This window comes from Chiloscyllium punctatum, chromosome 8, assembly GCF_047496795.1.
Source record: "Chiloscyllium punctatum isolate Juve2018m chromosome 8, sChiPun1.3, whole genome shotgun sequence".
In the NCBI taxonomy this organism is placed as follows: domain Eukaryota; kingdom Metazoa; phylum Chordata; class Chondrichthyes; order Orectolobiformes; family Hemiscylliidae; genus Chiloscyllium; species Chiloscyllium punctatum.
In genome coordinates, this window is record NC_092746.1 from 67,148,736 (window position 1) to 68,302,168 (window position 1,153,433).

At 40.5% G+C, this 1,153,433-nt stretch overlaps 2 protein-coding genes and 1 long non-coding RNA gene across 12 annotated transcripts; 2 read left to right on the forward strand and 1 right to left on the reverse strand.

Annotated features, from left to right (window-relative positions):
- Positions 1-112,131: 112,131 nt before the first annotated feature.
- Positions 112,132-390,579, forward strand: plcl2 (phospholipase C like 2). The gene is made up of 6 exons (XM_072575710.1): positions 112,132-112,935; positions 260,481-262,967; positions 313,510-313,710; positions 363,773-363,848; positions 377,519-377,628; positions 385,064-390,579. Exons 1-6 carry the CDS (start codon positions 112,687-112,689, stop codon positions 385,304-385,306), a joined length of 3,366 nt encoding a protein of 1,121 aa, XP_072431811.1. The 5' UTR covers positions 112,132-112,686; the 3' UTR covers positions 385,307-390,579.
- Positions 390,580-422,786: 32,207 nt separating this feature from the next.
- Positions 422,787-934,611, reverse strand: tbc1d5 (TBC1 domain family, member 5). 10 transcript variants are annotated; one of them, XM_072575714.1, is made up of 24 exons: positions 934,471-934,567; positions 893,284-893,356; positions 819,098-819,175; positions 729,158-729,305; positions 684,752-684,821; positions 643,999-644,107; positions 639,808-639,897; positions 639,640-639,714; positions 638,821-638,888; positions 626,663-626,765; positions 625,603-625,691; positions 624,573-624,623; positions 624,418-624,487; positions 615,793-615,965; positions 571,804-571,946; positions 569,559-569,665; positions 525,903-525,988; positions 521,666-521,913; positions 513,909-513,974; positions 500,345-500,511; positions 479,956-480,055; positions 463,734-463,813; positions 445,271-445,456; positions 422,787-425,388 (listed from the first exon to the last, which is right to left on the reverse strand). In XM_072575714.1, the coding sequence occupies exons 4-24, from the start codon at positions 729,270-729,272 to the stop codon at positions 425,065-425,067; spliced, it is 2,520 nt and encodes an 839-aa protein (XP_072431815.1). In that variant the 5' UTR covers positions 729,273-729,305; positions 819,098-819,175; positions 893,284-893,356; positions 934,471-934,567; the 3' UTR covers positions 422,787-425,064. The 10 variants fall into 10 exon arrangements, with proteins under 10 accessions (XP_072431815.1, XP_072431813.1, XP_072431814.1 ...); XM_072575712.1 differs by lacking the exon at positions 893,284-893,356 and adding an exon at positions 857,591-857,658 and having other exon boundaries at positions 934,471-934,562; XM_072575713.1 differs by lacking the exons at positions 893,284-893,356; positions 934,471-934,567 and adding exons at positions 857,591-857,658; positions 934,317-934,462.
- Positions 934,612-934,854: 243 nt separating this feature from the next.
- LOC140480249 (uncharacterized) lies at positions 934,855-939,278 on the forward strand. The gene is made up of 3 exons (XR_011961230.1): positions 934,855-935,091; positions 937,300-937,415; positions 938,817-939,278. It is a non-coding gene; the product is annotated as an uncharacterized lncRNA (long non-coding RNA).
- Positions 939,279-1,153,433: the final 214,155 nt, after the last annotated feature.

Genomic DNA, 1,153,433 nt, shown 5'->3' on the forward strand with positions numbered 1-1,153,433 from the left:
CATGGACCTGCTTCTTTGGGTCCAACAGCTTCACAACTGACTGACTGCTTTCAGTAACCAGCCAGACTGCTAAAACCTAATCAAACCCACCCAGAGTAAAGCTGAGCTGGGAGAACTGGCCATTGCCCTCTCATTGTACAAATGGTTTTTTAAAAAACTTGAATGTCTTTTGCCTGAGGCAGTATCTGTTGGCTATAATCAAACTGGCTCTAAAACCCTTCAAACCTAAACTTTTCAGAATAGCTGCTTTTGCAACAACTCTGAAAAAAGGGTCAAGGACAACATAATCTAGTTAAAGGGACAGCATCATGACACCTCCTCTCTTAAAAAAAAGAACTATCAATATCCAAAGATGGCTTCATTCTAAAATCCTTTAATCTTAAATTGTTAGTACACAACAGCACACATATACATTACATTGACTCTAATCATGCAAACATGCACAACTACATTTTGTTCCAGTCTGTTTTAAACCTGCCACTGAACGCTTCTGTTTCTCATTCAAGTCTCAACAATGCATCGGCAATCACGTTTTCTCATCCTGCCACATGCACAATGTTCAAATTGAATGGCTATAAAAGCAAGCTCCATCTAAACAGTCTGGAATTATTGTCCTTGAATTACTTCACAGACTTCAATGGGTTATGATCAATATATGTGATTGTCTCAGATACATTACTGGTAATATAAACATTGAAATGTTGTAATGCCAACACCAAGTTCAACGTCTTCTTCTCAACTGTCAAATATTTTTGCTAATGAATGTGTTCAATTTCCTGGAGAAATTCTCGATAGGTAATTTTATCTTCTCATCATCTTCCTGTAAGAGTACAGTACTGACAAACACATCACTTGCATCGATAGCCACCTTGAGTGGCTTTGGGTAATTAGGTGTGGCCAATATTAGGCAGCGGTCAACACAGCTTTCAGGCTGTTAAATACCTTTTGATAGTTTGCTGTCCACTGAAACTTCTTGCCTTTCTTTAACAATTCAGCGAATTGTGAAAATTTGGTGTGAACTTTTGATAAAATCCACTCAATCCCAGGAACCATAGAACTGCTCCTTTTGTTGACGATATAGGAAACTCCCCTGTGGGGCCATTTATCCCTGTCCAATAACATGGCCCAGGAAAGTGAGTTGGGCTTTGGTAAATTCTCTTTTAGCCAGGTTTATCACCAAGTCTGCCTTCCAAAGTTGATCGAGCCATTCTGATAAATGTTGCAATGTTTTTCCATGTGTGCCTAAAAATCACCAGGTCATCAATATATACAACACAAATGGGTAATCCAGCAATGACCTTATTGGTTAGTCTCTGAAATGTGGCTGGCGCATTTTTCATACCAAACAGCATTATTTTAAACTGATACAGTTCGTTTGGCATTAGGAAAGTCGAAATCGTCTACATTCTTTCAGACAAAGGTACCTGCCGGTATCCTTTGAGCAGGTCCAACTTAGAAATATAACTTGCTTCTCCCATCTTTTCAACAGAGTCTTCCAAATACGGAGTCGGATATATCAATCTTTGTAACATCATTGGTTTTGCGATAGTCCGCACATAACCATTGGATACCATCTGGTTTTGGCACCATTACTGTGGGTGAGCTCTATTCACTGTAACTTAGTTTGATTATGTCATCATGGAGCATGTGTTCAATCTCCTTTTGAACCTGTGCCAACTATGCCTATAAAGATGTTGCTCCCAGTTTATTTCCACATATCTCCCCATGTGATAGTAATAACTCTTTCAGGTCATTTCGATTTTTCTCTGGAAGGTAAGTCAAGATTTTATCTCAATTTTCGACAATTTCCAAATTGTCCAATTTAATTTGAGGAATGTCTAGTTCAGTATCCTCTGAACTTGGTTCTTCACTCTGCGTTGTAACCAATAACACAGTCTCCTTTGGTTTTCCTTCCCTGTCAAAATATCTTTTGAGCGTATTCACATGACACACTCTGTGAGATTTCTTTCTGATCAGTTACTAATCTTGCCATTTTAACTGTTTGCTCTTCCACGTGAGTTTGCATTACTTCAGGAAGTGAATTTCAAATTTGAGTGATTTGAGTGATTCAGACAGTGAGGATAAGCAAACCCAAGGTAGCCAAAGGCCCAGTGAGAAACTGTTTAAGTATAGTCAAAATAATTGTCTCTCTAAGAGCATCATAGGTTCATTCTATTTTTAATGCCCTTATCCACCTATCAAAATTACTTTGTTTGATCCTTTCAATGTAGATTTGACTAGGGTTCCTCCTGAGATTCCTGAAACATCTGTAGGCTTCTGGCTCAAGCTCATATGCACCTAAAATGGCTTTCTTCACCTCCTCATATGCCAAAGATACCTTCTCTGATGGTGATGCGAATACCTCACTAGTTCTGCTTAAACGTATTGTTTCAATCAACAAAACCCACTTGGTCACTAGCCACTGAATTTGTTTAGCCACCTTTTCAAATGAGATGAAAAAGTATTCCATATTCTTCACATCAAATTTAGGCAATGCTTGACTATACTTAAACAGTTTCTCACTGGGCCTTTGGCTACCTTGGGTTTGCTTATCCTCACTGTCTGAATCACTCAGCTTACCTTCAGCCTTCATCTCCATCCTTTTAAGCTGACTTTCATGTCTAAGCACCAGCTTCTGAATTTAAACTCACTCTCTTTCTTCCTTTTCCTTTCCTCTCTCTTTCTCTCTCTTCACTCTCTCTTTCCTCTGCATTTAATCATAATTCAAACAGTTTCATGTCCACTTCTTTTTCCTAGTTTTTGCTTGTAACTCAAGCTGCTTCATTTTCAAAGTTTGTGAGAAGATTTGTAGCTTGGATGCTCGTTGTTGTGGTTCTGTTCACCGAGCTGGGAATTTGTCTTGCAAACGTTTCGTCCCCTGTCTAGGTGACATCCTCAGTGCTTGGGAGCCTCTTGTGAAGCACTTCTGTGATCTTTCCTCCGGCATTTATAGTGGTTTGAATCTGCCGCTTCCGGTTGTCAGTTCCAGCTGTCCGCTGCAATGGCCGGTATATGGGGTCCAGGTTGATGTGCTTATTGATTGAATCTTTGGATTCCTAGAGGCATGGTATTCATCCACAGATTCAATCAACAAACACATCGACCTGGACCCAATATACCGACCACTGCAACGAACAGCTGGAACTGACAACCGGAAGCGGCAGATTCAAACCACTACAAATGCCGGAGGAAAGATCACAGAAGTGCTTCACAAGAGGCTCCCAAGCACTGAGGATGTCACCTAGACAGGGGATGAAACATCTGCAACACAAATTCCCTGCTTCATTTTCATTTGAATTTTAGACATCTGTGAAGATTCTGATGGCGTTTCCAGCAAATTTAAATGCCAACCTATCGCTGTAATTATCTCTCCTTTCCTCAGGGAAGCAGGCAGCTCCAACTCCAGCTTGATTGGTAGTTCCAGCAGTTTAGCCTTATTCGCCTTTTGCAACACCCCCAAAGACACCTCTTCCACCCCCAGAAAACTCTTGGTGACTGAAAGAGCCGTTGCTATCCCAAGCACTGTTTAAACCAACTGAATGCAACACCCAAAACAAAGACACTAACACCTGCCACTCGCAGACTTTGAATTCACAAACCTAACCCCAATTTGGGACTATAGAACAGATCCCCCAAAGTGCCCCCAATCTATCATGGACTAGGCCGGACTCCCTCAAATCATTTCAAGGAAGTAGCCCAAACCCTAACTTTCATTGCTGTTTTAAGCAGGTATAAAGTGGAAATTCCAGGAGTGATGCAGCTTGTCCAACCACATAATTTTAAACAAAACAGTATTTATTTGCAAGATTACTGAATGAAACACTAACAAAAGAGAACAGAATACCGAATAATTTAACCTATCCAAAAATCCAACAGATGATCTCAACTTAAAGATGCTGTTCCAACTAGTTGTAACAATTCCTATAAACACATCTTGGCAAAAAAAAGGAAAAATCCAACACAGTTTCTTACAGGAGAGAATGTTAGAGAGAGGGATGATCAGCATGGATCTGCTTCTTTGGGTCCAACATCTTCCCAACTAACTGACTGCTTTCAGTAACCAATCAGACTGCTAATACCAAACCAAACCAAATTAGAGAAAAGCTGAACTGGGAGAACTGGCCACTCCACTTTCATTGTACAAGTGATTTTTTTTAAGCTTGAAAGCCTTTTGCCTTTTGCAGTATCTGTTAGCTATAATCAAACTGGCCCTAAAACCCTTCAAACCTAGACCTTTCGGAATTGCTGCTTTTACGATGTCTCTGAAAACAAAGCCAAGGACAGCACAGCCGTGTTAAAGGACTGGCATCATACACACTATCAACAACACCACCAATTCTTATCTCATCTGCAAATGCTCCAATTATATCTACTGCATTCATTTCCAGAAATTTCTGGAAAAGGTCCACAGGTCTGGCAGCATTTGTGGAGAGAAATCAGAGTGAACATTTTGGGTTGAGTGACCCTTGCTCAGAACTCAGTGAGGTGCTGCAAGGAACTGTGTTATGCCTGCAGCTGTTCACAATCGACAGAAATGATTTGGATGAGGGGCATTTCTAAATTTACTGATGACACTAACTGCAAATGTGAGGAGGAGGATGCAAGGAGGCTTCAAGAGGACTTGGGCATGCTAACTGAATAGGCTACAGAATGATAAATAGAACATAATGCAAATAAGTGTGAAATTACTCACTTTGTAGACAAAAAACAGAAAGGCAAATATTTCTTAAAGTTGAGGATGTTGGTGTTGAAAGGGACTTGATTCCTTGTCATTAAACATTAATGTGCTGCTGATGGAAGCAATTAGGAAAGCAAATTGGTAAGTTAGCTTTCATTGCAAGGGAATTTGAGTTCAGCAGTAAAGATGGCAGGCTGTAGTCATGTACAGCTTTGGTGAGATTTCATAGTTTTATTCTTCTTATCTATGGAAGGACACACATGTTAAAAAGGGAGTTTATTCCTGATGAAGGGCTTTTGCCCGAAACATCGATTTCGAAGCTACTTGGATGCTGCCTGAACTGCTGAGCACTTCCAGCACCACTAATCCAGAATCTGGTTTCCAGCATCTGCAGTCATTGTTTTTACCTGGAGGTTCACCAGATTAATCCCGGGGATGGTGGTGTTGTTTTATGAGTACTGATTGAGGAGACTAGACCTGTATCCCCTAAGGCTCCCAAGATTGGAGTGAGATCTTTCCCCTGGCTAGTGAGTCTAAAATCAGGGAACATAATCTCTGGATAAGTATTAAGCCATTGAAGAGATGAAGGTGAATTTCTTCAGTGAGAAGATATTGGATCATTGGAATTCTCTGCCCCAGAGGGTTGAGGAATATGGAAGCTCAACCATTGAGCATGGTCAAATCAAAAATGGATGGATTTCTAAATACTAATATTAGGAAGGAATGTGAAGATAGTGCAGAAAGTGGGATTGAGGTAGATCATCAGCAATGGAAAAGGTGAATAGTATATTAGGCTGAATGGCCTATTTCTATTCCTATAGTCGTTCTCTGCATAGCATTTTCTGTTGGAATAACTTGTAATCTTATTATTTTTAGCTAACTTGGCGCAGGCAGCAGCATTCACTGCATTAATGAAGGATCATTTTATCTCGGTAAAGGTGGATAAATCCCCAGGACCTGATCAGGTGTACCTGAGAACTCTGTGGGAAGCTACAGAAGTGATTGCTGGGCCTCTTGCTGAGATATTTGTATCATTAATAGTCACAGGTGAGGTGCCGGAAGACTGGAGGTTGGCTAAAGTGGTGCCACTGTTTAAGAAGGGTGGTAAGGACAAGCCAAGGAACTATAGACCGGTGGTGGTGGGCAAGTTGTTGGAGGAAATCCTGAGGGACAGGATGCATACGTATTTGGAAAGGCAAGGACTGATTAGGCATAGTCAACATGGCTTTGTGCGTGGGAAATCATGTCTCACAAACTTCATTGCATTTTTTTAGGAAGTAACAAAGAGGATTGATGAGGGCAGAGCAATAGGTGTGATCTACATGGACTTCAGTAAGGCGTTCGACAAGGTTCCCCATGGGAGATTGATTAGCATGGTTAGATCTCACGGAATACTGGGAGAACTAGCCATTTGGATACAGAATTGGCTCAAAAGTAGAAGACAGAGGGTGGTGGTGGAGGGTTGTTTTTCAGACTGAAGGCCTGTGACCATTGGAGTGCCACAAGGTCCTCTACTTTTTGTTATTTACATAAATGATTTGGATGCGAGCATAAGAGGTACAGTTAGTACGTTTGCAGATGACACCAAAATTGGAGGTGTAGTGGACAGCGAAGAGGGTTACCTCAGATTACAACAGCATCTGGACCAGATGGGCCAATAGGCTGAGAAGTGGCAGATGGAGTTTAATTCAGATAAATGCGAGGTGCTGCATTTTGGGAAAGCAAATCTTAGCAGAACTTATACACTTAATGGTAAAGTCCTAGGGAGTGTTGTTGAGCCAAGAGACCTTGGGGTGCAGGTTCATAGCTCCTTGAAAGTGGAATCGCAGGTAGATAGGATAGTGAAGAAGGCATTTAGTATGCTTTCCTTTATTGGTCAGAGTACTGCGTACAGGAGTTGGGAGGTCATGTTGCGGCTGTCAGGACATTGGTTAGACCACTGTTGGAATATTGCGTGCAATTCTGGTCTCCTTTCTATCGGAAAGATGTTGTGAAACTTGAAAGAGTTCAGAAAAGATGTGTGAGGATGTTGCCAGGATTGGAGGATTTGAGCTATAGGGAGAGGCTGAACAGGATGGGACTGTTTTCCTTGGAGCGTCGGAGGCTGAGGGGTGACCTTATAGAGGTTTACAAAATTATGAGGGGCATGGATTGGGTAAATGGGCAAAGTCTTTTTGCTGGGGTCGGAGAGTCCAGAACTAGAGGGCATAGGTTTAGGGTGAGAGGGGAAAGATATAAAAGAGACCTAAGGGGCAACTTTTTCACACAGAGGGTGGTATGTGTATGGAATGACCTGCCAGAGGAAGTGGTGGAGGCTGGTACAATTGCAACATTTAAGAGGTATTTGGATGGGTATATAAATAGGAAGGGTTTGGAGTGATATGGGCTGGGTGCTGGCAGGTGGGACTAGATTGGGTTGGGATATCTGGTCGGCATGGACGGGTTGGACCAAAGGGTCTGTTTCCATGCTGTACATCTCTATGACAATGACTCTATAAAAGATATTGATAGATTTTGGAATTTTGTCGATGTTCAGATGAATCAATATTTGAGCTTGAAACAATATTAGTTTGAAACAATATTAGTCATTTGGATGTCACACTACACATTCTATAATCAGAAAGAAAGTACTTTGGTGGTGCCTCTTTTCCTACTTGGAGGGCAAAAAAATGAATACCTAGAGGAATAGTTATATGGAAAAGAATATTCCCACAAGCGATTGATATTTTACAGAATTACTAAGGAGACATAAAAAGCGATATCAGTAAGATGACCACCACTCTTAAGAAACTGACTCTTTTGTGCCAATATAATCATGTACTATATCCCAATGTTCACTCTGAACCATAGTGGGGTCCACCAGCTCCCACATCATGCAGTTAAAACACATCACCTGGCCTGGTGTCTCTATTTTAATTGCTTAGTCCTTAATTTGATTTTTAAAAATTTTGTATTATCTTATAGTTTGTAGCCTGCAAGTATTTATCTTATTTACATTTAATCTGAAAGGAAACTAGAAATTAGTAGCTATCATCAACCAATGAACTTACAGTTTACCTGTGATGCACTTTTGTGCTGTGTCCCTGATCCTGGGCTTCAATTTTTCCTGTTAAAAACCTTATAAATGATGAGCCAAAGGACAGCAAACAAAAAATATCTCTTCTGTTCTGCACTGAATTCCCACATTGCCTTGAAATTTCCCTTGAAACTATATACTATCATGGCGTGTGCCTCACTCTATATGTGATCTCTCCTTCCTGACCGCGTGACACAATTCACAATATGATTTCGTTGCAGCTTCACACACCTTATCAATCTGGTTCTACCTTCACAGTATAAACCTTTGCTGCGTTCAAATCCTATGGATCCATGCTTCAATTCATTTACTATCACGTTGGAAATATTTCCTCTACCTCCCCAGCCCCACCCCATTTACTTAAATATTCTATCAAATTTCCCTTGTCACCTAAATGTCATTTAAATATGCATCATATTAATATGTAATTAGTATTGTCTCCAGTCTAGGTAATTACACATCTGTTCAGTCACTTAATAATGTAGAGTTGCAGATCTTCAAACCACCTCAGTTGCAAGATAACTATGAAAGCCAATCTTAGTTTCTCTGGTCTGAAAGCTGCTGATCACATCACAATTGGTTACTAGATGGTTCCAGGGTGTTTGGCTCTACGATTTTATCTGGAAGTCTGATTGATACACATCCAAAAACGGATGTGATTTTGCAGGTTTCTTTGCAGAGTATTTTACCTGATGCAACAAGCTTATGTTATCTGAAGTAACATAAGCTGGGCATATTGAAGAATTCAACAGATGTTCATTACAGCTAACTTACAGACAAATGTAGCAGCACTGAGCAGCACTGAGCAGCATGCTTCCAGTATCACAGATGTGTAAGGGTGCAGAAGGAGGCTATTTGGCCCATTGTATCTGCATTGGCTCATTAAATGAGCTTCATTTCCGACTGCCAATCTCTTGCTTTCTTCTCATACCTGTGCATATTATTTCTATTTAAATAACGATCTAATGCCATTTTGAATGCCTCAGTTGCACCTACCTCAATACAATGCATTCCAACCTTGGACCACTGCTTTGTGTGAAAAGTTATCTCGTATCACATTTGTTCCTTTAGCAAATCATTGTAAATCTGTGCATTTTATATCTTGATTCTTTGTCAAACAGAAAAAAGTTTCTCCCTGTTTGCTCTGTCAAGCCTTTTTGTGATTTTGAAAAGCTCTTCTAAGTATCCTCTTAGCCTTTTCTTTCTGAGGAAAACATTCCCAATTTCTTCAATCTATGCTGTCTCCACCTGTCCTGCCACCTTCAGTGTTCAGGGCACATATGCGCCCAGGTCTCTCTGTTCCTATACCCTCCCCCCTCCGCGCCCCCCCCCCCCACCACCACCACCCCTTAGAGTTGTATCCCCAATTTTAATGCCCTTTAATATTCTTCCTAACAAAATACACCAACTCACACTTCTCTGCATTGAACTTCAGTACAATGACAGACTTCACATGATCTGGAATAAAATGGAGTATGAGACATTTATACCCATTGTATGATATGCTAAAAATATTTTGAGAATGTGTGTTAAAGGTCTACTGACACACTGACTGTAGGACATTATACAATAAAAGCACTTTTACTAATTAAGCCTCTAGGAAAACTTTTTCTGTTTAATTTAATATTCCAGATTTACTTCCATTACATTTTCAACCAACATGTACACTTCCATAGAATTTACTCTCAGATATATTCCTTTCTGAGAAGACAAGTTCAATTTTACCTCTTAATTCAGACACTTGAGACCAGAGATCAGCCTATCTCTTTCCATAATTTCCACAGCTTGAATGGCTCCGTAATTTATCCATAATCAACTGAGGACATGATAGACTTCAAGGTGTTTTCACTGAAATATTTAAATACAGGGTGTACACTTGCATTGCATTCACTAGGAAAGAACAATGAGATCCTGGGGACAACTGATAATGCTACATGGTAAGTGTTGGGTGATGTTCATTGACATACAGTACAGAATCGGCCCTTTGACCAATCAGTATCAACAATAATTTGTTTTGAATTGATTTTGTGAGGCAGAAATGACCCAGGGCATATTTTACTTGGAAATTAGATATTGGTGAGTGAAAACCATGAGAATCATCATATTTATTTGCAACATGACTGAATGAGACAGGCTCATTGGGCCAGCTGATCTTTTCTTTTTTATCTTAACAGAATCAGGCAGCATTAACTTTCTGAATGCACGTTGTTTCCTGTTAAGCAGAATGTTGTTCTAGAGATGACCTGCAAGTTTGCTCCTAATAACCAGTTCCATTATTTTACACAGAAATGAAGTAAATCTGATGAGTTTTTCGTTGGCCACATCTGTTTTAATTACAGAAACTACCATTTTCCCCTCCACTGGTACCTCTCTAAAGGTAGTGATAGTCTTCGAAATATTACCTGGGCCTTGTCATCTTCCTTTTTAGTCATTCATAGCACTTCAGATTAAATACATCTTCCACTGAGGATTTCATTGTTCTGAGATCATTTAGGCTGTCGAGGCACACATCTAATTTATGATTAAGTTAATGATTTTACTTGACCTCTTGTGAAAGGTTACTCATATCTAGGTTTCAAATCTGTCATTTTTGTAAATGGTATTCCCCTCTTTTTGGACTCTCCTCCTGTTTTTGTGGTACTGGAATATTTATTTTATTGTCATGCTTAGGTTCAACTGCTATCTTTTTTCCAAGTTTATTTTGCTGTTATGTTTAGCTTCCTGTCAGCTACTGGACTCATATCTCAGTTTTAATCTGTTTGCGTTTTATCAACAGTGTTCTCATTTTGGACTGTCCTCATGCTGTTGTAACACTGGAGTTTATTTTACTATTATGCCTCGCTTCAACTGTTTTTTTTTCCAATTCTGTTTCCCCTTTCCAATTTGTTCATTTGTGCTTTTTTTTATTTGTTCAAGTGAGTTGCTTCTTTTAATTTTACAAGGTTGCTCAGGCTATTTATCTCATTTTGAATTTGTTTCATGTAGAATTTGTGAAGCTGGAACTTGTTCATTTTGATTTCAATGGAAAAGGAAATTGGCAAAATGAAGAACAGGCTGCCAGTTCACTGTTGGCACGTTTGCAGACACTGTAATTATAATCTGATCTATATGTCTGTTCATGAACTAGCCAATGTGTGAGATATAGTCTGAAAAAAATACTAAAGAACACAGCAAATGTTATGTTTAGTATAACTTATTTTCTTTGCAGTTAATTGTAGGCCATTTTGGATCTTTCTGTATCTTTACCAAGATGTTTGTGTATTTTTAATTTCTAATTCATCAGAACATTTACCTTGAGGTTCTGTAACATTCTTAACAAGACAAATAGGCAAAAGTGAGGACTGCAGATGCTGGAGATCAGATTCGAGATTAGAGTGGTGTTGGAAAAACACAGCAGATCAGGCAGCATCCGAGGAACAGGAAAATCGACATTTTGGGCAAAAGCCCTTCATCAGGAATGAGGCTGGGAGCCTCCAGGATGGAGAGATAAATGGGGGTGGGATGGGGCTGGGGAGTGCAATAGTCAGATGGAGGTGGGGATGAAGGTGATAGGTCGGAGAGGAGAGTGGAGTGGATAGGTGGGAAGGAAGATTGGCAGGTAGGACAGGTCATGAGGATGGTGCTGCGTTGGCAGGTTGGAACTGGGGTAAGGTGGGGAGAGGGGAAATAAGGAAACTGGTGAAATCCACGTTGATGCCCTGGGGTTGAAGTGTTCCGAGGTGGAAGTTGAGGTGTTCTGCCTCCAGGGGTCGGGTGGTAATGGAGTGATGGTGAAGGAGGCCCAGGACCTGCATGTCCTTGGCAGAATGGGAGGGGGAGTTGAAATGTTCAGCCACAGGGCGGTGGGGTTGATTGGTGCAGGTGTGCCAGAGATGTTCCCTAAAGCACTCTGTGAGAAAGCGTCCAGTCTCCCCAATGTAAAGGAGACCGCGTCGGGAGCAACGGATACAATAAATGACAGTTGTGGATGCGCAAATGAAACTTTGATGGATATGAAAGGCTCAAGTTTCCTCATTTCCCCTCCCCCACCTTATCCCAGTTCCAATCTGCCAGTTCAGCACCATCCTGATGACCGGTCCTACCTGCCAATCTTCCTTCCCACCTATCCGCTCCACCCTTCTCTCCAACCTATCACCTTTATCCCCACCTCCATCCACCTATTGCACTCTTAGCTAACTTCTCCCCACCCCCACCCCCTCCCATTTAGCTCTCCACCCTGGAGGCTCCCAACCTCATTCCTGATGAAGGACTTTTGCCAAAAATGTCAATTTTCCTGCTCCTTGGATGCTACCTGACCTGCTCTGCCTTTCCAGCACCGTTCTAATCTCAATTTAAGAAGACAAATACCTGTTCTTCTGCAGTGCTTTCTTCATGAAAGTCCTATTGATTATATTGAACAGAATCAATGTGAACATAATGGCTTGTTCAGACTTGGTAATACATTTTAAAACGGTGACTTAATTTATTGGCAACCAGACTCATTGTTGTAAAGCTTACTTTGGAATAATAGAATCCCTACAGTATGGAAGCAGGCCATGTGGCCCATTGAGTCCACACCAACACTCTGAACATCATCCCTCACAGACCCACCCTCCTACGCTAACCCTGTAGCCCTATACTTCCCTTGGCTAATCCACCTAGTCTGTATATTCTTGGACACTATGGGCAATTTACCATGGGCAATCCATCTAACCTGCATACCTTTGGACTGTGGGAGGAAACTGGAGCATCCAGAGGAAACACACTCAGAAATGGGAGGATGTGTAAACTCCAAGGCTGGAATCGAACCCAGTCCCTGATGCCGTGAGGCAACAGTTTTAAGCACTGTGCCACCACGAAAGTTGACAAGTTGAATTTCAGAATTTTTGTGAAATTGTGGAGAATTCATTACAGATTTTTCTAGTTGCTTTCAGAATTAATTGTGCAAAAAAAATTAATGTAACTTGCAATAAATTAGACATGGAAAATTTAACTGATCAGACTTCATGACATTTGTGCTGAAGTACAAAATTGCTCCTTGAGGGGAAACAAACTACCTTAATTTAAATATGTTTTTAAAGGTTTGTCAGGTTGGTGCAACAGCGGATTGTGTGGTTCTAGGCTTCTATTGTAGCAGTTGAGGATAATTTAGGCCAATGTTTCATACCATGCTTTTGTTTCAGATTTCCAGCATCCATAGTTTTTTTGGTGTTTTGTTCAGAAAAAAATACAGTTTGTTAAATGCCTTGACATTGGCCTGACTGCCTCATTAATATTCAGCCTCCCATCTTACCAAACACGCTAAACAAGCTAGACATCGAGGAATTTTGACTTGGAGGTTTGAGCAGGTATCTGGCGCCTTTTTCATTGCTTGATCCAAAGGACTTTTGTGTTGGACACCAGGCTCCAAAATCTCAGGACAGACTCCATTAGCACAGGCCACATACACCTTACATCCACTCTGGCATTTGACATGTGCCAGCCTCTAAAAACCCTCATGGCATATTTCTGATCCAGTTACAAGAATCTCCTGCACTTCAATGCAGCACTTTGGGTAGCATCGGCAACTATCATTGCAATGTTACAGCTTGTACATTGTGCACTCAGGGACACACATGCGGCTCATGGAGTGGACCACAGCACACACACAACACACCAAGGCTGTCTGGATACTCACAGCATCCCTGCATTGCATTGCCTAACCTTTTTGTGCATTGGCCCCTCAGACCAAGCTCATATTACTTCTGTCTTGCCTTGTTGTGTAATGCAGACACAAAGCCATGAACAAAAACAGAAGTTGCTAGAAAAGCTCAGCAGACCTAGTAGCACCTGTTCTGAAGAAGTACCTTTACATACAGATGAGGAAGGACACCACTTCAACTGGGACAACATATCCATCCTAGGACAAGCCAAACAGAGACAAGCGCAAGAATCCCTAGAAGCATGGCACTCCAACCGGAATTCTATCAACAAACACGTTGACTTGAATCCCATTTACCAACCCCTTTTACCAACAGGAAATTACATCACCACAGGAAATGACATCACCACATGAAATTGCATCACCAACCCAAGGAAACCTAAACACATAAATAAAAAGTGGGCCATACCACCTGTGCTTCACAGGAGTCACTGATGATGTTACCAAGTATGGTGATGAAATGTCTGAAAATGAACCTTCCAGCTCAGCGAGCAAATTACATCCAGGTCTGGCAGCATCTGTGAGAAGAAATCACAGCAAGAAGCTTGTCATGCTTGTCAGTAGTGATCAGTTAGCGATTTTTGAGAAAATTTGTAGCTGAGGTCGAGGTTCAGGTGGTAAGTTTGCTCACTGAACTGGAAGGTTTGTTCTCAGACATTTTGTCACGATGCTAGGTAACATCATCAGTGAGCCTCTGGTGAAGCACTGGTGTTCTGTTCCACTTTTTACTTATGTGTCTTGGTTCTGTTACAGTGAGTGTCATCATTTCCAGTTCTTTTTCTCAGTGGTTAGTAAATGGGGTCCAAATCGATGTGTTTATTGATCAACTTCCGGTTTGAATGCCAGGCCTCTAGGAATTTCCATGTGTGTCTCTTTTTAGCCTGTCTTAGGATTACATCAGACAGACAGGCAGGAAACTAGCCACCAAATCATGAACACCATCTAGCCACCAAAAGACATGACCAGCTATCACCAGTATCCTGACACACTGATGAAGACACCCCTATGGCTGCTACAACATATCCATCCTGGTACAGGCTAAACAGAGACATGCACAGGAATTCCTAGCCATCAGACATGCAAATTGGAACTCCATCAATAAGTCTATCGATCTGGACCCAATTTGTCAACCTCTGAGACAAAGAACCTGAAATGATATCACCAACCTTGACAGACCAAGACACATATATCGAAATCCTTACAGAACACCAGCACGTCAACAGAGGCTCACTGATGACGTTACCTGGTATGGTGATGAAACATCTGAGAACATACCATCCAGCTCAGTGAACAAACTTACAACCTAAGTGATCAGTTAAGTCAAGGGGGGGGTGGGGTAACCTTTGCTCAGCAGCACCCAGAACAGTCAGTCAAATGTAGCCTCTGATACCAGTCCAGGGACTTGGGCATTGTCAGTCTGTTGTTGTGGCGATCAGGTCAGACATTTCCAATCATGAGGAGAGAGGAGCTGAATGTCAGATAACCCACCACACATCTCGATTCTCTCTGACCTGTTGAGGGCTTTTTTCCTCCTGGAGTGAGAGAGATAGTTGTTAAGGAAGAATAAAGTGGGTGGCTGTTAGAACATAGAACATAGAACATAGAACAATACAGCACAGAACAGGCCCTTCGGCCCACGATGTTGTGCCGAACTTCTATCCTAGATTAAGCACCCATCCATGTACCTATCCAAATGCCGCTTAAAGGTCGCCAATGATTCTGACTCTACCACTCCCATGGGCAGCGCATTCCATGCCCCCACCACTCTCTGGGTAAAGAACCCACCCCTGACATCTCCCCTATACCTTCCACCCTTCACCTTAAATTTATGTCCCCTTGTAACACTCTGTTGTACCCGGGGGAAAAGTTTCTGACTGTCTACTCTATCTATTCCTCTGATCATCTTATAAACCTCTATCAAGTCACCCCTCATCCTTCGCCGTTCCAACGAGAAAAGGCTGAGAACTCTCAACCTATCCTCGTACGACCTACTCTCCATTCCAGGCAACATCCTGGTAAATCTTCTCTGCACCCTCTCCAAAGCTTCCACATCTTTCCTAAAGTGAGGCGACCAGAACTGCACACAGTACTCCAACTGTGGCCTAACCAAAGTCCTGTACAGCTGCAACATCACTTCACGACTCTTGAATTCAATCCCTCTGCTAATGAACGATAATACTCCATAGGCCTTCTTACAAACTCTATCCACCTGAGTGGCAACCTTCAAAGATCTATGTACATAGACCCCAAGATCCCTTTGTTCCTCCACCTGACTAAGAACCCTACCATTAACCCTGTATTCCACATTCTTATTTGTTCTTCCAAAATGGACAACCTCACACTTGGCAGGGTTGAACTCCATCTGCCACTCCTCAGCCCAGCTCTGCATCATATCTAAGTCCCTCTGCAGCCGACAACAGCCCTCCTCACTGTCCACAACTCCACCTATCTTCGTATCATCTGCAAATTTACTGACCCACCCTTCGACTCCCTCATCTAAGTCATTAATAAAAATTACAAACAGCAGAGGACCCAGAACTGATCCCTGCGGAACTCCACTTGTAACTGGGCTCCAGGCTGAATATTTACCATCTACCACCACTCTCTGCCTTCAACCGGTTAGCCAGTTTTCTATCCAATTGGCCAAATTTCCCTCTATCCCATGCCTCCTGACTTTCCGCATAAGCCTACCATGGGGAACCTTATCAAATGCCTTACTAAAATCCATGTACACTACATCCACTGCTCTACCCTCATCCACATGCTTGGTCACCTCCTCGAAAAATTCAATAAGACTTGTAAGGCAAGACCTACCCTTCACAAATCCGTGCTGGCTGTCCCTAATCAAGCAGTGTCTTTCCAGATACTCGTAAATCCTATCCCTCAGTACCCTTTCCATTACTTTGCCTACCACAGAAGTAAGACTAACTGGCCTGTAATTCCCGGGGTTATCCCTATTCTCTTTTTTGAACAGGGGCACAACATTCGCTACTCTCCAGTCCCCTGGTACCACCCCCGTTGCCAGTGAAGACGAGAAGATCATCGCCAACGGTACTGCAATTTCCTCTCTTGCTTCCCACATAATCCTAGGATATATCCTGTCATGCCCGGGGGACTTGTCTATCCTCAAGTTGTTCAAAATGTCCAACACATCTTCCTTCCTAACAGGTATCTCTTCTAGCTTATCAGTCCATTTCACACTCTCCTCTTCAACAATACGGTCCCTCTCGTTCGTAAATACTGAAGAGAAGTACTTGTTCAAGACCTCTCCTATCTCTTCCGACTCAATACACAGTCTCCCACTACTGTCCTTGATCGGACCTACCCTCGTTCTCGTCATTCTCAGGTTTCTCACATACGCATAGAATGCCTTGGGGTTATCCTTGATCCTATCCGCCAAGGATTTTTCATGCCCTCTCTTAGCTCTCCTAATCCCTTTCTTCAGGTCCCTTCTGGCTATCCTGTATCCCTCCACTGCTCTGTCTGAACCCTGTTTCCTCAACCTTATGTAAGCCTCCTTCTTCCTCTTTACTAGACATTCAACCTCCCTCGTCAACCAAGGCTCCCTCACACGACCATTTCTTTCCTGCCTGACCGGTACATACATATCAAGGACACGTCGTATCTGCTCCTTGAAAAAGTTCCACATTTCCACCACATCCTTCCCTGACAGCCTATGCTCCCAACGTATGCTCCTCAAATCCTGTCTTACAGCATCGTATTTTCCCTTCCCACAATTGTAAAATCTACCTTGTTGTGCGCACCTATCTCTCTCCATAACCAAGGTGAAAGTCACAGAATTGTGGTCACCATCACCAAAATGTTCACCCACTAACAAGCCCACCACTTGTCCCGGTTCATTACCGAGTACCAAATCCAATATGGCCTCCCCTCTGGTTGGACACTCTACATACTGCGTTAGAAAAGCTTCCTGGACACACTGCACAAACACCGCCCCATCCAATCTACTTGATCTAAAGAGCTTCCAATCAATATTTGGGAAGTTGAAGTCGCCCATGACTACGACCCTGTGGCTTCTGCACCTTTCCAAAATCTGTTTCCCAATCTGTTTCTCCACATCTCTGCTGCTATTGGGGGGCCTATAATAAACACCCAACAAGGTGACTGCACCTTTCCTATTTCTGACTTCAGCCCATACTACCTCCAGAGGCAGATCCCCCTCAAACTTCCTTTCTGCAGGTTACTTTTATTGCAGGTGGGAGGTGTCCTGAGTAAGTGACTAGGTAGTACTGAGGTCATGCAGGGTTGGTGGTGCCGGATGTTGGAGTGGGTGAGATCAAGGATGGAGAGATATAGCAGGCAATCATGAGAGTGGTAGAGCATGATGAGAGATGGGTTCAGAAGCAGAGACAGAGAGTCGGAGGTAACAGAGAGAAGATGGTGGCACTTATCCTGGCAGAGTGTATAATGACATTGACCTTCTTCCTCCATTGCTGGACATTCTTCCAGATGACTGAAACTGCTCTGGTCTGGATGACAAACTTGGACCACTGCTGGTCCTGGTGAAGGAGGAAGACCTGCACCTGCACCACCCAATCCAGCTCCAGGTGCCACACAGCGTGGCACTGATTTCCCCCATACACCATGCCCTTTGCAAATATCAGGAATCATGCATGGCAGCTCCAGACCAACAGACTTTGCCAAGTGCACAACAGGCTTTCAAAGATGGCATGGGGGCAAGGGCTGCTGGGTTTTCAATCAATATTTGATGAATAGCAAGTTGTCTGGGAATGTATGTGACAAAGTGGGGTTAGAATCAGACACAAGGGATGCTATTATAGATGAATAGGTAGTTGCTGAACTTGTTAAGAAACGACAAAAAAATTTTGCTGAGCCTCTCAGTGAAATCCCTCCTAATAACCCAATGTAACTTTGAAACAAAACATTGTAAGATTTTATTTTGCCATGTTGCTTTTCCTTTTTGCTCCTTTCCTGTTTTTTTCCCCCTTTTCAGAAGTTAATTGTTTTTCCTTCAACTGCTTACAAGTTACTTTTGAAGCTATCCTTACCTGGTCTGACTTACATGTGTCTCCAGATCCCGAATTGCTTCAGTCTGCATCAAAAATTGCAAGGTCACTTTTAAAAGGAAGAGATTGCATATTCAAGACAGAAATGATGAGAACTTTTTTGAACCCTCTTCCTCCAAAAGTGGTGGAAGTAGAATCTTTGCATATTTTTAAGGCAGAGGTGGGTCATTTTCCAATAAGCCAGTGGGCTGAAGATTATCAAGGTTATGAGGAATATGGAGTAATCAGAACAGCCATGAACTTAATGAGAGGTGGAAGAGGCTCAGAAGGCCAAATGACCTAATTCTGTTCCTAATTCGTATATTTCCATGTTCCATTTATTCTGGATGCAACACCATCTTAACAGGATTTGAACCAAAGACCCCAGGACATTAGCTGGGTATCTGGATTGACAGTCCAGCAGTAATACCACTAGGCCATCACCTCCAGTTCATTTAATTTCTTACCATTGTTTAAGGTCATTCGACAAATATTTCTTACAAGCTGCTCCGATCGTTCATTTGATGTATGGCAAAATATTATTTTCTCTTGACTGTAAAAGGTAGCTGTGTTGAAACCAAAAAAACACCAATTAATTTAATATGTTGTGGAAATATATTCGATCTGATTTAAGGAAGTTTACAAACCTGAATCTAACCTTTCCAGCCTTGCTCCAGCCAAGTGAAGTGGGCTGGTGTGACGACTCAGTTGCATAAATTCCCAAATAAGTTATTCAGCACATATCGACTTATTAAATAGAATCTGCTTTTCAATATTGCTCAATGTGTGCAATGGCACCTTTTGTTTTTTGGACTGGAAATTTATTAGTTCTTTATTTTCTTACGCAAATATGTTCTCGATCCCTGAACATTAATCAAGCTTAGGTAATGAGGTTAAAATATGCTTGACTAATGCAAAAATAATAGAAATTTAGCATAATGTTATAAATGACTAGTCTGTTCACTCAGAGTATACCACAAATCCCAATGATTCAGCTCAGAATTAGAGTTTCCTCAAATTTAATTAATTAATAAAAGATGTGAGTTAATTGCCCATAAAATCATGAGAATGAATAATATTTACTTTTATTACCACTAAATGTTGGCCTATGCCCTTGGATTCATGGATTAGTAGTTCTGACTAAGTTAACATAATTTCATACAAAAAGAATTGTAAGCTATGTCGAGAGACTCTTGAACTTATAAAAGCAAGGATAATTAGCCTAAATTAAGCGTAGAAAACAGGAAACCAGATGGGATTCATCTAATTCCAACTGCTACAAAGAAGTCAGTCCTAAGCATGAGAAAGTAATTTGACCAATCAGGTGAATGATTTTGCATTTGTGGGGGATGGGTGCAGAGTGCAGATGAGGTGGGGCTGGTGTGTGTATGGTTTGGTAGCTCGCATGCACAGATTGTGGGCTGTATAAAGCAGTTTTGCAAGCGATTAAGGGCCTGCAGACAGGGACCCAACCTTTTTTAAGAGCCAGGCAGCTAACTGGGAAGGATTATTTTAATGACATATGCTTTAAAAAATTCAGGCTAGCCGCAAACATAGGCATCAAAGGAAGACCAAAAATGCTGGCTTCAATGGGAGGTGTTCCAAGTGACATTTTATGCATGTTTAATGGCAACCACAGATTGTACACATAGGCCCTTACAACAAATATACAGGTCACATGACTATGACATGCCAAATAGTGCACCAATGATACAATTGTATTTCTCCAAACATCCACCTTTGACCAAAACACGTATATTTTTATTTGCAGTTATAAGTTACATGAGTATCCAATATGCAGGGTCAGTTTAATAACTTGGGAAATTCAACTAGAAAGTTTATTGTTGAACATCAAAACAGAGCCACTACTCGTAACGTACATAGTCTAATCCTAACCTGGGACAAACAGTTCTACAGACCTATCCCTGGGTCTGCTTTATGTACTTTCTAACCAATTTGTTCAGAGATGTTATTACACAGGTGGTACTTGAACCAAGGTCTCTGAGGTAGGGACACTGCTACTGTGCCACTAGACTTCTTATACAGTTGAGCTACAGATCAGTTATAATGTCATAAGTAACTTCTATTCAACCTGTGCAAAGATGTAATTAAACACTTCCAGAACTGGTTTTGCTTGTTTCAGTGGTATATGCTATGTATAGAAAACCACAAAGCACATCAAAGTCCATGCTTTTGAGTATGGATGTGTAGTCAACTCCATTAGCACAATAATGATTTCACTGTGATTCAGCATCATTGTTGTTTCAGGTTTCATTGCAGCATAAGCAGGAACCATGCATCAACTGGGTGCTGCAATGGAAAGTCAGACTGAAGTCATACTAGAGTCAAGATTAGAGTGGTGCTGGAAATGCACAGCACGTCAGGCAGCATCCAAGGACCAGGAGAATCAACATTTTGGGCAGGAGCCCTTCATCAGGAATGAGGCTGGAAGCCTGGGAGTGGCGAGGTAAATGGGAGGGGGTGGGGGTGGGGAGAAGGTAGCTGGGAGTGCAATAGGTGGGGGTAAAGGTGATATCGGAGAGGAGTGTGGAACGGATAGGTGGGAAGGAAGCTTGACAGGTGAGACAGTTCATGAACATGGTGCTGAACTGGGGTAAAGTGGGGGGAAGGGAAATGAGGAAACTGGTGAAGGCCACGTTGATGCCCTGGGGTTGAAGGGTTCTGAGGTGGAAGGTAAGGTTGCACTCTCAGCTACCTTGTCCCCAGCCCCACCCCTCCCATTTATCTCGCCACCCCCGAGGCTTCCAGCCTTATTCCTGATGAAGGGCTCTTGCCTGAAACGTCGATTTTCCCACTCCTCGGATGCTGCCTGACCTGCTGTGCTTTTCCAGCACTACTCTAATCTTGACTGTAATCTCTGGCATCTGCAGTCCTCACTTTCGTCTGAAGTCATACTCAGTCAGTCTGCTGCAATGCAAACTCAAACTGCTGATAACATGCCTGTGGATTATTACAGTACAGAAAGGGACTTGCAGTATATATCAGCAGGCCAATAATCTCTCAACAACAGATCATTAGGACTGCCGAGACTCGACCATGAGTGGGAGTGGGAATGACTTCACGAGAGCATTCATCGTGCCACCATATCTCTCCTCCTGTCACCTCACTGACTCCTGACTGCCAGGATTTGGGTGGAGCAAAGAATCAGCAACACAAACACTGATAGGAGTTATTTATTCAACCTTCAGGAATTGCTTAAGGAGAAGAAGCTGGTTATTTAGTGACTATCTGATAAATGATTAAAGTTTGTACGATTCCTAAGATTTCAACATAGTATAGAAACTGGTACTAATGTTGGTATATAAAACAAATTAAATTAGTAATTGAACACAATAATTAAGTTGTTGATTAGAACACATGTCGGATGGCAGGATAGGTGAAATATCGTAGCTCCAGCACGTGGGAGGCCTTGGTAGAGAACAAACAGTTCTGCAACAAGGGTTTGAAGTTTGAGTAGCTTCAGCTCAGTGTTTATGAGTTGGAGACTGAGCTACAGACACTATGACATATTGGGAAGCGTGAAAGTTACCTGGACCCTCTTAGGATTGGGTTGTTTGATTGGTTCTGTGATCAGGGACAGAACAGCATAACTGCAAGTGAAACAAGTAAGTCATCTGAGAAGGAGGAGAGCAGGAGCTTCAGCTGTTAGAATTGTTCAACAAGTTTGATCTTTCGGTTTGTTTGGATGAGATTGAGGGAGAGTTGGCTGGATGGCACTGTGCTACAGGAAGCCATTCAAACTGGAGAGTAAGGGAAAAATAGTGGTCGTAGGGGACAGTACAGTCAAAGGGATTACAGTTTTCTTTGTAGAAGAGCTCATGTCCAGCTGCATTGCTGCCTAATGCCAGTTTTTGGGACATTGCTTATTCTTAATAAAAACCGAAAGAATTGCGTATGCAGAAATTCTTTCAGAAAAATAAACAGAAATTGCTGGAAAAGCTCTGAAGGTCTGCTCTCATCTGTGAGGAGAAATCAGAGTTAATGTTTCAGGCCCAGTGATCCTTCCTCAGAACTTCCCTTTGTCATTCCTTTGTCAAATCTCCCCTCGAATAATGGATTTCAAAGATGTCTTGGAATTCTGCATTTTGTATATGTTTGTTTTGGTGGAAACATCTTGAATGCCTTGGGTTATTTCACTGCCATCAGTCCATGTTGATATCAATCAAAACTGGCACCATGCAAGCAAGGATATCTGCACAAACTCTTTTGAAGAAGATAGATTCGATCCTGATGAACAATAAATAGGTTAATTTTATGTTATCTAATACATCGAATTACATCTCAGATGAATGATAGACTTTTGTGAGGCAATTAAGCTTATCATAAGATTAAGTACACATTACTACCTTACCTACATGCTATTAACACTATGAACAATTACTGAAACACTATACATCCTCTGGTGAAAATATTCGGAACCTGCAGGACACACAGAACTCTGGTTAGCTCCTCCCAGGAGCAATTATTTATGTCCTAACACATGAAGCTTAACCTGTCATGACAGTTAATGTTTTCAGGTACCAATTGCCCAGTAAAACATTGCACACTGGATGTTCCTAGCCAGAATTCTTGGTACAGTTCAGAAGCTCAGACTGGTGCTGTATTAATTTTAAGGAATTAATGGTTCCAGGAATCAAACAATTCAGTTGTGATGAGCCGCTTTGCAAATCTTCCTCTTTGCTGTTTCTCTCTGAAGCTAGAATTCTCACAATCCGTCGTCTTTTTGAAAATACATAGGATTTCAAGAGTCTTTACATGCCTGGGTACTTATCTCTGCAATCCACTTGGAGCTTATAGATTTATAGTCAAGGAATGTATAGCTTTTTAAAAGTATCTTGTGTTTAGTTCAAGTCAGTTTTTCTTTAAAAATTCTGTAAGGTCATCTTGTTCATGTATGTTTATATGGAGCAAAGGAAAGAGAGAGAGAGAACTAATGATTCAAACATTTCCCAGAGGAATATTACTGTTTACATTCCTTCAATCCAATAAACATAAACCACTTTCTGCTTTCTGTAACTACCTTTTCTTTGATAAAATACTCCTTTATTTTATCAAAAGGTCTCTTGTGATTGAAAATCTATTATGAACAATAAATACTGTTATGTTTTCAACAATATCTATTAAATTTGTCAAATTTTGACAAGGAAGTAAAAGCTCTTGTGGGAAATTCATGTTTCAATTCTTTCAGCACTCTTAAAAAATGACTTCAAGTACCATGCGATGAATGTTCTGATTACATAAGAAGCATGAGTAACAGATTCAAACTTAATATTAGCATTTCCTCATTATCTGCTGTTCCCCTACTTTACACTCCCCAGCACTACCAATTGCTAACTTTACCTGGTTATTTTTAAAAATAATCTTCATTGTTTTCCTTTCCTTTGTATTTTCCATTTATTTACAGTGAGATTCACATCAACGGTAAACCATAAATATTATTGCACTGGTAACCACAGCATTACTAATGTCTTGAAAACATCCAAAATAACAAAAGCAAATTTAGAAGTAGTGAGAGCTGTCCATAAATTAATCAAAAATATCATATGAGCATGCATGATATTTCTAGTGCTAACCATATGGAGTTGCTATTTCTTTAGAGAAATTGGCATAAAACTCATAATTTAATTACAAACCTTGTAATCTTCCTCACTCAATGGTAAAATGAATCATAACAGCTTTATCGTTTGGCAGAATTCAACTGATTAAGGTTGAACTATATGAAGAAATATAATGTAAATAGCACTATTCATAACCATGTAACAAATTCAGGAAGGTGTTACATGAGATTGTTTCCTGTACTAGTTTATACTGTAGATGTACTTTCAATTAGGAAGCATTTAAATATAATAAGAAAATGTTCTTTAAATCAGCATTGTGTGATGTGTTAAGGCCTCTACATGTGGGAGTTCTGTGATATCAATTTGTTCCAGGACACAAACATTTCCAATGTGCGTTTGAAGTTCAAGCCTCTTTGACTCAGAGTTTATTAGATGGAGGCTGAACTTTGAGGCATCAGAGAGAGTAAACGGTGTCTGGATTCTTTATACTTGGAGGCAGTCACACCACTTGTTTGGTCAAGGGCAATAGATCAGAAGGTGAGACTGGGAGTGAGGTAGGTAAGGTGACCAGAGGGCAAGAGTACAAAGGCATCAGCCTGTGCAATTATTCCATATTTTTGAGATTTGCTCAGCTTGATTGAATATGATTAAGGCTGCAGGGTAGTACTGTCCAAAGTCCATCCCATTTAGCATGCTGATATTGCTGCACAACACTAAGGAGGGTATCCTTAATGTGAAGGTGGGACCTCACCTCCAAAACGTCTGTACAGTTGTCACTCTTACTGATACTGCCATGGGCAGATGCATCTGTGGCAGACAGATTGGTGAGGATGAGGTCAGGCATGTTTTTCCATCTTGTTGCTTCCCTGATTACCTGCCACAGACACAATCTAACAACTTGGCCATCTAGGTCAGTAGGAGCAACCAAGTCTCTCTTGATGATGGACATTGGAGTTTCCCACACAGAGTACATTCTGTACCATTGCCATCCTTAATAGTATGCAGGTTCAGTTTCTATTCAGGAAGGTTTTGGACCAAAGAGGAACCTATAGACTCTCAACATTAACTCTGTTTCAATCTCACCAGAAACTGCTGAGTTTATCTAGCATTTTCTGATTTTATTTCAGTATTCCAGCATCTGCGGTGTTTTATTTTCATTTGAGTTGTTAGGTTCTTGTTACGTAGATGAGTCAAGGATTGTCAGGAGTAGACATAAAGTGGGAATGTGCATTTCAAAACACAACCAAAGAAGCATAATCTTGTTGAGTGGTAGACTAGGCTCAAAGCTGCACATTGACCACTTCTACTTTGTATGTATGTCTGCATGGAAGTAAATATAAAATGTTGCACCATAAGTTAAAAGGACTAATTCTTAAATTAGGTAAAAACAATAACTGCAGATGCTGAAAACCAAATACTGGATTAGTGGTGCTGGAAGAGCACAGCAGTTCAGGCACCATCCAGTGGAAGCTGCCTGAACTGCTGTGCTCTTCCAGCACCACTAATCCAGTAATTCTTAAATTACTCAACTAAATCTTTTGGTTTTTGTTCAAATCAAAGTTCTTCACAACCACAGAAAAGATATCAGCCTTAGCTATCATTCAAAGGATTCTGTACTGATGCTGATTTCCTGCTATTATCACATCGTAATAGGTCATGTGGAATAATGGCAGAAAATGGAGTAGAGATATATCGTGCTGGGTCAGTTACTCATTCGGAAATAACATGTTGCAGGCAATCACAGTCATCGAAAGCTCCTGTCTGTAAATAATATACAATGGCCAGAGATCATGCAAAATCACTTCCTACTAATTTCCCAGTTACAACAATACACACAGTTGTTATTGGGAAATTCACTATAATTTTGAATGGTTCTTCAGAAACTCTCATACAATGATATACAGTATGTGGTAGTGCGTGATACACAGCATGCAGTCAAATGATCAGCTAGTAAGACAGAACTGGTAACATTGTCAGGAAGCTCCCAGCTGGAATGTAGAAAGAAGAGAGGGGAACCTTGTGAAATTACAATCACCAGAGAAGCAATATGAAACAAACTGATGGAACTGCAGACTAACAAATTTCCCAGTTTAGGAGAATTTCGTCCTTGGGTTTTAAATGAGTTTGCTAAAGAGCTAGTAGATATATTGCTGTTAATTTTCCAAATCTCCCTAGATTCAGGGAAATTTCCATCTGATTAAAAATTAGCAAATATGACTGTTCTATTCAAACAAGTGAGGGATAAGGAAACAGGAAACTATAATAGAGTTATCCTGACATCTTCATCAAGGGGAATATGTTAGAATCAATTGTAAAGTAGTTGTAGCTATGCACTGAGAAAATCTTGAAGTGATTGGGAAGAGTCAATATGGTTTTGTGAAGGAGAAATCATATTTAACAAATTTATTGAAGGGGTAACATATACCGTGAATAAAGGGAAGACAGTAGACATATTATAGTTGGGTTTCCTGAAGGCATTTGATAAGATAATATGTCAAAGATTATTGGGTAACATAATGCATAGAAAATTGACTAGCTGACTGAAAACAAAGTGTGCTTAAGTGTGTCTTTGGATTAGTGGTGCTGGAAGAGCACAGCAGTTCAGGCAGCATCCAACGAGCAGCGAAATCGACGTTTTGGGCAAAAGCCCATCATGAAGGGCTTTTGCCCGAAACGTCGATTTCGCTGCTCATTGGATGCTGCCTGAACTGCTGTGCTCTTCCAGCACCACTAATCCAGTATTTGGTTTTCAGCATCTGCAGTCATTGTTTTTACCTTAAGTGTGTCTTTGTCTATTGGCAAGATGGGGTGAATGTAACTCTGCAGGGGTCAGTGCTGGGACCTCAACTTTTTACAATGAACACAAATGACTTTGAGCAAAGGAACAGTAGCTAAATTTGTAGATGCCACAAACTTAAGTAGGAGATTATAAAGCAAAGAAGGTAGAGAGTTTACACACGGGTAGACTGGGTGGCCAAAGTTCTAACACATGGAATATAACTTGGGAACCTGTGAAGTTGTTTATTTTCACAGGAAGAAAGAGAAAGCAGACTATTATTTAAAGGGAGAAAACATGTGAAAACTTGAGATGCAGAGCGATCTAGGTGTTCTAGTGCATGTATCACAAAAAGAGTATGCAGTACAGCATGTATTCAAGTAGGTTAATAGGATGCTATCTTTTATTGTGCAATGCACTAAACATATAGTTTAAAATTTTATGCTTCAGTTATACAGAGCATTGATGGGACCACAATTTGAATACTGTGTGCAGTTTTGGTCTCGTTATTTAAGGAAGGGCATTACTGTTTTGATGGTGATTCAGCAGAACTTTACTAGTTTGATACCTGGAATGAATAGATTGCCTTAAGAGGATAAATTGAATAGGCTGGTTGCCACTGAAATTTAGCAGAATGAGGGATGAATTGCATGAAATATATAAGATCCTGAATGGTCTTGACAAAGTTAGAAATATCAGAACAGAAACATAGAAACTAGGAGCAGGAGTAGGCCGCTCAGTCCAATGTGTCAGCTCTGCCATTCGATCGTGGCTGATAACGTTTCTCAACCTCATTCTCCTGCCTTCTCCCCGTAACTCTTGATCCCTTACTAATATAAAATTTAACTATCTGTCTTAGAAACACTAAATGAGTTAGCCTCCACAGTCTTCTGCAGCAATGAGTTCCACAGATTCACCACCCGCTGGCTCAAGAAATTTCTCCTCATCTCAGTTCTAAAGGGTTATGCCTTCTCCCTGCAGCTAGACTTTTGATCCTAATCTCTTCTACAAGTGGAACCATTTTCCCCATGCCCATTCTGTCCAGACCTCTCAGTATTCTGTACGTTTAAATAAGATTCCTCCCTCATCCTCCTAAACTTCCTCAACAGCTCCTTGTATAACAAGCCCTTCACTTCTAGTATCATTCTTGTAAAACTCCTTGGGACCCATCCACTACCAATATATTAGATTAGATTCCCTACAATATGGAAACAGGCCCTTCGGCCCAACAAGTCCACACCAACTCTCCAAAGAGTAACCCACCCAAACCCATTCCCATCCATTTACCCCTGTCTAATGTACCTAACACTATGGCAATTTAGTATGGCCAAATTACCTGACCTACACATCTTTGGATTGTGGGACGAATATGGAGCACCCAGAGGAAACCCACACAGACACAGGGAGAATGTGCAAACTCCACACAGACAGTGACCTAAGGCTGGGATCGAGCCCAGGTCCCTGGCGCTGTGAGGCAGCAGTGTTAACCACTGAGCCACCATGCCACCCCCATCTTTCCTTAAATACAGAACCCAAAACTGCTCATAATATTCCAAACACAGTCAGACCAGAACCTTATACAACCTCAGCAATACATCTCTGCTCTTATATTCTACCCCTCTTGAATGAATGCTAATATCACATTTATCTTCCTAATTGCCAACTGAACCTATACGTTAAGCTAAAGAGAATCCTGAACTAGGACTCTCAAGTTCCTTTGTTTTTCAGATTTTCAAAGCCTTTCTCTATTTAGAAAATAGTCTCCCCCTCTATTCTCCTTATCAAAGTGCATAACTTCACATTTTCCCACATTGCACTCCACCTGCCATTTCTTTGCCCATTCTCCTATCCTGTCCAAGTTCTTCTGTAGCTTTCTCACTTCTTCAAAATGACCTGTCCTTCTATCTATCTTTGTCTTATCAGGCATGTCACCATTCAGACTAGTTAAAGGCCTATTGGCTTGAGTATCTATTGCCAGAACTATGAAAACCTTGAGGCTGACTTGGCCAACTGCTAAAAGCCTTTTTAAATTTTATTTGGAATTCCTAGAAATAGCCAAGACATGGTGTAATTCAATCACTGGTGCTTTCCTTGGCATTTTGCCAGTGTTATGGAAGACAGTAGAGCCCCATAGAAATTTCAGCCCCATGGTGCTGAGAAGAAAGTAGATGAATTAAGTAAGAACAGACCAAGTAGCTCAAAATGAATTGCAGGGAAGGTATATGGGAGTATTCAGAACGAACGTATAATAAACCAGGCTGAGACTCATTGATTTATAAAAAGAAACCAGCACAGCTTTATAGGAGGGAAATGTTGTCTGATGGATCTCAAAGAAATCTAAGGGAATAACAAGCCCTGGGGACAGAGAGAACAGAAAATATTGTTTACTTCAAAATCAGGTCCATTTTCAACACTGCATCACGGATAACATGTTTTTACAATGTGTATAAATTTTTTGGATTACAGGTCAAAATTTGATAATTCATAAATCTTCAGATGACATAATCAGACTTAACTCTATGTCTGTGAGCGCTACTAATGTTACAGAAGAAGTTGGTAACTTGGGATTACAGGAGATATCATCTTAGAATTCAATTAAAATCAAGTCCAGAAAAAATGTCAAAAAAAAAGATGCACTGAAGTGTAGAAGGGGAGATAAGTACTTTTGTAAGGCTAGAGAAAGGAACTTGAATGGAAAACATAGAGCTAACGTAAAAGTAAGCATTTAATTTTAAATCATAAGACAAAGGATCACTTGTTCTGAGGTTTCTTCAAGTCCATCATGTAATAAAAAATTAAGATGAGGACAGCCTGTTTCCCAGGTCCTGGAGTTTGTTCTTTATTTTGTCATTCACCACATCAGTAATTTTGCAGGATTATTTCAATAACCTGACCAGATGGGATGCATTTTAGGATATTAGAGGAAGTACTACAGAGATAATGAATGCGCTGATAGTCACCTGCTAAGAAAGCTTAGTTCCAGAGGACTGAAAAACTGCTAATGTAACAACTTTATTTAAAAAGGGAAAAAGGCAAACAAAACACAGTCTATAGGCCAGTAAGCTTAACTTCTGATATTGGGAAGACATTAGAGTCTGTTATTAAGGATGCAATAGCAGAGCATTTAGAAATATATATTTATGATCAAGCAGAGTCACCAAGGCTTTATGAAGAGGAAATTGTTCCTGACAAATTTACTAAAATTGTTTGAGGAGTTAACAAGCAGGGTAGAACAAGAAGAATCAGTAGAACTAATAAATTTGTACTGTCAGAAGAGTACCACACATTAGGCTACCTTACTAAAATAGTAGGACCATAGTATTGGAGGTTGTATATTAGCATGGAGCGATGATTGTGTTATGTATGTAGTTGGGGATGTGTTGTCCTATAAAGGGCAGTCAGGTGACCCAAAGGTAGAAGCTAAAGAGCAATCTAGGACTAAGTGTGGAGCTAAGAGGATGCCACAATAAAGGATTACCTGTTCCAGTTTGCCCTCTATCCAACTCGTGTTCTATTTCTGACCACAAACATAACAATTTGTGATGAAGGTTTTAATTTTATTGTTGGGGGTAAGACATCACCCGGATTCTAAAAGCAACATCGAGGGAAGTGCCTGCGAGGGGGCTTGGACTGTAAGCAACACCAAGGAAGAGTCGTGCGCTGACACAGTCAGTGAGTGAGCAGTCGGAGAAGACAGCATTTGTTAAGGGGATGTCTGGTATGAACAGCTACTAGACTAAAGTGGCAGGAAAATTTCCACCGGCTGGGAAACAAAATGGCAGGCCAATTTGGAGTGATGGGGCAATTTGATATAGAAATTGAAAGTTAGACTCTGTACCTGAATGTTTTGTTGTTTATTTAAAGGTGAATAAGGTGACTGAAGACATAATGGAATGGAGTTTAAAAATAGAGAGGTTTTGCTAAAACTGTATAAGGCACTAGTAAGACCAAAGCTGGAATACTGTGAATAGTTTTGAGCCCCTTATCTAAGAAAGATATACTGGCATTAGAGGCAGTCCAGCGAAGGGTAATTATGCTGATCATAGGTGTGGAGGAACTGTCTATGAAAAGAAGTTGAGTAGTTTTACCCTGTACTAATTGGAGTTTAGAATTATAGAATACCTACATCCGGCCCATCAGTGTCCACACCAACCTTCCAGACAGCATTCGCCCAGACTCATTCTCCCTCTCCTGCTAACCCTGTATTTCCCATGGCTAATCCACCTAACCCGCACACTATGGGCAGTTTAGCATGTGCTAAATGTGGGAAGAAACTGAAGCACCCAGTAGAAATCCACACAGAAAGAATGTTCAAACTTCAGACAGCCCATCGCCCAAGACTGGAATTGAATCCATGTCCCTGGAACTATGAGGCAGCGGTGCTAACTATGTGCCACCAATACAGACAAGTTATTTCCTCTCTATCGTGAAAGACATTAAGTGCACACAGCCAGATATGATCTATCCCAAAATATTGGAGTAGGCAAGGGAAGATACTGGGGCCTTGACAGATATCTTTGTATTCTTTTAAACCACAAGGTCCCAGAAGACTGGAGGAGAACCAATGTCGTTCCTTTGTTTAAGATGGATAATAGGGATAATCCAGGAAATCATATGTCAGTGAGTCTTACACTACTGGTAGGGAAATTATTGGAGAAGATACTTAAGAACAGGTTTTACTTGCATTAGGAAAAGAATGAACTTATTATGGAAAGTCAATGTGGCTTTATTTGGAATGAGGTCTTGTCTCTCAAATTTGATTGAGGTTTTTAAGGAAGTGATGAAGGTGATTGATGAGGGCACAGAAGTGGATGTAGTCTACATGAACTTTACTAAAGCAAGGTCCCTCATGGTAGGTTAAACCAGGCTGAGACTCATTGATTTATAAAAAGAAACCAGCACAGCTTTATAGGAGGGAAATGTTGTCTGATGGATCTCAAAGAAATCTAAGGGAATAACAAGCCCTGGGGACAGAGAGAACAGAAAATATTGTTTACTTCAAAATCAGGTCCATTTTCAACACTGCATCACGGATAACATGTTTTTACAATGTGTATAAATTTTTTGGATTACAGGTCAAAATTTGATAATTCATAAATCTTCAGATGACATAATCAGACTTAACTCTATGTCTGTGAGCGCTACTAATGTTACAGAAGAAGTTGGTAACTTGGGATTACAGGAGATATCATCTTAGAATTCAATTAAAATCAAGTCCAGAAAAAATGTCAAAAAAAAAGATGCACTGAAGTGTAGAAGGGGAGATAAGTACTTTTGTAAGGCTAGAGAAAGGAACTTGAATGGAAAACATAGAGCTAACGTAAAAGTAAGCATTTAATTTTAAATCATAAGACAAAGGATCACTTGTTCTGAGGTTTCTTCAAGTCCATCATGTAATAAAAAATTAAGATGAGGACAGCCTGTTTCCCAGGTCCTGGAGTTTGTTCTTTATTTTGTCATTCACCACATCAGTAATTTTGCAGGATTATTTCAATAACCTGACCAGATGGGATGCATTTTAGGATATTAGAGGAAGTACTACAGAGATAATGAATGCGCTGATAGTCACCTGCTAAGAAAGCTTAGTTCCAGAGGACTGAAAAACTGCTAATGTAACAACTTTATTTAAAAAGGGAAAAAGGCAAACAAAACACAGTCTATAGGCCAGTAAGCTTAACTTCTGATATTGGGAAGACATTAGAGTCTGTTATTAAGGATGCAATAGCAGAGCATTTAGAAATATATATTTATGATCAAGCAGAGTCACCAAGGCTTTATGAAGAGGAAATTGTTCCTGACAAATTTACTAAAATTGTTTGAGGAGTTAACAAGCAGGGTAGAACAAGAAGAATCAGTAGAACTAATAAATTTGTACTGTCAGAAGAGTACCACACATTAGGCTACCTTACTAAAATAGTAGGACCATAGTATTGGAGGTTGTATATTAGCATGGAGCGATGATTGTGTTATGTATGTAGTTGGGGATGTGTTGTCCTATAAAGGGCAGTCAGGTGACCCAAAGGTAGAAGCTAAAGAGCAATCTAGGACTAAGTGTGGAGCTAAGAGGATGCCACAATAAAGGATTACCTGTTCCAGTTTGCCCTCTATCCAACTCGTGTTCTATTTCTGACCACAAACATAACAATTTGTGATGAAGGTTTTAATTTTATTGTTGGGGGTAAGACATCACCCGGATTCTAAAAGCAACATCGAGGGAAGTGCCTGCGAGGGGGCTTGGACTGTAAGCAACACCAAGGAAGAGTCGTGCGCTGACACAGTCAGTGAGCGAGCAGTCGGAGAAGACAGCATTTGTTAAGGGGATGTCTGGTATGAACAGCTACTAGACTAAAGTGGCAGGAAAATTTCCACCGGCTGGGAAACAAAATGGCAGGCCAATTTGGAGTGATGGGGCAATTTGATATAGAAATTGAAAGTTAGACTCTGTACCTGAATGTTTTGTTGTTTATTTAAAGGTGAATAAGGTGACTGAAGACATAATGGAATGGAGTTTAAAAATAGAGAGGTTTTGCTAAAACTGTATAAGGCACTAGTAAGACCAAAGCTGGAATACTGTGAATAGTTTTGAGCCCCTTATCTAAGAAAGATATACTGGCATTAGAGGCAGTCCAGCGAAGGGTAATTATGCTGATCATAGGTGTGGAGGAACTGTCTATGAAAAGAAGTTGAGTAGTTTTACCCTGTACTAATTGGAGTTTAGAATTATAGAATACCTACATCCGGCCCATCAGTGTCCACACCAACCTTCCAGACAGCATTCGCCCAGACTCATTCTCCCTCTCCTGCTAACCCTGTATTTCCCATGGCTAATCCACCTAACCCGCACACTATGGGCAGTTTAGCATGTGCTAAATGTGGGAAGAAACTGAAGCACCCAGTAGAAATCCACACAGAAAGAATGTTCAAACTTCAGACAGCCCATTGCCCAAGACTGGAATTGAATCCATGTCCCTGGAACTATGAGGCAGCGGTGCTAACTATGTGCCACCAATACAGACAAGTTATTTCCTCTCTATCGTGAAAGACATTAAGTGCACACAGCCAGATATGATCTATCCCAAAATATTGGAGTAGGCAAGGGAAGATACTGGGGCCTTGACAGATATCTTTGTATTCTTTTAAACCACAAGGTCCCAGAAGACTGGAGGAGAACCAATGTCGTTCCTTTGTTTAAGATGGATAATAGGGATAATCCAGGAAATCATATGTCAGTGAGTCTTACACTACTGGTAGGGAAATTATTGGAGAAGATACTTAAGAACAGGTTTTACTTGCATTAGGAAAAGAATGAACTTATTATGGAAAGTCAATGTGGCTTTATTTGGAATGAGGTCTTGTCTCTCAAATTTGATTGAGGTTTTTAAGGAAGTGATGAAGGTGATTGATGAGGGCACAGAAGTGGATGTAGTCTACATGAACTTTACTAAAGCAAGGTCCCTCATGGTAGGTTAAACCAGGCTGAGACTCATTGATTTATAAAAAGAAACCAGCACAGCTTTATAGGAGGGAAATGTTGTCTGATGGATCTCAAAGAAATCTAAGGGAATAACAAGCCCTGGGGACAGAGAGAACAGAAAATATTGTTTACTTCAAAATCAGGTCCATTTTCAACACTGCATCACGGATAACATGTTTTTACAATGTGTATAAATTTTTTGGATTACAGGTCAAAATTTGATAATTCATAAATCTTCAGATGACATAATCAGACTTAACTCTATGTCTGTGAGCGCTACTAATGTTACAGAAGAAGTTGGTAACTTGGGATTACAGGAGATATCATCTTAGAATTCAATTAAAATCAAGTCCAGAAAAAATGTCAAAAAAAAAGATGCACTGAAGTGTAGAAGGGGAGATAAGTACTTTTGTAAGGCTAGAGAAAGGAACTTGAATGGAAAACATAGAGCTAACGTAAAAGTAAGCATTTAATTTTAAATCATAAGACAAAGGATCACTTGTTCTGAGGTTTCTTCAAGTCCATCATGTAATAAAAAATTAAGATGAGGACAGCCTGTTTCCCAGGTCCTGGAGTTTGTTCTTTATTTTGTCATTCACCACATCAGTAATTTTGCAGGATTATTTCAATAACCTGACCAGATGGGATGCATTTTAGGATATTAGAGGAAGTACTACAGAGATAATGAATGCGCTGATAGTCACCTGCTAAGAAAGCTTAGTTCCAGAGGACTGAAAAACTGCTAATGTAACAACTTTATTTAAAAAGGGAAAAAGGCAAACAAAACACAGTCTATAGGCCAGTAAGCTTAACTTCTGATATTGGGAAGACATTAGAGTCTGTTATTAAGGATGCAATAGCAGAGCATTTAGAAATATATATTTATGATCAAGCAGAGTCACCAAGGCTTTATGAAGAGGAAATTGTTCCTGACAAATTTACTAAAATTGTTTGAGGAGTTAACAAGCAGGGTAGAACAAGAAGAATCAGTAGAACTAATAAATTTGTACTGTCAGAAGAGTACCACACATTAGGCTACCTTACTAAAATAGTAGGACCATAGTATTGGAGGTTGTATATTAGCATGGAGCGATGATTGTGTTATGTATGTAGTTGGGGATGTGTTGTCCTATAAAGGGCAGTCAGGTGACCCAAAGGTAGAAGCTAAAGAGCAATCTAGGACTAAGTGTGGAGCTAAGAGGATGCCACAATAAAGGATTACCTGTTCCAGTTTGCCCTCTATCCAACTCGTGTTCTATTTCTGACCACAAACATAACAATTTGTGATGAAGGTTTTAATTTTATTGTTGGGGGTAAGACATCACCCGGATTCTAAAAGCAACATCGAGGGAAGTGCCTGCGAGGGGGCTTGGACTGTAAGCAACACCAAGGAAGAGTCGTGCGCTGACACAGTCAGTGAGCGAGCAGTCGGAGAAGACAGCATTTGTTAAGGGGATGTCTGGTATGAACAGCTACTAGACTAAAGTGGCAGGAAAATTTCCACCGGCTGGGAAACAAAATGGCAGGCCAATTTGGAGTGATGGGGCAATTTGATATAGAAATTGAAAGTTAGACTCTGTACCTGAATGTTTTGTTGTTTATTTAAAGGTGAATAAGGTGACTGAAGACATAATGGAATGGAGTTTAAAAATAGAGAGGTTTTGCTAAAACTGTATAAGGCACTAGTAAGACCAAAGCTGGAATACTGTGAATAGTTTTGAGCCCCTTATCTAAGAAAGATATACTGGCATTAGAGGCAGTCCAGCGAAGGGTAATTATGCTGATCATAGGTGTGGAGGAACTGTCTATGAAAAGAAGTTGAGTAGTTTTACCCTGTACTAATTGGAGTTTAGAATTATAGAATACCTACATCCGGCCCATCAGTGTCCACACCAACCTTCCAGACAGCATTCGCCCAGACTCATTCTCCCTCTCCTGCTAACCCTGTATTTCCCATGGCTAATCCACCTAACCCGCACACTATGGGCAGTTTAGCATGTGCTAAATGTGGGAAGAAACTGAAGCACCCAGTAGAAATCCACACAGAAAGAATGTTCAAACTTCAGACAGCCCATTGCCCAAGACTGGAATTGAATCCATGTCCCTGGAACTATGAGGCAGCGGTGCTAACTATGTGCCACCAATACAGACAAGTTATTTCCTCTCTATCGTGAAAGACATTAAGTGCACACAGCCAGATATGATCTATCCCAAAATATTGGAGTAGGCAAGGGAAGATACTGGGGCCTTGACAGATATCTTTGTATTCTTTTAAACCACAAGGTCCCAGAAGACTGGAGGAGAACCAATGTCGTTCCTTTGTTTAAGATGGATAATAGGGATAATCCAGGAAATCATATGTCAGTGAGTCTTACACTACTGGTAGGGAAATTATTGGAGAAGATACTTAAGAACAGGTTTTACTTGCATTAGGAAAAGAATGAACTTATTATGGAAAGTCAATGTGGCTTTATTTGGAATGAGGTCTTGTCTCTCAAATTTGATTGAGGTTTTTAAGGAAGTGATGAAGGTGATTGATGAGGGCACAGAAGTGGATGTAGTCTACATGAACTTTACTAAAGCAAGGTCCCTCATGGTAGGTTGGTCCAGAAGATTAAGTTGCACAGTGATTGGTAGGTTAGAAACAAAATCAGCTTGGTCATAGCAGACAGGGGGTACTTATAGAGGTGTGTTTTCCTGACTGGAGGTCTGTGACCAGTGATGTTCCTCAAGGACCTGTGCTGGAACCTCTGTTACGTGTAATGTATGTAAATGTTTTGAATAAAAATGTGGATGGTCCAATGAGTTTGTAGACGATGTGAAAATTGAAGGAGTTATGGATAGTGAAAGATTGTCAAAGGTTACAGAAAATATTGATCAAGTAGAAAGTTGACGGAGAAATGGCAATAGAGTTTATCCAGAAATGAATAAGGCAGTAAAGAAGGCAAGCTTGCCTTCATTGGTTGGGACATTGAGTATAAAAGTTGGCACGTCGTGTTGTAGCTGTACAAAGTTTTAGTTAGGTGACATTTGAAATATTGTATGCAGTTCTGGTTGCCACATTAGAGAAAGAATGTGGAGGCTTTGGAAAGTGTGCAAAAGAGGTTTACCAGAATGTAGTCTGGAATGCAGAATATTAGCTACAAGGAGAGGTTGGACAAACTTGGAGTATTTTTGCTAAAGCTTTGGAGGCTGAGGGGTGACCTGATATAAGTATAGAAAATTATGAGAGGCAATAGATACAGTGGATGGTTGAGGTCTTTTTCCCAGGGTGGAAACGTCAAATACTAGAGAGCTTAGGTTTAACATGAGATGGAAAGTTTAAAGGAGATGTGCCTGGAACATGCAGCCAGGGAAGATGATAGAAGCAGATATGATAGCAAGGTTTAAGAATTTAGACAAACAAATAAACAGACAGGGAATAGAAGGTCATGTATAGTCAGATAGGACTAGTTTAGAATGGCAGACATGGTGGGCCGAAGGCCTGTTGCTCTGCTGTATTGTTCTCGGTTCTATGTGGCGAGAGTGTTAGGCAGTGAAGGGTCTGTTTCTGTGCTGTACATCTCTATGACTCTATGACCAGAGGGCATAATCTTAGAGTAAGGGGTCACCTATTTATGACAGAAATGAGGAGAAATGTCTTCTCTCAGAAGGTAGTGAATTCTCTTCTGCAGAGGGTCGTTGAATCTGGGTTGTTAAATATATTCAAGGCTGAGATGGACAGAATTTGATCTATTAGGGAATCAAAAGTAAGGGGAAAGGCAGAAAATTTGAGGATTATTAGATCAACCATGGTTTGACTAAATGGCAGAAGAGACTCAATATGCTAAGCGACCTACTTCTATTTCTATATCTTATGGTCTCCTGTTCAACAAAATAACTGATCAATTATTGTTCGATTAAGCATAGAAATATGAAACAGATATAGTTAATCGTAATTCTACAAAACAATCCAGTTTCTTTTTGCCTTTGTGCCTCATAAATCCCCTTGTTAATGACTTGCTGTCTGCATGGTTGAACTGTGCTAATGAGGGTGAATCAGGCTAAGTAACCGCCATTCACTGACTCAGGCTTTTATAAACAGGTCTGGTATTAAGGGATATAAATATTCTCACAGCATTTACATCACAGTGTATTTGAATAATTCTCAACATGGCTTGACTCATGCCCTCAATAATCACCATACACATAAATCCATGCAAATCCAGGTGGACAGAGGTTAAAACTGGATTTCAGCACAATGTTGCTCTTAAGATAGATTTCTCTTTCTTTGCTGCTGAATACATTCTGCATTTCCAATACAAAAATGCCTGACGACTACCAGATGCAATCAAATGTTTTTGAATGCACCTTTCAACTACAGCGGAAAGGTTCTTTGGACTTGGTTTCAAATCAGCAGCATGACCCACTGCTCACCCACTGAATAATCTCACTCATTGACAGAAAGAATGAAATTCAACTCATTTATATGGAAATCAATGGAAAAATGTGAATTTGTTCATTTTAGAAGAGAGAACAAAAGAACAGAGTTCTATTTAAATGGGACATACTGCAGAAGGTTGCAACACAGAGGGTAAAGAGAGGATTGCAGATCAGAGTCGAAAAGTAGGGTGCTGGAAAAGCACAGCAGGTCAGGCAGTATCCAAGGAGCAGGAGAATCAGCTCTTCATCAGGAAAGTGGGGTGTGTGGGGAAGGAGACTTAGAGATAAATAGGAGGGTGAAGGTGGGGCTCGAGGTTCGGGAGCTGGGAAGGCGAAAGGTAGATACAGGTGGAAGGTGATGGTGATAGGTCAGTGGAGAGGATGGCGTGGATTGGTGGAAAGGAAGATGGACAGGTAGGACAGGTCAAGAGGCTGGTGCCGAATTGGAGGGTTGGATGTGGGATGAGGTGGGGAGAAGGGAGATGAGGAAACTGGTAAAGTTGATGTTGATGCCGTGTGGTTGGAGGGTCCCAAGGTGGAAGATGAGGCGTTCTTCCTCCAGGCATTGGGTGGCTTGGACTTGATAGTGGAACCCAGGACTTGCATGTCCTCGGCAGAGTGGGGGGTGGAGTTGAAGTGGTCGGCCACAGGGCAGTAGGCTTGTTTGGTGCGTGTGTTCTGGAGGTATTCCTGAAATGTTCCATGAGTTGGCATCCTGACTCTCCAATGTAGAGGAGACCACATTGAGAGCAATGGACACAGTAGATAAGGTGTTTGGATTGCAGGAAAATCTCCGCTGGATATGGAAGGATCCTTTAGGGACTTGGATTGAGGTGAGGGGGAAGTGTGGGCACAAGTGTAACACCTCTTGCAGCAGCAAGGGAAGGTGCCAGGAATGGACGGTGGGTTGATGGGATCATGGACCTCACGAGGGAGTCATGGAGGGAATAGTCTCTGTGAAATGCTGAAAGGGGTGGGGAGGAAAATTTATCTCTGGTGGTGGGGTCTGATTGTAGGTAGTGGAAGTGGCAGAAGATGATGCATTGTATCCTGAGATTAGTGGGGTGGAAGGTGAGGACCATGCCGGTTCTATCCTTGAGTTTGAGGGAGTGGGGTTCAAGGGTGGAGGTGCGGGAAGTGGAGGAGATGCACTGGAGGGCATTGTTGACCATGTGGATGGGGAAATTGCAGTCCTTGAAATAGGAGGCCATCTGGGATGTCTTAGACTGGAATTGCTCCTTCAGGGAGCAGATATGGAGGAGGCGGAGGAATTGGGAGTAAGGATGGTCAGTGGGTTTGACATAGATGTCTGTGTTGAGTCAGTCACCAGAGATGGAGATGGGAAGGTTCAGGAAGGGGAAGGAGGTATCTGAGATGGTTCAGGTGAACTTGAGCACAAGGTGGAAGGTGTTCATGAAGTTGATGAACTGTTCAACCACCTTGTGGGAGCACGAGATGGTGTCAATAGTCATCAATGTAGCAGAGTTTGAAAAAGTGGGGAATGGTGCTGGTATAGCTGTAGAAGATGGATTGCTCCATGTACTCAATGAAGAGACAGGCATAGCTGGGGCCCATGCGGGTGCCCATGGCTACCCATTTGGATACGAAGGAGAAGTTGTTATGGGTGAGGACCAGTTCAGCCAATCGAATGAGTGTGTCGATAGAGGGGAACTGGTTGGGTTAGCAGGAGAGGAAGAATCAGAGGGCTTGGAGGCCTTCCTCCTGGCGGATGGATAATTATAGGGACTGGATATCCATGATGAAGATGAGATGTTGGGAGCCAGGGAAACAAAGGTCATGGAGGAGGTGAAGGGCATGGCTGGTGTCCCGAATGAATGTGGGAAGTTTGTGGATCAAGGGGGACAGGACAGTGTCAAGATATGCGGAGATAAGTTCAGTGGGGCAAGAGCAGGCGGTGACAATGGATCAACTGGGTCAGGTGTGTGAATTTTAGGTGAGAGGTAGAATTGGGCAGTTTCCTCCCTTTCCCCACTTCATCCTAGATCCAACCTTCCAACCCTGCCCCACCCTCATGACCTGTCCTACCTGTCCATCTTCCTTCCCACCTATCCACTCCACCTTTCCCTCTGTCCTATCACCATCATACCCCCTACCTGCATCTACCTATTGCCTTCGCAGCTACCTTTCCCCTAGTCTCACCCCCACCCGCCTATTTATCTGTCAGCTCCCTTCCCTCTACCCCCTACTCCCACATTCCTGATGAAGGGCATATGACCAAAACGTAGATTCTCCTGCTCCTTGGATGCTGCCTGACCTGCTGTGCTTTTCCAGCACCACCCTTTTTGACTGCAACACAACAGGACTTGGGGGTATTTGTGCATGAAACACAGAAGGCTAGTTTTAAGGTGCAGCAGATAATCAGGAAGGCTGCTGGAATGTTTGCCCTTATTTCAAGACGATTGGAATATAAAAGTAGGGAAGTTTTACTACAACTGTACAAGATGCTGGTGAGATCACATCTGGAGTACTATGAGCAGTTTTGATCCACTTATTTAAGGGAAGGTATTATTTCATTGGAGGCAATTCAGAGAAGGTTCACTAGGATAATCCCCATTATGGTTGAATTGTCTTCTGAACAAAGGCTAAGCAGGTTTAGTCACTGGGGTTTGGAAGAATGACGAATGATCTCATTGAAACATATAGGATTCTTAAGGGATTTGACAGGATAAATGTTTAGGGTTTGCTCGCTGAGCTGTAGCTTTGATATCCAGATGTTTCATTACCTGGCTAGGTAACATCATCAGTGGCAACCTCCAAGTGAAGCGAATCTGTTGTCTCCTGCTTTCTATTTATATTTTTCTCCTGGATGGGGTTCCGGGGTTTTGTGGTGATGTCATTTCCTGTTCGTTTTCTGAGGAGTTGATAGATGGCATCTAGATCTATGTGTTAGTTTATGGCTTTGTGGTTGGAGTGCCAGGCCTCTAGGAATTCTCTGGCATGTCTTTGCTTAGCCTGTCCCAGGATAGATGTGTTGTCCCAGTCGAAATGGTGTTTTTTTTCATCCGTGTGTAGGGCTACGAGGGAGAGAGGGTCGTGTCTTTTTGTGGCTACCTGGTGTTTGTGTATCCTGGTGGCTAACTTTCTTCCTGTTTGTCCTACGTAGTGTTTGTGGCAGTCCTTGCATGGGATTTTGTAGATGTTGGTTTTGTTCATGGGTTGTACTGGGTCTTTTAAGTTTGTTAGTTTTTGCTTGAGAGTGTTGGTGGGTTTGTGTGCTATTAGGATTCCAAGGGGTCTTAGTAGTCTGGCTGTCATTTCTGAAACTTCTTTGATGTTTGGTAAGGTGGTTAGGGTTTCTGGCTGTGTTTGGTCTGCTTGTCGTGGTTTATTCAGAAAACCGACAAACACTGACCAAATACTTAACTACATCAGCAACCATCCCAACACACACAAACGAAGCTATATCAGAACACTATTCCAATGAGCCACCACAAACTGCAGCACAGACGAACTTCGGAAAACAGAGGAGAACCACCTATACAACGTATTCAAGAGGAACGGATACTCAAAAAATACAGTGCACAGATTCCTCAAGAACAAACCACAACAAGCAGACCAAACACAGCCAGAAACCCTAACCTCCTTATCATACATCAAAGAAGTTTCAGAAATGACAGCCAGACTACTAAGACCCCTCGGAATCCTAGTAGCACACAAACCCACCAACACTCTCAAACAAAAACTAACAAACTTAGGCGCCTCAGGCGACTGACTGTGTGGAGTTTGCACGTTCTCCCTGTGTCTGTGTGGGTTTCCTCCGGGTGCTCCGGTTTCCTCCCACAGTCCAAAGATGTGCAGGTCAGGTGAATTGGCCATGCTAAATTGCCCGTAGTGTTAGGTAAGGGGTAAATGTAGGGGTATGGGTGGGTTGCACTTCGGCGGGGCGGTGTGGACTTGTTGGGCCGAAGGGCCTGTTTCCACACTGTAAGTAATCTAATCTAACCTAATCTAATCTAAAACTTAAAAGACCCAGTACAACCCATGGACAAAACCAATGTCATCTACAAAATTCCATGCAAGGACTGCCACAAACAGGAAGAAAGTTAGCCACCAGGATACACGAACACCAGCTAGCCACAAAAAGACACGACCCTCTCTCCCTTGTAACCCTACACACGGATGAAAAAAAACACCATTTCGACTGGGACAACACATCTATCCTGGGACAGGCTAAGCAAAGACATGCCAGAGAATTCCTAGAGGCCTGGCACTCCAACCACAATGCCATAAACAAACACATAGATCTAGATACCATCTATCAACCCCTCAGAAAATGAACAGGAAATGACATCACCACAAAACCCCGGAACCCCATCCAGGAGAAAAATATAAATAGAAAGCAGGAGACAACAGCTTCGCTTCACTTGGAGGTCGCCACTGATGATGTTACCTAGCCAGGTAATGAAACGTCTGGATATCAAACCTACAGCTCAGTGAGCAAACCTACACCCTAAACCTCAACCTGAGCTACAAACCTTCACAAACCTTGCAGAATAAATGCTGAAAGGAGAGTGTAGGAGTGTTGAAAAATGTGGTGCTGGAAAAACACAGCAGGCTGGCAGCATCCGAGGAGCAGGAGAATCGACGTTTCGGGCATGAGCCCTTCTTCAGGAGCATGTAGGTCCAGAGCACATAGTCTCAGAATAAAGGGGCACCAATTTAAGACTGAGATAAAGAGGAGTTTCTTCTCTGAGGGCTGTGAATCTTTGGAGCTGCTTGCCACAAAGAGATGTGAGTGGTGCCCTTGTGTATATTTAAGGCTAAGATAGAAATATTATTGATCAGCAGGGGAATCAAGAGTTATAGAGAAATGGTAGGAAAGTGGAGATGAGGAATGTTGGATCAGCAATGCTCCTATTATATACAGCAGGCTCAAGGGGCCAAATGGCCTGATCCAGTTCCTATTTCCTGCGGGCTTAAATCTAATTTTAGTTTGGCCATTTTGTGTCAGAAGTATTGTGATTAAAATAAAAATGATGAAATGTTCAAAAAAAGGAATGACAACATACAGAGCAATTTAAAATTAAGCAAACTTCACCTTGAAAATCCCATTGTGGGGTTCCACTATGAAAGCTGCTGTAACATAGAATTACGAAACATGGTACAACAATGGGGACACCTGTCTATCCTCCTGGATATCAAGGAGCGATTACCAAACTTCTGATTTATAAGTGGCTGAGATGTAAGAGGGATGTTTCTTCTGTATAGTACCATTCCATGTCACATAGACATTTGAAATCTGTCCATTTGAAGGGCAGTTGTCATTATTAATAAGCAAAACAGACCACTAATTTACACACAGCAATGTACAATGAGATGAATAATTATTTTGATGAATAAACTCTTCTTCGATCTGAGTTGTGGAAGTGTTGCTTTCATTTAAGTATATACAACAGACCTTACTTTAACATTTCACCCCCAAGCCAGCAGCATGAGATAGGATCCTGAGCCTGCAATCAAAACAATGTCAATTATGACCTAGATTTTACACCGAGATTATTAGTGAGTCTATTAGGTGTTGTTACTGAACTCGTAATCTGGAGCTCCTGATTTATATTCTGGAGATATGGCTGTGAACATACCATAGCAAATGCTGAAACTTGAATTCAATAAAATCTGGAATTAAGAGCTAGGCTAATGGAGATTATGTAACTATTGACAATATAATTAAAAAACTCATCTGGTTCACAAGTCTGCTTTATTTCCTTTAGGGAAGGAAATCTGCTGTACGTACCTCATCTGGCCCTACAAGTGACTCAAGACCACAGTAATGTGGTTAATTTTTAATTGCTCTTAGAAATGATTTAGTAAACTAGGTTCAGGGAAATTAGGGTGTGGACAACATCCACACCAACATAAAAATATTCAAAAATATTGACACATTACTATAATGGAGTATACCAGACAACAAATCCCAGAATACACACATTTACAAATGACTGCAGAAATCAGGGTTCCCTGTGTCTCCACAAATTGTGCTACAATAGACTGTTTCAGACTCTACATTGAAATGAATGTAAACTTGAGGTGTGCTTTCTTCTTTTTTTTTAGGGGGTTAGCACATCCTGAATTGATCTTGAGAAGGAGGGACCTTCTTGAAGCATTGATTTCCATGTGGTGTAGGTACACCCTCAGTGTTGTGAAGAATGGAATTTTAAGATTTTAACCCTGGTCAGTCAGGGAAAAGCAATATAGTTCAAAGCAGAAATTGCTGGAAAATCTTAGCAAGACTGGCAGCATGTGTGACCGAAGGCACAGTTAATATTTCAGGTTAGTGATCCCTCTTCAGAACCTTGTGAAGAAAGGTCACTGGACCCAAAATGTTAACTCTGCCTTCTCTCCACAGATGCTGCCAGAACCACCAAGGCTTTCTAGCAATTTTGGTTTTTGTTTCTGATTTCCACACCTGCAGTTCTTAGGGATTTTTTTGTTCAAGCCAGAATAGTTGCCGTTTTCAGGCATTAGGGTGCCCATACATCTGCTGCCTATGTTCATCCAGGCGGTAGAGAATGCAGCTTTGGGAGGAGCTTGCGAAGGAACCTTGGGAAGTTGCTGCCATGTATCTTGTGGTGGTAGACACTGCTGCGACTGCACATTGGTGTAAAGGGAGTTAATGTTTAAGGCAGAAACGAAAACAGAAATTTCTAGGAAAGCTCAGCAGGTTTGGCAGCATCTGTGAAGAAAAATCAAAGTTAATGTTTTGGGTCAAGTGACCCTTCCTCAGAACAGGCAGTGGATTGGTATGTTAAACAAGTGGGCCACATCCTGGAGGATGTTGAACTTTGGAAGAGTCATTGCAGCTGCATCCAGGCAACCATCTATTATTACTGCATTGATCCACTATCTCGGGGTTATTATTGACCAGAAACTAAACTGGGCAGCCATATTAACATAATGGCACCCAGAGCAGGCCAGAGGTTGGCAATTCTGAAGCTGATAATTCCTCAAAGTCTGTTCACAATTTACAATTTGCAGATGTAATGGAATATTCTCCAGTTGTTTGGATGAGTGTAGATCCAACAATACTTAAGAAGGTTGATGCCATCAAGGACACAGCAGCTCAATTGATTGGTATCCCATTTATTACCTTCAATCTTCATTGCTTCACCATTGACATACAGTGGCAGCAATGTGTCCCACTACAAGATGCATAACAGCAACTGACCAAGGTTCCTTTAACAGCACCTTCCACATTAGTGGCCTGTACCAGCTAAAAGGACAATGACAGCAGATGCAAGGAATTCTCCTGCCAGCCACACATTACCCTGACATGGAACTGTATTGCTGTTTCTTCACTGTTGCTGGGTCAAGATCCTGAAATCCCTTTCTAATGGTAACATGGGTGTCAGTACATGGACAACAATGACTGAGGAAGGCAGCTCCTTACAACCTTCTCAATTCCAGTTACCAATGGACAATAAATACTAGCCTCACCAGCAATGTTCTACATCCTGTAAAAGAATAAAAATATTTTTAAAAAATTCTTCTGAATTGTGCTTTGGAGATGATGGGATGGTTTTGGAAGTAGGAGGTTGAATTATTCACCACATTCCTAGCTCTCGTAGCCAGAATATTTACATAACTGGTCCAGACCCAACTTCTGGGATCATTGGCAATTTACAGGATTTTGTAAAAATGCCTTTGAATGTCAAAGGGATGTCGCTGGATTCACTCTTGTTAAAGTTTGTCATTTTCTGGCATTTGTGAGCCACAAATATTATTTGCTAGCCTGAATGTTGGCAACATCTTGCTGCATTTGGTATTCGAGAAGATGTAAATGATGCTGAACAATATGCAATCACCAGCGAAAGTTCTTGTTTATAACCTTATGATGGAGGGAAGGTCATTGATGAATCAACTGTTAATGGTTGGACCTAAACACTACAAAGAATATCTACAGCAATCTGCAGGACTGAGAAGGTTAACTTCCAACAACCAAATAGAGATACACGGATAGATTTTTTTTGCCAGTAGAGACATGGCTGTTGGTAGCCAGGACTGGAAAATTAATATTCAAGGATATTCAATATTTAGGAAGAACAGGCGGGAGAGAAAAAGGATGTTGAGTTGCACTAATAATAAGGGATAGTTTCATCGAATTTTACAGGACAGAAGGGGGCCATTTGGCCCATCATGTTTGTACCAGTTCCTGAAACAGTGACACAACTAATTTCCAGCGCTATCTCCATTGTCCTCTACTTCATCCCTTTCAAATATATATCCAGCTTTCTTTTGAAACCTCCTATTGAATCGGCTTTCACTACTCTCCCAGGCAGCACATTCCAAATCCTAACAACTTTCTGAGTAAAGATGTTTCTCCTCATCTCATTCCTAGTTCTCTTGCTGACAATCTTGTAGTTATGACCCCTAGTTACTGACATACTAACAAGTCGAAATTGAATATCCTTGTTTACTCTGTCAAAATAATCCAACTTCATCCTCCTCCTCCACACATTTCCACTGTCATACAAATAGATGGCATTGTTCTCATAGGAGTTCATTCGCTATCTATCCAATTGGAGCCAGAATGTCAACTGCAATGGCTGTTCATAGCCCGTCTGCAACATTACTTCTCGAGATCCCCAGCAACCTATCTTTGGTCCCTCCTGAGACTCACTTTGAGTCATTTTTGTGGACAGAGCGTAGGTATTCTGCATAGCAGTCACCCTGAGCTTCCTGTTGCCTGCCATTTCAACATACCACCATGTTCCCAGACCACATCTTGCAGTGCTCCAGCAAAGCTCTGTGAAAGCTGGAAGAACAGCATTTCATTTCAACTTGGGGGTTCTGCAGCCTTTAGGACTCAATATCAAGTTAAATCATTTTAGGGCTCCAGCACCTTCTCCATGTCCTTATCCGTACCCCCACACACCAGGCCTTGCCATCACACGGGCTGCTACCAGAACCAACCCATTGTCAGCCATAAATGATCACCATTAGCAGCTACTGATTCTCCCAAGCTGACCTTTACCCATTCCTTTGTCGACCCAACTGTTGTTCTCTCTCCCTGCGCTTCATCCCACCTATCATTTACTCTTCCCACTCCCCTCCCTCCCCTCCATCTTCAGCGTATACACCAACCTTTTCCGAGATCCTATCAGTTATGAAGTGTCACTGGACCCGAAACATCAGCTGTGCTTCTCTTCCCACAGATGATGCCAGACCTGCTGAGTATTTTCAGCAATTTCTGGTTTTGTACTAATTGGTGATTCTTTTCCTTGACAAATTCTCTTCCTACAAGCAGAGGTTCTGTTTTCACCAGTAGTCTACTTGGTGATTAAACCAAAAGCAGTTCGTTTCTTCTGACTGGCATAACAGCATGTGTTATGGATCTTCCTCCCCAAAGTTCCATGTCTGGTTGTCTCTGAGACAACATGTCTGTAAAAATCAAGTGCAGCTGCCTTCTCCTTTGTGACCAGGTCTCCAAGCTCCGACCTTAATTTTAACAGACCCTGACATGGATGCCCAGTTGTTATGGCAACTTGGCTTGCATCTGTCACTAGCCAGAGATCAGTACAACTTCACACCATCATTCTACCCATGTCTGCATGGGTCTCCTTTGGGTGCTCTGAGTTTCCTCCCACAATCCAAAGATGTGCAGATTAGGTGAATTGACTATGCTAAAATGCCCATATTGTTTAAGGATGTGTAGTTTAGGTGCATTAATCAGGGATAAATGTAGAGTAATAGAGTAGGGGAATGGGTCTGGGAAGGTTACTCTTCTGATGGTCAATGTGGACTGTTTCCACACTGTAGGGATTCTATTTCTATGTTTATTATCCACTCCATAACTTTTTTTAATATTCATTCATGGGATTTGGTCTCTCTGGCCTGACCAGTAATTGTAGCCTATCCCTAATTGGACTTGAGACATTGATGTGCCATCATAGTGAACCATTCTAATCCACATGCTGTAGCCACATCCACACCGGTGTTTGGAAGGGAGATCAGCAATTTGCGCAGCAACAGTGCAAGAACAGAGACATATTTTATGTCAGGATACGATGCATCCCTGAAGGGATACTGCAAGATATTTGTTGTTTTCATGAATCTGTTACCCTTTTCTTCCAGGTGGTGCAGATCACAAATTTCAGAAGATACTGTTGAAGGAGGCTTGGTAAGTTCTTGTAAATGGTACACGCTGCTGTGATGGTGTGCCAGTGATAGAACAAGTGAATTTTACTTTAAGTTAAAAGAGACAGTTTAATTTATAAAATATAATGGTAATAACATAGGTATGAGTCCTGAATGCCATTCAGTGCTATTGGACGAGCAATGGGAGTGTGTTCCATTGGGCGGGGCTGTTGTTTTGGTGGTATGAGAAACAATATGACGATGCATTTACTGATGGTGACCTCAGATATGAAGCCATTTCTGCCAGATTCTCACAGCCACATTCTGGTACTTACCTTATGTGACAGCCTCTGATTGCTTTTCAAGCCTGTGATAGGAAGGCCTCCTAAACCCCACAGAAACACAGCTTCCCCCTTTCACAGTTCTCTTTCAACCCTATTATTTTCAATGCAATGTCCAGAAATATTGGAGCACTCTCCCTTATCTAAATGTTTGACTTACCTTTGTTTTACTCCAATCTCAATTATTACTGCTTCAGTTTACCAGTGCAGCATCCCTTTAAGAAAGACAAGTTGCCTTTAATAGCTGAAGGGTTGTGAGAGGAAATGTGGTCACCTTGCACAAAATTTGGGCCCCTGTTGTGTGTGTCGCCTTGGGTCATGCTGGGCTGCATGTCACAATCATTTAAATAATGAAGCAGCATAAATTTACATGCTCCTTACCTCCACAGAGTCTGGTGTAGGCAGGCCACAAATCGAGTACCCCTGTCGGAGTAGCAGTCCAATCTGTTTGTATCCCAGAGTCGTTTGTGGGGATCGGTCATGTATTCTTTTCTCAGTCCGATAGAATATGCCTTTTTTAAAAGAATTGTCCACCCTGAAATTTGAATTTACAAACTTCGATTTTCTGTTTTTTTTTGTTTAAGTTGCTCAAAGGTTGCATTTCTTTTCATTCAACTCAAAATTCCAGAGTTATATCTATAACTGTTTTCATTTTATTGATGGCAGTGGGTTCAGAGATTCGGGCACCCAGTCACAGGGAGATGGAAAGAAATACTCACCAGATGACCACTGCTCAGTGTTACATAGTAGATCTCTTGAACACTTGGTCAGATAAAGGCGTGTGTATGGGGTAGATGGGTGAAAAGGAAATTAGAGGAAAAAATAAATAAAATGGAAGAATAATATTGAAACATTAAAATATATTAATTTTGAGAATCATTTGGTGTAATGCTAAAATTAAGGTAAAACATTGGGCCAAATTTTATTCTGTAAGGGCATCTAATAGAATCTGCAGTTAGGTAGAATAGCTGCCAGACTTTTCATTTAAATTGCATTTTCCAACAAAGTTGTTAAAAGGGTAAGGTCTTTACTGCTGAGTGAGAGCAAGTTAACATCTGGGACCTGACTGACGACTAACAGAATATTTTTTAAAGCAGTCAGATCGAAGAGTTGGAAAATAAACTGTGCAAGTGTTGAGAAGGCGGTTGATTTAAGAGGAGTGATTTCAACTCAATTCAAATCAAGTTCTGAGAAATAAAGGGTAAAGTCAGCATTGTCTTACCAGACTGTAGGGTTGCTCTCTCATTAGAGAGAAATGACTGGTGGTGGTCGAACCTAAGGGTCACTGTGCCTCAGGCAAAGGGAGAAGTTGAAAAGGAGAATCATTCATGTAAGCCTCAGCCACTGCAGGAAATGAATCCATGCTGTTGGCATCTCACTGCATCCAGCCAATTGTGCTAACCAATTATGGCTGCTGCCTGGATATCATCATGGGATAAGGAGAGGAGATATGTCCAAGAACTATCTCAGCTAGTCCAGTGATTGAACTTGTGCTGTTATTTTGTAGCTAACCATACAAAGTAGTTGAATTATTATTTGCTTGTCTGAAATACCTGCTGCAGGTTCACTTCATATCTATCAGGCAATAAATGTTGATCTTGCCACCGATACACACATCCTGTACACATTTTTTTTAAATACAGTAACATCTGGGCATTCAATGCACGTTTAGTGAGGCAGATTTTTTTTTACAGAGCTCACAGTGGAGTGGCACAATTTGAATTGCAACTTTCAGGTCTTCACATTTAACAGTGCATCTACTGATGTCCTGAAGTTGCTATGTATTAATGCCAATGATGCATAAATAGTTATGCATAAATAATGATAAACATCATTCATCTCTCCATTACTTTGACAGCATCTTTTGACTCAATATGAAATTTGGTTCGCAACCATTAAAATCAAACTTAAGGAAATGAGTAAATGTCTGAACCATCCAGACAGATTGGCATTATTGTAGACATTACACGAGTTTGAACATTTTGTATTTCTCAAACCTGAAATCCTTTCCATTGGTCAAACATTTACTCATAAAATGAAATAAGACATTTTTCCAAAAAGGTAAACGTAGTCTTGAGGTTCACAGATGATGCAATATAGATTCAGAAGTGCCAAAGCTTATCACTGGAATAACAAACTCCATAGATTTCAGATCAACACGTTAAAAGATTTCCCAGTCATGTTACCATTTTGATTAACTATGAATCCTTGGCAAATTTACCACCTCAAATGAATGATAGCTGCAAACTATTTGTGACAAATCTGACAAGTCTGTACTTGAGTAGACATGTGTCAGTTCAGCAATCAGTGAACCAAGTCCATACTGCCTGCTACTGAAAACTAAAAAGGAATGAGAATTAGTTTGTCAGTTTTAACCGGAAGCTTCCTCAGAATTGAAACTTGAGAAATGTTTTCATCTATTTTGACACATCAGTATTTCAGCTGTTTAGAAAAAGTCAAATTTCAGACATAAATGCGAAGAGTGCAAATGCTGGCTAAATTTTGGACACATGCAAACAATTTGGTCATAGTTGAAATGAATGGTCCGTTTACAGGCCTGTCTAACATAAGAAATGTAATCTCATACTTGGAGCAAGTGGAAGGAAGACTCAAAATTGGTCAGCATCAATTTGAAGATGACTCAGGTGACCTCTGATGCTCAGATGGGCCACCAAAGAAGTGAATCTGAGTATTCCCCAACAGTAAACCTTGGATGGATCAGGAAATCCACTCCCTCCTGAAGACTGGACAGGTGAGATGACCCAGACCAATACAGGAAATCCAATATGACTTCTGCAAAGCTATCAGCGATGTCAAGAGGCAATACCAGACCAAGTTAGAGGCCCAACCCTAACAAACAGGCTCCTGCCGCCTATGGAAAGTCCTAAACAACTTTACCAGATGCAAAATGAAGCAGAGCAAGATAGCAGACAAAGACACATCCCTCCCTGATGCACTCAATGCTCTCTATGCTCGGTTTCAGCAGAATACCAGCGGCGCTGTGATGTCTGCCCAACAACTGCGGACACACTTGTTCCCTTGGTCTTCCTGGGAGTCAACCCAAGAAAAGCGACAGGCCCAGATGGCGTCCCACGTCGAGCACTCAGATCTTGTGTGGACCAACTGGTGGAGGCATTCACCAACAACTTCAACTTCTCCCTCCTACAAGCTACAGTCCCCACCTGCTTTAACAAGACCACCGTCATCCCTGTACCTAAAAAAGCACATGTGGTGTACCTTAATGGCTACCGCCTAGTGGCTCTGACCTCAATAATCATGAAGTGCTTTGAGAGGCTGCTCATGGCCCACATCAACTCCAATCTCCCAGCCTGCCTCAATCCCCTGCAATTTGCCTAATGATGTAACAGGTCCACAGCAGATGCAAGCAGAGGGCAATATTATTCATGTACAGGGAGGTTTTCACCAGCAGGCCTCTGCTGCCTGCTTCCTGGGATGAACACCTCTTTTATCCACAGGGACACCAAGTAAAAAGCCCTGGATGTGTAGGTGGGGTGGGGGAGGTGAGGTGGTTTGCACTAGAATGTAAGACAACAAAGAACTGCGATGCTGGAAATCAGAAACAAAAATTGAAATTGCTGGAGAACCTCAGCAGGTCTGGCAGCATTTATGAGGAGAAAACAGAGTTAACATTTTGGGTTCAGTGACCCGTCTGGGAATTTTTTGTTTTACTCATTCACAGGATGAGAGCTAAGCCAGCATTTATTGCCCAGAGGGGAGTTAAGTGTCAACTACATTGCTGGGGACTGGAATCACATGTAGGCCAGACCAGGTAAGGACAGCAGTTTCCTTCCCTAAAGGACATTAATGGATCAGATAGATTAATTGACAATGGATTCATGGTCCTCAATAAACTCTTAATGCCAGATATTTTCTTCATTATTATTGAATTCAAATTCCAGTATCTGTCATTTGCAGGATTTGAACGCAGGTCCCCAGAACATTATTTAAGTTTCTGGAATAACAGTCCAGCAGTAATATCACTGGGCCATCACCTCCCTCTTCAAGGAATGTACCTAAAGTCACTCTAATTCTGATGTGTATAGCTGAATTAGGCTGTGTGTGGTCCCTCAATATGCAAACACCCATTGTCATTACTTGCTGAGGTTCCAGCTGTTCCAACTGTCGCAAATAATGTACCTGGTCACAATGCCATGGAATGCTCCAAGTAGTTGTACCATATAGAAAACTGTGTACAATTAGTAAGTTGGCAGATGACATGAAAACTGGCGATGTTGTTAAGAATGAAAAGGATGGTCTCAGGTTATAGTTTGATATCAATCAGTTGGTAAATTAGGCAGAGCACCGAAGATGGAATTTATTCCCAATAAGTGTGAGGTCATGCATTTTCAGAGATCTAATAAGGGAAGGATTAACACAACGAATAGTAGGTCCCTCTGGAATATTGCGAAACAAAAGGACTTTTGCATACAAATCCATAGATCCCTGAAGGTATCAATACAGGGAGATAGTGTGTTGAAGAAGACATATGGATGCTTGACTTCATTAGCCGGGGCATAGAATATAGGAGCAGGGAAATCTTATTGCAACTTTACAGTGTATTGGTTAGGCCACAGATGGAATATTGTGTGCAATTCTAGCCAACACATTATCGAAAGACCATTATTGTACTGGAGAAAGTGCAGAGGAAATTCACCAGAATGTTGCCTGGAATGGAAAGTCTAAGTTCGGAGGAGAGGCTGGATAAGTTGGGCTTTTCCCTGGAGCAGAGAAGCCTGAGAGGGGGATCGGATTGAGGTACATAACATTTTGAGAGACATAGATCAGGTATTTTGTGAGAATCTTTTCCATATAACAGACATGTCTAAGGCAAGAGGACATAAGTTTAAGGTGAGGTGTAAATGCTTTAGAGGGGATCTGAAGATTTTTTTTACCTGGAGGTGATAGACATATGGAACATGCTGCCTGAGAGGCTAGTGGAGGTAGGTACACCTGCAATATTTAGGAAGTATCTGGACAAGCTCTTAAAATGTCATAGTATAGTAGGCTTTGGATGCAATACAGGTAAATGGAATTAGTGTAGTTTGACTTCTGTTGGTTGGCATAGGCATAGTAGGGTAAATGACCCATTTCTATGTTGTTTGATTCTAAAACACCACAAGTTCATCAGACAGTGGTCAGCAATTAATGTATTTGAAGCCCTTTGAGAAAAGGACATGCTTCATCCTGTTATAGTCTGTCTTCAAAATGCTTGTCAGTCTTTCACCCTTAGTTGGGGTTAACAAGCTCTACTGGGAAGCAAATAATTAGTTAATTTTAACCAGTGAAGTTTCTGTCGGTTGTGAGTGGGGAGTGAAGGGCTTGTCGGAAGTGTTTTATTTTCTATTTTTAGCCTACTTTCCTCATCTTATAGTATATGGTTACTACTGCTATATAGTGGAGACAACTGATTGGTGAGTAACTGGCAAACTATTCCACTTAGAATAAATTATCAGTAAAGTTAAAGTATGGCAGGACAGCTCAGCTGACTGAAAGGTACAGACTGTGGCATGTGGGAAGTCATGGACCTACTTTATATCTTAGACGACATGTCTGCAGGAAGAATCACTAATTATACAAACTTGATTTTAGGGCTTCAAGATTTGAGGGGCAGTCGGAGTCACTGTGGTGTATCCACAGTGCAGAAAATTATGAAGATAGTATGTTTAGGGAGGTGGTCACACCACAGATTAGGAGTATGAAGGCATATAAGAAATGGGTGACTATTGATATTATGAATCTATATTTCAGGCCTATGCGAAGGAAGTTGGAAGATGTAGAATTAATTGGATATTTTCTAAAATCTCTTAAAATTAGTTTTAGCAAAATGTGGACTGTGTCCCATCTGCTCATTTTTAAAGTCAAAAGTTTGATGTGTATATAATACACTGATATTTTTTCTGGAAATCAAGTGACATTGTAAAAGCAGCTGTAACAAAGCAAGGGAAATGGGAGGTATTACTTTAATTACTGGAAAAAAACTTGGCTGTGAAAGAGCTAGAACTGTGCTAATGATGACCCAATAACCCTCTCTGGACTACAAGTTCTGTTTTTCAGAGCCAGGGCTCACTGAGTAGAAAAGACACCATGAAGCTGCAGTACTTTATGAAGTCCTGTTGCTTAGAAGCTGTCCTGAGAAGTTAAAATATGTTCTAAATACCAGCATTTCTACCTACCTTATGAATCTTTAAGTCATGAAGTATGACACAATTGTCAGCAACTTGAATCCTGACTAATTTGAATCAGAATTGAATATTTATCATCAACCTGCAGTTGTCAGCAATTTAGCTTCTTCAACAGGAAATTCAGCGGAAATGAAAAGTTATCACATTTCATCCTTTGTTTCCAGACTGTGACCCGCCAGAGTTGTTTTTTTCCCTTTTTAAAAACACATCATCTCCACAGAGATGTGGCTTTTTGCATTATGTTTGTGAGTATGTTGGATTGTTGAGTTTAGCGATATGGTTTTATCATAGCGTAGGTATTAATCAGTACTTGTGATTCACTTTAAGAATAAGTTTAGTTTATAATTAAGAGATTGTTTTGAGTTCACTGAAGAAGCCTAAAGGATGTTTGTTTTATTCTTAGTAAAAGTACAAATAAGTGGACGTGCTCACTTTGATAATTAAATCCACGTTTACACCAATGTGTGAATGGTGGAGACATGAGACTTTATTATAAATGCAATCCTCTTGTCACAGAGAAAACAATGATCACCATGTAACCTAAAGGAAAGCAGGAGTGTCATGAGACAATCTTGTTCTTTAATCAATTTTCCATTTTGAATCTGCTGAAGGTAGTGGTTCCTTGGAGGAGTACAGTCAGACCCAAGTAAGTAGCTGTTTGGCTGTGCAGGATGGGAGGAAGAAAAGTAGAAGAGCAGTAGAGGTATGGGTTCTTTAGTTAGGGAAATAGCCAGGAATTTCTACAGTGGATGACATGACTCGAGGATTGATTGTTGTTTCTCTGATGCCAGTATCAATAGTGTCATGCAGCAACAGCTGCTTTGGGAGAGGAAAAACATTCAGAGTTTGTGGTTTACCTTTGTGCCAACAACATATTAAAAAGAGAGATGAAGTCGTGAAAGCAGATTTTAGAGAGCTAGTAAGTAGATTACAAAGCAGGACTTTGAAAGCAGTGACCTCAGGATTACTTCCGGTTCCATGTGCTGGTAGGCATAGAAATATACCGTCAAAAAGTATGGCACTGGACAAGCATAGCAGGTCGGATAGCATCTGAGGAGCAGGAGAGTCGATGTTTCGGGCACAAGCCCAATATAGGGATCAAACATGTGGCATACATTGAAGAGCATCATATTTCTGAGGCGTTGAGACAGGTTCTAGCTCAGGTGGAGGAGAAAGTAAGGACTGCAGATGCTGGAGATCAGAGCTGAAAATGTGTTGCTGGAAAAGCGCAGCAGGTCAGGCAACATCCAAGGAGCAGGAGAATCGACGTTTCGGGCATGAGCCCTTCTTCAGGAATGATTCCTGAAGAAAGGCTTATGCCCGAAACGTCGATTCTCCTGTTCCTTGGATGCTGCCTGACCTGCTGCGCTTTTCCAGCAACACATATGCAGCTCTAGCTCAGATGGATAGGTTGAATCTTAGCATTCATTCCTGATGAAGGGCTTTTGCCTGAAACGTCGATTTTCCTACTCCTCGGATGCTGCCTGACCTTCTGTGCTTTTCCAGCACCACTCTAATCTAAACTCTGGTTTCCAGCACCTGCAGTCCTCACTTTTGCCTTGTATCTTAGCATGACCAGGCTTAACATTCTTGCAGGGAGATTTGCTATTGGCGAATGTTTAAACTTCATTGGAAATGGGAATGAGATCCTGAGTGGGAGCTCAAATTGGAGGGAAGTAAATCTAGTAACAGGAAGAAGCAAGATCATGTGCAAAATAGAAACAGGCAAAGCAGGCATCAAATCCTGATGGTGTCTGCAAGATCAAAGAGAGAGGAAATATGGTAAGAAGTGGTGTGCAGTGAAAGAGACTCACAGCAAGATTAATGTGACAGTTGTAGTGGAATGGTATTTACTTGGTGGGACATGGATGCTTCAGCATCCCCTGCAGGAACTCTTCTCATGTGAAGACCAGAATTCTCTTCTCATCTCAGACGAGAACACAAATATTGCAGCAATCCCACCCCCATACAGACTTGCTTAGACCTCTTATGGGTTATCTTCTCCTTTCATGAGAGAAAGTGGGGTGATTGAATGAAACGGAGGTGGGTGGCATAGTTGTTAGTATTGATGCAGGTTGTAGAATGTTAGAGCAATGTTCAGAGGGAGTGAGGAGACAGGTAGGGTTAGGGGTGTGCGCATTGGAACATGATTTTGAGATCAAATGAGGGAAGCTGTTGCAGGTAATGCTGAGAGTGTCGGAGCATGAGCCTTGGTGGGAGGTGAGCGCAGTAGCAGAGACAGAGTCAGTGTGAGGTATCAGACACAAAAGTGTAACCCATACCCTGGTGCAGCAGAGAGGGCCACTGACCTTCTTATGGCTATTGCTGATTATATTGTATATTCACTTTTTGCAGGATATATTCTTCTCCAGTACTTAACTGCAGGTTTGTCAATAGAATTAACTATCGACTGCAAAGTAAAACAAGATTTGTTTCACTTGGCTGTTGTTCAAGTTTAACTTGTTCCAATAACTAATTTTCTCTGCATTATACCAGTTAATGTGGTCAGAAAAATTTCTTTCTTCACTGTATTTCTGCAGTCATTTTAAATACTGACTGCAATAAAATAATAGATCATGAAACTAACAAAAATATTCTCAACAGCAAGCTATGAGGGAAAATTCCTCTTTGTGTAAAGTAAGACCTGCTGGTTGGATACCAGCATGTAGCTTTATAGTACTCTGATGAACAGGAAACCTGAGCTCAGAAACCAGATTTTCACAGAGTAGAGCTGACTCCAAAGGCCTTTAAAAATAGTGACAGGACCCAAATCCTGGATTCCTGCCCTTATTAATAGAATGCAGGAAAATGGTACAAGTAGTGATAAATATTTTTAACATTTCAGACTCCCTGCAATTTTCATGGAATCAAGCCAGCTCCTCAAGGAGATGTGGTCACAGTCACTCAGGGAGTCCTGAGCCATAGTTCAGCTGTGGGAACCTTTTGAAAGATAACTTTAAAAAGCCTTACTCACACACATTCCATGCACTCTATGCCCCTGTATATCCCTTCCATTAACCCATACTCCCTTCCAGAGTACCCCTGAAACTTCCTTGCCCACTCACCGATTAGGCACTACAGAATCAATAAGACACAGAACAGCAGGAAGTCTTGAATATAATCTAATAAAACACCCATTCAAAAATCTACGTCAAAACGCTTGTCAGTCTTACCACCCTATTTGACAACCAATCAGTGCTATTATAGAATCAATAATATTACAATGACATGTACAAGATTATTCATTTTAAGGCTGTCTCATTAATTTTGGGTAAAATGAGGAATGAAAAGGATCTATTTGCTTCTCCTGGTATGAAGTTTTGAGTTACTGACAAACCTGACCACATAAAGAGGACTTGTTACAAAATCAGCCCTAGATGCAATTGTTGGTTATAAATCAGGAGAAGAATTGGGTTTCCTTGTACACCAACAGACATTCAAGAGAAACAAAGGATCACTATGTTATAGTAATATAATTACTCATGTTTATTAGTCTCAAAAAGATGAACTTATGCTGTTGAGAATCAAGCTCAGGGTTCAGATACTTCCAGTATATTCATTATGTCCCAACAGCTGTGAAAAACAAAGGCAAATCAAGACAAGTGGCGAAATATTGCTTCTCATGTAAAGTATGATGATGAAACACAGACCCAAATTGTCTTTTTCTATCAGTTAAATTTATGTAAAGAACTGATTTGATATTCAGACACTCCAGCTGCATTGTATTAGTACAATAATTGCAATGTCAAATTGATTAATAGCGGATAAAAAGAAGGAACTACTTTGTTAAATGCATGATTGGTTTGGTAATGAATGTTTAGCACTATTTAAATTGAATTGTTTATTGCTTCAGTACAGTATTACAGAAAATTTAAACCAATTGTTCTTATAGTTTAGAAGTATTAGCAGCTGAATGTTTACAGTAACTCTGTGCCTTCTGTCTCACTTTCTCCAAATGGAAGTTTGGCATTAGTAACTATCCTTTTTCAATCAAGTTGCTGAACAAAACATCACAGGACATTAGTTGAACTATCAACATTACTGATTGGTTCTTATTGCCTTTTGTGCTGAAGTAGTTGTCAATGTTTTGGATTTCCAAGAAAAAACCCCAAAAGAACCAAGTACAGCTTACAAATTTATCCATATTTTAGCTGCAGCCATTTTTCAGAAATATTTATCAACATTTGGTTGTTACTGCAAGTCTGTTTGTATTAACCAAAAGAGATGCTGATTACTGCTGTTGACCTTAGCCATTTAATCTCTAATTTATGACACTTAACAACTAGTAAACCACTTCAACCATTTAAATACTATTTCAGTTCCGTTTTTTTTCAGAAGGTATCCTGGTCAGTGGCTTTCTGGGAATTCTCCTATGCCTGGGGAAGCACCTTCTGATGTCAAAACCTTTATCTCTTCTAATACATGGAGAACTTTACTGTTTCATGGGACAAATAAATGTATGTACAGGAGGCAAGACAGGTTGCTAGAAGTAGCATTCCATATATATTACAATCAATCTCAATCTGAAACAAAATAAGACCCTATGATCAGATGAAAGCTTTGATTCTAGGAAATCAGTCTTCTATGTGTTAGCTATAAAAGTGTTGGACCACTGCAACACTCTGCATGATCTCTATTTTGAAGAATTTTGTGCTGTTAATGTCCAATATGATGCTGAGTTTGTTTATTAATGTTGCATATTATGACAATTGTTAGCATATTCAGTTACAAGCTGCAAAATTGAAAGCTTGAGTGGAAATTTTCTAGAATGTTAATATTTCAGAAAAGAGATTAAAAATATTCAGGCATATGTTTAATAGGTGTTCATTATGACATACAATTTCTAGTTAAACTTAAATTTCTAATAACTTTTATCCTATCCTATACCCTATATGTTATATAAAATTTGTACTAATCTTCAATATTACAAAAAAAAACTTTTCTCTTCTATCATTTCATACTAAAGTACAAACTAAAGTGGTGAAAGATCATCTTCATCAGTTGCTTCATCGATGATGTGTCCTCCATTATTATGGCAGCAGTGCGGATGTTCACTGATAATTGCATAATGTTCGGTACCATTCACTACACTTCAGACGTTCAAGCAATTCATGCACAAATGTAATAAAACCCAGATGGTATCCAAGCTTGGGATGACAACTATCAAGTAATGTCACCCCTTGACATTCAATAGTATCATGAATTCCCCACTATTAATATCCTGAGCATTACTAATGATGAGAAAATGAACTGGATTGGACATATATAATAAGGCTAAAAGAGCAGGTCAGAGATTAGAAATTCTACAATGACTAACTCACCTCCTGATCCCTAAAGTCTGTCCACCATCTCCAAGATCCAAGTCAAGAGTGTGATGGAATATCTTCTACTTCTCAAGTTGAGTGCTCATCTGTCTCAGTAGCACAAGAAGCTCACACAGTGTTCAGCGCAACCATGATCTCTGCACAAGTTTGTGGTAGGCACATGGGGGTCCATAGAGGTCTCTCAAAGTTCTTTCCTCTTTTGATTCCACTCTCCTCTAGCCTGTCTACTCCCCACCTTTCATCGCCAATCAACACCTCAGCAGGGCCTGCCAACCTGGCAGAGTCAGTCCAAAGTTGTTCCATTCTTCAGCACATTAAATTTCAGAAGGTTATTGAACAGTCTGTTTGCAGTTTCTGTTGTCTTTCTGATGCCTGACTTGTTCCATGGATTGGGATTAACACAAGGTTAAGTGTGCTGGTATACCTGTTTATGCTAGTCCATAAATGTAGATGATGTAGAATATATAAATGACTTGGATGTATGGTTAGTATGTTTACAGATGACAGCAAAATTGGCATTATAGTGAACAGCAAAGAAAGGTTCAAGGAGATCTGATCAGGTGGGCCAATGGGCTGAGGAGTGGCAGATGAAATTTAATTTAGATAAATGTGAGATGTTGAATTTTGGAAAAGCAAATCTGGGCAGGACTTATACACTTAATGGTACTGTCCTGGGGAGTGTTGCCGAACAAAGAAACCTTGGAGAGCAGGTATATAGTTCCTTGAAAGTGGACTCACAGGTAGTTAGGATAGTGAAGAAGGTGTTTGGTATGCTTGTCATTATTGGTCAGTGCATTGAGTAGGGGAGTTGGGAGGTAATGTTGTGGCTGTGTAGGATGTTGGCAGGCCACATTTAGAAAACTGTGTGCAATTCTGGTCTCCCTGCTATTGGAAAAATGTTGTGAAACTTGAAAGGGTTCAGAAAAGACTTTCAAGAATGTTGCCAGGGTGGGAGGATTTGAGCTATAGGAAGAGGCTGAATAGGCTGGGGCTGTTTTTCCTGGAGAGTCAGAGGTTTGGGATGACCTTATAGAGGTTTATAAAATCATCGAGGGCATGGATAGGGTAAATACACAACAGCTTTTCCCCAGGGTGTGGGATCCAAAACTAGAGGGCATGGGTTTAATGTGAGAGGGGAAAGATTTAAAAGGGACGTAAGGGGCAACGTTTTCACACAGAAGGTAGTGCATCTATTGAATGAGCTGCCAGAGGAAGTGATGGAGGCTGGTACAATTACAGCATTTAAAAGATACCTGGATGGGTATATGCATAGAAAAGGTTTAGAGGGATATGGGCCAAATGCTGGCAAATGGGACTAAACTTATCTAGGATATGTGGTCGGCAAGGACAAGTTGGATCAAAGGGTCTGTTTCCATGCTGTACATCTCTATGACTCTGATGTACCTGCAACATCCAGACAGAATTATTGTACTGGCACTCCAGTACTGTTGATTCTGTACGTGGATGTGGTGAACCAGTATATACTGGAAGTTTTACTTTCACAGGATTTGTTATATCTTCCCATGTCTGTGGGTAAATGTTTTAAGAATTTTCCATACAGTGTATTTCCACTTGCTCATGTCAAACTTGTTCAATAGTGAACATTCACCAGCTTTTTGATGATAGGTTATTTGAGTTTTTGCAAAAACTTTAGGCAGTCTGATGCCATTGATATTTCACAGATTCCCTACAGTGCAGAAAGAGGCCATAAATGTAGAAGGCCATACCTTATACATGTCTTGGAATTTTGATTGATTGTGTTCATCATCAAGTATACACTTAGGGCCTGTGAACTTTGTTAAACTGTCAGGATCACTAAATACCTACAAACTTACATTTATCCCTCTTCTACACTCTAAGTCCTCAGATTGTCAAGTTAATCTTTCTGAAAGTTTTCTATTGTAGTAGATGCAATCATTAACTCAACAGTTTTGATGGCTAGCTCCAGATCTTAAATATCAGAGAAGGAGTCCTTTTCTCTGCATCTATTCATGAAATGATCTTTGGATTCCGTTGGCTTCTGTCCTTACCTAATAACCACCTGATGAAGGAGAGGTGCTCCGAAAGCTAGTGCTTCCAATTAAAACTATTGGACTATAGCCTGATGTTGTGTGATTTTTAACGTCAATTAATACGGCAGTTTAATCTGTGTCTGAATTAGCCTCCTATTATGATCCATAACTTTGGGGATATTTTAACTCTTTGGCAATTTATCTTCCTCCCAATTGTCATCAAATTTTAATCACTTGTTTTTCTGCACCTGTCACTCCTTGAAACTTTGTTTGAATCACTTTAAAAATCATTTTATCGAGTTTAAGGGAGGGTTTATCTCCACAAGACTGAGTGAGCTTTATTCATACTATTGTTCTGAGCTCTCCTCATTAACCATGCACCACATCCCAATACTACCCCACTCATCTGATGTGAGTCCAATTCTCCTACTCATTGTAGGCAGAAGTAGTCACTACTGCTATATTCTGGCAAATCTGGTGCTGGTGCAACATCTGAAAGGCCATTGTGCACCTTAGAAAGGGTTGCCAATCTGGAGATATCCTGCATGGTTCCAAATATTTGCCTTGGACAGGGTAGAACATGGAGGAAATGGCATGTCACTTTGTAGCCAGGGATGTGGTGGTTCTAGTGGATGGGGTAGTGCAACTTAGCACTGTTGTTTGTCTCAGAACTGGCAGATGAGACCATAATACTGGATAATTCCAGGCTGCTTCAATGTTTCCACCCATGTCAATGCAGTATCAGCCAACCAGATGAATGCCCAGCAATTTCATAAGAAAATCAATGATATTCTCTCCTCAACCAGGGTTATTGGCACTTTATTTCCTCATCTACCTCAAACTCACAATCTCTACTACTGCACCCACCTCCCACCAAGCCTCAAGCTCCACCACTCTCACTGTTGTATGCAACATCTTCCCTCGCTCAATCCCATGTTAACCCCTCACACTGCTAGTTCTTTATGGCCTCTGTGCTGCCTCATCACTCACTCAGGACACCTCACCATTTTTCCAAACCATAACAGCACCAACAGTTATAAAATCAACTTACATCTCACTCAATCCAAAGATGTGCAGGTCAGGTGAATTGGCCATGCTAAATTGCCCATAGTGTTAGGTAAGGGGTAGATGTAGGGGTATGGGTGGGTTGCGCTTCGGCGGGGCGGTGTGGACTTGTTGGGCCGAAGGGCCTGTTTCCACACTGTAAGTAATCTAATCTAATCTAATCAATCCCTTCTTTCACATAGTAGGGCTGAAAGAGCCAGGGTGGGTAGTGTGGCAAAAACAATAACTGCAGATGCTGGAAACCACATACTGGATTAGTGGTGCTGGAAGAGCACAGCAGTTCAGGCAGCATCCAACGAGCAGCGAAATTGACGTTTCAGGCAAAAGCCCTTCACTGTGGTGCCCGACATTCAGATTCTCATTCCCTATAAGAAGAGGATTTTGGTCCTCATTTAGGAGAATCAAGCCTGGTCCTGTGGAGATGCAGAAATATTCATATCTTGGTGAAAATGTTAGAAACATCATCTACTGCTGTCCTACCTCTCCCATTGCATCATTGTGAATGTATTATTAACATTCTCAACTTCTACCTATTGTTCATGATGTACATTGTAACACCAGCTGAAGAGGATACAATGATCTCTGTCGAAGTCCCAGCAATCTCCTCCCTTGCCTCCCTCAGTATCCTGGGATAGATTACAGGCCCTGGGGACTTATCAACCTTAATGTTTTTCAAGACACTCAATACCTCCTCCTTCTTAATCTTGACATGCCCCAGAGTATTAACATTATCCTCCCTATTATCACTGTCATCCATGTCCTTCTCCTTGTGAATACTGATGCAAAGTACTTGTTAAGAAATTGACTCACTTCCTATAGTTCCATCCATAAATTCCCTCCATTGATCTTGAGTGAACCTACCCTTCCCTTTATTACCCTCTTGTTCCTATATAAAATGGCTTGTTTGATTTCAGTTTCTTAAATCTCACATATACTTTCTTTTTCTTTTTGACTAAACCCTCAACATCTCTTGTCATCCAAGATTCCCAAATCTTGCTCTCTCTTCTTTTATTTTTGCGTTGTTGTTTAACAGTATTAAATAAATGGATATGTTGCTACATAAGGGTGAACTTTCCAATATCAATGCTCCTGTAACAAGGTATGTAAGTAATCAATTAACTGGCTACTCTCATCAAAACACACAGCAGCACAATTAAATCAAGCACATGCCCATAGATTACACTGTACTCAGACAGCTAGAGGCAGAATTTATTTGCTTTAACTGCTGTAGACACTTAGCACCCACAAAAGCCAGTTAAAGGGAAGCAAGGGTTTTAAAAATGTTCATACATAAAATAATAGCTGTAGTGAGTGGAAGAAAGGTTGCCCCACTGAACTATGTCCCTTGACAAGGAGGCTGCAATCAGAGGAAATGCCATCAGCACTATTCAGAAAAGATGAGTGAATGATGACATTTACAGTCTCAAAAGACTTTCAAATTACAAATACCCAATATTTCCCTTTAAAACAAAATTGGCAAAGTATTCTTACAACATGGTGGTTCCTCATAAACAAATGCATATTAATTGATGAACTTGCATTTAACCTATAAGGTTATCTCAAAGCACTTGAGTATCCTTACACGTTTGTCTCTACCATCCATTGTCACATTACAGTTGAGAGTGTGGTGCTGTAAAAGTACAGCAGGTCAGGCAGCATCCGAGGAGCAGGAGAATCGACTTTTCAGATGTAAGCACTTCATCAGGAAGGTTTCCTGATGAAGGGCTTATGCCCAAAACGTCAATTCTCCTGCTCCTTGGATGCTGCCTGATCTCCTGTACTTTTACAGCACCACACTCTCAACTTTGATCTCCAGCATCTGCAGTCCTCACTTTCTCCTAATTGTCAGATTACAGTAAGTGACATATTATTAAATTCTGCCCATTGCTCTCATCATTGATTTCTTTTTTGTGCTCTGTTTTCTGCACTAGAAGTTCAATCTAAGTTGGAAGAACAACACTGTATCTTTTGAATACACTTCCAGACACACCACAACTTTCTCCAGGGCAACAGAAATAGCCAATAAATGCTGGTCTAGCCAGTGATGTCTATATCCCATAAACAAAGAAAAACTGAGACTGACTGGCTGGAGTGTCAACAGCCTGCTACAAGCTTCACATGAATATTATTGCAGCTGCTCTTATGCTACTGTGGTTGGACATCATTTTTTGCTAGAACAGTGTTCCTGACAGCCTTTTGGCTCTAATGTGTAATCTGCAACATACCAAATGCATATTTTACTGGCTGGAAAAATGCTTATTTTCCTAATGAAAATCCTTTTGATGTATGTTCCTTTTCCATTTTTGAATTTGTTTCGCACTAAGCAAAAGTACACAAACATCAGTACGTGGTGAATCGCTGCATGGGAAGACTTTGGCTGAAAACATTGCCACTTGGAGCAGCAAAACTCATGCACCCTTGAAGCAAGATGCCTAGTTTTGCTCGAATCTTCCGGTAGTGATTGCAACGAGGGTTCGGTGGATCTCATTGACTATGAGATCCTTGACTGGGGTTGTTAACCTGCAGTGAGATTCAGGGAGACTCCTCATTCTAGGAACTGACTCTGAGCTAGCTGGTCAGAGCCCACGTACTGGGCACATGCAAATGAGGGATGACTTGGTGATGGACACCAGCTTCTGTGAGATTATTTCACTTCCCTTTCTGCCCTGTCATAAGTATTTCCAGTAGTTCCTTTTTTAAATTTTGTGTAGACCTTTATTTTAGACAGGAACAATTTTATTTACAGAGAGAAATAGAAGGAATCACTGGTAAACCAGCTTTGATCTGAGAATCTCTTTCAGACCCTGTACTCTCTTAATGCATCAGCTGAAATAGTTCAGTTGGGAGGCCATTAGACTGAAGATCTAAATGTCCCCGTTTCAATCCTGGGTTTCAGCAAAATAAGCAGTAATGTGCCTGTTGTTATTGTAAAATGTTTGTCGATGACCATGTTTGATCGATTCACAATTTCAGTGATGTCAGTTCCTCTTTTATGCAACCCAGGTGCATTGCTGTAGTTCTATATCTGTTTGGAAAATGAAGTATCACAGGGACAGGAAAGTTGAATCCCTTTGAGTTCTGGACTGGATGTCATTTGTTATTTCTGTGTGACCTTCCTCAATCTCTCAAAGGCAGACTGAGAAAACCCTTCGAGAGACAAAGCCTGATATAAATCATTAGGCAATTTTCTTTTTCTGTTAAGATGAACAATGGGTATGACTGGACTCACTCAATTCAAAATATAAAATCATTCTCTGTCCAATTATAGAAAATAAAGAACACTAACCCTAACTTTCCAACATCAGTCAGTTATCTTATTTGCTTTAAACAAGATGATTTCCAATTGTTCTTTCGTATTTGTAACTTCTTAGACTCAGCAAAAACACCAGTAGCTTTCTCTGTAAAGTTTGACTCATGGCACAATCACCTCTTTGCTGGCTTGTGTCTCATTTTCTAACTTTTTATTTCCTGTTATTTTATATCCCAGGGTAAAAAAAGTCTGATAAGTGCATCTTCTGGATTAGTGGTGCTGGAAGAGCACAGCAGTTCAGGCAGCATCCAAGTAGCTTTGAAATCGACGTTTCGGGCAAAAGCCCTTCATCAGGAATAAAGGCAGTGAGCCTGAAGCGTGGAGAGATAAGCTAGAGGAGGGTGGGGGTGGGGAGAAAGTAGCATAGAGTACAATGGGTGAGTGGGGGAGGGGATGAAGGTGATAGGTCAAGGAGGAGAGGGTGGAGTGGATAGGTGGAAAAGAAGATAGGCAAGTAGGACAAGTCCGGACAAGTTATTGGGACAGTTACTGAGCTGGAAGTTTAGAACGAGGGTGAGGTGGGGGAAGGGGAAATGAGGAAACTGTTCAAGTCCACATTGATGCCCTGGGGTTGAAGTGTTCCGAGGCGGAAGATGAGGCGTTCTTCCTCCAGGCGTCTGGTGGTGAGGGAGCGGTGGTGAAGGAGGCCCAGGATCTCCATGTCCTCGGCAGAGTGGGAGGGGGAGTTGAAATGTTGGGCCACGGGACGGTTTGGTTGATTGGTGCGGGTGTCTCGGAGATGTTCCCTAAAGCGCTCTGCTTGGAGGCGCCCATTAGAGGAGACTGCATCGGGAGCAACGGATACAATAAATGATATTAGTGGATGTGCAAGTAAAACTTTGATGGATGTGGAAGGCTCCTTTAGGGCCTTGGATAGAGGTGAGGGAGGAGGTGTGGGCGCAGGTTTTACAGTTCCTGCGGTGGCAGGGGAAAGTGCCAGGATTGGAGGGTGGGTTGTTTGGGGGCATGGACCTGACCAGGTGTTGCAGAGGGAACGGTCTTTGCGGAAGGCGGAAAGGGGTGGGGAGGGAAATATATCCCTGGTGGTAGGGTGTGTTTGGAGGTGGCGGAAATGTCGGTGGATGATTTGGTGGGGCTGGGGGAATGTAGCAATAGGTGGGTAGAGGTGGGGGTAATGGTGATAGGTCAGAGGGGAGGGTGCAGTGGATAGGTATGAAGGAAGATGGACAGGTAGGACAGATCATGAGGATGGTGTTGAGCTGGAAGGTTGGAAGCAGGATAAGGTGGGGGGAGGGGAAATGAGGAAACTGGTGAAATCCACATTGATGCCATGGGTTGGAGGGTTCCAAGGCGGAAGATGAGGCTTTCTTTCTGTAGGCCTCGGGTGGTAAGGGAATGGCAATGGAGTAGGCCCAGAACCTGCATGTCCTTGATGGAGAGGGAGGGGAAGTCGAAGTGTTCGGCCATGGGGCGGTGGGGTTGGTTAGTGCGGTGTTCCTGAGATGTTCTCTGAAGCTTCAGGCTGGAAATATTTTTAAAATTATTGATCAATTGCTGCTCTTTTAGAAAGCTAGCAGCCTAATGGTACGGTTTACACAGCTGTTCATTCAAGCAGTAGTCGATCATTTATAGATGAGTGGGAGCCAAGACTGTGAACAAATGGAGATCCAGCTGACAATATGTTCGTTTGTGAACAGGTAACCAGTTGTCAATGACAAAGGCATTCTGTCTGCCGACAACAATGCGATTGGTTCCCAGTCACTGAACAGCTTGTGGCTGTGAACAAGATAGGGAGAAGCTACCAGATCTCCAATGGCTGAGAAGCTCCCTCTATTCTTTGCAATAAAAAAATTCTAAACCTGAAGAAATCCAGCTTATTTTTCCTTCACAGTTGCTGTAAGCTGTAACTCTTAATTCATAAGTCAGAGACCTTTTAAAAGTGTGAACCAGTCACCCAGTGCTTCCTGCAAACAAGTGAAACATCCGGAGAAAGAAGGTTGAGAAACAATTTTCTGATTAGCACAAGTCAAATCTCAGCAACCCTGTGAACAGGGACCACTGAACTGTTTTCCATTCTTTTCCTTCCAGCCATAACATCTTTGTTTGTTTTCTTATCTGTATCTACCCATATATGTATGGTATAGGTTATAAGGAAGTTCAAATTTTAACCAGGAGTATTATATGTGAATTATTTATCATTTTTGCTTGTAGCTGGAGTCTATTTCTTTGTAATAAATTGTCATTCTTGCTGAGTACAGAAATCTGGTCTGTGTTTTCTGTCAATCTGAGGTAAATTGGAGGATGCTGTGTACTTTTTAAAATCTTCAATTTTTTGATAACTCTGGGAATAGTAGTTTCCAGTATGCTACCTTAGTGAGGCATAACACTTGCCTAAAATGCCTATTAGCAAAGCCACACGATCAAACAGCTTGCCTTGATGCTCAGCAATCCTTAGTCAAGGGGCAGACATTTTGCTGTATGACCCTATGCTATGTCAACCTTATAGCTGCATCATGTGCAAGCAGTTTATATGACAAAGACACTGCACAGGCAGCAAGTAAGCAGCCAAGTCTCCAAATCCAATGAGAGTAGCATTCACTGAAGTCCATAGAGACACCCTTCAGATGATCAGACGGTCCTGACCCAGCAAGTCAAGGGCAGCCTCACATACTAATCCAGGGGACTGACCAATGTCAAGTGTCTGGTTGGGGTCTATCTGCAGTCTGGGGAATGGGTCATGGTCAGCTCTGTGGATCCAAAATGGTCATTTCATGAGGTAGAGCTAATGCAGTCAGAGAGCTGTGCAGACATCAGTCAGGGGTCTGACCTCCTCCTCTTGGACTTTATAGTTGTGTTGCTCAAGGGGATGAATCATGGTAAGTCCATCAGGTTTGTCCTGAGAAAGAAAAGAAAAAAGAGAATGGGGGAAAGGGGGCAGCTATTGCAGAAAGGAGACTCAGTAACATATTGTTCAGGATTGGGGCTCCAGGCTCAGGTACAGGGGTGGGGTGGGGTTGACAATTGTGAACAGGGTAACTGTATTCATAAAGGGCGCCACATTAAATCTTAGATGGTAATGGGGTCATGTGGGAAAGGATTTCATCCATGTTCTGAAACACTGGCTTCAAGGATGGCAGTGTATAACTAAACCTGGTATGATCACTGCATAGGGGGGAATCATGGGCAGTATAGGCTCATCTGGACTAGTTGGTTAGGGACATGGGGAGATACAAAGCCCATAGGGTTTTAGGATGGGCTATCAGAAAAGGAGTATAGATGTTCAGGACCTCACCAACATGTAGTGGAAAATTAGTGCTCAAGTACAATGGGCTATCGCCTTCTTTTGAGCTGGAAATCAAAACTGCACACTAGGAATGAAAATGGATGTGATCACAACCGGCGTGGGTCGGGTAAGTGTCTCAGCTGGTGAGAGCAGGGAGCTGTAAGGCAACCAATATGAGGGACTTTACAGGGCAACACTATTATACATAGACCAATACACTGTGTAGACACAGACCTGAAGGCCTCCTAAACCCTTGCAGTCCTAATGCAATGCCCCTGTGTATTGGATTGCATCCTACTCCAAGGTTTCCCAGTAACAAAGCAAAATAATTAATTAATTCCTGTGGATCAGACCAGCATTTGTTGCACTTCCCTAACTGCCCTTGAATAAGTGATTGTGAGCTGCCTTCTCACACTGCTGTAATCCATATAGTGTTAGCTAAGGAGTATCAGGATCATCTAGTCATATTGCAGGAATGGTGATATCATTCCAAGTCAGGAATGTGTATGATTCTGAGGGAAACATGCGGTGGTGGTGTTCTCATCTGTTTCCTGTTTTTATTCTTCCAGATACCAGAAGTTGTAGATTACCGAACTCCATTATAACTGTCTGGATTAAATTAACATCAAGGTGTGTTTTTCTTTACAAACATTTCAAAACAACTTTATTTTAAGGTTCAACACTGCTCAATTTGATCAACTTGTCTGGTATTAGGTGTAGACAGGCTGAAATACACTAATTTATTTGGGTAGGCTCCTATTTAGTAAGTAGTTCAAAATTCTCAGAATTCTGAAGGCTTATTAAGAAATCAACATTCTCATTTAATTTAAAGATCCTTCTTGATTTGCAACCTGAGGAGTGATTTACATTGGTAGTTCTTTCTGATGAAGGTATACGTTAGAAGAGCAGGGTGAATGGTTATGTTGCAGTCTCTTTAATGAACTTTTCTGTATCCTGGAACTGTTATTTGTAGGTTTCTATTTCTTGGCTACTCATCAGTCAAGAAATGTAAAATGAACTGGGTGACTGAGCTGCGGAGTAGAATTTCACTCAGTAAAAAGTGTACAAACCAATTTGGATTTTATCCTGCATCACGCAGAGGGTTGGAAGTCCAGGCTGTTGTACTAATCAGCTCATTCAAAGAGAAATTGGTCCTAGTTATGTATATTTTACAAGCCATAAATGAAAGTAAATAAGATGAGTAAAGCAGTTTTTGTTCTGCATCCAGAGGACATTATAAATGCATTTGTGCAATATTAGCATCAGACAATATTGAAACATTTTTAAGCAGGATTTTTTCAGTTATTGAAGTGAGGTTACCTTTAAAGCTGAGAGATGCAGCAGCAAGTTCATTGTAACTGTTGAGAAGGCTCTAGGCTAAGTTTCAGGTGTGCCTTGTTCTCCTGCAACGTCTGATGTATGATCTGCAGATCACCTATCAACACGTTTAAACCAATTTCAGTCCTATCTTGTGCTAAAACCCCCAAAATATAAGGGGCAAGTAAGTGTGTTCCTTATTTTTGCATAGATTTATTGTGAGTCTCATTAAGCCTGGCACCAATGTCAGTTAGGAACATCATACCCTTGGGAACAATCACATAAAGCTCTTAAAATGAGCATTGCCTGTGAACGCTAAGGGAATCAAAGGATATGGGGATAGGGCTGGAAAATGAAGTTGAGGTTAAAAATCAGTTATGGTCTTGTTAAATGGTAGTGAAATTTCAAAGGGATATATCCTCTATTCCTGGTCTTACTTATACTTCGAAGTTTCCCAGCAGCCTTTCAACCATTGTTTTGCCTCCATCAAATATTACAGACTTCACAAATGAAGGTGTTATAGCTGCTTCCTGAATAATAATCATTGATATCATCTTTCTGTGGTCAGTTTTGAGATGAAAATTCTCAGAGGTGAATTGTTTCAGTTCACTTCATCCAGGAAACCTAACACCTGGTGCTGGTACTCTTTGAAAAGTCCTGTGCCTTCTTTTCCAGCATAAAATAATAGAGATGTTGCCTTTTTCAAGTCAGCAACATTTAAAATTTGCATGACTTTTAAATTTGCATGATTAATGTAATGCAACAGATCAGCTGATCTGATAGATGTATCTTCAGTGACTTGTAATTATCCAGTAGCTTGAATGCCACATACTGTGGTAACCTTCACATTGACAGGAAAGATTATCCCTGATCTAAATTTTCTCTGCAGGTCACTTGCAAAAGGAGATATCACTGCGTGATAGCCTCACTTGTAAAACGAAGAACCTGAAGATGGATCCTGCCTGACATGTTCAAATAAAAATGGATAGCTGCTCACAATGTGACAATGTGACCTCCTCTACATTGAGGAGACAAAACATGGATTGGGAGACCACTGTGCAAAACACCTATGTTCTGTCCTTTTAATGATCCTGAGCTTCCCATCGCTGGCCATTTCACCGCACACAGTGTTCCCTGGCCAGTATCTCTGTCTCAGGCTTGCTGCAGCGATCCAGTGGGGCTCAGTGCATGCTGGAAGAACAGCACCTCACCTTCAGTTTGGGAACATTACAGCATTAGGATTCAATATTAAGCTTTTAAGCACAGCTAATCCATTTTTACCCACTCGTAATCCCTATTTAGCTTTTGTTCTTCCCTGGTTAACTACCTACAAATCACTTTGTCTGCCTAACTTTTTTTTTCTCTCTCTCTCTAGGCTCTGTCTCCATCTATTCACTCACTCCTTCATTCTACTCCCTATCATCAGCCTAAATACCATATTTTCTGAGCTACTGTCGGTTCTGAAAAAGGGTCATTGGACTCAAAATATTAACTCGGTTGTCTCCCCACAGATGCTATCAGATCTGCATAATTTCTCCAGCATTTTCTGTTTGTTTTTGCTCCAGATCTCCAACATCCGCATTTTTTGTTTTTAAAATGGATAGATATTTGACAGCAGTTTTCAGAAGTTAAAAATGCTTTGATTTCTTCATTACCTATAGTGTGATTTAAACGTAAGTATTATCTCAGCATTTACAACTATTAGGGACTTAATTTTAACTAGGTAAAAACAAGGACTGTAGATGCTGGAAACCAGATTCCAGATTAGAGTGGTGCTGGAAAAGCACAGCAGTTCAGGCAGCATCTGAGGATTCTGCCTCAACTGCTGTGCTTTTCCAGCACCACTCTAATCTGGAACTTAGTTTTAACTGCAAACACTCCCACAATAGAAGAGGTCAGTAGCATGTTGCAACCAAGAAGATTCAATCACATGATTTGTCAGTGTTAAATTTTATATCCAGTTACTGCGTTTTCATTTGACTTCAGGGTTTGCCAACCACTTAAATAGAGAGGCATATATATGGAGGAGAAAGTGAGAACTGCAGGTGTTGGAGATCAGAGTCGAGAGTCTGTTGCTGGAAAAGCACAGCAGGTTAGGCAGCATCCGAGGAGCAGGAGAATCGACGTTTCAGGCATAAGCCCTTCTTCAGGGATGAGGCTTGTGGGCCGGAGGGCTGAGAGATAAATGGGAGGGTGTGTGGTTGGGGGTAAGGTAGCTGAGAATGTGATAGATGGATGAAGGTGGGGGATGATAGGTCAGAGAGGAGGGTGGAGCAGATAGATGGGAAAGATGATGGACAGGTCAAGAAGGTGGTGCTGAATTGGAGGCTTGGGACTGGGATAAGGTGGGGGGGGAGGGGAAATGAGGGAACTGCTGAAGTCCACATTAATACAGGGTCCCAAGGCGGAAGATGAGGCATTCCTCCTCCATGTGTCTGGTGGTAAGGGTTTGGCGATAGAGGAAGCCTAGGACCTGCATGTCCTTGGCAGAGTGGGAGGGAGAGTTGAAATGTTCAGCCACAAGCTGTTGGGGTAATCTGGAATTCCATTGGAATTTCTGGGGCTGCTCACTTGCACTCTTAGTGTGAGGTTACTTCGTGTCAACATGGATCCTCGTAGCATCTCTTACTACCCTTACTACCCAATGCCTGGAAGAAGAACACCTCCTATTCCACCTTGGGAACCTGCAACCACATGAGATCAATTTGGAATTCCTAGAGGCATGGCACTCATCCACAGACTCTATCAACAAACACATCGACCTGGACCCAATATACCGGCCACTACAGTGGACAGCTCGAACTGACAACCGGAAGCGGCAGAGACAGGCCACTATAAATGCCGGAGGAAACAGCAGGAGGCTCCCAAGCACTGACGACGTCACCTAGACAGGGGACGAAACGTTTGCAAGACAAATTCCCAGCTCGGTGAACAGAACCACAACAACGAGCACCCGAGCTATAAATCAATTTGGATTTCACCAGTTTCCTCATTTCCCCTCCCCTCACATTATCTCAGTACCAAGCCTCCATCCTGGCACCGCCGTCCTGACCTTTCCCATCTATCCGCTCCACCCTCCTGTCTGACCTATCACCTTCTCCCCAACCTTCATCTACCTATCACCTTCTCAGCTACCTTCCCCCCAATTACACCCCTCTCAATTTATCTCTCAACCATCCGGCCCACAAGCCTCCTTCTTGATGAAGGGCTTTTACCCAAAACCTCGATTCTCCCATTCCTCGGATGAGGCATAAATATGACGTGTATATTTCAGCTCCAATATTCAAAGAGATCCTGTAAGGGTCAGAATTGAAGCATTGTTGGTAGTTTTGACAGAGCCATAAACTGCACAGATTTAGGCTCAAGGTGGCAAAGCAGCAATGTACTTCAGCAGTGTGTCTATGGGTATGATGCTACAGGCTGAAGAGGCCAGCAGTGAGACCCTGGTTTCTGTGAATGGGAGAAAGTAAACAGCCTGAGAAGACAAGTAGGATTGACTGGTACTGGCAGAGGAAGACAACAACATGGTGTCTCACAGCCATCACAAGAGCTTTAATGACTTGATCAGGGCATGAAAGGTGAATGGCATGAAACATTCAATTATAAGTTCCCTCACTGTCACTTCCTCAGCTTTTCATGTCCATTAGTCCTCCAACAAAACTTGTAAAGAACCTGACAATAAGACTAAAGTACTGCAGAACTAGACACATAGAGAGTGAAACAGTAGCAGAATGGCTGATTCACACGCATCTGCCAAACAATGTGGAAAATTGTCCAGTATGTCCTGTGCCCAGGCCAAGTGCAATCTGATAATTACCACACTATCAGTCTACTCTCTATCGTCAATAAAGTAATAGAAGATTTACAGCGTAATGAAGTGACACTTACTCAGCAATAACCTGCTCACTGATTATTACAGACACATTGTGAGTTTCAAAAGGAATCTCTCTCCCCATTCTGACCACCTCTGCATAAGCAGGGTTGTGATTTATTTTTTCATTTATGATAGCAGTATATCTTCCTCACTCCCTCTGTTGGTGGACTGACTGTATATGGACTTCATCAACATTGTGGGAAAGTTAAGTCAGAGTTAGGGTTTATCTCAAACACTCTTTGGGGAGATGATGGCCTCGTGGTATTATCACTGGACTGTTAATCCAGAGACCCAGGTAATGTTCTGGAGACTCAGGTTTGTAATGCCACCATAGCAGATGAAGGAACTTGAATTCAATAAATATCTGAAGTTAAGAGTTGAGAGAGTATGTTAGAAAAACACAGCAGGTCAGGCAGCATCAGGGTTTTGGATGAAGAGCTCTTGCCCGAGACATCAATTCTCCTGCTCTTCGGATGCTACCTGACCTGCTGTGGTTTTCCAGCACCACTCTCTTGACTCTGATCTCCAGCACCTGCAGTTCTCACTTTCTCCTATCTGACATTAAAAGTCTAATGATGACCATGAATCCATTATCGATTATCAGGAAAAACTTGTCTGGTTCACTAATCTCCTTTAGGGAAGGAAACTGCCATCCTTACCTGGCCTGGCCTGGCCTACACGTGACTCCAGACCCATATCAATATGGTTGACTCTTAACTACCCTCTGGGATAGGCAATAAATGCTGGCCTGGCCAGTGATGCCCTCACCCCATGAATGAACTTAAAAAACTCTTGGATGTGGGAGAATACTCCACAACACAGGCACACTTACAAACATACACAGAGATATAAAGCAGGCAAGAAATAAAAGGTCATTCAATTATTAACAACTTAAGGACATAGTAACCACAGGATATTAGTCTGTCCTTTTTAACAGCTGGAATCAATAGTCTGAAATTCCATTGGAATTTCTGGGGCTGCTCACTTGCACTCTTAGTGTGAGGTTACTTCGTGTCAATCTAGATCCTTGCAGCATCTCTGCCTTGCACTGCATTGCCATGCATGCTGTTCCATGCCATGCTGTACTTGTTCGTGCTTTAGTTCTTAAGTCAGAGGCAAAGGCTGTCAGATTTGTCGTATTGACATGCTCTTTTGCACACGCGTAAAAGGCTGGTTGTCAGTACGGACCTCCCCTGTCCAATGGGGGAACCATTTTGCTGTGTGGTATAGATTAGATTAGGTTCGATACCCTACAGTGTGGAAACAGGCCCTTCAGCCCAACAAGTCCACACCGACCCTCTGAAGAGTAACCCACCCAGACACATTTCCCTCTGCCTAATGCACCTAACACTATGGGCAATTTAGCATGGTCAATTCACCTAACCTGCACATGGACTGTGGGAGGAAACCTACACAGACTCGGGGAGAATGTGCAAACTCTGCATAGACAGTAACCCGAAACTGGAATTGAACCTGGGACTCTGGTGCTGTGAGGCAGCAGTGCTAACCACTGAGCCACCGTGCCACCCGCAAACAATTTATGTCAAGATAAAAATCTTACACCTACAACACGTGCGAGCTGCCTGTTCAGCAAACACACTGCATGCTCATTCAACCAAATGACCGCATCAGAAAATAGAAGGGGATAGTCCAGTCAAGGAGTATGAGATATAAGTGAAGAGGTATTGGAGGTTAGATTTAAAAGTGGACAAATTCCCAGGTTGGGATGAGTTATTTTTTGGGCTGCTGTGGGAGATGACTGAGGAAGTTACAGGAGCCCTGATTCAAATTTTTAAAATGTCTCTGGCCACAAGGCAGGTGCCAAAGGACTAGAGGAAATTTAATGTGGTTCCACTTTATATGAAGGATGGTTGAGACAGACCAGGGAACCAAATATTACTGCATTTCACATCAGTGGTAGGGAAACCACTGTGGAAAATAATGAGGCAGAAACTTACTCTCCATTAGACAGCCAAGGTTTGACCATGGGTAGTTAGCATGGCTTTGTCAGAGGGAGGTTACGCACAACTAACTTGGTGGAGTTTTTTTGAGGAGGTGACCAAGAATTTGTATGAGGGTAGGGCTATTGATCTTGTTTATATGGATTTCAGAAAGAGCTTTGACAAGTCCCTATATTGGAGACTGAAAAAGAAAGTAAAAACACATGGGATCGAGTGTAACTTGGCAAATTAGATCCATAATTGGCACAGAGGTGAAGGCTGGTTGTAGAATCCTGTTTGCATGACTGGAGTCTGATGGCATATCACAGGCACTGGTGTTGGGCCCTTATTGTTTGTGATATATATTAACGAAAAAGAAGAAAATGTGGGGAGACAACAAGTAAGTTTGCTTCATAAAGGGTGACCGGGTGGTTGACAGTTAAGAGGAAGGTTTTAAGTAACAGGAAGATTTGAACAGATTGGTCAGATCAATGGCAGGTGAAATTTAACCCTGATAAATGTGATTTGATGCACTTTGAAAGAAGGAACAAGGTAAGGGAATATTCAATGAAAGACAGTAGACTAGGAAGCTACGCGGAAGCTTGTTCACAGATCCCTGATATTGGCAGGACAGATTGATAGGGAAGTTAAGAAACCAGGCAAGACACTTTCGAGGGGAAGTCGCATTTTGTTTTTATTTGTTTAAATCTAGTTTATTGTATCCACCACTAGAGTCACTAGAAGCCTACAGCACAGAAAATGTGAAATGTGCTAAAATATCATTGGAATGCTGTTTCTGACTCTAATACCATTACTGTTATTTTTTCAAAGGCTCTCAAATGGATTGAGTAAGACAGTTAAGTCGATTCACCATGCCCCAAGAAGCACTGTACATCATTTATGCACGTTAGTGCTGGAAATTCACTGATGGCTCTAGTCTTCCTTCGAACCACTATAATGCTTTATTCTACACAATATATTCTAGAAATGTAATCGTTGCTCTAGTGTGCTGGTTTTGTTTCATTTAGTATAAGGCCTGCATTCTGTGGTGCCTGTAGCACATGCTTTTGGAAAGTCTCTGATGCATAAGTGATCCCAAATGGTAGACTGATCCCAAATGGTAGGATACTGATTGGGAATGATCAGCCATGATCATATTGAATGGCGGTGCAGGCTCGAAGGGCTGAATGGCCTACTCCTGCATCTATTGTCTCTTGTCTATTGTCTATTGTCTAAAAAGGCCATTTGGCCCTTTGAGTCTGTGCCAGACAGAGACAACCATCCCAGAGAAAATGAGGATTGCAGATGCTGGAGATCAGAATTGAGAGTGTGATGCTGGAAAAGCACAGCAGGTCTGGCAGCATCCGAGGAGTAAGAGAATTGATGTTTCGGGCATAAGCCCTTCACCAGAAACAACCACTAACTATTCTAAAGTAAACACAGGAATTGCTGGATAAGCTCAGCTGGTCTGACAGCATCTGTGAAGAGAAATCCGAGTTAACCTTTCAGGTCCAGTGACGCTTCCTCAGAACTGAATTTTCCATCATTTGGCATACTGTTTCGCATGCCTTGACATTGAAAGTGTACATTTAAATACTTCTTAAACATTATAAATGTTTCTGCCTCAACACCCCTACAGGCGGTGAGTTCCTGATTCCCACCACCGTCTGGGTGAAAAAAGACATTTTCTCACATCCCCTTTAATCTATGTCCCCTGGTCATTGATCCCTCCAACAAGGGCCAAATGTTTCTTCCAGTCTACCCTGTCTATGCCCTCTTAGTTGGCAAGATCAAACATAGACTAAGCAGTCACTTTGAGGAACATCTATGCTCTGCTATGTCCATAGGAATGACACCTTGGTTTCATGATAACATTCCATATTGGGCTTGCTACAGTATTTCCATGCAACCATTTTCTCCTTTACACATCTTCATTTACATGTATTTTCATTTTCATCTTGCCTTGAACACTGTAAGCACTCACTTTGTCTTTTGCTCTGATATCAATTCTATTTGATCCTCCTTCCCCTCTATCAATAACATAAAAACCACTAGTTTCCTGTTCTGCCCAATTCTGAAGAAAATATTGGACTCAAAATGTTAACTCTATTTCTATCTCCAAGGAAGCTGCCAGAACTGCTGAGTTTCTTCAGCAATTTCTGTTTTATTTCCAGATTTCCAGCATCTGCCGTAGCTTATTTTTATTTATGGAATGAATGTCTTGATGCACAACAAAAACTCAGAGCTAGGCAAAAAAGAGGACTGCAGATGCTGGAGATCAGAGTCAAAGAGTGTGGCACTGGAAAAACACAGCCGGTCAGGCAGAATCCGAGGAGCAGGAGAGTCGATGTTTCGGGCAAAAGCCCATCCACCTGTGAATAACTCAGAGCTGTCAGGTTTCACATTTTTATATTATTCAGGGACTGAGTTAAGAAGCTGAACTTTTAATGAAACTCCAGTGAATTGGTAAACTGATGTGGATTTTTCAAGAAAGGATGTTCATGTTACCTCAACGCCTATAGAAGGTTCCTTTAGAAAGCACATATACGCCTACCTTTTTGTTATTTTCAGTTGATGAATTCCATCAGAAGCATTGATCTATAACTCCTGAAATAGTTCAATGGGAAAATGCATCATGTGGTAAAGTTTTGAGCCATAGAAATCAATAGAAAGCTATCAGATCACACATTCTAGGATTGATTTTAAGTCTGTGCGACAGAGCACAGAACAAAAACTTTCATCTGCTTCAGATCAGCTGAAAACATTGATACGCTGTTACAGTCTACATAAGATAACAAAGGAAGCTGCAAATATCATCTCAAGAATTGAGAACCTCTAATATGATGATGTGTCTACCAAAGCATTGGAGAAGAGGGCCCAGTGCTTTAATTAATTTCGTTAGAGACTTTTTACTGTCAGATACTTTAAAAATGTCCTGTAACTAATGAGGAGAGAAGGGAATCCAAAATAGCTAAATATCAATTTTATCAAAACATCTTGTACAGTGATAGACTGATGTTTCCATAACCCAATGATATGATTCTACATTTTATTTCATTACATCTAGCAAAATGAATGAGCAAAAGTTTAGTAAACACCATTTCAGGGTGTGCCTTCAAACTCCTTTGGAAACATTCTGGGTAAGAAGTGCATTATGTTGGTTATTGTACTCTACCTCAGTAACTGCTGGATATCTATATTCTTTACTGCAGGCATTAGCCCAACTGCTGAGTTTCTCCAGAGTTTCTTAAATGTCAGTCTAGTATAAATAGCATAGTCCTGTACAGACTTCAGCTACTTTCACTCAAAAGCTAACAATAACTCATTTGTTGAAATACGTCATAATCACAGTTTGATATAACATTTGGTATCTTAACATTTTTATTTTGTCCAAACTTGTGCATAAAGTTATGATCTTTGATAAATTTGATACATGATACTTTTTTAAAATTACCAATCACCATTTAATAATACATCGTGTTTAACAATAGCTTTTCATTTCTGCAGGACTATTTTATTTCATATCAATATACATTAAATTGACTTCTTGTAAGAAATTATGCAGTACATTGTTCAAGAAACATAATGCATTGTATGGATAAGCATTCTCAAAAGATTTTCTCTGAATAGAAATAAAATAGTGATGAGACAATAGTAAAGAGCTAAGAAATTAACTGAAGAAACTCCAGTAAAGAGAACTTTAGTTAATGATCTGTATGTCCTTGCATACTATGATCTGTCTGTACCACTCACAAACAAAGCTACTCACCGTACTTAGGTAGACGTGACACAATATATCAGATCAATCAATCATGGAGGGGATCTTTCTGTGGAACCTAGTGAGTTTTATCATGCTGCTAACCTTATTAAATATGCTCCATTCTACCACGGCACCACTCTCACATTATCTTGTGCTTACCAGTGTTGAAAGTGATTACTGCTATTTTCTTTCCAGTTTCCAGGTTTCCCACCACTGCTACCATAATTAAACCCCAACTGTGTACTAGTTCAAACACTACAAGTCAGAAATAACTCTTTACAATTACTGTGAGTGAAGAATTGCCTAGGAGATGGCCAGAAGAGGCAGTATAATACCCCACTTTGCTGACTGGGACATTGAGAAGTTGCTGAACAGGGAGGATACCAGTCCTCTTCCCTCAGGATTGCCAGAGGAAACCATGGCCCCAGATCCTGCCAGACTAGACTGATGTTGCCATCGGGTCAGAGCAGTATCCACTATCTGGAGGAATGCTCAGCAAGATGTTTAATGATCTTCTGTATTCCACAACAGTAAGTCCTTCTTCTCTCGTTATCTCATACTCGCTCTAGGTGCTACTGCACACACTTCCCACCAAGGCTCATGGTTCACCACTTCCATTGTTTCATGCAGCATCTTCCCTCAGTCGCTCTCAGCCACTCCATCCTGCCAAACTACGAGCCTTCTGCTTCCTACTCACTCAGGCAGGACACCTCACCACCTCTCCATCACCTCCACTAACATGCACCAGTAATTTTATCTCACTCAATCCCTCCCTTCATCTAAGAGCAAGAAAACAAACTGCCCACATGTGGAAAAAGAAAAACAACATAGGAAGTGGGGTGCCCAACATTCAACTGATCATTCCTTATTAGGAGAGAATCCCTTCTCAGTTAGAGAGCAACATGATAGCCCATGTGATGATGTTGAAATCTCCATATCCGGCCAACCCAGTAAGATTCATTGTCAAGTGCTGCACTGCTCCCTCACTATAACCACTGTGGATACGTTTTTAACATGCCTACTCTCCCAGTTGTATTGCACAAATCATTCCTCCTTTTGTCCTCTGCAGGCATCAGCAGTATCTACACAGCCTCTGATAGATCATTCAGACATGATCTCCTTTTTCACCTCTGAAGGAGAAGCAAGAGACCATTCAGGAGAAGCATTGTCAAGGCTGTCTTTTTCACTCTCCACCAGCTCAGATACTGATGCCTCAGATGATTAGTTGTCAGGAGCACTTTCTGGTGATCACATGACTGCCATCTCTCCACAGAAAATGGAGGAAGGAATGTCCCAGGTCACAGGCACACAAGGAACTACCAGAAAGCAGGCCCCTGCTCAGCCCTAGCAGGGAAGACCCCATGGTGCTGACCATTAAAAACTTCATTAAAATGCGGAGACAGACTCAGGAGCAGAAAGCAGGCTAGTTGCAGATATTCATGAACTGGATTGAAAGTTGGAGGAATCTGCCAGTACTATTTGCACCATGCTAGCTCTGGCATGTGTGCTTATGGCTATCTCCATGGACATGTTCGCAGCTGCCAGAGAAAGCCAACTCCAGCAGAAAGCTCATTGGCTGCTGGAAGTGCACACAAACCTTCTCTCAATTGCTTTAGTCATTAGTGGTCAACACCAATGGGCAGGTGGAAGTTCAAGTCGAGGAGAGGGAGCCTGCATTGTGTTGTGTTTCCACTATGTCTGGCTTCTCTAGCCACAAACAACCCGAGGCCAAAATTCCAAGGCTAACAGGTTCCACTATAGGATAGTGTCAGTCCACTCCAGCTGCAAACATGTGGGCTGCACTCAGGTGTACTGGGAGGGCAAGGAAAATGAAAGCTTTCTGAGGGTACATATGTAGGACGAGTAATGCCTAATTGCACTTGGAATATCACATTTGTGTAAGTATTGGCATTTTAAACCATTACCTGTCAGATTGACCGTCATTTTAATGGCAGGTACAAGAATGAAGCTACAGAAGCTATCTTTCATTAATGCCATCTAATGCTAGAACTGTATCTGAAGGATTACAATTCTTTACCTAATGCCTATCATAACAAAATGTTGTGTCATTTTTCAATATGGAAGCATCTGATGTTGTAAAGCGTTCAACCAGTTTTTAATGTTAACTTCTATTAAAGAGCTGGAAATGTAAAGAGAAAAACAAAGAAAAATGTTGCATTTCCTCTTGGCACTAGCCAGGGTTTGCTTGCTTTTTGAGCAGCAATAAATTTACAGTCAATGAATACTGTCTTCACCCAACTCAGATCACATGTGAACCAATTATTAATTCTCTCCTGTATCATTTATTGCACACAACACTGCAGTGCAGTATTGCGGTAAACATCGCATTTCTTCTTTGTAAAAATATATATTGAGATTATGAATTACTTATAAGTACATTACAGTACAGTTCAAGTCAGAAAATGCAATTTTTAAAAATCACATTTTTCATCTGTGCATTGCTCTCTTGGGTACCTTCATACAAATGTGAAATTGGAACATTTACCAAATATGATGAGAAACTACACATTCCAGTACAAACTCTAAAGGTATAATAAAGTAATAACCTCTTGAGACATTATAAGAGAAAGGCCTTACATGTGAAGGTGATGCTCTTGCACAAAGTCAACAGTCTTCAATTGACATGTGGCTCCAGTAGATATGAGCAAGGTGCAATGATCACTCATTGACTATAAATTTGTTGTTGATCAAAAGAAAGGCAGTCCCTGTCTGTTCCCAAAGGTAAATGCAACTTCTATTTGTTTGTCAGTCACTCTGGCCGTCGCTGAATAAAAGTAAATGTTTTGAATCATTTGAAGACTTTCCCGTATGTAATCATCCCACACTGAACACTGAGATGTTTAGCTACACTGGCCATAGGGGAAGAGTAACATCTTAAAAAAAAGTCTGAAGATGGGATGGTAGGTAAATTATGTAGCTTGGTTCTTAAGTGACAATAGATTTTCAAATGTGTGCTTGTATTTACAATGGAATGCCAGCCACAGTGCATATATGTACTGAAGATCATTGTTTTTGGTTCCCCTTTCACTACATGCAGGGTGAACAGTAGCATCTGACTGATGTGGTGCTTTAAAACTGGCCCTGGTGTCAGGAATTACAGGCGTTCCTGGTAGTGATGAATATTTTGCCTTTGGAAAGAAAAAAGGTATGGACAAGCAGGCGCCATAAAGACATGGTGCACAACAAATGAGGTAAGTTTCAAAAGATAGCATGAGAAACCTTGTAAGGGTCACAGAACACATCCCGGCATTGACACAGCCAATTTCTGATAAAGTTCAGTCCATAGGAACAGGAGTAGATCATTTGGTTCTTTGAGTTTGTTCTGTGTTCAGTAAGATAATAGTTGATTTGCAAACTATCTCTATACATTCACCATTGCCCCATATACCTTAATATCCTTGAAAAATTTCAATTGCTCTTTTGCAGAAGACAGTACCAAATTTCTCCAACCTTTTGTGCATAACAGTGTTTCCTAATTTCACTCCTGAAGGTATAGCTCCAATTTTGGACTGGGCTTGCTGGTTCTACACTCTTTATCCAGCAGAAGTATTTACTCTCTATCTTCCTTATCTATTCCTTTTAATGCGCAATAAAATTGCTATATTCTCCAGGCAACATTCTCGACTATTTGCATGTTACTGAACTTTCTGTGATTTTTTTAAAACTCATGCATTGGGAGGAGGAAAGCCCTGAGTCTGCTCCAGGTGGAATGGGGATCAAATGCTGTACAGCTGACATTAACCTAAGCCACATGTTGGCTATCTTGCAAAGTGAGCTAGCCTACCCCAAATCAGCCTTAGCTTTCTCTATTCTTGGAAAAATCACCCTAGTCTCTGTAATCTCTCTTTGTAAATTAACTTTGGAAATCCAGGTATCCTTCTGGTAAAACTGTTCTGCACTCCTTCCAAGGATCATATATCCTTCTTTAGAAAAGATGCCTAACTATACACAGTGCTTCAGATGTGGTCTTCTAACAAGGCCATTGCATAACTGGTATGACTATTCCCTGACTGGATTCTAGTCCTTAAAGTATACAGGCTGCCAATTTATTAACATTTCTAATAATCTTCTATAACAAATTGTGAGATCCTAATGATCTATATACCAGAACTCTCAAATCTATTCGCTGTTTCTAGTTTTCATTATTTAGTAAACACCATGTTCTATTCTTTTTAGATGCAAAGTGGACAATCTCATATTTGCCTATGCTGAAAATAGATTTATGTCTTTGCATTTGCTCAATCTATCAAATATGCTTTGCAATTTTATACTTTCACCAACACTGTTCACAGTGTGTCATTGTGTCATTAATTCATAGAGTTCTACAGCACTGAAACAGACCCTTCGGTACAACTCATCCATGCAACCAGATATTCTCAACTGATCAAGTCCCATTTGCCAGCATTTGGCCTATATCCTTCTAAACCCTTTCTATTCATGTACCCATCCAGATGCCTTTTAAATGTTGTAGTTGTTTCAGCCTCCGCCACTTCCTCTTGCAGTCAGTCCATACGTGCACCACACTTGCTTAAAATATTGCTCCTCAGTTCCCTTTTAACTCTTTCCCCCTCACCTTAAACTTATGCCCTCTAGTTTTGGAGTCCTCTACCATTGGAAAAAGGCTATTCACCCTATCCATGCCCCTCATGATTTTATAAATCTGTATAAGGTCACCCCTCAGCCTCCAAAGCTCCAGGAAAAACAGCCTCTCCCTACAGCTCAAATCCTCTAACCCTGGCAACATCCTTGTCACTCTTTTCTGAACACTTTCAAGTTTAACAGCATCTTTCCTAAAGCAGGGAGATCAGATTTAAAAGCAGTATTCCAAAAGTGGCATTACCTTTGTCCTGTAGAGGTGCAACATGACATCCCAACTCCTTTACTCTGACCAATGAATGCAAGCATGCCAAACACCTTTATCACCATCCTGTCTATCTGCGACTCTACTATGGAACTATGCACCAGTACCCCTAGTTCTCTTTCTTTAAAAACACTCCCCAGAGCCCTACCATTAAGTATATAAGTTGAAAAGGGTGGCGCTGGAAAATCACAGGAGGTCAGGCAGAATCCGAGGGGCAGGAGAGCTGATGTTTCTGGCATAAACCCTTCAACAGGAATGTGGGGTGTTGGCTGGGAGAGGGGGCTGGGAAGGCAATAGATAGATGCAGGTGGGGGTTGATAGTGAAATGTTGGAGGGAGGGTGGAGCAGATAGGTGGGAAGGAAGATGGACAGGTTGGACAGTTCAAGAGGGTGGTGCCATGTTGGAGGGTTGGACCTAGATGAGGTGGGGGGAGGGGAGATGTTGATGTCATGTGATTGAAGGGATCCCAAGGCGGAAAATGAGGTATTCTTCCTCAAGCATCAGGTAGCTTGGATTTGGGGGTGGAAGAGGCCTAGGACTTGCATGTCCTTGATGGAGTGGGAGGGGGAATTGAAGTGGTTGGCCACAAGGCAGTGGGATTTTTTGGTGTGTGTGTCCCAGATCCCTCCACCTATATCTACCTATCGCCTTCCCAGCTACCTCACCCCAACCCTACCCTCCTATTTATCTCCCAGCCCCCTTTCCCTGCCCCCCCCACCCCACATTCCTGATGAAGGGTTATTGCCTGAAATGTCGACTCTCCTGCTCCTCAGATGCTGCCTGACCTGCTGTGCTTTTTCAGAACCACACTCTCGACTCTGATCTCCAGCATCTGCAGTCCTCACTTTCATTAAGTGTGAAGGTCCTGCCCTAATTTGCCTTACTAAACTGCAACACCTCATATTTATCTAAACTGAACTCCATCTGCAACTCCTCAATCCATTGATCCACCTGATCAAGGTCACATTGTACTCTGGGATAATCTTCTTCAATGTCTACTATACCATCAATTTTGGTGTCATCTTCAAACTTACTAACCATATCTCCTATATTCACATCAAAATCATTTATATAAATGACAAAATGCCATGAACAAATCTGAATCTGTGGCTCACTATCTCATCATCTAAATCATTAATAAGTATGATGAATGGTTAAGCTTCACAGACCGTTGCAGGATTTATTCGACCAATTAAAGAACCTATACATTAGTCCTCGTCTCTGGACTGGACTTTGCAATCTTCTCCTGGCATGTTGAAAGTGGTGTGGGGTGAAGAGTGGTTTGTAAAATGCAGTCAATGGCCTGTTGCCCCAGCCTGTTTTCCATTTTACTTAGGCTAATGGAGGCTTTGCTTATTTGTTCTTAATCCTACTGAGGTCCTTAAGTGACCAATTTATTGTCATTTAAGTGCCACATCCTGCCTCGACCAGTGTTTAAGCCATGGTTGTGGGGGAAGACCCAGGTCTCCTTTTGCAGTTTCCCTGTGTCCAATGGAGTCACACCCCAAACCCTCGGCCATACATTCCCATTTTTAATCCACCCTTAGTGGCCAGTCAAACACAACCTCCCATCTTCCTCACCATCCCATTGCTGGCCTCTGACAGCCCCAAGCTCCACTGATACAACTGAAGCAACTTGTTGCACTTCCATCATCTCCTCTTCTTTGAGACCTGGCTGCTGTCTCAGCAGTGGCCATCACTCAAACCTGGCACTGCCAAGGTGGTAAAAACAATGACTGCAGATGCTGGTAACCAGATTCTGAATTAGTGATGCTGGAAGAGCACAGCAGTTCAGGCAGCATCCAAGGAGCTTCGAAAGACATTTCGAGCAAAAGCCCTTCACCAAGTCTACAGAGTTGCCAGACAACTGGATTGATTAGGCAAATTAGGCAGGGATTTGGAGCAGGGAGTTACATCCTGTATTGAGCCTATTCATGCCACTGCAAGAATAAAGTGGCCGTGAAGCCCAAGGTTTTTAGGGGAGGGGTCCTGACAATACTTTTAGATTGTGGGGGTAAAGTGTGAGGACGTGTATGGGAAATACATTATACCAAGCCCTCTATCTCCTAATGTTCAGTTAATTTCTTAACTAAGTCAATTATTTGCCTTTAATTTTTTTATTATTCATTCACAGATGAGAGTGCCACTTTTTATTGCCCATCCCTAATTGACCAGAGGGCAATTAAGAGTCACTAACATTGCTGTGGGTCTGGAGTCACAAAGTAGGCCAGACCAGGTAAGGATGACAGTTTCCCTTGGTGAACTATTTGAGTTTTTCCCAACAATTGACAATTGAATCATGGTCATCATTAGACTCTTAATCCCAGATTTTTATTGAATTCAAATTCCATCATCTGCCATGGTGGGATTCGAACCCGGGACCTGCAGCAGTACCTGGGTCTCTGGTGATAATACCACTGGTACATCAACTTCCCTTTTCTACAGCCTTCAATTTTAGCTAACAATTTATTCTGAGGTATTTTATCACATGATTTCTAGAAGTTCATATAAATTACATTTTTTAGATTAGATTCCCGACAGTGTGAAAACAGGCCATTCGGCCCAACTAGTCCACACCAACCCTCCGAAGAGTAACCCACCCAATCCCATTTCTCTCTGACTAATGAACATAACACTATGGACAATTTAGCATGGCCAATTCACCTGACCTGCACATCTTTGAACTGCAGGAGGAAACCAGTGCACCCGGAGGAAACCCACGCAGATACGGGTAGAATGTGCAAATTCCACACAGACAGTCACCCGGGGCTGGAATTGAACCTGGGACCTTGGTGCTGTGAGGCAGCAGTGTTAACCACTGAGGCACTGTGCCGCCCAATTGGACAATTTTTCTAAATATTCAAGTGGATTTGTCAGGCATGATCTACTCAAAACAAATCCATGCTAGTTTCCTTTGATTAACTGGACATTTTCAAGGTGTTTAGTCACAGATGTTTACTAGATGTTAGGTCAGTTGGTTTACAATTCATGGTTTTCCCCTCATCTTTTTTGAATAACAAAATAATATGTATGATTTTCCAAACTGAAGGGATAGTGCTAGATTGAGATCACTTTCAAAGTTTATACTTAGGATATTTGTGATGGCCTCACCAATTCCTTAAAGCCCTGAAATGGAAATCACTGAATTCACTTAGTTTATTGTGTATAGTTGTGCCATTGTTTTCCTTAATGATATCATTTTTCTTGTGATAATTTTGATAAGATATTGTTCCTGACTCAGCATTTTGTTTAGTAACTCATTTCCTCTATCCTACTATGCAAATTCAAGTGCTTCAGTCACTGTAAGTTTGTTTTTGTTAGCCTCTTCAAAGAAAAAATGGCAAAGTTTCTATTCTGTGTTACCAGACAGTGGAAATACTTTAGAGGTGACCTCAAAGCCTGAAGAGGTCAAACATGTTTGTTGATTCGTTGGTGATCCAGGTGTGACAAATGAAAATGGATAAAGACACCAAACACCTTGATAAACACCCATCATGAATGCAGAGGCAAATTTGAGGCATTGAAGGGAGCACCCAAAACTCCAAATGAACCATCCACCCAATAATTCAAGCATCTCTGTCTCTCAGACACAGAATTGACAAATCATGCATTGAAAATAAGAGTTGTTTTTTAATTGATCAAAACAGCGAGGAAGCAAGTCATTCTTGGAACTGAGAGATAGCCTTGGAGAAGAAGAAAAGGTCTCAATAGCATTTCATATGAATTTATTTTGCTCAACCATCAATGACCTTATCCCTTTCTTAATTTTGTATTTCATTATATACCAGAGAAAACTTTAATACTTACCTTTATATTATTTGATATTTTCATTTCTTATTTCCTCTTTACTCATTTATTCACCATTTTACCTCATTGCTAAAATCATCATATTTCCTTTATTAATCCTCTTATTTATGATATGCTTTGAATATGTTTTTATCTTCAGACTCAATTTTGTACCGAACTCTATACATGATGTTTCAGTTTTGGATAGTTATTGCAAAATACTTCCAAGCTCTATCAATCATTTGTCTAAATATTACCCGTAGTTTGGTTATTTTTTAGTTTTCTCAGATTCAATTATCTTATCCGGTCCATTCATTTATTATTTTGTAGTTCGGCAAACGTACTCCCTTGTTGGATTCTTACAGTTTAAGTCGACATGTCTTGCAAACTTTGTATGTTTTAAAACTTCCTCTCCCTTTTCCTTTTCACTCTTTCTCTTATTAAATTATTTGGGGAAGTTGAAATCTTACTTGATTATGATCTTTCTTTCATTTCAGAGCCTTTTCACTTTTCCTCTAATTCCTTCTGCTATTCAGTCATCTTCAGCATAGCCGTAAGTATGATAAATCCTTTACATTAGAGTAGATAAGATTACATTACAGTGTGGAAACAGGCCCTTCAGTCCAACAAGTCCACACTGACCTGCCGAAGCGCAACCCACCCATACCCCTAACCTAACACTATGGGCAATTTAGCATGGCCAATTCACCTGACCTGCACATCTTTGGACTGTGGGAGGAAACCGTAGCACCCGAAGGAAACCCACGCAGACACGGGGAGAGTGTGCAAACTCCACACAGTTAGTCGCCTGAGGCGGGAATTGAACCTGGGTCTCTGGCGCTGTGAAGCAGCAGTGCTAACCACTGTGTCACCGTGCCGCCCAAAAGGAGAAGCAGTGTCAGGAGTGTATCTATGTCCAGTTGGATTCTTTTTTTATCTGTCTGTTAATCAACCTGGTTATTGCCATTATGTTATTTGCACTAACATATCTCTGCTGCCAAATACATGAAAGGTGGCAGTACTGAATTGTCTAATTTTGTTTCATCCTCACTTTAAAGTCTGCTCCCTGCTTCCTAGTTTTGTTATGATGTCTCATTTGTTATACAAGTAGCTTAATAGGATCTTATTGTTCATTACACCAGCATTTAAAAAAGAAGTCTTATATCAATACTTCATAGAATGTTACCAGATAGTTAATGTTACTTTTATGTATGTTCTTGTAATCAGATCTTTACTCTTGTCTCTTCTTTTTCTTATCTCTAGATCATTATTATTATCATTTTCACATCTCCCCTCCCACTGGTGCCAGGCTTAACGATCAGAATGCTCAAAATAAAAACTATTCAACGTAGTTGAATTAAGACAGAAATCAGAAGGGAAATGGTATAATTAGGAATATGAATTACAGGCTACTAGATAGTATCGAGGGAGAGTTTCAATGGGATATTATTCTCAGATAGGCAGACAATTGGCAATACATTTAAGACTACAGTTGGTTCTGCTATAACTCGTATTTTTTTCAATGTGAATTGGCTTTAACACGATTGAAGAATTTAGACTGTTATTTGTGGAACATGAACTTTCCTTACCTGTATTGGCTATAACATAATTCCAGCTCCATTAGTTTAAATGGAGTGGCTATTGTGCAATTTTATTATAACACGAGATCGCACGAGAACAGAACTATCATGTTATGTTAGAACCGACTGCACTTCTAAACTTGATGGGTTGGAAATTCTTTTAGATCAGTTATAGATCAGCAAAGGGGTACAGATAATGTCCCTGTACACGCCCCCCCCCCCCCCCCCCCCAACCAAAGAAAACATTGAAAGATTACCTGAAATTATCTACAAGTCTGTTTTACACGATCAGAGCCAATACCATTTGGAACTCCATAAGCAACAGCCCAGATGGAAGACTTAAATTTCAGGTCACCTGCCTCACTGACTCCCTATTATACACAGAGAAGCCAAATTTGGCAAAGGATCATTTAAGAGACATTTTTCTCTAAATTGACAGATGTAAAGGGACATAATGCCTGTTTTAATAACTGACAAATGAGGAAAATTAAAAATCAGAAAAATTTTGCATTGAACCAAATGTCTATGCAACCACAGTGGAGGTTGGTCCACCACTAAACTGGACAATCTTGAATTCATTCAAATTACCTCAGTGTGCAGAACGTTATGAGGATCTGAGCAAAGTGAGCTTTGGCAAGATGTTTGGCAGAATCAGACGAGATTGAGGCCATCGCAATGTGAACTTATCTCCATATTTTATACTTTTCACAAGCAATGTGGCAAGATTCATACCAGGCATTATGAAGCTGCTAATTGATGGAGATCATCTCTTGTTCAGCATCTTGTTATTGGCCCAACTCACCTCATTAATGTTCATGTTCCAAATTTACTGAATGAGTCCAATAAACCAGGCTTTTAATCCCCTGCACCCACCTTCCCCCCCCCCCCCAACCCAAAGTCCTTGGGAAAACCCAACAAGGAAATCAGCGTGGGTTCCTGGGTTCCTGACAGATTCAGCTTGCTATAACAATCTCCATCTTCGTAACTGGGCACTGCCATTTCAGGGCATGCTCCACGGATATGAGCAAGAGGCATCCTATGTCCATATACATTGGCACCTGTTAGCTTCAGCCTATAAGAACATACATGGCACTCATCTCCTATCCGTGCACAGAATGTTTCTACATTCAAAGTTGTACCTTAGGCTGCACTAGCAACTATGACTGCAATGCTGCTTCAAGAGTCCTGTCAGCTCAGGGACATGCCCCATCTCATGGACTTGACCAGGCAGTATCTCCAGGATCTTCACTCACTGTTAAAGTGCTCAGACCCACTGAGCATACCTGTATGCTCACAGCATCCCTGCTTTACATTTTTGCACATTGCTTCTTCAGCTGGAGCGACCAGTCTCATATTACTAATGTCTTGCCATGCCTTTTAGCGCAGACACAAAGCAAGGAAGCTTGTTGTATTTGTCAATCAAGTCAAGAGGGAACAGCCTTCACTCAAGTGACTCTGGCACAGTGAGTCAAGGACAGCTTCCAAGACTAATCCAAGTGCTGCTTGGGCCATTCAAATTTATAATGTACTCCTCATAAATGGTGAGAAACAGAATGATAGACTGCACATCATCCTTCTTGACATTTTCTGTCCTATTGTGAGCTTTTTTCCTCCTGGAATGAGAGAGAAAGACAGGTACTATGGGAGATGAAAGAGGTGGCACAGTTCTTACTGATGGTGCAGGTGGGGAAGTGTCTCAAGCGAGTAAGTGGGCAGCCAAAGGGCATGCCAGGTGAGTGGTGTCGCGGGTTGGTGAGTGAGAGTGAATGGGAAACTGTTACAGGAATTAGTGAAAGATACATGAATTGGAAAGTTTGGAGGGATATGAGCAAGGAGCAGGCAGGTGGATTAATTTAGTGTGGCATGGACCGGTTGAACCGAAGGCTCTGTTTCCATGCTGTATGACTCTATATGAATGTATGAGCCTTGGTAAGAAGTAATACTCCATGTATCCAAGTTTTTAGAGATGGCGCAGGCATAATGAATGCTGGTGAATTTCGGAATAACTGTTGAGTGTCAATTTGTGCTGGGAAGCACATGTGGTAAGATGGGAAGGAAATCAGATGTAAGAGACAAAATAGGGATATGATAGATAATTAATGAACATTTTGATAAGGTTTGGCAAGAAATCTCACTTGGCCTTCAGTGAGATTCATTTCACGCAACTTAACGAATTTTGCACTTAGCCAAATAAAGTAAGATTCAGCCCACATATTAAATTGTTTCTAATTTAACAAGGAAGAAAGCATAGCTTGTTTTAATGCTGGAAAATAAATTGGGACAAATAACTGATGCATGGGTTAGAAAATAACTTGTAAAATATTGACAAATAAATTCAGTGTGAAAGTAAATAAGATTACTTAAGGTTTCTAGAGAATGCTTAAATGGGAAAAAGGCAAAGTTCAGAGAGATAAGAAGAGACTAATTTGTTTGTATCCTCCTGTAATCTAAGATCTTCTTTCTTATTGTCAACCACTTTGCCAATCATTGTGTCATCCGCAAACTTACTTATCATCCCACCCGACATGCTCATCTACAGTGCTTATATAAATGTCAAACAATATGAGACCTAGCACTGAGCACTGTGGGATGCCAGTGGGCACAAGCCTCGAGTCACACAAACAACCTTCCACCGCCATCCTCTGTGTCCTTCCGTTAAGCCAATTTTAGATCCAACTTGGCAAGTTATCCTAGATCCCATGACAACTTTCTCATCAGTTTTCCATGTGGGATCTTGTCAAAGATCCCATATAAACTATGTCAACTGACCTATCCTCATCTACACCCCCAAAAAATTTATTCAAATTCATTAGACATGATGTTAAAAATCACACAACACCAAGTTATAGTCCGAAGGGTTTATTTGGAAGCACTAGCTTTAGGAGTGCTGCTCCTTCATCAGGTGGTTATGGAGTATAAGGTCATAAGGCACAGTATTTACAGCAAATGTTTGTACTGTGATGCAACTGAAATGATATATTGAAAAAAAACTGGGTTGTTTGTTAAGTCTCTCATCTTTTAGAATGACCAGGCTGATTTCAATTCTTTCATATGTAAATCCAAGAACTTTTTTAAAGTTACATTCTCAAGCAAACTTTAACAATAAGTGCCATGTCAGCTCAGATAATGCATTGAAGGTGTATGGTTAAAGTCTGTCTGTGTCCCAATGTTCAGACTGATCCTATTTCTAAAAAAGGGATTTACAGAATCTTATATGGATTCATACAGTTTTTGAGCTAAATAAAATATAATTCTGCAAGTAAAAGATAGGTTAGAGGAAAGACTTGTAAATAGCTGTTAGTTAATTATTCTGTTATACTTTAAGAAGTAAAGTTGTTAATTTTTACTTTAAATAGTGCTTGGTCTGTCAAATTTTATCAGATGACTGCATGGGATAAATCTTTTCTGTGTTGCTGTTTTACATTAAGCAGGAGCATTTACCCCATGTCATTACGGTTTTGGGGCTCGTCCAGGATACTTCTCCTGTGTTTACTCCAGCTACAGAGTAGTGCCTCAGAAGATTCTGATCATGATACGCAGTCAGACCTGTGCTAACTGTGTTGAATATCATTACAAACACAGCGACTCTCCAGCTCCAACGCCAGCCATAACGAACAAAGCCCCGGACTCTGGCATCTTGTGCTGACCTCACAGCCTCCACGCGATGTTTATACACCTCAGCTTGATTCTGCTCGATGTAATGGATTTTAGCATGCCTTGCAGCAGGAATACCGCTGTACAACATCCCGACACATGCAGCTATGATGTCACAGGTACAGTACACCCACATCTTCATAACAGAAATCATGAGTGGGAATTGATAGGGCGAATAGCCACGGTCTTCTTCCCAGAATAGTGGAGTCCAAAAATAGAGGGCATAGATTTAAGGTGACTGGGGCAAGCTTTAAAAGAGACCTGGAGGGCAATTTTTTCATGTAAAGGATGTGGGTGTATGGAACGAACTGCCAAAGGAGGTGGTGGGGGTGGGTACAATTACAATATTTAAAAGGCATCTGGGTGGGTGCATTAATAGAAAAGTTTTAGAGTGATATGGGCCAAATGCTGGCAAATGGGACTAAATCAGTTTAGGATATCGGCAGCATGGACAAGTTGGACCAAAGGGTCTGTTTCTGTGCTGTATGACTCTAAGACTCTATAAACCTGCTCAAACTCCCTGAGCAGCAAAGTTAGCAAATTAGGACAGTGGAACAATAATGAAGAATTCTGAAATATGAGATGGATGGAACATAGATTTCAATATAAGGCAATAAGCAAGTTTATCAAGGGATATAATTCTGTGGACCAGTAAGTAAATTGGACCTCAAATGCAAACACAAATTGGAAGGAATGTAAAATGCGTAGTCAAGAAGAGAAATGCAAAAGTAAAATATGAAGTGGGGCAGCAGATAATGGAAATCAAATTAGTAATGATGTCTATTAACATCCTAAAACTAAAAGAATAAATAAAGTAGACCAAATTGTTCAGCAATAAAGTGAATATTGTGGAGGATGGAGATAATAGTTTGTTCATTTACCTAAGTAATAGTGAAAGTGAGAATATGGGTGAACTACTTCAAGATGGGAAAACAAGGTTAAGATTACAAACAATTAGCACAAAAAATGTGAGTTACCTCTTTAAGAATACAACTGGTTTAAACAGAGAGCAACATTCAATCAGCACTGACAGCAAATTACTCAGTGTAGACTGAAAACGTTGCAGCTTCTTTAAAGCTTAAAACAGCCAGTATCACAGAAAAAAACATACTGGAAGGTTAGTGAGGACTAGAAAGAGTCTCAATGAAAATACAAAGGAGTAGTTCTGAGTCATAAACTGGAAAGAAGTAGCCAATGTTAGATTGTAGAGAAAGTTGAGTATTGTGCAGTTCTGGGCTGGGAAGCTTTAAAGCGAGACAAAGACTGTTACCTCTATTAAAAGGAATGTACTTTTCAGTGTGAAAAATTGTTGATGCAGGTTGTAGAAAATGTCTTCATAAATTGGATTATTATATTAAAAAAGCTTCAAACCAGTAGCATTTTTTGAGAGATTAGATCCTATATGTTGAACAGAGAAAATGTCATTAAAATAAGCAATTTTCAAACAAAGATATGTTGTTATTATAGAACCAGAACTATTTAAACGGTGTTAAAAAAATGTTAGTCACAATTTTGAGAGGCTAAAAGTCTTAAAACATTTGGAGAGGATGCAGAAACAACAAAAAAAAATTCCATGTGACTGAAAAGGGAAGAAACATGCCAAAACAATGGTGTAAATCACCATCATAATGTTCTTATATCAGGAAGATAACATTTCATTTAGTAGAAGGTTGATAATGCCGCAAATGTTTCAAAATTAATTTAAAGGTTTACTGAACAAATTACAACATTGAGAAAAAAAAAGGATTTGAAGTAAGAAACTCCAGAAAAGTAGAAAACAACAGCCAATTACAATTTATAGCTTTATTAGAAGCTCTAATCTTGCTTTTATTATAATTTCAGAAAAGATGTCTTCAAGCTGGAAATTCTCCGACAAGCTTTACAGCAATTGAATTTAAGCCACAGTTCAAATTTAATGAAGAAAAGCTAATGATACCGCAGAATTTATATAATTTTAAACAGTTTTCTGAATTTGAAGTCAGCAATTTAATTTAAACAAAGGCATAGATAAAGTTATTAAAATACCAAGTAGACTCAATATTACAGATTCTTCAGTTCGAGAATTAAGTTGATCAGCATGGAAGAAACAATTAATAAATTACAGAAAAATCAAAGAACTGCAGATAATGGAAATCAGAAATAAAAACAGAAATTGCTGGAAAACCTCATCAGGTCTCATAACATTTGTAGAGAGAAAGCAGAGTTAATGTTTTGAGTCCAGTCACCCTTTGTCAGAACGCAGTTGACCTGCTGAATTTTTTTCCAGCAATTACTTTTTAGTTGTTGAGTTCTGAACTTGCTTACACCAAATCACAAGCAGAATAAGTCAGCACTGCTTGATTCAGTTAGATCATTAGCAGACCATGTTATTAATAGACAAAAAAGTTAAGGAAAATATGGATACTTTTAATATCTTAATAGCTTTTGATAACTCATCAATGAGTTTTATAGGTTGTCTGAGTCATGTTAATATGGTGCTTTGTAATCTGAATTAATTAGAGACATAATTTATGATTCATTTCTTGTAGAAGTTTTTTTTACAATCAAAGGAATATCTCAAACTGTAAAGAGTTATCACAGTTGTATTAAAAGCTGAGGTTTGGAAAAAAATGAAAAAGTTCTGACAACAGAAAGACAAATTTACTTCAGAAGATGATCAGTATCTCTGATCTTCATAAGGTCCAAACACTCCAAATAATCATCCAACAAACTAGTGCAAAGAATGTTCAAATCTTTTGATACCAGGAAATGAAGTCTTCTGATGCTAGGTGATGTACGAATATTCTGTGGACTGATGATCTTTATGTTTAAAACAAAACTTCTAACACTTCTTTAATCTTTGAGTGTGATAGTAGGTTGAAACTTTCTGCTTTTTACCCAAGGAGTTCTGCTGAATAATCCAGAACCACCCACTTCTGTATCAAGTTTGAATTGATTGGATGTCCATTAAAAAAATGAGCTCTGTGGAAATCTTGTTCAAGGAGAAGTCATGCCTGACAAATCTGTTAGAATGTTTGAGGAGATAATGAGTAAGTTAGACAAAGGATAGCCAGTGGATGTGATCTATTTGATTTACAGAAGGCCTTTGGCAAAGTGCTGCATAGAATCTGCTAAACAAGACAACAGTCCATGGCGTTAGGGGCAAGGTATTGTCATTGATAGAGGTTTGGCTTACTGACAGAAAGCAGAGACCAGGAATAAAGGTTTTTTTTTCAGGATGGCAATTGGTTACTAGTGGGGCTCTGCAGGAGTCAAATACCGCAAGTATTTAAATTATGCAACGATGATCTGGACAAAGGAACTAAGGACATTTTTGCTAAGTGTGTAATGCCACAAAGAAAGGTGGAGGGGCAGCTAGTGTTGAGGAAGCAGGTAGGCTGAAGATGGATTTGGACAGGCAAGAGAGTGGTAAGAACTGGCAGATGGAATACAATGTGGGAATATATGATGTTAAACACTTTGGTAGGAAGAATAGAGACATAGACTGTTTTCTAAATGGCAAAAAGTTTTAGAAATTTGAAACACAAAAGGACTAAAGAGTCCTAGTTCAGGATTCTCTTAAGGTTAATATAGAGTCATAGAGTCACAGAGATGTACAGAATGGAAACAGACCCTTCAGTCCAACTCATCCATGCTGACCAGATATTCTAATGTAATCCAGTCCAATTTGCCAACACTTGGCCCATATCCCTCTAAATCCTTCCTATTCATATGCTCATCCAGATGCCTTTTAAATGCTGCAATTGGACCAGCCTCCACCACTTCCTCTGGCAGATCATTTCATACACACAACACCCTCTGAGTGAAAAAGTTGCCCCTTAGGTCTCTTTTATATCTTTCCCCCCTCACCCTAAACCTATGCCCTCTAGTTCTGGACTCCCTCACCCCAGGGAACAGACTTTGTCAATGTATCCTAGCCATGCTCCCCATGATTTTATAGGCCTCTATAAGGTCAACCCTGAGCCTCCAACGCTCCAGGGAAAACAACCCCAGCCTATTCAGCCTCACCCTATAACTCAAATCCTGAAACCCTGGCAACAGCCTTGTTTATCTTATCTGAACCCTTTCAAGATTGACAACATCCTTCCGAAAGGAAGGAGACCAGAATTGCATGCAATGTTCCAAAAGTGGCCTCACCAATGTTCTGTACAGCCACAACATGACCTCTCAACTCCTATGCTCAGTGCTCTGACCTATGAAGGAAAGCATACCAAATGCCATCTTTACTATCCTATCTACCTGTGACTCCACTTTCAAGGAACTGTGAACCTGCCCTCCAAGGTCTCTTTGTTCAATAACACTCTCTAGAACCATACCATTAAGTGTATAAGTCCTGCTCTGATTTGCTTTTCCAAAATGTAGCACCTTGCGGTTATCTAAGTTAGATTCCATCTGCCACTCCTGAGCCCATTGGCCCATCTGATCAAGATCCCCTTTACTCTGAGGTAATCTTCTTCGCTGTCCAATACACCTCCAATTTTGGTGTCATCTACAAACTTACCAATCGTACCTTCTATGTTCATATCCAAATCACTGAATGTGCTGGTTCAGTTGGCAGTTTGGAAGGCAAATGCAATGTTAGCATTCATTTCCAGAGGACTACAGTAGGATTTCTGAAGAAGGGCTCATGCCCGAAATGTTGATTCTCCTGCTCCTTGGTTGCTGCCTGACCTGCTGCGCTTTTCCAGCAACACATTTTCAGCTCTGATCTCCAGCATCTGCAGTCCTCACTTTCTCCTAGACTACAATATAAAAGCAGGAATGTACTGCTGAGGGTCTGGTTAGTCCACATTCAAGAGAATAGTTCATTACTGATAACAAAGATATGTTCCAGTGAGAAAGAATGGTTCTAGAAAGGAAATAATCCAACCATGGTTAATCAAGAAGGTTAAAGGATAATATCAAATTCAAAGAAAATAAAAACATTTATGTAGTAAAGGTTAGTATTAAACCACAGGATTGAAAAAGGGTTAAAAGTCAACAGATGATGACCAGAACATAACAAAAGGGGAGACTTTGAGGGTAAACTTTGAGGGTAAACTAGCAAGTAATTAAAAATGGACAATAAGAGCTTATTCAAATATATAAAAAGGAAGAGGGAACCTAAAATGAACGTAGACCTCTTAGAGAATGAGGCTGGGAAAATAATAATGGGGAACGAGGAAATGGCAGAAAAGTTGAATAAATAATTTATACGTCTTCACGACAGAGGACATTAATAGCATTTCAAAAGCATTACATAATCAAGGAGCAAAAGGAAGAAAGGAAATAAATACAATATCCATCACTAGTTGATAAGGGTTAGATAAACCAATGGGCTAAATGCTTCCTAACCTGGTAGAGAATATTCTGTCTGAGAATAATAAAGGAAATAACTACAGAGATAATGCAAGCACTGCAAAGAACCTTAGATTCTGGTAAAGTCCCATAGGATTGCAAAACTGTTGCTGTGACACCATTAATCAAAAGCAGAGTCGATGAGTGTGGCTGGAAAAGCACAGCCGGTCAGGCAGCATTCAAGGAGCGGGGGAAATCGACGTTTTAGGCATAAGTCCTGCATCAGGAATGTGGTTTTGCCAGGGGAGGGGGAGGGGGTGGAAATAAGTGGGGGGAGGGAGGGAGCGGAACAGCTGAAAGATAAATACAAGTGGAGTGCTAAGGGAACCTCATCCCAGATCCAACCCTCCAACTTTGGCACCACCTTCTTGAACTGTCCCATCTGCCCATCTTCCTTCCCACCTATCTGCTCCACCCTCTGCTCTGACATATCAACATTATCCCCACCTGCATTTACCTATCGCCTACTCCGCTACCTTCCCCCAGCCCCATCCCCCATTTATTGCTCAGCCCCCTCCCCCCATCACATTCCTGATGAATGGCTTACACCTTAAATGTTCATTCTCCTGCTCCTCAGATGCTGCCTGACCTGCTGTGCTTTTCCAGCGCCACACTTTTCGAATCTGATCTCCAGCTTCTGCAGTCCTCACTTTCTCCCAAAAAACAGGCAACTATAGGCCAGTTTGCATAATGTGTTATAATATGTTATTAGGGAAATGTTAGAGTTTATTATAAACTGTATTAGCAGATGATTTAGAAGTAAATAATATGATCAAGCAGAGTCAGCTTCCTGATGGGGAAATTACAACTGATAAGTTTGTTGGAATTCTTTGAGGACATAACAAGCAGAATAGACAAAACTAGAGGACAGGAAAAATTTCTGGCAGTAACAGCTGCTCCGTCTTTGAGGTATTTTAGGTGCTAGAGGAGATTTCCTTGAATTCCAGGAGCAGCAATTACTGTTTTATATGCTGTTGCATTGTTTTGGAACTTTGGAAAAAAAAGTCAAAACAACAGCAGTTTTAAAAGGGAGAAGAACAGACAACGGAAGCACATGGTGAGGTCAGTGCAGGAGAGAGAGAGAGATAGAGACAGAAACTGACACTGCCCTTGCTGTTTGACTTCATGAATCGCTGGACATCGGAGTGTGTCTGAGAAAATTAACAAACAGTGAAATCAGATAAGTGAATTGTTGTTTAATTGTGGCCTACACAAAGTCTGCAGTAGTGAGTAGAATGGGTTCTTCCTGGATTATATGTTTTTGGAGATATGTCTCTTGATTAAACTTAAGATATAAGCCATAACTATTAATTTAGCCTGGGGTAGTGTTTGTAGAGGAACAAGACGATGTTATTTTCTGGGTCTGTAGATTGTGAAGGAGCAAAAATGGCCTTTAGTAGAGTGATATGTGCTTCTTGTCAGAGTTTAAGGGTTACTGCTGATTATATCTGCCATAAATGCTGTTGGTTGCGAATCTTATCAGATCGAATGGATCAGTTGGAGGGACAGTTAGAAGCGATGAGGAATTTGCAACAGCAACAATATGTGATGGATGGCAGTTATAGGAAAGGGGGAAGTCTCAGATATAGTCACATAGATGGGTTAACTCCAGGAAAGGTAAGAGAGGTAGGCAGTTAGTACAAGAGACCTTTGTGGTTAAACCCATTTCAAACAGGTATGCTGTTTTGGAAAATGTAGGGAGTGATGAATTCTCAGGGGAACATAGCACAAACATTCTGGTATTGAGACTGGCTCTAATGCAACGAGGGGGACGTTGGGTTCCAAGAGATCAATTGTGTTAGGGGATTCTCTAGTCCAAGGTACTGACAGATGTTTCTGTGGCCAGCAGTGAAAGATCAGAATGTTGTGTTGCTTCCCTGGTGCCAGGATCAAGGATGTCTCAGAGAGGATGCAGAGTGTTCTCACGGGGGAGAAGGGCCAGCAAGAGGTCATTGTATACATTGGAACGACATAGGAAGGGAAAAGGTTGAGATTCTAAAAGGAGACTACAGAGAGTTAGGCAGGAATTTAAAAAGGAGGTCCTCAAGAGTAGTAATATCTGGATTACTCCCGGTGCTACGAGCTAGTGAGGGCAGGAGTAGGAGGATAGAGCAGATGAATGCATGGCTGAGGAGCTGGTGTATGGGAGAAGGATTCACATTTTTGGATCATTGGAATCTCTTTTGGGGTAGAAGTGACCTGTACAAGAAGGACGGATCGCACCTAAATTGGAAGGGGACTAATATACTGGCAGGGATATTTGCTCAAGCTGCTCAGGAGGATTTAAACTAGTAAGGTGAGGGAGGTGGGACCCAGGGAGATAGTGAGGAATGAGGTCATTCTGAGACTGGTACAGTTGAGAACAGAAGCGAGTCAAACAGTCAGGGCAGGCAGGGACAAGGTAGGACTAATAAATTAAACTGCATTTATTTCAATGCAAGGGGCCGAACAGGGAAGGCAGGTGAGCTAAGGGCATGGTTAGGAACATGGGACTGGGATATCATAGCAATTGCAGAAACACGGCTGAGGGATGGGCAGGACTGACAGTTTAATGTTCCAGGATACAAATGCTACAGGAAGGATAGAAAGGGAGGCAAGAGAGCACGGGGAGTGGCATTTTTGATAAGGATAGCATTACAGCTGTGCTGAGGGAGGATATTCCCAGAAACACATCCAGGGAAATTGTTTGGCTGGAACTGAGAAATAAGAAAGGGATGATCCCTTTATTGTGGCTGTATTATAGATCTCCTAATAGTCAGAGGGAAATTGAGAAACAAATTTGTAAGGCGATCTCAGCTATATGTAAGAATAATAGGGTGGTTATGGTAGGAGATTTTAACTTTCCAAACTGGGACTGCCATTGTGTTAAGGGTTTAGATGGAGAGGAATTTCTTAAGTGTGTACAAGACAATTTTCTGATTCAGTATGTGGATGTATCTACTAGAGAAGGTGCAAAACTTGACCTACTCTTGGGAAATAAGGCAGGGCAGGTGACTGAGGTGTCAGTGGGGGAGCACTTTGGGGCCAGCGACCATAATTCTATTAGATTTAAAATAATGATGGAAAAGGATAGACCAGATCTAAAAGTTGAAGTTCTAAATTGGAGAAAGGCCAATTTTGACGGTCTTAGGCAAGAACTTTCGAAAGCTGATTGGAGGCAGATGTTCACAGGTAAAGCGACGGCTGGAAAATGGGAAGCCTTCAGAAATGAGATAACAAGAATCCAGAGAAAGTATATTCCTGTTAGAGTGAAAGGAAAGGCTGGTCGGTATAGGGAATGCTGGATGACTAAAGAAATTGAGGGTTTGGTTAAGAAAAAGAAGGAAGCATATATAAGGTATAGACAGGATAGATCGAGTAAATCCTTCGAAAAGTATAAAGTAGGAATATACTTAAGAGGGAAAACAGGAGGGCAAAAAGGGGACATGAGATAGAATTTGGCAAATAGAATTAAGTAGAATCCAAAGGGTATTTATCAATACATTAAGGACAAAAGGGTAACTAGGGAGAGAATAGGGCCCCTCAAAGATCAGCAAGGTGGCCTTTGTGTGGAGCCGCAGAAGATGGGGGAGATAATAAATGAGTATTTGGCATCAGTATTTGCTGTGGGAAAGGATATGGAAGATAAAGACTGTAGGGAAATAGATGGTGACATCTTGCAAAATGTCCATATTACAGAGGAGGACATGCTGGATGTCTTGAAACGCATAAAGTTGGATAAATCCCCAGGAGCTGATCAGGTGTACCCCAGAACTCTGTGGGAAGCTAGAGAAGTGATTTCTGGGCCTCTTGCTGAGGTATTGGTACCATCGATAGTCACAGGTGAGGTGCCGGAAGACTGGAGGTTGGCAAACATGGTGCCACTGTTTAAGAAGAATGGTAAGGACAAGCCAGGGAACTATAGACCAGTGAGCCTGATCTCGGTGGTGGGCAAGTTGTTGGAGGGAATCCTGAGGGACATTATATACACGTATTTGGAAAGGCAAGGACTGATTAGGGATAGTCAACATGGCTTTGTGCATGGGAAATTATGTCTCACAAATTTGATGGAGTTTTTTTGAAGAAGTATCAAAGAGGTTTGATGAGGGCAGAGCGGTAGATGTGATCTATATGGAGGTAAAAACAATGACTGCAGATGCTGAAAACCAAATACTGGATTAGTGGTGCTGGAAGAGCACAGCAGTTCAGGCAGCATCCAACGAGCAGCGAAATCGACATTTCGGGCAAAAGCCCTTCATCAGGAATAAAGACAGTGAGCCTGAAGCATGGAGAGATAAGCTAGAGGAGGGTGGGGATGGGGAGAGAGTAGTATAGAGTACAATGGGTGAGTGGGGGAGGAGATGAAGGTGATAGGTCAAGGAGGAGAGGGTGGAGTGGATAGGTGGAAAAGAAGATAGGCAGGTCGGACAAGTCAAGGAGACAGTTACTGAGCTGGAAGTTTGAAACTAGGATGAGGTGGGGGAAGGGGAAATGAGGAAGCTGTTGAAGTCCACATTGATGCCCTGGGGTTGAAGTGTTCCGAGGCGGAAGATGAGGCGTTCTTCCTCCAGGCGTCTGGTGGTGAGGGAGCGGCGGTGAAGGAGGTCCAGGACCTCCATGTCCTCGTCAGAGTGGGAGGGGGAGTTGAAATGTTGGGCCATGGGGTGGTTTGGTTGATTGGTGCGGGTGTCTCGGAAATGTTCCCTAAAGCGCTCTGCTAGGAGGCGCCCAGTCTCCCCAATGTAGAGGAGACCACATCGGGAGCAACGGATACAACAAAATAATATTGGTGGATGTGCAGGTGAAACTTTGATGGATGTGGAAGGCTCCTTTAGATCCTTGGATAGAGGTGAGGGAGGAGGTGTGGGCACAGGTTTTACAGTTCCTGCGGTGGCAGGGGAAAGTGCCAGAATGGGACGGTGGGTCGTAGGGGGGTGTGGACCTGACCAGGAGGGAACGGTTTTTGCGGAAGGCGGAAAGGGGTGGGGAGGGAAATATATCCCTGGTGGTGGGGTCTTTTTGGAGGTGGCAGAAATGTCGGTGGATGATTTCGTTGATGCGAAGGTTTGTAGAGTGGAAGGTGAGCACCAGGGGCGTTCTGTCCTTGTTACGGTTGGAGGGGTGGGGTCTGAGGGCGGAGGTGCGGGATGTGGACGAGATGCGTTGGAAGGCATCTTTAACCACGTGGGAAGGGAAATTGCGGTCTCTAAAGAAGGAGGCCATCTGGTGTGTCCTATGGTGGAACTGGTCCTCCTGGGAGCAGATACGGCGGAGGCATAGAAATTGGGAATACGGGATGGCATTTTTGCAAGAGATAGGGTGGGAAGAGGTGTAATCCAGGTAGCTATGGGAGTCAGTGGGTTTGTAAAAAATGTCAGTGTCAAGTCGGTCGTCAATAATGGAGATGGAGAGGTCCAGGAAGGGGAGCGAGGAGTCAGAGATAGTCCAGGTAAATTTAAGGTCAGGGTGGAATGTGTTGGTGAAGTTGATGAATTGCTCAACCTCCTCACGGGAGCACGAGGTGGCGCCAATGCAGTCATCAATGTAACGAAGGAAGAGGTGGGGAGTGGTGCCGGTGTAATTACAGAAGATCAACTGTTCTACGTAGCCAACAAAGAGACAGGCATAGCTGGGGCCCATACGTGTGCCCATGGCTACGCCTTTGGTCTGGAGGAAGTGGGAGGATTCAGAGGAGAAATTGTTAAGGGTGAGGACCAGTTCGGCCAAATGAATGAGAGTGTCAGTGGAAGGGGACTGTTGGGGACGTCTGGAGAGGAAAAAACGGCCACATATCCAATCCCTCTACACCTCCATTCGCCATGACCAGGGCCTCCAACCCCTCAGTTTTTTCCTCTCCAGACGTCCCCAACAGTACCTTTCCATTGACACTCTCAATCGTTTGGCCGAACTGGTCCTCACCCTTAACAATTTCTCCTTTGAATCCTCCCACATCCTCCAGACCAAAGGCGTAGCCATGGGCACACGTATGGGCCCCAGCTATGCCTGTCTCTTTGTTGGCTGCGTAGAACAGTTGATCTTCCGTAATTACACCGGCACCACTCCCCACCTCTTCCTCCGCTACATTGATGACTGCATTGGCGCCACCTCGTGCTCCCGTGAGGAGGTTGAGCAATTCATCAACTTCACCAACACATTCCACCCTGACCTTAAATTTACCTGGACTATCTCTGACACCTCGCTCCCCTTCCTGGACCTCTCCATCTCCATTAGTGACGACCGACTTGACACTGACATTTTTTACAAACCCACCGACTCCGATAGCTACCTGGATTACACCTCTTCCCACCCTAACTCTTGCAAAAATGCCATCCCGTATTCCCAATTTCTCCGCCTCCACCATATCTGCTCCCAGGAGGACCAGTCCCACCATAGGACACACCAGATGGCCTCCTTCTTTAGAGACCGCAATTTCCCTTCCCACGTGGTTAAAGATGCCGTCCAACGCATCTCGTCCACATCCCGCACCTCCGCCCTCAGACCCCACCCCTCCAACCGTAACAAGGACAAAACGCCCCTGGTGCTCACCTTCCACCCTACAAACCTTCGCATCAACCAAATCATCCACCGACATTTCCGCCACCTCCAAAAAGACCCCACCACTAGGGATATATTTCCCTCCCCACCCCTTTCTGCCTTCCGCAAAGACCGTTCCCTCTGTGACTACCTGGTCAGGTCCACACCCCCCTACGACCCACCGTCCCATTCTGGCACTTTCCCCTGCCACCGCAGGAACTGTAAAACCTGTGCCCACACCTCCTCCCTCACCTCTATCCAAGGCCCTAAAGGAGCCTTCCACATCCATCAAAGTTTCACCTGCACATCCACCAATATTATTTTATTGTATCCGTTGCTCCCAATGTGGTCTCCTCTACATTGGGGAGACTGGGCGCCTCCTAGCAGAGTGCTTTAGGGAACATCTCCGAGATACCCGCACCAATCAACCAAACCGCCCCGTGGCCCAACACTTCAACTCCCCCTCCCACTCTGACGAGGACATGGAGGTCCTGGACCTCCTTCACCGCCGCTCCCTCACCACCAGACGCCTGGAGGAAGAACGCCTCATCTTCCGCCTCGGAACACTTCAACCCCAGGGCATCAATGTGGACTTCAACAGCTTCCTCATTTCCCCTTCCCCCACCTCATCCTAGTTTCAAACTTCCAGCTCAGTAACTGTCTCCTTGACTTGTCCGACCTGCCTATCTTCTTTTCCACCTATCCACTCCACCCTCTCCTCCTTGACCTATCACCTTCATCTCCTCCCCCACTCACCCATTGTACTCTATACTACTCTCTCCCCATCCCCACCCTCCTCTAGCTTATCTCTCCATGCTTCAGGCTCACTGCCTTTATTCCTGATGAAGGGCTTTTGCCCGAAACGTCGATTTCGCTGCTCATTGGATGCTGCCTGAACTGCTGTGCTCTTCCAGCACCACTAATCCAGTGATCTATATGGACTTCAGTAAGGTGTTCAACAACGTTCCCCATGGGAGACTGATTAGCAAGGTTAGATCTCATGGAATACAGGGAAAACTAGCCATTTGGATACAGAACTGGCTCAAAGGTAGAAGACAGAGGGTGGTGGTGGAGGGTTGTTTTTCAGACTGGAGGCCTGTGACCAGTGGAGTGCCACAAGGATCGGTGCTGGGTTCTCTACCTTTTGTCATTTACATAAATGATTTGGATGCGAGCATAAGAGGTACAGTTAGTAAGTTTGCAGATGACACCAAAATTGGAGGTGTAGTGGACAGCGAAGAGGGATACCTCAGATTACAACAGGATCTTGACCAGCTGGGCCAATGGGCTGAGAAGTGGCAGATGGAGTTTAATTCAGATAAATGCGAGGTGCTGCATTTTGGGAAAGCAAATCTTAGCAGAATTTATACACTTAATGGTAAGGTCCTAGGGAGTGTTGCTGAACAAAGAGACCTTGGAGTGCAGGTTCATAGCTCTTTGACAGTGGAGTCGCAGGTCAATAGGATAGTGAAGAAGGTGTTTAGTATGCTTTCCTTGATTGGTCAGAGTATTGAGTACAGGAGTTGGAAGGTCATGTTGCGGGTGTACAGAACATTGGTTCGGCCACTGTTGGAATATTGTGTGCAATTCTGGTCTCCTTCCTATTGGAAAGATGTTGTGAAACTTGAAAGGGTTCAAAAAAAACTTACAAGGATGTTGCCAGTGTTGGAGGATCTGAGCTACAGGGAGAGGCTGAACAGGCTGGGGCTGTTTTCCCTGGAGCGTCGGAGGCTGAGTGGTGACCTTGTAGAGGTTTACAAAATTATGAGGGGCATGGATAGGATAAATTAACAAGGTCTTTGCCCTGGGGTGGGGGAGTCCAGAAATAGAGGGCATAGGTTTAGGGTGAGAGGGGAAAGATATAAAAGGGACATAAGGGGCAACATTTTCACACAGAGGGTGACGCATGTGTGGAATGAGCTGCCAGAGGAAGTGGTGGAGGCTGGTACAATTGCAACATTTAAGAGGCATTTGGACGGGTATATGAATAGGAAGGGTTAGGAGGGATATGGGCCGGGTGCTGGCAGGTGGGACTAGATTGGGTTGGGATATCTGGTCGGCATTGACGGGTTGAACCGAAGGGTCTGTTTCCATGCTGTACATCTCTATGACTCTATGATATTTTTATATTTCCAAAGTGGGTTCAGTAAGATACTGTACATATGTGTATTTAATAAGGTTAAAAACTTATGATGTTGGAAGTAGTATATACGCCTAGATAGAGGATTAACAGGTAAGTAACAGAAGACAGAGAATTGGGATAAGGGGAAGAATTTTCAGCATGGCTGAAATTGTAACTAATGAAGTGCCACTTGGATCAGTGCTTGGGCCACAATCATTAACTGTACTGACAAGTTAACCATTTGGATGAGGAAAGTGAATGTCCTACCCCACGTTTGAGAATGACACTAAAGTAGGTGAGAAGGCATGTGGTCAGGATCAGACAAGGAGTTTACAGAGGGATATAATAAGGCAGGATAAGTGGTCGCACAGAAACCTGGCAGATGGAATATAATAAGGCTATGCCCTTTGGCAGGAAAAGGGTCTGCATATTATTTGAATGGAGAAAGACTGCAGAGAGCTACAACGCAGAGGGATTTGTGGGATCTTGTGCACAAATCACAAAAATCTAATATCTACGTTCAGTGAATAACAGCAAAGTCAAATGGACTGTTGCTTTGTATTTCAAAGGGAATACCATATATAAATAGAGATTTGTTGCTAAAACTATGCAAGGCACGATGCAAGCTGTCAGACCACAGCTAGAATACTGTGAACAGTTTGGATATATTGATATTGGAGGAGGTCCAGAGAAGGTTCACTAAGTTGATTCTATGTCTGAAGAGATTTTTGTATGAGGAGAGATTGAATAGATTGGGCCAGTATCCGTTGGAATTTAGAAGCATGAGAGGTGACCTTATAAACTTCTTAGGGGACTTGACAGGTTAGATGATGATAGGTTGTTTCCCCTTGTGAGTGAATCTAAAACTATAGGTTATAATCTCAGGAAAAGAAGTCATTTAGTTCAGACAGAAATAGGATGAAATTTCTTCTCTCAAAGAGTAGTGAACCTGTGAAAGACTTAACTGTAGATGGCTATTGATATTGAGCCATGAAGAATGTTCCAAGTTGAGATAGAAGATTTCTAAATTTTTTATTTGATTTGATTTATTACTGTTTTTTACAGAGATATAGTGAAGAGTATTGTTGTGCATGCTGACCAGATGAATCATACTTTACTTAAGAACATTAGAGTAATAGAACAGAATGCAGAATATAGAGTTACAGCTACACAGAAGGTGCAGAGAAAGATCAAGTCTAATATATGTGAGGTCCGTTCATAAGTCTGATAACAGCAGGGAACAAACTGATCTAAAATCTGTTGGTACATGTTTTCAAACTTTTGTATCTTCTGCCCAATGGAAGACAGTGGAAGAGAGTATAAAGAGTGTGGAAGGGGTCATTAATTATGTTGCCTGCTTTCCCAAGACAGCAGGAAGTGTGAATGGAATCAATGAATGGAAGGCTTGTTGTTGTGATGGTCTAGGTTGCATTCACATCTTTATTGTGTAGTTTATTGTGGTCTTGGGCAGTGCAGCTGCCATGCCAAGCTATGATGCATCCAGGTAGGGTGTGTTCTATAGTGCATTAATAAAATTGGTAAGCATCATTGTGGACATGCTGAATTTCCTTAGCCTTCTGAGGAAGTAGAGGCATTGGTGTGCTTTCTTGACTAAAACGTTAATATGGATGGATCAGGACAGATGATGATCTTTACTCCCAAGAACATGAAGCTGTTGACCACCTTCACCTTGGCACCATTGATACAGACAGGGGTGTGTTCTCCACTCTGCTTCCTGAAGTCAATGACCATCTCCTTCATTTTGCTGACATTAAAGGAGGTTGTTGTCTTTACACCATAGCACTAAGCTGTCTTTCTCTTTCCTGTACGCTTGTCTCATTGTTGTTTAAAATCTGACCCATTATGGTGGTGTTATTAACAAATTTGAGGATGGAGTTAGAGCTGAATCTAGCTGAATGTCTAAGGAGCATAATAAGGGGATGAGTAAGGGATTATCTTGAAGGAGATCCTGTGTTTATCCTTATTGATTACGGTCTGCGGTCAGGAAATCGAGGATCTAATTGCAGAGGGTGGAACAGAATTCTAGGCTTGAGTTTGGAGATGAATTTGGTTGGAATTATGGTATTGAAGGTGGGACTAAAATTAATAAAAAGAAGTCTGACATATCTGTCTGTGTATCCGTATGCTCCAGAAATGAGTGTAGGACCAGGGAGATGGTGTCTGCTGTGGACCTATTGTAAATCTTGAGTACCTCAAACCTGTTGACCATCTTCTCACCTACAAAGAAAAGAAGCATTGCTCCCGTTTGTTTTACCATTTTTACTCAGTCGTTTCAGCACATATCCCCAAGACTTTCAGGTAATCTAAATAAAAGCTGAAAGAACTGCAGATGCTATATAACAGAAACAAAAACAGAAATTGCTGGCAAAGGTCAGTAGGTCTGGCAGCACCTGTGCACAGAAATCAGAGTTAACATTTTGGGTCAAGTTGCCTTCAGGTAATCTAACTTGGCAAAGAAGGGGACAAATGATCATTTGGCTCAGTTCCCAAAGAACATGGTCTCGCACTTCCCTCTAGTTCAAGTGCTTTTCGTCTTGACCTTTGCCCACGTTAATCATTCTGACTGAAACTGGGCATTTAGGGCAGATGTGATTCCCTTTGTTAAACTTTCATTGCAAGTTATTGTTGGCAGGAACTTGACACCGGATGTTGAACTTCAGAATTAATTGCACAACTGGACTTTGCTTCTGGAGGGAGGTACATTTTGAAATTCTCAGTTCCCCTATCAGTGTGCAATGAAACTTTGACTACTCAATGGGAGTTACTGCCGCTGCACTGCGATTCTCTTCCGACATTGGGTCAACGGGCCAATCACCGGCGAGCGACCCCTTGGAACGTCCGCGATTGTGACACAGCGGCCAATCAGCGTCATTGTCCGGGCGCGGGGTCCGCTGGGTGGGCGGGGACAAGGCGGTGGAGCGCGCACAGCGGGCACGGGCCCGGGGGGAGGGGACGAGTTTCGACCGATTGTTCCCATCAGGTGTTTCCTTGCTGCCAGGAGTCACCGCCTGGCAGGATGATTGACAGGTGTTAGCCCCGCCCCCCCCACCTCGCCCCACCCCGACTCTCAGCTCGCAAGGGAAGCGGCGGCCCCTGGATTTGTCAATCAGGCGGAGGGGGGAGCGCGAGCCTGTCACCGGGGAGACGGGCAGCGGGAGCTGTCAGCGCTGCCCCGGACTCTGCAGCGCTGCTGCTGCTGCTGCTTTCAATGTTCCATGTCTGCAACTCAGACATATCCCTGTCATGGATTGGTGGAGATAAGATCAGAGGCGCTGAAATGTAAATGCTGCGGCTTTTTTTTGGTACATGTTGTTTTCTGGTGTTGGCGAGCTGAGAAGGGTTTCGGTTGGTGGCAGCAGTTCCGTACACAGGAGGGACTGTCACTTACTATTGTAGCGGGAGGTTTGCAACACATTTTGGATCTTGGGTTTTTTTTTAAAAAAAACAATATTATGCCATGCACAATACAGGCAATCGGGGTTTAAAAAGAGTTGAAAGTATACCTTTTTTAAGAGGGTTTTTTTAAATTTGTTTTTTTTGTGTAAGTTGTTTTAATTTTTTTTATATACATATATAATAAGAAAGAGAAAGCCATGGCGGAAGGAAAGGCGGAACGTGGTGTCCCGTCTCTGGTGCCTTCATGTTCTGCTTCGCCCTCCTCGGCCAAAAAGGAGGGAGTTGAGGCAGTCTCAAACGGGGACTGTGTGGGTGAGGAGCCGGTTGTTGCAGCGGGGGGAGTCCTGCCATCCAGTCCCGGAGCTGAGACGTTCACACCTTCACCAGCAACAGCCTCATCCCAAGATGGAAAAGCTGGCATCCCTCGGAGGAGCAGCATCATCAAGGTAAACTGGAAAATCGCGGCACAAAATGCAGATAATTTCTCAATATTCTGGTCCCAGCCCTCAGATTTTATACAGGGTTTTGTTTTAAATTCCGTGAACCAGACCAAACAGAAGACTGCTGTTGAACTATTGTTAAAGGATCAGTGGAGGGACGTGTTTATTGTCCGGCAGTCATGCCCCGTATATTTAAATAAGCCCTGCTGAAATTCAATTGTAGGATTTTGAAGAAAACGTTCAAGCAAAACCGATAAAAAGTAATATAATTGCTAAAATATATTGCAAACCAATCGAAAACGGTATGAAAAATTGCCATTATAAAGAAAGTTTTGTTTTCAAATACTTGTCACGAGCATTCATACATTGAGCTTTATACATCTGATATTATATTTCAAATGGTAAACAGCACGCTATTGTTTTATCCCTAATCCCAATTCTTTACATTGCCTGCTTGTCAAATGTGATTACTCGACATGAGGGAGCGATCATTTCTCTTTTCAGTAACGATAAAAGGTTGTATTTATTCTGCAGATATGTGCATTAAATTTCGCTGGAATTTTCCAGAGATTTGACATTTTACATTTGACTTCACTATATTTGCGTTTATGTGGCTGATATTGTTATGATAATTGAATCTGACCAGTATTTTTTATTATTTCTTGTATGAGTGAAATTAATGGGTGACAATTGTTTCAAGTGTGATGATCAAATTGAGAATAGCTAAATTGTATAGTCTTGTAGTACACACTATTTTGAATCATTTACGCAGCTCAGTTATTGTAACTATTTTGAGATTGTGTTTGGATGTTTTTGGCAAGGCTGCTGTAGCCTGATTAGTAAAAAAAGCATTTTAGGGTAAATAAAGGTTTTATAATAACTAGTTCTAAAGAATAGTTTACAACCCTGTGGCATTAATATTTACCTTTTTACAGCAACAACCTTATTAAGATAAGGATCTGTATAATGCAATTTCCACATATCCTGGTACTGCTCTTTTGACTCTCTTCACCCTTTGCTACCAAACAACTTGGATCAAACACAATCTGATTTTGAGCTCCCTATTGTATTGTTCTGCAAATAATTACTTAAAGATAAAGAAGGGTAGCAGAGACTGAATTATCTTTGAATTCATTTTTAAGCTATTATTCAGTTTGAGAACACCCCCCCCCCATACTTTCTTTTCATTATTTGTCAAAACACAAAACATCACATGACCATAATGCTTTCTATACTATGCAATTTTGATACGCTGATGTTGCAGAAGTCAGAAAAATGCAGAAAAATCTCAGCATGTAATGGAGAGAAGTCACCTAGTTCTATAGAGTCTTCAAAATTGCTGCAGACATCAAAGGAGCTTTATTTTAAAAAAAAGGCAGTATACATGCCTTATGTAAGTGCAACATGACTGTGTTGGCAATGGAATAAATGGATGGTGTTCCCTGATCCTTCAGAGTGACTGTACTTCTAATGCTTGTCTGATGTTAAATGGATTGATTTGGCTCTATTAAATTAAAATGGTGCTAATTTCAAGGACTATAGAGAAAATGTTGGTACGGAGTAGTTGTGTCACAGAATTGATGCAAGGCAAGAGAAAGAACAGTTCACAGTGAGAAAATTGTTAGATGGTATAATGTAATTTTTATTATGTGACACAGCCAGTGGGGTTCCTAATAACATTTTTAAGAGGAAAAAGTGATACTTGCAACAAAATCATTAATGTGGAACACTAATTTACTTTATTTCATTATTTTTTATATACAAACCTGAGCAAACAACTTGTGGATATGTAATGTTTGGTGCATTCGTAGTTCATTAAGCTACTACTCATGCAGACTTGAAACAATGGGTAATGATCACAGTAACATTCATTTGAATGGATGAAGTTGGGGTTTGTTAAAATAGAAGAATCTGTAATAGTACAAATTTACATGTGAATTGTAACGTGCCTAAATCCAGGAAGAGGTGAGTGCTGCAAAAAATAAATATTTGGTTTGACTGAAGAGGTCGGATAATGTTCCTAACATTCAGGTTCAGGATCGTAACTGTGAGGGCTTAATAAACAAAAATCTGAGATTACGTTGAATTTTCTGTGCCTTTGGACTTATAGTATTAGGCTATTTGTGCACCGATCAAGAAGAATCAATTGATCAAGTTGGTACATTCACAAATGATTCATTTTTGGCTTTTGCTAAAGAAAACTGTTTAACACTTTCAGACAATCTTTGTAACATTGCTGCCTTTAATTCAGTATAATTAGTGTCAGATTTTGAGCAATATTTTTTGAATAATCATACAGTATTAATTACTATCTAAAATGGTTACTTTTGGACTTGGCTGAAGGTCACCTTCAACACGAAACTCTGAGTTCATTGGGCCATTATTTGCTAACTTGAAATGTGGTGAAAGAGACGTGTGATCATGATTATTTGGTGTGAATAACTTTTGGTGTTTACAATTCATGCATTTGACATGAGGGCTCTTTTTTTAACCTAAGATCTTGGGCTGTTGAATGTATTGTTTACTGAAATTATCATTTTTTTCATAATGGATACAGTGTTGGGCATCACAACTTGAAAATGAGTGGCAGAGGCTAACAAAGCAATGTAAGATCAAGATTAATTCTCCAGACAAGTGAAATGTGACCACAATGCATTGATGTTATTGTGTATTACTCATAGATCAAAGTAACAAAAAATAAAAGTTGTGCTGGATGGCTTCATTTGGCTTGATTGCGTTCCGAGCACAAGTTGTGAGGTTCTGTGCAGTTACCATATTAAATTCAGAGTTGCATGACTTGCACCTAATAAACAGGAAGTGATTCTATTTTGTCTTCTACAACAGTTGATGTCAAGCATGAAATAAGTTTAGATCTTGGTAGGACAGTGGATGGGAAATATGATAGAAGAATTCTGTGTGCTTTTCAGATATGAAGGTAGGCTGTTGTTTGAGAGATCATGGTACATGATCTGCTTTGCTGAATTGGACAAACCTTAACTTGTATGAAGGCTATGAGATAACATTGTTCTGTTATTATACAGTTATAAAGGTCTATAGCATACAAAAGACTCTTTGACCTATTGAGTCTGAGCCAGTTAAAAAACTACTGTAATCCCATTTTCCAGCACTTGGTCTCTAGCCTCGAATGCCTTAAGTTTTTAATTTTTAAATTAAACCTTAAATATCTCTGCATCCTCTCCAGTGTATTAACATCCCTCTTATACTGTGGGTTTCAGAGTTGCACACAATACTTTTACTGTGGAAAAAACAACTTTTTATACAGTTCTAACATAACCTCCTTGCTCTTAAACCCTTAGCTAATGAAGGCAAGTATCCCATATGTTATAGGTTTCATTGTTTGTTGAGCTCTCTTCAAATGCTTTTTGGTTAACTTATCTGATTTGGTTAGTTTCTCTCTGAAACTCCAAGCATGGTATGGAGGCTTAGTCTCAATTTTCCTTTACTTTGATATTCTTCTCACCCCATGAGCATATATTTGTTCAAAAGGATTGAATCCATGGACCCATTAGGAGCACACCAACTTCAGACAGTAAGAAAGGAATTTCTTTATCCCAATCATCAAGATGTTCTTGACAATAAGCTCTAATGATAGTTTCCAAAGTTTGATGACATATTTCCAATGTACCTTGAGATTACGTGTGTTAAGCAGAAGATGTAAATTGTTTTATTCTCAAACAAGTCATTTTGTTTAAATACTTGTGACATAAAATTAGAACTCTGATCTGATGATTTTTTTGGGGTTATCATATCTTATAAAAATTGAACTAGAATCAGAATTGTACAATATGGAAGAGTCTTTTGGCCCATCGAGTTTGCACTCACACAAACACTATTCAAGTTCAACCTTGCTGACAATCCAACAGTCCCTTTCTTCCTTCAGTCATTCTCTCCCTTACTGGTCCTCATATTTTCTCCCTCTAACTCTAAACTTGTTTCACTTTCCAGCACTTGGCGCATAACTTTTGAATCTCATTATTGCTATACTGCCATTCTGAAACATTTAGTTCAACATTTACATTTATTAAGTGGAACATTCTTCTATGAAAATTATGCTGTTGAGCTGCTCTGCCACTCTAAGCCCCTAATTTATTGTTACATCTCAGAAAAGGATAGAGTATGTACAAAACTTTGTGCATATTAGTGGCTGTATTTTATTTTAATAACTGTCAAAGTTAATATAATTGAAGTACATATTAGCAATTGTACATTTTACGGAGCAAAAGCCTTTCTGCTGAATTGTTGTAATGTTTTTATTTGTTTAATACTGTTACTAGACCAATAGTAAAATAAGACTTAGGCATTTTAAAATAATTTTCAGTAACTAGGAACAAATACAGCTCACGAAAATGTATCCCTGATTTATTAATTTTAGAGGAGCTGGATGTATTGCAAGACTCCACTTTCCTCATCTGAACTGCATGTAGTTCTGCAACTAATTGTATCATAATGCGCAAGTTCAGTTATTCAGTGCCAGATTTTTGTGTGCTATCTGGTACTATCTTCCATCTTGGTAAGCAGGAAGCATATGTATACTTTCACCAGGGATGGCTCTCTTTACATTGAAAGAAAATGGTTTGTATCCTTATGGCTATCAATTATAGAACTTCATCCTTCTGTGACTTATCTCTCACTAACTTAGTTACTGGTTACACGAAGCTACCAGCCAGCCAATGTACACTCCAGAGTCTGGCCAACAATCAGTCCCTACCCCAGTCCCAAGGCAACAATTGCCAAAAGTCAATGATCACTAGCAAGATAAATTGACAAGGTAGCAGGTGTATGTATTTATAATGCATGGCAGGCAATGATTTACCCTTTCAGCGATGTACCCATTCCATGGACAAGAAAAGAAAAGCCCCAGAGATTTTGTTTTCCTTTTCAAGAATATTTTCTAAGATACATAGGTCTGCTGGGGAATTCACTCTTGAAACTACCCCCCAAAAAGTCTGTGGAAAATTACTGAACCTGTGCTCCAGAGCAATGGCGTGATAGTGAGAGACTATGAAGACCAGTGAAAGGGAGATGGACATACAGAAAGAGGAAGAGACTGCTGGGTTCAGTTGAGGTGGAGAGAGAGATTGGCGGAGTCATTAGAGGAGTGTGAATGATCTGGGGGGAGAGTGAGACTGTAGGGGTAAGTAGGGTGAAAGAAACTGTCAGGGAGAGTGCAGGAGCGAGTGACTGCGGGGTTGAGAATTGTTGCTTCTGAGTGAGTTGGCTGATGATACTGGGAAGGAATGTTAGGAGGTGGGGTAGCTTATGTCGTTACTCTGCTCCTGATGAATACGTGTTTTAGGCTCTTGCCTCTTTTAGAAGCTGGTGTTATGTAATGCTGGCACTTTGTGACTTAAATGTTCAAATTAGTTCTTAACCACTTTTTTCTGACTTGTTCAATAGTTTCATAGCTTCTTGAATTAACAGTATTCTTGATGTTAACCTATTTTTTAAAATAATGGATCACTTAGCTCTCTATCAAAAAAATTGACATGTTTGAGGAATCCTTTTGTGTATCCTCTTTGTTTTAGCACTGTTAAAAAAGAAGTGTTGCAACCACCTGGTTAAATGGTTCTAGCTTTGTGCTTTTGTGACAAAAACACTTAATCTGGGGCCTCAACACTAAGTCTGTTTCTTTGCAAGTTCAAATATCCCTTATGTCACCTCTCTGTCTATAGTAACGCTCAGGAGACCATCTCACTCTGCCATGTATACGTTTGCATAAACTGAGCCAAATATCTTACCCATAGTTGGAAGTCACACGACATTAGATTATAGTCCAACAGGTTTATTTGAAATCACAAACTTTCGGAGCCCTGCCCCTTTGTCAGATGGAGGGCCTTTGATTTGAAGATGGAATTTGTTTTTGAAATCAAAAGTGTTTTTTTTAATCTATATGTTAAAAAAAACCTGGATTATAGTTTAATCTGATCTATCAAGCTGTGGAAATACATTAAAGTTATTTCAGACATCCAGTGTACCTCTGTTTGTTTTTATATTAGTGTGTAGACTTCAATGTCCAGTGTAAAAAGTATGACATGAAGGGATATAGTTAGTGAGTTAGCAACCTTTATGTCATGCCTCTGTATGGAAGAGAGTTCCAATATATGTCTCATTAATGCACAGATGATCATGTGAGGAGGTGCATTAGCTTGGAAACAAATGACAGAAATGTGAACTGTATGTGAATTAATTTGTTATCTAGTGGTTAGTTTAGTGCTGTAGAATTTACATCTGGGTCTACTCCTTCTTGCACAGTTGGAAATTTTGTAAGCCAGTAGCCTGACATTGTCAACACTCAATTTATACAGAAGTGTTAAGGAGGAAGAAACTTGAAATTTGCCAAATAATTCCAAAGAATACTCTAATGTGAATCACTTGTAAATAATGTTGACACGGGTGCAGATCTGAGATTCATTCTCAATAAGTTACCTCGTTCTGATTGTTAGTATTTTCCTTTTGGAAATGGAGTATGTGAGGTTTGTTTACAGTAGGTGGGGGGAGGGAGGGTAGGGTGCATCAAGCCTAGAAGGTAGGGGATTTAGAGGTCAGGTTATGGTAGGGGATATGGTTCTTATCAAGGGGCAGCTTGAGGGAAAAATCGGGTGTTGTGGATTGTCAGGGGTGTAATTGGGGATTGAGTAAGTGGGACATTGGGTGGGGGTAGTTGAGTGTTAGTTTTATAGTTATCCAGGAATTACAGCAAGTTTAATTCCTCTAACATTTTCTGGCTAATTATTCAAATGAGTAAGTTGAAATACTCCGAAGCCTCTGACTCAGAATTCGTGACTTCTTTGAAGATGCCAGTTAGTTCATTGGAAATTTCAGCTTCTCAGGCAATTCCTGTGGAATCAGCTGTGTCAGGACTTTCACATTATTCTTATGTACTGCTCTAATCATGCATAATCAACAATTCATATATCTTCCTATCAAAAGAGCCAGGCCCTTATTTGTTCATTTTAAGTTAAAAAGGCAATAACAACAATATTTGTCCTACATTTTCTAAAAAAACAGAAACTCTGATTTTAAAAAAAAAGCAACCTAAACACAGGAAAAAAAGCAACCTAAACAACATCAAAAAAAGGGAATTAGTGTGAATGTGAAAGGAGCCCCTGGAAACCAAGAAAAAAAGCCCTGAGTAACATAAACTAACCCTTCAGAGAATCTCAGGAAGCGCCTCCAGAAAAACAAATAACTATTTTAACCTTGTGTTTTCTTGATGCCACCTTGGTCTGGGTTCGTTTTTATTTTATTTATCATCTTGGGAAAATAAAAGCTTGGATTTATATATTGCCTTTCAAAACCTCAGTCAGGACGTCCCAAGGCATTTTATAGCCAACTAATTTGCTTTCATTTTGTTTTTTGCAGAACATGTCAATTACTAGACAAGTGATAAATAACTAGGTAGTCAGTTTTAGGACACATTGAGAGCTAATTATTTGCCAAACGGAGTCCATTTATTCTTCTTGGAATGCTTAGGTGAAAGTAAAATATTCAGTTTAGAAAAGCAAGCTCTTAAGTTAATGCGTAATTTGAAACACAGCATTCTAAGGAGGTGAATTAGAAATGTCCACCTAGATCATGTTCTGGGGTAGATCTTAAATCCATAGCCTTCTAACCTTAGACTCCATTACTATCTCTGACCCAAATTGACACATAGTTGGAAAGGTTCTAAATAATCTATTGGATCACAGAATAGCTTCACTCATTCCAAATAAAATAACTAAAGGCAGTTTAAAACAATCAGGATCGATATTACTTATGGTCACTGTGGTGAACAGAAAGGTCATGTCACAGCTGTGAAAATGACTATCTTGCTTGCCAAAAGAACATCATTTTTGCAATAATGGTTTCAAGTAACCGATTAGTTACTGTGCAAAATCATGGTGATAGATCATTTTTTGCTGACGAATCTTTGGGGATTCATTAGAAATTATGGTGCATTGCACAGGTCTTAAGTTTAGTATAATGGTATGTGCATTTGAGTGAGCCTTCATTGATTGCCCTCAATATCTACAAATGTCAGCTCTGTAAAACATTATTGTCTGTGACCAAATGTGTAATTGTTGATTAGCCTCAAGACTGCAGAATTTCAGAAGAAGTTGTCTGAAAAATAAGCATCTTTGATTGTCTCCATAGCATTGGCAACATCCAATTTGGAAGGCAGGAAGGCTGGAAAGGTGCTGACAGAAGACATTGAGAGGGGAGTCCAGTGTTTTGCTAACATTGTAACCTATTGCCAGAGGTGGGAACGTCAGCAGTGTAGTCACCTACTGAGTGGCTAATTATACAAATTAAGAAGCAACTCTTAGCTCCAGATGGTTTTCTCAGTGGGTTCCAGGGAAGGGGAGAGGTGCTGTCTATAGCTGCTCCATGCTGCATGACATGAGCTTGCCCCTCGTTGGCATTCTGCTAGAGGGTACCTGCACTCAATCAATTGAGCTTGCCTCCTTGTTGCATTTTTTTAAATCTATGTAAAGTACCACTGTCCGTCAGGGTGCCTGATCAGGTGGACATCGTCTCCTTTGTTCTGCAACAGCAGCAGTGACCATCAGCAACTGTGGTGTTACTGGGTTACTAGGCTTTGGATTGGGCAAGTAGACCTCAACTGCACACTTTTAACTCGCTCTGGATTAGTGGTGCTGAAAGAGCACAGCAGTTCAGGCAGCGTCCAAGGAGCAGCGAAATTGACGTTTCGGGCAAAAGCCCTTCAGGAATAAAGGCAGTGAGCCTGAAGCTTGGAGAGATAAACTAGAGGAGGGTGGGGGTGGGGAGAAAGTAGCATAGAGTACAGTAGGTGAGTAGGAGAGGGGATGAAGGTGATAGGTCAGGGAGGAGAGGGTGGAGTGGAGAGGTGGAAAAGGAGGTAGGCAGGTAGGACAAGTCCGGACAAGTCATGGGGACAGTGCTGAGCTGGAAGTTTGGAACTAGGGTGAGGTGGGGGAAGGGGAAATGAGGAAACTGTTCAAGTCCACATTGATGCCCTGGGGTTGAAGTGTTCCGAGGCGGAAGATGAGGCGTTCTTCCTCCAGGCGTCTGGTGGTGAGGGAGTGGCGGTGAAGGAGGCCCAGGACCTCCATGTCCTCGGCAGAATGGGAGGGGGAGTTGAAATGTTGGGCCATGGGACGGTGTGGTTGATTGGTGCGGGTGTCCCTGAGATGTTCCCTAAAGCACTCTGCTAGGAGACGTCCAGTCTCCCCAATGTAGAGGAGACAGCATCGGGAGCAACGGATTCAATAAATGATATTAGTGGATGTGCAAGTAAAACTTTGATGGATGTGGAATGCTCCTTTAGGGCCTTGGATAGAGGTGAGGAAGGAGGTGTGGCGCAGGTTTTACAGTTCCTGCGGTGGCAGGGGAAAGTGCCAGAATGGGAGGGTGGGTTGTAGGGGACCGTGAACCTGACCAGGTAGTCACAGAGGGAACAGTTTTTGTGGTAGGCGAAAAGGGGTGGGGAGGGAAATATATCCCTGGTGGTGGGGTCTGTTTGGAGGTGGCAGAAATGTCGGCAGATGATTTGGTTTATGCAAAGGTTGGTAGGGTGGAAGGTGAGCACCAGGGGCGCTCTGTCCTTGTTACGGTTGGAGGGGTGGGGTCTGAGGGCGGAGGTGCGGGATGTGGACGAGATGCGTTGGAGGGCATCTTTAACCAGGTGGGAAGGGAAATTGCGGACTCTAAAGAAGGAGGCCATCTGGTGTGTTCTGTAGTGGAACTGGTCCTCCTGGGAGCAGATACGGCAGAGGCGGAGGAATTGGGAATACGGGATGGCATTTTTGCAAGAGGTAGGGTGGGAAGAGGTGTAATCTAGGTAGCTGTGGGAGTCGGTGGGTTTGTAAAAAATGTCAGTGTCAAGTCGGTCGTCATTAATGGAGATGGAGAGGTCCAGGAAGGGGAGGGAGGTGTCAGAGATGCCTGTTTCAGGAAAACCTACCTCATTCTTTTTGGACTAAAGATAAGTTCAATATCAATTTAGTTGCAGTTTCTGATGTAAAAGCATGCTTTTAGAATTTACGGTAACAATATGCAGAAGTTACCATAAAAAGGAAACTGTGTAGTCTTCCTATTGCACAAGTTAAGAAAGTTTCTCAAGGATTAGTTAGTTTGAAATGTTATTTGCATTTGATTATCTCATCCGTCAGGACCATGCTGCAAACTTGGTATGATTTTTAAAAAAAAATAGTTTATGAAAATGAATTAGTTGGATACTTTTATATTAATTTTACCCAAAGTGAAGTAATTACAAAATGACACCATTCACTTGTGAGATTAGAAGTTCACCATCAGACCCAACTGTAATTGTGGTCCAATTCCATTCAGGCTGCACTGGGACCTTGCTGGGCGAGCATTTTATTTGAGGTTAGCTGTCCAATAGAGCTTACCAGAGCTGCCAGTCTAATCTGAAGGCTAGTAGTTTCGCAGTCTTGGCAGTGGTACCACAGAGGTAGTTGTTGCTTATGTGACAGGAAGTAGGGAGTATCTCTGAGATGCTCTCAGCTAAGTTGGTTTGTGACGAAGGGGCTGGGGCCGGGTGTGGGAGGCCCCAGTGATTATAGGGTGCACTGTTCAGTGGTGATGTTTTAGCAGCCAGCATGGCCATTGTTTCCAGAGGTCTCATGGTATATCATTGACCAGCCATTAAAGGAAGTGTGTGTCTGTGTGACACACACACACACCAACCAAAGAGGAATCTGCTTGAAAGCTCTCACAGATCATTTGCCAGTCTCCCCTTATGATAATGGTCCCTTCAGACACTGGTAAGATGGCAGTGAGGGCAGGTGACCTCCATTGAGCATTTAACTGCTACAGTTGGCTACTCAACAGCCAGCTGAGTTGCTAAGGTGGCAGAAAATATCCATCTCTTTTCCTGATTCTTTCCTCTAGCATTTTACCTCCAGTCTCCCATACCTTTGTATAATGATGGTAAAATTCAGCTCATGGTCCTTTTGATTGTAAGACTGGGCGCATTCATATGCATTTGAGAAATTGAGCTGTTTTGTCTTTGAAAAGAGAAACATTGAAAAAGAATTGATGCAAACACTAAAGCTTCAAAACCATCAACAAATTCCTGTTAATTAAGTGAATTTTAAATCCAACCTTAACTTGACCAGACAGTTGAGCAAGGGTATCAACGGGACTATTACATTTCATTCCTTATGGCATTTAACTTTAGCTCTTGGCAAGTTAAGAGAGTTGTCAGGCTGATCTTGTCTAACTCTCTATTTTGCATTCCTTTCAAGCATGGGACTTCACTAGAAGTCAGTCTTATCTTGCAAATCTTATCCTCTTCGAGCTGTTATTCGTAATGAATGAATTTGTTTTGTCTGTACATGGGATATAGGTGTCACTAGCTAGGCCAGCATTCTACCTCTCATTGTGCAGATGATAGTTAAGGATCAGTCCCATTGTTTTGTGTCTGGAGTTTTGTTGGCCAAATTAAAGAAGGTCAACAGGTTTTCTTCTGTAAAGGACATTAATGAACCAGATCAGTGTATGAATTTATTATTTAACCAATGGTCAAAGAAATCCTGAGGACTTTGAAGAGGGTCCATGCTGGGGCTGTCGACAAACAATCCCTGTGACAAGGTGCAGGTTGCAATGCAATGTTACCGAAGAGATGTGCACAGTACTTCTCATATAGTTTGTTGACACCTCCAATCACAGTGCCACCTGTAACATACTGTCTTTCACTGTCTGCATAGTTCTTCAGTACTCTGCAAGCCACCTTTATTTTAAAAGAAAATATAATGAATGAGATTTGCAGACCCAAGCACATTCACTAGTGGCATGGTAGGGTGACAAAGATGTAAAATAGAAGTATATATACTTTGGCTGATACTGCTTCATCTATTCCCTTTATGCCAACACATTTGTATGACATTAGTCTACAGAATTTGCAGAACTTCCTTCTCCTAACAGGCAAAATCATAGAGGTTGAGGATCTGCTATTTGTCACAGACTTTTCACTCCCTGGTTGTGGACTTGAATGTCTTTGAGCAAAAAGGAAATTTGAAAAAATTACCTTTTGATTGATATTAAAATAGTGATGGAAAAGGATAGACCAGATCTAAAAGTTGAAGTTCTAAATTGGAGAAAGGCCAATTTTGACGGTATTAGGCAAGAATCTTCGAAAGCTGATTGGATACAGATGTTCACAGGTAAAGGGACGGCTGGAAAATGGGAAGCCTTCAGAAATGAGATAACAAGAATCCAGAGAAAATATATTCCTGTCAGGGTGAAAGGGAAGGCTGGTAGGTATAGGGAATGCTGGATGATCAAGAAGTTGAGGGTTTGGTTAAGAAAAAGAAGGAAGCATATGTCAGGTATAGACAGGATAGATTGAGTGAATCCTTAGAGTACAAAGGAAGTAGGAGTATACTTAAGGGGGAAATCAGGCGGGCGAAACGGGGACATGAGATAGCTTTGGCAAATAGCATTAAGGAGAATCCAAAGGGTTTTTACAAATATATTAAGGACAAAAGGGTAACTAGGGAGAGAATAGGGCCCTTCAAAGATCAGCAAGGCGGCCTTTGTGTGGAGCCACAGAAAATGGGGGGGGGGGGGATAATAAACGAGTATTTTGCATCAGTATTTACTGTGGAAAAGGGTATGGAAGATATAGACGGTAGGGAAATAAATGGTGACATTTTGCAAAATGTCCAGATTACAAAGGAGAAAGTGCTGGATGTCTTGAAACGGCTAAAGGTGGATAAATCCCCAGGACCTGATCAGATGTACCCAAGAACTCTGTGGGAAGCTAGAGAAGTGATTGCTGGGCCTCTTGCTGATGATATTTGTATCATCAATAGTCACAGGTGAGGTGCCGGAAGAGTAGAGGTTGGCAAATGTGGTGCCACTGTTTAAGAAGAGCTGTAAAGATAAGCTAGGGAACTATAGACCAGTGAGCCTGACCTCAGTGATGGGCAAACTTTTGGAGGGAATCCTGAGGGACAGGATGTACATGTATTTGGAAAGGCAAGGACTGATTAGGGATCGTCATCATGGCTTTGTGTGTGGGAAAATATGTCTCACAAACTTGATTGAGTTTTTTGAAGAAGTAACAAAGAAGACTGATGAGGGCAGAGCAGTAGATGTGATCTATATGGACTTCAGTAAGGTGTTCGACAAGGTTCCCCTTGGGAGACTGATTAGCAAGGTTAGATCTCATGGAATACAGGGAGAACTAGCCATTTGGATACAGAACTGGCTCAAAGGTAGAAGACGGAGGGTGATGGTAGAGGGTTGTTTTTCAGACTGGAGGCCTGTGACCAGTGGAGTGCCACAAGGATCGGTGCTGGGTTCTCTACCTTTTGTTATTTACATAAATAATTTAGATGCGAGCATAAGAGATGCTGTTAGTAAGTTTGCAGATGACACCAAAATTGGAGGTGTAGTGGACAGCGAAGAGGGATACCTCAGATTACAACAGGATTTTGACCAGATGGGCCAATGGGCTGAGAATTGGCAGATGGAGTTTAATTCAGATAAATGCGAGGTGCTGCATTTTGGGAAAGCAAATCTTAGCAGGACTTGTACACTTAATGGTAAGGTCCTCGGGAGTGTTGCTGAACAAAGAGACCTTGGAGTGCAGGTTCATAGCTCCTTGACAGTGGAGTCACAGGTCGATAGGATAGTGAAGAAGGTGTTTGGTATGCTTTCTTTTATTGGTCAGAGTATTGAGTACAGGAGTTGGGAGGTCATGTTGCGGGTGTACAAGACGTTGGTTCGGCCACTGTTGGAATATTGTGTGCAATTCTGGTCTCCTTCCTATCGGATGGATGTTGTGAAACTTGCCCTTTGTCAAGGGCAGGTCATGTCTCACAAACCTCATTGAGTTTTTTGAGAAGGTGACCAAGCATGTAGATGAGGGGAGGGCAATTGACGTGGTATACTTAGACTTCAGTAAAGCCTTTGATAAGGTTCCACATGGTAGGCTAGGCATGGAATTGAGGGTGATTTAGCAGTTTGGATTAGAAACTGGCTTTTTGGAAGAGGGCAGCGAGTGGTGTAAAATATACAATTGGGTGTCCAGTTACTAGTGGTGTTCCACAAAGATCTGTTTTGGGATTTTTATAAATGACTTAGACGCAGGCATAGGTGGATGGATTAGTAAATTTGCAGATGACACTAAAGTCGGTGGAGTTGTGAACCGTTTGGAAGAATGTTACAGGTTGCAGGGGGATTTGGATAAACTGCAGAAGTGGGCTGAGAAGTGGCAAATGGAGTTCAATGCAGCTAAATGTGAGGTGATGCACTTTGGGAAGAATAACAGGAAGGCAGAGTACTGGGTCAATGGAAAGATTTTTGGAAATGTGGATGTGCAGAGGGATCTTGGAGTCCATGTACATAGATCCCTGAAAGTTGCCACCCAGGTTGATAGTGCTGTTAAGAAGGCATATGGTGTGTTAGGTTTCATTGGTAGAGGGATTGAATTCTGGAGCTGCAATATCATGCTGCAAGTATACAAAACGCTGGTGCGGCCACACTTGGAAGATCCTGGTCGCCCCATTACAAAAAGGGATCTGGAAGCATTGGAACAGGTGCAGAGGAGATTTACCAGGATGTTGCCTGGCCTGGAGGGAAGGTCTTATGAGAAAAGGCTGAGAGACTCGGGTCTGTTCTCATTGGAAAGAAGAAGGCTAAGAGGGGATTTGATAGGGACATACAAGATGGTCAGAGGATTAGATAGGGTAGACAGTGAAAGTCTTTTTCCTAGGATGATGATGTCAGCTTGTTCGAGAGGGCATAACTACAAATTGAGGGTGATAGATTTAAGACTGATGTCAGACGCAAGTTCTTTACACAGAGTGGTAAGGGCGTGGAATGCCCTACCTGCTAAGGTAGTCAACTCAGCCACATTAGGGAGATTTTAAATAATCCTTATATAAGCTCATGGATGATTTTGGGATGGTGTAGGGGGAATATAATTAGAGATGAAAATGTGTTGCTGGAAAAGCGCAGCAGATCAGGCAGCATCCAAGGAACAGGAGAATCGACGTTTCGGGCATAAGCCCTTCTTCATTGTAGAGGGAGGAAGAGAGCTTCTTCAAGGAAGGCACCCTTGTAAGAGGATTCACAGTAGGTTAAAATCTTCGAGGAGAAAGTGAGGACTGCAGATGTGTAGAGGGAGATCTCCAGCATCTGCAGTCCTCACTTTCTCCTCGAAGATTTTAACCTACTGTGAATCCTCTTACAAGGGTGCCTTTCTTGAAGAAGCTCTCTTCCTCCCTCTACAATGAAGAAGGGCTTATGCCCGAAACGTCGATTCCCCTGTTCCTTGGATGCTGCCTGATCTGCTGCGCTTTTCCAGCAACACATTTTCAGCTCTGAACTCCAGCATCTGCAGTCCTCACTTTCTCCTTATAATTAGAGATATCCATTACTCTTCTATTATGACATTGTAAGGATCAAGATTGTCTAGATTTTTGGTAAATGGATTGGTGCAACATTTAACTTTTTCCACGTGAGTTCAAGGTCTACCTTAGGAGGACATAATGTAGGTTGACACCACTGTCTTAATATATATTGGCTGTGAGGTCTTTAGTGAAGATATGAAACTGAGGCCCAGCCTGGAAATGTAGATGGATGTAAAATTCCAATATCGCTATTTTAATAAATGCATGGAGTTATCCCGATCTTGTCAACATTCCTGTTTCAAGCAGCAGCAGCCAAAATTTACTAACCAGCTGTAACCTTTGTTTGCTGGTCTGTGAGTCTTTGCTGTAAGTACTTTAACTGCATCTTTCTAAGATTGGCTTTTTCTTTTCAACCATTGTAACGTTGCTCTGTTGTATCCTGCCTCAAGGTAAAAACAATGACTGCAGATGCTGGAAACCAGATTCTGGATTAGTGGTGCTGGAAGAGCACAGCAGTTCAGGCAGCATCCAAGTAGCTTCGAAATCGATGTTTCGGGCAAAAGCCCTGCCTCAGTCCAAACTTGTATCAAATTCTGTTCATACATCACTCCAGTGTTTGCTCAGTAAAATTTGTGCTGGCTGTGCCTTCATCTGCCAATGCTCTAAATTCTGAAATTCCTTTTCTAAATCTCTCTAGCCCTTTATCTGTCTTTTCTCATTTAAGGACCCCTTTGACCAACCTTTTGGCTGTCTGACTTGAAGTCTCTATGTGATTTGGTACCAGATGATTTTTAGCAACCTTGTGAAATGTCGTGGGATGTTTTACTGTGTTAAAATGTGCTATGTAAATGCAATTGTTCTTACTGTACTTGTTTATACTGGGACCCAACTAAACAGTTATACTTTGTTGTGTACAATGCATTGAGTTATTGTTGAAATATTTGCTTGGTTGTTGTTAAAATCATCAGTTCCCGAGGGTTTCTTCAGTTTCCTGTTTAGAACTTGCTTTGCAGATGAGTTCCGTAGCAAGAGTTGATAGCTATCAGTATCTACATACCGGACCGGAAACTAGTGGACTGGCCTTACACTTGAAGCTATGACCTTTAAGACTGTAGACAGTTATGATCCCAAGTACATATGTTTTTCTAAAATATGTGAAGTAAATGTAAATTTAATTTTGTTGCAGCAAGTTTAATTACTATTGATTAATTTGCACTCTTGAAATAAATAACATGGTACAAAAGTTTAAGTTTTTTCTTGAAATAAAAATTGGATCCGATTGGATCAGCCAATAATTTGAAGTTGTCTGTCAAAAACCTGTTTGCAACCCTGGATAAATTCTGGCTCTTTTGAAGAGGATGTGGTTGTTCGCTGTAGCAACTTCTCTTTGGCTTGAATATTACCTGTTTAGATTTTTTTTTGTGTAGCATGATACCAAAGCCAAAGGAAGTACGTTAGGGTTAGCAAACAAGCTCATAGTACTATGCATGGCTTTCAGTACCCTGTATGGTTGCAGCAAACTAATTATGACAGTGAATAAGTATTCTGTTTTTGATTTGCATTCTATAGGGTGCCTGCCTGTATATTGTGCTTTCTTTATTTGGGTTGTGAATCATCATCTTAATTGCAACCCAATATGATCATTCAGTGTGGATGTATGTCTGAACTGGCAGACATTGTTCTGGGAAAGTGCATTTCAGTAACTGATGACAAAATAACTTAGATTCCAAAAAAGCATATCCTGTAGTTCAAATTAGATATTATTGCTATTCCTTTCTGATTAAACCAATGCAGTGTTAACTTTTCCAACTTTTGAGTATGACAAATAGTTCAGTTGATGTACTGACAAAAAAAAGTTTAATTTTACAAAAACTAACCTGACAGTTTCTCAGATGTGTCTTTTGATGGACTAAATTCAAAGCAACTTTCATGCTGTATAACTTTAAAAGGATGGATCTCTATGCCCACAGAAAGGAGTCCAATAACCTTGAATAGCCCATTTCCCACAGTCACGTATTGTCATACCCATTTGGGAAAGTACAGTAATAACCGAGCCCCACTAATCCTGGGTGTCTTAAAGGTTAAAGATTTAATTACATTACTCAAAGTCCCCAATTTACCTGTCCAATGGACTCAGGTTAGCAGAAACCGCAGTTCTGTACACTCAACACTAACTACTATTCATTACAGATCTAATCATAGACAAATTGTCAACATATAACTCTGCTAGCTGATACTTCAACCCTCACCCTAAACCCCTACACACAAGTTTAAAAAAAGTACAGATGCATATAGATGCTATCTATGGATGGAGAAGAAATTACTGGTGAAGCACAGTTTGATAGTATAAGTCCACAGGATTTAATATGGTGTACTTTTTGCTTCTTCCAAGTCCTTTTGATTTCCAAATCCCTTATTTCCAAATTCTTTCATTCTTTACTGAAGACATGGGATGGTTGGCACATTAATTGTTCAATTATTCAGTCACTGTTAGAGTGAACAGCTTACAGAAAATGGCAGAGGAAAGTATCTATCTTTCAGTTTTTGATTTCTTCATTGCAGAGAGACAAAGACAGAGAGGGAGATAGAATCTTGTCTCTTCTGCAGGCTGGAGATTTCTGCTGCTGTTACTACTTACACACAAACTATCCTCCCACGAAGCATCCAATCTAAGAGTTGTTGTGATGCTGATGATTTCTGGTCTCCACAATGAATCATGATTGCTCAAACCAATCAGCAAGCTGTCTCTCACTGTTAGATAGTGAGGGACTGTAGATGCTGGCGATCAGAGTTGAGTGTGTCGTGCTGGCAAAGCACAGCAGGTCAGGCAACATCCGAGGAGCAGGACAATGATGATTCCTGATGAAGGGCTTTTGTCTGAAACATTGATTCTCCTCCTCCTTGGATGCTACCTGACCTGCTGTGCTTTTCTAGCACCACACTCTTGTCTCTGACTGATGCTCACATATTGTGTACAGTATGCTTCAGCAAGCCAAGTTTAGCAAGTGATCTACCGACTACAACCTGGATAGACTACACAGTTTTTCACAATGTAAAGAAATAAAATAAACTTGTATTTGCATAGTATATTTCATGATTTCCTGGTGACTCTGAAGACTCTCAAATGACCATTTAATTCATCTGGTGGCTTTGTTGGAACAATAAATGTTGACCAGTTCATGAGAAGAAATACCCTGCTCTTTTTGAATGGGATAAATTACGTTCCTATGAAGATGAAGACAAGGGCTCCGTTTAATGTCTTGTGCAAAAGATGGTGCCTGTGGTAATATTCCTTTTGTACTGAACTGTTTTAAGAATTCTTGGGACTTGAACATCAAGAATATTTGTGTTTGCTCCATAACTGCTTTGATTCCACCCATTTCCATTAGGGCACGAAATGCATGAAAAACATCTTTGGATTGTGTATATGTTGCTGATGAAGCTCCATGTCAATTCATTTGCTGCTTATGCTCTCCATACCACTGTTACTTATAGACCCAACTATTCAAACCCACTGAGGCTTGCCTCCAACGTTCTACCCTCTGTAAACTTGAGTTCATTCTGAAAACTGTTGGCCATATCTTACCTCTTAGCAAGTCACATTCCTCTCTCATCTAATTATCTGTTAACTTATATTGGTTCCTGTCTTGACTTTTAAAATTCTTACCAGTTTTCACAAATCTCTCCTTGGCTTTGGCCCTCATTTTGGTAATGTTCTCTGGCCACACAATGTATCGAGATATCTGCACTCTTTTAACTCTGGCCTCTTGTCTAATCCAGTTATAATTGCTCCACCATTATCATCCTGCTCCTCGGATGCTGCCTGACCTGTGCTTTTTCCAGTACCACATTTTGCGATTCTGCCTCTCCTGCATCTGCAGTCCTCACTCTCTCCTTGTATACATGTTGCGCCAATAGTGAATCCTATCGGAATATACCGTGTTTAGATTAAATGGATTTAGTGAATGCAGTTTTTTTCTGCATTTGGTGAGTTTTATAGTGTTGGGGCTGAAGCTCCTAAGCGTTCCAGTATACTGTGTGTTAACAGCGAGTTGCTAATTAAAAATGCACAATAGATGTGAGGGATTGAAGGGCCTCCTGTGCTGTAAGCTTCCATGGTTCAGATTCTTGTGTTGGGCTGTGAACTCATGGCCTCCAGCCTTAGAGAGTGAGCTAAGGATACAAATCTTTGTTGTATCATTAGTCCGTATTGGTGTAAAATATTGAAGTGCACTTGGAACAGCTTTGGATTCCAATGTGAACATGGAGAGCATGTGTATCATGGAAAATAATTCCTAATTTGGCACTGGGGCATAAAACAAGTGTTGCAGATCATCTGCCTGCAATAAAAAACAGTTGAGTTTTGAAACAGTTGAGTCTGGTGAAATTAATGTAAATAAAAGTCAGGTGATTTCTGTAATGGGCAGTCAGTCAGAAATTGAGCACTTTCCTTGACACAGCACAACATCACCCTTGGATCTTGGTGTAAAATTGCAATGCGGACTGACTGCCCATTACAGAAATCACCTGATTTTTATTTACATATATATTATATATTCATGTGATTAAAACAGGAAAAGGTTAATATCTTTTTGAGTCACGATTTTAGAGTTGAACAGTATAGCAGCTATCAAGAAAAACCTATTGTGGGTTTTGTCAGATTAATCAGGTATGGCTTATGTTTGTTTTCCACAACTGTAAAAGCAATAGATTTTGAAGGTTAGGGTAACAAGCCATATATTGATTGCCATACTGAGTTACCTCAAAAGAATTTGGTTGTTGATTTGAATTAACAGCTGTAAAATCTTGGTGTATTGCCAGACTAATGTTGATTCTTGTAACAATTGCCATTGATAATCGTTAATTTGAGAGTAGATGATTAATGGCTGTTATGGTTCTCACTACTTGACATTTTCTAGATAATTTTAAATGAGACAATATTTATGGTAGGCATATCAACTGTTATAAACGCTATTGCCTTGTTGACCAAAACCTAATGAATCTTTATATATTGAATAATTTGTCTTTTATCAAACACATTGCAGAGTACAAATATTGTCTTTGTACTGTCTTACTGTCTTGGTGTACAATACTGGCAAATGAATAAAATATTTTTTATGTATGGAAAAGTAAGTGTTATCTTGCTTTGTTTGTCACAAGTGAAAGAAAGGCTTGTATTTGTACAGATCGTTTCAATACCAGAGGGAATCTCAAAGCACGATAGTCCATTGCATGTGTTTATGTAATCACTATCAAGTAGGAAAGAGACAGCCAATTTACATGGATGAGTTCCAACAAGTAACAATGTGATAATGACCAGATAAGGTTTTTTTGCATGATGTTGATTGGGAAATAAATACTGGCTAGAATTCTGAGATAACTTCCATGATCATCATCAAATCAATACCATGGGATCTTTTATGTCAGATCTGAGAACGTAGACTGGAGTTTGGTTTAACTTTTCATCTGAAAAATCATATCTCTGACTAAGCAACATTCTTTTCGGATTACACTGGAGTGTCAAGATGTTTGATCCCCTGTCAATGATATTTTAACTATCAACTGAGTTGGCTCTCAAACGTGCTCACTTTGGGCGATGTCCCACTTGGAAACTACTTGTATAAAAGAAGAGGGTTTCAACTTAATGGATAGGTTTAACAGGTGAGTGCACTGCTCACCTCATCAACATAAAAGTTGGTCCTGAACTGACTGACTTTGCTCCAAGTTGTTCCATAGAAGGCACAATGGGCAGCTTTAATGGCACCTCAGTTGAAGGAAAACCCACCCTTCAGAGCTTCTGACCAATCAACACCAGGTTATAGACCAACAGGTTTACTTAAAATCACAAGCTTTCGGTGCACTGCTCCTTTGTCAGGCTCCTTCATCTGATGAAGCAGGAGTGCTCGGAAAGTTTGTGATTCTAAATAAACCTGTTGGGCTATAACCCAGTGTCATGTGACTTCTGACTTTGTCCACCCCAGTGCAATACTGGCACCTCTACATCTTAGCAATCTGATTTGGTGATGGCAGTAGCAATCCCAGCAGTTCTAGAACTCAGGAATGGATACTGCTGGGACTACAAAGAGGCCCACAAAGCAAATAACGTGGCTCCTGGAGGGCATTTTAAGGGGAGGGTACAAGGACCCTAGAGAAGATGGGAGAGGTGAATGGAGGTGCGCTTTGGAGGCCAAGGGTTGAGGAACAAAAAGAGGGGTAATATCTTGGAAAGAAGTTCCTCAAGACCTTGCCATTTATTCAACAAAGTGGCAAATAAAAAGCCCTTTCTGCTTCTCTGTTGTACATTTCTATGGCTTTATGGCTTTCTCCTGCCTACCATTAGAGAACATTTTAGAACGATGGAGGTGGATTTCCTCACTTTCAACATTCTGGAGGTTACCATTAACCAGAAACTGAACTGGGTTAGCTCTATAAATAGTGACCATGAGAGAAGATTAGAAGCTAGGAATCCTGCAGCAAATAACATGACACCTGAATTTTCAAAGTCTCTACACCATCTACAAAGAACAAGTCAGGAAGGTGATGGGTGAGTGCAGCCAAAACAACACTAGGGAATTTGGCACCATTCAGCATGAAGTTTGATTGACACCACATCCACAAATGTTCATTCCCTCCATTACTGATGCTCAGTGGCAACCGTTGTATTATGTACAAAGTGAACTATGGAAAATCACCATGACTCCTTAAACAGGACCTTTTTAAACACACTGCTAATGCTTAGAATCTTATCATCGTTTTCCTTCTATGATAATGACAACAAATACATTGGAACATTCATCTGCAAGTTCCCCTCCAAACTACCAATCATCCTGACTTAGAAATTTATCACTCTTTCTTCAAAGTTGCTGGGTCAAAATTCTGGCAGTGCCTCCCTAATGGCATTGTGGAGCTACCTATAGCACATGGATTGCAATGGTTCAAGAAGGCAGCTCACCATGAAATTGTCAAGGGCATTCAGCAATGAGCAATAGATACCCCAGCCATTAATGCCCACGTCCTGTGAATAAATAAAGAAAATTTTCAGACTTGCGATAGTGAATCCCCATCTCAGTGACAGATACCCACTGACAACCTATTCCACAAACCAGGGCCCAACTCCAGGAAGTAACATGGGACTTTAATAGGGTTAAAACACATATGAAGCTTCACTCTAGTATGTCACTGCCCTGCTAACAAGATACAAGTTTAGATCTCTCTACTTTGTAAGCAACAGCTTACATTTTATGTAGAACCCTCAATGTATTAAAGCACACAATGCATTGCTGGAGTATTATCAAATAAAAATTGATGCAAAGCAAAAAATATTTGGAACAATTTAAAAAAGCTTGATTAAAGAGTTATGTTTAAAGAGGTTTCTCCGTGGGGTGGGGAAATAAATAAAGAGGCCGAAAGGTTTAGGGAGGAAATTCAATAGTTTGGAATCTGAAAGCGCATCCGCAGATGGTGAAGTAGTTGAACTAGGGGATGTGCAAGAGGTTAGAATTGGATGTGCATAAAATTCTGAGGCAGTTGTGGAGATGGATGTCATTACTGAGTTTCGGGGAAATGAGAAGATTGAATATTTAAAATAAGGGTGAGGCTTTGCTTGACAGGGAACCAATGTAGTTTAGTGAACTCGGGTGGCAGATAAACAAAGACGTGTTATGAGTTGTGATATGGTTATCGAGTTTGGAAGGACCTCAAGTTTTTTTGAGAATGGAAGCTTGGCAGCCAGCCCATTAGAGCATTAGAATAGTTAAGCCCAGATTTAACAAAGGTGAGCACCAGAGTTTCAGCAGTGAAGCAGAATGATGTTATGAAGGATGAGGGAAGCCAATTTATTGATGGTGTGGACTGTCAGAAGCTCATTTGACCATCACATTCAACAAAGGATGATTTGGTGAACTAAAACTATGTTATACCACATGTTTAATATTTAATTTCATTATAGTGATAAGGTGTTACAGAAGTTGACAGTGTGAAATCAAGTATGTTAAGGACTAGAATGTGCTATTATTAATGTGCTTAATTTTATCAAGCTTAGCACTTCGATGCAGTACAACATTAAATTCTTCACATATTTTCATATAGGAGTATTTCTACAACTATTTTGTTCAGAAACTATTTAACACAACATTGTTGGAAGATGTAGTGATTTTTATTTCAAAACATCTTTAGTCTTTTTACCCAAACTGCTTAGTTTTTTTGGTGCAATCTATGTTTCTACACAATCATCAATATTAGAGGAATAAAAGTGACCATATCTACAATAAAAACAGAAAATGCTGGAGTTACTCAACAATTTAGGTAGAATCTGTGGAGAGACGCAGCGTTAAAGTTAGAGCATGAGTTGAGACTGTGTGCCTGCCTGATGCCAGGATTCACAACAGCTGGTAAATAGACGAAAGGATTTTAATGTTTATTGGTCAACATAGACATGGTAGGCTGAAAGGTACGTTTTATGCTGTAGGACTCTGTGTCTCTGTGGTGTAGACCTCATAGCAAAGGCATATACTAAGAACATGTATACTGAGAACATGAATGTTGGCTTCAATGATTTTCCATTCATTGAAATGAGTAGTTTTTTTACATAAATGCAAAATATTCTGGATGGTGAAAATCTAAAACAAATGGAAAATATTGGAGAACCTCAACAGGTCTGACAGCATCTGTGGGGGGAAAAAAGAAGTTAACATTTCCACTCCAGTATGAGTCATCTTTAGAATGCTTCAGTGTGTTGAGCTAAAAGCTAAGAACGATTACCAGTGATGAATTTTAGCTTCTGGGTGGCCATCATTTGGCCAGATGTCAGGTATCTGTGGTGAATTAATTTTGAGAATGAGACCTCTTCAGTATAATTTGTTGAGCTGCTTACTGAAATTGTGTGGTTTGCATCGTTCGCTAGTCCTGGATTCATGCTGTCTTAGGTAGCATGGGTTTTTACATTCCACCTCGTCCTTGTCTCAGAAAATAATTATAGCATCCACCTTCTTGGACTTCTTAACTACCAGTTTTTGCTGAGTACAGTACCATGCATATGCTGTGCAATTGGATGATTAAAACTGGTGGTCTCATTTACTTCATAGGACTCAGATATGCATGAATCCTTATTTCTCAGACTGTTGACACAGGGATCATTCTCCGAATGGAAGATCTGTTCATGGAACAAGGCACTTTAAGAATACCAGTGATTACACATTGTGGTAGATTTCAAGATTTATTTTGCTGAAATTGATAAACGGCAGATTCTTACATAGTAGAGTTAAAGGTAAAAAACAATCCCATATCCACTTGGCACAACCACACTTGATGAACTATACATTTGCTCATCAAGATTTCTCTGCTCTTTTGATCCCTTTAGTATCTTGCTATTTTCCAAACATATTTCATGACATTTTTCGACATGAATCTACATCTGCTAACCAGCTGTCTGTTATGCTGTGCTGTGACCTCTTGTAAGTTTTCATAGTCTTCATCATAATTTGCAATACACTCCCATTTGCAGGTCTCAGTAAATTTCAACACTGACCCTCCTTTTCTAAGTCTGGATCATTTATCTGAATGGTTTAAAAAGAGCAATCCAACAGAAGACTTTAAAATACTACATTCTGCCATTTTGAAAAACAAAGGCAGTTTGAGAAGATAAGACCTTCATGGTAACATATTTCATAGTGGGAATTGAACCCATGCTGTTGGCATCATTCTGCATCATGAGCAAGCCATCTATCCAACTGAGCTAACCAAAAATAAGAGATCACTGTATTGAGAGTAATATAATAGCATGGATTGAGAATTGGTTAACAGAAGACAGAGGGCCGGGATTAATGGGTTTTTTTCAGGTTGGAATGACATAACTAGTAGAGAAGCACGAAGATCAGTTATAAGGCCTAATTATTTACTATCTCGATTAATGACTTGGGTGGAGGGGATGGAGTTTTATGTATCTAAATTTGTTATTGATATAAAAATAGGTGGCAGGGCATGACAAGGATATAAGGAAGCTATAAAGGAATATGGATTAATTAAGCGAATGGGCAAAGAAAAATAGCAGATGGAGTTTAATGTAGTGAAGTGAGGTTATGCATTTTGTTAAGAAGAATAAAAAGGCAAATGGAGAGAGACTTCCAAAAATAATGAAGAATCAGAGTGTTGTTGTGCATTGAAACACAAGACGTTAGCATGCAGGTGTAGCAAGCAACTGAGAAAGCAAATGGAATTTTGGCTTTTACTTCCAAGTGTCTAAAAATAGGGAAATCTTGTAACAGCTAGCTATACAGGGTGTTAGGTCAAACGTGGAGTAGTATGTAGTGTTTTGAATTTGAATTTGAATTGACTTGAATTAGATTTATTGTCACGTACTCACATGAGTACTGTGAAAAGTTTGCAAGTCACCATTTACGGCAACATCTTAGATATAACGATACAGAGGTACAGAATCTTGGTACAAGTTTAGGTCCTACTTTTAAAAAAGGATGCACAGACATTGGAGGCAGCTCAAAAGTGACTTACTAGGCTGATTTCTGGGATTAAAGGGTTGACTTATCAAGAATGATTAAACAGTTTAGGCCTTAATTCATTAGAGTTTAGAAGAATGAGTGCTGATGTTATAAAAGATCTTAGGAGGCTTGATAGGTTAGATGTTGAGAGAGTGTTTCCACTTGTAGCAGAATCTTGAATTATAGGACATGGCTACAGAATAAGTGAAGAAAGTGAGGACTGCAGATGCTGGAGATCTACAGAATAAGTGAACAAAGATGGAAAGGAATTTTTTCTCTCAGGCTAGCAAATGTCAGGTATTCACTGTGCCAGAGAGTAGTGGTGGCGAGATCACTGGAAGTACTTAAAGAGGAGGTAGATAGTCCTCGACTCACTCTTTGAAAAATCTAGGGTGGCATGGTGGCTCAGTGGTTACCACTGCTGCCTCACGATACAAGGTACCTAGGTTCAATTCCAACCTTCGGTGACTGTCAGCGTGGAGTTTGCACATTTCTTCCTTTATCTGCGTGGGTCTCCGCCAGATGCTCCAGTTTCTTCCCACCGTCCAAAGACCTGCTGGTTAGGTGGGCAATTTAGCATAGCCAATCCATAGTGTCCAGTGAGATGCAGGGTAAGTGGATTAGCCATGGGAAATGCAGGGTTACAGGTGTGGGTGGGATGTCCTTCAGAGGGTTGGTGTGGATTTGATGGGCAGAATGGCCTACTTACATACTGTACGGATTTTATGAGGACCTGGCATTAAAGATTTTTGAGACTTGGGCCAGATCACCCATGACCTTATAGAATGTTGTGCAGGCTAAGGGATTGATTGGTTTCTTCTTGCTTCCATTTATTATGTTCTTGTAATCTCATGCTTTACAGTTCAGCTAAATCCAAATATGTTGTTGAGTGAATCAAGCAACATTCCCATAGAAAGCATAAACAACTGAGGACATGATAACATTTTCTGTAATTTTATCTTGTCATGGTATCTTTATTAAAAAGCTCTTTTATGAAGCTGAACCCAATCAGAATATTAGTTTCCATTTGCCAAAGATGTCTTTGTGGGAAAAAGAAAAGCGAAGTAGGAAATTACCGTAATGGGGAGAAAAAACTGTTGAGTAAAAATTTCCAAAAACCTGATAATTCAACATTGTTATTCTGCCAATAATCCACAGAAACAAAGACCACAACTTTGTGTGGCTTTTGACAACAGGCTCAGAGGCAGATGACTGGAAAAATGGTGAGGAAAGGAAATGCATGACGTGCACTGTCTTTTCCCACTGCCAGGGCAGTAAAGGATATAGATGGCTTACCCACCCAGCAACAATTGAGCCACCCAAGTGGCTGATTAAGAGACGCTCCCTCTTTATTTTCACTTCATTGACTGCGGGTGCGGTTGCCCCCTCCAATGTGTGTGGAGGTCTCCAGATAAACTCTACGTACTCTGGGGGCACATGGCTCTCATTTTTGTCATTTCTTGGCTATCAACCGGGCTCCACACCAGGAATGGCCAGCCCCATTGTCTTTGAGCCACCCTGTCCACAGTAACAGTGCCTTGCAGTAGCAGTGTCACGTTGCTAGCTATCTGATTCTGTTGGAGGCTCTCGGGGGGAGTTCACTCTCCTTAATCAGATGACAGCATGGCAGCAGTCACTTAATCAATTGCATACTGGAGGTGTAACTAGCATGTCTCCTGTAATTTTTAGAGATGTACTTACATCACTATAACATGAATAAATATAAAATGGCCTGCTCCTCCTCCTAAATCTTGTAAGCATAAGCAGCCGAGGCATTAATGTACAAGAACGTAAGTAGGTGGATGAACCTGCAGTGATGTTTCAATGGTTTCTGATGCAGAATGTGATATAGGTAAGTCTTTTGGATGGTCTTGCATTGGTTTAGGGTGGGACGCCAGTCAGGAGAGCAGTTTGAAAAGTTGGAGTTGAAGGTGACAGGATCTTTAATAAAAGTTTCAGCAGCTGAGAGACTGAGGTAGACCATGGGTTGTATGGTCATAGGGTTGTCATTAGCTCTTGTGATGGAAAGAATGTGGGGTTAGAGGCTCGACTCAGGGTCATGTAGAATGTCAACATGACAAATAGTTTTGTCCAACTGGAAAAACGGACTGTGCAGGTTATGCTAGTGGCTATGGTATGAAGTTCATGGTGGAAGCTGAAGATACTAGTTCATTCTTTAACTAGAGAAAATGTTGGCTTCTCTGTGACTGGATGTTGAACAAGATGACTGATAATGTTGAGGTAATGGAGTGAAGAATTGAGGGTTGTATTGCCAGCATAAATGTGGAAACTGATACCAGTCAGTATTCTTTGAATGTTATTATTTATTGGCAGCAGGTCATTGAGGATGAGGTATATGTTAATTGTGTAAGGAACAAGGAGAAGCCATTGCTGCAAGTGTTCTCTGTGCAACTGGATAGGTAGGTCTGCACTCCCCCACCTAAGCAAGGGAAGTCATATTAAGCTGGACAACATAGAGAGCTTTTAAAAAAGGATGATGTGCTATGTAATTTCAGAGGAAAGTGCACCTACTGACAGCTGTGGAACATGCACCTTGTAAGTCTGGATGTGGATCATGGGTATGCTAGCTAATTTTGTTTTCCATGATGCCAAATATATATATTATTTATATACACACACACACCAATAACATGGCTGATCTGATGACACATGAGTTGCACTGACAAATAATGCACACAAGGTTGGGGAAGTGCCCAAACAGATAATCAATCTGTAGAAATTGAACTAAACAGCTACAAATTGAGAATGCACTGTCCTTAAAAACATCCTGTGTTGGCAGCTGACATTGATTCTGTATATGTAGGCTGCAGTAGATAATGGGAGGTTTACTAACCATCCAATTGATTTGATTTGTTCTAAAATTAATTGTGAGCCAAGCTATCCTTGAAGTTACTGGATGATAAAGAGCATATTGCACTTGGTTGGGCAGCTCTAAGTGGAAGCACTTAAATGTTGAGGACATTTACAGTCCAAATCAAAGCAATATTAAAATCTACTCATGAACCATTATAACATTAATGTTCTTTCAGAAATGTTAGGGTAATGAATATTGAGCTATTTTGTTCCTGCAGCTGTGACAAAATTTACTGTTTTTCAATTTCAAGTATTCTATGGAATTAAAGATTTATTATCAAATAGGAATGAAAATGTGTAATGAAAAGTAGAAAGGAAAGTAAACCAATACATACTGGTGACAACTGTAGTCTTGTGACTGTGTCTACTGAGGGTCACATTATCGGTACTCTTAAAAGTAAATGAATCTCAAAATTTCTTGATGATCCTACACTCATTCCTGGAGACAGATTATCGATTTCCAATTGATCAAAGCAATTTAATTGGCTTAAGAATGGATCATGCTGGAAAATGGGCATGTTGGTCGTGTTCTGGGAAGGTACAGTGTTTGTGGCATGGGTTGGTGATAATGGCTTTTGTCTTCTTAATGTTCAACGTGAAAATTGTGGCTCATCCAGGACTCTATGTCAGATGTAGGATGAAAGCATGAAGATAGTGCAGATATTGAGAGAAGTGGTAAAAAAGTGGAGTTTAATACCACCAGGATACAAATGGAATCTGATGCTCTATCTTTGATTAATGCTGCCGAAGGATGGCATGTAAGTGAGGGACAGGAATAAGATGCTTGGGAGACTCCAGAAGAAAAAAAGAAGAAGCCATTGTAGGAGATTTTATGGTTACAATTAGATAAGTAAGAGTGGAACCTGCTAAGGAAGGTTGTTCATGGAGGAGAGGCATTAGAGGGTGACCATGTAGTTGATCATGCCAAAGATTCCAGAAAGATCAGGAAAACTGGGGACTCATTTGCAAATTAGTTGGGCTCTTTTCAGTACTGTAATGGTGTAGAAACCTCTTTGGAGAGCTTTTAACATGGGGATTGGGGACAGGCCATTTTTGGTAAACAACAATAAATTTAAATACTTAAAATACAAAAGAGAAATTAAAGATGGTAGTGGTTTTCAATAACCCCAAGGGCTTTAGGCTTTTTTGATAATTTTGAAAGTAGGAGGGCTCAGTAACTAAGGAGAGGGAACTATGTACAATGTCAATTATTCTGTTACCAGCTAGTTATTTTGGGTGGTCAACATATCGATGGGAATATGGTAATGGGAACAGGGAGTACAATTTAAGGACAAGATGAGCTCTGAATGCGAGGGGATATAGAGGCCTCGGAGCAGGTTTCTAGCTTTCCCATGTTTCAAATGTTACCTTATGTTTATATTTTGTATGCCTGTTTTTATTTCTCATGTGCTATGTGCTTTTAAGTTTCTGTATCTGTATCCATAGGTGTACATTGTTTCGGAGAACAGATTTATATGACATTTCAGAAAAGCATGCTTGAAGTCAAAATTGAGAAAGGAAATTCATATTGAACCCATATGCTGGAATAGTTAATGGACATAATAGACTTCAGAGATAAAAGAATAATAAAACATGTTATTCTTGGTAATGGAAAAATATATGGTGCGAGGAAAAAAATGAGTCAAAAGGGCTCAAAAATAAGATTCTGAGATTGTAGTTAGATTGCAGTTTGTTTTTTCAAATCTTTCTGGTTTATTATCGCTGGAAATATTAAAAATGTGATTTTTCTTAACATTGTTTGTTGATTGGGTTTCTCGGAGATGTAGGTTAATATGTGTACCCTGTGGATATTTGGATTCCCTTCAAGCTGTCTTTAGCTGATTTATCTTAAATGGACTTTACAGCTTATTAGTGGCAACGAAGATGATATATAGATAAATAACTGTAGTTGTAGTTATTGTAAAAGGACTAATAAAATGCTGTCCCTGTAATAAGGAGAGCATAAGAAAATAAATGCTTAAGAAATAAAGCTGGAGTAGACCACATGGCTTAAAGACCCCCCTCTGTTATTCAGTTTAATCATTTTGATTTTGGGCATTAACTCTGCATTCCTGCCTGCTATCTATATTATAAATTCCCTTAGAGACCAAAAATGTGTCTGTCTCAGCATAAACATATTCAGTGATGGCACATCCACAAATCTCCTAGGTAGAGAGTTATAAAGCCTTACAATTTGGAGTGAAGAAATTTCACTGAATCTCAGTTTTAAATGACTGAATGCTTATCAGAGACTCTGTGCCTTTGTTCTAGATAACCTAGCCAGTGTGAATGCCTTTCAATATCTACATTCTTAAAGCTCTTTATAATACTGAATGTCTCAATGAGAGCACTTCTAAACTCCATAGAGTGCATAGACCTAATTTACTCAGCCACTCACCACAGAACAACCCTCTCAGCCCAGGTACCAAGCTAGTGAACCCGTGTTTTCTTGTCTGTAATGCAAGCATATGTATTTATTTTTAAGTAACCTGCTCAGATGTCATATAACACACCTCCTATGCAGGTGGGACTTGAACCCAGACCTGCTGGCTTAGAAGTAGGGACAGTACAGCAATACTGTAAGATCCTCTCCAACGCAAATTTATCCATCTGTTTATATGGAGACCAAAATTGCACACAGCAATACGGGTGTGGATTCATCAAAACACCACACAATTGTAGCAAGACTAGTTTTATTCCTGTACAATAGTCTTCCTGCATTAAGGCCTCTCCAAAATGCTTGCAGTACTTGGATGGTAATATCCTGTATTCCTTGCACACACAAGTTCTCTTGCACATTTGCAGGTTTCGTGACTTAAAAAAATGCTCTGCTTTTCTGTTCTTGCAACCAAAATAACCTCTCACTTCCCCACATTATACTCCATCTGTCACCTTAGTGCCTACTCTCTTAACTGACTGATATTTCTTTGCAGTGTCTCTAAATCTAGCTCACAGCTTGCATTCTCATGTAACTATGTATTACTAGAAAACTTAGATACATTATTCTATGTCTTCCTTCAGAGTCATTAATATTGACTGTAAAAGCTGATGCCCCAGAATTGAGTCTTCTGGCTCTCCATTAGTCATAGACATATAGAATCACAGAGATGTAAAGCACAGAAACAAACCCTTCAGTCCAACTTGTCTTTGCCAACTAGATATCCAAAGTTAATGTAGTCGCCTTTGCCAGTAGTTTGCCCATATTCCTTTAAACTGTTCCTATTCATGTACTCAACCAGGTGCCTTTTAAATGTTGTAATTCTACTAGCCTACACCAGTTCCTCTGGTAGATCATTCCACACACGCACCACACTCAGCATGAAAATGTTGCCCCTTAGGTCCATTTTAAATCTTTCCCCTCTCACCTTAAACTTATGCTCTCTTGTTTTGGACTCCCCTACCCTAGGAAAAGACTTGGCTGTACACCCTATCCATGCCTCATGATTTTATTAACTTCTTTAAGATCACCCCTCAGCCACACTCTAGGGAAAACAGCCCCAGCCAATTCAGCCTCTCCTCATAACTCAAACCATCCAACTGTGGAAAAATCTTTGTATATCTCTTCTCAGCCTGCTACCTTGAAAATGCCCCATTTATCCATACTCTCTGCTTCCAGTCATTTAACGCGTCATTGATGCATGATAATACATTATCGCCAAATATTTGAGTCCTTCCATTTTGTGTTTTGTGTGGCACCTCATCAAATGCCTTATGGAAATCCAAGTATATGCCGGTCCCCCTTTATCTACCTTACTAATTGCATTCTCAAGATAAAAGACCTCTGATACGTTTGTCAAACAGCCTATAACTTTTGCAAAACACAGTTGAGCTTATTGTAATTATTCCAAGAGCCTTGTAGAAATTTCCTTAAAATATATTTGTGCATGCTCAATGCATTCAATTGAAGTACCTTCTGTTTGATTTTTCATAATTACACTATTCACTTCATGGACATTGCTCTCTGAAACACTATTGCTCTTAAATTCTGTGTCTTCCATTCTGTCTCAGTTTGTACTTGTCTATATCATTATTCTTTTCCATTAGCAATTTTTGAGAAGATTTGTAACTCAGGTGGTTGAATAGTATGTAAGTTACTTCGCTGAGCTTGAAGGTTTGTTTTTAGACGTTTTTTCACCATACTAGGTAACATCGTCGGTGAGAGTCTGTGATGAAGTTCTGGTGGTATGCCCCGCCTCTCTTTATAGGTCTTGGTTTCTTAAGGTGGATGATGTCATTTGTGGGTTTTTTTTCCCCAGGGAAGGTAGATAGGATCTAAATCAATGTGTTTATAGATGGAGTTCTGGTTAGAATGCCATGCCTCTAAGAATTATTGTGTGTGTCTTTGTTTCGCTTGTTCTAAGATGTGTGTGTTGTCCCAGTCAAAGTAGTGTCCCTTATCATTAGTGTCTGTACATAGAGACAATGGGTCATATCTTTTGGTGGCCAGTTGGTGTTCATATATCCTGGTGCCAAGCTTCCTGCTAGTTTGTCTGATTTGGTGTTTTTTTTTACAGTTCTTGCATGGTATCTTGTAAATAATGTTAGTTTTGCTGGTGGTATCTAATGGATCCTTTAGGTTAATTAGTTGCTGTTTAAGTGTATTGGTAGGTTTGTGGGCTACTACAAACTAGCAGGAATCTTGCCACCAGGATACAGGAACACCAACTGGCTGCCAAACGATCCGATCCACTATCACTAGTTTCTAAACATGCAGACATAGGAGGACACCACCTTGACTGAGACAACACACACATCCTGGAACAGGCAAAATAAAGACACGCACAAGAATTCCAAGAGGCATGGCATTCTAATCAGAACTCCATCAATAAACACATCAATTTAGATCTTATCTACCTTCCCCTGAACCGGAAATGATATCACCCACCTTAAGAAACTGAGACCTATAAATAGAGAGGCAGGACATACCACCAGCGCTTCACCTAAGACTCTCACTGATTATGTTACCTAGTATAGTGATGAAATGTCTGAAAATAAACCTTCAAGCTCAGTGAGCTAACTTACAAACTTACACTTTTCTATTGCCGCAAGTTTTATCTTGGGATTTCTAATTTTCCCTTCACTTGATTTGTTGACTTCACACTGTTAATTAAGTACAATTATTTCCAGATTCTGAACTCATTTATGGATGCAGTCTTCTACTTAAATGATCTGTCCCTTTCTGTCACCCCCTGGTTACTATTTTCCTGTTTCCTACCACTGTTGCCTTACTCTTTCTCTTTAACTTAAAAAATCTCCTCTCATGTGACCCCTCCACCCATTATTAAATTCACAGCTCTTTTCTATAACTCTAGTTATATGATTCACCAATGTCTGAGGGATTTTGGTGAAGGTTGTGCCGACAATACAGCACCTCCTTTCCCTGCTTCTGTTGTCAACATCAACTGAGCTGAAACACGTTTCTCTCACACTGGTTAGAGGTTTAATGAAAATGGGCCAAGGGAGCAGGCAGAGTGTCTCACTAACAAAAGGAGCTCACTCAGGTGTTACAGGAAGTGCGTATTTAGAATTTTCCTCACTGTGGTAACAAGGTCACAAAGCCACAGGTTGAAACAGGAGGAGAATTTGAAGAGTAAAGGTAAAGGAGTTGAAGTTCAATTATCAGAAATTGTAGTTTTTCCATGTTTTTTCCCAAGTTTGTCCAATACATTTAAACAATGACTAGTGGGGTACCATAGGAACCAGTACTTGGACCCCAGCTACTTGCAATGTATTTTAATTTTTAGATGAGAGAACCAAATACAATATCTCCAAGTTTGCAGACAGCACAAACTTGGGTGGGAGCGTGAGCTGTGAGGAGGATTCAAAGATTCTTCACTTTGATTTGAACAAGCTGAGTGAATCGGTAAATGAATGGCAAGTGAAGAAACTGTGGATAAATGTCAGATTACTCATTTTGGTAGCAAAAACAGGCAGGCAGATTATAATCTGAATGGTGATAATTGGGAAAGGGTGAGGTACAACAAGAGAACAGGAGTGGGGATGTCTTGCTGCAATTGTACAGGACCAAGTCAAACTGCACATGAACTATTTTGTGCAGTTTTGGTCTCCTTATCTGAGAAGGTTATTCTGGCTAAAGAGAATACCACAAATGTTTACCAGACTGATTCCTGCAATGACACGACTGATATATGAAGAGAGACTGAATCAGTTAGGATTAAATGCTTTGCCATTTGATTCACTGACCATGTAATCACTGCCTTTGTTTCTCTTCCTCCTTTTTTAAAGTGCCATTGTTTTCATTTTTTTCCCAAAGTTCCAAAGCAATACAACTGCTCTTGGAATTTGAAGAAATCAGCTCCAACACCTAAAATAACTCAAAAAAGCAGCAGCTTTCACAGCCACAATTTTTTCCTGTCCTCTATCTTGTATTATCTTAGAGGTTTATAAAATCATGAGGGCATGGATAGGGTAAATGGTCAAGGTCTTTTCCCTGGGGTGGGGGAGTCCAGAACTAGAGGGCATAGGTTTATGGTGAGAGGGGAAAGATTTAAAAGGCAACATTTTTACAGAGGGTGGTGTGTGTATGGACTGAGCTGTCAGAGGAAGTGGTGGAGGCTGATACAATTACAACGTTTAAAATGGGTATATGAATAGGAAGGGGTTGGAGGGATCTGGGCCGGGTGCTAGCATATGGGACTAGACTAATTTAAGATGTCTGGTCGGCATGTACGAGTTGGAGTGAAGGTCTGTTTCCATGCTGTATATCTCCATGACTCTATGTTCACTGGAGTTTAGAAGATGAGGGGGGGAATGTCCTGGAAACCTATAAAATTCTAATATGACTAGATAGGGTAAATGCAAGGAGAATGTTTAATTGCTGAATAATTTTTACTGTTGCGTGATTAGAAGTGTGTTTGGTGACTTCTGAGATAATGGTGAGGCTGTAGAATTCTCTGCCACAGAACTTGGTGATGTCAAAACAGTGAATGTTTTCAAGAAGGGATTAGATATTGTTTTTAAGGCGAAGTGATCAAAGTGTATGGAGAGAAAGTGGGAGCAGGGTACTGAGTTGTATGATCTGCCATGATCATACTGAATGGCAAAGTAGGCTGAAAGGGCTGAATGGCCTATTCCTGCTCTTATTCTCTATGTGTAACTGAAGTCCCTCTTCCTTAGTAAGGTCCCTTATTGAAGAAACACTCATCTGCATCATATGTAAATCTGAGTCTTTATGAAGCCAAGGATTAACTGGGAGATGGTGCAGATGTCTCCAACTTCAGGCTGGAAGGAAGTAAATGCATAACACTTCAGTGACCTCAGTATTTCGGCAACACTGACAATTCTCTCCTTATTCTGCTCTGAATCTGCAATTATGACAGCAAATGATGGCATATTCCATGAGGAGCTCCTTAATTAAATGAAGATACCTGATAGACTGTTGTTCTGAGATTTAGGTAGTTTAATTGGTCCCTGAACATCTTGAATGAATGTCTGCTGTTCAGGGCCTGCATTATCTTCCTCTTTCTCTCTTTCCCGGAAACTTGCTCCACTCTTTGTTGCTTTTGCTAATCCATCCGTCCAAAGGGAATGCAAATTTATGCACCTATGTCTGATGGTTTTTTTTTGGCAAAAGCCTTGAAGTCAGGCAAGTTCTTCACAGGCAACTCCACTCCCTGTGCATTTCAACAACTTCAAACAATTCTGAAAGTCACCAAACTCACAATCATTGCAACCATAGAAATTATTCAGCAACTAACCTTGAAAGTAGTTGTTAAACTCCTTATACAGATACACCCCCCATATTCGCAGGTGATATGTTCCAAGACCTCCTGCGGATGCCCAAAACCACAGATAATAGAGAATGCTTTCCATTTAAATGGGAAGCTTACCTCCCCAGCAGCCCTAAAATTATTTCTGGAATGTACCATGTGATATTTTCAGGCCGCGCTAAACCTTGGAAATCGAATCCACGGATATGGGGGTTCTCCTGTATGTTATTGGTGTCTGTGTCCTTCCTGCTGCTGAATTCATTCTCAGCTGTGTGAGGTTAAGCAAGAGTGTTGACTAGGTAAAAACAATGACTGCAGATGCTGAAAACCAAATACTGGATTAGTGGTGCTGGAAGAGCACAGCAGTTCAGGCAGCATCCAACGAGCAGCGAAATCAACGTTTCGGGCAAAAGCCCTTCATCAGGAATGTTGAGCTCAAAATGGCAGTGCTGGTGACAGGTAAGCATTGTATGCTGATTGGTTTTATGATCTACTGCATGCTTCTGGCAGATGCTGTCTGTTTGAGTACTCATGCTATTACAAAAATGCCATGGGCAATATTTTACAGGCAAAGTGGCATCCATAGCTGTGGTTTTGCAGAGTCAAATTTCAGAGTCTAACGAAAAGCTGAGCAATTGTGTTGGCCTTTAATAAAGCCTTCTCGCTTTGACCTGCCTACTTAAAACATCAGTGTACTTAAAATACCAGTTTTTCCTGCTCCTATGCTCCCTTTAAAATGGTAGCATTTGGTTTATATTGCTTCCCTTTCTTTCTTAATACTACCAACATACATCACTTCATACTTCTCTGCATTAAATTTAATCAGTTATACATTTCTTTCTTCAGTGGTCTGTCTGTATGTTCCTGCAGTCTGTTAATTTCTTCAATATGCATTTTCAAGCTTTGTATGATCCACAAACTTGGCATTTTACCTCCTCTGCCCAAGATCTTCAGTAAGTATCAAAAGGAACCATAGCCATGATGTTGACCCTTAAGGGATATTACTATATATTTCCCTCCAGCTTGATAAAGAACTGAACATTTTGTTTTTAATTCATTCATTGGATATGGGTATTGCTGGCTGAGCTAGCATTTCTAACCCATCTCTTGTTGCCTTTGAGAAGCTGCTTTCTTGTCCATGTGCTGTAGGTAGACCCACAATACCACTAGGTAGAGAATTCCAAGATGAAGTTAGAAACTCTCTGTAGTTATTCACCAGATTTACACCTAGAGATTAAATTAGGCCGTGGAGTGATCAGTGGGATACATAATTTGAGAGAATCAAGTCTAATTTTATCTGTTCTAACTTAAACTTCACTGGTAGTATCCAGATTGGAATCTTGTCACAGTTTTATTTACCCACACCTTTCACCAGAACTTCTCAAAACTAATTATCCCAATCCTTGGGGCATTTAGATCAGTTAACGCAGCCCAGACCAATAAGAGAACCAGTTGTTCCTGTTCTTCTCAGCTGAATAAAACATAATGCAATGCATTTGCAAATTGAGCTATAGAGATCTCAAACAGCAGAGCTTTGAATTATTTTGAGACCTAAAATGAAAAGAATCATTTTGGAACATAGAATAGAAATGTGAGACATGAAGAGCTGATCTGCTGTGAGACGTAAAGAAAAAAATGTATAGATTTGTATCTTGTTAGAAATGAGCTAAAAATATAGCTGGTCCAGTTCTTGAAAAGATGTTTAATTTTCACTGTCGATGCAGAATGCTGGCAATTGAGTGACTTGGAAGCTAAAACAAAGAGAGAGGCAATTCAGGAAACAAGCAGATGTTATTACAAACTCATCTTGGAACAGTTGTAGATGTATTGTTACTGCATGTAGGAGGAATAAATTATATATTTATATGGAAGAAGTGAATTTTCTCCTATTCTGAGGAAATTTTCATTTAACAGTGTATTTTTTCAATCCATTAATGGTGAGGAAGAGAATCATAAATCTCATTATCGATGCATTGATGGATGTTTCTGGCAGCAAGTTGCAATTAATAGAGTTTTTAAGAAGTGAGACCCAGGCTTCTATGAAAATCGAGACTAAGTAGCCTTTTTTAAGAAAATGAGTTGTAATCAGGCAAATCCAATGTTTATTGTCTGTACAAATGTATAGACATCCAATTTATCCCTTATCTGTATAGCAGGACAAAAGAAACAAAAGTACTTCATAGATCATGGCAAATTGAAAAAAAATATAAATGGTGCTGTAAAAATCACAAACACAGGATCTATTTTACAAATTGACTTGCTGCATACCCACCACATCCCTGGAAATTCTGATATTTTTGGGGTGCAATTTCTAGATCTTGGAATCAACCTTCTTCTACCTAATGAAGTCCAAATCTAATATAGCTTGGATGAGTTACAGGTATTTAATTTGAAAATGAAGTCATTGTTACAAATTATGACTGACTGACTGAAGTGGTGACCTTTTGGTGGGAATTTCCACTCATCCATTATACCTTTGCTGCAACAATTGTAGAAACTAAATTAATGCAATTTTCCAGCTTTTCTGCCATTGTGCTGAGATTCTTGCAGCTGTTCTTGGTGACAGGCAGCAGATTCCCCAGGGTCCTTGATTCCCATAGACTTTTCTCTTTTACTGCACAATGACTTTGATCAGCCTTCTAAATGCCGATTTTATTTTAGGCTAGAATTCCATCATTTGCTGTAATGGGATTTGAACCTGGGTCTCCAGACCATAAAATCATTGTTGATCGTCATGAAAACCTATCTGGTTCACTAATAACCTTTCAGAAGAAAACTGCTGACCTTACCTAGTCTGGCCTACAGGTGACTAGTTTCTTTAGGTTAGTCCAGTGATAATACATGACACCATCACCTCCCTTGTTGATTTGGCGTAACCTCTCCCACCTCTCCCTGAACATTGATTCAGGTTTGGTTTTCCAGTTGGAAATTATTAATTTCTTGATGCTCATTGTCCTTTGGAATAAGTTATTTGATATTACATTTCCCTGTTCTATCCCTTTGGAATAAGTCCCTCTTTCTTATGCCGAAAGTTAGCCAGACTTTTCCTCCATTCTGTTACCCATGTGAAGCACTCCTGAACTAAGTGCTAAATGCTGTCTACTTTGTCCTTGGCAGCAGCCTTCCTGCCAGTTTATATTGTAATATTGTAATATTGTAATTTTTAATGAGCATTCCTTCTGCTGAGGGCAGCACGATAGTTTAGTGGTTAGCACTGCTGCCTCAGTGTCAGGGAGCCAGGTTTGATTCCAGCCTTGGGCAGTGTGGTGTTTTCACGGTCTCCATGTGCCTGTGTGATATTCCTCCGGGAGCTCTTGTTTTTCTCCTGCAGTCCAAAGCTGGGCAGGTTAGGTGAATTGGCCATGCTACATTACCCATAGTGTCCAGGGATGTGCAGACTAGGTGAATTAGCCATGGGAAATAGGTTTACAGGGATAGGATAGGGAGGTGAGTGGTTGGGATGCTGTTTGGAAGGGTGGAAGGGACATGATGGGCCGAATGGTCTGCTTCCATACTCTAGAGTTTTTATGATTTCTGTGTTTCCTGACTGTTCGTGCCAGTGACTTCTGGATGCTAAAGCTGGTGAAAATGGCATGAAGCAGCAAACTCCCATCTGCATGTATTGATGGCCAACTGCCCTTTGAAATGCATATTCTAAAGGACGCTTAGCCCAATGTGAAACTGGACACACATCAGGCATGGAACAGTAGGACATTCCTGCAATCCAGTCTTCAAAGGCTCCTGGCTCCAATCTTATTAATGTAAAATTGACAGGCAGCTGTTGAGATTTGCCCTGGTAAATCTGCTATAGTTGCAGAAGTACATGCACAGAAATCGTTTTACTAAATTGCGATCTCAGGACAGCACAGGAAGCTTATTTTTCCCTAAAATGTTGGCAAACAAAAAGCAGTGTTTGTGTGAAATATGGACTGTTGGCTTATGTGCTGAGATTTGTGTTTTTGAAGAAGTTCTACTGATGTTGTGGTTTCGGCAGCTGCAAAGAGTTACATCATAGGACTTCACTGCTGGCCATTCCCCACTCAGAGTGGAATTTAATTGGATCTTTTTCACATGAGATGTACAGCTGACGCTAACAAAGTGAACAACTTGTTTGCTTGCTGTCTTGACCAAGCAATGGTATGGGCTGTAACAAACCAGGACTAGAGGCAGTTGTAAAATAGATTGAACCTCAGTTTTGAAAGCTGTTATAAATACATCCATCAGTTATGCTGATTCACTTCACGAGACACTATAAACATTGGAACATCTTTCCATAATTTTTTTTCCAGCTTTACCTTTCTTGCAACAGTTAGGATATTTTTGTTCAGTGGCTGTGGGCCCGAAAATAATTGTTAGGTTCGTTCAGATAGAAAGATAAAACTATGCTAGTTTGTCTGGCATAGTTAATTGAAACCTGAATATTCTCTTATATTACTGATTGATAGAGAAGTTAAGTAACAATAGGAATCCAGACCTCCATAAATCAAAAATCTGTTCTAAGCCAATTGCATGTGATCAAATATCTTCTTAGAAACTAGTTGTAAAAATGCCGTAATAATGAACATAGTAATGTATCTAATGTATTCATTACTAATGCAACTGTGATATTCATCTGTTAATACAGTCATTACTAACATTGTGCTTCTTGATTTTAACTTTTTCTTTCCCAGTGTATAACTTATGGAGGTATACAGCTTGTTTGATTTAGATAAAATGAAGATGATTTTAACACAGATAATATGTATCTTTAGCTCTCCATACCATTATTTGGTAAAATGGTTAAAAACATAACATTTTATAAATTAACAATATGGAATCATTGTGTAATATGTATTTGGATAAAATTGTATAATATGTATATGGGTAAAGGTTTTGTTCCACGGCATTTTCAATAAATTATGCAAGTATAGACTTAGATATTCCTTCCTCCAGGCATCTATAAAAGCAAGGCAGTTGAGTGAACCTGCTTCTACTTAACCTTAGACTAGCTCTGTTAGCATAATGGCTTTGCTACAAGTTGGAATTTGTGTGCAGTTTGGCAATTGATTGGTCATCTATAAAGTTTGAAGATGATTTGAGCTGATATGACAATAGATATGAACTGTTATACTTGCAAAGAATTTAAATATTCTTGTCATTTGTTTTTTATCCAGCTTAGTATTTCAGCTGACAACATTCATCTATATTTTGTACATGATCTCATGGATGCCAATTCTTTCTTTAGTTACTTTACAGAATAATACATTTTTATGGTAGTAGATGGGAAGTTGGTTTATTTGTTTTCAACTTATACAATTTTGTTTTTCATTCATGGGATCTGGGCACTGCTAGTTGAGATTTAATGCCCATCCCTAATTGCCATTGTGGAGGTGTGGTAATGAGCTGGCTTCTTGAAATGCTGGAGTCCATTTGGTGTAGGCATACCTACGACGATGCTATGAAGGATCTTGACTAGTGACTGAGCAAACAGTGATCTATTTTCAAGTCAGAATGATGAGTGGTTTAAAGGGGAAATTACAGGTGGTGATGTGTCAACTTATCTGTTGTTTTTCAGATGGTACACCCTGTTCTGACTGAGCATCAGTGGTGGAGAGAAAATGAAGGTTTATGGATGTGGTGCCAAACAATCAGGCTGCTTTGTCCTGAATGGGTTGAGCTGCTTGAGTGTTGTTGGTAATGTAGTCATCCAGGCAAGTGTAGAGTAATCTTTTACACTCTTGGCTTGTGCCTTGTGGATAGGATTTGGGAATTCAGGAGGTGACACACCACAGGGTTCATTGACCACAAAAACAGGTTACACACAGGATTTACATATTTTGTCCAATCAGTTTCTGGTTAATGATAATCTCCAGGATGTTGGTAATGGGGGACTGAGCAATGATAATGCTATTAAAAGTTAAGGGTTGATGATTAGATTCTATCCTGTTGGTGATGATCATTGTTAGGCATTTGCATAGCGTGAATGTTTCTTGCCATTTGTCAACCTAAGTCATAATATTGCCCAGGTGTTGCATCACTTTAAACAGGGACTGCTACAGCATCTGAGGAGTTGTGAATGGTGCTGAATACTGTGCAATTACCAGCAAACATCCCCACTTTATAGTGGTTATTAATACAATTCACAATTTGTGATAGTAAGTTGCTTTACTAGAGTAAAAGTATTATTAACACCTTTTATAACAGTTAATGTAGTGCAAAGATATGCTAAAATCAGAAAAACAAATGGATTTTTTGTGTCCTTAGCTCTTGCAGTTTCATTATAGTAGCAAACAAAGAGGTTTTGTTCCTGCCAAATACAACCCCAGTTGAAAATTTACACCCATTAGTACTATGACTGTAGTTTCATTTATTTCTTTCGTTTCACATATTCACTGTTTGTTTTCTGTTGGTTCTGATATCACCATTATATAAAGATTGCATACTGATTGATGTTTTGAAAATGCTGTAAAATGGGGATAACGCAGAGAAGTTCATGAGGATTCGACAAATACAATTACAATCCCTGAAGCATTTTGTTCACACCCCATTAAAACAGAGTCTTGTCTCGATGTACGTCGGAGGAGAACCTCTGCCTCCTCTGTTTCACAATACAGGATGTACAGAAAATGGCATTATAGAGATTTGTGTGCAACAAGCACCTATATATCTTTCCACAGAAGTTAAAGTTACAATGACAAAGAGCTTTCAAGATTATTTTTCCCAATGGTTCAGTTGGATTTACATCTGCCATATGATGCAGTCTGTCATTTATTTAAGGAAGTTACAACCTCATCATTTTTCCTGTAGAAAGAAGGTGTCAGTGGGACAGGTCATAGAGATGTACAGCATGGAAACAGACCCTTTGGTCCAACCCGTCCATGCCAACCAGATATCCCAACCCAATCTCATCCCACCTGCCAGCACCCCGCTCATATCCCTCCAAACCCTTCCTATTCATATACCCATCCAAATGCCTCTTAAATGTTGCAATTGTACCAGCCTCCACCACATCCTCTGGCAGCTCATTTCATACATGTACCACCCCTTAGGTCTCTTTTATATCTTTCCCCTCTCACCCTTAACCTATGCCCTCTAGTTCTGGACTCCCCGACCCCAGGAAAAGACTTTGCCTATTTACCCTATTCATGCCCCTCATAATTTTATAAACCTCAATAAGGTCACCCCTCAGCCTCTGACGTGCCAGGGAAAACAGCCCCAGCCTGTTCAGCCTCTCCCTGTAGCTCAAATCCTCCAACCCTGGCCACATCCTTGTAAATCTTATAGCTTACACCAAATAACAGATTCTCTTCATTCATGCTTAGCTGTAGTTGTACTGCATTGATTCTCAGATACTATCTGACCACAGCACTTATAATGATTGTTATTCATGGAAAAAGCTCTGATTTTATATGGCATTAACAATACCTGCATTACGGGTGAGTTTAGTTCTTAGAAAATCAGAGTCCTCTTTTGCATTCAGGGATGTTGCTACATTGAGGAAGTCACTTTTCTGCAACAAATTTTAATGAATAGCTTGGACACTCTTATCTAGACTTGCTGATTGGAGTGCCTTTCTGATAGGTTTCTGCTATCAAGCTGTCTTCCTGTACTTTGCTGTCTTTCTTGCCCTATAGTCATTAGTGTCCTGGAGGTGAGGCCCCATAATCTTCAACTGAGGAGTTGCACCAAATGGGATTTAGAAACTAGTTGCGATTGACTTTGAAGATCTGATACAGTGTGAGGTGGGGGAGCACACATGACTTCGACTTAAGAGTAAGGGTCATGATTGAGGTTTGCAACTGATATGAAAATTGGCAATGTTGTTGGTATTGAATTTATAAAAGAAGTTCAACTTCTCCAGTTTCTGATAACCAACTGGATAGATTTTTCCATAAAGTAGCACAAGACTGACCGTCATAAAAGGTATGAAGTGGAAAGTAGATGCTCTTGTGAATTTGGAATAAAGATATATGGTCTGCAGCAGAAGAAAGTGAACTCTGTTCTCAATCTGGCATTGTGGGACCTAACGTCTGTAGAAATCAAAAATATAAAACATTCTGTCGCACTGACATCAAAATTCTCTGTTTTCTATCTCCAAAGGAAAATGCAGCTATTAAATTTGATTGAATCCTAAAAATCCTTCTGTTTAGTCCATGGCTTTTGAAGGCATCACACCTGAAAATGAGGTCTTGAACATAATACCTCAAAGTCCTAGAATTGAGGTATGACTTTTGGTCAGATATTAGTGATTTCTTGCAATAATCTAAAATTGCAATTCACCTATCTTATTAATTGAATGAAAAGTAAAATGTAATTAATTCAATCTGTAAGTGGCAGTGGAGAAGGACAAAGAAAATGCCACAGAGTCTCCGAAACACTCCATGAGCATTTACACTAATGACTGCGAGAGGCTTTTCATAAATTGTTTGAAATGGTAACAACTTGTCCACAAAACTCTTATCATGCTTTGAGTCCAAATGCCTTAATAATGAAGCAGAATTGGCAGCAGAAGAAGAAAAATAAGGAAGCCAGTCCTGTATTCTGGGTCCCACAACCACATGGGATGACCAGCTGAAAAGATCTGTAATCAAAAAGCAGCCTGTTCAGTCACATTAAGGCCCAAAGCACAAATTTGGAACCCTGAATCATGGTATCGGGCTACAGCTGATAACAATTGAGGACTAATGAGGAAAACTGAGTATTCAAGTGAAAAGATGATATATTTTTATTGCCTTTATTTTTGGACTAAAAATATTATTGCTTTGCACAGTTTCTTTGGTTTAGAGCAGCAGTGTTAAAACTCATGTTTACTTGAGCATAATGTGAATTGCACACAATGTGTTGCATTCTTCTGGAACAATGAGAGCAAACGCAGGCACCATGGAGCTGATGTATTCTGTACAAAGGAAAAGCTGTTCAATGACAGCATTCTGATTGGCTCCTGACTAGGTGACCATGACTTGTGTCGGGCCAATGCGACAGAGAAGCATCTAGCCTGCAAGGAAGAAGCAAAGAGAAAATGTCTTCCCTTGCCTTGATGGATGTACTGGATTGTCTCCAATAACAGTTAGCTGGCTTCTACTTACTTTTCTCTGCAAATCCCCTATTGAAGGAGGAATGAAACACCTTTAAAGTCAGCTAAAGGACAAGTTTTCTACCCGTGAATGAAAGAGAGTATTGGTGTGGTAACAACCTTATGACAACAGCAAAGAACTTAAAAGGAAATTGAAAGGAAAAGAAAGAAAGCAAGTCATCAAATCGTTTGTTCAAACTGAAGCTATCGAACTGTGCTTCCACGGTTTATTTTTCTTTTATCATCCTCAATCTATCTCGATTGTCTTTGTGTATCTATTTGTGAAGGGGGAGTTTAAGAAGGAATTGACTTTGTTAATAGGTAATAACTCAGCGATTCCCAATTGTCATTGGTCAAAGACAATTTGTTCATAATAATGTTATGTACTTGTTAAATACAGAAACCTGGTGAGCGTTCTCTTTTATCCTGAGTTTCAGTTAGGGAAATTGGGGACTTTGGCTAAATTTTAGGTTAGATTAGATTGCTTACAGTGTGGAAACAGGCCCTTCGGCCCAGCAAGTCCACATCGACCCTCCGAAGAGCAACCCACCCAGACCCATTCCCCTACACCTAACACCACGGGCAATTTAGCATTACCAGTTCACCTGACCTGCACATTTTTGGACTGTGGGAGGAAACCGGAGCACCCGGAGGAAACCCACGCAGACACAGGGAGAATGTGCAAACTCCACACTGACAGTTGCCTGAGGCGGGAATTGAACCCGGGTCTCTTGCACTGTGAGGCAGCAGTGCTAACCAGTGTGCCACCATGCCGCCCATCTTTTCACGTTTGTGACAAATTCAGTGATAGCGGGGTTATATTTCCAAAGTGCAATCCTGTGACACAAGTCAATTCTTGTTAATCTTGCAAATTCTGATATCATGGGCAGTGGAAAAGGGCTATGCCTAGCATCTAGCCTGGCAGGTTTGATGCTGCAGCCTGATGGTTAGTTAAAGGAGATGTTTGATGGCTCACAGAATAGCCATCCTTTCCCTTCTATATCCTCCTCCATCCTCACTGTATACAATGTTGTCTCCCAGTTTCCCCAGCAGCGGACTCAGCCAGCCTGTTTTCCTGATATCTCAGACCTGATTGTCGATCTGGGTTCTTTGCTGAATATGGCCTTAGTTTCCTTTTGTACAGTGCTGACAGTAGAAACTCTGTGAGATGGGACTAATCCAGAAGGGCCAAAGTCTTATCTCCAACCTGCTGGTCCTTATAGGATTTGGAGCAGCAAGTGTTCCCCTTGGTGGTTACTCACACAAATGTCTTGTGCTAGGATGGCACAATGGTGGTAGGGAATTGGACAACAATATAATTCAGTTCAATATATCCCTTGGCTTACAATGAATGCAATGGGAAATCCTCGCATTTTTACAATGGTCAACATCTCAGATGAGTTTTTCTGTGGGATGATGGCTATTAAACAGAGAATGAGAAATGTTAAGAGGTTATTGATCTTTAACCTTCTTTTCAGCACTTCTGATTTTGAGCCTGAATATGTTTTCTGATGTACAATAAAATTAATATATGTAATTGTTATCATAGAATCTGATTTTATTAATTTAAACCTAGGTCAACGGGGCACACTGATCCTGAGTAATAGGTCAAATGTTATAAACGTTGATCACATTCATTTTATTTTTGCTTGCTGGTTTTGGAAGAAAATAACAAGGAGGCCAACTGCATATTAGTGACTGCCTAATAGCTCAGACCTGCAATTTAACTGATGTGTTCACTGCAGGGCTCATCCAATTACTAGCTTGACTTCATTGATAAATTCCCCAAGGTAGAAAAAAAATGTTTTTCTGAAGCAAAACCTTTGTAAAATATTAGGTTGTTTTGGCTGAGAACAACTATTGTGTTGAATATTGTAACTTGAATCTCAGTGGGATCATATACTGATGGTACATTTTATTGTGACCTAACGTATAGTGAAAAGATTAAAACATATAGTTTTTTTTCCTAAGTGCAATAAATAAAAGGAACCTTTGAAGACTATATTTATATTTTTGAAATGGGCCGAATTTGTGATTTTTGTATTAGTCGGCTGTGGTGGAGTCCTCTGGAGAGCATGTTACAGATGTGTTGGAATTTTGAGAGAACAAAAATATTATTTCCAGTTACCTCAGAATTCAGTAGAGCTGTGACATCTAAAATGAAATTAACAATCAGGCACATTATTGATAAACAGTCATGCAAAACAATACAGTCACATATGAACCATAGAATTCTATTTCAGTAGATAGAATCCCTCTAGTGCAGATAGAGGCCATTTAGGCTCATCAAATCTGCATCCAAACAACATCCCACCCTCAGCTTTGACAAAGGGTCAGTTAGACTCGAAACATCAGCTCTTTTCTCTCCTTACAGATGCTGCCAGACCTGCTGAGATTTTCCAGCATTTTCTCTTTTGGTTTCAGATTCCAGCATCCGCAGTAATTTGCTTTTATGCTAACATCCCACCCTTTCTGTTTTGCCCCTTTGGGCGGGGGGTCATTATCCCGTGGCTAAACCACCTAACCTCCAAATCCCTGAGCACTACAGAGCAATTTACTAAGCCCGGTCCATCTAACCTGCACATCTTTGGACTGTGAAAGAAAGCCTACATACACAGGAAGAATGTGCAAACTCAAAACAGACAGACCCCCAAGATTAGTGTTGAACTTGGGCCCTTGGCACTGTGAGGCAGCAATGCTAAGCATTGTGCAGATAAAATAAATGTTGTGCTTTCTTGTCTTGGCACTCTTCCCTAACATCACTCGAGGATTTGAGTACATGATTTGAGCTGGTTGGTGAGAGATTGAGGGAATATTACAAAAGTGCTATCCTGTTTGATGAGACTAAAGAAGAGGTCTGCTCTCTCAGGTGCATGTAAAAGACTGTAGTTCTGCTCTGAGAAGAGCAGGGAAATAGTTCCATTTACATCACCAATAATTTTCTCAAAATCAACTGTCATTTATGTCACTGTTTGAGAGATCCTTCTGTCAGCAGATTGTTGCCATGTTTGCTACAATACAGCACTTCAAAAGTAATTTAAAAACAAAATGCAGATAGTGAAAATCTGAAATAAGAACATAACTGGAAATACTCAGCAGGTCTAATGAGGAGTCATCATGCCCTTAAAATGTTAACTCTGTTTCTCTCTCTACAGATGCTACTACAGTCTGCTAAGTATTTCTAGCACTTACGTTATGTTGTATTTAACATATCCTGAAGAAGTGAAAGTTTCTAAATGAATGCAAATCTTTTTTTTTCCTAAATCATGTGCATTCAGCTTCATTATGGAAATTGTAATTCACAATCCAATTTACCAGAGCTCCACACTGGAACGAGTGTCCACAAAATTACTTGTTTCTTTTGAAGTAAAATTTTAGCCAGGACAAAATAACCAAATTTAATCTGTTTTAAACTGCTAGCTGCAATGTGTTGTTTCTGCCGTTATTTTATATGTCTGAATACAGAACACTCCACCAGATATTAAATTGCAATCAGAATTTGTCTGATTGCTTTTGTAATTGTTGTCTTTGTTCATCAAATTGTGAACACGTTTTTATGAATGAGTGAATGGGTTGATTCGTTACCTCCATTCAGACAGGTATAGCAACTCAGAACTGATCTATTTATAACACTTTCCATTTGGTGGAAGATGCAAAGTCAAACCAGGTATTGGAGCTGGTTAATATGGATTATTGAGTTGTTGCTTCTCAGGTTGAAAGTCCGTTCTTCAGCCCTCTGTAAAGTTAAATACTGATGTATCTGCAATCATATTAGTACCTGCTGACGGTTTGGAAGTAGGTAAGCCATTACGTGTAAATGACATATAACTGGTGCAATCAGGCTAAAATGATGGTTGCAGTTTTTCTTTGTCCTGAAATTATGTGAATTGTTTGAAGCAGATATCTGAGAAGCCAGCCTTAGAACTATGAAAGTGAACCTATTTGATAACTCTATAGCTATTTGAATTTGGAATTGAGTTCATTCATATCGCATCTATTTATGGATCATTTGTGGTAAGAAAGATTGCAAACTCAGCTACTTGTATGTAAAGTAAAACTGTAAATGATTATTATTTTGTTCCAGAAGTAACATTGCTATCTAGTTTACTAATTTGTTATTTCTTCAATGTAATTTGGACTTCTTCTCACAATTAATTTGACTTGGTAGTTTAGCCTGAGGTACGCCAACTATCAGCATAGTATTTTTCCACTGCTTCAGAAATACCAAGTGTAATGACTCATGGGTAGTGCACTGGAAAATAAGCCTACTATTCCTGGAGTTGTCACAAATGTGAACATTTGATAAAACTGCTGTGAAGTCCAATTCTGCCTAACTGTCTAATTCAGGCCAAAAGAATAGGCATACTGGTTTTGCTCAGTAACAACAAAATCACTATTTATTGTTATCAAACTGATTTTAATCAATGCTGAAAATGTGTTGCTGGAAAAGTGCAGCAGGTCAGGCAGCATCCAAGGAGCAGGAGAATCGACATTTTGGGCATGAGCCCTTTTTCAGGACTCATGCCCGAAACGTCGATTCTCCTGCTCCTTGGATGCTGCCTGACCTGCAGCAGCAGCGCTTTTCCAGCAATACATTTTCAGCTGATCTTCAGCATCTGCAGTCCTCGCTTTCTCCTAGATGATTTTAACCAATGGCAAGAAGGGACTATGAATTGTTAACTAATGACTCTACAACTTGAATTCTACCCTTGTTTTAAGGTCGTACAAACAGACACACAGAGATAACTTGAGACATAAATAGTATGGGTGGTGAAGAGAAAAATGTCAGAGGTACACCTGAGGGTTTCTTTACGCTTTCTATCAAGTCTTTCGGATTCCTTGTTAATTACTTAAATTAGTGGATAAATTCTCAGACTTCTGTTCACTGCTTGAGGAATTGCCTTTCAGTTTTCTTAAAGTTTTTTTTACCCTTTTCCTTTTCAGCAGCGAATTTGCAGAGGTTGCAGTTTACAGGAAAATAGTGAGTGAGTATAATTACCAAGAGAGATTCTATCTCCAAATATGAGCAGGGCAGAAAGAGAGATTAAGAGGCTTTTTCCTTTGCAGGTTAGAAGCTGTGTAACTAGAATGCTCACAAGCAGTGGCATTCTGTCTAGAATTCCCCCTCACTACTTGAAAAAAGGCAGTATTGTAGACCAAAATGGGAATGTGTTTCAGTAAATTGTTTTTAAAACTGCAAACCTTTTTCTTCCATGGTTTCTTTGGTTTAAAGCAGTATTCTTTCCCACTTTTAGTCTGCATCCAGAAACACGTTGTTTTTACGTAGGAACATATTGGACCACAGAATATTAGAATTAGGACATGCAATAATATTTCTGTTGAGCTCAATGACACAAGGGTTCTTTGTATTATGAACATAGCTGATGTAAATACTGGACAGGACAAATCCTAGAGTGAAACCTGTTAAGAATAATATAAATTATATCATGTGAAACTAAAGAAAATTTTGGAAAGGTTTCACAACAAACATCAGAAAAGGATTCAAATTCACACTATTTCTTTTATCCCAACACTATCCTTGCAAACAGTAAAACCTGAATGAAGAGTTAACAGTAACAAAGGCTTCATGTTCAGATTCAGGTTCATACAGCTGCCACCGATTTCTTTTTGATGAATTCCTTTAGTCAGTAGATGCTTTTTTCTTCATTTGATTTCTGTCACTGAGACTCTTAGAATAAACTGAAACTAAACTTTCTTTCAATAAACTTACATTAATTCCAGAGAAATTCCATGAATTCCCTAAACCCAGTATCCATTGTGGTGGATGCCACTGCCCTTTGCTCTCTGGCATACACTACGGGGAGGGGGGGAATAGTCTTTCTTTGTCATTAGTTCCTTGGCATATTATTTGGTCCTTTTTGTATTGCACTGAACTGTTCACCTCAAAGGTTTAAAACCTTGATAAAATCCATTAAACCACAGGAATACTCAAAAATGAAACTAAACTATGAAGCCATCTCAATGAACAAATATATGAAATATAAATTTAACTGGAAGTTATACATTATTTTTAAATGTTTGATCGACCGATAAACTTATTTTGGAGATGTTTTGTAGTTAATCATGGAATTCCCTCTTCCACAGCATTGTGTATCTACCTACAGCAAATGGGCTGCAGCGATTCAAGAAGGCAACTCACCACCACCTTCTCAAAGGCAGCCAGAAATGGGCAAGAAATATTGGCCCAGCCAATGACATTCTCATCCTATAAATACATTATCGCATTTGTAAATATATATCATCTGCCGTGTGAACACATGTTATTATAGCTATAACTATAGGAGAGAAAATGAAGAGACTAGTCATCTTAGCAACACATGATGTTCTAACCTTGTGTGAGTGATAACTATCCTACCTATAATGTCCATTATGGCATAAAATTGTCAAGACTGAATGAGGGATGTTGTTAAGGTTTCCATGTGTTTGAAACTTTGCATCTACAAAATGACATGAACTGCTTAGGAGGCTCAAAGCATTGAGCTGCATTTGCACTTGCAGTTCAGAAGAAGGGTCACTGGATTCAAGATATTAATTCTGCTTTCTCCATACTTCCTGAGTTTCTCCAGCAACCTTGTTTTTGTTTCTGATCTGCAGCATCCATAATTATATGTTATATTGAACAGGGAATTCTGGTCGGAGTAATATTTTCAGTCCAATGGAAGAGGATATTTCACAAATATCCCATCCTTAATGATGGGGGAGCCCAGAACATCAGAGTGAAAGATGACTCTGAAGCATTCACATCAATCTTCAGCCAGAAGTGCCAATTGAATGAACCATCTTGGCCTTCTCCAGTAGTCCTCAGCATCACATAAGATATTCTTAAACCAATTTGATTCACTCAAGAAACGGGCACTGGATGCTGCAAAAGCTGACAACTTTGCAGCAATGGTTTTGAAAACTTATGCTTCAGAATTTGCTGCACCCCTAGCCAAGCAATTTCAGTTTAGCTACAACACTACCATCAACATGACAATGTGGATAATTGCCCAGGTATGTTGCCTTGCTTAGACAAAAAGGACAAAACAAAACTCGCCAACTTCTGCACCATTAGTCTACTTTCTATCATCAGTAAAGTGATGGAAGTTGTTATCAGTGCTATCAAACAGTATTTGCGCGCCAATAACCTGTTCACTGTTGCCCAGTTTGGGTTCTGCCAGGGACACTTTGCTCTTGACTTCAATACAATCTTAGTTCAAAAGTGGACAAAAGAGTTGAATTCCAGAGATGTGGTGTGACGTGCAGCCCTTGACATTGAGGCTATATTTGACGAAGTGTGTCATCAAGGAGTCCTGGCAAAACTGGAGTCAATGCAAATTGGAGGAAACTCTCCTCTGGTTGGAGTCATACAAAGGAAGATGGTTGTGTTTGTTGGAGGTAAATCATCTCAGTATCTGGACGCCTCTGTGGTTTATTAGGGTGGTGTCCTGGGAGCAAAATTTTCAGTTGCTTTGTCAATGACCTGCAATCCATTATAAGGTCAAAAGTGGGAATGTTTGTCAATGATTGTGCAATGTTCACTATTCGTGATTCCTCAGATACTGAAGCAGTCCATGTCCAAATGCAGCAATACCTGGACAGTATGCAGGCTTGAGCTGAGTTGTGGCAAGTAATGTTCGTGCCACACAAATGGCAGGCAGTGATGACCTCCAATAAGAGATAATTTTAACTGTTGCCCCATGACATTCAATGCAATTACCATCACTGAATCCCACACTGTCAAAATCCTTGGGGTTACTATTGACCAGAAACTCAGTTGGACTCGCATATGAATACAATGGCTACAAGCACAAGTCACAGCAACAAGTCACTAACATCCTGACTTCCCAGAGCCTGTTTACCATCTACATGCCACAAGTCAGGAATGTCATAGAATATTCACCACTTGTCTGGATGGGTACAGCTCTAACAATGATCAAGAAGCTAGACATTATATCAGGACAAAACAGCTCACTTGATTGTACTACATCGCATAAGCATTCCACTACTGAGGCTCAGTAGCAACAATCTTTTACCATCTACAAGATGCACTGCAGAAATTTGCCACAGATCCTTAAATAACACTTTGCAATCCCATGACTACTTCTATCTCAAAGAACAAGGGCAGCAGATACATGGGAATGCCACCACCTGCAAGTTTCCTTCCAAGTCGGTCACCATGTGATATCATCATTCCTTCAGGGTTGTGGAGTCATACAGCACAGACTGTTGGGTCAAAATCCTGGAGCTCCTTGCCTAACTAAATTGTGGGTCTATCTATAGTAAAGAGGCAGCAGTGGTTCAAGAAGGCAGCTCCTCACCACCTTCTCAATGGTAGCTAAGAATACGTAGTAAGTGCTGGCCCAGCCAGCAATGCTCACATCCCATGAGAGAATTAAGAAAGAAAACATCTGTGAAAGCTGGCTTCGTGCAGCTCAATTTTATTGAACGAGATTTGCCAAGAAATCCAGCCTGCATTGCTGTAGCCAATGCTGTTACACTGTCAGATGCCAAAATTGCTGTTTTATTTGAAGAACATCCTCTTATTCTTAATTGGCACAATATGTACCTCTCTTAGATCCCATTACCCATCCCATAGCCTCTGTGCATTTGTCTGCAGTGGAAATTCTGAGGATCAATCATTCTGAGTTTGAACTGTATTTGTGCAGAGCCTCAGACACAACCTGATGTGGAAGGCCAATCCTTCCAGTGCGAGACATTATTGCATTCCAGATACATGGACAGCATGAGAGCATTCTGATAGCCACCTCTGCACAGAGTATCGTGCCAGTGCCCTTCTCTCATCTGCATGGCATTCCATGGAAGTCAAACGACTGGTTCTTCTGCATTTTCATTGCAGCACGAGGACATCTATGGCTGCAAGCTCCACAGTAAGGAGTGGCTCCAGATTCACTGGAGGTTGATGCTGGTGCTGGGCTTCAAGATATATGTTTGTAGCAGCCCTTCCTGCAGCTGCCACAGGATTTCTACAGCTTCCATGTCTGAATCCACTGGGACAGTTCCAATGAGCCTGTGTGGGCAGTATCAGAAACAAAGCAGCTCTTCAGTAATGTGATCATTCAGCAGTCACAGGGCACACAAAAATTTAAACAGCATCCTCCAAACATGGGGACATGAAGGCCCCTGACAAAAGGTCAATAAGATGCCTCCACATGAATTTTATACATCATTGCCCTGATTCAGATATCTGTTGCATAACCCATTTGGTGCATGTAGAGAAACCAAAATGTATGTGTAGCTGCAATGATGAGAACTCCTCCCCCTACCCTAATCCTTATCTACTATGAATGGATAGGTTGTGTGTTTGTGTGCAATAGACATTTTTTTTTGTGGTGTCCTTCTGGACCTTTCTGATGTGGAGTGTGATGCACCAAAATTATCGTCATGATCTCCTGAGTCGATTAGGCTAATTAAATTTCAGTTACCATAATCCTCCAAATAAAGAGGCAGTAAAAATTGTTTTGGTGGAGGAATACAGGGCTTTACTGGGGTTTTCCAAAGGACAGTGTGATAAACCAAACTGATCACCATTTGTTCCTATATTGATTAGACCAATGAAAAGTTAGCTACTATAACCACCCAGTCAAAATGAATTCAGTTTGCATCAATTTTTTAGTTCTACATTTCTGTCCTATTACAGAATTGTGCGAAGTGCAGCAATAGTTTAGGGAAGCAAAAGTCCAACTGAGAGCTAATTCCTGCTGCAATAGCCTGATTTTCTGCAATGGATCACTTGGCATTTCTTAAATTGGCCTAAACTTTGCTTTGGCTATCAGGAGAGCAACTTTCAATGGAGCATCACTGGATGCTGATCCCAGTAAGTAATCCCTGACACCCATCTGACCAACAACGCTAATAGCTCTCATTTAATATAAAAAATCAACTCCAAAACTTTTGTCCAAAGGAACAAATCCAATCGTGTATGCAAGAAAGGCAGTATTGCAAATAGGATAATGGTGTGGGAGGTTTTGGTCGAGTTGTGAAGTGAGGACCTCTTGTAAACTGATTTGCTACTTTGGCAACGAAGGTGAATCTTTCCACCAACAAGACATTGCTTGTGCCTCACAGTCATTGGTAGGATTGATTTGTAATGTTGAAAGATGTGATCACGAATTACTTTGGCCAGGAATTTTAATCAGTACAGGAGGTCAATGAGTGAGGTCCACACTCAACATTTTCATTATATATCTGGCTCTCTTTGAAATCCTTTTGAAATCTGCCTACACGTTTTCCAAGGCAGTTCATTCCAAATCCTAACAGCTATTAGAGCAAAGATGTTTATCCTCATCTCACACCTAGCTGTCTTGCTGACAATCTTGAAATTGCAAGATTTATGTTTGCAATTCAACTACCATAGTTGTTAATCACTGAACATATCTATCTGAGGCTGCAAGTATTCTTTAATAAAAGAACACAAGTTTCTTATAAAATCGATTAAATAAAGCTTTGTGCTATGATGGTTAAGGAAGATCTTAAAAAAAATCAACTATTTTCTCTGTAATAAATTTTCCAGTAACTGAATTCCAGTAAAGTATCAATTCTGTATTTTAACTTGATTGCTTTTTTTACTCAGTTGACTCTGTCTGATTATCTGTCTGGGACTGCCGAAATAGCTTTAAGACTTCTTTCCAGTTTTCAAGGCCAAGAAACCTATTTCCAGTTCTGACGGTAAGAAGACTTCTCCTCCAAATTCTTGCAAACTGGAAATTCCACAAAATAACAAATTACCTGCCTGCAGGGATGAAATTGTTCTTTGAACTGAAACCTCATTCTTCTGTATTGGAGCTACTATTAGTGGACCTGACATAAAACTCAGCATTCTAAAAACTTTAACACTTAGAGCTGTAGGTGTCATGCTCAGCATTTAACTTAAAGCACATCTTTTCTTGGAATTGAAGGTTTTAGTTTACTCTTCCAAATGATTTTTTGACTTCCAAAAAAAAATTGCCTGCATAGAACTGAAACCAAAAACCTATTTATCTATAAATTAAAACCCAAATTCATAAATGATAATTATATAATATACAGCTTTATTGCAGGAGTTAAACAAGGAGTCGAGAGACATGGAGAGATTATGAAAGTGAACTCAGTCATGATCATACTGAATAGTAAAGTAGGCCTGACTGGTCATATGGTCTTCTCCTGCTCCTGTTCTTGTTTCTTATATCTGTGTTAGTCTTGTTTTGCATTCAGTACAATTCCTACATTCTTGATTAGAGAGACAATGCACCTTTTTCTCAGTCTTTACCAATGATGTTTCTGGAAATAATACTGGTATTATTGTAGTAGTGCTCCATTAGTTTTTTTTAAAAATAGTTGATTAAAATTCTTGTACTGTTGTTATTGTAACATGATCGTGCAGATTTTATTGGTTAGAGTGAGAAAGCAATCAAAAGACTGTGTCTTAGTTCAGTACCTGCGTGGCTGGCCATTCTATGGTTTCAGTTTGAGTAGTAAGACATCCAAACCTCAGGAGTTCTTGATAGCTTTATACTGGGAGATCAAATAACTTCTTATGTGATTTAGGTGCCATTTGGACAGATTGTTAGATAATAAACTGTTCAGTTTTAACTTTCTAAGAATGCATGTAGTTAGAAAAATTGGTTTGAAACTTCCAAAATATAATTTAGAATTGGATTTCCAGAAATTTAGAAGAAATAACTGCAATATAGAAAACTTGCCAAGGCTAGGCTGTGTATTTATAATTATGATACTTTCATTGTGATTCAATTGAAGTCAAGTGAAAAGATCTTAATGGTAAATGCATCTTTTATAATTCGTGACTGTTACTGATTTGGATATTTGCTTTTTGTTAAGTAAGTTCGCTGAATGAATTTAAATGTAAACTGATGTGAGATGCAGACGTATTGAAGACATGTGAAACACTATCAGATATGTCCTCAATCTAGCAGCAATTAATATTAGTCATTTTCCATTTTCAGAAATTAATAAAATATTTGTATGTTGCATTATCCCTGACTGTAAATGGAATTTTAATTATATCTAGCGCTTCAATATTTGTGGGGAGAAGGTGAGAGAGCAAGTATATCTGTCAACAGTCAGTACCCCTTGTAACATGACCTCATCAAAATTGAATTACAATTTTCCTGTCTGGCATCTGCAATGGCCCATGGCAATCAAAATGTTTGGCAGTCATGGTAAGGGAGAGCTCGAAATGTGGTGATGATGATGGAAGGAGATTACTTTCTGGCATTAGGAAGTTACAGGGAAGGAGATGGATCCTGGGAGGCTTGTTTGAAGAAGATGAAGAATCATTCGAACTTCTCTTGGAATACAAGCTGTTTGGGAGAAGATGTTTACCTGATGCAGCTGCAACTCCCTTTAGTTGCCAGAAAGCCTAAACCTAAAGTGTTAATTGCAAATCAGTAACAAGTTCTGAGGTGCAGAACCCTATTTGAATAGCATGATTGCTGATCCATCTCTAGGTTGGTCAGTTGTTCCCAAGCACATGGCAGTGAAACCAGAAGTAGGCACACCTGTGGAAGGTTTGGGTCAAGTATAAACCCTAACACCTTACTGCCAACACCCTTTCACTCCTCTCCTTACAATGCCCATCCTGTGAAACAGCGCTCCCTTTTGTGGGAATCCAGTGAGTGTCCTCCTTGCATGCTTTCACAGGTTCCTTGTGGTGCTGATGAGCATAACAGCTGCTAGCCTCTGACTGGCTGTGTAAGCCTCGGGGTCGAGATTGTCCTTGATGGTCTCACCACTGCCTGAATTACATGTGGTTTACTGGCCCTTTCTGAAAAAAGGCAGCATTGGTCATTCATTGGCATGCCAGCTGGCAAGCAGGATCCCCTAAACCTCAACAAATTCCACCCTTGGAATTACAGTAATCTGGTTTAGTGGTGCCCTAATCTGGTTTCCTTTCTTTGATAACTTTTTTTCCCAGTCAGATAATCATTTTTCTTGTCACTGCAACTGAGACTTTACCATTGGGATTGTATCATACTGCACTGTCATATAGTGTATTAATCATTTAAGTAATTAGCTGTACAAGTTTTGATCATTAAACTTCAATAAAAAAATCAATTTATATTTTTAATTAAGACTTACCAGATTCATGTTGGTTGAGAATAAAATGTGGAGCCCCTGGCAATGAAATTACGAGGTGTCAATCTGAGTAGCTCTCAACTGACAAGTTCTTTTGAAAACTGAGGTTAATGGTGTTTTCTGAAGCATTGTTTCTCTTCAAGATGTTGCACTGGTGTGATTTGATAAAAGTCATTTTATGATAAAAATTATTTTACTTTCAAAGTTAAAGTGGTGTAAATATATGAATGCTTTCTTGGGGAGTTTTGTAAATAAAAAAGGTTCATCATTTTGACAGCAACTGTTGTGGAACGTTTACCTTTTCTATTCTCGGAAGACTTACTGAATCATGTACATGTTAACCACAGTTTCCTGTTGTTTTAAACGTCTTTGTATTGACAGACAGCAAATTGCATTTTTCAATTAAGCACTGGCTATAGGGTACATTGTTCTTTAATAGATTGTTAGAAATTGTCTTCACATCTTTTGTTGTGTGAATCAACAGAAAATAATTAAAAAGGAAACAAGATTCCTTTTTGGTGATGTCTCCTAAATAAGCAGCATTAAGTCAAGTCACCATAGTTTTGCCAGGCCATAGAGAGCTGCTGCTCTCATTGGAGGGTGACGACTAGTGGTGATTTAACCTGAAGGCCACCACACTTCAGGCAAGGGGAGGGTTTGAGAAGACGAGTCCTTCACAGAGCCTCAGCCGATGCGCGAATTGAACCCATGCTGTCGGCACACACAGCTTTGCAAACTAAGCTTCTAGCCAATAAGCAGCATATAAGCAACGTCACCACCTGTATTACTCATTGATGATATTCTCTGATAGGCTAAAGCTGGAAATCCACTTGTAACCTAATTTATACAGGTTCAGGTTGATTGGTAAATAGATTATGACTTAGTAATTAATTGCTATCAGGATTCTGCTGATCAAAATATATTGTCAATTACGCAGCATTTTGCATTTAAAAATTTTGATCTGGTTGCTGAACAACAACATAACTTTTAATGTTACAGAGGCAGAAAACGAGATAAGATCTTCCATCGGGAGTTAAGGGAGGTAGGTAGGAATGTGAAAATCAGTACCTCCAAGGATGTAATCTCTGGATTACTTCCTATGTTACATGCCAGTGAGGCTAGGAATTGAAAGACAGTACAATAAAATATGTAGCTAACAAGCTGCTGGAGGACTTTAGGTATGTGGATCATTAGGATGTCTTCCAGGGCATGTGGGACCTGTACAAGAAGAACAGGTTGCATCTAAGTCAGAAAAGCACCAATATCCTGGCAGGGAGGTTTGCTAGTGCAAGGGTGGGAAGGGTTTAAATTGGTATGGCAGAAGTTGGGCGTGGGAACTAGAGGAGTGAATCAGCAGGTAAAATGATGGAGGAGGAGTCAGAGATTAAGAACAGTAAGACTGAGAGAAAGAACTGACAAGGAGAGGTGACTGAACATGGCAGGACTGGCAGTCTAAAGTGTATTTGTTTTAATGTGAGGAGTATGACAAGTAAGGCAGATAAATTTAGAGCTTAATTTAATATAGATAACTATGATGTTGTAGCTATTATAGAAACTTGATTGAGAGGGGGCCAACATTGGCAGCTGAACATTCCAGGATTTAGATGTTTCAAGTGAGATAGAGGGGGCTGGGGAGTTGGTCAACTCTGGAGAATATCACAGCTGCACTGTGGCTGGACACCTTGGAGAGATCATTCAGTGAGGCCAGGAATAAGAAGAGTGCAATTACTTTGATTAGATTTTACAACCGGATGTAGACGAAATGCGTTGGAGTTATAAGGAGAAATGTTGCTGGTGTTTTTGAATCTGTAGTGAATCTGTAGTCTACATCCCGCACCACCGCCCTCAGACCCCACCCCTCCAACCGTAACAAGGACAGAACGCCCCTGGTGCTCACCTTCCACCCTACCAACCTTCGCATAAACCAAATCATCCGCTGACATTTCCGCCACCTCCAAACAGACCCCACCACCAGGAATATATTTCCCTCCCCACCCCTTTTCCGCCATCCGCAAAGACCGTTCCCTCCGTGACTACCTGGTCAGGTTCACGGCCCCCTACAACCCACCCTCCCATCCTGGCACTTTCCCCTGCCACTGCAGGAACTGTAAAACCTGTGCCCACACCTCCTCCCTCCCCTCTATCCAAGGCCCTAAAGGAGCCTTCCACATCCATCAAAGTTTTACTTGCACGTCCACTAATATCATTTATTGTATCCGTTGCTCCCGATGCGGTCTCCCCTACATTGGGGAGACTGGGCGCCTTCTAGCAGAGCGCTTTAGGGAACATCTCCGGGACACGCACACCAATCAACCACACTGCCCCGTGGCCCAACATTTCAACTCCCCCTCCCACTCTGCCGAGGACATGGAGGTCCTGGGCCTCCTTCACCGCCGCTCCCTCACCACCAGACGCCTAGAGGAAGAACGCCTCATCTTCCGCCTCGGAACACTTCAACCCCAGGGCATCAATGTGGACTTGAACAGTTTCCTCATTTCCCCTTCCCCCACCTCACCCTAGTTCTAAACTTCCAGCTCAGCACTGTCCCCATGACTTGTCCGGACTTGTCCTACCTGCATATTTCCTTTTCCACCTATCCACTCCACCCTCTCCTCCCTGACCTATCACCTTCATCCCCTCCCCCACTCACCTATTGTACTCTACGCTACTTTCTCCCCACCCCCACCCTCCTCTAGCTTATCTCTCCACGCTTCAGGCTCACTGCCTTTATTCCTGATGAAGGGCTTTTGCCCGAAATGTCGATTTCGCTGCTCCTTGGATGCTGCCTGAACTGCTGTGCTCTTCCAGCACCACTAATCCAGAATATGTAATACGCAATCCAATTTAGTATTATTTCAACCTCAAGCTTTATTCTGCAGCTCACCATTTGTTGCGAATCAAACCCTCCATTTTGCTTTTACAGTGACAAAAACAGAAGTTGCTGGAAAAGCTCAGCAGGTATGGCAGCATCTGGATACTGCCAGACCTGCTGAGCTTTTCCAGTAACCTCTGTTTCTGATTTACAGCATCCGCAGTTTTTGTTTGGTTTACCTTGTAAAGTGTCTGCTTTTGCTGGTGTAGGAGGAAACTTATTCCAGCAACTTCACACGGTTTCATGACTTTTCAATGGGCAGTTCAAATGTGGTAATGTAAGTTGGCAATAAATATTGGCAGAACTCAAGGTTTGTGTAAAGATTTGTAGTCATAGATGTGGAAATGTTTGCCAAGCCGTGAAATTGATTTGCAGATGTCTTGTCGCTGTCTAGATGTCTAGCTAACCAACAGAATAAACAACAGATACATAATCTACTTAAAACTTTACTTGAAACTTGAGTTGCAAATAACCAGTTATCTGCTCAGATATGTTTTGTGAGCTGGACCTTACCTGAAGTAGTTTGGTCAATCACTTTTAAGGAGGATTGTCTGTTGTGTTCCATGGGAGAGGATAATGTAATAAGGCAGAACTGTTGTGAGCATCAAACTGTTCTTAGATCACTAACCTGATGTCATAGGTCTGGGCTTCAGTTTGGAAATAGCAAGTTTAACTCTTGGACTCGAGAAAAGATGGAAACAGAAAGAAGGAAATTGTAGGTTAATTAGTTTGTAATCTATCATGGGGAAAATGTTGAAATCTAGTATTAAGGTGGTTGTAGCAGGGAGCTTTGAAAGTTTCAATGCAATCCATGGAGTCAGCGTGGTTTTGCGAAAGGCATATCACATTTAACTAATTTGTTGGAGTTCTTTGTAGAAGTGGTGGGGGACCTAGGTAAAGAAGAACCAATTGATGTGCTGGTGCTTAGATTTTCAGAAGGCATTTGACAAGGTACAGCATTAAAGATTACTGCACAAAAGAAGATTTCATGGTGCAGAGGGAATCCTCTTAGCATGGATAAAGGTTGGTTTGCTAGGAGGGAACAGAGAGTAGATATAAATAGGTCATTTTCCGGTTGGCAAGGTGTTACAAGTGCCATGCAAGATTGGCCTGTGCAAATTATTTTTAAATTTTCTGCTGATGTAAAGGTATGTTAGAAGGTCATAGAGTCATTATAGATGTATAGCATGGAAACAGACTCCTTCGGTCCAACTCATCCATGCCAACCAGATATCCTACATTAACCAAGTCCCATTTGCCAGCATTTGGTCCATATCCCTCTAAACCCTTTCTATTCATGTACCCATCCAGTTGCCTTTTAAATGTTGTAGTTTTAGCAGCCTCTACCAGTTCCTCTGGCAGCTCCATACATGCATCACAATGTGTGTGAAGAAGTTGCCCCTTAGGATCCTTTTAAATCTTTCCCCCCTCACTTTAAACCAATCCCCACTAGTTTTGGACTCCCCTATCCTTATCTATTTACCCTGTTCATGCTCCTTTATTATTTTATAGACTTATATAAAGTTATCCCTGAGCCTGAAGCTCCAGGGAAAACAGCCCTGGCCTAATCAGCCTCTCCCTATAGCTCAAATCCTCCAATCCCAACAATGTCCTTGTAATTCTTTTCTGAACCCTTTCAAATTCAGCAAAATCTTACCTGTAGCAAGGAGACCAAAATTGAATACAATGTTCCAAACGTAGCCTAACCAATGTCCTCTCCAGCTGCAACGTGACCTCCCAACTCCTATACTCAGTGATCTGATCAGTAAAGTCAAGCATACCAAATGCCTTCTTTGCTATCTTATCTACCTGCTACTTCCACTTGCAAGGAGCTATGAACCTTCATTCCTGGTAAGTTGTGAATAGGACAAAAGGAATCCATAAACTGATATTGATAGGTTACATGGGTGGAAAAATATTTGGCAGGTAGAGTATTATGTGGTTAGACGTAAATTTGTTGTCTTCGGCAGCAAGAATAGAAAAGCAGCAGATTGTTTCAAGAGAAAGAGATTGTAGAACTCAGAGGAACAGTGATGTCCTGGCAAAAATCACGAGCTAATGTGCAGGACCAACAAGTGATTAAGAAGGCACATGAAATGTTGTTTATTGCAAGGTCAGTGGAATATAAAAGGAGAGATACTTCGCTACAGTTGTACAAATCATTTGTGAGACCACATCTGGAGTACTGTACACTGTTTTGGTTTTCTTATTTAATAAGGGATATTAATGCATGAGAAGCAATTGAGTGAAGGTTCACTTGACAGATACTTGGGATAGAGGAGTTATTATAAGAGGCTAGATTGCACAGGCCAGGCCAGGCCTGGTCTATGTCCATTTGCAAGAATTGGGATCTTCTCAAAGCGTGTAAGATCCTGAGGGAAATTGAGCTGATGTAGGATGAAAAGATGTTTTCCCTTGAAGCAGAGGCTAGAACTGGGACACATTTTAAACATAACTAGGTCTTCCATTTAAGTTAGGAATTAGTGTAAATGTTTTCCTCTTGGAGGATGGTGAGTCTTTGGGACTCTCTTACCTAGAGAACAGTGGAGGCAGGATCAGTGGCTATTTTTTAAGGCAGAGGTATTTGCTTCTTGACAAATGTGGAATCCAAGAGCAGGAAGGGTGGGGTTTGGAATATGGACTTAAGATCACAATCCTATCAGCCATAATCTTATTGAATGATGGAATGGGCTGGAAGGGCTAAAGGTTTACTCCTACTCCTAATTCACATGCTTTTATGTTTTTCTAAAACTGTGGGTCATTAACCCATAGTGCAGCTGCAAAATGAGGTCTTTGGGTTGCAGCTCCAAGGTGATAAAAGCTGGCATGGACCTCTGACCAAGTTTTAACAGCCTTGCAACCCTCTTAAAAACCCCTCACTTTTTTTTAATGTGGTGTATGAGACCTAATTTCTGCTACAAAAAGCTAGTGTAAAGTCAGTTTCTTACCCCTTCTGCCCACAATTGTCACTGTGTGGTCATAACAATTATACCAATTGTCAAGCCTTGAGTATAGGGTGAGGCAATGGCTCAGTTGTATTGCTCGATTGTTAATCCAGAGACTCCAGTAATGGACTAGGGACTTGGGTTTCAATCCCATCATGGCAGACAGTGGGATTTGAATTCAATAGAAATCTGGAATTAAGAGTCTAATGATGACCGTGAATCCATTGTCAGGGAAAAAAAAAGTCTGGTTCACTAATATCCTTTAGGGAAGGAAACCACCATCTTTACCTCTTATGGCCTACATGTGACTCTGTGTCCATAGCAATGTGGTTGACTCTTAACGGAAAGGTTCTGACCTGAAATGTCGACTCCCCTATTCCTCTGATGCTGCTTGAACTTCTGTGTTTTTTCCAGCTCCACACTTTATCGACTCCACCTCCTAGCTGTCCTCTGGCCAATTAGGCATTGGCAAGAATACTATGCTTGCCAATGATGCTCTCGTCCTATGAATGAATAAAATTAATTGGGATCAAGTGGGAAAATGTTTGGAAGGTATTGCTACTGTTGTAGGACAGTGGTACTGGTCTGGACTAGAGATTATCTGGAATAGAATTGAATAAAGTGACCTGATAAAAATAATTCCTGCACATTTAGAACCAACAGTTCTTGGCAAAGTTGCATGTGTTGTTGCTATATTTTGAAATAAGAAGGGACAGAATGGCGATGTTCAGATAGACTGTAGATCTTATTGATGCAAATTGGAATTGTGGAAACAGCAGCTCTGGTATAAAAATTGATACTTCCCACCTAGGTATTGTAATAAAGAGATACTGTATTAACGTGGAATGGTGTAATCAGACCAGGAATGTAGGAGCATTGAGAGTTTATTCAATTTATATATTTTTTCTCAGCAACTTTTTCAGGGATGTTGTTATACACTTCTGGAGCAGGTGGGACTTGAATCCAGGGCTCCTAGCTTAAATGCAGAGACCTTACCACTGTGCCACAATAGCCCTTTTCTATTCACTTTTTATGCTCATTATTGACAGAAGTTTAGTAGGTTGCAAATGTTTTTAAAGGCTGTAAGGAAACTACTTGTTCAGCACAACAGTCAAAGTTTCCCACTCATGTGTTAGATTTTATGATTCATCTGTCAGGGATGAATATATACTTGTTTGGAGCTCACATCTGAGATTTTTGGAGCAGGCAGCTGTTTGTCATAAATTGCAAGAGAGATTGTTACTTTTATTTCTATACCTTTTGGGTTTTAAATCGCACTGTGAGAGCATGTTGCTAAGTCTGTTTTCATGTAATTTGATCAGCATATGCGGTACAGAATGAGTTTTAGTCGGAGAATATACAGAATAGTGTGAATTTAAGATTTTACCTGGCAGTTTCTTTTTTTGCAAATTTATTTTGGAAGTATCAACATTATGGTCATTGGCAGATGTTGGTACCTTTTTCTTTCAGTCAATGGGAGAAAGAAAAATACTTAAAGATTGTGGTGTCCACAGCAGTGTCAAGTGAGAAAGACAAAAGCAACATACTGCAGATACAATGGAGAAGAGCTCTTACACTAATGTTTAAGCCACATGTTCCAAATATCTTGTCTCTTTTTGTATCATAATATAAAATTGAAAATCTGAATTGTCAAAATAACAGATTTTTTCTTCATTTGCGGGATGTGGGTATCATTGGCTGGCCAGCATTTATTGCCCATCCGTAGTTAATCTTGAGAGTGTGGTGGTGAGCTACCACCTTGAACAGTTGCAGTCCACCTGCTGTGGTGACCTACAATGCCATTAAGGAGGAAATTCCAGTGTGAGTGTGGAAATTTGCTATTGATTAAAATCTACATTTCATCTTGGAGAAAGTTTGCAAATGTCTATACCAATGACTTTTGATCTGGGTAGTGGAACAATTGTAATTTTAAGGTAATATTTTAGCTGCCTCTACTGAGAAATGATAAAACCCTTCTCAATTAAAGGCTGCAGATTTAATTGATTGGAGTCCAGCAACCTCAGATGATTGAAGTCCACTGGCATCCATATAGATAGATAGATAGATTTCTTAAAACCATGTCTTTGAAGAAAAATATTTTATAGTCCTTAACGCAGTTAGGTTTTGTATGTTGGTGTTGAAAATTTGTCTCTTTCTTTCATGATTCCTTTCTTGACAGAATGGGGCACATTTTCCAAGTATATGTCCCCAATCTTGCAATACGAGTTAGCAGCAAATAAAAAATCATTCCCATTGCATCTTCAGAAAGGTTAAGCGAATGTCTATATTTAGTTGTTTTGTTTATCCTTATTACCAAAGCCTTATAAGAGATATATCATTTAGACTTTTATACAGTGCAGTGTGCATACATTAAATCCCAACTGTTTATTTTCTCCAAAGGAATGTTTCAGCAAGCTTGTAGTTCCCTATAGTGAGTTGAATAATTGCTAGTAATTATGCTTACCTGCAGCTTTTGTGTTGTTAATAAAGCTGTACAGTTTATTGTTTTTTTTCTAAATACATAATATTACCAATCTGCAATGCCATCAAAACATATCTCGGGCTTCAGAAATGTTATTAATTTTAAAACCACATACATTATTTGTGGGATATTATAAACTATGTTCCATTGAGATTGTTAATGATTCTGTTACAGACGTTTGTTTTATTAAGGGCGGCAAGGTGGCTTAGTAGTTAGTATTGGTGCTTCACAGCACCAGGGTCCCAGGTTCAATTCCAGCCTTAGGAATTGTTCCAAGTTCAATTCCAGTCTTTGTGGAGTTTGCACATTCTCCTCGTGTCTGTGTGGGTTTCCTCCGGGTGCTCTGGTTTCCTCCCACAGTCCAGATGTGCAGGCCAGGTGATTTGGCTATGCTAAATTGCCCATAGTGTCAGGTGCATTAGTCAGAGGGAAATGGGTCCGGGTGGGTTACTTTTCGGAGGGTCGGTGTGGACTGGTTGGGCTGAAGGGCCTGTTTCCACACCGTAGGGAATCTAATCTAATCTAATATCACAGGTCATTCTACTGTAAGTTAAATTGCCTTATGTAAGTTGTTTACTACAGCTTGTTTGCAACACATACAAACAGTGAAAAATAAAGTTATGGAACAATAACTGAAGCCACAGAGTGGCTTATCTAGTCAAATGGGTTTGTGCATTCCTGTGGCAAGTATGGCTTGCACTGAATTTTGAGTATTTCCTCTAGTTTTGCCAAGCAACTTGCACATTAGATAAATCTTGCTCAGAGAGTTTGACCTAAAGGTAGTAAAAGTTTCACAAAACGGCAGCTCTTAATTTGATGCAGCTTAACATTAAAGAAATTGTTGCAGTAGAGTCTGAATACTGCACTAAATATTGACCGTAGCGCAGTGAAAATTTGGACAATACTGCTTCTTTTGTGACTCAATAGTTAGTAACTTCAGGAAGTACACAAAGGGAGGGTCCCCTCTTTGAGGCTGAGCACTATGCTTCATTGAAAAGCGCAAGCTGTCACAAATAAGGAAGAGGTTTAAGGGCTTGGTAGCAATAAGGGAAGTATCAGCAGGAGGTGGAAAGCAAGTATGCTCCTCTATCAAGCCCTAACAAAATTAGGTTAGGAGCTGCTGCAACCATGTGGAAGGAACATCTAGAATACTGTACAGAACCTTTTCACATGTAGTTCATTTAATGTTTTTCAAGACACCCAACAGCTCCTCCTTCTCAATATCAACATGTCTTAGAGTATTAACAAACACCTCTCTAAACCTACCATCATCCATTACTTTCTCCTCGATGAATACCAATGCAAAATACTCACTAAGGCCCTCACCCATTTTCTCTGGCTCCAGACATAAATTTCTATCTTTGTCCTTGGGTGGACCTCCCTTTCCATAGTTACTGTCTTACTCCTGATTTATGTATAAAACGCCTAAGGATACTCCTTAATCCTACTTTCTAAAGACATCTCGTGGTCCCGTCTCACCTCCTAATTTTTTTTTAAGTTCTTGTCTGCTTTCATCAAGGGTCTTATTTGATTTCAATTTCCTTATATATGCTTCCTTTCTTTTCAACTGAACTTACAAAATTGCTTATCATCCACAGTTCCCAAATCTTGTAGTCCTGATCTTTCATCCTCACAGAAAATGCTGGTCCTGAATTCTGTTTAGCTGGCTTTCAAGACACTCCCACATGTCAGATGTGGATTTATCTTCAAACGGCTGGTTCAAATCCTATTTTTCCAGTTCCTGCCTAAAACTGTTATAATTAGCCTTCACCAATTTAGCACTTTCACCCGAGGACTAGTCTCATCCTTTTCTATAACTATCTGAAAACAATTTATTTGACTTGATCCCTTTAATTCTTTCTATTTTACTGTTTTGATTTGTTTGGTTTTGGGGTTTTAGGTAGAAACCTTGTGGGCAATTAACATAATCCAATGACCAAAAGAGAAAATGCTGGAAAATCTCAGCAGGTCTGGCAGTATCTGTAAGGAGAGAAAAGAGCTGACGTTTCGAGTCTAACTGACCCTTTGTCAAAGGGATTTAAAACCTCCTGAGTATTACATTCAAGACATCTTAATATTTACCATATGCTTGGCCTCCACTTGCATGACTTGTAGACCCAGTTGCTTTCCATACCTTTCCTTCCAATCCTTACCGCTGTAGATTCTGTTGGGTCAGCTTTTATAATCGATTTCAGGCTGCATTGCTAATCAGAAAATTATCTTTTACATGTGTGTTTCCATTCCATTATCAACCCTTTGACTCTTGAATAGCCTCATGAACATATCCATTATAAGCACTAAAGAAAATCCTGTTCTTTTTACCTTGGCCCATACTTTCCTGTCATCAATTAATTTTATTGATAAAATGTAAAGTTTCACATTGGCAGATAATGTTAAACACATCATTTAGAGCTAAATGTTTAGATTTGTGCAACATCATGGAGTTTTGCTGATGGGACCCTGAAATCTGAACACGTTTGGCACATGATGTTTTGATCATCCTCTTTTTGTCCTATTCTTTGTGATTTCTTTAAAATTTTAATATTCCATTTCTTAAAATCTTGGACTGTGGCCCAACCACCATATATTTACTATCCACTGCCTTCAACATCATAGTTGCCCAGCCTTGAATATTCTGTTTTACCTCCTTACCAAAGTCTATAAATGGCACTGCTTTGGTGGACTCATCATTTCGGTCTGTTCCATGGAACTGATTTCTTCCTTTCCTTGCTTTTTATTTTCTGTCCTCATCCATACTCTTTCTAGTCAAATCTATGACACTTCAATTGTTCTCCCACACTCTTAGCAGTTTTGAATTTCCAGACCTAATCATCTCCTATTCCCTTCATATGTTCTCCTGCACTTCTAACATTCACTTGGACTGTTTTGAGTTTCTTTGTTAAGCAAAGGCCTAAAACATCCTGATCTAACACCATCCTCTTCTGTCACTCAGTGTCCTCCAGATAAAAGTTATGGCTAAGTAGATCCTAGCTCTGCCTACCACTTTATGGGGGATTTGAAATATACTTGATTGCAGTTCCACTTGGGCTCCGTCCCTTATCTCTTTTCTAGTGTTTTGATGACTGTATAGATGCAATTTCCTGCTCTTTTCCTGAATAAGAAATTCTCCTAAAACTGAGGAATGCACCTGGAAATGGTCGGTTGAAATTACTATTTAAAGACAAATGTACAGGAACCCTTTGGAAGTTGGGAGCAATTGTGAATTGTTTGCTACAAGGGTTGTAATTACACGGAGAGTGTGATGGTTAAGTATTTAAAGGAAATACCCCTTTCAGCAATTAAAGCATAAGTTGCCAAAAAATAAGTTGTATTGAGTCATTGATGTTTTGAATTATTTGTTGAAAAACATGAAGCCTTGCCCTGTAATTCTTTTGAGCTACCAATTGTAAGTTGGAATTTATTTTAAAATGATGTTGGCTCTCGACATAACTTGTAACAGAAAACCAAATGGTGATTGGGACCACTCTGTAAAAGTTACTCTTTTCTCCACAAGCCTGTTCCTAACTTTTGGATCACCTGTAATTTCATTCTTTACCATGCTTGCATTCTGACCTTTTCTAACCTTGGCCTTCTCAGTGTTCTAGTGAAGTGCAACATGAGCTTGAGAAACAGGAGTTTACATTTTGATTGGCATTTTACAGTTTCTAGATTCAACAATGCATTCAACAATTTCATACCATCACCTATGCCACCATTTTGTGTCCTCTTTCTTTGTTGGCTTTGGTTTTACTTCCCTATTTTCCTCTTTTCTTTTACATTCCCTTGTTTTCACAGAACAACTTATCATACTGATGTTTCATATCTGCTCTAGAGACGTACTTTCTTTCTTTATTTGGGCCTATACTAAGAAGCTTTACATCATGTAATCGTTCCTGCCCTCCATTCTATCAGTCTTTTTTTTTGTTCTTTTCCCCATCTTGCACTATTTTGTTTGTTTAGAATATATTGCATTTTAAACTTTTCCCGTTATAGGTTACCAATCTGAAATGTTAACTCTATTCTTCACTCCATACATATGGCCTGGGCTGTTCAGCATTTCCAGCATTTTTTACTTTATTTACTGTATTTCCTCTTGGAGGTTTTTTTACTCTCATCTGTAATACTTGCTCGCAATTTTGTTTTGGCTTCTTTAACATGCTTTTCACTTCCCCAATTTTTGTGAGTAGTTCTATTGAGGTATTGAACGAATAAGCTCTTCTGGTTTGGGAGAACACTAGAAATTGGCGATTTTTTTTTTCAGTGATCTGTAATTTTTAAAAATCTTTTATTTCTCATTTATCCGAGCGTGCTCACTCACCAACTTTGAGATTCTTTTGGATGTAGGCAAGGCTGTATTTATTGCCTCGACTAGACTTCCTAAGAATGCGGTGGATACTTCCCCTGAGTTGTTACAGTCATGTATGTGCAGTTCATCTGCAAGCAATTCCAAAATTCTTACACAGTCATAATTAAGGAATAGTGGTTTATATCCATGTCAGGGCGGTTTATGACTGAGGATACCTTGTAAGTTATGGTGTTCTGAGACAATTTGTGTTCCTGTTCTTAGTGGCATTGATTTTAGGGGAGGAGAGGTATTGTGAGAACAATCCTGATCGGATCTGAATTGCATCTAGCAAATCATACATACCATAGTTTCTGTGCACTATTGGTGGATTTTGTGCCCTTTGGCTGGGGCACCATTCAGGTGAATTGCTCTCTCGGATGCTTTTAAACTTCTTCAGTGTCATTGTGGTCTATGAAGGGGTGAACATTCTGTCACACTTTTGGCTGAAACCTTGCAGATGGTGGAAAGGCTTTGTGGAGTCAGGAAGTGAGCCACAAAAGGAGTACTTAGATTCTAGCATGGCGCTGATATGACAAGAGTGATTTTAAACAAAAAAACTTCACTACTGTCTAAAGGTTTTGCTTCGCTTCCCTCCTACTGCTAAATGTTCAACATTAAATTTTAAAAACTTGTTTAAATAAATATTAATTTGGTTTTGAGTTACACTTTAGAAATTTGGGTATCAACAAAAAAACCTGTTGGGTCTATTGGCATATCCATTTACCTAATAAAAATTAAATGTAATTGCTACATTGTGTTCTGGATGTAGGCTTGTTCACTGAGCTGGAAGGTTCATTTTCAGATGTTTTGTCACCATCATCAATGAGCCTTCGGGCGAAGCCGGAGTGTGTTAATTGTTGAAAAAAAAAGTTAATATGATTCCAGGCATGTGGGTACATAAGATTATTAAGAAGTCAGAGCTGTTGTAGACCAATTAACCCATTGAGCTTGCTGTGCCATTCAGTAAAATTTGTGGTTGATCTGATTTATGCCTTTAACTCAATTTTTGTGCCTACCCCCATCAACTTTGACTTGTTAATCAAAAATCTGTCTAACTATATATTCAATACTTTGCCTTCATAGCTCACTGGAGGAGATTGTTTGTTTGTTTCAAAATAATTTCGAAGACTTTTCCCCTCAGCTTAGTCTTTATTTGGAGACGCTTCTCTTCAAACTGTGCCCCATGGTTCTAAATGCTTCCTTGAGCCAAAGCATTCTCTCAGCATTCACCCTGCCAAGTCCCCTCAATCATATGTTTCAATAAGAACATCTCTTATTTTCCTAAACTCCAGTGGGTTTGGCAAAGCATGCCTAATGTTTCCTCATAAAACAATGCTTTCATCCCAGGAATCAGGCTGATGAACTTGCTCTGAACTGCTTCCAAAGTGAGTACATCCTTAAGTAAAGAGATCAAAGCTATACATAAGAGTCCAGGTGCAGTCTCAACAATTGTTAGTACAGTTATAACAAGACTTTCCTACTTTTATGTACCTTCCACCTTACAATAAAGGCTAATATTCTATTTGCCTTCTTAATAATTTGTTGCATGTTAAACTTACCATACATCACATAAAAGGAAACCGAAATCATCTGTACCACAACATTTGCAGACTTTCTCAATTTAAATTTATCTTCTGATTTTCCATTCTTTCTGACAAAGTGGACAACCTCGCATAAAGCTCCATCTGCAAATTTTTTATCCATCCACCTATCTATATCCCCCTGCAGATGTGTTGTATCTTCCTCAAACTTGCTTTTTTACCTCTTTGTATCATCGGCAGATTTGGCTACAACACAATAGGTCCCTTAATCCAAGTCATTTGTATACATTGTAAGTGATTGTCGCCCAGCACTGATCCCTAGGGTACTTAACTAATGAAAGACTGTCAACCTGAAAATATCTTGACTGTTTTTCAGTACAACGTGGTGCTTCACTTGGAGCTGATCATTGCCTTTGTTCCCTCTGAATTGCTGTACTTGGCCAGATCCTCTAGCAGCAGCAGGCACATGGCAGTCTGGGTCTTCCAGGAGCTAGTAGTGCTGTGCGTTTTGTAATGAGCTAGACAGGAAGCCTGCTCCACAATGCACTCAAAAATATCGTTGACGAGCAAGTTCATGATGCTCACGACCTTTGAGGAGATGCTGGTGTTGAGATGAACCAGCTTCATCACTTTGTAGATATAGATGGCATAACTTTCTTTCTTGGAATTTCTCCTCCTCTTGGCGGTCATTGTTGATTGCCTCTTCACTGCTTTCCTAAAGCCCTTCTTTACAATTTGTCCTCTCTTTTCTTCAGCTTCAGATTATTAGATAGTTAATCCTGTGTCCAAATTAATATGTCACTCCCCACCAGTGAGAGTTCTTAATTGCAATATTGAACTTCTACCTAATAAACTGTAGAAATTTTTATTTTTGCATGTATTAAAATTTGGAATTGTCATTGTTCCTTTTAGCTTCAGTTAGACATGCCAGTTGGTTCACAAAAACAAATATTTTGGAGCTAAGTAAATGTGTGGTTAGCTGTGCAGCTGTCTTAATTCTATTTTGCAGCTGGCAGTTATACAAAACAACTTCAAGGACAGCACAGTCAGGGAACTTCCTGCACTTCACTGTTACTACAGAGGTTCAATTTGATGGTTGCACTGTAGAAATTGTAATCTTTATGATCATTATAGACTAGCAGCCACTCCTAACAGTCAGAAATATGGTTGTTCTTCTTTTGTACCTCCTTCATGATAGCTGCAGTCAGGGAGCAGATTGCATTTATTTTCAAGCTTCAATTGTCTTCTTGTCGCAGATGCATATATGTGGTATCTATTTTAGCTTTCTCCTAAAAGTAATTTCTAAGATTCAGAAGTTAAATAAAAATCCCAAATAAAACCACTATTTAAGATTTATGCTGCTTTTAGTATTTTTCTTTGAGCAACTATCCACGTGCATGTGTCACTGCATTTCAGCTCTAATAACTATTCTGGTTCCGTGGTTGTGGCCACCATCGCACTATCTTTTCTTGCCTGGGTGGATATGGGAGTTGTGTGGGTGTGAATGATAAGAATTTTAAAAGTTAATCTGTGTCGATGGGTAACTGCATGCAAGTGAAATTGTATGCTTGTGTCGCTTGTGTATACTTTTCTCTTGCTCTTTTCATGCATGATGGTTTATGTTTGGCTTCTTCCAACATGTTCTCCATGCGATTTAATACAATTGTGACAAATTTATATACATTAGATTACATTACATTACATTACAGTGTGGAAACAGGCCCTTCGGCCCAACAAGTCCACACCGACCCGCTGAAGCGCAACCCACCCATACCCCTACATTTACCCCTTACCTAACACTACGGGCAATTTAGCATGGCCAATTCACCTGGCCTGCACATTTTTGGACTGTGGGAGGAAACCGGAGCACCCGGAGGAAACCCACGCAGACACGGGGAGAATGTGCAAACTCCACACAGTCAGTCGACTGAGGCGGGAATTGAACCCAGGTCTCTGGCGCTGTGCCACCGTGCTGCCCTTCTAATGCAGTAACGTAAAGTAGCTGTAATAGCTGAAAATTATATTTGCTTATTGTACCAACTATGGGGATGGTGAGGAAAAGATTCTATTGTGTTGGTGTGTAATATTGTTGAGTTGTATTGAAAGTATACATTTTATCAACATGTATTTGATTGGAATGAGAGTAAGATGCACTTTTGCTGGAAATACTATTCCAAAAAGGATTTGAAGAGTATGCTGCTGGAAAAGCACAGCTGGTCAGGCAGCATCCGAGGAGCAGGAGAATCGATTGTTTCGGACATAAGGAATCTGGATTCCTGACTGGCTGTGCTTTCCAGCACCACATTCTTCGACTCTGATCTCCAGCATCTGCAGTCCTCACTTTTTCCAACCAAAAAAGATTGTCCACTTCCAAAGCCAGCTACAATACCTCAACCTGGTTACACTGATGAGGCCTCTTAGTTTGGACATGGTCTTTAATGGGTCAAAGTAACTTAGTGATACAGTACAATACAACATCTAGTTAAGATTTGCAATTACAGGACTACTGGCAAAAACTCTGCAATTCTCACTGACCTGGCCAAGTCTCAACGGCAGTGCTGCTCCACTATTAGTTCTGTTTCAAACCCTGAGAACTTACACAACCTCCTTTGTCTTGCTCAGTTCCACTTTTGGTCACAGCACATGTGGTAATGTTGTCCATGCAGTCTGCTCTTACTTATCTTCTTTATTGTGCTCCATGCTTCTCAAAGCTTAGCACTTTGTCAATGCTTTCAGTCTTGACCAATACTTTTAACATAGTTTGATTGTTCTGTTCTCACTTTTGTGATATGTGTTGGGATTTTTGTTCGCATTCACTCTTATCCCAGAGATCAAACAAAGTTGTGTTATTCCTTCTTATTTAGCTTAATCTCTCCATTGTGTTTGTCACAATTACATACTCTGTTTCCCTACATTATTTTACTTTGCAGAACACTTCTGTGGATCCAATTTCCTTGATTTCATGGTGTACATTCCAGTGCATCTCCCACAGACATTCCCCACTCCCATCTGTTATCCTGGATCTGTTTCAAGACTTATCTTTGGTCTCCTCCTTACCAAGGTGACATTGGCCACAGACATGAGGTCAGATTTCATAAATTTCAACCCTTTATCACAGTCCTTGATTCTGCTGATACCCACAAGTAACAGTTTCTTCAACTCAACAACATAATTGAAACCATGCATTTAATGTCTGGCAAAAAAAAACTTTGCTCTTCTGGCAGAATTTGTCATTGCTCGATATTAGTGCCCTGTACGACTTTCTGCTTTGCTACCTATCCAGGATTCTTGCTGAACGTTTATTGTCTTGCCCTATTCTGGTCATTTGGTATTTGATTCTGTCCTCCGCATACTTTGAAACTTTCTGCAGTGCTACATCTGTTTGCCCCTTGAAACCTAGCATTTTTACCATCCTGTCAGTATTGACGATTAGCGTCATAGTCAGACAGAACAGAAACAGACCCTTCAGCCCAACTCATCCATGCCAACCAAGTTTCCTAAACTGAACTAGTCTCATTTGCCTAATGATACAGCTCATACTCCATTCTTATTTTTGTGACATACTTCATCTTGTTTTGTTCGAGTACAGAAATATCTTGCTCCACAATGTATGATTGTTACTCTAAAATCACTGACAAGCAACATATGCAGTTTTTTATTCTGGCCCCAAATTATTCACAGAAAACACTTAGAATGCTTACGACCATCTGAAATAAAAAATGTTTATCACAATATAATTGACTTGGATTAGAGACCATTTGTAAGAATAAAGGATTAATCCACTGCATGTTACAGCTCTCAGTAACATAGCTGAAAAGCAGAAACCACTGTGGTTTAAATGCAGTCTTCAGTTGTAGTATAATTTTGGGTCAGATCATTGCTTCATAATAAATGTGAGCTCTCCAGCAGTGTTCAGCCTGCACCATTTGGTTTTGATACATCAGATTAGTAGCTGCATAATGAAGCATTGATAAAGTGGCATTTAACATTATTTCCTTTTAATGAAAGCTTACCAAAGCAATGTAAAATGTAAGCAAAACAACATTTCAGTTGTGATAGTTTTCAGCAGTTTATTTTTATTACTTCATTTTAAAGTATTTTGCAGTTGTTGCTGCACATAATAAGTGTATAATTAAAAATTTTAAATGACTAATACATAAAAGAAACATTGACTGCAAAGTTCCTTAGCACTTGTTCCAACAATGTTGCAAATGCTTATTTACTTTCAAGGTGAGATGATGATGTGGGTGTACATTTCTGGTGGTAGCTGCATCATTTGGCTAAAGGTGTTAGCACACACCTAGGGCACATCCACCAGAAAAGTAGGTTGATCATAAGGTAACTGAATGTTATCTACAAAGATATTGGTCCCTGTGTGATGTGTCAAGGTGATCAATGCTATGGTTAGAATTAACTGGATGATAAATCAATGAAATAAAGCAGTAGCTCAGACATTTTCAGGGGCTATCAGGTTTAGCCTTCAGTTAAACTAGTGGAGGTCTCGGGTTATAGTGACTGCAATCATTTGAAAGGCAAAGGTTATTTTTCAATTTATCTCCAATTAATTCTTTATACAGTGTGAGATAACTGGATTATTCAGTATATTTAGCCCCTGTCCTGAATAGGATATTTCCTGCAAGTTTAATTTGTAGAGACCAATGTACCATTTTTATTGTATTGCTTCATTTTATAGTATTTTCACAATTATCACAGTTACACATTACAGTTGTATAGTATATTGCAGGTGATTTACAATCAAGGGATGTAGGTAGCTGCACTTTCAACATAAAATACTCAATTTTCAGAAATGTTTACATTAAGAGTGTAAAGTTTACCTACATATCTGGAGACTTGTTCCAAATTTGTTTTGTTGATTTTCAGCCCTTGTATGCACAATTTGTAATATATGTACTTTGGTAACTTAAAACAGGTGTTCAAGCATATGCAGTCTTCTGAAACATATGTTTCAGGAATATGTGCTCTTTTAAAAAAAAAAGTGTTGAGCCCTGAAATGCACAAGCCATTTTTGAATACCCCTTCCTTTCAGATCTCTTTTGCTTTATAAAGGTAAATAGTCGTAATGGCCTAATCTAAAGGATGATGTTTATTTTCTTTCCAGGTAGTGACTCCCCTTTAAAGAAATTAAAGTCTGTGCAGAAGGAGGTTTTTAATTTCTTTGAGTTTGGGAAATATTTAGATTACAAAGTTGAGATAGCGGGACAGGAGACAGCAGTTTATCGGATCGGTCCAAATCTGTGGCACAGAGCCTCATTATTTAGTAATACAAATGACAACACAAGTTAATTTTAATGAGTCGAAAGTGGTGCAAGGTATGATAACCATTAATATGGTAATAAGTAGGGGTTTTACTGGGACAAGGGCATCAAATATAGAAAATCAAGAACCTGGTTGAGTGTATCAGTAACTACAAAGGTTTCATGGAAAATGCTGGGCTAATAACTGGAGTTTTATTAATTTTTCATGTAACTTAAGGACTTAGCAAGATATTATAGGTTGCATGGAACCCACGGTATTCCCAGTTTCTATATATAAACTGAATGGGTTCTGGAATCCGTTTCACATTAGATATAGAGTCATAGAGATGTACAGCATGGAAACAGACCCTTCAGTCCAACCCGTCCATGCTGACCAGATATCCCAACCCAATGTAGTCCCACCTGCCAGCACCCAGCCCATATCCTTCCAAACCCTTCCTATTCATATACCCATCCAAATGCCTCCTAAATGTTGCAATTGTACCAGCCTCCACCACATCCTCTGGCAGCTCATTCCATACACATACCATCCTCTGCGTGAAAAAGTTGCCCCTTAGGTCTCTTTTATATCTTTCCCCTCTCACCCTAAACCTATGCCCTCTAGTTCTGGACTCCCCCACCCCAGGGAAAAGACTTTGTCAATTTATCCTAGCCGCCATGCCGCCCCAATAAGTACATATGACGTTTGAATGGAACTCATTTTAAGGTAGCTGCACTAAGGCAAGGATAATTGTGCAACATATATAGTATGTGCCATGTTTCAAGTACTTTAGTCTATGATGCCAGTAGGATTACGTGATACTTTCATAAATATTTCGTCATTAATGAGATATAAATTGTAAGACCTACTGCTATATAATCTGTCGGATTGCAAGAATTTAGTAATATTTGGTCAGCGAACATCACGTCAGTTTGCAGAAATGTCATTTTTCTCTAGATTATGTTATGCAAATAAGAAAACCTTTGACAACACAAAGTGGAAATTTGAAGAATTCATTTTGTCGTAAAACCGTGTGACTTGCTGTTGACGCATGATTTTTTTTTGCTTAAGGATTTACATATTTCTTAAGGTTTATTTTTGTGTCATACATGAGAATTGGAAGAAAGATGGTTTTGTTCAGATATGTTTTTAATATGTTATGTTTTTATTATGTCTGAGGAAACGTAAAATGTTTTTACAAATTTTATTCGATTTACATTGTCCGTTTCTGACAAAACAATACTTTGCATTTTTCTTTCTTGCTTTTTCACTTCTTGCCTGTAATTATGATTTTGTTTTTCAAGTGAATGCTTCATTTGGCTTAAATGAAGGGACCAGTTGAGCCGTAATGAAGAAGAAAGTGCCAGGTGATCAAGATCTGTGCTCAGTTTGCTTGTCACAGTTGGAGAGATTGCAGTTGGGTTTAGTGCCCACCAATAAGAAGAGGAAAAATATTTTTGCAAGTGCATATGTGGCGCTGTGATCATGAGTTAGGATCAGGCGATGTCATGATACCCATGTTCTGAGTTTCCTACCAAAACTTTCGGTTTGAGGTTACACATTTGACTAAGATGCTGACTGTTTCTGAAGACATAAGTGATGAAAGAGTAACATTGTTATAGCGTATTATTCATACTATTGGTCATTTTATTTAAGGGAGGATATAAATGTATGGACACTGGAAATCTGGAAGAAACACAGAGAAAGCTGAAGAACTCAGCAGATCTCACAGCAGCTGTGGAGAGAGAAACAGCGTTAATGTTTTGAGTCCAATATAGCACCTCTTCAGAGCACCTGTAACGAACAGGCTAGACTTGTACCTTCTACAGTTTACAAGAGTAGGAGGTAACTTCATTGAGATCAAAAAGATCTTAAGGAGCTTTAACAGAGTAAATGTCAGTAGGAGGAGGAAAAAACAGGGGTAACTTTGAAAATCTGGGATTGCACATTTAAAATGGAGATTTGGTGAATTTCTTTCTCTGAGGGTCTTGAGTTTTTGGACTTTCTTGAACTTTGCTCATGAGAAGGTGGTGGAAGCACAGACCATGAATACTTTTAAGACAGAGGTAGATTTGTTCTTAAAAAGGGAGGCAGGAATGTGGATTTGAAGTTACAGTCAGTTCAGCCATGATCTTATTGAATTACAGAGCAGGATTGAGGGGCTGAATAGCCTTCTCCTGATCCATATCTTCACATTTGCAGGGGAGCAGTCGGAAAATAAGGAATTAGTAATAAGACCATAAAACATAGGAGTGGAAGTAAGGCCATTCGGCCCATCGAGTCCACTCCGCCATTTAATCATGGCTGATGGGCATTTCAACTCCACTTACCCGCATTCTCCCCGTAGCCCTTAATTCCTTGTGACATCAAGAATTTATCAATCTCTGCCTTGAAGACACTTAGGGTCCCAGCCTCCACTGCACTCCACGGCAATGAATTCCACAGGCCCACTACTCTCTGGCTGAAGAAATGTCTCCGCATTTCTGTTCTGAATTGACCCCCTCTAATTCTAAGGCTGTGCCCATGGGTCCTAGTCTCCTCGCTAACGGAAACAATTTCTTAGCGTCCACCCTTTCCAAGCTATGTATTATCTTGTAAGTTTCTATTAGATCTCCCCTTAACCTTCTAAACTCCAATGAGTACAATCCCAGGATCCTCAGCCGTTCCTCATATGTTAGACCTACCATTCCAGGGATCATCCGTGTGAATCTCCGCTGGACAGGTTCCAGTGCCAGTATGTCCTTCCTGAGGTGTGGGGACCAAAACTGGACACAGTACTCCAAATGGGGCCTAACCAGAGCTTTATAAAGTCTCAGTAGCACATCGCTGCTTTTATATTCCAACCCTCTTGAGATAAATGATAACATTGCATTCGCTTTCTTAATCACGGATTCAACCTGCATGTTTAACTTTAGAGAATCCTCGACTAGCACTCTCAGATCCCTTTGTACTTTGGTTTTATAAATTTTCTCAACGTTTAGAAAGTAGTCCATGCTTGAATTCTTTTTTCCAAAGTGCAAGACCTCACATTTGCTCACATTGAACTTCATCAGCCATTTCCTGGACCACTCTCCCAAACTGTCTAGATCCTTATGCAGCCTCCCCACCTCCTCAGTACTACCTGCCTGTCCACCTAACTTCGTATCATCAGCAAACTTCGCTAGAATGGCCCCAGTCCCTTCATCCAGATCATTAATATATAACGTGAACAGCTGCAGCCCCAACACTGAACCCTGTGGGACACCGCTTGTCACTGGCTGCCGTTCTGAAAAAGAACCTCTTATCCCAACATCATCATAACGGTAAATTGCATCCCACCTTTGTGGAGCATACCACTACAAAGAGACCAATCGATTAATCGACTGGGAAAACTGTGGCAAATGTAGTTTAAGACAGTTAAGTTTGAGATCATCCATTTTGGACCATAAAGGATTGATCTGAGTAATTTTTAAATGACGAAAAACAGGTGGCGTTCCAATAAAATTTAGTGGTTGCCTAATAAAATGTAGGGCTTCATGTACACGCAGTTCACTAAAATATCAAGGTGTTCAAAATAATTTAAAAGTCTAATAGGAAGTTAGTGGCTCACCAACTACTTATTTCCTGTCTAATGATGTTATTCAAATATCACAAAATTGATTACTTAACCACTTATTTTAAGAAAAGTTCAATTTTTACAAAATTTCCCAATAGCTTTGATTACTCTCAAAATTTCTGAAAAAGGCAAACAAGGCAGCAGTCAATCAACTCACTTTTCAAGGGACTACAAAGACTTTCAAGTCTAATATGATTCTTCTTCAGTTCTGTGTTTCTTTCTGATTTCAAGCATCCACAGTATTTTTCTTTTACTATACAGAGCTCTGGTTTTGCCAGTATCTGAAGTACAGTGTACAATTCTGAACACTACATTTTAAAGAAAATGTATTGACCTTGATAGGGTGTAGCACAGAGTTGTCATAATGTTTCATGAGCTTCAAGTGTTAGATCATGAGGAGAGTGCGTAAACTGGGCTTGTATTCTCTGGATTGCAAGGGTTAAGAGCTGATTTAATTGAGATTTGTGGAGATTTGCAAAGAATTAATAAAGTCAGTGAATATTACTTTTGCTTTGGATATTGGACAAGGACGTGGGTATATGAATATAAAATGAGAGGCTAGTCAATCAGGAGAGACATTTCTTCATGAAAAGGGTGGCAGGAGTATGGAGTCCTATCTGCAGAAGGCAATCTATGCTGTTGTAACTAACCATTTCAAATCTGAGATCATTAGCTTTTTGGGAGCCCAAGGATATAAAATGATGGGAACCAATCCAGGCCAATAAAATTGAAATACAGATTAGTTGTGATCTTATTGAGTGGCAAAACAGGCTTAAGCATTTGTATATTTATTTTCCTAGATTGCTTTATTGATATCACAGTTAAAAGAAGAGAAGAGAATACAGAGAATTGTTAAAGATTTCTCCAGACATTCAAATTTGAGAAAGATGCTCCAAATAAAAGTCATTATCCTTACTAGTGGATTCAACTCAAACTCAATATTTGTGCAATTTGGAGTCAAGCAAGGCTGTGTCACTGCACTGACACTCTCTTCTCCATTTTCCACAATGTAACACCACTCTCAGTCCTTGAAACTTCTCATTGGCGTGATCTTTTCTATCGTATGAATGGGAAACCGTTTGCCCTGAGTGATCTCCAGTCCAGAACTAAGGCCACCTCACCCTCTGTGAATGAACTGCAGTATGCAGATGACACTTCTCTATGCATGCACTCAAGACACACCCCAAACTGATTTTGATGTATTTATGGAGGGCCATGAGACAATGGGGGCCTTTGGTTAAATATCTGGACAACAAAGACCCTTTCTCACAGCCTCCTCCATTTTGCACTATACTGTTGCTAGCTATCAAGATCCACAACGAGACACTGGACAATATGGTTCAGTTTATATAACTTGGGACCTTCCCTTCATTGAGGGTAGACATTATCATGAAATTCAACATTTCCTCCAATGTGTCAGTTTAGCCACTGCTCTAAGTTTCATCACAGTAAGCTGTTACCAGAAGGGTAGAGGAAATGCTTCAAGGATGTCCTTAAATATCCCCACTGATTCATGGGAATCTCTTAGCCAATACCACCCAAATGTTAAGAAACATTCTTGAAGGTGCCAACCATTCTTGAGCATCTCTAGCAATTCTAGGTGGAAACAGATGGAGCATGCATAAACTCAAGCTTTCCAATCACTCACCTCCTAAAACACCACTTGCCCCATCTATGGTAGGATGTGCGGATTCAGTATTGGATTGTTTAATCACCACAAGGCCCACAGCACCAGAGAGCAAGATGGTGATCCTTGGTCTTGAGAGACTGCCTGAGAAGAAGATCTGTTTCACAATGTAACAGCAGATTTTAGATTTTACTATTTACCTTTGATTACTAAACTATAAACTCAGTTTATCATTGGATTTCCAAATGCAGTGCTGCAGTTTATGTCAGCTGTGAACTGCTTTCTCCTTTTTATTTATCTTCAGATATTCTATACTCATGATTAAATTGAGAATGGCATAATATTCTTGGAGGCCTTCTTTGAACTAATCACCAAGACAGAGGCCCTCAAGAAAACATTATCTTAGATTTATTTTTATCAGTGCACGATATAATGAGCTGACAAGCCTTTTCAAAATAATGTGGAGGATTGTACATCAGATTTGAAATGCATATGTGATTATAAGAGAAAAAGTGCAGAGGTTGAGCTTGACAAATCTACAGCGATTATTTGCTAAGTCCTAATTGTTTTATGAGATCAAATAATGTTGATTATTTCACTGCGGCCACTTTTTTTTATATACATTTATGCCTCTGGTTCATCAGATGCTTCTGACTCTTCATTTGAAGCTTAAATTATAAGTTGCAATTTCCATCCCATAATACAATTACAGCTTTATCTCCAGCCCTTGTGAGAATACATTTTTGTTCCTGTGAAGTTCCTAAGCATATTTTATTATGTTAAATATTCAAAATAGATGTGAGTCATTGTCACATCCATAAAACTGAATTAAGACATTCCTGTTTGTTGGACATGGTGAAAATTTTGGCTGGAGGGCAGATTATTCTGGCTGTCAATATTTTCATAAACTAGACCAATTACGCAGTAGGTGAAATAATTGACAGTAATAATTTGTTAAAATCAACATTTAAGACTGGTAACTGTAACTTTAAAAAATATTTGAATATCCTGGATTTGAATTGACTAAAAGGATCACCTGACAAGATTTTAGGTTGTAAGACTTTTAATATACTAGAGAGACTAATAGCAACATTGTCACATTCAATGTGTACTGTCAAGCACAAAATATCTTCCATTTAATCTTTTTACTTTTACACTGCCCTTGATGTGAATACTTCGTTCTGCAGGAGCCAGTCCAAAATTATTCCCAACTCCTCATAGCCTGTTTCCTCCTTTTTTTTCTCCAGATGTATAATTTCTAATCCCTAAACTCCCTTTTGTGATGCGGGTTATGCAGCATTTCCTCTCTCTAGCCAAAGCTAGGCGAATCTTGCGAAATTCACTTAAATCATCACAAATTTGTTCTTTTCAATCGAAGCATGAGGTCTTGCTTCCATTTCTTTTGGGAACAATTGAAACTTCTGTCTCTACCTCTCTGCTCTTTGTGTTTTAGATTATTGCAGACTGACATATTTCTGTCAGGATCAATGATACCTCAGAAATTTCTGTTAGCCAATTCCACATTAGCTTCTTTGTCTCCTCTCAGAAAGCCCATCTCCATGCAATGTCAATCACAAATGCCTTGTATGCAGGTAGAAAATTCTATTAGCTATTCCTTAATTTTTAACCTCCATCCTTTCTTGGAATTAAATAGACAAGTTTAAGTATAACTAGTGTACCAAATCTGATGTTCCTAAAACATCTTTGAGATTTGGAGATTAAGTGCTGGAATTTTGTGACTGAAGTGGGTACTTTCTAAAATCCTGTAACTGTTTAGATGGTCACGAAAGTGAGAGGTGTTGAGGTGGGCTAGTTAATTGGCCTACCTCAGTTGAGACTTTGTGGTTTCAGGAACTGTTAGGTATTTTACTCCTCAACCATCACACACCTCACATCACTACCCACAATTTAGTCTGCCTTGGCCTTTAATACCATCAATATTAACTCATGCACCTACCTAATTCTCTCTGTGCCATTGCTATAACTACAAATCCAATTCCCAGAACCATCTAAAGATGAAAGAAATGTCTAATAATGTAATACTTTTTCACTCTTACACACTTGACAATGAAAACAAACCCTCCCACTCATAGTTTATTTAAAACTTTGAATTCATTCTATGAACTCCGAGACATTGGATGAGTATCATTATAGCTTTTGAAATCATCCAAGCATTCATAATGACATCATAAGAGCTCATTGGCAAATATCAGTGATGAACTTGTTTGAAATTGCACAAAAAAAACACATTTGAAAAATAAAGGCAAATGCCAAAGCAGCTGAGTAGAGTTTTTTAAAACATTTTCAATAACAGATGCTTCCTTTACAAAGCGGGATTTTTTAAAAAGTGCAAATCATAACATTCATGCAGACTTTATCTGCCATTCGAAAGTATTTACAACTACTCCTTCAATTTGTGACTCCTAAACTTTGGATAAAGGCCTCTGCAGCAGTCAAAATGGGTTCTGCATTGAATGTAGATATCCCTCCTTGCATGCGTCATACCCTGCCATCATACCCTGCTGGCAGAAATGGCAGTGAGACTGCACCCACACCCTGCGTGCCATTTTTAAAGGTCTGCAAAATAAAAAGACTTTACCAATATCTGACTCAAGAGTATATCCATAGCCATTACAGATGCTCTTGCAGTTGTCTACTCTGAGCATATTAGAAATGGCGAATAAGAACAAAAATAGGTCATTTGGCGGATCAGGCCTGCTTTTCCATTAAATATGCAATACGCTGTTCTTGCTTTCTGGCTGCATCAACCGCATTCTGTGAGAGCTCCACAGACTTACCATTCTCTGGATGAAGAAATGTTTCCTTACCTCGGTCCTAAATAGACTACCCATTAAACCGTGACCCCTTAGTATGGACCCCCTTGTTTTTGGGCACGTCCTTCCTGTGTTTACCCTGTCTTGTCCTAGCAGAATAATCTAGGCCTCCGTTTAGCCTGTTAACAACAAAACCACCCTGGCAGAATTTCGAACAGGTTACAAGACCCTATGTTCGTTCATTCATTTTACTGTAGTTAAAGAAACATTTTGCGAAACCAAATAATATTCATATGTGTAATAAATTACTCGAAAGCTCTAATACCTTAGGGAGGTGGAAAAGTTGACAGTATTGTTTGAAGACACTGCCTAATTTAAAAGTTTGTTTTATTTTTCATTAGCCAATGGGTTTTGGCTGAGAATTCTGACTTTCTAACTCAATTATGTTGAAATTCTTCACTGTCACTGTGTTAAACTCTTGGAACTCCCTTTTCAACAGCACTGTAGATGTACTTGCACCATGTGGACAGTAGCAATTGAAGAAAGTAGCTTATCACCACCTTTTGAAAGGACTATCAATGATGGACAACAAATACTGTCCTAGCAAGCAATCTGTGAAAATAAGGTTTTTAAAAAAGTCCATGTTCATTTTGTCCAACAAAAAAATGATGGTGCTTGTAGCAAAATGCATTGTTACTCAATACACTTATAACTGGCCCCATGTGACAAATTGGCTACAGACTTGGCAAACTGATGCTCTTGATCATAGGATCAGTCTTAATCAGATGGACATTCAGACCTCTGGCAGCCCACTCAACTGTGGAAATGGTTCCAGCTTCTGTCTGATACATCTGACGTGGGCATGGATGGTAAGTAGAAAATCCGGCAGGAAAGCAATACTTAACATTATGAAACTGTAGTTTAGTCCGTTAGGGCATGTGTAAAGAGGCCTTCTCGCAGGAAGTGAAAGCATATTGAAATAGTTGCTACACCATATCTGGATGCTGTATTGTGATTCGCTGCTGCCAATAAAATTGTTCTTTGACTGAGCTACTATCAGAAAGCAGAGCATGTTTGCACATTTTTATATTCAAACTCAGCTCTAGCAGATTGCTTTGAAAACCCTGTGTCCTTTGCATATAAATTCTCTCTCTCTCTCTGGTGACCAAGTTGTCATAGGTCTGGTGAACATCAGCTTTTATAGATAAGTGGTCTGAATTTTAATGTTAACCTTACATTCAACTTCTAAAATAGCATTGTATATAACTGAAATCTATGCCAGCGAGACATGGAAGAACAGAGAAAAAGCTTGATGTAAACTGGACCTCTTCCACCAACATTTTCAATGATAGATCCTGGGCATCATCGAAAGGTAACATCATCAATGAAAAAGTTCTCAATAGGACTGGTCAGAGGTGCCCACGTGACATTGTAATAGAGAGATTAAAGAGACTGGCAGGACATGTACTTCTCTCCCAAATATACACAGAGAGATAATAGAAGGACAGCACCAGATGGGAAAGGAAAATGGAGCTGGCCAAAACAAACCAGGGAAAGTGGATTTAATGACGACCTTCAGGACATTTTTCTGTCACAGGACTGAGAGTCTTTGAAATTCCTTTCCTCTAAAGGCAGTGGATGCAGAATCTTTAAGGTTGAGGTAGACAGATTCTTGGTTATCAAGGAACTACAAATGGGGATGTACAGGAATGTAAATTTGAGGCTAAAATCAGATCAACCATGATGTTATTCAATGTCGGAACTGGACTGGAGTGAAAGAGTTTGTGATGGACTGGGGCCAGTATTGAAGTTTTGCTGCCCATTTTTCTGCATGGGACTAGAGAATTTAAGTAATAAATAAAGTTTTTTGGGCCTAGTTAGTTAGTTAGTTAGTTGGTCTACCTCAGTTGAGGCTTTACGTCAGGAACTGTTAGGCCGTCTATTCCTCAACCAGCGCACACTTCACATCATTACCCACTATTTAGTCTCCCTTGGCCTTTAATACCATCAATGTTAACTCACTCACGTACCTAATTCTCTCTGTGCCCAACTTCGGAACCATCTAGAGATGAAGAAAATGTCTAATAATATAATAGTTCTTCACTCTTACACACTTGACAATGAAAACAAATGCTCCCACATACAGATATCTCAGCTGGCATTGACCAGCATATGTTTGATCCTGATACGATCAAATAAGGGTCCTCAGGCCATGAGCAGGTAGCAATACTGTAGTGGCATTTTTACTAACATATAGGCCACCACTAGGTCCTAATTTGCTTTCTGAAATATTGTTAAAATCAAAGTCACCATCAAGGTGGCCACTGGTGAATACTGCAAGGTCATAATTTAAAACTAAGTGTCATTTAAGACAGAGATGAGGAAACATTTTTTTCTGTCACAGGATTGAGGGTCTTTGAAATTCCCTTTCTTTAAAGGCAGTGGATACAGAATCTTTAAGGCAGAGGTAGATAGATTCTTGGTTATCAAGGAAATAACAGTGGGGATGTACAGGAATGTAAATTTGAGGCCAAAAATCAGATCAGCCATGATCTTATTCAATGTCGGAGCCAGTTTGAAAGGCTGAGTGGCTTCCTCTAATGCGAATAGGAGAGCAACTCCATGTTGAAGTGGGAACTATTAGAGGTTTGTAGACATGTGGACACTGAGGTATGCCCTGGTGATCAAAATGGTGAACCCTGCACTGGTGGTGGCAAGGTCCCACAGATATTCATTGCCAACCTTTGAGATTACATGGCTTATAGAATGGAAGGCCCACACCTTTCCTGATGAAGGGCTCCGGCCCAAAGCATCATTTTTTCTGCTCCTTGGATGCTGCCTGACCTGGTGTGTTTTTCCAGCAACACACTCTCAACAGGCCCACACTCTTGCAGAGGCTGCTGTGAGACCACCTCAATGTACTTGAGGAGACACCCAATGTGGTTAGGGGTTGGTCTGAATGAGGTAAGATGTACAGAATCATACAATTTCCTTTGGTAAAATGTGGGGTGGTGAGTACACATTGAGCTTCCCTCCTAATGCTTTCTGCCACTATTTTACCAACCTTCTGTCTTTAGTGGTCTAGAAAAGTTTTGGCTGTAATCCCAATAAGATAAATGAACTGCAGATGTTATTAGTTATTTAAGTTATTTTGTGATTGATTTCTTAAGTTATTTCAACTGTTAACAAGCTGTTCATAATGACTATTATTAAGTCCTTTAAGACAGTAGGATTGACGTGACATTGCTCACCCATAGGCACAACTATTTGCTGATATTTAAACAAAAATGAAAAGTTGATCTAATTATAGATTATGATGTCGGCAGCAAATAAATAAAACAACCCAAATATGCAGTGATGGATGCTCATTAAATCTGACAGCCATATGTTTAGTTTACCATCTCTCACTTTACCATCTCCCACTTTACCATCTGGAACATTAAGTCAGGTTAAATTACAACATTGGCCAGCTATGCCACTGTGTTCTTGTGTCTAAAAGGCAGTTGAGGTCACCCCTCACAAGCCTACGATATACCAGGTGATCTGATTGCAACTGATGTTGTGAATTATTTAGTAATTTTCAGTGGGAAATGGCCAGAGTTTGGATCAAAACCAGAACCGTGGTTGAATTAATGTCTCATACTTGCTTTGCAAACTATTTAAAATCAATTATGGTCAGTTTATGAGCAGCCCCATTTTTAAAGCTCACCAGCACTATACTAATAAACCCAAAAAAGCATTTCCTGCAGTCTTGCCTCCAGCTTCTTCAGGCACCTGCAGGCTGGTTGGCATCTGGATTGTGTCCCACATTTTGTGCAATCCAATTTCTAGACAAGTATTTCTATTAGGGTACATTACAGATGTGTAAACCTATGAGTACCTCATGGTTGACTTAGATGGTGAGTGTTAGCTTAGAAATATGAAGTTGAACTCAATAGTGTTCTCATCTGATGTGTACTTTTCTGCAGCAATCACTGTGCTCTCCTGTTTTTGATCCTTTTTATGAGTTTCACCCTTTCTACTCTATCAAGCTTGCTAATGATTTTGATAACCTCTATCAAATCTCTTCTGAGCATCCTTAAAGGAAAACGGCCCCAACTTTTTCATTGACTACAGTTCATCCTTCAATACTATTATCCCCTCGAGACTGATTACTAAACTTAGTGATCTCGGACTGAGCCCCACTCTCTGCAACTGGATCCTCAGTTTCATGACCCACAGGCCACAATCAGTGAAGATTGGGGACAATATTTCATCCGCACTAACACTCAACACTGGACCCCCCCAGGGGTGTGTACTCAACCCCCTACTGTACTCACTATATACCCATGACTGCGTTGCCAAATACCAGACTAATGTCATTTACAAGTTCGCTGATGACACCACCGTAATCAGTCGAATCTCAGATGGTGATGAAACAGACTACAGACGGGATGTGGAAGACCCAGAAGAATGGTGCACTGAGAACATAATGGCTCTCAATGCCAGCAAAATCAAAGAACTCATTATTGACTTTTGGCTGGTTGTTACTCATGCCCCCCTACACATTAACAGCACAGAGGTGGAATGAGTGGAGACTGTCAAGCTCCTGGGAGTGGTCATCAACAACAAGCTTTCTTGGACTCTTCATTTGGACACACTGGTTACAAAGGCCCAACAACGTCGTCTTCCTCAGGCAGCTGAGGAAATTTGGCATGACGGTGAATACCCTTGCCAACTTTTATAAGTGCGCCATCGAGAGCATTCTGTCTGGATGTATCACTACCTGGTATGGCAACTGTACCATTCAATATTGGACACGGTTACAGAGAATGGTGAACTCAGCCTGGACAATCACAAAGGCCCACCTCCCATCTATAGAATCCACCTACCAGGCCCGCTGTCAAGGAAAGACCACCAGCATTCTCAAAGATCCATCCCACCCTGGCAATACTTTTCTACAACCTCTACCATCAGAGAGAAGGTTCAGAAGCCTGAAGACATGCACCAACCGGTTTCGAAACAGTTACTACCCTGCTGTTGTTAGAATACTGAGTGGACTTGCAAACTCTTAGCGTTCGCCTGTACCTGTGTTTTTGTTTTGCTGCTGTTTATCTATTATTTACTTATCTATGCGTTTTAACTGTGATCTGCCTGTATTGCTCACAAAACAAAGCTTTCACTGTGCATCGGTACACCTGACAATAAATTCAATTCAATTCAATCTATCCTTATAATTGAAATTTCTTATCACTGGAACCATTCTTGTGTATCGCATTTGCTCTCATGTGCTGCCTAGAACTTTCAAATTATACCTTCTAAATTATAAATTCATAACCTTAAACATCTCAGCATTAAATGCCATTTGTCACTTGTCCACCCACTCCACCAACATATCTATGTCCTTCAAATGTTCGACACTATCCTCCTCTCAGTTTACAATTCTTCCCGGTTTCAGGTCACAGCAAACTTTGAATATGTCTCCTGCACACCAGGATCTACATTACTAATATAGGTCAGGAAAAGCAAAGATCCCAACATAAAGCCCTTGGGAAACTCTACTACAAAGTTATTGTATTATAATCTAAACTTTCCTCCAGTCTTATAAACATCCATCAACCACCGCTCCCCTTCCTATCACTCAGCCAATTTTATATTCACAATGCTACTGTCCCTTATCGTCTATGACTGATAACTTTACTCATAAGTCTGTTGTGTGGCATTGTATCAAACTCCTTCTGGAGGTCCATGTACAACAGATCAGCAAACTTGCCCACAGTCAACCATTCTTTTGCCTCTTCAAAAAACTCCAGCAAGTTAATTAAACCTGATTTCCCCTTTAGACATGATTTAGAAATACTAAAGAAATCCATGTCCAAATAAACATGATTCAGGTATGGGTTGCCAAGTAAGAAGTGCTTAGCAATGGATGGTGTCATCCACAGTGCTATCAAGTGCACTTAGTCAGCAATAACCTTCTCACTGATGTTCATTTTAAGTTCTGCTAAGACCATTCAGCTCATAATCTTTTATAGTCATGGTCTAAACATGGACAAAAGGAAAACACTACATTGGTTGGCATCATACATGGCACAAAGAATGCTGGTATTTTTGGAGGACATTTGCTTCAGTCCCAGGACATTGTTGCAGGAGTTCCTCAGGGTAGTGTCCTAGGCTCAACCATCTTCATGAATTATCCCACAAATGTAGGGTCAGATGTGGGGTGGTCACTGTTTATTGTATTATGTTCATCGTCATTTGTGACTTCTCAGACAGTTTTGAAATACTCTATGCCTATATAGAGCAAAATCTGGAAAACATTGTGGCTTGGGCTGACAATTGGCAAGTAAACTTTGTGCTACACAATTGCCAGACAATGACCATCTCCAATAAGGTGGAATGTTACAACCTTCTTTCCATTCAGCAACATTCCCATTGATGTAGCCACCACTAATACTATCCTGGTGTTTCCATTGACCAGTACTTGAATTGGACCAGCCATAAAAATACTGTGGTTACAAGAATTAATTAGTGACCAACCCCCTGATGCCCCAAAGACTGTTCACCATCTACAAGGCACAAGTCAGGTGTATGGTGGAATGCTGTTCACTTGGCTGGATGGGTACAGCTCCATTAACACTCAGGTAGCTTGACACAATCCAGGATAAAGCAACTAGTTTGATATGCACCACATTCACTTCTTTAAACATTCATTCCCCACCACCAATGCATAGATAGAAACAATTCATTACATCTACAAGTTGCAAATCATGTGGTAGTTTTGACAGCATCTTGTAAATTCTCAGCCACTACCACCTGCAAGGATAAGGGCAACAGAATCATGATGGTTAACAACCATTACTTGTTAAGTACTCCTCCAAGATGTACATGGTCCTGACTCCGAATTGTATTGGCATTCCTATGTTAAAATTCTGGAACTCCCTTCCTTCCTATGGTATGAGTACACCTGCATTAGTTTAAGAAGTTGGTTCACCAACACTTTTCCATGGCAGCTGGGGATCAGTAATAAATGCTGGCTTAGCCAAAAACATCAACATCCTATGAAAGAATAAAAGAAATTTGTTTTTGTATGGGAAGAGAATCCAACGATTTGAGGAGGTTGGATTGGGATAGAAGATTAGCTAAGATCTGCAAGGGTCCAGTGATGTACTTCACCTGTTTCTTATGATGAGGAGATTGAAGGATGGGTTAGCAAGTTTGCAGACAACACAAAGGTTGGAGGTGTTGTTGACAGTATAGAGGACTGTTGTAGGCTGCATATGACATTGACAGGATGCAGAGATGGGCTGAGAGGTAGCAGATGGACTTCAACTTGGATAAATGCGAAGTGATGCATTTTGGAAGGTTGAACTTGAAAGTTGAGTACAGGATTAAAGTCAGGATTCTTGGCAGTGTGGAGGAACAGTGGGATCTTGGTGTGCAGGTACATAGATCCCTTAAAATTGCCACACAGGTGGACAGGGTTGTTAAGAAAGCATATGGTGTTTTGGCTTTCATTAACAGGGGGATTGAGTTTAAGACTCGTGAGATCTTGTTGCAGCTCTATAAAACTTTGGTTAGACCGCACTTGGAATACTGTGTCCAATTCTGGTCGCCCTTTTTTAGGAAAGATGTGGATGCTTTGGAGAGGGTTCAGAGGAGGTTTACCAGGATGCTGCCTGGAATGGAGGGCTTATCTTACAAAGAGAGGTTGACTGACCTTGGACTTTTTTCATTGGAAAACAGAAGGAAGAGAGGGGACCTAATTGAGGTGTACAAGATAATGAGAGGCTTAGATAGAGTTGATAGCCAGAGACTTTTTCCCAGGGCAGAAATTGTTAACACGAGGGGTCATAGTTTTAAGCTGTTTGGCGGAAAGGATAGAGGGGATGTCAGAGGCGGGTTCTTTACGCAGAGAGTTGTGAGAACATGGTATGCGTTGCCAGCAGCAGTTGTGGAAGTGAGGTCATTGGGGATATTTAAGAGACTGCTGGACATGCATATGGTCACAGAAATCTGAGGGTTTGTACACTCGGTTTACCTTACATGAGGATCAATTGGTCGGCATAACATCGTGGGCTGAAGGGCCTGTTCTGTGCTGTACTGTTCTATGTTGCAATTTGCATTTGCAGAACATCTTAAGTATAGGGAAAAAAACATTTTAACCTGCTCTACAGATGTGTAAGCAGATAAAAATGTAAGTTGAATCAGGAAAGCAATCTATTAAAATCATGATTAATGAGTTTGATTTAAATGAGATTCCAAAAGGAGGAAAGGGAGATGAGGAGAAGGAGAGGTTGAAAGAGAGAATTCCAGAGTGTATGCCCTACACTACTGAAGACATGGTTGCCAATGATGAGCAAAGAGAGGGGAAGACCTGAAGTGTGGCATAATTGGGAGAAGACTTTTGAGATGCATGGAATAGTAAGGTTGTAAATTGTTAAAAAGATGGGAAAGACAAATTAAAGAAGAAATTTAAGCACTGGATGAATGTTTTTAATTTGCTGTTGGACAACCGAGGGCAGTGTAGATCAATAAAGGCAGAGTCATGGGTAAGTGTGATGTGGTGCAGCATTAAATGAAGACGTCAGACATTTGTACTACTTCATGTTTTCAGAGCATATGGGATGGAAGGCAACCTAGGAAATCATTAGAATTGCTGAATGGGGAGAGTTTCGACCTCAGATAGGCTGATGTCTAGATGATGATACAGGATGGAAGCAGATCAAATTTAAAATGAAGAGAATGCTGAGCTTTTGCTTAGTTTGTGGTGAAATAAATGTTATTTTGCAGACAGTCTGGTTTGAAGTGAGACAGTGTTTGAGATGAAATGGAATCAATGGCAAAGATTTGTCTCCTTGATGTTCGTAGAAGACTGAATGCCAGACAAACATTCTAATGTCAGAAAGATAATGAACAGATGGAAGAAAGATTAAGCTGGTTGTTGTCAGTGTATATGTCTTTAGATATTAAATCGGCATAAGGGAGTTGATAGAAAAGAAAGGACCAAAGGTAAATTCATGAGAGTTGTAGACTCTGGCTGTAATTGAAAGGGAAGAACGAGCTATCCCATTGTGCTGAATAATAGAAGAAAAGCATTACTGGTCAACAATTAGCACAAGTTTTATATAGATCTGTAGTTCCATTGTCAGTTAATACAACTCGCCACAAAAGCAACTTAGATAGAGAACTCTTTTTGTGAAAAATTCTAACAGATAGTGAAGTGCAATGGAGACAGCATCTGAGCCTGAGATTTTCTAGTTGGCATTGAGTACAGATATACAGCATGTATATACTTATTGCAAGAGTGCCGCAAATCAATTAGAATAATTTTAGATTTTTGGACGATTCAATACTGAAATACAGATCACATTTCAAATAACTTTCTAAAAACACTAGGGGAATCTGACCTCACTCCTTACTATCAACTTCCAGGTTGTTACCTTGCGGCTTGTGAAATTCAAATACTTTATAACAGTAAATAACTTGCTCAGTGTTCTTACTTCTGTTCATGGTGTTAAAAAAAGTCTATGATGCAGTCCTCTGTTTTACATTAAAAAAAACCCGAACTTTGTGAAATATTGCCATAAATTAAATGTAAGAATCATCTCTCAAAAGCAATAAATATTTTGTGTAAAATGTACTAGATATAAGATCTGATGAACAACTTTTACAATATTCTTTTGGCCTAGACTTGTATTGAGAATAGCAATAAGGCTAATAGCATCAATGTTATATTGAAATAAACTGGGTAGTAACTGCCAGAGTTAGTAAATGCACAAGTAAATGTGGAAATCCTGAAACTGCTGTCTGCTTTCCGCTGCTCCATCATAAACTGTGCTGCATTAGAATCTGTTAGGAGGCTTGGCATTAAAATTCATGTAAAGTCATGAATTGATTTGTACTCGCTTATTAGGTAACCCTGAAAGAAGCTGGCAAAGGTTAGGGCTCTTGGCTTTGCTTTGCTGATAATTAATAGTGGACTGGCCAGATTGACTTTGACTTTGTCTTCTTTCTTATGGATATAATATTCCGAGTAATTTTCCATATTGTTAGTCATTGTCAGTGTTGTAACTTTACTGGTACAGCTTGACAAGTCTTCCGTGCAATTGCCATTCGTTTGTCAGGGACCATAGACTTCATTGTATTCAATGCTTTCAGCTGTTTCTTCATCTCAAATGGAGTGAATTGAATTTATAAAGTCTGGAATGTTTGCTGGTGCCATGATGAGGCCAAAATGGATCATCCACTTAATATATCTGACTGACACTTTGTAAATGCTTCCCCTGACCCAAGAGAAGTGCTTCCCTGGTTTGACCTCATCTTATTGCAGCTGCTGATCTCCCAAAGCCTGAGATGTAACCGGTCATAGATAAACCCGTAGCTAAATGTCATATTGCTTTAACAACATGGAAGGAGGTCACTCGGCCCGTCATGACCATGCCAGTCATGCAGACTCCCATCTATTCTGAATCATTTTCCACGTTTGGACTGTAACCTTGTATACTATGGTATTTCAAGTGTTCATCTGAATACTTCTTAAATGTGAGGATTTCTGCCTCTACCATCCTTTTAGGCAGTAAGCTTCAGAGACCCACACTCCCTCTGGGTAAAATAAAATTCTCAAATACCTGCTAAACCTCTTGGTCCTAGCTTCAAAACTGTGCTTCCTGGTTATTGACCACTTTACTAAAGGGAGAAGGTTCTCCCTATCTCCATTATCGTTGCCCATTTATAACTTGCTATAGCTCAATCAGGTTGTCCCTCAGCCTACCCTGCTTTAAGGCAAACAACACCACAGCTTATTTAGTTTCAGAACTGAATCAGTCCAGCCCAGGCAGCATCCTAGTAAATCTTCTCTGCATCCTTTCTCATGTAATCACATCCTTTCAATAGTGTGGCACACCTTATTCCAGCTATGGCACAACCAACATTAGATACAGCTTGATCGTAACTTCCTTATTCTCGCTTTCAGTGCCTTGACTAATAAAGGCACATATCCCATATGCCGCCTTAATCACCTTTTGTGTCGGTCCTGCTGCCTTCAAGGATCTGTGGACATCTGCACCTCTGATCCTCTATACTTCCTAGGATCCTACCATTCAATGTGTATTTCCATCAAGATGGCGGTGCTGGAAAAGCACAGCAGGTCAGGCAGCATTCGAGGAGCAGGAGAGTTGATGTTTTGGTCATAAGCCCTTCATCCTGATGAAGGGCTTATGTCCAAAATGTCGATCTCTTGCTCCTCAGATACTGCCTGACCTGCTGTGCTTTTCCAGCACCACACTCTCAACTCTGATCTCCAGCATTTGCAGTCCTCACTTTTTGCAATGTGTATTTACATCCCTTGTCCATCTTTCCAATGTGTATCACCCCACATTCTTCAGGATTAAATTTCATTTATCACTGTTCAGCCATCTGACCAACTTGTCTATATTGTCCTGCAGTCTAAGGATTCCCTCATTGCCATTTACCACACCACCAACTTCTGTGCCATCTGTGAATTTACTGATTTTATCTCCATTCATGCCTAGAATATTAATGTTCACAATAAACAGCAAGCAATTCAGCACTGAACACTGGAGTATGCCACTGGACGTAGACTGCCAGACACAAAAACACTCTTCAACCATCACTCAGTTTCCTGTCACTAAGCCAATTTTGGATCCGGTTTGCCAAATTGCCTGGATCCCAAGAGCTCTTAGCTTTTTTTAAATATAGAATCCTACAGTGTGGAAACAAGCCATTTGGCCCAACAAGTCCACACCGACTCTCCAAAGACCATCCCACCCAAACTTATCCCCATACCCTATCCCTGTAACCCTTCATTTCCCATGGCCAATCCATCTAACCTGCACATCTTTGGACAGTGGAAGGAAACTTAGAGCACCAGGAGAAAACCCATGCAGACATGGGGAGAATGTGTAAACCCCACAGAAACAGTTGCAGGAGGTAGTGGAGTTGAACCCGGATCCTTAAGGCAGCAATGCTAACCACAGAGCCACCATGCCACCTCTAGGTAACTAGTCTGTTATGCAAGAACTTGTCAGAGCCTTACTGAAGTCCATTTAGACGACATCAATTGCACTACCCTCATCTACACATTGAGCCACCTTGTTGAAAAATTCAATCAAATTTGATCAACACGATCTTCCCCTAACAAAGCTAAATGGAAATGAATTCTGTCTCTCAGAATTTTCTCCAGTAGTTTCCTACCACTTCTTCATCTTATTAATTATGCTAATCCATCTGTTAGGAGTGTGTTGCTGAGCCCTTGTAACATATAAGTGAATGCCTAAGTTGGCTTTTGAGTCTGAATTTGTGAAGATAGTTTTAAGAAGAATGTTGCTGCTTGCACTGTTTACAAATAGTACAGATCCTGTTAGAAATGCAACATTGGAGATGATGTCTAGCAGCCTCAGGTTGTTGCTCAAAAGTCTGCAAGAACGCTTAGCAGCTGTTAATGCAATGAAAGAAAGGCACTGTTCCATGGCTGCTAATTGCACCATTCAGGCTACTAATGTCATTTCTATGTCTGTAATGAAAGCTAGTATTTTATTTCTCCCTTTCACAGATCCAAACAATGTAGAGGATTTCATAGGTTTGTGCACTATAGACACCTCTTTGTCCTAATATTTGTTTCTGTAGAACTTGAGAGTACTCAGTTTCTGGGCAATATGTAGAAGATACAGATGCCAGGACGAGAACTTCTCCACATTAACAGGCTGAGCATGTGTCTACATCAGACCAATGACTGGATGAGTTATAAGGATATATTGCCAGACCTGCTATTTCAGAGAGGCTGAAGAAGCTCCGATTTTAAAAAAAGCCCCATAATTCCTCTCAAATTCAATGGTGCAAGGCATGAGACCAACATGTAAAGAGAAGTCTTAATCTACTATTAGATATCTCGAAGAATATTTTGATTGGTGGCCTTCCTGCCTGATGTTGCAGAATACCACTATAAAGACTACTAGGATAATTTTCTTCCAAAAGTAATAAAGATCCAAGGCACTAATGAGAACGAGGAACTAAAAGAAGTTGGTGTTAGTAAATAAGTAGTACTGCACAAATTAATCGCACAGAAATTTGGCAAAGCCCTTATGATTTTCATCCCAGAGTTTGAAAGAGGCAGCTGTAGAGATAGTAGATGCATTGGTGACCATCTTTCAAAATTCTATCGATTCTGGAATAGAGCCTGCAGATTGGATGGTTGCGAATGTAACCCCATTACGTATTTAAGAAAAGCAACAATTTACCTGCACTTTACTCAGTCTAGTCTGCTATATTTGCTGCTCACAATGTGGTCTTCTCTACACTGGGGAGACAAAGCAACCTTCTGGACTTAATGTTGAGTTCAACAATTTCAGAGCTTGTGCACCTGCTCCTGTATCTTTACCCCAACCTCCACCTGCCAGGCCTTGTATTCACATGGACTGCTACCACAAACAACCCACTGTCAGCCACTAATTGTCCCTTTTAGCATGACCTTTACCCATTCCATTGTCTACACAATTGTTTTTCTCTTTCTTTGGGCTCCATCTCCATCTATCATTTACTCCTTCTCTCTAACCCCAACCCCTATCTCTTGCCTATATTCCACCCTTGCCTGAGCTGCAATCAGTCCTGAAGAAGGCATTGGACCTGAAATGTTGACTCCACTTTCTCTCCACAGATGTTGCCAGACCTGCTGAGATTTTCCAGCAATTTTTGGTTTCGTTTCTGATTTCCAGCACCCACAGTTCTTTGGCTTTTTTGCTACTTGCTTTAGATAGTTGTCTAAGACACCTAAAAAGATGACTGTACCACGCGTTTTAACTGTGCAGTCAACAGCTGTCAAGAATGTACGCAGGCCACCTCCCTGCTAGAGTGGTAGGCTTTTTGTTTTATGTCCGAAAACAAGTGCATACCAATTTCTCCCCCACATACTCTTGATTACTAGCTGAATCACATAACTATTACTCCAGGATGCTTACATTTATGTAGCTTGACAATCCCATCTGGCCCTACACGAAAATAAATTGAGCTTTTTAAAAAACATACTTGTTTGGGCTTGTTCTTCTTCTTCCTCAGTTCTGAGAAAGAGTCATTCGACCTGAAACATTAACCCTGATTTCTCTGCACAGATGCTGCCAGACCTGCTGAGCTTTTCCAGCCATTTCTGTTTCTGTCTCTTGTTTGGGCCATCTCTCTCTGGTCCCCATTTCTTTCCTGCAAACTTCACTTTGTAGGAAATCTACAACAGATTCTCTGCTCTAACTGAGTTTTAATTGCAGGAAGAACTTTAACAGCTTTAGGCATATAACCTTACTGCTGTCAATACAGCGAGTTAAAATTTAAAGTTTTGATAGGTTAGTTTTTGGTCTGCCTGGGTTAAATTTACTTACCTTTTTTTAGCCAGATATCCCTGCTAAAAACAATGATGTGCTCTGAGAGCTTTAATTATAGCTTCCCTGACAGGGAGAAAGTAAGGACTGCAGATGCTAGGGATCGGAGCTTAAAAATGTGTTGCTGGAAAAGCGCAGCAGGTCAGGCAGCATCAAAGGAACAGGAGAATCGACGTTTCAGGCATAAGCCCTTCTTCAGGAATGAGGAAGGTGTGCCAAGCAGGCTAAGATAAAAGGTAGAGAGGAGGGACTTGGGGGAGGGGCGTTGGGAATGCGATAGGTGAAAGGAGGTTAAGGTGAGGGTGATAGGCCAGAGAGGGGGTGGGGGCGGAGAGGTCGGGAAGAAGATTGCAGGTGAAGAAGGCGGTGCTGAGTCTGAGGGTTGGGACTGAGACAAGGTAGGGGGAGGGGAAATGAGGAAGCGGGAGAAATCTGTATTCATCCCTTGTGGTTGGAGGGTTCCTAGGCGGAAGATGAGGTGCTCTTCCTCCAGGCGTCGTGTTGCCATGGTCTGGCGATGGAGGAGGCCAAGGACCTGCATGTCCTTGGCGGAGTGGGAGGGGGAATTAAAGTGTTCAGCCATGGGGTGGTTGGGTTGGTTGGTGCGGGTGTCCCAGAGGTGTTCTCTGAAACGTTCCGCAAGTAGGCGGCCTGTCTCCCCAATGTATAGGAGGCCACATCGGGTGCAGCGGATGCAGTAAATGATGTGTGTGGAGGTGCAGGTGAATTTCTGATGGATATTGAAGGATCCCTTGGGGCCTTGGAGGGAAGTGAGGGGGGAGGTGTGGGTGCAAGTTTTGCATTTTTTGCGGTTGCAGGAGAAGGTGCCGGGAGTGGAGGTTGGGTTGGTGGGGGGTATGGATCTGACGAGGGAGTTGGGGAGGGAGTGGTCTTTCCGGAACACTGATAGGGGTGGGGAGGGAAATATATCTTTGGTGGTGGGGTCCGTTTGGAAGTGGCGGAAATGACGAAGGATGATCCGATGTATCTGGAGGTTGGTGGGGTCGTAGGTGAGGACCAGCGGGGTTCTGTCCTGATGGCAATTGGAGGGGCAGGGTTCAAGGGCGGAGGAGCGGGAAGTGGAGGAGATGCAGTGTAGAGTATCGTCAACCACGTCTGAGGGGAAATTGTGGTCTTTGAAGAAGGAGGCCAACTGCGTTGTTCGGTATTGGAATTGGTCCTCCTGGGAGCTGATGCGGCAGAGGTGAAGTAATTGGGAATATGGGATGGCGTTTTTACAGGGGACAGGGTTGGAAGAGGTGTAATCTAGGTAGCTGTGGGAGTCAGGCGGTTTATAGTATGCGTCCGTGTTGAGTCGGTCGTCCGAGATAGAGATGGAGAGGTCTAGGAAGGGGAGGGAGGAGTCTGAGACGGTCCAGGTAAATTTGAGGTCGGGGTGGAAGGTGTTAGTAAAGTGGATGAACTGTTCAACCTGACAGGACAAGCAATCAGAAATAATTAACTCGCACTTTTACTTGCAGGCAGGTAATCGATATTGAGTGTTTTTTGCCACACATAAACTTGGCAAATAAGCAATCTATCGAGATGGAATTGACTTACTTGCCCTTTAAGTGACATTAACATATGAGGCTGAGTAAACGTTCAGTACGTGCATTGTTAGTCTGTTTTCAGCAAAACGTAAACAAGACCAAGACCAAATTTCCAGCAAGAAATGTAGAAAAGCTTTGACGACCAGAAATTACATACAGAATCCCTGCAATTATTCTGGTGAACTCTTGACACTCATTTCACTAGTAACTGAGGAGTCCATGGGAAGGCACTGAATTTGAATGTGAGTGATGGGCTCTTGTGCCACTTGGGGCAAAACTGAGGCATCAGCCTTGTCTCGGAAGCAAAATGTTCTAATACTACTCGTCAGTGATGGAGAGGGCAACAACTTCCCTTTCCGCACCACCACTGGAAGTATGTTCTATAAAGATACAGCAATTAAATCAGAAAAAATGTTTCTTCAGTTTTCAGAGTCCAAGTAAGATATATTTCGGTTGGTCAGGGTGCGTGATATGACCACATCGCAAATCATCTTGAGGATCTGGAACACAGAATTGGTTTGAACCTTAGTTAAAATAGGTGTCAGGTTTTGGCTGTGAAGTGATATATGGTTAGAAACAAGATAGATTTCCTATGATTTAAAATTTCTTCCTGTTAAACATAACAATCATTTTAGTGGATTATGTTCTGATTACTTAACTGGTATCTTTTGTAATAATTGTTTTATTATTTGGTTGGCCAAACTATTGATGGATTGTCCAAAGGTATCCTACCATGCTCCATATGTTCCTTTTGCCAACCATACAGGAACTTCATAGACCACTGTTACCATCTCTGTAGTTCTAATACACCAAGTGCACAGAAATAACCCACAGCTATTGGCCTGGTTAGCTGTCCACCATCGTGCTTTAAGACTTCATCCATTCATGTGACCTACTGTTTTAAGACTTACGTGTCTTCCACAGTTCTGTGTTTATTTTTGAAGTTGAGGTATTATTTGTAAAGTCCCTTAAACTTCTCTCTCGAGAAAAAGGACAGTAATTCTGGTCCTGAAATTCCACGTGCTTCAATTAATTTATTACCACAATGCCAATGGGAGACCAACAGAGTCGCTCTTTTGATGATCTGTCTTTGTCCTGAAGTCAGTTTTTAAAACATTGCATGCTAATGGAATATTTTGTGTTGTTTTACTGCATTAAATGAACTGTTAAATACAGTTTCTTTTTGTTGGCGGTATAGTTGAGCACCAGTAAATTTGAACACCCGTATCTCTTTTTTTCCATTTGGCATAAAGAGCACGTTGCTCTAATCCGTAAGTAAAAGAGTGATAACTTGCATCAAGATTATTTTACCAGGTTTCAAAAGAGATTAATTCAAATAAATGTGAGGTGCTTCATTTTGGGAAAGTAAATCTTAGCAGGACTTGTACACTTAATGGTAAGGTCCTAGGGAGTGTTGCTGAACAAGGAGACCTTGGAGTGCAGGTTCATAGCTCCTTGAAAGTGGAGTCGCAGGTAGATAGGATAGTGAAGAAGGTGTTTGATATGGTTTCCTTTATTGATCAGAGTATTGAGTACAGGAGTTGGGAGGTCATGTTGCGGCTGTACAGGACATTGGTTAGGCCACTGTTGGAACATTGTGTGCAATTCTGGTCTCCTTCCAGAAAGATGTTGTGAAACTTGAAAGGGTTCAGAAAAGATTTACAAGGATGTTGCCAGGGTTGGAGGATTTGAGCTATAGGGAGAGGTTGAACAGGCTGGGGCTTTTTTCTCTGGAGCTTCGGAGGCTGAGGGGTGACCTTAGAGGTTTACAAAATTATGAGGGGCATGGATAGGATAAATAGACAAAGTCTTTTCCCTGGGGTGGGGGAGTCCAGAACTAGAGAGCATAGGTTTAGGGTGAGAGGGGAAAGATATAAAAGAGACCTAAGGGACAACTTTTTCACGCAGAGGGTGGTACGTGTATGGAATGAGCTGCCAGAGGAAATGGTGGAGGCTTGTACAATTGCAACATTTAAAAGGCATTTAGATGGGTATATGAATAGAAAGGGTTTGGAGGGATATGGGCTGGGTGCTGGCAGGTGTGACTACATTGGGTTGGGATACCTGGTTGGTATGGACAGGTTGGACCAAAGGGTCTGTTTCCATGCTGTACATCTCTATGACTGAAACGCCAGAAACAGGAGGAGCAGTGGGTGATTCACTGCCTCAAGCCTACACCTAACTATTCAGGTAGGAGAAAGTGAGGACTGCAGATTCTAGAGATCAGAGTTGAGAGTGTGATGCTGGAAAAGCGCCACAGGTCAGGCAGCATCCGAGGAGCAGGAGAATCGATGTTTTGGGCTTAAACCCTTCATTAGGGGTTGTTGACGATTCCTGATGAAGGGCTTCTGCCCAAAACATCGATTCTCCTGCTCCCAGGATGCTGTCTGACCTGCGGCACTTTTCCAGTACCATACTTTCGACTCCTACTTATTCAAGATTGAGTTAAATAGTCTTTAATTAACGAATAGTCTATTTCAACCTCACACCCCCTATCCATCCCCTTTGTTATATGCCAATAAACCTTGCTACCTTCAGTGTCCAAAAAATCTTTTAATGTCTGTCTTGAATATACAGCTGTCAAGGGTTGAGAACTCCATTGATATCCAATCCTTTCAGTGAAGAAGGTTCTCTCAATCTCAGTCTTAAATAGCAGGTGCCTTTTCTTGAGACTGTGGGCTCTATTTCTAAATGCTGCAGATAAAGGAAAGCTGATGGACCTCCTCATTTGTTTATTTTAACTGTTTTTGTTTTTGGACACTAGGAAGAGAACTTTCCCAAGCTAGTATAAAGATATCTTGTACATCTGCACAGGTGAAAACTTAGCAAAGCCTGAAAAAACAGTAACGAATGTGGCTTCCAAGCTGATGCACCCTGAATGCTGTGACAAAAGATTGGTGTGAATATTCTTTGAACTCTACATTTCCTATCTGTGTTTATTAAAATAGTTATTATGATTTGGATGGTAAAGTCTGCAGGATTTAAAAAGAAAGAAAATATGTAAGAACACTTAATTTGGTGGTAAATCTATTTTTGACAGACAGCAGTTCAGATATTTTAACTGCGGGTCAATTTGAAGAGTGTAGGATGGGTGAATCACAATGTGTGAGTGAGCAGCAGGGAATGATTGAAGCAGAACTGGTGCCAGGAAGAAGTGACTGAGGAAGATTCTGGGCGAAGTTGATGCAGTCACCACAACTATAAAGGGGATTGTGGAGTACCTGGTACTCAACAGGGTGAAGTGGGCACCAGTGAGGAGTGACCAAGGAGAATTCTGGGAGAAGTTGGTGCAGTCATCATGGAAAGCAGTTGTACCTTGATCCATTACACAGGTAGGGAGTATCATGAGAACTGCACTTAATCAGAAGATCAAGGGCTTGGAAAGTAGTGGTCAGGTGAGTCTTTTCTTTTTACATTTAATTTCTATCAGCCTTTACATTCCCATAAGTTTTAGAGTGGTGGGATTTAATGATAGTTTAGTATGCAATGGATGATAAAGTAGTACCTAGACTGTTGTTTGCAGAATTTAAAAAAAAATGAGAATCTAACACCGGGTGCCATCTAATTAGCTGTAATTTGATTGAATAGAAATTTGCTTTTAATTAAATAATTCCTACAGGGTAAAAATGGTAGTTAGCGATGTAAAATGCTTCCCTTGCAGAATGTGGGAAATCAGAAACAGTTTGAACATCCCTATATCTGCATCTCAATTGCAGCTTCTGTCAGACCACATGTAGGTGGGCACACTTAGGATTGGGCAGGAGACGGAGAGCATCATAGACGGGAACTTTAAATGTGATCATACCCAAGGTTCAGGCAGATAGATGGCTGATCACGAAGAGGGTCAGGCAGACAGGGCAGGAGCACCCTGTGGCTATCCCTCTCTCAACCAAGTAACCCGCTTTAGATACTGTTGGTGTGGGGGGTGGGGAGTGGCTATCAGGAAATGGTGACAGCAACTGTCAGAGCTGTGGTACAGCAAGGAGGGTCAAAGTGCTATAAAGCAGTAGTAATAGGGGACTTTATAGTCAGGGGTGATTCTGTGGTCACAGAAGAGACTCCAGAATGGTGTGATGCCTGCATGGCACCAGGGTCAAGGATATCTCTGAGTGGGCTCAGAGTTTTCTCAAAGGGAGGGTGAGCAGGCAGAGGTCATGTGATACACATTGGTACTCACGACATCAACAGGAAGAATAAGGTCCTGCAAAGGGAGTTCAAGGAGTTAGGTAGTATTTTGCACGCAAGACCTTGAGGGTTGTAATGTTGGGATTACTCCCTGTACCATGTGCCAGTGAGCCCAGGGGAATAGGAAGATAGTAAGTTTAATATATGGCTCGAGCTGGTGTAGGATGGAAGGGTTCAGATATGTGGATCATTGGAATGTCCTCCAGGACAGAGAGAAGCTGTGCACGAATGAGAGCATCTAAACTGGAAAGTCAGCAATATCTTGGCAAGGAGGTTTGCTCGTGTCTGTCAGGAAAGTTTAAACTAGTGTGGCAGGGGGATGGGAACCAGAGCAGTAGATCAGCAAGTGAAATGACAATTACAACATTTACAAAGCGTCTGGATGGTATATGAATAGAAAAACGTTTAGAGGAATATGGGCCAAATGCTGGCAAATGGGAGTAGGTCAGATGAGTAGGGCTGAAAGGTCTGTTTCCATGCTGTACGATTCTATGACTCTGTGACTCTAACTGAGGAAGAGATGGAGGCTAAGGTCAGCAAGGTTAAGAAGACGAACAGGTTACCGAACACAGTAGGACTGGCGCTCTGTAGTGCATTTGTTTTAATGCAAGGAGTATGACAGGTAAGGCAGATGAATTAGGAGTTTGGATTAATACATATAACAATTATGTTGTAGCTATTACAGAGATTTGATTGACAGAGGGGCAGGATTGACAGCTTATTATTCCAGGATTTAGAACTTTCTGGCAAGTTAGAGAGGGATATAAAAGGGGTGGAGGAATTGCGTTACTGACAGGAAAATATCACAGCTGTACTGTGGGAGTAGGACACCTTGAAGTGCTCATCCAGCAAAGCCATACTGATAGAACTCAGGAATAGGAAGGGTGCAGTCACTTTGGGATTGCATTACAGTCCTCAACAGTCAACCGGTGATAGATGAACAAATATGTGGATAGATTATGAAAAAAATGTAAAAACAACAGAGTTATTGTGGTGATTTTAATTTCCCCTTTGTTGACTGGGATTTCTTTAGTGTTGGAGTCTTCAACTGGGGGCGAGTTTGTTCAGTGTGTTAAGGTTTCTTGGAGCAATATGTAAATAGTCCAACAAGGGAAGGGGCCATACTAGACCTGGTATTGGGGAATAAGCTCAGCCAGGTGCTTGATGTATTAGTGGGGGATCATTTTGGGAAGAGAGACCATTATTCCATTAGTTTTAAGTTACTTCTGGGTAAGAGTAGTCCTTGCATGAAAGTACTAAATTGGGGAATGGTTACCTGTAATATTAGGCTGGAACTGGGTACTATAGATTGAGGGCGACTGTTTGTGGGTAAATCCACATCTGTTATGTATGAATCTTTTAATGGCCAGTTGATCAGAGTTCAGGATGAGCATGTTCCTGTGAAAATTAAGGATAAGAATGGCAAGAATTGGAACCTTGGATGACAAGAGAAATTGTGAACTTGGTCAAAAAGAAAAAGGAGGCATGCATAAGGTTTAGAAAACTGAAGACAGACAAATCTCTCAAATAATTTCAAGAAAACAGGAAAGCATTTAAATAAGGAGTTATCAGGGCTTAAAGGGGCCAGGAAATGTCCTTGGCAAACAGAGTCAGAAGTCAAATGACACCTTGGTCAAATGAAGGAGCAGCGCTCTGAAAACTGTGATTTCAAATAAACCTGTTGGACTATAATCTGGTATTGTGTGACTTCTTACTTTGTCAGGGTTAGTGGTGCTGGAAGAGCACAGCAGTTCAGGCAGCATCCAACGAGCAGCGAAATCGATGTTTCGGGCAAAAGCCCTTCATCAGGAATAAAGGCAGTGAGCCTGAAGCGTGGAGAGATAAGCTAGAGGAGGGTGGGGGTGGGGAGAGAGTAGCATAGAGTACAATGGGTGAGTGGGGGAGGGGATGAAGGTGATAGGTCAAGGAGGAGAGGGTGGAGTGGATAGGTGGAAAAGAAGATAGGCAGGTCGGACAAGTCCGGACAAGTCAAGGAGACAGTGCTGAGCTGGAAGTTTGATCCTTTTTACCTTCTTACTTTGTCACCCCATCCAACATCGGCACCTCCACATCTGAGCAAACAGGTTTAAGGAAAATCCCAAAGATTTTCTACATGTTTAATGAGCAAGAGGGCAGTTAGGGAAAGGTCCACTTAAGGACAAAGGAGGGAATTTTTGCATAGAACTGGAGGGTGAGGTCCTCAATGAATATTTTGCATTATTATTCACAAAGGAGAAGGAATGGTGTACAGTAAGTCTAGAGAGGGATATGTTAATATCCTAAGGCATGTTAATATAAAAACTATGGGTGTTTTGAAAAGCATTAAGGGAGACAAATCTCCAGGACCTAATAGGATCTATCCCAGATTACTGAGGAAGGCAAGGGAGGAAATTGCTGGGGTCTTGCATGAAATCTTTGTATTCTCATTAGTCACAGGAGAGTTCCCAGAAGACTGGAGAATGCTGATCCATTCTTTAAAAAGGGCAAAAGGGATAATCTGGGACATTAGAGGCCAGTGAGCCTTACGTCAATGTTAGGGAAGTTTTGGGAGAAGATTGTTAGGGTGTATTCACATTTGCTTAAAGGCAGCATGGCTTTGTGCAGGGGATGATATGTCTCACAAACTTGCTTGGGTGTATTGAAGAAATTACAAAGATGATTGATGAAGGCAAGGCTGTGGATGTTGTCTTACATGGATTTTAGCAAGACTGTCATGGCAGGCTGATACAGAAGGTGAAATCACATGGGGTCTGAGTTGATGGAGTAGTGGTGGAGGTGTGTTTTTCTGACTGGAGATCCGTGGCCAATGAATTCTGCTGTTGTTTGTAATTTATGTAAATGACTTAGAGTAGAATGTAGGTGGTGTGAATGTCACACATAGTGCTGCAGATAATGAGGAGGATTGCAGGATATAGATAGGCTGGAGACTTTGATGAAGAAATGGCAGATGGAATTTAATTTAATCTGGACAAATGTGAAGTGATGTATTTTGGAAGATCTAACGCATGAGGGAAGCGCACTGTAAATAATAGCATAAGAACTAGGAACAGGAGTATGCCATCTGACCCTTAGAACCTGCTCCCCCATTCAATAAGATCATGGTTGATCTTTTCATGGACTCAGCTCCACTTAGCCACGTAAATGGGAGAACCCTTAAGTAGTATCAACATGTAGGTGTATAGGTCTACAGTTCCCTGAAGTGGCAACACAAGTAGCTAAAGTGGTCAAGAAGGCATATGGCCTTCATTAGTTGGGTATAGTGTATAAGAATTGGCAAGTCATGTAGAAGCTGTATAAAATTTTTGAGAGGCCACATCTGAAATATTGTGTATAGTTCTGATCACCACACTACCACAAGAATACAGAGTCTTCGGAGAGGGTACAGAGAAGTTTATCAGGAGTGTTACCTGATTTTGGAAGGTTTAGCTGTGAGGAGAGGTTGGACAAATTTGGTTTGTTTTCATTTGAATGTCAGAGGCTGATGCGGCAACCTGATAGAACTAGACTATAAAATGGAGAGGTATGGATTGTTGGAGTCTTTCTTTCAGGGTAAAAATGTCAATTAGTAGAGGGCATACATTTAAGATAAAAGAGGCATGTTTTTTACACAGAGGGTGGAAAGTGCCTGGAATATGCTTTCAGAGGTAGTGATGGAAACAGATTCAGTAGCAATGTTTAAGAACCATCTTGATAGATACATGAATAGGCAGGGAATGGAGGGATACAGGCTGTACAGGCTCTGTTTTCTTCAGAGAAGAAGCAGGCACCCATAGTCTGAAGGACCATTGTGTAGACTTGCTTTGTCTTTGAGATCAAATCCTTTACCATTAGTATTTACAAGAAAATTAGTGTCTAAACAATGTATTATTCTTTCATGAAATATGTAGCAAGATATGCTGTGTCTGTGCAGTTCTGTATTGACATTTGTACAGTCCTCATATAGCACACGGCAATTCCATGGTTATCTACAGCAGTGCTTCCAAAGATAGAAGCCCCTCAAGTCTTTGAATACTGCTATGAAATATTTTCATTCCATCTCCAAGAGGTGCTGTCTCCAGTTTCTAAGTGTTGAGTCATTAAAAAAAAATGTTTATATGCAGGGTTTCATCTGCTTGCTTGATGCCCAGAGTCCTGTTTCCACAAGGAACAGTGGACCTATAGAATGCCCTTCTGGTAACCTAGAATGAGATGTTCAATGTTGGAGAGACAGTAACAGCCACAAGCCCACAGTGAAATAATACTGGTGTTTCTATAGCAAGGTACAACATGTTGTCTTCCTTGTGAAATACCTACACTAGACATAAAATTGTGGCTAAGAGTTAGAGCAGGTACATTGATGCAGTCCAACCAGTTTTATATCATATCTTTCAATCTTCAGATAACACAGGATAACAATAACTCCTGTGGGAACAGTTGCAGCTAAAAATGTAGCAGACAAAACTCTTGGCTAAAAATAACTTAGAACTAAAAATGATCTTTTAACAGTAATCTTCCTCATATTATTTTCAGAATACAATTTAGCTTGTTTTAAATTGGGCATTTGAGTCAGTATAATGCTTGCTTATGGGATGGGGGAGAGGTGCTTGTGGCACAGTGGTAGTGTCCCTAACTCAGGGCCAGAAAGTTAGGTTTCAAATCTCAATTGTCCTAGTTGGCAATAACATATCAAATAGATTGATTTAAAAATAATTGGAACTTGCTTGTTCTCATTATCTATCTCACCATGGTACACCACAGATTCCAGCAAGAAGATTGTTTGTTTACATGCTAATATGCCTCTAATTATAGTAAAATGACACTGTTGCCTCTTTTTAGCAAGAACTTTGTGGGCCTACCTTAAAGGTGAAGAGGAAGATTGTAAAATCATAATGGCACAAGAAACATTGGGTAATGTGGTTCTCAGTTCAATTTTCTAGTGCATGTCTCAATCCAGCACAATAGTAATTGACCATTTTGCATAGTAGCGCTTAATCGGGTGCATTAGTTAGCTTTGTAAAACTTTATAAAAGATCTGAAAGTAAGGGAACCCTTTGGAAGCAGCGATCATAATATGGTAGAGTTCAGTCTGGAGTTTGAAAGAGAGAAGGCAAAATTGGATGTAATGGTGTTACAGTTAAATAAAGGTAATTATGAGGGCATGAGAGAGGAACTGACAAAAATAGACTGGAAGCAGAGGCTCACGGGGAAGACAGTAGAGCAAAAATGGCAGGAGTTTGTGGGTATAATTGAGGACACTGTACAGAGGTTCATCCCCAAGAAAAGAAAGATTATCCGGGGAGGGATTAGACAGGCATGGCTGACAAAGGAAGTCTGGAAATGTATGAAAGAAAAAGAGAGATCCTATAAAGTGGCCAAGAGCAGTGGGAAATCAGAAGATTGGGAAGGCTACAAAAACAAACAGAGGATAACAAAGAGAGTAATAAGAAGGAGAGGATCAAATATGAAGGTAGGCTAGCCAGTAATATTAGAAACGATAGTAAAAGTTTCTTTCAATACATAAGAAACAAACGACAGACAAAAGTAGACATTGGGCCACTTCAAACTGATGCTGGAAGCATAGTGATGGGAGATAAGGAAATAGCAGGAGAACTTAACAAGTACTTTGCGTCAGTTTTGACAGTGGAAGACATGAGTAATGTTCCAACAATTAAAGGGAGTCAGGGGGCTGAGTTGAGTATGGTTGCCATTACAAAAGAGATAGTGCTAGAAAAGCTAAAAAGTCTTAAAATTGATAAACCTCCTGGCCCCGATGGGATACATCCTAGAGTTCTGAGAGAGGTGGCTGAGGAAATAGCGGAGGCATTGGTTGAGATCTTTCGAGAGTCACTGGAGTCAGAGAAAGTCCCGGATGTTTGGAAGATCGCTGTTGTAACCCCATTGTTAAAGAAAGGATCAAGACAAAAGATGGAAAATTATAGGCCAATTAGCCTAACCTCGGTTGTTGGTAAAATTCTAGAATCCATCATTAAGGATGAGGTTTCTAAATTCTTAGAAGAGCAGAGTCTGATTAGAACAAGTCAACATGGATTTAGTAAGGGGAGGTCATGCCTGACAAACCTGTTGGTATTCTTTGAAGAGGTGATAAGTAGGTTAGACCAGGGAAACCCAGTGGATGTGGTCTATCTAGAATTCCAAAAGGCCTTTGATAAGGTGCCACATGGGAGGCTGCTGAGCAAGGTGAGGGCCCATGGTGTTCGAGGTGAGCTACTGGGATGGATTGAGGATTGGCTGTCTGACAGAAGGCAGAGAGTTAGGATAAAAGGTTCTTTTTCAGAATGGCAGCCGGTGACAAGCGGTGTCCCGCAGGGTTCAGTGTTGGGGCCACAGCTGTTTGCATTATATATTAATGATCTGGATGAAGGGACTGGGTGCATTCTAGCGAAGTTTGCCGATGATACACAGTTAGGTGGACAGGCAGGTAGCACTGAGGAAGTGGGGAGGATGCAGAAGGATCGAGACAGTTTGGGAGAGTGGTCCAGGAAATGGCTGATGGAATTCAATGTGAACAAATGAGAGGTCTTGCACTTTGGCAAAAAGAATAAAAGCACAGACTACTTTCTAAACGGTGAGAAAATTCATAAAGCCAAAGTACAAAGGGATCTGGGAGTGCTAGTCGAGGATTCTCTAAAGGTAAACATGCAGGTTGAGTCTGTGATCAAGAAAGCGAATGCAATGCTGTCACTTATCTCAAGAGGGTTGAAATATAAAAGCACCGTTGTGCTACTGAGACTTTATAAAGCTCTGGTTAGACCCCATTTGGAGTACTGTGTCCAGTTTTGGTCCCCACACCTCAGCAAGGACATACTGGCACTGGAGCGTGTCCAGCGGAGATTCACACGGATGATCCCTGGAATGGTAGGTCTAACATATGAGGAACGGCTGAGGATCCTGGGATTGTATTCATTGGAGTTTAGAAGATTAAGGGGAGACTTAATAGAGACGTACAAGATAATACATGGCTTGGAAAGGGTGGACGCTAGGAAATTGTTTCCGTTAGGTGAGGAGACTAGGACCCGTGGACACAGCCTTAGAATTAGAGGGGGTAAATTCAGAACAGAAATGCAGAGACATTTCTTCAGCCAGAGAGTGGTGGGCCTGTGGAATTCATTGCCGCAGAGTGCAGTGGAGGCCGGGACTCCAAGGCAGAGAGATTGATAGATTCTTGTTGTCTCGAGGAATTAAGGGCTACGGGGAGAATGCGGGTAAGTGGAGTTGAAATGCCCATCAGCCATGATTGAATGGCGGAGTGGACTCGATGGGCCGAATGGCCTTACTTCCACTCCTATGTCTTATGGTCTTTGTGTCTAGCTACACTCCATTGCCTTAGCATGCTGATTCTTAGATAATGCGTGGTTTGAAGAGATTGTTTGTGAATGGGTCCATTAAATTTTCTGAAAAAACTGGAGGTCAATTGAGTAGGTTCCAGGACAGTACTGTGCGCTGACCCACCCAATTTTCTAATGCTTACTGTTCAGGAAATCTAATATGCCCAGACAGAGAGCTAACATAATCTCTAATAAGGTAAAAACAATGACTGCAGATGCTGGAAACCACATTCTGGATTAGTGGTACTGGAAGAGCACAGCAGTTCAGGCAGCATCAAGTAGAATAAATTTATTCCTGATGAAGGGCTTTTGCCCGAAACATCGATTTCGAAGCTACTTGGATGCTACAATCTCTAATAATCTAGGTGTCCTGTCTTGATGCAGATTTAGCATAAAAGCCTATTCGCAAATTTTTGTTTGCTTCCACTTTGAAACAAATTACCCTGTTTCCCTTTCTTAGAACATGAATGTGTTTGAATTGACAGCTTTGAACTCTGGATGTAGTAATATTTATTTAATTTCATTTTTCACCATTCGTATGATTCATTCTTTATTTTCTTGTCCCTCTTAATTGTTTCCTCAACCTGTTCTCTACATTGGGTCAAAATTAACATGCTTGTTTATCCTTGTGATTTGTATAGTTTGATCAGGCTTCTTAAAATTGTTCCTTCTCAAATGCATAAACTTGACAGCCTCCATTAACAACGAAAACAGAAATGGCTGGAGAGATTCAGTAGGTATGGCAGCATCTGTGGAGAGAGAAAGCAGAGTTAGCATTTTAGTTCCAGAGACCCGTGGTAAGAATTTCTCATCTAGAAGCTTAACAGTTTGGAGTAACCTGTCTGGAACAAGAATGCTTTGGGGAACCTCACCATGTGCCCAGCTGTAACTCTATCAATTTACTAATATGAGAAGTTACCTAGATTTAAAGAGCATGAAATTAAATTTGTGAAAGTAGCCCCATGCCGGCCCTCACTAACCTGACAAGTAGATCAGATTTTACTATCGCAGTCCTATCTTTGATCTCAAATGACATCTACTGAGTGATAACCCTCATTGACTTTATTTACACTTAACCATGAATTACTGTAGTATGTGAACTACTTGGGTCACTTGCATAATAAAGTTGTTTTCTAACCAGATGTGTCATTTGCACACGTCTGGAGCAGGTGAGAGTTACATTTCTATAATATGCTGGAGCAGATACTTCTAAGTTACTCCCCAACACACTACAAACGCAAATTGCAAGAACTGTTTTAACTATTGCAGGTCATGTTAAGTATTTACAATGGAGGATTAGACCATTCAGGGCCATGGGTTTGCCCTGTCATTCAATAAGAACAAGACCAAAAACTATCCAGCTTTCTTCATTTTATGTCCCTTTAAGCTTTGGGTTGGTAACAGAGTTAAAATTATTAATTGAGTTAACATTTGATGCTTTTTGCATGAAGCTTCCACACTTGCCAAACTTTCCAAGAAGTAACATTGCTTAGCCTGTCCTCAACAGCCTGTCTCTCATTTTAAGGTTATATCCCCTAGTTTAGACTCCACTATTCTATAAATTAATTTGAAAATCCTAAAAGTATTATCTAGTAAAGCAGCTTTACTATCAATTGGGATTTTACCAATTTTGTACCTAACCATTTATGTTAAGTCATTCAATGAAGACTTGCAACTTGTTTTTTTCACATAAATCAATGCATTCCCCTTGTAAGGAACTAAATACTACCTCACTTGAGGAGTAGCATTTCTCTTAATCAAAATCAGATTAATTAGTCCTCTACTTGGCACTATGTTGCACATTGCTAACTACAGGAAACATTCCTTGCGTGCAAACATCCTTGCCCTTTCCATTTTCCTCAGAGAGACTATCCCCTTCTACAGTTCTGATAGAGGAATAGCCACCAAAGACTTTTGAACTACCATCTTACCTTTCCTGACAGTCACTCATCTATTTGAATGATCCTGCTGTGTAATAACTTTTCTAAATCTACTAGCCATCTTGCTTTGTATTTCATGTACACCCTCAATAATACAAAGCCTAAAAAAAAGGATGTTTAAATAACACTTTGTACATAAAATAAACAACCTTTAATTGCCTACAGAAAATAATGTTATAGTGGAAAAAAAATTAAAAATATCAAACATACAAAATTTAAATAAAATCAACCACTCAGCTGATTAGTTGAATAAAAAAAGGAGTCCTCTTCAATAAATTCCTCGAAGAAAAAAAGTCGTCTTCAGAGCTGACTATTTGTAGGACACTCCGGGACAAAAACACAACTCCTTATTTTAGAAAAAATTGATTGGTTTTTCAAAGTCAAAAAAACCTTTGCAATGTAAAAGAAACTTCTAAAACACATATAGACTTCAACTTCTGAATTTAGAATACATTCCTGGCACCAGTACTGGGAAGGAGGGAGCTGTTCCGATGAGGTGGGCTCCGCCTGAATCACGCTGGGACTACAGTCCTGGTGAATCACAGAACCACAGATGTAGGGTAGGGCTTTAAACTAAATAGTGGGTGGGGGATATTCAGTTGATTGAAAATTATGGAAAAAGTTAAAGGGAGTGAGGGCTTGGCACAGGTTATTAAAGATTCCAGAATAAGTAATAGGACAAAGATAGAGGGAGAGAGGGACAGGTAGTGTTGAGGAAGCAGGGAGGCTGCAAAAGGATTTGGACGGGTTGGAAGAGTGGGTAAAGAAGTGATAGATGGAATTCAAATGGGAAATTTTGAGGTTACGTAATTTGTTAGGAAAAATAAAGGCGTCGACTATTTTCTGGACAGGGAAAGGTTTTGGAAATCTGAAGCATAAAGGGACTTAAGTCCTTGTTCAGGACTCTCTTAACATGCTGGTTCTGTTGACAGTTAGGAAGGCAAATACAATGTTAGCATTCATTTTCAGAGGGTTAGAATACACAGACACTGGGAGAATGTGCAAACTCCACATAGACAGCCACCCGAGGCTGGAATTGAACCTGGGACCCTGGTGCTGTGAGGCAGCAGTGCCATCCACTGAGCCACCATGCCACCCCTGTGGTAGCAAATGGAAATTTAGGATGGTTTGTTGCTTTCCTGGTGCTAGAATTAAGGACATCTCTAAATGTTTCAACCATGCTGTTAAAGGTGAGATTGAGAAGCCAGTAATTATTGTACACATTGGTAGGAATGATATTTTTAGGGAAAAGATTGAAGCAGTGCAGAGTAAATTTAAGAGGTTATGTAGAAGTTTTCAAAATAGAACCTTAAGAGTGATAATTCCTGGTTTGTTTCCAATGCCAAACTCAAATGAGGCAAGGAACAAAGTGTTAAAAGAGATTAATCAATGGCTGAAGAGCTGGTGTATTGTTCAGGGATTCAGGTTATTGGACAATTGGAATGTCTTTTAACTTGTTCAAAAAGGATGGGTCTAACTTAAACTGGAAAGGCACCAATATCTGAGTGGAAAAATTTGCTCATTCCATTAAAGGAGACTTTATGCTGATAGAGAGTGAGAGTGGAGGGATGTGAAGTAGCCATGTAAACAGAAGGATTGATGGTGAAGGTTCTGAATGTGAGGTGAACATGTCAATTAGCAAAGAAAGATGAGAGAGTCAGAGTACGTAGTAACTCTGAAGAACTAAATTGTAATTATTTCAACGCAATGGATCTTACAGGTAAGGCTGCTGAACTCAAAGCATGTTTAAGAACATGGGATTGGGACATCATAGATATTACAGAAACCTAGCTGAGTGGTGGACAGGACCGACAGCTCAACGTTCTGGGTTTTGGGTGCTATAGGAAGGGTAGAAAAGTAGGCAAAAAAGGAGGTGGTGGGGGTGGATGGGGGGTGGGGGGAGGGGCATTTTGATTAAGGAATACATTACTGCTGTAACTTCTGAAAAATTGTCCAGTGAAAATATATGGGTAAAAATTACAAATAAGGAAGGAAAGATCACTGATGGGATTATACGATAGGCTCCCCAAAGGTAGGAGGGAAATTGAAAAACAAGTTTGTAGGGAGAGCTAAGATACACGTAAGCATAATAAGGTTGTAATAATGAATTATTTTAATTCCCCAAACATTGATTGGGACTACCATAATGTTAAAGGTTTGGATAGTGAAGAATTTGTTAAAATGGTTATAGAAAGGGATAAGCCTTCCATAAAAGAAAGTTTTTAACTGGAGTCAGGCAAATTTTAATGGTATGAGACAAAAACTTTCAAGAGTTGATTATAGTAGACTGTTTGCTGGTAAAAGAATGTCTGACAAGTGAGAGGCGTTCAAGAAAGAGATGATGAGAGTTCAGAGGCATTATGTTCCTGTTAGAGTGAAAGGTAACGTTGATGAGATTAAGGAACAATGGATGAATAAAGATATTGAAGCTCTAATCAAAAATAAAAGAGAATCTTATTTTAGATATAGACAACTAGGTTTGCTTGAATCCCTTAATCAATACAAAGAGTGCAGGGGCATTCTTAGGGGAGAAATCAGGAAATCAAAGAGGGGATATGAGGTAGCTTTGGAAGATAGGTTAAGGATAATTCAAAGAGATTCTATAAATACATTAAGAGCAAGAGGGTAAGTAGAGAGTGGGAAGGGCCTCAAAGATCAAGGAGGTTGTCTTTCTGTTGAACCCTAGGAGATGGGAGAGAAACTAAATGAATATTTCGTGTCAGTTTTTTTTATTGTGGAGAAAGAATTGGAGTATAGTGTACAGAGAAATATACCTTAATGTTTTAAAACCAGTTCATGTTAAGAAGAGGACTGCTCGGGAGTTCTTATAGAATATAAAGATGCATAAATCTCCGGGATCTGATCTAGTGTATCACAGAGCATTGTTGGAAGTAAGAGAGGAAATTATGAGAGCCCTTATAGAAATATTTGCATCATCTATAATTACAGGTGAGGTGCCTGATGACTGTGGCTAATGTTGTGCCTTTGTTTAAGAAAGGTTGTGTGGAGAAACCAGGGAACTATACACACATGAGTCTGATTTCAGTTGTGGGTAAATTGTTGAAGGTGAATATAAAAGATAGGATTTTTGGTACTTACAGAGGGAAAAATTTATTAGGGGTAATCAGCATGATTTTGTGTGAAGAAAATCGTATCTCTCAAACTCGATAGAGTTTTTTGAGGAAGTTACCAAAAAGATTGATGGCAGAATAGTAGCTATTGTTTATTTGGATTTTAGTAAAGCCTTTGACAAGATTCCACATGGTAGACTAATTAGTTAGGTCTCATGGAATTCAGGGTAAGCTTGCCAATTGAATACATAATTGGCTTAATGGCAGGAGACAGGGTAATGGTGGAGAGTAGCTTTTAAGACCAGAGGCCTGTGAGCAGCGGTGTTCCACAGGGATTGGTTTTGGGTCCTCTTTTGTTTGTCATTTAGATAAATGATTTGGATGAGAATATAGAAGAATGATTAGTATGTTTGCGAACAACACCAATATTGGTGGCATTGTAGACCGTGAAGAAAGTTTTCTAAGATTACAAAGGGATCTTGTAATGGGTCGACGGAGCTGAAAAATGGCAGATGGGGTTCAATCTTGAAAAGTGTGAGTTAATGATAGGGTCTTGGGTAGTGTTGTGGAACAGAAGAGCCAAGGGGTGTAGTACATAATTATTTGAAGCTTGCATCACATATAGACAGGCTGGTTTAAAAAAAAACATTTGGTACGCTTGCCTTCATTGCTCAGTCCTTTCAGTAAAGGAGTTGGGAAGTCATATTGAGGTTGTACAGGACGTTGATGAGACCTGTTCTGGAATACTGTGTCCAGTCCTGCTCAGACAGTTATAGAAGGATATTATCAACCTGGAGAGGGTTTGGAAGAGATTTACCAAGATGTTGCTGGGCATGGAAGGTTTGAGTTATAGAGAAAGGCTGGACAGTCTGGGACTTATTTTTCACTGGAGCTTAAGAGATTTTCCTGAGGATGAGGGTTTTCAAAAACAGGTCACACATTTTTTAAGATGAGAGGAGAGAGATTTAAAAAAAGACAGAAAGAGGCAAAGTTTTTACACAGGGAGTGGTTCGTGTATGGAATGAATTTCCTGAGAAAGTGGTGGCTGGGGGTACAATTACAATATTTAAAGACATTTGGATGGATATATGAATAGGAAAGGTTTGGAGGGATATGGGCCAAGATCAGGCAGGTGGGACTAGTTTAGTTTGGGATTATGTTCAGCATGGACTGTTTGGACCAAAGGATCTGTTTCTGTGAAGTATGACTCTGTGTTGATCCTGTGCCACTTAGCCTCTGGCTCAGTTAATAATCCAGAGAGTATTATCTGTTTAGTTCTACTTTTTAATTTAGCCCCTACTTACTAAGAATTGTGTTCTACTGAAAGAGCATTGCAGAATAATTTGACATGCAAGACCTGCTGGCAAATATTTGATTGAAAAATATAATCAAAAGGTAGAATATTGCAAATGCTGCAAATATGAAATAGAAACAAAATCAACAGGTCAGGCAGCATCTGCGGAGATAGAAACAAGAGTTAATGTTTCAGGTCACAGACTTTTCATTTAGACAGTTTGCTTGACTATTTTTTTAAATGTGGCTTGTTTGTTTAACACTCTGCCCATAATTACCTTGCATGTCTGTTCTTGCTAATTGTTAATTATTCCTGTAAAATATGGGGAAGCACAGGCATTAATGTGACAGGAATTTGTAATCTGAACTATATGTGATAGTACTGGGCAACATTTAGGCGCTAAACCCTTATTCCCTCTCTCAGCTTCTCTGCTCTAGCACCTCTCTCTCATTTAAGTCACAGTTTAAAATGTTTGTTCATCCTAATAGCTCCTCCTTTGGCTCAGTGTCAACTTTTGTCTGATTATGCACGTGAAGTACGATGGAATTTTTGACTCTGTTGAAAGCACTGTACAGTTGTGAGTTGTTATTCGTTTGACTTACGTTTTGAGGAAAAATGCCAAGTTCGAGGAATTTTATAATGATTGATTAACATGCAGTTTTTAATTCTACCCTGTTAAAATGCGGTCTGCTTCCATTCATAAGTTTTGTGAGGTTCCTGAAATTGGTTTCTCATGGTTAGATTTGCGTGATTTGCATAATATTATGCCTAATTTGCATAATCCCACAGTTTTATTGTACGCCAATTTATTTATTTATATAGAACCTTTTGAGGTGCTATAACATGTCGAGTTGCTTTACAGAAATGTAACATTTGACACTAAGTGCCAGATTTCTACATGGTAGAGAGACTGTGCAGTCTTTTGAAAAGAAATAGCACCGGGATCTGGAAGTCCTGCCCACATTCCGACAGATTACATTTTTGCCAGTAGGGAGATGGAACAGAGCATGATGCTCAAAGGAATGAAACCTGAATTATATTTCAGGGCCATTATATTTCTGCACTGAGCTTAAACACATCTCATTTTGGCATTTCCAAGAGTATCCCACAACCATCAATCTGAGGTGGTGTGGATTTGGCATCCAGAATACAACCAAGGTTCAAACCTGCCTCGGGGTCAGGCCTTATGATGCTGGCCTAAGGCACACATCTTAGGTGCATGCTGAAAATGCCTTCCGCGTTCTTTTTCCTTTTTGTTTAATTAAGAATTCACCACCTAGAAGAAAAAGTGCATAATTTAAGCTAATTTGATGTTTTTCTTGCAATACAGTAACAATAAGCAGTTCAACTATTTGCTAAGCATTTTCCACTAAATGCTAAACCCATTCCACTAAACCTTCTATTGTAAATGACCAAACAAAGGATATTTGTGAAAGCCTTTGGAAATAATTTTAAATCCGATAGCATAACATTGTCAATATACATTGTATAAGACTGTGTTTATTTTGAGAAAATAACACACTCTTCACAAACCGTTTTTGTACCACTAAGTAAGTGTAAATCACTCTGTCCCTTGGTCTGAAATTTGTTTTTACACTTGAAAGCATCCTGTTAATCATCTGCTGCCTGCGGTGCTTATGAATTACTGGACATTTCAGAAAAGTAGCATATTGTAAAGTATATACGATGATGATATTTTCTCTTCTTCTTCTTCTGTGCCTGAAGCCATATGACGCAACCCAGCTGTTCCACTGCTTTACATTAGCAGTTCATGCTCCTGCTTTTTCTCATGAAATCCTTTTAACAAATGTTCCAGTCATTAGTCTTCCTTCGAGTTCTCAACTGAGAGAATCACCTGAGTGGGGTTGTCACTAGTCTGTTCTGCTCTCATCAAATACAAACACCTTACTAGAGAGCAGTAGAGTATTTTGAGCTGGGGTTCTGTCCTCCTACATGCCAAAATGTGCAAGGGTTGTAGAAGTGAGTACATCTCACATCAGGTGCTAGTATTCTCATGGGGTTAACACAATATTCAGAGATTTGGGGGCTGAGTTTTCATCTCTGATGGATGCAGGAATGAGGTTAGACAAATAAATAAAAACTTGTATTCTTGATGATAAATGCTGATATGCATGACCTTGGTGTTTTTTGTGTGGACTGTTAATAGGTTGAGAAGTTCTTGAGTATAACTCTCATATGCAGTTCTTTTGAGTTTGGATTTGTAGGACCATGGGAAATTTGAACTCCCTTCCGTGTGCTAATTTTGGGTGCTCGTCATGGTTTTGAATGCTTTCCAAGAAACCCAGATTTGAGATTTCTGACCAGTGGAGAAAATCTGCTCTGAAGTTTGCAGGTAAGTGTTAAGTACACATACCCCTCAGAGCTCAGGTTCACTGGGTCAGTAATGTAGTTTGAATGGAGGATTCCAACATCGCAAAGGCAGCACTCTACAATAAGCTGACAGTGGGAGTCCTGATTACTAAGCACCCCAGACATCGCAAACTTTCATACAAAAATACTGTGAAAACCAACCTCAGAGCTTGCAAGCTGGATTGCAGCATATGAGGAAGAAACAAACTTGGACATATCCACATGGAGAAGTCTCTGTAATAGTGTTTTCAATATTAGAGGAGAACAGAGCCAAGTGCCTTCAGGACAAGTAGCACAGCTAAAAACAAATACCTTAATCAGTCCCTCCAACACCTGACTTTATGTGCAAAATTTGCAATCGGTTATGCAAATTGAGACTTAACCTAATGTTACACATGAGACAACATTGATGGCCTTTGTAAATTATTTGCTGAACATTCATCTATCAAATGTGGGGTATTCATTTTCAAAGACCCACTGTATGGTAGTGGCTGAAGCATGCACCATGGTTATTGAATTATCAGATGGATTTTGATTCTAAAACTGTTGATGTTTGGACAAAGATTCTGTTTATTTAAATACATTTACTTCTGAACCACAGCAGATGTCTGTACTAAACTTTGTACGTCTGTGACTGCAAAAGTAAACATAGCCTAGATCTCCGATCAGTGTCAGAAATCTTATTCGTGATTCAGGTTGAACAGAAAGAGACACGTGACTCTAGGGGTGGCACTACATTTGAACCTCCCCAGCTGAAGCAGTCTAGACCAGGCCAAGAATTCATGCAGCCAACAACAGGGCAGACTAGTGTTAAAATCACACTTTTTTGAACACTGACTGCTATTTTCCAAGAATTAAAGGTATTGCAGCTTTGTTGATAGCTGCTGAGATAAGATAAGTTGGAAAGAGTTTAAAGTGCCACCTGAATGAGAGCACAAGATTATACATGGGTGAAAGGTAGGGTGCCAAGCATGTGAATAAATATGGATACCAACTGTGTGGGGTTAGATTAGCAAGTGAGTGAGTGAGTGCTTAGGTTGGGATAGTTGGAGGTTGAACAGGTCTAGTCCATCAGGATGGCGCAGGCTTAGGTTTAAGGATCAGTGGGTTGGAAATTGTGTCAGGTCAATACAGGTTGAGAGGTGTTGGGTCCATGGGGATCTAGGCAAAGAGAGAAGAAGGAGCTTAAGTCTGAGGTGGCGGGGGGAGGGATTCAGTGTACATTATCTTTCAGTTTATACGAATTCAATTTTCCCCACCAGTAGCTAACATTCTTCATTCATAAATAAAACCTTCACAAAGATCTACAGAATTTGTAACTTGAGTTCAATTTTATTTTCTTCTGCTACTGATATTATTTGTAGTATGAATAGTGTTGCAATTAGAAGAAATTGCTAAGCTGAGAGAAAAAGGAGCTACCACATACAGTGGAAATTTGGGAAGTAATATTCAGTGGAATTGAAATCTTACTGTCTTTATAGCTTTTCCTATTAAAATTAGCTTCTTGTAAATATTTATTGGGAGCTGTTTAAAAAATTCCAAACAAATGCATGCAAAATAAGAATTTCCTAAATAAAACTGAAGTAATTAGGTTTTTATTTTAGTATTTACGTCTATTTAGTCAGTTAGAATATCAATAAGCAGGCAGATAAGTTATAAAACATATTCGCTCTCTTCTCTCCCCTGCACTCCCTGTCCTGCACTATCCTTCACTCCACTACTGGACAGGAAGTGCACATTTGAATTCAAGGCTAAATGCACTTCAGTTATTAAAATCTTCATGATCACTGATTGCATATCACTGTCCACTTCTAGATTCTCAGCTGCATATTGACTGTTAATTGGGATCTTCTGTCAACTGATCAGGATCAACAGGCAAGAGTCCTAATTCCTTGCAGTCAACATGGTGATTGCTTGTCTTCCAGTTTAAAGCCTGTCCCTTGAATCCATGATGGCCCTTTTGCCTGGTTTTATTGGCATCACAAATACCTGGATGCCCTTCCAGTCCTAACCCAGGGAAAATGAGGCAAGAGTTTAGAAGCTGTGCTTTCCAAATCATTTTTCTACAGCTGTGATGGGCTTGCACTTAACTTAGACATAGACTGAGCTTTCTTGTGACATACTTTTTAGTTAAAAATATCTGTCCTAATATTTACATAAGTTATACTGAGAACTGAATGGGCAAAGGAATGCAAGAAGAATGTAATGTACAAAAAAAATTTGTATAACTGGAATGGCAATGTGTACACAGTAATTGATTCTGAAGAGAGGCTACATTTTGAAAATATTGTTTATAATATTGATTGTTTTAGCTTCAAAATAATGCAGTTTTATAAAATCATGAGGAGCCTGGATAGTGTAAATAGACAAGGTCTTTTCCCTGGGATGGGGGAGTCCAGAACTAGAGGGCATAGGTTTAAGGTCAGAGGGGAAAGATTTAAAAGGGACCTAAGGGGCAACCTTTTCACACAGAGGGTGGTGCATGTATAGAATGAGCTGCCAGAGGAAGTGGTAGAGACTGGTATAATTACAACATGTAAAAGGCATCTGAATAGGAAGGGTTTCGAGGGATATGGGTCAAGTGCTGGCAGATGGGACTAGATTGAGTTGGGATAATGGTTGGCATGGACAGGTTGGACCGAAAGGTCTGCTTCCATGCTGTATATCTCCATGATTCTATGACTCTATGTCAAGATGTACTGGAGGCTCAGAGTAGATTGACAAGTATCTGTCCATAATATAAAGTTTTGATGGGAATTTGAAAAATTAGACCATATTAATTAAGTGGAATTGAAAGATGGAATGATCCAGTGTATAAGGTATATTAATTGTCAAAGCATAGCTGGAGCATAGGCTCTAAAATTAGGAAGCCTTAAACCGAATTTGGCATTAGAAATAAAATCATTTCTTTCCATTCAGCACCGCCAACCTGCCACTACATTTCCTCATAGTATATAATGGGGGGTGGGGGTGGGGGTGGGGGTGGGGGTGGGGAGGGGGTGAGGGTGGGGGTGGGGAGGGGGTGAGGAGGGAGGTGGTGAAATAGACACCAGGCTAAACATTGAAAATATAAACAAAAGTGGACTATTTGGCCTTTTGAGCCTGCTCCATTCAATATGATTACAGCTAATCATCCAGCTCAGTACTCTGTTCCTGCTTTCGCTTGATACTCTTTAGCCCTAAGGACTATATCTAACTTCTCTTTAAAAACATGTTCTGGTTACAATCACTTCTTGTGGCAGAGAATTGCATAGGTTCATTGCTGTCTGGGTGAAGAAATTTATCCTCATCTCAGTCCTTAGACTACGATCCCTGGTTCGGGACTTTCAGGTCATCAGGAATGTACTTCCTGTGTTATATGTTAATATGTTTACTAGTTTAATAGTTAATGTGTCAATTTATAGCTTTGAAATGTATTAGAAAGAAGGATTTTTCACATTTGTTATCCTAAAACATTTTGTAAGAAATGAGTTACTTTTGAAATGTGATGTGCAGAAAGGCCGCAATCATTTTTCACCTTGCAGGGATTTAATGAGCAGTAACCTTTTTTGGTACCGTTCGTTGGGGAATAAATTATGAGCAAGGATTCTGGGAGAACTCGACAATGTTTCTTTAAGCAGGAGTATTTGATTTCTCCCTTAGGGACAAATAGACACACTTTGTTTAATATCTTTAGTCAGGTTGCTGCCTCTGTATTGCTCGAAACAATCAGATCAGCTTGTATGTTGGAGCCTTGGAATGGAGCTTGAATATACTGATGTCTGTCTCAGGAGTGAGGGTGCTCCTTTTGAACTGTTTTGGATTGTTTGTCTGGGTCTGAAGTTAAGGATTATTGAATGCTGTGTGGAATAACAATGACTACTGGTTTGCTGAAGATCTCAAGCCATTGGATACCAAGGGAGATAACTGATTTAGGATGTGTTGTGTAGAATGATCAGTAAAATCTGAATTTTTACATAACGTTTAGAAAGTATCAGGGAGAAATCCTTACGTCAAGTATCTTTTGATATAACCTATTGGTTCATATGTGATTTTATATGAATCATCTGAACAGAGAAGTTGAGATGAATGAGTGAACACATTTATATGATTATACAGAATTTCTTTCCATCAAAATTAGTAATTGAATTATCTGACTGGATCAAAGTCCTTACTTTTGATTTAGAAAGAAACCTTCAAAGAAAGAAAACTGACATTTTATTAGCACCTTATCAGCTCCTCAGGACATAACAAAGTGTTTCAGGCCAAATAATTAATTTTGAGTTCAGTCACTTTTACACAGTTGAAATTTGGCTTTCTTTTATTGTTTGAAAATATAGGTACAATCCATAAAATGTCCACTATGTTTTAAGGGAAGGAAGTCAGATTCAAGAATAGATTTGTTGTCTGAGGATGTAAATGCTTTCATGGAGACATTAATGAATTCACCAAAATGTTAATTTACTCTTGGCAGTTGACTTTAGGTCCCAATTAGCATTTCTGAACTGGGCTTGAACCACATTGCTGTACTGCAGCTGTCTCTAGCCTCTATGACAGGGGAGGACAACTGGTGATTTTCAAGCCAAACATTATACTTCTGTGTCGAGTTTGTTTAGCTGGCCTGCCCACACAGTCCTGATTTGAGCAATATAGAATAACAGGGCCCTGTCAGCCACAGCAAAACACCCACCTTTTCTCCCATCTTGTTTTGACTGACCTAAATGTTTTGAACATACTAATATACATGAACTATTTAATGTTACATTTAATGCTGAAGTACGTTTCTTAACTCTATTTCGTAATAGTAACAGAAACACTTGAATATTTGGATTTCACTTTCCCAAAAGGTAGAACTGTTCTGAATGTCAACACATATATTTTGAAACTAGATTTTATATAAACTATTTGATTACCCCCAGAAATGGCTGTGAAATCATTATATACCTGCTGGTTCCAATGAGGTCAGCATATAAACTTTATGCTGTAGGCTATTTTAAATAATTTTAATGTGCAGCTGGAGTTTAGTGCTCAGTTGAGTGGCTGGGCACTTTAACAGAGGATAGAAAATCATGAGTTAACATTGGCCATCACTACTTAAAGCATTGCTGCAACTCTTGAAGAGGAGGTGCATTCCAACTGGAACGATTGCTGTATGTCATTTCACAATATATTTTGAACTGGAAAGTTCAGGAGCAAAAATTTAAAGATTATCTGATATGGCACTGGGGAGCACCATACAGAAGGAGAAAATGTGGCAGTTTTTAAAAGCATGCAGAAAATTTTCAGACAAATTGTAGGACTAGGTAACTCTGCTGGTCCACACTAGGACTCTAGCCTTGAAGATATGGGTATAGTGCAGCAAAGTGTACAGAAAATTCAAGGTTTCACTTTCGTGGTCAAGATCAGTGAGTGCACAATTAATTGTAATGTCCTATCAACCGCCCCACTTGTTTGTGTGTTGCTCATTATATCATTGTCCCATTGCTTACCTGTCAGCAATCTCTATCATTTATGACTCTTGGCCAATATTCATAGCTTGACTTCACACCCGCACACTTAATGCAGCTGACTGCTTCACACTCAGAACCATCTTACACCCTCCCACTCTCAACACCCCTTGAAGTTTAGGACAACTGATCTTAACACCCCAGAAGATGCTTCCTTCATGGTTTGCTCACTAATGTTTGTTTCTTTCTTACTTACCCTGCTTGTAGTTTCACCAGCCTCAAGCTGTTTCTCTCTGTTTCATTCTGATTCTATTAGCAGTAAATGCAATGTGACAATGTAAAGCAGATTGAAGAATCTGCCACCTGAATAAAGATTGGAATCCATCCTCTCCATTTCTTATCAGGATACCGAGCATGGTGCTTAAGGATCTGCTATGTATAGTCATGCACAAGCTGGAGGCTGAGGGAGAGGAATCCCTTTTGAGTGCAGTGCACCACCAAATTGATACATGGCAGCCATAAGATGATATCCTGCATGGTGGGAAGTCTGCTATTCTAATGGACTAGAGTACTTACTCCATCAACTTCTTTCTGGCGAAAGAGAATTAAATGTATTCACACTTCTTGGAAAACTAGAGCCTCAGTGATCTTCCTTATTTCACTGAAATGTTGCACATTCCCCTGTTGCAACATCTTAAAAGAGTCCAGCAGATAAAATTTCATGGTCACGGTCATATTCAGAGCCACTGCTGATGTCCTACTGCTCTGAAACTGCACATCTGGCTGCAGCATGTGACTGATTTCCTTGAGGGTACCCATACTGAAATATTAAACAATTTAGTAAACAATTTAATTTAACAATTAAACAATTTGGTTGCTCAATTTAGTAAGTAGAAGTGTGGGCAGAAATGATTTCCTGCTGAGATCCTTTTCCCCCATCTCCTCCCTTTTTTCTTAACAGTCTGTACAGCTCTGAGAGGTCTCGGTTTTACTTCCTCTAATTCTCTATCCCTAGGGTGATACAAGCTGCAGCAACCATATCCAGTAATTTGTTCAGAATTCTTGAAGTCCAGGCAAAGTTGTACAGCACATACCATTACCACTTCCTGTGGATGTTATCAACATTAAGCAAATATAGAAACCACAACTGCTTTTACAATTGCAGTAAGAGTCAGTAGAAATCAACCAACAACCAACCTGATAGGAGTTGATGATCCATCACAGTAGCACTGGTTGAGGTTCCTTTTTGCTGCTGATTGGATTTTGAGTTGTATGTTTTTGAGATGGCTTTAACTGGAGTTTTGAATTCCAAAATGAAAATACTGTCATCAAATCAATGTTATACACATTTAAGCATCACAATCAGCCTACATTTGCAAGCATCTACTGGGTACTTTCTATGCATGTGCTAATGTCCTCACCAGATTAGCATCTTAGTGTGAGGTATGTGGGGTTTTGATGAAGGGTCACTTGCCTGAAATCTGAACTCTGCTCCTTTCTCAACAGGTGCCGACTGACCTTTTTGAGTGTTTCCAGTATTTTGTATGTTTAATTTAAAATTACTAACACCCATTATTTTGTTTTTTTCTCAGTATGTGAAAGAGTCCAGGTAGTCTGGATTTCAGCTACAGTACATTTTAAACGGTTAATTTGTTATAAAAGTTGTAAACTTGAAAAAAAAATGGAAGATTGGAGTATGTTTAAGTACAATTGGAACTGCATTATAATGCTGTAAATTAAATTGTTTGAACATTAATGGTATTCATTTCCAGTATAACAAAATAAATATCACTTTTCACAAAGCTTTACTACAACAAAATGGAGTTTGGTTTGAGAATGATTTTGTTTTTAAAAAAACGTCATTCATGGGATAGAGGCATCGGTGACTGGCTAGCATTCATTGCCAATCTCTTGAGAACGTGGTGGAAAGTGGCCTTTGTGGATTGGTACATCCCATTTAGTGTAAGTACAACTAAAAGGCTAATTGAAAGTGGATTACAGGATTTTAACCTTGCAACACTACAGGAATAGTAACAGATTTCCAAATCAGGATGAGTAGCCTAGAGGGGGATTTGCAGATGGTGGTGTTCCAATATGTCTGCTGTTCTTGTCCTTCTGTGTAGTAGCGGTTTGCAGATTTGGAAGGTTAGAGGATCCTAGGTGAGTTGACGCAATGCATCTTGTAGATGGTACATACGTCTGCGACTGAATGTCAGCTGTGGAGAGTGTGGGTGTTTGTGGATGTTGTGCTAACCAATGGGTGATGCCAAGCTTCCTTAATATTGTTGGAGCTGTACTCAATGGGAAGCATTCCATCATGCATCTGACTTGTGCCTTGGACGGGCGTTGGAGAGTCAGGATGTGAGTTACTGTAGGAATCCCAGCTGTGACCTATTTTTGTAGCCATGACATTTGTATGGCTAGTTCATTTCAATGATGGATGGTATACTCAACCAAAGAAAAGGACATTAATAGTGAGGAATTAGATGATGATAACGCCATTGAATGTCAAGAGGCACTGGTTAGACTCTCTTGTTTAGAGATGTTCACTGCTAGTTACTTGTGTGGCATGAATGTTTTGATTAGATTAGATTCCCTACAGTATGGAAACAGGCCCTTCGGCCCAACAAGTCCACGCCGACCCTCTGAAGAGGTAACCAACCCAGACCCATTGCATTACCCTATATTTACCTCTGACTTGGTAACTTAACATGGCTAATTCACCTGACCGGCACATCTTTTGAAACCCACGCAGACACTGGGAGAATGTGCAAACTCCACACAGGCAGTCGCCCCACATGGGAATTGAACCCAGGTGCCTGGCGCTGTGAGGCAGCAGTGCTAGGAATTGAGCCACTGTACTGCCCAATGTCCCCTCACTTGCCCTTTGGAGTTCAAATCTTTGTCCATGTTTGGACCAAGGATGTAATGAGGTCAGAAGCTGAGTGGTTCTGGTAGAACCCAAACTGAGCATCAATGACCAAACTATTACTAAGTAAATGGTACTTGATAGTACTGTTGATCATCCATTCTATTGTTTTACTGATGATCGAGAGTAGACTGATGGTGCAGTAATGGCTGAGTTGAATTTGTTCTACTTTTTGTATGTAAGATGTACCCGGGCAATTTTTCAATTTTTCACATGGTCAGGTAGATACTAGTGTTGTTGTTGTACTGGAGCAGCTAAGCTCTGAGTCTTCAAGTGCTGAGCATATGTCTTCAGTTCTGTTGCCAGATTGTTATCAAGCCGCATAACCATTGCAGTATCCATTGTCTTCAGCCATTTCTTTGATACTCTGTGAAATGAACTGAATTGGCTAGAGACTGATGTTTGTGATATTGGGGATCTCCAGATATTTAAGGAACATTACATGCAAGTTTTAATTCTAGTTCAAGTGAATAATTTTCCAGATTTGAAAGTTAATCAGATTTCAAGTTGGCGAAAGTGAGGATTGCAGATGATGGAGATTAGAGTTGAGAGCGTGGTGCTGGAAAATCACAGCAAGTCAGGCCAGATCAGAGTATCAGGAGAATTGACAATTCGGGCAAAAGCCCTTCATCAGGAATCGTCATTCCTGATGATGAAGGGCTTTTGCCCGAAACGTCGGTTCTCCTGCTCCTTGGATGCTGCCTGACCTGTTGTGCTTTTCCAACCCACACTCTCGACTCAGGTTTCAAGTTCTGTATTTATATAGTTTACTACATATATCATTCAGGGTTTATGTTTATTTTGACATTCAGGATGGTATAGTATTTATTAATAATGTATTTTGAAGTCTACAGAACATGAAATAATAGTGTTATGAAACTGGCAGCAACAGCTGTGCATCATCTAGAATAAACAAATTGGCATCACATGAATATGTGATGTTAATAAAGATATTGGCATAATTCACTTTTGAATTATAGATTATATTATTTGGACTGTTGTAGCAAATGCACGTGCTTCGTGGAATGACACTGCCTTTTTCATTTGATTTTCTTTTTTCTCTTTAAACAAACACTATCTCAAGCAAAGAAATCAAAATCATTCACACAAATATCAGTTTGGCTCATTTGATAGCTTTCTTGCTTCTGAATGAGAAGGCTATTAAATTCTACTCCAGAACTACAAGACATGAGATTACCATCGGTTCTGTTATAACACAAAAGTTCCATTCTTGTGCATTCTCGTGTTATAATCACACAATAGCAGCACCATTTAAACTAACGAGACTGAAATTGCATCATAAACAATACAGGCTTTTAAAGTTCATGCTTTAGAAAGAGTCCACAATTCGTCAATCACGTTATAGCAATTTGGCGTTAACGAAACACGTGTTTTGCAGAACAACCTCTAGTTTATTCCCTAATACAGTACTGAATAAATATTGGATTGCCATTCTTAGATTGGTTGTTGTGAATAAAACTTCCAGCTGGCACCAATTCATTGTGATTAGGAATGGGAACTAGCTGATTTTCTGATCCTATTCTTGGAACCCGAAGGACAACTGTGTGGCTTCAAATATTGATCAAACTAAGTTCAGCTGAAAACAAAGGAAGATTCAAGTTTGCAGTAATATTATGGATAATTGTTTTAGTAAAGCTGCCCACAGTTTCATTACTTTATAATTAACGTTGGTATATTGTCTACTACACCAAAATTTCTGGAAACTGGTAATGTGAAAGTATCGAAACTACATGGTTGTGAGGTCATATTGTAGGAATTTAATAAATTGAGATTGATATATCTAGTAACTTAGGAGCTGGCTGGCGATTCCATTATCATTCCAAATTTAGCCCGGGACAAAAATGCTTGCGACTTTCCCATCAAAACATCAATTAAGGACCTTAAGTGACAACTAATTCTCCCTTAAGGGCCTAATCTTAACAATGGCAAACAGGGAACTCATCATGTGGGGAGGCTGTTAGGCATACTTTGCTGGAGATTCCAATCTTTTGGGACTCTAGGAAATCAGATTTGCGGGTAGGTTAGGTCTCCCATCAGATTTGCTGGTGCCAGAATTCAGGATTCCACCATCCTCATTAAATTCCTCACAATGACTCTGAAACAGTCAAACAAGCCGCTCACATACTTTTTTCAATTTTTAAATACAACAAGTACAGCAGTAATGGAGTAAGATCTCGACTTCTGTGACCAATTTGCAATAGTTGATTAATGTCGCCATGTAGAATTATCAACACCCTGATGTTGAACTTTTGAAAACATCCCAGTGACATGCTGAGCCATTGGGAAATTCCAAATTTTTAATGTTTTCTTGTAGTTTTAGTTTTTCTGTCTATTCAAGTTCATTTCAACTTTATTTTTGCAGGAGAACAATCTTTCTCTTGGCTACCCAGTATTTGATTTGAAATTTGTAACAAATTTAGAAAACTAGGTTTTCATTTTGAAAGTTCAAACTTGAAACAGATACTGAGATTAAGCCACTCCATCCCCAGAGTCTCTAATACTATACAATTGGATTTGATTTTTACCTTAACCTTATTTACTTGTGTTTTTTTTAAATCCATGTCCTTTGATTTTGTCATCCTTCACATGACAAGGATCCATTAATCTTAGACTTCAAACTCTGAACTGATTTATTACATACGATGTTTATGGGAGTGAATTTGAGATTTTCACTAACTTTTACATATGTAATAGTTTTCTTGACTTTAATCCTAAATGGCTTAGCACTAACTTTATGGTCATGGCTTCTTTATAAAGATTCCCTAGCTCCTGAACAAAGAGGGCAATGGCAGGTCAGTTAGTAACCTCGATGAGGGAAATAAAATCTGACTTTTGCACCTAAGTTTTGAAAGGCAAAATAAGAATCTTGTGAGTGAGTGGCGAGATATCCAGTTGCATGCATTAACATTTCACCATGTTTACATGCAGTTGTAATTTCCCCACGAGGTAGAAACTACATGGCAACAATTGGTGATATGAAAGTTAGAGTGGGTACCTTGCGGCTCCAGCTTACTGCATCTTCCTCCAGGCTCCTTATTGGCCATCAGTCACCAACGTTCCAGTGGATGCTCCATGGTTGGCAAGTACCTACACCCCATTTACGGAGATTGCACTTGGACATGCACCAGCTTTACCGCAGCATCATTGCACTTCTCAGACTCACACGGAACCGAGTTATCCTCTCAGTGCTACACTTTGTATTGTGCTGCAACTTTGTATTACAATACGACTGCCAGGCTTTTTGCATGCAGAGACAGGCACTATCTCTTAGTTTGCAGCAGAGTGCATCATGGATCCTCACTTTCACTCTCAGCACTCACTTATTCTGTGTCTGCTTGGATGGTCACAACATATACCCCTTGTCTTGTCAATTTGTCCATCATGTCATCATTCAGAACTTACAGGCTCACCATACCTGTATCTTGTTTTCCTCTTGGAAGAAGGGCTGGGAAGAAGTCCTGAAGAAGGGCTTATGCCTGAAACATCGATTCTCCTGCTCCTTGGATGCTGCCTGACCTGCTGCGCTTTTCCAACAACACATTTTTCAGCTCTGATCTCCAGCATCGGCAGTCCTCACTTTTTCCTCTTGGTGTGAGCAAAGAGCCAGGCAGCAATCAGTCAAGGGGATAGACATGCTGCTTAATGGCACCATGCTACATCAATTGCACAGCAAATGTATCGTATGTGATTTAACCAAATAGTTATGTCTGAAAGTCTAAGGGAAGTAGTCCTCAGTCAAGTCAATGGAGATTGCCTCGAAGACCATAAGATATAGGAGCACAGTTGGCTCATTGAGTCTGCTCCACCTTCGATATGTTTGTCAACTCCATTTTCTTGCCTTCTCCCCTAACCCCTGATCCACATACTCATCAGGAGCCTTAAGTACTCTCAATGACTTCGTTTCCACAGCCTCCTGCAGCAATGCATTCCACAAATTAACCACCGAAAGAAATGCCTCTTTATCTCCGTTCTAGAAGGTTGCCCCTTCAGACTGAGGCTGTGCCCTTGGTCCCAGTCTCTCCTACTAATGGAAACATTTTCCCTATATCCACTCTGTCCAAGTCTCTCAGTATTCTGTAAGTTTCCATGAGGTTTCCCCTTCATCCTTTTAGATACCACTGAGTACAGGCCCAGAGTCTTCAAGGTGACAAGCCCTTGTTCCCAGGATCATTCTTATGGAAGTTCTCTAGACCACCTCAGAGGCCAGCATATCCTTCCTAAGATACAAGGCCCAAAGCTCTCATAATATTCCACATGCAGTTTGACCAGACCCTTATACAGCCTCTGTAGTGCATCTCTGCTCTGGTAGATATTCCAAAAAATCCTTTTCTTGGAATCTGATACCAATCTGGTTTTCCAAATATACAGTCCATTTGTATATTGAAGTCCGCAATGTTTATTCGAATAGTGCGTTTTTATATGCCTTTTCTATCTCCCGAATTATTTTCTTACCCACATCCTGATGACTGATAGGGGACCTGTATACCTCTCCCATCAGGATATTTTGTCCTTTGTGGTTCCTCAACTCTACCCGCACAAACTGTGCACCTTGTGACTCTATATCACTTCTTGCTGTTGATTTAATTTCGTTTCTTAAGTAAGAAGGCAACCCTGCCTCCTCTGTCAACCTACTTATCCTTTCAAAGGACATGTATCCATGAATATTTAGTTCCCAGCCCTGAACCACTTACAGCTATGTTTCTCTGATCCCCACACATTGTACCTGCCAAATTAAATCTTTGCTACAAGCACATTTATCATATATTGCGCTCATTTAAGTACAACACCCTTAGTCCTGCATTGAATGCCCTCAAAAGTACTGACACTGTAAATTAAGGGCACCACGTGATATCAGTCCAGGTGCTCGGACACGGTCAGTTGGGCATTTGGGGCAGTCAGCGTCAGGGGTCCTTCACATTACAATATGTGGAATAGACCATGATCAGTCCTGCAAGTCTAGTGCAACTAGGCAGGGGATTAATGGTAAGTCCAACGGGAACTGCACATAAATCTTTCAGGGACCTGGTTGCTTATCCATCATAGCTGTCCTTCTAAATTGGTCAGGAGTTGGGCCATAGCCAGCCCTGAACATTGACTAACTATTATGCAACACTGTATGTTGGGAAAAAGTGGCATTCGCTACAAAAGGTTCTAAGATGCTATGATACTTTACAATGGGTAGCCTGTGAATTTTGATATTGCAGTGGCAGTTACCATGATAGTTGATCAGAGAGGTAATGATGAAAGCTGGCAATAAACTTACAAATGTAAGCTTGCATTTCCAATGAAGTGTCACTTGGGCCACCTTTGTGCTTTCAGAAGCATTTTTTTTGTTTCCCTGTTGCCATCTGCACTGTAAACAGCAATTTGTGACCTGCAGAGATTGACCTGGAGCGCTGCTGGAAAAGCACAGCAGGTCAGGCAGCATCCAAAGAGCAGAAAAATCGATGTTTCGGGCAATAGCCCTTCATCAGGAATATATGGGATAAGGTGTCAGCAATGGAAATCCCAAAGAGTCCCACCAGTGGTGAGTACTTTCGCTGCTGACAAGCACACAGTAGTGTGAGAATGATTCCATAGAGGTGTGGTGCATATTTCAGGTAAGCAGTACAGAATTGCGTGAGATAACTCTCTAGAGCTTAGTTAAACCCTCCACAAAACTCTTATAAATTGACATTTACCTGATCTTTGATAAAATTCAGCCTCATGTTTCTTCCTTAACAAATTCCATTAAAAAATTTTTTCCCCCTCAGATCACTTTTCAACTTCAGAAACAAGAATTATAACTCACATTTCTGTGTAATTTAACACTTTAATCCCTGTTGTAATTGTAATGATGATACCAGTACATCTTTCTCAAGACGCAGTGACCAAACTGAACTCCCTTCTCCAGATGGGACTTGATCAAGACTTTGTACGTCTTAAACATAACTTCTTTTCTTTTATATTTCAGTCACCTTGAGGTAAAGGTGTTGTCAATGTTGATAGACCTTTAAGCATTGAATAAAATAAGCAAATTTAGTACAGTGCTTGAAGGAATAAATTTGCATTTCTTTTCCTTTTGTGAAGTGCTTAATTTGAATTGTAATACATCTTGTTCAATAAGCAAATGACTCCAGGTGCCTTGCGACAACAGAAGTATACGAATAGGTCATGCTCCAATTTTCATTGACTCTTGTGTGCTTTCCTAGCTGATACTCTGTGAACAGACTACATTGAAAGTCACATAGCAGCACAGCATAGTTCAACATGACATCAATATGTTGAGTTAGTCAGCCTAGTCCTGGACTTTAATTTTCGAGTGAATCATGAGCTTGTTTTAAAAAAAACACAAAATATCCCTTTTAATTCTGGAAATGCGTTACTTCCATTCTTTGCTGTAATGATTAGTTTTCACTGCATTCATCAGGTGGATTTTACAGTGACTAGTGTTACTACTCACCATCTGTTACTAACATTTATTCACACAAACCACACTATAAACAGCAGGTTACTTTCTTTCACAAATCAAGCTTTCACCAAGTCTTATTTAACACATTTGAATATTATATTAATAAAGTTACTTACACACACACACTAATTGCATTGATTATTACACAACTTACACAGTATTTAACCTCATAGATACCCTTCCTTTAGAATTATTCTCAATCATGTTAATATTATAGGCAGTTTTTGTTGATGTAAAAGTCTGTTTTTATTTGGAGTTAATGTTTCATTGTTTTTGCATCAAAATGGGAAAAAATTTATTGTCCAAAAAAGAATTACTTCAGAGAAAAATAAAATGGAAATAAATTGTAAAATAGTATTCTTTGTGAAGCAATGCCTTTGAATTATTCTGAAACTGCAAGTGGTTCCCCAAATCCAACATCAGATTTGAATGTATATTAAAATGCTGCATTAAGTGCATGGGTGTGCTTAGATACTGTATTTATGAGTTTTCTTTATCATAAACGTATTTTAGCAGTAAAGTATATCAATAATGGTTGTCATGGACTCTATGCTGCAAAGTGTTGACTGTTAAACTGATAATCTAAAGTAGTTCATTACCAAGGTCTTGTGGAGCACACCTATTTAAATCTTGCTGAAGTAGAGGATATTTGAAACAATAGTTTAATTTTGAGGCACTTAATGAATTGTATTTTGTGGTCATTATATGTTCATTGACCATCCTGACGATAATATGGCTGTTATTATCATAAAGGGCTTTCAGATAAGTTGCATCTTGTACATTTTGTGACAGGGCCTTTTATTATTTACAGTGTGAAACGTCTTAAAACATATACGTTCTGATACCCATTTTTATTATTTGGCACTTACAAGACACTTAAGTCAGAATATATTTTATCAAATATCTATTAAATTTTGTCACAGTGTCTCTTTGGATTGTAACAATGGGCTGAATTTTCTCATATTTTGATTAAATTTTGGAGAGCTTCACTAAGAATTACCCTCCATGAACCCTTGTGATTGTTCTCTCAAACTTCTCTGCTGTTTGTCTCATTAATTATGCATTCCACCTCCTTAGTGCTACTTTTAAGCAGTCTTGCAGTCATCAGAAGCAAAAGTTCTTGCTTGAGTCAGGACCTTGTGGCATTAATGCCATGGACAACACATTTAATTCCCAGCCACTCACCATTAAACCCATGCTGCAAGCCAAAAACTGCTCTTTGTGTATTGTACAATTCAAAATGACATAACTAAGAGAGACAGGCTAGCACCCCACTCCTCAGACAAGAGATCCTAGCGGATGGGTGGTGTAAAGGAGGATTGTCTTCTTCGTAGTCAGTATCCACTGACCCTGCCAGCCATGTCAGTGTGGTGCTGACGATCTCGAAGAACATGTAGCAATGCCACAAGAAAGTTAAGTATCAGCAACTCCTCTGGTTGCCTCATGCTCTAACTCCATTGTTGCAACCGACTCCTACCAGCACTCATGATTTATCACACTCAATATTGCATCCAGCACCTTCCATCAGTGGCTTTCATCCACCCAACCCTCAAGACTACTCACCCTTCCTGTCTTCCACTCATTTACTAGGGAGATTGCATTTTTTATTCCCTGATCATAGTTTTCATTGTCTAAGGTCAACTCCCCTTCGATATTCAACATGTTGTTTGATTGAAGGATAAGCATGTTTGCCATGTCAGTTGCTAGCACATGCTGTCGATGTGAATTATAGAGACATAGAGATGTACGCACAGAAACAGATTGTTCAGTCAAACTCGTCCATGCTGACCAGCTATCCTAAATTAATCTAGTCCCGTTTGCCAGCACTTGGCCCATATCCCCCTCACCCTTCTGATTCATATACTCATCCAAATGCCTTTTAAATGTTCGTAATTTTACCAGCCTCCATCACTTCCTCTGGAAGCTCATTCCATACACGTGCTACTCTTTGTGTGAAAAGGTTGCCCCTTAGGTCCCTTTTTAAATCTTTCCCCTCTCACCTTAAACCTATGTCCTCTTGTTTTGGACTCCCCCACCCCAGAGAAAAGACTTTGTCTATTTACCCTATCCATGCACCTCATAATTTTATAAACCTCTCTAAGGTCACCCCTCAACCTCTGATGCACCAGGGAAAACAGCCTTGGCCTATTCAGCCTGTTGTACACCAACACTATCTGCCCCCATGCTGGTTCAGTGGTGTCAAGCATGACAAGCTGCCTGGCTTTCTGTTTGGGCTAAATGACAAGACACAGCAAGGATGGTGTGAGCATTCAAACAAGGGTAAAGCATTCAAACAAAGGGCAATAAGAGAGCAAGCTAACAGCCATGAGATGTACCTTGTTCGTATGTTGAAATGTTGAAAAAGCCTGTTGCTGCATACAAAGTGGTCTAGTTTCAGTAAAGAGCAGCATTAAATGTTGAACTGTAGTGTAAATTTATCCGAGATGTGGCTATGATGATTTGCTGAGGCTAATGGTTTGTCGATATGACTTCCATGGATGGAATGTGCAGGCAGTCAATGCCCATAGAATGTGTCCTGAGGTTTTGGGGAATGCCAGCCAACATGGAGATGTGGGACAGATGCTAGCAAGCTGCAACCACCAGGTAACCACTCTGACTTGCACATTGGGAATTGATGTTGTCTAGTTTCTCACCTATACCTGGGATAATAGCAATCTGTATATAAATGAAGTGAGATTAAGTAAAAATGAAACATTAATTTTCGCAAGTGGGGCCCTTGTTGCTTACTCGTGAGATTGCCCCCTCCTGTTTTTGAGTTTAGCTGTTATGACTGTCTCAGAATATAGCATTGGAAATCATCAATTCAAAATTAATCTTGAAACAAAATAGAGCACATTATGAAAGTAAATAATGCAATTTAGATAAACTTGACTTAAAAGAGCAAATGTAAAAGATTTTTCACTGAACTTCAAAGTTTAGTTTCAGCATTTAGATTTGAATGAGATGGTTTACTTGCTTCCTGAAGCGGTATCCTATCACCAGTCAAGCAATTATTACACAAGCCCTTTGTCCTGATCTCCAAATGGATTTTCAACTTCTTAATAAGGAATTGCAACCATATCAGGCCTCCACTAGCTTCTGATATCTGTTTACTACCTCACCCAACAAGGGAGGGGCAGTGTAAGTGCATATGGAGCAATGTTGTTGAATGATATCAATATTAGTTGAATAACTAGTAATGTGTACAAGATATTACATTTGAGCTTGAGGCTTGCAACAGTGTTAAGTGTGTGAAGGTGAGGTAAACTTATGAATGTAAAGTATGAGTTGTGTTTAATGAAGATCTTTGTGGTGTAGTGAAATGTGTAATATGTGAGGCTGGTGTTTCAGTTGTAGGCATGTGCCACTTAAAGATGAGTTCACTGCTCGTCAAAATTTGAACTTCTTGCGACACAATTCCTTGGAATTACATTGCTTACATTGACAGTGTTGACTGTCCACTCCCTTGTCTTCTGAGAGTTTAGCTGGACAGCCTCCTGATGCTCTGAAGATGGAGGACCTGTCTCACACTGTTTCCCTCATGCATCAAGGCCTTCAGTGTTGTGATGGGAAATCTTAGAACAAAGGTATTGCCCTTGAATCATTATTGTAAGTTCTTTCTATGTGGAGTCTCTGGCCCAACCACTTGCAGGACCTTATGCAGCTTGAATTCACCTCCTTTTTAATAGGTGCAAGCAAGCATTTAGTGTTTCTGGTGTGGCATGAGCTTGGGCTCATTGCGGAGACGTGCATTCACTCAAAATCATGTCTAATACTGGGAAATATGCTACTTTCATTTATATTGGCAAGCAATATAAAGTTCCTGAGCTTTACAATCTCAGCATCTTTTTGGGGGATTTTAGAATTTAAGCGCCCTTTACTCTAGACTTAAATTGAGCCTTCACTCAAGATATTTTTTAAAGCTAGTGCACCCAAATTAAACAAAAAAGGAAAAACAAATGAAAAAAGAAAAGATGTGCATATATTCATAAAATCTCAAAATCATTCATAGACTATATGTTTTGTCATATGATGGCTGTTTTGAAGACAAACACATTAGCTAAGGTTTCATAGAAGTAGTGAGATAAGTGGCCACTTAATCTATTCCAGTGACGCTGGCCTGGACTTCAGGAATATTCCCTTGCTCTTGTTCAAAAAGTCCACATGACCTGTTTTATATATAGAGGTTGTGGTGCTGGAAAAGCGCAGCAGGTCAGGCACCATCTGAGAAGCGGAAGAATTGATGTTTCGGGCAAACTGTCAAATCTTCTGCTTCTCGGATGCTACCTGACCTGCTGTGCTTTTCCAGCACCACACTTTACGATTCTGATCTCCAGCATCTCCAGTCCTCACTTTCTCCTATTTTATATATAGGCACACAGGCCCTAGGATTAACATCTAATCCAAACATTATTATGGCTAACAGGGCAGCACTCCCACAGTACTGAACTGAAGCATCGTACCAGTTTATTAGCTCAACTGGTGTGTTAGGATTTGACCATTGCAACGACTGGCATTAGAAGTGAAATGCTAAGTTAAGATACTGAGTTAAGATTGCACTAAGTCTAGGTTAAAATGGGATATGGTAAAAGAAATATACTGGTGTGGTGGAAGATGTTCCTTGAGATTGAGACTAAAGTGGAAGGTACTGACAAATTAAATAGAGCACTGCTTTGTAGCTGGCAGTGTTGATACGAGAGCACATGTTACTACCACCCAATTGTATCTTCATCTTGGAGAATACGTAGTTCACTTTCAAGTTAAGGGGAAACAAGTACTGAACTGATCTAAACAAAATACCCTTCAGAAAGGGTGGATATTATAAGTAAAAAGAATAACTTTTCTGTGTCTGCCACACTTGAGTTCCTCTGTTCACCTTCAGCCTTAGAGTAATAAAATCTGTGTTCCATAGTTTACTGTTGCATAATTGCCCTTCTCTGGTATAGAATTAAAGCTGCACTAATTGGAACTACTCCCAAAACAAACCTATTTCAGTGTTGGCTCTCAAATCTATTCAGTTTTGCTGTTGTTTCTCTTTTGTCATGAAACCGTATGATGTTGAAGGACAAGCACTTACATTGAAAGTCCTCACATTATTGTCTTTCTACACATTTTTGTATGTTGTATATTATATAAAGCACCCACTCTGTACCCTTTGCAGGAACCAGTCATTGCCAAAAGGCTGTGCACAAACTGCACTCGTATATAGTTTACACAGAGATTGTATATTTTAGGTTTTCATAGCTGTGTGAGTTCTTTTAGTTTGTAAATTAAATGACTGATTTTTCTAAAACAAAATCCAAAGAACTGCAGGTGCTGGAAATCAGCTAGAGAGTGGTGAATCTATGGAATTCATAGCCTCAGAAGGCCAAGTCATTGAGTATATTTAAGACTGAGATAGATAGGTTATTTAGTACCAAGAGTTACGGGGAGGAAGCGGGAAAATGGAATTGAGAAACTTACCAGCCATGATTGAATGGCTGAGCAGACTCGAGGAGCTAAATGGCCTAACTTCTGCTCCTATGTTTTATGGTCATGGTCTTATCAGAAACATAGACAGAACAATTGCTGGAATAACTCACCAGGTCTGGCAATAACTGTGGCAAGAAAGCAGAGTTTACATTTTGGGATCAGTGACCCTCTTTCAGAACTGATTATCAACTTCTTCCCAGTTACATATTTGTTAAAAATAGGGTGGAGGCAGGGGTGAGGAATAAGCAATAGGTGGAGGAGGAGGTGGAGCCCAGAGAGGCAGACAGACAAAGGAATTAATCATGATCAGCCAGGGAGCATCAATAGCTGCTAATGGGGACCAATTGATGGTAGCCCATGTGATGACAGAGTCTGGTTGTGGGGTGTAGGAGAAGATACTCAGGCCCTTTAAATTATTGAGCCCTGAAGGGTGCAGGGTATTCCCGCCTATTCCTTCCCTTCCAGTTATGCCTGTCTCTTTGTGGGGCACGTGGAGCATTCCTTGTTCCAGTCCTACTCTGATTCCTTCCCACAACACACTTTCTCCAGTATATTGATGACATTATCAGTACAGTATCCCCCTCTCATCTGGAATTGGAATTATCAATTCCACGTCCAATTTCCACCTTGCTCTCACCTTCACCTGGTCCATTTCTGATTCTTCCTCTCCCTTCCTTGACATCTGTTTCCATTTCTGGGTTGCTGGCCATTAATATCCAATTCAAGCCCACCAACTCCCACCGTTACTTTGACTATACATCCACACACCCGGCTTTCTGTAAGGACTCTATTCCATTCTCCCAACTTCTTTGTATCTAATCCAATGATGCCACCTTCTACAATGGGGCCTCTGAAAAATCCAACTTGTTCCTCAACTGAGGATTCCCCACCATTGTGACATTTTAGCCCTCACTCCTTCTCTCAGCAATAGGGTCTTCACTTACCACCCCACCAACATGGGGATAGTGAGGACTGCAGATGCTGGAGAAATCAGAGTAGATAAAGTGTGGTGCTGGAAAAGGCACAGCAGGTCAGGCAACATCTGAGGAGCAAGAGAGTTGATGTTTCTGCCTTTCATCAGGACTGGGGATGGGGAAGGGGGCTGAGAAGTAAATAGGGGAGGAGGGTAGTGCTGGGGAAAAACTAGTTGGGACAGTGATAGATGGACGAAGGTAGGAGGTGATTGTGAAAGGTCAGTGGGAAATGTGGAGCAGATAGATGGGAAGGTAGATGGACAGGTAAATCAGGTCAAGAGGATGGAGCTGAGTCGGAAGGTTGGATCTGGGACGGGGTGGGTGATTTGGAAACTGGTGAATTAAATGTTGAGGCCGTGTGGTTGTTGGCTCCTGAGGTGGAAGATCCTCGAGGTGTTCCTCCCCCAGTTTGTGGGTGGTCTTGTTTAGGTGGTGGAGGATGCCCCATGGGGAGAGTGGAAGGGGGAGTTGAAATGGATGGCCACAGGAAGCTGGAGTTGGTTGGTGCGTACGGATCAGACATATTCCCTAAACCTTTTCAAGTTTGCGCTCAGTCTCTCCGATGTAGAGGAGACCACAGCGAGAGCAACAGATACAGTAAATGAAGATCGAGAATATGCAAGTAAACCTCTGCCAGATTTGGAATTATCCTTTTGGGCCTTGAACAGACGTGAGGGGGAGGTGTGGGCACAAGTCTTGAGTCAAGAGAAATAAACATATTTAAATCAAGAATTTATTCTCTGGCACAATGCCTGCACTTCTCAGTTAAATGTGGATCCACTTTTGAGCATAAACCACTTACTCATTCTTGTCTGTTGAGCTTTATAACATTAATTGAATGGTGTCTATGGAGTTCTGTAGAATGTACAAGGACATAAACTGTTCACTGCATGGGAAATGACTTCTATTTATTTTGTGACTTGTGTGAGTACTGTACTACAGAACTCACTGTCAAGATATTCTATTCTGTTGCTATTTAATGGTAAAAAATAAAAGCAGCTGTTTGTTATATTTTTGTTCTGGCCGATATTTTACATGTCTAATACAATATGAACAAAAATAGTATTCTTTGTCTGAGTGGGTAGTGCACTGGTGGTAATGTTTGTTCTCAATGTGTAACTCTAGATATACACAGTGCGTGCTGCTGGTGTGGGTTGCTGAATGCAGTGTCATAAGGAGTCCAGATCATATTAATACCCAGTCTTTAGGTTGTCCTCAAAATATTTGTTCAACTATTAGAAAGTTGAGGAGCTCTTTTTCTGATCATACAGTGCTCTTTCTATTGAAATGAAAGGGAAAAATAACCACAAGTTCCTTTGTAATTGGGATGTTTATGAAATAAAGGTACTTCTTCTGAAAAACCAGCTGTCTCCAGCTGTGTTGGATTTTATTGGATTTCTGAAAACCAATATCAGGCAATGTTTATTCAAATCCGAACTCTTGAATCCAATGAAAATGGACATGGGTAATTCAACTGAAAGATTGCAAAGCACTTTAGGTTTACCCTCATACCACCCTGATATTAATTCACTTCTCACATATTGGATTCAATGCTCTAATGTGCCTCACCCAAATTTTCTAAATCAGTGCAAACTGTTTAAAATCAAAACATCAGTCAACAAATGTCCACTTTCAGGCAACACCAACTTTTGGGTAACCAGATTTGAGAGAGTATACCTATATTTAAGATTCTTCAATATTATTCACTTGAAATATTGTATTGGGCCACCAACCTTGATTGATTGTTTTTTTTATTTAAAGAAGTAATTACCTGTATTTGAGATTGTGCAACCTCCAATTTTGAATGCTAAGTTTTTTTTATGAAAATGATGGTCAGCATGGCTTCGTGAAGGGAAAATCGTGCCTGATAAATTGAATAAATTTCATTCTGAGGAGGTAACAAACAGACTAGATAAAGGGAACCAGTAGGTGTAACATATTTCCGTTTCCAAAAGGCATTTAATGAGCTACTATAGGTAAGACTACTTAATTAGTTAAGAGTCCACACTGATAGGTGTAGTATATTAGCATAGATAGAGGATTAGCTTGCTCGTAGAAGGCAGAAAGCTAGGATAAAGGGAGCAGTTTCACTAAAGCAACCTGTAAGAATGGAGTACCACAGGGATTAATGCTGGGGCCACAATAATTTACAATGTATAATTAATGACTTGGATGACAAAAATGAGTATACTATCTCCACGTTAGCAGATGGTTTGCAGAAGGATAGTGTCAGGTTAAGTGAGTGGGCAAAAATGTGGCAGATGGAGTATAATGTGCGAATATGTGACGTTATCCATGTTGGCAGGAAGAATTGAAGAGCTGAATACTCTTAAGTGGGGAGACACGGCACAGTGGCTCAGTGACTAGCACTGCTGCCTCACAGTGCCAGGGACCTGGGTTCAATTCTACCCTCTGGCGACTGTGTGGAGTTTGCACATTCTTCCTGCGTCAGCATAGGTTTTCTCCCACAATCCAAAAGATGTGCAGCTTAGGGGGACTACCCATGGTAACTGTGAGGTTAGGGGATAAGGTGGTTCTAGGTGGATTAGCCATGGGGTTACAGGAATAAGGTGGGTCTGGGCGGGGTGCTCTTCACAGGGTCAGTGTGGATTCAATGGGCTGAACAGCTTGCTTGGGGCGGCATGGTGGCTCAGTGGCTAGCACTGCTGTCTCACAGCACTAGGGACCCGGGTTCAATTCCCACCTCGGGCGACTATCTGTGTGGAGTTTGCACATTCACCCTGTGTCTGCGTGGGTTTCCTCCCACAATCCAACGATGTGCAGGTTAGGTGAACTAGCCATGCTAAATTGCCCATGGTACTAGGTACATTAGTCAGGGGTAAATGTAGGGGAATAGGTGTGGGTGGGTTGCTCTTCAGAGGGTCGGCGTGGACTTGTTGTGCCGAAGGACCTTTTCCATACTGTAGGTAATCTAATCTAATCTAATCTAATCTAATCTATTTTATCTAAATCTGCCACACAGAGGGATGGGGCATGCTTGTGTATGAATCGGAAGCAGCCAGCATCTAAATTCTGCGGGTCATAGAGAAGGCAAATGGATTACTGGCCTTGATTTCAAAGGGAATGGAGTATAAAAATACAGAGGCCTTGCTGAAAACATAAAGCTATTAGTCAGACTACCCCAGCAAAACTGTGAACAGTTTTGATTGTCTTATCTAAGGAGAGATATACTCATATTGGGTCAGTTCAGAGAACATACATTCGGTTGATCTGGAAATGGAAGGATTTTCTTTGTGAGGAGAGGTTGAGTAGATTGGGCTTTTCATCATTGGAGTTTAGAAGAGTGATTATTAAAATATACAAGATTCTTAGGGGACTTGACATGCAGAATGGTTGTTTCCTCTGGAGGCACAATCTGAGAATAAGGGGTTAGGACAGTTAGGACAGAGATAAGAAATAATTCTTTATCACAGAGGGCTGTCAGGGCTGGGCCATTGAGTATATTCAATGCTAAGACTGACAAACTTTTAATCAGTTAGGGAATCAAGGGTTATGGGGAAAAGGCTGTGAAGTGGAGTTGAGGATTATCAGGTCAGCCATGTTATCATTGAATGGCAGAGCATGTTCCATGGGCTGAATGGCTTATTTCTGTTTCTTATGACATTATGGTAATGTTTCCTTCATTTGATTTTCTATGTGGCCTTTTGGATTTTCCTTTAGGGAAGGAGATCAAGCAACTACTACCAGACTTTCACTTATGCTGCTCTGACTGTTTCCTGCTAAATCTCCTAGTGATTGGCATTTCTGCCTTTTCCTCAATGTTGCAAATTACCCATCTTCCACTTTACAATGCCCACAGTGATCCTATTGAGATCACAGATCGAATGGAGGCAAATGAGAGTTAGCCTACACCTCATCATTCTCAACGTGCAGAGTTACTTCGTTAAACTGATCATACTTGACATACTGTGGAGAAAAACAAGTTGCTTATCTTTGTTGTTTATAATATCAGTTATCCTGTCAGTATCTTGTAGTCTCAAAGTGCAACAGTTCCACGTGTTTGCTCCTTCCATCCATTCTCCAAACAAAGGGAACAGAAGTTTACATGTGTTATCTAAGATCTTGCACGTAAACATTTTTATTTATAGAACTTTTTCCTCTTTGCAGGATGGCACCAGGCAACGAAAGGAGAGAAAGAAAACAGTCTCCTTCAGCAGCATGCCAACCGAAAAGAAGATCAGCAGTGCCAGTGATTGTATTAATTCAATGATTGAAGGCTCTGAACTTAAAAAAATTCGCTCCAATTCCAGAGTCTATCATCGCTATTTTCTTTTGGATGCAGACATGCAATCCCTTCGATGGGATCCTTCGAAGAAAGAATCAGATAAAGCAAAAATCGACATAACTTCAATCAAAGAAGTTCGAACGGGAAAAAATACAGAAATGTTTCGCACCAATGCTATTTATGATCATATTTCAGAAGACTGTGCATTTTCAATAATTTATGGAGAAAACTATGAGTCATTAGACCTTGTAGCTAATTCTGCAGATGTCGCAAATATTTGGGTTACAGGCCTACGGTATCTGATCTCCTATGGGAAACACACATTAGACATGATAGAGAGCAGTCACAATAACATGCGGACATCATGGCTTTCAAGTGTTTTTGCTGCAGCTGATACAAAAGGTGTAGGACATATACCATTTAACAAAGCTGTACAGCTTGTTAAGAATCTGAACTCGGGATTGAAAAATGCCAAAATCGAACTGAAGTTCAAAGAATTGCACAAAGCAAAAGAAAAAGTAGGAACTGATGTTATCAAAGAGGAACTTATTGAAGTTTATCATGAGCTTTGCACGAGACCAGAAATATATTTTTTGTTAGTCCAGTTTTCAAGCAATAAAGAATTTTTAGATTCCAAGGACCTGATGATGTTTTTGGAAGCTGAGCAGGGAATGCCACATGTTACGGAACAAGTGAGCATGAATATTATTCAGAAATATGAGCCATCAAGAGAAGGACAGGAAAGAGGTTGGCTTTCCTTGGATGGTTTTACCAAGTACCTCATCTCACCTGAATGCCATATATTTGATCCAGAGCACAAGAAGGTTTGTCAGGACATGACACAACCTGTGTCTCATTATTACATAAATGCATCACACAACACCTACTTGATTGAGGATCAGTTCCAAGGTCCCTCAGATATCACAGGATATATTCGTGCTCTGAAAATGGGGTGTCGAAGTATTGAGGTGGATGCATGGGATGGTCCTGACAATGAACCAGTCATCTATACAGGTCATACTAGGACATCACAGATAGTCTTCCACCAGGTTATTGACATAATTAACAAATATGCTTTTGTTGCATCGGAATATCCTTTGATTTTGTGTTTAGAAAATCACTGTTCATTAAAACAGCAGAAGGTGATGATCCAACATATGAAACAAACGTTTGGAGACAAACTGTACACAAAACCTCCCTCTGTTGATGACAGTTATCTACCCTCCCCTGAAGTCCTTAAGAAGAAAATTCTGCTAAAGGCAAAAAAGCTGCCAGCAAATTTCACAGGCTCTGCAGGTGATATTACAGATGAAGATGAAGGCGCAGCAATGGCAAAAAAGGTGTCGGATGAGAATACAGACCAACAGAATGTAGTCTCAAACAGAAAATTTAAGCTCTGCAAAGAACTCTCAGACATGGTGAGTCTTTGTAAATCTGTAATGTTTAAAGACTTTACAGACTCACTTCAAAATCAGAAATTTTGGGAATTCTGCTCTTTCAATGAAGTAACTGCCACTAAACTTGCGAATGAATACCCAAAGGACTTTGTAAATTATAATAAGCGTTTCCTGGCCAGAATATTTCCAAATCCAATGAGAATAGATTCAAGCAACATGAATCCTCAGGACTTTTGGAAATGTGGCTGCCAAGTAGTAGCAATGAATTACCAGACACCTGGTCTAATGATGGACCTTAACATTGGTTGGTTCCGTCAGAATGGGAATTGTGGATACGTGCTTCGTCCTGCCATCATGAGAGAAGAAGTTTCTTATTTCAGTGCCAATACTAAAGATTCAGTGCCAGGTGTTTCTCCTCAACTCCTCCACATCAAAATCATTAGTGGCCAAAATTTTCCAAAGCCAAAAGGCTCGGGTTCTAAAGGTGATGTCGTAGATCCTTATGTGTATGTTGAGATCCATGGAATCCCTGCAGACTGTGCTGAACAAAGAACTAAAACAGTTAACCAAAATGGAGAGAATCCAATTTTTGATGAGAGTTTTGAATTCCAGATTAACCTCCCTGAGTTGGCAATGGTGCGATTCGTGGTTCTAGATGATGACTACATTGGAGATGAATTTATTGCTCAGTATACGATTCCTTTTGAATGCTTACAACCAGGATACAGACATGTGACGCTTCAGTCACTGACAGGTGAAACTTTACCATATGCCTCATTATTCGTACATGTGGCAATCACTAACAGGAGAGGTGGAGGGAAACCTCACAAACGTGGCCTTTCTGTGAGAAAAGCTAAAAGGTCCAGAGAGTATGCTAGCATGAGAACAATCTTGATAAAATCTATAGATGAAATATTCAAGACTGTTGTTCAACAATTAAAGGAAGCAACTGATCTTCGAGAAAATGTGCAGGTACAGTTGTGCAAACTATGGTTTGTTTAGTCTACTATAATGTAATAGCAATTAGGATGAATTGCTTTTAGTTGGTTTTAAGCTATGATAGAAATATGATATTAACAAGAACAACTTTTATTTATACAATGTTTTTAACATAATGCTTCTTTAGGATTATCCATTATCAGGCAAAATTTGACACTGAGCCACATAAGGAGATAAATAAGACCGATAATCGAAAGCTTTGTTAATAAGGTTTTAAAGAGTACCTTAAATAAGGGATGGGGCAGAGAGGTTTTTGAATGAAATTCCAGAGCTTTGGGCCTTGGCAAATGAAGACACAGACACCAATGGTGGAATATTAAAAGTCTGGAATGCTCAAATGCATTGAATGAATTTGGATATATTGAAGGCTGTAAGGATGGAGGAAATTAGAATCAGGCAGGTCTAAGGCCTTTTGCAGTGTGGGCATTAAAACAAGGATGAGAACTTTAAATGTGATGAGTCGCAAAACTGGGAACCAAAGCAGACCAAAAATAGGTCAATGGGAGTTGGTTAAAGTGAAAACATAAGAGTAGAACATGGAAAACCATTCAGGAATGTATCAGAATAGATAAGTGCTGTAAGGGACATAGATGAAGGTTTCAACAGAAACTGAGCTGAGATAGGGGCAGAGTCAGATGGTGTTCCTGAGCAGATGTAGTTATTTTGTTCATTAGTTTGAGAAAATTATTGCTCATCAAGAACTGCATGTTGTATGAGCAGTCTGACAAATCAATGACATAGAGACACCAGGAGATGCTGGAACTCGGCATCATCAGCACACAGGTAGAAACTGATGCTATGCTTTTTGATGACAGGGCAAATTTTACCCTGGGAGAATATATCGCTCCTCACCTATCTCGCACCATGAAAAGGATTGGTCAACAACACACTGAAAGTGCACGAGGGCCAGCCTTACTAAGATGACACTATAACTCTCCCTTTTTGGCACAGGAAGCCTGAACCAACAAGATGCTGGACAATCTGATTGGCCAGCAGCTGAGTAGTCCCATCAGTGCCAGGGCGCAGTACTGGTCACTGCTGGGACTGCAACAAATTCTAAAAAGACCACAGCACGTTAGTATAAAAGACATAGCTAAAGCATTCCCATCCATCTTCAGCCAGAAGTGCTAAGAGGGTGATCCACCCTCCTGAGGTCCCCAGCATCACAGATGTCAACCTGCATCCAATTTAATTCATTTTTCTAGATTCAGGGAAGGTTCCAACAGACTGGAAAGTAGCAAGTATAACCTTTCTGCTCACAAGGAAAGGGAGGCTAATACATTTTCAGATGACACAAAATAGGTAGCAAATTATTTTGTGAAGAGTTTGCAGATGGATGTAGACAGGTTGAGTGAGTGGGTAAAAATTTGAAAAATCTGGGGAAATGTGAAATTCTTCACTTGAGAAGGAAAAATGAAAAAGCAGAGTATGGCTTAAATAGAGAATTCCAACCTGCAGAGGGATCTAGGTGTTCTACTGCAGTTGTCACAAAACGTTAGTATGGAGTTTTAGCACATAGTTCAGAAGTTTAATAGGATGCTTTCCTTTATTAGGAGAGGAATTGAGTAAAATAATTGAGGATGTTATACTTCAGTTGTACTGGGTTTTGTTGAGAGCATCTCTCGAATACTTTGAACAATCTTCGTCGTCTTATTTAAGAAAGGATGTTAATGCATTGGAGAAGATTGAATAAGCTGATACCTTAAATGAGTGGATTGTCGTATGAGGGTAGGTTGGACATGCACGGCTTTGGTTTCCACTGGAATTTACAAGGCTGTGAGTTGATGATCTGGGGTACATAAGATCCCAAAAGGTGGATGTTGAAAGAATGTTTCCTCTTTTAGGATGAATCCAGAATTATGGGGTATGGTTTCAAATTTAGGGGTTACCCTTGTAGGACATAACCAAGGAGAATTTTTTTCTTTTAGCAACTTTGGAGTTTTCTGCTTCACAAGGCAATGGAGACAAGATCATTGAAAACTTTTAAAGCAGTAGAAGATAGATTCTTGTTCGGCAAGAAAATCAAATAATTTGGAATTTGAAACATAAACAAATTTTACATATGTTCTTGAGTGACAGCAAGCTCAATGTGTCAAACAACCTACTTTTGTTCCTCTTTCATACCTTTGTATGTTTCCTTTGATATCAAGACATTGATGATTGGGCACAAGGTACACCAAGGCCAATGGGCTTTGACAACATTCTGGCACTAGTACTGAGCACGTGCTCTATAACTATCCCCTAGCCAAGATGTTCTGGCATTGCTATAGTACTGACATCTATTCAGAAATGTGGAAAATTTCCTAGGTATGTCCTGTTCACAAAAAAAACTTGACAAATTCAACTCAGCCAATTACTGCCCTATCAGCCTATTCTTGAATATCAGCAAAGTGATGAAAGAAATCAACATTGGTTCTATTAAGTATCTTATGCTGCACAACAAACTGCTCACTGATGCTTAATTTGGGTTCTGCCAGGACCACTCAGACCCTGGGATCATTACAGCCTTGGTCCAAACATTGACAAAAGGGAAACTCCAGGAATGAAGTGAAAGTGAATGCCCTTAAAATCAAGGCAGCATTTGACCGAGGAGAGCATCAAGGAATCCTAGCGAAACAAGAGTCATTGGGAATCAGAGGATAAAAATCTAAGCTTGTTGTAGTCAGATCTAGCTCAAAGCCAGAGGCAACTCATCAATGATGTTTCCTCCATCAAAAAGTCAGAAGTGGGGGTGTTCACTGATTCTTAAACAATGTTCAGCACCAGATGCTGAACTATCCATTGTCCATATGCAGCAATATTGAGACAACATCCAGGTTTGGGCTGATAAGTGGCAAGTAATGTTTGCACTGGTTAAGTTCTGGTTAATGACCATCTCTAACAAGAGAATCTAACCATCTTTCTTGACATTCAGTGATATTATCATTGCTGACGCCCTCATTGTCAATATCCTGGGCATTACTATTAACTAGAAAGTGAACTGAACCAGCCACACAAAAACTGTGGCTAGAATGCAGATCAGAGGCTAGGAAGTCTGTGGTGGGTTGCTCACTTCTTGACTTCCTAAGGCCTGTCTACCATCTACAAAGCACAATCATGAGTCTGGTGGAATACTCTCCAGATGAAAGTGTTCATTTGATTGTCACCCTGTCCAGCACCTCCACCATTCATTCCTGTTAACACTGATGCACGACATGGTTGAGTCTGGATTAGTGGTGCTGGAAGAGCACAGCAGTTCAGGCAGCATCCAAGTAGCTTCGAAATCGACGTTTCGGAGAAAAGCCCTTCATCAGGAATAAAGGCAGTGAGCCTGAAGCGTGGAGAGATAAGCTAGAGGAGGGTGGGGGTGGGGAGAAAGTAGCATAGAGGACAATGGGTGAGTGGGGGGAGGGGATGAAGGTGATAGGTCAAGGAGGAGAGGGTGGAGTGGAGAGGTGGAAAAGAAGAAAGGCAGGTAGGACAAGTCCTGACAAGTCATGGGGACAGTTACTGAGCTGGAAGTTTAGAACTAGGGTGAGGTGGGGGAAGGGGAAATGAGGAAACTGTTGAAGTCCACATTGATGCCCTGGGGTTGAAGTGTTCCGAGGCGGAAGATGAGGCGTTCTTCCTCAAGGCGTCTGGTGGTGAGGGAGCAGCGGTGAAGGAGGCCCAGGACCTCCATGTCCTCGGCAGAGTGGGAAGGGGAGTTGAAATGTTGGGCCACGGGGCGGTGTGGTTGATTGGTGTGGGTGTCCCGGAGATGTTCCCTAAAACGCTCTGCTAGGAGGCGCCCAGTCTCCCCAATGTAGAGGAGACCACATCGGGAGCAACGGATACAATAAATGATATTAGTGGATGTGCAAGTAAAACTTTGATGGATGTGGAAGGCTCCTTTAGGGCCTTGGATAGAGGGGAGGGAGGAGGTGTGGGCGCAGGTTTTACAGTTCCTGCGGTGGCAGGGGAAAGTGCCAGGATTGTAGGGTGGGTTGTTTGGGGGCGTGGACCTGACCAGGTAGTCGCGGAGGGAACAGTCTTTGCGGAAGGTGGAAAGGGGTGGGGAGGGAAATATATCCCTGGTGGTGGGGTCTGTTTGGAGGTGGCGGAAATGTAGTCGGATGATTTGGTTTATGCGAAAGTTGGTAGGGTGGAAGGTGAGCACCAGGGACGTTCTGTCCTTGTTATGGTTGGAGGGGTGGGGTCTGAGGGCAGAGGTGCGGGATGTAGATGAGATGTGTTGGAGGGCATCTTTAACCACGTGGGAAGGGAAATTGCAGTCTCTAAAGAAGGAGGCCATCTGATGTGTTCTGTGGTGGAACTGGTCCTCCTGGGAGCAGATCCGGTGGAGGCAGAGGAATTGGGAATACGGGATGGCAGTTTTGCAAGAGGTAGGGTGGGAAGAGGTGTAATCCAGATAGCTGTGCGAGTCGGTGGGTTTGTAAAAAATGTCAGTGTCAAGTCGGTTGTCATTAATGGAGATGGAGAGGTCCAGGAAGGGGAGAGAGGTGTCAGAGATGGTCCAGGTAAATTTAATGTCAAGGTGGAATGTGTTGGTGAAGTTGATGAATTGCTCAACCTCCTCGCGGGAGCACGAGGTGGTGCCAATGCAGTCATCAGTGTAGCGGAGGAAGAGGTGGGGAGTGGTGCCGGTGTAATTACGGAAGATCAACTGCTCTACGTAGCCAGCAAAGAGACAGGCATAGCTGGGGCCCATACGTGTGCCCATGGCTACCCCTTTGGTCTGGAGGAAATGGGAGGATTCAGTGTTCGTTGCAGGGACTTAGAAAAACAGTAGCTTCCAAAACTATGGTACTACCATCTGGAAGGAGAAGGACAGCAGACACATGGAAAACCCACCATTTGCAGTCCCCTCCATACCATATATCATCTTGATTAGAATAGTTTTGCTGTTTCTTCACTATCACTGAGTCAAATCCTGGAACTTCCTTTCTGCCAAGACTGTGAGTGTTCCTACATCTTGGGACTGGAGTGGTTTAAGTGTGCAGCTCACCACCACATACTCCAAGCTAATCATGAATAGGCAATAAATGCTGGTCTTGACAGTAGTGTCAACAGTCTAAGACTGTTTTTAAAATCCATGGATACTGCATTAGTGCAGGACGTTTGGTTGAGAGAGATTGGGATTTCAGTGAGAGGAATGATGTATGATTGGATGCGCTTGATGGGCACAGAGGACCTTCAAAGGGTAATTACTCCTATCCTTACCCGCCTTTTACCCTGAGTTGGACAAATCGCCTTCTGGCCACTTTCCTTCCACCTTTGCCTGCTCACTGTTAATGTGGCAATAGTGGAAATATGCATTTAAATTTTCCTTACTTAACAACTACAGGGCCTCTATTTTATGACTTTTGGTAAACTTTGTTTTATATGCCTGAATATCCTCCATTCCCCGCCCACCCTCATATATTGCAGCAGGGGATCATAAGATTAACCTCAATATCTCTAATGAGCACCATATAGATGAGAAGTCGGAGGGGGTAAGGATAAATCTTTGGGAGGATACTTTTGACAGTGGAGTGAGAAGAGACATTATTGCAGGTGATGCGAATGGACACAGATGGTGTGCAATCTCACCCAGCTGGATGAGTCTGGAGGAGGATACTGTGCTTAAGTGTGTCTAAAGTTACAGACGTTGAGAAAATGGATGAAGGTTAGTTTGACTTAGTCACTGTCGGAGGATGTCATTTGTTACTTTGACATGAGCTGTTTTAGTGCTGTGGCCAAGTTAGCATTCTGATTTCGTGGAATTCAAATATGGACATAGAGGAAAGATGAGCACAGGTGGAAGGCAATATTGTGTTCAAAATGTTGAAGGAGAAAGAGGGTTTGGGGATGGGGTGGTAACTTGCAACGATGTTAGAATCAAGATGAATGTATATGAAGAGGGTGAACTATTAACAGTATGAATCTAGAGCCAATGTGAAGGACTTATTTAACAGACAGAGAAGAATTAAAAATATTTCTTGAGCTATTTCCTATCACATACAAACTCCTTGCATAAAGCTGCACAATGTCAAGTTCAGTGCTCCTGGTACATCTGGAAAATGGATTGTCCTGTTTGTGGGTACTACATCCTTCAGACTGGTCATTCTTTAAACACTCTATAGAGTGCTGATTCCAGATAAAGTTCAGTTCATATGTTCTTTTATTACATAATCAAATCTTCTCCTGAAAGTATCAGCTATTGCAGAACCCTGTCACATAAATTCTAGTAAATATTCTCATTGTTTTAAGTGTAAGTTTAAAAATGTTAAGAGTGTTGCAGTTTGGATTCCATGATCAAAATTGTTTGCATAATATAATAATAATTTTATTGCCATTAATGATCTGATACTGAAATATATTTTTAACATCCACATTATTTAAAAATTACTTGTAATGACTGCTACTCAACTATGAACCTACAACATATTTCTCTAAAACTGAAAGCATAAAGTAATGGTTATGCATTGTTGTGATGTTATATTGAAACATAATTTTAAAAGGGAAGCTTTAATAGAAATAGGAGAGGGGATGTGTGGAATTTGTAAATATGAGGGAAAAATAACTATATAAATACTGGAATAAGAATCACAAGGTCAGCTGAAAAGGCAAAGCACAAACCTTTTTCTGTTTCAGAAGATAGTACTACAGAAATCTGGTTCTCTGAAACTTCCAGTAGGCAATTTATTTCTTTAGTTATGTACCAGAGCAAGTTAAAACCATTACTTTCTCACTTTAGTTGCCTCACAGTCTCTGAAAGTGTTTGGCGGGAAACTATCATCTACTATATTAAATGGGCAGGAAATTTGTGAAACTGGGTGATGATGTCTTTTCATTGCTCAGTCCCAACAGGGAAGCAGCCAGGTTCTGCTTGACTTCTCACTTAACAATCAATCTTTTACTCAATTAACTAGTTTTTAAAAATTCATCCATGGGATGAGGGCACCACTGGCTAGGCCAGCATTTATTGTCCATCTCTAATCACCCAAAGGGTGGTTAAGAGTCAATCACATTGCTGTCTAGAATCACATGAAGGCTGGACTATGTAAGGATGGCAGATTCCTTTCCTGAAGGATTTAAGTGAACCAGATTATTTTTCAACAATCAGCAATGGATTCATGATCATTCCGTCTGCCATGGTGGAATTCAAGCTGCAGAGCCTTACCTGGGTCTCTAGATTAACAGCCACAAGGCCATCAGCTCCCCCATACATGCCACTTCCTGGTTGATTGAAATCAGCACCATTCTTAGACAATTAATGTAAGATTAAATGGTATTGAGCTATTTATTTTGCACAGATCATGCTTTTTATTTACCTGTGCATCTTAGAAAATATAGTGTACATTTTGAGAAGCCATTTATCAGCGTTCCTTCCAAGTTTCCTTTGAAAAGGATCTTATAGATAATGAGATTTATTTATATTTTTCAGCTCATTACTTACAAATGGGCAATGTTGGCAAGGATAATTCACCATCTGATTACTTGCACTGACATATTTGAAGGATTGACAACAGAGAAATGCAGGCAATTCTTCTGATAACCTCATTTTGGCTAACTGAGAAACTTTTAGGTTAATGTCTGCATTACCTCTGTTCCTACGTCTTATGGTCTTATATTCAGCAGAGTTAAAGGTTGAAGCAACTTAGCACAATGACAATGAAAGCAATCCTTAACTGTACTGATCGAGTGCTAGAACCCATAATCGGTGTATGTTATCTGCAGCTCTGCCTTTTTACTTTTGCTTGGCCAGTGTTAGTTGCTGATCCTTAACTGACTTTGAAATAAATGGCTTGCAGCATATCAGATTTCCTTCCTTAAATAACAGTCGTGAACCAGATAGGTTCTTACGATGTCAAAAGTTTCATTGCTGAGAATAGTTTTCAATTGCAACTTTATTCATTGAATTTAATTTCCACCAGCTGCTGTGGTGGGATCTCAACAGTATCCCCAAACTATCAGTTGTGACCTCTTGTCTTTCAATTCCAATAATGTTCCTACAAAACTATTGTCTCCCCTTAATTTCAACTCAATGGCCAATGTTAAGAAAGTATTAACATAAAGCATAGAATTTAAAATTAAATCTGGTCATATTGTACCTCTTTATGGATAAGTAGGTTATTGATTTATGTCTGTTCCTTTGCTGGATATATCAAGCATCCAATTGATGCTTCAAATTATCATCTGCTCTGTTACCTGATCAGGAAATTTGTAAAATTGGGTCGTGATCTGGATAAAGAGAAATTTCTTCATCCAGGGAGTGATGAACCTGTGGACGTTTGTGCCAAAGAAAGGAGTTTAGGCCAAAATGACTGTTTACAAGAAGAAATTAGATATAGTTCTTAGAACTAAAGGGACCAAAGGGCATGGGGCAAAAGCAGGAACAGGATGTTGAGTAGGATAATCAATCAGGATCAAAATTGAATGGCACAGCAGATACAAAAGACCGAATGGCCTACTTCTGTTCCTATTTTCCATGTTTCTAGTTCCACGTATTGTGGATAGTGCTTTCGGCTATCTTAGCCTGAGATTCAAAAATGCAATGCTCTATTACTAAAATTTATACAGCTGTGGCTTTCCTGAACTAATCATTAACCTGCAGGGCATACATTTTTTGCAGTCAAAAATTAACTCAGAGTTGAAAAAAGGGATTTGTTTTCTGATTCTGACTCTTTGGTTAGATCTGCTGATGTATCTTAAATAGGAGAGTATTTGTTATTGGATATTGAAATAAGATCTGTGCTAAAAAATGCTAAGTTGTTTTGGTCTATTCAGTAAAGACTGAGACATTGGATTTTGGTTATTGTTCCTCGAGACAGAAAAAAGAATTTACAGTTTCTTGAAAGTGCCCTAAAGTTTCATCCATAATAAATTACTTTGAAATACAGTTACATTTTTTAATGTGAGCAATCACATCAAATATCTAGTGTATAGCAAGGTCCCATAAACAGTACTAAAATTAATGATTTAAAAAATGATAATTAGGACATTAGGAGCATTACTTTTCATAAACGTGCATGATATTTTTGATATTTGATCAGATGAACATTAGTTCAACATTCTACAGCATTGAGACTTTCCTAACAAAGACCTCTACAAATCAACAAAAATTTAGTGTATAGAGAAGTCATCTGCACCACACTGCTGTACTGGAACATTGGCTGTATACTGGCATGAAATGAGAACAATAGAGGGGTTCCATTAACAATGCTTTAATTGTATCCTGTGGATTCAGTAAAGGGACTGGCGAGCCAAAGCAGATGTCCTTCTTGAAGCCTGCTCCACAAGCAGTCAGGCAAAACCTCTGAAACTGTACACAATGTCCAAATGGCTGAAAATCTCCCCCTTTACCAGGTACTGGTTCCTCAAATCTCAAATGGCCAGTGCTTCAGTGGAGGACCAAGGAAATGCTTTGAAGGCTCTTTGAGTTCTCTTTGAAGTGCAACATTGACATCAATGACTGAGAGGAACTTGTTCCAATCTATCAGAATGACAGCAACTTGTCAATCAACCTGCATGAAAGTTTTAGTCACAACATCTTAATTACGAGGTAGAACAGTGCTAGAAAGGGCAAGTAGAGGTGTCAAATCTTGTGCTCTTGATCCACATTCTGAGAGGGACAGCCTGAAACAGGTGGCCAAAAGAATGTAGGTCAAGAGTTAGCCAATTGAAGAAACTGAGACCCATGGCAGAAACTTACAAATCTTAGTAAACATCAACCTGAAGTTTGAGGGTCAGCCTTTTTAAAATTTATCAGGACAATCTAAATAACTCTTTCAAAAGTTGATATCTCGAACAATGCAGTCCTCCATTAGTAGCCCTTATGGGCTTCAGAGTTTGCCTGGATAATTGTGACTGATTTCCATGAGATCTGCAAGACAAAAGAAGAGGACATCAAGCTTAAGAACATAAGAAATAAGAATATAAGAGCAGGAGAGGCCATTTGGCCCCTTAAGTCTACTGTTACATTCAAGTCCACATTCCTATCTGTCTCCCATAATCCCTCACTCCCTTGTCAATCAATGAATCTGTCTACTTCAGTCTTGAATATATTTAGTGACTCAGTCTCCACTACTATGTGGGGTAAAGCATTTCAAAGACTAATAGTACTCTGAAGAAACTGTTCCTCAGCTCAGTCCTGGCAGGAGATGTCTTTATTCGAAACTATGTCCCTTAGTTTGAGATTTCCTCAGGAGAGGAAGCATACTCTCAGCATTGAATTAGGTTTTGGGTAGCAGCCCAAGTGAATAGTTTTGAGTTTGTCTTTTTTTTAACTAAATACAAGCTTTCTTACTCAAATAACAATAAGTAGAAATAAGACCGATTTGATCTCACATGAATAAACACAATTTTTTATATTATTTTCTAATGAAAGCCTCCTCATGGTAAGTGATGCAGATGTGAGAAGACTGCAGCACCTTTTGGTGTTATTGAGCAAAAAATAGCCAAGTTGGGATCCATCATTACCTCTGGCTAATGAATCATTAACACGTAGACATGTGAGGTGGTAATATTGCTCCTCAAACATCTCAGTCACTTGTTAACAAAAAGCAAAATAAATATTTTAGCTTAGATTAGATTACTTAATCTAACAGGTCCACACCGACCCGCCACCCACCCAGACTCATTCCCCTACATTTTACCGCTTCACCTAACACTACGGGTAATTTAGCATGGCCAATTCACCTAACCTGCACATTTTTGGATTGTGGGAGGAAACTGGAGCACCCAGAGGAAACCCACGCAGACACTGGGAGGATGTGCAAACTCCACACAGTCAGTTGCGTGAGGTGGGAATTGAACCCGGGTCTCTGGCACTGAGAGGCAGCAGTGTATTACACACCTCTAGAACAGTTGAACTTGAACTTGGGACTCCTAATCCAGAGCTAGAAAGAGCTTTCAGGTAAGGATGAACACTCATATCTCCTAAAAATTCAGAGTTTCTCACCTTAATATCTTATAGCTTCCCAATTAATGTGAGAAAACATTATTTGTTTAAATATTCATGTTATAATTAATATGAAGCTTTTTAGCTTACCTTAGTTAATCAGATCAATGGTTCCCTTTTAACAAGACATTCAAAGTACCATATATCTTAGCACATGTATAGGTCAACTTTTTGAAGCTTCAGAGAGTCCTTCCAGGAATGGGAATCGAATTGTATAGTGATTGGAAGGAAGGCCAGATGGATCTTATTGACTATGTTATCCTTGAATGGGGTTGTTAACTTAACCCAATTAGGGAGCCCTGGTTGACAGTGGTTAGCACTGCTGCCTCACAGCGCCAGAGACCCGGGTTCAATTCCCGCCTTAGGCGACTCTCTGTGTGGAGCTTGCACATTCTCCCCGTGTCTACGTGGGTTTCCTCCGGGTGCTCCGGTTTCCTTCCACAATCCAAAAATGTGCAGCTTAGGTGAATTGGCCATGCTAAATTGCCCGTAGTGTTAGGTGAAGGGGTAAATGTAGGAGTATGGGTCTGGGTGGTATATGCTTCGGCGGGTCGATGTGGACTTGTTGGGCCGAAGGGCCTGTTTCCACACTGTAAGTAATCTAATCTAATCTAATATATACAGGGGTTTCAGAGAATCTCCTGTTTGTAGGTACTGGCTCTGAACTGGCTGGTCAGAGACCATGTACTAGTCATATGTAAAGGGTGACTTGGTGACAGAATACCAGCCTCTGTGCAATTATTTCAACTTGTATGTGGAATGCAATGTATGAAGTACCGATGTTGGCACAAGTTGCCCTAATTTTGCTCATGTGCATTTTCTTGGCAATGCAGCCCAAAATACCTGCTTGATTCCCATTTGTCAACTTATGAGATTAATGTAACCCTAAACACGTATCTCTGAGCTGACAAATTGAGATCAATTCCAATTATGAATTAGCCCCAAACATGTTGAAAAATGAAGGGTTAACAGTTATGCCAAGTATGGGCCTAAATGTCGATTTTGGAACCAAAAAATGAAAATTGACATGCATGTCTCATTGGCTTATACATTGTGATATGAGAGAGTCCTTAGGAAATGCACTCCTTCTATCCTGTAAACATCTGTGATTCTACAGGAGAGACAAGGTAAGTTGAATTAGGTTTGGATTTCTTCAGGAAAGAGATTCAACAAGCTGTGAGCTGAATTACCTCCTCCTGTGCTATGGATGCTTATAATTCTATGGTACTTTACATACATTATAGCTTTATGCAGAAACTAGATCTTGTCCTCATCTTAAATCTATAATTGCTACCAGGTACATTCTGATACTGATCCCAAGCTGATTGATTTTGATACTGATCCCAAGCTGATTGATTTTCTTTTTATCCTTTGTAGTCCTGGGGAAGTGATGAAGCGACCTTCCTGCTGTTCTAACTGAAACAGGTTCCTTGGGTTTCCCTTATTTATGATGTACTTGCTGGCTAACACATTGGGAATCAATATCTTTTAAGTTAATGTAATATTTTAGAGTTAATTTTATTTCATGCTACCTTTGAGAGATCTTTCTTATTTTTCATTCTATTCAACATCTTGCATGAGTAAACTTCAAACTTAGCTTAAGTATAAGAGCAAAGTACGACAGATTCTGGAATGGATAACAGGAAATGCAGGAATTGCTCAGCAGGTTTAGCAGCATCTGAACAAAAAGAAACAGTTGAAGTTTCAAGTTGATGGCCTTTCATCAGAAACTAGTCAGAAACATTTTGTGAGCTGCTTGCACTGTTCATGAATTAGTCATATTTCTATGAAACTTGAATATTGTGCCATTGTATCTTAAAGAGCACTTTTTGGTTTTGTTTTATTAATATATTTTCAGAGTTTGTCCATACATTGTTTAGGAACCAACACATTTTAATCAATTCATCAACTTATTATCTTAGAGCTAAGGACCTTCTCACTGGATTTCATTGTGTATATCCTAATGGTGGGGATTTACAATGTGTTTCTGGATCTACTTACATTAACTGGAGTAATGCTTTGCTGCATTTTATAAGGTTTTACACCAGGTCTTACCACAGGTTAAGCAAGGCAAAGATTATATCAATCATTTTTATTACACCTGCAATTATTATTTGAAAACAAAGCATTAATAGTAGGTATTCAGCTGTTTGTACACTTGTTCTTTTTTTTTTGTCATTCACTAAGATCATGGTTAATCTGGTTGTGGTTTCAATTTAATTTTCCTGTCTGGCTCCCATAACCCTGGATTTCCTTGTCAATCAAAATCGAGCTAAGTCAGCCCTGAATAAATTCAGTGACCCAGACTCTACTAAACTCTGGAGCAGAGAATTTTACAGACCATCTGAGAGAAAATAATTCCTTCTCATCTTCATCTTAAAACTGAGACTTCTTATTCTTAAACTGTGTCACAAGTTCTAGTCTCTCCCACAGGAGAAACCATTCTCCCAGTATCAATGCCATCAATTCCCTTCAAAATCTTGCGTGTTTCAATAAGATCATCTCCCACTTTTTTTTTAAAACACCAATAAATATAAGCCGAACCTGTTCAATCTTTCTTTGTAGGATAAGCCTTTCATTCAAGAATCAGTTGAGTGAACCCCCTCTAAACTGCTTGTAATGCAATTAAATCCATTTAACCAAAACTGTACACTGTGCTCCACATGGAATGTAATGTGCTGTACAGTTCTGTGATGTTTGTTATCTCGCCAGGGTTTTGTATGGCTGCAGTAAAGTTTCCATGTTACGTATTCCATTTCTATTGCAGCAAATTCTCTTCTTTTTATCTTCCAAATCACTTGCTGTACATGCACACCAAATTTTTATGATTCTCGTACCAGGCCACTAGATCCCTCTGCACTACCGTGTTCTGCAGTCTCTACATTTAAATATTATGCTGTTTTTCTATTCCACCTGCTAAAGAGATCTGATTCACATTTTCCCACATTTGCTATATCTGTCTTATTTTTTGCACTCTTACTTATCAAACAATATCCCTTTTAAGAGAAAGTGAGGACTGCAGATGCTGGAGATCAGAGCTGAAAATGTGTTGCTGGAAAAGCGCAGCAGGTCAGGCAGCATCCAAGGAGCAGGAGAATCGACGTTTCGGGCATGAGCCCTTCTTCAGGAAACATTTTCAGCTCCAATATCCCTTTTAACCCTTGCTTGGCCACTTAATATCCTGCTTATCTTAATGTCATTAGCAAATTTAACCACCAGACATTCATCCTTTCATCCAAACCATTCATACGTAAATTGTAAATATCGAGTCCCAGCATTATCCTTGTGGCATACCACTAGTAAAAGTTTGTTAACCTGAAAATGGCCCATTTAGCACTCCAGTCTGTTTCCAGTTTGCTAATTAGCCCCTTATTCATTCTAATATTACTTCCATACCATAATTTCATAATTAGAGGTTATCGTGAGGACTTAGTTTATGTAACAACCTTTAATGTTTCACCTTATCAAAACCTGTTGAAAATCCATGTGCACTACATCTCATAGGTTTCCCTTTATCCATTTTGCTTATTGCTTCATCAAAAGGCTCAAACACTGTTTCTCCTTCACAAAAACGTCTTGGCTTTGCCTGATCGCATAATGATTTAAAGTATCCTGCTATATCCTTTTAAAATGGCAGTTTCGCTTTATAATATATATTAGGCTAACTGGCCTAAAATTTCCTCCTCTCTGTCTCCCACCTGTCTTGAATAAATGAGTTATATTAGCTATTCTCCATTCCACAGGGATTCTTCCAGACTCTGAGGACCTTTGGAAAATTATAACCAAATGTTTATAATGTCTCTGTAGCCATTTCCTTTAAGACACTAATATGCAGGCCATCAGGTCCCTGGCATTGGTCTGTCATTAGGTCTAATAGTTTTCCCAGTGACTTTCTGGTGATGGTGATTATTTTAAGTTACTCCCTTCATTTTAGTTATTTGTTTCTCAAGTAGCTGGGAACAGGAGAAAGTAAGAAGTGGAAGAGTGACATATTGCTGAAAGTTTTGATTTTTTCCTCATGAGGATAAATGCACAAATGCTAACTTTCATATAATTGCAACATTTTTACTACAGGCAGAAAGGGCTGCTGAAGGATTTGCAATTTGACTTTAATTTGCCAAGGTACTGCCATGGGGAAAGCAATAGGGAACAAGGCTCCTCATATTTCGTGTCATTCAAAAACGGCACAAGGTTTCTTTCAGAGCCAGCAATGTTTGTTCACAAGTAGAATCTCACTCTCTACAACTAAAGAAGTTTGCAGCCTTTTTTGAATTATCTGGAAGCAGGTGGAGCATACAGTTCATTTTATTTTCTCTATGGCAACGCCTCAACCAATCTAAATCAACTTGCTGACCAAACAATACCTCCATCCACAACATAAATTTTTGTGTTAGTTTGAAATTTGGTATCCTTATGTTTGTACTGATGATTGCAGGATGGAAAACTTCAGCAGTTTGTGTCTCTTTACAACAATATTCAAGACCTGTGTGACCAAATGACTGAATGCTAAAAGTGTATTCTTACGTCATTTGCATCTTGTAAGTCAAAGGTGATGAGGGTTGAGGGAGAAGTAGGATTAAGGAGGGAGGATTAGATACGCAGAGGCCTTAATCATCATTTAGTTTAATATGTCTGCTTGTAGCCTCAGTTTTGCCACTTCCTATAATGGAGTCAAAATGTGTGGTGCTGGGAAAGCACAGCTGGTCAGGCAGCATCCGAGGAGCAGGAGAGTCGACATTTTGAGCACAAGCCCTTCATCAGGAATGGGGCTTGTGACCCAAGGGGGCTGAGAGATAAATGGGAGGGGGATGGGGCTGGGGAGGAAGGTAGCTGAGAATGCGATAGTTAGATGAAGCTAGGGGTGAAAGTGAGGTCGGAAGCGAGGGTAGAGTGGATATGTGGGAAGGAAGATGGACAGGTAGGACAATTCAAGGGGGCAGCGCTGAATTGAAAGGTCGAAGCTAGGGTAAATATGGACTCCGGACTTACCTGTGTTCTTGGAGTAACATTGACTTTCACAGCTACTTACTCCCACTGCCTCCTTAACACATATCTGGATACCTTTCTGATCCCCTGCAGATGCAGCAGTTCTTTCTATCTTCCACCAATGTCTCAAGTCTATTCTTTGAAAACTTTAGTGCACTTTGAAAATGCTGCCTTTAAGTAGCGCTAATGTATCAGGGTATCGGGATCTCTGCTAATGAAGGCAGCCATAAATAATGCTGGAAACACAGACAGAATGACAAAGGGAACACTAATTTAGTACGGTGCTTACAATACAATGCTGTAATTGTCTGTCTCAGTTTTCTCCACTTAAGTACTTAAGTCCTAAACCTTTTTACCTTAATGCTATCCAGTTGGAATATTTGATATCATCTATACTTACTTATCTTTAGCACACAATCTCTTCAACCATGCAGTTCATCCTTTTCTCATGATATCAGTATCTTTGAAGGGGACAGACAGGATTTGCAAGAACACAATCTAAATCACTTCTGTCTTCAATTGTTTAATTTGATCTTTCTTAGGATAATTTAAATACATATTCTCAGATGGAAATTCAAGACCTGCTAGTATTTTGCTACCTATTCGATTTAATAGATGAAAACTACATGCTGAAGAGCATAGGGACAAAAATTGCAGTCTAAAATATTTATTTTATTAATCATGATGGCAATTGTTGATGAGTGTTCTTTTCAAAAATATATTTAAAAATGCAACTATCATCAGTAGTTATCAAACCTGAGAGTTAGATGATGAGCAATATATGTATTTTTGAAAGGATTTTGATTTATCAGCTCGACATCCAAATTACTTCTTTTAAAAAAATCAAATAAGAATTGCAATTCAAGGCAATTTTCCAATTAAGTATCTGCACTAAAAGAGAGCATGAATTTATATATGAGAAATTGTGTTGTGAATTGATTATTTTAATTTGTCAGTTGGCCCCATTAATAACTGAGTGAGTCAGACAGATACATGGTCTGGTTTAAAATTAAAGTGATGTTGCTGAACTCCTTTATAACTGTGATCCACGATATAAGTAATTATTAGTTCCCAGGTGCTAAATTGGGATTCTTTATTCATTTCAATATTGGTTTTCTTTGTAGGGTGAGTATTTTTTAGACCCTCTCCATTGCTGACTGCTGATGTGACAACGCCGCCTCAATTTCTCCACACCCCCTCACCCACTCCAATGTCACATCCTCCGAAGCGCAGCGCTCCAGTCTCTCTGCACCAATCTCCAATTCACCATCAAACCTGCTAACAAAGGTGGACCAGTGGTAATCTGGAGAATAGACCTCTATATTGCCAATTCTCCGAACCACGTCCTACCTCATCCTTGACCACAACCCCAACGTGATGCCTCAGGCCAAAACCACTTGTTGCCTCATTGCGTCTGGTGATCTCCCCTCCACTGCCTCCAATCTCATAGTCCCCCAGTCGCTCACTGCCCGGTTCTATCTGCTCCCCAAGAGCCAAAAGCCCAATTGCCCCAGCCAACCCATAGTCTCTGCATGATCCTGCTCTACCAAACTCATCTTGTCCTATCTCAATTCCATCCGCTGCCCCTTGGTTCAGGCACTTCCTACCTACATCCACGACACTAACCAAGCCCTCCATCTCTTCAGTAACTTCCAGTTCTCCGGCCCCCAGCGCTTTATCTTCAATATGGACATGCAATCCTTATAGATATCCATACTCAACAAGGATGGCCTTCAGGCCCTCAGCTTCTTCATCTCAAACAGATCCATCCAGTCCCCATCCACCAATACCTTCCTCCGCCTTGCTGGAACTAGTTCTCACCCTTAATATCTCTTCCTTTAACTCTTCCCATTTCCTCTAAAACCAGAGGGTGGCCATGGACACTTGGATGGGCCTCAGCTACGCCTGCATCTTTGTCAGTCATGTTGAACAGTCCTTCCTCAGTACCTACGTAGGCACTGTGCCCCAATTCGTCTACCATTATATCAGTGACTGCATCAGTGCAGCTTCCTGCACCCAGGCTGAACTGGAGCAGTTCATCGACTTCACCCACAACTTCTACCCCACTCTCAGACTCACTTGGTCCATCTTGGATGTCTCCCTCCCTTTTCTTGAACTCTCCTTTTCCATCTCCGGTGACAATCTCCAGACGGACATTTATAATAAGCCCACAGACTGTCACAATTACCTGGATTATACCTCCTCCCACCCGGTATCCTGCAAGAACTCCATCCCATTCTTTCAATTCCTCCGCCTCCGCTTCATTTGCTGAGACAAGGAGGCATTCCACTCTCAAGCATCCCTAATGTCCATGTATTTTGAACAATGTGCTTTCCCCCACCTCTGTCATCCAGCCAGCTCTTCACCACACCACCTCTATTTCCCGTTCCACTGCTGTTAATCTCCACCCCTCTAAACGCAATAAAAACAGGGTCCCCCTTGTCCTCACCTACTACTCCACCAGTCCCGCATAAACGCTTTCACCAACTCCAAATAGACCCACCCCTATCTGCCTTCTGCAAGGACCATTCCCTTCGACAGTCCTTGGTTTGTGCCACTTTCCCCACCAACCCCCTCCCCCCACCCCAAATTGCAGAACTTGCTGGCATACCACACCTCCCTCACCTCCATCAGGGCTCCAAACAGTCCTTCCAGGTGAGACAGAAGTTCACTGCTTCTCCTCCAATGTAGCTTACTGCATCAGATGCTCCCAATGTGGTCTTCTCTACATCAGAGAGACCAATGTAAACTTAGGGAGCGGTTCACTGAGCATCTCAGCTGGGGTTCGCAGGGGCTGACTGGACCTTCCAGTTAATGTCTACTTTAATCCTCCTTCCCATTCTTTCTCTGACATGACCATCCTTGGCCTCCTCCATTGCCACGACTAATCAAACGACAAATTGGAGGAACAACATCTCATCTTTTACTAGGGAAGCCTACAGCCCAGAGGACTCAACATTGAGTTCTCCAATTTCAAATAACCTCCCTTCCCATCCTCTGACTCTCTTCCCAGAGCCGCCTCCTCCCTTCCACTCCTCCTTGCCACCCACTGAATTCACCCCTCCCATCGATCAACCAGTTCGTACCCTCTATCTGACTCCACCTATCCCTATCTCACAACCCTGCCCTCTCATCACTTTTATCTGCAGCTACCCTTACACCCACCCCCAGTCCTGAAGAAGGGTTACACCTGAAACATCAACTTCTCCTTCTCCTGATGCTGCCTGGCTTGTTGTGTTCTTCCAGCATCCTGCTTGTCTACCCTGAGTATTTATTACATCTGCCATGTTGTGTTGTCTCAAAGAAAATGTATTTTGTTCGTTCATTTGGCCCTTAACTCTGCTGTACCTTTGTTTAGAATTCTTTTAGTGTAATAGAAACATTGTACTGTCATAATTCTGTTTTTATTGTCCTATTCATATTTAATATTTTTCTACCTGCCCTTTTTCACGGTGATCCTAAATGTCAAAGTCGTTAATCACACTGCTCCCTGACAGTTGCTTCATAGCTTTCTATGAAGTATATAAGGACAACCCAGGGTGACCTACGCTCAGAATTTCCACAGCTTTTCTAGGAACATACCTAATATTCGCTTGGAATCTGTTTTCATGACTTGGCTGAAATTAATAATGAATAAGTATGTATTTTTCACTTGGTTTTATTCAATACTGCTGGAAAACCTACACTAGTTTGTGAGGTACCATTGACAATGATGTGAACCCTGCTGTTGTAAAGCCTCAGCTGGTGCAGGTAACCTTTACCTACTGCCATATGACCCAGGTTATTGAAGTTAATTGAATTGATTGCCTTTGTTCATTAAAAGCCTTGAAAATATTTGATTGGTTTTAATAAATTTATCTCCCGACACAAGTTTTACACTAATAATCAATGTTCCGTCTAAGCTATATTGCTGCTATTCATCAATCATGTTCATTGGCTTTCAGTTCCAGAAGCCATGGCTGCACATGGATTTTGGAGGTTTGAGCAGTGGCAGGAAAACCTAGAGGGAGTGTTATTAAATATAGTTCCTATTATCTGGCTGCTGTCCAGCTTAATACAAATTCAGCTAATGCAACCTCAGGATAATCCTCTAGAAATATATTACACTTGAGCCACTTCATGCATGCTATTAATTATATATCAGTTGTATTTAATTATATGCAGGTGGAGGGTATTAATGGGATCTCACTTGAATGAATATTGGGACTCACTGAACAAAATTATGGTGTGGATGAGTCAGGAAGTTTCTGCTTATAATTCTTCACTCGGTAAATAAATGTAAAACTAACTAAAGATTGATGCCAGCACTACCTATGACCAATTTATTTTCTGGATTAGAACATGGTAGCAGATAATGATTGCATAAAGGAGATCGTTAGAATTGTTGTACTTGGATCTGAAAGGGTTAATACTGCCATATGTGCCACTGTGATGGTGTCATATAGATTGAACAAATAAATACACTTGGAAGCACTGTTGGGAGTATATCAAATTATGTTGTAGCAATGGGTATAAATGGGTAAAAGAAGCAACAGGTAACTTTGAAGAGATACTGAATGTCTTTGATAATTACTATAACCTCAGAACGAAGACCTATCATGAAAGAGCAGGACTTAAGAGAAGCGCTCCACCACACAAGGGAATCCTTTGATTATTTCATGAGCTATCTCTGCAGATTAATGAAGATATGCACCTATGGTGACTTAAGGTCAGTGTTCATAAGAGGCAGAATTGTTGTAGGATTTGTTATGTGTCCTTGGAAGATTTATTTTGGTCCAAAAAAGACCTGATTCTAGAGAAAGCTATTCAGAAAGTGAATGGAGTGGGAGTTTGGAAGCAACACAGATCAATACTAAGACTTTGAGACAAGATATCAGCAGAGTCCATTCAATTCTTAAGGTTCAAAACCACAACAATGTACGTGATAAACCAGTACAGAAAATAAGACAGGCATTGGACATTAAAAATCCTTCTCATCACTGTGGAGCAAAGAAACCCCAAGTACAAATGGTCCCCAGTTAGTAAAAGTGAATGTTTTCTCTATCATACAATAGGCCACTTTCAGATAGTTCCATATTGTCAGATAGTAAACCATCGTTAAGAAAATACTGCCTGACAACAATGCAACTGTATCATTCAAGAAGCTAAGTACAAACGTTAAAGCAACTCTCTACAACAGGGGTAGCAAACTGTGGAAAGCCTATGTATAGTACATAATCAAGAGCACTGACTCTAGACGAGGAAGCTATGTCTTGACCTCCGATTTATTCAAAGGGTGAAAGAGATTAAACTGAGGAGCTCCTTTGAATAGAAATATCATAAATTATTTAAATGGTTAAGGAAGAGAAAAACTGAATACAGCATTTCAATGAAGAAAGCATGCTAAAACCTTTATGCCTGTATGCACCTAGGAAAATTCTGTATCACTTAATAAAACAAGTTAAGAAGCATCTTGCAAAAATAACAAGAATAGACATTGTTATAGCCATAGAATCAACTGATCAGTCATCGTTATTGTAACTAAACCTAACAATACTATTCAAATTTGTTGACTTAATGTATCCCAACAAGGCGATGTTGAAGAAAACCCACTGTGTGTCTGCAGTTGATGAAGGTTTAACTAAAAGTATCCAAAAGTAGAATTTTAAGATCCTCAGAAGTCTAATGCCATTATGGGGTTCTTCACTCTAAAGTCAGTCTGATATTTCCAAAGATTCTCAGGGATAATAAATTAGTTGGTGAAATTATGGTCTCAGCAACTGCTGCAGAATCTTGAGACACTCTCCAAGAACAAACAAGGATGATGTGGGAACCTGAATCAGGAGAATTCTTTTCAAGGGGTCAGGGACATGTCGATGTACGGAGCTGTGTTAACAGACTGTAATGATGTCATGTGGACCCATGGACAAAACAGCTTAGGATCTCAAAGACGTGAGATCTAATATCTGTTCCTCCTCGAAGTCTTTTTGTAATAATGCCCATTCTATTAATGTAATCTGTAACTAGTTGCTAACACACAATAAGTTATTTTTTAGCTGCAAGATGTTGTTCTAGTTAGTTTAGGAAGTGTTTCTCCTCTGCCACAGTAGACAATGCAGACCTTGTGGCTTCCTACTCATAAAAAGGATTGTAGTAACAACCTTCATCACTTGCTTCAGATGATAAAGTCAATGTGGCCTTGAACCATTTCACCCTCCACAGATGCTGCTAGATCTGCTGGTTTGTCCAGCATTTTCTGTTCTTATTTCTGATTTCTAGTGTTCGCAGTATCTTGCATTTAATATTATGGTCATGAATATTGCAACTGCATGGTCTGTGTGAAAGGCATCATGTGGTGATCAGTGAAATGTGCAAAACATTTTACCTGATTAAACAGATTGCAAGTTGACCAATATGAATTATTCATGCAAAGAGTTGGAGAGTCTAGTCTTAATCAGTTGATTTAACAGTGAAATCACAAATTGCCTGATGTGCTGTGCAATGGTTCTTCTTGTTGCATTGTTATATCTAGAGGTCTAACAATTAGTTCCATTGTTGTTGACATTTTGATGTTTTACATGCAGTAAGATGAGATTTCATGAAAGCTGAGGTCTCGAGAGAAAATTCAAGAGTTCTGAAGCATGGTATAAGACCAACTGAGACAGAATTGAATTCAGGAGATTTGGAATTTATTAATAGAAATATTCATAAAGTATGAAAACCCTTAGTAAAATGATGGCTCACGACGGCAAAACAGTACTTTCAAAACATGGCAATCAATCTGGTACGATTCATTCTACATGACTAATTAGGATCAATTGCAGAACCCCAGATTATAAGTGTTGTTAGAAGTAGAGCAGATATCTAGTATCTCAAATGCTCTTGTGTTTTGTGATTAAGATCCTAAGAAATAGAACATAGAACATAGAAAAATACAGCGCATTACAGGCCCTTTGGCCCTCGATGTTGCGCCGATCCAAGCCCACCTAACCTACACCAGCCCACTATCCTCCATATACCTATCCAATGCCCGGTTAAATGCCCATAAAGAGGGAGAGTCCACCACTGCTACTGGCAGGGCATTCCATGAACTCACGACTTGCTGAGTAAAGAATAGAATATTCAGGTCCCACCTGTATGTAAGTACATCTCAGAATAGTCTGATTAGAAAATAGCCATAAAGAATCAAGGAATGGATAATATTAATGTGAGTCATTGTGATGCACAGGTATTAGCTACTGCTGCATTCAGTGGTGTTTTCCTTAATACAGCTTTATCACTCATTGAATTTGTGAGTAATGTGGTTCAGATTACTTGAAAATCTCAAGCAGATTTACTTAATTGACAAGGTACAAACAAAGAATTTGCATTTACAAAGCAATTCATATACACCATTAGCCTACTGTGCCGCTTCTTGGAATCCTATGGGTGCTGAACACGTTTTCATCCTGGTCCTTACTCTTAAAACAATAACAAGGCAGATATGACATCCAAGCACCAATGACCCTGGGGTTGGTACATGGATAATGCACATACTCTGTGAGAGTCTCATGAATGAAAGATTGCAAAAATACTGGAACGTACAGGGAAGACAACTGGGAAGTTTAAATATTTGTTGAAAGTTTGAGATGATAGCTGTGAAGCGAGACCCCTATCTGAAAAAATGGGGTAAAAGAGTTGAGAGTAGGAAAGAGCAGTTAAAGTTCTCATATTGGATCTGGAAGTGACTCTTGCATCAGAAAATGATTACATAATCGAGAGAGATACTCTAATAGTATGAAAAGGAGATCTCATGGCATTAGTTTCAATAGACCTAAAATTCCAAACACAGATTGTAGTTTGAATAGATCATACAAAGGAATGAAGGCTAACAAACAGCCTTGGAGCAGATCTAGATGCAGAAGACCTCATGACCATGAAGTTTAGGTTGTTGCTAATAAACGATAATAAACTAATGAGTACCAAATCAAAAGGAATATATATAGTTAGAAAGAATTTGCATTTTTTTCTAAATGACAAATTAAGGGCAAACAGCCTTGTCACACGGATGGAACTGAACTGGAAAATTCTTTGAGATAGGCCTTATAAGTCTAAAGTCAGGCCAATTAGAGTCATAGAGATGCACAGCATGGAAACAGAACCTTCGGTCCAATAAGTCCATGCCAACCAAAAATCCAAAATTTGTCTAGTCCTATTTGCCAGCATTTGGCCTATATCCCTCTAAACCCTTCCTGCTCATACACCCATCTAGATACCTTTTAAATATTGCAGCCTCATTCTTCTCTGACGGTTCATTCCATACATGTACCACTGTCTGACTGAAAAAGTTGATCCTTGGGTCCCTTTTAAAACTTTCCCCTCTCACCTTAAACCTGTGCCCACTAGTTTTAAACTCCCCTATCCTGGGGGAAGAAAAGTCTTGACTAGTCGACCTATCCATGCCCTCAAGATTTAGACAGGCATTTCCCACAACTGGAAAATCTTTTCAACTCCATTGGTCATATATTCATTAATGTAGATCAATCAGCCCAAAAGCTACATTTCTGTGGTTTGATACTTTTCAGAGAAAGATGATTCTGAAACTGGCAAAGATGCAACAGTTGCAAATGGGGAAATAAGCAAACTAAACAATTTTTGTGCATGACCTGAATGGTGATACTTCCAAGATATTCTGTTTTTTGTGAGATTGTTTTCCAGAAAATGTGTTGTGCCTTAACTGAAAACAATTCCCACAATGTTTTAGAGGTATGCATAAAAGGAATCTCTCAGGCACCTTAATGATTCATGCTAATGATTTTGAAACTGTGAAATTTGAGAAATATGTTGTTAATAAGTTTAGAGTAAACTTTAAAGTTAGGAGCCAGGTTTCGGCTGCTTTTCAATATATTAATTTAGATATAAATTTTACTGCCCTAATCTGGTACTCATTGGTCTGGCGACCTCTGGTCCACCATCCACAGTACTTCCGGTTTTACCAAGAACCCACGTTGCTCTGTGCCTATCTCCCTGAAGGGGTTTTCTTGCTGCAGCAGTGTAAATCTCTCAATGAGCATATTTGGGTCAATTTCTAAGTGACATTCATCTTCTACAAGCATATTGGTCCATGTAAAGTCATTGTTTAAGTCACGAGGCCTTGATGTGTACATGGTAAAAAGAATAAGTGCAGATGCTGGAAACCAAATACTGGATTAGTGGTGCTGGAAGAGCACAGCAGTTCAGGCAGCATCCAAGGAGCAGCGAAATCGACGTTTCGGGCAAAAGCCCTTCATCAGGAATAAAGGCAGTGAGCTTGAAGCGTGGAGAGATAATCTAGAGGAGGGTGAGGGTGGGGAGAGAGTAGCATAGAGTACAATGGGTGAGTGGGGGAGGAGATGAAGGTGATAGGTCAGGGAGGGGAGGGTGGAGTGGATAGGTGGAAAAGGAGCTAGGCAGGTCGGACAAGTCCGGACAAATCAAGGGGACAGTGCTGAACTAGAAGTTTGAAACTAGGATGAGGTGGGGGAAGGGGAAATGAGGAAGCTGTTGAAGTCCACATTGATGCCCTGGGGTTGAAGTGTTCCGAGGCGGAAGATGAGGCGTTCTTCCTCCAGGCGTCTGGTGGTGAGGGAGTGGCAGTGGAGGAGGCCCAGGACCTCCATGTCCTCGGCAGAGTGGGAGGGGGAGTTGAAGTGTTGGGCCACGGGGCGGTTTGGTTGATTGGTGCGGGTGTCTCGGAGATATTCCCTAAAGCGCTCTGCTAGGAGGCGCCCAGTCTCCCCAATGTAGAGGAGACCGCATCAGGAACAACGGATACAATAAATGATATTAGTGGATGTGCAAGTAAAACTTTGATGGATGTGGAAGGCTCCTTTAGGGCCTTGGATAGAGGTGAGGGAGGAGGTGTGGGCACAGGTTTTACAGTTCCTGCGGTGACAGGGGAAAGTGCCAGAATGCGACACCGCAGAAGCCAAACGCCAACTCGAGAATACCTCTTCCTACTGCCCCCTCGACCATGACCCCACCCCCCCATCACCAAACCATCATCTCCCAGACCATACAGAACCTCATCACCTCAGGAGATCTCCCACTCACAGCTTCCAACCTCATAGTCCGGGAACCCCGCACTGCCCGGTTCTACCTCCTTCCCAAGATCCACAAGCCTGACCACCCTGACCGACCCATTGTCTCAGCATGCTCCTGCCCCACTGAACTCTTCTCTACCTACTTCGACACTGTCCTATCCCCCCAGTCCAGAAACTCCCCACATACGTTCGAGACACCACCCACGCCCTCCACTTCCTCCAAGACTTCCGTTTCCCGGGCCCCCAACGCCTCATCTTCACCATGGATATCCAATCCCTCTACACCTCCATCCGCCATGACCAGGGCCTCCAAGCCCTCCGTTATTTCCTCTTCAGACGTCCCCAACAGTACCCTTCCACTGACACTCTCATTCGTTTGGCCGAACTGGTCCTCACCCTTAACAATTTCCCCTTTGAATCCTCCCACTTCCTCCAGACCAAAGGGTTAGCAAATGGGCACACGTATGGGCCCCAGCTATGCCTGTCTCTTTGTTGGCTATGTAGAACAGTTGATCTTCCGTAATTACACCGGCACCACTCCCCACCTCTTCCTCCGCTACACTGATGACTGCATTGGCGCCACCTCGTGCTCCCGCGAGGAGGTTGAGCAGTTCATCAACTTCACCAACACATTCCACCCTGACCTTAAATTTACTTGGACTATCTCTGACACCTCCCTCCCCTTCCTGGACCTCTCCATCTCCATTAATGACGACCGACTTGACACTGACATTTTTTACAAACCCACCGACTCGCACTGCTACCTGGATTACATCTCTTCCCACCCTATCTCTTGCAAAAATTCCATCCTGTATTCCCAATTCCTCCGCCTCCGCTGTATCTGCTCCCAGGAGGACCAGTTCCACTACAGAACACACCAGATGGCCTCCTTCTTTAGAGACCGCAATTTCCCTTCCCACGTGGTTAAAGATGCCTTCCAACGCATCTCGTCCACATCCCGCACCTCCGCCCTCAGACCCCACCCCTCCAACCGTAACAAGGACAGAACGCCCCAGGTGCTCACCTTCCACCCTAAAAACCTTCGCATCAACCAAATCATCCGCCGACATTTCCGCCACCTCCAAAAAGACCCCACCACCAGGGATATATTTCCCTCTCCACCCCTTTCCGCCTTCCGCAAAGACCGTTCCCTCCGTGACTAACTGGTCAGGTCCACACCCCCCTACGACCCACCCTCCCATTCTGGCACTTTCCCCTGTCACCGCAGGAACTGTAAAACCTGTGCCCACACCTCCTCCCTCCCCTATATCCAAGGCCCTAAAGGAGCCTTCCACATCCATCAAAGTTTCACTTGCACATCCACTAATATCATTTATTGTATCCATTGCTCCCGATGTGGTCTCCTCTACATTGGGGAGACTGGGCGCCTCCTAGCAGAGCGCTTTAGGGAACATCTCCGAGACACCCACACCAATCGACCACACCGCCCCGTGGCCCAACATTTCAACTCCCCCTCCCACTCTGCCGAGGACATGGAGGTCCTGGGCCTCCTTCACCGCCGCTCCCTCACCACCAGACGCCTGGAGGAAGAACGCCTCATCTTCCACCTCGGAACACTTCAACCCCAGGGCATCAATGTGGACTTCAACAGCTTCCTCATTTCCCCTTCCCCCACCTCATCCTAGTTTCAAACTTCCAGCTCAGTAACTGTCTCCTTGACTTGTCCGGACTTGTCCGACCTGCCTAGCTCCTTTTCCACCTATCCACTCCACCCTCCCCTCCCTGACCTATCACCTTCATCCCCTCCCCCACTCACCCATTGTACTCTATGCTACTCTCTCCCCACCCCCACCCTCCTCTAGCTTATCTCTCCACGCTTCAGGCTCACTGCCTTTATTCCTGATGAAGGGCTTTTGCCCGAAACGTCGATTTCGCTGCTCCTTGGATGCTGCCTGAACTGCTGTGTTCTTCCAGCACCACTAATCTAGAACTTGATGTGTACATTCACAGTCTGCAGGAGAATCATGAGCAGTGTGCAGACTGCATCATTGGCAAAGCAAAGCTCTACTAATTGGTAAAGATTATTTATATTCTCCAAAATAATTGCTTTCCATTTAATTTTATATTGCATAGAGCTTTTTACATATGTTTAAAAATTTTAGTGCTCACCCTCACTTATGACCTGTAATGGTCTGTGAAATTTTCTGGTCTGACAAAGGCCCAGTCTGGACACTATTGTGTTTCAGAGGCTCAATATGTATTAAGCAGACTAGATTTGGAATAATCTTTAAATTAACAATCCATACTACAGAGTATTACTCCCTTCCTGTTTCATTGAGTTAGATCATCACAAAAATAACATTGTGCATAGATCTGTGTACTGTAAGTGATGCAGACCTGCGGGAATCCCTATTCTGTGGCCATCCTAATGCATGGCTCCACTTCTGTGCATTTTACCTCCCTGCCATAGACATTGTTGAACAGCTACGTTGTGGGCAAAGGGGCCAGAAAAGAATAAGGATGTCGCACAAGGTGGGCTGAAGATGGCAGCATGACCCATTGCCATGTATTTCATTGTTTGTTTGTTTGTTTGTTTTGCTTCCACATGCTATCTGTCATTCCTGTTGTCACTGTAGATGAAGTCCCTGATGGCGATATCACAGAGTCCTCTCCTGCTTGGAGTTTGGTCACCGCAAGTCCTCTGAGTACCAGCAGCGGATTTGTCAAAATGCTCTCTCCAGATTGTGCTCCCACAATCTCTAAGGCTTACGTTCCCATCAAGATGTCAGTATCTGAGCTAGTGCAATCCTCAGAGGTCTAAGAGGATACAGTTTCTCTGCATGGGCTATGGTGATGCTGGCTGTATCACTGGGACACAAGAGAAAAGTTTCACAGCAGTTACAATTGGTGTGGATAGAATGAGACTGACAGTTGGGTTATTGTAACATTTGCAGTGGAATGAAGAGTAGTACTTAGTTGTGAGGACAGTCTTATTATGTATTACTAGGAAAGTAAGGGAACAATTCTTTCTGCTAGGTAAAAACAATGACTGCAGCTGCTGGAAACCAGATTCTGGATTAGAGGTGCTGGAAGAGCACAGCAGTTCAGGCAGCATCCGAGGAGCAGTAAAAGCACCACTAATCCAGCAATTCTTGCCACCAGGTGAAATAAATAGAATAGACAAATCAGAAACAGAAACTTGAATGGAGATTTAAATCACCAGATCCCCACCCAAGTTACTCAACAATTAATTTTCTGGTCTTTTAAACAAATATAAGAGTTCTCTAAAATGTCTTTGAGATAATTTCATTTTAAATTAAAAGTTATAACTATTCAATGACCTTACATCTGGTTCAATTCCTTTTCTCAATGTGAACGTGAAGTGTACTTATTTTGTCAGGATGAAATAGGTGATGAACATTGGGCCTCCTTGTTAAAACCTGAACGGTAGTATTCATGATTAGAATTTTCATAGGTTGATTTTTTTTCATTGTTCATTGTTGATGGGCTCTGAGCATCTAGAATATTGCTAATGCGTGCATTGCAGTGCTTTAGCCTGCTTTGAATGGTGGTGATAATGATCTGTCTACATGAATGACGTGCAGGCTTCTTATGACGTTCACAAAACAGATCTTCACCTTCCAACCTCTCATTCTTATTTATTGCATGTGTCATGATAGTGTGCTCTACCTGTGAGTAGAGGAAGTATAACATGAAATGGATGCTACTGATGCTAGGCTTTGTCAGTTAATTGTTTATGAGGTATTCTAATGTGAATGTCTATGCAGCAAATGTCCAGGTTTCAACTCCGGTTGGAAGGTTTGGCTTTCTGGCCTATTAGTATGCTCATTGTAGTAGTGCATCCAGGCTTCTCAGAATATGGTGTCTTGCTTCATGTCGGCACAAATCTGTCTATTTAGCCAGCAGAACATTCAGTTTACCTTTGATTCCTGTGGGAGGTGCAACTCTGCCAGATATTCTGCGAAACAAATAGGCAGCATCAGGAGGTGGAGCAGTCGACGTTTCAGGTTGAGACCCTTCATCAGGATTGGGGAGTGGGCAAGGAGATATTCTTCTGTCTCCCAATTCCAACAACACCAACACAAACCCCTGCCCTACCCCATTGATGAAGCTTCCAATGGCTGGAGGATCATCCATTCGGAATATTATAAAGTTACAGATATGAAATGAGGCGCTGCATATCAACAAATTCCCACACTAGGATAGCAGCATCATTGTTTTTCCATAACCCTAATATTAGAGACAGTGCAACATAAATTTACCAGAATGATTATTGGACTGTAAGGGTTAAATTACAAGGACTGATTACATGAGTTGTGGTTGTGTACCCTGGAATTTAAAAATTTTAAAAGGATTTGATTGAGGTTTTCTTGATTTTAGAGGGACAGTTACGATTGATGAGAATAGATTATTTCTGCTGATTGAGGTGTCTATGAATGAGGACATTGTCTAAAAATTAGAGCTACCTTTCAGGGGTGAAACTGGGAAATGCTTTTATATGTGGCAGATGTTTGGAACTATCTTCTGTAAATAGTAATTAATGTATAATTCTTATTTAGTTTTAAATTTGAGATTGATATCTTTCTGTCATCCAAAGAAATCTAGGAATATTAGACAAAGGTGCATTTGCAGAATTAGATTTCAGATCAGCTGCTGGATAATGGAACATTCTCAAATAACTAGATGGCCTACTCCTGTTCTGATGCCTTATGATTCATGGATAATTACTTCTGCCCTCCATCAATCTCCCATCCTCAATGTTAATATCTAATCAGTGATAACTCTTACATAGTTTGAAATCATGTTGCCTATTTCCTTCCAGTCTGTTAAACTGGAATAAACTATTAATCAGGACCCTATACGATCATGTAAGTGTTTACAGACTCTAGACAGAACTCTCTCAGCCTATTCAGTTCTAAAGTAGCTAAGTCAAGGTTTTTGCACCCATCTCAGTCATTAAAGTTCTTTATGTTAGGCATTAGTCTCTCAGTTTCCTTGGAACTTTTTTCTAAGGCTACTATATTTCCTACTAACTGGGCATGCTACTCCAAGTACACTCTGGCCAGTTGCCTGTACAGGATCAAAACAGATGCTGAACGATTGCATGAATACAACCTAATACCTTTTATGTTTTGGCTGTAGTTTTCACGTAAGATGATAAAGTCTCACACAAACTTACACAATAACATGAGTATATTTTGCTGTGTCTAGTTCATGTCCTGTGTTGATCATAATCAGGCGTGCCCAATAATGTCAGGATCAGCTGTCCATAAAATGTGGAAGCATGGAGTCCCAGTGCATCTTATAGTGCAAGTCCAGAACTGGAAAAAACATTCCAAGAATTTTAAGAATTATGAAAAAATGACTTTATTTGGCCATTATTTTTGCCTCAGTCCTTAGTCTCCCAATTAAAACACTTCGAATTGTCTCTTGAACTATGCTCCCTAAATCATGTGAACTGGCTGTCAAAAGCTAATCTAATTTGTTCATTTTTCAAAAGGCTTCTTTCCTTCCTTGTTGTGTTTAATGTTCTCCTCTAATAACAAAGTTGAGGACCTTAGCTAAGTGAGGGTATTGAGATGGGGCTTATGAGCGGATTCAAGAGGAAGTGGTATTGTGCCACAATATAAAATAGCATACCAGCAGTTAATATTAAAAAAAATTAAAGCTGAAACCAAAACAGAAGCACACATAAAACAAATCTGCATGACATAATAACTCCTGTCTCTGCTGTTGCACAAAACTCTGCTAAAACAATAAACTCAACCCCATCCCCTGGTGTTTTTTCATCTCAACAGAAAACACTTCCAATGAATAAACTTCTCTTCAAGCAGTAACGTGGTCCTCTGTTTAACACCTTCATATAAACAAAGGAAAATATATCTTTTGAATGGATTTACAGGTATAATAGAAATTTATCTTTAGCAAACACACAGTGGAATTTCCCCCTCCTGTCTAGCATGGCGAGAAAGATGAAAAAATATAGATGACAGTTTTAAAAATATTTAGATCTTGATGTTGAGAAACATTTCCTGATTTTTCCCTCAAGCCTTAAAGGACAATAAAAGAATCTCACCTTTAAGTGGCTGTTGTCTTAGTTCCATTTATCTGCATATTTTAAAATTGCCAACTTTCCTCCTTTGTACTCTACTTTCAATACTGCTGTCATTCACAAAGAAACTAGCCTGCTCCAATTCCCAGAATAGCTGAAGCTTACCGAGTGGTTGTCTTGGTGATCTTCTATTGCTTCTTCAATACCCTTCCTTCTCCATAGTCACTAGCCTCTTTAACCTTTCATCCATGCATGTCAGAGTGGGCAAACCACCAGCCTCATCACATCACCATTTCCATGCTTGGACACACCAGTTTGGACATTCATCACTTTGAAGCTCAAGGACACCTATGACTTACATTCTTCCACTAGGTCTCTGTGCACAGGGACATACATGCAGCTCATGCATCTATACAGGATGCTGTTTGTGCTCACATGGATGCATGCATCTATGGCTCTTAGAACAAACAAATTCTATGAAAATAAGCTGTCACTTATTTGGAGATGGGCTGCGTTTTTGCACATCACATTGGGTAGTGCACATTCATCAATTTCAGTTACAGACTGCCAGGACCTGTGTAGCTCACACTGCTTTGAGGTTTGCATTTTTATTAGTGCAGAAGGCATGCAGCTTGGGGAACACTGAACATTAATGAGATGAAGAGTGGAAGATTGCATGAGTAAAGTTGCTATGAGCCTTGGCAGGATGGCTGCCATAAATCTCACTTGACAAAATACAAACTGAAAATGTGATGTTCTTTAGTATCTTTGATGCCAACCCCCTTTCATCTCAAAGATAAATGGACAGTTTGCAGCACCACAGTATCTATGATATCTTTCTGCAACTTCTGAAGATTCAGGGTCTCCTGATTGTATATCAGAGACGATGGTCACTGCCCCCTTCAAACCTTCTGAACAAAACAATCTAACCCATCCTTTGATCTCTAATAATCAAATCACCTAGGTTTATTGACTGTTAGACTCCAGAATAGGTCACATAATCCCTTTAGTTACCCTAAATTTAAAGCTGTAGTCCCTAAGTAATATAATCTCATGAACCAAAAGGTGGGTTTATAATATTATAACAATGTGCTTACAGTTCTGCATATTAGAGCTTAATTAAATACTCAGGATCCAGAGGAATATTCAAGCTATGCCAAATGATTCTTCAAAATTATACACCTAACATTTTAACACCTATACTGGCTAAAAGGCTTATTAGTTGTTGAAAAGCAGTAAAGTGTCATTAATACCAATGCATCAAAATTAGTGGTTGTTCTTTCACAGGCATAAACAAAATGCATTTTTGAGAATCCGCATTTGAAAATCTATTTCTACAGCTTTATTAATTGATATAAATTGTGAATTTTCTCAAATAAGATGCAGAACCTATATACTTCTAAATAAATTTATTTCATAGCTTCCATATCTAGTGAAACATTTCAGAGTTCATCAAAAAATCAAAACTAACTTTCTGATTAGAATGTTGAAGTCTTGCAATATTAATCAGAAGTTGTGTTGTCATTCTTGTATATTTTGATCCAATCATAGTTAAGATACTTAAAATGATTGTTCATATATTAATTTTCTTTTACTTTTGAGCTACCGTAATACTAAAATTAGCTACCACTCTTTCTCTTGTACTGTGAAATGAAGTTGTTGCACTCCCCAATTACAGGCATTAGCCACAAAATCTGACAGGCTTTTCCTTTTAATCAGCACATTTTCACTTAAACAGTAAAAAATACAAATGTTTCTGCTCTGCTAATTATCCACTTTCCTGCCTACAGCAGATGCACTGAGGCCCCAAGGCATGGTGTGTTCATTTGTTTCCAAGTAATTCTTAATGTCGCTTAGCTACTAATAAAAACATTTTTCTTGGGACACCCACCTGGACAAATTACTCAAAATTTATTCAGAGTTGCAAGTTTTAGAATGTCTATGAATTGCAAATTGAATTTATTACTAGACAGGACCATTTCATTATTTTTGTAAATTTTAATAATAATGAGCAGAGTTAATTAACAAAGCAACAGGATAGACAGCAACATCTTCCCAGGTCTCCAGTCATGTTGCTTCATAGCACATTTGTGAAAGTGGGCTAAATCAAAGCCTGCTTGTTGTTAATTAGTTTTTGCTTGTTCTTTGTTGATGCATCTGTTCTAGTCCTTTCCTCTAATAGGGCATGACCAAAGTCTGAACAGGAAGAAGCAGCCAGCAATGCATGTCACAACGTGCTGAAATTACAATTATAGAAGTTACTAATCAGGTGGGCAGAAACCAAAACACACCTACCATTTTTGCATAGCTTCAGCATTGTAAAATGAATCTCTTTGACCTGACTGTGAAATCGAGTAAACTTATTTAAGGCAATGCATTTCAATTTCTATTCATTATTGAGATGTGAACATTGTTAACTAGGCCAGCATTTACTGGCCATTCATAATAGCCCATAGAACAGTTAAGAGTCAAGTACATGGCTGTGTGTCTGGAGTTACACACAGACCAAATGAGGCAAGAATGACAAATTTCCCTCCTTTAAAGGACATTGATGAAGCAGATGGATTTTTATATCAACTGACAGTGGTTACATGTTGCTATAAGGCTAGTTTTTTTAATGCCAAATTTTTGTATTGAATACAAATTTCTCCATTGTGATGGTGTTATTTGAACACCAGTCCCCACAATATTAGAGTTCAGGATTACAAATCAAGTGACAGTATCTTCTTCAAATGAGAAAGAAATGGAGTGAGGAAGATCAACTACTGTCAGTCTCATTAAATAAAAAGAAGAGACAAGCAAAAGGCAAAATGTAACAGATGCTGAAATATTTGGAATAAAACAGTAAATGCCAAAAATATTTAAGAGGTCAGAGAGCATCTGTGGAGAGAGCAACAGTTAGCCTTTCAGGGCAATGACCTTTCATCTAGAAACTAGAAAAAGATAAAGAAAAAGCAGCTTTGAAACAATTTGAGGCAATAAAAGAGGTAGAAGAAAAGAAGAAAAAGAAGTCTGTGATCAGCTGGAACACAGGATATTAAATGACGAAATAGATGATGCTGAAAGGTCAGAAAAAGAACATTGAACACTACAGCATAGAATAGGCCCTTCAGCCCAAGATGTTGTGCCGACCATCGATCCTCATGTATGCACCCTCAAATTTCTGTGACCATATGCATGTCCAGCAGTCTCTTAAATGTCCCCAATGACCTTGCTTCCACAACTGCTGCTGGCAATGCATTCCATGCTCTCACAACTCTCTATGTAAAGAACCCGCCTCTGACATCCCCTCTACTTTCCTCCAACCAGCTTAAAACTATGACCCCTCATGTTAGCCATTTCTGCCTTAGGAAATAGTCTCTGGCTATCGACTCTATCTATGCCTCTCATTACCTTGTATACCTCAATTAGGTCCCCTCTCCTCCTCCTTTTCTCCAATGAAAAACGTCCGAGCTCAGTCAACCTCTCTTCGTAAGATAAGCCCTCCAGTCCAGGCAGCATCCTGGTAAACCTCCTCTGAACCCTCTCCAAAGCATCCACATCTTTTCTATAATAGGGTGACCAGAACTGGATGCAGTATTCCAAGTGTGGTCTAACCAAAGTTTTATAGAGTTGCAACAAGATCTCACGACTCTTAAACTCAATCCCCCTGTTAATGAAAGCCAAAACACCATATGCTTTCTTAACAACCATGTCCACTTGGGTGGCAATTTTAAGGGATCTATACCTGCACACCAAGATCCCTCTGTTCCTCCACACTGCCAAGAATCCTATCCTTAATCCTATACTCAGCTTTCAAATTCGACCTTCCAAAATGCATCACCTCGCATTTATCCAGGTTGAAGTCCATCTGCCACCTCTCAGCCCATCTCTGCATCCTGTCAAAGTCCCGCTGCAGCCTACAACAGCCCTCTCTATACTGTCAACGACACCTCCAACCTTTGTGTTGTCTGCAAACTTGCTGACCCATCCTTCAATCCCCTCATCCAAATCATTAATAAAAATTACAAACTGTAGAGGTCCAAAGACAGAGCCCTGTGGAACACCACTCACCACTGACTTCCAGGCAGAATATTGTCCTTCTACTACCACTCACTGTCTTCTGTTGGCCAGCCAATTCTGTATCCAGACAGCTAAGTTCCCCCCTCAATCTCCTTTTTTCTAATGAAAATAAACCTAACCTACTCAACCTCTCTTCATAGATAGCACCTTCCATACCAGGCAACATCCTCGTAAACCTTCTCTGCACTCTCTCCAAACATCCACATCCTTTTGGTAATGTACCGACCAGAACTGTACACAGTATTCTAAATGTGGCTGAACCAATGTCTTGTACAATGTTAACATAACTTGCCAGCTCTTATACTCAATACACCGTCCAATGAAGGCAAGCATACTATATGCCGCCTTTACTACTCTATCCACCTGTGCAGCAACCTTCAGGGTACAATGGACCTGCACTCCCAGATCTCTCTGACCATCAACTTTTCCCAAGGCTCTTCCGTCCATTGTATAATTCGCTCTAGAATTAGTCTTACCTAAATGCATCACCTCACATTTGCCTGGATTGAAATCCATCTGCCACTTTTCCGCTCAACTCTCCAGTCTATCTATATTCTTTGATGTCCCTTATGCTTTCTGCTACTCCACCAATCTTCGTGTCATCTGCAAACTTGCTGATCATACCAACAGTTCCCTCTTCCAGATCATTTATGTATATTACAACCAACAGTGGCCCCAACACTGATCCCTGTGGAACACCACTGGTCACCTTTCTCCATTTCAAGAAACTCCCTTCAACTCCTACTCTCTCTCTCCTGTCACTCAACCAGTTCTTTACCAGCCTAGCTAGAACACCCAGCACACCATGTGACTTCACTTTCTCCATTAGTCTACCATGGAGAACCTTATCAAATGCCTTACTAAAGTCCCATGTATATGACATCAACAGCCCTTCCTTCATCTATCAACTTGGTCACTTCCTCGAATAACTCTATTAAGTTGTTAAGGCACGATCTCCCCCACACAAATCCATGTTGCCTATCATTGATAAGCCCATTCTTTTCTAAATATAAATACTGACATTCTGAATCAGTGTCAGACCACAGTTTGAATAAAGTTTAGGAAGGATGATGCAGGATAAAATGAAATGAAAGATCAAGAAATACAACTTGCAAAGATTTTGAAGAGTTGAGGTTGTTTTCTTTTGTTTAAAAGAGAATACAGTGCAATTCCAAATATAGTCAATTCAAAACAGTTCTGAAGGATGAGCATGGACTCAAAACATTAAATCTACACGTGCTCCCCACAGATGCTGCCAGATTTGCTGCATTTTTCCTGCTATTTCTCTTTTTGTTTCTGGTTTTCAGCATCCGCAGTTCTTTTTTTGTATTCTGTGCTCAGAAACTGTTTATACTGAAAACGTTCTATGGATTCCTCGTCAAGGTATTTCTGGCCATCTCATTTTTCCAGTCTATATGTAGATTAAGATCCTCTGTGATTATTGTTGTATATTTCTGACAAGTTCCCAACTTTTCATCCTTCATGCTCTGCTCTACCATGTGCTTACAGTTACCTGACCTATATGTTACTGCCACAAGTAACTTTTTGCCTTTATCATCATTTCTCAGTTCTACCCAAATTTTTTCCACATGTTGCTTCTGATCTTGAGCTATTGTGTTAATGCCATCATGAATTAACAGAATTTCCTGTTCTTCCTAATGCCATCTTTGAGTACTTAGATCCCAATCATTCCTGCAGCCTTCTCTGTAATGTGTGTGTGTGTGTGTGTGTGTGTGTGTGTGTGTGTGTATTACCAAATTCAAACCTTCTCTCAGAAGGTTGTATCACATGATTTCTCTTCATGTTGGTGGTATATTCTAAAGAATATGGAGGACTAGCTCATGATTTGCTTAGCTTCCCTTAGTTATTGTATAAGGGCCAAGATGTCCCAGACTTTCAGAGATTAATGATCCATCCTCCATTTTGATAAGATAGGAAGGAACTTTTACCCCTATGAGTACAGTTGGCAAAGTTAAGCTCTCTGTAGATTTTGTGCTTCTATAGAATGGAATGTGAATTCACTGATGCAAATTTGCAGATAATTCAATTTGGTGCTCTTTATTTAAAAGAAGTGTATTTTTTTAAATTCGATATATGACCAGCTGAAGAAATTCCAAATTAATATTCCATTTCTCAGATCTTTCCAAGTTTGAACACTTCAGTTTTTCAGGCTCCTTATTTGCTTGCTAAAATCATTGCTGCTGTATGCCAAAACCTTCCCTTTACTTGGTACCAGATATCATCTGGAAAGGTGAAAATAATGATACAGAATTCACCGTATCTTTGGAGGCAGTTTTTCCCCAGGTCAGCAGTAAGTGCTGTTTCTTTGGTGCTGACCACATCATACAGAACATATAAGTCATTATAAAAGGTTTATAGCCAAGAAGATTTTTACAATGATTTTAAGATTGTTAATGCCATTGTGAATTAACAGAAGAAGAGATAATGGTTTGAGATTTGCCCATATCCCTTGTGTGAATCAAGTTTTAAGATGGCAACGCGTACAAATAGATTAAATAAGTGATTTAGGGAAAGGGTGATGGGAGCCTGAGTTTAGAATTATTTGCATGGAGGATAAACAACTAATGAATTTAGGTACTGATTATATCTAATTTTGTGATTAGTATATCATATGTTTTCAATTGTATTAACTGTCAGATGTACTCAATAATCTCTTCTGATTCTATATATTTATCATATTTTCATATCAAGATTATAATGTAAATGTGTATAAATAATGCTAGGAATTAAAAATAATTTAATTCCATACAGTTATTAATAAATTCTAATATTTGTTAATTCAGACATATTCTTTTCCATAAAATTGCTGACAGTGATTCATTTTGTGCATAAGAGGTAATTGTCTTAGGATAAGGGATAGCAAATTTAAAATAGAGTTGGGAGAAACTACTTCCCCAAAAGGTTGTGGAATTTGCTACCCCAAAGTGTGATAGATGCTGAGACAGTGAGTAAATTTAAGCAGGAGTAAAACGATTTTTAATTGGTGACGGGTTGGAGGGTAATGGGGAGAAGGCAGGAAAATGGGGGTGACGAGCATATCAACCATGATCAAATGGCAGAGCAGACTCAATGGGACAAATGGCCTAATTCTGCTCTTATATCTTATGAACTTATGAACTTAGAAAGGTATGTAGAGTTAAGCTAATAATTTTTGTATCTCTGAAAGATTATAATAATTAAACAACCTTTCCATGGAAGTAAATGATACTCCTGTATAATGAGCATTTTTAAATTGTCATTTGACTGGCGTCAATTGGCAGCTCCATAATTAATTTAAAACAGGGATTGTGCCAAGATCCAGAAACAGTGTCTCACCAGTGACGTTGTTTCAGGTGTTTTCTCACTGCCATAAATAACTCTCATTTAGTTATGTCAGTGGAGTAGATGAGTTATACAATTTCCAAGCTCACCAATGTTTGCCAAGAAGTATTAGCAATGTGACTGCTTTGGTTTTACACAATAACAAGTTTTCTGTATTGTAACCAGTTACAAAAGTGGCTGCGATGTAAAAGATTTTTATTGTAAATTTAGGAAACGTAATGTCCTAATAAACTTCACAAACGATTAATTACTAAGTACAATTAGTGCTGTTTTGAAGGTAAATGTGTCGGTCTATTTCCATGCAGCAAATACTAAAAAGTAAATTAGCTAATTGGTTGAGTTTAGCGAAGGCCTTTAGTGGAATAAATGTTATCCAGGACATCTAGAGAACTCCATGCTCTTGAATATTGCACTTACCTGAGAGAATAAAATATGTAGATAAGCGTCAACTCAAGATCTCAGCCTACACTGGAATGTGGCTATAATTTAAATATTATCGATGACTGTTGACTAAATGTATTAGAGAAATGGCTTCTTTTAATATTTTATACCTTTTGCATATTTGGATGAAGTATGGTTTAATGTCATCCACATACTTAAAACTGTTAGTTGATCATTTTTGTACTCTATTGCCAAGTGTAGCTAAAACATAGTCACACTCAAATTACATTGTCAAATATCAAAATGGAAAATGCTGGAAATAAAGAAATGATCATTCCGACAAGATAGCCTTGTCTGGCCACTGCATGGTGATCAGGTGACTTCACATCTTTTGTTGGCTAATTAAACATGAACAATTTTGTCTGACATTGGTTTCTGTTTATAATAACACTCTTGTAATGTACTGCTTATTTTAGTGCTATTTAATTAATAAATCTGTTTGTACATGTTGTTATTTTAAAACACAAAGGCTAATTTGGTTTGCTGCCAGAATAGGTGCGGGGGCTGTAAATCTTAACAAACTAGTATCCTTTCAACAAAATGTGGGCACTATGTCAATTCATGTTTCCTGCTTATTTGAATGATTGCTGCATACAGTCAATGCTATTATTTGGTTACTCACATTGACAGGGGATCAAATATAACTTGATAATACAAGTTAAAGCTAGCCAGCCTTCTTTGCTGAAAGCAAGTCTGTAATTTTTTTAAGTGCAGAGACACTGTGGCTGGAGTTGTCACTGTCAGCCATGTAGGAAGAGTATCAGAGCTGGGAGATGTTGAAGGATGGCATAATTCCTTCCTAACAGCACCTGACCTCAAAGATGTTTCAAATTTCTTTCATGAAATGTTGTCATCATTGGCTAAGCCAACGCTTATGCCAATCACTAATTGTTCTTGAGAACATGGTGGTGAACTGCCTTCCTGAATTGCTGCAGTCCATGGGATTTAGGGACACACAGTGCTGCTAAGGAGGGAGTTCCAGGATTTTGACCAGGCTGCAGTGAAGGAACAGTGATACAGTTTCATTGAGGTTGGAATGTGGTTTGAAGCAGGTTGGTGGTGCACGTTTGCATATTTTATTGAATGGCAGAGAAGGCTTGAGGGCTGAATGACCTACTCCTGTTACTATGTTCCTATCTGTTGCCCTCTGCTTCTAGGTGGTGGAGGCCACAGGTTTGGAAGATGCTGTCATAGAAACCTTGATGAGTTATTGCAGGCTTCAAGAAGGCAGTCACCACCAACTTCTTGAAGAAAATTAAGGGTGGAAAATAAGTGCCAGCCAGCAATGCCCAACTTTTGTGAGTGAATAAATAAGAGTGCTCCTATGCCATTCCTATGCCTAACACCTACCTAAGTGGTATCCAACATGGACCAGTACTGATTCACCACCCGAAGGCGGGCAGCAGGTGATGATCAGTGGGAAGTTTTCCATGCTAACCTAATGCCATGAGACTTCATGAGGTCTGGAGTCAAACTTGGGGGCAATTCTCTCCCAACTCATTATCACTATGTTTCCACTTCTATTTGTGTCTGTCCTTTAATTGGAATAAGACATACTCAGGATGTAAAGAGAAAGGGACATGGACTGTCGGGTGTTATTTGGTGAGTATGATTATAGCGGGCTATTTCTTGGTTGGTCTATGTGACAGGTCTACTTTTAGCACAAGCTCCCAGATGTTTGAAATTTGACAGGGTAGGCTGTGTCGTTGTCATTTTCGATATGTAGTTAACATCAGGTATTTATCCAATATCATTCTATTTTTACTTTTCTGTAGCAGTTTGACACAACTGTGTAGCTTGTTAGGCTATCTTAAAGGGCACAGAATCTGACAGATTGTTGTTGCTAAGGATGTTAGTGTACCAGATTCATTTTCACCACAAACCAGTCATTTCATGCTTATTGTGAATGAATTGAATGGAATTGAATTGAATTTATTGTCACATGAATCAAGGCACAGTGAAAAGCTTTGTCTTCCGAGCAGTACAGGCAAATCACATATAGCTATGTAAATAATAGGTTAACAGTGGCAAAAACCAAGGTACAGCTACAGGTAAATGCATTCAGTATTCTAAAACAGTAGGGTAGAAACTGTTTCGAAACTGGCTTGTGTGTCTTTTTTTTCAGGCTTCGGTACTTGCTCCCCGATAGTAGAGGTTGTAGAAAAGTATTGCCAGGGTGGGATGGATCTTTGAGAATGCTGGTGGCCTTTCCTTGACAGCGGGCCTGGTAGATGGATTCTATAGATGGGAGGTGGGCCTTTGTGATTGTCTGGGCTGAGTTCACCACTTTCTGTAACCGTCTCCGATCTTAAATGATACAGTTGCCATACCAGATAGTGATACATCCAGACAGAATGCTCTTGATGGCACACCTATAAAAGTTGGCAAGGGTATTCGCTGTCATGCCAAATTTTCTCAGCTGCCTGAGGAAGAAGAGACATTGTTGGGCCTTTGTAACCAGTGAGTCCACATGAAGAGTCCAAGAAAGCTTGTTATTGATGACAGAATGTAGGGAAATAGATGGTGACACCTTGCAAAATGTCCATATTACAGAGGAGGAAGTGCTGGATGTCTTGAAATGCATAAAGGTGGATAAATCCCCAGGAACTGATCAGGTATACCCTAGAACTCTGCAGGAAGCTAGAGAAGTGATTGCTGGGCCTCTTGCTGAGAAATTTGTATCATCGATAGTCACAGGTGAGGTGCCAGAAGACTGGAGGTTGGCTAACGTGGTGCCACTGTTTAAGAAGGGTAGTAAGGACAAGCCAGGGAACTATGGACCAGTGAGCCTGACGTCGGTGGTGGATAAGTTGTTTGAGGGAATCCTGAGGGACAGGATTTACATGTATTTGGAAAGGCAACGACTGATTAGGGATAGTCAACATGGCTTTGTGCATGGGAAATCATTTCTCACAAACTTGATAGAGTTTTTTGAAGAAGTAACAAAGAGGATTAATGAGGGCAGAGTGGTAGATGTGATCTATGGACTTCAGTAAGGCATTCGACAAGGTTCCCATGGAAGACTGATTAGCAATGTTGGATCTCATGGAATACAGGGAGGACTAGCCATTTGGTTTCAGAACTGGCTCAAAGGTAGAAGACAGAGGGTGGTGGTGGAGGGTTGTTTTTCAGACTGGAGGCCTGTGACCAGTGGAGTGCCACAAGGATCGGTGCTGGGTCCACTACTTTTGGTCATTTACATAAGTGATTTGGATGTGAGCATAAGAGGTACAGTTAGTAAATTTGCAGATGACACCAAAATTGGAGGTGTAGTGGACAGCGAAGAAGGTTACCTCAGATTAAACAGGATCTTGACCAGTTGGGCCAATGGGCTGAGAAGTGGCAGATGGAGTTTAATTCAGATAAATGTGAGGTGCTGCATTTTGGGAAAGCAAATCTTAGCAGGACTTATACACTTAATGGTAAGGTCCAAGGGAGTGTTGCTGAACAGAGAGACCTTGGAGTGCAGGTTCATAGCTACTTGAAAGTGGAGTTGCCGGTAGATAGGATAATGAAGAAGGCGTTTGGTATGCTTTATTTTATTGGTCAGAGTATTAAGTACAGGAGTTGGGAGGTCATGTTGCGGCTGTACAAGACATTGGTTAGGCCACTGTTGGAATATTGCGTGCAACTCTGGTCTCCTTCCTATTGGAAAGCTGTTGTAAAACATGAAAGGGTTCAAAAAAGATTTACAAGCATGTTACCAGGGTTGGAGGATTTGAACTATAGGGGGAGGCTGAGAGGTGACCTTATAGAGGTGACCTGAGAGGCATGGATAGGATAAATAGGCAAAGTCCTTTCCCTGTGGTCGGGAAGTCTAGAACTAGAGGTCATAGGTTTAGGGTGAGAGGGGAAAGATATAAAAGAGACCTAAGGGGCAACTGTTTCACGCAGATGGTGGTATGTGTATGGAATAAGCTGCCAGAGGAAGTGGTGGAGGCTGGTACAATTGCAACATTTAAGAGGCATTAGTATGAGTTTATAAATAGGAAGGGTTTGAAGGGTTATGGGCTGGGTGCTGGCAGGTGGGACTAGATTGGGTTGGGATATCTGGTTGGCGTGGATGGGTTGGACCGAAGGGTCTGTTTCTATGCTGTACATCTCTATGACTCTATGACCACTCCCAGGAGCTTGACACACTCCACTCATTCCACCTCTGTGCTGTTAATGTGTAGGGGGGCATGAGTAACATCCTGCCGAAAGTTAATAATGTGTTCCTTGGTTTTTCTGGCATTGAGAGCTAGGTTGTTCTCAGTGCACCATTTTTCCAGGTCTTCCACCTCCCATCAAATCTGTTTTGTCGCCATCTGAGATTCGACCGGCTATGGTGGTGTCATCAGCGAACTTGTAAATGGCATTAGTCTGGTATATGGCAATGCAGTCATGGGTATACAATGAGTAGAGTGTACACTCCTGGGGGGCTGAGTGTACACTCCTGGGGTGCTCCAGTGTTGAATGTTAGTGAGGATGAAACATTGTCCCCAATCTTCACTGATTGTGGCCTGTCAGTCAAGAAACAGGGGATCCAGTTGCAGAGAGTGGGGCATAGTCCAAGCTTACTAAGTTTGAATTTAATTCAGTCATGCGGTTTGAACTGGTGTCTGCAGGGCATTAAGCAGGATATCTGAAAGATCAGTCCAATAACAGTATGATCGCACCATGAGTTTGGTCCACCATTATTTGATTTTACACTTGCAATTACCAAATGAGATACTGCTCCTGTGAATATGTGGTAGGAGAGGTGAGAGGCTAGAAATACATGTGGTGAAACACCAGACAGCCAGAGTGGGGATCAAGATATGGCATGCCCCTCTGGAGGACAGTGTTGCATGCATTTCTCTGTAGGGACCTCAAGTCCTTAAAGGAGGCATTCTACAAAATAATGCTATTCAGAATGAAATGAATGGTTAAATAAACCTGTCAGAAGTCAGTCAATATTTAAAAGCACAGACAAATTTTGCACCAACTTGGGATAAGGCTTGAGTCTCCCCTTGATCAAAATGGTGGCTAATTATGTTAGGTTGTCAGATGTGGCACCATGTACGCAATGTCAAATCTTCCATGACTGCACATTAGACAGGTATTAGTTGCCCCATTATCTGAGTGCTACAGTACACATTCAGCTTTCTGTCACACAAATGCACTTTGTACAATCATTGCTGTGGCTTACAGTGTGCAAAGAAGTTTACAGAGGTCACACCAATCCAAAAATTCATCCTCCAACAAATTAGTAAGATTGCTGACATCCATGTTGGGGAAATCATTGTAGGGATTCTATGTGGAAACAGGCCCTTTGGCCCAACAAGTCCACACCCACCCAGACCCATTCTCCTACCCCATTACTCTACATTTTCCCTGATTAATGCACCTAACCTACACATCCCGAAACACTACGGGCAACTTAGCATGGCCAGTTCACCGAACCTGCACATCTTTGGACTGTGGGAGAAAACCGGAACACCCAGAGGAAACCCACTCAGACACTGAGAGAACGTGCAAACTCCACACAAACAGTTACCTGAGGCTGGAACAGAAGCAGAGTTTCTGGCACCATGAGACAGCAGTGCGAACCACTGAGCCACCATGTTGCTGGTGGGTTGTGTCAAAATAAAACTGAACCTGCTGTCCATTCACCCTCTCATGCCTGCTATTCCAGCAGTGCGCTTGAGTAGCTGCCACACCATTCCTGTAGATGTTGGCAAATTTGATCAAATATGAAAAGCTCTAAACACTTGTCAAATAATTACCGATAGCCACAGTAAATATCAACCAGCAACTAATCTATAAGTATTTGTTGGTGCATTTAATTAGCATTTAGTTCTTTAATTTGGAGGTATGGAACAAATATTGTATTTCCAAATTTGTGGATGAGACGCTAAGTGGGAATGTATGTTTTGAGGAATATACAAAGTGGCTGCAGGAAAATTAGTGAATAGGCAAGAACATGGCAAATGGAATATAATGTGAAAAAATGTGAGGTTAGTAGGAGGAACAGGTGTATAGAGTATTTCCTAAATGGTAAGAAATGTAAAAGTGTAGATGTACAAAGGGATCTCGGTGTTCTTGCTGATTAGTCACTGAAGACTAATATGGAGGTACAGCAAACTATTAGGAAGGCTAATGGAATGTTAGCCTTTATTGCAAGAGAATTTGAGTCAAGGAGTAGTGAAGTCTTGCTTCAGTTGTATAGGAACCTAGTTAACTGCATGTGGAGTAGTGTGTACAGTATTGGCCTCCTTATCTCAGGAAAGGTATTATTGCCATAGAGGGAGTGCAACGAATGTTCACCAGATTTGTTCCAAGGATGGCAGAATTGTCCTATGAAGATGGATTGGGATAACTGGACTTGCATTCTCTCGATTTTCAGAGAATGAGAGGCAGTGTCAAAACTTACAAAATATTTAAAGGGACAGATCAGGTAGATGCAGGTTAGATGTTTCCCCTGGTTGGAGTAACTCGAATCAAGGAGCACAATTTAAAAATAAGGAGGATGCCACTTAGGTCCAAGATGAGTTTTATTCAGACAGTTGGGTAACCTTTGGAAATCTCTGCCACAGGCAGCTGTGGAGGCAAAGCCTGGTGATATTTAAAGTAAAATATACCTGTGGTATAGGGTTATAGAGATGGGATGAGTAAAAGGCATTGAAATGTTTGATCAGCAATGATCTTATTGAATGGCAGGATGGACTTGATAGACTGAGCAGTTTATTCCTTTTCTTCTGTTCCATGATCAATATGACAAATGGCACAACATTTCCACACTGAGAATAGTTATTTTGAAAGTGAAGTTTGTATAATCATGTAGTGTAGAGAAAAACATTCAACCTTTTGTGCCTGCTCTGGCTTTTTGAGAGAGCTGTGCTGTTAGTCCCACTCCTCTGCACTTACCCTTTTGTTTTCTTTTTAAAGTATTCATCCGCTTCCCTTTTGAAAATTATTTTTGAATCTTCACCCACCATCCTTTCAGGCATTGGACTCCAGATGAACAGTGAAATTCTTTTTGGAAAAAAAAGTCAAATTACAAATGCAATTTCAACGCACTAATGGTACAGCAGTCTTTAATGGATCCCTTGTGCTACAGGGCAATAATTTCTCTATCAAGTTATTGATTTTTCCATAAAGTAGGAACACATAGTGTTGTTCCAAAGACTGTTTTACTGCTGCTAGGGAACTTCTGCACATTGCAGATGCCAGTGGGACTGGCTGAATTTGAGATTGTGTTGTAATAATTAATTTTGCAATTGTAGGTTAATTCTAGAGGGCATTTAATTTGCCTTTATTCTGTACGTTCAAGGTACATGCATATTGAACAGACTTCCGGCTACACTGAAGCATTGGCTAATTTTCTGTGCAACATTCTGAGCAAATGTTAAACTGCTAGAGTTACTATATAATAGAACAGAAATAGAAGTTTTTTTCTGTTATTTTATTTAATATATTCAGATTTTAAATATTTATAGTATAAAGTAGCAGTATTTTAAAAGATTAGTTTTAGTCACCTTTTCTCTTTCAACCTTAAATATAGTATTTTCATATGCCCAACTATACGTTTTATTGGGAATGTAGAACAAATTTTCCTGCAGGCTGATCCCTCTTCTAACTCTTGCTGAGAGTGTGTAATAGCGAGAACTGCAGATGCTAAAGGTCTGAAAGTATGGTGCTGGAAAAGCACAGCAGGTCAGGCAGGAGAATCAACATTTTGGGCAAAAGCCCTTCATCAGGAATGTGGAGGGGGAAGGGGGCCATAGGGGTGGGGCAAGGGAAGGTAGCTGGGAAGGCGATAGGTAGATGCAGGTTGGGGGTGATGGTGATAGGTCGGAGGGGAGGGTAGAGCAGATAGGTGGGAAGGAAAATGCATAGGTAGGACACAGCAAGAGGACAGTGCCGAGTTGGAGGGTTGGGTCTAAAATGAGATGGGGGAGAGGAGATAAGGTAGCAGGTGAGGTCGACATTGATGCCATGTGGTTGGAGTGTTTCAAAGCGGAAAATGAACCGTCTTCCTCCAGCCGTCAGATGGCTTAGATTTGATGATGGAGGAGGCCCAGGACTTCCACCTCCTTGGTGGAGTGGGAGGGGGAGTTGAAGTGGTCGGCCACAGGGCAGTGGGGTTATTTGGTGCGTGTCCCCCAGAGATGTTCCCTGATACATTCCATGAATTGGTGTCCTGTCTCCCCGATGTAGAGGAGATCACATCGAGAGCAAATAGGAGATGAGGTGTTTGGATGTGCAGGAAAATCTCTGTTAGATTGGAAGGATCGTTTGGGGCCTTCGGTGGAGGTGAGGGGGGAGGTGTGGGCGCAGGTATTACACCTCTTGCGACAGCAAGGTAAAGTGCCAGAAGTGGAGAGTAGGTTGGTGGGGGGTGTGGACCAAACAAGGGAATTGCGGAGGCAATGGTCCCTGCGGAATGCTGATAGGGTTGGGGAGGGAAATATATCTCTGGTGGTAGGGTCTGAATATAGGTGGCAGAAATGGCGGAGAATGATGTGCTGTATCCGGAGATTGGTGGAGGTGGAAGGTGGGGTTCAAGGGCGAAGGTGCGGGAAGTGGTGGAGATATGCTGGAACATATAATAGGCCATCTAATTATCAAGCCAGCTGGGAAAAAGTGATGTTTGTATGAAAATTTCAACCTGATCTGAGGCCAGTGTTTGTTGTATTTTGTTATTGATTTTTAACATTTTTTCAACATTCACTCCATTCACAACCAACACAGACATAGCACTATGTATCATCTACAAGATGCACTTCAGCAACTCACTAAGGTTCCTTTGATAGCACCTTCCAAACCTGTGACCTCAGCCATCTTAAAAGACAAAGGCAACAAATGCCTGGGAACATCATCACATGCAAGTTCTCCTTCAAGCAATACACCATTCTGGCTTGGAATAGATCACCATTCCTTCACTATCACTGGGTCAAAACCTAGAACTCCCTCCCGTAAAGCATTGTGGATGTACTAATGCTTTGGGGACTGCAATATTTAAGAAGGTTGCAACCTACCAATGCCATTTCAAAGGAAATTAGGGATGGGCAATAAATGTTGGTGTAGCCAGCAATGCCCACATCATGAGAATGAATACATTTCTGGTATATTTGCCATGGCAACACTTCTATCAATCTATGTACACTTACCAATCAATCAGTAATCACTCTTCATACAATCTAAATGTTGTTTTACTTTGGTATTTCATGTTAATTGACATGATGTGAGTACAAGATAAAAACTTGAACAAAATTTAGCTTGCTTTGGCAAAACTCAAGAATAAGTTTCATTGTCTGGTTGCTTCAGATCTCCTCTTAGCTTTCTCTTCAAGGAAAACATCCTCACCTTCTCCATTCTATCTTCAGAACTGAAATTCCTCATCCCCGGAACTATTCTCATCAACCTCTTCTGCACTTTTTCCGATTGTCAGATCCTTCTGAACGCACGGTGTCCAACTGAGTCTGAAATAGTGTCTTAAGCAGGTTCATCATAATCGGTTTATAATGCCTTTGTACTGCATACCTCTTTTAATGAAGCCCAGGGTAATGTAGGCTTTATTGACTCAGCTCTCATCCTGACCAGCCACCTTTGATGACTTAAACACCTGTATATCTAGATTCCTGTGCTCCTGCACCCGATTTACAAGTTTATCCTTCATTTTATATTGTTTTTCTGTGTACTTTCTACAAAACTGTATCACCCACACTTACTATTGAACTTAATAAAGGCAACGGCAGAGTGGTATTATCACTGGACTGTTAATCCAGAGACACCGGTAATGTTCCACGGATCTGGGTTCGAATCACATAATGGCAGATAGTGGAATTTGAATTCAATAGATATCTGGAATTAAGAATCTAATGACTACTATAAATCCATTGCCAGTTGGCAGAAAAAAAAACCTCATTTGGTTCAGGAATGTCCTTTGGGGAAGGAAGTCTGCCATCCTTACCTGGTCTGGCCTACATGTGACTCCAGACCCACAGCAAAGTGGTTGACTCACAACTGCCCTCTGGACAATTAGGGATGGGCAATAAATGCTGCCTAGCCAGCGACACCCTCATCCTGTTACAGAATTCTTAAAAAACTTAATCTGCCACCATTCCGCCTATTTGTCGACATCTTTCTGAAGTTCTACACTAACCTTCTCTCACTTTTATAATGGTTCCAGGTTTAGTATCATATGCATTTTAAGTTTCACAGCTACCAAATGGGATTTGGACTCCGTTTTCATCATTTCCCAATTCTCTGGATTTCACATCTTGTAACCTTACCACTTAGCTACTATATTGAAGATTAAAGATTTGAATGCATGAATGACTGTGGGCTTTTGAATCCAGTAGTGTTGCTATTACATGATCATCTCCCCCTCTTAATTAATAAATAATAATAATTAATTAAATAATGGCAATCAATTTCCTTCAAGGTCTAACTGTATAATAGTAATGTTATGATTATTCTGTACTGAATTGTCTGCAACTAGAGGAAGATATGTTTGACTGTTTTGGTTTATGGCAACCTGGGCTCCAGAAATACAGTACATGGGAATTGTCCTGATCAGATTTTTAGAATTTTATGAAATTATTATTCCAATTGACATCTGGCTGTATATTCTTTGCTGTATGATTTGGATGTAAAATGATATTTTAAAAGTTATTTACAATTTCAAATTGTTGATTTTACTTTATTTTCCTTTTTCAGAATGCAATAGTTTCTTTCAAAGAAATATGTGGCCTGTCCCCAGTTTCTAATCTAATACAGTGCTTTATGGCATTGTCGACATTTCTGAACAATGATAATATACCTATTGTCGTATTGAACCTAAAAGATGATTACCCTACAATGGAGCCACAAGGAGTAATTCCAGAAGTCCTGAAGAAAGTCGTTACTGCATATGATGTTGTAAGTAGCCAACCAAACCTACACCCACTTCTACATTAAAGCAGGCGATGTTGCGTGTCTTAGGCATTCGGGCACAAAACCTCCACATACGTTTAGGGTGCAGCATTGACTTTATGTAATGTAATCACATTATTTCCTGCTATCTGTGCAGCACTGTTGAATTATATATAACATTTGATAATTATTTTCACACTTACTGTAAAACATATCTATTCACTGCAGGTGTCAAAAATAAATACTTTATTGTTGTGAGTTAATGAAGCGACGTGCTTGACCTTTAATTGCCCCTGGAATGGGCAGCAAGCAACTCTGGTTGTATCAAAACCTCCATAAAGCCAAAAGAAAAGGAAACAGTCAGACAGACCATATACATTGATCTCAGCATCAGAAATGACATTAGCAAACCCAGTCCTGTCAACTGTGCACAGTCCTCCTAACATCTGGGGGCATGCACCAAAATTGGAGAGCTATCCCACAGCATGAAGTGGCTGTATTTACAGAATTATACCTTGCAATGTCCTGGACGTGACCATCAGATTCCCAGGCTATGTTCTGTTCCACTGGCAGGGCAGACTCACCAGAGATGATAGGACAATGGTATGTCAGGAAGGAGTTACTCTAGGATTCCTCAATATTGACTCCACAAAATCTCATGGCATTAAATCAAACATGGATGAAGAAATGTACTGTTCATTACCACTATCGCCATCCATTAGCTGCTGAATTAGTATTCTCTCATGTTGAACTCTGCTTTGTAAACACTGAGGATAGCTAGGGCACAGAATGTATAGAATAATTGGGGGATTTCACTGTCTATCCTCGAGTGGACATCACCTATCGCATTCTTAAAGGCATAGCTGCTCAATTGCATTTTCAGCAGATGGTGAAGCAACCAACAGGAGAGAAAAAAATCACTTTGTCACTGATGCTAGTGATAATGTTGGGAGGAATGACCACTACGTAGTCTTTGTAGATCCATCTTCTGATTGAGGATACCATCCATTGTATTTTGTGAAATTACCATTGTGCTGGTGGGATAGACTTTGAACAAATCTAGCAATTCCATGAGACCATCCATGAGATGCTGTACATCAGCAGCAGAATTTTATTCAACTACAATGTGTAATCTCATGGCGCAGTATATCCCTCGCCCTTCCATAACCATCAAATCAGGAGATCAGTGCTGTTTCAAAGAAGAAAGCAAGATGGCATGCCAAGAGCAATAACAAGCATACGTGAAACCGTGGTGTCAACTTGGTGATGCTACAACACAGGACTAGTTGCATGACTGTTATGGGGTAAATCCCTCTGCTCATTTAAACCTGACACACACACAAGCTACCCTAGTGCTGTACTCTGTTAAATTTCGAGAGGCAAAGAACTATTCCAGATTTCACTATTTGGAGTAAAAGTTAACAATTTTATTCTTTAAGTCCAACAGAGAACATTAAAACCACAACTATTTTCAACTCCTTTCTCTTAATCTCCTTTATCTTCTACCTCCCACTCTACTATACTAGTCTGATTTTTAGAAAAAAAATCCTGATTAAGATTTAAGAAAAATAATCATGTTTCAAAACCAGCGAGTTTTGTCGATTCTCCTTTGTAGATTTTCCTCTGTATTTTCCTGCGTTGTATTTTCTTCAGTCTTCTGCTGCAAAACTTTTCATATGGACAGGTACATTTCAGAGAACTGTTCGGCTAGCAGTCTGATTTTGTTGGTGCTCTTTACAGTTTTCCCTCTAACTGTTCAAAATGTCTCATTTTATACACCAAAACATTGGATCATTTCATTGGTTTGTTGTCATCCCAAGCAGTAAAATTAAAATTTGATTGGATTTTGGTCTCTGAGGCATAATTTAAACTGGCCGAATTTGAATTTGGTTTTGTACCATGGAAACACATCACCAGCTATTTATGCCGACTAAATGTTGTATTTTCAAATTATTCAGCACACTCTGTGCTTTTAGTCCTTGCCAGCTTCCTCTCTCTCTTAAAGGTGCAGTACACACCTACACCTTCATAACAATGACAACCAGTGAAAGTAGCATGCAACAGACAAACCTGGAGCCAGTAGATGAGCTTTAAGGTCTGCAGTCCTGCCACATCCAGTCATGAATGGTGGTGGACAACTAATGAGCTAACAGGAGGAAAAGGATCCACAAATATTCTCATATTTATCCTCAGTGATCAGCACATTAGTGCAAAGGACAAGGGTGAACTATTTGCATCCATCTTTTCTGTCTCATCCTGCAATTATCAACCAATGTGATTCCGTCCATATGATATCAAGAAATAGCTAAAGGCACAGGATATTACAAAGTCTACAGGCTCTGACAACATTTTGGCAGCCATACTGAAGGCTTATGCTTCAGATTTTGCTGCATCACTAGCTAAACTGTTCAGTACAGCTACAACATTGGCGTCTTCCTGACAGTGTGGAAAATTGCCCAGATGTATCCTGTATGCAAAAAGCAGAATAAATCCAATGCAGCCAATTTACTACCGTCAATCTATTCTCGTCATCAGAAAATTGAAGGAATGCTATCAAGCAGAAGTTGCAAAAGAATAACCTGCTCACTGATGTTCAGGCCACTCAGCTCCTGACATCATGAAAACCATGGACAAACGAGCTGAACCAGAGATGATATTAAGGCCACATTTGACCAATTGTGTTATCAAGGAGCCCTAGCAGAATTGGAGTCGTTGGGAATTGAGGGAGAATTTTCTGCAGGTTTAAGCTAAATTTAGAACAAAGGAAGATTGTCACAGTTGTTGAAAGGCATTCATCTCAGCTCCAGGACATCTCCACTCAAGGTAGTGCCTTGGGTCCAACAATCTTCAGCTGCTTCAATTCCTCCTTTCCATCATAAGGTCAGAAATCGGGATGTTCACCAATGCTTGCGCAATGTTAGCATCATTCACGATTCCTCAGATACAGAAGTAGTCCATGTCCATAAGCAGCAATTGTTAAGTGGCAAGTAAAACAGCCATAGAAGTGCCAAGCAATGACCATCTCCAACAAGAGAAAATCTAACCACAGCCCTTTAAAATTCGAAAGTATTATCAATGCTAAATTTCTTACCGTCATCATCCTTGAGTTACCAGTGACCAGAAACTAAACTGTGCCATATAACTGTGCTCTTATACTGTGGCTATAAGAGCAGGTCAAAGCTAACCACCTATCTCCACACTGTCCACCATCTACAAAGCCTAAGTCAGGAATATGCAGAGGAACCTTGATTATCGGAAGAACACAGGCAGGGAGCATTTTGTTTAGTTAATTGAATGCCGGATAACATAGTTTAACCAAGCATCAGGACCTTGTGATCTTGCCAGATAATCTGATATTTGGATAATCGAATACTGGATAATCGAGGTTCCTCTGTAATTGAATCCTCTCATCTTACCTTGATGAGTTCAACTTCAACAACACTCAAGAATTTAAACAGCATTCAGCAGAATGCTGCCTGCATGATTGGCAGCCTGTCCACCATCTAGAATGTGTTCACTCTGTTCTTCCCCAATACAGTGGCAGTAGTATGTCCTGTTTACAAAATGTACAGCAATAATCGATCAAGGCGCATTCAAAAGCACCATCCAAACAGCAAATTCTATTATCTAAAAGAAAAGGGTAACAAATGAATATGAACACCTGTTGCCCTCCAAACTATAACCATCCTGTCTTGGAACTATTTTGCCATTTCATTATTGTCACTTGTCAAAATCCTGGAACGACCATCGTGATAACACCATAGGTGTCCTTCACCCCAACAATTGCAGTGGTTTAAGAAAGCAACTCCCCATCACATTCTCCAGAACAATTGAGTACAGGCAATAACTGGTGGCCTAGGCAACATCCCAGAAATAAATGAAAAAAAATAACAATTGCATACCCGAATAAACCTGGCCCAAATATGAAAATGTGACTGGTTTCCAGGGTGATGTGCCCATTGGATTAGAGTTGGCTTTGATTAGCCTCAATCTAGGGTAATGTGGGAAAAGAAATGCGTGGCTAGGGGGTAGTCGCTGCACCCACCTGCACACTTCCCTCTGACTTTCTGACCCTTTCCCATGTTTGCCACCACATGAGGCCCAACCAAAAAGCACTTGTTTTCTTGCCATGTAGACGACTGAAATCTGGGCATCCAGCTGTGATCTCCAGGATCCAGAAGTTGCTGTTCTTTGATTTCAGTATTGTCGTACAGGATTTCACATTCAAAGGCTTGTGATTTAATGGAAAGATTTTAAGTGGTCTATTTGAACATGATCTAGTGAGCTTTCTTATTGTGGGTGTGTGGAGCCTGTCATCTGAAGATTTCCACCCCCATACTTAGTGCGTGGTAAATTTCAGCCAAAGTTTCTATGCACTTAACTGCAGTTGAGTGCTCCATTAAATACTATATCACACTGACTTTGAGACACTATTTGCAGACTACATCTTACTGCAGGTTGGGTGATGGGCAGAGATATCAGTGTTCGATTTAAATTAAACTGAGTTCCAAGTACTGGATTAGTGGTGCTGGAAGAGCACAGCAGTTCAGGCAGCATCCAACGAGCAGCGAAATCAACGTTTCGGGCAAAAGCCCTTCATCAGGAAACAGTACCCCTATTTGCATATGTTAATGAGACTTGTGAATAATTATAATTGTTTTCATGGTCACTGCACTAAGTTTGTACGTTTTCTCATGAACAACTTTAGCCTCCATCAATATTTGTCTACTCATCCTGCAGTATAATTAGAAACATCAAGCAACTAAGCTAAAATCAAGAACTGTGAATAAACATTTGAAACAAGAACAAAAATTGCTGAAGAAGCTCAGCAGGTCTGGCAGCATCTGTGGAGAGAGAAAAGAAATGACATTTTGAGTCCGGTGACCCTTCTTCAGAACTGATAGTGTATGCTATATATGCAGGTGACAGGGAGTGTTTGTTGTTGTGGGGGGGGGGGGGTGGGGGGATGTTTGGGAAAGGAGTGAGCAGACAGGAGAGGTTGGAGCCCAGAGAGAGAAAATTAGGCAGGCAACAGTGTGATTGATATTAAGCCAGGGAAGAAGAAAACCTGATAACTGGGACCATTAGAGGGTGAAAATGGGTTGGCTGTTCTGAGTGCAGCCCATCTCATGACAGGGCCTGGGGTGTGTGGGTGGACAAAAGCCATGGAATTAGGTGTTCAGTTTCTAAATTATTGAATTCTACATTGAGCCCCGAAGTCTGCAGGCCTCTCTTGGAAGCTGAAATGCTGCTCTTCAAGCTTGCACTGCAGCAGGCCCAAGTCAGAAATGTTGACCAGGAATTATGGTGGTGTGTTAAGAGTCAGGCAACTGGAGACATGGGGTGGTTTTTTCAGACAGAATGAAGGTCTTCCATAAAACAGTCTCCCAGTCTGCACTTCACCTCAAAAATGTAAGAGAGACCATTTTGTGAGCAGTGAATACAATAGACTAGATTATGTAAAGTGCAGGCAGATCACTGCTTCACTTGGTATGTATGGCCTGAACACTGGTATGTGAAGAGAGAGGAGGTAAATGGATAAGTGTTACACCTTCTGTGATTGAATGGGAAGGTGTCCTGAGGCTGTAGAGAGGTGTTGGGAGTGGAGAAGGAGTGACCAGGGTGTCTTGGAGAGAATGGTCCCTGTGGAAGGCTGACAAGGGAGGGAAGGGAATTAGATGTCTGGTGGTGGTATCCAGTTGGAGGTGGAGGAAATGATGTCTTACGATCTTTTGGATGCGGAGGCTTGTGGGTGGAAAGTGAAAACCGTGGGACCCTATCAGTGTTGGTGGGAGGAAAGAGAAGTGGTGAGGGCAGAAGTGTGGGAATTGGGTCGGACACAGCTAAGAACCCTATCAAACACTGGTGAAGAATCCTTGGTTGAGGATAAAGGTTGCCATTTCTGAATTCTCCTGTGGAAGGTGGCATCATCAGAACCGGTGTAACGGAGCAAGAGAAACTGGGTAATCGAGTAGAGTCTTTACGGGTTGTGTGCTTTCTACTCCAGGTAACTATGGGAGTCTTTAGGTCTATAGTAAATATTGGTGGCCAGCCTATCTCCAGAAATGGGAACAGAGATGTCAAGGAAGGGAAGGGAGGAGTCAGAGATGGACTAGGTGAAGGTGAGAGCCAGGTGGAAATTGGAAGCAAAATTGATATAACTTTTACAATTCCAAACAGGAGAGGGAAGCAGTACTGATGATGTAAAAGAGTTCTGGGGAAGGATCCAAGTAGGATTTCATCAAAGAATCTTCCTCATACCCCATAAAGAGACAGGCATAACTGAGGCCCTTGTGAGTACCCATGGCCACACCTTTGACCTGAAGAAAGTGAGAGGATTTAAAGGAGAAGTTATTCAAAGTGAGGACAAGCTCAACCAGGCAGAGGATGGTAGTGGTGGATAGGAATGGTTCAGGCCTTCTTTCTGAGGAGAAGAGGGGAGCCCTGAGACCATCCTGATGGAAGGATAGACGTTTAGAGGGGTTACATGTCCAATGTGAGGAGGTGGCAGATGGTGCCTGCTAATTGGGAATTTTGAAACTGACATTAAGAAGCAAATTGCATTTCTTACAATCTCATCACTCCTTCCTTGCCACCACCACCCCTCCACCCCTGTCATTAGCATAAAAAACATATTTTCTTCGCTAATATCAGTTCTGAAGATGGGTCACTGGACTTGAAACGTTAACTCTGAATTCTCTCCGCAGGTGCTGCCTGAACTGCTAACTGTTTTTTAAATTCACTGTTGGGATGTAGGCGTTGCTGGATGGCCTTTCGAAGGTGGTGATGAGCTGCTTTCTTGAACTTTTGCAGTCCACCCATTATAGATTGACCCACAATGCCCATGATTTTGACACAGTGACACTGAAGGAACGGTAATATGTTTCCAAGTCAGATGGTGAGTGGCTTGGAGGAGAACTTGCAAGTGATGTTGTTTCTCAAGCATCTTCTATTTTTGCATCAAACAACTATTCTATCTCACACAGATTTCCTGTGCTATGCCACTTTAAGAAATCCATGTCTGGTTTCAGTTTTAAATTGCTTTTTGAATTACTGCTATGCAGCAGTATGAATAAAGGAAGTGTTCAATATACTGTTTGTCTCTTGATAGATATTGCATTCAATATGATTGTTTTGATGAAGTAGCAAGTAATGAGTAAAAGGTGGATGATTTTGGAGATGATTTCCTTCCAAATAAACTTGTTGGACTATAACCTGGGTTGTTTGATTTTTAACTTCGCCCATCTCAATCCAACAGCAGTACCTCTACATCTTACCTTTATTTGAAAGACCTAGTACAGAGCTTTGGAGAGTCAATCTAAATGTTACTTGCCCTGATTTGTTGTGCACATTCCAGGAACAGATATGTTTTCACAAATTTCATTGTATTTATTAAGTTTGTCAGAACAAGTACAAAGTAAATTATACTTAATCGCAGAGTGTTTTTCAGTCACTCCACTATGGGACACCATCTTGCATTTCTGATTGACTGACTGGGGACATATCTCTTATTCTCTGCTTTTGTGTAAAGTTCTCCTGTTTTCCTATCTTATGATCCAAACCGCCAAGAATCATTACTTATTAACCCTTACTATCCACTACTCGCTGTAAATGATCAGAGACATTCTGAGCTCTAATTGGCTCATCACTGCATGGACAACATATTATTAATCTCAGATTGGCAGTATATGCCAAATTCCTAAGGTTTTTGTGACACAGTGAGAGTCTCACCTACTCCAGTGATTAATTATATCTCTGAACAGCCTGATTAAAATGTGTCTATACCCAATTCCTAACTTAAAAATCACACAACACCAGGTAACAGTCCAACAGGTTTAATTGGAAGCACTAGGTTTCGGATTGCTGCTCCTTCATCAGGTAGTTGCCCTGACGAAGGAGCAGCATTCCAAAAGCTAGTGCTTCCAATTAAACCTGTTGGACTATAACTTGGTATTGTGTGATTTTTAACTTTGTATACCCCAGTCCAACACCGGCATCTCCACAGTATGACAATTCCTAACTGGTTTCCTTAAAAGTAATGGTGAACTTAGTGCCATCACTTCCTACTGTTTCCTGATGCATTCTTCTACCATCAAAGCATTTTGTAAAATCACTCCTTTTATATCAGCTTGTTTGTATCAACCTGCCATTTAATAATCAGCAATGTGGCATCAATGTAGCCAATTAGGTGTCTTGTGACAAAGCTCACCTTTAACAAGGGTTATGCTGTCCTTGGCTTTTTTTTTTCGGACAAATTGTAAACTACACAGACTCCAAAAAGTCTAGGGTTGAAGGATTTTAGGGCTAATTTGATAATAGCTAACAGATACTGCCTCAGGCAGAAGTCCTTCACGTTTTTAAAAAAAGAACACTCCTTCCTTCAATGAGAGTGGCCAGTTCTCCCAGCTTAGCCTTTCTTTGGTTTGGTTTTAACAGTAATGTGGAAAAAGGGTGCAGGACCCACAGAAGCAGGTCCTGGCTGGTTCACTCTCTCTGTGACTTCTATCCTGTAAGAACCTGTGTTTGGTTTTACCTTTTGTGGCAAGGGGTGTTTATGGGGATTGTTGCAAGTATTTGGAACAGCATCATTAAGTTGGGATGATCTGTTGGATTTTAATAGAGGTTAAGTTTTGTGTTATTCTGTTTTCTGTTGTTTGTGTTTTATTCAGTAATCTTGTAAATGAAGTCTGTTTTGTATAAGACAAAGTGGTTTGACCAGCATAATTTCTCCTGAAATATCCATTTTACACCTGCTTAAAACAACTTGCAAAGTGAGGGTCTGGGCTGTCTTCTTGAAATGTTTCTAGGGGGCTGGCCTGGTCTATAGCAGTCTATCTAGGAATATGTAGTATCGCCTTCAAGTGAATTAATACTATCCCAAATATCCTAATGCATGAAATGATTCTCCAAAGCCTATCAATAACAAGAGCAATGTGTGATTCCACAACTGTTGATGCCTAAGCAAAATTAAATTTAAAATGATCATACAAGCTAATGTACATAGACCAGTTACATAAAGTTACAAAACTAAATAATTCAAAAGCATAACATGTTCACATCTGTTGGCCTAAGTTTACATTAGCCTCAGCCATAAAAACAACCATAAAAACATGATCTTATTTTTGAACTGGGTCATAGGGCTATTTTCTCTTACAGAGAATGTTTTACGATTAACCACAATTAAACAATATAGTTTATTTTCTCATTTGCTTAAGTCAAATTCTTTGAAAGATAACTCAATCTGACAGCATGAAATGTGCATTGTGTAACCTTTGAAATAACTCCTCAGAGGGCAGTATCTCATCGCCAAGTTACCTATTATTTACACATGCATGGTACTTACACTGGTCCAGCTTCCTCAGTGTGAACAGAATCTCTAACCTTCTGTTTATATATGTCAGCCAGGGCTCCCTGATTGGGGCTGTTAACTTTGTCCAATCAGGGAACTCGTGTTATGAGGTCCATCTGGATGATCTCGTTACAATCGCTCCAACCTTCATAACAGCTACTTAAAATCTGCTGTCTTCTTTAGGGCATGTATCCATGTTTGATTAATAGACTAAAAGTGGAAAGCTGTTTATCTTTTGTGCTATTTCATCTATTTTCCATTCTGTCATCCCTTCTGTTCCATATGTATAAGTCTTCCTTACTTGCGCTTCTTGAATTAATAGGACTACTGATGTATTCTCGATAGGAGTGAGAGAGGCAGGGTAGTTGTCATGGGGGACTTCAACTATCCAAATATTGACTGGGATCACTACAGTATGAGTACTATAGATGGGTCAGTTTTTGTCCAGTGTGTGCAGGAGGACTTTCTGACACAGTATGTAGACAGGCCTACAAGGGGCGAAGCCACATTAGATTTAGTACTGGGTAACGAGCCTGGCCAGGTGTTAGGTTTGGAAGTAGGTGAGCACTTTGGAGACTGCGATCACAATTCTGTCAGGTTTACTTTAGTGATGGAAAGGGATAGGTGTACTCCACCGAGCAAGAGTTACAGCTGGGAGAAGGGAAATTACGATGCAATTAGGAAAGATTTAGGAAGCAGAGAATGGGGAAGGAAACTGCAGGGAATGAGCACATTAAAAAATGTGGAGCTTATTCAAAGAAAAGGTCCGGTATGTCCTCGATAACTATGTACCTATCAGGCAGGGAGGAAGATATAGAACGCGTGAGCTGTGGTTCACTAAGGAAGTGGAATCCCTGGTCAAGAAGAAGAAGAAGGCTTATGTTAGGACTCAGGGTGCTTGAGGGTTATAAAGAAGTCAGGAAAGACCTAAAAGGAGAGCTCAGAAGAGCTAGGAGGAGACATGAGAAGTTGTTGGCGGATAGGATCAGGGTTAACCCAAAGGCTTTCCATAGGTATGTCAGGAATAAGAAAATGATGAGAGTTAAATTAGGGCCAATCAAGGATAATAGTGGGAAGTTGTGTCTGGAGTCAGAGGAGATAGGGGAAGCACTAAATAAATATCTTTCGACAGTGTTCACTATAGAAAATGAAAATGTTGGCGAGTAAGATACAGAGATACTTGCATCTAGACTAGAAGAGATTGAGGTTCACAAGGAAGAGCTATTAGAAATACTGCAGAGTGTGAAAATAGACAAGTCCCCTGGGCCGGATGGGATCTATCCTAGGATCCTCTGGGAATCAAGGGAAGAGATTGCCGAGCCTTTGGCATTGATCTTCAAATCATCATTGTCTACAGGAATAGTACCTGAGGACTGGAGTATAGCAAATGTGGTTCCCTTGTTCAAAAAGGGTAGTCGAGACAACCCTGGTAATTACAGACCAGTGAGTCTTGCTTCAGTTGTTGGTAAAGTGTTGGAAAAGGTTATAAGAGATAGGATTTATAACCAACTAGAAAAGAATAATCTGATCAGGGACAGTCAGCACGGTTTTGTGAAGGGTAGGTTGTGCCTAATGAATCTTATTGACTTTTTTGACAAAGTGACCAAACAGGTAAATGAAAGTAAATCAGTTGATGTGGTTTATATGGATTTCAGCAAGGCGTTCGATAAGGTTCCCCACAATAGGCTATTATACAAAATGAGGAGGAATGGGATTGTGGGAGACATAGCAGTTTGGATGTGTAATTGGCTTGCTGAAAGAAAACAAAGGGTTGTAGTTGATGGAACATGTTCATCTTGGTGTCCAGTTACTAGCGGCGTACCGCAAGGGTCGGTGTTGGACCCATTGCTGTTCATCATTTTTATAAATGACCTGGATGAGAGTTTGGAAGGGTGGGTTAGTAAATTTGCGGATGACACTAAGGTCGGTGGAGTTGTGGATAGTGACGAAGGATGTAGTAGGTTGCAGAGAGACATAGATAGGATGCAGAGCTGAGCTGAGAGGTGGCAAATGGAGTTTAATGTGGACAAGTGTGAGGTGATACACTTTGGATGGAGCAATCGGCTAATGGTAAGATTCTTGGGAGTGCAGATGAGCAGAGAGATCTCGGTGTCCATGTACACAGATCCCTGAAAGTTGCCACCCAGGTTGACAGGGTTGTTAAGAAGGCATACAGTGTTTTGGCCTTTATTAATAGAGGGATTGAGTTCCGGAACCAGGAGGTTATGCTGCAGCTGTACAAAGCTCTGGTACGGCCACACTTGGAGTATTGTGTACACTTCTGGTCACTGCATTATACGAAGGATGTGGAAGCTTTGGAAAGGGTGCAGTGGAGATTTACTCAGATGTTGCCTGGTATGGAAGGAATGTCTTACGAGGAAAGGCTGAGGGCCTTGAGGCTGTTCTCATTAGAGAGAAGAAGGTTGAGAGGTGACTTAATAGAGACATACAAGATAATCAGAGGGTTAGATAGGTTCTCCCTGTCCACCCTTTTTCCAAGTATGGGAACAGCAAACACGAGGGGACACAACTTTAAAGTGAGGGGAGATAGGTTTAAGACAAATGTCAGAGGTAGTTTCTTTACTCAGAGAGTAGTAAGGGTATGGAATGCTTTGCCTGCAACAGTAGTAGATTCGCCAAGTTTAAGTGCATTTAAGTCGTCATTGGACAGGCATATGGACGTACATGGAATAGTGTAGGTGGGATGGGCTTCAGATTAGTATGACAGGGCAGCGCAATATCGAGGGCCGAAGGGCCTGTACTGCGCTGCGCTATGTTCTATGTATTGTTCAAACCATTGTGACCCCAGATGTTGTTTCTGGACAAGTCAGATTCCAGACTGAAACCTGGCTCAATATACTGGCTTTTTTTCTTACTTTAGCGAGTTCCTATTATTTAAATGGAGATTGACTGCAGAAAATTACAAACCAAAATGACTTTGGGAGTCATCTTCTATGAATCACAAAAAAATTTCATCCAACCTCAATGGATAATATGGAAGACAAATGGAATGTTGGCGTTTATTTCAATGGGATTGGAATATAAAAGTTGGGAGGTACAGTAGCGTCTCGACTTATGAACTTAATCTGTTCCGGGACCCGGTTCGCAAACCGAAAAGTTCACAAACTGAATCAATTTTGCCCATTGTTCGGATAGCGTAAGAATGCATGGACGTAGCAACGAACGCTGTTCACAGTGCACGTGCCAAAGACGAACTGAATGAGATCACGCGGGGCCCGAGAGCTTTTGCGTTCAACAAGCGTGTAGCAAAGCAGAACAATGAAGCCACGTGGTCGCACATGGGCTTTTTGCGTTCATACCTTCGTTCATACCTTGAATTTCGTACGTACATGGAAGCAAAGTTTTATGTACAATCCTGTTTGTAAACCAATTTGTTCATGAACGGGGTCGTTCATATGTCGAGGCGCTACTGTATTTCTAAAAGTGGGCAAGGCACTAGTTGGACCACAGCTGAAATACAGTGAACAGTGTTGGGCCTGTTACCTCAAGGAAGGTACACATGAATTGGAGACGTTCCAAAAAAGGTTCACTAGTATGCTACAGATGCGGAGGGACTATCTAATGAGGAGAGGTTGAGTAGATTGGACCAGCAGTTGTTTGAATATAGAAGAATGAGAGGCAACCTCACTGAAACATGTTGGATTCTTAGAGGATTTGCATGAGTAGAAGCAGAAAAGCTATTTCCCCTTATGGGAGAGTCTATGACCAGAGGATATAATCTCAGAATAAAGAGTCACACATTTAAGACAGGACTTTCTTCTCTTAGAGGTTTCTGATTCCGTGGAGGGATGTTGAGGCTGGGTTATTAAGTATATTAAAGACTGAGACAGACAGATTTTTAGTCAGTATTCAAGCGTTTCAGGGTAAAGGCAAGGAAATGGATTTGGGGATTAATAGATCCGCCAAGATCTCATTGAATGGCAGAGCAGACTAGGGCTGAATAGCCTACTTTTGTTTTTTATAGACTTTCACTGAAACACTAACACATAATGCAACAGACCCAGTTCTAATAGTAAAGCAGAATTTATTATGCAAAGAAAATGATAAAATAGAATAACTAAAGTATTTACATACAGCATGCATTAAAGGATTTCAAAATATATGGCAAAATACCAGTTCCAACTGCCTCCCATTATAGTACTCAAAAACCAAAAGAACTTTCTTCCCTGTCCCATAGCATTTAACTTAGTTGTAGTTTCAATTCACAGTTATGAAAATCTCTTCCTTGATTCATCATGATGTGAAGGTGCTGGTGATGGATGAGGGTGGACAAAGTCATATGCCACCAGGTTTTAGTCCAACAGGTTTATTTGAAATGACAGGTGATGAAGGAGCACTAATCTGAAAGCTTTGATTTCAAATAAACCTGTTGGACTATAACCTGGTGTTGTGGTACTTCTGACTTTGATTCATCATGTAATGGAGCTTAAATTTTCTTAGTTTCACAAAGCCACTTTGGGTTTTAACCAAACATTTCTGATCTGGAGCTTTTAAACTGAACTCCTTAGAGTGAAGTAACCTCTTTCTTAACAGGCATAAAATATATCCTTTTCTCAGGAGCAATTGTTTTACACATCTAGCTTCAGCCAAGACATTTGCAAAATGTCAAAATAAAAATAAAAAGGCTTCTATAAGCAATTGGTGTTTCCTCCAACCAAGGGAAAAATAAAATCAATTTCTGACATCCCGAATTGAAAATTTAATACATATCTATTTACTTCGTTTGCTCTTAAAATTCCACAAATGTAAACAAATTCCTATTAAGCTTTCAAACTATCTCTCAGACTATTGAAACAGAAGATCACCATAGCAACAGAAATGTCTTCAAGTTAATCATTTTGACCCACAGAAAACACACATACCACTAATTCAAAATTCAAATGTCCAAAATATACCATTAAAATATACATAAATCTCACACTTTGTATCACTGAGTAGTTCAGAAGTCGCAGACGTCATTATCTTATGGGTTAAATAGCTAATGAAGCTATTTAAAAACCTGCAAAATAAAATGACCACTTTCGGAGACACTGGCACAATTACGTCTAACTTCTGAAAAAAAAGAATAACAGGGTTAAAGACAAAACCATGGTCTTGAAAACTGTCAGCAATGCAAATTTAACATAATTACAGCAATTTTCAGGATTAAATCTAACAGTGTTAAAACCTGGATACAGTGGGGCCCCTATTTATGGATGTCCATTTTACGAAAAAGCGTACTTATGAAAACAATCTTATACAATGGTGTATTAACAAAAATTTTAAAGATCTGACACATGACTGTCTATTTGATGTTATTCTCCATTATGTTCCAACTTTCATACAAATCAACTTGCGAATGTACTCAAGAGTGGAACCCATTCACAATTTTGGGGTTTATTATAATTGAAGTAATTAATAGTGAGAATATCTTGGTAATGCAATTAAGAATTAGTACACTCATTGATGAGCTTTTAAGCTCATAAAGTGCAAAGATTAGCAGATGCACTTGGAAAACTTGCAATGTGAACCAATTCTACAAAAATTTCTTTTGTATGTTAATCAATAGATTAAGAGATGAACAGCTGTGTGCTGACATTAAGAAAGGTGCTTCTCACAATTACAATTAGATTTGATAGGCTGAAAATTTTGAAAACTTTGGTGAGTTGAGTCATGGGAGAATAAAAGAATGAGAGAATTTAATCAAAAGAATCAGCTGTCAAGTAGTTTTAATGGTTGCGCCATGAATTGGGGTAGCCTTAGTTTTTGAAGGGTCAAATGCATTTCCATGATCAAAGAAGGAACATTAAGTTTGGAATCAAGTGCAGATGTGAGAGGCAATGCTGTATTGGTATTGTTGCTGGACCAATAATCTACAGACAATAACGTACAGGAGACTTGGGTTGAAATAGCAATCTGTTGGCAGTGTCCATATGGGATTGCCAAGTTTAGAGCCCTATGGGTGCTGAGCAGGTAGGTCAACAAGTGAAACAGAGACAACGGAGTCATTAGGTCTTTCACACAACACCAGGAGAGGTACAGAGCATAACTATGGCCTTTGTAAAAATAAGCTTGGTATGGCTAAGAGATTAGGAAGTTTGAACAGTACTGAAAACTCCTTTAAACCCAAGAAATGCAGACACCCTTCAAACGTCATGCCAAGCAAATATTCCTGAAAACTCATGGCCTAGTTTATTTTTCCTTCATGCTGAACCTCCAAACAATCTACTCCTTCAATGGACAATCTCTATTTAATGCTGCTGAAATAACTTAATTATTGTCCTCTAGTTAATTGATGATTATTGCATGCATCAGTGACCTTTCCAAATGCATAAAGCTGATACTTTATTTACTGAAACAGAAGGGTTTATTTTAATCATGCCCTCCTAGCAGAAAATATAAGTTGGCAGTTCAAATGGTACCTGATTGCCTACATTGCCTTGAGCCATCTGTGATTTATACAAAACTGATTAGATATTTTTGCTGTCTAAGTTACTCATTTTACAATACTTACAGTGGATATTGCATAAAATTGGCTATGGCATGTTTTGTTTCCTTCTGTTAATTTTCACATGCATTGCAAATTATTTTAAATTATGTGCTTTTTGTAATTTATTTAACATGTTGCTATCCTTGTATTTGACATCACTATTCAGGGGTTCAAGATCTGTTCTATATTACATTGGATAATCTTTCCCTCACTCTTCATTTCACACCAGACAATGAATAGCACTGACATTCCTTGGTCATAAGCCAAGTACGAACTGTGGGTTATTTTCTTATTCATTTTTCTTGGCTTTTTATAAGTTTCCAAATGCGTGTTCGTGGCACAGAACCTTGCCTACCGTAGCATATACTAGGGAATCTGGGTCAGAGGTCACATGACACCAGGTTATAGCCCAACAAGCTTATTCAAAATCATATGCTTTCAGGGCACTGCTCCTTCATCAGATGAAGAGAAGCTCATAGAGATATGACAAGCAGAGAGATCAAAAGTTCATACACACCATGTGAGTGGAGTGTCGACAGGCTAAATAATAAGATTTTAATGATACCGAACAATATGGTGGGGTTACATGTAGGGCGACATGAACCCAAGATCATGGCTGAGGCTGTCTTCATGGGTATAGAAGTTGGCTATCAGTTTCTGCTCGGTGATTCTGCGTTGTTGTAAATCTCAAAGGTCACCTTAGAGGACACTTACCTGAAGATCGGAGGTTGAATGTCCTTGACCACTAAAGTGTTCCCTTACTGGGAGGGAACATTCCTGTTTGGCGATTGTTGTGCAGTGTGCATTCATCCGTTGTTATAGCACCTGCATGGTCTCACCAATATACCATTCCTTGGGGCAACCTTGCCTACAGCATATGAGGTAGACAACATTGCCCAAGTGATGTCTTAATCTCTCTGCCTATAAATTCTGTACCGTGTGCTTTACTTCACCTGATGGAAGAGTAGTGCTCCGAAAGGTTGAGACCCAGGTAATGTTCTGGGAGCCCAGACTCAAATACCGCCACATCAATTTGAATTTGAATTCAATAAAAATTTGGCATTGAGAGTCTGATGATGACCGTGAACTCATTGTCAATTGTTGGAAAACCCATCTGGTTCACTAATAAGGAGGGAAACTGCCATCCTTACCTGGTCTGAACTACGTATGAGTCCAGATGCATAGCAATGTAGTTGACTCTTAACTGCTCTGGGATCTAGCCAGTGACCCATGAATGATTTTTTTTTAATGGCATTGAGATAAATGATCAGCTATGGTCATATTAAATGATCTGGCAGGCTTGAAAGACCAAATAGCCTGTTCCTGCTCCTAGATTTTATGAAACATGTAAGATTAAAATTCACTACTCACTAATTACCTACACAAAACAGCCAAACTAAGGGTCATTATATAGACTGCTACTATGGTTTTGAAGAGATTAGAAAGGCATATAATGATAAAAAAAAGTACTTTCAGAGGAGACTTCAGTAAACAAATAGAAGCTGGGAAATTCAAATTGTTTAATACTTAAATCAGTAGATGGAATATCTCACTGCATTTTGACTCAGTGCATTAAGGTGGCGATTAGAGGCAATGCTCATCTTAATCTATGATTTGAAATGACCTAGAAAATTAACAGGAAATGATTCTGATAGCAGTACTGTGGAACAGCAACCACAGTATAATAAAGTTTGCTATAATCTAGAAGTCAGAAACACCAGAAGTCGGTGCAACATTTTTAACAGGATGAAAATCAATGAAATTAAAAAACTAAAGCAAATAATCTTGGAAAAGTAATTCCAAGTACTTTGATAGAAGATAAATGGAGCAAAGATACAATGTTGAAGATGGAGAACAAATAATTGCTCACAACTAAGAAGTTTGAGATTAAATAAATGTGTCCCTCTTCTGAAGGCATTACCTCCTTTTTTTTTCTTACTGAGTTATGTGTCTGATTACATGCTCCCTTCAGGTAATATTTACATTGAGTGTTGGTAAACCACTTTACTTCTATCCTCTCTTAAGATCTGCATCATGTATGACCAGCCTGGTTTAGCTGCTTGAAGTCAGCTCTCAAGCCTAACCAATGGTCTTGCGACCTTTTGCATCTTCCCTACCTTCCCGGTGGAGATGAGCAAAAATAACACAAATAGCATTTCGTGTCAATTTTACATGATCTGAGTATTTCCAGTGTTTTCTCTTTTTGTATTTAAGATTTTTAGCTGCATTGTTTTGGTTTATTAACACAGATTTTTCTTTTTGGCTTGGCTGCTCACCGGAAGCATTTATTTGAACCATGTGAGAAAATTATTGGTGTGATTAAATGCTTGTAGCTCACAAATACGAGAGACCTAGCCATAGATCTCCACCCATTGTGAAGTGTAATGCAATTTATTTATCATGAGAAATTAAAGATGACAATTGAAACCAATCTGGTAATTCTGAGAAGTGTCAAGTCAGTAAATAATAATTAGGGACTCCACTCTTGGGAAATAAGGCAGGGCAGGTGACTGAGGTGTCTAGTGGAGGAGCACTTTGGGGCCAGCGACCATAATTCTATTAGATTTAAAATAGCGATGGAAAAGGATACACCAGATCTAAAAGTTGAAGTTCTAAATTGGAGAAAGGCCAATTTTGATGGTATTAGGCAAGAGCTTTTGAAAGCTGATTGGAGGCAGATGTTCGCAGGACGGCTAGAAAATGGGAAGCCTTCAGAAATGAGATAACAAGAATTCAGAGACAGTATATTCCTGTCAGGGTGAAAGGGAAGGCTGGTAGGTATAGGGAATGCTGGATGACTAAAGAAATTGAGGGTTTGGTTAAGAAAAAGAAGGAAGCATATGTCAGGTACAGACAGGATAGATCGAGTGAATACTTTGAAGAGTATAAAGAAAGTAGGAGTATACTTAAGAGGGAAATCAGGAGGGCAAAACGGGGACATGAGATAGCTTTGGCAAATAGAATTAAGGAGAATCCAAAGGGTATTTACAAATATATTAAGGACAAAAGGGTAACTAGGGAGAGAATAGGGCCCCTCAAAGATCAGCAAGGCGGTCATTGTATGGAGCCACAGAAAATGGGGGAGATACTGAATGAATATTTTGCATCAGTATTTACTTTGGAAAAGGATATGGAAGATATAGACTATAGGGAAATAGATGGTGACATCTTGCAAAATGTCCATATTACAGAGGAGGACATGCTGGTTGCCTTGAAACGGTTAAAGGTGGATAAATCCCCAGGATCTGATCAGGTGTACTCGAGAACTCTGTGGGAAGCTAGAGAAGTGATTGCTGGGCCTCTTACGGAGATACTGGTATCATCGATAGTCACAGATGAGGTGCCAGAAGACTGGAGGTTAGCAAATGTGGTGCCACTGTTTAAGAAGGGTGATAAGGACAAGCCAGGGAACTATAGACTAGTGAGCCTGACGGTGGTGGGCAAGTTGTTGGAGAGAATCCTGAGGGTCAGGATGTACATGTATTTGGAAAGGCAAGGACTGATTAGGGATAATCAACATGGCTTTGTGTGTGGGAATCATGTCTCACAAACTTGATTGAGTTTTTTGAAGAAGTAACAAAGAGAATTGATAAGGGCAGAGTGGTAGATGAGATCTATGTGGACTTCAGTAAGGCCTTCGACAAGCTTCCCGATGTGAGACTGATTAGCAAGGTTAGATCTCATGGAATACAGGGAGAACTAGACATTTGGATACAGAACTGGCTCAAAGATAGAAGACAGAGGGTGGTGTTTTTCACACTGGAGGCCTGTGACCAGTGGAGTGCCACAAGGATCGGTGCTGGATCCTTTACTTTTTGTCATTTACATAAATGATTTGGATGTCAGCATAAGAGGTACAGTTAGTAAGTTTGCAGATGACACCAAAATTGGAGGTGTAGTGGACAGCGAAGAGGATTACCTCAGATTACAACAGGATCTGGACCAGGTGGGCCAATGGGCGGAGAAGTGGCAGATGGAGTTTAATTCAGATAATTGTGAGGTGCTGCATTTTGGGAAAGCAAATCTTAGCAGGACTTAATGGTAAGGTCCTCGGGAATGTTGCTGAACAAAGGGACTTTGGAGTGCAGGTTCATTGAAAGTGGAGTCACAGGTAGATAGGATAGTGAAGAAGGCGTTTGGTATGCTTTCTTTTTTTGGTCAGAGTATTAAGTACAGAAGTTGGGAGGTCATGTTGCTGCTGTACAGGACATTGGTTAGGCCACTGTTGGAATATTGCATGCAATTCTGGTCTTCTTCCTATTGGAAAGATGTGAGACTTGAAGGAGTTCAGAAAAGATTTACAAGGATGTTGCCAGGGTTGGAGGATCTGAGCTATAGCGAGAGGCTTTCCCTGGAGCATCGGAGGTTGAGGGGTGACCTTATAAAGGTTTATAAAATTATGAGGGGCACGGATAGGGTAAATAGGCAAATAGGTAAATAGGGAGTCCATAACTAGAGGGCATAGATTTAGCGTGAGAGGGGAAAGATATAAAAGAGACACAGAGGGTGGTATGGTTATGGAATGAGCTGCCAGAGGAACTGGTGCAGGCTGGTGCAATTGCAACATTTAAGAGGCATTTGGATGGGTATATGAATAGGAGAGGGTTTGGAGGGATATGGGCCAGGTGCTGGCAGGTGGGACTAGATTGGGTTGGGATATCTGGTCGGCATGGATGGGTTAGACCGAAGGATCTGTTTCTGGATTTGTGGTGCTGGAAAAGCACAGCAGTTCAGGCAGCATCCGAGGAGCAAGAAAATCGACGTTTCGGGCAAAAGCCCTGATGAAGTGCTTTTGCCCGAAATGTCGATTTTCTTGCTCCTCGGATGCTGCCTGAACTGCTGTGCTTTTCCAGCACCACTGATTCAGAATCTGGTTTCCAGCATCTGCAGTCATTGTTTTTACCCCGAAGGGTCTGTTTCCATGCTGAACATCTCTATGACTCTCTGACTCTTAAGTACAGGATAAACGATTTTACTTTATTCATTTAAATCTAAACTCTTCCAAAAAAAAGTAGTGTTTTGATGTTAACCCTCATCAGGTTTCAACTCCTGGTGCTGCACCAAAATAACACAAATCACAGTCACAAATGACTTTGTAACTGTGAACATGGTGAATCATTCCTCTTCCTCATTTTGTAGCCCTTGACACGGTAGTTGACCACACTACTTACCTCCATTGTGCTGCTCAATGGACTGCACTAATTTAGTTCCAAACATATGTAACCAATTAGGTTAGATTCCCTACAGTGTGGGAACAGGCCCTTCAGCCCAACAAGTTTACACCGACTCTCCAAAGAGTAACCCACCCAGACCCATTTTCCTCTGACTAATGCACCAAACACTACGGGCAGTCTAGTATGGCCAATTTACCTGACCTGCACATCTTTGGACTTTGGGAGGAAACTGGAGCACCTGGAGGGAACCCACACAGACACAGGGAGAATGTGCAAACTCCACACAGACAGTTACCCAAGGCTGGAACCGAACTTGGGTCCCTGGTCCGATGAGATAACAGTGCTAACCACTGAACCACCATGCTGCACCAATTTGGGCAGATAATCTCCAACAGTAGCTACACTTTTCATTCCTGGACAATTAATTCTATAATCCTTACCAAAACAATTCTTGGCCCCTCTCCATCCTCTATGCTACTTTATAAAAAGTAAGGAAGACTAGCATTTATATTGCACTTTCTATGACTGAGGGGCAATCCCAAAGCCTCTTAATTTACATCCTCAGCCATTTTTGGTTGGTGGCTGAATCAGCACATTTTGGAATTACAAGTTACAAATGTTCAGGGTTTTGACGTATAGTCATGACGAATATCAAGAGCCAACTGTTAGATTCTCTTTTGTTTGATATGGTTCATTGCCTGGCATGAATGTTGCTTGCCAATTATCAGTCCTAGCTGGATCAGGTCTTACTGCTAAAGAACACAAGGTGTTCCAATGTCTGAGGAGGTGCTAATGGTGCTAAACTTAGTGCACTTGCCAGAAAGCATCCCCACCTGTGACCTTATGGAAAGTCATTGATGAAGTAACTGAAGATAATAGAACTTTTAATACAGACACAACTTTGACGAGCTCCTGCAATGATGTCCTGGGACTGAGATGATTCAGCTCCAATAACCAGAGTCATCTTCCTTTATAGATATGACTCCAACTAGCAAAGAATTTTCCCTATGATTCCCATTAAATCTTGTTTTGCTCCTTCAGGCCACACTCTGTCAAATCATTTTCATTTTGCCTCTGGAGTTCAGCTCTTCTGTCTATGAATGGACAGCAGCAGCTGGATGGGCCTGGCCAAAGATAAACTGAGCATTGGTGAGCAGGGTTTTATTAAGCAACTGCTGCTTGAATACGATTTTAATGAGATTGTCCTTTGAAAATAGACAGAGTGGTAATTTACCAGGATAGATTTATCCTGCAAGGCAGACCTGAGGAATTTTTAATATTGCCAGATAGATGACAGTGTTGTAGCTGCACTGGAGTAACAATTTCTGGAGCACAGATCTTCAGTACCATTGTTGGAATATTTCAAGGCTCGTAGCCTTTGTGGTATCCAGTGTCTGAAATTGTTTCTTGGTATCACATTGGAGTGAATTGACTGATAATTGCTGTCTATGATTCTGTAGCTCTCTGGAGAAGGTGAGTCACCCACTGGGAACTTCAGGCTAAAGATTGTTGCAACTGCTTTTGCCTTATCTTTTGCACTGATACACTGGGCTCTTCCATCATTGAGAACTGGATAATTGCTAGGTGCACAGCTATTTCTGGAGCACAGGGTTTCACTACTATTACTGGAATGTTGTCAGGGCCCATAGTCTCTGCAGTATCCATTGTCTTTAGTCTTTGCTCATGATTCAGTATTAGGTTTTTGGAAGTCCACAATGTGAACCTCTACTTCTGTTGTAAATGTTGTTGCAAGATAATTATCAATATGCTCATCATTTTCTTATTTTCATTGACAATATTGCCATTAATAAATTTTGAAGGTGTCTGCATTGTTCTTGTCAACCCTCTTTTCCTAATAGATTTTTAAAATTAATTGTTAATCTTGATATCCCTTTCAAGTTTCTTTTCATATTCCAACCCTGCAGCTGTTCCTATCTTCTTTGCTACCTTTAATGTTGTTTATAACTCTCCCAGTTGCCAGGAGGATGTTTCCTTTTACATGCATGTGTTTTCTTTTAATGATATGTTAAGTGTCGCCTTTTTAGACATTTGCGACTTGCTTTTGTCTCTTAGAGTTCTTGTGACTTCTGGTTATACGCTGACTCTATATCACATTAATTTTTTTTTTTTTAATTCTTCCCACTGTTCTTCTGTCATTTTAGGCATTAACTAATTTTATTTCAGTTTACTGTGGAGAGCTCTGTCCCATTGCATTCACAGTAAGTCCATAAGATATAGAAGCAGAAGTGTCCCATTCAGTCCATTGAGTCTGCCCTGCCATTCAGTGAGATCGTAGATTAGATTACTTGCAGTGTAGAAACAGGCCCTTCAGCCCAACAAGTCCACACCGACCCTCCGAAGAGCAACCCACCCATCCCCTACATTTACCCCTTCACCTAACACTATGGGCAATTTAGCATGGCCAATTAACCTAGCCTGCATATTTTTGGACTGTAGGAGGAAACCGGAGCATGCTGAGGAAACCCACGCAGACGCTGCCTGAGGCGGAAATTGAACCCAGGTCTCTGGCGTTGTGGGACAGCAATGCTAACTACTGTGCCACTGTGCTGCCCATAGCTGATCTGACCATCTTAAACTCCACTTTCCTGCCTTGCCACCATTATCCTTGATTCCCTTACTGATTTAAAAATCTATCTTAGCCTTGGATATATTTAATGACCCAGCTTCTACACAGGAAAAATATTCCACAGGTTCACAACCCTCAGAGACAATAAAATCCTCCTCACTTCAGTCTTTTTTGGCAACCCCTTATTCTGAGATTATGCCTGCGAGTTCTAAACACCAGTACAATAGTAAACAACATCTCAACCTACCCTGTCAAGCTCCCTAAGAATCTTGCATGTTACAAAAGGTCTCCTCTCATTCTTCTAAATTCCAAGTACATGCCCAACCTACTCGATCTCTCCTCGTAAGAATATCCCTCCATAGCTGTAATCAACCTGGGATCTTTCTCAGGACTGTGTCCAATTCTGTCTTCTCTCTGATAAAGAAACCAGATCTATTCACCATATGCTAGGTGTGGCCTTGTATGGTTCTCGTGAAACTTTCCTTTCTTATACTCCATTCCCTTTGAAATGAAGAGCAGTAATACATTTGTTTTCCCTATTATCTGTTGAATGTTAATCACTTTTTGTGATTCATACAAGAGGACCCCCACATATCCCCATGCCATCCTTACCTAAATCTAGATAATAGTAGCTGAACATGTCCTACTAACTTAAATTCGGGCATCTTTATTGTAATTTCTTCCTGGTCCATCTCAGATCCACCTGGTGAGCTCTTGCATTGACTTGCATTGTCTCTCCGCATCCATAAACAAACTTTTCTCTCCAGGAAGATCACTGACTCTCTCATGTTGTCTGTATTAATATTCTTCTGGAGCAGTGGAAATGCCAAACCGCATCAACAATCATGTGTATCTCAAGTGCATCAAGAATGTAGTTAGAAAGCTGTTGCTTTCATCTAGCTTCATTTGTCAGGAACCATTCTTCGCATCTAGAGTGGTAACGATTTTTGTCTTTGCAATTTCCTTCCACAGTTGCCATGGGATAGTGATATCTCTTCAGGATTTAATTTAGATTCTTTGAGTCAATGCATACACTCAGCTTTCCATGTTAATTGACGATTACCATGCTGCTAATCCATTGAATAGGCATTTGTCTTGCTGTCATGCCCACAATGCGTAGAAAAAAGTATAGTGCAGTGCTTTATTTAAGAATTACGTTAGCAGGCCATAAGCTTTTAATACTTTTTTTCATGTGTGCAGAGGAGAATCATCAATATTCCTAAGCCTTGTCAGCATTGCTGTGACTCTGCTTCTGCCTGTTTTATTAACACTGCCCTGCTTTTGCTGGGGCTTGCCTCAGGTCTCCAAATTGGCCAGCAACTCTTCTGGCAGTCACCTTGGCAGTTAATTGCCAGCTGTTGGTAAGATGCAGCTGTAGATCCCTCTGACCACTGAAGAAGAATTGCCTCATCTTTCAGACCCAATGGCCCTTTACTGCCTATCTTGCTTATCAATAATATATCAACTATCTCCTTAAAAAATATTTAGAGACTCTGCATCTGCCAACTTTGAAGCAAGAAATTCCCAAAACTCTCAATCCTCTGAGAGAAAAATATTTCCTTATTCCTCTTTTAATTGGGCAATCCCTTAAGTTTAAACAGTGGCTCCTGGTTCAAGATTCCTCCATTAGAGAAATCCTTTCCACGTCCACCCTGTCAGTTTTCTTAGGATATTGTGTGTTTCAGTCAAGTTGCATCTTCTAAACTCCAGCAGATACAAGCCTTGCCTGTCCAAACTTTACTCATGAGACAGCTATTTTGTTCCAAGAATTAGTTTACCAAACCTATTGTCAATTGCCTCTGATGCATTTACATCTTTTTTTACATAGGGAGGCCAATACTGTGCACAGTATTTCAGATGGGGTCTCACTAAAGCCCTGTATAATTGAAGCATAAATTCCTACTTTTACATCAGAATGTTGCAGTCACCATAATCCCAAAGGATCATAGGGCTTCCCTCTCATTAGAGAGAGATAACTGGTGGTGGTTTAACCTGAGGGTCACCATGCCTCAGGTGAGAGCCAAGATTGCGAAGGTGGAACCTTGATGGTAATCTCAGCCAATGTGGACATTGAACCCTCACTGTTGGCATCAGACTGCATTGCAAACTAGCCATCCAACCAACTGAACTAACCGATCCTCAATATCATGCATACCATTGCATTCAATTATCCTCCCAGTAAACGATAACATTCTCTTTGCTTTTGAAAATATTTGCTGTACCTGCATGCTAATTGTTTATGATTCTTGCAGCTTGACATCCAGATCCCACCACATCTCTCAGCTCTGCTGTTTCTCACCATGAGATATGCTGTTTTTTTATTCTTCCCAACAAAATAGACAATACAAGTTTCCCACATAATACTCCATTTTCCAGATCTTTGCCCACTTACCAAACTTATTTTACCCTCTTCTAGCCTCCTTGATCTTCACAACTTATTTCCTATCTGTCTGTGTCATCAGCACATCGAGCTACTTTGGGTCTCTTCATCCAAATAATTTATATAAATTATAGATTAACAGAAGTTTTACAAAATAGGTAGGTTTAACAATGCTGGATAAAAACAATGACTGCAGATGCTGAAAATCAAATACTGGATTAGTGGTGCTGGAAGAGCACAGCAGTTCAGGCAGCATCCAACGAGCAGCGAAATCAACGTTTCGGGCAAAAGCCCTTCATCAGGAATAAAGGCAGTGAGCCTGCAGCATGGAGAGATAAGCTAGAGGAGGGTGGGGGTGGGGAGAGAGTAGCATAGAGTACAATGGGTGAGTGGGGGAGGAGATGAAGGTGATAGGTCAAAGAGAAGAGGGTGGAGTGGATAGGTGGAAAAGAAGATAGGCAGGTCGGACAAGTCAAGGAGACAGTAAGTGAGCTGGAAGTTTGAAACTAGGATGAGGTGGGGGAAGGGGAAATGAGGAAGCTGTTGAAGTCCACATTGATGCCCTGGGGTTGAAGTGTTCCGAGGCGGAAGATGAGGCGTTCTTCCTCCAGGCGTCTGGTGGTGAGGGAGCGGCAGTGAAGGAGGCCCAGGACCTCCATGTCCTCGGCAGAGTGGGAGGGGGAGTTGAAATGTTGGGCCACGGGGTGGTTTGGTTGATTGGTGCGGGTGTCTCGGAGATGTTCCCTAAAGCTCTCTGCTAGGAGGCGCCCAGTCTCCCCAATGTAGAGGAGACCAGGGCCTCCAAGCCCTCCGTTTTTTCCTCTCCAAACGTCCCCAACAGTACCCTTCCACTGACACACTCATTCGTTTGGCCGAACTGGTCCTCACCCTTAACAATTTCTCCTTTGAATCCTCCCACTTCCTCCAGACCAAAGGCGTAGCCATGGGCACACGTATGGGCCCCAGCTATGCCTGTCTCTTTGTTGGATATGTAGAACAGTTGATCTTCCGTAATTACACCGGCACCACTCCCCACCTCTTCCTCCGCTACATTGATGACTGCATTGGCGCCACCTCGTGCTCCCGCGAGGAGGTTGAGCAATTCATCAACTTCACCAACACATTCCACCCTGACCTTAAATTTACCTGGACTATCTCTGACACCTCGCTCCCCTTCCTGGACCTCTCCATCTCCATTAGTGACGACCGACTTGACACTGACATTTTTTACAAACCCACTGACTCCCATAGCTACCTGGATTACACCTCTTCCCACCCTATCTCTTGCAAAAATGCCATCCCGTATTCCCAATTTCTCCGCCTCCGCCGTATCTGCTCCCAGGAGGACCAGTTCCACCATAGGACACACCAGATGGCCTCCTTCTTTAGAGACCGCAATTTCCCTTCCCATGTGGTTAAAGATGCCCTCCAACGCATCTCGTCCACATCCCGCACCTCCGCCCTCAGACCCCACCCCTCCAACCGTAACAAGGACAGAACGCCCCTGGTGCTCACCTTCCACCCTACAAACCTTCGCATCAACCAAATCATCCACCGACATTTCCGCCACCTCCAAAAAGACCCCACCACCAGGGATATATTTCCCTCCCCACCCCTTTCCGCCTTCCGCAAAGACCGTTCCCTCCGTGACTACCTGGTCAGGTCCACACCCCCCTACGACCCACCCTCCCATTCTGGCACTTTCCCCTGCCACCGCAGGAACTGTAAAACCTGTGCCCACACCTCCTCCCTCACCTCTATCCAAGGCCCTAAAAGAGCCTTCCACATCCATCAAAGTTTCACCTGCACATCCACCAATATCATTTATTGTATCCGTTGCTCCCGATGTGGTCTCCTCTACATTGGGGAGACTGGGCGCCTCCTAGCAGAGTGCTTTAGGGAACATCTCCGAGACACCCGCACCAATCAACCAAACCGCCCCGTGGCCCAACATTTCAACTCCCCCTCCCACTCTGCCGAGGACATGGAGGTCCTGGGCCTCCTTCACCGCCGCTCCCTCGCCACCAGACGCCTGGAGGAAGAACGCCTCATCTTCCGCCTCGGAACACTTCAACCCCAGGGCATCAATGTGGACTTCAACAGCTTCCTCATTTCCCCTTCCCCCACCTCATCCTAGTTTCAAACTTCCAGCTCACTTACTGTCTCCTTGACTTGTCCGACCTGCCTATCTTCTTTTCCACCTATCCACTCCGCCCTCTTCTCTTTGACCTATCACCTTCATCTCCTCCCCCACTCACCCATTGTACTCTATGCTACTCTCTCCCCACCCCCACCATCCTCTAGTTTATCTCTCCATGCTGCAGGCTCACTGCCTTTATTCCTGATGAAGGGCTTTTGCCCGAAACGTTGATTTCGCTGCTCGTTGGATGCTGCCTGAACTGCTGTGCTCTTCCAGCACCACTAATCCAGGTTTAACAATGCTGTCAATGCTGGTGCAATTAAAATCCGGGATGTGCAATAAGCTAGAATTGCAGGAGTGCAGGTATTTTGATCATTGGGCTTAATTATGCAGAGTTTTGACCTAGATTTGTAGGGCACTGTCTAATTATTTACACTTTCATGTGTAGCAATAGCGGGTGTCTCTGAGGCCCAAATGCTTTATTATACCTACAAACACCTCCCACCCACAGTTTTCAAGCTTCATAAAAAGACCTTTATTTTATATTTCCACATGGAGGTGGTAACCTAGTAATTCTATTATGCAGAAAAGAGTGTAGATAACAACTTTAAAATTTAAGTATTTCCATATGTCGTCATAACTTGGTTTAGAAATGTTTAGCTTCAAAATTTGATCAAGGACAAGCTCTCAGCACCATAACAATTGAAAACCAAAGTTCTCTCTGTTGCTGCATAAACAGGAAGTACCCAATTCTCTCTGTGGGTCGCATCTTACAACAAAAATAACAATTCTTAGAATAGAATCCCTACAATGTGGATACAGGCCATTTGGCCCAACAAGTCCACACCGACCATTCAAAGTGTAATCCTCCCAGACCCATTCCCCTACCCTATTACCCCATACTTGCCCCTGACTCATGGGCAATTTAGCATGGCCAATCCACTTAACCTGCACTTCTTTGGATTGTGGGAGGAAACCGGAGCACCCAGAGGAAACCCACATCGCCACAGGGAGAACATGCGAACTCCACACAGACCGTCACCCGAGGCTGAAGTTGAACCCAGGTCCCTGATGCTGTGAGACAGCAGTCCTAACCACTGAGCCACTGTGCTGCCCACACAATCTCAGTTCTTGAAATTGATGAAGGCCCAAGGGTCATTCTTATAAATTACACAAAGAAGGAAAAGGAATTTTAATTATTTCCTAAATGTTGGTATAAGCTTCACTAGCAGTACAAATGCACCCACTGTAACACACTCAATAAGATGACATTCAACGGACACCATGCTGGAGATGTTTGAGCGTGGAGCAGGTGCCAATTTGGTTTCAAAACATCACCTACAGTTGAATACTGTAAGCTGAATTTCATTTTTCTGTGCTGCAAATGTTGCTTAGATCAGGCTTGGGTTAATTGTGTATCACAATTCCCTGACCTGTTTTTGTGGTCTGTCAAATTTATAACCCATATTTCTGATTTTGAAAATGCATTTGCACAGTATTACTGATTCCAGATGGCCATATCATTGGGCTCTATAATTGAACTTCATGCACAGCATGCTATATCTGCAAGGGCAGAAAGGATTGTTGTATCTTAAGTAACTATTGTTACACATATGTTTTTTACATGGAAACTGCAGGAAAGCTTCGACCAAATATTTCAAATTATTACTTGAAGTAATTTGCAGTCACATTGTGAAAATGAAAGTACAGCTTGCTGTGTTTCAATTTTGAGTTAATTAAATTACCTTCAGGCAAAGCTATAGAGTAGAACACTTTAAATACAGCGTTAAAATAATTTAAAATCAATTTCATTGACACCAGTAATTCTACTGTACTTCTCAGGTGTCAGCAATTAAATGGAATGCCCCCATGAGTCCTTTAATGCTTCTATTGCAAACAGAGGGATGTAGAAATTCAAGCTAATTATACGAAGAAGCATGGCTATGGGAGTTTTTTTGAGCCCCCAAAAATTATGAAATAAAATATGGTTTTCTGGAGTCAGGTGACCCTGGAGCTATGCTGACTCCAGCATAAAACTTTCCTCCCATGTGTTTCCAACTAAGCCAATCAAAGATGTTCTTCAGAAGTTTCTTCACCAGCACTGGCCTGTGGTTAGAGATAAAGGGTCTAAAATTGTGCTTCAACTGGTGTTCCATTGGACTGAGTTACACGAAATGCAGGATTTTTTGGGGAGGGAAGCCACTGAGTGGAGAACCAGCTGTCGCATACCCATGTAAAGGCTGATTTCAGACTCTTGAAGGGGACGTCCCAACCTCAAATAGCTGCTGAACAGTGAAAGGCTAGCAGCTCTTCAGCACGTTGAGTATTAGATCAGTATTTAGATATGTATTTGGAATATCGCTAGATGCCGAACCAGCAAGCTCTGATGGAAGGGTCATGTGATTTTAACAAGTTCCATGATTGGAGCTGTTAATCTGGTACAATCATGGAGCCCTGTCTGACAGATATAAACAGGCATGTCAGAGGTTCTGTTCTTTCTGAGATCTGGCTCTGAGGAAGCTGGACCAGTGTCAAGTTACGTAGGTAAAAACAATGACTGCAGATGCTGGAAACTAGATTTTGGATTAGTGGTGCTGGAAGAGCACAGCAGTTCAGGCAGCATCTGAGGAGCAGTAAAATCAACGTTTCGGGCAAAAGCCCTTCATCAGGAATAAAGGCAGAGACCCTGAAGCGTGGAGAGATAAGTTAGAGGAGGATGGGGGTGGGGAGAAAGTAGCATAAAATACAATAGATGAGTGGGGGAGGGGATGAAGGTGATAGGTCGGAGGCAGGGGGGGTGGAGTGGATAGGTGAGAAAGAAGATAGGCCGGTAGGACAGATCATGGGGACAGTACTGAGCTGGAAGTTTGGAACTAGGGTGAGGTGGGGGAAGGGGAAATGAGGAAACTGTTGAAGTCCACATTGATGCCCTGGGGTTGAAGTGTTCCGAGGCGGAAGATGAGGCGTTCTTCCTCCAGGCGTCTGGTGGTGAGGGAGCAGTGGTGAAGGAGGCTCAGGACCTCCATGCCCTCGGCAGAATGGGAGGGGGAGTTGAAATGTTGGGCCACAGGGCGGTGTGTTTGATTGGTGCGGGTGTCCCAGAGATGTTCCCTAAAGCGCTCTGCTAGGAGGCGTCCAGTCTCCCCAATGTAGAGGAGACCGCATCGGGAGCAACGGACACAATAAGTGATATTAGTGGATGTGCAGGTAAAACTTTGGATGTGGAAGGCTCCTTTAGGGCCTTGGATGGAGGTGAGGGAGGAGGTGTGAGTGTAGGTTTTGCAGTTCCTGCGGTGGCAGGGGAAGGTACCAGGATGGGAGGGTGGGTTGTAGCGGGGGGCGCGTGGACCTGACAAGGTAGTCACTGAGGGAACGGTCTTTGCGGAAGGTGGAAATGGGGGGGGAAGAAAATATATCCCTGGTGGTGGGGTCTTTTTGGAGGTGGCGGAAATGTCGGCGGATGATTTGGTTTATGCGAAGGTTGGTAGGGTAAAAGGTGAGCACCAGGGGCGTTCTGTCCTTGTTATGGTTGGAGGGGTGGGGTCTGAGGACGGAGGTGTGGGATGTGGACGAGATGCGTTAGAGGGCATCTTTAACCACGTGGGAAGGGAAATTGCGGTCTCTAAAGAAGGAGGCCATCTGATGTGTTCTGTGGTGGAACTGGTCCCCGCATCTGCAGTTATTGTTTTTACCTGGTCCTCCTGGGAGCAGATACGGCAGAGGCGGAGGAATTGGGAATACGGGATGGCATTTTTGCAAGAGGTAGGATGGGAAGAGGTGTAATCCAGGTAGCTGTGGGAGTCGGTGGGTTTGTAAAAAATGTCAGTGTCAAGTCGGTCGTCATTAATGGAGATGGAGAGGTCCAGGAAGGAGAGGGAGGTGTCAGAGATGGTCCAGGTAAATTTAAGGTCAGGGTGGAATGTGTTGGTGAAGTTGATGAATTGCTCAACCTCCTCGCGGGAGCATGAGGTGGTGCCAATGCAGTCATCAATGTAGCGGAGGAAGAGGTGGGGAGTGGCGCCGGTGTAATTACGGAAGATCAACTGCTCCAAGTAGCCAACAAAGAGACAGGCATAGCTGGGGCCCATACGTGTGCCCATGGCTACCCCTTTGGTCTGGAGGAAGTGGGAGGATTCAAAGGAGAAATTGTTAAGGGTGAGGACCAGTTCGGCCAAACGAATGAGTGTTAGTGGAACAGTACTGTTGGGGACGTCGGGAGAGGAAAACCGGAGGGCTTGGAGGCCCTGGTCATGGTGGATGGAGGTGTAGAGGGATTGGATATCCATGGTGAAGATGAGGCGTTGGGGGCCGGGGAAACGGAAGTCTTGGAGGAGGTGGAGGGTGTGGGTAGTGTCTCGAACGTATGTGGGGAGTTCCTCGACTCAGGGGGATAGGACAGTGTCGAGGTAGGTAGAAATTAGTTCAGTGGGGCAGGAGCATACTGAGACAATGTGCTGGCCAGGGTGGTCAGGCTTGTGGATCTTGGGAAGGAGGTAGAACCGGGCAGTGCGGGGTTCCCGGACTATGAGGTTGGAAGCTGTGGGTGGGTGGTCTCCTGAGGTAATGAGGTTCTGTATGGTCTGGGAGATGATGGTTTGGTGATGGGGGGTGGGGTCATGGTCGAGGGGGTGGTAGGAAGAGGTGTTCTCAAGTTGGCATTTGGCTTCAGCGGTTTAGAGGTCAGTGCGCCAGACTACCACTGCGTCCCCTTTATCTACTGGCTTGATGTTGAGGTTGGGATTGGAGCAGAGGGAGTGGAGGGCTGCGCATTGTGAGGGTGAGAGGTTGGAGTGGGGAAGAGGGGTAGACAGGTTGAGGCGGTTAATGTCCCGGCAGCAGTTGGAAATGAAGAGGTCGAAGGCAGGTAATAGGCCAGCACGGGGTGTCCAGGTGGATACAGTGTGTTGGAGGTGGGTGAAGGAGTCCTTGGAAGGTGGGCGGGAGTCCTGATTGTGAAAGTAAGCTTGGAGGCGGAGGCGGCGGAAGAAGTGTTCGACATCACGGCATGTATTAAATTCATTGATGTGTGGACAGAGGGGGATGAAAGTGAGTCCTTTGCTGAGGACTGATCGTTCATCCTCAGTGAGGGGAAGGTCTGGAGGGATGGTGAAAACTCGGCAGGGCTGGGAGCTGGGATCTAGTGTGGGTGTGGAGCTGGGAGTGGGGGCGGAGCCAGTAACTGGAGTGGGTGTGATGGTGGGGGTAATGGGGGTGGAGTCATGAGCAGGGGTAGTGTTCCCCTCGGGGTTCTGGGAGCTGGGAATGGTGACAGTGGGATCTGTGGGGGGCATGTCAGCAGAATGCAGGTGAGTGGCGTTGGTGGGGGCGGAAGTGGTGGCAGACATGGCAGTAGGGGTGGCGGAAGTCACTGAGTGTGTGACATCAGTGATGATGTGAGGGGCGGAAGTGATGTCACGTGTGATGCATGCGGAATTGTGAGCGGTGGAAGTGGTTGTGGGATTGCCTGCGATGGGGGCTGAAGTGACATTATCAATCAGCATGGGGGTGGCAGCTGCACCAGCCGTATGGCTAATGGCGACCGAGCAGTTCCAGAGGCTGGGGTAATCTTCTGGAATGTTTGAGGAGCACTGGTTATGGAGGTGGGTAGATAAAAGTTTGTTGTACTTACGGTTTTTGATTTTTGAGATGGAGTTGAAATACTGTTTGTTGAGAGAATGAATTCTCCTGAGGATGTAGTACAGAGTGGGTCCTTTGCAATTCTGAGAGAGTGTGGCCCTCAGCTGAGGCAGGGCTGACTGTAGAGAGGTTAGGTGCCAGTGCATTGCTGCAAGTGTGGAGCGGAGGATCTTGAAGGAGAACTGTTGCTGGTGTTTTTGAATCTGTAGTCTGTACTGTTTGTCCTGTTTGGGTCCGAACTCTGCTGGTTCAAAGGTGGTCCGGAGTCCGTGTGGGATGAGTTGGTTACGGAGGTCGGCACTGAGGAAGCAGATGTGGCTGTGGTAGCGAGTTTGTTTCAGGACATGGTTAAAGAGCTTCAGGGCAGAGGAAATGACCTGGGAGTTGCAGTGGGAGAGGGACTCCCTGAGTGTCAAGTTACACCATGTGTAAATAAAGGGTGACTTGGTGATAAGATACCAGCCCTTGTGAAGTGATTTCAAGCTTGTGCTTGAGAGGCGATAGGGGCAGTAAAATCCAGGAAGGAATATCACCTTGGGGAATCTACCTGATGGTCATGGAGGAGCAATTAAGATGACACATCATCCCCACTACGACCTGAACAGGAAAACCTGTCAGGCTGCGTATTTGATGTAGCCATTAATTGCCCATGTGAGGATCTCAATCTCCTGCTGGTGGATGGGCCACCTACACTACTACCTCTGCTGATATAATTGCAGTCACCATAAGACTGCTCTCTCACTTAGCCTGAGGGTCATGAATCGGGGCAGGAGCAGGCACCTGCTGGATTTTTAGAGCCCCAGATTGTCAGTGGGGGTTTAAAATCCAGTCTACTATAATTCTCGGAAGCGACCATTAGGACCCTTGGGAAAATACTGGAGTTAGGATTGTGCATCATTTAGGATTCCTGCATCGTTTCCAGGAATTTCCAGCTTACTTTGCCTTGGTAAGAACTCTAGGGCTCCACTCTAATGGATTTGTCTCAAAAATTGTTACTTATAGAAAAAAGACAGTTTTGAGTTGCTAGCAAATCATAGACTAACAAGTAGATAAAAAAGCAGTTGACCCATTATATCAATGCTGGGTTTTTGAAAGATTAGTTCCATTTTCCTGCTCTTACAGTATTTCTGCTTCAAGTATATAATCTCTGAATTTGCTCATTGTGAATTCTTTGATAATGAAACTCATACTGTCATCAAAGTGTGACAGAAAGTGACTCACAGAATGTAAATATAATGCTTTTAGGGAGTGGTCGCTAATCATCAGAATACTAAATTCAACAGGTGTAGTGACAAAAAGACAAATAGGAGCAGGAATAGACTATGTGGCCCTTCAAGCCTGCTCCACCATTTAATATGATCACAGCTTGTTCTTGAGCTTTACCTCCATCTTCCTGCCTGTTCCCTACATCCCTTGATACTCTGCGAGATCAAAAATTTAACCATCCCAGAACAATATGCATTCAATAATGGAGCATTCACAGCCCTCTGGAGTAAGGAATTCAGCAGATTCACAATCTTTTGAATGAAATAAATTTTCCTCATCTCAGCCCTAATTAATCGGTCCTTTGTCCTAAGAGTGTCCCTGTGTTTTAGATTCATTGACTAATGTCTACCTAATCAAGCCCCTTCCCGAATCTTGTATATTTCAATGAGATTGCCTCTCATTCTTCTAATATTCTGAAGGGGTATGTTTGGGAAGACACTAGTCAGGGAATCTAAAACACAGGGAAACAGTCTTAGGATAAAGGGCTGATTAGTTTGGGCTGAGATGAGGAAAATTGACTTCCTAATTGCTGTAAGTTTGCAGAATTCCTTATTCCAGTTTCAATGAGATGGCCTCACATTCTTCTAACTGCGAGAGTGCAAAGGCCCATTCTACTCAAACCTCATCAATGAGGACAATGTTCTCATCCCCAGAACCAATTCTGTGAACATTCACTGTACTGTGTCCTTTGGAAGTATCTCCTTTTAAATGGAGACCCAAAACCACACACCTACTCTAGATGTGGACAGTAGTAAAGAAACCCTGGCTGATTTCTGAACAAGGACCTTGAGCAAAGGGAGCTCATCTGACTGTTCAATTTCAAAGGTGTGTTTGAGTGCAAGATGAGACTGATTAAAGTGTGTAAAAAATGTTTACAAGCAGCTGTTCAAATAATATATGCCAAAGCTCAGCAGATTGCATCAAACAATGTATCCCTACAACTGTTCACAACAACCAAGGTATTGACTGTACCCAACGAGCCTGCACTTGCAAATCTTACAACATAGTGCCCAATAAAGGATATAATATCACAGTTAACAACATTTGCTTGATAATTCTGTGACAATGCTGCTCCTTTAACAAGGTCCTTGAGGTTTTTTTTCAGAGGGATCGTAAAGACAGAAGTTACATTTTGTCTATATTTATCTACTTGAAGAAGCTTTTAAGTTTAAACAAAACACTTGTACAATGAAAGGGGAGTGGCCAGTTCTCCCAGCTCAGCTTTTACTCTGGTCTGGTTTTGTTTGGTTTCATTTTTTGAGCCTGCTGGTCAAAGAAACAGCTACATGAAAGAAGGTGCTCCATACTGAATCTCTCTGCTGTCTCTCTTTCCCTGTGAGACCCTGTGTTTGATTTTATCCTTTATGCCAAGAAGTGTTTATGGGGATTGTTGCAGGACTTTGGAACAGCATCATTGAGATGGGATAGTCTGTTGGGTTTTCAGATAGGATAAGTTATTCTGTATTCTGTTCTCTTTTGTGTTTCATTTGGTACTCTGTAAATAAATTTTGTTTTGTTTAAAAGCAAGGGGTTTTGACCAGATGCATAATTTTTGGAATATACACTTTACACCTACTCAAAACAATTAGAAAAGTTAGGGTCTGGGCTACCTTTTTGAAATGTTTTGAGGGTGTCTGGCCTGGTCCTTAACAATACAGTGCGGGTAAAAATGATACTGACAACCACTTTTGGATCTTCAGTCAAGCTTATAATGTGGTGAACAGTTGTCTCTTGTCTAATCTATGTACTGGAAGCTGCATCTATTAAGACACACAATCCTATTCCTTGCAAAAAAAAACATGTACAAACATTGTACCTGATTGAATGCAATAGAATTGATGACAGCCATTTGATTTCACTTCCCAGGACAATGAGTTGACCAAGTAATCTTCCTCATTTAAAATTGTTTTAAAAAAGTTAACTGTCTATCACCAACACCTGAGGCATTCTCCATGGATGTGCCTGAACCAATCAGATTCTACTTGCTGATTAATCCACACTCCTGCCGTACAGCTTCAATATTTTCCCTGAAATTGGAATGTTTACTAATTGTCCTGCTGAATTCAAGATGGAAAGCTTTGACAAAATGTTATTTTTTTTCTCATCCACACTCAAGTTCTGCATTACCAAACAACTACTTAGATGCCATCTGCTGGAAGTTTTTACTTTTCAGGCTTCATAATTGTGGGTGATGATTTAATCTCCAATGTGTGAAGTTATCATGCTGATGCAAATTGGATATGAAATGGGTAAATAGACTTTTCACTCCTCCTGGGGGATAAAACAGTTAATTTCAATTCAGCTGTCTCTTGTCTAATCTGTGTTGGTTCCATGAAACCTTGCCACTTGTGTGGTCAGCAGTTCAGGCAGCATCCAAGGAGCAGCGAAATTGACGTTTCGGGCAAAAGCCCTTCATCAGGAATAAAGGCAGAGAACCTGAAGCGTGGAGAGATAAGCTAGAGGAGGGTGGGGGTGGGGAGAAAGTAGCATAGAGTACAATAGGTGAGTGGGGGAGGAGCTGAAGGTGATAGGTCATGGAGGAGAGGCTGGAGTGGATAGGTGGAAAAGGAGATAGGCAGATAGGACAAGTCCGGACAAGTCACGGGGACAGTGCTGAGCTGGAAGTTTGGAACTAGGGTGAGGTGGGGGTAGGGGAAATGAGGAAACTGTTGAAGTCCACATTGATGCCCTGGGGTTGAAGTGTTCCGAGGCAGAAGATGAGGTGTTCTTCCTTCAGGTGTCTGGTGGTGAGAGAGCGGCGGTGAAGGAGGCCCAGGACCTCCATGTCCTCGGCAGAGTGGGAGGGGGAGTTGAAATGTTGGGCCACAGGGCGGTGTGGTTGATTGGTGCGGATGTCCCGGAGATGTTCCCGAAAGCGCTCTGCTAGGAGGTGGCCAGTATCCCCAATGTAGAGGAGACCGCATCGGGAGCAACGGATACAATAAATGATATTAGTGGATGTGCAGGTAAAACTTTGATGGATGTGGAAGGCTCCTTTAGGGCCTTGGATAGAGGTGTGGGAGGAGCTGTGGGCACCGGTTTTACAGTTCCTGCAGTGGCAGGGGAAGGTGCCAGGATGGGAGGCTGGGTTGTAGGGGGGCGTGGACCTGACCAGGTAGTCACAGAGGGAACGGTCTTTGTGGAAGGTGGAAAGAGGTGGGGAGGGAAATATATCCCCTGGTGGTGGGGTCGTTTTGGAGGTGGCGGAAATGTCGGCGGATGATTTGGTTTATGCGAAGGTTGGTAGGGTGGAAGGTGAGCACCAGGGGTATTCTGCCCTTGTTACGGTTGGAGGGGTGGGGTCTGAGGGTGGAGGTGCGGGATGTGGATGAGATGCGTTGGAGGGCATCTTTAACCACGTGGGACCTCCAAAAAGAACTGCTGTGCTCTTCCAGCACCACCAATCCAGAATCTGGTTTCCAGCTTCTGCAGTCATTGTTTTTACCCACTTGTGTGGTCAGGTTATGCTTGTATCCATTTTAAGTCCTTTTCTTCTTCCCTTTTTAAAACCATTTCAATTCTAAATTTTAAATCCGATAATGGAATTTGAAACTCAATATAGCGTATTTTACATATCCTCCAATATTCCTGGCTATTTTCCTTGCTTCTGTTTCTTCGCCTTCACATTTAGGTTTTCCTGATTCCCAAAGCCACTCCCAGCCCTCAGAATTGCTATTGTCTTTAGCAACACTGTGAGCTTCTCCTTTTATTCTAATATTGACTTTATCTTCCTGGGTTTTATCTTGCTTAGTTTTTGTTTCTCAATGGAATGTATTTTTGTTGTATTTTTATCTTTCTCTTTATAAGTTTTATATTGTTCAATTACGAGCATATCTTTTAGTCTATTTACCCCATTAACCTTAGCCAGTTCTTCCCTCACACCTATGTACTTGGTTTTACTTAAAGATAAACTAAGCTAAGCTTAAGATACTCAGATGTGGCGTATGTCATTTTTAAACTTAGCATAAAGTTCAACACTGTTATGATCACTATTTACCAGTAGATTTTTTATGACATTGTTTCCAACTAACTCTGCTTCATTCCAGAATATTAGAACTAAAACTGCTTCATCCCAAGTCAGTTCCAAAATGGATTGCTTCAAAACACTCTCACAATGACATTTGACAAACTCATCTTCTAAATCATCTTTAATAATTTGATTGTTTCAGTATATAAAACAATCTTTATATAAAGATTAAAGCCACCCACAATTGTTACATATGTTACAATTGCTGATGAGTTGTTATTTAACACTCTTGCCAACTCCATAACTACTCTCAGGAGATCTATAAACAACTGCCACTGGTGTTCTTTGAATTTCACTGATCCCAATTTCCTTCTATACTGATTCTACCTGATAATTTTCTGTGGCCAGATCTTATCTCACTAAAATGTGATGTGATCCTTTACAATCATAGCTATCCCTACTCTTTTACTGTTCTGTTGGTCTTTTGACATATTGCAAGACTTTCTTGAATATGGTTGTTTCATTAGCCATGCTTTGATCTTCTGACACTTTACCGGTAACTAAGGAAAGGTAAAAGATTATCTCTAGCCCTACTTCAATCAGAAATGCATGACCTATACAGGAAACAGAAATGACGATGATGAGCTTATATATTGAACTAAGATGTAAATCAGTTATGCTACATTATTAGTTTTCCTAAAGGGATTCTCAGAGAAAAACTTGGGAGTTAGCCATCAAGTACAGTCTTCAACTCTATTAAACCCAGAAGGGAAGTTTTGTTTCAAGAGCAGTCAGCGATAGCATAAGACACTGCTCCACCTTTGCCAAGTTGAATTGTTCGGTTACAGTGCCATTCTTTAAGTAAGAGGCCACCTGGGATGTTCTGGAGTGGAATTGGTCCTCCTAGGAGCAGATGTGGCAGAGGCAGAGGATTTGGGAGTAAGGGATAGTGTTTTTACTTGAGGAGGGGTGGGAGGAGGTGTAGTCCAGGTAGCTGTGGCGGAACACTTCAACTCCCCTCTTACTCCTCCAAAGACAAGCAAGTCCTGGGCCTCCTCCACTACCAAATCCAAGCCATTTGATGCCTGGAGGAAGAACACTTCATTTTCCGTCTTGGGACTCTCCAACCACATGGGACCAATATTGATTTCACCAGTTTCCTGACCTTCCCTCCCCCAACCTTATCCCAGATCCAACCCTCTGACTCAGCACTGCCCTCTTGAACTATTCTACCTGTCCATCTCCCTTCCCACCTATTCATTGCATTCCTCCACTCTAACCTATCACTATCAACCCCCACCTTCATCTACCTATTGCATTCCCAGCTACCTTTCACCCAGACCCAACCCACTTCCATTTATTTCTCGGCTCCCTTGGACATTCCTGATGAAGAGCTTATGCTCAAAATGTCAACTTTCCTGCTGCTCGGATGCTGCCTGACCGGCCGTGCTTTTCCAGCACCACACTTATTGACCCATATTCCTTGACATCCAGAGTTCATTGGATTTGTTGCCTTTTCCCTTCACTCTTAGAGGAAAACGTTGGCCCTGAATTCTGACTATTATTATTTTTATAAGATTCCCACTTTCCAAACGTAGACATACTTGCAAGTAACTGCTCCCATTATATGTTAACTGGATCTTGTCTAATGGTATTGAAATCTGCCTTCCCCCAATTTAGACATGTAACTTCTGCACTGCCCTTATCCCTTTCCATAATAGCTTTGAAATTGACAAAATTATGATCACTGTCTCTAAAATGATCACCCACTGATAAGTCAATCACTTGAGTGACTTCATTCTCTAGGATTAGGTCTAATACTGCCTCATCTAAGTTAGGATTACTTACGTACTGGCACAGAAAGATCTCCTGGATGCTCTTTAAAAACTGCACCCTGCCTAAATGTTTCACCTAAGCTGATCCTTGTTTTTCTCACACCTTTTTGTGCTGTGCCTATATATCTGCACCTCTCCCTCTGACTGTTGGGAAGCCTGTAGTACAATCTCAACAATATACTTGCCCCCTTTTTAATTTCTAAACTCTACCCGGATGCCTTATTTGAAGACCTTTCTAGTTCATCCTCTCTCATTACTGTGGTGATGGTTTCCTAATCAATAATGCAATTCCCCCCATCCTCTCACATCTCTCCTCCAATCACGTCTGAGAAATCTGTACCTTGGAATGTTGAGCTTCCAGTCCTAACTTTCCTTCAACCCTGTCTCAATGATGCTCCTATACTGTATTCCCAAATCCTGATCAATACTGTAAGGTCATCAGCCTTACCATTCATGCTTCTTGCATTAAAATCGATACAGTTTATCATTGTGGGCCTCATCCTGGCCCTGTCTTCCCTTCCCTACTGAACTGCCCTTCTGTATTTGATTGGACCTGCTCCTGACTTTACAACTACTGTGTTCCATTGACCTGCCAAATTAGTTTAAGCCTCCCCAAAAGCACAAGCAAATCTCCCAACAAGGTTATTGATCCATTAAGGTTCAGGTGCAACTCATCCAACTTCTATAGCTCCCACCTACCCCAGAAACTGTCCTAGTGATCCAAAAATCTAAAGCTGTCCCTCCTACACCATCCCTTTAGCCACACATTCATCTGACCTATCTTCTTATTTCAATGCTATGTAACATATGGCATTGGAAGTAACCAGGAGATTACAACCTTCTTGGTCTTCCTCCTTAATTTATCACCTGACTCTCTCAATTCCTATTCCAGGGCCTCATTTCTTTTTGTGGGACTGACATAATGCTGCAGCCACTCTGGGACATCCCCAGGCTTGGCACAGGGAGGCAACATACCATTCAAGTCTCATTTGCCGTCACAGAACCACCTGCCAGTTTCCCTGACAATCGAGTCCCCTATTATTAAAGCTCTCTGTCTTTTTCCTCCCCTGCTGTACAGCAGAGCCAACTGTATTGCCACACACATGGCTGTTGCTGCTTCCCCTGAGAAGCCGTTTGTTTAACAGTATCCAGTTTGAAAGGAGAATGGCCACCTGCACTACCTGCCCAAGCTTACCAGTCTTCCTGATGGTCACCCAATGTTTTTCTGCCAGCATAGCCCCTACATGTGGTGTAACCAGCTGACTAAATGTGCTGTCCATGACAGCTATAGGTTTGCTCCACAGTGGGTCCATCCACACCTTAAGCCACTTGATGTGGTCAATCAGAATCTGCAGCTGAGCACACTTCCTGTATGCATGGTCACCATGGAGACTGGAAGCGTCCCTAAAATCATATTTCAGGAGGAGCATTCCTAGGGGGCTGAGTTCTCCTGCCATTATAAACCTTACCAAGTACAAACAATAAATGAATGAATACTTGCACTTTTACTTTAAAAAATGAAATATTTACAAGGAATTATAAGTAATTGCCTTGTGGTTATTTCAGTGAAATATTTTTATTTGAGTAGTGCTTGTTTGTGTCTTTTTGGGTAACAAATTGTGATGAAGTACTGAGTCAGATAGTGAAGAAATTAAATGTATTCAATGAAACTCTAATATTTTAAGTTAAGGACTTCAAATGTGCTATACTCTCTTTATCTAACATGGTGTTATTTTCCAAATTGGTATAAAATAAAAATATTTTCAAATGTATTTCTGTTTTGCTATTAATATTTTGAAATTAGTCCACTTGTGAGTAATAAGAAAAGAAAGTTTCTCATGCAATTAGCATGAAAAAATATTCACATTATCCGATACTCTTGGAGTGGTTCAGTAAATAAATCTTTCACAGACCAGGATGGTTTATTTCCAATCTGTACTGGTTCCACATTGTTTAGGTGAGATGTTGTGTAGCCAAAATAATTGGCTTAGTAAGAAATATTGGTCATTTGTAATGTTAATAGCCATTAATGTCCAGTCATATCCTCTGGTGAGTAACCCCACTGTTTCCTTCAGTGAACTAATGTAGCACATCTGTAAATCTACTGTTTGTAAAAACATTGACAGACTTGTTTGAACAACTAGAAGGAAAATATTGGCATGAGAGCAAATGATTACACTATTGTCCTGTGTTTCTCTATAGAAATAAATATTAAAGTTTGGTCTTCTCTTTTTAGCTTTAGAAAATATTTAGAATTAACAAAAGAAACAAAGAACTGCGGATGCTGGAATCCTGAAACAAACAGAAATTGCTGGAAAAACTCAGCAGGTCTGGCAGCATTTGTAGAGACAGAGTTAATGTTTCAGGTCTAGTGACCGTTGTTCAGAATGAGTGTATATTCTGTTCTGTTCTTGGACTTTGAATTTTGGTTGCGTATTGTTTATGCTGAAATATTTAGAGAAAAATAATCTTGAATCAATGCCAAATTGCTAACATCGCTCCAATGAAGGCAAGATTTGCTTTTGTAAAGAACCTTTCACCACCTCTAGTTTCTTGTGTCATTTTATAGCCAATGAAGTATTTTTGAAGTGCACTGTAGTAAAGCAGAAAAAGAAAGTTGCCAAGTTCTAAAATAACAATGTTGTGATCACTAACTAATTTATTTTACTGATGCTGGTTGAAGGTATTAACTTTGACTAAGACTTCAGACAGAATTTTTCTGATTTTTTTTTACACTGAGAAGGCATACAGGTCTGCTGTTTAATGGCTTATCCAATTTCAGGAACCTCCAGCAGTGAAGTTACCCCTCAAAACAGGAACAGAATGTCAACCGAGGTTTTGCACTCCTGTCTTTAAAGAAGAGCTTGAATTCACAGTCTGCTACCTCTAAATGTCAAAGCGTTACAATTGAATCAGAGCGAACAAATTTCATGGGTTGGCTGATTTACACAATTATTAACAGCTCCAGGTGCAGGCCTGACCAGATGTAACGTGTGTACTCACGATGAAACAAAAAAATGTTTACAAATTTAAATTTAAAATGATCAGAATAAACAGAATGCTCATAGTAAAGTGATAAAATTCTGAAATCCTTTAGAAAGCTTCAAACGGCAATACAGTCCCTTGGCAGCTTTTCTCGAAGGCTACATACGCAGGGGATTAAAAACATTCAAAGGGAAAGGAAGTTCCCTCTTTCGGTTTGAAACTATAGCTGACTGGTTGTTACTGGCTTTGATAGTTCTCTGGTGTATGTAAGCAGCAGCTGACATTATAGTACCTACGCATTTGTTTTCCAGCTGATGATAACCTTGCAAAAACAGTTGTCAGGTTTCTGGGATATGTGTGTATGATTGGCAAGGTCTTTTTGCAGTTACAGCTGGTGAGGCGTCATTGCTTGGTATCATGTTTTCATGCAACACAAAACATTCTATAATCAGGGTTCTCCCGAAGAATCATTCTGTATCACTGATCAGTCAGGTAATCTCAGCTTTGTATAACTATCTTCAAAGCTGGGGTGTCTCCATCTGCTACTCCTCTTTCAAAGCAGGGTCTGTCATTGTGCCTGCATGTGCAGAAGGTGAGCATGTAACCTGACCTGTCTGGAATCCTGCCCTTGCTCTTCCAGAACAGTTTCTACTGGAAAATCAGTCATAGTGTTTTGCCAGAAAAGGGTAAACATTTATTTAAAAATGGATCCAAAACCACATAACCAGTTTTCTTTGTCTGTTGAATGTTATTTCCATAGAAGTTTGGGGGAATATGTGACTACGGCAGTGATCTAAATGCCTGGACATATGATTTGGGGACATATGGAATGAGCTGCCAGAGGATGTGGTGGAGGCTGGTACAATTGCAACATTTAAAAGGCATTTGGATGGGTATATGAATAGGAAGGATTTGGAGGGATAAGGGCCGGGTGCTGGCAGGTGGGACTAGATTGGGTTGGGATATCTGGTCGGCATGGACGGGTTGGACTGAAGGGTCTGTTTCCATGCTGTACATCTCTATGACTCTATAAGTTCAAATACTACCACAGCAACTCAGAAAATGAAATTCAATTAATTAAATCTTGAATAATAAAGATAATATTAGCAGTACTGGGCTACAAAACCATTGCAGTAGCATTAAAATAAAATCTGATTCTCCTTTTCCTTTAGAGAAGAACACCTTCCACCTTATCTCATCTATAGACCCTCAGAAATGTGATTGATTCTTAATAGCAAGCCACTTCATTGTATTCACAATGCAGTTCTCAAACATTATCACATAGACAATAAGACATGAGCAATGGAAATTAACATTATTGATAGCACCCACATCCCTAGGCTTCTTTGTTAATGACATTGAGACAATTTACTCATCTACTGCACCATATTCACTCCCAATAGGACATCTACCCAAACTTCCTTTAAAGCTTCTCTGTGACCTAGCCCTGAATAAAATTTTTCTCTAATTATTCTCCTGTCTTCCCTTTTGTATTGTCTTCATTCACCTTGTTAATGAAAACCATCTCCTGTTCCTTTGATCTTACTCCCATGTCCAACTTTAGATTAGATTACATTACAGTGTGGAAACAGGCCCTTCCGCCCAACAAGTCCACACCGATCCGCCAAAGCGCAACCCACCCATACCCCTACATTTACCCCTTACCTAACACAATGGGCAATTTAACTTGGCCAATTCACCTGACCTGCACATCTTTGGAGTGTGGGAGGAAACCGGAGCACCCGGAGGAAACCCGCGCAGACACGGGGAGAACGTGCAAACTCCACACAGTCAGTCGCCTGAGGCGGGAATTGAACCCAGCTCTCTGGCGCTGTGAGGCAGCAGTGCTAACCACTGTGCCACCGTGCCGCCCACTTATGCTTTTATTCCCCAAGTTAAATGATACTTAATATTGTAAACAGTTTCTTCTTTTCGGGCATTGTCTTCTCTTTGAATCTGAAATCACAATCCCTCTTCAATATCCATTGCTTATTCCCTCCGTTCTTCCAAGTTACCTTCTCATCCTCAGTCTCCCTTACTTTCTAAAATCCTTGAACATGCTGTTCCCCAGATCTTTTAACTGCACTAAACAAAATTGAAAATCTTGACAGTGAATGTTCTGTCAACAAGAAACAAACCACAGTACTTTGTAAAATAACTCACTTTTGTACTGTGCAGTTTTAAGTGTTCAAGTTTAAGAGACACCCATTTGAATCATTGTTGTGTAGTTTTATATTTTGTTTTAGCACTCCTGTAACATTTGAATGATACATTGAAATGCATAATACAAGCTACCAGATTAAACAAACATTTTTAAGCACCAAATAACTGAGAATGAGCAGATTAGGTAGTGACATATGATTTTGTTCCCAATATATGAATACCTTTTTTTTCTAACTTGCTCCCAAATCTTCCCCACCTCATTGAAGGCGCTGCCTTGTTTTTGGGAGACAGGTCTATAGGCACTAGTTGAATACCTCACTGTTCTTCAAATGTAAGGCATACAGTCAAAGTTGATTAGTTATTTTAGTACGGCTGTCTACAATAGTACTTTTCTGCCAGGAGGAAGAGAAGATCAACCAAAAGCAGGAACTAGGGCTGTTTTAGGGCTGACAAGGTGCCACATCAGAGATTTAAACAGCAGCTGGTGGTGTTATAGGCAACATTTTAGCATGGATAGAGAATAGTTAGCTGACAGGAAGTAGCACAAATGTATTTCTTTTCAGGTTGTTAGGATGTGAAATGTGGAGTACCACAGGGATCAGTGCTGGGACCGCAACTATTTATAATTCATATCAATGACTTGGACAAAGGGACCGAATGTATTGTTGCTAAACAAAGATAAGTAGGAATGTAAGTTGTGAAAAGGGTATAAGGCGTCTGCAAAGTAATATCGATATGTAAAGTCAGTGGGTAGAAATGAAGTAATATGTGAACAAATTCACTTTGGCAGTACGAACAGAAAAATAACATTATTTAAATGGAAAGGAGGTGAAGATGTGATGTATTGAGGGTTTTGGGTATCCTGGTAAAGGCATCTCAGATTGCTTTGCAGGTATATCAAGTAATTAGGAAGGCAAATGAAATGTTACCGTTTATTGCAAGGGAAATGGGTTATAAAAATAGGCATTTTTTTGTTATGGTATTATAGAGTACTGCTGAAGCCCCATCTAGAGTACTGTATACAATTTTGGTTTCCTTATTTAAGAAAGGATGTGAGTATATCAGAAACGGTTCAGAGAAGGTTTGTTTGACTGGTTCCTTATGAGAGGGCATTATACAGGCTAGGTCAGGTTTAGTAAAATTAGGGATATTGAAACATGTCAAGTTCTGAGGGGACTTGCCAGAGTGGATGCTGAAAGGATGTTTCCCCTTGTTGGAAAGCCGAGAACTAAGGGATACAATTTAAATATGAAAGCTTTCTCATTTAACATGGAGATGAAGGGGATTTTTCTCTCTGAGGGTTATGCATCTTTGGAACTCTCTTCCTCAGAGAACGATGAAGGCAGGTTATTGAATACTTTTAAAACTGAGGCAGGTAAATTCTTGAATAATGAGGGAGTCAGATGTGAGCAGCAGCCAAGAAAGTGGCATTGAGGTCACAATCAGTTCAGCCACAATCTCAATAAACAGCAGAACAGGCTGAAAGAAGTCAAGCTCCAAGTTCTGATGTTCTATTATCAAGTTCTTTGGCCAGTTGAGTTAACTTTATCACTGTGACATTAATGGTTTGACCTGGGAAGGAATTAACATCCCAAATATAAGCTAAAATTTCTAGACTGATCAACCTTACTTTGTGATTCATGCAAATTTTAAACACCACTCTAACAATTCCCCAAAGTTAATAAATTTGTAAATGTGTGCTGTGAAAGTGTTCAATTTCCTGATTCGTGCTTTCGGAATGCCATTTTTATTTTGGTAATTTAAAATTTAAATTAAAAAATGGGAGCATCTTATAGGGGAGGATAGTTAAACAGACATAACACAACTGCTGTTCAAAGAGTGTCCTGTGTTTATTTTAAAAATCAGTTTGAAGTTAGAAACCATTATGCATAAGTGTCCTCTTTCCATGGTTCTTGGTGGAACAAAGAACAAAAAGAATAAAGAAAATTTACAGCCCAGGAACATGCTCCTCGGTCCTCCAAGCCTAAGCCGATCCAAATCCACTGACTAAACCTATCGCCCATTTCCTAAGCATCTATATCCTTCTGCTCCACACCTCCTCATGCATCGGTACAGACACACCTTAAATGAATCTACCGTGCCTGCCTCTACTATCTCTGCTGGCAATGTGTTCCTACCACCTACCACCCTCTGTGTAAAGTACTTGCTGTGTATACCCCCCTTAAACCTTTCACCACTCACCTTGAACGCGTGACCTCTCATTATTGAATCCCTCACCCTGTATCTACCCTGTCTATACCCTTCATGATTTTGTGGACCTCAATCTGGTCCCCCCTCAATCTCCTTTTTTCTAATGAAAACAATCCTAACCTACTCAACCTCTCTTCATAGCTAGCATCTTCCATACCAGGCAACATCTTTGTAAACCTGCTCTGCACCCTCTCCAAAGCATCCACATCCTTTTGGTAATGTGGCGACCAGAACTGTACACAGTATTCTAAATGTGGCCGAACCAAAGTCTTGTACAATTTTAACATGACCTGACAGTTCTTATACTCAATACCTTGTCTGATGAAGGCAAGCATTCCAAATGCTTTTTTGACCACTCAATCTACCTGTGCAGCCACTTTCAGGGAACGATGAACCTGAACTCCCAGGTCTCTCTGCTCACCAACTTTTCCCAAGGATCTTCCTTTTACAGTATAGTTCGAACTTAAATGTCTATAGCTATCATCATAAGGAGTTTAAATTGCTCATATTATTTTCATGAATTGAAAGTTGCAGATGATTAACACATCCTAGGTGTGCCACATTTTTGCGAGGATAGATTTTTGATAGATGGACATTTTGGCTTTTATCCATGTGATTTCTAACAAACAGTTGAAGGCTGGGAGCAGCTTTGAGAAGCTGAGTGAGTCTGTCAGGATCTGTAGACTGGAAGCAAAGGAATTTCAGAGATTGCAGAGACACTGAACAAGAAAGCCATGCTTGAGCAGGGTGCCAACAATTGTTAAGGGAACTGGAGGGTCACCAAGCCAGACCCTGATAAATATCACATCAATTGGAGAATGAGAAGAACACTGAGGAGAATCAGCAAATTCCTAAGCGCTGGGGCACACCTTGATCTATCCCAACATCTCTTCTTTCTCAGGCAGCTGAGGGCATTTGGCATGACGGCGAATACCTTTGCCAGCTTTTATCGGTGCGCCACTGAGAGCATTCTGTCTGGATGTATCACTACTTGGTATGGCAACTGTACCATTATAGATTGGAGACGGTTACAGAGTGTGGTGAACTCAGCCTAGACAATCACAAAGGCCAACCTCCCACTTACAGAGTCCATCTGCCAGGCCCGCTGTCAAGATCCATCCCACCCTGGCAATGTTTTTCCACAACCTCTACCATCGGGGAGAAGGTTCTGGAGCTTGAACACACGCACCAACAGGTTTCGAAACAGTTTCTACCCTACTGTTGTTAGAGTACTGAATGGACTCACAAACTCTTAACATTTGCCTATACCTGTGTTTTTGTTTTTGCTGTTGTTTACCTATTATTTACTTATCTGTGCTACTTAACCCTGTGATCTGCCTGTATTGCTTGCAAGACAAAGCTTTTCACTGTACCTCGGTACACATGACAATAAATTCAATTCCATTCAGGAGATGTGAATGAATACACAAGATCCTAGTGTAGGGTCAGACTTATATAAATAACAACTTTTCATGAAATGTGATGCTGTTCATACTTGCTTTGTTTAGTTCTTATACAGTAAACTTTTTTTTAAAAGGTGAAATCTTGAAATGTAATACTTTCAATTACTAACTAGGAGTTTAATGTTCTTTGTAATTTACTGTTCTCCTTCATAATATGTTATTTTTGAAATGTAAAGAAATTTAGTGTTAGAGGGTTTATGCTTGCTAATTTATCTTTACTTTGGCTTCAGTCTAAAGTTATGGTCAATTATACACTCAATGCAGACTCCTGCAGTTATAACCATTGATCTTTGTGACCCAGTTTCCAAAAGAAAAGGAAATCATTGATTCTGCCAAGGAACATTTATTTAAAATCAGCTCTAATTTATGGTAAAACAAAATAACAATATAGTAATCGACTTTTTTTTCTTCCTTTCCCCAGATGATCCAAACAACAAAAACTCTGTTAGAAAATGGTGATGGAGTGTGGGAAAAAATAATGCAGTGTCAAAGAGCAGGTAAGTGCAGATTACTGCCTGAAAGTACAGAATCTAAATATTGTTGAACAGAAAGGCATGTTGACAAAGCTTTTTATCTTGCACTTACCAACAAAAATGGCAAGAATGCCAATTTTCAAACAATCACAATATATACTACAGGACAGAAGGATGCTGATTGGCTAGCAAGTCATTTCTGATTGGCCAAGACTTTACTATGGAGAAAGCAACAGGGAACTTTAGGTTCTCCAAGTTCCCAGGTAAATCAAAAAATGCACAAGGCTTGTACATATTTGTTTTATTTGCAGAGAATGGGGTCCTGCTTATGCACATCACTTTACAGGCTCAACTGAATAGTTTAAATCGCTTGCTAGCAATTAGCACACTTTTAGGATTCTTCTGCAAGTGTTGCCTAATTCTGGTATAAAATCTAACGGCAGACAAAAGTACCTTTTCTATGCTGAAAGAGTGCTTCGCTCACTAAGCATACCTGCTTTCTTGCTTACTATTATCCCTGCTTCCTGATCCAAAGAATCCCACTGGGATTAGACACCTGCATTTCATTGACTGGTCCACTTTCCCAATGACCCCAGAATCATCAGACCATCACTCTCAAAAATCAAAACCTGTAACCAGAGCATGCATTCCACCACCCCACCACCATCCAAGCTCCACTTTATTCCTGTTAACTCAGCTGCAAGTTTCCTTCCTGCTTCTCGGCTGCAACCTGCTCCAGAGAATTCCAGGGGCAGTACAGTGGGTCAGTGGTTAGCATTGCTGCCTCACAGCACCAGGGTCCCAGGTTCGATTCCAGCCTCTGATGACTGTCTGTGTGGAGTTTGCACATTCTCCCAGTGTCTGTGTGGGTTTCCTCCGGGTGCTCCTGTTTCCTCCCACAGTCCAAAGATGTGCAGGTCAGGTGAATTGGCCATGCTAAATTGCCCGTAGTGTTAGGTAAGGGGTAGATGTAGGGGTATGGGTGGGTTGCGCTTTGGCGGGTGCGGTGTGGACTTGTTGGGCCGAAGGGCCTGTTTCCACACTGTGAGTAATCTAATCTAATCTAATCTAATCTAAAAAATAATGATGAAAGGATGACAGCTTAAAAGTATCAAGGTCAATCCTACAGATCCAAGTGTGTAGTGGGTATACAGAGAGGAATGATGGCATTTTCTGCAGAAGAAATAAGAGTAATTATTCTGTAGGAGTAGAGAGATGTGGTACTAAAGCAAAACCATACAAGCCACCAACATTTTGAGTCATGTCTGAGGATAATAGGAAAAGTGCTGTCATGAGTTGGGGTCCTTGGATGCTGCCTGACCTGCTGTGCTTTTCCAGCAACACATTTTTCAGCAAAGTGCTGTCATGGTCAGACATAAGCAGTGACATTTAGCAGCACATCAGCCACTGCCATGAGTAAACTAAGTAAATACAGACCAAAGATCAACTGTCACCCTGGGTGTCTACAGCACTCAACATTGGAAATGGAGTAACAACAGTAATAGCAGGAACAAAAAGTGACATGGGAACTGTACTTCCAGGAAATAGAAAGAACAGCCAGTATACCATTAAGAGACAATGGGCAGAAACTTATAGGAGTCTGAGCAACCTGAACCGTGGTAAGATTAATGTTAGAATTGCGTGAGAAGTTCAGTAGCACATCTCTGTATCAGGAGACATCTCAGCCCATCTTTTATGCCCCTGACACACAGCTTGGCCAATTTCTCAGCAGCAGCAGCAAATTGCCATATAGGTATTACTGTTTGTAAAACGTCTTGCCTCATTAATATTGAGCTGTCTATTTTACCAAACATGCCAATAAGCTAGATGTTAATAATCTCGCCATGAAAGTCAAAGGGGGTACCTGGCAACTTCAGCTCACCATTTACTCCAAAGGACCTGCATGTTGGACACCAGGCACCAATATCTGGATTAGTGGTGCTGGAAGAGCACAGCAGTTCAGGCAGCATCCAAGGAGCTTTGAAATCGACGTTTCAGGCAAAAGCCCTTCATCAGGAATAAAGCTGAAGGGCTTTTGCCCGAAACGTCGATTCCGAAACTCCTTGGATGCTGCCTGAACTGCTGTGCTCTTCCAGCACCACTAATCCAGAATCTGGTTTCCAGCATCTGCAGTCATTGTTTTTACCAGGCACCAATATGTTAGGGCTCTCTCTATGGGCATTGGCTACATGTACCCTGCATTTTCTGTCTTTGCTTGGGCCATTTAGCACAAACACAAAGGAACGACTGAACCAAAGAACTGCAGATGCTGGAAATCCGAAACAAAATCAGAAATTGCTGGATAAACTCAGCAGGTTAGGCTGAACCCAGGTGTTCTGAAGAACTGTCACTGAACCCAAAACATGAACTCTGGGTTCTCTCCACAGATGTCACTTGACCTGCTGAGTTTTTCCAGTAATTTCTGACCTCCTTCACAAAGGAAGGACGATTGTCATTGTCAGCAGGCTTCAGTTAAGTAAAGGTAGAAAACTTTCAGTCAAAGGGTCCCAGCACAGTAAATCAAGGTCAGCGTCCGGTACCATTGCAAGAGCTTGAATATGGTCAACCACCCATTCAGGACAGTCAGTGTCAGAATGCTCGCCACAAATAGGTTCAGACCAAGCACCACATCTCTTGACTCATTTTTCCCTATTAGATTCTGCTTCCTTCTTGGAATGAGAGAGCAAGAGAGGTAATAAGGGAGATGAAAGCTAGTGGCACAGTTGTTATTGTTGTTGCAAGTGGGAGGTGTCCCAAATGAGTGATGAGGCAGCACAGAGGGCATGCAGGGTTAGTGCTGTTGGAGATTGGACTGAGTAACAACAAGTGAGATGAGATGTTGCAGGCAGTAGTGAGAGTGGTAGAGCATGAGCCTTGGTGGGACGTGGGTACAGTAGCATAGATGGTGAGTGTGAGGTAGTGGAGAGAAGATGGTGGCACTTGCACTGGCAGAGTGAAGAAGGTAATTGACTTTCTCCCTATAATGTTGGGCATTCCTCCAAACAGCTGAGGGCTACACTGACCCAGATGGCAACCCTGTCTTGGGCCTAGGATCCTGGTCTTCACTGTTTATCTGAGGGAAAGCCTAAGTCTGTGTCTGTACCACTTCATCTAGCTGAACCTCCAGGACCCTGCCTACAAAGCAGTGCACCAATTGCTTCCTGTCTGCCATGTCTGGGGCAAAATGTCAGGAACCGTGCAGGGCAGCTGCAGACTGACCCTACTTGTCTGAATGTACAATAGGCTTTTAAAGATGGCATGTGTGCAAAGGGTGCCAGTCAATTCTGGGATATCCAGTGAGTTGTGAGTTGTTCTGGGAATGGTACATATTAAGATGAGGCTAGAATCAGATGTGAGGGTTGCTATTGGGCAAAATAAGTCAGTAAATAGTAGGTGATAGATAATAGGATGAGTCTGTGAGGATATAGTGAGAAAACCTGTAGCTAAAAACCCTCCAAAAATTTTTTGATGTAACCCACACTAAGCCAAAAAAATCCAAAATTCAGCCTGTGTGTGTAATGCATGTGTAGACACTGATGAGAATCCTGGACTGCTCATTCATGAGAACAGTTGTGCGCATAGTGGATCATTTGGTATAAATGATAATCCATACTTATATTTTTTTATGTGATGATGGGACTGGCTGGATAGAAACGTAATATTGTAGTATTGTAGTCATGTGACCTCTAATATGAGTCAGTTACTGTAGACGTCCATGCCACAACCAGTTCAATAAAGAATATGGAACAAGTGATAGTGACAATGAGTGAACTGGTCTTGGTATGAATCAGGATGCAGACAGCAGAGTTTTGAGTATCATATTGCTGAGAGGGAGAGATAGAAAAGGGCAGAAAATGCTCAACTAAATTTTATGACTTTACCTAGAAAAGTATCAAATATAAAAGTAAGGAAGTGACAACAAAGTTGGATAAGAAATTGAATGGACCAAAGTTGAAGTTTTGTGTGACTGTGAGGGTAGGAGGCTGGAGCTGTGGGAAAAGCTTTTAGGAAAGGACATTGTGAGTATCGGCTAGAACAGAGAAGGTAACAGGGTTGAACAGTTTCAATTAATAGTGTGTGATTGTTTTGATCATTGGTGATTTAGCGTCAAGAGACATGGCTCAGAATTATCACAGAATTATAATTATTTTTCACACAGTGAATCAATAGAATAAGTAAGCTGCAATTTGTCAGGCAGAAGGCATGTACACATTTGCATGCTGAATGTGTACTGTTCAGCATATTAAGATAAGAATGGAAAACGTGATGTCGTTTAATCCTATCTAAGTAAGTGCTGCAATCTATGCATATGCAAATAGGGGACTGAAAGACTGTATGAATCAGCTCTCCAATATTGATTTGCCTTGAAGCAGCCAGTACCAGCACTCATGAAAACTGAGTCTAAGGATTCCCTGCAGGATCTGATAAAATAGATAGGTAACTTACTGGAATGTGGAGCTAGAAAAAGTGGGAGTCTGTTTCTTGATTCCACACCAAAAGACCCGGTTCCCACACCATCCCTTTTACCTGCCACACCTGAATCACTTAGTTATAAAATTGTCCAATATCTGGATGACTGTGGCCTTAACATTCAGGTAGTGCAAAGAATGTACCTTCCCCACTACCCTACACACACGCAAATATAGTTACACTTGAGTTTTGTTGAGGAAAAATACATAATATACACTAAATCCTCTGTATCCATTGGGATAGGGGCACAGACTTCCTATAGGGATCTGAAAACACATATAGCATTAACCTGTAACTCTTCTATGGATCACACATCAGACCGAATGAGACAATGAGGAAGAAAATGTGGGTCTGGGGTCAACCTTATAAAGTGTGGATTGGCAGGTAGCAAATTAATGGGTTATGAAGAGTGAGTGCAGCCTAAAATGGTTTGGTTGTGAACATAGGAGGTATAGTTAGTAAGTTTGCAGATGACACCAAAATTGGAGGTGTAGTGAACACTGAAGAGGATTACCTCAGAGTACAATGGGATCTTGATCAGACAGGCCAATGGGCTAAGGACTGGCAGATGGAGTTTAATTTAGGTAAATGTGAGTTGCTACATTTTGCAAAGGCAAATCAGAGCAGCACTTATACACTTAATGGTAAGGTCCTAGGGAGTGTTGCTGTACAAAGATACCTTGAAGTGCAGGTTCATAGTTACTTGAAAGTGGAGTCACAGATAGATCGGATAGTGAAGAAGGCGTTTGGCATGCTTATTTTTATTGGACAGTGCATTGAGTATAGGAGTTGGGAGATCATGTTACGGCTGTACAGGACATGGGTTAGGCCACGTTTGGAATATTGTGTGTAATTCTGGTCTCCCTTCTATTGGAAGGATGTTGTGAAACTTGAAAGGGTCAGAAAAGACTTACAAGGATGTTGCCAGGGTTGGAGGATTTGAGCAATAGGGAAAGGCTGAACAGGCTGGGGCTGTTTTCCCTGGAGTGTCGGAGGCTGAGGGGTGACCTTGTAGAGGTTTATAAAATCATGAGGGGCATGGATAGGATAAATAGACAAGGTCTTTTCCCTGGGGTGGGGTAGTCCACTAGTAGAGGACATAGGTTTAGAGTGAGAGGGGAAAGATTTAAAAGGGATCTAAGGGGCAATGTTTTCATGCAGAGGGTGGTGCGTGTATGGAATGAGCTGCCGGAGGAAGTGTTGGGAGCTAGTACAAGTCATCTGAATGGGTATATGAATAAGAAATGTTTAGAGGGTTGTGGGCCAAATACTGGTAAATGGGGCTAAATTAGGTTTGGATATCTGGTCAGCATGGATGAGTTGAACAGAAGGGTCTGTTTCTATGCTGCACATCTCTATGACTCTAAAAGGGAACGGTATAAATATTTGAGCAGAATGCATAACAAAATGAATGATACAAAGAAAAGTGCAAAAAAATTAGATGAGATTGGATATCCTCAGTTGAAGAACTAGTACCAATGCAAGTATAATGGGTCAGAGGGCCTACTTCTCTCATGTTACTGTCACTGACCCTTCAAAAGGGGAGCAGCTGCTTTCTATCCACTTTGTCCATATCCCCATAATCTTATTCACTTCACTTAAATCTCCTGTCAGCCTTCTGTGCTCTAAAGAAAACAACCCAAGCTTATCCAGCCTCTCTTCATAGCTAAACTGCCCCATTCTAGGCAGCATCAAAGAACAAAAAAATTTACAGACCCGGAACAGGCCCTTCGGCCCTCCAAGCCTGAGCTGATCCAAATCCACTGTCTAAACCTATCATCCAATTCCTAAGCATCTGTATCCCTCTGCTCCCCACCTACTCATGCATCTGTCCAGACGCACCTTAAATGAATCTACCATGCCTGCCTCTACTACCTCTGCTGGCAACACGTTCCAGGCACATACCACCCTCTGTGTAAAGTACTTGCTGCATATATCCCCCTTAAACTTTTCCCCTCTCACCTTGAATGCCTGACCTCTCATTATTGAATTCCTCACCCTGTATCTACCCTGTCTCTACCCTTCATGATTTTGTAAATCTCCAACAGATCCCCCCCTCAATCTCCTTTTTTCTAATGAAAACAATCCTAACCTACTCAACATCTCTTCATAGCTAGCACCTTCCATACCAGGCAACATCCTCGTAAAACTTCTCTGCACCCTCTCCAAAGCGTCCACATCCTTTTGGTAATGTGGTGACCAGAACTGTACACAGTATTCTAACTGCGGCCGAACCAAAGTCTTGTACAATTTTAACATGACCTGCCAGCTCTTTTACGCAAAACCCAGTACAATGAAGGCAAGCATTCCATATGCCTTCTTGACCACTCTATCCACCTGTGCAGCCACCTTTAGGGTACAATGGACCTGAACTCCCAGATCTCTCACATCCTGGTTTTTTAACCAAAGATTTTTATAGTTCAACTGATAAAGGCAAGTGTCCTCTATGCTTTTGTAACTACTCTATCAACCTGTCCTACCATCTTCAGGGGTCTGTGAACAAGCACTCAAGACCCTTCTGAACCTCTGAGCTTCTTAGTGTTTTTTTATTCATTGAGTGCTCCCTTGTCTTGTTAATCTTCCAGAATTAACCTTACACTTATCGGAGTTAAGTTCCATCTGCCACTGATCTGCCCATCTGATAACGAGTTTATGTCTTTCAGTATCTAAAGACCTCTTCCTTGCTGTCAACCATCTGGCCATTCTTCATGTCACCTGCAAACCTAATTATTATCACCCACAGTTTCTTATATATCACTTGTATATATCATGTACAATAAGGATCCCAGCATTGATCCCACTAGACACTAGCTTCTAGTCACATAAGTATCCTTTTACCATCACCCTCTGTCTCCTAATAATAAGCCAATTTTGGATCCATTTTGTCAAATTATCCTGAATTCCATATGCTTTTACCTTCTCCATTGGTCTGTCATATGGGACCTTGTCAAAGACTTTGCTGAAATCCATGTAAAGTACATCAACTGCATTACTCTATTCTACGCACCTGGTCACCTCCTTGCAAATTTCAATCTAATGTGTTAGGCATGACTTCCCTCTGACAAAGCCATACTGACTATCCCTGATCAAACTTTGCCTCTCCAAGTTGAGACTGATTCTCTCCTTCAGAATTTTCTCTAGTATCTTTTTCCTACCATTTGATCTAAGATGCATTGGTCTGTAATTCCCTGGTTTATCTCTGCCACCCTTCTTGGAAAGTGGAACCACTCTTTGGACCCAACCTTTCTTGACCACCTTTTAGTCTATCCCAGATGCAGATTTGAGCTATTGGAGGCACACATAAATGGTGGAAGTGAAATTTTGAATATGAATGGAATCTAAAAGAAAGGCTGACTTCGATCCAGTAAAGGAATTTCTCACCACCCTTCAATTGCCAGTTAGTTGTGTGCAAACGTTAATAAAGAGAGCATTACAGTTGGTTTGCAAAAACAATTGATTGACATTTCAACCTATTAATAGAGAGACATTAAAGAAAGAGAAACTCCAAGCTTCACAGATGTTGGATGATAAAGCAGTCCAGGACGTAATTCTTCATGTTAAGTGGTGTTATATATAGTTAAGTGCATATAGTCTTCTGTGTCCCTCCACAATATTAGTCCAATGTTCTACAAGGAGCTAGAACCAAGTTTCAGCTACAATTAACCATTGCTATTACTGATTCCATCAGCCCTTTATTTTACAGTCATTCATAGTGACATTTTAATTTATGAAACACCTTTGTAGCTGTCAAACCATTGACCTTAGATCCCTTGAAGTAAATTCCCACTAATCATTGCTAGGTAGGTGTGTACAAATGATTAAAAGCACCTTGGTAGATGTTGCCAAGCAGGATACAGGAAATGAATTGGACTTAGGAACTAACTGAATTTCTATTCAAAAGAGCTGGTGCACACTTGAAGACTTGAATAACATTCTTCAATGCTGTCATATTCTAAGGTTCTATTGGCCTTGATCACCTTTTCATGCCATCTTCCATTATCTGCCAATGAAAATATAACATACTTTAACTGAAGCTTTTCTCAAAAGCAATCAGTATCAGGGTCGATCAAATCGCAGCTGGAGGTGGAGCTATTGCAGTTGTTGTTCCCACTTACCTTAGGGAATAATTCCTCCCAGTACACCAACTGTTAGCCAAAGCCAGGTGTACTGTCTACAGGCACTGGTGTACTAGTGGGCAAGCACAGTGCACCTATTTCAACTTGAACTGCCTCATGTCCCTTTGCAAACCATTACCTTCATAAACATTAAGTAGAAGTTTGTCATTGTAAATGGTGCTGATAATGTTTCAATAAACAATTGGCATAAGGTGGATGTGGACTTTGCTGCACACAGAAAGTAAAATAAACTATTGAACAATCATGCGTTAAAGCAGTAGATGAAATTGCAAGTTTCTCAATAATTTAGGTTCAACAAATAGCATTCATAGACTTATCAAAAAAGAGCATTATCTACTTTTTAAAAAACTAATTACAGATAATTGTCCTGGAATAGATTGTTCAGAATTGTAGTTTCCACTTTATTATAGTTTATTGCTTCAGGTAATTTAATAAGAATACTTTTGCTGCTGGAGGGCATCACATGCTTAGCAGAAATTAATAGTGATGGATTAGGTATAAAGAAATTTATGTCTTCAACACCTCCAACACATTTAAGAGAGAATAAAGTTAATTAAATACATTTTTATCTGTGTTAAGCATATTCCCTAAAGATGTTTAAGCTGAAGGGTGAAGGAAAATCTAGAGGAAAACCTTTTTATTCACGTATCTATTCTCCATACGTATTGGGAGATAAAAAGTAAGTACAAGATTCAAAAGTACAATATCAAATTGTTTGATCCACTGGGTATGATTTCATGTCCCATTCTGTCTGGTGCTCCTCTAATATCCTTTCTTTAAGACTTTTAATTGTGATTCTATTTTCAAAAGGTGTTGTGTTCCTACTCAAATTACTGGATAAGAGGAATAGACAAATAGACCTGGACTGCACACCATACTTTTACCCCTGTTTTTGGGCAGAAACAGAGTAATACTGAAATGAAGAATGAGTGTGTTTCTGTATTTTGCCTAAGTCAATCAGGGCATAACCACTAGAGACAAAGACTGAAGTGAGTTGAAGCCTTACAGAGAGTCTTGTGACTCGAAAAGGACTTTGATACATGACAAATTCTCTGTGCTGGACTTACTCGGAAGGTCTGAGGTTACAGGGCCAAAATATTAAGGCACAACTACCTGTAAGAACTCAGCTTTTCAGAGAAGCTTCCTTCTGCAATTCTTGGCATTTCAGCCATTCTATTCAGTGCAAAAACATTCGCAAAGGAAGAACAAGAGTGATATTGCAAACCACAACCATGACCACCACCACCATCCCTCCACACTCTCTCAGTTATGTAACATAAGCAATAGATGGAGTTTCTTCAGGATGTCACTCTTGACCTTGTGACGTATTTATGAAAGAAGAGAGGTGCTTGCAGGTGCCTTTACCATGCCCAGAGTCTCTAACAATACAGAGTGAGCAACTGGACATCAGTGAGGGCCAGTGTAAGAGTAAATAAAAATTCTGTGGGGAGGTGATTTCAGACCTGCAACAGCAGTTTTCCCATTACCACAGCTGGCACTGCCTGTGGCAGTTGAGGTAACCATAGCCTTGAGTTTCAATGATTAAGGTTATTCTGATCCACAGTTGGATCAATACAGTGTTAGCCAAGTTGCCGTACGTTTGTGCAAAAGCAAGTCACAGATGCGCTGCTGTGACTAGTTAATTCATCTTATTCCTCATGGACATGAAGAGACAGCAGGAAAAAGCTTTTGCAGGATTTCTACAAGGCAGAATATTTCTTACCACTTACTTGGCTATCGGTGTCATTGACAAGACTAGCATTGTTACATATCCCTAATTGCTCTTGAAGCTGAGCTTTTCCTTAGGCAGTGAAGAGTCAGTCATATTGGATTCTATAGCAATTGATGACAATTGTCAATGCCACCATGATGATACTAGTTTTCACTTTATTACTTCTATATAAATTCTTCCAGCTGCTTTTGTGGAGTTTGAGCCAATGACCCCAGATAATAAGCCTGAGCCTCTGGATGACTAGTCTAGTGACATTACCACTATGCAACATTCTTTTTCAAGTGGCGTTGACAGCATTCAAATGGCCCTGACCAATAAACTCGACAGCTTCATCAACCATAGAATTTAAAACCTTTAAGGGACCCAACACCATAATAAGTGTGCAGAAAACAGATTAAACAAAATTTTTGCCTCACATATCCTGCTTCCAAAGAAACATTTGCCGCAAAATTCAATTCCGTAGAACTCATTTTGTTTTTAGCATGGCTGCCATTCTTGATCCTTGTTGACTGCTAATTGATTTCTGCTGGCTGTTGCTGAGTTTAGAGAACTGGTGGAGGTTGTATGTTTATGTTACTTGCTGAAATCTTGTAAATTGGAAGTGGTGTGGCAAATCCTGAAGACCTAGGTCCTGGCTTCAAGGCAAATGCACAAAACATGGATTGCATTCTGCAGACCAAACTGGTTGTTAAGATTGAGCAGTTGGAAGTATCTCCAGCTGTTAGTGAGTCCAAGTTGTCCAGTGGTGCTAAGTGTTGAGTGTGAGGTGAAGTTATGAATGTTAGATATGAAGAATGACTGATAAAGAGATTGTTGGCAAATGAATGAAAATGGGGTTATAACTTACCCAGTATCTAAGGAAAGAGTTCAGTTGTGAAAATATTGTATTTGAAGATTAATTGACTAATTTGGTCAATGGTGTGATGGCACTACTTCCAGGTCCTTGGGGCTAAAAAGCTACCATTGACTGAGGTAGCTATCTGCTCCCACTATCTTCTCTGGGTTTATCCAGGCCTCCTGTCCACCTACTGTGCCACTACCTCAGTCCTGCATCTGAGAACTTTAGAGTATACTTCCTGCTCTATTGTGCCTATAGTCAGTCTTCCTGCAGGTCAGAACCTCATTCCCAAAGATTTCTAGCACCTGTTCCCACCATAATGTACATCTCCTTTACAGGTCAAGCTAGCTTTAAGTTGTGTATGATGAGCAACCACAACGTAATAGAATTCCTCATCAAGATAGAGAGTGACATAATTGGTTCTGAGAGTAGGGTCTTGCATCTGAATAAAATAAATCATGATGGTATGTGGTGTGAGCTGGCTATGGGGAGATTGGGAGGCATTACTTAAAGGAATGGTGTTGGAAGGGAAATGGCAAACATTCAGAGAGCATGGGTGAGCATAGAAGATAGGAGCAGCAGTAAGCCATTCGACTCCTCAAACCTCTTCCACCAGTCAATATGATCATGGCTGATCATTGAGCTCAATATCCCACCCATTCTCCCCCCCGCCATATCCTTTGATCCTTTTAACCACAGGAGTTACCTCTACCTCCTGTGACAGAGAATTCTACATACACCACTCTCCAGGTGAACAAATATCTGCTACTGCTGTCCCATTATCTTTAACCCTGCCTCTGGTCTCCCTCACCATCGGGAACATCGTTCCTGCATCTAACCTGTCTAGTCCTGATAGAATTTTGTCGATTTCTAAGCAAGCTTTCCTCCTCCAGCAAATACAATCCTAATTGTCTCAATCTCTCCTCATACATCAGTGCTGCCATCCCAAGAATTGATTTAGTGAACCTTCATTACACTCCCAGCATTCGACAAGGTTCCCCATGGGAGACTGATTAGCAAGGTTAGATCTCATGGAATACAGGGAGAACTAGACATTTGGATATAGAACTGGCTCAAAGGTAGAGACAGAGGTTGGTGGTGGAGGGTTGTTTTTCAGATTGGAAGCCTGTAACCAGTGGAGTGCCGCAAGGATTGGTGCTGGGTCCTCTACTTTTTGTCATTTACATAAATGATTTGGATGTGAGCTTAAGAGGTACAGTTAGTAAGTTTGCAGATGACACCAAAATTGAAGGTGTAGTGGACAGCGAAGAGGGTTACCTCAGATTACAATAGGATCTGGACCAGATGGGCCAATGGGCTGAGAAGTGGCAGATGCAGTTTAATTCAGATAAATGCGAGGTGCTGCATTTTGGGAAAGCAAATCTTAGCAGGACTTGTACTCTTAATGGTAAGGTCCTAGGGAATGTTGCTGAACAAAGAGACCTTGGAGTACAGGTTCATAGCTCCTTGAAAGTGGAGTCGCAGGTAGATAGGATAATGAAGAAGGTGTTTGGTATGCTTTCTTTTATTGGTCAGAGTATTGAGTACAGGAGTTGGGAGGTCATGTTGCAGCTGTACAGGACATTGGTTAGGCCACTGTTGGAATATTGCGTGCAATTCTGGTCTCCTTCCCATCGGAAAGATGTTGTGAAACTTGAAAGGGTTCAGAAAAGATTTACAAGGATGTTGCCAGGATTGGAGGATTTGAGCTATAGGGAGAGACTGAACAGGCTGGGGCTGTTTTCCCTGAGGCGTCAGAGGCTGAGGGGTGACCTTATAGAGGTTTACAAAATTATGAGGGGCATGGATAGGATAAATAGACAAAGTCTTTTCCCTGGGGTGGGTGAGTCCAGAACTAGAGGGTATAGGTTTAGGGTGAGAGGGGAAAGATATAAAAGAGACCTAAGGGGCAACGTTTTCACGCAGAGGCTGGTATGTGTATGGAATGAGCTGCCAGAGGATATGGTGGAGGCTGGTACAATTGTAACATTTAAGAGGCATTTGGATGGGTATATGAACAGAAAGGGTTTGGAGGGATATGGGCCAGGTGCTGGCAGGTGGGACTAGATTGGGTTGGGATATCTGGTCGGCATGGACAGGTTGGACCAAAGGGTCTGTATCGATGCTGTACATCTCTATGACTCCATGACTCTATGACTGAATGGCTTGCTCATGCTCCTTTTTTCTATGTTCCCGTGTGTAGGACAGCTTTAAGCAGTGCTGACCTCACTCAAATGTGAGTCCCCTTACTGCCATTCTAGAACTACTTTTACTTCAGGAATGTGAACTACTGTTGTTTAAATTAGCAGACAGCATGAAGCTTGCATGATGTTTGCATTGGAAAGAATGGCGCAAATTAATCATACATCACAATCCCCCTTCCTCATTCCTTGCTTTCCTATAATTAACCTGGCTCCAAACACAGTTGAACAGTACAACTCAATTGTTTAGTTGCATCCAGTAACTGATACAATTAACTGTGCTATGACTAAGATTAACAAATGCTTCTTGTTTCCAGCAATGGAATTCCATGAAAATCTGAACAATATTGGAGTTAAAGAAGGCCTTAAAGGAAGAAAACTGCATAAAGCTGTTGAGAATTTTACTTGGAACATCACTATTCTTAAGGTAATTAATTACTAAGAATATTGTTAATGTAAGACACTCCTGATCAGCAATGAAATTTTCATAAGACATAAAGTATCTTCATAGAATGTTGTAATTTTAAACATGTAATCATAATATCGGCACTGCACAAGGGAGGCCATTCAGTTTGTCATGTTTGTGTGAGCTTTCTGCAGGTATAGCCTTGCACATTTGTCCTTATAAGAGAATGATCTTAATCCCTCAGCCTCAATTGCACCTACCTCCACCATTCTTTCAGGCATTGCATTTTGGGTCCTAACTAGTCATTACATAATTACAATCTAACACATTGTCACTGATTTTTTTTGCCACTTATCTAAAATGTGTTCTTTGGTTGTGATCCTTCCACCAATGAGAAGTTTCTCCCCATCTATTTCCTCCAGACCCCTCATAATTTTTAATACCTCTATGAAATCTCCTTTGAACCTTCTCTTCAAGAGGAAAAGTCCCAACTTCTCTGATCCATTTACACAACTGAATTCCCAGAACCATTCTCACAAATTGTTTCTGTACTCTGAATAATGTCTTCACATCCTTTCTAAATTGTGAGAATCAGATGCAGTACTTCATTGAAGACCGAACTAGTGTTTGATATAAGTTTAACATAACTTCCTGCCTTTGTACTCTGTGCCCCTACTTTAAAACTACAGGATAATACATGCTTTATTAATAACTCTACCAAGCTTTCTTGCTTCTTTCGATAATATTTGCACATTGACACCCATGTGTCCCTGTTCCTATACCCCTTTAGAATCGTGCCATTTATTTTATGCTGTTTCTATGTTCATCTTTCGAAAGTGAATAATTTCACACACCTCTACACTAAATTTCATTTTCCACTTGTCCACCCCTTCCACCAATCTAAGTCCCTTTGAAGTTCAGCATTATCCTTCTCACAGTTCACAAAATGACCAAGGTTTGTGTTGTTTTCAAAGTATAAAATTGTGTTCTGTACACCAATGGCTAGGTTATTACTATATCAAGAAGTATAAGCAATCTAACACTGAATTAGTCTGTAACTCTACTCTAATCTTTCTCCAGTCTCAAAAAAACTGAGAAACAAAATGCAATTTTTAACCTAGTTAGATTATTGTGTGTTTCGGATGTGCTTGCATAAAAGGATCATTAAAACTATAGATTATGTTCAGCATAAATTTACTAGCAGGATGCCAGAGATGGGGAACTCTTTATGAAAATGCAAATTAAATACTGGAGCCATTTCCAATGCAGAACATTAAATGATTCAAGAGAGCCTTTCAAAATAATGAAGGGTTTTGACAGATTGAATAGGGAAAGATTGGAGAGCTGTTGACAAGGAAATATCAATGCAAAATGATCACTAAGAGTGTGAGAAGAGATGATAGGAGAAAAGTATTTACACAGAGGCATGACACAACAGAGTTTTATTTTCTGTAAGGATTGGTTGAGGCCAATATCATTTTAACTGTTCATTTTTGAAGCATATTTGCAGATATAAGACTATAGATATTGAAGTAGGGAATTAATTTTTATTTGTTGCAGCAAACAGTCAATGCAAAAGCAATAGGTTAAGTGGCCTTCAGCATTGTAAATATCAATTGTTCACAATGTTCATGACTATGATGATGATAAAAGATAACCTTTTCCATAGCAATAGCAGTTAAAACAAACCTCAGATTTCTACTAAGAAAAACATGTTAGCATTATGATGAATAATCTCGAGAACCCATAACGGTTACAATTCTTCACTGAAATCTCTTTACATTTATTTAGGCCTGTGAGCACAGAAGGTTGAAAATAATAATGAAAGTACAATGATAGTGATTCACCCGATCTGTTAGAACGGAATTCTAGAAAAGTAGCCCCAGACCAGAAAGAGTTTAAAGATGCTGCTTGCTTATTTCAGAGGTCACACTAAATTTAATTTAATTTTTTTGTCATTTAGCATAATAGAACTACAAAATTATGATGAAGACATTTAATGGTATGTGTAGAAACAATTGCATTTCACAAAGGATTCCGGAGATTAAAACAACTAAACATAACAATATGATACAAAAAGGATTCATATCTGATAGCATTTGGAGCTTTCCATACAATTATATTGGTCAGGAGAGAAGAATAAAAGTAATTTGTGACCTGGGAAATGCACTGTTTTAATGTGTAGCCTAGCTTAATGTAGGTTACCTGAGGATTTTCCAGCTAAACAACAAATATCTCTCATAATGAATGCACACAAATCTGCATATTTGAATCATGTCCTTTCCCCAAGTGAAAACCACATTCATGGTTAAAGATAATTGTTATCATAAGGCCAAAGATTATAATTTCTATTGCATCAATCATCTGTCAAAATATTTTAAAATTAATCTTCAGTTTTACTTTCATTAACCTATATTTAGAGATGAGCATTTTTTTAACATTAAAATTTTTGCTTTATTCTGAAAGATGCTAGTGTATGATTCCAGAGACACTTCAGTACCTTATGTAAGTGCCATATTTTTTCATGAACAAACTCAAATGATGTTAGCAAGCTATTTGATGTTGGAGTACATCATAATGTAGCCCCAAAATACTCGTACCTTATACCAAAATGGTTCAGTATTCTAAATGGAATCACTAGGCAAGGATGAAAATCTGATTTTCTTTTCTCCCTACCTTAGAGAACTTCACACCACTGTCTCTGCTTCCTCAGCTGAAATCAACTTGGCACAGATTAAGGCCAGGGGTTTTGCCACAGCAGAAAGCATCTCTGTTGCTGCAAAAATGCCATAAGAAGTTGGGGACTCTAAGTCCCACCTCAAATCTGGACTTTCTCATATTCGTTGGGGGGAGGGGCAGAGAATATTGGAGGTGGTCTCTACTTGCACACACAGACAGCCCTTGGATGCAGCTGGTTATTTAAATGATCAACCGCCTTCAATGAAATCTGGTTGTGGATCCCTGGAATGTGGATTTGATTTGATTTATTATTGTCACATGTACTGAGATACATTGAAAAGTGCTGAACCTTCCATAAGTACATCAAGGTAATAGAATAGATAGCAAAATATAGTGTTACAGCTACAGAGAAGGATCAGAGAAAGGAAGGGTCGGTAGAATAATGGCAAATGAGCATAGCTTGGCACAAGGAGTGTGAGGGACCATGGAAGGTACATGCCATGGGTTGGCTTGGAACAATACTAAAAAAAAGAGAGAGCAAAAGAAATTATTCATGTTTTAATCTTTACTTCTGAATTTTCAACACAATGTCAGAGTCCCTATGCAGGCAGCTGCCCAGCCCATATTAAACACGCATTTTACATTTTAATGGGTGTTTATTTTCTGCAAGTTACCTTCTGAAAAATGTTCCAATAACATTTTTTAAATAATCTGATTTGTGCAATACATTTATCAGAAAACAGATTTTTTTTTGTTTTCACGATCATATTTTCAATATATTTGCTCTGTTTCCCAGTACGTTTTCACATTTCTCTGCCTGCTTAACCTGACATATATGCAACTGAAAAAGAAAGTGCATACTCTTGTGCAACTTGCTCAGCAGCCAAAGCTACACTTCTGCCATCCTAGCAAACCAGTTTTGCAAAATCTCATTACTCAAAAGTATGATGTTCTCGTTCATTGAAAAATCTGATGTTAATTTGTAACCTGTGGTGGTTAACAGTTACCAACATGCCAAGTAATTTGTCAGCCTGAGATCAGAACATTGTTCTTTACTTATAGTGAATCCTAGCATGTACAAAACATAATACAAATGATGTCAGTCATTGACCCTGAAATCTAATCCATCTACTGATTTCTACAGTCATTAAGTTCTACAGCACAGAAAAAAGCCCTTCAGCCCATCCCATCCCATGCCAGTCAAAAACATTCACCTAACTATTCTATCCCATTTTCCAACACTTGGCCCATGACCTTGTACGTATTGGCATCACAAGTATATATCTAACTACTACTTAACTGTAATGAGAGTTTCTGCTTCTGCCACTCTGTATGCAGTGAGTTCCAGATTTCCACCCCCCATCCTCTTGGTGAAAAAGCTTTTCTTCACATCTCCTCTAAACCTTCTGCTCCTCACCTTAGATCTGTGCCGCATGGGCATTGATCCCTCTATCAAAGCCAAAAGTTTCTCCCTGAATACTGTATCAGTGCCCCACATAATTTTGTACTTTTCAATCATGACCCCTCTCAATCTCCTCTGCTTCAAGGAAATCAATCCCAGTCTGTCCACTCTCTCCTCATAACTGAAACTCTGGAGCCCAGGTAACATCCTGATAAGTCTCCCCTGCACTCTCTCCCGGGCTATCACATCTCTCCAGGGCTATTGCATCTCTCCTATAAGATTATAAGATGTAGGAGCAGAAGTAGGCCAGTCATCCAATGAGATCACAGTTGATCTGATAATCCTCAACTCCACTTTCCTGCCTTTTCCCAATAACTCTTGAATCCCTTATTGAAGAAAAATCTGTTTGTCTGTCACAGGTTTGTATACTGGATCACCCAGCCTTGACAACCCTCTATGATAAAGAATTCACACATTGACTACCCTCTGGGAGAAGACATTCTTCCTCATCTCTGTCTTAAATGTGTGATCCTTTATTCCAAAATTATTCATTCCCCCAAACTGACCTTTACCTATTCTATTATCTACCCCACTGTTCTGCTGTCTCTTTGGGCTTTATCTCCACCTATCGTTTACTCTTCCCCCCTTCTCTCCCCCACGCCATGCCATCTTCTACATAAATACTAACCATTTCCTAGCTACCAACAGTTCTGAAGAAGGATCACTGGACCCACAATATAAACAAAGGGCTTTTGCCCGAAACGTCGATTTCGCTGCTCCTTGGATGCTGCCTGAACTGCTGTGCTCTTCCAGCACCACTAATCCACAATATTAACACTCAATTCTTTCCATAGACCTGCTGAGTTTTGCCAGCAATTTCTGTTTCTGTTACTATTTAGTAACTACTTGCTTAACTCTGCAACTTTTCAATTGCTGTTTAGATTAAGTGGTCTATGATTTCTCTATTGGTACCACATCTTTTTTTTGTGCGTGATTCTGCTTCTAAACCCTGAAGTAAAAGTATGGGTGCACAGAATTATTGATTGCACTGATCCCTTTATCTAGTGCAGTTCATTTACCATATTCACTTGATTAGAAATCCATGTATGTTCTTTCTTCTCCCTTCACAGGTATAACTTTTATAACAGCAAACCACACAGCTTGTCAAAATATTCATCACATAAAACAGAACTTGTAGTTGTAGGTTCCACACTGATAATGGAGGCTGGAAACTCACGATTTTGTTGGAGAAAAGGCAGTGGAGTGGCCTAGTTAAGTTGTACCTACAGAGCACCAACATGGATACAACATGACCACCTTCTATAACCATCCTATGATTTTAACATTTTTTTCTCTAGTCAATTAACTGCTGTGGAGAAAGTGCGGACTGCAGATGCTGGAGATCAGGGTTGAAAAGTGTGGCGCTGGAGAAGTACAGCAGGTCAGGCAGCATCCGAGGAGCAGGAGAGTTGATGTTTCAGGGCTTATGCTCAAAACATTGATCCTCCTGCTCCTCAGATGCTACCTGACCTACTGTGCTTTTCCAGCACCACACTTTTCAACAATTAACTGATTTGGTCAACTCATAATACTAACCATATGATAATTACAGCTGTAGCCTATCTTGATTCACCTATCCAGAGTAATGTTAGATGCTGCATCATACTTAAACCCTCCCCACCCCAAAATTATTTCTTCAGTGATTCAAGACCTTTTGTTTTCATATTCTAAACACCCTGACATCTATTAAAAGATTAGCTTTAACATTTGTGCACATGTTCTACTTCTAATTTTTATGTTATTGTACATTTAATTTTTGCTTTGTCATACATGTAATGTGTCTCCATAAGATCTCCTCAGGACTATCTCCTGTCCAAACTAAAAAGCCCATCTTTTTCAAGTTCCCCAAATTTAGACCAGTCACCCAAGAGATTCGTCCTTCTTTGCACAGACTCAAATATTTGAGTGGTTCACTTGCTTCCTGACTAGAATTAAATGTAATTCATGATATTTGTTTGATAATTTCTAACTTATATTCAACTATTTTACCTGCTTAGTTTGACGATCCATCAGTTTTGTTAATCTGTGTTGGTTGGAAATGTTGCAAGTTGAATCTTCTAACACACATACCTATGTCTCTTTCAAGTTTATCCAAAGCTATTTCAGTACCATTCATGAACTTTCTGTGTTGTTCATTTTCTTTCTCATGTGCAATATTTTATACTCCTGATTTTAGATTCCTGATGAAGGGCTCCTGCCCGAAACGTCGATTTTCTTGCTCCTCTGATGCTGCCTGACCTGCTGTGCTTTTCCAGTTCCACTCTAATCTTGACTCTGATTTCCAGCATCTGCAGTCCTCACTTTTGCCTAATATGTTGTACTTGTCTGCCTTAAATTCCATCGGCTTTCTCTTTTGTCCATTCAAGTATTCTTTTCATCTCACTTCTTAACCTTGGTACTGGCCTTGCCATTTTGGTGTAGTGTGGATTGTTTTCAAATCCAAATCAGTGATATAAGTTAGAAACAGCAATAATACCAGTTCTGCCAGATAATTAAATGGAGCTAATGTCATTGAAAAGTCAATGCAATTTGGCACGGTGGCACAGTGGTTAGCACTGCTGCCTCACAGCGCCGGAGACCCGGGTTCAATTCCCGCCTCAGGCGACTGACTGTGTGGAGTTTGCACGTTCTCCCCGTGTCTGTGTGGGTTTCCTCCGGGTGCTCCGGTTTCCTCCCACAGTCCAAAGATGTGCAGGTCAGGTGAATTGGCCATGCTAAATTGCCCGTAGTGTTAGGTAAGGGGTCAATGTAGATGTAGGGGTATGGGTGGGTACGCTTCGGCGGGGCGGTGTGGACTTGTTGGGCCGAAGGGCCTGTTTCCACACTGTAAGTAATCTAATCTAATCTAATCTAATCAGTATTGAAGAATGGTTCAATGATGTATTTTCCCAGTGGGAAGCTGCTATCACAGGGGACATTGTTTGGAGAATTGGGTCTTCAGTACTGTGGAGAAAGTGAGGACTGCAGATGCTAGAGATCAGAGTGGAGAGTGTATGGTGCTGGAAAAGCACAGCAGGTCATGCAGCATTCCTGATGAAGGGCTCCTGCCTGAAACATTGATTCTCCTGCTCCTCGCATGCTGCATGACCTGCTGTGCTTTTCCAGCACCACACACTCTCATCTCTTCAGTATTATGGTCTTACCTCCAATGTGTCCACTTTGATTGTATTGTTGTTGACTGTTAGCATAAGGAATCAGCGCCTGAAGTCACAGTGCTAAATATTTTGTGTGTTCTGTATCTCTGGGGTTTGTATATGTTGTACTTATTCAAATAATTTGTTTACTTAAAGCTAATTAATAACTAATTCACTACAGGGCCAAGCTGATCTATTGAAACATGCTAAAATTGAAGCTTTGGACAACCTGAAGCAAATTCATTATGCTGCAGTATCTTGTGGTCTGAACAAACCAGGCACTGGGAATGCAGAACCGTCCAAGACGAGACGAAGCCTCGAGGCAATACCTGAAAAAGAAAGTGTCGATATTGGAGCTGGAGACCAAGTCGCTCAACCTCACCAGGATACAACCACTCAAAAATCTCTCAAAGCTGCCAAATGAGTACGTCCAGTATAGAACATTTGGATTGCATTTCAAAGCCTTCTTGGTTGGTTGGTTGGTTTTAGTATTTTGTAAATCCTAAGGCACAATTCTGAAGGCACAGAATAATGTGACAAATAGAGCAATGAATGTAACACTTCTCCAAGTGAAAGTATACTACTAGTGGTGGAAGTATGCTGCTTCAAAGAAGTAGTGGACTTGCCATTAAATGTTCGTCTGCCAAATTAATATGTATATATGATGTCACAAAGAATTAGTTGAAATGTAACTTTTTTTCTAGTAATTTATGCTGCCATTTTACATTCTTTTTGTAAATGTTATATTTCTCTAGATACTTAAAATTCATGTCTTCATTTGATTGAAAAATCGTTATACAGAAGAATATGTAAAGTATATATAAATACAATGAGGTGTGTGTCGTTATGCTACCCAAACATTGTAAAGCTTGTTGAGCCATAAATGGAAACATGTATTATTGATTGTGGTCACTGAAGCTTCAGTGCACTTTATGAAGACCATTAATCAAGGGAAAGCTGGAAAAGTTTTGTTGTAAAATCTGTTCCTTCAGCGATAGTTGTGAATGTCAAAAAAACATTTGAAGTCCTTGTACCCACCTTCTGGCAGCAGCAGCTTATAGCAGGTTGTTGTATATAGTTTCTATTTTGTGAAGTGCAACTAGAAAAGTTAGGCGCATTAATTTCCACAAGAAAGGATTTCTATGCCAGTAAAGTTGGTAATACACAGGATTGCCAGCCACCATGACCTTGTTTAATGTAATGATTCACTAGGATGGAAGAGAGAAATTTTTACCTCTGTTTCTCTTCTGGCCCTTAAATCACCAAAACAGTAGAGAGTCAACAAATTATAAACAACATTGCCACTGTTGGATGACCAATTAAACTGGTTTGGTTTGTTCAGAGTGAGGCAGAGATAAAGTTTACATTTTTTTCTGAAACAAAGACCATTTGAAGCCCATAAGAGTGAGTGGTCTAGTTTGCAAAAACGTCATATGTTTTGCCACTGACTTTTCTCAGATTTCTAATTTATATTTTGATTTAATTGAATCATAATTTATGCTTATTCTGTTGCTGAACTTTAAGAAAATAGCTTTTACAAAATCTACTGTTGTAATCCATCCAGAAATGAGCTCGTGCATGCAAGAAAATGATACAGATTCCGAAATATAAACAGTACACAGTGATCCTAAATGCCTGAATCAAATGTTGTTTCAAATCTTCCATAGACATTTGGTTTTACAAATTCACTGACATCTGTGTAAAGCAGTTAAGTGTAAAGGGTCGATGTAACCTTTCCCCAATACCGCCCCCCTGCTCCTCCCATAAACTACCAGAAGTTTTCTGTTCTAACCAATTAGGCTCTTAAACCATTTTTTGCAGTGAAAGGGATCATTTTCCTGTTCTTGCCCCTGTCATAAAGATTTGTCTTCATCTGATGTACCACAGAGCAAAGAATGTGGACTCTATTATGTATATAGTCATCTCTGCCCAACCTTTGTTAAGCATTGGTAGGAATTTTTTCCTTTATACTAAAGAGAATGAAAAGAGAATCTGTCCTGTGATGTCATATGCTCGGTTTCATTTTCTTGCTTGCCTCTCACATCTGCATACTTTCAGTATAATACGGCAAACAGAATTGTACACAATTTCCTTGCATGACAATACCAGTGCCTTGCATACATACATTGTTTCATGAGAATCTCTACTTGATTCATCCATACGTCCTTACCAACCTCCCATTTTATTTTACAGCTGCACAGATTGAATTGTTTCAGTGAATTATTCCCCAAAACCCCATATTATTCTATCGTGTTGTACTCAAGATATTTAGTTTTTGCTTCCACTGTTAATTTCCCTCTCTAATTTTATTATTTTGTAATTATCCACATTAAATGTAATTTGCCATTTATCTTCCCAATTTAAGGAGGTAATTTTATAGTTACAATGAAAATCAGCAGGTCTGATAGTATTTGTGTGGAGAGAATCAGAGTTAATGTTCCAAGTCAAATATGATTCTTTCCCATTACTTACAATATAGGACATTTTGCCTCTGAGCAACTGATCCCACTCTCTGGTATCCCACTAGTGATTGCTTTTGGGTTCACACAGCTCCATTCACAAACTCTATTTGCTTTTTCCGGTTTAACAATTTTCAGTCCACCTTAGAATGTATGACTTCCTCCCTACAATGACAGCATCACCAGCTTTATTGGTATGTTTTAAGCCTAAAAATCACCTTGGCATAACACAGCAGTACATTTAAAAAAAATAAGAAAAAGGATCACATTACATGATGAACACTGGGAAGCACAGAGGATCAGAGTGACCTTGATGTGCATGTCCACAAGTCCTTTAAGGTAGCAGGATGGGTAAACCAAGATTAAGAAGGGATATTTGTCTTCATAGCCAAGGCATGGAGTTGAAGAGCAGGGAGATTATGCTGGAACTGTATATAACATTGATTAGGTCACAGTGAGGGTTTTGTGTGCACCTCTGGAATCCACATTAAAGGAGGCATGTGATTGCACTGGAGGTGATGCAGATCTGTAAAAATGATCACTGAATGACCTATCTCATTCTGAGTGATCACATTGAATCTCCCTCCTGATGAGAGGGTGCTGAGCTTCCCCACTCTGTTCTCCCCAAGAAGTCAGGTCTTTCTAAAGGATTGAAGGTTTAAGGTCCTGCTGCCTTAATATGAAAATATCCTTAAGAAGGACTGAGTGGGACAAAATAAATCAGAATTATCAGGATGTTGCCTGAGCTGGAAAATTTCAGTTATGAAGAGAGACTGGACAGACTGAGGTTGTTAGACCAAAGGAGATTGAGAGGATTGGAATGTACAAGATTATGGGAGGCATAAGTAGGGTAGACAAGGAGAAACTTTTCCTCTTGGTGAAGGGATAATGATCAGGAAACACAGATATGAGATATGAGGCAGAAGATGAGATACATTGACCTGTGAAACATTTTTGTGATGTCATGTGACATTTGCTAGGTTATGTGAGGAAACTTTTTTTTAACCCAAAAGCAATTCTGGAACTCACTGTCTGAGTGTGGCAGAGGCAGAAATCCTCATAACATTTAAGAAGTATTTAGATGCACACTTGTGATGCCAATGCATACAAAAGGACCAAGGACTGTAAAATAGGACTAGAATAGTTCAATGTTTTTGACTGGTGATGATTCAATGGGCCGGAGGGCTTTTTTTGTGCTGTACACCTGTATGATTGTATGCATAGGGCCTTTGATCAGCTAAAGCAGTTTTCAGAAAATGAAGCACTTTTGAGGTTTAGTCATTGTTGTATTGTAGGGAAACTCAACAAATAATTTGTGCACAGTAGGGTACCACAGACAACAGTGAGATATATTGACCTGTAAAACATTTTTGTGATGTCATGTGACATTTGCTAGGGTATCAGGTTTTAATATGGAAATTATGTGCCCACAAGAGAGGCTAAACGTGATCTGAGTTTAAAATTTCACTTGGAAGACAGTACCTCTGACTGTGCTTTCATACGTAATATCTTGAAAAAAACATGTTTGCTTTACCTCAAAGATAATTGCAGAAACACAATAAATATAACGCCTTCAAACCTTGCTACTTTTTGCCATAACTAGTTGTATTCAGTTTTTTGGATTCATTACAAAAGTGTCATGTGAGGACTTTGTGTGTTGCTTATACCGTAGTTCCATCCCACCTCCCCTCCCCCAACCCCCGCTAATCCAGGGTCACCTTGTGCATTTGTTTCACTCTCTCCTGTCATGTAGAATGTGCTGTAGATTCTTTATCAGTTTGGAAAGCACATGTTAATTTTAAGTAAGTTTTACAATCTCAAATTAAAAAAACAACATTGATAGAAGTTGACCTCAATCCAATAAATCAAATTAGAATTGCATCATTCAATCGTAGAATTTTACAGAACAGAAGAAGGCCATTCAACCCATTGTGTCTATACTGTCTCCTAAAAGAGATACTTAGCTAGTCCCAAACTCCAGCTCTATCTCCCTATCTCTGACAATTTGAATTCAGAGGGTCAGGCATTCATTCCTTGAAACTTGTTTTCCTCAACTCAATGCATTTTGCTAGCTGGACCACAAATGAATCTCTTGTTAAGGTAGAAAATGTTGCCTTTGACTCCGACATGATATGTAGAATAACCCCACAGAAAGCTGATTTTATTCATTCAAGGAAGAGGGAGCATCAGACCTTTTATAGATTTGTTACATGACTGGCTTCAAAATTCAATCACAACTTGACTGGATCACCCAAGAAAAGATAATACATGTAAATTGCTTTATATTGCAAATTTTTAAATTTCATTTAATCTCTCTTAAGATGCAACTGCAGTATCTGTTCAAAATTCTGCATTATTATCACCTGGTCTAAACGTTGTGCTTTGACTAAGTTCTTACTTGAATAAGAGGCTTTTTTGAGTTGCAAAATACACCTTGTAAAATACAACTAAGAGGGATTCAGAGTGCTGTGGAAAAATTAATCAGTTTTAATCAAATACCTTATCTTTTGCTGGCTTTGAACGTAATGGAGAATATTTATGGTTCCTGAAAAGTACAGAAGAAAGCTGCTATATAAATAAACCATATTACACAGGAAGATGTTTGCAGTTGGTCAGCACATCAAGGTTTCTGTAACACAAGTCTCTCTGCGAGAGGACAAATAAATGAAGGCATCCAGCCAAAGTTCAGGATTGATTTTAAGATTGATGCATCCTTAAAAACTAAATTTGTTCACCCTTTTCAGACCCAATGTTCTTTGTATGTTGCAAAAATCAAATGTATATATACGTATAAAATCAAATCATCATATATAATTAAAAATTATCAGTCTGGATAGCACCAAAAAAGACTATTATGAGGCCTAGTAATCTGAATTAGAAAAACTGAGTCAATATAAATTAGCATGCAGAAATATTGCTGATGTTTTCAAAGGATTCATGTTGGAGGGAATGCTTGACTTACTCCTCTTGTAACTATTTGTGATATGAAGTCATGAAGCTTCCATTTGTTCTCTCCTCTCAGTAGCACTGACTTTGTAACTAATGGAGCCATTTATGATTTCTTACCAACCGATTATTTCCCCCATGCTTTATTTACTCTTATGGGAACAACTGGATTGAAAAACCAAATGCCAGAATTTTGCGTAGAAATGCGACAATGTGAAAACTGTGTTTTTTTAATTAAAAATATTTTGAATTCAACTGTGCTGTTTTAATACAACATTCATATAATATAAAATGAAAGATCATATTTGTAAGAATAAAATGCTGTTTTCCCAAAGAAATTGTTTAAACATTTACTGACCCTAACAGGTACATCACACAATTATTACAAATAGAAAATGTTTATTATTGAGCAACTGTTATATTGGACTATTGCCATGATGAGCATGTTAGGTCAGTTGGCAAGATATCTAGCGTGTGGTTAAGAAGAACAGCAAGAGTGCATTTGTTCCAGCTGAGGTAAGTTTGGGAGCTGCCTCTTCAACCTCAATGGAAGGCAATGATAAGCCACAACTGAAAAAGCTGCCAAGAAAACAGCTCATGATGAAGAACCAGAAGACAATGAAACCAGGACTGACATATGGTTATAGTGTGTATGGATGAATGAAATGAATTGCAATGATCTGCTAACCTAAAGCAGCATAGCAGCATGCAAGATGACTAATAGGAGATTCTGATATCAGTGTTGGAGAAAATATAGTCTGCCAGGATTAATCAAGAATTTATGAGAAAACAAATGATATTTGATTTCTTAAGATGGCAAGGAAGAGGCAATTACTTTCTAACTCCATTTGCAATCTAACAAGTTAGATTGGAGCCATTAATAGTTGCTTTGTCTTGCTAAATGGAGAATGCCTCCTCCATAGATGAGTTAATGTTATTAGTCACTCATAAGATTTTAAGAATTTTTTTAACGATCATTTTACTTATTGTGCATGTAATTTGAATTTTCAAAAATATGGTAATGGTTGGTCCCTGGGGAGTGTTGCTGAACAAAGAGATCTAAAGGTGAAGGTGCATAATTCCTCGAAGTCATAGATAGACAGGGTGGTTAAGAAGACATTTGGTATGCGTTCATTGGTCATAATATTAAGTATAGGAGGATGGCATGCTGTTGGTTGTAGAGGACATTGGTGAGGCTACTTTTTAGGATACGGCTTACAATTCATGGGTGGCACGGTGGCACAGGGGTTAGCACTGCTGCCTCACAGTGCCAGAGACCCGGGTTCAATTCCCGCCTCAGGCAACTGACTGTGTGGAGTTTGCACATTCTCCCAGTGTTTGTGTGGGTTTCCTCCCACAGCACTCAAAATGTGCAGATTAAATATTATTAGGTGAAGGGGTAAATATAAGGGAATGGGTCTGGGTGGGTTGCTCTTCGGAGGGTCGGTATAGACTTGTTGGGCCGAAGGGCCTGTTTCCACACTAATTAATCGATCGATCTAATTCTGGCCACCCTTCTATAGGAAGGATGTTGTTAAACTTGAGAGGGTGCAAAAAAGATTTGCGAGGATGTTGCCAAGACTGGAGGGTTTAAGCAAGAGGGAAAGGCTGAATAGGCTGGACCATCGGAGGTTGAGGGGTGACCTTATAGAGGTTTATAAAATCACGAGGGGCAGGGATAGCGTGAATAGCCAAGATCCTTTGGGTTGGACATACATTTAAGATGAGAGGGGAAAGATTTAAAAAGGACCTGAGACCAACATTTTCACACAGAGGGTAGTGCATAACTGGAATGAGCTGCTGGAGGAAGTGGTGGAGACGAGTACAATTACAACATTTAAAAGGCATTAGGATGGGTATATGAACTGAAAGGGTTTAGAGTGATATGGACCAAATGCTGGAAAATGGGTCTAGGTCAGACCAGATGTTTGGTTGACATGTATGAGCTGGACCAAAGGGTGTGTTTCAGTGCTGTATGACTGACTAGATTAAAATTGAACTTGGCTGTCCGTCACTCTTTGCAGATTTTACAAGTTTGTACATTTGCAGTTCACTAATTAGCAATCCCTGTATTTGACAAGACACCCTTTCTAATTAGCTGAGTTATTTTTTTGATTTCACAAACTGTAAGTCTCTTTCTTTGACACTTCCATCCATCTTTATATCATAAGACCTTTGTGCTTCTTTTTACTTCTATTTTATCTCATGAGACCAAATTCCAATAAGGGCCAAATGTACGTGAAAATAATGCCATACCAGGTTTACTGCAGACGTTTTCAAGCCTCCTCTTAGCAGAAATTATAAATATGGCCAGTGAAAACTCCCACCTCAACAATGGGTTTCCTGAGAAATTACCATTGACAGAATGTCAGTGTTATTGTAGCCATTCCAATCTGAAAGGCAAAGGAAGGAGATCAAACCTGAATAATTCCTATAACCTGGAGGGTTGCACACGTGTATCCAGGCTGACAGATACAGAGAGTAATTTTCATGTTCACTGGTACAGCACCCTTTTAAAGTTAGGAATATTGTAGCCAGGTAAAAGCTGACAGAATGACTTCTACTTCACCACAACAGGTGTCTTTTAAAAGATCAATTCAGTGACTGATTGTGAAAAAACAGCAAGACAGATTTTTGAAAGAAATTTACATGGTCTTGTTCCAATAGTTTGGTCATCAAAGACCTCGGTGACAGCCTGAGCCTTATAAGATACTGTTGTCCTGTCATGTTGAGGAATTCGCTCACTGTCTGTATACTCTGTTGGGTTATTACCTCCTCGGTGTTTTGTGTTCATCCCCTGTGTCCTTTGAAACAACATTGTGCTGAGGAGAAGATAGCACCTGCTGCTGCTGCTCATTAATGTCCTCCTGTTCCTGGTGTTGCTGCTGCTCTTGTTCGTCATAAGGTGTCAAAGAAAGAATTGCACGTTACTCACGTGCTGCAGCGCATGCCAGCAATGGACAAATGAATATCAAAGGCACAAAAGTCCCAAGACAACAGAAATGGTCACCAAAGATTTTCATTCAGAGGATGTAGGCTTTGCTAGCTAGGTCAGCATTTATTATCCAAGCAATGTGTCGGAAACTACACACAGAATAGTGAAAATAAGCACTTTTAATTCACCAAATTGACTCCTGCTACAGCAGTACTAACATATGAGGAGAGATTGAGTTGGTTAGGCTTGTGTTCACTGCAGTTTAGAAGAATGAGGAGTGGAAACTATAATAAAAAAACTATAAAATGTTAACAGGACTAGCCAGGTTAGCTGCAGGAAGGATGCTCCTGATGGTGGATGTGTCTTGAACCAGGAGTCATTGTTTAAGGATAAGGAGGATCTGTTAAAACTGAGATGTGGAGAAATATCTTCCATCGCGTGGCGAGTCTGTAGAATTCATTACGACAGAAATGGTTGAGGATAAAACCTTGTGTTTTCCAGAAAGAAGTAGATATAGCTCTTGTGGCTGAAGGAATCAAAGGATATGGGAGAAGGCTGGGATTAGGGTATTGAGATTGATGATCGGCCATGATAATATTAAATAGCGGAGCAGGCGTGAGGGGTGAAATCAACGAGGTAAAAACAATAACTGCAGATGCTGGAAACCAGATTCTGGATTAGTGGTGCTGGAAGAGCACAGCAGTTCAGGCAGCATCCAAGGAGCTTCGAAATCGACGTTTTGGGCAAAAGCCCTTCATCAGGAATAAAGGCAGTGAGCCTGAAGCGTGGAGAGATAAGCTCGAGGAGGGTGGGGGTGGGGAGAAAGTAGCATAGAGTACAACGGGTGAGTGGGGGAGGGGATGAAGGTCAGGGAAGAGAAGGTGGAGTGGATAGGTGGAAAAGGAGATAGGCAGGTAGGACAAGTCCAGACAAGTCATGGGGACAGTGATGAGCTGGAAGTTTAGAACTAGGGTGAGGTGGGGGAAGGGAAAATGAGGAAACTGTTGAAGTCTACATTGATGACCTGGGGTTGAAGTGTTCCAAGGCGGAAGATGAGGCGTTCTTCCTCCAGGCGTCTGGTGGTGAGGGAGCGGCGGTGAAGGAGGCCCAGGACCTCCATGTCCTCGGCAGAGTGGGAGGGGCAGTTGAAATGTTGGGCCACGGGGCGGTGTGGTTGATTGGTGCGGGTGTCCGGGAGATGTTCCCTAAAGCGCCCTGCTAGGAGGCTCCCAGTCTCCCCAATGTAGAGGAGACCACATCAGGAGCAACGGATACAATAAATGATATTAGTGGATGTGCAAGTAAAACTTTGATGGATGTGGAAGGCTCCTTTAGGGCCTTGGATGGAGGTGAGGGAGGAGGTGTGGGTGCAGGTTTTACAGTTCCTGCGGTGGCAGGGGAAAGTGCCAGGATTGGAGGGTGGATTGTTTGGGGGCGTGGACCTGACCAGGTAGTCACGGAGGGAATGGTCTTTGCGGAAGGTGGAAAGGAGTGGGGAGGGAAATATATCCCTGGTAGTGGGATCTGTTTGGAGGTGGCGGAAATGTCGGCGGATGATTTGGTTTATGCGAAGGTTGGTAGGGTGGAAGGTGAGCACCAGGGGCATTCTGTCCTTGTTACGGTTGGAGGGGTAGGGTCTGAGGGCGGAGGTGCGGGATGTAGACGAGATGCATTGGAGGGCATCTTTAACCACATGGGAAGGGAAATTGCGGTCTCTAAAGAAGGAGGCCATCTGGTGTGTTCTGTGGTGGAACTGGTCCTCCTGGGAGCAGATCCGGCGGAGGCGGAGGAATTGGGAATACAGGATGGCATTTTTGCAAGAGGTAGGGTGGGAAGAGGTGTAATCCAGGTAGCTGTGGGAGTCGGTGGGTTTGTAAAAAATGTCAGTGTCAAGTCGGTCGTCATTAATGGAGATGGAGAGGTCCAGGAAGGGGAGGGAGGTGTGAGAGATGGTCCAGGTAAATTTAAGGTCAGGGTGGAATGTGTTGGTGAAGTTGATGAATTGCTCAACCTCCTCGCAGGAGCACGAGGTGGCGCCAATGCAGTCATCAGTGTAGCGGAGGAAGAGGTGGGGAGTGGTGCTGGTGTAATTATGGAAGATCAACTGCTCTACGTAGCCAACAAAGAGACAGGCATAGCTGGGGCCCATACGTGGTAGTTCATGACCACTTGTAGCACCTCCTTTCTATTACCCCACTTGGCAACACAATCTGATGAACTTCTGCCCTTTTTTCATCTGCTGGAATGTGTGATGGTCTCCATTTCCTCATTAAGCCATCATTTGTTAAGTAATAACACACAGGGATGCATTCAATCTCCTCTATATGCCATTTGATACAGCTGTTTTACGTTCTCATCTTTCTGCTATAACTCAATAAGCTTAGCAAAGCTAAAGATACTGGCATGTTTACCTATTTGTTCCTGCTCTGTCCTATTTGTTTGATCAAAAAAAGTCCCTGATAAATCTATTTCACCTTCCTTATCTGTGCCTTTTGATCCCTTCTGCTGCAGCTGGTGTCTCTGTAATCTTGTTACTGCACAATCAGAGAAAATTCCTGCATAAACATCGTGCATTTCTTCAGTTGCCTGAATCTCCACTGGCTTTTCAACGAGAGAAGGCAATAAGCCTTCTGGTGAATCAGCTATATTATTTGCAAGGACATATTGTATTCCTGGAGCTGAGAGTTTGTCCACAAATTCTCTGCTCTTCTCTGAACACTCTACCCTCACCTTACATAACTGAGCACTTCTTGTCTCGCCATGAATTCCTGTTACCAGTACCTTTTCTGGCAATAGTCCATCAGGAGTACATATCTCCTCATCCTTCAGCATTACAGTCTGAGAGGATCTTGTGTCCCATAATATTGTAACCTCTTTACCTGCTCCTCCTGGCCTATGTGAATAAACTTTACCCTTGAATGTATATTTTTTAAGCAGGTATATTAAGGTTCCTCCTTAATCAGCCTCTGATCATCTTGTACACTCTGAGGCAGTTGCCTAACTTCCCTTGTGCTTTTTGTTACTAGTCCAACAAAACTCCCAGGCTTGTCTGGATTTCCCACCAACACTGTGATTTCATGTGGCCCACTTCATTACAATGAAAACACTGGAGCTTTTTAACTTGTTTGTCCCCCTCAAGGGTTTCATTTTTACCCTGTGGTAAGTTATCCTTATAATCTTCACTGAGATCTACCTTTCCCGTTCCACATGAGGATTTCTCTTTGCCCAATTTTTATCCCTCATGGACTGAAATTGATTCCGGAAGCCAAACCGAGTTTCATGGACTAGTTCATAATCATCAGTCACTTCAGCTGCTAACTTTGCTGTTTTAACTCTGCCCTTCCATATGAAGACATATGCTCTTTTTATGGTCATTTAAGTGGGCATTGGACAAGCATATGGAGGTTATTGGGCTAGTGTAGGTTAGGTAGGCTTCGGTTGGTGCAGCATCGAGGGCCGAAGGGCCTGTACTGCGCTGTATTTTTCTATGCTCTATGTTCAATGAGTTAGCACTGCTTCAGGCAGTAGACTTTTGAATTCCTCCAAAATAATTACCTCTCTAAGGGCATCATAGGTTTGCTCGATTTTTAAAGCTCCTATCCATCTATCGACATGACTCTGTTTGATCCTTTCAACCTCAATATAGGTTTGACCAGGATCCTTCCTTAGATTCTATAGGCTTCTGATGCAAGCTCATATGTACTGAAGCCAGCTTTCCTCACCTCCTCTTACCCCCCCAGATAGCTCCTCTGATAGTGACGCAAAGACCTCACTAGCCCTACCTACAAGTTTTGTTTGGATCAACAAAACCCACATGGTCACTGGCCACTGCATCTATTTAGCCACTTTTTAAAAATGCGATGGAAGTGGCTCCCACATCCTTTTCATCAAATTTTGGCAATGACTATTTGAAAAAGATGGATGACCTGACTAAAATTTAAATAACTCTTCATCGAACCTAAAACAATTACACACATACTTACACAGACTTGTAAAAATCACATCACACATAACTTTGACAGATCTCACATATGTGGTCAGGTATTCAGCAAACTAAATTTTCAAAAAAGACAGAATTCAAGAGAAGCTGATCTTCAGTCTTTTGTGCACCATAACTGCATTAAATAAGCTAAAGATAAAGCTAAGCATTGATTGGAAACTGTTGTTGTGAAACAATAAATTTAACACGGACTCTTGGGTTTGCAAGATTCTTTTATTCTCTTCTCAAGCAGTGAAATAAACATGATGGCATTACAGAGATAATCGCCACGCTCAGGAATATGCTCAGAAGTGGAAGCTTATTCAAAACAGCTTCACATGAATTCCTTACAAAAGTACCAAGACGAAATGAAGAGCAGTAAAGATGGTAAGGTCCTTACATGTGAGTGAACAAACATCTGGTGGGAAATACTCGAGAGATAACACAAAACAAAGGTTAAACTTTGCTGAAATTGTCAGCTTCGCTTTGTGAAATACTTTAGTGCTTAGGGAGACTGTTGTTTTACAGCTGTTGCTTGACAGTTGGTTCTTTAAATAACATAATATATTGTTGTAACATTAGTGTACAGCCTGTTCTGAGTGTTACAATTTTTAATCTATCTGATACAAGGTGCCAGGAGTTCAGAGGAGCTTTGTGTAGTACCAGGAGATACCAATGCATTCTGAATGCCTGGGAAATCGCCTAGTGCATGTTTGCAGTCACTCTGAGGTCTCCCAAGACTGCATGTTCTTTTCTCTCTCCCAGCTCAGCCTGGGCCCTTCTGGAAGCTTTCCTCCCTTCCTGTCATCCACTTGTGCCATTTCACTCCTTAAAACCCTTCACCACTGCACTCCTTTCCTATTTACTGCAGCCTGAGATACACAAGGATCCATGCCTTGAACTATGTAAATAACATAATGATGATGCAGGAGAGCACAAGACTGGGAGACTTGGAGGAGAATGATTATGGTTTCAGCAGAGTAAACCACTGATCTGTAGAGCTGTATGAAGTTGCTGAGTATATAATAAACCAGATGTTCTAACACTAACATACAACATTCACTATCATCTTCTCAAACACAACAAGGAGTGAATAACAAATGCTGGCCTTGACAGTGATTCTCACATACCATGACAACAAAGAAAGTATAACCTTATCAGCATTGTAGGGTTCAATGTACCTTCTATTGTTACGACACAGCGGTGAACTCCTCTGGCTGTATATCTCCCTGGGTCATCTCCAGTCTTTTGCTGCAAAGATGTTTCATATGAAAAAGGTACCTTTGATTGAATGTGTAGCTGGCAGTTACTCTGACAATTCACTTCTGACAGTTCACCTCTCTCTGGCTAACTCACAAAATACCTGCTTCTTTAAACCCCAAACATTGGATCATCTCATTAGTTCAATGTTGGTAAAACAGAAAATTCAAAATTGATTAGGTTTTAGTATCATGGGGCATAATTTAAACCAATTGGTTAAATTCGAATGGTTCTCAACATAGCAACCACAACTCAGGTATTTGTTTCACAGCTAAATGTTACATATTTCCAATTTTCCAGTACACTCTGAGACTGCCAGTCAGTCACATGACAGGTGCCTGCAAGCTCTCAGTGTAACACAGCTTTCACTCTCTCTTAAAGGTATAGTACACACCTTCAACTTCATAACAGTATAAGCCCATATCCACCCTTCGGGTCTCTCCTGTCTATCAAGGCACTCACCACTACTTCCTCACAGGCAGAAACTTAAACTGCCTCATCCTCATCTATCATTGGTCTATCCATTGTACTCACGGTGGATTCAGCTCACCAACATTATCACATTGTCTCAAATAAATTAACAGGAAATGGGAAGGCAATAGATCATGGCAGCAATGGAGATAGTGAAAATGAATATGAAAGGGAGGGACAATTGTTATAAACTTAAAAGTGCAAATAGGGCCAGAGTTTATACAAATAGTAAAAAAAGGCTGAATTAAAGGCTCTGCATCTGGATGCTTGCAGCATTCATAATAAAACAGACTAATTGTCAGCTCAGTTAGAAATTAGTATATATAATTGAATAGCCTTTACAAAGACATAGCTACATGTAAACCAAAGCAATAAGGATGGTGAGATCTGTGCACGTGAGTAACCAAATATTTGGATGGAAACACAAGAAAGACAACACAAAGCAAATTAATCTCTGCTGAAATTGTGAGCCTTGCTTTAGGGAATTCTTATTGTTTAAGGAGATTGTTAGTACAATCAAAATCCAAGTATGTGACTTTCAGGAAGGATATGAAGGTGCTAAATGGTGGTAGGATAGTTCTGTTGATTAAAGCTCATATTAGTCCCAGAGTGAGAGATGTTATAAAGTGCAAGACATAGAGTTAGTTTGGGCCGATTTAAAAAAAAACCTAAGAAACAGAAATTGGCAAAAAAAAAGCTTTGTGAGGTTGTTTAGAAGACACAAAGTATCAAATTATTGGTCTTTTCACAAGGATACTATGCCCTTGAGTTTTGTTTTCAGATGGGGGTCATTGGCCAGGTTTCAATTTGGCTGGGTTTGAAAGGTTGGTTGGGGCCCTTTTTGTTTACCCCTAACAGATAATGCCTCTGGCCTAAGGCTTCCATCTCTTTAAAAGAAACCGATATAATCAAAGGGGAGTGGCCAGCCAGCTATGTAGCTCACCTTCGTTTAGATTGGAGTTTTTGATTCAGTTCAGCAGCAGTGTGTGTGAGAAGAAAAGCTGCTGGGTACTCTCAAGTCCAGCCTGGTACGCTCTCTCTCTCTCTAAATTGAAACTTCAAAGCACTGGTTTGTTTCATTTTACTCTTTGTGTGAAGGGATGTGTTTACTGGGAATGTTGCAAGTATTTTCGGAACAGTATCATTAACTCGGGATAGTCTGTCGGACTTTCGGATCGGATAAGTTATTTGGTATTCTATTTTCTGTTCTTTGTGTTTCATTCCATAATTTTGAAAATGAATTCTGTTTGTTTAAAACTTGGCCATCGGACCAGCTAATTCACTCCAGGAATATCCACTATATGCTTATCTAAAAAAAAGCAAAGTTACGATCTGGGCTATCTGCTTAAAAATGTTTTGAGGGGTTGGGCCTGGTCCATAACACAAAGCAGCAATGATAATGTGAAACACAATATAAATCAGGAAATTCAAGGTAAGTATAATAAGGGCAATATAGTAATTTCTAGATTCTAGATTCCCTACAGTGTGGAAACAGCCCCTTCGACCCAACCAGTCCACACCGACCCTCCGAAGAGTAACCTACCCACACCCATTTCCCTCTTACTAATGTACCTAACACTGCGGGCAATTTAGCATGGCCAATTCACCTGACCTGCACATCTTTGGACTGTGGGAGGAAAACGGAGCACCCGGAGGAAACCCACGCAGCCACTGGGAGAATATGCAAACTCCACACAGTCACCTGAGGCTGGAATCGAACCCGGGACCCTGGTGCTGTGAGGCCACTAACGATGGAGGATTGCAGTCCACATATAGACTGGGCAGCATGGTGACTCAGTGGTTAGCACTGCTACCTCACCAACCTTGGGTGACTGCCTGTGTGGAGTTTGCACATTCTCCCCTTGTCTCTGTGGGTTTCCTCCGGGTGTTTTGGATTCCTCCCACAGTCCGAAGATGTGCAGGCCAGGTGGATTAGATGGAGAGGCAGGTACAGGTGGGATGTTCTTTGGATGGTGGGTGCAGCCTCTATGGGCCAAATGGCATCTATCTGCATTGTAGGGACTCCATGATTCTAGACTGGATAAACCTAATTAATAATCATGTTGAGGGGGACAATTTCTTGGAATATATGCCAGATGGTTTTCCAGAGTGGTACATTGAGAAACCAATTAGAGAATGGGCTGTTGTAGATCTAGTACTGTGCATTGACAAGGACTACCTAATAACCTTGGAGTAAGTGAACCTTTAGGAAAGAGTGACCATATATGGCAGCATTTTATTGTTAAGTCTGTAGGTGATACAGTTCAATCTGAAACTAAGCTCTTAAAACTAAACAAAGGAAAATATAAAGCGATAAGGAGCAAATTGGCTACAGTGATTTGAAAAACAATGTTAAAAGGCATGATTGAAGACATGCAATAACTCACACTTAAATAACTAATGTGTCATGTACAACAAAACACATCCCTTTAATGCATAAAAACATCAGAAGGAAAGGCTTTCGACCAGGGCTGACTAAATAAACCAAGGATTACTTCAGAGGAAAGGAAAATGCGATAGGGTTGCCAAAAATAATGTATGGTAAGCCTGGGTATTGAGAGGACTTTAGATTTAAGCAAAGTCGAACCTAGAAATAGATTAGGAAAGGGAAAACAGAATATGAGATTAAACTAGAAAGAAACACCCAAAGCAGGCTATAAGTGCTCATTTAGGTTTAAATAAAAAGTAACAAATATGGACCTATTACAAACAGAGTCGGAACTTATAATGGGAATAAGGGAATGATAGAGAAACTAAACAACTAATTTGTTTCTGTCTCCATGGAGCAAAATATTAAAAACTTTGCAGAAGTCATGGTGAGTCTGTGAATAAAATAAACGGCAGGTCTTTTAGGGGAAGAGGAATTTCTCCATTCAGAGGATGGGAATGTTTGGAATCCTCGATCCCAGAGGGTTTTGGAGGGCGAGTTGTTAAATATGTTCAAGACTGACACTGATAGATTTCTACGAGAAATATCCAGGATACTGTGATAGTGGAGGAAAATAAGGTTGAAGTAGAAGATCAGCTATGAGCTCTTTGAAATGTGGAGTGGATTTGAGCACTGAAAGGCCTACACCATTTCTATGTGTTTATTAATCTAGCTCACCTTTATTGCCAGCAATCCCTCACTATTCAATTATTACTCAATTCCCATTTCCCTCCAGAATGTCTGCCCACTCACATAAAAGGAACCTTCTATTGTCCCAAGTGTTAATTTCTCCTAATGCTGGTGTGATTTGTTTTTGTAAAGACATTTTGTAAATTCAATTTACTAAATTCAAAATTTCCTGGGGAGCTTGGTAGGTCTGGCAAGAGTTATGGAGAGAGAAATAATCCCTAAAGGCAATCAGTTGTAATAGGGAGAGGCTGAATAGGCTGGGGCTGTTTTCCCTGGAATGTCCAAGGCTGAGGGGTGACCTTATAGAGGTTTATAAAATCATGAAGGACTTGGATAGGATAAGTAGACAAGGTCCTTTCCCTAGGATGGGAACTCCGAAACTAGACAGCATAGATTTAGGGTAAGAAGTGAAAGATTTAAAACGGACCTAAGGGGCAACTTTTCCACACAAAGGGTGGTGCGGGTATGGAATGTGCTGCCAGAGGAAGTGGTGGAGGCTGGTACAATTACAGCATTTAAAAGACATCTGGATGGGTATTTGATTAGGAAGGGTTTAGAGAGATATGGGCCAAATGCTGGCAAATGGGACTAGGTTTATTTAGGATATCTGGTGACAGGTGTCCATGCTGGAAGGGTCTGGTTCCATGCTGTACAGCTCTATGACTATGACTTTCCCACTTAATTGCATTAGTCTCAGTTGAGTTTGTTGTGAAGAAAATGTAGAGAACCACCAGGAGATGCAGAGGGTTCTTCAAGAAGTAGGTCTTTTATTTGCAAACAAAAAACCGTGACACTGAGAAAGCAAATTCTCGAATGCCCCCAAACCTCAGGGGGTCTGTGGATTTTTATATTTTTTTTATCATATTTCTGTTAGCTTATCAGCATGTCCAACTATATTAATCAAAGTACCTGACTCTAGCTACACAATAAACCAGTGATGTTAGTTCCCATTATCTCTTTAGTTGTACATTCTACTTAATGTTATTCTAATGTCACAGTTAGATATTTACTGCTAACTGTGCTACAGTGATCTTCCATTCCAAACTGACCTGTCATGATAGATATTTAGCTATTCCATCTATTACAATAGTCTCCTGTCTCAAGCTGATTCTACTAACTATTAATTAGATATTTTAATGTCATGTCCCGAATATTTATTGTCCCAATCCTGTCATAATAACACTTAAGAGAGAAACTTGCTTTATTACTTGTGTTACCTCATCTCGCCATAGTGACCTTTCAGTCTTAACCTTACTCTGCTAATTGGTGTAACAGCATTCCACTATCCCTATCCCGTCCTGCCTTCCACAGACCACAGATTGCCAGTGGTCTTCATGCTTTAACCCTTCCCATGTTTTCATGTTTATTATTTTCCATAAGCTCTGCCCTGTGGGATTTATCTCTTCACCTTGGTTTCTTAATTTAAAAAGTGTGAAGGATAACAAATCAATTACCCATTTTTATTTCTCTAGCTCTGCATTTATGCTCCAAGGTTTCCAGTCCAATTGTTGATGCTGTGACGAATGCTGAATTACTGCTGTGGCATTGGACTGGTGATTCTCATTTACGAAACTAGATGCTGGTACTATTTAAACATCCAATTCCTAAATGGATGATGCTGTACAATCTAAAATTACTGATTCTTCAGGAGTAAAACAATGCTGTGATTTCTAAATTTGTAGGACCACAGCAATTTAAAACAGTGACAATTCTACTAAAGCAGATTCATCCCCAAAGTGCTCATGTGACAACACATTGACAAAATATGCGGAATCTTGTTACAATGCGGTGAAGAGGGGTGTATCAGCTCCACTTCTAGCATGCAGCAATATCAGAGTTCAATTCAAATGGAGATCACGAGAGTAAAATAAAGGAGCTGATTACAAGCTTTCCTTGAATGAAAGAAAGAAAAATGTCGTTTGTTACTAACCCTGAAGAAATAATAAAGCACAATATAAAACACATACAAAAAAGAAACAGATATAAAGTTTAAACATTGACAGTGTTCAGTTAAAAAAGGAAGAGACCTCTTATGACAAGCCAAAACCTGCCTATCCCCTTCAGGCAGGCAGCTGAAGATGCGAGAATTCACATTGCATGTGGGAAGACAACTGTCTCTGCACAAAGAACAAAATAAAATTAACACATAAATAGTATTTACTGAAACACAAGCAGCAACTGTGGAGATGTATAGAACATCACTGTCCATTGCCAAGTCTGGTGCATTCTGGGGCTCTTCCAATGCAACAAATTATGCCTCAGCACTTGGATCCAAGGCTGTGACTGGCTCTGATTGTATGACTTTGTGGTCCTGATGAGATCTTGATGGTCGTTTACTGTTAACCTGAAGATATTCTTTGTGGTGGTGCCAGGTCTGCAGGAATCCTCGGGTTACTGGGTGCTGAGGAGAACCTGGCTACTCTCAGGGCAATATGAAGGGAGTCCCCACATGATGCTACTGAATCATAGAACATAGAACATAGAACAATTCAGCGCAGAACAGACCCTTCGGCCCTCGATGTTGCGCCGACCTGTGAACTATTCTCAGCTCATCCCCCTACACTATCCCAAAATCATCCATGTGCTTATCTAAGGATTGTTTAAATCTCCCTAATATGGCTGAGTTGACTACATTAGCAGGTAGGGCATTCCACGCCCTTACCACTCTCTGCGTAAACAACCTGCCTCTGACATCTGTCTTCAATCAATCACCCCTCAATTTGTAGTTATGCCCCCTTGTACAAGCTGACGTCATCATCCGAGGAAAAGGTCTTTCACTGTCTACCCTATCTAATCCTCTGACCATCTTGTATGTCTCTATCAAATCGCCTCTTAGCCTTCTTCTTTCCAATGAGAACAGACCCAAGTCTCTCAGCCTTTCCTCATAAGACCTTCCCTCCAGACCAGGCAACATCCTGGTAAATCTCCTCTGCACCTTTTCCAATGCTTCCACATCCTTCCCGAAATATGGCGACTAGAACTGTACACAATATTCCAAGTGTGGCCGCACCAGCGTTTTGTATAGTTGCAGCTCCGGAACTCAATCCCTCTACGAATGAAACCTAACACACCGTATGCCTTCTTAACAGCACTATCAACCTGGGTGGCAACTTTCAGGGATCTATGTACATGGACTCCAATATCCCTCTGCACTCCACATTACCAAGAATCTTTCCATTGACCCAGTACTCTACCTTCCTGTTATTCTTCCCAAAGTGCATCACCTCACATTTAGCTGCATTGAACTCCATTTGCTACCTCTCAGTCCATTTCTGCAGTTTATCCAAATCCCCCTGCAACCTGTAACGTTCTTCCAAACTGTCCACTGCTCCACCGACTTTAGTGTCGTCTGCAAATTTACTAATCTATCCACCTATCCCTGTGTCTAAGTCATTTATAAAAATAACAAACAGCAGTGGTCCCAAAACAGATCCTTGTGGCACACCACTAGTAACCGGCCTCCAGGCTGAATATTTTCCATCAACCACCACTCGCTGCCTTCTTTCAGAAAGCCAGTTTCTAATCCAAACTGCTAAATCACCCTCAATCCCATGCCTTTGCATTTTCTCCATCAGCCTACCATGTGGAACCTTATCAAAGGCTTTACTGAAGTCCATGTACACCACGTCAACTGCCCGACCCTCAACTACATGCTTGGTCACCTTCTCAAAAACCTCAATGAGGTTTGTGAGACATGACCTGCCCTTGACGAAACCATGTTGACTATCTAAAATCAAATTGTTGCTTGCTAGATGATTATAAATCTTATCTCTTATAATCCTTTCCAAACCCTTTCCTACAACAGAAGTAAGGCTCACTGGTCTATAATTACCTGGGCCATCTTTACTGCCCTTCTTGAACAAGGGCACAACATTTGCAATCCTCCAGTCCTCAGGTACTAAACTTGCAGACCATGATGACTCAAATATCAAAGCCAAAGGCTCTGCTATCTCCTCCCTAGCTTCCCAGAGAATCCTTGGATAAATCCCATCCAGCCCAGGGGACTTGTCTACTTTCACTCCTTCTAGAATTTATAATACCTGTTTGTAACTAACCTCAATCCTTTCTAGTCCAATATCTCGTACCTCATTCTTCTCCTCTACAATATTCTCCTTTTCCTGAGTGAAAACTGATGAGAAATGTTCGTTTAGCACCTCTCCGATCTCCACAGGGTGTACACTGAACTTCCTACTTCTGTCCTTGATTGGCCCTATTCCTACACTAATTATCCTTTTATTCCTCACATACCTATAGAAAGCTTTAGGGTTCTCCTTTATTCTATTTGCTAAAGACTGCTCATGTCCTCTCTTTGCTCTTCTTAACTGTCTCTTTAAATCTTTCCAAGCTGATCTGTAACTCTCCATCACCTCATCTGTACCATCTTGCCTCATCAACACATAAGCCTCCTTCTTCCTCGTAACAAGAGATGCAATTTCTGTAGTAAACCACGGTTCCCTTACCTTATACTTCCTCCCTGCCTGACAGGGAAATACCTATCAAGGACATCATCTCCTCCCTCTCAGTGGATAATGACACCACTTTATTGACTGCAATTGGAGAGACACCAAGAGGGGAGTCTTTCATCCTCTCCCCTGGCCACTGCACAGCATGGTCCCAGTAATATGTAGTGTTTGTGTATTACCCATCAAGCACTGTGTGGTATGGGGCATCTGACTCTCTATAAGGATTGTCTCAATGTACAGAGCCTACATGGATATGGAATGGCCTTCTCCATTTCCTCTGCATGACTGTGCATGGTCTGTGGAAGAGTGCCTCATTCCTGATGAAGGGCTTATGCCTAAAACATCAAATTTTCTGCTCCTTGAATGCTGCCTGACCTGCTGTGCTTTTCCAACACCACACTCTTGACTCTTATCTCCAGCATCTGTAGTCCTCATTTTCTCCTCTGGAAGCTCAGCCAGATGTCCCTGTCCATTGTTCCATCCCCAGTAGGCTCATTGTGATTGGTAGCTGCACTAGCCTCTCATTGGTCTGAGGTTCAGTATAGGCCTGTTCTCCAACAGACATCTGACTGTCAGTGCCTTGGGTTGTCACAACCTCCAGCTACTGCTCCTCTGCATCTGTGAGGTGTTCACCAGCTTGTGGCCCTGAATTCAGTCACAAATGTGAACCCACTGACATGAATGAATCTCGACTGGTGAGGATGTGATTGTGGACTCTCTGAGGGTTTGATGGCTTTGCCCTTAAACGTGGACAAAGTCAGAAGTCATAGGACAGCAGGTTAGAGCCCAACAGCTGTATTTGAAATCACAAGCTTTCGGAGAGCTGCTCCCTCATCAGGTCGGCTGAAGGGGAGCACACAGGCACAGAACTGAGAGGCAGAGAGATCAAAAAATTGTACAAAAGGTATGAGTGGAATGTTGACGGTCTGAATAATAACTCTGTGGGTGATCAAAAGTGTCAGACAGTGTGAGGAAAGTGTCAACAGCTGAATAACAAATGAAGGGATGATCTATGATCTGATTAATTGAGGCAGAGAGGTAATTACAAAACAAATTAAAATAAAGTCAGGCTGGAGACAAACCAAACGGCTGGAATAACGTGCCGAGGGTCTAACCAAAGTAACAAGTAATCCAAGACTGGACAAATGAATTAATGTGGAGAGATCTACGCAGTCTAATACTGGCAACTCCCCATCATGGCTATCCTTCAAAGAGCACTGGAGGATCTGTTCAGGCAGCAGCATCTCCTTCCCAGTGTGGGAACCTGTCAGAGAACAAAAACAATTCAGGCAGCATGCTGAACAGCATCTCTGATCCAGGGCCACCATCTATCTGATCCTTAACATCAATTTCTTACATACATCTGTTGCACTTCATTTACTGACTGCCTTGCACATGGAGATTTAAACGGTTAGACTCACCTTCCCAGAAGTCCTTTGTTCCTCCCTCGCACCTCTCAGCAAATGGAGGCCCCAACGCCAAGAAATAGAGTCCTCCATGGTAACCTCAGACCAATGATGGGAATTGAACCCATGCTGTTGGCATTACACTGCGCTGTAAACCAACAATCCAGCCAACTGAGCTAAACCAACTCCCCAGTTTAATGATTCTTCAGTGTTCTTACCGTACTGGGATGGAATTCAGTGTTCTCACTGTATTTGCGATGGTCCTCAGTATGAAACTGTACTGGGAGGGCCCTTAATTTTCTCACTGTACTTGGATAGTCTTCAGTGTTCTCACTGTGCTGGGATAGTCCCCAGTGTTCTCACTGTGCTGGGATGGTCCTCAGTGTTCTCACTGTACTGGGATGGTCCTCATTGTTCTCACTGTACTGGAAGGGTCCCCAGTGTCCTCACTGTACCGGGGTGGTCCTCAGTGTTCTCACTGTACTGGGATGCTCCTCATTGTTCTCACTGTACTGGGATGATCCTCAGTGTTCTCACTGTACTGGGGTGGTCTACCGTGTTCTCACTATACCGGGATGATTCCCACTGTTCTCACTGTACTGGGATGGTCCTCAGTGCTCTCACTGTACTGGGTTGATCCTTAGTGTTCTCACTGTACTGGGTTGATCCTCAGTTTTCTCACTATACTGGGATGCTCCTCAGTGTTCTCACTGTACTGGGATGGTCGCCAGTGTTCTCACTGTACTAGGATGATCCTCAGTGTTCTCACTGTACTGGGATGCTCCTCATTGTTCTCACTGTACTGGGATGATCCTCAATCTTCTCACTGTACTGGGATGGTCCCCAGTGTTCTCACTGTACTGGGGTGGTCTACCGTGTTCTCACTATACCGGGATGATTCCCACTGTTCTCACTGTACTGGGATGGTCCTCAGTGCTCTCACTGTACTGGGTTGATCCTTAGTGTTCTCACTGTACTGGGATGGTCCCCAGCATTCTCACTGTACTGGGGTGGTCCTCTGTGGTCTCATTGTACTGGGATGCTCCTCAGTGTTCTCACTGTACTGGGATGCTCCTCAGTGTTCTCACTGTACTGGGATGGTCCCCAGCATTCTCGCTGTACTGGGGTGGTCCTCAGTGGTCTCATTGTACTGGGATGCTCCTCAGTGTTCTCACTGTACTGGGATGGTCCCCAGCATTCTCGCTGTACTGGGGTGGTCCTCGGTGGTCTCATTGTACTGGGATGCTCCTCAGTGTTCTCACTGTACTAGGATGATCCTCAGTGTTCTCACTGTAAGGTGATGCTCCCCAGTGTTCTCACTCTACTGGGATGGTCCCCAGTGTTCTCACTGTACTGGGATGCTCATCAGCGTTCTCACTGTACGGGGTGTTCCTCGGTGTTCTCACTGTCCTGGGATGGTCTTCAGTGCGAGCACTGTACTGGGATGATCCTCCGTGTTCTCACTGTACTGGGGCAGTCCTCGGTGGTCTCACTGTACTGGGATGTTCCTCAGTGTTCTCACTGTACTGGGATGGTCCCCAGTGTTCTCTCTGTACTGGGATGTTCCTCAGTGTTCTCACTGTACTGGGATGGTCCCCAGTGTTCTCACTGTAATGTGATGCTCCTCAGTGTTCTCACTGTACTGGGATGGTCCCCAGTGTTCTCACTGTACTGGGATGATCCTCAGTGTTCTCACTGTACTGGGATGGTCCCCAGTGTTCTCACTGTACTGGGATGGTCCTCAGTATGACCACTGTACTGGGATGGTCCTCAGTGTGAGCACTGTATTGGGGTGGTCCTCACTGAATTGAATTGAATTAACTTTATTGTCTTTGGTGGAACATACTTCAGTACAAATACTTAAGTATCAGGTGTAAAATAGAAAATGAAATAAATAAAAGATCCAGCATAAGAATTAAAAGAAAAAAAATGCAGTCAATTTACCCAAGACTGTGCCAGCACCCAGCCTCCAGATCACACTGGGCCCCAGCCTCCAGTCTGCACTGGGCCCCAGCTTCTAGACCACAGCAGGCCCCGCCTCCAAGCACACTGGGCCCAGCCTCCAGACCACACCACGCCTGGCCTCCAAACTGCACTGGGCCCCAGCCTCCAAACCACACTGGGCTCCAGCCTCCAGACCGCACTGGGCTCCAGCCTCCAAACTGCACTGGGCCCCAGCCTCCAAACCACACTGGGCCCCAGCCTCCAAACCACACTGGGCCCCAGCCTCCAGACCGCACCGGGACCTGCCTTCAGACGATGGCAGGCTTCAAAATAGGAACCCTCACCTCCGGTCTGCTCCAGCATTCACTTCCACACGACAGCCTCTGCTCCAGGAATTGTCTCCCCACAACGGCCTCCGGTCTGGGGATAGCTTCCCCATGACAGCCTCTGCTCCAGGAATTGTCTCCCCATGACAGCCTCTGCTCTGAGACTTCTTGTGATGGCCTCCACAACAGCCTCTGCTGGGAATAGTCTCCCCATGATAGCGTCTATTCTGGGAATCGTCTCCCCGCGATGGCCTCCGCTCCAGGAATCGTGTCCCAATGACAGCCTCCATTTTGGGAATTGTCTCCCCGCAACGTCTCTGCTTCAGGATTTGTCTCACCTGCAACGGTCCAGGACTCACCTCCCAGCGATGGCCTCTGCTCCGGGAATTGCTCCCCAACAAGGGCCTCCGCTCTGGGGATGGTCTCCCTATGACAGCCTCCACTCTGAGACTCACCTTCCCGCAATGGCCCCTGGTCTGGGACTCACTTCCTCCATTCCCATTCAAATAAGTTAAAAATAAGTTTAAGAAAACTGGGATGGTCTTCTGAGAGAGCACTGTATTTAAAAAGTGTTCGGTGACATGACAGCATTGAAACGGTCTTCAGACTCAGAAGAGACATGGTAAATGTTCTTTTAGATTCACAAAGTTGGTTCCTTAACAGCTCTCCTGTGCCAGTTTTGAGCATTATTCACTCGACAGTGAGGTCTGACTGCTGTTTAAAATTGGCTCCAGTCCCCGTGCTCTAATCAGGTATCAATAATTACCCGCCCAGCCCTTAACACAATTCACTTGATAATTAACCAACTATTGTGTAAATTCTCTCCCAAATGACAATGCCATCCTCTTCTAGTTCTACCAGGGCCTATGCCTCTGACAGGAAATTTCACCCATTGAGTGTGGAGGTTGGCACTAGTTCTCAGGGTGAGGCTGGCAGTAAAATGGCTACGGCTTCAGGTGAGGGATTTCCAGGTATAACTGGCTACCATGAAACAGTAGGTACTTGTATGTGGAAAGGTCCTGCCAAATATGGGGGGGTAGTGTCTACAATTGAACTGCAGATTGTTTATTTGGCTTTACCCTGTATGTGCAAGCCGGCAACAGAAAGAAACTTGCAATGTCAACTCCTTCCTTTCAAGCAGAACTATTTTATATCCCAATGGATGTTCAGGTGTTTTAGGAATAATTCAGTATTTGAAGACATGAGTTGGCTAAATGCACCACGTGGTCAGTAATAAGCCACAAAGACAGGACGGTTTGAACATTGACTCGTGGACTTTACTGATTAATTGATCTCTGCTAAGGTGTAATGAAGATTTTCTTTCAAATAGCTTCAACATTCCAGGATGCCATTCCCGATCACCATCCATCCAATGACAATATCAAGAAAATTGGATTTGTCTTCTCCAAGTTCTAAGCCTTGCTTTTATTGAGAATGGGCACTTTGTGATGAACTGTTATTCATGGGATGTCTCACTGTCCATCTTCAATAAAGTCTGAAAGAAAAGGGTGGAAATTCAAGACAAAAATGTGGTTCCTAAAATCTAATTTGCAGTCACGAACTGTCGTACTAACTGTGTACTCGAGTCAAGGAGTCATACAGTCAGACAGCATGAAACAAACCCTTCGTTCCAACTCATTCATGTTGTCCAAGTTTTCCAAACTAAACTAGTGCCACTTGCCTGAATTTGGCCTATGTCTTTTTAAACCTTTCCTTTTCATGTACCTGTCCAAATGTCTTTTAAATGTTGTAACTGTGCCTGCATCTACCACTTCCTCTGGCAGTTCATTCCACATATGAACCACACTCTGTGTGAAAAAGTTGCCCCTCAGGTCCCTTTTCAATCTTCTCCTCTCACCTTAAAGATATGCCCCCCTAATTTTGAACTGTCCCACCCCTAGGAAAAAGACCGTTTCTATTCACCTTCTCTAAGCCCCTCATGATTTTATAAACCTCTATAGAGATCACAACTCAACCTCCTAAGCTCCAGTGAAAAAACGTCCCAGCCTATCCAGCCTCTCCTCATAACACAAACCCTCCTGGCAACAGCCTAGTAAATCTTTTCTAACCCTATCTAATGTAATAATGTTCTTCCTATAGCAGGGCAATCAGAACTGTACACAGTGCTCTAGAGGTGGCCTCACCAATGTCCTGTACAAACTCAACATGATATTCCAATTCTTGTAGGAACCAGAGGTTTGACCAGGACCAATGTTTAACAGTAGCTGATCATACAGTGATCACAGCTTCAGCTGAAATATCATTTGTTCATTTCCTCTGCTAAGTGGAACATGACATTATTGTATTGGTTTAAAGATAACATTTCCATACATTAGAATGTATGAAAACTATATCGGTCTGGGGAATGGGGAAGTACATTAGTCCATGTATAACCCCTTCATTTGTGCAGTGACCAAACAAAGCTGGTGAAAAAATGATAATCATAGTGAAAAAAGAAATGCAAGTAAATGGTGATGCCTGCAATAAACATGCACGGACTGTACATCACTGGTGTTTCATGCTGTTCTGAACATTGATTCAGACACAACAAGCAAAAGAGACTTTTTTTTCGGCTAATACCTTTCAAGGTCATTTTAAACTTGTGATGCATTTCACTGCTGAACACTCAATTCTAAAACTGTGCTTTCCTCAGGTCTTACCTGCAGCATAACAGCAAACAAAGTGAACAAAACAAACAAAGCTTTCTGGCCAAGAGTCTGGGTGCAGCAACCAAAGTGGGCAAATTGTAATGAAACAGGAAAAGGAAGAAGGGAGTGTACCTGAGAAGCGTTGACAATAGAACACTGGAGCAACCTGAAACAGGAAACAAGCATCCTGCTATCAAATCTGCCTTCTGAAATGTTGCAGATTTAGTGCATGACCCAAAATTTCTGCCCACTCATCACTTTAACTTCTATTCCACTCTGACCCTTGTCTCCAGTCTGCTCAAATGAAACTCAATGCAAACTCAGGAAACATCATATTTTGACAAGATATTTCGTAGCCTTGTGCCTTTGCGGTTAATTTGATAACTTTAAAGTATAACTAATCCTGTTTCCTGTCAGACAGCAGGTACTGCCCATGGAGATAGCTGTACCAGTGCTATGGAATTGAAGAAAAAGTGAAATGGTATATAGTGGGGATTCCCTCCCAGTTCATGGCAGGCATGATGCTTTAAACTCCTGACATCCACTTGCCTTTCCCCATCAGATTCCTGTCAGGAAATCTTTCCTTCGCCACACTTACCCCCTCCTCCTTTACTGTTCTATTGGAAACAATTCAACCCACTAAGTTTCATGGTTTAGAATTGTGCAAAGATATAAACCACTCATACTGAAATGATGATTGCTGGTCAAATGTTGCCACGTCTCATTGACTTCTATTAAGATTTAGTTGAAAGTAAACCCTGTGAAATATTAATAACGTACAGGACAGCCCTTTATTTTGCATTCAGTCTGAATTATAGCTTTTACACAGTACTTTTACAGTATTCATTTTTGATATCCAAGATATTAATGGGATTAGAATTGATGCCTACTCTACATATTTCCCTCAAGTTGGACATACGATCCGCTGGCCAATCAGATCCTTTCAGTTTTCTAACCAGTGAATCATAGAATCACAGCCTCTTTCCCCACTCTGGGGATTCTATGTTACAATTATTATCCATTCAGGGAGAGGAACAAATAAGCTTGTTCCCTTCACTCAAAGCAAGCTTGCTACCTGAAGTCAGTAATTGAGAACTAGTTTGAATAAAAGTAAATTTGCTTGTTTACCAACTTCTGATTTCACAAAAAAAATTAATATTCTTTCAGCAGTTGAAAGACTTCTAATCTTGGAGATAGTGTTAGTACAATTACAAGATTTAAAAGACATCTGGATGGGTGGATGAGTAGGAAGGGTTTAGAGGGATATGGGCCAAGTGCTGGCAAATGGGACTAGATTTACTTAGGATATCTGGTTGGTATGTATGAGTTGGACCGAAGAGTCTGTTTCCGTGCAGTACATCTCTAAGATTTCTCCCATATATTTTGTGGCTGTGCTCGAATCATTTAATGATTCCTATTGTAGGTAAATCCAGGATTAGGGGACACTTTTAAAATGAGAGGTTGCCTTTGCAGGACAGAGAAAAGGAGAGTTTTTTTCTCTCTCAGTGTTGTGTAAAGTTGAAACTCTGCCTCAGAGGGCAGTAGAGTCAGGACTGTAGAAGCTTTTCAAGACAGAGTTGGATCGATTCTTATTATACAGAAGAATCAAGGGTTACCCTGGGGAGATAGAAATGTGGAATTCAAAACAGAAACAGATCAGCTATTATCCTAATGATTAGCAGAGCAAGAGTGATCCACTTCTGCTCCTATTTTGCCAGCTGGGATTATTAATAAATTTGACCTCGCGCTAGCACTAACTCTAACCATGACCCTGACCCTAACTTTCACTCACTCCTCCATTGTGCTTATTTTCTTCCTTTCATCTTTTCCCCATTTTTTCTTTGGCTCTGCACTTGCTTAAAAGACATCTCTGATATCCTCCAATTTGGATGGAAGGTCCAAAAATATCCAAGCAAGTGAATAAAATAAAGAATTGCTGATGCTGGAAATCTGAAAGAGAAAGGAAATTGCTGGAGAAACTCATCAGGTCTGGTAGCATCTGTGGAGAGAAAAACAGAGTTAATGTTTTGTGTCCAGTGATGTGCTGAGAGTTTTCAATCTGCTGCTGCTTAATGGTTGCCTAGCCTTAGTTCATACCTGGAAATCAGAAAAGGTCTGTTTCAGATAGCACTTTAACTGCAACCCGATCATGTAATCTGCTTCATCTACAAGACTACACCGTTCATCAAATAGCTCCAATCAAAGTAAAATTCACTGCACATTTCAGTGTAAACATAATAAATGCTGGGAAGCTTCAAATGCTGGAACATGTATATTCAATGGAAACAAATGGTGCCATAATTTGTAAAGTACCAACATTCTGAGAAACTCAATTTAAAACTATATGTAATGGCAACAAAACAATGCCGATCTCCCCCCCCCCCCGTACATTATGATAATCCCGGATGATGTTGCAACTAAACAAGTCAGATCCCAGAATTAAATCCAACTCAATATTTTTCTTTTTTATTCAGCCAGGTTGTCATTGATTGAAACTGGGTGTCAGCTAACTCGGTTGGCTGGATGACAACAGCATGGGTTCAATTCCCACGCCAGCAGGTAATGTGTGCATGGAGTCAGAAGGTGTGGGTTGAGTTCTGAATGAATACTTTGTGTCAATGCTCACTAGCGAGAGGCGATGTGTGTATAGATTTCAGGGAAAAGGACTATAATAAACTTTTAAAAATTAGCATAGACAGAGGGAATACTCTGGGTGGTTTGGCAGGCTTAAAAGTGGGAGGAGGCAATGGTCTAGTGGTTTTGTGGCTGGACTGTTAATCCAGAGATCCAGGTAATGTTCTGGGGATCTTCGAATCATGACACGGCAGATGGTAGAATTTGAATACAATAAAAATCTGGAATTAAGAGTCTAATGACCATGAGGGTGTTGGCAATTGTCAGGAAAACCCCATCTGGTTCACTAATGTCCTTTAAGGAAGGAAACTGCAATCCTTACCTGGTCTGACCTAAAGGTGACTGCTGACTCACAGCAATCTGGTTGGCTCTTAACTGCCCGATGGGCAATAAATTGTAGTGATGCCCTCATCACAGAACTGAATGAACAAAATCTCCAGGGCCAGATATAATGCATCCAGTTTGTTTGGGTGAGGTGAAGGAGGAAATAGGTTAACAAGTTAGATAACATAAATACAATAAGAACAGAAGTACTAGAGGCATTGATCTCCTTGAAGGTGGATAAGAAAAACGAGGACCAGATGAATTGCTGTTAAAGAAAGGCAGGCAGGAAGTAGTAGAAGCTTTGATGATAATTTCCAATTTCCATTTGATCCAAGTAAATTGGAGGTCTGCAAACATTGTACCTTCATTCAAAGAGGGTGCAAAGGATATGTAAAAAAAAACTATAGGCCAGTCAATCAGACCTTAATGATATCAAATCCTGGAATAAATATTGGAAAATACGATTAATTGTTACTTGGATAGGGATGGATTAATCAGGAACACTCAACATTATTCTGTTAAGAGAAGATCGTGTCATACTAATCTAACTGAATTCTTTGAGGAAGTAAGGAGGAGGATTAATAATGCAGTGAATTTTGTCCACAGAGATTTTAGCAAGGCATTTGCCAAAGTCGCACACAGCAGACTATTCAAAAAATGTAAAGGCCATGGGGTACAGGGAAATGTGGCAAATTGGATCTGATTTTGACTCAGAGACAGGAAGAAACAAATGGGAATAGGTGATGGATGTTTTTGCCAATGGACAGCAGTTACCAGTGGTACAGGGACCTGTGTTGGGTCCCTTGTTGGTTGTGGTATAATAGACGTAAATCTATGAGGCATGATTGGGAAATTTGCAGACAACACAAAAGTTGGTTCAATAGTTAATTGCATAGACTATCGTATGATATCAATAGTTTTGTTCAATGGGCAGAAAAGTGCTAAATGGAATTCAGACTGGAGAAGGTGAGGATATGCATTTGTGGAAAACAAAAAGAAGGGAATACATAACAAGCAGGAAAGGTGGAGAAAGTGCAAGTCCTTGGAATGAATGTTCACAGCTTCTCGAAAGGGGCATGATGGAGGGGTAAGGTGATAAGGAAGGCATAAACGATGCTTTCATTCATTGGGTGAGGTATTCAACACAAAAACAGAGATGTAATGCTGGAAGTATAGAAAAAACACTGATGAGGCCATAACTGGAGATTTATTTACTATTGCTGCAAAATGGCAGGGGAGTAGGATGCACCAGCTGATACTCACCCACCCTCCCCATTCTGCTTCTCCTTTTCTTCCTCTCAGTGCTTTCTTTTATTCCTTTTTTTCTCTTTGACTCCCAACCTCCAGGGATGATTCCCAGTCTGGCATAGCATCCTTCTGGCCTCGCGCAGCGGTTCCCTCAGTGTGATGTGGCATCCTACTGACCTGGCACAGTGGCCTCCTGGAACGACATGACATGGCATGGTGCCCTCCTGACCTGCTGCAGCAGCCTCTCAGTGTGGCATGTCTTCAGTGTGGTGCGGAGCCAGGGTCTGGTGCAGATTGGAAGCTAAGCTTTAATGCGGTCTGTTATATTTCACTTCTACTTCTATTTTATTTTATATCTTCTAAGATCTTGTAACTAAAGTAAGTTGTGCCTAGATACTTTTTGGTGATGTATAAACTTATTAACTATACTCATTGAATATATGTGACACTAAAGGCTCTTCTGTTCTTCTTTTCTACAGAATGGGTATAACTGCTTTTGAGTGAGTACATAGGACATTTAAAGGAATGTAGCCAGGGCTTGAAAATTTCAGCTATTAAGAAAGATTGGATAGACTAGAGTTGTTATCCTGAGAATGTAGGAAGCTGAGTGGTGACTTAACTGAAGTGTAAAAAAAATGAGGTTTGGATAGAGAGGACAGGGAAGATCTATTTCCCTGGGAGGTCAATTAATGGGGGACATGGCTTTCCAGTGATAGGCAGAAGGATTCGAGGAGGCAGCATAGTAAGAGAGTGGTGAGGGTCTGGAATATTCTGTCCAGTAGAGTGGGTGAGGCAGAAAACCTCAACTTATTGAAAAGGAACGTGGATCTACACCAGAAGCTACAGTCCAGGTGCTGAAAAATGGGATTACAATGGCAGCTGGCATTCTCATCTGGAGCAGTCATGATAGGCCAAATAGTCTCTTTCTGCTACTACAACTTTTCTGTGGTTCTAATATCCATCTAATGATTGCATAAATATGTCAGGTCTGAAATCACTTCCTAAACATCTGAACAAATTGGTTTCCTCCTTCAAGGCCATTCTTTAAATAAAAACAAAAATTATGGAAATATTCAATAGGTTAGGCAACATCTGTGGACAGAGAAAGAGTTAATGCTCCAGGCTGTTAACATTTCATCAGAGCAGAAGGAAGATGGAAATTTAAGAGTTTTAAGCTTTTTTAAGAAGTGAAGATATCGGGAACAGCAGGTGACACTGACTTACAAAATATTTCATAACACAAACCCATACTTGTATATTGCATTTTGAAAGGAATCAAAGGTTGTGCCTAGACACCCATGTTCACCCAGTACGACATCCAGTACACCCACGTTCTGTCTGCAAAAATGACCCTGAGCTTTCAGTTCTCTGGCTATCATCTCTGTTTCAGGCTTGCTGCAGTGCTGCAGTGAAGTTCAGCAAAAGGTGGAAGAACAGCACCTAATTTTCCCCTTAGGGATCCTGCAGTCTTCTGGACGCAATATCAAGTTCAATAAATTTGGGGCCCAAGCACCTTGCCCCTTATCCTTACTCCAATCTGTTACATCATGCCTTGTCATCACATGAACTTTTAAACTATTAATCACCAGCAGTAATCACACATGCAGTCAATTAGAAAGTTACATGTAACATCCATTATGGGTAATGTGAACCATCAAACATCAAGAGGGATGCTGGGTAGGCAGAACAGGAAGGGGTTAAATCAAAATGGAGTTGGGGGGAAATAAAGCGCTGTGATGTCTCTCTTTAAAGGCAACGGGAGCATTGGTGAGCACTGACAGCCAGCACAAACATAACTGCAGAAGAGGGGGCAAACAGTTGGCATAAAGTTACTGCTTTACCTCTCCAAGAATCATCACTGTCAGCTGAACCTGAGACAGACTGATTTCTATTTATGAAAGTTTGTCTGTGAACTGGTTGACCTACACACTGATTGCACCTCATTGTTAGGAACATTATTACAGTCCCAGGATGTCTCAAGTAAGTAAGAATGCTTCCTTAGTTCAATAGAATGCTTTGGAAGTAACAGATTGATTTGGGGAGGTATAGGCCTGTTTAGAACATAATCTTGCTGATGATGCTCACAGTTGGAATAAGTAAAGCTTTGTCTGCTTGGAACCTTCAGCTCTGCGTGAATTTGTTCCAGGAGAACAGAAAAAATGGGTTTCTTTATTATTTTTAGATTTTTATGTGTTTGGTTCCAATATGACAGGCTTTTTTAAGGCAGCCTGCTAAAATAAGTCAAGTTAGAGTTATGCTTCGTTGCCATTTTAGCTGTTCATTGGTCAGCATCGTGATGGATTATTAAACATGTTCTGCTTCATTAAAAGTTCCCGTCATTAATCTGAATAAAATTATGTCTTGCAATTTAATGTGTGTAGAAAAAAAATACAAATCATGTGTACAACTTAATCTTTAGTACAATAAAGAACAGCCACATGGTGGACTCTTCACTGCCCTCTAGACAATTAAGAACGGGCAATAAATGCTGACTTAGCCAGCAATGTCCTCATCCCGCGAATGAATTAAGAAAAAAACTGAGAGCTGGCAAGTTTATGTAGCAGATCAGGGTCACTGTGAAGCACGCAAGTAAAATCAAAATACTACAGATGCTGAAGATATGAAATAAAATGCAAAGTGCTCAAGAAACAAAGCAAGTCTAGAGTCATCTGTGAGATAGTGTTAACATTTTGAGTCTGATATGATTGTTCTTTGCAAAATTAACTTTGTTTCTCTCACCATAGAGGCTGCCAGGCCTGCTGAGTTTCTCCAGCACTTTGTTTTTGATTTCACTGGGAAGAGAACAGAAGTAATGTGCAGCAAATCAGGTTAAATGTGAGGGAGACACTGAGCTGTGTGCAACTCATCAAAAGAGAGGAAGCAACATCAAAATCAATGTGACCGCACAAGGAGATCATGAGCTGATTGGCTGGTGACTATTGGAGCTTTATTTCCCTTCCTTCAAAATTAGGAAGTCGGTCAAAAGAGCTGAGAAATTAAATTTAAAAATCATGTATTACATAACAATAATTAAGTAAACATTCCAATATGCAACTGACAACAGAAGGGAGGCAGATAGCTTGAGGGACTTGGTTCTTTTAAGTAGTAAATTTTATTACAAATATAGGAATGGCAGGAGAGCTCTGACTCATGGAGTGCACATCCTGCTCTATTTGGGGACCGGAGGACATTTAATGTGTCCTAGATAACCACAGGTGCAGAAATTGTCAGCTGCATCAACTTTCCTTCCTCGTTTCAGAACTTGAGCAGCAGCAGTTTTTTATTCATTCATGGGATGTGGATATCATTGGGTTGTCCAGCAGTCTATTACCCATCCCTAGTTGCCCTTGAGGTGGTAGTGAGCTGCCTTTTTGAATTGCAGCAGTTCACCTGCTGTGGGTTGACTCACAATGCCCCTCAGGTAGGATTTTGACCCAGTGGAAGTGAAGGAATGGCGATATATTTCTGTGAGGATGATGAGTGACTTGGAGGGGAACTAGTAGATGGTGGTGTTCCCAAACAGCTACTGCCCTTATCTATGTGGATAGACGTGGGGTTCAGTTTGGAAGTTGCTGTCACAGAATCTTTCTGCAGTGCATCTTGTACATAGTACACACTGCTGCAACTGAGCATTAGTGGTGGAGGGAGTGGATGCTTATGGATGTGGTGTCAATCATGCTGACCGCTTTGTCCTTTGGTGTCAAGCTTCTTGAATGTTTTTGGAACTGCACCCATCCAGGCAAATGGGGAATATTCCAGTACACTCCTGATTTGTGCCTTGTAGATATGGACAGGCATTGGGAAGGCAGCAGGTGAGTCATTCTCCACAGTATTCCTGGCCTCTGACATGCTCTTGTAGTCAGTGTTTATGTGACAAATCCCATTGAATTTCTAATCAATGGCAACCCCAAGAATGTTGATAGTGAGGAGTCAATGATGAATGTTGAAGGGGCAGTGATTAGGTGGTCTCTTATTAGAGGTGGTCATTGCCTGGCATTTATCTGACATGAATGTCAGTTGCCACTTGTCAGCCCAAGCTTGGATACTCTTGCATTTGAACATGGAACACTTCAGGATCTGTGGACTCATGAATGGTGCTGAAAATTGTGTCATCATCAGTGAACATCCCCACTACTGACCATACGATGGTGGGGCGGTGGGAGGTTATTGATGAAGCATCTGTAGATGGTTGGGCCGAGGACACAACTCTGAGGAACTCCTGCAGAAATGTCCTGGAGCTGAGACGACTGACCTCCAACAACCACAATCTTTCTTTATGCCAGGTATGACTCCAACCAGTGGAGAGTTTGCCCTCTGATACCCACTGATTCTAGTTTTGCTAGAGCTCCTTGATACTACTTAGTCAAATGCAGCTTTGATATCAAGGGCTGCCACTCTCCCTTCACCTCTGGGATTCAGCTCTTTTGTCTACGTTTGACCTAAAGCTGTAAACAGGTCAGGAGCTGAGTGGCCCTGCAGAATCCAAACTGGACATTACTGAGCAGGTAATTGGTGAGCAGATGCTGTTGATGGTATCAGTCGTATCACACTGTATTCCATCAGCTGGTATCATTGCTGCACAAAGTGAGAGTGCGATAGATAACACTTTTATCAATGTGGTCACCTGAAAGCTTAAGAGTGGGTAGAGAGAGAAGGAATAGGTGAACACCAGGTTGTCAAGGTGGACTGGACAGTTGGTGGAGTTCTGAAAACACCTCACTCTCCAACCTACAAAACTGATACAAGTGATAGTTCATATGGAGAGTAAAGCCAGAGCCACAACATGGACATGAAATGGACTTTGGACAGAAAAGTGTGGTGAATGGTCCTTTTGTACAGTCGTCTTCTCCAGGGTTTCCATGCTTATCCTGAATACATACATTTAGACTTTGAAGTACAGGGCACAATTTCAAAATTTGCAGATGATATGGAACTTGAATGTATTGTCAACCAGGAGGAGGATGGTGTAGAAAGTTGGTGGAATGGGTGGACAAGTGACAGATGAAATTTAAGATACAAAAGAGTAAAGTGATTAATTCTAATGAGAACAACGTGGAGAGGTAATATAACAAAAGGTAAATTCCAAAGGATGTGCAGACATAGCAGGACATAGGGGTATCTGTAGATAAATGACTGAGAGAGGCAGAATAAGTTGAGAGCGCAGTTAATAATTCATAGGGTATACTGGGCTTTATCAATAGAGGGATATATAAAAGAAAGTTATGCTAAATCTGTATAAAATATTAGTTTAGCCTCAACTGCAGAACTGCATCCAGTTCTGGACACTATACTGTAGGAAGAAAGAGAAGTTATTCAGAGAGGGTACACAATAGATTCATGAGGATGGTTCCAGAGATGCTGGATTTCAGTTACACACAAAAAATTGGGACCATTCTCTTGAAGCAAAAATTGAGAGGAGAATTGATGGAGGCACACAAAAATCACAATGGTTGGGAGAAACTGCTCACATGGGTGGAAGGATTGACAATCAGATGGCATAAACGTAAGCTTATTAATAAAAGAAACACAGTGACATGAAAGCATTTTTTCATGCAGGAATGCACTGCCTGAGGGTGTGGTGGGGGCAGACTGGATTTCACAAGGGACTTGGATCCATATCTGAAAAAGAAATATTTGCAGAACGTGGAAAAAAGCAAGGAAGTGATGCTGTGTAAATGCTCTTTTAAAGGGTCAACACAGATGTGGCCAAATGGCAAACTCCTGTGCTGTATCAATCTATGAATTCTGTAAAATAAAACAGAGTCTTTATACTGTCAATTTTAACAATATTACTTTCGATATAACAGGCCATTACCTTAAGAAACACAATTTGGTTATGGCATTCAGTGTACATTCTAAGAATTCTGTGGGCGGTTTACTTAACATTCGAGATATTATGTTGAAAGTTTAAATCACTCCAACAAATATTGATATTATACCTTCCAGTGATTTTTCTCAGTTATACACCAGACATTATACATGTACGATATACAAAATTAAACATTCCAGCAATTGTATGTACTGTACACATTGTTAAATGAGTTGACATGTTACTGCAATTATTTGATAGCAGGTTTTTATAGTAGAAATAGTATAAAATATTCAGGCAACTAAATTTTTAACTAATTACTCAGCAATAGTGACTTATATTTCATGAAATTCTCAGTGCCTAGTTTTGCAAAATGCTCCTAGGTATGGGCACATACATGAGATAGAGCAGTTGAATAAAAAGACACTATTTCCATAACATAAAATTGGAAGCAGAATGTAAACACATTTCAGTGCAATATTGCTGATATAATCAAACAGCAATTAGCATAAAGGCAACAAAGCCACGAAAGAACACCAAATCAAATTGAGATGAATACAATAGCATTATTCCAAGCTCATTTGGTTAATCATTACCAGATACAAAGTATTTATTGCATTTCCATTACTAAGAGATAATTAGAGTGAATAAAAGAGTCCTGTACTCCAGTAATACATGTCAGTGATCACATCACTTCCACAACAGGTTGGTGTTAGAAACTTCAGAAACTGGAAACGAGTGGGAGATACCAGTTTAATGAATAGCTTCCTTTTGCCTAAATATCTTTGTAATTCAAAATACTCACACCAATTTCAGCCTTTAAACTTATAAAGACAGTTTATCTGGGACAGCTGAAATGGACATGATGGGCTGGGGGAGCTGGGAGAAGTAGAGAGGGTGTACCTGCATAGGATTCCCTACAATGGAGAACTGTCAGCCTGATTATAATTCAATCACATCAGGCCTCAACTACGGGAATGATGCAGAGCTCTCCATAGCCTACTGTGTAAAATAGAAGATCCAGTGCACTCAATCAGACATATCCTCCAAGCAGTGCTCAAAGTAAATGAGAATGGCAGTCAAATCTGCCTCTGAAATGTTGTTGGTAGCCTCAAACATGTAAAGACAGAAGTGACCTTTCTCTCGGAGACAGTGAGGTCAGCCCTTCTCTAGTTCTAAGGAGTCTCTGAAAACAAATAATCCCTAAGGAAATCTCAGGGGAGCTCTCAAAATGAAAAATAATGATTTTGATCTCTGTCTCCCAGTCAAGTCCCTATATCAATATTGTTATTCACAATTATCACAACATTTAACTTACAGATACCAATTCAGCAAAATTATTCTGAAGTTACTGTTCTAAAATGATTAAGTGGACAGACTTATTAGTGATGGAGGGCTAAAGTAGGATGACAATATATCTGCTTTTGGATTCAATCCTCAGGTGAGATACTGTCTCAATTGAGTAATCAATGACCCAGAAGAGCCCCCCTCCCACTTCATGAAATTCATCTTCAATAAATGCCCTATTAAAAGCTGTGATAGTTAAAATCTCAAGCCATGTGATCTGAGCTGTCCTGAGGTGATAAAGGAAATGGACAAGTTTGTGTTATTGGGCAGATGGCAATGGCTGGAAGGATTGCCAAGTTCCTTTTTTTGACTGGTTGTAGGAGAGACCCAACATAGAGACTTTACGTAAAGATCTCACTCTGTGGCTACAGTGCATATGCTTGACCCTATTCATTTTTGAATAGTTCCTGAATTTTGCGGTTTTCCTGAGAAGCCTAGTAGAAAGGAAAATGGCTCCAGAGCCAAAATGTCCAAAGATTGGGGGCCACAGGTAGCTGGGCTACTAAGTGGCAGCTGGAACCAGATCAAAGTGCACTCCACGATCTTGGATCATGTGGAACTGGTGTCAAGTTGTGTATTCCTGGAATCTGCTGAGAATATGTGGCCAGTTTAGATTTAGCTGGTGTGGATGTGAGATGGTCACTAAATGGTTAAATAATATGAATTTACAATGTCCATCATTTAACTATAATCCAATATACATTATTAAATCACAAGGCCATTCATAAGGAGCCTCATCAAAGTTGATATAATTTTCAGATTTAGAGGAGTGTCGCATTTGCCAAGCAATCCATACAGAATTTCATTAGCGAGCAGGTAATAGGTTTTCTAATAACACAGAGGCCAACGCTGGGAAAAAAGAAATTCAGATGTCCAGTGGGCTGACAATGGTGAAATCAGAATCCTTGCTGTTGCTACTGTCATCATCTGGACTGGATCCTGAGTTGCTGGATGGTGACTCCAGAACTCCACCAGTCAGAGGGTCAGAAAAAACTGGGGATTGCTGTGATTGTTTTCTAATTGCTTCAGTGGTGTTAGGTTTCTGTGAAGTTTGAAGCTTCTTTGCCATTCCTGTTGATTCCAATTTTTCTGAGGGATGCTCATGCACCAAGTCATCATCATCTTTAGAAACCAAGATATAGTCATCTGAATTTCTACCTTCTGAATTCAAGGAAGTCAGCGATGTAGCCTAGAGATAAAAATGGCAACAGTTAAAAAACAGTGGGTCACTAATTCACAAAACAATTGGTTATGGTGAACATTTACAAAAGATTTAGATACGCATTTGTCAAAATTGTTCCCATTAGTAAAAGGATTCAGAACCAAAGGAGATCAATTTTAAGCCAAAACAACCAGAGGAACTGTGAGGAAAATCTTCTTTATGCAATGGTGTTGGAGTGTTTAGGATTTTGAATGTTTTGTCTAAGAACCCATTGGGGGAGATTTAATTGAGGCATTCAAAGGGAATTTGGTATTTGATAAGAAAAGATGTGTGAGGCAGGCAAATTAGACTGGCTGCGTTGTTCCTGCATACAGCTATTGCAGAGGTGATGGGCTGTAACCATTCTGCAATATTATTTAATAAGAAAAAAGAAATATGCTGAAAAGATATAATTTTAAAACTCAAATATCAAACTGAAGATTGAAAAGTTGATTAATACATTCAGCTGGTCAATGCATTTACAAAAGTAACTCTGACATCTGTATTTATACAACATGCACTTGAAACTGAAATTTATTTAAGCAAAATGATGCAGAAATAATGTACTGCACAAGCAGGCTTGTCTCTTTTGGACTAACAATGTAAATTCAATCATTATCATGTAGAAAGAGATGAGATAAAAAGTCCTTGTATTTTTTTTTAAACCCTTACTTTTAAATGCAATTTATAGCCATTAAAGCTGATAAAGAATTTTCAAAATAAGAAGCCATTAGCCCAGTACCAATATAAAAACAGAAACTTCGGGAAAATCTCAGCAGGTCTGTCAGCATCTGTTCAGGGAAATCAGAGTTAACATTTTGGGCCCAGTGACCTTTCTTTAGAACTGATGGCAGCTACAAAAAAGACAGTTTTTATATGAAGATGGGGAGAGGGGAGAGTAAATGATAGATGCAGACAGAGCCCAAAGAGAGAGAAAAACTGTTGGACGTTCAAAGGAGTGGTTAAAGGGCAGTCTGGGGGACAGTGATAGCTGCTAATGGGGGACAATTAGTGGGTGGCAATGGGGAGTACCTGGTAGCAGCCCATGTAATGACATGGGCCTAGTGTCTGGGAAATCCCAGAACACACTCCCTGAGATAAGGAGACCAAAACTATAGTACTACAGGTGTGATCTCAGCACGTCTATGAAGACATCCCTGCTCCTGTACTCAAATCCTTTTGGTATGAAGGTCAACATACCATTTGCCTTCTTAACTCCCTGTCACTGCTCTACATTTAATTTCAGAAAATGGACAGCAAGACATAAGAATGGATCCTGTTGCACCTCCCTCTTTCCCAATTTATCACTGTTCAGATAAAAATCCCGTTTTTGCTTTCAAAGTGGATAATCTCTTATTTATCCACATTATACTTCATCTGCCATGAATTTGCCCACTCTACTTGGTCAAATCACACTGAAGCATCTCTGCCTCCTTTTCACTCTCCTACCCAGTTTTGTGCCATCTGCAAACTTTGAGGTATTACATTTAGTTCCCTCATCAAAATAATTTATATGTCGTGATTAGCTAGGGTTCAACCTGATCCCTATGGTATTCTGCTAGTCACTGCCTGTCACTTGGAAAATGACCTGTTTGCTCCTATTTGTTGTTTCCCGCCTGTCAACCACTTCTCCATCCAAGTCAGTACACTACCCTCAAGCCATTGCACTTCAATTTTGCATGCTAATCGCTTACTTTATCAAAAACATTCTCAAAGTTCAAGTAAAATACATTCACTGGTTCCCCCTTATCAACTCTCCAAAGTTACATTCTTTCATTAATCAATATTGACTTTGTCCAATCCTGTCACCATTTTTCAAGTGCTCGGCTATTGATGGACTTTTAAGATTGACTCCAGTATTTTCTCCACAATCAATGGTAGGGAGGAGGAGTGGAGTACAAGAGTAAATGTATACGGAACATACAAATTGATTGTAAACACTTTTATAAGTATGTGAAAAGAAGAAGATTAATAAAGACAATTGTGGGTGCCTTCCATTCAGAAACAGGGAAAGTTATAAAGACGAAAAATGTTTGAGAACACAAGGGTCTAGTAAGAGGGAGTAAGTGAAGCAAATCAGAATTAGAAGTGAAATTGATAGGATTAAAGTCGATAAATCCTCAGGGCCTAACCAAGTGGCCCCCCAAAAAAACTGATGCACCGGTGGTCATCTTTCAAGACTTTACAGACTGGGGAACAATTCCTATGGATTGGAGGGTAGCTAATGTAACTCCTCTTTTTAAAAAAAAGTAATTAGAGAGAAAACAGGAACTTCTCGACCATTTAGTCTGACATTGATTGTGGAGAAAGTGAGGACCGCAGATGCTGGAGATCAGAGCTGTAAAATGTGTTGCTGGAAAAGCGCAGCAGGTCAGGCAGCATCCAAGGAACTGGAGAATCTACGTTTCGGGCATAAGCCCTTCTTCAGGAATGAGGAAGGTGTGCCAAGCAGGCTAAGATAAAAGATAGGGAGGAGGGACTTGGGGGAGGGGCATTGGGAGTGCGATAGGTGGAAGGAGGTTAAGGTGAGGGTGATAGGCCGGAGAGGGGGTGGGCGCGGAGAGGTTGGGAAGAAGATTGCAGGTGAAAAAGGCGGTGCTGAGTCCGAGGGTAGGGACTGAGAAAAGGTGGGGGGAGGGGAAAATGAGGAAGCTGGAGAAATCTGCATTCATCCCGTGGGGTTGGAGGGTTCCTACACGGAAGGTGAGGCGTTCTTCCTCCAGGTGCCGTGTTGCCATGGTCTGGTGGTGGAGGAAGCCAAGGACCTGCATGTCCTTGGTGGAGTGGGAGGGGGAGTTAAAGTGTTCAGCCATGGGGTGGTTGGCGCGGTTAGTGCGGGTGTCCCAGAGGTGTTCTCTGAAACGTTCCGCAAGTAGGCAGCCTGTCTCCCCAATGTAGAGGAGGCCACATCGGGTGCAGCGGATGCAGGAAATGATGCGTGTGGAGGTGCAGGTGAATTTGTGACGGATATGGAAGGGTCCCTTGGGGCTTTGGAGGGAAGTAAGGGGGGAGGTGTGGGCGCAAGTTTTGTATTTCTTGCAGGGGAAGGTGCTGGGAGTGGAGGTTGGGTTGGTGGGGGGGGTGTGGACCTGACGAGGGAGTCGCGGATGAAGTGGCCTTTCCGGAATGCTGATAGGGGAGGAGAGGGAAATATATCCTTGGTGGTGGAGTCTGTTTGTAGGTGGCGGAAATGACAAAGGATAATACGATGTATCTGGAGGTTGGTGGGGTGGTAGGTGAGGACCAGTGGGGTTCTGTCCTGATGGCGATTGGAGGGGCGGGATTCAAGGGTGGAGGAGCGGGAAGTGGAGGAGATGCAGTGGAGAGCATCGTCAACCACGCCTGAGGGAAAATTGCGGTCTTTGAAGAAGGAAACCATCTGGGTTGTTTGGTATTGGAATTGGTCCTCCTGGGAGCAGATGCGGCGGAGGTGAAGGAATTGGGAATATGGGATGGCGTTTTTACAGGGGGCAGGGTGGGAGGAGGTGTAATCTAGGTAGCTGTGGAAGTCAGTCAGTTTATAGTAAATGTCCGTGTTGAGTCGGTCGTCCGAGATAGAAATGGAAAGGTCTAGGAAGGGAGGGAGGAGTCTGAGACAGTCCAGGTAAATTTGAGGTCGGGGTGGAAGGTGTTAATAAAGTGGATGAACTGTTCCACCTCTTCGTGGGAGCACGAGATAGCACCGGTAGTCATCGGAGTGTCCTCCTCTGCTGAAATCTAAACTGCTATCTTTGATCAATTCGTATGCCCTTCCGTATACCTGATGCTGTCCTTAATTTCTCTTGTTAGCCATGGTCAGACCACCTTTTCCATTTAATTTTTGTGCAAGATACAAACAGACAGTTATTGCAGATACTCCATGCACTCTTTACATGCTGCCCTTGCCTAACCACCATCATCTCTTAAGTAACATTTCAAAATTTTTTGTAATCAGCTTACACCTTATTTATTGGTTTCCTTTACTCAGAGTAAAGTATCAGAATCAAGTATGTCACTCTTGGTCTTAGTGAAGAATTCTATATATTGGTTTTCCTTCTCCAAGGGGTCTCACACAGCTAGAATGCCAATGATTCCCTTCTCATTACACACTATCCAATCTAATTTGGCCTGTTCCTTGCTTGATTCAACATGCTGATCTGGAAAACCATCTGGTACATACTCAAGGAATTCCTCCTCGACAGTCTTGCTACTGATTTGATTTGCCCAATCTATTTGCACATTAAAGTAGTCCATAACTACAGCTGTACTTTTGTTGCTTGCATCTCTAATTTCCTGTTTCTATGGAAAATAAAAGCATGGGAAAGGTTAAAGCATGAAGACCACAGGTAATGAGCTCTGTGGAAGGCAAGATGGGATAAGAATAGAGGAATGCTCTTACACCAATTTGCAGGGCTAGTTTCCCTGTTAAGTGTCATTATGACAAGATTGGAACCATAAATATTTGGGACATGACATTAAAAATCTAATTAATAGTTAGTAGAGTCAGCTTGAGACAGGAGACTATTGTAATAGATAAAATAGCTAAATATCTATCATGACAGGTTAGTCTGGAATGGAAAATCACTGTAGCAGAGGTGATAATAAATATCTAATCATGACATGAGGGAAATATTAAGTAGGGTCTGGAATGAAAGAGTTAGCACTAAATATCTAACTGTGACATTACAAGAGTTAGCACTAAATATCTAACCGTGACATTAGAATAACATTAAGTAGAATATACAACTAAAGAGATAATGGGAACTAACATCACTGGCTTATTGTGTAGCTAGAGTGAGGTACTTTGATTCATATAGTTAGACATGCTGATAAACTAACAGAATCATCATAAAATCCACAGACCCTGAGGTTCGTGGGCATTCGAGAATCTGCTTTCTCAGTGTCATAGTTTTGTGTTTGCAAATAAAAGACCTACTTCTTGAAGAACCCTCTGTGTCTCCTGGTGGTTCTCTACATTTTCTCCACAACATTTCATGCTATCCCAACATTGCCACGACAATTTGGGCATCTTTATGTAAACCTCACTATCATTCTCTGCCCATTGATGTTTCTAAGCTCTACCATCCGGATTCTACTTCACCGGAGCTAATATCCTTCTTCACTATTACATTAATTTCCCCTTTAGCAAAGGTTTTTGACCTACCTTTGGATGAGATTTTTATTGTTATGCATATTGTAAAAGTGATATAAATTGGTTCAACCATGATTTCTGATTGGATTCTTTTTCAGTTTTTCCAAATATCTCCTTTTGCAATGGAACTCAAGATTTTGATAACGGTTTTTCGTTACAACTTTTATGATATAGCCATTTCTTTCAAATACAGATATTCGCTGATTTTAAACCAAGACTGCTGGTACTTGCAGAACTTGCAATTGGAACTTCAGCTCAGATTTCAACTTCATTTCCTTCTTGAGTGGGACCATATCATTGGTAGCCCATCCAAATTTATTTCTGGATTTTACCCAAGAAACTCAGTGAAAATCATTTTCTCTCTCAAAAGACCAGTGAAGGAACCTTGCCTCTGTTGTTTTTTCTATTTAATGTGTTGAATGTTGCAGTAATGGAATAATTAGGAACAGCAACAACCTGCCTGTAACATTAAAGAATGGTAGAGCAATTCACAAATTAAAATGACTAGGAAAAGAGACATCAGCTATGATGGTGGCCAAGCAATGCTGAGAGAAGTCTTTTATTTGTAAAATAGTGGACCAGGTAAAAATGGCAGATGTTCTTCCTTGATGGATTTTGTTTGTGAACCAGTAGAGTTTTCATGACAATATGCTACTTTCATTATAAGTATTATTAATACTGACTTTTTAAACATTTCATATATATATATCTTTTCAAAACCCTAAATGCATGGTGGGCTTTGAACATATATTTTGGATCACTAGTCTGAAGTGTTTGATTACTCATCCAGTAACATAATCAATATGTCAACATGTCAATACAGTGATGTCAATTTTTTTTAAATTTGCTGAGACATGACCATCGCTCAGCTAATGGCGATCTGCTAAAATTTGAATGGTTAATTAGCCAGTTCAGAGTGAACCGGATAACCTTGAGGCTGCAGCCAGATGGAGAAACTAATCCAGTTACATTATCATGGTGCTACTATCCCCTCATTGTGAAAATAGGATATGGACAGCTGTGTTTAGATCAGAGTGGTGCTGGAAAAGCACAGCAGGTCAGGCAGCATCCGAGGAGCAGGAAAATCGATTCATCAGGAATGGAGCACGGATAGCTGTGCTTTGGACAAAATGGAGTTCATGGAGTGTGCGTGATTTCCAGGTTGTAAGGGTGTATTGGAATAATTCAATGTAAGGGTGAAGTGCCAGTGCAATAAATGTTGCAGAGAAGATGAGAAGAATGATGCACAGTACTCACTGTCACAGATAATATGTTTAAGAGTTTTCCCTGGGCCTTGGTGCTGAGTGATGTATAAAGACAGATGTAGCAGGGATTTCAACAGTATACTTGACAGAGCTGAATGTGAAGCAAAGAGACACTGATGTGTTGAGAAACAATGTCTGACCAAAAGGCAACCATTACTATTGTCAGTCAGCATTGGGTCAGGAGAGCTAAAGTGAAAAGGAGATGAGAGAATGTTAGACAGTGGAGGAACGTGAAAGAAACAAAAGATTTATAGGTGATCAGAGGACAGGAATGGCAGACAGCAACAATGCAACTGTGTGCAGTTTCTCAAATTAGTAATTTAGAGGTCCAGGCTAATGCTTTAGGTTCAAGAAAATCCCACAATGACACCTGGTGGAATTTGAATTCAATAAATCTGTAATGGAAAGTTGTTTCCACTAAAGGTGATTATGAAACTATCACCAATTATCACAAAACCCTGTTTACAATAGAACAATAAGAGAGAAAAAATTGCAGTCCTTTAATGGTCTGGTCCCATGAGACTCCAGATCCTCAGCAACGCGGTTACCTCTTAACTACTGTGAAAGGGCCTAACAAACCATTCTGTACAAGGGCAATTAAGGATGGGGAGGCAAGAAATACTGACTTTGTAAGTGAAACCCACTTTCTATCATTGACTAAAGGAAAACATGTCTTTGAGATCAAAAATGTTCATGAGTTCTATGCAGTTGGTGTTGGTAAAGGTGAAGGGTCAGAGCTCGGATATCTCTATCGATGTCTGACAACTTTTGAAATCCAACGCCACAAAAAGACCTTAGCTGACCAAGCAGCTCAAGATAAGTTGGTCTTGTTCAGGTTGTTTAATTAACGTTATTGTGCAAACAGCTGCTTGAGCTCTCCAAATTTGGGTAAGTTACAAGGGTCCTTGTGAAGTAACAAGTAGAGAGCTGACAGATGGTTATACATTTCTCAATGGTTTGATAATAAGGTGATGGTTGGCTGTCTTGCCAGAATGTATGTTCAAATATATTATTTTTACTAACATACTCAGAGACAAGGATCAATATTTTACCTGTCAGCTAGTCATGAGAAAATTATTTCTCACCTTTCACGAGGTGAAAAATTCCTGCTAAGTTTCAGTATTTTAGTTGTACCATTTCTTAATTCTTCATGATTGCTCTTCATGTTTTCATCTTAAATTTGATTCTTACTGGCCATTTGGAGATGATCCCGACCCAAATCATTGTTTCAAAACTGCATTTTAATCTTATTTTGCAATTCTTTCTAACACCATCGCTTGTATTAAACACAAATTTAAGGGTGTCCTTATTTGTAAAAAGTTTTCTTTTGGAGAAACATCAAGTGTTTGAGAGTCCTCCTAGAGCTGGCATGCGTAAGGTGTTTTTAACTGCAGTGCAATTCAAGGGAATGCACTGCTAATAATACAGCTCACGTGCATTTAATAAAATGGCCACTGTGAATGAATAATAATGATAAGGAAACTTTCTTATCGAGCTTGAAAGCATGTTCACAAAAAACAAACAACTGCAGATGTCAGAAATCACAAACAAAATCAGAAATTGCTGGAAAAATTCAGCAGGTCTGGCAGATCTGAACAGTTCTGAACAAAGGTCATGGAACCTAAAATGCTAACTCTGCTTTCTGTGTCAAGGTCAAAGCTGGAAGTAAGCATATAAACTCAGGAATAAGTATCAAGGTGGAAAGCAGAGACGGGCTGTATGTACAAGATCAGGATGAGATTGGAACATTATTACATTTGTAGCAACTGGGTCTGCTGTTTTTCAAAATCAGCCTATTCAGAGATGTCACTAATACTCCTCTAGAACAAGTGGGATTCGAACCCAAGCCTCTCAGTCTAGGTGTAGGGACACTATCACTGTGCCACAAGAGGGGCCTGGGTCAGCTTTATTCATCTTTTTTCCCAGCACCAGGGATACACCCATGTGGCCAATCAAACATTAAGAAGCAAAGCCTGTTAAGGCAATGCTACCATGAAAATGTGAAAGGGGTGGTTAGGCAGAGGAGGAGGGGACAACATCAAAATGGAGTTAGGAGGGAGAAATCAAGCACTGTACCCCCTACCCACACTTATCCAGGGCTTGCGTGTAACCGCAGAGAGGGGCAGGGAGTCTGCAGAGGTGACCCTTCTCCATGGCCTGCTGCCGGGATCTGTTTATTGCCAACTTTGCAAGGCTCAGGAGCAACATTCTCTGGATTTTTGTGCTTAGGCGAGCTGAGACCTCGTTGTTCAACTCTTGCCAATTTGTTGGCCAGGATTCCTCAGCCAGGCTAAGATAGAACCCCAGATAAAGGAAACAGGTCGTATTTCAGCCGAATCCTCGGAACTCCTCCGGCAAAGAATCCACCTGCACAAACAGACCAGGAATCTGGAACATTTGGTCCAGTTGATCCTGGCAGAAGATGTGCTAAGTACTTGCATATCCTCGCCAAGTCAGTAAACGTGAGGAGCAGGTTGTTGGCTTGGGCTAAAAGAACCACTCCCAAACCCAGCCCACGCAGAGCCAACCCTGACAACCACCTCCACAAGAGGTACAGGAAAGGCTCCATGCACAGGGATTAATGCTGGCTAGACAAGGGACAGCCCTGACACACACCCCTCCTAACGCCAGCTCCAGCAACAAACTTCATCCTAAACCAAATTGCTTGCAGAATCCCAAGCAGATACTCATGATCGAACCTGTTGAACACCTTCTGATTGAGGGACAGGAAGGCACTTGACAGACCAGTCCTCTGAAAAAATGGATCAGATCCCGACCAGATGGATGTTGTCATGGATGTTTCAGCCCAGGAGCGTGTATAACTGGTCAGGGTGGATCATGTGGTCCAGTACAAATCCCAGGCAAGATGACAACATCCTGGCAAAACCTTTCAAAACTGTGCTGAGGACAGAGATCAGATGCCAGTCCTGAAGTCGATGAAGGTCCACTTTCTTCAGCAGCAGGACAATGACTGCCCTGTGCTAAAAAAGGAGTAACCCTCCAGCTGCTAAACATTCCTCCAGGACCCATGTGTAGGTCACCTCCAGGACATCCCAGAATGCCCCAAAGAACTCCACAGCCAGCTCATCCAGCCCCCAAGGATTGCCCCTCTAGAGCTAGGCGAGGGCACTGGTCAGCTCCTCCAAAGTGACAGATATTGAACATCCTGGCATGCCCCATGTAGACCTACAGCAGCTCCGCTCACAAAACTCTGTAAGCATTCTTGCTGGACAGATCTGGAGAGAGCAAGCCATGTGATTTGGGCTCTGATGCTGCCTGGATCCGAGATGAGGGTCCTGCTGTCGGACAGCAGCACAAGGAGCCACTGATAGGCCTCATGCCCTTTTTCCATTGAGTAGAAGAAGGGGGATCCACGGTCCAGGATATCGAGCAGTCAGATCTGTGACCTCATGTATGTGCCTGGGATCCGATGAGCTGCAGCTCTTGGAACGAGCCCTTTTTCTCTTCCACAGGGCCGGGTTAGTGTTGGGCTGAACTCAACCATGACAACTGAGAGTCTTTGCCAGAGGGTTGCCCTCAGCCACCAGACCCTCCTCCACGACAGAGTGGTGGGATGGTCCGGTACTGCCAAGTGGCTCTAATCTCAGTGACACCAACCCAGGGTTGCCGACAGGGACTTCCTCGGTGGATTCCACTGGGGGACGTTCTAGTTTTGGGTCACTGAGTGGCAGAGCGACCCGGGGTCCCGCCTCTCTCCCGACACCGGGTCACAAGGGAACGCACCCATGACGGCAGCCCCTTGGTATCTGGACTTATACCACTTCTTCTTTCCAGCTGGACGCCCACCTCTCTCCTCCCCCATTTATTGCCAGAAACCGCAGGAACAGCGAACTCTGGCTTGGGCCCTGCCTGTGGGGCATCAAGGGGTTGCGGGTGCGGCAGTGCCGCTGGTGCAGCTTTGGTAGCCTTTGCGGTAGGGCAATTCCTCTTGACGTCCTTACAGAGGTGACACTGCACACCATGTGCCACTCAGAAGGCATGGTAGTCCGCCCCCTCATACAGCACAGTAAACTTTCCCTCAGTCACCTCCTCCTGGGCCAAGCTAATGAATATATAGCTCCAGGAGAAGTAAATGTACTTCGGACTTGGGTTCTTTAGCCTGAGTGGGATGTTGCAATCCCTGACCGCACATCCCCCAGCAGCTGTTAATGGGTGAGGAGAAGCTCACTGGCAATAAATGATGGGACAGTGGAGATCACAACCTTTTGTGCTTGAGGATCAACTGAGATATAGGTCTTACCCAAAGTGAGCCCGTTCTCCAGGACCAGGTGCACTGCCCGATCAGACTGAAGGCAAAACAATGGCTTTCTATACGATTTAGATGTTGTGACAATGGCTTGTGGGCTGATAGCACTTGCCATTACCTCGAAGCAGGCCTCTATCGTTATGTTGGGGCGCGGATACAGTTTAACACTCAGGCCCTCGGGCAGGTGTGTGGAGAGTGATGGATTCATTTTCGTCGCTGAAGCAGCTGCTACCCTGATGTAAATATGGCTGGGCCCTGCAGCTGGTGATCATGGTTTTGAGGTTGCCATTTTAAACAATGGAAGCCCCAGACAGTGCTGGTGAGTTCTATAAATGATTCACCCCAACAATCAAAGACAATGCTCTCAGGGGGCCCCAGGCAGCAGCACCATTAGGACACAGTCCCAGGGCAGGGCCTAGACAACAACATCAGGACCCTGAGTCTACTCTTCTCCCTTCAGGATTCTCTCCACTCCTCTCCTCTCCTCCAGGATCCTTCTCTTTCTCCCAACAGTTGTCCGCTTCCTGTGAAGCCTAGTTGACTTCCTCTTGCAATTCCTTACTCGCGGTTCAGGGGAAGGGACACTACCATTGCACCACAAGAGGGCCCCAGGTCTGCTTTACTCAGGGCTCAGATGATGAGTTCCAGCTGAGCAAGCCATTGCCTGTTACTAAGGGAACTCATATTGGGGCATTAATTAGTGATTCCCCATGGGCCTTGTAGGGGTTATCACACATTAAACTGTTTGAAGAAGCGGCTGAGAAGTTAAACAATGAAGACTGCAAATTAAAAGAAGAAATAGAATCTGAAGTACTGAAAGATGTGACACAAAAAGCTTTAACAGCGTGAAAGTAAAAAGATCAAGATCAGGTATCCACAAAAGCCCTAAAATCTGGAGGTGAGAAAATAGGAAGTACAATGAATGAGTTCATTGATGAGATATAAGACACCAGGCGAATGCCCTCACAAGTGGACTATATTAAACATGGTCACATGCCCAAGATAGCATACAATGCTTTGGACATTGTACCTGCTAATTCTCGTCAATCACGTATCTAAAGTACTACTTGTCAGCATCAGGCAGACAATTGCTCCCTGTATGATCAAAGAAGTGGCAGAAGAACAGGTTGACTTCATTCCTGGGTAGGGTTGAACTGGTCTGTTATCAGAAATTGTATCAGAAATGTGACTGTAAGTAGGAAACCCAGCTTTGGTCAGTCTATGCTAAACCTTTGACACTGTGCCGGGTGATGCTGTATGGACTTTACAGACTCTCTAGTGAACCCAAATATCTAGAGTTGCTGGTACTATAATGCTTTAGAAGTCATCAATGTTGGTGATGGGTATATGACCCAAATCCAGTTTGAGAATGAAGTAAGCAGGGTATTTTCTGTTACCCATGCTGTGTATTGCTGTGGGAGAGAAAATAATGAGAATGGTTCGGAAAAGGTTCCACAGAGATGCAGCTGCATCATAGCATAAGAAGCCAAAGCATACTGAATCTGAGGTATTCAGATGCACTCATAACCATAACAAAGGAAAGACCAGACATTATGGTAGATCTAAGTTTTAAAAAAAAACATCTAGTTCAGTTACTATCGTGGAATGTGAGAGTTGATCACTGAACAAAGAAGACGCAAGCAAGAGAACAGCTTTTAAAAAGGTGGTAGGGCAGATGATGCTCAGAATCAGGTAGATAATAGAAAGACAAATGAGAGAGTTATATTAGAAATAAAAGTTCAGGACTCAAAAGTGTAGCTTGGTTAGACAGAAACAAGTAGTCACATGTGGACATTAGAATGAAGACTAGACAGTTTTGTCCTGGTAGTAATTTTGGAATATTTGAGGGTAAAAACAGAAGATGATGATTAAAAAGATATTGTGGATAACCTTGGGTTGTGGACTGAGGGATGCTCAAAGAAAGCCAAAGTAACAAAGTGATGCCAACAGCTCCACTAAAGCCATGGTGAAAACAAACAAACAACCTGCTATTTCAGTCTCAGCAAAAGTTTCCATTAACATTTCCTAATTGCCTATTGTAAATATCAGAATGATTTATATCTTTCAGTTAAAAGAAATGAACAGCACTCAAAATAATGAGGGATTTCAGGCAAATTTACCTTTGAAAAGTAGCACACTTAGATCTACTCAAAGCTACAAATACTAATAGCTGAAAAATGTGTTGCTGGAAAAGCGCAGCAGGTCAGGCAGCAAAGGAGCAGAAGAATCTACGTTTCGGGCATAAGCCTCCAGGAAGGGCTTATGCCCGAAACGTTGATTCTCTTGCTCCTTTGATGCTGCCTGACCTGCTGTGCTTTTCCAGCAACACGCTTTTCAGCTCTGATCTCCAGGATCTGCAGTCCTCACTTTCTCCTACAAATATTAATACCCAGGGTCCTGTTCTGTAGACAGAATGAACTTGTACACACACTGCACCTGCTTTGGCCCAATAAAATAGGTGTCAGCCATCTGCTGGTTTATTTCTTATGGCAATGTCCTGACCAATTAAACTGCCTGGTTTAAAATTTAACAAAGCTTGCCTGTTAACTGCCAATCAGAATTAGATGAATTCTCCATGGCAACATCTCTACCAATCAGCATTCTTCTTTCATGTACTAGAAATGTTGGTTTTCCTGTAAAGGGGTATTCTTGCAAAATGTCAAGAGTGCAAGCCAGAAAACTTCAAGCCAGAAAATGTCTTTTATTCCCCTAGCATATTCAAGTTGAGTAGTACCAAACAGTGATTTGAAAATGATTTACTTGTTTGTGCGTTCTTGCTGCCTGTAGTCTCTGATTACTATAACATCCTTTAATGGAGGCTTAGAACAGGTTTACAAATACCTGGTTCAAGAACATTTGCTTTCTAACTTCAACCATTAGATAGAAGGACTCTGAACGCCAAAAGGTAGTGCCTGGAAACCAAAAGGTAACCCCAGGGGAAATGCCAGATAGAGCCCTCGAAAAGAAAATATATTTTATCAACAGATGTCAAACCTTGTTGTATTTCCTTCCATATGTACCAGTGGCTTTCTCCATAACCCAGAATCACAGTCAAACTCAAGTCAATGTTTCTGGGGTAAGTGGATTATGCTTTACATTGCAGGACGAAAGAAATTGTATGATTTCTACAGGGATGAATAAGGTCAAAGTTTTAATATTTGTCTAACGTTAAAGCAAATATTTGGAGTGAACAGGGAAATTAATAAAAAATGCAAATAAAGGCAAATTAAAAAGTGACAAGTCAAAGATTACATTATTAATTTATGGGAGGATCCGGGGGCTATAATAATGTAGTCAAATTCTATATTAACATGGGCATTAAGGTTCTCACTAAAGTTATATTAAATACAAGAAATTTTCATTCATCCTTTTTAACAATCCACATTAGTAATAATTTCTCTCAATAGACTTTGCCATTTTCGACGTACCAGCTATTAAAATCTGACTCTGTACATCCTGACAAAATGTATGCTTTTTTTAAAAAAAGAGTTGTCTTCAGGTTAGATACCAATGATTAGCTTCACTTCAGTGAAAAAGTAAAATACAGTTGGTTTATTCATAGTCAATCAACGTGTACAGCTACCAGAAACCAGGAGGTTCATTGAATTTTTTTTTAAATGTATTCACTCGTGGGACATGGGTGTTAATGGCTGGCCAGCATTCCTTGCCTGACCCAAGTTACTCTTGAGAAGGTGATGATGAGCTGCCCTCTTGAATCGCTTCAGTCTGTGTGTTGTAGGTAGATCCACAATGTCCTTAGGGAGGGAATTTGACCCAATGACAGAGAAAGAAAAGGGATATAACGTGTTCAGTCTTGGGCATCATTACATTCAGTTCTGTTCAGTTATTTAAAGCAGGAATTTAAAGCCCTGGAGAGAGTGCAAAGCAGATTTACTAGAATGGTACCAGAAATGAAGGATTTTAGATACAATGAAAGATTTGAGAAATTGGGCATAATTTTCTCTACTCCAAGGAGAAGAAGAGGTGACCTTACTGAGGTGTTCAAAATTATCAACAATTTTGACAGTGTAAAGGAAGACAATTTGTTTCCATTGCATGTCACTAACTAGGGTCACAATTTTAAGATTGCCAGCGAGACAGCTAGGACTGAGATGAGGAGAAATACCTTTACTCAGAGTTGTTCGGATTTGGAATGCACTTCCTGGGAGTGAGGTGGAAGCACATTCTCCGAGCTGGGTATATATTTGAAAGTGATGAATGCTAGAGAATGAGATTAACTGGGGTGCTCTTTCAGGAGCCGGTGGGTCGAATGGCTTTTTGGGCTGTAAAATTCTACGATTCTATATTTCCAAGTCAGGGTGCAAAATGGCTTGAAGGGACCTTGCAGATAGTGATATTCCCATCTTTCTGCTGCCCTTCTAGATGGAAATGATCTTGGATTTGGAAGATCCCGTCTAAGGATCTTTGGTGAATTGCTGCAATACACCTTGTAGACAGTACACACTATAGATAGTATTACTGAGTGCCTGTAGTGGGAAGAGTGGCACCAATCAAGCATGCTGCTTTGTCCTGGATGGTGTCAAGCTTCCTGGCTTGTGCCTTGTGGATTGTGGGCCATCTTTGGGGAATCAGGTGGTGACTTACTTGATGAAGTATTCTTTGCCTCTGACTTGCCTTAATAGCCACTGCATTTATACAGTGAGTCCATTGGTGATTCTGGTTAATGGTAACACCAAGAATGTTGATAGTGGGGGAGTCAGTGATGGTAACAACATTGAATGTCAAGGGGCAGTGGTTAGATTGTCTCTTATTGGAGATACTAATTACCTGGCATTTGTGTGGCTCAAAAATTACTTGCCACTGTCAATCCAAGCCTGGTTATCGTCCAGATCTTGTTGCACTTGAACATGGACTGCTTGAGTATCTAAGAGGTTGTGAATGGTGCTGGATATTGTGCAATTATCAGCAAACATCCCCATTTCTGATCTTATGGTGGAGGAAAGGTCATTGATCAAGCAGCTGAAGATGGATGGGCCAAGGGGACTACCCTGAGGAACTCCTGCAGAGATGTCCTGGAGCTGAGATGACTGCCCAACAACCATAATCATCTTCCTATGTGCCAAGTATGACTCCAAACAGCACAGGGTTTGTCCCCTTATATCCAGTTTTGTTAGGGCTCCTGATGCCTCTCTTTGTTAAATGTGCCCTTGCTGTCAAGGGCTGTCACTCTCACCTTGCCTTTAGACTTCAGCTGTCTTGTCCATATTGGAAACAAGGCTGTAATGAGGTCAGGAGTTGAGTGGCACTGGCGGAACCAAACTGGATATCAATGTTGCCAAACAGATGCTGCTTGATAGCACTGTCAATGATACCTTCTATCACTTTGATGATCAAGAGTTGACTGCTGGGGTGGTAAGTAAGTACCAAATAAAAGCTTGAATGAACTGTGGATGCTGGAAATCAGAAACAAACCCAGAAATTGCTGGAACATCTCAGCAGGTCTAGCTGAAGGTGTTGAGAGAAATCAAGTAACAAATTACAGGTCCTGTGACCCTCCTTCAGACCTTTTTCCTCACTACCATTGTACCTTTGGGTATGGGAGTTGACCTTGAACAAGACATTGATGAGACCTCTTCTGGAGTGCTGTGTGCAGTTCAGGTTGCCCTGCTATCAGAAGGATATTATTTAAACTGGAGAGAGTTCAGAAAAGATTTACCAGGATATTGCCAAGAATAGAGGGTTTAAGTTATAAAAATAGGCTCTGCATTTTTTCACTGGAGCTTATGAGGTTAAGGGGTGACCCTATAGAGGTTTATGAAATCATGAGGTGCATAGATAAGGTGAATGGAAGGGTCTTTTTACTACAGTGGGAAGTTCAAAAATAGGGGGCATATTTTTAAGATGAAAGGATAACATTTTAAAAAAGTCAGAGGGACAACATTTGTACACAGAGTGGTTCATTTGTGGAATAAGGTGGATGTAGGTACAGTTATACATTCAAAAGACATTTAGATAAGTACATGAATAGGAAAGGTTTGGAGGGATATTGGCCAAACGCAGGCAAGTGGGACTAGTTTATTTTAGGAACTTAGTTGGCCTGATCTAGTTGGAGCAAAGGGTCTGTTTCCATACTGTATGACTCTATGAAGAAGGCTCGCTGGACCCAAAACATTAACTCTGATTTCTCTCCACAGACACTGCCAGGCCTGCTGAGATTTTTCAGCAATTACTGTTTTGTTGGTGGTAATTATAGAGTTGGATTTGTCCTGCCTTTTGTTTACAGGACATACCTGGGCAATTTTCCACATTGTCGTGTAGATGCCAGTGTTGTTACTGTATTGAAACAGCTTGGCCTGGGGAGTGGCAGGTTCTGGAGCGCAAGTTTTCAGTACTCATGCCAGAATGTTGACAGGACCCTTAGACTTTGTGATATCCAGTGCCTCCAACCATAGCTTTATATCACGGGGAGTGAATCAAATTGACTGAAGATGGCATCTGTGACACTGGGAACCACCAGAGGAGGACAAGATAGATCATCCACTCAGCAATTCTGGCCAAAGATTGCTTCAGTATTATTGTTTGCACTAATGAATGACTTTATTTTCACATATATCTTAAAGATATAGTGAAATGTGATTTGTTACCACAATCTGGTGCCACTTTGAGCTAAGATAAAAGAAATTACTGAAGGAAGAGTTCATGTTCTGTTCCAAATGGGTTTCAACCATGACTCTAAGGCTTCTGCAGGGTCTTTGGAAGGTGTTCTGGTCCTCACAGTCCTGCTCTGGGAACAGCAACAATGCTGTCAGTGCCCCAGGAAACCTCAGCTCTGCTGCCGCCTGACATCTCCAAGAGTCTAGGCTCCAGGCCTACTGCCACCAAGAATCCAACTGCCGTTGCTGCCAGAAGTCCCAATCCATGCCCCACTGACACCGCTCTGGCCTCAAAGATGAAGAAAGAAAAGTAAAAATAAAAATGATGAAAAGTACATGAAGAAGAAAATGCCGCAGGCTTGGGGCAGACTGGATCCTAAGAATTTGAAAACCACCTACTGTGCCTTCACTTCCTTCTTGATGTGCTGGGCTCTTCCATCACTGAGGATAGAGCCACATCCTCCAGTGAGTTGTTTAACTGTTCATTATCATTTGCAACTGGATGTGGCAGGACTGCAGAGTTTGCAGCTGATCCGTTGGCTGTGGGATCTCTTAGCTCTGTCTGTCACTTGCTGAATATGCTGACTCATGCAAGTAGTTCTGTTTAGTAGCTTCATCAGGTTGACACCTCATTTTTAGTTATGTATCGTGCTACTCCTGGTGTGCCCTCCTGCATCCTCAATTGAACCAGGGTTGATCCTCTGGTTTGATGGTAATGGTTGAGTAGGGATACGCTGAACCATCAGGTTGCAGATTATGTTGGAATACAATTTGTTATGCTATATCGGGACTCCTGGCAGCAATGGCAGTGCCTGGAGTTGGATTCTTGCCAGCAGTAGGCCCGAAGCCTGGACTCTTGGAGGTGCCAGGCGGTAGCAGAGCTGAGGTTTTCATTAATGTGAATTTGCTGAAATGCAATTGACAAATTGGGGACACTGTTTCTAAGGTGTGACCTTTTAAAACATCTGTTGGCTGTAATGTGATTAAATTGCTGGCAATGATGGCAGATGATGGAATTTGTATTCAGTAAAAATATCTGAAATTAAGAATCAACTGATGACCATGAAACCATTGTCGCTTGTCTGAAAAAGTCATGTCCTCCAAAGACTTTGTTCAGGGAAGGAAATCTGCCATCTTCACCTGGTCTGGCCGACATCTGAGTTCCTACCCACAACAATATAGTTGACTCTTAACTGCCTCTGAAATACCCTCAGTTGTATTAATTAGTACAATGTCTCAACAAAGAAATGAAACTGGTCTGAGTACCTGACATTGACTTAGTCATCAGAAACAACATGACAAAAACAGCCCTGGTGGCCCTGCAAAGTCCTCCTGACTAATATTGAGGAGCTAGTGTCAAAATTGGGAGATCTTTCTCAGAGCCTAATCAAGCAACAGACATAATCATACCTTACAATGTCCTAACACTACCATCGCCATCCCTGTATATTCCTATCCCATCGACAGGAAATACACACCCAGCAGAGGTGGTGGCACAATGCTATACCATTGGGAAGGAGTTCCCCTAAGAGTCAATATTGACATCCCAAGAGGTAACAGAATCAAGTTAAACATGGACAAGTAAAGCTCCTGCTGATTACCACGTGCCAGCTGATGAGTCAGTACTCCTCCATGTTGAACAACACTTGGAAGTAACACTGAGGGTGGCAAGGGCTCAAAATGTACTCTGGATGGGGGAGTCAATGTGCAGCACCACGAGAGGCTTAGTAGCAGCACTACTGATTGAGTTGGGCAGGTCCTAAAGGACATAGTTGCTAGATTGGGTCTGCAGCAGTTGTTGAGGGAACCAACAAGAGGAAAAAAACACATTTAACCTCATCCTTGTCAATATGCCAGCTACAGATGCATCTGTCCATGACATATCAGTAAGAGTAACTACCGCACAATCCTTGCGAAGAAAAAGCCCCATCTTCTCATTGAGAATACCCTGCATCATATTGTCTGGCACAATGACTGTGCCAAATGGGACAGAGTTCAAACAAATCTAGCAATTTAAGACTGGGCATCCATGAGATGCTGTGGACCATTAACTGTGGCAGAATTGTACAGGCAGTTCTTCTATAAAGCAATAATTGCGTTCTTGTGCAAGCCCACATTCTAGAAAAATTGTGCTTTGAAAGATTAGAATAGATTCCCTACAGTGTGGAAACATGCCCTTCGGCCCAACAAGTCCACACCAATCCTCCGAAGAGCAACCGACCCCCTTCTGACCAATGCATCTAAAACTATGGGCAATTTAACATGGCCAATTCACCTAACCTGCACATCTTTGGACTGTGGGAGGAAACCGCAGCACCTTCCCTTTAAAACACATATTGATTGCACAGGGGAAGATTTTACTATACACAAATGTGAAACAAAACCTCTTATTTCAAAACATTAATAACAGAAATTGAAGTATTTACGATTTGAAGTAGTGTGTATTATTTACATTTTAAGCAGAGAACTGAAGCTGAATCTATTATTTGACGTTCACATGTAGCACATTCCAATGTTTAGTAATTTATGCTAGAGTTAAACTTTTTGACAATGCTATCCATCACCAACCATTAGAAAATTTGAATGGATTTACCTCTTCTGTTTTCACGGTGACTTGCATCTCCCTGTCAGTATTCAGCAGCTTTTTGCTCTCACCTTCTGCACCTTCTCCTCGATTATTGGAACAGTAATGGTTATCTGCTATTGTAATCTCTTCATTTTCCTCTGCTTCTAGCTGGCTCTGGTTAAACCGCAGTGATCCTTTCAGGATATCTTTAATCTGTTTGTATTTAAGACAATGAATGTCACATTTGTAAGATAGCAAAACTCAGCAAGAATTCTCAAAACAAAAAAGGCAGTTTGAAAATATGTGGAAACAGATATTTAACATTTGTTGGCTTTCTGAAAAAAAGAGCAACTGTGATGTTAATTATACTTTCCTTCCCATCAATACTCTACAAAGCAGTATGTATACAATATTGTTTGACTTCAGATTATCATGAAATGTATATATCATGAAATTATACCACACATCCAATTTTGGAATCTACAGCAGCTTTGGGTAATCACAGAGTTTAAAAAAAAACTGCTTCCACAACAATCTGTCAACTGCTTTTAAACTGAGAAAGGTCAGTGAGAAGCTGTTATCCTTAGCACAGGGCACCGCCAACATTGAGGACAAAAGAGGAGGAAAATCAAAATGGAACTAATTGAAAGAAAGGACAAAGGGTGTCAAGATCAGCTGAGCAGAATGACTACCTTTCTGGTACAAAACTTTGAGGAGGCAAACTTGAGGATCTAAAATTTGAATTTAGGCTGTTGTCAGAAGCAACAAGTATATGCAGATTTTTATTAACCACAAAATGGCTCTTCAATTTAAAATAACACAACAAAATGGCTGCAAGTAATGATTTGACTCTGTGAACTCGAACTGATGCTTTGCTAAGTTGGCTGTATTTAGAGATAAGAGAGAACAATTTCAACACAGGAAGAGCATTTGGATCTGGAATTTAGAGAAAACAAGATGGTATAATTATTATTCATTATTATTTATAACATGTAAGAAAGAATAATGTTTGTAATGGAAAGAGAGAGACTGAAGGTTAGACATGATAAAAGAACGATGTTCAGAGAAAACTTCTATCCTTCGCAGGGATGTAGGACAGACACTAATACAAGAATCTCCCTAGCTTTGGGAGTAATATTGAGATTGACTGTACATGGATTTTTGGTTTCCACAAAACTGTGTTGCTTAAAGGAGCAAGTATTTTTATTATCTTTAGCAATGGAGTTAGAGATAGTATGTTGCACTGAAATCAGAAAACAGGAGGCCCAGAAGTGCAATACAGTAAATGGTTTTAATTATGACAAGAGCAAGATAGTGGCTGGGAATTTTATGCTAACTCAACTCCTGACTCCCCAAACTCTGTTCACCATTTACAAGGCACACATTAGGAACGTGGTGGAATATATCCATTTGCTGAGAAGAGTGCGTCTCCAGTCTTAAGAAGCTCAATTTCATCCAAGAACAAAGAAGCCTGCTTTGACATTTCCATATATCAGCTTAAACTTTCACTGCCTGCATCACCAATGCACAATGGCAGCATGTACAAGATACACTCCAGCAACTAACTAACAGTGCTTCAACAACACCTTTCAAATCCTCCCAGATAGGAAAACAAGGGCAGCAGACGCAAAGGAACACCACCATCTGCATGTTCCCTTGCAAACCGCTTGCCAACTTTGGAGAAAGTGAGGACTGCAGATGCTGGAGATCAGAGTCGAAAAGTATGGCACTGGAAAAGCACAGCAGGTCAGGCACATCTGAGGAGCAGGAGAGTCGATGTTTCGAGCAGAAGCTCTTCATCAGGAATGAGCATCTTTATTTGGAGTTATATCACTACACATAATATTCTTGGATCAAACTCTTGGAACTCATTTCCTAACAGCACTATGAGTTTATATGACTGGATGGATTGCAGCAGAAGGTTGTGATTCACCACCTTTCAGGGTTCTTGCCAGCTAGACCAACACCTTCAGAAAAGAATATACAAGGATGCTAATTTTTAATGACTGATTTAGTAGCCTCCTATATTGATCAATGGACTATAGTCACTCACCTATCTACCAGTCTCTTGGATCCACAACTCACTTACATTTACCTCATTTCCAAATTTAATGCTACTGCAGCCTTATTCTCACAACTTAAATATGTTGCCAAATATTCAGAGTCATACAGCATAGAAACCGTTCCTTCAGTCCAACTCATTCATACTGACCAAGTTTACCAATGGTCAAATACTGACCATTTACCTACTTTGGCCCACATCCCTCTACACCTTTCCTATTCACATATGTGTCCAAATGTCTTTTAAATGTTTTAACTGTACCTGCATCTACCACTTCCTCTGGGCGATTCTTTCTACATATGAACCACTGTGTATGTGAAAATGTCGCACCTCCTGTACCTTTTAAATCTTTATCCTCTCATTTTAAAAATATGCCCTCTAGTTTTGAACTCCCCTGTCCTGGAAAAATTTCCTTTGCTATTCATCTTATTTATGCCCTTTATGACTTTATAAACCCCTATAATATCATGCCTCATCCTTCTATGCACCAGTTAAAAATCTCCGAGCCTATCCAGCCTATTTTTGTAACTTAAACCCTCCGTTCCTGGCAACATCCTGGTGAATCTTTTCTGAACCCTCTCCAATTTACTTTCCTATAGCAGGGTGACCAGAACTGTACACAGTACACTAAAAGTGGTCTCACTAACATCCAGTACAACCTCAACATGACATCCCAAATCCCATACTCAATAGTCTGAGCAATGAAGATAAGCATGCAAAATGCCTTCGTTACCACCCTGTCTACCTGTGATGTAACTTTCAAAGAACTATGTGTTGAACTCCTAGATCTCTCTGTTTTGACAGTCCCCTGGGCTCTACCATTAACTGTTTAAGCCTTGCCCTGGTTTGTCTTATCAAGATGTAACACCTTGCAATTATCTAAATTAAACTCCATCTGCATTCCTTATCCCATTGGACAAATTAAATCAAGATCTCTCTGTAATCTCAGTTAACCTTCTTCACTACCTACTACACCACCAATTTTGATGTCATTCCTAAACTTACCAATCACGCTTCCAAAATTCGCATCCAAATCGTTTATATAAATGACAAACACCAATGGACCCAACACCGATCCCTGCGGAATACCACTGGTCACAGGCCTTTAGCCCAAAAAACAATCTTCCACCACCACCATCCACTGTCTTGTACCATCAAGTCAATTTTGTATCCACGTGATCTAACTTTACTAACCAGCTTAGCATGCGAAACCTTGTCAAAAGGTTTACGAAATTCCATGTAAACAGCGTCTACCACTCTGCCCTCATCTATCCTTTTTTGGTCACATCCTCAAAAAAAAACTCAATCAAGTTTGAGAGACACAACTTCCCACATACAAAGCTGTGCTGTCTGACAGATACGTCACCCAATCAGACTGCACTACACTCACAGAAACATTTTCCTTTTTCTCTTCCAGGACTAGATGGCAAACAATTACAAGTAGTGGCACCTAATTCGGCTGAGGATAGGCACATATTCTCACCCTAATGTAGAAGATAGTGCTTGCTACTCTGTTGGTGCAGTCAAGACTGAGGCCACAAGAAATGACTGTCTACAGAAAAGTTTTCTACAGTAATATGTTGAGGAACAATCTACAAAACAGACTATTTTAGATATATTACTGTGCAATGCAAATGGCTACTTTATAACCTTGTAAAGGAATCTTTAGGAAAGACTGATCAGAATATTATAGTCATCTAAATTAATTTAGTGATGAATTCAAGGACTGCATGTCTGATGGCTGGTTCTATTTCATATGTAATAACACCTGCATATAATCCTCCTTCTCCTATCCTATTTTCTCCTCACCAAACACACTCCTAATAAACAGGAGCAGAAGTAGGACATTTGGTTCCTTGAGCCTGCTTCAACATGATCTGTTTGTCTTTTGAACTCCACGTTCCTATCTATCTTCTGCATAACAAAAATCTATTCATTGCTTTCTTAAAATTTTCAATGACCCCACTTTTATTGCCTTCTGAGGCACAGTTTCAAAGCTGCACAACTCTCAGAAAAAAAATCTCATCTCTGAAAGGATGACCCCAACTTTAAAACAGTGCCCTCGGGATTCTGACTGATCCACAATAGGAAGCATCTTTTGCATGTCCACCTTGTCAAGACCATTCATGAACTGATATATTTCAACCAAATCACCCTTCACTGTTCTAAATTCCAGTGGAAACAAACTGAGCCCATGCAATCTTCATAAGACAACTCACGTATCAATCTATTAAACCTCCTCTGAACATATTCCAAAGCATTTACATCCTCCCTTAAATAAGGTGATCTAAAATGAACACTTTATTCAAACTACGGTCTCACCAACACCCTATATAACAGATGTATAAGAATACAGTAACACACCTGCCAGAAAGCCTACTAGCACTATGAAGGAGCATGGAAAAGTACAACATCAACTTTGTACAAGTCTTTGCACGAACAGTATTGAAATGGTCAAATAAGCCACTCAGTTGCATTAAAGCGTTATGGAGATTAAGCGGAATGAGACTGAATTAACCAACTGGCAAGAAATTTAGCACTGGAAGAAACAGCAAATATAGCCCTGTTGACCCTGAAAGGTCCTCCTTAATAACATCTAGTAGTTTGTAGCAGCACTATTCCACAGTCATACTCATGGAATCAAAACTTCCCATATCCTTGATACCACCATCATCAATTCAGAATATGTCCTGATGCATTAGCAGATTAGATCAGCACAAGTAGGTAAACAGTGGCACAGAGTCAAGATAGAGTTGCCCATGCAATGCATTAAGTAGCCATTGTCAGACATTAATGAAGAAATCTTCAGCTAATTAACACCAACCCTCCAATGCCTCTTAGCTGATAAAGCATTACTCCTCCATGTTGAAACCACATGAAAGCACCACCAAGGTTGGCAAGGCCATAGAAAGTACTCTGGCTAGTGGATTTCAATGTCCATCTCCAACAGTGGCTGGGAGGAAACAAAAACTGAGCTGGTTGAAGGGCAGAGCTACTGGACTGGATCTACAGCAACTGGCAAGGGAATCAAAAAGAAGGAAAAGCCTCGTTGACCTCATCCTTAACAACTTGTCACAAATGCATCAGCCCAGGATAGTCAGTGACCACCATATAGTCCTTTTGAAGGCAAAGTCCCATCTTTACAGTCATTCTTTCATGAGGTGTTGGTTCTGATCACAAAACTGACATGTTAGCGATCTCAAATTACATCTGAACTGAGTGCATGCCATGCCATTTCAGGGGGCACTTAACAGACAATCACATTGTTGTGGGCTGTGTTCTCTCCAGCTGCATATTCTGTGTGTGGCAGCGACTTCTGGAACCAGAAGACAATGCCACAATCAGTGATATCACTCTGGATGGAGCCTTTCAGTGGCTGCGCAGTGCACAGCTATGAAGCTTAGAGGCAACATTGATTAGGTCTGGAGACACATGTAGGCTGGACAAGATTTCCATCCCTAAAGAACATTAGTAAATCAGATGGTTTTATTACTATCGATGGTAGTTTCACAGTCACCATCACTGTGGCTAGCTTTTGTCTCTTAATTTATTAACCGAATTCAAATTTTACCAGCTGCCACATGGCATGGTATTTACACCATGCTAAATAGGATAGATTACCAACAGATCTAGTAGCTCAAAATCTGACCATCCATAATGCTATGTGGATCATCATCAGCAGCATAAATATATTCAAACACAATCTGTAACCTCATGGCCTAGTATATTCCCATTCTACTATTCCATTAAAATGGGTGATCAACCTGGTTCTATGGAGAGTCCAGCAGGTATGTCAAGATAAACACTAGGCATTCCTGAAACTAAAGACTCAATGTGGTGAAGTAACTTTGCATGCCAAATAACATAAGCACTGTCTTACAGATTAACTGATCCCACAACCAACAGCTCAGAGCTAAGTTCAACACTCTTACCTCATTCAACTGTGAATGGTAGTGCACAGTTAACAATGGACAAATAGAGGGGGCTTAATAATTATCCCCATTCCTAATTATAGAATATAGAATACTACAGCGCAGAACAGGCCCTTTGGCCCTCAATGTTGCACTGATCTGTGAACTATTCTCAGCTCGTCCCCTTACACTATCCCAAAATCATCCATGTGCTTATCTAAGGATTGTTTAAATCTCCCTAATGTGGCTGAGTTGACTACATTACTAGGTAGTGCATTCCACACACTTACCACTCTCTGCATAAAGAACCTGCCTCTGACATCTGTCGTAAATCTATCACCCCTCAATTTGCAGTTATGCCCCCTTGTACATGCAGACGTCATCATCCTAGGATGATAGTGGATATCCAGTGCACCAGCAACCCATCCATTCGTGGAGAATGGATGATTCAACTCTGCCTTCTCCTCAGCTCCCCAATGTCACAGATTCCAATTTTCAGCAATTCAATTCACTTAAAGCGTGAGATACGGCAAAGGCTAGAGGCACTGACAACGTTCTGGCAATATAAGAAAGGCTTTTACTCCAAAACTAGCCACAACCCCAGCTATTTGGTCATATTCAGCTACAATACTGACAATTACCTGCCAAAATGGCAAATTGCTTAGGTACCTCCAGTCAACAAAAAGCAGGACAAATCCAACCCAGCCAATTACCAACTCATCAGTCCACCTTTGATCATGAACCTAGTGATTGAAGACACATCAGCAGTACTATCAAGTGGCATTTGCTCAGCAAGAACCTGCTCACTAACATTAAATCTGGATTCCATTAATAGACACTTAGCTTCTGACCTCACTGCAGCCTTGGTCCGAACACAGATAAAAAAGCGAACTCCAGATATGAGGTGAGAGCGAATGCCCTTGACATCAAGGCAGGGTTTGACCAAGTATGGCATCAAGGAACCCTAACAAAATGGAAGTTAATGGAATTAGGAGAAACATTTCCATTGGTTAGACAAAGGAAGATGGTTGTGGCTGTTTGTGGTCAATTACTTCAGGCCGGTCCTGATAAAGAAAGCACACCTGTTGTTTTTCCCCTGTTCCATCACAAGCTTATCCTACACTGCTGCAGGTATTCCTCAGAATCTTCAGTCAAATCCCTTCCTTCAGGAATAAAGTCAGAAATGAAATGTTTACTTATGGTTGAACAATGCTCAGCATCATTTGCAGCTACTCAGATACTAAAGCAGTCCATGTCCATATGCACTAAGACCTGAATAACATTCAGGCTTGGGCTAATGTGGACAATAACATACTTGCCACACAAGTGGTAAGCAATGACCCATTCCAACAAGCGAAATAATCATCACACTTTCAATGGCATTACTATTGCTGAATCTCTCACTATAAACATCCTGTGGGTTACCACTGAACAGAACCAGTCGTATAAATACTGTGGCTATTTGACCAGAACAGAGGCTAGGAAGTCTGCAGTGACTAACATACCTCCTGACTACCAAAAGCCTGTACACAACATTCTCCATTTAGTAGGCAAAAGTGAGGACTGCAGATGCAGGAAACCAGAGTTTAGATCAGAGTAGTGCTGGAAAAACACAGCAGGTCAGGCAGCATCCGAGGAGCAGGAAAATCAATGTTTTGGACAAAAACCCTTCATTACGAGGGCTGCATTCCTGACGAAGGGCTTTTGCCAGAAATGTCGATTTTCCTGCTCCTCGGATGCTGCTTGACCTGCTGTGCTTTCCCAGCACCACTCTGATCTATCCTCTATTTAGTGTTCAGTAATAGTATTCAAACTGTGCTGACACTGCTGAAGTTTGGTGTAATAATATATGGTACAAATACAACTTTTGATCAAAGTCTAACTTTTGAAGGGTTAAATTACACAAGGGAACTAGCTGGATTCAGACTGGGTATTCTGATCAACAGCAGTTGGTCACATTTGACTTTCTCTCAACAACTCGGTTTATTTGGAGTCAGCAGAATTATTGCTAAGTTACGTTGGTGGATTCTGCTGAGAGGGAGATTTGGTTTGACTAAAAGTGACACTGAAGTCTGGTTTCGAGTATAACAATAAAAACAACCCAGAAAATGTAGTGAGGAGCTGGAGTATATGAGAGGCCTTGGGGTATAGGAGAGATTAGATTACACTGATGTTTGCCCCAGTATATTCTTGTTGATGCTTATCTGTAATTCGAGCTAAAGTTCAATGTTTCCTGCAGAGAATTTTTTCTGAAAAAAAAGTGATTGCTGGAGAAACTCAGCAGGTCTGACAGCATCTGCAGGGAGAAAGGAGAATTAACGTTTTGAGTAACTCTTCATCAGAATTTCATCAGGATTTGTTCTGTTTCAGTTACATTGATTTTTTAATATTATGTGAAGACAAGCAAGTTGTAGTGATGAATATGAGTGAAACTGAGTGCAAATGTTGCTCTGAAATTTTACATAAAAGTGGAAAAAAAAGCTTAATGATTCCAATAAAGTCTCATCTCACTTAATGTAACCCATCCTATTATCAGAGGGTGTAACAAAATACGTGTCTGAAAGATAAGAGTTTCCTGGTCTAGTTCAAAACAGAGTGCTAATATTAAATCCTTGGATTATGTATAATTTTGCACACACAGATATATAGCTGTCTTTAAATTCCTATTAAGGATATTAGACCACTTAAGGAAATAATCAGGGTCATGGAAAGAGTGAAAATTTCTATGCCACATCCAATGTCTGAAAGTTAGTGCATGCCAGAAATCATATTCTCTATGCTCCTTTCTCCTTTTATGTTATAAATCTAACTTAAGAGTTTGTCGATCATAACGACATATGCCTGAACGCCTCGGTATTAATGTGAATCAACCATTAGGACAAGCATTCAATCTTTCACCAATGTTTCCAAGATCTTTCTTCAACCATGTCAAAGTTACAATATTATATAGGAGAGCAACCATCATCACACATATTGCTCAACAATACTCGATCTAAAGGCAAATCTGCTAAATCACCTTTGTGTAAAATACCTGAAATCATTTTTAAAATGCCTAGAACACATGGATGCCAGTCTTCACTGTCCAGTATGTTGAATACACCAATAAGGTTCAGAAATAATACAGAATATTGCCTTACTCCTGTTTTCAAACATTTATAGTAATGGAGGAAGCCATCAGCCTTATGATGTCTCTGCTGGCTTCTTTGAGTCTGTTATCTCAGTTTGCTGGGCGGGTGGTTTGCCATGATGCGAATAGTGTGAATTAAATTCTTGCACTGGCTGAGGTTATCATGAAGGTCCCACCTTCTCCAATTCCCCCCACACTTCAAGTGTGGGGGTGACGCTCAGGTTAAACTCACCACCAATTATTTCTTTTTGATGAGAGAGCAACCTGATGGCCTTCTGGGACAATGGCCATTTCTACCACAGCAATTCAAAGCTCGTGAACAGTCTCCTTCTTTTCAAAGTTTGGTAGAAGATTTATAGCTCAGGTGCTCGTTGTTGTGGTTCTGTTCGCCGAGCTGGGAATTTGTCTTGCAAACGTTTCGTCCCCTGTCTAGGTGACATCCTCAGTGCTTGGGAGCCTCCTGTGAAGTGCTTCTGTGATGTTTCCTCCGGCAGTTATAGTGATTTGTACCTGCCGCTTCTGGTTGTACACTAGTGTACAAAATCCCATGCAAGGACTGCACAAAACACTACGTAGGACAAACAGGAAGACAGCTAACGATCCGCATCCATGAACACCAACTAGCCACGAAACGACATGACCAGCTATCCTTAGTGGCCACACACTCAGATGACAAGCAACATGAGTTCAACTGGGACAACACTACTATTATAGGACAAGCCAAACATAGAACAGTCAGGGAATTCCTAGAGGCATGGCACTCATCCACAGATTCAATTGATAGGCACATCGACCTGGACCCCATATACCGGCCATTGCAGCGGACAGCTGGAACTGACAACCGGAAGCGGCAGATACAAATCACTATAAATGCCGGAGGAAACTTCACAGAAGCGCTTCACAGGAGGCTCCCAAGCACTGAGGATGTCACCTAGACAGGGGACGAAACGTTTGCAAGACAAATTCCCAGCTCGGTGAACAGAACCACAACAACCCCTCCTTCTTTTAGCATTCGGATGCAATCTATCAAATTCTTCCCTTAAAAAAATAATTGCCTCGGCCTCAACTGTGGCAAATCATTTAATGCTCCACCAAACTCCCTTCTCACTCTCTTAATGATACTATTAAATCCATGACTCCTCAACACTAACTCTATCAATAATACTACCTTGTTTTAATATTTTCCTAACTAGGTAGACATGAAGATACTACAGTCAAAAAGTGTGGTGATGGAAAAGCACAGCAGGTTAGGCAGCATCCAGCGGCACACATTTTGACTCTGACCTTCAGCATCTGCAGTCCTCACTTTCTCCATGAAGATACTACAGTATAAGTAGTCCAGTATTTTCTCCATAACCTTATCTGTGAAAAATAGAGTTCCATCTTCATTCTTGAGTTGTTACTACCCATCTAGATTAATCCAGTAATGTTTATTAATGCTTATTAAAAACCCTTTTTATTCCATTTAATATTGATTTATTGGCCTATTTAAACTTTCACTCTTAATTTTTACTTTCTGTCTCTATCTTTTCACAACACTAATTCTATAAAAGCCTATTATGTAAGGCCTTTCAAATGGAAAACCAGAGCTTTGTGAAATAACTCTTAGTTTTCACATTTAGTTACTGTGCATGAACATGCAATTTTTAATTATTGATGCCTCTACTAGTAAAACCACCAATCTGCACTATTTTGTGACATTGCTTGACTGTACTTAGTTGTAACATTTGATTACCTGTATTCTGCGGTGAGTAGAGCTGTAATACTTACTTTAATTTCTTTCCCAGCTCACTGTACAAAGGTAAAGAACAGTGGATATTATTATAAAAGTCATGAACTTGGCTGTGCCATTTACTGATTTAGCAATAGGCAGCCACCAGTTTTCTCAATTTCCCAAATGTCTGCCTTCTTCATCTCCTGCCCAAATCACTTCTGTGTCTTATTACATATACTTTATTAGTATTTTCAAATGGATTCCAGTACTGGTACAATCAAGTAATTTTCAGTTCAGCTACTGATATTTAATTACTGTAGCACAAAGGATTAAAAGGAACAAAATAATGTTCTTGACACAAAGCAAATGGTTTAAGTCAAATAAGTATGTTTTCATACTACAAATTTAGGGAATGCAATGCTACTAGTTGGCCAGTATGCCTTTAGAAATAACAGTACATGGCTCTAAACTTTGATTTGGTCGTTCTTCACTTGCTTGTTTATCCACTAAAAAAAAGCTTACACAATAATCTAGTTCAAGATCACAAGACTAAAAATAGACTTTGATTTGTTTGAAATCCCTTAAATGAAATGGAATTGTTATTGCTATGACACAATCACAGCCTGGTTTGGGAGCATTTTACAAGAGAAAAACAAGTATGACCTTGCTTGTGATTGTTATATACTGCTTCTACAGCCGGCTGTGAGCTATTTCATCTGATGTGATTAACATTTAGCCATCACTAATAAGTACAGATGTGGACCTTTTGGTAACAACCATGACATTTGTGCAACTACAGGCAAACTAATTATAACACATTGCATGATTAACACTAAATATACTAAAGCAGACCTCTGCAGAAACATTTGTAGACGGTGCATATTTTTACGATATTGAATTTATAGAGCTGTTGAAATTGGATAAAAATTGCCTTTGTTCACCTAATTTTATCATAAAAATTTATTTCATCTGACAATGACTATAAATACTTAGTAAATGATTTTTTAAAAATCATAACTATTCATGAGTAAGTGTATTACTTTAGTTTGTATTCAACATTTGTGACACAAAAGCAGACACAATCAATTCAGTGAATTAAGATGCGAAAAAAAATCTTTCCTCTAAGCAATTCATGCTCTTATAAAATCAATTTACTATCGTTCAAAACTAAAATCTGATTACCAGCTCCAGATAACCATGATTTATTAGAAACACAATTTTCTGTCTGAATCTATCACATAACTAATAACTGGAAATATGTAAATAATTTACAGCAGTGAAAGTTTATACTTTGTGGCTCTTAAGAATCAAGAGGATTTACACATAAAATCAGGAGGTATGGAAAGGTGTCAAATGGATTTTTGCATCTACTTCTACCTTTGATGCAGACACTGATTGGCCACAGTGATAGACAAAGAAACTCAGTTATTAGATGAGTTAAAACTTGTTAAAGGAGTTACTGGATAAAATGGCAATACATAAGGTTGGCAAAGGCAGGAGGACTAGGGAAAGACTCATCCAATGATATAGAAGGAAGAAAGAGGGAAAATTGCAGAAACACTGACAATAATCTTTCAATCATAGATAAAAAAAACTGAAAGAACTATTGATGCTGGAAATCTGAATGAGGGTCACTGAATCAGAAACATTAACCCTGCCTTCTCTTCATGGATGCCGCCAGACCTGCTGAGATGTTCCAGCAATTTCTGATTTTGTTTCAATATTCCAATCTTCCCTGAACTCATGGTGGTGCCAGAGGACTGAAAAATTGCAAATATTATACACTGGTTCAAAAAAGTTGTAAAGATAAACCCAGGAATTACAGACTAGCCACTTTAACTTGGATGGTAGGAAACCTTTTAGAAACAATTATTCAGGATAAGATTAACAGTCATATGGAAAAATATAGTTTAATTTGGAAAAGCCAGCATAAATTTATTAATTTATCTAATTAATCAGCTGCAGTATTTTGAAAAGTTAACAGAGACAGTACAGGGCACTTATGGTGATATGGAGTACATGGACTTCCTTACCTGAGGAATTATGTTCTGGTTATGGAGGGAAGGCAACAAAAGTTACCAGACTGATTCCTAGGATGGCTGGATCGATGAAGAAAGGCTGGATTGGTAAGAACTGCATTCACTGGAGTTTAGAAAAATGAGGGGGTATTTCACAGAAACCAATAACTTTTGAACAGGACAAGGCAATATAAATGCTGGACGTTCCTGATGACTGGGCAGCCTAGAATCAGGGGTAATAGTCTAAGGATATGGAGTAGGCCAGTTAGGACTGAGATGAGGAGAAATGTCTTCACCCAGAGAGTGGTTAGTCTGAAGACTTTTTTGCCACAGATCGCATTTGAGGCCACACCACAATGTTTTTAAGGAGTTAGATATAGTTTTTGGGGCCAAAGATATCAAAGGTAATGGGGAAAAAGTGGGAGTGGGTCACTGAGCTGAATGATCAGCCATGATCATATTGAATGGTGGAACAGTCTGAAGGGTTGAATGGGTTATTCCTGCTCCTATTTTCTATGGTTCTAAAAAAATCACCTTCAAAGGTTTCAGTGAACAAACTTTCACCTCTGCTCTTGCTCTTGTACTTATCTGCTGCTGTAAATACAAATTGTGAACTCTGGGAACGCAATATGAAGTTAAAGAATGAAGGAGCATTGATGTCAGGAAACAGAGTGGAGGACACATACCTGTCCGTGTCAGTGGGTTGAGGTGGAGATAGTTGAGAGCTTCAAATTCCTGGAAGTAAATATCACCTATAATCTGATCCAGCTACTTCGACACTACAGTCAAGACAGCACTCCAATGCCTCCATTTCCTCAGAAAGCTAAGGAAATTTGGCATGTCCACAATTACTTTTACCGATTTTTATAGATACATCATAGAAAGCATCCTATCTGGATGCATCACTGTGTGGTATGGTAACTGCTCTGCCCAAGACCACAAGAAATTACACAGAATTGTGAACAGAGCCCAAACCATCACAAAAACTAGCCCTCCTTCCATTGACTCAGTCTATACTTTCCCCCTGCCTTGGGAAAGCAGCCAACATAATCAGAGACCCCTCCCACCCCAGTTATACCCTCTTCCGTCAGGCAGAAGATACAAAAGTTTGAAAACACATACCAACAGATTCAAGAATTTCTCCTTCCCGGTGTTATCACATTTGTGAAGAGACCCTTCATATATTAGAGTTGAACTTTCTCTGCAACCTCTCTGCAGCTGTAACACTACATTGTGCATTCTGTTCTATTACCCTGATGTAATTATGTAAGGTATGATTTGTCTGGATAGCATGCAAAACAATACTTTTCAGTGTATCTTGGTACATGTGACAATAATAAATCAAATTAAATCAAAACACATTGAATTGAATTACATTGAATTTATTGTCACGTGTACCGAGGTACAGTGAAAAGCTTTGTCTTGTGAACAATACAAGCAGATCACAGGGTTAAACAGCATAGATAAGTAAATAATAGGCAAAACAATGCTAAGAGTTTGTGAGTCCATTCAGTATTCTAACAACAGTAGGATAGAAACTGTTTCGAAACCATCTGGTGCATGCGTCTAGGCTTCTATAACTTCTCCCCAGTGGTAGAGGTTGTAGAAAAGCATTGCCAGGGTGGGATGGATCTTTGAGAATGCTGGTGGCCTTTCCCTGACAGCAGGCCTGGTAGATGGATTCTACAGATGGGAGGTTTGTGATTGTCCGGGCCGAGTTCACCACTCTCTAACTGTCTCCAAGCTTGAATAGTACAGTTGCCATACCAGATGTGATACATCCAGATAGAATGCTCTCGGTGGTACACCTGTAAAAGCTGGCAAAGGGTATTCGCTGTCATGCCAGATTTCCTCAACTGCCTGAGGAAGAGGAGACATTGTTGGGCCTATGTAACCAGTGCATCCACACGAAGAGTCCAAGAAAGCTTGTTGTTGATGACCACTCCCAGGAGCTTGACACTCTCCATCCGTTTCACTTCTGTGCTGTTAATGTGTAGGGGGGCATGAGTAACACCCCGCTGAAAGTCAATAATGAGTTCCTTGGTTTTGCTGACATTGAGAGCTAGGTTGTTCTCAGTGCACCATTTTTCCAGGTCTTCCACCTTCTGTCTGTAGTCTGTTTTGTCACCATCTGAGATTCAATTGACTATGGTGGTGTCAGGAAACTCAGGATCTAGTTGCAGAGAGTGGGGCTTAGCCCAAGATCACTAAGTTTAGTAATCAGTCTCAAGAAGATAATAGTATTGAAGGCTGAACTGTAGTCAATGAGTAGGATACTTACCTAGCTGTTCTTGGTGTCAAGATGTTCTAGGGAGAAGTGAGGGAAAGTTATATTGCATTGATGTGGATCTGTCTGACAGGCAAATTGGATTGGGTCAAGAGTAGTGGGGAGGCTGGAGTTGATTAATGCCATGACAAGTCTTTCAAAGCACTTCATGACCACCAAGGTTAGGGCCACTAGGTAGTAGTCATTGAGACATGCTGCATGAGCCTTCTTAGGTACAGGGATGGTGTTGGCCCTCTAGAAACACGGAGGAACAGTGTCCTGCTGCAGGGAGAGGTTGAAGATGTCCGAGAAGACCTCTGCCAGTTGATCTGCACTTGCTCTGAGTGCACAGCCTGGTACTCTGTCTGGTCCCATCACTTTCCTTGGATTCACACAAAGGAAAACTGATCTGACCTCTGATGCAGTGACTGTTGGAATAGGTTTGTCGGGCCTTGTTGAAATAGGGGTTACCATTCTGCCGAACTTCTGCTCAAAGCGAGCAGAGAAGGCGTTGAGATGATCTGGGAGGGATGTCTCATTGTCTGCTATCTTGCATTTGTCTCTTTTTAGATACTGTGATGTCATTCAGTCCTTGCCATAGTTGCCGGGTGTCTGTCTGGGTCTCTAGTTTGGATTGGCATTGGTCCTTGGCTGTCTTAATGGTTCTGCGAAGGTCATACTTGGATTCCTTATATTTGAGTGGGTCTCCTGATCTGAAGGCTTCACATCTGGTTTTTAGCAGGTTCATATGTCCTGATTCAGCCAGGATACCCTCTTGTGGAACACCCAGATTGACTTCCTCGGTATGCAGTCCTCCACACACTTGCTGATAAAGTCTGTGACGGTGGTGGCGTACTCGTCCAAGGTACCTGCGGACTGTTTAAACATGGCCCAATCAGCAATTCCAGCCAGCACTGGAGTTGATCCTCTGCCTCCCCTGACCAGTACTAGACCTGTATCCGCAAGGGGGTCGCCTGCCTGAGCTTTTGCCTGTAAGCCGGGAGAAAAAACACGGCATTGTGGTCGGAGTTCCCGAAATGAGGGCAGGGGATGGAGCAGTAGGCATCTTACACAGTGGTGTAAGCAATGGTCTGAAATGCTCAGGCTCCTGGTGGGGCAGGTAATGTTCTGGTGGTACTTGGGCAACACCTTCCTTCGACTGGCTTACTTGAAATCACCAGTTACAATAAACAGGGCCTTGGGGTGTTCTGTCTCCAGGGTGTTCGTGGTGGAATACAACCCATCCAGAGCTTCCTCAACCTTTGCTTGTGGCTGTATGTACACAGCAGTTAATAAAGCAGCAGTAAATTCCAGTGGTAGATAAAAGGGGTGGCATTTGATAGTGAGGAATTCAAGGTTTGGGGACCACTGACTGCCCAGGGATGCAATGTCCGTGCACCACAAGTTGTTGATTAAAAAGCAAAAAGCAAATTGAATACTGCTGAAGAAAGACACATTTTGTTCAAACTTTATATCTTGTAATCATTAGAAAAATTCACGAGAAAGACGTGTCTCTCTGCTTTAGATGACATGTAAATGATAAATTCCAGACAGTAATCCAACGGCAAAGTTGGCAAATCCTTTTTCACTGACGCTAATGCCAACTACATAGTTGCAGACAACCTATGAATGCTTACAATGTCTATTCAGAACTTCTGCACACATGACATCAGAAAGTAGACATATCTGGATGTCAGTCAATAGATGGGATTGAAGATATTCACCTCAGTTCAGAAACCAGTAAACTGGCATTGCTGAAGAGGAATATCAATTATTCAAGTGAGTAATTTAATATAGGTAGACTTTGGTAAGTAAATAGAGAGAGCAAAGATCAAAATTGAATACAGTGGAAACTAAGTATAACTAATCAAGATTTTGAAAAACATTTATAGAATTACGAACAAGAAAACACATTTGCAAGTAGTTGAACAACACTGTAAATTACAGCTAAAGATAGGAGGAAACAAAGTAAGACTTCTAATCAGAATTATGGACTTCAGTAAAGCATTCAACAAGGTTCCCCATGGGAGGCTGATTAGCAAGCTCAGATCTCAAGGAATATAGGGAGAACTAGCCATTTGGATACAGAACTGGCTCAAAGGTAGAAGACAGAGGGTGGTGGTGGAGGGTTGTTTTTCAGACTGGAGGCCTGTGACCAGTGGAGTGCCACAAGGATCGGGACTGGGCCCTCTATGTTTCGTCATTTACATAAATGATTTGGATGTGAGCATAAGAGGTACAGTTAGTAAGTTTGCAGATGACACCAAAATTGGAGGTATGGTGGACAGCGAAGAGGGTTACCTCAGATTACAACAGGATCTGGACCAGATGGGCCAATGGGCTGAGAAGTGGCAGATGGAGTTTAATTCAGATAAATGCGAGGTGCTGCATTTTGGGAAAGCAAATCTTAGCAGGACTTATACACTTAATGGTAAGGTCCTAGGGAGTGTTGCTGAACAAAGAGACCTTGGAGTGCAGGTTCGTAGCTCCTTGAAAGTAGAGTCGCAGGTAGATAGGATAGTGAAGAAAGCGTTTGATATGCTTTCCTTTATTGGTCAGAGTATTGAGTACAGGAGTTGGGAGGTCATGTTGCGGCTGTACAGGACATTGGTTAGGCCACTGTTGGAATATTGCTTGCAATTCTGGTCTCCTTCCTATCGGAAAGATGTTGTGAAATTTGAAAGGGTTCAGAAAAGATTTACAAGGGTGTTGCCAGGGTTGGAGGATCTGAGCTACAGAAAGAGGCTGAACAGGCTGGGTCTGTTTTCCCTGGAGCATCGGAGGCTGAGGGGTGACCTTATAGAGGTTTACAAAATTATGAGGGGCATGGATAAGATAAATAAACAAAGTTTTTTCCCTGGGGGTGTGGGAGTCCAGTACTAGAGGGCATAGGTTTAGGGTGAGAGGGGAAAGATATAAAAGAGACCTCAGGGGCAACTTTTCCACACAGAGGGTGGTACGTGTATGGAATGAGCTGCCAGAGGATGTGGTGGAGTCTGGTACAATTGCAACATTTAAGAGGCATTTGGATGGGTATATGAATAGGAAGGGTTTGGAGAGATATGGGCCGGGTGCTGGCAGGTGGGACTAGATTGGTTTGGGATATCTGGTCGGCATGGACGGGTTGGACCGAAGGGTCTGTTTCCATTCTGTACATCTCTATGACTCTAAGTATTTTGAACAGGGTGGCTAAGAAAAGGTACTAGGTTCTTAAAGACATCATACTTTTGTGTGATTTTTCAGTCCTGAGACTTAACAAATGATGGAATATTACAACATTTATCTTTTCCCAAGTCAAATATTCAACATCTACACAGGATGTTAGCCATATTCACGATAAATAGAGTCAGGATTTTGTATCAGGAAGAAAAAGAAAGTGGCCTTATATCTACCTGCTTGAGTCCAGCCAATGATACCAGGACTTCATCTTCCTTTTGAAGGTTTTCCTTTAGGATCACTTCTTGTATTTTACCTGCAGAAAAATAATTATGCATCACTCCAAAGTAGATTTGATCTACAATAAAAGCATATGAATGCTGTGCAATCTGTTTTTCAAATGTATTCAAATAAAAAAGCAGCTTTAATTTTATAAATGGAATTTTTAAATATCAAAAGACAAACTTTAAAATGACATGCTACAGTTGCTAAATATTAGTGCACTTGATCTGTAAAATTTCATAATTTTGCATCTACAATATCTAATGATAAATTCAAACATCAACTGAATACTGATAATCGTTTGAAGGCATGAAAGAACTGCATGATAAAACTTCAGAGATGTATTACTTAGTCAATAGCTTCTGGTTAAAAAGACACTTGAAGGGGAACAAAATACCTTCTGATCTCATTCTACTCCATAACATGAGGGAAACTGCTAAAAAACACAGCAACTTTTGAAAAGTTGACAAGCATATTGGCCCAAATTTGCTGAGAAAACAAGTGTGTTTGAATTACACACACTTTTATTAATGAATAAACTGACTGGCAACTGATGGCAATAAAAGATACTCCTGCTAATGAACAATTGATACAAGGTGCTAGATAATTTGTGTTGTTAGCGTCAAATTACGTCTTGCCCATAACCTCCCTGACAGCTTCATGAAATTGGCCTGTTTCCATGTTAATCATCTATTGAACTCACCCCAAAGTTAAATCTGTAGTTAACAGTCTAGGTACCCTTATAATAAAATTGCCATGAAGTTTCTTATTTAAAGTGAACAATAGAAAGTATGAATTGTTCATTCTTTTTCTTAGTTTTAATTTGTCATTCTTTACTTCTGAGACAAATCACATTATTTCACTTTCTGCACCTGTCCGACCTTGAATTGACCACCACCAGCATCATCTCTTTTGTTTATTTCCTTCATCCTTCAATCTCATTAGTTAAAGAGGGACACTACTTAATTGTTCATCCAATTAACAGAAGCCCTGTTAACCTCATTACAATGTTTTCATCTTGAAGTTCCAACAAAGGGATCTTGCCTTGAGAGGTCCTGACTTTGGAAAATCTAGGCTAAAATGGAGAAGTAGGCCATGCTGCCTCTCAAATCTCACTGCAAGATATAATGGCTGGTAACTACGTCAATTTAATGTGGTTGCCCTATCTCCTCAAATCCCTTAGCGTTAAATATCTAGCATTTTAAAAAATATGCTAAATGGCAAGGTGACTTAAAGGTGAATTTAGTATGACAGCCCTTGGCATCAATACCACATGAGGGGCCTCAGTGAGTCCTAGCAAAAACTAGTCAATTGGAATTGCAGGGGGTAACTTTCCACTGATTAGCAATAACCAACACCAAAAAGAGAGAATCTAATCAGTGCCACTTGACAATCAACGCCATGACCATGACCAAATTCCCACCATCATTACTATTGATCTGAAACTGAAATGGATTAGATACAATAGCTATGAGACTAGATCAAAGGCTTGGGGTACTGCAATAAGTATCTCACCTCCTGACTTCCCAAAAAACAGTCCATTATCTACAAGGCACAAGCCAGGAGAGTGATGGAATACACCCCAATTGTTTGAATGGGTGAAGCTCCAACAACTCTATAGAAACTCAACACCGTCCAGGACAGAACAGCACACTTGACTGGTACATTTACAAATATTTAGTCACTCCACTATCAATACTCAGCAGCAGCAGTGTGCACGGTCTATAAGATTTGTAGAAATTCAAAGAGCCTTAAATAGCACCTTTCAAACCATTACCATCAAAAGGACAAGCGCAGCAGATGTATACAACATAGAAAAGTACAGCACAGAACAGGCCCTACGGCCCATAATGTTGTGCTGAGGATTATTCCTAATCTAAATTAAAATAACCTAGCCTATGTACCTTCAATTCACTGTTGTCTATGTGCATGTTCAGCAGTCGCTTAAATGTCCCTAATGACTTTGCTTCCACCACCACCACTGCTGGCAAAGCATTCCATGCATTCACAACTCGCTGTGTAAAGAACCAACCTCTGACGTCTCCTCTACACCTTAAAACTATGGGAAGAACACCACCTACAAGCTGTCCTCCAAACCACTCACCATCCTGACTTGGAAATATATCCATGTTGCTGGGTCAAAATCCGAAAAGTCTCTCCCTTACAGTATTGTGGGTCTACCTACAACACATGGACTGCAGTGGATCAAGAATCATAGAATTCCTACTGTACAGAGAGAGGTCATTTGCCCCACTGAATCTGCACCAACCCTCTGAAAGCATCCTACCCAGACACAGCATCCCCTTCATATCCCTGTAACCCCATATTTACCACCACCAATCCATCGGACCTGCACATCCTGGACACTAATGAGCACATTACTATAGCCAATCCACCTAATCTGCACATTTTAAGATTGTGGGAAGAATCCAAATGATGAGGATGTGCAAAGTCCACACATTCAGTTGCCCAAAGCTGTAATTGAACCCAGTCCTCTGACGCTGTGAGACAGCTCACCACCAACTTCCCAAGGGTGACTAAGGAAGAGCAGTAAATGCTGGCTCAGTCAGTGACACATACATCTGACAACTGAAAAAAGATTGAGATTTTTCCACCGGAGCACCCGGAGGAAACCCACGCAGACACGGGGAGAATGTGCAAACTCCACACAGTCAGTCGCCTGAGGCGGGAAATGAACCCGATCTCTGGCGCTGTGAGGCAGCAGTGCTAATCACTGTGTGGAGTTTGCACATTCTCCCCGTGTCTGCGTGGGTTTCCTCCGGGTGCTCCGGTTTCCTCCCACAGTCCAAAAATGTGCAGGTTAGGTGAATTGGACACGCTAAATTGCTCGTAGTGTTAGGTGTAGGGGAATGGGTCTGGATGGGTGCGGACTTGTTGGGCCGAAGGGCCTGCTTCCACACTGTAAGTAATCTATCTAGAATCTATTTCACAGCTTTTTGGGGTTGAGAACTTTAAAAGAGCAGAAATTTCAGAGGGATGCACTTCCTTCTAACAGCTACGCTTGTCAAGTCTTTAAAATTTTAAAGCATTTTTTAATTCTAAATTTCAGAGAATATAAGCTCATTCTACTTAATCACTCCACAGAGGACAATCCTCTTGTCTCAAGATTTGATCTACTGAATAAATCTTCATTGCCCCCTCACAGCAAGCTAAGTATGGAGAAGGGGTGGGCTCATACGGAACAGTAGTTGTGCCTCACGTCTGGGCCAGCATGCCCTTCAGGTAAAAACAAAACTATAATTGTCTGTGGTCAAGGTAATGTTTCACCAAAACCAGAGTTGCAACAAAACTTCCTTATCCTTGTATTCTGTCATGAAACAAACATGACATACATCTTCCTAAGTTCTTGCTGTGCCTGGATAGTAGATTCCCTACATAATACTTAGGAATTTGGTGCAGGTGGGAATCTCTCTGGTAAGTTTTTGTTAAACTATAATTTACAGTACCAGTCATACTGTTAGAGCCAACTTGTGTGTGAATCACTAGTGCTCTGTAAAAATAGACTGGTTTCACTACTGCATACAAGATGAAGAGGTCTGAGTGTAATGAATTTGGTACCGTCGGAAATTTGGTGTAGGTAAAGAAAAAAAGATGCTGCTTTTGATGCCTTTCACTTCAGCCACCAGAAATTGGTGAGTGTTAAGGCTTTAATTAGGAGGCCAGTTAGGTGTCTGGTGAGTTTTTTAAAAAAAGATTTCACCCCTCTTATCGCAGGCAGTAGTCTAACCTGGACAGGTCATGATTTAAGGGCGGCACGGTGGCATAGTGGTTAGCACTGCTGCCTCACAGCGCCAGAGACCCGGTTCAATTCCTGCCTCAGGCAACTGACTGTGTGGAGTTTGCATGTTCTCCCCGTGTCTGTGTGGGTTTCCTTCGGGTGCTCCGGTTTCCTCCCACAATCACAAAGATGTGCAGGCCAGGTGAATTGGCTATGCTAAATTACCCGTAGTGTTAGGTAAGGGGTAAATGTAGGGGTATAGGTGGGTTGCGCTCCGGCGGGTCGGTGTGGACTTGTTGGGCCGAAGGGCCTGTTTCCACACTGTAATCTAATCTAAAATCTAATCTAAGATAAGCATTGTATCTAATTCTTAGTTCATCCTATTAAATTACTGGTATAGTTATTGACATCAGCTGAGTACCATTTCTAATGAGTTAAAATGAACAGAAGAAAGATAGCAGGAGGGATATGTGATGCAGTAACAGTTCCCTACATCTGGATGAGAAGTCCCATCAGAAGTATGTTAAAACATATCCGAACAGGCTGACTGAAATAACTCAGTTTACAGGACAGGGATGGATTGCAGTTGTAGCTGGTGGCCTGTAGAGCGATCCACTACAACAAATCCTGGGTATTTTACTAAGGTAGGATATTCCTGAGAATACGAGGTAAAAACAATGACTGCAGATGCTGGAAACCAGATTCTGGATTAGTGGTGCTGGAAGAGCACAGCAGTTCAGGCAGCATCCAAGGAGCTTCGAAGCTCCTTGATTCCTGAGAATACACCCAGGGAAATTATTTGGGTGGAACTGAGAAATAAGAAATGGATGATCACCTATTGAGGTTGTATTATAGCCCCCCCCCCCCGCCGAAGTCAGCAGGAAATTGAGAAGCAAATTTGTAAGGAGATCTCTGTTATCTGTAAGAATAATAGGGTGGTTATGGTAGGAGATTTTAACTTTCCAAACATCGACTGGGACTGCCATAGTGTTAAGGGTTTAAATGGAGAGGAATTTGTTAAGTGTGTACAAGAAAATTCTCTGATTTGGTATACGGATGTACCTATTAGAGAAGGTGCAAAACGTGACCTACTCTTGGAAATAAAGCAGGGCAAGTGACTGAGATGTCAGTGGGAAGCACTTTGGGGCCAGCGACCATAATTCTATTAGAGTTAAGTTAGTGATGGAAAAGGATAAAGTGGATCTAAAAGTTAAAAGTTCTAAATCAGAGGAAGGCCAATTTTGACAGTATTAGGCAAGAACTTTCAAAAGTTGATTGGGGAGGATGTTCGCAGGTAAAGGGTCGGCTGGAAAATGGGAAGCCTTCAAAAATGAGATAATGAGAGTCCAGAGAAAGTGTATTCCTATTAGGGTGAAAGGAAAAGCTGGTAGCTATAGGGAATGCTTGATGATGAGAGAAATCAAAGGTTTGGTAAAGAAAAAGGAAAAATATTTCAGGTATATACAGCAGAGATCGAATGAATCCTTAGAAGCGTATAAAAGCAGTAGAAGTATACTTAAGAGGGAAATCAGGAGGGCAAAAAGTGAACATGAGATAGCTTTGGCAAATAGGGTTAAGGAGAATCCAAAGGGATTTTATAAATATATTAAGGACAAAAGGATAACGAGGGAGAGAATAGGGCTCCTCAAAGATTAGCAAGGTAGCCTATTTATGGAACTACAGGAGATGGGACAGATACTAAACAAGTATTTTGCATCAGTGTTTACTGTGGAAAAGGACCTGGAAGATATAGAATGTAGGGAAATAGATGGTGGTATCTTGAAAAAATGTCCATATTACAGAGGAGAAGGTGCTGAATGCCCTAAAATGTGTAAAGGTGGATAAATTCTCAGGATCCGATCTGGTGTACCCTAGAACTCTGTGGGAAGTTAGGGAAGTGATTGCTGGACCCCAGACTGAGATGTTTGTATCACTGATAGTCACAGCTGAGGTGCCAGCAAGACTGGAGGATGGCTAACGTGGTGCGACTATTTAAGAACTGTGGTAAAGAAAAGCTAGAGAACTATAGACCAGTGAGCCTGACATCAGTGGTGGACAAGTTGGTGGAGGGAATCCCAAGGGATAGGATTTACATGCATTTGGAAAGGCAAGGACTGATTTGGACAGTCAACATGGCTTTGTGTGTGGGAAATCACGTCTCACTAACTTGACTGAATTTTTTGTAGTAGTAACAAAGAGGATTGATGAGGACAGAGCAGTAGATGTGATCTATATGGACTTCAGTTAGGCGTTTGACAAGGTTCCCTATGGTAGACTGGTTAACAAGGTTAGATCATATGGAATACAGGGAGAACTAGCCATTTGGATACAGAAATGGCTTGAAGGCAGAAGACAGAGGGTGGTGGTGAAGGGCTGCCTTCAGACTAGAGGTCTGTGACCAGTGGTGTGCTACAAGGATTGGTGCTATATCCACTGCTTTTCGTCATTAAAATAAATGATTGAGATGTGAACATAAGAGTTAATAAGTTTGCAGATAACATCAAAATTATAGGTGTGGTAGACCGTGAATAAGGTTACCTCAGAGTACAACGGGATCTTGATCAGATGGGCCAATGGACAGATGGAGTTTTCATTTAGATAAACGTGAGGTGCTGCATTTTGGAAAGGCAAATCAAGACAGGACTTTTACACTTAGTGGTAAGGTCTTGGAGAGTGTTGCTGAATAAAGAGACCTTGGAGGGCAGGTTCATAATTCCTTGAAAGTGGTGTTGCAGGTAGATAGGATAGTGAAGGTGGCATTTGGTATGCTTTCCTTTATTGGTCAGAGCATTGGATTTCGGAGTAGGGATGGCATGTTGCAGCTGTACAGGACATTGTTAGGCCACTTTTGGAATATTGTGTGCAATTCTGGTCTCCTTCCTATCAGGAGGATGTTGCGAAACTTGAAAGGGTTCAGAAAAGATTTAGAAGGATGTTGTCAGGTTTGGAGGATTTGAGCTATAGGGAGAGGCTGAATAGGTTGGGGCTGTTTTTCCTGGAATGTCAGAGGCTAAGGGGTGACAGCATAGCAGCTTATAAAATCATGAAGGGAATTGGTAGGGTAAATAGACAAGGTCTTTTCCTTGGGGTGCAGGAGTCCAAAATTAGAGAGCATAGGTTTAGGGTGAGAGGGGAAAGATTTAAAAGGGACCTAAGGGGCAACGTTTCAAGCAGTGTGGTATGTGTACGGAATAAGCTGCCAGAGAAAGTGGTGGAGACCAGTACAACATTTAAAAGGCATTTGGGTAGGTATAGGAACAGGAAGGGTTTAGCGGGATATGGGCTAAGTGCTGGCAAATGGGACTACAGTAGTTTAGGATATCTGGTTGGCATGGACGAGTTGGACCGAAAGGTCTGCTTCCGTAAATACAGCTCTATGACTCATCCAGACAAGTGGAGAGAATTCTATTACATCATGGCTTATGCCTTATACATGGTGCACCGGCATTGAGGAGTCAAAAGGTATGTTGCTTGCTGTAGATTATTTATGATTAGATTCCCTAAGTGTGGAAACAGTCCCTTCAGGCCCAACTAGTCCACACTGACCTTCCAAAGGGTAACCCACCTAGACCCATTCCCCTACCCTATATTTACCCCTGACTAATGCACCTAATGCTATGGGCAATTTAGCATGGCCAATTCACCTGACCTGCACATCTTTGGACTGTGGGGGGAAACTGGACCACCCGAAGGAAACCCACACAAACACGGGGAGAACGTACAAACTCCACACAGACAGTCGCCCAAGGCTGGAATTGAACCTGGGTCCCTGGCGCTGTGAGGCAGCAGGGCTAACCACTGTGCCACCGTGCTGCCCCATATATGGTGATCCAGTTTGATTTCTGATCAACAGTAACCCACAATAAGTTGTTAATGGTGATTCAGCAACAGTAATGCCATTGAATGCCAAATAAAGATAGTTAGATCCTCACTTACTGGAGTTGATTATTGCTTGGCACTTCTTTGGCTCAAACGTTACTGGTCACTTATAGAGGAGGCAATACATTGATGAAGCAACTGAACTGGCTGGTTAATACCCTCAGGAATTCCTGTACTTGTGTGATGCAAATGGTACTTATCAGTGTCAATTTGCCACGTATGGAAGAGGGAAGGTCATCGCTTAATTCAGCTCAGTTGAAGATAGCCAGGCCAATGTCCTGCAGTGACGAGCACAACCACAATCACTTTATTTTGTGCTAAGTATGGCTCCAACTAGTGGAAGGGCCCTCAGCCCTGCTTCACCATTCCCAATTCTCAAGCTTTGCTTGGCCTCCTTAATCACACACTTCGTCAAGTGTGGCCTAAATGCCAAGGACAGTAATCACCCTCAACTCACCTATAGAGTTCTACACCTTTGTCCGTGTTTGATCCAAGGCTGCAATGAGGTCAGGAGATGAGTGCCATTTACAGATCTGAAACTAAGGATTGGGAAGCCCATTATTGGCGACTAAGTGCTGTTTGACAGCACCACATTTGATTACGGCTTCTAGCATTTGTTTGATAATTGAGAATAGACTGATGGTGTGTTATTCGGCTGGGTTGCATGTGACGTGCTTTTTATGGACAGGAAATATCTGACTGGACAATTTCGCATATTTCAAGAGAGATGTCAAAATTGTAGTTTCTTTGCAACAACCTGGCTAGCAATATGGCTGGTTCTGATGCAAAAGTCTTCAGAAATATTACTGGAATTTGATCCAAATCCTGACCTTTGAGGTATCTGGTGCCTTCAATCTTTCATTGATATCATGAGAGTGAATCATATTAAATGCAGACTTGTAGAAGGTTTGAGTCATAAAGAAAGGCTGGATAGGCTGGGTCTTTGTTCACCAGAGAGTAGAAAGTTAAGAGGCGGCCTTATAGAAGTTTATTAAATAATGAGGGGTATAGATAGGATCAATGGTAGGGATCTTTTCCCTAGAATGGGACCAGAGGCACATTATTAAGGTGAGAGAGATTTAAAAAAAGACATGAGGGGCAATTTGTTCTTTTTTTTTAAACAGAGGATGGTTTGCGTGTGGAATGAACTTACTTAGGTGGATATGAGTGCAATTACAATGTTGAAAAGATATTTGGATAAGTACATGAATACAAATGGTTTGAAGGGATGTGGGTCAGGAACAGGAGATGGGACAAGTTTAGTTTGCGATTAGGTTCAGCGTGGACTGGTTGGAAAGACGGATCAGTTTCCATGCTGTAAGATTCTATGACTGTGGAGTTCGGGCAAAACTTGGCACTTCTGAGAGAAGATGACTGCAAATGCTTCAAACTTGCCTTTTACAGTTATGGGCTGGACTTCTCCATCTTTGATGATAGGAATAATTGTGGAGTCTCCCCTTCAAGATAGCTTTTAGCTGTCTATTCATCTTTCCAAAATCTCAATCAGTGAATGAAAAACTGAACGTGTCAACATCAAGGAAGTGAAAGGAAGACAAAGAGAACAACTCATTAAATTCTGTGGTCTAGATTGTTCCTCCCTTTTTCATTCTTTTCTCACCCTTAAAATTCACATCTTGGATGCCTTGTGCGCCTGTATGTGAACAGGAGAATTTAAGAAAGGGGGCAATGCTTAAGTTTAGAGTTATGTTAATAATTCATGTTTCCTTTTTGCCATTGGTAAAGTCAATTGGTTTGCAATCAAGATTTTTTGTTATGTATGGAAACCTGTGATAACTTTGGAACTGGTATTACTTGATATCTAATTCATTACCCCATTGAGTTATAAAACAACAAGCTGTCGATATAGTCGACTCTGCAGGGTTGATAGTGTTGGGCTTGCCCTTCTTGTTTCCTTGCCTAGGTTATTACGAGGTGGTCCATCCAATTTCATTCCTTGTTTAGACTTTGCAAAGGTTTGTCATTTCAGAATAAAAACTAAAAGAACTGCAGGTACTGTAAATCAGAAACAAAATTAGGAATTGCTTGAAAAAAAGCTCAGCTGGTCTGGCAGCATCTGTGGAGAGAAATCAGAGTTAATTTTTTTGGGTCAAGTGAGCATTCCTCAGAACAGTTCTTGAACCAAATCGCTAATTCTGATTTGTCATTTCAGAAGCTATTTAAGAGTCAATCAGACTGCTATACATCTGGAGTAAATGTTGGCCAGGCCAAATAAAGGTCGAGATTTCTTTCCCTAAACAGCACAAATGAAGCACAGATTTTTGATACAATGATCAACAATCGCGTCATGGTCACAATTCAGCTCACTTTTAATTCCAGATTTAGGGATTGAATTTAATTGGTGGGTTTTGAATCCATGCCCCAGATCATTAGCCTGGACATCTGGATTACTACTGGAGTGACATTACCACTCTGCCTCTGCCTTTCTGATGAATCTTCAACTTTCAGAACCACCTCTAGGTTTTTCTTTATTTACCCTAGTTATATTCTCAAAACTGTTAAATGCAACTTCCCTTTCACAAAACTGCATGTTTTCTTGAATAGCAGGGTTACTTTTCAATACCTTTTGGATTCATGGCATGATGCAGCACAGAAGGAAGCTATTTGGTCCATCGTGCTCATGCTGGCTCTTTCAAAGAGCTAACTATTTTCATCCATTCTCTGACTGTTTTTCTATTTTTCTCCCCTTCTAATATTAATTTAATTTTCACAGAAAGTACTTAATTTATCTCCTTCCACTGTTCTTTATTCTGAATCATAACAATTTGATCTGCAATAAATGTTTCTCAAGATTCATATGTACAATACTGGTCAAAATTATTTTTCTCTAAATTCTAATAGCATTCACACTGAATAAAGCAGTGTATTTAGTCTGATCACAATACACATAAAATAGTAGTGCATATGTTATTTGTAGTGATTCTTCTGGGCAAAATAAACTTGAAATAAACTTGATTTGCTTGAAAACTTGATTTGTCCTTTTCTCATTCTCCATCCTTCCACACAGCCAGCATTTGCAGATAATTAAATGGAAACCTAGAAAGTCTTAATATCATCAAGCTGTTCAGGCAAGTGCATTGCAATATGACAAGTGAGCATCTTGGCATGACCCTTGTTAATGTTCTTGCAGTAAAATAATGAATGATGGCTCACAAATGCAACTAGCGCTGTCTGAAAACTTGATTTGCACTTTTTTCCATTCTCAATTCTTCACACAGAGAACATATGCAGACAATGAAATGGAAATCTGGAAAATCTTATTACCATCAAGCTGTTCAGGCAAATGTATTGTGAGGTGACAACTGCGCCTTTTGGCATAATCTTGGCAATGTTTCAGTGGGAGGCAAAGAAATAGCAGGAACACTTTGCTAACAAGCTAATGCACCAGCAGCGTACCACTCTCCAAATTTGTCAATTAAGAGTACATACTCTTTTATCCTCACTTCTGGTCTCCTACCACCGAACCAATTTTCTACAATGTCAACAGTGTGCTTTGAGTTTCATGCACTTTTATTTTTGCTAACAGTTGCTATTGTTGAATCTTATCAAATTTCTCTGGAAGTTCATATAAATAATGTCCACTGGCACTCCCATTTCATGTTCTCAACAAATTCAACTCAATTTACAATCCATGCTAGTTCTCTAATCTGCTCACACTTGTCCATGTGCTCAGTCACTCTGATGCTAGCAACATTGATACAATTGTAGTTGTCTCACTATGTCTTTTTTAAACTATCCTCAGCCAATCTAAGAGTCAGAAAATCTCTGTATTCACAGTAAATAAATCAATAAAGCCATACCAGTGAGATTGAAAGTATTTTGTTTTATCACCGTCCAGCCTGACGATGACCTTCAAATGTCTTTCACTTAGTTGTCTCCACAAAAATAAAGCAAACGTGATCTTTTTGGGCAGTAATAAAAACATGCCTTAAGCAATAGCAATGTGCATGACAGCATGAAATGGTTTGGCATTCATACTATTTGCTCATCAATTGATCTACTAGGAAATGAACTTATTTGCCAAAGATAATGAGGGATTTGGAAAAAAAAAGTAATGGATTATGATCTTTTGTAGTTAGGGGAATGTGTAGCTGTTTCAAAAACATACTTATATAGCACCTTTAATGTAATAAAACACTCTAGGCGGCTTCAAAGAGCATTCTGAAACAGAATTTAATTCTCAACCAATTTCAGGGATACAAGACAGATGAAATTAAATCTTGGTTGCAGAGGTAGGTTTTATCTTAAGGAAGGGGAGAGGTAGCAAGTTGGAAAGATCTAGGAAGAATTTCCAGAGATTGCAGTTTCAGGCAGTTTAAGGCTCAGAATCACAAATGATGGAGAAATTAAAATAGGAAGTTTAAGAGGCCAGAAGTGAATGAATAGTGAGATCCCAGATATTTGTGGGACTGATGGGAAATAGAGATAGAAAAGATCTGGATTATTGGTAGAATTGGAAAACAATGATAAGAATTTTAAAATAGAAGCATCACGTAACAGGAAGAAAGATTTCAAGCTCAACCTGACTTAAGACGATTATTCCATATTTCATCCTATTTGTAAAGTTGTGAGTGAAAGCGATTATGGGTAATGTAATGCATATCTTCATAATGGTGATACTAAATTAAAACCTCAAATTATTATTGTTCCAACTTCTAAAATTGCTTGAGCATCACAGCATCACTCCTTGGAAATATGATCATTAAGTGTTGGATCTCTCCTGTGCAAAATAACAGTTTGGAGGAATAACAAAGGCAGAAACACAAAGATGAACTTAATTCTAGAATCAAGTCAAAACAATAATCTGCTGGAACGCACAGCAACTATAAAAGTCTTATACATGAATACACAAGACCGGTAGACATAGAAGTGATCATTCAGTCCATTGAGACTTTTCTGCCATTCAATGAGATCATGGCCAATCTGATAATCCTCAACTCCACTTTTCTGCCTTTTCCTCATAATACCTAATTCTCTTACTGATTAAAAGTTTGTCTATCTTAGCCTTGGATATATCTAATGACCCAGCCTCAACAAGCCTCTGTGGCAAATAATTCCACAGATTCACTATTTCAGAGAAGACATTCCCCTATCTTAAATGTTCAGACCTTAACTCTGAGATTATGCTATTTAGATTAGATTAGATTAGATTACTTACAGTGTGGAAACAGGCCCTTCGGCCCAACAAGTCCACACCGCCCCGCCGAAGCGTAACCCACCCATACCCCTACATCTACATTTACCCCTTACCTAACACTATGGGCAATTTAGCATGGCCAATTCACCTGGCCTGCACATCTTTGGACTGTGGGAGGAAACCGGAGCACCCGGAGGAAACCCACGCAGACACGGGGAGAACGTGCAAACTCCACACAGTCAGTCGCCTGAGGCGGGAATTGAACCCGGGTCTCAGGCGCTGTGAGGCAGCAGTGCTAACCACTGTGCCACCGTGCCCAGTAGGGAATCGGCTTTTCTGCATCTAACCCTTCTGTCAAGTCCCTTAAGAATCTTGCGTGCTTCAATAAGGTTTCCTGCCATTCTTCTATATTTCAGTGATTACAGGCCAAATATAATGAACCTCTCCTTGTATAACAGTCCCTCCATACCTATCAGCCTAGTTAACCTTCTCTAGACTGAATCCAATCCAAATATATCTGTCCTGTGATAAGAAGACCAAAACTGTTCAAAATTCTAGTTGTGGTCTGACTAGTGCTTTGTATACTTTTAGCAAAGCTTCCCTATTTTTGTACTCCATTCTTTTCATAATGAGGACCAACATTCTATTTGCCTTCTCTATTACACACTGAACTTGAATGTGATTCATGGAGGACTCCCAACTCCCTCTGATGTATCACTTTCTGCAGTCTTTCTCCAGTTAAATAATATTCAGCACCATTGCTCTTCTTGCAGCGTTGTTAAATACCTACGCTTCAATGCTATTGGTAAATTACCAAACACATCTGTAAGACCATATCACTTTAAGTAGGATTCCTGTCATGTTTATGAATCTTGAGACCATTATTCCATTAAAAAGAAATGCATGATCTACTCATGAAGGTTTCGTGTTTAAAAGACATGGAAGTTGATTAGGTTTTCTGGCAAGTAGGTATTTAACAATTTCTGTTTTAAGATCACTAATAACCAGGAATGTCAGGACCTTGCTCATCAGCTGCACTGCAGGTATTTCTGAGAGAAAGAGTAGAATTAGTAGAGAAACTGGGTTGAACTTATGCAGTCAGTTGGGGAGGCCCTATATCAGATTTGTGGCAGCAGGAAAGCCTGTGTATAATAAATGTAAGGTTAGAAGAGATGACTTGGGACTCCAGCTACCAACTGCAAGGATGTCAATTAAACTCATTAATAAACAAATTTACACGCATTAATCCTGAAGCCACCATAATTTAATCATGGCTTAAAGATTAAATGAAAACCATATGGATCTACTGTATTCTTGGTAGGTTGGCCAGCAAGTCCCATCAGGCTTGTAAGTGACCTGCTATGGTTTGGTTCATCCCTCACAAATGAAGCACTTTGTGCTGGATTAAGGGACTTCTTCTCATGCCCCCTCTCCCACCTTCACTCAATATGACCTGTGGTCTCCTTCTGATCCCGGACCTTGGATGGTGCAGTGCCACCAGTAGATACCACTGGCAACAATGACAAATGCTGTCCTCTGATTGGCTGGCAGCTCAGTAGGAGGCAATTTTGCTGCTTGGACCTCAGTTGCAGGGAAGGCCACATGAAAGCTAATTAGATAGCTGAAAGGCACTTGGTTTGGTTGGGGTTCCCCATCACGAAACTGACTGACCTTCCCCATTGGTTCTCTGAGCAGTGGGTAAGAAACCATCATTCTGATAAATCCTGGGCACTGAACCAAACAACATATTTCTGCATGAATTCTGGATGCATAAATTGTAAGGTTGCTGAATAATGCATTTAGATTCCTTTACACCATAATATATTGCAGTTACATCCTGAGTACAGCTCATTTTGAAATCCTCACCCTTCCAAAAAATTTCAAAGCTGCTTTTGTTGTAGGGAAATGTGTGTTATGTTAGCTTAAATGTCTGGATAGCACGTTCATGATGTAGTGTGTGCATCGTATGCAATTCCTGCACTGGCTGAGGTTATCATGAAGGACTCTCCTTCGCAATCTTTCTCCTTGCCTGAAGCACGGTGACCCTCAGATTAAAGTGCCACCAGTCATTTCTTTCATGAGACAGCAGCTCTATGGTCTGGTTGGGCTATGGTGATTTTCCTTTATCTTCACCATAGTGAAAATATGTGTTCAGTTCTAGATTGCTCATGCTTTTTTGACAAGATCTTGCAGTTGAGATTAATTGCTAAGGTAAGCAGTCGTAAAATAGAGGCAGAACTTTGTATTGTACAGTAAAGTGACTTCGACCAAAAAACAGTCGTTAGTGGAAATTTTTTAAGGTATAAACCACAGTCAACTTTGAGACAAACACATAAATCAATTCATGAATTATGTACTCCAAATCCTTAATTGAGCACACTTCAGTTTGAGAAAATTTTCACATCAATGTGAAGAAATTGCTGAAAACAGCACTGTTTACCCCGTGCTGTTAAATTATTTTGATAATATGAAAAAAAAGCACTATAAACCTATAAATACTTCAACTGGTGGTGATCAAAAAAGGATTTGGTAGTAACTAGTAATTGTAATTCTGAATTGTAATTCAACAATAAAACTGTTGTACATCATCAGCTGCTTGATGCATTACATGGATATATGTCAATGAAACACCATCAATTGAAAATTTAATATTGAAAATTTGATTAGAGGATAGATCTAGATTTAATCCTCTCATGGTGCACTAATAATTCCACATTACAGCAAATTCAGAAATATTTTCAGCAAAAAAAAATCCCTTTTTAATGAAACCAAATCAGTTCAGCATTAAAGGTATAAGATTAGATTAGATTCCCCACAGTGTGGAAACAGGCCCTTCTGCCCAACAAGTCCACACTAACCCTCCGAAGAGTAGCCCACCCAGATCCATTCCCCTACCCAATACTTACCCCTATTATATCAGCATGTCTTAATTCCATGAAATCCATCAAACACCATAACTGTTGAACAGTTACTTAGGTTATAAAATTTAACTTACTGTTATCTTAAATTCATGCATTTTTCAAGTTAATAACATAAGGTAGTATTCTAATTGAGATACATACACCAATGAGGTTATGTCAATTAAACTAGTACAGAAAATACAAACAACATTAACTAGTCAGGCAAGTAATGCTAGTGGAAACAAAACATAGCTGCATGAGTTCAGTGAGCTGAATATTACCTAGGAAGTCCTAACTTACCAATTAACTTATTAGATTGGAGACAAGTAAAGCAACTGAGGGGTGATAATTTATTAATTTACAAGAAACATAATAGAAAGCAAAAATAGGTGACGGTTATTGAGAAATAGCAGAAGTAAATCTGGGCATCAATCACAAACATCAACGGGTTGCACACAATAATAAGGTTTCTTTTTCCTAGGAATAATAAAACAAATACTTACATATATGCACATTCATCATCTTAGCACAAAACTTGCACATTGCCTCAAGATCATTCAGTTGTCCTTGAAGAAATGAGACCTGTGCCTCCAATTCATCATCCTAGAATTTAAAAGAAATACAACTCTTACAAACCTTCAACATGCTTTTATACTGGTACACCATTGTTGCAGAAATTTGCTTCCTCATTTACTGTCTTTGAAGTAAGATTTGGAAATATTCTGTTCAGATCTTTAATCAACAGACTACATACTTGGAGGTTACATAAAGAAATTAACATGTCAATAGGCCGTGAAATCAATTTTAGGATGCAGTAATACTTTGGATGCATTCACCTGTTTGTGCTCATCAATAATAATCTATTCAGAGTCAAAAGTCAAACTAAGAATGTTAATTAAAACCTCAGGTTGGCAATAAAGCAGTATACTACATCAGCATTATTTGGGAATTTGGATTTTAATGGAAAAGTAAATAGATTTGTGCTTTCAGTTCTGTGAAGCTAACTTCTAAAGAGCCCAGAAAGTAATTTGGAACAGTTAACTAAATACACCAAGAAGCCATGTGGATTATGTTAAATGCTTAGTAGATACCTGAGAGATTCACTGGTTCAGTGTTCACAATGCTGAACTTTATGTCATGCAGAAAATCAAATGGCTAAGGGCTATTAATGGTTTGAGTTCATTTCAAAAGAATTGAGTTTCACTTCAGAAGAACAGCTTCACAGTAGAATAGCAGTTAGTTTGTGTAGTTTTTTTTTAAATAGTCCAAGGAAAAGGGGTGGAAAAAAAACTACAGGTTTCTCTTAAAATTCAGTGAAAAAGAAATCCAGACATTTGGAATGAGAAATAAATTTCGAGGCCATCAGAATGAGAGAGCAGTCTGAAAGCTCACTGAACAAATCAGTTGAATTAAGATATCTTCAAGTTAAGAAAGGAACTTTATTGTACTGGGATTGAGTGACCATAAAGGATACTGTTAAGAAATAAAGATTGAACAAATGTTTTTGCTATTCATATTAAGATTTTTTTCACTTTTTCACATATATTTCTTTGCTTGCTTTTTTGTTGTGTAATAAACTTGTATGTTTTTGTTAGGAGAACATTGGTAGCCTTAAATGAATATATTCTGTGACTGACCACCATGCTAACTAAATAGAATAATAAAACATATGATCTATCAAACCGGATTCCCATCAGCTGGGATCATAATAAAGTCATGACTCTTCACTGAATTTAAGGAGAAATGAATAATTAAAGAAATTGGTTAACGGAGTACTAGACATAAAACAGGAGTGTTGTGGAATATTTTATGGAGACTGGACTTTCAAAATTACTTTGTTGCTAAGACTTTGCTGGGAATAGAAGACATGACAGATCATTTGAAGTCTTTGACTAAAGTTAAGCTGAGATAGAGAGCAGATAAACTGAATGTAGAAATAAAAACAGGATCTTGCAAGGAAGACATGCTAGAAGTGATTACCCAACATTTAGAATTAAAAGGAAGGAAAACTAAAATTAATGATTCACAGTTAAAATCAATTCAGATTGTTAGAAATGAAAAACAGAAATGGAAAGAGAACTTAAACAGCAATGGAAAAGAAAATACAATAAAAAAAAAATCCGAGTAGGAGAGAACTTAGACAGTATGACGTGGAGAGAGAATAGAAGCCTAGAATCCCAATAGTGTGGAAACAGGCGGTTCAGCCCAACAAGGACATAACACCTCTCCGAGGAGTATCCCATCCAGACCTGTTCCCTTACCCGACTATACATTTCCCATGACTAACGCACCTAATCTACACATCCCTGAACACTATGGGCAATTTAGAATGGCCAAACTATCTAACAAAAGCTTTGAGCAAAAGAAAGAAAGATTGGTTGTTAGTTACATGCATAAAACGGAAAGATACCAAAATAATAAAGAAGTAAAGTTGGAACTTAAATATGATATAACAAAACAAAATGTTTCTATTGTAATAAGACTGGTCATAGTAAAGCCAATTCCTGGAAACCAAGTGGGAGTCCAACTGCAGGATTAGAAGTGATTCCTCAGAGAGGGATGTATTGGGTAAGGAAATGGGTTTTAAACCTTGCAGCAGTAAAAGAGGATCATTCCTTTAGAATCTCCTAAGGAATTTGTAATGGAAGCAACTTTGCTCATATCTCACAAACAACCAACTGCTTGACTACAGATAGCATCATCCATGACATCAATGACTCCAGGAGAAAGTGAGGACTGTAGATGTTGAATTTCAGAGTCAAAAAGTGTGGTGCTGAAAAGGCACAGCAGGTCAGGCAGCATCCGAGGAGCAGGACAGTTGACATTTCGGGCATAAGCCCATGAAGGGCTTGCGTCCGAAACATTGACTCTCCTGCTCCTTGGTTGACACCCAACTTGCTGTACTTTTCCAGCACCACACCTCTTGACTCTTTTGACTCTGATCAATGGTTCCAGCCAAGTCATTGCATCTTAATGCTGACAACAGTGAGGTAATAAGTAATGTGCAGGTGTTTTGATAGACCCTGTCGTTCATGGTTCATCCACACTTAGATTCACTCTATGGGTGAAAGGACAAAATACGTGATGATTCCACATACCTTTGCAGGCAACATTACATTGAACTGTGAGGAAGGGAGGCCTCTGTCTTTCAGGACTTGGAGGTATATAATGGGGAGTTCACATCTTTACTCTCCAAATAGCTCAATGGTCTGCTGGTGGACAAAGTGCTGCCTCACTCAGGTTAAATACTGTCCAATTTGTATAAACTCTGACATATTGAAGGACAATCAAAGACGGAAGGTGTAAAGGAGGTGCCTCATGATTGCTCCCAACATGCTGCCTAATAAGAGGCTGCACTGCATTCAAACTGAATTGAATTGAATAATTTATTGTCACATGCATTCAATATATAGTGCAAAATTTATACCATCGCCATTCTCATTAACTTAAAATGAAATTTAAAAAAAAAGAGTCAACTTTCCATCTTTCCCACTACAGTTCAGCTGCTGGCTTCACCAGCTCAAGTCTTAAAAGCCACCTAATCTCAGCAGCATGCCATGTCACTGTCCTATCTCACTGACTGCTGCTGCCTCTCAAATAGTAAGGAGGATCTGTAAAATGCAGGTATTTTACAATGGGATCGGCTGAATCATGTTTACCATTAAACAAATGGTAGAAGCATGAAAGGCATAGGCATGGGAAATCTAGTGAAGTCCTGAAGAATTGATGTGCAAGTTGCTCCAAAAAACAGTAAGGACAATATTGTCATATTGGTGGTTTGATGATGTGTATTTGTGAAGGTGAAGGGTAAAGAGATGGCATCTATGCAGCACCCAGGGAAATTATGGTGCCGGTGCAACTGGAGAAGGACCAGAGAACCAGGTGGGCAGTGATGTCAAGTAACTGCTCTGACATTCATTTTGGAAACTGGTACTGTCTAGTTTCAAGGGGAAGGGTTCAGGGGAGTGGAGTGGGTGGAGTCATGAGCTTCATAGAAATGAAGTGAGAATATCTATTAATGAGATGTAAAAGCATTGGAAATAAGGTAGTTGCTGTTCATTAGCAAGATTCAGAACTCAGTATTGAAACTTGAAGTGAAAATCTACATTTTTTTTGTTGAGGTTGGGAGTTTTAATTTTTCATTCTCACTATACTTTCCCAATTTTATTTGCCACTTTCCACTTTCCTGATGAATGGCTTATGCCCGAAATATTGACTCTCCTGCTCCTCAGATGCTGCCTGACCTGCTGTGCTTTGCCAGCGTTACACTTTTCAATACTGACTCTCCAGCATCTGCAGTCCTCTCTTTCTCTCACTTCCCACTTTTCTCAAGGCAAAGAAAATCCTGCTACTGATCTTGAGAGGACCCTCACCAGTAACCAGAAGGTGAATGGAAACACCTGTTTAAAACTGTGACCACAAGAATAGGACAAGACTGTGTTCAGCTCTGGCCAAGTAAAATAATTATAAGTGAGCTATTCAGAGAGCTTTAATATTCTAATTCAAAATTCAAGCTAGTTATTAAATGAGATTTGCAAATGAATCAGTTTAGGATTGTGATTACATTTGTTATTTCCCCAAGTTTTATAAAAAAAAATCTATTGTGACTACTCTAAAATGACTTGCCACTGAAAGGCTATCAAACTTCTTTTAAGTTGGTTCAGTTTTTCAAAAGTCATATGTGGTAAATTTATGATGATTTTTAATTTTGTTTCATTGCTTGCTTCTTAGGGTAGGCCAAATGAATGAGGTATGGGTTCATTTGTAACATTCTGGCACAACATCAAGGGCCAAAGGGCCTGTTCTGTGCTGTACTTTTCTATAAGTCCTGCTTTAAAAGGCTGCCCTCTGCTGCATAAACTCAGGATTCCTGTGACATATACACAAATCTATTCTGCAGCGTGTAGACGAGATAAATTAATTAAATGACATATATTAAAATTGGATAAACGTAGAAATTTTGATAAATGTGTTTGTTTTTAATGTAATTCAAAATATTTCATAAATGTTATTTTCTTATTCACAAAACTCTTAGCTTGGAAGATTGCTGATCATCTCACTTTGCACAATTTTTGTTGCACTTGTCAAAACAAGCAGCAATATTAACAAAGGATGAGTAAAATTATTTTAATATTCTGATTCCACGTTGATTTTCAGTTTGAAACATCCCCGAACATATTGTGTACTGTAATGATCATACTTAGCATTTTGCTTTTTGTTTGTTACTCTTTTCCCTCTGTGTGTCTGTTTTTCTCTCTGTGTTCTCTGCTGTCCCACTGTCTTCGGTATAGAGTCATACAATATTGAAACAGACCCTTCGGTCCAAATAGTCCATGCCGATCATAATCCCAAATTAAACTAATCCCACCTGCTGGTTTTTGGCCCACATCCCTCCAGACATTCTTTATTCATATACTTATCTAAATATCTTTTAAACATTCTAACTGTACATATATCCACCACTTCCTCTGCAAGTTCATTTCACACACGAATCACTCAGTGTGAACAAAATTCCCCATATGTCTTTTTAAATTTTTTTCCTTTCATCTTAAAATTTTGACCCATAGTCTCGAAATGCCCCACCCTAACTATACCCCTCATGATTTTATAAGCCTCTATTAGGTCACCCCTCAACCTAGTACCCTGCAGCGAAAGAAATCTCAGCCTATTGAGCCTCTTCCCATTATTCAAACCTTCCACTCTTGGCATCATCCTGGTAAATCTTTTCTGAACCCCCTCCAAATTAATAATATCCTTTCAATAACAGGGCGCTAGAACCTAGAACTGAACACAGTACTCCAGAAGAGGCCTCACCAACATCCTGTACCTCAACATAATGTCCCAATTCCTATACTCAAAGATCTGAGCAATGAAGGCAAGCGTACTGAACGCCTTAAAAATCACCCTATCTCTATGTAATACAAACTTCAAACAAATTATGTATCTGAGCCCCTAAGTCTCTCTGTTCCACAACACCATTCAAGGTCCTAGTTCTTTTTGTTTCTTTCTCTGCTTGACATCCCTCTGAGTCTTATTTTTGGGTGAGAGTACCGGCATATTATGGACATCAGTGGCTGCAGGTTGTATTTTGGATGGCAATTACTGGAAAATGTGGCCCCCAGTGGCTTCCTTTCAGTTTCTACTAATTTCTGTTCTTCCTCTCCTCCTCCCTCCCTCCCTGACCCCTTCACGGCCCTGGTTGCGCTTCCTTCCCTTTTCTAACAATCCCACACACCTGACCAGAAATGTAATTCTTCTCTTTTGAATTTGGGGTGGTTTAGGAGGGGAGGAGGTGTGAGGATTTGTTGACCTCAATTCAGGAGGATCAACAGCAGATTACCATGGATTACCCTCCCTAGCAGCAAGCCTACCTACAACAAATAGCATGCAGCAGTTCAAGCAGTCCAGCACTACCATCTTGAGGGAACTCTGGGTGGGTAGTAAAGCCTGCCTAGTCAGCAATTCCCACATTCTTTGAATGAATTAAAAAGAAATTCGAAGCAATGTCACGCATTAGGGAGGGGATGATCAGCCTGCTGTGAGTAAATCATAGTCTCTCTTAAACATATTCAGTGAGGATGGGTTAGGCTGTTGGAAACATTCATCTTGAGCAGGGAAGAAAGATGGGGTTGGCGGGTGGGTGATTGATAAGCACCCTCAGTGGCATGGTGTGTTAGATGCTTTGCAGGACTGTCAGCAAAAAAAGTCACCAATTTGTTTGGTAAGGCTGTCCTACAGCTTTTGGGGGCCTTGTTAGTACACATGCTTAATGGAAAGGAGTACGCCAGCAGAAATAGGAGACAGCACGGGGTGGGGGGTGGTGGTGAATCATACTGCAGGTGTTGGGATGGGAGTTGGAAGAATGAATGATTGTCCTGATGAAGAATCCTGCCTGACACAACAACTCTCCTGCTCCTCAGAAGCTGCCTGACCTGCTGTGTTTTTTCCAGTACCACACTCTATCTCGTCTAGTTGGAAGAATGGGCCAGGAATTGACAACATTTGTCTTGGTACAGATAAGTTTGTAACTCCTTCTGCTAGACCATTTCATCTGTCTCCACTTTTGATATGCTAGTACAGCTAATCACAAGTACTGTTTGTGCAGAAAGGAAAAAGTCAATGCTTTACTACATGGAGTGACCAGTTTGTTAGTGCTCATTTTTTCTTGCTATGGTGTTGTTCAGAAAAAATCAATTTGAAGATTGTGTGGATGAGTGTAGTCAGTGAAGAGTTACAAAATGGAACAAAGATTTACTGAGCAATCTTTTCTGTATGGCAGCTGTATACAGAATACTGGAATTTGATAGGCATCCCTGTAGAGAAACACAGGAGATCAAAGAGAGGCAGCAATTCAAATGAAGTTTACCACTGAAGGCCAAGAAAGAGCCCAGTGGTTTACAGTTAAGTTCTGCCTATAAACCTGTTTCAGACAGTGGGTGATGAAGCATAATTTACTCAGTTACTGTATACATGCTAATCTGCAAGGATTCAGTCTGGTGGTAATCCAAGATGGAGGACAGGAAAAATTTCTGGCTGTAAGAGCTGCTCCTTTTTTTTGAGGTATTTTAAGTGTTGGAGGTGATTTCCTTGAATTCCAGGAGCAGCAATTTCTGTTTTATATAGTGTTGCATTGTTTTGGAACTTTGGAAAAAAAAGTCAAAATAACAGCAGTTTAAAAGGGAGAAGAGCAGACAAAGGAAGCACGTGGTGAGGACAGTGCAGGAGAGAGAGAGAGAGAGCGAGAGAGAAAGAAAGAAAGAAAGAAAGAAAGAAAACCTGCACAGTTACTGCCTTTGCTGTTTGAATCCATGTATCTCTGGACATCGGAGTGCATCTGGGAAAATTAACAAACAGCGAAATTCACAACTAATCTTGGAGGAACTGTTGGGCGAAGTTCACAGCACAGAATCAGATAAGTTAATTGTTGTTTTAAGTCCGTCCAAGAGAAAGGCTGCAGTAGTGGGTACAGTGGATTCTTTTTTGATTATATGTTTTTGGAGATAAGTCTCTTGCTTAAACTTAAAATATAAGCCATAGCTATTAATTTAACCTGGGGTAGTGTTTGTAGAGGAATAAGATGGTGTTATTTTCTGGGTCTGTAGATTGTGAAGGAGCAAAAATGGCCTTTGCAGTGATATGTACTTCTCGTCAGATTTGGGAGTTTAAAGAGAGTTTAAGGGTTACTGCAGATTATATCTGCCATAAATGCTGTTGGATGCGAATCTTATCAGATCGAGTGGATCGATTGGAGAGACAGATAGAACTGATAAGGAATTTGCAACAGCTACAGTATGTGATGGATGGTGGTTATAGAAGGGGGGGAAAGTCTCAGATACAGTCACATAGACGGGTTAACTCCAGGAAGGGTAAGAGAGGTAGGCAGCTACAACAGGAGTCTTTTGTGGATATACCCATTTCAAACAGATATGCAGTTTTGGAAAATGTAGGGGGTGACGGATTCTCAGGGGAACGTAGCACAAACAGCCAAGTTTCTGGTATTGAGACTGGCTCTAATGCAATGAGGAGTATGTCAGCTTCCAAGAGATCAATTGTGTTAGGGGATTCTGTAGTCCGAGGTACAGAGAGACGTTTCTGTGGCCAGCAGAGAAAAGCAGAATGGTGTGTTGTTTCCCAGGATCAAGGATGTCTCAGAGAGGGTGCAGAAATTGTCCACATTGGAACCAATGGCATTGGAAGGGAAAAGGTTGAAACTCTGAAGGGAGATTACAGAGAGTTAGGTAGAATTTTAAAAAGGAGGTCCTCAAGGGTAGTAATATCTGGATTAATCCCAGTGCTATGAGCTAGTGAGGGCAGGAATAGGAGGATAGAGCAGATGAATGCATAGCTGAGGAGCTGGTGTATGGGAGAAGGATTTATATTTTTGGATCATTGGAATCTCTTTTGGGGTAGAAGTGACCTGTACAAGGAGGACAGATTGCACCTAAGTTGGAAGGGGACTAATATACTGGCAGGGAAATTTGCTATAACTGCTTGGGAGGATTTAAATTAGTAAGGTGGTGGTGGTGGGGGGGGGGGGGGGGGGGGGGGGGGGGCGGGGGGAAGTGGTGGTGGGACCCAGGGAGATAGTGAGGAAAGAGATCGATCTGAGATGGGTACAGCTGAGAACAGAAGTGAGTCAAACAGTCAGGGCAGGCAGGGACAAGGTAGGACTAATAAATTAAACTGCATTTATTCCAATGCAAGGGACCTAACAGGGAAGGCAGATGAACTCAGGGAATGGTTAGGAACATGGGACTGGGATGGGCAGGACTGGCAGCTGAATGTTCCAGGATACAAATGCTACAGGAAAGCTAGAAAGGAAGGCAAAAGAGGAGGGGGGAGTAGCATTTTTGATAAGGGATAGCATTACAGCTGTGCTAAGGGAGGATATTCCCGGAAATATATCCAGGGAAGTTATTTGGGTGGAACTGAGAAATAAGAAAGGGATGATCACCTTATTGGGATTGTATTATAGACCACCTAATAGTCAGAGGGAAATTGAGAAACAAACTTGTTAAGGAAATCTCAGCTATATGTAAGAATAATAGGGTAGTTATGGTAGGGGATTTTAACTTTCCAAACATTGACTGGGACTGCCATAGTGTTCAAGGTTTAGATGGACAGGAATTTCTTAAGTGTGTACAAGACAATTTTCTGATTCAGTATGTGGATGTACCTATGAGAGAAGGTGCAAAACTTGACCTACTCTTGGGAAATAAGGCAGGGCAGGTGACTGAGGTGTCAGTGGGGGAGCACTTTGGGGGCCAGCGACCATAATTCTATTCGTTTTAAAATAGTGACCAGATCTAAAAGTTGAAGTTCTAAATTGGAGAAAGGCCAATTTTGACGGTCTTAGGCAAGAACTTTCAAAAGCTGATTGGAGGCAAATGTTCGCAGGTAAAGGGACGACTGGAAAATGGGAAGCCTTCAGAAATGAGATAACAAGAATCCAGAGAAAGTATATTCTTGTCAGGGTGAAAGGGAAGGCTGATAGGTATAGGGAATGCTGGATGACTAAAGAAATTGAGGGTTTGGTTAAGAAAAAGAAGGAAGCATATGTCAGGTACAGACAGGATAGATCGAGTGAATACTTTGAAGAGTATAAAGAAAGTAGGAGTATACTTAAGAAGGAAATGAGGAGGGCAAAACAGGGACATGAGATAGCTTTGGCAAATAGAATTAAGGAGAATCCAAAGGGTATTTACAAATATATTAAGGACAAAAGGGTAACTAGGGAGAGAATAGGGCCCCTCAAAGATCAGCAAGGTGGCCTTTGTGTGGAGCCACAGAAAATGGGGGAGACACTAAATGCATATTTTGCATCAGTATTTACTGTGGAAAAGAATATGGAAGATATAGACTGTAAGGAAATAGATGGTGACATCTTGCAAAATGTCCAGATTACAGAGGAGGAAGTGCTGGATGCCTTGAAACGGTTAAAGGTGGATAAATCCCCAGGAGCTGATCAGGTGTACCCGAGAACTCGGTGGGAAGCTACAGAAGTGATTGCTGGGCCTCTTGCTGAGATATTTGTATCATCGATAGTCACAGGTGAGGTGCCGGAAGACTGGAGGTTGGCAAACGTGGTGCCACTGTTTAAGAAGGGCGGTAAAGACAAGCCAGGGAACTATAGACCGGTGAGCCTGATCTCGGTGGTGGGCAAGTTGTTGGAGGGAATCCTGAAGGACAGGATGTACATGTATTTGGAAAGGCAAGGACTGATCCGGGATAGTCAACATGGCTTTGTGCGTGGGAAATCATGTCTCACAAACCTGATTGAGTTTTTTGAAGAAGTAACAAAGACGATTGATGAAGACAGAGCAGTAGATGTGATCTATATGGACTTCAGTAAGGCGTTCGACAAGGTTCCCCATGGGAGACTGATTAGCAAGGTTAGAACTCATGGAATATAGGGAGAACTAGCCATTTGGATACAGAACTGGCTCAAAGGTAGAAGACAGAAGATGGTGGTGGAGGGTTGTTTTTCAGACTGAAGGCCTGTGACCAGTGGAGTGCCACAAGGATTGGTGCTGGGCCCTCTACCTCTTGTCATTTACATAAATGATTTGGATGCGAGCATAAGAGGTACAGTTAGTAAGTTTGCAGATGACACCAAAATTGGAGATGTAGTGGACAGCGAAGATGGTTACCTCAGATTACAATAGGATCTGGATCAGATGGGCCAATGGGCTGACAAGTGGCAGATGGAGTTTAATTCAGATAAATGTGAGGTGCTGCATTTTGGGAAAGCAAATCTTAGCAGGATTTATACACTTAATGGTAAGGTCCTAGGGAGTGTTGCTGAACAAAGAGACCTTGGACTGCAGGTTAATAGCTCCTTGAAAGTGGAGGCACAGGTAGATAGGATAGTGAAGGCGGCATTTGGTATGCTTTCCTTTATTGGTCAGAGTATTGAGTACCGGAGTTGGGAGGTCATGTTGCTGCTGTACAGGACATTGGTTAGGCCACTGTTGGAATATTGCTTGCAATTCTAGTCTCCTTCCTATCGGAAAGATGTTGTGAAACTTGAAAGGGTTCAGAAAAGATTTACAAGGATGTTGCCATGGGATCTGAGCTACAGGGAGAGGCTGAACAGGCTGGGTCTGTTTTCCCTGGAGCGTCGGAGGCTGAGGGGTGATCTTATAGAGATTTACAAAATTATGAGGGGCATGGATAGGATAAATAGACAAAGTCTTTTCCCTGGGGTCGGGGAGTCCAGAACGAGAGGGTATAGGTTTAGAGTGAGAGGGGAAAGATATAAAAGGGACCTAAGGGGCAACTTTTTCACGCAGAGGGTGGTGCGAGCATGGAATGAGCTGCCAGAGAATTTGGTGGAGGCTGGTACAATTGCAACATTTAAGAAGCATTTGGATGGGTATATGAATAGGAAGAGTTTGGAGGGATATGGGTCGGGCGCTGGCAGGTGGGACTAGATTGGATTGGGATATCTGGTTGGCATGGACGGGTTGGACTGAAGGGTCTGTTTCTATGCTGTACATCTCTTTGACTCTATGGTGACATTCAAAAACTCCTGTCTTACTTCAGGATTATAATGATGTGAGGTGGTTTTCCACTGCAATTGTGGGATTGCTCATCACCTTCTGTACAATAGATACATAAAAATAAATTTAAAGATGGACAATGAATATGGATACAAACAATGAACTCCTTTACTTTGATGAAATCCAAAGACCATCTTGTCACGGATCTCAAAAGTTGTGTGTTTGAAAAGATACCAGAAACATAGACCAGCTTGATACCCTTCAATTGGAACAGGAACATACTGGCAAAAAGAAAATGAAGCAGATTTCATTTCAAATTTTCTTGCCTGATGTTCAAAAGACAATATTAAAATTACATATAATGGATTAGGAGACAAATTTTATTGTGCATTCATTTAGAATATTATATTAACATAGTTGTATAATGTCTAAAACATTCTGGTATGTAAACACTATTTACCAAAAGTAATGCACATCACATTACTTTGTTGACTAATGGAAACAAATGATTTGCCAAGAGGTTTATTAATTAATCACTTCAAACCTTCAGCTCGCCCAATGAGCTTGGAGCGGAAAATCAATTACAGCAGGATTATAATAAAACTGCTGAGGAAAAGACATAATCAAATTTCAAAAGTATACAGATTTATTAGAACAAGCCCCAAAAGTTGCAAGTCCCCAGAAGCACTGTGGAATTGGTGCAGAATACCAAAGAGTCACAGCGACACAGAGCAGAGAACAGGCCCTTTGGCCCAACATGTCTATGCTTTCACAAACCTTTCAAAAATGTCTATGCCAATCAACAAATGCCAAACTACACTAATCCCATTTACCTGCACTTGGTCCCTAGCCAAGTATGCCTGGGACTTTCAGTACTCATCCAGATGCTTTTTAAATGTGGCGAAAGTAATTGCCTCCACCACCTTCTCAGGCAGCATGTTCCATATATCTACCACGGTCTCGGTCAAACCTTTTTTCTCAGATTTCCTCTCAGCCAACTGCTCCTCACCGTAAACTTATGCTCTCTGGTCTTAGACACACCTGCCATGAGGAAGATATTCTCACTATGTACTCTGTCTATGCTGTCAATTCTGCATATCTCGGGGCAACCACGTCCTTCTGATAATGTGGCCAAGAAATACACACAATGTTCCATCTGTGACCTCACCAAACTTTTGTAAAGCTGCAACAAGACTTCCTTAATCCTACATTCCACTCTCTGACTAATAAAGGCATGCATTGCACCTTCAGAGATCTATGGACTTGTACACTAACATCCTTTAGTTCCTCAGTACTCCATAGGTAACTACCATTCATTGTGCTTATCCTTCCCTTATTAGACCTCCCGAAATGCATGACCTCGCACTTATCAGGATTAAATTCCACGTGCCATTGCTCTGCCCAATTCACCAGCTGATCGATATCAGATTATAGCCTGAGACCATCCTCCTAACCATCAACACCTCTCCAAAGCATCTACCAACCTACTAATTAAACCTCTGACATGCACATCTAAGTCATGATTGTGAATAATAAACTGCTAGGTTCCCAGCACCACTCTTTTTGGTACACTGCTGGCCCCGAGCCTCCAATTACAAAAACAACCCTCCACCATCACCCTTTGCCATCTATTTGTAAGCCATTTGGATCCAGTTTGCCAACTTGCCTTCGATTTTATGTAGGTTCTTACCTCTTGGACCAGCCTTTCCTGTGCGACCTGGTCAAAAGCCTTACTGAAGTCCATGTAAACTACATCCACTCCACTGCACTTATCTATATATTCAGTCACCTTTTCAAAAATATCAATTAACTTGTCAGTCAAGACCTCCCTTTAATAAATGCATGCTTACCAATCCCTAGTTTTCCAAGTGTTGATTAATCCTGTCTTCAGAATTTGTTCCAATAATTTCCCAACCAATGACATCAGACTAACTGTCTGTATTTACGTGGCTTATCCCTGCTGCCCTGCATGAACAAGGGAACCACATTAGCTATCCTCTAGTCATCTGGCACTTCACCTTTTCGCCAGCGAAATGTTAAATATCTTTGCCAGGATCCTAACAATCTCCTCCCTTGCCTTCCATGGCAGTCTGGGATATATCTTATCAACCCCTGGGAATTTATGCACCTGTACGCCCCTAAAACATTTAATACCCCTCCTTATTAATTTTAGAATGTTCTAGAACCTCACCATCCTGATATCCCTGGCTACAATCCTCTGTGAATACAAGTGAAAAGAATTCATTTAAGACCTCATCCATGTCCATTGGCTCTACACACAGGTTGCTCCTTTTGTCTTGATTAAGTCCCACTCTTTCCCTGATAATCTTACACTTAACATACTTATAAAAAGCCTTGGGGTTTTCCTTGATTCCATCTGCCAAAGACATTTCACGCCCATCTTTACTCTCCTAATTTACTTTTTAAGCAACCTCTTACGCTTTCTAAATATTTGAATAGCCTCCCCTGTTTTTAATGTGCTGTACCTGACATATGCTTGCTTCTTTATCAAACTCTTGATATTCCTTGACATGCAGGGTTTCCTGGACTTGCTGCACTTGCTCTTTACTATTAGAGGAACATGCTTGCCCTGAATTCTCACTGTACTACTTTTAAAAGACTCTAAATGTAGTCTTCCTGCAAATAGCTGCTCCCAGTCTGTTTGCCAGAATCTGTCGAATGACTTTCAAATCTGCCTTCCTCCAATTCAGAATTGTAATTTCTGCACTATTCTTATCCCTTTCCATAAACACTTTGATTGACAGAGTTATGGTCACTATGCAAAATATTTACCCACTGAAACTTCAAGCACTCGACTGGCTTCTTTCCCCAGGATTAGGTCGAGCACTGCCCCATCGCTCGTACTGGCAGTAAAACTTCTCCTGGATTCACTTAAAGATTCCATCCCATTCACACGAAGGCAATCACAGTTAACATTCATGAAGTTGAAAACCCCTACAACTATAATGCTGTTTCTCACACATTTCTCTGATTTGCCTACATATCGACTCCTTTATCTTCCTCTGACTGTTGGGAGGCCTCAGTATAATCCCAGCAAAGTAATCTAAGGTCTACCCACATGACCTCATTTGAAGACTTTCTGATGCATCCTTCCTCATTACTGAAGTGATGGTTTCCTTTATCAATCATGCAATGCCTCCACCTCTCTTACTTCCTTCCCTTATCCCTGAATCTTCTATAACCTGGACTGCTAAGCTGTCCTTCCTTTAACCATGTCTCAGTGATTGTAACAAGATCATTTTCCTATGTGCTAATCAATGCTCACAGTTCATCCACCTCCTTGCACTAAAATAGACAATTCAGTTTTCTAGACCATCTATATACCTTATCCTGTCCATATCTTCTCCACCTATTGAACTGTCTTAACATTCCTTCGGTATATGACAAGACTTTGCTCTTGACTTTATATCTACTCTGTGCCCTATCTTCCTGACAAGTCAAAGAGATAATTACAATCAACAAGTAGTCTCATCCAACAAATAAAGAATTTCAACTATAATCATAGACTTCTTCACTGCGCAAAAGATAACAGCTGAATGAGGAAAACAAAATCTGGTTCCAGGTCTAAAATATTAATCAACTGAATACATCCATCATAGCAGTCAGCTACCCACAGCTCAATTAGCACACCTTATCAAGTAAATAGCCTGTTCCAAGCTTTCATAGTAACCCTTAATCATGCTGAAAGTGAAACCTAATATTATACTGAACAAATAGTACAAACAATGAGCTGTGATCAAGGGGAAAATAAGAGTTAGCTAAATATTTTCTAGAGTCACTGCATGTCTTTTAGTATTTTATGAATAATAAAGACCATGTAGTGATATACTTTTTCAGCTATAAGTCAATAACTGGTCTATGACATAGTTTATAGGGTGTCCAAAGCAAAAGACAATGCTAATGGGTGGCATGACGGCTCAGTGGCTAGCACAGCTGCCTCAGCAGTGCCAGGAACTTGGGTTCGATTCGACTCTGGGCTATCTGTATGAAGTTTGTATATTCTCCCTGTGTATGTGTGGGTTTCCTCTGGGTGCTCCTGTTTCCTCCCACAGTCCAAAGATGTGCAGGAAAGTTGAATTATCCATGGGAAATACGGGGTAAAAAGGCAAAAGGCGGGGGAATGGTGGTGAGTGTGGGGGTCGGGTCAATGCGGCATGCTCTTCAGAGGGTCAGTGTGGACTTGATGGGTCGATGAAGGGCTTTTGTCCGAAACGTTGATTTCGCTGCTCGTTGGATGCTGCCTGAACTGCTGTGCTCTTCCAGCACCACTAATCCAGTATTTGGTTTTCAGCATCTGCAGTCATTGTTTTTACCTTGATGGGTCAAATAGCCTACTTCCACACCTGTAGGAATTCTACGATAGTACAGCTGGGAGAGAAAAAGATAGAGACAGGTGCTCTTTGTATGTATTAACAACAGAAAATAGGTCACTGTTGAAGAAATCAGAACTGCCAAACATGACACTTTGCTAACAGAGGAGCTGGAGGTAGAGAGGAAAGGCTGTGATCAAAATGGAGGACAGTGTTTGAGGACTTAAATATTTGAATGTTTACTCCTGGAAGGTGTAAAGTGCCTCGTATAAAATTAGGTTTTGTTCCTCCAGCTTGTGTTGGGCTTTGCTGGAATACTACAGCAGGCCTAGCAAAGAAACTTCATGATGACAACAAGAGGGTGTCCTGAAATAATAAGTAACTGGAAGATTGGGTTCAATCTTATGCTTATAGACAGAGAGGAAGTGTTTTGCAAAGAGGCCACCTAATCTGCATTTTATCTCACCAACATTGAGACGACTATATTGTGAACATTGAATGTAGCAAAAGAGATAGAAAAAAAAAGTACAATTAATTGGCTACTTCACCTGGAAGGTGAGTTTTGGGCCCTGGACAATGAATAGGAAGGAAGTAGAAGGGTGAGTGTTCCACCTCTTGTGAGATCATGGGAAGGTGCAATGTGATACAAGAGGGACACTGGTGAAAAGGTGTTAGTGATGGAGGAGTATTCCAGGGTGTCACAGATGGAACAGCTTCTGAGGAATGCAGATAAGGGACACAAGAGAAGATGTGTATGATCATGGTATTCTGCTGGAGGTGACAGAAACGGAGAATGATGACAGAAATCCTCATACCACCGACGCTACTTGAATTGTTGGGTCCTTTTTAGAATTTTTGCTTTTATACAGAATAATTAACAATCCCATTATGTTAAACAAAATTACTTGACAAATGTTCATTGACATTAGGTCAGATAGTTTTCTTAATGGTGAAGTAAGGAATACATAACGAGGCTTAGGTTTATTAGATCATGCAAGAAGCAAATATTCATGTTAGGGTATAATAATCAATCAAGCCTTATGAAAAAAGATCTGCTTTTACTTCCTGTTTAGCAAAAACATCAACATGTGAAAAAGGCTAACAAATCTATTAAAGAAGTTGCTATTTTTTAGTCACAAATATAGACCAAATTTTAAATGTTCAGTTTTTATTTTACAAACAAAGTAAAAAGTTTACTTTTGTACTGAATCATATAATTATTATAACTATCGAAAGATATTTGTGTGATATCAACAGCTGTGACAGTGAATGCAGGTGGCAGCAGTAGGGAGACCCCCTTCATAAAGGTTCCCTTTCCACTGAATGGATTAACTTTCTGTGAAACAGCATGCTCACATTAAAATAGGCGTCTATCTAAACCCTGGACTACACATTGACCCCATCTCAAGGGCCTCAAGAAGTACCATCAATGCCATTTGACTCAGATTCTCAGCATCAGCTGGGAGGACTAAAATCTGCCTTCTTGAAGCAACTAATATTACCAGCATTGAGGCCATGATCATCATAAACCAATTGGCTGGACTGATCAAATGCTTAGGATACTTGAGTTCCGACTCAAGGAAGGTAGTCAAGTGACAGGAGGGCCAAGGAAGCATTTCAAAGACTCCCTGAAGGCTTACCTCAAGAAATGTGAAACAGAGATATGCATAGCAGTCTCTTTCCCAGAAGAAATTGAATTGGAGGTAATTCCTGTATGAAGGGACACAATTCTTTGAGAATACCCTCCTCATTGCGTGATAAGCCCCCAACCCCAGAAATATGTCCTTTAATTAGACCATTTGCTTTTCTCAGTATTAGCTGGTACTTAGTAATTAGGACTCTCCCCTCTGAGCCAGAAGGTTGTGGATTCAGATACCATTTCAGTGGCACAGTTGTTAGCACTGCTGCCTCACAGCACCAGAGATCCGGGTTCAATTCCCGCCTCAGGCGACTGTATGGAATTTGCACATTCGTCCCGTGTCTGCGTGGATTTCCTCCGGGTGCTCCGGTTTCCTCCCACAATCCAAAAATGTGCAGGTTAGGTGAATTGGCCATGCTAAATTGCCTGCAGTGTTAGTGAAGGGGTAAATGTAGGGGAATGGGTCTGGGTGGGTTGCGCTTTGACGGGTCGGTGTGGACTTGTTGGGCCGAAGGGCCTGTTTCCACAGTGTAACTAATCTAATCTAATCTAATACCCAGTGGCAAGAGGAAAAGGAACCGGAGAAAGGAATGCTCACAATCTCAAGGCAAAAGACCAATTCCACCTCCTCAAAAAACCTCCCCTCAAACCTGTGCCGTCTGGTTCTTAACACTCTCACAATTTGTCATAGATTCTCTCTATCTATAAATTAAAAAGTTATTTGCTAATTAAAGGATAAAAAAGAACAGTCATTGAAAAATTCCACAGATGGCTGTAAAAGAGGCTAGCGTATGAATTTTACAATTGTGTGGAGGATAAAGATTCACTTGATTAGAGAAAAAATGATTGAACAGCACAAGTTAAAAAACAACTATTATTCTCATCAGTAAAAAAGCACAGAAACGGGCTACTTGACCCAAGAAATGCCTATGGATATTCTCTAGTCAGACCTTGTTCCATTGCTCCTACTTAAGTTTAGTCAACCTAATTTCTTCTATTCCTTCCTTTCTCATATCTATAGCTAGCCTCCCTCAAATGCATCTCTATTATTTGCTCACATACTCTGTTAGCAATGCACACTGTTTAGTTTGTTCAATTTTCTCTTCATTTCTTCAATTCTAGAATTTACAATAATTTCCTTTTTTAAAATTCATTCATGTGACGTGGGGCATTGGTGGTGGCGCAAGCATATATGACCTGTCACTAACTGTTCTGGTGAAGGATGTAGAGATCTGCGTTCTTGAAATGCCGCTATTTGTTAAATGTCGACAGACCCAACATGCTGTTCGGGAGGGAATTATGGGATTTTAATCCAGTAACACTGAAGGAACAGACATATAATTCCAATTCAGGGTGGTGAGTGGTTTGAAGGGGAACTTGGAAGAATATTGTTTCTATTATCTGCTGCTATTGCCCTTCCATCTGCAAGTCATTGTGGATTTAGAACGTGCTGTCCAAGTAGCCTTAATGAATTTTTTGCAGTGGATCTTGTAAATGGTGCACACTGTTACTACTTCTGATGATGCATCTGGAGTGCTGTTGAAACTGCAATTATGCATGCTTTTAGATAGTGGACAGCCTTTGGGGAATCAGGAGGCGATTTACTCACTATCGGATTCCTAGGCTCTGACTTGCTTTTGTCATCATTGTATTTCTATGGCCAGTCCAGTTCAGTTTCTGGTCACTGCTTACCATCAGGATGCTGAAAGTGGGGGAATGCAGTGACAGCAATACCACTGAATATCAAGGGGAGATAATTAGATTCCTTTACATTGGACATTACCAGGTAAATTCGGTTCTATTATAATGCGTGTTTCTTGAATGTGAATTGGCTATAATACGATTGAAAAAGTTAGGCCATTATTTGTTGAACATGAACTTTCCTTAGCTGTACTGGGGCTATAATGCAATTCCAGTCTCACTGGTTTAAATGGTGCTATTACATGATTTTCTTATAATGTGGGATCACACAGGAACAGAACTATTGCCTTATATCAGAACAGACTGTATTTGTATGGAGTGAATGTCATTTGTCACCTATCAGTCCAAGCCTAAATATTGTCTAAGTCTTTCTGCATTTGTACATAGACTGCTTCAGTATCTGGGGAGTTACAAATTGTGCTGAACATTATACAACCATCAGCAGACATCCCCATTTCCGATCTTTATGACAGAAGGAAGGTCACTGATGAAGCAGCTGAAGAGGTTGGGGCTGGAATACTATCCTGAGGAATCACTGCAGCGATGTCCTGGAGGTCAGATGACTGACCTCCACCAGCCACAACCATCTTACTTTGGGCCAGATGCGACTCTAACCAGCAGGGTAGACAAGTTAGATTTTATTTTGGAACGCTTCATTCTTCAATTCCCAGCTACAATTCTAAGAGTAGTGAGTGCCTCTCATTACTTTTAGTTTTGGAAGTGCAAATTTAACAATAAACATATGGAGGAAATTTTCTTCGTGACAAAATAGAAACTAAAACCTTGATTTATGAGACCAATCCCAAATGACGTCAAAAGAAACTAAGGATTTCATCTGTTTAATTTTACAAATGGATCAATTACTGCTGAGGAGGACGGTTGCAATTCACATGAAAGTATGATTGATACAGGCCATATTCAAAGGAATTGGATTGAAGGGCTTACTTTTTCATCTCTTTATATTAGAGCTTTTTTCCAAGTGCTCAATCAAGAATATTGATGAGTGTAGGCCAACATTATTAAAAGACAAATGGCATGTCATTCTATGATGATGATATAATCCAGCAAAGGCCTGAGAGAATTCCCTAAAATATACATTTAAATAACATGAAGATGAACTTTAAAAGCTTATGGCTCAATAATCTTACCGCTTCTTTGGCATTCACTTAAATGTGAAAATTCCACCTTTTGCTATGAGTGATTACTTGAAAGAACTCACCACGTCCTTTCGTCCACCCATCGATTTGCTGTGCGACCGTGAACGAGAGATTGTATTAAAGAATGAATCCTTTTTTGCAGTGGAAAAGGGAGGTGAAGCTGTGTTATCTTTTGCAGTAGGCAAACTTTCAGTACTTGGCGAGGAACTAACATGAGTGGCACCATGACCTACAACAAATAGTTTAAAAGAACAAAAATTACCAGAGATTCATGATGTGTGCTTCAAAGGTCTTTTTGTCCAGTTCTGCACCAGTATAATACTGTGATATTTATTCACTTCATTTCCCCGACTGTTTACATGAATGATGGAAAACATGTAATAAACATACTTTATAAATATATCTGAATGATTCATAACAGTGAACATTCCAAGGTATGGACTCACCATTTCATAATTTCCAAATGAAATGTATATTCAATTTCATTACAGTTCAAATTATGAAACATTAAGGGTTTCTTCTGTGACAAGTATTGTTATTCTTGACGGCTTATCTCACACTGAGACAAAATTCTTTTAACTACTAGCTACCGATTTCAACAGTTTTTTTTTCATAATTAAAATGTAGAAGTGGCATTTGACAGATTTTCATTATGCTTCAATGTGCAAAATAGATAAGATTCCATTTCTACAATCTAGATTCCTTACATTTATTGTCTATATCCTTCGGTATGTGAAAATGTCTGATTCATAATTGCTGACGTAGCATCATGTGCATTCTACCAGACTCTTTTTAAGTTACCTAAACAACATTTCTAAAAAGTGGCCAAACAGTTACATTGTGTTAGATTACCCTACAATTAGTTGAAACAACAGCCAGAGGTCCAACTCTTGAATTCCTCACAGACAATGTTTCTTCAGATGGTTGCAGACTGAGCTGTTAAACTGTATCACTTTGGGCAATGGATCCCAGCTGAGGAGAGTGTTTCACCAAATATTTTATCTGAACACTGTAAATAATGATCCTGGAATGAGACCTCCCCAGCTTGCTATGACCATGCTCTGGCCAGTTTGAGAGTGGAATTCATGTAATCACAAGTACAATGTAAAATAAATTGTTTTCCAGAGTCAGACAGACCATAAATGGGGTGACAGTATTTCTCCCAAGCCGCTTGACAAGCATTTGCCCTGGCTGAACCTGATCAGCCAAACACCATATGGCAGCACTTTAAATCTAAACTAAAGCTGCTGACATCAGAGGAAAACATGGAGTTCATCTGTAAGGATCTCAAATTTTCTCTGCACAAAATCATGATAAAAATCAATCACAGCCCATAAACCTTCAATGCCTTAACCTACAGGGTCTGCTTATGATTGATGTTTTTATAGACATAAAAAAATTAACTTTTTTGCATGTGTAACTGCGATGTAAAGTAATAGAAATATAATTTTTAATCAAAACTCAAAACGTGGTACCTGCCATTAAATGTAATTGGACAACACTTGCTAAATAATCCCAATGATAAGCAATTTAAGATTGTCAGTCAAGTTCTCAGTGTGGTTCAGTTGTACATACTAGTAGCTACATGTACTAATATACAAACTACTTAATGAATATTTAACTTTTCAAATGCTGTGACTGTATGTTTTAAAAAAGGAATAGCATTTCTTGTCCTCAACACCCAACTGATAAAAATGATTAAAGGTTATAGCCATTTGCTGGTTCGTTCCTCAAAGCAATATGTTGACTAGTCAGAGGCAATCTTTCTAGTTTAAATTTAAACAGTCTTAGCTGTTAATTGTCAGTCATCATCTATCCAGTGCATGGCCTATAGAACACCTCTACCAGAGTACACTTTCTAACCAATAAATATTTTTCTCAGAATACAAAGATTGTTGCCTTTTACACTGGTATTTCTTGCGAATATCTTGATGAGGGTAAGACAAAAACATTTCAAAAAACATATTTTTCTTCAGCTCAAATATTTTATTACCAAATGTTGATTTGTTCAAACACAATTTTGTTTGAACACTGTCTCTTGAAATGCTCAAAATGAACATCAATATGGATATACTGTATGATCATTCAGTCCAAAATTTCTAATGCAACTAAAGAAAACTTTAAACTTTGTTCATGTTCTAATTCAGTGACATGGAATTTCCTGAATGGGCAATTAACAAATAATGGCCGCTGTCGATGAAGCGTTCCAGATATTCAAAAAATACTTCTTGCATTGCAGAATGTATAAGCAGAGCACTTCTTGCAGGCAGTAAGAAAAGTTAAAATTGAAAAAATGTTTTGTTTTAAACAGTCTCCTTTAATTCCAGATAAAATGGAGTAGTTTGAAGTGGCGGGTGGGACCTCCCGTGAAATCAAGTCAAAGACGAGTGCATGAACCCTGGCTGCTGAGAGGGAAGGGGGCCCCAGTTGAAATTTAACCAATAAACAGAACGCTGCTGAAGATGGATTCTTATTTTGAAGAAACAAAGATCGTGAAGTGTTAGATGCCAGGAATCTTCAGAGGGTATCTCAATGTTGAAAGTTCATTTAATTATGCCCAGGAAGTTGAGTGAAAGGACATTGTCTAAAAGGACAATGGAAGATTCAGCCCAAGAGTGAAACATATGACCAAGGAGAAGGAGTAAGTCATTCAGCCCCTCTGCCACTCAATAAAATCAAAGATTTACAACTGTAATATCAAATCTGCATTATCACTTATCCTTACTACTTTTTCTGCACCTTTCTTAACAAGAATCTATCACTGGCTTAAAGGTATCGAAGAACTTTGATTCTATCATTTTTCGGGAAACACTTGATGATTCCCCAGTCTGCAGAGATTGTCTTATGACCATTGGCTGAATGGGTTTGGACTCTACTCATTGGAGTTAAGAAGAATGAGAGATAATCTCATTAAAACAAACAGGATTCTTAAGAGCCTTGACAGGATAAATAATGAGAGGATGCTTCCCCTCATGGGACAGTCCAGGCACAGTCTCAGAATAAAGGGGTACCAATTCAAGACTGAGATGTGAAGGAATTTCTTCTCTTACAGGGTTGATGGTCTTTGGAACTCCATGTCACGGAGAACTGTGGGGACAGAATCCTTCTGTATATTTAAGGCTGAGATAAATTGATTTTTGATCAGTAGGGAAAGATCAAGAGAAAATGCAAGAAAGTGGATGTGAAGAATGCCATTGGGTCAGTCATGATCCCATTGAATGGCAGAACAGGCTCGAGGGGCCAAGTGGCCTACTCCTGTTCCTATTTCTTGTATTAAATCTGTAAGAAAAAATTATTTGCCTCATCTCTGATTTTAAATGGGCAACTTGCTATTTTTAAACAGTGATTCTCTAGTTCTAGATTGTAAGAGAAAACATCTTCTTCACATCTATCTTGCAAAGACTTGTCAGGACCTCCCTCTGCCCTTTAATACACCATCCTGTTGTCTGGCTAACATCTCTGTCTCAGGTTGCTGCAGTATTCCAGCAAAACTCAGCACCTTGGGAACCTGCAGTCTTCTGGACTCGAAATCAGGTTCAATACCTTTAGGACTTGAACTCTCCCATGTACTTACTCCAACCCCCATACGTCAGGGTTTGTTATCACATAGTTTGCTACGTCAGCCACTGTTACCCACTAACGGTCACCATTAATAGCTATTCACTCTCCTAGCCAGATCGTTATCCACTCCTTTGTCTGTCCAACTGTCCTTCTCTCTCTTTGCACTCTAGTCCTCACCCATTGTTTACTCCTTAGCCCCTCTCACCACCCTACCTTTTGCAAACTGACATGTTCTGAGCTACCATCGCTCTGAAGAAGAGTCACTCAACCTGAAACTTTAACTCTGATTTCTCCCCACAGATGCTGCCTGACCTGCTGAACTTTTCCAATATTTTCTGATTTTATTCCTCAGGACCTTAATATGTTTCATTCAACTTGCCTTTTACTCTTCTAACTTCCAACAGAGTAAGCCTAGCCTCTCCAATTTTTCCTATAAGACAACTTACTCATTTCCAGTATTAGACTGGTCACTCTTCTCTGAGCTGCTTTCAATGCATTTACATCCTGCCTAAATACTGAGCACTCCAGATTCAGTCTCACTGATGCCCTGTAAAATTGAAGGATATATTCCCTGTTTTTGCGTTCAATTCCCCTCAGTTAAATAAGAACTTCTTTAAGCTTTCGTAATTACTTGCTGTACCTATACTAACCTTCTCTCATTTACGCCTGAATTGCTCTGCACCTCAGAGCTTTGCAATTTTTCACCATTCAGCAAATGTGCTATTTCTTTATTCTTCCTGCCAAAAAGGACAATTTCACATTTTCCCACATTACACTCCATTTGTCACAGTTTTTCCCACTCACTAAAATTACAATTTTGACCTTAACTGGTTTTCGTAATTTACTTTCTTACCTACCTTTGCGTCATCAGCAAATAATACCTTGGATGAAAGGGCAGAAGGTATGTACATAAATTGCAAACAGTTGAAGTTCCAATACTGATCCTGCTGTTACATCATTCTGTATATCTTCCAACCTGAATGACCATCCTCTGTTAGCCAGCCAATCTTCTACTATTGTCAACATGCTACCCCCAAACAATGAGATTTATTTTCTGTAATAACCTTGATATGGACACTTTATTAAATGCCTTCTGGAAATCTAAGTACAATACCGGTTTCCCTTATCCACATAGAATCATAGAAAAATAGAAAATAGGAGGAGTAGGCCATTTGGTCCTTTGAGCCTATGGTGGCATTCAATGTGATCATCTTTGACCATCCAGCTCAGTCCTCTGATCGTGCTTTATCCCCTATTTTTTGTTTCCTTTTGCCCAAGCATGTGTTATCTCCTCAAATAACTTCAATAGTTTGGTCAAATATGACTTCCCTTTTTCTAAACTACCTTTTATCGGAGATATCCAATTTGACCCCATGAACTTTGTAACCTTTAACTTACTAACTATATCTCCTATGTTCACATTCAAATTATTGATATAAATAGCAAAAAGCAGTGGAATCAGCATCGATCATTATAGCACTCCACTGATCACATGTCTCCAGTCTGAAAAGCAACCCTCCACCACCACCCTCTGTCTTCTATCCTCAGGCCAGTTCTGTATCCAAATAGCTGGTTCTCCCTGTATTCCATGTGATGCAACCTTGTTAACCAGTCTACCATGAGAAACCTTGTCAAATGCCTTACTGAAGTTCATGTAGATCATGTTCACCGCTCTGCCCTTATCAATTCTCTTGGTTACTTCTTCAAAAAACTCAAATCAAGTTTGTGCATGAGAAGTCTTTTTCTCACTAAGCCATGTTGACTTTCCCTAATCAGCCCTTGCCTTTCTAAATACATGTGCTTCAGGATTCCCTCCAACAACTTGCCCACCACCGATGTCAGGTTCACTGGTCTATAGTTCCATGGATTTTCCATACCACCTTTCTTAAATAGTGATTGTGAAAGTGGAGTCGTGGTTAGATAGGATAGTGAAGACATTGTTGATATGTTTGCCTTTATTGGTCAATGCATTGAGAATAGGAGTAGAGAGGTCATATTACGGCTGTACAATTCATTGGTTTGGCCACTTTTTAATTCTGCATGCATGATTAGATATAGGTCTCCGTCCTATAGAAGGATATTGTGAAATTTGAAAGGGTTTAGAAAAGATTTATGAAGATGTTGCCAGGGTTGGAGGATTTGAGCTTTAGGAGTGTCGGTAACCCTATAGAAGTGTATAAAATCATTAAGGGCATGGATAGGGTAAGTAGGCAAGGTCTTTTCCCTGGGGTCGGGGCATCCAAAACTAGAGGACATAGGTTTAAGGTGAGAGGGAAAAGATATAAAAGGAACTTAAGGGACTTTTTCACGCAGAGGGTGGTGCGTGAATGAATGAGCTGCCAGAGAAAGTGGTGGAGGTTGGTACAATTACAACATTTAAAAGGCCCTGGATGGGTATATGAACAGGAAGGGTTCAGAGTATACTGGCCAAATGCTGGCAAATAGGGCTAGATTTATATAGGATATCTGGTCAGCACGGACACGTTGGACCGAAGGGCCGGTTTCTGTGCTGTATATATCTCTGACTTTAAAGGACATACAATTTTGTTTGCAATAATACAAAATAATGTGCAACCTTATATTGATTAACTTGTCATAATTTCATTTACAACAGTGTAACTTGGCTGTGTGCAAACTGACTTCTGTGTTTAGTGACAAAATAAACTTTAAGCTAAAAATATTTGTCAAGTAACTATGCTGCAAAAGAATTTGAAGTGAGTGAGAAACTGATCCAAGAATGTAAGAAGATTTCCACGAACAAAGCATATTGTACCTATTCTTGGCCTCAGTAAGGGGATTACATTGTGGGATCAACGGGCATATATTTACAGAGAAAAAGACCATAAGATACAGTCGGTTCTGCTATAAAGCATGTTGCTTCAACCAAATTGGCTTTAATGCGATTGACAGTTATTTGTAAAATGTGAACTTTCCTTACTTGTATTGGTTATAAAGCAATTCCAGCCCCATTAGTTTAAAAGGCGCAGCTATTGTGTAATTTTCTTATAACACGAGATCAAACGAGAACAGAACTATTGCTTTATATCAGCACTGACTACATACGAGCTGAATTAGGACATTTGGCCCAGTGAGTCTGTCCACTGATCCATCATGGCTGATATGTTTCTCAAACCCAATCTCCTCTTTTCTCCCTGTAACTCTTGATCCTCTCACCAATCAAGAATCTATTTCTCTGTCTTCAATATACTCAATCACTTGGCTTTCACAGCCTTCTGTGGCAATGAGTTCTGCAAGTTCACCACTCTCTGGCTGAAGAAAGTTCTTCTCATTTTGGTTCTGAAGGGTTGTTCCTTCACCCTGAGTCTGTGCCCTCGGGTGGTGGTCTCTCCTACTATTGGAAATATCTTGTCCATGTCCACCCTAACCAGCCCCTCAGTATTGTGCAAATTTCAATGAGATCCCCCCCTCATTCTTCTAAACTCCAAAGAGACCCAGAGGTCTCATCTGCTCCTCATATGACAAGCCCTTCATGCCCCAGATCACTCTCAAAAACTTCCTTTGGAACACCTCCAATGCTCGGACATTCTTCTTTAGATGCAGGACCCAAAACTGCTAATAATATTCTAAATGCGGTCTGACTAGAGCCTTATACAGCCTCAGCAGCACAGCCATGCTCTTGTATTCTAGCAGTCCTGGAAAGGAAGCTAACAGTGCATTTGTCTTCATATCTGCTGCCTGGACCTCCATGTTAACTTATGAGAATCCTAAACTATGACTCCCACGTCCTTCTGTGCTTCAGATTTACAAAACCTTTCATATTTAGAAAATTGTGTAAACCTTTATTCTTCTTATCAAAGTGCATAACATCACACTTTCCCACAATGTTTTCCATCTGCCACTTTTTTGTCCACTCTCCTAGCCTGTACCAATCCTTCTGCAGCCTCCCCATTTCCTCAACACTGCCTGTTCCCCAACTAATCTTTCTGTTGTCTGCAAAATTAGCAACTGTGCCCGCAATTCCTTCATTGAGATCGTTAATTTTTAATGTGAACAGTTGTGGTCCCAACACTGACCCCTGTGGAACTCCACTAGTCCTGAGAAAGATCCCTTTATCCTCACTCACTGCCTTCTGCCAGTCAGCTAATTCTTTATCCATGCCAGTACCTTGCCCTCTTAACTTGTTTATCAGCCTCCTGTGTGGCTCCTTGTTAAAGGCCTTCTAGAAATCCAAATGGATCATGTCCACTGGCTCTCTTTTGTCTTGTCTAACTTGCACACTGCCTCCTTGAAGAATTATAACATAGCTGTCAGGCATGACCTCCCAAAGCCATGCTGAATCAGTTCTATTTTACTAAGTACTTCCAGGTACTCTGTAATCTCAGCATTAATAATGTAAAATCTTACCAATGACTGAGGTTAGGTTAATTTCCTGGCTTCTGCCTCCCTTCCTTCTTAAACAGGGGATAGCATTAGTCATTTTCCAATCCGTCCTGAGACCCCACCCTGACTCCAATGATTTCTGAAAGATCACTACCAATATCTCCATAATCTTGTCAGCTGTCTCCTTCAGAACTCTGGGGTGCAGTCCATCTGGTCCAGGTGATATATCCACTTTCAGACCTTTTAGCTTCTCCAGCACCTTCTCCTTAATGCTGGCCACTGCACTCATTGCTGCCGACTCTCTTGAAGTTTTGGTATGCTGCTGGTATCTACCACTGTGAAAACTGATGCAAAATATCTATTGCTTTCCTTCACCATTTCTTTGTGCTCCATGACTACTTCTCTAGCCTAAGTTTCTAGCAGTCCAATGTCCACTCTTGTGTCTCTCTTACCTTTCACATAACACCAAAGAAAACTCTTGCAATCTTCTTATATAGCTAGCTTACTCTCATATTTCATCTTATCTTTGCTTATTATTTCAATTATTTTCTGCTGGTTTTTAAAGGCTTCCCAATCCTCTAACTTCCCACTAATCTTCACCACATGTTATGCTTTTCCTTTTATTTGAATGCTGTCCTTAGTATGCTTTTGGTTCTTTAGGGTGAATTTCTGCTGTGCCTCCTGAATTACTCCCAGAAACTCCTGCCATTGCTGCTCCACCGATTTCTCTCCTCGACTTCTCATCCAATCAGCTCTGGCCAGCTCCTTCCTCATGTCTTAGGGGTTACTTTTACTCAGTTGCAATATAACAACATCTCAACAAGCTTCTCCCCCTTAAACTACAAGATCGATTCTCTCATATTATGGTTACTGGCCCCTTTACCTTAATGTCTTTCTTACATGCCTTTTGCATCTTCTGATTTAATTTCTTTCCCACATCCTGACTAAGGAACGGCCTGGTGAAGTGTTTTTGCCCAAAATATCAACTCTCCTGCTCCTTGGATGCTGCCTGACTTCTTATGATTTTCCGTCATCATATTTTTCGACTGACTCTCCAGCATCTGCAGTCCTCACTTTCTTCTAGAAGATTATTTTGTTTAAGTCAAATAAGTTGACTCATTAATGTTGAGAAACATGCTGCATTTTATATTATTATGTAAAGATGAGTTGGACTGATTAAGAGCCCATACCCAACTGAGATTCCACATAGTTTTGTGCAGAGGGTGCTGCGTACTGTATATTCAATGAGCTACCAGTGGAAGTGGTGAAGGTGAGAACAATTACAACATTTAAACAACATTTGGACAGGTACATCGATAGGGAAGGTTTAGAAGCATATGGGCCAAATGCAGGGAAATAGGACAAGGTCAGTTTAGGAAACCTGGTCGGCATGGTTGCATTGGATCAAGGAGCCTGTTTCTGTGCTATATGACTCTATAACACCTTCAGGAGGGCAACTAAGGACTAGCAATAAATGCTGGCCAAGCTAGTGATGCCCGCATCCGAGTAACTGAAAATGAAATTACCCAAGAAAACCTAGCATCCTCCCTACTGGAAAGTTCCCTCCTGCCCTCATTTTGGGCACTCCATCGTCCTGCTGGGGCCAACCTGACGGCTCCAGTGAGCCCCATCCACACTCACCTCCATCTGATGTCTCTTTCATTGTGGCTGAGTTCAGTGCAAAGGGAGGTGGAGATGTTTTAATCAAGGTTTATGCAAGAAGTATACTCTCTAGAATGAGAGGAAAGGGAGAGAAGAGGGACCATTCAAGTAGAGTGAGGAAATAGGAATGTAGTTGTGGTAGGGTACCGTATTATTAGGGTGATAGATATCACTTTCTGCAGCTGTGAGCAGGAATCCTGAAAGCTGCCTGTTTGATGCCGGGGTTAAGGACATGTCCTCAGGACTGCAGCAGAACTTGGAGGGGAGAAGGGAAAGGATCCTGTAGTTGCAATACACATTGGCACCAATGAAATTGGCAGGGTTAGAAAGGAGATTTGGCTGAAATGTTTTGAACAGTTAGGAGCTAGGTTAAAATGCAGAAGCTCCAAGGCAATATTCGCATGATTGCTCCTTGAGTCATAGGGAAACTGGCATCAGGTAAATAATATCAAGGAGTTAAATATATGACTTAAAGATTGGTGTGGGCAGAATGGGGTTCCGTTCTTGGGGAACTGGCACCAGTACTGGGGTAGAAGGGAGCTGTTCTTATGGGATGGGCTTCAACTTGAACTATGCTGGGAGTAGTGACCTAGCAAATCAAATAACCAGGACTGCGGCGATATCCATAAACTAACTGTATATCTGTGTGTGTGTAAATACTGGCTTACAAAGGATGATGATATGGCATTACACGGAGACTTTTTGGAGAGTGGAACAGAATATACAAACAAAGAAAAAACCAATAGTGAACAGGGTCAAAATGAGATATTAAAGGGTTAATTTGTTCTGCTGGCTTGCAAGAAATTGGATGTCCCAAGGGTAGGGTGGTATGCATTACAGGTAGAACGTAAGGAACTTACATTCCCATCTCTTGCCATTAAGAACCATTTGCATGGTCATTTCCTAGTTATTCAGAGTAAAGGAATTACATTATCGTCCCCTATTCAGAATCAATAAGAATATTGCAATTAAAATTCTGACTACTCTCTGCAGTTAAAAAAATGATTCACAACAGATCTGGCCATTAAGGGATGATTTACATTACATTGTTTCTGGAAATGATGTGATCTCTACATTGTGTTGAGTGGTATGTGACTGTGCTGGAATGGCTGGGGGTCTTCTTTTGGGCGTTACTGACTGTAATGTGAAACTCTTGTACCATACAAAGGAAGGACTGTTTCTTTTGTTCAAAGAAATCTTTGACATGGCTCCACAAGCCCTGCAAAGTGTCTTAAGGGTTCCTTCAGAAAGCTCGTACTTGCTTCATAAAATTTTGGTTGTTCACAAAAGTTGGCGTGTTGCAGTTACATAAAGTGTGTAAGAATCTCAAGAAAAAGAACTTAACAAAAATGCAAAAAGATATAAACAGACAAAATTAATGGCTTCACGTCAGCTCTGATAAACAGTCATCTAGACTCCTAATTTTAGCTTGTTGTCTCTCCACAGATGCTGTCTGACCCACAGTGATTCCAGCCTCTGCAATAATTTGCTCCTACCTGTTTGCAAAATTAATGGCTCTTTACTATAATATGTGTAGTGTTTGGAACAAAATAAATAAATTAATAGCACAAATACAAGTTAACAGGTATGATCTTATCACCATACAGAGACATGATTACATCTTGCAGTCACAATAGAGGTGTTAAGTATTAATTAAATGGAGAAAGATCGCAGAAAGTTATAAAACAGATAGACTGGGCAGTTCTCACTCATGAATTGCAAAGAACTAGCATCTAAGTTCAGAGGGTATTGCGAAGGCAAATGAAACATTGGCTTATATTTCAAAGGGAATATAATATAAAAGTAGGTAGGCTTTGCTAAAACTATACAAGACACTAGTTCGAATACTACGTATAGATAAGTGTGAAGTTTTGGATTTAGGAAAGTCAAATCAAAGTAGGAGCTTCATGGTGAATGGTAGGGCCTTAAGGAGTGTAGTGGAAAAGAGGGATCTTGGAGTTCAGGTTCACAGTTCTCTGAAAGTGGAATCACAAGTAGATAGGGCAGTGAAGGCAGCTTTTGGCATACTGGCCTTCATCAGTCAGGGTATTGTGTATAGAAGTTGACAAGATACGTTGCAGTTATACAGGACGTTAGTGAGGCCGCACTTTTGTTCAGTTTTGGTCAGCTTGTTTTAGGAAGGGTGTTAGTAAACTGGAAAGAGTGCAGAAGAAATTTACAAGGATGTTGCCTGGACTCCATGGCTTGAGTTATACGGAGAGGTTGGACAAGCTAGGACAATTTTCTTTAGAGTGTAGGAGACTGAGGGGCTCCTAATAGAGGTGTATAAGATCATGAGAAGCATACATAGGGTGAACGTACTCAGTCTTTTTCAAGGATTAGAGGGCACCAGTTTAAGATTAGAGGGAAAAGAATAAAAGGGAACCTGAGGGGCAACTTTTTTTTTTACACAGAGGGTAGTATGCATAAGGAATGAGCTCCCAGCGGAAGTGGTTGAGGCAGGTCCATCAACAACATTTAAAAGGCATTTGGACAAATACATAGATCGGAAAGGTTTAGAAGGATATGGGCCAAGTGCAGGGAAATGGGGTTAGCGTGGGTGAACATATTGGTTGACATGGACTAGTTTGGGCCAAAAGAACTGTCTCATGTTGAAGGGTTCTATGACTCTACAACTAGAATACTGTGAACAGTTTTGGGCTCCTTATCTAGGCAAGATATAGTGAAATTGTAAGTCCAGAGAAATTTCACTTGGCTGATAGCAATTATGGAGGGATTGCTTTTTGAGAAGTGGATGAACAAGTTGGGCTGTACCCACTTGAATTTAGAAGAATTAGAAGTGACATTATTGAAATAGGCAATATTTTTAGGGGACTTGACAGGGAGGATGTGGAAAGGTTGCTTCCCCTTGTGAGAGAATCCAGCACCAGGGGACACAATGTCAGAGCAAGGGACTGTCCGGTCAGAACAGAGATGAGGAGGAAATTCTTCTCCGAGGATAGTTAATCTGTGGAATTCTTTACCTCAGAGGACTGTTGAGGCTGTGTCATTAAGTCCATTCAAGGTTGGGAGAGACAGATTTTTAATCTGTAAGGGAATCAAAGGTTAAAGGAAAAAGGCAGGAAAGAAGAGTTGAGGATTATCAGATTAGCCATGATCTCATTGAATAGTGGAGCAGGTTTGATGGGCTGAGTGGCCTACTTTGCTTCTCGGTCTTATGGTTCTACGGCTGTAGCAGTCCTAGCAGTGGTGACAGATCTCAGTGGTTGGTCGATTCTAAAGGCAGGGCATCCTGCCTTAGTGGATCAGAAATCACAGCCACAGGCAATTAACTATGTGTGACTGTAAAATCAGATCCAATTAACCATGAATGACTGTAAAACCAGGGCCAATTCAGGCTGGATTTCATCTGACTTTCCAGCTGTCAATCACCACCGAGAGAATCAGGTCCTTGATTTGTGCGAATGTTAATCAGCACATTATTTCCTCCATGTAAATGGTACACTTGGAGCCATTTTAATGTGCCCTTTTGGAATTATGAAATGTGTCATAATGCATACAGTACAAGTATCTCTTCATCAACAGTGGGCACATGTGAAACTTGAATTAATGGTAACTTTTGAGCATATCTGTGTTAATGCTGTAATAACGATACACATGTTCATATACATGGAGAAAATTGATGGCAAAACTTTCAAATAACCGTTCGTTCTGCACCTTTATGGCAAAATTGGAATAAAGCTCTTACTTTTGTGCACATTTCTTCATCTGCACACGTAGCACTGTAACTGCACTCTTTTAAGGAAGATATTCTTACATACAGACTTATAACAATAAAAGGGAAAACATGCATGCTCCAGATTCAATTTGTCAGTTAAGCATGCAAACGATCACAGCAAGGCAGACAGTTTCATGAAATTGATTAACTATTTGAACGACATTGCCCCACAGTGGCGAGAACCTGACAATGGATCACAGTAGCTAGAAATGAATATGATATCAAGGCAACAAGGAAACAAATCAAAACAATGCTTCAACGAGCACAAGCAAATGCTACTACAACAGCTGACTAAAAAAGCAAGTTACTACAGTGAATGTTACCTGGGAGCTCAGTAATTGTCTCGACATGGATACAAGCCTTAGCATCATCTCCTGTAACTACCTGTCCTAGTAAATAAAAAAAGTTATTTGCATAGGCAGGACTAATTGTTTTATGCCACTAAGTTTTGCCCTTTTTAAAAAATGTACTTTGATTCTTGTATAATAAATTCAAAGGGAATAAAATCTGAAGCTGCTTTTGTTAAAGTGCAGAACACTAATAATCTACAATAAGTAAATAAATCTAAGCAACATATCAACTACGTATGAGAAAAACATGAAACATGTTAGTTTAGCAAGTTTTTGATTTTCTTCTTGTAATCTTGGTGAGCTTTAACAGTGTCTCTCTGTAGGGACAACAAATTTGAACCCAGTCCAGTCTTGAAATGAGTCACACACAAGCATACTTTCTAGAAGGGAAAGCTAGTGTGATCAGGTATGAGAACTGTATTAGCTACTCTAATCAAAACTTAGTCAGCCTAAGAATGGTTCTCCTCCAATTCTATATAAATTGAGATAATCTAACTTGAGAGTTCAGGGATCAAACACGGTCTGCATAGTATATCATATTATAGCTGACCTGTTGCTATTAAGTCACTGCAGGTCATTCTGAAGGGTGAAAGGAGAACAGCAAGAGGTTGTGAACCATGACATAGTATCAATACCTAGGTAAAAAGACGAATGCGGTCCCACAGCAGAATATTGTGAACAAGGAAATAAATTGGAAATATAAAAAAAGTAGGCCTTGGAAGCTGGTCATTTCAGGATTATTTTCATCATCATGAGCTAGTGAAATGAGGAATAGGAGAACAGACCAAATGAATGTGTGGCTAGTGGGATGGTGCAGGAGGCAGGGATTGAGACTTTTGAGGCATCAGGACCAATGGGGAAGATGCACAAGCTGGACAGGTCGCACCCCCAACAGCATTGGAACCAATTTCTTCAGAGAGGCATTCACTGGGACAGTGGAGGAGGTCAAAGTAGAATGACCGAGGAATGGGAATCTCAACAGACAAACACAAATGAGGGAAATAAAGATAAAAATGAAAGAAAAGTAGAAAGCAGAAGAGGAAGCAAGGGCTAACATCAAATTGAGCTGGAGTACCAAACAAATGTGTAAAAATACTAAAAAGGACGGTGTAAAAGGTATATGTCTGAATGCAAGGAGCACTGATGGTAAGATAGGTGAATGAACAGCATAACGATAGGGTATACTATGGTTGCAATTAAAGTGGCATGGCCGCACGGTGCTCAAGGCTGGGAAGTGAACATCCAATGGTATTTGGGATGGTATTGTCAGTAGATGATTAGATTAGTTCTTAGGTGGAGCTAAGATGCAACAGGGAGCCAACACTTGTGGGAGCTACCGAAAGGATACAAACAATAGCGTTGAAGTAGGTTATAGCATTAAATAGGAAATTTAAGATGCAGCAAGGATGCTACAGTAATCATGGGTGATGTTAACTTATATATAAACTGGTCAAACCATATTAATAATAAAACTGTGGTGGATGAATTTCTAGAGTGCATACAAGGTGGATTTTTAGACCAGTACATTGAAAAACTACTTGGGGGCAGCTATCCTACACTTGGTTTTGTGCAATGAGAAGGAGTTAATTATTAATCTTGTTGAGCGAGAACCTATGGAAAAAAGCAGTCTCAACATGATAGAATTCTTCATGGGAATAAAAAGTGAAGTAGTTCAGAACTAGTGTCCTGAATCTGAAGAAAGGAAACTATCCAAGTATGAAGTGCGAGTTGACTGTAATCAACTGGGTAACTTGAATGAAGGAATGCATGCACTGCAGTTATATACTCCCTTTAGCGAAAGAACACAACAGGAAAAGTGACCTAACCATGGACAATAAAAGAAATTAAGTATGGAATTAGATCCAATGAGAAGTCATAGAAAGTTGCTACAAAACAAACTTTAAGCCCCTAGACTGGGAGCAGTTTAGAATTCAGTATAGAAGACCAAGAGGGGGAAAGAAAGAGTGTGAGAGTAAACTTCTAAGGAACATAAAAGTGGAATGCAAGAGAAAAAAGGCTAGTGAAAACAAATGTAAGCCCCTTACAGAGAAGGGAGAATTGATAATGGTGAACAAGGAAATAGTAAAGAAATTAAACTACTACCTTCATTCTGTCTTCTCAGACAACATAAAATCTTCTCAGAAATGCGAAGGAAGAAATGATCATTTGGGAAGGAAGAATTGATGGAAATTTGTATTAGTCAGAAAAAAGTTAGGCTGGAGAAGTTAGTAGGTCTCTTAACCTACATTCGAGAGTATGAAATGAAGTGGGCAAAGATACAGTGGATGCACTGATCATCATCTTCCAAAATTATATAGATTCTGAAACATTACTAGCAGATTGGACAGCGTCGGTTTAGCTCGGTTAGCTGAAGGATTGGTTTTCCAAACAGTGTGATGCTAAAGTGTGGGCTCAAAAGTGTGAGGACTCTCCTCAACCTCTCCCCTTGCCTGAGGTATAGTGGCTTCCAAGTTAAATCACCTTGAGTTGTCTCTCTCTCATGACAGAGGAGTCTTATGGTCTAGTAAGATGATGGTGACTTGAACCTGACCTTGAGAGGTAGACTGAATGATGGCATATGTAATCCCACTGTTAACAAAAGAAGAAAGGGAGAAAACTGGGCATGAGAGCCTGCTTAGTCTAACATCAGTAGTGAGGAGAGTACTCGAGTCTATTACAAATGGTGTGAAAACAGAACACAAAAAGAAGTGTTTTAGAGTGTCAACATGGAGTTAGGAGAGGGCAATTATGTAGGACAAACCTATAGAGTTTTATAAAGAAGTAATTAGTACAACAGATGAGGGAAAATGAGTGGATGCAGTGCAAATGATCAAAAGCTTTTTGCAAGTACAAGTTTCATTTTAAGAGACTGTTGAGTAAAATCAAAGCAGCTGATATCAGTGGTAAAATACCAGCATAGCTTGGGGATTAGTTAACAGACCAAGAAACAGTAGGAATAATTGGGCTGGTTTTGGAGTGGAAGGCAGTGACAAGTGGGGTACTGCAGGGCTTATATCATACAGTCACAGTATATGTCAACTATTTGCATGATTGAATCAAGTGTAATATTTCCAAGTTTGATGATGGTGCAAAATTAGTTGGAAGTAAATATGGTGAAGAGGATGTGAAGAGGCTTCAGGGAGATTTAGACAGGTTAAATAAGTGGGGGAAAAAAACACGGCAGATGCAATCTAACATGGATAAATATGAAGATGTCCACTTCAATAGGAAAACCCAAATGGCAGAGTATTACATACTTGATGTTAGATTGGGAGAGGTTGTTGTGCAGAGAAACCTGAGTGTCCCTGGGACACCAATCATTGGAAGCAAGCATGTAGGTGCAGCCAGCAGTATGGAAACAAATGGTATTATGGCCTCCATTTAGAAAGGGTTTGAGTACAAGAGAAGAAAGTCTTACTGCAGCTGAATAGGATCTAAGTGAGACTACAACTAGAGTACTTTGGGCAGTTTTCATCTCTTTGCCTTAGAAAAGATATACTTGCCATGGAAGCAGTGACTGTTCACAGACGGATTCTTAGGATAGTAGGTTTGTCAAATGAGGAGAGACTCAGTTGACTGAGCCTGTATTTCATGGAATTTAAAAGTATGAGAGGGGACCTCATTGAAACTTTTAAAATTCTGATGGACTGGACTGGATACAGGGATGACATTTCCTCTGACTTGGGCTGTACAGATCAGGGAGTCACAGTTTCAGGATATGTGTTAGGCCATTTTGGACTAAGACGAGAAAAAAATTCTTCACTTCGAGGATGAGGAACCTGTGGAATTCTCTACCACAAAGACTGTAGAACTGAAGTCACTGAATATATTTAAGAAAGAAACAGATACATTTCTAGAAGCTTAAAATGTCAAGGGGTATGGAGAGAGAGCAGGAGTATAGCATTGAGATGAAGGATTAACTATGATGAGTGGGGGTGCTGGCTTGAAGGGCCTCCTCCTGCTCCTATTTTCTACCTTTCTATATTGAACGAGCAAGTAACCAACCGGACAACACATGGAAAGTTTATCATGTAAGGGTGAATCAAGGTTAACCAAGCCTGTATGACTTTCTGGTATTCTTTGACTTTGTGCAGAAGATAGTTTGCTTAAAATGCCTACAGAATTGCTGATGAGTTGAAATTTATAAATCAAGATCGACTTAACAGTAACATGTTCTAAACTTCGATTAACTCCAAGCCAGCATTAATCGTTTGAGACTTTAGACATCAGGTGTAACATGCTATTTTACCTAAGTAAACATTACAAATTGATTCAAAACTGTCCTGAAATAATGTTGGCTGATACATTCCTCCAGTAGTCATTGTTGCATAGCAATCTGATGTGGGAATACTCACTGATTGTCTTATCCCAATAGCAAGCAGCACATGCCTTTATCCAATTCAGTCAAATTAATTCAGACTATCAGCAAGTGGAGAAAGAAACCAAATTAACATTTCATCTGATGAAATATCACAGACCTGAAATATTAACTCTTGTTTCATTCTCCATGAATGCTGTCAGGCTTGCTCGATATTTACAGCATTCTCTGTTTTTTATTTCCGATCTCTAGCATTCACAGTATATTACTTTTGCAACTCAGATAACTGTTGATTGTAACAGTTAAAGGATTGAGCTTTTAACTTGCTGAACTTTTGGAGATCCAACATTAACTTTTAATACACTAATTATTAAGATCCAGCCTAGAAAAATGAGCTATTTTTTAAAAAATTCAGTCATGTGACATGGGCATCACTGGTTGGCTAGCATTTATTGCCCTCAAGTAGTGGTGAGCTGCCTTCTTGAACTGCTGCAGTTCATGTGCTATCGGTAGGCTCACAGTGCCCTTGGGGAAGGAGTATTAACATTGTCATTAATGCTAGCTATCCACTGGCAGCCATGTAAATTACCATTCAAAGTGAGATGTAAAAATTCTATTTATATCCTGCATTTGTCCTAGCTTTTCTTTCAGAGTAGCACAATCATCCATGAAATTCAGACAAATGGGCAGTGACTTAATATGATTTCATAGAAGTTACTATGGAGCTATATGACATGCATGATACAGTAGAAGGAACGTCACTAGTAAAATCCAATTATTCCAGATATAACCACCAACCTGCCTGCGTCCCAAATTACCAAGGGAACCTACATCAGAAACTTTTTTTTGAGGAATATAAAATCAAACTAGGCTGAACCCCAGCAGATGTTGTTGTTATACCTCTCCAAATCTACAAAAAAATGTCATTTGAGATTATATGTAAAACTCTTTGAACAGTCCACTGTACATCTAAGCTTAATAAGGCTTTCTTTGGAAAAAAAGGTAGATTTGATTTGCTTGGATACAGAGTTCCTAAATTTGACTTAACTTTTAGGGAATTAGGATACATTTTAAAAAAAAAATACTGATATCTCTGCTCCTGAGAGAAGCAAAGAAAGCGATGGCCAAAGCTCAATGAACAAAATATGACAAACTTATGCCAATGGGTTTGTCTAGACAATTACTTGCAAATCTCAGAATCCCAATGAAATTGACACAAACATTTAAAGTATTTTCTCAAATTTACCAGGAGCCGTTATGTTAAACAAAAGGAATAAAACTTCACTGCATTTACTCCACTTCCTCTTCCATTTTCTTGCAAAAGGATATGGAACAACTGCCCTTATACATCTTCCATTGGCATCATTCAGGGTCCCAACACACTTTAGCGATGAAATAGCGACTTTCTTGAGCTTCTTTCAATTTGTTTATCGTATTTTCGAGTTGCAATGTGGTCTCTTCTACATTGGGAGACTCAACCCAGGTGTTACCCAGAGCTTCCATTTGCCTGTCAGCTTAGTTGTCCTCGTCCTAGTTTAGACCTCTCTACCCAGCATGTTACACTGTTCTAATGAAATCTTGGGAAATAGAACTTCAGCTTTTAATTAGATGCTTCACAATCTTCCCAACATAACAGAGCCCAACTATTTCAGACCATAATTTTATATCACGAGCAAAGCTTTTTTTATCCATTCATTTGCAACTCCTTCAGATGTGCCTTTTGCTCTGAAGAAAGGTTATTGATCTGACTTGCTGTCTTTGCTTCTCAACAAATACTGCTTGCCCTGCTAGATATTTCCAGAATTTTCTGGTTTTACTTGTATCTTGTTTCTGTTTATTGCTCTAATACAAATAAATATTTAGTATTATTCATTCTAGATAGTGTGGTGGTTATGTTACTCTGATTATGAATGAAAATCATGTGAATGGGAATTCAAATTCCAGCATGGAATCTCAAAATTTTAATTCTGCAAATTTATAAGAAGCCATTGGATTACTGCACAAACCCAACTACTTACTGATGCTTTTGAGTGAAGGAAATTTATAGTTGTACATATAAGTAATTGTTAACTGACTTAAAGTAGTCTAACGAGTGACTCCATTGCACTGAAAGCTCTGGCGCAGGTGGCACATCTTGAATGCAACCAGAAATATTCAATAATTGCCATTCATATCCACTTCTTAAAGGGATTTTATTTTTAAATCAGGGATGAGGAATTTGCAAGGTTTTAATGAACAAGCAGTACATAAAATATACATTTGTCCTTCTATTGTGATTTTTAATTCTGAAGAGTTCAGAGGGAATAACTTGCCTGTATAATTAAGATCATTGTTGTAATTACACAGCCAGGATAGGTTGCATATATGATTGCACAATACATTTTACACAAAATGCCTATGACTTGTATTTTAAAAATGAGGAACAGGTCAGAACCACCAGATATACTTATTATATTTACGATTATCAATATAATGAATACTTTAAATAATGGTTAATCTATCTTGAATTTTGAAATATATTTAATTTCGACAAATTCAGTCAGGACCACCACCTTTAGTTTTAATTCCACTCAGTCCACTGGATCCAATTTTTAACAAACTAATTCAGCTAAGAACGCTATGAGGAATTATATCAAGCATGAAAAAAATCGTACTCCTCCAATCATTCATACCCAAACATTGCAGCGAGTACAACATTGACAATATTCAATGCAATAAAATGTAACTCAAATTAATGATGACATGATCACCATTATACGCATGGAATATTTTGAAGGAATTTAGTCATTCTTAACCCAAAAAGAAGTTACTTCTTGTTCAAAAATTGCCACAGGATCTGAATGATCTGAGTCACAGATTGCACCAGTTTTAGAAATTATTCTTAATGCAAAAACAGTGCCTTATTTCTTACTGAACAGAAAAAGAACAGAAAATCAGAAGCTGGCATTCTTTCCACGAGTAATCTCATGACAGCACTGTCAATCTGCTCCTGAGTGGGAATTTAATTTCTCATTATTAGCTGCCTGTTGCTATCATACAATTTCAAGCATGATTGCTCGAAAGCAGAAGGTGTTAGTTAAAAGACCCAATGAAAGCATTTTTAAAAATTCCCCACCCTCATACCTCACCAGTGTTGAGAAGTATCTGCCCTACATTGCAAAAATAGTAAAGATAAAATAAGACAATAGGACCAACAATTTCAGGGGAATAAGTAATAAGACTGCAGGCTATGAGATAACAGAATGGTGTTCCATACCAGCATTTTGTGATTATTCAAGTTTAGGATCTCTCTAACCAGTCTTTCACAAATCAAACTAGCTGATGAACTAAAGCCTCAAAGAAATGTATAATTTTGTATCACTACCCAAGTTAATACAATACAACATACAATTTATATTTTGTAAGCTTTTACCTTTGCTAAGCTGCACAGGCATGCTTTCAGACTTCATCATTCGTTGCTGTTGATGTTGTTGGGTGTGTTCTACCAAAGCTTTGTGGGAGGATGGATGAGTTGGAGGATTGCTGCTGCAGTTCGTTCCAACTGGGAAACCACTGGTGCCACCAACTAAAATAGCTGGATTTATTAGTTTCCGTCCAAGGTTCATTAGGCTACTGGAAACTTTATTGATGTTGAGGGGAGCAACCTTTGCTCCAGTGCTGCTAAATGATTTGAAAAATTGAGAATGTTTTGTACAAATTGCCATATTTAGTAAAAATATAGATATAAAATATATCTATATACCTTAATAGCACTGAAAATCAATTTGAAAATTACATGTTTGTAAATAAAAGGTATAAATTCAAACACATTCACAGCTTGCAAACACAAAATAACACTTTGAATAAAAGCAAATCCTTGAAACATGGTTCAATTTAAGATAATTACACAAAGAATAAATCAGGATTGTGACAACAGTATCTTTGTGTGATGGTTGGAAACTTTTTATCTGAATTTTTTGCTGAAGCAGAGCCAATGCATTCCCTTACAAGGGAACAAGATGATAGCTTAAGAATAAATATATTATAATGTAAATATAATATCAGGTGGGAAATATCGTTAAGTTAAATAAAAATAATGCCTAACGATAAAGGGAAATGAATGACAAACCCCTTTCTTTGAAAATTACTTTTTCTCATATGTATTTGAGTTAACTGGTCTCAAGATAGCAGAAAGAAGTTTGATCAAATTTGATAAATTTGAAAGTCAAAAGTTTATAGATTATAGTCAGGTCAGGTTTTAAAAGCAAAATATTTTGAAACCCAAGCAGGAAGTCTGCTATTTTACAAAGTTCATGGTTAATTAATTGGTAATAGGAAAGGATTCTCTTGGTAGGAGTGATCATGGTAACATATAACATTTAGTCACATGGTGAGAAATTCGGACCTGAAATTAACATCTTAAAATTAAAGAAGAGCAATTACAGAGTTGCCATTATGGGATAGGGCAATAGGTTAAAATGCAAGATGACAGAGAAGCAGCGGCAGATATTTAAGCAGAAATATCAGAACAAAGATATATCTCATCGAGAAAGAAAGACTATGAGAAAGTTGCACAATTTGTGTCTATTGAAGTATTTAAGGATGATAGCAAGTTGAAAAATGTGTACAATGTTGCAATGATTAAATGGCAAGCCAGAAAACTGGAATTTTTCTCTTAAGAAACCAGCAAAAGGTGTCAAAAACAATCGAGGAAGAAAAAATAAAGTATGAACATTAAAGTGCATGAAATAGGAAGTATAAACTACAACTACATAAAAAGGGATAGTTCTTTAGAGGATGAGACTGGGGGATTAATAATGGCAAGCAAAGAAATTGCAGCAGTTTTGAACAAGTATTTTATATCAGTCTTCATGGTAAAAGACACAAAGTATCTCAAGAATAGTAGAAAATTAAGAAGTAAAAGGCATGTATGAACTTAAATTAAATGCAATTACTACAGGGAACAGTATTTGGAGAATTTATGGGAATAAAGGCTGATGGGTGCCCTGGCCCCGATGGCTTATATCCTCGGTCTTAAAGCAAGTGGCTGTAGTGATGCAAGGTGCATTAGGTGCAATCTTCCAAAATGATCTGTATTCTGGAAAGGTTTTGGTAGATTGGCAAAACCCAAATTTAACACCTATATTCAACAAAGTAGGAAACAATAAGCACAAACTATAGGCCAGTTAGCCTAGCATCTATTATTGGGAAAATGCTAGAACCCTTTAAGAAGTTAGTTGCAGGACATTTAGAAAATCAATACAAAAACTCAGTAGAATCAACATGATTTCCTGAAAGGGAAACAATGTTTCACAAAGTTATCTGAGTTCTTTGAGGACATAAGTGAGAAAAAAAAGGGAAAACAACAGATGTAGAGTATTTGGATTTTACAAAGTTATCCAACAGATTACCTAACAAATTAAAGTGAATATATGAGCATGGATAGAGAATGGGGTAAGTAACAGGAAACAGGGGGTTGAAATAAATGGGTCATTTTCAGGTTGACAAACTGTAATTAGTAGTTTCACACAGGTTAATGCAGGGAATTACTTCATTATATTATAACTCGGATGAAGGGAGCTGGTGTGTTACAGCCAAATTTCCTGATATTCCTGATAGATAGAAATACAAATTTGAGAGGATGATACAAAATGTATATAAAGGAATGTAGACTGGTGAATTAAGCAGGCAAAAACATTGGAAAAATGCAATTCTGCCCACTTTGACAGGGAGAACAGAGAAGAAGAATTCTATTAAAATGGGGATAGACTGTAGAGTGAGCAAATGAATCACAGAATAATGGCATGCAGACATAGTAAATAATTAAGAAAGAGAATTTTACTGCATTGGGGAAATTTTGTTTCAGTTGTACACAGTATTGAGAAAACCAGACGTGTGGTACTACATATAGTCTGAAAATCCTTAGTATATACGGAATATACTTGCATTGACAAAACGTTCAGAGATGATACACTAGGCTGAATCCTGGAATTAAGATGTTGTCGTATGAGGAAATACTGAGCAAGTTGAGCCTATACTCCTGGTGATTTTAAAGAAGAAGAAGAAGAGGAGGTGATCTTACTGAAACATGCAAGATTCTGAGTGACCTTAACAGGCTGAATGTTAATAGGGTGGTTTCCCTATTAGAAGAAATGTAGAATGGAGAAGCAGAGCTCCAAAATACACGTCGCCCACTTAAGACAGAGATAAGCAGTCAGTTTCTTCTTCTCAGTGAGTTGTCAATCTTTGGAATTTTCTGTCCTGGAGAATAGTGTACTTTGAAAGTAGCGCCAGCAAAAAGGAAATTAAGTTACAGAAGCTGTGGGACCAGAGACAAGGAAAAGCTGGAGAAGAAAGCAATCTGCATACAGCTGAAAGCACAGAGTAAAAGCAGACTCAGGAGAAGGTACACAGAGTTCGTGTCAAGGGAAGTCAGTAAGGTTCATTTTGAAATGGTCAGTTTTCTATTGAGTAGTAAGAAGAAAAAGATACTTTCAGAAACTCTTGGGGAAGTGATGTATGAGCAAACTAAAAAGAACAAAATATTAAAAGCAGTATGAATACTTTAGACATTTTCATCAGAGACCCAGATTGTAAACCAGATAATGTTGATTGCTTGGCTGGAAAGGAACTCTGGAAAGCTACGGTATCAGAGTATGGCCTGACCCAAAACAGTGAACATTTATAGGCTTTATCAGTGCCAACTATATCTGAGGACTTTGAACATAAGCTTATGGTACTAGAGAATGTTACCTGAGGGCCAATTCAATTAAGTGAAAAAGTGAAAAACAAGTCCAAAAACATTGGACTTAAATTTGTTTGCATATGGGAGTAAGGGAGAGGTGGGTGCTTGTGGTTTGTTAGATAGATCTTTATTATATTGGCTATTTAAAGTGCTATATGCAATGTCTTTTGAACTGTCTGTTGCTTGTTAATTCATGTTAAATGTTACAAAATGTAAAAAGTGAAATTTTGTTGGCAACTTCTTCATTTAGTAAATTTGGTTGATTTGTTTAATATTCCCTACAAGGATTGTAACTCGGTGAACAAATACAGTAAACGAACTACAGGTTCTATTAGCTACTGGGAAAGCAAATGGTAGCCTTGTCTTCAAGAAGTTTACAGTATAACTAAAAATGTTTGCCGCAATTATGTAGAGCTTTGGTGAGACCACATCTGAAATGTTGTATACAATTTTGATTTGCTTATGTAAAGAAGCATTGCTTTAGAGTGGGTGCAATGAATATTTACTAGATGGAGTCCTGGGAGAAGGCGGCTGTCTGATAAGGGGTGATGAAGTAGAATGTATCTATCTTCTCTGGAGTTTACAAGAATTCGAGAAAGTCTGATGGAAATACATAAAGCTTGACAATATGGATGCTGACAGAGTATTTCCCTGGCTGGAGAGTTTAGGATTGGTGTTCCATCCAAGAGTTGTGGGTGCTCAGTTAAATATATTCATGGCAAAAATCAACATATTCTTAGAGGGAGAAAGGGAAGTTAATGTACAAGTTCAGCTATAATCTCATTTCATGGAAAAAACAGACCACAATGGCATAAATCTTAATGCTTTTTTTTAAGAAAGGACTGACACACTTAATCATGATATTCAAAGTGCATTAAAAAAACTTGGTACACATAACAAGAGTAACAATATATCTAAATCCTACCGTGTCTTATTCACAATTTCTGCACCACGTGTCCTGTAATAATCTAGATTCTGTTGGAACTGGTAATTCATAGGTCTTGGATTGTTCTGGGAAGGAATAAAGTTTGAGTCAAATTTATAAGTTTGCAAAAAAATACTGTACATTACCTTATCTTCTAAAATTAATTCCAAAGTTTGTCAACTGAGTACCAATGACAGTACTTTAAATTTTGTATCAATCTCATTAGGTCAAAGCTACTTGGATTATAAAATTGTCAATGCTTTAAGAAACCTGCATGAAATCTCACAGCATATTTGGTTGAACACATTCTATATCATCAAGTACTTCATAGTTAACTGTATTATTCACTTGAGGCCTGGAATTTCCACATAATTTCCATCTTTGATTTTTGTTGCCTTTCCTGTCCCATCTCTGCAACCTCCTTCAATGCCATAACCCTCAGGTGTACGTGCCATCCTCTAATTCTGTCCTGTTGTTGCATTCCCAATCATAATTGTTCAGCCACTGGTTTCTCTGCCTTCAGTTGTAGAGGTCCCAGCCTCTGGAAATCCCCCAGACACCTCTCTACACCATCACACTGTCCTTCTTTTGGTCATTTTTCAAATCTTGTGAATACTGAAATTTAGAAAACGAAGAGTTGACTGGATTGAAGCATCCAGGATCCTGAATGGGCTTGATGCAATGGATGTAAAATAAATTTTTCCTTTCAAGGAAGAATCTAGAAGTAGGTTAGCACTGCTGCCTCACAGGACCAGAGACCTGGGTTCAATTCCTGCCTCAGGCGACTGACTGTGTGGAGTTTGCACATTCTCCCTGTGACTGCGTGGGTTTCCTCCGGGTGCTCCGTTTTCCTCCCACAGTCCAAAGATGTGCAGGTCAGGTGAATTGGCCATGCTAAATTGCCTGTAGTGTTAGGTGCAGGGGTATGGGTGGATTTCGCTTCGGCGGGGCAGTGTGGACTTGTTGGGTCGAAGGGCCTGTTTCTATACTGTAAGTAATCTAATCTAAAGTAGGAGTTCAAAAGTAAAAAAATCACCATTTAAGACAGAGATGAGAAAAAAATTAGGCCACATTTGGAATACTGTTTGCAATTCTGGTCTCCTTCTTATTGGAAGGATGTTGTGAAATTTAAAAGAGTTCAGAAAAAATTTACATGGATGCTGACAGGTTTGGGGGATTTGAGCGATAGGGAGAGGCAGAATAGGCTGGGGCTGTTTTCCCTGCAGTGTCGGAGGCTGAGAGGTTTATGGGCTGGAACTGGTTTATGAAATTATGAGGGTCATGGATAGGATAAATAGACAAGGTATTTCCCCTGGGGATGGAGAGTCCAGAACTAGAGGGCAGAGGTTTAGGATGAGAGGGGAAAGATTTAAAGTGGGCCTTAAGGGACTACTTTCTCTTCCAGAGGGTGATGAGTATATGGAATGAGCTGCCAGAGGAAGTGGTGGAGGCTAGTACAATTACAATATTTCAAAGACATTTGGATGGGTATATCAACAGGAAGGGTTTAGAGTGATATGGGCCAGGTGCTGGCAAATGGGACCAGGTTAAATTTAGGATAGCTGGTCAGCATGGGCAAGCTGAACCAAAGGGTCTATTTCCGTGCTGTACATCTCTATGACTCTCACTGTCAAGAGTTGTTGGAATGCTCTTCATGAAGAGGTGGTGAAAGCAGAGTCTTTGAATACTTCTATGGCAGATGTAGATAAATGTTTGGCAAGAAAGGGAGTGAGGGGTTGTGGAGGAATTGTGGAGTTTAGTTAAGAGTATAGGCGAGAACGGCCAAAGAGCCTACTCCTACTTGTAATTCATATTGGTCATGTCACCCAACAGCTATTGTAAGAGGTTTGGTGTCTTTCTTTGCTTTATAATGCCACCCTGCAATGCCATGGGACATTTTGTTCTGTTAAGGATGGTATATAAAAAAGCTGTTGATATGAGATTATGGAATTTTAAGCACAGTGAATTGCTACTGCCTTATCGCCCCATAACATTTGACTTGATAATGTTTTAAGCTGGTTCAACTGTTTACTTGAAACAGTTCCAGCCCATAAAACTGGTCCTGGCTCCAGGTTTGTATGATAAGTTTCTGCCACCAGTACTTATTCAGGACTTAGGAGGTTCATCACATTTTCTCAGATTCAGTAACATGCATCAACTCAAGGATGACAAGGTTAACTTATTCTGTTGCAATTGCTTTAAAAGTCAATCAGTCAAACTGATCCTAGTACATAAGACCCGTTACTGGTAGTGAAATCAAGCAGTGTGTCTTGCTCTGTAATTAGTTAATTGAAGACAGCAGTAACCAGTGGTCAACTGAAGCCTATTAAAAGAAAGATTAAGAACATTTAATCAATCTGTTGAAGAATGGCTAATTTCTTGGCAAACTCCATGCCTCTGAAAGAATGCCGTTCCAGTTGCAATCAATGATGATTGATTACAATACTTGACTCTGTAGATTCCTGACAGATTTTACAGTTGGATTTATTGTTGATAGCTTTGTAAGTAAACTGCAGCAAAACTTTGCTTTGGCAAAAATTAGAGCATTCTGCTGAATTTGCTCCTGGAAGAAACTCTATGTCATAATGTCTATAGTAGAGTGGTCACTACAATATCTTTTACGTTTTCTGTTGAAGTTTCCTCTCAAAAAACAATTGTGATGTGTGTAGACATTTGAACACAACTTAATACATGCAAATGTTGTCGGGTTTAAGTTTTCCTGGAGACGCTTGCTTGACATTCAATTTCTTTCTCATCAGAGTGTTTCTTCTCGAGACAGTTACCACTGCTGAGAAAGACAAGCAAACATTTGCAATAGTAGGTCCTTGTGATGCAAGTGCATGTATTCTGACATGTAGAACAATTTATTTCTGAAACTAATTACACGTTAAAATTATTTTAGGGGTAGAGGAATTTCTTTTATTAGTCTTCCATGTAGTTGTTGGTGCGACTGGTTGGGCCAGTATTAAATGCACACCCCTAATTACCCTTGAGAAGGTGATAGTGAGCTGCCTTCTTGAACTGCTGCAGTCAATATAAGGTAGACATACCTACAGAACTGTAAGAAAGGGAGTTCCAGAATCTTGACTAATGTTTTGATTTTGACAGCATCAGTTGTCCTACCCTTTCTCAATGATACAGGCCATGGTTTGGAATGTGCTGTTGAAGGAGCTTTAGTGAATTACTGCAGTGCTTCTTGTAGATGGTGCATACCACTGCCATATTCTGTGGTGGACAGAATGCCAACTGAGGTTTGTCCTGGATTATGTTGAGCTTGTTGGAGCTGCACTACGCCAGGATAGGAGCAATTACTTCATCACACTCCTACATTGTGCATTAGTTTTTAAAAGCTTGTTCACAGGATGTGGATATTGCCAGCTAGACCAGCATTTATTGACTGTCCCGAACTGCCCTGGAGAAGATGGTGATGAGCTGACGTCCTAAATAGCTGCAGTCCATATGGTGTAGCCACTTTCACAGTATAATTAAAGCGTGTGTTCCAGCATTTTGACTGAGCAACAGTGAAGAAACAATAATATAGTTCAAAGTCAGCATGGTGTGGTTTGGAGGGAAACTTGCAGGTGCTGGCACTCTCAAGCATTTGTACATGGTACATATCTTTATAATCTCAGCTGATATTATTTGACAGGTCAGATCGCAGATTGAAATCTGGATTGATACATTAACTTTTGATTTGTTTTGGTTTTAACAAAAATGTCTCTTACAGAAATATAAGCATGACTGCTAGAGATTTTGCTTCAACAATAAAACAGTATTTTATTAACAAAAGACATAATGTTAAATTAAACCATGCTATCTACTTATCATCCAAATTTCAAGTTTTCAAACATACAGAAAAAAAGTATAATCCCATTAATCCCAGAATGCTGCTTTGTAAATTAAAACCAAAACAGCTTTTGTATAGCGCTCAAAACACATACCAGTATAAGACATAAATCACCACTTATACAATATTCACACCAGAATCTTTGTATCTAACACCTTGGTGGGTTTAAGACACTTGCCACTTCAATCTATAGACTAGACTATAGGTTGCTTCTTTCTGGAGCTATTGTGCATCTGAGCTTAAATATACTGAGCTTTAAGGAATCTTGTCAGAGTTTTATCACAACATTTGTGTCTGGGTCTAATACTAACTCTTCACTCTTAAGATAGGTCAGTATATCCTCTCCAGCTTAGAAACATTGGTCTATACAGCCATACTAATCCACAGTCTACCTGGGACTGCTTTAAAACTCGTAGCAAATCTAAAACCCTCTCTCCAAGCTATGGGTTTATCCCTTAGAGAGTTCTGGAGCTATATTAAACCTAGCAAATGTTGAGGTCCTCATTATCTAGCTTTTGGATCACAAAATAATCAGTGTGTACAAAAGCCTATTGAATCTAATACCATGCTTTAAAAACTTTTAAAGATAAATCACCACAGCTACAGAAATACTTAGAAGGAAATAATCAACTTCAGACACAGAAAATGCATAGGCTGCTAATTCAAAAAACAAAAATCCAAAATTACAATAAATTATATTAACAATGTAAATCTCAGTTTACATCAGAATAATGCTGTTACTCTTGTTGATGGTGAAGAAAATCAATGTTGCAGGGAGTGGATGTGGTGCCAAACAAGCCAATTGCTTTGTCCTGGATGGTGTGGACAATGAGTGTTGTTGTCATCCAGAAAAGTGGAGAGGATTCCATCACATTCAGGACTTGTACCTTGCAGATGGTAGACAGACTTTGGGGAGACAGGTGGTAAGTTACTCATTGCAGAACTCCCAGCCTTTGACTTGCTCTTGTAGCCATAGTATTTTGTTCATGATGGAAATTCATTGATGGTAATGCCATGGAATGCTAAAAGGAGATGTTTAGATTTTCTCATTGGAGATGGTCATTGTCTGACCCGTGTGTTACTTTCCACTTATCATTCCAAGACTGAACGTTACCCAGGTTTTGCTGTATATCAACACGGACTGCTTCATATTTAAGGAGTTGGGAGTGTTGCTGAAAATTGTGCAAATATCAAGGACCAACTCCATTTCCGACCTGATGATAGAGGTAATTTATTGATGGAGCTGACGATGGTTGGACCTAGGACTGTACTCTGAGGAACTACAGCAGAATTGTTATGGAGATGAAATGACCAATCTCCAATAATCACAATCACCATCTTTGTGTCAGGTCTGATTCGAACCAGTGGAGATTTTTCCCTCTTATTCCTGTTGACTTCAGTTTTGCTAGGGCTTCCTGATGATACAGACTGGTAAATGCTGGTGTTTAGACCAAGGCTGTAATGTGGTCATGTACTGAATGACCTTTGTGCAACCTAAATTGAACATTAGAAAGCATGCTATTGCTGCCTAAGTGCTACTTGAAAGCACCATCGACATGCCCTCTACCATTTTGCTGATGGTCATGAATAGACTGATGGGGTGGAAACTGGCCAGGTAATACATACTTGGGTAGTTTTCCACATTGTTAGGAGTGCAGCTAGCTCTGCAGCATAAGTTTTCAGTATTATTGACAAAGCTGTTAGTTTTGGCTATATGCAGTGTTTGCTATATGAAGTGTTTGAAGTCATTTCTTGACATGGTGCGCATTGGACGAACAAAGGCATAGACTTGGTACTTCTATGTAAATATAGCTGCAAATTCTTCAGTCTTGACTTTGGCACTGATATGCTGGGCTTCCCCTTTAATAAGGATGGGGGAATATTTGCTGGGTGTTCTGAGTTTTTCACTTGTCCACCACCATTCATGACTATAAGTGACAGGAATAACAGAATGCAGATCTGATCTATTGGCTGTAGAGTCACTTATTATTGCCTATTGCATGTTAGTTATATAAGTAGTCCTGTCTTGTAGCTTTGTCATGCTGCTACCCTATTTTTAGGTATGCCTGCTTTTGCTTCTGGCATTCCTTTCACTGAAACAGGCTGGAGTGAGTGGAGTGAGGCGAAGAGATTAAGATTATTTAAAAAAAAATTGCAGGTGCTGGAAATCCAAAACACACAAAAGCAGATATTGCCACAGAAACTCAGCAGGTTTGGCAGCATTTAGAGTCATAGAGATGTGCAGCATGGAAATAGACCCTTCGGTCCAACTTGTCCATGCTGACCAGATATCCCAACCCAATCTAGTCCCACCTGCCAGCACCCGGCCCATATCCCTCCAAACCCTTCCTATTCATATACTTACCCAGGTGCCTTTAAAATGCTGCAATTGTACCAGCCTCCACCACTTCCTCTGGCAGCTCATTCCATACATGCACCATCCTCTGCATGAAAAAGTTGCCCCTTAGGTCTCTTTTATATCTTTCCCCCCTCACCCTAAACCTATGCCCTCTAGTTCTGGACTCCCCCGCCCCTAGGAAAAGACTTTGTCTATTTATCCTATCCATGCCCCTCATGATTTTATAAACCTCTATAAGGTCACCCCTCAGCCTCCAAAGCTCCAGTGAAAACAGCCCCAGCCTGTTCAGCCTCTCCTTATAGCTCAAGTCCTCCAACCGTGGCAACATCCTTGTAAATCTTTTCTGAACTCTTTCAAGTTTCATAACATCCTTCCAATAGGAAGGAGACCAGAATTGCATGCAATTTGTAGAAAGAAAACAGAGTTAATATTTCCAGTCTACAGAATCTTCTTCAAGGGTTGTGCAATGCTTACTCCAGCCAATACTGACCAAGTGGATGCATTCTGAATGGATTTTTAAGCATTCTTAACAGTTGGCAGCAAGACCATAAGAAATAGGAAAAGGGATAGGTCATTCAGCTCAGTGAGCCTGCTCTTCGATTCAACAGGATTATGGCTGGTCTGGCATTGCTCTGTGTGTGTGTGTCTCTCTCTCTCACACACACACACACTCAGTCTCTCGCACACACACTTGCACATCCGACATTGCTCCTGCTCACTTTCATATATTTCTCACAACTCTTAATTCTCTGACTGATCGAGACTCTTATCTATCTCAGCCTTAAATGTACACAAGCAGTCAGCCCTCTTTGGCAAGGAGTTCCAAAGACTCTCAACCCTCAGAGAAAAAAAAATCCTGCTCATCTCAGTCTTAAATTGGTGTCCCTGTATTGTGAGACTATGCCCTCTGGACCTTGACTCTCCCATGAGGGGAGATATCCTCTCAGTTTTTACCCAGACATGCCCCTTAAGAATCTTCTCATTCTCCTAGATAGAGCCCAATTTGTTTAATCTTTGCTCATAAGAAAACCCTCCATACTTTCATCCTGGAGAACTTCTTTGAACAGACTCTAATGAAATGATATCTTTCCTTAAATAACAGGATCAAAACTGCTCAGTACTCCTGATGTGGCCTCACCAGCACCTTACATAGTTGCAATAAGACTCGCCTACTCTTATACTCCAACACTCCAACCACCTTGAAATAAGGACCAACCTTCCATTAGCCTTCCTGATTACCTGCTGCACCTGTGAGTTAAGCTTCAAGTCTCTTTGTGTTGCTGCTTTTTGCTGTTTCTCTCTATTTAAATAATATTCTGTTTTTTTTGTTCTCTCTTCCAAAATGATATTTACCCACATTATATTGCATTTGCCAACATTTTGCCCACTTACTTCATCTATCAATACCTCTCTGTAAACTATTTGTATCCCTCTTGCTGCTGACCTTTCCCTGTATTTTTATTGTTTGCAAATTGGCTACAGTACATTCACTTCCTTCCTCTTAGTCATTAATATATATTGTAAATAGTTGTGGTTGCAACACAGATTCCTGTGGAACCCCACTGGTCACAAGTCGCCAGTCTGAAAAGGATTCCTGCCCATTAGCCAATTATCTATCTATGCCAATGTATCACCTCCAACACTGTAGACTCTTATGTTATGACTTAACCTTTTGTGAGTTATTTTGTTGAATGCCTTTTGGAACTCCAAACAGAACTCATCTACTGGTTCTCCTATATCCACTCTGGCTGAGGCTTCTGAAAATACGCTAATAAATTAGTCAAACTGATTTCCCTTTCATGATGCCATGCTGATTCTGCTCAACTAGATTATGATTTTCCAAATGTTCAATTACTTTCTTAATAGATTGCAGTTCTTTTGAAACAATAGATAAAGAACAAAGAACAAAACCAAAGAAAATTTACAGCCCAGGAACAGGTCCTTCGGCCCTCCAAGCCTGAGCCAATCCTAATGTACTGTCTAAACCTGTTGGTCAATTCCTAAGCATCTGTATCCCTCTGCTCCCCACCTACTCATGCATCTGTCCAGACGCATCTTAAATGAATCTACCGTGCCTGCCTCTACCACCTCTGCTGGCAACACGTTCCAGATGCCCACCACCCTCTGTGTGAAGTACTTGCTGCGTGTATCCCCCTTAAACTTTCCACCTCTCATCTTGAAAGTGTGACCTCTCGTTATGAAATCCTTCACTCTGGGAAAAAGCTTGTCTCTATCCACCCTGTCTATACCCTTCATGATTTTGTAAACCTCAATCAGGTCCCCCTTCAACCTCCTTTTTTCTAATGAAAATAAACCTAACCTACTCAACCTCTCTTCATAGCTAGCACCTTCCATACCAGGCAACATCCTCATAAATCTTCTCTGCACCCTCTCCAAAGCATCCACATCCTTTTGGTAATGTAGTGACCAAAACTGTACATAGTATTCCAAATGGGGCCAAAGCAACGTCCTGTACAATTTTAACATAACTTACTAGCTCTTATACTCAATACCTCGTCCAATGAAGGCAAGTATACTATATGCCTTCTTGACCACTCTATCCACCTGTGCAGCAACATTCAGGTACAATGGACCTGCACTCCCAGATCTCTCTGCTCGTCACCTTTTCCCAAGGATTCTTCTGTTCATTGTGTAATTCACTCTAGAATTAGTCTTACCTAAATGCATCACCTCACATTTGTCTGAATTGAAAGCCATCTGCCACTTTTCCGCCCAACTCTCCAGTCTATCTATATCCTCCTGTATTCTTTGACAGTCCCTTATGCTTTCTGCTACTCCGCTAATCTTCCTGTTATCTGCAAACTTGCTGATCATACCCAACAGTGCCCTCTTCCAGATCACTTATGTATATTACAAACAACAGTGGCCCTAATACTGACCCCTGTGGAACACCACTGGTCACCTTTTGCCATTTCGAGAAACTCCCTTCAACTACTACTCTCTGTCTCCTGTTGCTCAACCAGTTCATTACCAGCCTAGCTAGAACACCCTGCACACCACGTGACTTCACTTTCTCCATTAGTCTACCATGGGGAACCTTATCAAACGCTTTACTAAAGTCCATGTATATGACATCAAACTGCCTTCCTTCATCTATCAACTTGGTCACTTCCTCGAAGACCTCTATTAAGTTGGTAAGGCACGATCTCCTCCACACAAATCCATGTTGCCTATCACTGATAAACCCATTCTTTTCTAAATATAAATAGATTCTATCCTCAGCACCCTCTCCAGCAACTTTCCCACCACCAACGTCAGGTTCACTGGTCTGTAGTTACCCGGAATATCCCTACTACCCTAATGCACAGGGGGACAACATGAGCAACATTCCAGTCCTCTGGCACCTCACCTGTATGTAAGGATGCCACAAAGATATCTGTCAGGGCCCCAGCTATTTCCTCTCTCTCACCTCCCTCTGCAACCTGGATAGATCCCATTCGGTCCTGGGGATTTGTCCACCTTAATAACCTCTAGCCTACCCAATATATAGAACATAGAACAATACAGTGCAGAACAGGCCCTTCGGCCTTCGATGTCGCGCCGACCTGTGAACTATTCTCAGCTCATCCCTCTACACTATCCCAAAATCATCCATGTGCTTATCTAAGGATTGTTTAAATCTCCCTAATGTGGCTCCAGCAAGGAGAACAAAAATATTTCATGATCTGGACTAGTGTGGACACTGAACCATTTATAAGGTGCAATGTTATAGCAATTAATTTATTCTGATCAAGATCCCTGATCAAAACGTAAATGGCGGTAATTCTACCTAAAGCATTACAGCTTTGTTGAAGGAGGTATCAGTCACTAACTGAAGTCAACATTTGTTAGTGAACAAAAGAAATTCACTTGCTTGTTTTAACACTACATAGTTAAAAACGTGTGACAGTAACAAAACACTCCCGCATCTTGACGAACAGAATCTTATATAGGGGATTAGTGCTACCAAGGAAAGGCAGGACCAAAAGAACTCACCAGATTGTCGTACCTCCCTCCAGCTGCCAAGATATCAGGCACAATGTGGTGTCGCCGCTTCACGAGTGCTCCAAACTGAAAAATTACCCCACTGTGCTGCTGTACCTTGTAGACAAGGTCCAGGTTCAAGACCACATTTAGTTTGACATATCTTCCCTACTTATGCCAATGTGATCCAGACTAATCAAACTTCTATCTCTAATTTCAAGATTCATCATGTTCCTCTCCACAATGAACACTGATGTAAAGTAATCATTCAGAATCTGACCCATTCTCTCAGGTTCAACACACAGCCTTCCTTCATTATCCTTTAGCAGACCAATCCTTTCTCTAGTTACCCGCTTACTTCTTATATAAAAATAAAATGCTTTGGGATTCTTCTTAATTCTGCTTGCTAAAGCTATTTCATGACCCCTTTCAGCCCGTTTGATTCCTAATTTAAGACTTGTCCTCCTCTTCCAATATTCCTTCAGGGCCTGATCTGTTCTTAGCTACTTACACCTTATGTATGCTTCCCTTTTCCTCTTGGCTAGTCGTACAATTTCTCCAGTCATCAGCTCATTGGCTTATATGACCTGCTTTTTGCCTTCCTCCCTTTTTGAAGGGGGAGTGACATTGGCAGTTCTACAATCATCTGGAAAAGGCGCAGAGGAGATTTACCAGAATGTTGCCTGGTCTGGAGGGAAGGTCTTATGAGGAAAGGCTGAGACTTGGGTGTATTCTCATTGGAAAGAAGGCGGCTAAGGGGGGGGATTTGATAGAGACATATAAGATGATCAGAGGATTAGATAGGGTAGACAGTGAAAGTCTTTTCTCTAGGATGATGACATCAGCATGTACGAAGGGGCATAACTACAAATTGAGGGGTGATTGATTGAAAACAGATGTCAGAAGCAGGTTCTTTACGCAGAGAGTGGTAAGGGCGTGGAATGCCCTACCTGCTAATGTAGTCAACTCAGCCACATTAGGGAGATTTAAACAATCCTTAGATAAGCATATGGATGATTTTGGGATAGTGTAGGGGGATGAGCTCAGAATAGTTCACAGATCGGCGCAACATGGAGGGCTGAAGGGCCCGTTCTGCGCTGTAGTGTTCAATGTTCTGTGTTCTCGAGATTTTAATGACTTTTGGAAAATTATCACCAATGCATCTACCATCTCTGTAGCTATCTCTTTTAGGATCCTAGGATACAAGCCGTCACATGTCGCAGAATCCAACAGTGTGTTAACTCTCTGTGCTACCTAACCATAAATTATGATCCCAGCTGATGGTACTACTGGGCAAACAAACTTACTTTGATTGATCATCTATTCAATTTTTATTTGTTTGTTAACATGGTGATTAGTCAAAACATATTCATAAGACTGTACAGGTTCTTTAACAGTAGAACATAAGCTTAATACACAAAAACAAACAACTCAAACTATATATTTACAGCTGGAAAGATCTTAATACTAAAATTAAAACAAAGTTACAATTTGTTTCCCACTTTGTTACTGAGACTGAAGTTCAGAGAAATTACAATTGTATTGCAACTCTTTAGGCTTCTATTTAATTGACTCCTTTCTGGTTCTTCCCTACATACTAGTTGAGACGACTTGATTATTTCTTCCCATGCCTGTTGACAAGAACTGAGGCCCTAAACCTTTCCAATTCCAATTATTTCAATCCAAACTCTCCAGACCTGGAAGCTTCAAAGAGTAGACACTTCTGCTAGGCTGACTGGCTTTCCTTCAATTGAAGTTTAAAAAAAACTCCTACTAGAAAACAAACTAAAATTTCCTTCTAAACGCAATGCTGGTGTTATGAGGTCACTGCAGTCGAAAAATTAGTTTTATTTCTCTCTCCACAAATGCTGCCACACCTGCTGAGTTTCTCCATCAATTTCTGTTTTTGGTTCAAATCTGGTGTTTTCTGTACTGTACTGATAAAGTAATGGCCTTAAATGTGTTAACATTACCTATTATGAACCCAAAATTATGAAATCTTATTCCACTGACACTCCAAGGACCTTCCCCAAGCCCTTGATGACAGTCATACCTTCTTGGAACTGGTAAATTTGGGTCACTTTTCTCGAGGACCTGTTGATTTCCAAATATAAATAGTCCATAGCACTAGCCTCTCATATTAAAAGAATCCAAATTCTACAAATTATTATAACATTGTAGACGCATTTCATCATATAATAAACAAACAATCATTATGCAGCCAGAACTGAATAATCAAAAGAAAACACACAGAATTGTAGGTGTTGGAAATCAGAAAAACAATCAGAAATTGCCAGAGAAACTCAGCAGGTCTGGCAGCATCTGTGGAGAGAAAACAGAGTTAACTTTCAGGCCCAGTGCCCCTTTTTCAGAACTAAGTAATCAATCGGATTAAATGCACACTGGCTTTGAGACTGGCATGTGGCTAACCTCAGATGTCAACCAAAACCTTCGTCAAATTACTAACTAGAAAGCTTAACCTTGTTTATCTTTACACTAATGTGGCCAGATTTGTTGAGTGTTTTCAGCATTCTAATTTTTGTCTCAGATATCCAGCTTTTGCAATATTTTGCTCTTGTAATCTATAAGTATGGAATATTACAAATTTTCCACTGAAGCATAAATGCATGTATGAATAATTACAACTGCACAAATGTCTACTATCATATTCTTTCACAACATGTTTTATATCAATAGTTAAAACTAAATATTCTTAGATATACTTATACAATATTTCCCATGAAAACAGTCGCCTGTCATTGCCACTAGGTGCCACTGTGGCCATATCCCGTCTACTGAAAAATTCGGTCAGGGGATTTAGGCAGCTGGCAAATCTGATATTTATCAATATTATTCAACTCTAGTTGGCCCTCAAGCTGGTGCCAGTGAGCTTATTTCGTGAAATGCTATGCGGTCTATAGGGTGACAAATCCCTATAAAGTTCAGATAATTTCAAGATTTTAAGTCAATAATGTTGAAGAAATGGCTATATATTTCCAAGTTAGGTGATCTGAAGGGAAATTTGAAGATCACGATATTGTAATCTTGACTTGCTACAAGCACATCAATGGGTTTTACACACTATAATTGCAGTATGCCAATGATTGTGAGAGTGAATTCCAATGGAAAAATTCTGCTACTTCTATTGATGAGAACTTAAGACGTATTGAAGATTGTTACAAAGTTAGACAACCAGGTGACATAGGTTTAAGCTTATAAGATTAAAGGTTCAGAGATGATTTTGGCTTTTGAGAGAGTTTTTGGAAGACACTTGAAGAATGGGCGATCAAGTAGCAAGTTATTTTTGGAAGTGATGATAGAACTGAAGCTTTTTTCTAGTCTCTTCTTTCAAATGTTCTAAAGTCAGGGGTTGCTGTGTACACCAAGATAAGGACAGGATAGGACCATTCGCCGTCGACGATTAGCCACTGCCCTTTATCCGCCGTGGACGCTTAGCCACCGCCCATTGGCCACTGAAGACGATTCGCCACCGCAAGTAAGTCGCATATTTTGAATAAGGGTAGTAATGTTTACTTGGTTTAATAACCATTTATTTTTGTTAATTGATTTTTAAAAATTTAACAATATTTAAAATGTTAGAGAACAAGCATACCCAAACTATATAAAATTGTTGTTATATTGGTTAAGGTAGTGTTTGCGTTGCGTTGTTCTTGAATATGGTGAAAGAGATTGTTTGGAATACCTTAGAGGAATAGCGCACAACTATCAAATGAACTGAAATTTCATTGTTTAATATTAATGTGAGATTTTACTGCCATTATAAAGATTTTTAAGATATATTTCCTTTTTCTGGTTAAAAAGTTTGTAACTCATTTTTATATATAAACCAATAAAATGATATTTATTTTACCTCTTTTTTATCAATATGCAGTTGTAGAAATAAAGGGGACTGAGAAGTATGAAAGAACAGGTGGGAGGGAAAGCAATCAGTACATATATATATTTCAAGTCATAGAGATGTACAGCATGGAAACAGACTCTTCAGTCCAACCCATCCATGCCGACCAGATATCCCAACCCAATCTAGTCCCACCTGCCAGCACCCGGCCCATATCCCTCCAAACCCTTCCTATTCATATACCCATCCAAATGCCTCCTAAATGTTACAATTGTACCAGCCTTCACCACATCCTCTGGCAGCTCACTCCATACATGTACCACCCTCTACGTGAAAAAGTTGCCCCTTAGGTCTCTTTTATATCTTTCCCCTCTCACCCTAAACCTATGCCCTCTAGTTCTGGACTCCCCGACCCCAGGGAAAAGACTTTGTCTATTTATCCTATCCATGCCCCTCATAATTTTGCAAACCTCTATAAGGTCACCCCTCAGCCTCCGATGCTCCAGGGAAAACAGCCCCAGCCTGTTCAGCCTCTCCCTACAGCTCAGATCCTTCAACCCTGGCAACATCCTTGTAAATCTTTCTGAACCCTTTCAAGTTTCAGTCTCCAGAGGTCAAACGACCCCTATGGAGAAGCGCTGGAGGAGAACTGGTAGTGGCGGATCATCACCAACTCAGATAAGCCTTGACATGCCCTATGTATAATAGAAAGATGAACTGATTGCCTGCAAATATACACACAAGTGGTTATTTTGTGAGAAGTTGAAGGAAGCATCATTTATGGAACCTGACCTGAGGAAATTAAATGGATTGAATTGAATCTATGTTGACCTGCAATATATGTATTTGAGGAAAGAAACAGACTTGGATATCGTCATTTTATGCTTTATATTTTTAATTTAATGGGTGCACATGTTAAAGTAACCTTGTTACTCTGACCTGATAAAAAGCTGTAATTCTGAAAACAGTTTTTAAAAACAAGAAATGCACACTAATGCTTGCAAAATCTCACAGAACAAGAGACATGCGCAGCAAATAGATGGGAGTACATTGGCAAAACAAAGCATAGATTACAAAATAATATTCATACAACTGATATCTAGAATGGCAACATTAATTAACAAGCTGACACATTTTGCTACTCTGTCCTTGTCAAGCTCCAGTTGTGGACCTATACTCCAGTTCAATTATTTCAAAATTTCTCCTTTTTAAAAAATCCTTCTTGATACACTCAAGACTATTTCCAGCCTTTCACTGCATCTCAAAACAATTCTGGGTCTATATTATTGTGAATCCTGCTTCTAATCTTCCATTCCTTAGAGCAAAGCTTTCAGACGACATAACTTCTTAAACTGTTTCAATCAACTCCTTTAACTTGGCCCAGTCTCAGTGTCTTGAATCCCCTCCTCCTATCACCTTGTAAAAAGACGTAATGATATTTCTCCTAAAAGTACTATAGAAAATATTAGTTGTTTAATCCTCCTTGAAAGTTGATTCCTGCTCATCTGAAATGTACAAATCCACAGTCTTTAAAGACAAGTTATTGAAATGGATATACCACTGCAACAATTAGACTTGAAATATTCACACTCACATTTTTTTATATCGGTCTATACATGTTTACATGATCAATTACATTGCTTTTACTTTAAGAGTTATTTTAATATTATTTTATGGTAAGAATAGTGTCATTGACAGAGTCAAGTTTATTAAATTATCAAATTGACAGATTTCAAATTGTCAAAGGCACTCCTAATTATGTCCTTCAAACTTTTTGCCTTTTTAAATACATTTGTCAAAAGAGACATGATGGTGAAGTTCAACGTAAACTTCAGATAAAATTAATTCATGAAAATTATTGCAAACTTTTACATTTTGTCCTAGGTATGGGAAAATGCAAAATAGCCATTCCTCTCCCTTCTGATGGTGCCATTTGACTGTGTCCCACAATGTGGCAACTTTTGTTTCAGTGAATTCACTTTTAGTCAGATTGATAACAAAACTGCTCACAGTCCTGAAGGGTGACATCTGAAACTTCGATTTCTGAATCTCTTGATGCTGCCTGGCTTGCTGTGTTCTTCTAGACTCCTGCCTATCTACTTCATATAGCTGATCAAACAGTACTGTCAAATGTAAAAACGTTTTTCTAAAGTTTGGTTGAGCATCCTCGACGTCATCAATAATGACCACACAGTTACGAAGTCAGTCAATAACTAGCTTGGCTGATCATTGAAATATGATACATTTTTCATTCCAAATGCAAGACTTTGCATTGATGAAGTCCATCCGGTGTACAAAAGCTGGTACCTTTCAGATGTGTCAATGGAACTTGCCAATATCCTCTTAGTAAGTCAATTTTGGGCATAATTTCTGTTTGCCTAGATTTTTCAGTATAGTCATTGTCACAGAGTCTTCCCCCAATCTTGGTATAGGATTGAAGTCCACTTTTGTTATTGCACTGACTCTGTGATGATAGTTTATAATCTTTGCAACCCATCACAAAAGGTGAACTCCAGCTACTGTGACTCAATTTAATAGTATCATCATCGATCATGAACTTAATCTCTTCTCTCACTTGAGACAATTTCTCTAGATTAAGTTTGTAAGGATGTTGTTTTATAGGTGATGCAACCCCTACAGTAACATCATGAAAATCCAAAGACCTTTATTTTTGTTTTGTTCACAGAAATTGATTAATAAGTTTTTTTTAAATGTAAGTCACTTTGACAGTTATCTGGATTATCAAAATATTTTGAAATCTAATCTTTCAACCATCTGTGGATCAACCAATCTGATTTCTGGAAATTCAAAACTTGATCCTCCAATTTCTCATTCCTTCTCCAATTGTTCTGATATTTTTGTTCCTCCATATTTGTTTCATGACCGTAAATGCATTTTACTTCTGCCTTTCTTCCCTGGCATAATTTCTCTTTACAAAATGACACACGTTGATTTTTCCCTTCCCTCTGGAGTGGTCACTACATAACTTACATCTTTGAGTTTCCTTTCAATTTGATAAGGTAGAGCAAACACTGCCTCTAATGATGTCCCAGAGATAGGCTACTATCTTGGCTCCAGCAACAAAATTCTACTATTAGCTCTTTTATAGTTTTCATTACTTGTTGAGTATATACAAATTCTTTTTGGTCAACTTTCACACCTTGATTAGTGTTTGCCTGAATTCTGAGACATAAGTGACAAATTTAGTATCTGAGCTTTGGTATATCAATATTACTTTAATTAATTTTAATAGTCTACTCATTTCAAATACATATATCAAATCAAAAGGACTGACTCTTGAAGACTCGTTAAGAATTTCCATGATTGAGGACAAGGGTATCTCAATCATTAAGACATTCTTGAGAATAAGCTCCAAGCTTGGTCTTCAAAATTTGATGGTATCTTTCCAATGCATTTTGGAGGTTGTGGATGACAGGTCATAATTTCTTTGAATATTTGTGACTCAAAATTTGAACCTGGCTCTGACTGTGTTCCTTTGAGTAGTCCATACCTTTTTAAAATAAAGCTAACTTTCCCATTATCAGTCTTGCTGTAATCTTTCAAAAAAAAAGCACAGGTTCAGTAAACTTCATGGAAACGCCCATTATCATTAAAATACATTTATTCCCACTCCTGGTTTTAGGGTCAGGGTCCTAAACAATATATTATATGGTTCTTCAAAAGCTGGTATTAGGATTAAAGGTTTACTTGATGGTGGGAGTTTCCTCATGACGAATGCCATACTGTTAACCATTTAGATGGAGAGGAATTTGTTAAGTGCGTACAAGAAAGTTTGCTGATTCAGTATGTAGATGTATCTAGTAGAGAGGGTGAAAAACTTGACCTACTCTTGGGAAATAAGGCAGGGCAGGTGACTGAGGTTTCAGTGGGGGAGCACTTTGGGGTCAGTGACCATAATTCTATTAGTTTTAAAATAGTGATGGAAAAGGAAAGACCAGATCTAAAAGTTGAAGTTCTAAATTGGAGGAGGACTAATTTTAATGGTATTAGGCAAGAACTTTCAAAAGCTGACTGAGGACAGATGTTTGCAGGTAAATGGATGACTGAAAAATGTGAAGCCTTCAAAGATGAGATGACGAGAGTCCACAGACAGTATATTCCTGTTAGGGTGAAAGGAAAGGCTGGTAGGTGTAGGAAATGTGGGATGACTAAAGAAATTGAGGGTTTGGTTAAGAAAAAGGGTGGCGGTGAAGGGTTGCTTTTCAGACTGGAGGCCTGTGACCAGTGGTGTTCCACAAGGATCAGTACTGCGTCCACTGTTCTTCGTCATTTATATAAATGATTTGGATGTGAAAATAGGATGTATAGTTGGTAAGTTTGCAGATGACATCCAAATTGGAAGTGTAGTGGACAGCGAAGGAGGTTACCTCAGAGTGCAATGGGATCTTGATCAAATGGACCAATGGACTGAGGAGTGGCAGATAGGTTTTAATTTATATAAGCGTGAGATGCTATATTTTGGAAAGGCAAATCTTTGCAAGACTTACGCACTTAATGGTAAGGCCGTGGGGAGTGTTGCTGAACAAAGAGACCTTGCAGTGCAGGTTCATAGTTCCTTGAAAGTAGACTCGCAGGTCAACAGGATAGTGAAGACGGCTTTTGGTATGCTTGCCTTTATTGGTCAGAGCACTGAGTGTAGGAGTTGGGAGGTCATGTTGCGGCTGTACAGGACTTTGGCTAGGCCACCTTTGGAATACTGCTTGCAATTTTGGTTTTCTTCCTATTGTGAAATTTGAAAGGGCTTAGAAAAGATTTACAAGGATGTTGCCAGGGCTGGAGGATTTGAGCTATAGGGAGAGGCTGAACAGGCTGGGGCTGTTGTTCCTGGAGCATTGGAGGCTGAGGGGTGACCTTACAGAGGTTTATAAAATCATGAGGGGCATGGATAGGATAAATAGACAAGGTCTTTTCTGTGGGATGGGGGAGTCCAGAACTAGAGGGAAAAGGTTTAGGGTGAGAGGGAAAAGATATAAAATGGATCTAAGGGGCAATCTTTTCACGCAGAGGGTGGTGCGTGTATGGAATGAGTTGCCAGAGAGGAAGTGATGGAGCCTGGTACAATTACAGCATTTAAAAGGCATCTGAATGGGTACGTACATAGGAAGGGTTTAGAAGGATATGAGCCAAGTACTGGAAAATGGGTTTAGATTAGGTTAGGTTATGTTTGGCATGGACAAATTGGACTGAAGGGTCAGTTTCTATGCTGTACGTCTCAATGACTCTAAATGTGGCTTTATGTAATCCTAGCCATTAAAAATGTTTTGATATTTTAGGCTGTACCTTCCTAAAACCTAAGTGACTGCAATTAGAATTTCATGATCCACTTGCCAAATTTTATTATGAGACTTAAAGGAATGTTCACCTAATGGACCACTACCCATTCTTTATTGACTTGTAATTCAGTGGTGTATTTTTATTTTGTAGTTTGTGCTTCAAGTAGTGACACTGAGGTATTGTTTATGATTCAATTTCCCTAAACAAATTGGCAAAACAAGTCAGTCTTGTTCTCTTTACTTGCTTGTTTTTTAATTTAAATTTTTGAAAATTATATCTGATAACAAGTCATCGCCCTTTTTCATAGACTATTCTTCTTCCAATCCAATTTTATGGACTTGAGATTTCGTCCCACATGTCAGGAAACAATGCAGGTCGCTCCTCCTTACATTATCTCAGTTTCTTTTTATTTTAACCACTTTGGTGAGTCCAATATTTTTGAACCAGCCAGGAGTTTGTTTCTTAATCAAAGAGGGTTATGCGACTTTAGAGCTTATGTCTCAGAAGGCGATGGGGGCAGTGTCATTGAATATTTTTAAGCCAGAAGTGGAAAGGTGCTCATTAGGCAGGGAAATCAAGGGTTATCAGGGCTAAGTAGGAATGTGGAAACTGAAATAAAGAGATGAATCGTGATCTTATTAAATGACTCAGCAGGCGTGAAGGTCAAATAGTCTACTTTTGCTTCTATCTTGTATATTCGTAACCTTTGTGGAAAACCAATTCAGTTTAAAACTAATGACTGTTTTTAAATCATTGTAGCAGAGGAAATGATAATTTTCATGAGAAAGTAGGAATGCAGGAAATCTCACTGGATAAGTTAGGAATATTGAAATCATCAAATCTTTCTGAAGGAGCCATGCAGTCATGCCTCCTTTAATCATGTCCCATATCACTGTAAACATGTTCCTTCTCAAATCTACTGTTTTTCTTTACTAGTATTCTTATTAGTATTCTGATGACAAAGTATTCGGAGATAAATACAATGCAAACATATACAATGGAAGACAGGTGGATTTAAGGTATCAAAGAAAATGGGCTATTTCAGCAAACTAGCAATTAACAGAGTTAATTTAAAGATGTGAAGAAGCAAAGCACAGACAGGTATAACTATCAAGTAGGCATCCTCTTCTAATAACAACCTTGATACTGAGTGTGTGGCCGAGTCCTTTGTTTTTCTATGTATAAGTAAAATATTGACAATATAGAAAAAATGTTGGGTATCACTTGCTATTCAGGTTATCTTCAAAACATACAATAATTACTGTCTGATTTGGCATAGTCTAAATACACACAGTGCAGCTGCTCTAACAACAACTGCTGGTGTTTGTTCAGAATCAGCACTTAAGTCGGACCAGCATCAAAACAATTAGTCGGCAGGGAATTATTTAGAAAAGTTAAATGAATCTCCTATGATTTTAAAAATCTTTACAATGCAAAGATTAGCACTGAAATTTACTAGTTTAGAAAAATACTTATTTATCAACTCGAATGCTACAAAGAACACTTTTTAAGGTTTCAACAAACAGTACAATGTCCTTGACAATCCGTAGAATTCTGAATTTTCTCTGAAATTCTTATTAGGGAATTATCTCTAATAGCCTATCTTTAAAAAATGAACAATCTTGCTTCACACCATTCCTTTGTTCTGTGCCTGGCATAGCAACATGGTTTCCTTCTCCTCATCAACAAACCAATTGTTAACAAAAAAAAAGTACTACTCATGCTCATGGAATAAGAAAACTATTATGATCAACAATGAACCCATCTCCTCGGCACATTTTCTTTATTAACGTTTATGTGGCAGCCATGTTAGCAAGCAATATCAAGCTTTCAACTTTGTGGACCCACTAACTAAGCTTGCTTATTTTACATATTAAATCAATACTAAGCACTAAACATCTGGAGTATTAATATTTCTGATTGCTATTAACAACCAATCCATTAATATACATATATATTTGTAATTATATGTGAGATGACTAACAGATCCCTCTAAAAAGTTAACATTGCAACTATTTTGTTCTTTAAGAATAGCAGATAAATAAAACCAACATTTGAAAAAGAATCAAGGATTCAAAATTATATCTGTAATTAAATCTGGAGCACAAGAAAATATCCAAGTTACAACAAGTTCATTAAAGATCTACTGTTAAAGAAAATAATTTTTTAGAATTATTTAAGATTGTATTTGTGACATGCAATACAGACCCCAAAATTTTGTTGTAAATTGGTAAATTTCACTTTATATTTTAATTACACTCTATAATAATGTCCTGACTGATTCCTTTCAGTCCTCTTACAAATGAAGAATATTTATGTCTTCCATAATCTAACTAAAGCAGGTAACATTTGAACCACATCAGTCTCACAAAATACTTCCTTCAACCAGAAAAAAGGACAACTATGTTGGCCAAATCTTCAATAACATCAAAATTTTAAAAAAACAAAGAACTGCTGTAAATCAGAAACAAAAACAGAAGTTGCTGGAAAAGCTCAGCAGGCCAGGCAGCATCAACGGAGAGAAGTCAGAGTTAACATTTCAGGTCCAGTGACCCTTCCTCAGAACTCTGAACTGAGTTATAAAGAAGCATTATTGGACCAAAACCTCAACTCTGATTTCTCTCCACAGATGCTATAAGACCACTCAGCTTTTCCAGCAATTTCTAATTATGTTTCTTCACTAACATCACTCTTGTCAGATCCTTTATCATTACCATTGAGAAGGCCGGTGACCAAAACCTTGATTGGACCAAAAGCATCAGCAAGAGTTGAATGGCCTATTTCTGTTCTTTAATTTATTTGTTAAAGCAGAGGGTAGGCACTCTCCAGTAAGGTCTCACTTCTCCATTCCTTAACACATCTTTTCTTTTCTATCAAGCAAAGTCTGGAATACTGATCACTAACATGGATGATTGCAACTGCAATAGATATGAAGCTGTTGTCCTGGTTAATTACCAAATCACTGGACTCAATGCCTACTGTATCAATATCTACAATATCAATGGCTGTAGTCCCATCATAAAACTTAAGCTATAGGAGCATAATTTGGCTATTCAGCTTATTGAGTCTGCTCTGCCATTCGATCATGGTTGATATGGTTCTCAATCTGATGTGCCTGCCTTCTCCCTTTGATCATTTACTAATCAAGAACCTCTCAATCTCTGTCTTAAAGACCATCAATGGCCTGTTACCTCTACAACCTTCTGTGGTAATGAGTTCCACAGACTAACCACTCTCTAGTTGAAGAAACTCCTCCTCATCTCACTTCTAAAGAGGCATCCCTTCATTCTGAGGCTGTGCCCCCAGGTGCGAATCTCTCCAACGAGTGGAAACATTTTCTCCAAATCCACTGTAGCCAGGCATTCCAATATTCCCTAATTTTCAATAAAGACAGAGACAGCATCCTCAACCACTCCTCATATGACAAGCCCCTCATCACTAGGATCATTCTTGTGACCGTCTTCTGGAGTACCTCCAAGTCCAGCGCATCCTTCCTCAGAAACGGGGTTCAAAAGTGCCGACAATATTCCTAAAGCTGTCTGACTAGAGTCTTATTGAGCCACAGCAGAACATCTCTGCTCTTGTATTGTAGCCCTCTCAAGTGAATGCTAACATTACCAACAGAACCTGCATGGTAATCCTAAGAGAATCTTAAATTAGGGCTCCAAAGTTCCTTTGGCATCAGATTTTCAAAGCCTTTTCCCATTTAGAAAATAATCTACTCCTCTTTTCTTCCAAGCAAGTACATAACCTTCCTGTGCCATATTGTATTCCATTTGCTGCCACTTTGTCCACTCTCCTAGCCTGTCCAATTCCTTCTGCAGCCTTCCCTCTTCCTCAACACTATCTGTTATTCCACCTATCTTTATGTCATCTGCAAACTTGGCAACAATACTCTCAGTTCCTTCATCAAAATTCTTAATGTATAACATGAATGAATACTGACCCCCTGTGGAACTCCACAGGTCACCAGCTGGCATTCTGAAAAGGACACTTGAATCCCCACAATCTGCCAGTCAGCTAATCCTCTATCCATGCCACCATCGTGCCCTTAACACCATGAGCTCTTACCTTATTTAGCAGTCTTCTCTACCGTACTTTGCCAAAGGCCTTCTGGGAATCCAAACAGATCACGTCCACTGCTCTCCTTTGTCTAACTTGCTTGTTGCTATATGCATGGTAGTTGTTTCAACAGCTTTCTCATCATCTTTGTTGCTCTTGTTAGCCTTAATAACAATGTCCTGGGCATAGTATCATGCTTCAACTTCCCCACAAAACTGTACACTATCTTACTTTGTATACGTATTGCTGAATCTTCATGGATGCTAGATCCTATACCACAATCCTGAAATTTCTATCTCTAGTCATTGTGAGAGTAGCAAGTTAATGTTTCATTATTTCCTCCTGGTCATGAATAATAAGGGGTAAGCAATAAATACATCCTGACTAGTGATGCCAATATTCCACAAACAAATGAAAGAAAAAGGCCAGTGCCCCAAAACTACTCACTAATTTGTCACATAAAGCAAAGGCATATTCTGTAATTTGTTTCCCTAACCAAATAACTAATACAATTTGAGAAGCTCCAAAATTATAGCCTTAAAAGGTTCAATAAAACATCCTTCATTCATATACAATCAGCAATATTCCTCTCTCCAAAAGCCCCAATTCCTATGCACTAGAACTAGTTTGAAAGCTATCACCAGTGGTAACACTACCAGCAAGGTACTGGCTGTACAGAAGGGTAGAGAAACCTGCACATGGTAAACAAAAACAATGACATGAATTCAGAGTCTGGAAACAGGAATGTGGTACTGAAAATCAGATCTTCAGATGTGTTACATTATCACCTTGATTGTTCAACCCACATCACAAATATCAAGCAATTTATCTGGTCCTTAATCATGGGACCAGTTTTTAAGCAAACCCATTTTTAAAAATTCAGAGGTTTGCATTAAGTTACCTATCCACCAATCGTGAAAGTTTCCAGGAATTTACAGTAGAAACTGCAAATATTACATGTAATTATGCATTAAAAAATAAAACTGATAGCACTGAATTAGCATTTGCAAACTCAATCCAAAGGTAAAATGTCACAGATTATCAAAGCTAAATTTAATTGTAGAATATACTTTGATACACCTAAATTAAAGGATGAAAGTACCAATGAGCACTATCAACAGCCACAAAGATTATTAATGAAAATAAAGTGCAAGAATGCTCAAGGACACAATATGGTGAAGGACTGGCCTCAAGGACAAAGTTACAGGTCAAATTACAAAGCCTTCCCCATTTCATCTTCCCAGCAGGATGGATTTCTTTTTGAATAAATTGAATTGAATTTGAATAAATCTTTAACATTAATCGAGAAGCAAAGTGAACAACATACTGTTTTCTAATTTTCTTTACTAAAGTATACCCAAAGCCATTCTACTGTTTATTTTTTCAACGACAAAGGAAACAGATAATGGTCACAGTAAATGTGAAATCCCGCTCTCTCAGAGGAATTAAATAGGTGCATCTTCAGCCATGTTTCTCATGCTCAGCATGCAGAAACAAATATAAATATGCTGTACTAAACGTGGGTGAATTAGCCTATCATAGAGGCATAGAGATATACAGCATGGAAACAGACCTTCGGTCCAACCCGTCCATGCTGACCAGTTGTCCCAACCCAATCTAGTCCCACCTGCCAGCATCGACCCACTGTCAAAATAGAAAAATGTAGCAAATGCATTAATGGTGTAAGATGCAGTAGAATGGGTAGTTTTTAGCTTTGTTGCAGCATATTGGAAATGGTAGTACTGGCTAATAATGACATTGCATGATCAACTGAACAGACATTGGGGAATGCTGGGAAAAAGACACTATTAATCAATTTATCAGAATAAGCAGACAGAAGTAACCAGCAACTGCTGCATCAATAAAGCAGAAACATACCTTAAAGAACTGAAGTTTAACTAGTTTACAGCTTCTGTTCTTTAAGATTCACTGCTCTTACAAAACAATTAATAGTTGTTGTTCTTCCCCAACATTCTCAAGGTTGATCAGCCATTTCTTTTTCTGTTATTGTCACAGAATCTGTAACAAGGTGGTCCATGACTTGTTGCTATGTACATGAGGGTATAAGAAAGACGACTATTCTTCTATATTCTATTGTGATTTTAAAACTCTTCTTTTACACTTGCTAGAATTTATTTTTAAAAAGTCTATGTGATATCTGAAGTATTGGTTCTTGAAATTATTTTTCTATAGTTTAGCATTGCAAGCGTTAACAGTGTTATTATGCATTTCAAAATGGGCAGTATTCCAACAGCAAGAAATTATGTACCTGATGGGTACAAACAAGGTCATTATAATTAGGCTATTAAAAAACATCTGTTATCAAGCTAATGAACTTGATCATTTTTAACAAATAAAACTTGACAAAGAACCTGTAAAATTTTAATTAGTTCACATGTTGCTCCCCAGTATCTTTTAACATTTTCCTACTGGCACACTGATATCAGTAATACATCACAATGAAAATGTGATTAGTTTTTAATGAAATTTAAAAAGGTTAAAAATACTGGCAAAAGATGTCTTAAGAATCGCTTAGAATCTTAGAGCAAAATTAAAGGCTACTTGGTCCGATATGCCTTTGAATAAACTACCCCCAATCTGTCCCACTCTGTTGCTTTATGCCCGTAGCCCTATTATTGTCGCTCCATTAAATATTTAATTCAAGGAGATACTGAATAATTCCCAGTGCCCTTTTAGCCACTGGATTCCAGATCAGGATAACTTGCTGCATAAAAAAAATCTTATCTCACCTCTGGTACTTGGAACAATAACTTGAAATCTGTCATTTGATTTTTGTCTCTTTCTCTCCTGAAAACAATTTATCTTTATTTAACTGTTAAATCCCATGATTCTGTATCCCTCTGTTCAATCTCTCCTTAATCTGCTCAATTTTAAGATAACCCAATCCCCATCATCTTTTGTCTTTCACATAAACACCCCCTTGTTTTTACCACCATTCAAGTACATTACTTCTGCAGATGTCCTTGGTATCCTTCCTAAAACACCATGATCAGCATTTGACAGAATCCACAAGATGAGGCCTAACCAGTTATTTATAAAGTTTAATAGAAGTCTCTTGCTCTTGTATTTTATGCCTCTCTTCATAATCTATCAGTGATCTAGTGGCTTGAGACCCTCTGGGGAAGAGTGACAATAATGTTAGAAGTTTTCTTTAATGTGGAGTGTGCTTCTGAGACTTGGGTCCTGAATCTAAATAAAGGAAACTATGGTGGCATGAGGTGCGAACTGACTATGATAAATTGAAAAACATTACTGAAAGGGATGACAGTGGTTGGGTAATGACAAACATTTAGAGATGAACTGAAGCAATTGTTCATTCCTGTCTAGCACAAAACTAAAATGGGAGAAGTGGGAATTCCTGATGAAGGGCCTATGCCAGAAACGTCGATTCACCTGCTCCTCGGATGCTGCCTGACCAGCTGAGCTTTTTCAGCACCAACTCTTTCAGCAGACAGTTGAAGGTGACTTTTAGACTGCGAGCATCAGCTTGTTTATTTTTAAAAAGTACAAACAAATTGATATTTGTTTACAGGAACTTGTCTGAAAGTTGATTGCAATTGATTCTTGTTCAAAGAACACTGCAGACATTTTAGTTTCAGAGAATCATTACGCTCAAGTATTGGCAGGTGTTTGGGTGTTAACAGGGGCCATCACAAGGAGGCAGGTAACAAAGAAGACAGCTACAAAATGGAGGTTTGATTGCTCCCTGGATATCCTCATGTTATCAACTTTTTAAATTTCAGAGAATAGAATCTCAGTTATTAGAAATAAATATTTTCTGAACTTACTTTAAGCTATTTACATTGACTGATATCTTCAGAAATCAGGCAAGATACAACCTCATGCACCTATGTGACAATGTAGTGTGGAATCCACTTAAGTGAAATGAACAGTTACATCTTATTATTTTTTAAAAAAGTCCTTTATTTATGTCTGTCTGTTTGTCTTTCGCAGACTACGACCTAGAATCAAAGAAGGTTGAGTTTAACTCAATCATTAGATTATCTTGCTGCTTAACTTTGTTCTGTTAAAGTTATTGCATTACTTAAAAAAAATTGTTAATGCTTTTGTTTAAGTTATAAAGTTGGCGCCTGGTGTCGGCTATTCACAAAGTCTGGTTAGGAGTCAATTTTGAGGGTCATTGAATGTATTCCTTTTACTGTGTTGTGAATACAGGGACAGGAAGGCTTGTTTAATTCGGCTGTGTCATAACATAAGTGAAAACAAACACCCCAAAAAAGTTGGGGAACACAAGATCTAGCAAGAGTGAGGAACTGAAGGAAATCAGTATTAGTAGGGAAATGGTGTTGAGGAAATTAATGTAATTAAAGGTGGATAAATCCCCAGGGTTCGATGACCTACATCCCAGAGTAGTTAAGAAAGTGGGTCCAGAAACAGTGAACGCATTTGTGGTTCTCTTCCAAGATTCTGTACATTCTGGAACAGTTTCTACGCATTGGAGGGTAGCCGATGTAACCTCTCTGTTTAAAAAAAAGGAAGTAGAGAGAATACAAGGAAGGACTCAGCTAGTTAACCTAACATCAGTAGTGGGGAAACTGCTGGTCAATTATAAAACAATTAATAGCATATCACTTGGAAAACAGTGACAGGTTTGGACAGAGTGAGCATGGGATTTACGAAGGGAATTTTTGAGGATGTAACTAGATGAGTTGTTAAGATTGGGGGCTGCGGATGCATTTATTTCCACTTTCCAAAGGCTTCTGACAGAGTCCAACATAAGAGATTAGCATATAAAATTAAGAGTGTTTGGATAATGTGCTGACATGGATAGAGGACTGGTTGGCAAATAGGAATACGTGGGTATTTTCTGAGTGCAGGCAGTGTCTGGGGGGTATTGCAGGGATCAGTGATTGGACTCCAATTATTCACATTGTATCAACCATATAGATGAAATAACTAACTACAATATCTCTAAGTTTGTATATGACACACAACTAGGTGGGAAGGTGAGTTGTGAGGAGGATGCACAGATGCTTCAGTGTGATTTGAACAAGTTGAGTGAATGAGTAAATGCAGGGCAGATGCAGTATAATGGGGATAAATGTGAGTTAGTCACATAAATACCTAAAGTAAGGCATTACATTATTTAATGGTGATAGATTAGGAAATGCAATGAGATCTGTATATTCTTGTATATCAGTTGCCGAAGGTCAGCATTCAGATGCATCAAGCAGTGAAGAAGGCAAATGGCATGTAGGCCCTCATGGTGAGATATTTAATTACAGAAACAGGGAGGTCTTGTTTCAGTTCTACAGGACTTTGGTGAGGACCACATTTGGAGAGCTGTGAGAAGTTTTAGTTTCCTTATCTGAGGAATGATGTTCTGGCCATGATGGAAATGCAACAAAGATTTACTAGACTGAATCCTATGATACAGGACTGACATATGAAGAGAAAGTGGTTTGGTTAGGACTATATTCTGTAGTTTAGGAGAATGAGGGGGATCTCACAGAAACCAGTAAAATTCTAACAAACCTAGGAAGGGTAAATGTTGGAAGGACGCTCCCAATGACTGGAGAGTTCAGAATCAGGGGGTATGGTCTAAGACTATTGGGTACGCCATTTAGGACTAAGATGAGGAACAATTGCTTCACCCAGAGTGGTGAGCCTGTAGAATTATCTGTCACAGAAAATGGTTGATACTAAAATATTGAATGTTTTCAAGAATAAGTTAGATATAGACCTTTTGGTTGATCAAAAGCATGGAGACAAAGCAAGAACAGGTCACTGAGGTGGCTGATCAGCAATGATCATATTGAAAGGCGCTCCTATTTTCTATGTTTCTATAAAATCAACTAATACTGCCACCTTCAAGGGTTTCAATGAACAAACTTCCAACTCTGCTCTTGCTCTTGTTCTTATCTGCTGCCTTAAATAAAAATTGTGGACTCTGGGAACAGCATCTGATATTAAATTCCATATACACGACTGGTCAGAACATTGCAAAAGAAGAATGTGTTCCTGAATATTTTTGTGTTGTTCAATTTAGAAAATGATTGATATCTGCAATTATTATACAACAAGACAAAATATTCCATGCAATTAGATGCCTTGGCGTGAAATTGCTGTATTTAACTGATATAAATCACAAATATACAGCCAGTCATTTACAAATATCTGAACTTACCAAATACTATAAACCTTTCAGTCTATTGCCAAACCAATATTTTATCCATATGGTCCACTATTGTTAATTCAATTTATTTAATAATTCAACTATTTTTGTGATGTATTTGTAATTTGTGTTTTAAGCTCCTTATTTTAAAATTTTGGAAAATTCAACCTTTTGGTATGAGAAATCACATTGACATTATAGTAAATTATAGATCTATGTGGGGTTAATTATGGCATTGATTTTAGTGGACATCGGAAATCACAGAATCATAGAATCCCTACAGTATGGAAGCAGGCCATTCAACCCAACAAGCCCACACCAACCCACTCAGACCCACCCCACTACCTGATCCCTGTAACCATATGTTTTTTATGGCTAATCCAAATAACCTGCACAGCCCTGGACACTATTGGCAATTTAGCATGGCTACTTCAATTAACCTGCACATCTTTGGACTGTGGGAAGAAGCTGGAGCACCAGGAGGAAACCTGTGCAGACACAGGGAGAACGTGCAAACTCCACACAGACGGCCGCCCGAAGATGTTATTGGACTTGGATCCTGGTGTTGTGAGGCAGCAGTGCTAAATACTGAGCCACTGTGTTGCCCTTAAATAGGAGCATGACTAGGCCATTTAGATTCTGAAGCGTACCTCTCTATTCAACAGCTCATGGCTGATCCGTCCCAGGCCTCCACACATTGCTGTAAACTACCTATATTTCAAAAATTGGTCTACCTCCTCTTTAATACCTTCAGCGATCTAGCCTCCACAACTCTCTGCTATATAGAATTTCAGACATTCACTATTCGCAGCAGGAGAAAACTCCTTTACATCTCAGTTTCAAATTTATTTCCCTTTTGAATGTCCCCTAGTTTGACAGTAACACGAGAACGGAATAGCCTGTTAATGAGTTTTGATAAGATTTGTTGCTCAGATTGAGGTTCTGATGTAGGTTTGCTTGTTGAGCTGGAAGGTTCATTTCCATGAAAATGAGTTGTCCAGCTCAGCGAGCAAACCTACATCCAGAGTATCCTGTATTGTCACATGCACTCAAATGAATGTTGTGAAAACATCTCAACATCTACCTTGTAAAGCTTCCTCAGAATCTTGTATGTTGCAATAATAAAGGCTTACCCTGTTTAGATGTTCTTGATAAGTCAGTCCCATTATCTGAATAATCAGCTGAGTAAATCACTTTTGAACAGGTTCCAATGTCAATACGTCCTTTCTTAAAAATGGGGACCAAAACCAAACATAACATGCCAGCTGCAACCTGACCAGTAGCCTGTACAGTTGTAGCAAGATTTCCCAGTCTTTAAGCTCAAATCCCCAAACAATAAAGGACAAAATTCCATTTGCCTTCTTATTGCTGTACCTGCATGCTAAAATTTGATATTTCATCCACAAGAAAACCCAGATTCCTCCGGATTTTCAGAGTGTCTTTTCACCTCAATAGTAGTCTGCCTTTTTACTGTTCCTACCAAAGTGCATGACTTCACACTTTCCTAAATTAATCTTGAAAAATATTGTTTTCTGATTATAAGGTGGGGCAAAAATCTCCATCAGATACCCTGGACTAAACCCTCTGACCTTGGGACAGGAGTTTGTGCAATTCACATTTGAACTAAGATTCTCTAAGCTCTCTGGCTGAGACAGACTAGGCAGTATGCAAGGAGAAAGTGAAGACTGCAGATGCTGGAGATCACAGAGTCAAGAGAGTGGTGCTGGAAAAGCACAGCCGATCAGGCAGCATCCGAAGAGTAGGTGAATCAACGTTTCGGGTATAAGCCCTTCATCAGAAATGAGGCTTGTGGGCTGGGGGTTTTAGAGATAAATGGAAGGGGGTGGGGGGGTGGGGAAGGAAGCTGGAAATGTGATAGGTAGATAAACGTGGGGGTGAAAGTGATAGGTCAGAGAGGAGGGTGGAGGGATAGGTGGGAATGAAGATGGACAGGTCAAGACAGCCTAGGGGCAGCTGTCTGGCACAGGGGTTTAGGTTGTAAAGCCAGAGGAAGACCCTGACAAATGCCTCAGCTGAAGACAATGTACACCAGCCTGCAGAGCAAACAACCCAGACATTCTGGAGCCTACAAAATTACAAAACCGTTTAACTCTTCATCAGTTTGCTTAGACAGAGATACTCAACATTCCACACCATTGCACTACATGCAAACCTATTTGTCTTCAATGTGATGGTCTTCACGCTACCAATAAAACTTTTACCTACATCTGCCCAAGAGAAATACTGCACATTCAAAACTATCAAAAAATGATTTACTTTAAATGGAGAACCATTCACACCTCATCTGATAACCAGGAGACCCTGAAAGGAGGAACAACAGCTCAGAAATGGAATTCAGATTTAGCAGGATAAAGGGGGAACCCTGATCTCTAAGGAAGGTTCAATTCAGCGAAAGGGTCGACCAGAGTCGAGATACTCAGCCACAGCCAGTCACACAGTGAATCACAGACTGTAACCACCACAGTAAAAAAAAATGAGCAAACAATCTTTTTGTCATGAAGCTCTATATACCAAAGAGAAGTGACTGAAGCGATGAGAGAGCTGAGATACTGACTGGGGGTAGCGCCAGGGACATCCACCATCGTCCAAGCCAACAGAAGCCACTTCAGGGGTGAACATAAGGTCATCGAGATGCTCTACGCCAACTTAGTTAGACAGGATAGGAAGGGTGGGCTTTGGGGCTGACAGTGCAGGGCACTCCTGGGGAAGGGAAGCAGAATAGGACCCCAGAATTAGCATTTTCTCACTCTCCTCCCTTTCTCATCACCCAGTCATTAACAACACGTTGTAATTTTAAACCCACTATACCAACTTGAGACTGGGGTGCTAGTTAGCTGTCAGATAACTCTTGCCGTTTGATCCACCACATTGGATTTTTAGGGATTCTAGAATTAGGGGGCACAGTTTAAAAATTAGAGCTAAATCATTTCGGAGAGATGTAGAGAAGTACTTTTATACATCAATGATGGCAGATGTCTGGAAGTCTCTTTCACAAATTGTAGTAGATGCTAGATCACTTGTTAATTTTAATTCTGAGACAGATAAATATTTATCAAGCAAAGATATTAAGGGATACAGGCTCAAGGCAGGTATATGGAGTTAGGCCATGGATCAGCTATGATCACACAGAATGGCAGAACAGACTTGAGAGGCTGAATTTCCCAGTCTTGTTTCTACGTTCCCATAAGATTGCTATGAGTGCATCTACTTCATTGGGACCAAAAACATAGGTACTGAGGTTAGATGAAAAGGTCAAAAGTTGAGCATTCTGCACTGAATGATCAACTTCCTGACTTCTCTGCCATCCACAAGGCACAAGTCAAGAGTAAAATGGAATATTCTCCACTTGCCTGGCACACAACTCGAACAACACTTAATAACAACACTATACAGGACATGGCAGGACTTAACTGACACCCAGTTCAACACCTTAAATATTCATGCTCTCCAGCAGTAGCATATCAAGGCTGCAGTTTATACCATTTGTGGAATGCATTGCTTTTAAGTCTGCAACTCAGAAACCAATTTTATCATTCAGGAGGACAGGATAGTAGCAGGTGCATGAGAAAACTACTACCCCAACGTCTTCTTGAAGTTGCAGACTGACTTAGAAATAAAAGGCCGTTGCTCATCATCAATATCTGACCTAACCCAGGGACACTTGCACTGTGAAAGTAACTTGGCAACAAAAACCGCAGCAATCCACGATGGTAGGTGACTACCATCAACTCAACAACAATGAGAGATGAGCAGCAAATGGTGGCTGGCCAGTAATAGCCTTAACCCATCAGTGAATGAACAAAACATTATGCACAGGTGTGAAACAGGTGTTCGAAGAAGGAACAGCATGCAGGATCGCTGAAAAGATGGTGACAGGCACTATGGGCTGTTGGTGAGGTGCAGATAGGTAAAATCAAACCATCTTGAGTTAGATGTAATTTTGTGATTGGATGGTACATGCTGAGTAGTCTTAAGTTTGCAATAGAACATTAACAGCCAATTTAACGTAGTGAATCAAACTCACAGCATAGCTCATTTATGTGTGCTCAACCCAAGGAACCGTATGCAAGGACCCGTTCCACATAAACAAAAGAAATAGGTTCAAGGATTGTGCCTTTTTTGAAGTTATACAGGAGCTTGAGCTTTCTTTATGGCAAAACCTTGGCCAGAGTTGAATTGGCAACCAGTTAGCACATTCTTCTTGTGCACTGAAGTGTTAAGAGGATTTGAAATTTTATGTTCTTGCATTTGTCCTAATGAGTGTCAAGATCAAAAGTTCCAGTTCAGCGATATTCAAGATATGAAACTGAAGAATTGAAAGTGGAATCCTAGGGAGCTGGAGTAACCAGGAGATCTGTAGCATTTGAAATCAGCGGGAAGGAGTTATACAGGTATTGGAGCATTAGGATGAGGCTTTTGGGAGGGATGTAGGATGTTGAGATATCAATATTTGAACAGGATATGTATATCATTAAGTAAGTTGATGCATAACAGCAAGTAATGAGAGTTCGACTGCCTAACAAACATGGCTCAAGGCTCAACAGTGTTTATGAACTGACATGCTTTGTGGCATTTATCAATACTTGGGAAATGATCATCAAGGTGAGATAGTACCGTACTCCTTTATTGTAAAACCCAAATCATCAATGTGGGACTCTATTTGATTGTCACACTAAAATGTTGCTTTCTCAGTGATGATCTGACTGATGGGGTGGAAGGAAAGGGTGCATTTGGTGGCAAGAAATAGAGAAAACTTAAAAAAACAAGAAAATATTTTTTGATTTAAAACAAACTATATGCAAAGCTTTTTAATGACCACCAGGCTTCTCAAATCACTTTACAGTCATTGAAGTAAATCTGAAGTGTAATATCTCTTGTAAAGTAGGAAATGTGACAGCCATCTTATGCACAGCAAATCCTCACTACACTGAGTGAGAATAACTGCTTCATTAGCTTTGTGAAGGATAAGGAATAAATATTGGACAGGATACCAGGGATAACTCCCCTGCTCTTCTTCAGATTGGTATCATAAGATCTATATAACAGCCATCTGAAAGACAACATAACAGCCCCAAAAAACAGCCATCTTAAAGACAGTACATCTAACTACAGCATTTCTTTGTACTGTACTATAATCAATGCAGGTTTTTGTGCTCAAACTCTTGATTAGGACTTGAACTGAGAACCTTGTAAAGAGGGTGCTACCAACTAAGACACAGCCAACACTTTAAATATATTTATATAATGCCCTTTCATTTTTGTTAAATCAATCTGAATATCATAAGACAAATCTATTATTTGGTGCACTTTCCTATGTTGGAATTTAGCAATTTGAATGAATAAGAAAAAATTGCAGCATTTCTTTCAGAGAACAATTTGAGTAATTTGTGGTCGAAGATAATATGCTGAGTAGAAAAGTTATACTTCAAAACAAAAAAAGTGAGCTGAAAGCCTGAGGAAAATATAGAAAAAAAAAGATTAAAATCGGTTCATTTGAAGCAAGCAATTCTTTGCATAATTTACTTGTTTACTTTAGGAACAAATTACTTCAGATGCTGGAATCTGTACTGAAAACAAATGCTGGAGATCACAGCAGGTCAGACAGCATCCATGGAGTCAGAGCAGGCTAACATTGAGTCTAGATGACTCCTCTTCAGCTCTAATGAAGAGTCATCTCGACTCAAAGTTAGCTTACTTGTTTGCTGTTCTAGTTTACACAAGACTAACAGGGTTAAAAACCTGAAATCCTAAAATACTTGACCGTTTCAATTAGATGTCACAATCAAACATTACACAAGTATAAATTACAGTTGCACACGAGTTTTAACATATCACACATTAAAAAAGGTGTGACAGGAGCACTGCAAATAATATAATACAAAAAATTACTTCAAGATTAGATTAGATTCCCTACAGTGTGGAAACAGGCCCTTCGGCCCAACAAGTCCACACCGACCCTCCGAAGAAAAACCCCCCCAGACCCATCCCCCTTCATTTACTCCTAACTAATGGACCTAACATCAGACAAATTCTGTGTTCTGCCTCTGTGTGACATTTGATGACTGTAATTGTAATGGAGATTTGGGGATTCAAGAAAAAGTATACCAAGAATTGACAAAAATTGCAAACAGACTAAGTCCTTGTGCTTTCACTGTAAACAAACCATATACATACCTATAAATTTTCCACTGATGTAAAACATTGTCATAAAGCACAACAGAATATGTAATGATATTATTTCTCAGTAATATTTGTTGAAAATAAACTTTATTCACTGTGGTGTGAATCATTTAGTGCAAAAAGCACTCCAGAATGAATCAAGTACATTTGTGTGTAATAACATGCAGCATGACCAAACTACTATTGGATAAATATTTATACCCTACTTGAATTGGAAACTTTAACCCGAACTTCACCACTGATGATTAACAAATATCATTGTAAAATGACGAAAAACAGATTTTAAGCAACCTCACTCTCGATACTTAAATCCAATTCCCAGTTAGAAATAACATTTATCCAATTGTAGAACAATGAGGCACAATTTTTTAAAGTGTGTCTAGCATTTGGGTCAAGTTATGCTGTCAATGTGCTTAGGTTTTGTAACATACTAATTTCTACATATTTATCCTCTACAGTATTTGATAAACCAAATTACATCTTATTTCCTTCCTGAGAAGCAATACAATAAGTCCCTTCTGTTAAACAATGTACAATTACAGGACATGCTCATTTAAAGTTTGTGCTATTCCTGAGAGTTTAACAGAAAGGAGTTTATATGAAGCATCAGTTCTTAAAGTAATTTGAGATAAAACTGGCATTGGGCTCCAGAGTCACTGTTTAAAAGTAAGAGCCCCCCCCAATTAAACGAGAGATTAGGTGAAAAAAATTTCTCACAGAGAGTTGAGAAACTTTGAAACTCATCCTGAAAATATCGTGAAATTCGAATTATTGAAAATTTTAAGGCGTGGCAGGATGGATTTTTAGTAAATAGGCAGGTAAAAGGTTATTGAGGTACACAGAGTCTGGACTTATGGTTACAATCAGAAAAGCTGTTGTCTTACTAAGTAGCAGAGTAGGGTCAAAGAGCTCATTGGTCTTGTCCTGCTACTTGGTTGTCTGTTCAGCCTTTGTTATGAAGGAACAATGTGATATTTTATAGTATGATTAATTTTTATCATGCTCCATCTAGTGACAGGTGTTATTGATGCAGCTGTACTCCTACAACTGTCTGTGCTGAAAGACATGGGCCACCAGATGGAGCAAGGGACCTCAGTTTGATTTCAGGAGGGAAGCCAACAGCAAAAGGAAGATTATAGACACTGGTTAGAGGAGAGGGAAAGAGACTGCAAACTATGAAGGTGACAGTGGGAGATGTGAGGCGTGGGAGAGATGAGGCATGGGGAACGATGAGGCATGGGGAACGATGAGGCATGGGGAACGATGAGGCATGGGGAACGATGAGGCATGGGGAACGATGAGGCATGGGGAACGATGAGGCATGGGGAACGATGAGGCATGGGGAACGATGAGGCATGGGGAACGATGAGGCATGGGGAACGATGAGGCATGGGGAACGATGAGGCATGGGGAACGATGAGGCATGGGGAACGATGAGGCATGGGGAACGATGAGGCATGGGGAACGATGAGACATGGGGAACGATGAGACATGGGGAACGATGAGACATGGGGAACGATGAGACATGGGGAACGATGAGGCATGGGGAACGATGAGGCATGGGGAACGATGAGGCATGGGGAACGATGAGGCATGGGGAACGATGAGGCATGGGGAACGATGAGGCATGGGGAACGATGAGGCATGGGGAACGATGAGGCATGGGGAACGATGAGGCATGGGGAACGATGAGGCATAGGGAACGATGAGGCATGGGGAACGATGAGGCATGGGGAACATGCGAGAAACAAGGTTGGGCGGAGAGAAAAGTGCCCAGGTAGCAATAAGCCAAGAGGCTCATTCCTGATGAAGGGCTTTTGCCCGAAATGCTGATTTTCCTGCTTCTCAGATGCTGCCTGACCTGCTGTACTTTTCTAGCACCAGTCTAATCTTGACTCTGATCTCCAGGATCTGCAGTGTCCACTTTCGCCCAGATGAGGGTGAGACAATGCAGGGTGGAGCAAACTAGATGGGGAGGTTGGGAAGCAAGGTCAAGGAGGAAGCAAAGGAGGGAGAACGTTTCTGTGAGGCAGACAGTGCAATTTTGGATGCTGATTTCAATGGTAGCAAGTGCTGACAAAACAAAATTTAAAATACTAGCATGTAACAAACTAAAAGCCTCTGAAAGGAAGGAACATTAAGCAGAGCAACTTTAAATGGAGACTTTTCATAGGAAAGCAAACATGAATTATCTGCAAGACCATAAGATGTAGGAGTAGGCCATTCAGCCCATCACGTCTGCTCCTCCATGCAATGAGATCATGACCAGTCCAATAATCTTCAATTCCACGTTGTTGCCTTTTCCCCCATAACCCTGGATTCCCTTACTGATCAAAAAAAATTGTCCATCTCAGCCTTGAATATACTTAATGACACAACCTCAACACCTCTCCGCGCTCAGATATTACAGAGGAACGTCCATTATCAGAAGGGCACGGGCGGGGAATATTTCAGTCGGTTAATCGAATTCGAGATAACTGAATGCTGGCTAACATAGTTTAGCCAATCATCAGGACCTTGCCATCTTGCCGGATAATCTGATATTTGGATAACTAAATGCTGGATAATCCAGATTCCTCTGTACCAAAATTCATGGAGAGAATAAATTCCTCCATATCTCTGTTGTAAATGGGCAGCCTCTTATTCTGAGATTGTGCCCTCTGGTCTAACAGTCTCCCACAAGTGGAAGTAATATTTCCACAACAACCTGGTCAAGCCCCCTAAAAATCTTGTACCTTTCAATAAGTCCATCTGTCATTCCTCTAAATTCTAATGGGTACAGGCCCACTCTATTCAACCTCTCCTCATAAGACAGTTGCTCCATATATGGTATCAGCCTAGTGAACTTTCTCTGGACTGTTTCAAATCCTTGTATATCAGGTTGTCATCCTGAAAATGCCCCCGATCCCAACACTGTTAGTTAGCCAAGATTTTATTCATGTTAACATTTTTGTATATTCACTTGCGAGTGTTGCAGGCTGGCCAGCAATAAACAGTACCAGATAAAGGGATACAAGAGGATGGCAAAATATTAGTCATCTTCAAATCCATGTTAATGACCTGTCCTAGGTGTGGAAGGGGTTAGCATTCAAACAAGTCAATTCATACAGCTGCAACATTAAATTTTCAATAAGAACATAATCTCCTGAATTTGATGAAGGCTTACTACTTTAAGTAGTAAGTAATGAATTTTAAACTTTGGAAAACAAAGAAAATCGAGATATATTAATAGGTGTAATGTACCAGCTGGTAATATCGTACAGGTTGAACTCCAGAGTTCAAGAATAAAACAGCTTACAGTTTTGTTTAGTTGTCCTTTACTAATAGCTAGTTAATGCTGCAATTATTGCATGATTTGGAGGTGTCTGCGTTGGACTGGGGTGTACGAAGTTAAAAATCACACACACACCAGGTTATAGTCCTACAGGTTTATTTGGAAACACTAGCTTTCGGAGCGCTGCTCCTTCATCAGGTGGTTGTGGAGTATAAGATTGTAGGATGCAGAATTTGCAGCACTTCTATGGATTTATGGTAGAATCGTAATTAAGATATAAAATCACATCTAATGTACACAGATTTGTAAATTTAAACAGCAAGAGTAAAAGGGACTACACTGTGTTGTAAGTGCTTCTTCTTATGTATGCAAGCTGATCCTTCATTATCGACTCTGGGAAACCAGTGTACTGACAAAAAAAAAGTTTCTTCAGATTACATGGTTCTGGATTTGCTTTTATTTGAGCCAACAATGTTCCCCAAGTAGAAACAAATGCAGCAATTTCAGGAAAAAGGTAGGTTTCGTATAAAAGCTAGGCCCATAGAAATAGGATCAGGAGTAGGCTGTGTGGCCCATTGATCCTAGTATGCCATTCAGTAAGATCATAGCAGCTCTGACATTCCTCAGTTCACTGTCCTAATTCCCCTACTGATTAAAGCTCCATGTATCTTAGACTTATTACACTAAATCTCTGCCCCAATCACTCTCTCTGACAAGGAGCTCCAAGATTCTCAACACTCAGAAGAAATTCTTCCTCATCGCAGTCTTAAATTGGTGCCCCTTTATCCTGAGACTGTGCCCTCTGGCCCTAGAATCACCCATGAGGGGAAACTTCCTCTCAGCATTTACCCTGTCAAGTGCTTTAAGAATTTTATGTTTCAATGACATGACCTCTCAATTCTTCTAAACTGCAGTGAGTAAAGACCCAACCTGTTTAATCTTTGCTCACAGGACAATCTCTCCACACCAGGCAACATCCTATTGAACCTTCTTTGAACTGCCTGCAATGATATGATATGTTTCCTTAAATAGCATTCCCGATTACCAGCTGCACCTGTGTGCTAGCTTTTTAGCTTATATACAAGTATCCCCTAAGATCCCTGGTATTGCAGCTTTCTCCAGTTTTAAAATCATATTCATGTTCTTTGTTCTTCCTTCCAAAATAAACAACTTCCCATTTTCCCACATTAAACTCCATTTGCCAACATTTTGTCTGCTTACTTAATCTATTACTACCTCTCTGTAAATGGTTTGTATCCCTCTTGCAACCTGCCTTTCCACCTAACTTGTGTCATCTGTAAATTTGGCTACAGTACATTTGCTTCCTTTCTCCAAGTCGTAACTATATTTTGGAAACAGTTGCAGTCACAACACTGATTCCTGTGGGACCCCACTGGTTCAGGGTCATCAACCCTCATTCCCACTCACTGTTTCTTGCCCATGAACCAATTCTCAATCCATGCAAAATATCGTGGATGCTAGAAACATAAAATAAAGTTCTGATGAAATTTAGCAAGTCTGGCAGTCTCTGCAGAGAGAGAGAGAGAGACACACAGTTAACATTCCACGTCTGAGTTGACTCCAGAAGTCTTCAGTACCTCTTCAGTTCTGAACTTGTGCAAGGGTTCCATAGATGACGCTAAGCTGAATGAAAACATCAACTGACCTTAGAAGGAACTAGACAGTAAGGGAGTAAACAAATCTTGGAAGGAAATTGTGAAAAAAAGTGGAATTGAAGTCTCCACTTATCAAGTGTCAGTGTTAAGAAAATGAATTAGTGCAGAAGGCTACAACATATTGTTCAGATAAAAGAGAAAATGGCTTGAGCTGAAAAGAGCAAAACTCCCCCAGTGCAGGTTTATTCATCTCGTATGAATCAAAATGAAATGACAAAATCTGTTATGTACAAAGTGATTAAGGAAGATGATTTTGAAGCTGGTTGTCAATCATACTTCTGTCACAAGCTCAAAGGACCCATTGGAAACGTTTTTCAATCAAAACAGAGGAATAATGAAAAATCCCTGTGGGAATGGAATGATGTGGTTCATGAACTGTGAGGAAAACTACAAGTCCAGGGTGAGGTGGTCATGTGACCACTTCACATGTATTCCATTTATTTTAGAATTTTTGTCCATGTTTACTGATTGGTGTCTAGACAGTTTCAGGTTGTTCATCAGCTCCTCTTTTTAAAATTTAAATTTAAGATATTCCTTATCAGTTTTTAAAGTCTGGACCTGCTGCTTCATGCAGTACACCTCATCTTTTTGTTCTTCAGAATGCAGTGGGGTTCAAACTTGCAATGTTCTTTTCAAGATGAAATTCCAATAATTCACCAGCTTGAGCTTTTGAATCCACATTCAACCAACCGTATGGATTCACCAGTAATTCTGTTTTGTGTTCAAGTCATTTTTCCTGATACTTCATAGAGAGTTCAAATATTTGAAGTGCATAAGGTGCTAATTGAAGATATACCCTGATTGAATTTACTTCTACAACTTTATCATTTAGATGTTTCAAGTGGTTTATTTCCTGTGACGAATGCTCAGGTTTTTGGACATCAATGTGTACCACAGTGTCTCTCAATCTCCTACCCCTTAATCGTTAGTCTCTTAAATTTTGCCAGTTTTCCTCAACTGATATCAATTACCTGAGGGCACTGCTTTAGAGTCAAGGGAAGATCTTTTAGAACTAAGATAAGGAGAAAATTATTTAGCCAAAGAGTGGTAAATCTGGAATGCATTGTCACAGAAGGCTGTGGAAACCAGATCATTGAGTATATTTAAAACAAAGATAGATAAGTTCTTGATTGCCAAAAGGATCAACATTTAGGGAGACAAAGTGGGAAACCAGAATTGAAACACCTAAAAGCCATGATTGAATAGCAGAGCAGACTCAATGGGCCGAGTGGCCTAATTTCTACTCCTATGTCTTATGGTCTTAAATTCCTCACTCTTTTTAGCCATCTGGTTACACTGGATTTCTGGTAATAAGTTTTATTTTCTTCTGTAAAGGCAGACAAAAAGTAATTGCTCAATATCTCTGCCATTTCTACACACACCTTAATAATGACCCCAGTTTCTGTCATACTCACTGAAAATGCCACAGTTGTCGGCCTGTTACCATTAAATTAATAACTACCAAAAAGAATAAGGTTGAATTGTTTACTTAGATTTTACTCCTTATAGAAATATCTCTTAATCTCTATCTTGGACTTCTCTTTGACACAAGAAACAAGATGGGAACTTGCAACATCAAGCATCACTTTGTACTACATTATGTTTCATCATCATTTTTGATGACTTGAAGAAAATCCTTTGCCAGTAACACTTGAATAAGGAAAGTGAGCAGTATATTTCATGATCTTAGTACATCCAAAAGTGTTTTACAATCAATTAATCATGCCATAATGAAATACAATCACTAGTACAACATTGCTAATTAGTAACAGGAATAGCAATACGCCAATGAATACATAACCTGTTGAGTTTGTTGGTTTACCAGAAGTTACTCTGCTTTTGTTCTAATATTACCACAATATTACTTCACAAGATGTGAAAAGGGAAATAGGACCTAGGCTTAATTTCTGACAATGCAGTTCATTACTACACCGAAATGCCATATAATTAAGCGCTTTAAAGTACACGATTTTCTGAGTAACAGGCAACATTACTACCGCTGAGCCAAGATTGACAACTCACTGTCACAAAAATGCCAAACAAATGAGGGCCACCAAAAAGTACACGAACAATTATGGGTATTTCCTAAAAGGTAATTATTTGCATTTACTTATGGTCTCACTCATTTTTATGTAAAACTACATTAGTTAGCTTATGTATTTATTAGCATTTTGCTCTGCAAAATATGATTTGCTAAAAAAAATACACAATCTAAAATGTCTTAACTCCTGGCAAATAACTGATGGCAGTAGGTAATAATCTTCGGTGAACAGACCACAAAGCACAGGCTATTAACCATTCAAAATGGGTGAAAACATTTCCCATTTGAAAAATAAATTTAGCTCATGGGTATAATAAAACAAATATTGACTGCAGTTCAGAGGCTATAATTGATGAATTATTACCCCTCTGGTTACAGATGTGCCCTCAAATGCATAATAATTCAGAACATTTTCTATCATTTATATAAAGGTAGCAAATGACCATGGTTGAACCAAATCATACAGCAGAAAATACAACAGTGTTCTGTTTTTCCATTAATTGACCCATCTTCAAAGAATGCACAACAGATAGAGTTACATATATTCCAATATAGATATTTCTTTGTTTAGGGTTCTTTAAATGCTGAATCTTAACACTAATTTCCTTATTACTTTGAAGTATGTAAGTTTATAATTCTACAATCTGTTGCATTGTACCAAAATGTTCAATCCTAAAAATAGTTGCAACTCTCATGTATGAAATTTGGAATCAGGAATTTGGCATCTTAGTTAACTTCATGAGTAACTTTATTTCATGAGTAATAGACATTTTAATGTTACATAATTTATCGTTTAAAATGAGTGCCTGAAACATCAGAATTTCCGAGAGTATCAATAAGCAGTGTAATCATAAACATTTCTTTTCAATATAAGAACACACCTCAAAGAATATTGTATTACCTTTGGATCCCGTAAGAAGAGTGCTTTCTGAATTAAGGAGTGTACATCATCTACAGATGGATAATGGAGAAGCAATCGAAGGCAGGTTTGATAGTTACTCGCAATTACTAAGGAAGGTTAAAAAAAAACACAAAACAGTATGACAGTTTTATTTAAATAAATATTTATACACACACAAACAGATCTTAAATAACTACAGCTGATGGGAAAATTTAGGAACCAAGAAGAATATTACACTACAAAGGCATTTGTCCATCAATTATGTTTGGCCAGAGAATCAGTGAGACATTCTGCATAATTTCATCACACAAATGTCACTTCAATGACAGAATGTGTTCACCAAGAAATGTTTGAAAAACTAAAATACTTAAAAATAATGCAACTTTTAACAGTAAGAGACAAATCAATGTAATACGGAACCAAATATTAACCCCATGGATCATATACCTTTTTGCAATAATCTCAGGATTATTCAATCCATTTATTTTAGACATTCGGTAAAGTGTCTGACAATGTTTCAGTAATGGAATATGTGCTATGTTAAATCTATTTAAAAAGAGAAATAAATAATATGTATTCTAATTTTATGTATCCTAACCTCTTAACTAACAGTAGTAGTATGCTAGTAGTCAAGGAAAGTCTGGACGTTTAATGATTATGAGCAAAAATCTTGAATGTGATTGAAACAAACAATTATATTTTATAGTGAGAACTACTTCATCATCTTCATTTCCTTTTTGATCCGACAGCTTGTAATTTCATACATCTGGTTTCATTTGTGAAGCACTCGCTTATCATGCTCACTCTTCCATAATACTTTTGTTCTCTTGTGACCATTTACTGTACTTTTTGTGAAAGTCATTAAAGCCAAAAACACATGGTACATTAATAATGCAAGTTAGTGTTATCTGAACAGCAAACTACGTAGCACTGCATCTTTACTGAACTTAAATGATTATAGTTTACTTACGATCTTGACATTTTAAAGCAACATTAATAAAACAGCAATTGAATTGGTCAGGACAATGGTTTGATACTTAATCTACTAAACATCTGGACTCTTTGTAAATAGAAAAAAAAATGCCTCAAGTAATATAATTAAATCAGTAAGATATCAATCTTTAAGGTCTGTTTTCCAGCTCATCCTCCAAGAATGTGTACAAAGCAGTCAAAAGCTATGCTACATTTTTAATGGCTATGATACGGGGCAAAATTATTTGAATTTAGTTGGAATTATGTTTCAGTCACAAGGTGGCAGGCTTCCACATACCAAAGTGTGTGTTTTAATATACCCAATATTCTTACTGTTTCAAATTTGAGTATACAATATTAACCTTTTGGATCCAGTGGCATGGCATTGACTGCTGTCTTATATAGTTGTAAGTTCTTACTTTTAAATATGCTTTAACTTTAGCATAATAAGATTCAATAATAATATCCCGTGTGGCCTGACCTCGATATTCATGCCTTTTGCTTGTGCCACTCAAACTTTTCCAAAGATGAACCAGTAAGACAATGATTAAGATCAGGCATCATATGAATCAGTAAGATGCTTTGTTCGAAAGTGATGTGAACATTTAGAATATCTGCTGGGTATGGACTCTTAATTCAATCAGCCCAACTTATCTTTGCATTATAATATATAGTAAAGCACCTTTCTCAACATGAGTGGGCCAAATAACTTGAACAAAACAGTCTTCCGGTATTTCTAACCATTCTGTCTCATTGAAAGGCCTTAAAGATTTCCATTTGAAGCACCTTGCCTTATATGCAGCCTCAAAGGTACCTGATATTTTAAAAATTCTGTCAATTCATAGCCAAAAAGGAAGCTGTTCTAGATACTTGCTGTCTAATCCCAGAAGTACAGACTTCTAAATAAAATGAGAGATCTTCATTGACTACAAGGCAAACTGTTAATGTTCACACCGTTGGGAAACAAGATTGTTAGTATATTATTAATCATCTCAGTCTTCACTTGTAAATTGTAAAAGTACACACTGGTGTGGAAAACCTCACTTAAAGAGTAAGTAATGACCCCCAATTTTTTTCTGTAGTGGTCAAAAACTCAAAACTAGACAAATTATGTTCCAACATAATGCAATATCAATTCAAATTAATTACATAGTACTTTTTATAAAAAAAAGTACCTTTGTGTTTTTTTTAATCTCAACATAAAGTGAGACCTTTTAAAGAAAATCTTTGAATCTAAGCAATAAGAATGTAACTTATGTATGCATATACTTACAAATATCTCTTATGTATAGCAGCATTGCAACAAAAATATAGTCAACTAAATCCAGAGTAACACTGTCAGCAAACAAAGTATCCCAGATCACCAAGAGATCCTGAAGAGGAAATTCTCGTCCAAACAAAAGTCTGACCCAACGACTGCAAGAATGAAACAGACATAATGTGTTATTACAAATACATGATTTAACAATCTTACAAACAATTTTGTAATTAAATCAGTTCAGATTTTGTTGCAATATTCATGGAATTGAACTACATAAAAGAAAGGAGCTTCAACAATTACCCTCCGTAAAATCCATGACAGCTACACAGAATTCTTGAATATTCACTGCATAACTCATTTGCTATTTCTGGTGCTGGGAAGCATAGGTATGAATTGGATAGTGAAATTTTGGATTTAAACTGTCCAGTTTTCAGGCCTATTTTTACAGAAAATAAATTGACACCATCCTCCCTTGTACTAATTCAGGTGGCTGAAGCTTTTAGCTGACAGAGGATGATGATAGAACATAGAAGAATACAGTGCAGTACAGGCCCTTTGGCCCTCGATATTGCGCCGATCCAAGCCCACCTAACCTACACTAGCCCACTATCCTCCATATGCCTATCCAATGCCCATAAAGAGGGAGAGTCCACCACTGCTACTGGCAGGGCATTCCATGAACTCTCGACTCGCTGAGTAAAGAATCTACTCCTAACATCTGTCCTATACCTACCACCCCTTAATTTAAGGCTATGCCCCCTCGTAATAGCTGACTCCATACGTGGAAAAAGGTTCTCATGGTCAATCCTATCTAAACCCCTAATCATCTTGTACACCTCTATCAAGTCACCCCTAAACCTTCTTTTCTCCAATGAAAACAGCCCCAAGTGCCTCAGCCTTTCCTCATACGATCTTCCTGCCATACCAGGCAACATCCTGGTAAACCTCCTCTGCACCCGTTCCAGTGCCTCCACATCCTTCCTATAGTATGGCGACCAAAACTGCACACAATACTCCAGATGCGGCTGCAACAGAGTCTGATACAACTGCAACATGACCTCAGGACTCCGGAACTCAATTCCTCTACCAATAAAAGCCAGTACGCCATATGCCTTCTTCACTGCACTATTTACCTGGGTGGCAACTTTCAAAGATCTGTGTACATGGACACCAAGATCCCTCTGCTCATCCACACTACCAAGTATCCGACCATTAGCCCAGTACCCCATTTTTTTGTTACTCTTACCAAAGTGAATCACCTCACACTTAGCTACATTGAACTCCATTTGCCACCTTTCTGCCCAGCTCTGCAGCTTCTCTATATTATATCATCTATATGATGATTATAAACAAAAATCTTTCCAGCTAAACAGGCGAGTGATACTTGTGCAAATGAATATAAATATATATCATGTAAGGAAAGTTCAATAATTAATCGTTTGCGTTATTTTCAAGTTGATAATGCTTAGATGACTTAAGCTTACCAATGAACATACCATTTACCTTCTTTTCTTCCTCTCAAAAACTCTTAAGTGTTCAATTTAAGAGAGGGATACTCCTTTAGTATATGCAGACCAAACCCTAACCATTGATATAAATGATGCAAATGTGGCACAGAATTATAAAATCAGAGGGAAGTATGGTAAAACAGAGCTTCCTTCTTTAACATAGTCTTGATCAGAATCTTTGAACACTCTCCAATTACTTTGGACTGGAAATTTTAGGAATGGAAGGATTTAATACTTGAAAAAATATCAATGACCAAGTTTCCCTTCTTCCTGGCAGTTGTAAAATTCAGTTCTATTACAGTTCTATAACTGTAATAATACATTTATAACAATGTACTCTATCATGTGGTCTCTAGCTCATCCATAAGGACATGAAGAAAATCCCCTTGAAGAGCCACTAGGTCCAAAGTCACCTTCCTCCTCTCCAGCAAGTTACACTTACCACATGCCATGTCTTAAAACTACACACATTCTCTATTACAATGTTAATTTCTGAAATAAATTACTAAATTGGGATTGAGTGAACTGTTCTGCTTCTCAGAGGTGCCCTAGCAAGTCTGCCCCATAGCAAAAGCAATTTCTTGTAGATGCTGTAAATCTGAAGCAAACACTTGCTGAAGAAACTCTGCAGGTCTGGCAGCATCTGTGGAGACAGAATTAGAGTGAATGTTTCAAGTCAAACATGATTCTATTGCATAGAATGGTAACTCTGTTTCTCTTTCCATAGGTAATGCCTGGCCTGAGTTTCTCCAGCACTTTGTTTTTATTTTAGTCTCTCCCATAGAATGACCATTGAAACTTTTCTACAGTTTAGTTTAGAACTTATCCCACTCTGAGTGCTGGCTGTGTTCTCTCCTACTGTTCTCATACAAGGTGAAACAGTATTAAGTATGACTTCATGAAGTCTGCATAATATGCAACCAAATTGGCATTAATACAGCTGATAATTTATTATTCCTGAGTACTTAACATCAATAGAAATAACTGCAATAATGCAACATAAACTCTGAAGACTGCTCAAAGTATTCTGAGCACTGTATCATTGAAATATATGCAATATGAGTTTTCAGATAACTGTAAGATGCATTTCAAGGATTGGTCTAATGTGTTTAAAAACGGGCATGTAAGTCAAAATTTGGGAATTTTTAAGAATGTGTGCGAATAATGATAACGTGTTGAACATTCCAAGCATTTTTCCTTAAGCCTGCCAGAAAGCCCTTCAATGGACACTTTGCTCACTTGCTGCTTGGGGCTGCAGAAAAGATCTGTATTTGGTAAGCATTGTATTAGTCCATTAAAGTAGCATTGGAATTACACCTGTATCCTGAAATCCCATTTTACAAGAATGAGAGACTAGCAAGAATGTATGCTTACTTCAAGCCTCAAAATTGGCAGTGATACAGTACAAGTAAGGAGGTAGTAAGAAGCTTTCTTTTTATGATTTTTGACTCAGTTTGTCCCATTTATGTTAGAAGATGGGATGGCAAAAATAAAACTGGTCAATCTTCTTGAACTTTGAAAGCTAAGCTGCTAAGATTATCCAAAGTCAAAGGCCTCATGACTTAACTCTGTGAGGTATAATACAAAAATAGATTCTGCCTTGACCTGCCATTAGGCCTTTCGTTACCAACAAAATTACAAATGCTTCAAGTTGTGAATGAATTCATTCCATCAAACCTCAGATGAAACAGGATCTTGACCAGATGGGCCAATGGGCTGAGCAGTGGCAGATAGAGTTTAATTCAGATAAATGCGAGGTGCTACATTTTGGGAAAGCAAATCTTAGCAGGACTTATACACTTAATGGTAAGGTCCTAGGGAGTGTTGCTGAACAAAGAGACCTTGGATTGCAGGTTCATAGCTCCTTGAAAGTGGAGTCGCAGGTAGAAGGATAGTGAAGAAGGCGTTTGGTATGTTTTCTTTTATTGGTCAGAGTACTGAGTACAGGAGTTGGGAGGTCATGTTGCGGCTGTACAGGACATTGATTAGGCCACTGTTGGAATATTGCGTGCAATTTTGGTCTCCTTCCTATTAGAAAGATGTGAAACTTGAAAGGGTTCAGAAAAGATTTACAAGGATGTTGCCTGGGTTGGAGGATTTGAGCTATAGGGAGAGGCTGAACAGGCTGGGCCTGTTTTCCCTGGAGTGTTGGAGGGGTGACTTTATAGAGGTTTACAAAATTATGAGGGGCATGGATAAGGTAAATAGGCAAAGTCTTTTCCCTGGGGTCGGGGAGTCCAGAACTAGAGGGCATAGGTTTAGGGTGAGAGGGGGAAGATATAAAAGAGACCTAAGGGGCAACTTTTTCCACACAGAGGGTGGTACGGGTATGGAATGAAATGCCAGAGGAAGTGGTGGAGGCTGGTACAACTGCAACATTTAAGAGACATTTGAATGGGTATATGAATAGGAAGGGTTTGGAGGGATATAGGCCAGTTGCTGGCAGATGGGACTCGATTGGATTGGGATATCTGGTCAGCACGGACGAGTTGGACCGAAGGGTCTGTTTCCATGCTGTACATCTCAATGACTCTCTGACTAAATGCTCCCTTTCAATCAGTGACTGACTTGCAACCATGAACATTTAGAGTTCAAATCTTTTTCTCCAAACAACTGACAATTGAAAGGATAGAATGCATAGCATTATTGTTGTCAGTTTTCTCAGTCAAACACTTTGCCAAACAATATTAAGTTTTCAGAAATCCAAGTGAAATTACTTCAGATATAGAATCCACATTGTGTCCTCGATTCCAACAGACGTGCGGACTATAATCTGTGCGCATTACGACGTCAAACTTGTGCAATGTAAAAGTGAGATACCTTTCAAAATAAACTGAATTTGTGTTGAATGGAAAAATATTCAACAACAACTAATGCTTAAGTCTAAAGACCCCATTCTCAGTAAAGTGATTCTAATGTTGAAGTTATCGATTTACATATTTCAAAGTATTGCCTTTCTTTTGGTTTCTTTATATAAAGGAAAAGATTTGTATCTGTGTGACAGCTGGCAACATCACATGGGAAACTTAGCATCTGGGGTCCAAGTGAATGAAATAAGCAGTACGTAATTCTAAAACCAATAAAATTGAAGAATTGTGAAATCAACATAAAAGGACTGAGAAAGAAGTGTAAATTGGAACAAGTAAACTTAACATCAGAATGGGCAGAGAAAGAGAAATAAAGGGAGTAAGAAAGACTGAATTCAGAGCGATTGAAAAGAAAAACAGGCCTCATTTTTAAAATACCTAATGTAGTTTGAGTAGGAAAAAATGTGATTCTACATTCATAATACTTGAAAGGTTAACTAGCAACAATGAACTGTTAGTAGGATCATTACTAACAATGAACAGCATTTTCCATTCCAATTTTTGCTCTTGTCCACTGATACTAATTTCATTGTCACTTTTGGTGTTTGACCAGGCATTTGCTAAAACTCATTCACACAGTCATATCACATTCCTCAGTCACTGCCTCCGACAGACTCACCTGACGTTGATTCCAACTGAAGTTTCATCCCTCCTGCTTTGAATCCACCCAGGAATACAAGTATATCTGTAATGTTCAATGTTCCTGCTCTCACTGCATCCAGAGATCCACACTCAGTGCTATGCGACTCTCTCTCCAACAGCATCGTTACATGCTGGCTCAGGGCTGCACCACTATTCCACTTCATCCTCCGGCTCATTCGCCATGCTAACCAGAAACCTTTTCTTTTCCTTTCCTTTAAGGCATCAAGGCCCACAAGCCACAACAGCTTTGAGATACCGATGGTCCTTTGGAACCTCCCTCCCCTCCTGTTCCCTCTCCCAAACCATCTCTTGTCAGGTATTCACCATCCCTCCTAACCTTTCGCTCTCCGATGCTGAAGATTCTGTACTCAACAAAGATTTGTGTTGAATGGAAAAATATTCAACAACAACTAATGCTTAAGACCAAAGACCCCATTCTCAGTAAAGTGATTCTATTGTTGAAGCTATTGATTTACATATTTCAAAGTATTGCCTTTCTTTTGGTTTCTGTTTGTAAAGGAAAAGATTTGCATCTGTGTGACAGCTGGCAATTTCCTTGCCACCTTCGACAAAAAAGCTTTATCCCTCTGTGTCCCCACCTTAAAGATTTCGGGCATAACATAATGTTGAGCTCTTATTCCGCCATCTTCGCCTTCCTGCCTATTTCTTTGGACAAGAATTCTCTCCTTTTCCCACAGATCCCTTCACTCAGCTCCAATACTCTCCCTCCACCGGGACCCCTCCCTGTGACCAGCTCTCAGATGCCTCCTCCTATCTCCCCTTCGGGCCATGACCCCCATCAAGGCACATCAGGCAACTGCATCAACTACAGTCACTGACCTCATTTCATCTGGTGATCTTGCCCCTACTACCTCCAAGCTGGTAGCTCCCAGCCCCGCTCAGCTCGCTTCTACCTCCTTCCGAAAATCCACAAACAGGACTGTCTGGACAGAACCATTGTTTTTGGCTGCTCGTGCCCCACAGAACTCATCTCTTCCTACCTTGACTCAGTCTTTTCTCCCCTGGTCCAGTCCCTGCCCACATACACCTGTGATTCCTCTGATGCTTTACGCCAGTTTTGGAATTTCTAGTTTACAGGTTCTAGATGCCTCTTCTTTACCATGGACACGTAATCCCTTTACACGTCTATCCCCCACCAGGATGGTCTTAGGGCTCTCCGCTTCTTCAGGGAGCAGAAATGCGAACCGTACCCACCCACCATCCTCCTCCATTTGGCTGAGCTCGTCCTCACCTTCAACAACTTCGCTTTTAACTTCCCTAATTTTTTTCAGGTCAGAGGGATGGCCATTGTACCCACATGGGCCCCGGTTATGCCTGTCTCTTCGTGGGATATGTGGAACATTCCTTGTTCCAGTCCTATTCCAGCCCCCACCTATAACTCCTCTGCTATATAGATGATATCATCGGTGCTGCTTCCCTCTCTCATCCGGAATTGGAAAGGTTAATTGATTTCACTTTCAACTTCCACCCCGCCGTCACTTTCATCTCGTCTATCTCTGAATCCTCCCTTCTTTGACATTTCTGGGGATACACTGGCCACTAATATCCATTATAAACCCACCGACTCCCACAGCTACCTGAATTATATATCCTCGCATCCTGCTTCTTGTAAAGACCCCATTCCATTCTCTCAGTTCCGCCATCTCCATAGTTTTTGTTCTGATGAGGCCAACTTTGACATTTCAGAGGCTTCCTTGTCGATCTTCTTCCCTAGCACTGTTGTCAACAGGGCCCTCAAGCAGGTCTGACCCATCTCCCACACTTCTGCCTCACCTCAACAGCAAAAAGATTTCTCTTATACTTACTTACCATCTCACCAGCATCCACATCAACCACCATTTCTGCCACCTCCAGCTAAATGCCACCATCAGACACCGAAACCCCTCCTCCATTTCCTTGCCACGTTCGACAGGACATCCTGGTCCTTTTTTCCTTCACTCCCAATACCTCTATGGCACCTTCCCCTGCAACTGCATAAGTTGTAACACCTGCCCATCTACCTCCTCCCCCTCAGTATCCAAGGGCCCAAATATACCTTCTACGTGAAGCAGCACTTTACCCGCACTTCCCACAATCTAGTTGACTGCATTTGCTGCTCACAATGTGGTTTCCTCTACATTGGAGAAATGAAGTGTACACTGGATAACCATTTCACAGAACATCTACATTCCACCTGCAAAAAAGACTCCGAGCTTCCAGTTGCCTGCCATTTTAACACACCACCCTGTTCCCTGGTCAACATCTTTATCTCAGACTTGGTGCAGTGTTCCAGTAAAGCTCAGCTCAAGCTGGAAGAACAACACCTCATTTTCTGCTTGGAGACCCTGCAGCCCTCTGGACTCAATATCAAATTAAATAACTTTAGGGCCTGAACCACCCCACCCCCCATGTCCTAGCCCCCATCCCACACACCAGGCCTTGTTATCACATAGTCTGCCATTACACATCATCTAATGTTAACCACTAATAGCCTCCGTCAATAGCTATTCACCCTCTTATCCAGATCATTATCAACTCCCTTTGTTTTTCCAACTGTTCTACTCTCTCTTTGGGCACTATCCCCATCTATCGTTTACTCCTAACACCCTTTCCCCAGCTTATCTGTATATAAACCATCATTTTCCTAACTATCATCAGCTCTGAGGAAGCATTACCAGACTTAAAATGTTAACTCTGATCTTTCTTCACAGATGTTGCCAGATTTGTTGAGCTTTTCCATCAACTTCCGATTTTGTTTCTGATTTACAGCATCTGTAGTTCCTTTGGTTTTTATGAACTACTGGTGCATGGCTAAAATCACAGTTAATACAAGTTTAATTGAATAGTGCAGAAAACTTAAATAGCTCTAAAATAGGATTCTGGTATACTTCTGACGAGATCCAATTTTCTTTAGCAACTTTAGGAGAATGGTGCACCTGGACATCAACTTTGGAATTCCTATGTTTAACAGCATGCCTGACCCCAGAGGATTTGGGGATCAATAATAGTGTGTGCCAGTAGTTTCACTTCTATTTTTGACAGCAAATTATCATTCACTAATATATAAACCTCCTTCTAAACAAACAGGGGTTTTGGTCCTCAGTGGAGGCAGCCGAATTGACGCATTCAAGAGAGTATTCGATGATTATTTAAATAGAAATGGTTTGCTGAGATGTGGGGAAATGGCAGAAGACTGGCACTAGCTACCAGAACCAGTACAGGCATGAGGACCATAATATTTGTTTTTGTTTGGTGACAAAACTTTGCAAACAAGAATATGATACTGGAGGTAAGAATTGCAGGTCTGAAGAGCTCAGTATTTTAAGATTATTTCTCATCTTTAATAAATTGCAATGTCATCCTCCCTGAAGTCTTTCTCTCCCCCGAACACTCAAATTGCTTGACCAAGTTGATGAATCATTTGACTCTTCTGTCCACATATCTCCTTATGCGTGTATTCAGTGTCAAATATTGTTCAACAATCCTCCAGTGAAGCACTTTTGGGGGTGTTTGCTACATAAAGGTCCTATGTAAATTCAAGCTGTTGTTGAAAACAGTTTTCATTTTTAATTACAACACATTTTATTATTTTGTCCTCAAAAGTACTTTAAAGCTTTACAAAAAGTCTTTGGCAAAAAGATTTGAGATCCACATGACACTTAGTGTGAAGGACAAGAAGTGCAGGCTAGACGTACTGTGTTTATACACTACTAACAAATCTCCCTTGTTACTGCTCATCATAAAAGTCAGAGGATACGACTGGCAATATATCATCAGGGCCAATGATGTATAGTGATTGAATATCAATCAGACCATCATCTGATTGTCGGTGTGAAAAATAATAAAGATACAACTGTGCACACTTTTGGTCTATCTATCATGCTCGCTGTTTTGCATATGGTCAAATTTTGTAGTCAAAAACAGCTACAAATTACACAGAGCATGAAGGGATAGCATGCAAGAATGAAAATAGACACTAAAAAAAAATCAATCACAAATAAACTTGATATTTTTAAAGAAAAACCTTTTTGCCCTCTATTAACGCTTCCTAGCTGGAAAATACAACAGTAACAAAATAATATAGTACATACAAAAAAAATTTCCTTATATATATTTTTTGTTCTTTCAGAAGTTCTAGATCTTTAATAAGAATCTTTCAACAAGTATTACTTTGTAGCTGATGGAACTTTACAACTGCAACTCTAACATGCACCAATGACTACAGTTTTGAGTCAACCAGTTTTAACCTGGATAACTCACACTAGACATTAATATGATTTTGTTCAAGTAATCTAGACTCCATAATCCAAAGTGTCAAAATCTAACAGCAACCATGACTTGTTTAAAATTAGGTAGAAAAAGAACTTTAGAACCTTTGAGGTTCTAACTATTATGATGAGTTTAGTTTTACACATCATGCAATACGAGTTGCAGAAAGATAGAAACAATTGACAGTAGACTGACAGAATGGCTTAATGTCAATTCTGGAATCAATCTAATGTTTAACCTACTCATTGTAATTGAATAGATTAACCCCAGAGGCTGAAAATGAAAATTACCAGCAATGCTTAAGTGACAGACTGAGATGATGTCTTAATGTTGTCAATGACAGCAAAACTTTCAAATGTACTGTAGTCATTCCATTGAAACAGACTTGAGCTTCAGGAGTCCAAGCATAGGTAGAAGAACATGGGAATTCAGCAGTTGCTGTCAGTACCTAAAAACTTTGACAGGATGTCTTGTGGAGCTTCTCAAAATCTGCAACTTCCAACATAATTATGAACTGATGCCACTCCTACATTGATGGCTTGCTATATAAGCTCTTACAAAATATAAAGCTTGCTGTAGGAGATGTAACGAGATTAGTTGTAAATTTCTTATAAATTACTGGACACTCTTATTTGTCCTAATTAAGGGTGTTTAGATTTGGAAAGTGTTAAATTTCTCTGCAATTATTAAATAAAAATGTCATAACTTTACTTTTCTATTTTTAAAAATGTCTGTTTATCTTTATCTTAGCTTCTGTCTTTTGTTTCAAATTAAATGTGAAAAACTTAACGTTTCTGGTCTGATTTGTATAAATACTTAAATATGACTGGCTCGTTACCTGTTCAACGTCATTGCTAGTGTTAATCCTAAAACACCAGCAATTTAGTAGCAGCTTTAAAGTGCAATTGGAAAATTTAAATTTCTGCATAAAAATAGAAGAGAAAGGGAGCTAAAGTGGAAGCTGAACATAGGATACTCAGCAAATCAAAGAGAGAGGGAGACAGAGAGCTAAAGATACATAGGGAGTATGCTCAAAACCTGAGAGGCAAAAATTCTTTTGTATAAAGTAAAAGAAAGAGGAAGAGAAAATAACTGGCCTGATCAACATTTTATACAATTCCAAAATCACCTCACCACTCTTAAATGCTATTAAAGGCAAGCATCCCAATGCCTTCCAAATCACTTACTTTCCTGTCCCATTACCTTAAGGATACCCATATCAAGGTCCTTCTGATCTCTGGTAACTCTCAAAGTTCTACCATTCATCATGTATTCCCTTGTTTTGTTTGTCCTGCCCAAGTGCATTGCGTCATATTTATTTGGAATGAATTTCATTTGCATTGGTATCAGCCAGACTATTTCCTCCAGTATTCCAGTACTTGTCTTCACAAATCACCATCACCCACCAATTTTTGTACCATTTGTGAACTTATTGATCAACCCTCATTCAAGTCTAACTTGTTTATATATACCAAAAACAGCATTGACCCCAACACCAATCCCTGCCGAACCCCACTGCACACAGGCTTCAAGTCACAAAAATACCCCTTAACCACCATCATCTATTTCATGCCATTCAGCCAATTCTGGATCAATCAGCCAAATTTCCTTTCATCAATTACCTTTGCTATGAGTCTCTCATGTGGGAAAAAAACAGAATAGTATTTAACTAATAATTAAATTACAGCATCCTATACAGTCAAAGCAAAAGAGTAATTATATCTTTGCTTAAATTATCTTCCACCTTCTCACTATGTGTTTGGAATGAAATTCCTGAGCGAGTGCTGGATGTGGGCACAGTTACAATATTTAAAAGACACTTAAATAAGTACGTGAATAGGCAAACTTTGGAGGAATACAGGCCAGAAGCTGGGACTAGTCTAATGGGGAATATGTTTGATATGGACTGGTTGGACAGAAGTATATAACTTTATGACATACATTTTTCATACAATGGTTTCCATTACTCTGCACTAGTCTTTGGTTTCCCTCCATGAAACTCCAACGTTTGTGTAGCCTTCATATTTTGCTTTCCTGATGCAGTCAGTGGCCTAAAAAAACCACTTCATTCATGGGATGTGGGCACCTCTGGCTAGGCCAGCATTTACTGACCATCCCTAATTGCCCAGAGGGTATTTAAGAGTCAGTCTGGCCACATGAGAGAGAGAGACCAAGTTAGGATGACAGATTTCCTTCCCTAAAGGACATGTGAATCAGGTGGATTTTTTCTGACAATCAATATTGGTTTCATGGTCATCATCAGACCTTTAATTCCAGATTCTTTATTATATTCAAATTCCACCACAAGCCCTGGTCCCCCAGAAATTGAGCTTCTTGATTAATAGTCTAGCAATAATACCACTAAAACATTACCTCCCCACAAAAAAAAACTTCATTTTGCAGCACAAATAATGATGGGACAGTTGGATTTCACCATTATTCATGAGTAAAACTGACAATTTCTCACATCCACACAGGTGCAATTAAATGCAGAAATAGAAAATGTGTGTGAATGATACCCTGCTTCTTTACAAATTATACTTTTCTCAACTTCAATGTTAGAATCTGCATAGAGATCACTATCAGGATCAAAGGGTAATTGCCCCAGAAGACTGATGGAAAGAAAAATGAAGCTTTCTGCAACTGAAATTGTAAAGTAGTGAGAAATATTATTACTGCTGAACAATCACTTTGGCCTTGAAAAAAAAATTCTGTAAGTTCTGTTGAAAGAAAAAGACATGCTGCTGAAGCACTTCATCTTCCATTCAAGTTTCGATGGGAGGAACAGTGTGATACTCGTGCATCTGGCTGATGAGTGTGCTTCAATAGCATCTGCCTTTATTCAGGAATACTCACATTTTACCATGATGTGGAGGTGCTGGTGCTGAACTGGGTTGGACAAGGTCAGAAATCACATGGTACAGGTTAGAGTCCAACAGGTTTATTTTTTCCGAGTGCCACCCCTTTGTCACGTCACCTCGCGAAAGCTTGAGATTTCAAATAAACCTATTGCACTCTAACCTGGTGTCATGACTTCTGACCTTGTCTACATTTCACCGGTGTGCAATCATATTTCATAAGAAATTTCATGTTGCAGATTTTAAAAATAGGCTGCAAGAAAGCACCTCTATGGGAGAATTTCACAGGTTGCTTTTCCTGCCCTGTGGAACACATTATCTGCCTCACTGTCAGTGATATCCTCCTGATGCTGATGACAGACCAAATCAACATACCCTATCCCAAGTGGGTATAAAGAATCAAGTGGGTACTAAGCAGCCAGATAGTTCTACTCATCCCTGATGCAGTGTCCGCAATTCATCTCTCTGCTCATAAACCCTGAGCCAATGCTGTTTGAATTTTAAATACTGATTGTAAATGCGTTTGACCTGGATCGCAATGGTATCCAGGAACTATCATGCACTGCAGCCTTGACCCGAACTGCCATTCTTAATGAGTTTTAGATATCTAATTATATTATTCACTGATTTAGTGCCATTTATGTATTTTATTGAAATCAATTGGTATTCTATGCTCAAATTTAAGAATTGAAATCCTCTCAATCACTTATCAAAGAGTCACCAAAAAGCTTGCTCCTTTCACTTGAGCAAGAGGTCAGCTCCAATGAAGCTAGCATGGTCTTTGACTCTGCCTACCTGCCACATAGCCCATTTTTGCCTGGTTGCTTTGATTATGCTGACTGCATAACTCAGGCTCTTTGCCTTGTAATCAGATGAAGGAGGTCTTTTGTGTGGTCTGCCGAACCGTTGTCCCGGGGTCTTCACCTCAACCACTCCTCAAGGTGCTGCTGACTGCCTGCCACAGGCTCCTTCCACTGTCTCCTCCTCCTCTAAGCCACAATAAGCTATCTGCAATTTGCTTGTTTGAACCATTTCCCTACTGCTAGTTCTCCTCATAGAAAAAGCACAGCAGAGAAATGGAAAACGTGAAATCTCTGAAATTTTTCTCTGTTTCCTGTTCAGCTCTCCTCTCAGTTGCAAGATCCAGCAGGAGATTTTACATATAATAATGATAAAATTATTATCAGAGGGCAGCACAGTAGTTCAGAGGTTAGCACTGCTGCCTCACAGTGCCAGGGACCTGAGTTTGATTCCAGCCTCGGGCGTCTGTCTGTGTGAAGTTTGCACATTCTCACCATGTCGACATGGGTTGCCTCCGGGTGCTCCGGTTTCCTCCCACAATCCAAAAAACGATGTACAGGTTAGGTGATTTGGCCATACTAAATTGTCCATAGTGTTTAGGGATGTGTACGGTAGGGGCAAAATGTAGAGTAATGGGGAAGAGGTTCAGGTGGGATACTCTTCGGAGGGTCAGTATAGACTTTAATGGCTGAAGGGCCTATTTCCATGCTGTAGGGATTCTATGATCCTATGTCACAGATCAATGTTAAATTCAGAAAGACTCCAGAATGCCGATAAATCCAGAAAGTTTTCTGGATTTCCTGACACGAGGCAAAAGCTGCTCATTCACTACTCACAGCAAAAGGCATTACCTGTCTGTAGGTGAGGCTGGGAGAGAACACAATATGGAGAGATCACAAAGGTGGTACCTGAGAGAGTGAACAATAAGGAGTGGGGTACAAGAATCCCAGAGTCTAGAAAATTTCAATAGGTTTTAGTCTGGATAGGAGATGAATTTGGCATGATCAGCATTTAACATCATCAGGTGGGGTAAAAAAATGATTTCTCAGAATATATATTGCTATGGTCAGTTAGCTCAATTGGCTGGATGGCTGATTTGTGATGTCAAGTAACACGAACAGTGTGGTTTCAATTCTCATGCTAGCTGATGCTACCATGACACCTTCTCAATCTCTCCCCTCATCTAGGGTGTGATGACCCTCAGGTGAAACCACCACCAGTTGCCTCTCTGTAATGAGAAAGCAGCCCTATGGTTCAATAAAACTATGGTGGCTTACTTTTACTTTATACTGATATGCTGAAGTGCACAGGCAGTATAACTGCCCATCAGTATTTCATTCATTAATTTTACATTTTCCAGGAAACAAATAAGGTGAAACTCAAATAGTAATTTTTGAAATTTCCTAAAAGGAGATTTTCATTGGCTAAATAATACTCCTCCTGAAATATAATAATTAATTTGCATCTTAATATTTCACTTTATTTTTAAGGAAACGAAGAAACTTTACTGACAGCTCATATTTCCCTTCCACGTTTCCCATGTATTTACCTGCTTAATAAAATATGCATTTACAAGCAAAGTTCAATTTTTCACAGTGGTTACTGAGCACGAGTAAACCATGGACTAAATTCTAACAGTTTGAGTTTAATTTATTATAGGCACAGTGAAAGGTATTGTTTTGTACACTGTACAGGATAGCAGACTAGAGTGCAGAATGCAGTGTTAAAGCCACACAGATGGTACAGAAAGATCAACATTAACATTTGAGCGGTCCATTCAAAGGTCTGACAACAATGGGGAAGAAGCTGTTCTTGAATCTGTTTGCATGTGAATTCAAACTTTTGTATCTTCCGCCCAATGGAAGAGGGTGGAAGAGAGTAGAACCGGGATGGGAGGGGTCTTTGATTATGTTGACTGCTTTCTGGAGGCAGAGGGAAGTATAGATAGAGCCAACAGATGAAAGGCTGGCTTGTGTGAACTGGGCTGCATTCAATTATTCTCTTAATTTCTTGCTGAGGCAAATTTCCTTCCCTAAAGGACGTTAGTGAACCAGATGGGTTTTTCCAACAATCGTCAATTGCTGCTGGTTATTAGTAAGTTCTAAATTTCATGGTTATTAGTAGATTCCAAATTCCAGATTTTAAAACTTTTTTTTGAGTTCAAATGACAGATTCAAATCCAGGTCCACAGAATATTAGAGTCAAAAAGTGTGGGGCTGGAAAAACACGACAGGTTGAGTTTATGCCTGAAACGACTCTCCTGCTCCTTGGATGCTGCCTGACCTGCTGTTGTTTTCCAGCCCCATACTTTTTGCCTCTGATCTCCAGCATCTGCAGTCCTCACTTTCCCCAAAACATTAGTTGAGTTTCTGGATTAATAGTCTAGCAATAATACCGCTAGACCATCACCTCCCCAAATTGTTAATAACCAGTTCATGTAATAGCATAATGAAAATTCTGAAACGGTAAGCAGTGTGCTCTATTGGATCACTTTGCTAGCTCTGTGCTGTGTAACACCCTGATGGCTACAAAGACCCCAGTGACAAGGAGTTAATTCATTAATTAACTACAACCTTTGTAGGAACCATAACATTTAACTATGCAGACGAAAGTGCAAATACTGTTCTTTCAAGTCCCTACTCTCAAAGAATGCAGTGGAGGCTGGCTATGCCTACGCTGTTCCTAATTATTCCAATTATCATGGCACACTATGAAAACTTGATTAATAACACTGAAGATATTGTTGTGGCAATTAGCCATATGGTTATGGGACTTTATTCTGTCACGATTTGGCCATTAGCATCTACTTATGTTTGTCAAACGTACTGCATCCGTGACAAGTTGAAGTTCCGCTCACCTTGTACAATCCCATGTGTGCTAAACTAGAAAACTGTTTATTCCTAGGAGTTCCTTGCCTGAGTAAATTTTTCATGTTCATCCGGTCTTACAGGGGACAAATGTCAAACATGTCTATGACGACCCATCAAACTAAATACTAAGGTGGCTTAGTAAATTGGCTGTCAAAATTAGACCATGTTCGAAAATAGGATTTGACCAGCACAATTATCATCATTAACTCACATTTATTCAGCATTTCACCATTTACACAGTATTCTCCTGGGCTAGACTTGTTCTAATACTCCAGATGGCAATAAAAAAATCTGAGGCACAGAACATTGCACTGAAGTTTTTTTTATACAAAAAGTGCAAAGATAAATATCATTCTGGTTTTGTAAGCCTACAGATAAATTTTGTACGAAAGCAGTAAACAAAACAAAGTTTTCTCACAGCCAGCACTATCCTCTGCCACTGCGATCCACAAGTATGAAAAAAAAACTGTATTGTGGTGATAACTACTGACATGTAGAAAGAGTTGCATTAGCTTCTAATATTTAATTACTTGAAAATAAATTGGAGAATTCAACTTAAAAGTCAGGTCAATGGTTACTTCACTGAACATTGAAGCAAGTAAAAAGGGGGGGAGGAGTTGCATTGCTGGTCAGGGATGACATCATGGTTGTGCTAAAGAAGGACACTATGGAGGGCTTGAGCAGTGAGGCATCATGGATAGAGCTGAGAAATAAGAAGGGTGCAATTATATTGTTGGGGCTGTACTACAACAAAAAAACGAAATGTGGAAAGTTGTAGAGACAACAGGGTGGTAGTGATGGGAGATTTTAATCTGTCCAACATTGACTGGGATTCACTTAAGAGTCAGAAGTCTGGATGGAGCAGAATTTATAAGGAGCATCCGGGAAAGTTTTCGAAAGCAATATGTCAATAGTCCAACGAGGGAAGGGGCCTTTTTGGACCTCGTGTTGGGTGATGAGCCAGGGGAGGTGGTAGATGTTACAGTGGGGGATTTCTCTGAGAATAGTGACCACAATTCTGTAAGTTTTAAACAAAGATAAGAGTGTCATACAGTCATAGAAACAGACCCTTCGGTCCAACTCTTCCATGCTGATTAGATATCCCAACCCAATCTAGTCCTACCTGCTAGCAACCGGCCCATATCCCTCCAAATCCTTCCTTTTCATATACCCATCCAGATGCCTTTCAAATGTTGCAACCGTACAAAGCTCCATCACTTCCTCTGGCAGCTCATTCCGTACGCGTACCACCATCTGCGTGAAAACGTTGCCCCTTGGGTCTCTTTTATAACTTTCCCATCTCACCCGAAACCTATGCCCTCTAGTTCTGGACCTCCCCACCCCAGGGAAAAGACTTTGTGTATTTATCTTATCCATACCCCTCATGATTTTAAAGACCTCTATAAAGTCACCCCTCAGCCTCTGATGCTCCATGGAAAACAGCCCCAGCCTGTACAACCTCTCCCTATAGCTCAAAGGGAAGTACTAAACTGGGCCATGGCCAATTATATCAAAATTTGGCAGGAGCTAGGAAATGTGGATTGGGAGCAGTTATTTGAAGGGAAGTCCACATTTGATATGTGGGAGGCTTTCAAAGATAGGTTGAAGATAGTGCAGGATAGGCATGCCCCTTTGAAAACATGGGATAGGAAAGGCAAGATTCGTGAACTGTAGATGACAGGAGAAATCATGCGACTAGCCAAGAGGAAAAGGGAAGCATACATAAGGCAGCTAAGAACAGAACTGGCCTTGGAGGAATATGTGGAGAGTAGGACCAATCTTAAATGAGGAATCAAGCGGGATAAAAGGGATCATGAAATAACTTTAGTGAGCAGAATTAGGGAGAATCCCAAGGCCTTTTATTGATATATAAGAAGCAAGAGCGTAACTAGAGAAAGGGTTGGTCCACTAAAAGGATAAGGAAGGAAGGTTGTGTGTTGAACCTGGAAAATGGGTGAGATTCTCAATGATTATTTTGCATCAGTGTTTGCGGAGGAGAGGGATATGATGAATGTTGAGATTAGAGATAGAAGTGTGTTTACTGTGGATCACATTGCTATAAGGAGGGAAGATGTGTTGGATAGGCCAAAGGATATTAAGGTGGACAAGTCCCCAGGAGTGGATGGAATCTATAATGGTTGCTGAGGGAGGCGAGAGAAGAAATAGCTGGGGTCCTGACAGATATCTTTGTAGCATCCTTAAATACAGGTGAAGTGCCAGAGGACTGGAGGGTTGCTAACGTTGTCTCCTTTTCAAGAAGGGTAGCAGGGATATTCCAGGTAACTGCAGACCAGTGAGCCTGATGTCAGTGGTGGGAAGGTTGCTGGAGAAGGTACTGAGATAGTATTCACCTTTGGAAAAAATGGGCTTATCATGGTTTTGTGCCGGAGAGATTGTGCCTTACCAACTTAACAGAATTCTTTGAGTAAGTGACCAAGGTGACAGATGAAGGAAGGGCTGTAGATGTCATATACATGCACTTTAGTAAGGCGTTTGATAAGGTTCCCCATAGTAAACTAATGGAGAAAGTGAAGTCACATAGTGTGCAGGGTGTTCTAACTAGGTGGATAAAGAACTGGTTGAGCAACAGGAGACAGAGAGTAGTAGTTGAAGGAAGTTCCTCGAAATGGAGAAAGGTGACCAGCGGTGTTCCACAGGGGTCGGTGCTGGGCCACTGTTGTTTGTAATATATATATAAATGATCTGGAAGAGGGTACTGTTGGTCTGACCAGCAAGTTTGCAGATGACACAAAGATTGGTGGAGCAGCAGAAAGCATAGGGCACTGTCAAAGAATACAGGGGAATATAGATAGACTGGAGAGTTGGGCGATGAAGTGACAGATGGAGTTCAATCCAGATAAATGTTAAGTAATGCATGTTGGGAGGTCTAACTCTAGAGCGAAATATACTGTAAACGGAAGAGCCTTGGGAAAAGATGATGAGCAGAGAGATCTGCGAGTTCAGGTCCATTGTACCCTGAAGGTGATTGCACAGATGGATAGAGTGGTCAGGAAGGCATATGGTATGCTTGCCTTCATCAGATGGGGTATTGAGTATAAGAGCTGGCAGATCATGTTAAAATTGTACAAGTCTTTGGTTCAGCCACATTTAGAATACTGTGTACAGTTCTGTTCACCACATTACCAAAAGGATGTGGACGCTTTGGAGAAGGTGCAGAGAAGGTTTATGAGGATTTTGCGTGGGGTAGAAGGTGCTAGCTATGAAGAGAGGTTGAGTAGGTTAGGATTGTTTTCATTAGAAAAAAGATTGAGTTGGGACCTGATTGAGGTCTACAAAATCATGAAGGGTATAGACAGGGTGGATAGAGATAAGCTATTGTCATGGTGAGGGATTCAATAACGAGATGTCACATGTTCAAGGTGAGAGGAGAAAAGTTTAAGGGGGATACATATAGAAAGTACTTTACACAGAAGGTGGTAGGCGCCTGGAATGCGTTGCCAGCAGAGATAGTAGAGGCAGGCACGGTAGATTCATTTAAGGTGCGTCTGGACAGATGCATGAGTAGGTGGGGAGCAGATGCTTAGGAATTGGGTGATAAATTTAGACAGTGGATTTGGATTGGCTCAGGCTTGGAGGGCCGAAGGGCCTGTTCCGGGACTGTGAAGTTTCTTTGTTCTTTATCTCAAACACAAGATCTAAAGTTTACAACCTTAGGTGGATCTACCATGAGTCAATAGGTAAACAGACCACATGGTCGCAGAAAAGTGAGTAAGTTATGAGATTCACACACTGGTTTGAAAGAAATAGTTTCCATCCCAGTTAGTTAATCCAACTAGTACATGAACAAAGATAGTTGCATGCAGCTATTACATGAAGTCTCACCTATTTTCTTTTTATTTGACCTGACCCCTATCCCATTAACTTGCTTATTGAGACTCAATATCCACATTCATATGTAGAATGGTTACTTATGAGGCTGCAAGCCAAACATGGAATCCTGAGATATGGAATAGAGGTAGTAGGTTGGATTTTCTCGCTGAAAGCAGGAATCAGCAAGAGGGTTCAATTCTGGTTCGCAAACCTCGCACCATCTCCACAACAACATGAGCAACAAAATTCGTATAAAGGTTTGATTAACCGACACTTACATAAGGCTCAAAAAGTGCAGCTCTGGTAAAACCACAGCAGGTCAGACACCATCCAAGGTGCAGGACAGTCGACATTTCAGGCATAAGTCCTTCATCAGAGATGTGGGGGCTGAGAGATAAATGAGGGTGGAATGGTAGCTTTTATAAGGTTGTTGTAATGGAACAAGTCATAGATTGACATCGATAGGGCATGAGGAGTGAATGGATGAAAGGATGTGAGAATTGAAAGCTAGGGGGCTTCATATTTAAAAAACAACTGGGATGAACTTCCAGAGACTTTTCAACCAGCTTGCCACAGTATTTGGCTATCAATACTGCTATATACAATCTTCATCTAAGATGGTGGGCGTTACTCCAGCATTCTCCTCGCCCCAAGAAGACATACTGAGCTGGAAAACTTTCTAACTCCTGTTACCTGCTGCTAACATGAAAAACTTGCCCTATATAATTCAAAGATTTGGGCAAAATCAGCCACAAAGCATGAGAAGGAAGTACAACTTCAGCCAACCATCTTTAGCTGCTTCATGAATGACCTGCTTTCATCACAAGGTCTGAGAATTGCAGAAGATTCAACATTACTTGTGACTTTTCAGATGCTGGAGAAGAATGCCACAAGATCCAGGCTTGGGCTGACATGTGGCCAGAAACTCTCACTGCAAAAATGCCAGGCAATGGCTGACAGGAGAGAATCTTACCACTGCTTCTTGACATTCCAGAATGTTACCATCACTGAATCGCTCAATATCAACATCCTGGGGTTACCATGACCAGAAACTGAACAAGACATAACGCAAAGGCCAGGAATCCTTTGTGCATACGTCATCTCCTAAAGTACATCTACCATCTAGAAGATACAAGCCTGGAGCATGATGGAATACTCCCAACTTCCCAGGATAAGCACAACTCCAACAACATTCAGGTCGAAGCAACCCACTTGATTGACACCACATCCACAAATATTAATTCTGTCCACCATTGACACACAGTAGCCACAATGGGTACCATCTTCAAAATGCACCAGAGATGTTCTCACAGCCTCCGTGACTTGCACGTTCCAAACCCATGTCCACCACCATTTAGAAGGGCAGCACACATCACCAAACTCATCTTCAACCCACTCACCATTCAGACTGGAAATATATCTGGCAGCATCTGTTTTGATGAAGGGTCACAGGTCCTGAAACATCAACTCTTATCTCCACAGATAATGCCAGGCCTATTGAGTTTCTCAAGCAATTTCTATTTTTGTTTCAGATTTCCAACATCTGCAGCTCTTGGTTTGGTATTGGAAATATGTCAGCAGTTTTCCACTATTACTAAGTCAAAATCCTGGAACTCCCTCCGTCATGGCTTTGTGCATGTATTTGCACCAAACGGTGGCAAAGGTTCAAGGCAGCAGCTCACTATCACTATGTCAAAGGCAGCTCGGGATGTAAGATAAATGCTTGTACAATCAGCCCTACATCTCATGAACTAATTAAACAAAAAACAAGGTTATTACAATCCTGAAGGTAAAGGAAGAAAAAAATAAAACTTAACACTGAAAAGAACAGGCACTCTCGAGGATGTCCAAAGAAATATTGCTCACGGGATGAGAGTGTCAGTGGTTAGGCCAGCTTTTATTGCCCATCGCCAATTGCCCAGCAGCCAATTAAGAGTTATTTGCATAACTGCAAGTACGGAGTCATATGTACTCCAGAATAGGTAAAGATGGCAGACTACCTTCCCTAAAGAACATTACCGAACAAGACGAGCTTTGACCACAATCAATACTGGTTACTATGCTCGCCACTGGGCAAGCTTTCCATTCCATTTTCATTTTTATTGAATTCAAACTTCATCATCTGCTATGTTGGGATTCTTACCCACGCTTCCCAGTCAAGTGACATTACTAGTACACCCTGCCTCCCTCAGAGTAAAGGAAACCAACTTGCATTTGAAACTTATGAATAATCTTTCTAAATCATTTTATAGAAGCATAATCCAAAATGTGGTCACAAACAGAAATTGCTGAAAAGCTCAGCAGGTTTGGCAACATCTGTGAAGAGAAGGCAGAATTAACGCTTTGGGTCGAGTGACTCTTCTTCAGAATAGCTATGAAAAGGTTGGTATATATGCCGAAGATGGAGTGAAAAGAAGTGGGAGGAGTTAATGATATATGGAGATGGAGCCCAGAGAGAGAGATAAAAACAATTGGATAGACAAAGGAATGGGTAAAAGTCAGCCTGTGACAATCAACAGCTGCTAATGAGGACCAGAAGAACTGACAATTGGTTAGTTATGGTGGCAGCCCACGTGATGACACGGCCTGGTATGTGGGTGTTGGCAATGGGAGAAGGTGCTCAGGGTCTAAAATTGTTGAACTCGATATTCACACCAGAAGGGGAGTTTATCGATTGCTTCTGTATTACCGCTAGATTATTAATCCAGAGATCAAGCTGATGTCCTAGGGATGTAGATTCAAAAGCTGCCATGGCAGAGAGTGGAATTTGAATTCAATTATACAAAACCTGGAATTAAGAATCTAATGATGACCATGAATTGATTACTGATCCCATCAAATTCACTAATGCCCTTTAGAGAAGGAAGCTGCTATTTTTACATGGTCTGTCCTTATTGTGCCTCCAGACCCCTTCGTAATGTGGTTGATTATTAACTGCCCTCTGGGATACTGGTCTAGCCAGTGATGCCCTCATCCTATGAATGAATTAAAAAAAAGGAGTCCCCACGTGGAAAATGGTGCTGGACTTGCAGCTTGTGCTGAGCTTTGCTAGAGCACTGCAGCAGTCTGAGACAGAGATGCGAGATGGGGAACAGAGTGGTGTGTTGAAGTGACAAGCAACAGGAAATTCAGGGTCATTTTTGCAGACAGAATGTAGTTGTTCTGCAAATCAGTCACCCGGTCTGCCTTTCATCTCCCCAGTGTATAGCAGACCACATTGTGAACAGCGAATACAGTCGACTAGAATGAGTGAAGTGCAGGTAAATTGCTGCTTCACCTGGAAGGTGAGTCTGGGGTCTTGGATAGTGAGGAGGCGGTAAGCAAATGAACAGGCGCTACACATTCACAGCACCTTCCCTTGCAGATGCAGAGAGTGAAGGAGGAATGGACCAGAATACCCCAGAGGGAATGGTATCTGCAGAATGCTGACAAGGGAAATGAATGAGTGACTGGTTGTACACTCCCACATCTTCTGGATGTGGATGCTGGTGGGGTGGGTAGTCAGAACCAGGGCACACTATTGCTGTTGTCGGAGGGAAGAGATGGGTGAAGACCCAAGTGCAGAAGATGGGGTGGGTACGGTTGAGGGTCCTACCAACCACAGCAACAGAGAATCCTTGGTTGCCGAAGAAGATGGACATTTTGGAGGCCCCTTTGAAAAGGGGGCATCATCTGAACAGATGTGATAGAGATGGAGAAACTGGGGGAATGGAACAGAATCTTTTATAAGAAGCAGAATGTAAGGATTTATGGTTAAGCTAAGTGTAGAGGTCTGGTGCTGAACCAAACAATATTGGTGGAGTTGTGGATAGTGATGAAGGATGCTGTAGGTTACAGAGAGACATAGATAAGCTGCAGAGCTGGGCCGAGAGGTGGCAAATGGACTTTAATGTGGACAAGTGTGACGTGATTCATTTTGGTCGGAGTAACCAGAATGCAAAGTACTGGGCTAATGGTAAGATTCTTGGTACTGTAGATGAGCAGAGAGATCTTGGTGTCCAGGTACACAGATCCTTGAAAGTTGCCACCCAGGTTGACAGGGTTGTTAAGAAGGCATACAGTGTTTTAGCTTTTATTAATAGAGGGATCGAGTTCCGGAACCATGAGGTTATGCTACAGCTGTACAATACTCTTGTGCGGCCGCACTTGGAGTATTGTGTACAGTTCTGGTCACTGCATTATAAAAAGGATGTGGAAGCTTTGGAAAGGATGCAGAGGAGATTTACTAGGGTGTTGCCTGGTATGGAGGGAAGGTCTTACGAGGAAAGGCTGAGGGACTTGAGGCTGTTTTTGTTGGAGACAAGAAGGTTGAGAGGTGACCTAATAGAGACATAGAAGATAATCAGAGGGTTAGATAGGGTGGACAGGGAAAGCCTTTTTCCAAGAATGGTGACGGCAATCACGAGGGGGCATAGCTTTAAATTGAGGGGTGATAGATACAGGACAGATGTCAGAGGTAGTTTCTTTACTCAGAGTAGTAAGGGTATGGAATGCTTTGCCTGCAACAGAGTAGATTCGCCAACTTTAAGTACATTTAAGTCGTCATTGGACAAACATATGGACGTACATGGAATAGTGTAGGTTAGATGGGCTTCAGATTGGTATGACTGGTCAGCGCAACATTGAGGGCCGAAGGGCCTGTACTGCACTGTAATGTTCTATGTTCTATAAGAGAAAGACTGAATGAAAGCTTCGCCAAGGAGCCTGATTTCAAGACATAGTAACATGGAAAAAAGGAGCAGACTGTTCAGCCCTTCGAGTCTGCCCTGCCATTCAGGAAGATCATGGCTGATCATACATCTCAATATCCTGTTCCTGATTTCACCCCACACCTGTTGATCTCTTTAGCCCTAAGACCTATATCTAACTCCTTCTTGAAAATATTAGATATTTCAACATTAACCTTTTTCTGTGGCAGAGAATTCCTCAGGCTCGCCAATCTCTGGATGAAGAAATTTCTCATTTCAGTTCTAAATGCCCTCTGGTCATCGAAGACGTTCTTCCAATGTTTACCCTATTTAGTCCTGTTAGAATTTGATTGGTTTCTATGACATGACCTTTAATCTTCTGAACTCAAGTGAATATAGTGACTAAAAATACAATCAGTAATGGCGTGGCAAAGTAGGGTACAGGGTTTTGAGGTATACAGAACCTGGCTGACCAATATTATTTTCAATTGTCTCTTAAAAGAAGAACAGAGCCTCATGAAAATATTACAATCGCTGAATCACCTCATCACAGTGGGATACTCAGATGTCCCCAAGCCAGCTACAGTTAAAGCAGAGGTATATCGACTTGGTAGATTTGGGTTGGGCTTCATATTTCCTAACCTAACCACCACCACCTCAAATCTGTTCCTGAAATGATGAGGTGTGGCCATCAAAACCAATAACTATCATGTTTCTTAAAGTTTTCTTTTCCAAATGATAAAGAATGCATTGAAATAAAATATGTACCAAATAAATAGATTTGTTTCCTGTAAATGTAAGAATTAGGATCCTGCACTTACGATATACAGCACTATTTTACATAATCTAAATAGACTTACAGCATGGCATATTATACAGCTGAACTGCAGTCAGTCAGAGCTTATTTTCTGAACATTCTGATTGTTTAATCTGTATCTATTTTAGCAAATCCATCAGTCTGTTCATTAAAGCTCTGTGGAGACTAGCCTTTATGTCAGAAGCAACAACAGCTACACACTCACCATATTATATCACACCTTATTACACCTGCTTCAAAATCTGAATCTCAATTTAAATCTTCTGGTAACGTGCCAATGCAGCATTATTAATCAGGAAAATCAAACACTAGTCCACAACAATTTCTGCAGCCTAATGAAGTCCCATAAATCACAGCTGCAACCCATAATTTTTTCTGAAAAAGATCTCACTTCTGACAAAAAAGATGTTTTGCCATCATGCCAACGCTACAAATAACTTCAGCACTGCAATTTCTGTTTGAAACTAAAATCAGCAATTATGGTTACTGTTCTGTTACTCTGCCTTCCCGTTCCAAAAGTGAAACATAAAAACATGCTTTTCAGAGAAACAATTGCCATTAATCATAGCAAGAGCTACTAGTCAGGCCAAGTCCACCACCGTGCTTGGTAATACATCAAAGTGTCTTTTGTCAAATATGCTAAACAAACCTAAACAGACCATCTTCACCTACCTGATATGATTTGTTCAAGATTTTACAAGTTTTAAAGAAGTGCTTTGTAAGTAAAATGCACTTCTTAATTAATAGGCAACAAATGGAGTCCCAGTTTTTTTTTCAAAATGAGGTTCTACTCCATTTTATTGACAGGATTGTTTTGTAGACTATTCATACATGCTTCATTTGTGGTTATTCAATTTCATATCACTCTTTACAGCTGAGGGTTTCAAGGTAGAAAGTCGACATTTCGATATAGCTGTGATGTATTAACAGGCTTAATTAAAGCCTTTCTAATGCTTTGATTTTTGCAATTTTGATTTTGGATCATGACAAAAATATATTGCAAGCTGACATTTTGCATATAGACCTATCTTTGCCAAGCTGCAAACATGAACTAACTACAAATCTGGGCTGCTTTGCTGCCCAGATCCTCGATAGAATTAAGCTAAATGCATTATTGTGCTGTGGTTTGTGATGCAGTTTTTGTTGACCAATATTAAGTGATTATTGGAGCTTTGACAAAATGAGAGGAAGAGCTAAAGAAAATACACACAAAAAAAAATACTCTTCATGGCGTCAAATCAGGATATTTGTGCAGACTCTCCAACATCTGCTGCTTAATACCAGCTGCGGTGGCTGATTAGAATTACCACAAATTTGTTGTTATAAAAATGCCTGGGCAATGCCACTATATTAATGGTTTATTGAGTAAATGATGAAAACCTTGAACCAGCTGATGCATTTTATTGCAGATAAGGTTTTCTGTGAATAATCAGTGTAATTCTCACAACTGAAGGAACTAGAAAAAGAAACAATTTTACCAATTATTTTGTTTGAACTAGCCAAAAAGTTCTAGCCAATACTTATGTTTTTGTAGATTTTTATATCAATCCAATAATTTAAAATTCAGTACAACACTGTAGTGACCAGAGGGTAAACAGATGATTTTATTTAACATATTCTCTGTGTACGATTAGGAAAGTGATTATGGAATCAAGTGAGGTAGATTTTCACCTTCACCTGCTGGCGAAGTTCTTTTCATAGAAACTGGTTGACTTTCATCCCATTACTTCAAATGGAATTAAAATCTATGAAGTCTGGAAAATTTAAACACTGAATATGGAACAAATACTCTATAATCTACATAAAAAATCAATGGCTCATTTATGAATATTAAACAGTGCAAAGTAGATTGACTATAAATATTACAAAGGTTCACTGAAGTGTAAGCTTAAATAATTACATTAAATAAAGTCCCACCATATGAGATTTATTGTGTTTGCAAAAGAAATAAAATCAAATGTACTTTTTCTTATAAGTAGCTGTCAATACATGAATCATACTGAAAAGACAACACATCATAATAATTTAGAATCTCTGGATCAAAGAGTTAATACAGTACAAATGACTATTTGGCCCATCCAGCTCAAGTTGGGGAAAGAAATCACCTCTGAAGAAACTGATGTCTACATTTAGTCTCCTTCACAAATAACATCATAAAAAATATCTACAGGGAGTAAGCCACTCTGACAATGTGTCTGAAAAACAGCTATCCAGCCCAACTGCACTTTCCAGCTCATGGTCTATAGACCTGTAGGTTACAGCAATTCAAGTATGCAGCCAAATACTTCAGAAAATATAAGTTGGGTTTCCAGCCTTCTTATCTTTTAAGACAGTGAGTTCCACACCCACAGGACACTATGGTGAAACATTTCCCCTGAGCTCCCTTCTGTCTTTCTGCTTTTCTTTACTGAAATTAGTTTAAAGCCATACACATGCTTATTCACCTGTCTGCTAAGGGAAATAGGGTTTCTGCATCCACTCTACCAACACCTTCACAATTTTATATACCTCGATTAAGTCTGTCGTCATCCCCGTTGTTTTAAAGGAGACGGCCCCAGCTTATCCAATCCTTCCTGAAAGTTAATGCTCTCCGGTTCTGGTAACAAAACATTTCCTTCAGTCCAACAAGACTATGCTAACATATTATGCCTTTCTAAACCTTTGCCGTTACGCTGTCCATATTCCTCTTGTCCCTGCCAATTTGTATCTGTCAAAATGCCTTTTAAATGTTGCTACGGTATCCATCTTCCTGCAAATCTCCTCTGCACTCTCTGATGTTATCATATCCCATGCTTGTGATCAAAACAGTACGTGATATTCTAACTATGACCTAACTAGTGTTTACAGAGTTTTTACTTCGGCTAATAAAGGAAAGCATCCTGCAAAAAATCTTAAAACATCTCGTCTGCTAGTCCTACTACCTTCAGGGATATTTGAACACTCACTCCAAGTTCTCTGTTCCTCTACACTTCTCAGAATAAGGTGACAAAATAGGTTCTCATGTGGATTATGTTCCTTTACCTGTGTCTCACAACTAGGAAAGACACAATCTTCTCAATAAAGTAAGCTAAATTAGTCTCCGATTGCATTATATTGAAGTCAAAAATAAGTTAATGAATGCTGCAGAGGTCATGGTGAAATTATTCCTGTTTGCTGTCATTACTTTTCTGACACTGCCAGCATCTTTTGTTGCCCACGTATGCACATTAAACATGAAAATAGGAAGTACTGTCACTAATTTTATACAACTTGGTAGAGTGCATTGTTGAAATCCTTATAGACTGCAATCAATTAGAAATCACTGAACTGACAAGAACTTCCACTTTGACATATTAATTTTGTTGTAAAAACCCTTGAGAAGTTGAACCTTGTTTGAATGAAGTGCGACTGTTTTGAATGACCTGTTAAGATTTTGATTACCACTGAACAACTACTGTAACTCAAACTAAATATATAATTATCCAATTCCTCCATTATAATGTCAAAAACAATTAAAGTTTTTAAAATTATATTCCAGTTTCCAGATTATTCTAATCTTTATGTTACCCCTCTCAAACTATAATTTAGAAGGCAATGGATAATTAGTCCTTTTAACTTCCCACTTTGCAGTCTGTAAAAATTCTTCAATAAGTGCTGCTTGATCCAGCTTAATAACATCACTGGAACTGGAGATCCCCTTCACCTGGCTCCATATTCAAATTAAAGACAAGAAAGGTTAAAATTATTCCACACAAAACATTACATCTTTGCAGATTATCCTCATCTCACTGATTTCAAGGCCCAGGTATAGTGGTATACAGTCAAGACAGAGATGCCTCAGGAATCCTCAACACTGCATCTGGATCTATGGTCAAACACTTAAAAAAAACTCTTGCTGATTTTTATTCTCTGGCGGAATGTGGATGTTGCTGGCTGGACAACACTCATTGCCCATTCCTAGTTGTCTCGAGGTGGTGGTGAGCTGCCTCTTGATCTGCTGCAGTCCAGCAGAAACTGAGGGTTATAAAATCATAAGGTGCATGGATAGGATGGATAGCCAAGGATGTTTTCCTAGGGTAGGGGAGTTCAAAACTAGATGCCATAAATTTGAGGTGAGAGGGAAAAGATTTAAAAAGATCAGAGGGGCAACTTGTTCATGCAGAGGGTGGTGCGTGTTAGGAATGAGCTGACAAGGAAGTAGTGGAGTCAGGTACCATTACAACATTTAAAAGGCATCTGAATGGATACATGAACAGGAAGGATTTATGAGGGAAATGGGCCAAATGCTGGCAAATGGGACTGGGTCAGTTTAGGATATCTGGTCGGCGCAGATGAGTTGGACAAAAGGGTCTGTTCTATGCTGTATAACTCTATGACTCTATATTTCCAAATCAGGACGAGTGGCTTGGAGGGGGACTTGCAGATGGTGGCATTCCCATATAGCTGCTGCCCTTGTCCTTTCAGATGGAGGTGCTGGTGATCATGAAAGGTGCTGTCTAAGGACCTTGGGCACATTTCTGAAGTGCAGCTTGTAAATTGCACACACTGCTGCTGCTGAGTATTGGTTTTAGAGAGAGTGGACGTGGTGCCAATAAAGTGGGCTACATTGTCCTTGATGGTCACCATTTCACAGCATGGAAACAGAACCATCAGTCCAATGAGTCCATGCAGACTATGTTCCTAAACTAAACTAGTTTCACCTGCATTCATGTGACACATATCTGACTAAACCTTTTCTATTCAGGAATCTATCCAAATGAATTTTGAATGTTGTAACCATACCTGCATCCACCACTTTCTTTGGCGGTTCATTCCACATGCAGGCTACTCTGTGTAAAACAAAAAGCTGCCCCTCATGTTCTTTAGAAATTTTTCTCCTCTCACCTTTAAAACATGTCCCCTAGTTTTGAATTCCACATCCTAGGGGAAAACACCTTTGTCATTCACCCCACCCATACTCCCTGCGATTTTATAAATCTCACTAAGGTCACCTCTCAAACTCCTATGCTCCTAATCTTTCCAGTCTATTTTTACATCACAAACCCTCCATTCCTAGCAACATCTTGGTAAATCTTCTTGGAATCCTCTCCAGTTTAATAATACCCGTCCCATAACAAGGTGACCAGAACTGCATACAGTACTCCAGAGGAGGTTTCACCAATGACCTGTACAACCTCCTATGCTCATAGGTCTGGTATTAAACTTAAGTGTCATTAGACCTGTAGTCATCTAGGTGAGTGGGAAGTATTCCATCACTCTCCTAACTTGTAGATGGCGGACAGGCTTTGGGGAGTCAGGTCGTGTTACTCGCTACAGTATTCCGAGCTTCTCACCTGCTCTGGTAGCCACGGTCTTTATGTGGTAAGTCCAGTTGACATTCTGGTCAATGGTAGTCCCCAAGATGTTGATAGTGGGGATTCAGAGATATTAATACCATTGCACATTAGGGGCTGGGGGCTAGTTTGCCTCTTATTGGAGATGGTCATTGTCTGTTCTTTGTTTGGTGCAAATGTTCAATGCCACTTGTCAGCCCAAGCCTGGATACTGACCCGATCTTATTGCATTTGAACATGGACTACATCAGGGGATCGGAGGAGCTGTGAATGCAGCTGAACATTGTGTAATCATCAGTGAGCAGCTCTATTTCTGACCTTCTGGTGGAGGGAAGATCATTAATGAAGCAGTTAAAGTTGTTTGGCCCTAGGACATGACCTGGGAAACTCTTGTAGCTATGTGCTGGAGCTGAGCTGAAAGATCTCCAACAACCATAACCTTCTTCCTTAGTGCCAGGTATGACTCCCACCAGCAAAGAGTCTGCTCTCGAATCTGAGTGATTCAAGTTTTGCTTGGGCTCGCTAGGTGTCACACTTGGCCAAATGCGGCCTTGATGTCAAGGGCAGTCACTCTCACTCCACTTCTAGAATTCAGCTCTTTTGACAATGTTTGAACCAAGGCTGCAATAAGGTCAGGAGTTGTGTGGTCCTGGCAGAAATCAAACTGGCGTCAGTGAGTAAGTTGTTGTTTAGCACAGTTGATGATATCGCCCATCAATTTACTGATGATCAAAAGTAAACTGATGGGGCATAATTGGCCGGGTTGGATTTGTCCTGCTGTGTACACAGGACATAACTGGGTAATTTTTCAACTTTGCAAGAAAGTGAGGACTACAGATGTTGTGGTGTCAGAGTCGAAAAGTGTGGCGCTGGAAAAAGCACAGCAGATCAGGCAGCATCTGAGAAGCAGGAGAGTCGACATTTTGTGCGTAAGCCTTTCATCAAGAATTTTTCAACACTGTCAAGAAGATGCCAGTATTTTACTGCACTAGAACAGCTTGGCTAGGTCTGTTCTGGAGCACAAGGTTTCAGCTCTATTGCTGGAATGTTGCCAGGGCCCATAGCTTTTATAGCATCCTGTGCCTCAAAATGTCCAGACCCAGTCAAGCAGCTGTCCTTTTGGACCCAACCAGCTTGATCAGAAGTACTGTTGTTCATCCGCTCTTGGTAGTGGACACTGACTTCCACCACACAGAATATATTTAGCACCCTTATCACCCTCAGTGCTTCCTCCAAGTACTATTCAACATGAAGAAATACTGATTCATCAGCTGAGGGAAGACAATATGTGATAATAAGCAAGAGGCTTCCTTGCCCTTGTTTAACCTGAATCCATGAGACTTCATGGTGTCTGGAGTCAATGTTGAGAACTCCCAGGACATCTGGTGAAAGAGCAACATAGTACTTCCAGAGTAAACAAAATACAATAAATAGATTTAAGTGATTGCGAAATGGACAAATCGGATCAAAACTCTGAAGTATTGCCAAATTTAGTCATGGATTGTATTTGGACAGGTACACGAATAGGAAAAGTTTAGAAGGATATGGGCCACACACACACAAATGGGACTATTCAGTTTAACAAATCTGGTCGGCATGGGCAAGGTGGGTTGAAGGGTCTATTTCTGTACTGTGTAATTCTATACTCTACTCTTTTAACACACAAGTGTCAAAATGCCATTTGCCCTCCTTATTACTTGCTGTACTTGCATACTTACAAGAATGTTGCCAGAGTTGGAGGGTTTGAGCTATAGGGAGAGGCTGAACAGGCTGGAGCTGTTTTCTGTTGAGTGTCAGAGGCTGATGGGTGACCTTTTGGAGGTTTTTAAAATCATGAGGGGCATGGATAGGGTAGATGGGGTAGGGGAGACCAGAACAAGAGGTCATAGATTTCGGGTGAGAGGGGAAAAATATGAAATGGACCTAAAGGGCAACATGCAGAGGATGGTGCGTGTATGGAATGAGCTGTTAGAGGAAGTGGAGGAGGCTGGGACAATTACAATATTTAAAAAGTATTTGGATGGGTATATGAATAGGTAGGGTTTAGAGGGATTTGGGTCAATGGGATTAAATTAATTTATGATATCTGGTCAGCATGGATGAGTTGAATTGAAAGGTCTGTTTCCATGCAGTACATCTCTATAATTCTACTAGCTTTGTGTAAATCATGCATGAAGACATTCAAATCATTCTGAACTGAAGCACTCTGAGGTTTCTTACAATTTAGACAGGAAGTTTATCCTTCTATCTAAAATGGATAAACTGTCACTTGACCACAATGCTTTTCTAACAATTGACAATGGATTCACAATCATCATTAGACTCTTACTTCCAGATTTTACTGAAGTCAAATTACACTATCTGCTATGGCGGGATTTGAACCCAGATTCCCAGAACATTACCTGGGTATCTGGATTAACAGTCTAGAGATAATATGACTAGGCCATTGCCTCCCTCTACTTTCTTAACAATAGATTCCAACAAATTCCCAACAACAGATATTAAACTAACTAGACTGTGGTTCCCTACTTTCTGCCTCCCTCCTTTTTTGAATAAGCATTAGCATTTTTCCAGTATCCAGGGAATTTTGGAATATTATTAAAAAATGCATCCACATCTCTGCTGTCACTTCTTTTAAGACCCTAAGATGTTGACCATCAGGCCCTGGTATTTTGTATTTAATTGCAATTGCTTGTTCAGTTTCTTTATCCCCCTAGAAATAGTGATTGTTTTAATTTCCTCTTTTTTACAACCTCTGCATTATCTGTTCCTCCATGAAAACAGTTCTATGGCTTTATTTACCTTTTCATAAGGGTGTAGCCAGAACTACACAGCTTCAATTGTGGCCAAACATAAATCTATTGTTAACTCTTTGCCTTTGTATTCTATGGCTCGATTATTAAAATTCCAAATCATATGGGTCTTTTTATGGCCTTTGCATTTTCAAGAAGGTATTTATTTGAATCCTGTTTGAAGTCTCTTTATCTATACCCTCCAGTGGTCATATCCTAATTTTTCTCCCCTTCAATGCACCTGGTTGTTTATTTTGTCCGTGTCTTCCTGAACCTTTTTATCACCCATTTTTGCAAAACCCTGGATACCTATTTCCTTATTAATTATCAAATATCATACCAAGTCTAATAACAAGAATAAAAGTAGATCCAACAGGTATTTCTGTAATTCATTAGATCTGGCTGTCTGCCAGTCAGTCTGAACAACATCCACCAGCATTAACTGCTTCCTCTCTGTCCAATCAATGTGACATCTGTATTGTTATAATTTGTCTCACATCATTGCCTTAGAATTTTGGAATATATTTTCTGTGAAACATCTGATTGAACATCTTATAAAAATCCATACACATTACATCTACCGCATTTTCTTTTATCTGCAAACACATCCTTCTTCAAAAATAAATTACATTTATCACCATGACTTGCCGTTGGCACATCTACACCGGTTACTGTTGATTATGCTATCAATTTCATGGAATGAATACAAGATTCTCTTTCATGAAGAAAACAAACTATAGTAAATAAAAACTTCTGTGCTTTCACGGAAGTGGGCGGCACGGTGGCACAGTGGTTAGCACTGCTGCCTCGCAGCGCCGGAGACCCGGGTTCAATTCCCGCCTCAGGCGACTGACTGTGTGGAGTTTGCACGTTCTCCCCGTGTCTGCGTGGGTTTCCTCCGGGTGCTCCGGTTTCCTCCCACAGTCCAAAGATGTGCAGGCCAGGTGAATTGGCCATGCTAAGTTGTCCGTAGTGTTAGGTAAGGGGTAGATGTAGATGTAGGGGTATGGGTGGGTTACGCTTCGGCGGGGCGGTGTGGACTTGTTGGGCCGAAGGGCCTGTTTCCACGCTGTAAGTAATCTAATCTAATCTAAACATTTATTACTGACAAAAACCTTACAATGTTAAATTCCTAGCATCAGAAATTACTGTCCATATGTCATAATAAAAATAAAGCATTTACATCTAAATATTTCATATGCTAGGCATTTAATAAAAGCTCCTAACAACACCAGATAACTTTTAAAATTACAGGCATCTCCCAGGAAATTATAAAATCTGATCCTAATTCTCTGAACAGAAATAAACTAAAAATTATAGGCTGTGATAGCTGCAATTGAAAGAAAATCATGGTTCAAGAAGCAGTGGGCCAACAGTGCGCCAATCTTTAATTGTTTGGTAAATGACTGTTTGCAATCCCAGCTTCTTGAACATTTCAAATAATCTAAAGAAAGAAAAAAAAATAAAAACTTAAAAGTAAAAGAATAAAACATACAAAAGAAAAATAAGCCAATCTGAAAACACATACCAATTGATTGATTGTTTGAGTTGTCACATGTACTTAAATACAGTGAAAAGCTTTGGCTACAAGCAGTACAGCAGATCATAGTAAGCAAGAACATACAGATCAGAGGGTGAAAAAAACCTAGATAGAGTCATACATGCTACATCACACAGGGTGTACACTAGGCAAGATTAACATTAGCAAGATCAGTATTATTTGAAGTTAGAGATTTCATTTGTCAATCTAATAACAACAGGGGAGAAGCTGGTCCATGTTCAAGCTGCTGTATCTTCTGGCTGATTGAAGAGGTTGTAGGAGAGTGAGGCCAGGGTGTGATAGATCTTTGATGATGTTGACAGGCTTTCCACAGCAACGGGTATTGTGGATGGAGTCCATGGATGGAAGGTTGGCTTCTGTAATGGTCGAGGCTGTGCACACAACCTTCTGTAGTTTCTCACCTCTGGGCACAGCACTTGCCATACCAGCCCATTACTTACCCAGAAAGTATGATTTCTACAGGACATCTGTAAAAGTTGGTGAGTGTCCTCATGGACATGCCAAATTTGCTGAGCTGCCTGAGGAAGAAGAGGCGTTGTTGTGCCTTCTTGACCAGTGCATCTACGTGGGAAGTCCAGGACAGGTTGTCGGTTCTCTTCACTCCTAGGAACTCGTTGCTATCTGCCCTCTCAACCTCAGCTCCGCTGATGTAAATGAGGCTGTGTTCTCTTTTCTTTCTAAAGTCAATGATCTGTTCTTTAATTTTGCTGAAGTTGAGAGAGAGGTTGCTCTCATTGCATCATGACACCAAGCCCTCTATTGCCTTTCTGTCTTCTGACTTGTCGCTGTTTGATATCAGTCATACCATGGTGGTGTCATCAGCAAATTTGTAGATGGCGCTTGTTTAGAGTTGGCGGTTGGTTTGTGGGTCGAAAAATGAGGATCCAGTTGCAAAGGCTGGAGCTGAATTCTATGTCTTGGAGTTTTGAGATCAGTCTGGAGGGGATAATGGTGCTGAATGTGGAGCTGTAGTCGATGAGCAAGATGTAGGTGTCCTTGTTGTCTAGATGTTCCAAGAATGAATGCAGTTAGGGAAATGGTGTCTGTTGTGGACCTTAGGCAAGTTGTAGAGCATCATGGCAGGCTGGGAGGCTGGAGTTGATGTGGGCCCGTAACACAAATTGTACTTGTAAAAAGCTAATCAGCATGGACAACAGCCCTGTGAGAGATGGGCAGTGGGAGATAAAAACAAGAAGCAGAGAGGGAGGCCTAGGACATGGAGAGATTAAAAATCTCCTTCTTCCCATCTATAACCCACCAATGGATGTTATCTACCTGGACTTCAAGAAGGCCTTTGACAAGAAGCTTGGATAGAAGCTTGGCTCTCTGGCAGAAAGCAGACAGTAGGGATAAAAGGGTCCTTCTCAGGTTGGCAGCCAGTGACAAGTGGTGTTCTAAAAGGCTCAGTATTGGGACCACAACTTTTCACTTCATACATTAACAATCTTGATGAAGGAACTGAGGGCATTCTGGCTACTTCTGCAAATGATACAAAAACAGGTAGAGTGATAGGTATCATTGAGGATGTGGGGAGGCTGCAGAAGGATTTGGACAGGTTAGGAGAGTAGGCAAAGAAGTGGCAGATGGAGTACAACGTGGGAAAGTGTGAGGTCATGCCCTTTCTTTAGGAAGAATAGAGGGATGGACCATTTTTGAAATGGGAAGAAAATTCAGAAGTCTTAAGTGCAAAGAGATTTGGGAATTCTGGTCCAGCATTCTCTCAAGGTAAACTTGCAGGTTGAGTCAGTAGTCAGGAAGGCAAATGCAATGATGGCATTTATTTTGAGGGGACTTGAATATAAAAGTAGGGGTGTGGTTCTGAAACTCTATCAGACCACATTGGGAGCATTGTGCGCAGTTTTAGGCCCCATATTTCAGGAAGGATGTACTGACCCTGGAGCGTGTTCAGAGGAGGTTCATGAGAATGGTCCCAGCAATGAAAAGCATAACATATCAGGAACATTTGAGGATGCTGCATCCATACGCGATGTAGTTTAGAAGGATGAGAGGAAACCTAATTGAAACATGCAGAATACTGAATGGCCTGGACAGAGTAGATGTTGAGAAGATTATTCCATTGGTAGAAGAGACTAGGACCTAAAGGCATAGCCTTAGAGTAAAGGGAAGACCTTTTAGAATGGAGATAAGGAGAAACTTCTTCAGTTAGAGAGTGGTGAATCCAAGAGTTTATTGCCACAGAAAGCTATGGAGGCCACGTCATTGAGTATATTTAAGACTGAGATAGATAGGTTCTTGAGTATCAAGGGTTACGGAGAGAAAGCAGGAGAATGGGATTGAGAAACTAAGCAGCCTGCATATCAGAGCAGTCTTGATGGGCTAAATGGCCTAATTTCTGCTCCTATGTCTTATGGGCTTATACCTTTTCTCATTACCATGTCTACATGACTCCACTTTCAAGGAACTGTGCATCTCCACCCCTAGGTCTTTTTGTTCAGAAACCCTCTCCAGGACCTTACCATTAAGTGCATCAGTCCTGCCCTGATTTGCCTTTCCAAAATGCAGCACCTCACATTTACTTAAACTCTATCTGCCACTCATTTGCCCATGAGATCAAGGCCCCATTTGTACACGGAGATAACTTTCTTCACTGTCTACAGCACCACCAATTTTGGCACCATCTGCAAATTAACTAGCCATACCTCCTACATTCACATCCAAATTATTTATGTAATAGACAAAAAGCAGTGGATCCAGCTCCAATCCTTGCTGCAAATCACTGGTCACAGGTTTTCAGGCCGAAAAGCAACCGTCCACCGCCACTGCTAAATTAAACTGCATTTATTTCAGTGCAAGAGGCTGACAGGTAAGGTAGATGAATTTAGACATGACTGGGAACATAAGACTAGGATATCATAACGATTAGAGAAACGTGGCTCAGGGATGGACAGGATGAGCAACTTAATGTTCCAGGGTACAGATGCTATTGGAAGGTTAGGAACGGGGCAAAAAAGGAGGGGGGAGTGACATTTTTGTTTAGGGATAACATTATGGCTGTACTCAAGGAAGGACATTCCTGGGAATATTTCCAGTGTTGTTATTTGGGTGAAAATGAGAAATAAGAAAGGGATGATCACCTTATTGGGACTGTACTACAGTCCCCGCAATAGTAGGAAACTGAGAAGCAAATTTATAAGGAGAGCTCAGTTATTTCTAATAATAACTTTCCAAAGATAGACTGGGACGACCATAACAAATGACTGGTGACGTCTACTTGTAAAACTCAAACCTGGTTTCAGGTAGGCCGCTCATCTTCAACATCGCAAAATGGTTATCTGAACGCATTGCAACAACACATATACAGGACCTTGAAAATAGCAAAATATCTCAACATTTTTCACAGGAACCCTATCCAACAGATGTTTACAAGTTCTAAACATTATAATATAATGATTTCCTGTGATATTCTTCTACATTATTGCTATATATATATATAATGAAATGAAGTTAATCAAAAACAAAGAATGTGATTAGAACAGATCTTGATGACAGGTGCAGACAGGATGGGATGATGGGTCTTTTTCCATGTAAAAGGAACTAGAGGAATCTCTTTTCTCCGCATTTTTTTCAAAATTGCAATTTTCTTAGCAAAATTTCTGTCCATATTTTTCTTCACTATCACTTGATTCACTTGAAGAATAACTAGGCAAACCTTGAGTTTTTAATGCATTTTTCTTGCAACTGACTCCAAGAGTTAACTATAATAAGCAGACTATCACTTCCGCAGACAACATAGGAGCTTTGCACAACACCACAAAATCGAGATCAGAATTTCTCATGTCGAATGATAAGCCTAAATATATATTCTGCTCACTTTGAATCAATGAGGTAGACTGTAACACCATATTATAATTGTCTACAAATTATGTACAAGAAATAAATCTAAGCTAAAAACAATTACATTTACCAAATAAATTTGTATTTTCAAATAATAAGGATTAGTACATTAACTTTAATGTTAACTTGAATTGGTGCAAATTACAGTTTGCACTCTCAACTCATTCTAGTAGATCAACACTAAATATTTTTCATTGGGAAACTCAATTAAAATTGTGCATGCTATGCTATTTTATATCAAAATTAGATCGAACTATTATGATAAACAATATTTTTTCAACTTTTGAACAAAGTAACTCTGTTTGTAACACAATCCCTTTACCAACAATTTAACATTTACCTCTTTGGAATAAACATTTTAATATGACAAAACACAAAAAAAAATAAAAGTACACCCAGTAAGATTACAATTCTTAGAAAAACAGTACCTCTTGAGGTTTCCTGTTTTTAATAAAAAATCTTGTGGTTGAAGGAAAGCTCAACCACAAAATTGTTAAAATACAGTTCATTAGTATTTGCTTGTTATTCTAAAATGTTACATTTCAAAGTTAGTGAGTATATCAGGTTACACTATGCCACATTTTAGTCTTCACATTCGCTGTAAAATTTGACTGCAGCACATTAAAATATTAGAATTATATATAGATCATTTTACATTTAAACTACACGTTAGAGTTATTCTTTTAGTCTCTGTGTTATACAACAGATTTCACAAAGGGAGATATGACATTGCATATGGCATGAGCAAAGAATTTACTGATACATCCAAAGCTATTCTAGTTAATGTAAATACTTGACACCATATTGCTAGATTAATTTAAAAATGAAATACTAGAATTTGTATCAAATGGGCATTGGAAAGAAAGAAGAAAAATTCTGCAACTATATAGAACCTTTCTTGACCTCAGAATTTCTAAAGAGCTTCACAACCAATAAGAACTTTGGATGGGGAGTTTTCATTGTAATGGAGGGAAACATAGCTAAAAAGTTCCAAATAAAAATATTATATTTCAGGGGGTTTGAATATGAGGCGGGAGGTCTTACTACAACTGTATAAGGCACTGGTGACACCACATCTGGTGTACTGACAGCAATTTTCGTCCACTTAAAGGAAAGATATTATTTCACTGGAAGCAGTTAAGAGAAGGTTGATTAGATGGATCCCTGGTATGAAAGAAATGTCTTATGAACAAGGGTTAAACAGGCTGGGAATGTACTTATTGGAGGTTTGAAGAATGTTGGATCCAAAGGACTTGACAGGGTGAATGTGGAGAGTATGTTTCCCTTTGTGGCAGAGTCTAGGACCAGGGGCATGGTCTCAGGATAAAGAAGTGCCAATTTAATACTGAGATGGCATGGAATTTCTTCTCTCAAAGGGTTATGTCTCTTTGGAACACCTTGCCACTGACTGCTATGGGGAAAGAAACCTTGTTTATATTCAAGACTGAGATAGAAAGACTCTTGTTCAGTCAGGAAATTAAGGTTTACAAGGAAAATGCAGGAAAATTGAGATGAAGAATGTTAGTTCAGCTATGATTCTACTGAATGGTGGATCTGACTTGAGGGCATGAACGGCATATTCCTACTTTTTATGGTCTTAGTGGATATTATATGCATGTGTTTGTGCGTATTTCTCTATTTGATTTCTCCATCAGTGCTTCATCGGACTTTTGCTCAAAATGTCGATTTTCTTGCTTCTCGGATGCTGTGCTTTTCCAGTACCACACTAATCTTGACTTTAATCTCCAGCATCTGCAGTACCCACTTCCATCTGATGTCATTTCTAACTCAATTCCACAAAGTATGGACCACTAACAGGAAAAAAAGGACTGATTTTCAACAAACTGGTAGAAGCATCAGAGTGGGAATCCAGAACTTGGGTGCAAAATCTTGTTTGGCCAGTTTCACAACACTTTTCTGTCTAAATGTAAGAGTTAAACAGACCGCGCAGACTGATTACCACCTAGCTGCAGGGGAAAAGTAACTAAGCCTTTAAAAGCTTATTGTAGACACTTTCCTAACATCAATCAGATTTTTGATCTGGCAGCCAGGGTGCCTATTGCATCAGGAGGCTGTTCATGAAACCATGGCAGCCTCCTTGTTGCAATGAGGAAAGACATCAATGCTGGAGAGTCTCACCTTTTTGGAAACCCCTACTCCAACTGTTCAAGCTCCCAGTGTAGAAAGGGACTGCCTGCTGAATTCCAAAAGTCCCAAACCCTTCTGGATTTCTTACTTGCCTGGTTTGAAGCCTGCAACCTGATGGACTGCCTCCTTCAAAATCATCTTTGTGCCTCGACACTAGCAATTATAGAGTCATAGAGATGTACAGCACAGAAACAGAACCTTTGGTCCAGCTCATCCATACTGATCAGATATCCTAACCTAATCTAGTCCCATTTGCCAACACTTGGCCCACATCCCTTGAAATCCTTCCTATTCATACACCCACCCAGATTCCTTTTAAATGCTGTGAATATACCAGCTTGCACCACTTCCTCTGGCAGCTCATTCCATACAAGCACCAACCTCTGTGTGAAAATGTTGCTCCTTAGGTCTCTTTTATATCTTTTCCCCCTCACCCTAAACCTATGCCCTCTAGTTCTGGATTTCCCCATCCCAGCAAAAAAACATTGTCTATTTATCCTATCTATGCCCCTCATGAATTTATAAACCTCTATAAGGTCACCCCTCAGCCTCCAATGGTCCAGGAAAAACAGCCCCCGTCTGTTCAACCTCTCCCTATAGCTCAAATCCTCCAACCTTGGAAACATCCTTGTATATATTTTCTGAACCCTTTCAAGTTTCACAACATCCTTCTGATAGGAAGGAGACAAGATTTGTATACAATACTCCAAAAGTGGCCTAACCAATGTTCTGTACAGCCACAACATGACCTCCTATACTCAATGCTCTGACCAATAAAGGAAAGCATATCGAACACCTTCTTCACTATGCTATCTTCCTGCGACTCTATGTTCAAGGAGCTATGAACCTGCACTTCAAGGTCTCTTTGTTCAGCAACACTCCCTACGACCTTACATTAAAGTGTACAAGCCCTGTTCTGATTTGCTTTTCCAAATGCAGCACCTCACATTTATCTAAATTAAACTCCATCTGCCACTCCTCAGCCCATCTGATCAAGATCCCATTGTACTCTGAGGTAACCTTCTTCATTGTCTACTATGACTCCAATTTTGGTGTCATCTGCAAACTTGCGAGGTGCTGCATTTTGGGAAAGTAAATCTTAGCAGGACTTATACACTTAATGGTAAAGTCCGAGGGAGTGTTACTGAACAAAGAGACCTTGGAGTGCAGGTTCATAGCTCCTTATAAGTGGAGTCACAGGTAGACAGAATAATGAAGAAGGCATTTGGTATGCTTTCCTTTATTGGTCTGAGTATTGAGTACAGGAGTTGGGAGGTCATGTCGCGGCTGTACAGGACATTGGTTAGGCCACTGTTGGAATATTGCGTGCAATTCTGGCCTCCTTCCTATCGGAAAGATGTTGTGAAACTTGAAAGGGTTTAGAAAAGATTTACAAGGATGTTGCCAGGGTTGGAGGATCTGAGCTACAGGGAGAGGCTGAACAGGCTGGGGCTGTTTTCCTTGGAGCGTTGGAGGCTGAGGGGTGAACTTATAGAGTTTACAAAATTACGTGGGGCATAGATGAGATAAATAGACAAAGTATTTTCCCTGGGATCGGGGAGTCCAGAACGAGAGGTCATAGGTTTAGGGTGAGAGGGGAAAGATATAAAAGAGACCTAAGGGGCAACTTTTTCACGCAGAGGGTGTTACGTGTATGGAATGAGCTGGCAGAGGATGTGGTGGAGGCTGGTACAATTGCAACATTTAAGAGGCATTTGGATGGGTATATGAATAGGAAGGGTTTGGAGGGATATGGGCTGGGTGCTGGCAGAAGGGATTAGATTGGGTGGGGATATCTGGTCTGCATGGACGGGTTGGGCCGAAGGCTCTGTTTCCATGCTGTACATCTCTATGACTCTACGACTCTACTAACTATACCTTCTATATTCACATCCAAATCATGGATTCTTAACCTGTATTTCAGCCTGACAGTGGGTTTAGGCTAGCAGAAGTATTTCATTGGAGGCAGTTCAGAGAAGGTTCACGAGGATGATCCCCATTATGCCTTATGAGCAAAATTGAACAGTTTGGCACTGAATTTGGTGGAATTTAGAAGAATCAGAAGTGATCGCATTAAACATACAGAACTTCTAAGGATTCTCAAAATTTAGCCCAAATATTCCAAAAAATTATTTATTGCCCATTATCAACATGAGTTGCTAAGGACACACTTTTCAGTTAATGGACAAATACTTTCACTGGGATAATTTGTTTTTCTGCTTCAGGAAAGGAGGATAACTATGACATTATAAGCATGATTATTATTAAATAACTTAAGCATAACTCAAAAAAGAAACTTATAATGCTGGAGGAACTTAGCAGGTCTGAAGAGAGGAGGAAAGTTAATGCGTTAAGTCTGATACATATCTTCAGAACTGAAATTGAAAACATTAATTTTGTTTCTCTTTCCACAGATGTTGCCAGACCAGTGAGTTTCTCCAGTGCTATTTTTAGTTCAGATTTCCAGCAACTACAGTACTTTACTTCCAAAAGCATTATTCAATTTGTCTTAACATTTCATTTACTTTCGCGCACAAAATGCTAAATATTAAATTTATCATGGTTGCCATTCTTGCTACAAGCAGAAAGAGTGTTACAATATCTTGAAATTATAAAATCTATTGACACACTTATTACTCTGTACACCCATTCTTCACAATCCACAGGTGATGGGGTACAGACTCCGTGCTCCCCTTTGTACCCAAAGAATCATGTGGTTAGACTGGATGAATTAATGCGAAATAAAATGGAGCCTGAGGCGCTATCTCACAAGAATTGAGTCAGCAGATAATGGATGTGAAGTCTTCACAAAAATGGCATACTCAGAAACATTTATGAAACCTTCACCTTTGAATTATGCAGTTTAAAGTCCATCTGCTCACTTAAGTCTTCACACAACTGATTGTATGGAATTTTTTTCTGCTTTGGTAATTATGGAATTAGGTTACTTGGTTTAATTTTAACATTTACCCTAAATATGATTCAGTAAACTTGTTTGTTCCCTGCACAGAGCTTATGAAATAAAGGTATTTTACTGGACATATTGCTTGGTTAATTTCTTACCACAGGAATTCACATTCATCAAATGTACAATTCTTTTTACAATTTGCACATTACTTTTTTCAAAACAACATAAACGTATCAGTGCAGGAATATAGATAAAATTACATAGAATCACTTACATTCCATAAATCTGAGGTGCTATTTCCAGTCGATTAAGATGCATGTACAGCTCTGTGTCATATTTCTTTAACAACTGGTCTTGAATGCGATTTACTTTGGAAACTATAGCAAGTGATGGTCCCATGTCCTGAGGTCTTGCAAATGGTACAGCTGTAACCATCTCTTCTTTTCCCTGAAGAGATAAAATGAGTATCCAAATAGAAATACAAATGCAAAGCTTTCCTCCATTTTATTAAGACAATCACAAAAATTCCATTTTTAAAAAAATATCCATTCAAATTGCAACTAAATCTCTTGAATTCTACTAGATTTTAGGTCTTCATCATTTAATCAGACCCAGCACAGTGACCAAAATACTGGTGATTAGTAACAATGGTTATATTGCTCATGCTTGAGTAAAATTCCTTTAGAAATTGAGATACATCTTACATAAATATTTATTTTTATCCAGTAAAGTACTGACCCCCTACACCCCTATATGTGGAATATAAATAGCTCTTATCCCCTGCTTTAAACCTTAAGTATTTGTTCCCTCTCTGGTGTTTTAATTGTCATCTTAAAGTACCAGTCTGCTCTCAGATCATGTGCTATATTGGAAAATTCCCGTCCACACAAAGAAATAATCCCATTGTATCTTATAGGTGCAACTCTTAATATACAAAGTTGAAATAACTACCGCATATGCCCCAGTGGAACTTTATTCTAGATTGCACTATTGTGCAAAAAAATGCAATATTACAGGAATTTACATCTTGTAGCATGGTAACTGGAAAGATCCAAAATGCATTATTGAGTGCGCTGATGCTTATTCATATGCATCATTAATTTGTATTTCATGAATATTTGTAGCTTCCGAGTCCATTTGTCATCCTTCACAGGTGCTGCAGCTTTCTTAAAACTAATACATTAGCAAATGTTTAGCAGATCATAGTGAATAAGGTGACCACTATTCTACTTTGCTGCTTTTACAGGATCGCGGAAACAGTCTGTGATGCTCCATATTGGAGGCATTGTTTGAAAAAATCTTGAAGGCAACAGCCAAATTCAAAGCAGTTAAACACAGAACTAAAACCTGCATTTTTCAGTACTTTATTATCGTAATGTGTGCCAAGGCACTTCACAAAAACTTTATTATAGAAAATGTGACATTGAGGCACATAACAAGACACTGTAGATGTCTTTTACGTTAACCCTGAAAGTTTCCAAAAATTATTCCATAACTAGGGAGTTGACTAATACTGAGTATAAATTTCAATCATTGGTGTAGGTGGTCACCATTTTGAAATGCAAAATAAAATATTAATAATTCACATTAACATGCATGGTTTACTGAATAAATTAACTTCATGGACATACATTTAACCACAATGAAAGTACTTTAAAACTTGTCAAATTCATTGTTTTCAGTATTTGGTACAAAAAGTTAATCAAATTCTTAGTGACTTTGGCTATGGCATCATTGTAAAGATCCAAATGGAATATGGCACTTTTGGTTTCAGAATTATCTTGGCACAGCAGATTATCTTCTCTCCATTTATTAAATGATACGAAAGTCGGAGGAGTTGTAGACAGTGAGGAAGGATGTGGCAGGTTACAGCAGGATATAGATAAGCTGCAGAGCTGGGCAGAAAGGTGGCAAATGGAGTTCAATGTAGCTAAGTGTGAGGTGATTCACTTTGGTAAGAGTAACAAAAAGATGGGGTACTGGGCTAATGGTCGGATACTTGGTAGTGTGGAAGAGCAGAGGGATCTTGGTGTCCATGTACACAGATCTCTGAAAGTTGCCACCCAGGTAAATAGTGCAGTGAAGAAGGCATATGGCGTACTGGCTTTTATTGGTAGAGGAATTGAATTCTGGAGTCCTGAGGTCATGCTGCAGTTGTATAAGACTCTGGTGCGGCCGCATCTGGAATATTGTGTGCAGTTTTGGTCGCCATACTATAGGAAGGATGTGGAGGCACTGGAACGGGTGCAGAGGAGGTTTACCAGGATGTTACCTGGTATGGTAGGAAGATCCTAAGAGGAAAGGCTGAGGCACTTGGGGTTGTTTTCATTGGAGAAAAGAAGGTTTAGGGGTGACTTGATAGAGGTGTACAAGATGATTAGGGGGTTAGATAGGGTTGACAGTGAGAACCTTTTTCCACGTGTGGAGTCAGCTATTACAAGGGGGCATAGCTTTAAATTAAGGGGGGGGTAGATATAGGACTGATGTTAGGGGTAGGTTCTTCACTCAGCGAGTCGTGAGTTCATGGAATGCCCTGCCAGTAGCAGTGGTGGACTCTCCCTCTTTATGGGTATTTAAGCGGGCATTGGATAGGTATATGGAGGATAGTGGGTTAGTGTAGGTTAGGTGGGCTTTGATCGGCGCAACATCGAGGGCCGAAGGGCCTGTACTGCGCTGTATTCTTCTATGTTCTATGTTCTAAACTGGATATTCCACATTGGTTGGAAAATTTTATGATAGATGGTGCACTAATAGCATATTTGGTGTGGAAAACTCAAACATTAAAAGGAGCAGTCTGCATTTTCCACACCACGTGAAGGTTTTCTTCTGTCAACCAGTCATCTATTCCCTTCACTGTCAAGGTGATTCTTGAATAGCTTGTGGATCCATGCAGCTATACTAGTGATTTGGTATAAGTGGTACTCGTGTTTTTGCCATGTCCAAAATCATGAATCACAAAAGAAATGTAATTTTGGTATCATGGTCTTTGCTGGCCTTACAATGGTCTTGGTCTTCTTCCACATTATTGGACATTTTCACTCCATGAAGTGGCTGTAACAATAGTTATTGTTCCAAATATTTGCTCAACTGATTTGGCCGATGTGAGGTGACTTGATAGAGGTGTACAAGATGATGAGAGGCATGGATAGAGTGGAAAGCCAGAGAACTTTTTCCCAGGGTGGAGATGGCTATCACAAGGGGGCATAATTTGAAGGTGACTGGAGGAAGGGTTAGGGGAGATGTCAGAGGTAGGTTCTTTACACAGAATATGGTCGGTTTGTAGAAGTTGTAGTGGAGTCAGATACATTAGGGACATTGAAGCGACTCTTGGATTGGCACATGGATGATAGTAAAATGTAGAGAATGCAGGTTAGTTTGATCTTAGAGTAGGATAAAAGGTCAGCACAACATACAACACAAAGATAGTTAACCAAATCAAATCAGCCTCCCTATTCCTGTACACACAGCAGTTAAATTTAAGTATTTGAAGACCCTCAAACTTGGCCCAAAGTAACCAGAATTTGTGAATAACCACTATCAGACACAAAGTTATAATTCTCCTAATTGCTTTATCACTTTAAGGGAACATAGTTACATACAAGGTAATCTAACTAATATTTATGACTTTAACCCCAAACTTTTTTGAATATAGCCCCCACTTGACATGGACAAACAGACATGGTTCAAGGATAAATCAGATATAAGATATAAGAGGTAAGAGATGTAATTGGCCAATTCACTTAAGTAATTACCATGATCCATAATATTGTAGGCAAAGTATGTGTCTTGTATGCATCTTGCTCGATTTCTGAAGACACCAGTGAATGACAAATAGTTTCCAGTTGGCTCTGAGGAATATTATCATAATATTTACAACTGAGATTCTATTCTTTGGACTCTCACTAAGTTGACAATGGGAGGATAACAAGAGAGCAATCAGGTGTCCTTCCTGTAGCTTTGACATCCACCAGTCCTTCTGACAAAAAAAGTTCAAAACCAGTTCAAACTTTGGTTTCGCTTCCTGTTTATTTTCAACGTTTGCTTGGTGAGACTGCTTGGCAAAAGCCCCCTGTGATGGCCTTTGTTAACATTCAAATATCAGCCATCTGTTTGAACATAATGCATTTCTGTAACCAAAGTGTCTACAGCATTCTCTGAATAAGAATCAACTTGCAATTAACTTCCAGGCCAGATCTTATAAACAATTATCAGTTTTCTTTTAGAGAAAAAACAAGCTGCTGCTCACAAATCAAAGGTCACCTTCCAATCTCAGTTCATAGCTCCAAACTAAGAATGATAAAATTTTAAAAATAAAATATGGAAGGTCTAAACAATTTTGACAGCTACTTCTCAATATCATGCCAGTGTCTGACTGTGTTTGCATTTGGTCTTGGTTTCTTCTTCAGAGTGGATTCCTTCTTCCATTCTTGAACCAATTTTTCACTCACACAAATACCCTCTCTGCTGCGAACGTTAAAACTTTTAGCTTGAAACGAGATTCATACTTTATCAATTTTTCTATAAAATTAATTTCTCTTCATCGTTTGCCACACTGTGGATCTGCTGTGTAGGCATGACTTAAACTCCTACGTATCTTCGCAAACAGACCATATTGCTTGCTCACTCCCTTATGCCCAATTATATGCTAAGTAAAACATGCATTTGTGAAGTGAAAAATTAAAGCTGATTCCTAATGCATTGATAGCATTTCTAGACTGCAAAAGGATCAACTTATAGGGAATGCATCAGCAAAAACGTGATTTTCAGAATCAGAAAATTGAGGCTCTCATTTATATCATGATTAGGACAGATTATTAAAACACTGGAAAAAATGATGTCAATTTTGAAAGGAGTAGTGAAGTAGAAATGTACAGCAAGTTAAAGGAGGAATTTTGGATCTTTGGGCCTTGGCACCTGGGAACAAAGTCATCAATGAGGGAGCACTAAAATCTGGAATGAACAAAGTTACAGGAATGCAAAGATTATGTAAGGTTCCAAGGTTACAGACGAGGTGGTAGAGGGTGGTGGCAAGGGCATGGAAACATTTGAAAATTAGTCTGGTCATTTAAAATCAAAGTGTTGCTGGATTTGGCATCAATGTTAGACAGTGATTATGGGCATGATGAAAGAATGATGTATTTTATAAACATAATTAAAATCACGAGTGCAGGAAACCCTTTGCTATTATTTTCTATTGATCTTTGTTAGCTTGTGTAGCCCTGGAATTAAATTTTAAATCAGCTTCCCAGCAGACAGCGGACCTGACTCCATGCAATGCACATTCAAAAGGTGTCAAGATTTGGGATTGGTAACAGTGCAGTGGTGCCAAACTGTATGCAATTGTCTCCAATTAAGACTATGCCACATTAAAAGATTCCACTTCTGATGTCTTGCAGATGAACGCTGGTTGGCTGGAAAGTAAAACTAGATGCACTGCTCTTAACTTGGCCATGAATACCTTGTTTAATGTTGTCACATTTGGTGTTGTTGTTCAGATTTAACACTGGTGAGTTATTGGGACCCAAAATCTCTGTGCATCTCGAGATTAGCTTTAATTTTGTTGACTGTGCCTGTCAGGATGGGCACCACTTTGGAATAACCTCTCCCTTTCTAACCTTAGCCACTCCCAATGCCACATCACTGCCCGGGAGTCCTCTCACAACACGTCTCAGACTGCCCACTGGGGTTATCATCCATCCTTGGCCATGCCATAGCTGCCACCGGACAGCAGTGTTGACAGGTTGTGGTGCTTCTCTTCACCCACAGTCATCATGCACTAGACACATGGAACAGCTCTTCCGAATCAGATGTGGGCATCAGACAACAGCCACTACTGATTTCAGCAGACCACACCCTTCTCTCCCAAGGCATCAGCCAGATTTGAAGACTCCTACAACCCACAGCCAGCTCAGGGAATTGCTAAACTCCGTTCAAATAGGTGTGGCCATCTCTCCTCAGCGACCAAACCCAGCATATTCCCCATAGTGAATCCCCCACTATCAACATCCTAGGGGTTACCAGTGACTAGAAACTTAGTCATGACTCATATATGGCTACAAGAGCAGGTCAGAGGCTAGGAATACTGTGGGGAGTAACTCGCCTCCTGACTCTCCAAATTATGTCCACCATCTACAAGGCACAAGTCAGGAGCGCAATGAAATAGACCCTACCTGCCTAGATGGATGCAGCTTCATCAACACTCAATAGGCTTGACACTATCTAGGACAAAGCAGCCCGCTCTATCGGCACTACATCTGCAAGCATTTATCCTCTCCATCGCTGAAGTTCAGTTGCAGTGCTATGAGTGTGTACTATCTACAAGATGCACTGCAGAAATTCATCAAAAATCCTTAGACAGCATCTCCAAATCCATAACTACTTCCAAGTAGAAGGACAAACAGATAGAGGGAAACACGACTATCTGCAAGTTCACCTCCAAGTCACTCACCACCTTGACTTGAAAATATATCGCTGTTCCTTCATTATCACTGCATTAAAATCCTTTAATTCCCTGCTTTAGGACATTGTGGGTGAACCTACAACATGTGGACTGCAGAAGCTCAAGAACACAGCTCACCACCACCAACTCAAAGGCAACCGGGGATGGACAATAAATGCAGGCCTACAAGTGAACAAAACAAAATTTTAAGTCCAACCTAGAGGATGCACATGGAATTTTTTTTTTGGTTTCCTGTTAAGGAAGACCCTATGGAAACAAACTCCAGTTTTAACATTGACTCTGCTTCATTTAAAAGGTATTTCATGTAAAAGTTGGGACTTTCAGGAATGCAACCACAACTGCAATTGAGGGTTTCCTGTATCCTTGATCACTACTCCCATCATTAACACTAGTGGGAGAGTGATCTTTGTAGATTTGAAACACACCTCTCCTGCAAATGCAATTTAAACACATTCAAACATGTTTGCTCATTTTGTGATGATGCCATGACATATATACATTGTGCCTGGGCAGTGACTATTTATCAAGACCAAATCTATACACTCACATTCTTTGGAACACAATTTATTACCAAACCCCTTGTAATTAGCAATGTAAATATGAAAGAGTAACTATCAACCTGTAAGTACAATGAGCATTTGCACAACAAAGTGCCATGTGACTGAATCCCTAGGAATACGTCCAACCAAAGTTGGCAACTATAGTTGCACGGCTTCACAGGCCACTACACCCAAGCTGGTGTCTGATTTGGATACTTTGAACAAAATTTCATTCTCAAAATCATTTATAACAATAAACAACACTGATGCCTACGAGACTTCATTAGCAGCCACTTTCCACTGTCAACATTTCTCCATGATTGAAGCATGGCTTACAGCTTTGTAATTTGAGAATTTGTCCCTTGCTCCATTTGTTACTTTCCAAACTGTTATCCACTTAGAATGAGTTTTGAAAGATATAATTGAGGGAATATAGCAGCTCTTCAATTAACTCCAAAAGTACTCTTGGATCCAAATTGTTCAAGCCTGGGGCCTGGCTTGCCTTCAGCTTCCTAAGACTTTGTGATACTAAATGTTTCCAATCTGGTCCATCTAGTCTATATCCCAAATTAAACTGAGGTATACTTCATCTTTTTCACTGGAAATAAAAATGATCACATGATAATGAGGAAGGGCCACCTGAGACTTGCTCATTAGTTTTACATACAACACATTGAATGCTTTATTTTGAGGTTTGCCTACACAATTGACCTTTACAGAATTTTCCCCAACACAGAAATACTTTCAACACATACTGACAGAACAAAGTAAAAATTAAAGAGCAAATTTTAAATTTTTGTCATATAATACATTTACGTAGCCCTATTTGCAACAATTTCACAGGAGCTGAACACTTTCTTATTCAATGCTGAATAACTGCACAGACAATTTCTTTATTTCATTGCATACACATTTCCATACCAACTTAACTTGAATCACAATATTCCACACTATTGATTCATCTGCCTTCTTGAGGTAATCTTCTCAGTTATGCCAAATTTTGACTGCTATTAACATAACTTATACTTCTGACACAGGTTAATACCTGCAAATGCAAGTTTCACACTACTACAACTTGGAATGCATTTTGAAAGTTTGGTAAATTAGCACAAAGTTACAACAATGTTGCATATTCTATTCATGGCTATATCATTCTAATGGACCATTTACGCATGTATCCCACCTTCAATATGATAGTATCCCTTTAAATAAACATATATGTTTATTAAAATACAAATCAGCACACTTCTACTCAAAGAAATTAAATTTCAGGTTATAATAGAAGATTTTCTTTTCTTCATTATGAACTCTCAATGCTGCAGCTGCTCCTGAACAAAACATTTGTTTCAATGAACGTCACTGGCAATTTTGAAGACCACTTATCCTTTTGGTTCCTGAATAGAAGACCGAAAACTCATGGCTTTAAAATACTAATGCTTGTAAAGACAAAATCTGCTTGTGCACTCTATACCAATCTTTCCAATTATCATGCCTTTTTCTCTTTGCAGGATGGAAATGCTAATTAACATATTTCCTGCAATTATATTCATCAGAGAATGAGAGAATTGGCTTCGGGCAGAAATATTAAGATAATTAGTGTGGACTGTTCTTTTAAACAGAAGTGAAACTGAGAGTGTGGCTGGTTCTTTGACTAAAGTAACATTTAATTCCACAGCAAATTTTTTACAAAAATTGTGACTGCATAATTATTAAACATTTAGAATTTTCCCATAATCCATATGTATCTAGTATGATCAGGGATTGAAGAGTTAGGCCATTCACATGAAATTAAAGCAAATAATTAAGAAGTTTTCTGCTTAGCAACTCTTGTGACAATAACCTACATAAGATTATTAAATTATTTTAATTTATTACAAACTGATAATCAGTATAAGCATACCTTTCTTACTTCTCTTTCAAAACTTGAAAACCATGGTTCTGCAGTATCCATGAGTTGAGAGAACATTGCACTGAAGAGATAAGATGACAAGTTTCAAGACAACAAGGAGGTAAACAATAGCAATATTAAAAATACAATGTTACCACTTAACTTACTAAGCATCATGTTCCAAGAACTCAGGGTTGAGGAGTGCTTTCATTTCCTCACTGTGGAAAGATAAATCTACAAAATTAGTAAAACATTCTTTCCTACACCAATATATTCAGCTGTGCTTCCTGCTTGACCTATAAACACTGCCAAACCCTTAAGTACTCACATTAAAAATAAAAAAAGTCTGTGCAATCATTTTTATAATTGCAAGATTAAGGCCATTTTTAACAAGGTGAACAAAATTATTGACATACATATCTTGAATTTAAAAATTCCCTCTCCTGGTCCAATAGCAGCTCATGCATTCATTCCACTTCACTTGTTTGCAATGATGGAACATAATCCAGCCCACCAAGTATGATTTGCTTCAGTATGCCAAGAATTACATTTTACAAGTTGTTTCATTTGCCCAAGATCTTTCATCTCAATAAGAAACTTTGAGAAAGCTAGACAAAACTGAAAACAAAAAGCTTTGATTTCCTTGTTACAAGCGCAGCACATTACTTGAATACATATTTAAGACCCTGGACAGCAAATGTGTGTTGGGGTTTTTATCCAATCCAGTTGGCTGCCAACACTTTCACTTTTGTCTATGAAACATTTCAGTGACAAAGATTAAAGTCGGTCAGCAACATTTGCTGTGTAATTGATGTAATACAAAAATATATGCATTAAATGCTACTTTATCTTATCTTTTATTTTCAATTCTCTATCTCTTGTCAACAATCCCCCTGGAATCCACAATACCAAGTGTATTGGACTTGCGGTTGATAGGTTTAAACAATATAAGAAAATTGATTCTCTCTCAATGATTCACAATCCTGGAAACATTATATGACACTACTTCAACTGCACATTGATAAAGCTGGACAATTGATCATTAACGTTGCAGCTAATGAACCACCCTCTTCAAAACAAGTATGGCCTCCCCTCTAAGTTGACCTATATTATGCATAAAGTGCAATATTTGTACTTACTTCAAGTTGATTTGAACTTCAAAATAAATAAAGCAGAACTTATGTGGATAAAACTTGCCTTGGATATGCTGTTTCACTTGCATGTGAGAAGGCTTGATGATCACAGTGCAGAATAAAGACAAGAGGAGCTAGCAGTTCATGCATGCCCTAAAATATTAACGTCACAAAAAGCAGCAAATAAGCTAAATAATTTTTACTGCATATTGTTTTTAAAAATGTGTACGCTGGAAAACGCACTAACGGTTATTAAAATAGGAGTTCCTCCAATGGCTCAGTGAAAGTACGAAATGCAAAAAAAGCATGCAGTACAGTTAAGTATTGAGAGCGTGATGCTGGAATAACACAGCAGGTCAGGCAGCAGCTGAGGAGCAGGAGAATCGATGTTTCAGACATTCCTGATGAAAGTCTTATGCCTGAAATGTTGATTCCCCTCCTCCTTGGATGCTGCCTGACCAATGTTTTTCCAGCACCATACTCTTGACTCTGATCGCCAGCATCTGCAGTCCTCTCTTTCTCTAGTACGGTTACATGCCAGAATTCCACATTTAAAATGTTAACTATCTTTTCCCTTTACAAATGCTGATCAGGTTGTTGTGCGTTCAAGGAATACGGTTTTTAAAAAATAACGTAACCGTATAAAAACAAATTACTACGTGCTCCTATTTTTGTATAAAGGATAGCATAAAAATGGGATACAAGTGCATGATTTTCAAATTTAATTGGCACAGTAAATGGACACTTAATTACAGATGTAATCTCTTGCAACCTGCACTTCAACATTAAAAGAAATAGTATGGAAGAAGCTTGCTTTATAATGTAAAGACAAGCAACTCTGCAGATAGAGACATTTGGAGAAAGATGGAATAATTAAATCATTAATATGAAAGTCACTAAATCTTCTGTGTATGAAAGTTTTTTTTCTATGAATTTCTACTCAAACAGAACACTAAAACATATGCAATCTATAACTTGCAGCAGACCTAAATGCTTTGGGGACAGAATGTTATGCCCAAAATGAATGCATATTTATTCTTAGTAAATGTCACAAGACACTTTTCCTTACAGTCCAATTTTAAACTGCTTAATTATTCAACCAAACCTGCACAGTATTTCATTACCTGCTTGTAAAGCAGCTGCTCATTTTCTCTCGCATAACAAAACAGGATATCTGTCAAGATCTGCCTCACACTTTCCTGTTGGAAATACTGCATTTCAGGAAATCTGAAAGACATGTATTATTTCAGCACATCATTTCAAGAAATGTTTGCCCTTTTTGCTCCCATATACTAACCATTTTAAGCAATACTATCAAACACCATTTAGTGAACATTTTTGTTTCATTATGATTCGGTTCAAACTAAATTAGTTGGAAATGAAAATAGAAATTGGCATATAACATTTAGTCTAAAATGCAACAAAAACTTTTGCACATTTTAAGAATGAATTTCTATTTAAGATAATTAGAAAAAAATGACGTGACGCTTTCTCCTGTACTGGAGGCAACAGACAGGATTTCACGCAAGTTTCAGGTGCATGAAGTTGGATCAAACTGGGATCCCTAGCCTGTACTTGCAAGCAGCAAGGTTAATATAGCAATATCCCCAAAGACAGTTCCCTAAATTGCTACTTTCGAGTTGGCTGTCTAATTAAGGATGGTGTGAGAGGACTGTTGTATCTGGCCCAATTAGATGGCTGGAAGTTCTGATGACTTTAGTATTGCTCCCCTATTTTATATTGACTTTCAATATTCTTCAGACCAAAGTGCATTACCTCATATTTCTCTGTATTAAACATCACCTGCCCCTTACCAGACCACTCCATCAACTTGTCAATGTCCTCCTCCTAGTTTAGAATTCTTTAATGTTTAATGCAAAGTTTGAAACTGTCCCGTGTTGAGATCATTAATGTATATCAGGAAAAGCAGGATCTCAAAACCAATCCCTGGGAAACTCCAATACTAACCCCGTTCGAGCCCAAAAATGATTTATTAACGACTACTCTCGGTTTCTTACCACTCAGCAAACTTTTTATCTAATTGCTACTGTGCCTTTTATATCTTACATATATTTAAATATTATGACCAATAACATTCCTCACAAGTCTGTTGTATGTCTCTGTATCAAATGTCTTCTGGGAATCCATATATACCACATCAAGAATGTTACCCTCATCGACCCTTTCTCCTAATTCTTCAAAACAAAAGTCTAGAAAGTCATTTAAATATGATTTACCCTTTAGAAGTCTGTTTTAAAAGTGTGGTGCTGGAAAAGCGCAGATCAGGCAGCATCCTAGGAGCAGGAGAATCGATGTTTTGGGCAAGAGCCCTTCATCAGGAATGAGGCTTCTGAGCCGAGGGGGTAGAGAGATAAACCTGTGCCCACACCTTCCCTCTCACCTCTGTCCAAGGCCCCAAAGGAACCTTCCACATCCATTAGGGTTATACCTGCACTTCCACGTCATTTACTGTATCTGTTGCTCCTGATGCGGTCTCCTCTATATTGGGGAGTCAGGACACCTACTTGCAGAGCGCTTCAAAGAACATCTCTGGGACACTCACACCAACCAACCCCAATGCCCAGTGGCTGAACACTTCAACTCCCCCTCCCACTCTCACAAAGAAATGTAGGTCCTGGGCCTCCTCCATCGCCACACCCTGACCACCTGACGCCAGGAGAAAGAACGCCTCATCTTCCACCTCGGGATCCTCCAACCACACAGCATCAATGTGGATTTCACTAGTTTCATTTCTCTCCCCCCATCTTACCCCAGTTGCAACCTTCCAACTTGACACTGCCTTTGTGACCTGCCCATCTTCCTTCCCACCTATATGATCCACCCTCTTCTCCATTACCTCCACCTCCATCTACCTATCACACTCTCAGTTACATTTCCCCAACCCCATCTCCCTCCCATTTATCTGTCTACCCCCTCAGCTCACAAGCCTCATTCCTGATGAAGGGCTCTTGCCCGAAGCGTCGATTCTCCTACTCCTCGGATGCTGCCTGATCTGCTGTGCTTTTCCAGCACCACATTCTCGACTCTGATCTCCAGCATCTGCAGTCCTCACTTTCTTCCTTACGAAATCTATGTTGACTCTTCCTTATCTCATTGACCACTAATTCTATCCTGAATAACTTTCTAGAAATTTCCCTACCAGTGAACCTAAACTGACTGGTCTGTAATTTAAGGGATTTTCCTTACAATCTTTCTCGAACAAAGCTGTACTGTTTGCAATGCTCCAGTCTTCTGGCACCTCTCTCGAATCCAGGAAATACCAAAAGATTACAGCCAGTGCTCTTGCATTCCCGCACTCCCTTCAAAATGCATCGCATGCAGTCCCTTGTCAACCTTAAGTACTAACAGTTTATCTAAGAATTCTCCCAATTAATTCTAATGGAATCCTCCTCGTTTGTAAAGACAGATGTGAAGTATTTATTTAATACCTCAGCTTTGTCCCTCCCTCCACGTGTAAAGGGTCTCTGAGCAGCCCTATTCCTCCTGTTCATATGCCTATAGAAGTCTTTGGGACTTCCCTTCATGGTAGCTGTAAGTCTTTTCCCCACAGTTCTTCTTTGCTTCTCTTTTTAGCTTTTTCATCTCCCCCTATAACCCATCAGCTTTCCTGTTGATTCTCAATTGTATTTTCAACCTTCCAACAGCCACAAGCATCATCTTCTTTTTATTGTTAATTTCTATCTCTTTGTCATCCAGAGAACACTGAATTTGTTTGCCCTTCCTTTTCCATAAGAGGGAGTGTACTTTGGCCATACCTTAACCACCCTCTGTTTGAAGGAAGCTTACTGTTACTGTTTTTCCTGCCAACCTCTTGTTCCAATGAATTCCGCCTAACTTGCACTGAAGTCAGCTCTCTGCCAATTGATGTTTCTCCCTTTGGATTTTTATGTCAACACTATCGTAAACCTAACCATACAACGATCACTCTCTTCAAAATATCCTGCCCCTGGCACTTGGCCCACATTATTTCCAAGAAGCAGGTCTAACAAACCATCCTTTCCTGTTGGTCTGAACATATACTGCTAAAGGAACACATACAAGGATATATATAGTATTCAAGTATACATTTGGGGAATTGAAGTCACCCATTATAATTACTGTGAAACAAAAATAGAAATTGCTGGGAAAACTCAGCAGGTCTGGCAGCTTCTGTGGAGAGAAAGCAGAGTTACCATTTCAGATTCCAGAAGTGACTGTAGTTAGGAAAATGTTGGTATATATGCTGAAAATGAGGTGGGGGGAGGGACAAGGGGTAAACAATAGGTGGAGATGAAGCTCAGAGACAGAGAGAAAACAATGGGTAAAAGTCAGCATGGGGGAGAAATCAATAGTTGCTAATTGGGACCATTAATACCTGACAATGGAATGGTTGTGGCAGTATACCATATGATGACAAGGCCTGATGTGTGGGGTTGGGGTAAGGATATGGGAGGTGTTCGAATGTACAAAACTGCTCTAATGTTAGCATTTTTCTGCAATTTCCCTGCAGATTTGATCCTCTCCTTCCTTTCCAGAAGTTAGTGGTTTATAGGGTACACTAAACAATGTAAATGCACTCTTTATTTTGTAGCTCTAACCTTGAACCTTCTCAGACATGCTCCTTCTCCAGAATAGCAATGCTCCCCTGAACCAATACTGCTAGCCTTTCTCCTTTCCTTCTTTTTCTATCTTTTCTGAACAACTTGTGCCCAGGAGTATCTAACCCCCAGTGTTGCCCTCTGCTGAGTCTGGTCTCCATCACTGACACAACATTATAATTTAACATAGCTTTCTGCTTCTGTAACTCCCTAGTTTTGCTTACGACACTCCATGCATTCATATACACGGACAACTTCTCTTTCTCCCCTACTCTAACTTCACTGATTAAGGATATCTCTTAGAGAACAGTAAATTAAATATTTTGCAAGCCTGGTATTCTTTGTTCCCACATTCCTGCCAATTTAGTTTAAAATCTTTGCAATGGCACTAGCAAACCGTCCCATAAGAACTTTGTCTGAACTCTGTTAAGGTGTGACTTGTCTAGCTTGTACATGTGCCATCTTCTCTACAGCTAGCCCCGAATCCCAGAATCTAAATCCCTCTCTCCTGTATTGTCTTTCCACCCATACAGTCATTTACTTTATCCTCTTATTTCTATAGTTGCTTGCAGCTGGAACTGGGAATAATTCAGTGATAACTACATTTTTAGTTATGCTTATTAATTTTCTGCATAGCTCCCTGAATTCTGATTACAGGACTACATCTTCCTTCCCTGCAAAACTTATTGGTACCGAATTGGACCATAACCTTTGACTATTCACCCCACCTCCCAGAAGAGGGGTCAAGTAAGATGGACCCTCAGGTTGGAGAAGGAAGTCCAACATATGGTTCATTGTGGCCATGGGGGTGGACTTCCTGCTGGCAGCCATCTTTTTGGAGATAGAGACTCTGGCTACAGTGAGACTACATCCATTAAGTTGGCAGCCACCATACATAGTGTTGGACTGCTTCAACATCAGCTGGTGTAGTCTTTAATCTAGGCCTGATATATGTAGGTTGGTTGCCAGCCTCCATTCAGCTGGGATCAGTGTCATTTTCCTGCTTGCTGTTAATAATACATTCATTTGGTAGGAATGTGTCAGAGACAAAGTGAGGCACTGGAAAAGTGCAGCAGCTCAGGCAGCATCTAAGGTGCAGGAGAATCGATGTTTTGGGCATAAGCCCTTCATCAATGTGTGTGTGTGTGTGTGTTGGGGGGGGGGGGGGGGGGGGGGCAGGTCTGTGTGTGTGTGTGTGCCTGAGAGATGAATAGGAGAGTAGGGATGGGGCTGGGAAGGAAGGTAGCTGGGAAGGCGATATGTAGATGCAGATAGGGAGTAATTGTAATTGGTCAACGGGGAAGGTGGAGGAACTAGGTCAGAAGGAAGATGGACAGATGGGACAGGTCAAGAGTGCGGTATCGAGTTGGAAGGTTGGATCTGGGATAAGGTGGGGGGAGGGGAGAGGAAATTTGGAAACTAGTGAAGTCGATTTTGATGCCGTGTAGTTGAAGGGCTCCAAGGTGGAAGGTGGGGCGTTCTCCATCCAGTTGTCGGGTGGCTTGGATTTGGCAGTTGAGGAGACCCAAGACTTGGATGTCCTTGGTGGAGTGGGAGGGAGAGTTGAAGTGGTCAGCCACAGTGCGATGGGGTTGTTTGGTGCAGGTGTCCCAGAGATGTTCCCTGAAATGCTCTGTAAGTTGGTGTCCTGTCTCCCCAGTGTAGAGGAGACCACATCAAGAGCAATGGACACAGTTGGTGAGCTGGGTGCATGTGAAAACATCCATTTGGGACTTGGACAGAGGTGAGGGGGGAGGCGTAGGTGCAGGTTTCACACCTCTTATGGCAGCAAGGGAAGGTGGTGGGTGTGGGGAGTGGGTTGGTGGGGGGCATAGACCTAATGAGGGAATCACGGAGGGAATGGTCTCTGCGGAGCGCAGATAAGGGTGGGGAGGGAAATATATCTCAGGTGATGGGGTCTGATTGTAGGTGATAGAAATGGCGGAGGGTAATGCATTGTTTCGGGAGATTAGCAGAGTGGAAGGTGAGGACCGGGAGTTTCTATCATTGTTGTGCTTGGAGCAGGGGGTGTTCAAGGGCAGAGGTGCAGGAAGTGGAAGGGTGACTCTGACTCTCTAGCATCTGCAGGCTTCATTCCATCCCAAAGGGTTCACCTATCATTTGTCCTTCTAATTTCATGATCTAGAGCCAGAAGAATTCTGTTCAACAATTTAGTTGAGTTCTATATGTGCAGATGTGTGAAAAAATTGCTCCTAAGGTTCCATTTAAATTTTTCCCATCTCACAACAGTGGACCCAGCATTGATCCTTGCATCACACTGTTAGTTACAGCCTCCAGTCTGAACAACAACCCTTAAACACCACCCTCTGTTCTCTTACTGTCAAGTCAATTTTGTATCTAATTGGATAGCTTTCCCTGGATCCCATGTGATCGAACCTTACTAACCCATTTACCACATAGAATCTTCACCAAATGTCTTTCAAATTATTGCCTGGACAAAGAGTCTTGTTTTTGTTTCCAGTGCCTGTACTTGCCTGTCTTATTCTCTCTCTAACTGTAGTTAGTCGCCATTTTGATTTCTGACTATCTGTCTTTTCTCCCCTCTTCACTTCCAAGAGTTGTACCATGGACTTCAAATGGCTTATTTCATGCTTATGGGTGAAGGACTTTGCCATTGCCTTCTGCAAGATAGTTGACCAGGAGACTCTCTCAATCTTCCTACTGGCATCAGGCATAATGGAAAGATTTACAGCACAATCATTATTCCTGTTGCACATGTGATAAATCTTCCTCCTATGGACAACATGAGAAAAGGCAGGAAAGTCGGTGTTCAGGGTAATTAAATCAGCGATGATCTCTGACTAGTGGAGCATTCTTGAAGTGTCAAATCATGTATTTGGTCCTACGGCAACAAGTTCTGGTATGGACCTCAAAAGAGGAGCTTGTTGCTCAGACAGAGATACTACCACTATGCCACTAGACCTCTGGCCTGAATATTTATTCGTAATATAATCCATTCATGTGCCTTTCTGTCCATCCAACTGATTTTGAGCACCCACTGCAATATCCATATTTCTCTTAACCAAACATTGTGAGAAAAACTATCACATTTCTTCTTTACCAATCACTTTAAAGTCCCTTGCTCCTTGGTAAATGGGAAGGGCTTCATCCTATCTATTCTGTTTAGATTCATGATTTTAAACATCTCTACTAAGTCTCCTTCCAACCTTCTCTTCTATAAAGAGAACTGTCTCAGTTTCATCAATGTCACTGAAATCTCTCATTCCTAGAATAATTCTTGTAAATCTTTGCTGCACTCTCTCTAAAGCCTTCATATCTTTCCTAAAGTATGGTGCCAGAATGGAAGATAGTATGCCAGGTGAGGCTGAGCCAGGAATTTAGAGAAAGTTGACTACATTTTTGTTGTTTTTGTACTCTGTACTTCTAATTATGAAGCCCATCATCCCTTGTATTTCATTAGTGGTTTCCTCAGTCTGCTCTGCCTTCAATTATTTTGTCTCAAATGCACATAAATTAACAGGTCTGTTTGCTCCTGCACACTTTTTTTTGTATATTGTCTCTCCTCATTTGTTCTACTTAACAGCATCTTATGATGTTTCACTGCATTAAAAATCCTTTGGCTCATGCTCCACCCCACCAGTAAATGTCCTTTGAAGTCTTTGACTATTCTGCTCATCGGACACAGAACTTTCAGGTTTTGTGTCATCTGCAAATTTTGAAACTGTGCCTTTCACAGCATAGTTTTGATCATTGATATAGATATCAAGAAAGGCTTGAATATGAATAAGATTAATCCAGATTAAAATTAATTAGTTGGGGCAGGGCCAATTGCAATTTTTAGAGATGGCATTTCCTTGCTATTTGTCAGTCTAATTCTGGTATCGGCAATTTCATTCCTGAAATATTTCCCATTGAGTACATCACTGCACATGTATACCAATATCACCTTAGTTTCAGTGAACACTCCCATTGTGTATGATCCTACGGTTAACAGAGATGTTAATAAAGCAGTTGAAGATCACTGGACAAATACGCTTCCCACAAGCACCTACAATCACTGGAAGACTTTTCCACTGACTTTAGTTTCGTCGGCATTTTAAATCTCTGGGGTCTTGATATTGAAGACAGTTTCTCTTTTACCTTCCTCAGCAGTAAGGTTGCAAAACAGTTCGGGAGTCACTGGTTTCTTGTGAAACTTGAACTGAACTTTGGCAAACAGTAATGAGAATTGCTAATAACAACTTGTCCAAGAGCTCAGTTAATGCATTCCCAACAAAGATGCGCACAGGTCTGTGTTATTCGTTAACTCTACGCTGTCCACTCGGTTATGCATTTCATTGACTAACAGAGAGCTGCACCAAAGCATCAACACAAATCAAGAATACCATTTAACAAAAAATAAAACCTGATCTACTCTGTCAGTGTAAGATAAATGACTACTTATTGCTGTGAAGCTCTATACTCTCTAGCATACTGAGCAATTATGAGAAAGACATACTAACACAAGATGTAACACGGGATACACAGATATATTCACCCAGATTTACTAATAATGTTTACTCAGTTAGTAAAGAGACATGCAACTTAAAATCTAAGGACGCAGAAACATAAAAGTTCAGTTTACTTGTTTAGTTAACAAGATCATACCTCTTGTCCTGAACTGATCACTAAAACAAAACTAACTTCTGTCAGCAGAGCCACAACATTTGTAGGATACAATTGGAAATTGATGATTCACCTTTGACTATCTAAATGAGAGTGCATTTACTACACTAGATGGCAGTCCGTGCCATAGATGATATCAATATGCATAAACAGGATACACTGAAGTTTATCATGTGCCTTACTTACAAGTATGTCCTCAGAATCTCCTATTTGTGTTTGTGTGCAGAAAATGCAGTTACACCAATATAATTCACTTCAATAAGAATAGCTTCCCTCTAAATATATAAAATAAGTCATGATGAGGAGCACTATTAATTTGAGATTGAAAAGATATAATTTACACTATAGACATGATACAATAAAAATCAATGATGGCTTCTTAAATAGCTCTTTATTTTAATATTTTTGCAAAATGATAACTGAAATGAAAGAAAAACAACATAGAACAAGCCCAGAATCTGACTTCTATTTGATGCTGTACACCCACAAAATCATTGCATTGATCCTTTACTTTAGGCGCTTTGTAGCTGACAAAATAAATTGCTATTCCAAACGAATTACGAAAAAAATAGGCAGACAGTGGGTTAAAAAAATCACAAAAGTACTCATTTTAAAAAGTGGAAAAAAATCTGATTTGACTAATTATCACAATTTAAGCTTTCCCAGTCATCTTCAATGTACTGGAAAAAGAATGCAACATTGGCACCAATAATTAACTTGCAAATTCTTATGTAGGGTTTGATGAGGTAAGCTAGCTCTAAACTCATCATAGCCTTATTCCATAGCTCGACTCATGAAATAAGTGCCAGAAAAGAAGCAAGTGCAGCTCTTCTGAGCACAATGGTATTCAACTGATTGCGAAACTAAGGAATACACAAACAAAATTATATTTTCCCCAAAATAGTTTCTCATTACTGGCTGCCAATCTGCTCAGTTGCAGAAGTTCTCAGGGTAGTTTTGTTTGGTCTAAATACTTTTAGCTTCTTCATTAATGGCTTTCTCTCCATTATTAGATCAGGACTGAGCAGCCTGCTGACAAATCCACAGTGCTCAGCTCCATTCATAACTTCAGTAATAATGAATCCATACCAAGAAAAAGGAAAAATTACAAAACATTTGGAGTGCTGCATACAGTTTAGTTTCTTCATTTAAGGAAGGATATGAACTCTTTAGAAGTAGTTCTGATAGGGTTCATTTCACTGATTCCTGGAATGTAGGAAGAGGATTTCTATTTGAGGAAATGTTTGAAAGGTTGGACCTGTATCCACTGGAAGCTAGAAGAACAAGGCACAATATTAATTGAAACATAAGATCCTGAGGGGATTGACTGGGTGGATACTGAAAGAATGCTTCCTCTTGTGGCAGACATTAGAATTAGGGGCATAGATTAAAAATAAGAGCATTTGTTTTCCCCTTTGAGTTGCACATCTCTTTGAAACTCTCTTCTCCATACAGCAGTGGAGGTAAGGTCATTGAATAATTTTAAAGGCAGATCTATTCTTGATTAAGAAAGGAGTCAAGGGCATTAGGTGGGCAGGAAAGTGGTGTTCCAGTGGTTTGCATATAAATATGCATTTTTGGCATATAGTTATTCCTTCACTGCACAGCATTAAATGGAAATCAGATTTTGAACATGTTCATGGTTTTCTTGCTTTTTTTCAGTTAGTCATGTTGCAAAAATATCAAAATAGTCATCAGAACAGCTGTAATCCTATTGAATGGCACAGCAGGTGCGAGAGACAAAATGTCCTACTCCTGCTTGTAACTCATATTTTCATATATGTACAATATTAGATTTGGAGTCACAAGGGGCAGATAATAGTTATGTTGCCTAAATGAATCTAATGAATCACAATCAAATAAGGGCCAGCATTCAATTGTAACTATAATGAGAAGTCTAAACCATCAAACCATCCACATGATCAACAGTGACCAAAAGATTAATTTGGGCTGTTCGTAACAACATTTCAGTTATAAGAACAGAACTTGGCACTTTCCTACCAATGGGCACTTCTTATTTTCTCAAAGCATTCTCCAACCACCTCTAAGTATCTCATCACAGATGTTGTGGAAACTGAAGACCAAATTGGCAATCATTCAACTCAATATCCAAGCTCTTCATCAGTGAAACATTGTGCCTACGGTTTGCACTATCTGCATGCATGATGCACAAATGCTACATCAGCAACCCCTTTCACTCCTGCAATCAGTAAAATTAGAAGAACAAAAACAGGATGATGGGAATGCTACCATCATAAGTTCCTCCCAAATAAAAAGCTATCCTGACTTGAATATGTCATTGTTCGTTCATCAATGTAGCTTCAGAATTCTAGAAGCTTCCTCTTAGTTTAATGCACTTTCTGAAAATTATTGAATTTGCACTAAAGCCTACCTATAACAAAGGACATGTAATTAAGAGAATCATTGTTTCTCACTCATACATACATACATAGCCACTCATCTTTTTCTTTATAGAAACTGCAGTACAACTTGCATCAATATTGTGCTTTTAATCGCCTGCAGATGCTTCACAGCTAATGAAATACTTGAAGTACAGTCAGTTCTGCTAACATGGTAGTCCCAGTATCGTGCAATCCTGTGTTATAAGAAAATAGTGTAATAGCAGAAACAATAGTGTTATAACCAATAACGTTCTAAAACTTTGCGCTTTAGAAACAATATCCCCAATTCGTCAATCGTGTCATAGCATATTCATGTTAATGAAACACGCATTATAGCAGAAAGATCTGTATGCGAGAAAGATAATATCAGAATTATGCACAACATAAATTCCAAACAGAAATGTGATAATGACTAGATATTATTTTTAGATGTTGATTGAGGGATAAATATTTGACTGGAATGATTGAGAGAACACTCCTGATCTTCTTCAGTGCCAATGGAGGTTTTTACATTGGCACCACCTGAGTGTAAACACAGTAGTAGTTCACAGCTCATTCAGAAGATGGCAACTGAAACAGTGCAGCAATCTTTCAGTATTGCACGTGAGCATCTGCCTTTATTTCATACTCAAGGTTCTCGAATGGGACTTGGATTCAGAAGATGATGGGCTTGAGCATCATAGAATCCATACAGTGTGGAAACAGGCCTTTGGCCCAACAAGTCCATACAGACCCCTAATCTATTACTCTTCGTTTACCCCTGACTAATGCAACTAACCTAGATGCCCCTGAACACTATAGGCAATTTAGCCTGGCCAATTCACCTGACTTGCACATCTTTGAATTGTGTGAGGAAACTGGAGCACCCAGAGGAAACCAATGCAGACACGGGGAGAATGTGTAAACTCGACACAGACAGTCACCCGAGGCGGGAATTGAACTTGGATCCTTAGCACTGAGGCAGCAGTGCTAATCATCGAGCCACTGTGACTGAGTCACAATTGATGTGTTACAATATTCTTGTCGGGGTTTCAAAATATTTCCTATTTCAAAATTGCATGTCCTCCATTAGCTTGTCCAGATTGTTACATGTTCATGAACAGTTATACAGTGGAAATTATCTCATATTAAAGCTGCAAAACAGAATAACAACATCATACCCGTCAATAACTGAGTAAGTCACCATGCTATTTTGCACACAACAAAAAAATTCTTAATTTTAATTAGTGCAGTGGTCCAGCAGTTCAACTGCTTTAGCAATTGACTAAATCAGTAAGCTTTGAGTTTAAGGTTCAGATTGCATATTGCTTGAACTTGTTTTTCATTAACTGATTGTGAATATTTGCAAAAAGCAATTTGTGCAGCATTGGGAACTGCTAAGAATTTTCTCTCACTCAAATAAAAGTTCATTCTCCTTAAAAGCTATATGAAAAACACACAGGATATATAAAATTTATATTATAGAAAGTCTTGTCTGGAAATTGTCTTTATAATGAAGGGTGTCTGTTAATTATGCAGATATGACAAATCATAAAAAATAAATAATATGGCCTGCAATTTATTGAAAACGAGTATCTTAAATTCTAACATCGTTTGCATCTTATAGTTTATTTTCAGAACTAATTTTGCACCTACGTTCTAGTTACATCTTGTTGAATCATTGCTCGAAGTTCTTTATCCTGAAAAAATTTGTTCCAAAGACTCTAGATTAAAAAAAGACACACAATAAAATATTAACAGAAAAAATCCAAAACAGATGTTTTACCAATTACCTGCAACTTGATTCAGTATTGTAACTATTGTTTACTCACATCCTTGTCAATTATGTACCTGCTTTCAGCCTTGCATGCTTGGGAATTTTCCAAACCAAGATAACCTGACATTATATTGTAAAGAGGTACAAGAGTGTTCTGCTAAAACATTACTAAAACATATGTCAACAACTGGTATTGAATCCTTTTCTTTAAAAATGGCAATGTTTTATCAATAAATGAAAAGTGTTTAATTCAGAAAATGAAAAATCCTTTTCAAGGTTTTTCCTAACACACACATCTTTGGACTGTGAGAGGAAATGGAAGCACGTAGCCAAAGCCCATGCAGATGTGTAAACTCCACATAGACAGTCACCCAAGCTTGGCATTGAACCCATGACCTGATGCTGAGACACAGAAATGTTAACCACTGAGCTACCGTAATATACCTTCAAAACAAAATCCAATGGTTTTACGAAACATGGTTTCTCTTTTGTAACTCCTTGCTGACTCTGCCTAATCCGACCATAATTTTCTAAGTGTGAATTTATGACATCCTTTACAATAGATTTTAGGCATAGCATAGGTTATTTGGTTTTATGTATTAACAGAAAGATGTATTTTATTTGTTTTTACTGAATAGTTAAGATTACGAACAATCTTGAAGACTTTAAATGCCAATGAAAAATCTAATCATACTCACCCCCTCATCCTGTGAAAGTGGGTTGTTCACAACCAGATCTTGCTGTCCAGCTGCCTTCCGAGGATTTGTGATATGCTGTGGTTAGACAAAATGCTCGTTGATACTTTATTACTAAAAAAAAATCCTTAGGTACAAGAAGATAGGGGAAAAATAAATAAAGCCACTTACAATTTCTTTTATCTGTTCATAGTGGGATCTTAATTCCATTATCTTATTAAGCCACTGCTTTTTATCCTCAGGCAGAACATCCAGGAACAGCTACAAGAACACAAACTTTAACGGTTAGAACAAACTAAACAGAAAGTATATCATTGCTTTCCAGTGGGAAAAACAAATCCATTGGGGAAGAAAGATATCACTCAAGTATTATTAAAAAAAATAACAATGCTGAAATGAGAGATCACTTGTGCTTATTTGTGACAAAAATTAGCAAGTTTGATTAGCCCTTATGATTATAGTTAAGCAGATACCAAATATTACAAAGAGATGTTAAGTCCAATAGTAATAAAGATTTGTTACATTTGCAAACAAAAATACATGACACAAACTATGTGAATTAAACAGAATGAGAGCATAATTTGATCATATGATTAGTATTACTAATAGGTAGTTCTTCTATAATGAAATGGTTGCATTCTTGTGCAACCACTCCATTATAAAAACTCATGCTTTAGAAACAGTGCTTTAAGTGTTGCCGATTTAATCGCATAAAAGCCAATACATGTTTCAAAATTTTGCACTTTAAAAAGTGTCCCAATTTATCAACTGCATTACAACAAACTTGTGTTAATTAAACACATGTTATAGCAGAACAACCTGTAATAAAACCCTTGATAAAACAGTCATTAAAAAATGCATTTTCCCACATTGTGGCTTTGCTCACATCTCTAACCATAGATCAGAACATGCATATTTGATTAATTTGTCTTCTCACTTACATTGAATACAGGCATGCAATGTGCCACACAAGAGAACAATAAAAAACAGAATTTCCAGCACTGCCAGTAGTGCAATAGTAGAACCAACCTAGCACACCAGTCAGCATATTGGAGTGGAATTACTGATAGGGAAGACAGCTTTCTTGGATATGACACAGTTTCAGGCAGTTTTTAAAATATCCACTGCACTCCAGGGTCCAATGCAAAGTGATCACTTGGTCTGACTGCTATTTGCAATGACTACTTAGTGCACTCACCTTTTAGTATGATTAGCGATTATAATCACTCCCTGAAGATGTGGTTAATACTGTTCCCGTAGGAGATGTATTCACTGAATGGTTGCTTGAGGGAATAAAATTTGGTAGGAAGTGCCATATTTTTCTTTATTCCTTGATGGGATGTGGGTGTCACAGGAAACGCTAGCACTTATTACCTCTCTACTTGAAACTGGAAACAACGGCTTGCTCGGTTACTTAAGTGTCAACCACATTGCCATGGGTCTAGATTCAGCTGTAGGCCATACATGTAACGATGGTAGCATTCCTTCCCTAAAGAACATTTAGTGAACCAAATGGTTTTTATAACCATTGACAATAGTTTTAAGAAAATCTCATGAGAGGGTCCTTTATATTATGCAGATCCATTATTGAATTTAAATTTGACCAGCAGCCATAATAGGAGTTGAACCATGTTCCCAGAGCATTACACTTGGCCACTGGAGTACTGACCCAATTACACAACTAAAATGCCACTAACGCCTGCAAAATGCTGATTTTAGTTTGTATGTTACAGTAAAAGTCCTACTTTTTTTTTGCTGGAGTGAACCTTCCAGTCAGTAAGTCAAAACAAGGTTTTTGGAAGATATTGGTCTCTCCTCACATATTAGGAATGAAATGCAAGATTTTAGGTATGCAGCAGAGTTCGACATCAAGCAGTTGTCATAATAGTAACATTGAAACTTAAGGTACTGATGACTTCAAGTAAATTATGAAAAACATTTGAATTTTTTTTTGAAAACAGAATAATATTTAAAGTCTTTGCACATCTTGCAACTTAAACAGAGAAATGGTACGATGCTTGTGAGGGGCTAATAATGTTTTTGGCACAGCAACTGTAGACAAATGTTACCATTATACTGTACAGGTTAACATACACACGTGACAAATATAATTTCTTGTAATATATTTTAAAAGGTAGAATTCTAACTCAATTAGCATGTTTAAATTATTAGTACACCATGAACAATTTTCTTAGCAACTAGATTATCAGATTTAACTTAAGCTATTCACTCAGAATAACAAATTCTGTAATTCACAACCACTATATGTTAACAATGATTTAGTTCATGAAAATGATTTTCTGATCGCATTTATTCTGGTCCTGTATTATGTTACGATACGGGGTAAACTCTCTTGCTTAATTTAAAGAAAGAATTTATCCCGTGCAGTAATCTGTAAAATTGAGTGGCCAAGAACTATTTAAAGTAAAAATTTACAACTTTTCCTTCTATAACACCAATCTGATAAAACTCCCAATTACGATTTACAAAACAACACTTCTTATCTCAAAACCAGATAGATTTCGGTCTTGTCTTCAGATCTTCCTGTGTCTTCTTCTGTTTAGGAATTTCTGCATTTCAGGTTATTGGTTGAAAAGGTGCCTTTTTAAGAGAGCTATTTTTTTCAGGCAGTCTGCTTACATGCTAGATCATGGCAGTTCTCCTCTCAACTGTTCAATTTTCTCCGGTCTTATACTCCAGAGCACCACACTGTGTCATTGGCTTTTAAGATTGTCAATATATTCAATTCAAACTTGATTGGAGTTTGATATGTTTCGGGTATAATTTAAACTAATTGGCTGAATTCAAATTTGTTTTTGTCTGCAAGCAATAAACTAATTGATTTGTTCAATCTAGTGTTACACTGTTACTTTTGTGAGTACACTTGGTGCTGTGTCGGGTAGTTCTGTTGCTTTTAACTCTCTTAAAGGCAGACTCACATCTTCATAACAATTATCACAATTAGAAGTGATCACAAAAGAAAGCTGATGCCACAGGTTATAAATTTTATATTAAAATGAAAAATTCAAATTTCCGGTCACATTTTGCAATATTTCTGCTCTGTACCAGCGTCAAATTTGTTTACATTCAAGACATAATTCCATGGATTCATTAACAAATTAAATCATTCTTGAAAGTGTATTTTGATTGGGGTTGGTGGGTGTAGCACCCACTCATGTAAGTTACATCAAGATTTTTCCTACATAATAGCACATGTAAAAAAAACCATAAATTTATTAGCTGCTAGAGCAATAGTTCGACTCAGCCTCTATTCACTGTGATTTTTAAGGACGAAAGGGGATTTGATGGAAATATATGAAATGTTAACAGGGCAGAATACATTAGATGCAAGGAGCATGTTTTCTTTGGTTGGAGAGTCTGCAACCAGGAGTCACAGTCTCAGGATATGAGGTAGACCATTTAGAAATGAGGAAAGGTATCTTCATTCAAAGGGTAATGTTCCTGTGGAATTCTCTACCAGAGAAGTCACTAAATATATTCAAGAAAGAGTTGAATTTTTAAATTTTAAAGGCATCAAGGGGTATAGGCAGAGAGAGAGCAAGAATATGGCATTAAGATCAAGGATCTGCATGAACATAAAGAATGGTGGAGCAGACTGAAGGCTGATTAGAATGATTTACTCCTCCTGATTTCAACTAGGAGCAAGAGTAAAATATAAAAAGTCCAATCTGCCAATTGGAAGTGAAGCAATTCTGACCAATGCTAATCACAGGAAAAAATACACACCAACTTGTTACTATATTTTTAGGCCAGACTTCTGATGCTTGTTCTCCCTGGAGCCTTCATCATTGAAAATGAGGCAGTGTCAATGTAAACCAGAAGAGGTCAAACTCAGTTCCCCTTTCATGACACTAACTGCCATATTCTGATGTGATAGGTAAATATCCCAGAATTTCTCCAAATCTGACTCAGAGTTGGAGTTTTTTTTAAGGTTTCAGACTCAGCGTATTTGCCCATCAAAAGTTAAAATTTGTCATGCAATTCCTGCATTGTCATTGCCTTGGGGTGTGTGTTGGGATCCCTTGGGTTTTGGAGGATCAGCCTGGTCTCTATTTGGAGACTAGAATATCTGGGCGGTCAGTGACATGTAGCGACATTGTCTCATTTAAAATATACCTTTGGCTCTAAAAGCAGGATTACCTCAGAAAGCAAGCCCATCATTTAAAAGAAAACAAAAATGGGTTCCTCTTATAGCAACAATATTTACATTTAAGTACAGTAGATTTTCATACACATCTGCGACATGGTTCATAAAAAATACTCAATGAGAGGATATGAAATAAACTGTACATATTTTACAACGTCAATGGGCCAAAATCTCAAGTAAAAAAATGAAGTTACCTTCCAACAAACACTGCGGAACCTGCTGCTTCTCAGCTGACCATTAATTCCCTTCAGTCTTATTCTTGCAAAATAATTACTGTGTCCAAATAGTTCTTCCCATTCTTTGCTAATAATTATAAAATAAAATAAATGCATGAAATTACTCATTCAAATAACTCAATTCAATATCTTCCTCTGTTATAGCTGAAATCATGTCAGTACTCATTAAAAATAATGTAAAATAGATAGCAGTTTGCATTGTCCTTGATTACGCAAGTTTGAGCAAGGCTAGCACATAAAAGTAATGAAAAGCTATTTGGGACTTGAACATTTTTTTTAAATGGTGAGGTGCATCTTATTCATATTATTTTAAAAATCAAGTCATCTTTAATAATGCTGAAGTCAATTTCCTCTGCATTTCAAAAATCACTTATTTTTGAAATGTCTCATGACTTTGGGTATATAAAGAAAATTTTCACTTCAAGAATGGAAAGAGGCAACGCTATAGATGTACTGACCACACTGGAGTGGAACCAAGCAAGATTGGTTGCTTAATTCTATACAGTAAAGACAATATAGGAGGTATGGAGTTGTTAATCGCCTTAAATAGTAGATTGACTGAGGACAAGAGGAAGAAACACCAGAACATATGAACGAGAAACAGAAGGTGGCCATTTTGCCTCTGGACTCTGCTCCATCATTCAATGTGAAGATGACTGATTTGGATTGCATGTTTCCATTTATCCTTGATAATCCCATTGCCTACCAAGAACCCAAGTCTGCCTTAAAAATAGTCAAAGAATCTGCTTCCAATGCCTTTCAAGGAAGAGAGCTCCAAAGAGACACCACTCTCAGAAAATATCTCTACTCATCTGTCTTACATGGGTGACTCCTTATTTTTAAACAGTAGCCTCTGGTTCTAGTCTATTCCACAACAGGTAACAAGCCTAACCTATCTAACCTTTCCACTAAGAGGTCTCAACCATCCCAGGTATCAGTTTAATAAACCTCCTCTGAACTGGCTCCAATGCATGTACAGACTTTCTCAAATAATGCAACTAAAACCATATAGAGTCCAACTGTCCTACTCAATGCCCTGTTTAACTGAGTCATAATCTCATAATAGGAGAAATTGAGGATTGCAGATGCTGGACATCAGAGCTGAAAATGTGTTGCTGGAAAAGCGCAGCAGGTCAGGCAGCATCCAAGGAGCAGGAGAATCGACGTTTCGGGCATGGGTTCATGCCTGAAACGTCGATTCTCCTACTCCTTGGTTGCTGCCTGACCTGCTGCACTTTTCCAGCAACACATAATCTCATGATAATTGATAACATTTTATTAGATCTAATTACCTGCTCAACCTGCATACTAGAGTTTCACAATCATGCACGAGGACACCCTGATCTTTCTTCATCTCCGAATTTGCAACTACTCATCATTTAAATATCACATTATTTATATCACTTAAATACATTGTGCTGTTTGCCCCTCAAAGCTTTTGAGTCCCTTGTGAACAAAAAGTCTGTTTAACTTGCAAAATATTCAAAATATGGAAAATGAAAATAATTGTTGTGTTCTAGTTTGGACTAGTTTTAATTTGTGGTTCTTTAGAGACCAGCAATCATTTTTATCGAAACACATCCACTGCTGGCTGGGGAAGAGGAATACAAAGTGTAACAACCTTAAGAGAAGGAATTCGCCCTTGATTCCACATTAAATGGCTCCAACTTATTTTAAAAGAAGGCCTGCTAGTTCCAAAGCCCTCATGACAGGAAATGTCTTTTATCCACACTGACAGTCACATCATTAAAGATCTTTAACAAATCTGTCAAACACAATTCCACTTCAGTGCAGTGCAGCCTATACTCAGTTCATTGAATATACTGAAGGCTGAGTTAGATAGAATTTTGACTGACAAAGGACTCAAGTCTTATGTGGTAGAAGACACATAGGATTGAGTTATTGTTTAATATGTCGTGAGTTGATTAAACAAGTGAAGAGAGCAATTACATTCTGTTTAATAGCAGTCAATATAAGACACTTATGTATCACATGATTGATCCAACTTGTAACCCAGCCTTACTTTAAAGGGAATATAGATCCTACCAATGTGCTTGCTAATTTCCTTTTCTTCTGAGCAGAATTCCAAGCTGTGAGTGTGGCAGCTACTTAGCCAATGCTGCAAACTCAGATCCTTGGAGAGGCTGCATGCAGCTCAGAGGGAATATTGCATGCTGCACGTATTTTTATAGGATAGAATGAGAACTTGCAGCCTTTTGAGGTTAAATGAGCAAACCCTTGCCCTTATTCATGATTAAACCCCGATCAAGTAACTGGCACTGTCCTTGGAGAGGAAGATCGAAAAGGCTCATTGTGTGAAAAGGGGGAAAAAAAAATAACAGTTGTGTTCTAGTTTTGATTTGTGGTCTTGATTTTAGAGATGAGCAATTGATTTTTTTCTAGATGCATTCTTTGAAATAAAATTAAGTCCTGAAAAAGTAGGTAATTAGTTTTGTGACTATGTATAAATCATTTTTGATTTTTGTTACTCAAGATTTTATCAATTGCACATCCACACTAATCGCTATTATACAATTATTCAGATTTCATATATTCTATGTAGTCTTTAAGGACAGTTTGGCAATCTTCTAAATAAGTTTTGTATTTTATCATTTAAGGTTATACCCAACTTTATCATTTGTTTTAGAAAAACACTTTCCCAAGTATCAATGGTCACTAGAAAAAACACCAAGCAGGTAGAATTTAAAAATGAACAGTCACTGATAAGATGTTTTAGTGAGAAATCCTCATCTGAGATCCTGAGTGCAAGCTGTCAGTCATGAGGACAAGTCAGCATACATCCTGCTATGAGGTAAAAACAATGACTGCAGATGCTGGAAAGCAAATACTGGATTAGTGGTGCTGGAAGAGCACAGCAGTTCAGGCAGCATCCAACGAGCAGCGAAATCGACGTTTCGGGCAAAAGCCCTTCATCAGGATGAGGAAGGGCTTTTGCCCGAAATGTCGATTTCGCTGCTTGTTGGATGCTGCCTGAACTGCTGTGCTCTTCCAGCACCACTAATCCAGTATATACATCCTGCTATGCTGAACTAATGAGGAAAGACGATATTGTAAAATGTCCAACTATCTTAGTGAAAAATCAAAAATAACAGAAATAAACCATCACAAGAAGAATGGTCTCATCAGTAATTGACATCTTAAAGAACCACTCAGGAGACAGTTGGAAGTGATGTAGTTAAGCTATAAGATCATAAGATGTAGAAAATAGGAAGACACCATTCCGCCCATTGAGTCTGCCCAGTCATTCAGTGAGATCATGGCTGATCTGATAATACTCAATGCGACTTTCCTGACTTTTGCCCAAAACCCCTGATTCACATACTGATTAAAAATTTGCCAATCTTGGCCTTCCATATAGTTAATGACTCAGCCTCAACAACTCTCTGCAGTAAAGGATTTCACAGATCCATTCATCATTAAATTCCGAAAGGTGCATAAACAATAGTATTATCCTTCCCAGCAATATATCCAATCTTTAAGCTACAAGGTTGAATCTTGCATTTTCTTAAACTTTTTTTGCAAAATGCAAGGGAATATGGCCAGTGTATTTAGTCAGTTTAGCTACAATAATGATGAATATAAATTTTAAAACATTTTGGAACCAATACCGATATCAGGCTTTTAGAGTCATAAGAGATGTACAACATGGAAACAGACCCCTTGGTCTAACCTGTCCACCTGGCAACATCCTTGTAAATCTTTTCTGAACCCTTTCAAGTTTCACATCTTTCCGATAGGAAGGAGACCAGAATTGCACACAATATTCCAACAGTGGCCTAACCAATGTCCTGTACAGCCGCAACATGACCTTCCAACTCCTGTACTCAATACTCTGACCAATAAAGGAAAGCATACCAAACACCACCTTCACTATCCTATCTACCTGCGACTCCACTTTCAAGGCACTATGAACCTGCACTCCAAGGTCTCTTTGTTCAGCAACACTCCCTAGAACCTTACCATTAAGTTATTTTCAATTGTAGATTTCTTTAAAACAAACAATCAGTAACTGTCAAAACAAAAGTACCCGAACTATCCATGTGAAATTCATCTCCTCATAAAAAGACTGCACCCACTTCAGAGGCTTAGCATCAATTACCACAGTAAAGAGTTTTGTGAAGTCACAGGTGGCCAACAGTATTTCATTTGGTAGGATTATTTTCAGCTTCTCAAAAGTTTTTTTGGCACTCTCTATACCACATTACCTTTGAATATGACATCTGACTTTAGGTATTTCTGTATTAACTGACTAGGAAGGTTTAATTTGTGAGCTGTTTATTATATCACATTCCACCCCAATTCCATTTACAAGTTTGCTGATGACACCACTGTTGGAGGTTAGATCTCAAACAATAAAGTGTGTGTGTACCGGAAGGGGATTGAATGCTTAGCGGCACGATGTAAAGACAACATCTCCATTAACGTCAGTAAAATGAGGGAGCTGGTCATTAATTTCAGGGGAGTGTAGAGGGTACGTTTCTGTCTGCATCAACGGTGCTGAGGTGGAGATGGTTGAGAATATCAAGTTGCAGGGATAAATGATCACCAACAACCTATCCTGATTCATCCATATCAACATGACAGTCAAGAAAGCACAAGGTCACTACGCAAGGTTTATGTAAAGATTTGTAGCTCGGGTGCCGGGGGCACATTCACCGTGGGTACACCAATCAACTTCCAGCTCGGTGAAAATAGCCACAATCACAACAATGTCTCTACCTCCTCAGGAGGCTAAGGAAATTTGGCATGTCCACACGGACGCTTACCAATTTTTAATAGATGCACCACAGAGAACATCCTGTCTGAATGCATTACAGCGTAGTTTGGCAACAGATCTTCGCAAGACAGCAAGAAAATACAGAGAGTTGTGAACATAACCCAGTCCATCATGCAAACCACCCTTCCATCCACTGGCTCCATCTATACGTCCCACTGCCTTGGGAAAGCAACCAACATAATCAAAGATCCCTTCCACCCTGGTTATACTCTCTTCCACCTTCTTCCATCAGGCAGAATATCCAAAGGTTTGAATACATGTATGCACAGATTCTAGAACAGCTTCTTCCCTGCTGTTATCAGACTATTGAGTGTTACAGAGGAACCTCAATTATCCAAATATTATCAGAATATTGGATTATCTGAAGGCTGTCTTGGGGCCCTGAAAGAAACATTACATCAAAGACGTGTTTCCAACACTGATCACACCTTTTGTTTACAATAATTAAAAACGAACTTGGTTGACTGAAATGCTGCCGAGAACAGTTCTGGACATCGATGTGAGCCCAGGCACATATCCAAATGACTGACCTCCTACTCTCTCTCTCTCTCTCTCTCACCCTACACTTTCCCTGGAGCTCTCCACAGACATGTACCCTGAACTCCCCCCTCCACAGATAATCTCTCCATCATTTTCCTGTATAGGGCAAAGGCTGAACTTGACAAAATATTGCAGTAAAAAGTTGCGCGTGTGGCTGCGTGCATGTGTGGCGCGTGTGCGCGTATGCACGTGCTATTTGGAGACTCACCCCACAAAGACAGCAGAGTCTTACTGTTGGTCTTCAGTCTGGCTGCGTGGATGCGGCAGCGTGGTTGGGAGCAGGCAGGGGTAGACAGGGGGGCGGGGGGGGGGTGGTTGGGGTGGATGGGGTTAGGGGGGTCAGACAGGGTGCGGGGTGGAAGGCATTGTGGGGGTTCAGACAGGGTTGTGGGGTTCACACAGGGGGCAGGGTGGCCGGGGGAGGCGGGGGCATTGACAGGAGTGGGGTTGGACGGGGATGAGGTTTGGCGGTGCAGCTGCGACAACCCCATTGAACTGATGGGGGAGTGGGGGGAAGAGGAGCTTCAGCAATGCTGCAGGTCCCTTACACATAAGTGTGTCTCTCTGCTCAGAAACAAACCCTGAGACAGAGAGAGGGAGCAAGGCAGGCAGAGCGAGGAAACAGGTAACTTCAGAAAACTCCGAGCCCCAAAGGAGAGGCATTGAATCAATTAACCGAATAATCAATTATCTGAACTAAATATTGCCTGCCCATCTCATTTGGATAATCAAGATTCCTCTGTACCTCTAAAATGTTAATGTTGATCTCTCTCTCTCTCTGCACCCTGTCTAAGGCTGTACACTGCACTATGCACTCTATTCTGCTAATCTGGTGCATTTTGTATGGTATGATGTGCCTATATTGTACTCCCTTATCTTCTATTTCTATTAATTTTATAGAAACCACTTTATAGAATGTGGGCATACAGTGTTTAAGATGAGATTGATCATAAACTAACTAGTCATGTACTAACAAATTATTTCTAGTTCAGGATTTCTTCAATCCTGCACAGGTAATAGTCGCTAAGATGGGATATTAAGGCCTAGTTTTTATTGCATTGCTTTTGCCAGGTTTTGTAGGTAAATTTATAATAAATTGGAAGTAAAGGTGAGTTGGTGGTGGCAGAAAGCAACATGAGTTGGTGTTGGGGATAAAAGCCATTCAGTTGTGCATGAAAGCACCTGTTACAGAGGTATATAATCTATAAAAGCTCTCTTGTGAGCAGTGGTAGTGTCCATATCCATGGAGCGGGAGGCCCAGGTTCAAGCCCTAATTGTTAATCCCTGAACAGGTTGATTATAACATAGCTAAAGCCTGTTTTTTAGGACCCTTGTAGCACAGCACTGATGTTGCTACTTCTGGGTCAGCAGGCGCTACCTGCTCCAAAGATGTATCGTTACATTCTTAAACAGGTTGCTTAAGAAATACGTCAGACTATAAAAAAGACTCAGTCCTTAGTAGTACAATATGCAGGAAGAAAACAGAAGGAGAATGTGTCTCAAAAGAGTACACAAGAGACAACACTACAGCTAGATGAAAGTTGCGAGCCAGTATTCCATCGTGAATCAACAGGGTCCTTTACCTTCTTATGCAGTTGTTTTGATATAAACTAAATACATTCTGTTCAACTTGTGAAAACAGAATTACCTGGAATGGTCTTGTAACTAATCAGGATTAGTAAACCTTTTGTCTGGGGCTCAATCCAATCTACAATTGTAATTGACTTTAGTCTTACAATTAAAGCAAAACCTGAAATCATACAAGCAGGAAAATTGACTTAAAGCCACTATCAGATCAGTCATGATCTTACTGAATAGCAAAGCCAAGTCTGGCACAGCCAAATGGCCTACTGCTGCTCTTATTTCTCACAGGTACATCAGTGGAATGGTGTTTCATCTTAATTTTGTATGAACAGGCTGTTTGAAAATTACCTAAGTTTTCTTTTGAGGAAACAGTAAACAATTGAGGATACTGAAAATCTGAAATAAAAACATAATGCTGGAAATATTCAGGTTAGGCAGTATCTAGAGAGAGAGAAACAAAATGAACATTTCTGGTCAATGACATAAGAAATCTGCAACCAGCACAGTGGGTACAAATCAAGGTTTAAGGTCAAGACCCTTTAAACTATTCAGTCCAGAACTAGAGGGCATAGGTTTAGGGTAAGAGAGGAAAGATATAAAAGAGACCTAAGGGGCAACTTTTTCACGTGGTACATGTATGGAATGAGCTGCCAGAGGTGGTGGTGGAGGCTGGTGCAATTGCAACATTTAAAAGATATTTGGATGGGTATATGAATAGGAAGGGTTTGGAGGGATATGGACCGGGTACTGCCAGGTGGGACTGATTGGGTTGGGATGTCTGGTCGGCATGGACGGGTTGGACCGAAGGGTCTGTTTCCACGCTGTACATCTCTATGACTCTATAACTGATTAGCATCACTAAAGCACTGTATATGAAAAGTGAATTATAAAAATAAAGTGAGCAATCAGCAGTGTGAAAATATTTACAAGAGGCTCCTGATCAAACTAAAATTATATCATTGAATACTTAATGTAGATTTTACAAAGTTAAAATTAATCTTATATACTCAATGAAAAATGCCAAGTTTGTATGATCGTTTTTACTACTGGTTACATGCCACAACAAACTTATAGTACTTGCTGTGAACTCATAGATAAACAACTTAAATATGCCTCCAAGACTCAGAAACATGAGGGAACAAACACCTGCGCTTCATTAATATACAAGTGAATAAATTCTCCAATGGGAACATTTAGAAATTAATTGCCCCAAACCACAGAGAGACAACTGGTCCACTGTTAACCATTGAGATCTTCTAATGATACACAAAACAAACATGCTGTAATGGTTTGTCATCTCTCAGTCATACTTCTACAATCTTCTCAAATCCCAGTTTTAAAACAAATATGTTTATATAACTTGTTAGCCTTAAATCCAACTACAGAAGAACTGAGCTAAACTACAGTGTTGTCTTTTGCTTCACCTCAGGCTGATAGACTTGTCCATTTTCTGAGTATATTTCTACTTAATTCAAACTGGCCACAGGCACAGTGCAAATATTTCCACAGAACCCAATCTCAGGGACATTTTGTGGTGGGTTGGACATATTGGTAAGGAACCACAAGAGTTGTACTCGATTATGAAAGTAGAAGTTGAAGTGCAGGCAGCAAACTGGAATTAATGATTACAATGGCCGAGCAAAGACATGGCTAATGCTGGCATTCTTCCTCCGAGAGAGGTACAGATCCTGTTGCAGGAGCTCAGCACCTTAATTACAGTGAAAATCACACTATGGGAAAAAGTAATAACAAAGGATTTTCTGATTTATTTTCCATATTCTGGAATAGCAAGGTGTTTGATGATTGAAAAAGCAAATGAAAAAGGAAAAAAAAAACTGACTCTGAAACTAAGCTGACAACAAACAACAAAAACCTTTATGGGTATATACAAAAGGAATAGTTAAAATGAGTGTGTCATTCTCGGAAGATGGAATTGGGGAATTGACAATGGAGAACAGGGCAAAGATAGATAATTAAACCAATATTTTGCATTGGTCTTCACAGTGGAAGAAGTTATAAACAACCCAAAGATATCAGATAACTATGGTGCTAATGGGAGGAAAGGTTTTGTAACAGTCTCTATCACAACAGTCAAATTTATTTGACAAACGATTGGGACTGAAGGGAGACATGTCACCAGGACCTGGTGGCCTGCTTCCAAAGGTTTTCAAGGAAGTAGCTAGAGAGATTCTAGAGACTTTGGTTGAAATGTGTCAGAACTCACTAGATTCCAGGATGTTCCAACTGCTAATGTGATGTCCTTATTGAAGAAGGGAAGGAGACAGAAAATTTGCAAACTATTGGTCAGTTAGCCTTACAGCAGTCATTGGTAAAATGCTAGACTCCATTATTAAGGAAGAAATAGCAGGGTACTCAACAAAAACTTAATAACAATCAATCGAAGTCATAGAGCTGTACAGCATGGAAACAAACCCTTCAGTCTAACACATCCATGCCAAACAGATATTTTACATTAATCTAGCCCCATTTGTCAGCATTTGGCTCATATCCCTTTAAACACTTCCCATCATGCACCAGTCCCGACGCCTTTTAAATGTTGTAAGTGTATCAGCCTGCACCACCTCCTCTGGCAGCTCATTCCATACATGCACCACTGTGTGAAAAAGCTGTCCTTCAGGTTCCTTTTAAATCTTTCCCCTCTCATTTTGAACCTATGATGTCTAGTTTTTGACTCCCCCCACCCTGGGAAAACGACTTTGGCTATTCACCTTATTCGTGCCCCTCATGATTTATAAACTTCAATAGCCCTAGCCTACTCAGCCTCTACCTATAGTTCAACCCTAGCAACGTCCTTGTAAATCTTTTCGGAACACTTTCAAGTTTCACAACATCCTTCCTATAACAGGCAGACCAGAATTGAGTACAGTATTTTAAAAGTGACCTAACCAATTCTGGTGCAGTCACATGACCTCCCAACTCCTATACTCAATGCTCTGACCAATAAAGGCAAGTGTACCAAACGCCTTCTTCACTATCCTATCTACCTGCGACTCCACTTTCAAGGAAGTATGAACCTGCATCCCAAGGTCTCTTTGTTCAGCAACACTCTCCAGGAACCTCACCATTAAATGTATGAGTCCTGCCCTGATTTGACTTACTAAAATGCAGCATTTCACATTTAACTAAATTAAACTCCATTTGCCACTCCTTCGCCCGTTTGCCTATCTGCCCATCTAATCAAGGTCCCATTGCATCTGAGGTAACATCTTTGCTGACCACTGTAACACCAATTTTGGTGTCATCTGTAAACTTACTAACTATACCTTCTATATTCACATCCAAATCATTTACATAAAATGACCAAAAAGTGAGTCAACATTGCTTTGTGAAAGGAAACCCATGTTGAACAAATTTGCCAGAGTTCTTTGAGGATGTAACAAGGAGTGTTCATGAAGGGCAATGCAATGCATTTGGATGTTCAGAAGGTGTTTACTAAGGTGCCACATAAAAAGTTAGATAATGGGCCATGGACTGAGGAAGACAAAGAGAGGACCAAATAGGGATTAATGGATCTTCAGGTTGGAAGAGAGATCACACCTACGACCTCAATTATTTACTATCTATATTAATAACTTGGTGGAGGATCAGTGTGTAATGTATCCCAATTTGCCGATTTTTCAAAAATACTTGGCGGGGAGGGCAGCATGTTGTGATGACGACATGAGGAATCTGGAAGCAGATGTATATAGGTTAACTGAGTGGGCTAAAAATTGGTAGATGGAGGTTAATATGGGAAAGTGTGAGACCTTGCACTTTGAGAGGAATAATCAAAAGGCAGACTATTATTTCATTAGAGAGAGACCCCAAAAAAGTGCAGTGGAAATATGGGTGATCTTGCTTATGAAATAAGTAAGTTCGCATTCAGGGACAGGAAATAATTAAAGTGGCAAGTAGAATGTTTGCCTTTATTGCTGGAGTTTGAAAATATGAAAGTTTTATTACAAATGTACAGGGTTGTGGGTGAGGCACACCTGGAGCACTATGCACAATTTGGTCCTCATATTTAAAAATGATATGTTGGCATTATAAGGTGTTCAAAAGATATTTTACCAGCTGAAAAGTAAGTACCTAAACTATAGCATACCTTCACTGCTATAGAAGCCATTGTTTGTGTTTCTCTCCCTGTTCCAATTTAGTTGAATTTATTAATATCATAAAACCATTTAGGGTTTCATCAACTGGAGAGCCATGTACTGACTTCTCATTGCACATGACTGTACACAGCCAGGTTAAGCCCAGTTATTCTGACTTGCAATGCTAATTTTTATGAAACAAAATAACAGCAATGATTTTCATTGCAAAGATAATTTTACTCAAAACATGCAAGAAGAAATCAAGAATTTGGTGATCTGTGAATTTTTTTTCCAGCTTCCCCAAGTTCAAATTCCTCATGTCAAGAAGAAAGAGAATGGCTTTCTTGGGAAAAACAGAAAAAAACACATGTTGTTTGTTAGTAATTCAGCTCAGTGGGGATATCAGCAGGTGCCTAGTACATAAACTAAGTGTAGAGAAATGAAATATTGTAGAATGGTTATAGTTAAACTGAAACTATAAACCTCCCCTGGCCATACCATGTTCATAATAACCATTTGAGGACTGAAATACTATTCTTGTACCAAAATAATTCAAACTTCAGCTATTCAATGAATACTTATTTTAATTAGAGTGGATCCTTTCAAGGAAAGGGAAATGTGCAGACAAGTAGTTTCAATGTAAACTAATTATCTCTATGTGTTTCACTTTTTAAGTACTTCTTTTTACTTTCAGAGAAATCAGCAGCTGAAGGGCTCTTCTCTCCAGAACTGAACAAATATCATAATGACAGAGATTCACTCAGGTTACTTTCGCCGAGGAAACAATTTCCTTGAAGCACATTTGATACTCCAGCACTGTCTAGAGCAAAAACAATCAGTTTTCAAATAGATTTAAAGCTGCCTTTTACACTTAGGTCTGGAAGAAATTAAATATGAGAAACCCAAGATTTCCATCAATGTCTAGTTTTGGTGTACAGAAGATGTGATTCAGAACAACAGCTTCACGAAATATCTGGTAAGCAGAAATATATAGAAGGGTAGGTAAACAATTTAAGTAAACTGTTTTATTTCTTTTTATCCCCCACAAAATATTCCTTAGAATTTTTCAACAAATAAAACAGAGGCAATTATGTATTTTGCAAGTTAGAAACAGATTCTTCTATCGAATTACTATGAGAGCTGATCAAGATAAAATTAATGGGCTGGATCTTGCTGAAAAACTAACAGCATGTTAACAAAGCATGTCATATTATTGCACAAGTTAGTCAGCTAATTCAGCGAATTAAGAGAAATACTTCAAGTTCTAAATCTCCAGAACATGATTAATTTTTGAATTCTACTTTGCAGAAATGTTGTTTTGTCCTTAGCTTTCTTGTTAATTTTAAGAATTTGTTGCCTCGGCCCATTGAAATCATTTTTGGGGCTGGAAGTTAGTAAGTACCTTTTCAAAGGCTTCACAATTGCTTGTGCAGTGTCAATAATCTCAAGACCAGAAAAACTGACCAACTTTATTCCCACATTTACTAAATTGTTGAGATTTTCATTCATTCTCCATTCTCTTTTTTACTCCCTTAAATCAAACTTCCATTCCCTCAGTTTCTCTTTCCCTACCTGACATAACTATAACATGCCTACTCTAAGTCATTGTCCTTCTCAACTTTTGCTCATAGTTTTTATATAAGATTAAATCTCATTAAGGAGATGCAAACTGCTGTTCACGAACATTGCAAATGCTCTGTCTTCCTCACCACATTTTCATCAGCTCACACCATTGATAAGTTATGATGCAAAAAAATGTTGAGCTAATCGGTTCTGATCTAATGGCACACACCATAAGATATGTGATTCGAGACATTATCTAACTCAAAAGTTTTCAAAAATATGGTCAAAGTTTTTTTAAACATTATAACTATACAAATACTTACATTAAGGAAATATTATACACAGCATTTAATAGTGCCAATATAGGAAACATGAGAAAATACAGTCTTTTACCAGCTCCCACTTGCAAAACCCAAAACAATGCCTGCTAGATGTGACTCCATAATTGGGCAATACTTGGTGCACAATCCTGAATAGGTTAATAGATACACTAACAACCAATTTAATATAACAAGATATGAATCCGGAAATCATCAATGGACTTCAAACGTGAACCTGTTTTTCTCTCCACAGATGCTGCCAGATCACATTCACAGTATTTTCCCATTCCTTAGTATTTAGTTCATTGCTGTTGCTTCTGCTCCAGGTATGCCCACTTCTCTCCAATCAGATTTCCATTTGAACCATTCAGCTTGTTCACCTTCTCCTTTCTATTTTCTTCCTCGTAGTTGATAAAGTGTTTGCCAAAACTTCTTTTTCCATAGTCACATCTTCGTAGTGACTGCCTCTAGCTCTGAGTTCTGAAGAGGTCATTTTATTTAAAATATTAATTCAATTTTTTAAAATCATGCTGATAAATGTTTACTAGAAATGACATACATTTAAATGGAGGACCCATTCTCTGGAATCAAGAAGAATATGTTCAAGCCTTGCACCTTGTTTGAATTTGCAGTTCTCCATTGCTTAATTCATGGAAACACTTCAGCCAGAGATGATATGTCAATCAATCAACACCCTTTTCTCTTGTCATATAAATTGTTGAGACTGTTTGAAGTTTGGTATTTTTGCATTTGTCCTGATGAGTGCAGCACAAAAAAGTGCAACAACATATCCTTCGTTCTGCTATTTTCAAAATATGTTGCGATATTTAAATACATGTCCATACCATCAGTGGCACAACCTGGGTCTCTCATTATGTATTGATTTCACTTTTGTGACCACTACTTTGTTGTAATCCAAACTTAATGGCTTATGAGGTGGTTGGCTGTTGAGAACGATAACACACCTTGCGATTGCATGTGGGACACTCCTACCCCACTGTTGGGAAACATGTTCTATTAAATGCTGTGTTCTAATTAGCAGCACAAAGGATCTGGTGTTCACAATTACTTGCAGGTTTGTCAGGTTACACCATTAAATACTAGTGTAAAAACAGAACGGCTCTAGTCTCTATAGTGACATTGTCCCTGACTTTGAGACAAGAGGCCCGCTTTTAAGTACTGCTTGCTCCAGAGGTGTGTAATATCTCTGGACGGGTTGATTGGAAGGCATAGTCGTGTAAAACTGACTCAGTGAAGTTCCGATGCAGGTACATTATATAGCTAGAACTAAGAATTTAGCAGCAGCAATCTCTGCAGCATGAAAATATAAATTCTGTAGTATCGCTATCCAGTAATTACTATAACATTATTATATTAAGAAAATGTACTTAGTAGCTATTGAAAAGCATACCATAAAAATAGGCTGTACTTACAATCATACATTAACTTAATCATTATTGCAATCAAGGATTAATGGCTTTTAAAGCTGAGACTATCAGCAATTTTAATTTAGAAGCTCCAGACACATTTATAATAAAATAAGCTTTAAACACAAATTCCCTTACTCATGAAAAATAACTGAGAATCATATAAAAATCCTTTCAAACACAGCATTAAACTGTTTACAGAGTAAAAGCATTAAACTTTCAAAAACTAACTTCCAGCAAAAGACCAAAATAAAAGTCTTCACATTAGTTTAAGGGTTGGACTAATGGTGACCACACAACTACTATTATTATTCTAAAATCCTACTTGATTTACTGATATCCTTCAGGGAAGGCAACATGCCATCCTTCTTTGGTCTGGCCTACAAATGAGTCCTGACACACCATGTGATGACTCAAATGCCCTCTAGGAAATTAGAAGTGAGCAATAAATAATCACCCAGCCAGCAATGCTCACATCCCATGAATGAATAAAAGGGTTTTATAATCTTTTCCACCCTCAATGAGAAAATTCATATAGAGTTGTGTGACTGCCAAAACTTTAACAATTGATATCATTTATGTGGAAACATAAACAGGATGGAATTCATCACTGAGCACAGAACACTGGAGACAGAGAGTACTTAGTGAGGAGCAGGGCAGAAGAGCAAATCTTCACTGAATCCATTAACGTTAGGATTCAAACAGTGACACAGGGCAAGCGGAAGAAGCTAACTGGGTGAGAAAAAGATTGGGTAAGTAATTATACTATTTTTGTCAAATAGTTTGTAAGCTCTTTATTTTTGGTGCATATATTGTTACGTCAATAGTGCAGAGATCCAGAGAAGAATGGCCCTAGGGTCATTAATATTATTGTATTTCAAGGGCAATGTAATTTTTACTTGAAAGGGCAAGTCATGGAATGAGATTTCAAGGCCATAGTGTGGTCCTCCTGCACCATGTGGGATGTTGGGCCCAGTTCCAGTGCTCAGCTCCAGAACGTGTGTAGGAAATATCTCCAGCTGCAACTCCTGGAAGCCTATGTCTCAGAGCAGGGGACACCATGGTATGTCACAGCAATGCGGAGAATACCATGGATAGCGCACACAGAGAGATGCTCACTCTCTAGGCTAAACTTCAAAGGCAGGGAAGGAATGGATAACCACCAGACAGAGAGGGAGGACAAGGCAGGCAGTGTTGGAGTCCTGTATGGTCACTCCCTGGTAAAACAGATTTACTGCTTTGGCACAGGTTGGGAAGAATGACCTCTCAGAAGAAACTGGCAGCAGCCAAACTCATTGTACCACAGTTGGCTTTGTGAGGAAACACAACAAGAATGCTATAATAATAGCGAATTCAATAGTCAGGGGAACTAACAGATGGCTCTGTAGCTGAAAATGAAACTTGAGGTTGAGTGCCTTCCAGGTGCTGTGTTAATGATGCTTCGGAATGACTGTAGTACATTCTGGAGTAGGAGCTTGTACAGTCAGTGGAACTTGTGCAAAGAGGCAACAAGAACATAGGTAAAAGGGATGAGATCTTGAAAGAAAATTATACGGAGTTAGGAAGCAAATCAAAAAGTAGGGCCTCAAACATCATGATTGTGCGATTGTACTAGTGCCACATGCTAACCAGAAATGGCTGGATATATCAGATGAACACATTGCTTGAGAGATGGTACAGTGGGGAGGGTTTCAGCTTCCGAGAACATTTGCAGCCGTTCTGGGACAACTACAAGCTAACTAGGTTGCATTGAGGTTGCACAGCAGCTCAGTGGTTAGCACTACTGCCTCACAGTTCAAGGGATCTGTGTTCGATTCTGCTCTCGGGCGACTGACTGTGTGGAATTTGCATGTTCTCGCCATGTCTGGTGTCTTTCCTTCAGGTGGTCTGGTTTCTTCCCATGACCCAAAGATTGTAGTTTAGGTGGATTGGCCATGCTAAATTTCCCATTGTGTCCAGGAATGTGCAGGCTAGGTGGATTAGCCCTGGGAAATGCAGGGTTACAGGAAGAGGGTAAGGGAGTGAGTCTGGGTGGGATGCTATTCAGAGGGTTGGCGTGGAGTTGATGGGCAAATGGCTTGCTTCCACACTGTAGGGATTTTATGATCTAGGTAGCATTTGAACTGATGTCCTAGGCAGATTACTCATAAGCATGGCTAGGCAGGGTTTAAAGTAAAATGGCAGGTGGATGGTGATCTATGCCGGGAGACAAAAGAGAACAAATCAAGGGCAAAAGCAAAGACAAAATGGGAAGTAAGATAAACGACTGCCAGAAAAATCATGCCATAGTGCAAAATAAGTGTGAACGATACTAAGGCAACAAGACTTAAAAGCCTATGAGTTAATGCACAGAGTAGTCGTGAAAATTGATACAGTTGGGATTATGGAGAAATGGCCGCAGGGTCACCGGGGTGATACTAAATATTCAGTGGTATTTATTCTTAGGAAGGACAGACAAGGAGGAAAAGGAAGTGTGGCCGTACTCAGGAAGATTATTGATTCTGATGAGGTGGATAAGTAGAGTTTAAAAATACCAAGGAGCAGAAATCAATAGTGAGAGCTGTATATGTACCCTCAAACTACAGTGGTAATGTTAAGTAAGGCATTAAAAAGAAATTAGAAGTACAAGCAATAAAGGTACTGCTGTAATTATAGGGAGCTTTAATCTGCATATAGCAAATCAAATCAGTAACAATGTCAGAGAGGAGCTGTTCCTGCAGTGTGAATAAGATGGCTTTCTAGAACAATATATTGAGGAACAGCTTACAGAACATGCCATCCAAAACTGGATATTGTCATGAGAAAGGGATAATTGACCATCTTGTTATGCAAGGTCCCTTGGGGAACACTGATCATAATATGGTAGAATTCTTCATCAAGATGGAGAGTGATGTAGTTGATTCTGAGATTAGGGTCCTGGATCTAAATAAAGGAAACTGCGATCTGAGGTTCAAGTTGGCAATAATAAATTGGAGAATGTTATTTAACGGAACAGTACATAGGAAATGGGAAATATTTAAACACTGAATGGAGAAACTACAACGATCAATCAATCCTGTCTGGCACAAAAATAAAACAAGGAAAGGTAGCCTGAACATTGCTAACAAGAAAAATAAAGGATAGTATTAGATCCGAAGAAGAGGCATACAAATTGGTCAAAAAGAGTAGTAGAACTGAAGATTTGAGCAGTTTATATTTTAGCAAAAGAGGACAAATGCATTGATTAAAGAGGGGCAAAATAGAATAAGCTTTGGGAAACATAAAAATGGAGTGTAGAAGCTCATATATGTATGTGAAGTAAAATAGATTAATGAAGACAAACTTAGGTCCTTTATAATCAGAAATAGGAGAAGTTATAATGGGAAACGAGATGGCAGACCAACTAAATACATATTTTGGTTTTTGGGAAAAAAAAATCAGTATTAATACATAGAACATGACAATGCAGTACAGGCTCTTCGGCTCTCAATGCTGTGATGACCTGTGGAACAAATCTGAAGCTACACTATTCCATTTTCAGGCATATGTTTATCCAATGAAAGGAGTAGGGAAATAGTGTTGGGGAAATTGATGGGATTAAAGTCAACACACTTCCAGAGCCCAATTATTTGAAGTTTTTAGCCAATAATCAACATTAGAGAGTAGTTAAGGAACTGGCTCTAGAAAGTGGATTTATTGGTGGTCATCATTTAGGAATCTATACACACTGGAACAGTACTTACACATTGGAGGGTAGCTAATGCAACCCCACTGCTTAAAAAAGGATGTACAGAGAAAACAGGAAATTGCAGACTAGTGAGCCTGACATCGATAGTAGAGAAAATGCTAGAGTCCATGATAAAACATTTAAAAGAACAGTACTTGGAAAACAGTGACAGAGTTGGGCAGAGGCACTCATTTACAAAGGGGAAATCATGCTTGACAAATCTACTGGAATGTTTTGAGGATTTATCTAAGCGGTAAGGGGAACCAGTGGATGTTGTTTCCTTGAACTTTCAGAAAACTTGTGATATGGTCCCATGCAAGAGATCAGCATGTAAAATTAAAGTATATGGAAGTGGAAATAGTGTACTGACATAATTAGAGAACTGGTTGGAAAAAGTGAAATAAAAACTAGGAATAAATGGGCCTTTTCTAAATGGCAGCAACTGCCTACTGGAGTACCGCTGGGATCAGTGCATGGACTCTAGCTATTTACAATGTATATTCATGATTTGGATAAGGGACTTAATGAAATATTTTCAAGCTTGAAAATGACACAAAAAAATCAAATGGGAGGATAAACTCAGGGGCACTCAAAATGCTTCAGTGTGATTTGGTCAAGTTAAGTGAGTGAGCAAATGTATAATAGATGCAGTATAATGTGGATAAATATGAAGGTATCCCTTTGGTAGCAAAGACAGGAAGCGATGGATGGTGATAAACAGGGATGGGGAGGTACAAAAAGACCCGAGTGTCCTCGTACACCATTGAAATTAAGTATGCAATACAGCAGGTGGTCAAGTTGGTAAGTAGAATGCTGGCCTTCATAGCAAGAAAATTTGAAAATAGATGTATGTCTTGATGTCTTCCTGCAATTGTACAGGGCCTAGCTGAGACCATATCTGGAGTACTGTGTGCAGTTTTGGTTTCCTTGTTTGAGGAAGAATGTTCTGGCTACAGACTGAGAGCAACAAAGGTTTACTCCATCAGTTGCTTGGATTGGTTAGAACTATAGTAATTGGAATGAAGAAGAATGAGGGGTAAAATAGAATCTGAAAGTATTCTATCAGGACTGTTATCCTACCAGGAATGAAGAGGAGCAGATGGGGTGTTGGATTTGTTAGGTGTGCCTAACATAGTACTTTGCCACACCTGATACTGGGGGATGAGTCCAACCAGGTGACTGAAGTTTCGGTGGGGGAGCATATCGGAAACAGTGACCATTTTAAATTACTCACGGATGAACATAAGAATAATCCTCAGGTAAAGATACTAAATTGAAGGAAGGCGAACGATAACAATATTAGGCAGGAACTGGGGAATGTAGATCGGAGCAGATGTTTGAGGGTAAATCCACATCTGTCATGTGTGAAATGAAGGAAGATTTGGGAACATTGGATGACAAGAGAAATTATGAGCTTACTCAAAAAGAAAAAGGAGGCATATGTAAGGTTTAGGAAACTGAAGACAGGCACAGCCCTAGGAAAATAAAGGAAGTAGGAAAGAACTTAGAGAGTTAGGAGGGCTAAAAGGGACCATGAAATAACCTTGACAAAAATTTGCTTGTATTTAGAAAAAAATCCAAGCCGTTTTATATATTTATAAGCAGCAACAGAGTAGCTAGGGAAAGGTACGCCCACTCATGGACAATGGAGGGAATTTATGCATGGAGCCAGAAGATGTAGGTAAGGCCTTTAACGAACACTTTTCACTGGTACTCACAAAAAGAGAAGGACATGGTGGATGGCTATCTTGGGAGTGGAATGTTGATACTCTAGGACACATCAATACAGAAAAGGTGGCGGTGTTGGATGTTTTGAAACGCACTAGGGTAGACAAGTCTCCAAGACCTGATGGGATCTATCTCAGAATATTTTATTTTGTATTAATTCATTTTATAGGTGGTGGGCATAGCTGGCTGACTAGTATTTATCACCCGTCCCTAGTTGTCCTTGAGAAGGGGATAAGCTGCCTTCTTGAACCACTGCAGTTGACCTGCTGTGGGCTAACCCACAATGTCATTAGGGAGTGAATTCCAGGATATTGACCCAGCTACAATGAAGGAATGGCAATATATTTCCAAGTCAGAATGGTGAGTGGCTTGGAGGGAACTTGAAGACAGTGGTGTTCCCATATATGGCTGACCTGGTCCTTCTAGATGAAAGTGGTCATGGAACTGGAAGGTGCTGTCTGAGAATCTTTAGTGAATTTCTGCAATGTATCTTGTAGATAGTAAACATTGCTGTTACTGAGAGTTGGTGGTGGAGGGAGTGAATGCTTATGGATGTAGTGCCTATCAAGTAGACTGCGTTGTCCTGGATGGTGCCAAGCTTCTTGAGTGTTGTTGGGACTGCACACCTCCAGTCAAGTGCAAAGTATTGCATCACACTCCTGACTTTTGCCTTATAGATGGTGGGAAGTCAGGAGGGGAGTTACTCACCATTGTATCCATAGCCTCTAACCTACTCTTGTAGTGAGCAGTTGAATTTCAGATCAATGATAACTGCCAGGACATTGATAGTGGGGGATAACAGCATTGAATGTCAAGGGGCATTGATTAGATTGTCTCTTATTGGTGATAGTCATAGCCTGGCATTTGTGTGGCACAAACATTTCTTGCCAACTGTGAGCCTGAGCCTGGACACTGTCCAGATATTGTTGCATTTGGACACTGACTGTTTCAACATCTGAGTCATGAACGGTGCTGAACATTGCACAATCATCAGTGAACATCCCCATTTCTGACCTCGTGTTGGAGGGAAGGTCATTGAGAAAGCAGCTGAAGAAGATTGGGCCTATGACAGAACCCTGAGGAACTCCTGTCGAGATGTCCTGGACCTTAGATGGCTGACTTCCAACAGCCACAGTTAATCTTTCTATGTGTCAGGTATGACTCCAACCACCAGAGAGTTTGCCTCCTGATACTCATCGATTCCAGTTTTGCTAGGGCTCCTTAATGCCACACTCGGTCAAATGCACCCTTGAGGTCAAGGGCTGTCACTCTCATCTCACCTCTGGAATTCAGCTGTTTTGTCCATGTTTGAATCAAGGCTGAAATGAGATCAGGAGCTGGGTGGCCCTGGCAGAACACAAATTGGGATGACACTTTCCATCACTTTGCTGATGATCGAGAGTAGACTGATGGGCGGCAATTGGCTGGGTTGGAATTGTCTTGTACTTGTTATGTACAGGATATACTTGGGAAATTTTCTGCATTTTTAGGTAGATGCCAGTGTTGTAACTATACTGGAACTGCTTGGATAGAGAACCTGCAAGTTCTGACTGAAGATTGCTATGACAACTTCAGCCTTATCTTTTGCAATGATCTGCTGGGCTCTTCCATCATTGAGGATGGGGATATTTGTGGAGCCTCTTCCTCCAGTTCAATCATCCACTATTATTCCTAGTTGGTGTGGCCGGACCGCAGTGCTTAGATCTGGATCTGTTGGTTGTGGGATCACTTAAGCTCTGTCAATCACTTGGTAGTTATGTTGTTTGGCATGCAAGTGGTCCTGTTTGGTGGCTTCACCAGGTTGTTGGAAAGGTGATGGCCTAATGGTATTATCTCTAAACTATTAATTCAGAGACCCAGAAAATGTTCTAGAGACCCAGGTTCAATTCCCGCCATGGCAGATATACTGTAGATTCCCTCTTCCATTAGATCTTCCAAAATGCATCACTTCACATTTGCCTGGATTAAATTCCAACGCCATTTCTTCACCCAAATCTCCACCCTATCTAAATCCTGTTTTATCCTCTGGCAATCCTCCTTAATATCAGCAACTCCCCCCAATCTTTGTATTATTTACAAACTTACTAATCAGGCCACCTATATTCTCCGCCCAAATATTTACATATATATTACAAGCAACAGGGGTCCCCACAGAACCCCACTGGTCACAAATCTCCTGTCAGAGAAACACTCTTCCACCACAACACTCTGTCTTCTATGGCTTAGTTTTACATACATCTTACCAGCTCACTGTGGGTCCCATGTGGCTTCACTTTCTGCATCAGCTTGCCATGAGAGACCTTGTCACAGGCCTTGCTAACATCAGAGTGTGACTGTGAGTGAGGCAGGTAGGGGGAACCTGAGTTCAGGAGTGCAGGAGCCTCAGCCCTTGACCTTGTCCAACAGGTATGAGATTCTTGCTCCCTGTACAGATGAGGAAAAGGCTCTGGACAGGATGAGCCAGGTGACCACGGCACCATGGTGCAGAAGGCCATTGAAGAGGGGGGAGCAAAAAGACAAGTAGTTGTTATAGGGGATTCTATAATTATGGGGGCAGATAGTATCCTATGAAAGGTAGATGGGGAGTCTCGCATGATGTGTTGCATGTTCGGTGCCAGGGTGCAGGACATCTCCGACCTGCTTGAAAGGATATTGGAGCGGGAGGGGGAGGATCCAGTTGTTGTGGTCCATGTTGGGACTAACAAAATAGGCAAAGCTAGGGTGGAGGACCTGTTTGGGAACTATCAAGCACTAGGAAGGAAATTGAAGTACAGGTCCTCAAGGCTCATAATCTCCGGATTACTGCCTGAGCCACGTGCCAATTGGCATAGGGATAAGAAAATTAGGGAAGTAAACACATGGCTAAGGGATTGGTGTGGGAAAGAGGGATTCCACTTCATGGGGCATTGGCATCAGTTTTGGAACCGGGGGGGATCTGTACCGTTGGGACAGTCTTCACCTGAACCGATCTGGTACCAATGTTCTAGTGAAGAGGATAAATAGGTGGTCAGTAGGACTTTAAACTTCTGAGTTGGGGGGAAGGGAAAGTGAACGCAACAGGGAATATGGAGTTAAATGGAAAGATGATCAGGAGGATAACATGTATGCAGATGGATTTAAGCTTGAGGACGACTAGGAATGCAACAAAAAGGAAGGATAAATTAGGACATCTTATGACTTCCAATATCTCTAATGATGAGAAAGTTAGCATTAAGGCACTTTACCTGAATGCTCGTAGCATTCGTAACAAAGTAGATGAACTAATGGCATAGATCATTGTGAATGATGATGATGTGGTAGGCATCACAGAGACATGGCTGCAGGGGGTTCAAGACTGGCAGTTAAACATGTAAGGATTTACAACTTATCGAAAAGACAGGGAGGTGGGCAGAGGGGGCGGGGTGGCCTTGTTAGTTGAGAACAAAATTAAATCTATGGCACTGAACGACATAGGGTCAGATGATGTGGAGTCTGTGTGGGTGGAATTGAGGAACCACAAAGGCAAAAAAACCATAATGGGAGTTATGTACAGACCTCCTAACAGTGGTCAGGAGCAGGCACGCAACATGTACCGGGAAATAGAAAAGTCATGTCAGAAAGGCAAGGTCACGGTGATCATGGGGGACTTCAATATGCAGGTGGACTGGGTAAATAATGTAGCCAGTGGATCCAAAGAAAGGGAATTCATGGAATGCTTACAGGATGGCTTTTTGGAACAGCTTGTCATGGAGCCCACATGGGAGCAGGCTATTCTGGATCTAGTGCTATGTAATGAACCAGACTTTATAAAAGATCTTAAAGTAAGGGAACACTTAGGAAGCAGCAATCATAATATGGCAGAGTTCAGTCTGCAGTTTGAACGAGAGAAGGCAAAATCGGATGTAATGGTGTTACAGTTAAATAAAGGTAATTACAAGGGCATGAGAGAGGAACTGATGAAAATCGACTGGAAGCAGAGCCTAGCAAGGAAGACAGTAGAGCAAAAATGGCAGGAGTTTGTGGGTATAATTGAGGACACTGTACAGAGGTTCATCCCCAAGAAAAGAAAGATTATCCAGGGAGGGATTAGACAGCCATGGCTGACAAAGGAAGTCAGGAAATGTATCAGAGAAAAAGAGAGATCCTATAAGGTGGCCAAGAGCACTGGGAAATCAGAAGATTGGGAAGGCTACAAAAACAGAGGATAACAAAGAGAGAATTAAGGAAGGAGAGGATCAAATATGAAGGTAGGCTAACCAGTAATATTAGAAATGATAGTAAAAGTTTCTTTCAATACATAAGAAACAAACGACAGGCAAAAGTAGGCATTGGGCCACTTCAAACTGATGCTGGAAGGCTTGTGATGGGAGATAAGGAAATGGCTGGGGAACTTAATAAGTACTTTGCGTCAGTCTTCACATGGAAGACATGAGTAATATCCAACAATTAAAGGGAGTCAGGAGGCTGAGTTGAGTATGGTCGCCATTACAAAAGAGATAGTGCTAGAAAAGCTAAAAGGTCTTAAAAATTGACAAATCTCCTGGCCCCGATGGGCTACATCCTAGAGTTCTGAGGGAGCTGGCTGAGGAAATAGCGGAGGCGTTGGTTGAGATCTTTCAAAAGTCACTGGAGTCAGGGAAAGTCCCGGATGATTGGAAGATGGCTGTTGTAACTCATTGTTCAAGAAAGGATCAAGACAAAAAATGGAAAATTATAGGCCAACTAGCCTAACCTCGGTTGTTGGTAAAATTCTAGAATCCATCGTTAAGGACGAGGTTTCTAAGTTCTTGGAAGAGCAGGGTCGGATTAGAACAAGTCAACATGGATTTAGTAAGGGGCGGTTATGCCTGAAAAACCTGTTAGAATTCTTTGAAGAGGTAACAAGTAGGTTAGACCAGGGAAACCCAGTGGATGTTGTCTATCTAGACTTCCAAAAGGCCTTTAATAAGGTGCCACATGGGAGGCTGCTGAGTAAGGTGTTCGAGGTGAGCTACTGGCATGGAGTGAGGATTGGCTGTCTGACAGAAGGCAGAGAGTTGGGATAAAAGGTTCTCTTTCGGAATGGCAGCCGGTGACAAGCGGTGTCCCACAGGGTTCAGTGTTGGGGCAGCAGCTGTTCACTTTATATGTTAATGATCTGGATGAAGGGACTAGGGGCATTCTAGCGAAGTTTGCTGATGATACGAAGATAGGTGGACAGGTAGGTAGTACTGAGGAAGTGGGAAGGCTGCAGAAGGATCTAGACAGTTTGAGAGAGTGGTCCAGGAAATGGCTGATGAAATTCAACGTGAGCAAATGTGAGGTCTTGCACTTTGGAAAAAAGAATACAAGCATGGACTACTTTCTAAACGGTGAGAAAATTCATAAAGCCGAAGTACAAAGGGATCTGGGAGTGCTAGTTGAGGATTCTCTAAAGGTAAACATGCAGGTTGAATCTGTGATTAAGAAAGCGAATGCAATGTTGTCATTTATCTCAAGAGGGTTGGAATATAAAAGCAGCGATGTGCTACTGAGACTTTATAAAGCTCTGGTTAGGCCCCATTTAGAGTACTGTGTCCAGTTTTGGGCCCCACACCTCAGGAAGGACATACTGGCACTGGAGCGTGTCCAGCGGAGATTCACACGGATGATCCCTGGAATGGCAGCTCTAACAAACGAGGAACGGCTGAGGACCCTGGGATTGTATTCATTGGAGTTTAGAAGGTTAAGGGGAGATCTAATAAAAACTTACAAGATAATACATGGCTTGGAAAGGGTGGATGCTAGGAAATTGTTTCCGTTAGGCGAGGAGACTAGGACCCGTGGACACAGCCTTAGAATTAGAGGGGGTCAATTCAGAACAGAAATGCGGAGACATTTCTTCAGCCAGAGAGTGGTGGGCCTGTGGAATTCATTGCCGCAGAGTGCAGTGGAGGCCAGGACACTAAATGGCTTCAAGGCCGAGATTGATAAATTCTTGATGTCACAAGGAATTAAGGGCTACGGGGAGAATGCTGGTAAGTGGAGTTGAAATGCCATCAGCCATGATTAAATGGCGGAGTGGACTCGATAGACCGAATGGCCTTACTTCCACTCCTATGTCTTATGGTCTTATATGGCAGAACCCTTAGAAGCACTTACATGCAGCAGGATCCAGGCATACAGTACACTGTCTCCTGAAAGTGGCAACACAGCGGATAAGGTGGTCAAGGCAGCATAAGGCACGCTTGCCTTCACTGGTTTCAGGCATGGATCATGAAAATTAGAAGTCATGTTGCAGAACTTTGGTTAGGTCGTATTTGGAATATTGTGTCTAGTTCTAGACAAGACACTACTATAAGGATGCAGAGGCTTTGGAGTGGGTACAGAAAATGTTTACCAGGACACTGCCTAATTTGGAGAATATTAATTATGAGGAGAGATCGGACAAATATGGACAAAGGATGAAGGACTAGATAGAAGTTTGCAAAATTATAGAGGCATGGATAGAATGGATAGAGCCTTTTTCCGAGGGTAGAAATGTCAATTACTAAGTAACATAGGTATAAAGTAAAAGGGGTCATGTTTAAAGGATGTGGCACAGTGGCTAACACTACTGCCTCACCGTGCCAAGGATCCAGATTTGATTCAAGCCTTGGATGACCATTTATTGTACATTCGCCCGCGTCTGCATGGGTTTCCGCCAAATGCTCTGGTTTCCTCCCACACTTCAATATGTACAGACTAGCCATGCTAAATTGTCCATGACTAGGGATGTGCAGACAAGGTGGATTAGCTGTTAAAATGCTGGTTATAGGTTTCTTCAATTCTGGACAGAATGGTGCAAATTGGGTGACTACATGGTGGAACACATCCATTCCCTGAGCCTGAGCTTCCATTCAAGCTGTCACTTTAGATCACAGAGTCCCACTTTGACAGCTGTCTTTGGCTTCCCTACAGTGTTCTAATGAAGCTGAATGAGGAACACCACCTCATCCTTCAATTAGATGCTTTACAGCATTTTCCAGACTGAACATTTTCAGTCTCCACCAGTCAATGAAGGCAAGCATGCAGGTACAGCAGGTCGTGAAGAAGGCTAATAGCATGCTGGCCTTCATAACAAGAGGGATTGAGTATAGAAGCAGAGGTGCTTCTGCAGCTGTACAGGGCCCTGGTGAGACCACACCTGGAGTACTGTGTACAGTTCTGGTCTCCAAATTTGAGGAAAGACATTCTGGCTATTGAGGGAGTGCAGCGTAGGTTCACGAGGTCAATTCCTGGAATGGCAGGATTGCCTTATACGGAAAGACTGAAGCGACTGGGCTTGTATACCCTTGAGTTTAGAAGACTGAGAGGGGATCTGATTGAAACGTATAGGATTATGAAAGGACTGGACACTCTGGCAGGAGGGAACATATTTCCGTTGATGGGGGAGTGCCGAACCAGAGGACACAACTTAAAAATACGGGGTAGACAATTTAGGACAGAGATGAGGAGAAACTACTTCACCCAGAGAGTGGTGGCTGTGTGGAATGCTCTGCCCCAGAGGGCAGTGGAGGCCCAGTCTCTGGATTCATTTAAGAAAGAATTGGATAGAGCTCTTAAAGATAGTGGAGTCAAGGGGTATGGAGATAAGGCTGGAACAGGATACTGATTAGGAATGATCAGCCATGATCATATTGAATGGCGGTGCAGGCTCGAAGGGCAGAATGGCCTACTCCTGCATCTATTGTCTATTGTCTATTGTCTAAATGGCCACTACCATATTTCAGACAGCAATCATGATTTCAATACAACCACTTAAATCTTTTGGAAAAAAAATTAAATTTAAAAAGTGTTCCAATATCACTCAGTTTTCTTGCACAAGTATCCCTTTTGTCAATTAATGTCTCCTCTTTTTCATCTTGTGACATACCTTTCCTTTGTTCTTTATGTTTCTCTACTTCCATGTCATTGTACTTCCTTTAAGCCTATCACATTGCAAACTTGCTCTCATTCTGCTGAGAGATCAATTTGAAATGCTAACTTTGTCTCCAAACAGATGCTGCCTGGCCTGAGAATGTCAACATCATGTTTTTTATTTCAGCAGTTTTATTTCAGCAATAACGAGATGATAAAATCACCAATTGCTAACATAAGTCTTGTGAATTCTTGCATTGAAGGGTTGAATCAATCAACAACTTATATTTGTGTCATGCCATCAATGTTTATAAAATGTCCCCGCAATTTATAGAAGTAAAATCAACAAAATTTTCCTCTGTACCACATGATGATAGACTAAGGTAGAATTTTGAGGAAGGGGGGGGGGGGGGGGGGGGGCGGGCGGGTTTAGGGAATGACCACCGATGGTGGAGAAACTAAGATATCATGTGGACACAAAAGAGAATGGAGGAATACAGAAAACTTAAAACATTGTAAGGATTAGAGGATACGAGAGAGAGAAAGAGACAAAGTCCTGGCAGGATTTGAAAAGAAAGATCAGAATGTTAAAGTCAAAACAATGTTATTTGTAAAAGAAAGAGAGATTGCTGATTATCTACTACTTTTATTTACATTCTGCAGCAATTACATTTGGCAAGCAACCAAAATTTATGCATTAAAAGTACTGGAGACCATTGTTTTCTCAATGGCAATATTTTAGCCTATCAGATTCAAGTCATTAACCACCTTCTTCTTCTGCAGTATAAATTGTTGAAACTATTTGCTATTTTTGCATTTGTCCAGATGAGAGCAAGCTGAGAAGCTTCAGAAACACATCTCTCTTTTCAGCAATATTCACTAGAAATTAAAGAATTTAGGAGTGACTTCTTCACACACAGAATGATGAGAACATGGAACTTGCTGCCAACGTGAATTAGCTAAAACACATACTAATGGTATATGGTACTCAAAGGAGGAATGATGCATAAATAAGTAATAAGGGACAAGCAAGACACAAGGACGAAGTGTGAAAAAGGTAAGTAAAGTGAAAACAGGCTTAGGTGGACCATAAACATAGACCACGTAAGCTGGACTGAATGACCTGTTTCCATCCTGTAATTTGTTAAAATGTAAATCTGCATCAAATTCAATATTTGCAATAGCTTTAAACACATAGTGAAAAATAAGTTATAATTTTAAGTAGGAACATTATAGTTGAAAAATAAATGAAACCAGAGGTGTGACCTTCTTCACCTGCTTTAGATCTGGTTGGTTACAGCACATAGAATGTTGGTCCCAGTCAGTTATTGTCTTATTTGGAAATGTTGTTCAACAAAGCCATAATGCTTTAAAACACAATGATGAAGTGGACATAACTTTTCATATGCAATAAACTTCCACTTCATTCACTATTATATTTTAGGTACCAAATTATATAAATTTAACCTCCCTTCTTTCTGTCTCCTTATACCATTCCTTTTATTTAATTATTTGTCATACTTACTTTCTAAGAAACAAATCAAGATTTATTGTCATGTGCCTGTTAGGATTGGGTTCAATCAGTCACACTAAATCTGAAGGGCAACTTTTCCTTTTAGAATTCATAGCTTATTTAACCCTGGCTATATTTTCATCTACGTGAATGCTGTTTTTTTTGAGGAAAATAAAATATTTACAAGATATGCTCAAACATCAATATCCTTGCAATCCGTGGTCAAATTCAGTGCTTTATCATTTGTTGATTAACCCAATAGTTTTCAAAGACTCATTAATATCATTTTTGTCAATTGCTGAATTTTCTCTGAAATTAATATTAGTTTGTGTGGTGGGAAAAATATCTTTGCATTTTGCAGTAATTTGAGGCAGAAAACAAAATCACAAGTAGTGAAAATACTTGTACATTCATAATGTAGCAGTTACAATTGCAAGCTTTGATGACAATGAAAGAAAAGCCAAAGTAAAAGCAACACAAGATACAATGATCACAAAATTTAAAGCGATGGTTTACAACTCTCAGACAGCAAGATATGAGATAGCCATATTTACATATTCAACAAAATTAGGCTGCAAATCTTAATTGTCAAATCTTAACCAAACAATTTTTTTGCCATTTTCAGATGTCAAAAATGAAGTCAAGGGCTGAATTTTAACTGGCATTGGCTTAGTGACATTTTTGGAGACTTTCATGAAGCATTGCTCACTGCTGATAGTGCACAAAAACCTATCTTCCCAAACTCACCTCATTACAAATGCACCCTGCCTATATGGTACCCAGTTTGTCATAATCTCTCACTCAATATGCATGGAAATTCTCACCATACCTGGTAAATCCCAGGAGCCAGTGCCTTCTTTGGAACTCAGCCATGCACCTGGTAAAGCACCACATCTCACCTTACAATCCGAACTAAATCTGCACTGCTATTTGCCCAATACCCAGTGTAACCCAGCATCTCATCATTGCTCAATGTGGAACCATTACGTACATGACAACCTTCAAAAACTTCAAGGCATCTTCTTTTATTTAGCAACAGTAAAAGTGAATGAAAAACAAACAGAAGGTGTACATGCCTCTCGGAACAGAAACTGACCGTTTGTCTTTTGAGCACTCTCAAATTTACAGTCAACGAATGATCATCTCATTCCAATCTCAGCTATCAGAACTGGGTGCCTATTAAATTCTGTCTAGCTTGTTAAACTTGACATTGCTGCACTCACATCGCACAGAAAGCAATGTTCCACCTCCTAAATGCCTTCAGCTTCTTCCTTGAAGAGTTCTCCTTGGCTCTCAGCTCTTCAATCTCCACCAAATCCCTTCTTTGCCTGTTCCAGTTGAATAGAGCATAGCATGCAAGGTTTATGTGTCACATTCTGTCCCATAAGCCCCTTTCCAGAGTTGGAGTTCAAAAGTGTGCACATAAGGACTGAACTATAAATTTGAATATTGTTAAGCCATTCTTGAGTGCTCAGCAACAAAGAACAGCTGTAGTCACAGGATAATGGAACTCGAAAAAAGAAAGTAAGCATTCTATGAAACAAAAGAAAGCAAAAGTCCTGTGGCAGTAGTGGAGCATGGATCTACACAGAGAGACTAAGGTGTTCACAGCAGCAGATTAAGATCGGTGATGCAGTGTCACTATCATTGATTAGGACAAAGGAAAATGAGTTCTGGAAACAGTATTTAAACCCTGGTGGCCAGTACACGACCAACACTCACGAGAAAGACTACCCTGCCTCTGGTCTCAGAGAAGACAGCAATTCCTCCACAGCTGAGAATGATTGCTTCAGGTCTTGACAGGTAGTATACTGTATAAGCTTAAGAGCACTTGTATTTTGACCTTTTAACATGTCAAATTAACCATTTGTAACGGTTCAACAGTTTCAATTTGTAGATCAACTGAAGGTGCACAGTAGGTGGAGTCAGGGACAAGTTGGAGTCACCATGTAACCATTCTGAATTTCCTTTTGGGAATTGATGCTGTCTAGCTTTAAGTAATAATGCGAGATGCTAGCACATGTAAATAGGCTTTCATCACTCACAGGGAGAATCTTCTCTTGCCTTTTAACACTTGGTTGGAATATTAGCCTTATTTGATCCTGATGTTGACAAGCTCCTTGTTGGACATCTTGTGCAATTAAAATAACATAGAACTACTACAATAAGAGTGATTAGTCTCTGGTTACAGCCACTTGGTTTTAAAGGTGTAATGAGGGTTGTCAGCATTTCAAGATAAAGGTGGCCAATATTATTGGCAGTTATTGACAGGCAAATGGTAAGGACACTTTTTGAAAAATTAATATACTCTAAACTGTACTCTTCAAGGTATATTTTCTTACAAGTAGTTAAACACAAGGATTTCAAAATAAATTTGGAACTCAATGGATTGTGTTGATGAAGAACATAATCATTACTTCTCTGTAGACAGTTGATTGAGGCTGACGTATGTTTTTCTATAGGACTCTTTGGTTAAATAGACAGTTGTCTGCAAAGAGGTGTCAATTAAGTTCTTTAGAGGTGCTGTTAAGCTTGCAAATGAAGAATTAGTGAACAAATCTGAATGTTGTAACTGTAGATTTACTGATAAGTAATGGGACATTGGATCAATTTGGTACAAGGTACTGAGGGACTGAGTTCTCACGATTAAGCATAGCTGTTGGCAAGAACTATATTCCTTGTGTGTGGATGGATTGCTGGTCACAAAAAAAAACTTTTTGACTAACTATTCATACTGATTAGACAGCAATGAACATAAATGTTAAAAGCACCTAAGAACAATAAGAACATTTGGCTTTTAAGATTACCAGAAATTTGTAGTAAAAATGATCAACTTCTCACAGGATCCCATAAATCTTGTTCACCAGTATTTCATTTGTACACTTGGATTATTACTCAACATTTCTGGTAAATCTTGCTTGGTTACCTCTTGAAATACTGCTCGAGAACATAATGATACTTAATTTCCATGTCTAAATATAGATTTTTTTAAAAGAATTCCACACTTTAACAAGATCTTCTATCAGTAACTAATCTTATGGAAAGAGCAATGTTGTCAATTTATGTGAATTCTAACATTAAAAATTCTCTAAGGATCTGTTTCCCCTGGGGCATTATGCTTGATAGTTTATAATTCAAGATATCGTATGCTAAAATGACATAATACTGTAAATTAATCATTTTATTTTAAAGCTAGTATTTCATCCCTCCTTCACCGCTCCACCTTGTCAAAATAGACCAAGGGAAGATTGATTACCATGTAATTTGGTTAACATCACTGCATAAAAGATATATATGCCAGTCTTGTTTAAAACAAACGTCACTTGCAGGAATACCGCAATGTCCAATCACACTCAATACTTAAAATCTACTGACTGTTAACATAGTTAGATATCTACTGTGCATAATAGCATCTATAAAGGGGTTTTTGATAAAAATAGAAAACTGCATGTGCTGGTCATGTCACAATATATTTCTTTTAAGGCAAATGATGGGAAACCTCAGCTTTCAGTTGCTGCCTGAAATAGAACAAGTTTAAAGATTCTGTATTGTCTTTATCATGATATTTTCTGCTTGCACTGTCACTCCCCAAACCCAGGATTCATTTAATTGTACAAATTTCTGGATCAGCTCACCTATTTGACCTGTCTGGGTAGGAGGTCTCAGGTAAATTAGTGCACCTATTTGCAGATTGCTCACTTAATTCAAAAGTGACTCAACACCATGGGAATAATGCTAACATTTCTTTTCATAAACTACAAGAACTGGTTTTCCATGATGACAAGTTATACATTTCTGGAATTAAATAAACATAAATATGTAAGAAATAAAAGGTGCAGGCTATTCAGCTCCTGAAGCTTGCCTGCCATTCAGTAACATCATGGTTAATGTGTCCAGGTCTCTTTCTTGCCAACTCATCATATCCCTCAACTACACAATTTTTTCTTTAAATTCAAAGATCTTTCTACTTCCTCTTTAACCACTTAGAGCAATCTAGCCTCCACAACACTGTGGACTACAGAATTCAAGAAATTCATACTCTCTGGGAGAAGGAAATTGTTTGCATCTAGTTTTAAATGAGCATCCCCTTAATCTGCAATTATGTCCCCTGGTTTGAAATTCCCCAATTGGTGGGAAAATCTTCAAGGGCACTTGGAGTTTTGCATGTTTCAATAAGATCACCCCTCATTCTTCTTAAGTTTAATTAATTCGGGCGGCACGGTGGCACTGCTGCCTCACAGCGCCAGAGACCCGGGTTCAATTCCCGCCTCAGGCGACTCTCTGTGTGGAGTTTGCACATTCTCCCAGTGTCTGCGTGGGTTTCCTCCGGGTGCTCCGGTTTCCTCCCACAGTCCAAAGATGTGCAGGTCAGGTGAATTGGCTATGCTAAATTGCCCGTAGTGTTAGGTAAGGGGTAGATGTAGGGGTATGGGTGGGTTGCGCTCCCGCGGGGCGGTGTGGACTAGTTGGGCCGAAGGGCCTGTTTCCACACTGTAAGAAATCAAATCTAATCTAATCTAATCTAATAAAGGCAGAATACATTTACTTGTTCTTTGTAAGTCAACCCCTTCATCCTTGGAAACTGCACGAGTGAATCTCTTTAGATATTCTTTCATAAATAGATGAATCAAAACTGTACTGTGGTACTTCAGGTACAGCCTCACCAACACCTTGTACAGTTGTAACAAAGCTTCGCTATCTTTAAATGTAAAACCTCTAGCAATAAAGGCCCAAATTCCATTTGACTTCTTCATTTGCTGCAGCTGCATGCTAACCTTTTGTGTTTCATGCACAAGAACATCCAGATTTCTCTGTGCTGCACTTTCCTCCGACTTAAATAAGGATCTCTTCTGATTCTTCCAACCAAATACATTCCTACATTAAACTCTATCACACCATCCCCTCCCACCTAGTTTTGTATTATCAGCAACTCAAATACATTACACTCTGCCCTCTCCTCCAAGTCATGAGACCTTAGGCTAATCTTTGTGGATCCTCCACTAATTATGTCTTCCCAACCTGAAAAATCTCTACTGTGTCTTCTGTCTGTTAACCAATCTTCAATCCATGTTAAATACGTTATGCCCAATACTGAATTTTGTGAACTTGTATGTGGCACTTTATTGAATGCCTTCTGGAAATTCAAATATGTTACATCTTCTGGATCTTGTCTATCAACTCTGCTTGTTATACACTCGAGAAACTCGTGAAAATCTGTCAAATATGATTTTCTTTTCACAAAATCACATTGACTCTTTGATTGTGTTAAGCTTTTCAAAATTCCCTTTATTTCTTGCTTAATAATGGACTCCAGCATTTTAGCAATGACAGATGTTAGGTTAACTGCCCATAGTTTCCTGCTTTTGCCTCTCTCCCTTCTTCAACAGGACATCACACAAGCAGTTTTCCAATCTGCTGGAACCCTCCTGGAATCCAGCAAATTCTAAAATATTCTGACCAATGCCTCCATGATCATTGCAGCCACCTCCTTTAAAACTTGTGGATGCATGCCATCAGGTCATGGTGACTTGCCTGCCTTCAGTCCTATTAGTTTGTCAAATATTTCATACAGACTTGTACAAGATCGATCTTCCTGTTAGCATCTTGTTGGTGCAAAATATTGGTTTAAATTATTGCCATTTCCCTGTTCCTCATTTTTAATTCCCAGTTGCATCCTCTGAGAGCCCGACATTTACATTAGTTAATCTCTCTTTTTGAATATCCCTAAATGCTCTCACTACTTGTTGTTTCTTTGTCAATTTACTTTCATAATTCATTTTCTTCTGCTTTATTAGCTTTTGAATCATCCACTGATAGCTCAAAATGAATTCCCAAACTTCTGACCTACCATTCATTTTTGCTGCAGTGTATGCCTTAGGTTTTGATTTGATACTCTCCTTGATTGCCTTTGTTAACCATAAGTGTTTCATCCTTCTCAGTAAGTCCTTAATTCTGACTGGAAAACATTTTTGCTGAGGTATTATGAACTATTTGCTTAAATATCGGCCACTCATCATTCACTGGCTTTCACAGAATATTTAATCCCAACAATGTGGAAACAGGCCATTTGACCCAACAAGTCCACACTGACCCTCCGAAGAGTAACCCACCCAGACCCATTTCCCTACCTTATTACTCTACATTTGATGCACCTATCCTACACATCCTGGTACACCGTGGTCAAATTAGCATGGCCAATTCATCTAATCTGCACATCTTTAGATTGTGGAAGGAAACCGAAGCACCCAGAGGAGACCCATGTAGACATGGGGAGAATGTGCAAACTCCACACACAGACAGTTGCCTGAGGCTGGAGTTGAACCCGGGTCCCTGGCGCTGTGAGACAGCAATGCTAACCAGCCTATTTTCCCAGCTTGATTCATATTATGATCTACTGCACCAAAACATTACTCACCACCTTTCTCTCCACCCTAATTTCACGGCATCAATTTGCATACGACTCAGATAGTAATCTGGAGATTACCACCTATTTTTGTCTCCCACTACTACTGCCCTTCTCAAGCTTTTCTCTTTATGAAGTTTTTGTCCCCACTCCTGCTTGTGTTGTTTCAGATATACAACATGCTCCTCTCTCTAGCTCTTTTAGGTGTGGGCAACTGTCTCTAGGTCCTCCTCTCATCCACTTCTAAATAACACCAAAATTAATATATTTTTATTAACTACATGACATTACAAATAAAGTGAATTTCTTGAGTGTGTCCAGGATAGCTTTCTACAACAACACGTAAATAACTTGATCCAACATAGGATGGACCATATTTGATCTAATGATGAGTTATGGGCCAAATTTAGTTCAATGCTGAAGCCTCACTCTAACAATTTTCCAAATAACCCCAAAAAATGTGAAACAGTGACTAAAATTCTATTTGACTGAAGTATTAACACTTTCCACAGATGCTGGGAGACAATGCCAAGTTTGTCCAGCAAATCATGTTTTCACTTCAGATTTCCAAATCTGCAGTATTTTACTTTTATTAAAATGCAGAGAGAGAGAGAGAGAGAGTTTGGACAAAGCAAACTGTGCAAATCTGTCAATGGGTAAAGTGACACAAGATCAGGAGAAAGTATTCAAAGAAAGGTGACACAAAAAAAGGGAGGGAAATTAAGGTAAACATATATTTAAAAAAATTTGTTCAGCCTCAAATGGCATACTGTGTCCAGTACAGGGGCCACAGTTTTAGAAAGACGTGAAGACATTCGAATGAGTGCAGAGTTCATGAGAACGGTCTCATGGAACAGACATGTTAGTTACATGGAGAGATTACAGAAGTTGAGACTGTTTTCCTTAGAGAAGAGAATGTTCAGAGGTGGTAAGATAGAGATATTCAAAATCATGAGGGGTGGGACAAAGTACATAGGAGGGAGTTGTTCTCATTGATGGATTCATCAAGAACAAGGTGGCAAAGACTGAAGGCAAATGGGACCAAAAGCAATTATATGAGGAAAACTTTTCACACAGCAAGTAGATTAGATTAGATTCCCTACAGTGTGGATGTTTAGGATTAAGAATACACTACTTGAGGGCGTGAAGGAGACAGGTTCAATCGAGAATTATCATCAGAAAAGGAAGTAAGTGGGAGAAGGCACTAGGAAATTTACTGCTGAGTGCTGTGTTGACACAATGGGCAAAATGTTCATGCTTTGAAGCTGTTGAACTCAATGTTGAACCCTGAAGCTGCACAGTGCCTAAATGGAAAATGAAGCAATGTTCCTCCACTTTGCACTGAGCTTCAATGAAGCACTGTTGCAGGCCTAGGGTGGAAATTTTGGCGCATTCACCAATATCCATTACTAACCCATCAACCCCCACAGTTACCTTGACTACATTCCTCACACTCTACTTCCTGCAAGGACTCCATTCCCTTCTGCCTATGTTCTAGCACATGTTTGTAAAAAGGAGATCATGCCAAATAAAGCTGATGGTGAGATTTGCAAGAAATTCCATGATAGTAGACAGTGCAGAATCTATACAAGTTCTTTATATAATGTTCTGTACAGCTGCAACATGATCTCCCAACTCCTGTACTCAATACTCTGACCAATAAAGGAAAGCATACCAAATTCCGCCTTCACTATCCTATCTACCTGCGGTTCCACTTTCATGGAGCTATGAACCTGTACTCCAAGGTCTCTTTGTTCAGCAACACTCCCTAGGACCTTACCATTAAGTGTATGAGTCCTGCTAAGATTTGCTTTCCCAAAATGCAACACCTCGCATTTATCTGAATTAAACTCCATCTGCCACATCTCGGCCCACTGGCCCATCTAGTCATCTGAGGTAACCTTCTTTGCTGTCCACTACACCTCCAATTTTGGTGTCATCTGCAAACTTACTAACTTTACCTCTTATGGTCACATCCAAATCATTTATGTAAATGACAAAACGTAGAGGACCCAGCACCGATCTTTGTGGCAGTCCAATGGTCACAGGCCTCCGGTCTGAAAAACAACCCTCTTCCACCATCCTCTGTCTTCTACCTTTGAGCCAGTTCTGTATCCAAATGGCTAGCTCTCCCTGTATTCCGTGAGATCTAATCTTGCTAATCAGTCTCCCACGGGGAATCTTGTCGAACGCCTTATTTAAGTCCATATAGATCACATCTGCCACTCTGCCCTCATCAATCTTCTTTGTTACTTCTTCAAAAAACTCAATCAAGTTTGTGAGACATGATTTCCCATGCACAAAGCCATGTTGACTATCCCTAATCAGTCCTTGCCTTTCCAAATACATGTACATCATGTCGCTCAGGATTCCCTCCAACAACTTGCTCACTGCTTGTCAGGCTCACTGATCTATAGTTCCCTGGCTTGTCCTTACCACCTTTCTCTTTCCTATTGGAAAGATGTTGTGAAACTTGAAAGGGGTCAGAAAAGATTTACAAGGATGTTGCCAAGGTTAGAGGATTTGAGCGATAGGGAGATGCTGAACTGATGGGGACTGTCTTCCCTGGAGCGTCAGAGGCTGAGGGGTGACCTCATAGAGGCGTAGAAAATCATAAGAGGCATTGATAGGATAAATAGACAAAGTCTTTTCCCTGGGGTGGGGGGAGTCCAGAACTAGTGAGCATAGGTTTAGGGTGAGAGGGAAAGATATAAAAGAGACCTAAGGGGCAACTTTTTCACGCAGAGGGTGGTACCTATATGGAATGAGTTGCCAGAGGAGGTGGTGGAGGCCAGAACAATTGCAACATTTAAAAGATATTTGGATGGGTATATGGGCCAGGTGCTGGCAGGTGGGACTAGATTGAGTTGGGAAATCAGGTTAGCATGGATGTGTTGGACCGAAGTGCCTGTTTCCATGCGGTACATCTCTATGACTCTATATATGGACGTCCAGAAGACACTTGATAAAGTCCTTCCTAACAGGGGACAGAGAAAAGCATAAACTCTGAAGAGGTTTGAGTGTAAAAGAGTTAAAATGTCATTAACAAATGTTGGAAATAACATGGACTCCTTCAGTATGAGAGTCGTCACAAATGATGCTGACCAATACATAATCATTGGGGCACATCCCCACTCCTGGACTTATGGTGGAGCGAAAGTCACTGACAAAGCAACTGAAGATCATTGGGCCTAAAGCAGTACCCTGAGGAACACCTGAAGAGCTATCCTGGAGTTGAGATGACTGATTTCAAACAACTACAACCATCTTTCTATTTGCCAGGTATGACTTCCACCAATGGAGAGTTTGCCCCCAATATTCTTTGATGCCACACTTGTTCAAATGCAGTCTTGATTTCAACAGCTGTCACTCTCATCCCTCCTCTGGAGTTCAGCTCTTTTGTTGCTTGGTTGAACCAAGGCTGTAATGAGGTTAGGAGCTAAATGGCCCTGTCAGAACCCAAACTGTATGTCATTGAGGAGGTTATTGCTGAGCAGGTGCTGCTAAATAGCACTGTTGATGACACGTCCCATCACGTTACTAATGACCAAGAGTAGACTGATAGGATGGTAATTGGCTGGGTTGACTTTGTCCCACTTTTTGTGTACAGGACATACGTGGGCAATTTTCCACATTGTCAGGTAAATGCCAGAGTTGTAAATATACAGGAAGAGCTTGGTTAGGGGAGCTGCAAATTCTGGAGCACAAATCTATTGCTGAGATATTGAGAGGCCCCACTGCCTTTGCACTTTCTAGTGCCTCCAATCATTTCTTGATATCACATGGAGAGAAGTGAATTGGCTGAAGACTGGGATCTGTGATTGCTATCAATGCTTCAGTCTTATCTTTTGCATTAATGTGCTGGGCTCTTCCATCATTGCAATCAGGGATATTTATGGAACCTCTTCCTCCAGCGATTTGTTTAATGGCCTACCACCATTCATGACTGGATGTGGCAGGTCTACAATGCTTAGATTTGATGTGTTAGTTGTTGAATTGCTGAGCTTTGCTGCTTACACTGTTTGGCCTGCAAGTAATCCCATTTGATAACTTCACTCGATTGACAGGCTTGGTTCATTATTGTCTTGTTTAGCAGTGTTGCGACTTCTAATGATCTGTGGTGTTGCATTCCCAGATCCCTTTGCCTCTATCTCATATAGATTTTTACTTACTTAACATTCTTATTCTATTTGTAATATTTTATTAATCGTAATAATTTCCTTATAGAAATGTAACATATATTTAAATTAATTTGCCAATTAAAATGCCCAATCTACAAGTTTATTAATACCTGCTCATAAACTACAGCCCTACTCATTATTAACTATCCCATTTAATGTGTTGCCTGCAAATTTAGAAATTGTGATTTTGGTTCTGAAATCACATTGTTAATTAAAACTGAACAAAGGTAATCAAAGCTCCGATTCTTCTGGAACCGCATTTCACACCGCCCACAACTCTGAATAGTTACTTTTCACCGTCAATCTTCATAATCTGCCTTGCAGGCAGCTAGCTAGCCATTTTGTCATATGTCTCAACTCTGAATACTCTGACCGTAAACATTAATTTGTTACTTAGTACCTTATCAAAAGGTCTTTTGGAAATCTAGATAAATCACATGTACATATTTTTCTATTTCTAATTAGTAGGGATTCTATTACTTTTCTTTCTGTCAATGTTAACCTGTTTGGTCTGTTTTCTCCTTGAGCATCTTATAATTTCCCTTTTGAAATATCGGTATAACAAAATACTCACTAGTTATCTAGCACTACATATTTTTCTAATAAATTATTACATATGGATAATAGTGCCTCTGTTACTCTTTTCTAGTTTACTTTAAAATTAGTTGTTTCTTCATTGATGCTCAATATACAAACATAAAATAATACAAGACAATGTGTCTTGCCTAGTTTGCTACTGCATTTTGCATTCTCCATTTAAAAAGATATCTGAACATTTTTACTTTAAATTTATAACAAACTAAATTCACTTGTCACCCTGCTTCTAATCCTAAATGATCCCAGCAAGATGTGAAACTGTAAGATTACTTTAACACAAAAGCGTACACCATCACTTCAAAATAAATCAAAGAAACAACATTCTAAGTGAATTTGAATTCATTTGACTATATGATTTCAATTTTGTTTCATCAGGTTATAACTTGCATAGTTATCCATTTTCTGCAGGCAGTAAATATACCTGTAAGAGCTGTATTTTCCACTGTCCAATTCTGAAAGTATTTTTATATCCTGGTTTTCATTATTCTCACCTATGGAAAACATAAGTACACAAAATTAATATTTCACCATTATCAAAATTGAAAATAGGAAGAAAAAATTTAGAAAGAAAATCAAAAATAACTTCCAGATCTGCCAAGTGTTGATAAATATTTCAGAATTTATCTAAATACAAATTGACCTTAAAAGTCAGAATTGATCATTTATTTTCTCTCTACATTTCTGACAGTATTACCTCTAACTGAAGTGCATTTCCACAGACATCATTCATCTCCATAACATTACATGTGTTTATCCATCATGTACAAAGTAAGGCAGAAAATAGCTGACCAGACAGCATCATGGACAAGTCTAATATAGCAGGTTCAATGCTCAGAGGTATTTTCCGATCATCACTGAACAGCAGGGAGAAACACAAACTGAACTGTCTTCTCAACTTGGGTTGAGAAAGTTTAGACATGACCTAAGATCTTTAAAATAATAAAGGAATGCTATAGGCCAGTGACAGAGCCCTTGGCACTTGATTTTCAATTCGGCATTCAGAAACTGACACTTGGCTAATCTTGGGGTCTCAACTTTAATTTGCACTTGTGTCACTCATGCAACATAATCTTCAAATATAAATGGGTTGGTGGCCAGCTTGGTGCCCTGTTAGTGGTGTTAAGGAACCAGGATGCAGGAACTTTATGCAGAATACATGAGGTAAGAGTTAGTCATGATGCAACATGTTGCCAACTTGCTGAAGAGAGAAGGCATCATGTTAGAGAGCCAGCTACCTCACTGCGAACGAAAGTAGCCAAATGGCCAACTGAAAGATACAACATCCAATCTGGTGCAAATTGAAACAGTGCCAAAATTTTATTCTCAATCATTTAATTGTTACTGCATTGATCCCCAATGATGTGCATTAATGCACCTAACTATTTGGGTTTAAAAATTTCTGGAACAAAAAAGTTGGCCCTCCCACATCTGTTAATAAGCAGTGCAACCAGAAAGCACTTCTGCTAACAAAAGAAAGCTGGTGAAAATCTCTAACATCGCCTTAAAACTAAATTAACTGGTCCATTGTAATATTTAATATAACATAGCCTGTTGACGACTTTGAGATATGGTTAGCAATGTAAATGGAGCACAGTAGATAAATGTGATGATGTGATGATCAACATGGCCGAAAAGGAACATACTGAAGGGGTTGAATGGTCTATGTTTATTCGAAAGTTCCCAAATTTCTAAAATAATTGCTATCACATTCCAATTTAGTTTGTAATTCTCATTCTTGTTAGGTCAATAGTCAAGCATATCACTTCTTATTACATATGTGATGGCTATAAAATGGGATTTTTAATTTCATAGATGGTATAATGATTGAAAACAGGTTACGATAAAATTTCTTGAAGTTGTTGGGTAAAATAAATGTCACACTCAAGTTATTTTACTTGGCATAAAGACATATATGAAATAAAAACAAAATGATGAAAATATTCAGTAGAACCTTCATGTGATCTTAAGTATTAACTGTTTCTCTCCAAAGTTGTACCCAAACTACAGATTATTTTCTGCATTTTCTGTTTTTATTTAAGATTTCCAGCATCTACTGTGTTTAGCTTTTATAAACAAATATAGAACACAGAATCATGGGGTTTTGCTCTGCAATCCAATTATTGTGCTGTCTAACATTATCATTGATAATTGAAGGTCATGCCAACCCTTTCACAGGATGTCATCTGTATTCTCATTACATATTTTTGTGATTTCCTTGGGAGGGTTAAATACGTCTTATTAATTGAATCTTAGAAAGACCATCCTACTGGCATTTTTGGGAAACTTTCATTTTAAAAGGAATAAGTTATTGTAGTTGACTGATTTTCAAGAGCTTGTGCTGCATGAACACAGCAAATCCTCATGCCAACTTCTTCACATAGCAAAAATAATTGTTTTGCTACCCTATAAAATCTGGAAGTGTAGGCAAACGTGCCTCATACAATTTTCTAATTGAATTTCTCACTGCTGCAGGCAAATCAACAGATTTCACACTACTGCTATAACTCTCCTTCACATGTAAAGCATTTAAAGAATCAAACACTGAAACACTTAAAGACGAGGAATTATATATAACAGTAAGGTTTACAGCCTTTCTAGACCAAAGGAGCATGCATACTACTAGAATTTTATTTAATAATACAATGTGATCAAAGATAACAATTTCAATTTAACTGTATAGTAGGCTGACAACTTACGTACAAACATATGAATTAGGAGCAGACGTAATCCATTCAGCCCCTCAAACCTTCTCCACCATGAAATAAGATCACAGATGATCTGTTTGTGTTCTGAATTCCACATTCCCAATAATCTCAAATAATCCTTCATTCTCAAACTTAACAATAATCTAACCACCTGTTGTAAAAATGTTCAGTGACCTCACTTCCACTGCTCCTGAGTTCCAAGTCTGACAACCCTCAAAAAATTCTCATCGTTCCTAAGAGGGTGACACCTACTTTTAAAACAGTACTCCCTAGTTCTAAAATCACCCACTAGAGAAAACATCCTGTCTAAATTATGTTGTCAAGACCATTCAAACATTTTGTACACTTCAATCAAATTACCTCTTACTCTTTTAAACTCCAGTGGAAACAAGCCTGGTCTGACCAACCTATCCATATTATGCAACCCACTCATTCTAAGTATTAATCAAGGAAGCCTTCTCTGAATCACCTCCAATGCAGTCAAATCCTTCCATAGTATTTGAGATATGTTGTCATTGATGGCCTATATAACTAAAGGATAACACCCTTACTTTTATGTTCAATTCCTTTCATAAAAGGGTATTATCACATTAGACTTGTGCACAAGAACAACTATTTCCATCTGCACTTCTTATTTCCACAGTCATTCTCTATTCAAAAATATTCTGCTTTTTCATTTTCCCGGCCAAGTGCACAACTGCACATTTTTACACATTATACTCCATCTGCCAGATTTTTGCTTCCTTTTCACTTATTCAACCTACCTACATCCTTCTGCAAACTCCTTCTGTCTTGTCACAACATTTCTTTCTACCTTTCTTTGTATACTCTGCAAACCTAACCACCATAAACTTGCTCCCCTCATCTCATCTAGGTTATCGATGTGAAGTATAAAAAGTTAAGGTCATAACACAGACCTCTGTTGGGCAGGGGTGGGGTGGTGTCACATGACACGGGACTAATCAGACTAAGACTCATTTATATATTTCTGTCAGCCAATATTCTACCCATGCTGTTATGTTACCACCTACACCACAAGCTTTCATTTTCACACCTTAAATGCCTTCTGGAAATTGAAGTACAGTACAACTTCTCTTTGTCTATAGCACATGTTACTCCTTTGAAGAAATCTAATAAATTGGTTAAATGTGATCTCCTCTTTACAAAACACTACTGATTTTTCCTGACTACCTTAAGGTTTTCTAAGTGCACAGCTATCATCTCTATCATGATGCATTCTACCACATTACCATGACAGAAATCAAGCTAATTGGCTTAGAGTTTCCTGATTTCTGCCTCCCTCCCTTCTTGAATACAAGGGTTATACTTGCTGCTTTTCCTGAATTTAGGAAGCTTTGGAAAAATAACTCCAAGACTTCCACTTCATAAGTCACATCATTTAAGGTACTGTGAAGAATTCTATCTGGACCCAGAGACTTTTCAGCCATAGTTCCATCACTTTACTCAGTACGACCTCCCTGATAATTGTAAAAGTTAGCTACATCCTCTCTCCCTTCAACATCCTGATTTACACATTATACCGGATTGTTTTCTGCATCCTCCACATTAAAAACAGAAGATATTTTCTCAATTTACCTGCCATTGCGTTATTACTTATTAAGTTCCTATTTTCACTCTGGAACACCAAAACTCACTTTACCTGTGGAAACAACTTATGTTTTTATATTTGGAGCTAGATCCCTCACAAAGTTTCTTGGTCCTGATTAACATTTTTATAATTATCTGCCAATCATCTTGAACTCCAGGTACACTACAGTTTTACAGTACATCTACCAACTTACCTTTATCCACAACACATTATTCCTTCAAAGAAGTTCAATAAATACAATTTCCCCTTCATGAAACCATGCTGATCCTTCCCAAATGCCATACCTTTCCTCAAGTTTGCAGTTACAATATCTTCATAATTGATTCTAACGCCTTCCCCATGATAGACGTAAAGTGAATTGGCTTACAGCCTCCTGTCTTCCTTCCATCTTGAGTAGAGCAGCTACATTTGTTACTTTCCAGTTGGACTGAATGTTGAAAACAGTTTTATTTGCATTCTTCGGCATGGTTTTCCAAACCAAAACAGTGATTAACTATTAAACACATATGAGAGGAAACAATGTTTCTGGGTGATGGTCAGCAGATCTCAGTTTTAGGGGAGGGAACAATACAAATTATCAGTGCTACAGAGGAGAAAGACCACCTTTTCAGGTGAGTTTCATTGAAATCAACAGAAACCAAATGAAGAGGGGATTCAGAATAGCACATACCCAGCTAAGTATTATTGCAAATACATAACTCTTCCTTGATGCACTATAATCACAAAGCTGAAAAAGTAAGGCATTTTATTTCATTCCATCTCAATGGTAGGCCATTTCATATTCTACAACCTGCACTGAAACCTCTATTCACATTTTGACAGCTGGAATATTTTCCACAGCATACGAAATAAAACAATTTTAAACACAGTCATTTTTGCCCCACTTCCCAATATTAATGGATCCTGTAAAGAAAAATTTAAACTTTAGTCCAAAACATAGCAAGTGCAGGGCCATACAACACAAAAGCAGCCCTTTGAGTCTGTTTCAATCCATTTATACTAATCATACTTTCCTGTACTTGGCCACGGTCTTGCACGTAATGAAATTTCAAATGCTCATCCAAATACCTTTGAAAAGTTTTGATGTTCCCTGCATCTGCTACTCTGTCAGGCAGTGTAAACCAGATTCCAACCACTCAGTGAAAATATTTTCCCCCAAATCCTCTAAACCTCCTACCTCTCACCTTAAAATCATGCATTGTTGCTGATCCTTCAACTAAAAGGAACAGTTGCTTCGTATCCAACCTGTTCCTTAATCTTAAAAACCTCAATCAGGTCCTACTTCAGACTTCTCTGCACCAAGGCATAAAGCCCTTGGGCTTCAAAGCTCCATCACAAGCAACATCCTGATGATTCTCTTCTGTATTCCTTCAAGTGCAATCATGTCTTACCTATAGCAAGGCAACCAGAACTGCACTAAGTACTCCAGGTATGGCCTAACCAAAGTTTTGTATAGCTCCCTCCTCTTAAAATCTCTGTCATGGCTAATAAAATCAAGTGTCCCATAAGCCTTCTTAATTACCCTATTAACCTTTCTGCCATCTTAAAGATGAGTGGAGAAGCATAACAAGATTCCTCTTAGCTTCCTACCTGAGCATGAGCAAGCCATCCAGCCTGCTGAGCCTGCTCCACCAATCAGTATGATTATGGCTGATCATCCAGCTCAGGACCCTTTTCCCACCTTCTCCCCATACTCTTTGATCCTTTTGGCCTTAATTATATCAAACCCCTTGGTAAACCAGAAGTTGAACAGGTAAAGGTCTAATGGAATCTTGAAAGATAATTTACCAATGCATCCACTATTTCTTGGATCACTTCTTTAAATTCTCTGTGATGTATGTTATTGGGGATTATTCTATCTTTCCATTTCTCCAATACCATTTCCCTACTAATGCTGATTTTCTTCATTTTCTCCCTCCTAAGAGAACCTCATCCCCCAACATTTTTGGTAGATTATTTGTGCTTCCTTTGTGAAGACAACCAAAATATGCACTTAATTGGTCTGCCATCTCATTGTTTCCCATTATCGCTCCTACATTTATGTTCAGGTATCTAAGTGTATACAATCAGTTTGTATGTTCTCTGCAAGCTAACTCTTGTGCTCTATCTTCCCCGTCTTAATAAAACCCCTTGCCCTTATTTGCTGAAATCTAAACTGCTGCCAATCCTCAGGTCTGCAAGCTCGTCCCTTGGATCAAATACTATTCATAATTTCCATTGTTAGCCATGATCGGGTCACCTTTCCCATTTTATTTTTATAACTTTTTTCTTTTTTTTAACTTCCATACCCTACCTGTGCACCAGGTTTCATTGAAATCTGTCCTTTTTTTAAAATATACAGTTTCCAAACAAAATGGGGAAAATGTTACCTCTGCCCAACCTCAGTGGCATAAACAATGAGCATAATGATTGTACAGGCATTTCACAGATATGGGCAGGATGGAAGTCAGGAACGCTCCAGAAATCTGTAAGATTTGAGGCTTCCGGCATGATCCTGTCGATAACAATGCACAACTAACCAGAGTTTCATGAGCATGGTCTTTACCAGAATGGCATGTGCTTGTAGAAATTGGTGAACATGGTATGGATGGGATAGATGTACAAATTTTATCTTCAAGTAACAGAAACAGCAGTACAAAGTTGTTCTTAAACCCTAGATCTACAGTGTTTTTAATCACACTTCTTCAGCCTGTTAGTATTGCACCAGTGGACTCCTCAACCACTACAGCTCAACAGGATTGTTTTGTTTCCTAATGCATCCTTTAACCAGGTCCAACTTTCTTTGAACTTCTGAATTCCAAATTTCAGTAAGCTTTATTTCTTTTGAAACGAGGTGAGTCGGTCTCCTCTCTACCTTCACTTGTTCAACTTCTGGTTTACCAAGGGTCTGCCTCAAAAAATATAAATACAATTCAAAGGCATGGATTTCCTCACAAATGACAGTAGTTGAGTACCAGTACAAAAGGTGAAGGCAGTGGCAAACGATACACTGAATCAACACTGCACCTTGCATAATTGGTTAAACACTTAGAATAGATAGATATTACAATGTATATTCAGTAGCACCCCAGCTGTAATGCTCAATATTATAATCGCTCTCTCTTCAGTTCACAGGCAAACAAGAATTTAAGCACAGATTAAGTGACTTAATGAACAATTTTGCTCTCAACTTGTTGACTGAACTCAACTTGAGTACTAAAATCTAATCTTGCGCTCAGAGCACTCGTGAATAAAACTGTTCATCACTGCAATCAGTCACTAACATAAAGTTTTAGTGTTAATGCGATTGACATAACTCTGCATTTTTAAAATTTGTTAAAAGTAGTACTTGTGGTTAAATTAATACAAATTGCCTCCTTCTGTTGGCTGTTTAAATCAATCAGTGCTTGTAATTGTCATTTTTGGAGACTCCTTTAATCATAACATGAAAAACATATGCCGCACTTCATAATTTCCATCAAGTCCAACCTGGTCTGCCTTCTGACAATTTAAATATTATGCTTTTCGTGCAATGTAAGCCTCTTGTGGTAAAAACATATTTAACTTTCGAGATTCCATATAAGAGGAAAGTCTGCAACAACCACTCAATGTTAAAACTTACCTAAAAATGTATCAAACTTTGTAACTGAAACACTGAATACATTAATTGAATATATCATCCTTCCATAATCACATTATTAATAATTTTGCATAATGATGGGAATAAATTGGTGAAAAGTTAACTAATGTTAATTAATTTGCGCTATCATAATGGCATTATGCAAACTTATAGCCATTATCCTTTCTCAGTTTCAACTATGTATATTTACAATTTGAAATTGCTTTCATCCTATGGAGATAAAGCTCCTGAGGCACTGGACTAAGGTCTTTGCCAACACAGTACTCACATCCAATTAATGACAAATTTGTTTTGGGTGGGAATTAAAAACAAGATAACTTTGTCATTTTCCAGTGCTTGGTCCTATTGTGAAAAAATATTTTAAAAATTCAATGGCAGTTCACTTTTGGTTTGTCAAGTACGCAAATTACTCCATGAATGGAAAGATACTTTGAGTTAAGGATGCATTTCAGAAGTGGATGGAAGTTCTGTGTCCCAATCCAAGTTGGGAAGGATGGAGAAAACATTGTCACTATTTCTAACATCTTCAAGCCACACGTCTGGTCAGGACACCTCACTATCAATTGCAAGACCTAGTTTTGAATGAATTTTTTTTTGTTGTTGTAGCAACGTTAGTAATGATTCCTCTATCATGTAAGTATTATAAGTTTCATACACCACTTTTTGTTTTATTTGGGTATGGCATTTATCAACTCCAATTAGTGACTTGGAATCAAATCTAAATGAAGTCTCTTTTTTGACTCTGAAGTTACTTAACATGGACAAAACTGACTTGGCAACATTGCACTGTTTAAAATCATTTTTGTTAATCTCAGCATGATAAACCTGATTGACATTTTGGCAAGAACCATGATTTTGGTACTTTAGCACAGGTTATGGTTACCTTCAACCTGATCACACCTTTTGCCACTGTTGATTGGATGCTTTGGACACTGGACAGATTGATCCCACAGCAAGAGTAGTCAGTAGCCTGTCAATCAAGGATTCCATTCCCCCCTTTCTCATTGAGTGCAAACACCCCGAGAGGATAGATGCACCCTCAACTGAGCAGTTAAAGAAAGGACTTTCTAAAATCTTTATAATGTTATCTTCATCCAAACCATTTCATGGTTGCACCTAAGTCTTTCATTACTGATCCTGAACTGAGCTCTCTATGGGCACATATTTGAGTAGAAGACAGAGAGAGAAGCTAGGGGAATGGGACAAGGGAGACCGTTGTGACAAGGGAGAGGGATTGGTTATGGATAGGGAGAGTTTTTCATTTTAAGGATCGTCTTTTTCTTTTTAAGTCTTTAAAATTTGTGGACTGAAGTGAAAAAAAAAGAGCCATTTTTGAAAACAGTTTTCCATAATTTCACATTAAGGAGTTCGATACCTATTGTGAACTCTGTTTTTGTGGCTATGGATTCCTGGAACGTGCAAATGATCAGGAGCCAAGTTGTTGTTTACAAGTGAAATCGATTGGTTCTTAGCAAACCAACAAGGTTGGAACTGGAAGCGAGTTACAGAGACACAGACAGAGAGAAAGAATGACACACAATTGTACACAACAGAAGCTGCATATTTTCTACAGAAATAAAAACTCAGTTTAAACTTGAAGAAAATCGGTTACCTTTCATATAATTGTAGAATCATACAGTAAAGAAGTCGTCCTTAGGCCGATCACATCAGCCACAAAAAAAACTAATCTAAGTCTACACTAGTTCCATTTTCCAGTACTTGGCCCATAGCCTTAGATGTTATGACATTTCAAGTGCTCATCTAAGTACTTTTTTAAAAGGTTGAGAGGTTTTCTGCCTTACCTACCCTCCCAGGCAGTGCATTCCAGATTCCCACAACCTTTTGGATGAAATCAGCATTTGATCAAATCTACTCTAAATCTCCTGCCTTTGCCCTTAAAACTATGCCACCATATTACTGATCCTTCAGATAAGTGGAAAAGTTGCTTTCTATCCACCCTGTCCATACCCTTCAATCTTTCACACCTCAGTTAGGTCCCTTCTCCTCTCTAAAGAAAACAATCCAAGGTTTTCCACTTTCTCTTCATACCTAAACTGCACCATCCTAGACAACATCCGGGTGAATGCCCTCTACACCCCCAACCTAGTACAATCATATCCTTCCTGTGGTGAATAGAACTACACACACTACATCAGCTGTGGCTCAAAGTCCTATATAACTCCAAAATATCTTCCCTCCATTTAATAAGCATTGCCATGACTGTCAAAGGTAAGTATCCTATCTGCCTTAACTACCCTACTAGCCTGTCCTGGAACCTTCAGAGATTATGAACAAGCACCCCAAGACCCCTTCCTTTGGGTCTTTCTATTGTCCTATTGCTCATAGAGTACTCTCTTGTCTTGTTGATCATTTTGAAGCATCACTTCACACTCATCAGTTAAATTCCATATGCCACTGATCTGCCCATCTGCCCAATCTGTTTATATCCTCCTGTAACCTAAGACCTTCTTCCTTAATGTCAACCACTCATCCAATCTTCGCAACATCCACAAACTTATCACTCCCTTGTACATTTTCTTCTTTATCATTTATATATCATGAACAATGAGGAACCCAGCAGTTTTCTGGACTACATCACTGGATACTTGCCTCCAGTAACACCAATAGCTTTCCATCATCACCCTCTGTCTCTTGCCACTAAGCTAATTTTGGATCCAAGTTGCCAAGTTACTCTGGATCTCGTGTGTATTCACCTCCTTTATCAGTGTTGCATGTGGGTCCTTGTCAAAGGCTTTTCTGCAGATTTTCTACATCAAACATACTACTCTCATAGACACAATGGTGAGTTCTTTCAAAAATGTAATAAAATTTGTTAGGCATGATCTCTCTCTGACAAAACTATGCTAACTATTCCTGATCAAACACTGCCTCTCCAATTGGAGATTAGTTCTTAACTTCAGAATCTTCTCCAATAGTTTCCCTATCAGTGTTTGAATCACTGGTCGATCATTCCTTGGATTACCTTTTACCACCCTTCTTGAAAACTGCAACCACATAAACCATCTTCCAGTCCTCTGGCATCTCCTCCCAGGCCAGAGAGGAATTAAAATATTGGGTCACAGCCCCTGTAATTTCCTTGTTTGCCTTCCACAGCAGCCTGGGATACAACTTATCCAGCCCTGGGCACCTGTCTACTTTTAAGCAAACCAAAACCTCCAATATCACCTCACTTCCTAATCAAACTATTCAAGCACCTCTCAGTACCTCTTCCAAAATTTTGTACCTACATCCTCCTTCTCCTGTAAAGACAGATGTAAGCACATATTTAACACCCTATCAGCTCCCCCTCATGGCTCCACACACAGACTGCCTCAATGGGCCCTACTCTTTCCCTGGTAATCCTCTTCCCCCTGATATATTTACAGAATGTCTTGGAATTCTACTTAATCTTACTTGCCAATATTTTTCATGTCCTCTTGTGGCTCTCCTAATAGCTTTCTTAAGATGCCCCTACATTTGCTATACTACACTAGGGTTTCCTTTGATTTGCTCCTTCTTCGTACTTGTTGAAAAACTCTCTCTTTTTATCTAGTCCTGAATATTGCCAGGTATCTAGGGTTGTTGCTCTTACATTTCATCCTAAACAGAACATGTCGAGCCTGTATTCATCCCAAATTCCATTTTGAACATGCCGTCCCCAGCCATTGTTCTACTGTAATTTACCCAGAAGCAGCTATTTTCATTCTAAATTTGGCCAGATTCTGCCTCCCACAACCCAAATATCTTTTTCTGCATATTATCTTTCTCCTTTTCCATAATAAACCTAAATTGTACTAAGTTGTAGTCACAAGCACTAAAATGCTCTCTCATTGCCAGGCTTCATTCCCCATAATTAGTTCCAGCACTGCACTGTCCTTGATGGACCTTCTACATGTTGATGCAAAAACCTCTTCTGAACAGATTTCAAGAAATCTGCCCCCCCTTCGCAACCTTTACACTATAACTACCCCCAATTTAATACTGGGCATGTTGAAATACCATAATATAATTACCCTATTATCGATTTTACAAATCTCAGTGTGTCCTCCAGTATTTGCTCTGACCTGTGATTTTGGAAGTGATAAATCAGAGACATTTTCCAAATTAATCAAACCAATGGGAATTCCAGAGTAAAATAACTGTACACCAAAGGCCTAGCTAGCCAAAGAAGGATCTTCTCAGCATTGGAATTAGGAAGCAAGGACCATGGAATTGATTTTCCTATTTCTTTTTTTTACCTCCACCAATAACCTACCTCCTCCACTGGTTGGCATATGTAAGGTGGTGTTTACAATGGGATGTGTTTTAGTCAGTAGTGTTATATACCAGTTGTTTGGTTCGGTTTAGCTGTCACTATAGTTTAATTACTTGCAATAATAGTTCTTTGTTAGTACAGAAACTTGCTCCATGTTTTCTATCAATCTCAGTCTGAAAGTCAGGTAAATTGGGGTATTTTTAAAAAAAAAATTTAACATTTGGCACAGTCTGGAAAAATGGGGAATGATTTAAGGTGCATTACTCCACTGGGTCATTAGAAGTCTGCAATACACGTGTTGCTCTTTAAAGTTAAACAAAAATTATGATGTAACTAAAAATTGTTATAATTGTTAGGTTAAAAGAGAACTCTTGATTGCACAGCATATATATGAAGATGGTTCATTGCACTGCAGCATCGAATTTTATTCACCACTGGAAAAGTCCAAAAGTAAGTTCTAACATTTACTTTTATAAATTAAATGAACTCTTTATATGCATTTAACTTTGAAGGAATGCTACTCATTACCAAATTTATAGTTCTGAATGACTTAAGGCAATATATTGGATGCAATAGTCATTGAAATCTTTCATCATCAATAATTGTACGCTCCTTGTAATATATAAGCTAATATTAAATTTACAATCAATTATCCTGTCACTAATGTCAGAAAATGCGTGCTCACAAAGAAGTTTAAAATTCACATAACAGGAACAGGCTGACAATCTAGAATTATTATTGCTCTTTCAACAAATAAGAACACAAGAAATAGAAGGTGTTGAAGGCAATTCAATACTTTGAGCCTGCTCCACTATTCAATATAATCATGGCTGATCTCATCTTGGCCTCAACTCCACTTGCCTGTTTGCTCTCTTTAAACCTCCTATTCTTTACTAACTAAAAATCTATTTCCTCCTTAAATTTACTCAGTGTTCCGGCATGAACAATACACTCAGGTCGTGAATTCCCACAGATTCATGACAATTTGAGAGAAGTAATTCCTCATCTGTTTTCGATCAGCTTCCCCTTATCCTAAAACTATGACCGTAAATTCTAGTTGCCCACAAAAAATCAATGCTTTTTCAAAAGATGCAAGATATAAATAGCAATATTTGCATTTTAATTCCTATCATATTGACAGAGTTTGGTGAAAAAAAAGACTTGCATTTTGACTGAAAACAAATGCTGGAGATCACAGCGGGTCAGGCAGCATCCAAGGAGAGAGGGCAAGCTAATGTTTCAAGTCTAGATGACTCTTCAACAGACTGCAACAAGAGAGAAAGGCCAGACAAACTGACAAGCGCCCAACATCAGGCTTTTTACCCTGAGGACAGAATTTTGACCCACTCAGGAGAAGACCAGAATTATCATGCAGAGATGTTGACACATTGATCTTTCACAAAACCTTCAATATCATACTGAATATCACTGCTATGTCTGATTAATCCTGGCATTGCTCAGTCATTTGACATCACTTCTGACCACTTGCTGCAATGTCTTCTCTCTTTTGTGTTCTACTAATCTACCCTCAACCTCAGCATCAAAACACCTGACTCCAGTAGAAGCCTCATCCTTGAGCCCTCAGGATGAGAATGCAGAGAGAGAGAGAGAGAGAGAGAGAGAGAGACACACACACATACACACACACACACACGTGGAAAGAGCCAAGATTGAGATTGCGGGCACTCAAATGGAGACCATCCACTGTGACAACTCCACAGCTGGATCATGGAAGACTGCCAGAGACCAGGCACTTACTCAAGTCCAAATGATGACATCTCTAGCAGCAGTACTCAGGGACTTCATCCACATGCACAGAAACGAGAAGCAGAAACAGCGAGGTCTGTGGGACATAATGATTCTCCTTGTTTAGAAGCTACATTAGCGCAGCAAAGCAAGCAACCATCTGATTACCTCTATTGATAGGATGGCTGTTGTCATTGGGATCCAGATCCAGATCCAGCATATTCAGGGACTGAAGAGCTGCATAAACCTGCACTCCATCACCACATGTTTTGACCATCAGCACTGAAAGTATGGCAACAGCGACTGGAGAGCCATGAGCCCGACCCAGGAGTATCTTCCTCACAAGGGACAGGACTCCACCTCCAATTTGCCTTCTCTCCGATTCATGGAAGTTCAAGCTGACGAGGGTTAAAATGCCTCTGGCAAGATGATCTGTTACATATCAGACCCAGCACATGAAAGAGTCTCCAGGATCTTCCCACCAAAGCTCCAAAGACAACTGCCCCTACATTCTCCATTCTAACTGCAGAACCACGGATAACATTTGGAAAAAATGAGATGGAGAAAATGGAGAAAACAAATTGAGGACACTTTGGAGGTGCGAATGAAGGAGGCCATCCTTTTTCTTAAACGTGTCCAGAAATGTTGTACAGGGGAACATCAATTATCAAAAATGATGGTCAGGCAATATTTCATTTGGATAACCGATTATTCGGTAATCAATTAAATGCCTTTCCTCTGGGGCTCGGAATTTTTAAAGTCTGATCCCTGTTCAGGAGACTGCAGCAACACACAGCGTGTGAGACCCCAACCCGTCCAACACCAACCCCCCCGCACCCGACCAACACTGCGGCCCATCCCTAACCCTGTCCAATACCGCGGCCCATCCCCAACCCTGTCCAACACCGCCTCGCGCCCATCCAACACCTCCCCATCATCCAACCCCATCCAACACTGCATCCCGCACCCAACACCACCCCCCTGTCCCCAACCCTGTCCAACACCGCCCCCCCACCACCCCTGTCCCCTCTCTGGGGCAGCCGGACTGGACACCAACAACACTGCTGCTGCTGCCTTTGTGGGGTAAGTCTCCAAACAGCGCGCACACACACACACACACAAACTTTTTACTGCAACTTTTTGACAGGTTCCATCTCTGCCCTGTACAGGACAATGTTGGAGAGATTATCTCAGGAAGCGGTGGGGGTGGTGGTGGTTTAGGGCTCACCCCTCTATAGAACTCCAGGGAAAGTGTAGGGAGAGGGAGATTGCGGGCAGTCAATCATTTGGCGATGGTGCCTGTTTAATCACTGTTAACAAAAGACGCGACCACTGTTGGAAACACATCTTTGATGTAATGTCTCTATCAGGACCTCAAGATCTCCTTTGGATAATCCGATTTTTGGATAATCGAGGTTCCTCTGTAAACATATAACGTATATGCATCTGCTTCTGAACCTCTGTTTAGGTACTTGATATATTGTCACACCATTCCACATAAGTTCATGGACAATAAAGAAACTCCATTGATTGATTTTAGTTGCTGGCTGAGTGTAATATTCAAACTATAATCATGGGGAGCAATGCATGGGGAGCAGTGCATACAGCATTCAGGGCTTTGAATGCTGTATGCACTTCTGGACATCCTGAATGGCAATCATTAATGGTTAGATCCCTCTGTGCACAAAGGTGTGGTTGCAAACAAATTGTCCAGGAGTAGTTGTGCCAAAGAGATATCATCTTCAGAGAGGGTAAATAGTGTAGATTGGCCAACAAGTTCGTATTCTACATGCTAGAGCAAATTATTGAATCTGAACTGAAAACAAAAAACTCTGGAGATCACAATGGGACTGGCAGCATCTATGGACAGAAAGCAAGCTAATGTTTCAAGTCTAAATGACCCTTCATCAGAGCTTTGCAGGAGGCAGCATTTCTGCAATAGAAGAGTTGGGGGGGGGGGGGGGGGGGTGCAGTGTGTGGGGGTTGGTTGGAGTGCTGAGGGAGAAAGGATGTTGATAGTTCAGATTAAGTGAGGAGTGTGAGAAAGACAAACAATAGTGTGTCAAACTGCCAGACTGGAAAGAACAGACAATCCTAATGAGGTGGGCAAAGGGGAGAGAGGGTGACAGAGGAAGTAATAGGCACAGCTAAAAGACAGGGAAAATTTAAGGTGTGGAACTCAGTATTGAGCCTCGAAGGCTGCAAATTGCCGAGCTTGAAGATGCTGCTCTTCCAATTTGTACGGTTTCTGGAGCATTGCAGCTTGCTGAGGACAGACAAGTGGGCATCCGAGCAAGGCGCTGTGTTAAAATGACTGGCTACGGGAATGTCGGGATTACGTTTGCGTGTGGAACAGAGATTTGTGCAAAGCCGTCACCCAGTCTGCATTTAGTTTCTCCAATGTCAAATAGGCCACACTGGGTGCAGCTAATACAATACACAAGATTAGAGGTGGTACAGGTGAAATACTGTTGGTGGCCAAGGAGTGCACTAATGCACCCTAGAGAGAACTATCCCTGTGAAACGCAGACAGGGGAAATGAGGGAAAGATGCGTTATACCTGCACTTCCTACCAGGATGGTCTGAGAGCCCTCAGCTACTTCCTCAACCAGGGGTCTGAACAATCCTCATCCACCACTTTCCTCCACTTGGCTGAACTTGTCCTTTCACTGAATAATTTCTCCTTTAATTCATCTCACCTCTGCCAAATTAAAGGAGTGGCTTGGGCACCCGCATGGTCCCAGCAATGCCTGCCTCTTTGTGGGGTATGTGGAACAATCCTTATTCAAGTTGACCACTGGCTTCCTCCCACAACTCTTTTTTTTAAAGCACATCAATGACTGTTTCAGTGTCACTTCATGCTCCTGCCTGGACCATGAAAAATGTGTTAATTTTGCCTCCAATTTCCTCCCTGCCATAACTTACATGTGGTCCATTTCCACCACTTCTCTTCCTTTCCTTGACCTCTCCATCTCCATTTTGAGGAATAAACTGTCCAATGCCATTCACTACAAAGCTACCAACTCCCATAGCTACCTTCACAACAGCTGTTCCCACCCCATGTCCTGCAAGGATTCCATCCCATTTTCCCAGTTCCTTCACCTATGTCATATCTGTTTGGACAATGCCACCTTCCAAAACAGCACTGCTTCTTCCATAACGGTGGTTTCCTGACCACTATGGTTCACAGGATCCTCAACCGCATCCGACCTATCACCCATGCTTCCACCCTTGCCCCTTCCCATCACTTACAACAGTGAGATTGGGTCCTCCTTGACCTCATTTTTTATCACACCAGCCTTCACATTCAAAGGATTGTTCTCTGTCATTTCAGACAACTCCAGCACAACACTACCACCAAACACCACTTCTCCTCACTCCACCATCTGCATTTTGCAGGGATCATTCCCTCCAGCACACACTAGTTCATTTCTCGACCATCAACACATTCCCCCTTTCCATGGCACCTTCCCATGTAACCGCAGAAGGTGCAACACCTGCCCCTTCACCTCCTCCCTGCCCAACATCTAAGGGCCAAAATAGCCTTTGCAGATGAGGCAGCATTTCACTTGTACTTCCTCCAATCTTATGTATTGTATTCACTGCACCCAATGTGGCCTATTCTACATACTGGAGAACCTAAACACATAAACACATATTGGGTGACTGCTTGGCAGAACTCCTTCGGAGTTGAGTGTGCCTTGCTGGAAAAGCACAGCAGGTCAAGCAGTATCCAAGGAACAGGAGAATTGACATTTCAGACCAGAGGCCTTCATCAGAAAAGTCTCCTAGAACTCCTTCAATTCTTGTGCAAGCATGACCCTGACCTTCCTATAGCCCAGTCATTTTAAGTCAGTATCTTGCTTTCATGCCCACTTGTCTGTCCTCAGCATGCGAGCAATGCTCCAGCAAATCACAGCGCAAACTGAGGACCAACATCTCATCTTCAAACTAGGTACTTTACAACCCTCTGGGCTCAATATTGAGTTCAACACCTTAATGGTGTTACATTCTCTTGGAGATAGTGAGAACTGCAGATGTTGGAGATCAGAGTGGAGCCGAAAAAAGTACAGCAGGTCAAGTAGCAGAGGGGACGGGAGCAGTTGATGTTTCAGGTCAGAACCTTTCATCAGGATTGAGGGAGGGGAAGGGGGCTATGAAATAAATGGAGTTGGGACTGGGGGAAAAGGTGAGTGGGATAGCGATAGATGGATACAGGTAGGAGGTAGCTGTTCATTTTCAGCCTCAGCGACTGAGTGTGTGGAGTTTGCACATTCGTCCTGCGATTGTGTGGGTTTCCTCCGGGTGCTCCAGTTTCCTCCCACAGTCCAACGATATGAAGTTAGGTGGATCGGCCATGCTAAATTATCTATAGTGTTCAGGGGATGTGTAGGGTAGGTGCATTAATTCGGGTAAATACAGGGTAGCGAATGGGTCTGGGTGGGATACTCTTTGGAAGTCCGGTTTGGACTTGTTGGGCCGAAGAGCCTATTTCCACACTGTAGGAATTCTAATTTATTAATTGAATAAATCCTACCCCTGTTTGTTTTACCAAAATGTAATACCTCGCATTGATCCAAATTAAACTATCTGCCATTCTCTTCAGTCCCATTGACCAACTGCTTCTTTCACTTCCTTTTGCATCTCCCTTCTGAACTAGCTTGGTTCTCAATTGCATTTACTACCAGACCGCTGTCATAGGCACATATTTTCTTCTTTAACTTAATTTCTATCTCCTTTGTCATCCAGGGAACTCTGTAGATTTATCTTATCTTTCTTTTTTGTGGAAATGTACCTTGATTGTGACCAAACCATCTTCTCTTTGAAAGTAGCCCATTGTTGAGTTAGTGTTTCCCACCAATCTTTGGTTCCAGTTTATTTGGCCAAGCTCCATTCTTGTCCCACTGAAGTTGGCTCTGTTCTCGTTGATTATTTTTACTTTGGATTGACCACTTATTTTCTACTATCATCTAAAACCTTCTGATATAATGATATTTATCCTCCAAATGTCATTTGATATCCTTGGTCTACTTTATTCCTAAGAATTAGGTCTAGCTTTCCTTCCTTTCTCACTGAATTGAACACATGCTGTAGGAAATTCTCCTGATAGTAATCTAGGAAGGCCTGCCCTTTGCTGTCCCTTATACAACTATCCTAGCCTTTAAACTGGTAATTAAAGTCTCCCTTAATAACTACTCTATGACATTTACAACTCTTTCCAATTTCCTTGCAAACATGTTTCTCCACAATTTTCCTGCACTTTGATAGTTGACCAATTACAGCAAGCGATGTCACTACTTCCATGCTTCGAAGGAATACAGTGTCAGAGAAAATAGATTTCAAGGTACTGCTCTCCTAAATCATGCCCCAGGTCATCCTATCAATCTTGATAACTTATCAGAAAATGTTTAAGTGGTTCTCCTGCCAGCCAACAGAACTTCATTGTTATAGCCTATGGAATAGAAGCTTTCAAGGCTTATAATTTATATCATATTTTTCTACTTCATCAAGGAAACAGATGACAAGAATAATTTAAGAATCAGAGAATTTTGGCATCATTGGATCTTCTGCCTTCGCACAATCAGCTAGTAAACTTTCTCTGAACTGCCTCCAACTCATCTGCACCCTTTCTGAAATAAGGTGGCCAATAAAGTGCTCAGTAGTCCAGCTGTAAAACTCAACAGTGGCTTGTATAATTAAAATGTAACATCCCTACTTTAATAATCAATTCCTCTTGTAAAAATGAAAACATTCTAGTAGCTCTCATAATTAATGACAGTAATCAACCAACATTTAAAGTATGATCTGAAATTAAAACTATATCGCCTTAGCTCCCAAAACAAACACATCACAAAAATACAAATATCTGCAGAGTTTATGGTTTTGGCAAAAGAGAAACAACAAATCCTTGTGGGCCACGTGTCTGGAAACATAAGATGATGACTTTACATATCCACCTTTTCCAATCAATGGAGCCAAATTGGTGACAACCATAGATTGATGATAGATATCCAGTGCTGGATGCAATCCACTTGGATTCAAGATCCTGACAATTAGTCACTGTCAAACTTTTCAGGTTTTACCAGGTAGACACAAAACATTGATATTTATAACTTCTCAGTTTCCCAGAAAGTTGTACTGGAAAGAAGATTCCAGGAGAAAAAAAAATCACAGTTTCTGGGGTGTCTTCTTTACTCTGATTCATGGGTCTACTGAATGGAACACTATGGCCAAAGAGGGTTCTAGGCAAGTATTAGCAAAGGGTCTTCTAATCTTCATAAAATTAGGCTTTCCCAGTAACTAAAACAATAAGCTCTATCTTTTATCTCCTTGAAAGCCTTCCTTAGCTATTTTTTCAAAGTCACTTCATTTTCAATATTAAAAAAAAACACAGGTGGCTTATAACATACCCTAAGCTGCTGGCTTCATTTCTAAGAAAGCACATGGTATAACTCTTTTCAATCTAGAGAGTGTCCAAATATTCCAAAGTCTTTCCAGATAACCAGATATTGTGTTCAGTTCTGGCCGCCTCATTTACAGGAAGGTTGTGCAAGCTTTAGAGAGGGTGCAGAGGAGTTTTACCAGAATATTGCCTGGACTGGAAGGCATGACTTATGAAGGAAGGTTGAGGGAGTTAGGACATTTCTCGTTGCAACGAAGAAGGATGAGAAGTGACTTGAAAGAGGTGTGCAAGATGATGAGAGGCATAGATAGAGTGGATAGCCAAAGATTCTTTTCCCAGGGTCAAAATGGCTATCACGAGGGGGCATAATTTTAAGGTGATTGGAATAAGGTTTAGGGGATATGTCAGAGATGGGTTCTTTACACAGAGTGGTGGGTGCCTGGAATGCACTGCCAGCAGTGGAACATTAGGAACATTTAGCCAATCTTCGATCAGCACATGGAAGATAGTAAAATGTAGGGTACGTACGTTAGTTTGATCTTAGAGTATGATAAAAGTTTGGCACTCATTGAGGGCCGAAGGGCCTGTACTGTGCAGTACTGATTATAACCGTTAAATATAAAGAGGTTTTCTTTATATTTAACCAAATTTGTGGACTGAAGTTACTTTGTGGTAAATAAAAGGTGTGCAGCAAAAAGCATGAGTCAAATAAGTCAATTACCTCAGAGGTGTGGAATTGGCTGCACTGCACTTGTTTTGGTCAGAGCATACATGGAAGATTTGCTACCTTACCAAATAAATGCCAGTGATGTTGCCATACTATACAAAATGGCTAGTGGCACAAATAATTCTGGAAGTTGAAGAGTGTGGCCCTGGAAAAGTACAGTGGGTTAGGCAGCGTCCAAGCAGCAGGAAAGCTGGCGTTTCAGGCATATTCTGAAACAATTCCTTAGCACCTTAACTGGAATGTTGACACAATCCATAATTTTGTTGTACTCACTACAACAGCGGTTCCTTGCTATCCTATGTTGCGAATCAAATTTGAAGAGACTGGCACGTGTGGTGTAGAGGTACTCTTGTGAGGAAAGTTTGAGCAGGTTGGGACAATGAGGAGTGAATTATATGAAAAGTGGTAATCACAGTTTTTCTCCATTGAGACACAGCTTGGCACTTCTGGCAGAAGTTTCCAATCACGAGGGCTTCAGAAATGTACAGCCCACCTTCAATCCAACAGGTTTCTTATAGTAAAGGACAGTCAGGGGAAGTCGCACCATGTTCACTTTCTCATGACAGTAGTTGCTATATTCCGGGATTCAAATATCCAGCAACAAAGCAAGCCACTGTGACAACTCCTGTGAAGTGCTAAGTATTTAAGATATCTTCGGGGTTAAGGTACTTATGGGGTTAGGGTGCAAGTTAGGTAAGGGTGAGGCATTATATTAAGACATCCAGGGTAAATATTAACTGAAGCAGATGTATCCAATTTAAATGGATGCTTTCAGAGGGTTCCAGGTGCAGACAAATTGCTCATCAGAGTTTTCAATTTCCTGGCCAATTTCCACAGAGTCCACCATGTATGGAACACTGCAGTGTCGCAATATGCATGCTGATGGTGCAGAAAGGACTGATTAACAATTGTAAAATCTCAGCCATTGGGGTGTAGAAAGATGTGAAGTGATTCTATTGAAACAGAAATCAACTGGACTAGCCATATAAATATTGTGGCTAGAAGAACAAATCAGAGACTAGGAGTACTGCAGCAAAAATGGCCTCATGATTCTCCAAAGTATATCCACCATCTACAAGGCACAAGTCAGGAGTGTGATGGAAGACTTCTCACTGGCCTGAATAAATGCAGCTCCAACAATGCTCAAGAAATCTGACACTATCTGGAGCAAAGAAGCCTACTCAATTGGCATCACATCCACAAACATTCAGTCCCTTCACCATTAACATTCAGCAGCAGCATCTAACATTGACAAGATACACTGCAGGAATTCACCAAGGCTTCTTACAGAGTACCTTCCAAACCCACGACCACTACTATCAAGGTGGACAAGGGCTGCAGATACATGAGAACACCACCATGTGCAAGCTCATCTTCAAGCCACTCACCATTCTACCTTGAAAAAGTAAGATTATAAGACATAGCAGCAAACGGTAGTCAATTAGCGGTTCAACAGTACCATCTCATGAATCCTCCATTCAACTCTCCTGCTTTTTCCCTCTAATCTTTTATTCCCTTGCCAATTGAAAATCTATATAATCGCCATTTCTTCAATGTTACTCTGTCAAAATCCTGGGTCTCTCTCCCTAATGGTAGTGTGAGTTTACCTACAGCGATTTAAGGAAGAAGTCTACCATTGCCTTCTCAAAGGTAACTAGGGATGGGCAATAAGTGCCTGTAACTCCCATATCCATGAATAAATAAAAATAAATATTTAAGTTGTAACATTTAATCAGTACCATGGCCGCCATGGACTTTCCTTTTCAATATAGAGCCTAACCATGAAATTAGATTAGATTAGATTACATTAGATTACATTTCAGTGTGGAAACAGGCCCTTCGGCCCAACAAGTCCACACCGACCCGCCGAAGTGCAACCCACCCATACCCCTACATTTATCTCTTACCTAACACTATGGGCAATTTAGCATGGCCAATTCACCTGAGCTGCACATCTTTGGACTGTGGGAGGAAACCGTAGCACCCAGAGGAAACCCACGCAGACATGGGGAGAACGTGCAAACTCCACACAGTCAGTTGCCTGAGGCGGGAATTGAACCCGGGTCTCCGGAGCTGTGAGGCAGCAGTGCTAACTACTGGGCCACTGTGCCGCCCTCAATCATCAATATGTTGAGAGATAAGAAACCATCATCGCAGGGAAAACATATACTGCTCTAACACATGCATATTGATGATTGTTGGGCATAATGGAAATTATAACTTGAGACAGTTTATATTTTTTCTGTTAAGCATAAATAATATTTCAACATTGACAATTACTAACACTGGAGGAGAAAGTGAGGACTGCAGATGCTGGAGATCAGAGCTGAAAATGTGTTGCTGGAAAAGCGCAGGTCAGGCAGAATCCAAGGAGCAGGAGAATCGATGTTTCGGGCATCAGCCCTTCTTCAGGAATGAGGAAAGTGTGTCCAGCAGGCTAAGATAAAAGGTAGGGAGGAGGGACTTAGGGGAGGGGCGTTGGAAAAGCCATAGGTGGAAGGAGGTTAAGGTGAGGGTGGGGGCGGAGAGGTCAGGAAGAAGATTGCAGGTTAGGAAGGTGGTGCTGAGTTCGAGGGTTGGGACTGAGACAAGGTGGGGGGGGAGGTGAAATGAGGAAACTGGAGAAAGCTGAGTTTATCCCTTGTGGTTGGAGGGCTCCTAGGTGAAAGATGAGGTGCTTTTCCTCCAGCCGTCGTGTTGCTATGGTCTGGCGATGGAGGAGTCCAAGGACCTGCATGTCTTTGGTGGAGTGGGAGGGTGAGTTGAAGTGTTGAGCCACGGGGTGTGGTTGGGTTAGTTGGTCCTGTGTCCCAGAGGTGTTCTCTGAAACATTCTGCAAGTAGGCGGCCTGTCTCCCCAAGACACAGGAGGCCACATCGGGTGCAGCGGATGCAGTAAGTGATGTGTGTGGAGGTGCAGGTGAATTTGTGGCAGATGTGGAAGGATCCCTTGGGGCCGTGGAGGGAAGTGAGGGGGGAGGTGTGGGCGCAAGTTTTGCATTTCTTGTGGTTGCAGGGGAAGGTGCCGGGAATGGAAGTTGGGTTGTTGGGGTTGTGGACCTGACGAGGGAGTCACGGAGGGAGTGGTCTTTTCAGAATGCTGATGGGGAAGGGAGGGAAATATATCCCTGGTGGTGGGGTCCGTTTGGAGGTGGCGGAAATGACGACGGATGATATGATGTATATGGAGGTTGGTGGGGTGGTAGGTGAGGACCAGTGGGGTTCTGCCCTGGTGGCGATTGGAGGGGCGGGGCTCAAGGACGGAGGAGCAGGAAGTGGAGGAGATGCAGTGGAGAGCATCGTCGATCACGTCTGGGGGGGAGTTTCAGTCTTTGAAGGAGGAGGCTATCTGGGTTGTACAGTGTTGTAACTGGTCTTCCTGGGAGCAGATGCGACGGAGACGAAGGAATTGGGAATGTGGGATGGCGTTTTTACAGGGGGCAGGGTGGGAGGAGGTGTAGTCTAGGTAGCTGGGGGAGTCTGTCAGTTTATAGTAAATGTCTGTGTTGATTCGGTCGCCCGAGATAGAAATGGAGGGGTCTAGGAAGGGGAGGGAAGAGTCTGAGATGGTCCAGGTAAGTTTGAGGTCGGGGTGGAAGGTGTTGGTAAAGTGGATGAACTGTTCAACCTCTTTGTGGGAGCACGAGGCAGCGCCGATACAGTCATCAATGTAGCGGAGGAAAAGGTGGGGGGTGGTGCCATTTTAGCTGCGGAAGATGGACTGTTCCACATATCCTACGAAGAGGCAGGCATAGCTGGGGCCCATGCGGGTGCCCATGGCTACTCCTTTGGTTTGGAGGAAGTGGGAGGATTGGAAAGAGAAGTTGTTCAGGGTGAGGACCAGTTCAGTCAGTCGAAGGAGGGTGTCAGTGGAAGGGTACTGGTTGGTGCGGCAGGAAAGGAAGAAGCCGGAGGGCTTTGAGTCCTTCGTGATGGGGGATGGAGGTGTACAGGGACTGGATGTCCATGGTGAAGATAAGGCGTTGGGGACCAGGGAAGCGAAAATCATGGAGGAGGTGGAGGGCGTGGGTGGAACGTAGGTGGGGAGTTCTTGGACAAAGGGGGAACAGGACCGTGTCGAGGTATGCAGAGATGAGTTCGGTGGGGCAGGAGCAGGCTGAGATAATGGGTCGGCCGGGGCAGTCAGGTTTGTGGATTTTGGGCAGGAGGTAGAAATGGACGGTGTGGGGTTGTGGGACTATGAGGTTGGAGGCGGTGGATGGGAGATTCCCTGAGGTGATGAAGTTATGGATGGTCTGGGAGATGATGGTTTGGTGGTGGGAGGTGGGGTCATGGTCAAGGGGGCAGTAGGAGGAGGTGTCCACGAGCTGGTGTTTAGCCTCAGCGGTGTAAAGGTCGGTGCACCAAACTACTACCGCGCCTCCCTTGTCTGCCGGTTTGATAGTGAGGTTGGGGTTGGAACGGAGGGAGTGGAGGGCTGCACGTTCTGAGGGTGAGAGGTTGGAGTAGGTGAGAGGGGTGGAGAGGTTGAGGCGGTTAATGTCGTGGCGGCAGTTGGCTATGAAGAGATCGAGGGCAGGTAAGGGGCCAGCACGGGGTGTCCAGGTGGATGGGGTGCGTTGGAGGCGGGAGAAGGGGTCGTCAGAGGGTGGGCGAGATCCTGGTTGAAGTAGGCGCGGAGGCAAAGGCGGCAGAAGAATTGTTCGATGTCTCGCCGCGTGTTGAACTCGTTAGTCCGAGAGCGTAGGGGAATGAAGGTGAGGCCTCTGCTGAGGACTGATCTTTCAACATCAGAGAGGGGTAGTTCTAACACTGATTTAATAGCCAACATGATGAGGGAATTTGTATTGATTTAATCAAAAGAAGGACTTATAGTTGTTCTCAAAAGCACGAAATGCCAAAGTTTTATCATTCCTTCTGTTGCTTAAATGACAGTTTCTTGAAAAAAATATAAAGCAACATAATTGATTACTGAGATGAACTGTTTTGTTCACAAGAGCTGTGCAGTTGACATTAAGTTTTCATTATGTTTTCTAAGTGCGATACTCAAGTCATGAGTGCAATCGACAAGTGGAGATCAAAATGATTCATTAAATCATTCAATACTACTGCTTATATTCTCTCAATCTGTCCATAAACTAAGAAGAGGGCAATTAAAAGTTTCAAATTTAAATGTGATTGCTAAATCATGTATTCTATCGCCATGAAGAAAACTTCTTAATTATTTGTTATAGAGTTCTGGAAAGAATGGTTATGAACAGGATGAGTTAATATAAATTAAACAAGTTATGCCACCTGGCATAAAATTACTACATTGTTTGATAATAAAATGAAGTAGCAAAACTAAGATTTAAAAAATGATTTTCCCAGTCCTTAACGTAAAGGGATACTGCCGTTTGGTTAAATTAAGAAAGAAAATATTTTCATAGATAAACATTTCTCAGTGGTGAATAGCTCAACTGCTTTGGACAACTCAACAGTAGAAATGCTCATCTCTGTGTGTTATTTATGGAACCACTGTTTAAGTAAAATGTATTTAAAGGGAAACTAGAAAAACACGCAAGGGAGAGTGGAGGGGTTCTTGCACTGCCTGGGCACAAATCTTGATTCAAATCCCACCTGCCTAAGTTGTACTATAACAACTCTGGATTAGTGGTGCTGGAAGAGCACAGCAGTTCAGGCAGCATCCAACGAGCAGTGAAATCAACGTTTCGGGCACCCGAAACGTTGATTTCGCTGCTCGTTGGATGGTGCCTGAACTGCTGTGCTCTTCCCGCACCACTAATCCAGTATTTGATTTTCAGCATCTGCAGTCATTATTTTTACCCTATAACAACTCTGAACTGGTTGATTAAAACTAACTGTGATAAGAGTGAAGTTATGGTGATCTTTTAAATAAGTAATGATGGGAGGAGACGTGAGTGGAGCATAAAGATTAACAGGGACCAGTTGGCCTGAATGGCCTATGTAAAAGTTATTGTTTTAAACCTTTCTTAGATTGTAGATTCAGAAAAAAGAAACAACTGCCACTGGATGAGTACATTACTCACAATGTTTGGATACAGAATGACATAAATGTGTCATTTGTGATTGTGGTTATAAGTGACAAATGTTTTAAATTACCATCTTCAAAATCTGGTCACAATGTGAAATAGAATACGGGCTCATGCCTGGAAACTGCAGTTGACACTGATAGGTTATACTCCTCTTATTTGCCAGCAATAATGCATATAGGTGAAATGTGTTATGACAAATAGCAAGGCAGCTCTCACCATGATAAACAAAACAAAATAAATTAAAATGCACATAATTTGAAATTAAATTAGCAGCCTAACAATAACAAAAGAATTTTGTCGCACAATGGAAAGGTCCCTACTCTTGGGCCTGAAGGTTCAGGATCTATTTCATCTGCCACAACATGTCAAAATATGTCTGATCAGTTTGTGCTTTTTTAAAAATCAATTATCATAATAAAGCAGGAGGAAGTGAAAACCGTACTTTAAATATAAAGCTCTAAAGTTGTGATCAAGTAGGGTTCATTCTTGCAAAAGGGCAGAAGGATATTTATGTCAACTGATAGTTATATAAAATTTTCAATGTAACAAAAGACCGCAAGGCATTTCACGTGAGTTTTGAGAAGATTTGTAGTTCAGGTTGAGTTTCTGGATGTAAGTCGGCTTACTGAGCTGGAAAGTATGTTTTCAGACATTTCATCACCATAGGAGGTAACATCACCAGTCAGCCTCTGGTGAAGCACTGGTGCTATGACCCACTTTCGATTTCTATGTTTAGGTTTCCTTAGGTTGGTGATGTCATTTCCTGTTCTTTTTCTCACAGTGGTAAATGGTTTAAAACTGAGAAAAAGAGCAGGAAATGACATCACCAACTCAAGGAAACCTAAACACAAAGAGAAAGCAGGTCATAAAACCAGTGCTTCACCGGAGGCTCACTGACTATGTTACCGAGCATTGTGATGAAACGTCTGAAAACAAACCTTCCAGCTCAGCGAGCTAACTTACATCCATTTCACATGAACGTCATAACTGAGTATTTAACTGAACCGCATAAGCAGATTTTGTCAGATTTGATGTCAGCCAAAAGCTTGGCCACAACAGTGGATTTTCAAGGAATGTCTTAAGGCAAGAAAGCAAGTTGGAGAGGTGTAGATCAGATATTTCTGAGCTTGGACCTAGTCAACAGAAGCTGTGGCCCTGTACAAGATGTACAAGAGGTCGGAATTAGAGGAGCGTGGACAGCTTGTGTTCTGTAAGAAATTACAGAGAAAGGGAAAGGGCGAGGTCATGGACAGACTTTCCATCAAACATGTTTTACACCAGAATTCAGATGACAAATGCAAATATGCAAATTACTTTGCATTCCCACAGGTCACTACAGAAATGCACGATAAGAGATTTCGGTGGCGAATCACTCTAAATGTCTGACAGCTGGATACTTTATTGCCAAAACTAGGAAAGTCAGTAGATGATCTTGAGAATTACAGGTCCATGTTACAACACTGCATAACCAAAAAATTCCTATAGAGGTTCATTCTTGTCAGAATCTACCCAATTACCAACCAATCTCTCCTGCAGCAGCAGGCTGGCTTTAAATATCAGAGCTGTTGTGAACAAGCCTTCACCATCATCGCAAACAGAGAGGCTGGTTTTCACAAGCTCAAGAGCGGAGCCACTTCCAGAACTTTTCCTCAGCATATTACACAGCGTTGAAACATGAACTGATGTTCAAATTACTGTTCCTGCTGCCATGTGCCGAACTATTCCAACTGATACTGATATTTCTGAGCAGCAGAAGGACAAAGATCTACCTATGACAGTGTCAGTACTCCAGGAACACACAATGATGTACCTCAGAGCAATATCTTGGCAATGAAACTTTTAAAACATCTGTATAAGGCTCTGTGGCATTCTCGTCACTCACTTGCCCTCATCTAAGTCATTAATATATATTCCAGCACCAATCCCTGTGGCACTCTACTGGTGGTAGATTATCATGAAAATGCCTCCTTTTGTCTACTTTATTGCCTTTTATTTAGCCAATCCCCTATCTATACTAATATTCTTAGCAGCCTTTGGCATTAATTAACAAGTACTTTTTGCCTTGAGTGAGAGTTACTGTACTTATTTCCTCCTCCCCCACCTTTTGCCCCTTGATTATTTCGTCAAGCATGACTTAACTATCTTGGAGTGAGTCCTGACCACTCCCAAATATACCATTCCCACCCAAAGAAAGACAGCCAAATAGACTGAGGCATCATCTGCAAGTTTGCCAACATCAGTTAAGGTACAAAACTTGCCATCATTTGTATTTCTGGCAGGGCTCTGGTCTTCTCTCTTCTGGGATTGTATTATAGACTCCCCCCAATAGTCAGAGGGAAATTGAGAAACAAACTTGTAAGGAGATCTCAGCTATCTGTAAGAATAATAGGGTAGTTATGGTAGGGGATTTTAACTTTCCAAATATTGACTGGGACTGCCATAGTGTTAAAGGTTTATATGGGGAGGAATTTGTTAAGTGCATACAAGACAATTTTCTGATTCAGTATGTGGATGTACCTACTAGAGAAGGTGCAAAAATTGACTTACTCTTGGGAAATAAGGCAGGGCTGGTGATTAAGGTGTCAGTGGGGGAGCACTTTGGGGCCAGTGACCATAATTCTATTAGATTTAAAATAGTGATAGAAAAGGATAGACCAGATCTAAAAGTTGAAGTTCTAAATTGGAGAAAGGCCAATTTTGATGGTGCTAGGCAAGAACATTCGAAAGCTGATTCGGGGCAAATGTTCACAGGTAAAGGGACGGTTGGAAAATGGGAAGCCTTCAGAAATGAGATAACGAGAATCCAGAGAAAGTATAGTCCTGTCAGGGTGAAAGGAAAGGCTGGTAGGTATAGGGAATGCTGGATGACTAAAGAAATTGAGGGTTTGGTTAAGAAAAAGGAAGCATATAGAAAGAAGAGATTGAGTGAATCCTTAGAAGAGTATAAAGGAAGTAGGAGCATACTTAAGAGGGAAATCAGGAGGGCAAAAAGGGGACATAAGATAGCTTTGGCAAATAGAATTAAGGAGAATCCAAAGGGTTTTTACAAATTCATTAAGGACAAAAGGGTAACTAGGGAGAGAATAGGGCCCCTCAAAGATCAGCAAGGCAGCCTTTGTGTGGAGCCGCAGAAAATGGGAGAGATACTAAATGAGTATTTTGCACCAGTATTTACTGTAGAAACGGATATGGAAGATATAGACTGTAGGGAAATATATGGTGACATCTTGCAAAATGCCCAGATTACAGAGTAGGAAGTGCTGGATGTCTTCAAACGGGTAAAGGTGGATAAATCACCAGGACCTGATCAGGTGTACCCTAGAACTCTGTGGGAAGCTAGAGAAGTGATTGCTGGGCCGCTTGCTGAGATATTTGTATTATCGATAGTCACAGGTGAGGTGCCGGAAGACTGGAGGTTGGCAAATGTGTGCCACTGTTTAAGAAGGGTGGTAAGGACAAGCCAGGGAACTATAGACCAGTGAGCCTGACCTTGGAGGTGAGCAAGTTGTTGGAGAGAATCCTGAGGGACAGGATGTACATGTATTTGGAAAGGCAAGGACTGATTAGGGATAGTCAACATGTCCGTGTGTGTGGGAAATCATGTCTCACAAACTTGATTGAGCTTTTCGAAGAAGTAACAAAGAGGACTGATGAGGGCAGAGCAGTAGATGTGATCTACATGGACTTCAGTAAGGCATTCAACGAGGTTCCCCATGGGAGATTAGCAAGGTTAGATCTCACGGAAAAAAGGGGAGAACTAGCCATTTGGATACAGAACTGGCTCAAAGGTTGAAGACAGATGGTGGTGGAGGGTTGTTTTTCAGACTGGAGGCCTGTGACCAGTGGAGTGCCACAAGGATCGGTGCTCGGCCCTCTACTTTTTGTCATTTACATAAATGATTTGGATGCGAGCATAAGAGGTACAGTTAGTAAGTTTGCAGATGGCACCAAAATTGGAGGTGTAGCGGACAGCGAAGAGGGTTACGTCAGATTAAAACAGGATCTTGACCAGATGGGCCAATGGGCTGAGAAGTGGCAGATAGAGGTGTTGCATTTTGGGAAAGCAAATCTTAGCAGGATTTAGACACTTAATGGTAAGGTCATGGGGAGTGTTGTTGAACAAAGAGACCTGGGAGTATAGGTTTATAGCTCCTTGAAAGTGGAGTTGCACGTAGATAGGATAGTGAAGGAGGTGCTTGGTATGCTTTCCTTTATTGGTCAAGAGTATTGAGTACAGGGGTTGGGAGGTCATGTTGCAGCTGTACAGGACATTGGTTAGGCCACTGTTGGAATGCTGCATGCAATTCTGATCTCCTTCCTATCGGAATGATGTTGTGAAACTTGAAAGGGTTCAGAAAAGATTTACAAGGATGTTGCCAGGGTTGGAGGATTTGAGCTATAGGGAGAGGCTGAACAGGCTGGGGCTGTTTTCCCTGGAGCATCGGAGGCTGAGGGGAGTCCTTATAGAGGTTTACAAAATTATGAGGGGTATGGATAGGGTAAATAGATAAAATCTTTTCCCTAGGGTCGGGGAGTCCAGAACTAGAGGGCATAGGTTTAGGGTAAGAGGGGAAAGATATAAAAGAGACCTAAGGGGCAACTTTTTCACATGGGGGTGGTATGAGTATGGAATGAACTGCCAGAGGAAGTGGTGGAGGCTGATACAACTGCAACGTTTAAAGAGACATTTGGATGAGTATATGAATAGGAAGGATTTGGAGGGATATGGGCTGGATGCTGGCAGGTGGGACTAGGCTGGGTTGGGATATCTGGTCGGCATGGACGGGCTGGACCGAAGGGTCTGTTTTCATGCTGTACATCTCTATGACTCTATCTCTCTCCTGTAACAGGCTGAATATATTTTACCAAATAGAGTGATTGAGATGTACAGCACGGAAACAGATCCTTCAGTCCAACTTACCCATTCCAATCAGATATCTTAAACTAACCTCGTCCCATTTGCCAGCACTTGGCCCATATCCCTCTAAACCCTTCCTATTCATCTACCAATCTAGCTGCTTTTTAAATGTTGTAATTGTACCAGCCTCCACCACTTCCTGTCAGCTTATTCCATATATGCACCAGCCTCCGCATGAAAGCTTTGCCCGAGGACCATTTTAACGCTTTTCCCCTCATGCTACTTGACTGAATATCCATAGTGCCTTTCAGAGTTGCCTTATCAAATGTTTCAATAATTTTGTCCAACAATTTACATAAAGTCACTTTTTAAAAAAAAATCTATGGAAAGGTAGAACAAAACAATATATATTAATGACTTGGGTGAGGGAAGTAAATATACAATAGCCAAGTTTGCAAAGGACACCAAAATAGGTGGGAAGGCAAGTGGTGAATATGATACAAAAACTCTGCATAGGGATAGAAATAGGATAAATAAGTAGGCAAAAGCTTCGCAGATGAAATATAGTGTGAGAAAATGTGAGGTTATTGATTTGTAGCAAGGATAAAACAGCCAATATTATTTAAATAGAGAATGACTGCTAAATTTGAGGGCTCTTGAGCACAATCACAAAAAATGAGTACACAAGTTCAGTATTTAATACAGAAGGCAAATGGAATGCTGGCCTTTATTTCAAAATCTTGCTAAAATTATACAAGGCATTACTTTGATTACAGCTGGAATACAAGAAAAAGTGTTGGGCGCTATTCTAAGGAAAGACATATTCATATTAGAGGCAGTCCAGAGAAGGTTCGCCAGGTTGAAACCGGGTACGGAGGGATTTTATGAGGAGAGGTTGCCTATGTTGGGTACTTGCTCATTGGCATTTAGAGGAACAAGAGGAGATCTTATAATAACATAAGGTCTTTGGGGACTTATAGAAAAACATAAAACATAGTAACATGAGTAGGCATTCAGCCCTTCAAGTCTGCTTCACTATTCAAGATGACCATGAGTGATCATTCAACTTTATCCTCATATCCTTTGATCCCTTCAGCCTAAAGAATTATATCCATATCTTTCAGGAAGGACTTCAATATTTTCACCTCATCCAGAATCAATGGAATTTGGAAGATGACCACTAAGAGCCATGGAGTCAGAGTGTCATACAGCATGGAAACAGACCATTCAATCCAACCAGTCCACGCCAAACATAATTAGTGCGACATGTTTGCTCCTGGACCATATCCCTCCAAACCTGTCCTATTCATATACTTATCTAGATATCTTTTAAATGTTAAAAATGTGCCCACATCCACTACTTCCCCAGAAGTTCATTCTATACGCGAACCACCCTCTGTTTAAAATATTTGCCCTTCATGGCTATTTCAACAGCTACGTCCTCAAGTAGTTTGGGGTGAGGGTTTCCAGGTCCTGGAGATTTATCTGCCTAAGTTTAGAAGAATGAAAGGAGACATTATTGGAAGGTAAGATTCTTAAGGGGCTTGACATTTTAGATGTGGATAGGTTGGAGGACAGTCCAGGACCAGAGGGCATAATATGAGTTAAAGGTCACCCACTTAAGTGATAGGGAGATATAACTATGCAATGACATGTTGACTTACTCAAAGTTTTTAATCCAAGATCATTCTGGCAGGTAACTGGGGTAACAGATTACAGAAACATCAGATATACAGCACAGAAACAAGCCACTCAGCCCAGCCAATGTCAGCATTTATGCTCCACTCATGGCTTTTTACAATTTCTCTCATCCAAAATTATCAAAGTTATTCTGCCTCCTTCATATGGCTTTCCTTTACATGTACCCATGCTATTTACTTCAAACAGTCCCTGTAGCAGATAGTTTCACATTTTCATCATTCTATTGACAAAGAAGTTTCTTTGAGTTCCCTATTGGATTTCTCATGAGTACCTTATATTGATAGTCTGTGTTATGCTCTTCCCACAAAAGGCATAGCTATCTGAATGACTATCCTTTATTACCGATCGCTGCTTTCCATTTTAAGGCCAACTAGTAATCTGTTCAGTCACTTATCTCCTAACTCCACATTCTCTGAAGTTATTAGCCGATTGTGAGGCACCATAACACTGACCTTTTGAAAATCCAAATAAATTACATTACTGCATTACCACTGTCTATTCTTTCTGATGGTTCCTCAATAAATTCAGTAAAGTTAATCAAGCAAGGTGAAATCCAAGGTCACCACCCAGTATTATATTTTTCATTCACTCTTCATTCTTCTATTTTCTCCTTTTGTAGGGATTTCATAATTTTCCCCATCACAGATGTAATTTCTTGGCTATGTTCTGTCTTCTCAAATACAGGAGTTATGCAAACTAATCTCCATTCTCTGCCACACCCTTTTTAAATTAAGTATCAAAGTTGTCCACCAATGCATCTTCATTCCTACTTTGATGCTTTTGAAATATCTGGCTACAATCCATTTGTATCATAGATTTATTCTCTCACGTATAGCTTTTCCCCCATTGCAGGATAGGGAATCAAATACGTAATGGTTTTAGTCTGGTGGGATTTATCAAAAACAATACTGCTGACTTTTGATAATCCCTCTGTTCTTCTGGTGACAGCAGGTATGTATCATTTTAAAAAATGTCCTAATGCTTCTTAACCTCTGGACTCAGTAATTTCCTTTACTCTTCTTTTGAACTAGACAGTAGTCATCAGGATTCTGACTCTTTAACAAAATCTTTGAACAACACTGTTCAGGTTTTTACTGCTGAACCCCATCTTTTCCAGGGCTGCACGTTTTAATGTCCAAGTCTGTAAAACAGCTCAATTGACCTCACTGCACTCAAATACAGAATTGCATTCATTTTTAAGCTTGTTCCATTGACTTAAACTTTCAGTTCCAGGAGCAACTTGTATCAAGAGGGCATCCCCCACACAAAAAATTTTGGTTTTCCTATGTAACATCCTCTTTAGCCACTCTATGAATCTCATTAATATGAGGTTGACGATCAGAAGAAAAGTAATGCTAATATGCTAATTTGTTTTTACATTTTGTTCTTTCATTCAGTACAGATCTTCCAAATTCTTGTCTCTCAAAATCAACAGCTTCATCATTCTGAAGTTTTGAGTTATGCTCAAGAACACAAATCTTCCCCTTTGCTATGTTTATGAGGAAACAATAGGAATAAACTAATTAAGTAGGTCTTTTGAAGAGCCAGTGCAGGTAGAATGGGCCATCTGACTTCTTTCTATGCCACATGATTCCATAAACTTAGAACTTACCAATGCCCCACATTAAATACTCTATCTTCAATCAGGAAAACAATCAATTTTCATCTTTAGACATTTGGATAAGCAGTCCGGAGAATTTTAGACTTTGATTAAATGTTATTTTAGATGTCAGATTTGTGCCAACAACAGCTGCGTTGTGTACAGAGATATTATGATACCAAGTTGAATACAGACCTTGATTAATTTATCCTGAAAGATTTGCTATCTAAACTTTCTACCAATTTTAAGTGCTGTTAGTCTTTAAAGTCATTAGTCACTACCTCATCTGAGTGCATCAGAATAAATTTACATTGCTAATGAACATTTGTGGTAAACGTATTAATGGCACTTCTAAGTATCAATTCAATGTTAATAACTTCATGTAACACAAGGAGTTTATTTTTTTCATGAGACAACGTCACAAGTCAAAATGCTTGCACTCAAATTTATTGAGTGCATAAATGATTCATTTTGCACCTGGGTTCTGCACATATTGTAAACTGCAAAGCTGAACTTTTTTTTATACTTTGTTTCTTAGATAACCTTGAGTTAGAGCACTGTGACATTTCTAATTAAACAGTATTGACCTTCATTTTACTCAAGGCATACTTAGGTTATAAAAAACTAGATTAGATTAGATTAGATTAGATTAGATTACTTACAGTGTGGAAACAGGCCCTTCGGCCCAACAAGTCCACACCGCCCCGCCGAAGCGTACCCACCCATACATCTACATCAACCCCATACCTAACACTACAGGCAATTTAGCATGGCCAATTCACCTGACCTGCACATCTTTGGACTGTGGGAGGAAACCGGAGCACCCGGAGGAAACCCACGCAGACACGGGGAGAATGTGCAAACTCCACACAGTTAGTCGCCTGAGGCGGGAATTGAACCCGGGTCTCCGGCGCTGTGAGGCAGCAGTGCTAACCACTGTGCCACCGTGCCGCCCACACTAGGAAAATTTAATTCTTAACAAACTGAAGATTTGAAAAGGAATAAAACAGAAAGTAATATCCAGAAGCATAACACAACCTTTGATAGCATTTTTAATTTTCTAAGAGTGATCCTCAGTCAAGCTGAATAAAATTAGCATTTACAAAATTGGTCATCAATTTGCTAGAGCAGCTCAGATATACATTTCCCTTAAGTTCAAAAGAACACTTGGTACATAATTTGCTGCATTCCTGATGAAGGATTTTTGCCCAAAACGTCGATTCTCCTGCTCCTCGGATGACACCTGACCCGCTGCGCTTTTCCAGCACCACATGTTCGACTATAATCTCCAGCATCTGCAATCCTCACTTTTACCTAATTTGCTGGATGCACCAGGTGATGATGACAAGGCCAACAACGTACCTGGGACTTTGATAAGTGATGGAGCAAACAGTGCATCACCTCAATGTCATGATTAAAGAATTGAAAAATTAAGAGTCCGTCAAGGAGGAGTGCAACTTTAAGTGGGTAAGTTCTAATTAGGTACCAAAAGAGGAAAAAAAACAAGAAAAATAAAGAGTGGATAAATGAAAGAGGGGTAAATAAGAAAGAGAAATAGAGGAAAATAAAACTTTAAATTTAACAATTTTCAAAATTTCCAAATCTCCCAACTGAAGGAATGCAACTCCACACTTCTGGGACAAGTTAACTAGAAGTCATCAACAACGGCCACATTACTAAAGCAAAACCTCTGCTGTTACTTGGATTCTGGAATAGTGGTGCTGGAAGAGCACAGCAGTTCAGGCAGCATCCGAGGAGCAGTAAAATTGATGTTTCGGGGGCTTTTGCCACTAATCCAGAATCTGGTTTCCAGCATCTGCAGTCATTGTTCTTACCTTGTTACTTGGAAGACCTGATTTTCTGTTTTGAGTTAATAAGCAACTAATACACACCTGCAGCAACTTTCTGAAAATTTTGGATAGGATAAACATAGATGACTTTTATCATGAAACTAACAGAATGTTTGGAAGAAATTGCTAGTGATTCACAGATTAAAGAGTGCCATTAACACAGTTACTGCTTCAGAAAATTCTAACCCATTCTCTCATGACTGTTGTAATAAACTAATGGCCAATTAACAACAATTATTTCTGATATTGTAGTAGAATTTTACAACAATCTCTCTGTATAAGTATTATCAAAATAAAGGTGTAAAATAAAACAAAACAATTTTAGGAAATGGTTATACCCTCCACATCCAATGGCTTTTTTATTCACTCATGGGATACGGCTGTCACTAGTTGGGCCGACATGAATTGCCCATCCCTACTTTCACTTGAAAGTCATGGGAAGTTGCCTTCTTTTACCACTGCAATCTACTTGCGCAGATGTACCCACAATAACATTAGTGAGGGAGTTCAGGATTTTGATCCAGAGATACTGAAGAAATGATGATATATTTCACATTTGGAATGGCAACTATCTTGAAAGGGAACATGCAAGCCATTGTGTTCCCATGTTTCTGCTGTCTTCGTCCTCCTAGATAGGAAAGATCCTGGATTTAGAAGATTCTGTCTGAAGAATTTTGGTGAATTTCTACAATTCATGTTGTCGATCATGCATGCTGCTGTTAGGGAGCATCAGTGGTGGAGGGAGTGAATGTTTCTCAATGTGGTGTCAATCTATCACGCTGATGTGTCCTGATGGTGTTAAGCTTGAGTGTTTTTGGAACTAAACTCATCCAGTTAAGTGGAGAATATTCCAACACATGTCTGACTTGAGCTTTATAGACGGTGGACAGGCTTTTGGTAGTCAAGCGATTAGTTATTTGTTGCAGGATTTCAAGTTTCTGAACCTGCTCTTGTAGCCACAATATTTATTATGGCTAATTCAATTCAGTTTCTGGTCAATGAAAACCCTTCAGGATGTTGATAGGTGAGGATTCAGTGATGGTTATGCCATTGAATGTAAAAGGACAATAGTTAGATTTTCTTCTGTCAGAGATGGTCCTTGCTGGGCACTTGTGTGGGATGAATGTTACTGACCACTTGGCAACCCAAACTTGAGCCTTAATCCAGAACTCCAGTTCTATTTTTCAATTATTATTTCTTATTAGTCAAACCTAACTTTTGATCTTTTATCTGTTGATGGTCAGGAATGTTTGATCCAAGGTAAAACAAAATATTATTAAAGGCAAGGGGTTGAACTTGGGTTTCCTGAATTGATAAGTTATTTCAATTTTATATCACATCTCCAAAATACATATTATACATTTTGCTTTTGCATTTGTTACTGTGAAAGAAACCTGTTTTTAAGAGCATCTTTGATAAAAAGTTATTTTGTAAATTTGTTAGTCATTTCAGTCAAATAATATGCCAAATTAAATTCAACATTGCAGGTGGATTACTGGATAGAAAAGACCATTAAACCACATATATCAAACTTTAATGCAAATTTTGCCTGACATGGCCTTAAAATTAATGGATTATAATTTAGATGTGAAGACTGTATCACAGAAATGCCATACATTCCTTTCCATTGTTGAAACTTATACCTTTGTGGGTGGCGTGTTTAATAGTAGATAAAAGCTTGTCTAATTTTTGTATCCAACCAGAAGTATCCAATGAGCATTATTTCTGTTTATCAAAATTTAATTTTCAAACCTTTTTTAAAACAAAAGAACTCTGACTTATTAGGAAGAGGCAAAATTGTTAACTTAGCACACACAGCAAAACTTTTCATCTAACAGTGATGGCATACACAGACCACAACAAAAATTAAGTACTTTTTTCTATTCATCCTTCAAATGGAATTGAACTGATTTCTACGTCAGAAACTCATTTGTATTCCGTGCCAATTACATTATTCCTAAATCTGCCTTGGACTGACTTCAAATTACATGTTAAAGAACAAGGTGGAGGAAAACACCTCTGATTGCTTCCTTGTATGCCGCATTCTCTTGCTACCCGCTCTTACTCACTAGAGTAGCACTTGTGAATTGCAAATTCTGTATCCTTGGGCTTGCCATTCATCACAAGACTTCCACAATCTGTTTTAGTCCATTCTTATGTTCATTTTGACATCTTAATGCCCACTTTCTCATTATTGTCATTCTCTTTACTACAGATCCTATTTTCACTTCCTTAGACCAAATGGATCCAAGCTGATGTTTTCACATTCGACTGACTTCGCCTTTCGAAAGATTTGGCATAATTGCATTAAGCATCATCGGCCTCTCCTCTGCTAAAACTGCTCATAAACCCAGGATCATTCTGGAATCCAAAGTTAAATCATGGCCTTCTTTTTCTTAATTAACCAATCTTTTCTTTAAAACCTCCTACCCAAGTGTATGCCTTTATCTCCAAACAAGTCCGACGGGCTGATCAACATCTTAGCCACTAAGGTTAAGACTATCAATTCGTCGGTTTTCTCCCTCCCCTGAAAGGCACAGCAACTACAGGCCAGTGATGGTTAGGTGGTTTTCAGAAACAATAATTTAGGACAACATGAATAATTTTTCGACAAGTGCTGGTTAATTAAGGAAAGACAGCATCAAATTATTAAGGGAAAATTATGTTAACTAACTTGGAGTTTTCTAAAGAGGTAAAAGGGAATTGATTAGATTGTTTATGTGGTACATGTGAACTTGCAAAAGGCATTTGCTCATAGAATCCCGCAGTGTGGAAACAAGCCCTTTGGCCCAACAAGTTCACACCGACTCCCCATAGTGTAACCCAACCAGACCTATTTCCCTCTGACTAAAGCACCTAACACTATGGGCAACTTAACATGCCAATTCACCTAACCTGCACATTTTTGAATTGTAGGACGAAACCAGAGCACCTGGAGGAAACCCATGCAGACACAGGGAGAATGTGCAAACTCCACACAGACAGTTGCCCAAGGCTGGAGTCAAACCCAGATGCCTGATGCTATGAGCCAGCAGTGCTAACTACTGAGCTACCATGCTGCCCCATGGCATCTAACACAATGTCACACAACAAACAGTGAGTAAATTATGGCTCATGGTATAAAAGGGACTGCAGCAACATGGAAACAAAATTAGCCGAGTGTCAGAAAAGATAAGTGGATAATGGCTGTTACTTTGATCGGTGGAGTTATCAAGGGGTCAGTGACAGGACCCTTGTTTTTCTTCGCATTCATTAATAATCTAGTTTGCTAAGCAAAGCCTACGTTTCAAAATTTGCAAAAATATGCAAAACTTAGAAGCATTGCGATTTGTGAGGAGGATGGTTCAAAACTTTAAAAAAATACACAGATGCCAATTAAGACAGGGATAAGCTGATGGAATGGCTGGATCAGTGGAAAATGAAATTAGATGTCGAGAAGTGTGAATCAAATCATTTTACTGGAAAGATTTGCTAGGGGACATAATATAAAAGAAAGGGTTTAATTTTACTGTGGATACAGGAGCAAGGAATCTGGGTGCATAGGAGCATAATTTATTCAATTCAATATTCTCTAGAAGTAGTAATAGAGGATAAAATGATTGCAGACAAATTGAACAGACATTGTGCCAGTCTTCACCAGAATGGAAACAATTAACATCCAGAAAACAGGGAGGGATGGAACTCAAGGAAGTGACAATGAGTAGGGAAATAGTACGGAGTAAATTGTTGGAACTGAGAGTTGACAAGTCCCCAGGTATTGATGGATTTCATCCTTGGTTCTAAAATGTAGCTAGTGAGATAATTGATGCTTTGGTTTTATTTTTCCAAAACTCATTAGATTCAGGGAAGGCTCCTTTAGAATGTAAGATAGCAAATGTAACTTGCTTATTCAAAAGGGAGGGCGTAGAAAACAGGAAACTACAGACAAGTTAGCTTAACATCCATCATGGGGGAAAATGTTAGATGCTATTATTAAGGACATTATAGCAGCATACTTCAAGGTAATCAGGTTAAGCTAATATGATTTTATCAAAGGGAAATCATGTTTAATTAATTTACAGGAGTTCTTTGAAGAAGCAACATGAGCTATGGAGAAAGGGGAAACTAGTAGATACATTGTACTCAGATTTCCAGAAGGCATATATCAGGTGCCAGATCAAATGTAATTGTGGAAGATCAAAGCTCATGATGTTGACGGCAACAAATTGATATAGAATAAGACTGGCTGGCTAACAGGAAGCAGGGAACAGGAGTAAATGGCTTTTTTTCAGGATGTAATGATTGATATGCCAAAGGGTCAGTGCTGGGGCCTCAATTATTTACAACTTACATAAATGATTTGCTTCAGTGTAACAACTAAATTTTCTGATGACACAAAGATAAGTAGGAAAGTGAATTGTAAAGTGGATATAAGGAACCTGCAAAGGCCTCTTAGACAGGTTATGACAGTGGGCAAAAATTTGGCAATTGAGCATATCGTTTAAATATGTCAAACTGTCCATTTTGACAAAATAATTTTTAAAAAGCATTTTACCTAAATGGTGAGATTTGGAAGAAGGCTAGTTGCAGGTACAGTACGTAATCGAGAAAGCTAACAGAATGTTATGTTTTATTGTGAGGGGCATTGAATGCAGGAGTTGGAGGTTATGCTCCAGTTATACAGGCACTGATGAGTGTACAGTACTGTATTACAGGAGGGTGTAAATGCAAAAGGAAGCAGCTCAGAGAAAGTTCACTGGACTAATACTTGGTTGAGTGGATAGCTTTGTGAGGAAATGTTAAACAAGCTAGGCTTGCATCCTCTGCAGTTTAGAAGAGTCAGAGGTGACTGAACTGAAATACAAGATCCTGAGGGGACTTAACTGAGCAGATGTGGAAAGCATGTTTTCTCTTGGGTGGGTAAATAGAACTGTGACATCTACCACTTAGGAAGACAAGTGAATAGATGCAAGGGAACAATGCCTACTGCTAACATTCATTGAAAGTAACTAACAATGGAAAAATTGAAACTGAACATTGAGTTCTTCAACATCTTCAAAAAGGAATGATCTTGATATGGTATGGGCTTCCAGAGTACTAGAGTCAAAAATCATGGAATTAATTAAGAACCAAACAATTGCATGCTGATATACTGCAGAGTTTTTTTGGGTGGATAAACAAGATGATCAGAATTAATATTCTTAATCACAATTGTCTTGAAATCTTCCACCTATAAATGATATAAATCTTAACATTTCTTTAGCTTTTTGATGACAGAGGGTTAATCGCTAGTGCATCATCGATCAAATGTATTAAAATTAACTAACAGCGAATGATTGATGCAGCAGATTGGATTTCAACGTAACAATATGTATTATTCTCTGACTTTGCTAATATGACTGAACTTGGGAAGTGGGGCAAGGGGGGAGACAAAGCTAAAGAATAGAGGAATAGAAAATGATAGAGACATAAGGAGAAAGCAAGGAGCAGGAGATGTAGAGGGTGGTAGAAAGTACATAGGGGGAAGTGGACAAACAGAAGGGAGTAGATGAAAGAGGAAGTTGTGTAGAAAAGGTGTTGGAAGACACAGAGGAAGAGAGCACTTGTGACAAAGAGAGAAAGAAATTGTATGAGGAAGGGCGGAAAACTACAAAGGGGGAAAAAAAAAACAAGGAGAGGGATTTGACAAAGTGGGTAGAGAGATAATAGGGCGTACTCCCCCAAGGGGATGGGAATGGAAGACTGATGCAGAGAGACAGACAGAATGGGGCCTCTGATAAAGCAAAGCAAAGGTCCCAGCAAATGAGAGGGGACCAAACTACACAAAGGAGGAAAGGGAGAATGGAGCCATACAACGGGAAGAGAAAGGAATAGAATACATAGAAACAGAATTACTGATTAAAAATCTGTTTTTCTCAGCCTTGAAGAGGAGGCCAAATATACAGCAAACGGACCTCAACAGTTCAAGGAGGCAGTTCGACACCACCTTCTCCAGAGCAAAGGTGGGCAATAACACTGGCCTTGCCAGCAATGCCCAAATTGCATGAATGGATAACAATAAAGTGAGGCACACAGAGGAAGAGGATGTTGGACAATGTATGCTTCTATATGCTTCTATATATTTGTGAAGATCAGATTATTTAGCACTGATCATTACTTTGGGAACTCTGTATTAATAGACTAAAGCATGGTATCTGAAATATAGCTGATGTAGGGACCCTGTTAACAGATTAATTGACTGAGAGATTTTAAATGCTGCTGTCAAAGAGAACCATTCAGGTTGCCAATGATTTATACAGGTATAGTAATCTGTTCCCTTTCATATAGTTGACTAGGTACAATGGCTCCATCTGTGTTCAATTACTAGACTGGTACAATTATTTTGAATTCAGTTTTTACAGCTTCACAATGCTGAAGAACGTAACCAGTGTTAAGCAACACGACTCCAGACCTCTGCACCCTCATCAACCATAGCAAAATGTGTTGTGGTGTTGTTCGCTGAGCTGGGAATTTGTGTTGCAGACGTTTCGTCCCCTGTCTAGGTGACATCCTCAGTGCTTGGGAGCCTCTTGTGAAGCGCTTCTGTGATCTTTCCTCCGGCATTTATAGTGGTTTGTCTCTGCCGCTTCCGGTTGTCAGTTCCAGCTGTCTGCTGCAATGGCCGGTATATTGGGTCCAGGTCGATGTGTTTCTTGATAGAATCTGTGAATGAGTGCCATGCCTCTAGGAATTCCCTGGCTGTTCTCTGTTTGGCTTGTCCTATAATAGTAGTGTTGTCCCAGTCGAACTCATGTTGCTTGTCATCTGTGTGTGTGGCTACTAGAGATAGCTGGTCATGTTGTTTCATGGCTAGTTGGTGTTCATGGATGCGGACCGTTAGCTGTCTTCCTGTTTGTCTTATGTAGTGTTTTGTGCAGTTCTTGCATGGGATTTTGTACACTACGTTGGTTTTGCTCATGCTTATATCGGGTCCTTTGTCCTGGTGAGTTATTGTCTGAGAGTGGCTGTTGGTTTGTGTGCTGTTATTAGTCCTAGTGGTCGCAGTAGTCTGGCTGTCAGTTCCGAAATATTCTTAATGTAAGATAACATGGCTAGTCCTTTGGGTTGTGGCATGTCCTCATTCCGTTGTCTTCTGTTGATGAAATTATGGGGATGTCCATTTTTGACGAATACATTGTAGAGGTATTCTTCTTCCTCTTTTTGCAGTTCTGGTGTGCTGCAGTGTGATGTGGCCCTTTTGAATAGTGTCTTGATGCAACTTCTTTTGTGTGTTGGGGTGGTTGCTTTCGTAGTTCAGTACTTGGTCGGTGTGTGTGGCTTTCCTGTATACCTTTGTGGTGAATTCTCCGTTCGGTGTTCTCTGTCCCATCACGTCTTGGAATGGGAGTTGGTTGTCCTTTTCTTCCTCGCTAGTGAATCTGATTCCTGTGAGTGTGGCATTGGTGAACCGGTGTGTGTTTTGGAAAATATGTTCTGGATCACTTACAAGCTGAATTCTTGAGCACAATGGACTATCAGCTATGGTGAGATCACATGCTTTCAAAAAAAGTTTGTTGTGAAAGCTTATTTCAAAATGTATCTTCATGCAAAAATTTCCTAGTATACCTACACTTTACAAATAAATTCATGAGAAATAAAGTATTAATAAAAAGAGCACTGTCAATGTAACTGTACAATGGATCATTATGTCCTGGATAAACAGAGTAATAGTGTGATTTAAAGAAATATCGAAGTGTTACCTTAAGAATTTTTAACTCACCACTGTCATCTTTCACAAGCTCACTTTGCAATGGATCGATCCCAGTTTCTTGAACATCTGTTTCCAGAGGGTGTCTAGTTTCAAAAGTTGAAATCTTACTTGATGAGGATAACATTTTGACTCGAGTTGCAGCACCCAACTTAATTACCTAGAAAAAAAATCCATAGATTGGCACAAAAGAATAAAACCATCACCATCTATATCTGATAGACTAACAGTGATCCTGAGCGGTATGGCTTAATGTTACATTCATGCATGATTGCTGGTGACAATTTCAGAAATAAGATGAAAATGCAGTTCCTGAGAATACAGCAGATCATAACAGATGTTGATTAATTTTCAGAAAACATTTGAGAACATTGCATGAGTATCTGGTCACAAAAACAAAGACATACAGTATTAAAGAAAATATTATTTGGGAACAAAACTTTAGACAAGGAAACCATGTGTGATCAGAAAGCAAGAAATGGTAAAACTCAAGATTTTTCAGGTTACTACACTGTAGGCAAAGTTGGAAATATTTAGCAACTAAGGAGATTACTTTAAAAAAAGACCAGTTATAAGATCAATCCACCAGTTGCATATGTCCAAGATCAGATGCAAATTGCATAATTAAATATTGCAACATAATCACAAGAGTTTGTAATTGTATATTTGCTTTAAACATAATAAAAGACATCCCAAGGAGATCCACAGCAAAATAATAGAACAGCAGGTTTGTATAAGGATCAGTGCGGAGGCCATACTATTTATGGTTGACATTAATGACTTGTACAATGTAAAGAGGTTTTACTAGATTAACACCTATTATGAGAAACTGAGGACTGCAGATGCTGGAGAATCAGAGTCAAAAAGGGTGGGGCTGGAAAAGCACAGCAATGCAGGCAGCATCCAAAGAGCAGGAGAGTCAACGTTTCAGGCGTAAGCCCTTCATCAGGAATGTGGCGAGGGAAGGGGAATGAAAGATAAATGGCGGGGGTGGGCACAATAGGTGGATGCATGACCACCAACCCCTCCCCCGCCATTGTTCACTGACTTGCAAGTTGGGACTGCATGGAATTCCCAATGCAGCCAACTTCCCAGAAATTAATCTGCATTATGAACCTTCCATCAAACATTTATCAGGTTTCTTGATCCTATCAAAAAAGTCACCAATGCAATTGATTCTGCAGTAAGTTCCACTTTCCTATCAGCACTGAATCTGTCTATCTCCCTCTTTTCTTTTAAGGCTACATTAAAAACTACATTGGACTAAGCTTTTAGTCTTTTAATCTAGTCATTTTCTTCTTTGGCTCAATGTCTATTTTATCTGATCAAATTTTTCACATTCTACCATGGAATTTCAATTATGTTAACGGTGCCACACAAATGTAAAATATTGTTACTCTGATGCCCATAGAAGCCTTTACTCTGCAATAAATCATGCTACTGTTTCCTCCAGCACAGGATACACAAATTATAAATGCATTTGATATAAAAGTGCATTCAAAGAAGAATATGGCAAGAATTAGTTAATAAGACAGAGTTACGTATCTGTGTTTGCTGGGTTATGCTTGCACACAAAACTGGGGGGGGGGGGGGGAGAGAAGAAAGAATCTAATTTGTGAGAAAAACACAGTGGTTGCAGAGATAGTTGTTGGAGGGAATCCTGAGGGACAGGATGGACATGTATTTGGAAAGGCAAGGACTGATTAGGGATAGTCAACATGGCTTTGTGTGTGGAACATTATGTCTCATAAACTTGATTGAGTTTTTTGAAGAAGTAACAAAGAGGATTGATGAGGGCAGAGCGGTAGATGTGATCTATATGGACTTCAGTAAGGCATTTGACAAAGTTCCACATGGGCGATTGATTTGCAAGGTTAGATCTCACGGAATGCAGGGAGAACTAGCCATTTGGATACAGAACTGGCTCAAAGGTAGAAGACAGAGGGTGGTGGTGGAGGCCTGTGACCAGTGGAGTGCACAAGGATTGGTGCTGGGTCCTCTACTTTTTGTCATTTACATAAATGATTTGGATGCGGGCATAAGGGGTACAGTTAGTAAGTTTGCGGATGACACCAAAATTGGAGATGTAATGGACAGTGAAGAGGGTTACCTCAGATTACAACAGGATCTGGACCAGATGGGCCAATGGGCTGAGAAGTGGCAGATGGAGTTTAATTCAGATAAATGCGAGGTGCTGCATTTTGGGAAAGCAAGTCTTAGCAGGACTTATACACTTAATGGTAAGGTCAGAGGGAGTGTTGTTGAACAGAGAGACCTTGGAGTGCAGGTTCATAGCTCCCTGAAAGTGGAGTCGCAGGTAGATAGGATAGTGAAGGAGGAGTTTGGTATGCTTTCCTTTATTGGTCAGAGTATTGAGTACAGGAGTTGGGAGGTCACGTTGCGGCTGTACAGGACATTGGTTAGGCCACTGTTGGAATACTGCATGCAATTCTGGTCTCCTTCCTATCGGGAAGATGTTGTGAAACTTGAAATGATTCAGAAAAGATTGACAAGGATGTTGCCAGGGTTGGATGATTTGAGCTATAGGGAGAGGCTGAAGAGGCTGGGGCTATTTTTCCCTGGAGCGGAAGCTGAGGGGTGACCTTATAGAGGTTCACAAAATTATGAGGGGCATGGATAGGCTAAATAGGCAAAGTCTTTTCCCTGGGGTCGGGGAGTCCAGAACTAGACGGCATAGGTTTAGGGTGAGAGGAGAAAGATATAAGAGAGTTCTAAGGGGCAACTTTTTCACACAGAGGGTGGTACATGCATGGAATGAGCTGCCAGAGGAAGTGGTGGAGGATGGTACAATTGTAACATTTAAGACGCATTTGGATGGGTATATGAATAGGAAGGATTTGGAGGTATATGGGCCGGGTGTTGGCAGGTGGGACTAGATTGGGATGAGATATCTGGTCGACATGGACGGGTTGGACCAAAGGGTCTGTTTCCATGCTGTACATCTCTATGACTCTACATAGGCAGGTTAAGTGAGTAGGCCAGAGAAAGACAGATGGATTACAATACTGGGAACTGTGAAATTATTAAATTTGATTGGATGAATAGAAAAGCAGAGTATTTTTAAAAGGCATGAAACTTGCAAATGATGATGTTCAGCGAATCTTGGTTGCCCTCATCCATATAACACAGAAAATTAACATGCAAGTACAATAACCAACTCAGAAATCAAGGGGCATTCTGGTCTTTCCTGCCAGTGGTTAAGAATACAATAATAGAGAGGCCTTGCTACAATTGTGGGGGGCTTTGATCATACCTGGGAGGATGGTATATAGTTTTGGTCTCCATATTTAAAGAAAGATAAACTTGCTTTGGAGGTAGTATTACAAATGTTCATGAGATTACACCTTGTGATGAGAGGATCAACCTACGATAGGAAGGTGAGGAAACTAGGCCTATATTTCCTGGAGTTTAGAAGGATGAGGAGTGATCTCATTGAAACATACAAGATTCTTAAGAGGTTTGACATGCTAGACATTGAGAAACTACTTCCACCAGCAAGGAAAACTAGATTGTGAGGCAGTCCTGTCTACCAACATCATGTTCGACAGTCAAGCGATGAAATCCTACCACTATATCTCAACATTAAAATGGTCAGACAGCTCAATATACTGCAATAGTTTTTGTAGAGTATTTGTACACTTCATGTAGCATTTGAGTCACATTTAAAAGTTGCATCAAGATTAGTATAAATACAATTTCAGAGAAAATTTTTAAATTTCATAGTTGATTCCATTATGTACAAATATATTGAAGAACATTTCCTCCAGGGAAAGAATTATCTCTTGAAGGAAAGTCAAACAAGAAAATCACAGAAGAAAATTGCATTTCATTTCATCTGAAAATTTTCCTCAGTGACACTGTCCAAATAAGATTTCAAACCTAAAAATAATTAAAAGCATCTGTCCCATAATAGCATTCTTTTAAGTGTTCAAACAGCTTTATTAATATCTTTACTTGAAACTCAACCTTGATGCTTACATTTATCAACTTCCCAGATTTAGATTTTCTCAGTTTCAGACCATGGCTGGCATATTTCACATCATTCGTAGAATTTTGCCCCTTAGTTGTAATCACTAAGATTCCCATGCTTCAGCCTCTTTTAATTTAATTTCTCTACTACTTTCCTCTTAATTATTTTACATTTCATCTCATTTTTAACCCATTCAGAATTCATCACTTTTGCAAACACTGAAATGAATATTTGTTCAGTATATGAATCCTACCCAAATTGTTATCTTCCATTGCTAAAATGTCAATATGAAAAAGGAATGGAAATGCATTCAAGTCTGTTTCACTACTCAATGAAATCATGGTTGATCTGATTACCTACAACTCCACTTTCCTGCCTTTACCCTCGATTTGATTTCTGATTAAAAAATCTAACTCAGCCCCAAATATTCTTAACAATTCAACTTGATGGCTCTCTGCTCTAAAACATTCCACATATTCACTATCCTGAGTGGAAAAAATATCCTACCACTCCTATCTTAAGCATGAGATCCTTTACTCAGATTAGGCCCTCTGGTTGTTGACTCTTCCACAAGGGGAAACATCCTGTCCATATCTATACTGTCAAGCCTCAAAGAATTCTGTACGTTTTCTTAAGGTATCCTCTCAATCTTTTAAACTCCAATGAGTATAGACCCAACTGACTCAAACTATCATGAGAAAAACACTCCATTCCCAGGATGAACCTAGAGAACCTTTTGTGGACTGTCTCTAATGTCAGTAGATCATTCCTTAGATAAGAGGACCAAAACTATTCACCATATTCTAGGTTTGGTCTGACGAGTGCCTTGGATAGTTTTAGCTAGATTTCCCTATTTTTATTTTTCATTCATTTTGAAATAAAGGCCAACATTCCATTTGCCTTCTCTATTACTCACTGAAGTTCAAAGGGAAATCATGCATGAGGACTGCCAAATCCCTCTGTGCTGCAGTTTTCTCTATTTAAATAATATTCAGCTCCTCTAATCTGCCTGCCAAAGTGCATGACATCACATTTCTCTACATATTCCATCTGCTTAGTCTTTGCCTATTTTCTTATCTATCTACATCGCTCTGCAGACTGTGTCATCCTCACCATTTACCTTAGTTTGTATCAAATTTGGTGACATTTTTCTCATCCAAGTCATTGATATATATTGTAGATAATATGGCTGCCAGCACTGATCCCTGTGGCACATCACCACTGACAGGTTGCCATCCTGAAAATGCTCCCAATATTCTAATTAGTTCATCCTCTATCCATGCTAAAATACTAACCCCAACACCTTGAGCACTTATCGTATTAAGTAGCCTTATGTGCACTACCTTACCGAATGCCTTTGAAAAGCCAAATATATTCCAAGTACTGGTTCCCTTTACCTTTTCAATTCATTATCTCAAAGAATTCTAATAAATTTGTCGAGCGTGATTCCCCCTTCTTGAAGCCATGATAACTTAGCTTGACCATATTATGTATTTCTACACTCTGCTAATACATTCTAATACATGGAAAGGAAGATATAAGTCAAAGTGAATACTGCCACCTTAGAGGAGGCGGCAAGGGAAATAATAATGGGGAACCAGAAGGAGGAGTTGAATAAATACTTTGCTTCATTCTTTACTGTCGAAGACACGAATAGCATTCAAAATTACTTAATATTCAAAGGGTAAAAGGAAGAGAGGAAATAAACACAATAACTATAAGTAGAGAAAACATGCTAGAAACAAGAGTTGAGACTAAAAGCCAATACGCCACTTGGAGATGATGAGATGCATCCCAGTGTATTAAAAGCAGCTAGAGATAGTGGATGCTGTGGGAGTAATCTTTCAGGAACACTCATATTCTGGAAAAGTTCCAGAGGATTGGAAAACTGACAATTCGAGTAACTATAGGCTAGTTAGCTTAACATTTGTATTTAGAAAAATTTTACTTTATAATAAAAGGACACAATAGAAATATAAAATATGATCAAGCAGAGTCAGCATGGATTAATGAAGTGGAAATCAAGCCTGACAACTTACTAAAATTCTTTGAGGAAATAACAAGCAGGAAGCAATAATTTCAACATATTTGGATTTTCAGAAGGCATTTGATAAGGATTTATACATTAGGCTATTTAATAAAATAACAGCCCATGGTACTGGAGGTAGTATATTAGCACAGACAGAGCACTGACTCACAAATAGAGGATAGGCAATTGGTTTAAGGGGGGCATTTTCAGAATGGCAACCAAGAACTAGTGGAATTTCACAAGCATCAGTACTGGGATCATAATTATTTCCAAAATATTAATGAAACAGAGGAATTTTGAAGTTTTCGTCCATGAATTACAAAAAGCTAGTATCCAAGACCAGCAGGTAATATGTAAAGCAAATGGAATATTGGCCTTTACATCAAAGGGACTGTAAAATTGGGTTGCTTGGCTTAAACTATACAAAACACTAATCAGACCATAGCTGGAATACTGTGGACAGCTTTATGCCCCTTTGGTAAGGAACCATATACTGTACAGACATTGGAGGCAGTATACAGAGGGTTCACGAGGCTGATACTTGATATCAAGGACTGTCTTATGAGGAGAGGTTGAGCCTGTACCCGTTGAAATTGATAAGTATAAAAGGTGACCTTACTGAAACGTAAAAGGAGACTTGAAGGTTGTTTCCCCTTCAGGGGAGTCGAGGATGAGGCATAATCTCAGATTAAGGGACTACATATTTACACAGAGATGGGAAAAGTTTCTTCTCCTGGAGGGTAGAACCATTCTGAGGGGTCACTGGACCAGAAATGTTAACTCTTCTTTCTCTCCACAGAACCTGCCAGACTTGTTGAGTTTTCACAGCAATCTTTGTTTTTGATTCTGATTTCCAGCACCTGCAGGTTTTTGGGGTTTTTATTGTTCAGCATTGTCTCAATTTTATTATTTTTTTTGGATAGGCAAAACTAGCAAGACCAATATTTATTGCCTAGTCCTAGCTGCCCTCAAAAGGTGAAGAAGTGAACCACCTCAATCCTTCTGGTGCATGGATAGTCACAACCTTTTTTTGTTGCAATCTGATACAATTCAGTGGTTTGCTAAGCAAGCCAAATACAGAACAACCTCAGTTATCAGAACATTAATTATCCAAATTTCGGATTATCCAAGCAAGCTCTCAAGGTCCCAGTATAGCTTCCTTTGTTTACAAACAGATCAGTTATCCGAACAATCAGATAGCCAAACAAAATACTCTCCGCCCATCTCGTTCGGATAATCAACGCTGTTCTGTTATGTACATAGGCTTGTAAGAGACTACCTGCTTCCCATACGCAAAGAAAACAAACTCACAAAGATACATCATGTGGAAATGCTAAACAAATTCAGGACAAAGTGAACAGTGTTTGTTATCAGATTCTGATGTAATATCTATGCCATCCCTATATAAGTCAAAGTCCACTTCATAACATCACTTAATTTCACTGCTATCTCAGTTTAGCTAGCACTGAACTAATGCCTTTTTGTTATCCTAAATTTAATTATTCTACAAACTTACAATCTATCCTCAACAATCTTGAAATCATTCAAAGTTCCACTGCTTGAGACTTAAACTGCAGTCAAGTACCATTCCTGTAACACCCATGTTTATTGGCCTACTTAACTCCCAGGAAAAAAAGTGAGGACTGCACTGAAGGGCATTGTTGACATGGGAGGGGTAATTGCGGACCTTAAAGTAGAAGGCCACCTGGGATGTTCTGGAATGTAATTAATCCTCCTGGGAGCAGATGCGACAGGGGTGGGTGAGTTGGGAAGAAGAGATAGCATTTTTACAGGACGGGGTGTTGGGAGGAGGTGAAGTCCAGGTAGCTGTAAGAGTTGGTGGACTTGAAGTAGATGGCCGTGTCAAGTCAGTCACGGAGTGGAGATGGAGACATCGGGGGTGGGGTGGGATCCCAAATGGTCCAGGTAAACTTGAGGTGGTGGAAGCTGTTTGTGAATTTGACCTCCTCGTGTGAGCACAAGGCAACGCCGATAGAGTCAGTCAGTCATCGAGGTAGCGGAGAAAAAGGTAGGGAATGATGCTGGTGTAACTGTGGAAAATGGACTGTTCCACGTACCTGACAAAGAGACACGCATAGCTGGGGCCCATGCAAATGCTCATGGCTACCCCTTTAGGCCTGGAGGAAGTGGGAGGATTTGAAGGAAAAATTGTTGAGGGACAGTACTAATTCACCAAGTGTCTCGGTGGAAGGGAATTAGTTGGGTCAGTGGGAGGGGGAGAAACGGAGGGCTTGAAGGCCTTCGTAATGGCGGATGGACACATACAGAGACTGGATGTCTGTAATGAGGATGAGGCATTGGGGCCAGGCAAATGAAACTCATGAAGGTGGTGGAGGGCATAAGTGGCATCCCCAATATATTGGGGAAATCCTAGACCTGGGGGACAGGAATGATGTCAAGGTGTGTAGAGATAGGTTCGGTGGGGCAGGAGCAGATAGAAATGATGGGTCGACCGGGGCAGTCACGTTTGTGAATTTTGATAAGTACTGCAAACCCGACTCCCACAGCTACCTGGACTACATCTCCTCCCAACTACCCTCCTATAAAAAATGCTATTTCTTACTCCCAAATCCTCTGCCTCCACTGCATCTACTCCCTGGAGGATCATTTCCAATCCAGAACATCCCAGATGGCCTCTTACTTCAAGGACCACAATTTCCCCTCCCACCTGGTCAACAATGCCCTCCAGTGCATCTCCTCCACTTTCTACACCTCCGCCCTTGAACCTCACCCCTCCAACTGCAACAAGGATAGAACCCTCCTGATCCTCATCTTCCACCCCGCCAACCTCCAGATACAACGCATCAATTCCCCCACCTACAATCAGACCATACCAGCAGAGATACATTTCCCTCCCCACCCTCTCAGCATTCTGCAGAGACTACACCCTCCATGACTACTTCATTATGTCCACACCCCCCACCAACCCACCCTCAACTCCCGGCATCTTCCCTTGCCACTATAAGAGGTGTAAAACCTGCCCACACCTCCCCCCTCTTCTCCATCCAAGGCCCCAAAGGATTCTTCCACATTTGACAGGGATTTTTCTGCACATCCAAACACCTCATCTACTGTGTCTGTTGCTCTTGATGTGGTTGCCTCTATGCTGGGGAGATAGGATGCCAACTTGCGGAATGTTTCAGAGGACATCTCTGGGACAGACACACTAAACAACCCTACGGATGACCACTTCAACTCCGCCAAAGACATGCAAGCCCTGGGCCTCCTCCACTGCCAAATCCTAGCCACCCAAAGACTTGACAAAGAAAACCTCATCTTCCATCTTGGGACCCTCCAACAACACGGAATCAACACTGATTTCACCAGTTTCCTAATCTTTCCTCCCACCTTATCCCAATTTCAACCCTCCAACTTGGCACCACCCTCTTGAACTGTCCTACCTGTTAATCTTCCTTCCACCTATCTCCACTCTGACCTATCACTCCACATCTTCATCAACCTATCTCATTCCTAACTACCTTCCATCCAGCCCCATCCCCCTCCCATTTATCTCTCAGCCCCCTTGGGCCCATCCGCCACATTCTTGATGAAGAGCTTGAAACCTCAACTCTCCTGCTCCTTGGATGCTGCTGTACTTTTCCAACACCACACTGTTTGACGACTTAACTCCCAGTCGAAGAAACTCTACTTTAAAATCTTTACCCTTGTCTTTAATACCCTCCAATAACTCATTCCCCCCTACCTCCATAATCTCACATAGCCTTACAACCCTCGGTGATATCTGTCTCCTCTAATTCTGTTCTCATGGCCATTCCTTTTTATCACTATTATTGACGGCTCTGCATTCAGTGTACTATACCCAGAGCTCTGGAAAACCCTGCATAAACCTTTCCATCTCTCCAGTTTGACTTCTCCCTTTAAGAAACTCCTTAAAAACCCTTTGACCAAAGGCTTAGTTATCAGATATGTCATCTCCTGGACGATGAGTACTTCACTTTAGGTTGCTCCTGAGAAGTGTTTTATGATATTTAATGACATTAAAGGTGCTACATAACTATAAATTGTTGCTGTACACTTTGCAAACCTCAATAAGGGAGTTGACCATCCACTTCCGTTCATTTTCTGTTATTTGGTCAATCCATAGGAAATAACAATAAAAAACTATAAACAAAAAATGCAATATAAAATAAAGGGGTAGAAAAAAGTTAAAAAACTGACAGTAAATTATAACGCTGTAAGATCATCACAGTTGATTCCCACTTGCAACAGTTTACTACTATTCTATTTGGTTTTGATTCTAACAATAATCGACAGCCTTGTGGAAACAAAGTGGCAAAATTATTCCTCACAAAGGTATGATGGAAGAAAATGTTGGGATCATACACACATGGAAGAATGTTTATTCAGCCAAGACGTTCAAAAAGCGACATATCTGAATCTAACAATTGTAATACATTCCTTTTTCAGTTGTAGAGAATTTTTTTCAATAAATTTAAATGTCAAAGGAATAAGTCTATGAACATATATACTACTTTTAACAAAGGAATCTAGAAAATCATTTATGCAAAAATAACAGCATCTACTGATAAAACTGAAATACTACCCCGCTAGAGTGCATAACTGATATCCTTTAAAGGCAAAGTCGAGTATAAGTCAGCTATTTTTATATTGCTCAAAGAGCCTTCTGTAACACAACTCGAGTCTTAAAACATAAAGAAAAAGACTTGCATTTATGTCAAGCTATCCATGATCACTGGAGTTCCTAAAGCATTCCACAGTCAATTAATTACTTTGGAAGTGCAAGCATTGTTATAATGAAGGAAACACAGCAACCAGACCATCCAAATCCATATTAAAATGCAGGAAGAGGTCAACATGTAGGCATGACCTAAGAAGTGGCAAATAACATTCGCAGCACACATGTGCCAAGCAATGACCATCTCCAACAAGAGGTATTCCCTTAAAATTTAATGCACATTGACTTCAAATGCACGACTTTCACTGAATTCCCCACTATCAGCAGCATGAGTATTAATATTGGCCGAAAACAAAACTAAAAATGTGTTGCTGGAAAAGCGCAGGTCAGGCAGCATCCAAGGAGCAGGAGAATCGACGTTTCGGGCATGAGCCCTTCTTCAGGAATCCTTGTAGAGGGAGGAAGAGAGCTTCTTCAAGGAAGGCATCCTTGCAAGAGGATTCGCAGTAGGTTAAAATCTGCAAGGTGAAAGTGAGGACTGCAGATGCTGGAGATCAGAGCTGAAAATGTGTTGCTGGAAAAGCGCAGCAGGTCAGGCAGCATCCAAGGATCATGGAGCCTTTATGGTTCCTGAAGAAGGGCTCATGCCCGAAACGTCGATTCCCCTGTTCCTTGGATGCTGCCTGACCTGCTGCGCTTTTCCAGCAACATATTTTCAGCTCTGAACTCCAGCATCTGCAGTCCTCACTTTCTCCTCAAAAACAAAACTGGAGTAGCTACATAAATATGTTGACAAAAAACGCAGATTAGAAGTTGGAAATTCTATTGGGAGTAATTCATCCCTTCTTCCCAGTATGTGTCCACCATCTACAAGATACAAGGCATGAATGTGTTGAATATTCTCCACTTAAGTAAGTACAGCTCTTGGAAAACTCAAGAAGCTTGACACCATCCAGTATAAACCACCTTATTTAACTAGCATCCCATCTAACAGCTTCAATGTTCACTACCTCCATCACTGAGCAGTTGTAATAGTGTGTAAAGATGAAGATGCACTTGAACAACTCACCAAGGCTCCTTCAAAAGCACCTTCCCAATGTGTGACTTCTACAATTTAGCAGGGTAAGCACAGCAAATGCATGCAACTTATATGACCTCCTCTCCAAACCACAGATCACTATGACTATGTTATCATTCCTATGTCAAAATTCTGGAATATCTCCCTCAAAGCACTGTCGGTATATTTATACTATTGAATTGCAGTAGTTAAAGAAGACTGCTCACTATCACTTCCTCAAAGACATGTAGAGAAAAGCATTAAATGCTGGCTTAGCCAGTGACACCCAATCCCAAAAATGAATCTTTAAGAACTATAATAGTAGCGTCAGTCAAGAGATAAACATTGGCCTGTACACAGAACTCTGCTGCTCTTTTTTTATCAGGGCTTTGGAACCATTTGTGTTTATTAGCAGGGGTTTATAATACCTTGCATTAAAGTAACATCCTAAGAATGGAGCCTTCACAAAGGACAGGAGGGTCGACGTGGAATATGTATTCAAATCTCCAGGGTGAATTTAAACCCATTCAGAGTTAAGTGGCAAAGTTGTACCTTATGCCAATGTCAACATTCAATGTAAAAAAGCTAACTACTGATGCCACACAGACAGAGAGAGAGATCTAGGAAGGTTATTGCTAAACCTGAGTGTGTGTCGAAAAATATTTAAAAGGATGTTGGCAGCACTGGAAGGCTTGAGTTAAAGAGACAGGATGAATGGATTGGGGTATTTTCCCCTGGGGGTTTGGATGTGGGGAGAGAGTGAGAGCGGGAGAAAAGATACCACAGAGCTGTTTGGAAGGTAGCTCCAGGACTTGATTAAGTATTAATGAAGGAACAGTTCCAAGTCAGGAAGGTATGCAGCTTGGAGAGTAACCTCTAGGTAGCTGTTCCCATGCGTGTGTGCCCTTGTTGTTCTATGATGGTAGAGGTCATGGGTTTGAAGTCACATGCTTATAAGGTATTGTTAAGGAAGCCTTGATGAGTTGCTGCAGTATATCTTAAAGATTGTACATACTGCTGCCACTGTACTCTGATGGTAGGAGGAGTGAACATGGTCATAGAATACACTTTTTCAATACATTGGTTCTTTCAGTTGTGCAGGAACAAGGTAAACAATTTCTTCTCATTTGTCTGAAATGGGTAACACTTTTATTTTTAATTTTTTTACCCTAGTCCTAGTCTCTCTCCCAGGAAAGGATAACATTCTTTCAGCATCACCCTGTCATTTTTCCTCAGGATCTACATGTTTTAATAAGATAACTTCTCATTTTTCTAAATTCCAATGGATGCAAGCCCAGCCTGTCCAATTTTTACTAATTACATCACCCCTCAATCCCAGCTATCAAATCAAGTGAATCTTCTCTGAACTGCTTCCAACACATTCATATTTTAAAAACAGTATTCCAGAGTGATCTCACTGAAGGTCATACAAACATGCCTCCTTTTAGATTCCATTCCTCTCATAGTAAACAAGGGTATTTCATTCGACTTATTAATCATTTACTCCATTTGTGTTGCATTTTTGTGATTTATGATCTAGGCCATCCTGATTCTTCTGTTCAAAACAGTTACACAATCTCTTTCTATTTAAATAACACATGCTGCTTTTTATTCTTCCTGCCAAACAGAACAAGTTTACATTTGTTCACAATGTGTTCCATCTGCTAAATTTTCACCTACAAACTTAATTTTTCTATCTACCTTTGCAGTATTCTTATACCCTCTTCATAACTTACCTTCCTACTGTCTATATGACATTAGCAAATTTGGCTACCATACAATTTATTTTTTTCTCTCTCAGAGTTTTAAGTTAGGGGTGATGTACATCTGGATTATAGGGTTCACTCATTAGTTGGTCGATGTAGGAGGGGGCATTTCCTCCAACATTGGAAATGAACAGTATTAAGCTTCAGTGGAATATAATTGAAGACTCACTTTGCACAGAACTAAAAATCACACAATGCAAGGTTATAGTCCAACAGGTTTATTTGGAAGAACAAGCTTTCGGAGCACTGCTCCTTTGTCTGATAGTGGAGCAGGATCATAGGACACAGAATTTATAGTAAAAGACCAAACTGATGCGATGCATTGAACAAGCCTAGATTGCTGTTACCAAAAGAGAAAATGCTGGAAAATCTCAGCACGTCTGGCAGCATCTGTAAGGAGAGAAAAAAGCTGATGTTTCGAGTCTAACTGACCCTTTGTCAAAGCTAAAAAAAAAGGGAGAAATAGGGAGGTATTTATACTAGGCTGAGAGAATAAGAGTCAAGGCTCCCAAAGCAAAGGTAACAATAAAGAGGTGGTAATGACAGAGCATAGAGAGATTATAGGGAGATTAGATTACCTACAGTGTGGAAATAGGCCCTTCGGCCCAACAAGTCCACACCGACCCGCCAAAGCGCAACCCACCCAGACCCATTCCCCTACATTTACCCTTTCACCTAAGACTATGGGCAATTTAGCATGGCCAATTCACGTAATCTGCACATTTTTGGATTGTGGGAGGAAACCAGAACATCCAGAGGAAACCCACGCAGACACGGGGAGAATGTGCAAATTCCACAGAGAGTTGCCTGAGGCAGGAATTGAACCTGGGTCTCTGGCGCTGAGAGGCAGCAGTGCTAACCACTGTGACACCGTGCCACCCATTAGGAGCTGTGAATTACCAAGGCTGAAGCCAGTGCTATGTGACAAAATATGTGGGGGACGGGTGAAGCAGAGACAAAATGGAAAACAGGGGAGAGGGTGGGGGGGGGCAAGAGGAGAGGAAAAAGGTGATAAGAGAATGGAGAGTGAGAGAAAGAGAGACGATCAAGAAATATAAATACCTACCTATTTCTCCCTTTTTTTAGCTTTGACAAAGGATCAGTTAGACTCGAAATGTCAGCTCTTTTCTCTCCTTACAGATGCTGCCAGGCCTGCTGAGATTTTCCAGCATTTTCTCTTTTGGTTTCAGATTCCAGCATCCGCAGTAATTTGATTTTATCTAGATTGCTGTTAAGTCTTTAATCACTTAGAATAGATTTTCAGGTCTTGATTCAGTCATATGTAAATCCCAGAACGTCTTTCAAATCACATTTCTGAGATAACTTGAGGCTTTATTAAAGAAAGATGATATCTCAGCTCAGACAATGCATTAAAGGTGTGAGGTTAGAGTCTGTCTGTATCTTCAGGCAGTCTGCCTGTATTCCTGATGAAGGGCTTTGCCCGAAATGTCGATTTTCCTGCTCCTTGGTTCTATTTCCAAAGTAGGAATTGGTAAATTCACCCCATAGACTTATATGTGCATGCGTTTGAGAGGGAGTGCAAGAGTGTGCGCGTGCTTGATAGAGTGTGTACGCCAGTGTGACGGAGTTTATGCCTGTGAGCTGAACTGGTTGAGCGGAGACTGTTTTTATATTCTAAATGATTAAAAACGTAACAGCAATCTCAGTTTATTCAATCCATCACATCAGTTGTATGACACTTTGAGCTTTCACTATAAATTCTGTGTCCTATGATCCTACCTCATTAGCTACCTGACAAAGAAGCACCGCTCAGTAAGCTTGTACTTCCAAATAAACCTGTTGGATTGTAACCTGGTGTGTGATTTTTAACTTTGTCCACCTCAGTCCAACTCTGGCACTTCCACAGCTTTGCAGAGAATGTCATTTTCTGTGAAAAGAAGCACCTCCTCCAGCGAAATAAACTCGTGAAACAAGTTCTCTGACTTGGCTGAAAAGACAAAATACAAATAGTTGATATCCCAGTAATGACCCCTATGGCACTGTAGCTGTTAAATCTTTCCTGTTAGCTAACCAAACTTATCTTCTTGCTATTAAGTTAAACGCACACCCGAATCACTTATTTTGCGCAGAAACCTTTGATGTGGAAAGGTATGAAAGGTATAGTTTCTTCAACTCATAATCTCTAAGCCAAACAAAATCTCAAAAGTAGGATGTAAAAGAGGTCAATTGAGTGTCATTACTTTTAGAAACTGCAGTATCCCATTTTTTACAATTTGGACTTCTATCTCTTCCTCAAATTGGACCTAAAAATGAATTCTACTATTATTCCTGAAACATGTGACACAAGGCCCAGCGGAGCAGTAGCTTCCAAACAAATAACACAATTTTGTTTTATAATTCTGCAGCATTCTGTGAGAAAAAAGCATGTGGAGGCAATAGCCTACTGGTGCTTTGCTAGATTGTTAATCCTGAGACCCAGCTAGGGCTAGGTTTGAATCCTGCTAAAGCAGATGGTGGAATTTGAATTCAGTGGCAATCTGGAATTAAGAGGGTAATTGCAACCTTTGTCAGGAAAGGCCCATCTGGTTCACTAATGCCCTTTAGGGAAAGAAGTTGCCATGCATTTTTATGGGTGGCACAGTGGCTCAGTGGTTAGCACTGCTGCCTCACGGCACCAGGGTCCTGGGTTCGATTCCTGTCTGTCTGTGTGGAGATGGACATTCTCCCTGTGTCTGCACGGAGTTTCCTCCGGGTGCTCCGGTTTCCTCCCACAATCCAAAGATGTGCAGGTTAGGTGAATTGGCCATGCTAAATTGCCCACAGTGTTAGTCAGGGGTAAATATAGGGTAGGGGAATGGGTTTGGGTGGTGGGTCCCTCTTCGGAGGCATGGTTTGGACTTGTTGGGCCGAAGAGCCTGTTTCCACACTGTAGAGAATCTAATCTAAAAAAAAGGTGGGTCCAACTACTCAAAAACCATAATAATCATTCATTGAGATTGTAAGTATTTATTGACAATTATGTGTGCTTTATTTGTTTTAAGCTATGGGATTGAAGAAATAATTTCTGAAAAAATGACTTTGAATCCAGCCATAATTGTCATTAAAACTCACATTAAAATAATCAGTGACAAGTAAAATAATGTCCAAATAACTTACAAAAATAAACATTTATCGCTAATGCTTCATAATTATACTTCAATGTTGAACTAAAACTAATAATTTATGTCCTTGGGTATAAGCTGTTATATCTACCCCAAGAAATTTCATCAACTTTACCTACATTGGAAGACACCGCGGGCGAGACAAGGCCCGACCTGGAGGCAGTTGTGGGGGAGGCGAGGCACTTGCAGACTGGAAGCGAGGCCTCAACTTTTGAAGCCCAGCGTGTTCTGGAGGCAAGGTGCTGGTTTGGACTTGGTGAGAAGATCTGTGATTCGAGTACTTTTAAAAACCTTTTTATTTTTATGCTGGACTATTATTAATTATTCCTTCAATTCTGTAACAAATACTTAAGTATCTGTACCTAGGTATCCTGTACTTAACATGGCACCATAGCAGCAACATTGCAAACTTTTCACTGCACTCAAGTGCATGTGATGATCAAGCTAATTCAATTTATGCAGATTCAATATTTGGAATAGATACTTAAGATATGTCCATTCTCTATGTAAACCATTTTCAAATTCTAAAAAATTAAAATTCATATTAAGTCAGCAATTTTAACAGGTGGGCAAGATCTTATTTTAGCATATGGCTTCAGCTTTAAATGAGCTGTCAGAATGGTAAACATCTGATTGCATACAACTTCCCGCAGTGCAGTGTTGAGTTTTGATTTAAGTGTTCAATCAGTCATGATCATATTGAATAGTGACGCTGAATAGTCCACTCCTTTTCTTGATATATAGTTTTTTTAAAAATAGTAATTTATTGTCACTTGTATTTTTACAAAAAAAAATACAGTTAGAAGTGCTTACGTCACCGGTGCTTATATTAAAACACAGAAATCATAGATTTATAAAAAGTAAGACAAAGTCCACCTTTGTTCAATTCACGGCTCATGAGTTCCCAAGGTTAAGCAAAAGGTCGTGGAATCACATTCGCTACTGTTGCAGAAAGCAGATATCGAAGTGACCAAATCTCGGGCTAGACGACCATGTTGCCAAAGACGCCGCCTCAAGAACACACTTCATCGCCAAAGCCACCGTTCAAGCAGATCACCATGTCGGGCCATTGGAACCCTGGCCTGAAGATGACGCAGAAGATACCTCAAGGAGTCCCAGGCCGAGCCCATGTCATCACCAAAGATGCTGTAAGATGCTGTTGACCCAGGCTGTTGATCACAAGGAACTCGAGTCCCTGCTTCCATGTCCCTTTTTGCCAGATGTCCTCTTACTTCTTTGTCTACAATGAATTGTAGAACAGTGGGCTGCACATCAGTGAGTGAGGCAATGAACTGCAAGGCCAGAGTGCTTCAGTGCAGAGGGAATATGCAGGAATAGCGGGTAATAAGGTGCAAGGTATTAATGAGAATGCAACTAGGATATTGAATATAATTTTGGTCCCCTTAGTTAGGAAACATGCATGCTTTGGAAGGAGCTCAGAAAAGCGTCACTGGATTGATTCCGGAAATGAGAGGTTTGTCTTATAAAGACATACTGAACAATTGATGCCAATACTCTGTGGTATTTAGAAGAATGAAAGGAGATCTAATTGAGGCAAATGAAATGCTAAAGGAGATTGACAAAGTAGATCTAAAAGGGATGTTTCCTCATGCTGGGCAATCTACAATGAGAGGTCATAGTTTTAGGATAAGGGGTAACAGATGTATATCAAATGAGAATAAATTACAAAGAAGAAACACTGGAGGATTTAAGGAAATTATTCTCTGTGCAATCTGACCTCATTTTTGATTTGGACTAGCTTAATGACAGCAATTTTTCCGAACCGCTGGATTAGTTTTGCGACGTCTTCCACAGTAGAACCATTCTGTGGTAGGTCAGTGATATGAACCACATGCCTCTTCATTTCCTGAATCAGTTGTGCTTTTCCTGTTTCCATACTTTGCTCAGGATCAGTCCTCCTCCCATTAATAATGACCAATATGATCTCCTCAAAAACAGATCTCTGACTCTATCATGCTCACCGACTATAGTCCCTCTCCAACTTAGCTCTGCACTGCAAAATTCAACCAAATGTTCTCACTTCTACTGTAAGTTCTTCCAGTCCAACTTCCACTCTTCTCGCAGCTGAACCAGAGACAAATGACATCCTCTGTGATACCATCCTCAACCTATCTGCAGAATGGTTCATTTTTACAATGGAATTCTCTGTTAATTATCTTCCATTCACCACCACTGTAGAACTTCTCTCATATGACTTCATTTGTCTTACCTGAATACAGCCAGAATTTATTCAGCAATATTGGCTTCTCTTATCTGCCCAGTCCCCGAAGAATTTATACCCCTCTCTGCTCCTTTAACTGAACATTGACCGACAGCAGCAGATGCAAATACCAACAAGATCCCAAGTGTACACTGATGATATCAGCTTTAAAATGTCCATCATCTCCTCCAACTACCTGGTAGGCTAAAACATTGATAAATCTCCAGCATCACATGAAATATATCCCTGCCTATTGAGCAAAACAAAGAAGGAAATGGCAAGGGCACTGACAATAATTTTCAATTCCTCTTTGGCTACGGGAGAAGTGCCAGAAGTCTTGAGGAAAACCATTATTCCAAAAGGGACCAGGATATAACATGAGGAAAGTATTAGAAGCATTTCTGAGTAGCAGAATTAGTCAGCACTTAGACAGACAGGGATTAATCAAGATTTGTCAACATAGTTTCATTAAGGAGAAATTATGTCTGACCAATTTGAATTTTTTTGAACCAGTTGACGAGATGTGTGGATGGCAAGGCATTCAACTTTTGAAGTCCATTAACCAAGAGGTCAGTCTCTTCTTCATTATTACTTTTGTATTCAGAAATTGAAGACAAAGGGGATAAATAGAGCTATTTAGAGTTCTTCAGTGGTGTTCATGAAGTTCCATCAAATACACAAATTTCAGAATGACATCTCAGACAATGCACTTAAGAGACGCAAATAAATTACTTGGGACCAGAATTAATTCTAAACATAACCTTATTTTTAGAAAATTTTATTAAAGCCAACTTATAGCCAGAGCTTTGAAATCAGCATTTTCTTCCTCTAATTTGGAATCCTAAAAGACAGAAAAGGCAAACCATATCATTTCTAATGCATCCTTGAACAAGCTTTAGCGATATTAACAATATGATATTTATTAGCGTAAGACTAGGTTTGGTTTATAGATGAACAAAAACAATAATATCTTATTTACATAACTTTTAACAATTAAATGTTTCAAAGAATCATAGAATTGTTATAGTGCAGAAAGCAGCAATTTGGCCCAATGTATGCAACATATGCATTTTAACTTCGTACCAATTTCTCACCTTTTTCCTGCAACGCTGTGCATTGTTTCTATTTAAATAATCATTCAATGTCCTCTTGAATGCTTCAATTGAAATCACCTCCACCAAATCACCGAAATTGGAACACCATTCCAAATGCTAGCTACTCACTATGTGACAATAGAGTTTTTCCTCAACTAACATGCACACCTTTTGTAAAACACTTTATGTTCTCATAGTTGTTTCTCAATCTGTGTGGGAACAGTTTATCCTAATCCACTCTGTCCAAGGTCTTTCTCAAGATCAAAAAGAAAACAAGATTCAATATCAAATCACTTAGGGAGATTTTAGTTTAGATAAGCAAAAACTGGAGTAAAACACTATTGTCAAGGAAGCAAGCTCGGTAGAGAGGCAGAGAGATGGAGAGGTTAGGGTCAGAATTCAAGAGTTTAGGGCCTATGCAACTGTAAGCACCAGACTGTTAACTGTTAGTTAACAAAAGTGAAGTAATTACAATTGAGAACGCAAAGGCTGCCAGAATTAGATGGCACAGACATGAGAGGGTTGCACGATTGGAGGTTCACCTATGGAAGCTAACTTTTGCATACAGCACAAATAAAATACATTGGTAAAACCCTAACTGGTAATATATTACATTGCATTGGAATAAAAATAAAAACAGAAATTCACAAAGTATAATGCTCACAAAGTTTAACAGGTTCTAAGCACTACAAACCCTGAGGATGCCTTTTACAATCAGAATTAAAATGTAAATCCTGTATGTTTTCATCCTTTTTAAAATAACTGCAGAACATGATGGCGCCACTAATGTTATGTTTGGCAGTCAATTTATCTTTAGAGAAACAACATTTTAGTTACAACATGCAGGTGACTCTACAGATTAGTCTAGTGCTCTTACACCCAAGGGATAATATCTTCCAATCCTATGGTGTACCACAAGAGACTCAATTAAAGATACTTCTGCAAATACACATGGTTTTAATGTGAAAGGAGTTTGTCAATACATTTTATCTTAATCTCAGAGATGATGCCACTTTATAATCACAAAAATGCACACAGCCAAACCAGCTGATCCATGTGTGATCAGCTCACTGCATTTTAAAACATGTAATGTATGTGGGTACCTCAGGATAAGTAGTATAAGTGAAATATAATATGGTATTTTTACTGTTTAGTGAGGTTCAGTATGAGCATACAAGGCAATACTTCAGGGAGCCTTTACCTTCTGTCATGGAGCACTTCTTTTGTTGTAATAAAAGAATATATAATTTTGATCTACAATATGTTGAAAGGATGTCTCAAGATTTTGATTTTTCTCAGTTTACTCACCGAGAATTGTACATCAAATCCAAGGAAAATACTGACCAAATACAACTCCTTGCATGCTGTACTTATAATCATTTTTAGTAACTATATACTACAACACATTATTTAAAATCAGTTGTCAAGAAGTGCAACAATTTTTTTAAATCTTAAGAACTTTTCATCCTTTTTATCCCATAACAGATTAATGCCTCTCACTTATATGAATTAAAGAATTAGTGTCAGAACTGTCATTTGGACAAATGCCCCAAAACCATAAACAGTAATTTACTTTGAAAAACTGTAAATCATCATAAATCATCCAACAAAAGTAAAACACCATGGATGTCAGAGATCCAAAATTAAATAAAAAGTACTAGGGAAACTCAGCATGACTAGCAGCATCTAAGGGGAGTGAATAAAGAGTTCATATTTCGAATTTGATAGGAGTTTTCTTTGGAGCTAGGAATTATAGTTTGGATACTTTCCAAACTAAATTGCTTCTAAAGTCCGAAATACATCCAATTTAAAGTTAACAGAATATTGGTTCAGTTTCCATTCATTGGAACTTGCCACTTCTGGAATGACTGAACCAAAACGACACCATATTGGTATTTGCCGCGCTGGTCAAACTTAAGTGCCTGTAAAAGTCTCCCAATAACAATCTTACTCTTTTTATAAAATGTTTTTATGAGCCATTGATTGTCAAGTGTAAGCTTAACAGAATTTATTCCATGGTATTTTTTCAGTAGACTTCACAATTTTTCGACTCAAGATAGTAGCGTTCTCAACTTTCAGTCAAAAGGCTCATAACCTATTTCAGTAATTCCCATTAACCTTTTGTCAGCGCAGTTCTAAGGATATTACACACTGGTGCATGCACTGCTTTTCAGATGATAAATTAAACCAAGGCACAGTTTGGCTTTCAGGTATAAAATCATAGAATGGTTAAGGAAGGAAGGCATTCAGCCAACAATGCCATTTCACTGAAGGTACATCCATTCAAGAATTGGTCAGCACGTTATCTTAACGTAAACTCAAATACAGCAGAAAACTGAGATTTAAATAGGAGACGAGCCTTGAAAAGATTAACGAGTCCACATCAAGCACTTCAACTGGGACAACACATCCTTCTGAGGACAAGCCAAACAAAGACATGCACGAGAATTCCTAGAACATGGCATTCCAATCGGAAGTCTATCAACAAAACATTGACTTGGACCAGATTTACCACCCCTTGAGAAAAAGAACAGGACATGACATCACCACAGGAAATGACATCACTAACCCAAATAAACCCATATAAATAGAAAGCAGAAATCATTGCAATGCTTCATCTGGAGGCTCACTGAAGATGTTACCTAGTATGGTGACAAAATGTCTGAACATGAACCTTCCAGCTCAGCGAGCAAACCTACATCCAGAATCTCAACCTGAGCTACAAATCTTCTCAAAAAATTTGAACAATGTAGCTTTAAATTTATTTGTTCCAGTAAATGTCTCAAAACTTGAAATCTTGCCATGTGAATGATCGTTACAGTCAAGCACTAGATGTTCATTGTATAAGGGCATTGCTCATGTTATTAAACTAAACAACAATAAAAAGCATCACCTTCAAAACAACAACCACTTAAAAGTTCACAGTATGCATAATAAGGAGTATCTCAATGCCCACAGAGGTGTAATCAGGGAAATAACCATCAAACTAAAAGGATAGGTTTTATAAAGGAACACCAGAATCAAGAAGTTCTTAATGAAAGAGCAATGTGAAGTGAGAGAAGGATGTGAAAGGATAAGGAGCTAAGGGTGCAATGAAAGCAAGCCAGAACACAACATTGTTGAATGACAGGAAAGCTGCATTTGAGAACTGACCAAAGTAATTTATTTGGGATTGAACGTCGAATGAAAACCAAAAAAAAATCAAGCAAACAGAAGCAAAAATAAATACAAGCAACCCTAGATCTTAAAGATTTTGATCTAGTGAACATACTTTACATTTGGAAGCTCATACAACACTTCTGCATTATTTTACTAATCATATTTCAATAATGAACATGTAAAGGTTTGACAGTTTATTGAAGAAACCAAGAAGCTTTAAGAAAAATGGACCATTAACAAGCATGAAATCAAACATTTGTTTTGATGCCTTTTGAAAGGAATGCCCTTGTGCTTGCAGAAAGCAAAATGTAATTAAAACATCATCACAGCAGTTAATACCTTCTTGTTTTACAAATCCCACTGTATGTACACCTTATGATTTCAGTTTCAAGGACACAGCTGTATCTTAATCTATAATTCGGATTTCATTAAAAAAAAGAAAATGAGTAGGGTAGATCAATCTATTTCATGCCTATCATGTTAGATATACAAATGCCCAACTAAATAATCCATAAGCAAGTCATGCCCAGTATAACATTCATAAATACCAAATAGAGTCACAGTGATGTACAGCATGGAGACAGGCCCTTCGGTCCAATTTGTCCATGCCGACCAGATTTCATAAAGTAATCTAGTCCCAGTTGCCAACATTTGGCCGATATGCCTCTAAATCATTTCTTTCATGTGTACATCCAGATACGTTTTTAAATGTTGTACTATTATCCACCTCCACCACTTCCTCAGGTAGCTTGTTCCATATATGCACCGCCTTCTTTATGAAAAATTTGCACTTCGTTCCCTTTTAAATCTTTCCCCTCTCACCTGAAACCTATAAGCCTCTTGTGTTGGATTCCCCTACCCTGGGGAGAAGATCTTGTCTATTCACCCTATCCATGCCCCTCATGATTTTATATACTTATATAAGGCCACCCCTCAGGCTCCAATGCACCTAAATGGAAATGTTTCAACTGTGTTAAATCTTTGGGTATCCAGTCAAATGACAACCAACCACATTTTTATTTAGATCAATGCATATTTCTGTTAGATAATCAGCACCCCTGGAACGCTACACATTTGGACATATATGGCCTGCAAAGTTGGCCCATTGGTTGCCGCAGCTCAAATTAAGCTCTGAGGTATGTAGGCACATCATACGTCCTGCACTCCTCCTGTTCTGGTAAAAATCTCATTAATTGGTAAAAATGGAGTTTGGATGATTTGTATTTTAGATTCGGATTTATATTTTAAATGAGCTTATTGTCAGACTTGTAGCATCCATCAATACACCTGGGGAATATTACCACTGTTACACAGTTAGAGAAAATAGGTCAGAAAGCAATTCATCACTATTTAATGGGGTGTTTCTATTAACAGCTTTTCTATTAAGCTGCACTAAGATGCTTTGAAGCACATCTTTAACGATGGAGCAGAACAAAAAAAAAATGACAGAAATCCTGCACTCTGGATACCACTACCTCAAGGGATAACTTGGTCTATGTGTCCAAAGACCTGTGTTGAGTATAGGCCTGTTCAGTCATAGAAAGATCCATGGTAAAAATCTGTGACCCTGAGTAGATCTCGACCTTAATTGGGTGGGAGGCCACAAACGTCATCTTTAAACTTCCCATTTTTTATGCACTAAAACAATGATCCAAATTAGGGCTAAAAGAACCATCTCAACTCCCGAACGTGAATATGAAGGAAAACAAAAACTTAACATTGAAATCTTTGACACAGAATGGGAGTCACAAGTAAATTGTGCTACTTAATTTTAATTAAATAACAGCATTTTTTTTCAGAAGCAGGAGCCTCATGTATTAACTCAACCCTGGTCCTTTATATCAATGTCAGCTGCCCCTGGATTTGAGTTTGAGATCTATCCAGGATCACAGGTTTTTATAATGGATCTTGCTAAGGCTGAACAGGCCTATTCTCAGCACAGACCTTGAGACACATGGACCACATTGTCCCACAAGGTAGTGGCATAGAGTACAGGATTTCCTGACTTTCAACAACGGGTAGCTCCTCCCAGCTGCTACACTTTAAAAAGAGCTTCAGTGTGTCTGAGCTATTGGCCATTTGGGAGCTGGGGAAACAGGAGAGATATTTTTCAACCATCTACACCAAGTGTCTGGACCATCTAAGTTGATTTTCAGGAATTTTGCCTGAATGGTTGAGCACACTGACTTTAAGAAACACATTTGCTCTATTTTAAAAAGGGCCTGTTGGAAGCATGAGATAATTAAGCTTCGCACATGCAGGAAGAAGAAATCACACTGGGAGTGAAATGCAGCTCGAGTGAGTACATAGCGCAGAGAATTTGGAGGCAACTTGGGAATTCAGTGCAGAAGGGAAGAGATATTTTTTGCATGCTATTTTTTGGCTTGCAGTTTGTAAAGATTTTTGATTAGATTAGATTACTTACAGTGTGGAAACAGGCCCTTCGGCCCAACAAGTCCACACCGCCCCGCCGAAGCGCAACCCACCCATACCCCTACATCTACCCCGACCTAACACTACGGGCAATTTAGCATTGCCAATTCACCTAACCCTGCACATCTTTGGACTGTGGGAGGAAACCTGAGCACCCGGAGGAAACCCACGCAGACACGGGGAGAATGTGCAAACTCCACACAGTCAGTCACCTGAGGCGGGAATTGAACCCGGGTCTCTGGCGCTGTGAGGCAGCAGTGCTAACCACTGTGCCACCCACGGGATAAAGTGAAGTTCAAGATCAGGGGTCCAGCACAAAACAGTGACATCACAGTAAAACTAAGCACAGCAAACTTTGTTTTGACTGGCATCTGGATAGGTATATGAATAGCGAGAGTTTGGAGGGATATGGGCCAGATGCTGGCAGGTGGGACTAGATTGGGTTGGGATATCTGGTCAGCATGGACGAGATGGACCGAAGGGTCTGTTCCATGCTGTACATCCCAATGACTCTATGGCACCTTATGAACCAGCACTTGATAAACAAGCAAAAATTATATACCTGAAATACCAGAAGCTTACTATATTATTGCAGTCTCCAAGTAGTCACCTGAGGGTGCAAGTGGTACGGCTCACTGATGCTAAGCTTTGTTTAAGACAAAATTGCATTATTATTTAAGTTATGACATCAATAAAATACAACAGTGATGTGTATACCCCTTGCATTACGCATCACGCATCTATTACTTAGTGTGATTTTACATTAATTATGCAGAACTTCTTGATAAACTGGAATATTTAATCAACCAGTACACTAACCAGCACCTATGGGGCCAGGAATGAAAAGTTTGCTGCACATTGGTTAGTGATAGTTACTAATTTGACTATCCATATCAAATTGAAGGTAAATAGGTTGAAATAGTCACAGGTTACAAACTAAAAGACCAGTACAAAAAGGTTAAAAGTCAAATTAAGAACCAAGTAATTAAAATAAGAAATATTGGGCCAGGTGATGTGTTGTAACTGTATTATGTGAGAACTGGTGGACCTCATTGTGGTTCATAGTGAGCACATCTGTAGCAAATATTGGTTACTTGAGGAACTCTGGCTCAGAATTGATGAACTTGAGTCTGTGCTTCAAACATCGCGACACATCTGGGAGACTTTACGTGAATGCAAATTCAGTCAGTGGTGAGGGATAGAAGGACGTGACTACCAGTGAGGCTAGGTATAGGGATCCAGGAGATAGCCTCATCCCTTGAGCTAACAGATTTGAGATTCTTGCTTTCTGTTTGGATGAGAGTGGGATCTGTAGGGAGGATGTGCAAACTGACCATAGCTCTATGGTGCAGGGAGCCATTCAAGGGGGGAGAAAGGGGAAATTTAGTTGTAATCAGGGGAACAGATATTGTTCTCTGTGGTCCATGATAAAGTGAAAGGACTGTAATATGAGGAGTAGTTGAGTCTCTAGGTCTGTACTTGAACGAGAATATAAGGATGAGGGAGATCTCAATGTAACTTATGGAATACCTGAGTGGATGTGGAGCAGATGTTTTCATTAGTAGGACACACTAAGACCCGAGGGCACAGCCTCAGTGTGAAGGAACGACCCTTGAGAATTTTAGAATTTTTCAGCCAAAGAGTAGTGAATCTTTAGAACTAACTGCTACAGAAGACTTTGGAGACCAAGTTGTTGAGTATGTTTAAGGCCAAGATATTTAGGTTCTTGATGTAATGGCGTCCCTACTCCTGGACCAAGAAGCTCAAGTCCCACATGAGGTGTGTAATAACATCTCTGAACAAGTTGATGAGAAAAATATATTAAAACATTAGTAAGGCGAGCAAAGATTACAGGAAGAAGGCAGGAAAATGGGGCTGAGAAGAATAGCAGCTCTGATTGAGTGGGTCTAATTCTGCTCCCACATGTTATGGGGTTATGCTTTAAAAACCAATCATCTGGTTCACTAATGTCCTTTAGGGAATAATACCTGTTTTCCTTATCTGGTCTGGTCACCTTGTGACTCCTGATCCACAGCAATGACTTCTGACTGCCCCCTGGGCAAATTAACAGTCAATAAACACTGGCCTAGCTGGCAATGTCTGCATTCCATGAATGAACAAAAATAACCTTTTCTTTGTCTCCCAACAACCACCTCTCTCAAATCCACCCATCTCTTTTTCTCTTTTCTCCCTTCCCACCCCAAACCACTAGCACCACCTTTTGAGACAGTGTTCAAAAATTATATAGCCATTTAAGAAAAAAAGTCCCTTCATTTCTGCCCTGTTTATACAAAGCAGCAATTAGGTATGAACTCAACGACATGAGGAAACATCATTTCCATGTTTACCTTTTCAAGTTCATCGAGGATCTTTCAAAACTTTATTTAAGTCACCCCTCATTCTTCCCAATGGACTCCAGTGGAAACAAGCTAAGTCTGTCCAACCTTTCCTAATAACACAACTTACTCATTCCAGGTATCAATCTCATAACCCAACTCTGAACCACGTACTGTCCAGGAGGGTGTGCAGGTGAGAAAACTTGGTTTATGTGCCCATAAATCATTAAATATGGAGAGACAAGTGGAGAGAGTGGTTAGTAAAAATGTACAATAGCCTAGGCTTCATAGACTGACAGTAGCATAGGACAGGGAAGTTATGTGAACTGTATAGGAAATTTGTTACAGCTCTAGAAGTACTGTGTATAGTTCTGACAATACTTTAAGAAGGATTCAAGTGCATTGGAGAGGATGCAGAAGAGATTTGAGAGAATGGCTCCAGGGACGAGATACTTCAATTGTGAAGAAAAATTGGAAAAGATAGAATTGTTGCCTTGGAGGCACAAAGGCTCAGAGGAGATTTATTAAAATTTTTGAAAGTCACGAGGTCTGGACGCAACTGTTCCCACTCATAAATGAATCGAGGAGAAAGCATTGATTTAAGGTGATGTGCAAAAGAGGTAAAGGTGACAAGAAGAAATCTTTTCATACCTTTTCATAGTTTAGCTTTGGAATGTGTGGCTGGAAGTGGGAAGGTAGAGGCAAGTTCAATCAAGACAGTCAAGAGGACATCAGATGATTACTTAAATAAAAATAATGTGCATGGTAATGGGGAAAGGAAGGGACAATGACACTAAGTTAAAATGCTCAAAGCATCACTGCAACACAATGGGCCTAATGGCCACTTTCTGTTCTGTAACAATCCTGTGATTTTGTAACCTTTAACTTATATATGCACATTGGCTGCTGCCATTTTGTAGCAGAAGGTGATCCACATGATGGCCCATTCCTTCAAAGTTTCCCTGGCAACTGAAGTGTATGGTGGAACTGTCATGAATGAGAAACCCACTGTTTTGCTGGTCCCTTAATATTTCCTTTGTTTAGCAAGACGAATTGCTGCATCTGCAAACCTACTCTTTACAGTGGTCTAATAGATGCTAAAATTAATATATTGTGCCAAAGTAAAAACTGCAATTTTTTTAGAGTACTTGTCAATCGCCTTCCACCTTCCTTTCTTTCTTTACATTTTTTTTCGGGGGTACCATGGATTCCAGGGGCGCTGAGTTAAGACTGGTTTGGACGGTTAATGATTATTGTGATGCTATCATTGAAACCAAGCAAATCTTTTGCCCACCATCTCCATTTCTGTGTTACTTTCCCGTTCAGTATGATTTAGGTTGGTTTATTAAGATGGCAACCAGGTAACTTTCCTACAAGGAGTAGGAGTACAGTCAGTTCTGCTATAACGTGGTAGTTCCGTTCTTGTGCAATCTTGTGTTATAAGAAAATCATGTAATAGAGCACCATTTAAACTAATGAGGCTGGAATTGCGTTATAACCAATCCACGCTTTTCAAGTTCACACTACAGAAACAGTGTCCCCAATTCATCAATCACATTATAGCGAATTTGTATTAATAAAATGCGTGTTATAGCAGAATCACTTTATGTAAAACTTTGTCTTTAAATTTTACATGGATTATCAATTTCAACTAAACAAAGAGAAGTGGCCATCTGTTACTGTCTTCAAAGGCATTAAAACATACCAAATGAGACATCAAGGTATTGTCTTATCTAAAGCCAGGACAATCCTGACATGAATTTCCCTGAATTATCTACTTCTTGAGATTGTAAATCCTCTTATAAACACGATGCAACTTTAGACCTTTCAGAGGAATCTGTAAGATAGCCTTTCATGCCAGGTAAGTACAAAGAAAAATGTCAAAGCAGCACCACGAACACGTCATTGTATTTATTAACCTAATCAAAGCATTTGACTCAGTAAACTATGAGGAACTATGGATTGTACTAGGTAAAAACAATGACTACTGATGCTGGAAACCAGATTCGGGATTAGAATGGTGCTGGAAAAGCACAGCAGCTCAGGCAGCATCTGAGGAGCGGGGAAATCGATGTTTCGGGCAAAAGTCCTTCATCAGGAAAGAGGCAGAACGCCTGAAGGGTGGAGAGATAAATGAGAGGAGGGTGGGGGTGGGGAGAAAGTAGCATAGAGTACAAGAGGTGAGTGGGGGTGGGGATGAAGGCGATAGGTCAGAGAGGAGGGTGGCTACCTTCCCCCACCCTCCTCTCTGACCTATCGTCTTCATTCCCACCCCTACTCACTTATTGTACTCTATGCTACTTTCTCCCCACCCCCACCCTCCTCTCATTTATCTCTCCACCCTTCAGGCATTCTGCCTCTTTCCTGATGAAGGGTTTTTGCCCGAAACATCGATTTCCCCGCTCCTCAGATGCTGCCTGAAGTGCTGTGCTTTTCTAGCACCACTCTAATCCAGAATCTATGGATTGTATTCCAAAGACTTGTATTATATTTGGATGTCTAAGCTGCTGCTTCCCAATCCTGCAATTGCCTTACAAAGATATGATATTAAGGAGTCGATGTTGGACTGGGATGGACAATGTTAAAAATTACAACACCAGGTTATAGTCCAGCAGGTTTATTTGGAAGCACTAGCTTTCGGAGCGGCGCTCCTTCATCAGGTGGTTGTGAAGCAGGATCATAAGACACAGAATTTATAGCAAGAGATTATAGTGTCTTGCAACTGCTGAAATGAACCTGTTGGACTATAACCTGGTGTTGTGTGATTTTTACCTTTACGAAGATACAATTGCAACTGTCTTGAGGTGGGAGAACTTGAAACCCTCAAAATCCAGATTAGTGTCAAGAAAGGCTTTGTGATAGTTCCCATCTTGTTTAAAGTCTACCTGGCTGAATATTCACCTCATCAGAGGCGTTCTATTGTCAATATTATAGACCATTTAAATGGAGAACTCTTTAAGCTTGGTCACCTCAGTGCCAAAGCTAAACTGACCACTATCTATTTGCATGACCTGTAGTTTGCAGATTGCTGCAGTGACATTGCCAAGTACATTACATTTGCAAGCTAGTGTTGATGTCTTCAATTCTGCGGACAAGAAGATTGGTCTGTCTCTGAATATTGTCAGAGCAATTTCTGTATGTCAACTTGCACTTGGTCAAATATTCAACCTGCTCTATATGCTAAAGGAGAGATTCTGAACGTATTGTTTAAATTTCCTTACCTTGGCAGCCACCTGTTTCCCAAAAGACCAACCTTGGTAAGGCGACCCAATAAAAGATCAGCTATGGCAACTGCCTTCCACAAACTATGGCAGAAAGTAGTTTGACAATAGAAACATCTACAAGTCACCTAAATTGCAAGTGTACAGAGCATTTGTCATCAACCATTTCTGAACTCCAAAGAGACCCAAAATGTGCATCAATAACATGCAAAAGCACTCCATTATTGAACATCTGAATTCGTTTGGAGGGCAATTGAACAAACATTAAAGATACAGGAACAGAATTAGGCCATTTGGCCTACAGAGTCTGTTCCGCCATTAGATCATGGCCAATATGTTGCTCAGCTCTGCTATCCTGCCTTTTCCCTGGCAGCCTTGATCCCCTTAAGTCACAAGAGTCTGTTTAAATACACTCAACGATTGGGCATCCACAGCCCTCTGTGGCAATGAGTATCACACATTTACCACACTTCGACTGAAAAAATTCCCCCCCATCTCAGTTCTAAAGGGTCGTCCCTTCACTCAGTGGCTGTGCCCTTGGGTCCTCGTCTCTCCTACTAGTGGAAACAGTTTTTCCACATCCACTCCACACAGGTCTCTCAGTGTTCTGCAAGTTCAATAGTTGCGGTCCTAACACTGACCTCTGTCGAACTCTACTGGTCACAGGCTGCCATCCTGAAAAAGAATCCTTTATCTGCACTCTCTGCCTTCTGTCTGCCAGTAACTTGCTCCAAACATCATGGGCTCTTATCATGCTTAGCAGCCTCCTGTGCCATTCCTTATTAAAGACCTTCTAAAATCCAGGTAGATCACATCCTCCTGCGCTCTGTTGTCTAACTTGCTAGTTACCCCCTCTTGAAATTCTAACAGATTTGGAGAAAGTGAGGATTGCAGATGCTGGAGATCAGAGTCAAAAGGTGTAGTGCTGGAAAAGCACAGCCTATCAGGTAGCATCTGAGGAGCAGGAAGTCGATGTTTCGAGCATAAGGTCTTCCTGCTCCTCAGATGCTGCCTGACCAGCTGTACTTTTCCAGCACCACACTTTTTGATGCTAACAGATTTGTCAGGCATGACCTCCATTTGATGAAGCCCTGTTTTACAATGGACTTCCAAGTACTCAGCAGTCTCATCTCTAGGAACAGACTCTAAAATTTGACCAACGACCAAGGCCAGGCTAACCAGCATATAATTTTACATCTTCTACTTCCTTCCCTTCTTAAATAGGGGCTTTAAATAGCTATTCTCCAGTCCTCTGGGGCCCCCTCCCTGACTCCAGTGTTTCCTAAAAGATCACCAATAAATCTACACTCTCCTTAGTTATCTCCTTTAGAACGCTGGTGTGATTTATCCCCTTCAGAACTTTCATTTCTCACAGCATCTTCCCTTTACCACCTGACTTTCTAGAAATTCTGGATGCTACTATTGTCTTCCACCGTGAAGGCTCATGTAAAGTACTATTCAGTTCCTCTGCTATTTCTTTGTAACAGCAATCAACAATTGTTACATGGCCTTCGTATGGCTAGTTATTTCTTATCCACATATTCTCACAAATTCAAATCTCACCATCTGTCATGGTGGAATTCAAATTCATCTCCAGAACATTTGCCTGGAGTTCTAGATTGCTAACCCACTGACATCACCAGTCAGCCATCAGTTCCCCATTTTTCAAAGTGGAATTTGAAACATAAATAGATTATTCATGACATTACTGAGGGGTGGAGCAGATTCAAAGGGTCATACAGCTCAATTCTACTTCTAATTCGTACATTTGTATCCATCCTTAACATGAAGATGAAACTTTGTCTTGACAAGGATTTTTAAAATGGTCACTCCTACCAGTATGGTCATGGACAAATGCATCTGCAAAAGGTAAATTAATGAGTCTGACTATAAGTACATGATTCCATTTTTTTTCAATTCTTCATCTGTTGCATGATGCGGAGCAGTCACTGTTGGACTGGGGTGTACAATGTTAAAAATCACACAACACCAAGTTATAGTCCAACAGGTTTATTTGGAAACACTAGCCTTTGGAGTGCTGTTCCCTCGTCAGATGGTTGTGGAGTATAAGACCGTTGGACCCAGAACTTATGGCAAAAGTTTACAGTGTGATGTAATTGAATTTATATATTGAAAAAGACCTGGATCGTTTGTTTAGTCTCTCATCTTTTAGAATAGGCATGTTTGTTTCAGTTCTTTCATGTGTAAATTCCAGAACTTTCTTAAAGTTGCATTCTCTTCAGAGTCAAAATCAATCTTTAGGACTCCTAGAGCAACTCCGACTGTATACCACTGTGTTGCCACCTCTGGTAGTTCTATCCTGCCTGTAGAATACGACAAATCCAGAGATGATCTTTAAGTATGGGATATGCCTGTTTGATATGATTCTGTGATTAGGACCGTCAGGCTAATGTTGGACTAGTCTGTGTGTTAGCTCTCCCAACTTTGCCACAGTTTAGTAATAAGAAGGACATGTTAGCTGCAGAGTTGCCAGAGCTAGTTGTGCCATTGTATTTTCTGGTACCTAGGTTAAAGTCTGGTCAAACTGAGGACTGCACATGATACAGAAGTCAGAACGGAAAAGGGCAGTGCTGGAAAAGCATAGTGGATCAGGTAGGAATTCCTACTGGAGGACATATGCCCAAAATGACGACTCTTCTGCTACTCAGATGTTACCTGATCTGCTGTGCTTTTCCAGCACCACCCTTTTTGACTCAAAGCCTGGAGGCATCTGTCTTTTTTGACTTTGCAACAGCTTGTGAGGACAGATTTCAGAGGACAGTTGAGCTAACTACATTGCAATGGGTTTGGAATGAGGTGAATTATTGTTGAACAACAACTAATGATGGTAGGTCACCACTGCTGAAGCTAGTTTTTATTTAGATTTAATAAATTTCAATTCTACTAGCTGCCATGATGGCAGATCAACCCATGCCCCAGAGCATTAGCCAGGGTTTCTGCAATACAAGCCCAGTGTCATTATCACCAAGACAGCAACTCCCTTTACGCACACCTCATTTCTTCAATCTCAATGTTTAAGGTAATGTACCTTGTATCTTTGTTCACCAAGTTCCAGATAACTTGCTGATTGGACAAAGAATTTGAGCTGCAACTGTAGGAACAATTCAAACAAACATTCATGCTATGAAAAATTATGCAAATTCTGGTGGATGTGGTTCTCCTATCACAGGAAACAAAAGGAAAACATTCAACATGTTTCAGAATTATCTATTTAGCCAAGGAATTCATTTCAGATAATTTTAACCAAGATGCTTCAAGTTGATGTTGGTTCACAAAGGATTAAGTCCATTAAGAAGCTATGTGGTGAGAAAAATTACACTCCTTTGAAGTTCTTATCCACAATAAGATTCTCTATGTACTATAAGACCTTGAAACAACAGGCTTTTGTTAAGAACACATCTGTATGAATGCACAAAAAAAATTCAAAAATCACACAACACCTGGTTATAGGCAAACAGGTTTATTTGGAAGTACAAGCTTTCGGAGCGCTGCTCCTTCATCAGGTAGCTAGTGGAGCAGAATCAGACACAGAATTTATAGCAAAACATCATAGTGTCATACACTGATGCAATATATTGGACAAACCTAGGTTGCTGTTAGGTCTTTCATTTTTAGAATGGATTGCAGGTTTTGATTCATTAATATATAAATCCCAGAACTTCTTTCAAGTCACATTCCTGAGATAAATTAAGGTTTTATTAAAAAAAAGGGGGCTCTCAGCTCAGACAATGCATGAAAGGTGTGAGGTAAGAGTCAGGCTGGTTCTATTTCCAAAGTAGGAATTTATAAAATGTCACATAGATAGATTATAAAAAAAAATTGACTGCCTATAGATTGTGTGTGTTTTTGAACAAAATAGAATATATCTGCAAATACAATTCTGCAAATGCATGCAGACTCTAACCTCACATCTTTAATGCATTGTCTGAGCTGAGATGTCACTTTTTTGTATAAAACCTTAAGTTATCTCGGGAATGTGACTGGGAAGTAGTTCTGGAATTCACACATTAACAAATTGAAACCTGCAACCCATTCTAAAAGATGAAATACTTAACAGCAATCTAGGTTTGTTCAATATATTGCATCAGTGTATGACAGTACAATATTTTGCTTTAAATTCTGTGTCCTATGATTCTACTCCACTAGATACCTGATGAAGGAGCAGTGCTCCAAAAGTTTGTACTTTCAAATAAACCTGTTGGACTATAACCTGGTGTTGTGTAAATTTTGACTTTGTCTGCCCCAGTCCAACACAGACACCTCCACAAAATCTACTGTATTATTTAACAACCATGATTTAACTGTGTAGAGATCATGCCTAAGAAGATAGCAGCAGATATAATTTGCAGATGACGCAGACTTTTGCCTTGTCGTCTACCTCAGAAAAAGGAACAAATTAAAGAATAAGAAATCACAGAGAGCAAATGAACGTCCTGATGCATATATGTAGAGGTCACAGGCATTCTTAATGAACCATGGGCAAAAGATCAGCACTAAACTCACATAACAAAGGGTTTTCTGCATCACCACATCCAGATTACAGGAGTGCAAATCTATATATTAAGCAGAAAAGTTGATTTTGTGATCATTAGGTCCACTGATGGAAAGAACTAAACACAATCAGGTATCTTGTTTTCATCACTTTTTCACAGAACCTTAAACAATGCTTTCAGCACACCACAATGCATCAATCTACAACCGACCTATTTAGTGGTAATACCATAATCTTGACAAATGTTATAAAATAATTCAGTAGATTACTGGGTCCTGAAAATTACATGCTAGATGCTCAAAATAATATAAATGCTGACTAACAAATGCAGAATGAAAGGAGAGTTCAGCTTCTCAACAACCACAGCCAGGGTCTCTCTGCTTTCTGTTGGCTCCTGCTTCTTGGTTCTGTTTTTCAACTTACCTTTACACAAATGCCTCCAGTTTGATATCAACACCATGATGGCAACAATTGCCAACATCCTCTGGTCTATAGTATCCGTATATTGTTCATGTTCCTGAGGTTGCTTTGTTGCTTAGCATACTTGACTTCATAGTCCTTTTGATTAACATTCCTCCATGATCTAATTCTCAATTTTAAAATTCTCATCATTAAATTTAAAATTCTCATCATTATTTTCAAATCACTATGGTCTCCCCTCTCCCTGATGCAAATGTCTTTGGAATTGCCTCCTTCTCCACAATCCTCTGAGACATCTGCACTTACTTAAATTTCCCATGGTGAGCAAATCCTACTATAATATCCCTACCAACAGGAGCAGTATGTTTAGCTAAGTTCGACCTCAAATTCTCTCTGTAACCTGTCTCTTTACCTCTTTTTTTTCTTTTAAGAGGCCCTCTAAAAGCTATCACCTTGACTAAGAGTGAGAACACGATCATAATAAACGTTTCAGTACTAAGAGGAAAAGTAGTACGACGATTCTGCGGCCTCAAATGAGACTCCAGAATAGCTTGCTGCCTCCTGCATGTCTCAGAGTAGCTGACGACGTTCTTAAGTGGAAGGATGAACAGCCAGTTGTTACGGTACACATTAATACTAATGTCACAGGTTAGAAAAGAGAAGAAGCCCTAAAAACAGAATATAGGGAGTTAAGAAACAAGTTAAAAAATAAGACATCAAAAGGTCTTGGGTTTGCCACTGGTGCCTCATGCTCGTCAGAACAGAAATAACAGGATGTTTTGGATGAACCTGTGGCTGGAGAGGGTTTCAGATTCCTTGGACATTGAAGCCAATTCTGGAGATCTCACAGCACCTGCAGGAGTTGCACCTGAGCAGGAACAGAGCTGACATCTGAGGGGATAATATTTGTCAGTGCGGTCCACCAGGGCTTAAATTAAAATGGCAGGTGCTGGGAACCTACACTGGAAGACTGGTGACAAGGAACCAAGAGCTAAAATAAAAGACAGACTAGGAAATAAGGAAGTAGATAAACAGGAGGCTGAAGAACATAGCAAGCAAGGTAGCGTCAGGGGGGTGGGGAAGTTTTGGGTATAACCATTCTTCAGTATTAGATGCGAAGGTAGGGGGAGTGACAGATAAAGGGCAGGGGTGGGGGGTAGTAGCAGGACTGTGTGGTAGATGAATATAGATAATGGCTACGACCTGGTTGGTCAATGGGAGGGATGAATCCGGTTGGTAACCGGAAGGGTCAGTAAGTTGAATAGAAGGGAGGAGGCAGGGCTGGAAAGGGAGGTGAAAATGGGTGGGAAAGTTATTTTAAATTCAAGAACTCAATGTTAAGTCCTCCAAGCTGGAGGCTACCCAGGCAGAAGCTGAGATGTTGTTTCTCAGATTTGCAGTCTGATTCATGGCAGCAATGGAAGAGATTGAGTATGGAAATATTGGAGGGGGAATCATGACCCCTTCCATCACTTTGCTGATGAGCGCGGGAGTAGACCAATGGGGCAATAACCAGCAGAATGTATTCATCCTGCTTTCTGTGTACTGGATATACCTAGGGAAATTTTCCAGATTGTTGTGTGAATGTCAGTGTTGCACCTGTTTTGGAACAGCTTGGCTAGGGGTATGAGGTCAAGGTCTGGGACACACTTCTTCAGTACGATTACTGAAACATCATCAGCCCACAGCCTTTGCAATATCCGGTGCTTTTAGCTGTTTCCTGATATCACATGGAGAGAATCGAATTGGCTCTGGTGATGGGGGTGTCTAGAAAAAGCTGAGTGGGTCATCCATTTGGCACTTCCAGCTAATAATGGCTGCAAATACTTCAGATTTCTCTTTTGCACTTCTATCCATCATTCAGCATGTAGACATTTATGCAGCTCTTCCTCGTGTGAATTGTTTAGTTGTCTACCACCATTCACCACTAAGTAGGAAAGGACAGCAGAGCACTGATGATCCATTGGTTACGCGATCACTTAGCTCTGTCTGTCACTTGCTGCTTGTGGTGGTTGGCATGCAGATGGTCCTGTCTTGGAACTTCAACAGCTTGACACCTCTTTTTTAGATATGCCTGTAATGCTCCTGGTATACCCTCCTACATTTTTCTAGTATCTGTGATCCCTTGACTTGATTCTAAGGTAGAGCGGGTGAAACACCGGCCCATAAGCATACATTATTTTAGAGTACATTGCTACTGCTGTTGATGGTTGACAGTACCTCACGAATTCTTAGTTTAGAGTTATTAGCGTTGTTCAGAATCTAATCCATTTAGCATAGCATTGTAATGCTGCATTTCACGATGTTGGCAGAACAAAAAAATAACAAGGAAAGGGTGGATCTGGCAGAAGAAAGGGAGAAAAAGAGGGAAGAAAGGGAGAAAGAGGGAAGAAAGTGAGAGTTTTTGAACTGAAAACTCTAAGTCGACTTAAATTGGTGGAGATAGAGTTGAAAGATAGGAATAGTGATAAGGACAGTGGAGAGCAATCCCATCATAGTCAGAGGTTGGTGGGGATCTGTTCAAATTGGTCTAAGTTCGACAAGAAGGATGTAGAAGCCATTTTAATTTATTTGAGAAAATGGCTAAACAAATGAAATGGCTAGTGACCATGTGGGTATTATTGACCCAAACAAAGGTGAATGATGTATTTACAAGTGAGGTATTTGCATCGCTATCAGAAGAGCTATCAAGGGAGTATGATGAGTTGAAAAATGCCACCTTGAATGCCAATGATCTACTACCAGAAGCCTACAGATGTTTAATGAATCTAAAGAGGGAACCTGGTCAAATATATATAGAGTTTGCAAGAATCAAATGGAAGTAATTTTAATAGTTGGATAATGGCTTGAAAATAGAGCAAACATATGATGTTCTTAGGAAGACAATTATTTTGGAGGCGTTCAAAATTCACGTCCTAAACTAATGAGCATTCATGTGGAAGAGCAGAGTTAAGACTGCAAAATTAGCAGCGGAAATGGCAGGTGATTGCGAGTTGGTTCGTAAACCAAAATTTGGCTTCCAACATTAATTTCAATCAGTCAGGGATAGAAATTGGGGAAAAAGAGAAATCCTCAGATGGTAAGGAAAGAGAGATCATTGAAGATGGTAAAGACAACTTATCACAGGGCAAAAAGGAACCCCATGTTAGGAAAACAAAAGTAAATAAGCTCAGGGGTTTACACTGTAATAAAGACAGACACATGAAGTCACAGTGTTGGTGGTTTAAAAAAAGCACTGAGAAGATGCTTGTGGAAAACTGGACGCCCAGTGAGTTTTGATGAAGTGCTAAAGAGATGCCCAGTGGAAGCAAAAAAGCTGCAAAAGAATGTACAATCTGATCAGGGATTGGTTGAGAAGTGCCAGATCTCTTTAAGGTTTAAGGTTTACTCATGTATGCAAGGAGTAGTAGGAAAAGAAGTAGAGAAAGCGAGGACTGCAGATGCTGGAGATCAGAGCTTAAAAATGTGTTGCTGGAAAAGCGCAGCAGGTCAGGCAGCATCAAAGGAACAGGAGAATCGACATTTCAGGCACAAGCCCTTCTTCAGGAATGAGGAGGGTGTGCCAAGCAGGCTAAGACAAAAGGTAGGGAGGAGGCACTTGGGGAGGGGCGTTGGGAATACAATAGGTGGAAGGAGGTTAAGGTGAGGGTGATAGGGCGGAGAGGGGGTGGGGGTGGAGAGGTCGGGAAGATGATTGCAGGTCAAGAAGGCGGTGCTGAGTCTGAGGGTTGGGACTGAGAAAAGGTGGGGGATGGGGAAATGAGAAAGCTGGAGAAATCTGCATTCATCCCTTGTGGTTGGAGGGTTCCTAGGCGGAAGAGCGCCTCATCTCCCACCTAGGAACCCTCCAACCACAAAGGATGAATGCAGATTTCTCCAGCTTTCTCATTTCCCCTCCCCCCACCTTTTCTCAGTGTCAACCCTCAGACTCAGCACCGCCTTCTTGACCTGCAATCTTCTTCCCGACCTCTCCGCCCCCACCCCCTCTCCGCCCTATCACCCTCACCTTAACCTCCTTCCACCTATTGTATTCCCAACGCCCCTCCCCCCAAGTCCCTCCTCCCCACCTTTTATCTTAGCCTGCTTGGCACACCCTCCTCATTCCTGAAGAAGGGCTTATGCCCGAAATGTCGATTCTCCTGTTTCTTTGATGCTGCCTGACCTGCTGCGCTTTTCCAGCAACACATTTTTAAGTAGTAAGAAAAGAACTTTGAGTTTTAACAGATATGGGACCAAGTCAATCTTTGATGGAGAGAGATAAGGAGCTGTATAATTCAGAAGAAGTATTGCCAGAAAAAGTGGTAATATTGTGGTGGAGGCTGGTACAATTGCAACATTTAAGAGACATTTGGATGTGGATATGAATAGGAAGGGTTTGGAGGGATATGGGCCAGGTGCTGGCAGGTGGGACTAGATTGGGTTGGGATATCTGGTCGGCATGGACGGGTTGGACCGAAGGGTCTGTTTCCATGCTGTACATCTCTATGACTTTATGTGAAATGCATGGTGAAAAGAGCAGTGTTCCGTTATATAAAATGAGGATGGAAAGTCTGTTGAAAAGTGGCGAAGTGGTGATAAAAGTAAAATGGAAATTTTCACTTCAGGAAATACACTTTATTCTTGGCAATGATACAGCTGGATCACAAGTGGGAGTGATGCCTACTGTGGTTGAGAAGCCAGTGGAAAATCAGGCAATGAGGTGTTACAAGAAGTATATCCTGGGATTTTTCCTGACTTTGTGGTAATACAGTCACAATGCCACAGGTTGAAGCAGGAGGAGAAATCAAGGAATAAAGCTAAGGAAGTTGAAATTCAATTAACAGAAGCTATGTTTGATCAAATGCTTGAGAAAAAAAAACAACAAATGAAGGATAAAGTGAATATTTTTAGTTCAGAGAAATTAGTTGAATTGAAACAAAAAGGAATAATTAATGCAGTTGTATCAAAAAGCATACACAGGGAAGAATCTGAGTGTATCCCAGAGTGTTAGCATGTTAAAAAGAAGTCTCGATGAGGAAATGGACACCATCACATACTCAGGAGGATAAGAACCGGGCAGACATTCATTAAGTTGTATTGCTGGTGGGTTATAAAAAGATGGCATTGCAGATAGCACATGAATTACCAGTAGAAATTCAGTGAGAGTAAGGAAAACTTAAGCCAAAATACAAAAATATTTTCATTGGCCTGAACTGCTGAAGGATGTGGTTGACTTTTGCTGGATATGTCATATGTGTCAGGTAACAGGAAAACCTCAGGCAGTGATAAAAACAGCATCCTTAATACCCATTCCTACATTTTACAGGAGTCTTAATTGATTGTGGAGGACTCTTTAAAAAAGTGGGAATCAGTATTTATTGACGAAAATGGATGTATCTCCTAGATTTGCAAAGGCCATTCCACTATGCAGTATCATGGTTAAACGAGTTATTGATTTTTAAAAATGAGATATGGACTACCCACAGAAATACAACCAGAACCTGGGTCAGATTTTACATTCAAGTTACTCAAGTTATGGATGAAGCAGGAAACAGACACACAAAATCAAAAATTTGTAGTTTCGCAAGAGAGATAGATTGCAAGTATTACTACCAGTGATAGGTGAACCTTTAAAGGCAAGGTTTAGTGGGCCTTATCAAATCAAATCAAATCAAAATTGAGTGAGGAGAGTTATTTGATTAAAAACACCACATAGAAAGAAATCTCAGTGTGTCATGTCAACATGTTCAAAAGGTATGCTGATAGGAAGGAAAGCAAAAGGAGAATGTGTTACAGGTTACAACACAGAATGAAAAATCAAAGTCAGATGAATTGTAATTGGACATTCCCCAAATTAAATTGGACAATGAGGAAATTTGCAAAAATTAGGTTAAATTATTAGGTTATGTTCCAGAGGATTATCAAAATGACCTGAAAAAAGTTACCTCTATCACATGGGAGATATGTGAGAATAAGCTGAGAAGTGCTAATCTAATTATGCATGATGTAGATACACGAAATGCTATTTCAATTAAGCAACATCCCTATCGACTTATCATTCTAAAGTTAGTACAAGATCAAAAACAGATTGAACGTATGCCCAAAGACAATATAATCCAAGTGATTTGCGATGAATGGACCTCATCCAAAGTAATGGTGCCAAAACCAGGTGGTACCCAATGATTGTGTAGACTATCGCAAAGTCAATGCAGTGACAAAATCTGATTCATATCTTACTCCATGTTTAGAAGACCGTATTGAGAACGTGGGATAAGCAATGTATATTTTTAAGTTGGACTCAGAGGATATTGGCAGTTTCTCATATTATCAACGAAGAGGGGAATACCACAATTACTTGAACTGAGCGGTTTTATCAGAATTCCTTACTGACTTGAAGTGCAGAAAATTTCTGTGGACGGAGGAATGTCAGAAAGCATTTGACAGCCTGAAAGCTCTGTTAACCACTACCCCAGTGCTAGCCATACCAAATTACTCAAGGCCATTCAAAGTGGCTATTGATGCTATACATTAACGATTTAGACGAAGGAACTGGAAACATTCTGGCTACATTTGCAGACGATACAAAGATGGAGGGACAGGTAACATTGAGGCTGCGGGAAGGCTGCTGAAGGATTTGGAAAGGTTAGGACAGTGGGCAAAGTAGTGGCAGATGGAGTACAACATGGGAAAGTGAGAGGTCATGCACTTTGGTAGGAAAAATAGAGGCATGAACCATTTTCTAAATGGGGGGAAAATTCAGAAATTTTTTAGTGCAAAGAGACTTGGGAGTTCTAGTCCAGGATTCTCTCAAGGTAAACTTGTAGGTTGAGTCAGTAGTCAGGAAGGCAAATGCAATGATAACATTTATTTTGAGGGGACTTGACTATAAAAGCAGGGATGTACTTCTGAGGCTCTTTAAGGCTCTGGTCTCACCACATTTGGAGTATTGTGCATGGTTTTGGGCCCTATATCTAAGGAAGGATGTACTGGCCTTGGAGCCTGTTCAGAGGATGTTCACAAGAATGGTTTCAGGAATGAAAAGCTTAAAATACAAGAAATATTTGAGGACTCGGTCTACACTTGATGATGTTTAGAAGGATGAGGGGGGAATCTAACTGAAACACACAGAATACTGAATGGTCTGGACTGAGTAGTAGTTGAGAAGATGCTTCCACTGGTAGAAGAGACAAGGACCCGAGGGCATAGCCTTAGAATAAAGGGAAGACCTTGTAGAACAAAGAGAAGGACAAACTTCTTCAGCCAGAGACTGGTGAATCTATGGAATTCATTGCCACAGGAGGCTAATGAGGCCAAGTCATTGAGTATATTTAAGACTGAGATAGATAGGTTCTTGAGTATCAAGGGTTATGGAGAAAAAGTGGGAGAATCAGCCATGAGTGAATGGTGGAGTAGACTGAATGGGCTGACTAGCCTAATTTCTACTCCCATGCATTATGGTCTTACAACGACAGGAAGACAGAAAGACCTCTTGGGTTATTTTTCCTCAAAACTGAATAATCATCAACTGAAATAGTCCACAATTAAGAAGGGGATCATGAGTTTGGCATTGCCGTTGCAACATTTCAACACTTATACTGCCAGATATGTGTCTGAGACAATTGTTTTGTACTGATCATAATCCATTAAAGTTTTTAGAAAAGTTGTCGCTACTTCAGTGGTGAGACAAAACAGACTAAAATTGATTGTAGTTTTGAAGGTTTGCATGCTTAGAGTCAATGCAATGTCTCTGTATTGTAGTGTACTAATTAAAGGTTTTTAAAAATGAAGCCATTTTTGTATATTGATGATTTGGAGTTGCCGGTGTTGGATTGGGGTGTACAAAGTTAAAAATCACACAACACCAGGTTATAGTCCAACAGGTTTAATTGGAAGCACACTAGCTTTCAGAGCGACGTTCTTTCATCAGGTGATTGTCCTGATGAAGGAGCGTCGCTCCGAAAGCTAGTGTGCTTCCAATTAAACATGTTGGACTATAACCTGGTGTTGTGTGATTTTTAACTTTGTATATTGATGGTTTGTTTCTTTTTAAGGGAGGAGGTGTGACAATACGATAGCTCTAAGAGATGGTTTTGTTTTCCTTAAATGCAGTCTGCTTATCACCAATAAAGCAAACAGCTTGTGAGATATTGGGAACTTTTTTTAAAGAAGTTAAAACAATAGAAGCAGCCTGAATAGATGGGGGGGGGGGGGGTCAAACTCCCACAGAGGCAGATTTTTCCTTTAGCTTTCAGTGGCCGTTGGGGCTGTGAAAGCTGCTAAAGCTAAAAGCTTGGTTTCTTTTCCTGCAACTAAAATTGCATGAGCAACGATCTATTTTACCAAATTTCCCTTTGCCAAGGACGCGCTTATGGGATATTACTATACTGGAACAGCTAATGAGCAGCGTATTCTTTTGTTAAATATTCAAGAGTGTTACAGGTAAGCCAATTCTTTTATTTTATTTTGTCAGTATTTTAACTATAGTTTGAGAAGATTTGTAGCTCAGGTTGAGGTTCTGGATGTAGGTTTGCTCGCTGAGCTGGAAGGTTCATTTTCAGACATTTCATCACCATACTAGGTAGCATCTTCAGTGAGCCTCTGGATGAAGAACTGCTGGTGTTTCCTGCTTTCTAGTTATATGTTTGGATTTCCTTGGGTCAGTGACATCATTTCCTGTGGTGATGTCATTTCCCATGGTGATGTAAATTCCTGTTCCTTTTCTCAGGGGATGGTAAATGGGATCCAAGTCAATGTGTTTTTGATAGCATTCCGGTTAGAATGCCATGCTTCTAGGAATTTTCGTTCTCTGTTTGGCTTCTCCAGGATGAATGTGTTGTCCCAGTCGAAGAGGTGTCCTTCCTTATCTGTATGTAAGGATACTAGTGAGAGAGGGTCATGTCGTTTTATGGCTAGTTGATGTTCATGTATTCCTGGTGGCTAGTTTTCTGCCTGTTTGTCCAATGTAGTGTTTGTCACAGTTCTTGCATGGTATTTTGAAAATGACATTAGATTTGCTTGTTGTCTGTATAGAGTCTTTCAAGTTCATGAGCTGCAGTTTTAGTGTATTGGTGGGTTTGTGCTGGGTTAATCTATAGTGTATGAATAAAACATGTCATGTTTCAAGCCGGACCAACTGAATTGCATTAATAAAGCAATGCCTGGCACTTGTTTTTAACATAAGAAAAAGGTTAGGGTCTAGGCTAGCTCCTTGATATGTTTTGAGGAGGTTTGATCCAGTCCATAAAATTAACTTTCAGGATAGATAGAAACCAATGCCTGTAAATTCCCTTGATCTTTTGTCAAAGCAGATATCAGACAATTCAGAGAGTCAACAAGTACATTAACAGACTTGCAATTGAAAATTGTGGCACTGGAAAAGCACAGCAGTCAGACGGCATCAAAGGAGCACAAGAATCGACATTTCGGGCATAAGCCCTTCATCACTATTCCTGACAAAGGGGCCTGACCTGCTGTGTTTTTCCAGCGCCACACGTTTTGACTCTGATCTCCGCCATCTGTAGTCCTCACTTTCTCCTATTAATAGGCTTGCAGCCTTTAAAATGAGAGGCTAAGTAATGCCTAAGCTGGAATAAAACCTCAGTATCATGAAGACTGAACATGGTCACCTGGTTTGACAAATGGACTTCTAAGACCAGAGGCTCTTGCATCCAGATCGTAAAAATGCTTGAAGAATTAAGTGGCCAAAAAAAGAATGACTTTTTTCCCAGCATCTCTCGTACTTTCAGAGCAAAATGGGCGATACGGTGGCACAGTGGTTAGCAATGCTGCCTCACAGCGCCAGAGACCCGGGTTCTCAGCCCAATGGCCCATCTGGTCAAGATCCTGTTGTAATCCGAGGTAACCCTCTTCGCTGTCCACTCCACCTCCAATTTTAGTGCCATCTGAAAACTTACTAACTGTACCTCTTATGCTCGCATCCAAATCATTTATGTAAATAACAAAATGTAAAGGACCCAGCACTGATCTTTGTGACACTCCACTGGTCACAGGCCTCCAGTCTGAAAAACAACCCTCCATCACCACCCTCTGTCTTCTACCTTTGAGCCAGTTCTGAATCCAAGTGGCTAGTTCTCTCTGTATTCCGTGAGATCTAACCTTGCTAACAGTCTTCCATGGGGAACCTTGTCGAATGTCTTACTGAAGTCCATATAGATCACATCTACCATTCTGCCCTCATCAATCCTCTTTGTTACTTCTTCAAAAAACTCAATCAAGTTTGTGTGACATGATGTTCCACACACAAAGCCATGTTGACTATCCCTAATCAGTCCTTGCCTTTCTAAATACATGTCCATCCTGTCCCTCAGGATTCCTTCCAACAACTTGCCCACCACCGGTGTCAGGCTCATTGGTCTATAGTTCCCTGGCTTGTCCTTGCCACCCTTCTTAAACAGTGGCACCACGTTAAAAATTGGTTAAACATGGTCTCCCTTAGACAAAACAGAATTTGCTCTGCTTGATAAGCTTGAATTTATCCTATGATACCAGAGCTTTAATAAAAGCTTCTACCATCTCATTGCCTCATGATTTCAAAAGGCGCAAACCTCCTTTTCTCCCTGGAGAAGTATCTCATATTCTCTAATCTATCCTCAAATCTGAAGACCCCATCTTGGAAGCATTTTCATTTTTTTCTAAACTTTTGTTTTAAAACCTTTCATATCCTTCCGAAAATTTAGAGTCCAGAAGCGAACATATTGCAAGATTGAACCAATGTTTTGTAAAGGCTCATCATGATTTCTTTGCTTTTGTACTCATGGCTCTACTTCGAAAGCCCAGCATGCTATTTATCTACTAAACCTTTCTTAAATAGCCTGCCACTTTCAACAATGAACAAATGATTATTTATTCTGTATAATGAATACGGTTAAAAAAAAGTGAAAAACGTCAACTGTCGCCACAATCCAGTGCCATTTGAATATTTTAAAAACAAAAAGATAAAGCTGAATCCAAGTTCCCCATGAGTCCTGAGTTGGCTGACCAACGACACCTGCACTGCTCCCCTTTGCTGGACCCACGAAGGTCAGAGTTGCTAGCAGTTCATTGCTAGGCCCACCTTGCCAATGGGCCGCTGATGCAGAGTCCCGTGATGGGCCCACACCTTGCCCTGCAATTAGGAACACCTGGCACCACTGCCGCCGCCTCCGCTAATAACCAACAAACCCCAGCTCTGCTGCCAGCTGAAAATGGAAGCATCTGTTCCCTCAACTCTCTGTTCCTGAAGGCCCTTTAGAACGTCATACTTAGGTGAACATTGTCTCTTCGCTGTGTGAAAGTGCACCACTCCACAGTTTGAATTTCATCTGCAACATTGTAGACACTTACCCCCCTCCCCTCCACTGTCTGCAGGGACCATTCCCTCTAAGACATATGGCCCACCCCTCCTCCACTCCCAGTACGTCCTCATACTCCCATGGCACTTTTCCATTCAATCACAGAAGGTTCAATGATTACCTGTTATGTCCTCACTATCCATTGCTTCAGATGTATATTCCATGTGAAGGAATAATTTGCCTGCATTTCCTTCAATCTAGTCCATTGTATTCACTGCTTACAAAGTAGCCTTCCAATACATTGGCGATAAAACGCAAACTTGGTGACATTCTTGCAGAATACTATCATTCTGTCCATAAAAATGATCCCAAGCTTTCAACTGCCTGCCACTTCAAAACACCACCATGTTTTCATGCCAACATTTCTGTGTCAGACCTGCTGCAGTGCTGCTCAATGGAAACTGGAGGAACAACACCTCATATTCTGCCTAGGTACCTTACAGCCCTCAGGACTTAACATTGAGTTTAACAATGTCAGGGTGTGAATACCTTATTCCATGTTTGCTACCCACCCACAAATCCCATCGAGATGGCCTGCTCCCAACACAGTCAAACCAGCTGCAACTGAACACACTCTCCATCAGCATGTCTGTCTCTTTTTCCTTTCCCCAAGCCACCTAATGCCCCTGTGGACGTCAGTGTAAACACCCTCATTTTGTAGATGATTTCAGTTCTGATGAAGGGTGACAAAACTCAAAACATGAACCCTGTTTTTCTCTCCACATATGCTGCCAGGCTTGCTGAGTTTCTCCAGTGCGGTTTTTGTTAGACTGAGTATGACAATTATGTACAGAATACTGAGCATTGTACATGTTAGTTTGCTTTAAGTGCAGCTCAGGATCAAAACAAGAACAAAAATGTTTAGGGTCTAGCATCTTAATTTCTATGCTACAGGCTAATTTGTGTTCCAATCATGATCCTAATCTGTCAAACAAAATTTCTGAGAAACAAGTCAAAAGACAACCATCTGGATGGCATTCAAAACTAACAATATGCACTTTTTCACAATGCAATAAAAGCATTTGGATGGTGCAGAGACCACCCAAATAGAATGCAAAGATTCCATGTTACTTAAGGTGTGTATGTCTGTTGGCTATTAGAAAACTCCTCTTTAATTTATTACAGCAACACACACAATACTCATGTCATACTCATTTTCTAAATCAATAATCAGCACAGCATGCTTCATTAGCAACAACCAATCACAAACAAGTCGGGGATCTCTTTTAACAACATGAGCATTCCAGAGACATAAACCATCTGCCACTTGTAGTAACAGAAAAATCAAATTAATCCATTCTTATCATGCATTCAGATTTTAAAGCAATTAAAGATGCTCTTAGTGTAATCGCAGCAGTAGAAGTACCTCAATAATGAGAAACGCAAACCCTTCAGTGAACTTTCCGCTGTTATAAATTTGTTTGGTACCTTTACAAGCTTTCTGCATTGTGAATTTCTGTATACTGCTGTTAGAAATGAGGTTTCAATTACAAAACCAATGTCTAGGATTCATTGTAGTGAGCTATTTTGCCTTTTCTTTCAATAAAAACAAACAGTTTCCCTTACCACTACAGTTGTACAACATTTAAAATATTTACAAAGAAAGAAAATAATCTCGCAAAACATATTAGCAATTAGAGGGCATAAGTAAAAATCAGACAACAAAATTGATTCTATAACTTTTTGTTTGCTGCTAAAAGATTTACTCTTAATGCCAAACATTTAAAAATCAGTACTCAAACTTTGCATCTCAGCTATGTGACACTGGAATGCTTTAGCAAAGACGTGACAGAGACACAATGAGCTGAATAGTGATGCATATTTATTTGAGTCCATTTTATCCCATTAGCTAGAAATAAAGGCTATCATTAAATAATGTTAGGGTTTCTAGCTGCTGCAGCTCAATTTGAAGGTTTTCAGTGCTTATTTTAGCAATTTTTATCCTTGTTGCATCAAATCCAGATTTAACTGGGCAGGCATATATCTGCTGTAGATGACATCTTGCATTGAGAGTTGCTGGAAGTTCACATGAATAATGGCGTGGCAAGGTCAATGGAGCATCTAGAACCTTAGTGAACAATGGGATGGCATTAAGAGCATTAACCAAAAAGAAACACAGATTGACAAAGTGCCAGAGAAGCAAACATACAGGAAGAAACAGGACATTGGTTTGGCGATTTTCGGAATACTGCATTCAGCTCTTGTTTTCCTGCTACAGGAAAGAAGTTTTGAAACTTGAAAGGGTTCAGAAAAGATTGACGAACAGGTTGCCGGGGATTGGAGGCTTTGAGCTGTTGGGAGAGGCTGAATAGGTTGGGGCTACTTTCCCTGGGGTGTCGGAAGCTGAGGGGTGATCATGTAAAGGTTTATGGGCATAGATAGGGTGAATAGGCAAGAACTTTTCCACAGGGAGTCTAAAACTAGAGGGCATAGGTTTAAGGTGAGGGGGGAAAGATTTAAAATGAACCTAAGGGGCTACATTTTCACACAGAGGGTGGTACGTGTTTGGAATGATCTGCCAGAGGAAGTGGTCGAGGCTGGTATAATTACATTTAAAAGGCTTCTGGATGTATACATGATTAGAAAGGGTTTAGAGGGATATGGGCCAAATGCTGGCAAATGGGACTAGATTAATTGAGGATATCTAGTTGGCATGGACAAGTTGGACCAAAGGGTCTGGTTCCATGCTGTACTGCTCTATAACTCTAAATAATGGCAACTTGTATAAAAGGAATAACAATGGGGATTTTTAATCTACAAACAGATTGGACAAGTCATATTGGCAAAAATAGCCTAAAAGGTTAGTTCATGACATGTTTTGGGATGTTTTCGTACAACAGTCCATTTTAGAACCAAACAGGGCTATTCCAGATCTGGAATTGTGCAATGAGACAGGATTATTGATGACCTCATGGTAAAGACACCTTAAGGTAGCCATGATTGAACGACAGAAGAGTGGACCTCACTTGCATTTTGAACGTACGAAGACAAGAGTGAAGTAGGAAATTAAGCTAAGAGATAGATCAGCATATATTCAGTGGCTGACACTAAAACATATTTTTCATAATACTAAGCAAAGCTACATCCCTATGAAAAGGAAAGACTCCAAAGGAAGACTGCACTATCCATGGCTAATTAAGGAGTTAAAGGTAGCATCAAATTGAAAAAAGTACACAATTTGGTGATGATTAATAGCAGATCTGAAGATTGTATATGGTTCTGGCTTGCAACTAGTAATTTTCTGATCTTGAAATGGTTTGAATCACCCCTGGATCCCTGGTTCCAGACACTGGATTTATTTAGGGAATGTGAAATGAAGAAGGCAGTAGACAAGTGTTTCAGGGTAAAAAAATCTCTGCGTTTATTTAAAATACAAAAGATAAATATAATACAAGAAATAAGGGTAAATGCAATAAAAAGGGAAATCAACACAATCAACCAACTATACAGAGGACTGCAATACTAATAAATACACTATTAGCTAGATTAACTCTATTAAAACAGTTGTATTTCGGTTCTAATCACAAAAACTTTAATTGCGGTCCCATGCACTGTCGCCACCAATCTTCCCCCTGCTGCTAGCTAGGTCAGAGCTTTATTAGGGTCTCAGGATTTTCAGCTCACCACTGGGGAAAATATGGATTTAAATTGCACCCGGTTGAGGAGGTTCTTGCTGTCAGTTCTCACGGTTCAGAATAGGCCCTTGTCTGGTAGCTTTTGTTTGGATAGCGCTTGGTTGGGTTTCCCCTCACCTCTTGGATGCCCTTCGTTCCGATGATGCTCTTGGTTTGGCTTCACGATTCAGCTTCTCTGTTCAGCCTCTGTATTCTTGGTTCCAAAGCTGCTGCTGGGGACTGAAGCCTGTGGGGAAGGTGTTTATGTAGAAGCTTGTTGTTGAACAACAAAATGCTCTCCGAGGTGAGACTGAGGCAAGCAGTTGCCCCATTATCAAATCTGTTTTTCCAATTGTGTTTCTGCTGTTACCTTCTGAAGTCAATTGGTTTTCTGATTGTTAAGAATGTGAGAAAATAGATAGTTGAATGCCCTATACCTTTGTTGACCCCCACACTGTCTGTGCTAGGTAGCCCAAGGTGTAGAAGTTGTCTTGGTTCAACTGATTGTTCTTTTACAGTGGAGGTATAAATTGGAATTCCAGGCTGAACGAGGGTTCCAGTCAGCCATTTTAATTCTGAGAGTTGTGTTTGTTGCAGGCTGAGCCCAGAGTTCTGTCCAGTATTTTACATATTGGGGATTTTTGCTCAAACCTACAATTGGGCAGAATATATGAAAGCAGAAAAGGAAGGAAGGATAATGGTAGAAAATATAAGGGAAAATCCTAAATTATTTTACAAGTACATTAACAGCAAAAAGAATAACCATGGAAAAAGTACGGTCCATTCAGCACCAGAGGAGTAATTTGTGCCGGAAGATATAGGTCAGGTTCTAAATGAATACTAAGCATCGTTGTTCAATAGTGAGTGGGACGATTGGTACAGAAGGTAGCAGAGACAAAATCCTCCTAATATTTAAGTTGTATTTAGACGTACTGTTGCAATCCTAAGGGATACAAGGCTACAGGCAAAATGTCAGAATTCAGGATTAGAATAGGTGCTTGTTTCGGACCAGGGCAGGCTCCATGGGCCAGAACTACAGACCTGTATGACTAATGATTAAAATAAAATGAGGAAGACATTAGGGCACAAGAGAATGCGAGCTAGAAATACAATTAAAGCAAAAGTACAGTATTTGAAAGGGTAGACAGTAAGTAAAGTGAGAACTAAACCACTCATGAATGAGTCAAGAATAAATAATGGAAAATAAGGTAATGGTGCACAAGTTGAACAGATATCGTGTGTCTCTTCATAATTGTGGACAGCAAAAATAATATTTAATATATAATTGCAAATCAAGTAGTAAAGGGATAGGAATAACATAAAACAATTCATGAGGTAATGGATGATAAAATAACAAATTTTAAAAATTGTTTGAATTAAAGGCTGACAAGGTTTTAGGTCCTGATGGACTTCACTCTAATGTCTTTTTAGAAAATGGCTGAGATAATGGTCACATTGGTTTACTCTTCCAAATTTCCCTAGGTTCTGGAAAGGTATAATCAGATTGGAAAATTGCAATTATAACTCCTCTACTTCGAAAGTGACAGCAAGCAGAAAACTACAGGCAGTTAGCTTTACATTTGTCATAGGAAAAATGCAATGAATTCAGTCAGGTGATTTATCACAGGATACTTAGAATATCTTGATGCAATCAGGCAGTGTCTGTATGCCACCATCGTCATGGATTTCATTAGCAAATGCATGGAGGACTGTGTACCAAAAAGTCAATCTGAGTGTTCCCCAACCATAAACTTTGAATGAACCAGGAAATCCACTCCCTACTGAAGACCAAATGGTTAGCATTCAGGTCGGATGACCTAGACCAATAAAGAAAGTCTAGATATGGCCTCTGCAAAGCTATCAGGGGTGTCAAGAGGCAGTACCTGACCAAATTAGAGGCCCAAACCTACCAAACAGACTCCCACCAACTATGGCAAGGCCTAAACAACTTTAGGAGAAAGTGAGGACTGAAGATGCTGGAGACCAGAGTTGAAAAATGTGGTGCTGGAAAAACACAGCAGGCCAGACGGCATCCAAGGAGTAGGAGAATCGACGTTTCGGGCATAAGCCCTTCTTCAGGAATGGACCTAAACAACTTTATCGGATACAAAATGAAGCAGAGCAAGCTAGCAGACAAACACATCCCTCCCTGATGCAATCAATGCTTTTTATGCTCGGTTTTAGCAGAATACCAGCAGCGCTGTGATGTCTGCCCGACAGCTGCAAACACACTCCCTAGGTCACTGTTACAGACATCAGATCTGTCCTCCTGGGAGTCTACCCAAGGAAAGCAACAGGCCCAGATAGTGTGCCCGGTCAAACGCTCAAATCCTGTGTGGACCAAGTTGGTGGAGGCATCCACTGATATCTTCAACCTCTCCATCCTACAAGCTGAAGACCCTGCCTGTTTCAAGAAGACCAATGTCATCCCTATACCTAAGAAAGCACATGTAATGTACCTTAATGACTACCGCCCAGTGGCTCTGACCTCAATAACCATGAAGTGCTCCAAGAAGCTGGTCATGGCCCACATCAACTCCAGTCTCCCAGCTGGCCTCAATCCCCTACAATTTGCCTACTAACGTAACAGGTCCACAGTGGATGCCATATCTCTAGCCCTGCATTCTTCCCTGGAACATCTGGACAACAAGGACATATATAGCAAACTCCTGCTCATTAATTGCAGCTCTGCACACTATCCCCTCCAGGCTGATCTCAAACTCCATGACCTTGGTCTCGGCTCCACCCTCTACAACTTGATTTTCAGCTTTCTGACCCACAGATTGCAATCAATCAGTGAAGATAGGTAACTGCACCTACTCCACAACACTACTCAACACTGGAGCCCCCAAGGATGCATCCTCAGACCCCTACAGTACTCCCTGTATATGCCCATTTCTGTGTTGTTAAATTCCAAACAAATGCCACAAACAAGTTTGCTGAAAACAATGACAAGTCAAATACAGAAGGGAGATACAAGGTATGCTAACATAGTGCAATGAGAACAATCGCTCTCTCAACGTTAGCAAAACTAGAGAACTGAGCTTGACAAGTTGGAGAGCATCAAGTTCCTATGAGTGACGTTAACCAACAGCCTGTCCTGGACTTCTCATGTAGATGCAACAGTCAAGAAGGTACAACACCTCTTCTTCCTCAGGCGGCTCAGGAAGTTTGGCATGTCCAGAAGGACCCTCACCAACTTAAGGCAGAGAATAGGAAAGTCTTCCTCTCCGAGGGTTAGGAATCTGTGGAATTGTCTTCCCCAGAGAGCAGTACAGGTCAACTCTTCAATATTTTTAAGGCAGATCCAAAAATGCTAACCATTTGGTCTTCAGTAGGGAGTGGATTTCCTGGTTCATTCAAAGTTTATGGTTGGGGAACACTCAGATTGACGTTTTGGTATACAGTCCTCCATGCTTTTGAGAAATAAGATACAAGAGATGCATTCAGACATAAATGTAACCAGCAGTCACTGGCATATCACCTAGAAGTCTGATGGTCTTTACTTCAATGGTTCTTAGTATATTCAGAGTCTTCCCACTTGGATCATTGTTACAATTAATAAGAGCTGGCTGCTCGGCTTCAATGACAAATTTCATCACAACAATGTAGCCTCAAACCAGTCAGCTTTTCCACACCTGTAGGCTTATGGTTTATCAAAGAGTATTCCATTTTGTATCTGCACTGTGTGGTAGAGCCAGAAAGTGCTAGTTCAATTGAGTCAAGGACTGTTGATTTTTATCAAGCAGCATAGCTGGTATTGATAGATGGGTGACATTTCTGTTTAGAATTAAACATTTTCCTGCACTGTATCCTAAACAAGTGCACATCAGAGTGACTGGTATCTTAGTCAACTTTGATGTTCAAGAGGTTAACGGGCTCTGTTAGAGTTGTGAAGCAAATCTGAAGAACATATTCTGAAACATTTGTGAGGGGTTTATCATTAGGAATATGAGTACCTTACAATATTGCTGACAGCTTACCCACCCATTTTATCTGAACTCTTTCCCCACCAAATGAACATGCAATGTCTTTCTTTCAGTGAACTGATCTTAGATCCTGGTCTCTTATAGGGTTTTAACTTGATGTTCAGCCCATTACCTCTGTGTTAATCACAGCATCTTATATGTCTTGTCCATCAATTGCAGGTCATCTATCAGTCCTCAGCACTTGGCAACCTTTTCTTGAACAGAGATCTTGATTGTAACAAATGTTCAGTGAGAAAAACAATGCCTGATTTCAAGTGGACAGTGGAATGGGTCCTCAATGTTGGAGTCAGCCTCAATCATGCATTCTGTACACCAAATGAATTGGGCTGATCACTCATAACTGCTGAACCCTATAATCATAAGTGTCTATTTTAGGTTGCAGAATGGGGAACATTTATGGCGGCCCAGAGCTGCCAAATGTCAGGGTTCGCACTTAAAATTTCCCGTGTTGCATCTAAAAAATGCAAACCACTGTTTGGTACCAATTTAGTTGCAGGAAAGATTACATATTTAGTTATCAGTCCACCTTTGGGCTCCACTCTCCATTTGTGTATCAGGATTTATTTCCTTAACTTTTAACTCTGAAGGTATCTACAAAGCAGTGGAGCTATTCAAATGCAGTTCATAGTTTGGTTTCAGGGTGTCTCCCTGTGCCAGTGGACCTGCAACCAGCATATCTGAGGGCCACATGTCCTCAGAATTCATCTGATGCTTCAGTTTGGGGTTGCAAAGTACCTATTTCCCGTGTGCCACCAAAACTATGAAGAGCTGATGGTTTACTAATGGGAGTGCTGTGTACTGACAGGGCGATTTACACCGGTGGATCTCTGTTTTAGAATTGCTACGAGCCAGCAGTGTAAGATGGAAAATTTGCTGATATTAAGCTTGAACCAGACAGACAAATAAACTTATTGGAATAACTGCTATATAACTCAGAATTAAAATCTGATCTGTCCATACAGATCAAGAACAATAGAAATACAGATATGTCAGCAAATAAAGTTAAAAAAATTGAAAATCTAAGATAACATTGCCTGCAATTGTGTCACCAACCGATCTTAAAAACAAAACTGCAAAACAACGCCAGCATTTTATTCCTTCCCAAGCAGATGAATGTTTTACAAACAGATGAATTCCTTAGCTGCAATATTTTAACTCAATAAACTAACATAAATGTTTTCTAAAGAACCCTGACATAAGCAGAATATTCAAATTTTTATTGAGGGTATGAAAGTGTCTGAATCAGGCAAGGTAATTGCATCAAAATGCCATTATGACTTGATAATCCAACTACTGTACATCTGTCACAGGCAAGAATCATTTAGCAAAGCTACTGATAGCATACATCATTTTTGTACTAAAAAGAGCTATATTACTATTTTAAACTTGCACACTTTTTGAACAAATAAAATACCCACGATGTAATCATTAACCTATTCTTTAAAATAATTCAGGAAATAGGATGAAAATTTGTCCAGATACTATTGTGCTCGAGTGTTATACTTACATTTGCAGAAAGGCACACAAACCAATCTATATCTGGCAATAAACATACAATAAATGAAATTCAATGAGGGAACAGTGGCATAGTATGAATAGTGAATCAGGTTGCCAGGAAATAAACAAGCAGGGGAAAGTAGACTAGCAGAAACAATAAAGACAGAGGAAGCAGCAGAAGTTGACAACTATAAAGCAAAATTACATGGTTGGAAAATATAAAATATTTAAATGGAACACTCCAAGGGAGAGAAGTGAAAAAAGAACATTGTAGATAGATCTATTTCCCTCAATTCATCCTGTTTTGAGAGAAACCTAACAATGGTGTGTTTGCCATGTGCCACAAACAAATAGATATAACGCTGGCAAAATACTTTGTGATTAATTTTTAATGATTTAGAACAGTTGTGCTTTAAATTACATAGGCGGTGCATGGTGACCTGTATGTGGTAACAGTTTGTAGGATTCAGTTCCACATTTTCATTCAAGGACTTCTAAATCTTAAACCGCTTTCTTCCCTCAGTCCAAATAATGAACTGTACTGGAATAGAGTGGAGGTCAATAACAGACTTAAATAGCAGGTTCAAGGGACAAAATGGCCTACCGCTGGTTTATAAGTTATGCATTCCTTTTCTGACAAACTGCCACTCCTCCACTTCCTAAAGAACCATTTCCTTCCTGCTCTGCATTTTTTTCAAAAATGCATTTGTTTAATACAAGGAACAAAGTCAGCCACTTTCCCTTCAAGCCTGCTCCACCATTCAACTGGATCATTTTTTTCAATTCACTCATGGGTGATGGGTGTCTCTGGCTGGTCAGTACTTATTGCCCAACCCGAGTTGCCTTTCACTTAGTTGAATGTGGTGGTGAGCTGCCTTCTTGAACCACTGTCGTCCCTGTGCTGTAGGTACATCCTCAATGCCATTCGAGAATGAGTTCCAGGATTTTGACCCAGCAACAGTGAATGAGTAGCGATATATTTACAAGTGAGATACTGAGTAGCTTGGAGGGGAATTTGCAGGTGGAAGCTTTATCTCTGTCCTGCTGTTGGTAAAGGACGTATGCAAGGATAGGGATTGTGGTGTCTAGGAAATTGTCTTTAAGGTATGATTTTTTGAGTACATCAGACTTAATTGACTGGTCTGCGAGACAGCTCTCCCAGGTTTGGCGCTAACCTTCACATGTTCACGAGGAGAGTTTTGCAGACCAACAGGGCTGTTTTTGCTGTTGTCGTTTCCAGTGCCAAGGTCAATGCCAGGTGGTTCATCCAGTTTCAATTCTTTGTTGAGATTTTGTAACAATTAATACACTGGAGTGGCTTGCAAGGCCATTTCAGAGGGTGGTTGAGAGTCAACCACATGGCTGACGCTCTGGAGTCACACATAGGCCAAACCTGGCGAAGATGGCAGATTTCCTTCCCTTAAGGTGAACCGGACGTGGTTTTTTTTCCAAATCAATCAACAATGTTTTCTTCATGGGTATCAGGAAATTATTAATTCCAGTTTATTTAAATCTAATTCTAATTCTATCATGGCTGATATGCTTTTGACCTAAATGCTATATTTCTGCATATCTTTATGTCTTTCATCCCCTTAAAAATCAAAAAGCTTTCCACTTCAGTCTTAAAAATATTTAAAGATTCTGCATTAATTACTCTTTTGAGGAACTGATTACAAAACCATTCAGCCCTCAGAATTATTTCCGCCCCATCGCTGACTTAAATGAGTGACCCCTTATCTCGAAATTATGACTGCTCGCGCCAGATTCTCCTGTAAGATGAACCATCCTTTCAACATTCATGCAGTCAAGTCTTCTCAGGAACTTATATGATTCAGTTTAGTCATCTCCAATTCTTCTATGCTGCAGAGGATACAGATCCAGCTTATTGAGCATTCCCTCATAAGGCAATCCACTCACGGCAGCTATTAGACCAGTAAAACTCCTCTGAACTTCTTTAAATACAGTGACCAGTACTCCAGACGCAGTCTCACTTTTGCCCTGTATAACTACACTTACATTCAATTCCCTTCATAACAAAGCAACCATTTTATTTGCTTTCCTGCTTTAGTTGCATACCAACTGTCTGCCATTCATGCACAAGGACACCATTATCACCGTCTCAGAGGTTCTGCAATCTTTCATCATTTATATAATTCACTTATTTTTAATTCTGTCTATTAAATTGGACAACTTCACATTTTCCCACATAGTAGTCTATTTGCAAAAACTTTGTCCAACTCACTTAACCTAAATGTCCATTTGGAGGCTCATGTTCTCTTCATTACTCATTTTGATACCTAACTTCATATCATCAGCAAATGTAGCTCCCATACCCTTGTCCAGGTCCCATATCCTTAGCCAGTCAATCCTCTATCCATACCAATATGTAAGCCCTAATACCATGAGCTTTTAGTTTCTACAATAACTTTTGATTTGGCACATCGACCTTAACCCTTCTAGAAATCTAAGTACAACCTTAGTTCCTCTCCCTTTTTGTGAATAAAGGAGTTACATTAGCTATTTTCCAATTAAAAGGAAATGTCCTCAATTTAATAGGTTCAGAAAATTAAAACCAATGCATAAACTATTTCACTTGCTAATTCTTTTAAGATGTTAGGATGAAATCCATCAGAACCTGGGGACTTTTCTACTTAACATTCCAAAAATTTAAACAGTAGTACTTCTTTGGTAATTGTAATGAGTTCTTCCTTCCCTTTCAATTCCTAATTTGCAGCTATTTCCAGGTTAGTACTGTATCCTCAAGCAAGATACTGACCATACCGAACCAGCACAACATTCAGCATTAGTTGTGATTCTGCAATTGGACAACATTTGCTAAGTAACGCACATTGTGAAAAGAGTTATGCTGACACCAATGCAGAAATCTGAGTTGCAGTGTGCCACACTACTTTTTTTCTGGAAGCTATGCATGATACTACACAGGGATATGCTGCCCTTGGAGGGAAACTTGAGAGATTCACAAGCATGATCCTGGGGATAAAGGGCTTGACATATGAGGAGCAGGCGCGTACTCGATGAAGTTCAGAAGAGTAAGGAGAGATTTGATTGAACTTACAGAACCCTGACAGGACTGGATGGAGTGGATGTGAAGAAAATGTTTCCTCTAGTAGGAGAGAATAACCCAAGGGCACAGTCTCAGAGCAAGGAGCTCTTTAGGATCGGTGCTGGATTTGGAGCAGATGACACCAAAATTGGAGGTATAGTGGACAGCGAAGGTTACCTCAGACTACAATGTGATCTTGATCAGATGGGCCATTGGGCTGAGAATGGCAGATGGAGTTTAATTCAGATAAATGTGAGCTGCTGCATTTTGGGAAAGTAAATCTAAGCAGGACTTATATACTTAATGGTAAGGTCTTGAGGGGTGTTGCTGAACAAAGAGACCTTGGAGTGCAATTTCATAGTTCTTTGAAATTAGAGCCACAGGTAGATAGGATAGTAAAAGCGGTGCTTGGTAAGCTTTCCTTTATTGGTCAGAGCATTGAGTAGAGGAATTGGGAGGTCATGTTACGGCTGTACAGGACATTGGTTAGGCCACTTTTGGAATATTGCGTGCAATTCTGGTCTCCTTCCTATTGGAAGGATGTTATAAAACTTGAAAGGGTTGAGAAAAGATTTACAAGGATATTGTCAGGGTTGGAGGATCTGAGCTATAGTGAGAGGTTGAATAGCCTGGGGCTGTTTTCACTGGAACGAAGGGGTGACCTTATAGAGGTTTATAAAATTATGAGGGGCATGGATCGGATAAATAGACAAAGTCTCTTCCCTGTGGTGGGGGAAGTTCAGAATTAGATGGCATAGGTTTAGGGTGAGAGGGGAAAGATATAAAAGAGACCTAAGGGGCAACCTTTTCACGCAGAGGGTGGTATGTGTTTGGAATGAGCTGCCAGAGGAAGTGGTGGAGGTTAGTACAATTGCAACATTTAAGAGGCATCTGGATGGGTATATGAATAGGAAGAGTTTGGACTGATATGGGTCAAGTGCTGGCAGGTGGGACTAGATTGGGTTGGGATATCTGGTAGGCTTGTATGGGATGGATCAAAGGGTCTGTTTCCGTGCTGTACATTTCTATGACTTGCCCCTGTGTCGCAGGCAAATAATATGTGTATACATACTGTGCCTGTTTCAACTCAATAGAACAGCTTCACGGCCATTCTCTGGCTCATTTATCAGAGCAACATCTTGAACAGAGTTGGACTGGTCAGTTTAAAATCTAAACAAATCTTGGCAGTTCACTGCCAGCCATGATTAACTGGTGTGTTCTTTATGCAAAGCTTCTCCAAATGAGTCCAATTATCAACCAACCTATACTCTCTTTTCATACAGTAGTGTTGTTTTTCCTTTACTTTGACATTTCCTGCGAATTATTCTGATGAGTGCAAGCTGAAAGGTTTCAACAAAATCAATCCTTTCTCAGAATACTTAAGCATTGTACTACTAAAAATCAATTCATATTTCTTTGCATTCACCGCAAAAACAGAATCTTAAACTAAGTTACAAGCAAACTCCAAGGGAGGCCCCGAGTTATTAAGGTTTCAGAAATGATTCCCAAAATTGTCAACCCCCAGGTCGGGAAGGATGAACCGGCAGAGAAAGTGGACTGTCCGATGATCAGATCTACACTTTGATAACTGAATATTAAGAAGCTTCATTGAACATAACTATATAAGAGGAAAGGCAAGAGTATAAGATACAAACATTGCTTCAGCTGGAGTACTGCATCTAATTCTGGGGTCCACACTTTTGAGATGTGAAGGCAGTGGAGAAGTTTATGAGACTGCTTACAGGGTGGAGGAATTTCAGTCTGAAGACAGATTGGAGAAATTGATACTACTTTTCTTCACTGAAAGAAGGCCGAAAGAAAAACCTGATAGACGTATTCAAAATCAAAGGACAGAATAGAAAGTTTTTGAAAGGTTTGAAAACAAGATAATATATTTATAGTAAAATAAGAAAAGCCAAAAAGGAAAAACTTCTCATGCAGATGCCTAGAGTCCAGATTGCACTGTCGGAGAATGCATTGGAGGCATGTACCACAGTGACATTCAAAAGGGAATTAGATGATAGTCTGACAAAGAACAATATGGAGGGAGAAGATGAAGGTATGGAACAAAGAATTAACATTTTTGGACCAGTGACCCTTCTTTTGGGTTTTGCGAGGAATTTCTGTTCTGTTTCTGATTTCCAGCATCCAGAATTCTTTGGGTTTTTTCGCTCATTTGGAGAGTTGGCACTGATACAATGGTTCAAATTATCACCCACTACACTAACAATTCTGTGATTGGGTAATCTCTGCAACCTATGGACCCAAGTTCCAGACTCATGTAAGTTGATGTCATTATGACATAGCTCCTTTCACATTAGCTCATTAGCTATTCTTAAAGGTTCATATCATAACCTGGAACATCCTGAGGCCATTTTGTCTGGCTGTTTCTCTGACTTGTGGGTTGTTGATAGATGGGTCTGTGCCTGACACAGTGTGGTAGGATTAGATTCCTTCGACATTCATGTAGGAATTGAAGTTGTTCGTAGGTAGTGCTTAGACGGTTGGTACAGGATTCCCATTTTCCTTGCTTGTTTTAGCGTTTCTCCCCCATAGGTGTTCAAGGTTTGTGTAAAGATTTGTAGCTTGAGTGCCAGTTGCAGTTGTTGTGGGCACATTCACTGAGTGTCAGGTACTGACTGCCAATCAACAACCCACAAGCCAGAGAAACAACCAGAGAAAACCAGCCTCAGGATGATCCAGGTCATGATTATGGACACACACAATAGACTACACAGGTACAGACATGAAACTGCACATCAAAAAGCGTTTTGAAAGCAACCAATTAGACGCAGACTGTAACAATCGAACAGGCCATCACAATAGGACAGAATAGAACCACAAACAAAAAAAGAATGGCACTACAAGACAACCTCTCCAACAGACAGCTCACAGACACAGAAAAAGTAGTACTAGTTAAGAGATTCAACTACAATCACAAGGACACAGAAAAAACAGACTTCCTAGCTGCATTATAATGTATGCTCAGAACAAACGGACTAACCGAAGAGAGACAGCAAATGGTCAGACAAACCATTGTACCCTTACTAACAAAGAAATCACAAATGGACAACCTTAACACAAAGGAGACAGAAGCCCTAAAAATATTCAAAGAGGACAAAAACATAATCATAGTACCAATGGATAAAGGCAGAATGACAGTAATCATGAACAAAATGGAATACGTACTTGCAGAACTACTTGAGATACCAACACCTGCCTAAGAGGGAATGTGACCTCATGCCACAGTTAACCAATAGAATAAAAACCATACTACGAATCTACACAAAAATGGACTGATAACCAAGACCTACAAAAGATGAAACCAGAAGCACCAACACCCCACAACTTTACAAAATACCTAAGGTACACAAACCAGACATACCACTTAGACCCACTGTGGCACTTCCAGGAACTCCACCACAAAAACTGGCTGAAGAACTTCAATAAAAACTCAAACATCTAATCAGCAGATCCAAACACTCCATTAAATCATCACAGGAATTCTTAAACAATATCAAGAACATAAACATAGATGAGGGCGAAGCGATGGCTTCACTCGATGTAACAGTGCTGTTTACCTCAATTGACATAACCTTAGGCAAATAAGCAATAGTCAATTTCCTGGACAAACAGAACAGATGAACACAACAGGGAACCAATCAACAAGGATTGCATACTCAAACTACTGGACCGATGCTTGAAGATGTGCTTCATATTCAATGGCCAGATACACGAACAAATCAATGGGACACCTATGAGCTCACCCATCTCCGGGGTCATAGCTGAAGCAGTGCTGCAACGATTAGAACAAACAGCCCTCCCATAAATCTGACGCAAACTTTAGATCAGATGTGTAGACGACACTTTTGTAATAATTAAAACAACAAAGATTGAAAGCACACACCAGCTTATTAACACCATGCTCACAGGGATCAAATTTAAGAGAAAGGAGGAAATTAACAAACAATTCCCATTCCTGAATGTGATGTTGGAAAGAACACAATGGGTATGCACAACAAAAGTGTACAGAAAACCCACACACATTGACCAGATCTGAACTATAATAACAACCACCCAAGCACACACAAGAGAAACTGCATTAGGAATCTGTTCAGAAGGGCTACAACACACTGCAGCACTCCTGAACTCTGAAGAGAAGATGATGACTTTTACAAAGTCTTTACCAAGAAAGGACAGCCCTGCAACTTCATCTGCAGATGCCTGACGGACAAACAATACACCAAGGACAGACCATGACCCCACACACTAACCACTCTACCTTATGTAAAAAATACATCTCAGAGCTGACAGCCAGACCCATTCAACCATTCAGATTTATGATAGCATATAAACCAATAGCCACACTCAGACACAACTCACCAGAACAAAAGATCCAATACCTATCATGGGCAGGACAAATGTGGTGTACAAGATTCTGTGCAGACTGCACAAAACACTATATAGAACAAAAAGACAGACAAACAGCAATCCACATTTATGAACATCAACTAGCCACTAAACGCCATGATCAGCTATCCTTAGTATTAATACACACAGACAACAAGGACCACAAATTCAACTGGGACAACACAGCATCAATAGGACAAGCCAAACAGACGCCAGCCAGAGAATTCCTAAAAGCTTGGCACTCATCCACGAACTCAATCAATAAACACTTAACCTAGACCCTATAAACTGACCACTGCAAACAACTACTGGATCTGGCAATTGGAAGCAGCGGAAACGAAACCAAATAAATTCCAACCAACGCAGTATAGGAGGCTCCATAGCACTGATGATGTCACCTCGAAACTCTGCAAACCAAATTCACAGCTCGGCAAACATACCCACAAATGCAATCAGCATCCAAGTTACAAATCGTTATACAAACCTTGAAACCATATATTTTTTAATTTTCAAGAGGTTCAACATTAACCAAAAGAAAAATATAACTTGTGGTTTAAAAGGTGGCTTCTACTTTTGGACAGCTGACTTGCTCAGTATTACTATCAGCAGGAATCATTGCATATGATCCATAAGAACCTTGTATGAAGTGATTTATTTTGGTCGATACAATAGAAACTAAATGATAAAATTTTACAGGGGATAGAGAACAGAAAGTCCTGAGTGTATATGTTTTCAAATCTTTGATGGAAGCAAGACAAGTTGAAAAACTTTTGCTAAAAACTTTAGCACTTTATAAACAAAAGGGGAGGCAAATTCCTCATGGTATTATGGTTGGAATGTTAACATGGAGACCTAGACAATGTTCTGGGGACCAAGGTTCGAATCCTGCCACAGCAGATGATGGAATTTGAACTCAATAAATATTCGGAATTAAGAGTCAAATGATGACCATGAATCCATTACTGATTGTCGGAAAAAAACATCTGGTTCACTGATGTCCTTTAGGGAAGGAAATCTGCCGTCCTTACCCAGTATGGCCTATGTGTGGCACCAGTCACCAGCAATGTGACTGACTCTTAACTGCCCTTTGGGCAATTCGAGAGGAGCGATAAGTACCACATGGCCAGCGATGCCTTCATCCTGTGAATGAATAAAGAAATAAAAAGAAGCCTGGGATACAAAAGTTACGTAACTGAAGTAGTGCTCAATTCTGGGTATCAAGGCCTCAGAAAGGCTAAAAGGAGATTTATTCCAGTGATACCATGAATGACAAGTGTAATTAATCTGAGAGACTGTAGAATGTCAGGTGCTCTTGTGAGGGCGAAGCAGGATAGAGGAAGTTGACAATCCTGTTCAATATCATAAATGCTCTGGCAAAGTAAACATGAAAAACAGTCTGCAGCAGAAGGGTTAAGAATTGGGAAACAGATTTAAGGTGACTTAAAATAGACCATGGATAGACTTTTTATTTCATATATAGTGAGATTTGAACTAGAAAACTGCTTTATAGGGTGATTGAAGATGATTCAATAATAACTTTTCACACAAATTTTTACAAAAGAAGGTAAAGGGGGTAAAATGGATGATTACGGAGCAAGAATCGGGTCTAACTGGATAGCTCTATCAAAGAGGTAAAAACAATGACTGCAGATGCTGAAAACCAAATACTGGATTAGTGGTGCTGGAAGAGCACAGCAGTTCAGGCAGCATCCAACGAGCAGCGAAATCGACGTTTCGGGCAAAAACCCTTCATCAGGAATAAAGGCAGTGAGCCTGAAGCATGGAGAGATAAGCTAGAGGAGGGTGGGGTGGGGAGAGAGTAGCATAGAGTACAATGGGTGAGTGGGGGAGGAGATGAAGGTGATAGGTCAAGGAGGAGAGGGTGGAGTGGAGAGGTGGAAAAGAAGATAGGCAGGTCGGACAAGTCAAGGAGACAGTAACTGAGCTGGAAGTTTGAACACAACATGGTTGAAGAGCTTCAGAGCAGAGGAAATGACCTGGGAGTTGCAGTGGGAGAGGGATGCTGGCTCTATCAAAGAGCCAGCAGAAGTATGATGGAATGAAGTGTCTTCTGTGCTACATTATTCTGGTTCTCATTCTGTTTATATGTATATAAGTCTTCATTATTTTTAAACTAAACGCACTTTTTTGTTAAAATCCATGTGCCTTTTTCAGCTTGTGTTCCTGTCTTTGAGAGGAACCATGAAAGAATACACACAGCATTTCTATTCTATCCCCTCCCATTAATGCGAATTAACGCACATGCAAGGACCAATCATAGAGTCATAGAGATATAGTGCATGGGAACTGACCATTTGGTCCAACTTATCCATGCCAATCAAATATCCTAAATTAATCTAGTTCCATTTGCCAGCATTTGGTCCGTATTCCTCGAAACCCTTCCTATTTATATACACATCCAGATGCTTTTTAAATGTTGTAATTGTACCAGCCTCCACCACTTCTTTTGGCAGCTCATTCTATGCTGCCAATGTGCAGAACGTTTCAGAGAACATCTCTGGGACACATACACTAAACAACCCTGCTGCCCTGTGGCTGAACACTTCAAGTCCTCCTCCCTCTCCAATAAGGACATGCAAGTCCTGGGCTGCCTCCACCGCCAAACTCTAGCCACCTGACGCCTGGAGGAAGAACTCCTCACCTTCCGCCTTGGGACCCTCCAACCATGCAGGATCAATGTGGATTTCACCAGTTTCCTCATTTCCCATCATCCCACTTTATCCCAAATCCAACTTTCCAACTCGGCACTACCCTTTTGAACTGTCCTACCTGTCTATCTACCCTCCCAACTATCCGTGCCAAACTACTCTCTGATCTATCACCTTTCCCCCACCTTCATCTACCTATCGCATTCCTAGCTACTTTCCTCCCAGCCCCATCTCACTCCCATTTATCTCTCAGCCCCCTTAGGCCACCCTCTCATTCCTGATGCTCAAAACATCAACTCTCCTGTTCCTCAGATGCTGCCTAACCAGCTGTGCTTTTCCAGCATCACAGGCTTTGACATGCATCACCCTCTGCGTGAAAACGTTGATCCTTTGGTCCCTTTTAAATCTGTCCCCTCTCACCTCAAACCTATGCCCTCTAGTTCTGGACTCCCCCACCCCAGGGAAAAGACTGTATCTATTTACCCTAACCATGCCCCCTCATGATTTTGTACCAAGCTTCACCTCATTTCATTTATCTCTCCCAGTAGTAACCCAATGATCTTAGTGAATTAGTTTAATCCACATCTCCCTTCCAAGTGCCCACTTAAGCAACTGTGGATGGTATGTGGCTTCCTTTTGCTAGGGAATATGAGACCACTGAGCAGTTAAATAATATTCTTCTGGGCGAGAATGATCACCCAGGAGTCTGAATCCATGTTGTTACCAACAATTTCAGTAGGAATGGGAATGTGGTCCTAAAAGAGCTAGGTGGGAAATTGAAAGGCAGACTCTCTAAAGCAGTTGTCTCAGGATTGCTCCCAGTCCCATTTGCTAGTGATAGGAGATTTGAGCAATTGGACACATGACTAGAAAGTTGGCATCGGAGGACAAGCATCAGGTTCTGGGGATTGGAAACAGTTCTGAGGAAGGGGAGATCTGTACAAGCCAGACAATTGATACCTGTGTTGAACTGGACAAATACCCTTATGTGAGCATCCGTTGGTATTGTTGGGAATGGCTTAACGTAGGCTGGCAAGGAGATTTGAACTTGAGAGTATATTCAGAGCAGGCAACAGGTGCAAAAAATTGAGTTAGTGATTTTGAAAATAAAAAGCAGAGGGTGTGAAATGTACAGCACAGGAATTTGACAGTGTTAAAAAGGTGCATTCATAAACACAAGGAGTCTATCAAATAAAGATGATGACCAAAAGGCACAAATAGTAACATCGCTATATGATATAATTGCTACAACAGAAACTTTGCTCTCGAGGGGCAAGATGGCAGTTCAACATTCTTGGATATAGAGTTTTCAGAGATCTTTACTGTCTCAAACTCAGTGTTGCCCACTCATGATAACAGCTTGTGCCCGAAACGTTGACTATCCTGCTCATCGGATGCTGCCTGACCTGCTGTGCTTTTCCAGGGCCACACTGGCCAGTATAGAAGCATAGGAAATGGGAAAAGGAGTTGGTCATTTGAGTCAACTCTCTAACACATCCAACTCAGTATCCTGTTCCTGCTTTCTCCTTTCTCCTCAGACAGACCCTTTGATCTCTCTAGTCTGAAGAACTGCATCCAACACCTTCTTGAAAAAAAAATTCAATGTTTTGGCCTCAACTGCTTTCCATGGAAGATAATTCTACAACCTCACCACTTTCTACGTGAAGAAATTGCTCATCTCATCCAACGCAGACACAATTGGCTGAAAAGCCTCTTTTTTTGTGCCATTACATTTCTATGGCTCAATTCAACTTCCTTTGTTGATTGCCCATGAAGAAAATACTCCCACGTTTTCTTTAAAACCGTACTCTGAAATTTCAAACTATGTAGCATTTGACTCTCTGTTCATCATGACAACTTTTTATTTATCCTTTCAAGGGATGCAGGTTTTGCTGGCAAGGCCAGCACATCTTGACCATCCTTGAATGTCTTTAAACGAAGTGATTTGAAATTCAGAGGACAGTTATGAATCAACCATATTAGGTTGGCATCACATGTAGGCCAGATCAGATAAAAATGACAAATTTCGTTCCCAAAAGGGACATGAGCAAACAAGACAATTTTTACAATTGATGATAGTTTCAAAGTCACATTACAAAAAAATGCTTTCATTTCCAGATTTTACTAACTGAAATTAAAATTCAACAGATACCTTAGCAGGATTTGAATCTAAGTCCTCAGAGTATTAGGCTCGGCCAATAACTAGTCCAATGACAATATTATTATTCCAACATCTTCCCTAAATATTTCTACAGCTACCAATCTTTCAATCACACCCTTTGACGCACTTCTATCCAATAAAACCCTTATTCTTCCAAGAATTTCCAGCAGTCAACTGGTTGAGGTACTTATTACCAGATCTCATTGGATTATATAAAATAATAATACGATCCTCAGAAACAAAAACAGAAATTGCTGAAAAAACAGTGGGTTTGTAGCACTTGTAGAGAGAAAGGACAGTTAATGCAAGAAGGGTTTCTGTTTTCATTTCCGATGTTCAGCATCTGACCTTTGACATTTTTGAAGACCATGGTCCTGCTTATCTCAATCAAAAATGCTTACTATTAAAATCTGGGTAATACTTTAAAACATACCTCTGAAAGGGTATCACAGTTAATAATATTTAAAATATATTAAATATGATAATATATAACAATGAGCACAATGAAAAATGTGGGATTCTTATGCTATCAACTGAAATTAATTTAAAGAAATTTTTAAAATGGCATTATCTATTTAGACTAAACCAGTCAATAATAAAGTGCAACTTAATAAATCATGTGTATTTTTATTTTGTTGAAACCTTCACTAACTCCTAGCACCATCTGTTATCATCAAAACTATATGACAAGATATGCTATATAATTAATAGGTAAACAACAATCTAATTAAAATGGACAAATACCCCATGTTCTTGCCATTTGGGAACTCTAATTACAGGCTAAATTTTAAGCTTGAATTAAATATTTAAGCTGGAAAATTAACTTTCCTTCTACAGCCTTGAATACATTAATACAAATATGTGAAGCCATTTTCAATACAAGAGTTGCATGCCAGAGAAACTTCCCTATTGCTGTGTATTGTACTATGTTAATCATACACTCAATTATTCACTAGCAACCAGATTTCTTTAGAACTCATTCAAGTAGAAGAGATTAAATTTAAGCAGTCACAGTTCCAGTCTTATGGATATTGCTTTTATTGAGGTTCAACACAAAAATTTGGCAGCACCAGAAATGAAGGAATCACATTGCAGGAAATTTCATCAAAGCATCGAGCATTCAAAATTCCAAATATTTTAAAGTAATAAATGGTGGAAATAAAACATCAAATCCAAGACAGTAAATATGTTTATCAACTCAAATTACAGTACAATACGAATAGAATTATCATCAGTATCATTTCCCCTTTGCCACTTACTGTAAACAAATACCAGTACAATTAAGGCAACTTAATTGATAAAAGATTGAAATCTTGACGACAATGAAATTTTCACTACATATCCCGCTGCTGTATTTTTTCTAATGTCAACTGTCTGTTAGTGAATAAAATGTTTAATAAATTGCAAAACTCATTATTTATTCAACTAAAACATTTGCATTAAACTTATTTTGGCAATCAATGTGTTAATTTCTTTGATAAGCTGCTTGCTTGCTTGTAAAAATCACTTATTAACCATTTCACAGATGCTTTCAGGTATTAGAGTACATTTTATTTGAGTACATTGCAAGAGCTCAAGCATTTTCGTCAGAGGTAAGCACTTCCATTTAGCTGTGAAAGCCACCTTCTCAGGAGTTAATACTCAGCTTTATGATACCTATAACACATCCATGTTTTCGTGGTTCAGAGCCCTCAGCAATAAACTGGCAGAAACTGTAAATAATGGAAACAGCACCTCTCATGATGATGATTGTTTTGGTAAGGTGAAAGTAACTACAAGTGAGTGCGCCAAACACTTCCCACTCAAAATCACTAAACAGCTTGGCTTACCATAGCTCTTGTAAAACAAATAAATGACATGGTATAGTTCACTACATCAACTGTATGATTGTTTTTACAGCATTATAATTAGAATGCAGTTTGTATTCCATTGATCATTCTTGCAACACTTGGTACAGTTGATAAAACCAATAAAATGATTTGAAAAATGAAATTATATGGCAAAAATAATGATTAAACAACTATCCTAAGTTTTAATGATTTATGTTGATCAACTGACTTGGTTCATAAATAAATAATATTAACAGTAAAAACTTGGCATATAATTCTGTCATTGTAGAGTAAAAATACCTCATCCCTCAAGCAAAGTCAACAAAGCAGATAAAATGCTCATTTATCTCGTTGTCATCTCTGGGACCTTGATATGAACTAATTGGCTGCCATATTTACCTGCAAATGGCACTGACTATATTTCAAAAGTACTGTAATTAATTCAAATTGTTGAGAATGTTAAAAGGTGCTTTACAAATAAGATGGTTTCCCCTATTGTTACAGGTCCAGTGTTTTTATATAAAAAAACTGCTGAGGTACAACTTAGTAGCACTTACACAATTGCAGAATTAGAATTTGGCCAACATAACTCCATTAAATTTAACTCTCAATTCTAAAATGAAAATACGATACTTAAATGCAAATATGAAGATGTCTATGTTAAGTAAGCCTCATTTATTTAATGAAATTTAGTAATCTGGTCATTTGACCACACAATTCTGTGAGATAAACCTACCATTTGACAAATGTAAACTACATACAAGCGTTACTTAATTCAGTGACAGAAGCGGCCACAAGACATTCTATGTATTGGAAAAAAAATCACCTATTAGACTACATTGCCACAGCAAAAAATGCACTTCCGCAACATCTGCTGTCAGTATATGGCCCAAAACTATTTTCCTCACATTGTGTGGAGATTCAGCTATGCACAAAGACTTTTATAGTCTGATTATTGGTCTCCAGGCTTAGAAAGGTAATCATCTCGTAGCATGCACAACTGATTCCAGTGCAGCAGGTACTGAAATAAGCTAAGTAGTGAAGATTTACAGAAAATTGAAAATTAAACACTTCTGCATTATGTTATAATCAAGATTGTCTGTCATTGAAAGAATGACTTTTTTTACATTTTCTTAAAGAAATCAAAGTTGTATCAGCAGGCAAAGAGCAAGTATGAAAATTGCTCTCTCGGATCTGCAAATTCTCTTTGAAAACTCACTAGGAATTTCACTGGGGGATAAAATGATAGCTTGTTTTCTCTACAAGAGTTCTTCTTGACAATCACTTTGCAAATTTCACAGGCTGCTTTTTGATTTTCAGAAGCTCCTATACCATGCTTACTAACTCCTTTATTAAGTCACAGTGACACCATCACTATGAACTTCCATGCATATGCAGAAATCTTAATAATATATATGGACTCTTAATTTGGAATCCATATCCTATACTGTTCCAAGAATGCACAATTACATACTTGTATAATTTAACTTATATGGGACCAAACTCACATCTGCAGCTCCTTTTAAAATTAGTCAGGAGTTGCTCTGCTAATTTCAAGCTTTTTTCCACTCAATAAAGTTAGCGCTAACAAACATATCAAGATACTAAAGTGTAACCTGAATTTAGCCTGTTTGAAGTAACAATTAATGTGTTCAGTTAGTTCTCTTACTGGAAAAGGATCCCCACTTCTCTTTAATACCCTTTTGTTTTTATATGCCTATTTTAGACTTCTAAATTTCCTTTTATATTAGCTGCTGGACTCATTTCATGTTCTCGCTTTGCTTTGTGTATTTTTTCTCCACTTTTCCTTTGAACTTTCTATATTCATCCCGACTCTCAAGTTTATTGCCTACCTGAGATCTGTGATAAGCACATTTTTTCTTCTTCTTCATCTTGATCTCTACCGCTTTTGTCATCCAAAGCTCTCTAGATTTGTTAGCCATACCTTTCCTTTTGTGGGAATATATTTTGAATGTACTCAAAGTATCTTCAGTTACCATTTTTTTTAAATTGACAAACTGACTACAATTATCTAAGCAAGATCCATTGCGGTTCATTTCCCCCTAGTTAATTATTCTTATCCTGAATTATTCCTTTTCCATAGAAAATCTAAACATAATGACACAATGATTACTGCCCGTTAAATGTTCCCCTCTTGACATTTGATCGAATTCGCCCATCTCATGTCCAAGAACTAGGTCCAATACTAGCTCCTATCCCAATGGACTGGGAACATACTCTCAAAAATCTTCTTGAATACATTTTAGGAACTATTGCTAATTCTGCCTTTTACACCACAACTACTATTCCAATCTATATTCAGGTATTTAAATCTCCAATTGTAGCTACACTAGAATTCCTGCACCTCTCCAATTTCCTTGTATATTTGTTTAAATGCACGAGCCCTAATTTAAACTATACTACTTTGCTCCAGTCTCAGACCACCTTACTATATCTACTTAGCTCATTGCTATCTAAAATGGAACTACTCCCTTCTTCAGAAATGTCTAGCATTCCATTTTACTTGAGAAGTATAATTACCACAACATGATGTGACTGTTGGATGTTGAAATTTCAGTAGAATATGAGTGATTACTGGAGCTCGCTGAAATGTAATTAAAGTGCTTATAATGTTACTGGCTAATTATTAATCATTTAGTGTAGATGCTTTTTCATATCAAGCATTTATTAAGGTTATTCTCAATCATCACCAAAACAGTACAAACTGTAAAAGGTCTAGCAGAGAATTTATGCATCTTAAATCTATTTCAAATCTGCAATTTTACTTAAAATTCAGATAACCAAAACAAACTGATCAAACTTTGCAGTTACACATTTAGGTATCTAATCAAAATGACTGCTGCAGAACATACACCGAAAGCAATACAACTGACTAATTCAAAATAACAAGGGAATTTTAAAAATCTATTGATATACCACCTCACAAATAATGTGCTACTTTTGAAGGCAAAAACGAATATGGAGACATATTGAACAGTAGTCTACAATTCCAAGTGCAACCCCATAACACTATAGTATGCAAGATATAGTAGCGCCTCGACATACGAACGACCCCGTTCACGAACAAATCGGTTTACGAACAGGATCGTACGTAAAATTTTGCTTCAAGGTACAAATGAAGGTACGAATGCAAAAAGCCCGTGTGCGACCATGTGGTTTCATTGTTCTGCTTTGCTATGCACGCTTTGAACGCAAAAGCTCTCTGGGCCCCACATGATCTCATTCAGTTTGCCTTTGGCGCGCACGCTGTGAACATTGTTCGTTGCTATGTCCAAGCATTCTTACGCTTTTTTTTGTTTTCTGCATTAAATTAGACCTCATTCTGGCTCCGAAGAAAGTGAAAAGTGGTAGTGATAGTGGTGTTAAGACGACTAAACGTATTACTGTGGAAACGAAGAAGGAAATAATAGCTAAACACGAGAATGGTGCTCACGTATCTGATTTCGCTAAGCAGTACGACATGGCGAAACAGATCAATTGGAATTACATTTATTCAAATGGGAAAAATTGATTCAGTTCGCAAACTTTTCGGTTCGCAAACCGGGTCCCGGAACGGATTAAGTTCGTAAGTCGCGGCGCTACTGTATATATTTTTAAAAATAACACTATTTAGCAATGCTCAGGCAAAGCTCCATTGTATATAGCTTTTTGTTCAGTTTCAGCTACAATTCATTAGGTTCTACATTGATATCCTAAATCAGTTAATGGTTAAGATTACCAACTCACGCTTACGGCAATTTAAAACTTCTTGTTACTTTCCTATAATATTGCAAAAGAGTCAAAGTTAAGTGGAAAAAGATGATTTGCCTTTCACTACTACAACAAATCCCACTGTGTTCAGCTACCTTCGAAAAGTAAGCACTCTTGGAAAGGAGGAAACATAATTGCTTGCACACAGCAAACCGCCACAAATAGCAAAGTTACAATGATCAGTTCTGTGATGTCTATGGAACGATGAACATTAGTCAGGGAACTGAGAAAATAATACTCACTGTTCTTCAGAATTCCTCATGAGAGCTTTCTCACAATGGTTTATGCCATGGTCTTGCCAACTCTGTTAAGCATCTCTTGATGTGGATCAGGAGCCCAATTCTGGCATGGCACCCTCTGCTGCAGAAGAGGATAGTGGGCTGAGAAGTGGGCACAATATATTGGCCTCTATTTTCTCTGAGCCCTTTTCTCGACTCACCAAGTTTCCAGTTTCTGCTCATGTATTCCAACTTGCCTTTCCAAAGTAAGATCATCAGCCACAGAGACTCTCTCCCAGTTGCTAATACCAATGTCTCCAATGGTCATGTCTCGCTTGTTGATGTCAGAGTCATAGAGTATATAGCATCCCTGCCAACCAGATATCCTATATAAATCTAGTCCCATTTGGCCCATATCCCTCCAAACCCTTCTTGTTCATATATCCATCCAGATGTCTTTTAAATGTTGTAATTGTACCAGCCTCCATCACTTCGTCTGGAGCTCATTTCATCCACGCACTACCCTTTACGTGAAAAGGTTGCCCCTTAGGTCCCTTTTATATCTTTCCTCTCTCATCTTAAACCTTTGCTCTCTAGTTTTAGACTCCCCAATCCCAGGGAAAAGTTCTTGCATATTTTACCCATATCCATGCTCCATATGATTTGTAAACCTCTCAGCCTCAGACACTCCAGAAAAAATAGCCCCAGCTTATTCAGCCTCTCCCTTTAGCTCATATCCTTCCTGTAGGAGGGCGACCAGAATTGCATGCAACACTCCAAAAGTGGCTGAAGTAACGTCCTGTATAGCTGCAAAATGATCTCCCAACGTCTATACTCAACGCAATGACCAAAGACAAGTGTACCAAATCCTTCTTCGCTATCCTATCTACCTGCGACTCTACTTCCAAGGAACTGTGAACCTGACTCCAAGGTCTCTTTGTTCAGCAACATGCCCCGGGATGTTATCCATTACATGGCTAGGTCCTGCTCTGATTTATCTTTCTGAAATGTAGCACCTCGCATTTATCTGAAGTAAACTCAGTTTGCCAGTCCTCAGTCTATTGGCACATCTGATCAAGATCCCACTGTACCCTGAGGCAACCTCATTCGCTATCTACTACACTTCCAAATTTAGTGTCATCGGCAAACTTTCTAGCCATATCTCTTACATTCACATCCAAATCTTTTTTATAAATGACAAGAAGCAGTGGACCCAGCACCAATCCTTATGGCACACCACTGGTCACAGGCCTCCAGTCTGAAAAGTAACCCTCCAAAATCTACCTCTGCCCTGTACCTTCAAGCCAGTCTGTATCCAAATAGCTAGTTCTCCCTGTATTCCATGTGACCTAACCTTGCTGACGTGTCTACCATGAGGAATCTTCTTGAACACCTGACTGAAGTCCATATAGATCACATCCACCACTCTGCTCTGATCAATCCTTTCTTTACTTCCTTAAAAAACTCAATCAAGTTACTGTGACATGATTTCCCACACAGAAAGCTTTGTTGACTATCCTTAATCAGTCCTTGCCTTTCCAAATCGCACAAATCCCTAGTAATAGAGGTCTGAGCACAGGGGCCAGATTATTTGGTGCAGAGGTCTGCCCTGATTTTTAGTGCTGATTACTCTCTCCCCACACCCCACCACCTCTCCACCCCCATCCCAAGATGCTGAAACCCTTTCTGAATGATCAGGCCTCTACCAAATTAACCACTGTTTGGGATCTCTGCATCTCATTTTAAATAAACCAATCTGTCAATTAGCATTAACCAGTCACAAAAAATATGACTTTTTGGTGGGTTTTGCTCATTTACATCTAATGAACCACTCATGTTCAAGCATTTTCTTGGAAAAACAAATTCAGCCTGACCATTGAAAGAATGGAAGGAAATGAGGGCATTCCTTAACTGCCAGATAAAAAGGTAGAACTTTGCTTAAACAATGTTTGGCAAGAAATGTGGGCACTAATCTTCAGAACAACATGTCCAAAGGCCTTGGAGAGGACATTGATGAGAGAAAAAATTATAATTAGAAGACAGAAAGGTTGAAGGTGTGTTGCCTCAGTCAGGGTTTCATCTCCGACTGGCTTGAAAATATATTGGAGTAGGAGGATCCAGAGTTCTCCTCCTCTCTCTACAAAGATCTCAGTAAGTCTCTCGCTCAATGCAACCTCCAGGTCACCTCCTCTGCCCTGAAGCTCTTCAACCATGCCCTGAAACAGACTCACTACCACAGCCACATCTGCTTCCTCAGTGCTTGCCGACCTATCACCTTCATTCCCACTACCATCTACCTATTGCACTCTTAGCTACCTTCTCCCCTTCCCCACCCATCTCCCATTAATCTCTCCACACTGGCGGCTCCCAGCCACACTGCTGATGAAGAGCTTTTGCCCAAAATGTCAATTTTTCTGCTCCTCGGATGCTACCTGATCTGCTGTGCTAATCTTGACTCTGATCTCCAGCATCTGCAGTCCTCACTTTCGCCTAGGGATAAGAAAGTTAGGGAAGTAAACACGTGGCTAAGGGATTGGTGCATTGGTGTGGGAAAGAGGGATTCTATTTAATGTGACATTAGCATCAGTTTTAGAACGGGGCGGTGGGGTGGAATCTGTACCGTTGCGAGAAGCGGGAAGCAGTAGGGAGTATGGAGTTGAAAAGGCAAGCAGCAGGATAGCATGTGTGCAGGTGGGTTTTAGCTCGAGGCAGACTAGGAATGAAGCAAAAAGGAAGGATAACTTCGGACATCTTGTGATTTCCAATATCTCTAATCATGATAAGTAAGTTAGCATTAAGGCACTTTACCTGAATGCTCATAGTACTCGTAACAATAGATGAATTTACAGCACAAATCATCATGAATAATTATGATATGGTAAGCATCACAGAGATGTGGTTGCAGGGGGATCAGGAAAGTGGGCAGAGGGGGTGGGGTTGCCTTATTAGTTAAGAATGAAATTAAATCTATGGCACTGAATGACATAGGGTCAGGAGATGTGGAGTCTGTGTGGGTGGAGTTGAGGAACCACAAAGGCAAAGAAAAAACCATAATGGGAGTTACGTACAGATGTCCTAACAGTAGTCAGGACCAGACGCGCAAGACGGACCAGGAAATAGAAAGGGCACGTCAGAAAGGCAAGGCCACTGTGATCACAGGGGACTTCAATATGCGGGTGGACTGGGTGAACAATGTTGCTGGTAGATCAAAAGAAAGGGAATTCATGGAATGCTTACAGGATGGCTATTTGGAACAGATTGTGATGGAGCCCACAAGGAAGTAGGCTATTCTGGACTGAGTGCTATGCAATGAGCCAGATTCTATAAAAGATCTTAAAGTAAGGGAACACTTTGAAGGCAGAGATCATAATATGGTAGAGTTCAGTCTGCAGTTTGAAAGAGAGAAGACAAAAATCAGATGTAATGGTGTTATAGTTAAATAAAGATAATTACAGGGCATGAGAAAGGAACGAACAAACATTGAAGCAGAGCCTATTAAAGACAGTACAGCAACAATGGCAGGAGTTTCTGGGTGCAATTGAGGACATAGTACAGAGGTTCATCCCAAAGAAAAGAAAGATTTTTCAGGAGGCAGAATTAGACAGCCATGGCTGACAAAGAAAGTCAGGAAATGTATCAAAGAGAGAGGCTGTAAAGTGGCCAAGAGCACTGGGAAATTAGAAGATTGGGAAGGCTACAAAAACAAACAGAGGATAACAAAGAGAGAAATAAGGAAGGAGAGGATCAAATATGAAGATAAGCGAGCCAGTAATATTAGAAATGATAGCAAAAGTTTCTTTCAATATAAAAGAAACAAATGAGAGGCAAAAGTAGACATTGGGCTGCACCAAAGTGATGCAGGAAGCTAGTGATGGGAGGTAAGGAAATAGCTGAAGAGCTTAATGAGTACTTTGCTTCAGTTTTCATATTGGAAGACATGAATAATATCCCAACAATAAAGGAGAGTCAAGGGCAGAGTTGCGTATGGTAACCATTACAAAAGAGGAAGTGCCAGAAAAGCTAAGAGGGTCTAAAAATTGATAAATCTCCTGGCCCTGATGGGCTACATCCTAGAGTTCAGAGGGAAATGGCTGAGGAAACAGCCGAGACATTGGTTGTGATCTTTTAAAAGTCACTGGAGTCAGGGAACGTCCCAGACGATTGGAAAATAGTTGTTGAAACCCCCTTGTTTGAGAAAGGATCAAGACAAAAGATAGAAAATTATAGGCCGATTAGCCAAACCTTGGTTGTTGGTAAAATTCTAGAATCCATCGTTAATGATGAGACTTCTAAACTCTTGGAAGTGCAGGGTCGGATTAGAACAAGTCAGCATGGATTTAGTAAGGGAGTTCGTGCCTGACAAACCTGTTAGAATTCTTTGAAGAGGTAACAAGTAGGTTAAACCAGGGAAACCCAGTGGATATTATCCATCTAGACTTCCAAAAGGCCTTTGATAAGGTGCCTCACGGGAGGCTGCTGAATAAGGTGAGGGCCCATGGTGCTCAAGGTGAGATACTGGCATGGATTGAGGATTGGCTGTCTGACAGAAGGCAGAGAGTTGGGATAAAAGGTTTCTTTTCAGAATGGCAGCGGGTGTCAAGTGGTGTTCCGCAGGGTTCAGCGTTGGGGCTGCAGCTGTTCACTTAAAATATTAATGATCTGGATGAAGGGACTGGGGGCATTCTGGTGAAGGTTGCTGATGATATGAAGTTAGGTGGACAGGCAGGTAGTACTGAGGTGGTGGGGAGGCTGCAGAAAGATTTAGACAGTTTATGAGAATGGTCCAGGAAATGGTTAAGCAAATTCAACGTGAGGAAATGCGAGGTCTTACACTTTGGAAATAAGAATACAGGCATGGGCTATTTTCTAAACAGTGAGGAAATTCATAAAGCCGAAGTACAATGGGATCTGGGAGTGCTAGTGCAGGTTTCCCTAAAGGTCAATCTGCAGGTTGAGTCAGTGATTAAGAAAGCAAATATAATGTTGCCATTTAGCTCAAGAGGGTTGGAATGTAAAGGCAGCTTTATAAAGCTGTAGTTAGGCCCCATTTAGAATACTGTGTCCAATTTTGGGCCCCACACCTCAGGAAGGACATACTAGCACTGAAGTGTGTCCAGCAGAGATTCATACGAATGATCCCTGGAACGGTAGGCCTAACATATGATGAACAGCTGAGCATCGTGGGATTGTGTTCATTAGAGTTTAGAAGGTCGAGGGGAGATCTAATATAAATTTACAAGATAATGCATGGCTTAGAAACTGTGGTCGCTGGAAAGCTGGTTCCATTAGGTGGAGAGATTAGGACCAGTCTTAGAATTAGAGGGAGTCAATTTAGAACAGAATTAAGGAGACATTTCTTCAGCCAGAGCGTGGTGGGCTTGTGGAATTCATTGCCATGGAGCACAGTGGAGGATGGAATGTTAAATGTTTTCAAAGCAGAGATTGATAAATTGATAAATCTCACAAGGAATTAAGGGCTCCGAGAAGAGTGCGGATAAGTGAGTTGAAATGCTCATTATCCATGATTAAATGGCACAGTGGACTCGATGGGCTGAATGGCCTTACTCCCACTCCTATGTTTTATGGTCTTACAGTTGTCCATGATTTCCAAAAGATAGTAGAAATGGCAGTAACAGACAATACTGATTAATATGGGCACCAAGAAGGCATCTAGTTGGACCAGATTACAGACCATGTTTAAATGCCTCTAATATGACAATTCTGAACTACTTGTTTGAAACCTTTCATACCACCTTCCTTCTATTTCTGTAACCATCTCCTTCTCTACAAGTCTGCAAAGGCCTCTTCTGCAATAACCGAAGACCAGACCTAAAGTTGGAAATGCTATCCTAGAGCTAAAACAGGGCAGTCAAACAGCAACCTGCCACAGTCATGCTCACCTAATCACAGGCATCAGCCAACATTCCACTCATCACAAGCACATCTCTACGTACATTCTATACCACCAGCAGAGACAGATCTACCAGTTGTGGAAATATAGTGGCATACAGTCAGAAGGAAACTGCCATGCAAGTACTCAACATGGACTCCACAGACTATCATTTTAGATCGGCCAAGGTCAAGAAATTCTCCTACTGTATACACTCGATAATATTAGATCTCATGTAACAGTCGACCCCCTATTTTTGGCTAAATAACCTGGAATTTTCCACACATCTTCTGTAAAAGTTAACCCTAGTTTTTCCACAGATAACATCAACGTTTATGAGTCTGTGTGCTGGCCACATGTCCCACTTCAGCTTTCCAGTCTGCCAGTTGTTCTGCTCCGCTCCCAGTCTTCCAGTCCACTGGCTGTTGTGTTCCACTCCGGGCTTTCATAATTACCATAATTTTTTTATTCTTCATTTGTTTAGAGATCAATTCGGCTTCTGGTAATGATACAGTATGAATTGTGACTGGTATGAATTTCAGTCCCTCAAAAGTAGTTTCAACGTTATAGTTGACCCCATAAATTTAACCTTAAAAGTAGTCAAAAAATTTGATTATTCATGTATGTACAGTAGTTACCACATAGTATCTTAAATCAATGGTCCTTCATTTAAAAACAAATTGAAAGCACAGTGTAGCAAGAATATAGAATGCACTCAGAGGGTGTTTCTAGCACCTATCACAACCAGTAGCTCAAGGATACCACCACTTAAATAGAGCAACTCATTGCTGCAGAACTTGCACTTGCAGCATGTAATGCAAAAAATCACCAGGGAACAATTTATTTGTCCATGTTTCCACTATTCTGTCACAGATGCATTAATGTTAACACTGCTTCGAATAACCATACACCATTTGTACAATCTTCGTTACAGTATGTAGTCTAAGCATTCAACCAAGTGTGTAATGGACTGAAGTCATAACTGACATTTCAGAAAATGGTTACATTTGATCCAAGTTTATAACCTTATGACTTCTTCAAGAATGCATTCTAGGCTCAACTCTTTCTTCAGTACTTTCAATGATCTTTACTTCACAAAATCTGAAAGAAAACTACTTGCTGATGGTTGTATTACATTCACAATCTCTAGCTGACAACACATCTTATCCATGAGTATGTTAACAAAGTGATAACAAAGAATCATCCCACATTATTGTTCAATCAACTTGACTGAAACAAAGTTAAAAATCAAACAACACCAGGTTATCGTCCAAAAGCTAGTGTGCTTCCAATTAAACCTGTTGGACTATAACCTGGTGTTGTGATTTTTAATTTTGTACACCCCAGTCCAACACCGGCATCTCCAAATCATGACTGAAACAACGCACAGCAGGAAGAAACAAGCCAAGAGACAATAAGCAAACAGCAACCAAATAGTATGGCATACTTTAACAAGTTTTGGATTTGCTTAATTATCTTCAGTCCCTCTAAATTAAACATAACTGAATAGAAGGAACAGATTTGCATTAAAATAGCACCCTTCATGAATTCAATGTACCAAAGTGTCTTGTAGTCAATTAAATACATTGTGTGTTGTAATTTAAGAAATATGGCATTCAGGTTTTACACACCAAGGTCTCAAAATTCACATCAGATCATCTATGTTAGTGATGTAGGTTTGGGGACTAATATTGATCAGGATTTAAGGAAGTATTTTTCTGCTCTGCTTCAAAATAGTGACAAAAGCTATTTTATGCCCACCTGAAACAGCAGGCACAGCTTCTCATTCAAAACAGTATTTCAAACAGTAACTGAGTGAAATGACAACTAGATTATGCCCTCAAAAGTATCTGGAAGCAGACTTAAAATTAAAACTTCCTGATTCAGTGACAAGAAAGCAACCAACTAAATTGATGACTATACTACAAAACATAAGTGTTCCAACACCACCAAGTTCAAAAGCTACAAATAAAAGCAGTACAGCACCGTATCATAATCAGCTGTAAATTGACTTAATTATAAAATATGTTATAAATTATTTTCTAAAAGCATCTGGATGTGAAAAAATTCCATTAGCTGCCTTAAAACATAACATAATGACATCTGTGTTAAATATGGAACAAGGTTGCTGCTAAATATCATTATTAATTAAAACCTCAGATTTAAATATAGTACATGTTTTTGTTATTTGGAATTGCTAGACAATTTTTATCTTTACTGTTAGCTTGTATCAATTTCTTTGTAAAAAATCACAATAGTGTACACAAAGCAAAAAGCTGACTTTTTTAATTTATGTTACTAAATACAGCATGCTATAATTTTTCCTATTAAAAACAGCAAGCCTACATGTCAATGGATCTTTGTTTACCAGAGATGACTGGAAAGCCATATGTTTTTTCTATTGTGCAAAGAAGAAATGACTTTCAGTCACTTGTGTTTCTGATTAGCAAAATGATTTATGCCACAATCACTAAAAAATGCCAGCAAGTGAATGAAAAAGCACACCAGATGTGCGCATTGAGAAAAACAGTAGTTGCTACATTGTAATCACAACTACCTAACTCTGCTTTTTATCCAGAGTGCGTTGGTACTCATGGAAATGGCACTTTTTCACTTTTTGCTCAGCTTAATGAATGATACATTTTATAATTTTTGCCACACACAATTCAATAAATTAATTACAGTTTTGTCTTTAGACTTATCATCAAGAGGAGGCTGGCAAAGATCACAGGGATTAATTGCTTCAGAGGTGTGAAATGCAGGTTTTCCTTTTCCCTGCATACCTAGTAAAGAAACAATGATTAATCACTGTTTAACTATTCTCTAAAGGGAATTGAGAATTTGCCAAACCAGGCCATATCCTCATAATCCAAAAGTTAAATTCAAGATAAAGTACAATTTGCACTGAACTACATTCATCTGTAAATTAACAGAAGTGATTCTTAATCTAGTTATAATATAATGCTACTTGCATTTGTTCCAGTACAAGTTGTTGTCCAACTGTACCATATTATAGTTCTCAATCTTGTCCCAAGTAGTTCTTCTGGTCTAAGTCAGTATCTTCTGCACAATAGTTAATTTAGTTTTAACAAGAAGGTCAATAGAGAAACTTAGCAGGTTTGGCAGCAGCATCTAAGGACAGAAAGCAGAGTTAAATTTTAAAGTCCAGTGACTTTTCACCAGAACCAGTACTGAAGCAGGGTCATTAGACTCAAAACGTTAATGCTGCTTTCTCTGCACAGATGCTGAGTTTCTCCAGGAATTTCTGTTTTTGATTCAGATTGCCAGCATTCACAGTTCTTTGTTTTATATTAATTCTCATTTAATGCTTTTCTTGCATAACTACATCTTTCAGCTTTATAAGTTTATGTCTAGGTTGGATAGCCAAGTCTCAAAACTGCAGTTAGGTAAATTGTATTTAATGCAGCAGAAATTTTCTTAGGTCATTTACAAAGAGTGGTGAACAGTCTGATCAGGATGATCAGTTGCAGATAGGGCTGTCCTGGAAATTTTATTTGCAGAGTAAATGCAATATACTTGCATGAAGAACGAGGATCCTCCTAAGTGTAGAATACTGCTTGAAGGACAATGAAGCCCAGAGGATCTGTCAGATCACTCACCAGATTGCTGTTGATGCTCGTTCAGAGCTTTTATCATTTGTCATTGCTAACGTACATCCTCAAAGCTCGATTTTATCCTCAATCCTCTTCAACATCTATGCAAGTGACTTGCCTCACATCTCCTCTTGGAATTTTGCCCTTGCAGATGATCTGGTCCTTGCTACCTATGAAAACAATCCTGTGAATCTCAGCCGCAACTTGTCCCAGGACTTAGAAGTGATTGAACAATATTTCAACTACTGGTGCTTCAGCTGAAACCCAGCAACTGACTGGTCAAGAAAGAACTCCTGTTTTCTTTTGGCAGTAAACCAGTTAAGAATGAACCATACTTAAGTAGATTAGATTAGATTACTCACAGTGTGGAAACAGGCCCTTCGGCCCAACATGTCCACACCGACCCTCCGAAGAGTAACCCATTCAGACCCATTCCCCTACATTTACCCCTTCACCTAACACTACGGTCAATTTAGCATGGCCAATTCACCTTACCTGCACATCTTTGGACTGTGGGAGGAAACCGGAGCACCCAGAGGAAACCCATGCAGACACGGGGAGAATGTGCAAACTCCACACAGACAGTTGCCCGAGGTGGGAATTGAACCTGGGTCTCTAGCGCTATGAGGCAGCAGTGCTCAAGTAGCTTGGAATCATTCCAGTCTGCAGCCGCACATTATGCAAACACCTGAAAATGGTTACAAAAAAGACCAAGATCAAAGTAAATATTATCCAGAAACCATTAGGCACTAGTGGGGAAACCAGCACATGCAGTCTTTGTACTGTTAATCTTGCTTTAGTGTAATCTTCACCAGAATACTATTCCCAAGTGGGCAAAAACAGCTGCATAATTTACTTGGATATTGTCTTCAACAAATTAGTGTAGATTATCAGTGGCAGCAAAATGAACACCTGTACAATGGCACCCATTCCTGACAGGTGCCAGAGGCAAAAATGATTTTTGGGTTTGACTGCATTAAACAAAACCAAAACTGCCAATCCTGAAGACCTACAAAATCTATTGGATATGTAATTCAAAACTCACAAACCATTCTCACTCAGTTTCATACTTCATTTGCTCATTTTCCAAAAATCAATTTAAAAATAAATTATTTTAATCTTTAGCAGAAGAGAGTGAAGGCGGCAAAAACTTATTTTCTAATGTCACAATTACTATATCAATGGCTGCTCAACTCCGTTTAGAGGAACAGTATACAACTAGTTCAGCTCATGTAGGCTGTATAAAGGGAACAAAGAAAGAACATTTGCTTAAACTTTTTAGATTTATAAATAAATACAATTTTCTCAAGACAAGAGCAATTTAGCAACTATATTGGCAACATAAAGAAGAACTTGAAGCATAACACACTGTCTTGAGTTTTGTGATTTATAGTGCCATAAAACATTTTTGGTTATTCTGTCTGCTTCATATCCCAGTTTTTAGAAACCAGCCAAATAACAATGGCTTGCAGTTTCTCATGTACCTGTTCTGTCATCTCATTTCCACAGAATGAGGCGTGTATTGCAGCAGAGTTGACAGGATGGGTAAGAAAAGGAACAAGTAATTTGTTTGAAAATTCTATCTGCACTGGTTTAGTTACATGATGTACGACTAAAAGATGATACACATATCGAAACTGCAAACTACAACATCATTAAACTATATAAGCAACAATCTAAGAACATTTCCTGATTGTGCGTATAAGGTAGGATATTTGAAAGGAGGACACTTTCACTGTTGAGATAGTAGCATATATTGACTATCAAATTTTAACTCCAACCATATTTTTGTTATACCTAAGACCTTTCATGGACTAAAATAGTTTTTAAGAAGGAAGAAGTATGGACTCAAAATGGTTACAGTTGTCCCCTGATCACAAACTAAAGCAAACTTTGACTGACCTACATCAAAGAAACAAGCTATCCATACTAAAATTACCAAATTTATCTAAAGACATCAAAACTAGGTAACTGAACCTGCATCAAGAAATTTTAACTTCTGTTTAATTCAGCAACTTGATAATTTTAAGTTGGAAGATAAAAGGCCCACCTAGCAGTTAGTCAACATGGAAAGACAATGGAGTTAGGCTTCAGATTATGCACTGATTTATATTTTAACAGCTGCTTTTGAGTAGCACAGCAGACTAAAGAACATGGATTCATTCACAACAGCAGACTGAATCTGGACAGGTTGCTCTCTTTCTCTTCCTTCTACTCCTCTCATTATCTAAAGACGTTGGCCCAATCATAAAACAACTTGAGAGCAACCATCCACCATAAACTCAAGATAACTACAGATTTTGCCACTGCTACAGATATAAGTCAATCAAGTTTAAAATCTAACACTTCAAAAGATGCCAAGGACTTAGAAACTGATGCAGCATTGTTTTTCCTTGTTTGTGCCAGCCACCCTCCCTTTTATTCCTGATGAAGGGCTTTTGCCAGAAACAATCAATTTCGAAGCTACTTGGATGCTGCCTGAACTGCTGTGCTCTTCCAGCACCACTAATCGAGAACCCTCCCTTTTAGGCATATTACCAGTTATTGGGGCTGTCCATGATGGAGTAGCACAAAATGGCTAACAGCTGCCACTCTCGCTCTGCAGAACATGGCTGACAGTACTTAGAGAGCTTGAGAAATATTTTATTAACGTAGTCTCCACAAGCATAACAATAGCAGAATTGTATAACCAAGGCTACTAGCTGGGACGGAATGTGCAGCTGCCGTGACATCGATAAGAACATTTCAAGCTAATTATAGAGTCATAGAGATGTACAGCACGGAAACAGACCCTTCAGTCAAAGTCATCCATGCCGACCAGATATCCTAATCTAATAGAGTCCCATTTGCCAGCACTTGGCCCATATTCCTCTAAACCTTTCCCATTCATATACACATCAAGATGCCTCCACCACTTTTCCTTGCAGCTCATTCCATACATGCATCACCCTCTGCGTGAAAAGGTTGCTCCTTAGGTTCTTTTTATGTCTTTCCCCTTTCACTCTAAACCTATGCTCTCTAGTTCTAGACTCCCACACCCCAGGGAAAAAGACCTTGTCATTTTACCCCATCCACACCCCTCAGGATTTTATAAACCTCTGTAAGGTCACCCCTCAGCCTATTCAATTTCTCCCGATAACTCCAACTCTAGCAACATCCTTGTAAACCTTTTCTGAACCCTTTCAAGTTTCACAACATCTTTCCAATAGGAAGGAGACCAGAATTGCATACAATATTCAAAAGTGCTGAACCAATGTCCTGTACAGCCACAACATGACTTCCCAACTCCTAAACTCAATGTTCAGGACAATAAAAGAAAGCATCTTCTCCACTATCCTATCCACCTGCGACTTTACTTTCAAGGAACTAAGAACCTGCACTCCGAGGTCTCTTTGTTCAGCAAAACTCTCCAGGACCTGACAGCTAAGTGTATAAACCCTGCTCTGATTTGCTTTTCCAAAATGTAGCACCTCACATTTGTCTAAATTAAAGGCGGCATGTGGCTCAGTGCTTCACAGCACCAGGGACCCGGGTTTGATTCCAGCCTCAGGTAACTGTCTGAGTGGAGTTTGCGCATTCTTCCCGTGTCTGCTTGGGTTTCCTCCCACAATCCAAAGATGGATTGGCCATGCTACTTTGCCCAAAGTGTAAGTACATGAGCCAGAGGAAGATGGGTTGCTCTTCGGAGGATCAGTGAGGACTTGTTGGGCCAAATGGCCTGTTTCCACACTGTAGGGAATCTAATCTAAATTAAACTCCATCTGTCACTCCTTAGCCTACTGGCCCATCTGATCAAGATCCCTTTGTACTCATGTCATCTCGTTTCTGTACCCCATATCAGTCGAAGCAAACACTCAGACAGTATGGCTCCACCTTCTTTACCTTTATTCCGAGCCACTGAGAGAGAGCAAACGCCCAGGTATGCAAACACATCAGCTCTCTGTCTTCTCTCAAACAGCAGATTCTGAAGGAATTATATAGTCACTTACAGGGAGCAGCATTCAAATAAGGCAACATCTATCTTGATTGGGTGACGGTTACAATCAGCAAGCATCAACAGTAAAGATTAAGCCATCTGGCATGACACAATAGACGTTCCTCAGCCTGTTAACAAGCATTTCACCATGGATGTTCTTCACCTCATTAACTGGCATTACACAACTGATGTTCTTCATCTCATTAAACCATTATCCTTGCCTCCAACTCCTCACTGTTTACTGCAAGCTCTTATCTGGTAAAAGTCATGCTAGCTGAGCCTTTTCCCTGCAACCCTAAACTTAACTCTTTCCCTACTTACTCATACTTTATACATATTCTCACTCAGAGGCAACCTTTTTCACTGTCCACTACACCACCAATTTTGGTGTCATCTGCAAATTTACTAACTATATCTCCTATGTTCACATCTAAATCACTTACATAAATGACGAAAAGCAGTGGACCCAGCACCGATCCTTGTGGAACACCACTGGTCACAGGCCTCCAGTCTGAAAAGCAACCTCCACCACCACCCCCTGTCTTCTAACTTTGAGTCAGTTGTGTTTCCAATTGGCTAGTTCTCCCTGTATTACATGAGATCTAACCTTGCTAACCAGTCTACCATGAGGAATCTTGTCAAACGCCTTTCTGAAGTCCATATAGATCACATTTACCGCTCTGCCCTCTTTGTTATTTCTTCAAAAAACTCAATCAAGTTTGTGAGACATGATTTCCCATGACAAAGCCATGCTGACTATCCATAATCAGTCCTCGTCTTTCCAAATATATGTAAAACCTGTCCTTCAGGATTTCTTCCAACAACTTGCTCACCACCGACATCAGGCTCACCAGTGTATAGCTCCCTGGCTTTTCCGTACCATCTTTCTTAAATAGTGGCACCACGTTAGCCAACCTCCAGTCTTCCGGCACCTCACCTGTGACTATCAATGATACAAATATCTCAGGAAGGGGCCCGGCAACCACTTCCCTAGCTTCCCACAGAGTTAGTTGCTTCTCTTGAATTATTTAATCAATCTATTACAATATTAACAATAGGCTTTAGTTAAGATCCTTCAGATAATCATAGATATAGATACCGAAGTAGTTATAGATCCACTTACATAAGGAAAATCACTAAGAGCATTAGAGGAAAAAATTCAAACTAGGTTCAGTTAGTAGAAGTGCCCTCTGAAACTTATATCTGGGTCACTCTTATACCGGTGTACATACATATGTTTGATGTTGCACTTCTCTTATCTTTTTCTGTGTTAGTAGTCTCAGAAAATTCCTGCCTTTCATTCAAAGAAGCTTGGCAATTGGCTCTATCATTTTCTACCAAACTAGGTCTTCGTTGAAGAATGATAACTGCATGCTAAAAAGAAAACAAAAATACTTGTTGCAACTGAGAGGTTGTGAAAAATCAGGGAGCCAATTCCCTCCCTCAGCTGACTATAACACAGACAAGACTATTTGGAAGAGTCTGAGAGTAGACAGACAATGAGTTGTTATGAGGAGAGATTACACAAATTAGGTCTGTTTTCTCAAGAACGTAGAAGGTTAAGGGGCGATACGTTCAAACTGCTATCCACAAAAGGCAGTTGATACTAGATCAATAGTTAGTTCTAAATCTCAGATATATATTTTTTTTTTGTTAAGCAAAGTTATTAGGGGAAATAGGCCAAAGGTAGGTCACAGATCATCCATGAGCTCACTAAATGGTAGAACAGGCTCAAGAATCTGAACGGCTGACTCCTGTTTCAATGTCCCCACGTTGATTGAAACAACATGCCCTCAGTGAAAATTATTCAACAAAATATTTTACTATCATTAGCCTTCATCTTACTTGATAACTTGTCAAGCATATACGAATATACTCACTAATTTGTAGATTAATCTTTCTTCCAAATTTCTTCTGTGATGCCTGCATTAATACATGCAAGGTTAGCAGGTCAGCATCTACAGGAGAGAAAAAAGGAAAACTAAGCAGTCCGTCAAACATTTTTTTTTAAATGAGTAAGTTAGCCTGTAGGCATCCAATGCAATCCCAATGACAACGATCAGAATCTGTTATGCTCCAGCTGATTGCAACAATGGACAAATCAGATTTCAGTGAAATGACGTTTTATACATTTCGTTTTGGTTCCCATGGAGGTCAGTCACTAGCAGCCTCTTGTGAAGATGCTCAGTGTAGTTTTTACAAAGAAAACCACACTGTACTACACAGAGTAAGAATTATTTGAAACAAATTGATTACAAATATCAGAAAGATTCAATCCTCTTACCAAGTCAACTGTTTTATAGGCAACCAAAATACAGTGAAGGGTCACTCTATCACAACTCCAAAGCTCTTTATTCAGTTGGCACAACTTTCATTGGTTTCGTTTTTTGTAAATTTCTGTGCATTCATTCCAGTACGTAACAGTGGTAATTTCACTGGACAGGTGATTCACAAGTTCTGACACATGGGTTCAAATCTCACCATGGGGGGCAGATGGTGGTCTTGAAAGAGAATGGTCCTAGAATGAAAAACTTAACATCGGAGGTACATTTGAGGACTCTGAGTTTATACTCAATGGAGTTTAGCATCATAGACATGTACAGCATGGAAACAGACCCTTCGGTCCAACTCGTCCATGCCGAACAGATATCCCATCCCAATCTAGTCCCACTTGCCAGCACCCGGTACATATCTCTCCAAGCCCTTCCTATTCATATACCCATCCAGATGCCTTTTAAATGTTGCAATTGTACTGGCCTCCACCACTTCCTCTGGCAGCTCATTCCATACACATACCACCCCATGCATGAAAAAGTTGCCCCTTAGGACTCTTTTATATCTTTCCCCTCTCACCATAAACCTATCCCTCTAATTCTGGACTCCCCCACCCCAAGGAAAAGACTTGATCTATTTATCCTATCCATGTCCCTCATGATTTTGTAAACCTCTGTAAGGTCACCCCTCATCTTCCGACGCTCCAGGGAAAACAGCTGCGGGCCTATTCAGCCTCTCCCTAGAGCTCAAAAGGCTCAATCAAGTTTTTGAAACATAACTTCCCAAGCACAAAGCCAAGTTGACTATCCCTCATCCGTCCTTGTCTTTCCAAATCCATGTACATCCTACCCCTCATGATTCCCTCTAACAACTTGTCCACCACTGACATCAGGCTCACCGGTCTATAGTTCCCTGGTTTGTCCTTACCACCTTTCTGAACTAGAGGCTGGTTGTACGAAGCACCTTAAAGGAGCGGGAGCATGTGTGAGCGAGAGAGAGAGCAAGACAGACAGACAGAGCGAGACAGAGAGCGGTGGGGCATTGCATTATTGGTAAAGAAAACAATCACTGCAGTAATGAGGAAGGATGTTAGAGATGGGTCTTCAAACGAGGGCCTTCTGGGTAGAACTTAGAAATAAAAAAGGGCTGATTACCTTGCTGAAATTGTACAATGGGCCTCCCAACATTCTGAGGGAGATAGAGGAGCAGAAATATAAGCAAATCTAATGAAGGTGTGAGCAAAACAGAGCAATAAACTTTCATAATTTTGTGGAAATAACATTTCTAGCTCACTGTTCCAAATTACTCTAATTGAAATGCACAGAATACTGAATGACCTGGACAGAGCAGATGTTGGGAAGATGCCTCCATTGATAGGAGAGAATAGAACCGGAGGGCATAGCCTTAGAGTACAGGGAAGAACTTTCAGAACAGAGATAGGAGGAAACTTCTTCCATAGACTTCATTGCCACAGAAGACTGGGGAGGCCAGGTCATTGAGTATAATCAAGATTGAGATAGATAGGTTCTTGAGTATCAAGGGTTACCAGGAGAAAGCAGGAGAATGGGGTTGAGAAACTTGTCAGCCATGATTGAATGGTGGAGCAGACTCGAGGGGCTGAATGTCCTCATTTCTGCTCCTATGTCTATGATCTAATTAACAAATATGGAATTATAAAAGCTAGTTTTAAGAACAGTGATCATTAAACTACCATTGATTTCTGGTAAAAATAATCACGTCCCATCTAGTTCACTGATGCCCTCAATGGAAAGAAATCTGCCATCCTTATTTGGTCTAGCCTACATGCCACTTCTGACCCACAGCATTGTAGTTGATCTTAACTGCCTTCTAAAATAGGCTACCTGGTCATTCAGTTCAAGAACAATTAAGGAGGGGTAACACCCACAACCAAAGAACAAAGAAAATATCATCTGTTTCAATTATCATCTCTCAGAGAGTTCTTTAAGGCCATGCTAACTTAATTATTATTAAATATGGATTCTTTAAACTTGCGTCTTTAACAGCCATGCAGGATGTCTTTTTTTTGACACCTCCAGACTTTTACTTCTGGAATAACCTTGAAATAATTCAGGTCTGCTACTAACAGTGTCCCAGATGCAAAAGACCTCTCTGAATGAACACGTTTCTGGTCGCTCTAACTCGCCTGCTCTGGTAAAACACAAGTCAGCAAACAAACTAACAATTTCGCTTGGTTAGCTTGCAATCACTTAGCTAAACTTTCATAATTTAATCAAAATAATATTTCCAGTACACTGTTCCAAATGACTCCAGCTTTTGTTTGAAAGTCACTGTGACAAAACTGAAAACCAAAATCCATTTTTCTTCCACTTTGAACCGAAGTTTCCAATTAATAATACTATAAACCGTATATGCAAATATTAAGTGTACATTCACTTTATAATTAAGAAAATATTTGAAGACAGAAAGAACAACTCATGGAAGAGGTTATATTCTAAGAGCTATGAAATAAATTCTTCCTTCAGATATATCACCAAACAATAATTACAATCAGCCCAGTGTTATCATAGAGAAATGCATATATGCAAACATTTGAAGAAGTTTTACTGACAGTATTTCACACTAATTTTAATATGCCACCATACCAATTCACCAAATAACCCCTCCAAACTTTACAGTTTACAACACGATGGCTTAGTGGTTAGCACTGCTGCCTCACAGCACAGGGTCCCAGGTTCGATTCCAGCCTCGGGCGACTGTCTGTGTGGAGTTTGCATGTTCTCCCTGTGTCTGCATGGGTTTTCTCTGGATGCTCCGGTTTCCTCCCACAGTCCAAAGATGTGCAGTCAGGTGAATTGGCCATGCTAAATTGCCCATAGTGTCAGGTGCATTAGTCAGAGGGAAATGGGTCTGGGTGGATTACTCTTCAGAGGGTCGATGCGGACAGGTTGGGCTGAAGGGTCTGTTTCCACACTGTAGGGAATCTAATCTAAATTATTTAATTTGGGCTATTTCAGGAGAAAGTGAGTGTCAAATAGGAAAGGTATATTTTACCAATCCCATTCCTTGTTATAATTTACTTGTGTATCGCATTAACAATTTGTCTTTATATAGCATCCTAACACAATAAATGAGCTTTGTAAAATCAAGTAGGACTACAAAGCTCAAGATATTAGGCCAAATGACAAAAAGCTCGATCAGTGGGGTAGGTTTGAGGACATCTTACAATGCGAAAGGAAAACAGGGAAGTATACTTCTAAGACTAGGCAATTCAAGATACAGCCACTACTGGTGGAGCAATTAAATTGGGAAAGTATAAGACAGCAGCGTTAGAAAATTGCAGATAAATGAGAGACTTCAAGGACTAGAGGAGATCTACAGTAGAGATGGACAAGAATAAGGAAAACATTTTAATAAGAATAAGAAATTTTAAATCAAGACATTGCTTCTTTTGAAATTAACATAGCTCAGACAACACACAGATGGTAGAAGGATAGGAATTGTTGGGAATTAAAACAAAGGCAACAGAGCCTTGGAGGATGTCAAGGTTATGGCGAGTAGAATGCCAGAGAGCAGCCATGAGTGCATTGTAATAATGTTACAGTCCCAGACCAGATCACAAATTTGTGTTATGATCTAGTGACAGTCCACTGCCTTATTCTGTAAAGTAGAAAAAAAAGAGAGATCAAGGGAGTTAACAGAGTAAGAACACAAGACATTTTTTAAAAAATTCATTCATGAAAAATGGACAACTGGTCCACATTTATTGTCCATCCCTAGTTGCCCCAGGTGGTGGTGAGCTGTAGCCTTGCACCACTGCAGTCCACCTACTACAAGTTGACCCACAATGTCCTTAGGGAGGAAACTTCAGGATTTTGACCCAGCAACAATGAAGGAAAATCAATATATTTGTAAGTCAGGATGGTAAGTGGCTTGGAGGGGAACTTGCAAGTGGTGGCGTCCTTATCCTTCTCTCTCAAAATGGTAATTGGTTTGCAAAGGGCTGTCTAAGGACCTTTGGTGAATTCCTGCAGTGCAGTGCACCTTGTAGACGGTACACACTGCTGCTATTGAGAATCGGTTGGGGATAGAGTGGATGTGGTGCCAAAGAAGGAGGCTGCTTTTTCCTGGATAGTGTCAAGCTTCTGGAGTGCTGATGGAGCTGAAACCATCCAGGCAAGTGGGGAGCATTTCACCAAACTTCTGGCTTGATTCCATGATTTTGGACAAACAATAATAATTTTTGCTGTACAATGGTACAACAATAAGTTCAACATTTAATGTAGATTGTATTTCTATCCCAAAAATGAACAAACGGTAAACATTAGCAGTAAGCAGTGATCAAAATCCCTCCAGTACACAGTTTGGCATAATAGATCCTATGGCACTACTTCAAAGAGCAGCAAGGGGATTATCCCATATGCCCTGGTCAATATTTATATAATCACTATCCCAAACACATCATCCAGTCATTATAACAGCATTGTTTGGAGACAATTAATGTACACAAACTGGTTACCATGTTTTACTGTTACCATGGTGACTATAATTCAAAAATACTTTATGGGCTGTAAATCGCTTTGACACAGTGGTCATGAAAGGTGCCATATAAATGCAGGTCTTCAATTTAACCTCCAGTTTTCTGTCCAGGTGGATCATTAGGTGTCAGATCTACCTTTTGGGGTCTTTCTTCAACTCTCCCTTTTCCTTGTTGTGTTTCAAAACTGTTAGTTTGTAAGTACTACCAGATCCAACCAAGGATCATGGTTAACTGCTTTTCCTTCGACAGAGTCTGCCCGACCTGCTTAATACTAAATGTCAAACCCATGTGCAGATACAATGGCCCAGACAATCAGAAGGAATCATGAACAACAATAATTTGGGGAAGTTATGTCCTTAGATGGCAAAGGTGTATGAGTGCCACCACCTACAAGCTCTCCTCCAAGCCATACACCACTATCACTTGTAACAATATCATCTTTTCTTCACTGGTTCAAAATTCTGAGAACTCTCTTCCTGACAGTACTGTGGATACCCCTTCCTGACATGGATTGCAGAGGTTCAAGAAGGCAGCCCACAATTACAATTTCCAGGGCGATTAGGGATGGGTAATAACATTGATCTAACCAGCAATACCTACACCCCATGATTAACCACACATCCTATGGCTCTGTCTACCTATACTAGATTTTCTAGCCAGGGAAAACCACCTCTCAATGTCTCCCCTAGTAAGCCCATTCAGAATCATGTCTATATCAATGGCATTACCTCACATCATTCCAGGGCAATTAGAGATGTTTAATAAACACTGGTCTAACTAGCAACATATATACGCCATGAAAGGAAAACAAAATCAGATACTTTTGAATCTGCCAGCTCATTATTTAAGATCATAACTGATCCTCAATTTCAAAACCGTCAATAGTAATGTGGTTGACTCTTAAATGCTCACTGTGAAATTGCGAATGGGCAATAAATGTTGTTCTAGCCAGCTACAGCCTCATTCTCTGAATATTGAAAAAAAATCAAAAATATCAAACCCTGCCTTGACCACAAAAATCAAATGTAAAAGAAAAAGGAAGCAGTAGGTCAATCATTCCCTCTAGCCTGCTGTCATTCACCATATTTCTCAATTCCCCAAGAGATCCATAACATACTTCAACCTTGAATATATACCATAATTCACAACTTATGAAGCATGTAATTTCAGAGGTTCACAGAAATCCTTGGAAGCTCTGAGCACGTTTAAAACAGAGACTGACAGCTTTTAAAAATACTGACGACAAAGGGATATTGGAATATTGTGCTAAGAAAAGGCAATGATCAGCGACAATATATTGACTACTGGAAGAGACTCAATGGACTGAATGGCCTACTCTTGTTCAAACATTCCTATGACTGCAGATCTAATTTGCTCAGTCTATATCATCAGACAAACTTCTAATCCAAGAAATCAGTGTAGTAAACCTTTATATCACCTTTCATCATTCAAAATTCCAAGCAAAATTCCAAACAGGCTTAGTTTGCTCAAATTTCTTCAAAGGCCAGCCTCCTCATTTTAGAAGTCAGTCTTTTGGATTCCTTCTAAACTCCTGCATTAACTCAATTCAAGCTGACTGCTTTGTGAAGATAAGAAATAAGTTTGACCTGCCAGTCAATAATATCACAACCGGTCTGATGTGGCCAGAACTCACTTTCCTGCTTGTCCCCAACAACTCTCAACTCATTTGTCAATCCAAAATGCCTAATATAGCCTTGAATATTTTCAATGATCTTCGAGAGAGAATTTCCCACACAAATGACACTTTGGAAAATAAATTCTCCCTATTTCCATTTTAAATGAGAGATCACTTATTTTTGAATTGAAATAATGTTCCAGAGTTCTGGATTCGCCCACAAGGGATCTCTCAGCAATAATCCTTTCAAGACCCCTCAGAATTATTCTTCCACAAGGATCTGAGAGGATGCGATTTCTTCTATTAGTTGCAAGTTACAGCAAATCTTTCTACTGTCTGTGCCTCATAAAACCAAACTGAACTTGAATCCCACCCTCCACTCACAGAGAAGAGGTTAAGAATTCATCTCATTCTTTGACACACATTTAGTAGGTCTTCTAGCTACAATAGTGACCCACTTTATAGTAAGATGCAATACTGCTGTTCTATTTTACATAAAATACTCAAATTGACTTTAGTGGAATTTCTAACTATTTTCAAATTCTGTAGTGCAGTACTGAAATTTTCATCCCACCATGAAAAATGCAATTATCCCTTGATAACAGCAGTTCGGACTTTTGTTGTGTAGCTTAGCCAGACTATCACAAAATCATTTACAAGAAAATCACAACTAACCTAACATATATCCTTTATTTCAACTTCCTGAGTTGAAATTGAATATTTCCCTTTAGAAATGCTTGCAATCTAAATTTGCTTATATTGGTTTTGGGGTTTTCTCAATTCACTTTCTGTCACTCTAAAAGGATAAAGTAAATCACATTGCAAAATATTTACACTTCAATAAGGGTCAATCAAGATTATGTGCATAAGAATCAAATATTCTATAAGACTGTGATCCCTATTTCAGCCACCACACTGAAAAGAGACGTTATGCAGCTCCACACAGCAAATAAATTAGATCAAATGTGCACAAACCCACCCAAAACACTAAGAGTCGAGGGCAGACTTGGCCCTAACGTTCACAGGTAGTTAAATAGTACAGTAAACCAGAAACTGAAATAAATTTAAAACTGAAATAAGCCAATGAACTGAAAGCAGAAACAAATCCATTATTTAAGCACACATAATCCAATCTAATGCAATTTAAATCTTCTCAGATGGTAAAATGTATTATTAATGTACAACTTTAATGACTGCAGTTCATGCAGTTTATTTATACACAATAAATTCAGACAGTGAAGATAAAAGAAATCAAAGCAACGTTTATATTTTCTCTTTCTTCCCTCCCCTTCCAAATCAATAGTGCAGTCACATTAAGCTGTCCCAATATTCTAATAGACAGGAGAAAGTGGCCTCCTCTATATTGGGGAGACAGGCCACCTACTTGCGGAACGTTTCAGAGAACACCTCTGGGACACCCGGACCATCCAACCCAACCACCCAGTGGCTCAACACTTCAACTCCCCCTCCCACTCCACCAAGGACATGCAGGTCCTTGGACTCCTCCATCGCCAGACCATAGCAACACGACGGTTGGAGGAAGAGCACCTCATCTTCTGCCTAGGAACCCTCCAACTACAAGGGATGAACTTAGATTTCTCCAGTTTCATTTCCCCTCCCCCCACCTCGTCTCAGTCAAATCCCTCGAACTCAGCACCGCCTTTCTAACCTGCAATCTTCTTCCTGACCTCTCCGCCCCCACCCCCACCCCCACTCCGGCCTATCACCCTCACCTTGACCTCCTTCCACCTATCGCATTTCCAACACCCCTCCCCCAAGTCCCTCCTCCCTACCTTTTATCTTAGCCTGCTGGACACATTTTTCTCATTCCTGAAGAACAGCTCATGCCCGAAACATCGATTCTCCTGCTCCTTGGATGCTGCCTGACCTGCTGCGTTTTTCTAGCAACACATTTTCAATTCTAATAGACAATCAAGGTATCCAATGGTATACAGAAATACTCCTGAAATGCAACAAAAAATTTGAATATTTTTAATTCACTTTTCAAAAAGTGACTGTTCATTGAACGGACAGTTTAAATAACCCCACAAGAACTGATGACACGCTTACCACTAAATCAGTCACCATTTTAAATTCATGTTTTTGATGCAATGTGGTATCACTGGCAAGGCCAGCATTTGTTGCCTGTACTAACTGCGTTTGGAGCAAGTGGCTTGCTGGACCATTCAGAAAGCAATTAAGAGGCAGCCCCATTACAATTGATCAGGAATGACATGTTGGTCAGATCAGATAAGTACAGTGAATTTCATTTCCCTGAAGAACATTATTAAACCAGACGTCAAGTTTTCAGTAAGAGAGTGCTGAACTTTGAAACTTCTTAGAACATCTTTATAAAATTAAACATTACTGTTACAAATGAAAAGCAAAAGAACTCAAGCAAATGAACTGTAAAACAAAGGTTTTACATCTTATAAGTTGAAATTTGCATGAAAATTTAAAACACTCCAACAGCACAAAAGGTCAGTCACTACCTGAAAGACAGGTGAATGTTTCAAATATTCCACTTTTTCCCAGTCTATCTATGCTCACCAAAGTTCACCCAATACCAAGAGCTGGTCCCTTGAACCTGTTAAACTACAAAGCTCGAATATTTCCCTCCCCACCCCTTTCCGCCTTCCGCAAAGACCGTTCCCTCCATGACTACCTGATCAGGTCCACGCCCCCCCTACAACCCACCCTCCCATCCTGGCACTTTACCCTGGCACCACAGGAACTGTAAAACCTGTGCCCACACCTCCTCCTTCATCTCTATCCAAAGCCCTAAAGGAGCCTTCCACATCCAAAGTTTTACTTGCACATCCACTAATATCATTTATTGTATCCGTTGCTCCCGATGCGGTCTCCTCTACATTGGGGAGACTGGGCGCTTACTAGCAGAGCTCTTTAGGGAACATCTCCGGGACACCCGCACCAATCAACCACACTGTCCCATGGCCTAACATTTCAACTCCCCCTCCCATTCTGCCGTGGACATGGAGGTCCTGGGCCTCCTTCACCGCCGCTCCCTCACCACCAGACGCCTGGAGGAAGAACGCTTCATCTTCCGCCTCGGAACACTTCAACCCCAGTGCATCAACTTGGACTTCAACAGTTTGCTCATTTCCCCTTCCCCCACATTACCCTAGTTCCAAACTTCCAGCTCAGCACTGTCCCCATGACTTGTCCGGACTTGTCCTACCTGCCTATCTCCTTTTCCACCTATCCACTCCACCCCCTCCTCCCTGACCTATCACCTTCATCCCTTCCCCCACTCACCCATTGTACTCTATGCTACTTTCTCCCCACCCCCACCCTCCTCTAGCTTATCTCTCCACGCTTCAGGCTCACTGCCTTTATTCCTGATGAAGGGCTTTTGCCCGAAACGTCGATTTCGAAGCGCCTTGGATGCTGCCTGAACTGCTGTGCTCTTCCAGCACCACTAATCCAGAATCTGGTTTCCAGCATCTGCAGTCATCGTTTTTACAAAGCTTGAATGGCCTTGTACTTATAAATGTTAACTTAATATAACTTGTAGCAACTCGTGGCACAGTGGTTAGCACTGCTGCCTCACAGCGCCAGAGACCTGGGTTCAATTCCCACCTCAGGCGACTGACTGTGTGGAGTTTGCACATTCTCCCCGTGTCTGCGTGGGTTTCCTCTGGGTGCTCCGGTTTCCTCCCACAGTCCAAAGATGTGCAGGCCAGGTGAATTGGCTATGCTAAATTGCCCGTAGTGTTAGGTAAGGGGTAAATGTAGGGGTATGGGTGGGTTGCGCTTCAGCGGGTCGGTGTGGACTTGTTGGGCCGAAGGGCCTATTTCCACACTGTAATGTAATGTAATCCAAAATTATCTATCATATTTGCTATGGACTAGATCATCCCCACACCCCCATTTCAAAGGAGATAACCTAGACTCTACTCTTATCTTATTTAAAGGCAAGTGTAAGGTGCAGCATTCCAGGTGTAATTCAAATGGTTAAGACGACTCGGCTTTAAGCAAACACACTTTATTCTTACTCTACGGTTAAAACAAAAAACAAAAAGTATTTGTATAACTTTAACTCTCTTGGAAAACTTAATGGAATAATAGATTTTACTACTAAACAGCAACATTCACTACCTCTGTGGCAACTTAACTATCCGAGGAGTGTGCTATCCTTGCAGTTCCCATCAGCTGCAGAGAACTTACTGGTGTTTCACCCCAATTGTCTCTCGAGCACTTCCTCTCTAGTGCTTATTATTGTGAAATTTTTGTCTGGATAATTCATCATCCAAAACAACTCAATATCAAATCATGCCCAAATCCATCTAATACTTATGTGCTGCTGCTTTACCTAAAGAGCTGTGGTTCTGTTCGCCGAGCTGGGAATTTGCCTTGCAAACGTTTCGTCCCCTGTCTAGGTGACATCCTCAGTGCTTGGGAGCCTCCTGTGAAGCGCTTCTGTGCTGTTTCCTCCAGCATTTATAGTGGCCTGTCTCTGCCGCTTCCGGTTGTCAGTTCGAGCTGTCCACTGTAGTGGCCGGTATATTGGGTCCAGGTCGATGTGTTTGTTGATTGTGTTTGTTGATAGACACTCATCCACAGACTCTATCAACAAACACATCGACCTGGACCCAATATACCGGCCACTACAGTGGACAGCTCGAACTGACAACCGGAAGCGGCAGAGACAGGCCACTATAAATGCCGGAGGAAACAGCACAGAAGCACTTCACATGAGGCTCCCAAGCACTGAGGATGTCACCTAGACAGGGGACGAAACGTTTGCAAGACAAATTCCCAGCTCGGCGAACAGAACCACAACAACGAGCACCCGAGCTACAAATCTTCTACCAAACTTTGATTACCTAAAGAGCCTCTGAGCGTTTCTCCCATGCTCAAACAACGAAAAAAAAATCTCACCTACATGCTCTTTAACAGCTTCAATCTCCCTCTGTTTCAAACTCTTTTGTATCTATTTCATCAATAACTCAGTGCTGATCCGTATTCTGAACTATACCTTGTCTTGTTCAACTAAGCTGAAAAGTAGTAAAATCAGACTGTTTTCCATATTTTACTGAAATCAAACCTCATTCACACTGTCAGGTGTTAAAATTGGTTCCTGAGAGTTTAAAATTCTGGAGCTCTTTATCTCAATTGTTCAAACACAAAATTGCCATCAACTTATAATCAACTTCTAATCTAACGCAAATTTAACAAATTGATTCAAAAAAGGAAAAAAATAGTTAGCCTTACATCTCATGCTGGAAAAATGTTAGAGTCTATGATTATAATAGCAGAACATTAGGAAATACATAACATAACTAAACACAGTCAGCTTAGCTTTGGGAAGGGTAAGTCAAACCTGAAACCTGCATTCGTTAACTGATAGAAGACAAAGAGTTTGGATAAGGTGAGAAATGGAGTACACCAGGAATCAATGTGGGACCACAAGTGAATGAACCATAGCTAAGTTTGTAGATGACAAAACGAGGAGGAAAGAGAAGTGCTGAGGATGATAGGGTCTGCAGAGAAATAAAAAAAGTTAAACAAAAATCGGCAAATTCTTAACAGGTGAAAAACAATATGGAAAAATTCAACATTGCACTTGGGCAGGAAGAATAGCATGACCGAGTACTATTTAAATGGAGAAAGACTGCAGAAAGCTACAGAAGAAAGACTGCAGAAAGCTACAGAAGACAGACCTGGCGATCCTCATGCATGAATCACAAAAAGCTTAACAGGTATTAGGAAAGGGATCTATCTATAAGGAAAGGCCAGTCAGAAAGGAATGTTGGCCTTTATAGCGAAGGAATTTGAATATTAAAAATAGGGATGCCTTGCCAAAATGATACAAGGCACTGGTCAGACCACACCTAGAATACTGTGAACAGTTTTGGTCCCCTAAGGTAAGATAAAGGCGTTGGAGATAGTCCACAGAAAATTAAGTAGGTTGATCCCAGGTATAGAGAGATTGTTTTCCAAGGAAAGGTAAAAACATGTTGAGCCTGTGCTCATTGAGTTTAGAAGAACAAGAGCCAATCTTATTGAAATATGTAAGATTCCTAGAGGACTTGACAGTTTAGATGCAGAAAGGTTGCTTCATCTTGTGGGAGAGACTAGGACCAGAAGACATAATGTCAGAATAAGGGATCATACATTTAAGACAGATGAAGAGGAATTTCTTCTCTCAGACAAAGTGAATTTGTATTTTCTTTTATTTTTCATTACAGAGGGTTGCAGAAGTTAAGTATATTCAGGACTGACATAGATGGATTTTAAATTAGTAAGAGGAATCAAGGGACATAGGAAAAAGACTGCAAAGTGGAATTGACGAGACAAATCAGTCATGGTCTCAAGGAATAGGTGAACAGTTTCAATGGGCTGAATAGCCTACTTCTCCTCCTACATTTAATGGTTTTCTGATGATGTTCTGCACCCTGACCATTGAGCTTTGAACTTAATGAATTTTGACAAGAATTGGCAAAACATCTTTTAAAGACTAGAAGTTCCTTTATTAATGGAACAAGACAGATGATCAGGTTAGACAAACTGAAAAGGCAATCAGGTGGTTTTACTGTGGTACACTACTTGAGGAAGTTCAATTTGTTTTTTTCCCTTTGGAGTGATGTTGTTATTTCCTGTGGTGATGTAATTTCCTGTTCTTTTTCTCAGGGGGAAGTAGATGGGGTCTAACTCTGTGTGTTTGTTGATAGAGTTCCAGTTGGAATGCCATGCTTCTAGGAATTCTTAGTATCCTTACAGACAGATAAGCAAGGACACCACTTCGACTTGGAGAACACAGCCATCTTAGAAGAAGCCAAACAGAGGCACCGCACGAGAATTCCTAGAAGCTTGGCATTCCAACTGGAACTCTATCAACAAACACATCGAGTTAGACCCCATCTACCACCTCCTGAGGAAAACAACAGGAAATGACATCACCACATGAAATTACAACACCAACCCAAAGAAACCCAAACATACAAATAGAAAGCAGGAATCATGTACAGTACTTCGCCTGAGGCCCACCCAAGATGTTACTTAGTAGGGTGATGAAACATCTGGAAATGAACCTTCCAGTTCAGCGAACAAACCTACATCCAGAACCTCAACCTGAGCTAATGGAAATGAACCTTCCAGCTCAGCAAGTAAACCTACATCCAGAACCTCACCCTGAGCTACAAATCTTCTCAAAATTTGCTAAGCAGAAACACGTCAGCAATTTCTTCAACCAAAGTTCTTCAACCAAATACCAGAAAAATATTTTGTTCCCACTGTGGGTCACTTATGGCTTAAGTTAAATTTTTAATGTCACCTGCAGTCAGTAACAAATGTGCAAAAGTAACAGAAAACATAAACTACTCCCAAGGCAGTACACAATGCACTTCATGCCATTAGGGCCATTTTATATTTTTTATAGGCTTACTGCCTCTCAAATAGATAACTGTTGCTAATCTACATTTGAAATTAAGTGAAGCATAAAAATGTGTCATGCATAAAGCAACACTGCTTTAACTCATTTTATCCATCAATAAGTCCCATGACAGAGATATAAAAAAAATGCACTGCAAACTGAAAATCTTTAGCCAGCCTTGGTGAAAGTTTTAAATTCATAAAGTTGCTGAAGCTCGGGCTTAAGTTAACATGTCTTTTTGTGCAACAAGCAAAACATTGCACGTCGATAAGACCTCAGAACAAGCCCTAATAAATACGAAATAGTGTAGTTAGCAATTGAGTAACATTAAGGAAAAAATCCCCCCCATTTATGCTCTACTGCATTCATCAACTTGAGTGCTAATGAAAATAATTATTGTACCCAAATAACCAAACTTCAATTAGTCCTAACAACTACAGCACATATTTAAAAAATGCAAGCAGAAGTCAGAAGTTTCTAACTAACTACAAAAGCCTTCAAGCCTACTCCACTGTGAATTCACAGATTCCACAATGTAAACTCCGGAGAACAGGTTGATCAAATTAAAACCGGAAATTAAAAGTTGGTCAAGTAATAATGAATACACTTGTAAATTTTCTTTGCAATATAATAATTATTAGACTGGCTGAAAATAACCTTAGTTGAGTACTGCCATAAAAGCTTCAGTAAAAGCAAAATAAAATGACAAAATAGAAACAAAAACAATGGAAACACAATGCAGGTTGATCACCACCTGCAGGCAAATAGTACATTTTAAAACTTAGATGCTGAGTCTTTAAAATTTCCTTTGTCTCTGACTTTTCATTTCTGAAGTTCCAAAGGGAAGTTAAAAAATTTTAAGGTTTGCTTTATAAATGTCAACCAGCCTGGACTCCCCAGCCAGGGGGAAAAAATAGTCTGAGCATCTAGTCTGACTAGCACCTTTTTAAATGAGATCACTTCTCATCTTCATACTTTAGGGAATACAGAATGAGTCCATTCAATCTCATCTCCTTCGAAGAATAAGTCTGCTGAACCTTCACTGCACTCCTCTGAAAGAAAGTATGAATTACTTATTTAAGGAGAACAAAACTATCCACAATACTCCAGGTCAAAGGTCCACATCCAAGGCCCTGAATAACTGAAGTATACTTTATACTTATATTCCAAACATTCAATAACGAAGGCTACTATGTAATTTGCTTTTCTAATTATTTACTGTACCTTGGACTGAGCTAATTCAATATTTTCATATAAATAGTTAGCATATAAATATGGGCATCTCAGCACAACTTAGCACTGAGTGCTGCTTTGGAAAAACCGCAAGGAGTTGGGGGAGTAAGGGGGTTAGGTGAAGAGGTAGTAGTGCTCCTTTGCCTCTTCTAACCTTTCACTCTGTAGGCATTAGTTATCACTCTTCTGTAGGGAAGATGCTAGCCATTGGCCAAGTGTCTGGTAAATGGTTAAAACCTATTCTATTGCTAATGTTTGAAATAGCACAACAGTTCTTAGAACATAGAACAATGCAGCTCAGTACAGGCCCTTCAGCCCTTGATGTAGTGCTGATCTTTAATCCTACTCTAAGATCAAATTAACTTACAAACCCTTCATTTTATTATCATCCATATGCCTATCAAAGAGTCGCCTAAATGACCCTAATATGTCTGACTCCACTACCACCGCTGGCAGTGCATTCCATGCACCCACCACTCCCTGCGTGAAGAACCTACCTCTGACATCTCTCCCAAACATTCCTCCAATTCCCTTAAAATTATGCACCCTTGTGATAGGCATTTCTGCCGTGGGAAAAAGTTTCTGACTATTCACTCTACCTATGCCTCCCATTATCTTGTATGCCTCTATCAAATTGACTCTCAACCTTCTTCGCTCCAGCAAGAACAAACTTGGCTCCCTCAACCTTTCTTCGTAAGACATGCCTTCTAGTCTAGGTAGTATCCTGGTAGGTCTCTTCTGCACTCTCTCTAAAGCTTTCACATCCTGCCTATAATGAGGTGACGAGAACTGAACACAATATTCCAAGTGTGGTCTGACCAGGGCTCTATAGAGCTGCAGCATAACCTCGCGGCACAAACTCAATGCCCCTACTAATGAAAGCCAACAAACCATATGCTTTCTTAACAACACCATCAACTTGGGTGGCAACCTTGAAGGATCTTTGAACATGGATCTCAAGATCTTTCTGTTCTTCCACACTGCCAAGAATCCTGCCTTTAACCCTTTATTTTGCATTCAAATTTGACCTTCCAAAATGAATCACTTCACACTTTTCCAGGTTGAACATCCATCTAACACTTATCAGCCCAGCTCTGCATCCTGTCAATATCCTGTTGCAACCTACAACAGCTCTCCACACTATCAACAACTCCACCAACTTTCGTGTCATTGGCCAACTTTCTAACTTGCCCTTCCACTTCCTCATCCAAGTCACTTATAAAAATCACAAAGAGTAGAGGTCCCAGAACCGATCACTGCAGAATACTCCTGGTCACTGAGCTCCTAGCTGAATACGTTCCATCTACTACCACCCTCTGCCTTCTGTGCGCCAAACAATTCTGGATCCAGAAAGCCACATTTCCCTGTATTCCATGCCTCCTTACGTTCTGAATGAGTCTACCATGGGGAACCGTATCAAACACCTTGTTAAAATCCATATAAACCACATCTACTGCTCCACCTTCATTAATGTGTTTTGCCACATCCTCAAATAATTCAATAGGGCTTGGTTCCTGATGAAGGGCTTTTGCCCGAAACATTGATTTCGCTGCTCGTTGGATGCTGCCTGAACTGCTGTGCTCTTCCAGCACCACTAATCCAGTATTTGATTTTCAGCATCTGCAGTCATTGTTTTTACCTTGTGAAGCATAACCTACTCTTCAAAATGCCATGCTGACTATCGCTAATCAAACTATGATTTTCCAAGTAATCATAAATCCTGTGTCTCAGAGTCCTCTGCAATTGCTAGGGTTATCCCTATTCCCTTTCTTGAATAAGGAAATAACCTTTGCCACCCTCCAACCATCTGGCACTACTCCAGTGGAGAGTAAGGATGCAAAGATCATCGCCAAAGGCACAGTGACCTCTTCCCTCACTTCCTCTAGTAACCTTGGGTATATCCCATTGGCCCAGGGGACTTATTTATCTTCATGTCTTTCGAACTTTTCAGCACATCCTCCTTAACATCAACCTGTTCGAGCGTATCAGCCTGTTTCACGCTGTCCTTGCAAACAAGTTCTTCAGTTCCTTCCTTGGCACCTTGTAACGCTCTAGAGCCCGGTCTGATCCTTGCCTCCTCAACCTTAAGTAAAACTTCTTCTTCCGCTTGACTAGATGTTCTACATCCCTTGTCACCCAAGGTTCCTTCATCCTACCATCCCTTGCTAGCCTCAGTGGGACAAACCTATCCAGCACCATCAACAAATGCTTCTGAAACAACCTCCACATTTCTGACGTTCATTTTCCCGAGAACATCTGTTACAATTTAGACACCACAGTTCCTGCCTAATAGCATCATAATTCCCTCTCCACCAATTAAATACTTTCCCATACCATCTGCTCCTATCCTTCTCCATGACTATTGTAAAGGTCAGGGAGTTGTGATCACTATCACCAAAATGCTCTCCCACCAAGAGATCTGACACCTGGCCTGGTTCATTGCTAAGTCCCAAATCCAACCTGGCCTCCCCTCGTGTCCGTCTATCCACATGTTGAGTCAGGAACCCTTCCTGGATACACCTGACAAAACTGCTCGATCCAAACTATTTGAAGCAAGGAGGTTCCAATCATTATTAGGCAACTTAAAGATGCCCATGACAAAGCCTGTTATTTCTGCACCTTTCCAAAATCTGCCTCCCAATCTACTTCTCCGTGTCTCTGTTACTACTGGAGGGTCTGTAGAAAACTCCCAAGCACGTGACTGCTCCTTTCCTGTTTCTGACGTCCACTCATACTGACTCAGTAGACAAACCCTCCTCTCGGACCTCCCTTTCTGCAGCTTTATATTATCCCTGTTTAGCAATGCCACTCCCCCACCTCTTTTACTTCACCTCCACCCCCCAAATTTTTTTGAAATATCTAAACTTTAGAACATTCAACAACCATTCCTGCCCCTGCAATATCCAAGTCTCTGGAATGGCCACAGCTTCGTAGTTCCAAGCGCTAATCTAAGTTTAGCACCCTTATTGCTGATATTTCTTGCATTAAAATAGACACACTTTAACCGGTCACACTGACTGCAGCTCTGCTCTAAAAACGGTCTATCCCTCCTCGTAGATGCTCTGCACATTGTATCTGGCTGTTCACTCGCTTCTCCATCCTCAGATTCAGAGGTCCGGTTCCAAACCCCCTACCAAACCAGTTTAAGCCATCCCAAAGAGCTTTCATTCCTTGTAAGATTATTTCTAAAGACAGGAAAATAAACAGTTGAAAAAAGTAAGCAGCTCATGAAACACGTTAAGGATAGTAGGATAAGGACAAGTAATGACTGGAACATGTGAAAATTCCCGAATGCTAGTATGATCCAGGGCAAACATTTATTTGTGAATGGAGGAACTAAGGCTCAGAATCATTGAGCTAGAGGCCAGACTGCAGGCACACAACCAGAGAGGAAGAAAGTTACCTGGCAGTTTTGTATCAGGACGTGATCATCCCCCTTCGGAATAGGTTTTCTGATTTGAACACTGATGGGGGACAGTGAAGGTCAGTTGCAGATATGACAGTTAAGGGGGCCCTAAGGTTAGGTGTACAGCAGCCTTACCTTCGCAAATTGTCAAACAGGCTGGAGATTCACTAAGCTCGTTTGATGGGGTGAAGTGCTCTGGGATGGAGGGTTAATCGATCATAGCAACATCATATAGGAAGCCATTCAAGTCAGGGAAGCAAAAATGACGAGGCAAGACAAGCCTTCCTGATGAAGGGCTTTTTGCCCAAATCGTTGATTCTCCTGCTCCTCGGATGTTGCCTGACCTGCTGTGCTTTTCCAGCACCACACTTAGGACAAGCAAAGAGCTGTATGAGGTCAGTAAAATGAGCCAAAACTTCAAAGTTAATAATCCCTGCATTATTACTTGAGTCACAGGCTGATTTATATCGACAAACAAGATTAGAGAAATGAATGTCAGACTTAAAGACTGGTTTGAGGGAACTGTGTTCTGGTTCATAGCGCACTGTTATCAGTATTGGGGAAAGTGAGGGTTATAACAATGCAAAGATCATCTGAAACATGCTAAGACCAGTCTTAGCCAGCTATACGTCTCGTGCTTTAAACTAAATAATGGAAGCAAGAGATCATATCTGGGAAGATGTGGTAAATCAAAGATGAAAGACAAAACAAGAGGAGGAACTTATTAAAATTGGAAATAATATACAGTGACAGAATGGGGTAGACAGTTCAAATCTACAAGTATATCAGCAGGTAAGGCTAGAGGTTTAAAAAAACAAAATAAAAGATTCTGTATCTGAATTCATGCAGCATTCAAACTAAAACAAAATGATAGCAAAAATGCAAAAACATCCATGACCTCAGCGCCCCCCCCTACCATGAATGTAATTTTCTCTTAATTACAGAGACAGCAGCAGCCCACATCCACACAGTTCTCCAAGACATCTGCACTCATTTAATCCTACCAACTTCAGCATCCCCAAACTGAATTTATCCAACAACAGCAGCTCTACCTGTTTGACCATAATTTGATTTAGATCACGACATGTGTGGGTGATAAAGGTGGGTGGGTGGTGGGTATAGAATGTACATCAGGACTCACTAGGTAGGGATCAGACCTCTAGGGACATGCGGTGCTCATCAGGCACATGACCAGTGTGTTTGGATTAAGGGCTAATAGTGGGATTATTCCATGCAAGTTGGGAAAAGGGCTGGGGATCCAGGCCAGGTGCTGCACCAGAGCACATGTGCTCTGTCTTCCCCTGACTCTTTTGGATCATTTCCCCAAAAGAGATATACTCACATTTGAGGCAGTTCAAGGGGACTCATGATGCTGATTCCTGGGATTAAAAACAGTTGACTTATCAAGAATGACTAAACAGGTTAGGCCTTTATTCATTAGAGGTGAGGGTTAATCATAGAGTCAGAGCTGCACGGTATGGAAGCAGACTCTTCAGTCCAACTCGTCCAAGCCAACCAGATATCCTAAACTAATCTAATTCCATTTGCCAGCACTTTGCCCATATACCCATACAGATCTCTTTAAAATGTTGTTATTGTACCAGCCTCCACCACTTCCTCTGGCACCTCATTCCATATACACATCATCCTCTGCGTGAAAACATTGCCCCTTAGGTTGTTTTTAAATCTTTCCCCTCTCAGTCTAAATCTATGCCCTCTAGTTCTGGACTACCCACCCCAGGGAAGATACTTTGCCTATTTATCCTATCCATTCACAGCATGATTTTATAAACCTCTATAAATTTATAACCCCTCAGCCTCCGATGTTCCAGGGAAAACAGTCCCAGCCTATTTAGTCTCTCCCTCTAGCCCAAACCCTCTAACCCTGGCAACATCCTTGTAAATCTTTTCTAAACCCTTTCAAGTTTCACAACATCTTTCCGATAGGAAGGAAACCAGAATTGCACGCAATATTCCAAATGCTGCCTAACCAATGTCCTGTAGAGCCACAACATGACCTCCCAACTCTTATACTGAAAAGAGGAAAGCATGCCTCCCTTACTATCCTATCTACCTGTGACTCCACTTTCAAGGAGCTATGACCTGCACTCCAAGTTCTCTTTGGTCAGCAATGCACCCAAGACCTTACTTTTAAGTATATAAGTCCTGCCCTGATTTGCCTTTCCAAAATGCAGCACCTCACATTTATCTAAATTAAACTCCATCTGCCACTTCTCAGCCCATTGGCCCATCTGAACTCTGAGGTAATCTTCTTCACTGTCCATGAATATCTAATTTTGGTGCCATCTACAAACTTACTAACTATACCTCCTATGTTCACATCCAAATCATATATATATATAAAGGAAGAAAAGCAGTGGACCTAGCACCAATCCTTGTGGCACCTCGATTATCCAAACGAGATGGGTAGGCACTATTTCATTCGGATAATTGATTATTCAGATAATCGATTTGACCTTACTTTTGCAAAGGGCTGTGTAACTAACCCCTTACATCAAAAATATCCAATTACTGATGCTTGAGGTGCCGGTGTTTCTTTGTTTTTGCCAGTGTTTTCAGTTGTTCTTCTGTACAGTAATCCGAATACAGTTACCTCTTTGAAGTAACGTTTTTGTGGGACCTTGAGATCTTCTTCAGATAATCCAAAATTCGGATAATTGATATTTGGATAATTGAGCTTCCTATGTATTTCCCCACATTATGTATCTTCCAGGTCTTTCTCCACAGTAAACACTGATGAAAAACACTTGTTTAGTATCTCCCCCATCTTCTGTGGTTCCACACATAGGCTGCTTTGCTGATCTTTGAGGTGCCCTATTCTCTCTTGAGTTACCCTTTTGTCATTAATGTATTTATAAAATCCTGCTGGATTCTCACTAATGCTCATTGCCAAAGCTATCTTTTGTCCCCTTTATGCCCTCCTGATTTCCCACTTAACAAAAAAAGTCACAGCACAGGCGCAGACTCTTCGGCCCTGCAAGCCTGCGCCAATCCAGATTCTCTTTCTAAACTTGCCACCTATTTCGAAAGGTCTGTATCGCTTTGCTCCCTGTCCATTCATGTATCTTTCTAGATACATTTTAAATGACACTATCATGCCTGGCCCTACCACCTCCGCAACGTGTTCCAGGCAACCACCAGTCTCTGCGTAAAAACTTTCCCACGCATATTTCCCCCTCTCACTTTGAACTCATTACCCTTAGCTATGGAGTCCCCCACTCTGGGAAAAAGTTTCTTGCTATTAGCCCTGTATCTACCTCTCATGATTTTGTAGACCTCAATCATGTTCCCCCCTCAACCTCCTTCTTTCTAATGAAAATAATCCTAATCTACTCAACTTCTCTTCCCTCCAATGGAACATTTAGATTGATAAGTTCCCAGGGCCAGAAAAGTCCCCATCTTAGATTGCTCCGGGAAGCGAGAAAGGAGGTTACTAAGCTGCTGGCGAACATATTTGCTTCATCACTCTCCATAGGAGTCTTACCAGAGGATTGGAGGGAAGTGAATGTTGTTCTCTTTCCAAGAAGGGTAATAGGGAAATCCCTGGCAATTACAGACCAATCAATCTTACATCTGTGGTCAGCAAGGTTTTGGAAAGAATTCGGAAGGATTTATGACTATTTGGAAAAGCATAGCATAATTAAAAGCAGTCAGTATGGCTTTGCGAGGGGCAGGTCATGCCTCACAAATCTTATTGAGTTCTTTGAGGAGGTGACGAAACAGATTGAAGAAGGTCGGACAGTGGATGTGGTGTATGTGGAAATGCAATTGATAACATTCCTCATGGTAGGCTCATTCATAAAGTCAGGAGGTATGGGATACAGGGAGATTTGACTCTCTGGATTCAGAATTAGTTGGCTGACAGAAGGCAGAGTGTGGTTATAGATGGAAAGTACTCTGCCTGGAAGTCAGTGGTGAATGGTGTCCCGCAGCGCTCTGTTCTTGGGCCTTTGCTTTTTGCAGTTTTGATGAATGACTTGGATCAGGAGGGTGAGGGGTGGGTTAGTAAATTTGCCAATGACACAAGGTTGGAGGTGCCATTGATAATATCAAGGGGTATTGCAGGCTGCAGCGTGACATAGGCTAAGAAATGGCAGATGGAGTTCCACCTGGATAAATGCAAAGTGATTCATTTTGGCAGAGCGAACTTGAATGCTGATTATAGGATTGATGACAGGGGGTTTGGCAGTGTGGAGGAACAGAGGGATCTTGGTGTTCAAGTGCATAGATCCCTCAACGTTGCCACCCAAGTGAATAATGTTATTAAGAAAGCATATGGTGTTTTGAATTTCATTAACGGGGGATCAAGTTTAAGAGCCATGAGGTTTTGCTGCAGCTCTACAAGACGCTGGTGAGACCACACTTGGAATACTGTGTCCATTTCTGGTTGCCCTACTATTTCAAAGATGCAAAGGCTTTGGAGAGGGTGCAAAAAAAGTTTCCGAGATGCTGTCTGGACTGGAGAGCTTGTCTTATGAACAGAGGTTGACTAAGCTTGGACTTTTCTCTCTGGAGAGGAGGAGGAAGAGAGGTGACCTGATCGAGATGCACAAGGTAATAAGAGGCATGGATAAAGTTGATAGCCAGAGACTTTTACCCAGGCTAGGATTGACTGCCACAAGGGGTCATGGTTTTAATGTGTTAGGAGGAACGTATAGAGAAGATATCTGAGGTAGATTCTTTACGCAGAGAGTGGTGAACGCATGGAATGCGTTGCCAGCAGTGGTGGCAAAATACATAATACAGCATCAAGTGTTTTGAATAAGGTAACAATGTTGAATCGTCTCTTTATATCTTCCACGGTCTTCTTTCCTTCTTCTTAGGGATTTTGTTTCACTGGTCACTGATCATTAAAGGTATCTTTAAGAGAGCCATTTTTCGGGCAGTCTTAACGTGCTGGTGGCTTGTTAGTTCTCCCTCAACTGTTCAATTTTTCCTGGTCTTATACCCCAAAGCATCAGATTGCTTCATTGGGTTTTAATACTGTCAATACACTAAATTCAAACTTGATTGGAGGTTGGTATTTTGGGGTATAATTTAAACTGACTGGCCGAGCTTGAATTTGTTTTGTCGTCTCCAGACAACCCAGCTAATCTAGCTGTTTGACCAAACTTTACATTATTACCTTACTCAGAACACTTCATGCTGTATCAGGTATTTCTGCTAGCTTTTAACTCTCTTAAAAGGTACAGTATCCCTTACACCTTCGTAACACTACAATGAAATCTAATTCTTACCTACCCAATTATCGGCTGCTTTTGCTACAACATATCAGCAGTAAATGCAAGGACAAATGAGTCTGTGATTAAAGACACATCTTGCACCAATTCCGTTAATGTTAGTTACAAGGATAGTACCTTACTATTTATTTGCCATCATGATAACATTTTTTGGGGTTTTCAGGAGGTAATTCGTCTGCTGACACATGAATTTTTAGTGTGCCAAAGTAAAATTGATCCATGACATTCAATAGGAGCACCATTGCTGAAACCCACACTTACAATGTACTGAGAGTTACCAATGACCAAAAACTGAACTGGACGAACTATATAATATGGCTAATAGAGCATGTCAGAAGTTGGAAGTTCTAAAGCAAGTAATTTGCCTCCTGAATCTTCAAACCCTGTCCACTATTCACAAAACAAGTCAGTAAAAATCATAGGGATAAACAACAAAGGCAAGTTATCCCTACACAGGAGAGAGAGAGAGAGAGAGAGAGAGAGAGAGAGAGAGAGAGAGAGACACATTGAGGAACTGCTGTACCTAACACATTCTGTTTCTCCCACTCTGTCTCTGAAAGAGCTGCATGATTGGCATTAAAGTAGTATCTGTTTTTAATTTAACCTAGAGTGCATCTGCACCAAGGGACTCCAATCTATGTCTCATTAAAGCATGGATGATCATGTAAGGCAGTTCATTAAGTTGGAAACATTATTGAAATGTGAAATATATGTGGATTAATTCATGATCGAATAGCCAGTTCAGTGTTGCAGAATTCATTTGTATTTATTCCCCTTTCAAAGTTGGACCTTTGGAAACCAGTATTCTGACATGCTTGTTAGCATTCACTTTAAACAGAAGTCGAGAAGGAAACTTTAAGTGGACAGAAAAGAAACAAAAGAGTGTTGCGAAGGACAAAGCGCTTGCAATTTTTTTTAAAGAAGTGCAAACACAAGACTCACTCAATTGTGAATAGCTAGAATTTTCATTTTGGAAACATAGTATGGAGATTTATTTGTAATACATTAACAAAAGCATTTACTTACAGAAACATCGAAACAAGATTAGGCTATTCAGCCCTTCAAGATCATTCTGGCATTCTAGATGGATGGACAATAATCAATGATCAATCAATACTATATTTCAACATTTGCCTTATAACCCTTGATGTCACTAATACTGAGAATATCTAACCATCTCTGACTTGAAAATACTCATTGGCTGAGCTTTCACAACCCTCTGGGGCAAAGATTTTCCAAGATTCAGTCCCTTCTGAGTGAAGAAATTGCTCCTCATCTCAGTACTAAATGGCTTGCCCCTTATTCTGAGACTATCCTCTAGTTCCATATCCATAGTCAGGGGAAACATTCCAAGTTTAAAGATTTTATTTATGTTCTATATTTATTTATACACATATTTTGGTATTAGTGTCACCTCAGCTGTGCAAAACCCAAAAAAGACAACACCAGCATAGAGATTAAGATTAGAGTGGTGCTGGAAAAGCAGATTAGGCAGCATCCGAGGAGCAGGAAAATCGATGTTTTGGGCAAAAGCCCTTCATCCTGAAACGTCAATTTTCCTGCTCCACTCTTATCTTGACTCTAATCTCCAGCATCTGCAGTACCCGTTTCTACCTAGCACAGAGGTTAAGGTGACTACATCATCTAAGAAACGAATTAGTGGGAATGAAGAGAAGAAAAGGAAGAGCTGTTCAAATAAAATTATATGGTCTATGATAGGATACAGTTTGACAGATCAAATGACTATTCTTAAGTTTGAAATTCCCAACCATTATGCAATACATTATAAGGCATACACAAGTGATTGAAGTGCTTAAATTGTTGTCTAACATACGTATTATTGACAATGGACTACTAGAAAATATCATTCCTCACCATACATTCATATGAAACATAAAAAGATTACCAACTTTAAAACCAGACTGCTTTACTACATACACCATCCAATTCTCAACACTGCATTCACTGTTTCATGAAATACCATTTCTGAAACCCCCATTTACAATGCACTGAGGGTCACCAATGACCAGAAACTGAACTGGACAACTATATACTGTGGTTGACAGAGCATGTCAGAAGATGGAAGTTCTAAAGCAATAAACTTGCCTCCTAATTAAATCACAGTAACTTGGAACACCTAGAAAAAAGTCTCTGCCACATTAAATCCAAAAATAACTTTAAAATGTTGCACATTGGTTTGTCAAAAAATTGGCAAGTCATGAATGTGGTACAAACTGTACATATATTTTGTGCACATCTACACACACAATAACAATAAGAATAATTTGGTGATTTACAGAAAATTAAATGAGCAATAGGGCCAGTGTAACTCACTAACTATTAAACAAAGCAGGCTTCAAATAGAACTTGCAGACTTTGAACAAATCCATAAATAAAACATTTGAGATTATTTATTTTCTTAAAACTAAAAAGCCAAAAAACCAGTCAAATCTAATTTAAAGAAATTCTCATTGTTGTTCTTTGGAGTGGCACATGACGTTTTTTGTCCCCCCCAACTTCACTGATGATGTTTTGGCAATCTTTGGCAAGAGCTGAATATTATGGAATTGACCTGGTTCCTGAGAACAATTCCAATCATTGCAGCCTTGCTTTAAATGTGGACAAAAGAGCTGAAATCCTTAGGCTAGGTGAGAATGATTGCCCTTAACATCAAGGGAGCATTTGACCAAGCTAGACATTTAAGAGTCTTATTTAAGTGAAGTCAATGAGAATCAGCAGTTTTCACTGGCTGCCGTTATAAGTAGCATAAAGGAAGAATATTGAAATTATTGGAAGCCAATCATTTCAGCTCCAAGACACTGCTGTAGAAGTTCCTTCCAGCAAGTTAACAAGTATAACTGTCTTGGCTGGATTTTCCACAAATTTTATAAATAACCCATGACATTGTGAACAAGCAAATCCCACTATTTGACAACAAAAGTACGCAAAACATCAAGCAGGACAGCATACTTACTTCCTTGCTTTGTGAAGGCTCTTGTTCTCCTTTCACCATCAACGTATTTCATTTAGAGCAAACATGATCCTCAAGTGCTTGTTCAGGTACACAGCCAAAAGTTGAACTATGGTTGTTAAAACTGGATTTATTGCTTCCCAGGCATCTTTTGATTTCATCAGTTGTGTAGGATCTGAACACATCTCACTGTTCTCTGCTTTACTTGGGCTACCAAATGTCTAGTTCACATATTTATCAATCCATACTTCATTTCATCTTCACCCACTCCAAAGGGGAGGCAATGGCCTTCTGGTATTATCACTAGACTGTTAATCCAGAGACCCAGGAAATGTTCTGGGGACCCGGCTTCGAATTCTGCCATGGCAAATGGTGGAATCTGAATTCAATTTTAAAAATCTAGAATTAAGAGTCTAAATGATGATCATGAATTAATTTCCAATTGTCAGAAAAAAAGTTCTGGTTCATTATTATCATTAAGGGATATCTTTATCTGGTCTGGTTTACATGTCACTCCAAACCTACAGCAACGTGGTTGACTCTCAGTTGCCATCTGAGCAATTGGAGACGGGCAATAAATGCTAGCATAGCTAGCGACGCCCTCACCCCATGAATAAACTTTTAAAAAGGCTACAACTGTTTCCATAGACATACTCAAATATTCCTGCAAGGAACTTTGATCTCCAGCACAGTTATTTAATCTAGACTTATGCTTGGACATATTTACTGGAAATATTTTCAAAATTTTTCACTCCACAGTTTAGCAGCTAGGCATTATCAAAGTTCATACATATTGTCAATGTGACTAAATGGATGCTCATTTTTTTTTTGCTGCAGTCTGATGTTGAATTGCTGAAATTTGTAATTTTGACATTTTATAGATTAAGAAATCTTGGTCTTCTGCTGCAACATTAGATTTTTAATTTCATAAAGTAGTTTTGTGGATCAGCTGTTGTTCTGAATCTTTACTGGACTTGGGATGTAATTTGGCCCAGTTAAGCATGTAAACATGCATTGCGTAACTGTTGGTAATTATAACATTTCAGCAATTGTCAATTGAGATACTGAATGCTCAAGATCAATCCTGCAGTTGGTCCCTGTTTTCATGATGCATTTTGTCTTAGGCATCTTCTTCAGACCTGATTCCTCTTTCTTTCATTATTGCATCAGTTTTTCAGTATCAGTGAATTCTTTCATCACAGCACAATTATTTCACAAGTTCTAAATATTATGGTTCCAGCTTAAAAGGTCCTTTTTTGTTCAAAATTGCCATGCCAATAAGATGGCCATAAGATGTAGGAACTCAATTAGGCCATTCAGCCCATTAAGTCTGCTCTGCCGTTCAATCATAACTGATATGTTTCTCAACCTTATTCTCTTGCCTCGTCCCCATAATCCTTACTAATCAAGAACTATTTCTATTTTAAATATGCTCAATGACTTCGCCTCCATAGCCTTCTCCAACAAGGAGTTCCACAGATTCACCACCTCATGGCTGAAGAAATTCCTACTCATTTTAGTTCTAAGGACCCATTCACTGAGGCTGTGGCTTCTGATCCTAATCTGTCCTACCAGTGGAAACACCCTCTCCATGTCTACTCTAGCCAAGCATCTTAGTGAGATTCCCTCATCTTTCTCAACCCCATCAAGTACAGATTCAGAGTTCTCAACCATTCCTCATATGTCAAGTCCTTTGAACCCAGGACCATTCTAATGATTTGCCTTATGTGGGTGTGTAAACTCCTACAATATTTTTGTATCAAGTACATACAAACTGTTCCATTTCACGCATTAATTATAGTGTAAAATAAGTAAAACATGCATGCCAGGACTGGCAATTGAGGCTGACTATATATACAAGTACAGGATTTCAAAGACTGGAGTCAGTTTATATGCCAACGAGCGCAAAACATGATTTTTAGCATCAATAAACTGGAGTTGTCTTTAGATGCGAGGTTGACTAATGCACTGTAATCCATTACTTGTTAAAACTAAGTGCTGTAGCCACAGAATTCAGCATCTACAAACATCACTTCCTCTCTTTTCCTTTTATGTCTGCACTTGCTAAACATTTAATACCCATGGATGTTCAGCTTCCAGCCTTGGTTGTGAGGTGACCATATCTCCGTAATCACAATCACATCGTATTCATTTATTAGTATTTATGCAGTTACTTCATCTACCTTATTGCAAATACTCTACCCATTCTAATGTAGCATCTTTAGATTTGTCTATCCGACAATTTTACACCTTTCTTGTGCTATGGCCCAATTCTCAGCTAGCCTTTATTTCTTCTGCCTTCCACTTTTGTTTTCTACCTTTCTCTCCCTCACTTTTATCTCCCCATTCAGGTTCCCATTTCATTCAAGTTTAAAGTCTCCCCCACAACACTAGCAACTGCCTCTGCGAGGATACTGGTCCAGTTCTTGCTGGAATGCATCTCATCCTATCTTCCAAAAATCCAGTTTCAATGTCTACAGAATCTGAATTCATAGAATCACAGAAGATTTAAGAAATTAGGTTCTGGTGATTCACTCGTGACAGTGAAGTGTTTTCTCACAACACTTGGATCAGCAACCTGACTACACCTCTATCTCACAGTTCTGCTTTGCTGTCAGTGCTCTGGGGATTTTCCTTATCCATGCTTAGCTGGAGCCTAAGACAAGATTTACCAAAGAAAAGTAGTTTACTGAGGAGTCCTATGTGTCCATGCTGAATTTTCCCTATTAGATTCTCCCCTTGAAATCTGAAGTACGAATCAAAGGATCTCTTCATATTTAGCCATTTGTTCAATCCTTTGATCTCTTAAAATATCATTGGTCTTTCATACAGTTGGCAGCTGCCCCACACTCATTTGAACTTCAAAGTACTGCAGATCTTGCAGATCTCAAGTAAAACAGTAGAAATTTTCTAACCAGGTCTAATCTTGTTCCATTCGTTTTGGGTACTTGTTATTTCCTTGCCTTTTTTGGAGTACTAATAACTAAAAAGACAAATATAATTCCTTAGAAATAAAGCAGAAAAGAATAGTTTTTTCTACCTGGTACACCCTCCAAGGATTCTAATTAATGCAACATAAATTTGACACAGTAATTTTGCATTTTTAGTTTGATCACCATTTGTTGAGGTACAGTTGCACAAGATAAAGCAAATCAATAGAACTCAGTTATATCTTTGGCAGAAACATGCAGCTATTTTCAGCTATACATCACAAGCTTCAACACGTGGCACTCCTAAACTAAGGCTTTTGTTTGGTGTAAAAACAAAAAACCTAGAAGATTGAATCTAATATTTCTATATGCACAATAGAGAGAACTTTTATCTTTAAAAATGCATACATAGAAAAAAGCAATTACAGAAGTGACAAATTAGATCTGAGATCTTTGACAAATGCAATTAATTGACAGTACCAATACCAATGAAGTAGGCACAATTCAATGAGTCATTGCCTACAACTATTTTAGCACAAAGCACGACCCAGGATAGCACCCCATGCGTTTAAAGCAGGAGTCTCAGATTGTAACTGAATATAAATTTGATGTAATTCACAAAGCCAGCAAGTGTATAATACCCCATTTTTTTCCCCCAAACATAAACAAGCGTGATCTTTAGCATCAGCGAATGTTGGCAAGCTTATCTTCATGTTGCAGTCAGCTATGCAAAATGCATACATCAAGAATTTTGCTCATCTGGGCATTTCATAGTATAAAACAGCACAAGGTTTAGCGCAAAACAAATGTACACACATTGCCAAAGCATTAGTCCTCGATCAGCTCTTCGGAATTGAGGTTATCTTTTGTAATATCCCACAGGAACAAGAAGAGATTCATAGTTTATCGTAAAACTATAAACAACCAGCCATATTGCCGCAATGGCCCATTTGATTAAGATCCCATTGTAATCTGAGGTAACCTTCTTCGCTGTCCACGACACCTCCAATTTTGGAGTCATCTGCAAACTTATTAACTATACCTCTTAAGCTCATATCCAAATCATTTATATAAATGACGAAAAGTAGTGGACCCAGCACCGATCCTAAAGAGTCATCCCTTCACTCTGCGACTGTGCCCTTGGGTTTTATTCTCTCCTACTAGTAGAAACATCATCTTCATATCCACTCCATCCAGGCCTCTCAGGGTTCTGCAAGTTCAATCAGATCTCTCCTTACTCTTCTAAACTCCCTCGAGAACAGACCTGCTCCTCGTATGTTAACTCCTTCACCCCCAGGATCATTCTTGTGAACCTCTCAAACTTCCCTCCAAGGGCAGCATATCCTTCCTTAGATAGGGGTCCCAAAACTCCTCTTATTATTTCAAAAGTGGTCTGACTAGTGCCTTATACAGCTTCAGCAGTACATCCTGCATTTTGAATTCTGGCCCTCTCAAGATCAATGCTAACATTATATTGCTTTCCTAAATGCCAAAACAATCTGCATGTTACCCTCAAGATGATCCCGAACAGGGACTCCCAAATTCCTTTATGTTTCAGACTTCCAAAGCCCTAGTGCTATGCAAACACTCCAGTACTACTAATTCCCCCTTTCCATTACTTCACCATTACAGCATGGGGTGGCAGGGAAGCTCAGTAGTTAGCACCAGGGACCCGGGTTTGTTTCCAGCCTCGGGCAACTGTCTGTGTGGAGTTTGCACATTCTCCCTGTGTCTGCGTGAGTTTCCTCAGGGTGTTCTGGTTTCCTCACACAATCAAAAGGTGTGCCGGTTAGGTGAACTGGCCATGCTAAATTGCCTATAGTGTTCAGGGATGTGTAGGTTAGGTGCATTAGTCAGGGGTAAACGTAGAGTAATAAGATAGGGGAATGGGCTGGATGGGTTATTCTTCAGAGGTTTGGGCCGAAGGGCCTGTTTCCCCACTGTAGGGATTCTATGATTACTGAAAGCGCAAACACTCGCTTAGGCACAAATCTACAACTTAAATCCCTCTGTTGCTCCACCTAGGTCTTTTCCTTAATGACCTTTCTTAAAATCGATCATTTTAAATCAAATTTCTGGCCACTCGTACATCTACGTTTTCTTTCGTTCTGCATCCACTTAAGTGTGATATTGCTTCAGTGAAATGCAGAAGGATAGTTTTCCATATTAAAGACATAATTGGCAATTTTCTAACTGTACATTTATTTTTCCTATTCCTATTACATTACATCTATTCAGCATTTAAATCTTGCAAAAACTGCCTAACAGTACCTTGAATTTATGTAGCACCTTAATAATGTTTTCTAAGGCACTTTACAGATTCACCAGCAGCACCAAGATACAGTGCAATTCTGAATAGAAACCAAACATACCAAAGAATTTGGTTTAAGGAAGATTTTACCGGACCAGTGGAACTACATAGGTTTGAGTACAGAATTCTTGAGCACAGGATCGAGGTGACAGAATGTAAAATTGCCAATGGTCGGCTAAAGGAAGGGCATGTGTAAAAGGCAAATATCAGAGGAAGATAAATCTGGAATATTGTAGGGCTGATGGAAAAAAGAAAGGGAAGGGATGGGTCTCTGGGGAAACTTGAAAACAAAGATGCGAGTTTTAAAATTGAGGCAATGCTGAACCACAAGACAGTGCAGGTCAGGTGGCACTTGGAAGTTAGAACACAGACAGTAAGTTTTGTAAAATTACATAATTATGAAGAATGCAACATGAGGAGAACATTGCAACTGTCATGTCTACAAATAGCAAAGGAATGGATAAGGATTTCAACATCAGATGAGGTGATTCTGGATTAATGGTGCTGGAAGAGCACAGCAGTTCAGGCAGCATCCAAGGAGCTTCGAAATCGATGTTTCGGGCAAAAGCCCTTCATCAGGAATAAAGGCAGTGAGCCTCAAGCGTGGAGAGATAAGCTAGAGGAGGGTGGGGGTGGGGAGAAAGTAGCATAGAGTACAATGGGTGAGTGGGGGAGGGGATGAAGGTGATAGGTCAGAGAGGAGAGGGTGGAGTGGATAGGTGGAAAAGGAGGTAGGCAGGTAGGACAAGTCATGGGGACAGTGCTGAGCTGGAAGTTTGGAACAAGGTTGAGGTGGGGGAAGGGGAAATGAGGAAACTGTTGAAGTCCACATTGATGCCCTGGGGTTGAAGTGTTCCGAGGCGGAAGATGAGGCGTTCTTCCTCCAGGCGTCTGGTGGTGAGGGAGCGGCAGTGAAGGAGGCCCAGGACCTCCATGTCCTCGGCAGAATGGGAAGGGGAGTTGAAATGTTAGGCCACGGGTTGGTGTGGTTAATTGGTGTGGGTGTCCCGGAGATGTTCCCTAAAGCGCCCAGTCTCCCCAATGTAGAGGAGACCGCATCGGGAGCGACGGATACAATAAATGATATTAGTGGATGTACAAGTAAAACTTTGATGGATGTGGAAGGCTCCTTTAGGGCCTTGGATAGAGGTGAGGGAGGAGGTATGGGCACGGGTTTTACAGTTCCTGCAGTGGCAGGGGAAAGTGCCAGGATGGGAGGGGGAGGGGGGGCATGGACCTGACCAGGTAGTCACGGAGGGAACGGTCTTTGCGGAAGACGGAAAGGGGTGGGGAAGGAAATATATCCCTGGTGGTGGGGTCTGTTTGGAGGAGGCAGAAATGTCGGCAGATGATTTGGTTTATGCGAAGGTTGGTAGGGTGGAAGGTGAGCACCAGAGGCATTCTGTCCTTGTTACGGTTGGAGGGATGGGGTCTGAGGGCGGAGGTGCAGGATGTGGACGAGATGCTTTGGAGGGCATCTTTAACCACGTGGGAAGGGAAATTGCGGTCTTTAAAGGAGGAGGCCATCTGGTGTGTTCTGTGGTGGAACTGGTCCTCCTGGGAGCAGATATGGCGGAGGCGGAGAAATTGGGAATACGGGATGACATTTTTGCAAGAGGTAGGGTGGGAAGAGGTGTAATCCAGGTAGCTGTGGAAGTCGGTGGGTTTGTAAAAAAATGTCAGTGTCAAGTCAGTCATCATTAATGGAGATGGAGAGGTCCAGGAAGGGGAGTGAGGTGTCAGAGATGGTCCAGGTAAATTTAAGGTCAGAGGGGAATGTGTTGGTGAAGTTGATGAATTGCTCAACCTCCTCGCGGGAGCACAAGGTGGCGCCAATGCAGTCATCAATGTAGCGGAGGAAGAGGTGGGGAGTGGTGCCGGTGTAATTACGGAAGATCAATTGCTCTACGTAGCCAACAAAGAGACAGGCATAGCTGGGGCCCATACGTGTGCCCATGGCTACCCCTTTGGTCTGGAGGAAGTGGGAGGATTCAAAGGAGAAATTGTTAAGGGTGAGGACCAGTTCGGCCAAACGAATGAGAGTGTCGGTGGAAGGGTACTGTTGGGGACGTCTGGAGAGGAAAAAAACGGAGGGCTTGGAGGCCCTGGTCATGGCGGATGGAGGTGTAGAGGGATTGGATATCCATGGTGAAGATGAGGTGTTGGGGGCCGGGGAAACTGAAGTCTTGGAGGAGGTGGAGGGTGTGGGTGGTGTCTCGAACATATGTGGGGAGTTCCTGGACTAGGGGGGATAGGACAGTGTCGAGGTAGGTAGAGATGAGTTCAGTGGGGCAGGAGCATGCTGAGACAATGGGTCGGCCAGGGTGGTCAGGCTTGTCGATCTTGGGAAGGAGGTAGAACCGGGCAGTGCAGGGTTCCCGGACTATGAGGTTAGAAGCTGTGGGTGAGGCAAGAAAGAGAATGGATAATGTTAGGGAGGTGCAAGTGAGTGATTTTTGTGGATGAGGACAAATTGATTCAGCTCAATGACAAATAGAATGTCAACACTGCAAATGGGCGAGTCCAGCAGAAAAACTGAGGGAAAGGATAGGTGGTAAAGCAATGTAGCTGATAGTTGACCATGTACAAATCCAGTAGCTGCATTTCCAGAGGCTGTCATGGAGGTCCAGCATGTAGATAAAAATTAGGAGGACCCAGAACAGTTCTTTAGAATGCTGAACTAGTTGCAAGGAAATGAAAAGAGAAACTACTTCACATGGTTCTCTTGCTACAAGAGAAGAGAAAAAGATTGGAACCAGGTGAATGCTGTCCCTTGTGGACAGGTGGAGAGGCACTCAAAAGAATGCTGCAGTTGACCATATTAAAGGTTACACACATATCCAGAAGGATGAGTAACAGGTTTGTTGTAGTCACAAAAGAGTATTATTTGTCACTTAAATAAGCACTGATTCAATTTTGCTGTAGGAAGTCTGAATCTGGTAGATTTGGGAGCCATAACAGCTATTGGGGTTGGGACAGTAGATTACAAATACAGATGTGACAAGAATGGATTCGATATTTATGAAAACTTCTTAGATTTTTTTTGAAAATAAGACAGTATTTGCAGTCTAGGCATCTATTTTATGTACAGCAATGTTGTCAGGTAATTGGATTCAATTTTGCCTTACTATTCAAAAAGAAAACTATGTACTGCTGCAGACTTAATGCTTTTTTAAAATTACCAATACAATTTTATTCTTGAGCTCTTGATACTGAAATTTCTGAATAATAACCAGCACACTTTTAATAAACAAAAATGAAATTATGGTCCTTGGATAGCTGCATTCTGTTTAAATTTTGAATAATGTCATTTATATTTTTCCTAGCAGATGCTGAGAGACTTTACAAGGACACCAGGTTCAATCAGAACCCTGATTAAAGTTCCATCTGGAGCTTAATGGATTCACAGATCTGTTACAATTACCAAAGTCACCAGTGTCAATCTTCACAACTGTATAAGAGCCTTCAGTTCCCATGTCTACAACAAAACATTTTTAATCAAACAGCCTCAATCCATTTACAATAAGTGGAAGAAAACCTGCATATTTGCCAGGATAGAACTAAACATGATGCAAAGCAACTGAAAATTGTGTCCCAGCACGTAACTGGTCATGAAATAATTATGACATTACTCCCAACAGGAAACCATCCCCACTAAATTTTGTCTTCATGTTTAGAAGATCTTTTGCGACATTTACACAATATTTTGATACTCAAATAAAAGCATACATTCAATGCAGTTTCACCCTTTAGAATTGCAGCATCATACCTGTTAAACATGCTTTAGGTCAGAACCACTTAAGTATGCACATATTTATTTTTCAATTTTCAGACAGCTATATTCACCGACAATTTTTTCCAAGTCAGTTCCTTAGAACCTACATTCAGAGAATTGGCAAATCTGTTCTTCTCATGACGGAGGCTAAAAGAACTTGTTCTATTTTAAAATCTCCCTCATCCATCTACCATAATATCATTATCTAATCTGATAGAGACTATTTCTATGCTTTCATGCAGCTTCTCCCAATATTGTCATCAACTTTGCAATATGTTTATTCCAGTTCAAAAAAGGTCTGAATTGGAACTCCATCAACAAATCAAAGGTTAGAAAGAAACAAGAGCTATCCAACATCATGAATTTGCTTCAGGAGCTAATTCTTTTCCATGAGTTACACAGGGCAATATTTCTTCAAATTACTACATTCTATTTTTATATAACCGGTTTCAAACAAACAATGGTTAAGTAGCCCTCAACTATTTACAGACAACATATGAAACTTTTGTTCAAAACTTGCATCTAGTAACTGGAACTGTATTAGCTACATTCTCAAACTGCTTACCAAGATGACTGGCACAAACTTATGAATAATTTAAGAATGCAGGTAGCTTTTTAAAATATTGTGTATTCCAGGCTGAAAGAGGTGACTATGAAAAGAAAAACAGACAGAAGTACTGTCAGTACTGTTGAATTCCCCTAACACTGCATCCCACTGTCAGAATTGTTGAATTCAAGTTACACTGCTGCCCCACTGTCAATGCTGTCGAATTCAAGTTAGACTGCAGCCCTGTCAGTGCTGTTGAATTTTCCTTACAGCGCAGCCCCATTGTCAGTGTTGTAGATTTCAAATTACTCTGCAGCTGCACGGTCAGACCTGATAGTCAAGAATTATCTAATTATTTGTGATTGCTATATATTGAATATAGGAGATGGGATGTTGTGTTGAGGTTGCACAGGATGTTGGTGAGGCCTCTTCTAGAGTATTGTGTCCGATTCTGGATCCCCCTCTGATAGGGAGGATATTATTAAGTGGAGAGGGTTCAGAAGATATTTACACCAGAATGTTACTGGGAATGGAGCGTTTGAGGTATAAAGAGAGGCATTTTTTCCACTGGAACGTAGGAAGTTGAGAGGTCACCGTATAGAGGTTGTTAAAATCATGAGGGGGATAGATAATATGAATGGCAGGTGTCTTTTCCCTATGGTGGGGCATTTCAAGACTAGGGGGTGTCTTTTTAAAGGCGAGAGGAGGAAGATTTAAAAAAGGACATGAGAGGTTTTTTTTTACACAAAGAGTGGTTTGTGTGGGAATGAATCTCCAGAGGAACTGGTGGATATGACTACAGTTACAACATTTAAAAGACATTTAGATAAATACATGAATAGGAAATGTTTGGAGGAATATGGACCCAGCACAAGCAAGTTGGACTAGTTTAGTTTTGGATTATGGTCGAGATGGACAGGTTGGACCAAAGGGTCTGTTTCTGTGCTGTATGATTGTATGCACGCATGGTTTATATTTGTCATATGCCTGTCAATTTCAACAGAAGAATTACATCACATTTTATTGCAGGACTGTTCATTTTGAAGGCAGCTGAAAAGATTAATATCATTTGGACTGAAATCCTGTTATTGTTACTTCTTACTTATCCCTAACTTTACCTGGCAAATTCAAAGCAGCGTTAACAGGATGCACTATAGTAGCACGACAGCACGCCAGTGGTGCAGTTAAGAAGCACTAGAGTTCAGTATATATCGCAATCTTAAATTAAATTCCTATCCCAATTCTTTTTTCATCATTATTTAATCCTTAGCAAGTGCCTATCAAGCAGCAACAGTTACAAGCACTGTCCATTTACAAATATGTGAACTGGCTATAACCAAGATGCCAGGCTCAAGGAAGACTTTCTCCTTTCACATGAAAATTTACCAAATGTTATACAATCACACTTTTGGCACAACTTAAACAGTTACATAAAATTGAAGAATTATTTGCAGTTAAATGACGAGAAACTTTAACAAATGCACCAACTACAATCTAGGTCATTTTTTCAGAAACTGTAAATATAAAATCATAAACAGACATAAGATACTGAAAGTTTAAAACATTTGTTACATGCAACATCATGTGGTTTTAGTGAATAATTAATTTTATAAAGAACTCTCACTCTAAAAAGCCAAAATCCAGAAATAAAGTATGTATAGTAGAGATTGAGAGAAGAATAGCCAGTTTTTTTTTTAAAAAGCATCCAAACTCAAAGACCCCACCACAGCAGTGGCATCGGGTACTTTGATAGAAACTTCATTTCATTCTGCTCTATTTTTTCTGCAACTTGTAAGTTTCGGATTCTGCAATGAAACATTTTCAAATCAGTTGTTGAGACTTTTATTGCACATTATAAAAATCTACATCTTAGGACGAAACATACTAAATTCCCAATCGCTTTTAAATACTCTTCAACATCTTATTCACACAAAGGTGTTGAACAACATCATTTTGTATATTTTGATGAATTACGTAAACTCTATCATACCATCAACATAAAAAAGAAAAAAATGCAGCAATAATGCAAGTGGCACAATAAAGTTTACTAAGTCCCATAGAACCCCCAGAAGGTTTTCAAGCAAAGGCAACCAAATTATTGAAATTTTACTTACCATTCAACTTACTTCAAAGAGCAATGCTACTTTAAGTGGAAATTGTACTAACGTGTCTCCATGGTTTGCTAAATCAAATTAAATATGAAAAACCTGATCAGCTAAAAAGCTCTGCTTTAAATAAATAATATCACTACAACATAATTTTCTAATTACTGCATATGCATAAAGCATTAAATCAGCTTTTTTAATTCAGTAGAAAACACAGCAGGAGACTTGGGAGGATCTGTTTTACTAATAAGACAAATTTATCACTTTCATTGTAATTCTTAAAAGATAACATTCACTTTTAAACATCAGTAAATACATAACTAGTTAAGTTTCACCTCAGTTTCAATCTCAGAATTTCAATCTCTCAGAAATTCCTTCCATTTGATATATCATGTATCATTATATATTAATGGTTTATGTCAATCATAAGTTGAGTGTGTGGCATTGGAAAAGCAGAGCAGGTCAGGCAGCATCCGAGAAGCAGGGGAATCGACATTTCGAGCATAAGCCCTTCATCAGGAATTATGCCCGAAATGTCGATTCTCCTGCTCCTCAGATACTACCTGACCTGTTGCACTTTGCCAGCACCACACACTCGACTCTGACCTCTAGCATCTGCAGTCCTCGCTTTCTCCTATGTCAATCATAAGGCAAGTATGGGAGAGACAGTGGGTGGTGTGGTAGTCATGCCACTGAACTAGTAATCCAAAGGCCAAGGGTGTCTGGGTCATACATTCAAATCCCATCACAGGAAGTTGAATTCAATTAATAAATTTGAATATAAAACTAATCTCTAATGATGGCCATGACAACTATCACTGATTATTGTAATGATTTGGAGATGCCAATATTGGACTGGGGTGTACAAAGTTAAAAACTGGTATTCTGTGATTTTTAACTTTGAATGTTATAAAGATTAGATTAGATTCGATTCCTTACAGTATGGAAACAGGCCTTTCAACCCAACAAGTCCACATCAATCCCCTGCAGAGCAACCCACCAGGACCCACTCCCCTACCCTATTTTTACCCCTGACTCATGCACCTAACAAAATGGGCAATTTAGCATGACCAATTCACCTGACCTGCAGGTTTTTCGATTGTGGGAGGAAACCGGAGCACCCAGAGGAAACCCACGCAGACATGGGGAGATTGTGCAAATTCCACACAGATAGTTGCCCGAGGCAGGAATTGAACGGGGTCCCTGGCGCTCTGAGGCAGCAGTGCTAACCACTGAGCCACCACGCCGTCCCAAAATTCCATCCAGTTCATTATTGTCACAGAGTCATAGAGATGTACAGCACGGAAACAGATCCTTCGATCCAACTCGTCCATGCCAACCAGATATCCTAATCCAATCTAGTCCCACCTGCCAGCACCCAGCCCATATCCCTCCAAACCCTTCCTATTCACATACCCATCCAGATGCCTTTGAAATGTTGCAATTGTACCAGTCTCCACCACGTCCTCTGGCAGCTCATTCCATACACGCACCACCATCTGCGTTAACAAGTTGCCCCTTAGATCTCTTTTATATCTTTCCATTTTCACCCTAAACCTATGCCCTCCAGTTCTAGACTCCCCCACCCCAGGGAAGAGGCTTTGTATATTTATCCTATCCAAGCCCCTCGTGATTTTATAAACCTCTATAAGGTCACCCCTTAGCCTCCAACACTCCAGGAAAAACGGTGCCAGCCTATTCAACCTCTCCCTATTGGTCAGTTCCTCCAACCCTGGCATCCTTGTAAATCTTTTCTGAAACATTTCAAGTTTCACAACATCCTTCCGATAGGAAGGAGACCAAAACTGCACACGATGTTCCAAAAGTGGCCTAACCAATGTCCTGTGCTGCTGCAACATGACCTCACAACTCCTGTACTCAATACTCTGACCAATAAAGGAAAACTTACCAAACGCCTTCTTCACTATCCGATCTACCTGCAACCCTATTTTCAAGGAGCTATAAACCTGCACTCCAAGGTCTCTTTGTTCAGCAACACTCCCCAGGACCTTACCATTCAGTGTGTAAGTCCCGCTAAGATTTGCTTTTCCAAATGCAGCACCTTGCAGTTATCTAAATTAAACTCCATCTGCCACTCCTCAGCCCATTGGCCCATCTGATCAAGATTTTGTTATAATCTGAGGTAACCTTCTTCGCTGTCCACTACACCTCCAATTTTGGTGTCATCTTCAAACTTACTAAGTATACCTTTTATACTTGTCCTTTAGGAGAGAAAATGTGGCATTTGGTGTGGCCTTCATGCGACTCCAAACTGACAAATGTACCTGCATTCTTAAATGTTCTAGGAACTTAGCTTGGGTAACAAATGTTGGCTTTGCCAGCAACACCATATCCCATGAAAGAATGAATAAATGTAAAGAAATTACACATTCAAAGTGCCAAGGAGATGATATTGTTATTGTTTAAATTTTAAAAATATTAATCTCATCACTTATTTTCCCATCACTGACACGGTCATGAACAGCTTACATGTAACTGAGTATTTTGCTAAGCTGTATCACAGGACAATCAAGAGTCACAGCAAAAATAGAAATTGCTGGAGAAATTCAGCAAGTCTGGCAGTAACTGCAGAGAGAAAGCCTTCAGGTCCAGTGACCCTTCCTCAGAATTCTAAGACCTGCTGAGTTTCTCCAACTACATGATGATTTGAACAATATAACTACTACAATAACACCATACTCCTTTGTAATAAATTACATCTTCAAAGGGCCAATGCTCATCAAGCTAATGCTGGCTACTCAGCACGTATTATAAAAGATAAAATTAATAAACAAGTATCCAAGGCTCAAAATGCATTTCGTTACAATTTGTAACAAACATAAGCAAAATGGGTAACACAAACTGGTTTTCAATGGGAGGATGATATGGTAATCAGACGCAGTTAGTCGGGTCATTCATCATGCAATCTTTTCCAAAGGAAACACAATGAAGTAATCACGAGATTAGTTCAAGAAAAGTCCTGCATGATTTTACAATCAAAAACTGCCTTGTTTGTCAAAACACCTTCCCAATACAACTGTCTCAATCACATAACCAAGCAACCTCTTCCAGTTGTTGATCGCCAAGTTTATTAAGAAATGTTGATAACTAACCCAAACTAGATGCTATAACCTCAAGTCTGTGAACTTTATCTGTTGCAATCAAGTATCCAAAACCCTTTGCTTGGGTTCACTTAATTTTTTTTGCCTCCCATATCTCATTTGAGTTGAAACCAAAATTGCTGGAAAAGCTCAGCAAGTCTGGCAGCACCTGTGGAGAGAAATCAGAGTTAGCGTTTTGAGTTGTGTGACCTTTCTTCAGAGGAGAGCTTTTCCAGCAATTTCTATTTTTATCTCCGATTTACAGCATTCACAGTTCTTTCGGTTTTTATTTAGTATGCGTTTTTAATCTTGTGTTTCTAAGTGCTACCTCTCCTGTTCCCAAAAGTTCAAAGTAATTAAACTTTTCAACTCAAATGTCGCAGCTTCATTGAACATATTTTTCATCATATTCATCTGCTCTGAACTGACACATTGTCAGTTCAATACACAGGCTGTAGTATTGTGATATGACTTTCTGGACACGCAATCCTTTTAAACAGTCCATCCTGATTCTCAGAAACTTTGCCCGGTTGTGTTGTTAATACATCAGGCTCTCAAGCCCTATTCCCTCACATCTATTCACTATGCCCATATGTCACCAATACAGACCCATGCCCCCAATCCACACCATTCCCCTTACATTCACCAGAGGCAGAAGTCATGAACTAATATCAAACAAAACTAAATACAAATATAAACAGCTACAGCAGCTTTCACTAGAATATAGTTATGTCCTTTAGGGAAGGAGACCTGGCTGCCTTATCAGCTCTGGTTTACATGAGATGCCAGACCACAGCAATGTGATTGATTCTTAACTGCCTTCTGACAGTCTAGCAAACCATTTAATTCAAGGACAATTAAATGGATGACAACACACATACATGAATGAATAATGAAACAAACACTTCCATTCACGAAAGCCCATCCAATATTAAGAAATCTCAAATATTTAATCACTTATAAAACAAAATGAGGCGGCATGGTGGCTCAGTGGTTAGCACTGCTTCCTCACAGTACCAGGGTCCCAGGTTCAATTCCAGCCTCGGGCGACTGTCTGTGTGGAGTTTGCATGTTCTCCCAATGTCTGCGTGGGTTTTCTCCGGGCGCTCCGGTTCCCTCCCACAGTTTAAAAATATGCAGGTCAGGTGAATTGGCCATGCTAAATTGCCCGTAGTGTTAGGTGCATTAGTCAGAGGGAAATGGGTCTGGGTGAGTTACTCTTCAGAGGGTCGGTGTGGATTGGTTGGGCTGAAGGACCTGTTTCCACACTGTAGGGAATCTAATCTAATCTACTCAGAACTTCCAATCAACAACAGTTAATTTTTCCCTTCGCCCTTTAAGTGTTTAGTCAAACTATGAACTTACCATCATGTAGTGTGACAAAGGTAGGCTCTTAGAAAGTAGTCAAACTTTATTGACATCAGAATAATCATACTTATGGTTATATCAACAAACAGTTATAGAAATTACTAGAACAATGTTTTTTACCCCCACAGGCACTTTTTTCCTACACTTTTAAAAGGACAGGCCATTTAAATAAGCTCACATTTCTACAGACTTTATTCACCCTTCAAAAGTATTTATTAATTCTCTTTTCGAATAAAAGTGCAACTTCCACACTGTGGGAAAGGCCCTAGTTACTTTTAAATGGATTCAGTTCAAAGACAGTATTGAATGAGAGACTCAGTTCAGGTTTCCCACAATTGAAAATCAAACCATGTCTCTATTCCCCTACACACCATCCCTTTTGCTTCTACTCCACTAGAGCAAGCTGAAATAGGATCTGTTGGAAATGGGGCTACATGTTTTTGAACATCTGACCACAATGGTTCTGAAATTATACTGTAATAATTCAACAATTCAAATCCTTTCCTTTAAAAAAAGCCTTTATATAATCAATGTAACGGATTCCATTAGTTTAAACAACATAGAAAATCAGGTGAAGAAAATTAAGAAACACATTTTCGGATGAGACTGAAAACTTTAAGAGTCCTTTATAGCTTGTTTTCTGCTCTCAAAACAGAATTCATTATATCGCTTAAATGATAAAAATAGTGTCTCCTCTTCTGAGCTAAAGTTATTTTAGCCTGGTGCCACTTCCACTCAAGCTCAGCATTACCATTCTGCAGCTTCTGTTTTTCTTCCAATAATAGTGTGTGCCTGTCTTTCACTAGTTTTTCAGCTTCCTGTTATGCCTGCTCTGCTTGGCTTCTTGCATTTCATATTTCCTCTTAAATGTTTCAGCATTTCTCGTAGCTTGTTATTGGGCTCTAGTAAACCATTCTATGACTGTGATACAGTGGCAACCTGCATCTGCATTCACTAATTTGCTATCTGAATTCAATTGCATCTTTTTTTCCTTTTACAAGTTCTTTTATTTGAAATATGCGCTGTTAAAGTTTTGACTAAAGGTAGGAGGGTCTCCTTTATAACCTGTACACTTTGCAGCTTCTCAACCAAATGCCCCTTGCCAGCATGCCAACTTGTATCCTGTTCAAAGTCAAAAATCAGTGAATAAAGAGAATTAAGATAATTTGCTGAGAAACTTTAGGGTATTGTGGGTTTGCAGAAGTTCTTTTAGCTGCCTAAACTTTTGCTCTCTTGCTGTCAAGTTATTTTCATGTCATTCAGCAATGGCCTCAAGAATTTCAATATTTGACTGCAACACCATAATTTAGCTTTGCACATTATCACTCAATAATAGAATGTAAGCAATCTCATTTTTTCTGATCAGACATTGTCCTCTCAGGAACGTTGCAGTCTTCCAATGCAGTCCAATGCAAATTCCAGGGATAGCACCTTATTTTCCATTTAGGCACTTTACAGCCTTGTGAAATTAACATTGTTGATTGGAGTTGTGAAACAAACTGGTTCTCCATTTTGATATTTTCCCCTCCCAATTACCTGCACACGGATTTCATGTTTTTGCTTTTATTTAGAGCTGAGCTATATTCTGCTAACACTACTCCTCTTGACCTATGTTTTGTCTCTTTTCTACAACCATTACTACTCCCTTTGACTGTCATATTATGAAACCTTTGCATTCAAATCTTACTCACCATTTTCCCTGATATTCCACTTGTTCCCCTTTGTCACAACAGAAATCTTTTCATATTCCCATCTCTTTTCAGTTAAATTAGTAATACTGAATTCAAAACATTAAATTATGCTTTTTGTCTCCTCAGATGCAGTCAGACTATTGAATTTTTCCAACATATTGTTTGCGTCTGATTGGAGGGTGTTTCTCAATATGCATAATATCCACTTCTTTAGTCAGATCTCTGTCATCCTATAGTTATCAAAGATCAGTAGCAGCCTTTTACAACTGCACAACCAGATGACAGCAGGACTATCTGTTTCTGTGATGTACTGTAACGTTTTTTGTTTGGTTGTGTTATCTTTTGATTCGGATTGTATCTGGTCAAATCTCAATTTCACCATATTTCATCTGCTTAACATTATTTGGTTACAGAGAATTATTTTTTAGGTACATATTTTCTTTAGAATTTTCAAGAACGATCTGCTGGGTTGGTTGTTCTCTATGGGATATTATGGTATGCTCTGGTATTAAGTTCCAGTTTCAGAGTTGTGGCTATGGGGTTATTTTTCATATTGTCTCTGATCGAAATAGTTGTTCAAATTACTCTTTTTCTGGGATCTGTCAGATTTTGCATGTCATGCAGTCAGATAAATCATGTGTAACGTCAAGTTCATGATCACCTTCCAGAATACAATTATTCTACAAGAACACAAGACATTGGAGCAGCAACAGACCACTTGGCCCAATGAACCTGCTTTATTATTTAAAATCATAGCCAATCAGGAGGTTCTACTTGCCTTTCCTGACTGCTCTGCACATCCCTCTATTCCCTGAAAAACCAAACATCTGTTTACTGTAGCCTTAAATGGATTCAAGAGTGCTACATCCACAATCTCCGTATGAGAGGCATCCATAGAATCCCTATAGTGCAGAAAGATGCCATTTGGCCCATCAAGTCTGTACTGACCATCCAAAGGACATCCCACAGGGAAGGGAGAACCAGTAGGAGGTATTGTATTTGGATTTTCAGAAGGCTTTTGATAAGGTGCCATATAGCAGGGTAGTAGGCAAAATTAAAGCATGTGGGATTAGGGGTAATATATTGGTACAGATTGAGAATTGGTTGACAGCCAGAAACAGAGTGTAGGAAAAATGTGTATTTTCCAGATGGAAGGCAGGGGCTGATGGTGTTCCACAAGGATCATTGCTTGGACCTGAGCTGGCCACGATTGATAAATGACCTGCATGAGGGAACCAAATGCAACTTTATCAAGTTTGCTAATTAGCACAAAATTGGGCAGGATTGCAAGTTGTGAGGGGGATGCAAGAAGACTTGAAGATGATTTAGACAAGTCAAATAATTGTGTAAATACTTGGCAGAAGCAGTACAACGTGGATACATGTCAAGTTATACACTTGAGTGTGAAACCAAAAATGCAGAGTATTTGTTAAATGCTGACACATTGGGAAGTGCAAATACATAGAGGGATCTGGGTGTCCCTGTATACCAGTCAAGGCAAGTGGACAGGCAGGTCAGCAAGAAATTCAGAAGGTGATTAGGATATTGGCCTTCACTACAAGACGATTTGAGTTCAGAAACTGGGGTGTCCAACTGCAGTTACACAGTGCCTTGGTGAGACTACAACTTAAGTATTGTGTGGAGTTTCGGGCCTCCTTACTGAAGAAAGGTGTAGTATCTGGGGTGCAGCAGAGGATCACCAGACTGACAGCAGGGATTGCAGGACTGTCTTGTGAGGAAGTATTGGTTCAACTAGGCCTTTATTCACTAGAATTTGAGAGATAATTTGATTGAAATGCATAAAACTCTAATAGGACTGGACAGACTAGATGTTAGGAAAGGTGTTTCCCCAGTTGGGGAATCTATTACCAGGGGACACAATCAGTATATGGGGTAGATCATTTAGGAGGAAAGAAATTTCCCTCAAAGGGTAGTGAACCTGTGGAATTCTCTACCACAGAGGGCTGTGGAGGCCAACTCACACTGTATTCAAGAAAGACTATTTTACAGGGAATTGACAGGCATAGGAGAAAACAGTAATATAGTGTTGAGATAGAAGATCAACAATGATCACACTGGAGCAGGTTCAAAGGGCCAAATGGACTAGTTTCTACACATACACTTGTTAGATTAATTTTCAATGCTGTTAAGAAATTGTTAACAGATTCACCTGGTTCCTCCCTCAAAATACACGGTGGTGCTTTGACCTTGGCTGAAGGTGTATACTGAATTTTTTTCAAAAATGTTGAATGTCACTTGATCCTTATTCACCTCAGTTATCCCAACAAATCTAAACTTTTATCTCCTGCGCAGGAAAGGATGTGGTTGAACTTTGCATCTTCTTTGACCTTTTTAGAAAAATAAATGAATGCAAATCTATACTTTTATTACAACTTCTCAAATTATGTTTCCACACCATTATCTGCCTAATTTATCCCAAGTGAAAAATGAATTCATTGCTAACTCACATTGTTTTTGTGCGATTCACTCAGTTTTGTCTCTCTCTGGCACTAATTCAAACTCCATATATAGTCAACATTAATTCCATTTGAATTAGACTTTCACTCAAAGACACATGCTACCACCAATGTTATGTCTTGTAGCTCCCAGACTTTTCAAATGCTGGCGTTTCTCAGTTCACACTATTATACTTTCTTAACATGTACACAGCACCCTACAAGGTGGGGGGGGGGGGGGGGGGGGGGGGGGCGGTGCAATGTTGAATTTAATTTTAAATAATGAAGTCAGGGAGGTGGTTGAAGAATCAGACAGCGATCATAACTCTGTTACATTAAAGATTGTTATAGACAAAAAAACTAAAGATGGGTCCAAAATCAAAGTTCTTAACTGGGGGAAGGCTGATTTAAATAAAATCAGGTGTGATTTGGCCCTAGTGGACTGGGAGCTAATAATTTTAGAACAATCTGTGTCAGACCAGTGGGGCATATTCACAAAGGAAATAGGAAGCGTACAGAATCAACATGGTGAGGCTGCCAAATGCAGTAAACCCTAGATATCAAGGGACTTACAAGAGAAAAGGGAGGCTCATGGCAAATTCTGAAGGCTCAAACTAGAAGCCCTAGAGGAGAACAGCCTGTGCAAGGGGAAATATACAAAGGAAATCAGGAGAGCAAAAATGGGGTGTGGAAAAATAATGGCAGGCAAAACAAAGGAAATTCCTAAGTTATAAGTACATTAAGGATAAAAGTATAACTAGGGAAACAGTAGGGCACATTAAGGTCCACGTTGGTAATAGTGTGCGCAGCCACAGGCAAGGTTCTAAGTGAATGCTTTGTGTCTATATTCACTAGAGAGAAGGGCAGAGTAGGTATAGAAATCAGGGAAAAGGTATGAGACACTTCAAGAATATTGGCTTTGACAGGGGAAGGCTCCCAGTGGTCTGGTAAGCTTAACAGTCGATAAATGTCCAGGGCCAGATGAAATGCATTGTAGTCAGTTTGGTGCGGCAAGGAAGGATATAGCAGGGGCACTAACAATAATTTTGAAATCCTCCGGGCCACAGGAGAGATGCTACAGGATTGAAGAACAGCCATTTTAATATCATTATTCAAGAAGGGAGCAAAGGATGAAACAGGAAACTAAAGACTAGCCAGTCTAACCTCAGTGATGGGGAACTTACATGGAAGCAATTCTGAGGGACAGAGTTAATCTGCACTTGGAGAGGAAAGAAGAGTCAGCATGGCCTTGTTATGGAGCGATCATGTTTGAGCAGCCTGATTGAATTTTTCAAAGACATAAGAGGTGTATAGATGGAGACAATGCAGTCAACATTGGTGGCTTCAGCAAGGCTATTGATAAGGTCTGACATAGGAAACCGACAGCAAAGATGGGATCCAAGCAAGTATGGAAATTTGGATACAGAGTTTGCTGAGTGACAGGAAGCAGAGGGTAATGCTCAAGGGATGGTTGTGTGATCAGTTGTTTGCAATATATACAGTTGGTTCTGAAAAAACACGATAGCTCCTTTCTCATGCAATCTCACGTTATAAGAAAATCGTGCATTTGTCACAACATTTAAACTAACGGGACCAGAATCATGTTATAGTCAATACAAGTTAGAAAAGTTTGCATTTTACAAATAACAATCTAAATTCTTCAATCGCGTTAAAGCCAATTTGCACAGAAGAAATGCGTGTTACAGCAGAACCGACTGCATACAGGTCGTCCTGGTATAATGCAAATTATCTATAACACAATTGACGAATTGTGGATGCTATTTGGATAACTCAAACTTTCTGCTTAATGAGTATAGCGATTTTCTATAGCAATCTTCTACATCTCAATTTTCTTTGGCAATTTTCCAAAGCACGATTTTCTACAGCGTGAGGTTATGAAGGAACACAATTGTCATGTTATAGAAGCACAACCTGTAAACAATGTAGAGTTGAATGTAGGAGGACTGATCAATAAGGGTCATAGATGATATGAAAATTGGTGGGGTGGCAAATAGTGAAAAACATACTTTTAGATTTCAGAAGGATATTGCTATGTTGGTCAGATGGTCTGATCATTGGCGAAAGATATGTAATCTGGATAAGTGTGAGGTGATGCACTTCAACGGAACATACAAAGCAAGGGAATACATAATAAACTGTTGGACCCTGTGAAGCACAGAGGAGCACAGGGGCCTTGGTGTGCATGTTCACTGGTCCTGGAAGGTAGCAGCACAAATAGATAAAGTGGTTGAGAGGAGATATGGGATAATCACCTTTATTAGCTGAGGCACAGAGTTTGACAGCAGAGAGGTTATGCTGAAACTGTATAAAACATTGGTTTGGCCACAGCTAGCATACTGCTTGCAGTTCTGGAATCCACATTATAGGAAGGATGCAATGAAACTGGACAGGATGAAGAGGAGATCGACCAGGATGTTGCATGGTCTGGAGAGTTTTAGTAGAGATTAAATAGACAATGGAGCAATTGAGGCGGAGGGGGAAACATGTCTGAAATGTATAAAATTATGAGACTCAGACAGGACAGACAGGAAGTAACTTTTTCCTTTGGAGGAAAGCTCTCAGACTGGGATAGATCTGAGGGAAGAAGCAAGTGGTTTAGAGATGATGTCAGGATTTTCTTTCACCCAGCAGAGGGGTAGAAGCAGAAGCCCTCAGAACATGTAAGCAGCATTTAGATGTACACTTGCAATGCCAAAACATACAAGGCTATATGTGAAGTTCAAAAATGAGATTAGAATAGTTAGGTAATTGCTTTTCACTGATGCAGACTTTATGGGGTGAAAGGCCTTTTTCACTGTAGACCTCTATGACTCTTAGACAAGGATTAGAAACACATGGAGTTAGATGTCCATATATCGAGGTTAAAACATTAAATTCTGAACAGAGATCCTTTAAGAAGTTACCAGTGTCAGCAGACTGATAATTTTATAACCTTTCCCAGACCTATACCTTGCTGCTCATCTCTCTTTTGATCAACAATAGGAATTCATCAGTGAGCAACACATCACAAGCATAATGTTCAGCATCAAATTATTTTGTTAAACTGTTGGCTTTACTGCCACAGTAATTCCAGATTAAAGGAACTCCCCATGCATCTCTCAGCCCCGTTGTAGTACTGTTAAATTCAATTGCCTTTAAAAAAATTTTGCCAAGCCCTAAAGGTCATTCCCTCATGCTGGAAAAAAACTCAGGATTATTTCAGTTATAAAAGTTATAAGGAATTAAATATCCATTATTTACATTTTAGAGAATAATAGGTCTGGAATTTCATGCACAAAGCTCTAAGAAAAAATTCCAGAGTAACAGAATTAGACTTATCTAGTTACTTTAAATCAACAGTCTTCATGTTACACTTTTGTTGTATAAAGATCATCAGTTATACACAAGTACTGAAGCTGGATATCCTCTGACTGATCTTACCAAGACTCAAGTTTTCTATTTGTGATACAAAATCATGGAATGGTGTGCAACTAATATGGTCATCCTTACTTTTTTCTGTCATTGTCTTACCACAGCCAGCTATAACTCAAACTATCCATAATACATGCCTTTCAATCCACTGCTGCCAGAGTGGAGGCTGGATTTTACAGAGCACAATGGTATTTGTAAGGACAGGAGTGTGCTTTTTCGTTGGGCCCAAAGAACCTTCAAGAAAGAACCCATCACCACCACCCTTGCCTGAACATTACTCTGTACAACAGGCTTCTTGTCCTATTTTCCCACTACAGTGCATAATAAACTAGCAAAAGCTAGAATGGGCCTAAACGCAGGCCAATCAGTTGATGTTCCCCTTTTCTGCTGACAGTATGCATCCATATCTACTGCACATGTATAAACCTTCAGAGCTATACAAGCATAGACTTCTGATACCACGCATGCAGAATGAAAAAGATAAGTGTGCTTTGGAATTATGTCTCTCATTGAAATAATGTCTTGAAACTGAAAAGTTTGGGAACCACTGCATTAAGTGTGGCTATTTTGCAAAACTGTATTTTCAATTATTTGAAACAGTAACAGAAGATAACGGAAATTTACATTTAACTTTAAAACAAACATAACTAGTTGGAATCAATTGTGGAAAAAACGTAGCTGGGTTCCAGGGTTTCAAATAGTTATAAAAATGTGAATATAAATTATACGTTTAAATTCAGCTTTCAGATGATAAACACCAGTCCGGGTTTATGATAACATATCAGTCCAGATGCAATCTATCCCAATAGACTTCAGGGATAGCACAGCAATAATAAAAATAAATAAATAATAAATGCAGCCAACACATAATTGACTTAATAAGTCAATCCCCCCCCTCAATATATACAAACAAGCTTTGGGAATTAATGAGTTCAACATTTGTATTGTTGCATAAATGTATTGGGCCTTACCAGAACTGGACCAACAGTAAATTAGTGAATTCAATCTTGACAAATATATCTAATGCAGCTTTAGGTGCAGGATGTTTTGAACAAATTAAACAAAATAAATGACAATGAATCAAACCTCAGTGACAACTCAACAACTTAAAATTGTTCTTTCTTTCTGTCACAAACATGCCACATCCACATTATAAAACATGATTTCTTTGGGTAGGAGATTCAACATTTAAAAAGATTAATCATGGTACCTTGGCATCAGATCAACAGGATTTAAAATTACAACTCCAGCAAATTATCTTTAAATTACATTCTCATTCATAACTTTATTGCCTCCAATTCAATGCTGAGTGCCCTCTTGACTGGTCTTCTAAATTCCATCTGCCATAAAGTTGAGGTCATCCAAAATCTTGCTGCTACTGACTTACTCTGGAAGCATACTCATGACAGGGTGGCCAAATTCCACCACAACTCCATGCACAAGGTTACTGTCAACACCACCATTGTAGCTCTATCAAACTACGATGAGACAGAATACAAGGAAGACATTGAATGCTTAGTGGCATGGTGTAAAGACAACAATCTCTTCATCAATGCGAGTGAAATGAAGGAGCTGTTCACTGATTTCAAGAAACTAAGTAGAAGGCATGCCCCAATGCATCAATGGCAGAGAGATGGAGTCGAGAGTGTGTGTCAAGTACCTGGGAGTGATAATCACCAGTCTGTGCTGGGCAAAAGTGAGGACTGCAGATGCTGGAAATCAGAGTCTAGATTAGAGTGGTGCTGGAAAAGCACAGCAGGTCAGGCAGCACTCTGATGAAGGGCTTTTGCCCGAAACGTCGATTTTCCTGCTCCTCGGATGCTGCCTGACCTGCTGTGCTTTTCCAGCACCACTCTAATCGAGACACCAGTCTGTCCTGGTACATCCAAGACAATGCAATGGTCAAGAAAGCACAATAATGTCTCTACCTCCTCAGGAGGCTAAGATAATTTGGCATGTCCCTTAGAACTCTTACCAATCATCAGAGATGCATCAGAGAAAATATCCTATTTGGATGTATCACAGCTTGATATGGCAACTGGTCTTCCCAAGATCACAAGAAACTACAGTGAACACACACCAGTCCATCAGCAAATCAGCCTTCCATCCATTGACTCCATCTATACTTCCTGTGCCTCGGGAAAGCAACCCTCCCACCATAGTTATACTCTCTTCCACCCTCTTCCAATGGGCAGAAGATATAAAAGTTTGAATACACATGCAAATAGATTCAAGAAAAGCTTCTTCCCCGCTGTTTGAATGGACTTCTCAAATGTTACTTGTGATCTCTCTTCCTCTCTGCACCTTCTATGGCTGTAACACTGTATTCTGCATTCTGCTCTACTACTCTGATCCACTTTCTATTGTATGATCTGCCTGTATACCGTGCAAAACACTTTTCATTGTATCTCAGTACATGCAACAATGAATCAATTTTCACACTGCTTAGTTATCAGTAATCTATATTGCCTCCTTGTACAGCAGTGACAGAATTTAAAATTCTAGCCCTTAATTTCAAATCCCTATACCCATTGTTTTCAGCACCCAAAACCCTCAAATTATATACTCCCATTGAGCTTTGGCTAATTATTCCATTCACGCAGAGGGTGGTACGTGAATGGAGTAAGCTGCCAGAGGATGTGATGGAGGCTGGTACAATTGCAACATTTAAGAGGCATTTGGATGGGTATATGAATAGGAAGGGTTTGGAGGGATATGGGCCGGGTGCTGGCAGGTGGGACTAGATTGGGTTGGGATATCTGGTCGGCATCAGGCTGGACCGAAGGGTCTGTTTCCATGCTGTACACCTCTATGACTATTGGTCACTGTACCTTCAATTGCCTTAGCCCTTAAGCTCCAGAATGCTCACAATCTGCACATTACTCAAATTCCTTAAACTACTCCTTCAAACCTAGTGCATTGCCTAAACTTTTGGCCATCTGATCTAAAACATTTTTATGCGGCTTGGTGTAGTAATTTATTTTATGATGCACTTATGAAATGTGATTAGATAATTCATTGTATTAACAGCACTTTTTTTTTACAGGTAGACAGCAACAAATCACAACTTAGTAAAGAACATTTTATTTAACAAGCAGTTAGCTTGAGTTAAAATCATCAGAAGCAAAAAAGGCAACCTGATTTTTCAGCACGTGAAGCAAAGGTTAAGAAATCAAGAACTACAATTTTTAAAAGATGAATTTGAAATCAAAATGGCATATTTCTATATCATATGGATTTTGAATGCAAGAATAACTAACTAACCAGGTAGATCTAAAGAGAACATCAGCTATTTAAAAGCTTTTTACGAACAATTCATATGCAAAACTCAATCTTTCATCTATCCCATTCATCTGTCTCTGTTATTCATTTACACTTTGAATTTAAAAATAGCATTTTTCAGGGAAACAGGAAAAAGTTCCAAAAGGGCAATATTAATACAAGTGTTGATTCTAAAAGCCCATGCATCTGAGGATAAAACTTTGAGATCACAGATGAAACTGTTATAACAAATACTTGGACATATTTGATCAATGTCCTACATTTTCTAACTTAAACTTCCATTCTAAAAATGTACACCTTAAACACATAGGAATAAAGCTATATTGCGTGCAGAGCTTTATTTGCTTACTTCTACTTCTAGTCAGAGAAAAAAATGCATAAACCAAACAAAACTTCACTATTTCCAGAGGAAATCAGTCAAACTTCTTTTCCTCTTCAGTGAAAGTGAACATGTTCCAAACGCTTCCCTTGTAACCTCTTAGTAATTTTAAGAAAACTATACACTGAACTGTTCACAATCCAGAGCACCATAAAATATTCATAGTGGTGGATGCTTTCTGATTAAACTAGATCTCACTATTCCTGATAAGGGAGCCACATTTATAACATGATCTGGCAAAGGACTAAATTTGTCTTTTGAACTGAACATAGTTTGAAATCTCAGCGACTTATAAGAAGAGAATAAAGGCACAGATCCTGTGGTTTTGAACAAACAAATTAAACAAACAAATTAAACATTACTATACAAAGTTAGAAAAGTAAAGCAATCCATCACATATATGGACTGAACTTACACTCTAGCAATTTGGGTTAACATGAGGTAAAGATGAATCATAGACAAAATGTGGTCAAACACCTTGCAGAACTCATCAAGTAGCAAATAAGATCAAGAGACAACACATGGATCATTCAGACACAGTCAACAAATGTTTCATTAAAAAGGAATTCCAATTCTTCACTTTCAAATGTCAAGCTTTGGAATTTCCTCACAAACCATTTCATCATGAACCGCATCAACAACTGTTTGCAAGAACTCATTCCACTGGATTTGAGACTGCACTCCAGAATCTAACCATGGGCACAATTTCAGCTCTTTTGCAGATTGCTAGCTGCAGTAGGTTGACATTATCCCCAGGATTTCTATGTTCTCTACTATCTTGCAGCTGCTTGAGGGCATCCTTTACCTCCACACTCAGCCACACTGAACTATCAATTGCATCCAGGGACTTCTGTTAACTTCCTGAAGTGCACAAACACGAGAACTGCTGAAAGCCATTTCTTTGCTTCAACATGCTCAGTTTCAAGCTGCATCTGTAACTAATTTCTCCCAGCAAAAATAAATCCTGATAAAACGAAACCAGAGAATATTCATAAGCTCCACCTACTTCCATGACAACATAGCCTGCTTTGAGTACTTGTTTTTCACAGTCTTCCAGATTTGGTGGAACGCTTTTGACTAATTTAGCCTAAATCCCAAATAAACAATCCCTCATCTAGTGCAAGACATAGCGAGTTTTGGGAAGATTCGTAGCTCAGGTTGAGGTTCTGGATGTAGGTTTGCTCACTGAGCTGGATGGTTCGTTTTTGAACTAACCTTCCAGCTCAGCGAGCAAACCTACATCCAGTGCAAGACATCACGTTTCCAGCGAAGCAAATCACTTCCACTTTTCATAACTTCAACTTGCTTTGGATTCTATACAACAAGTATGGGCAAGTTTCTAAACTGCCATTTGCTTTAGATTTTCCAGCATTCCCTAAAGCCCACAATTTCAATTACCTTCCCTTTCTATCTTTTAAACTTCTATAGCATTTATAAATACAAATTAGGTGCAGAAATAGACTATTTGGGCCTTTAAGCCAGCTTTAGCACTTCATTAGATCATAGCTAATTTATCCGTGTTTTGGATTTCACATTCTCCTCTACCCCAGCAAGGTTCACTTAACATGCCTAACAAGAATCTATCTCCATCTTAAAAATATTCAATGACCCCACCTTCTGAGGTGAAGAATTGCAAAGCGACTAGACCAGGAAAAGATTATCCTTCATCTCTGTTATAAAAGGGTGACCCTAATTTTTTTTAAAACAGTGACACTTGGTACTAGACTTACTAGCAGTAAACATTCTTTCCATGTTCATCTTGTCAAGGCCATTCAAGATTTTAAACACTTCGATCAAACCACTCCTCTCTCTAAGCTGCAATGGAAACACGCCCTGCCTATCCAATCTTTCCTCACAAAGCAATCCACTCATTCCAGGTATCAACTAGTAAACTTCCTCTGAACTGCCTCCAAAGCACTGACAGCAAACTGTGTTTTAACCAGCACGCTTGATAAACGGCAATGATTATATACTTGAAATACCAGACATTTACTGTATTAGCGCGATCTCCACAATGGCCAAGTAGTCAGTTGAGGGTGTGAGTGGGAAGGCTCTTTGCTGGTAAGTTTTATTTAAGGCGAAGTACCATTATTATTAAAGTGATTTAAGATATAAAGGGAGTATAACAGTAATGTATACACCATCTGCATTATGTCTTTAGGTACAGAAGCAATCATCCCAACATCCACAAACGAAGCTGCATCAGAACATTATTTCGACGAGCCAACACACACAGCAACACAGAGGAAATACGCAGAGCAGAGGAAAATCACTCTACCGTGTATTCAAACAGAATGGGTACCCAACGTAACAGTCGATTTCTCAGCAACAAACCCAAACAAGCAGACATAAAATGCATCCAGAAACCCTAGCCACTCTCCCCCACATCAAAGACAACTAGGAAATGACTAACAGACTACTCAGATCTCTTGACATCATGGCAGCCCACAAACCCACCAACAGACTAAAACAGCATCTAATGAACTTGAAAGACACCATGCAGGCAAAAAGCAAAACTAATGTCATTTATAAAATACTTTGCAAGAAGTATAACAAACATTACATTGGACAAACAGGCAGAAAACTAACCTCCAGGATACTTGAACACCAACTAGCCACAAAACGACATGATTCCCTCTCACTAGTATCCTTACATACAAATGAGGAAGGACACCACTTCGATTGGGATATGTCCATCCTAGGACAAGCCAATTAGAGACATGCACAAGAATTCCTAGAAGCATGGCATTCCAACCAGAACGCTTCAACAAACACATCGAGTTAGATCCTATCTATCACCCCCTGAGAAAAAGAACAGGAAATGACATCACCACAGGAAAGGACATCACCAACCCAAAGAAACCTAAACATATAAACAGAAAGCAAGCATCATGTACACTGCTTTGTCTGAAGGCCCACTGAAGATGTTACCTAGTAGGGAGACAAAATGTCTGGAAATGAACCTTCCAGCTCAGCGAGCAAACCTACATCCATATCACATTTCATCTGCAAAATCAGAGTCAAACCGATATATGGCACGGAAACAGACACTTCAGTCCAACTCATCCATGCCAAACAGATATCCCAGGATTTGAGCTATAGGGAGAGACTGAAAAGGCTGGAGCTGTTTTCCCTGGAGCGTCGGAGGCTGAGGAGTGACCTTATAGAGGTTTATAAAATCATGAGGGGCATGGATTGGATAAATAGACAAAGTATTTTCCTTGTGTTGGGGGAGTCCAGAACTACAGGGCATAGGTTTAGGGTGAAAGGGGAAAGATATAAAAGAGACCTAAGGGGCAACTTTTTCATGCAGAGGATGGTGCGTGTATGTACTGAGCTGCCAGAGGAAGTGATGGAGGCTCATACGATTGCAACATTTAAAAGGCAAATGGATTGGTGTATGAACAGGAAAGGTTTGAAGGGATATGGGCCGGGTGCTGGCAGGTGGGTCTAGATTGGGTTGGGACATCTGTTCGGCATAGACAAGTTGGACTGAAGGGTCTGTTTCCATGCTGTACATCAGTATGACTCTATGACTCTACAATTATTCTAAGAAACTTGTCTTTGACAATCATAAAACAAGCAAACATCAAGGGATAGATTGGGGTATCTAGCAGGTGCTGTAGTTTATCACAAAACCATCTGAAATAATTGGAAGTGACAACCAGCAGCTCCACAAATGATTTATTAGTCTTTCACTCAGCTTCCTTGGGGCCAGAATAAATAATTTACTGAGTCAGTGTCTTCAAATCATCAATTCTTCTCCATGTATCCAAAATGCATTAAACTCCAGTGGGTGTTTTATTGCTTTAAAATGCAATACAGGGACATTTCCCCCTACTTAACAGTCTATCAAGGTTAAGCAGTCACACAAAAAAGCATGTTACATATTATACAATCAACACAGCCATCTAGAAAGCTAACAATTTCATTGTCATTGAGCTTCAAATAATTCTGCATGAAAAGCTGGAGAAATAGTGCAATTAGTACAGCAAACCCGCATTGAAGGGGTACACCCAGAATGCAAAACTTCATTCTTACTTTAGTTTTGTATTTTGTACTGCACATGCGAAATAGATTTGAATTTTTAAAAGTTACACAGATCTAATCAAATAAAGGAATATAATTTTAGTAATTAACACTCAGATCCACTGAATTTTAATTGATGGTAATCTATTGATTTTGGAAAAGGCACACAGAGTGCATGTGTATCAGCACCCACTTGTCATGTCACTTACAAATAACTATATCCAGTCAAAAGCTGCAGCTGAAGCTAACCTGAGTTTTTTGAAAAACATTACTTCAATAGTGGCATGATTTAAAAGTAAGCCCATCGTAATTTCAAAACTGCGTGGGGAAGAACTTTTAGCCAGAACAAAACAAACCATTTTCACAGAATCATGAACATTAGATACCTTAAACCACATTCAGAAGGTGAATCGTCAAATCTGTTTACAGAAATTTGTCGAACATATTAGATTTTGGCTTTTGAAAATATGAAAGCTACAGATGTTGGAACAGGAAAGAAATATTTAGAGGAAAGAAATTACATTTGAGGAAGTCATTCGCCTGAGCATCTTCCAAACATTGAATCTTAACAGTCAACTTTAAATCTATTTTCCTAAAATAAACCCAAGCCAAATCCATATTTTTAAAGAGAAAAGAAAAAATCATTTTGTCTGATTATTTTATAAAATTAGCACTCAGCTTTTTACAAATTAGTTTATAGGGAGGCAGTGACAAAATATTAACGTAATCCAGAGTCCCAGGCTAATGTTTGAAACCCACCATGGCAGTTAGCGAAATTGGAATTCAAACAGAAAATAAATCTTGAATTAAAAGCTATCTAATTGTGACCATATAAGCAAAACTGAAGGCAATGTCTTACCAGATCATAAAGTTGTTCTCTCATAAGAGAGAGAGAGACAGTTGATGGTTGTGGTTTAACCTGAGCATCATCATGCCTTAGATGCATAGAGGTTGAGAAGCAGAGTCCTTCATGGTCATTTCAGCCAGCGTGAGAACTAAATCTGTGCTGCTGGCATCACTACATCACAAACCAGCCATCCAGCCAACTGAGCTATCCAACCTCCATGGTGGCAAGGTAACCATTGCTGAATCTCAAGAAGTTATGTGGTTCACTGAGATCTCTTAGGGAAGGAAATCTGTCATCCTTACCTGGCCCAGGCTACTATGTTTCACCAGGAGAAAGTGAGGACTGCAGATGCTGGAGATCAGAGCTGAAAATGTGTTGCTGGAAAAGCGCAGCAGGTCAGGCAGCATCCAAGGAACAGGAGAGTCGACGTTTCGGGCATTTCGGGAAGAAGGGCTTATGCCCGAAACATCGACTCTCCTGTTCCTTGGATGCTGCCTGACCTGCTGCGCTTTTCCAGCAACACATTTTCTACTATGTTTCAGCAGACCCACATTTCATTCACCCTCAGAAATGGCCAAGCAAGCCACTCAATTTCATCACACTATATCCAGACATATGAACATATTTGCAGAAATAGACCATTCAGTCCCTTGATCCTGCTTCACCATTCAATAAGATTATAGCTGATCTGTCAGTATTTCAAATTCTACATTCCCATCTACCCCGAATTCTCCTGCCCAACAAAACTCTATCCACAATGGGTGATTCAATATTACATAATCTTCAGGAAAATAAAATCTCATCTCTGTCCTGAAAGTGCAACTCCTAATTTTAAAGCAGTCCTATTTCTGGGCAAGAGAAAACAGTGATTCCATACCCACCTTGTCAAGTTCATCTGGGATCTTGTAAACTTAAATCACTTTGTATTTTTTTCTTCAATAACTGCAGTGCAGTCTGTCAAATCTATTTTGAAATGTGCCCTATTCATTCCAGGTGTCAATTAGTAAATCTTCACTGAACTATCTTCCATGCATTTACATTGTTTGTTATGCAAAGAGGCCAAAATTGAACATAGTATTTTGGATACGGTCTCACCATGCCAGTATAACTGAAGCATAACTTTTATTCTTTCATGATACGTTGGCATTGTTGGCTGGGCCAGAGAGTATTGCTTAATCCAGGTTGACAGTGAGAAAGTGATGATGAATTGCCTTCATAAACCATTGGCAACTTCCTTGTCTTCTTCGCAATGTACTCTCCTACCTATCTTGGTATCATCTGGGAATGTGCATTCTTTTGCTAACCTTAAAGTCACTGTTGCAAATTATACTTGTAAACTGAGGTCCTGAGATACACTGCTGTGGGATTTCATTCCTCACATCCTGCCAGACAAACTCAAATGACTCATTTTTCTGCCTGCCAGCCAATCTTCAACCCAAGCTAGTAAAGAGCCAGATATCAGTAAGCCTTTTGCCAAAGCAAAGATCAGACAGCCTTTTGACAGGACGGTACAATCCTTTGGATTTGTGTCTATCAGCTCCCGGGAGGAAAAGAGGGAAGCTGACAACAGAGATCAGGAAAGAGAGAGGCCACAAGAAAGTAAGGTTGAGAGAACAGTGACATTATGAAAAGCCACAAGGAAGGAGGGTTGAGAGAAGAGTCAGAGTGAGAATCAGAGTGTGGGGGTGGGATGGGGGGGGGAGCTGGTGGTGTTGGGAGTGAGACTGCCAAGGAGATAGAACACTTTTAAATCTGTCAGCACAGGAATTCGCAACTAACTTGAAGCCAAGTATAATGCCCAGAAGGCAGAATGACAGAATTCCTAAATTGTTTTGCTTTGAATCATGCTATCTTATTTAAATTATTTGCTTTCAAACAGACTCCTGCCCGGATTTTGAAACAGCTGCTACTGAACACAAAATAGGCAAGTTGACTGCTTCAGAAATTTCCAACAATTACTAAGACAATAGCGAAATCACCGACTGGAATGTGAAACTCCTATTGTGTGAACATTCCAGTCAGGCCACCACAAAGGACAAAGAGATGAGATGTCGACAGCAGTAAGTTCAAACAAAGGAAACCAGGGAAACCCAAAATTGCTCATTTTAGGACAAATGGTTCACAGTTATCTGCTACTAATCACAATAATTTCTGACCAAATACATCTCATAGTTGAGTGTCTCTCTCGCAAGTCCCAGCCACTTAACTGAAACTACTGGCTCGTTTGAATCAACTTTAACTATATAGCCTCAGCTTTTTTTCATCAATCTGCTTATGACACCAAAAGATGAAGTAGCTCCAGACTTAGTTAAAAACTTGCCTCTGATCTCAGGATCTCGTAAAATCAAAATTCTTGTTAAAAACACACATTGTTTTGCCTGCAAAATGAACCAAATGCCATTTTTACAACAAATACATCTACATCACTAGTTCAACTGCAATTAAAGCTCCCGTGAAAGGGACTTCTGGGTATAGCAAACTGAAAGACCTTTAACTGGCTTTTAATTACAGAATTATTAATTGAATTCAAATTCACCCAGTTGACATGGTGGGCATCAAACCCATGTCCCCAGACAAGTACTTTGAGCCATGGATTGTTAGACCAATGACACTATCACACAGCACTGTCTTCCATGTTTAGAGATAAGGTATCATCACTATTTAGCTAGATGTCTTTTAAGGCCATGATTCGAATGCAGTCATATGTAACAAGAAAGGGCCATCGTATAGTTAAAAAGCTGAAGATTACTCAGAAATGATGAAGTCCAGTAATTTGGAGAGATTAGAAAAACTGAGATTTACATCCATAGAGTAGACCAAGTTAAAGGGAGGTTTTATGGAGTTGAACCAAAGTTATAAAAATATTGAAACTTATTCATTTGAGGGTTTACTGCAAATGTATAGATTCCATTTGTAAGTCACCTCAAGAAAGACAATCTGAGCTATTCGGAATTCATTTGGTTATAATTTTAGGTCAAGTAAATGCAAACCTGTGAATTACAAAAATGTAAACAAAACCCAAAAGAATGCTGACAACACAAAACAATATTGACAAAAATCTGAGAAAAGGCAACTGCCTCAAGACAAATGAAGTTAAATTACTTTTAAATACATTGTATTTTAGAATTTGTTACTTCTGTGTGTTAGTTAGTTTGTCTGTAAACAACATATTTCAAAACTAATGGATGAATATACCTGAAGCATGGTACACAAATAGTGATTATTTTTTGGCAAAGTTGTGAATCCATTTCATGGATTTTGTTTTCCCCAAGGAGCCATCTACCAATATTGGGAGACAGGGAAGTTTACTTAGAACGTTGAGGGTTGGTTGATTGAAAATGTTGTTGATCGTTTTAGAATGTTGTGAATTGTCTCAGCTGCTGCTGGATTTTGTTACAACTGTCAAAATGTAAGTGGAGCTTTCATTAAAGGTTGTCGAGTGCAAATTCACTATCGTCTTACCGGACCATAGGGTTGCTCTCCCATTAGAGAGAAACACCCTGTGGGACACCACACCTCAGGCAAAGAGGAGATTTGAAAGGAGAAGCTTTCATGTTAACCTTAGTCAGTGCAGGAACTGAACCAAAGCTGCTGGCTTCACTCCACATCACACGCCAGCCATCTAGTCACGGGATGGAGGCATTGCCAACGAAACCACAATTTATTGTCCATTCCGACTTCCCGTCAAATAGATGGTGGTGAGCTACTTTCATGACCACTGCACATCACAGGGGTACACACACAGTGCTGAGAGGAAGGCACATTTGATGGGCCTTTTTCTGTGCCATAGAGCCACACTGCCATATGACGACGGAATTGAATTGAATTGAATTAGCTTTATCGTCACATGTACTCAAATGAGTAGAGTGAAAAGTTTGTAAGTCGCCAGTCTGGGAGACCGCCTTGCTGAGACCATCACGCAAGGTGGGAGATTGCCATATCAGACTAAGAAGATATCTCACCAGGTCTGCACTGAGGCCTGGGTTCAGGATGTCTTCTTTGAGAATAAAGGGGGAAAAAAAAGAGCACAAGAGAAAAAAAAATGGACAGAGGAGCTCCAGGTGAAGAATCCTACCCCACCAACATCCGATTCACTAGAGAGGAAGAAGAGGAAAACCAACTCCCATTCCTAGATGTGATGGTATAGAGAACACCGAACAGAGAATTCACCACAAAGGTATACAGGAAAGCCATACACACAGACCAAGTCCTGAGCTATGAAAGCAACCACCCCAACACACACACAAAAGAAGTTGCATCAAGACACTATTCAAAAGGGTCACAACACACTGCAGTACACCAGAACTGCAAAAAGAGGAAGAAGAACAATGTGTTCGCCAAAAACGGATACCCCCGCAATTTCATCAACAGGTGCCTAAGGGAAAGACAACGGAATGAGGACATGCCGCAACCCAGAGGACATGCCGCAACCCAAAGGACTAGCCACACTACCATACATTAAGAGCATTTCCGAACTGACAGCCAGACTGCTGCGACCACTAGGACTCATAACAGCACACAAACCAACAGCCACTCTCAAACAACAACTCCCCAGAACGAAAAACCCGATACCCAGACTGAGCAAAACCAATGTAGTGTACAAAATCCCATGCAAGGACTGCACAAAACACTACATAGGACAAACAGGAAGACAGCTAACGATCCGCATCCATGAACACCAACTAGCCACGAAAAGACACAACCAGCTATCCATAGTAGCCACACACTCAGATGACAAACAACATGAATTCGACTGGGACAACACTACTATTACAGGACAAGCCAAACAGAGAACAGCCAGGGAATTCCTAGAGGCATGGCACTCATCCACAGATTCAATGAATAAGCACATCGACCTGGACCCAATATACCGACCACTGCAGCGGCCAGCTGGAACTGACAACCGGAAGATTCAAACCACTACAAATGCCGGAGGAAAGATCACAGAAGCGCTTCACAGGAGGCTCCCAAGCACTGAGGATGTCACCTAGACAGGGGACGAAACGTCTGCAACACAAATTCCCAGCTCGGTGAACAGAACCACAACAACAAGCACCCAAGCTACAAATCTTCTCACAGACTTTGAAAATGCTAACTAAAGTACACAGGAGAGAAATACAACTCAAGTTCAAAGACAACTTCTGGGAAAACATCTTGGAGATACATGGGACACAAAGAAGAAAAGCTGAAACAATGCTTTCAGATGAGAAGCCTGATAAAGTAGGACACACCCTCTTATTGGAAAGTTCCAAATTTCACTTGGAACAGTAGCGCCACCATTTTTGCAAAAAGCAGTCTACTTTTCAATTCCATTATAGGTAAAAACAATCATTGCAGATGCTGGAAACCAGATTCTGGATTAGAGTGGTGCTGGAAAAGCACAGGAGTGCAGGTAGCATGCTACCTAAACTGCTGTGCTTTTCCAGCACCACTCTAATTCTTTTCAATTCCATTATGCATTACTTTCTTCTCGTAAATTATAATGTCAACAGAAGCATACTGAAATCCATCACTGTTATGTATGATCTTTGTTTAATAAATTCTACCTTTAAGTCTTAAGAAAAAGGATGTTTATTTTTCCCTGTCCATAACATAGCCATGACATCTGTTGGCTATAAAATGCATTTTCACAAGCAATCTTTAGGTGGGGCTTCATTATTAAAATTTAAAACCGGGCACTCTTTTCAACCTATTTCACCAAATTATAAATATTTATTGCCTTGTCAAAGATTTAGATAGTTTTATTTTATTAACAATGTAATTCTTTAACTTATTGTTTTGAATACAGAATTGAGAAAACCTGCATTGTGCACAGTTCTAGCTCCCCTTTCTTGTATTGAAGAAAACTAGTGCTTCCCAAAATTTCCATTCTTAATAGATTTTCCTCTTTAATGAGGGATAATTCCTGCATACTTTAGTGAGGTTCAAAACATTAATATAAATCTTAGCCATGAAAGATCAAGTACAGGTCGTTCTGCTATAAAACATGTTTCGTTAATGTGAATTCACTGAAAAAAAGTGAGCACAGCAGATGTTGGGGATCAGAGTCAAGGAGTGTGGTGCTGGAAAAGCACAGCTGGTCAGGCAGCATCCGAGGAGCAGGAAAATTAACATTTCAGGAATAAGCTTTTCACCAGGAATGAAGGGGTGGCCTAAGGGAGCTGAGAGATAAATGGGAGAGGGGTGGAGAAGGTAGCTGAGAATGCAATAACTAAATGGAGTTGGGGATGAAGGTGATAGGTTGGAGAGGAGGGTGGTGCGTACAGGTGGGAAGGAAGATGGACAGGTTGGGCAGATCCAGAGGGCAGTGCCAAGTTGGAAGGTTGGATCTGGGATAAGGTGGGATGAGGGGAAATGAGGAAAGTGGTGAAATCCACATTGATCCCATATGGCTGGAGGGTCCTAAGACGGAAGATGAGGCTTCCTTCCTCCAGGTGTCGGATGGTAAGGGTTTGGTGGTGGAGGCCGCCCAGCACCTGCATGTCCTTGGTGGAGTGGGAGAGGGAGTTAAAGTCAAGAGTGTGGTGCTGGAAAAACACAGCAGGTCAGGCAGCATCCGAGGAGCAGGAAAATCGATGTTTCGGGAAAAAACCTTAATCAGGAATGAGGCTGGGAGCCTTGGGGGTGGAGAGATAAATAGGAGGTGGTTGAGGCTGGAAGGATGTAGTTGTGAGTGCAATAGGTGAATGGAGGTGGGAGTAAAGGTAATAGACCGGAGTGGAGGGTAGAGTGGATAGGTGAGAAGGTAGGTTGACAGATGGGACAGGTCATGAGGACAGTGCTGAGCTGGAAGGTTGGAACTGGGGTAATGTGGGGTGAGGGGAAATGAGGAAACTGGTAAAGTCCACATTGATGCTATGGGGTTGGAGGGTTCCAAGGCAGAAGATGAGGCGTTCTTCCTCTATGTATCGAGTGGTAAGGGAGAGGCGATCGCCACTACCCATCTGTCACTGGGTGTGTCCCGGAAGTGTTCTCTGAAATGTTCTGACTATATTCATTGCTCCTGATGTGGTCTACTCTATACTGGGGAGATAGGATGCCTTCAGGATACACACATGAAACAACACCACCGAGCCATGGCCAAACACTTTAACCATCCCCCAGGTCCTGAACCTCCTCTACCGCCAAACCCTTACCACCCGACGCCGAGAGGAAGAATGCCTCATCGTCTGCCTTGGGACCCTCGAAGTACACAGGATCAATGTGGATTTCACCAATTTCCTCATTTCCCCTCCCCCCACCTTATCCCAGATCCAACCTTCCAACTCAGCACTGCCCTCTTGACTTGTTCATCTTCCTTCCCACCTATAGGCACAACCCTTCTCACCGACAATCACCTTCATCCCCAACTTCATCTAACCGACTGCATTCTCAACTACCTTCCCCCAGCCCCACTTCACTCCCATTTATCTCTCAGCCTCCTTGGGCCACCCCTTCATTCCTAATGAAAAGCCTATGCTCGAAACATCGATTCTCCTGCTCTTCGGTTGCTGCCTCACCTGCTGTACTTTTCCAGAACCACACTCTTCAACTCTGAATTCACTGTAATGTGATTGACAAATTGGGGTTATTGTTTCTAAAGTGCAAACTTTTAAACTTTTTTTGTGGCAATAATGTGATTACATTGCCAACACTTTTAGCACTGTTTCTGAAGTGCGATTTTCCTATAATGCAACCATCGCATTCTAGAGGAACTAGCTGGATTTATTTCTGCTGATGGATTCACCTTATAAGAACATAAGTGAATAGTACAAACACATTAAATATGGTAAGGCACACATTATGGCAGAATTCAAGGTGTCACTGGCAGCCAAACATAGTTTTGAAAAATAGTAGCAATTTATTTTAGAAAACAAGTTATTGTTCAGCCACCAAATAAAAATGGTATTTCATCATACTTGAAGCACCTGGACTCAAGTTGGCAAAGAAAAATCTTCTTACAAATGTTCAGAGTCAATATAAGAACACAAGATGTTCTTGAGTGAAAAATGATCATTTAACTGATTAAGTCTGTCCAGCATAGATATGCTTTGCCATTCAATAAGATCATGGCTGATCTAATTGTAATCTCAAAGCCCCATTTCCATCTACTTCTGATAATCTTTCAAGCCCTCGCTCAACAAGAACCTATGTACCGCTACATTTAAAAAAAGGACACAGCTTCCACTATCTTTTCAGGAAAAGAGCTCTAAAGACCCTCAATGCATAAAGTAAAATTTTTTTCCCATCAGTTTTAAATATGTCACCCCAGAATTGTCGATTATCGTACAAGAGGAAAAATCCTTTCCATGTCTACCCTGTCAAAGTCAATCAGGATCATATATGCTTCAAGCAATTATCTTTGACTCTTCTAAACTCCAGCAGATACTGGATTAGTGGTGCTGGAAGAGCACAGCAGTTCAGGCAGCATCCAATGAGCAGCGAAATCAACGTTTCGGGCAAAAGCCCTACAAGCCTAGCCTGTCCACCCCCTTTCTCATACGACAATCCGCCTCTACGCTCAGGCATCAGTCTAGCAGACCTCCTATGAACTATTTCCAATGCATTTTACATTCAATTACAAAAATAAATTGCTGGGAAAGCTGTAGACAAAGCAGAGTTAACGTTTCGGCTCCAGTTATCGTTCTTCAGGATATCTGCATTCAATAATATGCAGTCCTCTGGATGCCATCTCGTCATACGCCTTGTATAACTGAAGCATAACCCCCTATTTTTGCATTAAATTCCCCTTAAGATAGGAAAGCTAATAGACTGTTATTACTTAACTACTTGCTGTACTTGTGTACTAATCTTTTGCGATTAATGAACTTGGGCACAGAGCTCTACAATCTCTCACCATTTGGATAACATGCTTATTTTTGATTTTTCCTTCCAAAATGGACAAGTTCACATTTTGCCACATCTTTGCCCACTCACGTAACCTATCAATACCTTTTTGTGACCTCATCTCTTCTTCTTAACGTATTTTCCTTCCTATTATTATCAGCAGCAAATTTGGCAACCATACCGCCTGTGAGATTACTATAGGGATGACTTATTTTGGATATCACCAGCAAATCCATATTTTACAGAACACTAATGAAAGGTCATCAACCTGAAATACTAAGCTGCTTTCTCTCTCCGTAGAAACTGCCAGATCTCCCGAGTCCTTATGGTATTTTCTATTTTTATTTCAGATTTTCAGCATCAGCAGTATTTTCCTTCTGTGCTACCTTCCTTCTTCTGAAAAGTCAAGCAGTGTTTCAGTATCTATTATTCTCAAGAGAAAGAAGGCTTTTTTTCATGAAAATCAAATGTTATTTTTCTTCAAATCTATTTCACTTAAAGACAGAATGAAGTTTGGCTTGCTCTTCTTCAAGAAGATTAAGGGCAGATTTAAAAGATGGGGAGATTAAAAGGCACTGAAATGTTAAATCAGCTATAATCACATTGGTGCAGGTTAGGTTTTAATGACCTACTTCTGTTCCTATGAAAAAAGCGTTCATGAAGCATCTATACAGACTAAGAGAGGTAGACTACTGATGGAAGAGTCTGAAATGAAATGTTCCATGTTTAAGGTGATTAGTATGAGATCCAAGAGTGACAAAGAAAAACAGTTTATGCAGTGAGTGATAATGATCTGGAATGTACTACCTGAACAGAGTGTGAAAGCAGACTTAACCATTGCTTTCAAAAGGAAATTAAATAATTACTTCAAGGATAAACTAGACAGCTACAGCGAAAGGTGAGTGGAACTGCTGCATTGCTTGCAAAGACAGCCAGCATAGAACTGATAGATTGAATGGCCTACATGCTGTAACTGGAAAAATGCAAATTCTGAAAAAACTCAGGGAAGAAATGTTACTCTTAAATGAAAAAAATACGGAAAATACAAATATTCATTCTTCTGATATTGTGATAAATGGTGTTGAATTTTTATATGCATGTCATTTTGGGATTTGGATCTCAAAATAGAGACAGTAGCTACTTCTGTGAAGGGATTTCTTTCTGGGGAAACAAATGGTCAATATTCCCTTCCAGTACAGCGATTTGAATCCAACATTTTGTCAGTGAATAGTGTTAACGGAAAACTGTTTATAATGTTGCATTTATGACAGGTAGAATAGCCATGCAAGGACATGAGCTTTGTTTTGAGTTCAGATGAATTTAGGATCAAGCAAGAATTCTTTTAAAAATTAGTTCAGAAGACACCGGTGTTGAACTCAGAAGCACCCTATGTTTCTTTCCTAGGAGTTTGCGTAGCAGTTCAGCAAACAAGTCACTACAGCAGAAGGGTTTAGGTACTAGAATTTGTAAACCAAGAGATTCAGTTGGAAATCTACATGTTTTGAAAACTGAGTAAGATTAGATTTGCAGAGTTAATGTCAGCATACTTGAAAAGAACTTGCCGAAGTCCACAGCAAAGATGCTGTTAGAAGTCAGTTAAATAGAACCCCTCTGAAAAGATCCTGCTCTAACAGATCCTGTTGGGAAACAGGTTGAAACTTTGTTTTGCTGTGATTTGAGAGTATTCCAACTGTCCTTTATATTTAGATAGAATTTCCTAAATTTATTTTGTGCATAATAAATTTCTGTTCAGTTAGGAACATCTGTAGCCTTGTCTGCCTCAGTGACTATCCTACATGTTAACTAAATAATAAAAAAAATCTATCAGACTAGATTTCATTCTAGGATCTGCTTGGCTAGGATCACAATAATATAGCAAAGTTAAACGATCATTGCCATCGAAAATACAGCTGGATATATGGGAATGACAGGATATTAAAAGGTTTGATGGGTTGAAAAGCATTTTTTTTAAAAGGCTGTTTACTGCCACCACAACAGCAGGGGGTACAATTATCACCTTTATACCCGTAGACCCAGTGCCTGTGATGTCACCTCCAGCAAAGTGACAGGACTAGTGTAATGGCTTACATGATGTACATTTATAATACTTATATCAGTAAGGACAAGGACAATACAAAAATTCTGTCAGTAGCACCAATTTTCTGATTCAGTACAATGGCAGAAGATATGGGGCGGCACAGTTGCTTAGTGGCCTCACAGTATCAGACACCCAGGTTTGATTCTATCCTCTGATGACTTCCTGTGTGGAGGGTGCACATTCTCCCAGTGTCTGGGTGGGTTTCCTCCTTGTGCTCCCGGTTTCCCCCCACAGTCCAAAGATGTGCAGGTTAGATGGATTGGCCATTCCAAAATGCCCTGTGGATGGGTTAGCCATGGGAAATGCAGAGTTTAGGAGGAGTCTAGGGGAGATGTTATTCAGAGTGTCAGTGTGGGCTCGATTGGCCAAATGGCCTTGTTTCCACACTGTAGGGATTCTATGAATATTACTAGTCTAATATTTATTGATTCTAGAGTACTGATACAGTTGATCAGAAGAAAACAAAGCAGCGCCACCAACTAAATATGGATAGGATGACAAGGCACTTTACAGCCTTCTGGACTTGAACACCCTTGGATTGTTAACAATTTCTTCCCTTTCTTTTAGCTTTTTAGCATGGCCGCTCTCCTCTCATTCCCCCCACCCCACTGCCATTCCAGTGTCAGTCCTTTCCAATGGCAGGAGGCACACCATTGTTCTGCTATTCTGATATTCTGATCACTTAATCTGAACCATCAACATCTTTTCAACACAAGCACCCTACACACACTACTCCCGCCCTTCCCAAATTATAGCATAAATGCTGTCCTCTCCACACTACACTTCAGCTCTGATGAGGAGTTATCTAAACTCAAAATGTTAGCTTGCTCTCTCTCCATGGATGCTGTCTGACCTGCCATGATCTCCAGCATTTATTGTTTTCAGTTAGATTCCAGCATCTGTAGTAATGTGCTCCTAACTATAGTATGATTTGGTGTTGGGGATAAGATCATGTAGTGGACTAATAATCTAAAGGCTCAGGCTAATGTTCTTGGGACCTAGATTCAATCACATCACGACACCCACAAAATCAGTTGGTAAGAAGTCTGGAATTGAAAGCAAGCCTCAGTAAAATTAGACTATCATCGATTGTCATAAAAAGAAGTAACCCATTCATTAATATCCTTGAGGAAGGAAATTTGCCATTCTCACTTGGTCTGGCATCCAGATGCACTGTAATGTGGCTGACTTAACTATCCTCTGAAAAGGCCAAGGAACCCATTCGATTTAAAGGAAATTCAGGACAAACAACAAATGCTTGCCATGACACCAACACCTACACACAGAAGAACTAAAAAAAACTTGTGAAAGGTTCTCTAAAAGTGATGAATCAAGGATATAAGATAAAAACTGGAGGGACCAAGATAATTAAGTCATTCTGAAGAAAATTAATTAGCAACATTTTGATCAATATGAAGCCTTCAAAGTGAATGAGCACCAACAAACTGAAATTTATTTTGAAAGTAACGCAATGAAATCTTCTGAAATCTCTGGTCCTTCATTATTAATCGTACATGATAAAAATCAAGCAAAATTGGTTGGGGGGGGGTTCATATATAATAAAGTATGACCACAGGCAATAAGTTCAAGTAATAAACTAGTCAGGGACATTTAATGAAACATAGTTTAGCATTTAAGTTTCATGAAGAATAGTAAATTGACTACTTTATGTGGTGTAAAAAAGGGTTTGATGAGAGTTTACCTACTAAACAGATGCTGTATTAGACTAGTACAATGCATGATTAAGACAAATGCTTCGGCAGTTGGGTTAAATAGTCCATCACTGAACATTCGAACAGACTGCAGTGTTAATATTGCACATCTCTTCTGGCAAAGTACTTAAAAGAGTACATGCACAGAAAGTGAAACATCCGAATCCAGGAGAACAATAAAAGTGGCGCACAAAGTTAAATGTGAAAAGAAATAATAGTTAGAAAAGACTGGTGATACTACCCCCTAGTACAATAGCACACTTATATCAGTCTGAACAAGACATGCAGAAATTGAAATTAGAATTTGTAAAACATGTTTAGAGCGTAAGAGATAGCGTCAAAGTTTAACATTTCAGAAAAAGCCAAATATTTATTCTAACTTTTGGCTTTGCCCTTTACCTTTTTAAACCCTATTCTTCAAAATACTTCTCCACTTTCCTTTAAAAAGGGATTGCTTTCACCATCATTCCAGATAATAAGTCTGTTAAAAAATCAAAATAAAATGTTCTTCTAGTTCTTGCAATGCCTTGGGTGATAAATGAAATTTGTGCTCTCAGGTTCATGATTCATTAAGGAAGGGATTTCTGTCAGACAATACAATAATTTCCATTTGCTTTTTATAATGTCAAATCACATTTGTCTGATGTCAGTTTGGGTTCCCTAAGGACCATTTGTCTCAAGTGTCATTACACCCTTTGGTCAATCAGTCAAGAGGGTTGAATTCTGGGATGCGAAGGGAAATGTAACAGCCCTTCACAAGAGAACACTTCAAGTGCAACATCAAGACAACTTGCAAAATTGAAATTAGTACAAACATGGAGCAATGGACAAACTCCAACACAAAGGGTGGGTGTCCTTGGAGCTTAACCTTCTCAGCTTCAGGAAATCACTGCAGGAATTCTTCAAGGCAATAACATAGGCCCAACCATCTTCAGCTCATTCATCAATGCATTCCCTCCAACATAAGGTCAGAAGTGGAAATGCTTGTTGATTATACAGTGCCCAGTTCCATTCATAACTCTTCAAATGCTGAAGTAGCCCATGCCCATATCCAGTAAGGCCTGATCAGCATTCAGAAGTTCATCTGCAAAGCACATTAGAACATCTACAGTTCACGAAAGGTGCTAAGTAATTGAACTTTTTTTGTCCTTGTTACATAATGTACTATTCCATCAAGTTGATGATCAATGGGAATCTTGTAACAGTGGCCAACAACTAAAACAAAAATATTTTAAAACTCTTTTTGTCAAAAGCATAACTGAAGGGTAGGAAAAATGCAGATCTGACAGCATCTGTGGAGAGAGGATCAGTGTTAAAGTTTCAAGTCAAGTAAGACTTCAGAAGTCAAGCCAGTACCAAAGAGAAGTCTTTTTCAACTTTAAATGGATGTAGGTTTGCTCGGTGAGCTGGAAAGTTCATTTTCAGACGTTTCGTCACCATACTAGTTAACATCTTCTGTGAGCCTCCGGACGAAGCACTGCTGATGTTTCCTGCTTTCTATTTATATGTTTGGGTCTCTTTGGGTTGGTGATATCATTTCCTACAGTGATGTCATTTCCCATTCTTTATCTCGGGGGTGGTAAATCTGGTCAAAGTTCCAGTTAGAATGCCACGCTGCCATGAATTCTTGCGCATGTCTCGGTTTAGCTTGTCCTAGGATGGACATGTTGCCCTAGTCGAAGAGGTGTCCTTCCTCATCTGTATGTAAGAATACTAGTGAGAGAAGGTCATGTCATTTGGTGGCTAGTTAATGTTCATGTATTCCTGGTGGCTAGTTTTCTGCCTTTTAGCCCAATGTAGTGTTTGTTACAGTTCTTGCATGGTATTTTGTAAGTTACATTCGTTTTCCTTATCTGTATAGGGTCTTTAAAATTCACTAGTTGCAGTTTTAGTGCGTTGGTGGGTTTGTGGGCTACCATGATGCCAAGAGGTCTGAGTAGTCTGGCAGTCATTTCTAAGATGCCTTTGATGTAGGGAAGAGTGGCTAGGGTTTCTGGTCGCATTTTTTGTCTGCTTGTTTGGGTTTATTGCTGAGAAATTGGCAGACTGTGTTCATTGGGTACCCATTCTTTTTGAATACACTATATAGGTATTTTCCTCTGTGCTGCATTGTAGGGTGGCTCATTGAAATAATGCTCTGATGCAGCTTCATTTGTGGATGTTGGGATGATTGCTTCTGTAGTTCAATATTTCGTCCGTATGTATTGTTTTCTTGTCGATGCTGGTTTGAAGTTCCTCATTGGCTGTTCACTCTACTGTGACATCTAGGAATGGCAACTCACAGAAGGAACCCAACAAATTATCAGACAGGAAAAAGGAAGGAAGCACACTCAATACACAATAAAGGAAAGCACTAGAAAGACTAAGAAGAGATAAAAACATTGTTTCCTACCTGCAGACAAAGGACGCTTGACAGTCATTTTAAATCAAAGAGACTACATTGAAAAAGAGAACGCACTACTTGCGGATACCAACACTTACCAACAAGTGGCGAGAGACCCAACCCCACAACTAGAGAACCGACTCACAGCCGTCCTCAAAACACTTCAGAAATCTGGAGAAATACATAAGACCGACTTATAAAAAATGAAACCAGACAGATCTAACACACCACGCTTATACGGATTACCCAAAATTCACAAACCTTAGACCCAGACGCTACCTGGAACATCACTTACAGATTGGCCAAGGAGCTACATCAAAGACTAAAACACTTAGTAGAAGATTCACACCACTCTATCCATTCCATCCAAGAATCCCTGAAGACCAAAGACACTATGATAGAAGAGGATGAAATAATGATCTCCTTTAATGGAGCAGCCCTGTTCACATCAACAAACATCAACCTGGTCAAGGGAACACTGACTACACGATTAGAAGATGCAAAGGCATGCACCAGACACCACCAACTTCATCAGCAAGGACAGTACTGTCAAGCTAGTGGACCTATGCCTTACCACGCACTTCACCTTCAACAACAAAACGTACAGACAAACCAATGGAACACCCATGGGATCGCCGATATCAGGGATCTTAGCAGAGTCAGTAATGCAGAGACTCGAACAAACAGCTCTGCCAATCATCCAACCCAAACTTTGAGTTCGCTATGTGGATGGCACCTTTGTCATCACTGAATGAAACAAATTAGAGGAAACCTTCAAGACCATCAATAATACCCTTACTGGCATAAAATTTACTAAAGAGGAGGAAAACAACAACAAACTGCCATTCCTACCTGTCACAGTCCAGCGAACAGCCAATGGGGAACTTCAAACCAGAGTCTACAGGAAAACAACACATACAGGAGCTATCATCCTAACATCCACAAACGAAGCTGAATCAGAACATTATTTCAACGAGCCAACATACACTGCAGAGCAGAGGAAAATCACCTATACAGTTTATTAAAAAAGAATGGGTATCCAATGAACACAGTTGGCCGATTTCTCAGCAACCAACCCAAACAAGCAGACAAAAACATGTCCAGAAACCCTAGCCACTCTGCCCTATATCAAAGGCATCTCAGATATGACTGCCAGACTACTCAGACCCCTTGGCATCATTGTAGCCCATGAACCCACCACACACTTAAACAGCAGCTAATGAACTTGAAAGAGCCTATTCATACAAGCAAAATTAATGTCGTTAACAAAGTACCTTGCAAGAACTGTAACAAACACTACATTGGACAAACAGGCAGAAAACTAACCATCAGGGTACATGAACATCAACTAGTCACAAAACAACATGACCCTCTCTCACTAATATCCATACATACAGATAAGGAAGGACACCTCTTCGACTGGGACAACAGATCCATCCAGGACAAGCCAAACAGAGATATGCACGAGAAACACCTGAAGCATGGCATTCCAACTGGAACTCTATCAACAAACACACTAACCTGAACCCCATTTACCACTCCCTGAGAAAAAGATCAAGAAATGAAATCACCAACCCAAAGAGACCCAAACATATAAATAGAAAGCAGGAAACATCAGCAGTGCTTCATCCTGAGGCTCACTGATTATGTTACCTAGTATGGTGACAAAACATCTGAAAATGAATCTTCCAGCTCAGCAAGCAAACCTACATCCAAATCCTCCACCTGAGCTACAAATCTTCTCAAAACTCCCTATCAACTTGAAATGTTACTCCAACGGTCTCTTCACAAATGCTGCCAGATCTGCTGAGTAAGGGAGTTTTTCCTATTCTTGAATCAGATTTCCAGCATGCACAGTATTTGGCTTCAGTACAGTTGCTCTGGCTGTATTCAAGAAAATGTGGAGTTGAAATGCCCGTCAGCCATGATTGAATGGCGGAGTGGACTCGATGGGCCGAATGGCCTTACTTCCACTCCTATGTCTTATGGTCTTAAAATAATTATTTATGCAGTTTAAAAACAATCTACCCAACTCTGAATAATACAAATGCAAAATACAGTATAATACATCACTTAGAACAGACACACGACAGACAGCCATCATACGCTATTCCTAATAGTAGCACTGTAGTCTTAAGAGATCGGAATATCATGCAACACACTATTTCAATAGAAAATAAAAGTTTTGCATCAGTGTCAGGGCCTTTGTAAATATCAAAACTAAGATATAAATAATTCAGAAGACAGACAATATGAATAATTGATCAAATAAATAATTTAATAATCAAATAGATGAAATGCATGAATAACTCCCCAACTAAAGCTAAACAATAAATCAGAGAGTTAATATGAACAATTAAACCAGCATAATACAAGTTGTATTTAAAAATTCACAAAGAAGTTTCTTTCTTTTTAAATATTAAGAGGAGACACTTTGTGCATTTCAGAAGATTAGAAGAAAAACAAAGTTCAGAAACATTTTGTTTTACTGAAACAAAGCAATTCATTCATTGTTTGGGCAAAGTTTTTGTTTACACTGATGACAGACCAATGCATCAAGGTCCAAAATGTTTCCACAAAGAACATTGCAACTGTTCCTCTGGGGAGTTGCAATCAAATTTCATTTTCATTTAAAAGAAAGAAGTTATACTTGATACTGTCAAAGCTTAAAGTATGCTTAAGCCATACATTTTGTCTTAATACCAAAAAAGATTCACTGTGCATAAAAAAGTTAATTTCACAGATCATTCTCAACCATCCAGATCACATTCTTTTCATGTCCACTTTATTTATCAGTCATTAGCAGCAGAACAATTTCCATCTTCTCAAGTTAGGATTAAATCTCACTCTTTTCTAGAGATGGCTTGCAACAAGCAAGCTTCTTCAGTCACTAAATATGCAGAGAATCTTGTACCAGTCTTAAATTTATGTTTCTAAATTAATTGTGACATCATTGCAAATAAGAATTTACAACAAGTCTAAGTTGGGGAATGCAATACTCAAAATGATATTTGGAGAAACACTCAGAAGTAGAAGATTTTTTTAAAAAACATAACTGCTTAAGGACTCTTTAAGGAACCAATTTTTTATGTCTGAATTTTAGAAAAGTAATCTTTGCACGAGGGATGTAAATTTGTAAAATACTTGCTGAGGGTGAAGAGACATGATCCAGTTCTCCAAATCTGCAAAAATAATCTCCTGTTTCCAACAGAATGACCTAGCCTTTGCCAGATTTAGAAGGTGCTGTTAAAGAAGCTTTGATGAATTACTACAGTACATCTTACCAATGGTACACTGCAACCTATGGTAGTGGAGTGAGTGAATGTTTAAGATTGCACATGAGCTACCAATCAAGCAACTTGATTTTCCTTGATGATGTTGAGTTTCTTCAGTAGTGGCGTTCCTCAGAGTCAGGACATTAGAGAGTATTCCATCTCACTACTGACTTGTGCTTGTAGCTGGTGAAAAGTTCTTTTTTGAGGGGGTAAGGTCAGAGGCCAGGAGGCAAGTTGTTTGCCACTGGATTCCCAGCCTCTGACCTACACTGGGAGGAACAGTATTTATTTAACTGGGCCAGTTCAGTTTCTGATCAACTCTAATTTCAAATTGGGACAGCACGCTGGCTCAGCAGTTAGCATTGCTGCCTCAGAGCACCAGGCACTCAGGTTTGATTCCAGCCTCAGGTGATTGCCTGTGTCGAGTTTGAACATTCTCCCCATTTCAGCGTGGGTTTCTGCTGGGTGCTCCGGCTTCCTCCCGCTGTCTAAAGATTTCCGGGTTAGGTGAATTGACAATGCTAAATTGCACAGTGTTAGGTGCATTAGTCACAACGGAATGGGTCTGGGTGGGTTACTCTTCAGAGGGTCAGTGTGGACTTGTTGGGCCAAAAGGCCTGTTTCCACATCTAATCTGATTAAAGATAGAGGAGGAATTAGTGATGGTAATGCTACTGAATGTCAACTGGTGACCGGAGTAAGATTATTTTTTGTAGATGGTCATTGTCTGACACTTGTATGATATAAACTGGTTTTGAATACTGTACATTCAACCAACAAACTTCTCCACTTTTGATCTACTGATTCAGATTAGGTAATTGATGAAGCAACTGAATATAGTTGGACCGAGGACACAAAATACAGTCAGCACAGCAACTGTTAATGTTCAGAGTGAATTATGGCACTGCAGGTGACCTAATGAAATTCCAATATGCAATAAAATAGTTTAGCAACATCTTGAATAGAAACCAAAATTTAAAATTTGACAGTCACAATATGGATACAAAGCTAAAATATATACCATTTAATATTCAAGACAGCATATCTTCTCTTCTGTAGAACTGACAGCTGCTAGCTAATACGCTGCCTATTTTAACTAATTGCTGAACAAAGTTTCAATATCTTTTTGGTTAAATCCATGCATTTTATATCTGATTTCTGTCTACAATTTAAGTATAAAAGTCTGTACGAAATTAACAGAAAACTGCAAATACAGGCAATGTTCCTACCATTACAATCATCATGCACCAATAGATTTCAAGGTATAACAGTGGTGAAGGGTTAACCTTTGGTGAAGGACAGTCTTGGAGAACAATGTGTTAAGTGCTGCTCATTAGGTAGAAGAGCTGGTAAATGTATGTAATGGCATCACTGGCAGCAGACCTGAAACCAATTGGCTTCCGATTAATCTGGCACAGTTCCATTGCTTTTATGCTCTCATGAAATTGAGTGTTATAAAGAGGTGAAAAATATTAGTGACATGGAGTAAGCTATTTCTATTTTAAACACCTGGCAACTTCAAGCATGTTTTACGGTTATTCTTTCACAGGAAATTGGTGTCACTGGTAAGGCCAACATTGTTGCCCATCCCTAATTAGCCTTGAGTTTCAGTTCTTCAGAAACCAACATGCCCATTCTAAAAGATGAGAGACTTAACAAACAATCCAGGTTTTTTTTCAATATATAATTTCAGTTACATCACACAGAAACCTTTTGCTATAAATTCTGTGCCCTACAATCTCCTACTCCACAGCACCCACCTGATGAAGGAGCAGTGCCTTAAAAGCTAATGCTTCCAAATAAACCTGTTGGACTATAACCTGGTCTTGAGTGATTTTTTTAACTTTGTACACCCCAGTCCAACATCTGCACCTCCAAATCTGCAAAAATGTGTACTCTATCAGGCAAATGAATTTCAAATGCCAATTCACCTTCTTGCTAGTAAATATCTATACTGCATCTCCAAACATTTCCTCCAATTCCATAAATAAATCAGCTTTTATTATCCCACAACTACTTAAATCATTCATTCAACTAGTTTGAAGTAGAGTGTCCATTAGCTTTACAATCTTCCAAACACTGTGTTTGTTCAACTTTTGCCTAACTTTCATCCCCCCACCATTAGCAGCTATGCCTTCAGTTGTCAGAGCCTTGAAGTCTAAAATTCATTTGTAAGTCTATTTTTTAAAGCACAGCCCAAAACCTGCCTATTTTACCTAGCATTTGATCACTGACGCAAATATTTCCTTCATAGCTCAGAGTTGAGGGCTGTCCCCTAATGACAGCAGATTGTGTAGTTTGCTGCAGGCTACCACAGATTTTGATGTGTTCTGTTGAATACTGCAGTGCTTCTCCACAGCAGTTCAGGCAGTGAAAGTATTGTTTTTGCATCGTCTGCTCTATCATATGCAGCAGCATTGTAAGCTTTCGTTGTAAGCACGGTTTCTGTCCTTTGACTCTAAGTCTAATCCTAAATGCATTCAGCAAATCTTTAACTGTTTGACAACTGAACTTTTATATCCTCAGAAGTAACTTCCCCAAATTCTCCTAGAAAAACGTTAGTACTGAATTTGGACATTTGTTTCCAGTTTCAGGGGTAACTGAAGAAAGTTCTTGTAGTTTCAAACGAATGTTTGGGCTACCAGGTGAAGGGCTCCCCTTCTTCATTCACTCATCTCATCAAGTTGGTCACAACAATGTTAAAGAATCCATTCCTTTATGGATGCCTTTCTCCCAGACCAAATGTTTAAAAGGAGATGATGGGAAATGTGCATCCTGGAGTCCGGTTACCAGTGGTGTACCACAAGGGTCAGTGTTGGGTCCACTTTTGTTCGTCATTTTTATAAGCAACCTGGATGAGGGCGTAGAAGAGTGGATTAGTAAATTTGCAGACGACACTAAGGTCGGTGGAGTTGCGGATAGTGACGAAGGATGTTGTAGGTTACAGAGAGACATAGATAAGCTGCAGAGCTGGCAAATGGAGTTTATTGCAGACAAGTGTGAGGTGATTTACTTTGGTCGGAGTAACCGGAATGCAAAATACTGGGCTAATGGTAAGACTCTTGGTAGTGTAGATGAGCAGAGAAATCTCAGTGTCCAGGTACACAGATCCTTGAAAGTTGCCACCCAGGTTGACAGGGTTGTTAAGAAGGCATACAGTGTTTTAGCTTTTATTAATAGAAGAATCGAGTTCCAGAACCATGAGGTTATGCTACAGCTGTACAAAACTCTGGTGCGGCCGCACTTGGAGTATTGTGGACAGTTCTGGTCACCGCATTATAAGAAGGATGTGGAGGCTTTGGAAAGGGTGCAAAGGAGATTTACTAGGATGTTGCCTGGTAGGTAAGGAAGGTCTTATGAGGAAAGGCTGAGGGACTTGAGGCTGTTTTCATTAGAGAGAAGAAGGTTGAGAGGTGACTTAATAGAGACATAGAAGATAATCAGAGGGTTAGATAGGGTGGACAGGGAGAGCCATTTTTCAAGTATGGTGACGGCGAGCACGAGGGGGCATAGCTTTAAATTGAGGGGTGATAGATATAAGACAGATGCCAGAGGTAGTTTCTTTACTCAGAGTAGTAAGGGTATGGAATGCTTTGCCTGCAACGGTAGTAGATTTGCCAACTTTAAGTGCATTTAAGTTGTCATTGGACAAGCATATGGACGTACATGGAATAGTGTAGGTTAGATGGGTTTCAGATTGGTATGACAGGTCGGCGCAATATCGAAGGTCAAAGGGCCTGTACTGCGCTGTAATGTTCTACGTACAGTTATGTTGACAATGGAATGAGCAGACATATCCTCAATAGATAGCTGCCATAACCTACTAGCCATCCTGTGGCTGCCATCATTGCTCAATTGGGAAAAAAAAAGTCCAGTTAACATTTCAGAAGGGTCACTGGACCTAAAACATACACACTGTTTTTTCTCCACAGACGCTACCAGACTTTTTTTAAAAATTCCTTACAGTATGGAAACAGGCCCTTCAGCCCAACAAATCCACACTGACCCTCCGAAGAGTAACCCACCCAGATCCATTTCCCTCTGACTAATGCACCTAACACTACGGGCTATCTAGCATGACCAATTCATCTGACCTACACACCTTTGGACTGTGGGAGGAAACCCCAAGCTGACACGGGGAGAACGTGCAAACTCCACACAGACAGTCACCCGAGCCTGGAATTGAATCCAGGTCCATGGCGCCGAGAGGCAGCATTGCTAACTACTGAGCCACCGTGCCACCCCTATCATTTGCTGCAGACCTGCTGAGATTCTCCAGCAATTTGTTTTTGTTTCACATTTCTAGTATTCAGTGTTCTTTGGGGTTTTTTTGGCTTAGTTAGAGATGACACTGCAAATTTTACAGAATGAAAGATTCAATACTGCTGCCAAGGTACTGGGCACTACCTTGGCCAATTGTTGCTAATGGTTACATACCAACTGAAAATTGAGGGAACAGAAGCCTCTTTAGTTCAAGTACATGACAGAGTTTGATATGCAGCATCTGCAAGATGATAATATCAATGGCACATGGGAAGGCCAATATCTAGAAGCAACTAAAAACCAACCAAAAGGACTGCAGATGCTGTACCTCAGAAACAAAAACATAAGTTGCTGGAAAAGCTCAGCAGGTCTGGCAACATCTGAGAAGAGAAAACAAAGTTAACATTTCGGTGACCCTTCCCCAGAATTTCTGAAAGCAACTGTTCTGTGCTAAAATCTTGAAATCTCCTGGAAGTAACCTGTAAGCAGTTGGTGATTATTTTAAACAGTGAAAATGAGGGTTAGAAGAACAGCTGCTCATTACCATAATTGCATGACTGAATTACTCTTACTGTAATTCCTTTAAGTAAGAGTTAGTATTAGCTAGGTTGGGTAGAAAAGCCAATATTCTCACTGCTATGTAATAAACCATAAATTTAAGGTGTAGACATGACAAAAACCTGACCAAGTTAGGATGTGATCTCTGTCCTAAAAAAGGTTGCTGACTCAAAATTAACTCAGGAATGACTATGTGGAAGCACACAAGCCTGAGTTCACTTCAAACCCCTGACATTACATGCAAACAAAATTCCATTACAAACAAAACACAATGTTTGTATTTGATTAACAATTTTACATGCCCTGCCATGTACCAAAACTGAAAGGGATTCCATTCTCTTAATGTGCATGGTTCAAAAGCAAAGAATTGTGCAATGAAATACCTCAGTAGCAGCTCATAAGATCGTTTCCCCTCATAAAAAGTTTGCTCTCAGTTTCCCATTTCCTCTGAAGTACATGAACAAGTATATCTGTAACATTAATGAAAATCAAGTTCATTGATGTTTGAACGATGGAATGGTTTAGTGACTGCTATATTGGAAAGGCAAATCAGGGCCGGACTTATACACTCAATGGTAAGGTCCTCGGGAGTCCAGAACTAGAGAGGATAGCTTTAGGGTGAGAAGAGAAAGATTTCCAAAATGCAGCACCTCGCATTTATCTAAATTAAACTCCATCTGCCACTCTTTGGCCCATTGGCGCATCTGATCAAGATCCCAAGATCCCGTAGAACTGGACAGACAAACATCCCCACCAACACATGGGATCCCTTTCCATCAAAATGAAGGAAAGCTCATCAGGAAGGTGCAAACACGTCAAGAAACCTTGTTGAGGGGTGTGCACTGGTGAATTTGAACAGTAAGAGAAAGCACACAAAACTGTAAATACCTCATACACGAAATAGCTTGCAGATCACACATTGCACTTATCAATCTCAGAAGCCCTCAAACTGGAGTGAAAGCAAGTTATCTACATTTCTGAGGGAGTGAGTAAGACAACTAGACAACTTAGAAGGAGAAAAAAGTTGAACTAATTTAAAAGCAAACTACTCTTTTCCTGATATTTTGACAATAAAACAAAGGGGAAAAGGACCTGGCTTTGAAGCTATTTCTCCCAAAATAACATGCTTCTTTAAAGAATTCCGTATTTGTATTTAAGCAAGGGGCCCATCAATCACTTCCCTAATACTGCTTATGAATTTGTAAATTTGTAGTCCAATATTTACTGTTGTTAGTAAGAATTTTTTGATAGTTAAAGTAATAAGGTATATTTGGAGAAATGGAGCATAGAACATAGAACATACTTGTTGTGCTGAAGATTTTATAGATTTCTGTACCATAGATATTTACAGTGCAGATGTTTGTTATTTGGCTATGTCTATTGCTGAATCTGTATCTAATAGTGTTGTATATCAACATTTGAAATTTAACGTTGGACACTAGGACATAATTAATTCAAAGATGTACCTGAATAATAAACAAACTGAAGATGCCACTTCATCGTGAGCAGTGATTGGCTTTAGCTAATGATGCATTTATCTTAGCAAAACATATTCCCACAGAATTAAAATACTGTGGTTTAAAAACAATCATAATTTTTATCTTTAGTACCTGGGTATCAATGCACATCCACAATGGTTTAGACAGTATTTGGCTAGCTGAGAAAGACCATTCTTGAGGACTGGGATTTCAAAACTTGAAACTATTGTAACAGGCCAACAATGATCCCCACGCTCCTGTGTGCTTTGGAAACTTTGCCAAGCTATTGTACCTCAATGCAAATAGAAATACCATCAATGGTGTTTTCAAAAATCCTCAAAATCAGGTGGCAAAAGGCAGTTCAACAGCAGTGCTCACTCCTAAGTCAACATGCCCATTGATGTGCTAATCAAAATCAGCTTCACTAGGTGGGACATGTTGATTGTATGCGTGAAACTGGACTCACAAAAAACTGCTCCACTCAGAACTCTGTCATGAAAGGAAGTTCCTAAAAGCATTGTTACTGACCAGACTGACCACACCTCCCCCATGCCCCTACTCCCAAGGAGCTAGCCTAGACCCTAACTTTTATCTTCTTTGAAGGCAAGTGTAAGATGTTGGGTTCGGATGTGATTTGATTGGTCCACCAGTAGGCTTTAAGCAAAACATACTTTATTCTTACACAGTTAAAATACAAAAAAAAATTCACATTAATTTTAACTCTACTGTAGTACTGAATAAAATATTATTTAACTACTAATCATCAAAACGTTCCTTATAGCAACATCCCATAAACATACCCTTGGCAAAGGCAAATTCAGCAAAACAAATTTTCCTCATATGCTATCCAGGAGAATGGAACACCAAAATAAAAAACTATCTAAGAGCAGAAAAAACTTGAGCCTTTAGCTACAGCTTTCTGTGCTGCAGCAATCAGCTTCAAACACCAAATGAAAGCAAAACTGAAACCCTGGGCTTCTGAGAGCCCGACTTCACCCACTCGTTCTTCTTTTGTCTAAATTAAGAAAATATACAGGGAGCTCAAAGCTGTTTACCTACTGCTTCTGAAGCAAACATTCAATCACCTCGATGGCAACAACTCTCTGTGAAAGAAACAGCAGAGAACAAATCTCTCAAAGGCATAGTACCATCACAGCATTGGGAAGAACCTGAAGTTACTGATAGGAAGCTATATGTAATCATAAAAAGCCAAAAGTGTTCAATCCCTCAAAAGTCCTGAACTTTTATAAATGCTAAAACTATTCAATTCTTTAATTCAAGTCCACTTTCAACAATTCTTGTATAAAACTGGACAAGGTCCAAGATCAAGAAGATATGGAATGTGATGTGCAGTTTTTGTCTGATCTCTTGCTTTCCATTCTGTACTCAGCTCCCCATCTTGCCTCTTTTGCTACTAATACCATTTTGGACTAATGATCTGCAAATGCAGTGATTGATAACATATTCACTCAAACTAATGACATTATGTGGTTGAACTATCTACTTACTAGATAGCTTCAATCACATAATTTATACATTCTTTTCCAAATATGAAGTGTCAGGATATTCTGAAATATGAACAGATTTCAATCTCTCTTTCTTAGGACACACTAATCAGTATTCATTTTCTCTCAATATTACATAGTTATAAAACAAAAGCCTGGTATCATTTAACCATCATTTGTAAAGTACACGCAGGCTAAACAGCATTTGAAAGGAAAAATACATTTTGATTGTTTAAATGTAAAATTTGATTTGAACTGAAATGTAAAGGGTATTTTTAAACAGAACAACTGGAGCATGAAGAAAATTATGTCAATAAGTTTGAAATTACAATAAAATGCTTGTACTACAAAAAGTAGGATCATCTGAATTTCTTCAACTCTCTTAAATTATTCATGTTGCATTACATCCTTTGGACCCGATATTTAATTTGGTAGATTCAAAAACAAAGACTTCTATAGATCAGACATCATTCCCTAATCTCAACAATTGAGTACAAAAGAATTACCTGACATCTGGATCATGGGACTGAAAGCATCACAACCAATTTTCTCCAGAGAAATTTGTTTGAATGAGACACTGAAACAGTAAATCACAAAACTGGGGCTAATGATACTTGCCATTATCTATCAGTATCCAAATCCACTCATCCCTTATGGGTGAATTAACCTTTCCCTAAAATTTAGTACTTTCTCAAATTTCAGTCTCTATCTGCAAATTTATTTAGGATTTGCTCACTAATTTGTACGGTTTGCCTGTGACCCTTTGAAACTTTCTCCCATTATCAACAACTTACTATACTTCCTAGCTTAGTTTTGATGAGCTTTTGACTAAAAAAAATATGAATTAGTGACTACTTATTTGAAAATATTTACCAAAACATAAGTACACATTACCACTGTGGTCATCGCACAGTCATTTCAATTTATACTTAGCTGGCTATTTAATAACCGCTGATGTAGCCTTGCAGCTATGAATGTTTGCTAATACAATCAAACTTGCCATTAGTGTAACCCAGCTTTACCTAGAGGTCATATAGAAACGGGCAAACTCTTATAGAATAACAAGCAAAAGTTACTCCTCTCAAAAGAGTGAAAGGTTAACATTTAAAAGGACAAAACGTGGCAGAAAAACATGAGTGCATATAGGATTAACTACACAATGTGAAAGTTGTACGGCTCCTACTTGAGAAAGCAGCCACAAGTTTTCATTGGAAGATACACCTGATCTCAAAAATACAGAAGATTATGGAATATCAAGTGAAGAATAATAAAAATGTTAAATACAACATTTTTAGTATCTTGCTGCTACATTATTTTACCATGTTGCTGGTATTGCTGGGGTTCAAAGTACAACAGTTGTCACAGATAAAGGAGAAAATGTTTTACATGGCAAGTTCAGAATGTGGATGTACTGAGGAAGAGGCCATTGTGCTGCTTGTGTAGTTACTGGATAAAAATGAAGTTGACTTAGAGCTATCAGGAGAACATAGGAGAAAGTGAAGAGCTCTGTAACACAATAACACAAAACTGCGAGGAGGCAGGAGATCCAAAATAAAAACTGAAATACTCAACCTCTGCAACCAGAAAAAGGGCTAATTTTTCATATCTGATGAAAAGTCTCAGATCTGAAATAGTAGCTTCTTTTTAAATCCCTCCACAAATGTTGCCTGTTTAAATCCTCATTGTTCCAGTGAAGAGCCAAAATAGACATAGCCAAATAACAAACATCTGCACTGTAAATATCTATGGTACAGAAACCTAGAAAATCTTCAGCACTACAAGTATGTTCTATGCTCTATTTCTCCAAATATACCTTATTACTTTAACTATCAAAAAAATCTTACTAACAACAGTAAATATTGGACTACAAATTTACAAATTCATAAGCAGTATTAGGGAAGTGATTGGTGGGCCCCTTGCTGAGATATTTGTACCATCGAAAGTAACAGATGAGGTGCTGGAAGTTGACTAACGTGTTGTCACTATTTAAGAAAGCTAATAAAGAAAAGCCAGGGAACTATAGACAGTTGAGCCTGACACTGGTGGTGGAGAAGTTGTTGGAGGTAATCCTGAAGGGCAGGATGTACATGGCAAGGACTGATTAGGGATGGTCAACATGGCTTTGTGCATGGGAAATCATTTCTCATGAACTTGTTTGAGTTTTTTGAAGTAACAAAGAGGATTAATGAGGGCAGAGTGGTGGAAGTGGTCTATATGAACTTTAGTAGGGCGTTAGACAAGATTACTCATGGTAGACTGGTTTGCAAGGTTTGATCACATGGAATACAGGATACAGCCATTTGGATACAGAACTGGCTACAAAACAGGAAGATAGAAGGTGGTGGTGAGGGTTGTTTTTCAGACTGGAGGCCTGTGGATCGGTGTTGGGTCAACTGCTTTTCGTTATTTATATAAATGATTTGGATGTGGACAAACAAAGTAGACTTAGTAAGTTTTCAGGTGACACCAAAATTGGATGTGCAATGGACATTGAAGAAGATTACTTCAGAATACAACGGGATCTTGATCAGATGCGCCAATGGGCCAAAGAGTGGCAGATGGAGTTTAATTTAGATAAATGCGAGGTGCTGCATTTTGGAAAGGCAAATCAGAGCCGGACTTATACACTTAATGGTAAGGTCCTCGGGAGTCCAGAACTAGAGAGGATAGCTTTAGGGTGAGAGGGGAAAGATTTAAAAGGGACCTAAAGGGCAACTTTTTCCACACAGAAAGTGGTGCCTGTATGGAATGAGCTACCAGAGGAAGTAGTGGAGCCAAGTAAAATTACAACATTTAAAAGGCATCTATATGGATATATGAATTAGAAGGATATGGGCCAAGTGCTGGCAAATGGGACAAGATTAGTTTAGGATATCCGGTGGACATGGACAAGTTGTTTCCATGCTGTACATCTCTATGACACTGGTTAAGTAAGCTTACAAAAAAAAAGTATGAGGGCTTAGAGATAGAGTTGAAAAGTAAAAGTTTTGCTAAACCCAAACAGTCATATCAGACTTGAAGCTTCTTTTGTCCACAGATACCGCCAAACCCACATTTCATCTAGCAATTCGGGTTTTCAGATTTCCAGCATTTACAATATTTAGTTTTTATTAAGTATTGAACCTTGGTCACATCACACTATCGAACCTTGGTTCCTACATTGTAAAAATAATAGCGAGGCAATAGAGAAGGTGAAAAAATCGATTTACAAGGATATCTGAAATGCAGGAATCTAAAATCAGGGAAGGATGAATAGGTTGAAATGCTTTTCTCCAAGGAAGAAATGCTGTGGGGTGACCCAACTGAGGCTCAAAAATAAGAAAAATACTTTGATACAAAATACAGCGAGAATGCTTCTATGAAGGGCAAAACCAATGCAGGATAGTCACCAAGAAGTCAAATAATACATTCAGAATAAATTCCTTTGCAGATCAGTAGGAACATGAATCTGATGCGCACAGGATGTTGCTGAAGCAAATAAAGTAAATGTAATTCAGGTCTGGAGGCTAGAAAAGCAAATGAGGAACAAGGAAAAATAGGAAGATGCTGGTGTAGATTATAAATACCAGATGGACTGGTTAAATTGAAATTCAGTACTAAAGGGTCACTGAACTAAAATATTAATTCTACTTTCACTCCACAGATGTTGTCCAATCTGTTGAGTTTTTCCAGCAAGTTACATTTTTGTTTCTAATTTCCAGCATCTGCATTTCTTTGTTTTTTTGGTTAAGTTGAATAGGTGTTTTGAGTGGTTTGTTTCCATGCTGTACATCCTATGTTTGTAAATATGTGTTATGCAAACCACCTCAGTGCAGGTCAAGGTAAACCTACTGAACATGTCGTACTCATCTTTATAATCATCTCCTGATATCCCACTCAATGAATCTATTCTAGTCTTGTTCAAAATATAAAGCAACTCAGAACACAAACACAAAAAAAAGATATAGTACAATGAGTTTCACAGATGTTACACTATTTTTGTTTTTGAAGAATCTTCTCTCACATCTCTTAAAATCATCTTTTAGTGATGTCAGTAAAATTTCAAAGGCATCAGATATCCTCCAGTACTGAGCCCATAAGGCTATTCAGCACATACAAGAATGATACATTATATAGGATATTTCACAACAGGGTGGGGTTAATGGGTTTTTTTTTTACATCTTCTATATAATTCCACCTCAAGTGGTTTTAACTTATTTCACAAAGTGTGGCATATAACTCAACACAGCATGTATGACAGCTCTATCCTTTTCAGTTGCAATAATCACAAAAATGTAAAAAATAGGGAGCAGGTCATTCAGCATTTGGAGCGTACACTGTCATTCAGTAGTTTGACTGATCCTCTACCTCAATGCTATATTCTTATTAGCGAGTTTTGAAAAGATTTGTATCTCAGATTGAGGTTCTGGATGTAAGTTTGCTCACGAAGCTGGAAGGTTCATCTTCAGACGTTTCATCACCATACTAGGTAACTTCATCAGTGAGCCTCCAGTGAAGCAATCCTAGAAGCATGGCACTCCGACCAGAACTCTATCAACATACACACCGACTTGGATCCCATTTACCACCCCCTGAGAAAAGAACAGGAAATGACATCACCACAGGAAATGGCATTACCAACCCAAGGAAACCGAAACACAAAGAAAAAGTGTTTCACCAAAGGCTCACTGATGATGTTACCTAGTACAGTGACAAAACGTCTGAAAACGAACACTTCAGCTCAGCGAACAAACTTACATCCAGCTATATTCTTTATTTTCTCCCCATTCCTTTAATGGCGTTAAAATCTAAAAATGTAGCAATCTTTCTCAGATATAATCAGTAGCCTCGAAAGCCATCTGTGGTACAGAATTCCACAGGTTCACTATTCTTTGAATGAAGACATTTTTCATCTCACATAAGTGGTCTACTCTGTATCCTGAGACTGTGTCCTGGTTCTAGACTCCCCAACTAGGGAAAGCATCATCTCTGTATTTAGTCTTCCCAGTCCAGTTTGATTGAAAAGTGACAAATTCTATCAGATTCCCCTTCATCCTCTACACTCTGGTAATTAGCAGGCCCAGCTGAACCAATCCCTCATGATATCCTGCCATCCCTGCTATCAACCCAGTGAATCTTCAGTGTACTGGACGGGTTTTTTCCTGATGAAGGGCTTTTGCCCAAAACGTCGATTTTCCTGCTCCTCGGATGCTGCCTGAACTGTTGTGCTTTTCCAACACCACTATAATCCAGAATCTGGTTTCCAGCATCTGCAGTCATTGTTTTTACCGGGTAAATGAATAGGAAGGCTTGAGGGGGATCTGGGCCAAATGCTGGCAAATGGGGCTAGATTAATTTAAGATATCTGGCCGACATGAACGAGTTAGACTGAAGGGTCTGTTCCCATGCTGTATAATTCTGACAATATACTCCTTATTAGGGAGGCCAAAACTGCAAGCAATGTTCCAAAAGTGGTCACAGCAAGATCCTACATAACTGAAGTAATCATTGTTGTTATACATCAATTTCCTTTCTCAGACTAGATACAAATTCACAATAGCAGTCAACAACCAATTTTCGCCTCACAAACGGTACCTTATCACTGGGTACGGGTAATCATATAAGCAACACAGGGTATGTTGCAAAGATGCATGAGAGTTTAAGACATCAACACAACAGCAGACCCCGGTGAATGAAAATGACAGTAACCACCTACGCCAGCAGCTAGTATCCCTATTTCTGAAGGGAGATGTTTTGAGTCTTTAACTCGTGCCAATGTTTACAGTAATATATTGATTAATAATGGCTTTTACAAAACTGTTCTACAGTGCTGTATTAAACTACAAGCTACTTACAAGACTAGTTTCCTTGCACATTTCAAGTCAAGCTCTGTGATCAGGCAAAGGGCCTCCAAGAGCTGAAATTTTGGGTGAAAGCATACTTTATTTGTTAGACTATGTGACAACCTTGGACTGCACACAAACTTCTCTGCCTTATCTATTCATTATTAATCATGCCACCAAGCTAACACAATGCTACCAATAACTTGTTTATGCAGCATCCCAATCTCTTTGACAGTTACCTCTGCTTTAATGGTATCTTTTATTCTTCCATCTTACCTCAAAGTCTAAATTTGAAGTGGCTTCTCTGATTTCCATAAGGACCTCAAGACTTTAGCATGTACATGAATGATCGGAAAATGGCAAACTGGCGACGGTCAATATTCTAGCAGGGTTATGATAAGGGGTTCAATTCTGTTTGCACCAAGTCTATACTTGCACACTTTTCAGTTGAACCCTCATTAGTAGACTAGTTAATTGCAGGAGACATATTTACCCTTGGGAGGGGCAAGGTTTTGTGAAAGGCAAAAACAAATGTTTAAATAAAATGCAAAAAAGTTTGTTCACATACTAATATGTAATTAATGAACGTATAGTTATCAATTGAACACCACTTATATAAAAGGATACAAACTTAGAATATAGGTCAATAGTCAGAATAAAAAGGATGAAACATGGAAGTGCACAAATTCAAAAGAAGCAAAAGCAAGGAGAGGAAAAACATCTTGCTGCATGAAAAAGTTAAGGTCAACAAGGCACTGCCTAAATATGTGGCAGAAGCAAGTTCAATAAAGGCATTCAAAAGATGCTCATTTGCAAAGTGCAGATGTGCAATATTACAGGGAGATGAAGAAAAAAACTGGGCGAAGTGGTCATTGGGAAAGCTGGTGCAGACATGGGCCAAATGAGCACCCTCTTACTGTAACAAATCCGTGGCTCCATATCCAACATTTTCAGACAATTTGTGACAACACTGGTTCGTGAATCATGAAAATGGGTTTTTGCTATATAGAAATTGGCAGCTTGGCAGCAATGTAGTGGGAAGACAGACCACGAAGGAAAAATTAATTTCCAGTGTGCAAATTAAGGTCAGTATTTAGCCAAAGATTATGAATCTGTTATTAATACTATAAAATATACTGTAGATGTCCTCAAGAAATACAACCACAAAATAAATCATACTAAATAGACATTTTCATTCATAAATGCTATTTCAGAAAAAAGCCTTTAACCAAACCTCAAGATGCCTGTATCTTTGATGTGTATGTTCAACACAGTGATAATTATTGAAAATAAAGCTCCATGTTTTGCAGTATTTTATCACAACAACAAACAATATACAACAAAAGTGCACAGGCAACTGAAATTATTCTGTAAATTAATGTAAAACAATCACAGGTAATTCACAGTGACTCAGAAAGCATGAATTCAATTTTAGGGACAAAACTCTTCTATTATGCAGTGAAAAAAACACAAGATATTTCAATTCAAATTACTCCAGTGCCACTTGCTTGCAAAAAAAAATCTTTGATTTAGAAAATAAAGTAGGTTTTGGACTTTTTTGGGCTATTTTGACACCATTCCAAAAGACTGAAAAAAATATTTTCCAATCACCAAATATTCCTGAAAAGAATCACAACTTTTTACTACAAATTTCTAAAATAGTATCATTGGATTATCTGGGACAGAAGAAAGCATTTCAGGCCATGTTGATTATTTAAAATAAATAACCAATTACTCCTCGAATGAAAAACTGTTAATGCCGGAAATCTGAATTGAAAACAGAAGGTAGTGGAAGTAATTAGCAAGTCTGGCAGCTTCTGCACAGAGGTACAGTATACTAGCATTGGAAGCAACACAGAAAAGGTTAACCAGAATGGCCCAAGAAAGATCCCCATGATGCGGCTGAGTAAATTGGATTTATCTTCTCTGACGTTTAGAAGAATGAGAGGTGATTCTTATTGAAGTGTACAACATTAAGAAAGAATAGAGGTTGTTTCCACTGGATGAGGAATCTAGAACATGGGGTGTGGAGGGGAGATGATAGGCAGAGTCTTAGAATAAGAGGGCAATCATTTGGACTGAAACAAAAGGTTGTGACTCTTTGGAATTTTCCATCCTAAATGGCTATTGAATATATTTAATGTTGAAAAATTGAGTCAAAGGATTGGCCATAATTATATTAAATGACAGAGCTGGGTCAAAATTCTGGAACTCCCTTCCGAACACCACCATTTGTGTACCTGCAGTACAGGGACTGCACGGGTTCAAGAAAACAGCATACAATCTATGTTCAGGGGCAATTAACGCTGGACCATAAATGCAGTGATATCCATATTTCATGAATGAATTTTTAAAATATATAGAACTGAAATAACTTTTAGAAAAGATGTAAATGGGAGAAATAAAATAATCATTAATAGCAACCATCCAAAAATTACTAAGAATTTCTCCTCAGACCGGAATAATAGATGTTGAGGGTGGAAGTGAAAACCAAAAGATCCAAATGTTCACATTGCAATCATGTACTGCATTGGCAGCTGTAGGCCGAGAGCCTCGACTCTTGATGGTCAGTGAGGTGTCAGTGGCAGAAGAGCCGGTAACTCCTGAGGCATCAGTGTCTTTGTTGCTGTCTCCAGAGCAGGACTCGAGAGCAAGAACACCCTGCAGAAGCCCTGAAGTCATAATTGAAATATGAACTTGAACAGACAATGAAGACTTACTTTAGTAATTTCTTTTCACCCTTATTATACCTCAAAATGCTGCTGGAATGTGGCAACAAAACACTTTTCACTGTACCTTCACGATATAATGTTACAATAAATAAACCATTCATTCGTAAATCATTCATAATAAATCATTAGGGATAGGCAATGGCCCATTTGTATTATCGCTAGATTATTAATCAAGAAACTCAGCTGATGTTCTAGGAATCTGGGTTTGAATCCTGCCACAGCAGATGGTGGAATTTCAATCCAAAATAAAAAAGTCTGGAATTAAGAATCTTCTGATCACCATGAAATCATAATCAATCATCAAAAATAACCCATCTGGTTCACTAATGTCCTTCAGGGAAGGAAATCTGACATCCTCGCCTGGACTGGCCTACATGTGATTCCAGACCCACAGCAATGTGGTTGACTCTCAATTGCCCTCTGAAATGGCTTGGCAAGCCAATTAGTTGTACCAAACACTACAAAGTTTCAAAGCAATGAAACCGGACCAATCACCTAGCATCGACCTAGGCACCTAAAAGACAACAGCAAAATCCTCCTCACTAATGTCTGGGTCTAGTTGGGAGGGTTGTCTCACAGACTAGTCAAGCAATAGCCTTACGAGACATACACATGGAATCATACCTTACAGACAATGTCCCAATCACCACTAGCACCGTCCCTGGATATGTCTTATCTCACCAGCAGGACAGACTCACCAGAAGTGGCAGCACAGTGGGATACAGTCAGGAAGGAGTTGCTCTGGGAGTCCTAAACAATGACTCTGGACCCCATAAAATCTCATGGCTTTAGGTTAAATATGGGCAAGGAAACCTCCTGCTGATTACCACGTTCCATCCTCCCTCTACCTATGAATCGGTGCTCCTTCATGCTGAACAAACTTAAAGGAAGCACTGAGGATGACAAGGACACAAAATGTACTCTGGGTGGGGGATTTCAAGTCCACGACCAAGAGTGGCTCGGCAGCAATCCTACAGATCGGACTGGCTGGGTCCTAAAAAACAGCTGCTGAACTGGGTCTGCAGCAGGTGGTGAAAGCGCCAACTAGAGGGAAAAACATACTTGACCTCATCTTTACCATTCTGCCAGCTGCAGATGCATATGTCCATGACAGTATCAGTAAGAGTGACCACTGCACAGTTCTTATGGAGACAAAGTCCTGCTTTCACATTGAGAATAGTGTCCATCCTATTGTGTGGCACTAAGCTAAATGGGACAGACGTCGATCAGATCTAGCAACTCAAGATTGGGCATCCATGAGGTGCAGTGGGCCATCAATAGCAGCAGATTCATACCACAGCACAATCTGTTACCTCATGGCCCAGCATATCCCCCACTCAACCATTACTATCAATCCAGGGACCAACCCTGGTTCAATAGAGGGCAAGCCAGCAGCAGCACCAGGCATACCTGAAGATGAGGTATCAAACTGGCGAAGTCACCAAACAAGACTACTTGCAATGTCAAACAGCGCAACCAGCAACTGATAGAGCTGAGCAATCCCACAACCAATGGATCAAATCTTAACTCTGTAGTCCTGCCACGTCCAGTTGTGAACAGTGGTGGATGATTAAACAATTCCCTGGAGAGACTCCACAAATACCCCATCCTTAACGATGGGGGAAGCCCAGCACATCAGTGCAAAAGATAAGGCTGAAGTTTTCACAGTAATCTCCAGCCGTAAGTGCCAAGTGAATGATCCAGCTCTGCCTCCTCCAGTTGTCCCAAGTATTTTGATTTACTCCACAATATCAAGGAACAATTGGAGACAAAAGATACTACAAGGGTTTGAGACCCTGACAACATTCCAGCAATAGTACTGAAGGCTTGTGCACCTGAACTTGCTTCTCTCCTAGCCAAGCTCTTCCAGTACAGTTACAACAGTGGCATCTACCCAACAATGTGAAAAACTGCCCACGTATATACCGTACATAAAAAAACAGGACAAATCCAAGCCAGCCGATTACAATCCCATCAGTCTATTCTCGGTCAACAATAAAGCAATGGAAGGTGTCATCAACAATGCTATTAAGCAGCACCTGCTCAACAATTACCTGGTCAGTGATGCCCAGTTTGGGTTTCACCAAGACCACACAACTCCAGACCTCATTAGAGCCTTGGGCCAATCATGGACAAAAGAGTTGAATTCCAGAGGTGAGGGGAGAGTGACAGCCCTTGACATCAAGGTTACATTCAACTAAGTGTAGCATCAAGGAGCCCCAGTAAAACTGGAATCATTGGGTATCGGGGGAAAACTCTCTAGTGGTCGAAGTCATACCTGACACGTAGGAAGATGGTTGTGGATGTTGAAGGTAAGTCATCTCAGCTCCAGGACATCTCTGCAAGAGTTCCTCAGGGTAGTGTCCTCAGTGCAACCATTTCAGCTGCTTCATCAATGACTTTCCTTCCATCATAAGATCTGAAGTGGGAATGTTCACCGATGATTGCACAATGTTGAACACCATTCGGAACTCTTCAAAGAAACTGAAGCAGTCTATGTTCAAATGCAACAAGATCTTAACAATATCCAGGCTTGGGCTAATAAATAGCAAGTAACATTTGCACAAGGCTATGACCATCATGAATAACAGACATTCCAACCACTGCCCTTTGGCAGTCAACAGTGTTACCTTCTCTGAGTCTCCCACTAACAACATCCTGGGGGTTATCATTGACCAGAAACTCAATTGGACTCAGCAACTAAACACAGTGGCTACAAGAGCCGGTCAGAAGCTAGGAATACTGTGGCGAGTAACTCACCACTTGACTCCTCAAAGCCTGTCCACCATCTACAACACACAAGTCAGGAGTGTGATGGAATCCTCCCCACTTGCCTGGATGAGTGCAGCCTCAACAACACCAAGAAGCTCAACACTATCCAGGAAAAAGCAGCCCACTTGATTGGCACTACATCTACAACTATCCACTCCCTCCACCACCAATGCTCAGTAGCAGCAATATGTTCTAAAAGCTGTTCTGCAGAAATTCACCACAGATCCTCAGACCAGCACTTTCTAAACCAGTGATCACTTCTATCTAGAAGGTCAAGGGCAATAGATACATGGGAACACCACCACCTTCAAGTTCCCCTCCAAGTCATTCACCATCCTGACTTGGGAATAGATCACTGGCCCTTCACTGTCGCTGGGTCAAAATCCTGGAATTCCCTTCCTCATGGTATCGTGCATCAACCCACAGCAGGTGGACTGCAGTGGTTCAAGAAGTCAGCTCACCACCACCTTCTCAAGGGCAAACAGGGATGGGCTATCAATGCTGGCCAGCCAGCAACACCCACATTCCACAATATGAATAAATAAATTCAGTACAACACCTTTTGTCAGAAATCTGGAAGATGTATGGGAAACCTTTGTAACTTATTGGGGATTCAGTGGTTTTGAAAAAAAAAGCTGCCCAGCATGAAAACATAAATGGTAGCTTTAAGTACAATTATGAGGCCAACAGTATACACTAAAATGTAGGAGGGATGGAAAATGTAGCTGAGAGTGATCAATAACTTTTGAGGAGATGAGGAATAACCCATTTCTCAAATGACAGGGCCAAACCTATAATTGCGTTTAGGCAAACAGTGGCTTCACAAATTCGTTTGATGGACAGTTTTCCACTAGAATGCACACTGATTTAAAAAATTATGGAGAGAATATGCTGTTACTTTGTATTAAGCCACCTGCACAGTACACTTTATATCCGGAACAGTGACATTAGATTTTGTTTAGAAATGACCATAGATGGAGTTGACTTCCTCTTGGGGATTGATTTGGGAGGAGCAAAACTTCATCCATAAATCACAGAAAGCCAAAGTGAAGTTAAACAAACACAGCACAGTCAGAACAATAAGCTCCACACAGTTATACAATATGTGTGGCAACCAGAGCAACAGCAAAACAAAATCAGTCATTAGGGCTCAAAGTAATAACAGAAGCAGAAACTTACTTTAAATTTGGGGATAATTCAAAAGCATTAAGCAAATATTTTTTAACTGAAGTGCAACAAGCAGATCCCCAAGTTAAACATGTTAGAACTATCAGCCCACAATTAAACTGAGGCTGAGGTAGTTTTGAGCGTAATAAAGAAGTAATGGTTATTTATCAAGTAATGATATTGCTCAGTTCCTGTAAAAAAAATATTGTGGGTAGTATATAAAATTCCTACAGCGGGACATGTAGGAATACAGAAAACTCAAGACATTGATATATCAGCTGTTTTTTACTGGCTAGGTCTTCATAGTGCAGTTTTATAAAATATGCCATACAGTTGCCATATATCATCCACGAATACAAAGAACTTTACCATGAGTAAAGCATATTGTGAATATTCCAATGATTGGGACAAAAGTCTGAATTTTCTATTACTTGCTGCTAGAAGCTTGCCAAATTAAACTACATGTGCAACCGAGTCGATTAATTTATTAGCCATGGGATAAGAAAGCCATTAAGGAAGATTCAAGGAAGACTTTTTTAAGACAAAGTATGTCAGGTAATCAGAATAGTGGAGGAAGATAGCATGAGAGAGAAGAAAGAAGACACAGACTGAATATCTTATTATCTAGTAAGCCAAAACTGAACTACTCGAACAGTCAGGCATCATATGCGCATAATTAGAGGAAGAACAAAAGAGCTTAGGGTGGTTACTTACAAAATATAAGGAAATATTAAAAGATAAACTAGGTTGTACAAATTTAGCTTGGCATGATATGGATATCAGGAGATCTGGACTAAAGAAACAAAATCCTTATTACTTAACTCCTGGAAAATAGGCACAGGTGAAAATGGACTCTCAATACATGCAAGAAAATCATGATGTGACACAGTGGTAACATCCCTGGCCTATAATATCTTGGTTCAAGTTCCAGTTGCTGACAAATGTGTTATAACATGCCTAAAATATCTACAAACCCCATCTATACTACCTGTGGCCTGAACGTAAGGGAATTTAAATTTGCCAGGAATTGGTGTTGGAGAGATTGTTAGGTCTAAAGGTTGATAAGTCCCCGGGTACTGAAGGAGGTGGCTTGAGAAATCGTGGATGCATTGGTGATTATTTTCCAGAGTTCGATAGATTCGGGATCAGTTCCTGCGGATTGGAGGGTGGCTAATGATGTACCACTTTTTAAGAAAGGAGCAAGAGAGAAAGCAGGAAATTATGGACCAGTTAGTCTGACCTCAGTGGTGGAAAATATGCTGGAGTCTATTATAAAGGATGAAATTATGACATATCTGGATAGTATAACAGGACAGGTCAGAGTCAGCATGGATTTATGAAGGAGAAATCATGCTTGACTAATCTTCTGGAATTTTTTGAGGATGTAACTCTGAAGATGGATGAGGGAGATCCAGTAGATCTTTCAGAAAGCTTTTGATAAAGTCCCACATAGGAGGTTAGTGAGCAAAATTAGGGCGCATGGTATTGGGGGCAAAGTACTAACTTGGATTGAAAGTTGGTTGGCTGACAGGAAACAAAGAGTAGTGATAAACGGCTCCATTTTGGAATGGCAGGCAGTGACCAGTGGGGTACCGCAGGGATCAGTGCTGGGACCGCAGCTTTTTACAATATATATTAATGATATAGAAGATGGTATTAGTAATAACATTAGCAAATTTGCTGATGATACTAAGCTGGGTGGTAGGGTGAAATGTGAGGAGTATGTTAGGAGATTACAGGGTGACCTGGACAGGTTAGGTGAGTAGTCAGATGCATGGCAGATGCAGTTTAATGTGGATAAATGCATGGTTATCCACTTTGGTTGCAAGAACAGGAAGGCAGATTACTATCTAAATGGAATCAATTTAGGTAAAGGGGCAGTACAAAGAGATCTGGGCGTTCTTGTACACCAGTCAATGAAGGTAAGCATGCAGGTACAGCAGGTAGTGAAGAAGGCTAATAGCATGCTGGCCTTCATAACAAGAGGAATTGAATATAGAAGCAAAGAGGTTCTTCTGCAGCTTTACAGGGCCCTGGTGAGACCACACCTGGAGTATTGTGTGCAGTTCTGGTCTCCAAATTTGAGAAAAGACACTCTGGCTATTGAGGGAGTGCAGTGTAGGTTCACGAGGTCAATTCCTGGAATGGCGGGACTACCTTACGTTGAAAGACTGGAGCGACTGGGCTTGTATACCCTTGAGTTTAGAAGACTGAGAGGGGATCTGATTGAGACATATAAGATTATTAATGGATTGGACACTCTGGAGGCAGGAAACATGTTTCCGCTGATGGGTGAGTGCCGAACCAGAGGACACAGCTTAAAGATACGGGGTAGACCATTTAGGACAGAGATGAGGAGAAACTTCTTCACCCAGAGAGTGGTGGCTGTGTGGAATGCTCTGCCCCAGAGGGCAGTGGAGGCCCAGTCTCTGGATTCATTTAAGAAAGAGTTGGATAGGGCTCTCAAGGCTAGTGGAATCAAGGGTTATGGAGATAAGGCAGGAACAGGATACTGATTAAGGATGATCAGCCATGATCATATTGAATGGTGATGCAGACTCGAAGGGCAGAATGGCCTACTCCTGCACCTACTGTCTAATTTAAGGGCTCTTGTGGCACAGTGGCAATGTTCCTATCTTGGGACCATGAGACCTGGGTTCAATTCCCACCTGCTCCAGAGGTTTATTATAACATGTTTGAACACAGTGATTCAAAAATATTGAGAAAATCACTTGATTGAACCCAGTCAAAGTAGTTGGAGTTCTTCAGCAGCATTAGCTCCCAAACCTAATGGGTTTACGAGTTTCTGAACAGATTACAGATAATTAATTAAATGTAATAACAAAAACAGATTCATACACAATTCTTTGGTGGTAAGATTTTACTGACAGAGGTGGCAGTGCTTCTTTTTTTATTAAGGCTGAATCATTGAATGTACACTCGCAAATATATTCATATCGAGAGACAAGGAAGTAACAGATTTTATTCCACCAAATGTATAATATCAATGTTGAATCATTCCATTTGGTGTTCCAGCTATTTTCCAATGACTTATAAACCAAGCTGTAACTAGAGCTCCTAAATGTGAAATTTACTTTGTAAAGTCCACATCGTTTCATTACCTTTATTTTTTGACTCTGGACTGCTTTAACCACTAAGACTGCAAAAGAATGGCTGCAGATTTAAAAGTCCTGTTTCCTGGAGCACACTGCAAATTGCACACAATTTTGCATTTTTCCTGGAAATGACAGATCAAAAACAGAAACCAGAGAGACAAGGTCCTGAATTAAGGATCAACTAGTTGACAACATCATTCTGAAATGAATTGAAAGAAACTGAACATGAAAGAAAACAATTCAAAGTTATGGTTCATTCATCCAGGCTGGTGCTGCTGAGCTGAGTTTTCCTATTTTTCCTTCTTTTTTTTCCATCCTTAATATACTTGTGCTATCTGTGTGTGTCTGTCTAAATGCGAGAGGTGAGAATTAAGAATAGGTGGAGTTTAAGCTTGAGATTAATAAATTAATAATTCACATTTCCTAATTGTTATTTGGTAAAGACAATTTGTTCAACAAGAAACTGTTCATAAATACGGAAACCTGTTTTCTCTCAGCCTGATTTCATCAGTCAGGTAAGTTCGGAATTTTGATTAAATCTTTTCACATTTGTAACAATGCCAGGAAACTGCCTTTGTAGTGCTTTCTGTATGCTGGCTAAATAAAATCTCCTGATACAATGATGAGAGAATTTTGTTCCCTTTCTACTTTGCATATCTAAAATTATGTCAGTTAATATTGAGCTATTTAAAATCACTGACTATTACTGCATTATTCGTGGACTTCACTGAAATTTGATTCCCTATTTGATTCTCCCACTCTCTCTGACTGCTGGCCTATAGTATATAGTCTATCCTACGGACTGTTTGACCCTGTGTTTTTTCACTTCTATCCCTATGTAATGACCTTTGCAAGATATCATCATTCCTCACTGCTCTAATTGATTGCTTGATCAATATTATGACCACCCCCACCTATTTCATCTGAATACATGATAACTACAAATGTCGAGTGGCTACACCTACCCATCATCCAGCCAGGTGTCAGTCATAGCTATGATAACATACTTTCATACCGATCTGTGCCTTCTCAGCCTCCTTGCATTAAGATATATTCCACTTAGCTTTAAAAATTTCACTTCTTTCTTATGTAGCCTGTGGTTCCTTTCCCTTCCAGACTTCCTCATTAGCACCTTCACCTCAGGTTCTCTCCACTCTAAACTACTCAGCAGATCACATTTCCTTGTCTTTCGAACTTAAATCCATTTTTTACAAAAGAATACAATTACAACATTTAAAAACATTTGAACAGGCACAGGAAGAGGACAGGTGTAGAGAGAAATGGGCCAAACACAAGTATACAGGACTATTTCAGTTTAGGAGACCTGGTCAACATGTTGGGCCAAAGGAGTCAAGGTGAGAAAGAGCACTGTTCCCTCTCCATTGCGGGTAAAAACCTGGTCATCAGGTGTGAGGCACTCCCTCTGTTACTACATATGGCTATGGTCTGGCCCATTCCCTGCAACTGTCGTGTTGCAATCACCCAAGCTATCTTCCATTTCATCTGGAGATCCAAGATGGGCTGTGTCTGCAGGGACTCCATTTACAAATCTCTGGGGTGCAGTGTAAAAGAGAATATACCCAATGTTGTCCTCATCTTAATGTTCACCTTTGTGTGCAGCTGCATCAAGCTGTGTGTAGACTCTTGGTGCGTAAACACCAAATGCCACCATGTACGAAGGTTCTACCTGTCCCTAGTATCGCAAAGGATGGGACTGGCTTCTCTGCCACAAAACACTCCAAGTAGTTGAACTATTCTGCATCACCTGTTCTTTGTGGAGATGTTTGCAAAGGAAAACACCTTTGGCCCCAAGTTCACAAGACCAGAAGTGGTCAGCACGTAACGTCCTCGAATGCCTTCAGGAAAAGGAGAGGGTGGATCCTGTCACATGATTCCTTGAGCAGACCGTCAGTCATTTGGCAGAATGCCACATCACCAGAACTTTCCAATAGGTACCATGACGTCGCTTGACTGATGGTTAGAAAGGCACTACCCGAGAGATATTTCATGTATGCCTGGTCAGTCAGTGCCACCACACACCGCCCTTGAAGTAGCTGCAAGAGGTGGGTTGAAACTGTCATACGTCTCCTTCTGGAATGTGCCTTTACAAAAGAAGTCTGGAGAAAAATAGTGGTTTTTGTAGAGATTCACCCTGAGCAGCTGCATAACGCCAGACTGTGTGCTGTACAGTCTGTTCCCCAGGATGCACTCTGTGACAAACATCAACTGTGCCTGGAGGGCCATCAACTTGGTGAAACATGTTTTTTCGTCTACCCTAAACTTGTTGGTCACTTAGAACTCGGAGTTGACCCTGACAGTGTGTTACAAACTGGCACGTTACAAGGTCCTGGACTACATGTTGAGGGACACACTAAAGCTTGGGGCAGCTATTGCCAGTGCACAGTGGGAAAAACCACTGTCTGAGGTCTTTCTGAAATTAAATGGATGTCTGTTCAGTTATCGCACCCCTCCCCCCATTTCAAATGCATGTAAATATAGTCTTGAATGTGTAAGAGATGCTTTTTGGTTCGTTTGGATAGAATCAAACTCAAATATTTGTTTTTTTTCTTGATTTACAACTGTATAGAACTAAACTGCATTTGTGAATATGAACATAGATAAAAACATGTTATGAATAAAGTATATTTTTAAAATAAAGTATCTGTATCAGCACTACCTTTTCAGTCTGGCTTTTCAACTTCCAACCAAATTCCCTAAAGTCTGCTTGCAGGTCCTCATTTATCTTTCTTCCTATGTCATTGGCCCAACATACATTATGATATCTGGCTGTTAAATTCTCCCTTCTGAACACCCTGCAATTGTTTTTGTGTCATCCTTAACTCTGGCATCTGTCTGTGTTGATAGTCTTATTCCTCAGTTTCCAGACTGGGCTGAAGGGTGTCCTCTGAACTGTATGAGTCTAGGTATGTCTGTTTGAAATGGTTTACCCCAAATCTTGAGACTGTGAACACCCCCCACCCCCCACCATTGCACTCCTCCATAGAAATATACTGACCATAACACTGCTAGATTCAGGATATTATGAAAAGGGATAGGAATGGCCAGGAATAAAAGTTCTAAACTAGGGAAAGGTTAATTTAACTAAGTTTAATTTTACTAATATTATTTGGCCCAAGTGGACTAGGTGCAGCTTCTTGCAGATAAAACTATCAGAGGAATAGGAGGCATTCAAGAGAGGAGACAGTGACAGCGACAGCAGAGGTCAAATATGTTCCATAAAAACAGAAGATGGGACTCAAATCCCCAATGTTAAGGAATATAAAGTTAGGATTGAGAAAAAAACAAGATGCTATTACACATGCTGAAGGCTCCTGGAGGAATACACCAAATACAGGGTGAACCTAAAAAAGAAAATTAGGAACACTAAGAGAACAGTATTGATGAATAGAACAAAGGAAATCCTAAAGAGTTTATTTTTAAACTGTAAAGACCAAATACTTTATTTTCATTTAATTTTGGATTGTGGACCAAAATAGAAAAAGGGTACTATTTTAAATAAAGAAAACAATGGAAAGAGATGTTTCAGCATTAAAATAAGTTACTAGAACTCACAGGAGTTCTATTCACACAGTTGTCTTGTTCAAGCAATAGAGAGGAACGCTGGACTCTTTGGCACAGTACAGTGTATGCGGGAACGTTTTGTCTACAGACAGCCTATTGATTGGCTTCTCAATCAGGATCAGTTGTGGGGGTTAGGAGTAATCAGCATAATAACTGATTGGCTATCCTCACATTAAGGAGGAGTTTATTTTGAAGTTCCTGGTTTCTTCTTTATTGTTTATTGTGATTATTTATTTGTTTCCTGGCTTTTCTTTTCTGCTTATTTGAAGCTGTGCTTAGCTGCACAGGTAGCTACTACTATCACTGCTGCTGCTGTTACAAGCTTGGGCCTGCTCCTACTACTGGAGCCTGGACCTTGCCTGCACTGCTGCTGCTGCCTGGGCCTACCTACACCTGGGACCTGCTCTGACTACTGCTGCCAGAGCCCCACCCGCACCCAGGTCTGCTTCCATTGTTGTTGCGTGGGGCCCTTCTCCACTGCCACTGCCAAGGCCCCATCTGCACCCAACCTACAAAAAAAAAGAAAAATAAAACTGATTGGTTGCTCGGCAGGTGGACAACCTGTGTGTGAACAACACAGTGCTAGAAAGCCTCTCGACACCTAAAAAGACAACATCCTCTCTCTCTTTGCAGAGGAGTAGCAAAGAATAAAGATAGCTAACTATTTCTACCCACTATTTGCCTAATTGAGTGAGATTATCCAGGGTCTGCATTCGATAGCAGAAAGGACTTGGAAAGATGACAACTGGAAATCAGAAAAACTGAGCAGAAGCAGGAGGACATCTCAATGAATCCTGTGTACTGATGCCAGTGACTTACGTTTACCTAATTTTTCTTCTTCCCCACTTGCCCACCATATCTTACTTTCTTGTTTGGCTATTTTTGTCTACATATGCATAAGAATTTAAGGGTAGTAATTAAGTTACAGTTATAATTTCATACCTCACTATTTATCTGTGGTCAGACTAACATTTTGTAATAAAAAGCAATTTATTGTTAAGTACAAAAACCCAATTGGTATTATTTGTGTTTTTCAGCAAGTCTAGAACTCTCTGCCTGAAAGGGTGGTTAAGTCCAACACTTCCTTAATATTTAAGCAGGATTTAGATATTAATTTGCACTCTCATATGCTTCTAGCCTATTACTGTGGAGACTATGTCAGGTATAGACTGCAGAAATTGATTGATTCTCTAGAAGAGTATAAAAGCATATAGAGACACAGATGTACAGAATAGAAACAGTCCTTCAGTCCACTCATCCATGCCGACCAGATATCTTATATTTATCTGGTCCCATTTGCCAGCATTACGCCCATATCGCTCTAAATCCTTCCTATTCATATACCTTTCCAAGTGCCTTTTAAATGTTGTAACTATATCAGCTCCACCACTTCCTCTGGCAGCTCAGTCCATACATGCACCACCCTCTGCGTAAAAAAAGTTTCCCCTTTTAAGTATGCCCCTCGCCGAAACCTACGCCCTCTAGCTCTGAACTCCCTCACTCAGGGGAAAAGACCTTGTCTATTTACCTTCACCGTGCCCTCATGATTTCACAAACCTCTATAAGATCACCCCTCAGCCTCTGACACTCAAGGGAAAACAGCCCCAGCTTATTCAGCCTCTCCCTATAGCTCAAACCCTCCAGCTCTGGCAACATCCTTGTTAATCTTTTCCGAATGCTTCCAAGTTTCATAACAACTGATTAGCAAGATTGGAGCTCATGGAATACAGGGTGAACTAGCCATTTGGATACAGAACTGGCTCAAATGTAGAAGACAGAGGGTGATGGTGGAGGGTTCTTTTTCAGACTGGAGGCCTGTGACCAGTGGAGTGCCACAAGGATCGGTGCTGGGTCCTCTAATTTTTGTCATTTACATAAATGATTTAGATGAGAGCATAAGAGGTACAGATAGTACGTTTGCAGATGACACCAAAATTGGAGGTGTAGTGGACAGCAAAGAGGGTTACCTCAGATTACAACAGGATCTTGACTAGGGCTGAGAAGTGGCAGATGGAGTTTAATTCAGATAAATGTGAGGTGTTGCATTTTGGGCAAGCAAATCTTAGCAGGATTTATACACTTAATGGTAAGGTCCTCGGGAGTGTTGCTGAACAAAGAGACCTTGGAGTGCAGGTTCATAGCTCCTTGAAAGTGGAGTCGCAGGTAGATAGGATAGTGAAGGCGGAATTTGGTATGCTTTCCTTTCTTGGTCAGAGTATTGAGTACAAGAGTTGGGAGGTCATGTTGCGGCTGTACAGGACATTGGTTAGTCTACTGTTGGAATATTGCATGCAATTCTGGTCTCCTTCCTATCGGGAAGATGTTGTGAAACTTGAAAGGGTTCAGAAAAGATTTACAAGGATGTTGCCAGGGTTGGAGGATTTGAGCTATAGGGAGAGGCTGAACAAGCTGGGGCTGTTTCCCCTGGAGTGTCAGAGGCTGAGGGGTGACCTTATAGAGGCTTACAAAATTATGAGGGGCATGGATAGGGTAAATAGGCAAAGTCTTTTCCCTGGGGTCGGGGAATCCAGAATTAGAGGGCATAGGTTTAGGGTGAGAGGGGAAAGATATAAAAGAGGGTGGTATGCGTATGGAATGGCCTGCCGGAGGAAGTGGTGGAGGCTGTTACAATTGCAACATTTAAGAGGCATTTGGATGGGTATATGAATAGGAAGGGTTGGAGAGATATGGGCTGGATGCTAGCAGGTGGGACTAGATTGGGTTGGGATATCTGGTTGGCATAGACAGGTTGGACCGAAGGGTCTGTTTCCATGCTGTACATCTCTATGACTCTATAACATCTTTCCTCCCGGAATGAGTCCAGAATTACACGCAATATTCCAAAAGTTGGCTAACCAATGTCCTGTATAGCCACAACATGATCTCCCAACTCCTGTACAAAATAATACTAAATTGACCAATAAAAGAAAGCATACAAAACGCCGTTTTCACAACCCTATCTACCTGCAGCTCCACTTTCAAGGAACTATGAACCTGCACTCCAAGGTCCCTTTGTTCAGCAACACTCTCCAGGACCTTACTCTTAAGTGTATAAATCCTGCTAAGATTTGCCTTTCCAAAATACAGCAGATCACATTTATCTAAATTGAACTCCATCTGCCACTCTTCGGCCCATTGGCCCATCTGATCAAGATACCATTGTATTCTGAGGTAACCTTCTTTGCTGTCCACCACACCTTCACCTTCGGCATCATCAGCAAACCTACTAACTATAACACCTATGCTCACATCCAAATCAATTATATAAATGACCAAAAGCAATGGACCCAACATTGATGCTGTGGCACACCACTGGTCACAGGCTTCTAGTCTGAAAAGCAACCCTCCACCAACACCGTCTTCTCCCTTCAAGCCACTTCAGTATCCAAATGGCTAGTTCACCCTGTGTTCTATGTGATCTAACTTTGCTAAACAGTGTACCAGGTGTACTGTTGAAAGCCTTACTGAAGTCAATATAAATTAGGTCATAGGAGTATACTTAAGAGGGAAATCAGCAGGACAAAAAGATGACGTGAAATAGATTTGGCAAATAGGGTTAAAGAGAACCAAAGGAATTCTACACATATATTAAGGACAAAAGGGTAACTTGGGAGAGGATAAGGCCCCTTAATGATCAGCAATGCCACTCATGTGCGGACTGTAGAAGACAGGGTAAGATACTAAACAAGTATTTCGCATTGCACTTGTAACGTGTACATAGTACTGTGGAGAAGGATATGGAAGATAGAGAATGTGGGTAAATAAACAGTGACATCTTGAAAAATGTCCATATTACAACAGAGTTGGCGGCGCTGAACATCTTAAAATTCTTGAAGTTGGATAAATCCCCAGGACCCGACCAGATGTACCCTAGAACTCAGTGGGAAGCGAGGGAAGAGACTGCTGGGCTCCTTGCTGAGACATTTGTATCATCGATAGCCACAGGCAAGGTGCTGGAAAACTAAAGGTTGGCTAATATGGTGCCACTATTTTAAAAAGGTGGTAAGGAAAAGCCAGGAAACTGTAGACCGGTGAGCCTGACATCAGTGGTGGGCAAGTTGTCAGAGGGAATCCTGACGGACAGGATGTATGCATATTTGGAAAGGTAAGGATTAATTAGGGATAGTCAGTGGTGTTTTGTGTGGCAAATTGTGTCTCCATAACTTGAGTATTTTTTGAAGGAGTACAAAGAGGATTGAGGAGGAAGACTAGTGTGTTTTGAGAAAATTTGTAGCTCAGGTTGAGGTTCTGGATCTAAGTTGGCTCGATAAGCTGGAAGGTTTGTTTTCAGACGTTTCGTCACCATACCATGTAATGTCAGTGAGCGTCCAGTGAAACACTAGTGTTATAACCTGCTTTCTATTTATGTGTTTAGGTTTCCTTGGGCTGGTGGTGTAATTTCCCTGATGTCATTTCCTATTCTTTTTCCTCAGAGGATGATAAATGAGGTCCAAGTTGATATGTTTGTTGAGAACGCTCTGGTTGGATTGCCATGCTTCTAGGATTTCTCTTGCATGTCTCTGTTTGGCTTGTCCTAGGATGGATGTGTTGCCCCAAAGCGGTGTCCTGCCTCATCAGTATGTAAGGATACGAATGAGAGTGGGTCATGTCCTTTTGTGGCTAGTTGATGTTCATGCATCCTCGTGCCTGTTTGTCCACTGTAGTGTTTGTTACAGTCCTTGCAAGGTATGTTGTAAATGCCATTTGTTCTGCTTGTTGTCTGTATAGGTTCTTTTAAGTTCATTAGCTGTTAACGTGTTGGTGGGTTTGTGGGTTACCAGGATGCCAAGAGATCTGAGTAGTCTGGCAGTCATTTCTGAGATGTCTTTGATGTAGGGGAGAGTGCCAGGGTTTCTGGACTCATTTTGTCTGCTTGTTTAGGTTTGTTGCTGAGAAATCAGCGGACTGTGTTCATTGGGTACCCATTCTTTTTGGATACGCTGTATTGGTGATTTTCCTCTGCTCTACATAGTTCCTCTGTGCTGCAGTGTGCGGTGGCTCATTGAAATAATGTTCTAATGCAGCTTCATTTGTGGGTATTTGGATGATTTCTTCAGTAGGTCAGTATTTGGTCTTTAAGTGTTGCTTACGCCGATCTAAAGTTCCTAATTGGCTGCTCGCTCTACTGTGACATCTAGGAATGGCAGTTTGTTATTGTTTTCCGCCTCTTGTGAATTTTATGCCAGTAAGGGTATTATCGATGGTCTTGAAGGTTTCCTCTAATTTATTTTGTTCAATGATGACAAAGCTGTCAACCACATAGTGGACCCAAAGTTTGGGTTGGATGTTGGCAGAGCTGTTTGTTCAAGTCTCTGCATTACTGCCTCTGTTAAAAACTCTGATATCGGAGATCCGATGGGTGTTCCATTGGTTAGTCTGTAGGTTTTGTTATTGAAAGTGGAGTGATGTTCTCCTTGCTAATGACGTTGGTGGTGTTTTGTTATGTGCTTTTGGTTCTTCTAATAATGTAGTCAGTGTTTCTTTGGCAAGGTTGATGTTGATGGATGTGTACAGGGCTGTTACTTCAAAGGAGACCATTATTTCATTCTCTCCTATCTTTGTGTCTTTGATGGTGTTCAGGAATTCTTGGGTGAAGTGAATGAAGTGTTTTAGTCTTTGGTATAGTTCCTTGGCTAATCTATATGTTGGTGTTCCAGGTAGCAAGACTATGGGTCTGAGTGAGGCTCCTAGTTTTTGAATTTTGGGTAATCTGTAAAGCGTAGTATGTTGGATCTGTCTGGTTTCATTTTTGAAAGTCTGTCTTGGTTAATTCTCCAGATTCCTGAAGTATTTTGAGGATGGCTGTAATTCAGTTCTCTAGTTGTGGGGTCAGCTATAATCGCCACCTATTGGTAAGTATCAGTATTTGCAAGCACTTTCTCAAAGTAGTTTTTAAGAGACTGTCAAGCTTCCCTTGTCTGCAGGTAGGATAACAATGTTTTTAATCATGTTGAGTCCTTCTCGTGCTTTCCTTTCTTGTGTATTAAGTGCGTTTCCTACCTTTTTCCTCCTCAAAATTGGTGCAACTGTCTGCTGGTTTTCCTCTGTGATTTCATTGCCTTTCAGTGTTGTTTCTCCTGCTGTTCAGAAATCTTTCTTGTCTGCATCCCAGAAATTGTAATTCAATCCTCTTACTAAGACAGCTTTTTAAGTGTCTGTTAAGGGTCAGTCAGATAAGTTTTTTTTATCCGTGCTTCTAGGTCGTCTGTGTTGTTATTTTGTGCGAGTTTATTGAGATTTTTCTGCAGGTCTAGTTTCTTTCATTTTCTGTGATTGTCGATGTCTAACGTATACGGTCGTTCTACTGTGTCTGTCAATTCATGGTCTGTTGTGTTCGTGAGTAAAGCTTCTTAGCAGCAAATTTCCCAGTTATATTTAAGAACAAGCCAAACAGAGCCACACACAAGAATTCCTAGAAGCATGGCATTGCAACCAGAACTTGATCAACAAACACATTGACTTGGATCCCATTACCACCCTCTGAGAAAAATTAGAGGAAATGATATCACTACAAGAAATGACACCGCGAATCCAAGGAAACCTCAACACACAAATAGAAAGCAGGTCATAACACTAGTGCTTCACTGGAGGCTCACTGATCATGTTACCTAGTATGATGACAAAACATCTGAAAACTAATTTTCTAGCTCAGCAAGCCAACTTACATCCAGAGCTTCAGTAAGTTCGACAACGTCCTTCATCGTAGAGTGGTTAGTAAGATTAGATTACATGGAACACAGGGAGAACCAGACATTTGGATATAAAACTGACTTGAAGGTTAAAAACAGAGCAGGATGATGGAGTGTTGCTTTTCAGACTGGAAGCCTGTGATCCACAAGGATCGGTGCTGGGTCTACTGCTTTGTCATTTATTTATGATTTGGATGTGAACATAGAAGGTATAGTTATTAAGTTTGCAGATGACACCAAAATTGGAGGTGTAGTCGACAGTGAAAAAGATTACCTTGGAGTACAACAGGATCTTGATCAGATGGATCAGTGGGCTGAGAAATGGCAGATGATGTTTAATTTAGATAAATGTGAGGTGCTGGGTTTTAGAAAGACAAATCAGGGCAGGGCTTATACACTTAAGGGTTAGGTCCTGGGGAGTTTGGAGTGCAGGTTCATAGTTCCTTCAAAGAGGAATCACAGGTAGATAGGATAGTGGAGAAGGCATTTGGCATGCCTGCCTTTATTAGTCAGAGCATTGAGTACCGGAGTTGGGAGGTCATGTTGCGGCCATACAGGACATTATCAAAAAGCATGCTGTTGGAAAAGCATAGTAAGTTAGGCAACATCAGAGAGATGGAGGGATAGGTGCAAAATGCTGGCAAATGGGACTAGATTTATTTAGGATATCTGGATGGCATGGATGTGTTGGATGAAGGGTGTGTTTCCGTGCTGTGCATCTCTATGACTCTAAGAGTTAGAAAATATCATTAGTGCGATCAGGTCTTTGTTGACTGGCATGGGCATGATGGGCTGAAAGGCATTTTACAACAGAAGAGGAAATTCTGGGAATGTTACTCAACGTTAAATATTTCGATGTCTATGTCCATCATGACCATAGGACCACCTAGTAACTAATGGTCACAATTCCTTGGCCTTTGTAGGAAAGATCATAAGTCAGAATTCTGACCTTTTTTTGATGGAGTTTGCTAATTGAGCTTATAATAAAGATTTGTTCATTTTGCTAAACTTGATGATATATTACTAATGCACTATGATGTGGATATTATTGAGGCTAAGTTTTGGATAACAAGTGAATGAAGGTGAATGAATGCAAGTCTTTTTTATGTTGCGGGTTTTCATTTCTACGTTATAATGAACATTTGGAAATTGTGTCTTTTTTCCTGGGGCACAGGCATCTTGGGAACACATATTTCTCTTCACGGACTATGAAAAATCTGGAAGTTATCGAATGGTTTGGACATTTTCAGAACTGTAAAAGATTTACCATGTGGTTTTCCCCAACGAAATGAAGTTAATCATTTAATGTGTGCTATAGGCCACTTGCTGTTTTTAGAAAAACAAAAGTGACTTTCAAGAAATCAGGCTAAGCTTTAAAGGAGACGTGACTCTTGTGGTGCAGTGGTAGCATCCCTATCTTTGAGCCAGGTAGCCCATATTCCAAAGGTGTACAGTAACGGCTGTCAATAGGTTGATTAGAAAATTTTTTTCCTCCCAAGGAGATGAAATGAAATTATTGGCTCTTCATTACTGTAAAATTTGGTTTTCCAATGGCTACAGGGCCTCTGTGCTACTAGTTGCCTAACAACCTCTACTGGACTTAAGTCTATAAAACAAAAACCTAAGTAGTCAATAAGAAAGACGCCTCAGAAGCTGCAGGTCTCTCATTTTTCTTAGTAGTTCCTGGGAATCTAATACGTTTTTCAACTGCTCGTATCTTTGACACATTTCTGAATGTCTCCTATCAGTCTACAAGTACACCAATTTCATTTCATCAACAGGAAACCCAGTGGGCTGTGGGAAATCATCATATTCTATCCTTTGATTTCCTGCATTTGCCAAACACAAGTTTTGTTTATAATAAACTCATTACTTCCATTAAAAGCTTGACTGCTGGTCCACGTTAATTTCAATTATACAAAATACAAAAGGAAGCTAAACAAGCTAGATAAATTCACAGATCACTGACCACACTGCAAACATATGTAGTGGGCGTGACCATTATTTATATCATACAAATTACACTAATCATCAACATATATCTCAATTACAAATCCATCACTTGAACTCAACATTCCAATTACTTGGCCAGTTCAAACAACTGCTCAGACTTTGTTAAAGCGAAATAACTTGTGGTTAAGTCGTTCCAGCCAATCCCATTTCTTTTAGAACTGTTGTGATTCCTTATTACACTCGAATTTTTAAAAAGTCACTTTTTGTTACAGCCCACTGAAACATAAGGCTGTACGTGCGTGCTATAGTGGTGAAACACCCCAGAAGTGAAACTAATCAAATCATTGTGTACATTAGCTCTATTGGCTCTTCATACCTTAGTAAAATGAAAAGCTTTTGTAATGTATAGTTGGCGAGAGTAGAGATGTTTTGCATAAATACAATGTAAAAATACATATGTAGATAAGTTATTTTCAACTAGATTCAGTGCATCTGACTTTTCAGGCTGTACTGTTCAACTAGGTTAAAGCCTGCATTTAAACAAAAATGCAAATGACTTCAACATAAATGTTTTGTAATTGTTTTTGCGAGCACCATTATACTTAACTGCTTTATTTCAGAGTGGTTGGAAGCAGGAGAGAAGGAGAAAGACAAAGTTTTATGCAATGTAGAAATTATTTTATTCATTTTGCCTGCTATTTGAGATGGCCAACCAAATTCACAAAAAACACGAGAACTGTAAATCAAATTCATTTTTGAAAGTTATCTTCTCTCACTACCTTTCTGGCAATCTTCCACTCATTACAATTTACTATGTGAAAACAACTCCCTTTTTTTGTCAACTATCTCAAATCTATATGCTTTAGTTCCAAATCTTCCACTCAGTGAAAGCAATTTATCCTTAGTTAGTCTATCAAAATTCACCCTAACTTCTGTACATCACCATTATATTTCCCATTGACTGTGTTCTAAGGAAAACAATGCCAATGTCTTTAGTTTCTTCACTTAACTTAAGTCCTTCACCATGGTATGATTCTCCTCTGCGTATTCCCAAAGCTTTGACATTTTGAGTACATGGTTTAATTTACAATGCAAATGTTGAAAACTGATGGAATTTTTCAAACATAAAATTGAGAAAATGTACCTGCATGTACAATAAGAAGAAATTCTTTAGTGCTACTTAAAGTTCCATTTATGAAGGAATTGCACAGAATATAAATAGGAGAAAGTGGGGACTGCAGCTGCTAGAGAGTCAGAATCAAAAAGTGCTGTGATGGAAAAGCACAGCAGGTCAGACAGCATCTGAGGAGCACGAGAGTCGACATTTTGGGCATAAGCCCTTCATCATGAATGCTGAACATAAATAGTCATTCAGTATCACAGAATACTGAAACGTCACTTGGCCTACTGATACATCACGATATGTCAAAACTTGTTTTAAAAACCTAGTTGGTTAACTTTTATACACCTACAAAGTACAATGCAGTTGCATTGACTGCAGTTACAATACAAGTGTACACAATGTTTCTCAAAATTGAACTTCTATACAGTATCCCATTAAACTGGTTATATGTTACAGGACACAATTGGATTATGATAATGCAACACAACCTTCCCTGAGGATGCAGGAACAAAACAGAAATGTTTCATAACGGATATAGGGAATACTGTCAAATACTGCAGCTTAATTTCTACAATGCACATTAAGCTAAATCCATTATATAAACAGTGAAGCTTTAAACTGTTTACTTTTAAAGCTAACTCGATTGATTAAACAAAAATCACTTCTTCATATGTGTACCCATGTCTCCTTAGATCTAATGATGAAAATGAACTAGCATTTGAGTTAAGGCTTCCACATATAAAATTTCACTTGAATGTTTTGCATTAATATTGGGCATGTTAATTTCAAGTAGTAGAAACATACGTTTGCTTTAAAAATGTAACTGGGTTCATAGTATGATTAATTTTAACCCTGTTCAAAAATAACCTTCCATTCGCAAGAGGGACTGACGTTAGACAGAAAAATGGAAAGGGGGTCGCCGAAGTGTTTGGGGGAAGTGGGGAGAGGGTTAATTTTATTTTCTTCCAGTTTGTTGAAATTCCACCGCCTCTACCTCGGCATGTCAGTGGCATTTTCATCACATCAAGGTTTCACAATTTACGGGGAAGCAAATGTACAGTGTTAGAACCAAGAATGATTTATCTTCAGAGCTCACCTCCGGCTCTACTCGACCTCAGTAAAAGCCTTTAAGTCTAGGCCTGACAATATGTCACGGGGCGTTCAGCAGTCTTGTAATGTTTAAGCAGACGACCCCCTTCCCCCGCCGGGACCCAAGCCCTCTGAGGCAGTGGGCGATGCTGTTTGTTTACCTGGTCCGCCGCACGGACTCCGCCTCCTTCAACCCCGTCCCAGTGACAAGAGATTGTAAACCCGCGCCACCGCAGCCACCACCAGCCAGACGACCGGCACAGCGCCTGCGCAAAACCACACCGCCACCAACCAGACGACCGGCACCACCAGAAACCAGACTAACCGATACAACGCCTGCGCAAACTCGCGCCACCAACAGCCGGAAAACTGCTCAGCGCCTGCGTAGATCCGCACCACCCTGGCAGCCAAGGTAGCACTGCGCCTGCGCACTGCCGCCGGCCAACCAGCGCGTGAGTGCGCATCTACTGCGTGCGGCTCACAGCGTCAGCCAAATAGCGGGGCGTCTGTGCAGCCTGTCGCAGAGACAGTGACGGCAACAGGTGGGAATAGTGTGTCTGTCATTGAGCGTGCAACACCAGAAAAATAATCCTCACCTTACATTTGCACCAAAAGTAAATACATGCAACCTACGATGTGAAGCTAGTGAAAGATGGCTTGGATACAGCATTCAGAGAATACTTTGACAGTCCTACTGGCGATCTGCACTCTCTGATGACAGATGACATGCCATCAGAAAGATGTTGCGTGAACATCATACGCAGATGGAGGTAAAATACAGGGTGTGTAACACATGAAAGTGCTAGCCGTGGAATCCAATACAACCTTAGAGTACACATGAAAGAAGTGAAACTATCACTGTATTCTAGCAGATGAAAGGCTTAACAGACAATCAATTTTTCAATGTATAATTTCAGTTATATCACACTGTAAATTTTTGCTATAAATTCTGTGTTAGGATTGAGCCCTCCACTATCACCTGATGAAGGAGCGTCGCTCCGAAAGCTATTGTGCTTCCAATTAAACCTGTTGGACTATAACCTGGTGTTGTGTGACTTTTAACCTTAGAGTAAGTAGCACACACGAGAGCGTCAACCTTCATTATCAACCACCATTCTAGTCAGCGCTGCATCTCCATGGTGGAGGCACTGATGCTAAGCTTTCAAGGTAGTTTCCAAGACATTATGGGGATTGATTATTATCCATAGACCAAAATGTTTCCAGGGTTTCAGGATATCAGTAGTGCTTTTAAAACAAAAGCCAAAGCATTACAGTTGCAGGAAATTAGAAACAAAATCAGAAATAGCTGGAAAAACTCAGCAGGTCTGGTAATGTCAGATTCTTTTTTTCTGAGATCTTACACATTTGATGCAACTGCAATACACCAACTTCTGTGAACAGTAACCAAATTTTACTAAGCACAGTAAAGTACAAGCTTTGTACAATGCGTGTGAGGCATGGTCAGCGGTCTCTCTCTGGAGGAACCTTTAACACACACCACACAGAGCTTACAAGGTCTTGGCAAAAGCCTTCTGAACAAAAGAAACAGTCCTTTCATCATACAAAATCCTTACGTCACAGTAATGCCCAAAGACAACCTCCAGTCACTCCCTCACAACCACATGCTACTCAAGATACAATGCAGTGACCACCTCACCTCCAGAAACAACTTAATGCAAATCATCCCTTTGTAGTCAAATCTGTTGCAAATCGTTTTTTGTAACTATAGGATAGGAGTCAAATTCCAACTGTAATGTTCTGATTGATTTCTGGATGAAAATGTAAATCATCCCTGAATGGCAAGGAAATGGCCATGTAAACCTCCCACATTCCACCTAGAAGACAAAGACACACCACCCTACTCCCAGGGCATTCAATTTCTTGCAGACCAGCAGAGCAAATTAACTCTTTAATATCACATTCCCTCCTTTTATCATTCATGATAACCACCTAAATGACAGTACCACCTTCTTCATAATCTTACTGCCAGTACTTAAGTTATCGACACACAACATACAATGACAATTACAACAAAAATTACTAGCCCATACAGTAGATAGAATCTGCAGCATCCTCCTGCGTGGAAAAAAAATCACCAGTAAAGTTCTTAAATCCACAGTCCTTAGTGACCACTTCACCCTGTCCAAGTTGAGTGGAAACAAGCCAGTTATCCAAGATCTCCTTCAGTAAAGTCCAATCTGAAAATAAAATCCAGTCTGCCCTTGCACACCACTCCACAAAGAAAACTGATTTCTTGAATGAGGGCAGTTAAGTACTTTAAAAAAAACTGCTGAGACCTCCATCCTTGCGGAGGCACTTCAGAGGAGGATACCAGCGCATATGAGCGTGAAGTGCAGCAGCTGCAGCTGCAAGGTGAGTGAATGCAGCATTCTTTGCTGCTTTAGCTCCTGCTCTGCTGTTAACTATAACAAAGCCAACTGGCTGTTTTGATGTTAGCTTGATCAGTGAACCTTCATATCCCGTAAATGATTGAAAGAGAAAGTAAAGCTCAGGTGGTTTAATATCCATAGGATGGTCACTGACAAAAAGCATACTGACCTCCTCATCACTGTTGTTAGCTTCTTCACTTTTCATGCTCATGACTGAGGACCTGATTGAATCAGTTGGATCAGGTTGTGAAGGGGCGGGCAGTGGTCTGAAGGTGTGCTTTACCTATAAATGGAGAAACTCTACAGACAATGTTAGCTGCTGAAAGTATCTTTGCATTTCCTCTCTCATTCCTTCCTTGCTAAGGTGGTTATCGGTATGAAGACAGTCACACATTTAACTACACTAAATTGTGTCTGCTTGTTTCAACATTTTTAGTCGTAGTGAAGTCTGTTACTCTGTTCACTATTTAAGATATTATCAGGTTTTATACAATCCATAAACTTCTAAATTGTACTGTATAAATATTAGGTCTACTGCTCCAACCCCGCCCTCATTTCGGGAACTCCGACCACAATGTCGTGTTTCTTCTCCCAACTTAGAGGCAGAGCTCAAGCAGGAGACCCTCTTGTGGATACAGGAGCAGTGCTGGTTCGAGGAGGCAGAGGATCAACTCTGGTGCTGTCTGGAATCGGGGCCATGTTCAAACAGTCTGCAGGTACCACCGTCATAGGTTTTATCAGCGTGTGTGGAGGAAGTCAATCAGGGTGTTCCCCAACAGGGAACCCTGGGTGAATAAGGACAAACAGAACCTGCTATGAACCAGGTGTGAAACCTTCAGATCAGGAGACCCACTCAGATTTAAGGAATCCAAATATGGCCTTCGCAGAGCCATTAAGACAGCCAAGGACCAATACTGATCCAAACTAGTGACCCAGACAGACACCCGGTGACTATGGCAAGGACTGAATGACATCGCAGGTTCTAAAAAAACGTCAGTACAAGATAGCAGACGATGACACGTCCCTCACAGTTCGTCTCAATGCCCTCTATGCTCACTTTGAGCAGAATTTCAGCAAAGAGGTAACACCAATTCCAGCAATTCCTGACGAACCTATCCCAACAGTCACTGCATCAGAGGTCAGATCAGTTTTCTTTCATGTAAATCCAAAAAAAGTGATGGGACCAGAAGGAGTACCAGGCCATGCACTAAGAGCATGCGCAGATCAACTGTCAGAGGAACCTTTCTGGAGGAACCTTTAAGACACACCTCGCAGGGCTTACGGGGTCATGGCAAAAGCTCTGTCTGAGCAAAGGAAACAGTCCTTCCATTATACAAAAACTTTACATCACAGTTAGTAATGCCCACAAGACAACCCCCCAGTCACTCCTTCACAGTCACATGCCACTCAAGATACAATGCAGTGACCACCTCACCTCCAGAAACAAAATAATGCAAATCATTCCTTAATGGCAACAAAATGGCCATGTAAACCTCCCACATTCCACCTAAAAAGTAAAGACACATCACCCTACCCCCGGGGCATTCAATTTCTTGCAGGTCAGCAGAGCAAATTAACTCTTTAATATCACAGTAGCATCCGTGGAGAGAAAGTAAAATTAACGTTTCAGGTCCAGTGCTTCTTCTTCAGAACTGATTGTCCTGAAGGAAAGGTATATATGTTGGAGCTATGGTGGGAGAAAAGGAAGGAATAGACAAAAAGTGGCATCCAGAGAGCGGAACAACAGTTGGGCAAACAAAGGAATGGGTAAAGGTCAGCCTGAAGGATCAATATTTGCTGATGGGAACCATTGGTGGCTGATAATGGGTTGGTTGTGATCGTAGCCCATGTGCTGACAAGGCCTGGTGTGTGGGGTTTTGGGAAGGACATTGGAAAGGGTGCTCAGTCTCTAAAATTATTGAACTCAATATTGGGTCCTGAGGCCACAGGGTCCCCAAGAGAAAATGAGATGCAGTTCTTCTAGCTTGCACTGGCGTGCTACAGGGAACATGTTGGTGTGTTGAAGTGGCAGGCAACAAGAAGCTCAGGCTCATGTTTGCAGACAGCATGTAGGTGTTCTATAAAATAGTCACCCTGTCTCCCTTTTGTCTCCACAGTGTACAGCAGACCACATTGTGAGCAGCAAAAGCAGAAGACTAGATTGAGTGAAGTGAAGGTAAATCACTGCTTCACCTCAAAGGTGTGTCTGGGCCTTGGATAATGAAGAGGAAGAAAGTAAATGTAAAAAAAAAGGTGTGACACCTTCTGCAATCACCTGGGGGTGCAGACGAGTGTTGGGAGAGGAGGAGGAGTGGGCCAGGATGTCCTGGAGGGAATGGCCCATGCTGAAGTCTGACAAGGGAGGGGACGTGAATATATGACTGGTTGTGCCATCCTGCTGGAGAAGCCAGAAGTGGTAGCTAATGATTCTTTGAATGTGGAAGCTGGTGATTTGGTAAGTGAGGACCAGTGGGACCCTTATCACTGCAGGATGGAAGAGAAGGGTTGAGGGCTGAAGTGTGGGAAATGGGTTGAGGGCCCTCTCAGCCACACAGTGGGAAATCTTCGGTTGAGGAAGAAGGTGGACAATTTGGAGAACATCTTGTAGAAGCTGGCATCGTCAGAAAAGATGCAACAGAGACGGAAAAACCAAGAGAATGGAATAGAATCTTCTAAGTGCTATTATGTTTATTCTCTCACAGGCTAGGAGACACCCAGATCTTGAGGCTATTGACAATGGGATACCAATAGCTAAGTAAGAGAATTTATGATAGCTATACACGCAAAACACTGCAGTTCTGGAAATCTGAAACAAATACAAAGCATGGTGATGAAATTCGGCAGGTCTGACAGCATCTGTAAAGAAAGAAACAGATTATATTTTGAGTCAGATATGACTCTTCAAGCTCATAGTTTCTAGTCAATAGGAGCTCCTGGAATGTTGATAACAGTGGATTCAATTATGGTAATGCCATTCAACATCCAGGGTATTGATTTGATTCTCTCTTTTTGGAGATAGTCATCACCTTGTACTTTTGTGCTGCAAATTTTACTTACCAGTTATCAGTGCAAGCCTGGAAATTTTCTCCAGGTCCTGCTCTACTTGGACATGTATTCTGCTGTATATGGGCTGCTCCAGTATCTCAGAAATTTTGAATAGTGTAGAACATTGTGCAATTATCGAACATTCCCACTTTTGATCTTACGATGAAAGGCAGGTCTTTGATGAAGCAACTGAAGATGGTTCAGCCAAGGACACTACTCTGAGGAGCTCCTGCATTGTCGTCCTGAGACTGACCTCCACAATCACCCCAGTCTTCATTTGTATGACATATGACTCAAACTGGTGGAAGGTTTTCAACTGTTTGCAATTGACCAGTTTTTCTGGGTCTTCTTATGTCAGATTAGTCAATTGTTGCCTTGATGTCAATCTTCCTTCACCTCTGCATTTCAGACCTTCAGACCATGTTTGGACTAAAGCTGTAATGAGATCAGGAGTTGAGTTCTCCAGGCAGAATACAAACTCCACATCAGTGAACAAGTTATTACTGACCAAGGTAATGGAACTGTAAATGACCTCCTCCATCACTTTGCTAATGATTGAGAGTAAACTGATAGGATGGCATTGGATTGGATTGAAGTTAATCTGAATTTAGTGGGCAGGACATACCTGGGAAATTTTCCACAAGGAGTCATACAGCATGGAAACAGACCCTTTGGACCAAGCAGTCCATACCAAACATAATCTCAAACCAAACTAGTCCTACCTGCCTACTCCTGACTCAAATCCCTCTGAACCTTTCCTAATCATATATCTATCTAGATGTCTTCTAAATGTTGTAATTGTACCTGCAACCACCACTTTCTCAGGAAGTTCATTCCAGATGTGAACCATCCTCTATGTAAAAAGATTTGCCTCTTACATCTTTTTGAAATCTCTCTCCTCTCACCTTAAAAATGTGCCCCCTAATCTTGAAATCTCCCATTCTAAGGAAAAGACAACTACCATTAACTCTATGTATACCTCTCACTATTCTATCAGATCACCTGTCAACCTTCTATGCTCTGGTGAAAAATATCCTGGCCTATTCAGCCTTTCCTTGTTACTTAAACCTTCCATACCCGACAACGTACTGGTAAATTTCTTCTGAACCCTCCCCAGCTTGATAATATCCTTCCTATGACTGGGCAAGCAGAACTGGACGCAGTATTCCTGGAGAGGCCTCACCAATGTCCTGTACAACCTCAACATGACTTCCCAACTCCTATATTCAAAGGACTGAGCAAGCAAAGCATGAATGCCAAACACCTTTTTAATCTGTCTATCTGTGATGCAAACTTCAGAGAAGTACCTGCACTCCTAGGTCCTTCTGTTCTACAACGATAACCAAGGCTGTCCTATTAATTGTATGATCACTGTCCTTGTTTGTTGTACCAAAATTCAATACCTCCCATTTATCCAGACTGAACTCCATCTGCCATTTTTCAGCCCATTGACTCAATTGATCAAGATCCCTTTGGAATCTTAGAAAACACTCTTCACTGTCTACAATGCCACTAACTTTGTGTCACCTGCAAACTTACTAACTTTGCCTTCTATATTCTAATCCAAATCATTTATATAAACGACAAACAATAGAGGACCCAGAACTGATCCCTGTGGAACACCACTGGTCACAGGCCTCCAGTCCAAAAAACAATCCTCCACCATTACTCTCTGTCTCCTGTTGGTAAGCCAATTATGTATCCAGTTGATAAACTCACCCTGAATCCAAGAGATCTAACTTTACTAATTAGTCTATCATGCAGAACCTTGTCAAAGGCTTTATCAAAATCCAAACAAACAATGTCTACTGTTCTGCTATCCTTAATCTTTTTGATAACTTCCTCAAAAAACTCACTCAAGTTTGGGAGACATGACTTTCCTTGCACAAAACCATGCTGACTATCCTTAATCAATTTTTGCCTACATAATCACCTCCAACAATTTAGCTAGGAGAAAGTGAGGACTGCAGATGCTGGAGATCAGAGCTGAAAAATGTGTTGCAGGAAAAGCGCAGCAGGTCAGGCAGCATCCAAGGAGCAGGAGAATCGATGTTTCAGGCATAAGCCCTTCTTCAGGAAACAATTTAGCCACAACGAAAGTCAGACTCACAAGTCTATAGTTCCCTGGCTTCTCCTTACAACATTTCTTAATCAAAAGTACAACATTAACCACCTGCCCGTCACCTCACCCATACTTATTGAAAATGCAAATATTTCTGAAAGGGGTCTCATAATTTCTTCTGTTACTTCCCATAACATTCTGGGATACATTAGATCAGGTCCTGGAGATTTATCCACCTTTATAAAGGTAGTTTTTCTATAACACGATGGTTGTGTTATTGTCTAATCCCGTGTTTTAGAAAAATCACGCTTTAGAAACAGCACTTAAACTGTTGGTGCTGTAATCGTGTTACAGCGAACACACATTTTAAACATTCATGCATTAGAAACAGCATCCCCAATTCAGTAATGCGTTATAGCAAATTTGCATTATAGTACAACAATCTGTATTCTCTAAGCTCTCTTGAACGTTCTCTAATGTGAACTATTTTTAAAATATCAAAGTTTATTTCTCTGCATTCTCTAGATTCCATTTCTTTCTCCACACTAAAAACTGAGGCGAAATATTCATTTAGTATCTCTCCCATTTCCTGGGTTCAACACAAAGACGACCTCCTTGATCTTTAAGAGGCCCTTTCCACTCTCTTGTTACCCATTATTGAGTAGATGCCAGCAGAACAGTATGCCGTATCACTGTTATGGAACAGCTTCGTTAGGGGTGCAGGTTACTCCAGACAATCAGTCTTCTGTATTATTTCTGGAATTCTATCACAGTCTATAGTCTTTACCGCTGCAGTATCTTCAGCTATTTTTTGATATCAAATGGAGCAAATCATATTGGCTGAAGACAGGCATCTGTGATGTTGGGAACCTCAGACAGAGCCAAAGTTGATGATTTGTTTGACACTTCTAACTGAAGAGGAATGCAAATACTTCTGCCTTGTCTTTTGCACTGATGTGCTGGTCGCCCCTATCATTGAGAATGGGATATTTGTGGATTAGTTGTGCTGGAAGATCACAGCAGTTCAGGTAGCATCCAAGTAGCTACTTGGATGCTGCCTGAACTGCTGTGCTCTTCCAGCACCACTAATCCAGAATCTGGTTTCCAGCATCTGCAGTCATTGTTTTTACCCCAATGGGATATTTGTGCTGTCTGTTCCTGTTATTAGTTCATTTATTTTCCACCACTATTCTCAGGTTGATGTAGAGCTCTGCAGAACTTCAATCTGATCCAATGGTTGTGGGATCATGTAACCCTGTGTGTTACTTGCTGCTGCTGCTGTTAAACATGCAAGTAGTCCTGGATTGAACCAAGTTGACATCTCATTTTTAGATATTCCTGGTGCTGCCCTTGACATGCTTGTTAATTAAGGAAAGACAATGTGGACTTCTTCCAGGAAAATCATGCTTCATTTGCTGGAGTTTTTGAAACTATAGTAGAGAAAGTTCATCAGGATAATGCTGTTGATATGGTGTCTGTGAACTTCCAGAAGGCATTTCATATAATGTTACACAACAGATTTGTGAGTAACGTTAAAGCTCATGAAATGAAAAAGAGAGTAGCAACATGAAGATAAAATGGCTGAATGATAGGAAACAAAGTAATGGTTAATGCATGCGTTTCAGGCTGGGGGTAGACTTGCAGTAGAGTTTCCCATGCTTCACTGTTGGGACCCACGCTTTACCCGATAATAATCTAGACCTTGGGGTGTAGGATATGCTTACTAAATTTGTGGAATGATACGAAGCTTGGAAACGTTGTGAGGAAGACAGTTTAGAACTTCAAACGAATATAGTCAAGTTGATGGAGTGGGCAGATAGTTGGCAGATGAGTCAATATGAGGGAGTATGAGGTGATACAATTTGGTAAGAAGAACATGAAGAGACAATCTCAAGCAAAGTGTATAACTCTAAAGAGGGCACAGAAGCAAAGACACCGAAGTGTTTATGTGCTTAAGTCATTAAAGATATCCAAAACTTTATAATTAGGGGCATGGAGTACAAGGGCAAGATGGTTATCTCAAACTTATATAAGTCACTAGTTCAGCCTCGGCTAGAGGGTTGCATTCTGTTCTTAGTGTTGCATTTCAGCAAGGATATGTTGGCATTGGAGTGAGTCTAGATAATATTTATGAGAATGGTTTCAGAGTTGAAGAATTTCAGTTATGAAGATAGATTGGAAATATTTGGACTTTTTTTCAATGATCAACAGTATGTTCATCGTCATTATTAAAATAGTTTTTAATTTTGGAATTTTATTAATTAAATAAAACTTTCACCATGTGGTATGATTTGATTCAAATCCATGTCCCCAGAGCACTAGTATATGCATTTGGCTTGCTATTCCAGTGATATTACCACCGCAGTACCCCTAACCTGAGGAAATAAGAAAATGACACGAGGACTATATGGTGGGGAAGTATAAAGCTCCATTAGTAATGTAAAATTGAAAAGCAGAATATTTTTAAATGGCAAAAGATTAGGAAATGATGATATTTAGACGTACCTGCCTGTCCATTGTACTTGAGTCACAGAAATTTACTATGCAGGTATAAGAAACAATTAGGAAAGCAACTGGAATGATAGCTTCAATTCCAAAGGGATTGGAGTACACAAGTCAAGATATCTGTTTTGATCAGGTGAGGAGGGATCAAATGGTTCCTCTTTCCCCATCATTATTTGAGTGCAACAGGTTTTTCTGAAAGGGTGCTTGCAAGCTCAGTGAGTGTTTAACTGTTTCTGTGCTGTTACTATAGAAGGTACAAGCATAATTTTGAGCCTTTGAAAAGAAAAATATATTTTTTGCAACTAACCTAGTCAAAGTAAAAATAACAAAACTTTCTAACTTATACATGCGCATATACTGGAAATTCACCCACACACACAAACCAATAAGTTACTTCCTGTTTTCTCATGACTATTTCCCTAATATACCAGTTTCTTTGAAAGGGCAATATTGTCTTTTACAGGTTATTTATTTATTTTTCAGAGAGATAGAGATTCATATTCTTTATAAAAATGTTCATGAGACTATACTACATGATTATCAGGAGTCAAACCTTACCACTGTTTTCACAGGTTGACTATAGATTGACTCCTTAGGTTGATTTTTAAAAATTATTAAAGGCTAATAACATAAGAGAACAAACTACCATTGCAACATGCCTTTATAAAATACAATAACTCACGAGAACCACATACAAACATATTTATAGACCTTGTTCCAATAGAATGCTTAGGCCTGTTAATTCCTGTTTTTCTCAAAAGAACTTTTAAGTTTAAAATATAAGCCAATTTAAGGAATAGAGTTGTGTGTCTTTAAAGCTAAAGATATTTTACTTCACCTAATTTACTTTGACAATTAAACAGAAAGTGACTTCACATTTATCCTAAAATTGCTGATATTCAGAGGAATATGCCTGTCCCTTGTATGTGAATCACACAAAGTTATCATGCAGGTATAACAAGCAATTAGGAAAGCAAATAGTACAATAGCCTTAATTACCAAGAGATTGGAGTACACCAGTAAAGAATTCTATTTTGCATCTGGAGTACTATGTACAGTACTGGAGAATGTTAATGCAGTGGAAGCAGTCCAGAGAAGGTTTACAAGACTAATATCTGGAATGAGCGGATTTCCTTATGAGAACAAACTAAACCAGCTAGGCATGTATCCTCTGGTGTTTAGAAGAGTCAGAAGTGACTTAATTGAAATATATAAGATTTTGAGGGAACTTGACTGGGTGGATTTTGAAGAATGTTTTTTCTTCTGGGAGAATTTAAAACAATGTTTAAAATAAGACATAACCATTTAATGTGGAGGTGATGATGTTGGACAGGGGTAGACAAAGTTAAAAATTAGAGAACACCAGATTATAGGCCAACAGGTTTATTTGAAAGTACAAGCTTGGATTTTTTACTTAACTTTTTTTTTCTCAAGAGGGTTTGGAATTCCTTTCCTCAAAAAGCCTTTGAGGCAGATACTTTAATTCTTTTTTAAGGGAGAGATAGATAGATTCTTGATTCCCAGAGGTAGGAAAAATTATAGGGTATATACAGGAACCTAGAGTTGAGGTTAAAATCAAATTAGCCATGATCTTATTTGAAAGGCAGAGCAGCCTCAAAGGGCCAAGTGGCCATACTCTTGTTCCTTGTTTGTTTGTTTGTAATCAAGCCACAAATCATGGATTTCCTGCAGCATTTATCCCATAATAAAACTATAAATTCAGGATCTCACTTCATCTAAAGCAATATGGCAAATCTCGATTGACATTAGAAATGCACCTCCAGACAAAGGCTCACATGGTATGATAATGGTGTTTTACATTGACCATATTGTCATGCAATTACAATTATTTTATCAAGATTTGAAGATGCCGGTGTTGGACTGGGATATACAAAGTTAAAAAATCACACAACACCTGGTTATAGTCAATATAATTGGAAGCACTAGCTTTCGGAGCTCTGCTCCTTCATCGGCTGGCTGTGGAGAATAAAATTGTAAAACACAGAATTTATAGCAAAAGTTTACAGTGTGATGTAACTGAAATTATATATTGAAACAGACCTGGATTGTTTGTTAAGTCTCTCAGCTGTTAGGATGACCATGGTGATTTCAATTCTTTCATATGTAAATCGCAAAACCTTTTTAAAAAGTTACATTCTCAAGTGAACTTTAACAATTGGTGTCATGTTGGCCCAGATAATGTATTGACGGTGTGAGCTTCCCTGAGTGAAATTGTCTGTGCCACAACGGTCAGACCGATTCTAATCTATAAAATGGATTTACAGAATCTTACATGGATTCTCGCAGTTTTTGAGCAAAGTAAAATGTAATTCTGCAAGTACAGATTCACCCCACAGACTTATATAAGTATGTATGCATGCAGGTGCATGTGTGTGGGGGGGTGGGGCTTATGGGTGTCTGTGAGAGAGTGTCTGTATGTGTGTGAATGTGAGCATAAAGGGTATATGTGTGGGTGTGGGAGTGTATGTGTGAGCATATGAGAGAGGGTCTGTGTGAGTGTGTGTCTGTAGGAGTGTGTGTATGTGTATATGTAGGAGTGTGTGCACACACATACACACACTCCTACAGACACACACAGTCACACAGACCCTCTTTCAAACCGCTTCCCGCCCCCCTCCCCCCGACACGCACATGCACACATTACACATATAGGTTTGTGGGGTGAATTTGTACCAGCAGAATTACATTTTACTTTGCTCAAAATCTGCAAGAATCCATGTAAGATTCTGTAAATCAGTTTTTTTAGTTTGGATTAATCTGACCGTTGCGGCACAGACGGTCTCACACAGAGAAGCTCACACCTTCAATACATAATCTGGGCCAACATGACACCAATTGTTAAAGTATCTTTCCAAGTCTATATGGTGAGTGGCTAAGAGGGGAATTTGCTCCAATGGTGGTGCTCCAATGTATCTGTTGCATTGTGGTTATGAGTTTGGAAGGTGCTGTCTAATTTGTAGGCCTTTTCTATAAAGCATGATTATGTAGCAACATCTGCAATTTTATATAAGACGACATCTGGAAACTTCTATACAGCCTTGGTTTCCTTACATAAGAATACAGATACTAGCCATTGAATAAAAACTGCAAAGTTTCTCTAGATTCATCCTGGGGTGAAGGGCTTGTCCAATGAGGAGAGTTGATTCGATTTTTAGATTAGATTAGATTACTTACAGTGTGGAAACAGGCCCTTTGGCCCAACAAGTCCACACCGACCCGCCGAAGCGCAACCCACCCATACCCCTACATTTACCCCTTACCTAACACTACGGGCAATTTAGCATGACCAATTCACCTGACCTGCACATTTTTGGACTGTGGGAGGAAACCCACGCAGACACGGGGAGAACGTGCAAACTCCACACAGTCAGTCGCCTGAGGCGGGAATTGAAGCCGGGTCTCTGGCGCTGTGAGGCAGCAGTGCTAACCACTGTGCCACCGGATTAGACCAGGCCTATGTTGCTGAAATTAAGAATAAAAGGTGATGTGAGATGAAACATTTAAATTGCTGATGAGTTCAGTAAGGTAGACACCAAAAGATGTTCTAAATTCTTTCTTTACCATCTTGTGAGTGGATGCTGCCTATTAATTTTTTCCCTGCACACAATTTCAAAGAGCAGATGGTTCGAAAACATTCTCTCCAATGGAAAAGGTAGAAGATTCAAATATGGAATGACAGAGGAGGTAGGAATGAACATTTGAAAGAAAATAGAGAGGTTAAAAACAATGACTGTAGATGCTGGAAACCAGATTCTGGATTAGTGGTGCTGGAAGAGCACAGCAGTTCAGGCAGCATCCAAGGAGCTTCGAAATCCACGTTTCGGGCAAAAGCCCTTCATCAGGAATAAAGGCAGTGAGCCTGAAGCATGGAGAGATAAGCTAGAGGAGGGTGGGGGTAGGGAGAAAGTAGCATAGAGTACAATGGGTGAGTGGGGGAGGGGATGAAGGTGATTGGAAATGTCGGTGGATGATTTGGTTTATGCAAAGGTTGGTAGGGTGGAAGGTGAGCACCAGGGGCGTTCTGTCCTTGTTACGGTTGGAGGGGTGGAGTCTGAGGGCAGAGGTGCGGGACGTAGACGCGATGCATTGGAGGGCATCTTTAACCACATGGAAAGGGAAATTGCGGTCTCTAAAGAAGGAGGCCATCTGGTGTGTTCTATGGTGACATTTCCACCACCTCCAAACAAACCCCACCACCAGGGATATATTTCCCTCCCCAACCTGTTCCGCCTTCCGCAAAGACCGTTCCCTCCGTGACTACCTGGTCAGGTCCATGCCCCCCTACAACCCACCCTCCCATTCTGGCACTTTCCCCTGCCACCGCAGGAACTGTAAAAGCTGCACCCACACCTCCTCCTTCACCTCTACTCCAAGGCCCTAAAGGAGCCTTCCACATCCATCAAAGTTTTACTTGCACATCCACTAATATCATTTATTGTATCCATTGCTCCCGATGCGGTCTCCTCTACATTGGGGAGACTGGGCGCCTCCTAGCAGAGCGCTTTAGGGAACATCTCCGGGACACCCACACCAATCAACCACACCGCCCGTGGCCCAACATTTCAACTCCCCCTCCCACTCTGCTGAGGACATGGAGGTCCTGGGCCTCCTTCACCGCTGCTCCCTCACCACCAGACGCCTCGAGGAAGAACGCCTCATCTTCCGCCTCGGAACACTTCAACCCCAGGGCATCAATGTGGACTTCAACAGTTTCCTCATTTCCCTTTCCCCCACATCACCCTAGTTCTAAACTTCCAGCTCAGTAACTGTCCCCATGACTTGTCCGGACTTGTCCTACCTGCCTATCTTCTTTTCCACCTATCCACTCCACCCTCTCCTCCCTGACCTATCACCTTCATCCCCTCCCCCACTCACACATTGTACTCTATGCTACTTTCTGCCCACCCCCACCCTCCTCTAGCTTATCTCTCCACGCTTCAGGTTCACTGCCTTTATTCCTGATGAAGGGCTTTTGCCCAAAACGTGGATTTCGAAGCTACTTGGATGCTGCCTGAACTGCTGTGCTCTTCCAGCACCACTAATCTAGAATTTGAAAGAAAATGTTTGTTTGTGACAAGTGTAAGACACTATAAGAAAAGATTAGCAGTTAACATAAAAGTAAATCTTGAAGTCTTCTATTATATGTATAAATTGTAAGAGAGTGATTAAAGGAGGACATGGGCCAATCAGAGACCTAAAGGGAGGTTTACACATGGAAGCAGGGGTTAATGAATACATTGCATCTGTCTTTACAAAAAAGGCAGATGTTGCTCAGGCCATGATGACAGAGGAAGAAACTCTGTCATTAGAAGGGTTCAAATTGATAAGGGTGCCATCTTGGATAGATTATTGACACTTAAAATTGATAAGGCCCTGGCACCAGAATCCAGCATGGTGCACTAAAAAGACAATAAAACCTGAGAAAATAAACTAAGGGCAAACTGGCAAGAAATATGAGAACTCACAAGAGCTTTATACAATAATTTAAGCAGATAAAAAGCAAAAAAGAAATCAAGGTGAACATCGGCCCTTTAGAAAATGAATTTGGCAAGATGGTTATGGGGAACAAGGAAGTGGGAGAAGAGTTGAACAGATATTTTTCATCCGTCTTGGTGGTGAAAGCTACTTCGATCATCCCATTAATACTAAAGAATATGGAGGAGGAATTAAGTATCAGTACCATCACAAGAGACATAAAATTAGATAAATGAATAGGGCTAAAGTCCGCTGACTGTGATGGTTTGCATTAAAGGAAGCAACAGAGATAGTGGATGCATTGGTTGTAATTTTCCAAAAGTCCTTGGATTCTGGTGACACACCAGGGGATTGGAAAACTGCCAATGTGACAGCCCTACTGAAAAGAAAGGGAGACAAAAAATGGGTAATTATAGGCCAAATATCCTTACATCTATTGTCGGAAAAGTATTGGAATCAATTAATTATAAAGAAATAATAGTAGAACATTTGGAAAATCAATATCTAGTTTAGCTGGTGTTGATGAAAGAGAAATTATGTAATCTTTTGAGAAAATCTCAACCGAGTGGATAGAGGGGAGTGAATAGATATGCTATATTTGGATTTCCAGAAGGCACTCGACAAGGTACCTTACCAAAGGTTAAGTCATTAGATAAGAGCCCAAAGTATTGGAGATGGTATGTTGGCATGGATAGAGAATTGGATAATGGCAGGAAATAGCACATGGGGTTAAGGGTTCCTTTTTCAGGTTGGCAACCTGTGACCGATAGGCTTCCAAAGGGATCAATGCTGGGACTACAACAATTTACAATATATGTTAATGACTTGGAGATAGGAAGACAATGTACTATAGACAAATTTACAGATTACATTAAAATAGGCAGAAAGGTAGTTTGCCAGAGGTAGGAGTGATGTAAACAGTTTACAGAGAAATGGTGATAGTGTCTGAAAGTTGGCAAATGGAGTATAATGTGGGAAATGTGAAGTTGTTTGTTTTGGAAGAGAGAGCAAAAGAAATGTTATTTAAATGAAGAGAAACTGCAGAGAGCTGCAACACAAAGGGATTTGGAGGTACTTGTGCACAAATCACAGAAAGCTAGCAAGTGGTCGGCATGGACGTGTTGGACCAAAGGGTCTGTTTCCATGCTGTACATCTCAATAACTCTGTGACTCTGTGACATGCAGCAGATTAATCAGAAAGACTAATGGAATGTTGGCCCTTATTTTCAAGGGATTGGCATATAAGAGTAGGGAAGTCTTACAGCAAATATACAAGGTGATGGTGAGACCACATCTGGATTGCTGCGAGCAGTTTGGTCCCCTTACTTAAGGAAAGATATTATTTCATTGGAGACAGTTTAGAGAAGTTTGGAATGATCCCCAAAATGGAGGGATTGTCTTGTGAGTAAAGATTAAGCAGATTGTGACTCTATTTATTGGAGTTTAGAAGAATGAGAGGTGATCTCATTGAAATATATAGGATTCTTAAGAAGCTTGACAGAGTAAATGATGAGAGAATGTTTTGCCTTATGGAAGAGTCTAAGACCAGAGGACATCATATCATAATTAAAGGATGTCAATTTAAGATTGAGATGAGGAGGAATTTCTTCTCTGAGGATTTTGAGTTTTTGGAACTCTTTGCCACAGAGAGTTGTGGGGGCTGAGTCCTTGTGTATATTTAAGGCTGAGATAGAAAGATTCTTGCTCATTAAGGGCTATAGGGACAACACAGGAAAGTACATATGCAGAATGTCAGATCAGCTGTAATTCTGTAGAATGGCAAACCATGCTTGAGGGGCTGAATGGAATACCACTGTTCCTATTTATAGATTCACAGAGTCATACAGGATGGAAACAGACCAACTCATCCAACTCATCTGCATCAATCAAGCATTCCAATCTCCTTCTAAACCTTTCCTATTCATATACCCATCCAGGTGCCTTTGAAATATTGTAATCGTACCTACCTCCACCACTTCCTCTGGTGGCTTGTTCTATATACACACCACCCTCTACGTGAAAAGGTTACCCCTGATGTCCTCCTTAGATTTTGTCCCTCTCATCTTAAACCTATGCCTTCTAGTTTTCGGCTCCCCTACACTGAGGAAAAGACCCTGGCTATTCATTCTATCCATGCCCCTCACAATTTTATCAACCAGATGAGATGCATTCAATGATTTTGAAGCAAGTGTAGAATTGACAGAGATCTGGCCATAGTCTTTCAGCCTTTCCTGGAAGGGAAGACTGGAGAATTGCAAACATTTTAGCATTGTTCAAGAAAGTTGTAAACTTAATCCCAGCAATTACAGACCACCTTTTTAAACTTTGGTGGTGAGGAAACTTTGAGAAACAATTATTCAGCTTAGAATTGGTAATCACATGGAAAAAGATGGTTTGATTACAAAGAGTCAGCATGGATTTCTAAAGGGGAAATCGTGTTTAGTGAACTTGCTGGGTTTTTTTAGAGAGGTAACCATAAGGGTTGATTAGGATAATACTGTTAATGTAGTACACATGGATTTGCAGAAGGGTTTTGATACAGTGGCTCACAGCAGACTTGTGAGGAACATTTTCTGTGGAGTTCCCCTGGGACCAGTGTTGACACCCTTTCTTTTCCTTTTATTTCTAATGGTCTGGTTCTTGGTGCGTAGGGGACAATTTCACAGTTTGCAGTTGACACTAAACATAATTGTAAACTATGAGGGTGACAGTGTCAAATTCACAGGGACGTCGACAAGTTGGTCGAGTGGCAGACAGAATTGAGAGGTGATGCACTTTGGTTTTATTTTAAATCAGGGGCAAGCATTGCCCAAGCTAGAATTTTTCTCCCCTTTCTCTTTAAAAGGGATCTGGAATCGCAAGAGCAACAGTTAGGATCAAAGATTCTGGTCAAACATCAAAAGTGTCCCCTACAAATAATGCACACTCCCATCGACCAACAATCTCGATAAGCATCACTGCTAGAGGAGCTAGTGTGATCTCAGCTAACAAGTGGATTTTGGATCAAGCTAATTCAGAGCCATAGAGCTGAATCTTACATTTCTTTTTCGCTACTGTGGGTTCCATTGAAATTTTTGGAAAGGTTTTCACCACGGGGCTTAGCTAGATGTCTCACTGTATCTTACCAAATGCACCTCATTAACTCCCTACCCCGCAAGAAGTGTCCCTCATATCCGATTCCAACTCCATCTTACCAACGCCCATTCCCAGAACAATTTACACAGCAGATATTTGCCAAAAAGATCAGCTTCCCTTACGCCCATGACATCTTTAAAAGATCGCTGCGCACCCAGACGAACACTGCCATTCTGATACTGGAGTTCTGAAACTATGTGAGAAGGGCAAGATAGCACAGCAGTTCTCTGACAGGGAACTGGAGGTCTTAGTCGAGGGGGTGATGCAAAGGAAAGTCCTCTTCGTGGAGGACCAGCAGAGGAGACAACACCATCAAACCCTGGCAGCCTGGACAAAGATTGTCCCCAGAGTGAGTGTCGTTTCCACAGTGTAGAGAAATGATCAGCAGTGCCATAAGGAGATCAATGAACTCCACTGGATCAGGATACATACCACACTCTTTTCTACAACCTCATGCTCACTCACTCACTCACTCTATTTCTGCTCCCGCATTCATCTCCACCAAGGCTCATGCTCTGCCACTCTTACTATTACCTATAGCTTCTTCTCTCACCTAGTCTCACACCTCCCACACATCACTAACCCCGAAAACCCTCCTGTGTGCTGCCTACTAACTCCCTGAGACTATCTCATCATTTTTTGCCCACCTGCGCCAGCACCAACAGACTTGCCACACACTCAATCCCTCCCACTCCCTCATTACAACCCATAAAAGGGTAGAAAAAGCCAGGATGTGCGGAGGGGTGACTGACATTAGGTTCTTCAACTCCTGCAGGAGAGAATCCTTACCTTTGTAGGAGAAGACCAGAACTGCACCATCAGGGATGCCAAGAGATCGATGTGCCACCAACCAAATAAGTCTTCATTAAACTGCATCTCTCACAGTAACACGGTGGTCAGTTTCATTCATTGCATGACACTTCTAACCAATGCTGAAATGGCCTCCTCCTCTTTGGCCGTGCAAGTACCACCAGCCTCTCCACTATGACTGTAGTGAAATGGCCAGGTTCCCTAGAAGCCACCACTTTGACCTCTGAGGATGAGGGTTGTGAGACCTCTGGAGAAGCATTGACAAGGCTGCCTCCTGCCATGCTCCTCCAGCTCAGATACTGACACGTTGGTGGGGATGTCAGGTTTAGAAAGTTTGGGAGCACTTTCTGGTGTGCAACCCACTGCAACAGCACCGTGGTTGGCTGAGGATAAAAATGCCCCAGGCTGCTGGCACTCACAGGACTGTCAAAGACCAACCACCTCAGCATCAGGCAGGAAAGCACCATCTGGTGTTAATAATCAGGAACATCTCCACATGTACAGGGACGACTGGGATTAGCAGGCAGGAATTTGAGAAGCAATGGCCTTCACTGCCCAGAAGCTGCAGCAGTGCTGCAGTCATGCAACTATGTGGCTACCTCCTTGGACAGATTGGTGGCTGCCATGGAGAGCCAGGAACAGCACCCTCAAGAGCTCTGAGGAACTGCACACACCTGTACTGCATCACCCCTGCCGATGGTCCTCAGTAAAGCTGGCGTGGCACTAAGGATCAGGAAACATGTCGAGCACTCCACATATCCCTTCCTGACAAGGAGGCACGCTGTCCTCCACCAGCCAGAGAAGGAATCACTAACAAATCCCTCAGAAGTGTCCACCAGGACACTCCTGAGGTGGCCAGGCCCTCTACCTTTAGCCTACATGTCTCCCTTATAACATCGGAAGCTCACACTGAGGAGGGACCATTTGCCTTTCACAAGAAGTCCTTTGGCATGTTGATCCATTGAGATACAAGCACCTTCCAAGTTGCCAGCCTAGATCTCCAGGGCCAATACTGCTGAGCTGGTTCCTTCATCTTTGCTACAGAATCAGGGAGTACTTTAGTATTTATGAGAAGGAGAAGAAGATGAAAACTTTTTGAGGGCTCTTTGGTGCCAAATCTGACAGTGCACTGTACATTATTTGGCACTTTTTATAAATGGGAGAAAGTGAGGACTGCAGATGCTGGGGATCAGAGCTTAAAAATCTGTTGCTGGAAAAGCGCAGCAGGTCAGGCAGCATCAAAGAAGGAGAATCGACATTTCAGGCATAAGCCCTTCTTCAGGAATGGATTATGCCCGAAACATCGATTCTCCTTCTCCTTTGATGCTGCCTGACCTGCTGCGCTTTTCTAGCAACACAATTTAAAACTTTTTATAAATGGCACTGTTTTGACTTTACATCTGATGTTTGTCTTTCTTAGTAACACTGAACGTAACTTTTCTAGCATGAAGCATAACTTCATGGGCACACAGATAGATGTCTGTGCTGAGACCCTACTGCAGCATCTGAACACAAGAGAAACAAGGCTTTTGCAGGGTTATGAGTTATGGTGACACCATTGCCACTTCTACACATCCCTATTCTTTTCCTGGCTTTTGTGTGCAAAACTGTTTCTGCTGACAAGTTAGCCAGTAATGACTGCAGTGTAAATAGGGGGACATTAGGACAGTTAAGGGACCTGGCATGTCTGCGTCCTGTGTAGTGTGTGGTTCTGTGTATAATGATGTTTCCTTTGAAATATCTAATTCCCTCTGCACCTCAGATTCTACTCCCATCAGACTCCCAAAAGATCAACATACTATCCCACCAAGTATATTTGACATAATGTTTGGTTTTATTAAAAATGTTTAAATTTGAAACATTATTTTGGACTTTTCATCCAACTTTGAATTATTGTCCACTCATCCAAACTTTGCCATTCTTTCATGAACGTGTTTATTTTGTTTCTTCTGCTCTTCATTTAAAAATTCTTTCAGAAACATGTTAGTAAGTCAATTGGACACAAAACAAGAAACATTTAATTGCCAAGAAGAAGTGGATTTTACCATAAGGGTGCAAGGGATTGAAATAGTTAATATTGAGGAATGCCTCACACAACCCTCTGTAATGATGTCTTACATACCTGTGTGGCTAACAGCTTAACAGCTTGAAAGAATAAGACCTAAAGCTCAGATTCTCCCCATATTCTCTATAATAATGTCTGTTATATCATTGTGACTTGTACTTAGTTAGCATGTAATAAATGCTAGGCAAAAGTGAGGACTGCAAATGCTGGAAATTAGAGTCGAGAGTGTGGTGCTGGAAAAGCACAGCAGGTTAGGCAGCATCTGAGAAGCAGGAGAATCAATGTTTCGAGCAAAAGCCCTTCATCAGGATGAAGGGCTTATGCCCAAAATGTCGATTCTCCTGCACTTCGGATGCTGCCTAACCTGCTGTGCTTTTCTAGCACTACACTCTCATCATGGAGGAGAAAGTGAGGACTGCAGATGCTGGAGATCGGAGCTGCAAAATGTGTTGCTGGAAAAGCGCAGCAGGTCAGGCAGCATCCAAGGAGCAGGAGAATCGACGTTTCGGGCATAAGCCCTTCTTCAGGAAGGGCTTTTGCCCGAAACATCGATTCTCCTGCTTCTCGGATGCTGCATGACCTGCTGTGCTTTTCCAGCACCACACTCTCGACTCTAATCTCCAGCATTTGCAGTCCTCATTTTTGCCTAGCATTTATTACATGCTAACTAAGTACAAGTCACAATGATATAACAGACATTATTATAGAGAATATGGGGAGAAGGGCTTATGCCCGAAACGTCGATTCTCCTGCTCCTTGGATGCTGCCTGACCTGCTGCACTTTTCCAGCAACACATTTTTCAGCTATACTCTCATCATGTAATAAATACTATTTAAGACAAGAGCTTCTTTCGGTAATACTAGCAAATGACTTTTCTTCTTCCACACAGACGAAATGAGTCCTGTAGATCCTTACTCTAAAAAAGGAAGGTTGCAATAAACCCACTTTGTGATAATAATTGTACTTACTGCCTCTTGCAACATGTTCTGAAGAACGGTCACTGGTCCTGACACATTAACTCTACTTTCCACAAATGGTGCCAAATCTGCTGGGTTTCTCCAGCAATTACTGCTTTTTTGTCGGATTTCCAGCATCCCATGTTCATTTGTTTTATTATACTTGATAGTGGTCATTGGTCTCCAGTGAGAATTGCTAAAGCAGCAGGTGTCAAGTGAACTCCCCAGACATCAAAAATGATTCAGGAACTCCACAGAAGCCCTTCTTCAACTACTTTTCACTGGTACAGGTTTGAAGACAAACAGAAGCTTGTGTCTGAATGCCTTTTAGTGTCTGGAAGATACTAAAAGCTAAAATCTTTTGTAAACCTCAACTCTGAACTTAACAGCCAGGGTACCTTGTTTCCAAGTTGTTTTGAAAATCTAGACGTTGGTGAGCTCTCATAATACAGACAATGGACCCTTTCAATGTAAAATCATTTAACAAAATGGACAAGTCATCCTGATGACCCTCCTTAAATGTTCAAAGCAAACTAGAGTCAGAACGTTATGTCCATGGCTTTGAGTTCCCAAACCAATAATGGGCATGCCAGCATGTATCAAATTGATAACATTCTGCCCTAATATTCCAAACATTTAGAAAGTTTTACTAAATTCACTAAAAATTGAGGAATTGTAAAATTTTGAATTGAAAAGTTAATTTGTCAAACTTAGCATAGTAATTTGCTAACTAACTTGATTCCTTAAACATAATAACATGTATTTATTTCTAGTAAAGCTACCTCAGAAAAGTGTTAAAACACTTGCAAGGGTTGAGCAAAATGGAGGCAGACAAGTTGAAAAAAAAATTTGCAATGTCACACAGACAGAGGTTATGTCTCCATTTCAACCAGTGCTGATTCATCCCAAGGATGAGGGAGCATATACACCTCCAAATTCACCTGTTATGAAATCAATTAAGAATGTTGTGGGCTTATTAGAAGCCTATCACCCACAACATTTTGAATTTTGGTTTCCCTGTGCTATCCTGGCTCCTTGTGATACAGTGACCAGGAGAAAGCAAGGACTGCAAATGCTGGAGAGTCAGAGTTGAAAAATGTGCTGGAAAAGCGTAGCAGGTCAGGCACCATCCAAGAGGCAGAAGAGTCGATGTTTCGGGCATAAGCCCTTCATCAGGAATGTGGAAGGGGAAGGCAGCTGAGAGATAAATAGGGGGTGTTGATCTGGGGGGAAGGTAGCTGGAAAGGCAATAGGTGAATGCAGGTGATGGGTAATTGTGATATGTCGATGGGGAGGGTGGAGCAGATAATTGGGAAGGACGATGGACAGGTAGGACAGCTCAAGAGAGTGGTGCTGAATTGAAGGGTTGGATCTGGGATGAGGTGGGGGGAGGGGAGATGTTGAAATTGATGTTGATGCGTTGTGGTTGAAGGGTCCCAAGGCAGAAGATGAGGTGTTCTTCCAGATGTCAGGTGGCTTGGATTTGGCAGTGGAGGACACCCAGGACTTGCACATCCTTGGCGGAGGGGGAGGGGGAGTTGAAGTGGTCAGCCACAAGGTGGTGGAGTTGTTTAGTGCGTGTGTCCTGGACATGTTTCCTGAAACACTCCACAAGTTGGCGTCCCGTATCCTCAATGCGGCAGAGACTATATCGTGAACGATGCATGCAGTAAACGAGATGGGTGGATGTGCAGGACAGTCTCTGCCACATGTGAAAGGATCCTTTGGGGCCTTGGACCGAAGTGAGGGGGGGAGGTGTGGGTGCAGGTTTTACACCTCTTGCAACAACAAGGGAAGGTGTCAGGTATGGAGGGTTCATTGGTGGGGGGGCCTAATGAGGGAGTCACAGAGGGAATGGTCTCTGTGGAAGGCAGATAGAGGTGGGGAGGGAAGTATATTTTTGGTGGTGGGGTCTCATTGTAGGTGGAAGAAATGGTTGTGGCTCATTCACTGTATCTGGAGATTAGTGGGATGTAAGATGAGGTCCCGGGGAGTACCATCCTTGTTGCAGTTGGAGGGGTGTGGGTGAAGGGCAGAAGTGCAAGAAGTGGAGGAGATGTGCTGGAGGGCATTTTTGATCACGTGGGAGGGGAAATTGTGGTCCTTGATATAGGAGGCCATCTGGGATGTCCTGGAATGAAATTGCCCCTCCTGAGAGCAGATATGGTGGAGACAGAGGAATTGTGAGTAAGGGATCATGTTTTTACAGGAAGGGGGGTGGGTGGGAGGAGGTGTAGTCAAGATAGCTGTGGGAGTCGGTGGGTTTGAAGTAGATGTCCGTGTTGAGTCGGTCGCCAGAAATGCAGATGGAGAGGGAGAGGTGCAGGAAGTGGCAGGAGGCGTCCGAAATGGTCTGTGTGAAGTTAAGATCAGGGTGGAAGGTGTTAGTGAAGTTCATTAACTGTTCAACCTCCTTGTGGGAGCTCAAGGGCACCAATATAGTCATCAATGTAGCAGAGTAAAAGGTGGGGGATGGTACGGGTGTGACTGCAGAAGATAAGCCGTTCCATGTATCCTACGAAGATGCAGAATACCCTTTTGGTCTGAAGGAAGTGGAAGGATTCAAAGGGGAAGTTGTTGTGGGTGAGGACCAGATCCGCCATTCGAATGAGTCTGTTAGTAGAGGGGTGCTGATTGGGTCAACAGGAGAGGAAGAAATGGAAGGCTGGGAGACCTTCTCCATGGCGGGTGGACACGTATAGGGATGGGAAGTCCATGGTGAAGATGAGGCATGGGGGGCTGGGAAAACAAAAATCATGGAGGAGGTGGCAGGCTTTGGCCCATATTCTTAGAAACATATCGGAACAGGCGTAGACCATTCAGCCTGTCGAGCATGCTGCACCATTCATTGAGGTCATGGCTGGTCTGTGGCGTAACACCACGTGCCTACCTTTGGCCCACATCCCTTATACCTGTACTTAATATAAAACAACTCTATCTCAGATTTAAACTTGATAGATCCTGCATTCACTGAGCCTTGACAAGTTAGTGCAGCATCTTAGATATTGGACCCTTATATATGGTACACACTGCAACCACTGTGTAGGGTGGTGGAAGTATAGATCAAATGTTTAGTATAGATCAAATAAGCTTGAAATCAGCTTCTTGAATGTCTGGAGTTACCCTCATCCAGGCAATTGGAGAGTATTCTGTAACATTCTTTAACAGATTCTCTTCCTCCTCTGTTCTAAGTAAAGGGTCAGTGCAGATTTGCACCGTGGTGGGGTTCTATAATTCTGAAGTAGAAACACAGAAATGGCAAAAAGGATTTTTAAAAACTGCTTCTTCAAGAATTCCCACGACTCCCACAGCTACCGAGACTACACCTCCTCCCACCCTGCCCCCTGTAAAAACGCCATCCCATATTCCCAATTCGTTCGTCTCTGCTCCCAGGAGGACCAGTTCCAAAACCGTACAACCCAGATGGCCTCCTTCTTCAAGGACCGCAATTTCCCCCCAGACGTAGTCAACGATGCCCTCCACCGCATCTCTTCCACTTCCCGCTCCTTCGCCCTTGAGCCCTGCCCCTCCAACCGCCACCAGGACAGAACCCCACTGGTCCTCACCTACTACCCCACCAACCTCCATGTCCACCGTATCATCTGCCATCATTTCTGCCACCTCCAAACGGACCCCACCACCAGGGACATATTTCCCTCCCCTCCCCTATCAGCGTTCCGAAAATACCACTTCCTCCGTGACTCCCTCGTCAGGTCCACAACCCCAACAACCCAACCTCCACTCCCGGCACCTTCCCCTGCAACCACAAGAAATGCAAAACTTGCGCCCACACCTCCCCCCTTACCTCCCTCCAAGGCCCCAAGGGATACTTCCATATCCACCACAAATTCACCTGCACCTCCACACACATCATCTATTGCATTCACTGCCCCCGATGTGGCCTCCTCTATATTGGGGAGACAGGCTGCCTACTTGCGGAACATTTCAGAGAACACCTCTGGGACACCCAGACCAACCAACCCAACCACCCCGTAGCCCAACACTTCAACTCCCCCTCCCACTCCACCAAGGACATGCAGGTCCTTGGACTCCTCCATCGCCAGACCATGGCAACACAACGGTTGGAGGACGAGCACCTCATCTTCCACCTGGGAACCCTCCAACCACAAGGGATGAACTCAGATTTCTCTAGTTTCCTCATTTCCCCTCCCCCCACCTTGTCTCAGTCAAATCCCTCGAACTCAGCACCGCCTTCCTAACCTGCAATCTTCTTCCTGACCTCTCCGCCCCCACCCCACTCCAGCCTATCACCCTCACCTTGACCTCCCTCCACCTATTGCATTCCCAACGCCCCTCCCCCAAGTCCCTCCTCCCTACCTTTTATCTTAGCCTGCTGGACACACTTTCCTCATTCCTGAAGAAGGGCTGATGCCCGAAACGTCGATTCTCCTGCTCCTTGGATGCTGTCTGACCTGCTGCGCTTTTCCAGCAACACATTTTCAGCTCTTCAAGAATTCAGTCAACCTTCTGCCAAAGGTACAATGGATACTTGGGACACCTATCCAGAAAGTCCAGGTGTATATGTTTATTAATAAATTTCTGTATTCCATGAGATAGGCAAAATGGCTGCAGGATTTTCAAAAGATATTTGGAAAAATTTAATTGATTTCACCCCTACTATCTTTGGTGGGATTTGCTCGGTGTTTAATGATGCATTTTTAACATATCAATCAGGAGATTTTCCACTGGAAACAATCAGTTATATCGTGTTGCTGTTTTATAAATATGAAATTTGATTCAATGTACAAATTTGATACAGAAGTACAATACTGCAACATATGTATGTGTATATATATGAGACGCATGAGCTGTAGCTCACAAAATGTTAGGAGATATGCATGTCAATGTGTAAGACGTGTCAATTACAAATAATATTTGTATACTCATGACATTGTTTAAGGTGATTCATGTGATATTTTGCTCTTCAACAAGGGGAGTTTTATACCATGCAACAGTAAAATAACCCACAATGGGTTTAAAATCCTTTTTTTCAATCTGTCTAAGAATGAAGAATGTTTCCATCTGATAATATTTGCAGCTGCTCATACAATTGGAACATGCACCATTTACCAGCAATTTAATTGCAAATCAGATTTTACACAGCAAATAAAATGTTTGCTGACTGTAGTTGTATTACAGATTCTCACCACAGCTCAACCTGATGAAAGATACATTGGGTAGTTTTGTTACCACTATCATTAGGGCAGCACGGTGGCTTAGTAGTTAGCACTGCTGCCACACAGCACCAGGGACCTGGGTTTGATTCCGGCTTCGGGCAACTGTCTGTGCGGAGTTTGCACGTTCTCCCTGTGTCTGCATGGATTTCCTCTGGGTGTTCTGCTTTCCTCCCATAGTCCAAAGATCTGTGGGTTAGGTAGATTGGCCATGCTAAATTGCCCATAGTGTTAGGTGCATTAGTAAGAGGGAAATGGGTCTGGGTGGCTAACTCTTCGGAGGGTCAGTGTGGACATGGGCTGAGGGCCTGTTTCCACACTGGAGGGAATCTATTCTGATCTTCTTTTCTGATCGACATCTATAGGGCCTTGGTGTAGTTTGATAGAGGAAATCCACTGGTTAGTCAAACAAGAAGATACTTTTGTCTTGAACAAAGTTACATTGGGATGGTTCTCTTTGCAACAAAACTCTGGATCTCTGACAATGTTTGACAATGTCCTGAATTTGTGAACATCAATAATCCCATATCAGTAGTGGCCTCCATGGAGTAATAGAATCTCCACTGTGCAGAAGCACACCATTTGGCCCATCGAGTCCATGCTGACCCTATTAATATAACCCTGCATTTCCCTTGGCTAATACATGTACCCTTCACATCCCAGAACACTATGGGCAATTTAGTCTTCCCAATCCATGTAATCTATACATCTTTGGACTGTGGGAGGAATCCGTAGCACTCAGAGGAAACCCATGCAGACACAGGGAGAATGTGTAAACTCCACACAGCCAGTCATTTGAGGGTGGAATCAAACCCGGATCCCTGACACTGTGAGGCTGTAGTGCTAACCACTGAGCCACCATATCATCATAAGCCCCACATCTTGAGTTGTCTAAATATCAATTTGATGGAAAAGCTGTGCAAAAGTCTGTAACCTCTTGACATCTTTTAATTTGTTCATTATGTTTGCTGTTTTCTATTATCCTGCATGATTGCATCATTGGTGCAACTGCTATGTTGACTCCCTCAGTCGTACTGTATGAAGATTTCTCCTTTCTTGACATCTTTGATACTGGTACTGCAGATTCTGCTGATAAAAAAGATTAGTGAAGGCACAAACATGGCAAGTTATAATGGGGATTAAAGAGATAACACATCAATTAAATACAGTACAAAAATATGAATAAGGGTGATGAACTTAGAGCATGGATCAGTACTTGGAGCTACAATGTTGTGGCCATTATGGAGACTTGAATATCACAGAGACAGGAATGGTTATTGGATGTTCTGGGGTTTAGATGTTCCAAAATGAATAGGGAGGGAGGTAAAAGAAGAGGGGGTGGGTGGCATTGCTAATCAGGGATAGTATCATAGCTATAGAAGAGGCGGACATCAAGGAGGGTTTGTCTACTGCGTCAGTATGCGTGGAAATCAGAAATAGGAAAGGAGCAATCACTTAATTTGGGAGTTTTTTTATAGACCCCCATAGCAACAGAGATATGGAGGAGCAGATAGGGAGGCAGATTTTGGAAAGATGCAGAAGTAGCAGGACTGTTGTTATGGGTCATTTAAACTTCCCAAATATTGAATGGAACCTCCTTAAAAGCAAATAGTTTGGATGGAGCAGATTTTGTCAGGTGTGTCCAGAAAGGATTCCTAACTCAATATGTAGATAGGCTGACTAGAGGGGAGGCCATATTGGATTTGGTGCTTGGCAATGAACCAGGCCTGGTGTCAGATCTCTTGGTGGGGGAGCATTTTGATGATAGTGATCACAACTCCCTGACCTTTAGTCATGGAGAGGGTTAGAAGCAAACAGTATGAGAACACATTTAATTGGGAGTGGGAGAATTACAATGGTATTAGGGTGGAACTGTGAAGCATAAATTGGGAATAGATATTCTCAGGGAAATGCACGACAGAATGTGGAGGTTGTTTAGGGAACACTTGCTGTTAGTACTGGATAGGTTTGTCCCACTAAAGCAAGGAAGGGGTGATGGGGTGAAGGAACCTTAGATGACAGGAGATGTGGAATGTCTAGTCAAGAGGAAGAAGGAAGCTTATTTAAGGTTGAGGAAGCAAAGCTCAGAGAGGGCTCTAGAGGGTTACAAGGTAGCCAGGAAGGAATGAAGGAATGGAAATAGAAGAGCTAGAAGGGGGTATGACAAAGCCTTGTATGGTAGGATTAAGGAAAACCCCAAGGTATTCTACACTAATGTGAGGAACAAGAGGGGGGAACTTGTGCCTTGAGTCGGAGGAGGTAGGGGAGGTCCTTAATGAATACTTTGCTTAAGTATTCACTAGTGTGAGGGACCTTATCGTTTTTGAGGACAGCGCAAAACAGACTGATATGCTCAAACAGATTGGTGTTAAGAATGTGGATATGCTGGGAATTTTAAAAAACATGAGGATAGATAAATCCCCTGGCCCAGATGTGGTATACCCAAGGTTACTACAGGAAGCGAGGGAAGAGATTGCTGCGTTTTTGGCGATGATCCTTGCATCCACACTGTCCACTGGAGTAGTGTCAGATGATTGGAGGGTGGCAAATGTTATTCCCTTGTTCAGGAAAGGGAAGAGGGATAACCGTGGGAATTACAGACTAGTCAATCTTACGCCATTATGTGACGAAACACATTGATGTTGGTAGAGCAGTGAATATGGTGTAAATTGATTTTAGCGAGGCTTTTGATAAGGTTCCATAAGGTTGGCTCATTCAGAAAGTAAGGAGGCATGGGATACAGGGAGATTTGGCTATCTGGATCCAGAATTGGTTGGATAGAAGACAGAGGATGGTAGTAGATAGAAAGTATTCAGCCTGGTGCTTGGTGACCAATGGTGTCCTGCAGGGATCTCGTTCTGGGACCTCTACTCTTTGTGATTTTTCTAAATGACTTGGATGAGAAGTAAAAGGGTGGGTAAGTAAGATTGTCAATGGCACGAAGGTTGTTGGAGTTGTGGATAGTGTGGTTGGCTGTTGTTGGTTGCACCGGGACATTGACAAGATCCGCAGCTGGGCTGAGAAGTGGCAAATAGAATTCAACCTGGAAAAGTGTGAAGTGATTCATTTTGGAAGGTTGAATCTGAATGCATATTACAAGGTTAAAGGCAGGATTGTTGGCAGTGTGGAGGAACAGAGGGATCTTGGGATCCACATCCAAAGATCCCTCAAAGTTGCCACCCAAGTTGATAGGGTTGTAAGATGGTGTATGGTGTATTGGCTTTCATTAGCAGGGGAATTAAGTTTAAGAGTCGCGAGGTTATGCTCACTCTATAAAGGCCTGATTAGACCACACTTGGAATATTGTGTTCAGTTTTGGTCGCTTCATTATAGGAAGGATGTGGAAGCTTTAGAGAGGGTGCAGAGGAGATTTACCAGGATGTTTCCGAGACTGGAGGGCATGTCTTATGAAGAAAATTTGAGGGAGCTACGGCTTTTCTCATTGGAGTGAAGAAGGAGACTTGATAGAGGTGTACAAGATAAGGTAAGGGGAGACTTGAACAGATAGGTGGAGATGGAGCCCAGAAAGAGATATGAGTGGGGTAGGCAGGCGAGGGGGATTATTGATAGTAGGCCAGGACAGACGAGAAGCCAAATCAGTGAGAGCTGAGAGTAGGAGAGAGTGGATAGGCTGTGATAAGGCAACTCATGTAATATGATAACAGGACTAAGAGTGAGTGAGGATGAGTTGGTTGTGCTAAAAGCAACCCATGTCATGACAGGACTAGGGTATGGGGTTGTGTAAAAAACATAAAGGGTGAAATCTGGCTGAACTCAATGTTGAGTCCTAGAGGAAAATGAGATGCTGTTCTTTGGTTTAAAATTAACGAGCTGTTCTTTGTCATAAACATCTCCTTGCCAAAGTGGTACTTCTACGTCATCTCTTTAATTTGACTTTTGTTGTAGCCTGTTCCAACTCATTAACTTCCTCTTGTGAGTAACTGTTTATCTCCTTGCTGATGTGTGACAGTGTTCTACTTCTGCACATTTTCCTAATGTGACCTATTGTCTCACAGACAAAACATTCTTGTTTTGTAGCTGGGCACTGCTTGTAGTGGTAAGTTTTCCTTGCTCCACAGCACTGACACTAACTCTTGGGCTTCAATCCTCCCAGCCCCAGAATGAAGAGAAAATATGGGCATTGGAGAAAGTATGGTGAGATTGGCAGAAACAAAATTTCAAACCTCAAGAAAATAAGCAAAGACAGAAATTGCTGGAGAAATTCAGCAGGTCTGGCAGCACTTGTGGGGACAAGAGCTTCCTCTGATAATTCTAGCAAATGATTTTTCCTCTACCACACCAGATCAAATGGGTCCCTACCCTAAAAGAGGAAGGTTGGCAATAAACCTACCTTATGGTGATCAACAGTACTGACAGCCTCGTAAAACATGTTCTAAAGAACGGTCGCTGGATCCAACACATATACTCTGTTTTGTCTGCATAGACGCTGCCACACCTGCTGCATTTTCCAACAATTTCTGTTTGTGTTTCTGATTTCCAGCATCCACAGTTCTTTCGCTTTTTGTGAAGAAAATAAAGTCAGAATCAAATTTGGAATGGTGAAATGAAAATATTGCTAGTGAGTGGTGAGAGGTTTATTTACATGCTATTAACACCTAATACCTAATCTGCCTCATTAATTTTGAGTTTCACATTCTCCGACAGAAAGTAGATATCTAGAGTGCCAAACATGAAAGGAGAAAGTGAGGACTGCAGATGCTGGAGATCAGAGCTGAAAATGTGTTGCTGGAAAAGCGCAGCAGGTCAGGCAGCATCGAAGGAGCAGGAGAATCGACATTTCAGGCATAAGCCCTTCTTCAGGGCTTATGCCTGAAATGTCGATTCTCCTGCTCCTTTGATGCTGCCTGACCTGTTGCACTTTTCCAGCAACACATTTTTAGCTGCCAAACATGAAAGTCAGAGTGGGTACTTGGTAACTCCAGGTTGTAGGTTTCTTCTCCATTCCTCCATCTTGTTTGGCAGTCACCAACATTTCAGCCACCCTCCATGGTCAGTGACTGCCCACACCTCATGTGCATGGAACTTAGCATCAGACATATGACAGCCTTACCACATCATCATGAAACATCTCATACTCATTGACAATATAATTCTTCACTTCATATCACACGTTTGAAAGCGTCAAGACCTTGTAATGCTGCTGATAGCAAACTTTCTGTGCAGAGACAAGTACCCACCTCATGCATTCAACCAGGGTACATCTCAGGACTCCTGGCTTGCTTGCTTATTTGTCACTCAGTTTGTATCTACTTGGATGCTGACAGCAATTTGCCTTGACTTGTCCTTCTGTGCATTATCCCCTCATTCAGAACTTACAGCCTCATGGTATTTCTGTCTCACCTTGTCTTTTAGTGCAGACACAAAACCAAGCAGCCTACCATGATTGACAGCAGTGGTCAATGAAGGGGATAGAAATAGAACATAGAACTGTTCTGCACAGGAACAGATTCTTCGATCATGATGGTAAAAACAATGACTGCAGATGCTGGAAACCAGATTCTGGATTAGTGGTGCTGGAAGAGCACAGCAGTTCAGGCAGCATCCAAGTATCTTCGATCATGATGCCAAATTAAAGTAATCCCTTTGGCCTTCTGATGGTCCATATCCCTCCATTCTTTGCTTAATATCCTTTCATTCCTTGCATATTATTTCAGCAGAGTAAAAAGTATGCCGCTGGAAAAGCACAGCAGATCAGGCAGCATCCAAGGCACAGGAGAGTCGACACTTCAGGCATAAACCCTTCATCAAGATTCCTGATGTCCTTACAATTTCTCTGTTCTACTATTTCAGGGATTGATCTACAAAATTTGCCCTGTTGTTCAAATCGTCATTGGAACCCTTCATAAACCTCACAATTCACAATAATAGCACCTTCCAGATTCTCAATACAAAATATATCAACTTTTGCTTCCTAATCTAAAGTGTTGTTTTATGTCAAGGGTCCACCCACCAGGTCAGTAGTATATAATATTTGAGTTCTTTAAACAAAAAGGTTCCTGATTGTCTCACGGTCAGACTTAGAATCTTAAATACCTCCTTTAAAATCATCATCTTATTTTAAAATCACCATGCAGCCTCATTAATCCATATTTCTGTAATCTCCAGATGCAAAGCTCTTCCTGATACCTTCACTCTCCTAATTCTTATCTCTTGAGCATGTAATCATTCCAGTACTTGTCAGTGCAATTTCAGTTGCCTTAGCCCCAAGGTCTCTATATAGTTTCACCTCTCTATTTTGCTGTATTCCTTTAAGACACTCTTAAAACCTACCTCTTTGGCCAAGATTTTGCACATCTCACCTAATATCTTTAATGTACTTGGTTCCATACTTAGTTTTATATTTATTTTGTTTACTATGAAATAGGTGTAGAAGTAGACCATTCAGTCCTTTGAGCCTGCATCTGATTTAATGCTATTATGGATAATCTGTATGAATTTTGAATTCCACATTCCTATCTACTCCGATAATCTTTGAATAGCTTGCCTAACAACAATCTACCTACTTCTGCTTTGTCAAGATCATTCAGCACTTTATGTACTTCAATCAAGTCACCCTTCACTCTTCTAAACTCCAGAGCCCAGACTGTCCAATCTATCCTTATAAGACAAACTACTGAATCCAAGTGTAAATCCAGTAAACTTCCTGCATTCATTATTTCAGAGTTTGTCTTGCTTAAGTCGTGTCTAATTGAAAAATAACATTCTTACTTTAAATTTAATTCCTTTAGTAATAAAATATTGTAACCCATTAGCCTTCTTGATTACATACTAAGTTTTTAAGACCCATGCAGCAGGACTAACTACCTCTGCACTTAAAAATTCTGTAGTCATTTGCCTTTTAAGTAATAGACTGCTTTTCATTCTTCTTGCCAAAGTGAACAACCTCAACTTGTGCCAAATTGTACTCCAACTGCCAGATTTTGCCCATTTAACCAACCTATATTTGTCTACAACCTCCTTATGTCTTTTTCACAGCATACTTTTCTAGTTATCTTGGTGTCATCTGCAAACGTAGCTAATACATCTTCACTGCCCTCTGCCATTGATGTAGTTTGTAAAATATTGGGGTCCTCAGCACGGACCTCTTCAGGAATCTCACATCATGCCAATCAAAGATTCATTTATACATTCTCTCTGGTTTCTGCCAACTGGAATTTTACCCCTGCACAATGTGCCTTGGGATTTTTTTGTAGCAAGAAAGATCCTGTCCCTAAGTGTTATTGTTGTGATTCTGACAAGGTCATTTGTCCAATTAATATTTCTTCCTACAATGTTTTGTTTTCCTAGCTTGGCATATATAGATTTGAGTCAAAATTCAGGTGATGCTATTGCACTGCGACAGCTGGAATTTGAGAAGGCAAGATATTATCCCCTGACCTATCTTTACGGCTCAGTTCCGGATCTTAAGAATTATTTACATAATACAGTATAGTTTTTCACCTTTGCTGGTACTGCTGCTACTATTGTGCCCAACCTGGAGATCCAGTGGCTGTTCTTGGTAGATTCTTGGTCCTCTTCTAATGAGGAAGTCAACAGGCTGATACAGCATAAGATGTGAAATGCTACTTCAATGCTTCCTTACATTAGAGTCCTCTATTTAAATGATGATTAATCCTACTGGATTTATAGGAAAGCCCTTGGTTTTGACAAATATATCTTCTGTAATGAGGCTGGATAGCGTAATTGGTAGAAGAAGGATCACCTCTCCTTAGTCAACTCCTTCCCCATTGGAAGTTAACATGGGTCAGAGAGATCTTGATACCATTTCTTTCTCCTCTACTGCCACATTGCTGGCTGTAACTCTGCTCTATTAAAAGAGAAAGATTCCGGTTATGTTGCCTCCATTTCCATTTTTGGAATATAATTAGAATGCAGGGACTGAAAGAAGTGTGAATGCTGTAAATCTGAAGCAAAAACAAAAACTACTGGTAAAGCTGAGCAGGTCTGGAAGCATCAATGCAGAGAAATCAGAGTTAATGTTTCAAGTCTTGTGACTAGAGTTCTGAGGAAGTGTCACCGGACTGAAAAGTTAACTCTGATTTTCCTTCACAGATGCAGCTAGACCCATTGAGTTTTTTCCAGCAATTTCTGTTTTTTGTTTTAGAGTGGAGGGAATGCAGTACAGGGAGGCTCAGTCTCTTAAAATTTTCTGTGGCTGGTTTAATAGTATAAAAACCTGGGAGGACAGGTTCCATTTCAAATTCCTCTAATACACATTAGTGTAGGTTCACGTTGGAGAGCATGTTCCAGGATTAGATCAGAACATTAGAAGGTCATTCCAACTTGAATACACAGAATTGCAGAAAAAAATTTAAAATACTTGGGGTGAAGCATGAGTTGCTTGGGGAGTTTGCAAATAGCTGATTGTGTATAGTCCTTGTTTCCTTTTCACATTTCTTTTTTCAAATCAGTTATGGAAATTTTTTATTCACCTTGGAAACTGCACCATGGTTATGTATGGAAGAAATCATTGCACTTTGGCAAAAGGACTTTGTAACTCCTGTCACACTGTCATCTGTAACACAATAGTTCAAGTGAAACCCAAGCACAGCCTGGAGGAAAACACCTGACACAAAATCATGCAAAATCAGCACATTGTTTGCAGATATTCAACCGAATTCATTACCTATGGGCAAAATAAGCAATGTTGGATGACATTTTCCTTTGGAAAGGAAATGTCACTTTATAACTGAAATTTACATGCCCCAGATGAAATAATGTGATTGTGCTGTTTTGGAAGTGTACTTCTTAAATAGGCCTGCCAAGAGCAGTTAAACATATTCTACCAAATTTCATCGCAGGACATATCTGTATTAAAAACTGAGATACGAGAAATTTATATACTACAAAACGAGACATTTGAATGTGTTTTCCTTCAGTGAAATTAAAGGACCAAATAGACTAAAGTCACAGAGGCATAGAGATGTACAGCACGGAAACAGATCCTTTGGTTCAACTCATCCAGTCCGACCAGATATCACACCCCAATCTAGTCCCACCTGCCAGCACCCGGCCCATATCCCTCCAAACCCTTCCTATTCATATACCTATCCAAATGCCTTCTAAATGTTGCAATTGTACCAGCCTCCACCACTTCCTCTGGCAGTTCATTCCATACCCGTACCACCCTCTGCGTGAAAAAGTTGCCCCTTAGGTCTCTTTTATATCTTTCCCCTCTCACCCTAAACCTATACCCTCTAGTTCTGGACTCCCTCACCCCAGGGAAAATATTTTGTCTACTTATCCTATCCATGCCCCTCATAATTTTGTGAACCTCTATAAGGTCACCCCTCAGCCTCCGGCGCTCCAGGGAAAACATCCCCAGCCTGTTCAGTCTCTCCCTTTAGCTCAAATCCTTCAACCTTGGCAACATCCTTGTAAATCTTTTCTGGACCCTTTCAAGTTTCACAACATCCTTCCGATAGGACGGAGATCAGAATTGCACGCAATATTCCAAAAGTGGACTAACCAATGTCTTGTACAGCCGCAACATGACCTCCCAACTCCTGTACTCAATACTCTGACCAAAAAAGGAAAGCATACCAAATGCTTTCTTCACTATCCTATCTACCTGTGACCCTTTCAAAGAGCTATGAACCTGCACTCCAAGGTCTCGATGTTCAGCTTGCTGTCAAACAGATGGCTAATTATGCTTATGTGGAGGACTGGTTACAGTTACATACATACCTGACTGTAGCTACGCACAGAGAACTGGTTGAACTGATCACCTAGCCAAATTTGCAATATATCTTGTCACTTCCCTTGTTCCAATATATGCTTTCTCCCACCGCCCCCCCAACCCCGCCCGCTCACCACAACACCCCTGCTGCTTAGCTTCTGATCCAAAAACGATATCTTAATTCATCAAACCTCAAGCTGAGAACCGACACTTGTCCAAGACACTTCTATCCTGAGTGATCAAGGTATGGATTAGATTGGCAAACCTCCCAACCACCATTTCCCCCAATAGAGCTGTGTGTCGAAGATCCTACAAGATTAATCTACAATTCCTGGAGACTTCAGGAAAATCTTGAAAGCTTGGCAACTTCAGAATGTGACTTTGATTGTTGGTCATTATGGGACCTGTAGTTAGTTCTTTTGATTAATCCATGGAACAGAAGAGGAATGCTAGTTACAATGTGTTAGAATGTTAATTCAGAAAATCTCCATCAAACTCAAAACTACCACAGGAATTTAGGATGAACACTTCAGCATAACAATGCACTTTTCAAACATTTCAACGTGACAAATGCTGTGCTTACACAACAAAGCATCAGAAGCGAGCAAATCTTTCAACAAAGGCAATAGGAAGTCACTATAATTTTAGGCTACTAATCACTTTGATCAGGCCATAATTATAATCTTGAGGCCTGGCAACAAAGATGGAGTGGATCAAAGTGAATCTGAAGGCTTCAATAAAACTCAGGATGAATGCTGTAATTTTTGTTATTTATGTCACAATTTCCAGAAACTCCAGTCACCACCATAACCACAATGTTAAGTGTTATCTCGAGGTATTGCAGTTATAGAGTCATAGAGATGTACAGCATGGAAACAGACCCTTCGGTCCAACCCGTCCATGCTGACCAGATATCCCAATCCAATCTAGTCCCACCTGCCAGTACCCAGCCCATATCCCTCCAAACCCTTCCTATTCATATACGCATCCAAATGCCTCTTAAATGTGGCAATTGTACCAGACTCCACCACATCCTTTGCCAGCTCATTCCATACACGTACCACCCTCTGCGTGAAAAAGTTGCCCCTTAGGTCTCTTTTATATATTTCCCTTCTCACCCGAAACCTATGCCTTCTAGTTCTGGATTCCCCGACCCCAGGAAAAAGACTTTGCCGATTTATCCTATCCATGCCTCTCATAATTTTGTAAACATCTATAAGGTCACCCCTCAGCCTCTGATGCTCCAGGGAAAACAGCCCCAGCCTGTTCAGCCTTTCCCTGTAGCTCAAATCCTCCAACCCTGGCAACATCCTTGTAAATCTTTTCTGAACCGTTTCAAGTTTCACAACATCTTTCCGATAGGAAGGAGACCAGAATTGCACGCAATATTCCAACAGTGGCCTAACCAATGTCCTGTACAGCCGCAACATAACCTCCCAACTCCTGTACTCAATACTCTGACCAATAAAGGAAAGCATACCAAATGCTTTCTTCACTATCCTATCTACCTGCAACTCCACTTTCAAGGAAATATGAACCTGCACTCCAAGGTCTCTTTGTTCAGCAACGCTCCCTACAACCTTACCATTAAGAGTAGAAGTCCTGCTAAGATTTGCTTTCCCAAAATGCAGCACCTCGCATTTATCTGAATTAAACTCCATCTGCCAATTCTCAGCCCATTGGCCCATCTGGTCCAGATCCTGTTGTAATCTGAGGTAACTCTCTGCTGTACCTCCACCTCCAATTTTGGTGTCTTCTGCAAACTTACTAACTGTACCTCTTATGCCCGCATCCAAATCATTTATGTAAATTACAAAAAGTAGAGGGCCCAGCACCGATCCTTGTGGCACTCCACTGATTACAGGCCTCCAGTCTGAAAAACAACCCTCCACCACCACCCTCTGTCTTCTACCTTTGAGCCAGTTCTGTATCCAAATGGCTAGTTCTCCCTGTATTCCATGAGATCTAAGCTTGCTAATCAGTCTCCCCTGGGGAACCTTGTTGAACGCCTTACTGAAGTCCATATGGATCACATCTACTGCTCTGCCCTCATCAATCTTCTTTGTTACTTCCTCAAAAATCTCAAACAAGTTTGTGAGACATGATTTCCCACGTACAAAGCCATGTTGACTATCCTGAATCAGTCCTTGCCTTTCCAAATACATGTACATCCTGTCCCTCAGGATTCCCTCCAACAACTTGCCCACCACTGAGGTCAGGCTCACCGGTCTATAGTTCCCTGGCTTGTCTTTACCGCCCTTCTTAAACAGTGGCACCACATTTGCCAACCTCCAGTCTTCCGGCACCTCACTGTGACTATCGATGATACACGTGGCCCAGCAATCACTGCTCTAGCTTCCCACAGAGTTCTCGCTTCCCACAGAGTTCTCGGGTACACCTGATCAGATCCTGGGGATTTATCCACCTTTAATCGTTTCAAGACACCCAGCACTTCCTCCTCTGTAATCTGGACATTTTGCAAGATGTCACCATCTATTTCCCTACAGTCTATGTCTTCCATATCTTTTTTCACAGTAAATACTGATGCAAAATATTCATTTAGTATCTCCCCCATTTTCTGTGGCTCCACACAAAGGCCGTCTTGCTGATCTTTGAGGGGCCCTATTCGCTCTCTAGTTACCCTTTTGTCCTTAATATATTTGTAAAAACCCTTTGGATTCTCCTTAATTCTATTAACCAAAGTTATCTCATGTCCCCGTTTTGCTCTCCTGATTTCCCCCTTAAGTATACTCCTACTTTCTTTATACTCTCCTAAGGATTCACTCAATCTATCCTGTCTATACCTGACATATGCTTCCTTCTTATTCTTAACCAAACCCTCAATTTCTTTAGTCATCCAGCATTCCCGATACCTACCAGTTGCAATTTATTATCTGCTGTAGTATGGTGAGCTTTCAAAGGGGTGTAAGGTATTGAGTGGAGGTGTAGGATATCTTTGTGAGAGCACACTTCTGATGTTAGTTTGTGGGTGAATCATCTTACTTTTGCTTATCTGGTAAAATCTGTAAACCTCTTGTCAACTTGAAACCAAGTGGTAAGTCGCATTTGCCACACAAATGTCAGGGAATGACCATCTCCAATAAGAGGTGATTTAACACCACCATTCAATTGCATTACTACCACTGTATCCTTTGGGTTATCAAATATAGTTGTGGTTGTTAAGATTAGTCATTTTAGCTCTAGGATATCTCTGCAGGCATTCCTTGGGGTAGCTTCCAAGGACCAACCATCTTCAGCTGCTTCACCAATGATCTTTCCTCCAAAATAAGGTCAGAAGTGGTGATATTGACCAATGATTGCATATGTTCAGCACTATTTGAGACTCCTCAGATACTGGAGTAGTCCATGTCCAAATGCAGCAAGACATGGAAGTAAGCAAGCTTGGCTGACAAGTGGCAAGTAACATTAGCACCACACAAATGCCAGGCAGTGGCCATCTCCAATAAGAGACAATTTAACAACTGCCTCTTGACCTTTAATTGTGTTACTAACACTGAATCCCCCATTACCTTTGGAGTTGCCATTGACCAAAAATTGAACTGGATCTGTATTATAAATGCAATAGCTAGAAGAACAGCTCAGAGTCTAGGAATACTGGAGTGAGTAACTCACCTCCTGCGTCCCCAGTGACTATCTACCATCTACAAAGTACAAATCAGCAGTATGTTGGAATGCTCTTTCACTTGCCTGGACAAGTGCAGCTCCAACCACTCTCAAGAAACTTGACATCAGGCCAAAACACCTTGCTTGATGGGCACTACATCCACAAATATTCAGTCACTCTATCACCAACGTTTAGTAGCATCAGTGTGTATCATCTACAAGATGGACCACAGAAATTCATTAAAGATCCTTAGACAGTACCTTCCAAACCCATAACCGGTACTATCTAGAAGAGCAAGGGCAACAGATATAAGGGAACAACACAACCTGCACATTCCCTTCTGAGCTGCTCACCATCCTACCTTGAAATATATCATCCTGCCTTCAGTCTCACTTGGTCTAAATCCTAGAATTCCCTCCCTAATGACATTGTGGGTTTACCTTCATGGACTGCAGCTCACCACGTTCTTAGGGGAAACTAAGGACAAGCTGTAATCACTGGCCCAGCCAGTGATGCCCAGGCCCCACAAGTGAAGTTAAAAAAAAACAGCATTCCTTGAGCATCTCTCCCATGGATTGATACCTGTTTGAAAGATGATAAACAGAATTGTCCTCCTCAACAGATAGTCCAATATGCTGGTTGATCACTATCAATAAATAATACAGTCTCTTGTGAAAAATTCAAAGGGATCAGGCACATCGAACCAGACACATGCAAGAAAAGGACTGCAGAACTCCCACCTCAGTCCTTTACAGACCTTCCAAATCTTCTCATTTAAGAAAGGTGAAGATGATCTTGTAATTGCAAACTTCAGAGAACTTTGTAGCAGTTGGTACCAATGAACTGAACAATATGTGGTAGTTTAGAAGGCAAGATCAGCTAGTACTTCCAGTAGCATCAACATTACATTAATTGTGTGCGCAGAAATCATAAGCCATAAAAGGCTATAATGCATTTACTACTTACATTTAGATATGATAAAGGAAAAGGATATGGAAGATATAGACTGTAGGGAAATAAGTGGTGACATCTTGAAAAATGTCCATATTACAGAGGAGGAAGTGCTGGATGTCTTGAAATGCATAAAAGTGGATAAATCCCCAGGATCTGATCAGGTATACCCTAGAACTCTGTGGGAAGCTAGAGAAGTGATTGCTGGGCCTCTTGCTGAGATATTTGTATCATCGATAGTCACAGTTGAGGTGCCGGAAGACTGGAGGTTGGCTAACGTGGTGCCACTGTTTAAGAAGGGTGATAAGAACAAGCCAGAGAACTATCGACCAGGGAGCCTGACGTCGGTGGTGGGCAAGTTGTTGGAGGGAATCCTGAGCGACAGGATGTACATGTATTTGGAAAGGCAAGGACTGATTAGGGATAGTCAACATGGCTTTGTGTGTGGGGAATCATGTCTCACAAACTTGATTGAGTTTTTTGAAGAAGTAACAAAGAGGACTGATGAGGGCAGAGAGGTAGATGTGATCTATATAGACTTTAGTAAGGCATTTGACAAGGTTCCCCATGGGAGACTGATTAGCAAGGTTAGATCTCATGGAATACAGGAAGAACTAGCCATTTGGATATAGAACTGGCTCACAGGTAGAAGACAGGGGGTGGTGGTGGAGGGTTGTTTTTCAGACTGGAGGCCTGTGACCAGTAGAGTACCACAAGGGTCCTCTACTTTTTGTCATTTACATAAATGATTTGGATGCGAGCATAAGAGGTACAGTTAGTAAGTTTGCAGATGACACCAAAATTGGAGGTGTAGTGGACAGTGAAGAGGGTTACCTCAGATTACAACAGGATCTGGACCAGATGGACCAATGGGCTGAGAAGTGGCAGATGGAGTTTAACTCACATAAATGCGAGGCTGGTCCAATTGCAACATTTAAGAGGCATTTGGACAGATATATGAATAGGAAGGGTTTGGAGGGATATGGGCCTTTTGCTGGCAGGTGGGACTAGATTGGGTGGGATATCTGGTCAGCATGTACGGGTTGGACTGAAGGGTCTGTTTCCATGCTGTACATCTCTATGACTCTATAATCTATTCATTCTGTAGCATTCTTAAAACATTAATTTTCTTTCAAAAATAGGGCGGTGTGCTATTTCAGCAAGACAACATGTCATAAATACCAACCAAAAAGTAGCAAAGAATAACGATTATGTCGGACAATTTTTTTTAAAAGTAGAACTGCTCCATTGAAATGCAATGAAGTATTCCACATTTAAGACATGGTTTTGCAATCCTGACCAATTAACTGTAGGCTCAGCTGTGTCCATAGCCAGGGGAACATGTCACACTGAGTACTTTGATCGATGCCTTCCCTCTAATTTGAACAGGTAGAGGAAAAGCTTCCTAGAACACCTGGCCCAGAGCGCAATTGGACAGTTATTTCAAAATCTAGCTCTTAGAAGTCTGCATTTTGTTGTCGAAAGAAAAAGTTAAGGGAAGCAGGGAGTGATTTTCGATTTAGAAAATCTACTTGTTTACTATGACAACCTGACAGGCATAAATCACTATCATCAAGGTTCCCATTTCTGCTGCTTAGAATCGGGAAACCTCCCACTTTAAGAAGTTGGCAGATATTGTTATGATTATAATTTTAGACTAACAACATAACAATTGAAATTATCTAATGACAGTGTGGGTCCTTGTGGGTAATGGCTTCAAGTCTGGACTGTACTGCAATCCTGCTGCCTGGACATATTACACACAGGGACAAGCCCCAACTCATGAGTTCAACCAGAGTGAATTTCAGGGCTCATGGCTTGCTCTCATCGCACTCACTCACTTTGCATCTGCTTGTACTAGGGTTAGTGAAGCATAGCATAAGAAAGGGGCAGCTGGAGTGATGTCAAGATCTCTCATGCCTATGCAGTTGATGTTGAGGAGTGCCACCAGTGATAAAGTGCAGGTTTGTGTGCATATCCAGTAGATACTGAATACTATGGATTTCCCACCTGGAAGTTGGACCCTCCAACATTCTGGATGAATGTGTCCCATCTTATTTAAATGGAAACACCTTGGCTTCTTATTTCACCTCCACCCTCAGTACTTGCCCTTCTGATGGAGGAGACCCTGGCATATTCCCAGTTATTCATTCCTCACCTTTACTACTTGCCTTCCTTTCATGCTCCCATTTTCTATCCCTTTTGAATTTATGAGGATGACATACTTTTATGGATTAGCTTATAATTATCAGCTGTTATTGCAGTTTGTCTAACAGTTGCAAACCTTTAGTTCTTTGCTGATCACACAAGAGCAGGTAGGAAAGTGAGTTGTGTGAAGAGGACATAAATAGCCTCCAAAGGAATTCGAATCGCTTAAGTAAGTAGACAAAGATTTGGCAAATGGAATACAATGTGGAAAGGTGTGAAATTACCCATTTTGGCAGAAAGATGTAAAAAGAAGAAAATTTCTAAATGGTGAGAGATTGTAGGGTTCTGGGTGTCCATGTGCATGATTAGTGAAAGGTTAGTATGTAAGGCAAATAACCAGGAAAGCTAATAGAATATCATGTTTTATTGTGAGGGAACTGAATGTAAGAGTAGGGAGGTTATGTTTCAGTTATAAAGGGCATTGGTAAGACCGCATCTCAAGTGTTGTGTACTGCACTGGTCACCATTCTTAAGGAAGCATGTTAATGAATTGGCAATGCTTCAGCGAAGGTTTACTAGATTAATTTCTGGAATGAGTGAATTGCCTTATCAGGAAAGGCTAGACACGCTGGCCTGTATCCTCTGGAGTTTAGAAGAGTCGGAGGTGACTTAATTAAAACATATACAATCCTGAGGCACATCCATATCAACACTCAAAGTGGCTTTGCAACTTTTAAACCAGAGAATTTGGAAACTACAATAAGATTAGGGTTAGGGAATCTAATCTAATCCACTCTACTGTTGAAAAATGGTATGATTTCAATGCTATCCACTCCAATGCCTACCAATGGATTGTTGGATTAGACTGCATCTCTTTGGGTGGGGGTTGTGGAAGTGAGGTCACAATCAGATTGCCAGTTTCAGGTTCAAGGAGCCATGTGGCTCACTGTAGTTCCTTTACACATGTACTTCATTCTGCTATTTCCTTCAGATATTCTCCCAAATTCAAGATTCATCAAATTATATGCTTGGAGTGTCTTTTTTTTTAGATTACTTACAGTGTGGAAACAGGCCCTTCGGCCCAACAAGTCCACACTGACCCACCGAAGCGTAACCCACTCATTCCCCTACGTTTACCCCTTTACCTAACACTACAGGCAATTTAGCATGGCCAATTCACCTGATCTGCACATCTTTTGGACTGTGAATACTGGCATTGAATTCTATCTCGTATTGTTAATCAGTTGGGTAATCCAGAAATCATGTTTCGTGTTTTTTTAGAAAGTCATTAACAGAAAAACATTTGCCTACTTTTACAATCTGTCGATATTTGCTTGCAATATTTCACCTGTTGCTTATGGAGGGTAAATTACCTTATTAGAATAGTGTTATCAATGGAGAGACCAAAGTCATATTTAGTAGCATTAAAAAAAATGAAGAATGAAAGGATTCCATTTCATCCATTGAGCTAATTTCTCTAGTATTTCCCGTGGTTCAGGCTAGCATTGAACTACACTACAAATTCCCAAACATTTTTAATTGAGTTGTCTTGCCTGGTCAATTATTCCAAACAGTTATAAGCATTGAGCAAATTATTTTCTAACACATTAAACTTACAATTCACTGAATTGTTTTTATGTCCTGAAATATATGTAACCTGAAAGAATGAGAATGTCACCTTGTTTGGAGAGCTGGGAGGTACAGACTTTATAGTAAATTCCTGACCCTCTGAACTTCTCAATTCTTTGACATCCTGACCCTCTGATCCCCAGGATCTTGACTCTCCAAATCCACCATCACCCTCTGACCAGACCCACCTCATTCTCTGTCACCCAGCACTGACATTCTGCCATACCATACAATCTCCAAGCACCTCACGTTATGAAAACTTAACTTTTACATCCCCTGACGCTGACACCCTGACAACCTGATTCCCTCAACCCTCCGAATCCTCCAAATGTTGATAACACTTTGATCCTTCGTGGTTGTTTGACTCTGTGCTGACCATCCAACACATCAACCCACTGATTTTCATTGATCCTCCACTTCCCCTGACCATTCAACCCTCTTCTGACCCTCCTGGACCTGCCTTCCAATGTTTTAACACCCATTCAACACAACCTCACCTCCCTACCATCTTATCAGTCTGCCACTCTATGACCCTTCCACACGATCACCCTTTCTGGATGGCACATGACCAACTTTGCCACCCTAGCTCACTCACACTCATTGACTACCACATGTTAAAGCTATTTGAATGGCCCAAAGGTTTTCAGGATGTTAGTGAATGAAGACATATCAGAATATGGCAGCTAGTATCATAAAAAGGAGGCATGGTTGTGCGTCATCTTTTGAGTCTACACTACGGAGTAGGACTCTAATATTAGGTGCGCTTTAGGTTTCTGAAGATACCTACTTTGGAATTCTCAACCGAAAATGTGGAGGTAATGTGATAAAGTCAGAACAGCAACAGCATTACAAGGATGATTCCTGCTCCCAGAAGATTCAGGCCAAGTGTCCTTTATTTCCCATTGGGCATCATGCTTCCTATGGGAAGTGATCCTATAGGAGATGATGCTGACAACTGCTCAGTGAAAGTCATACCCCCTGACGGTACAGCTACTTATGTCTGGACTCTTGCTGTGTTCAAATACACTTTGATGGAACCAGTGAAGCAGACAGTTGTGTTTTCACCTGTTGATTGAAACTGTACTGTGGGGGTTCTATGATTCTATGATGCTATGATTCTATGACTCTGCTTCCACAGCTATCCATGACAAGGAGTTCCGAAGGTCTGTAGCCCTCAGAGATGAGAAATTTCTCCTTGCCTCAATTTTAAATTGGCACCCATTTATTTTGAGATTATACAATCTGGTACTATACTCTCCCTTAAAGGGAAACATTCTGCCAAGCTCCTTAAGAAATGTCACAACCTAAAATTTTGTTCTAAATGCTCTGCTTCTAATGCTTTAAAAAACATAGACTACAGCCATCAGTCAGAGTTAAAAAAAAGACTTGCTTTATTACTTTAATTGACAGATATAGGTTAGAGAGAAAATCTGGTTATGTAGTTTCAATCGACCTCTTGGTTGACATTTCCCCAAGGACTATCATTATGCTATTATGAATGCTTGGCTGAGTTTAAAAATCTACAATTACCTCAGCAGGTGTTCATAGTTTGATTGATAGCTTGAGGAGGATATCAAACTATTAATTGTCATTGATACAGAGTATGGTAGAAATTTTATTGTGGAATGACTTAAAAGCATTGTATTGGTTTTTTGAATAGGACCTTCTTTAAGTATCAAGTGTGTATAAGTCAGAGATGTATTATATTGTTGACATTTATTCTTTCATTTCTACATGGCTATTGATGTCTGCACATAATGGATACTTGATGAGTGAATAAGGTGGTTAGGAGGGTATGAGGGGCCACAGGAGCTGGGTAGGGTTGAGGAGATGTGATGGGTGTGGGCTAGGCTGCCTAATAACTGCTATAACAACTCAAATGAACTGACTCAGCCTTGTAACCATCTCCAAGATCACCAATGCTGTACTTTCATGACTTTATCCCACATCCCCAGAGGAAATATTGCAAGTTTTGGATGTTTTTACAAAAATGTGTTCGGCAAGTTAGGAAATTTCCTGACCCAAGTTATGTGCCTTGATAGTCAAAATCTGCCCCCAGTGTATATCCCCCAAAATGTGGAAAATAACCTCTCAACACAAGTGCTGTGAAGTAAACCCTCACACAATCCTGCCATTTTTATCTTTGTCAATTTGTGCTTTATTCTCATTTTGCTTTACCTGATTAGCTCCAAGAAGAACGGTAAACATGCAGAGTCAAGTTGAACTGCAAAACCCATGACAATATTGCTGCAATTGTACAATTAACAGATTGAAATTGACTTCCTTCCTCTTCTGAGGAGTTTATGTGCATCCAGCCAAAGCAAATGCAGTGAAATGCTGAGGATAGCATGTTGAGACCAACATTCTGATACACTGAGAGTTTGTCTGATTCATTCCCTCCACAATGAAACCCAGATGCTTATGTTAAAAATTCTGAGTTTTCATGGAAGAAAATTTGTTGTTTTTCTGTTCAGTTTTTCCACAAAGATGGGAAACATTTTTAATTTATAAGCATACAGTTTCATGGTCTGGTCACGATAAATTAAATCCAATTCTTTGAGAAATTAGCAAAATATTTTCCACCACGAGCTGACATATTTTGTCCATTAAGACACTGAATGTGGAATCGAAGACAGGTAGTGCATTATTTTGCAATGTACGTTCTCTGCTATTCTCAATAACTGTACCAGAAATAAAGATGCCAAGAAAAACTCATGGAAGAATTGGAAATCTCAAAACGTCAGTCTACTTAGTTCAACCAGCAATTTCTGAGTTTTATAATTACTGTATCCACAATATTTCATTTACTTTTGTTTGAAAATATGAATAAGTGTTTTGGAGTTGGTATAACCAGGGGTAAGTGATAGCCTAGTGGTAATATCACTAGATTATTAATCCAGAAACTGGATTTAAAGCCTGCCACAGCCGTTGACGGAATTTGTACTCAATAAAGAAAAAATATGCAATTAAGGATCTACTGATCACCATGGAATCATTGGGTATCCAAGGGGCAAACACTCCAGCGATTGGACTCATACCTGACATGTAGGAAGATGGTCGTGGTTGTTGGAGGTCAGGCATCTCAGCTCCAGGATATCTCCGCAGCAGTTCCTCAGAAGTGGGGATGTTTGCCGATGTTTGTACAATGTTCAACACAATTCGCGACTCATCAGATACTGAAGCAGTCCATGTTCAAATACAACAAGATCTGGACAATGCCCAGGCTTAGGCTGACAAGTGGCAAGTAACATTCACACCACACAAATGCCAGGCTATGACCATCATGATTTAAACACACTGTAGGCATCACTGATTCCCCCTCTACCAATATCCTGGGGGTTATTATTGACTAGAAACTCAAGTGCACTCACCACATGAACACAGTTGCTACAAGAGCAGGTCAGAAGATGGGAATACTGCAGCAAATAACTCACCTCCTGACTCCTCAATGCCTGTCTACCTTTTACAAGGAACAAGTCAGGAGTGTGATGGAATATTCCCCACTTGCCTGGATGAGTGCAGCCCCAGCAACACAAGCTTGACACCATCCAGGACAAAGCAGCCCACTTGATTAGAATCACATCCACAAGCATCCACCACCGATGTTCAGTAGCAGAAGTGTGTACTATCTACAAGTTGCACTGCATAAATTCATCAAGGATCCTCAGACAGCACCTTCCAAATCCACAACTACTTCTGTTAAAAAGGACAAGAGGAGCAGATATATGGGACCATCACCATCTTCAAATTCCCCTCCAAGCCACTCACCTTCCTGACTTGGAAATATATCGCTATTCCTTCACTGTTTCTGGGTCAAAATCTTGGAAGTCCCTCCCTAATGGCATTGTGGATCAGCCTCCCCACCTCACCCCCCCTCCCATAGCAGGTGGACTGTAGCAGTTCAAGAAGGCACACTCCACTACTTTATCAAGGGTAACTGGTGCAGGCAATAAAATGCTGGCCAGCCAGTGACACCCACATCCCACAAATGAATTAGTCCTGCCTCTGAGCAGGAAGGTCCCAGATTCAAGTCCCACTCTAGAATTTGTTGAACATGGAAAAGCACAGCCACTGATGCATTTATGCCCCCACTCATTAACATCAGAGAAGTGGAGAGGGTTAGTGACAGGAGGGCATTCGACTATAAAACCACGTAATAACTCAAATGGTAAATGTAAAGAACAGTCAAGTAGCATTGGGTTCATAGAGTCCATGAGATATAGTTTCAGAGCAATATGTCTTGGATCAACCAAGGAGCAGGTTGTTTTAGACCTGGTAATGAATAATGAGGCAGCCTTAATAAATGACTTCAGGGTAAAGGATCCCCAAGGAATTAGCGATTATAACTAATTGGTTCAGTTCAAGAATGAGAAACATTGGCCAGAATTGTATTTAACTTAACTAAAGGGAATTGCAATGGAATGAGGATAAAGTTAGCTAAAGTGAATTGGCCAGATAGATTAGAAGGAATAATGGTAAACAAGCACTAGTAGACATTCAAGGAGGTAATTTATGACTCACCAAAAATACATCCCATGAAGGAGAAAGGATTCTAAGAGAGGGATAAATCAACCATGGCTAACCAAGGAAGTTAAATTGAAAGAAAAAACAAACAAGGAAGCAAAATCAGTGCTAGTCTCAAAACTATAACGGACTTAGAATCCAACAAAGGAAGGCTGAAAAGATAATAAAGAGAAAATGTAAATGACAAGGGCAAGCTAGCAAGGAAAAGAAAAACCGATAAGATGAGCATCTTTAAACATATAAAAAGGAAGAGAGAGGTCAAAGTAAACATAAGCCCTCAGAAAATTATTCTGGGATAATTATGGTGAACAAAGAATACAAAGGGACTTGGGGCTACTTGTGCAGAAAGCTACCACATAGGTGCAGCAGGTAACTGGGGAAGCTAATGGAATGATGGCCCTTATTTCCAGGGGATTAGATTATAAATGTAGGGAAGTCTTACTTCAACTATACAAGGGGCTGATGAGGCTACATCTGAAGTACTGTGCGAAGTTTTGGTCCCCTTATTCGAGGAAAGAATCTATTCCTTTGAAGGCAGTTCAGAGAATGTTCACTAGGGTGATCCCCAGTTTGGAGGGATTGTTTTATGACCAAAGATGAAACAGATTGGAACTCTACTCATTGGAGTTTAGAAGAATGAGAGCTGATCTCATTGAGACATATAGAATTCTTAAGGGGCTTGACAGGGTAAATGCTGAGAGGATATTTCCCTTTGTGGGAAAGTATAAGACCGGAGGACATCGTTTCAGAATAATGGGTGCCAATTTAAGACTGAAATGAGGAGGAATTTCTTCTCTGAGGGTTATGAGTCTTTGGTACTCCTTGCCACAGAGAGCTGTGGGGCAGAGTCCTTGTGTATATTTAAGACTGAGACAGCATGATTCTTGATCAGGAGGGGAATCAAGGTTTATGGGGAAAGGTCAGGAAAATGAATGTGAGAAATGTTGAATTGGCCACAATCCTACTCAATGCTGGGGCAGTATTGAGAGGCTGAAAGATTTACTCATAATCTTATTTTTTATGGCGTTATGGTGACACCAACTATCATGGGAAATTCTGAAAGATAACAGATATGAATCCTTTCCTTATTCTGCATTTTTGGAATTAATGGAGCCAAAATAATCTTTTCAATGTCATCTACAACATTAATCAGATTTAAATTGGCTATGAGTCCTTTACAAAGTTCTGAACAGAGTAACAATATAAGATTTTTTTAAAGTTATCTTTGGAAGTATTGTCGCACACAACCAAACGGGTTTGCTCTTGCCGCAAAATCACCTGTGGTACTTCAATTGTATCTTTCACCACCAACAATTACCCGTGTTTCTAATTAATCAAATTATCTGCAAAGCCTGGCAAGGGCAACCTCCCCCAGCCCTTTTGGTATCCACATATGCTCCTACACGCACCTGAATGTATTTTTTTTCCCACCACCATGTCATCTGTCACAACTTTCATCTATTAAGCAGGAAGATGATCTGATTTTTATATGATGTTTAATGCAGCTCTTATATATAAACAAATGCAGATGCTGAAAATCCAAATCAAAAACAGAACGTTTCTGGAGAAATGCAGCAAGTCTGCCAAAGAGGGAACCAGAGGTCATGTTTTAGGTCCAGTGACCTTTGTGGGAACTGTTCACAAATGAAATCTTCTACCTTATCTGACATATAATTCCAGACTCATAGTATTGCTACTTAACAAACTGCCTTCTGAATGGACTAACAAGCCATTTAGTTCAAGAGCAATTAGAATAAGATGACAAATTCTGGCTTTGTGAGCAACAGCCTTGCCCATATATATAAAAAAAACCTACTCCACAACTCCAGAAATCCTTCAGTCCTTGCAGTCTGTTTATTTCAGATGAGATTTCAGAATAAAAGGTTCAGCTTCTTTGACTTCTTGCAAACCAGTATTTTCACAGGCTAACTTTGTCTTGTCAGGCAGTGGCAAATAGATGCAATCTCCTAGAAAAAGAGGCTACAATCTGCTGAACTGGTGGCAACTGTTTCCTAATTTCACTCCTGAAAGGTCTGATTCTGACCTATTGACCATTTCTCCAAGTGCTAATGATTATCTAAGAGAAGAAATTCGTCCTTATCTCTGTCATAAATTGAAAACTCATTCTTCTGAATTGGCCCCGAACTCCTAGGTTTCTCCCTGAAGTGAAACATTGGGCCAGATTTTTCAGGAATACCTGGAACTTTAGGAAGAGCAAGTGGGAGGGAAATGTTCTGTTCCCCAAGAACGGGTGTAAGTTTTGCTGTTGTGCTTGCAGAAGTGTTCATGTGGGTTGCCATTCCCAACTTTTATGACTGGGAACTTCTTTTGCGTTCATTAACATGTCATGAATACTCATTAACACCTCAGTCCACTGGAATTATGTTCAAAGCTGCAATCTTACTCGGCAAAAATGCAAAATAAGTGTGTTCACAAATGCAACTGTATGTATGAGGCTTGAAGCTGGTGAGGCAGATTTCTTTCTTAATGCCCCAGAATATAAATCTCTTTGGTTACTTGGTTCCTTCAGAACTAAGGTATTTAGCTCATTGAGATGTACAGCAGGGAAACAGATCCTTCAGTCCAACCTATCCATACCAAACAGATATCCTAAATTGATCTAGTCCTATTTGCCAGCACTTGTCCAATTTCTCTAAACCCTTCCTATTTATTTACCCATCCAGATGCAACAATTGTACCAGCCTCCACCACTTCCTCGGGCAGCTCATTCCATACACGTACCACTCTCTGCGTGGAAAATATTGCCTCTTAGGTCCCTTTTATATCTTTCCCCTCTCACCCTAAACCTATGCCCTCTAGTTCCAGACTCTCTCACCCCAGGGAAAAGACTTTGTCTATTTAACCTATCCATGCCCCTCATGATTTTATAAACCTCTATAAGGTCACCCCTTAGCCTCCAATACTCCAGGCAAAACAGCTCCAGCCTATTTAGGTTCTCCCTTTAACTCAAATCCTCCAGCCCTGGCGACATCTTTGTCAATCTTTTCTGAACCCTTTCAAATTTCACAACATCCTTCTAATAGGAAGGAGACCAGAATTGCAAGCAATATTCCAAAAATAGCCTAACTAATGTTCCGTACGGTTGCAACATGACCTCCCAACTCCTGTGCTCAATACTCTGACCAATAAAGGAAAGCATACCAAGCACCTTCTTCACTATCCTGTCTACCTATGACTCCACTTTCAATGAGTTATGAACCTGCAATCCAAGGTCTCTTTGTTCAGCAACACTCCCCATGACCTTACCATTGAGTGTATAATTCCTGGTCTGATTTTTTTCCCCAAAATGCAGCACTTCAGATTTATCTAAATTAAACTCCATCTACCACTCCTCAGTCCATTGGCCCATCTGATCAAGATCCCGCTGTACACTGAGGTAATCTTCTTTGCTGTCCACTTCACCTCCAATTTTGGTGCCATCTGCAAACTTACTAACTATACCTCCTATGTTCACATCTAAATCATTTATATAGATGATGAAAAGCAGTGGTCTCAGCACCGATCCTTGTGGCACTCCACTGGTCACAGGCCTCCAGTCAGAAAAAGCAAACCTCTACCACCCCCCTCTGTCTTCTACCTTTGAGCCAGTTCTGTATCCAAATGGCTAATTCTCCCTGTATTCCACGAGATCTAACCTTGCTCACCGGTTTCCCATGAGGAACCTCATTGAACGCTGACTGAAGTCCATATAGATCATGTCCACTGCTCTGCCCTCATCAATCTTCTTTGTTACTTCTTCAAAAAAACTCAAATCAAGTTAGTGAGACATGATTTCCCATGCACAAAGCCATGTTGACTATCCCTAATCAGTCCTTGCCTTTCCAAATACATGTAAATCCTGTCCCTCAGGATTCCTTCCAACAACTTGCCCACTGCCAATGTCTGGCTCACTGGTCTATAGTTCCCTGGCTTTCCCTTACCATCTTCCTTAAATAGTGGCACCACATTAGCCAACCTCCAGTCTTCCGGCATCTCACCTATGACTATTAATGATACAAATATCTCAGTAAGAGGCCCAGCAATCACTTCCCTTGATTCCCACAGAGTTCTAGGGTACATCCTGGGGATTTATCCACTTTTTATACATTTCAAGACATCCAGCACCTCCTCTTCTGTAATATGAACATTTTTCAAGATGTCACCATTTATTTCTCCACATTCTATATCTTCCATATCCTTCTCCACAGTAAATACTTGTGCAAAGTATTTGTTCAGTATCTCGCTCATCTCATGCAGTTCCACACATAGGTTGCCTTATAAATCTTTGGCGTATCCTATTCTCCCCACTTATGCTTTAGTCCTTAATATATTTATAAAAACCCTTTGAATTATCCTTAACCCTATTTGCTAAAGCTAGCTCATGTGTCCTTTTTTTCCCACCAAATTTCCCTTTTATGTATACTCCTACTGCCTTTATGCTCTTCTAAGGATTCTCTCGATCTATCCTGTCTATACCTGTCATACGCTTCCTTCTTTTTCTTAAACAAACCCTCAATTTCTTTAGTCTTCCAGCATTCCCTACACCTTCCAGCCTTTCCTTTCACTCTCCCAGGAATATACTTTCTCTGGACTCTGGTTGTCTCATTTCTGAAGCTTCTCAGTTTCCAGCCGTCCCTTTACCTGCAAACATCTGCCCTCAGTCAGCTTTTGAAAGTTCTTGCCTAATGCCGTCAAAATTAGCTTTCCTCCAATTTAGAACTTCAACTTTTACATCTGGTATATCCTTTTCCATCACTAATAGAATTATGCTTGCTGGTTCCAAAGTGCTACCCTACTGACACCTCAGTCACCTGCCCTGCCTTATTTCTCAAGAGTAGGTCAAGTTTTGTACCTTCTCTGGTAGGTACATCCACATATTGAAACAGAAAATGTTCTTGCACACACCTAACAAATTCTTCTCCATCTAAACCCTTAACTCTTTGGCAGTCCAGTTTTAAGTTTGGAAAGTTAAAATCCCCTACCATAATCACCCTATTATTCTTCCAGATAACTGAAATCTCTTTATTAATTTGTTTCTTAATTTCCTGTTGACTATTAGGAGGTCTATAATACAATCCCAATAAGGTGCTCATCCCTTTCTTATTTCTCAGTTCCTCACAAATAACTTCCCTGGATGTATTTCTGGGAATATCCTCCCTCAACACAGCTGTAATGTTATCCCTTATCAAAAATGCCATTCCCCCTCCTCTCTTGCCAACCACCCCTTTCTATCCTTCATGTAGCATTTGTATACTGGAACATTAAGCTGCCATTCCTGCCCATCCCTGAGCCATGTTTCTGTAAATGCTTTGATATCCCAGTCCCATGTTCCTAACCATGCTCTGAATTCATCTGCCTTCCCTGTTAGGCCTCTTGCATTGAAATAAATGCAGTTTAATTGATCGGTCATACCTTGTTCTCTGCTTTGACCCTGCCTGCCCTATTTGATTCACTCCTTTTCCGAACTGTACCAGTCTCAGATTGATCTCTTTCCTCACTCTCTCCCTGGGACCCCCCCCCCCCCCCCCCACCTTAATAGTTCAAATCCTCCTGAGCACCTTCAGCAAATCTCCCTGCCAGTATATTAGACCCCTTTCAATTCAGGTGCAATCCATTCTTCTTGTACAGGTCACTTCTACCACAGAAGAGATTTCAATGATCCAAAAATGTAAACCCTTCTCCCATGCACTAGCTCCTCAGCCACACATTCATCTGCTCTATCCTCCTATTCCTACCCTCACTAGCTCGTAGCAGAAGGAGTATTCCAAATATTACTACCCTCAAGGACCTCCTTTTTAAATTCCTGCCTAACTTTCTATATTCTCCCTTCAGAATCTCATCCTTTTCCCTTCCTATGCTGTTGGTTTCAATGTGCACAATGACCTCCTGCTGGCCCCTCTCCCCTTTGAGGACATTCTGCACGCTCTCTGAGACATTCTTGATACTGGCACCAAGGAGGCACCACACCATTCTGATCTTTCGCTGCTGGCCACAGAGACTTCTGTCTGTGCCCCTGACTGGAGAGTCCCCTATCACAATCGATCGTTTGGAACCCGATGTACCCCTCATTACATTAGAGTCTGTCTTGATACCAGAAACTCAGCTGTTTGTGCTATATTCCCCTTAAAGTCCGTCACCTCCTTCATTTTCCAAAACGGCATACTTGTTTGAAATGGGGATGGCCACAGAAGACTCCTGCACTTCCTGCCTACCTCTCATACCTTTCCTGGAGTTAACTCATGTATCTGACTGTATCTGTGGCTTTTCTCCCTTCATGTAACTGCCATCCATCACACCCAATAGCTCTTGTAGATTCCTCATTGCCTCTAATTGGCGCTCTAACCGATCCATTCAATCTGATAGGAATCGCAACCAAAGACATTTCCTGCAGGCATAGTCCTTAGTAACATGTAAACGTTCCCTAAACTCACACATCCGACAAAAAGAGCATATCACTCTACTAAAGGCCATCTTTGCTCTTTCACAGTCTACAGACCCAGAAATTAACACCGTCTTATTGCTCTAAAAAAAACACTATTCCAGGCTAACTTAATACTTATAGCTTATATTTAGCACAATTGTTTTCACTGTAAGGGATGAAGCCTAATCTTGTCACCCAGCTGATGAAAATTTTCAGTCATGTGCAGTCATGCTTGTTTTTAAATGTTTATCGTGTAAGGGATGATGCTTGGCCAGGGCAACATATCTTCTGCAATCAGGGCATCACTCTGGCTGACACTAGCAAACCTGACCAGTGCAGGCAAACAGGCTGAACCCAAAAGGGGGATCAACTCAAAGGGATATCTTTTGTGATTGTGTTTTTGTCCCATGAAAGCTTTTGTGAAAAACTATCAGTATATTCTCATAGTTGGTCAGTGACCTGTTAGTGTGTGAGCTGTTGGTGTTGTAGGTCATTTTAAATTTTAAGTGTGGACTCTGTCACATGTGAGAGGAATACCACTTTGCAAGTTGCTTAGTAGCTGCAATGAAGTAATAGTCATTGATTGCACATGGGGTATCTGATCCTGGCACCCAACGTCCTGGGTGTTCTTTGTAGTGGCAGCCTTACGATGTTAACAGACACTCATAGGAGCATGAAACATTGAGTAAAATGTGGTATATATCCTGTCACAATAAAGCAGAATTTTTATCCCCTTGTGGCAATTGATCTGCCCTCTTGATTTCAGCAGCCACCTCTGTTTAGTGGGTGGCCTCTAATTGACTTCCCTAGGGAAAGGAACTTTCGTTCTCTGCCTTCAGGAGGACCTCTAGGGAGGGATTGTTAGTGTGATGCTACTTTTTGTCTGATCTATGAAATCTCCAAGTATGGATGGTGGTTTCAAACTCCATGCAAAATTTGCAAACGTGTTTGTGAAGCTGGAGCTAGAATTCATCTGTTTGTTCCAAATATTATCTTATATGGAACAAGGCATCAAGGATGTCTTTTCTCAACAACAAAGTATTTTCTGTTCAATCATTAATCGATTACATTTTCTTTGGCATATATTTGTTCTACTTATTTTTAGGATATTTAACAGAAAATACATTGTAACTCATATTTTAAATGTCAATGACAGACAGGATGCTCTTGGGACTCTAAGCCATTTTTACTTTATTGCCCATGCAAAAATGTTATCTGCAGGTCGTATTAAAAGACAGATTTGTTATAAATAGCCAGCACAATGAGCTGGGGTTGATGTGGCCTAGTACTTCTCCTGGTACAATGCTGTAAATTATTTGCAATTTAGTTGAATAATTAAATAGTAATATACCAATCAGACTCAAGATTTCAAATGGGAAATATATTGAAAACCAATGCAGAAGGTACTATACAAAGTGATTACATCTGATTCATTTTGTTATATTGATTTTATACCAGATAGAAACTTCAATGCTTGTATGAATAATTTATGCTGTTGTGTTGAAGATCTTACCTTGCCTGACTTTTTTTTTAATTTTTCGAAACTTATTTATGTACTTTCTTTCCGAAGTCAACAAAGGGAATAAATAGTTGTCTTGCTCCCTGTTTGCTGTAGATGGATATTTTTAGTCAATTGGATCCTAACACCAACTACATTCATCATTGTAGAATGCCCCCAAACCAAAGTACTGCTCAATCTTTTTCTGCCAAACACATGTAGTTTCTTCCCAGAGGAACATATCCCATGTCAAAAGGCTGGATAGCAGACCCAATATTGAAAAATTCAAAAATGTTTTCTAAGGTAATTCTGAAATATAACAACTATAATGTCATAACCTACCTGCTCTATTTATTAGGTGTTTCCACTACTTGTTCAGTCAGGACTACCCAATGCTTTAAGGCCAAGATTTGCACAGGGAGTCTGGAATGAAGCCCACATTATAATTTTCCCCCTACAGGCTATGTCAATGAGCCAAGTTTGTTGGTGAATTACCAAGAATATCTAAATCTCTTCAGACCTGCCTAGCTTGAATTGCAGAGTATTCATTTTTTTCCGAAATTTCATTGACTGGATTGCCATCAATTGCATCACATCCTAAATGTAGTGTCAGCACATTGAATATAATCTCTGCAGTGTGGAGATTCATTTGGTTTCATTTCCTAAACTGTTCAAAAAATCTATTTCCTTCTTTGTACTTGCAGTCAATCTCTTGCCTGTATAACCACCACTATGAACATATTTAAGTCACATTCAGATAAAGCTTAATTTATACTGTCACTGCTATCTTCTTAAAGCTTGGGGAAACATCCCTTGTTTATCTATTTTCTGGATTTAAGGAATAGGCTCATTAGGTTTTTGATGCTCCACATGATGTCTGTTCGGCTAAGTACCTGTAGTAATGATTGTAATAGTTATGACATTTCTGTAATCTACTGATCAAAATACATAATCAATCATTGTTTGATTAATCAATATTGTAATTATACTTTCTTCACAAGATTAAGCAATGATTTGGTGCCTGAAATACATCTTTGCTATGCTAGTAAAATGACTATGATTTCATCATGCCTAATTATCACTAATCAATTCTAAGGAAGTTTTTGACTTCTAAACTTTAAAACTGTATTTACTATCAGAGTGCCTAGCACACTAGTCAAAGTATTGATGGCGTAATAACAGTGCCAGTACACCAAAATTGCATTCTAGCCACACATTTTCTTGACATCAGAACAATTATTTTACTGTTATGTTCCTTGTATATTATTTTGTTTAATTTTCCGTAGTCAGGACACTGGATGGATTTATGAATAGGAATGTTTTAGAGGGATATGGGCCAATTGCTGGCTAAATGGAACGAGATTAGCTTAGGATATCTGGTTGACATGGATGAGTTGGACTGAAGTTGGATCAAAAGTTTTGACAAAATACTTAAATACTGGTCATGAGAGTTTGCTCATGTGGCTGAACAAATTCAGACAGGAGGGGCTAAAGGAGAGTGATAACTGAATGTGCGCTGACTGAAATGCCATTGTGGATATCATGAGGCTGCTGAACATCATGACCATTCATTTCAACATGATTCTGGCTGATGCACTGCACATCCACAATGGTGTCCTGCCAATCTGAGCTCACAATGCAGCTCATCTCAGGGGTGCCCTTTTTTTAAGATCAGGACCTCTGGAGTGCTGGCATCAATGGTATAACTGAGCCCAATTCCATTCATGACCAGAATTATCAACTCTGGCAAACGTGATGTGAGATTTTTAGTTGTGATTCATGAACAGATGTATAATACCATTGAGCTCATTTGCTGTTATTGCCATGGGCTAGGGCTGGAATTTGATGGTCTTTGATTACGTTGGCTACATTTCTGAGCCAGCCAGAAGTGCAGACAGAAGAGTTATCTAGACTCGAAACGTTAGCGCGTCTCTCTGCATGGATGCTGCCTGACCCATTGTGATTTCTAGCTTTTTTAAATTTTCAATGGAAGGAAGGCTGGTTTTCCTAATGGACTGGATGGTGTGATGAAGCTGTTCCTTTAACAAGGTTTTGCAGTCCTTGGTTTCGGCCAGAGCGTTTGTAAAGAACATGGCGCCGAAAAGTCTGAGTTTGGAGAGATTGTAGGATCAATTTGATAATAGCTAACAGATACTGCCTCAGGCATAAGGCTTTCAAGTTAAAAATGTATAATGAAAGGGGAGTAATGGTTTTAATGCAAGTGTGTGTCTGTGTGTGTGTGTGTGTGTGTGTATGAAGTAAGGCTGCTGGACCCTCTTTCACTCTGACTTCAATCCTGTAAGAACTTGTGTTTCTTTTACCTTTTGTGCCATGGGGTGTTCATGGGGATTATTGCAAGTATTTTGGAACAGCATCATTAAGTTAGGATAGTTTATTACGTTTTCGGATAGGATAAGTTATTCGGTATTCTGTTTTCTGTTCTTTATGTTTCATTCAGTAATCTTGGAAATAAATTCAGTTTTGTTGAAAACTAAGTAGTTTGATTAGCTGATTCTCTCCTGGAATATCCACTGTACATTTGCTTAAATCAAATAACAAAGTTAGGCTCTGGGCTATCTTCTTGAAATGTTTTGAGGGATCCATAACAGCTGCTTTCACAACTCTGTAGTTTCTTGTGGTCTTGAGCAGAGCAATTGCCATACCAGATAGGATGCTTCTGTGGTGCAATGACTAAAATTGGTAAGAGTCATATGGACATGCCAAGTGTCCTCAACTTCTTGACTATAGTGTCAATATGGATGGTCTAGGATAGATTGTTGGAGATATTTACTCCTAAGAACTTGAAGCTCTCAATCACCTCCACCTCATCACCATTGGTACAATTAGGGGCGTCTCCACCACTCCGCTTCCTGAAGTTGCTGACCAGCTCCTTTGTTTTGCTAACATTGAGGGAGAGATTGCTATTTTACACCATGCCACTAAGCAGTTTATTTCCTTCCTGTACTCTGTCTTATCGTTGTTTGAGACCTGACCCACTGTCATGGTGTCATGAGCAAATTTATAAATGCAGTTAGAGCTGAATGTGGCCACACAGTCGTGTCCATATAAACAATATAGTGAGCTACTAATTATGCAGCCTTTGTGAGGCATCGGTGTTCAGGATTATTGTGGAGGAGGTGTTGTCACCTCTGTACTATGAAATAACTGTTATGTAAAGGGCTAATCATCCAAATTCCAGGGAGATGCTTTTGATTATGATCATGTGTGATTAACCTGATGTTAATCTTAGGGAGCATGAAGGAATTCAGCTCCAATGTAGAGCAGAGTTTCATGCAGGGTTTGGAATCTGTCCTTTCTGATGTGGAAGTGGTGGCCAAATCAATGAGAATGCTTGTGGATCCAATCATGATGCAGTATTATAGTGGCTAAAGTCTTAACTGCAGCAGAGTCACCCAATATTTGAATGCTGCAATAGAAGTTGCAATAAAATTGCAGCCCTTGTTGTTTGCAGCAATTGGGAAAAGAAAGTCTGAGCTTTTGTGTTCTGTGTTTTAGGAGGAATTTTTAAAATTTTGGATTTTCAAGGGAATGGTGCTAGATCTTGATAGGAAGATCAGAGACGTGGGGTTGGTCTTACAGGAAAAATGTCTCCTGCAGAATGGTGGCATTTGTATAGTAACAGCTATATTTGGCTTCACCCATGATTTGGATATTGAACACAGACAGCAGATATATGAAGCAGTGAATAGAGGGTTTTGAACTTTCACTGCAGCAGTAAAATATTGGGTGACTGCTGTAACCATGACCTCAGCCTCAAAATACTGCATCATGGTTGGATCCCACAAGTATTTTCATTGATTTAGCCACCATTTTCCCACTGAAAAGGAAATGCTGCAAACTCTGCATGAAACTCTGTTTCAAGATGGAGCTGAATTCCTCCATATGCCCCAAGATTAACATCAGGTTTGGTGACAGGGCCACCAATGTAGCAAATATCTTATTGCGCATGCCCTTTGTATTTCTCCAGTATATCTTCCCATCAAAGTTCTCATCTGTGTCTTCAGCCCCCAATGGGTCACCAGTGCAAAATGTCCTCATCTCTGGCATTGCTGCACTGTCCTCACACCTGATGATTGGCTGATCCTGATTCTATTCCTGATGAAGGGCTTTTGCCCGAAACGTCGATTTCGCTGCTCGTTGGATGCTGCCTGAACTGCTGTGCTCTTCCAGCACCACTAATCCAGTATATGATCCTGATTCTACTCTACTTTCTAATGTTCAGGCAGTGTCAGTATTTGAGATGGTGGCTGCATGTATCAGATCATGGATTAGTGTTTTTTTGCCATTGTCATATGATGAGGCTGTGCTGGCTGCCAAAGTGGCAGTTCTTGCAGCAGAGATACAGAATAAAAGGGTTGCTGTGAGGTCATTGGATCATAGGTTAACTGCATGAAAACAGACCCTTCAGTCCAACCAGTCCATGCTGAATATAATCCCAAACTAAACTAAACCCACCTGCCTGTTCCTGACCCATATCCCTCCAAATCTTTCCTATTCATGTATCTATCCAAATATCTTTTAAAAGTTGCGATTGTACCGATATCCACCATTTTCTCAGGATGTTCATTCCAAATGCAAACCACTGTCTATGTAAAAAACTCACCTCATATCTTTTTCTTAAATCTCTCTCCTCTCTCCTTAAAAATGTGCCCTTTAGGCTTGAAATCCCCCACCCTCCCCCACCCCAGGGAAAAGACAACTACCATTAACTGTATCTGTACTCTTCATTATTTTATAAACTTCTTTAAGGTCACCTCTCAAGCTGCTATGCTCCAGTCAAAAAGTCCCAGCTTATCTAGCCTTTTTTTATAACTCAAAACTTCCATACCTGAGTACATTCTGGAAAATCTCTTCTGAATCCTCTCCAGCCTCATAATAACTGGGTGACCAGAACTGGACACAGTATTCCAAAAGAGGCCTCACCAATGTCAACATGATTTCCCAACTCCTTCACTCAAAGGACTGAGCAATGAAGGCAAATGTGCCAAATGCCTTTTTAACCACCCTGTCTATATCTGATGCACACTTCAAAGAGTTATGTACCTGCACCCCTCGATCCCTCTGTTCTACAACATTACCCAAAGCCCTACCATTAATTGTTGTACCAAAATGCAATACCTTGAATTTATCCAGATTGAACTCCATCTCACATTTTTCAGCCCATTGACCCATTTGATCAAGATCCCTTTATAATCTTAGAAAACCTTCTTCACTATCTACTACACCTCCAATTTTGGTGTCACATGTAAACTTACTAACCACACTTTCTATATTCGCATCCAAATCATTTATATAAATGACAAACAAAAGAGCACCCAGAACCAATCCTTGTGGATCACAGGGCTCCAGTCCGAAAAGCAACCTTCAAGAATACTCTCTATTTCTTGCCGCGAAGCCAATTATGTATCCAATTGGCAAGCTGAATCCCTGTGACCGAACTTTACTAATTAGTCTACCATGCAGAACCTTGTCAAAGGCTTTACTAAAATCCAGATAAACAATATCTACTGCTCCGCTATTATGAATCTTTTTGGTAACTTCCTCAAAAAACTCAATCAAGTTTGTGAGACACGATTTTCCTCACACAAAATCATCCTTATTCAATTTTTGCATCTCAAAATGTCCATGAATCCTATATTTTATAATTACCTACAACAATTTACCTATAACTGAAGTCAGACTCACAGGTCCATAGTTCCCTGGTTTCTCCTTACAAAGGTGCAACATTAGCCACAGTCTAGTCATCAGGCACCTCATCTATAGTTATACATGACGCAAATATTTCTGCAAGGTGTCTCATAATTTCCTCCCTTACTTCCCACAATGTTCTGGGATACATTAGATCAGGTCTCGTAGATTTGTCCACCTTTATATTCTCCAAGACCTCCTGAACTTCCTCAGCTGTAATGTGAACTGTTTTTAAAATATCATATTTTATTTTTCTGCATCCTCTAGACTCCATTTCTTTCCCCACAGTAAAAACTGATGTGAAATATTCATTTAGTTTCTCTCCTATCTCCTGCTGTTCAACACAAAGACAACCTTCTTGATCTTTGAGAGGCCCTACCCTCTCCCTACTTACCCTCTCACTGTTAATGTATTTGTAGAATGTCTTTGGATTATCTTTAATCTATCTGTCAATGCTATCTCATATCCCCTCTTTGCCTTCCTAATTTATTTCTTATGAATGTCCCTACACTCTTTAAGAGATTCAATTGAACCAAGTTGTCTATATCTAAAGTAAAAATCTTTTTTGTTCTTGACTAAAACCTCAATATCTTTATTCATCCATTGTTCCTTAATCTTATCAACATTACCCTTCACTCTAACAGGAGCGTAATGCCTCTGAACTCTCATCATCTCTTTCTTGAACGCCTCTCACTTGTCAGACGTTCTTTTACCAGTGAACAGTCTACTCCAATCAACTTTTGAAAGTTTTTGTCTCATACCTTTAAAATTTGCCTAACTCCAGTTAAAAACTTTACCTTTTATGGAAGGCTTATCCTTTTCCATAACCAGTTTGAAACTAATAGAATTATGATCACTTGACCCAAAGTGTTCCTCAACGTTTCTTCAGTCACCTGCCCTGCCTTATTGCCCAAAAGAAGGTTTAGTTTTGCTCCTTTTCCAGTCGAAGCATCCACACATTGATAAAGAAAATATTCCTGAACAAATTTGACAAACTCTTCACCATCCAAACCTTTGAATTATGATAGCCCCAGTCAATGTTTTGAAAATTAAAATCTCCCATTGTTGCAACCTTATTATGCTTACATATATCTGAGGTCTCCCTACATATTTGTTTCTCAATTTCCCTTTTACTGATCTTTCCTTTCTTATTTGTAATTTCTACCCATATATATTTCACTGAAGGATTTTTCAAAAATATCTTCCCTAGTTACAGCAGTAACGTATTCCTTAATCAAAAATGCCACCCTTCCTCCTTTCTTGCCTAGTTTTCTATCCTTCCTAGAGAATCTAAGACCCAGAACATTGAGCTGCCGGTCTTGTCCATCACTCAGCCAGGTTTCTGTAATAGCTATGATGTCCCAACCTCATGTTCTTAAACATGCCTTGAGTTCATCAGCCTTACCTGTAATAAATGCAATTTATTTCTTCAGAGTTACTACATACTCTGACTCTTTCTTGTCTTTCTTTTCTAACTGACATGCTTTCCTCAAATTCAGAGCCTTCCCCATCAATCCTTCAATTTACATTGCTGCTTAGAATTCCTCCACTCCACTCTCTATCAGTATAAAGTCTCCCTTAATGGAATGAGCAAAGCTTCCTGCTTAGATATTGATCCGTTTCCAGTTCAGGTTAGAGCTATCTTTTCTATCCCAAAAGACATTCCAATTGTCCAAAAACCTAAATCCCTGAACAATACACTAGCTCTTCAGCCATTGATTTATCTCCTTTAACCTTATGTTCTTTCCCTCGTTTGAGTTTGGCATTGGGAGTAAACCAGAAATTACTACTTTTAAGGTTCTATTTTTTATCTTCTACCTAACCTCTTAAATTCACTCTGTATTGCTTTAATTTTTTCCCTAAAAATGTAATTCCTACCATTGTGTACAATAATTTCTGGCTTCTCAATCCCACTTTCAACAGTGTTGAAACAATGTTTGAAATGTTTAGAGAAATCTTTAAACCTAGCACCAGGAAAGCAATAATCCATGCTAAATTTATGTGCACTGCTACAGAATCTCCTGTCTATCTCCCTGACAAAAGAGTCCTGTATAACATTAACTCCACTAAATCTAGTCAAACACTGCCTGTCATAAGAATCATCCAAAGTGTCCAATAACTGACTGCCCCTTCCATTTTCCTTGGAGAGACTATCCCTTTCTACAGTTCCAAAAACTGAATACTTTTATCTGTTTGATAGAGGAATACCCATTGGAGATTCTTGAACTACCTTCTTACCTTTCCTGACAGGCACCCATCTAACTGACTGAGCCTACAGTGTAATAACTTATCTAAATCTACAAGCCATCCTACTCTGTATGTCACATATGCCCTTAAAAATACTAAGCCTAAAAAAAGGATGTTTCCATAACACTTTTTATATAAAATAAACAACCTTTCACTACCTACCGAAAATAATGTTAAATTGGAAAAAGATAAATATATATGTATCAAATCTATAAAATTTAAATAAAACCAATCACTTAGCTGATTAACTGAATAAAAAATGACTCCTCTTCAATAAATTCCTCAATAAAAATATCTTCTCCAGAGCTGACCATGTGTAGGACTCTCCAGAATGAAAAAACAATTCTTTATTTTAAAAAAAAGTTCAGTTTTTCAAAAAGGAACTTTTGCCATGTTACAAAACTCTCTAAAACACATTTTTTTTTAACTTCGGAATTTTGATTAAAGAAACCTCAGCCATTCATTGTAGGTCTTTAAAAGATCGTTTTGAGAAAAGTCCGTTCTTAAAAAACTTTTGATTTTTTTGTTTGGTTTTTTGGGGTTTTTTTAATGTTAATGAAATAAAATGAAAAAAAGTCTTAGTAAAAGACAATGAAAGTAATAACTGTAAAAGAAAATCTTTAACTAAGCCTTCAATCCCAGGAGCATTTGCAAAATCCACACAACCTCAAAATTCATGTCATCAGGTGGAAAGCAGGAGATCCATGTTCATGCCACTTGCAGCTTGCACTCGACTGGCCATATAAGTGCTGTGGCCACCAGAGCAAATCAGAAGCTAGGAAACCTGCAATGAGTAATTCACCTCCGAACTCCCTCAAGGCAGTCCACCACCTACAAGGCCCAAGTCAGGACTATGACAGAATACTCTGCATTTGCTTGGATGATGATAGCACCAACAACACTCAAGAAGCATGACATTATTAGAATAGTTAAGTGATTTTTTTCTTGAACAGCACAGACACACTGGGCCAAAGGGTCTTTTTTTATGCAGTAGATCTTTATGGCCTCATGACCAACCAGGATAAAGCAGCTTAGTTTATTGGTATCACCTCCACAAACATTGGAGCAGCAGTGTGTACAATCTACAAGATGCACTCAGAAATTCACCAAGAGTCCTTAGACACCACTTCCAAGCACAGAAATATTCCATCAAGAAGGACAAGGGCAGCAGATACAGGGGAATACCACCATTAGTATGTTTGCTTCCAAGCCACTCCCCTCCTTATTTGGATCTATAATCACCATTTCTTCAGTGTCACAGCATAAAAATTCTGTAACTCCCACCTTAACAGGATTGTGGGTATTCTTACACCAAATGGAATGCAACAGTTCAAGAAGGCAGATCATCACCACCTTCTCAAGGGCACTTAGGAATGGGCAATAAGTGGTGACTCAGCCAGCAACACCCACAAGCCATGAAAAAAATGACTAAAGCTTCATACCAAACAGCTGGGTTGAGGGTGAGTTGGGATTTGTGAAGACTCATAATGAAGTGACATTTTTCATTAAAATCTTTCTCCACAATGCAAAATCCATCAATCTGGTGAATTATCATTTCCAGAGGCCTCAATCAATGCAGATTTCTCAGTCCCTCACTGTTTCTCATTGCTCCCTATGGTTATAAGCCACTTTGATTTGCAAGTCTGAGGGAAGAATATCCGTGAGCGTATTGCCTGCAATAACTGGATAGCTGGACAAACGGAGAAGCAGAAGATGTGGACATGAGGCTGGGAGTGCTGGGTATGTGCGTGAGGGTGAGGAGGGGTAACTGAATATTGGCATGAGTGTTGATAAATGATTGGTATATAGTAGCTTGACCAGTGTGAAACGTTGATGGAGTGGTTGATAGGATTTATCATTTGAAAATACATTCACTGACCTTGACTGCTGTAAGTAATTGATTTTTTTCTCATGTTACACCCTGGCACTTGCAGCCAGATTCCAAACATTAGCAGTCATTTCCTCCTCAGAGTGTGTTTGAAGTAACAGTGTAGTATAAAGTATATAAAGTACTGCTACCTACAGTCAGCACACATCAGAAAGCTGGGAATCCCTCTCTCTTTCCTACTGCTTTACTTGCTGTGACTTTTCTTCCAGTCAAGTAGTTCAAAGAAAATCATAATAGCTCTTGTTGTGTGAGTGCAGCATCCGTTTAAAAGAGACAGACTGTCATTTAGAGATTCAGGTTAGTTATGTGTCACATACTTGTCATGCATGCTCCTGGACCCCATCTTTCATGTTAAGCCAAAGAGCAGTATGCTGCATGCTGGAAGTGTTTTGATGAGGAGGAGGCTGTACCAAGTTTGCATGTTGCCTCGTTCAACTGATTGGCAGAAAGTAATTGCACATTGTGATTTCTGTGTCTGAAAAGAGCCTTATTCCAATTTTCACCACTTTGACATTTATGCAGAAACTAATAAATAGATGTATAAGAGAGAATGGTGAGGAAGAGAACAGAATGTTTCATTTTCCTCTTAGGCAATGTACAGCCTCAAGGTCTCAACATTGAATACAATAATTTCAGAAATTGACCACTTTATGTCTCCGCTCCATTTTTCACACATTATCTTCCCACTTCTCCAACAGCCATGTTATGTTTGGATCTTGCTTACTTTGCACTTCATGACAAATATTCATCTCTCCCTGTCATATTGTAATTTATACACTTTTTTTTACATCTCTCTCATTTCTTTCACCACTATTAAGAACCCCTTGCTGTCTTTTGCATTGGGTTTCCAAATCACCTACCGTCTTGCTTCTCCTCTGCTTCTGTAAAAATTATAAGAATGAACCCATTTTCCATCAACGTTCAGATCTGAAGAATCATACCATACCCGAAAGTTTAATTATTTCTCTCTCCACAAATAAGTTTCTCCAACATTCTGTGTGTTACACTCAGCTTTCTGGCTTCGGCAATATTTTGCTTTTATTAAGAGAAGGAAATGGATTGGTTGGAATTGGATAGTAAAAGCAAAGATAACAATGGTAACTTTTTTATATTGAATAACTCTAGGTAAAGCACTGACAGATGTGTCCATAAAGATAAATCAAAAAGTTATTCTTGAATAAATTCAAACTTAGTTCTTATTACCACAGGTTCATTGATTTATTTTCAGTTCAGCTAATTCCAAATCTCCATATTTGTAACTTTATTCATGGGTAGATAATTGCGATGAAATATTTTTCAAGTAGTTTATAGTACTGAGGAAAATGTCAACCTAGTTAAAAGTCAACAAAATATTTTAAAGTTTTTGCTAATTATAGACTTCGCTTTACAATGTATTGTTACTTAAATAAATATCACCAGGTGATTCTGAGGAAACTTTTGTAAGATCCTATAGTCATTATATTTATGAGTGCAAAAGAACATAAAAGGCATGATGTACATGTCAGTCTTTCTTTGTTTAGGTAACATCTTTTACAGGCAAAATCTTGCTGTTTAATGCAAAATAACAATGGCCACATTCTTGCAACTAATGAATCACAATTGAAATTATGGGGATAGGTCTAAATTTGAAACATGGAGAGCAGAATCTTCCCAGGCCCTGAATGACGTGGATAACAGTGAGAAATTTGGAAGAATTATGTGAGAAGTCAAACATGACCTTTATTGACATCAGGGCAAGAAGTTGCATTTCTGACCAAATTCGCAATGTCAGAATGTGTTTTTTATGTGTAAGTGGTGAGAGGTATACTTTCAGAGAGCATTACTCATTATCACCCTCTACTACCTAATCTTGCTTTAGTAAAATGTGAGTTCCCATTCTCTCACCTGCTGGACAGAAGCTAGATGCTAGGAATTCCCAGTATGAAGGTCAGAGCACATATCTGATAACACTGAGTCACCGCTTGCTCCTCTGGACCCCTGGCATCGATGTCCCGGGGTGAGCAGTGTGGGCAGCATTCATATGAAATCCCTATCCACAGACACTGGCACGTGACACATACTGGTCTGACCACCTCATCATGGCACACCTCTGATCAATTTATACTACGGTTCTGCACTGCAAGTGAAATGTTGCTGCAAGACACTTTGCTCATAGCTCATGGATTGGACCAGGTTGCATCTCAAGCCTGCTCATTTTCTCTTTGTACTTACTGACTTAGCACCTGCCTGGATACTCAAAGCATCCCTGTCTTGCCATGTCCCACCTGTTTGCATTTTGTAACCTCAGCCAGATCTTAAAGGCTCATTGTACCGCAGCATTGCTTGTGGTTTAGTGCAGACACAAAGTCAGGAAGCCTGCAGTGCTTGTCAGCAATCATCAGTCAGAAGAATGGATGTCTAGACAAGTTAGGTGAGTGGGTATGTACATTGTAAATGCAGTAAAATATGGATAAGAGTGAAGTTATCCATTTCAGTAGGGGAAAAACAGAATAGCAGGTGTTATTTAAGTGGTGATGGATTGGGAATTTTTTTATGTACAAAGGGACCGGGTGTCTTTTTACACCAGTCACAGAAAGCAAGCTTTCAGGTGCAGCAAGCAGTGAGAAAGACAAATGGTATGTTGGCCTTCATTGCAAGAGGATTACAGCACATGTGCAAGAAGTCTTACTTCAGCTGTACAAGGCCTTTGTGAAATCACACCTGGAGTAGTGTCTGTAGGTTTGGTCTCCTTACCTAAGAAAAGGTAAGGAGAGGGACTGCAGCAAAGGTTCACTAAACTTATTCCTGGGTTTGGTATTTGAGGAGATATTGGGTCAACTGGACCCATATTCACTGGATTTTTGAGAATTGGGAGGGAATCTCATTGAAAAGTAGAAAGCTCTGGCAAGGCAGACAGACTGGATGGGATGTACTTTCCCTTGACTGGGGATGTAGAAAAAGGATCACAACCTTATATTATGGAATATATCATTGAGGATTGAGATAAGGAGAAATTTATTCATTCAGAGGCTGGTGACTTCTTTGGAATTCTCAACCACATAAGCCAGGTCACTGAATATATTTAAGAAAGAAGTAGACAGATTTCTAGACATGAAAAGTGTCAAGAGGTATGGAGAGAGTGTGAAAGTATGGCATTGGGATAGAGGATCAACCATGATCATGTCGAATGGCAGAACTGGTTTGCTGGGCTGAATAGGCTACTCTTGCTCTATTTTCTGTTTCTATAAAGCACCTGGGAATATTTTGCTACCAGAAAAACCATTAGTAACTTAAAAATGTAAGTTAATATTTGTCATTCTCCAAGGGTCTCCACGACTTATGCAATAAAAAAAAGCGGATGCTGGAAATCAGAAACAAAAACAGAAATTGCTGAAGAATCTCTACAGATCTGGCAGCATCTGTAGAGAGAGAAGTAGAGTTAAGGTTTTGGGTCCAGTGACCCAACTGAAGATGCTGCTAGATTTGCTAAATACTTCCAGCAATTTATATTTTTACTTCTGAAGAAGTGTCACTGGACTTGAAACATTAATGTGGCTTATGCAATGTTACTATTACAGCTCAGGACAAGGAAGCAGGCACCATGTGTGTCTCAGTCACAAGAGGAAACAGATCCTCTTGCTGTTGGCATTATAATAAAACCACATACTAACTACGTAGCCAACTGAGCCTACAAGCATTCCACCTCCACTATATTGTTGCTGCTTTTACATGTTTACATGCAAAAATCTATGCTGCTGCTCATAATAACCTCCATTTTTTCATTACCTTTTCTCTTGTATTCTTTAAGTCATGGGAGTCATGTCCAATCTTCCAGGCAGGTTGATGATAATTTAAACTATTCCCTCTACCAGTATATCTTCACTTTTGTTAATACAAGTTACCAGCAGAGGCCACATGAAAAATACAAAACTTTTTCACATCATGAAGATAACATTTTGTGAGGTCTGTACATTCGAAACTGTGAGAGTGTCTTATGCTGTCCACTCACGGTGTGGCCACAGCCATTTTAAACCATTTTCACTGCTCGAACAGTGTGTTGATGAAGCAACAAGCCAAACATAAACATTCCCATTTCTGGTAGCCCTTTTCATCAACTCAATAGGCTTTGCACTTCCTCAAGTCCTCACCCAACCTGCCCACATTAAACCACTTCAGCTTCATTTCACAAATGTCTGTGTTATGCTGTTGCCCCTTGAAAGGTGTCAAATCACTCAAATTGAATCATCTCTCTCACAGAGCAATCAGTCTAGTGAACGTTCCCTGTACTCTCTCTCTCTCTCTCTCTGACAAGGACTATATATATTTTCTTAGGTAAGGAGACCAAACCTACACACAATACTTCAGGTGTGGTCTCATCAAAGCCCTGTACAGCTGCAGTAAGACATCTTGCTCCTGAACTCAAACCATCTTGCAATGAAAGCCAACACACTTTTTCCCTTCCAAACTGCTTGCTACACCTGAATGCTTGCATGCCTGGACACCCAGGTCTCTTTATACATCAACATTTCCCAATCATCACCATTCACCATTCTGTTTTTCCTACTAAAATGGGTGACTTGATTATTGATTCTTATCCATTTTTACTGCATCTGTGATGTATTTGTCCACTCACTTAACTTGTTGAAATCACTGAAACCTCTTTACATGCTCCTCACTGCTCAGAATTGCTCCTAGTTGTGTATCATCAGCAAACTTAGAAATATTGTATTCAATTCCCTCATCCAAATCATTGATATATATTGTGAATAGCTTGGGGCTGAAAGTTATCCCTGAGGTAGCCTACTTGCTTTCTACTCCAAGCACAACCCATTTTTTTCCTGCACTCTATTTCCTGTCTACTAACTCATTATCTATTCATGCCTGTACATTACCACAAATTCCACATGCTTTGTTCTGCCTCCAGTGTGGACCTTTGTCAAAAGCCTTCTGCAAATCCAAATGCACCTTTTACACTGGTTCTCCCTTACCTATTCTACTAATTATGTCCTCAAAAAAATCCAGTAAGAAGGGTTTTGCTTTCATAAATCAATGTAGACTTTGTCAAATCCCATTGACCTTTTCTAACTCCTGCAATCACATCCTGTATAATACTCTAGCATTTACATACTGCTGATTTTAGACTAACTGATCTGTAAAGCTCTGATTTCTCCCTTCTCCCCTTTTTAAATAATAGTTATATTTTCCATCCTCCAACATCCAGAATTTCTTAGAAAGGTTTTTCAAACAAAGTGTGATTCTGAGTAACATAAAATGATAAATCAGAACAGTTAGGCTGCCCTCCTGTTAAAAGGTTAAGCTTTAAGGAATTTCTTGAAAAAAGGGAGGAAGGCTGAGAGGTTTAAACAGAAAATCCTAGATATTGGAGCCTTCGTGGTTCAGCCATCAATAACATGATGGTTGCACAATGTTCAGCACTACTCACATTTCCTCAAATATACAAGCAGCCCATATCTGTTTACACCAAGACCCAGACAACATTCATGCTTGGGCTGATAAGTAACGAGTAACAAATGGCAGGCAATGATCATTTGCAACATGCGAGAAACCAACCATCACCCCTTTGCGTCTATTTATTTTATGTTCACTGAATCCTCCATTATTAACATCATGGGGGTTACCATTGACCAGAAATTGAATTGGGCTAGCCAGATACAAGAACAGGTTAGAAGCGAGCCATTCTGCAATGAGTAACTCAACTTCTCACTCCTCAAAGCATCGTCATCAGTAAGGCACAAGTCAAGACTGTGGTGGAATACTCTGTTCTTGCCTGGATGAGTGCAACTCCATAAATATTCAGGAAGTTTAATAGCATCCAGTGCAAGCATCCGACTTGTTGACAGCCACTGGTCACTTTCAATTTTCACTCTCTTCTTCACCAATGCACACTGGCAAAGTGTGTAGAATCCAGAAAGTGCACTATAGCATCTCACCAAAGCTCCTTCAATGACACCTACCACAAACACAAACTACCACCGAGAAGATCAAAAGCAGCAGATGCATGGAAACACTAGAGGCAAGTTCTGCTCCAAGCCATACACACACACACTTGATGAGGAACTTTCATTCATTGTCACTGGGTCAAACTGCCAGATCTCCCTCCACAAAAACCACTGATATCACATGGACTTCAGAGGTTGAAGAAGGCAGCCCACCACCCCCTTTGTGGGAATTAGAGATGGGCAATATATGTTGGCTTAGTCCAATGCCCAAAACATTGTGAGTGCATCTTTTTTTAAAAAAAAGCTTTCTTTAAAAACAAATCTCCACAGGATCAGGTGCAACATTAACAGCATAGTCTTGTGCCAGATGCAATATTGGCCTGTAGCTACCCTAATATACAGACAGAAATATGCAGAAGGTTCACTTTACATGGTGCCTCTTTTATGCTACACCAGATTCAGAATAAAGTCTTTGTAACATGCACACTATTATTGGTGACGGCAAGTAGTTTCCTTTGACAATCTCACAGAAAGGGCAACAGCATATGTATTTGTTCCAATCAGGTTTGGACACTGAGGACATGGCATTTATTCATGATTATCCAAATTATTTTCTGATATGAGTTTATTCACTATTTTAATGGAAATATTAACTCATTTAAGAAAAGGTAATGGACAAAATACTTTGAACATTCACCTGCTCATATGATCAACAATAATTTGTTGACTCTTAACGGTATATGAATTGTCAATACACAACAAAAGTAAAAATAATTTACTTTAAGAGATGAAGATTATTGGGTTACATTATTATAGCAATACCGAAGGGGCGATTCCACGATCCAGTGCTTCCAATGAGGAGAGGCACTTGCAAAGAGTTCATCTCGAGAAATTACAGATGCACGGCTCATGATTTTCCATCCATTAAAACTAAAATTAAAATTAATGAATGGAAAATCACAAGCTGCATGCCTGCGATTTTCCAAAATGTGCTCACTTCAAGCAACACTTCCTACTGGGAGTGCTGGATCACAGAATTATCCTATAAGTGCACTTGTATCAAATGTCTCTTTCCACTATTTAACATATATTTTGAATGGGTAAATGTTGTTGTTAAAATAGTGAAGACAGGACTTTGATTTGAGTGCATCATAAACATAGTCCATACTAATTACTAGCTTTAAGTATTTTTTGATTGTTTCATATTTTCTTTTACACAGTTGTCAGCTGACAATTGTTGTGCAGCATTTCTGAAAAGGCAAGGGAGCCATCCTATTTTTTCATTTATCTCCAACTATGCTTCCAGAAGACATTCTGGAATATTTAGCTTCAGAACTTGAGCCAAAATCTTACTAGTCAGGAGGCACGTAATTTTACAAATATGCAATGGGAAACTCTCTTGCCTACTTACACAAATTGCTGAATAGTCACTAAAAAAAAGAACAAGATCAGTCCTTAGATTTCTGAAAAATAGATTTACTTTGTGATATTCTGTCAATGTTTCATTTTACTGAAAGGGGTACTCTTATTTTGAAACGTAATGAAACCCCTAGGAAATAGCTGTTGTATAAATTCCATAGCCAATCAGACGTAATTAAATAAGATTTTAAGAATGTAGATTATACATTTATGGATTTGGAGTATTTTCAATTGACTTTATTTCCTGTCATTAAATCAAAAAAATTAATTCACTCTGTTTTGAATCAACACAGTAGAAAATAAGAATACGCTTAGGCCATTTGGCCCATCTAGCCTGCTCTGCCGTTTAACATTATCATTACTGGTGCTTTATCTCAACTCCATATTCCCATTCTCTCCCTATATCTGTCGACATCTTTAGCTTCTAGAAATCTATATATCTTTTTAACCTTCAGTAATTTGGCCTCCACAAGCATATGCAAAAGAGAATTCAACAAGTTCATTACTCTGAGTAAAGAAATTTCTCTTCACCTCAGTCCAAAAGAGTCTGAATATTCTGTGAAACTGTGATCTTTTGTTCTGGAGCCTTCCTCCAATTTAACCGACCCTTTAGGATTTACTATATTTCAGAGAGATGCACATTCATTTTTCTAAACTCCGGTGAATATGATCTGGTCAACCCAATCTCTCCACACATAACAAACCTGCCATCCCAGGGATCAGTCCGGTGAACCTTCACTGCACTGCCTCAATGGTAGTATATCTTTTCTTAGATGAAGAGGCTAAAACTGCAGACAATACCACTATTGTAGTCTCATCAAGGCCCTGTGCACTTACAGTAAGACTTCTTGCTCTTGTACTGAAACCTTCTTGCAATGAAGGCCAACATACCAATTTCCAAAAACCCAAAGAACTGCAAATGCTGGAAATCAGAAACAAAAATAGAAATTGCTGGAAAATCTCTGCATACCTGACAAAATCTTTGGAGAGAAAACAGAGTTATTGTTTTGGGTTCAGTGACCCTTCTTCAAAACAAACCATTCACTATTCTCACAGCTTGCTGCACCTGCATTCTTCCTTTTAGTGACTGGTATAAAAGGATTTCCAGGTCCCTTTGTACATCAACATTTCCAAACCTGTCACCATTTAAATAATGCTCTGCCATTCTATTTTTTCTTACTAAAATGTTTAATATTAATATCCCACGTCCATAACCCATGCAAGAATACAAAAAACTTCATACCTGTCCATGTCATACTGCATCTGCAGAAAATGGGCAGTTGGCTGGTTTACAATGTGGAATATACCAACTGAGTGGGTTCAATTCCCACACCAGCTGACGTTACCATGAAGGACTTTCCTTCACAGCTCTCCAGCTTCCCTGAGGTGTGGTGACCCTTAGGTTAAATAGCCAGCTGTTGTCTCTGCCTCTTTAATGGGACAGCAACTCAATGGTCTGGTAAGATGACAGCATCTGCCATGCATTTTCTCAGTCATGTAACTTATCTAAAATCACACTGAAACCTTTCTGCAGCCTCCTGTCTGATCACAATTTCACCTAGTTTTGTGTCATCAGCAGACTTGTAAATATTACATTTGATTCCCTCATCCAAATCATAGCTGGGACTTCAGAGCTGATCTCTTTTGTACCGACATTGTCAACACCCTCCATTCCAAGATCAGCCCATTTATTTCTGCGATCTATTTCCTGTCTACAAACCAATTCTCAATCCATGCCAATAGATTGCCTTACATTTCAATTTTGCTCAGTAACCTCTAAAATGAAATTTATCAAGACACCTGAAAATCCAAATACTTCACATTCACTGGTTATCGCTCATCTATTCTACTGGTTATATCTACTGGAGATTTGTGAAACATGATTTCCCTTTCGTAACTTGATCTTGATTTTATGTAATCCTATTGGTATAATTATAGTGTTTGGTTATTACATCCTTTATAATACTCTAGCAGATAGGCTGTTAGGCTAACTGGTCTGCATTTTTTGATTATTTTCCTCCCTCTTCTTTAAACAGTGGGATTTTAGTTGACATCCTCCAATCTGCCTGGACTCTTCTGGAATATACAGAATTTTCAAAAATAACCACTGACCCATCAACTATTTCCATGGCCATCTTCTTTATTACCCTGGGAAATAGATTATCAGGTCCTGAGGGTTTATCAGCTTTCAGTCCAATTAATTTTTCCAACACTGTTTTTTCATTAATATTAATTTCCTTAAATTTCTGCTTCCCAATAAGCATTTGCTTCCCTAATGTTTCTGGGAAATTATTTATACCTTCTTCTGGGAAGATAGAACTCATCATTTAATTGCTTTGTTATTTCTTTGTTCTCCATTATTAATTTGCCTGTTTCAGACTCATTGAGGCCAACATTTTTGTCTTGATTCATCTTTTTTTTACATACTTAAAAAAATTGTAACAGTGCATTTTTATGCTCCTGTAAATTTATTCTCATAGTCTATTTTTCTCCACTTAATTAACCTGTTGGTCTTCTTTGCTGATTTCTAAACTGCATCCAGTTCTTAGGTTTACTCCCTTTTACTGCAACTTTATATCAACACTTTAGATCTAATACTATTTTAGCTTGTTAAGGTAGTCATGATTAGACCACTTTTCCTGTTGTGTTGCTTCACCCAAAAGGAAAGTATAACAATTGCAATGACGCATTCATTCTTTAAATGTTAATCATTGCCGATCCATCGTCATGCATTTTGATGATGTTACCTATCTATCACAGCAGCCTACTCCACATATATTCATTGCTTTATCATCCTTTGATCACTTTTTCCTTAAAGGCCATATACAACAGGATTATTAATTAATTCATTGCACAAAACCAACTCTAGGTTAGCCTGTTCTCGCGTTTCTTCTTCAATGTGTCAGTGAACAGCTCCCACTAATCTTTTCACTCTTTGCTGCTTCTGAGCTCCACCCAGACTGATTCCACAAGTAGCTTTCCTACACCAATATCATTTTCCACTATTGCACTGATTTCATCTTTAATTAACAATGCTCCGTCATCTCCCTTTTGCTTGTCCTTCCTGGGAAACCATTGGATGTTCAGCTGCCAGCCTTGATCAGCATCTATTATATATTTTGTCTGAAAAATATTTGGAGTTCTACGCACAATAGATAACACGTTATATTTTCTAACTATATTGAAAATGATATTTCGAATTTGCATAATTTTCTCTGAACCTTCTTTTTTATTTGTTGGTCTAATTTAGATTGTTAAAAGTTGAAGAAGATCCAGATAACAGCTTGTGAAATAATAGGAATCAATGTTCCCTTTAAGCTGCACGGTCATCAAACAATCCCCTTGTAGACCGAAAACAACAGGTAACTTTAAATTTCTGTGCATGGGCTTGTAACAAAAATAAAAGAGAAGTATGTTGGTGTTAATACTATTTCAAATTTATTTAGTCATTTACACTGGATTTAACAAGGAGATAGAGGTCTAGTGCTAACGTCACTGGGGTTTAGTAAATTAGGGTCCAGGTGAAATCTCTGGGGAAATGGGTAAAAATCACTCAATGACAGCTGGTGAAATTTAAATTCAATTTAAAAATCTGGAATGTAAAGATATTCTCAGTAATGGTGACCAGGAAATTACTATTGATTGTTTTAAAACCCAACTGGCTCACTAATGCCCGTTAGAGAAGGAAACTACTGACTTTACCCTGTAGGGCCAACATGTTGTTCCAGGCTGACAGCAATGTTGTTCATTCTTAAAGCTCCTCTGAAATCAGACTAATAAACTAATCAATTCAAGGGAAATTAGGAATGGGCAACAAATGTTGATCTTGCCACCACACCAACATTCCAATAAAGGATAAAGAAGAAAAAAATCTTGAATATTTCTAAGATGCTATAGATGCTAGAAATCTGAAATAAAGCAGAAGATGGTGAAAAATATTCAGCAGATGAGGCAACATCTATTCATCGCACGGTGAGGACTGCATTTGAAATGCTTGCCTTTATTAATTGAGTCATAGAGTTTAAGAGCAGACAGGTTATGTTCGAGCTGTATAAAACGTTGGTTAGGCCACAGCTGGAGTATTGTATGCAGTATGGAATCTACGTTATAGGATAGAGTGCATAGGAGATTTACCAGAATGTTGTCTGGGCTGCTGAGTTTTATTGATGAAGAGGGATTGGATAGACTGGTGTTGTTTTCATTGAAACTGTGGAAACTGACGGGGGCCTGGCGGCATGGGGAAACATGATTGCGATGTATAAAATTATGATGGGCATAAAGTCATACAGTTATACAGCACAGAAACAGACCCTGCAGTCCAACCAGTCTATGCCGAACATAAACCTAAACTAAACTACTCCCACCTGCCTGACTCTGGCCTATATCCCTCCAAACGTTTCCTATTTATGGACCTATGCAAATGTCTTTTAAACATCAGAATTGTACCTACATTCACAAATTCCTCAGGAAGTTCATTCCACATGCAAACCACCCTCATTTGCTTCCATATCTTTTTTAAATCTCTCTTTTCTCAATTTAAGAATGTGCACCTTAATCTTAGAATCCCTGACATAGGGACAAAACAACTACCATTAGGTCTATCTATAGCATCATTATTTTATAAACTTCTATCAGGTCACCACTCAACCTCCTAAGCTCCAGTGGAAAAGGTGCCAGCCTATCCAACTTCCATACCTGGCAACATCCTGGCAAATCTCTTCTGAACCCATTCCAGCTTAAAATTATCCTTTCTAAAACTGGGTGACCAGAAGTGGACATGGTATTCCAGAAGAGGCCTCATCAATGTCCTGTACAACCTCAACATGACTTCCCAACTCCTATACTCAAAGGACTGAGCAATGATGGCAAGCATGGCATACATCTTTTTAACCACCTTTGCTATATGTGATGCAAACCTAAAAGAATTATGTACCTACACTGCTAGGACCCTGGACAGGAAGGAACCTTTCCTGTTGTCATTAATTCCTCACTTGGTGAAGGGATCAATGATATGTGAACATAGATTTAAGATAAGCGCAGAGGAGATGCAAGGAAAAACTTTTCTTACAGAAGGTGGTGAGATTAAGGGTGTTAGATGCAGAAACCTTCATAACATTTTAGATGCATTTAGTTATGTACTTGTCAAGACATACAAGGCTATGGGTCAAGTGCTGGAAAATGGGATTAGAACTGTTTGGCCTATTAAAGTGAAGCAGCTACACTGGCTGATGCTAGCCAAACTGACAGGGGAAGAGATAAGAGGCTCAAAGCAAAAAGAGGTATGAGAAGAATCTTCTGGAATGGCGATAGACAACAAGGACACAGAGGTGAGAATCATACTGATAGGGGAAGCAAGGATGGGAGCTGCATATTGAGAGCAGAGAACACAATGTGTTATTGAGGTATGTTGAGGAGGATGAAGGAGCAAGTGAATTAAATAAGGAGTGATGGAAGACGAAGGGTGGGCATGGGGAGTTGCATTGGAGGGGATAAATAGGAAAGCCCAGGAAGGTCAATGGAAATCATGAATGGGGACACAATTACAGAGGGAGATTAAAGAATGATCGAGGAGAACAGAAGAATGGACAACACCACATGCAGTTATGGGGTCTGTAGTGTGTCAGTTAGAGGAGGAGGCTTGAGAATAAAGGATTCTGAAGAAACATTTATGTGCATTATTCTTCAGTCAGGTAACCTAGAATGTACTGTTATGGACTAGGCCAGAGCCCCTCAAAACATTTTAAGAAGGTAGCCAGATCATAACTTTTTATGTTTTTTTTCAAGCAGCTATCAATGTGATATACCAGAAGTGATGCAGCTGGTCAAACCATGCAGCTTTAAACAAAGCTGAGTTTATTTAAGATCAAACACAAACAAAAGGAAACAGAATTTAGAATAACTTAACTAATTTAATAATCTACCCAACACAATATCGCTGCTTAATAAAGGAGCTGTTCCAACCCCTGCAGCATCCCAGAAACACACCCTGTGGCAAAAGGTAAATTCAAACACAGTTCTTACAGGCCGGAGAGGTTTCAGATGGAAAGTCCAGGCAAGACCTCAGTTGAAGCATGGAACTTCTTTTCACTGTAGCTGCTTCTCTAAGTCCCCAGCTAAAAATAAACCAAACTAGAAAAAAAGATGGCAGTGGACGAACTGACCACTCCCCTGCCATTGTTTTCAAGTAGATAATTCCTGACATATCAGAACCTCTGCCTTTACGGCCCTATTGATAAAAATCAAGGACAACATAACCTTGTTATAGAAAATGTAAGAGTCTAATGGCTGATTACACACGTTTCTGCACAGCTCAAGCCCCCAACATGTGTGAAATGAACTAGGAAACAGATAAAAGAAAACTTGCCACATTTTCGAATGATAAATTCCATTGCAGTGCGTGTTTGAAGTCCAATTGGGCACTTTTGCTTAGTCACTTCATTAATCCCAAATACCAGTCTCTCAGTTCTCATTAATAGCTAAATTAAAGTCGCATGCCTCTGCTAGTCATCTTAACCCTAATCAAAAATCCCAATACAGATTCTTCTGGTTCTCAAATTGCTGAGTAAAGCTAATAGTATCTCAGAATTAGAGAAGACTTGGGATCATAATACTCTTTAACTAAATCCGTCAACTCTTGAAAGGTTTTTAGTATCTGATGCCTTAGGAAAGTTAGGCTCCTAATAACTGAAAAAGCTGCGGGTCCACAAGCTGTCAGGAAAATAACTTGTTGCTTTTCATCTGGCCCAATGTCATTTGCCTGGAAAAAATAGTGCATTCTTTCTGCATACTGGGCCCAGTCTTTGATGGCAGAATCAAACGAGGCATGCTTCCCAAGTATTGGAATAATGCCTGAAATGCCAGAAGTATTCCGGAGATACTCTCTGAAGCGCTCTGTGAGTAGGCCTCCTATCTCCCCAATGTAGAGGAGACCGCATCGGTAGAATCAGTAAATGACGTTTAGAAGTGCAGGTGAAACTTTGATGGATGTGGAAGGCTCCTTTGGGACCTTTGACAGATGTGATGGGGGAGGTCTGGATGCAGGTGTTGCAATTCCTGCGGTGGCAGAGGAAGGTGCCAGGAGGGGAGGGTGGATTGGTTGGTGGGGGGGGGGGGGTGTGGATCTGACAAGGGGGTCATGGAGAGAATGGTCTTTACAGAAAGTGGATAGGGGTGAGGAGAAAAATCTATCTCTGGTGGTGGAGTCTGTTTGTAGGTGACGGAAATCGCAGAGAATAATGCAATGAATACAGAGATTGATGGTGTAGAAGGTGAGGATGGTGGGGGTTGTTCTGTCCTTGTCATGGTTGGAGAGGTGGGATTTGAGGATGGAGGTGCAGGAGTCTCTGACCCCATATAACTCTATGACTGTATCTTGTGTGCTCTGTCAAATTCATGTAGCCCCAAGTCTATTTACAGGCTTCTGGTAAATGACCATCTAGCAAATGGAACAAATGAGGAACCTCAGGCTGTATGTTGATCCTGAACAGGAGGGGCAGTGCACACCCAGGGCACTTACTCAACATTTGGAATGGCTCAACATTTTGTTACTGATGATGACCGGCCTGCACTGACACAAGCAGTTTCTACTGAATTGGAACAGCTGGCATTTGCTAAGGGTATGACCCAAGCCTTACCTCATTCTGATCTGTCCAGGCTGATGAAATGGGCATCCAAAACCCAGGAGAGGCACCTGGGAATAAATGTGCACTCAGGGCGGGGATGGTGATCATGCACTGGCATCAGGCAGCACAGGGACCAGGATAGAGAATGGAGGAGTCCATTCAGCTCATATAAAACATAATAGCTCAGGGCTATGTGTGCATGAGCTCCTCCATTGAGAGAATGATGCATTAATTGAATGGCACACTGTGCTCCACCTCATCCAACAGCACATTAAACACTGATGGGGTCATGGGGTCATCAGTAGTCTGGATGTGTCTGCTCTCCACGGCTAGTTCTTGTGATCTCTTTTATTGTCTCCCAGGAGTGCAGGTACTAACCCTGTGAGATCTTCTCCCGTGTCCCGCAAGATCCCATTCTGATCAACAAGAAAACTTGTCTATCCTCCATTGATACTCATTTTAGTGATCCTTGGCTTTTGGTTAGATGGGGTGGCACCAATGTGCAGGAATAGATGTCAGAAGTAGAGGTAACTGTCCACTCAGAGATTGGAGGACACACGTAGCCTTTCTCATCTGGAGACAGATGCAGGACTTCAGGAATAATTGGAAATGAGGTTCTACCTAGACCAACAGCAGGAGGTGTACACCTGCATGGCATAATCCCTTGAAGCAGTGAAGGGTCCTGGAAGAGAATGGAGGAGTCTATTCAGCTTATATACAGCATAGTAGCTTAAGGCTATGTGTGCATGAGCTCCTCCATTGAGAGAATGGCCAACCTCATGGAGAATTAACAAAGTAACACTTTGAGTGCATGCAGGAAGAGTGCACTGATGTACACCGGATGCATGCCACAATATGTGCCAGTTAGTGGCATTGTTCACATAGTGATGGTTGGAAATACTATCCGTCGCATCCAGGCTGTTACTTCCCTGTGGGCATCCCAAACAGCTGCCGAGGGCTGAAAAGGTTACTGAGTAAGATAAAGGTATGACCCATCACACGTCCCTTTATCATCCTCGGGCTCCTTGACTTAACTGCCTGTGGAAATCTCTTGAGTAGCTAGGCCAAGTAGATTGCTACAGCAAGTAAATGCCTCTAGCGTCTGGTTTTGCTAATTGGTCCATCTCTGAATTGCAATTTTGATATTTTTTTGCAACATCATTTCAAAAGTTAGAGCAGAACAGCTGGCTAGAAGGTCCATGGGGTTTATTCAAATTTTCTACTCAAGTATTGGTGCAAATTGGCAAAAAAATGTCACTGAGTGAAATGAAAATAATCAATAACCCTTCAAATTGCTCAATTGTTCTGAACTAGACTTTACAAATGACAAACATTGGACATCAAGTTTATAACTTAAACAAAAATTAGTAATTTGTTATTAAGAATATAACTTCTGGCAGAACACAGATGAACAATGGGGCACTATAATTAATATCTACAACCTTAGTCCAATCTTCTTTGATCAAAACACTCCACTCACACACCGATAGACAGACACACTTAAAGGAGTTAAATAAGCTATAAATGAAACTAAACAGATCATAATTTGCCAGTTTGGTAATTGTTTCAGTGATGAATATCAGGCCTTCATGAAATCCTATGATGACGGGTGGTTTTATAGGTACATGTGACTGTATAACTTGCTTGAATTTCAAAGTCACTGGTCAATTTGAAAAGCATCTGCAGATCTCTGGAGTACTTTTTCTCATTTCTTACAACTGGGATTCTTTTCTCTGAACTTTCAGTAAGTCAATAACTGGAGAATAAATACAGAGAGCAAAATCAAAAATGACTTCCCGGTCCAGCGTCATCTGAAGCAAAACTGCTTCCTGTCCACAAATCTAGTCAGTGCTACTTCACTCCTTGTTTTCTCTTTCTTTTTTCAACATTCTCTCTGGTTGACTAGAGCCAGCACTGGACCTTCCTTGATTGAACAATTCAATATCCAACTCGCTGCCAGTCCCTGAGCACAACAATATCTCAGTGCCAAATCAGTTAGTTTCCTTAAGCAATAGTTCACCAAACCTGGATTGCAGGAGGAAACCCACACAGACCCATGGAGAATATGCAAGCTCCACATAGACTGAAGGCTGGAATTGAACCTGGGTCCCTGGCCCTATGACGCTGCAGCACTAGCCACTGTGCCACCATGCCAATGGGACACAACCAAAACTAAGCTGAACTTTTCAAATACCCAAATACATGTCTGGAAACAAACATATTGACCCAAGGAAAAAATAAATTGCATCAGCTTTTCATCATGTGTAATTGTTTTCTGACTTGATTGTTTGTGACAAGTTTTACTTCTTTGTTAGATTTTCACCTCTCACAGAGTGCACAATACACTGGGATTTAGTTTTCTATGCCAACAAGCGGAAAGCCACAGGCACAGGAACTTCATTCTGGGAAATGTTGATAATTTATCTAAATTAAATTGCTTCACATCCATGTGGTAAACATTCATATTAAATCTGTTGTTTTACTTTATAAATGCAAAAAGTTTAATTCATATTTAGACCCTAATATTGAGGGAATATTCTGTGTGTCAAACAAAGGTAACATTCAGTCTTGAATTTCCATTTAGCTGATGGTTGAAGTTCAAAGGCTGAAAATTGATCAGGGGTAATGTTGCATAGCAAAGGAGATTTCAATAGGCAGTTACTTATCAGGGTCCCATCAATCCCATGTTATCAATAATAAAATGAGATAACTATATCTATTATAGGCCAAATATTCAGACTGGTGGATATAAAGTTAATTCAGTGTTCCAGCAATAACCACATACATTTACTGCCCAGCTGCTAATGTTGTATATTCCAGTCATTGCATCTAATGTTCTCATTGCATTATTTAAAGTGCTCAATGACACACTGGTTGGGATTATTCAAATTTGGCACTTTACAAACAGAAATGAATCGGTTGACTGATATCAATCGACATGAGTTAGAATGCTGAAGGTGGTAAAGAACAGAATATAATGAATAAAGGGAAATCAATGAGAACACAGTATTTTAGCAAAGCCAAAATGATTGTTTTTATTAAACTATTAGAATTATACTCATATTTGTGGCAACAAATGCCAGGGTGATAAATAAAAAACAGAATTTTACGTACCCCTATGGATGTGCTGGCAGGCAGGGCAACAAAGAAGTAGGTGGTGTGCTGGTAGCAACATGTCTGTCAAATACTTACCTGCAGGTTTCTCATCTATGGTGAGGAAGGAGTTCTGCTTGAGTACTTCAGTCTTCAGTACTAAAGTTGAATCTTGTCAGGGCCTTCAGCCTTTGTGGTATGCACTGCCTTCAGTCGGTTCTTGATATCACACAAAGTGAATCAAACTAGTATGAGGACTGAAGTCTGTAACGATGGGGATCTCTGGAGATGGCTGAGTTGGATCATCCACTCAGCATTTTTTGCTGAAGTTTATTGTAAGTGCTTCAACCTTATCTTTGGCACTGATGTGCTGTGCTTCCTCTTAACTGAGCATGGGATATCTGTGGAGCCTCCACTGAGCTGTTGAATTGTATACCACCATTCACAATTAGATGTGGCAGGACTGCAGGGCTTAGATCTGACACACTAGTTGTGAAATTTCTTTGCCTTATCTATCATTTGCTGCTTATCCTATTTGACCACAAGTAATCCTGAAATGTATCTTTACCACATTGACACTTAATCTTCAAGTATGCCTGGTGTTGCCCTGGTATGCTCTCTTCACAGAACCACACTTTCTGTTCTATCTGCCAACCCCTGACTTATGGTAATGGATGTTTGGGGGAAATGCTAAGCCATGAGGTTGCAGATTGTGTTAGAGTACAATTCTGCTGCTGCTGATGCCCCCACAGAGCCTTACAATGCCTGTTCTTGAGTTGCTGGATCTGTTCAAAATTTATTCCATATAGCATGATGGTAGTGCCATATATCATGATGGAGATTGAACATGTGTTTCCCTTTCATTGGTTTCTTCACCATTTGCTGCAGACCCAATCTAAAAGCCATGTACTTCAGGTATCAACCAACTAGGTCATTAGTAATGCTGCTGAGCCAATCTTGATGGAAGATATTGAAGTCCCCTACAAAAAGTGCATTCTGCGCATTTATTGCCACTCCCAGTGCTACCTCCTTGTTCTATTCAACATGGAAGAGTACTGATTTGTCAGCTGAAGTGGAGATGGTGTGTGGTAATCAGCAGGAGGTTTCCTTGCACAAATTTGACCCTATGCCATGACTTCATAGGATTGGAAGTCAATGTTGAAGTTTTCCAAGTCAACTCCATACCAACTGTATACCATTGTGATGCCTCCTCTGCTTAGTAAGGCCTGCTGATGGGATAGGACATGCCCCAACAGTGGCGATAGTTTTGTCTGGGACATGGCTGGTAACATATGATCCTGATGTCCTACTGTTGCTTGGTCAGTCTATGAGTTCGCTTTCCTAATTTTGACACCAGCCCCCAAATGTTAGCAAAGAGGACTTTGCAGGGTGAACATGGCCATATTTCCCATTGTGATTACCTTTGCTTAAGTCAATAACAAATGGTCCATCTGGATTCATTCCCTTTCTTGTTACTTTTTTAGAGGTTTTATATAAATGACTGGCTCTGTAGTCCTTTTCACAGGGCAGTTAAGAGTCAACAGCATTGCTATGGGTCTGAAGTCATATGTAGGCTGGACCAAGTAAGGACAGATTTCCTTCTCTAAAGGTCATTAATGAACCAGATTGGTTTGGTCATCATTAGACTGTAAATTCCAAACTTTTAAAAGAATTCAAATTTCACCAGCTACTATGGTGATATTTTGACCCAGGTTCCTAGGGCATTGCCTGGGTTTCTGGATTACCAGCTACATGTTCTTCAAATAACTCCAATAGATTGGTCAAACATGATTTCCCTTTCAGAACATGATGTTGACTGCCTGATTACCTTGGACTTTACCGAGTGCCTTGCTATCACTTATGAATAATGGCTTCTAACATTTTCCTGATGACGCATGCTAAATTTACTGGCCTGTGGTTTTCTTATTGTCTCTCTCCCTTTTTGAGTAAGAGAGTAGCATTCATTTTCGTTCAATCTAATGGAACCATCTCTGAATGAAAGGAATTTTGGAAAATTAAAACCAATGCATCAACTATCTCACTTGGCACGTCTATTACGACCCAAGGGTGGGAGTCCATCAAGACTGAGAAAATTATCATTCCTGAAGAAGGGCTTATGCCCGAAACGTCGATTCTCCTGTTCCTTGGATGCTGCCTGACCTGCTGCGCTTTTCTAGCAACACATTTTCACCTCTGATCTCCAGCATCTGCAGTCCTCACTTTCTCCTGAGAAAATTATCAGTCCACAACCCCAATAATTTATCCAGTACCACTTCTCTGGCAATTGTACTTTACTGAATTTCTCTCACTCTCTATGTTATGCTCTTTAAATTATCTTCTTTTGTTGTTGTTGGGTCCTGTTTCTGCTGTTCCTCCTCTTTCTCTGATTAGTAGACAACATCTTGTTTATCTTGAATGTTTAGAGCAGAATAAAGCACAAAATCAACCCAAATGACGCCCTCACTCCAATTATTAATGAGGCTTTGATTTTACATGATGTGATACAATAGGCAAACACAGTTAAGGGGTGTTTTTAAAACTACTGTCAATAACTATCAGTTTGAGATAGGACACAATATATAAGGCTTATGGATCATTTGTCAGTCAATCAGCAGCAATGAAAGAAGCCAATGTAGCTCCCAGTTAACTTTATCTGGATATTTTGTATTGTTCACGGGATGTAGAGAGTGTTGGCTAAGCCAGTATTTATTATCCACCCCAAATTTCCCTTGAGAAGGTGGTGAAGACTCTGCGCAAAATGGTGGCAGGCAGGATTGGAATGAAAATGAGCCAGTGAGGAGTCCACTGCAGTTTTCATATGACTACTGCATCTTTGCAGCTTGTACAATTTAAAAGTTCTATGATACTAAATCAATGCTATGGACAAAAATACAAGTATAGAAAGGAATCATAACAGCTTCGAAATTCAACAAAGTATTGGAAATTCTTTGGACTTCAGAAATCTCACATGGGTAGTAAAGAAGTTAATGAAATGTAGTAGAAAAGGTTTAAGGAACAACAAAAAGACAATGAAGCTATAAAGAACCCTCCCACTCAGTTGGCTCGAGGAAATGATTGCCCAGTTTTCCCATTCAGTCCACAAAGATGGAAATTGAAATTGGATTTACTGTGTCGCTGATTTTATGAAGCCTGATTTGGGGATTTGAAGGGGGCTGTGGAACTGGGGCATATAAGGCTCAGATTAATATTTAAATGAAGGCAATGAGGCCTCACAATGTGTTTGATAATTTGATTCAAGCTTTACCAACAGCATTAGATGATTCTGCAAGAAATAGCTGCATCAATGCAAGGCAAGCGAGGATAGTTAATTTGTTTCTTAAAGTGGTTTGTTACTCTTTGCATGCATTTTGTTTTGTTGCTACAAAAGTATAAAATCTTGCACTTCTATGTTCCATGTTCCTGCATGTTTCAAATATGTTTTTGAATCCCTCTTGCACAATCCTCACATTAATCAGCTGCACATGCTTTTTGAGTAGTTACAGAAATCCATGTAGCACTTAGAATGGACCTGATTACATTAACTCTGTTGTCAAACTCACATTACTATTTTCAAATGATCTCCAGGTCTATCTCATTCAGTGAATGAGTATCCTAATCTGTGGAAACAGTCACTATATTTGAGAGAGTCAATTCTTCAATGCCTTTAGATTTTCTGCAAGTAACATGAATCTCTGAATTGGAACAATTTCAACGGCTGCTGTTCTGTAGTGAGAAGCAACTTACTCTGCTAAATGTTTTAGTACCAATTAATCTGCTGCTCACAATAGACACAAAGGTTAAATCCATTGCTTTGTGCTCCTGTATCAGTTAATTTCTGAAAGCAGGCCCAATTAGATACCAATGGAGGTGTGCTGTTAGAGTCATAGAGTCCTTCGACCTAAGATGGAGCTATTGAAGGCAGCCATTGTAACAATTTTCATTGTCCTTCTGTACTGGAGTACATGTGACAATAAAGGATATTCTATTCTAGTCATACAGCATGGAAATGGACCCTTTGGTCCAACTAATCCACAAAACAAACTAGTCTCACTTACCTGAGTTTGGGCCCATATCCCTCTAAATCTTTCCTGTTCATGTACTTATCAAAAAGGTTTTTAAAAGTAACTGTGCCTGCATCCACCATTTCCTCTGGCAGTTCATTCCACACATGTGTCCTTTTTAAATTTTTCTCCTCTCACCTTAAAAGTATGCCGGCTAGTTTTGAACTCCCCCACCGTAGGGAAAAGACCTTTGCTATTCAGCCTGTCTATGCCCCTGATGATTTTTTATAATCCTCAATAGGTTGCACCCTCAACATGCCAGCCTATCTTTATAACCTCAAACCCTCCTTTCCTGGCAACATCCCATAATTTGTTTCTAAACCCTTTCCAATGTAATAATATCCTTTCTATAAAAGGGCAATCAGAACTGTACACAGTACTCTAGATGTGGACTCACGAATGTCCTGTACAACCCCAAATTAATGTCCCAACTCCGATATTAAAAGATCTGAGTAATGAAGGCAATCTTGCTAAACACCTTTTTAACCACCCTACATGTGACACAAATTTCAAAGAATTATATGCCTGAACCCCAAGATTTCTCTGTTCTACAACACCACTCAGGGCCCTACTATTAATTTTATAAGTCCTGCCCTTGGTTGTTTTACCAAAATGGACCATCTCCGACACCTCCCTCCCCTTCCTGGATCTCTCGTTCTCTGTCTCCTATGAACAATTCAACACAGACATCTATTTCAAACCCAACGACTCCCACAGCAACCATAACTATACACTCCCCTCCCCCCCAATAAAAACACAATCCCTTATTCCCAATTCCACTGCCTCTGCCATATCTGCCTCCAGGAGGAGCAATTCCCCTTCAAGACATCCCAGACATCCTCCTATTTCAAGGACTGCAATTTCCCCTCCCACATGACCAACAATGCCCTTGATCACATCTCCTCCACCCTCAACCCCCCACCCCGACCCACCCCACAACAGCAGCAAGAACATCCCTAGTTCTCACATTCCACCCCATAAATTTGCAGATATAGTACATTATCCTCTGCCATTTTCACCACCTGCATTCAGACCCCAGCACCAAAAATGTATTTCCCTTCCACACCTATGTGCATTCCACAGAGACCATTTCCTCTGTGAACTACCTCGTTATGACCTTGTTCCCTACCAACCCACCCTCCACACCCAGCGCCTTCCCCTGCTACTGCACAAGGTGCAAAACCTGCACCCACACCTCCTCCCTTACCTCCGTCCACAGCCCTAAAGGATCATTTCAAATCTGCAGAGATTTTCCTGCACATCCTCCCACCTCATTTACTGCATCTGTTGCTCTCAATGTGGTCTCCTCTACATCGGGGAGACCGAGCACCAACTCGCAAAATGTGTCAGGGAACATTTCTGGTCTGCATGTACCATCCAACCCTACGCACTGTGGCCAACCACTTCAAATCCTTCTCCCACTCTCCCAAAGACATGAAAATTCTGAGCTTCCTCCACCGCCAAATCAAAGCCATCTGCCGACTGGAGGGAGAACACCTCATCTTCCACCTCAGGACCTTACAACCATGTGCCACCAACACTGACTTCACCAGTTTCCAAATCTCCCCATCACTTACCTCATCCCAGATCCAACCCTCCAACTCGACACTGCGCTCTTGACCTGACCTACCTGTCCTTCTTCCTATCTGCTTCACCCTCCCCATCGATCTATCACAATTACTGCCCACCTGCAGACACCTATCACCGTCCCACTTACCTTTCCCCCCCCCCCCCCCCCCCCACCCACCCCCTATTTATCTCTGAGCCCCTTTCCTGCGCCACATTCCTGATGAAGGGCCAATGCCCGAAATGGCAACTCTCCTTTTCCTTGGATGCTGCCTGACCTGCTGTACTTTTTAAAGCTCTACGCTTTTCAACTTTGATTTCCCAGCATCTGCAGTCTTCACTTTCTCCTGTTTTACCAAAATGCAAAATCTCCCATTTATCCAAATCAAACTCCATCTGCTACTCCTCAGCCCATTGACCCAATTGATCAAGGTGTCTTTGCAATCTTAGATAATCTCCTTCACTACACTTATGTAAATAAGAAACTGTAAAAGGCATGCAAGTGAATTGGACTCATATCCCACATAAACATTCATAGGCTCATAGGAATAGAAGCAGGAGTAGCCCATTCAGACCTTTGAGCTTGATGTGGTATTGAATCTGATCTTCTACCCTGATACCATCCATGATACATTCAAACCATCTTCCGCTGCTTCATCAATTCTCTTCTTTCCATCATAAAGTCAGAAGTTAAAAGGAGATGTGAGAGGCAAGTTTTTTATACACAGGGTGGCGTGTGTCTGAAATGTGCTGCCAGAGGAAGTGGTGGAGGCGGATATAATAACTACATTGAAGAATCATCTTGACAGATATATGAATAGGTAAGAATTGGAGGAGTACAAATCGCGTAGAGGCAGAATTTTTCTTTGTTGAGAAAGGTATCATGTGTCAGTACAGTCTTGGTGGACTGAAGAGCCTGTTTGTATACTGTACTGTTCTTTCTTCATTGTTCTTTTTATTCATTTGTGGGATGTGACATCACAGACTAGGCCAGCATTTATTGTCCATCCCTAATTTCCAGTCAACAGTTAAAAGCCAACCACATCGCTGTTGTCCTGGGTCTACGGGTTTATAGGCCAGACCAGATAAGGATGATAGTTTTCTTCCATAAAGGACATTAGTGAATCAAATGAGTTTTTCCCAACTATTGGCAATGGCTTCATGGTCATCTTTGACTCTTAATTCCAGATTTTCATTGAATTCAAATTCTATCATCTGCCAATGGACAATTTGAACCTGGGTCCCTAGAACATTACCTGAGTCTCTGGATTAACAGTCCAACAAAAATACCACTAGTCCATTGTCTGCTTTGTTCTTGTAAGTGAGGATGTTCACTGATGATCGCAAATTGTTCAGCATCATTCACAACGCCAGTTACTGAAGCTGTCTGTGTCCAAATGCAACAAGACCTGGACATTATTCAAGTTTGGGCTGAAAACTGACCGTGACATTTGCACCACACAAATGCCAAGTAATGACCATCTTCAATAAGAAAGAATCCAACCATCATCCCTTGACATTCAAAAGCTTAACCATCACTGAATCCCCATCCATCAACATTCTGTGGTTACCATTGACCAGAAACTGAACCAGACTCACTATAAAAATAAAATGGCTACAAGAGTAGATAAGATGCTAGGAATCCTGCAATGAATAACTCTCCTCCTGAAACTTGTCCATCATCTACAAGGCACAAGTCAAGAGCATGATGGAATACTCCCCACTTTTACTGGATATGAGCATTCAAGAAGCTTGACACAATCCAGGACAAAGCAGCCCACTTGATTATGAGAAAGTGAGGACTGCAGATGCTGGAGATCAAAGTGGAGATCAAAGTCTCATGTCTGTCGTCTGCAAAGTGTTAGAAAGGATTCTGAGGGATAGGATTTATGACTATCTGGAAGAGCATGGCTTGATTAAATGCAGTCAACACGGTTTTGTGAGGGGCAGGTCATGCCTCACAAACCTTATCGAGTTCTTTGAGGATGTGACTAGAAAAGTTGATGAGGGTCGAGTTGTGAATGTGGTGTATATAGACTTCAGCAAGGCATTTGATAAGGTTCCCCATGGTAGGCTCATTCAGAAGGTCAGGAGGAATGGGATACAGGGGAACTTAGCTGTCTGGATACAGAATTGGCTGGCCAACAGAAGACAGCGAGTGGTAGTAGAAGGAAAATATTAGATTAGATTAGATTACTTACAGTGTGGAAACAGGCCCTTCGGCCCAACAAGTCCACACCGCTCCCTCCCTAGTGGAATTATCATTATATCTGCACCAAGTAGACTGCAGCAGTTCAAGATGGCAATTCACCACTACCTTTCTCAAGGTCAACTGGGGATGGGCAATAAATACTGGCCCAGCCAGCAATATCCACATCCCATGAACGAATACAAAATAAGTGTTGGAAGCATATTTATTTAGAAAGTATCTTTAATATTTAGGATACAGATGTTATTGTGGCAGGCTACCTACTCTGACAGAACAGTTATTAATGGTGCTTTAGCATTTTGCAACATAATTCCTTTCATTAAGAAGCTTCCCTGACATTCAGGCATTGAAAGAGAAAGATGTTGAAGTTTGGAAGATGTGAAGAAAGTATAAATGGTAGCATTAGTCTGATTTACATTGGCTAATTTTGTTAGCCATTTCTAGGGACAATTAGAGGTTGCACCGACTATTCTTCTATATGTCTACAGTGCCCTTCTTATGACATTCCTTGGTGCCCAACAAATAATGCATTCAGGCCAATATGCAATCTCGTATTCATTTATGGTTAGTTGGAATTTTATCAATGATGTCTTTATTGTCAAAGATAAAGGAATTTTGTTATTTATTCAGTAATCATTTCTATTTTTTCATTAATCAACAACAAAGAGATCAGAGCGTGCAGGTGCTACAGCAAATGGTAAAGTATTACTTTTTTGTACCATCAGTAATTTGAAAGCAAGAGATTTTATTCAGAGTTTCCATTCCCATTCCAAAACAAAATTTCATGCCAATTAACTTAGTTAAACAATGTAAAAGGCAGTTTGAAGTTGATCAGACAGCATTTAATTGTTTTGTTGTTAAAGCCAGATACAAGTGGAATGCATCTTCAGAGTGCTGAACTATTTTAAACCAAGTCTTGCATTAAATAGTGTTTTAATGAGTAATGCTAACCATTGGAAATACATATACTGCTATCACACAAATCAAGCAGCTGCAGTGACAAAATTATGCAAAGCATTTTTAAAACTTCTGAGCATTTCAGAAAAAGAAAGGTGAAAAAATTAATCCACTGTTATATATATCAACTCAAAATCACTATTGTAAATGGGGTGCTGACAAATTACTTGAATAAGATCTCTGCACATGAAAATTGACAAATCAGTTCAAAGCACGAGTTCAGTAAATCTATGAAGTCATAGCCATTAGTTGGGCATGACTGCAAACTAAATATTTCATACTGTATGATCTTTTGTAAAGGATAAAGAAATTGAGAAAAATACAGGAGGAGGAATATTGTTAGCTGGAAAAAAAATGACATCAATGGAAAGAAAGGATTTCATTTGGGTGATCATTCACTGGAAAGATTATGGGGACTGCAGCCCCCGAAAACGCCATGGGGGACCACGATGTGCAACTAACCTGCGCACAGTACTGTGCAGGCATTATGCCAGCTTTGTGCTGCTTGCTCATTTGAATGATTGTTGTGTGCAGCTAGTGTTAATCACTGTTCATTGGTGGCACTCTTCAACAGGGGCCCAAAATAATAAATTACCAGTACCAGTTAAAGCTAGCCTTACTGCTTAAAGCGAGCTTGTGCCTCTTAAAGGGGGGATGAGTTGTAAATGGAGTGGGAGCTAGCAGTTGTGCAGGAAGTAAACCTGATTTGGGAACACACTGAATAATTACATGTCATGGAAGAAAGTGCGGTTTGAGATTTGTGGATACTGCGCTGGAAGCCTTGGTGCAGGAGGTAGACAGGAGGAGAGTGGTTACATATTCGCAGGGACCATGAAGCCTTGCAGAGACACGGTCAAATAGCAGTAGAAGCAGATAATGACAGAAGTGGTCAATATCAGGAGTCCTGAGGACCTGGATGTAGCACAGCAGAATATTCAATAACCGCACACCAATGGTTAAGGTCAGTATTTGCACCTTCAAGTGCTATGTCCCACCGTCTGCATGACTAGCCTCAGAGATGTTTCAATTTACCACAGCACCATCTCTCATATACCAACAATCTTTATCAAGCAGTGAAAATAAAAAATGCTGAAGATCACAGTGGGTCAGGCAGCTTCCATGGAGAGAGAGCAAGCTAACATTTCAAGCCTAAATGACATTTCATCAGAGCTGACGTGAAGTGTGGAGGGGACACCATTTATGCAATAGTCGGGGGGATGGTAGGGTGTTGGGGAGAAAAAGTATTAAGTGATGAAGTATTAAGTTCAGATTAAGTGATTGGACTGTGAGAGTGACAGAACAATGGTGTGTCTAACTGAAGACAACAGACAGTCCTACTGGAGTGGGGGAGGGGAGAGAGGGCATGCTGACAGAGGATACAACCAGAAAAGCTAAAAGAAAAGGAAGAAATGGAAGTGAGTTCATAATCTGAAGGTGCTGAACTCAATATTAAATCCAGAAGATTGTAAAGTGCCTCGTCTGAAGATGAGATGGTGTTTCTCCAGTTTGCGCTGGGATTCACTGGAACATTGCAGCATGCTCAGGACAGACAAGTGGGCATGCGAGCAGGAGGCTGTGTTAAAATTAGTACCTATGCTTCTGGATGGACTGGAGGTGTTCTGCAAAGTGGTCACCCAGTCTGCGTTTGTTTTCACCAATTGGGTATAGTGAATGCAATAGACCAGATTGGAAAGTGCTGTGGGAAAGAGGGGGGTGGTGGGGTGGAGTTGTTGGCTGAGGAATGGACTAGGGTGTCCCAAAGGGAATGATTCCTGTGAAATGCAGACAGGAGGAGAGAGGGGAAGATGTGTTTGGTGGTAGTGTTCTGTTGGTATTGTCTGAAATGGCAGAGGATGATTCTTTGAATATGGAGGCTGGTGGGATGAAAAGTGAGGACAAGGGGGACCCAATCCCACTGGTATGAGTGATGGGAAGGGGCAAGAGCAGAAGCATGGGGTGGTAGGTCAAATGTGGTTGAGGGCCCTGTCAACCACCATGGACCGGACACCACAGTTGTGGAAGAAGGAAGCTGTGTCAGCAGCACTGTTTTGGAAGGTGACATCATCCATACAGATACACGTAGGCGAAGGAACTGGGAAAATGGGATGGAATCCTTGCAGGATGTGGGGAGTGAAGAGCTGTAGTGATGGTAGCTGGGGGAGTCAGTGGCTTTGTAGTGGATGGCAGCAGAGAGTTTATTCCCCAAAATAGAGAAGTAGAGGTCAAGGAAAGGAAGAGAAGTTTCGGAGATGGACCTTGTGAAAGCTATGGAGGGGTGGAAATTGGATGCAAAATGAACTAATTTTTCTCGGTCCAGTAAGGGGCATGAAGCATCACTGAAATATTTGTCAATGTACTGACAAAAGAGTTGTTGGCTGGTGCCAGTGTAGGACTGATCAAGGATTGTTCCACATATCACATAAAGAAGCAGGCATAACTGGGACCGTTGCAGGTGCCCATGGCCACTCCTTTGACTTGGCAGAAGTGCAGTGAATTAAAGCAGAAATTGTTCAATGAGAGAACAAGTTTAGCCAAGTGGAGGAGTGTGGTGGCAGATGGGGATTGTTCAGGACTTTGTTCGAGGAAGAAGCCAAGAGCTCACAGACGATCTTCTAATAAAGGAGATGGTGCTGGCCCTAAATCGAATGCCCATTTCAAAGGTTGTGGCCAGTTGGCAGCTTGTAACTATCAAAACTCATCTTTCATCCCACGTGCTCCATCCTAACTCCTTGTGATGTACAAATTCCAGAAACTGCAGTCATGAACCTTTTACCTACTTTTGGACCATCGCCTGAACCCTTTAGCGTTTTCTTTTCAGGTGGACAGACCAGAGCTGGGATAGGAGTCGGAATGCTAACAGCATGACTGGCTGGCACTCCCACCAAAAGAGGGAGCACTGCTAAGGCAGATGGGAAAACCACAAGGGAAGCATAGTGAAACATTAAGCCTTGCTATAACTGTCTGTGAGAAGAGGGTGCATAATGCTCACTTCAGTTCTCTTTGGTAATTGGATTTCATTGAACTGCAGAGTGTGTTCACAATGCTGCAATCAGTTTTCTCAGGTATTGAAACATTCAGGTCAGTTGTCCCTAAGTGTTAACAGAACTCTGCCACCAAAAAGTAATGATTTGGAGATGCCGGTGTTGGACTGGAATGGAGAAAGTTAAAAATCACACAACATCAGGTTATAGTTAGTGCTTCCAAATAAACCTGTTGGACTATAACCTGGTGTTGTGTGATTTTTAACTTTGACCAAAAAGTAAAACAGATTTTGCCAACTAGAATTTGGAGCTGGAAAGAACAGGCCCCTAACTGCACATGGAAGTGACAGCATATTACTGGGCAGCATGATCCCACTTCTTACATTACCACTCACCATCCTCCTGAGTACCACTTTTACTATGTGCCTGGTACCATAGAATCATACAGTCATAGAGATATACAGCTTGGAAACAGACCCTTCGGTCCAACTTGTCCATGCAAACCAAATATCCGAAATTAATCTAGTCCTATTTGCAAACATTTGGCACATATCCTTCTAAACCCTTCCTATTCATATACAGATCCAGGTGCCATATAACTGTTGTAATTGTACCACCCTCCACCACTTCCTCTGGCAGCTCATTCCAAATACACACCACCCTGAGCATGAAAAGGTTGCCCTTGAGGTCCCTTTTAAATCTTTCCCCTCTCACCCTAATCCTATGTCCTCTAGTCATAGAGTCATAGAATTGTACAGCATGGAAACAGACCCTTCGGTCCAACCTGTCTACGCCGACCAGATATCCCAACCCAATCTAGTCCCACCTGCCAGCACCCAGCCCATATCCCTCGAAACCCTTCCTATTCATTTACCCATCCAAATGCCTCTTAAATGTTGCAATTGTACCAGCCTCCACCACTTCCTCTGGCAGCTCATTCCATACATGCACCACCCTCTGCGTGAAAAAGTTGCCCCTTAGGTCTCTTTTATATCTTTCCCCTCTCACCCGAAACCTATGCCCTCTAGTTCTGGACTCCCCGATCCCAGGGAAAAGACTTTGTCTATTTATCCTATCCATGCCCCTCATAATTTTGTAAACCTCTATAAGGTCACCCCTCAGCCTCCGACACTCCAGGGAAAACAGACCCAGCCTGTTCAGCCTCTCCCTATAGCTCAAATCCTCCAACCCTGGCAACATCCTTGTAAATCTTTTCTGAACCTTTTCAAGTTTCACAACATCTTTCCGATAGGAAGGAGACCAGAATTGCATGCAATATTCCAACAATGGCCTAACCAATGTCCTGTACAGCCGCAACATGACCTCCCAACTCATGTACTCAATACTCTGACCAATAAAGGAAAGCATACCAAACACCTTCTTCACTATCCTATATACCTGCGACTCCACTTTCAAGGAACTATAAACCTGCACTCCCAGATCTCTTTGTTCAGCAACACTCCCTAGGACCTTACCATTAAATATATAAGTCCTGCTAAGATTTGCTTTCCCAAAATGCAGCACCTCGCATTTATCTGAATTAAACTCCATCTGCCACTTCTCAGCCCATTGGCCCATCTGGTCCAGGTCCTGTTGTAATCTGAGGTGACCCTCTTCGCTGTCCACTACACCTCCAATTTTGGTATCATCTGCAAACTTACTAACTCTACCTCTTATGCTCTCATCCATATCATTTATGTAAATGACAAAAATTAGAGGACCCAGCACCGATCCTTGTGGCACTCCACTGGTCACAGGCCTCCAGTCTGAAAAACAACCCTCCACCACCACCCTCTGTCTTCTACCTTTGAGCCAGTTCTGTATCCAAATGGCTAGTGTTGAACTCCCCTATCCTGTGGCAAAGACTTTGACTATTCACCCTATCCATGCCCCTCATGATTTTATAAACTTCTGTAAGGTCACCCCTCAGCCTCCAACGCTCCAGGGAAAATCGTCCCAGTCTATTCAGCTTCTCTCTATAGCCGAAACCCTCTAATCCTGGCAACATCCTTGTAAATACCTGAATTATTTCAGGTTTAACAATGCCTTTCCTATAGCAGGGAGATCGGAATTGAACATTGTATTCCAAACGTGGCCAAATAGTCTCTGATAGCAGTCCTCCATACACATCAGGTTCAGGTGACTACCTGTTGTGTTGCAAAGAATATCCTCAGTAACATTGCCACTTCCTGAGTGAATGTATCCAGGACTAAGAAAGCTGACTATAGTATGTACACCATGTTCTACGAACAGACATGATCCTATTAATCAACTAAGGAACAAAAGCAGTACAACTTGTAAATTACATGTTTTGATCCAGCTGACCTCGTATATTTCAAAACAGAGCTCCAGTACAACCTGTACATTCATTTCCATGTATTACTGTTTTTTTTACTGGTTTTTCATCTGGATTACAACTGATCACAGGATAAATCAAACTTCTCACACCTAAGAGTTTTATGAGTGAAATGATATTTCCGCTGACCCCTGACCCCATTGGAATCTGGCAATGCCAACTCTTCAGGCCAGACACCTGGTATTTCTGGGACTTGCCCAACCTTCTTCTGAGGACTGCAGATGCTGGAGATCAAAGCCATGAGTGTGGTGTTGGAAAAGCACAGCAGGTCCAGATGCTGCCTGACTTGCTGTGCTTTTCCAGTACCACACTCTTGGCAACCTTCTTTCCTGTCTGTTGCATTCTTCCAAGATGAATATCAGGAATGTGTCTTGAAATTCAAGGGAATTGGAGTCAGGGAATTTTCTACTATTGTCATGCTGAGATCAATGCTTAATTTATGCATAGGAGGTCCCACTATCATAACTTTATCGGTGCCCCTCTAATTATGCATTTATCACCCCCACTTCAGGTAACAAAGGCTAAATAGAGAAATAAAGGAAAATAAAATTATTCAACATTTGTTACAACTGTTGGGGGGGGGGGGGGGGAACATGGTTTTTACTGAGTTTACTGACTGTGACGGACAGACTAAGTCTTCAGCTAGGATTGGAGGTTTCAAAGTTGCTGGTCTTGCCCACCATTAATTACAAGGCAGCCCAGAAGCACATTGAAATAGCAGAGACCAAAAGAACTGGATGGCTGCCACTTCCTTGGGGATTCCATTGGATACACTGAAGCTGTGATGGAGAACCATTGGAATTCTTATGGAATTGTAGAGCTATTACCTTTAGATATTGGCAACAGCTGAAACATTTCTGTGAGCATTTCAAACACAAAAAGTGATTAATGCCTCAGCAGTAAGTAGCTTATCAAGCAGATATCACACTGTGATGCTGAACTAGTATGATCTGCTAAGGATAACATAGTCTGAGTGAGCACGCGCAAATTTGGGAACAAAGTACATACAATTAGTCTGTATGTTTAACACCAGAAACTTGTATTTATACAGTGCTTTAATGGAGTAAAATGTCCTAAGATGTTACACAGGCCCAATATATGGTAAAATTTGATCCAGAGCCATATAAGTTGGTATAAGCGCACACAGTCAAAAACTTGGTCAAAAAGGTAAGTTTTGAGTAGCAGCTGAAAATAGGAATTAGATCTAGAGGCTGAAAGACTTATAAAGAAAGTTTCAGAGCTTAAGAGTACAGCCCTTTTAACTAGTCATCATATTGAACCTATTTTACTTTATTAAACCTAATTGATTGGACATCCCAAGCTGGAAAAATTGACATTCAAGGCATGTAAGGACGGCATTGAGTAAAAAGTAGGTGTCTTGCACCACTGCTCCTCTAAAATCCCCAAGAACTGGGAACTTCCCTCCATTTTCTCACCAGCCACCCCCAGCCCCCAACATTAGTGTTGCATTCAGAACAGAACCCCTCTTCAATAGAGCATCATCCCACAACTGTCACCTAAAGGGTGCTCACACCCCATACCCTCTCACCTCCAAAATGGGATCAGGCTCACACGAAGATCCAAGATTAACCTTTGCACCATTCTGATCAAGTTTCCCTTGCCCCAGGGTGGGAATCAAAGCAGACCCTCTACACCCCAGACTCCAAGTAGTAGCTGCAAATTCTTTACCGCCAGCCACATTCTGCTCTGGTGTTCTCTAGCAAAGCCAGAAGTCAAATCTGTCAATCAGGCTGAATTTTGGGTTGGGATCACGTTTAAAAAAAAAGTCACACTTTGGAGTCAAAACTGCACAGCATTCAGGGAAACACAGACTTCCAGTTTTCCGACTGAAACTTCAGCAATTCTCTTTACTTGTCTGTATGTGGCCTTATGGTGTTGAAATAGTGGTGCCCATGGTATCAACTGCCTACTCTTCATCTGTTTTGTGTACTTTGTCTTCATTTTCTTCTTCAGCCAAGATAATGGCAAATTCTTCTGGGGAATCAGTGCTGGACATAAAAATGGATGGCTCATTTATTCAGATAGGAAAGTATGATTTATAAACATGTTGCTTTGGGATCTGCATATTCTGTTTTGACACTGTTGTAAGAGATGTTGAATTTCTTTAAACCATGCCCATTGTATGGAATATGGAAAATAGTGTTTAAAAATGTTGTATTTGTCTTTTATGTGCTGTGTAGTAAAATATTAGTATCCGCCTAGCTTACATTTTGGTATCATTATAATATTAAAGAAGCTTTGCAAAATCTGAGTACTTGGCTGTCATGATCTTGTTTTAGTGGTTAAAAATAAGGTCATTTTTTAAGTCTGCAGCAATCAGTCTTATTATTGGCACAGATAAAATGTCATGTATTGGGTTCCAGATTGGATGGTCCAGTTACCAGGATGAAAACTGGTTACCAAAACCTGTCTTTAAGACTGGCAATCTATGCTTTTAACTTAATCCTTAAGTGATATTGTGACAGAATTTTTCAACATGAGAAATAGATCAGACCCTATGAGGAACATACGTTGTTGCCAGCATAGAAGCAATAATTTGCAGGACAAATCGAACTACAAAGAGGTAAGCATAGACTTTGCCTGTCTATGTTACAGAGCACAGTCAATAGGAGCATCAAGTGTACTCGACTTATAGGCTTCCCAGAAACCTTTCTTTCAGTGAACCTTTCTTTGGCCAGCCTTGTTTGCTGAAAGCCGGGAGTGGTGGTAGGGGTACAAAATAGGGTGTTAAACAGTGGCAGTCTTTCCAAAAAGGATTTGCAACATAGAATCCCTATAATGTGGAAGCAGGCCATTCAGCCCATCGAGTCCATACTGATTCTCCGAAGAGCATCCCACCCAGACCCAACCCCTACCCTAATCCTGTAAACCTTCATTTCCCATGACTAATCCACATTGCCTGCACATCCCTGGACACTACGTGCAATTTAGTCTGGCCAATCCACCTAAACTACACATCTTTGGGTTGAGTTACATCAAGTAAGTTGCACTGAGAACTCTCAGCGAGAACAGAATAGTTCAAACAAATGAAGATTTCTTCCTTCAATAAATTCTGAAGCAGAATCATATTGGACTTGAAACTTGACTGTGCTTCCCTCTGTATAGCTGCTGTCAGACCTGCTGAATTTCTCCAACATTTTCTTTGCATTTCAAATTTCCAGCATCTGCAGTATTTTGATTTTATTTGAATGTTATTGTGGCAATATAAGGTAGCTATGTCTGTTGCAGCTGCTCGCCCATTTTTAAAAATATTATCTGTCGATTGTTTTAAATGGGATCCTCAGTGGACTCTAGCATCAGGTGGAGGTCTCATTGAGATCCACTTTCACAGTTCTTCCCAAAATGAATGGTGATGTTGCACCATAATGCAGTCCTGTTCCAATTCTGGTTCCTGTTTAATCACCTTTGTTGTCTTAAGAACTAATCAACCTGCCTTTCCTGAGATTAGTGAAGCATTTTCTGAAAACTTTGTGGATATTTGTACTTGAAAATCTACCTAAGCGATCTTTCAAATTAGGTTTTCTGTATCTTCAGCAAGTGAAGACCGAGGAAGTATAAACAAAAGCTCATAGGATAACAAGAACAAACACATTAACTGGTAGTTTCTGAACTATTATCTAACATATGTAGAAATGGGCAAAGTATCTCAAACTGTGTATTTTTATTATAATATATCAAATCCACATTATCCATGGCAGATGGGGCATGGATTTCCCACAAATAACAGAAATACAGATACCATTCCTATGTAACGCTTCTATCTATTGTGAAAGCTTTGTATCAGTCTTCACTGTGGAAGACATGAGTAATATCCCAACAATTAAGGAGAGTCAGGGGCAGAGTTGAGTATGGTAGCCATTACAAAAGGGAAAGTGTGAGAAAAGCTAAAAGGTCTAAAAATTGATAAACCTCCTGGCCCCGATGGGCTACATCCTAGAGTTCTGAGGGATGTGGTTGAAGAAATAGTGGAGACGTTGGTTGTGATCTTTCAAAAGTCACTGGAGTCATGGAAAGTCCCAGATGATTGGAAGATCACTGTTGTAACCCCTTTGTTCAAGAAAGGATCAAGACAAAAGATGGAAAATTATAGACAGATTAGCCTAACCTCGGTTGTTGGTAAAATTCTAAAATCTATCGTTGAGGATGAGATTTGTAAATTCTTGGAAATGCAGGGTCAGATTAGAACAAGTCAGCATGGATTTAGTAAGGGGAGGTCATACCTGACAAACCTGTTAAATTCTTTGAAGAGGTAACAAGTCGGTTAGACCAGGGAAACCCAGTGGATGTTATCTGTCTAGACTTCCAAAAGGCCTTTGATAAGGTGTCTCACAGGACACTGTTGAGTAAGGTGAGGGCCTATGGTGTTTGAAGTGAGCTACTGGCATGGATTGGGGATTGGCTGTCTGACAGTAGGCAGAGAGTTGGAATAAAAGGTTATTTTTCAGAATGGCAGCCGGTGACAAGCGGTGTCCCACAGGGTTCACTGTTTGGGGCCCCACCTGTTCACTTTATAGATTAATGATCTGGATGAAGGGACTGGAGGCATTCTGGCAAAGTTTGCCGATGATGCAAAGTTAGGTGGACAGGCAGGTAGTTCTGTGGAAGTGGGGAGGCTGCAGAAAGATTTAGACAGTTTACGAGAATGGCCCAGGAAATGCCCATTGGAATTCAATGTGAACAAAAGCGAACTCGTGCACATTGGAAAAAAGAATACAGGCATGAACTATTTTCTAAATGGTGAGAAAATTCATAAAGCCAAAATATAAAGGGATCTGGGAGTGCTAGTCCAGGATTCTCTAAAGGTTGACTTGCAGGTTGAGTCAGTGGTTAAGAAAGCAGATGTAATGTTGTCATTTATCCCAAGAGGGTTGGAATATAAAAGCAGCGATGTGCTTCTAAGATTTTATAAAGCTCTAGTTAGGCCCCATTTAGAATACTGTGTCCACTATTGGGCCCCACACCTCAGGAAGGACATACTGGCACTGGAGCATGTCCAATGGAGATTCACACAGATGATCCTTGGAATGTTTGGCCTAAAAAACGATGAACAGCTGAGGATCCTGGATTTGTATTCGATAGAGTTTCGAAAGTTAAGGGAAGATCCAATAGAAACTTGAAGGTTACATTGCTCAGAAAGGATGGACACTCGGAATTTGTTTCCGTTAGGCGGGGAGACTAGGACCTGTGGGCACAGACTTAGAATTGGGGGGGGATCAATTTGAAACTGAAATGAGGAGACATTTCTTCAGCCAGAGAGTGGTGGGCCTGTGGAATTCATTGCCACAGAGCGCAGTGGAGGCTGGGACATTAACATAGAAACATAGAAAAATACAGCGCAGTACAGGCCCTTCGGCCCTCGATGTTGCGCCGACCGAAGCCTACCTAACCTACACTAGCCCAAGAACCTCCATATGCTTGTCCAATGCCTGCTTAAATGACCATAAAGAGGGAGAGTCCACCACTGCTACTGGCAGGGCATTCCATGAACTCACAACCCGCTGAGTAAAAACTCTACCCCTAACATCTGTCCTATACCTACCACCCCTTAATTTAAAGCTGTGTCCCCTAGTAACAGCTGACTTCATTAGCGGAAAATGGTTCTCATTGTCAACCCTATCTAAACCCCTAATCATCTTGTACACCTCTATCAAGTCACCCCTAAACCTTCTTTTCTCCAATGAAAACAGCCCCAAGTGCCTCAGCCTTTCCTCATACGATCTTCCTACCATACCAGGCAACATCCTGGTAAACCTCCTCTGCACTCGTTCCAATGCCTCCACATCCTTCCTATAGTATGGCGACCAAAACTGCACACAATACTCCAGATGCGGCCGCACCAGAGTCTTATACAACTGCAACATGACCTCAGGACTCCGGAACTCAATTCCTCTACCAATAAAGCCCAGTACGCCATATGCCTTCTTCACAGCACTATTTACCTGGGTGGCAACTTTCAAAGATCTGTATACATGGACACCAAGATCCCTCTGCTCATCCACACTGCCAAGTAGCCTACCATTAGCCCAGTAATCCATCTTCTTGTTACTCCTACCAAAGTGAATGACTTCACACTTAGCTACATTGAATTCCATTTACCACCTTTCTACCCAGCTCTGCAACTTATCTATATCCCGCTGTAACCTGCCACATTCTTCTTCGCTGTCCACCACTCCACCGACTTTCGTATCATCCGCAAACTTGCTCACCCAGCCTTCAAGCCCCTCTTCCAGGTCATTTACAAAAATGACAAACAGCAATGGTCCCAAAACAGATCCTTGTGGAACACCGCTAGTAACTGCGCTCCAAGATGAACGTTTACCATCAACTACTACCCTCTGTCTCCTTCCAGCCAGCCAATTCCTAATCCAAACCTCTAATGCACCCTCAATGCCATACCTCCGTAATTTTTGCAGTAGCCTACCATGGGGTACCTTATTGAACGCCTTGCTAAAATCCATATACACCACATCTACTGCTTTACCCTCATCCACTTCCTTGGTCACCTTCTCAAAGAACTCAATAAGGTTTGTGAGGCACGACTTGCCCTTCACAAAACCATGCTGACTATCCTTGATCACATTATTCCTATCCAGATGTTCATAAATCCTATCCCTTACAATTCTCTCTAAGACTTTGCCCACAACAGAAGTGAGACTCACTGGCCTACAGTTACTCGGGCTATCCCTGCTCCCCTTCTTGAACAAGGGCACCACATTCGCTATCCTCCAGTCTTCTGGCACTATTCCCGTAGAAAACGACGACATAAAAATCAAGGCCAATGGCTCCGCTATCTCCTCCCTAGCTTCCCAGAGGATCCTAGGATAAATGCCATCAGGCCCAGGGGACTTATCTATTTTCACCCTTTCCAGTATTCCCCAGACCTCTTCCCTACGTACCTCAAGGCCATCCATTCTAATCACTTGTGACTCAATATTCACATCAGCAACAGTGTCCTGTTCCTGAGTGAATACTGACAAAAAGTATTGATTTAGTGTCTCACCAATCTCCTCCGCCTCCACGCACAACTTCCCACTACTATCCTTGACTGGACCGATACCTACCCTAGTCATCCTTTTACTCCTGTCTTCAAGGCAGAGATTGATACATTCTTGATCTTGCAAGGAATTAAGGACTACGGGGAGAGTGCAGGTAAGTGGAGTTGAAATGCCCAACAGCCATGGTTAAATGGCGGATTGGACTTGATGGGCCAAATGGCCTTATTTCCACTCCTATGTCTTATGGTCTAACCCCGACCTCACCGCCAACCAGCGGACAAAGGGGCGGGGGGGGGGAGTGGAATGCAGTAGTGCAGTGGTAGTTTGGCACACTGACCTCCACACCATTGAAGCCAGGCACCAACTTGAAGATACCTCATCAACTTCACCAACGCATTTCACCCTAACCTTAAATTCACCTGGACGATGTCTGACACCTCTCTCCCCTTCCTGGACCCCTCCACCTCCATCAACAGAAACCAACTCAACATTTTCTACAAACCCACTGACTCCCACATCTACGTGGATTACACTTCCTCCCATGCTGCCTCCTGCAAAAATGCTGTCTATTATTCCTACCCCTCCAACCACAACAAGGACAGAACCCCCCAGTCCTAACCTTCCACCCCACCAACCTCCGTATACATCGCATCATCCTCCGCCATTCCTGCCACCTACAAACGGATCCCACCATCAGAGATATATCTCCCTCCCCGCTTTCCGTAAGGACCTTTCCCTCCGCGACTATCTCATCAGGTCAATGCCCCCTAACAACCCACCCTCCCCTCCTGGCAACTTCCCCTGCCATCACAGGAATTGCAAAACCTGTGCCCACACCTCCCCCCTCAACTCCATCCATAGCTCCAAAGGAGCCTTGCACATCCATCAAAGTTTCATCTGCACATCCACACATTTACTGTATCTGTTGCTCCCAGTGCGGTCTCCTTTACACTGGGGAGACAGAACGCCTACTCGCAGAGCGCTTCAGAGAACATCTCCGGGACACCCACACCAATCAACCCCACCGCCGAACACTTTTTACTCCACCTCCCACTCTGCCGACAACATGCAGGTCCTGGGCCTCATCCATCATCACTCCCTTACCCCCGATGCCTGGAGGAAGAACGCCTCATCTGCCACCTAGGGACCCTCCAACCCCATGGCATCAATGTGGATTTCATCAATTTTTTCATTTCCTCTCCCCCATCCCACCCCACTTCCAACCTTCCAGCTCAACACCATCCTCATGACCCGTCCCATCCGTCCATCTTCCTTCGCACCTATCCGCTCCATCCTCTCCATTGACCTATAACCTTTACCCCCACCACCATGCACCCATTACACTCTCAGCTACCTTCTCCCCAGCTCCACCCCCCTCCCATTTATCTAACCTCCACCGTGGCTCACAGCCTCATTCCTGATGAAGGGCTTTTGCCCGAGAGTCAATTTTCCTGCTCCTTGGATGTTGCCTGACCTGCTGTGCTTTTCCAGCACCACACTCTTGACTCTCATCTCCAGCATCTGCAGTTCCCACTTTCACCTACATGAAATGAGCATCCACCTGACATAAATGAGACAGATTAGTCATGAGCTTGTTGAATAACAGGGCAGGTTTGAGGGGCTGAATGACCTCCACATGAAGCAGTTCCTAATGTTCTTATGTTCTACTCTTATATCTGTTTGCCCTACAAACAACAGCTAATGTTGAGAAATAAATTGAACTAAAAACTGACAAATCCCTTGGACTTGATAGCTTACACACTAAGGTTTTGAACAGGGAGGTGGAAGTACACAAGGGGTTGGATGTGTAAAATACCAGTGTTGGTGGGAGGTGATCCTTAAGTAACCATTAATTGGACACTTCATGTCTTGAATCAGCCCTTGGTTGGTAGACAAACCAGCATTTATGCTGGTAAAATACCAGTGCAGGTAAGTAAATATGAGCACAGCAACTCTTGACTTCCCACTTGATTTTCTGGTGCTGTGCCTTAAGTGAGGTGACCTAAAATTCTGGCCAGTGCATGCCTTCCTTTTGAATTTCCAGAAATCTTTGTGTGGATCAAAATTTGATTTCTTGTTTTTCTGTGACTGTGTCCTACTTCTGCACATTTTATAAATGTTTCCCATATATGTGTGACAAACAAAGCTTTCACTTCTAATACTGCACCTGTGAGGCTTCTTTGTTCCACAGCACTGAGAAGGATTTTTAGTGCCTTTCCTACTTGCTGTAATTCTTTCTCATGTGTGTTGTTTGTAGTTTTGCACCTTAAGAATTGAATGGAGTCTGCTGATTCTCTGTGCCACAACTGATCTTTTTTCTCTTACAATTGATATACGTTGCTTCCACACTTCTGTTTCATTCGTTATCTGAATGGTTTTCTCTGCTTGGTCTAGTGTAATAATGGAAAGCTGTTCACTGGTCAATCAGGAAAGGCTCATGTATTGAACAAAAAACAGTTCATTGCATGTTTACAACTAGTATCAGGCTAAAATGATATGATAGACATTTTCACAGAGACCACAAGGAGGACATCCATTTTCAGTCCATAGAGATTCTAAGCTGTTGTCCCTGCACATCCATATGGTATCATTATCGTGGGTGATACTAAAAGCACTCCACAGTATTAATACTGTAAGACACTTACACCATTATATACAAATTATCACTCACTGCATAAAACATTTTCTCCTCCTCCCCCTGCATTGCTTGACTTGCATGATTCACTAAAGGGAACAGGTTTTCTTTGTCTATCCTATTCAAACCTGTGATAATCTTGTACACCTCGAACAAACCTCCCTTCAATCTCCTTTGATCTACACCCCTGGAATCATTCTTACAGATTCCTCCTGCACTCTTTCAAGAGCCCTCATATCCTTTTCCAATGCATGAGGAACAGAGCAGAATGTGATCTCAAGTGTGATCTAACCAGGACTTTATAAACATTCAGCATTTAGGGCCTGCTTTCTCAATATGCTGTTCCACCTTCAAAGATCAATGCAACCCCTCTGTTCCTGTACACTCTTCACAGCTGTGCCATTCAGATCATATTTGTACTCCCCTATCTCTTCTGCTAAAGTGCATTCTGTAGCCAAAATAGAAGATCAGCCTTCATACTACTGATTGATGGTACAGGCTCAAGGGGCTGAATGGCCTACTTCTGCTCTTATTTCTTGTGTTCTAGCATAAGAACTCAGCCAGCCTAACATTTGAACTCCTGCACTGATTACTGACAGGATCCTGTGCACATGAACAAACTGTGCCAATTAAAGCTGCTTAGCTCAATAGTGACACTAATTGAAAGAGAACAAAAGTCCCAGTGAGCTCAACCTTTTCTAAATTTATTTTTGAGTGGCTAGTTGGAATCAGTTCATCAAAAGACATGTACTATTCATTGCTGTTATTTTATTGATACTATAAAACGTTTCCATTTCTTAGAATCACTGGCATGACATTGCTGCTGCCTCTCAGGTTTTCTATTGTAGTGTTATACTGGTGGGACAGCTTGGAACAATCTTTCTGTAACATGGACATCTAGTTGCATTTGCATCTGGAGTTTTAACATAAACTGAATAATGCCATGATCAGACTGAGAAAGAATTCCTGGATACTGTCTTTACTTGGAAATATTTGAATCAAGTACCGTCAGGGAGAGAGAAATTAATAGGGAAGTCCAGCCTCCAGTCAGTTCAAAACATCCTCCTTAAACTGCTTTGGACTGCTCCAAAACTTCTGCAAAGAATACTGCTTGATTTATGAGATATAACTTAAATATAATAAACAAGCAAAGGAAAGAGATGTACAAAGCTAATATGCTGTTGAGAACAATGCTCCATATGAAGACATTTGCAGACACTTGTGTGGACAATTTCTTTATATTTTTATATTTAAATTCAGAAAATTGAAATGAGAAAGAATTATTTTAATAAACAATATTTTGTCTGAGTGGCTGTGGTTTTGAAAGCAAGTAACCTGGTACACAAAAGGTCTCCATTTTGCTTATGATCAACTGTGGTAATTGGTTCTTCGGTGGCTGAGCAGTTTGGAGCTGGAAACGATATATATTAGAGAGAAAGAGAGAGAGAAAGAAATGTGCAGATCTTCTTCCATCGCAGAAGCTGCCTATTCTCTGTAGTCAAAACTCAGTTTAAGTCTGAAGAAAACAAGTTACCTTCCCTACGACAGGTCAGTGAGCTGTGACTTTTGAGTTGATAAATCAGAGATACTTTGCAAGTGAATCAGTGGCTGTATACTTATTATACACTATTGGAAACTTCCAAGACAACTCAACACTAAGTGCCTGGCCAGCTGAAGGAGGATCATCCCAACATCAGAACCAGGAAACAGCAACTACTGAACTGATTTCCAGTTCCAGTTTTCAACCTGCACTAATAATCCATTTTTCCTATTTCTTTGTCTGTATATGTGTAGGGGAGTTTATAAGGGGATTAAAATTTTAGTTAGTAGTGTTAGTTTATATACCAATCATTTCTATCTGTTTACTTGTAGCTATATTTTAATAACTTGTATTAGCTCCTAATTATTGTTCAGTCCAGAAACCTGATTTGTGCTTTCTGCCAAAGTTGGTCTGAAAGTCAGATAAATTGCATATCTTAAAAAAAACTCATTGTGTACAGGTCCGGAATAGTGGGATCCACTGTGCCAGTTAAGGTAGTGCTGTATAAGTTGGGCATAACAGGACAAAAAAGATATCTTCCAGATTCAATAAGGAACAACAACTTAGAACATCAGAGGAGCCTGGTGGCTCAGCGGCTAGAATTGCTGCCTCACAGTCCCAGGGACCTGAGTTTGACTTCACCCTTGGGCAACTGTCTCCATGGAGTTTGCACATTCTCCCTGTGTCTGGGTGGGTTTCCTCCAGGTGTTCCGGTTTTCCCCCACCACAGTCCAAAGGTGTGCAAGTTAGGCGATCGGCCATTTTAAATTTCCCAGAGTGTTCAGGGATGTGCAGGCTAAATGGATTAGCTATGGGAAATGTAGGGTTCCATGGATAGGATAAGGGAGTCTGTCTGGGTGAGATACTCTTCAAAAGGTTGATGTGGACTTGTTGGGCCAAATAGCCTGCGTCTGCACTTTAGGGATTCAATGATTCTATGAAACTTGCCTTGGATGTCATCAACCCGGCAGAGACATCAGATTGAATCTTCCATTGATTTGGCTAAGTCCAAGTTGAGCTGAGATTTTTTGAAGTTCTTTTTCATTTACTTAATAAAAATAACCTAATTAAGTACTCACTCATTCTTGTAGTGTTCCTCAAATATGATTCCAGACCCACCTTGCCATGTGCTGTTCCTCACATCTTGCCACTCATAGGATATCCTGGAATTCATTGGCATCCTTTGTGCACCTGCATACTCACTGACTGTCTGGAGTTGCCCTGCACATGTTCCTGACATTTGCCTTGGACATGATGAACAGGGCAAATCAGTGCCCCAGGATCCTGGACATCCTGCTGGACAGGATGATGCAGACACAGGTCTTGCCCTTCCCTAGGACCAGTAGTGGGCCAGTACAACATTGGACTATGCCAGCCCGTTCCTAGGTGGGCATCTGGTTAAAGTACTCTCAGCCATCAAGAAGAATGCCCAGTAATGTAGGAAGAAGGTCAATATCCTTCTCCATCCTTCCAATGAATCTGATTCCTCTCTGATTCCTTATACTTTCTCTGTCAGTGCTACTGCATGCACCTGTCGCCAAGGCTTCTGCTCTACCACTCTCAGTATTGCCCTCAACATTCTCCCTGTCTCGTTCTCATCCGCACCAACCCCTGACCACACCAACCCTACATGCCTTCTGTACTGCCAACTCACTCACTTGAGTCACTTTCTGATCGGCATCAAAAGTAACAACTGTACCATCCACTTTGTCTCCCTCAATACCTGCCTATCTCTCAGTCCAGGAGGAAAACAGACTCCTTGGGAGAAGAAGGTCTCAAGTTGGTGGGTGGTTCGCTGCCCAAACTTGGCGCCTCACTCCTTACGAGACGATCATGACTCTGGCCACTCTGAGTGGCTGACTGACCATGTCTAAGCTCCTGGACTGATATCAGAGGCTGTCCTTGATTTCCTGTACCAGGATCCCTCAACCAAGGTTATCCCTTTGACTTGACAGAGTCTACAGTGTGGTGCTGGAAAAGCACAGCAGGTCAGGCAACATCTGAGGAGCAGGAAACTTTATAAACAATTGGTTCAAGGTCATGGTGTGGGTGTCCTGGAGATGTTCTCTAAAGTGCTCTGCGAGTAGGTGTCCTGTCTCCCCAATGTAGAGGAGACCACATCGGGAGCAATGGATACAGTAAATGACACGTGAAAGTGCAGGTGAAACTTTGTTGGATGTGGAAGGCTCCTTTGGGGCCTTGGGCGGAGGTGAAGGGAAGAGGTGTGGGCACAGGTTTTGCAATTTCTGTGGTGGCAGAGGAAGGTGCCGGGAGGGGAGGGTGGGTGGAAATGTAATGTGTGGAAGTGCAATCCCTGTGGTGGCAGGGGAAGAATTGACTTGACTGAGGCCTGCTGACAACAATGACAGCTTTGCTCTTTGCTGACAAGATGAGTTAGAAGTAATATGAGCCTGGTGTTTCTGACTGAGGGAGCAAAGCATAAAAAGGAAAGGCAAAGCAATGCAAGCATGGATGCTGTAACCATCCTGGTAGGTTCTGAGTGAGGGTGCACTATTACATTGAACAAAGAGCCAGGAGATAGATCCTGGGTGTGTTCCTCTGAGTGCAAATTGTCCTTTCTTCTGATTACAAAGATAATTGCTAATGCAGCCCAAAATGCAGCACTGAAGTGCAGAATGTGTTGTTGTGGATCAAATATGTGTCATGAGGGTTCTTGGAGACTGATTGGTAGTGAGGATTGCAGATGCTGAAAAGTCAGAGTCAATAAACTGTGGAACTAGAAAAAGCACAGCAGGTTAAGCAGCATTAAAGGAGCAGGGGAGTCAACATTTCAGATTGGAAGCTTTCATCAGGTCGGAGGCTGACACATGTCAGATACTAATGCCTGTGGACGAGGTGTTGTCAGCCAACTGTAAATTAATGTGAAGACTCATCTTTGTAATAGCAGGAAGACTTGAAATATATACTTTTCTTTTGTTTTCCATGACCTTGAACCAATTGTTTCTAAAGTTTATTGTCATGCAGTAACGTGGAAGCCAGTTACACACAGTAATGTCCCGCAAACTGCAATGTCAAAAATCACACAACATCAGGTTATAGCCCAACAGGTTTATTTGGAAGCACTAGCTTTCAGAGCGCTGCTCCTTCATCAGGTGCCCATCAGGACAACCACCTGATGAAGAAGCAGTGCTCCGAAAGCTAGTGCTTACAAATACATCTGTTGGACTATAACCTGGTGTTGTGTGATTTTTAACTTTGTACATCCCAGTCCAACACTGGCATCTCCAAATCAAAACGGCAATGAGGTAGTAACCAGGTGATTTGTTTTTGTACTACTGGTTAAACATTCGTCCATATCAAAAAGAACTCCTGATTTTAGATTTGGAGTGATATTTCCCCTTATGGGCAATCTAAAATGAGAGGTCATAGTTTTAAGATAAAGATGAAGATAAAGAGAATGGCCTCTATTCCTGATGAAGGGCTTTTGACCGAAACGTCGATTTTCCTACTCCTCGGATGCTGCCTGAACTGCTGCGCTTTTCCAGCACCACTCTAATGTAGAATTAAGATAAAGAGTAGCAGATTTAAAATAGAGATGAGGAGGAACTACTTCTCTCCAAGTGTTGGAATCTGTGGGATTTACTACTGCAGAGTACAGTGGATGCTGGGACATTGAATACATTTAAGGAGGAGATCGACAGATTTTTAATTAGTAATAGGTCCAAGGGTTATCAGTAACAGGCAGGAACATAGAGTTGAGGCAAAGGTAAGATTAGCCATGCTCATATAAAATGGCACAGCAGGCTCGAGGGGCTGAATCATCTACTCCTGCTCCTAGTTCTTGTGTTTATACGATCCTTTCTTCAGAATATTGCCATGTGAACATTTACCTCCATTGAGAGACCAGATAGAACGTTGTTTCCATGTCTGATTCAAAAGATGGCAGTATTCCATCTGCTTCAGTGATAATGCAGTACTCTGTCAACTTACATTATGTACTCAAGACCTAGGAGTTAAAATTGAGCATATAACCTCCTGCTGCTCTGAAGAAAGTGTCAGCATTAACCTAGGGACAACAGTAAAACTGGAAATGTTTGCTGTGGTGCAGCTTGTATTTTCAGGCTGAATTGTTGATGTCTCTCTCAGCTGGTAGTTCTGTGTTTACGAAAGGTCGTTGACTATAACCCTTTAAAAGTAAATTGGTATAATAATGTCAATGGCCACTTAATTCTGCACAGACCAATGGGCAGATGATTTCAGGAGCTTTTAAGAGATTTGATAAAAGCTTATGGCTTTCCAGTATGTGATTATTATTTGCTCATTGCTGTTTGCTGTATTTCCTGAGCCCTGAGATCTTTATTAATTCTGAAATAGATAAAGAATCTCTAATGTTGTGCATTGAAGTAAATAGTTGGGTAACTGTTTCTATTTAAAACTCTATTGTTTCAGAGTTATTTTGCCAATATCATTATTAAGCATTAATGTAGGGTGACATGGTGGCTCAGTGGTTAACACTGCAGCCACATAGCACCAGGGACCCAGGTTCAATTCCTGCCTTGGGTAACTGTCTGTGTGGGTTTCCTCTGGGTGATCTGGTTTCTTCCCACAGTCCAAAGATGTGCAGGTCAGGTGAATTGGCCATGCTAAATTGCCCGTAGTGTTAGGTACATTAGTCAGGGGTAAGTATAGGGTAGGGGAATGGGTCTGGATGAGTTACTCTTCAGAGAGTCAGTGTGGACTTGTTAGGCCAAATGGCCTGCTTCTGTACTATAGGGAATCTAATCTAAAAAAAATGTAAAACTGGATAGTGCATTTGAAGAAATGACTGAAAAATATTTTGAAGAATGATTTGCAGTAGTACTTGTTTTCCAGCAGATGTTGCAGTCATGAACCCGAAACACAGACATCACTCAAAGAATTTGCAACACGTGACCTGCACTTCATTTTATTACTTTTCACTAAATGGATATTAGTTTTCATATATGATGTACAACACAATACCACTATGATTGAGAGCTCAGAGTGGGAGCACCAATCTTCTCAAATTAAATTCGGGAACCTTTCCATTTTTGTATCTTAGTCGAAGTACTTAACGTAATGAAGGTGGCAATGTTGACTCTGTGAGGCATTCACAATTGTGCCGCATCTTGGAGTCTGAGAAATGGATTTATGACTGAAGGGGAGTTGGTCACCTGTAAAACTATCATGCAAAGGCTCATGGCAAGAAGGAGAATTTGGAGGGCTTTGGGTTTGACTTATGGAATTCCTTAATGCATTGGCAAGGGAATAGAGAAACTTTAACCCCAAAATAGTGCATTAAATGAATAGACTTAGAAGAAAAAAAAAGTGAGAACAGCAGAATTTCTAACTCGATTTTCCTTCTTTTCATTATTGTTGAATCTGCTATGCAATTCCTACACTATGTATTTTAGTTATTGCTACCACTCATCCTCCAGGGGGATCTAATTGAGATATATATGTGACAAAAGTTTTTGATTGTGTTCCAGTTGATTGTTTGGTCAACCTACATAGGTCAGGTCACAGTTCATAGTTTAAGTTGTATGGCATCACAAGTGGGGATGTTTGTTCATTGCATAATGTTCAGCTCCATTCCTGACTCCTCAGATAAGTTGTCTGTATCTAAATGCAGCAAGACCCGGGCAACAGGTCTGATAAGGTTTTGTCTGATAAGTGTCAAGTAATATTCATTCCGCAGAGGTTGCAGGCAATGACCATCTCCAACAAACGATATCCTAACTATAGCTATTTGATACCATTTCTGGAACCCACTATCAATAGCCTATGGCTTACCATTGAACAGAAAATGAACTGGTGAATTCAAATAAATGGAGTCGACGAGAGCAGGTCATTGTTTAGGAATTCTGTGATGAGTAATTCATCTCCTATCTCTCAAGTGCCTGTCCATCGTCTACAAGTCAGAGTGTAACGAAATGGATAAGTGCAGGTCTGGCAACACTCAAAGAAACATGCATCGTCCAGGACAAGACAGCCCATTTCACTGAAATTCCATTAGCATTCACTCCTTCCACAATTGACAAACTGGCTCTCATGTCAGAATCCAACTTGAAGGGACATAAGACTTAAATATGGGCAGATTCAGCGTTTTTTTTGTCATGTAGCCTTTTAAAATATGTATTTAAAAGAAAAATATTTCCTGACTATTCTGTAATAATTTACATTGTTTGAGAAGCTGATAGGCTGGGTAACAAAGTTAGGCTTTACTCCAACTGAAATACATGAAATTAATTACTTCCAGCCTTTAACATATAAAATTTATTTAAGTCAGGCTTTAATCTTAAAATTCATAATTTTTCTCCAGAAATGCTAATCATTTACTCCATTTTTGTGTCATGTTGCCTTGGCTTCAAATTGATTCTTTCTGTCTTTCTCCCAGTATCTTTTCCTCCTGGTGCCTATTCTCCATTTTTTCTGAATCTTCATTCATTACACCTGTACCTGTCAATCTAATTCAGCTTCAGTTACTTCTGACTTGCACCTGTACATAATTTCTCTCCGAAGGAAAACTGTCAAACCTCTTGTGGTTGATATCAGAAACTGTCATTATCTGATTTCCATTACAAAACAACTTCAAGCAATTGTTTAATCCATTGCAAGAAACAATCCAAATCACACCTGTCAATAATACAGGCTTTGCAAATGTTGTAAGGGATCTCATAGCTGCCATTATATTTTATGTCTCTTCCTCCAGAATTTGTTTTATACTTGTAGTGGGAAGTTGTATCGTCATGAAATAAATTCCTGAATATAAAAACACTTCATTTCCACACAGAAATATGTCTTTTAAAGGAAAACTATTTACTGACTATTCTGTAATAATTTACATTGTTTGAAAAGCTGATAAGCTGGACAACAAACTTAGGCTTTACTGCAACTGAAATACATGAAATGAATAACTACATGTTAATTGATAAATTGCATTTCCATTGATGTTAGCTCATGTCAGATCATATAGACCTGGGACCTGTGTGAAGTTAGTTACCGTGAAGCCCTCAAATAAAAGAAAAATACTGCAGATACCGGAAATATGAAATAAAATCGAATGTGCTGGAGAAACTCAGCAGGTCTGGCAGTATTTGTGGAGAGAGAAACAGTTATCATTTCAAATCCAGAACCCACTGTCAACAGCTGTGGCTTAGCATTGAACACAAAATGAGCTGCAGAAGTCAAATAAATGTAATCTACAAGAGCAGGTCATTGTCTAGGAATTCTGTGGTGAATAATTCACCTCCTATCATCTACAAGTCAGAGTGTAACAAAATACTCCCTGATTGAATGGATAAGTGCAGGTCTGGCAACACTCAAAAAAATATGCATCATCCAGGCCAAAAAAGCCCACTTCACTGAAATCCTATATGTTACCTTTAACATTCATACCTCTTCTTCAGTACTGCTTGCCAAGCCCTGCTCAGCCATACTTCTATACCAAGTGCAAATAGTTATTAGTATAGAGTAGAGAGTTCATCTGCTCTATGCTAGTACGGTGTCCAGTTCCCACCTATCCAAAGCCAAATATTCTTTATACAGTAATAAATCTGGCCAAGATCCTGCAATAATTACAATAACGTATCTATCTTTTACGATTTCTGACCTTAAAACTCCATTGTTCATAGTTTTAGGTTGTGTGACATCACAAATGGTGATTAAAAACTAAAAGAACTGTGGATGCTGTAAATCAGAAACAAAAATAGAAGTTGCTGGAAAAGCTCAGCAAATCTGGCAGCATCTGTGAAGAGGAAGGATTTGAGGAAGGGTCACCGGCCCCAAAACATTAACTTTGATTTCTCTTCACAGGTGCTGCCAGACTTTCTGAGTTTTTCCAGCAATTGCTGTATTTGTCACAAGTAGGGATGCTTGTTGATTAAATAATGTTTAGCACCTTTCATAGTTTTCTATAGAAATCTATGCAGATCAATAAGAAAATAATCTACAAATTTCCTTGGATGCTGAATCAGTTTGTTAAATCTTGCTCTATCAAGAAATGTATTCATTCTCAGGTTAAAGTTATTGTTAAAAGCGTGGAGAACATCCTTAACAATATCTGTCCATTTATAAAAATAAAATGGTGATTTATAGCATTACCAACTACAGGGCTGATTGAAATACAATAGAATATTTATTTATTCGGTTTGTGATTTAGTATTTAAGTTTGGAGCAATTCTGTATTTTAAGAACTGTTTTCTCCAAGATGTCCCCTCTTGGGTTCTACTTGGCCCATATTTGATCTTAAGTCATGCAGGTGGTATCCTTTCTCCTGCCATCTCAAAGCTTTACAATCTCTTCCCTTTGAAGACATTTGTTTCGGTAAGTGGTAATGCTGCTTCTTTCCCTTTCTTCAAGCTTATAAACTGCAACAGAAGATGCTGTTTCCTTATTTTGAAGTTTAGAATTCTGTTAAGTAATAAGCTATGTTATCTAGTACTCATGGGAGTTTTCTTGTGTTTTGCAGTCAAAATCGAGGTTTCTCACCTTCCGCAGCCAAAATATTGTTCCAGTTTTCTCATGAGACAATGTGGACAATTTTTTGTCTTTTGTAACCTAATACAGAATGCATGCCTTTTCCCTTGATTTCCCTAAATAAAGTAAGAGAAACAAATCTAGAAATTGTTGGAAAAAAATAGTAAGCAAGATTGGAAGCCAGCAGAAACAAAATCAAATAAGGTCAAAATATAGACTGTTACTATGCCTGATAACTTAATATAGAAGGGTATTTGATATTAGGAAAGACTAGAAGAAAAGGAAATTGTATTGAAGTAGCATTGTTAATAAAGGAATTGTGATTAGAGAGAGCAATTTGGATTGAAGGTTCAAGAAATACAATCGTTTTGAGTGGAACTAAGCAACGGTGAGGGCGACACATTTTGATGAGGGTTGTTCGTAGACCACTGAACAGCAGTGGTGATATAGGGCATTGTTCATACCTGCAAATTAGAGGTGCATGTAAGAAGGGCAACATCGTAAACATGGGGGTCTTAATTTTACATATAAACTGGACAAATCTGATTAGCACTAATACTGTCCAAATTCCTGGAATGTAGATGAGATGATTCCTGGAACAGTATGTGAGGATCCAGCTAAACAACTGATGACTTTAGATCTAAAATAAAACCAGATGCAGATGCTGGAAATCTGAAAAAAAAACAAGAAATGCTGGAAAAACGCAGTGGATCTGTAGAGGGAAAGCAGAGTCAACATTTTGAGTTCAGTGACCCTTCATCAGAACCCAAAATGTTGAATCTGCTTTCTTGCCACAAATGTTGCCAGCCCTGTTGAGTTTCCCCAGCAATTTTTGATTTTGTTGTGACTTACATTAATATTGGGCAATGAAAAAGGCAACTTAATAATCTTGTTGGAGAAGAGCCTTTCTGGAAGAGTGACTATAATGTGGCAGAACTTTACCTTCACTTGAAAATGATCTGGATGAATCCAAAGTTTGAGTCTTAAATCTAAAGAAAAGAATTATGAAGGCATAGGGGTAAATTGATGTGAAAAATTTGGAAATTATATTAAAATACATGGTCATGAAACTCAGTAGGTATGGCAGCATCTGTCAATGTTTTGAGTCCAGCAACTCTTCATAAAAACTGATAGCAGCTCGGAAGAAGTGGTATTCATGCTGAAGGCAAGGTTGGCAGGGAAGTGTAAGAGGCGAGTGCATAGGTGGAGACATATAAAAGAGATAGGCACACAAGCGGATTTTGCCTGTTCCTGTTGCATGGAACTCATTTCTTCCTACATAGACTCAATGTTTTTCTCCCCTGGTCCAGTCTCTCCCCACTTACATCCATGATTCTTAGCTTACCTTGGTTTCAAAATTTCCAGCATGTGGCCACCAACTGCCTCCTCTTCAGCATGAACATGCAATCCCTCTAAACATCTGCCTTCCACCCATCCCAAATCAGTATGGTCTTAGGGTTCTCTACTTCTTCTTAAAAAGAAGACCCATCCCCCACCACCATCCTCCATCTGGCCAAGCTCATCCTCACTTTGAACAACTTCTCCTTCAACTTGTTTCATTTTCTTCAGATCAAAGGTGTGCCCATGGGGACCCGCACAGACCATAGTTATGCCTGACTCTTTGTGGAGTATGTAGAACATTCCTTGTTCCAGTCCTACTCTTGTCCCTCTCTGCAATTCTTTTTCCAGAATATCGATGACATTTTCCATGCTGCTTCCCCCTCTCTCTGGAATTGGAAAAGTTTATCTTTTTAGCTTTCAATTTCCACTCTGTCCTTACCTTCACTTGATCCATCTTTGACTCCTTCCTTCCCTCCCTTGATATCCCTGTTTCCATTTCTGTTGATAAGCTAGCACCAATATCCACTGCAAACCCACCGATTCCCGCAGTCACCTTGGCTATACATACTCACACCCTGTTCACTCCATCTCACTCTCCAGTTTCTCTGTTTTTGTTGCATCTGTTCTGATGATGTCACCTTCTGCAGGTGGGCCTCAGAAATGTCCACCTTTTTTTCTCAATGGAGGATTCCCTGCTACCATAGTTGACAGGCACTGAACCATGTCTGACCCATCTCCCACACTTCTACCCTTACCCTTTCCCTTCCCTCCTACAACAACCATAAGGTCCCCCAGTCCTCACTTACCACCTCACCAGCCTCAGCATCTAAAGGTTCATAAGTCACCATTTCTGACATCTCCTGTGAGATGCCACAACCAGACACATATTCCATTCTCCTTAATTGTCAGCATTCCCAGGGACTGTTCCCTTTGGGATACTCTGGTCCAATCCTCCTCCTCCTTTTCCAACATCCCTCACACCTCCACAGTCCTTTCCCATACGATCGCAGAAGATGTAACACCTGCCCATTTACCTCTTCCCTCTTCACTATCCAAGGCCCCAGACACATATTACAGGTGATTCATTTGCATTTCACTCAGTCTAATCTACTGCATTTGCAATTCACAATATTGTCTCCTGTACATTAGGGAACTGAAACACAGACTGGGTGAACACCCATAATCTGTTCACAAAAATAACCCATGTTTCCAGTTGCCTACCACACCATTGTGTTCCCTGGCCAACATTTGTGTCACAGGCCTGTTGCAGTGTTCCAGCGAGCCTCAGTGCAAGATCTAACGACAATGTTTCATTTTCCGGTTGGGGTCCCTGCAACCTCCTGGATTCCACATGGAGTTCAATAACTTTAGAGCCTGATTCCATCCATTATGTTTCTTACCCACACCACACCCAGTCCTGTTATGACATGGCTTTTGGCACAGCCAAACCATTTTCACCCTCCCTTAGTCCTACTATCACATGAAATGGACTGCTTTCATCACAGCCTATCCATTCTCTCCTACCCTCAGCTCTCATTATCACTTTTTCAGCTTCTCTTCTGTCCCAGCCTACTAACAATAATCCCCTCATCTGCTTTGCCCTTTCATATCTCTCTCTCTCTCTCTCCATCTATCCACTCACCTCTTCCCCCAGCCCCCTCAACTTTGTCGTCAGCATAAATACAACTTTTTCCTAGGTGCTATGAGTTTTTATGGAGATTCGTCGCAATCAAAATAATGCAACTTTCTTCATACAGATCCTGCCAGACATACTGAATGATCAAATCAATGTAAAAGCCACTTCTTCTTTGGAAAAAGGACTCCAACCTTGTAAAGGTCACATTGTAGCACTGCCATTTTGTTTTGATTTGGTTATAAGATCATCTTGAATCTGTTTACAGATGGAGTTCCCTAAATACTATTGAACTTGTAAGGCAGCAGTCAGCAAACCTAACAGGATATCTACATGCCACCAAGCAGCTACAGGAATTGTAGTAGCAATACAATTCAAAGTGGAAGATCCCAACAAACAGAAGGGTTCCACTAATCTGTTCCGACTTCAAGTTCACAAGTGAACCAACCTTCTAGAAATTTAGCTACAGGAGATATCAACAGGAGAGTTAGCAATGTCCCATTGTTTAAGAAGGCTAAATGGGTTAATTCTGGAACTTACAGGCCTCTGAGTCTCACCAGTGGTAGGGAAATTACTGGAAAAGAGTCTCAGGGACAAGATCTATGTGCATTTAGAAACAAATGGACTTATTACCAATAGACAGCATGGTTTTGTACAGAGGAGGTCTTGCCTCACTAACTCGATCGAGTGTTTCGAGGAGATGACGAAGATGATTGATTAAGGAAAAGTGGTTGATGTCTATACAGACTTCAGTAAAGCCTCTGACAATGTCCCTCACAGCAGACTAGTACAGAAGATGAAGTCACATGGTATCGGGGTGAGCTGGCAAAATGGATATGGAACTGACTTAGTAATAGGAGACAGAGGGAAGTGGTGAAAGGATGCTTTTCAGAATGAAAGGTTGTGACTATTGGTTTCAACAGGAATCAGTGTTGAGATCTTTGCTGTTCGTGATCTACATAAATGATTTGTAGGAGAATGTAGCTGGTCTAATTCGTAAGCTTGCGGATGATACGAAGATTGGTGGAGGTGTGGATAGTGAGGAGGGTTGGTAGAGGATACAACAGGATATAGAACAATTAGAGGCATGGGCAGAAAAGTGACAAATGGTGTTTATGTGGACAAATGTGAGGTGATGCATTTTGGAAAGTCAAGGACAGGTGAAAATTATATAGTGACTGGCAGAACTCTTAGGAGCATTGACATGCAGGGGGATGTGGGCCCACAGATAACTGAAGGTGACAGAGCAGTTAGATAAGATATTTAAAAAGGCCTATGGCATGCTTGCCTCTATTGGAAGGGGTATTGAAAATAAGGATAAACAAGTTATGCTGCAACTTTACAGAACTTTAGTTAGGCCACACTTGCAATATTGCATATTATTCTGGTCACCCCACAACCATAAGAATGTGGATGCTTTGGAGAGGGTATAGAAAAGGTTTACCAGGATATTGCCTGGTAGGGGGGATTTTAGCTATGAAGAAGGGGTTGGATAGACTGGGTTTGTTTTCACTGGAATGCGGCAGGTTGAGGGGCAATCTGATAGAAATTTATAAGCTTGTGAATGGCATGGATAGAGTGGAAAGTATGAGGCTTTTCCCCAGGTTGGAGGGGTCAATTACTAGGGGACACAGGTTCAAGGTGTGAGGGGGATGTTTAAAAGAGATTTGTGAGGCAAGTTTATCACACAAAGGATGGTGAGTGTCTGGAATGTACTGCGAGAGGAGGTGGTGGTAGCAATCACAATAGCAGTATTCAAAAAGCACCTGGACGAATATGTGAATGGGAAGGGAATAGAAGGATACGGATTCTGAAAGTGAAGACAGTTTTAATATGAAGGCAAAATGTGTCGACACAGGCTTGGAGGGCATGTTGTGTGTTGTCTTTGTTCTATCAACCTTCTTTGCAAGACCTTGCTTTAAATTTAAAGCATAGAAAGCATCTGAGAAGCTAAAGGTTTATCTTCTTGGGATCAGAGATAGTAAATCAGAGGCTAGGGTAATTAGAAACTGTAACAGTACATTACCTTCACCTGTGTTTGGTTAATGTGTGTGTCAGAGTGTGTGAGATGTCGCATTTAATTCTGGGTAAACGTGGAAGAATAAATAATCTGTTTTTTTACAGTACAGAAGCTGGCTGCTCAAATTATTTAATTGGGATGCATGCTCTGAGAGCAAGAAAACTCGCATCTGTTCATACACATAATTATTTTATGTGATGTGGTTGTCACTGGCAAAGATAGCCTTTGTTGCCCATCCCTAATTGTCCTTGAATGTAATAGCTTGCTAGACCATTCCCAGGGCAGTTAAGAGTCAACCACATTTCTGTGGCTCCGGAACAACATGTAGGCCAAGTAAGGATGGCAAATTTCCTTCCCTAAAGGACATTAGTGAATCAAATGAGCGTTTACAACATTTGATGATAATTTCATGGTCACCATTAATGAGACTAGCTTTATATTCCAAATTTTATTAGTTAAATTTAAATTCCACCTGCTACCATGTGGAATTTGAACCCATTTCGTTGGGTTATCAATTTAGTGATGTTACTCCTGTGTCACAATCTCCCCTGTGATACTGAACATGGGCAGTAAGAAAACTCATTAATCTGGTCCCTTGTAATTATTTCTTCTTTAATACTTCTAGAAGTTTTCACTCTCTGTTTTTAACGTCGATTAACATATACATATATTTTTACTTTCATTATCAATTTCCTTGTCATTCAAAGAACATAAAGAGAACAAAGAACGATACAGTACAGGAATAGGCCCTCAGCCCTCCAAGCCTGTGCTGCCATATTTTGAATTGCTGAATTCTGAAAAACACCCAATCTTCGGGCTTTTTGCTCTTTTTGGCAACTTTATAATTCTCATACTTTAATATTGTAGTACTTCCATCTTCTATTGTTAGCCAAATGGTTGGACCATACTTTTTCTGTGGGATTTATTATCCCTCCAAGGACTGTACGTTCCTTACAAGTTATGAATTACTTCCTTAAATGTTCACTATTGCATATTTGCTATCATCTCTTTTTTTAAGAATTTTTATTGAAAAAATTGTTCTTTACAAAATTATAAAATTACAGAATATGAAAAGATAACATTATAACAACAAAAACAAAGCAATAAACCAACTACTATGCTACTCTACAAAAGAACTCACAACTACTCTTATTATACATCAATAAATAAATAAGTAAATACATAATGCCGCTCAGCATAACAAGACCTCAGCTCTCAACCTTCGAGAACATCAATTATTAAACCCATGTTTGCTCAAACTTCTTCTTCTCAAGACATTAAGCTTATTAAACCAAATCACCATGGCTAGACAAAAACCCTAATTAAAATGGCAGACAGAGCTTCCCAATGCTTCCCAATAAATCAAAATGGGCTGCCATGTCTTATAAAATTGTCCATTTTCTGGTGCATTATGTTTCTAAGAAAGTTGAAAGGAATGTATTCAATAATTAACTTATGCCACCCCAACAGACCCTGAGGATGGAGGGGGGGGGGTCGGAGTGGTTCTAGAACACCCAGCACATCTTCCTCGCACAAAAAGTGAGGATGCTAAAAAGCTTTTTCCTATGTACATCTAAGGGAGGTAAACTTGGCAAACGTAGGAGAAGAGAAACCAGGTCCACCTTGAATTCGGTCCCCACGACCCTCACTATTACTCCTGGCACAGTGCTCCTGTATGTACGGAGCCTGTGGCAGGAGCACAAACAATGAGTGAGGGGACCCGTATTTATTTTACATTTGGGGCACATTGAAGGTGCACCCTGCTTAAATTTTGCAAGACAATCTGGGGCCAGATGAGCCCTATGAAGAACCTTAATTGCATGCATTGTATTATATATCAAAATCTTCCTTGCATTCTCACAAATGTCCTCCTTCCAGAGTGATCTCCACCCCTAACTCTCTCTCCCAATCCTCCCATAATAGCTCGATGTCACCCGAGAAACTTCCCCTGAACAATTGATAGAGAGTACTCACTGAAAGAGGGCTCTGAGCCTGAAGCAGCCTCTTTTACATATCAGATCTATAACCCTCAGTCAGAAGCGTAGTCTCTTTCAGATAAAATCTCTGATCTGATTAAAATGGAAGAGGTCCTTACTTGATAATCCATACTTATGAGTTATTTGATCAAATGACATTAACTTTTCATCTTCAAACAGATCACGCAAACAAGAGACTCCCCTGTCCGCCCAGGATTTTAACTTGGGATCCATTGTCCTTGGCTGGAAACCTGGCATACCAGCTGTGGGAGTATGGAAAGATGTTTTAGACATGTTACCCTACATCTACCTTATTGCCCTCCATGCTTTTACAGTATTAATAACTATTGGATTTTGGCAATATTCCACAAATATCCTTATTTTGTCCAGAAACAACAAATTAATAAGAGGACACTTTGCCTGGGAGGCCTCAACATCCAACCATATTGACACCAAATCCTAACAGAGCAATCATTTCTTTTAATCTAATTTCATAATTTGTTTTAGCCAACTCACTCCTCATACATATGTAGTTTACTTTGTTTAGATTTAAGATCCTCGTTTCCATCTGAGGTAAATAGCTTAAATTTTTCATGTCATCCTAAATTTTACTGATGGTAATAAGCCTTATTACCATTGAGAGCTTCAGCATGGCATAGTAGCTGGGCTTCTGTTATTTTCTGCCACTTATTATTTGTTCATGGGCCCCAGACTCAAGGATGCCCGGTTATATGTCAATGTGGCTAATTTGAATATATTTGAATATAATTTGCAATATATTTTCATTTCGTATGATTGCAAAAACACCTTTCCACACATGAATTAACCAGATACCAAAAGTGCACCTAGAGATGTGCTTTACATATGAATGCATTAGTGTTCAATTTGTATCATATACAATAATAGAACAAAAGTGAACAAAATTTGCTTTCGGCCGAGCTCTTGTGAGGGTGTTGCATTCTGCGACATCTGTTGATAGTCATTGGTAGGATGATACCATTATTTATTAAAGTACTGTTCGTCAGTCTTTTTAACAGTAACTTACAGGGCCATTCACTAAACAGTATATATGACAATATAATACAGTTAAATTTGATAAATTCTACCTCATAGCTCATCACTACAATGCTTACAACAGAAGTTATTTTATTAAGTTGCTTGTTATAGCTTGAATACAATATTCATGATCTGCACTAGCAAGCAGAATTCTTAATGTGGTATCAATCAATTTGAATTATGATCTGTGTTGGGTTGATATATAAAAAAGACATGTTTGCATACAGAAAAAAACAAATGCAGATAAGTATTGTTTGATCATAAGGTGATTACTCATCCTCTACCCAGAAAATGTATTTTGAAGAATGAAATTTTTAGCTATTGCTGATAAATTGCAATTGACCATTTTCATCCTCTAAACTTCACTTGATTAGTCGTACTGTATGTTTCCCATTTACATTGAACGTGAAACTAAATTTCTCAGTTCATAAGCTTACAGTTCTTTTCTTTGATGAAACCAATGATTTATAAAGTGAATGATATAAACATGGCAGGTAGCAGACCCCCATCATTATCCCCATCACTGATAACCAGTGTTGCTGCGTCCTGCACCAAGCAATGAATGATTTTGAAGAACAGCTCAATTTCATTAAAAGAACAACACTTATTGATTACACAATTGTAACAAAAGTTAGAAATTATTTATAATATTTCTTACAGCTTCTCAATATGTGAGCTGAGATCTGTTCTCTTTTGCGTTGTTTTTGTTTTCAGTGTGGAATTTTTGTGGAGATGGAGAGGGTCTCTGACTTGGACAAAATGGTACCAAAGCCTCAGGAACAGAAGTCCTGTCCCTGGTACCCAATGCCTCTCATTTTTGCTGAAGTAGGAACAAGTACAGACTGTAGGTTGCATATTTGTGCTTGACAGAGGCAGCTGATCATGGCTTAACATTGATGGGGCATTGTGCAGTGTGGAGACTGAGGCAGTGAGTGGTAGGGGACTGTTTAATTATTTTCTTGTATTTTCACGAGTGCTGGAACACTGAGACAGGCCTTTCACAAAACCCGGCCTGTACTTGTCGAGCCTGTGGCTGCCTCCACACTGTTTTGAGTTATCACCCATGCCCCCAGAAGTAAAATGAGAATGTCTGGGTCATTTACTCTCAAGTCGGGATGTGGAGTTGGCTTTTTCCCTGACGTGGTGCTCCCAAAATGAGAGGGAAAATGTAGGTCATTGTTCCTCATTTCACAATACACACGCAGACATAGACAAGTCAACAGCACCACAATTATTCATTGCATGCACTACAACTGGAATTTGCTCCAAATCAGATTTAACACAGAAGTAACCTCTACAGCAATGTAACAGGCAATTGCTAATAACGGATAATATTCCAATTCTTTTAAAGTATTTTTTTTTTTTTTTTTAGATTAGATTACTTACAGTGTGGAAACAGGCCCTTCGGCCCAACAAGTCCACACCGCACCCGTCGAAGCGCAACCCACCCATACCCCTACATCTACACCTTACCTAACACTACGGGCAATTTAGCATGGCCAATTCACCTGACCTGCACATCTTTGGAGTTGAGATATTTTATTGAGATACTGACCATCTACTTATTTCACAATTAATTTCTTGCCTAGTTTGCCATTCAAGGTTCATCTTGAAGCTAGCTATACTCTTTTGCACTTCCTTTGTCAATTCATCTACTCATTTATTTAAGAGAAAATATGATGACTAAGTATCTCTGACATTCCTGGATGCTGTTCAGAATATACTGAAACAGAAAATTCGGTGCTAACTCAATGTTTAGGAAGACAAAGCTTAGAAACTGATCATTAGAATGTGTCAGTAATGCTATTTCATCATTTAGGTTTCTATTCTTGGACACTCATGAGGTGATCCCATTTTCATCCATAGAATTCTATAGAGACCTGAATGATATGGGCTATGGTGCAAAATAAGGCAGACTCATATGAAAAGTCCACTGAGGGTTATTTTGATACTCTACATCTTTTAACTAAGTTCCAGGCACTGAAACAAGATTTTCGCTCATAGCAGCGAGTTGTCTCTTAAGGAGTTTTCTTAATAACTGCACATTTTATGTCTATAATGTCAGGTTCCTATTGGTCAGAGCAAACTAGACACTGGGGATTCTTGACGTGGAAGTCAGAGCAGTTACCTGGTAACTTCAGCTCAACCCTGGCTGTGCGGGGACTTTGTGTAAGTCACCACAAACAGCATCTGATGGCTGTGTGCACGGGGACCAGCCACACACACCCCTCGTCCATGGACTTTTGCATTCAATAATCCATAGAACTTTATAATCCACAGAATAATTGCCAATCCACAAGAATCCCATGATCTCCATAACCTCATGGATCCTCTCTGACCCATTTAACTTGCATCACGGGCATACTGGTAACCAGCACTGAGAGGACACTTCGCATGCAGAGTCAGGCATCCAACTCACGGATTGGAGCAGACTAATTTTAAGGACTGCTCATTTTTTCCTCTTGATGCTCACGCACTCAGTGCCTACCTGCATGTTTGTAACATCCATGCCTTGTCTTGCAGTGCCTATGCATTGTAGCACCTTGGTAAAAGTGAGGACTGCAGATGTTAGAGATCAGAGATAAAAAGTGTGGTGCTGGTCAGGCAGCATCAAAGGAGCATTTCGAACATAAGCTCTACATCTAGCACCTTGTCAGTTTAGCCAGAGCCTAAGGCTGTACTGAGGTGCTTTTTTGCACAGACATACAAACAGGTTACTCATCAGTAGGGATCTGTCCTGTGGGAGATAACATCTTGCTGTATGGCACTTCAAAACACAATTTGTTTCACACCTACAACATTTACCAGCTGCCTGCACAGAAAAGACACTGCATAATCATTGAACCAAGTGACCATGACAGAAAGTAAGTCCTCACTCCACTTAAGTGGAGGCTGTTTCTGTTTCAAACCTGATATAAATATAATGAAATATCCACCTTTATGGAACATCTCCGGGACACCCACACTAATCAACCTCACCACCCCGTGGCGCAACATTTCAAATCCCCCTCCCACTCTGCCGAGGACATGCAGGTCTTGGGCCTCCTCCACCGCCACTCCCTCACCACCTGAAGCCTTGAAGAAGAACACTTCATCTTACACCTCGGGACACTTCAACCCCAGGGCATCAATGTGGACTTCACCAGTTTTCTCATTTCCCCTTCCCCCACCTTACCCCAATTCCAACCTTCCAGCTCAGCACCATCCTCATGACCTGTCATACCTGCCAATCTCCCTTCCCACTTATCCGGTGCACCCTCCTCTCTGACCTATCCCCTCCATTCCCACCCCCATTCACCTTTTGCACTCTTAGCTACCTTCTCCCCAGCACCATCTCCCCCCCACTTATCTCTCCACCCTGGAAGGTCCCTGCCTCCATTCCTGATGAAGGGCTTTTGCCCGAAACATCAATTTTCCTGCTCCTTGGATGCTGCCTGACCTGTTGTGCTTTTCCAGCACCACTCTAAGCTAAACCCTGGTTTCCAACATCTGCAGTCCTCACTTCTGCCTGAAGTGTCCACCTGTCCAGTACAGGTCACAAAATATCACTCAACCTTGGGCTGGGTTGGAGTTTTACCATTTTTACTTCTTAACCAATCCCCATCCTTATATGTTCTCTCTCGGGGCTGTTGATATCTAGAGGAACATGCCAGATGAAATTTTACAGTGGTCTGAGTGATGTGGGCTATGTAAGATGTCTGGCAGAATCAGACAAAAAGTCAAACAAGGCCCCATCTCCACATTAAGATCATCTCAATCCATCTTTCATTGTTTCCACAAGTGGTGTGGTGATATTCTCATTAGATAGTGGCAAGGTACCAATTGATGGGGATTAATGCTTGTTAAATGTCTTTTCAATGTCATAACTTGTCTTATTAATATTCAGCCTGCCAACATGTACCTGGAAGATTCATCTCACTACTTTCTCGAAATGACCTCCATGTTGCGTGCAACCCAAAGGCATGAGCACCAGGCAGCACAAGCATTCATCCCATTTCCAGTCACATTGGCATCAGGCAGCCCATCATGATTACCTGAGCATTTCTCCAGTGCATTAGCAATGAGCCCTGGAATCACAGATTGCTTTGCAGGGCATACAAAAACTTGCATTGAAAGGCTGTGGCAGGGACTGTGCAAGGGACAGGGACCCAGCTTGCAGACTGGAATAGGGTGGATCTCAAAGCTGCTCACTTGCTCTCTTTCTCTTTGCTCATTTCAAGCCTATCTGCTTTCCCACAGCATCTCTGCATTGCCTTGTCTCAGCATACCTTCTCATATCAATTAGTACAGTCATAAATATAGGCAGTTTGCCTTGCTGCTAAGCTGTCCTCAGTCTAGGGGGTCCACATCTTCTTGTTACGTCAATCTCATATGTCTACCATGTTGCCAGCAACTTATGTGGCAAACACACTACATGTGCAGGAAGCAAGCAACCATGTCTCCCCATAATAAGGTACAAGTCCTCAATGAAGTCCAGGAAGGCACCTGTCAGTTTGGGGGTTCCTGCACAGTAAGTCAAGGGCAGACTCTGATACCAGTTGAGGGGATTGGTCAAGTCAGGTGTCCAACTAGGCTGTTGTCTTTCAGGGGTTCTGAGCTTCTGTAGCCCAGGTCAGTGTTTTGGGCAGAGGTAAATCTTGGGGATAGAGCTAACACAATCAGGATGATGTATGTGCACAAGTCAGGTGTCCATCATTCCCGGAGCTGTCCAGTCATGTCTGTCAAAGGGGTGGGCCATGGTTCGTCTGTCAGGTCCGCCCCTGAAACTAAAGTAGAAATGAGCAACCAATGAAATTGTCGCTGCAAGAATGAGCCTGAGCAGATTAGTGTGCGTCACTGAGGGCTGCAGGGACTGGGCATGGGGCAAGGGCAAGTTGTGAAGGAGGGAACCAAGATTTGCAACGAGCAGATGCTGTAAAGCATGGATGAGAGGGGGTAATGTGGGAGAAAGAATTGTTCAAGGTCAGGGACACCCAGGCCTCAAGAAAGGGAATATACGACGATACAGGCATGATCACCTCATACTCCAGGGTCTGGATGGGAAGGGTAGGCATGTGATGATTGGATGAGGATTTGATACCTGTGGGGTTAATGGTTTGGGCTACGAGGAAGGGAATGTGGATATATGGGGCCTCACCAACATTGACAGGCTGAGACTAGAAACTGCTGGAGGATGGGCACTCACTGTTGCCTTCCATTGTTCTGGAAGTGCTCAATTGAAAGAAAGTGGCTGTGAGCACTCGGCATAGTGGGATGTGGGCAGCAGGAGTAGGGCTGACATGGATAGGTGACTTGACGTGTGAGGGAGCTAAACGGGCTGTTAAAGGGAAAGAACATTGGTCACAGGTCCATGCAGCGCACAGGCTGCCCTGTCCCTGGCGTTCCAACAACATTGACCCACTCTGTATGTTGCATCTCTCTGCAACATAACTGCATCTCGCAGGAGAGCCACACCTTAGGAATGATCAGTGAGGAGGGACAAAGGTGTCACTAAGACTCAATGCAATTTGTGGGGGTGGGGGGGTGGCAGTGCTGGAAATAAGTGAGATTATAATAGGTGGCATGGCTGGTAGTGATGATGCATGTCGTGGAAAGGATTAAGGAGGCAGAAGACAGAGCATGCAGGGTTAGCACTGTGGGAAGATGAGGTGTAATGAGAACAAGTGAGGGAAGGTGCTGCAGTAATATGGCAGAATATGAGCCATGGTGGGATATATGTAGATTGGCAGAGACGGAGGGTGTATGAGGTGGTTGAGAGAAGAGTGTGGCACTTACCCTGGTGAAGCAGAGGAGGTTGTGAACCTTATTTCCATATTGCTTCGCAGCCTGGAGACAGCACTGACCAGGCTGGCAGGATCCGATGGCATGCCCTCCTCTATTAGTCCTCCAGGAAGAGAACACCTCTCTTCTAGATCATCTTGCCCATGAGGACAACCAGGTCCCTGTTGGAGAGTCACAATGCCATCTTCCCCTTCTGTGTCATGTTCAGTCTCTGACCTTGACCATTTAGGGCAACTTTGAAATCCCAGACCTTGTCCAGGTACTCAACAGGCGTGTCAAAATGGTGCTGGTGTGAGGGATGCTGGTGTTTCAGCAGAGATCCTCAAGTTGCTGTGGGAACAGTGCGTGGTAATGTGAGATGGAAATCAGATGTGAGAGATGCCGTACAGATGAAATATTTAAGTAATGAGGTGGGTTGATAAAGTAGGGGAAGAAAACTCATTAGGTTTCACCATGAAAAACACTCTAAAAAACTTGAGATAACTTGGAATTAGGCAAAAATTGTAAGATTCACCTCATTGTCTTTATCGTTTTGTATAAATAACTCAGCAATTATGATTCATGGTGTGAAAGATTGAAAATATATTTGCATTGAAGTGATTTGCACTTTTAACCTTTTAAAAATCCTTTTGCTGTGAGGAAAGGTCTAATGATAAATGTAACTTGATCTTTATAGGAAATGGATGATTACTAGTTTTGATCATTGAAATCACTTTCTTCAACTATTGACTATAAGGGCAATGACCCTCAATGGACAATACACAATTTTTGCAATGCTGTAGTTTATTAAAATGAATAGAGGAATAATCTAACTTGCCTTCCTATTACAGTTGACTGAAAAATGTACTGCACAAAATGTATCCCAATGAATATATAATATGCCATTAATGAGATACTAATCTTGTAACATGACATAATTGCAGCCAACTTTGTTTCTACATTCTTAACATTTATTTAGAATTTCAAGTTCAAATTAATCCTAGTTAAAAAGTAAATAAATCTGGCATATAAACTGCAAATATTTGGAGCAATACATAGAGATGTAGGAAGATCTGTAGCACAGCAGGAATCCATTTGGCTCATTGTGTCTCTTTGCTGTGCCAAACAAAATCTGTCTAGTTTAATCCCATCTCCCAAAATTGGTCTGTAGCCCTTTATTTTAAGATACATCAAATGCATATCCAAGTGTTTTTTTTTAATGTGATGAATGTTTTTGCCCCTAATATTCAAGCAGTGAGTTTCAGAGTGTTACCATTTAATGTTTCTACCAAAGCATTACTTCAAAGCATTGCTGAGAAGAGGCACATTTTGTTGAAACTTTTCATCTTGCACTCCTTAGGACTTCCACAAGAATACCAATGTATAGCTGAACAACATTTTACAGTGAAGGAGCTGAGAGTGCATGTTGGTTGGCAAATGGAAAATGATTGTTATAGGCATTGCCTTGAAGAATGCACCAGTTAGATGATGACTGACAGTTAATTATCAAGCTTTGTTTAACTTGAACCAGGAAGTTTGACTCTAATTGGTCAAGGCATTGCCCTGAGGAATGAATGAGATAATGGCTGTCACCCATTTTCTTAAGTTTAAACAAACATAGAGTGTGGATATGTTATTTCTGTCTGCAAAGATCTGTGTTAGAACACATGTAGCTTCCAAAGTGCATCAGTGCATTACACAATAAGTCTGACTGACTATGTTATCTTTGGAACCTAGGAACAGGAGTAGACCATTCAGCTACATGAGTCTTTTCTCCAATATTTATTGTATGTGAAATTCTTAGCTCACTCAGGATTATTTTCCAATCATAGAGTCACATCTAATGTTGGACACTGTTTTGAATATTGAAAGCCCAGGTTGGTTGGGCACAGGCAGTACCTTATGATATTTCTTCTAAAGGAGTTATGTCATCATCTAAGAATAGATTTCTAATGGAAATATATCTTGAGAGTTGGAAAGCTTTTGAATAGAGTTTAATGTAAAGTGTTGACTTCTTTGTGAATGTAAACAGCAATGTTTGTGTTGTTCAAGGATTGTTTCTGGTTTTGAACTTCTTTTGAAAATGTCCCACCTTCTTGCAAAAGTGATGTTCGTATGATCAAGCTGGATATTGCAATTGTTCTGATATTTTTGATACTCCACAGCTTGGACAGTGAATTCTTATATCAAAGGATCTGAACAATCTTTGCATTGGTTTGTCATGTGGTTATCTAGAGTGTTTTATCTTATGAAGTTGATAGATTCCGATGGTCTTCTGGAGTAAATTTGTCCTTCTTTTTCCAAAGTTTTGTGTGTTTTTGTTCGTACCTCAGTTTTTAACATAATCTGGAAAGCCTTTTGCAGTGTCAGATCTCCCTTTGATTCTCCAAGATCTAGAAGTAATGAATAGGTATTCCAACAACAATTCTGTCTCTAATTATTTTGAGTTGTTTGCTCTATTTTGACATGATTCAGACAGTCTACATAAATCATTGATGAAGTTGCCAACAGGATTTCCTGGAAACTGTATTTGTTTATTGAATTATGCTCTTTTCATTATACAATTGGTTTTTACAGTAAAATAGTTGTCAGAAGTATTCAAGATATCATCGAAGGTTTTAGTATCCTCTTTAAATTTTTGTCACTGAATATCATATTCTACTATAGTCCCACAGAAGAAAGGAGTGTGTTAACTCGACCTTCTTATAATTTGTATGTAGATCTGAAGCAACACTGAATCTCATGAACTGCTCTTCCAAGCTGACCAAATTAATTTTCTGTCTGAGTATCTAAAATGTTGAATCTGTCTGGAAGTTTAATAACATTTTTCCATTTCTTTGTTTAAATTAAGTTGCTCACTTTAAGTTTTGATACTTTTAACAAATTAGTTGAATTCTGCTGTTTTTTTCGCTTTTCTTCTTCAAGTTTGAATTATGGTTTCAATTCAATTGCAATGAAGGCTGTCAGAGGATTTCCATCTTCAAGAAATTCTGGAGTGATAATTAAATTTTAATTATTACGAAAAAAGTCAATGTCTTCTGATAAAACTTTAAATTGTAATTGGTTGTTGCAATCTGTTGTTTTAAAGCTTCCTTTTTCAAATCTTACTTCAAACTATTTTTCTCTGTTTGCAGTTGTCATTTACAGAGCCTAGCAGCTCTGAGCCTTCTGTGAAATGAGAATCTGTTCTTTTCGTCATGTTCTCAACATAGGAGCCAAAGATACAGCCACAGGTGCAATTTCGGTCGCAGTGGCTCTCTTGCTAAGAAGGCAAAAGCAGATGCAGGTTGATCAGGTTTGACAGTAAGTGTAAGAATAGGAGTAGGCCCCACAGAAGCAAAGGGGCACCCAATCCAGGCACAGGTTGCAGCTGGTAGGCACCTCAAAACTTATTAGGCCCACAGAAGCACCAGAGTGTTTTTCCATCAAATCCCATTTCTTGGGATGAGGGATGAGCAGTGTCAACAGAGTCTTCATATGTCTCACGGCACTCTGGCACAACTGTGCTGGATGCTGAAGCAGGACCTGAGGGCTGTAAGAGTCCTCCTAGTAGCTGTGAATGCAACAGCTGCTTTGAACCTCTCTGGGACCTGTTCTCTCCAGGGAGTGATGGGTGACTGTGTGGGATCTCACTATAGTGCCCTGACAAATTGATCAGGCCAGTGACTGATGTCATCTGTGTCAAGTCACACTGGTTCATTCTGTTCCCGCATGATGAAGTCAGTGCTGCAACCTGTGCAGTAGGACTTGGAAACAAAGCTGGGCTTCCTCAGGTGCGGGGTGTAACTGGCTGTACAGGGTGTACAACATAACACTGAGAGTGCTGTACCACAATACTATGGGATTCATCAACAGGATGGGAATCTATTCGATTAACATTCAGATGATCAGTGATCAATATGTCTCTTCCTGGAGGAGTGTGCCCAGTATCCAGGCAGCTGTCATGACTCCAATATCCCGGAGCACTCTCATATACTTGATACGTCTAAGGATCCAGGTGCCTTCCAATCCTATTTACTGAGGGACAAGGGCTTCCCACACTGAATCATGTTACCTTTGCACAACCCTCTGGCTGATGCAGAACACTGATATAATACTGCCCATGCTTTGACTAAGGCTGTGATCGAGTAGTGAATAGGCTGCTGAAGGTCTGGTTTCATACTTGGATTGGTCTGTGGGGTCCTCCAATCTATTCAGGACTGTGTCTGCCATCTCATCCTACCATGCTGTACTCTGCACAGTTGAAGCAGGCAACGAGACAATGTGCTGGATACTGAGGAATTAGGAGAACAGGAGCAGTTTTCCTTGGTGCAGAATGAGAACCTTGAGCTAGAGGAAGTGCTCCATGTGTGTGACAGAGCCTGACTGCATCAGGTGCTACAAAGCCAACAAGACCTGACTAGCACATGTGTCCAGTAGTTGAGAGCTGAGTGCAGCAGACCATTGCCAAATGTAAAGTACAACATAGCACTGGTCATCATTACAGCATTTGGTTTGGATTATTGGGGCAAATTATGTCCTCTACACATTATGTTTATGTTCATGTTTGCTGAATTACATAAAAGCTTTGGAATTATCCAAATACTTGCTGGTCTGTGACAGGCCTTCAATGGACAATGATAAGATGCTGGTAAGTACTTTCCTTACACCAAGTTTTTCCAGCCTGGAACTGTGCTGTTTGGTTTTTGAAGTTTCCCTTGTCTACCAGGGATTTCAAATATACTGACAGAGCCTCTGATACCCATTCACTGTTTGGCTGAACATTGACTCAAGACAACACATCATCTGCACTAGATGGAATCTGTAACTATATTGCTATGACAGGTGTTCCCTATCCAAAAGGTTTTTAGTTCACACTCACTGTTAAGTATCTCTTACCAGGTCTGAAGTGCTTTTTGCCATAGACTGTAAATTCTATCTTGTTGAATCTTCCAAGAGATTTTCTTCTCCAGGGTTCTTACTGTTTATCTCTTACAGCTGCTGGCTGTCTGCTCAAGCAGCCTTCCTCTAGCTGTTTGTGTACAGCTGCCTGTGTTTTGTTTGTTGGAGCTAAATGTTATCAATATGCTGTAAGTTGAATCCTCACCACAGTTCGCCATCCTGCAAGATCGATCTGACTGATTTGTTGCCATCCTGCACTTTCCTGTTCGGAACTACAGGGCCTGTTTGATCTAGTGAAACAGAGAAAAACTACTTGCTAGCCTGACGAGAAGAGGCATTTTGCATTATAACAACTAAATGCAAATTAGGGTGGCACGATAGACATTGTCATGAAACTGTGAGGGAGTCATTGATATTAGATCTTACTCCACCAAGATCTAAAGCTGTCCCCCAATCTGAGTCTATCTGATGTCATAGTGGGTATGCATAAATCCACTGTTCAACATTAACTTTTCAGTGCATTCTTCTTTAAATAACATACCAGTTTTTAAACTACTAATTGTACTTGTAGCAAGTATACATAAAATGAGCAATCAATGTGTTGCCTTGAGCAGTGCAAGGTGAAGCCTTTATGCATAGTGCAGATATCAAATGACACTAAAAAATGTAAGGTTCTACAGAATGGCGTATGCTCTTCCAGCTGCATTGTGGTCAAACTGAATTGCAACTACTCTTGATAACATCCCATTTGAATTTCTTGGTATCCTGTAGTTTCCTTAATCCCATTTTGGTAGCCCATTTTTAGATTACCAATACTGTCTATCATTATGGTTACATGGCGGAATAGATTATTTTCTCTTCTTATTTGGATTTCAAACAATTTAGGAACAGAACTTTTCTTCCTTCAATGACATCCATAGTCCATTGAGGAACTCATGTACACTCTCCAATAGTTGTACTTGCTCTCAATGTCTTGTGTGGCTACTGTTGCTGCTCTCCCCAGCTCCCACCAAACCCCCGAGCCACCCTCACTCAATCCCTATTTGTCAGTGATGTCTTTTTCAGTGATTCAATCACCGTCTGCATCATTCCAAATATGTAGCCCTGCTTTAATGTTTGTCATCTTATTCAATTCTTGTTTCCTTTCTAATATTTAAAGCAACACTTGTATTTCTCAAATTATGATTTCCCTTGCACCTCAAGTGTATTTATGTGACTATGTGCTTATTCTCATTTATTTTTATTCCTGTTGAAAAAAATAAACAGTGAAATATCAAAAGGCACATTCACTTTGCATCTTAATCAAAACCAGAACCATTCTGTGCCAGTCAGTGTTAAGCGACACAAATCGTGGTCTTATACATGCGTGTGTATATACACGCACACAGAATTTAATTATTTAGCCACTTAATAGCAATTTTCCCACTGCCGTCTAATAAAATTAGTATGAATGAATTTATTATAATGCAGCAAGCAAAAAACAAATTGAAACACATTATACAGTTCCTTATTATTTTAATATTTAGCCTCATAGATGCTGATCCTATATATAAAACCTATATAGCATGTCATATATTGTGAATGTAACCTCACTACATGTAGTTCAAAATCAGGGAGACACAATCAGATGGTGATATGATTTGGAACATGATACTAAGCAGCTGTTAGTGCTATTTAATTGGCTTCATTTCAATTGATTTGTGTTAGAAATTTTGTTGACAAAACATGAAAACTAACACATGGGGATTTTACTACACTCTGTTCCTTTTGTACAAAACTGCACAGTTCAGCCACTTACATATTTTTAAATGTGTCATTAGCACACATACCTATCAATGGATGATACCTGCTTACAATTCGTCTATTATGGAATTAGTTTTAACAAAGTGGACAGCAATTCATTTCCTCTTGTTCCTTAGCAGCTGACAGAACACATTCTTTTTATTACAACGACATTGACTAACTCATTTTCTGCTGGTCCTCTGCATTTTTATCACAGATTTAAATTTAGTTATAGCCAATTTTGGTTTAATGACTTGCTTTACCAGGCTTTTATAATCCAGAGCCTGTGCTCTCATCAGGGAGTTTATAAAACAGCAGGTTGTTTTTTATACGCAGTCTCCAGACAGTCCACATTCCCTGGTAAAGCCGGGATATGGCTTTTGAGCAGAGCATTTTCAACTTCTTACCAATCACATCTGTTTCATACTTCACTTATTTGTAATTTAAGTCCCTGAATTGAATCTTTCATTTTCAACAGCTGGGCTCACAAATGCAGTCTGCTTAAGAATAGAGATTTCATATCTACAGTCAACTCTCGGCTCAGCATCAACAATACAGCCATTCCTTCGCTTGAGGCAACCAGAGATAACTACCTCTGAGCCGTGGATTTATACCATGTGTTACTTGGTTGAATAGGCTGATTCAGTTCAATATCCTTAAATTGATTGGCAATTTGCCCAGAATTAGACTGAATGCCAGAAATAAGCTGCAACATTATCATAATATCCACAATGAAAATCATTCATATGGGAGCAACCAAATCACAAATACAATACATTTCTGGCATTTTCTGTTATTTGTCTTCCTTTTGCTTCTACAAAGACAAGAGCTGAAAGGCATGATGGGACAACACAATGAGTTTAATTGCTGACGTATTAAAACAAAATGGAGACCCTAGCAGAAATTGGACTCCAATTCATTTATGTCATTTTCTTTTTTCTCCTTGAAGCTTCTTTTAAACAGAAGCTAAATTATTAAACTGAAGTGACTGTGGGCTAATGCTGTTTGTAAATAATCATGTTGAAAGATAACACTGTAGAGGATGATAATTTTCCAATGATGTAACAATTCAACCACAACACCAATCTCAGAATAGTATACAATTTTAACAACCACTACACTTTGAATCTATCACTCTGCCTAAGACTGGTGAGACTATTGAAAAGGAATAATGTGATGTTCATCAGGGCAATGAGAAACTGCAATTAGTAAATTAAGAATGTAAACTGAGTAAAAGATTATTTGAATCAGCAGATTCTTTCCTTCAAAAACCTTGGACTGATTTTCCTTTTAAGGAATTTACCCACCTCATTCAATTCATTGAGGCTGGAAGTCAAACATTAAGAAAAGGATCTGGAAAAGTATTTCCTAAATTGTAAGAAAGATTCAAAATATTGAAATTGAGGTAGAATTTTTGTGATTCTTTTATGATTGTCATTAATTAGTCAATACTTTGTTAATGCTTCGAATGCTTTATTTGTCAAAATTTCATCCATCTTTCTCCACTCAATTTATCTTGAGGGCCTTGTTTGGATTGAAATGCAATCACATACCAATATCCATGCAGGCTGGTAGTAGTCATGTGACCTCTGCCATGAGGCAGACATGGTAGGCAGCCATCTTATAATCAATTCTATTAAAGACAGAGTACATTGACATTGTACTGTTTGAATATGTAGAATTGGAAGTGAGAGGGTGTTATGAAGAGCTGTAGTAGATGCACAGCTGCTGAAAGAAAATTAGAATCCCCAAATCCATCTGTGTTGCACCTTCCTGCAGCCTTTTCCCATCTAAACAATATCTGGCTTTTCTATTCTTCCTCACAAACTCACTTTTCTCACATTCCATTTGTCAAGTTTCTGCCTACTGACTTTACCTGTCTATAACTTTCAGGAGACTCCTTGTGCCATCCATACTACTTGCCTTCCCATCTACTTTTGTGTCATTTGTTAACATGGCATCATTCCAAACCATTAATATATTGTAAATAATTGTGGCCCCAGCACAGATATTTGATTTTGATTCTTAAAATACTCATTTATATGAACTTTCTGTGGTCTATCAGTTAGCAAATCTCCTATTCATGTTAAAGTATTACTCCTAGTACGTATTGCCTCTTGTTAAGTAACTATTTGTGCAGTGTCTTTTGGATATCCAAACATATTACACAGGTTCCATTTTACTTGTTTGTTACCTGCTCAAAGAACTCTAACAAATTTGTCAGCCATGATTTCCCCTTCACGAAATCATGCTGACTCTGCTTGATTATATTATGTGCAATTGCATTCTCTAAAACATTTTCCCATTGACTATTTTCTCAAATCTCCCTGAAAACAGAAAAAATAAACTGCAGAAATTTTGAAAGTCTTGAAGGCATGCTTTGAATACTAATTGAACATAACTTTTGAATCATACGTATTCAATGTTAGAATTCATGATGAAAAAGCACACATCATTCCAAACTTAAGCGATATAGGAGCAGAATTAGGCCAATTGGCCAATCAAGTCTGTTCTGCCACTCGCTCATGTTTCCTCAACCCCATCCTACTGGCTTTTTTCTGAAATGCTTGATCTCCTAGAATGAAAGGAAAATACAGCCGTGCATTGGCTGGGAATCAAACCCCGGTACCCTGCTTAACAGGTGAGAATTCTACCATTGAACCACCAGTAAAACCACAGCAAGTCCCCGAACAGAATTCATTGAAGAAACAACTAGGAACCTGCATGTATGCCTTGAATGCTAAGAGAGTAATATAAGAAGGACCAAATGGAATACTAAACAGTAATTACTGCATGAGAACCATTGTTTGTATGGTACATAATTTAGGCAACTCAGTTACAAATGCATGACAATTTTTTTTGCATGGTATGCAAAGGGGATGTTTGGATTGAAATGCAATCATATATAAATTTCTTTCCTGCTTTGCCATTGTTGTGTGACTTCTGCTGGGAGGCAATCCCAGTTGGCAGTCAATTTATAACTGGTTCTAAAAAAAATGTACGAGAAACATTGCACTCATCGAACACGAAATAGACATTTACTCCTTGCTGGGGCATTGTACTGTATCTCACTAAACATTTTTCATATATTGTTCTCAGCAGTGAATGCCATCAGGTTAATCAATCACAGGGATGAACACAGCTAACTGTTGTCCCATCTAATGGTTTGTTGAATGCCAATCATGTGTCAAAACCTTGGTTGTTTCTCCCATACTTAATCCAAAGACACTGAGAGTAATTATGACTCTGCAACACTCAGTCAGCTAAAATCAATTAATCTGGCACAGGCCAGGCTTAGAATTTGGGAGCTTGCTGGTCTATATTGTTCGGCTACCTAATATATAAGTATACTGAACAGTTAAACATGTTTTGCACATAGTATCCTAATTGTGGCCTTACAAATGGATAATATAAGGATTAAAGTAACATGTTTTAATTTATAATGACATTCATCACAAAATTACTGTAAAGGTTTTCAATGGCTAGCATTCCAACTATATCAATAATCTAAAATTTTAATGTACCTCAAGCATTAAACCAATAATCAGAGATAACAATAAAAAATGTAAATTTGAAGCAAAAACTATAAATGCTGTGAATACAGAGCAGCTCAGTCAGAATCTCAGCAAAAAGACTGATTGATGTTAGGGATGGGACACGTTATCAGAGCATATCATTCTTTAAATATGCTATAAGTCTATACATGAATATATCTCAATTACACATTTCATGCATATTTTCTCAGAATAAAGAGCAATGAGTATGATTGTAAAATTCAGTGATCGAATCAATGGGTTCCAGACCACATTCTAACCATATGCTTCATGTTCGATCAATCACATCCATAATGGGTTCTGTCAATTCATATATTGTACATGTCAGATGATACTTTGCATGTATATACAAATACAAAGTAAAGGTTGGATTTCTATTGATGCAATACATGTTTCAGTAATCAGAAATGTCTTTCACTAAGCATCTACTGTCTCCAGGGTTCTTCGATCTCCCTAAAAACTATATTAATTGTAAAGCGAAAGACGGCTATACATCCTCACGAAAGTGAATGGCATAAGCCAATCTCCTGTCAAACAGTGGACTGACATTGGAAATACAGTGATCAGGGAGATGATACCTATGTCCTTCCACTCAATGGTATTATGCTCAGTAGTTCAGCATATTATAACAACATTTAGTTTGTCCCTACTTAGTTGATTTTATAGACATTACAAATTTTAAGCAATATGATGATTTCTAATGCAAACAGTGCTGACAAAAGCATACAGAGAGCAATTTGTCTTGAGTCTTTGGAATGGATACAGAGATGTGGCACAAGATTCATATCCAATTTAAAACAGTTTAGTTACAGTATAAACCCAAAGAGCTAGGTATGTGTATTTTAGCAATGTAGACAGTTGGAGTCGCTTGATTAAAGTTTATAAAATAATTAGTGAATAATTTGTCATTATTATTTTAATGGTAAAGATTATAAAGGAACAGGGATCAAGCCTATAATCTTCAGACCATAAATCGTGGAATCCCTACAATGTGGAAAGAAGCCATTTGGCCCATCGAGTCTGCACAAATCTTCTGAAGAGCAACCTACTGAGACCAGGTCCCCACCTTGTTCTCATAACAGAAAAATGTTGGCTATTAGGTGATCTACTTCCCCCTGAAAACAACAAAGCAAGATGCCAATTCGTATAGTGATCACTGATTCGCTACACGATAAAATGTGCAGGGACAGACACAGCTATTGGGAGAGAAGTGTATATTACCCTATTTAAGCAGCAAATGTTTTGACTTTTAGGGTCTGCAAGGCAGTGGTTATAATCTGATTTGACATGTGTTTGTTACAATCAATTTTCCATGTATTTGGCCACTTCCTCTGTGAAAGAAGATGACTTTGCATTGCCCTGAACCCCCAGTTTGATTTGAGTGGAGAGGTGACAGCCTAGTGGTATTATCATTGGACTGTTAATCCAGACACCCAGGTAATGTTCTGGGGACTTGGATTCAAATCCCACCATGGCAGATGTTGAAATTTGAATTCAATACAATTCTGGAAATAAGATTCTAATGATGACCATAAAACATTTCTGAGTGTCAGGAAAAACCCATCTGATTCACTAATGTTCCTTGAGGAAGGAAACTGCCATCCTTACCGGGTCTAGCCTACACGTGACTCCTGGCCCACAGCAAAATGGTTGACTCTTAACTGCCCCCTGGGCGATTTAGGATGGGCAATAAATGCAACGTCCAGCAACATCCATATCTCATGAATGAGTACAAAAGGTGGACCTCTCCATTTCCTTCTGAGTGTGTGATCGGTAAGCATGGAAGTACTAACCGTAAGATGCAGAATTTCTGCTGCTCATCAATGATTATTCCTTCCAGTGTTGGTCCCAGGATATAGCTTTTGTGTCTAGCTAAGCGTAATTTCAAGAAGGTTGTGACCTCCCACATGAACTCTTCACCTCTGTCTCTGCCATTACTCCCTTCTCCAGCTTATTAATGAACTACGTGTCATTGTGTGAAAACGAACTCTCTATGTGTTCCCAATGAAGTGTTAATATCTGAACTAGTGTGTTCTGAGGAGAAAGTGAGGACTGCAGATGCTGGAGACCAGAGCTGAAAAATGTGGTGCTGGAAAAACACAGCAGGCCAGGCAGCATCCGAGGAGCAGGAGAATCAACGTTTTGGGCATAAGCCCTTCTTCCTGAAACGTCAATTTACCTGCTCCTCGGATGCTGCCTGGCCTAGTGTGTTCTGAGCCTGGTTCCTATGACGCTGGTCCTCAGAATGAATCAGTTCCACTCTGGATTCATCAGTTGCAGCTACATGTGTGAAGACCCTGGCGGAGAGGGTAGGTGACCGAGTGTTGTATGATATGCGACTCAATGATATTTGATTCTGTCACCAGGAGCTGAGCAATCTCTGTTGTCCAGTCACTGATGGCTGGAGATGTGCCATTCACCTCCAGCACTTGCTCCTTTCTAGCTATTAGCTAGGAGAGTGGTAGAAGATTGCTTCCGGTTTTCTCCTTTTAACATTTGCTATCCTGCAAGAGATGATTGTGGATGATGGTAAAGCTGTATGTTCATCCATAGATAGAGGGCAGTTAATAAGGCTGACTATAAGGGAAAGAAATCAAATTACATTGGGATTAGGTTGAGTGATTGACATTGAAGGATCAATAAGGATATGTACTGAAAGAGTGACCATGCTTGATAGGTAGGATGGTAAGATAGGCATCGAAGGGTGGAAAATGATAAGCATGAATTTGTGTCTTTATATTCAGTAGCGTAATGTGTTAGAAGGTTAGTGTATTCAGCATGCATAATTATGATTAAAAATGGAAAATAAATTGTAACTGAGTTGGCAAAGGTTTTGATTTAACTCATTTTGATGAAACAAGGTAAATTTGGATGTGCTCACTTCTCTGACCCAGGTGAATTCTCATCCCTCGATATGATAAATTAAGTTTTTTGTCTGTCCATCTGGACAAATGAATTTGTAAGCTCATTTGTGCTGCAACATGATTGGCATAACCACCATACTGCAGAGGCATCAATATTCAAGCAGATGTAATTATAATTCTTACTCAAGATCTTAAAGTTTTCCAGGACATGAAAACATTTATCCCATTCATGTCTCTTTTTTATTATTTCTTCTTGAATGTGACACCGACAAGGTTACTATTTATCAACCATCCCTCGTTGCTGTTCAGAAGGGTTGTGGGTGGACTTCCTAATACCATCAAATAAAGGACTCCAGTCGCACATTGGTAGTTGGCCAGGGGATCTGGTTTGAGTCCCACCCATTTTAGTGGTGTGTGATGACGTTGGGACAGGTCGATTAACAAAAAAAAATAAATCGGAAAATTCATGATGCTAAATTGATATAAGATTAAGATAACACTGTGTTGAGCAATGCAATGGAGGCATTCCATTGCTTCACTGGATGTAATGCACCATCAGCTTCTTTCTATGCAGCTTGTATGACATTCCAATAAATGAAGTCCCATGTCAATGCATCTGCTGCAAAAAGGCTTTGAACTAACACAGTCCTGACTATGAGGCCAACTAGCTTTTACAATGCTGCATTCTAAATACGGACTCTGCAGGACTTGTGTGTATTCATTACTGTTAAAAGGCGAAGTGTTGAACTGAAAAATGGTCCTTTGAATGTGCAGTCACTCAAAGTGGATATCAAGTCAGATTTTGCAAAGTGTGCTCAAGTAGTCTGGAATATTTCTGTAAGTTTTCAGTGTTGATCTCCTGAATTTGGCAGGAAATGTTAAATTCTCACAGAGAGGGTAATGGCATAAGTGACCTATCCACACAAAGGCAACATGTATTGGGGAGAGAGTGTCAGAGTCTGCAGCATGACAGGGATATGGCACAGATACAGTAGAGAAATCGAACTCCATGCAGTGTCTCTGACCAAGTTGGATCTGCACTTCTCTGCACTCCTGATTACAATGGGAGACTATCTGGCAGGCCTACCATACCCATCAGGGTTCTCCTGTAGTGCTCTTTCTGAAGTATTCATTTGAATCCCTTGCAGCAGAATTCATCCTGACTTGTCCTCCAGGGACACTGTCAAATTTAATGCTGTTTAGCTCAACGTGGTTGATGTTAACTTGTGCCTAGTGATTCATCAAAAGCTGGCAGAGTATTGATGCATGCATTTATGGGAAAGGTGCTGCTGCCTCACAGCACCAGGGACTCAGGTTCGATTCTAGCCTCGAGCAACGGTCTGTGTGGAGTTTGCACATTCTCCCGTGTCTGCATGTGTTTCATCCAGATGCTCCAGTTTCCTCCATAATCCAAAGATGTGCATGTCAGGTGAATTAGTCAGGGGGTAAATTTATGATAATAGGATAGGGGAATGAGTCTAGGTGGGTTACTGTTTGGAGGGTCAGTGTGGACTAGTTGGACCGAAGGACCTGTTTCCATGCTGTAAGGATTCTATGAAGACATGGTGGCATAATGTTAATGTAACTGGACTAGAGTTATAGAGCCCCAGGCTAATGTTCTGGGGCATGAGTTCAAATAAAATTTCCCTGAAAGAAAAGCCAAGTAAACTGACAAATGAGACTAATTGAGCTAACTTGACTTGTGTACTTCAAACTGAACGACTGATATGTTCATTTCCAAGTGTTAATATATTTTCTCTATAGGTTGGAATTAATAAGCTGATTTAAAGGTGACCATTTTGACTGTGACAAAAAAAAACTCAACCTGATTCACTAATGTTCCTTAAGGAAGGAAATATGCAGTCTCATCTGGTCTGGCCTGCATGTAACTCTAGACCCATAGCAATTTGGTTAATTGTAAACTGCACTATGAAATGGCCTAGCAAGCCATTCAGTTGTATCAACTGCTATAAAACCTAAACAAAGAAACAAAAGCTAGCAGACCACCTGGCATCATCAAGGCAGTGGAAATGACAACTTCAAACACAGTCCTATGTTTCCTGCAAAGTCCTTCTTACCAGCAACTGGGGGCTTGTGCCAAAAATGGGAGAGCTGCCCCACAGACGAGTTAACTGAGTATCATACAAGAGATGATTGTATTTGTCCCTTACAGCCAATGTTTGAACACCACTATCACAACCCCAGAGTATGTCCTGTCCTGCCAGCAGGATAGACCTAGAGGTAGAAGGAGCTCAGTGCTATACATTTGGGAAGAGGTTGCTTTGAGAGTCTTCCACATTGATTTTGGACCCCATGAAACCTCATGGCATCAAGTCAAACATGGGCAAGGAACCTTTTGCTGATTACCATGCGGCACCCACTACTTCTTTTGGACAGTAAATCAGTACCCTTCTGTCGAACACCACTGGGCCAAAGCACTGAGGTTGGTAAGAGCACAGAATGTATTCAGGATGGGGCCCTTGAATATCCATTACAAAGAATGGCTTGGTAGCATCACTCATGAGTTGCAGAGTCCTAAAAGACCACCGGCTAGACTGGGTCTATAGCACATCCTGGGGAAACTAACAAGAGGGAAAACCCTACTTTGACAGTAGATTCGTGAGGATGAATTGAGATACAGCTGTCCATGACAGTGTCAATAGGACTGATCATCACACAGTCATAAGAGAGATGAAGTCCTGTCTTCACACTGAGGACACTTTCCATTGTGTTGTGGAGCATTACCACCATGCTAAATGAGACAAACTTTGAACAGATCTAACAACTCAAAACAAGGTGTCCATGTGGTGATGTGGGCCATCAGCAACAGTAACATTGCATTCAACTGTAATCTGTAACATCATAGATCATCATTTCCTCCACTCTACCATGACCATCGAGCTAGGAGATTATAACAAAAGCAGACATTGCTGGAGAATCTGAGCAGGTCTGGCAACATCTGAGGAAAGAAAACAGAGTTAATGTCTTGGGGCCAGCAGCCCATCTTCAGAATGTTCTGAAGAACCGTCACTGGACTCAAAACAGTAATTCTGCTCCCTCTCCACAGATGCTGCCAGACCTGCTGAGTTTCTCCAGCAATTTCTGTTTTTGTTTTGGATTTCCAACAGCATTTTCTTTTAAGCCAATGTTCAATATAATACAAAAAGGCATTCGCGGAGCATCACTAAGCCTACCTCAAATTGAGATGTAAAACTGGTGAAGCTGCAACTCAGAACTACTTGTGAGTCAAACAGAAACAGCTTGCAATTTTTAAATAATTCATTCAAGGATGTGGGCTTTGCTGACTGGGCCAGCATTTGTTATGTTGATCTTTGATTTGATCAATAGACTGCAACAGTTAAGCAATCCCACAATCAATGGATCAGATCAAAGTTCAGCGGTCCTGACACATCCAGTCATGAATGGCAGCAGGCAATTCAACAAGTAATAGGAAGTGGCGACTCACATACATTCTCATCCTCCATGAGATGGGAACACAGCACATTGGTGAAAAAGAGAACAAAGAACAAAGAAAACTACAGCACAGGAAGAGGCCCTTCGGCTCTCCAAGCCTGCATCAATCCAGATTCTCTATCTAAACCTGCCAACTATTTTCTAAGGATCTGTATCCCTTTGCTCCCTGCCCATTCATTTATCTGTCTTAAATGATGCTATCGTTCCTGCCTCGACCACCTCCACTGGCAGTACATTCCAGGCCCCCCCCACCACCCTCTGCATGAAGAATTTTCCATACATTTCTCCCCTAAAACTTTCGCTTCTCACTTTGAACTCATGACCTCAAGTAATTGAGTTCTGCACTCTGGGAAACAGCTTCTTGCTATCCACCCTGTCTATACCTCTCATGATTTTGTAGACCTCAATAAGGACTCCCTCAACCTCCCTCTTTCTAATGAAAATAATCCTAATCTACTCAACCTTTCCTCATAACTAGCACCCTCCATACCAGGCAACATCCTGGTGAACCTCCTCTGCACTCTCTCCAAAGCATCCACATCCTTTTGATAATGTGACAACTAGAACTGTACACAGTATTCCAAAAGCTGCCGAACCAAAGTCCTAGACAACTGTTACGTGACCTGCCAACTCTTGCATTCAATACCCTATCCAATGAAGGAAAGCATGTTGTATGCCTTCTTGATTACTTTACTAACCTGCATTGCCACCTTCAGGGATCAATGGACCTGAACACCCAGGACTTTTCCATTTACTGTATAGTTCACTCTTGAATTGGATCTTCCAAAATGCATCATCTCGCATTTTCCCAGATTGAACTCCATCTGCCATTTCTCTACCCATCTCTTACCCATTCGATAGGCCGAATGGCCTTTCTTCCACTCCTATGTCTTATGTTCTTATGGTCTCTCCAACCCATATATATTCTGCTAGGTTCTCTGACAGTCCCTTCACCATCTGCTACTCCACCAATCTTGGTGTTGTCTGCAAACTTGCTAATCAGGCAACCGATACATAACTCCAAGGCATTTATGTATATCACAAACAACAGTGGTCCCAGCACGGATCCCTGCGGAACACCACTGGTCACAGGTCTCCATTTTAAGAAACTCCCTTCCACTATTACTCTCTGTCTACTGTTGTCCGGCCAGTTCTCCAACCATCTAGGTAGAACACCCTGGACCCCATGCAACTTCACCTTCGCCATCAGCCTACCATGGGGAACCTTATCAAACGCTTTACTGAAGTCCATGTATATGACATCTACAGCCCTTCCCCCATCAATTAACTTTGTCACCTCCTCAAAGAATTCTATTAGGTTTGTAAGACATGACCTTCCCCACACAAAACCATGCTGCCCGTTAGTGATGGCAGAAAGCCAAAGCATTTGCACTCACCCTCAGCCAAAAGTGCTAAATGGAAAATCCATCTCTACCTCCTTTAAAAATTCATTTGTGGGCAGACTAGGTCACTAGCTTGACTAACATTCCTAATTCCAGAGGATAGTTAAGGGTCAACTACATTTCTGGAGCAACATATAGGTCAGCCCAGGTAAGGCCAGCAAATTTCCTTCTTTAATGGACATTAATGAACCAGATAAGTGTTAATGACAATAATTACATGGTTACCACTCGGCCAGGTTTTTATTAGATTCAAATTTGCCGTGGTGGGATTCAAAGTCTTGTCTCCAGAATGTTTGACTGGAGTTCTGGATTACTAGTCCAATGATATTACCATTATATCACCACCTCCCCATTCACCTTGAAGTCCCCAATATCACAGGTATCAGTCTTCAATCAATTTGTTTCGCTCCATATCTAGAAGTAGATTAAATCACTGAATATTGCAAAGGCTATGGGCCTGACAGTATTCCAGTTATAGTAATAAAGACTCATGCTTCAAAATTTGTCATACCCCACCCAAGCTTTTCCAGGATAGCTACAACACTGGCATCCACCTGAAAAAGTGGAAAATTGCCTAATAATGTCTAGTGCACAAATAGCAGGACAAATCCACCCCAACCAGTGAATCAATCTACTCTTGATCATTAGCCAAAGGGATGGAAGATGGTATCAAAGGTGCTGTCAAGGAGCCCTTACTCAGAAATGATGTACTCACTAACACTTAGTTTAGGTTCCGTCATGGTCACTCAGCTCCTGATTTCTTACTTCATGGTCCAAACATGAACAAAAGAGCTGAATCCCAGTGATAATGTGAGAGTGTTTCTGGCCATGACATCAAGGCAGTGACTATGGTATCAATAATCTCCAGAAAACTAATATCTGTAGAAAACAGGGGAACGCTTTCCAGTGAATGGAGCTTAGGTTAGGGTTAGGCAAAGGAAGATGGCTGTGGTTGCTGGAAATAAATCATCTCAGATCGGGATATGTTTACAGGAAGGAGTTTCTTCAGCTGTTTAATCATGAACTTCCCTCCATCTCAAGGTCAGAAATGGGGATGTCCACTGATGATTTACAATGTTCAACACCATTTGAGACTCCTCAGGTACTGAAATTGTTCATGTCCAAATGCAGCAAGACCTACACAGTATCCAGGCTTGGGCTGAAAAGTGCTAAATAACCTTTAGGTTTGTGCAAGTGTTATGCAATGATTATTTCCAACCAGAGAGAGTAACCTTTGTCTTTTGAAGTTCAATTGCATCAGCATTAATGATTCACTCACCCTAACAACTATTAACCAATACCTGAACTTGACTGGTCAATATAAATGCAGTGGCAGCAGGAGCAGGTCAGGAACTAGGAATTCTGTGGTGAGTATTTCACCCCCTGTCTTCCCAAAACCTGTCCACCATCTACAAAGCATAGGCCAGAAGTGTGATGGACTACTTTCTTCTTGTCTCAGAGGATGCAGCTCCAACAAAATGCAAGAGATCAACATCATTCAGGACAAAACAGTCTACTTGATTTGCACCCCAACAGCAACCTTTAATCTTCACTCCCTTCACAACAGATGCATAGTGGCAGCTGTATGTACTCACAATCTCTACCACCTAGAAGAACAGGGACAGCAGATGCAGAATCAGAGAATTGTTACGGTGCAGCAAGGGGCCATTCTTCCCACTGTTTCTGTATTAGCTCTCTGATTATCTCCAAGAGAACTAATTTAAGTAATGCATTGAAAAGTTTCCCTTCAAAGTCACACATTATCTTAATGGTGGATTTTATCTTCATCCCTTTACTTTTGCTGGATTAAAATCCTGGGACTCCCTCCCCATTGGCATTGTGGGTCTTCCTATAGCCATTTGCCCCACCCCTTCACTGCTGAGTGTAGAGACATGATGTGGAAGTGCTGGTGTTGGACTAGAGTAGACAAAGTTAGAAGTTACACAACACCAGGTTATAGTCCAAGAAAATTATTTGAAATCACAAGCTTTTGGAGCACTGTTCCTTCATCAGGAGAAGTGGAGCAGCGCTCCAAAAGCTTGTGATTTCAAATGACAATACCTGGTGTTGTATGACTTCTGCCTTTGACTATAGAGACAATAGGCAACATAAAGAAGAAGAGGACAGTGTGGGCATTGTTTCAGCCCATGCTGCAATCAGTCAGCACAGGTGAACAAACCACATGAGCATCTTTCCAATCTTAATTTGAACATGGGTGAGCAGACCACGAATCATTACAACCACACCCAAAAAACAGGACAAATGGATTTATAGGAGAAAGTGAGGACTGCAAATGCTGGAGATCAGAGTCGAAAAGTGTGGTGAATTCCTGATGAAGAGCTTATGCTCGTAACGCCGACTCTCCTGGTCCTCAGATGCTGTCTGATTGGCTGTGCTTTTCCAACACCACACTTTTCGATAAATGAATTTATCGTCCAATATTTCAGTCATATCAACCGTATGAGATCTGATACTGTATATTTTGTAGAGGATTATAGTTAACATTTTTCTTTATTGGGAACCTTGAAACTTCATCCTGAAACTTGTCCTTTGTATCTGAGTAAACTGTGCAAATCTGTTGATGTTTTTTCTATGCCTTTGAGTGTAACATCTATAATAGTTTGATATTTTGCAGCTCCACGTCCAGTATTAGCTACTTTTTGTTTTTCAATCTTGTAAAGTCACTATGGGTTGAATCTTAATTGTTTTTGGCTAAGTGCAAGTTGCGTCAAATGTTTTGAAGAGATTACCATCATAAGTCTTAGCACAATTCTTCATAAATCTTACCAAATGCATCTCCTTAACTACCATAGATTCACTACTCCATGGCATATTCTTGCCTCATTTTACCATGTGCTAATTCCAAAATAACTCAGTATTCAGCTGGTGTCCACCAAAAGATCGGCACCCCTTGTATCCACACTATCTTTGAATGCAACTGTGCACCGGGACAATTTTACTGCTGCTTAGCTACATCCATCTAACTACACTCTCTGTAAAATATCACCACTCTGGCTCTAGTGCCCAGTGGATACCCACGTCTTGTCCCTTGTCCAGTAGGCACATCACAAACAGGCAAGCAATTGGACAAATCCAAATGTGAGCTTAGTGAGTAAAAGAGAACACTAAGAAAATGAATAAAGGCTGCAATTCATTCTGAGAATGTTAAGTAAATGCTGGCATGATGATCATGACAGTCCATAATGGTGTGCTGCACCCAACTCTCATCTATTGGAACCAGTTATCAACCAAGTTCTAAATAAAAACCAAAAAAACTGTAGATGCTGTAAATCAGTAAAACAGAAGTTGCTGGAAAAAGTCAGCTGGTTTAGGAGCCACGATGAAGAGAAGTCACAGTTAATTAAGGAAGTTCTGAGGAAGGATCATTGGACCCGAAATGTCCACATCAGTCAGGTCCTGTCTGCCTTGTAGCTTCTGATGTAGCTGAGCTCTGTCACCATGAGGGAAGTGTCCTCCAGCTCAGTGTTCTCAGCCTTCTCCTTTGATGACTGCTGCTATTCTCCTGACTCTTCAGCATCTGTCACATTACCTCATCGCCTGCTCCAGTTGTGCAGAGTACAGCATGCCAGGATGATACGGTATGCCCTACCTGATTATACAGGACAACTATTCCACTTTCAATTGTATTAATTGTAGTATACCTCATACCTACATCCATGTGATGCAGGAGTGTCCCCTTTGTCACACAGCACCCTGGGAAGATCCACAAATGATGTGGTACTTTTGGACAGCATCTGCTTCTTTTTAACTTATTGCTTCTAACTTCTGAACCACAGTGTCAATCATGTCTGATTTCTCCATAACCCTTGATCCCCTTGCTAATTAATAGCCTATCTATCTCTGTCTTCATTCAATGAATTGACCTCCACAGCCCTCTGCAAAAATGAGTCCACAGATTTACCACTGTCTGGCTAAAGAAATTTGTCTTCATTTCAGTTCTCAACAGTTGTTCCTTCACTCCGAAGATGTGCCCTTAGGTCATAGTCTCTCCTTCTTTTGGAAACATCTTCTCTACGTGCATTCCATCTGGGCTTCTCAGTATTCTGTAAATTTTAATGAGATCCTGCCTCATCCCACTAAACTTGATTGAGTATAGGCTCAGAGTCCTCAACCGCTCCTCATACGACAAGGCCACATCCCTAGGATCATTCTTGTAAACCTCCTCTGGATCTCTTCCAACACCAGCACATGCTTCCTTAAGTCCAGGGCACAAAACTGCTCATGATATTCCAAATGCAGTGTTTGTGTCGCCCGGGCTGCTGGCATGTGGTTTAGGTGTTGATGGCTTGATGTGCCATTCAGCAAGATTTCCCCTTCCCCTGAACAGATACTACTGAAAAAGCATCACTCACAGCCTGTCTGTATGTCTGCACAAAAGACCATGTCAATACATCAACACCGATAGCCCTTGGCTCTGGCTGAAGCACAAAAGCACTAATAGGCAGTGTGCACCAAGGTCAGACAGAAATACTGGGAGTATGGTGGGTGGGGGGTGGCGGGCGGGGGCGGGGTGGTGGTAACTGAGTGAGTGAAAGCTGTGAGGACAAAGAACCAGCCCTAGGATGCAGCCTGGTTGTATCCGTGAGCTGGGTGCCTATTCCTTTTACAAAGTATTCCTGCTGCAACATTTCAACATGGGTTGTCAGTGATCCCTGTAATGCAAGTCTCTAGACCATAGGGACATAGACTTATACAGCATGGAAACAGCCCCATCAGTCCAACCCATCCACGCCAATCAGATTATTGCTTTAGACAGAATCTTCAAATTGGTCAAGACTGGACTGTACATATTTGTTAAAAATTGACCAGAACCAAAAGAAAATGACTAGCTTCTGGAACAATTGAACACTTGATGGAGTCATAGAGTCGTACAGTACAGAAAAGGACCCTTTGGTCCAACTTCTCAGCACTGACCAGATATCCTAAACTGATCTCGTCCCATTTGCCAGCATTTGGCACATATTCCTCTAAACCCTTCCTATTCATGTACATCCAGGTGCCTTTAAAATGTTGCAATTGTACACCCCTTTCACCACCTCCTCAGGCAGCTTGATCCATACAGGCACCACCCTCTGCATGAAAAGGTTGCCCCTGAGGTTCTTTTTAAATCTTGCCTGCTCTCACCTTAAACCTATGCCCTCTAGTTTTAGACTCCCCTATCCTGAGAAAGAGACCTTGGCTCTTCACCCTATTCATGCCCCTCATGATTTTATAAACCTCTGTAAGGTCACCCCTCACCCTTCCTGAACAGCTTCTAAACGGATAGGAAAGGGATAATGGTGTCATGAGGGATTGATAAGTGTTGACTGTCGATGTCCAGGAACGAGGGCTGCATGTGGCTGGTGCCTATGGATCCTGCTCTGAGATGCTAGTTGCTGCTAAGCAACATAAAGGCTTCTCACAGCCAGCAATGAGCTGAAATTTGAAGGTAGCTGCTCTGATTTCCATGTCAAGATTTCTTGACATCTAGTTTGTTCAGTGCATTTCAAAAGATAGGAAGCTGAATATTAATGTGGCATGTTATGTTGTTAATAAGGTGTTTAACAAGTAATAATCTCCTTTAATTAGCAACTCGCTACTGCCTCATGAGAAACTTACTTTGCTGCTTAGTAAAGGCACAAAAGATGCTGCGATGGGGTGGCAGAGTGCCTCAGTGGTTAGCACTGCTGCCTTATAGCACCAGGGACCCGGGTTCAATTCCTGCCTTGGGCGACTATCTGTGTGGAGTTTGGACATTCTTCCTATGTCTGCGTGGGTTTCCTCTGGGAGCTCCAGTTTCCACCCACAGTCCAAAGATGTGTAGGTTAGATAAATTGGCCATGCTAAATTGTCCATAGTGCCCAAGGATGTGTAGGTAAGGTGGATAACACATGGGAAATGCAGGGTTACAGGGATAGGTTAGGAAGATGAGTCTGGACGGGATGCAGTTCGAAGAGTCAGTGTGGGCTTGTTGGGCTAAATAGTTTGTGTCCACACTAGGATTTCTATGACTCCTTCCGACGTCGAGATAGGCCTCACCCGGATTCTCATATGATTCTGCCACAAATCTCACCACAGTCCACGTCGTTCAGATCTCTATAAGATTCCGCCATATGTATTTCAAGTCATAACAATCCCATCATGCTTTGAAATTGAGGTTTGCATTTTTATCTTTCCCCACATCAAGGCTTGTGAACTATACTTCGAAACAATCGACACTGAATGCTCTTTTTAAAAATTTTTTTTGCTACAGGCTTCAAATGTTATTTGCCAAATGGAAACAAATAGCCTTACTGGATTCAAAATTCTGACTAGATAAGAGCTATGGTCAGTAGCTTCTGTAACCACTGATATGATCAGCTAAGATGCAAAACATCCAATTGGCAATACACAATGGCTGACAATTTTTTTTTGATGAAAAGGTGAAGAGAAAAGCCCACCTGAAATCTCATTGGATAGCTACTAATAATGCTATTTTCTTGTGAGAAAAAAAGTAATTGATACCAATGCCATCTAGACTAAAAGTCCTACAGAGAATTGCTACCCAAGACAACATCTGTCATTTGGTAGAGAATGTCAAGTTGTTATGTCTTGTTGTCTATAAGCCCAGGTGTATCACCTCTTTTGGATGCAATAGTATTCCTGAGGAATTCTGTACAAGGTGCTGGTCTCAGCTGTTTGATATTCATTAGGATTATTCATTTTCTAATGAATGTTCTGACAGTAGAGAAAAACAATCTCTCATCTGCCAATCAGTGAAACAACATTGGCGGGTTTCTGTATGAGTGACTTTCATCCCAATGCTAAATTCAGCCTTGAGGATAGTTAATTCCTCATAGACTTTACATGATTTCTGCTGAATCTCCAAAGAGTTTGTACAATTTTAAGTAGCATTTAATGTACTCAAGTTCCTACCACTTCATCCAAAAACATTGTCCAGGGAATCAGTCTATTTCCTGACCTGAAGTAGTCAAAAATAGCATAACAACAATAACAGTATATCTGTAGATAGAAAAAGTAGGAAAGGATAAGATCTTAATGACCCTAAATGATGAAAGATGGATTTGTTCAATGGTACTTGTGATATGAAGTTGCAACAAAAAAACAAATATATTTGTTTAATTATCTCAACACTATCAGTGCGACTCTTCTGCAACATCGACTGTAACTTAAATCATTACAGTGATTTTTTTTGTCCCATATTGTTTCTTGCACAAACACAATCAGCTAGCCATAGCCAGACTTCCATTTGAAATGCCTGAATTTAAATTCTGTCTTGGGTAAAATTTGACTTCAATTTCCATCAGTGGATGAATCATGTGATATCTCAGTTCATGGCAATGGAATTATAATAGTGAGTTGAAAAAAGGTACAAAAACAGAAATTACTAGTGAAACTCAGCTGGTCTGGCAGCATCTGAGGGGAGAAAGAGGCACAGTGGCTCAGTGATTAGCATTGCTGTCTTACAGCACCAGATACCCAGGTTTGATTCCACCCTTGGGCAACTGTTTGTGTGGTGTTTGCATGTTCTCCACTTATCTGCATAGGTTTCTTCTGGGTGCTCTGGTTTCCTCCCATAGTCCAAAGATGTACAGGTTAGGTGGATTGGCCATGCTAAATTCCGGTTTCCTTCCACAGTCCAAAGATGTGCAGGTCAGGTGAATTGGCCATGCTAAATTGCCCATAGTGTTAGGTAAGGGGTAGATGTAGATGTAGATGTAGGGGTATGGGTGGGTTGCGCTTCGGCGGGGCGGTGTGGACTTGTTGGGCCGAAGGGCCTGTTTCCACACTGTAAGTAATCTAATCTAGTCTAATCTAAATTGCCTATAGTGTCCAGGGATATGCAGTCTGAATGGGGTATGAGCCATGGGAAATGCAGGGTTACAGGAAAAGAGTGGATCTGGGTGGGATGCTCTTTGGAGGGTTGGTGTGGACTTGAATGGCCTGTTTCCATACTGTCGGGATTCAATGATTCTGTGAAAGCAGAGTTAACATTTCAAGTCTGGTGACTCTTCATCAGAACCGATAGCAGCTTGGAAAATATGGTATTTATACTAAAGATGAGGTTGGAAATGATGAGGGGCAAGAGCAGAGTGGTTAAGTCAAGTTGAACCCCAGAAGGAGGGAGCGATGTGAAATGGGTCAGCAAATGAGAGGATTATTGATAGTTGGCCAGGATAAAAGAGAATCGGAGTACTATAAGTGGTAATGAGAGTTGAGAGTAGGATAGGCTGTGCCGAAAGGAACAATGTAATTTGAAAATAGGACTAAAAGGGAGTGAGAGTGAGTTAGCTGTGCTGATTAGAACCCATGTCATTAAACAGGACCAGAGAGTGGAGTGGGTAAAGGAAATAGAAGAATGAAATCAGGCTCTAACATTACCAGAATTGGGCTGAGTGATAGAAGCTGCCGGGTCCCCAGGCGGAAAATGAGATGCAAATCGTTATTATACAAAAAATGTAGCATTTGATCTAGCTGCTTTGGAACACCATTTCGTTAATTTGTAGCTGTTAAAAATGAAGTATTGCATTCTCCTTATTAAGTAGACAACGTAATGACAGATTATAGGTTTGAGGTCCTTGCTGAGTTCTAATTTTTGATAACATTTTTTTGTTGGCAATTTGATATTTAGGCAACTGAATCGAACTATGATTTCAGAATTTTGGAAATTTTAAAATTCATTTTGTGGGATGTGGGTGTCGCTCACTGGCCAGCATTTATTGCCTATCCCTAGTTGCCCTTAAAAAGGTGGTGATGAGCTGCCTTCTTGAACTGCTGCAGACCACCTGCTGTGGGTTGACCTACAATGCCATTAGAGAGGGAATTCCAGGATTTTGACCCAGCGACAGTGAAGGACCAGTGATATATTTCCAAGTCAGGATGGTGTGTGGCTTGGAGGGGAACTTGAAGGTGGTGGTGCTCCTATGTATCTGTGGCCCTTGTCCTTCTAGATGGAAGTGGTTGTAGGTTTGGACGGTGTTGTCTGAGGATCTTTGGTGAATTTCTGCAGTGCATCTTGTTGATAGTACACACTACTGTTACTGAGCATCAGTGGTGGAGGGACTGGTGCTTGGGGATGTAGTGCCAATCAAGTGGCCTGCTTTGTCCTGAATGGTGTCAAGCTTCTTGAGTATTGTTGGGGCTGCATTCATCCCCCCAAATAGGGAGTATTCCATCACACTCCTAACTTGTGCATTGTAGATGGTGGTCAGGTTTTGAGGAGTCAGGAGTGAGTTACTCACTGCAGTATTGCTAGCTTCTGACCTGCTCTTGTAGCCACAGTGTTTATATGGTGAGTCCAGATGAGTTTCTGGTCAATGATAATCCCCAAAATGTTGATCGTGGAAGATTCAATGATGGTAACACCATTGAATGACCATTGGCCAGTAGTTAGATTGTTTCTGATTAGTGATGGTCATAGCCTGCATTTGTGTGGCACAAATGTTACTTGCCACTAGTCAGCCCAAGCCTGTATAAGGTCCAGATCTTGCTGCATTTGAACGTGGACTGCTTCAGTAACTGAGGAGTCATGAACAGTGCTGAATGTTGTGCAATTTGGGTGGCATGGTGGCTCAGTGGTTAACACTGCTGCCTCACAGTGCCTGGGACCTGGGTTTGATTCCAGCCTCGGGCAAATGTCTGTGTGGAGTTTGCACATTCTCCCCATGTCTGCGTGGGTTCCCTCCAGGTACTTCGGTTTCCTCCCACAGTCCAAAGATGTGCAGGTCAGGTGAATTGGCCATACTAAATTGCCCTTAGTGTTAGATGCATTAGTCAGAGGGAAATGGGACTGGGTGGGTTACTCTTCGGAGGGTCAGTGTGGACTTGTGCCAAAGGGTCTGTTTCCACACTGTAGAGAATCGAATATAGCCTTAATGTCAAGGGCTGTCACTCTCAGCTCACCTCTGGAAATCAGCTCTTTTTTCCCGTGTTTGAACCAAGGCTGCAATGAAGTCAGGAGCTGAGTGGCCCTGGTGGAACAAACTGAGTGTCACTGAGTAGGTTATTGCTGAGCAGATGCGGCTTGTTCGCACTGTTGGTGACACCTTTTTATTACTTTTCTGATGATTGAGAGTAGACCAATGGAGTGGTAATTGACCAAATTGGATTTGTCCTGCTTTTTATGTATAGGATTTTCCACATTGTCAGGTAGATGCCAGTGTTGTAACTGTACTGGAACAACTTGGCTAGGGGAGCGGCAAATTTTGGAGCACAAGTCTTTGGTACTATTGCTGGAAATGTGTGAGGGCTCATGGACTTTGCCATGTGTATCCCACTGTTTCTTGATATATATTGTGTTCAAATTAGAAAGATATAGAAATCAGCAAGAGAACTGTAATATATTAATGGTGAAAGAAAATGTTGCCCCAGGATTTGGTATTATCCAGATAAATGGGGTAAGATATTTCATTTTCATGTGTTGAAAGTTATAAGAATTTGCATAAGGATGGATGCTAGTCCAGGGAGAGCAGGAAACAGAAATATAGAACCTAATCTTACATTTAAGCAATAACTAATCCTAAATTTCTTTAGAGAAAACACATTGACACAAAATTGCAATTGAGTAGTAGCAGTTAATCACATAATGTGTGACTGGAGTCACATATTGGTCAGACTGTATCATGTAGGACAGTGTGGTGAATATCTTGCCAAGAAAGAGATTATTGCATAATGGAAATGTCATAGTGGTAATGTCACTGGCAAATAATCCAGAAAGTGGGATCAATGCAAGTTATGTTTAATTAATAATTTAATTCACAGAAAGAAGTCTTCCATCCATTCCCAGTCTGATCTGGAGGTGACTCAAGATGCACAGCAATATTGTTGACACTTTCCCTCTTCAATGGCTGAGCAAGCCATTCAGTTCAAGAACATTTAGGGATTTACAACAAATGTTGGTCTTGCTGGTGCTGTGCACATCCCATGAAAGAATAAAGGAAGTGGGCTTTTCAGTCGATCTAACAGCTTTTATTCCCTTTCTCTTCTTGTTGCTCACACACACATTTAAAAGACAAATAAATAACTTGAATTTATATACCTCCGATCATGATTTCACTAATAAAACACTTTGTAGGCAATTAATTACTTTAGAAGACTAGATACTTTTGTAATCCAATGAAATGAAACTTGTACACAGTATACAGCAAGTCTGACGAACATCAGTAATTTGCTTCAGTAATCTTGGATTAGAGTAAATGTTGGACAGGACAATGGAAAAAACTCTACTTCTATTCTTTGAGTAGCAAAATGAGATGTTTAACAATCCCTTAGAGGGCAAACTGGGCCTCAGATTAATACCACATCTGAAAGATCAAAATATCAGATTTGGTGAATAGTGTTTTTAATTTAGTGTTTAACTCACTGCCACATCTCTTCTAGGTATGTTCTGCTCCTCTCTCTGATGGGATTTCCAATCCAATCTTTTTTCTTGTCCACCAACATTAATTTCACTGTCACTTCTGGTGTTTGACCAGGTACAATATTTGCTAAGACTCATTTCCACAGCTACATCACATTCCTCAGTGACTGCCTCCGGCTCTGACTAACCCCATGTGGATTCCAACTGAAGTTTCATCCCTCATGCTTTGAATCCACCCAGGATCACAGGTGTCTCTGAGATGTTCAATTTTCCACAGATAGATGGTCTTGTTGCATACTGAGATCCACACTCAGTGCCACGTGGCCTCTCTCTCCAACAGCAGTGCGACACGCTGGCTCAGGGCTGCACGACTCCACAGTTCCACTTCATCCTCTGGCTCATTTGCCATGTTAACCAGGAACTTTTTGTTTCCTTTCAGGCATCAAGGCCCACAAGATGCAACAACTCATGGATACCCATGGCCTTCTGGAACCTTCCTCCCCTATCCTCCTCTCTGGCTCCAACGCCTCTCCCAACCCCACTTCCTGTTGGTTATTCACCATTCCTCCTAACCTTCTGCTCTTTGATACTGAATGTTCTGTACTCAGCAAAGAACACAGCTGTATCCCTCTACACCCCCATTCTAATGAATTTCAGGCATGACATGATGCCGAACTCTTCTTCCGCCATCTTCGCCTCCATGCCCATTTCTTTGGATGAGAGCCCTCTCCTCTTCCCACAGAGCCCTTCACCCAGCTCCAACACTCTCCATCCACCTGGCCCCCTCCTTATACCTGCACTCAATCTGCTCATTAAGAACTATCGATGTGACATTGGTTGCCTCCCCCAGCCCAAGCTATCTCTTTCCAAACTGACTGCTCTCTGTGTATAGACCCAACTCTGACTTTGTTATTAAACCTGCTGATATGGGCAGTGCTGTTGTAGTCTGGCACACTGACCTCCACTTTGTGGAAGCTGAGCACCAGCTGTCAGATACGTCACCCCATGGTACTTTTCCCTGCAACTGCTGAAGGTGTAATGCCCAATTACCTCCTCCCTCCTCAGTGTCCAAGGGCCCAAACATTCCTTCCAGGTGAAGCATCACTTTACCCACACTTCTCACAATCTAGTCAGCTGCATTTGCTGCTCACAATGTGGTCTCCTCTATGTTAGGGAACAAAGTATAGACTGGATGACCACTTCACAAAATATCTACATCCTGCCCATAGAAAAGACCCTGAGCTTCCAGTTGCCTACCACTTTAACACACCACCCTGTTTCCTGGCCAACATCTCTGTCTCAGGCTTGCTGTAGTGCTCCAGCGAAGCTGGAAGAACAACTACTCATTTTCATTTGGGGAACCCTGCAGCCTTCCAGACTCAATATCGAGTTCAATGATGTTAGGGCCTGAACCTCCCCATGTCCTAGCCCCCTACCTCACACGCCTTGTTATTACATAGTCTGCCATTACACACTACCCATCGTTAGCCACTAACAGTCTCCATTAACAGCTATTCACGCTCCTAGTCGGATCACTATCGACTCCTTTATCTGTTCAACTGTTCTCCCTCTTTGGACTCTATCCCCACCTATTGTTTACTCCTTATCCCCTCCCCCCACCCTATCATCTGCATGTAAACCAACATTTTCCAAGTCACCGTCAGTTCTGAGAAAGGGTCATTAGACCCAAAACATTAACTTTCATTTCTCTTCACAGATGCTACCAGACCTGCTGAGCTTTTTCAGCAACTTTTTGTTTCTGATTTACAGCATCAGCAGTTCTTTCGGTTTTTAAATTTGATAGAGTAAGGCGTCAACTACAGTCTGCCATCTCCATCACCAACTACCCAGTCTCAATCACTCACAAGTTCCCAATCAATCACCCAAAGTCAGTTTACTATTCATCTGTAATCAAGAATAGCTAGCCTCTTGCCTATTTGAAACCAAACTAAGGGTGGGACGGTGGCACAGTGGTTAGCACTGCTGCCTCACTGCGCCAGAGACCCGGGTTCAATTCCTGCCTCGGCAACTGTCCGTGCGGAGTTTGCACGTTCTCCCTGTGTCTGCGTAGGTTTCCTCCAGGTGCTCTGGTTTCCGCCCACAGTCCAAAGATGTGCAGGTTAGGTGAATTGACTGTGCTAAATTGCCCTTAGTGTACGGTGTAGGGGTATGGGTGGGTTGCCCTTTGGAGGGTCGGTGTGGACTTGTTGGGCCGAAGGGCCTATTTCCACACTGTAAGTAATCTAATCTAAGATAAACAGGTTAATATTATGCAAAAATAATGCTTAATAATAATAATACAAGAATTCTATATGAGATGTACACCTCTGAACGTTTAGGAACACTAATTGAATAATGTGCCTCTGGTGTATACTGGTTAGTTCCTGTGTTCACTATGTTTGTAAGCTTGTTCCTTCAATATACAAACATTTCTGATTCCTGATAAAAGGACTCCTTTGGTCACGAATGATGAATTATAAGAATGATAGGACCACAAGAATCAGAGGGACATCAGTGTGCACGTCCATCACTCCCTTAATGTAATGGAACAGGTAGATAAAGCAAAAAAGAAGGCATTTGGGATACTTGCCACTATTAGCCAAGGCATAGAGTTTAAGAAAGGGAGGTTATGCTGGAACTGTAAAAAAGCCAGGGTGTCGTGAGCAGTTCTGGAATCTAAATATTGGAGGAATGTGATTGCACAGGAGAGGGTGCAGGAGAGTTTCACCAGGTTATTGCCTGGGTTGGAGAGTTCTAGTTGTGAACAGAGATTGGATAATCTGCTGAAGTTTTCCATAGAGCAAAGGAGGCTGAGGGGGGACATGACTGAGATGTATAAAGTTATGAAGGGCATTGCTCAGGTAGACAGAGATCCCTCCCTTGATAGAGAAATTAATAATTAAGAGGCATAGGTTTCAGGTAAGGGGCAGGAGGTTCAGAGGCGATGTGAGGAAAATCTGAAATTCACTCCTTGTGAGGATGTTAGAGGTAGAAACCCTCATAACATTTTAGAAATATTTAGATGTGCATTTGCAATGCCAAGGAAAATGGGGTTAGAATAGTTAGATGCTTATTTTGACCAGTACAGATATGACAGGCTGAAGGTTCTTTTTTGTGCTATGGATCTCTATGACTCTATCATTATGATCTTGTGGACCCGCACTGAAAACAGATTTCTAGTCACTGAAACATCCCTCTAACATCATCCTTTGCTTCCTGTCCCTGAGCCAATGTTGAATCCAACATGTCACTTTGGTTTGAATCCCCTTGGAATCTTACTTTCTTGACAAGTCTGGCAGAAGCCTTGAAAAAGTCCTTATGGACCATATTAAATGTATTATCTCCAGGAGTTTCCTCAAAAAATGTGATCATTGTGTCAAACACAGCCTTCTTGTAACAAATCCATGCTGGTGATCCCTAACTCATAAGTATTTTTCCCTCAGAATTCTTTCTAATAACGTTCCCACCACTGAGGTTCGACTGATTGGCCTACAATTTCATGGTCTGGCCCTTCCTCTCTTCCTAAGTAACGGTGGAACTTTAGACAGTCCTCCAGTTCTATAACAGCTCATGTCTAAACAGCCAGAATTTGAAAATGACTGTCAGAGCTCCAGATATCTCCTTCCTTAGCTTCCTCAATAGCCTGGGATATATCTCATCTGTGCTCGCAGATTTATCCACTGTAAAGGTTGCTAAATCCACTATTACTGACTCTATGTCAATTTCATCTATTATTTCACAGTCTTCCACCCTGATGCCTATACCTGTACAGACCATTGTGAAGACTGACACAAAGTATTCGTTGAAGATTGTTCCCATTTCTTGTGGGTCCATGCACACATTATCTCCATAGTCCTAATGGGCCTATTCTTTCCCTAGTTCTTCTCTTGCTCTTTATATGTTTTAACCCCTTTGGGTTTTGCTTTATTCTACTTGCCAGTGCATTCTCATGCTTTCCTAGCTTCCTTTTTAGATTCCTGTACTTTTTATCCAACTCTAGTGACTCTACCATATTTAGTCCTTGGTATCTGCCATAAATGTTTTGCATTTCTTAATCCTAACCTTTTATAGCCCTTGACATCCAGGGTTCTCCTACGGTCCTGGTCTGACTCTTAGCCTTTACAGGAATTTATTTGCCCTGCATTCTTGCTATTTTCTGGTTGAATGACTCCTGTAACTCTGAGACAGTTTTATTTGCAAATCCATTGGACCAAATTTTGACGCATCTTAGTAAAATTAGCTTTTGCCAGCTTAGACCTTGTATTCTTAGCCCATCCTTTTCCTTGTAAATTACTATCCTGAATCCAACTGAGTTATGGTCATTGTCTCCAGAATGTTGCCCTAATGATTCACCTTCCACACTGTCCAGATACGTTTCCAAATATTAAGTCAGTACTGCCCCCTCCCTTGTTGGGCTTTCTATGTACTGGCTAAAAACAAGATTTAGTTGCAATTCAAGAATGTATTTCCCTTCCTACTTGCACACTGAAATTATTGCAGTTAATGTCTGGGTAGTTAAAAATCCCCTATTATTGTTGACTAATTATTTTTACACTTGTCTGAAATTTTGTTGCATGTTTCATCCTCTATGCCTCCCTGTCTGTTACAGACCTGTGGTACACACTGAACAGAGTCATTGTCCCTTTGTGTTTATTACCTCAAGCCATATTCCCTCATTTGATGATCCTTCCAAGATATTATCTCTCCTCACTGATACAATAGATTCCTTGATCAATATTGTGCTTGCCCCCTTCCCCCTTCTATTCCCTTCTCCACATCATCTGACTACCTAACAGCCAGGAAAGTCAAGCTGCCAATCCTGCTTCTCTTTCAGAAAGAAAAGCACAGTAGGTCAGGCAGCATCCGAGGAGCAGGAGAATCGACGTTTCGGGCATAAGCCCTTCATCAGGAATGCAGCCTGATCTCCTATGCTTTTCCAGCAGCATACACTCGATTCTGATCTCTAGGATCTGCAGTCCTCACTTTCCCCTCCTCACTTATCTTTCAGCCAACTCTCAGTCATTGTTATGATATCATACTCCCATGTTCCTATTTGTGCCCTCAGCTCATCTTCCTCATTCTTCAGACATTAAAAGATAATCCATTTGGCCTTGATAAATTCACTTCTTTCTTAGCTAGACTATGTTTCCTCTGCCTTCCAAACTAATTTCCTCATATTGTAATTTTTAAATCCATCTCAGGTTCTCTCCCCTCTGCTCTCCTTATCAGGATACTACTTTCTGCCTATTAATTCCACACTAACACCAGTAGTTAACCTCCCCACTCCACCCAATGAGGATGGTGATTCCTATTCTTGTTGAGATGTAACTCATTCAACATATACAGGTTTCACCCCCTCAGTAATCTAAAGCCCTCACTCCTGCACGATCTTTCCAGCTAATCATGCACACGCTATATTCTTCTGTTTCTTTACTTATCATTATGTGACACCGAAAGTAATCGGAAGATTACTACTTTGCAAATCCAGTTTTTCAATTTCCTACCTAACTCCCTAAAATCTGCTTTCAGAACCTCATTTCTCCTTCTTCTGATGTCATTGGACCAATGTTATTCACCATCTCCCTACAGAATGCCCTTCTGTGACAAGCTTGATCCTGGCATCTGGGAGGTGGCAGGCCATTCTAGAGTCATGTCTACCCTCTTTGCTAATGAATTTTCTATTACTCTCAGCCTTCCAGTTTCGTCCTCCCCTGGTTGGGCAGCTGGAATATCCAAAATGTCAAAGTTTCCACTCTGACTGGCCTCTACGAAAGAACTGTCATTTTCCCTTTTTTCCCAAGACTGAGAAATGGTTTGCCAGTGAGATTGCTTGGGAGATTCCATCACTAGCTACCTGGTTCCCTTCTTCTGGTAGTCTGAAGGTCACCCATCATCTCTGCACTTCTTAAGCTGTGGGGTGACCATGTCCTGAAATGTGCTATCCATGAACCTCTCAGCCACATGAATGCACTATAGTGCCCCTAGCTGACACTCACATTTCAAACCTGAGCTCATGTTGCTGTAGCCAGGGGTCACCTCCTTCACTGCAAGGTAAAAAGCTAGTTGTTTTGGTTCATTTCTGGTAAGTGTTATGGTTTATGTTATTTATAACGTTTAAAATAATAAAGGTTTCAGCAGTAGGTTGAATAAAATTTAAAAGAAATGAAAAAAAGCCAGATTGAATATAATAATTAAGTAGTTAATGTAAACTCATTAAGATGTGTCATACTGCAGCTTGAGGGGACTCATGGATGCCAATGTGATCCAGGGCAAACACATCCGTCAGAAATATTTATGATGAGAGGACCTCAAGCACAAAGTTTATGAGCTGATTTCTACATTGCAAATACTGTGACACATCAGCATGAGGGAGGGTTAACTGGATGCTCTGTACCAGGATGCAGTCATAATCATGATCTTCTAATCCAGACAGTGTGGATGAGAGTGGTGCTGGAAAAGCACAGCAGTTCAGGCAGCATCTGAGGAGCAGGGAAATCAATGTTTCGGGGCAAAAGCCCTTCATTAGGAAAGAGCCAGAGGAAATGACCTGGGAATTACAGTGGAAGAGGGATTCCCTGAGATTCTTGTAGAGAGAGGAGGAAAACTTCTTCAAGGCAGGTATCCTTGCAAGAGGATTCGCAGCAGGGTTAAAATCAACTAGGTAAAAACAATGACTGCAGATGCTGGAAACCAGATTCTGGATTAGAGTGGTGCTGGAAAAGCACAGCAGTTCAGGCAGCATCTGAGGAGCAGGGAAATCGATGTTTCAGGCAAAAGCCCTTCATCAGGAAAGAGCTTTAACCTAATCCAGACAGTGGTCATGGACAGTTGAATGTGAATGCAAGTGATGCAAGTGATGGGATACAAAATGCAGGGGCCTCAGACTTTGAAATTTTCCATCAGGATTGTGGGTGGAGAACTGTATGAACATAGCTCCATGGTACAAGGAAGCATTCAAGTGCAGGAAGCAATAAGGAATATAATGGTGCTAGTGCAGTGCAAAGAGGCAGGAGTCCAGAAGGCCTGCCTGCTCCTTGTATTCAGAACATGTAGTCAGGCCTGGAGAGTAATTGCAGTGATATGGGGAAGATCCAGTTTTCATGGTTTATGTAGGTACCAATGACATAAGTAGGACGAGGAAAAATGTTCTGCATGGTCAGCAGGAGCATCTAGTCACCAAATTAAGAAGCAGAATGTCAACGGCAATAATCTGTCATTTATTACCTGAACTATGAGCAGGTAAATATGCCAAATAAGATCAGAGAAATGAATGCAGGTCAAAGGCTGTTGTGAGAGAAGTTGGCTATGGTTTTTCAGGCATTGGCACCAATACTGGGGAAAATGGCGGCTGTACTGTTGTGATGATCTATACCTGAATGACACTTGGGCTGGTTTTCTTGCCCACCAGGTAATTGGGGAAGTAAAGAGGTTATTAAACTAATAGTGAGGCCAAGGGATCACATTTCCTATGATGTGGTCAATCAATAAGTAGGACCAAGATAACAGAGGAAGTTATTAATATGTGGGATGCTAAACACACCATGACTGAAAGAGGTAGAGAGTACGGACTGTTAAGCTAGAAGAGATACCTGTTAGGAAGGAAGATGTGTTGGACATTTTGAACAACTTGAGGATAGACAAGTCCCCCGGGCCTGACGGGATATATCCTAGGATTATGTGGGAAGCAAGAGAGGAAATTGCAGTACCGTTGGCAATGATCTTCTCGTCTTCACTGGCAACGGGGGTGGTACCAGGGGACTGGAATGTAGCGAATGTTGTGCCCCTGTTCAAAAAAGGGAATAGGGATAACCCCGGGAATTACAGGCCAGTTAGTCTTACTTCTGTGGTAGGCAAAGTAATGGAAAGGGTACTGAGGGATAGGATTTACGAGTATCTGGAAAGACACTGCTTGATTAGGGACAGCCAGCACGGATTTGTGAAGGGTAGGTCTTGCCTTACAAGTCTTATTGAATTCTTCGAGGAGGTGACCAAGCATGTGGATGAGGGTAGAGCAGTGGATGTAGTGTACATGGATTTTAGCAAGGCATTTGATAAGGTTCCCCATGATAGGCTTATGCGGAAAGTCAGGAGGCATGGGATAGAGGGAAATTTGGCCAATTGGATAGAAAACTGGCTAACCGGTCGAAGGCAGAGAGTGGTGGTAGATGGTAAATATTCAGCCTGGAGCCCAGTTACAAGTGGAGTTCCGCAGGGATCAGTTCTGGGTCCTCTGCTGTTTGTAATTTTTATTAATGACTTAGATGAGGGAGTCGAAGGGTGGGTCAGTAAATTTGCAGATGATACGAAGATAGGTGGAGTTGTGGACAGTGAGGAGGGCTGTTGTCGGCTGCAGAGGGACTTAGATATGATGCAGAGCTGGGCTGAGGAGTGGCAGATGGAGTTCAACCCTGCCAAGTGTGAGGTTGTCCATTTTGGAAGAACAAATAAGAATGCGGAATACAGAGTTAATGGTAGGGTTCTTAGTCAGGTGGAGGAACAGTGGGATCTTGGGGTCTATGTACATAGATCTTTGAAGGTTGCCACTCAGGTGGATAGAGTTTGTAAGAAGGCCTATGGAGTATTATTGTTCATTAGCAGAGGGATTGAATTCAAGAGTCGTGAAGTGATGTTGCAGCTGTACAGGACTTTGGTTAGGCCACAGTTGGAGTACTGTGTGCAGTTCTGGTCGCCTCACTTTAGGAAAGATGTGGAAGCTTTGGAGAGGGTGCAGAGAAGATTTACCAGGATGTTGCCTGGAATGGAGAGTAGGTCGTACGAGGATAGGTTGAGAGTTCTCGGCCTTTTCTCGTTGGAACGGCGAAGGATGAGGGGTGACTTGATAGAGGTTTATAAGATGATCAGAGGAATAGATAGAGTAGACAGTCAGAAACTTTTTCCCCGGGTACAACAGAGTGTTACAAGGGGACATAAATTTAAGGTGAAGGGTGGAAGGTATAGGGGAGATGTCAGGGGTGGGTTCTTTACCCAGAGAGTGGTGGGGGCATGGAATGCGCTGCCCGTGGGAGTGGTAGAGTCAGATTCATTGGCGACCTTTAAGCGGCATTTGGATAGGTACATGGATGGGTGCTTAATCTAGGTTAGAAGTTCGGCACAACATCATGGGCCGAAGGGCCTGTTCTGTGCTGTATTGTTCTATGTTCTATGTTCTATGTTCTACACATCTAAAACTAAATCAGCAGATAGGGCTATAAGTTACAAAAATAATACAAGGACGAAACTAAAGACTTTGTATTTGAATGCACCTAACATTTGGAATGAGACAGATAAACTGTAAATAGAAATAAATACGATCTTTCAGCTATTGCAGAGACATGGCTATGGATTGGGACTTGAATATTGAAGGTTACAGGACAGATAGGAAGGACAAGAAGCTAGGAAACGTTTAAGGACTTATTCTGTTAATAAACAAAGAAACAAAGAATAGGTGCAGGAGTAGACCATTCGGCCCTTTGAGACCGTACCGCTATTCAATATGATCATGGCTGATTATGCAATCACATGCAATCTTTCATTAATAGTTGCAATATCATACATGTTATACAGGTGGTGGCATGGTGGTATGGTGAAATGTGCAATTAATAAAATCTGAAATTTAGGAAAAACTGGTCTAACAGTGACCATGTGACCATGGTCATAAATACCCATCTGTTTCACTAATAACATTTTGGGGAGAAATCGGGCATCCTTACCTAGTCTATATTGTGACTTCAGGCATATTGAAATATAGTTGACTCTTAACTGCCCTCTGAAATTGCCTAGAGAGCCACTCAGTTCAAGGGCACTTAGGAATAGGCAACAAATGCCAGCCTTACCAGCAACACCCACATCCCATTGTAGGAATGAAGAAAAAGCACCAAAGAGGGCTGACTTAAATTTAGGAAAATAGGAAATAGATAGAGTTTGTTTTGAGATAAGAAATGACAAAGTTAAGAAGTTACTCAAGAGAGTTGTTGACATGCATCTGTCAGTAACCATATGGTAGGATGAAGGATAAAGAAAAAAAGTTATGGGAGCTTGAAAGGAAGTTACAGAAAGAATCATAGGGGATTTTAGTCTAGATATAGATTGTAAAGGTCACAAGGGCAAAAGTATCTGAGAAGAAAGTTTCATGGTGTTTTCAGGACAGTTTTTTAGAGCAGCAAGTTCGGGTGCCAATTAGACAGCATGCCATGCTCGTCTTATTTTATGCAATGAGTTGGGGTAATTAATGACCTCATTGTAAAGGAACTCTTAAGTTGCAGTGTTAATTAATATGATTGAATTTTACATGTAATTTGAGAGATGAGTGTTGGTCCAAGACTAATGTTTCAAACTGAATAAAAGCAATTATGAGGGCATGAAAGAATTAGTTAAGATGAATAGGTAAACTAATTTAAGGGATAATTAGTAGAGATTCAGTGGCAGATGAAGGGGAATCTTTAAGAATATGTAGAATAGATACATTTCAACAAGAAAGAAAAATTCCAAGGGGAGGACTTACCACCTGTGGTTAACTAAAAATTGTAAAAGATAGAACCAAACTTAAAGGAAACACATTCAATTACACAAATATTGGTGTATGGTCAAAAGATTGGTTAGAATATTTTAAGAATTACTAAAAGATGAATAAGGAGGGGAATATTAAATAATGAGGAAAACAAGCTAGAAATATCAAATCAGATAATAAAAGTTTCTTCAGAAACTTACCAAAGAATTACCAAAGTAAACGTTGAGAGAAACTAAAGAAAATTACAATCACAAGGGAAGTGGTTCTGTTGGAACTGTGGATTGACAAGTGCATTAGCCCCAATAGACCTCATCCCAAAATGTGGCTAGTGGGATGATTAATGCTTTGGTCCTAATTTCCATAGATTTCGTGAAAGTTCCATTAGATTGGAAGATTGTGAATGTAACTCTTTTACTCAAAGCAGAAGGTAAACAGCAAGCATGAAACTATAGATTAGGAAGCATAATATCTATCATAGGAAAATATTAGAAGTTGTTACTAAAGACATTATCACGACATACTTAGAAAAATTCAAGATAAAATTCAAAGCTGAGTCAACATGGCTTTGTGAAAAGAAAGTTATGTTGAACCAGTTCATTTGAGTTACTTTAAGAATAACATGTACTGTGGGTAAAGAGGAAATGGTCGATGTTCTTAGAATTCCAGATCTCATTTGATATGGTGCCACACAAAACATTATTGTGGAAAATAAAGGGATGACTCGACTGCATGTAGCATTAAAGATCCCGAGCAAAACTAGAATCAGTAGGAATCAAGGGAAAGCTCACCACTGGTTGTAGGAAGGAAGATAGTTGTGTGGTTATTGTTGTTGGTCAATCATCGCATCTCCAGGCCATCACTGAAAATGTTATTCAGTGTAGTGTTCTAGGCCTAAGCATCTTCAAAATAAGGTGAGAGGTGTGGATATTCACTAATGATTGCATAGTGTTCAACATCTGCTGCCTTGAAGATACATCAAGAGATGTCAATGGTACAACTTCAGTCTGAAAATCTGGAGTGGAGGTCAAAGGGAGACTGACGTCTAATTCTGTAATTAACTGTCAAATGTAACTCTCAGTTACCATCCAAATGGTACATCCTCCATGCCAACGCCTCTACCAGTCAGAATCCAATTACCAGCCAATCAGCACTCTCCTTTCACAGAATATAAATATTACTTTTTCTTTACTTTGCTATTTGAACAAAATGTTCTGATGAGTGCAAGACACAAAACTTCAACCAGGTGTGTCTTTTTTCAGCATTACTCAAGTTTTTAATTACTAAATATCTATTAGAATTTCTAATTTCCAATAACTACCAACTTTACCAATAAAATGGTCAGGAAATAAAAGCATAAGTTGCAGAAGTGTAAACTTTAAGAAATATTAACAATTAATGGGAACAAGATCAATTCATATCTTATTCATACTATATCTCAAAATCAATAAAAATAAGGGGGCACATTTTTAAGGTGAGAGAAGAAAGACTTAAAAAAGATATGAGGGACAATGTTTTTAAACAGAGAATAGTTCGTGTGTGGAATGAACTGTCAGAGAAAGTGGTGGATGCAGGTACAGTTAGAACATTTAAAAAACATTTGGATAAGCTCATGAATAGGAAAGGTTTGGAACAATATGGACCAAACATAGCCAAGTGGGGTTAATTTGTTGGGATGATGGTCAGCCTAGACTGGTTGCACCAAAGGGTCTGTCTCCATGCTGTACGTTTGCTTGACTCTGTAAGATTTAAACTCTGTTACTTGGTAATAAATAATAACGGAGCTTATTTTTTAGTTAGTTTGTTCTCTAATAAACATCATTTAAGATCAAATTGAGTCGAATTTGAAAAAATTGATATTTTTTTTCTCTGATAGCCTGATGATTATATTCCACTTTTAAAAAGGTCAGATTTACCCATATAAACTTGAAGTGAAATGTCCCCACCCAATAGTAGCAGAAGTGCATCTTCTCCTTCTCCACCTCCTCCTTCTATGCTTTCCATTGTTTCACAGGCAAAAGGAAAATAAAAACAAAAAGCCAAAACAATGATGCAGCAGAGCAAGATAAGACAGGCAGGAAAAAAACAAGAGAGGGACAATTTCCCTAGGCAGATTCTGCCTGTGAGCAACAGGGGAAGGAATTATGACTTAGTTTAACAATTAGTCCATCTATGTGTTGAGAATATCTGTTAGGCACATGTCTAGCCATACAATTGGGTCATTAAAAGAGCATATTTGGGAGCAATTCAGACCTTAAAGGCAGTGGCACCATTAAAGGGCAGGTTCTGTAAATATATTGTGTAGGAACTGCTCAAACGTAGTCAGTTGGTATTATTTATTGAAGCTTTGTCTTTATTTTGTCAGCTGGTATGAATAATTGAGCATGATCTAATCCTTCATGTCAGCTGGAAGCAAAAATTTGAAGGTCTTTGTTGTATCCGATTATATTAAGGAGTCTACCACTGTGAATATATTTTTGTCATGGCTGGGACAGCACCATTACCATGAGCAGGGGTCTTGGTGCTCTTACACTCTGCTGTGGAGGGAGCTAGTAAGAGGGAAATGCCTTCATGCCAAGCAGAAGGGAAGGTAACAAATATAGGCATGATGAATGATGGTGTCAAATAAGTGTTCATTTAATTGTGACATTTCACTTTATTCTAGGTGCTTTGGAAGCTATGTACAATTAGGAAGATGGGGATTTCTTCCTCTGTATGAGACAGCCAGTGTTAGAAGATTTTAAGGGTTACAGGTAAATTTCTTTAGTTGTCAAGGTAGATTTTTGCTCCTCATTGCCTCCAAATAAGATACAACAAAAAGGAGATGTGAGTCCAATTACAATAATAACAATTTGCATTTCTATAACACCTTTAACAAAGTGGTATGCCCCAGAGTGCTTCACAAAAATATTATCAAAAAATTGACATTAATCATGTAAGGAGATATGAAAATCGTTGGCTAAAACTTGTGTCAAACAAGCCGGGGAGTGAGAGATACAAAACGGGACCAAATATTAGAATCCAGTTTTCCTATATCAAGTGTCTAGACTGCAAATATTTGTGGAGGTGTTTGACCCATCCAAAATCTACTTGAATAATCTTTAGGAAATGTCCACTAATTTGAACAGGCTTTTTTGTTTTGAATGGATTTGACTTTATCCTTACCCTCTTTTTAAAAGAACCTATTTAACTTCCCTTCTCAACTTGTTAAAAGCATCTCCCTTCCTTCTTAACCCATCCTGAATATTCCTTAACATCCCAGGTTCTTTGAGCTTGCTGTTCCTTCATTTCACCTGAAAGAGAACATGTTGGGCCTGTACTCTGCCCTATTCTTTTCTGAATGTTGCCCACTGTTCTGTTGTAGATTTACTCAAAAGTAGCTGTTCTGGTCTACTTTGGCCAAATCCTACCTTCTTCTAACAAAATCTGCCTTCCCCAAATTCAAAAGCTTCTTTTACAGTCCACCATTCTCCTTTTCCGATAATAGCTTGAAGTGTACAATGTCGGGCTTGCTGTCATTAAAATACTCCCCCTCCACTACCTCAAACATCTGTCTGGCTTCAATTCCTCGAATTAAGTCCAACACTGCACTGTTCCTTGTTGGCCCTTCTATATGTTGATAAAAAAAAGTTCTCCTGAATGCACTTCAAGGACTCTGCCCCCTCTAAGCACTTTATACTATGCTTATCCCAATTGATGTTGGAGAAATTGAAATCCCTTAATATTGTTATTATTGTTTCACATACCTCAGTGAATTGTCTACATATCTGTTTCTCTATAATTTGCTGACTATTTGGGGGTCGATAATCCACCCCAGCAGTGACACTGCCCCCTTTTTATTCCTCAGGTGTACCCATGAAGCTTACAATCACATCAACAAAAGAGCATAATTTTATAACTGGCTGTTAAAGTAGCCATAACAATGAATCTCAATGTCCCTCCAGGCTGTCTTAGCTGAGTTCAGTACATCAGCGGCTATGATGTCCACCAATGCCTTAAGACTGGTCAAATGATCTGTCTTGGTGGACTCTTCACTCATTTCCCCTCTATACAGATTTTGTCAAGAAATTGAACAGTCAAAATTTCATAGACTGTAAGACTATAAAATGGAGGAATAAAAGTAGGCTATTAGACCATGGCTGATCCGTTAATCTACATCTCCACTTTCTTGCCTTTTCCCCAATTCCTCTTGGTTCCCTTATTGATTAAAAATCTCTCTATCCCAGCCTTGAATATACTTGATGACCCAATCTCAACAGCTCTCTGCAGCAAAGAAATCCATAAATCCATTACCCGCTGACAGAAGAAACTTCCAGGTAAAAACAATGACTGCAGATGCTGGAAACCAGATTCTGGATTAGTGGTGCTGGAAGAGCACAACAGTTCAGGCAGCATCCGAGGAGCTTCGAAATCGACGTTTCGGGCAAAAGCCCTTCATCAGGAATAAACTCCTACTCAGCTCTGTTGTAGATGTGCGACCCACTATTGTGAGACTAAGCCCTCTAGCCTGACACTCTCCCATAAAGGGAAACAACCTTTATGCATATAACTTGTCAAGTCCCCTATGATCTATGTCCAATAAAGTTGCCTCTTATTCTAGCCTGATACGTCTGGCTAAGTATGTTATTGATGCTGTTTATCTGGTAATGAGGGCGGTAAGGAAAATCCACTTAATTTTAGGGGTTTTATCTATTCTTGTTCAGCAAAATGTATTACTCATTAAATTGATTTCTGAACAATAGATGCTGCCTGATTAAGCTGCTCGCATTGGTCACTGTCATAGTGGATAGAGAAGAATGTTGGTTTCCAGGAGATTTTTTATGAAGTTAAACACAACAGAACATTGTCAAAACGTGAGCCAACTTAATTAGAGGTTTTGCAGGCTAATTTATTGAAATATTAAGAAAAACATTCTCTGATTAATGAGATGTAACAAGATGTGTTCTCACCTTTCATCTGAGTCACTGGTAGTTGACTCTGTCTGACAGAGGGTGTGTGAGGAATGAGAGATGTTGTCATTTCCTCTATAATATTCCAGTATCGACAAGGTGAAAAGATGTTGAGTGTGAGGTGAGTCACATCAAATAATATTCTGAAATGTGCAATGCTACTCAAGCTTTCAGTTATCTTGGCAAATACCTTCGGCCATTATACTTTTTCTTCATTGAGTGAGAGTGCATGAGTTAGAACAAGAACCACTAACTCTGAAAGATCTTCATGATCCTCTCTTTAGGTCTCCTTTCGTCATAGCTGAGGATGCAATATCTTCCTCGATCACTAGAAGTGCTGAGGAATCTGGGGGCTGTTAACACAGAAGACTTTGTCTGTACTGCACACATTCTGTCATTTCTGTGTCTCCTTTTGTGCAGAGGCAAAACCAGGAAGCTTGCTATGATTGCCAGCAGGTCTCCCTCCAGTTAAAGGGAATAGTTTGTACTCAGTCAATCTCAGAATAGCCTCGGATACCACTCCATGCCTTGCTTGGGCAGTTGGAATTAGAGAGGGTGAGCAGCCTAATGACAGGTAGCAGAGTGAAGAAGGGCGTTAACCTTTCTGACATCTTAGGCTTTCCTCCAGAGTGCCATGACTGTTTCAACACGGGTGGCTACCTCAGGCCAGAGTGGCCTGGTGTGGTCACATAGCCTCCATTTGCTGGTCTTGGGGGAAGAGGATGACTCAATCTGTGCACCACCATCTGGGATATCCCCCTCTCTGTCAAATTCTGGACAAATGTCCAAAGCTGTCCAAGGCTTGTCCAAAAGCACAAGGTTTTAACAATAACATCAGCATCAATTGTGGGATCTCTGGGAATGGCACATGGGTAAGATATGGTGGAAATACAGTGTGATTCATGCAGGCTCAAATGACAGTTGAAATGATGAGTTTGGTAATAGATGGTGTGAAAACTGTTAGTCTCTAGGTAAGAATCAATCCACCAAACCTGACACAACTCTCCCTTAGCCAAAAAAATGGCAAGAGTCTATCCATAGAGACACTGGAAAAATTGCATAAGTAATTTACTAGAATGATAGTAGAACAAAACAGGTTCAACATAGCTGGAAAGATTAAAAAGTGGGGTGGGGGCTATTTAATCTAGGAAAGAGAGAATTGAAAGCTGACCTCTTGATGTCTTCAGGATTATAATCGGGTTTATTGGGGTAGATGCATTTGGGGTAAGCTGGGTTTTAGGTGGATAGGTGGAACTGCTCTGTTATAATGTACCTGCCTCATGGTTTTTTCACTCCTCGGGTTTGGGCACGGCATAGAATCAAACATGTTGCTCCCAGAAGTTAATAGAACATAGCCCAGGGTGTTGCCATGTAACAAAATGGACTGGTTAAAAGGTTCACCGGGATTTAATTCCAGTTGTGCGGTTACATATTAGGCCAGGCAGCATCTGAGGAGCAGGGGCGGAGAGGTCGGGAAGAAGATTGCAGGTCAAGAGCGCGGTGCTGAATCTGGGGGTTGGAACTGAGATAAGGGGAGGGGAGGGGAAATGAGGAAGCTGGAGAAATCTACATTCATCCCGTGTGATTGGAGGGTTCCTAGGCAGAAGATGAGGCGCTCTTCTTCCAGGTGTCGTGTGGCCATGACCTGGGGATGGAGGAGGCCAAGGACTTTGAAAAGTGTGGTGCTGGAAAAGCGTAGCAGGCCAGGCAGCATCCGAGGACCAGTCCTCGCTTTCTCCTCCTGGTCTCCAGCATCTGCAGTCCTCACTTTCTCCTACATATTAAGCCCTCAGTCTTCACATCCAGTCACTACCTGCAGCCCCATGCCAACCCAATGCTGGTTCACTTCACCCATCCTCATGGCCATAGCTCTGTGTGAACTCCCAATCACCCAGTTTAGATTATGTACCAAATTAAATAAACCTATATTAAAAATATAATGTGTGAAACTGCTTAGAAAATCGTCATGATTTTTCAAACAGGTGTTCTCTAACCCTACAAATGTTGCAATCAAGCAGACCATTGCAATATCAATAATAGAAGGTTTAGGCATGAGGCATCTTTCAAGGTACCTGAATAGGAAGGGTTCAGAGGGATATGGGTCAAATACTGGCAAATGTGACAAGATTAATTTGAGAAAATTGGTTGGCATGGAGTGGACTGATGGGTCTGTTTCTGTGCTGTACAACTCTGTGACTAATGTGTAGAAATAAATATTGGTAAGAGTTTACATAAGAAAAAGGAAAATACTGCAGGTACTGTAAATCTAAAAAAATTGCTAGAGAAATACAGCAGGTATGGCAACATTTAGGGAGAGAGAAACAGGGTTAACGTTTTGAGTCTTGTATTGCCTCTCATTTTATATCATTTCATAGGGATGTCAATCAAGCAAAGTCAGCAGTTTTCACATGCATGAACAAACTCACCCTAATCTTCTTAGAAGAGTCTTCACCAGGCAGTGAAGAAGGTATCCTACAACAAGATTCCACTCTCCATTTTTAAATTACTCTTGAGTATATCTGACCCTGCATAACTCCAGCCTAAATGTCCTCATTTGTGAGGAGGATCAGAACCCAGAACACAAATCTGAAATGTTCACTTCCAAGTGCAAGAATGTGTTCTCTTTTATCCAGAGGGTGGTTAGAATGTGGAACCTTGCTAACACAGAAATTATTTGAGACAAATAGAACAGGTGCATTTAAGACTAGGCTAGATAAGCACATTGGAAAGAGAGGAATCAAAGGGTATGTTGATGGGATTACAGAAATTTGGATGGGAAAAAGCTTATGTACATTAGAGATAGCAGCATTAACCTGTTGGTTAAAATGACCTATTTCTATGCTGTAAACATTGTGCTATGCTTTGCAAAAGGGTAAGGAAGAAAATGCACTTACTGAGAAGTAAGCAGAAGGAATAATTAAATAATGGGAATAAAGAAAAAGGAAAAAGCAGAACCAGTTGGATGTAGGCCTCATTTTAATATTGAAATAAGACTTGCCTGCTCATTTCAGAAGGGAATTCTAAATACACTTTTGTTCAGTTTGTTCTTGCATTGTACAAACTCCAACTGATACTTCTTGAACTGTCTTAACAGTAGGTGTTGCCCATTTCAGTAGGCAATATACTGCTGGTTAAAACAGGGTAAAAACAAAGACTGCAGATCCTGGAAACCAGAGTCTAGGTTAGAGTGGTGCTGGAAAAGCACAGCAGGTCAGGCAGCATCCGAGGAGCAGGAAAATTGATGTTTCGGGCAAAAACCCTTCATCAGGGATATACTGCTGATGCATACTCAATCTTTCAGATTGAACATTATCAGTTGTGGTGCAGTAGCCAATTCATAAATGCCAGCCTATTCCACACATGGCTCAGATGAATAGGATCTAAGGTTGACTGATCTCTTTTTTCGATCTGGTGGGCTTTCTTTCCTATTGTCCGTTCATCTTTTTATTCCCTCAGTTTTTTCAAGATGCTTTCTGACTTCTTGTCGCCTGGTTCTTCAATCAGCAGCCAGGATCTCATACACATCAACTTTAATTCTGGTTAACTTGAGACCTTGCTTTCAGACATAATTTTATCACAGATATTGATTTTACACTGATGGGAAGCTCACCATGGATTACGTCTTTGGGAAATAGGCTGATATCATTTCTGTGCACATGACCCACTCAATGGAGTCACCATTAACTCATGAGGACAGACATGTTGGGAATCCCTGCTCACTGCTGTATTTCAGTGTTTGACACTTTTTCCTGCCAGGAGAAACTCAATATTCATTAGAGGCAGCAGAAGTACTCTAATGGTTCATATGTGGTCAGTCATGTCCCTCAAAGATCTGCATTAGGGCCTCAACTATTGACATTATTTATCAATGACTTGGATAATGGAATAGAACATTGTATAACCAAATTTGCTGATCACATAAAATTAGGTAGCATTGTAAACAGTGTTGCTGAAAGCATAAAATTACAAAGGATATTGATAGACTAAGTGAATGGCAAAACTGTGGCAGATGGAGTTCAATGTCAATAAGTGTGAGATTATTCATATTGGATCAAAAATGAATAGATCAGGGTATCTTCTCGATTGTGTGAAGTTAAGTACAATGGATGTCCAAAAAATTGTGGAGGTTCAGGTGCATAGCTCTTTAAATATCAAAAACAGTTGCAGAAAACAGTCATAAAAGCTAATAGAATGTTAGCCTTTATATCTAAAGGACGGGAGTTCAAGAGTGCAGAAGTTCTTCTGTAACTATACAAAACTCTGGTTAGACCCCTTTTGGAATACTGTGAGCAGATCTGTTAGAAGGGAAACATTGAACTTGGAGGGAGTACAATGTTGGTTTCAAAGATGATTCCTGTACTTCAGAGGTTAAGTGATGTGGAGAGATTATACAAATTAGGCCTGTTTTCTCTAGTACTTAGAAGATTAAGGGACGATCTGATTTAAGTCTTCAAGGTATTACCAAGAAAAGATAGTATGTTTAAAGATAAACAATTTCCACTGGTTGGGGAATATTCTGAGAATTAGGACCAAACTGTTCAGGAGGGATGTTAGGAAGCACTTCTACACACACAAGTAGTAGATGTTTGCAACTCTTTTCCACAGCAAGCAATGGTTTCAGGATCAGTTGTTAATTTTAAATCTGAGATAGATAATATTTTGTTAGGCAAAAGTATTAGGAGATATGGGCCAAAGGCTGGTATATGGAATTAAGCCACTGATTAACTATGTCCTCAATGAAAGGTGAAACAGACCAGAGGGGCTGAATAGCCTACTGCTCTTCCTGTGTTCAGCCTCTTATGTTGGCTCGCATAACTTATCCATGCTATGCTGCTTTAAAACAAAATGCTGCGGAAACACAACTGATACAACCATGAAGTTATGTTGGTATTTGTTCACATGCTAAACTTGGACATGACAGCTACAACCTTTGAATATGGTGCTGAATTTCAATGTCAAGTGGCAAGTTGCTGGGCATTGTTGCTCTAAAATTTGTGAAACCATTGATGACCTAAAATTTTAAATTTGAGATAGATAATATTTTGTTAAGCAAAGGTATTAGGAGATATAGGCCAAAGGCTGGTATATGGAATGAAGACACAGATTAGACATGTCCTCAATGAAAATTTTAAATTTGTGAAATTGTTGATGACCTTCAGATGGTGGTTGTCAACATTGGTGGAGGGTACTGCCCCTACATTCTGGCCTGTAATGTTACTCTTCTTGATGCTGCTTATCGGTCCAAATACCTTGCATACCAGAGAAAACCAAACTACAAGCTGCTGCAAGTGTGCTGCAGGTTGAGATGCCAATGCAAGCAGCAACTCGTGGACTTGGAGTTTATGCACTTTTGGATTGGTGTGCAATGTTGCGAACTTGAACAGCTTGTTCTTTTTAATCTCTGATATACAGCTAGATCCCTGATTTAAGCCATTGAAAGTATACAATAGGAGTGTGGACAAGAATATGTCATAGGGTTGGAGCCAGAACCCAGCCCTGCTTTATACCCCTGCTGACCTTAAAAGAATGTATTGTTGCTCCATTGTAACTGATGGAACTGAGCATATTCTCATGAAAAGAAGAAATAATGCCCAGGAGAGCAGCTGGGCAAACTCCTGCAGCAGGAAGGTAGGAACTGCCTAGCTAATGCCCATTAAAGAGATCCCTGCATCCATCTTATAAAACACCTGCAACTTTACTAAATTTCATCTTTTTCTGGACTTTAAAGCAGCAGGAGTATTCTTCCCGAATCCACAAAAGATCCATCGGCCATTCCAAGCCGTTGTTACCTCCAATACTTCCGATTGTTTTCTGCTCCACATTTGAATTTACCTCTGGGCCTCAACGTCAGCCACAAAGTTACTAAACCCAACAGAGTGAGTGTCTTCAGGATTCACATAATTTGGGTGAAAATAAATTCAAGCCCTGAAACCTTTGTACTGAGAGAGGAGAATGCTGTTCAGTGAGCTAAGCTGGGGAAGCAGGGGGTGTAATTTTCAACTTTGCTGGCTGGATGGTAACCTGGGAGAACTGGTGTCCACCCTTTACAGACTTCGCCTAATTTTTATTCGATTAATTTTTGTTCAGTTGCATTGCAAAATCTGCAAGAGTCACACTTAGCTGTTTAAATCAAATAGAAGTAAACATTTTGTTAATGAATTATATTAATCTGTTTGATAGTTTGCCATATTGCCTTTCTAAAAGCAAGGAACTTTGTGTCTGCCAATGTTCAGGATTACAAATGGCAGGCAGCTGGTCAGCACGGAAGCTGCACTTTAGAAAGGTTAAGGCTTGGCTGGTGTGAAGCAATATTGGATCCTGCTAACATGCTGCAACACTCAGGGAGCGAAATACAACCTGTCAGTTTCTGCCTCAAAAATTGGTACAATATTCAAAATAAAAGGAAGAGAGCAAGCCTGAAGGAAATGCTCGAATGATGTGAAGAGGAAGTCATTCTCGTTTAATAAGAAACTGTGATATACTCTATGGGGTGCATCATCAGCTTTCAAAGTGCTCACACCTTTGCAGCAGAGATAGTGTTGGAGAGAGACACACATACACATAGGCACACACACACACAGGCACACATACACAGACATACATGTAGAGGCAGAGAGAGGGAAGGAAAAAGCATCAGAGGGACAGAAGATTCCTTATAAAAATATTATCTTAACGTTTGTACAAATTTCAAAATTATCTTTCCTTATTAACTTGGTAACTCCATCAACTTTAAAATTTAGCTTTCACATATTTGGCCACAAATTAACAATCTCTTAATCCACAATCTGGATATTCTTAAATTTTGTTATGTTTGAAACCATTGTGAATTCCAACACATGACAGTGAAGATATAATGAATATAATTTATGTTTTTCTTAATATAAAAGTTAAGGCATACCTTGCATATCAAGAACACTAATACCTGCAGGTAATTGCAAATAAAGTATTGTTAATGTTTCTGATGCAGTGTCACTATTGACTGGGGTCAGGAGTAACATTTCTTGTACCTGACAATCCTTGAGTTAGGCACAGCCAGCAGGGGGAGGAATTGGCTCAAGCAGCTTCAGTGAGAATCACCACAAACTAAATGTGAACTTGCATCATACCGACATTTCGACCACTGAAGACGTATCACATTGTTATTGTTATGAATCGTTTGACTAATATTTTTAAAAGTAAATATGGTTAAATACTAGAATTACAATGACCTACCTGCATGAGTGCTGCTCCCAGACCATACATGCGATTTATCAAACAGACAATGTAGGTTGGTTTCCCTTTGCCTTCCTCAAACTAAATCAGGTGGGGACAGCAGCGCTACAATGGGCAAACAAATAAGCACTAAGACCTATGTGCCATTTCATCATCCTGATCTCAATTTATCTCCCCCTGCTCCAACCAGGACAGCTGTAGATCCCTCTTCCCCTGTCCTGTTTGCTATGTCAATTGCTGGCAAGGATCCTGGAATCACAGTCCATTTCTCTCCTGTCTTCGTTTTCCAACACTTAATTACATCAAGAGTCTAATTTCCTGATGGTCCTCTCACTTCATGATTATTCCCATTCACTTTGTCCTGTCCAGTTCACCTAAACATTGAACATATGAGAGCATATTTTATCAGTTAGGTTTCTGGCACAGAATTTCACTAAATATCTACAAATCTTAGGATGCAGACTTTTAATGTGACTAGTTTGTGATTCATGCAATTTTCCATATTTTAATGTTGAAAAATTGGGCAGATCTTTTGGGTCCATTGACCAATGTCTCCAGAATCCCAATATGTACTCTTGCTTTGCTAAGCACTGCTGAGGGCATTAGATTATAAAATTAATTAACTTGAGGCAACGCAATCTGTGACAAAGTGATAAGTACAGATAGTCATATCTGATATGAAAGTCAGAGTATACTCATTTTCATAGAACTTTGAAATTATTTGGGAAGTTTTAATTTGTATTTCTGCTTTCTGTTTTCTTTGTGTGGATGCATTTATTAATGTGCACAGAAAGCCATCTTCGAACATCTAACTGTTCTTTTCCTGGATCAAGTGGAATCTTATTAAATTCTGTGCATATAAATTAAGTTAGGAGCTGCACTAACATCTGCTCCAATGTCATTTTTAAACTGTACTGTAGGGCTGTTGAGCAACAGGTTCACTGAATAAGGTTTGTTTCCTTTGCTGATATTTACAGCTCCTGAGGAAGCCTGCTTTTCTTCACACCCTTCTCTCACCACACAGCTTGACTTGAAAACACTTGTGTAATATTCTCTCATTTACGACATATAAACCCATAAATTATCATTGTAGATATGGTGAAGCTCAGTTCTACTTTGTTGTGACCTCAATCCATCCTGAAGCCATTGCTACCCTCGGGAAGTAGCAGTAATTTCCTCTGGCTACAATGTCATGCATACACCTGTGAACCTTTACCTTCTTCAGAAAAACAGAGCCATTACTTAAAATGCTAACTCTATTTATTTCTCCACAGATGCTGCCTGATCTGCTGAGTATGTCCTGCACTTTTTGGTTTTATATTGTCTGCAGCATTTTGCTTTTGTTGATTCATGTTAAACCCAGAAGTACATGGCATTCAGATGGGTCCTAGCTACACCTGCCTCTTTGTCAGCTATGTTGAACAGTCCCTCTTCAGTACCTACACAGACATTGTGCCCCAACTCCTCAGCCAGTACATCAATGACTGCATCAGTGCAGTATCCTGCACCCAGGATGAATTGGAGCAGTTCATCGACTTCGCCCACAACTTGCACCTCAACCTTAAATTCACTTGATTTATCTCAAACACCTCCCTCCCCTTTCTTAACCTCTCCATTTTCATGCCAGTGACAGTCTATGACAGATGTTTATTATAAACCCACAGACTCCCATAACTATCTGGATTACACCTCCTCCCATCCAGGATCCTGCAAGATCTCCATCCTGTTTTCCCAATTCCTCTGCCTTCACCACATCTGCTCGGATGATATCCACCATTTTGAACAACATGCTTTTCCCTCTGTGTCATCCAGACAGCCCTTCACCACACCTCTTCCATTTCCCGCTCCACTACTCTAAAACCCACGCCCCCTCTCCAAACACAATTAAGACAAGTTCTCCCCTGTCCTCACCTACCACCCCACCAGTCTCCACATCCAACATATCATCCTTAAACACTTCCACCATCTCCAGTTCAACCCTACCACCAAGAACATCTTGCTCCCCCCACCCCTCTCTGTACTCCGCAAGGTCCACTCCTTTCGCCTATCCTTGGTTCACGCCACTCTCCCCACCATATCCCCCCCCGAACCCCTCTAGTACCTATCCCTGCAATCGGAAAAGATGAAATATCTGCCAGTACATCAGTCCCCTCACCTCTATCCAGGGCCCCAAACAGTCCTTCCAGGTGAGACAGAGGTTCACATGCCTCTCCTCTAACCTAGTTTACTGTAGTGCTCCTGATGTGGTCTTCTCTACATCGGTGAGACCAAACGTAAACTCAGCACATATTTCGCCGAGTATCTCAGCTGGGCCTGCAGGGCTGACCTGACCTCCTAGTCATCGCCCATTTCAATTCCACTTCCCACTCCCTTTCCCACATGTCCATCCTTGGCCTCCTCCATTGCCACAGCAAATCAAACTGTAAATTGGAGGAGCAATACTTCATCTTCCACCTGGGCAGCCTACAGACTGGAGGGCTCAACGTTGAGTTCTCCAATTTCATATAACTTCCCTTCCCAAATCCAACCCCCTCCCTTCCTTTCCTCTGACCGAACCTTCCTTCCAGCCACTAACCGGATTCATTCCTCCTATCGAGGTCAATCCCTCTGAGTGTGTTCACCTATTCCTACTCACCACCCCACCCCTCTCCCCACCCAAAACCATCCTCCACCCTCCCCCCCTTATCTTCAGCTCCTCTTACACCCAACCCCAGTCCTAAAGAAGGGTTACACCTGAAACATTGACTTCTCCACCTCCTGATGCTGCCTAGCTGGCTGTGTTCTTCCAGCCTCTCGCTTATCTACTTTGGCTGTATTGAAAGCAGAGTCAGGTTTATGAGGGTGGGTAAAGGTCAGAGAGGAAGGTGTTCAGGCTCTAAAATTATTGCATTTGATATTGAGTCCTGAGGTCCTAAGTGGAAAATGAGATGCTTTTCTTCCAACCAAACCATTTTCACTTACCTATGATTCCCATCATCAGCTTATCTTCCTCTTGTGCATGCAATTATCTCTTTGTCTCACTAACTATTATTCTGTCTGTGGGCTCCATGTCCACCTAACCGCTTACTCCTTTACAACTCCCCCTTACTAACCCCCCCCCCCGCCCCCCCACCGTGGGGGCGACACAGTGGCTCAGTGGTTAGCACTGCTGTCTCACAGCACCAGGGATCCAGGTTCAACCCCAGCCTTGGGTGACTGTCTGTGTGGAGTTTGTACATTCTTTGATTCCTGAAGAAGGGCTTATGCCCGAAATGTCGATTCTCCTGCTCCTCGGATGCTGCCTGGCCTACTGTGTTTTTCCAGCACCACATTTTTCAACCTTACTCCCTCCTCGCCTTATTATCAACATAAATATCACCTTTTCCTGGCCACTATCAATTCTGAAGAAGGTTTGAAAGACTTGGGAAATGTTAACTCTTGCTTTCTCTCCACGGGTGCTGCCAGAATGTGTCGAACTTCCTCAGAAATGTCTGTTTTGTTAAAGCTATCCTGCACTGGTTAATGCCAGATTGCACCAGTTTGAGGTGGTATTATTTCTAGTGGTAGCAGGGCTGGGAACTGCTACAGCAAGATCCTAAAATGGTACAATCGGCAGTGGAACCTCAGCAGGCTTTCTGATATGGCTTTGGAGCCACTGGCATTGGACTGGAATAGTTTTTCTTCCCTTGGCGGTCAGAGTGACAAGGTTACCATTTGCCAGCAGTCTTTTGACCTGAATGCAGTGCTGCACGAGTTTATGATTCATAACCTGCAAGTGGTGCGACCACGCAGCCCTTTCTTTCCCCACATTCATTCCAATCCTACCCTGTGCCTTTGTGCTTTCCTATGTCTGACAACTGATGCCTGGTCCAGGCCGTGGTGCTGCTAGCTGAATGCCTAAAGGGAAAGCAGTCTGAGGAAGAGAACACACCAACACCTGACCTGACACTTGTAACGACCTGGCATGCATACTCAGGTGTGACATTAGAGGACGGGTAGAGCTGATAGATCTGCATGTGATGACTCATCAAGCATGAGTGGCCTGCATACACCCCAGAGCAAAGGACAGTGCAGATGCCAGTTTCCCAGAGAGTGAAGTCACTCGTGTGGTCTACTGCAAAAGCACTTCAATTAGGTCACGGACCAAAAAGGGTTGATAGGTCTGGTCACCAACATTTCTACAATTCTTTCATGAGATGTGGGTGTTACTGCCAAGGCCAGCATTTATTGCTCGGCCCGAATTGGTCATAAGAGAAAGGTGGTCAAGCACTTTCTTGAACCACTGCAGTCCATCTGGTTTAGGTCCAGCCAAAGCCCTTTTCAAGGACTTGTCCTGGGACAGTGAAGGAATGATGATATAGTTCCAAGTCAGCATGGTGCTTAACTTGGTGAGGAACTTGTAGTGCTGTAACCGTGCTTCTGTTTTATGGAGACTTTGCCAGATAAGTCCTGATGCTGTGCAGGTCTTGCTATGCCTGGGCATGGCATGTTTCAGTATTAGAGGAATTGTGAATGCTGTTGAACAGGGTGTAATCATCAGCAAACATCCCCATTTTACTTTTTATAGTGGAGGGATGATCTTTAGTGAAGCAGTTGAAAATAGTTGGGCCGGGGATTCTATCTTGAAGAACCCCCAAAGTGATGTCCTGAGACTAATATTATTGGCCTCCACTCTTCCTTTGTAATGTATATAACTCCAGCCAGTGGAGAGTTCTCCCCCAATTCCCATTTACTCCAATTTCACTAGTGACCCTTTTTGTTTCTGTTTTAGTTTCTGATTTCCAGCATCCGCAGTTCTTTAGTTTTTTTTCATTTAGTGTTTAGCTCACTGACACATCTTTTCTAAGTGTGCCCAACTTGAAGGAGTTCTGCTCCTCTCTCCGAGAGGATTTCCATTCCAATCATTTTTCTTGTTCACCACTACTTGCTTCCACAGCCACAGTACTAACCTGAACAGTTTTAGCTTCATGTGCTTTTGCAAAGTATTACAACGTCCTGATGTTTATTGTTTTCTGAATAGCATGTTACAGTGGTCACAGCTGGACAGGTTTTTCCATCTTTCACATTTCAAGGATGACTTAGTTGAAGCAGCTGGCTATAGCAAAGACTCTGCTTCCAGACGGACAACTGCTACCATGGTCTCACTATCTTTATTCTTCACAGAACATCCACTGGAGTCAAATTATTCAGACAGTCACCAGAGCTATCATTGAACATGATTGAGAGAGAAAATCTCACAGTGGGAGAGAAGAAACAACATATCAATTCTGATCCTAGGTGCGCAGTCTTGGCAATGAAGGTGAGTGAAAATGGCATGTGAAGTGGTGGAGGTAGTTTCCACACATTTGGCTGAAATGATGGATAAGTGATAAGATGCCACCACCCAGATCTACAATGAAATGCATGAAGAACCTGCAGAACAGTGACTGTGACAGCCTGTGAGATAGTTGCAGCATTATTATGTGAGGAACAGTTTCCAGTGAGTTCCAGAATGGCAGCTAACTGAGTCAACAAGGGGTGTTTTGAACATAATATTTGCATAGGACTCTAAGGCCTAATGGGGGTTAATAAATCTATGTCCACACCAAGCATAACACCTCAGAAGCTATGCCTAATGTCAGTAGCCCTCATCGCCACACCATGCCACTTATGCATCATGCTAATCACCAGGGCTGGCTTGCCTGCCTGAGCCTGCTTAACCCTCTTCAAGGGCACCCATTCATTGAGTCACACTCTGCCTGCTGCTGCAGCCTCAGCAGTGACCATTGCTTTCAGTGACTCTTCTAAAGCTGATCTTCTGGCCTGCCTTTAAAGCTCTTGGGGACAGACTACTGTTTGTAATGACAAGGCAGCTTATCTGATCTTTGCACAGAATCTGGTTTCAACTTTTAGCTCTGATGGTGGAATGTCTGTTGCCTACAGAAATCTCAACACAGTAGCCAGAGAAAAGAATCACCTCATATCCCAATAACTTGCCCCAGTGCCACTCAGGGAGTACTCTGTAGGAATAACTGTTTGGGAATCAGGGCAAAAACTCGAAGCAGTAGTCACAGAATTTGGGGTAGACCATTGGGACTAAGATGAAGAGAAATTTCTTCACCTAGAGTGTGGTGAACCTGTGGAATTCTCTGCCACAGAAAGTGGTTGAGGTTAAAACATTAAATGTTTTCAAGAAGGAGTTAGATATACTTCTTAGGGCTGTAGGGATCAAAGGATATGGGGAGATAATAGGACCACAACACTAAGGGTGGAGCAGGCTACAAGGTCTGAATGGTCTACTCCTGATCCTATGTTACTATGTTTCTGAGTAGATATTTTAGTTGAGAGTTTTAATGTTAAATATTAGTTATAGAAAGGGATAATGGATTATTTTGGCTTTTCTTTAAACTATAGAAAACTTTATGATATGGACTTGAGTTCATTTCTGTGCCAACTTCCAGGAGTTGCATAATGGCAGATGATCTTTTAATGAAGGAACTGAGCAGTATTTTTGGATATTGAAAGACTTTATTGAGGGATACAGGAAATATGAAATGACTTTATTTGGTAAGCCAACACAGATTGCTTGAATGTTCTGGGCTGTCAAATTTATCACATTTTCATTAGCCCAAAAGAAAGGAATTACAACTGAGAACTCCAGCTGTAAAATACACAGAAATATTTTGAGCACAACTGGCTTTTCTTAGCAGCAAAAATTTTGATTCATATCCAGATATTATCCCCTGTAAAAAAAATTAACTCTCAGAAGCAGCACACAAAAATGGCCTTTTCTTGTCAGTGTTTATGCAAAGATATTATGGGTCACTGAGCCACAGAATGAACAAATGGTGAATATTCTCCTTTGAGACTGCATGTCACACTTGGATCAATGCCCAGGCTTCTGGCCCTGCTGTTGCCCTGTTTGTCTCCTGGTGTCTCTCTATGTGTCTTGGGTTCTTGATGGAGTTGCTTCGCTGAATTTCAAAGTCCACCTCTAACCAAAGATGCCTGTGTTGCTGAGCTGCAGCTTGCCTGAGCACAACCCTGACCTTCTGGTGCTGTGCTGGCAAGAAATGTGGCAAAGTTGTGTGAGAAGCCAAGTGTCACCTATCTCTATGACGGGAGCAACTCCCTGCATCTTTTAGCAAAGATCCAAGGGAGATTCTGGCTAGGCAGAAACAAGTTACTGGTTAAGGGAGAATATTGCTTGTTAGCTACCTTATTAACTATACATTGGAGAGGAGAAAATTCTCTTTGTGGATGCCAAAGCTCAAATACTTTGGGAGCTCCAAGCTAGACATGACCTGATGGATATCTAGTTCCAGCAGATGGCAGATGGGAGCTGGGCACAACAGACACACAGCACAACACACAACAATTAATCATTATGCCAGTATTTGGTTTGAATTGTGGGAGTGAACTGCAGTTCTATCCATTTTGTATACATTTGCTTTTGTTGGAAGTATCTCATCTTGGGGATTTTCTGCTCATCTGCATGTGATGTTCCTCTCAATGACAAGATGTAAGTCTGCAATAGGCATTGGGAATAGAATTACAGGGACTTAGAGAGGGTGCTTAGATGGGATATAGCGAAGGACAAGTCAACAGTGTGGCCTGGTGATTATACAGTGACTAGGGTGAGAGAATGGATTGTGTGTGCAAGAATGTATCAGCTATGCTGGCTATGTGTCATGGGTGGCCTGGCTTTTTGCTGGTGTGCCATGACATTCTTGATGAGGGGCAATGCTGGATTCCTAACCCTTGTCTGGGTGCATAGCAGTCTTTTAAAGATGGTGCAGATACCAGAGATGCTGGTATTTTGGTGGATATCCACAGAGTGGTGAGTTCTTGTGGAAGCAGCGGGTGGTAGGATGTGGCTAGAAACAGGTGAGATGGGTAAAATAGATAGTTATAATGAGATGAGTTTGATAAGTTACTTAAAGAAATCTCTATAAGTCTCACAGAGAGAAACCCTCTGATGAAACTAACACTGCCAACTAAAATAAGATTCAGCCCAATGTTACTTTGCTGATTGATTTCTGTTTCAAGTGTTCAAATCAAGTCATTTAAAAAAAATAATTTGGGAAGTGATTGCTCTGCTTTCATCTGACAAATTATAACTCACTCAGAATATTGCCTTCATTCTCACCCTGACAGAAGCAGTCAGCCCATCATATATGTCCCCACCAAGTCTCGCTGCCTTCTTATACTCTGGCAAATTAACCTTTTACAATCCTCATTCTCAAGTTCCAATCTTTCTCTTGTAATTAAATGAGTTCCAGTGGGAATTCCTGCCTATACATATTTGAGTCGAGAATATGGTGCTGGAAAAGCACAGCAGGTGGGGCAGCATCCGAGGAGCAGAAACCTGATGAAGGGCATTTGCCCGAAACATCGATTCTCCTGCTCCTCGGATGCTGCCTGACTTGCTGTGCTTTTCCAATGCCACACTCTCGACTCTAGTCTCCAGTATCTGCAGTCCTTACTTTTTGCACATACTTGACTCTCTCTACTCTTTGTCTTTAGCTTCTTCTACTCTACGATTGGTCCTCTTCACTCTGGAGCACTTTGCCTTCATAAATGTGTCTTGTTAACTGCCTTTGAGGACTCCCCTAAATCTGGTAATATTCTTCTTTCTCAGCTGTTTCATATTCACTCCTTTTATCCAGCAACTGAAAGGGTGATTTTTTTTATTGTGCTGCCCCATCATGACTTCAGCAGGTGTTCATAACAAACACCATTTATCTGCATTTTAAGAGGTTTTTCGCTGAAGTTGCAATCATGTAGCTGGACAAATCTTAAAAACTCAATGTATAAACTTTAATTTTGTTCCATGTGTTAGTACTCCTCCCCCTTTTGATGAAGGTGTATTTACTGGTAGTTTGAACAGATTCCAAAGCTGCCACATATAAAAGTTCCATCAGGTTGTTGTTAGTTAACTAAAGAGGTTTAATACCAAAATTATTTTAAAATTTACCAATATGAAGATTGATAGCATCCATACAGTCAGTATGCCCTGTGGACATTCTAGCCTCATTGTTCTTGGTGGTGATTTGTACCAAACTCCATTTGCACTTGTTGATGTATCTCTGTTCTGAAGAAGAGTCACTGGACTTAAAACACAGATGCTGCCAGACCTGCTGTGTTTCTCCAGCAATTTCTGTTGCTGTTTATTTCGTGAATCTGATTTTCCTTGCTGCAGTTTCATTAAGTATTCATGGAGAAGGATAAGGTTCACATTGTAGGTACCGATCAGAAAACACTATATTTTTTATATGGAATATGACCAGATTTAATACCACAGACTGCATTTATGTGCAATGATGTAGGCACCTTTGGGAAATGCAGACAGACACGTGGTGGAATAACTTCCAAATGGGAGTTTTAGTTGCTGAGTGTTATCCGTCCACAAGTGATCGAGTGGATTTGGTTGACAAAGTAGAATTGTGAAAAGTGTGAAAGGATTTGTAATTTAGCTGAAGATCTCCCTTTGGAGGTGTGTCCACAGGTGGTACAACTCAATTATTTTTTGTGTGCAGGAGATATATCTTTCTTATGCATTGGGTAATGGTCAGAAGGGCACAGAGAAATCCTTTCTATAACTTTCAAGTTTAAATTTTGTATCTTTTAAAAATGGATAACCTTGTTACAATCAAATTGGCTGAGGCAGATAGCATTATGGTCACATTTCCAGAAGCTTCTGAAGTCTCTTCATTTTGTAGGTATTCCAGCTAAAGCCAACACAAAGGTCTTGGAGACCAGCTGCCTACTTCCAGCCAGCTATGGACAATGGAACACTTCAAGGCCCATTATGTTAAAATGAGCATTAATGTTTTTACCTTTACCTCATCACCTTGCAAAGGAAGCTCTAATGGGAAAGGAACTCTAATTGGGCAAGTAAAGCAAAACTGTTAGCTTAACAACATTTCAATTAGCCCACTGAGTTTGGGCCATCAGCAACTGCAATGCCTATCTTTGTCTCAAGATTGAAATCTGAATTTATTGAATTCCTCAAACGTATAATTCTGCAATTCTAAATAATTTGCTGTCTTAATATCATGAGCAAAGCAGCTCCAGACCTCAACCACTAGAATATTATCTCTCAATCTCCTTCTCTGTCAAAAGTCTTACCTTGATAAAAATCCTGAGATCTTGCCTGCTAAACTGGACTGATTGTCTGAGTAGAAGAAATATTGTTGCACATTTGACTGCCATCAATCTGCGTACCAGCTCCCATGAAAATAACTGCTACGAGGTAATTCGACTGACTGACTCCCAATTGTACATTGACTCATTGGACTCTACTTCATGTAGGCAAATGCCAACATCTTTCATTTTTTAAACAAACTCATGTTTTAATTTCCTTCTTTCACTTTCTCTGTCTCTCTTTGTATGCTTGTGTATGGGAATGAAGCAATTCCTTTCAGATTACATTACCTTTGATTTAATTTTAATAGTTTTTTTATAGAGTCATAGAGATGTACAGCATGGAAACAGACCTTTCGGTCCAACTCATCCATGCTGACCAGATATTCCAACCCAATCTAGTCCCACTTGCCAGCACCTGGCCCAAATTCTTCCAAACCCTTCCTATTCATATACCCAGAGATCAGAATTGCACGCAATATTCCAACAGTGGCCTAACCAATGCCCTGTACAGCCACAACATGGCCTCCCAACTCCTGTACTCAATACTCTGACCAATAAAGGAAAGCATACCAAATGCCATCTTCACTATCCTACCTACCTGCGACTCCACTTTCAAAGAGCTATGAACCTGCACTCCAAGGTCTCTTTGTTCAGCAACACTCCCTAGGACCTTACCATTAAGTGTATAAGCCGTGCTAAGATTTGCTATTGATTTATATCAAAGATTAGAAACAGAGAACCAGGGTTTGGATAACAACCTTTGGCCTCCCTCAATAAGTGACAGGAGTTAAAAGGAAAGGAGTAAATCAATCAATTCTGTTGTCTGTGCTTTGAACACCTGGACCAGTTTATTAAAAACACTTCACCCAAATGCTCTTGTTAGTGAGGCGAGAAAAGGGGCGTAGAATTGAGTTTGTGGTTCTACTCAATTTTATCAACAAAATATTCCTTATTAAAATACATTGTAAGCATTTCTCAAATTCCCACAATCTTTACTCTGTATCTCGCTCTATTTGTCTGAGAAAGAATATTACCTGCAACGATCCATGTATTTCAGCTGGGCCATCGGAATCTCCTTCCTCTCTGATGTAGGGTTGACTCTTTTCCATGAAGGTGGGTCTCGCAGTTCAGAGTGCACCTTCTCTCTCTCTTTCTGTCCCTCCAGGCTCCAGGTAGTCGGAGCACCATTGCTGGGTCCAGCTGAAGCTTCATTGAATCTTCACTGAGACTTCCTTGAGGATCTGACTTCTAGTTGTGTGTGTTTTATGCCCTTTGCACTGGGTCTTCCAGAATGTTCTGTGGTCTTTGATCAATGGAATCATGAGCTGGGTTCAAATAATCTCATAGCCTACACCCTTCACTGATACTATGCCAGGAGTGTACATACTCAGGCAATCAAGATGCCAGAACATCTGTTCAACACTTCTCCAATACACAGCTCTCAGGCTGGTTATAACTGGTCCTCCTTGAACCTTTCTAACTTCTTTGATCATGGTTTCCACTGTTCTCTGTAACCGATAGCTGTCGGCTGCTATTTAATTTAGTTTTGCCAATTTTCTGTCAGGCCTGATTTATCCAGCTTCGGGTCAATTTAGAATGTCCAATTTTGGGTCTGTGGTCACTTGACTGATTCAGTTTAAGACAGGAAAAGCAATCATAATTAAATTCACCTCCATCCCCCCTTTGTCTATATCAACTATCAGGGATCACAGCCTTGATGTTCACAGAAAGGGATGGCCACCATAGAATACTGACAAGAAGTAGACTACATGAGTCTGTTGACATTTCCTCCACCTCATCTTTTTGATAGCGGTGGTGCAGTGAGACACCCCTTGTTTCTGAGGCCCAAATTTAAATATATCCAAAACTTGAGTCTACTTTTAAAAGGTAGCATGATGGTGATAAAATATATTTTGATTTTTGAATTCTACCATCTGACTTTATTACCTGGGACTTTCTGGACTGAAATTATTGATTTTAAAAAGAGACAAAACCACTAATTTAAAATGGCCACAGAATTCGTCGGGTCACACAGGTTAGCCAAGCTTTAAGAAACCAACATGGAATAAATTGAAGAAATCTAAACTGAAAATAACATTTTTATCCAAGGATAATATATCCAATCAACCAGCTCTAGACCTCTATGTGATTTACATCTCTATGAAAAGCCCACAAGCTTGGAGAGAAAAAAATTAGACAGCAAAATACACAACTAGACTTGTATTTCAAGAAGCTTCCTTTTGGCAGGTGCAGAGGAAATTAATTCTTGACTACAGGACTGATGTCATTTCAATAAAGCTCTTTCTGCCTTTCAAGAAAGAAAAAAATGTCCAGTGATAATGATAATTAAAAAGAATTCTCAAAAAACCGTTAATACTGGTTATTCAGTATATCAACCAAAGAACCATGGTCTCAGGTTAAATCCTTACTCTTCAAGGACACCGTAAGGACCTTAAAATCTATATTCCTTTACAAGAAAGCCCAGATATGCACGGAAAGAAAATGGGACACACTCTTGTTATCTTATAGTCAGTAGAGTAGCTAGGTAACAGTTGATGAAGTCCTCCTTCAGTGGGAGAAAATAAAATGTTATTTTTGGGACAATGTTTGCCAGCAGTTCACTCTTCCGCATTTTGTTCTGGTTTGTTATTCAATATCATGCGAAATTCAATAATATCGAGTTTTGGATACAAGTTTTTGGGCTGATGATCTTTGCTTGTTGTTAAAGCTAAAGCTTACAGAATAGGGAATATCATTCTTCTTTTGGATGGTAAATAGAGTAACCATTGTGCTGAGGCAAGTTTCATTTTAAAAACCATTCCTGAAAACTTGTAATTGATTGATTACTGTTGACACAATGAGTGGGTTACCCCTGCAATTCGTATCCTAGCCTGGTTTTTCTCCACATACTGGAAGGACATTTCCCCATGATACTGAAACGCTACTCTTTAGGAAATGTTTGGGATCCTCAGCATTACAATGAGTGAAGTTTCACTTGATATTAGTTCTAATCCACGCTTTGATTGAGATTTTATCAGTTTAATATTCCTAGCAAATTTTCCTTTCTGAAAGGAAACATTTATACGTTTGTTTTACATCATGACCAGACAACTTTTGACCTGAGTGTTAGCTAAACATAACTTACTTCATCTTGGCTATAAATACAGAGTTCCCTCTTTCCTCAGAACTGCTGATTTATGCGAACTGAATGGGTCCATTTTTATTTGAAGGAATCCCATGAACCATATCAATGTTTTGATATTCATATCTCTTCCTGTGCAGGAGTTTCAGTTTTGAGTGTTGCTGCCTAGGTTATCAATAGACTATTCACTGTTAAATCTTTAAAATAATCAAACTTTAAATGCTATATTGATCTTGCTGGCTACTCTGTTTTATGTATGGATCTTGTTTGTTATATAGTCAGAGTGAGTATTTTCAGGCTGGTTTATATAAGGCCAATATGAAAGAGCTGTTACAACTCTTTGCCAAAAAACAATAATCAGAGATTAGTTCTCACTAGAATAATTTGAGAATGTAACATGATAGGTAAAATCTTCCAACCCACCCGAGACTTTGGAGGGACAGGTGAGTGTGGGAAGTAAAAATCCTCTTTCCCAACAGCGGGTTAAGGTTTCAGGATTAAATCCTCAGAACATTTTCAGAGGGTAAACTTGCTCAACCTTGACTGTTAGAATTGTCTTTTGCCTTAGTTGGCATGCCATGAATTCTCATTAACACCCCAGCCCACTGGAATTACGTTGACAGTTGCAATCTAGTTAGGTAAAAAGGGGAAACAAATGTTCACAAACCCCATTGTATATGGATGTATGTATATCCATGGGATGTGTATCTGATGAGGTAGACTTGTATCTGATGAGATAGACTTATACCTTCAGTGAATACGGATTGTGTCACTAAACTCGGCTGCTTAGCAACTAAACCATTTAGTTTAGTTTAGATTAGATTAGATTAGACTCCTTGCAATGCGGAAACAGGCCCTTCGGCCCAACAAGTCCACATCAACCCTCCTAAGAGTAGCCCACCCAGACCCATTTCACTTTGACTAATGCAGCTAACACTACAGGCAATTTAGCATGGCCCATTCACTGGACCTGCACATCTTTGGACTGTGGGAGGAAACCGGAGCACCTGGAGGAAACCCACACAGACAGGGGGAGAATGTGCAAACTCCACACAGACAGTCAAATGTTTACAGTGTATGGGGTGAAACCTGACCGTGTTGGTCGATGCAACCATTCGCAGGGTCATTGAAGCCTAATGGTGTAAGGGGTTATCTGTGACTGAGTCGACAAGCCTGCCCAAGCGAGACACCAGCAAGTCTGATCAGGTCAACACAAAAGAAGATGCAACACGAAATATTTTGAAAAGAATGAGTTAAAGAGAATGAAATGGTAGGAAATCAAACTTCAAGGGTTTGATTATCAGGGGCACTAGAAAGATCTTGGGGGACAAAGGGAAGAAAATGGGGCTTAACTCGGAGAATCATAGTGAAAGGGGCAAAGGGGACAAGGAAGGTTGGAAGCTGCATATTGAGGGGGAATTGAATGGTATGCTGAAGAGGGAGAAAGAACAGGTGAACTAAATAAGGGATTTTGTAAGGATGAGGCTAGGATTGGAAATCTGGATGGAAATGGGAATGAGGGGGTAAGGCCAACAGTCACAGGATGAAACTGCTGAGTGACAGAAGGAAAGAAGGCAAGCTATGGACATGGGGAGAAAAGCGTGGTGTAAAGGGGGAAGACAGAGGGCAAATTAATCAAATGAATTTTAAATACCTACCTCTTCTAAATTAGTTTATAATAGAAGGCCTTGCAGAGAATGTGCACAGCAAATATAAGATACCCCAGATCTGTTTGTATGTATTCCCGCACAGTAGTAGTGATGGTGATGGAGGCAGAAGTGAGGATTGTGATGGTGATGGAGATGGTGACTGTGGTGTTGATGCTAGTGGTGGTGATGGTGTTGATGATGGTGATGGAGGTGGTGGTGATGGTATTGGTGATGGTGTTGGTGATGGTGATGGAGGTGGTGGTGATGGTATTGGTGATGGTGTTGGTGATGGTGATGGAGGTGGTGGTGATGGTGTTGGTGATGGTGTTGGTGATGGTGATGGAGGTGGTGGTGATGGTGTTGGTGATGGTGTTGATGATGGTGATGGAGGTGGTGGTGATGGTGTTGGTGATGGTGATGGAGGAGGTGGTGATGGTGTTGGTGATGGTGATGGTGATGGAGGTGGTGGTGTTGGTGGTGGTGTTGATCGTGGTGATGGTGGTGTAGGTTAGTCCATATGCAACCATGCTAGAGCATTCACAGGCATGTGTACCTGAAAGTTAAGAACATGGGGATGAAACCATTATGCAGGCTGTAAATTCCAGAGTTATAAAGCTGTATCTCATTGCCATGTGCATGGAATGTAACATAAAGATCAAAATTACAAAGATCTTGCACGCAACAGAAAAAGACAGGAAAATTGGCCATGGGTCATGGAAGATACACCTCTTTGTACAGAGCTAGCTGCAGAGCAGGTTTAGTACCTAACACATGAGCAGCCTGATAAAGGCCTAAATGTTTGTTTTGACTAGTCAATATCACAGATAGTAATCAAACACTTCATTCCTGATATTTCTTCACAAGATCACACCTTCCATGCCAGATGTTTGCCAACTTAACCCAGTAGCTGTATTAGAATTTCTGAGGGGAAAAGGATGAGGAAAACAAGAAGGGACAAAATCAGAACATGAGACTCAAGAGACTGCGGTAGTGAATGAGCAAGCAGCATCTGAAGAAGAAACCAGGCTATTCAGCACAGTTAGCAAGAGAGTGTGAGCTGAAAGCATTGCAGCTGCCTGCAGATGAATGAAAAGCAGTGCTGGAGATGTCTTTACACAATTGGGGACACTGTCACTTACATATGATACTTACTGCAGTCAGGTCTGCACTCACGTGGCTTGGGAGGAAGCAGTATGTCGAAGATGCTGAAGATCACAATTCCATGGAATTTCTTCATCATTGGCTCCTATCAAATCTTACTTGAAGGACCTGTGTGATATCTCCCAATCAGCTGCTCCCAAATGCAATTGTGAGATAACCTTTGCCCATTATAGAGAAGTGATACAATTTACTCAGTTCACCATGGGTCCCAGTGAACCAAGCTTCTAGAGCCATTGGATTTGAAGCCATCCACTGGGTTCTCTCAAACACAAGGGGCTTTTAATTACATGCAGGTGGTGCCCTGTACTAAATGGCAACATCCAGCCAGATTCCTGACCATAAAAGGACTTCACTCCCTTAATTTCCAACTCATTTGTGACTACAGTCAACAATTGGTGAGTGTGTGTGTCCCTACTATCCAGGGAGCTACTATGATACTTCCATTCAGCACATCTTGCAGTTTCCTGGAACATCTGTGTCCCTGTATTTCTTGATTTGATTTGATTCGATTTGATATTCCAGGGCTGGTTAGTGGATGCCCTCAGAAGTCATGGGTAATGACCCCAGTGCGAAGCCTTCAGACTGATACTGAAAGTTACTAGATCATACATCATTAGAGCCCCCATTAAACAGTTGGTCTTTTGAAGTTGGACTTCCATTGCCTGAACTCTCCCTTTCTTGGCAGCCAGTAATCTCGATATTAGTGACTACTTGTCATATCTGCATAGAGTAACTCAATATCAGGGTGAGAACTTAGAAGAGAGTTGCCTCAGATGTGGAAGAAGGAGAGTCTGATGGAGATGTTGAGGGAACTAATACTGCTGATGAGGATGCTGAAGAAGACAGGGCAGTGGTTAGATAAAGCTGACAGGCCCAAGCCAATCTGATAGGGGTTAGATCTGAGGGTGAGTACTGCATTAACAGTGTGTGGACAATCAGAGCTATGAGTCAGTTATGGTATGGAGGCATTCCTGCTGTCAATGGTTTGCTCGCTTTTTCCTTTTAAAATGTTAAGATACTTCATTTGCCATTACTCTAAGTTAATTTATTCCCTTTGCACCATTAAGCTCCTGCTGAGTTTTCTGGCGAGAGTGTCAGTATGGAGTCATACAGGATTACATGAGGCTGTATTTATGTTATTCACACCTCAGTTTCCAAAGGCATTCATCTGTGACAGAGATGCAAAGGAGTGACACTATTGACTGCTGATTGACGCCTAATCCCAACTCTCTGAATTAAGTTCTCACTTTCCAGAGGTTATATCCCTCCCAGTGAATAATGGCCTCAGTTCTCTTTGTGCTTCTCCATGTTTTGTTTTCTACACAGGATGTGTGTGGAACTAACAAAGATTGTATTTGACATCCATCCCTAATGTCCTGATTGGTTTATAGGGCAAATAGGAGTCACTTACATTACTGTGTGCCTGGAGACATACTAAGACCAAATCAGGTAAGGATTGGAGGTTTCCTTCCCTTAAGGACATTACTGAACCAGATGGACTTCTACAATTGATTATTATTTATTTCATGGTCACCATTAGAGACTAGCTTTAATAATTCAATTTTGTTAATAAAATTCCACAATATTAGAGGCAATATTAACGTGGTTCATTGAAGGGAGCTTCAATAAAGTGACAAACATTGATTCTACATGAAGCATTTGACAGAGATTCCTGGCACCCATCTGTCACTGTCCTGTGCAGTGACACTTTATAATGCAAATTCATACTCTTAGGGACATAAGGCATTGAGTAAACATTAACACATAACCTGTTGAAATGCAGCAGGTCACTTATCCCCTTGCTGCATTGGATTCGGACTCTCTTGAGCCACCTATGGGAACTGACCTCCATGGCTACTTTATCCAGGCTAACTTCAACTGTCAGGATGGCTCCTGTTACCATCCCTAAGGAGAAGAATCTGACTTCTTTTCTGGACAGCTTTCTGGAGAACTACTGGAGAGGCATCACTCAAGCATAGCATCACATTTTGCCTGGTGGCTGACATCTTTGGTGTTGGCAAAGTGATGTGCAGCAATTGGGTCAGATTCCTAGTTGTAGAAAATGAAGGGCACTCTGGATATCTTTTGGATATGGTGCCTAAATTTTGAGATCTGAAGGTTCTAGTGGGGAAGAGCAGGGGATTGGGGAGGTGACAGAAATTTCTTGCCATAAAGTTTCACCATGTATGTAGATATCTGAGGAAAATGTAATCACACAGGAAAAGCTGTTCCACTCCTACATGCAAGTATTTCCCACTTTTAGGCCGCTCCACATTGTTTAAAAGCAGCAAGTACATTTAAAAATTTTTTTTTTGCCTTTCTTTGTGAAACAATGTTATACCATCTTCATATTCTGAATAAAATAAATTATCTTGATACTTACAGTTAAAGATACAGGTCATATGGGGAGAAAAGCAAAAAAGAGTGATGCTCTGGTTTCATGTCATACTATCCTGTTGGCATGGTTACAGTAATGTTTAGTTAGACACGTGAGTTTCAAAAATCAGAACAGTTGGTGACATTAAAGAATTATAACAGCTTTATCAGGTGATCAGCGGCAAGATGGAGAGCTGTTAAGAATTTAAATATTCAAGTACTACCAGCTGAAACATTCTGCCAGAGCGATTACAATTACTCTTCCTTATTGTTTATGATTTGTTTGGAATTATATAAACTAACATATAAAAGTTGAAGATATTTAATGTAGGAACAGCTTCTATTCAATGTATTCCTTTGCTAATATACAACAATAGTTTGTGCTCAGTGTCTGACTATCTCAAATATGGCTCCACTAATGCCATAATGTTACTGCTGCTGATATAAGTTGTCTGGTAGTTAACTTTACAACCGGCACCAATTGGCTAAGATGGTACATCAACAAGGATTTAACCTAAATGGTGACGAATAACAACTCATAATATGAATCTGTTTTGAGGATAAGACAAGGAAAATGCTCTTGAAGAATCACAGAATCTGTCCACTTTATTAAGTGCATCTGTGTGCAATATTCTTAGATTATGATATTAAGGAATCTACATTGGTCCGTGGTAACCATTTGACATCACAACAAATCACACAGTTGGAAACAACTTCAACTTGTATTTAGCTGATTCCCATCTCTAGTGAAGCTCTACCCTGAGCATTTTACTCACACTGTTTGACCTCTGTCCCTGGATTGCTGATTTGATCAGGGTTTGGCCTCATCCAGAATCATCACCTCTGCTCTATTCCCTTCCTGCTGAAGTCCAACTCCCTTTCAAGTTGTATTTATAGCAATTGTTTTCATAAAACTGATTAGCTCCTAAGCTTGAAAACTGATGTCTGAGTTTAAATTTATTAGCAGGCAATATATACTAAGCCCTGAACTGCTAGTAAATAATGTCAGCCAAATGTACTGCTTGCTGTTTGAGTAGACCATTTGTAGTTACTTTGCAACTTATGATGTGAGCTGAGAGTTCAAGATATAAAGCTGATATATGACTAGAAGACATCAACAGATTACTGTGTGACAAGAATAAAAATAGTGAATGATTGGAGTTCTCAGATGGTACAGTAAAATTGCTGTAAGTCAAAAGCAAATAAGTGACAAAACGTATCGAGCAATGGTTCAGTGCAGCAGAAATCCTCATTTGCTTGGATTTAAAAAAAAATGTCCAGATGCCGGCAGTAAATGGAAATATTGAATATTCATAATGCAAGATGAACTGGTAAATTATGACTGAGACTCTCAGAGTTGTTATCAATTGTCACAAGTGTATTTTTCAAATTCCTTTTCAAAGCATAACATGCACCAAATTGTTTCTGTTGCTGGGATTGCTGTAAATGGGGAAGGATGTTTTGAGAATTATACGAAAAACATTCAGCTTTGTTGAAACGGTAACAGCTGAAATGAGTTTGCAGCTTGCAAGATGCAAACACATTTCTGTCGCAACATAACATCTGCAAAAGCAATTCTTTATGAACTTCTCAATTGAAGGAAAAGAAGCCATTCAAATATATTTAAGCAACATAGTAACTCAATAGATTAAAGAAAATATTAATATTTTGGAAATAGTTGGATTTAGATTTTTGCAGATATTATACAAACATGCTATAACAATCAATAATTGGTTGGCACATAAAGAAGCTGAATACTTGGTTTTAAAATAACAGTACAATATCAAAACCCAAGCACATTTATGTTTGTTATTGTAATCTCTGTTAATGCAATCCTTCAGCAGCAAGGTGACTTTTGTCGCAGAGCCGCATATTTCTCTTTTTTAAATATATGAGCAGCAGATTAAGTGAGTGAAATGAAATGTGCTGAATGTTGATTTGCCAAGCTATCTCAACCTGATTGTTACTCCTGGTAAAACATAATTTGGAAAGGGTACTGTTTTTATCACTTTAAATGTGCAAAGACAAAGTGAAATTCTGACATTTAAACAATTTTTTTTAAATGCTCCTAAAATAGTTTTTGCATGATGAAATTTGAAAAAACTCTTCAAGAGTGTAGAGTTGCAACATTGTCTTGAAGTAAACAGTGCTTTGTGTTGAACAAAGGAGCAGCAACGTGGTTAGGTCCTTTGTATATCCTTGTATGTCATCGGGCTTATTAGTATCTTGTTAGTCAGTGTAACATGTGCACAAGAAAATTAAGATTGCTTTAAATTTATTTCAACTGAATAATAAATTAAGAACCATTAAATTGCCTTAAACAGGCATTACCTCTGTCCAAGGCCACAAAGGATTCTTCCACATCAGGCAGAGATTTTCCTGCACATCTAAACACCTCATTTACTGTCGAGAGTGTGATGCTGGAGAACCACAGTAGGTCAGGCAGCACTGAGGAGCAGGAGAATCGACGTTTCGGGTGAGAGCCCTTTATCTGGAAGACTCGAAACATCGATTCTCCTGGTCCTCAGATGTTGCCTGACCTGTTGTGCTTTTCCAGCAACATACTCTCAACTCTCATTTCCAACTCTGCAGTCTTCACTTTCTCCTATCTCATCTACTGTGCCCATTGCTCTCGATGTGGTCTCCTCTGCATTGGGGAGATAGGACATGAACTCGCGGAACATTTCAGGGAACGTCTTTGAGATGCACACATTAAACCACCCCACCACCCTGTGGCTGACCACTTCAAACCCTCTCCAACTCTGCCGAGGACATACAAGTCCTGTGCCTCCTTCACTGCCAAATCCTAGCCACCTGACGACTGGAGGGAGAGTGCCTCAACACCTTGGGACCATCGTCCCACACGGCATCAATGTCGACTTCACCAGTTTCCTTATCTCCCCTCCCCCCACCTCATCCCAGATCCAACCCTCGAACTTGGCACTGCCTTCTTGCACTATCCCAGCTGTGCATCTTCCTTCCCACCTATTCACTCCATCTTCCCCTCTGACCTATCACTATCACCCCCCACCTGCATCTACCTAATGCCATCCCAGCTACCTTCCCCCACCTCCACCCCACTATTTACCTCTCAGCCCCCTCCCCCACACCCCACAAACCTCACATTCCCGATGAAGGGCTTATGCCCAAAATGTGAATTCTCCTGCTCCTCAGATGCTGCCTGACTGACTGTGCTTTTCCAGCGCCACACTTTTCAGCTCTGATCTCTAGCATTTGCAGTCCTCAATTTCTCCATGTTGTGTTCATGTCCATCTGAACCATCTAAGATTATGTAGATTGACCACCACCATTCCTTCTAATTAGCATTAGTCTAAGTTCCTGATTCAAAGTGGAAGGTTGTTCACATTAAATCTTTGGAGACGCTTGCTCTTGTTAAACAAAAAAGATTTATTACATATGGCAGAATTTTACCAGAAATTGCCCAAGTGTAATTTTCCCTGAGTCTCTCCATGTGGTCGAGTGAGTTTTCTCATGTGAACATCTAAAACCTGTCTCACTAACTGGGTACCATACCTCTATGGTGCCCCACTCATCTGAAACTATCCTGATTTTCCTAGTCACCATAGGTGAGAGTGCTCACCACAGCCAGGATATCTCAGGATTGGTGATGTCAGTGCCATTTTTGAACCTTAGCTGTGCACATGGTCAAGTTTTGACGGTTTGGAGTTGCTTTTCACCATGCATATAGTGGGACAGTATCAGCAACCTAACACTTCCCGAGGCATATTGGTGTCACAGCTGACACTTCCTTGGACATACAACTGCACATTCCTACACTTACCGTGGTTTAAGCACCAGGCTGCATGGCTTACCTGCCTTAGCCACATCCTATTTTAAATCCCTGTTAATCTTTCTCCAGTGCCCACTGTACCCATATCACATCATTCTTCAACGTGGAAGCATCACAAAATACAGGACACTTCAAAACATTCATTTTTATTTGCCAACATCAAAAGCAACCAGAAATCAAACTAAAAGAAGCTGCATTTGTCCCTGGGAACAGAGGTGAATGGCTTGCATGTCGAGACCAACAATTTTACCGATTCCCCACTGATTGCTGTGCCCAGCTCTCATCTATAGGGAACAGCATGTCAATCAAATCTTCTTCAGCTGATAGTGCCCTATATTGCCATGTTCTGTCACGCTGAAAGTTGTATTCTTCTCACTCAATGCCCTAATCCTCCTCCTCGGAAGATTGCTCCTGCCCTCCCAGCTCATCAGCATTCCTCATATCGCCTTTCTGCCTGCTCCATTGATGCAGAGTGAGGACTATATGAAACACTCCTTCTGGAGTGTAGAGTAAGACCTCCCTGAGACTGATCCAAACAGTGGTTCCTCAACTTCAGGAGCTCTGTTGTCTTCACCACCATGATCCTGGTTGATGAGTGGACTGTATTGAATCTGTGCTTAGTCTCAGTTGGGAACCATGTAGGGCATTAGGTCTTATTCCAATGTGATACCATTTACGGCACAAATAGTCCCTCATCACACATGATAAACATTGTTTCATATAAGGGTATGCCATGTTTCAATCTGCGTGGACCAGTGACATGGTTAAGACTTTTGTGACCAGCATTTGCAGCCCCACACAGGTGGACACTTCATGTGTCCCACATGTAAAATGCTCTGATTCGAGATGTCTTTGACCTCCAATCTGCAAATGCATGGTTGAAGAGACTCCTTTTGGTCAAAAATCAAGCCCCTGTGTTAGGATAGAAAGAAAGCCCAGTTATGTCCTATTCTAGGTGTACTACACCATTTTCCATACATAGGTCAAATATAGGCATCAAGAGATCAGGGAAGATGTCACTGTTCACCCTTGGCACTGTGAGTCACAGACTCAGCATAGTCATCAAAGGCTTTCCCAAACACTCCACTTCCTTTTCTACCTGGCATTCCCGAGGCAGTCCATCACTACTGATAACCGCTTTCTGTCCACTATCATCATGTACACTCACCCTGTCAGGACCATGGTGTTGGTGATGATGAGAGGCAATAATTCCCCCTCCCACAGCATCCCATTTCCTCCCGTGCATTATCAGCTTCCCACTTATATGTCAAATTTACTCCCTTCACTACTTTGCCCCCTCTGCCTCCCAGGTTGCAGCCTGCAATCACCAGTCCCCCCCCCCCCGCACCCCCCACATCCCTATCACATTAATGTGCCCTGACTCATCCTGGACCACTGAGTCCCAGGACTGACTGTGACCCAGTCCCTTGACTAATTTTAACGGACAACCATGAATCAAAAAGTGTGGTGCTTGAAAAGCGCAACTGGTTAGTCAGCATTCAACGAGCAGGAGAGTCGACGTTTCGAGCATAAGCTTTTCAGGAATGAGCGGATGGCCCAAGGGGGCTGAGAGGTAAATGGGAGGAGGGTGAGGCTGGGGGGGGGGAACATAGGGGGAATGCAATAGGTAGATGAAGGTGGGGGGGGGGGTGATGGTGATAGATCAGAGGGTGAAGCAGATAGATGGGAAGGAAGATGGACGGGTAGGACAGTTCAAGAGGGTGGTGCCGGGTTGGAAGGTTGGATCTGGGATAAGGTCAGGGAAGGAGAGATGAGGAAACTGGTGAAATCCACATTGATCACTTGTGGTTGAGGGTCCCAAGGCAGAAGATGAGGTCTTCTTCCTCCAGGCGTCAAATACCAAAATTAGGTGGTGGACGAGGCCCAGGATTTTCATGTCCTTGGTGAAGTGGGAGGGGGAGTTGAAGCGTACGACCACAGGGCAGTGGGGTTATTTGGTGCGTGTGCCCCAGAGATGTTCTCTGAAACATTCGGCAAGTTGGCGTCCTGTCTCCTCAATGTAGAGGAGACCAATGGTGATGTGTATGGAGATGCAGGGAGATCTCTGTCAGATGCGGAAGGATCGTTTAGTGCCTTGGAGGGAGGTGAGAGGGAAGGTGTGGGCACAGGTTTTAAACCCCATGAGGCAGCAATGGAAGGTGCCGGGAGGGGAGGGTGGGTTGGTGGGGGGCATGCACTGAGCAAGGGAGTCGCAGAGGGAATGGTCTCTGCAGAATGCTGGTAGGGGTGGGGAAGGAAATATATCTCTGGTGGTGGCATCTGATTGTAGGTGGCAGAGAATGATGCATTGTATCTAGAGGTTGGTAGGGTGAAAAGGTGAGGACTGGGGTTGGGGATGGGGTGGGTTCTGTCCTTGTTGCGATTGGAGGGGTGAGGTTCAAAGGCGGAATTGCGGGAAGTGGAGGAAATGCGCTGGAGGGCATTGTTGACCATGTGGGAGGGGAAATTGCGGACCTTGTGGCCATGTGGGATGTTTGGAGTGGAATTGGTACTCTTGAAAGCAGGTGTGGCAGAGGTGGAGGAATTGGGAGTAAGGGATAGCGTTTTTACAGGAGGCAGGTTGGTAGGAGGTGTTGTCCAGTTAGCTGTGGAAGTCAGTGGGTTTGAAGTAGATGTCTGTGCTGAGTCGGTCGCTGGAAATGGAGATGGAGAAGACCAGGAAGAGGAGGGACGTGTCCGAGATGGTCCAGCTGAACCTGAGGTCAGGCTAGAAGGTGTTTGTGAGGTTGATGAACTGTTCAACCTCCTCGTGGAAGCACAAGGTGGTACTGATACAGTCATTGATGTTGTGGACGAAAAGATTGGGGATGGTGCCGGTGTAGCTGTAGAAGATGAACTGTTCCAAGTACTTGACAGAGGCACACATAGCTGGGGCCCATGCCAGTGCCCATGGCTACCCCTTTGGCCTGAAGGAAGTGGGAGGATTTGAAGGAGAAATTGTTGAGGTTGAGATCAGCAATTTCCCCTCCCAAGTGGTCAATGATGCCTTCCAGCACATCTCCTCTGCTTCCTGCACCTCTGCCCTTGATCCCCACCCCTCCAATTGTAACAAGGACTGAACCCCACACACTAGTCCTCACCTTCCACCCCACCAGCCTTCAGATACAACACATCATCCTGCGCCATTTTCACCACCTACAAACAGATCCCACCACCAGAGATATTGAATAGAATTGAATTTATTGTCATGTGTACTGAGGCACAGTGATAAGCTTTGTCTTGCAAGCAATACAGGCAGATCACACAGTTAAGTAGCATAGATAAATAAATAATAGGTAAACAGCGGCAAAACAAAAACACAGGTACAGGCCAATGTTAAGAGTTTGTGAGTCCATTCAGTATTCTAACAACAGTAGGGTAGAAACTGTTGAAACCATGTGGTGAATGTTTACAGGCTTCCTTACCTTCTCCCTGATGGTAGAGGTTATAGAAAAGTATTGCCAGGGTGGGATGGATCTTTGAGAATGCTGGCACCCTTTCCTTGACAGCGGGCATGGTAGATGGATTCTGTAGATGGGAGGTTGGCCTTTGTGATTGTCTGGGCTGAATTCACCACTCTCTGTAACTGTCTCCGATCTTGAATGGTACAGTTGCCATAGCAGGTAGTGATACATCCAGACAGAATGCTCTCGATGGCGCACCTATAAAAATTGGCAAGGGTATTTGCTGTCATGTCAAATTTTCTCAGCTACTTGAGGAAGAAGAGATATTATTGGGCCTTTGTAACCAGTACGTCCACATGAGGAGTCCAAGAAAGCTTGTTGTTGATGACCACTCCCAGGAGCTTGACACTCTCCACTTGTTCCACCTCCTGAGATTCAACTGACTATGATGGTGTCATCAGCAAACTTGTAAATGGCATTAGTCTGGTATTTGGCGACGCAGTCATGGGTATACAGTGAGTACAGTAAGGGGCTGAGTATGCACCCCTGGGGGGCTCCAGTGTTGAGTGTTAGTGACGATGAAATATTGTCCCCCAACCTTCACTAATTGTGGCCTGTGGTCAAGAAACTGAAGATCCAGTTGCAGAGAATGGGGCTTAGTCCGAGGTCACTAAGTTTAGTAATCAGTCTCGAGGGGATAATAGTGTTGAAGGCTGAACTGTAGTCAATGAGTAGGATTCTTACATAGCTATTCTTGGTGTCAAGATGTTCTCGGGAGGAGTGAAGGACAAGTGACATGGCATCTGATGTGGATGTGTTGGTCCAAGAGGCAAATTGGAGTGGGTCCAGAGTAGTGGGGAGGCTGGAGTTAATTAATGTCATGACCAGCCTTTCAAAGCACTTCATGACCACCAAAGTTAGGGCCACCGAGTGGTATATTTCCCTCCCCACCTCTTTCTGCTTTCTGCAGAGACCATTCCTTCCACGACTCCCTTGTTGGGTCCATGCCCCCCACTAACCCACCCTCCACTCCTGGAACCATCCATTGCGACAGCAAGATGTGTAAACCCTCCCCCATCACCTCCATCCGAGGCTCCAAAGGATCCTTCCACATTGACAGACATTTTTCTGCACCTCCACACACATCATCTACTGTGTCCGTTGCTCCCGATATGGTCTCCTCTACATTGGGGAGACAGGACAGCAACTTGCGGAATGTTTCAGGGAACATGTCTGGGACACATGCACTAAACAACCTCACCGCCCTGCGGCCGAACACTTCAACTCCCCCTCCCACTCTGCCAAGAACATGCGAGTCCTGGGCCTCTTCCACTGCCAAATTCTAGCCACCCGAAGCCTGGAGGAAGGATGCCTCATCTTCTGCCTTGAGACCCTCCAACCACACAGCAGCAATATTGATTTCAAAAGTTTCCTCATCTCCCCTCCCTCGAAGTTATCCCAGGTCCAACCCTCCAACTTGGCACCGCTCTTTTGAACTGTCCTACCTATCCATCTTCCTTCCCACTCCAGTCTACCACCATCACCCCCCACCTTCATCTACTTATTGCATTCCCAACTACCTTCTCCCAGCCCCACCCCATTCCCATTTATCTGTCAGCCCCCTTGGGCCTCCACATTCCTGATGAAGAGTTTATGTTCGAAACGTTGACCCTCCTGCTCCTCAGATTCTGCCTGACCTGTTGTGCTTTCCAGCACCACACTTTTTGACTCTGAGCTCCAGCATCTGCAGTCCTCACTTTCTCCAAGACAACCATGACGGTGACTGAACTGACCTCAACTGCACTCCATGCAGCTCCCAAACCTACCACCCACGAATCCTCTGATTGCTTGCATTGGACCTAAAGGACCAACCCTATCTGAAGCTGAATACTATAGTGTGATGGACCTCCTTCTGACCCTGACCAATGTTAGCGGATGCTGTCATTTACTGAGTGTACCAGAACGCCCTTGACTCATGGCAGCTCTCCTTCACTTGACTGAAGACTACTCCCTTTTAGCTTTGAGATGTGGCCACTTGGATGATGCAGATACAGTGTGTTTGCCATATAGGCTGCTGGACTTATTGTATGGTCGGTAAGTTTGTGAATGACATCAAACTTGGTGGTAGACTGGACAGTGAAGAAGCTTATCTGAGATTACAAAGAGATATTGATCAATTGGGTCAATGGGCTGAGGAGTGGTAGATGGAGTTTAATTTGGATAAATATGAGGTATTGCATGTTGCAAAGATAAACAAGGGCAGGACTTATACAATTAAAATTAGGGCCTTGATAGTGTTATAGAACAGAGATCTCAGGGTTTGGGTATATTATTCTTTGAAGTTTGCATCATATGTTAACGGGGGGTTAAGAGACTTTAGCACACTTGTCTTTATTGCTCAGACCTTTGAGTATAGGAGTGGGAGGTCATGTTGAAGTTGTACAGGACATAGCTAAGGCTTCTTCTGGGGTAGAATATAGAACAGTCCAGCACAGTACATGCCCTTTGGCCCACGATGTTGTGCAGAGCATTTATCTTAATCTAAGATCAACCTAACCTATGCACCCCTCAATTTACTGCATGTGCTTGTCCAGCAGTCACTCAAATTGTATCTGATGGGGTACGGAGGTCACCAGGTTCAATAAAAAAAAGGACATCATCTGCATACAGTGTAATCTTGTGTATCCTCAATCCCACTTCTGGGGCACTTATGTTGGCGTTCTGACGAATGGCCTCTGCCAGCGGCTCTAACACCAATGTAAATAACAATGGTGAAAGGGGGCAGCCTTGATGACTATCCCTACCAATCCTAAAGTTCTCAGACTTCACCGCGTTGGAGATGACCGTGGCCAGAGGGTGGTGATATGAAACCTCCACACACCTAGCAAAGACTCCACCCAATCCAAACCTCTCTTAAGACATAAAAAAGATATGGCTATTCCACCCGGTGAACTGCTTTCACTGCTTCTAAGGATATCACCAACCCCTGAATCGATCATTGCTAACAAACTTGGACCATATTCAGCAACCTGCAAACATTATTGGAAGACCTTCGGCCTCTTATAAAACGTGTCTTGTCCTCTTTAATAACATGGAGCAACACCTTCTTCAATCTCAGCACCAAGATCTTAGACAGAATCTTGAAATCTGAATCTAACAGAGACATGGCCTGTATGAGGCACAATCCTCAGGAAACTTTCCCTTCTTAAGAATGAGGGAAATATTAGCTTCTCTCAAAGATGGTGGTAAGCATTCATGCATATAGGAGTGATGTACATCTCCAACAGAATGCCTCTAAACTCCTTATAAAACTCACCTGGGAGACCATCAGGGCCAGGTGCTTTCCCACTCTGCAGTTGCCTCCTGCATTTCCTGAACTGTTAAGGAGAGAGGCCTGTTCCAAGGTTACCCGTGGGAGGTCCAGGTTCTGAAAAAAAGGCTTCCATTTTAGCCCATTTGTTCTCGCAACTTTCAGACCGATACAATTCAGAGTAAAAACTGCGAAAAGCCTCATTAATCCTTTTGGTATCATATATAAGAAAGTAAAAACAATGACTGCAGATGTTGGAAACCAGAGTCTAGATTAGAATGATGCTGAAAAAGCACAGCAGTTCAGGCAGCATCCAAGGAGCATTATTGCAAAGGACACATCCTCAGGAAAATTCATACTCTCAGCAAACAGTATTTCAACTCCACCTCAAACATCAAAAACTGTAAGTACAACAAACCTTTATCTACCCACCTCCATAACCAGCGCTCCTCAAACATTCCAGTAGAATCCCCTGGCCTCTGGAACTGCTCAAATGCCATTAGCTATGCTGCTCGTGCAGCCACCATCCCCACGCTGATTGATGATGTCATTTCCGCCCCATCATGGCCACTTCCACAGCCACTTCCACCCCTCACAATTCCTCATGCACCACATGTGACATCACTTCCGCCCCTCACATGATCACTGATGCCACACGCTTAGTGACTTCTGCCCCCCCACTGCTGTGTTTGCCACCACTTCCACCCCCACCAATGCCACTCACCTACATTCTGACATGCCCCCCACAGATCCCACTGTCACCATCCCCGCCCCTCAAAATTCTGAGGGGAACACCACCCCTGCTCATGACTCCACCCCCATTCCCCCCACCACCACACTCACTCCAGTTACCAGCTCTGCCCCGACTCCCAGCTCCACACCCACACTAGATCCCAGCTCTCAGCCCTGCCGGGTTTTCACCATTCCCCTAGACCTTCCCCACACTGAGGATGAACGATCAGTCCTCAGCAAAGGACTCACCTTCATCACCCTCCGCCCACGCATCAATGAATTTAATACACGCCGTGACGGCGAACACTTCTTCCGCCATCTCCGCCTCCGAGCTTACTTTCACAATCAGGATTCCCGCCCACCTTCCGAGGACTCCTTCACCCACCTCCAACACACTCCATCCACCTGGACACCCCGCGCTGGCCTATTACCCGCCCTTGACCTCTTCATTTCCAACTGCTGCCGGGACATTAACCGCCTCAACCTGTCTACCCCTCTCCCTCACGCTAACGTCTCACCCTCAGAACGCACAGCCCTCCAATCCCTCTGCTCCAATCCCAATCTCACCATCAAGCCAGCAGATAAAGGGAGCGCAGTGGTAGTCTGGCGCACTGACCTCTACACCGATGAAGCCAAACGCCAACTCGAGGACACCTCTTCCTAATGTCCCCTCGACCATGACCCCACCCCCCCATCACCAAACCATCATCTCCCAGACCATACAGAACCTCATCACCTCAGGAGATCTCCCACCCACAGCTTCCAACCTCATAGTCCAGGAACCCCGCACTGCACGGTTCTACCTCCTTCCAAAGATCCACAAACCTGGCCACCCTGGCCGACCCATTGTCTCAGCGTGCTCCTGCCCCACTGAACTCATCTCTACCTACCCCGACACTGTCCTATCTCCCCTAGTCCAGGAACTCCCCACATACGTTCGAGACACCACCCATACCCTCCACCTCCTCCAAGACTTCCATTTCCCCAGCCCCTAACGCCGCATCTTCACCATGGATATCCAATCCCTCTAAACCACCATCCGCCATGACCAGGGCCTCCAAGCCCTCCGTTTCTTCCTCTCCCGATGTCCCCAACAGTACCCTTCCACCAACACTCTCATTCGTTTGGCCGAACTGGTCCTCACCCTTAACAATTTCTCCTTCAAATCCTCCCACTTCCTCCAGACCAAAGGGGTAGCCATGGGTACCCATATGGGCCCCAGCTCTGCCTGTCTCTTTGTTGGCTACATAGAACAGTCCATCTTCTGTAATTACACCGGCATTACCCCCCACCTCTTCCTCCGCTACATTGATGACTGCATTGGCACCACTTTGTGCTCCCGTGAGGAGGTTGAGCAATTCATCAACTTCACCAACACATTCCACCCTGATCTTAAATTTACCTGGACCATCTCTGACACCTCCCTCCCCTTCCTGGACCTCTCCATCTCCATTAATGATGATTGACTTGACACCAACATTTTTTACAAACCCGACTCCCACAGCCACCTGGATTACACCTCTTCCCACCCTACCTCCTGCAAAAATGCCATCCCGTATTCCCAACTCCTCCGCCTCTGCCGTATCAGCTCCCAGGAGGACCAGTTCCACCACAGATGGCTTCCTTCTTTAGAGACCGCAATTTCCCTTCCCACGTGGTTAAAGATGCCCTCCAACGTATCTCGTCCATGTCCCGCACCACCGCCATCAGTCCCTACCTCTCCAACCGTAATAAGGACAGAATGCCCCTGGTGCTCACCTTCCACCCTACCAACCTTTGCATAAACCAAATCATCCGCCAACATTTCTGCCACCTCCAAACAGACCCCACCACCAGGGATATATTTCCCTCCCCACCCCTTTCTGCCTTCCGCAAAGACCATTCCCTCCGTGACTACCTGGTCAGGTCCACGCCCCCCTACAACCCACCCTCCCGTCCTGGCACTTTCCCCTGCCACTGCAGTAATTGCAAAACCTGCGCCCACACCTCCTCCCTCACCTCCATCCAAGGCCCTAAAGGAGCCTTCCACATCCATCAAAGTTTTACCTGCACATCCACCAATATCATTTATTGTATCTGTTGCTGCCAATGCGGTCTCCTCTACATTGGGGAGACTGGACCCGTCCTAGCAAAGCACTTTAGGGAACACCTCTGGGACACCTGCACCAATCAACCCCACCGCCCTGTGGCCCAACATTTCAACTCCCCCTCCCACTCTGCCGAGGACATGGAGATCCTGGGCCTCCTTCACCGCCGCTCCCTCACCACCAGACGCCTGGAGGAAGAATGCCTCATCTTCCGCCTCGCAACACTTCAATCCCAGGGCATCAATGTGGACTTCAACAGTTTCCTCATTTCCCCTTCCCCCACCTCACCCCAGTTCCAAACTTCCAGCTCAGCACTATAACCATGGCTTGTCATCCTGCCTATCTTCTTTTCCACCTATCCACTCCAACCCCCCTCCCCCCTGACCTATCATCTTCATTCCCCTCCCCCCACTCAACTATTGCACTCTATGCTACTTTCTCCCCATCCCCACCCTCCTCTCATTTACTGCTCATCATATGTAAGAACCCTGGCGCTATCTCTAACTGCAGTAATGGATTGGGAAGCACACTTTTTCCTAGTCAGATATGCTAAATACTTCCCTGGCCTATCCCCATGCTCAAACAGCCTTTGTCTAGCAAAAGCAGTTTGTGTAAGTATTGAATTCAATCCAGCCCGAAGACCCTGATCCGCTGTAGCTGAGTCACCAAAGGCCCACAAAATGTGCCGCCTCAGTGGCTTTCAACCACACCTCAAGTAGATGCTGCTGTCATTTCGGCTAGCCAAATAGGAAATAGCTAATCCCCTAGCAAAGGCCTTAGCAGTTTCCCATAGCATAGACTGACTACTAGCCATGCCTGAGTTGAAAGTCAAGAACTCCTGAAACCCCTTCAAAAAATATTCCACAATTTGGAATTCTTAAGGACAAAAGGATCCAGATGTCAGTGCCGCAAACCTAGCCCCTCACTCTTGGCCTTACACTCTTGGCCTTAACCTCCAAATATACCGCTGCGCGATCAGAGGTAGCTATGTTGCCAATTTTACAACCCATATTCAAATCCAGAAGGGTCGAGAGAGCCAGAAAAAGATCAATCCTCGTATGACATTTGTGTGGGTTTGAAAAGAAAAGGTGAAGTCCCTGCCAGTAGGATGAAGACATCTCCAAATGTCCACAGCCCCAACTCCTTGCATAAGTCAACCACCTGCTTGGCCTGCAGTAGAAATAATTGGGGGCCCACTAGGCATCCTGTCCACTGTCAAATCCAAAAGGCACTCAATTTAGAAAAGGCACCAACCAAAAATTGAGGCGATGCGTTAGAGGACAGTAGACATTTAAAATGTCATATTCCTCCCCATGTGTCAGGGCTTTAAATATCACAAACTGCCCCTGCTCATCTTTCACCTGCTCTAATATTGTGAGCGGAAGATTTTTCTGGATAAGTATAGCCACTTCCCTGCTTTTAGTAGTAAAGGATGAAAACATCCCTGTCATAACCTCGCTGTTGTAGCTTCAGGTGTTCCCCATCATCAAGATGGGTTTCCTGCAGCAGAGTGATGTCAACCCTTTCCCTCTTCAGGCTAGAAAACACTTTTTTTCCTTTTAACAGGTGAATGACTTCCCTTGATGTTCCAGGTGCACTATTTAACCACTTAGGCATATTCCCTTTCAGAAACCCTTGAACGCCTGGAAAGGAGAACCCTGCTTACAATGTGCTGAGCACAAGTAAATAAAGACTCATAGAGTTGAAGAATTATGTATACAAAAAC

What these genes read in the sequence shown, in the direction of transcription:
- plcl2 (XM_072575710.1), top strand. Translation starts at nt 112,687, where the DNA reads ATGGCGGAAGGAAAGGCGGAACGTGGTGTCCCGTCTCTGGTGCCTTCA. An exon ending in AATGCAGTGTCAAAGAGCAG is followed by an intron (nt 363,849 to 377,518) that starts GTAAGTGCAGAT and finishes TCTTGTTTCCAG; the next exon opens with CAATGGAATTCCATGAAAAT. An exon ending in GGAACATCACTATTCTTAAG is followed by an intron (nt 377,629 to 385,063) that starts GTAATTAATTAC and finishes AATTCACTACAG; the next exon opens with GGCCAAGCTGATCTATTGAA.
- tbc1d5 (XM_072575721.1), bottom strand. Translation starts at nt 729,272, where the DNA reads ATGTTATCCTCATCAAGTAAGATTTCAACTTTTGAAACTAGACACCCT. An exon ending in TTCTTGGAACATGATGCTTA is followed by an intron (nt 624,488 to 624,572) that starts GTAAGTTAAGTG and finishes TTATCTCTTCAG; the next exon opens with TGCAATGTTCTCTCAACTCA. An exon ending in TGGGTGGACGAAAGGACGTG is followed by an intron (nt 480,056 to 500,344) that starts GTGAGTTCTTTC and finishes TTTAAATTCTAG; the next exon opens with GATGATGAATTGGAGGCACA.